General features: G+C 36.4%; 5 protein-coding genes, 1 long non-coding RNA gene and 1 other non-coding gene across 58 annotated transcripts in view; 3 read left to right on the top strand and 4 right to left on the bottom strand.

Annotated features, from left to right (window-relative positions):
- LOC146397620 (uncharacterized) overlaps window positions 1-53,011 on the bottom strand; it is a 205,551-nt gene extending 152,540 nt beyond the window's left edge. The window contains exons 1-3 of the long non-coding RNA XR_014824396.1: window positions 52,899-53,011; window positions 50,802-50,957; window positions 11,694-11,742 (exon numbers count right to left, since the gene is read on the bottom strand). This is a non-coding gene — a long non-coding RNA (uncharacterized LOC146397620). The remainder of the gene's footprint in view (window positions 1-11,693; window positions 11,743-50,801; window positions 50,958-52,898) is intronic.
- Window positions 53,012-53,019: 8 nt separating this feature from the next.
- DNAJC19 (DnaJ heat shock protein family (Hsp40) member C19) lies at window positions 53,020-73,230 on the top strand. Of its 6 annotated transcripts, none has more exons than XM_084986560.1 (7): window positions 53,042-53,176; window positions 54,005-54,056; window positions 54,136-54,209; window positions 55,601-55,680; window positions 56,771-56,841; window positions 58,393-58,470; window positions 72,912-73,230. In XM_084986560.1, exons 1-6 carry the CDS (start codon window positions 53,174-53,176, stop codon window positions 58,461-58,463), a joined length of 351 nt encoding a protein of 116 aa, XP_084842686.1. In that variant the 5' UTR covers window positions 53,042-53,173; the 3' UTR covers window positions 58,464-58,470; window positions 72,912-73,230.
- FXR1 (FMR1 autosomal homolog 1) lies at window positions 66,497-126,468 on the bottom strand. Of its 8 annotated transcripts, XM_005670017.4 has the most exons (18): window positions 126,400-126,468; window positions 108,913-108,965; window positions 106,954-107,047; window positions 95,860-95,931; window positions 95,298-95,446; window positions 94,980-95,073; window positions 94,224-94,340; window positions 92,773-92,943; window positions 91,299-91,377; window positions 87,479-87,588; window positions 81,875-81,961; window positions 80,324-80,381; window positions 80,174-80,236; window positions 75,258-75,461; window positions 72,891-73,091; window positions 72,066-72,146; window positions 68,317-68,408; window positions 66,497-67,565 (listed from the first exon to the last, which is right to left on the bottom strand). In XM_005670017.4, exons 1-18 carry the CDS (start codon window positions 126,448-126,450, stop codon window positions 67,395-67,397), a joined length of 1,947 nt encoding a protein of 648 aa, XP_005670074.1. In that variant the 5' UTR covers window positions 126,451-126,468; the 3' UTR covers window positions 66,497-67,394. The 8 variants fall into 8 exon arrangements, with proteins under 8 accessions (XP_005670074.1, XP_084846520.1, XP_020926902.1 ...); XM_084990394.1 differs by having other exon boundaries at window positions 80,174-80,381; XM_021071243.2 differs by lacking the exon at window positions 68,317-68,408.
- Window positions 126,469-192,867: 66,399 nt separating this feature from the next.
- CCDC39 (coiled-coil domain 39 molecular ruler complex subunit) lies at window positions 192,868-339,824 on the top strand. 7 transcript variants are annotated; one of them, XM_021071234.2, is made up of 26 exons: window positions 192,868-192,954; window positions 193,047-193,168; window positions 193,941-193,998; window positions 266,587-266,699; window positions 267,959-268,088; window positions 274,800-274,913; window positions 282,979-283,994; window positions 290,398-290,517; window positions 292,885-293,031; window positions 295,331-295,489; window positions 296,241-296,333; window positions 296,430-296,558; window positions 300,053-300,244; window positions 303,056-303,159; window positions 303,486-303,618; window positions 307,440-307,634; window positions 308,545-308,709; window positions 310,996-311,133; window positions 313,457-313,665; window positions 330,338-330,461; window positions 335,038-335,197; window positions 335,758-335,864; window positions 336,765-336,905; window positions 337,016-337,195; window positions 337,341-337,429; window positions 338,651-339,824. In XM_021071234.2, the coding sequence occupies exons 7-26, from the start codon at window positions 283,905-283,907 to the stop codon at window positions 338,802-338,804; spliced, it is 2,829 nt and encodes a 942-aa protein (XP_020926893.1). In that variant the 5' UTR covers window positions 192,868-192,954; window positions 193,047-193,168; window positions 193,941-193,998; window positions 266,587-266,699; window positions 267,959-268,088; window positions 274,800-274,913; window positions 282,979-283,904; the 3' UTR covers window positions 338,805-339,824. The 7 variants fall into 7 exon arrangements, with proteins under 7 accessions (XP_020926893.1, XP_020926895.1, XP_084846496.1 ...); XM_021071236.2 differs by having other exon boundaries at window positions 295,326-295,489; XM_084990370.1 differs by lacking the exon at window positions 193,941-193,998.
- Window positions 327,922-351,726, bottom strand: TTC14 (tetratricopeptide repeat domain 14). Of its 5 annotated transcripts, none has more exons than XR_014824389.1 (14): window positions 351,408-351,726; window positions 350,821-350,945; window positions 350,529-350,728; window positions 349,565-349,649; window positions 349,340-349,469; window positions 348,860-349,015; window positions 348,372-348,443; window positions 347,755-347,874; window positions 347,531-347,653; window positions 345,304-345,421; window positions 344,274-344,383; window positions 343,080-343,453; window positions 332,285-332,506; window positions 327,922-330,417 (listed from the first exon to the last, which is right to left on the bottom strand). XR_014824389.1 is itself a non-coding variant. In XM_013982230.3 (12 exons), exons 3-12 carry the CDS (start codon window positions 350,712-350,714, stop codon window positions 342,535-342,537), a joined length of 2,019 nt encoding a protein of 672 aa, XP_013837684.1. In that variant the 5' UTR covers window positions 350,715-350,754; window positions 350,821-350,945; window positions 351,408-351,726; the 3' UTR covers window positions 335,203-342,534. The 5 variants fall into 5 exon arrangements, 3 of the variants coding, with proteins under 3 accessions (XP_013837684.1, XP_001927220.2, XP_084846505.1); XR_014824388.1 differs by having other exon boundaries at window positions 327,992-328,943; XM_013982230.3 differs by lacking the exons at window positions 327,922-330,417; window positions 332,285-332,506 and having other exon boundaries at window positions 335,203-343,453; window positions 350,529-350,754.
- On the bottom strand, window positions 334,418-334,520 carry LOC146397619 (U6 spliceosomal RNA). Its single transcript, XR_014825451.1, has one exon. It is a non-coding gene; the product is annotated as a U6 spliceosomal RNA (small nuclear RNA).
- Window positions 351,727-351,772: 46 nt separating the features above from the next.
- On the top strand, window positions 351,773-1,134,211 carry PEX5L (peroxisomal biogenesis factor 5 like). Of its 30 annotated transcripts, XM_084990388.1 has the most exons (21): window positions 351,773-351,848; window positions 354,348-354,444; window positions 680,425-680,467; window positions 686,934-687,155; window positions 687,839-687,925; window positions 692,662-692,717; window positions 943,784-943,869; window positions 1,010,925-1,010,990; window positions 1,013,281-1,013,385; window positions 1,023,430-1,023,541; window positions 1,032,339-1,032,533; window positions 1,035,752-1,035,875; window positions 1,037,404-1,037,500; window positions 1,047,294-1,047,389; window positions 1,110,811-1,110,927; window positions 1,113,777-1,113,920; window positions 1,117,015-1,117,085; window positions 1,118,437-1,118,634; window positions 1,119,291-1,119,456; window positions 1,119,843-1,120,000; window positions 1,126,550-1,134,211. In XM_084990388.1, the coding sequence occupies exons 9-21, from the start codon at window positions 1,013,317-1,013,319 to the stop codon at window positions 1,126,752-1,126,754; spliced, it is 1,752 nt and encodes a 583-aa protein (XP_084846514.1). In that variant the 5' UTR covers window positions 351,773-351,848; window positions 354,348-354,444; window positions 680,425-680,467; window positions 686,934-687,155; window positions 687,839-687,925; window positions 692,662-692,717; window positions 943,784-943,869; window positions 1,010,925-1,010,990; window positions 1,013,281-1,013,316; the 3' UTR covers window positions 1,126,755-1,134,211. The 30 variants fall into 30 exon arrangements, with proteins under 30 accessions (XP_084846514.1, XP_020926878.1, XP_084846507.1 ...); XM_021071215.2 differs by lacking the exons at window positions 351,773-351,848; window positions 354,348-354,444; window positions 680,425-680,467; ... (2 more) ...; window positions 692,662-692,717; window positions 943,784-943,869 and adding exons at window positions 937,010-937,150; window positions 937,887-938,026; window positions 939,490-939,561; XM_021071213.2 differs by lacking the exons at window positions 351,773-351,848; window positions 354,348-354,444; window positions 680,425-680,467; ... (2 more) ...; window positions 692,662-692,717; window positions 943,784-943,869 and adding exons at window positions 937,010-937,150; window positions 937,887-938,026; window positions 939,490-939,561 and having other exon boundaries at window positions 1,035,749-1,035,875.
- The last annotated feature ends 4,914 nt before the right edge of the window (window positions 1,134,212-1,139,125 follow it).

The following is a 1,139,125-nucleotide window of genomic DNA, read 5'->3' as shown; positions in this document are numbered from 1 at the left end:
AAGAAGACTTTTCTCTAATTCATCTCACATATGCAGTGATTTACAATGGCCAGGCTCATTACGATGGATATAGTGACTCATTACCACTATATCCTGAAAGGTTTTTCTAACAAAAATATACATCATTGTATCCATGAAAAAAAATGCCCTACCTAGGACTTACATTTATTAAAATAGCATTTCAACAGTGCCTAGTACAACAAATGAAGATTTAAGTTACATGTTAAGTTACCTGAGGTTTGGCAACTTGTTTTGTGAGAATCTTTCTGTACTTTTTTAAAGAAACAGTGATTCCAAAGGTTTTATGTGAGAAGCTTTTTCTAATCTCTGTTTTGTATCAAAATCTTATGAAAACATTAGGGAAGAACAAAAAAGAGAGTGCTTCTAAATCTCTATGTTGGCAAGGCATGTAGCCAGATCCTATACTTGACCAAGTTCTAAAAACTGGAATAGATTCTATGTGTCAGGGTTAAGGCAGCACAGGATAAGGAGAATCAGAAGAGAATCCTGAAATCAGGCAGAACTAAAGCTAAACATCCAGAAGACCAAGTTCAAAAGATGTAAATAGGATCAGAATTTGGTTAGCCAAGTGTAAAGTTTTAAGACATACAAAGATTGATCAGAATAATAATATTTAGAAACCAAGAAAGAGATAGTGTGGTTATTGATAACAGTCCCCATATATCAGCAGTTTGGCATCTTGTAGATGATTCAGAGAAACATTTATTCTAGGACTAATTTAATTTCACTACAGAGGTATGACACTCCCGAGGTCTCTACTCAATGCCATGTGTACTAAGAATCCTTTCCACTCAAACTGGTGAGAACATGAACTTTTCTCAGCTTTTGTGAATTCCGTGAATTGTTTGGCCTATTACTTTCTAATTCTCCTTTCAGTGGCCTCAGTGAGTTTCTACTCAGGATGTACAGATTATTACTCAAAGACTTGAGAGGAATCTCTGCAGATCTCAGGAGTTCTCTCTCAGTGAAGCTTCCTTATCCCCAATACTCTCCCACAAAATTTTTATAGCTGTCTAGATTTTCTTAAACTGATGTATCACTTCAATTCAATAAATCACTAGGCTCAGCTTTGATTTTCCCTCCCTGTACTGTAACCTGGAACCTGCCTCCAGGAAGAAAAATGGTATAATCACAAACCTTACCCCATTTGTTTACTTCCTGTTAGGGTTTACGGTCCTGGACTATCTATTGTCCAGTATCTGAAAATAGTTGTTCCATAGATTTTGTTTTATTTTCTAGTTATTTATGATGGGAAAGAAAATTCTTATGGTAGTTCATTCTTGTGGGATAAAGTGGAGGTCTTAATACATTTTAATAACAAGCTGGCTCTCACAGTTTGTGGTCTGCATTCATTTGTAAGGAAATCTGGTTTTCAAAGCCAAAGGCAATGATATGAAGATACTTTCCTTGACCCCTTCTTCAGAGCCAAGTGTGTATATAATGCAAGCATCCAGAAGCTCTGAGCCAGTATGGTGTACTCAGTTTTTTCCACCCACCTGAGAAAACAACCCCTCAACTTGGGTAATTTCTCCCAGCTCTAACTCCATCCTGCACAATAATCTAAACTCTGACTCTGTCTAAATATCTCCAATTTCTGCCCCATGCCACATTCCTATTCTCCACTTCTCAGCTCAGCTCTTTCAATCTGATGTGCCATTTGACCTATCTTGCAGCTTAAGTTCTTTCTGTACCCATTGTATCAAATGGCATGCGTCACACGACAAGTGACATAAAATCCCACTTAAATTAGCTTTCATAAAACAGAGTTTACTGACTCTGTTTATTGACTAAAAGTCTGGTAGTAGGTCAGGATTCTCAGTTACTTCAATGAGATGGCTAAAAGATGCCATCACTCTTTTTTCCCCAGCTATTCTGACATATAAATGACAAATAAAAATTGTGTATGTTCAAGGTATACAATGCGATGGTCTGATATACATATACACTGTGAAATGACTACTGTGGTCAAGTTAATTAACATATCTATCACCTCACATAGTTAATTTTAGGGTTTGTTATATATTTTTTTGGTGTGATAAGAACACTTAGGATCTATTCTCTTTTTTTGCTTTCTCTTGTATTATAATAGCTTTATCTTAAGGTCAATTTCACTCACAGTAGAAATATGACATGTTGCAGCATTACTAGGCATTTATTCTGAATAAAACAGTTCATAAGATGAGAAACATAAAGAGAGATTCTTTCTTAGATGTTGTCAGAGAATAATTTTTTTCTATAATTTTTTTTTATTTTCCCACTGTACAGCAAGGGGGTCAGGTTATCCTTACATGTATACATTACAATTACAGTTTTTCCCCCACCCTTTCTTCTGTTGCAACATGAGTATCTAGACAAAGTTCTCAATGCTATTCAGCAGGATCTCCTTGTAAATCTATTCTAAGTTGTGTCTGATTAGCCCAAGCTCCCAATCCCTCCCACTCCCTCCCCCTCCCATCAGGCAGCCACAAGTCTTTTCTCCAAGTCCATGATTTTCTTTTCTAAGGAGATGTTCATTTGTGCTGGATATTAGATTCCAGTTATAAGTGATATCATATGGTATTTGTCTTTGTCTTTCTGGCTCATTTCACTCAGTAGGAGAGTCTCTAGTTCCATCCATGTTGCTGCAAATGGCATTATGTCATTCTTTTTTATGGCTGAGTAGTATTCCATTGTGTATATATACCACTTCTTCCGAATCCAATCATCTGTCGATGGACATTTGGGTTGTTTCCATGTCCTGGCTATTGTGAATAGTGCTGCAATGAACATGTGGGTGCACGTGTCTCTTTTCAGTAGAGTTTTGTCCGGATAGATGCCCAAGAGTGGGATTGCGGGGTCATATGGAAGTTCTATGTATAGATTTCTAAGGTATCTCCAAACTGTTCTCCATAGTGGCTGAACCAGTTTACATTCCCACCAACAGTGCAGGAGGGTTCCCTTTTCTCCACAGCCCCTCCAGCACTTGTTATTTGTGGATTTATTAATGATGGCCATTCTGACTGGTGTGAGGTGATATCTCATGGTAGTTTGGATTTGCATTTCTCTTATAATCAGCGATATTGAGCATTTTTTCATGTGTTTGTTTGCCATCTGTATATCTTCTTTGGAGAAATGTCTATTCAGGTCTTTTGCCCATTTTTCCATTGATTGATTGGTTTTTTTTGCTGTTGGGTTGTATAAGTTGTTTATATATTCTAGAGATTAAGCCCTTGTCAGCTGCATCATTTGAAACTGTTTTCTCCCATTCTGTAAGTTGTCTTTTTGTTTTCTTTTGGGTTTCCTTTGCTGTGCAAAAGCTTTTCAGTTTGATGAGGTCTCATAGGTTTATTTTTGCTCTAATTTCTATTGCTTTGGGCGACTGACCTGAGAAAATATTCATGATGTTGATGTCAGAGAGTGTTTTGCCTATGTTTTCTTCTAGGAGTTTGATGGTGTCCTGTCGTATATTTAAGTCTTTCAGCCATTTGGAGTTTATTTTTGTGCATGGTGTGAGGGTGTGTTCTAGTTTCATTGCTTTGCATGCAGCTGTCCAGGTTTCCCAGCAATGCTTGCTGAATAGACTTTCTTTTTCCCATTTTATGTTCTTGCCTCCCTTGTCAAAGATTAATTGACCATAGGTGTCAGGGTTTATTTCCGGATTCTCTATTCTGTTCCATTGGTCTGTCTGTCTGTTTTGATACCAGTACCACACTGTTTTGATGACTGTGGCTTTGTAGTATTTCTTGAAGTCTGGGAGAATTATGCCTCCTGCTTGGTTTTTGTTTCTCAGGATTGCTTTGGTGATTCTGGGTCTTTTGTTGTTCCATATAAATGTTTGGATTGTTTGTTCTAGTTCTGTGAAAAATGTCATGGGTAATTTGATAGGGATTGCATGGAATCTGTAGATTGCTTTGGGTAGGATGGCCATTTTTACAATATTGACTTTCCCAATCCAGGAACATGGAATATCTTTCCATTGCTTTACATCTTCTTTGATTTCTTTGATTAAAGTTTTATAGTTCTCAGCATATAGGTCCTTTAGCTCCTTGGTCAGGTGTATTCCGAGGTATTTGATTTTGTGAGGTGCAATTTTAAAAGGTATCGTATTTTTGTATTCCTTTTCTAATATTTCATTGCTGGTATACAGAAATGCGACTGACTTCTGAATGTTAATCTTATATCCTGCTACTTTGCTGAATTTATTAATCAGTTCAAGTAGTTTTGGGATTGAGTCCTTAGGGTTTTCTATGTATAGTATCATGTCATCTGCATACAGTGACAGTTTGATCTCTTCTCTTCCTATATGGATGCCTTTTATTTCCTTTGTTTGTCTAATTGCTGTGGCCAGGACTTCCAAAACTATGTTGAAGAGCAGTGGTGAGAGTGGGCATCCCTGTCTTGTTCCAGATTTGAGTGAGAAGGCTTTCAGTTTTTCCCCATTGAGGATTATGTTTGCTGTGGGTTTATCATAAATGGCTTTGATTATATTCAGGAATGTTCCCTCTATACCCACTTTGGCAAGGGTCTTGATCATGAATGGGTGTTGGACTTTGTCAAATGCTTTTTCTGCATCTATTGAGATGATCATATGATTTTTGACTTTTTTTTTGTTAATGTGGTGTATGATGCTGAATGATTTGCATATGTTGAACCATCCTTGCGAACCTGGGATGAACCCAACCTGGTCATGGTGTATAATTTTTTTGGTATGTTGTTGGATTCGGTTGGCTAAGATTTTGTTGAGAATTTTTGCATCTATATTCATCAATGATATTGGCCGATAGTTTTCTTTTTTGGTGGTATCTCTGTCTGGTTTTGGAATGAGGGTGATGGTGGCATCATAGAATGTCTTTGGGAGTATTCCTTCTTCCTCAACCTTTTGAAAGAGTTTAAGGAGGATGGGCACCAATTCCTCTTTATATGTTTGATAAAATTCACCTGTGAAGCCATCTGGTCCTGGGCTTTTATTTGTAGGGAGTGATTTTATGACCTCTTCAATTTCATTTCTAGTGATCGGTCTGTTCAGTTGGTCTGTTTCTACTTGATTCAGTTTTGGTAGGCTGTAAGATTCTAGAAAGTTGTGCATTTCTTCCAGATTGTCAAACTTGTTGCCATACAGTTGTTCATAGTATCCTCTTATGGTTTTTTGTATTTCTGCTGTATCCGTTGTGATTTCTCCTTTTTCATTTATAATTTTGGTTATTTGGGTTCTTTCTCTCCTCTTTTTAGTGAGTCTGGCCAGGGGTTTGTCAATTTTGTTCACCGTTTCAAAGAACCAGCTCTTGGTTTTATTAATTTTCTCTATTGTTTTTTGAGTCTCTATTTTATTGATTTCTTCTTTGATCTTTATAATTTCCTTCCTTCTGCTGACTTTAGGACTTTTTTGTTCTTCTTTTTCTAATTCATTTAGGTGGAGGGTTAAGTTGTCAATTTGGGATCGTTCTTCTTTTTTGAGAAAGGCCTGTATTGCTCTAAATTTCCCTCTGAGCACTGCTTTCGCAGCATCCCATAGATTTTGAGAGGTTGTGTCTTCATTATCATTTGTTTCAAGGTAGTTTTTAATTTCCTTCTTGATTTCCTCATTGCCCCATTGGTTTTTTAGTAGCATGTTGTTTAGTCTCCATGTAATAGGTTTTTTCTCTTTCCTTTTCCCATGGTTGATTTCTAATTTCATGGCATTGTGGTCAGAGAAGATACTTGAGATAATTTCTACGCTCCTAAATTTATTGAGATTCACTTTGTGTCCCAATATGTGGTCGATTCTTGAGAATGTTCCATGAGCATTTGAGAAGAATGTGTATTCTGCTGTTTTTGGATGTAGTGTCCTGAAGATATCAATTAAGTCTAACTTTTCTATTGTTTCCTTTAGGATCTCTGTTGCTTTATTGGTTTTCTGTCTAGAAGATCTGTCCATTGATGTGAGGGGGGTATTTAGGTCTCCTACTATGATTGTATTCTCATCAATATCTCCCTTTATGTCTGTTAATATTTGTTGTATGTATCTGGGTGCTCCTATATTTGGGGCATATATGTTGACGATAGTAACATCCTCTCCTTGGATGGATCCCTTAATCATTAAGTAGTGTCCTTCTTTGTCTTTCTTTATGTCTTTTATTTTAAAGTCTATTTTGTCTGATATGAGTGTTGCGACTCCTGCTTTTCTGTCTTGTCTACTGGGGTGAAATATTTTTCCCCACCCTTTCACTTTCAATCTATATGTATCTTTTGTTTCTTGTAGGCAGCATATTGAAGGTTTTTGCCTTTTTATCCACTCAGCCACTCTGTGTCTTTTCATTGGGGCATTCAGTCCATTGACATTTAAGGTGATAATTGATAGATGATTATTTATTGCCATTTGAACCTCGTGTTCCAGTTGATCCTATGGTTCTCCATTCTTCCTTTCTTTTTTTTTTTTTTTGGTTGGATGATCTCCTGTTATTATCTGCTTGAGTGTATTTTTTTTCATTTTTTGCAAATGCAATATTTGCTTTTGGCTTGTGGTTGCCCTGTTTTTTAAGTATGCTAACCCCTTCCCATAATTGTGTGTTTTAGCCTGATGGTCCTGTAAGTTCAAACACTTCATTACTATATTAAAATTAAGAAGAGAAACATACAAACAAACAAACAAAAAGGGTTATTTACTTCCTAACATCCCTTGCCCACATTTTATGGTTTTGATGACGCTTTTTCATTTTTTTCTTTTTAATTTTATTTTGTTTGAAGCATGTTCATGATTAAATCTGTATGCTGGCTTATTTGAGTGACTGCTCTCTGACTGTGGTTTCCTCAGTCCTAGTTCTTCCTCTTCTTCTTCTTCTTTTTTTTTCTTTTCTTTTTTCTTCCCTTTCCTTCCTTTCTTTTTGGTTTAGAGAAGCCCTTTCAATATTTCCTTTAACCTGGGTTTTGTGTTGCTGTATTCTTTAAGTTTTTGTTTGTTGGGAAAAAATTTTATTTCCCCTTCTATTTTAAATGATATTCTTGCTGGATAGAGTATTCTAGGTTGCATATTTTTTCCTTTTAGCACTTTAAGTACCTCTTGCCATTCCCTCCTGGCCTGTAGTGTTTCTGTAGAGAAATCAGCTGATATTCTTATGGGGGTTCCCTTGTAGGTAACATTCTGTTTTTCTCTTGCTGCCTTTAGGATCCTCTCTTTATCACTAACTTTTGCCATTTTTATTATGATGTGTCTTGGTGTGGGTCTGTTTGGGTTCAGTTTGTTTGGGGCCCTCTGTGCTTCTTGTATCTTGAACCCAGTATCCTTTAGATTTGGGAAGTTTCCAGCGATAATTTCTTCAAATATATTTTCCATCCCTTTATCTTTTTCTGCTCCTTCTGGAATTCCTATTATGTGTAGATTGGCCCACTTTATATTATCCCATAGGTCTCTTATATTGCTTTCCAGTTTTTTGATTCGGTTTTCTGTCTGTTGACTGGATTGAGTGATTTCCATTATTCTATCTTCCATATCACTGATTCGTTCTTCTGCATTATTCATTCTAGTTTTTACTGCCCCTACTTCGGTTTGCATCTCTGCAAATGAATGTTCTAGTTTTTCTTGGCTCCTCCTTATATTTTCTAGTTCCTTTATGAGGGTATCTGCATTACTGTTCATATCTTCTCTTAATTCCTTCAGTATTTTCACTATTTCTCTTTTGAACTCCAGGTCTGTCTGACTGCAGAGATCTGTTTCATTGTTGACTGTTTTAGGTGAGTTCTCCTGTTGGTTTGACTGGGGGTGGTTTCTCAGCTTCTTCATCTTGCTTGTTGTTTTCTTTCTCCTGAGGGAGTTGTACTCTCTGTTATCGGGCAGTGTTTGCCTTGTCACTGCCGTGGAATATTTCCTGAGGGCTGACGTTGTTGGTCAATCTTTTTTGAGGCAGTGTGGCTTTTCTGGAGTGTTGATGGGGCTAACAGTGTTTCTTTGAAGCAAAGGAGGACTTCCTGAGGGCAGACAGGACTGGGAGGTCCACACCACGATAGTAGCAGATTTCACTTGGTCATGCAGAGCTTGCTCTGGTGTTTTTAGGCTGTGGGGTTCTTGCAGGGGGTTGGCGGTGTTGGGCAGCTGTTCCTCAGGAGTGCAGCACACCCTGGGGGCTGGAGCAGCTATCTGGGTCACTGAGAACCTAAGAGGCTCTTCCCTAGGGCAGCCCGACTCAGAAGGACGGCCTGAGAATGTAGGCGGATCTTTTCACAGTCTGGCCGAGTTTGTTGCAGCTTTTCTGGACTGCAGGGGCTCCTCCAGGGGGCTGGTGGTGCTGAGCAGCTATTCCGCGGGAGTGGGGCACCCCCTGGGGGCTTGGGCGGGTAGCAGGGCCATTGGAGACCCAAGAGGCTCCTCCCCGGAGCAGCCTGACTCAGAAAAACTGTCTGAGATCTTTTCCTGACTTGGCCAGGCTTGTTGCAGCTTTTCTGGGCTGCAGGGGGTCCTGCCTGGAGCTGCCTGGAGCTGGCAGTCCTATGCAGCTGATCCACTAGGGCAGGGCCACTGGAAATCCAAGAGGCTCCTCCCCGGTGCAGCCCGACTCAGAAAAACCGTCCGAGAATTAGGCAGATCTATTCACGGCCTGGCTAGGCTTGTTCTAGCTTGTCTGGGCTGCAGGCCTTTTCTCGGGGGCTGGTGGTGTTTGGTGCTGCTCTGCGGAAGTGTAGCCCCTCCAAAGGGCAAGCAGGCCTGTGCAGGGACAGCCCCTACGGTGGTAGGCTTCAGGCAATTGTTGAGGCCAACCCTCCTGGATGGCAGGCAGCCCCAGGTCTGGTGAGAGCGTAGGGCGTGGCGGGGGTGGGGGGAGGGGATGCACTGGGAAGCACAGCTTTCAGCTAGCTAGCGGGCCTGTAAGCTTGCTGTGGCTTGGGGGGTATTCTATGGGGACCCACCCCTTCTTCTCTCCCCTCCCCAGCACAGGCGCAGACCAGGCTCTTCTCCCAGGTTCCCTCTGATGCGGCTTTCCACTTCCCCGCTCCTAGAGTATTGCTCCCTTCCTCTGCGACAGCTTTGTTTTCTAGTCTCCCAGGCAGTCTCTGCCCCATCAAATGGTTTCTAGACTTCCCAAGCAGTTTCCGCTCCGCCCCGCCCCCCCAGCCCAGGGACTAACCTCTGGAGCCCAGGTCTCGGGGCCCAGCCCCCACCCAGGCATCCCCCGGCCCTTTCTCGGGGACTAACCTCTGGAGCCGAGGTCTCGGTGCCCAGCCCCCACCCAGGCATCTCAATTTTTGGTGACTGTGCCCATAGTTCAGATGGTCCGTTCGGTTCTTGATTGGCTTTTCCATATTCCAACTTACTGCTACACTCTTCTCTGCATCTGGAGATTCCTCCAGTTCGTTTGATCTTTCCCCCATGTAGGTGACTTTCCAGGGTGCGGGATCCCTTTCTCCTCCACAGTTCCCTTTCGGGAGTGCCTGTCCCGCTCGGATTCACCTTCTCTCACTCTCCTCTTTTCTCCCGTTCTGCCCAGTAATGTCACGAACTTCTTGCCGTTATTGGAGTTTAGGTTCCTCTGCCAGCGACTGGTTGCTGTTCTGTGAGAGTCATTTATTCTGTAGATGTGCTTTTTTTGTTGTGTTTGTGGGAGAGGGCGAGCGTGTCCCCCTACTCCTCCACCATCTGGTCCTCTCTCGAGAATAAATTTTCCAGTATGTTTGGTCCAAATCAGCCCACATGTCACCTCTGAACCAAAGCCTTGACCAGGTGATAGGATTTTGTTGCTGCATATGCAACCCTTTCCCTAGACACAGGAGTGAAGTTAGGTTTCCACAAACATGTAGGCTGAGTCAAAAGAGTAGATACCCAAATGAAAGTCAGGTGACCAAGAGAAGGGGAAATGGACGTAGAAGAAAAAAAACACAATGTCTACTACACCCTGAACTCAACTTTTCAGAATTTCCTTGGTTCCATGTTCTGAAATTCATTGGCCATTTTTGAGCCTCTTCCACACAACTTGAGTCTGACCCAGGGCAAGAGAGGAGTTTTAGAATAAATAATACCTTAGAAATAAATTTATTTCATGACCTTTTTTCTCTGTAGGGAGCTACACATATCTGTAAGGTGCTATATATCATCACTGAGCTGAAATAATTTCAGATACTTACATCAGTACTTAAGAAATTTATTTATATTTTTTGGTATCATTTTCCACATCTACAAAATGGGGGTAATGATTGTACTAATTTATGTAATTTCAGAATAAAATAAGCTTAATGTGTTAATATGCATTAAACACTGTAACATGTCTGAGTATAGGAAATAGTAAAAATGTTCATTACATATTTTAATGTTTTGATTAAACTACAGCTGATTTATAATGTTCCACCTATTTCTGCTGTACATCAAAGTGACCCAAAAGTGAATGTGGGTCACATTCTTTTTCTCATATTTTCTTCCATCATGTTCTATCACAAGTGACTGGATATAGCTCCCTGTGCTATATGACAGGATCTCATTGCTTATCCATTCTAAATGTAATAGTTTGCATCTACTAACCACAAACACCCAGTCCATCCCATTCCCTCCACCTACCCCTTGGCAACCACAAGTCTGCTCTCCAAGTCTGTGAGTCTGGGAATTATAAGCCCTGTAAGGCTATCAGCTGACTTTGCTACAGAAACACTACAGGCCAGAAGAGAGTGGCAAGATATATTCCAAGTTCCAATATTCAAAGTTCCAAAAGGGAAAAATTTTCAGCCTAGAATACTCTACCCAGAAAGAATATCATTTAGAATTGAATAGAAATAAAAAATTTCTCCAACAAACATAAAATTAAAGAATACATCAATAATAAACATATTCTAAAAGAAATACTGAAATGTCTCCTCTAAATAGGAAACAAATAAGAAGATATAAGATAGAGGAAATCACAATTGGAAAGTAATCATTTAAATAATACAGTATACAGATCTAAAAGGAAAAAAAATGATAAACACAAGAAACTGCAAAGGGATAAACATGAAGATGTAAAAAATGGACATCAAAATCATAAAATGTAGGGAAGCAAACTAAGAAAATATAGAATCTTTTTTTTTTAGAATGTGTTTGAGTCTGTATGACTATCAGGCTAAAACAAGTAGATACTGGAAGGGGTTAACATATTTGAAGTACAGGGCAACTACAAATCAAAACCAAAATATACATTCACAAGAGCTAAAAAGAAGAGGACACAACCATAAAACAAAAGGAAACCATCCAACCAAAAACAGAAAGAAACAAAGGAGAAGCACAGTCAACTTGGAAACAAGTTTAAAATGGCAATAAATATGTATTTATTGATAATTGTCTTAAATGTCAATGGACTGAATGCTCCAATCAAAAGACACAGAGTGGCAGATTGGGGGGAAAAAAAAACCCTCCAATATGCTGCCTGCAAGAGACTCACCTTAGGGCAAAGGAAACAAATAAATTGAAAGTGAGGGGATGGAAAAATACATTTCATGTAAATGGAAATGACAAGAAAGTGGGAATTGCAATACTCACACCAGACCAAATAGACTTTAAAACAAAGGCCATATGGAAAGACAAAGAAGGACGCTATTTAATAAAAAAAAAAAAAAGGACCCATTCAAGAAGAGGATATTACATTCATCCATATATATGCCTCTAATATAGGAGCACCCAAATATATACAACAAACACTAATAGACATAAAAGGAGAAATTGATGGGAATACAATAAGAATAGGAGATTTTAACAGCCCACTCACCTCAATGGACAGATCCTCTAGAGAGAACATCAATAAGGCAATAGATATCCTAAATGACACAATAGAACAGTTAGACTTAATTGAAATTTTCAGAATATTATATCCAAAAAAAAAAAAAACAACCCAGAATATACATTCTTTTCAAGTACACATGGAACATTCTCAAGGATTGACCACATACTGGTGCACAAAACTAACCTTAACAAATTTTAAAGTGTAGAAATTATTTCAAGCATCTTCTCTGACCACAATGGCATGAAATGAGAATTCAACCACAGGAAAAGAAATAGGAAAAATCTGACTACATGGAGACTAAGCAACATGCCACAAAAAAATCAGTGGGTCAACAAGAAAATGAAAAGGGATGTTAAAAAATACCTCAAGATAGGAGTTCCTGTTGTGGCTCAGCAGAAACAAAACCGACTAGCATCCATGAGGACGCAGGTTCAATCCCTGGCCTTGCTCATTGGATTAAGGATCAGGCATTACCATGAGCTGTGGTGTAGGTCACAGACATGACTCGGATCTGGCATGGCTATCGCTGTGGCATAGACCAGCAGCTATAGCTTCGTTTCAACACCTAGCCTGGGAACCTCCATATGCCACAGGTGCAGCCCTCAAAAGACAAAAAAAAACGAAACAAAACAAAAAAGCCCTGAGACAAATGACAATGAAATCACAACCATTCAAAATCTATGGTATTCTACAAAAGCAGTTCTTAGAGGGAAGTTCATAGCAATACAGGTCTTCCTCAGAAAAGAAGAAAAATCTCAAAACAAAAACTTAACCTACCACCTAAAAGAATTAGAAAAAGAAAAATAAACAAAAACTAAAGTTAGCAGAAGACCAGAGAGGATAGCAACAAAATAGAGATTAAAAAACAAGAGAAAAAAAATCAGTAAAACCAAGAGCTGGTTCTTTGTAAGGGTAAACAAAATTGCCAGAATCACCAAGAAGAAGACAGAGAGAACCCAAATAAACCAAATAAGAGTTGCAGAAGGATAAATCTCAAAAGATACTGCATAAATACAAAAACCATAAGAGAATACTATGGACAATTGTACTCCAATAAATTTGACAACCTAGAAGAAATGGACAACTTTTAAGAGACATACAGCATGCCAAAACTGAATCAAGAAGAAACACATCATTTGAATAGACCCATCACTAGAAATGAAATTGAATATGTAATCAAAACACTCCCTACAAACAAAAGTTCAGGAGCAGATTGGTTCACATATGAATTCTACCAAGTATGCAAAGAAGTACTTAAAGCCATCCTTCTTAAACTTTTCCAAAAAGTTGAAGAAGATGGAACACTTCCAAAGATATTCTATGAAGCCACCATCACCCTAATACCAAAACCAGACAAAGGTACTACAAAAAAAGGATTAGAGAGCAATATCTTTGATGAATATAGATGCAAAAATTCTCAAGAAAATTTTCTCCAACTAAATCCAACAACGTATAAAAAAGGTCATACACCACAACTAAATGGGGTTCATCCCAAGTTCACAAAGATGGTTCAACATATGCAAATCAATCGATGTCATACACCACATTAACAAAAGAAAAGTCAAAAACTACATGATCACCTCAATAGACGCAGAAAAAGCACTTGACAAAATCCAACATTCATTCATGATAAAAACTCTTACCAAAGTGGGCATAGAGGGAACATAACATAATAGCCATTTATGACAAACCCACAGCCAGTATGATACTCAATGAAGAAAATCTGAAACCATTCCCACCAAAATCTGGAACAAGACAAAGATGCCCACTCTCAGCATTTTTTTTCAACATAGTATTAGAAGTCCTAGCCACAGAAGCCAGACAAACAAAAGAAATAAAAGGTATCCAAATTGGAAAAGAAGTGGTAAAATTGTCACCCTATGAGAAAGTATAGAAAACCCTAAGGACTCTTCACTAAAACGACTTGAACTAATCAATGAATTCAGCAAAGTTGGTTGCATTTCTATATACTAATAATGAGATATTAGAACATGAATATTTTTAAAAAGCCTTTAAAATTGCACTCCCCAAAATAAAATACCTAGGAATAAATCTCACCAAGAATATGAAAGACTTATATACCTATAAAACATTAATCAAGGAAATTAAAGAGGATTCAAAGAAATAGAAAGATATCCAACGCTCCTGGGCTGGAAGAATTAATATCATTAAAATGGCCACACTACCCAAAGCAATCTACAGATTTAATACAATCTCTATCAAATCACCCATGACATTTTTCACAGATCTATAACAAACAGTCCCAAAACTTATATGGAACCACAAAAGACCCAGAATTGTGAAAGCAATCCTGAAGTGGGGAGAAAAAAATCAATCTGGAGACCTAACTCTCCCAGACTTCAGCCAATATTACAAAGCTACAGTAATCACGGCAGTGTGGTACTGGTACAAAAACATAACATGGACCAATAGAACAGAATAGAGAGCGCAGAAAAACACCCAGACCCCTAAAGTCAATTAATCTTCAACAAAGAAGGCAAGAATATAAAATGGGGAAAGACAGTCTCTTCCTTCAGCAAATGGTGCTAGGAAAACTGGACAGCTGATTGAAAATCAATGAAACTAGAAAACACCCTCACACCATGCACAAAAATAAAATCAAAATGGCTTAAAAACTTAAACATAAGAAAAGACACCATAAAACTCCTAGAAGAGAACATAAGCAAAACATTCTCACACATCAACCACACAAATGTTTTCTTAGGTGAGTCTCCCAAGGCAATAAAAACAAAAACAAAAGCAAAGCACTGGGACCTAATCAAACTTGGAAGCTTTTGCACAGCAAAGGAAACCATAAAAAAGGCAAAAAGACAACGTATGGAATGGGAGAAAATAATTGCAAAAGATGCATCCGACATAGGTTTAATCTCCAGAATATACAAACAACTCACATGCTGAACAACAAAAAAACCAAACAACCCAAGTGAAAAATGGGCAGAATACCTAAATGGACATTTCTCTAAAGAAGATATAGGGATAGCCAGCAGGCACATGAAAAAATGCTCCCCATCACTAATTATCAGAGAAGTGCAAATCAAAACTACAATGAGGTACCACCTCACACAAGTCAGAATGGCTATCATTAATAAGACTACAAATAACAAATGCTGGAGGGGGTGTGGAGAAAAGAGAACCCTCCAGCAGAGACCAGCTCAGCAGGTGAGGGCTGAAGAATGGGTGCTGTGGAACTTAAGAAAAAGTTAACATAAAACAAGACACAGAGACATTTATCTTAATTAAAGGTGGGAACCAGGGGACTCAAGGTCTCAGGGACCAAGAGCCCCGCCTCAAAAAACCACACTGGTTTTATTGTGCTCTTTAGGATTATGTCAAGTGAGGAGGGGGCTATAGGTGCAGGATATAGTTTTTTTTTTACTATTACTACTTTAAAAGTCACATAGCCAGTAGCTGGTTAAGCTTTTATTCTGACCTTTAGGCATTTAACAATCATTAGCATTGAGGAAGCTAGGCATCAGCTATCTATGCATAGCATCTACAGAATCACCACTGTGCTTCTGCAGATGGTGTGCTTATCTGCAGCAACCCCGAGTGCCTAGGTCTGCACTTCGGTTCTCCTTGCTAATGCATATCCTGCTAATGACCCCTCATAAACCCCTTGGGGCCATGAGGCCCATCTTCCTCTTATTCTTAAGAGGACATATCATGCTGTGCAAACAGACATGCCTACGTGCACAGGCCCAGCATGCCTAGACCAACGCATTATGTCCTCCTCAGCTGACCACATGAATAACTTATGCCTTTAGGTCTTTGTTCCTAAGCTTAAGTCATTTGCCAGCACTGCGACTTTTTTTCAAGCAGGAATATAGAGTAAAGGTAAAGCAGGACAAGATGGAGTCTTTAGCATAGAAAACAGAAACAGAGAGGCTAAGAAAAGATTGTAGAAACATGTCTCCCGACACCCTCCTTCACTGAGAATGTAAATTGGTGCAACCACTATGGAAACCAGTATGGAGGTTCTTCATAAAACTAAACATAAAACTACCATATGATCCAGCAATCCCACTCTTGGGCATATGTCTGGACAAAACTTTCCTTGAAAAACTCACAGGCACCTGCATGTTCATTGCAGCAATATTCACAATAGCCAAGACATGGGAACAACCTAAATGTCCATTGACAGATGAATGGATTAAGAAGCTGTGGTACATATACACAATGGAATACTACTCAGCCATTAAAAATAACAAAATAATGCCATTTTCAGCAACATGGATGGAACTAGAGATTCTCATACTAAATGAAGTAAGTCAGAAAGATAAAGACAAATACCATATGATATCACTTATAGGTGGTATCTAAAATATGGCACAGATGAACCTATCTACAGAACAGAAATAGACTCACAGACTTGGAGAGCAGACTTGTGGTTGCCAAGGGGGAGGTGGAGGGAGTGCGATGGACTGGGTGTTTGGGGTTAGCAGATGCAAACTATTACATTTAGAATGGATAAGCAATGAGATCCTGTCGTATAGCACAGGGAGCTATATCCAATCACTTGTGATAGAACATGATGGAAGAAAATATGAGAAAAAGAATGTGTCTGGGTCACTGCTGTACAGTAGAAAGAGATGGAACATTGGGTCACTTTGCTGTACAGTAGAAATAGATGGAAAATTGTAAATCAACTACAGTAAAAAAATTTTATGAACTCTAAAATAAGAGAACTACAAATGGCTGAAACTGGATCAATTTGAGCAAAAAAATTAATAATGTAGTATTGGATTATAATCCAAAGTATAAAGTGTATATGCATGACTCAATATTATATGCATAAATAATTTAGTTAATAAATCAGTGGGAGTAAACTGAAAGGAAAAATTTTCCTTACAGAAATATTTTAAAAAATATATGTATATATTTCCCTTCTTCAAGAAGTGGAGCTTAAACCTGAAACTAATAGAACATTTAATAGAACATTTTAAATCTACTATACCCCAATAAAAATATTTTTAAAAAGAAGTGGAGCTTAATTTAATCCACTTTTTAATGTGGGCCTCTTCCCAAGGAAGAATATGTAGCTTCCAAAGAATAGAGAAAGGAAAGGGGAAAACAGAATTTTTCAGTAGAGAAATCTGGGAAATACTGCCTTAAGAAAATAATCAAAATTAATGCAATTTAGTGATAATTCAGGTTAATATCATGTACCACTTAAATATAACACAATGAGAAAACTACCTTACCTTTGTGATATTCTTCCCCCAGACCCATAACCCCAGTCTAATCATGAAAAAACATCAGACAAATCAAAAGTGAAGGACAATCTACAAAATACCTGACCACTGATCTTCAAAACCGTTAAGGTCATGAGAACAAGGAAAGACTGAGAAGCCATTACAGGTCAAAGGAAACTAAGGAAGTATATTAACTAAAAGAATTATGGTATCCTGATTGGATCCTAGAACAGAAAAAAAAAATAGTGGAAAACCTAGTTATAAGCAAATAAAGTCTCTAATTTAGTTAATAACGATGTTCCAAAGTAATTTCTAAACTTTGACAATTATACTCATGTAAGATGCTAACATTAGGGGAAATTGGATAAGAAGCATACAGAAATTATCTTTATACTATATTTGCAATTTTTCTGTATACTTAAATTATTCCAAAATTAAAAGATAATTTACTAAAAAAACTGATGACACAAAGAATTATAATTCATCTAAGAAAACAAGAATGCAAGAGTGCATACTGATAGTAGACACAAATGAATGAAAGAGTTGAATAAAGGAATGAGAAAGAAGGAAAAACTCATTCTAACTGCAGAATATCAACTAATAAATGTAAAAGGAACAGTATAGTTAGAAAATTCCATTGCAGAACCATGAAAGGAATAATCAATTTAAGCAACCATTAGAAAAAATGCTATAACTACTGGGTGATATTTTAAGGAGAAAAGGACACTTACACAGTGTCAGAGAATCTTCCCATTTTACTTACTAATTTCCAAGGGGAAAATAATAGAACTGATATCATGTACCCTCTAACATGATGCATTGAAAAGGACACAGCTTTCCTATCAAGAATTCCTAACCTGCATTTACTCATAAGAAAACAGGCAAACACTCTGTAAAACAAAACTGGCAAGTGTTTTCCAAAAAATATTGATGGTATGAAAGAAAAAGAAATATTAAGGAACTCTTACAAGTTAAAGGAGACTACAGAAGCATAACAACTAAATGCATAATTGTGGATTGAATCTTGGGTTGGAAAGAAAAAATATTGTATTATCACTGGTTCATGCTAGTATTCAATATATATCCATTTGTAATTCAGGAAGTTGTGCCATACATGATGCATAAAACAGAACCAGAAAATAATGCCCAAGAAATAACATGACTTTTACCTCCAGAAATTAACACTAAAGAAATAAAGATACTCCAAAGACTTAATAGTGTAAGCCTACTCATTGTAACATTATTTATATCAGCCAAAATTCTGAAAATAACCTAAACACCTGTATTTAGGGTTCTTTAGGTTGGAAGTAACCAAGAACTCAACAAGCATTTAAACAAAATGAAACTGTTTTGGCTCTTGTGACTGAAAAGCTTGTGACCGAGAATGTCATCAGAATCCATCCTTTGAGTCTGCTAATTCACAGGGTCAATTCATCTTCTAATGGTCTGATTAAGGGTCATAATTTGAACACCACCAAATCCAGACCATCTTCTCCCAGAAGATCTGACAAATGATTTCTTGCTAACTCTAATTTGTTACACATCCACCTTGACCCTCATCATATGGCTTTGCTAGAGCAATCTCACCCAAAACAAATGGTTAGTAAGTGTTTACAAAAGAAATGTGGGATACAATTACCACTAATAGAGACAATTGACATTATGCAAAAGGCAAGGGTTTACTATTCATCTTTGTTTAGCAATAAGTCATTGCTTAAATATATTACAATACATCCATTAAAAGTATGTTGAAGAATATTTTTCATGAAAAAATTGCCACAATATATTATTGAGATAGTGTACAAGTACTAACTAAAAGAGAAAATATTTATAACAAAATATTAATAGTTGCTATCTCTGAGTAGTGGGATTTCTTAAATCCTCTGAATTCATAAGTAAAATTCTGTGTGTATAAGCTATTTCATATGGATAGGTTTGTTTTATAGGATTCATCTAATTCTCAAAGAGTTAGAGCTTCCCCCCTGAAAAAAAAAGTTTAGAATAAGTGATTAGGGCACCCTTGCAATTTTGAAGGTGAGGAAACTGGGGTTCAGAGAGGTTAAATGTCTTACTCAAGGTCATGACAGTTTGCTAAATGACATCATATGGCAAAAGTCCCAGTCATTACATACCTGAACATTTGTTCTTTACATTTTGCCATGATGCCTTAACTTAGCTCACTGGGCAATATGGCCCAGGTTGCAACTCCTTTCAAATTAAAATTCTACTAAAAGTTGTGAACCAGATAAACTATTATATTTTCAAGTGTACTGCAAAAGTTACAAAGTTCATAATACAAAAGAAAGAAACAAAAGAGCAAGCTTTCTCAACTTTGGATCTAAAGATCTCTTAGAAATGTGCCACAGACTTTTTCCCAAGGGTAAATAAGTTCTTTATAGGAATATTTTTATTTCCATTTTTATTTTATAATAATCTATTAATATTCTAAATCATCCTGATGACTCTTAGTAGAATATAAGCTCTGTAAGGGCAGAACCTTTTTTCATTTTTATTCATTGCTGTATCCCCAATGCCTAGAACAGGGCCTGGCACATAGAAGTATCTGGGATATGAATTATTAAAGAACAAATAAATAACTAATTCACATAACTTCAGTGCTCAAATTTTTGTTAAATTTATACTGACACTAAGTTGCACTGCTTTAACTGTTAAAAGCTAAAGAGAAACAGGGAAGGTCGATTAAGTAAATGATATGTTTGCACTTAGTTCAGGCCAAATAACATCCCAGTTTGCTACACAAATAAATAAGAGAAATTGTTTAAACAGCTGAGTCATGATATGGCATTATTATTTAGGTATGTCAAATTCAAAGAAACCCATTCCAAAACAGACAGGATCAATCACAACACTCAATAAATGATTTGGCTTCAACAAAACATCTTCCAGCTTATTAAACTAAATTAGATTTTTAGATGTTTTATGTTTAATTTATTGATTTCTTTCAATTTTGTAGGAGCTACAAGCATAAAAAATGTATGCCTAATTTTATGTTCTTAACTGTTTACATAATTTACAAAAAAAAAAAATTTGTCACATCAGGAGCCTAAAATATTTGTCCTCAAAAAGTTGTCTTTGTATTATTCATGTTTTAAAACCAAGAGTTGTTAGTGATGAATCAAGAATTAGTAATTCAAATCAGTTTCATAATACTTACTGTATAACCTCGAGTTTTAATACCATTGTGGTTCCATTTTTATTCATAAAAGTCAGATTAACTTGAAAAGTATTCAGCAGAATAATTTTATTAATCATAAATTTAAGAATCTGAAGTAACCTGGAAAAAAATCCAGTCTAACACTTCGTTTTACAAATTTTTACAAATGAGGAAGCTCAGAGGCCTTAGGATGACTGGCCCAAGGTCACCTAATAAGTCACGGTAGGAGTGGGCTAAGACTCTAGATCTAATCATTGCATCCACTAAAAAATGCTAAGCATTGTAAAAATACCTCTTAATGATAATATGCTTTAACTCAACAGCCTATTGTTCTTAAATTGATTCCTGAGCACTGTTCTTGTTACATTCTTTAAGTACAAAGAAAAGCAGCATACTGTTCTGGATTTATACAATCAGATTTGAGGGCTGACATTATTGTAATTGCCTAGTCCTTGAGTCAACTGGCAGTGCATCAACCATTAAAATCAAAAGCATGTAAGGAAGCAGGAAGATCTTGGCACTGCATAAATGCACTTAGAAAGAAAAGTCAAATTTGAACCTATCAACCTTGGCAGTTTTCCTTTAAGAGAACACAGGAAAGCCACAGTGGCCCTGGAAATTAAAACTGTGTTCTAAATGAATGAGAGATGCTGCAAAAATGAGGAGCTGAGGAAAGAATAATAAGCAGCTGAAGCCTCTATGTACCAATCAGGGTTTTTAAGATACATTTGGGATTCTATGTAATAGATGAAGCATTGGAGTGAATAATAAGACCAAACTATAAGAATAATTCTCTTCTTCTTATCTTAGACTCAGACCAATCAGTGCGATAGTGCACAATTTATATTTAAATGTAAATTCTAAAACTAATTATGATTTCCAAATAGCAGATGGTTATTCAGTTAGAAACACAATCAAAAGAAAGATTCATTTAGTTTGCTTAAAATGTTTTAGCAAACAGCATGAAAAACAAAGTTCATACTGGTCATCAGTTTCAAAAGCTACACTGGAAGTGTGGACTTCCTATGAATATTCTAATTAATTCAATTTAATCAAGGTCCCAGTTGAACCAGAATCCTGTGGTTTCTCATTATTCTGAAGACTTACAAAATACCCAGTGTCAACCCACTGCCATAAGAGTTCCTCACCAGAAACAGTTCTACTAGCAGACAATACCCTGGCTTTCTTTGTCATATACCTTAGGGCTGTCCTTATAGCTACCATATATTACATCATATAACCTAGACTGCTGGAGTCTTCTCAATTTTTTATTTCATTATCAGAATCATGAGTCCCAATACTTTAGCTAGAAAAATATGATTTCCACAACACGGAAGAAAAAAGTGAACCAACAAGGCTTGCTGAGGAGGCTCCCGAATACTTGAAGCAGGCCTAGAATTTGCCATTAAAGATAAGTTCCTGGTTAGCATCACATGGAAGCTAGTTTCATGGAAAGAGGACCAATGGACAGTGAGGTAGCAAGCTATTATCAGTTTAGCAACCATGAACTGGTGAGTCAAGAATACGCTCCCATTCTAAAAACACTGTACTTGGCTAGCTTTACTCTAAAGCTACATATATCTGCTACAGCATGATACTTTTGACAACACTCTGAAATATCTGTGTTCAAAGAACATTCTCCAACTAAGGCATTACATGCATCCAGAAAAACCATCTAAAAGGAAATTATGATATTTATAGAACAATTTCATTTCTCTCTGTAAAATAACTCCTAAGCATTCTGAATTCCTCATTGCTAACAGCACCTGTATTTATTCTACTGAGGGAGAGAGAAAAACAAAATCTATAAACTTTAACTTTTGATATCACTTCTTTGCTTTTAAAGGGAACTAATAATTAGTTGGAAAGATTCAGCTGATTGCTTCCATACGACAAGTTTTGTTTTCACTAGCAGAAAAACAAAACTGAGGAACACTCTGGTATACAATTGTCACTCGGCCAACTAGAAGCTTCCAGTGACACTCACAATTCAGGTATTTTCTTTGGGAAGCTAATTTTTAATTTCACATGCCTGCCTCTCCTTGATCTCAGTTATGTCATGAGACTAAAAAGATGCTGTTCTGGACTGATTTGTGTCCCCAAAATTCACAAATTCATATGTTGTAACCTTAACCCCCAAAGTGACTGCATTTGAAAATGGGACCTTTCAAGAGGTAATTTAGTATAAATGAGGTCATAAGGGTGGGGTCCTAATCCAATGTGTCTAGTGTTCTTATAAGAATAGGGAGAAACTCTAGGGGTCTGCTGTGCATGAACAGAGAAAAGGCCACATGGGGATATAGCAAGAAAGTGTCCAACTACAATCCAAGGAGAGAGGCCTCAGGAGAAATTAAACATGCCAACATCCTGATCTTGGATTTCCGGCCTTCAGAATTGTGAAAAATAAATTTCTGTTGTTTAACCACCCATTCTGTGGTATTTTATTATTGCAAACATAGAAGACTAATACATATGCCAAATACTCAGTATAACTTCCCTGACTAGATGGTGCCTGAAGCCTCCCTTTAAGTACCCCTCTTAAATTATTTAGAAAGCAAAGAACTGAGCTCAAGTACATGACATTTGGGACATCAAAAACTAGACAGAAGAACACAGTCTTACTGGCTGGACATATTAAAGAAAGGTTCCAAGGTAACCACAACATCTAGAAAGAAAGGACATCCCAGAAAGAAGAAAGCCAGAGAGGAATGTCCCAAATTCTGTGTATAAATTCTGCCCAAATCTCTGGCTAACTCTTGAACAATGTTTGTACAGGGCAAATTCCAGTTAGCCCAGATAAGGCTAGAAGAAATGAACTGAAGTTTCAGCTATTGCTCTCTACAGGAAAGACAAAATTTTAATCTGAGCTGAGCCAAACTGATAAAACAAAATAAATATATTCAAAAAATAAATAATAGGAGTGATTTTATCAAAAATGGCAAATCAGAAAGCTCCAAAACTCCATCCTGCTATTAAAGCAATGATTAAGTTTTTCAGAAAGTCATAATCAACTTTTTCAAAACTCTGGAAACTAATTAAAACCGTACAATATCCAACAGAGCACTTAATGAGGAAAGAAACTAGTGAATTTGGGTAAGAGAGGGTTGTTGCATTTTATCTTCCCTAAAATCTCCCACCCCCTAGCTCAGGTGGCAACAATGAAGATGTCAGCCAAGACTCTTGGTGTACTTTTATGGTGCCAGAGGGAGCGATATGGACACTGTTCTCAAAGAATCGTGGTAGTGTGTTTGACCTATCCAGTGGCTCTCTCGGGGATCAGCCCAGGGACTTGTTTACTTCCTGCCTACCCCTGCACATCTTGGAGCTTTCTCAGTGCTAAAAAGTGGTGGGAATATACAACCGTATAGATCCTCTGGAAAATGTTTTGAGAGTTGCTCAAAAAAAAAATTAAATAAAGAATTAAGACACAACAAAACAATTCCACTCCTAGGCATATATCCCCTCAAAAATTGAAAACAGGCATTCACACCTATACTTCAATAAAACTTCAAAAAGAAAAAAGAAGACTGTAGTCAAACAAAAACCTGTACATGAATATTTCTAGCAGCATTATTCACAGTAGGCAAAATGTAGAAACACGCCAGGAGTTTCCTAGTGGCTCAGCAGGTTAAGTACCTGGCATTGTAACTGCTGCAGCATGAGTTCAAACCTTGTCCTGGAACTTCTGCATGCCAGAGGCATAGCAAAAAAAAAAAAAGTAGAAACAACCCAAACATCCACCAACCGATGAACAGATAAACAAAATATGGCATAACCATACAATGGAATATTATTCAGATATAAAGAGGAAAGACATATTCATAAAATCTATAACATGGATTAAAGTTAAAACCATAATACTAAGTGAAATAAGTTAGACACAAAAGGCCATATATTGTATTATTCATATATTTATATGAAATATTCAGAGTAGGCAAATCCATGGAGAAAGAACACATTAGTGATTTCTAGGAGATGGGGTAGGGAGGGATAGGAAATGAGTGATTAACTAGTGCTGGTTTCCTTTTGGGTAGTAAAAATGTTTTGAAACAAAATAGTGGTGATAGTTACACAATACTGTGAATGTACTAAATACTAATGAATTTTACACTTTAAAATGGTGAATTTTATGTTTTATGCATTTTATCATGATTTGTTTATGAGAACTAATAGTGTAGTTAAAAATCACATTTACAATTGTACTGAAAAGAATAAAATATCTAGAAACAGATTTAAGCAAGAATCTGAAAGACCTGCATACTGAAAAATATTAGACATTAAGGGAAAAGACTGAGGAAGACACAAATTTTAAAATATTCCATTTGTGTGGGTCAGAAGAACTAATATTGTTAAAATGTCCATACTCCCAAAGCAACCTACAGATTCAATACAATCCTATCAAAATTCCAATGGCATTTTTCACAGAAATAGAACAATCTCAAAAATTGTATGAAATCACACACACAAATAGCCCAAAGCAATCTTGAGAAAAACAAAGCTCGAAGGATCTCATTCTCTGACCTCAAGCTATATTATAAATCTATAATAATTAAAATAGGCATTAGAAATACACAAGATCAAGAGAACAGAATAGAGAGTCCAGAAAGAAACTCATACCTGTATGGTCAATTAATTTACAACAGAGGAGCCAAGAATGTCAATGAGGAAAGAACAGTCTATTCAATAAATAATGTTGGGAAATTTAGACAGCCACTTGCAAAGAATAAAATTGGACCACTCTATGCCCATAAATTAGCTCAAAATGAATTAAGAACTTAAGAGCTGAAGCCATAAAAATTCTAGAAGAAAACATAGGCAGTAAACTCCTTGATATAAGTCTTGGAGATGATTTTTTTTTTTAATTTGACACTGAAAATAAAAGCAACAAAAACAAAAATAAACAAACAAGACAATAACACTAAAAAGCTTCACAGTAAAAGGAAACCATCAGTGAATTGAAAAGACATCCTACCCAATAGAAAAAGATATTTATAAATGATATAGCCAATAAGGGATAATTATCTAAAATACATGAAGAACTCATTCAACTCAATAGCAAAAAATCTGATTTTAAAATGGGTAGAAGATCTGAATAGATATTTTTCCAAAGAAGACATACAGAGGGCTAACAGGCACATGAAAAGATGCTCAACATCATAAATCATCAGGGAAATGCAAATGAAAACCACAATGAGATATCACCTCACATTTGTCATATGGCTATTGTCAAAAAGATAAGAAATTACAAGTAATGGCTAGGATGCCGAGAAAAAGGAACCCTCATGCACAGCTGTGGCTGGGAATATAAATTGGTACAGCCATTATGGAAAGCAGAATGGAGGGTCCATAAAAAATTAAAAATACGGTTACCATATGATTCAGCAATTCCACTTCTGGATATTTATGCAAAGGAAAAAAAAACATTAATTCAAAAAGATATACACACCCCCTTGTCCACTGCAGCACTATTTACCATAGCCAAGATATGGAAATCACTTAAATGCCTAACAATGGATAAATGGATAAAGAAATTATGATATGGGAGTTCCAGCTGAGGCTCAGTGGTTAATGAACCTGACTAGGATCCATGAGGACATGTTTCAATCCCTGGCCTCACTCAATGGGTTAAGGATCAGCATCACCACAAACTGTGGTGTAGGTAGCAGACACGGCTGTGGTTAGGCTCGTGGCTACAGATCCAATTAGACCCCTAGCCTGGGAACTTCCATATGCCCTGGGATCAGCCTTAAAAAGACAAAAAAAAAAAAAAAAAAAAAAAAAGAAAGAAAGAAATTATGGTATGTATATACAATGGAATATTATTCAGCCATAAAACAGAATGAAATCCTGCAATTTGTAACAACATGGATGGACCTCAAGAGCATTATGCTAAGTTAAATAAGTCAGAAAGAGAAAGGTAAATACTATACATGGAATCTCTCTTATACATGGAATCTATGAATAAGTAAATAAGTAAATAAATAAATCCAAGCTCATAGATAGAGTTGGTTGTCAGAGGTAAGGGTTTGGGAGTGGGAGAAATGAGTGAAGGGAGTAAAATGTTAAAAAAATTAAAACATAATGGAATCCAGAATTTCAACAACACATTTTCACAACGGTCAGGGTAAAATCCAAAGTTGCCTAAAATATGAAGAAACAGAAATCTGTTTTCTAAAGAAAAAAGACAATAAATGAAGTGTGACCTCAGGATGATCCAGATGTTAGAATTAGTAGACAATGATTTCAAAGCAGTTATAAAACTATGCTTAAGGATATAAAGGAAAATATATAATGAATGCAAATATAAATTTCAGTACAAAAATAAAACTATACGAAAGAAAAAAATGGAAAATGTGGAGCTGAAAAAGAAAACATCCTGGGAGTTCCCGTCGTGGCGCAGTGGTTAACGAATCCGACTAGGAACCATGAGGTTGTGGGTTCGATCCCTGCCCTTGCTCAGTGGGTTAATGATCCAGCGTTGTGTGAGATGTGGTGTAGGTTGCAGACGCGGCTCGGATCCCGCATTGCTGTGGCTCTGGCGTAGGCCAGCGGCTACAACTCCGATTAGACCCCTAGCCTGGGAAATTCCATATGCCGTGGGAGCAGCCCAAGAAATGGCAAAAAGACAAAAAAAAAAAAAGAAAGAAAGAAAACATCCGGATAGATATTACAATTTTCAAGAATAGGAAAATTCAATATGACTAAGCTTTCAATTCTTCCAAATTTGATCTATAAATCTTATGCTATCGCAATCAAAATACCAGAAAATTATTTTGTGGATATTTACCAACTGAGTTGAAAGTTCATATGGAAACACAAAAGGCCAAGAATAGCTTTACACAATATAAAGTAGAAGAGTAAAGTCAAAGATCAGACACTATCTGATTTCAAGACTTACTAAGAAGTTACAGTATCTAAGACAGCATGATATTGATGAGAGAAAAGACAAGTAGATCAAAGAAGCTGATTAAAGAGCCAATAAACAGATCCACATTTATACAGTCAACTGATCTTTAACAAAGGAGCAAAGGCAATTCAATAGAGAAAGGCTAGTCGTTTCAACAAATGGTGTTAGAATAACTATACATCCATATACAAACAAAAAATTAATCTAGAAACAGACCTTACATCTTTCAAAAATAAATTCAAAATGGATCATAGACAAAAATGTAAAACACAAAGCTTATAAAGTTTACATATCTATATAAAGTTTACATATAAAATATAACATAGGAGAATATATTAATAGGAAAAGTGTAGGTGACCATGAGTTTGTGAGTATTTAAATACAAAACCAAAAGCACAACTTATGAATGAAAAAAAAAAATGATGCCATTAAAATTTAAAACTTCTGCTTTGTTTAGGACACTATTAAGAGTGTGAAAACAGGGAGTTCCCATTGTGGCTCAGTGGTTAATGAATCAAACTAGCATCCATGAGGACTCAGGTTCAATCCCTAGCCTCACTCAGTGGGTTAAGGATCCAGCTGTTGCCGTGATCTGTGGTGTAGGTTGCAGATGTGGCTCAGATCACTCATTGCTGTGGCTCTGGCTCTGGCATAGGCTGGTGACTTCAGCTATGATTGGGCCCTTAGCCTGGGAACCTCTATATGCCACAGATGTGCCCCCCCCAAAAAAAAAGAAAAAAAAAGAGTGTGAAAATATAAGCCCTAGGCTCAGAGAATATATTAACAAAACATATATCTGATATAAGACCTTTATCCAACATATATAAATAACTCTTACAACTCAACAATAAGAAAAAAACAACCCAATTAAAAATGGGAAAAATATCTGAACAGATACCTTACCAAGGAAAATATACAAATGTCAAATAAGCATATAAAAAGATGTTCCACATCATAAGACATCAGAGAAATGCAAATTAAAACAATGAGATACCACTACACACTTATTAGAATGGCCAAAATCCAGAATACCAACAAGACCAAATATAGGCCAGGATGTGAAGCAACAGGAACTCATCTATTGATGCTGGAAATGTAAGAGCCACTTTGGAAAACAGTTTGGAAGCTAGTTTGGCAGTTTCTAACAAAATTAAACATACCCTTATCATATGATCCAACAATCATGAGCCTTGGTATTTATCCAAATAAAAAAAAAAAAAACTTCTGTCTACACAAAAATCTGCACATACCTATACATAGCCACTATTTTTTATAACTGTCAAAACTTAGGAGCTCCCACTGTGGCTCAGCAGGTTAAGAATCCAACAGGGATTCCTGGCCTTGCTCAGTGGGTTAAAGATCTGGCACTGCTGCAAGCTGTGGTATAGGTTGCCAATGCAACTCAGATCTGGTGTTGCTATGGCTGTGGCATAGGCCTGAAGATGAAGCTCTGATTCAACCTCTAGCCTGGAAACTTCTATATGCCAAAGGTACAGCCATAAAGAAGAACAATAACAACAAACATACTTGGGAGCAACCAAGATGTCCTTCAGTGAGTGAATGGATTAGTAAACAGCCAAACAGAGGAATGTCATTCAGTCCTAAAAAGAAATGGGCTATCAATACATGAAAAGACAGAGTTCCCATCGTGGTTCAGTGGTTAACGAATCCGACTAGGAACCATGAGGTTGAGGGTTCGATCCCTGGACTCACTCAGTGGTTTAAGTGCTGTGAACTGTGGTGTAGGTCACAGACGTGGCTCAGATCTGGCGTTGCTGTGGCTGTGGCATAGGCCGGCAGCTACAGCTCTGAATGGACCCCTAGCCTTCGAACCTCCATATGCTGCAGGTACGGATCTGAAAAGACAAAAGACAAAAAAAAAAAGGACATGAAAAGACATGGAGGAACATTAAATGCATATTAGTTTGTAAAGGAATTTAATCTGAAAAGCTACACACTGTGAAATTCCAATTATTTGACATTCTGGAGAAGGAAAACTATAGAGAGAGTAAAAAGGTCAGTGGATGCCAGGAGTTGATGGGATTGAAAGGATGGGATAAAACATGAAGCACAGAGGATTTTCTTAGAGCAATAAAAATACTCTATAAGATTCCACAATGATGGACACATGTCACAAAATATTTGTCCAAACCCATAGAATGTATAACACCAAGAATGAGCTGTTATATAAACAATGGACTTTAGGTAATTATGACATCTCATCTGTAGGTTCAGCAATTGTAACAAATGTACCACTGTGGTGGGAGATGTTGATAATAGCAGAGGCTATGCATGCGTGGAGACAGGGAGTATATGGAAAATCTCTTGGCTATTATAAATAATGCCACAATAAACATGGGAATTCAGATATATCTATTTGAAACCTTTGCAGGGAAAGACTTAAGAAAATAGCTTAAGCGTAGTACTCGCTATAATTATGTAAGCCTTGGTGGAATGCTACCTATAGTTTGGAGTAGAATAAGAGGCTTGATGGAATGCTGTCAAACCTCTTGCAGAGAATGCTCTGCTTGATAGGATACAGATCCTTCCCTGCTTGTCTCAATGGCAAGATGCCCAAGTTGCCTCTCTTTAAGCTGTGACCAGCTCCACGCAGGACATGGAGAACAGCATTGACGTACCCTGACAGACCTTGATTTCATTTCCTCTAGATACATACTCAGAAGTGGGATTGATGGATCACATGACAGTTCAATTTTTATTTTTTGAGCAACTTCCATACTATTTTTCATAATGCTTGTACCAATTTACATTCCCACAAATATTGTACAGGAGGTCCCTTTTCTCCATATCCTCACCAACATTTATTACCTCTTTCTTTTTGATAATGGACCTCCTAAAAGGTGTGAGGTGATATTATTTTATTTTGATTTTGATTTGCATTTCCATGATGATTAATGATGTTATGCACTTCTTCATACACCTGTTGGCCACCTGTATGTCTTCTCTGGAAAAAAAATGTCTTTTCAGGTCCTTTACACATTTATTTTTATTTATTTATTTATTTATTTTGGTCTTTTTAGAGCCACACCTGCAGTATATGGAAGTTCCCAGGCTAGGAGACAAATCGGAGCTGTAGGTGCTGGCCTATGCCACAGCTACACAATGCAGGATCCATGCAACCTACACCACAGCTCACAGCAATGCTAGATCCCCAACCCACTGAGCAAGGCCAGGGATCAAACCCGCAACCTCATGGTTACTAGCTGGGTTTGTTAACCACTGAGCCACAATGGGAATTCCTCTTTACACATTTTAAATCAGACTATTTATTTCTTGTTTTTGTTTTTGCTACTGAGTTGTATGAGCTCTTTATATATTTTATATATTAACCCCTTATCAGATGCATAGATTGCAAATATTTCCTTCTATAGGTTGCCTTTTCAACAACCAGTGGAAGGTGAATCTCAAATAAGCATATGAAAAAGCAAGGGTTTTGACTTATCTTTCATTTTTCTTCATTTAAGTGTTCATCACTAAGAATTTCCCTCTTAGAACTGCTTTTGCTGCATCCCATAAGTTTTGGTATGTTATATTTCCATTTTAATTTGTCTCAAGATACTTTTTAATTTCCTTTTTGATACCTTCTTTGATTCATTAATTGTTTAGGAAAGTGCTATTTAATTTTCACGTATTTGAGAACTTGCCAGTTTTTTTCCTATTATTAATTTCTAGTTTCATATCCTTATGGTTGGAAAGGACACTTGACATGATTTCAGTCTTCTTAAATTGGTTGAGGCTTGCCTTGTGATCCAAAATATGCTCTACTCTAGAGAATGTTCAGTGTACATTTGAGTAAAATGTGTATTCTCACATTTTCTATTGTTGGGTGGAATGTTCTATATATTATGTCTGCTAGGTCTATTTGATCTAAAGCATAGTTCAAGTCCAATCTTACCTTATTGATTTTCTATCTGGATGATTGATCCACTGTTGAAAGTGGGTTATTGAAGTCCCTTACTATTATTGCATTGCTGCCTATTTCTCCTTTCAGATCTGGTAATATTTGCTAAATATTTAGGTGTCTTGATGTTGGGTGCATATAAATTCACAATTGTTGGAGTTCCCGTCGTGGTTCAGTGGTTAATGAATCCAACTAGGAACCATGAGGTTGCAGGTTCAATCCCTGGCCTTGCTCAGTGGGTTAAGGATCTGGTGTTGCCACGAGCTGTGGTGTAGGTTGCAGATGCAGCTCGGATCCTGCATTGCTGTGGCTCTGCCGTAGACTGGCAGCTACAGCTCCGATTAGACCCCTAGCCTGGGAACCTCCATATGCCACAGAAGTGGCCCTAGAAATGGCAAAAAGACAAAAATAAATAAATAAGTAAATTCACAATTGATAAACCTTCTTGGCAAACTGAATCCCTTACCATTATACCATAATAAAATTCATCTTGAGAAAATACAAAAAGGAAGAGCAAAGAAAACACAAGTAGAAGGGAATAGATACTATAAATAAAAGCAGAAATTAATAAAACAGAAAAATAACAGTAAAGTAAAATCAATGAAAGTAAAGATGGTTTTTTGAAAATATGATGAAATTGATTTTAAAAGAGAGAGAAAATATGTATATTAATGACATTGGATACGAAAGAGTAGAGATCCCAAGATTTATCTCAGCTATTGAAACAATATTAAGGAGATACTATGAACAACATAGGCCAACAAGTTGACACTTAGTTGAAATGGATAAAACCTGCAACCAAGAACATTCTACCTAGTAAGACTAATTCATATTTGATGGAGAGATCAAATGCTTTATAGACAAGCAAAAGCTAAGAGTTCAGCACCACCAAACCGCACTTATAAGAAATGTTAAAGGGACATGTGTAAGTGAAAAATAAAAAGCCACAACTAGAAACCTAAAAACTATGAAAAGAAAAAAAAGGCCACTGGTAAAGTCAAATATATAACAAAGTTTTAAATCAACTAAATATAAAGCTATTAATAAGGCTAAAAAATTAAAATAGTAAAATCATCAATAGCCACAATAAGTAATTAATGGATACACACAACAAAAAGATGTAATACATGCTGTCGAAAACAGCAACTAAAGAAAAGGGAAAGCAAAAATGCAGGGTTGTTAAAATGCATTTGAAATTAGGAGATTAGCAACTCAAAATAATCAGGTATATATAGATAGTTTGCTATGTATAAACCTCACGGTAACAACAAACTAGAAGAGAATGACATTTCGCTACCTGCAACTACATAGATGGACTTGGACAGCATTATGCTAAGTGAAATAAGTCACACAAAGAAAGACAAACATTTTATGGTATCACTTATATGTGGAATATAAAAAATAAAACAAACTAGTGAACCTAAGAAAACAGAAATTGATGCACAAATATACAGAACTAACTAGTCATTTCTAGTGGAGCAGAGGGAAGGAAGGCAGGGCAAGACAGGGGCAAGGGATAATGAAGTACAAACTACTATGTATAAAGTAAGTCAGCTGCAAGGATATCTTGTACAGCACAAGGAATACAGTCAATATTTTATAGTAATTTTAAATGGAGTATAATTATAAAAATTTTGAATTGCTATATTATATACCTTAAACTAATACATTATAAACCAACTATACCTCAAAAAAAATCAGATTAAAAAAAAGTTTACAGCAATTCAAGGAAATTTTAGTTAAGAAAAACTCCTGAATCTTGGTAAGAACAGTAGGTTTCATGGCATTTCATTTTACCCTAATCCCATCTCCTGCTTCCTAGCAGCCCAGAAAATACAACAATCCACATACTAGTACTGGAGGGGACAAAACAGAGTTGGAGCTCTTTCAGAAGCTCATTCCCAAATAAGAGTCATTATTTGATCTCTTTCATTGTTCCCTGCCCCCCAAGAGTCTACTCAAAATGTTTATTATAAACAATGAAAAAGAAAGTGACTCATCACATATAAGTGATTCTTAATAAGATTAACAGCTAATTCCCTATCAGAAATCATGGAGGCTGGAAGGCAGTGACATATGTGACATATTTGAAGTGTTTAAAAAATTAAACTATCAATCAAGAATTTTATATTCAGGGAGTTCCCGTCATGGCTCAGTGGAAATGAACCCAACAAGTAAGTATCCATGAGGACTTGGGTTCAATCCCTAGCTTCGCTCAATGGGTTAAGGATCCAGCATTGCTGTGGCTGTGATGTAGGCCTGCAGCTATAGCTCCGATTTGACCCCTAGCCCTCTAGCCTGGGAACTTCCATATGCCACAGGTTCAGCCCTAAAAGACAAAAAAAAAAAAAAAAAGGAATTTTATATTCAGAAAAACTAATCCTCAAAAATGAAGGAGAAATTAAAACATTGCCAGAAACTAAAAAACTGAAAAAGTTGTCCAGCTAGATCTGCCCTATAATAAATACTTAAGAGAGTTTTTCAGACTGAAATGAAAGGACATTAGATAGTAACATTTAAAAAGAAGAAATATCCCAAATCAATAACCTAAATTTCCACCTTAAGAAACTAGAAAAAAAGCCAATTAAACCCAAAGCAAACAGCAGAAGAAAATAATAAAAATTAGACTGTAGATAAATAAAATAGAGACAAGAAAAACAAAGAGAAAATCAATAAAACATAAAATAGGCTCTTTGAAAAGACCAAAAAAAAAATCGACAAACTTTTCTTTTTTTTTTTTGGATTTTTAGGGTTAAACCCAAGGCATATGGAGGTTCCTTGGCTAGGGGTCGAATCTGAGCTATAGCTGATAGCCTACACCAGTCATAGCAATACCAGATCCAAGCCACATCTGAAACCTACACCACAGCCTCAGCAATGCCAGACCCTTAACCTGCTGAGCAAGGCCAGGGATGGAACTTGCGTCCTCATGGATGCTAGTCAGATTCATTTCCACTCAGCTACGATGGGAACTCCAAAACTGACACACTTTTATCTAAACTGGCCAAAGAAAAAATAAGAGAGAATGCATAAAATTTTAAAAACATGATTGAAAAAGAGGACATTAATGCCAACTTTACAGAAATAAAAAAGGATAAGGCAATACTGTGAACAGTTATATGTAAAAATTTTAAATAACCTAGTAGAGAAGGACAAATTTCTAGAAAGAAAGAAACTACTGAAACTGTCTGAACAGTGACCTAAGGAGAGAAAGAAAGTGAAGTCTGCAGAAATCACTCAACTCTAAATTTATTCCTATTTCATCCAATGAATACTTTCTGGTATTGAGACTGAGCCCATATGTCTAACTATTGCAGTTAATTTACTATAAACCACATTCCAGTTTATGAAGAATGAATGGTTCAGTTCTTAATTCTTTTTTTATTGTTATTTCCCCAATACAACTTTTTTCCTACTGTACAGCATGATGACCCAGTTACACATACATGTATATATTCTTTTTTCTCCTAGTATCATGCTCCATTATAAGCAACTAGACATAGTTCTCGCACTACAGAGCAGGATCTCATTGCTAAACCTTTCCAAAGGCAGCAGTTTGCATCCATTAACCCCAAGCTCCCAATCCATCCCATTTTTCTCCCTCTCCCCCCAGGCAACCACAAGTCTATTCTCCAAGTCGATGACTTCCTTTTCTGTGGAAAGATTCATTTGTGCTGTATATTAGGTACCAGATATAAGTGATATTACATATTTGTCTTTCTCTTTCCAACTTACTTCACCCAGTATGAGAGTCTCTAGTTCCATCAATGTTGCTGCAAATGGCATTATTTTGTTCTTTTTTATGGCTGACTAGTATTGAATTGTGTATATATACCACATTTTCCTAATCCATTCATCTGTTGATGGACATTTAGGTTGTTTCCATGTCTTGGCTATTGTGAATAGAGCTGCAATGAACATACAGGTGCATGTGTCTTTTTCAAGGGAAGTTTTGTCCAGACATATGCCCAAGAGTGGGGTTTCTGGGTCATATGGTAGTTCTATGTATAGTTTCCTAAGGTACCTCCATACTGTTCTCTATAGTGGTTGTACCAGCTTACATTCCCATCAACAGTGTAGGAGGGTTCCCTTTTCTCCACACTCTTGCCAGCATTTGTTATTTGTGGACTTATTAATGATGGCCATTCTGACTGGTGTGAGGTGGTATCTCATGGTAGCTGTGATTTGCATTTCTCTAATAATCAGGGATGTTGAGCATTTTTTCATGTGCTTGTTGGCCATCTGTATATCTTCCTTGGAGAACAGTCTATTCAGGTCTTTTGTCCATTTTTCCATTGGGTTGTTGGTTTTTTTGCTGTTAGGTTGTATAAGTTGTTTGTATATTTTAGAGATTAAGCCCTTGTCAGTTGCATCATTTGTAACTATTTTCTCCCATTCTGTAAATTGTCTGGTTTTTTTTTTTTTATGGTTTCCTTCGCTGTGCAAAAGCTTGTCAGTTTGATTAGATCCCATTGGCTTATTTTTGTTTTTCTTTCTGTTGTTTTGGGAAACTGACCTGAGAAAACACTTGTAAGGCTGATGTCAGAGAACGTTTTGCCTATGTTCTCTTCCAGGAGTTTGATGGTGTCTTGTCTTATATTTAAGTCTTTCAGCCATTTTGAGTTTATTTTTGTGCATGGTGTGAGGGTGTGTTCTAGTTTCAATTCTTGCTGAATGAACATAATCAAAGCCATTTATGACAAACCCACAGTAAATATAATACTCAATGGAGAAAAGCTGAGAGCCTTCACACTAAAATCTGGAACAAGACAGGGATGCCCACTCTCACCACTGTTATTTAACATAGTACTGGAAGTCCTAGCTATAGCAATCAGAAAAACAAAAGAAATAAAAGGCATCCAAATAGGAAAAGAAGAGGTAAAACTGTCACTGTCTGCAGATGACACGATACGATATATAGAAAACCCTAAGGACTCAACTCAAAAACTACTTGAACTGATCAACAAATTCAGAAAAGTAGCAGGATATAACATTAATATTTAGAAATCAGTTACATTTCTGTATACTAACAATGAAATATTAGAAAAGGAAAAAAAATACAATACCCTTTAAAACTGCTCCCCCAAAAATCAAATACCTGGGTTGACACCTGACCAAAGAGGTGAAAGATCTATATGCTGAGGCCTATAAAACATTAATCAAGGAAATTAAAGAATATGTAAAGAAATGGAAAGATATTCCATGTTCCTGGGTTGGAAAAATTAATATTGTAAAAACGGCCATACTACCCAAAGCAATCTATAGATTCCTCTATCAAATTACCCATGACATTTTTCACAGAACTAGAACAAACAATCCAAAAATTTATATGGAACCACAAAAGACCCAGAGTTGCCAAAGCAATTCTAAGGAACAAAAACCAAGGAGGAGGCGTAACTCTCCCAGACTTCAAAAAATACTACAAAGCCACAGTCATCAAGACTGTGTGTGTGGTACTGATACCAAAACAGACATACAGACCAATGAAACAGAACAGAGAACCCAGAAATAAACCCAGACACCTACAATTAACCTTTGACAAAGGAGGCTAGTTCTTAATTCTTAATTCTGTTTTTCTTTTCATTTCCTAACCCTCAGCAAACTCATCACCTGCAAGCTAATCCTACTCTGCTACCTGATAGATTCCTTTCAGTTTTACTATTCTTTATATTCCATCTAAAAAACCTTTCAATTTTGAATGATCCAAGCTATCTCAAATGAGGGATATGGCCAAGAATTTTAAAAATGAAAGCATAGGAGTTCCCGTCGTGGCGCAGTGGTTAACGAATCCGACTAGGAACCATGAGGTTGAGGGTTCGATCCCTGCCCTTGCTCAGTGGGTCAAGGTTCCGGCGTTGCCGTGAGCTGTGGTGTAGGTTGCAGACGCGGCTTGGATCCTGCGTTGCTGTGGTTCTGGCGTAGGCTGGCAGCTGCAGCTCCGATTCAACCCCTAGCCCGGGAACCTCCATATGCCACAGGAGTGGCCCAAGAAATGGGAAAAAAAAAAAAAAGAAAGCATAAATTAATCATGTTTTTAAAATGATAGAACTTTCTATTTGTAGTTTATACAGAATCACTGTTTTTAACAGAATCTTTCTTTCTGAGGGCGTTCATCTCACCCCCAGAATGATGACCACAAAATCTGAATTTTCCATACTCAATTGTAACCATACCATAATTCTAGCTGCCTATTGTGCTCTCATTGTATGTCTCACTGTCACAGCACCAAATTAATGAAATAGCAGTTGATTCCCCCAGAGTTCCTAGTGGCAAACCCTTATGCCCTTTCTACGTCTCAGTAATTGCTGGGAATTAAAACAGTTTTGCCAGTCTCTAATTTCAAAAAGCCCATCATTAAAGAAACTCCTTCAACTTCTCTTTGAAGTTTTTCTCTACACAGGACTCAACCAAAAATCCAAAGTATCAAATTCTCCTCCTACCCACAGTAACATCCAGCCACAACTTCCAAGTAATTAATCCCCATGACAGTTCATCCCACAGGTCTATATACAAGTCTGTTTAGCCGTGCAGTCAGTAAAATCACAACAAATTAGTTTGTTATTGTTCCCATTTTCTCTCTCCCCTTCTCACTCTCCCCCACCCCCCACCTCTCTCTCTCCCTCTTTCTCCTTCCCCTTATCACTAAATTTTAAAAATGGAGTTCCCCGGTGGTCTACCAGGTTAAACATCAAGTCATATCATTGCTGTGGCTCAGGTCACTGTTGTCGGGTAGGTTAGATCCCTGGCCTAGAAAGTTATGCATGCCATGGGTGGAGTTAAAAAAAAAAAAAAAAAAAAAAAAGCAAAAAAGCCACATAAGCTTGTCCATCCATTTAAATTATATAAGGAATTTCCAAAGAAACTTATAACCACAAGGCCAGAGATCTCTACCATGCAACTAATATTCTTCTCAACTAGAAGTAAGAATGGCTATTATTTGTGTTTCAAGCAAAATATGTCCATTACCAGAATATGAGCAATATTTTTCTATGTCCATTACCAGAATATGAGCAATATTTTTGCTACAAAAGAAAAGAACAGGTATTTTCTGCGCATTCTTTATTAAAAACCCTTCTTTCTTTGTAATCATATCTTGCTAGTTTTTTTAGATTTATTTTTATCATGGTAACATTAGCTTATGACATTATATGTTGCATGTGTACAATATTATATTTCTACTTCTGTACACCCACTTACTCACTTCAAGTAAATAAAATATGTCAGAAGTAAGTGTATGATTTCCAAGACTATGTCACAGAAGACACTGCAGTCTCTTCTTTGCATTCTCTCTCTTTTCATTTAATCTGTGGAGAGCCAGATTAAATAAAAGTATCATGAAGATACTCAAGCAGCCTTTTTGAGTAATCCACATGAGAAAAGAAGCTTCCTTTCAACAGCTGTGCGAATGAACCATCTTGAAAGATTTCCCTTCAATCCTCTTCAAACCTTTAGATGTCTGACTGACATCTAGTCTGCAACCTTATGAGAGAGCTTAAGGAATAACGATGGCTGCTCCTTAATTCCTGATCTAGAGAAACTAAGATAACTAATGTTTGCTTTATGCCATAAATTTTGAGGTAATTTGTTACTCAGTCACAGATAACTAATTCACAGAGCAAAAGAAAGCAGTTACAGTAAGAAGTTTTCACACATATTTAATTTAGGTTTTAGAAAGAGAGGAAAAAAAAGATGTTGAAATAATACTTGAAGAAATATGACTGAGAATTTGTCAAAATGAAAAAACCATAGGTTTATGAAGAAAAATTGTCCCCAAGAAGTGAAAATTTTAAAAAATCCACATACAGGTATATTAAAATTGCTAAAAAAAAAGATTTTAAAAACTTAAAAGCACCCAAAGAAAAATGATAAAGTTGAAAAATTAGATAGACTGAGATCTTACTTTTCACCAGAATACAATGGGAACCAGAGATAATGAAAAGTTTTTATCTAAAGTGATGAAAAAAATAGGTATTAATCTACAATTGTATACATAGTGAATATGCCTTTAATAAAGAAAACAAAATACGATATTTCCAAGCAAACAGTAACTGTAGGTCACTGACAGATGTGTAATAAAATAAATACTAAAGTATTTCTTTGGGTAGAGGGGCTACGACCACACACAGAGTCATGGAAATGAAGAAAAGGAAAACAAAAAGAATAAGTGACAATAAAAAGACAAATATCCCAGTAAATCTTAATGAATATCGCCTGCATAAAATAAAAATAAAGTTTCTGGTATTTAAAATACATGTAAATGTACGCTTATGTTCATAGCAGCACTATTTACAATAGCCAAGACATGTAAACAACCTAAATGTCCATCAATAGATGAACTGATTAAAAAGATGTGGTACATATATGCAATGGAATATTACTCAGTCATTAAAAAGAATGAAATAAAAAGAATGAAATATTGGCATTTGCAGCAACAAGGATGCAATGAGAGATTCTCATACTAAGTAAAGTAGGTCAGAAAGAGAAAGACAAATAATATATGATATCACTTATATGTGGAATCTAAAATATGGCACAAATGAACCTATCTACAAAACAGAAACAGATCCACAGACATAGAGAACAGACTTGTGGTTGTCAAGTGAGAGTGGGAGGGAGAGGGATAGACAGGGAGTTTGGGGTTAGCAAATACAAACCATTACATTTAGAAAGGATGAATAACAAGGTCCTACTATATATATATATCGTATATATATAGCACAGGCAATTATATCTGGTCACCTGAGATAGACCATGATGGAAAAGAATATAAAAAAGGAGGTATACATATAACTGAGTCACTTTTCTGTGCAGCAGAAATTAGCACAACATTCTATATCACCTACATGTTAATAAAAATATATATCTATACATTAAAAAGAAAAATGCAAATAAATATGCCAAATAAATCAAAAGCTATAAATTTAAAAAATAAAATACATACATAATTAAAATACATGACAACAATAACACAAAAGGCGGAAAAGGTAAAGTCTTTTAGGAAACAGCAAACTATTAACTTAGTTTTTTTTTTTTTTTTTTTTTTTTTTTGTCTTTTTGTCTTTTTGCCATTCTAGGGCCGCTCCCAAAGCAGATGGAGGTTCCCAGGCTAGGGGTCCAAAGAGAGCAGTAGCCGCCAGCCTATGCCAGAGCCACAGCAACGCGAGATCCGAGCCGTGTCTGCAACCTACACCACAGCTCACGGCAATGCCAGATCCTTAACCCACTGAGCAAGGCCAGGGATCGAACCCACAACCTTATGGTTCCTAGTCGGATTCATTAACCACTGCACCACGACGGGAACTCCCAAATTAGATTTTAATAAATTAAAGATCCATGCTGTACTATCAGAGTAGCAACTAGAAGGAATTGTAAGAGTGCATAACCAATTAGTAATAGAGGACCAAAAATGGAATTTTAAAATGAAACAAAACATTTGACTAACCCCGAAGAATACAAGAAGGGAAAACAAAGAGAACACAAAGTAGGAGGGTTAAATAGAAAACAAATAATATACCATTAGTTATACTCAATATAAACAGATGAAATAGACAAATTAAAAGACTAAAATTATCAGATTGGAAATTTTTAAATCCTCAATCATATACTGCTTACAAAAATACACTAAATATAAAGAAATAGGGCTGAGGCTCCTCTCACCTTCTGAGAGGGTGGCATTCTGCCTATGGAGTATATATCTCTGCTACACCCTACTATGGCTTGCTCTAGAGTTCTTTCCTGCATGGAACTAAGGACCCTCATTTGGCAGTCTGTCCCAGGAACTCGCCTGAGACCTGGGACATGACCATCCTCTCATGCCCCATTTTCCTGCATCCTCTTTACAAAACATATTAATAAATCTACTTCTCACCTACAAAACAAACAAACAAAAAAGAAGTAAGGATGAGAGAAACAGGTAAGTGATATTAAGAGGTACAAACAACCAGAGCCGAATTAATTAGTCACAGGTATGAAGTGTACAGTGTGGGGAATTTAGTCAATAATAATGTAGTATCTTTGTATGGTAACAGATGGTAAGTAGATCAATTGTGGTAATCATCTTGTAAAGTATAAAAACACCAAATCACTATGTCATGTACCAAGAACTAACTTAATGTTAAAGATCAATTATATTTGAAAATCAAACAAATTCATAGCAAAAGAGATTAGATTTGAGGTTCTAGAAGTGGAGCTAGAGAATGGGGGACTGGACGAATGCAGTTAAAAAGTACAAACTTCCAGTTACAAAATAACTACTAGGGATATATTATACAATATAACACAATTAACACTGCTGTATGATATACATGAAAGTCATTAAGAGAGTAATCCTAAAAGTTCTCATCACAATGAAAAAAAATTTCCCTTTATTTTGCTTTTTATCCATATGAGAAGAATTGGATATTCACTAAACTTTTTGTGATAATCATTTCATGATGTATGTAAGTCAAATCACTACTCGGTATACCTTACATTTATGCAATGCTATATGTCAATTACATCTCAATAAAACTGGAAGAAAATAAAAAGAAAAAAGAAACAGTTGAAAATGAAATTCTGTGAAAAAATACAGCTTACAAAGGATAACCAAAAGAAAATTGGTATAGATATACCAATATTAAAAAAAAATAAAACTTTAAGGTAAGAAACATTACTGGATATAAAAACAACGTGAATATACAATAATTCTCAATTTCTGTGCATGTTAAATAGCCTCCAAACATGCAAAGCAAAAATCAAAAAAACTAAAAGTGGAAATGGAGAGATGCTTAATTATAGTAGAATATTTTAACATATCTCTTTCAGAATATGTTAGGACAAATAATCAATAAAATATAGAAGATTTAAACACTATTAGCAAACAAAATAAAAATATCTATTGAACGATGGCAGAATGCGTATCTCTTTCAAAGACACATGAAATATTTATTAGAAGTGCCCATATCCTGAGCCATAAAGCAAATCTCAGGAAATCTCAAACTAATCAAACAATGTAGAATATTTTCTGACCCACTGTAATTAAGCAAGAAGTTATTTTTAAGAGTAACTTAAAGATCCCACAAGTTTGAAAATAAGTAAACTCACTTCTATACAACTAGTGAATTAAAGACAAAATCTCAATACAAATCAGGAAAATCTGGATTTGAATGATTATGAAAATACTGCATATCAAAATTTGTGGGAAATAGCAAAAGCAGTGCTTAGTGGGGAGTTCATAGTCTTAAAATACATGTATGAGAAAAGAGGAAAGGCTGAAAATTAATAAGTTAAGCAAACATCAGAAGTTAGAATATGAAGAGGAAAATAAACTCAAAATAAATAACAGAAAGAAAATAGTAAAAATATGGCCAGAAATTAATCAAGCCAAAACCAAATATATAATATTGAAGATAAAGTTAAATTTGGGCTCTCCAGAAAACCAGTTAAATTGATAAATATTTAATGAGACTGATGAAGAAATAAAACAGCATAGCTATCCCAAGAAGACATCATTATGGATAATACAGACACTACAAAGATATTAAGAGGATATTTTAAATTATTTTATGTCATTAAATTTAGAAATTTAGATTAAAGAGTAAATTCCTAAAAATATATAACTTACTACAGAGAGAGAAAATATATAACTATAAAAGGAATTAAATCTATAATTAAAACCTACCCCGAAAAACCTCAGTTCAAAAGTGTTTACTCGTGACTTCTATCAAACATTTTATAAAGATATTATAATAACATTTTTTTCACTACATAGGGCCACACCTGTGGCATATGGAAGTTTCTAGGCTATGGGTCGAGTCAGGGCTGCAGCTGTTGGCCTATGCCACGGCTGTGGCAAGGCGGGATCCAAGCCGCATTTGCAACCTACACTGCAGCTCACAGCAACACTGGATCCCTAACCCACTGAACAAGGCCAGGGATTAAACTCACATCTGCCTGGATACTAGTCAGATTATTAACCCACTGAGCCACAATGGGAACTCCCAAAAAATTATAACAATTTTTCACTTTCTCCAAAGAATTTAAAAATAATAATAATAAATAAGGAACACTATACATACATTAGTTGACTGTGGCTACCGTCCATGGCTGCTGTAACAAATTACTACACACTGGCCTAAAACAAGAGAGATTTATGTTCTCACAGTTCTGGAGGACAGAAGTTTAATATCAGTTTCACCGGGCCAAAGTCAAGGTGTCAACAGGGTCATACTCCCTCTGGAGCTTCAAGGAGAGAATTTGTTCTTTGCCTTTTCCAGCTTCTGGGGGCTGCCGACATTCCTTGGCTTGTCCAGTCTCTGCCTCCATCTTTGTTGTCTTCTTTTCTTCTTTGTATAATCTCTGTCTGCCTTACTCTTATAAGGACACATACAATGGCATCTAGGGCCAACCTGGATAATCTTCCCACAAGAATCTTAACTTAATCTTATCTGCAAAGACTCTTTCCAAATAAGGTCACATTAATAGATTCTAGGGATTGGGTCATGCATGTCACTGGGGAGAGGGAGTATTTTTCTAGCCTACCACCCAACCCAATTCATTTTATGAGGTCAGCAGAACTTTGACATCAATACCTGAAATGACATTATGAGAAAGGAAAACTATAGGCCAATGTCTTAAGTAAACATAGGTACAGACCTTAAATGAAAGATTAGCAAATCAAATCCAGCAATACCTAAAAAGAATAAATATACCATGATCCAACTAAGGAATGCAAAACTGTCCTAACATTAAAAAATCAATGTAATTCTCTGCATGAACATTGACGGAAAAAAAAGATGAAAAAATAGGGGGAAACGAGAAAGAGGAGCTGTGTTAGATGTTACCAAAGTCTACTATTTCTTCCCTGAACAAATTTCATGCAAGGAACCATAATGCCTCTACCACTTCCACCAACACCTCTCTCCAACAAACCACTGGGTATGTGGATGCTTGCAGTTATCTTCTTTACCAAGTACCTATAATTACCAAGAGAGCCATAACAACTTTCCTGGAAGCCCATAACTGACTTGATGATTAAAGAATCCCATCTTTAGGTAGGAAGCAGAAGGACAGGTTATATCTAGACAATGTTTAGCACTGGGTTTATCATGAAGAGGGGGCATATGAAAACTCTCACTGGCCTCTGACTCTGAAATCAAATAAAGTCAATGTATGATTTAGGCCAGAGATGGGTAGCAGATCCAGTTTTAAAAATCTTTAAAATAATAATTTTTTCAGAGTTCCCATTGTGGTTCAGTGGGTTAAGAATACAACATAGTGTCCATGAGGATGCAGGTTCGATCCCTGGCCTCACTCAGTGTGTTAAGGATCTGGCATTGCTGCAAGCTGCAATGTAGGTCACAGATGCAGCTGGGATCTGGCATTGCTATGGCCTATGGCACAGGCCAGCAGCTGCAGCTCCAATGCAACTCATAGCCAGGGAAACTCCATATGCTGCAGGTGCAGCTATTTTTTAAAAAAAGGCATATATATATTGCAGTAGATCTCAGCCCAAAGCATATGCATATCCCACCTTCCAGGGGGCTTTGACAAACTACACAAACCTTAGACTCACCCGTGGAAATTTATAGGTAGAGGGAGCCACTATTGTGATAGAAAGATACCACATTCTTCCGGTGTGTTGTTTCACTATATCGTATTTATTTATTATATTGTGATCTATTGCATTATGCTGGGGAAAACAGATTAGAACTAGAATAATGGTGTAAGAACATAAAAATATAAATGTATGAACCAAAATATAAATACGCTTCTTTCCCTTTCCTCTGATATTTCTGGACCTTATCACAGATACCAAACTAATGTACATGTATCTATTTCATATTGCTGTCATAAATCACCACAAACATACTGACTTACAATAACATTTATTACCTCACTAGGTCAGAAGTCTGGGCACACTGCAGCTAAGTTCTCTGCTCAGGATCTCACAAGGCTGAAATCAATGTGCGAGCCAGGGTTGCAATCTCATCTGAGGCTTGGGGGTCTCATCTAAGCTCAATGAGGTTGTTGGCAGAATTCAGTTCCTGTAGTCTTTCTTACAGCTATCAGCTCCTAGAGGTTGATGAGCTCCTAGAAGCCACCTTTAGGTACTAGCCACAAAGCCTTTGAAAACACAATAGCTTACTTATTCAAAGCAAGCAAGAGAATCTCACTCCACTCTGCTACAATGGTGTCTTACATAAAGTAGTGTAACAACAGAAGTGACTATCTCATCACCTTTGCTGTAATCACACTTTGAAGTAATCAATCAAGAGGGCCATGTTCCCACCATGCTTACAGGTCCAGCTCATACCCAACAGCAGAGAATCATACAGGGGGTTTACACCAGTGACTAGGAATCTCAAGGGCTATCTTAGAATCTGACCAGGAAAAATATGCATTGCAGAAAGGGAGAAAATATTTTAAAATGGGGAGTAAGTGGAAGCAGAAAATAAAATTGTTTGAGGAGTAGTGGCAAGAGGAGAAAGAGTTGAGCAAACAGCATTGGGGGAGAATTGGGAGAGTTAAGTTTTGTCTGGCAATGGACTTTATGTGAAGCAGACATAGATAAAGTAAGAAAGATAAAATAAGGAAAAAGGACCTCAAAGAAATTCTTGTGACTACTAACAATTTATTCCCTTTTCTGATATTTTCTTTAGAGATTTTCTTTTAGAAAATATCTTACGTTCTTTCAACTAATTGCATTTGTAGTTATTTTTCTTTTTTTCTTTCTTTTTTTTTGCTTCACTGTCATTCATTTCAATGTAAATCCATGCTCAGAATGAAACTTAACATGACCCAATGATATTTTGATTACATTGTAAAAATGAGGCTTAGGATTCAAACAGACCTTAAATCAAACCTCCACACCTTTACTTACTAAGTAAGTTATTTTAAAACCACCACCAATTATTAAGCATGATATGCCTATTATAAATGAATATGTTATATTTAGCTTGTGATCAGGATGTTGTCTCCAGCTGACTGGCTTATCTCCTGTTATCTGGTTAAGTGACAGCAGTGATCACATTTATTCACATTGACAACAAAATAAATAAATGAAGTTAATTGCTTCATTAAACTCCTTATGTGGTTGTAGATACTAAAAATGATATCTGGATGGCTCAGTGGAAACGAACCCGACTAGTATCCGTGAGGACATGGGTTTGATCCCTATCCCTGCTCAGTAGTTAAGGATCTGGCATTGCAGTGAGCTCTGGTGTAGACTGCAGATGCATCTCAGATCTGGCATTGCTGTGGCTGTGGCATACGCCCACAGCTGCAGTTCCACTTAGACCCGTAGCCCAGGAACTTCTATATGCCGCAGGTGAGGACCTAAAAAGACAAAATAAATAGGAGTTCCCGTCGTGGCACAGCAGAAACAAATCTGACTAGGAACCATGAGGTTGTAGGTTTGATCCCTGGCCTTGCTCAGAGTTGCTGTGAGCTGTGGTGTAGGTCACAGATGCGGCTCGGACATGGCGTGGCTGTGGCTGTGGCGTAGGCCGGTGGCTACAGCTCCAATTTGACCCCTCGCCTGGGAACCTCCATATGCCATGGGTATGGCGCTAAAAAGATGGAAAAGACAAAATAAGTGAAGAAAATAAAAAGTATACCTATGACTATATAAGGTATACGATAAGTATCAACTTCTACTATTACAGTTTTATTATTATTTCTTGCACCCTGGCAAACCAAGTGGCAAATAATATTAAGTGAATGATCTGGAAAAATAGGAAAGTGAAGTTGATACATACCAGGAAGAGAGCTCATATTATGATCACTATTCCCAGCCTGGACTGCAAAACACCACAGGTGCTGAAGTTTCTGTCTATCTTGTCTATTGATGTTTTCTCAGAGATTTGCATATAATAAGTGCTCAATTAATTCAATATTTAATAAATGAAAATAATTTTCTATGTCTAATTACCAGCTGCATTTATGGTGCCCATGGCCTTATTAAGGGGTCCAGGGTCAGAGTAAAGATGAAAGATCTACCAATCAGAAAATTAAGGGCTTAGAGGAATTGGGAAATAAATTATGTTCTGACTGAAAGATAATTTATTCATTCATTTAAAAAATATCCTTTGAGGATTCTCTGTGTTCAGATACCATAATAGACATAGGGAGTAAATAAAGTATACAAGAAATGATTTCTACTCTCAAGGATCTTTGGTCCAATAGAAAAAAATGTTTGTATACCAATAATTTCTATACAAGGCTAGATGTGATAAGTGGCATGCATAACATGAAATTATACAGGAGTTCAGAGAAAGAAGAGATTACTTTAGACCCTGGATTGGCTAACTACAGTCTATGAGCCTAATTTACCCTGTGTTCTGTTTTTGAATGGACTGCAAGCTAAGGATAGTCTAAATTTCAATAAAACAAAGAAGAATATAGGTCTATGGCAAAGCCTAAAATTGTACTATCTTTTACTTTACATAAAAAGTTTGTAGACATTTGTTCCAGACAAATGAACAAAGAAAGCTTCACAAAAGGCACATTTGATCTGGGCCTTTAACTGATAAACAGAGCTGGGAGAGAATAAGGCACTTGGAATGGAGAGAATAACTTTTACTCAAGCCAAGGCACAGTGGACCAGGACACAACTGGAGAATAATGATGACAAATCCCTTTTGGCAGGACCATGAGGTTTATGAAAGCAGAAGCAGAGAGAACTGGAAGGGTTGTCTGTGGTGGGCTAAGGAAGTGGATGATAACATAACTGAGGCTTTACAGTTGCCAGAAAGAATTTCATGAAGTTTTTGCAATGTCCTCTCTTGAAGATTTCTAATGCTGAAAATGACCATGATTTTTCTTAGCAGAACACTATAGTAATGTAATTTTTATGATAATTATCTAGAGATGAATCCTATGCTTCACTCTGGCCACCAAAAGACTCATGAGAGCAGTGTATATTCTTTTAACTTCAGCCTAGGTCAGACTGAAACTCCCAAATGGATGCTTAAAGACACTTTGCTTTATTATTTCTCATATCTTCCACCAGCTAGCTCCCTGGAAATGCGATTTAAAATGGGATTTCAAACCCTCCAATGTAGCTTTGATTCACATGACACTATGTTATTAATGCATGACACTATATTATTAATAATATTCACCAACAAGTCTCAGACCCACTATTTCACCCTCATTTAGTGGCAATCTCCAGCAATCAAATAATTGCACTTGTCTGTCTGGCCCACGCACAAGATGCACTTACATAGACTGTTCTGTTGGTCAGTTTCATTTGCTGACAGCTCAGCAGGGAGGGCTTGATTTAGTCAATGCATAAAGCTGCTGTATACAGTGGAACTGTGGCTAGGCAAGGTGGAAAAGGATTGAGGAACTCAATGGAAAAAGACATGAAAAGATGGGATAAAATGGAGGGTTGGTTAGGAAATCGTTTGGAAAAAGATACCGAGGCTATTCCAATTTCCAAGTTTCCCCTGAAATACTGAGTGCCTCAATTTTCCTTCCTCATAGTCTGAGAAGACAGTGGAGCCTTTTTCCAGAAATACATGCCTCCTGAGTACACTCACTCTGGTCAAACACATTGCAATTCTCTGACTGGCCCTCCATTCAAATGCTATGGAGTAAATAAGGATGACAGTTCTTGTAATTAGAAAGGCAAGTAGGAAGTCAGACTAAAACAGATGCAGTAAGGGGAGAATAAAACAAGTTGAGGAAAGGGGAGATAAAATCATAAGAGAAATAATGATAAATTATTTAATAATAACCACAAGGTAGAGTGAGATCACCTTACTTGTATGCAGATGAGGCTAATAGGAAGAAAGCCTTCCCTTCTGGCTTTCCAGCATCCTCTCCACTTCCCCACTGCTCTAGGCCCTCATATTTCTACCCAAACTGTCTTCCATTCCTCTGGCTCTAAGTTTCTCCTTTCTTTCTTCCATTCTGCACCCCAATCAGAAGGTTTCTTCTACTAGTTAAAACATCAAAAGGATCCTTAAAACAGAAAGAGTCTGTTGATCATAGCTCAGTATGATCATTTATCAGGAATATTAATATCCAAACAGAAGATAACAGGATAGATTCTTAATGGTAGATTGTCAGGTCATGGTAGGATCAATGGAGATAAGAAAGAAAAGAAGAGAATAAAAGGGGTGAAATGAAGGAGAAGGGAAGTGAAATTAAATGTTTGTTTATTGAGTGCTATTTAGTCTTACATATTGCATTGTGTGAGGAGCTACCAACAAGAGATTCTCTGGGCTAAATGGCTGCTAGTCAGGAGCTTAAACTCCATTAATCAACATGTGAGCAAATTCCTAAAAAGTATGGTAAGGAAATACAGAGAAAAGTAATCTATGTCCCTCTCATGACTCTAACACAATATACAACTAGAAAGTGGACAGTAAGGGTAAACAATTACTGGACCCTGTCAGGACTTTAGAAAAGTCAGTATAACCACTTTAGGACCCAGTTTCCTCATATGAAAAAGCTGTTTGGGGGGCTGGGTGGAAACAATCTCTACATTTTCTTCTCATTCTTTTTTTCTTTTAACATTTATTTATTTATTTATTGTCTTTTTAGGGCCACACCTGTGGCGTATGGAAGTTCCCAGGTTAGGGGTCGAATAGCAGCTATAGCTGCTGGCCTATGCCACAGCCATAGCAATGCAGGACCTAAGCTGCATCTGTGACCTACACCAAAGCTTGCAGCAATGCCGGATCCTTAACACACTGAGCAAGGCCAGTATCCTCATGGATACTATTCAGGTTCATTTTGGCTGAGTCACAATGGGAACTCCTTTCCATTCTTAAGTTATATAATTCAATGAATTTTGTCAAATGTTCCCCTCTATAAGATCATTCCTATAGCAGATAAACATGCTTTTATTTCTTCCACCTCAAAAACAAACAAACAAAAAACTCTCCTTACACTGCTTCTCCCCCTGGTTACTACCTTATTTGTCTAATTCTGTTTTCAGGAAAATTCCTTGAAAGAGATATCTTATAAATCATATCTCCACCCTTTCTCTTCCCATCCACTCTTGAATGTACTTCAATCTGATTTTGTTCCATTATTTTGCATAAACTCTTCTCATAAATATCACCGATGATCTCTAGTAGTCAATTCTCAGCTTTTCTTTCATTTGACTATTAGCAGCATTTTAAAGAGTACCTTTAAATGAACACTTTCTTCATTTGGCTTCTGGGACACTCACCTAGTTTCTGGTCACCCCCTTTCAGTCTAATTTTCCTCATATCCCCAGATTCTAAATATGAAAGATATCAAAACACAATCCTTCTTCCTTTTCTTTACCTCTCCACTTATGCGTTGGATGATTTCATCTGCTCCATGGCCTTGAAAACCATCTATGGGCTGATGATTCTCAGACCTCTCTCTTGACACCAGAATTATATATCCAAATGCCTATGTGAAACTCCTTAATATCCAGTTGATATTTCGAATTTAACACACAAAAACTCCCACCCCCAGCTCACTCTTCCTGAAGTCCTTCCAGTTCCATGAAGTGGCAACTCCAGCCTTCCAGCTACTAAAACCTACTGCTTGGGAGTCATTCATTAATCCTTTGTTTCTTTCACATACTACATCTCATCCATTAGCAAATTCTATCAGCTCTTCCTTCAAAGTATAAGCAGGAATCCAGCCACTTCTACCTCTATTGCTGTAACCAACTCCTACTTGATTGCAGTAGCCTCTCACAATAATTACCATTCATGCTGGAAACAAAGGGCATATCTGAGTGGAGTAACTGAAGAAATTTTAACTGGGGACTGTTCACAAAGTTGTGGACAGGATTGAGGAAAATTAGCAAATGACAGTCAAGTATTCAGTGTCTAGCACAGCTTCAAGGGTCAATGAACGCCTTACCACCCTTAGACATGAAATAACAAGGAGTGAGAGTAATTACCTGAACACACACACAACAGGAACTGTATTCTTCACTGGAAAAACTCAGCTAGCCTTCAGCAACCACCAGAAATGAAAATGGAAAAATGAAGACCATGAACTCACTCTCCTCCTGTCTTCTGATCTTTTTTGATCACAGATGTAACTGAACCCCAAGCTGGAAGACAAGGAAGCCCATTGATTCAGTCCATTAAGGTCAGCCTCCTAGCCTCCTGTGTTCCTCTGGGACACAGAACAGAATGTAAAAGAGTAGAGAAGGGATCTGGAGGGGGAAAATAAATATATTTGGCAAAATATCATCATCTGCAAAACAGAAATAAGTATTACTGTCATGAAGTGACGTGAAATCATCAACATAAAGCATTTAGCACAATGTCTGACATACAGTTTTTAGGGGAAAAAACCTTTTATTTGCCTGGCATCTTATTTCCAAGGGTGGATTTTCCTGGAGTGATGCTTTCTAAACCCCAGATCATGACTAGTTAGTGAGCTGTGAACTTAATGGGTTTTGGGGTTTTGCTTTGTTTTTGTTTATTTTTTCAAGAAATAGAAAGACCAGCATGCATCTCTTGAAGCAAGTACAAGCACTGTCTCAAAAACATTAATTTCCATTAAATTCAATTTAAGTTCACATTAAATTCAATGTGAATTTGTGTGTGTTCAAGTATGTATTTCCTAAGGTCACAAGGTAAAATACATTTCTTACTAGGAATCATGGTTAAAAAAAAAAAAAAGTTTGAAAGCTACAAAGTAAGAATACTTCTAGCTGTTCCTTCTCACCTCTCATTTATTCCTCCCTAAGAAGTGATTTACCTGCTTACAAAAATTTGGCAAGGTAACCATCATTACCCTTGTTTTTACAAATGAGAAAACTCAAGAGTCAGAAATAACTTGTCCAAAGTCAAACAATTAACAAGTCACAGAGACAGGCTATACATCTAGCTTGATTTGCCTCCAAAAACAGAGCTATTTTTAACTTCAAGTGTTTGCTTGTGTTGTCCACCCCTAGTTTCCTAAGACTGGCCTCGTATACCATGAGCAAGCTGCATGTCATAGTTTGTACATGACAAAACTACACATAACAGAAAGTTTTGGAGGGAGCAGTCTAGCTTTTTGCTGTCAGTTTGCTCCCAAGGTCTTATGTCCCAGTTGACATAAGAAAAGTTACTTCTTTTGTAGTTGTTGGGTAAAAGCTAGATAAAAGAGAAGCAAAAGAGAAAGATGTAGACGTCAACACTAGGGTCTTAGTGCTGGATCATTTGTGGACAATAAATTACAGTATGAAAATCTTAGGGCTATTAAAGCTCTTGGAGCTCCAAACACAGAATATTTTTATAGATGAGAAAAGCAAAGCCAACAAATTCACATATTTGTCTAATCAACAAGCTCTTCAAAGCAGAATTTCATTGCAATGTGAATAGATTTCCCAAATACTTTGTAAATTCTAAGTGGGAAGTAATTCCAAATTTATTTTGATCAAACATCATGTTGGAAAATTTCCACTATTGTCTCCATTATTTTTCCCTTCTCAAGCATGTATGTAGGGATATATGAAACTGATGCCCTGTAAGGGCAAAACCAAATCTTACTTTTTATTTTAAGGAGAGGGGGAGAAATTTTAAAAGGTATTTTTCAGTTATGGTGATTTTGAGATCTCATGATCAGAATGTTAATTGTCTTTGAAGTAGTAATTCTTTTCCACAAAATCGACCCCCAAACATTCACATAAGTTCCTGTCAAGTCACGTATTTAAATAAAACTTTTTTAAACAATGCAAAAAATAAAGATACCAAACAACACCTCGAACACACTGTGGTTTGCTCATTTGGTTTTCTCCTTGCTATACTGGGTTGATACGTATTTACGTGGACTTGTTATGGCATATTTATGTATATTCATTACACCTAACAGTTTAAAAACAAAACAAAACAAAACAAATGACAAATGGAAGTGCTAAACGGTAAATAAAGAAAAATGTTCTGAGTGAAGAAGTTACACAGTGATTGCTCCTGCCCTCCTACAGCAGTATTCTTCCCCCGCAGGAATTTCCAAATACCCTAAGGCCAGGAGTAAAGGACAAAACACACAGGAGCCCCACCTTTTAACCCAGTAAGGAGGCGAGCCGCCCACCCATCAACCAATCCGAAGTCGCGTTCTCCACCTGCCCACTTCTTGAGCGACCTTTTCCTTCTGTCAGCCGTCCCCTTTTACGACAGTTTTCCGGCCTAGTTTACGGCCGCCACTGCCGTATTTCCTGGGACGCCCGTGTCTGAGCGTTTTGTACTTGCTGGTGGTGGCTCGCCACTTTGTGCTAGGGACTTGGGCTGTGATGAACCGCGATCCCGGTGGAGGTAGGGGAGCTGAACAGGAGCCATGGTGAGTGCGGCCATTTGGCCTCCTAAGCAATCTCCCGCCCAGGCCTCGACCTCAGCTCACGGTCTCGGAGAGGAACTTCAGTTGTCACCCTAATGCGACTTTGGGCTAGGGGTGTAGCTCCCTGGGGAGTCACCCTCTCTAGAACACAGAGCTGTTGGCTCACCCTTGTTTTCGGGCCTTTGTGCCCGCCGTACTTGGGGTTCGGAGATTGGTAGAAACGCAGTGGATTATGCCTGCCATTTCCCTAAAACATCCTCACAGTCCTTTGTGTAGTTTGCTCTGTCTTTCCCCTTGGCTCTCTTGCTGATACACCTCTTCTCCATTCCAGGACATGTTTGGCGTTCTTTTTTGTTCTGTAATCGTGAGGCAGGTTGGTCCCGAAAGGGCTATCTATGAAAAGCCAGCCTAGTTAAGCCCATGTTTAACTTTGAAAATGCGTTATCAGAATTTTTTAGGAATCCTCTGTAAACATTTCTTCCTTTTCTAGTAGAAACTTTATTTCCATTGCTCTTGATTGAATTTTAATGTGACTTCACTTACCCAAAAGGTGAAAGAGAGGTTTTTTCAAGGGGAGGGAAATAATCCGTTTCACTCTTGTAAAAGTAAATAAGCAAATCTATTTTCCTTTTTCTTCCGTAGTTAAAATCCCATTCCTTCACAGTGCATTGGATATAAAATTTTCAGGATCATTGGGCAGAATATTTTTCACCCTAAAAGTTGTTTCTCCCATTGAAATAAAACTTGTAATGAGTTGGAATGGAGAAATGGGTGTGATAGGGAAGGGTGAGAATCAGAGAAATAAATGCTTACTCTGTTTCCCCTTACCAGGCTAGTACAGTGGTAGCAGTTGGACTGACCATTGCTGCTGCAGGATTTGCAGGTTCGTTAATGGTTTGGGTGTGGAAGTGAAGTAGGGGAGGTTGGAGATTTCTTAATTATTTTATTGCTTTTGTTTTTAGGCCGTTACGCTTTACAAGCCATGAAGCATATGGAACCTCAAGTAAAACAAGTTTTTCAAAGTCTACCAAAATCTGTAAGACTAAACATTTTTGTTAATTCTTTGCTATCTGTGTATGAGGCCTAGAACCACACTTGAAGAGGGTGAAATCTCCAGACATCCATGAAGTTCTGAGTGATAGCTTTGGACCCCTTTTCTTGCCTTCCACAAGGAAGGTTTACAAGTTCTGAGCTTTGTAGTGGTGCTGCCCTAAAAAAATTAAATGTTATGTGTAATGGATTTGGGGAAGAGGTTTTAGCATCATGAAAGTTAATATCACTTTATTGTTTACATATGGTTATCTTTATCATTTGTCCACATTTTTGCCATCCTTAAACTGCTCTACATCACAAACACAGGGATCAAAGAACCTGAAGTGATCCATCTTTACTGTGTGGTCTGGCACTCCCTGACGTGATACTTGAGTAACACTGCAGTTACCTAGGCTCTAAAGTATGACTGGATGTAATGATGATACCTTCTGTGGTCAAAATTCAGAATGAATTTGAATGTGACACAGATGGTAGGCTTTACTAATACGAGTTTTGACATACTAAGGTCAGTGAACGTAATAGCCTGATTTTCTCAATACATATCTTAAAATCTTATTTGAGTAGTTGCCTTGAACCTCAAAATATCCTAGACTTACTTGTCTCAAAAGATATCTAAATTCTCTTCTTAAAGAACTTGTTCTAAAACAGTCATATTCTGACTCAGCAGGTTAAGGATCTGGCTGTCACCACAGCAGCTCAGGTGGCTGCTGTGACTTGGGTTTGATCCCTGGCCCGGGAACTTTAACATGCTGCAGGTGCAGCCAACAAAAAAGTCATATTCTGAGATCAAATTTTTATCTATAATGTGGCTAACTTGAAATAATCTTCCCGGAGTTCCCGTCGTGGCGCAGTGGTTAATGAATCTGACTAGGAACCATGAGGTTGCAGGTTTGATCCCTGGCCTTGCTCAGTGGGTTAAGGATCCGTCGTTGCCATGAGCTGTGGTGTAGGTCGCAGAGGCGTCTCAGATCCCGCATTGCTGTGTCTGTGGTGTAGGCCAGCGGCTACAGCTCTGATTCGACCCCTAGCCTGGGAACCTCCATATGCCGCAGGAGCAGCCCAAGAAATGGCAAAAAAAAAAAAAAAAAAAAGAAAAGAAAAGAAATAACCCTCCCTTCACTCCCAGAAGAACTGGCTTTGAGGCACTGTTGTTTTGTATCTTTAAGACAGCTTAGGTTTTCGCAGGGAGGTGGGAGGTGGATCTATAATGATCATTAAAATATTTGTTTCTACTAATAAAGCTAAAATACCATGGTAATTGCACTTAAAGTTCTCTGAAATGTCTTCAGTTTTCTGCTGGTTCTATAAATATTTACACTTTAAAAATAATTTTCATCTTATTTTAATAATCTTAAAATGCATTTACTCTTTCAGGCCTTCAGTGGTGGCTATTACAGAGGTGGGTTTGAACCCAAAATGACAAAACGGGAAGCAGCATTGATACTAGGTGTAAGGTAAAATAATTTCTTATATTTTTAATATTTTCCTTCAACTTTAGAGCTATAAGCAAATGTAAGAAAAACCTTTTTATTAGGAAGGAGTTATTGTATCATGTACATTTTTAAGATCTGAACGTTTCCGGAGTTCCTGTCCTGGCGCAGTAGAAAGAATCCGACTAGGAACCATGAGGTTGCAGGTTTGATCCCTGGCCTTGCTTAGTGGGTTAAGGATCCGGTGTCTCTGTGACCTGTGGTGTAGCTCGAAAACTTGGCTCGAATCTGGTGTTGCTGTGGCTCTGGCTGGTCCAGTGGCTACAGCTCCGATTTGACCCCTAGCCTGGGAACCTCCATATGCCTCAGGTGTGGCCCAAAAAAAAGGACAAGAGACAAAAAAAAAAAAAAAGAAAGAAAAGAAAATCTGAACATTTCCTACAATGTCCAACAAGAAGGTACATTGACACATAGTATTTTAACTCACTGAAGGTAGATTTTTCAACAGATAGTCACAGTGTTCAGTATTATTCTCTGAGTAACACATTTTTTGTGGTGAAATTCTGCCTTCATTTCCAAATACTTAAACATGCTTTCCTTTTCAATAAAAGGATTATGGTAGTGAATAGTTTCAGGTTCAACTGAGTATTTGAGATTTCCCTATTTATTTTTCTAAGGAGCTCTCTTTAGTTCTGTGATTCAGAATGTTCATCTTCCTTATGTTAGAAAAGAGTTTCCTAAATAGTTTTTTTTTCAGGGCCACACCCACAGCATATGAAAGTTCCCAGGTTAGGGGTCCAATTGGAGCTGTAGCCCCCAGCCTACACCACAGCCCCAGCAAGGCCAGATCCAAGCTGCATCTGCAACCTACAGCAGTCACAGCAATACCGGATCCTTAACCCACTGAGCTAGGCCAGGGATTGAACCTGAGTCCTCATGGACACTAGTCATTCATTTCCACTGAGCCATGATGGGAACTCTCTAAATGGCTTTTCATACTGTTATGTTCATTTACTCGTTTCACAGTATCTTCAGTTGACCTTTTAAAGTACCATTTTATAATGTGACCCAGAATTAGTCTGAAGTAAGCAATACTTTTTCTTTTTTAAATTAGCCCTACTGCCAATAAAGGAAAAATAAGAGATGCTCATCGACGAATTATGCTTTTAAATCACCCAGACAAGGGTAAGTAGTCATTAAACTATTGCTAATAGTGCCGATGGGAGTGACTAATTGTTATTGGTGGGATAATTTTATAGCCAATTCTCGATTATTATAAAAGAAATGCCTACATCTCTTTGTGAGCACTGTCTCCCAAGCTGTATCCATTTGTTTTGTTATCTCAAAAGAATTAATTTTGAGTGAAAAATTTATAGACTAATGAGCAGATTTAATAACTCCTTTAATTTGGAAACAGTGATAAGCATAAACCATGTTTTGAGATATGCAGTTGTGATGTGACTTCCAATAGCAAGTCTTAAATACTACTAATACTCCTGAGGGGTGGGCGGCCTATATTCGTAAAGAAAATGTTGAATTTCAGTTGCTCTAACTCAGAGTTTAAGTTTTTTTCTCTCCTTTGAGACCTTAACCAGAGGCTAACCTATTTGGAAACTTAAAGGAAATACTTGTTTCTAATAAACTAAGCAGCCTTGGCTGTGTTCAAAGACCAAATGGAATACCAAAATATAGACCACAGTATCCATGTTCCAGTGTTCAACTACTTTTACTTTCATAGGAGTAGGCCTGTCATTAAGAATTTTGAGTTCAAACAGGGTTTTAATTGCTTGGTATCTGACTACAGTAACCCCTTTTACAAAATTTAGCTTGTGTTAACTGGAGAGCTTCTGATTCAGGTCTAGAATGAAACCCATAAATTTGCATCTCTAGTAAGCTATCTTCTTACTGATTGCTGATACTTGCTGGTCTGGGGGCTACACTTTTTTGAGAATCACTGCTCCAGGAGTTTAGTAAAAAGTAGTTGTAGGTGACATTGTGAACGGACCATTAATAGCAGGAAAAGAGAGAAACTTTGAAGAACAGAAAAAGGATCTAAAGCAAACTGGGGTCTTTCCAAAAAAGCTCAGAACCCTCTGAAAGTTTCATGGTTTTAAAATAACTCAGCATAATACATTGGTGTTTATTTATGGCTTGTAATCTTCATGAAAAAGTTTATTTCAAAGCCACATAAGAACTTTTTTTGATCTATTAATTTAAGCTTTTTTCAAAAGGTGGCGGTTTTTTGTGGAACTCTCCTTTCATGTGAATTACCTCATTTCCCATTGGTCAAATTTTTTTTTTTTTTTTTTTAAAGGACTGTACCTGTGGCATCTGGAGGTTCCCTGGCTAGGGGTTGAATTAGAGCTACAGCTGCCAGCGTACACCACAGCCATAGCAGCACAGGATCCAAGTGGCATCTGCGACCTACAACACAGCTCTTGGCAACACCAGATCCTTAACCCACTGAGCAAGGCCAGGTATCGAACCTGAACCCTCATGGATCCTAATTGGTTCGTTAACCGCTGAGCTGTGAAGGCAACTTCCCTTGGTCAAATTTATTAACCATGTATTTTTTATCCAGTTCGTGTCATGGTTATTTTAAAAAATCAAAATGCCATTTCTGCTCATTTCACCTCTTAGATAAGCATAATGATCCTTGAAACAAGAGAATAGCTTTTCACCAAGCGGAAGTTGAGAATCCATATATAACTATTCCTTGTTTCTTTCTTCCTGTAGGAGGATCTCCTTATATAGCGGCCAAAATCAATGAAGCTAAAGATTTACTAGAAGGTCAAGCTAAAAAATGAAGTAAATGTATGATGAATTTTTAAGTTCTTGATTATGTATGTGAGTACTAGCTTTTTATAATAAAATGCCTCAAAGCTACAAATTCTTTAAGTGATTTAGGACAAGCTAAATCAAAGCTTTGGCTTAAATTTGAGGATATTAAATTAATTATAGAATATTTGCGGGTTAATACATGATACAGATAAAACATACTATTCAAATACAATTTTTTGTTACTCATTTGGCAAGTAATCCAGTACCTATTTCAAGGCAAAGTGAACAAAGAGTCCCTGCTCTCAAGGAGTCTCCAATCTGATGGGAGATTGATAAACTGATAAATAAAATACAGTGTGATAAATATTATGATGGAATTAGCAAAAGTTTTTAGAGTAGGAACTCATCTAACTAGGAAGGAAGGCTGTTCAAAGAACAGAGGATTCCCCTAGCCAATTCAAAGTGAAATTTAGCCACAACTTTAACCTAAGAAATTGATCTAGGTATGTATTTATCTCTGGTTTCATACATTAAAAACTGTAACAATATGATAAAGATTTGTGTGTACCAGTCTTGTTTTTAAATCGAGAAAATACTACATTTAGCTAACTCCTTAAAGACTGACCATTGATAAAATTTTTAGTTATTTTATGTAATCATTTTACATTTGTTAAAAACACAATTAGTGAAAGTAAAAACAGAGATGCCTTTAGTTATCAAAATAAAACTAAAGACTTGAGAATTCATACACTGATGTATTTAAGTGATATTTGAGGGTAAATGGCTTTTGACTCACATAAAATATCTGAGGTTAAGATAACTAATTTGTAGTTACCCAGAATACTTTCAGTTCTGAGGTAAATTATACTACCTGCCATTCCTAAACTGTCTTAAATCATTCCAAAGTTCTTAATGGAGAACACAAAGACTTTCAAGATCAAAATAAGAGGTCATTGGAATCTGTTTAAGGACATTTCCAGGGGGGGAGGGTGTATCTGCTCTTTTGGTTTTACTTTCCATCCTATTTCCTTGTCTAAAATCTGATCAAGTCCATTAGCTATGATTTAAGAGTATGAACTTCAGCAACTCACTATTTCCAGGGACAAGGGGGTGTGAAGGTATAGTTGGTTTTTGTTATATAAAATAGTGTTCTGTAGCCACTGAGAATACTAAATTAGTGAATACCAAACCCTGTTCTTAGAATAAGTACAGGTTTCCTGTGAGCCTCTGGTCACATTTTTGCTAACCAGTCAATATATAACCTTTTTTTTCCCCTGCGTTTCTGTGTAAGGCACCGTATTTTATACTGTTGATTGATTAACATTTCAGTGCACAGCCAACAATGCTGTAACTCATGCTAACATAGCACAGCCTTCCTGCATTTAGGAATTCTAGGCAGCAGTAGTTCACCAAGCTTGGGGGCCATCACAGACAAGGAAATCAATGGTAAAAAGGACAGAAATGTGAAAAGCATGGCACAAAATGGACCACAAAAAGGATGCTTATTTATAGAAGGAAAACTAAAATAAGCCCAGACATTACTTTGTGGCTATCAGGTGATTAAAATTTTTCACATTGCTTGTCCACCTATGACCAGGAAAGCACTTCCCTCAATTGTTGACTTTGGGAGTATGATTTTAGCGGATAGGTGAATTTGCAAGTAAGGAATCTGCTAATAATGAAGATCAACTGTTTTCTAACCTTTTATTTCAGTCCTTTAGACTAATCAAATGTTTCTATGAAGAGTTTTAAGAGAGAGCATAAACTAAAAAAGCAATTTTTTCAAATAGAAAATAATGCCCACAGGAAATCAAGCATTAGTTTTAAAAAGGAAAATTTCATGTAGTAGGACTTTTGAGTGTTTAATGCAAAAATAGCGTACTTGTTTTAAGACGAGTATTAAGACAATGGAAACCATTTTAAAAGAATACTAAGGAGCACAGCAGAGCACATTTTTCTTTCATGGTAGTCAGTTTTATTTTCTCTGCGCTTACCTTTCTCAAGTAGAAGAATCCGTATTTCGAAGGGTACTAGAAAAACCTACCATTTTTCTTGGGGGAGAAAAGTCATCTATTTGGGGGCTCCAGATCATAATTGATGCAAGTATGATCACCTATACAAGAGCTTTCATCTTTTAATGCTATTTTCTTACAAAATACTTGTGTATTGTTAACATTTATTGATGACTTACAATGTGCTTAGCAAAGTGCTAAGTATCTATCTCCCCTAAATCATTTCATAACACTTAAGTTCAGTGAGGTGAAGAAACTTGCCCAAAGCAACATTGCTGAATGAGAAGGCTGATCTTTCACAAACCCAAAGTGCTGTTAACCTCTACACCGTGGTCCCTTCTGCAAATCTAATAACCCAGGGATGTTTTCCTTGGTGGTACTGAGATGCGAGGTTGGTACTTTTCATTAAACTTCTGCCTTGAGGCCTGTTTTATCAGTTGGTCGGTTCAGATAAAGACTTTTTTGAAAAAAGAGCAAGATATAGTTGATTACAGCACCAGGGAACAGAAGGTGCATGTTTCACATCGAACTTCTGCAATAACAGCCAGGCAACCTTGAGCAAAGCACACATGTGCTTAGGCTCTGCTTCCTCATGTAAGAATGGGAAAAAAAATTATAGCCAACTTAGATTATTAAGATTCCTCCACCTTTTATGGATAGCAAGATGAAAAAACTAGAGCAAATGCTAACATTAGACAGCTAGTGAAATTGTAAGCCCTGAGTATCTTCAGTTTACTATGCTCACTTGTAATTTGTTTGTATTAGTCCTTAGTAGATATGTTTGGGGGTGGGTGGGACATGCCTAGCCACAGCCTTAACATTTAGAACTGGCATACTACACATTGTTTCCTTACTTACCCTTTTCCCTCTTGCCTTCACTGGGCCCTGGATTAACATTAAGGAGTCCTACACTACTTTATAAAGCTGCTTTGCTGGTGATGAAAAGGGGCTGTAATGAGTTAATCCTGAAGTTAAATCTTTTCCCACCCTTAGAATTTTAAGCAAATTACCTTGCCTTCAAATATTTTACAAATGACGTGAATATCTACAGAAGCATTTAAACAAGTCACGCCGATCAGTATCCCAGCAGACCCACCAAACTAATTGAGAACTAAAGTAGATGGAACACAAACCCATTATCTATATATAATGGTTCTAGAAACTTGGTTTTATAGTTTTCTCTGCTATCCTTAATTTCCTCTGCTCTAAATTAAAATAAGATGGGTAGAAGGCAGATGTAAAACCACTGAGAAGTGAAAAACTGGATAACCAGCATCTTAACACAAGGGTAAAAACCTAAACATGTTGGACAATACCATACTGAAAAGCTATATTGTATCCAGCATACTGAAAATCTACACCCTACCTAAAGAAAACCTTCCATTAGAAGTAATTTTTTAAATTAACAGAGACAGAGTGCTTCATTTAAGAGTTAACCTTAAGTTTAAACACTTTAGGCTAAAATACTGAATTGTTTGAGAATTTCTAAGACATATTTCTGTTGATAATGACCTTTAAAACATTGCTTTGCACTCACAAGTTTGTGATGGGGTCATATTTTATTCAGCAGAAATGATCCCCTACACACATTAATTCCAGTAAAAATTTAGAAATTGTCTTCAAATCTTCAAAGAACAGGAAAGAAAAATCTGTAAATCTGAGGTAAAGTTAAAAAAAAAAAAACCCACTTAATGCTACAGTAGGTTTTTAGAGAGTAAACTTGAGTACCAGGAAACTTAAAATGATCTAAGCTCTGCTTTTTGTTGCTGTCACTGTTCAGTGCTGTGTATGTATCTGCTTAGAGCCAATTGTTGCCTTAGCAACAGGATATAGGATGAGCTTCTATCCAGTGTTAACCTATTATTTTTGACAATAGTGTTAACATATAATCTGGAATATGTCAACACTTGCTGCGACCTTAGTGCCGCTTCAATTAATGGAGTTTCAAGTGAAATGTTTACAATTTTTTTTACAACCTGAAAACAGCCACTTGAAAAATCAAACTCAAAGAGGTTAAGGTATGAGTACTAGGCCAACAATTATGTATAAATTAGTTCATCTAGGAAAACTGAAAAATTTTTTGTAATGAAGTCTCTAGCCTAGAAAATGAGTAGCAATTGATCAAATAAAAAGGGTACAAAACATTAAGGAAATATGCCTATAATTCTGCCCTCCACCCCTTAAAAATACCACTCACTGAAACACAAATTTGAGAAATTACTAACTAGTATACTTAATCATGGGGCCTTGAGACTGAGACTGCTAGTGAAAAATAATTGTGCCTTTATCTTTAGATTGCATCCAACATAGTTGGAAATGTCTGGGATGAATACATGTATAAAACATCATTTTAATTCAGCATACTCTTTGAGTACATGTGATGGTGAATACAGCTAAGTATCACACAGGGTCTAACTGATTAGACACAAGTTATTGGAAGAGCCCTTATGGGATCACCTAGTCTAGCCCTCTCTAGTTGGATGAAATGGAATATGGAATGTAAAAAGCTAGTAGAACTTAGGATAGTAACTCCCAATTTTGTACTTTTACCTACAACATCTTTTTGAATTATGAAAGGAAGAAACAGGCAAGAAAATAATGGAAATCCTCTTACAAAACTGCATTATTTTTTATCCAGGGTCATTTCTATGCACCTTATTTTGTACTTGTAATAATAGCAATACAGAAGATACAGATGAATCAGTCTAAAGTGAACCACTGATAAACCACTTTAAAAAGCAAAATTAGGGAGTTCCTGTCCTGGCTCAGTGGTTAACGAATCTGACTAGGAACCATTGGGTTTCGGGTTCGATCCCTGGCCTTGCTCAGTGGGTTAAGGATCCGGCATTGCCATGAGCTGTGGTGTGGGTTGCAGACACGGCTCGGATCCCGCGTTGCTGTGGCTGTGGTGTAGGCCAGCGGCTACAGCTCGGATTGGACCCCTAGCCTGGGAATTTCTGCTGAGGGAGCAGCCCAAGAAATGGCAAACACACATACACACACACACACACACACACACAGCAAAATGAGGAGTTCCCATCGTGGCTCAGTGGTTAACGATCCCAACTAGTGGTGCAGGTCACAGAGGTGCCTCAGATCTGGCATTGCTGTGGTATAGGCTGGCAGCTGCAGCTCCAATTCAACTCCTAGCCTGGGTACCTCCATGTGCCACAGGTAAAGCCCTAAAAAGACCAAAAAAAAAAAACAAAAAAAAACCAAAATTAATGTTTTCCTTTCCTTATAGACTATGTACGTCCTTTATCCAGTAATAAGGAGTTTTCTGGATGATTAGACCCTTGCTTGGATTTCTAGAGTAAACGATTATACTTAAAAATGTATTATTAGGTTGAGCCATAAGAACTGTCACTTTGGTGAGTCAAAACTGATCAGGTTCCAGCCATTTCCTATGGTTCAGCATAACCAACATTTTCAACTGTAGTTGAGTGCAGTTTCAAATTACCACCACTTGCCAAGTTTTAACTACAGCAGATTGCAAATTATTGCTTTATGCAACAATTCCCTGAAATAAAACCCAAATGCTATCAAAGGTTAATCATAGGTTTTAAGTGATATATCTATTCAAACATCCTAATAGCTAACTAAAATTTTTTAAGAAAGGGATCAGCACATTCACTGTTACTGGATTCCTTCTAAAGGGTACAGGGAATCCAAACCATAAGAGCAAAGATAGGAAGATTGAATAAAATTTTGCAACTAAGATCCTACTTCCTGCCTTTTGGAATTTTGCTAATAAATCCATAGATCCAATTCAAATCTAAGTTTCTTGAAGCTTCTAGAAAAGTATAAAATTCTCCTTTACTAATTTCCAGTAACCACTAATCATCTAACACAGGACTTACTGCATGACAATGTTTCCATTCATCTGTCTTTACCAGACTAGCTCATTATAGCCACTACCTGTGAGACTACTAACTAGTTGGTTTCAACCTCAAAGAAGTCAATCTGCCTGCAGAAGACACAGATTTAAAGGCAACATTCAGTTAACCAACTTTGCAGACCCTTCTCACGCTGAATACTAGACTCAGCAAACAGCTACAAAAATACCTGACTTAGCATAAAGGTGAGGGATCCCAGCCCAAAAGAATGGCTAATATGAATGGAGATCCAGAAAAAAGGGTAAAACATTGGCTTGGTGTTTTCTTCTTTGGTTATTTTGCTTGCCCATATATATCTGTATTTTCTTTTTAAAGAATACTAAGCAACTTCCCTCAGCCTGGTCCTAAGCAGTGTCTCAGGTAACTTTTCTTGGAACTCACTGGTTTGATATGCTTTCTCTTAACTCCACATTAAAGTACAGTGACTATTTAAAATTAAGACTTTCAAATATCCCTACTATAATTTTACCAATAGTGATGATCAAGAGACCCATACCATTCTGCAGTTTTAGGCCCATGGAAGGCTTTAAAAAGGTGGCGACAAACCCAAGAATCCTAGGCCTCCCAAGGTTTCAGAAGATCATTTTTACCCCCATGTAACCTCAGCTCTTACTTCATTAGTTCAGATATCATATACAATATCACAAGTGTATGCTTAAATATTTTAAGCTGCACAAAACCTATTTTAGGTTTGTTGTTGTTGTTTTTGCTCAGGTTCTCCCAAAGTAACATCTTATGCACTAGTGGCCAAAAAAGATGCACCCCTCTCAAAATAAGCATAGGCTACTCATGTCAAGAATGGTTATTATCTTTGGGGAGTGGGCTTTTAACTTCTGAATCTGAGCATGTGCTATTAAGAAAGGAGTGGGGGTCTATGATAATTCTGCAGTATAATATTTTTTAAAGGGCACTGGGTTTAGTCATTTGTAAATGAAATCTTATTTCCTAGAATGTGGTTATTAGTTCTAAAGAACTCTTTGGGCTACACCCACTTTTTAAGATAGTTTTTAGTTTCTTCCTTTCCCATTGAAACAGTATTTAGCTTTTAGACCATCTATTCTACATGGAAGAAAATGAACAATCTTATTTTTTTATGCCACATTCACCAATTTAGGGATTAATGAAAATTCTTCTCACCTTATAATCTGTAACTCTACTATTGAGAAGAATAAAAAGGCCAACAATTTTAACTTTGAAAGATAAAAAGACATTCGTTATTTTTTAAATTAGGGTATAAAGTTACTTGATAATATTTGTCAAAGTTCAAGGATTGTACTATTCACAGTACGTTAAAATTTTTCAGTTATCAGGGTTTTAGGAAAAAGCATTTAGTATCACGTCTTAACCTCAATAATAATAAATTCGAGGGCTAGGGTCATAAATTATGTGTGTGTGTGTGTATATACCAGAGTGTATATGTATACACACACACACAGATGTGGCAAATATGTTTAACTATACCCTGAATTGTCCTTTAGTCATAAATTAAAATCACTTAGCATTTTTATGCACATAACAAATTAACACAAAGTATGCACATAAAAAACACTTTACAGATGCCAAGTAAAAGAAGGGCCACCTTCTTGCTCAGTAGTCTTTATATAATATTGTGGAGCAAAACCCTCCCATAAATCCACCATTATTTGTCATCATTTTGCAAAATACTTCATGTGAAAGTCTGTAGTCTTCCTAAAATTAAGCCACTGGCTAAAATATTTACAAAAAATCCAATTATTATAAGAACCTTTAACATTATTTCCTTGAGAACCAAAAATCAGATTACATTCCTTATTTAAAAACTGCTCAGTATACTTCTTTATAAAAATATCTTTAATAAAGAATCAAAGGCAAAAGTAAAATTCTAGATTTTACCCCATTGCCTTCCAAAAGTTGCCTATGATTAGAATTGTTACAAAGACTTTCCTAATATCAAATCTGTGATCAATGCCCTAAATCATTCTAACAAACTAAATTTTAAATACTAAGATTTCAGAGGATTTATTACAAAATGATTAACTCACCAACTATTATTTTAAAACTATGAGCAAGAATAAATGCATCTTAAAAAGCAATTACTATTCTAGGCCTTTAAGTAGATCCAACTACTTTTCAACAGTTGGTATAAAAAGTAGAAAGTTAAAAATCGGCAAATGGAAGATCAAAGTTTATTTACTACCTGCATACAAAAACATATTGCACATCAAACAACCAAAATCAAAAAAAAAAAAAATAACAAAAAGAAAAAGAAAAAAGGAGGAAAAATAAGAAAAGGAAAAGATAACTACTGAAGACTAACATGTAGTTTATACAGAATAAACCTTCTGGAAATTGATCTTTTCAGTCAGTAGTTCAGGTTATGTCTGAATGGACATGACTAATTCAGCTTAGTGTTTTAACTAAAGCTATGTTTGATTTTTTAAATACTGTACACTTTAATAAATAAACCAAACAAAGCCTCAATGCAGAACAGTCACTGCCAATATCACCCAGTGTCCCTGCAGATGAGAATTTAACAAATGTATTCCAGTGGTCTGCAGATTTGCCTCTACATAACACAGCATTTTAAAAACATTAAAACAGACCAGTTTCCAGACTAAACTAATGAAGAAATTACAATTCAGTGCAAAATATCTTAGACTGCATTTCATTCTAGTTTTCCTCAGGTGAAGAAGTGGTTGCATATTAAAAATGTAACAAAAGCAGCTAATGCTTTCATAAAGAATATTACGTTAGGGATCCCACCCCACCCACCTCCCCCATCTCTGCCATATTTTGAAAACAAAATAACATTTCCTATAGCCAGCAACTTTTTTTAATGTTACATATACTATTCTCAAGGCACATCTGATGATATATTTTTAACACAGTAGGTGTCAAAGTATGTTTAACATATGATTTCTTCAGGATCCCTCCCCTTTCTGAATTCCAAATGGAGGAACTGAAAGTGCGATGTAAAGACTGGCGATCCATATTCTATCTTTGGCAAGCTTGTACAAGCACTATTGTAAAATGTAATGTAAAAGAACTGTAAACTAGGAACTTCTTCAGTTTATGAAACACCATTCAGGACTGCTGCTTCTTGATTATTTTCTTCTTTTAAGGTATTAATCTTTTCTTCTCCTGGAGTACGCTGTAGCTTAGAAATTTCATCGCCAGAAGCACTAGTTGGGCCATTTATTGCCTTTTCTGAAGGACCATGCTCTTCAATCACATCTTTTGCCTGCCAAAGGGAGACAACTTTTTCAACTTCTTAATAAATAAAATCTATAGCTGAGGAGGAAAATAGCTACATAAACATTAATTAGCTAATAAATAATTTTAGTTTCATATACCACATTGGATCAAAGAATTAAGACGTTCATAAAACTCAAAACAAATACCAATGTACTGCACACTACCTCTCTGGATCTTTCAACTCATTTATTTCTAGAACCTAGCGGTGCATAAACCACAGGAAGAATTTGTACCTGTTTACTGAAAAGTTGCACCTAATTTCATTTTAACCTCTGAAATGCTTACCATGTAAAAGGTATAAACAGTTAATACCCTAAGTAAAGCAAAAAACCACCTACTTTTACTCACCTTTTTTTAACTCACACTTACATATCAAACCCCTTAAAATATCTAAAAGAAGTGAAACTTTAAAGATCTTTATCCATCACTGAGAAGAGGTATATACAGCCTATTGCTCCCCAAATTAAGGCAGCAGTCTCTATGCCCAATATTTTTGGGCAGACTGAATTTTACAAATGCTATTTAATAGAGTTCTAACTAAAAAATATTTCAGGCTCAAGCATGCATATCTTTAGTTACCTGAGGCCAAGAACAAAATCAAGAGTAGTCTTTCAAAATTTTACTTGGCTAGTTGGGGGAACAAGTGATCATACAGTAAGTTAAGTAAAAATAAAACTAAACCATACCAAAACCAAAAACAACAAAAAAACAAAACCTACAGGTTAAATTCTCCTTACCATTTCTTTCTTGTTTTTAGCCAAAGTTTCCCTTGGGAGGTTTCTTTGTCTGCTCTGAGACTCAGCTCTAGAAATATAATCTGCAACTGTGACTGTTGAAGATGAGAAAAAAATTACAGGTGTTGAAAAAATATTTCTAAAGTTTATTTATGGATAAAGAATAATCTTACTTTTAAAATAAACTAATGGTGGGTTACCCAATTTCAAAATTTTCTTAAGCTGGGTACCACCTCCAACCAAAAACAAAGCTTGAAAAATGTGCCTGTGATTTACTGCTGACTACAGAAAATTTTAAGCTGGAGATCGAGGAAGCCTAGATTAAAGTCCTCTTTCACAAGAATCCAGCCATTTGCTTCTGGTTAGTTTATAGTTGTGGAGTTAAGCTTGATACAGAAATCCACAACCAAGAAAAGGAAATGCAGCATTCTAAGCACAGATAGTGTTTGTACTTACTGATGGGGAAAAAAATGGGGCAAACTGAGTGCAAATCATGGTATAGCATGCTTCAATTTGCAATTTTCATCAAAGATGTAAAAGATTTACTAAACATACATAGTAAGAAAATTTCCAAGTGTGGTATTTTATAGTTCCTTTTTAATATTTCTCATTAAACCATTGAGTGATCTAAAAAAAGCTGCAAGCAAACTAAACATGACAGGACACCAACCTAAAAATATTGAAATATGGACACTGATCATGGTGGGGAAAGTGCCACCAAGTATTCAGTAACCACTCCTTTTCCCCATTTGGCCAGTCTTTCAATGGACAGGATGAAAAAGCCTAACCCAAACTAACACCCTGCTGTCAACCCAACTGCAACAAACAACCTCTAGTCTGCAGGTACTCTGTACTGGCCTCATGTTATACCTTAATCCCTTCTCTTCAAGGACTTGCAACTAGGATTCACTGATTTGATTAAGTATCAAAATAATCAACCTCCTCCTTTCAAAGAACTTATTTTCTCTAGAGATGAAAAATCCCCGATTATGTGAAATATAGTGTTGTTGGGTTTTGTTTTGATTTTGGCTGCAACCGCAGCATGTGGAAGTTCCCTGGCCAGGGACAGAACCCGTGTCACAACTGCAGCCTGCACAACAGCTGCAGCAACACTGCATCCTTAACCTGCTGTGCCACACTAGAACCTCCAGTGTATTTTAAATTACGGAAACAAGTTAATTATGTAAGAATAAAAACTCAAGTAAATTTAAAACTATTTAAAGTCACTATGTATGGGGAGAAGTAGTCCATCAGGTTCAAATTATATGAAAATAAATTATTTTGATATAATAAAAAGCTGGACTGTATTTACAATTCATTGTTTCTTAATCATGAACATGCTAACACCTTTATAAGATCCAAGAATTCTTCCAGAAATATGAAATGAATCTTAAGGAAACAACTTAGAACTAATACACATCTTTAGAAACACCTCTAAATAAGGATGTTTTGTGTCTTCAAACTGCCTCTTCTCCACATTATAAGAAACTCAATGTACTCACTTAGGAGCTTTATAAACTGTCAAATTCACTGTAAATGAATTTATAAATACATTTAACAGTAGTTTCCAAAATTGGAGCGAGAGGGATGCTATAAGATCCACTTCAATATTATATCTACACACCCAGAAGCAAAAGTATCATAGGAAGTATTCTAGTTTGGAGAGCACCTTAATGAATTCATTCTGTTTCCATGGTTCAGCCCTCAGTGACACCTGGAAGGACTCAGCTACTTGGAAACTCTGCTCCATAAACACACATACTGCCAAATTTGAACACCTGACAATTCTTAGAACTCTTCATCCACTATGTACAGACACCAAATAATATACTTTATGGTTTATCAATTAATTAATAGGCACAGATGGACAGGTAAAAACTTACCAATGCCCCTCCCCCACCAAAGGGAGGTAAAACTAAAAATAAACTCAGTTGATCAAAGAAAAACCTTTTTATAGCCAATCTTCATAATACAAGCCACTTCAAAGTTCAAAACAGATTAATAATAAATATTTACAGTATCTTCCAAACACATGGCAAACTGTGTAGCATAATTTGGACTATAGAATTTCCTCTAAGGGGTCCAAAGTTAATCAACTGCACACCAGTATACTGTCACATTCTAAGAAGAGTAAGCCAGTATTCACTGCTTAATTTATATTAAGGGCAACAAGAAATTTTGAGCAAATAAGAACAAAGTATGTAATTGTTTATTTCAGACAATGTTGATATTAACTTCAGATAGAAGCCTCCTTCCTAGAACTGCTGCCAGAGTCAAGGAGAAAATGTGTTTGTTCTACCTATTCTATCTTCGGTTTTGTGTGTACGTATGTACGTGTGTGGGGAGAGTGTGTGTGTGCGTGTGTGTGTGTTTTGGTTGGGGAGGAGCAGGCTGAGAGAGGCAAAGAATTCTGAAAGGGAAAAGCAGTACTTCCAAAGAACAGAGTAAAATAGGAATAAATTGCAAGAGAGAACACAAATGGTCAAGTTATTAAAAATTCCAAATTACTCAAGTTTTAATACCATGTAGAAATCTCTCAACCCTATTTCCTTTATGTTAGTCCTTTCATACCCTTTGACTTCATAATGAACCACCATCCACCTAGTTAATTATGCTGTAATTTATCCAGCATAAATAGCAAGCCCATACTGACAGCTTAAATTTGAAAATATGGCGAGAAACCATTCACTGCTATGCCAGAGCTTCAAAATAAAAAAAAAATACAATCTCTTTATCTAACAGATATTTCTAACACTAAAGAGAGAGAAAACAGTAAGAAACATTTCCTAGAAACCTATTTTGACAATATTTAATTCATTTTAAATTTACAACTACCTTTAAAACATGAGCTTTTTTTTTTCAAGAATGATAACTAATACCCTTAAAACCAGTTTTCTCAAATGTCTCTACAACCACTAAACTTAAAATACTGAAGATACTGGAATTTACATTCTTTATTTGGGGAAAACACAAGAATTTGCTTTGGAAAGAATGCAAAATTGATTAGTTTAAAAGGGGTTTATTTCTGGTGCACACAATTTCTTCATTGTGAATATACATGTAATTCTCTGTACACAAGAAATGGAATTATGTTCAAAATAGTATAGACACAGCAAACAAGTTTCTTTTAAGTTACTAAAAATTTTATCTACTTAAATTAACATTCTAAAACTAAGTAAGTACTATTAATTTGAATAGTTAGTAGGTGTAAGGGAAAAGGCATTACACTACAATAAACGAAAACGTAACATGCATTCCTCTTATTAGAAAAAAGACACTTTCAAGTATTTTTCTCATTTATACTTTTTTAAACTGTGGGTATTAGAACTCCCATAAAAATGAGGTGCTGAATCCAGATATAATAAGCAGGCACCATGCAAAAGCTTTCCAGATTTGCCAATCAACCTCAATCACAATCTACAAAGAGTCCCTGGGATGGCAGGCCCCAACTCAATTGTGCAGAATCTGCCAAGTGGCCAAAATAATGGTCTTCTCAACAGTATTTCCATGTAAAAAATTGAGACACAACATTAGTTTAATTAGACAGGTTACTAAACATTTATGGTGTGAAGGAAGAATGCATTTTCTTAAGAATAGTAGTCTTATTAGTTGAGTAAACAATTTATGCAATGCACATCTTGAATGTATATGCACACATGTGTACATGTAAGTATAATATATTTAGAAAGCAGACACATGACATTTTTTTCATGCTTGTGACCTGGTGTTGTCAACAGGTCCACTCAAGTTACCTGGCTGTCTATCTTCTGCCTGACCCCTGAAACGACGCCTGCGGCTACGATTGCGTCGCTGGGGTTTTTTTTCACTATCATCTGTAATTGCAAAGTTCACCATGAACTATACTGACAAGAACACAGCAAGAAACAAAGCAAAAACAAAACAAAACAAAAAAACCCCCAAATTTTCTCTTCCTTCAAAGATTTAAGAAAGGGCGAGACAAACTTTTAATTAAAGAGGAAAGATAATACATATTACCCACTTAGAAAAATGCTTTTGTTATTTTAAACATTCCTACTAGATTAAAAATCAAATTATCAATCTGGAAATTAAGAGGGTTTAATTCTTGATTAAATGATCTCTAAGACGTAATATAAATTATCACCATTCAGGAATGAAGTTTTCCTCTCTTAATAGTTTAGTTTTTACCAAAGTTAATAACATTTTAGCCTGAATTTTGCTGAATTAACACCTATTCAGTACACACACCTCTTATCAGTATCATTTATAATGATATTTAATGAGGCAAGCTGAAAGCCCAATTTTGGTTTAGGAACATTAAGAGTATTAAGTGCCTTGCAGTTGAAATATTTGTACTGTTTTAATGGCATCAAAAGGGCACTTTAATAAACCCTCCCAGTTTCAAATAATTTGGCTATACAAATCTGAGAACTAGACATGTAAAAAGAGACACAAAGCCATCTACCTCATTTGAAGTAAACACTAAGAAAAATTCAATTTGTGAATTGCATATGTCTGGGAATTTCTTTTTGAAAAAAGCATCATACATTTTCAATATTATACAATAATATATATCTTTTCCCTAAGTGCTTACATACCTAGCCCATTTTCATTAACAGAAGCTGTATCAGATTCAGTCATCCCATCCATCAGAACAGCATCTTCATCAGTCCTTCGTCTACGAGACCGCCTACGACGGTTAGTACTGTGATGAGATTCGCTGGCATCAGTGTCTGCAGTCTGATCTGATTCTGTATTATCAAGTAAGCTGTATGGATTGCTGTCTGGATCTTTGAGCACTATATGCATGTCAGAGGCAAGAAATATTTGTTTAAGAGAGCTGCAGTTATTCGGAATGTTTTGATCTACATTGAACTATGTTAATGATAAAGAAACTTCAATTTCCCCCCAATAAAAATATACTGTCTTCAGATAAAATGTTTTCTGTATTACTATTTTACCTGAAAAATAACAAATATGAAAAAACTTTAAATGGCTATGAAAAATTAAAGTAGAAGATGAGTGGACACCTTGGCTTTTCTACCACTTATCTTTGACTTGTTTTGAAAACATATTAGGAAACAATATATTATTACATGCTATTTTACATTCACATTCCTAGCTAACCTTGTCCAGAGGCTAGAGAAATAAAAAGGAAAACAAAATTCAACTAATATGAATTAATTCCAAGAAAGAGCTTTTAGTCTCCATAACTGAATTCAAAGTGGCTGCTACTTCTCTGTGCCAATGTTAATGAATTATTTCCAAATAAGACTCAACACCCCTACTCCATGACATAATAGAAGTCTATTACTACAAACGAAAGCAAGCAAAACAAGTCTACACAAAAAAGCACACTAAAAAGTTTAAAATTCTAACTGGTTATAGGCAAACATGGAAATGAATGTTGACTAGGACTCCCATCTCCAGAAACAAAGAGTGAAAGTGGGGTGAGGTGGGGTGAGGGAAGGAAAGGAAAGGTTTTAAGATATAATTCATAAGGAAAAAATACCCATCTTACCTATGTGCATTTATTGCCTCCACCAAATTATAGAAGAAATTCACCTAATCACGATTTTTTCTTTCTAAGTTTCCTTTGGTAACAGCTAGCAAGCTAGCATCTTTGCAAAAGACACTAAGTTTATCCATTAATCAGAAACACTAGGTAAAGTACATATATGTTGTAATTCAGCATACTATAATTTTATAAACCTTGATAATGGTGAGCAATGTACTTGGGAAAAAAAAAAAATTCCCTGAAACCCTGTAAACTGAGCTTAGGGCCAAAGCATACTACCAGATCTACTACAGAATATCTTTTTCAAAGTCCGTAAGCAGTATGATTTGATCCAGTTGCCTTTTTTTTTCTGTCTTTTTAGGACTTCACACACAGCACATGGAGATTCCCAGGCTAGGGGTCAAGCCAGAGCTACAGCCGCCGGCCTACACCACAGCCACAGCAATGCAGGATCTGAGCCACATGTGTGACCTACACCACAGCGCACGGCAATGCCAGATCCCTGACCCAATGAGCAAGGCCAGGGATCAAACCTGCATCCTCATGGATACTAGTCGGATTCATTTCTGCTGAACCACAACAGGAACTCTATTTTCTTTTTATTTGTAAGCATGTCTGGTATGTATGTAATTATATGTACATGTGTGTTCTGTAATATTTAAAATACTATATAAATTGTCACAGGGCATGTAACATTAAGAATGGTTTTCTTAAAAATTCCATACAGCAATATGTTAAGGTTATATCCCTGATATACTCTAGGTCCATATCTCCCTGACGATTTTTCCCCAGCCCATTATGCTAAAGCAACAACATTCTGGCAACTAACTCCTACAACTCCACTAAGTTACAGCATATGAAATTTTCAAAAAGACAGGAATAAAAAGTTGCTTATACACCTCAAATCTCAGTCTTCTAAACACTCCTCTTTACAGGTCAATTCCTCAAACAATAAAAATTTTTTAAAGGTGTTGATTTCACAATTTTTCCCTATTCCCAAAGTGTTACATAGTGTAGCCAAGAATGCATTTCAGTTAATTTTCAGTATTAAGTATATAAAGGCATTTAGATCTCTCTGCGCATTAGAATCCCTGGGTTTGTCTGGGTAACAGAAATACGTAACCTGAAAAATGCTAGGGGGATTAAAAAAAAAAATGTTCTAATTTACCTAAGCCCCGAAAAACTGAATGGATAAAACATCTGACCAATAAAACAGAGAAATGAGCCAACAAGTTGCTCTGACCTGAATACTCTAGCTAAACCTTCACTGAGAAACACTTAATAGGGCTTTTCCTTATTTTGCTATGTATATAATTGTTCTTCTATTTTCCTCAGTTTAAAAAGAGAAACTTGCAAAAATGGGTGGCCCTGAAAAATGAATAAATAACTTGCATAAAATTACACTGTTTACAAAGAAAGGATGCTGACATAGTATATAAAAGACTACCAGAACTGATGGAAGATTTGCCACCACGTGGTCCACCACGACCTCGACCCCCTGAAACGCTTCTGCCTCTTCCTCCTGGGCGTCTCCTGCTGTCACGCTGATGCCGGCTCTCTCGATCATCTTCTCCTGCCAACGACCAATCACTTAGCTCATCTTTACGCTCAGATTCAGTTTCAGATGGGTTAGACAGCTCAGAGTTTGTACCTTGGGAAAGAAGAAAACACAAGCCAATTAGATTTCTATTAAAAAAGGAGTGAAATTTTTCAAAATTATTTTCTGCAAATCACTGCTTAAATCACTCTGGCTGCTCCAAAGATAAGTAAAAATTAATCTGAAATTAACTAAGAAATAATCAAATGTTAATATGATATACTAATAATTTACTAGTCAGATTAAAAATTTAATTGTTTGGATATGCAGAAACATAGCCAATTAGAATATTACAGAAAACATTCAAAACGTCACACATACATTTAACAGCAAAATGCATTTAGGAAAATAAAAAAATTTTTGCCCTTTTTTATAAGTTTTTAATAAATTATTGGTTTAATAAAAATAACCACTATCCATGACATTTAACATCTCTGAAATCAGGGTATTTTATTGTCTCATAAACTGGGGGTGTATTTTTAATGGCTGTACATAAAATAAGAGTATGTTTTACATGCAATAATGTCTTAAAGTTAGAAGAATACAGTATTTGAAATCAATGAATGCATTTTGGATTACTCTAAGAAAAGACAACTTCAACATGACAATCAATAGATCTGAAGCCATTATCAGTTAGACAAAAATTCTGCACGATTTTAAACGTTTACAGAGACTAACATCCCAATGACCTAATAGTAACCTTTGAAAACTGTAAACATTGCAAAGATTCTATAAAAGCCTAAAGTATCATTATTATATCACAACTAAAGTGTCAGATTCATATGACCCAATCAGTACCATACTCATTCCCACTGCTATTCTTTTGTTAGTTCTAGGATAACCCTTCTTTCACCATTCTGTTTTATGGTGGAGGTAGCCTGCACTTTTCAAATGTTCATTTTACACCATTTTGTTTTTACAAAAGACCTATACTAGTACCGGTTTTCACTATCCAAAAGAAATCCAAAAAGGATTTTCAAGTTTAAGAAAAAAAAAATTACAAAGAGAAAATAAAATAGCCTTCAGCATGTTTTACAGCAAGCCATTACAGAGGCAGCAAGCGCCCAAGCAGTGAGAACAGCGTGCCTTAGCAACACCTTCCTTAGGAAGTAACTCAGCATCAGATCACCAAAACTTTGAACTGTGTCTGTAAGCATCTGTGCTTTATCTCAATTTACTTTGTGCACCTATTAGCAAGATGTGTCCTAAGGTAAATGCATCTTCACTTTATGCCATTTCAGCTTAGAAAAGGTTTCGTAGGAACACTCTACTTTCTGATAGCATGGGAAACTTACATATGCAAATATATCTATATATGCAAATACATCTCCTTCAGAACCCAATTCAATTTCTAAAGTTTCAGACCAATTTAAAACAGACCTCTCCCCTTATTTCCTTAAAAATAATGTTTATCATGAAGTACTGTCATGTGTTGTTTTCTATTTATTTGCCTTTGGATTTACTTCCCATTTGGTCTACAAGATATTTAAAAGGGTAGAGCTAAGTTATGCATATCAACTTTCTATTGATAAATTAATTTGAACAATTCTGAAGTTCCTATACTAAACTCCCAAATAAGAATGATTCTAAGATAATACCCTTTAATAACTCCACAGTCATTTGATGATGAAAACAAAACAGAAGAGCTCTCCAGATGCAAATTTTTAAACACTAAAGTATAGGGAATAAGACCTAAGTTTAACAAAGATGCCTAAGTCCTTTCTCCTTTAAAAATAACTCTCAATCCAGCTTTTTTCTCCATATGCCAAAAAATATGGATATAGCTAGCCAATTACATAAGAATGGATTAAGTAATAATTAGAAGTACATTTTAGGAAAAATATAGCAAGCTTCTAGTATTCACATTTGAGTCTTTGTTAAGAAATTTTGTCTCATAATAGAGAATGTATCTCCCAAACAGTTCTTTTTCTAAATGACAAAAAAGAACTCTATAGACTGACAACATGGTTTGGTGGAATAAGGGCAATGTATCACTCCATGAGTAGTTAAAATATGTGTGTGTATACGCACACACACACACACATATATATACATCTCCATCCTTGGAATGTGTGTAAGAATTTTTGGATTTATTTACAAACATATATACCTTGCCTAAAAAAGTAGCAAAATCTGAAAGCAGATGTTTTTAAAAGGACAAAAGTTCCTACTGAATTCTATTTAGAAATAGAGTAGTATTTATTTAACTCAGTATGATAAGGAAAGAAGTTTTCTTAAGTTTAACCAAATACAGTATTCAAGATACTTAAAGAGGGTGTCTAAACCAAAGACTTCACTAGATAAAGATGACTATAAAGATAAAGAAAAAAGAGGTAACAAACTGGCTAGTGCTCCACTTTCTTCATATTAAACAACCCTTAACCATTTCTGAGATGTCAAAAGGAACTTTGCAGATGTAATTAAGGTTAAAGATACTGAGGTGGGGAATTACCCTGGATTATCTAGGTGAAGCCAAACCAATTACACGGGTCTTTAAAAGTAGAGAACCATTCTCAGCCACAGAGAACCAGAGATGGCAGTATAAAAACTCACTGTTACTACTGGCTTTATAAGATGGAGGAAGGGGGGGGCCATAAACCAAAGGAGTTAATCTTTAGAAGCAGGAAATGTTAAGGGAACAGATTTTTCCCTAGAGCCTCCAAAAAGGAATACAGATAAGCGGACACTAAGATTTTAACTCAGTGAGTCTTATGTCAGATTTCTGACCTACAGAACTGTAAGATAATAAATTTGTATTGTTCAAGCCTCTGAATTTATAATTTGCTACACAGTCAACAGAAAACTAATACCCATTGGTTTTCTAGTCATTGCAATCATTCCACTCTCAATTTTGAAAAATATAAGTTCGTAAATCCAAAAATTGGGGAGTCCCCCCTGGAGGGTGAGGAAAAAGTGTTAAAAATGATTCATGAGACTGATTCAATTTGTAATGGCTCCAACAAATAGAAAGACATTTTAAACAGATTTTTGAAATCAGATTTCCCCCTAAACCTCTAAGATCAATTTATGAAGAGGGTTCACATCCTTTCAATGAACACGTATGCTAAACTTAATAAAGTCCCACACTTTATGAAATTCAATATGGTATCCATTTTAAGTCATAAAATTTTGTGTGCCACTATAGAAAATGCAGCCAACTGTTGTTGTAAGCCTATCCATTGTAAGACAGATAACTCAGGAGATGTTAAATTGAGCAAATATTTCTTATACAGCTTATATATATTTACCAACTAAAAATTTTTCTCCTATTAAGTTAACAAGAACATCTATAACCAAACTCAATGATTATTGAGTCTATGGAGCCTGCTTGCTCAACAGCTTTTTCAAGAAATACAACTGTTACTAGTCTCCAAAGATTCAGAGGTAAGAGTGCCACCTACTGAACAATTTGCATAGCTTTCTTCAATCCAAACGATATTCCTCTACCATTCTCATTTAAATTGTATATACTGTCAACAAAAGCATTTGCCAAAGGGTAACTTCTCATCAGTAAGTGGACTCCCCAAAGATGTATAAAATTCTTCATGAATTCATCAACCAAATATCCAAATCTGATTATTAATCAGAAACTAATAATTTGTATCTCTAAAATCATTCAGTATACTTAATTTCTATTTAATTACTGACTGCTATTTGTATTACATGAGTTTTCAAGATTCTAATATTAGTTTGCAATTCTTAATCCTTCACATACTAAATGTATTAACTGCAATTTCATTTTTAAGCTTCAATACAGGGTTAACTTCAAAACAATGAAAAAAGGGAAGGGGAAATTAATCATCCAACTCTACATGAAAGATAGTACAAATTTAATCTATTTGGCATCGTTAGATGATCCTTCAGGTAAACATGAAATGTGGATGTGGAATATGCACACTGTAAGCTTTCATGTATTTCTGTTTTCCTGTTCTGGAAAAGGCTTATGAAATAAGTATTTCCCAAAGCAGTTAGGATAGCATAGGGGAGTAGAGAAGAGAAAAGGGAAGAGAGAAAGGGAGGGGAAAAAAAAAATCAGGTCACTGTTAAGATCCAAGTCCAAATGTAGAGAAATGGAACAACTCCAAAGCTGAAGAAGAATAAGTGAGAAATTTAGGATTAGAGAATTGTTGACCATCACCATCCACTGGCCCCTTCCTACATGGGTAAAGCCCCATCCTCACAGTGAAATATATTTTAGAAAAATGTCCACTTATAAAATGTTTCTAAGGTTCTAGCTTTTTAAAACCCTGTTAGTGAAATGTTGTACTTCACAAAGTAATTCCAGATGTGAGATATTAATATTCAAAACTGTCAAATAAACCAATACAGTATATTTTAAAAACTAGTAAAGATTTTCTGTACACAATCTTTGCACAGTGATTAGCTTGTTTTTTCATTTGTACTTCTCTGAGAGGGAGGGCAAAAATAAATCCTAGTAGCATCACCACCATCACTCGGTTTTATTGGAACAATATATATAACTGTACAAGGAAAATATGTGGTAAATTACACATGTACTTAAATATTTACAACATGATCATGAGCTATAAACTTAAAAACATGTTTCATTTTATTACATAGCTGCTTACACTACACACCTTTTACTACCACTGATATAAAAGTATGCTGTCATTATTATTAAGACATATACCTCAGAACTATCTCCTGCCCTCAGTCAAGATAAAGTGATAAACTAAATAATAAGCAAAATGTATAGGAGCGCACCTAAACTATAACTACTACCAAAAAAAGTTTTTTTTTTTTACCATAACCGGAGGTGTAATTAGGGCCCCGACGACCTCTGCCTCTTCCACTATAAGACCTAGAACCTTGTACAGAAGAGACGGTACTTTCATCAGTGGTATATCCTTTCTCTTTTTCAGGCCCTCTGGTGGAAGAAGGTCTGAAACCCATACCAATCTGTCGTAGTTGTTCATCAATCTGTAGGCGTTCCATTCTTAGCTGTTCTACTTCCTATAATCAAAACAAAAAAGGGTACATCTTACATATATTTCTTTTGTCTTCTTAAAGCCTGGAGCTTGAGCTATACTCCCTATCAATGAAAGCTGTAATCCTGAGCAGTTATTTGGCAAAGTGTAACTGTATTCCTAGTGAAAACAATTTACAAAGTCATTTGCTGATTCAATTCACCAAGCCATTTACCAAATGCCTTGGCATGTGCCAACCATGCTAAATGTTACAGTTATACAATATAAAAAAAGACAAGGACTCTCCTCCTTCAAGGGAATGTTTACAAACAACCATTAGAATCATCTTGGGGATGTTTAACAGATAAGTATTGAAATAACTGTTTATTAAATACCTAATAACTACACAGAATTATCAGATCTAGTCCTCAGGGAATAGAAACTCTGTTAAAGTGAAGTACATACCAACTGTGACAGATAATATTAATAATCTACGTTCTTATCAAAATAGTGAAGCCTGAGTTGTGACCTAGATGAACTGATAGATTTGGTCATTCAGAGACTGAGGCCATTACAGGATGTGAAGGAAAAGTATCTAAAAAAGCTCTTGGCTAATAGCAGCAGAGTACTGGAAGATAAAACATGAATGCCAAAATGAATTGAGACTTGCATAAAGATGAGTTTTTTAAAAAAAGAATAACACTATCAGGGTGCTTTCAAAATATTACCATAGCAGCAATGATATGAGGGACCGGAATGAAAACATTTACTAAAGACAGAGAAGTTGAGGTACTATGCTCTAAACAAGAAAAAGAGAGCAGGAGTAAGTAGAAAATGACAATTTCAACTTATAATATTTTATAGGGCATTTTTCTAAAACCTTTGCTCTTTATCAACTTAGATAAGACTATATTAAAAACAACGGTTATGGAGTTCCCATCGTGGAGCAACAGAAATGAATCCAACTAGAAACCATGAGGTTGCGGGTTTGATCTCTGGCCTCGCTCAGTGGGTTAAGCATCCGGCACTGCCATGAGCTGCTGTGTAGGTCACAGATGCGGCTCATATCTGGTGTCGCTGTGGCTTTGGTGTAGGCTGGCAGCAACAGCTCCGATTAGACCCCTAGCCTGGTAATCTCCATATGCCACAGGTGCAGCCCTATAAAAAGACAAAATAAATAAATAAAAATTTAAAAAATGGTTAAGAATAATCAAATGATGTCTACATGGGTAATGGATGTGATTCAGAGTACTGGTTACCAAGAAAGCCCACCTTCATTCCCAGTTCTGCACCCTATCTGCATGAAATAAGAGTGACCGTGTCTTAAACAGGAAGGAAAGAAATGTAATAGTTCAGAGGGAAAGAGAAACAATGCGCATGAGTCCAATCATTTTATATAACAGCAAAGGACCTTTTATTTTAAATTCTCACATAGGAAAAAAAAAAAGCAAATATGAGGTTGAATTAACAAAAACATTTAAAATTTAGTACAAATAAAAGTTTAATGTGAAGCAACAATGATATGAACAGTATACAAACCTTTAGATAAGCAATGTGATACTCTAAAAGAACTTGCACATTTCCAATGCTTTCTTTAGTGCCAACAAATACAAATGGAACCATGCCCTGTAAGAAAACAAAGTATCCTCAGTTTTTATTTATTTTATTTTTTGTCTTTTTTGGGCCACACCTGCAGCATATGTAAGTTTACAGGCTGGGGGGTTGAATCAGAGCTGTAGCTGCTGGCCTACACCACAGCCAACACCAGATCCAAGCCGGTCTGCAACCTACACCACGGCTCAAGTCAACACAGGATCCTTAACCCGCTGAGCAAGGCCAAGGATCGAACCTACGTCATCATGGATACCAGTCAGGTTCGTTACCACTGAGCCACAACAGAACTCTGCATCCTCAGGATTTAGTATTTTTTAAAAGTTCTAGCATAAATTTAACATTTCAATATATTAATTCAGAAAGCTTTTCTAAAACACAGTAATTTACATCAAGATTCTGAAACAAACTGCTTTTTAAAAAATAAAAATCAATATAATTTAAAATACTATTGATATTTTCAATAAATTGTCATATTTGCATTATAATTCAACATTTACCCTAAAAAATTTAAGTATCAGTTTTCTGGTTTCTAATTCAATCTAATTTAATATATAAACTAACTTCTAAAGAAATTTTCCTTCAAACTGGCATGAATTTTTGGAATATATACACTTTACTAATGTTTCCCTTAAAAACATAATAAAACATATTAGCCAGGTTATCCTTATAATATGTATTCAGATGGCTTAACTTTCAAAATGTATATTGGAAGGAGTACTTCATGATGATGAACTGAATTATCCACAGAATCTAAATATTTACACAATGTGAAAATAAAGGAATTACTGATATGGGCAAATACTTAATCACCAGTTATTAAAAGCCAATGAAAGGTTTAACTCAGACCTGGTTTACTTCACTGAATTTCAAAAGAAGGTTTTTAAAAACTGGGAAAAAAGGAATTCTTGTTTTGGCTCAGCAGAAACAAACCCAACTAGTACCCATGAGGATGCAGGTTCAATCCCTGGGTCTGCTCAGTGGGTTAAGGATCCAGCACTGCTGTCAACTGTGGTGTAGGTTGAAGATGAGGCTTGGATCCCACATTGCTGTGGCTGTGGCATAGGCCTTCAGCTGTAGCTCCAAATTCAACCCCTTGCCTGAGAATTTCCATATGCCACAAGTCAGCCCAAAATAAAAAAATTTTTTAAGAACTGGAAAAGAAAAGAAATAAGATAGCTTTTTTTTCCTTTAAAGAAATACACTTCCAGCTTCCAAATGGCTAAAGAAATGAGTACACCTACAGTTTTAGTGTCTTTCCCTCATTTGATTTTTCAGAAAAGTTCCTAACAGTTATTTTAACAGATTGGCTGAAGAATTTTAGGTTCTAAATATGGAATTAAGTGTGGCTGAACAAAATTTTATCTTACATAAGAAACTACTATGTAACACTTCCTAAATAGCTTTTTAAAAATTTAATTGATAAATTTTAGCATGGGAAATTAAAAAGAAGAAATGCACAGAGCAGGTACTAAGGCTACTACAGTACAAAAGAAGGTTATCACAGAGCTTAAAGAAAGCTGTAGTGACTGTAAAGAAGTAATTACAACTAGAAATGCATGAAACAAGTGGCTCTAACTTAAGCTCCTCACAGGCAGGTAAAGAGGATACAAACTGAAAAAAGACAGGGGAGAAGAAAAAAAGAGATCTAAAAAGTTTTAAGCACATACCATATTTCTAGGACTATATATTATTTATGTTCATTAAAAAGTCACTTTAAGAATTATCCTAATTCTACAGCTAAGAAAACAATTTGCCTAAAGTTAACTGCCAGAATCTATGCTTAAGGAATATGTAAAACAAAGTCCCTCTTCTAAAACGTAATCACAATCTCAGAAAAAAATACTAAACATACTTATAAAATCTCAAGGTACAGCATTAGTGTAATAGGTAGAATGTGAATTATGCTATTCCAAATGTGGAAATTTAGGGGAATGTATAAGATTATTGTCATTTAAACATATAGACATATAGAATTATACCATGTAGATAAAGAAAGTCATTCCAAACACCTGATATGTTAAGGATTAAGAGAAACAGAAAAACTTGACGACCCCCCCCCACCCCAGCAACTGGAGATGTTATCAACAGCAGCTACCTCCAAAGAAAAGGAGCTGGTAAAAAGGCATCCTTAACTGTACATATTTTACAGAATATTTTAATGCCTATTAAAAACCATAAGAAAAAATTTAGGGAGTTCCTGTCATGGCTCAGTGGTTAACGAACCAGACTAGTATCCATAAGTACACGGGTTGGATCCATGGGTCAAAGATCCGGCATTGCTGTGAGCTGTGGTGTAGGTCGCAGACACAGCTCAGATCCCAAGGTGCTACGGCTGTGGTGTAGGCTTGCAGCTACAGCTCTGATTCGACCCCTAGTCTGGGAACCTCTACATGCCATAGATGCAGCTCTTAAAAAAAAAAAAAAAAAAAATTGGAGCAAAGAGTAAATGATTATTATTGAATATATGAGTTTACATCTAAAAATTATTTCAGTGACACTTCTAGGTTTAAAAAATATTTTAGGAGTTCCCACTGTGGCACAGTGGATTAAAAACCCAAAGGCAGCAGCCTGAGTCACTGCTGAGGCACGGGTTCAATCCCAGGTCTGCTACAGTAGATTAAAGGATTCAGCATTGCCACAGCTGTGGCTTGGAGTCAATCCCTGGCCCAGGAACTTCCAGATGTCTTGGGTACAGCATAAAAAAATTTTTTTTAATATTTTTAAACTTATTAACAGTTAATAGATGACAGTGAGACAACCAGCACTCAGAAAAAAACAAAGCTGACCCCTGCTCCTGATGCATTAGACCAAAAAAACTCCAACTGAAGTGAAAAATTTACACACAAGGAAAAAAAAAACTGGAGGGAAAAAAATATGAACACACTTCTGAACAATTTACAGATAGGGAAGACCTTGCCAAACATGACACAAAAATGCAGAATAAGGCAAAAGTCTAAAATCAAGTGAAATGAAACAAATATTTGCCACACACACACACACACACAAAAACCCATAAAAAATCAAGTTACTCAAAATGCAAAAAGCTTCTACATTCAGTAATGAAAAAAGACAAAAAAATGGGCAAATGACAGTATGTTTATAAAGAATGTCTTTCAAGGAAATGGGAAGATAACATGTAACACCTGGAATGGCACTAATTAAAATTTGATACAACTCATTATAGGCAGAGTTCCCCTTGTGGCTCAACAGTAATGAAACCCATTAGTATTCATGAGGATGCAGGTTCAATGCCTGGCCTCACTCAGTGGGTTAAGGACCCAGCATTGCCATGAGCTATGGTGTAGGTTGCAGACGCAGTTAATATCCCGCATGGCAATGGCTGTGGCGTAGGCCAGCAGCTACAGCTCCAATTCAACCCCTAGCCTGGGAACTTCTATATGCCATGGGTGCAGCCCTAAAAACAACAAAAAATATATATATATATATATAGAAGACACAGCAACACATAATACATGCATTCCTACATGGTAACCCAATTAAATCTGAGCAGCATCTATTTCTTTTACAGAAAGGCATGGTAGTACCCTCCCATTCCTCCCTTGTATATCCCAACCTGCTTGATCATTTACATAAACTGCTTGGTACCTTTCAGTGTTTAAATTTCTTAACTCTGGCACAGAAATGGGGATAACAATGACCAAAAAAACCCTACAAAAACAGAAAAGTACAGTAACTTCTTAATTTATGAAGAAAGACCTGAAGAATTAGCTTGCAGCAAGATGGTAAATACTAGAAAACAACTGGAATAAGTCAAGCTAAGGGGAAGATGAGATATTAGTATCAAGCTAAGAAATTTACAGTTGAGTCATTTAATGACCATGCCCAGTAAACCTCATCTTCAGATCAATTTGAGGCAGTGGTTTAATGTCAAATGGATCACTATTATTTTACATATTAAGTATAAATGTAGGAAGTTCCAATTTTAATAGTATGACACCATTGATTTTAATCCTCATCTTATGCAAAATGGGGACAGTTGTTTGCTTAAGAATAAGTTAAAATTACTTGAGATTTAGAGAAATTTTTGAAGCCCTATAGAATGAAATCAATCCACAAATACTCATTTCTATAACAGTAAGCCATTTGCTTTTCTCATTCGTTTCTAAGTGTATATTTATCTCCACATTTAACCTAATTAAAAGGAATAAAGGAAAATAGCTGGAATTCCTGTAGTGGCTCAGTGGAAACCAATTTGACTAGCATTCATGAGGACACAGGTTTGATCCCTGGCCTCGTTCAGTGCATTAAGGATCCGGCATTGCTGTGAGCCGTGGTTTAGGTCGCAGATGCGGCTGGGATATAGCACAGACGTGGCTGTGGCGTAGGTCGGCGGCACAGCTCCGACTGGACCCCTATCCTGGGAACCACCCAATGCCACGAGAGTGGCCCCAGAAAAGGCAAAAAGACCCCCCCCCCCAAAAAAAGAAATCTGGCATCAGAATTAATAGCAACATATAGGGAGTTCCCACTGTGGCGCAGCAGCAACAAATCTGACTAGTGACAATGAGGATACAGCTTAAATCCCTGGACCTGCTCAGTGGGTGGGAGATCCGGCATTGCCTTGAGCTGTGGATAGATCACAGACATGGCTGAGATTCCATGTTGCTGTGGCTGGGGCACAGGCTGGCAGCTGCAGAACCAATTTGACCCTAGCCTGGGAACTTCCATGTGCAGCAGGTGCGGCCCTAAAAAGACAGGGGAAAAAAAGAATGAAAAAGAAAGACCGACACAGACCAACATATAAAGCTTAAAGATTTCAATTAAGAAATGGTCAGGTCTGTTCAATAGGTAAAAGCAGGAGTTCCCGTCGTGGCGCAGTGGTTAACGAATCCGACTAGGAACCATGAGGTTGCGGGTTCGGTCCCTGCCCTTGCTCAGTGGGTTAACGATCCGGCGTTGCCGTGAGCTGTGGTGTAGGTTGCAGATGCGGCTCGGATCCCGCGTTGCTGTGGCTCTGGCGTAGGCCAGTGGCTACAGCTCCGATTCGACCCCTAGCCTGGGAACCTCCATATGCCGCAGGAGCGGCCCAAAGAAATAGCAAAAAGACAAAAAAATAAATAAATAAGAAATGGTCAGAACTTTCAAATTCTAAAAATAAAGGTCAAGAAATTGTTATTTATCAAGAATTCCTTCTTAGCAGGCTTTTGTTTATAGAGTATCAATTCCACAGCCTTACACTCTTAAGTACTAAAACAGAACTACTAAGATGATCAAACTGAAGCCTCTTTAGCAAAAGTTGGTTTTACTGAAATACTGAGAAACCAACCATGAGCCCAAGGCCCATGATAGAAAGATGACTTGTTTACTAAGTGAATAAAAGCAGTATTATAAAGAACAGAATTTTTTAAAAAAGAAAACTCTGCTGCAGAGTGTAAGCAGTTCACTGGGTATAACTTCCCTAATACAATTTTCAAAATATAAAATAACACTGTAAGTCAACCAAGAAAAGAACAGGGGATTAAAAAAAAAAAGGGGGGGTGGGGGGCAAATTATGTTTTAAATACTTACATCTTCTCTAGGTAGTTTATTTTCATTGTCTCCTTCAATTCTCACCCGAACCACACCAGATTTGTCCACTATTTCTTGAATTACTTTGCCATTTTTCCCAATTACCTTTCCTTTAATAAGAAAAAACAGATATAATAAGTTAAAAATAGTACTGCTATCATTTCTACCCCAGCCCAAATAATTTGTGACTTGCTATCAGATTATAAAAACCAAGTAAAGCTCCAACTTTTAACTCTCAATTAGCTCATCCTAAAGACTACAGAGGGACTAACCTATGACCTGAAACCTTCTTCTCATCAGTGGGCCTAAGGCTACTACTATTAACTCTGACAAGTGCCACTCACATAAAGGATATTTTCAAAGTCTAAATATTTGTTAACATGTTCTACATCATTTTTATATTTTTAAAATATCAAGTCCAACCCATTTCAAAAGCTTATATATATAAATGAAGGCAAAAACTTTTATTTAGGTATAAATCACATCAATATGTTTACATTTATATTACATTTATTATCATTCAAACTAACAAATTCATCGATCTTGCTTTTATTTTCAAGTTCCTTTTTGTTCAAAACACACTATCACTTGAAGACTCTTTTAAAATGAACATACTCTTCACTGAATATGATATTTACATTTAACGAGTATTACATTTTACACACCTATAAGTTTTAAAGGTACTTCAGAGCTATACAACTACATACATGTATATGGTTTGCTGTCTTCCTAAATATGAAATACTGTAAAATGATGTAAAATTCAATTATTTACCTTCTCCACACTTAAGTTCTAAGTCTGTCAAATAGTTAGTGAGTCCAACTAGAGAAACTAAAAGGAGGACATGAAAATGCCCTTCTTAGGAACTTACTTGTTATAAAGCCAACATACACTCAATAAAATAACAAAGCAATATCGAGCAGTGCTACCTGGTAACAGAAGTAGATATTCAGGTAACCATCACTTTACAGAATACATGTACCCTAACTTAGTATTAACAGCAAGATCTTATTTGTTACTAAGCCCAAATCCCCAATAAACTAAAATGTTTATACAAAAAAAGTGATGTATTTCCACAATAAATAACTTTAGTTCAAAGAGGCTGAAATGTACATTTTTCCTACTGCATGCTTAAGAGAACAGTTTTCAATAAAGTAAGGGAACAAAGGCAACAGTAAGTCACTCAATAGAACAGACACTATCACAGAATTTTCTATTCCTAGTCTCAAACCTCCTTTTACAATAACCCTAAATTTAAAATCAGCAGCAACAGAACAGTAAAAAGAAGAAATAAAATCAAGTAGGATAGGGAATTCACATGATGTATGTCTTCTCTGAGAAGCCCTAGCAGCAGCATATAAAAGCAACCTTCATGTTAACACAGTGAAGCTCAAGCAGCAACTCCATCCTTGACCCTGCTAAAAATAAGCAAATATCTTTTCGAAAAAACAAAAATCAGGTTGATGTATTATAATCCCCACCCCACCCCAAAATCTTTGCCCCTTCCTTCTTGTGAACTATACCAGTGGTGAGTGAATATCCATCACCCTTCTGGGGTCCATGGCAAGGACCTACCTGTAAGTTTTATTTAGTCCCACCAGAGACTGCAATATTTTAACTGATCATTTCCACAGTTAAATTCCAAAGCATATTGACAAACTGAAGCAGACCTGTAGTATAATTTGAGCACTGAGCATAAATGCTGAAGGGACAGAGTAGAGAAGTGATTAAGGAAGGCTTCCAGGAGGTGAAAAATTTCAATTCATTTTCAAATCAATGTTCACATAATACTTTTTCTTTTGATTTGGGAGGGGTGGGAATAGCCTAAGTCTAGAACTCTTGGAACCTGAATATGTGCGGGAATCCTCTCTGAAACTTACCAATTAAGTCCTCATTCCCTTTTATTCCTCAGTCCTCTTTTTATCTTTCACTTGGACTAAAAAGGTACTATTTTTCAAAAGACTGCTCCACCCATAAAACATTTTGGAGGAAGACGTAGTATTATTATTCACAACAACCAACTGAAGTCTTTACTCTACTTCTGAGTATTGCACCAATGTCTAATAGTTGCTCCTCATATTTATTTTCTAAATAGTAAACAAATAACCCAAACCACCAAAGTCAACCAAGCCAGGGTAGAGAAAAAGCATAGACATGACAGGTACTCATATCATTTTACAGATAAACAAATAGAATAAAGAACCTGAGAGCTATAAATATATCCAATACCCTTATTTCAGAAATATCAGCAATGTTTACTCAAAAGTAACACTACTACAAATTCTCTAAGACCGAGGCTGTCTTCTATAGAACTGTTGGATTAGAAGGAATCCTGACTCCTTTGGACACACCTCCAAATCATTTTTACATGTGAAAAAAACCAAAGTTAAATTATGTTCTATAAAAGCAGCAACCAAAATGTTAATACTGATAGCTGTCAATAATGGAGTATGATGAAAACAAAGAGAATCAGTTTCAAAGCCACTTTCTTTTCAAAGGTGATTTCATTTGACGACAATAAACAGCTGGTAACATTTTGTATCTTAACATTTATTAAAATTATACAAAATTCATGAGACATCATCAATTTTAATATCTCAACGCATCTCTCCGGCAATCTGATGATGTATAGTGCACAGTGGTTTCCAAGAACAGGTAAAAGTGGAGCTTACTTAACTGGCAGTACATCACACCTACCCAAATGTGGGCATAAGTAAAAAGCTTTTTATATAACCTAATTAATAGCTGAATATCAAGAAACTGTCCAAATTCTTGTGTTGTAGACTACATCCTAAATACACTAGTTATTTGCCAAAACAAGCATCTTTTTTATAGTGGAAGCTATGTCTTATTTAAATTTTCTGCTACTACTGTTTTACAGAATTTGACAGAACGTCTATAGAAACTTTTCCTAAAGGTAGAACAGGCATAATTTAGAGCCCAATAGGCTCTTAACTATTTCATTAAGGTCTATTGAGACTCAACAGATAACTCCCCCACCAAAAAAAAAAACTCATTCCCCTAGTTAACTTCACTACTTAATGTTGATGTGTTGATGGTTATTTTTATATTAAACTTAGGCTAATAACAGAGTATTTAACATGTGGCCAAAGCTTTCCCATTTATTTGAAACAACATTTATAAGGAGAGATGTAGAGGATATCAATAACAGAGCTATTAAACAACTAATCCCAAGCTATAATGCTCATTTAACTACAGCTTCAATTTATAATCCGTGGGTACAGAAGTATTCATTAATAGTATCAGAAACTTAATACTGAAACTTCCCTCATAGCATCATCACCATCCTTCTCTCCTGCACGTGATTTCTTACCTTATTCTATGACTTTGCAACAACTATTACTTACTCAAAGCCTACTGTGTAGAAGTTTATTACCCTACAGTTAGTCCACTCTTTTTCTTCTGCACTAGACAAAAGAAAAAAATTACCACAAATACCTTCTCAAAAAAGTATTATGACTATTTTGATGGATATATGAATGTTAAAAAGACATTAAGTAAATGAACATATTAAGTTATGAGAAGGCTTAAGAAAAGCTATAATGACAAACTTATAAATATCACAGGTCTTATTAGTGGGTTGCCCTACACAGAAGAAAACATTCTTTTTAACATGACAATAATGAGATACAAGTAACATATGCTATTGTTTAAAAAGAGAAAGAGAAGAAAAAGTACCACTATCCAAATACTGCACGTAATTTTAAGCAAAATAAGATATTAGAAAAGGCTAATCTTCAATTAAGTCACTGTATGTAATTAAATAACATTTAACTTAACATTTAGTTGAAGTACTTACCAACAAGATTCCTAGGAACCTGAATAAAATCCTCCACAAATTCCAAGAATCCTCTGGCCTTTTTTACTGCATCAGCACTCTGTAAAGGAGTGGAGAGGATGGGGTACAAATATGAAATAAAACCATAAAAAACCCCACAATCCACAATAAAACACAAGCAATGAGGATTAAAAACTGATTTATTAAGCTCTAGTACAAGATTCTGTTCAGACCACCAGAGTGACATTTCAAGGCAATTTCATGAAGTAATTTTCCAAAACAAGTCAGAGTAATCATTAAACAGCTAGGAAAAAAGTCTTTTAGAATCAAAATGTTAGACATGGCTAAGGTACCTTTTAAGCATCTAAGAAAACTGGCAAAAGAGTTTAACTTACTTATGTTAGCCAAATTTTACCCAAATCCTAAATACATTTGGCCCATATTACTGTGCTAGATTTCTCCAGATAAATGTTAAAAACAAATTGTTTATACTGTCTGCATTGTTTTTTCACCCTCAACATAAGAAATGATTTAAAAGATTGTTTTTGCAGAGATGCAATAAAAATAAGATCATTAAAATTCCTTATTTCTAATGGTCACAATTTTAAAAGACTAGAAGACAGCAGAGAAGGGGTTCTTTCTAAAAGGAATTTACAGTTCTCAGTAAAGTAACTTCCACTTTTAATGTTTGTCCTTCAACAACCGTATGTCAAGCATGTTGTATGACCACTTTATCATACACAACAAACTTTTAGCATCTTATTTAATCCTCAAACTGTAAGGTAAACACTATTATCCTCATTTTACAATGTGGAAAATTATGCAGGGAAGCTGAGTAACTTTCTTCAAGCCCTCTCAAAGTGACAGAATTCCTATTCAAGCAGTATGGCTTCTCCAAAGCCTTTCATCTTAATTACTTTATTATACTGTCCACTTCTAAAGGTTTCAGATGTAGAAATCAGGACTCTACTCGGATTTCCTATATGACTCAAACAGGAAGTCAAGACTTGAAATTATCACCCCTAAGAAACGCATCTATTTATTCTGATGTGAAAAATGGTCTCAAAGAAGAAAAGTCTGGGCTATTTTTCAGATTTATTATTTTCCTGCCCACACAAATGTTACAATTAACCAGTGACAAGATATCATTCAAATTCAAGTTCTACAAAAACTATTCTATTATATGCTATTAACAGCTACCAGTCCCTGACACAGAGTAGGCACGCAAAAATATCTGAATGAATTGTTTATAATGCACATAAAACAGTAAAATTCAGAAGCGGTTAATTAAGGAACTTCTGAAAATAGTACACATTAAATACTCAGGAATTCTTTCAATTCCCCACATAATACAGTATCATCTTTAATCTACCTACATATATGTAACGATTGCTAGGTTGATTAATTTTAAAGTGTTTCACAGGAAACTGGAATTCCAGACAGTAGTTAATATGTTATATAGTAAGTCACACAAGGTGAGAAATAAACAGCTTACCTCTCCGTAGATTCTAAATGTTCCAGTATCTTCGTCTAATTCAATAGCTGTAACTCCAGCAACCTTCCTAGCTTGCTGTATGTTACTACCATGTGTTCCTATTGCCAGGCCCATCAAATCTTCTCTCACAACAAATTCCTCATGAAAAGCTGCTGCAAGTTGTTTTGTGCACTAGTAAGAGGCAATTAGTAGTTATTATAAGAGAGCAAAAACAAAAATTTTGTACACCCATGTTTATAGCATTATTCACAATTATCAAGAGGTGGAAGCAACCCAAATAGACTGATAAATAAAATTTGATACATGTGTAAAATGCAGAATTACTCAGCCTTAAGAGACTCTGATACATGTTACAATATGGGTAAACACTAAAGACATTATGCTTAGTGAAATAAACCAGTCACAAAAAGACAAATGATTTCACTTACATAAGGTATCTAGAGCAGTTAAATTTATAGAAACAAAGTACAATGATGGTTGCCTGGGCTAGAGGAGAAGTGGAAATGGGAAGTTGTTTAACAAATATAGTTTAGGTTTTTGTAAGAAGAAAAGGTTCTAAAGACTGATCAACAATGTGAATATACTTAACAATATGAACTGGGCACTTAAAAATGGTTAGGATGGTAAACATTATGTTTATTTCACAAGTTTTTAAAAAAGAAAAGAATTAAAGTAAAAAGGAATGAAGGAAAATCATTTGGGGTGATATGAGGGGGAAGTTTGATCAGTCTACTTAATCATGGTCAGAATAAAATCAGTAATTCTAAAACAATTTACCAGAATTACTGATACAGGCAGCTTTCCAATTGAGATGATTCATATTTCAAAACTCACTCACATATCCCTATTTGGAACTTTCAAATTGGGCATTAGTGTACTTAACCTAAAGATAAACACACTGCCCAATTTATCTAAGTGTGTGTATGTGCACATACAAGTGTGTTTGAGAGAGGGTATTGGAAACAAGTCTAATAGTGTGGCACTGAGAAAAGGAGAAAACAGGAGTAACTTTAGGACAGAATAGAGAAGCAATGGTAGGCTCTTTTTTTTTTTTAAGCTACAAGCTATGTGTCCTCCTCTCTTCTTACCCAAGAGATAGCATAGCAAACTAGCTACTAATGAAGTACATGGTGACTGACAGGTGACATGGCAGTAAAAACAGAGCAAAAAGAAGAGCTAGCAATACAGTTCTACAGGAAATCCCTAATGAGTTTCTAAGCTCTTTGGCTCCTGTCATCCAGGTCCTAACAACTCAATAAGCATTTAGCAGATCTAAGGCTATGTTTGACGAAAGCAATAGAAAAAAGCAATAATGACTCCAAGTATTAGCCACAAAACAGGTCCCAAATTGCCTTACCTAACCATCTAGCAGTCTAAGCCATGAAACTTAAATGTATTCATGCAACTAGAAAGGACACACAAAAAAACCTTTTATGAGTAAACCCACTTACTTCTAAATGCTTAGTAGCCTCTTCATTTCTAGACATAAGCATCAACTTTGTACGAATACTTCGCAAATGCATGTCACTCAAAATATTTACTCTCTTCACAGTTGCTTCACTGGCAGACTATAAACAAACAAGTTAATCACTCAAGAATGTAAATCTTTTTTCAACACAACCACTGCCTTTCATATAAAGCCTTCCCTGATTTTTGCCTCCTACTATACTATACCTCTCTCCTAATCTAACATGCTCCCTCCCATAAGTTATCTTACTTTGCTTTCTTACTTCATATTATTTAGATCTGCTCTTCAAATTAAGATGGGAAGGTAGAATCCAGGATCCCACACATTCAAGAATTTTATGATGTTAAGAATATTGTATTTTCTCCTGGAGTTTCTGTTGTGGCTCAGAAGGTTAAGGTCTGTGAGGATACAGGTTTGACCCCTGGCCTTGCTCAGTGGGTTAAGGATCCAGCATTGCCACAAGCTGCTACATAGGCCAAAGATGTGGCTTGGATCTGGTGTTGCCATGGCTGCTGTGGCAAAGGCCTCAGCTGTAGCTCCTATTCAACCCCTAACCTGGGAACTTCCAAGTACTACAGGTGTGGCCTTCTTTAAAAAAAAAAAAAAAAAAAAAAAGTTTTCCCCACACTGGATTTTAATAAATTCACTATGCACCAAGTTAGCTTTTATCTTTTGAAGCATTTAATTAAAAAATATGTGCAATACCCATTAGCTACCTTAAAATATGGAGTCATCTTACCAGTATCATTAGCTGTGTGGTTTCTGGATGGTAAAAAATTCTGCAAGCTCCTACTGCTTTCTTAAAATCTTTATGTGCATTTTCATTAGCACACCTAGGGAGAAATTAATTCATGTGTAAGACCTAAATAACAGGTTAAATTTAGAAGGCAATTATAATGCAAACTTGATATCTCATTTTGACATCACCCATTAAAAGTTTTATTAAAAAGATTTTCTATCAAGTTATTGAGTGGGTGTCTGGGGAAAAAAGACATTTATAGCACTGAAAAATCCTCTTAATTCACAAAGCAATTCAATAGTAAACAAAATTACTCACGCCTCTCTCAAATCCTCAGGAACATCCACTGTGCATTTAAAGAAGGTATTTTTTTTGACAGTTTTATTTTGATTGACAGGCCGAAGTCGTTCAAATGTGACTATTTCATTGTAAGTGGCATCACAAGCAGCATATTCAATGACATAAAACTAAAAGACATCAAAATACTTTAAAAATTCCATCTGAACAAAAATAATGAGCTTTAAATGAAGTTCTAATTACCGTGCTCGGCTTAAATAGCAGGTCCTCCCCCTTGTGGCACAAATGCTAAGCACAGCTTAGTTATATCAATCTGATTTGCCTAAACTAGATTATAGATTCAATCATGAACCTTGGTGATCCTCACATGCTTGTGGTCTACCTCAAAGAGCAACTTTGGTGTTTTCAAATACAGAACACAAATAAAAATTAGTGGTCTTATGAATTTTCCAGATGTGTGATTAACTATTTTTGAAGCAGGCTTTTAGAAACAAAACTAAGATTTGGAGTGACTTTTACAGAAACCAAGCATCCATATATTTCCTTGGAAATTGGTCACAAACCAAGTGTTAAAATGACTTACTTCTCCTTTCATCATTCGAACTTTAGCCAACCACCATCCACATGGTTCTTGATCATTTGCTCTTGAATACACCTGATAAGAAAAAAAAAAAAATGCCCTTATTCATTCCAAAAAGAATCAAAAATGTTACTGTACTGCTGTACAGCAGAGGGAACTATATCCAGTCTCTTGGGTAAGAATCTGATGGAAAATGAAAAAAGGCGGGAGGGTACATGTGGCTGGGTCACTTTGCAGTATAGCAGAAATTGAAGGAACACTGTAAATCAATTATACTTTAATAATAATTTTAAAAGTTATTGTATGGAGGCGTTCCCGTCGTGGCTCAGTGGTTAATGAATCCGACTAGGAACCATGAGGCTGTGGGTTCAGTCCCTGGCCTTGATCAGTGGGTTAATGATCTGGCATTGCCGTGAGCTGTGGTGTAGGTCGCAGATGCAGCTCAGATCCCTCGTTCTGTGGCTCTGGCAAAGGCCGGCAGCTACAGCTCTGATTGGACCCCTAGCCTGGGAACCTCCATATGCCATGGGAGCAGCTCAAGAAAAGGCAAAAAGACCAAAAAAAAAAGTTATTGTATGGAAATTATCATACTAAGTGTAATTTAATAAGAGTTATGTATGCTTAAATTTTACTACTGAAAAATAAAACTGAACACTTTTGGGGCAATTTGGTTCCTTTAAAATCAAATTCCAAATTCTTGAAGGATTACAAAACATAAATATTATTTTTTTTTAAAAATACTTCCTGCAAGTTTTACATAGTGTAAAAGAGGTCTTTTCAGTTTCTGTCAAAGCTGTTCATCTTCAAGCACTGCATTCTGATGATTCAAGTATCAGAAGTAAGGATAAGCTAGAACTTTAATAAGATATAATTTTATTTATCAGTATTTCTGATGTTGAAATTAAGAATTATTTTTAGAAAGTGATTAAACCCTATTTTAAAATTCCTTCAAGGGTATGACATTTAAATCCCTTGCTCAAAAACTTAAAATGTACTAAATTTAGCTAATAACACAAAAAAATTATACACATTCAGTCCACTAGCAGATTATACATCTTACAAATCCTATCTAAATATTTATATAGTGTATGTCTATAATTATCATGGGAGGCCTAGGGAGAGATGACTAAGAAACACTCCACAAAAATCTTGATTAAACTAACACTGCCTCTACACAGGTGAGTAGAGAAATCTACCAATCAATACATGTTAACAGTCATCTGTGAAATAACGCAAACAACTACTAATAGGGCAAATATTTCTGAGAAGCATGAAGTTTCTATCAAGATGATCTGAAAGTAATGTTAGAGCTAAAAATAAACAAGCCAAAACTTCTTGGTCAACATTACCGTATACCAAGATCAGAGAAAAGCTATGAGGAAAAAAACTATACATACATACCAATCAGGTTCCAATGAACTAAATTTTAGCATTTCTTACATGAGGATTAATCCTTTCTTACAGATATTCCAAAAAATAAGAAACTTTACTTTTTAGAATAGAATAAAATTCACTCTATCTTGCAATTATTGTATGTATCCAGTGAACCCTTTCATAAATCTAAAGCAGAATCCCAACCTTATGTTTCCTATATCCTGAAATACTTTGCTATCTTCGTCATCATTCATTAATTATCCACAACTACGTTTTTAAAATTTTTTTAAAGAAAACCAAAGAGGAGTTCTCATTGTGGCTCAGTGGTAATAAATCTGACTAGTATCCATGAAGATGTGGGATTCAATCCTTGGCCTCACTCAGTTTAACCCTCACCAGGTTAAAGGATCTGGTGTTACTGTGAGCTGTGGTGTATAGGTCACAGATGCAGCTCAAATCTGGCTTTGCTGTGGCACAGACTGGCAGATGCAGCTCTGATTCGACCCCTAGCCTGGGAACATCCATATGCTGCATATACAGCCCTAGAAGGCAAAAAAAAAAAAAAAAGAAAGAAAAAAAAAAGAGAGGGAGAGAGAAGAAAAGAAAACAGAAGAAATGAGGGCATTTCCTGGAAGCATACAATGTCCTTTATTGGTGACTACTGGATCTTCCTCACTGCACAGTCTTTCAAAAAAGTATAAGACTGGCTACGCTACTCTTGTAGTCTACTTTTGGCTATCAGTGAACAATTAAGAATTCAGAACTTCTACTTTCCACCCACAATGCAAAGAGAAGAAAATGTACAGAGGAAAAACATTCATAATTACTAAAAGAATCAGACTGATACAAAGATAGACAACAGCACTCTAGATTCTAGTGATGAATTGGAAGTTATAAGCAGAATTTCAGACTATGAATTCTTCATGTGATATACTAGATGTATATTCCCAAACAATTTAATTCTAATGAGAGAAAGGAAACTTAGTATTCTCACCCACTTAATCATTCAGCTGTGACTTCTTCACACAAAATCCTGTGACAAGAATTTGAACCATTGGGTTTTCTCTAAAAGGATATCACAGCATTCATTCATCTTTTATGTCTGCATACCAAAATGCACAACTCTTAAGAGAACAAATGCCAAAAGCAGCTGTATATACAAAGGTGACTAGAAATAAACAGTTGAAGAAATGCACAAAATGCAATAGATCAGTCAATCCGATTGGTTAAATATGAAAATGGTGTAAATGCAAAGGTGAAAATGCTCTGTTCAATAAAATCAGAAGCCACCAAAAGCTCCAAACTACCATCGACCCTTGAACAACATGGAGTAAGGATGACAATTCTCCATGAAGTTGAAAAATCGAGTGTAATGTAATAGCTAGCCCTCTGCATATGTAGCTCCACATCTGCAAATTCAACCAATCACTGATCATGTATTACTGTAGTATCTGCTATTTGCTACTGAAAATAATCTAAGTGGACCCATGCTGTTCCAACCTATGTTGTTCAAGGGTTAACTATATTCTTAAATTGTGGCATTCTGATAATTCACAAGTGTAAGATGAAACAGAAGAAATGATCAACTAGAACTTATCAGAGATGGACTTTAAACTTGATACTAATATTATAAAATGGATTATGTTCTGGGTTTATACATGATAACTGATAAGCAATAAGCAATATTCAGATAACTACTCATTTAGGTATATGTACTGTCAAAACAATTAAAATATGAAATAAAAATTTGGTCTCTGTTTACTTATTAAAATATCTAATATAATGCTGATCTTCACCATACTTTTCCTTCTACTTGTTTAAGTTTATATATGTCAAATGACTTAAAAACACAAAAAACAATAATAAAAATGGTCCACTGGACCCAAATGGTAAATGATAACTATTTTCCCTGGTATACTGAGAATTAAAAAAATGAAAAGAAAATCCTGAGAACAGGAAGCACTATCTTAGACATTTCAGCTAAACAGACTGGCTTATCTCTAGGTGATTTATAATGGATGGGTGCCTCAAGCTTGAATGATGAAAAATAGGTCTTAAAACTATCTGTTCTAATTCTATTTTCACCAAAGAATAACCTTCTAGGAATATGGCTTCCTATGTAAGCTTACCTACAAAAAAAGACAATAAACCATTTTTGGACTGCCTTGAAGCTCTATTTCTCAATGAACATTAAAATGATGGATTCCATTTTATACTTATATTCATCTCTGTAAACTTCATTAATAACTGTACCCCTGAAAGATGAAGCCACTCTCACAAAGCCAAACTAATCTAAGTCCCTGGCCTGAATCAAAATGCTAAAATTTTGGCTCCACTTTTGTGCTGCGGATCAAATCACATTCTTTACAAAATGAAGTGTTATCTCAACACAATAAAAAATCGTTTTAGGGTGTTCCCTTTGATCGTATTCAGCGGTAACGAATCTGACTAGTATCCATGAGTATGCTGATTCAATCCCTGGCCTTGTTAAGAGGGTTAAGGATCTGGCATTGCTGTGAGCTGTGGTATAGGTCACAGATGCGGCTCAGATCTGGCATTGTTGTGGCTGTGCTGTAGGCCAGCAGCTGTGGCTTCAATTAGACCTCTAGCCTGGGAACTTCCATATGCCTCAGGTGCAGCCCTAAAAAACAAAAGAAAAAAAAAATCATTACCCAGCATTAAAACTGCGCCCTAGTGTACTATATCCAAGCTGTTGATTACTGAATTTATTTATGACTATTATCATTGGAGAGAGCACCTCACAGAAATTCCCTTACTTCAGATTTCACTTAAATCTCCAAACTATTCCAAGGGAGCAATTCACACTAAGGCAACGGCCCTCACTGCTCTAACATTCTAAGTTTCAAATCCAATAAAGAGCTTTAAAAAAGCAGAAGACTAAAGAGTGCCTATGAGGGATTTAAAAACACAACAATGCTCTGATTGAAAAAGGCTAGCTATAGTTTCATGGAGTAGAGAACAGAATTCAAAAAATCAAATTCCAAAAGCCTATTTCAAGAGTCTTTCTACCAAATGAATCCAAGTCAAATCTTATTACAAAATGGTCTCCAAATTCTAGCACATAACCATGACTTAAATGGAATTCTAGTCTGGATTCTAATGTTATCAACTTTCCATTCAAGTTAATAAAGTTCAGCTATGCCTTCCAAAGATATAACAAAATAGAGATAACGTGAACACCAGAAGTAGAGAATTTTTATCAAATTTTACCAAATTCTAAATATGTTAAGCATTAAACAAAACACTTAATCATAATGACCTATTTTTCAACTACATGAAATACATTTATTGCATATTGTTCCCCTTATCTACTTCATCTCATCAGTCTACGAAGAAGTAGAAAAAGTACATTAGGAAAGCAAGTTTAACATCTAGAACACACTAATGTAATTTATCTGCTAAACAACAGTATTATCTCATTAGTACTTGTGGCTGATACTTTAACAAATGAGTTTCATAAATCTTAGAAATCAGGCACTCCCCCAAAAAGATGTAATAGGTTTTCCTATTCTCTAATGTGAGGATTTCAAAGCACTAAGGCTAACAATGGACTTATGGTATTATGAGAAAGACTGACTACAGACAGCTAAAATTTTCAGACTAGTTGCAAGAATCAAACAAACATTTTTCAAGTTAAGATGTAAACTATACACCTATAGTGTATTTTTATGATATTAAAAATTGTAAGGTAAGGGAGTATCCTATCACAAACTATTCTTATTCCCTTTATCTAATTTCTCTCAAGGGACTCGTATCCCAAGGTTATAACTAAAATATGAAGATGTTTAACCATAACATCTGTCATAAAAGATGGAAGAAAAGGCGTATGTCGCAAAAACTTGGTAATCCATATTTCAACCAGAAAACCAGAGAAAAACTTTTCTACTGCCCTTCCAATATCTTAGAACATTATATTATACATTCAGCTTAGGAGTATCTAAATAATTCTTCAATTTTCCATTACCTCCAACTTTACAAGCTGAGCACTATTTTCTTTGGTTATTAGCAAAATCAACTGTTAAGCAAAGAGTTAATCAAAAAAAATTAATTACATTAAATTTAAGCTACAAAGATTTTAAAACATGTTACTTTTTAAGAAATCAAATCCAAAGCCACTAATTAGGTTTAAAAATAAACCTTTGAATTTTGGACTTTTCAAAACCAACTTTCTATTATAAACCATATAGTGTGTTCTTCAGGCCATTAGTAGCCAAACATGCTTGTTAAAGTAATAAAATTTTAGAGTAAACCAGATGAAACTGTCAGTACTCAAACATTCCTGACCAACAGGAATGGAAAGTTCATATAGTTGAATTTTTTAATTTTTATTTTTTTAATTGAAGTATAGGTGATTTACAATATTGGTTTCTGGTATAAAGTGATTCAGCTATACATATATGTATTCTTTTTCAGATTCTTTTCCATTATAGGTTACTACAAGATACTGAATATAGTTTCCCATGCTATACAGGTAAGTCTTTGTTGATTATCTATTTCACAATAATAGATACTGCGTATCTATTAATCCCAAACTCCTAATTTATCTCTCCCTGCATTTCCCCTTTGGTAATTATAAGTTTTTCTTCATCTGTATTTCTGTTTTGTAAATAAGTCCATCTGTACTTTTTTAAATTCCACTGTCATGTAATATTTGTCTTTGGCTTACTTCATGCAGTATGACAATCTCTAGGTCCATCCATATCGCTGCAAATGACAATATTCCATTATTTTTATGGCTGAGTAATACTCAATTGTGTGTGTGTGTGTGTGTGTGTGTGTGTGTGTGTATATATATATATATACCATAGCTTCTTTATCCATTCATCTGTTGATGGACACTTACACTGCTTCTGTCTTGGCTACTGTAAACAGCCCTGCTATAAATGAACACTGCAGTGCATGTATCTCTACGAATTAGTTTTTGTTTCCTGGATCATATATTAACTATTTTTAGCTTTTTAAGGAACCTCCATACTGTTCTCCAGTCACTATACCAATTCACATTGCCATCAACAATGTAAGAAAGTTCCCTTTTCCCCACACCCTCTCTAGCATTTATTATTTGTAGACTTTTCTATATTAATTTTATTGATACATAGCTGACTTACAAAGTTGTGTTAGCTTCAGGTGTAAAATTAATTAGTTACACATATACATACACCCATTCCTTTTCAGATTCTTTTCCCGTAAAGATTATTACACAGTATTGAGTAGGCTACCCTATGCTTTATAATAGGTCCTTGTTACCTATCCATTTTACATATAGTATTGTGCATATGTCAATCCAAACTCCCTAATTTATCCACATTTGCCCTTTGAATGGTAACCATAAATTTGCTTTCAAAATCTTTGAATCTGTTTGTTTTGTAAGTTCTTTTGTATCATTTTTCATTAGATTCCACATGTAAGTGATATCATATAGTATTTGCCTCTTTCTGACTTCACTTTATATGATAATCTCTAGGTTCATCTATGTTATTGCAAATGGTATTATTTCATTCTTTCTATGGCTGAGTAATATTCCACTGTATGTGTGTATACAAATACATACATATATATTTTATATATATATATATATATACATACACATATATATACATCTTTATCCATTCATCTGTCAATGGACATTTAGGTTGCTTCCATGCCTAGGCTATTGTAAATAGTGCTGCAACGAACATTGGGGTGTATGTATCTTTTCAAATCACAGTTTTCTCCAGATGTATGCCCAGGAAGTAGAACTGCTGGATCATATGGTAGATCTACATTTAGTTTTTTAAGGAACCTCCATACTGTTCTCCACAGGGGTTGCACCAGCTTACATTCCCACCAGCAGTATAGGAAGGTTCCTTTTTCTCTACACTCTCTCCAGCATTTACTGTTTGTAGACTTTTTAATGATGGCCATTCTAACCAGTGTGAGGTAATACCTCACCGTAGTTTTGATTTGCATTTCTCTAATAATTAGCCATGGTGAGCATCTTTTCATGTGCCTGTTAGTCATATGTGCATCTTCTTTGGAGAAATGTCTATTTAGGTTTTCTGTCATATGGCTGAACTTTAGATAACTGCTTGAATAGCTTAATGAAAAGCTCTCTCCTGGATTATTTCTGTTCTAAATCAATTACTAATAGCCATATCAAAGTCACCTTTTCCTTCTTCAAAGAGGAAGGATTCCTAGAGCTGCAAAAGAGCAAGAGCTGGAGTCTGGCACAAAATTAAAGATACTGCGAATACAGCATGACATATGTAAGAGAATAACATTCAGGACAAAAACTTAAAACTGGTTATCAGCTTTCTAACCTTCAGGCTATACAAACCTTGGAAAGGCTAATAAAGTATTCCTACAATTTAGAAGAAGCTCTCAAGAGACTGTTATGTCAAACTGAAATTATGTTTTAAAAAGCCAATTAGTTATATATTTATACAGAGTCAGCTATTAGTGCTATTATAGTATTTATGACTAGCAGAAAGAGAACAGTGACCAAAGCAATAAATTACCCTAAAAAAAGACTCAACTTAGATTAAAAATCTAAATACTGTTAGTAAAAAAGGGCCACAAATGTAGAAATACTACAATGTGTTATCTTGGAGGACACACTGAAACACTGGCAGATCTGAATAAGTAAAACTGTAACTTCTTAATGGCAAAGCCATAAGCACAATTTTTTGTTTTTAAAAAGACTGCCTGGGAGAAAACACAATATATATAAAAAACAGATAAAACTTATCCAATGAATGTAAACATTTCCTACACCAAAAACTACATGGATGAAAAGTAAAAACAGACAATAAACAGAACAAGGAGCTAAGAGCCAATAAACTGATTTAAAAGGCACTCCATAATACTAGTGACCAAGGTTCTGAAGTTCTAAAAGACAAAAGCTTCCTTCTATCATGATTATGAAATCCTACAGATTAGCCAAATTATAAAGTGCTAATTCAAAAAGTATTTCTGGAGGACAAAACGGTACATTTTGGTACTATCAGAATTTGAAATAAACACACTTTTTGATTCAGCAATTGAGCCACCCACTGAGATCTATACAACCAGAAGGTAATTTACTCTGGCCTTTTTTATTTCGGTAATAGCAAAAACAATGTCAATAATGTCAATGCCTTTTATTATGATATATCTGTACTAAGGAATATCACAAAGTGGTGAGAAAAAAATGAAGTTAAATCTATATATGCAAACACGAAACCATCTATAATATCCTAATTAACTGAATATAAAAATCACAAATGAAATGAATTCCCAATTTTTCTAAGATAAAAAAAGCATACATAGTCTTCATAAATGCAAAGAAAAAAATTTAAATAGACCCTCAACTTTGGTCGGTGAGATTTAAGATTTAAGCTGTGATGGGCAGACAAGCACATATTAATAATATTCCAGTAGTAAGAGAAAAGAAACCCTTTTTACTTTATGTAATTTGTATCATTTCACTTTTTATATTAAGCTTTATTACTCTAAATTTAAGGGGTGAGCTTATATAATTTGGCTCAAAATATAAAGCACTTTAAAAACCATAATTCCTAAGCATTCCATGTCATATGGATGAACTCCTAACTAATGGCGGCAAAAAAGCCCAATAAACCCACAAGTGGCAAAATTAACTTTAAACTTCTTCTCTATGTATATTTTCAAAAACTTCAAAAGTATTAAGAAATGACAATAACATCTTAATTCCCATAATTCTCACAATTTTAAAGAACAAACCAAGACTGAACCAATAAAACGAAGTAAAATAAATCCTCGGTAATCAATTTCCACACTATTCAATCAAGTTTTGTATGCAGCTGGGGAGGCAAGTCACAAAAATAGTCCAGGAACTGGAAAGGACCTTCCTAGACTGAGACTGAGGAAAACACTAACAACACTGTCAGCCCTCCACAGTGTTTTTCCTTTAATCTGAGCCTTTACACTACCAATAACTGTCTGAGTAACAATTTTTAAAATATGCAAAGCACTACTCTCAGAATTGACCACCACGAATTTCTAATTCCAGAACACTTTCAAAATTAAGTCATTCCTTGTCTGATCAGACTCATCATCAGAATTTCAAAAGAAAAAACTTCTAGAATAGGAATAAATTTTGAAAAATGAAAACAAATCAAACTCTTCTATTCATCTTCACAGTAAAGATGCTGATTAATATTGAGAAAATATTTTTCACTGGAGTCTAAAGCCCAAATGAATATGGCATAGTAATCAGCAGCATCACTGCTACAATTCATAGCACCCAAGTACCCTACTTTAAATTAAATCCCTTAATTTTCAGTAGTTACTTTGATACTTAATTCCCCCAGTCTTCCTATACCCCTCCCTGACATTTCCCTTAAGGACACAAATACACACGCACCTGGACTACAGTTCTAGGTCTGCTCACAAAAAAAGTTCTTAGTAACCACTTTTGGTGGAAGTCAACTATAAAAGAAAAAAGTAAACTGAAAGCTATAATAGTAGGGAGTGGGCTCATGGTGCCCTGACACAAATGAGTCATAATCTGCAAAAGCACAAGAATGCAGTAAACTTAGAGCAAAGTATTATTAAAATCTAGGCAGAGTTTCAGAATGTGAGTTCAGGTTGTTAGGGGTTAAAGTTCTACAATTTGGCTTCCCAGTGTAACATCTGCAAATAAAGGAAAACTTACCATTAAAAAAATTATGAAGAATAAAAGTGGCAGGTAACTGAGTTCATCTGCAAAGCACTTAGAACAGTGCCTTGCACAGTATATACCATTAAGTGTTTATAAAAGCATCTATTTAGGATAGCTGTTTCATCATTAAAGACTGTCCTATGGCCCCAGACCTCTTACCTCAACCTACATAATAAACTAGGTACATATGAGATGTGAAAATCTCTTTTAGTAGTATCAAGACAACTCTTCGTGAGAAAATACAGTTAAAATACTTGGAGGTAATAATTTTTTGAAAATTGAAAATCAAACTTTCTATCTCCAACAAACTCATTACACTTCTATATGACAATTATTTCCAAGTTTCTTTTTACATAACATCAAGCATATTAACCAAAAATATTAATACATTTAAGATAGGCATCCAAGATCTACTAAATGCAAAAAAAGCAAGATACAAAGAAGAAGCAGAATTTTTATTTTTAAATAGAGGGGGAAGGGATAGTCTGGGAATAATATATAAACCATGAAATGTGGCTTTTCTCTATGGGCAGTGATTTTTGTTTTCCTTTTTGTTTCTTCTTTGAAATTTTTCTCAGCATTTCTAGAATATTCAACAAAGCAAGGATGCTAATTATAATATTTCACACTGTTAAACTATATTAATGATCACTATAATAATGATAATAACTAATATTTTACAAAGCTACTGAGAGAAAACACAAGACAAAATAATTAGCAAAAAGAAGGAAAACAGTAACTGTCAGAAAGTTTTCTGCCAGATTCAATGCAAAACACCTCAAATGCACTATCATCTTTAACTCTCAAGTTATTTTCATTTTAGTGGTAAAGAAACTTGACAGGGCTTCAAAGGTAAAAACAGTAATAGCCCTGAGACAAAAATCCCAGTTCTGACTCTTAAAACAAGCATCACTATATTACAAAGTTACTCAACAGAAAGAGCAGAAAAAGAATTAGATTTATTCTCTATCAGCCAAACGTATTTTTCTACAAGAATATGAGACAACAAAAATAGGCATACAAGAAAATAAACTTATACATACCTCTACTTCATCCCCTTCACTGATTTCTTTTTTTATATCAGGTGGTGGTGGTAATCTAACTTCATTAAATGGAACCTGGCGTTCTGGTTGCCAACTGAAGGATTAAAAAATTAACAATTCAAAAATATAATATTCCAATAGCCCCTAGTATAGAAGCTGTATAGTCTATGCTTAATGCTGTATATTTTTCAAATCAGTAATTTAGCTTTCCCCAAAGAAAAAGAACTTCCATTTTAAAACTTTTTCCAAGTAATTTATTTGCTGAGGTACAGTAGATTTTGCAAGACTCCTGATGAAGTTTATAAACAATTAACATCACTGATAACAACTACATATTACCTTCCAAACTACTCATCTTAAGGTAACAGTACATACAATATTCTGCAAATGAAATAGGCCAAGTTCATAATAACAACTTAGATTCAAAACTGTTATTTCTATACTGCTGCAGTAGAATGAACTTATTGCAAACACTAAAGTGTCTAAGGAACACAATTTCAGAAACTATAGAACAATATAAACTGCGTAATTCCATTTTAGTGTACATGTTCGCAGAAATATAGAACAGTACAATTATTCTGAATTATTCCTTACACGGAATTTCTTTGCTATAATGAACACATAAATAAAACCTAGAAAAAGCTTACCTTTAATCTTTGTAGCAAATACGAATGTATTAAAGTTACTAATTTAGCTATTGCTTAATTTTTATATGTGTATCTTATAAGCTAAAATATAAAATTAAAATGTTTTCCTACTTTAAATACTAATAGGTCATTCATATGCTTGGGAGGTACACCAGCATATAAAATATTCCTATAGCTTCTATGTGCCAATGCTGGGCAAAACAGGAGACAAATAAAAAATGTTTGAGTGCTTTCTTTTCTATTTTTTAATTGAAGTACAATTGATTAACAATGTTGTGTTAATTTCTGCTGTACAGCAAAGTGATTTGATTGTACATACACATTTTTTTTTTTTTGCTTTTTAGGGCTGCCACACCCACAGCATATGGAGGTTCCCAGGCTAGGGGTTGAATCCAAGTACAGCTGCCTGCCCACACCACAGCCACAGCAACGTAGAATCCAAGACACATCTGCAACCTACACCACAGCTCACAGCAACACTGGATCCTTACGCCACTGAGCGAGACCAGGGATCAAACCCGCATCCACATGGATACTAGTCAGATTTGTTTCCACTGCACCACAAAGGGAATTCCACATTCTTTTTTTTTAATATTCCATTGTGGTTTATCATAGGACACTGAATACAGTTCTCTGTGCTATACAGTAGGACCTTGTTTATCTTAGTACTTCCTTTTCATCTTCACTGTCTAAATGGCAGCTGCTCAAAGACAGAACTCATCTCAACACTTGTTTCTACATGAAACAGCTGCTGGGAAAATATCTTTTCAGGCAGTTCCAGAAGCAGACTGAAAGTAAAAGTGGATTAGTCCTTTTCTGACCCATACAATGCTTTATAACCCTTCCTAACCAACTCAGCACACCTTCCTTAGCACTTTTTAGTACAACTTTACCTAATCTTTACAGTCTATAAAACTGGTACTATTCCTCATTAATAAACAAGCGATTGCAGCCTAATACTTATCCTATCAGTGACCATTTGGAAGGCCTTTCACATCATTCAAAATTCTGGATTTGTAAGAAGTAGACATATTATAATCACATTCGTGCCATCTATTTTTTACAAAAACTACTTACTGATTCTTAGCAACATGTGATTTGGCAAAGAAAAAGGTCACGAAAAAGACGAATGAATTGTGAGCACAAAAACAGGTGAAGTCATCAAAACTAAAATTATTTGACCTTAGAAGATGATTAAATCAAATAACCCTCCACCCAAAAGCAATCATTTCCCACTGGCAATAGCAAGAGCCAAAAGTTTGGCACTACAAACTTTAAAATTAAGATCTCTACCAATAAAAAAATAACTTACTTGTTCTCAAAAACAACTGTGAGGGAGTCTTCATGAACATCTTTGATAAATCCCTGTAAAAAAATTATTAAAACAATATAAATACTCAATTAAATGTTACATTAACTCTGAACAGCTATATTGCAGACACAAATACAATATGGAGTACTTATAATAACCCAGAGCTTGGAATTAGGCTGATTTGGGTCTGATTTCCATCTCTACCATTTATAAGATGTACGACATTAGAAGTTACTTCTCTTTCATGATTACAACTGTCATTAAATGACACCTCATATTACTGTCAATGAGAACTGCATACTTCTCAATCCTAGTCAAATGCTTACATACCCTGAACCCCTAGGTACTTAGTAAATACTTTTCTAAAACATCTTTATCACACTGGACTCCATAATGTATACTAAAAACCAGCTAAAGAAATACACAACATGGAGTTCCCGTCGTGGCTCAGTGGTTAACGAATCCGACTAGGAACCATGAGGTTGCAGGTTCGATTCCTGGCCTTGCTCAGTGGGTTAAGGATGTGGCGTCGCCGTGAGCTGTGGTGTAGGTAGCAGATGCGGCTCGGATCTGGCGTTGCTGTGGCTCTGGTGTAGGCCAGCTGCTACAGCTCAGATTAGACCTCTAGCCTGGTAACCTCCATATGCTGAGGGAGCGGCCCTAGAAATGGCAAAAAAACAAAACAAAACAAAAAAGATATGCATTTGCGGTACTTAGTTTAAAAACACAAAAATGAATACATCTGTTTATCTCATCTACCTTCCAAAAGTCTATTAAATACTACTAAAGGAATTTCAAGGTAAAACCCCACAAGAAGAAAAACAAAAAAGAGAGGAAAAAAAAGTTGCAACAAAATTTGGGAAATTTCACAAAGCAGAAAAGGAGTAACAGTAATTTAAACAGCAACAATTAGGAGTTCCCACTGTGGCTCAGCGGGATTCAACTACTGGAGATAGTGTCCGTGAGGATGCGGTTTGATTACTGGCCTCACTCAGTGGGTTAAGAGTCTGGCGTTGCGGAGTTCCCATCGTGGCGCAGTGGTTAACAAATCCGACTAGGAACCATGAGGTTGCGGGTTCGGTCCCTGCCCTTGCTCAGTGGGGTAACGATCCGGCGTTGCCGTGAGCTGTGGTGTAGGTTGCAGATGCGGCTCGGATCCCGCGTTGCTTTGACTCTGGCATAGGCTGGTGGCTACAGCTCCGATTCAACCCCTAGCCTGGGAACCTCCATATGCCGTGGGAGCGGCCCAAAGAAATAGCAAAAAGACAAAAAAAAAAAAAAAAAAAGTCTGGCGTTGCCACAAGCTGTAGCATAGGTCACAGATGCAGCTCGGATCCAGTGTTGGCATGGCTGTGGCGTGGGCCTCAGTTGCAGTTCTGATTTGACCCCTAGCCTGGGAACTTCATATACCACAGGTGAAGCCGTAAAAAGGAAGAGAAAGGGGGAAAAAGGCAAAAATTACTAATATTTAAATGTGTGAGACATTATTTTAAGCAAGTCAGCAAACCAAAGGCTAAGAAACAAAATGACAGTGGAAAACCCAAAAAGCAAGCATATCAATAATACCATTTCAGAAAACCATTGGAACTGAAGATAGAAAGTCTTAAGAAGGTAACAGATAAGGCTGAAAATAAAATCATTTTATTTTCTTTAATAATGTAGGATTGCCAATCACAGAATATATATAACCCATAAATCTAATCTTTCTGTGCCCTCCTCCCACATTTGCTCCTCAATTGCAAGATTCTGTAATTTGGCCTTGATCTCTCTCCAGCTCCAAATGCCTGTTATCAATTTAATTGTGTGCTACAGGGACATTTCAATGCAAATATCTTCATGTGAGGCCTAAAACTCAAGATCCTTTCAAGAGTGCTATAGTAGCTCCTGGCTTGCAATTATGAAAACATTTTTCATTCTTTCTCTTCCCAAAGCTAAAAATTAAGAGCTGCCACCCAATTAATGCTGTGATTATCTGATCATACTAGAACAATGACTTCTTGGCCAGTTTCTCTACTTCTACTAGTTCATCTGCACATCTACTTTTCAACAATCATTTTGGTCAACACTTTTATAGTTACATTACCAGCAAATCTATTTTACCCCTGCCATTTATAAACTGAGAATTACCGAGTTCATGAATATTAGAGTAAAACATCTTTCCATCAGAGGTTAGTCATATTTAAACTTACACTAACATTTTCTAGTCCTTCACAACCTTCAGAGTTTGGAATGTTTCCTTAATCTTTATCATTTCTGTATACCTTGCACAGTGGATAAGTTCAAATAAGAGCACCAAACCACTGGGAAATTCTGCTCATTACAGTAAGAACCTTTTTTTCTCCAACAAAAATATCAGTGCTTATATCTCTCCCCACCCCCACTTTACTTCCACCACAAACCTTAGGATCAGCTTTGCTGAAATAAACTGAAAACTTGACACCCAAATAAAATGTGCTTGGACGGTAGCAAACAATCAGAAAACATACTTTAATCTCCAAACCCTAGATTCTAGGAATAAGGGGCTTCTAATGGCCAGATCTCTATAAAACAGATGCTTCTGATACAGGACACAACACTTTTCAAGTCACCACAATGATGATTGGTCCTATATACTATTCAAAAGACGAAAAATGGCAAGGTTAGGCCTTTGCCAAAACATATGAGAATCAGGAGACATCAAATAATAACAGCAACATTTTCTTGCACGTGGCATGGGGGCAGGGGCCTTTATGACTTTAAGTTCCCATAACTTCTCAGTAGTCCAACCTTTGGCGATTTGGTCTCTCTTCCTATTCATATTTATCTGGCCTAGAACCCCTATTTTTCAGAATACGTGACATTGCTTTTTCTTCTCCCCATACATATGCAAACATAGAAGATTCCAAGCCACCATAAAATGGTCCCTTAATTTGTTCATTAACACAGCCTGGTATATATTTACATTTGAAACACTTAACTGTAATTTAAAATAATCATCGATAAGTAACACGACACTTTAACATATTCAAAGTGTAATCAAAATACTTTAGAATGCTATCCCTGATAAAATATCAAATACAGCATCTTACAGTAAAAATCTGGGCTTGCCAAAAATAACATGTAAATTAGGAGTAAAGGAGGGATGGAGGGAATATCAGGACTCTCTTGAGCACTGGAAGCACTAACTGAATTTTTTTTTTTTTTCAAAACCTATCTAGCCTAAAATAAAAATTTAAAGGACAACTCAGAGTCAGTAAGGTGGCAAGTTAACCAATATCAATTAGCCTTTCTAGCTAAATACAAGTAGCTGGAAAATAAAACACACAAAAAAGTAAAGTCCTAGAAATGCCCTTAACCAAAACAAACAAAAACACTGCACGACCTATGTGCAAACATCTTTGAAACCTGACTAATAAATATAAATAGAACATTGAGAAAAATGTAAACCACGTCATATTTTAGGTCTATGTAAAAATTTCCATATGCCCCTAAATAAGATTCCACTAAAATACCAAGTGTATAATTCTGCTGAGGGACTAAGGAATTAGTCTTAATAAAATTACACCAAAGTGTATCTCAAAAACAAAAAAGGCGGCACTCAAAAAAAAGAAACTTTTAAATGGAGATAGGGAATAATGAGAAAACATTATCCATACTGAATACTAAAAAAATGCTTTTCCTTTTTAGGGCTACACCTAAGGCATATGGAAGTTTCAGGGCTAGGGGTCAAATCAAAGCTGCAGCTGCCACCATGGCCACAGCAAGACTGGATCCAAGCTGCATCCACGACCTATATGGCAGTTTGCAGGCAATGCTGGATCCTTAAACCACTGATCTAGAGAAGGGGCTCAAACCTACATCCTCATGGACACTAGGTCAAGTTCTTAACTCTCTAAGACACAACAGGAACTTCTAAATTTTAAAGTTACAATAATCAGGACAAAAAAGACATTTTTAAAAAACACAGATCCTAAAAATAGGTTAAATCTTTTAAGAACTACAAATGGGGGAGAAATGAATTATTTTTAAATGGTACTGGGAAATTTAGATAATTATTTGGGAAAATGAAATTGGATGTCTTCATGAGCATTAAAACCCAACTGATGAAAGATCCAAACTTTCTTAAATCGATAAAGATTCCAGGAGAAACCATAAGCAAATTACTTATTGCCTTGAATTAAGGAAGGCTTCTCTAACCAAAAAAACAAAAAACTCAAAGCCACAAGCCAAAGTTTGATAAATTCATACTACCTAAAATCTGGAATATGACAAACACTGTCACATACCAAGAAGGAAGGGAGAAAGAGGGAACAACACACAACAGAGTTAATTTCTCAATTTATACTATTCTCATATTCTCAGGTGAGTTAGTAAAAACAAGCTGAACAAACTGATAAGAGAGGGAAACAATGGGTCTAAATTATGTAATGAGTAATTCACAAAAAAACAAATTGTAGGAGCTCCCTGGTGACCTAGTGGCTAGAATTCAGTATTTTCAAGTTGCAGTCCAGGTTCAATCCCTGGTCTGGGAATCAAGATCCCACATCAAGCCACTGCACGCTGTGGCAAAAAAAAATAAAAAGTAAAGTAAAATAAACAAACTGTAATAACATATAAATCCTCTTTAAAATGTTATATGTTTACTGCAATTTGGTCTGAACTCTGCTTTTCTCCTCACACTATATATTTCTTGTAGACTCTTCCGTATCGGACTACAAATATAAACTTCATTTTTATTTATTTATTTTTGGTCTTTTTGCCTTTTCTAGGGCCGCTCTCTCGGCATATGGAGGTTCCCAGGCTAGGGGTCTAATTGGAGCTGCAGCCGCTGGCCTATGCCAGAGCCACAGCAACTCGAGATCCAAGCCACGTCTGCAACCTACACCACAGCTCACGGCAACGCCAGATCCTTAACCCACTGAGCAAGGCCAGGGATCAAACATGCAACCTCATGGCTCCTAGTCAGATTCATTAACCACTACGCCATGATGGGAACTCCTCAACCTCATTTTTAAAAACATTTTTATAAGGTGTTTGACAATTTTGAGTTGGGAGCTTAAATGGCCTGTGGAAAGAACAGGTGTACTTCAAGATATCTGCCTAACTTAAACATACACTTCTGAAGTTACAGAACAATACAGTTGAAAAACAGAAACCTGATGAGGGTAGTCATGAAGGGAAAAAAATCCTATTGCTTAAGGAGAAAGAAACATGGTATGAATTAAATTCAGGAATTGAAAGATTGAGATTATATAGTCAAAAATCAGAAAAGATGAATTATGGACCCTGGCTGTAGTAAAGCCGCTCCGAGGATAAACATACTTTCTTCTACAGACCTTCCAGATCCATCCTTTTTGAGAAAGGGAAACTGAAAAAATATATATCCATAAAGCCCCAAAGTTTTACTCCCTAGGAGGTTATAAATGCTAAATTTAAAACCTCCTCTTCTGTCTGCAACTCTTTGCATTATATCATGGTTAGAAAATAAAATGCCTTTAGTAATTCAGTTCATAGTTTTAAACTCTTGAAAGGTTAAGTCTAGTAACAATACTATTTTGAAGAAATAAGGCGCCTTTCCTAAAACGCCTATTTAAAGCAAAGTCCCAGAACAAAACATCAAAATCTAACTCATTCTGTTTTGAGAACACTCCAACTTCTGAACTCATCAACAACACAGCATCTTAGTCTAAAAAAATTACTTGGTCTACAAAGTTCATTTCAAAATCACCTGCTACTTTAGATTTTTCAAAAAACCCCTAATGACTTTATTACTGCAATTCATTACAACGCTAAATATACATTCCTTATAAAGAAGGAAAAAGAAACTTCAAAAACCTTAATACTTAAGAAACTAGTACAAGAAGCTGGATCCAAGATTTACACCCTAAAGCTTTAACTTTTTTCTTATACTGTCCAGGCCCGTGTCATGCACAAGTTCTGGGGCCAGAAATCAGACCAGAGCCACAGCTGGCAACAGCTGTGACCGGAGCCCTAACAGTGGTAACACCAGATCCTTAACCCACTGTATCACCAGGGAGCTCCCTATAGCTCTTAACTCTTTTTTAAACATCAGAATTCTTGTTAGAAGAGTTTACTCGTTGCCATTGCCGAAAGACTGAGCAAAAAAGGCCGTCAAGAATCAGAATAATCTTCCTAATTGGAGGCTATGTTTTTAATGACTCTAATCTTAAGAGAAAAAAGCCAGGATTCATCAGCCATCAAACCTCTAGTTCACACTTATTCTTTTAAAAGCAAGCAAGAAGTTCCCACAAGTCTTTCCTAAGATCACTGGAGTGAAATTTAAAGACTTTATTTTTATATTTATTTGGCACAACAAACATCTACATTTTAGTTTTCTTTCTAAAGAGTTAAGACATTAGAGTTGATGACTTAATTACTGCAGCAACTCTGTGATAAAATTCTGTATTTCTAAAACTAAATAATTAAATTCATCATATATTAAGAGGCACTGGGATCAGTTGTGAGATCCTGTAGGGCCTTTAAACTGGGTTAACTCTCCATTTTCCCCAACCCAATCAGTTAAAGTTTACTGCTGTGGATAAATGTAATTACAAAAATAAAATCCACGAAAAAGGAAACAGCAGAATTTATGCAAAATTCACCTCAGGTTTTTGTTTTCCCAAGAACAAAATAGATGATTACTTGTTATTCTTTGGTCAGTTATCAGTTTCTCTAGTGATTCATTCTTTGGCCCCAGTCTACTGTTTCAATCTGTCAATTCTAACAATTTTACATCCCTGAATGAGGGTGCTCCTTACAATTGATGGCTTCTTAGAACAACCAATAGCCAAACAGCTGTCAAGTAGTGTCACTGTAAAGCATGCTCAAACTTGGTTTGCCTGCAATTCTCTGTGAAGTGACTGAAACCCCTTGATAGTTCACTCAGCAAACCAATTAAGTACCAATTTAGGAAGGATTTAGTTTCTTACCAGAAGGTTGTTCTGTGGACACCTTCTGATAAAATCAAGAAAGCACCAGCATCAAAACTTGCAGAGTAGGTGAAAATTCTTGGAAGAAAATCCTAGAGATAATAGAGGAGAGCTCTTTTAAAGTATGCTTGCAACATCAATGCTCTCCTGGCACTGAGGAAGATATTGTGAAAAGAGACACAATCATCTGAACATGAAAATGTTTTAATCACTTAATTCTGCTTATGTTTTCCATTTTATTTACCCAAGTGTTTAAAAATAAACTTTCGGGGTTTCCGTCGTGGCTCAGTGGTTAACGAATCTGACTAGGAACCATGAGGTTGCGGGTTTGATCCCTGCCTGGCCTTGCTCAGTGGGTTAAGGATCTGGCGTTGCCGTGAGCTGTGGTGTAGGTCGCAGACGCAGCTCAGATCCCACGTTGCTGTGGCTCTGGTGTAGGCCAGTGGCTACAGCTCCAATTAGACCCCTAACCTGAGAACCTCCATATGCCAAGAGAGCGGCCCTCAAAAGGCAAAAAGACAAAAAATAAAAATAATCTTTCAATAAGTAACAAGAATCCTGAAAGGTAAACTACCACTCATAGATCCACTAGCAATATTTCTTCTTTCCTAGTGCCTCTTACAAACTAATGCTATTTTAGATAAAATGAAATTGCATATATCTTCCACCAATTTCCCAAATCTACATATGGAAAAATGACCTGTTTCCTGAACTCAAACCCAACTTCCAACTATATATACACTTCTATCTGTGGCTTATTTTTATACCTCAAATCAACATGTCAACAGTCAGAATCATCTGCTGTCCTACTTTTGCACTCCACACATAGATGAAGCATTTTACAGGATTAAAAAAAGAAAAACATGAGTGAATACAGCAAGTTATTTCTTAATCAGGGTTCGAAGAGAGTACAGTCCAGTCACTAAGGCATTCATTGTGTGTAACGACCTAACTTCTCTGTGCATCTAAAAATGTACTAGCTATGCACAATCCTTGGAAGAATTGAGAATATGGTGTTTCTGAATTTTCTAATTCAGATGAGAAACTCTATGCGATTGAGAAAACTGACTTTTGGGACCTAGGTGGTCATCTTTACCTCTATAATTTTACATATTATGAGTCTCAATTTGCAAAATGAAGTTGAAGCTTCTTAAACTAAGGTACTCCTAGGCACTCAAAGGTGTGCCAAAGGTACTTAAAGGTACTCATTCCTTTCCCCCCAAAATACTATGGTTACTCTTCCTGGAGCTTTTATGATCCCTAACTTAAAAGAATTCACAAGAAAACAAACACTGCCCAAAGCAGTAAGGTAAGGGAAATAAGACTCTTTTAACCGGCTTTATTTCCCCCAAAACAAGTCACAATGTCAACCTTCCATAACTCCCTATGGTCTTTCCAGAGCACCTTAGAGACTTTGCAGCAATTCTCAGGTGGTTTTATCAACCCTGAATGGGACACGGCTTGCCTAGATGATGGATATCCTTCTCCCATCCCAATTCCAGAAATGAGGAAGATCTGGCTAAAGAGAACAAGTACCTTATTTCATGTGTCCCCCTCAAAAAAAAAACCAAAAAAACCAAAAAAAAACCACCCTAAAACAGAGGTTTTAGAGGGAGTTCCCATTGTGGCTCAGCAGTAAGGAACCTGACTAGTATCCATGAGGATAAAGGTTCAATCCCTGGCCTTGCTCAGTGGGTTAAGGATCGGGCATTGCCCTGAGCTGTGGTGTAAGTCACAGCCGTGGCTCCAATTCAGTCCCTAACCTGGGAACTTCCATATGCCTCAGGTAACAGCATTTTTTTTTTAATGTGCCGCACCCTCAGCATATGGAAGTTCCTTGGGCTAGGGGTTGAACAGAAGCTGCAGCTGCTGGCCTAAGCCACAGCAAGGCCAGATCTGAGCTGCATCTGCAACCTATGTCTCAACTTGCTTGTGGCAACAGCAGATCCTTAACCCACGGAGCAAGGCCAGGGATGAACCATCATCCACACATACACTAGGTCTGCTTCTTAACCCACTGAGCCACAACAAGGACTCTAGGATTATTTAACATGCGCTGCTAGTACAACTGCTATTAATATTCAAAATAAGTTTTGATGTAGAAAACATGAAGTAAATGAATAAATAAAACACTACAAGAAAATGAATAAAATGCTACAAGAAAATCTAAGAGATTATATGTATAATCTGGATAAAGGCTGCCTTAACCAGGACTGGAAACCCTGAAGCCATAACAAGTGGAGATTTACATCAAAGTCACAATGAGATAACCCTTTACATACAATAGAAAGCAAAAAATCAAAGACTTTAAAACCCATTTCTGACAAGAATGTAGAGAAAAGAGATACCATTCAAATGAAAAAAATACAATGTGTTAAACTTTTTGGAATGTAATTTGTTAAAAGATAAAAATTCCCTAACACCTAGCTATCTCACTCTTTGAAACCTGACCAATGGGAACATATTTGGAATGGAAAAAAACTAAAAACATGTCGACTAACTGGGGTATGGATGGATTTCACGGTAGTTCTTACTTCAAATTTACCTTCAAAAACGTAACTATTAAAAAACAAATTACATTCCAAGAGAAAAGAGCCAAGATGTACATTATCTTTATTTTTTCAGAGCAGTACTAAAACACATATTTGCATCTGAATGTATATCTATGTACATTATATGAGTATGAAGTAAAATCTGGTACCATGTATATCTGGCTATAAAACAGGCTACTTAAATGGAGTGTGGATGAGAAAAGATCAAGTGAAGGGAAGTAAGGAAAAAATTATAATAAAGTAATATGATTACACACATGTATAAAATTAAACACACATACATAAATATTTTTGAAGAGTTGAGACATATCTTCAATGCTTTGTCCAACAGCACTTTTTCCAAATAGCACATACATATATTCATTACCACGCCCCACATCATTTTAATTTTTCCATCTCTAATGATCTCAAATTCCACATTCTAAGTAACAGATGCGTTTGTTCGATGTTTACAACACCTAAAAGATCTTGTTTGTTCGATGTTTACAACACCTAAAAGATCTTAGTTGTAACTTGATTCCATAACAAGCACATTTTAAGACTGCTCCTGCAATCAAAAAATTTAACTTCAAAAAATACACACTTAAAAAAGGACCTAGGAGTTTCTTTGTGGTGCAGCGGGTTAAGGGTCCAGGATTGTCACTGCAGTGGCTTGGGTCCCTGCTGCGGTACAGGTTCAATCCCTGGCCTAGGAACTTCCACATGCTGTGGACATGGCCAAAAAAAAAAAAAAAAAAAAATAGTAATTTTAAATAAAAAGGACTTACATCTACAAATGGAAATTATTTCAAATCAATGGACACATGTTCTACAAGTAAGTCCACAAATTTACTAATTACATTATGCATTAAAGATATCATTCCAACCTTACAGAATCAGTTCTGTTAGGGAAAAAAGTTAGTCAAGGCAAGGCTTCGGCATCCGTTAGTAATGAACATTTAACTGTTCTGAATTAAGAATTAAAAATTAAACATTAGAATGTGAGAATTACATAAGAATATATAAATATCTACTAATGTTTGCATTAATGATGTTCTTTGCCTACAAATTTCACAAATTTATATAATATCCAACAGTTTTTGAAATGGAATGACTTAGAGGTTTCAAATGGTCACACAAAACTATCATGACTTTCCTGTTGCAAAGAACTGAATTTCCTATAATTTTTTTGTATGCACAGTTCTGGGACAAATTCTGAACTTGACTAGGATCAAGGCATAACCTCTTAAGAGTTTGAATCAAAATAAGAAATAATTAACTTAGTTTTGTATATATGTGTTTATACAAATTAACAAATCATAGTGTCCAGAACCAAGAATGACTGATTCATTTATTCATTTAACAAATATGTACTAAACTACACAATCTACTAACTACACAAATCGAGTCAATGGAAAAATTTAAGACTGGAAAAATTATTAAAAGCAAACAGCTATGAAATAAATTTTATTATGATTAATTAGCCAGAATAAAAAAGGCACCCAGTCAGGAGCCTGTAAGATGAGATTCCTGATTCTGAAGAAATTCTGACAGGGAAATGGTCGTGTTCCTTTGCCAACAATAATTATGAATTTCAGAGTTATTACTGAGGGAGACCTCTCTCTATTCATGCTCCCAAAAAAGTTAAGCAAGAAATGCTGAGGCTACAGTATGGGAGACAAGTTATAACAATCGATATTTAAATTTGCCATGGCTTGCAGCCTCTTTAACATAATGAAAAATAAACCAAAGAGATTATTATGTGTAAATATAAATGTTCAGATTAACAAAAGCAATGCTTTCCATTGCTTAATTTTGTTTTGCTCAAGTTATTCATTTTTTTTTGGGGGGGGGGGGGGACATGCCTATAGCATGCAGAAGCTCCTGGGCCAGGGACTGAACCTGCACCACAGCTGTGACCTGGAGCCACAGCAGTTGATAATGCCAGATCCTTAACCATCAAGCTATTCCCCCCAACCTTTATTTTTTTGGTTTTTAGGGCCACACATGGGGCATATGGAAGTTCCCAGGCTAGGGGTCAAATGAGAGACGTAGCTGCCAGCCTACACCATAGCCACAGCAATGCAAGAATCAAGCCACATCTGCAACCCACACCACAGGTCCAGGCAACGCCAGATCCTTAACCCACTGAGAAGGCCAGGGATCGAACCCGCGTCCTCATGGATACTAGTCAGGTTCATTACCACTGAGCCACAACAGGAACTCCAGTCCTAGAAAATTTAACATAAGCATCGCAACAGAATTACTACTACTAGCTAAATATCTGCCAAAGAATTTTCTCAAGCCTTTTGATAACTACTATGCTAAGATTACCAAGAGGTGTTACATCGTAAGAAAATCTGAACAGGAAGTTACATCTGTATGCACATATAAAAGCGTTTCAAACATTTCCCAAAATACCGTACATAGCCAACAATACACAGTTTGAAGATAGTATAAATCATAACTATTCAGCACAAATCATAATTTGAGCCATTTGTCCAGTTTAAAAATTTTTAGGTATATTAAGTAAAAAACAAACAGATGAAGCTAATTTTAATAATTTTAACCCTATATATCCAAAATATTATTTCAACATGTAATCAACATTTTAAAACTATGGAGTCTTACATTCCTTTTTTTCATACTAAGTCTTTGAAACCTAGTATGACTTTTACAGTTAAAGGACATCAATTCATACTAGCACACTTCAACCTCATGGTAGTGACTACCATACTGGAAAGGGCAGGTTTTCGCAAAGTAAAGACATAGCTTAAATTATTTCACCAAGAGTGCTCCCAATTCAGTCCTCTTAACCCCCACTGTATTCATGAGAATTTAAAATAATTTGGTAGCCATATATTTGTACATGAAAAAGTATTACATAATGGTTAGCGATCAGGCTCTTCAGAGTCTGAAATATCAGTCTGAATCTTGAATAAGCGCATTAATTTTATGGACCTAGCTTTTCTTGGCCTCAGTTTCCTCAACTGGTGATGACACTCTCTTTTTCACTGTGATTGAGAGGACTAAATAAGATAAATTCATGTAAAGAACCTGCACACTCTGATAGAGTGCTCAAATAATATGTTGTTGTTGTTAGAGTTAGATAGCACCTCAGTGAACTAACAACCAAGCAGATTTCACCACTTGATAAACCGTCAAAAGAGATCCAAGTGCCTCATACTGCAATGAAAAACCCAAGGTCTCACAACTAGCTACTACAAGAATTAGGGGTCAATCATAGAACACATATTGTTCTTTTCACGACACAAAAGCAAGTATGCTACATCCTTAACACTCTGATAAACAATTCAGTTCCTGAATTATTATCCAGTCCTGTATCTGCCCCATCTTCTTAGCTCAAACATGAGATTACGATCCTAAGATTTCCTTAGAACAACTTCTAATGCTATGCTATAATACGTAATTGAAGTGAGAAACCCTAGAATTAAATTTTATTTCAGCTACAGTATAACTGGGACAAGTTACTTTATCATTATTGTCAGATTCCTAATATGTAAAATAAGGATAAACACATACACCTCATGTAGTCCTAACAAAATGAGGAAATACAGGTATAAGCCTCAAAGAATATATAGTTAATAATATTCATAGTAAACTATTATCTTATAGAAGGCACACAAATACCTGATGATATAAAAAATATAAAGGTTCATAAAAATAAAAATATGGAAAGAAGTATGTTTTCTCTAAGATAAGGTCCTGACAATATTTTCTCTAGGCAGCTAACATTATGTTTTTCTTTTTTTGCTTTTGTGTTTTCAAATTTTTCATTAATTACACATTGCTCTTATAATACAAAAACAAAACTTTACAGCAACAGTATTTAAATTCAGCTTTTTAAAATTAAGTGGCCTTTTCACGCAATCAAACCTTAGGGTTTTTTTTTTTACGTATTTATAAAAACTGCATTTTAAAACATGTACAACTAAAAATAGCTTCAAAATATATGGAACTATATGTTTTTAACTAATAGAGTGTCCCTAATATAATTAAGACAGCCACCATCTTTTACACAGTTAAAAACCTCTATAAAGAAATCAACAACCGTCTACACTAACTTTGAAAAATCAATACATTCTCAAATCACAACTCCTTTACTATAACTCTATAGGTCATCATCATTATCAATAATAAACCTATTGCATAATTACCTCCACGTTCCCTTGTAACATCAAATTAAGCTAAAGCAAAAAGGAAATTTTGGAAATACAGTACTCTAAAATATGTTTTGTAGTTGATAAATTACATAGTCAAAAACAGAAGTTGCAGAGCTCTAAAAGTACCTTCTACTATGCAACCCTTGAAAATTCAGTCATCTTAGAGATCACACAGTTCCCTGGAACACCAAGGAAACTTTACAAGAGCCAGAAATTGAGTAACTTACTTTAAACTTTTATTTAAAATTATATTCTGCCTACAGCAATGCAAGCTGCAATGCTATTACAAAGCTTAATATTATATACATCAGTTAAAAGGCATTTTAATGACTCCAAATAGGCACAAGGCTTCTTTGGGGGTAACAAAAAAGTTCTAAAATAAGACTGTAGTAATAGTTACACATTCTATAAATACACTATCACAGAATGTAAATTCTATTTGAAAACTTTTTAAAAAAGAAAAAAAAAAAGGTACCTTAAATGACTAAGTAGTATAAACCCACTGATGCTCTGCTCCAGATAAATAAGGCTGTATAAGCAAAATTTTATATAAAATTACATCCCCATCAAGTGCTTAATAAACATTTCCCATTTTTCCCAATCCCCATTGAATTACAGGGCTTTAAGCAGGAGTATGTCATGTTTTTATTTACCTAACAACCACAGATCCACTGTTGTTAGGTAAAAAGAGCAGGATGCGGAACAAAGTATTTAGTGTATCATTTGTGTAAATATTTGGAGGGGGAAAAGACTATCTTAATTTTGGGTGTTTTTCACTGGTTCCAATTATTTTGTGAAATGAAGGTTTAGTTCCACTAAAAATCTTTAATCAATGTCTACAGAGCACTGCTTCAAGCAGATAATGGCTGCTAAACTCATGACTTTGAAATTCTTCAATGGCCATTCACATTCATAGCCAAGTCTGTGGGGGTAGGTTAGAGGGGAGGCAAAGGAGAGAAAAATGAGGAAAATCAGAATCACCTGTACACTGAAAACCACCACTAAAAGTACACCAAAATGTTAACAGCTGTTACCTTAAGGCAACTTGTTTTTTTCCGTTAGTTTCCAGAATTCCCTCACTGACCATGTATTATTTTTTAAATTAGAAAAAAATTACTTAAAATCACTTCTATGCTAACTGAAAAAAGCCAAATTCAAAACTCTACACAGTATTCTGTATAATGCTATGTTTAGGACATTATGGAAAAGGCAAAACTATGAGGACAGAAACCACCAAAGGTTCTGGGAGTGAGGACAGAGGCTGACTACAAAGGAGTATGAGAGAAATTTGGGTGGAATGCCTCTTCCTCTTACTTAGTACTGGTGTTACAAAACTGTTAACATGTATCAAAAGCTTATATAATTGCATATTAAATAACTTATTTTACTATATGCCAATTAATCTCAATAATTCATGTAGCTAAAAATAAAGTGCTTTTGCAATGGGCCAATTTTTTTCCAAGTGGACAGTTTCAAGGGATAAAAAATATTGCAGACTACTGAATTACTTCAAACCCCTCATTTCACAAAAAGAAAATAGGCCCGAGGAGACTGTTCAGCAGTACATTGCTAAATAAGATTAAACTGAAGTAGAAACCTAGAATTCCTATTTGTTTAAATTTAAATGCACAGCTCCTTCCACTTCACCATCTTCACTCTCCCAGAGCTCTGAAGACCACAGTTTTCACATAGTGCATGTATAGATGGATTATGGCAAAACAAAATTCCAAACATCCAAGTGCTCTCTCAATAGACACAACTGTGGTCTTTCCTAACCTCTGCCAACGAAACATCTTACTTTGTTAGGCAAAAACGGGTAATGGAATCAAAACCTAAGAATCAAACAGAATTGCACAGTATGGACAGGTATCAACAACAAATACTTTAGAGTTCCAAAATGGGGATATTTGATTTGTGAACTGACAAAAACAGAAAAAATAGAAAAAAAAAAAAAAAAACCTATGAGAAACCAAAGTAAGATGGTAATCTTCACTAAAACTTTCAAACTGACGATCTTATTGAAGCTTTTAAAATAAAAAAAAGCATATGCATAACAAGTGATCAACATAAATATAACCATCTTTGCTATAAAGAAATGGTGTTGCATCTATCTACACATGCTGAACATAATTTGTTACGGCAAATAACCCTTTTCTGTTTCAATATGCCAGGAAAAAATTCATACCTCCATTATACAAGAACTGTACACAAAAACTGAATAGACAATGATGCAAAACTAATGAACCTTATCTACCTGACAAAAAAAGTATGGTAATCCCATTCTATGTGCACTGTGTCACAACACAACTGTGTCTGCCTTGCTCAGAGAAGGCAACCATTAGGTTTAAAAACAGCAGTTAAAGTGTCCAATTTTTAGGTAGGCCTTTTGTCTGATACTAAGTTTTAAACAGATACTGATAAGGTATAACTAGTCACGCATTAAAGTACTCTTCCCCACCAAGCAGTCACCGTTTTTACTTTATGTTAACCACGTAAGGAGATTTAAACTCGTAAAAAGCCTAGGGAGATCCTTTTAGACGTCAACTCTGACTCCCCACTATGCTGTTACCACGTGACAGCTAAACCAATTCCACACAGCTAATCAGTAAACTAGGAGAGTAAAAACAAGGCTGAAAATAGCAAATTACGACCACCTAATAAAATCAAACTCCGCGGGAGATCAAAGGTACGCTAAAACGAATTCATTCTGCGTACTCACAATACTCCTGTATTAGGAGAAGGCCCTTCATAAAAATAGCCAGGACTCTCAAACATTTGAGATGCTGGCTTAGTGAGGTTGACTGACAGACAACAGCTGGGGAGATTTTGTATTGATCTTGTAACACCCTAACACACTTCAGAAGAAAGGGAGAATAGGGAGAAAGGACCGTTATAACAGCAAAACTAATCTGCAAAGATTTCATTTTCAGTTATGTGACCCCTACACTATAAGCCCCTACTAAATTCCTCTACTCTCGAATTCTTTTCCGTTTTCCAGCTCGGATCCCATAGTAATGCATCGCCTTCCTTCCAATGAAAACAAACAAAAACCTCGTGGGGCGGGGGGCGCAAAAATCAGTATCTCCTCCTAAATATACTGAGTAACTGATAGTCACCTCCCCACCTGTCTCCTTGATACAGTTCACGTTTTAAACCTTAAAGCCTAGAACCCTCTCCTTTTCTTTCGTTATAAGGAGCTAAGGCGCCGCCCAATTTCCCAGGCCGCAGAAAATATTCCTACCCGCCACATTTCAAGGTTTTCTAGCTTTATCTTCGATCCTAACTCTCAACCCGGTACCCGCTCCCCCTTCAGACACTCAAGTTTATTAGCCCAAAACCCTAGTACAAAGGTGAATTCCTGAGATTCCGCGAGGCGCCCCCCATGGGGGTGGGGAAGGGTCGGAGCAGCGGGCAGAGGCGCTTCCGCTCGGCCCAGTCCGAGGGGCGGGGGAGCCGCTGTGACCACACAATCCCACCACCTCTTTTCACGACCCCCCCACCTCCCGGCGCTCGGGCCTGCTCCCAGGGAACTCCCTGCCGCCCTGCAGCCACTCGGCTCCTCCTCACCGGCCAGCCAACGGCCGCACTATCATCCAAGAAGAAGGTTCAGAAGTGGGAATACGCAAGAGATGTCCGAAGTGTTGTTTCAAAACATAACGGAGCCCGGGCCCCCGAGACCGTTAAACCGCGGGTGGAGGGGGGAGAAGCGACGAACCCAGAGGCCTCGGGCTTTGGCCTAGCCGCACTTTTCGACCCCACACCTCACTCTCCCGAACCACCAACCCACTCCCAAACCTGCCCTAGGCCGCAGAAGACCAGACAAAGCGGCAGAAAGGTTGGTACCTTGTAGAAAGCCCCGTTGGAGCCGCGAACCTCCACCGTCAGCTCCGCCATGTTGGAACCGCAAAGGCCGCTGGGAAGAGATTCTAGAAACTTTCCAACCAGAGGGGAGGAGGAGGGCGGGGCGTGAAGGAGGCAGGGGGAGGGGCGGGGAAAACAGGGCGGGGACTGGGATCCCCCGCCCCACACCCCTGGGGTCTCACCGCGCCGCCCAGACTCTCCCAGTGGGATCCCTCAGTTTCTTACATCACTTGCCCGGGGCTCCGCCCGCCCGCCGCCAAGCCCCGTCCTTCTCCCGACACAATCGCTTGGCCTTTGCTGACCCGCCCCTACGTCCCCGCCCCGTGTCCGCAGTTTGCCCGCCCCAGACGTCGGTACTTCCAGCCGCAAGAAGTGAACTTCTGGAGCGCCGCCAGCCCCACGCTTTTGCATTCCGTTGGCTTCGGACACCCTGCCCTGCAACTTCCTTGAGTGCTAGTAGCCCTGGAGAGCAACTCTAGGGGCTTCCAGACGCCCACTACCACAAACTTTAAGAGGACGAGGGAGCCTAAAAATGTACATACTATGTCGTCTAAATTCGTCTCGCTCTTAAAAAAAAAAGAAATCGGTGGTCTCCTGACTCAAATTCCACAGTTCCACACCTCCTTACATTCATTGTTCGAGCCAGCCCTCTCCCCACCTGTTAGCACTTTAGTTGTTTAAAAAGTCAAACTAAGTAAAGTTCAGCTTAGATGGGCTCACAATCCGCAGCAGAGTTTAGGAGGTAATGCTCATTATTAGAAGTAATCAAAAAAATTCGACAAAGCCGGACACCACATTTTCCCCTACTGCAACGCGTGCGAACTTCCACAAACAGGATCAAACCCGAATTAACTGTTTTGTCAGAACCTACACCAACACAGTAAGTGATATTATGGAGATACTTTGAGTACCTATCTTATTAATCCTGAAACGTTTTCCCAAAGCAAGGCCTTTGGAAATAATACCAGAATTATTCTTTTCCATGTACTGTATTACCATTTTGACAGAAAAACTCTAGAAAAGAATGCTTTGCTTTAAAGGAAATGCCCACTTGCCTAGTCCTAGCCTTTTCTGGGGAAAGCTACTGGAACACTAAGAACCTAAGATTTTGATCAATTTTGTGACACCAAATTTAGTTGGAGTTGTCTTAATAAAATCTGATATGGAAGTATGCTATAATCATTTTAAATAATTTTAGGAATTTTCCCTCCTGGCGCAGCGGAAACGAATACAACTAGTACATAAGGACTGGGGTTTGATCCTTGGCCTCAGTGGGTTAAGGATCCAGGCATTGTGGTGAGCTCAGGTGTAGGTTGCAGACCAGCTCAGATCCTGTATTGCTGTGGCTGTGGTGTAGGCCTGCAGTTGTAGCTCCAATTCAGCCCCTAGCCTGGGAACCTCCATATGCCGCAGGTGTGACCCTGAAAAGACAAGAAAAAAGAAAATAATTTTAATTTGACTAAATTGAAACTATAGCTTTTCTTCCTCAAGAGACAGATTTAGAAAGTCTAAAATAACATTTAATATTTCAACCAACAGTTTTTAAAACAGATTGTGCCATATTTTAAATAGCTAATGAAAGACTCAGGAGTCATAAAATATTTCAGCTTTTGTTCCATAGGATCTTTGATTTATCACAATACATTATCAGACATTGAGTATAAGAATTAATATAAAAGAAAACTGCATTAAACCAAACTGTTGAGTTCAGTTATCTTATATTGTAGTGTACCTTAATTTATTTCTTAAGATATAGGCAACCCAGGATGACCGAAGAAGGAAACTATACTGGTATTACTCTGCAAATCACAGAGAGCCTCATTCCACCCTAGGCCATTACCTAATGTAAAGTTGAAGCACAAAGGACTAAATTACATCCCCACTTGAAGAATAATTAATAATAAGAGTTAAGAGCATGGGCTCTGAATATGGATTGCCCATTTGAAATCCAAAAGAAGTCTGTCATTTTCTAGTTTGGACTCTGTATGGGAGAGAAAAATTTTTATTAATGTTTTGCCACAAAGATTTTAGGTTGTTTAGAATAGCAGTTAGCATTAATTAATCTGATAAATGGGAGTTCCTGCTCTGTCTTGGGAGCGCTGGGACCCATGTTGGATGCCTATCCAAGCACAGTGGATTGGATGGCATGCTGCAGTTGAGGCTTAGGTCTCCATTGCCACTAGGATCTGATCCCTGGCCCAGGAACTCCATATGCCTTGGGGCAACCAAAATCAAAAAAAAAAAAAAACAAACAAACAAAAAAAACAGCAACAAATCTGACAAATGCATATCCCTACTTTAGTACTTATATCAAAATAAATTCTAGTTGGAACAAAGATTTAACAGCAAAAATAATCATTAAAATAGTACAGGTAAATATGGGTAAATTTTAAACTATTATTTAATTGTTTCTGCCATAATAAAATGCCCAGAAACCAATGGGGAAAGACTTGTAAATTTGAATCCAAAAACACCTAAAACTAATCAAAGAAAAAAAATTACCATAAACAATATCAAAAGTTAGCCATGAGTAAAAATTACTAAATTCCTTACTAAATAAAGATCTCTTACAAATCAAATCATAAGGAAGCACAAATAATCCCACAGAAAAATGGACAAAGAAGATGAACAGTTGACATAAAATTAAATATAAATTAAAACAGTAAAAATGCTCACAGCTAAAACTATCAACAAAAACATACATATTAAAACATCATTTAGATAACAATTTTTATCTCCTTGAATGATAAAGGTTTAAAAGTTTCATGAAACAAGTGTTAGAAAAAATTTGGAAAATGGCCATGTTGATACACGAATATGTAAATTGGTTAAACCTCTATGGAGACATTTTTTTTAAAGGTATCAACATTTAAATTAATCATACCACTTAAGGTAGCAATTCAATTTACACAAATTTATCCTACAGATACACTCAATAAATTTACAGGATTGTTTATAAGGAATTTTCATGGATGGAAGGAACTCACAGTCACAATAAAGGAAAAAACAAATGAAAGAGGAAAGGAAATAAAAGCCAGCAAGAGCCTAAGTTAATCCTTAATAGAGTAGTAATTAAGACAAGTTTACCCATAAAATGGATTAATATGCATTCATTAAAAGGAATGGGAGAGGGCCAGAGTTCCCAGATAGTGCAACAGGCACTAGGACATGGCAGTAAATTCACAGAAGTGCCTCAAGATATTTTACATTTTTTAGGTAAACACAGTGATGCTTGACACCTGTTGGACATTGTGCACGCTGCTATCTCAAGGTAGTTCAGTTTCAATATTATATCATGCTACATCAATTGGTGATTTCACATCTCTGCAAGCATGGGTTTTCAGCAATTAATGTAACAATAAAACAAGAATCAATTTGGAATAGGAAATGAGGCAATGTCCACTGTGATTCCAAGAAAGGTGTGTAGTGACCATGGGTAGCACATCCCATTAGCAAGAAATTGGATTAAGAATGAAATTAAAATATTTTTTCTATTAGTTTAGACATTTATTTTCACATGTGTATTAAATTGTTATGACATGGAGTTCCCTTTGTGGCACAGCAGAAATGAATCCAACTAGTATCCACAAGGATGTGGGTTGTATCCGTGGCCTCTCTCAGTGGGTCAGGGATCCAGCGTTGCCATTAGTTGTGGTGTAGGTCGCAGGCTGGGCTTGGATCTCAAGTTGCTGTGGCTGTGGCTTTCTCAGGCAGCTGTAGCTCCAATTTGACCCCTAGCCTGGGAGCTTCCATATGCCACGGTACGGCCCTAAAAATATAAATAAGTAAACTGTTATAACATAAATGCTTCATAAAGTTTAACATCTAACCACTTAATAAACAGAATCGTTGGGTATTTATTTGGGTAAGGTACTGAGTACTGAGATACTAAGAATACTATAAAGCAAGAAAGTTTGGGAACCTTGAAAGTAAGTACAGTCAGGATTTTCCACTGTGCTGTGACAGGGTGAGCAGCATCTCCGGAGCGCCAAGATGCAGGTTCGGAAGCAGGTTTGATCAGACCCCAGTAGAATGGGTTAAGTATCTGGGGTTGCTGTTGCAACAACAGCATAGGTCTCACTAGCCACTTGGGTATTATCCCTGGCCATGTAACTCCACATGCCAAGAGGCAGCCAAAAAAAGAAGTACATTCATATGTGCAAATATGGAAAACTCTTCCACATGTATTATTAAGAGAAATAAGCTGCAGCACAGTTTATTTATGCGAGGGGGGAGAATTGGTTTTTCATGCATTTTTTTGTTACTTTTTTCTTTCATGTACATGTATTAACTTTTATAATTTTTTTTAAAGTGAATTTTTTAAAATAAAATGCCATGTCCCTCAAAAAACAATAATCAAGAGTTCTCTTGTGACGCAGCAGGTTAAGGATCCAGCATTGTCACTTCAGTACCTTGGGTCCCCGCCCAGGGAACTAACTTCCACATGCCTAGGGTCCAGCCAAAAACAAACTAACAAAAATCCTAACAATCAAATATCAAATGTCAAGGTTCTTACTTGTATATGGTAAGGTATTTAAAATTTATGTGATTTTTTATCTTGCCTCATAAAAAACAAATTGCCTCTAAATTTAAGATTTAGAGGCTTAAAACACCATATGCTATCTTTTGAAAATGTATGTTATACCACATCTTTAATGTGGGTGGGTCTCCATGCAGTCAGTTGAAGCCTTAAAAGACTGAGGCTTCCCCAAAAGGAGAGAATTCTGTCTCTGGGCTGTCCTCACACTCAAGACTGCCACATCAACCACTGCCAGAATTTCCAGCCTGAGTGATGGGAGTGTCTTTTGTTATTCTTAAGGAAACACCAAAGTATAAGCTAAGGATGCTACTTAGGGTGGGGGGCCCCTAGATAGCCTCAGAATGGAGCTGGTCCAGAAAGACCAAGGGATCAGAACAGAGCATTGGAATTTTTGGCCCACCCCTAACCTCTGGGAAGGAGAAAGGAGGGTCTGGGAGGCTGGAAATTAACTCTGTAAAAACTCTTGAACAGGGGCATTTGATGATCATCCTAGTTGATGAACACATCCACATGAAAGGAGGGTGGTGCACCCTAGTTCCCTTAGGAAAGAAGCTCCTGCAATTCAGACCTCTCTAGACCCCACACTTGGTACCTCTTCATGTAGCTGTTCATCTGTATCCTAAATATCCTTTGTAATAAACTGATAAATGTATGTAAATGTTTCTAGGAGCTGCTCTAGCAAATTAGTCAAAATTGAGGGCATTGTGGTAATCTCCAATGTATGGGTTAGTCAGATGCACAACCAGCCTAAACTGTGGAGATTGGCATGTGAATTGAGGGCAGTGTTGTGGGACTCAGCCCTTAATCGGTGGGATCCAATGCTATCTATAGGTAGATAGTGTCAGAATTGAGTTAAATTGGTGGGACACCTGGTCACTGTCCACTGGATATAGGAGAATTGTTGGTGTTGGAAAAAACACATCAGGGAGAATAATCTGCTTTACTCAAAATCTACTAAATTAAATGTTAATCACATCTTTTTAATATCTTCACAGCAACAACTAGACTGGTTTTAACAAAATAACTGGGCACCATAGACTTGCCAAGGTGACAAAATTAACAGATGTGGAGGCTTGAATCAGGTGTCGCCAGCTGTGGTGTAAGCCGGCAGCTGCAACTCTGATTTGGCCCCTAGCCTGGGAACTTCCATATGCTGCAGGTGCAGCTGTTAAAAAAAAAAAAAAAAAAAAAAAAAAAAAAAAAAGTATAAAAAGTATATATATGGGAGAGGAGAGAGAGAGCACTTAGAGAAGCAAAGACTGTCTATCACAAGATAGCTGACTTGCCTGGCCATAGCTGACCTTTAGGAAAATTCTTAACTTCTCTAAGTATGAAACACTGAAAGTGGATGATCTCAAATCCTTATCCTCTGGGTGTTGTGATCAATCTCTAAAAATGTGCTCACTTCCACATTTCTCTGAATATTTTCCAGAATTTACACAGAAAATTATGGTACTCCTTATTCTAAAGTTCTTTGTCTTTGGTTATTTACTAATGTTATTGCTATTAAATTGTATTTATTTTTAAATAATTTTTTTAAATTTTGAAACAATTTAAAATTTGCAGAAAAGTTACAAGATTAGTATAGAGAGTTCCCATATACACTTTACCTAGTTTCCCCTAGCATCTTACATTATCATTATACATTTGTTAAAACTAAGAAACTGACATTGGTATATTGCTATTAAGTAAACTACATGCTTTATTCAAAGTCCGCCAAACTTTTCTACTAATATCCTTTCACTGCTCCAGAATTTGATCTAGTATACCAAATTACACATAGTCGCTATGTCACCCTTTGTCTCTTCTGTTCTGTGACAGTTTCTCAGTCTTTCATGGCATTGACAGTTTTAAGAATTATTGTTCAGATAATTTTTTTAGAAAGTTCCTCAATTCAGCTTTGTCTGATAGTTTTCTCATGATTAGATTGGAGTTATGAACTTGGGGGAAGAATACTATAGAGGTGAAATGCCTTGATCATGTCATATCCAGAAGTAAAATGTCATTAACATGACTTATTACTGATGAAATTAACCTTGATCATTTGGTTTAAGGTAGTGTTTTCCAGATTTCTCCACTGTGATTGTTCCCTATCCATGTTATACTCTTGCAAGTCAATAAATCCAGCTCACATTGATGGCGAGGGTTAGAGGGAAAGTAGAGTGGAGGGAGCGGGACTAAGCTCCACTTCCAGGAGGAGAGAGTATCTATGTATTATTTGAAACTCTTCTGTAAGGAAAATTTCTCTCTTCACTCCTATTTATTTATTTATTTTTTCAATCAATCACTTATTTGTAAGTATGGACTCATGGTTATTTCCTTTACACTTTGGGTAAATCTAATACTAGTTTATTAATTTTTTTTGTTCAAATTATTCCAGCTTTGACCACTGGAAGGTTTTTTCAGGTTGGCTCCTTTGTCTTTTTTTTTTTTTTTTTCTTTTGGTGCTGAAACCAGAGAATGAACCAGGGACAGTCTTTTGATAAACTTCAGTCATTTTAATTTTTGAGCATATACTTGCTTTCTATTAGTGTAATGTGCTCCAGGCTCATTTTATATTTTCCATACCTCAGACTAAAAATAATAATATTTTCCAAATATTCCTTTTGATTCTCAGTGTGTCCCAGATGTAGTTGGTGGCTGCCTCTTCAAACTGGTTTGTGAGGGGTTTTTTGTTTTTGTTTTTTTAATGGCCGCACCTGAGGCATATGGAAGTTCCTAGGCTAGAGGTCGAATCAGAGCTGCAGCTGCCAGCCTATGCCACAGCCACAGCCACACCAAGCCGCATCCGCCACCTATGCTACAGCTAATGGTAACACCAGATGCTTAACCCACTGAGCAAGTCCAGGGATAGAACCCACATCCTCAGGGAGACTATATCAGCTTCTCAACCCACTGAGCCACAATGGGAACTCTTGCTTGTGAGTTCTTTTAATGTGGCTCATCAATATTTGAGCAGTATGTACTTTCTTGAATGAGTTGTTCTAGGTTCATCCTATACTTTCCATCCCCTGTTATAGGCTCAGCCATTTCTCCAAGTAGCCCTGGTTCCTTTTACCAGGGAATTGTATTTAAAAACCGAGGTCTGGGTGATATATATCTGCTTCTTTTAAAATATAAAATTTTTGTCAAAGACTTTTTTTGTCAAAGACATTTTTTTGTTTTGTTTTTGGCCACATATGTGGCTTGCAGAAGTTCCTGAGCCAGAGATCAATCCTGCACGTCAGCAGTGACCCATGCCATTGCACTGACAATGCTGGATCCTTACTCCTGTGAGCCACACAGGAACTCCTTAAAGACATTTTTATAAACTGAACTTGGGAGTTCCCTTTGTGGCTCAGTGGCAATGAACCCAACTAGAATACATGAGGATGTGGGTTCAATCCCTGGCCCTGCTTATTGGGTTAAGGATCCAGCATTGCCCCAAGCTGTGGTGTAGGTCACAGATGCAGCTCAGATCCTGCTTTGATGTGGCTGTGGCTATGGCCAGCAGCAGCAGCTCCAATTCAAACCGTAGCCTGGGAACTTCCATATGCCACATGAGTGCCCTAAAAAGCAAATAAGTAAATAAAATAAACTTGTTTTTTTAATACTTCAGGATTTTATTCTTAGATATAAAAGATGAGCTAGGATGCAGTGGACTCGGAAAAGTTTCTTTTTGGACTTTTGTAGTCCTGAAAACTTGGAGTTCACTTATTATAAACATGGACTTGACCTTAGACCTTCATTATAATTTATTATTGCAGCCAAGAATTTGAGAGAAACACGTATAATTAATTTTATCATCTTTAATCTGTTTTTACATAACTGTTCTTTTACTTAAAAGGAAAGGACCACTACTACCTTCAAACAGTATGCTTCCCTCCTTCCAACACTTAGACCAATGTTTCTCAAGCATTCAAATAAATCCTAATTAGTACAAAGTACTCTGGTCTATTCCTTATTACTTTGTTTTATAGTTTGTAAAGTATTAGTAATAAATCACCAAATTGATTCCATGATCCAGTGATCAGAATTAGCAGTTTAAAAAGGAAAAAATTCCCCATATGTTTCAAAAAGATGCTTCTCAAAATTAATTAAAATATTGTTTCCAATAGTAATACTCTTCTATAATTTATTAATAATAACTGAGTAGTTATTACATGCCAGGCACTGTACCAAGCATCTTTATATATATTTCTTTGTTTAGTCCTCTCATTGGCCTTTAGAGGTGGCCATTATTAGCTTTCATTTCACAAAAGAGAGATCTCAGGGGTGTTAACTAACTCGCCAAAGACTATATAAAAAGTAAAAGAACAAGTTAAAATTCAAGCTCAGTTTTACTGATTCTAAAGTTTATTCCCTTAACTGTTGTGTTACATCTTAGTATCATTAGCAACCTAATGGAATGGGCATAAGACTGTATGATAAGAGTTGCCTAAATAGATTGGTGAAGGAAGTCAGCTTAAGAGTGGAAAAATGATCTGATAATGTGAGACTGAAATAGGAATCTAAACATGAGAACCAACTCTTGTCTATTAACCCTCTGAATATCCTTCGCTTCTCTCAGTCACCACTAGCACTGCTAGACCTCAGACTTTCAGTCTTAGATTCGCTGAAGAGCACACAGGATACACTTTCTTTCTTTCTGTTTTTTATTGTCTTTTTAGGGCTGCATCTGCAGCATGTGGAGGTTCTCAGGCTAGGAGTTGAATCAGAGCTGCATCTGCAACCTATGCCTCAGCTCATGGCAACACCAGATCCTCAACCCACTGAGTGAGGCCAGGGATCAAACTTGTATCTTCATGGATACTAGTTGGGTTCTTAACCTGCTGAGTCACAGTGGGAACTCCATCTTTTAAAAAAATTATGTATCTCCTCTTAAGCTTTAAAAATTATACCTAAGTTAAAGAATCATTTAATTGTCAAGGAATTTTAGAAACTATGGTGCCTTACTACTATCTACAAGCATTTCCCCTTTCTCAGAGACAATCACTTTTAAATTTCTAGCTTATTATTTTGCTATCTTTAATACTTCTAAACTGTACATGGGCATTATCTATTGACTTCTCACTATAGAAGAGGAGGACTTGGGTCTCTTCTTTTTCCTATCTCCCCTACAACATGCACACTTTCTATTACTTTCCTCCAATTTAGTAGTATTGAAATTTAGGTTCAATCAATCATATATATATATATATATATGCACACATATATGTGTGTGTGTATTCAGAGATGAGTTATAAGATAAATGAGCATTATTTTTCAGGGATGACACTATATTATTCTTAGAGTTTCAATTATTTTTAATTTTAATGTTCTAACTGCTTATCAATAATTCTATTCCAAAGTCTCTCCCAGAGATGCTTTTACTTCCTCTAAATTGGACTGGTTATACCCTTCACTAGATACACAGCTATCATCCTGAGCATCCTGGGAATTCATTTCACCTCTCTCCTGTATTAGTGTCCCCTGTTTACCTCAGTTGCTTCCTTAAAATGTGGAGAAGTAAATTTACCTATATCTTAGAGTATTTTTTATTCTACTTCATAGTTGATAGTTTGGCTGGCTGTAAAATTCTAAGTTGGAAATTTATTCAGACATTTGAAGTGCATTGCTCAAGTATCTTCTTGTTTCCAATGTTGCTATTGAAAAATCTAAAGCAATTCTAACCCTTTATTTTTTTGGTATGGGATCATTCTTTTGTTTGTGGAGGATTATAATATCTTATTTTGTCTCAAGTATTCTGGAATTTCATGATGATGTGCTTTGGTGTGGGTCTATTTATATCTGTGTGTTGGGCATAAGGTAGACTGTTTCAATCTGGAACCAAATGTCTTTCTTTTTGGGCCATGTTCCTGAATTATTTCATTGACTCTTTCTCCTCTTTTTCCTTTGTTCTTGCTTTTTAGAATGCCTCCTATTTGGATCTTTTCTCTCCTAGTGTTCTTTTCTCTCCTAGTGTTCATTTCTTAATATTTTACTTAATATTTTCTCAAAGATTTCCCCAACCCTTCCTCTCTATAGACTTTTTGGTGTGTGTGTGTGTGTGTGTGTGTGTGTGTGTGTGTGTGTGTATTGCTTTCTTAGGCCACACTTGTGGCATATGGAAGTTCCCTGGCTAGGGTCTATAATATTTTAATTTCCCGTGGCTCCTTCTAATTTTCTAAAATAAATAAATATATAATTATCTTATCCATTAGGGCTACTATAACAAAATACCACAGACTGGGTGGTTTATAAACAACAGAAATTTATTTATCACAGTTCTGGAGGCTAGGAAGTCCAAGATCATTGTGCAGGCAAATTTGGTGTCTGGTGAGGGCCCACTTCCTCACAGATAATTGTTTTTTCACTGTGACTTCATGTGGTGGAAGGGGCATGTGCCCTCTCTGGCACCTCTATTATAAGGGCATCAATCCCATTCGTGGGGACTTAACTCTCAGACCTAGTCACTTCCCATTGCAGGTATGCAATGTTTGCAAAATATAGTGTGTGTGTTTGTGTGTGTGTGTGTGTGTGTACTTCAGAGAAATATATATACACATATATATATATGAATATATATATATCTTCTCTTTATGTTTTTGCTATATTGATGATATTAAGTAATGATCTTTTATAAGTTTGTCCACCTCTCATTGTCTCTTTATCTCCCAAGTTGACCTACATTACAGTCCTAACAGATGTTTTCCCTCTTCACTTATGGCCTTGCTCACTAGTTTCTTAAAAAAGGGCTGATTTACACTCTCAGGGAAGCCGAAACAAGATTATAACATACAAACCCTGTTCAGTTTCTATTCTCCTTGAAAGGTGTATATAACAGTGGCAATATAGCCCCTTCTGTATACATTAAGGTTTGGAGTTGTTACTGAGGTTTACAAAACTAAACAAGAAACATAAGTGCTTAGGCATGGGTGATACAAACTATTAATGAAAGCAAGGAGACATTTAGCAGAGAGGTCAGAATAGCAGTTACCTCTTGGACTGGAGAAAGAAAAATTTTTAACCTGGGAGGGACATGAAAAAAGCTTCTGCGGTAATAGTAATGTTCTATATTCTAAGCTAATGAATTTATCAGTGTTCATTGTATTGTTATTTTTATTCTCTTGTATTGTTATTTTTATTCTCTTAACAATTAACAATTTTTATATGCTCTTGTGACTCTATAATACACTTAATATTTTAAGATGATTTGCAAACTTAAACAATGATACACATTTTCAGTTTTACCATAAAATTCCATGTATTTTGGACTTAACTAATTTTGCTAATTTTGAGTATACCATTTCTAAAGAGGCATTTTAAAAGACAACTGCAGAAGTGCTTCATAATAATTCAAAAATATTTTGGATAAGTAAAACTACTTTGAAACACATGTGAAATTTAATAATGTTTTCTCCAATTTGCAATATAAAGGAAATTTCAAAGCCAAAAAGATGGAAATACATACATTTCAAAAATTTTACTGTTCAATACTCTCAAGACTTAATATGATTAGAGAAGGAATTGGTTTTATAAAACATTTTTAAACAGGCCATATCATTTCATAATGATATGTGCATCAATGACAATTATTCTAAAACTGTATAAAACACGGTAGTACCACAGTTCTCGTCAATTATGATAAGCAGAATTGACTGGAGCCCATGTAATCTTCATGTGAATTTGATTAAAATTGTTTTGCTTTAAATCTATACTTGGTGATGTTAAAAGGAAGATACTTCTAACTAAAGAACATTAAATCACGTAGATACAATTGGGCAAAAATTGGGAGGAAGGCATCTGTTTAATTGAGTGTAGATAGAAATTTTGGGGGGTTTTCAGGTTTGATGAATCTTTTGACCTAGTTTAACTGTTCTGTTTTCTTGTTTTTCTTCTGTGAGTTTTTCATTCTGTTCCCTGTGTATAAGTTAATGATTTTTAAAAAGGAGTTTTAGTAATACTAATGACACACTGCTTTTAAGAAGTGTTAAGAGCAGGGGATATAGACAGTGTATTAGATTCAGTTCACTGAATAAAGCTACGTTTTTATCCATAAACAAGATTTTTTCCTCTGACAGACATTATTAGATGTATTGGTTAACATAGTTAATGTACCAAAAATACATTTGTATGGAGTATAATGATTTTTGAAAATTGTGTGTGATATTAAGAAAAACTGATTCTTATGAAGACAATATTTTGCAGTTCCCACTGTGGCGCAGTGGGTTAAGAGTCCAACTACAGCGGCTTGGGTTGCTGTGGAGTCATGGATTCAGTCCCAGGCCCGTCACAGTGGGTTAAAAACCTGGTATTGCCACAGTTGTGGCATAGATCATGGCTGTGACTTGGATTCAATCCCTGGCCTGGGAACTTCCATATGCCTTAGGTGTGGACAATAAAAATTTTTTTTTATTTGTTCATCAATTATATACAACATGTCAAGCATTTGCTAAGTGCTAAATTTGCAAAGAGCAAAAGACATGGTCCATTTCTTTCAATCTCCTGTTCTTTTGATGGGTATATGTTCAGTAAAATCTTTCAAATTATACGAATTCCCTGTCCCCTCCCCAGGGAGTAAAGAGAGAGAGAAAAGAGAAGAAAAAGAGGAGAAAATTCCTAGAGCCTCAATTTCTTTTGAATTATCTGATTTGCTAGTTATGTTGTACATAAACTTTAATATCAAGATAGTAACCATAATATTCTTAATCATAGGTCATATTGTTGCTAAGAGTGGCTTAGCATTCATCATGAAAAAGACTAAATAAGGTATTATTTTGTCTAGAAAATAGCTTTAGAATTTAACAAAATTGTTAATGCACCCAAGCAGTCTTTATATTTTATTACAATTTTGTTTTCTGAAAGTCACTTATAGATTTATTTTATTTCTTTTTCTGATCTTGCTTTGCAAATTATTTCTCTACCAAGGCAGAAAAATAGAAACTTTTTTTTTCTTTACGAAGAAATATCTTCCTAAAAAAAGGATGTCCTTGATAAGATGACATTTCTAGAGAATAATACATAATTAACTCACAGCAATTCAACAAGTATGATAACTCTGAATTTCATCTTTTTGATGATCTTTCATTCAAACACCCTGGTTTTCAAGGCAAATATACTGTGAAGGCATTTTAATGATACAGTTTTATTATTATTATTACTATTATATTTTCCATGCAAAAATATTCATATTAATGGTTTAGAAGGAGGACAGAGTGATCAGATCCTTAGGGGACTGCATTACTAATGAATTATTTTTGAAAGTAATGACTTTCAATACTGAAAATAAAATCTTATGAAATGGAGAAAAACTCCAACTATGACTTTTCATTTACTCTAGAAGTATTTATTCAAGTTTTACTATGTCATATACTATGCTAGCACACATCATTGTGAGAAAGATGAACAGAGTTCTTGCTCCTTAAGAGCTTTCAGTTTATCAGGCAAGAAAGATGACTGAACAAGCAATTATTATAATAAAACAAGGCAGGTTCCAGATGGGGAAACGGTTCTATTAGAGTCCAGAGCAGAGTATCATAACATAATCATGGAGAGGAGTCAATGCCTGGAGGTTTAAACTGAGATCTTCAGTCAATGCCTTGGATGTTTAAACTGAGATCTTCAGAAATTACACTATGAATATATAGTAGGAATATATGAAAATTATAATATAATACTTTGACACATTCATAAACTTTCATAAATTAGACATTTACCAAGTAATTTTCTAAAATAGTTTACAAATAGATGATCATTAAGTGGGCAACTTTATCCCCACCTTAAAGATGAGGAAACATGTTCAAGCTATTAAGGTATACTTGGGATTCTAATCCCTTGAATCCAGATATATGAAGTTTAGGCATATCGAAAAAGGTGTAAACATATAAAAGTTAACATGAAAAGTTTAAGTTTTCCCTACATGTCACTTAAAATCAATTTCAATCATGTCAATCAAAACAAAGAACGGGAGTTCCCAGAGTTCCTGTTGTGGCTCAGTAGGTTATGAACCAACTAGTATCCATGAGGATGTGTGTTTGATCCCTGGCCTCACTCAGTGGGTTAAGGATCCACGCCTTGAGCTGCTGTGTTGGCAACAGATGTGGCTGGGATCCCGCGTGCTATGCCTGTGGCATAGGCTGGGAACTTCTGGGATCCCTAGCTCGGGAACTTCCACATGTCGCAGGTGTGGCCCTAAAAAGAAAAAAAAAAAAAAAGAGGGAAAGAAAAGGGAGAGAGAAGAGAGTTCCCTAGTAGCCCAGTAGGTTAAGATTCCAGCATTGTCACTGCTGTGGCTTGGGCCACTGCTGTGACACAGGTTCAATCCCTGGCCCTAGAACTTCTGTATGCTGTGGGTGAGGCAAAAAAAAAAAAAAAAAATTGAGAACCAAGAATGTACAATGTTCAGTTACTCAGGAAATCTCAAAGCATAATAGGTAAGACAGTGAAAAAGTATTAACATATTTCACCATCACCAATCATATATATTATCATTATTATTTTTGGCTGCACCCCGTAATAAGTTTAATAAGTATATTATTAACTATTAATGTTATTAGTCAGTAATATTATTTGTTAATAATAATAATAATGTGGCATGTGGGAGTTCCCAGGCTAGGGATCAAATCCACACCACAGTTGTGACCTGTGCCACAGATGTGGCAACGCTGGATACTTAACCCACTGCACCACAAGGTAATTCCCAAATGTGTTATTATTTTGACATAAAAGGCAAGGGATTTTTTTGGTTTTGTCAAGGAATAGTGTATTTAAAAATCTTTTTATCTTTTTAGGGCAGTACCCACAGCATATGGAATGTCCTGGGCTAAGGGTGAAATCAGAGCTGCAGCTGTTGTCCTACACCATAGCCACAGCAACTTGGGATCAGAGACATATCCTTGATCTACTCCCCAGCTTGCGGCAACACTGGATCCTTAACCCACTGAGCGAGGCCAGGAATCAAATCTGCGTCCTCATGGATACTAGTCAAGTTCTTAACCCGCTAGCCACAATAGGAACTCCTAAATTATTTTGATTATAACATTATTTTAAGAATACTTATAAAACCACTTATAAACCAATTAAAAATAATAGGTTGGAGTTCCACAATCCACAATCTTGGCCAAGTTGTCTAAAATTTCTGTTGTAACCTACTATACAAGATTATTGAGGGAAAATGAAATATAACAATATGCTTTGTAAACTCCTAAAGGCTGTTTAACTTTCTTCCAACTTTCTCGTGCTTCCTGAGGGTTGACACCAGTGCCCAGTAAATAATAAAATAATCGAGGAATATCTGTTATATGAATTGTTTCTAATCATGTAACAGTTGGACACTTTTGGGTAGGGAAGGGGTTTGCTCTGCATCACCACTCTTCTGTCCATAATCAGCTCAATTTTTATTTGATCTACATTTTTATTTATTTATTTATTTTAGGGCCACACCCTTGGCATATGGAGGTTCCTGGCCTACGGGTCAAATTGGAGCAGCCACCGATGGCCTATGTCACAGCCACAGCAATGGCCAGATCCAAGCCATGTCTGTGACCTACACCACAGCTCACAGCAATGCCAGATCCTTTACCCACTGAACAAGGTCAGGGATTGAACCTGCGTCCTCGTGGATATTAGTCAAATTCGTTCCCGCTAAGCCACGAGAACTCATCTACGTTTTAAACTTCATTATAAACTTCCTGCCACAGAGGAAACCGTTAGTTTTATAAAAATATGAAAACTATTGCAGTAAAACATAATTACTTGGTGCTGATATTCACTCAATGGGTTTAGGCCGCCCATTTTGGCCCAGACTTACATGTTTAAAGTTGATGGGGGCTACAGTGGTGGGGGGGGCATATAAACAGTGTTTCTTAGGGCTATTCCAATTTTGTGTTATGATGTGGGAGCCAGAATTTCTTTCCTTTTTTGCTTACAGCCAAAGCAATGCAGGATCTGAGCAGTATCTGCGACTTACACCACAACTCATGGTAATAAATACTGGATACTTAACCTACTGAGCTAGGCCAGGGATTGAATCTATGTCCTCATGGTTACTAGTTGGGTTCATTACCACTGAACCACGATGGGAAGTCAAGTCAGGATTTCTTTGAAATCTTTTTTTAACCAAAACTAAGTTGAACTGATCTTCTATTTGACCTCTGTAGTGCCTTTATTTTTTTTTTTTTTTTCCTTTTTAGGGCTGTACCCATGGCATATAGATAAGGAAGTTCCCAGATTAGGGGTCGAATCAGAGCTACAGCTGCCAGTCAACTCCACAGCCACAGCAATGCCAGATCCCAAGCTGCATTTGCAACCTACACCACAGCTCACAGCAATACCAGATCCTTAATCTACTGAGCGAGGCCAAGGATCAAACCCGCATCCTCATGGATACTAGTGAGCTTCATTTCCACTGCGCCACAGTGGGAACTCCTGTAGTGGTTTTTATAAACTCATTTCTCTGGCAATCATTTTTTTCTAAACTTATAGACTTCCTTGAATTCAGTGGTTGATTTTTGTCCCAAATTTTTTGTATGTTTATCTTCTTTCTAAACATGAACATCAGTAGACACTCGAAAATAATTATTGATTAGTTGATAAATGTGAATGTTACCATCTTTTGCCTCTCCTTATTCTGGGATTTGGCAAAGTAAGCTACATGTAAATCTTGGTCCTAATATAGTAGAAGTATATAGAAGTAGAAGTAGAAATAGAAATAATATAGAATAAAACAGAAGAAAGATCACAGGCTTTGAATTCAGAGGGATTGAAATCCCAGTAAAATTTTTCATGTCTAAACAAGTTTCCTCTTCTTTTTTAAAAAATAAACTAAGGTGTATTTAAAAATTTAAGAGTTTATTTGAGGAATTCCCGTCGTGGTACAGTGGTTAGCGAATCTGACTAGGAATCATGAGGTTGCAGGTTCGATCCCTGGCCTTGCACAGTGGGTTAAGGATCCTGTGTTGCCGTGAGCTGTGGTGTAGGTCACAGATGCATCTCGGGTCCCGTGTTGCGGTGGCTCTGGCGTAGGCCGGTGGCTACAGCTCTTATTGGACCCTAGCCTGGGAACCTCCAGATGCTGTGGGAGCAGCCCTAGAAAAGACAAAAAAAAAAAAAAAAAAAAAAAAAAAAAGAGCAAAAATCAGTTCTAATTGGGCAGTGTCAACCCAGTTAGGAGTACTAATCCTCTTCTTTAAAGTAGGAATAATGATATCCACTTAAATAGAATATTGTGAGACAAAAGCAGTTGATACTCCATACTTATAATTCACCCCTTCCTCATCAAAACACATATCCTTTATAGATCATGAACTCTTTGGGAGCAGGGACTGTATATCAATCACATGTCTATCTTAAACACTTAGCAACATGCCTGGCCTGCCATATAGTATATAGCCAATTCTTTCATTTAATAGAATGATATTAACAAATGGATCTTTTATAAGAAACAGGATAAATTGGAGACCTATTATAATTGGATGTTTCATTGACACACTTATTTTCAGCTATCACTGCCTTCATTTATCTTTGATTGCATAGATGTCAAGGTGACCAGTATTTGCTGGATACTTAGTGTATTGTATGTTTCAGGCCTTCAATAATGTGGGTTCAATTGCATTGTGGAGCTGTTATACAAAAGGTAAGTAAGAATGAGTACCTTCCTGCAAGCAAGTTACAATCTAATTGAAAATGTATAAATGTCCTTATAAAAAGGACTAATAGAATTTTAAAACCAATAAACAAATAAATGTGAAATATTAGAGGGCTTTTAAAATTTTTGTATCTTGAGCCAGAATAAGAAATGCATTTTATATGATGACCAAACATATACATATAAATAACTAAAACAAATTCCATAAAATAGTAAATAACTTCCTAGTTCGATTCTGATTTTTTTATTTCATCATGGTTCATTGTATTTTGCTTAATTTTAAAAATTCTGTAATCTGCCAACTAAGTGTAGTTTATGACCTATAATAGCTCACAGCCTACAATTTGAAAAACATTGAGCTTGTTAGATTACCACTAATAATTTTTCATTTATCTATGATAACATGTCTTTTATGCTTTCGGTTTTTTGATCCACAAAATTGTGGATATTACATAAAATGAGTACACAAAGATAATCATTTTGTATGAGGCAGAAATTGACAGGAATAAAATTGATGAAGCTACAGGCTTCTGGAGAGAATAATCCAGGACCCTAAGTGTGAACTAGGCAAAATTAACTAGAGAATTGTGGAAACAAGAATAGTGAAAAAAAGCATTGTCTTTAGATGCAGGGGAAATAAAGTAGAATTAAATGAAACAAGGGCAGAGCTGGAGATGCAGAGAGGGAAAGTGGCTGAATCAAGATATTTGAGAAATGGGATCAGCTAAGTGAAGCCTGGGGGAAAACAATTTGACCTAAGCTTGTGGTCACTTAGAATGACCCTAAAATACTGGGTAAAGTATTTTAGAATGAGAGAAATATAATAGTCAACCTAAACATTTAGCAGATTAGATGCAAGACCCCATACTATAAAGTTGGTTTCTGAGATTCTGTTTTTGGCCTGGAAATTGGTCATTTAGATGTGTTTTGTACCCTAATGTTTCTTTATGTGGTCTCTAAGTCACTTTGAGTTTCTTTTCTTAATTGTAAGTTTATTAATCTATATTTACATAGTCTCCTTATAATCAACCAATTTGTGTTATACCAAAAAAATTAATTTTTGAGATAATAATAAAAGCTAACATTTGTTCGGTGTTTACTACGTCAGGCATAGCTGTATCACTTTGCACATGTTAATTCATCTAACCTTGGAACAACCTTTTGAAGTAAATAATATCATTCCCCCATGTTTTACAGATAGGTAAAATAGGCAGAAATAATTTATGCAATATCATACGGCTAGCTAGCTAGTAGCAGAGTCTGGCTTCAGAGCCTGTATTCTTTTTTTTTTTTTTTTTGTCTTTTGTCTTTTTGTTGTTGTTGCTATTTCTTGGGCCGCTCCTGCGGCATATGGAGGTTCCCAGGCTAGGGGTCTAATCGGAGTTGTAGCCACCGGCCTACGCCAGAGCCACAGCAACGGGATCCGAGCCGCGTCTGCAACCTACACCACAGCTCACGGCAACGCTGGATTGTTAACCCACTGAGAGCTCGTATTCTTAAGCTTTGAGTGATACAAGCTGCCTGAGGCTAATACCGTTTGGAAAACATGGCTACTTCCAGCATTGTGTTTTGTAGTACCAGGACCTAGCCATCTGACCTACGAAGCCCCAGTGGCCCAATTCTGATTCAGTAGTAGCATACATAACATATATACATTACAAAAACTTAGAAACGATGATATGTGAGAAAGAAATGATAAACTAATCAGGCACAGATTAAAATATTTAATGTCATTGCAATTTCTACAAAGAAATTACATGAATACTGATGGGATTCATTGTGGAAAGCTATTTCTGATATCAGCAAAAATGAAAGCTTTTGGAAGACAAGAAAATGCCCTCAGCTGGAGTAGTTGCACTGCTTTTTCACCACAACTGGGACCTCATGCTGAATATCTTCCGTTTGCTGCTCTAGGCCCTCTCTCCAATCTTCTTCAGCCTACTCTATGCCTTGGAAGGCTGACCTGCATAGACTTCATCACAGGCTTTTCTGCCTTTCAGCTTTAGGTGGATGCCACCAATGGAAAGCCCCAGCAGAAGATGGTAAGAGGGGGAAGAGCTATGGGAACCCATTCCAATATCTTGCACCTGTTTGCATCCATTGCCTAAAGATCAGAGTGCCTGTCAGATGGCTCTTTTCACAGAGCTTTCTGAGTCTCCAGGTTCAGGAAGCCACAAATCCTCCCCCGTCCCCTGTCCTCCTCCCCTACAGGCCTAGGAGGAGCAAGGGAGCCCAATTCCTACTGCACCATCTCATCTAGCTTCCCTACATCCTGATCATTCTTTTTAAATAGTCTCTTTTTTAAAAAACCTCAAATTATTAAGTTTGAGTATGCCATCTATTCTCTAAATGATAAAAACTTTTAGGATTGCTGTGTTTACCCTTCTCTGAAGACTTTGAAAAAAAATAAGGTAAAATATTTAGGATATCCTTGTATTTTGCCAAATACAATGAAGCAATATTTGTTGTTTACTTGTCTTTCTCCATTTGTCTTGAAAAAGGAAGGAAAGAAAGGGAAATGGGGGAAAATTAAAAGAAGCAGCATGAAAATAGGGAATTAACAGTAGAGGAGAATAAAGAAAATTAAGACCAATTAGATGGGCAACAGAGTATACTCACTAAGAACTGAATTGTGAAGTCACTGATTTTGGCTAAACCACACAGCCACTTACTAATCCAGGGACATGGGCAAAGTTACTTTCCTTCATCTCTAAATTGTTGAATAACATTTTCTACTTCATAATATTGTTGTAAGGATTAAGAAAAAACATTTGTATCAATTCCTGGCAAACTTAGTTCTTCAGTAATTGTTACATATTTCCCTTTTCCTTTCCCTTAGCCTTTATCGAATTCTGCTAAAATAATAAGTGACTCTTTCGTGTGTGTTTCTATTGACATGAAATTTAGAATTTGAAAGAGAATCAAAACCTACTCTTTCAAATTCCTAACACCCAAGCAAAATTGTTCATTCCACCCTGTCCAATTAAATTGCTTTTAGTAAATTCAGAGTTTTAGGCATGAGTTCAGGATTTTCAATATCAATTTAGTTCATATTCCATAAGATAGAACTTCTGCTTTGAGAAGATAAAAACAAAAATATAACTTAACAATAAAAGAGAATTAAAAGTATGTCTACCAATTCTTGGATGACTTTTCGATTTCACCTTGAAACTTTTAGAAAAATTGTTAAATAAATAAATAAATAAAAATTAAAAAAAAAAAAAGTGGAGTTCCTGTCGTGGCTCAGTGGTTAACGAATCCAATTAGGAACCATGAGGTTGTGGGTTGGATCCCTGGCCTCACTCAGTGGGTTAAGGATCCGGTGTTGCTGTGAGCTGTGGTGTAGGTTGCAGACATGGCTCAGATCCTGCATTGCTGTGGTTCTGCCACAGGCTGGTGGCTACAGCTCCAACAGACCCCTAGCCTAGGAACTTCCATATGCTGTGGCAGTCCTAGAAAAGACAAAAAAAAAGAAAGAAAAGAAAAGTTGTGTGTAAAAGAGTCAAGAGTATTTTGATTCACTTTAAATATATAATTCACCTCATTCCCAGGAAAATGCGACTTAAAAAATGTGGGATGCTTGGAATTCCCTTGTGGTACAGTGGATTAAGGATCTGGCATTGTCACTGCTATGGTCCAGGTTCGATCCCTGGCCCAGGAACTTGCCATGTGAGGATGTGGCCAAAAATTTGTGGGATGCTTAACTGGAAAGTATTAAAATGTGAAAAATAACAACATTAAATACATCAAGAATATTCATGCTTTCTTCTAATTATTAAGAAATCATTCTCCATTGGTATTATTTTGGTTGTTTTCTTATCCACTAGTTAAATAAATAAAGAAAAAAGCATACGTACAATATACAAAGAACATGTGCAGTATGTAATATATGTAATACCTTTCAATATATTATATATAAATATATACAAATATATATATATATTTCAAAATCTAAGATTAACAGAATGAAAATTGAATGAGTGTATGATACAGAATTTACCTTCATAAAAGTGAAATAGCTCTTTATATCATAATTTATTGTATTCTATAGAAAGATAGCTATGGGTAAGTACTTGGAAATAGCGTTTTTTTTTTTTTTTTTTCAGTATGACTGATAAAGTAAAACACATATATAGCATTTTGAAAACTTTGTTGTAGCATCCAAAATCAAATTAGAAAAGTATGTATCATGCAGCAAAGAAAATCTTCAAGTATAAATTTAAGAACATTTAAAAATTAAATGTGATTGAAACCACACCATGAATAATATAGTGTTCTTGTGTATGTCTGAAAGACATTTGAAAAGTATACATGTGTTCATAAGTAAAAATTAGTGCCTTCTAAGTATGGAACAATATAAGTCACTTTTTTTTTTTTTTTTTTTGTCTTTTTTTTGCTGTTGTTGTTGTTGTTGCTATTTCTTGGACCGCTCCCGCGGCATATGGAGGTTCCCAGGCTAGGGGTTGAATCAGAGCTGTAGCCACCCGCCTACACCAGAGCCACAGCAACGTGGGATCCAAGCCGCGTCTGCAATCTACACCACAGCTCACGGCAACGCCAGATCATTAACCCACTGAGCAAGGGGCAGGGACCGAACCCACAACCTGATGGTTCCTAGTCGGATTCGTTAACCACTGCTCCACGACGGGAACTCCAAGCCACTTTTTTTTAAAGGACCTCACCCACTGTGGCACATGGAAGTTCCCAGGTTGGGGGTCTAATTGGAGCTGCTGCTGCCCGCCTATGTCACAACCACAGCAACACCAGATCCAAGCCGCATCTGCGACCTACACCACAGCTCGTGGCAACGCCAGATCCTTAACCCACTGAGTGGAGCTGGAGATCAAACCTCATGGATGCTAGTCAGGTTCATTACTGCTGAGCCATCATGGTAACTCCTAAGCCACTTCTTTGGTAATAGAAAATATTAAGTCAGAAAAATGTATCAACCTTGTAAGAAGGACATCAAATTTTTAATTAAAGATTTTGAAGCAATCACTTGGCCCTTTGGTTTATTTAGCTTCAGTGTAGTAAACGTCCCTGCTCTGGAATACCTTGTTCAACATTAACTGAACAGTTTGGTCTAAGATTCAAAGCCCTGATTCGGACTGTATTTTGTTATACTTTCATTTTCTTCATTGATTTCTTCCTCCTTCTGTCATCTGACACCTGTTATAAAAAATAAAAGATCTCAAATGTGCTACAGAGACAATATTCTAGTACAAATATAAATACTAATCCATATTCTTGGATTAATTTAAGTTTTGAGATTTATGCTTTAGGTATTTTTTTTGGAAATCATACAATATGGCTGGTATTGGAGATAATTTACATATTGCAAAATTATCTATCTCCAAAGTCTGTTTTTAATTTTTTGATTTGTTACTTTTTCCATGTTCACATAGGTTTTTGTTTTTTTTTGTTCTCCTAGTCATTAAAAACAAATACCCGGAATTCCTGTCATGGCTCAGTGGTTAGGGAACCCGACTAGCATCCAAAAGGATGAGGGTTCCATCCCTGGCCTCACTCAGTGGGTTAAGGATCCAGTGTTGCTGTGAGCCGTGGTGTAGATCACAAAAGAGGCTTGGATCCCACGTTGCTGTGGGTGTGGTGTAGGCCTGCAGCTATGGCTCCGATTGGACCCCTAGCCTGGGAATCTCCATGTGCCGTGGGTTCGGCCCTAAAGAGACAAAAAAGACAAAAACCAAACAAACAAACATCCACCTCAGTGTAACTCATGTTGCTTGAGAAAGTGGTTCTCCCTGTTAAGTTTTTTTGCTGTAGTTGTGTGAATTACACTTAAATGTGCCTAAGCTCTCTTTTGAACTACAATAGGAATTTTTGTTCTGTTCATTGATATATTCCAAATAACAGTGCTATAGAAGTTCAATAAATATTTGTTGGCTAACATATATTTTGGTTGTAACAAATACCATAATGTTTAAATTTAAAAATAAAAGTCTTTCCTTCCACAATCCTGCTTCCCCAAAGTAACTGTTAAGTGGTGTGTGTTCTGGCAGAGTTTTTCCCATGTATATCTATTTTTGTTTTTGGCTCTTAGTGAGGATACATATTTTTATATGTTAATTAGCTATTTATATTTCTTATTCTGTTTATATACTTTGTTATTTTCTTTTCCTCTTAGGGAAAATGTTAAAAATAACAAGTTTCTTCAGTATTGCTTTATGGGATTAAGATTATTTGGTAGGTTAAGTCACATCTTGCAATTTCCAGGAGGCTAATTCTGATTTGTTATTAAAATGCTATGTGAGCTTGGGAAAGTTATTCAATATCTCTATGCCTTTTACTCTTTATCTATAAAATGAAAGCAAGCCATTGGGTTCGTGGTGAAATCTGGCAACTTTGGTAACGGAAAATGAATAATGAATGGAACTTCCCCCTCTCACAATCCAATTCCATGTCATCACTGAGGAGGAATCAAATAAATTGCACATGCTGCAACATTAAGAGCCAATAGTAGTCACTTTTTTCCTGTGCAATTAATAAAACCATGTTAAATTCACACTTCAAAAATCTGAATAATATTAGAATGCTATCATCATACAATCAAAATTTGAGAAAGCATGTATGATTTATGAATCACAAATTATATGAAAATACTTGTGACAGTTACCTAAGACTACATGGAATCAGAATTAGAATAAAAATCTCTTCTGGATTTATTAATCCATTTTTAAAATTCTTCCTAATGTTAAACGCTATGCAGATACAAATGCAAACCTGACTCTAACTCATTACATTTTAAAACAGAGTATGAAGAAATTGCTCTGGATGCAAAATGCTGAGAAAGTATAATTAAGATTTTTTAAAAGATTCAACTGAGAGACTTAAGCCAGCTTTATAGCCTTCTAAGAAATCTATTTGCAAAGTCTCTGAACATTTTCTTTCTTGAGCATGGTTAAATTAAATTCAACCTGACTGGAGGTTTTATTTAACAAAAGTTCCTTATATATACAAGGAATGTTATCTATTGCTGCACTTAACAGTATCTAACCTGGCCTTTGTGCTAATTGGAATAACTTAGTGTTCCTTTCTGGGCTCTGGTACTGCCAAATCACGGAAGCCTTTTACAACTAGCTGCCTGAAAAGACCTAGGGCACAGCAGTAAACAAGTTGAAGAACTACTGAAAACAATATTGGAATTAAAATTAAAATGTATCATTTGTTACTGTTTGGGCCCCTAAGTAATTTTTCATTATGCATTTTGTCTTAAGGGCTTTATGACGTTGGGAAAACTAGTTATTGAATTTTAATACATGAAATCCACACCTAAAAAGAGCAGACCATGACCCCATGGAAGTCTAAAAATACCCTCTGATGCCTTCAGACCTTGATTCTGTTACAATATTCTTCTTAGGTTGCTAACCTAAGAATTACTGCTAATGCAGACTGTAATATGTAAGGGACATTTGGTGTCATCGTTGGGTTTGTTGACCCATGAACCACAGGAATATTTGATCCCTTATGTCAAACTTATCAAATTTCTCCTTCCTTTCTGCTGAATGAGAAAATCTATTTATAGACTACATGATAACATGAAAAGCATGGCAGGGGTTTCTTTCAGGCAATAAAAATGTAATACAAGTTTTCGCTTATAATAAAAAAAAGCAAACAGCTGGGCACGCGTAATTCTGTAACTGCTTAAAAAAGGACCACTTTTCAGAAACTGATCTTTTAGTCTTCTGATTCTGAAAATTAGAAACACCTCTTAGTAGTTGTCCTTATGTAATAATTATTACACAAATATACTTCAGTGAGTAATGGAAGTACAAGAATGTGAAAGGTGTGTTCTAACATGTTTAATACATGATTACTGATATCTACAAGTATGAGAAGGAAGCAAGATAGGAAGGGAGGGAGGGAAGAAAGAAGGAAGAACTGAGGGAGGGAAGAAAGGAAGGAAAGAAATTTGGTCTAATAGACCATGGCCAAAGTCAGCTTGCATTCCCAATTAGATTAGTCAGCTCATAAACTTGTCTGTTGCAGTTCCATTTTGAGACATGAGACATTTTATTAAGTATACTATTTTAGGTAATGTCCATGCATGCAGTGATCTCTTTGTTCAAATGATAGATTATTACAACCTGTTTTAGACAATTCCCTACATGTAATTGAAGCCAAAACTTTAAGCAAGCATATGGGATTGATTTAAAGGGTATTTTATTGTTCCAGGTATATACTGTCTCAATTTTTACAAATGCTACAGAAAATATGAATAAAGAAAGGTTTATGGTTCATTGCAACAGTGTTTGTAATAACTGAAAACTGGAAGGAACCTAAATATCTGTTACTAGATATAGTTAAATAAATTATATGTACTCCATTATTGAATGAATATTATGCTGTTGTTAAAATGAGCTCTGTATACTGACTTGGAAAATCCTTCAAAACAAATTATTAAGTAAAAATGCAAGCCACAGAACAATATATTTATGATAACTACATTTATGTAAAATATTTAAAGTTATATGTGTGTATGTATGCAAATACTTATAAAAAGGAAAAGAACTTGGAGACTGTTTGAATCTTTCATAATAGAATATATTCATGTGTTACTTATGAAATTAAACAGACATCTGAAAATAGCAGTTATATTTGGGTTCAAATTGGTTCATTGTGTATTTAGCATGCAGCTGGGTGCAAAATTAGTGCTCTTGTTCTAGTTCTTTTGGTTTCTTGTCAGTTTTTAAGGCAAATATATTACAGTTACTGCTTAAAACACATGGGCATTTCATCTAATTTTCAAAACACTGTGAAAATAAAATCTGTAAATCTTAGAAAAAACTCACTTAAGGAGGTTTAAGAATAAAAATCTGAGAATCCTGCCCTTTGTTTTGGAATAAGATTCTCAAAACTTTAAAAAATAATTCATTATTATAATTTTATCCATAATCATAATCAATTCATTAGTAGTTTTCTGATAGTCTCTGAGGCCTGAAGGCACTAAGCTTAGAGATTCCAAAGCAGGACCATTGACATTTCTTAAAGAGAAATCAAACATACAATCAACAACACCTTTCATATAAAATAATACCAGGAAGAGAAAAATAAAAGTTAATGTCTATTACCAATCAGTAAAAGGAACTTTGGTTTCACTTAACCTAAAACTATGACTCCATTAACTTAAACAATAAGGAAAATTTATAATTTCACAAGGCAGGAAATTTTTCTAAGAAAATTGCCTGGGATGGTGATGGGTCTCCAACATAAAATCTGCTAAGTAGGCTGATATTTCTAGTAGCAGCTAAGGGTGGATCAGTAGCTATCAGTACAGAAAGAAAGGCCTGTGTCATGGGCATTGCAAGTGGAAGGGTCTATCAGGTGAGGCTCCAAAGAATCCATAAAGCCATCTTTAAATGATTCGCTATAAATATCTGCCAAACTAGAGTATGCAGACATCTTAAAATAGTACCAATCCTAAGAAATTTTCTGCCTCCTTTCCCTCTCCTTCTTCCTAGTGCTCCAACTTAGAGGAGTCAGCAACAGTAGCTGAGAATATGGGAGGAGGGGAGCAAACAAGAAGCCTACCATGTTCCTTTTTGCTGAGGCAGGTGGCCTGCCTGCAATTTCGTCCTTTCTGGAGAGGGTGAGTGGAGAGAATCCTATCATTAATGAACACTGAAGGGCTGATTAATGTAATGGCCTGGGTACTGGACTGCACAATGTGATTCAAAGTGGTTATTCCACTTTGTATGATTTAAGCATGAAGAAGAAGGTTAAGGAAGAGCCTGGGTCATCTTCCAAGGATCCAAGAAAATTTCTTTCTTTCTTTCTTTTTTTTTTTTTTTTTTTTGTCTTTTGTCTTTTTAGGGCCACCCCCATGGCATATGGAGGTCTCCAGGCTAGGGGTCAAATCAGAGCTGCAACCCCTGGCCTACACCACGCAATGCAAGATCTGAGCAGCGTCTGCAGCCTACACCACAGCTCTCAGCAATGCCAGATCCTTAACCCACTGAGCGAGGTCAGGGATCAAACCCTAGTCCTCATGGATACTAGTCAGGTTCGTTAACCACTGAGCTACAATGGGAACTCCAGAAATTTCTTTACTGAATGTATTTTCTAAGGGATAGCTGGAAATAATTATCTCTATAGGTTTATTGATTAGCTTCCATTTCTTTTGTATCTTTAAATGCTCACTAGGGGCCACTATGCACATGCACTTAAGCGTAGTCAAGTCACTTTTTTTTTTTTTTTTTCTGAGACAAATAGGAAATTTATTCTATACTTTATCCCATTTTGTATGGCTTTCATCTTTACTATTTTGTATTATCTACTACATTTCAATTTTTCTTTAAATATTAGCATTATATTAAAATTGTGTATATTATGCAACTAAAGTTTATAAAGAAAGCCTTATATACCATCAAATATTTTATACAGCATAATAAAAAGAATAACTTAACTGGTAAGAATAACAAAAATAATACACCCTCTGAAAATAAGTAAAATATAAAATGCATAAATTGGTTAAAAAAACAGTATAACTATATAAATATGTCCTCAATTTGTTACATCTTATTGATTCCTCAGTAAAGGCATTACACCATTCTAGGTGATGTGATAAACAAGACATTATAGACTTTACATTGTACCATGGAGAGAAATGGTTATTAATAATACAATTGTAGAACTACATTATTTAATTGTATAGTTGCATTATTTAATTATAATTATTATAAAGTCTTTGATGGAGAGGAAATCAGAATCAGTTCTAAGAAGACTTCAGCATTCCAAGAATGATGTCAAATGACCCCTTTCATGGTGGATTATGCACTTATTTACTATGAGATATATTTCTTCTTCAGAGATTCCTTGTTTGTGTATCAATTGTAGATTTTTGGTTTGCAGTTATTCTGAAGCTTTGACATGAGTCTATATGTTTTAAGTTGTTGTTCTCTTAATTGCAAGTTCATCTCCAGTGTCCTGCATTTGTACCCACTTCTCATGATTCCTGATTTTCGTGGTATAATTGTGCATGGATGATTTCGTATCTTTACTGTATATATACCTTTACTGGTGAGCCTTGTCATTTGTGGAATTTTTGTTTCCTGCTGCTGTCTTTTCTTTTCTGCCTAGAGAAGTTCCTTTAGTATTTGTTGTAAGGCTGGTTTAGTGTTGCTGAATTCTCTCAGCTTTTGCTTATCTGTGAAGGTGTTGATTTCTCCTTCAAATCTAAATGAGAGCCTTGCTGGGTAGAGTAATCTTGGTTGGAGGTTTTTTCCTTTCATCACGTTAAGTATATCATGCCACTCCCTTCTGGCCTGTAGAGTTTCCGCTGAAAAATTTGCTGATAACCTTATTGGGGTTCCCTTGTATGTTACTTGTTTCTTTTCCCTAGCTGCTTTCAAGATTTTCTCTTTGTCTTTAATTTCAGTCAGTTTGATTAATATGTGTCTTGGTGTATTCCTCTTTGGGTTTATTTTATATGGAACTCGTGCTTCCTGGATTTGAGTGAGTGGTTCCTTCCCCATGTTAGGAAAGTTTTCGGCTATTACCTCTTGTAATATTTTTTCTGTTCCCTTCTCTCTCTCTTCTCCTTCTGGTACCCCTATAATACAGATGCTGGTGCGTTTCACATTGTCCCAGAGTTCTCTGAGACTCTCTTCATTTGTTTTCAATCTTTTTTCTCTTTTCTGTTCTGTCTCCATAATTTCCACTAATCTGTCCTCCACCTCGCTTATTCATTCTTCTGCCTCCTGTATTCTGCTGTTAGCTGCTTCTAGTGAATTCTGTATTTCAGTTATTGTATTTTGCATCTCTTCTTGCTTAAATTTTATATCTTGTATCTCTTTGGTCAGTGTTTCCTGTAAGTTATCCATCTTTGCCTACAGTTTATTTCCAATGTCTTGCATCATCTTCAGCATCAACAATCTAAAGCTTGCTGTAGGCTTCCTGATGGGAGGAGCTGATGCCTATCCACTGGTAGGTGGAGCTGATTCTAATCCCTCTGGTGGGTGGGGCTTAGTCTCTGGATGGGATTAGAGGCAGCTGTGTGCCTGAGGGGTCTTTAGGTAGCCTGTTTACTGAGGGGCAGGGCTGTGATCCCACCTAGATTGTTGTTTGCCCTGGGGCTTCTCAGCACTGACTGAGGGTAGGGCCAGATTTTCCCAAAATGGCCTCCTCCAGAGAAAGGCAGCTGCTGAATATTCCCTAGAGCTTTGCCTTCAATGTCTCTCCCTCACAACAAGCCACATTCACCCCTGTTTTCCCAGGATGTCCTCCAAGAACTGCAGTCAGGTTTGACCTAGATTCCTATGGAGAACTTGCTCTGCCCTGGGACCCAGTGCAAGTGAAAGTCTGTGTGCGCCTTTTAAGAATGGGGTCTCTGTTTCTCCCAGTCCTGTGGAGCGCCTGCACACAAGCCCCACTGGCCTTCAATGCCAGATGCTCCAGGGGCTCTTTCTCCCAGTGCCGGACCCCTGCACGTGAGGGTTTGATGTGGGGCTCAGAACTCTCACTCCTGTAGGTGAGTCTCTCTCTGTGAACCAGTTAGTTTTCAGTCTGTGGAGCTTCCCACCCGGGAGGTATGGGGTTGTTTATATGGTGAAATTGCCCCTCCTACCTCTTGATGTGGCCTCCTCTTTTTCTTCTGGAGTAGGGAAGTCACTTCTGTTCTAAAAAATCTCACCTCCACATTTCACTTTAGCTCTATTAACCTCTCTATTCCTTTTCAAGGTCAGACCATCAGACAAAAATGTTTGATATAGTTGAAATCTGTTATTCTTATCTGCCTAGCATTTGGGGCTGTGTGCATGGGAATTGCTGCTCACCCACTCTGTGTGTGTAGGTGTCAGAATTGTCAGTCCCAGGACTCTGAATTCCTCACCTCAATAGTGGGTACCTGATTCTGGTCCCCTAAATCACAGTAATCCATCACTGTGGAAACTATGATTTATCTAATGTTTCGTTCATAGAATGATCTTGGCAACCTAGTAAAAAACAACTAACTATAAATATAAGGGCTTATTTCTGCACTCTCAATTATATTCCATTAATGTATATGTCTATCCTTGTTTGAGCATCACACTGGTTTTATTTCTATAGCCAGAAAAGTGAGCCCTTCAACTTCACTCTTTTTTTCCCAAGATTATTTTGGTTATTCTGGTCACTGGAATTTCCACATTAATTTTAAGATCAGCCTGTCAGTTTCTGCAAAAACTCCACTTGGGATTTTGATATGGATTGTGCTAAATCTGTAGATCAATTTGGGGAATATCGCCATCTTAATTATATTAAGCCTTCCAATCCACACTTTACTGTACAACAGAAATTAAAGAGACATTGTAAATCACCTATACTTTAATTTTAAGAAGTCTTCCAATCCACAAACATGGGATGTGTCTCCATTTATTTAGCTCTTGTTTAATCTCTTTCAGTAATGTTTTGCAGTTTTCAGTATACAAATCTTTGACTTTTTTGTTGCTGTTAAATTTATACTTTATTATTTTATTCTTTTTTGATGCCATTATAAATGGGATTGTTAATAGTTTTGCTTTAGATTGTTAATTGTTAATGTATACAATTGATTTTTGTATATTGATCTTGGATTTTGCAAACTTGCAGAACTTGTTTATTAGTTCTTATAATTTTTTTGTGGATTCCTTAGGATTTTCTACATACAAGAGTATATCATCTTCAAATAGAGTTTTACTCTTCCTTTCTAATCTTGACTTCTTTTATTCCTTTTTCTTGCCTAATTGCCATGACTAGGATCTCCAGTATGTTCAATGTTGAATATAATACCAGATATAGGGAAAAGCAGCTAGTCTTTCACCCTTAAGCTGTTGTTAGCTCTAGGGTTTTTTGGTAGACGCTCTTTTTATGGTTGAGGAAGTTTCTTCCTGCTTCTGCTCCTCCTCCCCCTCCCCCTTCTTCCTCTTCTTCCTCTCCTTCTTCTCTTTCTCCTTTTCCTTCTTCTCTTCTCTTTTCTCCATCTTTGTCATCGTCTACTTCTTCTTCTCCTTCTTCTTTCTCCTCCTTCTCCTCCTCTTTCTTCTTGCCATGCCCACAGCATATGGAAGTTCCCAGGCCAGGGATCAAACCCATGCCATAGAAGTAACCCAAGCTGCTTCAGTGACAATGCCAGATCCTTTACCTACTGTGTCACAAACACAGTTCCTCAGAACTCTGAGGAAGTTCTCTTCTGTTTTAGTTTGTTGAGTATTTTTGCAATGACAGTGTGCTTGATTTTGTCAAATGCTTTTTCTGCATCTATTTGGTGCATCCCTTCTTCATCATACATGCATTTTAAACTTTGATAGGTAATGCTAAATTGCTCTTCTCAAGCTATAGCAATTTATATTCCCAAAAGAAAGTATGAAGCTTTTTGTTTCTTCATTGTCAAGCAATGATTAAGTTCTTTTATTTTTGTCGGTCTGATGAGTGAAAAATGCTGTATCATTACTTTACTTTGCATGTTTTTGATAACTAGTGAAGTTGAAGATATTTTAATACTTTTAAATTTATGGACATTTGCCATTTTTCTTGTGTATTGTCATAATATCAATATCCTTTGATCATTTCTATACAGCTTCATTTATTTTTCTTGTTAATTTCCAGAAGCCTCTTATAGGTTATAGATACTTATTTAATGTCAATTGTGAATATTATATATATTTTATCCAAATTAATAAAAATACAATTCTGGAGAATATAAAAATCCTTAATTTTGCCTTAATCACTGCATTATCATACTTTTTACATAAGATTGTATATTAAAAGTATATGAAATAGTGACTCCTTTACCTTTAGGCCTTAAGAAAGACAAATGCTTTCCATCACATCTTTGACACATTTAAAATTGTATTTTTAGCTTCTCCTGATGCTTTTTTACTAAAGAAATGCTCATAAAGGAACTAAAATTTTCTGGGTGTTAAAAGCTGTCATTATAACTGCCCCATAATTTTCCATGCTTGCTTCTGTTCTCTCAGTTGTATACTAACCTGCTTTTGGCTAACTGAGCAGAATTGAAATTTCCAAAGTAAATTAGTAGTTTGTATCTTTCAAAAAATTTTTAATATTTCATCTAAATTGTTGAATTTAATGGCATAAAGTTGTTCATAATATTTCCTCATTATACTTTTAGTATCTGTATATCTGTAGAATCTGCTGTAGAATCTGAAGTTAATTCACCTCCCTTATTCTTTTTTTTTTTTTTTTGGGCCATTCCCATCCACAGCATATTGAAATTCTTGGGCTAGGGATTGAGCTTGTGCCACAGCAGTAATCAGAGCCACATCAGCCACATCCTTAACCTGCTGAGCCACCAGAAAACTCTCACTTCTTTCATTCTTGATCTTTCATCTGTGTCTTTCTCATTTTTCCTGATCAGTCTTATTACAGCTTTGCCAAGTTTATCCATCTTCTCACATAATCAGCTTTTGTTTTTATTGAAAGTTTTCTAATGTTTTCTATTTCTTATTATGTTGATTTCTGCTGCGGTCTTATTATTTCCTTTATTCTGCTTACTTTGTGTTTCATTTGCACTTGTTTTCCTAGTTTCTAATGATTGAAACTAAGATCATTTATTTGAAACCCCTATTCTTTTCTATGGCAGGTGTTTAATGCTATAAATACCTTTTTAAATATTGCTTCATGTATATTTCATAAATTTTGCAATATTATATTTATGTGATTTCATTTGCAAAGACTTTATAATTTCCCTATTGATTTCTTTGACCCATTTGTTATTTAGAAGTGTGTTTTTTAGTTTCCAAATTTTAGAGTGTTTTCCAGATGTCTTTCTGTTCTTGATACCTGAAATAATTGTATTCAGAGAAAATATTTTGAATGATATGTATATATTTTTGGTCTTTTTAGAGTTGCATCTGCGGCGTATAGGATTTCTCAGGCTATGGGTCGAATTGGAGCTATAGCTGCTGGCCTACACCACAGCCATAGCAACACAGGATCTGAGCAGCATCTGTGACCTACACCACAGCTCATGGCAATGCCAGATCTTTAACCCACTGAGTGAGGCCAGGGATCAAACCTGTGTCCCCCTGGGTGCTAATCAGATTTGTTTCTACTGAGCCATGCAGGAACTCCTGAATGATATTAATTCATTCAAAATTTTAAGTTGTGTTTTATGACCTAGAATAGATGACCTAGTTTTGTTAGTGTTCTAGTTTAGTTGAAGAGAATGTGTATTCTGCTGTTGTTGAGTGGTTTGTTCTATAAATGTCAATTAGGTCGAGTTAGTTGATAGTGTTTAATTTTCCCATACCCTCACTGATTTTTTTGTCTACTTGTCAATTATTGAGAGAGGTAAATTGAAATCTCTGATTCTAATGGTAAGTTTATTTCACCTTGAATTCATCAACTTTTGCTTCATGTATTTTAAAGCTCTGTTATTAGGTGCATAAATATTTAGGATTATTATGTCTTCTTGATGAATTAACCCTTAATCATTATAAAATGATCCCCTTTATCCCTGGAAACATTCTTTGCTCTGAAATTTATTTTGTCTGATATTAATATACTCTCTACAGCTTTATTTTTGTTAGTGTTAGCATGGTGTATTTTTCCTGTTCTTTAATATTAAACCTATTTATATCTTTATATTTGAAGTCAGTTTTGAATATTGTTGTGTCTTATTATTTTATCCAGTCTAACAATCTCTGCCTTTTAGTTGGGGTTTTAAAATCATTTGCATTAAATGTGAGTACTGAATATTTGTGTTTAAATCTACCATCTACACATACTTGTCGTCTGTTTGTACCAACTGTTCTTTGTTTGCTTTTTTCTCTTTTTCTGCCTTATTTTGGATGAATTGAATATGTTTATAATTTCACTCCTTTTGTTGGCTTATTTTCTATAACTCTTTAATGGAATATAGTGATTGCTTTAGAGTTTGCAACATACATCTTTCAGTCATTACAATCTGTCTTCAAGTGATATTACATCACTTCTCATATAGCATACTAAACTTATGACAGTACCTTGCATTTGTTTCCTCCCAGTCTTTGAACTATTGTTGTCATACATTTTACTTCTACATATTTTATATGCCCCCAAACATATTATTATTTTGCTTTAGTCAATTATTTTTCAAAAATTTAAATAATAAAGAAAATATCTGTATAACTACCTGCATAGTTACCATTTCTGATATGCTTCCTTCCTTTGTGTGGTTCTAGGTTTCCATCTGTTATCATTTTTATCCTGATTGAAGGATTTCATTTGACATTTGTTTATAGTGCAGTTCTTCTTGATGGTGATGAATTCTTTCAGCTTTTGTATATCTGAAAGAGTTTTTATTTTTACTTTCATTTTTGGCAGGTAATTTTGCTGAGTATAGAAGTCTAGGTAAACAGTTTATTAACTTTCAGTATTTTAAAGATGTTACTGCCTTCCAGCTTCCATTTTTTCCAATGAAAAGTCTGTAGTCTTTATTCCTCTATACCTAATGTATCTTTTTTCTTCTGGCTGCTTTAAAGATTTTCTTTTTATTAATGATTTTAAGCAATTTGTTTATGATGTGCTTTGCTAAATCTTTCTTGGTATTTCTTGTTCTTGTGGTTTATTGAGACTCTTAGATTCATGGGTTTATAACATTGATCAAAATTGGGAAAATTTTAGCCATTATTTCTCCTAATTTTTTCCTGTCCTCTCATCTATCTTTTTTTTTTGGGGGGGGGGACTCAATTGCACTTACATTAGACTGCTTGAAACTTCCACAGCTTACAAATGTTCTATTACTTTTTTTCAGTCTCCTCCCTTCTCTTTTGTATTTTTCTTTTGGATAATTTCCAGTTCAACAATAGTTCATTCACTAACTTTTTATCCTGCAATGTATTCCTCTAGTTAATTCCAGCCGGGGTATTTTTCATCTCAGATATTGTAGCTTCCATCTTTAGAAATTGAATTTGACTTTTAAAAAGTATCTGTCATGGAGTTCCTGTTATGGCTCAGTGGGTTAAGAACCTGACTAGTATCCATGAGAATGTGGGTTCGATCTCTGGCCCTGCTTGGAGCATTGCTGTGAGCTGTGGTGTAGGTCACAGATGTGGCTTGGATCTGGCACTGCAGACAGGCAGCTGCAGCTCTGATTCAACCTCTAGCCTAGGAATTCCATATGCTGCAGGTGCAGCCCTAAAAACAAAACAAAACAAAACAAAAACAAATAGTCTTTCATATCTCCACATGTTTGGTTCTGAGAATTACTGTTTTCTTCTTTCCCACCACATTAAACCTGCTAATTCTTTGATTGTGCTATATATTAGTTGACACACTAAAGGCCCAGTGCTAATGAACTAAGGACCAGAACTAATGTATCTTCTATTATAAGCAATTTAATTTTTCAAAAATTAAAAAACCTCCTTTTCTGCTTATAATAATAAAAATGTCCAAAAAATAAAAAGAGATCAGTCTAAGGAGAATATGTTAAGGAAAAATTTGAAAATCACCTGTAATTGCTCTATTCAGTTTATCTCAGGATTTTTTCAATGTATTTTTTAATGGAATCGTATAAATATGCAATTCTACATCCTGCTTTTTTTTCCACCCAATATTTTAGTAAGTTTTTGCTCTATTATTGAAACTTCTCTGAGAAGCAATTTAAATGATGGCAGAGTGTTCCATTTCACTATAATCAGATGTTTAGATAGTTTCCATTGTTCAATATTATATTGTTCTATATCTGATTATTTTGAGAGTAGGGTATAAAAATGGAATTACTGAACCCAAATATATGAGTCTTTTTAAGGATGTTATTGAATATTACCATTTTTCCTCCAGAAATATTATACCATTTACATCCCACCAGTAGTGTGTGAAATTATCTGTCTTGTCATCTTATTTTCATTTCATATCAAAAATAGCAGGCACTTCCTAGAGAGAGAGGAAAAAAAAACTTATTCACAAGGAATTACCTAAATGAGAGAAATTTCAGGTGTTGTAGTTGATAGTGGCTCCCAAGTCCTCCAAGTACAGTTGTGCAGTGTGTCCACTGTACAGAAGCACCTGGGGTGGACGGGTAGGCTAAAATCCATTTCGTGCTCTGCTTTCCAAACTGAATACCCACAGGGCTTTTTCTAATTCAAGAGACCTGTAAAGTCTGTTGGTGGTCCTGATAGCTACCATTTATCCCTGTAATTACTGTGTCTGACACTGTGCTAAGGGTTTTAAATTTATTATCACATTTAATCCTCATAACAACCCTGTATTGAAAGCATTATCATTTTCATTTTAAAAATGAAAAAAACTGAGGATTAAGAGAACTTACATAATCTGATCTAACTTGCAGAATTTATATGTATTATAGCCTGAATTCAAATTAGATTTGTCTGATTCCAAATCTAATATGTTATATTGTCAGTGACTGATTTTTAGTTAAGTGGACCATCAAACATCCCTCACACATCTCTGGTAGGTCTTTTAGGCAGGTAACATGATCACAGTTTACCAGGCACTAAGAAATATAATACAGTAATAAGATGATTATTTGAAAACTTTGTACTCTGGGGTTGAAAATTCTCTACTTTTTTTCCCTTCTATTTAGGGCTACACCTGCAGCATATGGAAATTCCCAGGCTAAGGTTCGAATTGGAGCTGCAGCTGCTGGCCTATACGACAGCCACAGAAGTGCCAGATCCAAGCCTCATTTGTAGCCTACGCAGAAGCTTGCTGCAACGCCTGATCCTTTACCCACTGAGCAAAGCCAGGGATCAAACCCGTGCCACAATGGGAATCCCCCCTTTTTTTTCCGCCGTGCCCATGACAAGCAGAAGTTCTCAGGCCAGGGACTAAACCTGTGCCACAGCTATAACCAAAGCCACACCAGTGACAGCACTGAATCCTCAACCCATTGAGCCAGAAGGGAACTCTGAAAATTGTCTACTTTGATTACCCACTGTACATACAGATACATTGTTTGGATAATACTAGATGATATACATTAACAAAAGTACATAATCCAAGAAAAGCATATTTCAATCACAGATTTCTATCTACTGTTGTGTTTTGTGGTGAGACCACTTATAAAGTAGTACTTGCTCACGTCTCTCACAATATTATAGCCACATCAATTTTGGTAGAGTAGTGTGGGAGAAAGTATTATGAACAATATAATGACTTGGAAAACCTGCTAACCTTTTTTCAATGATAGCCACATTGGATTATTACCATACTTATTAATGAAACCAGTGATAGTCAGAGTTATTCGTTATAAGGAGAGAATTTGGTAGGGTCTAATATGCCTCTCTTGTTAATTCCATTAAATCTTATTCTGGCTCTCATTCAGTGCAAGACATTACCCAGTGGGTAGCAAGGTCCAGAGTGGAATACCATACTCTTTCATTTGTCATTTATCTTTTATCAGTTCCATTCTATTCAGTGGAGTGTGACTCAAGAGGTCATGTTGCTTCTATCTAAATACTATATTCATTGATATTTGACACTTGGCAAAGAGATAAGGTAGGTTTTCCATAGATACTCTTCTCCAACAAGCTCTGTTTGTAAATATCTCCCTCTTCTCCTTGGCAATAATAATGCCCACCTATTGGGAGCTCCAATTGATTCTGAAGTTATCATTTTGTGAAAGGCAGAAATCATCAAAATTTTACCTGTTGGTAAAAAGGTAAATATAAAGAAGATATTCATTATGGAAGGGAAAAAAAAGTATAGTTCTTTCATTTGCTGTAATTATTGAAAAAAAAAAGATATTTGCAGAGTCCCCTGATGGCTCAGCAGGTTAAGGATCTGGTGTTGTCACTGCTGTGGTGTGGGGGTTTGATCCTTGGCCCTGGAATTTCTGCATGCCGCAGGCACACCCAGGAAAAAAAAATTGGTTGCAAATTGTATTGATTTCTGTGTTTGGACTTCTCATGAGTGTTATCTTTTAGGTAAATACATTAATCAAAAATCCAGTCAACATTATGTGTTGATCCCTGGGGAAAATAGAACTTGGATATAATATAAACTCAGCATCATTTTAATCTGTATTGTATAGCTTGATGAAAAGATTGCTTTACATAAGAATTTAGGGCTTCCAGTTTAGTAAATGAAAGTTGGCTTGAAGAGCAATATTTTTAAAGGACATTCATCCTCCCATCATCATCTAGCTAGAGCTTACGTTTTCACTGATTTGTATTCTAGACCATTTATTTATAAAATTGGGCAAAATTTGGGACACTGAGAAAGGGATTATTTTTATCAGGTGGTTATATCTTGATGATATTTCTGACATTTCAAGATTAAGCATCAATAATATAATACCTTGTAGAGTTTACTTTTAATATTTGGTTTAAAGAGTAAGATAAGGAACCTTTAATGAAGCTCATAAATGGCTTCTGCCTCAAAGACAAATACAGTGATTGCACTTTACACACAACCTGCAACCAGAAACAATATGAACATCTAAGGATACAAAAATTTAAATCGTAAATGCATAGGGTTGCATCCTGGTGTACCTGAAACATCTGCCATACTACATGGGCTTTAAATCTCTCTAATTTTTCTATTAGATTAGAAGTTATTCATTTTGGGAGCAATAAAGAAATTCTAACTTGAAACTGCCTTGTATCTTTTAATCGGAATTTTCCCAAAGCACAGAAGTAAAAATGTAAAAGTTGCTGTGTTTCATTAGTTTTATTCTTTTGGATGTTGCTATGCTGAAAGCTCTGTGTGAAATTATTAGAAGATAAGTTTTCAAATGGTTGTAAAAGAAGATGCATATACGGGAACACACTCAAAGGGCATTATTTAAAAAAGAAAATTTTCAGCCACCTAGATCTCAGGGTATCTATGCCCATTCAAGGATAGAGAATCCACCATCTGTATGATTATTTTTACATCTGAACTTTTTTATACACCAGAGAGACTCGAAACTTTCAGGGTCATTTTCCCAGCATGTAGTGGAATGTCCTGTGCAATGGATTCCAATTAATATGACCGTGTTCAATGGCCCTGTACCACCAATGATGTATAACTGCTTTCCACTTGGCTTTATATGGCACTTCTTTGTTGCAGCTGCAACCAGGTCTATCATCCCTTTGATAAGAATTTCAGTTACCCCAGGGAGAAGCTTTCAACTTTATTAAGCATTGAAGTCTGCACATTTATTCTTCTATGGAAGAGCAGATCAAAAGCACAACTTTCTAAGGAAGTAATCTGAAAAATTAGGGTAGCACTTGTGGACTTTGGCAATAATGTTTTCCTGTAATTGAAACCTAAGAACCTGTGTCAAATGACTAGACTATTATGAACTTCTTAGCATTTAAAAAACCTTGTCTTTTTTTGAAAGTAAATAGGGTTTCTTGATTCTATTTAACTAATTCTTTATCACGCTGTGTCTGTTTTGTTGTGGTTAGGAAAACCTCAATCTAGGTTTAGAGACAGGGAACGAACAATCAAGGAAAAAAGCAATTTTAAGGTTGTGTGATGATTAAGTTTGTACAGAAAAAAGCCTGTGGTTTTCAGTCACATTTATGGCATTAACTCATTGTAAAAACTTAAGCAAGACATTTCTAAGCCATAGTTTCCTCACCTCTGAAAAGTGAGAATTGGTTGGATGATGTGTAAGATTTCTGCTGAATCTGAAGTTCTCTGAGTACAAATGTAGGGCAGGATGTGACCACACACTGATAACACTTTGTATTTGCACACGGCCATTTTTATTTTGCATCTTCTATCTGTTTCAACTTCAGGTTTGCTTTGGCAATGAAATAATATGGTATGTTTATATCTTTCAAGTTGCAATGAGATATATCAGGAACACAGGTTAAAGCCCGATGAATACTGCCTTCACAAAGCAGATTACACTGATTCCCATTGCTCCCACTAATCCCAACCAGCTAGAACTTTGGAGAGACATTACACAGATTCTTCTTGAGAAAATTGTCCCTTCTACACACACATACACACACACAATTAAGATTTCTCCACAGCTGATGAGACAAATTATTGCCTTCCGTGATAGTCTGAATTTTAGGGCCACACCTGTTATTAGCTCTTTCAAAGGTTTAGATAAACACCTTTGAGTTCGAATTTGTGGGGTTTAAATCCTTGAAAAGGGTTTCCTTGAATCAAAATGTATACCACATATGGCCTGTAGACCGAATATAATTCCTTGTAGCATTTGTCAATGGATATTCAAAATACAGGCATTAAATATAGAAGTCCTCAAGATGTTTTTGCATTAAAAAGTTGGAAACTATTGTGGAGACCAATTCTTTCTAAATTTTTAAGTTCTGATGATTAGGAATCAAGTTGGAACCATGTCCTTCTTAAGGATCTTAATAGCTACCACTGAGGATCTAACTACCATCAAGACAGGGTAATATTAATAGAAACTTTTTCTTGGGATGTATGGATTTAAGAACCAAGTTTCTAATCTCAGACTTTCAGCAATTTATTTCTGATACTAGGCAATTTGCTTGTTCTGTCTGTCCCTGTTTTCTTATCTTTTATACTAGACCAGTTCCCTATAAGTGGTATCTTCTTAAAGGTTAATAGCAATGTGGAATCTGAGACCATACAAATAAACTGTGTACCCAGTTGTGTTAAAATCTACTGATCTGGAGTTCCCACTGTGGCTCAGTGGATGACAAACCTGACTAGTATCCATGAGGACTTGGATTTGATCCCTGGCCTCGCTCAGTGGGTTAAGAATCCCATGTTGCTGGGCTGTGGTGTAGGCTGGCATCTACAGTTTAGATTTGACCCCTAGGCTGGGAGCCTTCATAAGCCATGGGTACAGCCCTAAAAAGACAAAAAACAAAACCAAAAAATGAAAAACTACTGATCTATCTTGAACCTTGAATGGATCTTTTACTAATGTTTGATTTTGTAACATTATTCATTGGTCATTGGGAAAATATTGGTTCCCTGACTTATTCAGATCTCCTGAATATTGACCCATATCATTATACAAAACCAAAAAAATTTTCTGTAAATATCATCATGAATCTCATTAGAAAAGACTTTAAACATTGAAAAATTGTAAAGCTTACCATGATGTACTCAGATTTTCAAAAAATTTAATTTTCTCTTGAAGGCTTAAATTTTTCAGAGGCAAAAATACCATCTGTTGTTTTCCTTAAAGTGATAGGCTTGTTAATTAAAAAAAATGTCTACTAAATATCCAATCCGATTATCCATCATTTGTCTGCCAATCTTTTTTTTTCAAATAAAAATGATGTTTCCTGAAAACATAAGCTTGTTCTGCTTGTTACTCAGTTGCATGAATTTCTTTTCCTAGAGACAAGATCATATTTCAGAATGCAGCAGAAATGCTTATGCATCCTCCCCTTTTTGCCATACAGAATATTAATAAGATATGTAGGTTTAATAAAGTTAATCATTTTTATTGCTATATAAAGGAAATTCCTCAGTGAACCTGACATTTTATTTTTATTATGAGTGCATGATGATGAAAGATACAGCGACCAGTGTAGTTTGGTGTCATTGCTCTGATTTTTCCTAAAGAGCCTACAGTTTTGCCCACCATTGCTTTTGCAGTACTAGTAAATATTTACATACTGAAGAAGAAAAATAACACCTTAGTTTTATTATTAAAATATCTCTGGCCTTGTAGACTCCCTGTAAGGGTCTTCGAGGCCCTAAGAGTGTGCAAATAGCATTTAGAAAACCACTGGACTAGAGTTCAGTATTAATATGACCTTGAATTTTCCACTTCTCTTTTTGTCAGATTGGGCTAGTTTCTCACTGCTCCTTTTCTCACAAAGTTGCTTCATCAGAAGTAAGGAATCATTGACAACAAGACTTACTCATAACAAGAAGAGACTCACTCCTCAATGACCAGATTGCCCTATCTTTGCTGACTTAGGGTTTAGTAAAAGTAGGCACCTGAACTAACGAAGTCAATAGCTGGCAAGCAGTATTAAACTACTTTCTTCCTCACTATTCTTGCCTCTTTTTCCAAAGTGAGATAATAACGATGGAATTTTAAGAAATTCTTGATACAAGGGCAAGGTCAGGAATTGGATCTAGCCTGAGGCCAAAGCCCATGCATTTGGCTACTACCTTATACTGATCTCTGTGCTGCTACTCAGCTCTAAAGTCAGTTACTCTGGAAGACAAATGCACCCCAGGAGTGGTGATAAGGCTGCTGGCAGTAGAGATAGGTCTCACAGGGTGCCTTGAAAAACTTTATTACTAACTTGCATCCCAGGGGTTTGGGTGAACTGGAAGGATTTTAGCAAATGCAACATACAGAGTTTTTAACCATACTGAATGTGGGCAACATGGCCTGATGGTTGGAAGAGTAGGTTTTGAATACAAAATATTCAAAATCCAGAACAACTATTAACCAACTCTTTGATTTAGTGCAAGTAACTTAACTTCTCTGTACTTCATAATACTCATTTTTAAGAAGAAATGATGAGAAATGATGATGATAATAATGCTACCTATTGAGGCTTCAATTAATAATGGTCTGGTAAAGCAGTAATAAATCTTGGCTATTAAAATTAATCACAGTGTACATGAAAACCATGCAGTACAAATTGGCTATTATTATTTAAAACACTTCCCCCTGCTTTTCATTACTGGTGCAAACACAGGACTCATTTGTTATTTATTTATTCATTTGTTTGTTCTACACTGTTTACTGAACACCCACTATGTAGCTGTCACTGTGCTAAGTGATGCACCTGCTCTGGTCCTGTGGTTGGCAGCTCCAGTATATATATCTATTATGTCCTTTTCTCTCACCATAGACATGAGGGAAGAGAAGTAGTATATTCACTTTTCATAGACTTCCTCAGATAATGCAGTTCATGTGGAGTACCACATAAATTTCTTCTACTTTTTTTTCCAGATTAAAGCCAACTGGTTAATAATTGCACCTTTATCTTTAGGCTAACATTTAAAATCAAACAAACACAGGTGAGAAAGTAATCATCTCTATTTTCTAGCATTGTTATTAAAGTTTTAAAACTTTGAGCTAAAAATACTCTATGGTACATGCTTCTCTCATCAAAGTAAAAATATAAACTAATATTACACTGATGATTAAAAACAGAAGGAAGATCTCTAACTCATTTTCTGTGATGTGTCATGTGTCAGGTGCTTGAAAATTCCTTAAGAGCTGCATATAAGCAGACGAAAATGGAGTTTACTATTATCCTTATGACAAATAAATTTCCTGAGAATGTGAAGAGTCTCCCTAAGAAGCCTAGAACATAAATGCTAACAATTTATTCATTGAAACTGAAAGTAAGATTTCAAAATTTAAAGAAGATAATCTTTGAGTGGTAGGAAAAGCTAATCATTTTTATTTAGCATATTTTAAGCTTCATTCTTCCTGAAAGTTTACATCCTTCCAAATCTAGCAAATATTGGAGTTCCCCTTGTGGCGCAGCAGAAACGAATCCAACTAGGAACCATGGAGTTTCGGGTACAATCTGATCCCTGGCCTTGCTCAGTGGGTTAAGGATCTGGCGTTACCATGAGCTGTGGTGTAGGTCACAGTCGCGGCTTGGATCTGGCATTGTGTGGCTCTGCCGTAGGCCAGCAGCTGTAGCTCTGATTTGTCCCCTTGCCTGGGAACCTCCATATGCTGTGGTTATAGCACTAAAAAGACAAAAGACCAAAAAACAAACAAACAAACAAACAACAAAAAACCCTAAAACAAACAAACAAACAAAAACAAATCTAGCAAATACTAAAATATATAAAAATCAAAGTACACATCAAATGTGTCTTCAAAATTTCATGTCTGATAGGTTTGAAAAGTGAATCACATTTTAATCATATTAGGAAAACTCCCTATACAAAAGAACCATAAGATGAAGCATTTCAGTAAGGAATTCTACTGTTAAACACAGAAAAAAATCATCTTTATATTTTGAGTGTCTGTATTCATGTATTTCATGTTATTTTAGGGCAAGATATGTTATAGTAGAAGCTATTATACTTATCTATATATAATAGTAGAAATTATTATTTCTTTACTATTTATTAGTTAGAATCACATTGTAAGTCTTTCTATTGAAAAGTATCTTGATGAAAATATATGAACAAAGGAGTTCCCATTGTGGCTCAGTGATTAACAAACCTGATTAGTATCCATGAGGATACTAATCCCTGGCCTTGCTGAGTGTGTTAAGGATCCAGCGTTTCTGTGAGCTGTGGTGTAGGTCACAGACATAGCTCGTATCCTGTGTTGCTGTGGCATAGGTGGGCAGCTACAGCTCCAATTTGACCCCAAGTCTGGGAACCTCCATATGCTGCTGGTGTGGCCCTAAAAAAGACAAAAGACAAAAAGAAAAGAAGAGAAAAGAAACTAATGAGAGACATGGGCTGAGCTGGCTGTCAGTGATATAATGAATTTCAGCATACATTGTCCTTGATCTCTCAGCATCTTCACACCATTCAATACCACTGACCACTCCCTTTCTTGAATATGCTCATTTTGGGGTTTATACTGACACTTCCCTCAACTATTTCTTTTTTTTGTTTGTTTGTTTTTTGTCTTTTGTTGTTGTTGCTATTTCTTGGGCCGCTCCCGGCATATGGAGGTTCCCAGGCTAGGGGTTGAATCGGAGCTGTAGCCACCGGCCTACGCCAGAGCCACAGCAACGTGGGATCCGAGCCGCGTCTGCAACCTACACCACAGCTCACCGCAACGCTGGATCGTTAACCCACTGAGCAAGGGCAGGGACCGAACCCGCAACCTCATGGTTCCTAGTCGGATTCGTTAACCACTGCGCCACGACGGGAACTCCCCTCAACTATTTCTTGATTACCTCTTTGGCTGCTTTTCTCAGAGTTCTTTTTTCACTTAACCTCCACCTCTAGATGTAAGAGCTCTTTAGGTCATAGCCCTGAGATGTTCTTTTTTTTTTTTTTTTTCAAGGATCCAAATCCTGGTTACAGTGCTGAAACTCACTATAGACCAGACTTACACCTTATATGCCTCAGTTTCCTAATATATTTAAAGGAGTTGCTGGTAATATCTACTTCTTGTGGTTACTGTGAGGATTAACTGAATACATTTAAAGAATTTGGAATAGTGCTTGGGTACATTATAGGCACCCAGTATGTTTTGGTTTTTTTCTGCAATATATTATCTCCTTAAGTTGTATCAATTTCCACCCATCTGCTGATAAATCCTAAATACAGCTCTCTAGTCCAGATGACTGTCCTGAGGTTCAAACCTATCTGACTAATCAGTATCTTCCTTTGAATGTCTCTCAGACCACTTCATGTTCAAAATAGAAAATAAAATTATTAATCTCCCTCTTTCTAGATCTCTTCCCCATCCCCTATGTGGTCCTTCCTATAACATTACAATATCAGCAAATGGCATGTTCATCCTCCCTTTCAAATAAAAAATTTTAACATTTTAATATGCAATATTTTTTAATAACATGTACAAAAGTAGAGAGAATACTTGGCCTCAACAACTAGCATGGCCAATCATCTCATTTATACTCCTCCTCATTCTGTCACACGGAAAACTAGATCATTGTTGAAGGAATTCCAAATACCATACCATTTTAAGCACAGATTTTTTTTTTTTCTATTTTATAGCTGCACCTGCAGCATATGGAAATTCCCAGGCTAGGGGTTGCATCAGAACTGCAACTGCCAGCCTACCACAGCCACAGCAATGTGGGATCCCAGCTGTATCTGCAGCCTATGCCACAGCTTGCGGCAATGCCGAATACTTAACCCACTGAGGGAGGCCAGGGATTGAACCTGCATCCTCACAGATACCACATCGGATTCTTTACCACTGAGCCACAAGGGGAACTCCAAGCTCGGATATTTTTGTGTGTATCTCTAAAAAAGTTAGGACTCTTTAAAAACGTCATTGCTGTCATTAATTGTCTCATAATTATTTTTTTTTACTGTTGATTTGTGAGAATCCAAATCCAATTCAAATTATCTAAATTTCTTTTTTTTCTTTTTGTCTTTTTAGGGCCACATCTGTGGCATATGGAGGTTCCCAGGCTAGGGGTCAAATCGGAGCTGCAAGCTGCCAGCCTACACCACAGCCACAGCAACACCAGATCCAAGTGGCATCTGCGACCTACACTACAGCACTACAGCTCACGGCAACGCCGGAACCTTAACACACTCATCAAGGCCAGGGATCAAACCTGCAACCTCATCGTTACTAGTTGGATTCGTTAACTGCTGAGCCATGAAGGGAACTCCTGGAACACCTAAATTTCTTTAGATGAGAAAATTATTTTAATATATGTTTACAGTTTGTACATAAGTATATGCACAAGTATATTCTTAAGCCTAAGATTGTAATTTGTTTAATTTAAAAATATAACTTCTATTCAATATATACAAGCAAATCTCCTTTCTATCATAGGATTATAGATCCATGGACTGGTAACTTTAATTCCTAAATTCAGAAATTTTTTTTCTAGGTTTTTTTGCAACTAATTTGTAGTAAAATTTGATTTAAACTATTTACTGTTGATTTATTCCACTTAATGTGAATATTTATACATTTCACCGTAGAATAAATATTTGACTCGTTCTTCCATGAAGAGCTTAAGAAAGCCAGACCAACAAAGAGGGGGAAATTGAAGAGCAGTGTAAATGAGATATTTAGGCTGCATATATTCTAGACTGAAGCATGTGGTACAAATAATAAGTTCTATGTTTTATCAGAAAGGGTATAAAATAGGAGTTTCCACTGTGGTGCAGTGTTGCCGCAACAGTGGCATAGGTTGCAGCTGCTGCTCAGATTCTATTCCTGGCCCAGGGAACTTCCATATGCTGCAGGCATGGCTGAAGAAAGAAAGAAAAAGAAAGAAAGAAAGAAAGAAAGAAAGAAAGAAAGAAAGAAAGAAAGAAAGAAAGAAAGAAAGAAAGAAAGAAAGAAAGAAAGAAAGAAAGAAAGAATAGAAAGAAAGAAAAGAATAGAAAGAAAGAAAATAGAAAGGTGTAAAATAATTGTAGACTCTAGTTCTACTACCTTCCAGAAATGTGAAAACAATTTTATTGGACGATTCATAGTAGGTTCAAATTACATACAATCCCTTTAACAGAAAGTTTCTGAGATGAACACTAATTTTTTTCTGAACAAAAGAAAGTAGCCCTGATTCTTCAGAACTTTTTGGTTCTCAAAGGTGGAACATTAAATAATGAAAGTTCTGTGTCCTTGGTGCTTATGACACCTTATTAGTCCATGAATTGGCCTCAAGAGGTACAGGATCATTGCCAGTCTTATGTAATAGAGAAGTTGATTTCCAGATGTTGGATTGAATTTGAAATAATACTTACATAGGGTTCTTGACCTCAATATTTGCTCTGGCTTGTTTCATCCCATTTTTACAAGGTGCAGTTTTGCAATCCTTGTTTCCTTCCCTGTTCAGTGTTTCAGGGCAAGGTCAGAGTGCCCTGCATTAATGGTGGAAATGAAGTCCTTAGGCCCCTCAGTGAAATGCTGCCAATCTCTACAATGTTTTGCTATTTTTCCATTTGGAAAAAAAAAAAAAAAGTCATTTTTAGACCTCAGGCTAAAGATGTAAGCTCTTCGACCCTTCCTTATTTAAAAATCTGAAACACCTTGAATTTTCAATCTATCTGTCCTCTTTCACAAGGTCTTTCTACAATATGCAATTTATAAAAGAAAAAACTTCTTTTTTCTTTAGTAAATATTACACCACTATTAGAAATCTGATCAAAAACATTTCTACTGAGCAAATAGTCATTGTAGGATATTGAGTAGGAGCAGGAAGTTTAGTATATGAGAGACTGGATTCAAATCCCAGCCCTGCCATTGTTACTTGCTTTTTGACTTTGGGCAAGTAACTCAACCCCTTAGCCTCAGTTTTCCCTCCTTTAAAATGGAAGCAATTGTAATACCTATAGTAATGTACTATTCTGAGTAATAAATGTTAAAATACTAGGCAAAATTCCTGAAATGTTGGTAGAACAGAAGAATAATTGGTAGAACAAGAGCAAATTAGCAAAAATATGGAATTAAAAAACATCAACCAATTGGATTTAATTAACATTCATAGAGAACTCCACCCAACAACAGCAGAATATACATTTTCTTCAAGTGCAGCAAGAACATTGGCTAAGGTAGAGAATATCCTGGGTCATAAAACAAAGCTCAGGGGAATTCTCATCATGGCTCAGTGGAAACGAATCTGAGTGGTACCCATGAGGACGCAGGTTAAATCCCTGGCCTCCCTCAGTGAGTTTAGGATCCTCAGTCAGTGAGTTTAGGTGTTGCTGTGAGCTATGGTATAGGCTGGTGGCTACAACTCCGATTTGATCCTTAGCCTAGGAACCTCCATGTGCCTTGGGTATGGCCTAAAAAGCCAAAAAAAAAAAAAACCAAAAAAACAAAAAACAAAACAAACAAACAAACAAAAAAACCCTAAGAAAGTTAAAATTAATTGAAATCACAGAAGGCATAGTCTCTGAATATAATGCAATTAAACTAAAATAAGCCTCGTATTCTTAAATTTTATAGGATAAAAACTCTATCAGTAGTGATATAGTAGATAAGCGCTTGGATTCTGGTTTCAAATAAAAGCGAATTTGAATTCTGGCTCTATTACTTGTTTTGGAAACTTAGATTATTTTTACCTTATTGCTTTATTTTTTAATTTATAAAATGTACTGAGTAATTATCTCTACCTCATAATATTGTCAGGATTAGAGCAATAAAACAGTTTCATCCCCTGCATGCATTCAGTGAGACTTAGCTATCATTATGCAGAGGAAAGAGCAATTGCTAGAGGCAGCATTATTATTACCATTTTGGCCACGCCTATGGCATGTAGAAGTTCCCAGACCAGGGATCGAACCCAAGCCACAACAGTAACCAGAGCCACAGTAGTGACAACACCAGATCCTTAACCTGTTGAGCCAACAGAGAACTCCTAGAGGCAATGTTATTGTTAACAAAAGATGGCAAAAGCTGTTTGATTTCAAAATAACAAAAAATGTGACTGATGCCTTGCCATTGATTGATCCAGTATAACTATTTTTAACATTTTATTTGGCTATCACCCATTTGTCATTGTGGAAACATCTTTATTGTGGGCGATAGTGAGTATTGATTCCCATTCCAGAGATAAAACTGTGCTTAGTACTGGTGGACTATATTTCTTGGACTGACTCACATAACCCGCCTTTTAACAACCTTCCTCTTCACTAGTTAATTTTGTTGAAAATGGGAATCAGGATTGGGAGCAGTGATTCCTTCATTTCATAATTATTATTCTGGAGTTCCCACTGTGGTGCAGCAGGATTGGTGGTGTCTCCGCAATGCCAAGACACAGGATGGATCCCTAGCCTGGCACAGTGGGTTAAAGGAGCCCACATTCCCACAGTGGTGGCATAGGTCCCAATTGTTGTTAGAATCTGATACCTAACCTGGAAACTCTATATGCCTGCGGGGTGACCAAAAAAAAAAAAAAAAAAATTATTCAGCACCTACTTTCTAATAAGCACTATTTTAATTGTGGGTACACAACACCAGAACTTATGGTCTAAAGGGAAAGCAAATGCAATAAATTACAATTAAGTAAGAAATTATGATAAAAGGCATGGAATTCTATAACTATTAAAATATAGTTTGGGTTTTTTTTGATTCGGCCTTTACTCTTTTTTTAAAAAATTGAATTATAGTTGATGTACAATATATTGAAATATAATTTAACAGACAAAGCACACTTTGAGTTCAGCTTCCCTTTGTAGTTGCATTTCTGTTATCCACAGTGGTAAATGTTAAGGGTAAAAAATAGTATATCGAAACAGTTGTCTGGGCTGGTGGAGGACTGGCAGGCTAGGGAAGGGAATCACCCTTCAGATTTGTCCTAGTACGTTTACAATGGTGTCATAGACCCAAAGAAGATTAGAACACACTGTTACGAGTTCACCACTGAGATCATCTTTCAAATTCAGAGTTGCCAAAAGATTTCAAGATTCCAAAATTAGGATCTCCTTGGTTTCTCCAAGAGGCTATGCTTACCAGCATTGTCAATATGATTTCATGAGTATTTGTCAAAAGCTGACCTGAGGCAAGGACTCTGCTTGTGAAAAGTAAAAAAAAAAAAAAAAAGAATTTTATGTTAAAGAAAAAAACTTTTCTGTAACTAAAGATTCTAACGTTGCCTTTCATTGTGGTTTCCAATAATGCACAGGACAGGTGTCTAATGAAACCATAAGAGACAGATATAGACTCAACAGATGAAATAGGGGCTAAGTAAGATCTCATGGTCAGCATGTTTAAAATTGGTTTCTCAGATTAGGGAGGGCATAGGAGCTAGAAAGGAAAAGGAATTCCAATGACTGAAACAATTGACTTTTCCAATATATTAGAGAGAAGAGTAACCCTTTAGTTTGGGGACCAGGGAGTTAAAATTAGCATAGCATTATTACTGGCTATTTTGTCAAGCTTAGCATCCTGCTGTAGAAGGATAATTCAGTCAATGTATTAAGAAGTCTGAGTCTGGAGTTCCCATTGTGGCTCAGTGGGTTAAGAACTTGATACAGTATCCGTGAGGATGCAGGTTCATTCCCTAGTCTCTCTCAGTGGATTAAGGATCCAGTATTGCCACAAGCTCTGACATAGGTCACAGGTGTGACTCAGATCCGGTATTGCTGTGGCTGTGGAATAGACCACAGCTGCAGCTCTGATTTGACCCCTAGCCTGGGAACTTCCATTTGCCACAGGGAAAAAAAAAGAAAAAAAAAAGAAGCTTGAGTCAGTTTCATAGAAGGTTTCAACTAAGAAGATAAATTCCTTACTTATGGTAGAACTCCAAAGTTGTAAGAACAGTGGCCAGACCTATAAATGTGAACAACACAGTTTTCAGGGGTTGGCAATGTCTCATAGATTGCATATGATTGAATAACATAGAGCATACCTCACTTAGCTTTGTGATCTAAAAAGATGTTGGTCCTTAGGACATTCTTTTTTTTTTTTTTTTTTTTTTTTTTGTCTTTTGTCTTTTGTTGTTGTTGCTATTTCTTGGGCCGCTCCCGCGGCATATGGAGGTTCCCAGGCTAGGGGTTGAATCGGAGCTGTAGCCACCGGCCTACGCCAGAGCCACAGCAACGTGGGATCCGAGCCGCGTCTGCAACCTACACCACAGCTCACGGCAACGCCGGATCGTTAACCCACTGAGCAAGGGCAGGGACCGAACCCGCAACCTCATGGTTCCTAGTTGGATTCGTTAACCACTGCGCCACGACGGGAACTCCAGGACATTCTTAAAAATTCCGAAAGGAAAACTCAAGGACCTAATATCTGATCTTATTAACATTTTCCTGAATATTAGTATAAGGTTTTATAATTAAGTATGCATAGGTACATTCATTCAATCCTTACAAGAATTAGTAAGGGAGGTTATTATTTCCTTTTATAAATAATCAATCTGAAGTCAGAGAGGATAAATGACTTAGAAATTTTAAATTATTGGCAGACTGGAGATTTCCTTTTTTTGGATTGTTCAGCTTCTTTGAAATAAGAAATAATTTGGATATATAAATAATCTCCACGAAAATATTGTTCAAAAATGCAAAAATTTACCACTTTCAGAGATACCATTGCTATTTTAAATACTAAGTAAGTTTATGTTGTGTTTAAGTCACATCTTGAGATCTTATACTCAGCTTGGTAAATTTAAATGTGATTCAATTATTGTCATCAATAAGTGGCATTTTAAGCTCTCATCTTTGTTTTGCTTCCAAAAATAATATGAGCTTTTTATAGAACAATTCAAAAAGAGGGATAAAGCAAAATAAAAATTATCCAGTCCTCAAATTCTTGGTTAGAGAAATCACAGATAAATTTTAGTGTGTATCTTTCTAGTGTTTCATGTAATTGCGTGTTATAATATTTATATCACATATTTATCATATATGCTAAAATATATAAGCATACATCTATAGACAAATATGCACATTAAAAATACATGCATACATATATATATATATATATATATATATATATATATTTTTTTTTTTTTTTGTCTTTTTGTCCTTTTAGGGCCGCACCCACGGCATATGGAGCTGTAGCCGCCAGCCTATGCCAGAGCCACAGCATCTCAGGAACCCAGCCACTTCTGCAACCTACACCACAGCTCACGGCAATGCCAGATCCTTAACCCACTAAGCGAGGCCAGGGATCAAACCCGCAACCTCATGGTTCTTAGTCGGATCCATTAACCACTGAGCCACGATGGGAACTCCAACATGTATATTCTAAAAAAATTTTTTTCTTTTTAAGTCTACCCCCAACTGCATATGGAAGTTCCCAGGCTAGGGGTTTAATTGGAGCTGTAGCCACCAGCCTATGCCAGAGCCACAGCATCTCAGGATCCCAGCCACTTCTGCGACCTACACCACAGCTCACTGCAATGCCAGATCCTTTGATCTACTGAGTGAGGCCAAGGATCGAACCCATGTCCTCACGGATACTGTGTCCTCACAGATACCTGTGGGATTCTTTCTGCTGAGCCACAATGGGAACTCCTTCAACGTCATTTTTTTAATGACAACATTGTTCAACATTTTAGATTGTTATTGTGAACAATACTGTGATGAACATCTTTGTAGTTTTAACTTTGTCTAAATTCTCAATTATTTCCTTAAGGTAAATTTCGAGAGTAAGTTTGGGTGCATGTTGACAAACTGTCCTTCAGGAAGTTGCACTTCCACGAGTAGTGTATAAAAGTGCTTGTTTCCTCACACACATGCTAACATGGTTATTTTTAGATTATCAATTGGCATTTATGAAAGTTCCTACGTGCCCATAGTTCCACCCTCCTGGGGATCTTGTGTTCTAAGTGACTTACCCTGAGATACATTTGCATAGTGGAGTGACAGACAGACCAGCTGGGCAGCAAAGTTTAACAAAATAATCCACGTATGACATATGGTTGAATAGCTACATGCAGTAAATGCTAAGTATATGGTATCTATTTATTATTGTTATTTTAGCTCAGAATCTTCCCCTTCATCTCCATCAGAAGTCTTATTCTTTCAGCACCCAAATGGAGTATTATCCATTGATATCCCCAAGGATGATTTGGGTCCTTTCTTTCTGCAATTGGAGTACTTTGTATATACTTCTGTTGTAGGTCATATCACATTGTAACATAATTTTTCTTTTATCTCTTTGATTCTCTCAGTACATTGTGAATGCCTGTGAATAAGGACCATGTCTTATGGCTTCCCACAGTACTGAGCACAGACCCTGACTTATGGCAGCAATACAATAAATGTTTTTTTACATGAATGAATGGATGAAAAAGCAAAAGAATAAAGATTTTGCTCTTCAAATGGGTGATGCATGACTCCTCATGACTCTTCATCATAGGCTTTAAGATATGGAAGAAAGTGGGTAAGGACCATGTTCCTAGTTTCCTGGAAGCTGGCAATAGAATTAAGAAAATATGGGAGTTCCCGTCGTGGCGCAGTGGTTAACGAATCCGACTAGGAACCATGAGGTTGCGGGTTCGGTCCCTGCCCTTGCTCAGTGGGTTAAGGATCCGGCGTTGCCACGAGCTGTGGTGTAGGTTGCAGACGCGGCTCGGATCCTGCGTTGCTGTGGCTCTGGCGTAGGCCGGTGGCTATGGCTCCGATTCAACCCCTAGCCTGGGAACCTCCATATGCCATGGGAGTGGCCCAAAGAAATAGCAAAAAGACAAAAAAAAAAAAAAAAAAAAGAAAATATGAAATAGGTGTGAGGAAAACTATGGTTGAGGGTGTCATTGGAAGTTTCATCACAAAGTCTGTGGTGTGCAGTTTGAGTTACTGAGAATTCCTTTTCTGTTTAGTCAGAGTATATTATTGAAGAGGAGATTCTCTTGCCAAATTCTCTGAAGGAAGGAAAGCTAGCAGATTCTCAAGGACGCATCTACGCAGACTACATTCCTTGTCCCTAATCCATTTTCGGCCCTTCCTGGACATAATTAATTGAGCCAGAGTGGACACTTGACTCAGGAGAAATCTGCCCATTCATTTATATAAGTCAATCAGAGTCTGCCCCTTGGGAATTTGGAATTTGGACTCAGGGGCACTAGCAGTAATTAATTGCTGCTAGAGGACATATAGGGACACTCAGGGTGGCCATCTTTGGCTTTGTGTATGGAGTGTGGAGTGGCTGAATAAGGATGTGTGCAGAGTGAGAAGAGTCATATGCGTGTGCACAAAGAAGCAGAAATATGCAATCAAACAGAGTGAAAGAGGAGGTGAAGGAAAAAAGAAAGGAAAGAGAAAGAGTTAGTTCCCTGTGCTTTCCAGTTCTGGCTTTGCCCTGTGTGGGGCTTGGCTAGGCCTTGTGCTCTAAGTCCCAGGAGATCCCCTTAGGTTAATTTAGAAAATTTTCCATTTTTACCTCTTATTTGAGTGGTGTTTGTTACTTCTAATCCAAGGTATTTTCAACAAAGCTGTGTAGTTACTGGTTTTTCATTAGAGCAATGATTTGAAAAATACTGTCTATCCTAGTAACGCCAGTAGTTTGTCCCAAAAGACATATAAGAAGTGTTGTGATTGTAGGGTGTCATGTCACCGTCCCATGAAGAGTTCCTGGTAACTGCGATTAAGGGCACCTCAGCCAAGAGTCAATCGGGTCTCAAAAAGAAAAAGAAAAATCATTAAATTAAAAAAAAAAAAAGACTTTCTGTCTTGACTGTGATTCAGATGGGGTTTGGAATATAACCTGGTCTTACACCAATCCCAATGCAGCCTGAAGAATCTCAGAATTTCTGGGCCAACCTTGCATCTTAGGACATTGGTAGAGACAAGGAAGGATTGGGACCTTTGATTGGAAGCAGCGTGCTGATATAAGGGGAAAAGCTGTAAAGTAATCTTAAAACCTCCCGAGAAAAATTTAAAAATTTAGCCGTAGGCAACTTGCTTAAACTTTTGGGAGTGAAAGGGGCACTATTAATAGTTATACTTGGAGGAATTCCCTTCGTGGCTTAGCAGTTAACGAACCTGACTAGGATCCATGAGGATGTGGGTTCAGTCCCTGGCCTTGCTCAGTGGATTAAGGATACAGCATTGCCTCGATCTGTGGTATAGGTCCCAGATTCCCAGATGCGGCTCGGATCTGGCATTGCTGTGGCTGAAGCGTAGGTCAGCAGCTATAACCCTAGCCTGAGAACCTCCATGTGCCACGGGTGAGGCCCTGAAAGACATTCTGGCTTAGCAGGTTAAAAATCTGACTAGTATCCAAAATGATGTGGGTTCAATCTCTGGCCTCGTTCGGTGGGTTAAGGATCCAGCATCACTGCAAGCTGCAGTGCAGGTTGCAGATGCACCTTGGATTCTGAGTTGCTGCGGCTGTGGCGTACGTAGGCCAGTAGCTACAACTCTGATTTGACCCCTAGCCCAGGAACTTCATATGTTTCAGGTGCGGCCCTACTAAGAAAAAGAAAAAGAAAATAGTTATACTGAAGTGAGTCATAAAGTGGAACTGTCTTTAGCAAATGAAGCAGCATTACCACACTTCTGAGTAATTTGTGGTGATTTACATATATATTTAATTAACATAGGTCATAAGAACAAGTATTTATTTTTATTTGGGAGGACTCATTTATTTTTCTAAAAACAAATCTTTATTGTAGGTGAATCATAAAATGTAGACATGCAGAAAGAAGGCAAAGAAAAAACTGTCACTCACCTCTTAAGGATAATGACTACTAATATTTTAGCATATCTGTCTAGATTTTTCTATGTATGCATATAATATATTTAAATAAAAATTAGAGCATATTGTACATATTATTGTATAAACTGCTTTTTTAAAATTGCTTTTTAATGTCCTTCCATGTCAACATCATTTTAATGGTTACTTTCTAATTTGTTTATGATTAACATAATTTATTTAACAACCCTTATTCTTGGCCATTTAAGCTGTCTCCAGTTTTACTAATTGAGCTTTAAAGGGCTGCTTATTCTCCTGCAATATTTTTCTTTATGAAATAAATGTGATGAAGTAGAGTTGTTTGTACAGACGATCTCAGATCTCTCGGGTTAGAAAAGAGTTGTGGACTGTATGAATAAACCTACAAAAGCCATTTTAACCGGTCACCAAATCAAATGTCTATTTTTTTTTTTCTTCTCTTTCCTGGAAGACAAAGGGAAGCATTTGGAAACAGGGTCCATGCACCCCCTTGTGTTATCTGGGTGAAATGTGCTGCCAGCATTCCTTCTTCAGACTTTCCCAACACTGAGGAGAAAGGAGGCTTTGAAAAGCTCTGCAATAGAAATCAAAACACCATAAAAAGACAATGTTATTTGTTTTAATATACTCGGGGATTTTCCTTACCATGAAGGGACCTGGCTTTTGAGTACATTATTAGGTATGAATGTCTCCTTACGGTAGCCCACTTTTGGTAAAATGCCATTTTGTATAATTAAAAAAAATTTTTTTAAGTAACATACTTGTAGAAAATACAGAAAATTGTTGAAAAATTATTGGAGATGTCAATTATCAACATTTGGTGTATTTTCTCCTAATATTTTTCTCCACCTATTAGGTACATAAATCATATAGTGAATTAATATGAGTTTTATAGTATTGTAAAGTATTACATTATTGTAAGGGTTTTCTTTTTGCTTTTTTAAGAACTTGACATTAAATTCTTATTCTGGGAAAGTCAGTTTCCATATCTATCATGTTCAATGCTGAATCTCCTATCAGAATTCATGGCATGTTAATAAACCCTTGATAAATACTTATTTAATTACCGAATCTTAGTATATCCTATAATTTACTTGACCATTCCTCTGTTGGATATCATTTTCAATTTGTTCACTGTTGTAAATCATATAACGATGAAATTCTTTGTGCATAAGTTTTATCTACCTTCCTTATTTTTTTCCTCATGTAAATTAATTTTTTTCCTTTTTCATCTGCACCCACCAAGTTTCCTTGGCCAGGGACTACAATCCAAGGTGCAGTTGAGACCTATGCCCCAGCTGCAGCAATGCCAGATTCTTAACAGGGAGAACTCCCTTCATGTAGATTTTTTTAAATGCAATTATTTGATTAAAAAAATAAAAAAATAAAGTTTCTGATTACACAGTACTAGACTACTTTCCAATTCATCCAAACACCAGCAGGACCTATGAGTAAATGGGAGAGTTACAAATCCCACTAAAACCTCCACTCCAAAGCCCGGGTCCCTGACATGATCTATGCTGCCTCTCCATCAATCTAGTTAAAAGATGGTTGAACAATGGTAATCTAAAAATTCTGATTAATTACTTCTGATTTATTAAGATAATAATTCTAGCATGAAAGTAAAGTGTTAGTTTGGCAGATCTTTAATGAGGCCCTTCTGATTCACAATCAGGAGGACGCTGCTAGTCCAAATGACATTTTTGTGTATATTAGAAAAAAAAAATTACCCTTCTCCAAGGCACTCTAATACTCTGCAGGAAAATTAACCTAACCAATACATAAACCTGTGATTATAGAGATGTGAGTTGCATCCTCTACAGCTATGAGGCACAAAACCTAGACCATTTATTTTCCAACTCCTTGGGAATCCTCTGTTCAGTCCAGTCTGGAATTGTGTGAAAATATAATATAAACCAATATAATGTTTTCCTGAAACCCTTTTTTGAGAATTGTTACCACTTTCATCCTTTTAATTTCCTGATTTCTCTTTAGGATAGGACTTCTTTAAAAAAATGTTTCTGGTGTTTCTGCAATCTCCCCTACAAACCATGTTTTGGGATCATATATCCTTTTAGCTTAGAGAGTGGTGGTAGATAGTTTCATTTCATAATAAAATTATTGCTTTTAAAAATTATATAAATTATATAATGTTGATGTACATATAAGCCAGCTTCATGTGTGTATGTTTATTTGAAACAACTTTAAAAACATAAATTTATTAAAGAAATAGTAAAGTTTTATTTCTCTAATATATTCAGCCAAGAGGATTTCTCGCTCTTGTCTGATTGATTATCTGGTTCTTTGTTGGATGAAGTCCCCTTAATTTTAAAAGTATATTTGCTGTTCGACCTTGATATCTCAGCTTCCAATGTAAACTTGTGCATATAAGAAGTGAGTCTTCACAGAGGTATTGTATTCTAATAAAAAGTCTCTATAAATATCATATTATCTGTGGCCTGACAAATTGAACAATTATGAAGACATCTGTACCTTGATTTTTAATTATTGAAATTTTTTTAATGTTTTTCCATACTGGAAGAAAAAAATTGAAAGGGCATATTTCAAATAGCATTCTGAGACCTTTTTTACCTACTAGACACAGAATAAATATCATTGAAAATACATTTTTCTCCTCTATTTTGTTCTGCTACTGCCATCTAGAGTAAAAGCGAAGCAAAGGAAGTAGATCTCAGCCAAGCAGTGCAGAGAATCCAGTTTTGATTGGAAATGAAATAGCTAGGGACTTTTCGAGAGATCATTTCGGCACAAGTGATACTCTACTATGTATTTCTGAAAGTAGCAACACATCCATAACCTATTTCAGGCCCAGTTGTGAATAAGTTTATCTAGAGTATCTTCTGCCTTCCTCCCCTTTTTTCCCTTTTCTCTTCCTTGCTAGTATCTCGCCAGAATTCCTGGGCCTGAAGATGCTTTCTTTTCCTTCTCATCAAAATGTGCTTTTTGGGAGTTCCCATGTGGCACAGTAGGTTAAGAACTTGACTGGTATCCGTGAGGATGTGGGTTCGATCCCTGGCTTTGCTCAGGGATTAAAGGACCCCGCTTTGCCGAGAGCTGTGGTGTAGGTCACAGGCACAGCTCAGATCTGGTGTTGCTGTGTCATAGGCCTGCAGCTACACTCAGATTCAGTCCCTAGCCTGGGAACTTCCATATGCTGCAGGTGTGGCCCTAAAAAGACGTGGCTCGGATCCAGTGTTGCTGTGGCTGTGGCATAGGCCTCAGCTGCAGTTCGATTTGACCCAGTGTTAGATAGGCCATGTTGGCATAGTGAAGGGCCTGTGAATCAGAGGAGCAGGAACTACATATTGTGGGATCCCCAGGAATGCCCACAGGTTGGCAAAATGACGATGGCATTTATGTAGCAAGAATTTCTGTAATTAGTAGTCAGAAATATGCATGGTTCTAATAATACTCACCATTAACATAATCTTTGATTATGAGAGACCATCAGGAAAAAAAAGTCTAACTGATCTAAGTTCGGTAACAGCTAAAAGATCTTAACATTAATCAGCCCTCTTTGAAGGGCTATTCGTGGTTCAAATTTAAATGGTATACCATCAAAAATGCTCGAATCCTTCCCCCCCTTCTCTTCCTTCTCTCCTCCTTTTCTTTATTTTCCTTTTTTCCTTTCTTCCATGTAGCTATGAAGGTGTGCATATGTTATTATTTCTCTATAGGATTATCCCATTCCTACACTATTACTCATCTTTTTTATTTTTTTCTTTTTGGCTGTGCCTGTGGCATGGTGAAATTCCCAAACCAGGTATTACCCAGGCCACAACAGTGGGAATGCTGGATCCTTATCCTTAACCTGCCGGGTCGCCAGTGAACTCCTATCACTCATCTTTAAAAAAAAACCCAAAACTTTCCATCTACAACCTATACCCCTTGCCTCCACTTCCTCATCCCCTTTTCTCTCCCTAACCCATTCCAATAAAGATTTTTTATCTCATCATTCCATTTTGTCCTCACCCACTATTATTTTTAAAGATAATCAGTAATGTGCATCTATTATCTATTTTCTGTTCTCTTACTTGACCACTCATCAGTATTTGAAGCTGTTGATCACGCTTATGTTTTTATTTTTTTAATTTTATTATTTTAGGGCACACTTGCGGCATGCGGAGGTTCACAGGCTCGGGTCTAATAGGAACTACAGCCGCCGGCCTACACAACCACCACAGCAATGGCAGATCCAAGCCACGTCTGCGATCTACACCACAGCTCATGGCAACGCCAGATCCTTAGCCACTGATGGAGCTCAGGGATCGAACCACAACCTCATGGTTCCTGGTCGGCTTCATTTATGCTGCACCATGATGGGAACTCCCATGCTTATGTTTTTAAATAAAAGTTTCTTTTCTGGTCTTCTGCTATAGCACACTTGCCTAGTTCACCTGTTCACTCAGTGGACCATCCTCTACCAGAATTCCAAATGTGTGGGTTGTATTCAATAGTTTGCCATTACAAAAAATGGTGCAATAGACAGCCTTATGTAGATGTCATTTTACATAGACAGGAGCATACCTCTGGAATATATTCCTAGAATCAAAGAAGTGCATTAGTAATTTTGACAGTGATGTTAAATTGCCCTCCATAGTAGCTGTTATATTCCCCCGACCATTTCTGAGAGTAACTTTTCCCCATAGCATCTTCAACATGTAATTTTTTAGCTATTATCAAAGAAATAGGTGAAATATTGTATCTAAACATAGTTTTAATTTGCATTTCTTTTATAATGAGAGGATGAGCATCTTTATATATATTTAAGAGCCACTTATATTTATTTGCCATAAGCCATTGATATCTTTTGCCCATTTTTCCTATTGTATTTTTGTCCCTTTTCTTACTGATTTATAGAACCTAAATATGTATTTTAGAATTTATCCCTTTCAATTGCTGTAAGTTAAAAAACTTTTTTCCAGTTTGTCACTTCATGTTTAACTTTTCTTGTGCTTCCCCCCCCATGAATAATTTAAAACATTCTCACATAGTCAAACATTAATTTTTCTTGATGGTTTCTGGGTTTTATAAAATATAAAAGGCCTTCCTTACTCTGCAATTACAGAAAAATATTTCCCATGGTTTTTAAAATTCTTAATGGCTTCATTTTTTACATTCAAATCTTTGATTTATCTCAAATCTATTTTAGAATAAGAGGAGAAGAATAAATTAATATTTACTTTCCTCCTAAACACCATATTCTTGATTCCCCCAAATTGGTACTCAGGTAACACACTTGGTCACTTAAAATCACTTATAATTAAATGCCACTTTTATCACATATTGATTTTCTTTAAGCTTTTTGGTCTATTTCTGGACTTCCTTTTCTGTTCATTGAGCTGCTTGTCTATTCATATGCAAGTGCAATAGTTTCATCATTTTTATACTAAATATCTTATAGAATCAGTCTTCTTGCTTTCTTTTTTCCAGGAAATTCTCACCAATGCTTCTTTTTCTTTTTTTGCTTTTTTTATGGTTGCACCTGCAGCATATGGAAGTTCCCAGGCTAGGGGTTGAAACAGAGCTGCAGCTGCTACACCACAGCCACTGCAACTTGGGATCTGAGCCACATCTGCAACCTACACCACAACTCATGGCAATGCTGGATCCTTAACCCACTGGACGGGACCAGGGATGGAACCTGAATCCTCATAGATACTAGTTGGGTTTGTAACCCTCTGAGCCACAATGGGAACTCCCTTCCCACCAATTCTTGCTTCCTTATTTTCTCAGTGAATTATAGCTAATAATTTGAGTTGAGTTTAAAAAAAATCTGTTGATCCTTTGCTAGAATTACAATTTATTTAAATTTTAGCTTGGGCTTTAGTGATTATATATGGTAACATGGTATGCCAATGCATTTGTAAGTACTTCATGGTATTTTCTGCAATGCCATTTTAAAGATTTCCTCATATCATATATCTTGTTACATTTTCCCAGTACTGTATCCTATTTTGGTTGATATTTATAACCTGTCCTTTAACTCACTTTAGGTTGTTTTTCATCTGAATGAAGATTTCCATATTGATGTTATTATATTTTCATCATTTACAAACATTTTCCTTTATAGTTTTGCATTTCGTGTTCGTTTATTTATTTATTTATTTATTATTTTTGGCCACACCTGTGACATGTGGAATTTCCTGGGCTAGGGAATGCCCCTGTACCGCTATGGCAACCTAAGCCACAGTGACAATGTTGGATCCCCAACCCACTGAGCCACCAGGAAACCCCTCGTGTATTATTTAATTAGGAAGGCCTTCCTTATTTCATGCCTATATCTATATCTATATATATCTGTTTATATACTACATGCAATTTTTCTTACAATTCTGAGAAAATTATATTTTAGTCTGTAATTAAGTGGAATTTCAGTTCATACCCGCAGGCCATAAACTTTTATATTTTATTTAATAAGTTTTTTTAATATTGTTTTTCTTTTAAAATTTAAAATCACAAAATATTTTAATGAACGGTGCAACGAACATCTCTATATCATTCACCAACTGTTAAAATTAGAGAAAACAGTAAGAAAATATAAAGGGTAACAGTATAATGTTTAAAAGCAATAAATGGTGTTGATGCTAAGATAAATTTTCTACTTATTGAGATTATAGTCACTTGATGGTTATCGATTTAATGGACAAATTATTCAAAAGTTTGATGTAGTTATGTGAAGGCAGGATGTCTTTTAGGGACACCATTTGATATACGGTTCTGTTACTGTTCATATCAGAACAGTTTCTAATTGCTCCTTTGATTGCTTCTTTAATTCAAGAATTTAAAATGGGATTTTATAATTTTCAAATAGACATATATACATTTTTGCCTCTTATGATGATAATTTCTAATTTTATTGCATGTGATAAATGAATTTAGTCTGTATGCTGTCTGTCTGCCTGCTTTTCAGATGTATTGAGGTTTTCTTATCGGTCTATATGCAGCCCTAATTGTGTGCCCTCTTCTCTTCCCCAGAGCTAACAATTATGTTGGATTTTGTCTTTACCATTACCTTGCATTTCTTCAAGGTTATTACGTATGTCCGTATAATAAACAATAGCCATTTAGTTTTGCCTGTTTTTGAACCTTATATAAATGTAATATTACTTTTTTATGTAATATTACTTTTTGCATGCTTCTGATTTGCTTTCTCCTTGAATTTTTTCATATTCTTACATATCAGTGTGTATATCTATAATTAATTCATCTTCATTGCTCTAAAGAACTCTACATATTAATTTACCATGTTTCATTTTTCATTTTATTGTTTGTGGACATGCGGACATTTTTTTATTTATGTAATGATTTTTATTTTTTCCATTATAGTTGGTTTACATGTGGACATTTGAGCTGTTTCTGGATTTTTTTTTTCCCATTACCAAAAAACGCCCCCCAAAAAACCCTGTGAACATTGTTTTCCTTGTTTCATACCTGTCTTCTTTAAACAGCATATGGATAGAGTTTGTGTCATTGTAGCCCTGTCTGACAGTTTTTATCTTTTAACTGGAGAACTTTAGTCCTTTTAGATTGTTTGGGATTGTTGCTACATTTGAATTTTTTTAATGGACTTGAGTGTGAGTTGCTAAGTATTGTCAGTTTGCTCTCCAGGGTTTCTGTGCTAGTCTATTATTTACCAGCAGTGCACGCAGTTTACCATTTCCCCACATCCTTACTGACATTTGTTATTAGCTGATTGCCTAATATTTGTCATTTTATGGGTGTACAGTGATATTTTGTTTTAATTTGCATTTCTAGGATAGCCAGAGAGATTGAAAAACAATACTGTTTTTGTTTTTAAAAAATATAGTTGATTTCATGTGTGCATGTATATGTGTGTATAGTTTGTGAGCTATTTGAGAGTAGGTTGCATACATTATATTCCTTTTCTCCTGTAAAACTTTAGCGTACATTTATTGTGAACAATCATATCCCATTTATATGACAACAGTATAGCCATCAGATTCAGGGAATTTAACATTGATGAAGTACTTTAATCTACAGTCTAATCCCAGTTATCCCAATATTTTGTTTTGTACAAGATTTTTTTTCTTTTGAGGATAGAACTCAGTCCAGATCACATATTAATGTAGTTGTCACATCTCCTTGAATCTCAAACAGTTCCTGTCTTTGTTGGCATTAACCTTGTCAAAGAATATGGGCTAGTTATTTACAACACAATGCCTTGATTTGGAATTTTCTGAGGCATCCCTTCTTAACTGTGATTCTTTGAGAGAATTAAACCTTGGGGCATCCATTATATAAGATGAATTAATTTCTCTCCTATGTGTCTCGAATGGAAAATTGAGAAAATAGTCACTCAAGTCATTTTCTTTAAGGCTTAACTCTGTCATGGAACCCTGCAAGAAAAAAGTTGGGTGTTTCCTCATGATTCGAGTACCACTCAAATTTGTGTACCACTGTCCAGAATACTACATATGTGAAATTGTGTTCCTCTCAGTATATCACAGCTGAAGGCACACACTATATCTTCCCTTCATTCATGATGTTAACTTTGGTTGTGTGGTCAAAGTATAACCAAAGTATAATTTTGGTTATACTTTATCCACATACATGGTTTTCCTCCTCGCAACTAATAAGCAGTTTTAGGGGTGAGGTGAGACCCTTTGAGATCATGCAAATAACCTGCTCCTCATCAAATTCCCCCCCCTTAGATTTAGCATCCATTGATGATACTCATTCAAACAAATCATTACTGTGATGGTTGCAAAATAGTGAAATGTGAAGAAATGACATATAAACTATTTAGAGGCAAGTGTTATGTATCCAGTCAGAATCCCTGAAGGAGAGAATAGAGAAGAGGAGGGAAAGGCATCATGAAAAGAGATAATGGCTGAGAATAGTTCAGACCTGATGAAAGATACCTGCCTCAGATAGAGGAAGTCTAGGAATCTTAAGCAAAATAAATAAAAAGATATTCTACACCAAGATCCATCATAGTCTATCACAAACCTCAAACAAAAAGAGTGGATTTTAACAATAACCAGAAAGAAAAGATACTGTTGGCACCACTCCCGCTAAAATCTCATCCCTGACCTCTAGAGATCTAGAGGTAAATGCTATCCTTCCTTTTGAAATAATAAATTACTTGCTTCCCTCCCCTCCCACAATTTTATTATTCTTATTAGTTTCCTGAGGCTGTAACACAGTAACAAAAATTGGGTGGCTTAAAACAACAGAAACTTCTTCTCTCACATTTCTAGAGACTAGAAGTCTGAAATCAAGGTATCCGTGGAAATTCCCTGGCCAGAGATGGAACCCGCACCACAGTTGCAGCCTGCGCCACAGCTGCAGCAATGCCAGATCCTTAACCCACTGTGCCACAAGGGAACTTCCAGGTGTTCCTTATCTTGAGGCAGCATAGGTCTAATATCTGCTTCCATCTTCACATGGCCATTTTCCCATTTTCCTTCTTATAAGGACATCAGTTATATTGGATTAGAGTCTACCCTAATGACCTCATCTTAACTTAATTACATCTGCAAATGAGGTAGGAGATATATAAGCCCCAGGCTGAGAGCTGCAGCTGGGATACCAGTGGAACATTGGGCCCTGATTAGGTGCCTTCTCATGGATTTTCCAGCTTGACACATGCGCAGAAAAGGCCCTCAGTCTCGGGGAAGGACAAAAGAAGGGAGAAACGGCAAGCTGGAATCCATCTTGGCTGAGAGAAGCGCATACACACAGGACAAAATGTGGAGATGACTGGTTAGAGACAAACTGGAAAACTGCCCCCACGTAAGCAACCTAAGCCGGCCCCTAGTGCCCATAACTCATTCTGAGTGCGCCCGTGTGTTCTTCCATGCGTACTTTGCTTATCTTTTTTACAGTCTTGTTCTCCTTGTGGAATTTTTCCTTCAAAGATGAGGACTGAGGTCTCTCTTCCAGCTTTTCACTGCCAGAATAACAAAGACCCTATTTCCAGATATGGTCACATTCCCAGGTACTGAAGGTAAGGATTTCAACATATCTTTTTGGGAGACAGAATTCAACTCACAACACTGTCACAAACACTAAGGTCTAGTTTTGCCTGTTTTTGAACTTTAGATAAATGGAATCATAAGATAGGTATTGTTTTGGACGTGCTTTTCATCAGTATTAGTTGTGTGATCCATTCACGTAGTGGTGTGTGGTTATAGTTTTATTTGTTTTCATTGTTTTATTGTATCCAGTTGTATCAATATACCAGTTTATTTGTTTACCAATTTTCAATGACATTTTGGGGTGTTTCCAGTTTTTGCTATTATGAACAATGTTGCCATAAATATCCTGCACTACTATCTTGGTGCACACGTCTAAGAATGTCTTTAAGATATACAGAAAAACAGCTAGGACACAGAGGTTGTATATCTTTAACTGCTAATAATGCTTAATTGGTTTTCAACATTTTAGAAACAATCCACAACCATCAACAGTGTGTGGAATTTCATAATTTGTCATATTTTTTGGTCGTTTTTATTTCCCATTTTGTGAAGTTCAAGTGTTTTTTTTCTTTAAAAAAATGTGTTTTAATTTTCTCTTACTGCTTTTTAGGAGTTGATTATATTTTCTGAATATAAATCCTACGTATAATGTCGAATGGAAGTGACGATAGTAGTCATATTTGCCTTGTTCCTGATGACAAAAGTTTTCAAGAGTTTTTATTATGCATAATGTTTGCAGTAGCTTGTTTGTTTGTAAATACCTTTCATTAGTTAAAGAGATTTTCTATTTTTAATTTGCAGTGAGTTTTGTCATGCCTGGATGTTTAATTTTATCCAAAGTAAATTTTTCTGCATTTAGGTAGGTCAGATGCTATTTCTCTTAATCTGCTAATACAATGAATTGCATTTATTGATTTCTTAAAACAGTCTTGAATTTTGGAATAACCTCAATTTAGACATGATAAATTATCCTTTTCATATATTGATAAATTATCCTTTTCATATATTGATAGCTTAGGAGTTTTGCTTCTATGACATGTTAGAGGCTCTTAAGATGGCATTATTTATATATCACTGTAAAAAACAAAAAAGCTGCCAATTAAACGATGACAATACTTTTTTTCATTTAGATTTCAAAATATTTATTGAAATATATCTTTTTTTTTTGGAGTTCCTGTCATGGCTCAGTGGTTAAGGAACCCGAATAGTAACCATGAGGTTTCGGGTTCGATCCCTGGCATTGGTCAGTGGGTTAAGGATCTGGCGTTGCTGTGAGCTATGGTGTAGGTCACAGATGAGGCTCGGATTTGGCATTGTTGTGGCTGTGGTGTAGGCTGGTAGCTACAGCTCTGATTCGACCCCTAGCTTGGGAACCTCCATAAGCCGCTGGTGTGGCCCTAAAAAGACAAAAAGATGAAAAAAAATCTTTTTGGCTTATCTAAACATAAATTATATTATATGGCATTCTTGTACATACCTAGGAAAAAATGAAAAGGAGATAAATTAGTTAAGGTACTCCTAGAATATCTTCTTAGCAGCTATCATGACATATTACATTAAATCTAAAACTCCGTCTTGGTAGTAACTCCATCCATTATCTGGGATGAAGATATATCCCTTGAGAGCACATTTGCTTTTGTTTCTTTGTCTTTTGTCATCTATTTTAGGGCGTATGGAGGTTCCCAGGCTAGGGGTCAAATTGGAGCTGTAGCTGCCAGTCTATGCCATAGCAGCACAGAATCTGAGCCATGTCTGCGACCTGAATCACAGTTCACGGCAACACTAGATCCTTAACCCACTGAGTGAGGCCAGGGATCAAACTGATGTCCTCATAGATACTAGTCGGGTTAGTTAACCACTGAGCCATGACAGGAACTCCTGCTTTTGCCTCTGTTACTGTGGGCCTAGAATTAGTTTTTCTTGAGAATTTGACGTCCATTTCCTTAAAATCTTATTTTAGATTCTCTCTTGTTCCATCTGTGAATGCTGTGCATTTTTTTTCCCTAACGAGACTAGAGTCTCACCTGACTCTAGTGATTCTGGGGAGAGGTGGCATGGGTTGTAGATGGAGTGGCGTATTCTAGGTGTGGGAATGCATCATACTTTCAGAAAGTTGTCATTGGCACTGGGACCCTCTGCCTCTCTGGTTTAAGGGCTCCACATTGTTGCTCTTGTCCAGGATAGGAGCCCTCTGTTGCTCCAGGTTAGTTAAATAGGAACAACATAGTAATTAATGATAGACCCACTTGGCTGCCCTTTCTGTGGTTCCCAGATAATCATCTGGTTAATCACCTAGTTTTCACCAGACTTCTTCCAGCTCTCCAAGTACCCCTTGAGCTACTACCTCTGCCTCGAAGTACCCCTTGAGCTGATTCTGCACATCTTTATTTACTTGATTTCTCCCTCTCTCTCTCTCTTTTTTTTTTTTTTTTTTTTTTTTGCTTTTCAGGGTCGCGGCTGTGGCATATGGAGGTTCCCAGGCTAGGGGTGTAGCCAGAGATACAGCTGCTGGCCTAACACCATAGCCACAGCAATGCCAGATCTGAGCTGAGTCTGTAACGTACACCACAGCTTACGCCAACCCCAGGTCCTTAACCCAACTGTGCGAGGCCAGGGATTGAACCCGCCACCTCATGGTTCTTAGATTTGTTTCTGCTGTGCCATGACGGGAACTCCTGTGATTTTTTTCTTTTAATAACCTCTTCTGCTTCCCATTTTTCAGTAATTTCATATGTTTTTTAAACCAACGTAGCCATCCTTTATTGTTATCCTAGGGCATTGTGGATTTATTAATATTATTTTTCTATTTCTGTAAATCTGGGGTGGGATGTTAGGCTGGAAAATGCATCCATACTGCAGTATTTCTAATTTCATCTACCAGCCTTTTAACAGTGGTTATGTATGGGTAATTTAAAATGTATATTTTTTGTATTTTTAAACTTTCTATAACGTACATATATTACTTTGCTTATTTATATTTTAACTACAAAAACAATTGAAGTATGCTTGTACAAAATCAAAACTGAAACTGCTTCCTCATCCCTACCTCCAATCCCACTTACTCCTCAGAATTAACCACAATTTAGATCAGAATTTCTCAGTCTTGGGTCTGTGGCACCTGAGCCAGATCTTTGTGGTAAGCTGTCCTGTCCATTGTGGGATGTTTAGCATCATCTGTGGCCTTTACCAGGAATGCTAATAACAGCTCTAAATAATGACAGCCAAAATTGTCTTTAGTCATTGTCAAATGTCCCTGGGAAGTAAGATTACCTATGTTGAGAACTACTGATCTAGATTTATGTCTATGAATTTCCAAACACACAGAGAAAAATTACTCATTATATTAAAATAGTAAATAATAAAACCTTTTGCCCTATGAACTGCTAAATCAATATGCTAAAGTATGTTCTTCGAACACTAGCCAGGGGCTAAGAGTGTGATGTGAAAAAAAGATGTTCTGTTGTCAAATAAATTTGAACAATACTGAGTTAAAAAAATTCAATCGTTTTCCTTCCTATTTGACTACTCTGAACCTTTAAGTTATTACTGTGCATTGTGAATCTCCAGGAAGGAGCTATAATCACACCGTTCCCCAAGTTTATGTGGCTGCAGAATCTTTATCACCTTTAGTTCATGGCGCATTTCATGGGACCAATGTTCCCTGGAAACCCAATGGGAAATTCCGCATTGATCCTCTGAGTATAAGAAAGTCTGTGGCAAGAGTTCCCGTTGTGGTGCAGTGGAAACAATCCAACTAGGAACCATGAAGTTGTGGGTTCGATCCCTGGCCTCGCTCAGTGGGTTAAGGATCTGGCGTTGCCCTGAGCTGTGGTGTAGGTTGCAGAGGCGGCTCAGATCTGGCATTGCTGTGGCTGTGGCTGCAAGTAGACCCCTAGCCTGGGAAACTCCATATGGCACAGGTGCTGTCCTAAAAAGACAAAACACACACACACACACATACACACACACACACACACACACACACACAGAAAGTCTGTGGCAGATTTTAAACAAAAATAAAGCTGAAACAAACAACTATTTTATGTTCTCAGTGTTCTCCATGTCCCTACACTGTTTTAACCCTAAGGGAAGTCAAACCATGAGGTAAATTCAGCAGATGAATCAGATTGGCAGGCCCACTTGGCACAGAAGATATGTGACTCTCACTAGCAGGCCAGTTATTTATGGAATACTACTAGTTGTTGCCAGAGAGAGAAAAGGATACCACTACCATTTCAGAGGAGGCTTATTGCATGAGTGGCCATCACAGTTCTAAAATTTTTCCTCTGCTTAAGATTTCAGGCCACTATCTTATTTTTTGTCTCCCCCTGGAGAAGGTGGGTAAAATTATTGCTTTCAACAGAATTACAGTGGCACGGAATTTTTTTTTTTTTTAACTCTCATTGACTTAACCATTTGCTAGAGTCTTTAGATCTTAAAACAAAAATTTAGAGGAATATAAATAAGTGAGGGTCCTTTATCATGTTTCCCTCAGCCTGATTGATCACTGCTCATGTGTGGTGAATTGAAGGCACTTTCTTGTTTTAGCTGCTGTTAGACAAGATCCAGCTTGGACTCTTGGGTTCAGAGCAGGGGTGCACTGCAAAGAGACACTGCTGATTTAAATGAAGGCAGCCTTGGATCACTTGGGTGTTGTGTGGTATAAAAGACAGCAGGGTATAAATGAGCAAAATTTATGCCCTCCTGTTCTTTCCTCTCCTTATGAATGAAATGAGAAAGTGAAAGACTGAAAAAGAAACAAAAGCTGAAGGTAGAAGATGTAGAGGGCCATATTTATGGTATTTCTACTATTTCCAAGCTGATTATTCACTATTCAGAATTGTGAGGCATAGAAAAAATTGTTAAAAATTACATTGACTTATTCAGAGGGACCAGAACAGAAAAAAGTGAAGGCTGTTCCATGTTTATCTAAATAGTCTTAATGTCCATTTTCAAAAGAAAAGCAGCATTATAAGAGTGACCTGTGTCACACTGTTTTTTCTTATCCATGTTGTCACCAGAGGGCACTAGTAAATGTTTATAAAAAGTAAAAACTGTAAAATTTACAGAGTGCAAAATTTTGGTTAAGTCCATTATCCACTCTGTATTTTTAATTTTTTCATCTATAAACAGATATTTACCACTACCACTATATGAAGATCTCAAAAACAGAAATATTTATAACTGTTCCTAAATGAAGGTCCCAATTGTTAAACCTAAAATTCTGCTTTAAATTTAGATGGATTTTTAATACAATAAATTATGACAGGTTTTAACCGTTATAGAAATCTTAGTTTAAAACAGAAATCTGGGAATTCTCGTTGTGGCACAGTGGAAATGAATCTGACTAGTAACGATTGGGATGCAGGTTCAATCCCTGGCCTTGCTCAGTGGGTTAAGGATCCGGCGTTGCTGTGAGCTGTGGTGTAGGTCACAGACATGGCTCAGATCCGGTGTTGCTATGGCTGTGGTGTAGGCCAACAGCTGTGGCTCTGATTTGACCTCTAGCCTGGGAACCTCCATATGCTGCAGGTGTGGCCCTAAAAAGCAAAACAAACAAACAAGAAATCTGGACTTTAAGAGCAGTGGTGTTAACCTATTACTCCTAGGGTGCCATGTTCTTAGGGCTTTACCTTTTTTCCCTAATCTGTCAACCTGCTGTTATGTCCTGACTTTGTGGGTGTATTTCAAGAGGACGGTGTGACTATTTGGGGAGGAGAGTAGGGTAGAGTGAGGTTGAGAGAGATGAGAGAGATTGGAATATAAAGCACTATAGGATTTTGGGTTGAATCCTTAGAGAAGATTTTGTCTCTACCACAAGAAGGGGGAGGAGACAGATAGAAGTGAAATTATGCAATACATGCTTCAAAAGACAATGCACAGACATAATGCTGTTTTGTACAAAACTCGATTTAGTAAAAAATATTTATTTTGGAATATTAAAAGAATAGTTTGTTTAAACAGTAATTACAGGTTTACTAATTAAAGTTACACATTATAGGTTTTTATTTATTGTTACAAATGAAGCAAGGAAAAACTTGAGAACTGAAGAAACTATCATTATTTTGGTAAAGCAGAATAAAGTAATTATGTGTTCAGGACTTGGTGTCAAGCAGATATGGAAATGACTTGTTTTCTAAAAAGGAAATGAATGGGGAAAAAAAGAAAATTAATTCAACTGATACTTAAGATAAAATTTGTTGAATGTGAACTTGGTCTTAATAGTCTCGGTTGCTACAAAGCCACTCTTTGCAATTTCTCCGACTTATAAAATTAAAAAAAAAATTATTGGAGTATAGTTGACTTACAATGTTGTGGTAATTTCAGAGGTACAGCAAAGTGAATCAGTTATACATATATCCATTCTTTCTCACATTCTTTTACCATATAGGTTATTAAAGAATATTGAGTAGATTTCCCTGTGCTAGACAGTAGGTCCTTGTTATATATTTTATATATAGTGGCATGTATATATTAACCCCAGACTCCTAATTTATCCTCCCCTTCCTTTGATAACCATAAATTTGATTTTGAACTACTTCTTTTTGTAAATAAGTTATGTATCATTTTTATTAGATTCCACATATAAGTGATATCATATATTTGTCTTTCTCTGACTTAACTTCATTTAGTATGATCATCTCTAGGTCCATCCATGTTGTTGCAAATGGCATTGTTTTGTAGGGCTTTTAAATGGCTGAGTGATAATTCATTGTGTGTGTGTGTGTGTGTGTGTGTGTGTGTGTGTGTGTGTGTGTGTATGTCCTCTTGATGGACATTTAGCAGCTTCTATGTCTTGGCTATTGTAAATAGTGCAGCAGTGATATTGGGATGCATGCATCTTTTTGAATTATGGTTTTCTGTAGATATATGCCCAGGAGTGGGGTTGCTGGATCAAATGGTAGTTCTATATTTAGTTTTTTAAGGAACCTCCGTACTGTTCTTCATATTGGTTGCACCAGTTTACATTTCCACCAACAGTTTCGGAAGGTTCCCTTTTCTCTACACCCTCTCCAGCATTTATTATTTGTAGACCTTTTTTTTTTTTTTTTGCCTTTTTTGGGGGGTCGCACCTGAGGCATGTGGAATTTCCCAGGTTAGGGGTTGAATTAGAGCTGCAGCCACTGGCCTACACCACAGCCACAGTAAAGCCAGATCTGAGCTGTGTCTGCGACCTACACCACAGTCCAGGGCAACGCCGGATCCTTAACCCACTGAGCAAGGCCAGGGATCGAACCTGCCTCCTTGTAGATGCTAGTCAGATTAGTTTCCACTGAGCCACAACGAGAACTCCTGTAGCCATTTTTGATGATAGCCTTTCTGACCAGTGTGAGGTGATAACTCATAGTTTTGACTTGGATTTCTCTAAAAATTAGCCATGGTGAGCTTCTTTTTGTGTCTGTTGGTTATATGTGTGTCTTCTTTGGGGAAATGCCTGCTTAGGTGTTCTGCGCATTCTTTGATTGGGTTGTTTGGGTTTTTTGATATAAAGCTGCACGAGATGTTTGTATATTTTGAAGATTAATCCCTTGTTAGTTCCTTCATTTGCAAATATTTTCTTCCATTCTGTGTGCTGTCTTTGTTTTTAATGTTTCCTTTGCTGTTCAAAAGCTTTTAATTAGGTACTATTTGTTTATTTTTTTAAGGTTTCATTACTCTCAGAGGGGGATCAAAAAAGATGTTTCTGTGATTCATGTCAAGGAGTGTTCTTCCTATGTTTTCCTCTATGAGTTTTATAGCATCTGGCCTTACATTTAGGTCTTTAAACCATTTTGATTTATTTTTGTGTATGGTGTTAGAGAATGTTCTAATTTCATTCTTTTACATGTAGCTGTCCAGTTTTCCCAGGACCACTTATTGAAGAGATTGTCTTTTCTCTATTGTATGTTCTTGCCTCCTTTGTCAAAGATTAGTCAACTATAGGTGCATGGTTTGTCTCTGGGCTTTATATGCTATTCCACTGATGTATATTTTTGTTTTTGTGCCTGTACCGTACTGCTTTGATGACTACAGCTTTGTAGTATAGTCTGAAATCAGGGAGCCTGATTCCTCCAATTCTGTGGATTTTTTTTTTTTTTTTGATCAAGGTTGCTTTGGATATTCAGGGTCTTTTGTGTTTCCATACAAATTATAGCATTTTTTTTTGTTCTAGTACTATGAAAAATGCCATTGGTATTTTCATAGGGACTGCATTGACTCTGTAGATTGCCTTGGTTAATATAGACTTTTTGATGATATTGATTCTTCAAATCCAAGAACATGGTATATCTGTTTGTGTCATCTTTGATTTCTTTTATCAATGTCTTTTTTTTTTTTTTTTTTTTGGTCTTTTTGTCTTTTTGCCTTTTCTTGAGCCATTCCTACAGCATATGGAGGTGCCAGGCTAGGGGTCTAATTGGAGCTGTAGCTGCCAGCCTACACCACAGCCACAGCAATGCAGAATCTGAGCCATGTCTGTGACCTACACCACAGCTCATGGCAATGCCAGATCCTTAACCCACTGAGCAAGGCCAGGGATCCAACCCACAACCTCATGGTTCCTAGTTGGATTCGTTAACCACTGTGCCATGACAGGAACTCCTTTTATCAGTGTCTTTATAGTTTTCAGAGTACAGTTCTTTTGCCTCCTTAGGTAGGCTTATTCCTAGGTATTTTATTCTCTTTGTGATTGTAAATGGTATTGTTTCCTTAATTTCTCTTTCTAACCTTTTGTTGTTAGAGTATAGGAATACAAAAGAATTCCCTATATTAATCTTGTATCCTGCAACCTTACTGAATTCATTGGTGAGCTCTAGTAGTTTTCTAGTAGCATCTTTAGTTTTTCCAGTGTATAGTGTCATGTCATCTGCAAACAGTGATAGTTTTACTTATTTTTTTCCAATTTGGATTCCATTTGTTTCTTTTTCTTCTTTGATTGGCATGGCTAGGACTTCCAAAACTATGTTGAATGAAAGTGGTGAGAGTAGACATCCCTGTCTTGTTCCTGATCTTAGTGGAAATGCTTTCAGCTTTTCACCCTGGAGAATGATGTTAGCTGACGGTTTGTCATATATGTCTTTTATTATGTTGAGGTAAGTTTCTCTATGCTCACTTTCTGGTTCCTAGTCGGATTAATTTCTGCTGTACCATGACCAGAACTCCAGTGCCCACTTTCTGGAGAGGTTTTTTTTTTTTTTTTAATCATAAATGGGTGCTGAACTTCCTCAAAATCTTTTACTGAATCTATTGATGACCATGGGATTTTTATTCTTCAGTTTGTTAATGTGGTGTATCACACTGAATAATTTGCAGATATTGAAGAATGCTTGTATTCTTGCATCCCTGGGATAAATACCACATGGTGTGCGATATTTTTAATGTATTGTTGGATTCCATTTGCAAATATTTTGTTGAAGATTTTTGCATCTGTGTTCATCAGTGATATTGGCTTATAATTTTCTTTCTTTTTGGTATTCTTGTCTGGTTTTAGTATCAGGGTGATGATGGCCTCAGAAGAAGCTTGGGAGTATTCCTTCATTTGCAATTTTTTGGAAGAGTTTCAGTAGGGATAGATGTTAACTCTTCTCTGAATGTTTTATGGAATTCACCTGTGAAGCCATCCGGTCCTTGGCTTTTGTTGGAAGTTTTAAAATCACAGTTTCAATTTCAGTACTTATGGTTGGTCTATTCATCTTTTCTGTTTGTTTCTGGTTCGGTCTTGGAAAGTTGTACCTTTGCAAGAATTTGTCCATTTCTTCTAGGTTGTTCATTTTATTGGCATGTAGTTGGTTGCAGTAGTCTTTTATAATCCTTTGTATTTCTGTGGTGTCAGTTGTAATTTCTCCTTTTACATTTCTAATTTTATTGATTTGAACCCTCTTCCTTTTTTCCTTGGTGAGTCTGGTTAAAGGTCTATTAATTTTGCTTATCTTTCCAAAGAACCAGCTTTTAGTTTTATTCATCTTTTCTATTTTCTTCATCTCTATCTCATTGATTTCTGCTCTGATCTTTTGATTCCCTTCTACTAACTTTGGGTTTTGTTTGATCTTCTTTCTGTAGTTGCTTTGTGTTAGGTCAGGTTGTTTGAGATTTTTCTTGTTTCCTGAGGTAAGATTGTATTCCTGTAAACTTCCCTCTTGGAACTGCTTTTGATGCATCTCATAGGTTTTGGATAGTTGTGTTTTCATTTTCATGTCTCTTGTTCCTCTTTGATTTCTTCAGTGATCCATTGTTGTTTAGTAACATATTATTTAGCCTCCATGTGTTTTCTAACGTTTTTTGGTAGTTGATTTCTAATTTCAGAATGTTACCGTTGGAAAAGATGTTTGACATGATTTCAGTTTTCTGAAATTTACTAAGGGTTGGTTTGTCAACCCAGATGTGATCTATCCTGGAGAATGTTCTGTATGCATTTGAGAGGAATGTGTATTCTGTTGCTGTTAGATGGAATGTTCTATAAATAGCAGTTAAGTCCATCTAGTCTAATGTGTCATTTAAAGCCTGTGTTTCTTAATTGATTTTGTTTTTTTGGTCTGGATGAACTGTCGATGTGAGGTGTTAAAGCTCCCCACTGTTATTGTGTTGTTGCCAATTTATTCTTTTATGGCTGTTAGTATTTGCAGTATATTGTTGTGTTCCTATTGATGGGTGCATATATGTTTACACTTCTCCTACTCCTAATTCTTCATTTTTATCATCACAGTAAACATTAGAAAACTGTAAGGGGTTCCTTAGATTGAGAAAACATCTCTGCTTGTATTTCCCTCATAAAATAAGGCTGATATAAAAGAGGATAAAAGGCTGTAGATTTTCAAAATTATCATCATCTTTAGAGTTATACTTGGTAAAAAAAATACAGGCTAACTTTAACAGCTGTATACAGCAAGATCTTTTCTAAAACCTTGAAACCAAAGCCAGATGTTGACTGACCCTATTCATCCACAAAGACTGACTTTTCATGAAGGCCCGACTTTATGCATTCATAAGAAATCGAAATGAGATATACAAGTGAAATGTTTGTTTTTTTAATTGAAGATTTGTGAGTATAAAAAGGGGTCTTACACACAAAAAAATCAGCGTTTCTCCAGAAAAATCCCCACAAACTATCTGTTCTTCTAGGAATCTTATCCCAGCTTTTAGTCACCAGGTATGTCTTTTCTGTCCCATTTGTTGCCATGATTTGCTTCTAAGAAACTCTTTTTTTTTTTTTTGTCTTTTTGCCTTTTCTTGAGCTGCTCCCACGGCACATGGAGGTTCCCAGGCTACAGGTCTAATCGGAGCTGTAGCCGCCGGCCTGCACCAGAGCCACAGCAATGCCAGATCTGAGCCATGTCTGCGACCTACATACACCACAGCTCATGGCAACACCAGACCCTTAACACACTGAGCAAGGCCAGGGATCGAACCCGCAACCTCATGGTTCCTAGTCAGATTCACTAACCACTGCGCCATGACGGGAATTCCTCTAAGAAACTCTTAATTCTGATGCTTCCTTGCCGTTCTTTTCATGAACAATGCCATCTTCCCATGAAAACTGAGAGCCACATGAGGCTTAATTTAACCAGAAGTGGGCTATCAAAGCAGCATCTCAATAGCACTGGTCCTTTTTCTAATGAAACTGTTATTCCAGATATTGAGAGTTTATTGTTAAATAAGTAATATGTGCTCATACAAATAAACAAAATTCAGAAAGTCATTGTTATTTCCCTGTGGAGTAGTGAATAAGAAAATGTAATTACTGAGAATTACTTATTATGAAGAGCATGTAACCCTATTTCTCATGGAATATTTTCTTTTTTTTCTTTCTTTTTTTTTTTTTTTTTTTGTCTTTTTGCCATTTTCTTGGGCCGCTTTCGCGGCATATGGAGGTTCCCAGGCTAGGGGTCGAATTGGAGCTGTAGCCACCAGCCTACGCCAGAGCCACAGCATCGCTGGATCAAAGCCGCGTCTGCAACCTACATCACAGTTCACGGCAATGCCAGATCATTAACCCACTGAGCAAGGGCAGGGACCGAACCTGCAACCTCATGGTTCCTAGTTGGGTTCGTTAACCACTGCGCCACGACGGGAACTCCCCCTCATGGAATATTTTCAAAGACAAATCTCTTTTTTTTTTTTTTTTTCTGCTGCACCTAATACTTGTGGAAGTTCCCAGGCCAGGGATTGAACCCATGCCACAGAAGTGACCTGAGCCACAGCAGTGACAAGACTAGATTCTTAACCTACTGAGACACAAAGACTTAATCTTGACTTTAAAACATTGTAGAGGACTGAGGCTCCTTAAATGCTAAAGTGCAGAAGAAAGTGTTCCTTTAAAAATATGGGACACTGGTAGGTTCTTAAGGATATTGATATCACAGTTGAGCTCAGTTTCATGGTGTATTCATTTTCTAGTTCTGCATAAAAAATAACCACAAATTTAGTGGCTCAAAAAATTTTATGGCTTAGCTAGATCCTATGCTCAGAGACTTAGAGGTCTCCAATCAATGTGTCAGCTGGGCTGTGTTCTTCTCTGGAAGTCAGGATTCTCTTCAAAGTCAAATTGTTGACAGAATTTATGAGATTATAGGACTGAGGTCACCCTTTTCTTGATGGTTATAAGCTTGGGGCTATCTCAGTTCCTAAAGTCTACCTGAAGTTCTCTGAGCCTGTCTCATTTTTGTGCTGATAAAAAAGCATGAGACTCCTAGGTCAGAAATTAAAGACAGTTTACTATAGTAATAGCAACAGTCAGAGTGCCAACATTGCATAGATTCCCTGTTCCCCATCCCACAAGGCCATGTGAAAAGGACTGGATAGATAGATGCCCATGCATTATAAGAAAGGAACCCTGAGTTTATGGAAACTAGTTCTTTTGTAATGGACAGTAAGTATATCTACCATTTATTTTAAAGGGAGATACTATCTCTATCTTTCAAGGCTGTTTGTTATATAAACACACCTGAAAAGACCTTTCAAAATAAACACAGAAAGTGCATCTGTTCAAAAGACATGGAAAATTATCTCTAAACAACAACCACTATGCAGTTTTTAAAATCAAGACATTAAAATTGATATAGTACTATTACTTAATCTAAAGACTTAATAAAATTTCACCAATCATTCCATTAATGTCCTCTCTCTGAGTGGTCACCTGTTGCATTCACCTGTCTTGTCTCCTTCATCTCCTTTAATACAGAGCAGTTCATCATTCTTAGTCTTTTATGTCCTAGACACTTTTGAAGAAAATGGGATATTTTGTAGAAGGTACTTTATGTTTGTTTTGTCTGATATTTCCTCACTATTAAATTCATATTGTGCATTTTTTATAAGAATCCACAAAAGTGGTGTTCGTCCATTTTAGTGCATAATATTAAGAGTTGCTGATGTCATTTTATCCCACTGGCTAGTAATGCTAACACTGATTGCTTGGTCAAGGTGGTATCTGCCAGGTTTTCTCTGTTACAAAATGTAAAACGTAAGATTTTCCCTTTGTAGTTAATTAATCTCTTATAAGGAGATATTTTGAGACTATATAAATCCGCTTTCTTTAATCATAATTTTGCCCATGAATTTCAGCATCAATTGATGATTCTTGCCAGAAACAGTTATTACTGTGGTATTTGCCAAATGATAACTTTCTATTTCCATTTTCCTTTAGCATTTTATTAGGTAGAATTCTACTATAACAAACAGCCTTTCCTTCTCATTTATTTGTTAGCTGTTTATATCAGCATGGGCTTGATAATTATTTTATTTGGGGGGATTCTAATTCATTATTGTCACTATTTTGCTACTCAAATTGTGGCAGATTTGGCCATCAGGAATCTCTTCAAGTTGGCTCTTCTGTCCTTCTCACAGTCCCCATCATTTTTTTGAGTATTTCCTTACTTGCTAACAGTTACCATTAGTGCTAGGATATCATTGCCTCTGGATCGTCTCAGCAGACAAACCTAGAAACTATATGTATACACACGGACACATAAATACACAGACATACATATACACACAAATAATACACCCTCATAGCTGTCTATATATTAAAAACCATGAATTTATACTCCAATTCCATTCTACCTTCAAAATGTTTATTCTAGTCTTTTCCCTTTCCTTTTTTTTTTTTAGCAAATTTTTTCTTTAAAAATGTCTTCATTTTTTTTGCACATTTCCTTCTCCTTACCCCAAGCTTTCACAGATCTAAGTTCTCTCCCTAAATGATTGTCTTTTCCAGAATGTCTATAATTGGAATCATAGAGTACATAGTCTTTTGTGTCTAGTTTTTTTCAGTTAACATAATGCTTCTGAAATCCATACATGTTACATGTATTAATGACTTGTTCTTATTTATTGGTGAGTAGTATTCCATTGTATAATGTACTTCAATTTGTTTATCCATTTCCCAATTGATAGACCTTTCTTATTTTTACCTTTTTATTGAGGTATATTTGATTTATAATGTTGTATTAGTTTCAGGTATACAGCAAAGTGATTCAGTTATATATATTCTTTTCAGTTTCTTTTCCATTGTAGTTGATTACAAGATAGTGAATATAGTTCCCTGTGCCATATAAGTCCCCGTTTTTTATCTAGTTTATATACAGTAGTGTGTATCTGTTCATCTCAAACTCCTAATTTATACCTCTCACCTCCCAGTGTTTAATTGTATTAGTTATATTTTGTCACATTTGATATTTATACATTATTCCTCCTTTGTCTTCATTTTTTGGTTGTAATAATCTACTATCATGCTATATATACACATACTTATTTCAGCTGATGTTTTCTCAGTTATTTTTTGGTTGGATGAAGCTTATTCTCTAGAACTATGCTGTCCCAAATGGAGTCACCAGCTGCATGTGGACACTGAGGACTCGAGATATGGTTAGACTGAATATGGTATAAATATAAAATACAGACTGGATTTCAAAGACTTAGTAAAAGGAAAAATATAAAATATCTCAATAATTCTATATTGACCATGTTGAAATTTTAATATTTTGGATACATAGTATTAAATGATGTATATATTTTTTACATTTAAAAATTGGCTGACACAAGATATTAAATATTTTTTTAAAAACAAAATATCTGCTTGTCTTACTGTATGTAAAAAAAAAAAAAAAAAAAAAAAAAAAGGAGTTCCCGTCGTGGTGCAGTGGTTAATGAATCTGACTGGGAACCATGAGGTTGCGGGTTCGATCCCAGCCCTTGCTCAGAGGGTTAACGATCCGGTGTTGCCATGAGCTGTGGTGTAGGTCACAGCCGCAGCTCGGATCCTGTGTTGCTGTGGCTCTGGCGTAGGCTGGCAGCTACAGCTCCAATTGGACCCCTAGCCTGGGAACCTCTCCAAGAAATGGCAAAAAGACAAAAAAAAAAAAAAAAAGAACAAGAAGAAAGGATATAGGGATGATTAAGGGAAAAGGAGACAATCATTTGTTCTCGGAGTCCTCATACAAGGAGGTGAATATGATTTGGAGTTTGAATAGTTTACAAGTTGCTTGTTTGACATAATAATATGTTGTGCGTGTTTATTATTAAGCTGTTAACCTTCAAACCCACACTTCTTTTCTCTGTGAGATACTAGGGCTGGGACTCTGCAACCATATTTCTGTTTTGTTACATTTCAGCTTTTCTGGTATGCTCTGTCAATAGGGGGTGCTGGGGAAGATAAACAAGCTAAAGGAGGTCAGAGGACTAGATTGCTTCCTGTTCTGCTTTTACTTCCTGTTCCTGTCATTTGGTTCCAACAGCAGTTGGTTTCTGAAGGACTGCTTGGTCCTAGTTCATATGTTTTCTAGAACTAGCCCTATCACAGCTTCTCAGAGATTCCAGTGTCTGCTTCCCGGTGACCCCTCCTCTAAGGTTCAAGTTCCAGCCCTATAGGTCCCTTCTCCAAACTTTCCAGCTTTAGTAATTAGGTCAAGTTTTCCTTTTACATTTATCTGGGAGAAATTTCAAAAGGTGTTGGCTCTTTTACAGGGCAAATTACTATTTAATACACTGGAGAAGTTTACTTATCTGCCGAACACTTCTTGGTGAAATTTTTAAAAATTAAATTTGTATTATGATTACAAAAGTAACTTATATTCATGTCAAAATATATTTGAGAAGTTTTGTGCCAATTTATACTCCCACTTGCAATTATAGGACTGCTTATCTTAAACTGAAATTTAAAAAATAGTAATTTTCAGATTGTAATTATAAAGGAAATACACATTTATAAGAGAAAATTTAGAAAGTACATAAAATTGAAGAAGAAAATTTAAATTACCTCAAATCGTATTCTTTATATTCAAGCAGTATTAGCTTTTTATTTTTTCACATTCTTCAGGCTTTTAACCTTACTTAGAAAAGCTGTGAGTTCCCATTGTGGCACAGTGGAAACGAATCTGACTAGTATCCATGAGGATGTGGGTTCAATCCCTGGCCTCGCTCAGTGAGTGGGGGATCTGGCATTGCCATGAGCTGTGGTATAGGTCACACCTTCATCTCAGATCTGGTGTTGCTGTGGCTGTGGTGTAGGCTGGCAGCTGTAGCTGCTATTTGACCCCTAGCCTGGAAACTTGCATGTGCCTGGGTGTGGCCCTAAAAAGCAAAAGCAAAAAAAAAAAAAAAAAAAAAAGAGAGAAAAAAAAGCTGTCAAAATGATATACATTGTTTGAAATAAAACCAAAAATAAACAAATGGGACCTAATGACAATTAAAAACTTTTGCACAGCAAAGGAAACCATAAAATGACAACCTACCAACTGGGAGAAAATATTTGCAAACAGTGCTACCTATGAGGGATTAATTTCCAAAATGTATAAACAGCTCATATAACTTAATATAAAAAACCAAACAATCCAATTAAAAAACTGGGCAGAAAATGTAAATAGACATTTCTCCAAAGAAGATATACAGATGGCCAATATTCACATGAAAAAATGCTCAACATTGCTAATTATTAGCGAAATGCAAGTCAAAAGTACAATGAGGTATCACTTCATACAGGTCAGAATGGCCATCATTAAAAAGTCTACAAGTAATAAATGTTGGAGAGGGTATAGAAAAAAGGGAACCCTCCTACACTGTTGGTGGGAATGTTAGTTGGTGTAGCCACCTTTGAGAACTGTAATGGAGGTTTCTTAAAAAACTAAAAATAGAGTTATCATATGATCTTTCAATTCCACTCCTCAGCACATATCCAGAAAAGATGAAAATTCTAATTCAAAAAGATACATGCACCCCATTGTTCATAGCATACAATAACCAAGACATGGAAACAACCTAAGTGTCCATCGACAGAGGAATGGATAAAGAAGATTTGGTATGTATGATATATACTAAATTTTATATATACTATTACTCACCCACAAAAGAGAATGGAATAATGCCATTTGTAGCAAAATGGTTAGACCTAGAGATTATCATATTAAGTGAAGTAGGCCAGACAAAGACAAATATCATATGATATCACTTATATGTGGAATATAAAAAGATGATACAAATGAACTTATCTGCAAAATAGCAACAGACTCTCAGACATAGAAAACAAACTTACTTTTACCAAACGGAATAGTGGGGGTGAGAGGAAGAGATAAATTAAGAGTTTGGGATTAACATATACACAATACTATATATAAAATAAACAAGGGAGTTCCCATCGTGGCTCAGCGGTAACAACCTGACTAGCATCCAAGAAGACGCCAGTTCAATCCCTGGCCTTGCTTAGTGGGATTTGGCATTGCCGTGAGATGTGGTATAGGTTGCAGACATGGCTCAGATCCAGCATTGTGGCTGTGTCGTAGGCTGACAGCTACAGCTCCAAATTGACTCCTAGCTTGGGAACTTCCATATGTCACAGGTGTGGCTCTAAAAAGCAAAAATAAATAAAATAAAAAAGAAAACAAACAAGGACCAACTGTATAGCACAGGGAATTATATTCAGTATTTTGTAATAACATGTAGTGAAAAAGAATCTGGAGTTCCTATCATGGCTCAGCGGAAATGAACCTGACTAGTATCCATGAGGATGCAGGTTCAACCCCTGGCCTTGCTCAGTGGGTTAAGGGTCCGGCATTGCCATGAGCCATGGTGTAGGTCGCAGATGTGGCTTGGATCTGACGTTGCAGTGGCTGCGGCCAGCGGCTATAGTTCTGATTAGACCCCCAGTCTGGGAACCCCCATATACCGTGGGTGTGGCCCTAAAAAAGTCAAAATAAATGAATAATAAAAAAAATTTTTTAAAGAATCTGAAAATGAGAACTTGCTATATACCTAGAACTAACACAACATTGTAAATTAACTATACTGCAATTTAAAAATGGTTAAAAATAATGCATATTGTTTGTAAAAAAATTCTAACAATTTAAAAGTAAAAGGTGCTTTACCTCTTCTTTTTCTAATTCCAATTCCATTCTTGGACATTATGTTGCTTTTTATATTAGCATTACAATGTAATTTTCATGTTATTATAAACTTTGGTATAAATACATAATATATCATTATATAAATATACACAAATTTCTTTACACACTGTCAGAGGGTTTGTTTCCAATATTTCCCTATTATAAGTTTGTAGGGAACATTTTTGTACAAATTTGTTTTCCTAAATTTAAATTTTTTTCCCTGAAGTGGAATCACTGAGTTAAAGAGTATTCATATTTTTTAAGGTCTTGCTATCTAATGTAAAATTGCTTTTGAAAAACATTGTCGTGAATTTATACTTCCAAGGACAATAGAATTCCTAAACAGGAATTTCAAATACCATTACTGATAACAGATTCTCTTTTTTAAAATTATAGTTGATTTACATTGTTGTGCCTATTTCTGCTCTCCAGAAGTATTTTTTTTTTATTAAAGTACAGTGATAACAGATTCTCAATAAGAGGCTTTCTATTTTCTTGTAAAGCCACTTTACACAGGTGCCTTTTTAGTTACACTAATTTAACTGCATTGCCTGTCCAATCATATCCTCCATGATGAGACTGATTCCAAATAAAGATATTTCAATCTCTTAAAAAATGTTTCTATTCTATCCCAGAAGAACAATAGCTGCCAATTTTACATCCTTGGGATATTTCCTATTGGACACTGTCTCAGTGGCTATCAACCTTTAGAGAGCATAATCCCAGAGATGCGGTTGGGGGCAGGAGTGGAATGTCAGTTTGCAGAACATGGGCCTGGACTCTGCAGAGTATGAGTTGGTAGGTCTGATGTTGGGTCCCAGGAATCTATATATTTAACAAGGTATTCTGGCCATGATCTCTTCCTGTACAAAGAGAGACTGATCTGTGGATTAAATCACTGATTCCTAATGTTTGTTTCATGATGAACAGTGGTTAATTGTGAAAAGGGAGCCATTGAGTAAAAATTAATGTGGGAAATGCAGGGTTAAACATATTAAACAGATTTAAATATGTTTTTCAGAGTTTTAAAAAATATGCTAAAGATGCCCTGTGGCTTTCCAAGGAGGGCTTTTTTGGTAGAGTATTCCAAATTTGTATCACTCATTGAATTCATTTTATTGTTTATTTTATTTAGTTTTAGGTAGGCCAGCTATTAACATCTGGTGTTCCTAGGAGCAACACCAGAATCCTGAATTAAGTGATTTTTCTATCACAGTATTTCCCACTATCTCCTTAGTACCTTGAAAAATTTAATAGACTTCCCAGACACATAGTTTTTCCATAGTTGAGGCAAAATAAAATCCTTGAATTTGTATATCTAAATTATCAGGGCTGGACCAAGTGACTTCCTAGCAAAAACACATTAACTTTTTTCTTTATATTCAAATGCCTTTTCCCTTCATTCTCTTAATAAAAGGTATACCAAAGAAATCTGTTTTGAAGCTCTCCGTTTCTTATTAGTGCCTATTAACTAAGGTAAGATGTGATCTAGAAGAACTTCATATAATAGAAATAAAGTTCATGTGACCAAAAATTTAACACTCATCCAACAACAACTGCTTTAGAAAGTAACAGGGTCTTTATTGTTTAGAATTTCCGATGTTGGAGTTTTATTCAAAGGGTTATAAAAAATGTCTTTTGAAACACTCCTGGAGCAAATTATTTTGGCTGAATTATAAATCCTTAAAAGGGGCTTATTATAATGGAAACAGAGTTAGAATAAACTCAAAACAGCATTTGTAGGTAGCACTGTATAATGAGGATTGAGTGCATTGCTATATTATGACTGCAAGTGTATCTTTTCACTATCTCTGTAAAGCACTCCTAGCTTTTATACACAGTGTTATTGGTCAAGTACTCTGTGAGTTTCCCTGTTTCTTTTCATCTGATTATTTAATACATCTTCTGCATATGAAGTACCACAATCCCATATGACCCTGTCAGATTTAAATTATTAGCCCTGAATCATTCTTCTTTTAGAAATGTTCTACATATTTATCTGTGGAAGTAAATAACAGCTTCCACTGAGCATGTCAACAACTCTATAAAACGTTCTAGCCAACTTGGATGAGTCCTATCTTCTTAATAGCAGCATCTTAAGTTTGATTTGTTGGTAAGAATAGGAAGGTCATTGAAGGTTGACTAACTTTGTACTGGTGCTTTATAATTTGTAAAGCATTTAATACACTGATCAAATAAGAGAAAACTTGAAATTCTGTTTTTATCTTCATTTTGCAAAGTTGCAGAGACTGAGAGTCAACTAAATTAAACACCTCATTGAAAGCATCTTATTGAGGAAATGATGCAGCTAGGACTCTAGCTGTTTATTGGTATCTAAACAGCTACTTAGATTCCTGTTGGTATCTCTGTTTATTGGTATCTAAACAGCTACTTAGATTCCGTATTGGTATCTAAAGATACACTTGCAGTCATAATATAGCAATGTACTCAATCCTCATTATACAGGTAATTTGATGTAATCTGTATTCTTTCTACCATGTAAAGTTTCACCTCTCCAAGTTACTTTCTACTCAGACAGTATAAACTCCAAGAGAATGTTCTTGTTTAAATCTGTGCTCACCTTGAAGATCAGCAAGGAATCCACCAGCTTTCTGGTTAAACTGTCCATGTAATTTCATGAAGGCAGTGGGATGCTGGGAGCTGAATGAGTTACAAAGACCTGGTTTGAGTACTTGCTGCCTTCCCTCTCTCTCACTCCCTGCTGCTGAGTCTTATTAGGCCTGTACCCTGGAGGATGTTACTTTCTATGAGTTTGATTCCTATTTGTAAAAATGGGGACAGTAGTATTTACTTCAGGGAGGCTGTTGTGAATTAAATTAATGTTATGAAGTTTATGAAAATATTTTGGGGATATGCGGAGTGGAAGACTAAGGATACCAGTAACTTTTCAAAATGTGGAATGGTAGCTATTTTTAATGTCATTTGCAGAAATTGACAATATTGAATTTTACCTGAGTTCCCTGATCCTGGAAAACAGTGAAGCTTAAGAAATCCTTCCGCCCTTTGTATTCTGAAAAATGATTTAATAAGACTCACAAATGCCTCTCTTGTTTAAATGTAGCAAAGCCAGACACAGACTCCCCCCTCACCCCGCCCCCCACCGCCGGCAGTTCTTTTTTTTGCCTCAGAAATGATCAAACTGCTTGTTCCCACTGATCAGTTGGAACAAAATACTTGTTAACCAAACTTTGGTTAATTGTCCCCCTATCCTCCAAGATTTTGAACTTTGTCCTACCCTAACCTGAACTAGCACATGATGTCTCCTAAGGGAGAGAGAAGTAGGAGGGGAGGAGAGAGAGAGAGGGAATGAGGTCTTTGGTGTCTTATTATAAGATCACTGACCCTACTGGATTAGTGTCCAATATTGGATCAGGGCTTCACTTTACGACCTCATTTAATTTCAGTTACTTCCTTACTTCAAATACAGCCACACTTGGGATTAGGGCTTCAGTGTATTTTGGAAGGAACACCTACATTCAGTCCACAACACACATACTTACTATAAAAATTTAGATGATATAAGAGAGTGCATAAAATAAACAGTGAAAGTGGTTCCTTTCCCTTTCTACTTCTACTTCAGAGACAACCACTTTTCCAGTCTTTTTCTTATGCTTACACCAACATACATGAAGGGAGGATACATACACACTTATGCATGAATTCATGTAGTTGCATATGTGTAGCTTATTTTTTGGTTTTAATAGAATCATACATTCCATATTGCTCTACATTTTTCTTTTTCAAATTATGATACATCCTGGGCAGCTTTCCAACTCAGTTCTTATGGATCTATTTTATTATTTTAAACAGCTACTTAGATTCCTTATTGGTATCATTTGTAGAAAGAAAGGTTATTATTTTTGCCTATGCTACCTTTTTAAACATTTTAAAGCAAGGATAAACATCAGTTAGTATAAGTCTAGTTTTAAGTAAATAAAACATACATTTTATCTTAATTTTATTTTTTGATTTTTAGGGCTGCACCTGTGGCATGTGAAAGTTCCCAGGCTAGGGGTCAAATCAGAGCTGCACCTGCTGACCTATGCCACAGCCACAGCCACAGCAACATAGGATCTGAGCCACATTTGCTACCTATACCATAGCTCATGGTGATGCCGGATTCTTAACCCACTGAGCAAGGCCAGGGATTGAACCCACATCATCATGGATACTAGTCGGGTTCATAACCTGCTGAGCCACACAACAGAGACTCCAAAACATACACATTTTTAAAAGGCTAGAAAAAAATCAAAAGTTAAAGAGTGCTTATTTCTACAGGGAAGAAATAAGATAGTTTTATTACTTTAAAAATGATTTGCTGTATTTTCTGCTTCACACCTGGCAAAGTTGCTAAACATTTATTTTCAGTTTCCATGTATAGTCTTATATCTGTGTTGGAGAGTTCTGCTCTGTTTCTCTGCTGCAAAAACGACAAATACTGGGATTTCCCTGGTGGCCTAGTGGGTTAAGGATATGGCCTGGTCACTGCTGTGGCTCAAGTGAGTCATTGCTGTGGTGCAGTTTCAATCCCTGGCCTGGAGCTTCTTCATACTGCAGACACAGCCCAAGAAAAAAAAAAATCATCAAAATAACATTTAATTGCATAATAATCTTCATTATCACTTTATTTACCTTAAAGCGGTAGGTTCTTTTTGGAAAAGTTGCCTGTCAAAGAGAATGTATTGGGATTTTGCATTTGATAGACTTGGGTTTTAAACTTGTTGAATATTGTGACTTGAAAGGTTAACTTTGCTTCTGTTGACTCAGTTTCCTCAGCTACTGAAGTGAGGCTTGTGAAAATTAGAGATCAAGGGAGTGAAAAGCCCACTTGTTGCGTTAATGTGCACAAGGTAGACACATTTATTTCTTACTTTATGTGCCACTGATGAGTGGCATCTATACTCTGTGTAATGTCCTTTGGCCCTCCTTTGAATGTTTGTGAAATACGTAAGAAATAAAACTGGAGTTCTCTCTATGTAACCAGTTTATACAGTGGTTAAGCCAGGCCCTATGTCATTTCTCCTTTAAATTGTTTTTGTTATGCGCGCTTACCTTTTTCTGTTATGCAAGCATTTTAAAAGTTATTTTGAGGGGAGTAATCCTGCCAACTCCAGACTATTTTTCAAGAAAAGGTCAGGACAGATATTTTGTGGGTCAGGTTACTTCCTCTGTCCCGTTGGAAAGAATCTGTCTCTGCCATGCCCGTGGGCAATTCTGCATAGCAGAAGTAGTTATATCCTTGTCCCAAGCTTTAGCCAGGTCTGGGTCCATAATCTAATTTGGGCTAGGGTCTGCAGAAAGCCTACTTCTGTAGGGGAGCATTTACATGGGGAGAGAGTTAGCCTTCTTAGAGCTTTCTGCAGAGCATTAGAAAATGACCTGGCTGCAGACTGTTCACAATTTTATCTCTGCCAAAGCCTGGGAGCACAGAATAGTCTCTAGTTCTTCTAGAGACACATGCATAAACATTGTATACACACACACCCACACAACCCCTTAACCCTGTCTGGTTGTGTGTGTAAATGATTTTTTTTTTTTTTTGCTGAAAGTGTTATTATATTATCATATCATACATGTATAAGAGAGTGTAACTGATGCCAGGGTGGGAGAACATAAAATTATAGATGGATTCAGCTTCCATTACTTTAAAAAAGTAATTCCACCATTTAATCCTCCTTCCCTCATCCCAACCTCCCTTGGAAAGTCTCATTAAGATCTTTGTTCTCACATTCGCCAATAGTTTCATCCACAGCTAAGTTTTGTTTAGAGTGGAGTTTGTGCAGGAAAACTCTCATATTTGCCTAGGTATTACATTAGTCCTCCTTTATTCATGGTTTTGCTTTCTGCAGTTGTAGTTCCCCAAAGTCCCCAGGTTCCGAAAGTATTAAATGGAAAATAACAGCGATAAACCATTCATGAGTTTTTAAATTTTGAGCCATTCTGAGTAGCATGATGAAATCTTGCACCATCCCACCCAGTCTTGCCAGGGATCCCCAACCATCAGCATTGTCTTCTCTTGACATTTAGCCATTATCAAGCTGAATGGTCCAGGATAACCCAAAGCGATGACCCTTATTCTGACATAGTCAGAAGGTCAAATGTAGCCTAATGCTAAATCACAGTGCCTGTCATTCACCTTACTTCATCTCCTTATGTAGGCATTTTATCATCTCATACCATCACAATGAGAAGGGTCAGTAAGTTTAGCATAATGAGAGTTTGAGAGAGAGATCATATTTACATAACTTATATTATTTTAATCTTTATTAAGGTATTGTTTATGTACAATGTGCTAATTTCTGCTGTACAGCCAAGAGACCCAGTTATACATATATATGTATAATAATAATATAACAATTATATATATATATATATATATATTCCCTTTCTTATATTATCTTCCATTATGGTCTACCTTAAGGGACTGGATATAGTTCCCTGTGCTATGCAGTAGGACCTCATTGCATCTACCAACCCCCAAATCCCAGTCCATCCACTCCCTCCCTGCCTCCCTTTGGCAACAAGTCTGTTATGTATGTCTGTTGAGTCTGTCTCTGTTCTGTAGATAGGTTCATTTGTGCCATATTTTAGATTCCACATTTAAGCGATATTGTATGGTATTTGTCATCTTTCTGACTGACTTCACTTAATGTGAGAATCTCTAGTTGTATTCATGATGCTACAAATGGCATTTCATTCTTTTTTATTTCTGTCTTTTTTTTTTTTTTTTGTCTTTTCTAGGGCAGAACTTTCGGCATATGGAGGTTCCCAAGCTAGGGGTCTAGTTGGAGCTGTAGCTGCCAGCCTATGCCAGAGCCACAGCAACACGGGATCCGAGCCGTGTCTGCGACCTACACCACAGCTCATGGCAATGCCAGATCCTTAACCCACTGAGTGAGGCTAGGGATGGAACCTGCAACCTCATGGTTCCTAGTTGGATTCGTCAAGCACTGAGCCACAATGGGAACTCCACATTCTTTTTTATTTACTGTGCCTAATTTATAAATTGAACATTACCATAGGTATGTACATATATGAAAAAACAGTGTGTGTGTGTGTGTGTGTGTGTACATATATATGTATGGTTTGGTACTATCCAAGGTTTCAAGCATCCACTGGGAGTCTTGGAACTTATCTTCCTTGGATAAGGAGGGACTATTATACCTTTGCCTTTTTTTTTTTTTTTTACTTCCTCTACTCCTTTGAAGATTAATGGAAGTTTTTTTGTTTTTGTCTTTTTCAAAAAATTATTTGCTTTGAAAGTCTTTATCCTAGTGTGTTAGTTTTGTGTCTAGTCACATAACCCAAGGTTCAAGCTGAGAGACATGGTCTTTGTCACAGCATTCATTGAATTCTGCCTCCCACAGCCAGACATCATAATAACTGCATTAAAACTATTTCTAAAAAAGTTACTTATGCTGCAATTTAAGGCTTATATCCTCTTATTCCCTGAGGAACACAGAGCAGTTATTTGTGCTCACAGTTTTGATTAAGCCAATAATTGGAAAATAATCACATTCAAATGGGTTTTAAGATCTTGACTGGTACTTGGGAGCTAACAAATATTTCTCCTCTAGGAAGCAGCTTGTTGAGAAAAACACAACAGGAAGCTTCAGGGTGGGTTTGCCCAGCAGCCATCTTGTATCTTCCAGGATTAGTTGCCAAAGAGGACTGGTATGGAGTACTTTAGTTCTATAGAGTGGAACAAATAGGAATTCTGGAACTCTGCCACGTTGTCTGCCAGACCTTTAAAAAATATATTGTTAAGTTCTGATTTACTGCCTATTTTCAGGCTGTCCTTTTATAAAGACTTGTCATTCCCAACTAGCCTTCAGTCCCCAAGTAGAGTTACTGGCAGATAGTAGTAGTAGGGTGTTTTCGACAACCAATGGTTCCTCCCCTCAACTAGCTGCCACTTACCAAGAGGACAGTTGCTCTTTTTCTCTTCACAATTCATTCAGTCATTGTCCCTGTGTTCTAAACGAGCTGAGGTCAGCAGCACTGATGAAAACAAAATCACAACTTGATAATTATTTTTGCACTTGAATCAGATGTTGTAAAGAAGTCACAATGAACTGGATACTCACACTTGATAAGCATTGTAATGTTCCTTTAGTAAATTGTGTTTATAGGCCTCTCAATTTTTATTTAAGATAAATTTTAAGTTATCGTTATTCAATTCTATGTTTTATAGGCTCCATGGGAGCAGAAACACTTTTATGCACTATTATATGTCCAGAACCTGGCACACAGTAGACCCTCAGTAAATGCTTGTAGAATGACAACTGATATTGTTGCTTTATTAAGAGTCTCAATCCTAAGAAAGAGATTTTTAATGTTATGTGTAGTAATTGCTAGGTTTTTTTTTGTTTTTTTTGTTTTTTTTGTTTTTTTCTTAACTACCAACAAGAATCCTTATTTCAAATTCCCTGGAGGTAAGAAACATGTTCCCAAAGCATCAGGAAAAGAGCTCTCCATAAGTCCTCAGGGAAGGTTGCTGAGTACAGACCTCTTCCTAGGGACTCTTGGTTGCGGGCCATTCAAACTCTGAACCCTCTCCTGAGATGGCCGGCAAGAGCATAAATTAGTACCCACTCCTTCATATGGAACCATAGATCACCGACTTTGGTTTTACATATTTTCTTTAGTTGGTATCAAAAGAAATTATCTCTAACTATTCACTTGCACTGCAGTCAAATCACCACACACATGAACAACCAATATTTATAGAGATTGTGTCTGTGTGTTGCGTTGTACATATTCTGCTTTGTATCAGAAAACTCTTTTGAATGTCTGTCTCTGCCATTGTGACAGCTTTATAACAAGATGCAAACAATTAGGGCAAAATAAAAATGAAATAGAAACTGTTGTTGTCTTAGGAAACATCACCCATTAAGTGTTGAGTGTTGGTTATGTGAAAACTATAGTATGAAAAGTTAAAGAATGCAATTAGCCTAATAAAAAATTCAGCTAAAAATGAGACGAATGAATAAGTGAATAAATGAACAAATAAATGCTTAATATAAAAATCCACACTGTATAGCACAGAGAACTGTGTCCAGTTTCTTGGGATAGAACATGATGGGGGGGTGATACAAGAAAAAGAATGTATATATATACGTGACTGGGTTACTTTGCTGTTCAGCAGAAATTGGCACAACATTGTAAATCAGCTATAATTGTAAAAAAGAAAAAAATCCATGTGCCTGGTACAGTTACCAGATTTCAGGAATCCTGTTCCTTTTCTTATCTCTATGTTGGCAGAGCATGTAAACTGCATGTTCGCATGTTTTAAAATGCTATATGCTACACCAACATCAAATGCTTTCACTGACATGTGGAATCTGAAAAAAGGACAGACTGAACTTCTTTGCAGAACAGATGCTGACTCACAGACATTGAAAAATTTACGGTCTCTGGAGGAGACAGTTTGAGGGGTGGGGGGATGTGCTTGGGTTATGGGATGGAAATCCTGCGAAATTGGATTGTTATGATCATTATACAACTGCAGATGTGATAGATTCATTTGAGTAATAAAACAAACAAACAAACAAAAATAAAAGCAATCCAGAGTATGAAAAAAAAAATGCTATATGCTGTTTACCTACATTACCATAGGAAGAACAGCCTGCGTTTTGCAGACTTCATTAAAAAATACTGAGGAAAACTTGATTTGTAAAGATTATTTTCCCCCAATTTGTTTATTTATTTGTTCTCTCTTGTTTTGGTCAAATATTCACTTAACCCATTGTCATAAAAGGTGCTAGGCTTTGGAAATACACTGGTGAAGAAAGTGCAGTCTTTGACCTGAAGATGTAGTGGAGACTTTGCTACAAAGAGTTTTATTAAAATAGTACCTTGATCATGAGAGATTTGGAAATTCTGATGTCAAGGTTAAAGTTAGTTGCTAGAAAGGGAAAATTTTGTGTAGTCCTTTTTAATGGGCTCCTACTTCACTGAGGCTGCTGAAGTTTGATGTATTCAAAACTCAGTACAGAGAGTTGAATGGATTCTGGTCCTCCTAAGGTGTTTCTGATAAGACAGTATATCCAAGAACACCTGGGTCGAAACTTCTTCCCCCGCCCCTGCGCCCTGCAATATCTGCTTGACTCATCTAAATATGATCCGCAGTGATTTAAGAAATTACCATTTTTTCACCATTAAAAACTGAAACATATTTCTGAGAGCAAATTTAACCTACTTTTAAGCAATATAATTGCTTGAGGAGTCTTGACTTTACTAGTTTCTCTATCTTGATGCAATGCTTTTAATTTCCAATGTTTGTTTATAATAAAAATACAAACAACTCAGGAGAATCCCTTATAGCATGCTTTAATCATAGGAACAGGTGAAAACATATAGGGGATATGAGAAAAATTATATTTCAAGGCAGAGAAAAAACACTACCACCCAAATGCACAATGAATTTGGAGCCCTTTAATACTTTACTGCAAGCAAACCTTACTCCCTACTCTTCCTTGCTAAAGGTGCTTGTTTTAGTTGCCCAACTGAGGATTTGTTTTGCCCAAATTTCTGGAGATGGCTAATTTCAATAATGTTTAAAAATATACATTTTTGTTTATATACATTTTTGCATATTCATTAAAAATTACTCCTCCTGTGGGAATGACTTTTGTTGTAAACTATATTGCTGAGTAGCTGTGTTTCTATATAATGAAGTACCACTGGAGAGAACAGTCACTTGTGGCAGGTAGCAAAGAAATTTCAATAAAGTAAACTCTTAGTATTATCAAAATTATACATTTGGGGTTGTTAGCATGGCCTAGAAAAAGATGAGGACAGGCTCATCTCATTAAAAGAGAAGAAATAGTGGAATTAGCTTGAATCTAATTACAAGCCACACTATCTAATGTAAAAACATGACTGTTTTTTCACTCCCATTCATTTTGACTAGTAATTAGTTTTGGCCTCTAAAATGCCACCCTTTAATCATCCAAACACAGATGTGATTTGCCATGCAATTTAATCTTGCTTTAATGAAGAACTAATGGACGCATCGCAAATTACTTTCCCTGTTGGAGAAAAATTCTATTTCCTGCTTTTCAAAAGATCAAGAGTATCTTGTGATAATAGCCCAAGCGGCCCTGGCAGCCTCACCGCACAGAGCAAACAAGCTCTTTTACTCAACTCCCAATTCAATGGAGAAAAAGAGGCTACAATTAGCAACAAAGCAGGGGAAACGCAGCATTACAGCCGAATCACTTTCTGTAGCTCAACCCCCAGCAACCACTGGCTTGTTAGAGCCAGGTCTAAAGTGTCAGGCACGAACAATGCGCTGTGATAAATTACTCTCTTCAAACAGCTGCACTGCTAATTTTCAATTATACACACAAATGGCTCTCAGATTGGAAGAAAATGGAGTGCATGGGGAGAACAGTAGTAGATTTCTATGTTTGTTTGGTAGTGAGTGTGGAGGCGGGAGAATGACATCTTGAAAAGAAAGCCGGAGTAAGGAGTTGGTGTTTGAACTTCAGAAGATGAGCCATCCGGAATCTTAGGGAGACCTGTGGTTTCCACGTTTCACTCTGGGCTCTAAAAGGCCTGAAATTACGAGTTACTTTCCTTCTTGCGTTTGCTTTTTGTTTGTTTGTTTGTTTTGACCCGTTACACACTTTATACTGAACATGTACTACTGACCTGCTCCTCTGCCTTAGGAAGCCTGTTAGGAATCACAAAGACTCCTTCCCTGGGTACCCCTGCCAGCCTAGTACCCAGTCTCCACAGATGCTTCCATCTCAGTTCTTACTTCCTTGGCTTCCTACCGCTTCACCCCTTCCACTTTCATTCAGTCCCATCAACTGCTGTTCCTAGAGCCAGAGTTCAATGTTTTATGTGCATACTGTGAAGAGATACCTCCTCCACCCATATGAAAAAATTCATCCTAGGAATCTCAGGTGTGCTTTTTTCCTGAACAATATTTTGTCTTCAGGGACCCTACAATTTGATCATGGATACCAAAATTTCTCTCTCAAATAAAAACAGGTGTCATGAAATATTCCTTCTCATTTGTTTTTTAATGCAGAGATAAAGAGTGCAAATTAGCACACATTATTATTCTGTTTTCTTTACCTGTGTGTCTTCCCTGTGTCCTCAGTGTTAGCCTGTCTTATAGCTGATTTTGAAATTAGAGTTTCAGAAGGTACATGCTGCTGGACCAAATCTTACTCTTTCAGGAAGGATTCACAGTGAATTGCCCCACCTCAGCCCATTAACCACTTTGTGGAACACGCTCTCCCGCACCTTCTGTTTTTCGAATTGTGACTATTTCCAAATAACACAAGGCAAACATAGGCTTTTTCATAGACAGATTCTTGCTAAAGCTGAAGGGTGGCATGAATTTACTTTCTTATAGAAAACATGAAGCCAGTTCCTACTGAATCTGTTTCTGTCTTATTCCAAGCCAGAGGACAGAGCCACAAGTGCATTATACGGGGTCCTTCCTTTAGCTCACTTTCTTAGAAATCAGTTTGCAATCATGGGAGCTGCTCTTTTGTCTTGCAGCAGGGATGGTGTGGATGTTACCATATTTTTCATCTTGAAGATGCCACAAATCTCCTGCCGTTATTAGCATTTGCTCATTGTGTTCACTGACAAGGATGCACTCACCTTTGGAGGAGCAGTTTGGATAGGCAGGCCCCATTTTACCGTTGTGATTCAGACCCGGGCTTCCTTGACTGTAACAGCCCTACAGGAGACAACAAATGGGTCTCATCTGCTTAAGGGCCACACATTAATATGACACAATTATTTGGCCAGAAGAGGATAATGGCCATTAAAATATTCTGATTTCTAACGTTTTCTTGAAGATTGGATGTAATGTAAATTAATGTTCAAAAAGGGAGCTTCCAGAATGGAATTTGTTTTAAAAAGAGCAACCGTTTTAGAAAGATAGGGTAGAGTAACTTCTTTTAGAGTAGTCTTCCTCAGCAAGGAAAAACTGTGAGCATTATGTATTTGAATTAAGAATATTACCATTCAGAAAAGACTATGTGGAAAATTTAAAATGCCAGTCCATTAAAAGTTACTTTTCTTGATGCAGTTGGGGAAGGCTACTGGGAGGTGGGGGATGGTTGTGATAGTAAGTGGAAATGCAGTACTTTTTTTTTTTTTTTTTTTTTGCTGAAGTGGGATTTTACTCCTTCTACTTTATAATCGTTACAGAAATTTAAACCTCAAACCATTTCAGCCCAAGCTTATACTAAGCTTGTTAGTGGTTTCTGATGCTGTGGACGATAATGCTGCAGCATTACCATAAATCAGCAGAATTAACTATGATCTTCAGAAGCATGCTTGAAAGTGGGTGACAGAAGTCTGCAATTTGGAGCTCTGAATATTATGATAACATTCTATATTAAATGTTCATAATCTACTTAAAGCTGAGCTTCAAGTACATTTTGTATTTGTGCTCTGCCCAATATTAAAAACCAGTAACAATTATTATGATCCATGTGAGGCTTCATTATTTGCAAATGTAAAATATATATGATCATTTATGTACCCAGTGCCTTTATTGTCAATTTTTAAAAATGTTGATTTGTTTTTCATTTATATGTGGTTATTACTTTGTCTATTTAAGAACTGGCTTAAATTTGTATTTTTATCACATTACCATTCACCAGGAAAATGGTTAGATTCAAATGCAGTTCAGATACTATATTGCAAACTTATGAAACATTTTATTCACTCTACCTTTTGCATCAGATGTCAGTTTTCATATAATCTTACACCTTGAAAGGATACAGATTGGGCATTGAGTCCCAGGAAGTAACACACTACTTTGAAGTAAACAATAATTATTATAATTATTGTCTATAACATGTTTTTTGCACACCCCCACAAGACATACATCCTCTGACTTTGTCCCAGAATGACCTACATCTGAGCAAATTGAGGTTTATTTCTTTATTGCCCTTGTTACTCTATTCTAAATTGCACATATACCAAAGTATATTGATCAGAGATCTAGGGGTGAGAGGAAAATATTGAAGCAAGTCATTCTTAAGAAATGGATAGGAAGTAATTTTTTACAATGCTGAAAAAAAATGTGATTATTCATTGCTTGCACTGAAACCACCATCTACCCATTTAAGCTTACCTCTAAATAGTCCCTCCAATAAAGATTATATCATCATTGATAATTTAGCAGGTAAACAAGTTAAACACTGAGGATTTTTAATATGTAATTTATTGGCCTAAAATGAGGATCAAATAAATGATGCAAAATGTAAATATAACTTTATTTTCCCACTCACTTTTGTGCAAATGTAAGGAAGTTAGAATTTTGACAGTATTTTTCATTTACAATGGTTATATAGAAAAGCTCATCTAAACCAGGTCCTAAATGGGATTAAATATGATCTTTTTAAAATGGATCATCTTATAAAAACCTCATAAATTTCTAACACTCAAATGCTCTCAAAGGAGCTCTGCCTCTCAGGTTGTGACTGCGGGTGCAAGAGAAATCTGAGTCCTTGAGATTCCACAGTACAGTGCTTCCTCAAGCCCACCCTTGTTTCCCCCCACAGCAGTGAACAATTGCCAGCAGTCCGCCCTCTCAATGTCCCTGTGCCCACATTTCATCCATAAAAAGAACATGAAAAGACCCACAAAAGCACTCTGAAAAAGAGAAAACTGCTGTGTTCATGCAAGAGATACAATAGAATAACAATGATAACAATCACAATTTACTAGGTACCTACTAAGTGCTGCAATGTTTAAATACTTTACATACATTATTTCTAATCCTTACAAACAGCAGACAAGTTTTGCATTTTAACCTTTATTTTATAGATGAGGAAATTGAGTTTCCTGAAAAGTTAAATAACTTACCACAATTTATGATTTGAATTAAAATGTCTGACTCTAAAGCCCATAATTTAAATCACTGAACTGCTCTGGCTCTAATTATTTAAATATATCTATTATATAATCATTACGTTAAAATGTGATTTCAAATGAATACTCCAAATTACATGGTCGGTATGTTATATTATTACTTATGAAAACCAGGATTTTTGATCAGTTTCCTGCCTTTCCAAAGGAATAAGATTTGAGAGATACTTATCTCTTGGCCATATTAATTCAGAAGGGAGGAAAGATGCAGAAGGCTGGAATTCTCAAAATCATTCAATCAGAAACATAATGGCTTCAGTATGAAGATGTAGTGGTTGAAATTACTATTACAGGTAGCTTCAAAAAGACTTTTTTGAGTATGGTCTGTATTAATGATGTTTTCATCAAAAGTGTACTATTTTCTTCTTGAATTTAGCAGTTTCAAGAGTAAATGGACAGGTAGGGTATATCTGGATCCCTTGGTGCCATTGTTTATAATGGATAAGAGAATTTAGGAAGAGAACTATGTTTGAAGACTTGCCTTGCTAGCAGCAAGTGAACAATATATGTCAAAGATATAGTGATATGCAAGGGGTATTGATAAAGCATAGATTAAGCAATCAAGGGGACAGAATACAAAGTCTAGAATAAGATCAATGTATATGTGGAAATGTAGTTACGATAAAAGCACATTTCAAATCAGTGAAATAGATGAACTATTCAATTTATGTATTGAGACAATTGGTTGCCCATTTGAAAAAAGATCCTTACTGTTCACAAAAAATTCAGGGAAAGTAATAATTTACTGTAACAAACAAACACACAACACCACCAACAAAATAACAACACCATAAAAATCCTAGAAGAAAATATAGGAGAATGCTTTTTATGATCTTTAACCAGAGAAGTTTCTAAGCAATATACGAAACTGCCAAGTCATAAATGTAAAGAAGTGACAAGTTTACATAAAGATAAAAAATGTTTTTATCCATTTAAAAATGTTAAAAGACAAGAAATATACTGGAAGAAAATATCTATAATACATATATTCAAAGGAGTAATATCTATAACATGTGAAGTTCTCCCACAAATCCAACAGTAAAAAGAAAAATCTTCCAATGGAAAATTGAACAAAGAATATAGAGAGGCAAATAATTCTTGGAAGATGAAATACAACTAGGTGGTAAACATAATGCATAATCTTACTAGTATTCAGGGAAATGCAAATGAGAATAAGTTATTTTTTTCTCCATTAAATTAGCAAAAATATAAAAGCCTGGTTGTGTCTAGTTTTGATGAGGATGCCAAAAGTACACATATACTGTAGTGGAGTGTAAACTTATATAATACCCATCAAAGACAAACCTATGGAAGTATTTTGTGCACGTGCTCAAAGATACATGTATGAAGGTATTCATGATAACATTTCTAGTAATAACCGAAAATTGGAAACATACTGAGTTCATTAAAATTAGGGTAATAAACATGGTATATCAACATATGGAATATTATGCAGACTGAAAGAGGGCCTTTAAAAAAAAGGGATTCCCACTGTGACAGAGTGAGTTAATGATCTGGCTTGTCTCTGGTAGTACCAGTTCAAAACCTGGCACAGTACAGTGAGTTAAAGGATCTGGCATCAGGAACTCCCATATGCTGAAGGTGTCGCCATAAAAAAGAAAGAAAGAAAGATCCATTGATTAGTGAAAAAAAGGCAACTCTCAGAATAATATGTGTAGTGTAGTCCTATTAATGTAGAATCTTTCTCTATACATCAACGTGTAGTGCATGGAAAAGCACTGGAAAGATATATCTCAAAATTGTTAATAATGGGAGATAGAGCAATACTGAGATTGGCAGGTTGGGCACAGTGTGTGTGTGGTTTTTACTTGTTACAGTCTACATTGTTTGAAAAACTTTTGGTTTTTTGGAAATTGTGCAGTGAAAGTAATCGTAACAAGAAACCAACAGTCGAATTCATGTAGACAAGGTAGGGGAGACAAAATTCTTTAACATTTCCTTTCATGTGCTTACATAAGGACACTAGTTGCTGACCCTTTCCCACAGTTTAGCATCTAATTAAGAGAAAGGGTTTTGGAGTCAGATATGTATGGGTTAAAGTTCTGGTAGAAAATTGCTGGAATTCCTGTCATGGCTCCGCAGTAACAGAACCTGAGTAGTATTCATGAGCATGTGGGTTCAATCCCTGGCCTTGCTCAGTGGGTTAAGGATCTGGAGTTGCTGTGGCTGTGATGTAGGCCAACAGCTATAGCTCTGATTCAACCCCTAGCCAGGGAACTTCCATATGCCATGATTGTGGCCCTAAAAAGGAAAATAAAATAAAATAAAATTGCATAACCTTTGGAAGTCTCAGTTTCATCATCTGGAAAATGGGGATAATGGTTCTTATCTTACAGGACTATGGTGCAGATTTAGGAGGTAATGCACCTAAATTGCAGAGGTTGAAATCTGGCCCAGAATCGGTTTGATGAATGGTAGCTTTTATTTTTGCAGCTTCAGGGCAACTCTGTGATGTGGTAAGATGTATTTTAACTTTAATTTTTTACAGATGGGAGAAATTCAGGCTAAGAGGTTAAACAGAGTCTTCAAGATCAGACAGAATCTGGGACTAGAGTCTGGATTTAATTAATATTCTGATTTATTGTTATTTTTATTAGAAGCTGAGGAAATTGAAGCTTGCATAATTTTTACTTTAAAAATTTGCAATTTTGATCTACATTTTAGAAACTATTACTTTCACCTGTGAAATGAAAAAAAAAAAACTAATTTGCAGTGGAAATTGGTATTGAAGGAACAACAACAACAAAAATCCCCCCCAAACCCCCCAATAACAACAAAAACAAACCCAGTAAGTAGCCCTACATAATTTTCTATGAATTGCCTGGCCTCTTATGTAGAAATATCTGTCATTTCTGGGACCCTAGGGCCATGCAAGAGACAGATTCCTGCTCCATTCTGATTCAGAAGTTCTCTTCTCCCCATCTCCCATCTCACTCCAAATAGCCTGCCACATTCTTGAATCTCAGCTTTCCCTTGCAGTTGTCTGACTCCTTCGGCCTCCAGCTTGTTCCCTTTTCACCCTGACTCCAGGGCAACTGTCATGTGGTGCCTGCTACCATGTTTGTTGAATGAATGGATGATTGTGAGGTTACATATACTCCTTGTTGCGTCTTTCATTAATGAATAGAATGTTTAGTGCTACAGATTCCAGTTCAGTATAAAGAGGAAATATCTAACAATGGTGAGGTTGTTTGGAAATGTTTGAGGCTCAGCTAAGATGATATCTGCAGTGAGTCAGAAGCTACAAAATCACAAATACCATCTCTCCTTGATTTTGGGATTATGAGATTTTAAAATGAAGGTTGAATATCTGCTTTTGTTGTTGGTTGGTTGGTTTTTGTTTTGTTTTTGTGCCAGATTCTTGAATCCTGAAGTTAGGTAAGATAGCAGTTTTTAATTTTTCCTTCATAGAACTAAAAATCTAAAATCAACAAGCCAATGGACATGAGAAAAGCATAATCTTGGGAATCAAGAGTTAGGACTGGAGGTTGGTGAGTAGCTTAGAGTCTAGCAGGGCAGGGCAGAGAGGACCTGGGAAATCTTACATGCCTTTGGGGATGTGCAGGGTCTTGGAGAAAATCTAGTTTGGATGAATGACAATATTCAATGAGAGTGGAGATATCAATATGTGGTGTTCTGGTTAGAGAGCAGTGTTAGGTGATGGGGCAAGAGGTAGGTGTTCTCAAAGATCAACAGAGAATCCCAGGCAAGGAATTATGTGGAGATTCAGAAATAGGAGCCTGAGGCAAAAGTGGAAGTAGGTGGCTGGGTCCCTATCTCCAGACTGGCATTCAGAACAAGCCTCCAGAGCCACAGACAACTGGGAAGAACCAAGTGGGTGTCAAGGTAAGAAAACAGAGCAGGGTGGAAAATCAGGACCCAGTTCAAGGGTACGAGGTAGAGGCCTGGTTAAGATAGAAAGGCTAGCTATTAGAAATGGGGCCTAAGGTCAGAGCACAAAACACCAAAGGCAATGAGCTAGGATTGCTCCTACCTAGACCAGTCTTAGGATGAGTTTTAATACAGGCCGAGCCCAATCCTGACTTTGGCCTGGGAGCAAGCAAGAAACCTGGTTTCTATGGTTGATAGCCAGGTGAGTGATAAAATAAACTAATATGGAGGCTGTTTAAAAATAAGTCAAAAGACACACTTAAAAATTCTTTACTTATTTTACCCCCACACCTGCCCTCTGACCCCCAATTTATATTAGGACATTTATGCAGGTAAAATTTAATTTAGTTTTATGTTGAAAATTTTCAGGAAAGCAGCAGAGGATTTTTTCCAGATTTTTTGGTTTGTTTCATTTTTGCAGAAATTATTTTCCAGCTATTCTTTTACTATGAAACTACTTATTTTCATAGAGGGATGATTTGCTCAAAAGTTATGCAGATAGAGAAAAAAAATGACCCACTGGTTAAAAACAGTCACAAAATTACTGTTAGCATTATGCAATTTTTGTGCACTTTTATCATCTATTTTAAATTAATTTTTGTGATATGAACCTAACAATACTATCTGCACAGAAGTGCCACTGGGCAGTCTGATCAATGCAGAAAAGAAATATAAGTTCAGGGACTTCAGGCCTTGCTTTTGGTTATGGAACTAAAACTGAGTCTCTTAATAAAAACATTTTGAAAGACCCAGAAGTGGTATGAGTTTTCTTTTGGTTGGCCACCAGAAGACTTCAAGGACTTGCCTCCCCTATGGATACAGTTTTCTTCAAGACTGGTCCAGGCGGCCTCTCCAGGAAGCCAGAGGGTAGCATTCAAGTTTTATGAGGCCTTTGATTTGCATTAAGTCTCCTGCCAACTTCTGAGCAAAGGACAGGAGGGGGGATTTTCCATGAGGAGATCCGTTGAGTTTTTGTGCCAATTGAAGACTATGAATTAATGCTTTTCTGATATTCCTAAAATTAAAACCCCATGAACTAACCATTTTAGGGTATTAAGCTTTGCTTCAAAATGCATTCTCCACAGATGAATCAAAGGGCCTAATGCATCTGCTATTTGGGAATAATAAAGCATGAAATGGGGTGCAGGACTTATATATTTACATAAGAAGAAAGAGCTGGAAAAGTTTAGGAAAAACAACAACAGAGGAAGGTGCCACTGTGAGCCTTGCTCTGAAAAAGCAGACATGTAAACTGCTCCTCTTCAAGCTGCTACCCAGTTTATGACAATTTAGATGCATAAAGGACTCTCGAAGTCTCAGCCCTTCATTTCCCTTGGGTTCTCTAGAACTTCCTCTGGATATTGGCATTTTCCTTGCCTTTCTGTGTACTCCTGGGAGAAAAAAAGGGCAAGGGGAAATCAAGGAAAAGAGAAACATTGGTGTTTTCCAAATTTTTGGTGGTGATCCAGTATCCTAGTTAGGAAAATAGTGTTTTAAAAGGAAGAGAAAAGGCCCAAGATATAGGAACTTTAGGAATAGCAGTGATTTAGTTTTAACTTAAATTGAGTCAATCTAGAGATTGCACTTTATGAAAGAAAAAGTTGTTTAAATCACATATAAATGTAACCAATCTCTTTTGCAATTTCCTATACCACCTTAAGGCCCTCAAGGTAATGCCAACAAAGAATCATGGAATCACATACTTTTTGTAGCTATGAGTTGAATATCCCATTAAGATAACTAGGATTTTAAAACTATTAAACAAAACTATCATTATAGATAGAATCTCTTTTATTTTATTTACTCACATCAAAACAAATTCAGGACCAGATTCGTGGTGTGTGGAAGTTCCTGGAGAAATAGAGGCACTATCAGTTAGCATGGGTTTGGCTGCATGTGATGGCAAGCCCAAAGTTATAGAGCCTTAAACCAGGTTAAAATTTTATTTCTCTTTCAAGTGAAGTAATGTAGAGGTAATGAGTCCAGGGCTCCTGTGGTAGCTGCATGGCCCACAGAGACCCCAACTCCTTTATTCTTGCTGCTTTGCTGTTCTGAGTTTACCTCATGTCCAAAAGAGCAGTTTTAGTCCTGGTTATCATGTTTGTATTCTAGGGGATATAGATGGAGGGCAAAGGAAATTCCAAGAAACTACCACACAGTTCTTCCAGTTGTATTTCAAAAGCCATTGCTTAAACACCCAGCTATACCTACCTGTAAAGAAGGCCGAGAGTGCATTCTTTATTCTGGGCAGTAAAGTGCTGGAGTTTTATTAGTAAGGAAGATGGTGAGAATACACATTAGAGCAGGCAGCCATCAATCTGTCTCTGTATCCCTATTTTAATATCTATTCTTCAACTTGGTTACAACATTTTTCTTCACTTTTACCTTCACCAAATATCTCCCAGATGAAAGTACAGAGCGATGAAACATCAGTTACATTATGTGATGCCTATAACAATAGTCATGAACTGGGAAGACAGGAGGTGAAGGAGAGATGGTTTTCAACTAAGGAACAAAAAGTCAAGGTGGGAAACAGGACTTATTCTCTCCCTTCCTCTCTCTCTCATCCCTGCCCTTCTACAAACATTTGTAAACACTCTAGCTATTTGTTTTTTATTTCTTGGCCAGAGCACCTCACTGCATAGTTGAAAATACTTCACATGATCCAGTGAAAAGAAAAATGACAGTTACTTGACCTTTCTGCACTTAATGGCAGGTAATTTAACGGAAAGGATGGCTGTTTATCTCGGGAATTAGTAAAGAAGAAAATAGTAATATATAAAAGGCATGAACAATAAAAGAGAGAAAAACCTTATAAAAATCATTATTAGCAAAAGAGTCAAAAGCCTTGAATTTCTTTATTTCCAACACTGCTTTTCACCGGGTATCTTCATCTTTCAAATTTTTGCCAGTTGAGATATGTTACTTCACTGAGAGCCAGTAGAAGTAGTTGGTTTTACCTATAACATAAACAAATGCAATGCATTCAAAATTAGAAGATTCATTTGTTGTCTCTTTCATCTTTAGGGTATGAGTTGCTTTACTCAGGGGAAGCTGTATGGTAATATTCAAAGACGGTGTAGGATAGAGACCTGATTGGGCTGTCCTTGAGAGTGAAGCAGAAACCTCACGTGTTGATCGACTAATTAGTTGGATGATGGTAATACAACGTGGTAAAAATAACACATACCTAGAACTGTGGTTCTCAAACTTTAGTGTGTATAATAGGGAGTTCCCATTGTGGCTCAGTAGGTTAAGAACCTGACAGCACGTCTGTGAGGATGCGGGTTTGATCCCTGCCTTCGTTCAGTGGGTTAAGGATCTGGTGTTGCCGCAAGCTGTGGTGTTGGTAACAGATGCCCCTCAGATCCAGTATTGCTGTGCCTATGGTGTAGGCCAGCAGCTGCAGTTCCGATTTGACTCCTAGCCTGGGAACTTCCATATACCAAGGGTATGGCCCTAAAAAGAAAAAGAAAAAAAAAAAAAAAAAAAAAAGAGGAAACTGAGCTCAGAGGTTAAATACCTTGCCTAAGACCATACAGTTCGTAAATGGTGATGAGTTGAATCCAGTCCTTGTGATATTAAATCTCTCTCTCTCTTTTTTTTCTTTTTAGGACTGCATCCATAGTTTATGAAGTTCCCAGGCTAGGGGTTGAATCAGAGCTGTAGCCACAGCAACGCCAGATCTGAGCTACATCTGCAGCCTACACTGCAGCTTGTGGCAATGTCGGATCCTTAACCCACTGATCAAGGACAAGGGTCAAACCTGTATCCTCACAGATACTATGTCAGGTTCTTAACCCACTGAGCCATGATGGGAACTCCCAGTCTCTTCATTTTTAAATGGGTAAACATATAACTACTTCATAGGATTGTTTTTTGGATTAACTGGAAGAAGATACATGAAAACACATAGTATGTTGCTTGGTACCTAATAAGCATATATGAAAAGTTCCTCCATCATGACATAATTTGAGGTGCTCCATAGAGACTGTTTACCCAAAAGCTTTGTCATAAGTAAGCACCTGAAATTCCTACCAAAGAATCAGGCCTTTGGGTTACAACATAGTCTTTAGAAAATACCTGTTGTGATTCGGATAAGTCACTTGGAACTGCTAATCCTCACCTGGTGCTTCCTGGGGTGTGTTCTGTGGAACAGGAGACCAGTGAAACATTGAGATGCTATAAAAAATGTTTCTTGGTCAAATAATTTTGGGAAATGCAGAATTAAACAAAAGCAATAGATTCTTAGTATAAGACTTCTCTGAGCCTTTGGTATGTTAATGCCCATTTGGAATTTACAGGAGTATGTAAACATTTCTGAAATTTAACAGGAACATAACTCTGAATGAAATATCTCAGGGGAACACACTTGGGAAACACAATAATATATTTCCACATACTGAAGTTTTAGGTTTGCTGGCGGAGAGCAGTAAGCTAAGAGAGATACTAGAGTGGTAGATTTTGGGGAGAGGAAATAGGAAAAGGCACAGGACTTGGGATCCAGGCTGGGAAGGGCAAATCCAAGTAGAAGCTCATAGCAGCTGAGGATGTCATGGGAAGGGTCCTGGAGACTAAGTCCTAAGAAGCCTTTAAAGTCAAAATGCCTTAGTCATGATTTAGTTAGTACTGCTCTGCTCGGAGAGCAAGTTTCATGCTTCCTTTCCCCATTCTTATTTTTACCTTCATGGCTTTGTTTGCCTGATTGAAATCACCTAGGTACTCACAATGGCAGTTCATTCCTCCTCCTCTCCTCCAAAAACCAGACACTTTATTTAATTATTTATTTTTTTGAGCAATTGCAGTTATTTTTTCCCCCTTTTAAAAAATTAATGTATTTTATTACATTTATAGTTGTACAACAATCATCACAACCAAATTTTATTGCATTTCCATCCCAAACCCTCAGTGTATCCCCCCCCTCAACCTGTCTCATTTGGAAACCATAAGTTTTTCAAAGTCTGTGAGTCAGTATCTGTTCTGCAAAGTTCATTCTGTCCTTTTTTTTAGATTCCACTTGTAAGTGATAGCATTCAATGTGGGTGTCTCATTGTCTGACTGACTTCACTTAGCATGATAATTTCTAGGTCCATCCATGTTGCTGCAAATGCCATAATTTCTTTCCTTTTAATGGCTGAGTAATATTCCATTGTGTGTATGTACCACCTCTTCTTTAGCCACTCCTCTGTTGAAGGACATTTAGGTTGTTTCCATGTCTTGGCTATTGTATAGAGTGCTGCGATGAACATTGGAGTACATGTGTCTTTTCAAGTCATGGTTTTCTCTGGATAGATGCCCAGGAGTGGGATTGCTGAGTCAAATGGTAATTCTATTTTTAGTTTTCAGAGGAATCTCCATACTGTTTTCCACAGTGGTTGCACCAATTTACATTCCTACCAACAGTGTAATAGGGTTCCCTTTTCTCCACACCCTCTCCAGCACTTACTGTTTGTAGACTTTTTGATGCTGGCCATTCTGGCTGGTGTAAGGTTGTACCTCATAGTGGTTTTGATTTGCATTTCTCTAATAATGAGTGATGTTGAACATCTTTTCATGTGTTTTTTGGCTATCTGTATGTGTTCTTTGGAGAATTGTCTGTTTAGATCTTCTGCCCATTTTCTGAAGAGGTTGTTTGTTGTTTGTTTTTGGTATTGAGGTTCAGAAGGTTTTTATCAATTTTGGAGATTAATCCCTTGTCAGTTGCTTCATTTGCAAATATTTTGTACCGTTCTGTAGGTTGTCTTTTTGTTTTGTTTAGGGTTTCCTTTGCTGTGCAGAAACTTTTAAGTTTAATGAAATCCCATTCGTTTATTTTTAAACCAGAAACTTTAGTATTTAACATATGCCAGGCATTGGGCTTGGATCTAAGAATCAAAAGATGAACAAGATATTTTTATGTCCTTGAAGAACAACCATCTAGTAAGAGAGAAATATATAGGTAAGCAGATGATTACAGTTGCGTATTAATGTTAATTAGGTTACATATACCACTTATAGTGAATGAGGTGCAGTGTTTCAGGAATTGGAGGTATCAGAAAGATTTCAGGTATAAAGTTATGGTTGAGCTAATTCTTGATGGGTAAGGTTTCCCTGAAATGCAAAGGCTTAGAGGTAAGAAGGATAATAGAGTTGTAGAGGACAGATTTTCAGCTGGAATCATGGAGCACACATATTTGCCTTTTTATGGAATAAAGGACAAGAGGTAAATTTGTAAAACAGTGATGCTAAATCTACCCTATAATTAAGAGCTATTTTTCGGTCCATGACACAGTGATGTTTATGAAAGAAATCAGCACTTAGATAGGGAAATCTTTCTAAATTAGATAGGTTTGTGAATGTTCTGATAGATTCTCTCTCCAGTGGGGTTTCCTGGGAACCTAAATGGTCACTGCTGAATCTTGATTGTATCATCTATATTCTTTGCTTAGACTAGTTCTTTTTTTCTTTTTTGGCTTTTGCATTCATGGAATATGGAGATTCCCAGGCTAGGGGTTGAATTTGAGCTGTAGCCGCTGGCCTATATCATAGTGACAGCGACACCAGATCCAAGCCACATCTTCGACTTAACACCATAGCTCATGGCAACGTCATATCCTTAGCCCACTGAGTGAGGCCAGGGATCGAACCTGAGTCCTCATGGATACTAGTCAGATTCGTTTCCGCTGAGCCATGACAGGAACTCCCTAGATCAGTTCTTGAATCCAATAGCCAATCTGTTTCCATCTGAAACTAACCCATCCCTCAAGGAAAAATTCACATCTCCCGCATACCCAGTGTGAACCTTCCCCTACTTCCTCCTGCAGGCCGTAACACCATCTTTTTCTGAATTTACGAAGTATTTATGGTCTAAAAAGAACTTTAGACACACACCTCAACTCATTCACTAGAGTTTCCTCTTACATGGAAATGATCCCTGCAAATTTATTTCTTTGTGCCAGTTTCTATTGTACAGCAAAGTGACCCAGTCATATATATATATACATATATATATTCCTTTTCTTGTATTATCTTCCATCATGGTCTGTCTCAAGAGACTGGATATAGTTTCCTGTTCTATACAGTAGGACCTCATTGCTTATCCTTTCTAAATATAATAGTTTGTATTTGCCAACCCCAAATTCCCCCTGCAGATTTCTTAAATCACTGTTTAAATGGATGGGATCTGACCTATGCACTCTGAAATTCAAGAATTAGATAGTTTTTTCTATGATTTTTTTTTTGGCTGTGTCTTCTCTTTCCTGCAGCAGTGGGGTCCTAGTTTTCAATTTACACATTGACAGGCAGAGAAGATGGGAGAGATTGTATGAAATTTGAAGTCAAGGGACATGTCCAAAATCCCTTTTCCTCCTCCCTGGTTTTCAGCATTACTCCTTGTTGGTTTGTTGATGAGTCTGGAGAGAGAAACACTTATATAGAATTAGAACTATGAAGATACTTTCCTGGACAAAGATGGCTACTCATTGTGAAGGTGGTCAGACAAAGAAACCATCTCTCTGCCCCAAGGCAAGTGTTCCTAGTAAACACCATAACTTTTCCAGGAGATCTATGTGATTGATTGCAAGCCTCTATGTATGTATGTATGCATGCATGTATTTATTTATTTTGTCTTTTTGCCTTTTCTAGGGCTGCTCCCTCGGCATATGGAGGTTCCCAGGCTAGGGTCTATTCGGAGCTGTAGCCACCAGCCTATGCCACAGCCACAGCAACGCGGGATCCGAGGGATCCGAGCCGCGAGCCGCGTCTGTGACCTACACCACAGCTCACGGCAATGCCAGATCCTTAACCCACTGAGCAAGGCCAGGGATCGAACCCGCAACCTCATGGTTCCTAGTCAGATTCGTTAACCACTGCGCCACGACAGGAACTCCCAAGCCTCTATGTGTTTAAATATTTTTAAAAAGAAAGCCTGGAATTTGTGAAATAAAGCTGTTTTCCCGTAAAATTTGGGTACTAAAGAATTTTAAAATATGTATAGATGAAACAGAGATAAAACTTTATAGACCTATTAATTATTTTAAGTTCTGGAAGGAAAAAAAGAACTATGCTGTTAAAGAAATAAGAATGTTAAGAACCACTAATGTATATGCCACCAGTGCTTTTTGACAAAATGTAAAAAAGAAAAGCAGAATGCTGTTTCCTTTATAACTGCTATTACTTTAGGCAAAACTTTGGCCTCAAGGTCTGCTGCCTTGCCTTTCTGATTTTCTTATTTCAACAATTGCACTAAATTCGGGGTAAATTAATTTTCCCTCAAAGTGAAAGGTCCTTTTAATAATTTCTTGAATGTTCACATCATTGTCATTAATGGGCTTTGTTCTGTTCACTGTAGGATAACTTCTTTATATACTTGTCTTTTCAAATGCTTTCTTCCCATGAATAGACATCATAGTAAGTCACTTGAAAAAAATCTTCTGTAAATATGGATTTTTTTTCAATATTATCAACCATTGTCTCATAATTTTCTTTCATAACTCTGACTTGGAATTACAGAAACCCTGGTCATGAATACCAGGTTAAATTCTATACTTGTAGCTTGAAAGAGCAGTTTGATAATAAATTCAAAGCCTATTGCAGTTAAAAAAAAAAACAAACCAATAGTAAAGCATCAATATGGGTTAGGATTCTGAAAAACTCATTTTTTAAAGTATCTTTTGTTTTTATTCTATACTTTGAAGTTTAAATTGAGATAAAAATATGAATAGTTAAGAGTTCAAGGAAATGTCACTTGTGGAGACCATAATCTTGAGAATTATTTTTTTAGTTACCAAAAGAGGAATTCAGGAAAGTATGGTATTTAGACCTGTAAGCTCCAATGAGTGTCACACCTGGCTCTTCCACTTATTAGCTGTGTGACGTTGGTGTACTCATCTATAAATTGCGGAAAGCAGCAGCTACTTCAAAGGGCTTTTATGAAAATTAAATGAGGTAAACCATGTGAAGTGCTTAGCAGTGTCTGAAACTTATTGAGATAACTTATTTTAACTGATAAGTTAGTGCTTGTTCTAAGATGTATGTAATCTAAATGTTAACTTTGTGGTCTGAAGTGTTTGGCTATTAGGCAGATTCTTTTTTTTTTTTTTTTTTTTTTTTTTTTGGAGGGGACACCCAGAAGCAAACTCTTTTTTTTTTTTCCTTTTTAGGAACACACCCACAGCATATGGAAGTTCCCAGGCTATGGGTTGAATTGGGCCTGCAGCTGCCAGCCTACACCACAGCCACAGCAATGCCAGATCTGAGACACATCTGTGACCTGCACTGTAGCTTGTGGCAAAGCTGGATCCTTAACCCACTGAGTGAGGCCAGGGATCGAACTCGCATCCTCATGGATACTAGTTAGGTCCTTAACCCACTAAGCCACAACAGGAACTCCCAGAAGCAGATTCTTTAGTAGATTGACTCTTTCTTTTTTTTTCTTCTTTTTTTTGCTATTTCTTGGGCCGCTCCCGCGGCATATGGAGGTTCCCAGGCTAGGGGTCTAATCAGAGCTGTAGCCACCGGCCTATGCCAGAGCCACAGCAACGCGGGATCCGAGCCGCGTCTGCAACCTACACCACAGCTCACGGCAATGCCAGATCCTTAACCCACTGAGCAAGGGCAGGGACCAAACCCACAACCTCATGGTTCCTAGTTGGATTCGTTAACCACTGCGCCACGACGGGAACTCCCAGTAGATTGACTCTATTGTCACTGAAGTATTCTAAAATATACCTCAATGTTTAAAAGAAAAAAAAAGCTATTGTTATTATTGTATATATTTGCTTGTTATTTTGGCATTGTAAGAAATTTACGACTGGGAAACCAAATAACCTCAGGAGTGAGAATGTAGAAACTTTCTTTTTTATAAGCTCAAAGGAATCATTTTCAGGGGTGATGCCACTTTTATTTGGAGGGCTGAGGTGAGAACATAACTTTTCCAGGAGATCTATGTGATTGATTGAATATTATTTTTGTGTCCTCCAAAGGAGCAACTAGCTATATAGAGCAGGTCAAACTCATACTTCCAATTCTTAATCTAGAAAAACAAATCAAATTTATTGAGAATAAATTTACAGGTCATACACCTTAGGTGTGTCAAAAAGCACTTTATTCTTCTACAGGTAAAATTAAAATCTATCTCTAGCTCTCATTTCTCTGAGAGGCAGAAATTCAATTTCCTTTTAACTCAGGTTTGCATCTAAATCCTGGAGGGTTTACACGGTGTTCACTCACCAAGGACTGGGACTTGGCTCAAAGAGTTGGGTATAGGACCCATTCTCTCATCCATTTTAAACATGTAGCACAATTGCTATTGCTTTCTTGTCTCTTACCCCACTTTTCTGTCTCCCAGTCTGGATAACCTATACTTAGGTTTTGGAGTGAGATGTTGGGTCTTCTCACCTAGCCTCCTTCCAATTTTTTTTTAAGTGAATAAATTTCATGTCCTGAATTCTATACAGATTGGGTTTTTGAAACACCTGAAGCTCAGATTTTGCAACTAAAAAAATGTGCATGTTATTTAAGAGCCATCAGAGAAATGTGACTGAAAAGATATTTGATGATATTAAATAATTATTGTTTACCTTTTAAGTGTGATAATGGAATTTATTGTGTTATATTTTCCTTAAATATAAGTCTTTTCTTTCTTTTCTTTAAATATGAGTCTTTTTCAGCTAATACCTCTTGTACTACAAACAAACTGGTGTGGAAAAAGGGAATCACAAAAAAGCCTTTGTCTTTTGGAGATATATACTGAGTATTTGTGAGTGAAATTGTATAATGTCCAGAATTTGCCTCCAAAACTGCAGGGCAGAAGCAGAGTAGGTAAGGGTACAGATGAACCAGGATTGGTAATAATTGAACCTGGGTGGTCCATAGATATGAGTTTATTAGTCTTTCTGCTTTTGTATTTGTTTGAGAATTACCATAATAAAATTTTTTTTAAGCTGTAAGTTCTAAGAGTCTGTTATAGCAACCAGAAAACAAGAACTGAACGTCTATGTACTCTGCATCCTTTTCAGTCATCCCTCCTTCCCTGAATAATGCCTAGTTCTGACCACCTGAGAAGCGTCATGGAATGACATAATATTCTTGAAAGGAGGAGATCTTGTTAAGATATCAAAGTTTCATCCTATTACACAAACCAGTCAATCAGTTCAGGCTTTGGATACGGGTATATTTAATGATTAAAAACATGAATCATTGATACTTCCCTAATATCACTTAGTTATATGCTCACCATGTTAGATGTGCAAAGTGATGCAGAAAGTCTGGAACTGCTAAAATATTTTGTAGACTTGTAGATCAACCAGTTAGCCAGCAGGTTTGGGGATGGGAGTAGGGTAGAGGTTTACACCGTATAAGTTATTCTGCACAGTTCAACTGCTGGAAAATGTTTTCCAAACTATGGCCTCCATTGCTGAGAGTTTGTGTAAGTTGATCTAACCACAATCTTGAAAATGTGACAAGCTCCTATAGGAGAAAGGAGTTGGCAAGTGAAAAACGTAGTATTAAAATAAATTAGGGGTAATGTTCATATCATTATCAAAAAAATGACAAAGGCAGCTACTGGGTATGCTATAGAGTATTTAGCATTATAGTAGCTGATTTCGTCCTTGGTTTGTTCACTATGATAGAGAATTTATTCATAAAACATTTATTGAGCACCTTTGCTATGCAAGGAGTTGGACATGAGAAGACAAATAATACAGACTCCAAGGTAGAGCTCATGGTGTGGTAGGTGGCTGGGGGTACAGCTTAGACTTCTAATTACCCTTTCACTCTCTCACTCTCCCAGCTTAAATTATTAAGCATAAGATTAGTGTAAGTGTTAAGATCAGAGGTAAGAAAATTTTGCAAAGCTTTATTTATAATTAGTTTGAAATATTTAGATACACATAGATTTATTCTCCTTAATGGCAAAGAGTAGCTAAGATGAGCAACTACAAGATAATATAATTTAGTGCATCACTTTTCTTCAAACGTTTTGAAACTCAGAGCTAGGTGTAGGAGAAAGTGTTTTTCTTCTCAGCTCATTCTCCCACCCATTTCTTCTTCTCTTCACTCCCTATATTCTTGCTAGAGCCACAGTGAAAATTATTTTAATTTCTAAAAAGCACTTCTGTGGGAGAGAGGAAAAATATGTTACAGAGGAAATACATATTGGAACAGGCAGGGTGTCCCTTCCGAAGGACATTGACATAGCTAATAATTCCCCTGAGATATTACCAGTGGAGTGGACTTGCATGAAATAAAGGTGGCATGGAAGATCATTGCTTCAGTTACTATTAATGGATTGCTATTCCCACAAAGATCATCTGGGGAATGGTTCTGATTGGTCAGCTGGTACCATTAAAGGTAGTTTGTTTAGCTGTGTGATTAATGCCACTATTTTCAAGGTCTGCTCATGGTACTGCAGTTAGATGGAGGCTGTGGCAGTTAGATGAGCTTTCTTCAACTCTTTGCTGAGTTTCAGGAAAGAAAAACTTTTCCATTAACTGTGAAGTTAAAAAAAAAAATCCTATAATGTATTTCTTAACCAGATTAGAAACCAGAACCCTGGTAGGCTTTTGTTTAGCTATTTTGCTGAGGGTGTTCTGCTAAGGCCATGCAAAGAATGAATAATTCAGATTGAAAACCTTAGCATTTTACTTAAAAGCCTTATTTTCATTTTTGGAAAATGTGACAGCAAGAATTAGTACTGGCACTTCTGTTTCAATAATGGCGGTGATATTTAAATGACAACAAATACATAATTGGACTTACATGCACATCTATGGACAGAAAAATGTCATTACCTATTTTGGTGGAACATTTTACACTTAGTCTATAAACAACAAAAATCAGCTTAAGTTGTTTTTTATCTATAAGCAATGAATCAATGTGAGAAAACCCTTGTGGCATTCATACTTTGAGAAAAATATCCTTTTTTTCCATTCCCCGATTTTGAAAGGGTGAAATTGTTTATTTTAAATAAGATCCTTGATGAGTCCTTCTTAAATAAATGTTAACCCATTTTCATAACATTCCTAAAGATCCTTTGAAGATCAATAATTAGACTCCTCCTCAAATTAGAAGATAGATTAGAGACAAACTGTAGCAGAATAATTCTATGCTTCCTTCAGCTTGATTGAGCGGAAATTGTCTGACTATTATAGGGTATGAGATTTAGCATTTTATGGTGAGAACTGAGAAAAGAGATTAGGAAATAGAATGTTGTGGGAAGAATGGGAGAACTCATTGATACCACCTTGGATATCAATCATTTTACCCAAGGAAGACACAGAGTAAATAATGACATAAAACAACAAAGAAAAATAACTACTCTTCTCTCAACTACTGCATAGATATCCATTTTAAGGTTAACAGTAAAATAAATTTATGTATTAATAAGAAATATTGTTTTTGAGTTCAAAGACTTTGCTATGAATTCCTGGTCTACTTAATCCCAGCAGTGAAGTCTAAGTATTTCCATGCCTCCTTGAATTTTCTGAGACATATAAAGAGTCACAAATAGTCTTTTTTTAAAAAATAATTTTTAAATTGAAGTAAACTTGCTGCACAATATTATGTAAGTTACAGGTGTACACTATAGTGATTCACAATGTTTAAAGGTTATACTTCATTTATAGTTATTATAGCAAATACCGCTATTATTACTTTTTGTCTGCCCATCTCTTGGCATTATATTGTATGACCCATTTGTTAACTTCTCTTTTGCAATGGCTCAATAAGAACGTGGCTGCTGTTGTTCACTACTTTTGTTCCCTACTCGTTAGGCTCAGACAATTTTCCATTCGTGTTATTTGGCCAGGCTGCTCTGTGATTCATGAGCCCTCAGTGGTTCTTGCATCAAATACAACTCACACTTCACCAGCAAATGGTTCAACATAATTTGTGTTTGTCTCAGGTTCTTCCCAGGAATACAAGCTGGATTTGTTGTTGTTGTTGTTGTTTTTCTTTTTAGGGCCACACCCATGGCATACACAGTTTCCCAGGCTAGGGGTGTAATTGGAGCTGTAGCCACTGGCCTACACCACAGGCCACAGCAATGCCAGATCCGAGCTGCATCTGCAACCTACAGCACAGGTCATGGCAATGCCAGATTCTTAACCCACTGATCAAGACCAGGGATCGAACCTGCATCTTCTTGGATACTAGTCAGATTCTTTTCTGCTGAGCCAGGACAGGAACTCCTACAAGTTGTCTTGAATGAAGTTCACAGTAGAATCCTGATAGCTGGGTTACTACCCCTCGTCATATCCCTGTTTGGTCATTTAGTGCCCTTTTTTCTTATAAAATCTAACCACAGGAAAGATTTTAAACCCCCAGTATGGTCTAAATTATTGATATTGCTTAAAAGGTTAGATGTCTCAGGCACATTTACATTTACTAGCTGACATAAGTTTTAGATAATAAAATTATTCTTTATTGGTAGAATTTTAGGTCTCCCAAGACATATTGGAAAATTTTTTTTTGGAGGGGTGGGGGGTGCAGGTGAGTCAAGGGGCTTGTCTACCTCAGAAAACACTCTCAGTCTTTTACTTTGCTTACTCATACGATTAGTTCTGGTGGGGCATAACGCCCCTTCTTCAAACCATCTCTCTCTCTCTACCTTTATACTATAGATCAGTGAAACCTCCACTAAGAAGCTTTTCTTGATTAGTCTCACCATGCTTCAGCCAGCCTGTTTAAAATCTGGCCTACTCTTCCCCTGTTATCAGGCTGTTGAAGACCTCTGAGGTCCTGGACCCTCACACTTTTATAGACCCTATCCCATATCATATCACACTGAAATGCACTGACATCTTACTTTGATTATTTTTTTCCTGCAAAAGTAATATAAAAGGATTGTAATACTTTTACATCTAAAATTTTTAGCTATGTGTGATATAAAAGGATTGTACTACTTTTACATCCAAAAATTTTTAGTTAATTTTACTTTAAGATTGACTATAATTTCTTGGTATTCATTGTGCATTCTCAGAAATTTTGGTGATAAGAAAATTTACCTTACTCTTTTTAAAATGTAATGAAGTTTTATGAATATTAAATTTCACAGTTATTTTTCACATTATGGTGAAAATTTGTAGAAATTTATTTAATTTTTTTTTTTTTTAATTTTTGGCCATGCTCTCAGTATATGGAAATTCCCAGGCCAGGGTTTAAACCCTCACCACAGCAGTGACTCAAGCCACTGCAGTGACAATGCTGGATCCTTAACCCACTGTGCCACAAGAGAACTCCCATTTGTCAAAATTTTAGTACTTACTGATTTAATTTTAAAGTTTTTTTGTACTTTTTTTGGGGGGGTCTCAGACATTTTTACAAGTGCACAAAAGGCTCATAGACACTTATTTTGATAACTTCTATATATCTGGCAATGTGCTGACAGCTTGAGGTTAAGAAATTGAAAAGATGAAGTCCTGCCCTCAAAGAGTTCAAGATGTGAGGATGATATTTAAGGAAATAATATCCATGCAGTGTGTTAAGTGAGCTAATAAAAACAGCATTAGGAACACACCAATGGCTGTGACTAACTCAGTTCAACCCATTTCTCAGAAGAGGTGACTTTTGAACATTGCAATGACTGACTTCAGTCATTCCTAGATTGAAGTGTCTTTGGCTCAGGATTGGTCATGGGGGTTTGTCTCAATGATTATTTTCACATTCTGTTTTTAGCTAATACAGTCTTGAGTTCTTCCTGTAGAAATCTGGAACATCTAGCAGAATTGGTCTGACATAATTTTCAATCCATTGGGCCACCCTCTTTGCAGGAGCCTCTCTTCCACTGTAGAGGTGGAATATGAGCAACAGGGTAATCCAGTTGCATATGATCCTCAGAGAAAAACTTCAGGGTTAGTGCTGTCATGATCCCACCATATAGGTGAAGAAATAAAAACTCAGAGAAGGGAAGAAGTAATTTGCCTAAAGTAAGGTGTGTAGTAAAATGGCAAAGATGGGGTTCCATCTCCCCTCTGTGTGATTCCATAACTCAACCCCATCACTACATAGACTGGGACACCAAATGCACATTCCCAAACTCATCACTATGGCTGCTATTCTCTAGGTAGCTTGGTGCGTAGTACATTTTTCTCATTAATTTCCTTCTCTTACGATGAAGTGTGAAAGAACTTTTAGAAAGAAGGGGGAAGAAAACTCCTCTCTATACCCAGGAAGAGGTAAAAACTTATATCAGGAAAAGATAATTCATAACGGAAAAATTATTGAGCATAAAATCATTCCCCCAATACTCCTAGCTCTTCCAATGGCTTCTTTTATAAAGTGACAAGCATTTCCATCTTCACCCCATATTTCTGCCTACCTTAGCAAGAAATGTTTTGCTTGATACATAATTTTTGATAAGGGAAGATTCATCAGAATAAAAAAGCTATAATATTTCTTTACTTGAATGAATTTTAGGATGGCAGTAAACAGAACAATAGGAGTATTCATATTATAATAACCACTTTTAATGGTCCAATTTTAAGATCTTGTTAGAAGTTGAGAGTAGAACCCACACAAACATGGAGTTAGTGAAAGGTACTAATAGCAAAAATTCCTCAGAGCCATGAAGATTAGTCTTTGCTGTAAGTTAGGATAATATTCTGTTAGAGGAGTTCTGATTTTAGTATTGTGGTAAGTTGTTTTCTTAATACATATCTACCCTCTGCCTAGGTGATATTCATGAAATAAGGCATAGATAATGCATTTAGTAACACTGAGCTGAATCATGCAAAACATAATTTGTGTGCAATTTTGAGGGGTGTAAAATAAAAGTTGTTTTAAATGTCAGGGAAAAAAATCCATAAAAATAAAGCATTCTAATCAGAGAAAAAATTCAAAAGCTTGTGTTATAAAGGAAAACAATTTACTTGTGCTGGTACCCTTAATAAGTGCCCCAAAGCGTTCCAGTGCTGTTACATTCTCTAATGATATTACTGTATATGGCACATCTCATCTAATCTGTTAGTAAAATCCTAAAGTCACTTATGTCAGTCTCTAATGCAAGCCAAATGAGTCTTTCCAGTAATAAGAAGCTTCGCAGAATTAGTTTTCGTTTTGCAGAAAATTGCCATTGGGGCTGGCACTTTTATCTAAAAATTTCACTCGTGCATAAGCAAAAAACTCATATATTATTTGGTTACATTCCATCAGTATGAGAAATAACATTGTGAGAATTCTATGCATGCTAATGATATATAGAAATCCACCTGCTTTCAGATAAAATGAGTTTAATTTTCTGTTGCCCACTGCCTGGTTGGCCTTTCATAAATTACTTATGCACAGCTATTATTAAAATAGAGGGAAAGCAAATTAGAAAGTCCTCCTATCTCTCCACTGGATTTAGCCAAGGCAGGGCTGTGACAGCTAGAGTCAGCGTTTTTGAAAAAATTCTGCTCTCTTGAAAAATTTTGCATCTCTATACAATTCTATACCACTGTTGTAAACGTTCTGACCTGCCTTCTTACCAAATTAACCTAAATCCTTTCTATTTTTCAACATTAATGGAATCCTCTAGAGTCCTGCTGATATATATTAAAATATATTTATTGGTTAATTTGAATTCCAGTATTTTGTACCTCATTTCCAGCACTCCTGTTATATCTGAACAGCTTTGAGCTTTAGCATTAAAAACTTACAAATTAAGATACATACAGTACATCTTACAATTATCAGATCAAAACAACCTAACTTTTATTGGAGTGTAGAATAGCAAACTTAACTTTCTGATAAAATAGAAAATAAAGGCTGTCTGTGGGAAAGAGTTAATTGGATTTTAAAGTGTTTTCTAGCTGATGGGGGGGTCTTTATTGGTCAATGAATACTTGACCTCTTGGTTTTAAGGACAGGTAAAAAGTTTTTTATTACTACAGGGTTTTGAGTTCCAAAGTTTCCAGTAACTTAAGACTAATTTCTCTTAATTTTACTTTGATTATGATCACAAGTTTCCTAGAATATCAGGTGACCATGTCATTGAAGGCTGAAGAAGCATTGATAAGCCTCTACCCTTTTAATGGCATCGTGTTAAAAGAGTTATCTAAGGACTATTTTGAAAAGCAACTTCAACTCCAGTTCATATTGTAAAAGATGAAATAAAGAACACTCCCAAGCCATTTCATAAAATGTCAGTATAAACAGATTATTTTTTTTAAGAGATTTGCATGCGTTGTCAGGGAGGATAGTTATCATACTCAAATAGCATTTAACCTAGTTCTGGAAAATAAAATATGCCTGTTAGTTTCTGTTATTAAGATCTTCATTGTGTTTTGATATGCTTTGCCCATAACTAAATGGGGTTTAAAAAACAGCATCTTAATAGCTAAGTTATTAATACAAGTGAGTATTTGTGGTGTATGTGTGGGGTGAAAATGGAACAGCCCTAGGAAAGTATAGTAGAATGGGGAAAGGAGACATATTCTTCTTTTTTTCCTCATCCCTGCCCTAAATCCAAACTAGCCATTTTCTTTCTCTTTGGGAAAAATCTTTTAAAGACAACAAAATACTTATATTGATGTTCAAAATGTATGTTGAAAAAGGGTATCAAGCAAACAAAACCTAGCAACACAACTAAAAGACATATGAATGATTTTGGAAGTATGCCAGTGTAAGATACCAGAGGAAAATAACATTTTCAGGTCTGTCCACAGTGATTTTTTAATGGGGTAATCTCTCCTCCTGTCAAAGTTTAATGACAAGGTGTTTGTTCCTTGAGAGAATGGGATGAAAAACACTATTTATGTATCCAGCATTATTAATTATTCTAAAATTCAATGTGTAATTATATGTTCTTATGATACAGTTAAGATAAATCTATTCTGAAATTTTCAAGGTGTAATTTATTAATAATAGAGTTTTGTCAAATGTCTCCAAAAGAATACGATCAGTGAATTACTTGAATCATGATATGTTAATCCTCTGTTTATAAAATGCTTAACTAGCTGGTTTCTTAGGTGTTTTATTTTTACCTTAGCAATGGTGGTTTGAGCCAAGAAATCCCACAGAAGACAAACTGTCATTACTCCCTGGGCGTCTGCATAAAGTCTAACACCTGTGTGAAAAGAGAAGCATCTATTCCTTTAGGTAGTTTAAAGTAGCAGCATGGTTGATATTTTGTAGGCACAGCTTCCTATCAGTTCTAAGGGCTGTAGACTAAGAATAAACTTAAATCAAAATTGAAAACAAAAGATGAATTAAATTATCAGCATAACTCAACAAAAAATTAAAGGTTTTGCGAATAAATCACATGCTGTTTTTCATGTATGCTTTTCCTATAGACTGTTTTGAGTTGATTATTTAGTTGATCAGTTCTTTTTTTTTGTAAATTGCTTGAAAGGCAGCATGAATGGAGGTGTGAAAAGCTAGGAACTTTTGAGTCTTGGTTCTAGTATCACCTTGCTGGGTAGGTACATAGCTTCACTTAAGCCTTAGTTTCTTCATTTGGAAAAATGGAATGATACCTTGCAGTTTATTGGGAGGACTGAATAAGGTCATGGATGAAAATGATTGACTTATGAGTATGTAGTTGCTCGGTAACATTAGGCTGTCTTTAGTGCATTTAACCAGCTACAGGTATCTAAGACTTTTTAAGATGGACTTCAGATTTTACACAGTCTTGGTAGTATTATGGGTATGGTTTCCATACATAACTTACCTTTAGTCAATTGCAGGTATGTAAAAACTTTGTTGTTGTGCTCCAGATGTAATATATGTATTTTTTGTAGTATATTGTTATGACCTCCGTATATAAATTCCTCAGTATGTATATACATGAATGAAGCAGAGGAGAGCTTGTTTCTTTAAAAAGGACAAGGATTTTGAAAATACAAAGGATCTCAATACATTTTTTCTTTCCACATCCGTGGCATGTGGAAGTTCTCAGGCCAGGGATTAAAGCTATATCACAGCAGTGACCCAAGCCACTGAAGTGACAATGCTGGATCCTTAACCCACTGTGTCGCAAGAGAATTCGTCAATGCATTCTTGAGTAAGAAAATACTTGAGTTGTTCACTGTGGAGTATTTGAGAATTATACAATGATATAAATTTAAAAATGAAAATATTTTTTCCCATACTTCAGACATTTGAATATGTTGTCAGCTTATTTCTATATCTATATTCATATGATTTTCTCAAAACTGAAATCACATTTTCTAAGATTTGATAAACATTTCATTTCATTTCATATTCTTCCTCATGACAAATATTTTTATAAGCATAATTTTTAATGACTTTAAAATATTCAATTGAATAACCTTATAATGATTTATCAAACCATTTACTATTTTTGGATACTTAGGTTGTTTCTAATTTAGGGCTATTAGATAAATTTATTTAACAGATTTTTGTCTGCAATTTTTTGTTGTCTTTTTAGGTAATAATAGTTGTTAATGAATATATATATTTTTAAGGTACTTAGAATTTAATGCCAAACTCCACAAGATGTAGCACTTTATACTCTCACAAATAAAATGCAAGAATATCCTTTTAAAATCCCCTTTGTGTGAGTTATGTTACTTTTTAAAACTTTTGTGAATTTAATAAATTAAAATTTTACTTTCTATCAAAAGTTTTAAAGGAGGGATGGATTGGGAGTTTGGAATTGGCATATGCACACTATTATGTGTGGAATGGATGGTCCACAGGGACCTGCTCTATGGCTCAGGGATCTCTACTCAATATTCTGGGATAACCTATATGGGAAAAGAATCTGAAAAAGACTGGATATGTGTATATGATATAACTTAATCACTTTTCTGTACAGCAGGAATTAACACAACATTGTAAAACAACTGTACTTCAATGGAATTTTAAAAAATGAAAAAAAAAAGGTGTATGAGTTCATGAATTTCCTTATAAACCTAATCAGCACTGGACATTATCAATAGAACAAAGTATTTTATTTGTTTTGATAAAATTTGCTTTTTAAATGAAAAGCATATTTGTTTTTACTAGGGTTTTTTATATTACTAATGAGTTCAAACATTTTATTTCCATGTATATTGGTATTTGAGTTGTCTTTGGTGAATCATTTTTTCTCATCCTTTCATCATTTATATATTGGTGTGTTTATCTTTTTCTTATTGACTTATAAGAACTACTTATATATTAAAATAAAAACCATTCAGTATTTTGCATTTATTATTGGCCCTTTCATATTATGATGTTTCAAAATTAATAGTTTTACATTTTTATAATTAAAAAATAAATCCCTTCCTTTATAATGTTATACATGTCAATACTTTTATAACTATTACTTCTAAATATTTTGGAAAAATATAGATTAGAAAAATTAAAATTCTCCTTTTATAGTTTGTTTTTTATACAAACTGTCTGAAATTTATTTTTATATTTATGAAGAGGTAGAGTGTTAGTTTAATTTTTCCATGGAGTAGACCACTTTTTCTAGCCTCTTACATTGGTTGTCTCATGGATTTATGACAGTATCTGGCTTATTTTTCAATTACCTATTAGATCTGTAGGTAGTTTTTTCCTAATATTATGCTCTTTTATGCAATACAAATCTTCATCATTTTATCACTATTTTGGCAATAATAATAATAATTACAATAAATGATAATTATGATGAGGACAAGAAAGATCACTTCAGTCAAGTCAATGATTCATTTGCTAGGTAATCTTGGGTAAGCTACTTACCCTTTGGAATAATAAGGTGGGAAGCATCTGTAAAATTGGGAGAATAGTATCTGGTGAACATTATGGTTGACTCTTCAATAGGCATCACACTCCAACTCTTTAGTGGCTAATTATTGTTTTATCATATTTAACAGTGATTGGTTTAGATAAGGTCCTGTCTAAACCAATTTGGCCAGTAAAACTTGAGAAAAGACTTAGGGCTTCTGGGTAAGAAGCTTCCTACAGTTTAATAGATGGATAGAAGTGGTTTCTGTCTGTCTGTCTATCTCTTTCACTGACACACACTCACATTTCCCTTACACATGAACAAGGAATTCTGTTTCTCTACTGCTGGCAATAATCTTGAGATTATGAGGCAAGTCAGCCTGAGGACTAAACCTGACTCAAAGAGAAGGGTAAAGCTGAGAGAGTAACAAAATAACAAAAGGTGGAGCCTGGAACCCTTATTTCCCTTTGTCTGAAGCCCACACTACTACTATTTCTTCTACTTCTTCCTTTCCTTTTTTTTTTTTTTTTTTTTTTGGCTGTGCTTGGGGAATGTGGAAGTTCTAGGGCCAGGGATTGAACTCATGCCACAGCAGCAACCTGAGCTGCTGCAGTGACAATGCCAGATCCTTAAACTGCTGTACCACAGTGGAAATGCCAGCCACCCTACTTACTTTTACTTGCAACTGAAAGCAGTCTGATTGATACATATTGTCTCTTCCCAGTTTAGTGAGATAAGCAACTAAAAGCATGATTCCATAGTGCTTTAAAATACTGCCAGGAACTCAGCAATATGTGGTTGTCATCATTAAGATGTTGTTAAGTACTGTCATTATGCATGAGTTAGTCTGTCCCACATCTCTATTAGAAAAAAATATTTGAGCATGCAACTTCAAAATATTTACTTACTAGATGCATTACTGTAAATATCTATGTGATCTAGAGATACAGAGATAAAGGTGAAATATTTAAAAATTTATTTTGTTCACTTATTAATGTTATAGAATCCCTTCTTCTGCTAACAGCATCACCATTATTAAATTTATTTATTTTATAAAAATATCTACTGGATAACACCCATTGTCTGACACTTATCATCTCAGAAAAGGTCAATAAGTCATGAGCAGTTGTCCCTAAAAAGGTCTTTAAGTTTAACTACCCTTTTCAGTACTTTTTGAAAAAGTTACCAGCAAGGTCTATAATATCCCAGACTTCTCTCCCAATCTAATTTCAGGTATTGTAAAGACTCTATTCTTTAAAGTAATATCTGTGTGTATATATTTGGCTTCATGCATAAAATGCCATAATATGCTGCTTGTAGATGAATTAAGGCTGTCCTGTTGATCCACTACATTGCTAAAACCACATACTTCCCTCAGCCAAATTAACAAAACTTTTATGATAGGTTGACCACTTGAGAGTATCAGTATCAACTTATTTTAAATACTGTAGGGTTTCTTTTATTCCTTTTTAAAGATAAAAATAAACTCATTATTTCTCCTATTTCAATAGATCGTCTTATATCCTCTTGGCGTATAGTGCACTGCATTGGAACCTGTTGATTAGATATCAACTGTATACTGCTAAAAAAACCCTATTTTTTTTTTCCCAGAAAGAGCCATCATGAGATAACATATCAAAACAACTGAAAACTAGTCCTGAGCAATAGAATATTCTAGTTGATAAACTGCTATGAATGTAGGGGCTCTTGTTTTTATTCTCATCACAGTATTGATCACAAACCTTATAATCACAGTCAGAAGCACAAAACTGGAGTAGTTGGTGCTAACATAGATAGAAATTGAGGAATAGCAATGTTAAATCATTGAGATCACCAGTTAAGGGGTAGACTAGGAATTTATCATAGTGTAAAAAACCACATGAAGTATTATCTTAAATGCTTTCCACATCAATAGAGAGCCAGTAATATTACCAATTATTTGTAGAAAAATTCAGATGGCTTTAAAGTAAGATAAGGAGTTCTCATCATGGCTCAGCAGTAATGAGCCTAACTATTATCCATGAGGATGTGGGTTCAGTTCCTAGCCTTATGGGTTAAAGATGCCATGAGTTATGGTGTAGGTTGCAGATGCAGCTGGGATGCCATGTTGCTGTGGCTATGGTGTAGGCCTGCAGCTGCAGCCCCTATGAAACCCCTAACCTGGGAACTTCGAAATGCTGCAGGTGTGACCCTAAAAAAGACAATAGATCCATAAATCCATAAATAAATAAATAAGGAAATAAATAAAATAAAATAAAAATATAATTACATGTGAGTACACTGAACTCTTGCCAAGTGAGTTGAACTATATTGCCAGCTATACCACTTCTGAGGACTAAACCCTCAACAATTAAGCCTTTTATTATATTTTAATTTTTCTAGTATGATTTTCAATCATATATGTACTAAGCAAACATTTCCAAGATCTTCTGCAGATTGCTATGGAAGGTTTCTCTGACCTGAGTAAGACTGTTTGTAACATCCTTTAAAAGCTCTTCACAGCTGCCCTTTTTGAATCCTTGCTTTGCTTTTCATAATGTTTTTTCTATACTGTCATGTCTTATTAATATACTAAATTCTGCTTGTAGGAAGCCCCTCTTCCTTCCTAATTTGCTGCTTCAAATCAATTTTGGCCTTGAAACAAGTTAGAAATGTTCATTAACAACTTGATTGGTTTGGATTACTGACATAAGTATTCTCCTGAGCTGAGTGTGTCAGTTTTACTCCCTGTGTGAGCTGAGTGTGTCAGTTTTACTCCCTGTGTGCTATAATATAATATACGTTTTGATTGCTTAATATTTTTTTTGGCTTTGAGACTGGTGAGGAGGCCACAGACCCATGCTTCAGAATGGGTAAATTGTTACTCTGGCATTCAGTGTTTTCTGCTTTTGACTTGATGGCAGTGGATTCCTTGAAACATGACATGTCTCTGTGTTGACTGTTAAGCCTTCACTCATGAAGGATGATTACAATGCATTTCCTGTTATCCCAATTTCTTAAATGATTTTTTTCTCAGAATATGGGGTATTAAAACACATAAACATCCTAAGAAATGCCAAGAAGGAATCTTGTGCCAAACACTAGTGACACCCTACTGAATTTTTAAAATTCCTTTAAGACCAAATTTGAAGAATTAATAGAATTTGGATTATTTCTTTTTGACTTCTGGAAACTCAGTGTCATTATCTAAATTTTTAGCTGGAAAACATTAAGAAATAAATAAATGGAATATTAAAAACAATAAAATAAAATGTTTTTATTGTTTGTTATACAATAACTTTTAATTTATTTGACCATTGACCAAAGTTAGAGTTGACGTTGTTCCCTTGATATTTGAGGTGCATTTTATAATTCTTTATAATTTTAAAATTATTTAAGACCTTTTCTTTGAGAAGCTACAGAAATTTATTAATCACACAGTATGAAGTCCAATAATACTATTTTCTGTCTGTAGTTTTGCATTTTACAATTGTCAAAGCATTCTCTGCATACTTAATTTTTTAGTTCTCAGAACAATGCCAAGAGGTAAATGCGGCAGGTATTAAAACTACTTTACAGATGAGAAAGTCGAGCCATATTAAGAATGGAACTTAGGAGTTCCCATCGTGGCACAGCAGAAACAAATCTGACTAGAAACCATGAGTTGAGGGTTCGATCCCTGGCCTCACTCAGTGGGTTTAAGGATCTGGCATTGCCGTGAGCTGTGGTGTAGGTTGCAGACACAGCTCAAATCTGGCCTTGCTGTGGCTCTGGCGCAGGCCAGTAGCAACAGCTCCAATTAGACCCCTAGCCTGGGAACCTCCATATGCTGCGGGTGCGGCCCTAAAAAGACAAAAAAGACAAAAAAAAAAAACAAAAAAAAGAATGCAACTTAATATGCTAAGGAAGTCTCATAGCCAGCTTGTAGTTGGCAGAACTTGGATGTGAATGCGAATCTAGTCAATGCTTTTTACCTTTCAGCATGATGCCTGAGGTGTGGTTCATAGAACTCCTCATATGAAAATGAATGTGTAATAAAAACTTGTTGATTGATTGGTATGAATCCAAGTCATCTCTAATTGAAGGGACAAGACGCTGGCAAGGATTTCAGAATAGGACTAGAGGGACTTGTCATGTGGCTGTGCATTTTGTTCCTAGTCACTGCTAGGTGCTATTCCTACTATCAGGAAATGCTCAGGAATACTTCTTCCCTGGCAGTGTCTGTACCTGCTATATGTGGACCAACTCTTCATGTAACTAGGATTCCGGAAGACCATAGAAGAGTGATCTCCCTACTAAAGAGGCTGAAAAAAGGTTCAAGAATTAGGCTCTTGATGTCCAGCTGTTGGAAACAGCAGGTCTTTGGTTTTCTATACATGTGGGGAAAGAACACTGGAACAAAGTTCCAGTTCTTCAAAGGTCCAGAGCTTCAGCCCTAAAAAGACCAAAAAAAAAAAAAAAAAAAAAAAAGGAGTTCCTATTGTGGCTCAGTAGTTACCAAATCTGACTAATATCCATTAGGACACAAGTTTGATCCCTGGCCTCACTCAGTGGGTTAAGGATCCAGCATTGCCACGAGCTGTGCTGTAGGTTGCAGACGTGTCTCAGATACCATGTTGCTGTGGCTGTGGTGTAGGCTGGCGGCTTCAGCTCCCATTCGACCACTAGCCTGGGAACCTCCATATGCCATGAGTGCAGCCCTGAAAAAAACCAAAAAACAAAACCCACAGTTCCAGGACTTCAAATTTTTGTTTTTTAATTTTTTAATTTTTTTGAATCTTGGGAGAGGACTTTAGGATGATGTACCACATATCAATACATATAATATTTTACAATAATCAGCCTTTTGTCACCAGAAGCTCATTTCCTTTTTTTATTTAGCATAGGACATATCCTAGGGACTTACTAAAGGGCATGCTACAATATTAAGAATTCTATAATTAATGTTGGCCAGGATTTGAATTTAAATCCTTTACTTTTCAGGGTCTAATTAAACTGAGACATTATTGTGAGTGGAATGAGACATTTTCCTGACCAACCGTATATTAATGGTTTAATGTGTAAGGATTTTATGTTAAAAGTTTAAAACATATTTGGAATAATACGTTTTCCTTTGAAGTCAGGAAGAGTGAAAAGTTATCTTGCTTTAACATAAAAGGAAATCACCTTTGAAAAAAGTGGCCTTATTAGGACAAATACTATTTTATTTCTTTACAATTCTCAGTTGCTCTAAAACACACCACAAAATTGTAAATATAATTATAGACACCATGCCAACATAACTGCTGTAGTTTAGTACGTTTGGGTTCTAAATTACTAATTTATTTTTAGATCATATTTTTAACTGTGAAATTGAATGGTTTGGGGAATAATGTTAATGTTTGCAGGTGGTTTAACTGCAAAACTGTTGATAAAACACAATTGTGTACTCAAATGCTTAATTTCAGGTTTTACTTGGGCTGTAAAAGGTAGTTTAATACGCACCCTAGAAAGTAAGCTATAAGAAAATAGTAATCTATTTTTGTTTACAATATGATGTAGAAAAGGAAATACTGTTCAATTTATGGCAGTCATTCCTCCCCCAAGAATTATAAATTATATGCATTAATAGCATTAGCATCTTAGATGTCCATAGCAACCTTTTCTCTAATAATTCAAGTACTTTTTTACATCTGTTATTTCATTGTATCTTAACATCACTATATGTGCTTCATTATATTTAAAACTCACAAATCAATGTTAATTGAAAATAGTATTGTAAAATTTAAAGTTAAAAGAGAAATGCATAATTTGAAATCTATAAACTCTAAAAATTATAAAAACACAAACCTCCAAATATTCTCTGTTCCATAAAAGAATATTCTTCAAATTTCATGAAGATGAAAATATTAGTCGGATTATTTAAAATCCAACTAAAATTGAATAAAATCATCAGGCATAAATAAAACAGCCAGAAATGCTGTAAAATAAGCCTTGAGTTTTTTTTTTTTTAAATAAAAGTGTGTTTTCATGCTCATACAAGCTTATAATCTTCTTCTGCCCCACTTCTCTGATCTTAGGAAGAAAGGATCAAGTTCTTTTGCTTTTTTCTCTGTTGTCGAAATAGGAATCATAGATCTTAGGAGAAGGGGACAAGGAAGCAAAACAAAAGGCAAAGCTAAGGGTGAAGTGGACTGAAAAGAAGCCTGCATACATTTTCCTGAATTTGACTGTTCTCTGGAGTTGGCTTATTAACATCTTGTGTAGTAGTAGTAATAGTAATAGCATAATTGTCACCCATGCAGATATTTTCCTTGAAAATACAGAAATAGCCTATTAATTTTAGGAAAGGTATAACTTCCACAAAGCCCCCAGATTAAGGCCCGGGGCACTGAAAAGAATGTCTGAGCACTCAGAAATATATTTAGTTTAAGATTGAACTTGGACCATTTACCTTTGATTGCCACCACCAGCGAATCCTGAAGTTGGATCTTTTGAAACTTACTTTGGTTTCAGCAGCACAGGGGTTAAGTTTCCTTCCAAGTTGCCCTAGGCTCTTCTCAGGAGCTGGGAAAGCAGCTCTCCCAATTCCCAAGTAAGTTATTTAAGACAGCATAAGGCAGAGCTCAAATTCTGTGGAGAACTTATCACCACTCAAACCAAAAGGAAATCTAAAGAAGGCTGCCAAAATGCTTCTCTGCTGCCCTCCCCCACCAAGACAGATATAAAAATGGAAGAGTTACAAAGCAAACTACAGTGTATGGAATGTGTGTGTGTGCATATATATATACATTTTTTTTTTATTTTTAAACCCACCACTTTGTCTTATTTGCATGAGCACAAATCGCTTTCAACTTAATGCCAGGGAAAAAGGCAACATTCCCTGTGATGACTTGCTGAAAAGCTCACTGTATTTGTTTGATAATGGATTTTAGTTCATTGTCATGTACTTCACTCTTCATCAGCAGGAGCACTTCAGGGTAAAGAAACAGGCTTTTACCACGCTGGAACAAAAGCTATATAAGAAAAAAAAAATCCTGAGCAGATGGAATATTATTTGCATTTGCACAAATAGTGGTTTTTAGCACAATTCATATTACTCCATTGTGAGCTAAAGTAAGCCAGATGTGTCTACAGCATGCTGCAGATGCGGAATCGGCTTTTTGTTTGTCAGACTCAGAGGTCCCAACCTTATGATATCTTTGTACTTGTATATCCATTAGTTTTATTTCAGTTACTTATCAGGAGGGAAAAGAAGAAAATGTCACTAGTATTTAAGAGGACCGTGGCAGAGAGAGCCAAATTAACTATATTTTATTTTCATGAGTGAGGATCAAATAGCTTTCAGTTATCTGAATGTCCATCTAGAGGTCTAGCTGATGATGTAAAATTAAAAAGCAGAATATACATTGTGTGATAAAATTTAGTTCTCTATGATTACATTAAACAATCCTTGACATACATTTTTTCTTAAGTATCTCTCAAGCAACAAATTATTTGACATGATTACAATAGAATTTTAGGAGTTCTGGTTGTGGCTCAGTGGTAATGAACTCGACTAGTTTCCATGTGGTTTGATCCCTGGCCTTGCTCAGTGGGTTAAGTATCCAGCACTGCCTTGAGCTGTGGTGTAGACTGCAGATGCGACTGGAATCTGGTGTTGCTGTGGCTATGGCGTAGGCTGGCAGCTGTAGCTCCATTTCGACCCTTAGCCCTGGGAACTTCCATATGCTGCAGATACAATCTGGAAAAAAAAAAAAAAGAAAAGAATTTTAGGTCTGAAAGGGACCTTTGGCACTATCTAGACCAGCTTCCTCACTTACAAACCAGGAAACTGAGGCCCTGGAACTGAAATGAGTTATAGGGTCTGGTACAGATAGGATGGGAGCCTGGTCTTCTGACCTTGACTCTCACCACTGATCTACGTATCAGCATTTTCTAAAATGTTTTAGTTGGGCTACAAATTTAAACAGGTTTTCTAATCCAGACTTCAAAAAAGTTAAGCTAATAAACTTTTCTTAGCCTTTACTACGTGCCATCTGTATTGGACCTTTCTAAGAGCAGGAGATAAAAAGTAGCATTTCCCAAAGTTCCTTGGCCCAGACCCCCCTTTTTCCACAGTATATACCAAGGGTCATTTGTGTAGAATGTTCTTTGGGGGATTGCAGCAATGGAGTATTACATCTCCTCTACAATGAAAAGATATTGAACAAATTTAAAGAGATCAGAGGGAAAATTATAAATTACTTCAAATTGTGACGAAGATAAAATAAAGGTATTCAGTTTAATCAAAAACAATGAGTGATATTTTTAAAGATAGCTAGACTTTTTTTTTTATCAATTTACATTCATTTATTTGGTTTCTTAAGCCTCTGCTTTCTGTGTTATTCGCTATGGTTTATATAAAAATAATGTGTTCATCTGTCCATGCTAATAGTGGAATTGTGGCTGTTCTCCATCTGTGTTAACTCAGAGTCTAGTGAGTAACTGCGTCACCTTGCTGTACAGCAGAAGTTGGCAGATAATTATAAATAAATTATAATTAATCGAAATTACTAAAAATTAAAAAATACTTTAATATCTTGTTAAAACAAAAATATTTGTATCCTAATAAACTTAACTATAAATGAAGCATTTTAATTTAGCAAATGTACATAACCTGCAAAAGTCATCTCTCACTCAGAGGTAGTTACTACTTTAACATACATGTATTTCTAACTGTCTGAAACTTTATTATCTGAACTCAGTAATGGAATTTTTATAGAATGGAACATTGTATTTCTTCCCAATCTTTTTATGTGTACATTTCACAAAATTGGCTTCATACTGTATGTGACACTGTGTCCTGATTTTTTACCTAACATTTTGTTGCATACATTTGTCCCGTGTCATCATATAATCTTTGAAAATATGTACTGACACTGTACTATAATTTTTTGAACTATTTCCCTATTGAAGAACATTAGGTTATTTTTTTCACCATAATAAATGCTGTGGCATTCAACATTTTTAAATGCAGTATTAGCCTTTGATTGCTTTTCTTAGGATACATTCCTGGAAGTGGAATTGCTAAATCAAAAGTTACTCACAATTTGAAGTCCCCTAATAGATAATGCCAAATTGATCTTATACTTTATAAAAATATTTTGAGTGTTCCCTGTGTTCCTGGAACATTGTGTTTGAATGTTCTCAGAAAGCAGAGATGTTTCAGATGTCTTTAAATCAGGAGTACATAACAGATATTTGAATTATGGGAAAATACGTTTTGTTATTCTCTTGAAAAGTGGCTGTAGGTATATGTATCATAAAAAACTAAGTGCTTAGTGTCTCTTCACACCAGCTGAATGTACAGCATTTATTGTGGCCTAACAAAAGTGGGGACAGTGAAAGAGAAGCTCATCATTTTGTTCTATAGTCAGTGGTGAGTAAATTAGACAATGCTTGTTTGAATGTTTGACTTATATAATCTTCCATCAAGAAATAAGTTAGATAGAGAAAGACAAATACTGTATGATATCACTTATCTATGGAATCTAAAAAATATAAGAAACCCATGAATATAACAAAATAAAAGCAGACTCACAGATATAGAAAATAAACTAGTGGTTACCAGTGGGTGGGGGGCAGCATAGGAATGGAGGAGTGGAAGGTACAAACTATTGGAAGCTATTGGATGTAGATTAGCTCGAGGGTTGTATTGTACAATATGGGGAATATAGCCAATATTTTGTCAAACTGTAAGTGGAAAGTAACATTTAAAAATTGTTTTATACAATTTAAAATTATAAATATAAGAAATATTTAAAAATTAATCTAAAAATAAAATACTTTTTAAATATAAAAGAGATTAAAAAAAAGGTCTTTGCATGCTTTATCTAGACCCACTTTTTAACTGAATTCCTTTTCCAGGATCTTGTGCAGATGGCTTTCTCTTCTCTGCCCTTCAACAGAACTCTTCCAGGGCTAAATTATAATTTTCAGTGTTAAAAATATGAGTTTCATATACAAATGACTCTCATACAAATATAAAGCAAACATATGGCAAAAATTTTATGCAGCTCAATCATCGATAAAAGACTTATTGAAATAACTATGACTGTACTGAAGGAGAAATTGAAAAATAGAAGTGTGTACAAGTAGTTGGTAATGCTGAAATAAACTTACTAGTAGATAGAAAACTGGTTAATATCCTTTAGGGCAAGGAAATGGTATGTTTGTGGTTATTTTTTCTAAAGGGTAATAGTTGATCATGTCTCTACTGGACAAAATTCATTTGTATTGCTATTGTCCAGAATAATTTGCATTACTACCAGTTGGGTTTTTGTTGTTGTTTACAAATAAACTTCCACTTCCATTGAGTTGTAAAATTGCTTGGTCAATATAAAATAAATTAGAGGTACATATCCCTCAAAGTCATATAAACCCTGGAGGGTCCCAGTAGAACATTTAATAATTGTTTTTACTCATTTCCGAGTCTCAGATATTTTCCCTGACTTAACTATGTCTTCTCTTTTGGTTAAATATATTTTACATTTGTTCCTGTTATAGAAAAATTGTCCTTCTACCTGTTTATATTTCAAAATAAAATACCTCCATGTTTTTTTCTTTCCCTTAGTTAGTCAACTTATTGCAAAGGGTGTCTAGACTTTCTTCTTACCTCCTCATCTCATTTATCCTGTAATCACTGTAACATTTCACTAGACTCAACATTTCACTAGACTAACTATTACAAAAATGATCAAAGTCCTATCTGCTCAAACTAATGATATATTTTTCAGGCCTTGTTCTCCTAGATGCCTCTAGAGCATTTGGCACTGTTCACCACTCCCTATTTCTTAAATGCTCTTCTCCCTTCTATGTCTCTGTTCTTTTCTGATTGTCCTCTTACTTCTCTGGCTTTGTATCTACTCCTGGTTAAGTTCAGCACACATTTCCTGAGTGGCCGTCAGTTACCAGATACTTTGTCAGAGAAGACAGATATAAAGATGAGTAAAACATGGAAGAAATCTGATAAGGAGAAAGAGATTTATAAACAAATGAGGTCTACTCTTAGTCTAGTGTTTTCTATGTGCTAGTTGATATACAAAGAGCTTTACAGATACCTCCTTTATTCTCAAAACAACCTTGTGAGGAAGGTATTTTCCTCCCTTTTACATAGGAGAAAACCATGACTCAGAAGAGGTTAGATAATTTGCTAAAGGCCACACAACTAGTGGATCAAAGAGTGGAAATTCAACCCGGGTTTGTCTAAATCTTAAGTTTGTGTTCTTTTCCTCAATGCTATATAATAAAACTATTGTAAGAATATTGTGCAAAGTCCCAGGGCCTGGCAGAAAGGTTGAAGCATTCAGTTCTATTAGAGGATGAAGAATGGAAGATCCAACAAAACCTCAAAGAGGTATTATGGCTATGTAATACCATTTCTGATGACTATACACACATAAGGCAGACAAAGGAAAAGAGCACTCTAGAGGGAGGGAGCAGGAACAAAGGCCTACTCTTCACTTGCTGAAGTTTTTAAGTCTGGAGGGTTCATCTTCTGCCACCTCTTATTTCTCACTTTATGGGCTGTCAGTGAACAGCCTCATCTACTCTAGTGGCTGCAAACACTGGTATAGATATATTAGTCTCAAACCTATTTATCTGTTGGATAACCAGAGCTTCATTTCTTAACTCACTGGATGGCTCCACTTGGATATTAAATGTCTACTTTATTTTTTTCCACACATGCAGCATGCGGAAGTTCTCAGACCAGGGATCACACCCATGCCACAGCAACGACCTAGGTGGCTGCAGTGACAATGCTGGATCCTTAACCCTCTTTGCCTCAAGGGAACTCATTTTATTTTTTTAATTGAAGTATAGTTGATGTACAATATTATATAAGTTACAAATGTACAATGTAGTGATTCACAATATTTGAAGGTTATATTCCCATTTATAGCTATTATAAAATATTGGCTATCTTGTCTGTGTTGTACAATATATCACTATAACTTATTTTATACATGAGTTTGTACCTCTTAATCCTCTGCCCTAACTTTTCCCTCCTCCATCCCTCTTCCCACCAGTAACCACTAGTTTGTTTTCTATATCTGTGAGTCTCCTTCTTTTTTGTATTGTTCACTGTTTTGTTGTACTTTTTAGCTTCCACATATAAGTGATATCATACAATATTCATCTTTCTCTGTCTGACTTATTTCAGCATAATACCCTCCAAGTCCATCCATGTCATTGCAAATGGCAAAATTTCATTGTTTTTTTATGGTAGAGTAGTGTTCCATTGTATGTGTGTTTATATATATATATAACCACTTTGTCCATTCATCTTTTGATGGGTAGTTAGGTTGCTTCCATCTCTTGGCTTTTGGTAATGCTGCTATGAACATCAAGGTGCATATATTTCTTTCTTAAATATCTCTTGAGTCTATCTTTTCCTCCTATTCTTGCTGCTATTGCCTTAGTTCAGTCTTTTATTATTTCTCATTGAGAGTGTTGCTTTCTAATGGTATAGAGCAATGTAGCATAGATATAGTAGAGTAAAAAAGAAGTTAGGTGTTAGAGTTGGACAAACCTTTAGAATATCATTTCTAACTCTTAATAGTTAAATACACTTTTAAAAATCAATTTATTTTGAGTCATGATTTTTCATTCCATAAAATGGGGAGTCATAATATATACTTTGGGTTATTTGTCAAGACTTAATATGATAATGTGCGTAAAGTACTCCGTACTACGACTAGGATGTAATAGGTAGTCAATAAAAGGTAGATACCTTTTGTATGCAGTAGTTGTGTGAAATAAATGCAATTCAGAGACAAAAGATAAATGGTATTGACACACGTAACTGGGAATTTCAAGACTGTCAATGCAGGGCTGACACAATGTCCACAGAGCTCTTTTTCCTTTCACCTCAATTTTTTCTCATGTGTTGGCTTTTATTTTACACAAACTCTCTCTATGTAATGACAGGATGGCTGTTGGGAATTCTCAGCCTACGTCATTTTTGTTTGTTTGTTTGTTTTTAGGGCCACACCCGTGGCATATGGAAGTTCCCAGACTAGAGGTCAAATCAGAGCTGCAGCCACTGGCCTATGCCATAGCCACAGCAACACCAGATCCAAGCCACCTCTGTGAACTTCACCACAGCTTGTGGCAACACCAGATCCTTAACCCACTGAGTGAGGTCAGGGATTGAACTCACATCCTCATGGATGTTAGTTGGGTTCTTAACCTGCCGAGCCACAATGGAAACTCCTCAGCCTACCTCTTTAGAGTATGTTTTCTGAAAGGATTCATGGGTTAAACCTCAGGAAAGAACACAAATTAGCTCTGCTTGAGTCACATGCTTCTTCATGAGTTGATGGTTTGTCTGAGGAAATACAGTGATATAACTGACTCAACCTTGTGGTTTAGTGGGACACTGATTGACAGTTCTACCAAAATTCCTCAGAGTGGAGAGGAAATTCTCACCAGGAAAGTTGTCTAACTTTCAGACAAAAACAGTATGCCCACCATACCTTTTCTACCCATTCTCCTTGTCTCCGATATTTCTATCTAGAATATCCTCCATGATATAAGAGAAAATTATTTTTCTAAAATATAGAGTGTATTACATAACTCTCCAAACCTTAAAAGCCTGTACCCTGCTTAGAGAACTTAGTACCAATTTTTTATAGGGCTTCAAATATTCACACTCTTTGACCCCAATCACCTTTTCTTTCTTTCCCACTGTATACCACCAATACTATCTGGTCCTTCAACACATACTATTTTCCCTCTTCTTGCCTTTGCTCAAGCTCTTCTGCTTGGAATGACCTCTTTTTCTACCTTAGCGTGGGGGTAGTAGCCACTTTGTTTTTCTAGGTTGCAAGGGAATTCATTCTTTTGGTCTACCCAGAACTGCCCTTTCTAGGATAACTGCTTCTCTGCCTTTGCAATGATGTATTTATGAAAGCCTTGCCAGTCACTTAGGCCACATAAATAATCATGCTTGTGGCCACAATGATTGACCCAAGGATGAGCAAGAAACCCAAGCTGGGCCAATTGGAGTCCTTCCAAGACTGAAGGTAGGCAAGAAATACTCTTTTCTTCTGAATCATTGCTTTGGCATGGTGTTTAGCACAAAGCCGCCAGTGACCATGTTCTGTAATACAAAGAGAAAGCTCATATCCAATAGGAGACAACGAGGCCAACATGCAAGGAGAATCAGATAAGAGAGGTGGAGAGACTAAGAGAGTCAAGGTGTTCTAGTGCTTGTTCTAATAGTGCCAAACCATAATCTCTGTTTTTCCCTTAAAGTGCTTTAAATTGAGTCTCTGTCACTTGAAAGAAGTAGTCTTCTGGGACTACGTTAAATATTTCCCCTTCTATGCAGCCTTTCTAGACTGTACCCTTATAGGCCTGTTTTATTATACAATTACCATCTGCCTTTTAGAAGGTATAGTTAAATATTTACTTATTCCACTAGGTTCAGTGATTCAGTAACATTTGCCAAATGTTATCATGTTTCCCACTGGGCTAGACTGGGAGCTTGACTCATATCCCACTCGGCACAGAGCCTAGTACACAATAGAGTTTCAAAAAATGTTTATTACATTGAATTGCTAAAGGTCATTCAAATAAGTGTTTTCTTCCCATTGTGCCCAATGACATGTATTTCTTTCTCCATTCCAAGCTCTGTACTGGCAATAGAATCACAAATGATGTACCGTATTTCACTGAAAATGTAATTTTTGAAAATACCTGTAAACAACTGGAGACCGTAAGCTACATTTGAAGCAGAAAAAGGTTAGTTTTCAAATAATGAACTCAAGCCATTTCTATGTCTTACCTCTAAATAGCAGGTACAAATTGGTTTATTTGCATTTTCTTGGTTAATTACACATTTTGGAATGATCTTCCCATGTGGAAGTCATTGATAACAGCATCTAATTCCAGAGACCAAAGTGCCATTAGTTTCATTGAATTGAAGCTTTTTCAGAGGTTGGAGTCAAAGCCTGGGAATTAGAAATCGTGGGTCTTAATTACATCTTTGTCACAGATTGGTTGTTTTCTTGGAAGCATACAACCTCAAAAAATTCAAGTGCCTGTAAAATGAAGATGAGAATCTTTGCCCCCTTCAACATCAGACTTTTATGTGGTTTAATGAAATGTTACCTATACATGGCTTTATATTCCTCTAATGGTGTACATTACTTTCCTGAGCTCTTAGAGTGGCTATTTAGCAACATGGATGAATAGGTAAATTAAGGTCTCTGGTCTAGAGGAAAGCAAAGTCTAGTTGTTTGTAAGGAATGAACAGAAATAGGAAAGGGAAGGACAACAACCTGAACTGGGTGTTCCTATCTACCAACTGGGTGTTGGCAATGGTCTTTACTTATCTTTCATCCTTATTTATGAAATATATAGAGAATATATTTCACCCACAATGAGACCAGATCTCAGACACCTTAAATAATTTTCCTCAGGGTTACAGAGACAACAACAGGATGATGGTCTGTGTGCTGGTCTTTGTAGAATTAATTATGCTGTAAAAAGGCTATGCTTTTGGTTCTGGTCTACTAAGCCATTTACTTATAACATTTAATAAATACTAGGCACCCATTTTAGATATCTTTTCAAAAGTAATGCAGTACATTTTATTATTGTTTAGTATCAGCAATAAATAAGAGGAACTGTGAACTTCAGGGTGTTTTTGCTCTATCAGAATGGCTCATAAATTTTAAAAGTTAGCCCTTGAGTTTGTCTTTAGATGTAGGAATGCTGTGGGCAGTCATTCTCAAATTACAAATTAGGCATCAAATGCACTTGTGAAGCTTATTGAAAAAAACCAACCCTGGGTCCATGTCATATAGACTCTGACTCTGAAGAGAGTGTGTGTGTGTGTTTACATGCTTCTCTCTGAGGTAGGAAGATGGTGATCCAAGAATGACAGGTTTCCCTAGGAGAATAATAAAGCCAGTCCTGGGAGGTGCGTGAGTGTGGGAAACTCTCTGAAATCTGGGTTATATGTACAGTAACCTGAAGTCCCTCGACTCTCTCTCCAGTTGTAGACATTTGTAAATTGGCTTCAGAATCAACCTGTTCATGAAAATTCTGTGGCAGAAACATCACCTGGTGCTGACATGTTATGATCTTTCATCCTGGAGCACGTTGGAGTCAAAACAGCTAACAGAGGTGAGGAAACAGCACTCTGGCTGAATATATGAAGCAGGGAAAGTGAGAATCCTTTGGCAACAAGCCAAAAACTTTACCATTAAGGAGGCTGCACCCCTTTCAACCAAGAGATAAGACAGGATAATACCTTCATGTTTCACTTGGCCAGTTTATAATGTGGCACTCAAAAGGAAGCAGGCCTGTCAAGCTGGTGTCTGCATTATCGGATTTCCCCCACACTACTCCTGCTGTCCCTCATTGTGTCAGAAGTGCATTACTTGTTGGAGCAGTGAGGCTCAACCAACAAGGAGAGTAGGGCTGGGAGGATTATGGTGAAGAGCAGTGAGGCTCAACTAATGTGGGAGTGGAGAGAGGCAGAAAGACATACAACACAAACTCTGCTTTGACTCACATGACCAAATCCAGTTGAAAAGCTTGTTCAGATTTTGGTGTTAACAACTCTATTGGCAAAAGACAGCAAAGGTTTTACCAAAGCTGATTCTTCAGAATTCAGAGAAAACAGTGTTGGAAGTATGTAAATACTATTTTTAATTTGTTTTATTGAAAAGAGGTGTGTGTGTGTGGGGGCATTCTCATTTATTTCTCCCTATACTGGCGTGGAAACATGGAAGTCTCTCTTGTAAATGGCCATAGAGTAATATAGGATAAAGCTATTTCACTGATATTTTTCTTGTCCATAACACACTGAATTTAATCTGATAATTCTCTTCTTAGGGAAACTGGCAATAGTCAAACAATATAGCATGGGTGTCTGATGTAGGGTATATGAGGGTCCACAGCTTAATCTGAGACTGTATGTAAAAGTCTGTATGCAAAAGCACATAGTCTGTGACATAATTAAAACAAGTATACATTGATTATGGATTCTGAATAGTTCATAATATCATTATTAATCAGTATTGGTGTAGTCACTACACTGATTATGAAAATTGTCCTTAGACAACCATAGGGATAATTTATAATATTGAAGTGTAACAAGTTTAAGTGGATCAGATCATAGATGATGCTTTGCTTTTTCTCATCTCCTTCTTAAAGAAAAATTTAAATCCTTCAGGTGAGAACACCTGAAGAAAGTGCATGGTAGCATTTACTAGAGAATCTCAAATTTAAAATGAACACTTTTAAAATGAACACTAAACAGTAATAAACAGTAGCAATAAAACAGCTACCCTACTAAGTAACTACTATGTACCTGACATAGTGGTGTTTTACAAAAAAGTCATTGGGCTTAATGCTAAATGCAATTAGTATCCCCATTTTACTGATGAGGAAATTGAGACCTAAAGAGTTCAGATTCACACAGCTAAAATAGGTGGTAGATTTAGGAATGGAAGCTATAGAGCCTGATCCCTGGAACCTGGCTTTTAACCATGACTCTATCCTAGAACCATAAACACCTTCAGCATAACCCACAGATGTAGCAAGAGGAGTTAAATGGCTTGTCATATTGATGGGTCTAGGGTGAAGTTTTCTGAATTCATAAATTAGGGTTGTTCAGTAGATCATGTAACTTCATTAAAGCAAATCAAGTAATCCTCCTTTCTTGCTAGCCTGTTAATAAAAGATGGACCAGGGAGACTAGATTTCCATATAAACTTTGTTCTAAGCATGGTTGTTCATATAAATTCATATAATGTAAGCACCATCCCACTGTCAAAAAGACCACAGAGAAACCTTATTGCAATATCTTTAGGTTACTTTTAAATTAAGAATTGCTATTTAGAAAAAAAATATACTTTTCCTGTTTAAAAAAAAGAAAGAAAAATACAGATATACTCAAGGAAAAAATCACTCATCCATAACCTTATCACTGTTAATTTTGTTGTTCTTGTATTCTGTTAATGTTTTTGTGCCCCCCAAATAAATTTGTTTTTAAATAAAAGTTAGATAAACCATAATATTATTTACTGTCTTGTAAATGTATCAATATATGATTCAGCAGCCACAACCTAGCTCTGCATCTTATGAATTGTGAAACTTTAGGAAAACTGTTTATTTTCTAAGTGTCTCAATTTGCTTTTTTGTAAAACAGAGATAATGTTACCGTAAAGGTTTATTTTTAATATATGAAAGATGCTTAGGGCAGTGCCTGGCACATATTATATAGATGTTTGCTAAATAAAAAGATAAATACTGAAGAAAAGATCATACCTTTTTAAGGATTCTGATATTACCACATTACCTTCCAGAAAGATTCTGCCAATTTATATGTTGACAGCAGCATGTGAGTGGAGTACCCATTTTCCTGCTCCCATGGCAGCATGGTTAAGAGCATGGGAGGTTAGGCCAAAATCTGGCTCCATTTCCCAGTAGCCATCTTATTTTGGGAAAGTTACTTGACCAGGCTAAGCTTCACTTTCTTTTTCTGTAAAATGGGAGTGACAATAAATACCTACTTTTAAAGATTGTTGTGAAGATGAAGTGAGAAAATGTGATTAGCACAGTGCCTTACATAGTGAAAGGGATCAATAAATGCTATTAGTCTAGATGCTGTCCCTCCATTTTAGAGAGGAGAAAAATTAGGACCAGAAATTATGTCATCCGTGTCTGAAGAACTAAGGTAACAGGTCAAAATGATACAGGAAGTCCAGTGAGAAGGATGTTTCTGGTTCTAGGTGATACATTTTTTGTGCCTGGTTAATAATATGGATATCTTTAAAAAAATATTTCCAGGATGCCTTTCTGTGGCTAGTGCTCAGCATATGTTAATTAGTAACATGGATAATGGCACAGAAATTATGCTTATTAAGCCTGCCAGTGTGAGGGGCGGGGGGGGGGAGAGTGCAAGAACTTGGTCTTCAAAGAAAGAATCATAAGAAAATATGATTCTACCAGGAAAAGCGATAGTAGTCTCTTGAAAAGATAAATCAGTTGCCCAAGCATCGGGTGGGAAATGAGTGATTATTTTCAAACCAAGCAGCAAAATTCTATTGGCCAGTCTGTGCAAAACAACATATGATGAATGTAATTCTACAGATTTAGTTAACCTAAAAGACATGAGGATATAGACCAAGAACTGAGTGGGTATCCTGCTCTTTTTGGGCACCACTGATCAGCATCATAGATAGTAACAATATGGGACTGGGTTCGTTAATTAGAAATGGTCTTGCACAGCGCAGGAGGAGGAGGAGACCTACATTACACGTGGCTGAAAAGATAAAAGAAACTAGCATCATTCACTTTGAGGAATTTGTCAGACATTATTATTTATTTATTTATTTTTTAATACAGGCAAGACTCTCTTTTAGAGGAAAGTGTTCAGTTGTTTATTTCTACCGAGATTAGAACTATTGGAAGTGGGTCTTCAAATTGCAGCATGAAAGATTTAAGTTAGAATGACTGAAAAAATTATTAGTAGTGTGAACTATAAAACATTACAGATATTTACCACGTAGAGCTATGGTAATCTTTTCAGAATTATTTAAAATAAGATTTTTTTATATTAGTTTCCAATTATTTTAGTGAATCTTAACTAAGGGCAGGAAGATAGGTTGGGTAGACTCTCAAGGTTCTTTTCTATGATTTGATGATAAAAAAGACTTGATCCTATAAAGATTGCTCTGGCTTCTTTTCTATTGCAGACACCCAAGGAACAGCTGTTGCCTTGACAACAAGGGACAGTCTTAGGTTCCTCATATGCTAATAGGAAAACGGCCAATTTTCTTGTTCATAAAAGAAAACTGTTGGTTAATGTGTGCATCTCTTTCTCTCTCTCCCCTACCCCTCTCTCTTTCGCTCTCTTTCTCGTACCATTACTAGCCACCCTTACATGAACCTCAGAGAGAGGTAGAGTTAAAAGACGATGAGAAAGAGTGTGAAATAGTTTGTATTTTCTGAAATCCTCACTGAAACTAAAAAACTAATTGACAAAAGAGTTTGGAGTGAGATAATGCTATGGGAATAACAAGAAACCAGCATTCAGTGTACAGAAAAGAAAAGCAATGGATGGCATAAAATTCTTAGAATGTGGGCAGACACACTGAGCAGATTCCAATAGGTAAGACTCAATATACCTTCACTGATATCCCAACATGGGATGACAATCACCACTTACAACAACTCAGGTACATGTATATGGGCTTCATCCACTTTTAATTAAACTGAGTAAACTGTATATATAGATCTAGCTTTACATAGGATTTATGTGAATAATACTACAGAACATAGCAGAAGAATAGCAATTACTCCACACACAATTCACTAAAGTAATAAGCAGCAATTAGTTCCCCCAGGGCAAAAACCATAGAATAACCCCTGCTTTCTCCTTTGCTATCTGAAATGTAGCCAGATGCAGGCTAGGAAACAGACTGACAGCTGATAAAAAGTACTTTGAGTAAACCTACCCATATATTATGTGGAGAGCTATAGCTCATTGAATTAAAACAGGCCACCTCTCTGCAGTGTCTCTTAAAACCTCAGCTATAAAAAAGCCCAATGGAGTAGTGCTTTTTCCATATAGCAGCATAGAAGGTTCAAACTGCAGCCCTATACCAGACTTTTTTTATACTGCACTCACTCAGATGGTGTGTATAGTATCATGAAAAACACACGTTTCCCTACCTTTTTCTACATAGTGGTTATATAGTGAGTATGTTTTTTCATTTGCTCTTTCACCACTGCCCATTACCTTCCAAGGATTTTTTTTTTTTTTTTTTTTTTTTTTTGCCAGGGGTGGAGGCGTGGGTATTATAGTTGTTAAGCAAGTATTTTTCTTCTGATTATAAAAATAATTCATGCTCACTATAAAAAATATGAAAAAGTTCACAAAAGAACAAAGAAGGAAGTGAAAGAATCTTTGTATTATTTTGAAGAGCAGCACTGAAAGCAAAGAAGGCTGATATCAGTATTTTTGTTGGGATAGCATAAGACACAGGCTATTATTTCCTTCCTGTTTTCTTTCTTTATCTTTTGGTGCCTGCCTCGGACCCTGGAGAATAAGAACACTCTGATGGTGTGCACAAACTTGCAGTTACCTGTGGGTGATACTATCTATTATATTCTGATGATTTAGCAGATGGTTGTCAAGCACGTGGGAGAATACATAAGGTTTGAAAGGCTAAGCAAAACCATATTCACACTTTGAGAATATAATCTTAAGGAAGTTCTGAAAACTTTTCTACTGGTGACACAATATTGCCGTCAGATTTTGAAGCTAGCTTTCCTTACCCCAAGCCCACTGGTCCCTGATATTCCCCACAGAATGGGAAGACCATCCTGTGGCCTGTGGTTGGTCCAACTTTTAAACAGTCTCAAAGTTTTTTTTGTCTTTTTGCCATTTCTTGGGTTGCTCCCACAGCACATGGAGGTTCCCAGGCTAGGGGTCAAATCGGAGCTGTAGTCGCCGGCCCACAGCAACGTGGGATCCGAGCCGAGTCTGCAACCTACACCACAGCTCACAGCAATGCCAGATCCTTAACCCACTGAGCAAGGCCAGGGATCGAACCCGCAACCTCATGGTTCCCAGTTGGATTCGTTAACCACTGAGCCACCACGGGAATTCCAAATCAGTCTCAAAGTTTCTGCCTCTTTTCTCTCTCCCTATTTCAGATTCTCATTACTGACCTCTTTTCCATTCATCTCTGCCATTTAAAATCATCAATGTATCTCTATTGTCTATAAGAAAATATTCTTGTGACATGGTACCTTTTAGTTCTCTCTGCCTCATTTCATGTTACTCTTCCAGACAAATGCTGCTCTCAAAAGCGACCCCATTCCCCATTCAGCAATGTTGAACTACTTGTAATTTCTCACTTCCCTCCACCTCCCAGGCACAATATTTTCCACACTGTTGACTTTTTATTTTTATTCTTTTTACCTGGAATACACTTTCACCTCAGCTTTTCACCAGGAACCTTTGTATCCTCTTCTTTCAAGTTTCAGATAAGACCTTATTCTAATGGCATGACTGTTTTGTCCCTGATATCCTCCCACCTGGAGACAGGCATGCTTCTGTGATGGGTCCTGGTAGCTCTGCCATACTATGTGCACTTGGTATGCTTTAGCTTATTTAACAAAAGCTCTGGAAGGCAGCATCCTACTATAGTTTTGCTCACTGATACATGTCCCTATCACTTACTTCAGAGATAATGTCATACATTAAGTTCTCAATGAGTATATGATGAATGAATGAGTGAATGAATGAATGAATATCACAGTATGCCTAGTGCTGGGGAGCCATCAACTAGACACTTACTGACTTATACTGCTTACAGTGTAATAAGAGGACTCAGAAAAGTAAAAAGAGGAAATGCCAAGATCGATGCCAGGAGAAGTGTATGTAGATCAGAGAAGGTTGACATCAGCTGGGAAAATATGGGGAGCGTGCCCAGGCAGACGCATCAGAGGTGCTAAGACTTGACATGAGAGAGAACTTGAAGGAAACAAATTCATTCTTTGTGAAGTGAAGAAGAGAGGACAAGAGACTGGGAGGGAGCAGGGCCAGCTCACAAGGGCCTTATAAGCCAGGTTAGGGAGGCCATGGAGAGCTGTGGGGGAGTTTTGTGGAGGGGGATGACATGCTGAGATTTGAGGGTTAGAAAAATCATTTTGGCTGAGGTGCGGAGACGGTGTTAGATCAATTATGGAGATAGTTACCAGTTAGGAGGTGGCTTCTGTGGTTGGTTTCTCCATTTGATGGTAAACTGCTTGAGGAAAAGAATAATAACTTTTTCAATTCTGTAAATTAAGGGCTTAGGCCAGTGTTTTTCCTAGGAATGAAGAACTCTACATACATCAATTATAATACCTCAGAAAAACAAAAATAAAAAAGCCACTTCCTTTAAGAAGTTGCATCCCCTGTGGCTCATCTAGTCATTGGATCTCCAGGTAAGCTAGTTATACAAAGGATATTTACTGCCATCTCCACCTTGACCTTGCTCCCAGTAGATACATGGATTGGTTTATATAACCTTACCTTGCCTATAGTATAACTGACCATTTAAATTGTTTTTTCTTTTACTATTTTTTGGAGGGAGGGTTCATCAAGATGTCATTTCTGGATTAAGATCATGGCTTTTCCATGTTCTATAACCCACCTAAAAATAATCCATGCAATTCTGTCTCTTTGAGTTTATTCAAAAACTGGTGAGAGAATTAATGAAAATATGAGTGAAGGAAAGCAAAAGTGACAAAATAGTTATCTGAAAGGTTACTCTGACTTCCCTGTATTTGTATTAGAATCTAGTCATTAAAGTGATATAATTCACTGAATAAAACCATTTTGTTAAGCCTTTGGTCAGCAGATTATTAGTACCTATATTATGTATAGAACTCATCTAAAATTAGTGATTACAGCTCTCATTTTTCTTTTGATACAATGCAAAGAGTAAAAGAATTTTCAAAGTATATGAAAGGACTTTGTGAAATTGCCTCACAGTTAAGTCAATCAAAATTTAATACAATAAATAAAATGTTCTAATTTTTATATTAGTAGTTGATGTCTCTTTATCCTTATTTCATAATACAATGACACTTTAAGAGCATTATAAATTTATGAGCTAGTAGCATATTACAAATCTACAAAGATAAAAGAGGTGAGAAAATTGATAACTTTGGATTCAGATTATATGTCAAGTTTATTATATGTTTTTAATAAATAAGTAATGTAAATTACCTGTTTGAAGGTTGCTGGGTGATAGGTTTTATTTTTGCTGATACCTAGAGTCTCTGCTTTGCTAAAGCTTTCAGTCTTTCATGATTCACAGTGAAACATTAATTTGGATGCTTAATCACTGATACAAAAACAAACTTTGTTAATAAAATTTCATATACCTAAGTTTTTTTAGCATATGTGATCTTCTAAAATGGTTAATTTACATGTTGATATATCCATGACAATCTTGAAATTTCATTGTTAATTATTATCATTGTTATGGTTGTTTCACAATAATGGTAGCTAACTGTTTAGAAGAATAAGAGGGACTCTGATTTTGCATCTGGATGTTTTCAATGGAATGACACAGAGTTCTGTGTGACACTAAAGATTTTGTCATTTTAGAGTGAGAATGAGCTGAGGGGGAAGAAAAATGCTGTTAATAGATTGTTAGGTTGTTATTTGGGCCACAGTTATTTCTGGAGGGGTTTCTTTTTAAGTACGTCTTTAGTGCTGAACCCAGAGATTTGGCTCAGATGTCAGGAATAATGAGCTTCATTATAATAGTAGACCTTGATGAGAGTTCTGGCTAAAAAAGAAAGAAAATATTGAAAAAAAGAAAAAAAAGGCATTTGTGGTACTTTACATATACAGACATGTAGCACCATCTACTGGATTAGAATAAATGAATAAAATCTGTAAAATATATGTTTCCACTAGCAAAAGTATGAAACTATGACTATCAAAGCTTCCTATAGTATTGGTTTAGCCATTTCTTTTGATTTTGAGGATTGTTTTACTGGAAGATTAAAATGCTTTGCTATATAGGGCCTTCTTTCCCCCTTTGTCCTTGCCACTAGGAAATAGTCACAGAAAATTGTTAGCTATTATTTTAGGTTACCCACCTAAACAATTGATTTTATAGGTATACATACACATGTGGATCTGCACTCACATCCGACTGTACCAAACTAAATTATGTAGTTTTTTTTACAAGGCAGTGGTTGCCATGGGCAAAATAAATTTTGTGAATGTAATTTCCCAGAAAAGGATATTAGAAAGCCTGTAATTAAGGAAGACTTTTCTCTACTTTTTCTCTGCATAGAAAAGTTTTGCTATTGTTGTTTTTCCTAGGGCTGCACCTGCAGCATATGGAGGTTCCCAGGCTAGGGGTCAAATCAGAGCTATACCTGCTGGCCTGCACCACAGCCACAACAATGCAGGATCCGAGCTGAGTCTGGGACCTACACCACAGCTCACGGCAACGCCAGATCCTTAACCCACTGAGCTTAGTGAGGCCAAGGATCGAACTCACAACCTCATGGTACCTAGTCGGATTCGTTTCTGCTGCACCACGACGGGAACTCCAAAAATGTTTTGTTTAAATATAGCAATGGCCCTCATTAGCAGGAGAAATAAATCTTTAAAAATAATCCATCCATTGATTCATCAATATTAATCGAGGGATTGCTATGTTCCAGCAACAATGATAAAAACATTGAAAAAAAAAAGGAACAATGATTTCAGAAATATTGCATGATATTTGGCTGTGAGGTAAGTGTTCTTTTGTAAAGACATCCATCTCTTTCATTAACTGAGTAGCCAATTATCCAATATAGCCTTGCAAAATATTGGATATTAAGATATTAACCACTAAAAACCTGTTTCATATAGGGAAAGAAACTGTGGAACAGGACAATTATAAGACCTTTCTGACCTTCTTCCAGTGAGACTGTTATCTCGTTATTCAAGTCATTATCTATTTCATAATAAAATGCATTTCCTCATGAAGAACTGAGTACCTGAGCAATAGCAGTGTAAAAGCCTTGCATACTGCTGAAGTACATGTAGTAGCCAGGGGCAATCTTGGAAGTTCTAATTCTGCTCTGAATGTAGTCATATACAACTATATTAAGAGCGAATTACATAAAATAAAATGTGAAAAAAAGGAGAAATTTACTATATTTCTGGTAGGAAGACAACACAATAAAAGTTTCATTTCTTCTTAAATTGTTATACATATTCAAGGAAATTTCTGTGAAAACCCCTAGGGATTTTTGACCCTTTTTGAATTTTGTGACTTAATTGCAAGGAAGCTTTTGTACTTTCTCATAAGAATAGTTGTGATGAATGTGAAAGATGGTGTTAGAGCCTACCTTATTAAGAAGCTTTGTTACTCATAACAGTGTGGTGTTTTTGTAGGGATAGATGAAAAAATTGATGAAATACCAGACGTGCAGAAACATATCATTGTACATGTGGGAATTTAGTATTAAAAAAAGACATTTTATTTATTTTATTTTTTGTCTTTTTAGGGCCATACCTGAGGCATATGGAAATTCAAATTTCATAGGGGTCAAATCAGAGCTGTAGCTGCTGGTCTACATCACACCCACAGCAACATGAGATTCAAACCATGTGTGCAACCTACACTACAGCTCATGGCAACACTGGATCCTTAACCCACTGAGCAAGGCCAGGGATCAAACCTGCATCCTCATGGATGCTAGTCAGCTTCATTTCTGCTGAGCTATGATGAGAACTCCTAAAAAAGGACATATTTTAAACCAAAGGAGTGAGATAGACTGTTTAACAAATGGCCTTTGGAAAATTCCTATTTGTTCTGAAAAAGAACTATGAATCTATTTGCCCTCATGCGCAAATATAAATTTTATGTACATTAAAAATTTAATATAGGTATATAATTATAAAAGTACTAGAAAAAAAATCTATATATACATATTTTAATAAATATAAATGTTAATGAATATTAAATTTTAATATTAATTTAACATCAATGTAAAATTTAATATATTTTAATAAGATTGTATAGTTTATAAAATATATATAAATAAGTATAACATGTTTTATAAAACTAAACATACACCTATTGTATGGTCAGCAATTGTTCTCCTTGGTATTTATTCAGAAAAATAAAAACAGATGTCCTTGAAAAGACTTGTACTGAGAGTACATGTTAATAATTCTGAAACAATTTAAAGGTACTTTGGAGTTAAATAAGTAAATGGATGATGGATAGTGGGAGCAAGGTTTCTGTCAGAGGAAATTTTCTTTTTCTTTCTTTTCTTTCTTTCTTTCTTTTTTTCTTTTCTTTTCTTTTCTTTTCTTTTTTTTTCTTTCTTTCTTCCTTCCTTCCTTCCTTCCTTCCTTCCTTCCTTCCTTCCTTCCTTTCTTTCTTTCTTTCTTTCATCTTTTTGTCTTTTCTAGGGCTGCACCTGCGGCATATGGAGGTTCCCAGGCTAGGAGTCTGATCGGAGCAGTAGCCGCTGGCCTATGCCAGAGCCACAGCAACTCGGGACACAAGCTGTGTCTGTGACCTACACCACAGCTCACAGCAACACCGGATCCTTAACCCACTGAGCAAGGCAGGGATTGAACCCACAACCTCATGGTTCCTAGCTGGGTTTGTTAACCACTGAGCCATGATGGGAACTCCCAGAAAGAAATTTTAAAATAAATAAGAGAAGGCTAGAATGCACTCTGTGGTACTGGATTGGAGTAGAGATATCAGCATGTACTGATGTTTGGCCTATACAGATAGATATAAAGACAACTGTAGATATGTATGAATTCTTGGATGAATATACACATATATCATCTGATTTTGTCTGCTGAGAGGGCCCAGAAGCAATGGCAATCCAGTAAGAGCCAACATGCCCAGAGTCCAGATCTTGGTTTTTAAATGCTATTCTCTAATAAAAGGAACCAAAGCTCCTTGGAGAAATGGCTAATTCTCAGGCAGTGTTAGGGAAAATACAAGGTGAGTCTAGAGCATTTGCAGGCCAGAAAGTAAGGAGAAGCTCAAAAAACAAAAAAATGAGAGTTCCCATCGTGGCGCAGTGGTTTGATCCCTGACCTTGCTCAGTGGGTCAAGGATCCGGCGTTGCCGTGAGCTGTGGTGTAGGTCGCAAACGCGGCTCGGATCCCCCGTTGCTGTGGCTCTGGCGTAGGCCGGTGGCTACGGCTCCGATTCGACCCCTAGCCTGGGAACCTCCATATGCCACAGGAGTGGCCCAAGAAATGGCAAAAAGAAAACAAACAAACAAACAAACAAACAAAAAACAAACCCAAAAAGATGAAGGCATGTCAAAGAGATATAGGGACCAATGGTCAAAGCTAGAACAAATCGGGTACCAAAATAGCAGAGTTTGGATTATAATCCAAAGTATAAAATAGGGAGTTTACTTTGTGGTGCAGTGGAAACTGGAAACAAATCCAGCTAGCATCCATGAGGATGCAGGTTCGATCCCTGGCCTCACTCAGTAGTGTTGCCATGAACTGTACTGTAGGTTGCAGATGCGGCTTGGATCCTGCATGGCTGTGGCTATGGTGTAGGCTGGCAGCTGCAGCTCTGAGTCAGCCCCTAGCCTGGAACTTCCAAATGCTGCTTGTGTGGCCCTAAAAAGCCAAAACAAAAACAAAAAACCAAAGTATAAAATAAATGTGAGTCCATTGTAATATAAATAACTGAATAAATAAATAAATAAATGGAGAGAGATAATATTACTTACAGAAAATTTTCAAATAATATATATGTAGATATTCTCTCTTTGGGAAGTAGAGTGTAATCTCCCTCCTTGAGGGCATACTGAACTCAGTGAATCATTTAGAGTATGGAAGGGGAAATAGTAGCTTTACAATGGGGAAAACTGGCAAATGCTATCTTAACAGAATAGTCACAGTTAAAATCACCAGTAATGCTGCCATGATACCATTATGAACGCTTTGGTGTGATGTGATGAGAAGTGTATTTCACTTCTGTAGTTTTCTTCCCCCAAACCCAGAATTCCAGACTATGCCCAGGGAAGAGTCCCCTGGCAGCCTTCCATAGCTCCCACCTCTTGGGCAATTTGGCAACAGAGTGCCCCACTGAGACACTCAAAGGAGAAATATTTAAGGGGCCCATATCTGTTTTCACAGAACAGACAAAATAGGTGAATTTGGAGCTGAAAGGCAACAAATTGTAAATACAGCAAATGTAGCATAATATAGTTCCTTTCCACTTACTTGAAGTTTTAAAAGAGAAGCAAATAATTTATGATAGAGAAAATATCAGAACAGTAAATTGCCTCTAGGGGATTAGGGGAGATGGGAGTAGGACTCACTGGAAAGAAGCAAGCAGAAACTTTTTAGGGTAGTGCTACCTTTCCACATCTTGAGAGTAGTTTAGATTAACCAGGTGTTTGCATTTGTCAAAATTCAAGACTTGTATATTTTGTTTTGTTTTGTTTTGTCTTTTTAGGGCCACATCCATGGAATATGGAGGTTCCCAGGCTATGGGTCCAATTGGAGCTGTAGCCGCTGGCCTGCACCACAGTCACAGCAACTTGGGTCCCAGCCGTGTCTGTGACCTACACCACAGCTGACAGCAATGCCAGATCCTTAACCCACTGAGTGAGGCCGGGGATCAAACCCAAGTCCTCATGGGTACTAGTTGGGTTCGTTAATCATTGAGCCATGATGGGAACTCCAAGACTTGTATATTTGGGAATGATATAGTAAAAGAGTAACATCTACTTTAGCATTTGGGGATTAAATTGATTATTTCACAATCAGTGATAAAGCTTATAAAACTCTGGGTTTTGTTTTCAAATCTAGATCTGAATGAATGCAAAGAGAGTTATTATCTGGAAGTTGTAAAATTAAAAAAGTAGGAATTGGATGATATGGAATGCTGTGGTGATGATGGGGAGAAGAAGGGATATTGTTTAAAGGCACAATGTAGAATTTGGAGACTGCACGGACATTTTGTCCAAAATTAAACAATTGTATAATGGACATCCTGAAATCGAAGAAATAGAAGACTCGAGATATGGGAAACAGAATTCTTTGCATGGATTTGGCTGCTAAAGTTATGTCCTTGGGGCCTAAGTGTGTACCCAGCAAAGACAGCTGCAGTCATGCATTTGGCAGCCATAGCTGACACTGCGAGGGATGGATCAACAGATTGGCACAGGCCAAGGCAGCTGCCTCAGTATTCACATTTTAAAATAATCATTTAAAAAAGGGACATTGCCACATTTTAAAAGAATCATTTAAAAAAGGGACATTGCCATAACATATAACTTTCAAGTATAAGTAACTATATGCTATATTTTTCTTTTCTCTTTCTTTCTTTCTTTCTTTCTTTCTTTCTTTCTTTCTTTCTTTCTTTCTTTCTTTCTTTCTTTCTTTCTCTGTCTTTCTTTCTTTCTTTCTTTTTTTTTTTTTTTTAAGGACCGCACTTGTGGCACATGGAGGTTCCCAGGCTAGGAGTGGAATCAGAGCTGTACCCACCAGCCTACACTACAGCCACAGCAATGCCGGATCCGAGCTGCGTCTGTGACCTACACCACAGCTCACAGCAATGCCAGATCCTTAACCCACCAAGAGAGGCCAGGGATCGAACCTGCATCCTCATTAATACTAGTCAGATTCATTTCTGCTGAGCCACCATGGGAACTCCTATGTTATCTTAATATATGCTGGATATTAATATTTTCATTAGTAGGGATGACTAAGCTCTTATGAAAGATGATCTTCTATAGGGTTATTTAAGCTGTAAAAGTTCATTATTCCATATAGGTCAAAATTCCCTCTACAAGCAGAGTCTTTCTTTCGACCACCTCGGAAATTTAGGCATTACAGAAGTGGAGAATACAATGCCTTGCTAACTGTACTGTCTGAAAACACTATTTTTTAAGTCCATAAGATTAAACATGGAAAAACATGTAAGCACAGAGACAAAGCCACAAAAGAGGATTTCGAAAAGCAAGTTGATAAAAAGATATTTTCAAGACATTTGAGGAAATATGAATTTGAAAAATATTGATGAGATATTTTGATATTGTTAATTCTTTTAGATGTGATAATGATATTGTGTTTATGTTAGAAAACATTAAACGTTAAACAGTGGTGCATGCTCAAGTATTTACTGGTGAAATGTTATGATGTCTGTGATTTACTTTAAAAATGTTACAGCAAAAGATATAGATGAAGCTAATATGGCAAAAAATGCATGTTAAATCAGGGTGTGAGTATATGGGGGTTCATTATACTCTGCTCTCTATTCTTACATATATTTAAACTTTTTATAATAAAAAGTTTAACAACAAACAGGTAAAATAAAATTCAAAAAGGCAAAAAAACCTACAGAAAGTTGATTATTTAATAAGCACAGTTAAATTGATCCTCACGATGCAGTGGTAGAGAGTATTCCAGCCAAGAACACCCCTCATGCACCTCTGGGAGCCTCAGTTTAATTATCTAGAAAATGAAGGATTGTTTTGTCCTTTTCAGTTTGGAGAAGCTGTACTGCACAGGCCGTAAACTTAAACCCTACAGTTGCCAAGCTGGTAATTGGAATGAGTGAATTGGTGAAGTGCTTGCGAGTCTAAAGGGGGCGCCTCTTCAGCTGAATAATGCCTTTTGATAATGTGGGCTGTGTTTTCTAGCCTTTTTCGAGATTAGGAAGAAATACAAGTTTTTATGTTAAATTAAAGATTTGTAAATGTCAACAAATGAAAATGTGGAGAAAATAAAGGTGTAGCAACTCTGCGCTGCAAGTTTACCATTTCTGTGCGGTTCATGACTGAGGTCAGCTAGGACTTTGCAGTGGGTCTGAACATTGTGAGGAAGAGCAGAAGTTAAAAACAGACGAAGATTAAAATATCCAACAATGATTCGAGGGAGTGAATTCTGCTTCAAAATACCTGTCTACCTCAGCCTACGAGATTCCATCTACTAATGAAACTCAACCGACACTTGAAAACCCGGTTTATTTCATTAGCCCTCATCTTCCGCCTGCTGTCTCAGCTAAGTAGCTCAACGCGGTTCCCGGGAGATGGCGGGCGTCACCGATTTTTACACCACCCGGGACCATCAATGGGATTATCTGGAGTCGCACTTTGAAGGACTGTTATGCCGGCACCTAGCAACACCAACGAACCTCTGGAGTAATAAGTTGATTGGCTTCTACGGCTGCTCAAGAAGAAAAAACTGCCCTGGATTCAGGGAAGGAGTTCTCAACCGGAAGTTTTGCCTCGGGATTTGAGCACTTCCTGCTTGGTAACTAAGGGCGCGAAACGGTTGCTAGAACTCCGGTAGCAACTACCTCTGAGCTTTGCAGAGTTCTTGGGTTTGCCTCAGGTGCAGCTCACAAGCGGTACGCGAAAGTGGATCTTTCCTCGGCACCTTTTCTGAGATTCCCCTATCCGTTTGTCATCATGAGTAGTGAGTTCTTGGCGGAGCTGCATTGGGAGGATGGGTTCGCCATCCCGGTGGCGAACGAGGAGAACAAGATACTTGAAGATCAGGTGAGGATCGGGTGAAGAAGACGAGGGAGGAGGGGTTTGTGTTGGGGGACGTCTTCTGATTGGCAGGAATACCCCAACCCTTTTATTTCTTTCCGTACCTTCCCTAATCCCATCTCTTGCTGGTCTACCTCTCCCTGGCACCATCTCCTCCCTTACCTGCCAGCCCTTTTAGGTATTCGCTAAGCGTGTAAGTAAGTAAATAAATACTGAAACGATAATTGATATTCACGACTATAAGCCTGAATCTTTACCCTCTCCTCTTCCACTCCATGCACTTATTTCCAGCCTCCTTAGCAGGAGAGGAAAGGCTGATTTCTGTGCCGCTTCTTCCTTCTTCAGAATGAAACACGGTTTGCAAAGGGACTTCTGAGGTTTGAGCAGCAACATTTATTTGCGAATGTGTATAAACAAAACAAATTATGGTTGACGTTTCTTTTTAAATTTCTGCCTACGATGTTTAAAGTTACTTGAAACGTTTTCAAAGAGGGGTGTTCTAGTAAGCAGGTAAAATGTACAGTTTACAGATTTTCAAAGTGAGGATTAAGTTGTCACAGAACACAATGAAGTGTTTTACTTTGTAAGGAATATTTTACACCAGCTTGGAACCAATGCATGGTAGTTGTTAAAAATAAAATTGCAACCAGCTCAGGAAACTTGTAAAAACCTTTTAGCAGTCAGCCTAGGAATTCCCATTGTGGCTGAGCGGGTTAAGAACCGGCCATAGTTTCTGTTCCTGAGGATTCAGGTTCCATCCCTGGCCTCACTCAGTGAACTAAGGATCCCACAGATGTAGCTCTCAGATCCTGTGCCTCTTCTTGGAAGAGGGCCCAAGAAGAACGGATGATGTTTACACTACTTCAGAGACTGGAAGAGAAGGTCTTCTCTCCTCTGAGAAATGACAATGCTCTATTTTGGTTTTTGAAAATATTTTTTTTCAAAATATTCTGTCTTATTTACTTATATTTAATTTAGATGACTTCAGATTTTGTCTTCTGTTTTAAGTGAAGGGCAACATTAGAAAATAGAAGAGATTGCGCATTGAGCACCGAGAGTTGATGGTATTAACAAATATCCAGTCCTGGGTTCAGATCCTGGTTACCAGCACTGAGCCCATTTCTTCTTAGGTAAACGGGAAATAAATAAAATAATTACCTCACAGGGTTATAATATAGTTCTAAGGGCATTAATATAGGTTAAAGTTCCATTCAAATGTTAGCTTTTGGTATTATTGCCATAATAATTGTCTCAGGATTTTATATACATGTTACTTGTATTATCTATTTTAAAAAATATTAGAGCAATAAAAAGAATAATGAGGGTCATAATCACTTCACTTAAATAAACACTGATATTAAAAAGCAACTCTTGAAAGTTTAAGTTATTCAGAAGGATATAAAAAAAAAATGCAAGATATTCTCCCTCCAAAGTACTCACTGTTGTCTGTAGAAGTGTCTATCATGGCTTTAAACAAATGTCCCACCCATCATGGTCTACAGATATATAGATACAAAAGACAGGAGTATTATAAAAATGGGATCCTACTGTATGTGCTGTTTTAACATAGAAATTTAAATTTAATTTTATGTGTATTTAGGAGGAGAAATTGGAAGGAATTTGAATTTAAGTGAGTATTAATTACAAGAAAGAGCTGTTGCTAAAATTTTTCTTTAATATTAAGAAAAACTAAATAACAATTAATTTGTAGACAGTGTGAGTTGACTACCTAATTTTTCATCTTTGAAAAGAAATTATCTCTCAACACTTTCTGCCATCTTTTTACCCTATTAAAAAATAGTAGTTTTATTTTTTTATATTATCAAGGTTTATTTTATTTTCATTCTGTTCAATGCCCTTAGTTACCATGTTTTATCTTAGTTTTATATTTAAAATGATTTAATGGTCCCTAATGTAACCACTTTTACTTAGTTTATCTTTTTTTGAATTTTTCACTTTGATTCATATTTTTACTGATTGTGTATTCTCCATGCACACGTATGACTGTTTCAGGAAGGACTCATAGTACTGAGTTTTTCATTATTCACATCCTTCTTTGCCAGTCTGGCTCCTTGTACTGCCTGCTTTAAATTTATACTCCTTAAATCATAGTGTTAGATCTTCAAGAAACTTTTTCTCTCCTCCCACTCCTTCCTCCTGGAGTCCTGTGTTTTCCAACATGGACTATTTTCTTACAGGCCTATTTCCCAACTGTTACAACCCAAGAATTCTCTTTATTCCTTTTCTGGGTTGATGTGCTGTTTCCTACATCACATATCTTCTTTTTCTTGAATTATTCCCTTATTTTTATGAAATACTTTCTTGTGTCTCCCTAAGAAGAGACTATGAAATGTAAACACTGAATCTAAAAATGTTTTTACTTATCTTCATATTTGATGGTAATTTTACTGGGTAGAAAATTCTAGGTTAAAAATTTTTCCACAGAATTTGCAAAGTATTGCCCTATTACCTGTTATTGGTGAATAGAAGTGTTATTGGTGAATAGAACTTAAAGTGATTTCCATTTCTTTGTAGGTTACTTTTTTAATCTCTGGAAGCTTTTAGGGTTTTATTTCATCTTTACATAGCAATTTTAATTTTGGCAACTGTATCATAATTTTTAGGTCATTTGCTAGTTGCTTTTTTGCGGCACATGATATTGTTTTAGGAGTACAATATCATTTACAATCTCTCTGAATGTGTGTGTTTGTGTTTTTGTCTATAGTGTCCTAAATTATGTTTCCTTTGGGAGCTTTTTGTTTGTTTAATATGATGTCCCTCACATTATGTAAGTTTTCAATAAATACCTGGTGGTTCTTGCAAGTCCTTTTATACTTAACAAAGGGACAGTAAAATGTTTTTTGGGAACTCTATGGGAAAGGAATTATCGACTTGTGGAGAGTTAATCATTATGCTTTCATTTAAAAAGCAGATGCTTTTGTTCTGGGTTCATTATGCAGTGATAAAAGTGGTAAAGCACCAAAAAACACAACAGCTGAATACATAGGAGTAAAAGCTATTATAAATGCAAGTAGACCTTGACAAAAATATGTAGTTAGATGCTTCAATATTTGCGTCCCCAGAATTAGAAAATTCTAATAGACAAAAATAAAGATATAAAGGATAAAAATAAAAACATAGAGGAGTTCCCTGGTAGCGTAGGAGTTTTTCAGTAGCCTAGCAGTTAAGTCACTGCTGTGGCTCAGTTAGTATTGTGGCTTAGGTTCGATCCCTAACTGGGAACTTTCACCAAAAAAACCCCAAAACCAAAAAACTCCCAAGACAAAACTCATAGAGAGCATGTGTCTCTTAAATACTGTATATTCATAAAACATTCACAAAGGTAGATCATGTACTAGACCAGAATAAAACCTAAAAGTGAATGATAAACCTTAAAGACATGCTAAGTGAAATAAGCTAGACACAAAATGACAAATGCTATATGATTCCACTCATATGAGATAGCCTAGAGTAGTCAAATTCATAGAGACACAAAGTAGAATGATGATTTCCAGGGGCTGGGGGGAAGGGTAATGGGGAATTAGTGTTTTGTGGGTACAGAGTTTCAATCTGGGAAGATGAAAAATTTTTGGAAATGAATAGTGGTGATGGTTGTATACCATGTGAATATACCTAATGCCATAATACTTAATACAGACTGAAAAATGGTTAAAATGATAAATTCTATGTTATATGTATTTTATCACAATTAATAAAATGAGTGATAGAAATTTTGTAGGTCACATTTCTCTAATCATAAGCCAACAGAATTTATAATAAACAGTTTTTAAATTCTTTTCCATTGTTATGGACTGAATGTTTGCGTTCCTCCCCCAGCCAAATTCATATGTTGAATGACCTAACCCCTAATATGATGGTAGTTAGAGGTGGGACCTTTGGGATGTAATTAGGTTTGGATGAGGTCATGATAGTGGGACCCACATGGGATTAATGTGTTTATAAGGAGAGGAAGGTAGACCAGGGCTCTTTCTCTCTGTCATGTGAGGACAGAGTGAGAAGGCAGCCATTTGCATGTCAGGAAGAGAAATTTCACTGGAACTGAAACTGACTTGGGTGGCATCTCAATCTTCAAACTCCTAGCCTTTAGAACTTTGAGAAATAAATTTGTTTGTTTTAGCCACCCAGTATATGATACTCTGTTATGGCAGCCTAAGCCTAAACTTAGGCAAGTTTCTCAGAAATATATTCCTAGATAGCTCTTAAGTCAAAGAGAAATTATTATTATTATTATTATTATTATTATTATTTTGTCTTTTCGCCTTTTCTAGGGCTGCACTGGTGGCATGTGGAGGTTCCCAGGCTAGGGGTCAAATCAGAGCTGTAGCCACCAGCCTACACCACAGCCACAGCAATGCCAGATCTGAGCCGTGTCTGCAACCTACACCACAGCTCACGGCAACGCCAGATTCTTAACCCACTGAGCAAGGCTAGGGATCGAACCCGCAACCTCGTGGTTCCTAGACGGATTCATTAACCACTGAGCCATGACGGGAGCTCCAAGTCAAAGAGAAATTAAAAGGAAAAAGTCACCTCTTAGAAAACAATGGAAGGAGACTGCTTCATACCCATATCTATGGGAAAGAACAAAAATCTTAGACAAAACTTGTAGACTTAAATGCTTTCATTTTTAAATCAGTGTTTCAGTTGGCTTGGGTTGCTATAACAAAATAACAAAGACTGAGTGACTTCAAAACAGACATTGATTTCTCATAATTCTTTTTTTTTTTTTTTTTTTTTTTTTGCTATTTCTTGGGCCACTCCCACGGCATATGGAGGTTCCCAGGCTAGGGGTCCAATTGGAGCTGTAGCCACCGGCCTACACCAGAGCCACAGCAACGCGGGATCCGAGCCGCATCTGTGACCTACACCACAGCTCACGGCAACGCCGGATCATTAACCCACTGAGCAAGGGCAGGGACCGAACCCGCAACCTCATGGTTCCTAGTCGGATTTGTTAACCGCTGCGCCACGATGGGAACTCCCTGATTTCTCATAATTCTAAAGGCTAGAAGTCCAGATCAGGGTGCCATAGTGACTGAGTACTAATGAGGTGGCTGCCTTCTTGCTCTGTTCTCTCATGGCAGAGAGTGAGTGAGCTCTGGTCTCTTTCTCTTCTTATGAGATACTAATATCTCATCAAGAGGGCCTTATCCTCATGTCCTATTCTCAACCTTCTTACTTCCCAAAGGCCCCACCTCCATACAACAATACACTGGGGCTTAGGGCTTCAACATATGATTTTGGGGATAACATAGACCCTAAGTCCATAAAAATCAGGAAAACAATAAGGAAAGAAACTAAGAACTCCTCTTAATAAGTTTTTAAAAAGAACAAAGTAAAAAGGGAGCTAATAAAACTGAAATTAATGAAATGAAAAGCAAAACATACATATTTAATATTGCAGTTGACCTCGAACAGTGCAAGTGTTAGGGGTGCCACTCCCACCCCCACTACAGTAAAGCATTTGAATACTGCTATCTCTGCCACACAAACAAGGTATGGGTAAGTGATTCACCCAAGGGCAGGAAGCTGAAACAGTTGGGAAAGATTCAGGACTCAAGCTCTAGTTCTTTCGAGTCCATATGTTGTGATCTCTAATCAAACACAAACTATTCTCCAAGTCCATGATTTTCTTTTCTGTGGAAATGTTCATTTGTGCCATATATTAAATTCCAGATATAAGTGATATCATATGGTATTTGTCTTTCTCTTTCTGACTTATTTCACTCAGTATGAGAATCTCTAGTTCCATCCATGTTGCTGCAAGGCCTTATGTCTTTCTTTTTTATGGCTGAATAGTACTTCATTGTGTATATATACCACATCTTCCTAATCCAATCATCTGTCGATGGACATTTGGGTTGTTTCCATGTCTTGGCTATTGTGAATAGAGCTGCAATGAACATGCGGGTGCGTGTGTCTTTTTTAAGGAAAGTTTTGTCTGGATATATGTATAATGGCATTATTTAATTGTTTTTTATGGCTGAGAACTATTCCATTATATATATGTACCCATCTTCTTTATCCATTCCTCTCTTGATGGACATTTAGGTTGCTTCCATGTCTTGGCTATTGTAAATAATGCTGCAGTGAGCATTGGGGTGCATGTATCTTTTTGAATTACAGTTTTCTCTGGATGGATGCACAGGAGTGGGATTGCTGCATCCCAGTCCTATATTCTCTTTTAATATGGTGCTGATTTTCCCACAGTACTCTCTAAATAACACTATTTTTTAATTTTTGAAAAGATCAGTAGATTGTAGAAGTTATCTAATGGATATTGAAAGAAACAAAGTAAGTGAAAATTTAATTTTCTTTTGATTTTAGAACTTTAATATGATAAAAACTTAGTAGGACTTTGGTTAATCATATCATTTATTTTTTGCAGTTGTCAAAGCTGCAGAATGAAAGGTCAAGCTTGCAAGATCAGCTTCGTGACTATGAAGATCGAATTAATGCTATGACTTCTCACTTCAAAAATGTTAAGCAAGAGTTCTTATTTACACAGGTACAATAATGTTGAAAATCACATTGATTATATCATGTGTAGCATGGAACAGTTCACATTGCATTTATATCTGTGCTTTGATTTTAGAGATATAATAGGAAACTTTTGCATAACTAAATTATGAACATACCTTGAACCTGAAAGTAGGTAGAAAAAAAGGCTTTTAGGAACTCTACTGCCACCAAGTTTAAGGAATAATTAATTCATTTGAAAGGAGAAATCATCATCCAAACAGTCTGATATAATATTAGGCAGCAGGTATATGAGAAGTGTACTGTGATAGCAGTGGTAAATAATGGCTTTAAGTGGAAACAGACATAGTAAAACACATAATAACAGACCTAATTAAATACTTAATAGAGTTTCTGCTATTTTGAGTGGAGGCAAATAGTCCACACACTTCATTAGTCCTTAAGTCACCACCGTATTTTAGCATAAAGAACTGAATTCTGGAGTTCTTGTTGTGGCTCAGCAGGTTAAGAACCTGACGCAGTGTCTATGAGGATGTGGGTTTGATCCCTGACCTTGCTCAGTGGATTAAGGGTCTGGCATTAGTACAAGCTCTGGTGTAGGTTGCAGATGCAGCTCAGATCCTGTGTTGCTGTGGCTGTGGTGTAGGCCGGCAGCTGCAGTTCCGATTCAACTCCTAGCATGGGAATTTCCATATGCTACAAGTGCAGCTTAAAAAAAAAAATTCACTTTTATAATGACAATCCTTAGATGATAAAATAATTATATTTGGGAAACTGTTTAAAGTAACTGGATAGTACAATGCATTTTAGAAATATTAATACAAATGATAATAATTAAAAAAGTGATTAAGCATCTGTTTCATAGACAATTTATTCATGGGTAGAACTTCTTATGATGTCTAGGAAATTACATAGCAAATTAGATAGCAAATCAGCATTGGAGAGTTTACTAACTTCCATCTGAAACTATTTTTTTTAAAAATGCATCTACTTTTCTTTGAAAAAGTATGTAATTCTTAAATATGAAAAAAGTTATGTTTTTAATACCAGTTTATAACTAATACAGATAAGTAACTACTTCATGGGTTTTACAAGTGTTGTTAGAAAGTTATAAATTTAGTGGAAGGTCCCACTGTGGCTCAGTGAGTTAAGAGCCCAACTAGTGTCCACGAGGATGTGGGTTTGATCCCTGGCCTTGCTCAGTGAGTTAAGGATCTTTGGCTCAGATCCAGCATTGCTGTGGCTGTGGCTTAGGCTGGCACCTGTAGTTCCAATTCAACCCCTACCCTGGAAACTTCCATGTGCCATGGGTGCGGCCCTAAAAAAAAAAAAGTTACTAAGTTAACAAATTTTTAAAAACAATCTCAGAATTTTTGAATCCTGGTGTGATTTGGTAACTAATAAACAGTTTGTAACATCTTTTCTTCAAGTTATTAAACCACTGAGTTGGGGATTTGAGAGAGAGATTCTCTGTAGGTGTATTTCATTATTGTCAAACATCAATTAAATAGGATAATAGAGACAAAAGACAATAAACATCCTTCAACGCTAACAGCTTTAATCATGTGAAAATACTACTGGTGGTGATAACTTAGAAGCTGTACAAGATCAATAGTTAACAAATATTATTTTATTAAATAAAACTTAGCACAAAGGTATCACTGTATATTAATATAATCTAGAACATATTTACAACCATTGGTGTTTATATAATTTTTTTTCCAAGGGCTGCACCTGCAGCATACGGAGGTTCCCAGACTAGAGGTTGAAATTTGAACTACAACTGCCGACCTTCACCACAGCCACAGCAACACTGGATCCCAGCGATGTCTGCAACCTACACCACAGCTCATGGCAGTGCCAGATTCTTAACCCACTGAGAAGGGCCAGGAATGGAACCTGCATCCTCTTGGATACTAGTTGGGTTTATTAAAACTGCTGAGCCGCAACAGGAACTCCTAGTGTTTATATAATTATTTTAAGATTATCTCTGTTAATTAGAATATGTGATCAATTTTTAGAAACATACCATTTCCTAAGTATTTTTTAATTAATTTTGTTTCTTATTTTGAGTTAAATGAATTCTATCTTTTTAAGTCTCACTACATAAACTTTGGTTTTTGGCTATTTTCCTAGACCAACGTAGTATCTGAAAAATGCTGACAACATTTTTTTCCTAGCACATTCCATTCCTTGGCTTTCTTACAACTAATAAGCAACACTGACTATACTGAATCACAAAATCTAATGTGGTGTAAATTTCAGGGAAGTGGAATTAACAGCACTTAATCTAAGCATGTGCAGACTTTGAGATTTTTTTGTCTACTGGGTTATTATAAATATTGTATAATAGTAAAATTTAAAAAGTCTTTCTGCCTTCTGTATTATTGTGTAGTCTCTTTGCAAAGCCAGGGAGCATGAGATTGAAAGTGAAGAACACTTTAAGATGATTGCTGAAAGAGAACTGGGACGAGTGAAGGATGAAATTCAACGACTGGAAAATGAAACGGCTTCAATACAGGAAAAGAAAAGTGATAAGGAAGTATGTGTTGAAATGTTACTTAAAATGTTGTAGTATTGTTCCATCTTCCCTCACCAAACAAACATTGATTTTTTTTTTTCCTGTTTGGGAAAGGCATTCATTAGTTTCTTGACATTCACTTGTTTTTCGGACAATGAAAGTCACATGGAGCTGTGATTTGAGTCAACAATGGTAGAATGTTACATTTATTTTCTCAATATTCATTTACCAAATATTCATTGAGCCTTACTGTGTGCAAAGTACCATGCTGGCTGCCTATTACACCATACTAGGCATAATTTATTTATAAGTGCTACATTTTTATTTTATTTTGGGGGGTAGTCTTCATTTATTCCACAAATGAAAATTATTGACACACACAATACATGAGTGGATGAATGAATTATAATCCTGCCATCTGGAAGCTGACCAAAGTCAAGGCAGAGCTAAAGCTGAGACAGGGAAGATGATAAGTGCTAAATTTTTAAAAGCCACATTAAAAAGTCACTTATAATTTTGAATTTCATTTTTCAGTTAGAATTTTTGCCTTTCATATTATTAGCTTGTGACTTTAATATTAAACTCCTATAATCTATTTTTATTAGCTTGTGACTTTAATATTAAACTCCTATAATCTATTTTTTCTTTTTCCTTAGTTTTTAGTTACCTGATTAGAAATTTTTCCAAATTCATTTCTTCTCTTTACATATGCATATAATGCATGGAAATGCATATACATATATATGTATACATACGCATAATACATATTTTATCATATTAATTTGTATTTCTTTTCATATTGATCTGTTTTCTTTTATGAATCTAGATTTGTTAAATTAATATATGGACAGAAATATTTTTATTTCCTTAACTACTATATTTATTTCAATCAAATGTGCTTCCAAAATTTCTATATAAAAGGCCTTTTAGATGCAGAAATATGGTTGGAAACGGAGCTGAAAGGGAATTGTCTTGGGCTTGAGTTAGCATATCAAGCATATTATTTTTCTTAAGATTGCGCACCCACTTGGGGTGGCTTTGGTGCAATGACTAATGAGATTGCTCTAGGGGAGCTACCCTGAGGCCTTTTTAAGCAGCCTCTAACTCAACTACTGTTCTCAACTTTATACACTCATCACCCCTCTATTTCACAACGAAAGAATTAAAAGTATGATAGTTATACAATTAAATATGATGTTGCATACATTTCGAGGTCAGGGAGAGAAACAGGATTTCTTTCTTCCTTTTTTTTTTTTTAATATATATATTATTTTCCCCTGTATAGCATGGGGACCAAGTTACACATACATGTATATGTACTATTTCCTCCCATTGTTGTGTTGCAATGTGAGTATCTAGATGTAGTTCTCAATGCTACACAGCAGGATCTCATTGTAAATCCATTCCAAGAGCAATAGTTTGCATCTGTTAATGCCAAGCTCCTGATCCCTCCCACTCCCCCCTCCGCCACCGCAGCCACAAGTCTATTCTCCAAGTCCATGATTTTCTTTTCTGTGGAAATGTTCATTTGTGCTGTATATTAGATTCCAGATATAAATGATATCATATGGTATTTGTCTTTCTCTTTCTGACTTAATTCACTCAATGTGAGAGTCTCTAGTTCCATCCATGTTGCTGCAAATGGCATTATGTTGTTCTTTTTTTATGGCTGAATAGTATTCCATTGTGTATATATACCGCATCTTCCTAATCCAATCATCTGCTGATGGACATTTGGGTTGTTTCCATGTCTTGGCTATTGTGAATAGAGCTGCAATGAACATGCGGGTGCGTGTGTCTTTTTTAAGGAAAGTTTTGTCCAGATATATGCCCAAGAGTGGGACTGCTGGGTCATATGGTAGTTCTATGTATAGATTTCTGAGCTACCTCCATACTGTTCTCCATAGTAGCTGTACAAGCTTACATTCCCACCAACAGTGCAGGAGGGTTCCCTTTTCTCCACACCCCCTCCAGCACTTGTTATTTGTGGACTTATTAATGATGGCCATTCTGACTGACGTGAGGTGGTATCTCATGGTAGTTTTGATTTGCATTTCTCTAATAGTCAGGGATGTTGAGCATTTTTTTATGTGCTTGTTGGCCATCTGTATCTCTTCCTTGGAGAATGGTCTATTCAGGTCTTTTGCCCATTTTTCCATTGGGTGGTTGGCTTTTTTGCTGTTGAGTTGTGTAAGTTGCTTGTATATTCAGAGATTAAGCCTTTTAAATATATTCTGTAATATGTAATGGTATGTTTTATTTTAGTCTTTATGGTAAATAATGTTTTACAATCTCCCTGCCCCATCTCTTTGGAGATTAGAATTACATCTTTAAAACTATTCAAAAACTGGATGGTTTGAAATGTCAAATGAACTGGGACCAGCAAGCATTGGAGGCCTGGCTGGAAGAATCAGCTCGTAAAGATAGTGATGCCTTCACTCTTCAGAAGTATGCACAACAAGATGATAATAAAATTAGGGTGAGATATTATATATTGTAAGTGTCAGAATTTCTCTAAATCTGTAATATATCAACCTTTTATTCTAAAATTGGACTTGTAATTTTAAAGTAATTCTTGAACATTTTGGTGGCTAATAAAGCCAAATATCCTTTCCAGAAAAATGAACATACTCAAATACCCACAAAATTTTGCTGCAAGTTTTACAGATCCTCTGAAGTCTTTTAACCTTTTCAGGATCTATGGACTCCAGGTTAAGAATCCTGATTGAGGAGGTTTCTCAAAAGCATTTCAGAAAAGGTTTTGTAATAGAACTATATATAACTTCTTTTCTGTGATACTTTGAATGTTACAGGTAGTTATTACTGATTTGAGACTAGTGCTATTGATTATTTAATATATTATTGTAACCATTACTTAAAAATCTACTTGTAATTAAATCTGGTAATACTTTAGCATCATGAAATGTGCTATTTTCTAATAGATTTAATACTGCATGCATTATTTAAAATAATTTAAAATGGTAAATATTGTTGAATCTTTTTTCTAACTTACTTTAAGAAGTATTAAGTGTCTCTTTAGAAACAATTCAGTTTTCTTTGCAGCACTTTGTGGTTCAAAGATAAAGAATTTATACATTATTTTGTAATTGTTTTAGATATCGAATAAATGTGTATGTGTAATATAGTAATACTTAGTGTGAGATACACTAACAGCTTTTACACTAATAAAATGATAATTATGAATATTTTTGCATGGAACTACATCATAGGCACTGACCCTGCAATTAGAAAGACTGACTGTGGAATGTAATCAGAGGAGAAAGGTACTTGACAACGAACTTGCAGAGACTCTAAGTGCACAGGTTTGTTTAATAAAGATTTTTACTTCTTAATTGTCTAGGTGATATTTGCAAAAGCACTTAAATTCACAAAAATATTATTTGCTTTTCATTTGACAGTTAGAATTGGATAAAGCAGCCCAAGATTTTCGTAAAATTCATAGTGAAAGGCAAGAACTCATTAAACAGTGGGAGAACACAATAGAACAGATGCAGCAGAGAGATCGAGACATCGATAACTGTGCCTTGGTAAAGTAGTTTGATCCTAGCAACATTCAGCTGTATTTATCTCTTTTGTATTTTAGTCATTCATTTCAAATGTAAATCACACTCTTATTTGAAAGTCACTTTTGTAGCAGGATTCAAGTAGTTTTGGTAAATGTTTTTCAAAGCTGACTCTATATCCATTTAGAAGTGTGATTTTATGAAGATTATTTCTTTATGGTATATAATGCCGAAGATTGGATCCTGTCATCTCTGAAATGTGGGACTAGAGAATGTCAACAGATAGTGTTATTGCAGTAATACAATGTGCTGACTAACATATTGTCCAATTTGTCAAATCCAAGGCAAATCCAATTTGCCTTGGATTTGACATGTGCTCTTTGTGTGCTAATCAAAGGTGCAGGGAAATCAGCCTCATGGATAGCCAAGAAAGGAGGGAGAGTCAGGAGAGAAGCCTTGACTTCCAAAAAGATTCCCTTTTGAAACTGAGGTACCCATAATGGGATACTCAGAAGGGGTGGAATCCATACTGATTAAACACAGACCTAGTGTTATGTTATCTACTTTCAGAGGTAACCTAGGAGAACATTTTGGGGAAATCACTAAGGGATAAAATAGTGGTGAGTGAAAATGGAAGATTAGGGAAAGTTGGGAAGGAGAAGGAATTGAGGAGGAAAGAAGGCAGATGAGAAAATGTGCTAACTTCCATCCTGAATAAACTCCATGGAAGGCATTTGGCAAGCAGCTTGGGTTATTGGAAGTGTGGAGTTCTGATATCTGCATGTGGTTTATTCATTACATGTAACTTATATGTAAAATGTTATTTCTCTAAGTTTCTGAAAGTAATCAGCATTTTATCAACAAAATGGCCTGTAGCTCCCCAGGAGTGACATGGGAGAACTAGTCTTAACTATGAGCTCTTTTTTATTTCTTAATGCTAATATGGTTCCTTTTCTTGGCTTCTTAACAGCTTTCAAATCTCAAGACCTGACTACTTCCTCTGTGTAAATCAAATGTGTCAGATCTAAGATTGCAGATCCATGATTGAATTCTCATGCAACCCTGCAACTAAATTGACTCAGCCTGCTGAGTTGGCAGAATCCACAGCTTGTAGCTCCCTGGTCATATCCTCAGTGGTTCCTTATTTACAGGGTGACATCTCCTGGCTGTATGTGTTGGAAAGGACTAGGGAGGGTGCTAAGAAGTGATTCCATGGTCGTAGGATGCTTCTAAGTTTTTACCAACAGGCTCTCAGTTTAACAACAGGCTCTGACTTCTGTGGTGAAACGACTTTACACCAACTTGACTCCCCTGAACACAAAGTTGAGAAGAGGTATATATGTTAGCTTTGATGAGCCAGTGAGAGCCAGTTCAAACCACTAGAGGATTTGAGATTGGAAACCTTTTGTTCCTCTTCCTCTAAAACAGACCCTACCTTCTCAGTGCCTTCTTGGCAGGAGTCTGACCATATGATCCTGAAATTGGCTTCTTAAAAGAAACTTTTACATTATTGAGAAAAGGAAAAATATTTGTCTATTATGCTTTTATTCTGGTATAGAAGTTTTGGACTATTACTTATAAGCATCATCTATATGAAAACTTAATTGGAATAGATTGCCATATTAAAAAATATGAACTTTGGAGTTGCCTGGTGGCCTAGTGGTTAAGGATTCGGTGTTGTCGCTGCTGTGGCTCCGGTTCAGTCCCTGGACTGGGAACTTCCTCATGCCACAGTTGTGGCCAAAAAAAAAAGGTGAACTTCGAAGTAGGAATTAAAGCATCTAAACATCTGATTAAGTGGTAAAAAAAATAATTAATGTAAAGCATGAAATTCCGGAATAATCATCTGAATATAAAAATTTAGGAAGTTTTGACCTGTCCTTTGGTTGAATGAACACAATAGGTATTAGAATGTTAATTGTTTTATAGATGTGAATATTAGATTAAACAAATTTAGAATGTTTTAAGAAGTGCAGTGAACCTCAGATGAATATTGACTTAATATGCTAATAAGTATAGTTTTACATGCAGCATTTCTAAAACTTACTTCAGAACACATACCCTCCTCTGACCAAGCCTCCTGGGATTAGTTGTTTGGTGGAACCCTATTTCAGAAAACTTGGAAGAAATGTATTTTAGAGTAAATTTTCCTTCTCCTTCCAATTCATCTAACATATTGCCATCAGAATCACCTATAAAAACCGTCTATCTTTTTATTCCCCCCTCTAAAATTTTTGTTTCACATTGCTTAAAAGTTGAACCTCTTTAACATGGCAATTGAAAAACTGAGTTCTTCACAATTTGGGCCTAACTTCTGCCTTTCCAGCTTCATCTGTATCATTTGTACCACCCGTTCTTAACATATCGCCATTCCATCCCTTCCTCCTACCCTATACTCTAACAATATTATTTATGCATCCCCATTTATCTTTTTAGGCCCAACTCAAATGAAGCCTCTTAGGTAGTATCTTTTAAAAAGATTTCTCTTGGTAGACTTCATCATCATCATCATCCCATAGTGCTTTGTCCATACCTCAGTTACTACTGTGTATATTCTAGTTATTTTGTATCCCCAAGACCAGCCAAAAGCCTGAGTGAAGACATTCCTATTGAAACCAATAACAAAAATATTCACAAAAAAAGAAAAAAAAAACAAAAACAAAAAACCTGGTCTTGGAAATATTTGGAAAATTTCATTGAACTCCAACCTTCTATGTGAAAACTATTCAATACTCATATATATATTATATATATATATATATATATATATATATATGTTTTTTTTTTTTTTTTTTTGGCTACTATGCAACATATGGAGTTCCTGGGCCAGGGATCAAATGTGAGCCACAGTTTTGACCCCTGCCACAGCTGGCAGCACTGGATCCCTAACCCACTGTGCTGGGCCAGAGATTGAACTTGGGTCCCAGTACTCTAGAGATGCTGCAGATCACAGCAGGAATTCCAAATTTTTGTTATTTTTTTTTAGATGTCACTTTTCATTGATAAAAGATTGACATTTTATTCATCTCTTTAGCAAAGTACTAGATGGATGAAATAACACATAGAGACCTTTAAAAATATGAGCTTATAGGAGTTCCCGTCTTGGCTCAGTGGTTAATGAACCCGACTAGCATCTATGAGGATGCAGGTTTGATTCCTGGCCTCGCCCAGTGGGTTAAGGATATGATGTTGCCGTGAGCTGTGGTGTAGGTCGCAGACACGGCTCAGATCCCGCGTTGCTGTGGCTGTGGTGTAGGCCGGTGGCTACAGCTCTGATTAGACGCCTAGCCTGGGAACCTCCATATGCCCCGGATGTGGCCCTAGAATGACAAAAAGGCAAAAAGAAAAAAAAATGTGTGTTTATAGATATTAATGTGTAGCATATTAATATTTTATTCATGTAAATTATTTCTCTAAAAATGTTAAGTATTGTTAAAATAAATAATATAAAGAACTAAATTCCTTTTAGTTTTGTTCATCATATTAAACATATTTAACATATATATTTTAAATCCTAGGCATTAGCAAGGATAAAGCAGGAGATAAGAGAAAAAGAAAATTTGGTTAAGGAAAAGATCAAGTTTTTGGAAAGTGAGATTGGGAATAACACAGAGTATGAGAAAAAAATTTCTGTTGCTGATCGCAAAGTTTTAAAATGTAGAACAGAATATCAACGTCATGAAACCAATAGAAGCCAGCTGAAGGATGAGGTATGTCAACTAAAAAGACTGGCTTGTGTGTTTATAACAAATTACTGTACAAATAAGCCTAAAGTTTTTCCTTTGATTAAGGAACTGCTTTCTGGTTCTTTCTATCATGTACCTTCCTGTTGTGGAACTTTTAGGTTACTCTGATGAGGCCTTGATTGGATGAAGGCAACAGAGGCCATCATTCACCTCACAAGTGGTATGAAATGTTTCACCTGGAGTTGTGCAGGGCCCAACTTGCCTGTCACACATGGTGTTTTATAAGTGACCAAAGGCAAATGGCTCTTGAAGGGTCTAGGCTGTAAGTCATATATTATAAAATAACTGGAAAATAAGCAAATGTGAAGATGAATTACTGACATTGGTGATAATTTGAAAAGTCTTTCCAGTGCTACATGTGTATGATGGTTTTAACTCAAATTCTAGGTGGAGCTACCTGCTTACATTCAGTTTCTTACATTGTTAAGGGAAAATATTTCAGTGTGGTAATGGGACAGTGTAGTGGTGTAGCACCTTGGAATACACTGAGAAAATAAAACTCCTGCTTTTTTCTTTCCTTCTTTGGAGCATACGTGCCAGGTAACACTCTCACAGGGAGAGTTAGCAATCCCCTTAGTTAGCAATAAAGGGATCTTTATGAGCTGTGTGCCCTGAGGCCATGTTATCTGAAGTTACTGCTGTTTAGGTGATAAATTGGAATAGTGCAGAGCATTTTATTCTATAAGTTGTTGTACTTTATATTTCTGATAAAGGGGGGAAGATTTTTTTTCCTGACTGAAGAGAATTAAGATCTTGAAAAAGTAAAATAAGTGAATTTCTTGTATAAATGAAATGTCACTGCTACTAGCTCATTCAAAAAATTTTTAAAGTTTAAACCATTTGGGAGTTCCCGTCGTGGCGCAGTGGTTAACGAATCCGACCAGGAACCACGAGGTTGCGGGTTCAGTCCCTGCCCTTGCTCAGTGGGTTGATGATCCGGCGTTGCCCTGAGCTGTGGTGTAGGTCACAGGCATGGCTCGGATCTTGAGTTGCTGTGGCTCTGGCATAGGCCGGAGGCTGCAGCTCCGATTTGACCCCTAGCCTGGGAACCTCCATGTGCCGTGGGAGTGGCCCAAGAAATAGCAAAAAGACCAAAAAAAAACAAACCATTTGCAGAAAAGAATTTAGGTATTCATTCATTTATACTTGGTTTATTGAAATATAATTCACAAATCACAATACACCCTTTCAATGTGTACAACTCAGTGGTTTTTAGTATTTCATAGGATTGTGAAATTCTCACTATTTAATTTTAGAATATTTTTATCTTTAAAAAGAAACCCCATACCCATTAGCAATCTCTTTTCTTTCTCCTCTTCTACCAGGCCCAGGCAACTTTTAATCTACTTTCTGTCTCTATGGATTTGCCTATTTCGAACATCATAATATGGTGCATTTTGTGTCAGGATTCTTTTACTTATGTAATGTTTTCAAAGTTCACACAAGTTGTATCATGTAAGAGTACTTCATTTTTTTTCTCAATTTTTTTTTATTGTGGTGAAATACGTGTAACATACAATTTAACATCTTAACTCTTTTCAAGTGTACAGTTCTATGGTATTAAATACATTCTTAATTTTGTACAACCATCACTGTCACCTATCTTCATAACTCTTTTCTTGTAAAGCTGTAACTCTATGCCCATTAAACAATAATTTCCCATTTTACCCCTCCTCTCAGCCCCTGGAAACCACCATTCTACTTTCTGTCTCTATGATTTTAACTGTTCTAAGTGCCCCATATAAATGGACTCATGAAGTATTTGTCTTTTTGTGACTGCCCATTTCACTTATTTTACTTAGCATAATTTCCTCAAGAGTCATCCATGTTATAGTATATGTCAAAATTTTGTTCCTTTTCAATGCTGAATACTACTCCATTGTATGTATATACCACATTTTGCTTATCCATTCATCTGTCAGTGTCCTTGGATTGCTTCCATATTTTAGCTATTGTGAATAATGCTGCTGTGAACATGGGTGTACAATTATCTCAGAATTGCTGGATCCTATGGTACTTATATTTTTAAATTTTGAGAAACTGCTGTACCATTTTCCACAGTGCCTATACCATTTTACATTCCTATCAGCAGTGCACAAGGGTTTCTTTACATCCTCATCAACACTTGTTATTTTGGGATTTTTTTCAATGGTAGCTATACTAATGGGTGTGAGGTGGTATTTCATTGCAGTTTTGATTTGTGTTTCCCTAATGATTAATGATGTTGAGCATCTTTTCATGTGCTTATTTGCCTTTTGTATTTCTTACTTAGAGAAATATCTATTCCATTTCTTTGTCCATTTTTGAGTCAGGCTTTTTGTTGTTTTTTTGAGTTTTAAAGGTTTTCTGTATATTCTGAATATTAATCCCTTATCAGATATATAATTTGCAGATATTTTCTCCCATTCTATGGGTTGCCTTTATGCTCTGTTGATAGTGTTTTCATTGTACAAAACTTTTTAATTTAATGAAGTCCAATGTGTCTATTTCCTCTTTTGTTTCCTATGCCTTTGGTGTTATAGCCAAGAAATCATTGCCAAATACAGTGTTGTGAAGCTTTTGCTTTTTGTACTTCATATATGTAGGTCTCTATATGCTAGTATCTTAAAAGTCATTTAAAATTAAAAGTCAGATAAAAAATAAAAATTGTTAAATATGTATTACAGAAACATGGTTACTATGTTTGTGGGTGTAACATAAGTTAGAAATTAATGTGTTGAGAATAGAACTCTCAGAAATGAAATATATAATTTCTGTCTATTAACTAATAAATAGCTGGATTCTTTAAAAGCCACTGTGAATAGAAGTTCCAGTGATTTAGAAGCTCTGAGGAAAAATATTTCCAAAATAAAGAAGGATATTAATGAAGAAACAACAAGGTAAAAAAAAAGATATTTAAATATATTTATAGTTTTTAACTATTTCTAGAAATATTATTGAATATTTGGTTTTTTGTTTAAACAACTGTAAAATTATAGTTAGTGAATTATTAAACTTAAAAAAGTTTCCTGGGTTTTTTGGTACAAAGACTTAGGATAAATATTTTTATGATTTATTAAATATATATTGGCAATAAAAAAAATATATGGCAAAAGAAACTTTCAAGTTATGTGAAAAAAAATCTTAGGATAAACTGATCCTTGTTTGTTTGCATTAAATACATTTTATACATGTTTTATATTTTTTCCTTATAAATTCTCTAAAGGTTACACAAAATTAAAAATCATAATCAGATTGTAAGAAAAAAATTAAAGCAGATAACTGAGAAAACTATGTCTGTAGAAGAGAAAGCTACCAACTTGGAAGACATGCTAAAGGAGGAAGAAAGAGGTGTAAAGGTAAAGTTTAGTTTCAGTTTTTTAAAAATCACAGCAAATTTAGCAATAGTGAACTAATTAGACTCTTGGGATCAGAAGAGTATGAGGTCTTTTGAGGCTCTAATTTCTGGTGAGATCACTTTTGTAATCAGATTATTGAGTTGTTAGACCTCTTTTTACCTAATTCTCCATTTGCTTCACTTTCAGCATTTAACTTTGATGTCTTCTTTTAAAGGTAGCCCCTCTATCTTTGGCTGCTCAGTGCCTTCTGTGTCCCTGTCCCTGTGTGCCATCCATGTACAGATTCTCATATTGCAGATGTACCTTGAAAAGCGCCCTTAGTTTACAACTGATTCCACCTGATCATCTTTTTTGTTTGTGATCAAATTACTCCCAGTGGTCTTCATTCATTACTTGTGTTTCTTCAACATCTGCTATCTTTTTAACCTCTTACAGTCTGGCACCTTTTATTGATAAATGTGCTTTTAAATTTTAGCACTTTACTAACTTTACTGATGTCCCCCTTCTACCTTAATCTCTTTGGTATTCTGGTAACATTAAAACCAATTTTTGAGGCCCAAAGGCTGATTCACCATTTCCTCTTTGAAAACTTCAAAGTGACTTGTGTCACCTATCAGTATAGACACTACTTTTTTTTGATGAGGGAAGAAGAGGGGCAGCTGAAGGTGCTGGTAAAATCCCCCCTTGGCTGAGGCTTATTATCAAGGGTGGTTTCACTTATATTTGGATAGAATCCAGATTCCTCAGTGTGCTGCTCTATGTTTAAAATTCCTGAGTAATGGAGACATGCAACAATCTTGACATGAGTGGTATTTTAGTCCAAATTGTACAACATAATTAAAAAAAAAAGTTGTGTCTCTTTACCGCCCCCCCCCCCTCTTAAGAGCATGATTTTCTGTACCACATGAAATGGGGAAGTATTAGAACTTACTAAAAATCTATGAAGACTATGAAGTTTATATGGAATAGACCTTCTGAAGACAGAATTAAAAACTAGTGATATTTTTTAAGAAATCAGCTGAATTAGCAAATAGTAAGATTGGCAGCATGTGTACTGATTGTGCTCTAGCAGGTTTGTGTTTCTAATCTTGGTTTTTGTAGTTGTTGGAGTTTTTTTTTTTTTTTTTTTTTTTGGTTTGGAAAAATTACAAGCCTATGTGTTTTGGAGATGAGCTGTGTTATTCACCAGCAATCACTGACTTTATCTTTATTATTTAGTTATTTATTATTAAAGTATAGTTGATTTACAATGTTCTGTCAATTTCTGCTGTACAGCAAACTGACCCAGGCATATATATTATATATATGTATACACACACATACACATTCCCTTTCTTATCTTTCATCATGTTCTATCCTAAAAGACTGAATATAGTTCACTGTGCTATACAGTAGGATCTCATTGCTTATCCATTCTAAATGTAATAGTTTGCATCTGCTAACCCCAAACTCCCCATCTATCCTACTCCCTTCTCCCTTCCCCTCGGCAACCACAAGTCTGTTCTGTTCTCTATGTCTGTGAGTCTGTTTCTGTTATGTTGGTAGGTTCATTTGTGCCATATTTTAGATTCCACATATAAGTGATATCATATGGTATTTGTCATTTTCTTTCTGACTTATATCACTTAGTTTGATAATCTCTAGTTGCATCTATATTGCTGCAAATGGCATTGTTTTGTTCTTTTTTATGGCTATTCCATTGTGTGTATGTACCACATCTTCTTAATCCATTCATCTATCAATGGATATTTCTGTTGTTTCCATGTCTTGCTATTGTGAATGGTGCTGCTATGAACATAAGGATGCATGTATCTTTTTGAATTATAGTTTTGTCTGTCTGGATATATGCTCAGGAGTGGGTTTGCTGGATCATATGGTAGTTCTGTTTTTAGTTTTCTCCAGACTGTCTTCCAAAGTGCTTGAACAAATTTATATTCCTCCCAATGGTGTAGGAGGGTTCTCTTTTCTCTACATATTCGCCAACATTTGTTATTAGACTTATTAATGATGGCCATTCTGACTGGTATGAGGTAGTACCGCATTGTGGTTTAGACTTGCATTTCTCTAATAATTAGTGATGTTGACACCAAGCACTGATTTTATTTTTTTATTTTTATTTTAATTTTTTTATTTTTCTGTCTTTTTGCCTTTTCTAGGGCTGCTTCCCGTGGCATATGGAGATTCCCAGGCTAGGGGTCCAATCAGAGCTGTAGCCACTGGTCTACGTCAGAGCCACAGCAACGTGGGATCTGAGCCGTGTCTGCAACCTACACCACAGCTCACGGCAACATCGGATCTTTAACCCACTGAGCAAGGCCAGGGATCGAACCTGCAACCTCCCGGTTCCTAGTCAGATTCGTTAACCATTGCGCCATGACGGGAACTCCACCAAGCACTGATTTTAAAATTCTGACTGGCAGTCTTTGTCTATTATATGAAAAATAGTGTGTTTTATAAACTTATATCAGATTATATTTCTTCATTTGTGAAAATTTAAATGTGCCAAAGACTTCTTTTGTTTCATATTGAGGTTCATTGTTTTCCAAAGGGAAATATGCTTATCTGGGTATACTTATCTGCCTTCTTATCTGGTATATGAGAGCACAGAGAGAAATTATTTCAACGTTTTAAACTGAGAGCTTTCATTAGATCTTGGCATGGGGATCTATTTGAAGCTTGAATACATTGATGTGAGACCCTGAGATCAAGACAGACTTGCCTCCTGAGAAAGGAGCAGTGGGATACGGGTACTGGTTTGTTTCCTGGAGGGGTGCATGTGCAGGGAAGTCAGCTGCAGGCAAGGTGTGAATAAGGAATAGTGCCAGTAGTACGTTGGGGCTAGCCCTTACCAGCTCGTAAGAATTGATAAATTTTCTGGAATTTATAAGTCAGCTGCTAAACATAGCTACTATTAAGAATTCAGCTATATTTTATTATTCAATTATATTTTATTTATAATTAAATAAATTATATTAAAAACAAAAGTAATAATTATTCAGCACATATCCCTTCCAAATTATTTTACCTTTTGCTGTTATCTACCCTTTTAAGTTACTTAAGATTACTAATGTTTGTTATATGTGTATAGTAGATATACTGCATAATGGTTTGCTACTGCATATTTATCAGCTCTGCATTTAGAGGAATCATGTTAGTAGCTTGAAATTTGCCATAGTGGGAATATAAATAATCATAGGAATCAGCCTCTTCCCCTAACCTCATATCCACTAGAAGGCTGGTATTTAAACATTTTTCTGCTCACCACTGGATAGTGCCCAAAAGAAGATTGGAGATTGAGTGATATGATTTCTTCTTTTAACACCCTTAAGACTTTAGTAAACTTTGTGAACTCATAAGCTGTGTATTTTTAGTATATTTTATGTTCTTTCTTTAGCATTCTCAAGACTTTAGTAAACTTTGTGAACTCATAAGCTGTGTATTTTTCGTATATTTTATGTTCTTTCTTTAGCATTCTCAAGACTTTAGTAAACTTTGTGAACTTATAAGCTGTGTGTCTTTAGTATAGTTTATGTTCTAAGGAAAGCAGTGGAATAGCTGAGTTCTAAGGCTAAGGTGACATGGGATAGAATTAAGATGACAGATCAAGGCGTATGACACAGGAGTAGAAAATGACTATTCTAGTCTAATAGACTAGTGTAGACTACAAGTAATGTTGGGAATTCGTTGAAATTGTGGGAAGGGCTTTATATTCTAAAGGGCTAAAATGCAGGTTAATTTATGAGCCCCTAAATTATAATGTTCGTGCAATAAAATACTTCAAGGCATTATATTTCATTAATCACTGTAGTTCTTATTATCAGGAAGTAGAAGTTCAGCTGAACATATTGAAAGATGTGCTATTTAAGAAAGTTCGGGAATTACAGACTGAGACAATGAAAGAAAAAGCCATTGTATCTGAAATCGAAGGAACCCGTTCTTCTCTAAAGCACCTCAACCATCAGTTACATAAACTGGACTTTGAAACCTTGAAGCAGCAAGAAATTATGTACAGTCAGGTAGATGTTACTCTTATGACTATATTCCATATTGATTTGCTATAATTGTGGCGGTCAAGATAACTCTGCAGAGTCCTAAGAAAATAAAAATTTCTAAGAACTCTTGGTGGGGATGGACAGATGCTGAAGATGAGGTATCATGTTAGGTCAGTAGCAGGGTGAGGGAGCCTTGAAAACAATTTCTTTTTCTTGATCTGAAATAAGCAGGTAAGAAGATAAATAGCTCTAGTTCACAGTTTAAAGGGACCTGGAGCAGTTAGAGCTGGAGTAAAACAAAACAGGGAGTGGGATATCTGACACCTAGAAAAACTGTATGTTGATTCTTAATTGTACTAACATCAACTTCCCCTCTTCCAGCCCTGGACCAATAGATTAGAAGTATTTTTAAAGTTTTTCCTTATTTATTCTATATAATATTCTGTCTCATATTAGTTTCGTAATGTCCTCCCTCTCTACATCTTAATTTCCTCATCTAATATATTCTTAGTTTCTCAAAATTACAAATGATAAAGTACAATTTTAAAAATAATTCATTAGAAGTTCATCATATTTGAGCCTTTCATGGCCAACAATTTGTGACTCTTTTTTTTTTTTGCACCCTTTAGAAAAGTACCCTCAAAAAATCCATGTCCATGTAAACCCATCATAGTAGTATGATAAATACCTACTGCTTTGTTGTATTTTCAGAAAATTAGTTCTTTGTCACTGCCATGTGCCCTGGTTGTGAAAGAATAGTTTGCTATTTCACTCCTTAGAGTAAGATGGATTTTATTCTATAAATTAGGATTAAAGTGATTTTAATAAGTGATGACATCAGGCCAAACATAAGAAAATATTTACAGAGTTTTTGCACTTATAGAAATGGTTTTAATGATTTCTTTTTACTAACTTATTTTTAAAACTGTAATAGGATTTTTACATTCAACAAGTGGAACGCCGAATGTCACGGTTAAAAGGAGAAATTAATTCAGAAGAAAGACAAGCCCTGGAAGCAAAAACCGTTGAACTTAAAAAGACATTGGAAGAGAAAAAATCTACACTCAGCCTTTTGGAAGTACAGATCAAGAAGCTTCATGTAACTTAGCCAAAATACTTTTCATACTTCAGATATCCTAATCATTAGTCATTTTGTTTTAAATCAACATGTTCCCAAGACTTGACTTTGGATAGGACGATTGCTAGGCTATCCACATATATAACAAGTTTTTGGACTAATGTTCTTATTTCTAGACTGACTACGAGAATGTAACATTACCATTGATTATGCACTTACTATATGCTTTTAGTGTTTTATTTCATTTAATCCTTACAGATGTCTTGAGAGGAAGGTATTATTACTTGTTTTACAGATTAAGTAAGTTGTCCATGATTTCATAGGTACTATACAGAGAGGTAGGATTTGATCCCTGGTCCATGTGACTTAAAAATATTATTAAAAAACTGATAGGGAGTTCCCGTCGTGGCGCAGTGGTTAACGAATCCGACTAGGAACCATGAGGTTGCGGGTTCGGTCCCTGCCCTTGCTCAGTGGGTTAACGATCCGGCGTTGCCGTGAGCAGTGGTGTAGGTTGCAGATGCGGCTGGGATCCCGCGTTGCTGTGGCTCTGGCGTAGACCGGTGGCTACAGCTCCAATTCAACCCCTGGCCTGGGAACCTCCATATGCCGCGGGAGCGGCCCAAGAAATAGCAACAACAACAACAACAACAACAACAAAAAGACAAAAAAACAAAAAAACAAAAAAACAAAAAAACAAAAAAAACTGATAAATCCCGGTTTTCTATTATGTATCTACCATAACAACGTGATTGTTTTTTTTATCTCTGAAATGGCATTTAAGAGAAGCTGCTCCTTTATGGGTCATCTATTGTTATTCACATGTTTACTTATTTAAAATATTTCAGATGACTCAAATTTGTTAATGAAGTAAAAATGTTCTCCATCTTCAGGTATTTTAATATGTTTATGGTAATATAAAACCTCTGTTAGGGGAGCCTTGTAATATAAAAGCTATGTTAAAGTTTAACTGGAAAGTAGGAGGGAAGGAGTGAGAGCATGGACCTGAATGAGGAGAGAACTCTAAAGGGTTTAAATGTTAAACAGCTGGAAAGGCTAGTGATGAGTGTCCTCTAGTGGTAATAAGAAGAACTGCTTGAATTCCTTAAGGGCTACAAAGGTGAAAGGAAGTTGTCTTTAAATTAAAAAAAAAAAATTTTTTTTTCACATGACAAAATATTGATTTGGTATAGTCTGTAGCATGATTAAGTTTTTAAAAATCTGTTTCTTCGGTTTAATGGGAAAGAGTACATGTCTTTTCCCAAGTTTGGAATCAGAACTGGTTTTGAATGTCAATGTTGTATCACTACTGCTATTTTAACTTTTCTGACTCCTAGTTTACTCACTTTTAAGTGGAAAACAATATTTAATATTATTTAGGGCATTTGGGAGGATTAGAATCAATGTATATCTTAATAGTGCTTTTAGTAGGTATTCAATAAATTGTATTATTTTAATTATATACTCTTACATTCCATAGTGGGAATATTAACACTATGGAATGAGCTGAGGGTGACATTTGTATCTAAACATGTTTTTTGACCCTAGCCTGAATTGTACTTGTTTTACTGTGTGGGGATGGATCTAGTGTTCCCCTTTTAACTACCCTGGGGTTCTGTCCATTGTATATACTAGGCTAGTGCTAACGCCTATCCCAACTCTGGTTTTGACAGAGATAAATAAATTAATGGAAATACAAGTGAATTTTTAAAGATACTGAAGCTAATTAACTGTCTAATGAAGGTTTTTTTCTTTTTCAGTAGTAGCATTAGGTTATAAAGTCAATCTGCGTTCTCTTTCCCTTGCAACTTCATCTCTTATTTTGCATGATAGAAATGTATTTCTTCTGGTTGAAAATTACCTTAAATTAAAATTTTCATTCTAAAAGTTAATTTTATGAAATCTTATCTTTATGTAAAAAAATTCTTTTTGTCTTGCTGCAATTTTAGGTCCTTATACTTCAGAGAAATATAGGCAATGAGAAAGGCAGCAGAGGGAGGAAAAGGGGGAGAGAGGAAGAGAGAAAGAGAGAAATCAGTTCGAATTCTAACCATACATAATATTTCCTAGAATTATTGAACTCAAACTAAACCCAAACATCAATAGATAATAAAAATGAATATGTTTCTATGTGAATGTCCATGTATATTACTTTAGAGACATAGGAGCATAAAGGGTGAGATTAAAAAATTTGATCATTATAAATATTTAATGGAGCATATAATTTAATGTCATACATATTTAGTAGTATGCATTTAATATTTTTATTTAAAATATGTATTTATGTATCTTTTTTCCTTTTTACAGAATGATCTTTATTTTATCAAGAAGTCAAATAGTAAAAACTGTGATGAAAAGCAGTCTCTCATGACCAAAATAAATGAACTAAACCTTTTCAATGACAGATCAGAGAAAGAACTTAATAAAGTCAAAGCTTTGAAACAGGTACAATAGAATCCTATATATATGTAATATAAAAACCACATGTTTTCCTGCTAATTGTAGATAAACTTTAAAATACAAATTATAAAGAATAAATCACTATAACTGTACACAAGATAAGCAGTTACAGTATATTTTTTTCTTTCAGTCCTTTTAAGAAAATTGGCTTTAGGGAGTTCCTGTTGTGGCTCAGCAGCTTAAGAACCTGACTAGTATCCATGAGGATGCGGGTTAAATCCCTGGCCTTGCTCAGTCGGTTAAGGATCGTTCGTCATTGCAAGCTACAGTGTAGGTCACAGATATGGCTCAGATCTGGCATTGCTGTGGCTGTGGTGTAGGCCTGCAGATGCAGCTTTGATTGACTGCTAGCCTGGGAACTTCCATATGTCACGGGTGTAGCCCTAAAAAGACAAAGCAACACAACAAAAGAATATTGGCTTTATATACTGGATTCCAAAATTTAAATATATATTGTACATGATTCCTATTTTTAATGGCTTCCTACAGCACATTCCATGAAGTCACCATTATTTATTTAACCATCTCCTATTTTTTGGGATATGTTTGTTTCCATTGTTTGGCTATTTGAAATAGCACTAACGTGTACTATGCACATATTTTGTTACACATTTATTCTTGTAGTTCCTTAGGATAAATTTCTAGTTGTATAATTATGCTTCAAAAAGAATTATTTTTAGTGTCTTGAAACTATTTTCAGACCAAATTGCCGTCTAGAGGGTTCAATGAATACTCCCACCAATAGTGTGCACTTGGATTGCATCCCTGGCCTGGAAATTTCCATATGCCGCAAGTATGGCCATATAAAAAAATTGGTGACATTTTAAAACATTTTATGTTTAAACATAAAATTTTAAATATCTATGTTTCAATTAAAATGTTTAAAGCATTTTAACAATTATGTTTCATAATTTTTCTTTTGGATTTTTTGTTCATTTTCTTGGTCCATGTTTCCATTAGGAGGTTTATATTTTTAAATTGCTTTACAAAAGATCTTCATATGCAAAATTATTAACTCTCATAAATACTATGTCCATTGTCCTTATTTTTTATTTTATTATTTTTTAAAATTAAATTTAATTTTTTTAGGGCCATAACCTGTGGCATACGGAAGCTCCCAGACTAGGGGTCAAATTGTAGCTGCAGCTACCAGCCTACACCATAGTCACAATGCAGGATCTGAGCCATGTCTGCAACTTCACTGCAGCTCATGGCAATCCCGGATCCTTAACCCACTGAGCGAGGCCAGGGATCAAACCTGCATCCTCATGGATACTAGTTGGGTTGTAACTTGCTGAGCCACAACGGATTTCCCACGTCCATTGTCTTTAAATTTCTATTCAGTTTTTTGACATAAAAATGCTTTTTAAGCATCAAATAATTGTTTTTCCCGTGTTTTTTACGCTTAGATACTTCTTCATCACATTAAAAATCAAAACATTTACTATTTCTAGTGGCTGCATTGGTTTCATCTCTTACATTAGGTTTTTTCATTCCTCTGGAATTTATTTTTGGTGCCTATGAGATGTGGGGATCTAATCTTTTTTCCAACTGAAAAGCTTTGTTTTGAAATAGTAAAATCTCATATTCTGGATTTTTTTTTCTGGGCTTTCTGTTCTGAAAATTGATCTATGGGTGTGCTCCTATGTCAGTACTCTACTCATGATTGAATTGTTTTAAAATAAAAGTTTAGGGAGTTCCATTGTGGCTCAGTGAAAATGAATCTGACCAGGATCCATGAAGACACAGGTTTGATCCCTGACCTCGGTCAGTGGGTTAAGGATCCGGTGCTGCCATGAGCTGTGGTATAAGGTTGCAGACGCAGCTCGGATCTGGCATTGCTGTGGCTGTGGCATAGGCCACAGCTTCGATTTGACCCCTAGCCTGGGAACCTCCACATGCCTCAGGTGCAGCCCTAAAAAGACAAAAAAATTATTTACACATTATTTCATAAGATTTAGTTCAGAATATAAAAAAGCTCATCCATAGGCCTGTATATATTTTCTGGATTTTGTAACTTTCAATTTTAGGAATAACTTCTTCCTTTCGTTTTTTAGTAATACTTGCATTTAAAATGAATTATAATAAAAGACTTGGAATAGCCGTAAACCTCTTTCTTAAAAAGAAAAGAAAACCCGAGTGTGACTGGGAATAACATAAATTTAATCCTAATTAATATCTTGGTCAATGGTCAAATTAGAAAGAGTTATATTTTCAAGTTTGAATTTTGTAGCAATAAAAAAGAAACATTTTGATTTGGGTATACAAATTATTATTTCAATATTTGATGATTTTGTTATGTTGATAGGATTTGATGATAGAAGACAATCTTTTAAAACTTGAAGTTAAACGTGCTCGAGAAATGCTCCACAGTAAGGCAAAAGAGGTTCTTTCTTTGGAAAAAAGAAAACAGCAATTACACACAGCTATGGAAGAACGGACTGAAGAAATTAAGGTTCACAAAACAATGCTTGCATCACAAATAAGATACGTTGATCAAGAACGGCAAAACGTAAGGTAATAGCGTTTTAAAATACTGCTATCGAATTTTGAAAATGTAAGGGTAATGTCGGAAGAACTGACTGCTCCCTCTACCATGTTGGATGTCCATCTTTTTCTTTTTCACTTGAAAAGCCTTTTAATATAGTACACAAGTCATATTTTAGCCACAAAGCCATGCTTTTCTCTCTCTCTCCCCTTAGGCTAACTCCTCATTCTTTAGATTTACCCTTTTACTTTAAGATCATTAATCCTCTTGGAATTGATTTTTGTGTACGGTTTGTGGTAAGGGTCCAATAACATGCTTTCCATTATGGATACACGGCAGCTGCATTTACTGAAGCAATTTTCCCCTAGAGATTTTGCATATGTTTTGTAAGATTTTTCCTGGCTGCAGGCTATTTTCGTAAAGATTGCTGTCAATGTTATTTCCTTTTAAAACATTTCATTTTCAGTTCATTGCTGGTAAATAGAAATACAGTTGATTTCTGTATATTAAGTATCTAAAACCCTTGCTTAAACTTTTATTAATTCTAGCAATTGATCTGTAGATTTTACTTTCTAGGTATTTCATTGACATTATTTGCAAATAACAGTTTCGTCTCTTCTTTTTCAATCTTTTCAATTTCTATTGTTCTTGCTCTATCGCCCTTATTATCTAACTAACCTCCAGTTCAAAGTTGAATAGCAGTGGTGATTGCAGGTACCCTTGTCTTGCAGGTGCCTGATCTCAAAGGGAAAGTTTTCATTGTTTTATCATTAAGTATTAAGTTTACTGTGGTGTTTTTGATATTCTCTTTATAATATTAAGGGAGCTGCCATCTATTTTCATTCTTTGCTAAGAGGTTGTTTTAATTTGTTTAACCAGGAATGAGTGTTGACTTTTATTATATGCTCTTTTGCATTCATTGATATGATGTATCTTCTTTAATCTGTTAATATAATTGAACATATTGATTGCTTTTTTAATCTTTTTATGGCCATGCCTGTAACATATGGAAGTTCCTGGGCTAGGGGTCAAAGTGGAGCTGCAGCTGCAAGCCTACACCACAGCCATGGCAACACCAGATCTGAGCTGCATCTGCAATCTGAGGCCAGGGATTGAACCCATATCCTCATGGACAGTATGTCAGGTTCTTAACCCAGTGAGCCAAAACAGAACTCTTTTTTTTTTTAATTGTACAGTTGCATTATTTAATTATAAGTATCATAAAGTCTTTGATGGAGAGGAAATAAGAATCAGTTCTAAGAAGACTTCAGCATTCCAAGAATGATGTCAAATGACCCCTTTCATGGTGGATTATGCACTTATTTACCATGAGATATATTTCTTCTCCAGAGATTCCTTATTTGTGTATCAATTGCAGATTTTTGGTTTGCAGTTATTCTGAAGTTTTGATATAAGAGTCAATATGTACATGAGATTGTTTTAAGTTGTTGTTCTCTTAATTGCAAGTTCATCTCCAGTGTCCTGCGTTTGTACCCACCACTTCTCATGATTCCTGATTTTGGTGGCATAATTGTGTATGGATGATTTCGTATCTTTACTGTATATATACCTTTACTGGTGAGCCTTGTCATTTGTGGAATTTTTGTTTCCTGTTGCTGTCTTTTCTTTTCTGCCTAGAGAAGTTCCTTTAGTATTTGTTGTAAGGCTGGTTTAGTGTTGCTGAATTCTCTCAGCTTTTGCTTATCTGTGAAGGTGTTGATTTCTCCTTCAAATCTAAATGAGAGCCTTGCTGGGTAGAGTAATCTTGGTTGGAGGTTTTTTCCTTTCATCACGTTAAGTATATCATGCCACTCCCTTCTGGGCTGCAGAGATTCTGCTGAAAAATCTGCCGATAACCTTATTGGGGTTCCCTTGTATGTTACTTGTTTCTTTTCCCTAGCTGCTTTCAAGATTTTCTCTTTGTCTTTAATTTCAGTCAGTTTGATTAATATGTGTCTTGGTGTATTCCTCTTTGGGTTTATTTTATATGGAACTCGTTGTGCTTCCTGGATTTGAGTGAATGGTTCCTTTCCCATGTTAGGGAAGTTTTTGGCTATTATCTCTTGGAATATTTTTTCTGTCCCCTTCTCTCTCTCTTCTCCTTCTGGTACCCCTATAATATGGATGTTGTTGCATTTCATGTTGTCCCAGAGTTCTCTGAGACTCTCTTCATTTTTTTTTTTTTTGTCTTTTTTTAGCTATTTCTTGGGCTGCTCCTGCGGCATATGGAGGTTCCCAGGCTAGGGGTCTAATCAGAGCTGTAGCCACCGGCCTATGCCAAAGCCACAGCAACGCGGGATCTGAGCTGAGTTTGCAACCTACACCACAGCTCACAGCAACGCCGGATTGTTAACCCACTGAGCAAGGGCAGGGACCGAACCGTAACCTCATGGTTCCTAGTCGGATTTGTTAACCACTGCGCCACGATGGGAACTCCCTTCATTTGTTTTCAATCTTTTTTCTCTCTTCTGTTCTGTCTCTGTAATTTCCACTAATCTGTCCTCCACCTCGCTTATTCATTCTTCTGCCTCCTGTATTCTGCTGTTAGCTGCCTCTAGTGAATTTATTTCAGTTATTGTATTTTGCATCTCTTCTTGCTTAAGTTTTATATCTTGTATCTCTTTGCTCAGTGTTTCCTGTAAGTTATCCATCCTTGCCTCCAGTTTATTTCCAATGTCTTGCATCATCTTCAGCATCAACAATCTAAAGTCTTTTTCCTGGAGGCTGAGAATCTCCTCATCACTTATCTGATTTTCTGGGGTTTTTCCTTTCTCCCTCATCTGAGTTATAGTTCTCTGTCTTTTCATTTTTATAGGTTTTTGGTGTGGTGACCTTTTTACAGATAATAGGGTTGTACTATTACTTACTTACTTATAGGGTTGTACTCTCTTACTTCTGGTGTCTGACCCCCTTGTGGCTGCACTCAGTATGGGGGCTTGGTGTAGGCTTCCTGATGGGAGGGGCTGATGCCTGCCCACTTGTAGGTGGAACTGATTCTAATCCCTCTGGTGGGTGGGGCTTAGTCTCTGGGTGGGATTAGAGGCAGCTGTGTGCCTGAGGGGTCTTTAGGTAGCCTGTTTACTGAGGGGCAGGGCTGTGATCCCACCTGGATTGTTGTTTGCCCTGGGGCTTCTCAGCACTGTCTGACAGGTGGGGCCAGATTTTCCCAAAATGGCCACCTCCAGAGAAAGGCACGCTGCTGAATATTCCCGATAGCTTTGCTTCCAATATCCTTTCCTCACAACAAGCCACATTCACCCGTTTTCCCAGGATGTCCTCCAAGAACTGCAGTCAGGTTTGACCCAGATTCCCTTGGAGACTTTGCTTTGCCCTGGGACCCAGTGCAAATGAAAGTCCATGTGCGCCTTTTAAGAATGGGGTCTCCGTTTCCCCCAGTCCCGTGGAGCTCCTGCGCACAAGCCTCACTGGCCTTCAATGCCAGATGCTCCAGGGGCTCTTTCTCCCAGTGTCAGATCCCCGCATGTGAGGGTTTGATGTGGGGCTCAGAACTCTCACTCCTGTAGGTGAGTCTGTGAACCAGTTAGTTTTCAGTCTGTGGAGCTTCCCACCTGGGAGGTATGGGGTTGTTTATATCATGAAATCGCCCCTCCTACCTCTTGATGTGGCCTCCTCTTTTTCTTCTGGAGTAGGGTATCTTTTTTAAGGTTTCCAGTCCATTTGGGTGGAGATTGCTCAGTCTTTAGTTGTGAGTTTTGTTGTTTTTAGGAGAGAAGTTGAGCTCCAGTCCTTCTATTCCACCATCTTAATCCTGTCTCCCAAAACAGAACTCTTGATGGGCTTTTTCAAAGCTAAAACAAAATTACATTCCTGTAGCAAATACAATATTACATTTTGTATATACCTAGATTTTCTTTGCTAATATATATATATGTATATTTTTTTGGTGTCTTTTTTGTCTTTTCTATGGCTGCACCTGCAGCACATGAAAATTCCCAGGCTAGGGGTCTAATCAGAGCTGTGGCCACTGGCCTACACCAGAGCCACAGCAACGTGGGATCTGAGCCACATCTGTTACTCACACCACAGCTCACGGCAACGCCAGATCCTTAACCCACTGAGCTAAGCCAGAGATCAAATCACCGTCCTCATGGTTCCTAGTCAGATTCATTAACCACCGAGCCATGACGGGAACTCCCTCTTTGCTAATATTTTTAAACAAGTTTTGCATCTATGCTTATAATTCTTTCCAGCCCCTGACAAGTTACTGGGTTATTAAGGTTATATCCACTTTTATAAAATGATATATGTGTTTCTCATTTTTTTGTAATAAGTGTGTAAAAGACTAGAATTATATATTTTTAATACTCAATTATTTTATTACATTTATAGTTGTACAATGATCATCACAACCCAATTTTAAACCTTTTCCATCACATACCTCCAGCCAATCCCCCCCCCCAACCTGTTCCCTTTGGAAACCATAAGGTTTTCAAAGTCTGCGAGTCAGTATCTATTCTGCAAATAAGTTCATTGTGTCTTTTTTTTAGATTCCACATGTAAGTGATAGAATTTGATGTTGGTGTCTCATTGTCTAACTTCACTTAGTATGATAATTTCAAGGTCCATCCATGTTGCTGCAAATGCCCTTGCTTCTTTTCTTGTAATGGATGAGTAATAAGCCATTGTGTATACGTCCCACATCTTCTTTATTCACTCTTCTGTAGACGTGCATTTAGATTGTTTCCATGTCTTGGCTATTGTACATAGTGCTGCAATGAAACTTGGAGTAATGTCTTTTTGAGTCATGGTTTTCTCTGGATAGATGCCCAGGAGTGGGATTGCTGGATCAAATGGTAATTCTATTTTGAGTTTTCTGAGGCATCTCCATACTGTTTTCCACAGTGGTTGCACCAATTTACATTCCCATTAGCAGTGTACTAGGGTTTCTTTTTCTCCTCACCCTCTCCAGCACTTATTGTTTGTAGACTTTTGGATAATGGCCATTCTGGCTGGTGTAAGGTTGTGCCTCATGTGGTTTTGATTTGCATTTCTCTAATAATGAGTAATGTTGAACATCTTTTCATGTGCTTTTTGGCCTTCTGTATATCTTCTTTGGAGAATTGCCTGTTTAGATCTTATGCCCAATCCCTTGTCAGTTGCTTCATTTGCAAATATTTTCTCCCATTCTGTGGGTTGTCTTTTTCTTTTGTTTAGGGTTTCCTTTGCTGTGCAGACACTTTTAAATTTAATGAAGTCCCATTTGTTTATTTTTGTTTTTACTATCATTACTCTAAGAGATGGATCTGAGAAGATGTGGCTGTCGTTTATATTGGAGAGTGTTTGCCCTATGTTTTCCTCTAAGAGATTTATAGTATCTGGTCTTACATCTAATTCTTAAATTCATTTTGAGTTTATTTTTGTGTGTGGTGTTAGGAAGTGTTCTAATTTCATTCTTGTACATGTAGTTGTCCAGTTTTCCCAGCACCACTTATCGAACAGGCTGTCTTTTCTCCATTGTATATTCTTGCCTCCTTTGTCACAGATTAGTTGGCTGTAGGTGTGTGGGTTTAATTCTATCCTGTTCCACTTATCTGTATTTCTGTTGTTGTACCAGTACCATATGCTTTTGATGACTGTAGCTTTGTAGTATAGTCTGAAGTCAAAGAGCCTGATTCCTCCAGCTCATTTTTCTTTCTTAGGATTGCTTTGGCTGTTCTGGGTCTTTGTGCTTCCAAACAAACTTTAAGATATTTTGTTCCAGTTCTGTGAAAAATTTCCTTGGTAATTTGATAAGGATTGCAATCATTCTGAAGATACCCTTGGGTAGTATAGTAATTTTGTTAATATTGATTCTTCCAATCCAAGAGCATGGTATGTCTTTCCATCTGTTTGTGTCGTCTTTGATTTCTTTCATCAGTGTCTTATAGTTTTCAGAGTACAGGTCTTGTGTCTCTTTAGGTAGGTTTACTCCTAGGTATTTTATTCTTTTGGATGTGATGGTAAACGGGATTGCTTCCCTAATTTCTCTTTCTGCTCTTTCATTGTCAGTATATAGAAATGCCATCGATTTCTGTGTATTAATATTGTACCTGCGACTTTGCCAAATTCATCGATGAGCTCTGACAGTTTTCTGGCAGTATTTTTTTAGGATTTTCTAGGTATAGTATCATGTCATCTGCAAATAGTGATAGTTTTACTTCTTCCTTTCCAATTTGGATTCCTATTATCTCTTTTACTTCTCTGATTGCCATGGCTTGGACTTGCAAAACTATGTTGAATAGTAGTAGTGGAGCAGACATCCTTGTCTTGTTCCTGATCTCAGCGGGAATTTGTTCAGCTTTTCACCATTGAGAATATTGTTAGCTCTGGGTTTGTCATATATGGCCTTTATTATGTTGAGGTAGGTTTCCTCTATGCCCACTTTCTGAAGGGTTTTTGTTAGAAATGGCTGTTGGATTTTGTGAAAGGCTTTTTCTGCATCTATTGAGAGGATCGTGTATGGTTTTTATTCCTCAGTTTGTTAATGTGGTGTATCTCCCTCGTTGAATTGTGGATATTGAAGAATCCTTGCATCCTTGGGATAAATCCCACTTGATTGATCATGATGTACAATCCTTTTAATGTCTTGTTGGATTCAGGTTGCTAGTATTTTGCTGAGAATTTTTATTTCTATGTTCATCAGTGAAATTGTCCTGTAATTTTCTTTTTTTGTGTTATCATTGGTTTTGGTATCAGGGTGATGGTGGCCTCATAGAATGATTTTGGGAATGTTCTTTCCTCTTCAATTTTTTGGAATAGTTTCAGAAGGATAGATGTTAGCTCTTCTCTAAATGTTTGGTAGAATTTGCCTGTGAAGCCATCTGGTCCTGGACTTTTGTTTGTTGGAAGTTTTTTAATCACAGTTTCAATTTCAGTTCTTGTGATTGGTCTGTTCATTTTTTCTATTTCATCTTGGTTTAGTCTTGGAAGATTGTACTTTTCTAAGACTTTGTCCATTTCTTCTAGGTTTTCCATTTTATTGGCATATAGTTGCATGTAGTAGTCTCTTATGATCCTTTGTATTTCTGTGATGTCTACTGTATCTTCTCCTACATCTTTAATTTTATTGATTTGAGTCCTCTCTCTTTTTTTCTTGATAAGCCTGGCTAAGGGTTTATTAATTTTGTTGATCTTTTCAAAGAACCAGCTTTTCATTTCATTGATCTTTTCTTTGGTTTTCTGTTTCTATTTCATTGATTTCTGCTCTGATCTTTATGATGCTTTTCCTTCTGCTAACTTTAGGTCTTGTCTCTTCTTCTCTCTCTAGCTGCTTTAGATATAAAGTCATCTTGTTTATTTGAGCTGTTTCTTGTTTCCTGAGGTGGGCTTGTATTGCTATAGCCTTTCCTCTTAGAATGGCTTTTGCTGCATCCCATAGGTTTTGGAGTGTCATGTCTTTGTTGTTATTTGCTTCTAGGTATTTTAAAATTTCCTCTTTGATTTCTTCAGTGATCCACTGGTTTTTTAGTAGCATATTATTTAGTGTCCACATGTTTGTGTTTTTTTCAGTTTTTTCTTTTTGTTGATTTCCAGTCATATAGCATTGTGGTCAAAAAAGATGCTTTTATGATTTCAATTTTCTTAAAGTTACTGAGGTTTGATTTGTGGCCCAGGATGTGATCAATCTTAAAGAATGTTCCATGTGCACTTGAGAAGAATGTGCATTCTCCTGCTTTTGCATGGAATGTCCTGTAAATATCTATTAAGTCCATCTGGTCTAATGCTTCATTCAGGGCTTGTGTTTCCTTATTGATTTCCTATCTCGATAATCTGTCCATTGCTGTAAGTGGGGTGTTAAAGTCCCCCACTATTCTTGTGTTGTTATTAATTTCTCCTTTTAAGGTTGTTAGCAGTTGCCTTACATATTGTAGTGATCCTATGTTGGGTACATATATATTCAAAATTTTTTATCTTCTTCTTGGATTGATCCTTTGATCATTATTTAATGTTATTCCTTGTCTCTTAAAATATTCTTTATTTTAAGGTCTATTTTGTCTGATATGAGTATTGCTACTCCACCTTTCTTTTGATTCCCATTTGCCTGGAATATTTTCTTCCACCCTCTCACTTTCAATTTGTATGTGTCCCTAGAAGTGAAGTGGGTCTCTTGAAGACAGTGTATATGTATCCATTCAGCCAGTCTCTGTCTTTTGGTTGGGGCATTTAGTCCATTTACATTTAAGTTAAAGATTGATATGTATGTTCTTATTGCCACTTTATGAACTGTTTTGGATTTGTTTTTGCTGCTCTTTTTTCTTCCCTTCTTCTCTTGTTCTCTCCTGTTGTTTGATGACCATCTTTAGCATTGTATTTGAGTTGATTTTTCTCATCTGTGTGTGTATCAATTACAGATTTTTTATTTGCAGTTGCCCTGAGGTTTTGTTATAGGAGTATATATACATACATATACATATATATATACACACATATGCATATATACATACACACACACATAAAAGATTGTTTTAGGTTGACAGTCTCTTAATTACAAGTGCATCTCCAGTGTCCCGCATTTGTACCCTCCTCTTCTCACTATTTCTGATTTTGGTAGCATATTTGTATGTGGATGATTCCCTAACTTACTGTATATATGCTTTTACTGGTGATCCTTATAACTTGTAGTATTTTTTGTATCTAGTTGCAGACTTTTCTTTCTAAAGACTTTTCTTTAATATTGTTGTAAAGCTGGTTTAGTGTTGCTGAATTCCCTTTTTTTGCTTGTCCATAAAGAGTTTTTTTTGGGGGGGGGTCTTTTTTTTTTTTTGTCTTTTTAGGGCCACATCCACAGTATGTGGAGGTTCCCAGACTAGGGGTCTAATTGGAGCCGTAGCTGCTGGCCTACACCACAGCCACAGCAATGTGGGATCCTAGCCTCGTCTGCAACCTACACCACAGCTCATGTCAATGCTGGATCCTTAACCCACTGAGCAAGGCTGGGGATGGAACCCACAACCTCATGGTTCCTAGTTGGATTCATTTCCACTGATCCACGACAGGAACTCCTGATTGTCTATAAAGCTTTTGATATCGCCTTCAAATCTGAATGAAATCTTCGCTGGGTAAAGTCATCTTGGTGGTAGTTTTTCCCTTTCATCACTTTAAGTATATCATGCCACCGCCTTCTGGGCTACAGAGTTTCTGTTGTAAAATCTGCTGATAACCCTATTGGGGTTCCTTGTATAGTATTTGCTTCTTCTCCCTAGTTGCTTTCAATATTTTATTTTGGGGAGTTCCTGTCGTGGTGCAGCAGAATTGAATCTGGCTAGGAACCATGAGGTTGTGGGTTCGATCCCTGGCCTCGCTTAGTGCTTTAAGAATCTGGTGTTGCCAAGAGCTGTGGTGTAGGTCGCAGACACGGCTCAGATCTGACATTGTTGTGGCTGTGGCACAGGCCTGTTGCTGCAGGTCCAATTACACCCCTAGCTTGGGCACCTCCATGTGCTGCAGGTGTGGCCATAAAAAGACAATAAATAAATAAATAAATAAATATTTTCCTTTGTCTTTAATTTTTTGGTTGGTTGATTAATATGTGTCTTAGGATTGCTTTGGCTATTTGGTTTATTTTATATGGTACTCGTTGTGTTTCCTAGATTTGAGTGAGTGGTTGCTTTTCCATGTTAGGGAAGTTTTTGGCTATTATCTCTTCACATATTTTTTCTGTCCCTTTCTCTCCCTCTTCTCCTTCTGGCACCCCTATAATACGGATGTTGGTGCATTTAATGTTGTCCCAGAGTTCTCTGAGACTGTCTTCATTTCTTTTCAATCTTTTTTCTGTTCCACATCCGTGATTTCCACTAGTCTGTCCTCCACTTCGCTTATTTGTTCTTCTGTCTCCTGTATTCTGCTGTTGGTTGCTTCCAATGAATTTTTTAATTTAGATATTGTATTTTGCATCTCCACCTGCTTAAGTTTTAAATCTTGTATTTAAGTTTATTTATTTATTTCTATTTTTGAGGGTTTATTTTGGTATTCTTTTCCTAACTTGAGATAGATGCTAGCTAATTAATTTTCAACCTTGATTTTTAAAAATTTTTTTCTTGATTTTTACATTAAAAAATGTGAAAGCCATTCTTTGTTCATCAGCTGTACAAAAACAAGTTGCAGGTGTAGAATGGTTTGCTGACCTTGGATTTTTATCTCTAAATGTAATATTCTATTGTATGTATCTACTCAAACTATATGTACATTTACCTGTTGATAAATATTTGAATCATTTCCAGTTTAGGACTACTGCATGTAAAGCTGCCATGAACATATGTGTTCTTGGAATGGTCATCTGCTTTCTTTTCTCTTGGGTAGCTCTTGGTTAGATGCCTAGAAATGGAACACCTAGATCATATGGTAGGTATTCTTTTTGTCTTTCCACTCTTTCTTTGGTTTTATTGGATTTTCCTTTTTTCCTCAATTTATTTATATTATATATAAATTTTAATTATTTTGTTATTTATTCTTAAATTCAAAAGAAATTATAATCTTTCTATCAATACTGAAGATTTATTAGTTCCTATTATTTTTTCCTTCCTAAAATAGTTAAGGCTCTTTGCACCTTTTATTGCTGAATTTCCTCTCTTCATCTTTCATGTATTATTGAAATCACTGATTAGTTTCAGGTTGTTACCTATTGTTCTTAATATTATGTCTCTCCTTTTTAAAGAACTTAATCCTTACAGCTTGCATTAAACCGTACAGCCAATTGCCAACAATCTTTTCAGCCTAGCTAAATGTTTTATTTATTTCTTGGTTTAATATTCTCTCATGTATTTTTTGCCACTCTATATTTTTGTATTTTCATTTTATTTTTCTGAAGTATGTTTGGAAACTCTTTTTCAAGAATTTATATTTTCTGAAAATTTTGAGTCCTCATATATTTAAAGCATATTTATTCTACCCCATATTTGAATTACAGTTGAAGTTTGAAAGTATTGTTTCCTGTTCTTCTAGATTAAAGTGTTGTTCATGACAGGGTAATTCATTTTATTTTGTAGGGATCCTGTTTTTTTTTTTTTTTCTTTCTGGAAGCTTTGGGACAATGTTTTTATTTGGGGAATTTCGGGATTTCTGTATTTCTGGGTGTTTTGTCCTTTTTATTTTTCTTGTTTGACCCTGGTGAGCTCTTTCAGTTATTTCATTGAAGTCTTTCTTTCAGGTCAGGAAAATAATTTTCTATTAATTCTTTTTTTTCCCTTATATCAATCTTCCCATTTGTTGTTCACTTTTAGTGGATGCTGGTGATTCCCTGCTCCTGGCAGGTAACCATATTGATGCTGAACTTAGTGCAGGCACCCATTTGGCATAGTGCATTACAGCTCAGAGCTGCTGGGCTCCTCAGCTCCTTCCACATCCTCCTGCCTCAGCCTCCCAAGTGCACCCAGCACCACACCCAGCATTCTTCACTACTTTTATTTATTTATTTAAAAATTAAAAAAAAAATTTAGGGCTGCACCTGGGGCAGACGGAGGTTTCCAAGCTAAGGGATGAATCAGAGCTACAGCCTAAACTACAGCCACAGCAACACCAGATCTGAGCCATGTCTGCAACCTACACCACAGCTTACAGCAACACTGGATCTTTAACCCACTGAGTGAGGCCAGGGATTGAATCCATGTCCTCATGGATACTGATCAGTTTGTTACTGCTGAGCCACAACTGGAACTCCTTCACTACTTTTAAATTAAAAAGAGACTACCTGTGAGAACTCTTATTCTTTCATTGGTTCTTTCTTTTCATGGCAGCCCATTCTAGTATTATGGGCATTTTTGGAAGCAGTATGTTTTTCGCCTTTTTTTTTTTTTTTTTTTTTTTGGCCCACAGTGTGCAGTGGCTTGATATGGCATTTCAGTTCCCAGACAAAGAACTGGACCTAGGTTACAGTAGTGAAAGCACAGTAATAACTACTAGACCACCAGGAAACTCCCTTCTTTCATCTTTGAGAGGATACTACTTAGAATACTTCGAAAGTTCTTTTCTATCCCAGACATTATCTTTGTATCTCCTAGGGTCTGTTCTGTCTATGCTCATTTTATTCTTTTCATTCATACTGTTAGCTTTCCATAGCTACTGATAGTCTTTGGGTTTCTGTTGTATTTATTATTATTAACTAATACTTAATTAATAATCGTGGTGATTGGTATAGTTAGTTGGTATGGATTTCTTCTGTAATTAGGTTAGATTGCTTTTTATTTTTATTTAACTCAATAAATTTTAGTACATTTCTAGTTATACAATGATCATTACAACCCTATTTTATAGCATTTCCACTGCAAACCCCCAGCTGATCCCACCACCCCCAACCTGTCTCCTTTGGAAACCATAAGGTTTTCAAAGTCTGTGAGTCTGTTTCTGTTCTGCAAAGAAGTTCATTATATCCTTTTTTTTTTTTTTTTTTTTTTTTTAGATTTCACATATAAGTGATAGCATATGATGTTGGTGTCTCACTGTCTGACTAATTTCACTTAGCATGATAATTTCTAGGTCCATCCATGTTGCTGCAAGTGTCATTATTTCATTCCTTTTAATGACTAACATTCCATTGTGTATATGTCCCATATCTTCTTTATCCACTCCTCTGTCAATGGACATTTAGGACGCTTCCATGTCTTGGCTATTGTATATAGTGCTGCAATGAACCTTGGAGTGTATGTATTTTATGAGTCATGGTTTTCTCTGAATAGATGCCCAGGAGTGGGACTGCTGGATCAAATGGTAATTCTATTTTTAGTTTTCTGAGGAATCTCCATACTGTCCTACACAGTGGTTGCACCAATTTACAATCCCACTAGCAGTGTAATAGGGTTCCCTTTTCTCCACACCCTCTCCAGAACTTATTGTTTGTAGACTTTTGGATGATAGCCATTCTGGCTGATGTAAGTTGGTACCTCAAAGTGGTTTTGATTTGCATTTCTCCAATGATGAGTGATGTTGAACATCTTTTCATGTGTTTTTTGGCCTTCTGTATGTCTTTGGAGAATTGTTTGTTTAGATCTTCTGCCCATTTTTTGATGAGGTTGTTTTTTTTGGTATTGAGGTTCAGAAGGTGTTTATAAATTTTGGAGATTAATCCCTTGTCAGTTGCTTCATTTGAAAATATTTTCTCCTATTCTGTGAGTTGTCTTTTCATTTTGTTTAGTGTTTCCTTTGCTGTGCTAGATCACTTTTTCTAACAGGTCTCTCTAATGCATTCCACAAGGAACATAAGGAGTTTATTTTGGGCAATGAAGACTTTCATTACTGGCTGGAATTGCCATTTTATTTTAAATTAACCTCTACTGTTGTGCAGGCCTGTAATTACATCATGCTCTTTTTTGCTTTTGTTTCCAGATTCAACATACAGTGTTAGGAATTCTGGTAATTTGGGGGTTATAATTGGAACATAAATAATTCCTGCCAACATTTATGTGTATTTTGAGGGGTTGAGGAGAGTGGCCCAGATGTTCTGTAGGTAATCCTTTTATTAGTTACCTTGATAATAGCCTCAGAGATCACTCTTGCTCTTTTTCTTTCTGACTCCTGAGTTTGGATTTTCTCCAGAGTTCTTTGGTGAAAAATGTCTCATTTCTGCAATAATCTTCTGTGTGTATCTCCATTTTTTCCTCTTGTCAGCCATATCCCATTTGTTTTCCATTTTTTCATGAATTCATAAAAAATTCTTTCTGGTTCCCAGAACTGTGGTGGGGTGTTTTTTTTTCTTTTAATCTTTTCCATTTTAGGAAAGAGGAAAGATATGCTTATACTCAGTTCACCAAGTTAAGCTGGAAGGCCAACAAGCCCTGTCTTTTACAACCACATAATGAATGTGTATGGAGTTCCCATTGTGGTGCAGTGGAAACAAATCTGACTAGGAACCATGAGGTTGTGGGTTCAATCCCTGCCCTCGCTCAGTGGATTATGGATCCAGTATTGCTGTGAACTGTGGTGTAGGTCACAGACATGGCTCGGATCTGGTGTCGCTGTGGCTATAGCATAGGCCAGCGGCTGTAGCTCTGATTCTACCCCTAGCCTGGGAACCTCCATATGCTGCAGGTGCAGCCCTCAAAAGTAAAAAAAAAAAGTGTAAATACTTTCTAATGAAACAATAATAATACTTAAAAATTAGCAAAGCTATAACTTCTGATACTTTATATCTTTTACCATTAATCCTCTCTAGGGGAAGGAAACTGATAGGTTGAAGATTTCTTTTCACCATGGCTGAAATGCTTATTTTCATGAGGTTGTAGCAGGCGAACGAGATTCTCCATGTTGCTATACATATATCAGCATTATTGGTGTTATTACAAAATAAGTTAAAATAGTTTAAAAATATAAATTTATTGGGACAAGAAGGAAAAAGGAAAGAAGGGAAAAAAAATATCCAGCAGATTTAAGGATCTAAATCTTGGGAGACAATTCTCCAATGGTTTATTGTATTTCTGCATGCCTTGCAAGGAAGGCACTAGCTATCCTATTCTGGACAATATTTTATTTTATTTTTTAATTTTTTTAATTACTCAAATGAATTTATCACATCTGTAGTTGTATAATGATCATAACAATACAATTTCACAGGATTTCCATCCCACAGCCCAAGCACATCCCCCCACCCTCCAAACTGTCTTCTCCAGAGACCTTAAGTTTTTCAATGTCTGTGAGTCAGCATCTGTTCTGCAAAGAAGTTCAGTCTGTCCTTTTTCCAGATTCCACATGGCAGTGAAAGTATTTGATGTTGGTGTCTCATTGTATGGCTGAGTTCACTTAGCATGATAATTTCTAGGTCCATCCATGTTGCAAAAAAATGCTGGTATTTCATTCCTTTTAATGGCTGAGTAGTATTCCATCATGTGTATGTACCACATCTTCTTGATCCAATCCTCTGTCGATGGACATTTAGGTTGTTTCCATGTCTTGGCTATTGTATATAGTGCTGCAATGAACATTGGAGTACATGTGTCTTTTCAAGTCATGGTTTTCTCTGGATAAATGCCCAGAAGTGGGATTGCTGGATCAAATGGTAGTTCTATTTTTAGTTTTCTGAGGCATTTCCATACTGTTTTCCACAGTGGTTGCACCAATTTACAATCCCACCAACAGTGTAATAGGGTTCTTTTTTCTTCATACCCAATCCAGCACTTATTGTTTGTAGACTTTTTGATGCTGGCCATTCTGGCTGGTGTAAGGTGGTACCTCATCGTGGTTTTGATTTGCATTTCTCTAATAATGAGTGATGTTGAACATCTTTTAATGTGATTTTTGGCCATCCGTATGTCTTCTTTGGAGAATTGTCTGTTTAGATCTTCTGCCCATTTTTTGATGGGGTTGTTTTTTTGGTATGGAGCTGCAGAAGGTGTTTGTGGACAATATTAAAAAATTTTTTTTTGGTAAAAAACATATAATTTACCATCTTAACCATTTAAAAATGTACAGTTCATTGATATTAAGTATCTTCACATTGTTGAACAACAGATCTCCAGAGCTTTTTCATCCTGTAAAACTGAAACTCTCTTATCAATTATTTGTTTTTAAGTTTTATTGAAGTACAGCTAATTTACAAAATTGTGGTAATTCCCACACAACCAAGTGACCTAGTCATACCTATATACATATCCATTCTCTCTCAGATTCTATACCCATTAAATATTAACTCCTCATTTCCCCTTCTCTCAGCCCCTGGTAACCATTGTTCTGTCTGTACGAATTTAACTACTTTATATATCTCATGTAAGTGTAATCATGTCTTTTTGTGATTGGCTTATTTTATTTAGCATGATAGCTTCAAGTTTCACTCATGGAGCATGTGACAGAATTTCATTTTCAAGGCTGAATAATATTCCATTGCATGTATATACCACATTTTATCCATTCATTTTTCCACGAACATTGGCTTGCTTCCACCTCTTGTATAATGGGAATAATACATGAATACTGGTGTGAAGATACCTTTTTGAGAACTTTCTTTCAATTCTTTAGGATATATACCCAGAAGTTGGATTGCTGGATCATATGGCAGTTCTGTTTTTAATTTTTTTTGAGAAACTTCCATGTTTTCTATAGCAGCTACACCATTTTATTGTCCTACCAACAGTGCATAAGGGTTCCATTTGTTCACATCCTCACCAATAATTTTTTCTTTTTTGTCTTTTTGATAGTAGCCATCCTCATGGGTGTGGGGTGATATCTCATTATAGATTTGATTTGTAGTGGACTATCCTTTAAAAGATGTTTGGATAGTAAATAGCCTTGTGAGCTAGTTTCATTTCCCTCTGGGGCAAGGATTAGGTATGTTTGCTTATTTCCCATTATGAAATATTTGGATTACCTAAGGTTGAGCTTCTTGAGCTGTGACATAAACATATTGTATGTGCAGCATCCATCTGAGCCCCTCCTAATCTGCTTGGGACTTTGGGAGCAAGGGGAACCAATGCGAATAGGAAGCTCATGCTACTTGGTTATGTCATGAGTGATAAATTCCTTTTTTTCTGACCCAGAAATCTTGTGCTTTCTTCCAGCATCCATGAAACTGTGGCAGGCTAACTTGTTAGCTTTCAAATTGGGTGAAATCTGAGACCCTTTAGACTGAATTATAAAATTGAAAAGTGAGAACATGTTTGAACTGTTTGAGTTTAGAAGCAACACAAATACAAATGTCTTCTGTAAGAACAGTATAGTCTTTTTTAAAAAGTATATATAAATTTTTTGGGCATTTAATTTTTCTTTTCCTTTTCATATCAGTGCTGAGTTTCATGAGCGGCTAAGTAAAATTGATAAGCTGAAGAACAGATATGAAATTCTTACTGTTGTTATGCTGCCTCCTGAAGGAGAAGAGGAGAAAACACAGGCCTATTATGTAATAAAGGTACTCTTAATTGATTTACAGTTATGATAGAATGTGAAGTATGCTTTCTTAGCTCTTTGTTATAAGCCAAAATGGCAACTCTAGTGGCTATTGCACTTAATTAGGGCCATAAAACATGAGTTGCTAAATGGAGGTACTGAAGCACTATTAGTTTTATACACATGAGGTCAAGGAGAGGTCTAGATCACTCAGAGGTTTTTGTTTTGTTTTTGTTTTTTTTTTTTGCTATCATTGTGTCATGTCATTTTCCCTCTTTTTTTAAGATTCATAATCTCTTTTACCCGAAGGCCTACTATCACTTTGGGTGTCTTTAACATGCTTGTGACAACCTGTTCAACACCTCAGGTTTAAAGCTTTACTTCACTGTAGCCTCACACTCATATGACCACAGCCTAGACTTTATCATCACCTGGAGCTATACCACCACTCTTATACTCCATTTACCACTGCAGTCCTGGTGTGGCACATATCCAGAGAAAGAGAGCTTTTCCTTTGACTTTATATTATATAGGAGACAAGCAGATCAAGTGACTCTATCTTGTTCTTTCTGATGTTGTGAGAGTTGTCTGCCACCTTATGGTTATCTTAACCGCATAAACCTATTCAGAAATTTAGAAGTGATCAGGAATCAGATGCAGTTTCCTTTCTGATCACTTCTATATTCATCTTTCTCTTTAGAAAATACCCTGAGCAGAGGTCTGGGAAGTTCAAAGAAGGAATGGAACTGTAACTTCAGCTCACTTTTCCTTTTTCATACAGTTCAAAGAAGGAATGGAAACTGTAACTTCAGCTCACTTTTCCTTTTTCATACATGAATTGGAGTGGGAAGATCCCCAGTTCACACTTTTAGAGGATGCCCCTTGTGGATTCACCCTCCATTTTTACTTCTACCTCTTCCAAGTTTCCTTCTGTAGCCCCACCCCCACACCCCTTTTTTTTTGTCTTTTTAGGGCATATAGAAGTTCTCAGGATAGGGATCAAATCAGTTACAGCTGCCAGCCTGCCCCACAGCCACAGCAATGGGGGATCCAAGCCATGTCTATGACCTTCACCACAGCTCACGGCAATGCCGTATCCTTAACCCACTGAACAAGGCCAGGGATCAAACCCACATCCTCATGGATACTAGTCAGGTTCGTTACTGCTGAGCCATGACAGCAACTCCCTCCTGTCACCCTAGCACATACTACACTGTGCAATACATCTGCAACTTTGCCTCAGGAAAATTACACCTAACCTAGCTGAGATGAGTCCCAGCTCTTAAACCCTTCTTATAACTTCTCAGTGTATAGTACCTCAGGCTTCTGCCCAATATTAATATGACTTTCTTCCTCTTAGGTTTTGAAGGTTCCCAAGGGGTGAATGATAGGCTCTAGCATATTAAGTGTTGAGAAGTAGATATGTGTTGCATTTCCAGTTAAGTTTTTCTACCAACAAGGCTCTGATGAGCTACATAACAGCATTAGTTCATTAGAATGCCTTTACCCTTATCTTGGTTCTATCACTGATTAGGTAGGTGACCTTTTATTTAACCATTTGAGACCTTAAGTTTTCTTACTTGAAAAATTAGGATAATATTGTCACTCTGTTTTAAGAAGTAAATGAGAAAATATATGTAAAGCCCATAAAACAATGTCTGGAACAAAAAAAGCCCTCAATATAATTAGCTATCATTACTGTTATTGCTGTTATGAAGATAATGTTGAAGAATTCACTTCTCAGAAAACAGGTACATTCTTATGTTGATCCTTTGTATTAGTTTGCTAGGGCTGTTATAGCAAAGTATCATAGACTAGGTAGCTTAAACTGTAGAAATGACTCACAGTTGTAGAGGCTGGAAGTCCAAGATGAAGCTGTCAGCAGGATCGATTTTCTGAGGGCTGTGAGGGACGATCTGCTCCACGTCCCTTTCCTGGCTTATGGCGGTGTGCTGGCAATCTTTTGTGTTCCTTAACTTATGGAAGTTATCACCATGATCTCTGTCTTCATCTTCAGATGGCATTCTCCTTGTGTCTCTTCAGTATTCCCTCAATTTAAGTCCATGCCTGTGGCCAAATTTCCCATTTTTATAAGGACACTAATTATACTGGACCAGGACCCATCCTAACAACCTCACTGTAACTGGACTACATCTATAAAAACTCTATTTGCAAATAAACATTCTGAAGTACTAGGGGTTGGGACTTCACCTATTTTTGGGGGGAAGCAATTCAATCTATAGTCCTTGTTTATTGTCCTACATTAGCCTCCTGTCAACGTGGCACACATGGCTGTGTTTCCCTTTACCCACCTTAGTATCTTCTAGTATCTGACCCTTAAGAGTCAGAAAAACAGTCAGTAATCAATGAAGGTCTGACATCTTTCAGATCTCATTTCCAAGTTCCTCTTTGTCTTTATAAGGAAACAGTTCCATTCTGATAGAATTTAATGAAACTGTCCAATGAAATTACTAAAAAATGCTTTAAAATGTTGATGGAAAGTTATAAAAATTTCTTTTGAATATCAACCCTTCTAAATCCAGGATAAAAAATAGATATTATATAATTTCTGATTTAAGAGGCAAATGGGATCATAGAGGTTTAGAAGGTATATATATGGAATTATATCAGGAGTTTGTGTAAATGAGCAAGTTCAATCCCTCATTTGACAAATAAGTTGTACTTGGTGTAGTAAAGTGATTTAATGTTTTTCATTTACTAGTAGGAAATCCACAACTAAAATGTTTTCATTCTCGCTTTCGCCCACTGAATTTTGAATGAAATGTTTGCTAATTCTAGATTCAACTTAAAAGAATTAGATATAATTTATCTAAGAACATAATTTTTTTTTTTCTTTTTATGGCTGCACCTATGGCATATGGAAGTTCTCAGGCTAGGGGGTCAAATCAGAGCTGCAGCTGAAGCCTATGCCTCAGCCACAGCGATCCTTACCGCACTGAGGAGGGCCAGGAATCAAACCCATATCCTCGTGGAAACAACATCCGGTCCTAAACCCACTGAGCCACAATGGGAACTCCTAATACTATTATTACCTTATTTTGCTGAGCTTTATTTTTTTATTATGTCCTATTTGCTATAAAATGTGTAGCATATCTTAAAGCACAATAAAACAAGTAACAGTGAAAATGTTAAGAACTGAAACATTACCAATAAAACATCCAGTGACCACATTCTGGTTTAGTTACAGATACTTGAGGATACATCTTGACTAAAAATGGGTTTTGGTGCTTTATTTTTTTTTGCCTTTTCTAGGGCTGCTTCTGAGGCATATGGAGATTCCCAGGCTAGGGGTCTAATAGGAGCTGTAGCCACTGGTCTACGCCAGAGTCACAGCAACGTGGGATCCAAGCCACATCTGCAACCTACACCACAGCTCACAACGCCGGATCAACCCACTGAGCAAGGTCAGGGATCGAACCTGCAGAGGGTTTTGGTACTTTTAAATACATATGCATGCTATCCCTGTCAACCCTTAATTGGAGAAAGTTCTTTGGAACTCTTTGGGTACAACTCTAAAAAGCCTAGCCCAGTGACAAAGTTAAGCTGGAAGATGTCACTGAGTTATGTTCATTCACTGAGGAATTTCTGGACTTCAGCAACTTATAGACTTCATTTTTTTTCTAGCCACATTTATCACAATTATCTTTCTCCAATTAAAATTATTTCTTAAATGTTATCAAATACAAAATTTGCTGTTTTAATGATTTTTAAGTGTATAATTCAGTGGTATTAAGCATGCTGTTGTGCAGTCAACACCAACATCTATCTCCAGAACTTTTTTTCATCTTTCAAAAGTGAAACTATGCATTAAACAGTTTCTACCCCTGGCAACCATTGTTCTACTTTGTTTTTGTTAATTTGACCAAACCCCTGGCAACCATTGTTCTACTTTGTTTTTGCTAATTTAACCACTCTGCATACGTCATGTAAGTGCAATCATGAAGTGTTTTTCCTTTTAAAAATAGGGAACACTTCACAAATTTGCATGTCAGCCTTGTGCAGGGACCATGCAATCTTCTCTGTGTTGTTTCGGTTTTAGTATGTGCTACTGAACAGGTACTTTAATTTGAACACTACTTAACTGCTCAAAGATGTTGAAATCCTACTTCTGATAATATACATATAACTGCATTGGAAGGGATAAGCATTTACTTTCCTGGGTATACCTTGTTCACCTCTTTTACTTCTAAGATTTAAAATGAGAAAGTGTGCCAAGTCTCTTTCAGGCTGGAAACATACATTCTTTTAAATATCTAGTTTGAAACTTCTAGCTAACCCTATTTCTGTTCTCAGTAGTTTCTACCTGCTTAACATTTATGGCCATTTTTGTTGCAGAGTTTTCATGTACACTTTGGTTAGTTACTACGTTGCCGTCATGGTTTTGTATCCTATGTGCTATATATTTGGAAGGCCTTGAGGATTTGATCTTCTACTTTTAATCAAGTACAAGAAATACATGCTTGTTGCTGCAATGTAGGCCTCAAGGCAAATGTTGTGAGTTAACTATTTCCTGCCTTGAAAACAGACGTTCTCCCTCATGATACTTTTATCAATTAGTTCTATTTTGTTTTTCATAGGCTGCTCAAGAAAAAGAAGAACTTCAAAGGGAAGGTGACAGTTTAGATGCTAAGATCAACAAAGCTGAAAAAGAAATCTATGCTTTAGGAAACACCCTGCAAGTGCTGAACAGTTGCAACAACAATTACAAACAATCTTTTAAGAAAGTGACACCGTCTAGTATGTAGGAATTATTAAAACTTTTTAATGAATATACAGGCAATGAAAGCTGTACAGTTATTTAAAAAGAGGAACACTGAGATAAGAAAAACAAAAACATACCATGTTTGATTGAGTTTGGAAAAAATCAATCAGCCCCCTCCTTTAAAATAAGTGCTAAGTTGTTCCATTATTGGTTTTAGACATGACATACAACACTTCTATAGGGAATTAATTTCAAATCTGAAGAAAAGAGCAGCATATTGCCTGCTCTGTGTTGACAAATTAAGAATAGCTACTTCATGCCCTGTTTTTCAACAAGTAGACATAAGGAATTTAACCTTTAACAGCAAAAAACGTCCAAGGAGTTCCCTGGTGGCTCAGCGGCTTAAGGATCTGGTGTTGTCACTGCTGGGCCCAGGTTACAGCTGTGATGCAGATTCAGTCCCTGACCTGGGAACTTCCGTATGCCGTAGGCATGGCCAGAAAAAACATGTTAAAGGTTTAATTTAGGTAAGATTTGAAGGTTGCTTTTTATACAGCATGTTCAAAATTTTAAGTAAAAAGTCTTTAAATTCTAGGTGATGAGTATGAGCTAAAAATCCAACTAGAAGAACAAAAAAGAGCTGTTGATGAAAAATACAGATACAAACAAAGACAGATCAGAGAACTACAGGAAGATATCCAGGTATATTCTACAGACTTTAATAATAAGCCCTTTGTAAAAGTTAACTATCATTATTTTTATCCTACTCTCTTGTTATCTTGCACAAATACAATTTTTGAGAGAAGATAAAGTTTAAATGAGAAAAAATAAGTGATCAAAGTATTAACTAAATTAGTTAAAATCTCAGTGCTAAGCACAGGTTAGACCTCTGACGGTTACTTGTTAGTTGATGAAATCAGAGCTAGCTAATTATGATCTATCCACTAACCTTGCTCATTTCAGCTGCATCTGTGGCATATGGAGTTCCCAGACTAGAGGTCAAATTGGAGCTGCAGCTGCTGACTTATGCCACAGCCACAGCAATGCCAGATCCAGGTTGGGTCTGTGACCTACACCACAGATCACGGCAACATCGGATCCTTAACCCACTGAGCAAGGCCAGGGATTGAACCTACATCCTCATGGATACATTGCTGAGCCACAATGGGAACTCCTGGAACTTTTGTTTCTCTTAAATCCTTTCAGATTACCTTAAAGACTGTTCTTTAAAACAAAAACATTTGAAAGATGAGAAAAAACATGTTTGGTAATAAGCAGGCTCTATGTAAACATTAGATTTTTTTTTTAACTTATAAAGTTGAAGGAACAGATGACAAAAATTGGTAATCTTTGAAAATTAAATATTTTCAGTGGTCATTGTTTGAGTAATTTTTCTCCCAAATACCATAAAAATACTTTCCAATAGAATTATATATAGAACTTAAACCATAAAACCATTATACTTATTATAAATGATATTGATAGGATATACATTATATACAAAAATAAATTAAGTCAGATTTAAATAAAAACTCGACAAATGGCAAATTCTAAGAGTTATTTCTGATTCTAACCAGTATGTTAATACTGTATTTTTTGCAGAGCATGGAAAATACCTTAGCAGTTATAGAACATGTAACAAATAATGTCAAAGAAAAAATGTCAGAGAAGCAAGCTTATGCACTTCAACTAAGCAGAGAAACTGAGGAGCAGAAGCCAAAATTAGAGAGAGTAACTAAACAGGTATTGATAACTTTTAAAAACTTGACCTGTCATATTCATGTTTTTGAGAGTTCCAAATGGTAACCCCAAATCCTCATGCATCCATTAAAAATTATTCTATTGACTAACAGTGTGCAAAACTCACCAAGGAAATCCGTCTTTTGAAAGACACTAAAGATGTAACATTAGAAGAACATGATATCAAACTTCGTGAAGTGAAACGGCTTCATAAAATCATTGATGAAATGTTAGCGGATATTGCAGAAGAAAATGCTGAGATTGGTACTATCCTTCAGACATACTTCCAACAGGTAAACAAGATTACCTTCTATTAAATATAAATACTTCTTAAACACTTCATGAAAATAAATTTGTCATTCAAAATAAAGTGAAATCTTATTTAAAAATATTCTAAAATGTAGTGGCAGTGACGATTGCTATTGAATATTCTTCCAGAGTGGTTTAGAACTACCTACAGCTAGCACTAAAGGCAGTCATCACAGTTCCAGATCTCCTTCACAGACTTCACTGTTATCATCAGCAAGGTAAGTGGAAGGCTAACACATCATCTCTTTAACTAACTTACCTACAACTCTCACAGCTTTCATTCTGAGTGAGCCCAGCCACTTACACACTGCCACAGCTGCTGGATCTGCCAGTGCATTGCTAATGCTCTCCTCTGCCTTCCCATGCCAGTGTCACAGATGCAGGAAACAGCCAGCAGAGCAAGACTCTTTCCTTCTGACTTTTGTCTGGTGCTATCATTTCCACTTTGGCATATAGGGCTTTGTGACTAGCAGCTATTTCACTAGGATAAAACAGGGTGAAATTCTGGAGGGTACACCTAGCATGGTCAACTCTGAGTATGGGTAGAATTTAAACCATAAAAGGGCAACTTAGCTGTACAGACTTTTGGAGTAAGATTTTTATGATTAAAACCCATTATAAAATCTTAAATAGTCAGAATTTTATTTATGCTGCTTTATTTTGCTAAAAAAGGGAAATTATTCTTTACTTCTGCAGTTTAGTTTTATCCAGAATTCTATCAAGTAGATATTTAGTCAGCATTCTTATGCTTTGCTGACAAAATAAAAATTATTAATGATGATCCTAATTTAATTTCCCACATTCAGCAGCCACATTATTTTCCCTTAGCTTATGTAGACATGTCATAAAAGGATTTCCTAAAAGACTAAGTAAAAACAAAACCAAACCACCTTCTATGTAAACATAGCTAATAGCCACTTGAACAACACTGTACTTTTATAAAATATATAGGTATTTTAAAAACTTAGTATTTATAACTGTATGGCTTTCAAATGGCCCCACCACTTCATCCGTCAATAGGCCTCTCACTTTTTTTTGGCTTAAATTATATAACCTGTCATTTTAATCACTCTTGCCAGCACCCAAATTCCCATGTCCCTGGTTTTTGTTACCTTTTATATTTAATGATTTTTGAATTTTTAATATATAATGATTCTATTTCTAAATTGATTATAGTTGAAAATGTTTTTCATATAGATTTGCTGAACTATTTTTCTACTGGTTTGAAACTTTACCACCTTTCTTTTCCTTTTAAACTAATTTCTTGATATGATTAATGGTCATGCTTTTAAAATTTATTAGCATTATTAATAGCATTAATTATCTTTTTTGACTTCTTTAATTACTTGTGGAATTATGGCATCTTTTGCCATTAGAGGGGGTCTCTACTGAAATAAAAATTTTGAATTAAATTTACAGTAATTCTGATTTTATTCTAGGTCGTCTAAGAGTACAAGTACTTCTACTTCTCAGACTTCAATTAAAGTATTAGAGCTAAACTTCCCAGCCTCTCCACTAATTGGCAGCACTTCTAGACCAGCGAGTGTTAGCAGTGGCTCCAGTAATGGTAAAAGCAAAAAGAGCAACAAATAAACATTTTAATCTCTCTTTTGAACAAGTTATAAACACAAAAACAAAAATCTCATAATTTTAAAATAGTAATATCCCAGGCTATGCTTTTGAGTGCCACATGTTTATAATAGAGGTAAAGGCATACTCAGAGTGTTAGAAATACAAAACAACCAGATGAAAGTTTTACCTAGTGGAAAACACAAAAAGTGTTTTTTTAAGTCAAGTAGTTTGGGTCCAAATAGACCAAAGAAATGTTTAACTTTCTTAGTTTTTTTCCTACTATTTTCTTCACATAGAGGGAAAGCAGTAACAACAGATTCTTAATAAGGATATGTGTTATACAGACATAGGGAGATGATGTTTTTCACTGTTATTCTGATGTTTGTTATATTAGAAAAAGTTGCTTCATTATTTCATGCTTGCCATGAAACTACTCTTACTTCTAACGTAACTGCATCTTTCAGGAAGAAATTCAAGATTCACTGTACTATAGTTTATAACACTATTAAAATTCTTTTACATTAGCAGATCCTAAAATTAGTTTTCTTTATTAAAATAAACATACTTCCTGGACTTTGGGGGAAGAAATCTATTAGTTTCTCTTTGAGCAAAATTTAAACATTTTTAGTCAAAAACAAACAAAAAAACCCCCAAAAAACCCATTACCTTCCTTTCCACAAAGAAAACTGACAGAAAAGAGAACCACTGTGTAGCAATAAAAGTGTAGCTTAAATTTCTAGAAAGTAGTCCACTCTGATCCTGAAAGAAGTTAAACATATTAGAGATTTTGCTTTCAAGATACAACCAAGAATGTATTTTTCAAGACTTTCTTCATTTAATAAAAAATTTAAAGAAAGCTCAGTGTGATTAGAATTGCAATGGAAATTCCATAAATTTGCAGTAAAGGCAGACTACCGGATTTAGTTATTCCAGTCAATGCTTTATTGTAACATGCGCCTGACACTTTGAACTCTTGGAATTGAGGGTGAAGTATGACTGTGTTAAAAAACTGATTTTCAAATAAACATGAGATTCTATGTACTTAAATGAGTACTGTCTCTTTCAAACCTTGGGGAAAAAAAATTTGTTTTGACAACTGTCATTGTTTAGAACTGTCATTTGCAGTTCCTTCTGAAAGGCAATAGTGGTAATAAACTTATTTCTCCTGATCATTATTTATTTATTTATTTATTTATTTATTTTTCTGATCATTATTTTTTTACTATCATTATTATTATTTAGGAATAGCCAGCAAAAGTCATAGCCAAGTACAATAAATAATGTGGTTTAAAAAGCTGAGTTTTTTTTTAATTGTTTTGGTGAGATTTTTTAAGACCTAAAAACTGATGGTTTTATGGTCACTTTGCATGTTTACCAAAGTTCTCATTCTCCACCCTATTTTGTAAATTACTTGGAAGTTGAAATATTAACACTGTATTCTATGAAGGCAGGTGTTACATCTTAATAGTTTTGTGACTCTAGGGAAGTTAACTCTCTAAGCTTTATTTTCTCATTTGTAATATAGAGACAGCTTCCTATATTGAAAGTTTATTGAAATAATCAGATAATATACACAAAATGCACAGAGCCTGACACACTGGAATTGCACAATAACTTCTACCTATTACTGAGCCACCAACCAAAGCCTAACACAATATTTGTGCAACAGTGAGGTTCTCAGGCCAGTATACAAGTTTGTATTTTACTCTTAAGTAACAGTTTCATCTTCAGTGTAATACTGTTAAATGGTGAGACAAGGGATCAACCCCATCACCCCCAAATCTGGAAAGTTACTATAACGTTCACATATTGTTAAAGTCACCAAGATATAGCCTGAGTATGTACAAACTGCAGACATAATGATGTTAAGGAAAAAAAAAGTGCTGAAGTTATTTATCACTAGGGATTCTTCACAAGTAAATCTCTAATGATATTTTTTTGCTATGATGGGTTTCCTGAACATAGCCTTAGAAATTGTCTTAAATAATCTGCTTAAGTTTATATATGCCCCAGGAAAGAAGCTTTGAGGAAGATGGAATTTCTAAATTCAGGCAGGCTGAGTAAGGTACTATAATAATTTTTTTGTACCTGAATTAAGTAACATTAAGTCACAAAGGTGCTTTGGAAAATGACAACGCTGTTTGAGAGTGATGCTCAAAGAGCTTTTATTAAATGAAGTGTACGTAAAATTCTGAAGCTGTATTAGGAATTCCTAAAGGTCAAGGCGTATGTCAAGAGTTTCCACTCTTTAAAACACCACTATGTAAGACTATGTAGGGATGATATCAGAAATATTTAATACATGGGAAGAACTAGGGACTCTTCAGAAGATGGATTGCTTGGTGCAAAGATTAATGCCAAAGTGACTGATTTCTACTGCTATTACCTATTGATTTTGACCAGAGTTTCTCTTTCTGTTCCATTCAAAAACAAATTTTAGCTTTTTCATTAAGCTCCCATCTCTGAAGTCTGAAGATCGCAAACAATACACACCCAGCTATACTTAAAAGTTTTGGTAATTTACTGTTGGCAAGAGCTGTGAAACAGACAAGGACTAAATGTTTTTTTTCTCTATTGTTCTTTTCACACAGACCTTTGTAGATGGGTTCTCACTACCCTCCATCCTACCCATCCAGTATCATGAGTTGGAAGGATTCAAAAGCTGATTATAAACTCCTGTTACTCCTATTTACATCTATTCCATTCTATACAGTTTTCAATAATTTGGGAGGATCCTTATGATCCAAGTTCCTTCCTTCTTTAACTCTAATTGCTGAAATGTATTGTCAGGTTCTGTCAGAGAAAGGAGGTATTGGAGGAAAGGTGTGAAGGAAGAAAAGCAGAAATGTAGGCCAGCTCTAGGCTATTTACAAACATGCTTAGTGCCTTCCTAACTGGACATCTGCAATAGTAGGACAGTTTCCTAATTTTCTTTCCCTTAGTGGAAAACCAGATATATAGTGTGCTTCTCTTGCCACTGTTTTGTTTTGTTTTTTTTTTTTTTTTTTTTGAATAAGAGCAGTCTTTTCTACTCTGATCTATTCTTGAATAGCCTGGAATGTAGTCTCTTAGGGTCTTACCAATATTTAAAGAAATTTCTTAGGGCTATACTGCTAGCAAGAAGGGGAAAAAAAGAGAAATCAACTTTATGGCTTTATTCCTAAGATACTAGTCAAACAGCTGGTACATAAACCATTTTAGTTAAATCAGACTTTAGAGGTCAATTAGACAAGACAGATAATCTGTCTACCATTTTAAAATAAACATTATGCAAAAAATTTAATATTTAATGGTACTTAAGGAACATTCAGCAATATCTCTTTCAAAAGCCAAGGGCTTTTAACAGAAAAGGGAATTAAGTAATTTTTGATAAAAACAACCAACTGTTCAATACACAAATTTAATTTTCTCTCAAACAGTAGGATAAGGTGGACCCAAGGAATTCTCATACACCGTAATACAAAGAAGGAACAATACTTTGAGTTATCTTTAGATGAAGAAGTTTAAATCATCAGAGTAAGAAATACTGTACATAAACACACGTATGAAATACCTAAAAAATCAAGCAAAGGGGACCTACAACTGAAACAAATATACTTTGAGAATAGCTATAAAAAGCATTTGATTTCTATAATCTCTACAAACAAAATAACCACAAGAGCAGAGATTTCTGCACTGGGCTATTAGAACTAAAAGACCTAATTCTTTCAATAAAAGCCTTTAGTGTAATGGAACTGATCCCTTTGGCATATTAATTTTTTGGCTTACTTCCTTTTTCTTTCTCAAATGCAGCTATCTGATTAAATATATTGAGTAAATTTTGAGGTAAATTTTTTTTAACTCCACTTTCTGAATGCTCTTTGCTATTTAGTCCTTCTTCTTCTGGGACCTCAGTTTTAGCATCCTCCTCATAATTACCCTCTCTTTCATATTCTCCTTGATTTTTATTTAATTCATATCGTTGCTCATGTCTACTGAAATCACGTGATCCAGAATAAGTATATTTTTTATACTTTTCAACTGATTTTGAAGAGTATTCTGAGCTTGCTGGTGAAGTGGAATATTTCACGGAACCTGTCTCCCACCTTCTATACTGCTCTTTTCTTCCTTCTATATCTTTTTCAAATCTTCTATAACCATAAATTTTAATCTTTTCCTCTGAATTCCTATAGAAGGAATCTGAGGAATCTCTTCTACTGGATAAATGTCTTTCTGATTTATATGGCTTTTCTGTTTTGCTACTACCTGCCTGAGTTTTATAGCTATTACAAAAATCTCTTGGATATTCAGACCTACCTCCAAAATCATCCGGAATTTCAACTGAAGATGAAGAGAAAGGGCATCTATCTTTTTCTTTTACCTGTTTCTTTTGATATGGTAACCTATCCTGCTTTTCCAGTAGTTTTTCCACTTCTTGTTTTTGGTTAAGAAAAGATGCTGAAGTATTGGCTGGAACTGGGAAGCACTCATCTTTCTTACTCTGATCTATCTGATTTGAGGATGCCTTAGCTGAATGCCTTTTGGAACTTCGAGAAGACTCTGAGCGATTCCTCTTATGTTTCTTATGCCTTTTGTGCCCCGAAGAGGAAGAGGATGATGAAGAAACTGATTCATCAGCAGAAGAAACACTTGAAGAGGAAGAAGTTGATTTTCTTCTTTTTTTCTTTAGCCTAAAAAAATGTAGTTAACTCATTAGATATGTTGACTATAAAAACATTTAATTATCCATAAAGCCGTTAGTTCTAATTCATTCTCTATTTTATAAAGATTTTATCAAAGTTGTAGTTTAGATAAGGAATTGTTATAATACTCTGTTATTATGATGTCTAATTTTATCATTATTCATAACTTTTGGGAAAAAATACTTGTGTAGATAGTTGTCACTGTAAGCAAACCTATCATTTCTGAAAGACACAGTGACATTTCCAATATTACCTTAAAAGCACAAGATCATCTGAACACATAAAAGGAGAAAACTAAGGTTTTATATTTGGTTACCTCTGGTTCATAGTTTTTCCACCTTAGCACTATTAATATTTTTTGCTGAATAATTCTTTGTTGGGAGCATAGAGTGGCAGTGGGGGATCCTACATCTCTGTATTAAGTTTAGCAGCATCCCTAACCTCTACGCACTAAATGCCAATAACATTCTATCAGTTATGACAACCAAAAATATTCCACAGGGGGACCAATCTGCTCCCAGTTGAGAATTACTGCTCTAGTTCTAAAACATTTCTCCCTCAAACAAAGATAATTAAAACAGCTTACTAGATATTTTAATTCTAAGGTTACATTTTTTTTCCCACAAGTCTAGCCTTAGATTTCACTTTGCTTTATCTCTTTTATAGAAAATTTTATGGTATACACACTTGCCAAGAATTGTAGATTGAGTTGAAACACTTACTTTTTACTTACTTTACCTCCCGTATGGCACTCTGGTTCAACTCAGTACTTGCTTTAAGTTAAGAAATACTGAATATTATAGTTTACCTTTTCTCCTCTTTTAAGAGCTTACGCAACTTTTCTGCACTTGTTTCTATTTTCTTTGTTTTCTGCTTTTCTTCCTTTTCAGCTTGTTTTTCTCTTAATTCCAAAGATTTCTTTTAGAACCCAGATATCGGAAAAAACCACACGTTAAAAATAGCAGAATATATAAAGCCCAGTTTTCAAAAGACCACCCCCAACCAGAAACCAAATGTGGTATACCCAAATCACCATATATCCAGTATTAAACAAGTGATTTTAACATATAAAAATTAATCACACAGGTGTTTGGCATTAATCATTGGAACAGCCAGAAGAGCATTGAAGACCATATTGCAGTTGGTATTCCATGAAAAAAAGTGGAAGCCATTGCATTGGTACCCATGGCCCAGAGTGCAAGAAAGAGAAAAAAATAAAGTACATGAAAAATTATTTTTAAAAAAATTAAAAATTTAAACAAGACATAAATTTTATAAATAAAATGCAAATAAGGAAATTCCATTAAGGTGAATTGAGGGGAGAATCACCATGTTCAAATACAAACCATTTAAAAAATAGCACAGCCCAGTTGGATGCATGATTACATAAGAAATCATTTTCCAGTTTGAGGATGGGGATGAGCAGCACCAGATGTCACAGACACAGCAGCAATGGTCCAATTCAGAAGAAAATGCATGAGAAAACATCATCATCAGTATTACAGGAAAAGACAGTTTAAAATATTTCTCAAAAAGGTTTTTATAATTAGATCAATTATAGTAACAATACTGAATTCTGTAACCACCAGGAATGTTCACTACTAGAAGTTCTCAAAATCACATACCAAATTTAGGCAAAGGGAATTTTCTCACAGGACTATTTTTACTTTTGAGAATTAACAAAACTATGAAGTACTATCAAACCCAATTAAGAAAAGCTCTATCTAAAAAAACTTCATAATGTCTTAAGTGATTTATAATAATTTTCCTTAGAAGAAAGTCGAGTTTTTGCATTAATTTCAGTATTGCTAAATTTCTAAGAGGAAATAAAGAATCACCTGCATGTATTTATGAAGCTTCTGCAAAGCATCCTCTGCATCTTTAAAAGTTCCATCCAAAGCCAAAGCTTTCTTATAGTAACTTTCAGCATTTAAAAACTTTTCTTCTTCTTCTAACCTAAATTTGAAAGGAAAATTTAGGTTTTTTTTTTTTTATATAAATTAGAAGTCTTCAAATATGCATGTAGGGCAGAGGCTTATATGAATTTATTACAGAAAAAACATGTTTAGCAAATTATTTTCCAAGTGGAACAGTAATTAAATAAGGTGCTTTTTACTTTTTTTCTTTTTGGGGGGGGTAGGGGGAGAGTAAAATGATCACATAAAACAAGAGAAAACTGAACTCATTGGTGGTTACTCATTGGGGGTGTAGGGAGCAGGCAAAATGGTTAAGGTGGTCAAAACCTATAAACTTCTAGTTATAAAGTCCTAGGGATGTAATATACAGCTTTGTGACTATAGTTAACAACATTGTATATTTGAAAGTTGCTAAGAGAGTAATCTTAAAAGTTCTCATCATAAAAAAAATAAGTGTGATGGACGTCAATCACTTACTGTAGTCAACACTTTCTGTGTGTGTGTGTGTGTATCAAACCATTATGTTGTACTTAAACTGAACCTAATATGTTATGTGTTAATTATATCTCAGTTAAACAAACAAGCAAACCAAACAGGAATCTATTACTGGTAACTAAGGCCATACTGCAGGTCAGGCATTGATATTTTAATATAATACATAAAAACACCTAATATACTGATATCCTCAAATCTATGTTGTGAAAAATCAGAATTAGTAAGTTTGGACACAGAATGGTGAAAGGATTTTGTAAAATATTTTCAGTTTTTAGAAAGCAGAAAAATGTAATTACTGTAAAACAAATTTAAAAAATCAGTGGCTTCAATGGGATCACTTTTGTGTTGGATTGGACAAAGGGAGTAAGGGACCAATCAAAGATGACCAACATTTCTGGCCTGGATATTGAAACAGATGATGCTACCTTCACTCAGCTAAAAAACACCAGCATGTGAATGATAAGACAACCATAGCTAAGTAGGTACTAGCTAGGTACCTAGTGAGAAAGTAAAAAGCTGTTTCAATCACTTGGATCCAAGTAGAAGTTTCTCAGTTAAAAACAAATATTGTGAAATTTCATTTTGTGGAATTCTGGGATGATCATACAAAATGAAATGATCAGGAAAATTCATGAAAAAGAAAAGAGATAATTCCATTAAAAAAACTAATAGCAAAAAGGTGCTTTTAATTATAAACTGGCCTTTATTAAAGCAGGTTACTACCTAATTATTTATATTTGAAGTATTATGTTTCTTCAAAATATTTTATAGACTAGTCTGTTAGTCATATATTTATTTTTGTGTGTGTCTATCAGGTACTACACCAAGTATGCCAGAATCTAAGGATAGTAACACAGGGTTTGTTTGTTCCTAACATTTTACTCCTCCTTTTAATCTAAATTTGTGGATTTTACTAGACAAAGTAGAGCAATGAACTGAATACAACAATAAAATCTTATTCACAATTAACTATAGAGTTCTCAACTTATATTTCTGGCATTGTATTACTAGAATGATGAAATGATTAGAAATTAAATTTCTCTCTATTAATCTTATACCTTTACAATTATATTTCTTTTATTTATTTATTTATTTATTTATTTTTTTAATTTTATTTTCCCACTGTACAGCAAGGGGGTCAGGTTATCCTTAAGCAATTATATTTCTATGTAATGGGAATAAGTATTCAGAACAGTGAACTCAAGACAATAAAATATCTCAGATCATAAACAACCTAAGGAATAAGGAAGGAAAAAAAGGACTAGAAAATTTAAAGAGGACTATATTTAAAAAATATTTTCAGAGTTCCCATTGTGGCGCAGCGGAAACGAATCCAACTAGGAACCATGAGGTTGTGGGTTCAATCCCTGGCCTTGCTCAGTGAGTTAAGGATCCGGCGTTGCCGTGAGCTGTGGTATAGGTTGCAGATGCAGCTCAGATCTGGTGTTGTGGCTGTGGTGTAGGCAGGCAGCAACAGCCTGGGAACTTCCATATGCAGTGAGTGTGGCCCTAAAAGGTAAAAAAAAATTTTTTTTTCAACCAAAACTGAAGTTAAGAGCGTCTGAGTTAAGTTACAAATGCTATTTCCTTATGTTAAATTCAAGATTTATAGTGGTTGAATATCAGATCTCTACTATTAAAATCTGACACTTACTGCCCTCCTCTTTCTACAAGTGTCTGGCAAAGGTATTTTCTTGCATTCCTGTGAGTTGGACAGTTTTCCAAAGCAAGCTCAAAATCTTCTATTGCTTTGTTCAGACTTCCTTTTGTTGCATATCTATAGGTATGAAACGAATTAGAAGAATTTATCTTGTGAGCTAGTCATAAATTTTGTACATTTATCTTATAAATATTCCTTAAACCCCACAATCCACTTACAATGCTCCTCGAGCTACTAAAGCTTCCACATTTTGTTTGTCTATTTCCAGAGCTTTATTGTATTCATTCATAGCATCCACATGGCGTCCCACCTTAAAATAATCAACTCCAATCTTCACACTAAACGGACACACGTAAAAGCATAAATAACAAACATTTCTCAGAATATCCAAACAAAATGTTAGTATTAATACGTTTTTAAAGCAAATCAAATTTGGTTAATATTAACTCTTAAGAAGTATTCTGTTCTTTGGATAATTTCATAACAAATATTTATGAAGTCAATATACCAATTTCTCTTTAAAAAATTAAGAATGTTGGCTAAAACTTAAATCTTCAGTTTTCAACATAATACCATTTGCACCTATTAAAATCTAATGTCAAAAACATATCATTTTGGAGTTCCCTTGTGGCACAGTGGGTTAAGGATCTATTGTCACTGCAGTGGCTAGGGCCGCTGCTATGATGCAGGTTCTGTCCCTGGCCTGGGAACTTCCACGTGGTGGGTGTGGCAAAAAAAAGTACTGTTTAAATTCATTTATAAACAAATGAATGCTTGCCTTACCCTAACCTTTTGGACTAAATAATGCAATTGTTGAAAGAAAAAATCTCCATACCATTTTAAAGCCCAAGATGCAGACTGTTTCTTTCTTAAGGCAGAAGCGAAATCATCTTCAGAGAAATTTTTGCTATTAAAGAAAAGTCAAACTGTAAGTACTATTTTTGGTAACTATATTTCACTCTGCTTGACAGATAAAAACTGAATCCCAAGCAAGAAATTTGTATTCCATTTACAAAGCAAAATTCTTGAACTCCTAGGAGTGACTACTATTGTTACGCAGTACTTTTCTTTAGCATATGCACAAAATTCTTATACATTTTCCCTATCTTTTTCTGCATCTTATAAATTTTTTACACATCTACTTGGTCACATGCACACATCAATCAATGACATTTCCAGAAAGAAATGAGATCACGTGGTTTGTTCAAACTTTGGCATACTGCTGTCACCAGACTTTTATCCTTCCATTTATGTTCCTCAGTTATGCAAATTTTGACCTCAGCACCAACTAACTTCATCACTTAATAGAATAATTTACTATACCTTTGTAGGCCTCTCATTAAAGATGGTGGATTAGATTCATCTATTCCTAGTTTTCCTAGAAGGAATTCAACTACGCCTGGATTAACAAATCCCAAAGAACTTTGCATGATATTCTCATAAGATTCCAAAGAATTGCTATTTAGTTCAATACTTCTCCTTTAAAAAAAAAAAAAAACAACACATACACACACACACAACAAAAACATATTAATGATTAACACAATTAGCATGTCCCATTTCTACTAAGGAAATAACATTATCACAGGGGATTTAAATACAGACCATTTCTGTAAATGAAGGTGTGGCAATATTATGATTTAATTCTTTTTGTCAAACTTCAAGAAATTTAAGGGTTGTAAAAATAAAATGAGCATATTTTGAAATAAGAGAAAATAAAATTCTACTTTCTTGTTAGAAACTGGACAAAATTTGCTCTTTTTTAGCCAAGAAACTTTTGCAATTAACATGTGGATAAATTACCTGTAGTACAAAGGAAGTTCTTCGGAACTAATTACACCTAATTTAATACCAGATAGGTGTGATGGAAGAGATGAGCTATATAGAGATACTGCAAGCTTTTCATGATATCTGTCAATATCCTTGATTCCAGCTTAAAAAAATGAAAAAATTAAGTTGATTAACAAGGCAATGCAAACATAAATCTGACAACTGTTACTTTTTTATTAGTATTATGAAACTGATCACCTCGAATGATGTCACCAGTCTGGTAATATGATAAAGGATCCCCATGGTTACTGAGAGAAGGCACATCTCTTAATGGACATAGAGCCTGCAATGAAAAGTTTTTAAAATACCAGACATTCCATATTCAGTGAAAGTGTCTTCTTTTATTCTAATTATTCAGTATAAATAGCTGATAGTTGACAGAAAAATTAAGAAAACAATTATCACCCTAAAGTTTAAATTTAAATAAGGATTTTAATAATTTCTGTGCCCAAACACAATAAATTTTCTAGTTCAGTTAAAAAACTAAAATCTCATGAAATTTGCAATTAGTTTTAGGACCCAAATATAAGCACGGATTATGAAACCAAAAGGTATTTTGTGCTTGTTAAATATAAAATTAAAATTTGTCCAGCAGGTAGGAGAGTTCCAATGAAAATGAAATGTGAATTCTCCAAAGGTTAGGTCTGTTATCTAGTTGGCGATACCTTCTGCTTTTCTTCCATTTTCATCTGTCTTAATAGACAATAAATATCAAACCTTTTAAATTAAAGTGAAATGTTTTAAATTCAGGTCATTTACTTTGGGCAAAGTATCTCATAGATAGTGGATTTGTTTTTAAATTGTCCACGTGCAGATATCTAGTAGCAAATGCTAATAAAGGTAACGTTCATCTAGAATAACCACAGGTTACCAATCTCATCATGTCCACTGGTATCTTTTTGAGCATTTTAAAAAGGTCACCACCCCTCCCAACCCAAACCCCTAAAACTAGAAGTGGTGGAGGAGTAGATAACTATATTACTGCCAATAATTTTTTAAAAAGAAATAGTGCTTTATTTTTCTCCAAATAATACTTATTTCTCAAAACTATGTCTGCAGAATACACTTAATTACAACTGGATACAAAGACATAATTCTTGCATTGAGATGACACGTTATCAAAAACAGAGACAATCAAATAACTGAAGAGTGAGTAACTTACTGTGATTTCTAAGTGGGATATATCTCTCATAATGCCACTGCCTAAACAAATCAACACCATGAAAAACCCAAATTCCCGAATGGAACTAATTCTTCCAATCACTATATCACCACGCTCAATATCTCGGAAAAACAGCTCTCTTCGGTCCATACCAGGTATCTCCATGAACTGCTCTAAAGGTGGCATGACTGCATAATGATCTGAAAAAATAATTAACAAAACAGTACTAACAACAGCTTTGCATTCGATTTCACTTGAAGTGGTGTTAAACCAAACCGCAATCAAAACTCACCTTCATTATCTTCATTAATTTCAGAAGTTGTAGGTGTACCTGATTTCCAGGAAAGTGCAAAAAGCAGATCCGCTTTTTTGGAAATGAATTTTTGTATTTCAATGTTGTCAACTTTCTTCTCTTTTCTTAAAAAAAAACAAAAGTTATGAAAACTGGTTTATCTACAAAACCTTTTAGTACGTCCAAGCTTCTGCTCTCGGTTTTCAATGCCCAATCGGGTCCATCTTAAGCTCTTGGCCGTACGCCTTCTGAAAAAATGTTTTAACCTCATTTGCCAGCCCAGATAGAGGGCGGGGAAACATAAAAAATGTGACACCCGCGCAGTTCCAGATACAGAAGCCCCGGGGGATTTTACTAAAGAATCAGCGCCTCCGGTAGGCAGTACCAGATTTAAAAAGTTCAGTCCCCATCTTGCCCTCACACCAGGAGTGTGAACCCTCCTCCACACTGCCCTCGGAACCAGCGCCACAATCACCACGCGCTCACAACACCGCTCCGCTCCTAGAAGGCTCAGGCGCCCGACTGCGGCAGTGGAACCCCGAGCTGTCCCCTTTCCCCGTCTCGCAGCGGCGCCCCTATCCCATTACCTGCCCTGTAACTGCTGCTGGGGTGGCGGGCCCCGCGGAGGCTCTGCCACCGAGCCCAGGAGGCTCCGGAAGTGCGGATTGTCCTGCTGTTCGCTCCGGAGCAGGGAGAGCAATGAAGGCCCGTGGAAATTCAGTGACTGCCGCAGAAGGTCCCGGTCCATGGTGAGAGACGGCTGGGCCCAACAACCAATGGGCTGCCTGTCCACTGTTCTGGGCCCACTACTTCAGCCGGGTGGTCCCGGAATCTGAGGAGGGAGCCTGCAAGCCGCCGGAAGCATACATCCCAGACACCTACAGAGTGACCTCCCGGAAGTGTTCTGAATCCGCCCCTAGCGGCGGTGCCGCGCAGCCAGTCTCGGTCTCGCGAAATTGAGCGAGATTACGGAAGCCGGAAGGATTGGTCAAGGTTTTCCGGAGCTAAGGGCCAACTACGGCTCTGAGGTAGCGTTGCGTGTGACAAGTTTGTTTCTTAAAATTTCCGAGGTGTTAGTGCATTGAAACGGTCTGAGCTCTAATCTGTGGTAAATAATTCATTATCTTGTTAGCGAGGACCTTCCAAGTGCCAGTGTCAGGATGAGAACCCCAAACCTTAAAGTTTCTTCCCTCAGGTACTTGCTGGGTAAACCACTACCTACGCCTCAGGCACAACCACGTTAAAACGACCGCTCTGGGAAATTTCCTGGTAGGCTAAAGGGCGGAAGAAAGGAAGGACACTAACATTTGTTAAGCACCGGAGTTGTGTTCTCCATCCATATCTTGATCACTGTTAGTGATTTTAGATTTAATTTAAAACCAGAATGGCTTTAATGCCTAGACATTGCATATATACATTCTTTTTATTTCTCTAAGTGGTTTCTCAAAATTTAGTGTCCATAAAGTTTACTATATAGTTTGTTTCCGTTGAAATCAATATTAAAATACTTAAGTGTAATTCAGGTGATTTTCAAAGGTAATTGTGACTTAGGCTCTTTGCCCCCTTTTCCCTTTTTTAATTGCCATACCCGCGGCTTATGAAAGTTCCCAGGCACAGGAGACTGAACAGGAGCCCCAGCTGTAACCTATTGCATAGCTGCAAGTTACTCCACAGCTGTGGCAACGTGGGATCCTTAAACCTACTGGGGCCGGGATGCAACCCACAACTCCACAGTGACCCAAACCGCTGCATTCGGCACCACTGTGGAGGAACTACCCCCACCCTATCCCTTACTTATTGACTTGAGAACCTAACCACTGTACCTCCTTGTACTCTCATTTTAGAGACTGAGGAAAACGATCAAGAGATTCAATAAATTGCTCAGCGTCACCCAGCTGGCAAAAGGCTGGAGTTAGAATTCTAACGTAGGTCTGAATAAATTTCAGAGTTGCTAGACAAAATGTTTTTATTATATGGAAGGGCTAACTTATTCTAATACTGAGATAATGCGTTTTTGTTTTATTGCAGTATATTAAAATCTGTACTATTTAAATATGTGTAGTTTAGGCCTTTTGAGCAAAAATAAATAGCAGCAGTTATTTTTCCACCTCTCCAGCTATGTGTATTTGGTGAGATCTCTTTGACCTTCACTGTCTCACCACCTGGATAGAAGACCCAGACCTAGTGAATAACTTCACACTGTTTTGTAAAAAATCCAAGCAAAAAGGTAAACAGTCTACTAAGACTTGAGAAAATGGAATAAAGAATGTAAGTTTAAAAGATAATAAATTTCAGAGTTCCCACTGTGGTGTAGTGGGTTAAGAATCCAACTGCAGTGACTCAGGTGGCTGCAAAAGTGTGTGTTTGATCCCCAGCCTGCCACAGTGGATTAAGAGATCTAGCTTTACTCCACCTGGGGCATGGGTCACAGCTAGGGTTTGTATTCAGTCCCTGGCCCAGGGAACTTCCATGCCATTAAAAAAAAAAAAAAAAAAAAAAGGAAAAAAAAAGATAATAAATTTCAAGCCACTAGGGGTGTATCAGGGAAGTTTAAACAGTGCTGCAAACTGATTTGTGTTAAGCTATAGCTCTAGACAATGGCTGTTTTTAGGAAAGAGGGTGCTGTCTGTGAAAAGGAAAGCTAACACGAAAAAGGAACTATGTGCATTATATCTTATCTGATAAATAAGATAATGTGATTTTAGTTAGGGTTGATCTGTTATTAGGGATCTAATTATCTCTGAGGGACTGAGAAGCCAGTGTCTGGACAGTGAACCAGATGCTGGACAGTGGCACTTAGTTTGAGAATGCCACCTTGTGAGGCCATTCTTGAGTAGCACATGCCTTCATCTCTATGGGATCTGGCTTACTCTTTTTCCTGATTCCAACACCAGAGTAACCTCCAACCACCCCATACCTTGAACATCTAATATTGGTGTGGTATGGCCATGAAAATAGGAGAAAGTAACCAGACTAGGGTTTTCTATCTTTGGTTAGTGCTGTCCTTAAAAGGAGTAGCGGTAGTAGTTAAGTGCCAGAGGCACCCTGTTTACTTCCCAAATACCACCCCCATAGAAGGGGCTTGAGCCTTCTACAATTACAGGTGTATTTGAATTCGTTTCCTGCTGGGATGGATGCCTTAGACTTTGAAAGGGACATTGAAGGGGACAGAGTACTGGATCTTTGAGGAAGGACTGGTGGGAGTGAGTGAGGAGAGAAAGTGAGCAACTAGTTTTGCTTCTTGGAGAAACCAGTTCCATATATGGGGCTTCTCAAGATGGACATAAAAAAACACTTTTTTTTTCAGTTCTTGCTTTAACTTTTTGGGTTACTGGTTTGGCCTTTACAAATATTTTCCCACACTAATCATTATTAATGATTAGGTGAATATATGGGAGATAAGAAAGGGCAGCACATTCAAGACAATCCACTCTTTGGGGTCTGCATCTTGGGCCTATTTTTATTGTGATGTCAAATTCCATTTCTAAATAAACACATATGTGTATCTTTTAAAAAATACTCTCTAGGCCCTGGATATATAAAGATGAAAAAAACACCTGGTTCCTGTGTGGCACACAGTTCAATAGAGGAGTAGATGTAAGAAGCAGCAAATATGGCATAGTGGTAAGTGCTATTGTTATGGACACCTGCTGCATATCTGCTTATTCCCCTCCCCCCTTTTTTTTCTTCTGGGAGATGAAGTAGTGGTAATTAATGAACATAAGAGAGGAGGGGAGGAAGTATGTGCATTTCAAGATGAGGGAGCAATATAATTAAAGGATTAGAGATGTGAATAAGCAAAATACTCTGGATACTGCAAGATTGAAGTTAGGGGTATTTTAGTTATGGACATTTATGTAAGTGTGTCATTTTAGGCAGGTTAGAGATTGGTGGGAAGAGATTCCCTGTCTCTGCATGAGTGAACACACACACGCACGCACACAAAGATTAAATGCCTGATTTATTTAGCAAAGAACACAAAAACTTAGCTAAAGAAAGGTAACCATATAAAGTAGGGAAAGAAACAGTATCGCAAAGTAGCTTTTCTTAGATTCCCCAATTTTCTCAAAATAATGTGTGGCTGTTAGTAACACTGTTTGGAAAAGATAAAGTCTATTCCGAACTCAGAAACTTGTATATTACCTTTTGGAAATATTCACAAACAATCTATGACTATATAGGTATTTATAGACTGTTTTTTTCTGGTTCTTAACTCTGATGTAAACCATTTCAGCAAAGTCCATCCTCACCTGGAATTAAGGATAGAATGTGTATATCAAGAAAGGGTGAGTAGAACCGAATAAGATCCTAGGGGTATATTATTACTCCTCTCTCTAATTTTTCAGCATCTTTTTTTTTTTTTCTTAAAAAAAATCCCCCTTAAAAAAATTTTTTTTTTTTTTTTGTAATGGCTGCACCCATGGCATATGGAAGTTCCCAGGCCAGGGATTGAATCCAAGCCACAGCTGCAATGCATGCTGGCCACTGTGCCAGGCCAGGGATCGAACCCATACTTCTTCAGGGACCCAAGATACTGCAGTCGGATTCCTAACCCAGTGTGCCAGAGTAGGAACTCCCTCCAAAATTCCTTTTTGTTGCTTAAGCTAGCTTGAGTAAATTTATGGTTTGGAACCAAAAGAAACTTGACTAGTTCAGTAAGAAACCATCAACTAGTCTCTGCTCTAGTTTCTACTCTAATGTTTTAAAAATGAAGAAACAGATATGGAAAAGTTAATAATTTGTTCAAAAACTAATTTTAGAATCTACATTATCTTCCTGTATATCAAATATTCTTTCTACCATGCCATACATCTAAGATGATCATCAGAAACCATGCTCCCTAAGGGTATGGTTTATAAATATATATGTGTGGAACTTCCCTTAACATCTAAAGATATGTGTTGAACACTTTTTCTATGATGAGGCCACTTGGTTTCATTCATAAGCACATGGTGCAAGAGGTTTAGATTACAGCTTCGTTACCACTTAAGGTGGTTAGCTTTGTTGTACTCAAAGTTCTATTCAAAATCTCCTTAAATTGACCCAAGAAAATGTGAAGAATACTAAATGGAAAGTGTAGCTAGACCAACAAAAAGTCCGTCTTCATTATTAAAAACATTGTTCAAATTACAAGCCCTTGTGGTAGAGGTCCGTTTATTTTCATTCATTCAGTAATCTTTGTTTCCATTATCCTACTATTTATTTTTTTCTATTACAGACCAACACATCTCTTTAAGAAAAGCACTGCTGATCTAATATTTATCCACTTGAGGGTGCCATAAGATCATTGTGGGTATCAAATTTTCTACCAGAAAACCAACTGCAAATTAAAGATTCAGGGATAGGAAATGGCAACCTATTATATAGCATCATTTTAAGATAGTTATGTCTGTAACACCTTGTCCATTTTTCAAGAACTAGTAAATGTTTTGAGGATATTTTAATGCAAATCAGTTCATATCTCATTGTCTAGGATTGATTAGCTCAGTAACTTTGAATTACTTTTGCCAAGAGGAAAGGTCATTGATTTCAGTTCCAATATGGGCTGGTTAAATTGAACAGACTCAGAGGTGAATACTGCACAACTCCAGGGAAGGGTGTTGGAGGAGGTGTTGGTGCATTTACATCATAATCCATATATGATATAGGTGGCAGTCCCAGAGATGTGTAGTGCTTGACCATACACAGTGGCCACCTGCAGTGCGATTCTCAGCCATTTATCCATGTTTGTCTTTGTTTACTAAAGGGACTTGAAAACAGAAAGAGGATATTTAAGAATAAATACATCATGATTGTTGGAAAAAAAAAAACAGTTGAAAGATGTATGCAATAGTTGCATAAAATAGTTCAGTATGCTTATCTCCAGGTACTTTGTCATGACTGCTTATAAATGTACAAACACACACATACTTCTTAGATTCTTATTTTGTGACAGTTTCTCAGAATACTATGCAAGGGATCATGTCAGGATTATAACTAAGAAAAATTGATAGTTTAATTGATGCTAAATAATTAGTATTCCTGGTCAATACATTCTGGATTGGTTTGATACTCATTTTTAATGCAATGTGGACATTTCTTTCAAAAAGAGTAATTGAGCACCTTTTAAAAATTTTATTTATTAGGAGTTCCTGTTGTGGCACAGTGGTTAAAGAATCCAACTAGGAACCATGAGGTTTCAGGTTCGATCCCTGCCCTTGCTGAGTGGGTTAAGGATCTGGCGTTGCTGTGAGCTGTGGTGTAGGTCGCAGACGCAGCTCAGATCCCGTGTTGCTGTGGCTCTAGCGTAGGCTAGTGGATACAGCTCCGATTAGACCTCTAGCCTGGGAACCTCCGTATGCCGTGGGAGCAGCCCTAGAAAAGGCAAAAAGACAAAAATAAATAAATAAATAAATAAAAATTAAAAAAGCTTTATTTATTAAACTATAGTTGATTTTTAATATTGTGTTAGTTTCAGGTGTACAGCTTCAGATTTTTTCCCACTATAGATTGTTGCAAGATATTGAATATAGTTTCATGTGCTATACAGAAAAGTCCTTGTTGTTGTTTTGCAATTTTAAATTATAGTTGATTTATAGTTGTGCCAATTTCCGCTGTACAGCAAAGCAACTTAGTTATGTGTGTTATACACACATACATACACACACACGTTCCTTTTTATATTCTTTTCCATCATGATCTATCCCAAGAGATTGGAAATAGTAGTGATCATCTTTTAATTATTAAACAGTAACTCCTCTTATTTTGTTGATAGGAATACCAAAGAAGAATTTCATAAACTAGAAATCTATTAATGCTTTAGTATATTGCCCTTCTTAATGGAATCCATCAGAAGAGCCAGCATATCTGAGAAAAGATTAACTTTGATCCTGTCCACTTCTGATGTGACTTTTCATTATTGGTAGACATAAAATAGATTTCCAAATGCAGTTAATTGAGTGAATTAATTAATTCATCCAGCAAATATTTGAGGGTTAGGCACTGTTTCAGATGTTAGGGAAATAATGGTGGAAAAATACATGAAGATTCCTGCCTTCATATAGCTTACATTCTGGTGGACGGAGACAGACAATGAACAATAAATGTAATAAATAAGTAAATGATGTAGTATATTAGAGGATGTTAAATCCTGTACAAAAAGAAGTAAGTTAGGGTTGGGGAATTGGAATTTCAGAGAGATGGGTGTAATACTTTTTAAATAGAATGGTCAAGGTAGGTCTTACTGAGAAGATGACATTTAAGCATAGACTTGAAGGAAGTGAATTAGTTATTCATCTTATTTGAGAGAAAAAAATTCCAGGTAGAGACAACAGCCAGCACAAAGGTCATAAGGCAGGTAAGTACTTGGTGTATTAGGAATAGCAATGACAACATTATGGCAGGAACAGGATGAGCACAGTGGTACAGGGTTTGTAGGAGGTTAGAGGAGCTGGCTTTTATTCTTAGTGGAATAGGGGTTGCTTCAGGGTTTTAAGCAGAAAGACACATTATGACTTTCATTATCAAAGGATCATTTTGGCTGTATATAGGCTGGAGTTAACTAAATATGTGTTACTCATAAAGGAAAGGAAAAAACTTTAAGAAGGCTATCTTTTATGTCTTAGGAAACATAATTTCATTTTAAATTTATCCATCATTGCATAGAATGAGAATGTAAAATTTCAATGGCTGCCAGAAGATTAAGAGTGTGAGCAACTATTACCACCGTGGAGGAAGTTATAGTAGGACCAGTTTAGCCCGGGAGTCCTTGTTGTGTTTTGGGAACAGACCATCTAATCTTCCAAGACTCTCTTATCACCTATAAAAATAAAGGGTTGGATACAATGACCTTTCAGATTTAACCTTTAACATTTTCTGTTCTATGATAAAAGCAGTCCAGGTGCTAAAACTGCATGTCTCTCTTTAAGCCACTGTTTCTTTTTTTTATGAAATAAGTAATAAGTTCTTTTCCTGTCATTTGTATTGCATTGCTGGTAAGTGTGGATTCCTACTGTGGATAGTCTGTCTTTTTTTTTTTCCCCCTGCTTTTTAGGGCCATGCCTACGGCATATGGAGGTTCCCAGCCTAAGGGTCAAATCACAGCTGCAGCTGCTGGCCTGCACCACAGCCTCGTGGGATCTCAGCCATGTTTGCAACCTACAGCAACAGCTCATGGCAACGCTGGATCCTTATCCCACTGAGCAAGGCCAGGGATCAAACCTGCATCCTCATGGATACTAGTCAGGCTCATTACTGCTGAGCCACAATAGGAACTTCCTGGATAATCTCTTTAAATGGATGAAATTCTCTAGTTCCAATTGGGCATATAGAAAAGAGACCAGACATAGAAGTCACAGAAAAATATTGGTTGGTAATTCTCAGGAAGTCTGAATGTGACAGTTCCATGAAGTAGTCATTGCACTGGGAATCCTGTTTTTCAAGTGCAGAAATTCAAGTCAAGCTTGGGAGACAGATACACACTAACCAAATTAATGAGACACTGATTTAGAAATCATTTTGATGATGTTTAAAGGTGAAATATAAATGTCATGTACAACAGAAACTCATGTGGAATATCAATATAGTCTCCTATGAGAAGCTAGCTTTAGTCAGAAGAAGTTTGTGAAGCTGGTATTAGAGGAAAAGCAGTCTGTTGGGTGATGTTCATGACTAATTTCATCAAACTATGTAATCTTATGCATTCATTTCCTCTATGTGAGTATATCTGCTAAGGCTGTATGATCCTTTGCTCATCCAAGCACCCCTTCCACCTCTCCCTCTTTATCTCTGTCTTTCTTTCCCACACCCTCTTTCTCCCTTCTTCTCTCCCAATCTCCCTCTCTCTCCCCACCTCTTCTCTTTATATAAATATATATGTTGTAGTCTCTTTCTGTATATATATGTTATATTCTCCTTATATACCATTTTATGTATATATATATGTAATTATACTTGCCGTTTTTGAGGCAGTTTTCAAAGATTTTCTTTTAACCTTTTTTGAAATGAAAGCCCAATATACAAGACAGATAACAGAACTATCTTTGTTGGTGCATTGATAGAAGATATTAAGCAACCTGTTAACACCTTCTCCACTCTTCCTTGCCCTGCTGTGGCTGGAGAGGTACCTTTAAGGAATATCTCAGACTTGTTAACAGATTAATTCTTCAGGCAAAGTTCAATATCATTGATTATGTTTCAGCTTAAGTTATAGTCATATTCTAATCATTATTCTCTATGTCTATACTGTAGTCACTCTGTAATTATTTGTTTCTTAAGCTCTCCAGCCATGCACACAGTTCTCTTCTGCTTGTAGCCACTTCCACAAATGGTGATTCTTGTGCTTTATGCTTTACTTATTCCTGGTTTCACTTTATGAGAAAGTAATCTGATTTCCAAGTTTAGGAGAGCTCCATTCTTTGCTCCAATAAATTCACTGTTAAGCCCTTTATCATCTTGTCTCTGCCTATGTATCCTACTTCATTTTTAGCCTTCTCCGTCATCATCATTTGTCATTCAACCACATGGATTTTCTGATATTTTCTAAATACGCCAAGTTTTCCCCACTTCAGAGCTTTTGTACTTGCTATTTTCTGAAATGCTCTTCCCTTACTTTATTTTATTTTTATTTTCAGGTCTTAGCTTAAAGGTGACCTCTTCTCTCTCAAAACACTCCATTTATTTCCATAATAGCAGTTATCATAATTTATTTTCTTTTTGTCTTCTTGATTATCTGTATTCTTCACTAAAATATAAGATCCATGAAGGCAGGGCCATGTCTCTCTGGTTCATGACTCTGTACTTAATAACTAGCTCAGTGCCTGGCACACATCAGGTACTAAATAAATATGTTTGGATGAATGAATGACAATGTAAAAGTGTTTACAGGCAGATGTCACACTCAGAGTTAGGAATAGGACATGGTATATCATATATGTCACATATATGGCTGAGAAAGGCTTAATTAACCAGGTTGCATGAAGGGGACCTGGAAATCAATTCTAATTCTGGACCGTGGTAACATTTCTTGGCTTGGGAGGTAGTTAAGGCAAATAAAACATGTCATCTGGAAATTACAGCAACAAAAAGCAGTATTCCAAAAACGTAGTTCATATTACTGGTTCAGTGTGGAATAAAAATGCTTTCTGGACAAGTGAAAGGAGCATGGTAACTGGATCCTCCAGAAGCAGATGGGTTGATTTTTTTAAAATACTTTAAAGGAGTTTTTTCCCCTTTATCTTAATTATGAGTTAAATGGTATGATAGATTAAAAAAAATGCAGTTTTCTCTCATCCTCTCTTATTTTTCTTCTCCATGGTTTACATTTGTTGCCTTTTATCTTGTTTTTAATTATAATTTAATTATAAATTAAAATTTTATTAATTTTTGTTGATTTCATGATATCTGTGATTAGGATTGCCCTCTTTAAGGTGTGACTAGGAATAGTCTCTCTGTAGTATTCTGTGTATATAGGACAAATGCCTGCATGCTTGTTGTGTTAGTAAGGATTCTCCAGAGAAATATATCCAGCACAACAGTGTGTGGAGATATGTATATATGAATATGAAAGAAAAGAGGATTATTTCTATAACTTTTATCATTTCTACAGAATAAAATAACTAGTACTATTATTAAAATGTAAAGATTTAGAGAAGAGTAAAATTCACAGTAGTATAGTATAGTATAATTTCACAATATACATACCATTACATTGATTATTTCTGTATAATTATCAGATATTTCCAGTGCTTTGCTATTGGCTCTTATTTCTGATGAAATTAAGGATAACTCCTTTCCTGAACTATGTAACAAAAGAGTATCTGTGGGACCCTTGGAATTAGTGAAATAAGAACTGAATTGGTAACATTTTTATACCACTTATTAGGATATTTGTTTTATGGACTATTCTGTGTTGATATAATCCACTTTCCCAATGTTCATGGAGCAAGAGAGTGTTGAATTTTGAGCAAATGTTCTCATGATAGATTCTATTAAAAATAATTAAGCAAAAATATATTTTATATAAGAAATACTAAGTGGGTTATACTAAGTGGATTAATAGCATATCACTGCTGAAAGTTTCTCATTATTTACAAACCTATTTGCCTATTTGTCCTTTTCACACATTGATGCCTTACCTCTTCTCAGAGCTTCTATGTAAGACTGTTGGGCATGCAAGTCCATTTAGGTCTGTATTCCCTGCCAGTTTTCCTGAAACTCTTTTTTTTTTTTTTGATCTTTTGTCTTTTCAGGGCCATGCCCATGGCATGTGGAGGTTCCCAGGCTAGGGGTCTTATTGGAGCTGTTGTTGCCGGCCTATTCTATGGCTCCTAGCAACGCCGGATCCTTAACCCACTAAGCGAGGCCAGGGGTGGAACCCGCAAACTCATGGTTCCTAGTCGGATTCGTTTCTGCTGCGTTTCTCCCTGAAACGCTATCTTAAGTGTTCATTTCATGCAAGACCCACATTCATCTGGGGCATGTGACACATTTCTTCTCTAAGGCCAGCCTTAACTCATCACATCTCCTGTCTTGGAGGAAACCATGAAAATCCTTTTAGATCTTACTCACTTGAGCCTCTGTTTGCCCTCTTCTAATGGATTATGTTTTATTTTCCCAAGGCCATGCAGTGAGAAAACACCAGCCCCCTATCATGTCATTGACTTCAGCTTTCTGTATTATTAAATTCTGAAACTTTTCAATTTTATTAAAAAAGAGAAGTTAATCCCTCCTTTGTTCTCCAGGAAATTGCTTTTCCTTTGTATTCCAGGAAGTCATTTCTAGTTCCCATCTTTTGCTTCTCATTTAGTAACTTCTCTTTTGTCCAAATTTTGTGAATAAATCTTGTAGCTGATCTCTCTACATGAAATATCTGCATTATAGTCATTACAGTAGTAATAAAATTTGACTATACAATCTAGTTTATGTATCTATAGAAATTTATTATGAGTTATGATAGTATGATTTATGAATTATTAATTGATTTTTCCCCTGGTATAAATGATTAAATGGTGATCCTCTTCTCAATTGGCACCTATGTAGAGGGATACCTATTATTTTAGGGTTTGTCAATAATATTTTAAATGGAGAAAATCAAAAGCCTTAAATGTTACTTTCAGCTACAAACTGGTTAATTGGAACCAGACTAACTTTTCTACAGTAAATAACTACAAAAATAACACTGGAAAACATATGAAACAACTGTATTCAGACATTGTACAATAGGCAATGCAAAACTATTGTCTGAGAGAAGGGAATCAAGCTAGATAAACCCTGTAATTGCCCTGTTTTTGGGCTGGAAGCACTTCCTAGACAGTGGTAGAGAGAGGTGGAATCCAGACAGAACATGGCAGCTTTGCTAAGCTGGGGGGGGACAGATGTCAGTTAGAGAGGCTTAACAAACTGTAATTTATGGGGCAGAGTACCAGAGAGAAGGGAGCTAGGCAGGGAAAGAACTCCAGAAATTTACATGCATGTCCCCCTGAGTATTTGACTGAATACGAAGCTGTACATATATGGGGTGAGACTCCACAAGGCCAGACAAATAACTGCAGGAAGGAACCATAGGGAACAACTATAGGGAAGCTGTGAGCTGAAAAAACATCAGAGTTTCACAGGGTTGGGAGATATTTGAATTCTGACTCAACTAAGGTGGAAAGGCCTGTTTACACTCAGGAAATTCAATAGAGATCCCCAAAAGGCTATACCATTAGCTTTACTCCTAAGAAGAGGGGCCAAAACTAGCCCTAGAGTAAAATCTACTCTAGGCCCACTTTAACAAAGTCGAAATAGAAGCTTCAAAATGATCATGTTACTCTCCAGGTAAGGCATACCTCAGAAATACTGTTTCAGATCCAGGCCACTGCAATAAAGCAAATATAATAAAGTGACTCATGTGAATTTTGGGGTTTCCTGGTACATGTAAAAGTTATATTTATACAATACTGTCACTTAATAAGAGTTTAATCTAAAAAAAATCTTAAAAAAACTATGTACTGCCTTGATTAAAAAATACCTTATTTCTAAAAAAATGCCTACCATCATCTGACAATGCAGAGTTCTAACAAACCACAGTATTTGTGAAGAGCAATAAAGTGAAATGCAGTAAAATGAGGTATGCCTATAAATTAGTTGCTACCAGAACAATACTCAACTCTCTTTAATGAAACACAAAAATCACTAAATGGTAAAATTCACTACATTCAACCTTTATCAAAAATTACTAGACATTTGGAGGAACATGAAAATGTGACCCATAACCAGGTGAAAAAGTCATCAATAGAAACAGACCGAGAAATGACAGAGATGATGAAATTAACAGACAGGACTTTTAAAGCAGTTATAAATACATATGTAGGAGTTCCCATTGTAGCTCAATAGGTTAAGGGCCCAATGTTGTCTCTGTGAGGTTGTGGGTTTGATCCTTAGCTTTGCTCAGTGGGTTAAAGATCTGGCATTGCTGCAAGCTGCAGTGTATGTTGCAGATGTGGCTCAGATCTGGTGTTGCTGTGGCTGTGGCATAGGCCTCAGCTGCAGCTCTGATTTGACCCCTAGCCTGGGAACTTCCATATGCCTCTGGTGTGGCCCTAAAAAGAAATATATACATACAAACATATATATGTATATGTAAAGATTTAGAGTGGCAATGGAGATAGGCAAGGAAAGAGAGTTTTGTCACTTCTGTGTAAATGAAATAGATTCCCTTGGAATGAATCTTGGGGCAAGTATAAGGAGGAGAGAATGGTGGTTAAATCCTTATCCTCCCCTTCCTCTAATGGTTTACTCTCCAAGAATCACCCTTTCTTTCTGGGACTTCGGTAGGCTTGCAGAGATTCACCATGCCATAACAACTGGAGAGCAATGGAACAGAGAATGCTGGAGAGATGGTATGACACAGCTAAGGCCTAAGGACAATCCTAGGACTTTTGTGGTCCAAGAGCATGTGAAAAAACAATGAACATTTCTCTGTGTCCATAGGAAAGAAAGAGCCCAGGAAATAGTTGAGAAAGAAAGACTGAACAGACTTACAGTCTCTTAGTCTGGGTGAGATGAACCACCCACATGAGAGAAGATCAGAAGAGGATGAAGATCAGAAGAGGATGCTGCCAAACCTCAATGGATTATCAGCACAGCAGTGAAACATGATATTGCAAGGATACCAGTTTCCAAAAATGAGACTAATTAAAATATAAAGTGGACAGCCCTTTTACCTGGATGTCATAGTGGCATATTTAAGTCCCCCAGCTCAACAACAACCAGGGAGGGGGAAGAGGACAAAGGGAATGCAAATAAAAATGAATTTTCATTTTGGTACATCTCAATTTGTTTCTTGTTAAACAGGCTAAAAGAAAATGATTTTCTGCTCCCTAACTGCTTTTCTAATCATCTAGCTTTAGATTTGTTCCTGGATAATTTTAAGATGTGCTCATTTCTGTAGAGAAATAAACATGAAGCCAGCCTAAAAACCTGTGAGAAGCTAATGTGCTTTGTGTAGGTAAGCAATTTAAAAACTAAAGTGTAGGTACATTATTGAGAGGAAAGGTAAAAAAGCACAGTAGACAGCCAAAAATAGATGGTTTTCTGTATCATTTTAGAGATGTGATGATTGAGTATTTGCATTCTTTGTCTAATCAGCATATACACAGCTGCACTAAAAAAAAAAATCAGTCCATTTACCCTATAAATGTGATCTGAGAGAACTGAATTTGGTGTCTACCTGGTTAAAGCTTTTCTTCCTTTAACAGGATGATTTAAGGGGAATATAATAGTCCCTTGCCACTCACCTGTAAAATTTACTGTGAATTTAAAGTTCACATAGTGTCTCTGGATAAAATATAGAAGCTCTACTCACATTACCTCATCGTCCTATAACTTCTCTGGGACACAGTCTTTCATTTCTTCAAGATTTGATTTTAAAATGTTATCTAGGGAGTTCTCAGTGGGTTAAGGATCCAGGGTCATCACTGCAGTGGCTTTGGTTCAGTTCCTTGCCCAGGAACTTCCACATGCCATAGGTACAGCCAAAAAAAAAAAAAAAAAAAAAGTGCTATCTAGTTTTACAGCACTTGAACTTTGTGGGTTCTTAGTTCCTAAAATAGTCCTGTCCTTTCCAGCTTTAAATTTCTGTGACAGTGTGATGCATGTTTGAAAATAAAGATACTTCCTTTTCAGAGAAAAGTACCCCAAAGTATAATTTCATCATTATTAGCATTAAGTTATTTTTTTACTGGCATTTTAAAAATTAAAGTATAGTTGATTTACAATGCTCTGTCAATTTCTGCTGTATAGCAGTGACCCAGGCATATATAAAAATATATGTAAGGCATATGTTCCCTTTCTTATATTCTATCTCAAGAGACTGGATATAGTTCATTGTGCTATACAGCAGGACCTCATTGCTTATCCATTCTAAATGTAATCATTTTCATCTACTAACCCCAACTCTCTGTCCATCCCACTCTCTCCTGCTTGGCAACCAAGGTCTGCTCTCCATGTCTGTGAGTCTGTTTCTGTTGTGTAGATAGGATGATTTATGCCATATTTTAGATTTGGCATATAAGTGATATCATATGGTATTTGTCTTTCTTCTTCTGACTTTGGTATGAGAATCTATAGTTTGATTAGGTTGCATTGGTTTATTTTTGTTTTTATTTCTATTGCATTGGAAGACTGACCTAATCAGAGAATGTTTAGCCCATGTTCTCTTCGAGGAGTTTTATGGTGCTTTTCTTATGTTTAAGTCTCTAAGCCATTTTTTAGTTTATTTTTGTGCATGGTGTGAGGGTGCATTCTATTTTCATTGATTTATATGCAGCTGTCCAGTTTTCCTAGCACCACTTGCTGAAGAGACTGTCTTTTTCCCATTTTATATTTGTGCCTCCTTTGTCAAAGATTAATTGGTGGTAGATGTCCAGGTTTATTTCTGGGGTTTTTATTACATATTCAGTTTTATTTCTGTTGGTCCATATTATCTGTTTTTGTACCAGTACCATACTCTCTTGATTACTGTAGCTTTGTGATAGTGTCTGAAGTCTGAGAAATTTAAGTCTCCTGCTTGGTTTTTTCCCCTCCAAATTGCTTTGGCTATTCTGAGTCTTTCGTGGTTCCATATAAATTTTTGGATTATTTGTTCTAGTTCTGTGAAAAATGTCATGAATAATTTGATAGGGATTGCATTAAATCCGTAGATTGCTTTGGGTAGTATCACCATTTTAACAATATAGATTCTTCCAATCCAACAGCATGGGCTATCTTCCCATTTCTTTGAGTCCTCTTTAATTTCCTTGATTAATGTTTTATAGTTCTCAATGTATAAGTCTTTCACCTTCTTGATCAGGTTTGTTCCTAGGTTTTTAATTTTTTTAGGTGCAATTTAAAAAGGTATTGTTTTATTATATTCTTTTAAAAATATTTCATTGTTGATATACAGAAATGCAACCAATTTCTGAATGTTAGTCTTGTATCCTGCTACTTTGCTGAATTCATTGATCAGTTAGGTAGTTTTTGTGTAGAGTCCTTAGGGCTTTCTATATATAGTATCATGTCATTTGCATATAGTGACAATTTTACCTCTTCTTTTCCAATTTGGATACCTTTTATTTCTTTGTTTGTGTGATTGCTGTGGCTAGGTGAATGTTGAATAAAAGTGGTGAGAGTGGGCATCCTTGTCTCATTCTAGATTTTAGTGGGAAAGTTTTCAGCTTTTCTCTGTTGAGTGTTATATTGGCTGTGAGTTTGTCGTAAATCTTACTCTGTTAAGATATGTTCCATCTATATCCACTTTGGTTTAAGAGTTTTTATCACGAATGGATGTTGGATATTGTCAAACATTATTTTCCTGCATCTAGTGAAATGGTCTTGTGGTTTTTGACTTTTCTTTTGTTAATGTGGTGTATGATGTTGATTGATTTGCATATGTTGAACTATCCTTGTGAACTTGGGATAAATCCCACTTGGTCATGGCATATGATCTTTTTTTATACGTCGTTGGATTCGTTTGGTTAAAGTTTTGTTGAGAATATTTGTGTTTATATTCGTCAAAGATATTGGCCTCTAATCTCCTTTTTTGGTAGTATCTTTGGTTTTGGTATCAGGGTGATGGTGGCTTCATAGAATGTCTTTGGGAGTGTTCCTTCTTCTTCAACATTTTGGAAAAGTTAAAATGCATATAAGTTCCTCTTTATATGTTTGGTAGAATTTGCCTGTGCAGCCCTCTGGTCTTGGACTTTTGTTTGTAGGGAGTGTTTTTATTACACATTCAATTTTATTTCTAGTGATAGGTCTGCTCAAATTACCTATTTCTTCTTGATTTTGTTTTGGCATGCTGTATGTTTCTAGAATGTTATCCTAGAACCATTTCTTCAGGTTGTCAAATAATTGTTCAGAGTATTCTCTTAAGGTTTTTTTGTGTATCAGCAGGAGATTTATCCTTTTTCATTTCTTATTTTGTTTATTTGGGTTCTCTTGCTCTTCTTGGTGAGTCTGGCCAGAAGTTTTTCAATTTTGTTTACCCTTTCACAAACCAGATTTTTTTTTCTATTGTTTTTTTGATCTCTAGTTGATTGCTTTCCTTTCTGATCTTTATGATTTCCTTTTGCTGACTTAAGGTTTTGTTTGTTCTTTTTTTTTAAATTCTTTTAGGTGGCAAGTTAGGTTGTTGATTTGAAATTTTTCTTATTTGAGGAAAGCCTGTATCACTATGAACTTCCTTCTAAGAACTGCTTTTGCAGCATCCTATAGCTTTTGAATGATTGCGTTTTCATTTTTGTTTATCTCAAGATATTTTTTTAATTTCCTTTTTGACTTTTTTATTGACCCAAAGATTTTTCAGTAGCATGTTGTTTATGCTTAAAATAATTTCTGTACTTTTAGATTGGTTGAGGTTAGTTTTGTGCTCCAGTATGTGGTTAGCTCTAGAGAATCTTCCATGTGCACTTGAAAAGAATGTATATTATGATTTTTTTGGATGTAATATGCTGAAATAACAATTAAGTCTAAATGTTGTGTTGTGTCATTAAGGTCTCTGTTGCCTTCATGATATTCTTTATATCCATTGGTGTGAGTGGGGTGTTAAAGTCTCCTACTCTTATTGTATTTGCATCAATTTCTCCTTTTTTGTTTGTTAGTATTTGTTATATGTATTTGGGTGCTCTTATACCTAGGGGCATATATATTGTGAGTGTAATATCCTCTTCATGATACAGACTTCCACAAGTAAAGGTCCTCTGAATAGGCACCAATTTGCAGCACCAGTTACCTCAGGAGTTGCTGCCAAGAAGAGCAAAGCAGGACACTGGAGATGCACTTGCAATTAAGAGACCAACAACTTAAAACAATCTCATATTTATACAGATTCCTATATCAAAACTTCAGAATAACTACAAACCAAAAATCTACTTTTGATACACAAATACAAAAAATCAACTCAAATACAGCACTAAAGATAGTCATCAAACGACAAGAGGAAAGAAGAAGGGAAGAAGGGAAGAAAAAAGAGCAACAAAAATAAATCCAAAGCAATTCATAAAATGACAATAAGAACATACAGATCAATAATTACTGTAAATATAAATGGAAAAAATACCCCAACCAAAAGACATAGACTGGCTAAATGGATACAACAAGATGCATATATACGCTGTCTTCAAGAGACCCGCTTCACTTCTAGGGACGCATCCAATTTGAAGTGAGAGGATGGAAGAAAACATTCTATGCAAATGGGAATTGAAAGCTGGAGTAACAATAGTCATAGCAGACAAAATAGACCTTAAAGAGTATTTTAAGAGGCAAAGAAGGACATTTCATAATGATCAAAGGATCAATACAAGAAAAAAATATAACTGTAAATATATATGCACCCAACATAGGATCACTACAATATGTAAGGCAACTGCTAACAACCTTAAAAGGAGAAATTGACAATTACACAAGAATAAAGGGGACTTTAAACACCCCACTCTCAGCAATAGACAGATCATCCAGACAGAAAATCAATGAGGAAACACAGGCCCTGAATGAAGCATTAGACCACATGGACTTAATAGATATTTTTAGGACATTCCATCCAAAAGCAACAGAATACACATTCTTCTGAAGTGCACTTGGAACATTCTTTAAGATTAATCACATCCTGGGCTACAAATCAAACCTCAGTAACTTTAAGAAAATTGAAATCATATCAAGCATTTTTTGGACCACAACGCTATATGACTGGAAATCAAGAACAAGAAAAAAACTACAAAAAAACCACAAACACATGGAGAATAAACAACATGCTACTAAACAACCAATGGATCACTGAAAAAATCAAAGAGGAAATTTTAAAATACCCAGAAGCAAATGACAACAAAGACACGACACTCCAAAACCTATGGGATGCAGCAAAAGTCATTCTAAGAGGAAAGGCTATAGCAATACAAGCCCACCTCAGGAAACCAGAAACAGCTCAAACAAACAAGATGACTTTATATCTAAAGCAGCTAGAGAGAGAAGAATAGACAAGACCTAACATTAGTAGAAGGAAAGAAATCATAAAGATGAGAGCAGAAATCAATGAAATAGAAACAAAACCATAGAAAAGATCAATGAAACGAAAAGCTGGTTCTTTGAAAAGATCAACAAAATTGATAAACCCTTAGCCAGACTTCTCAAGAACAAAGAGAGGACTCAAATCAATAAAATTAGAAATGTAGGAGAAGTTACAACGGACATCACAGAAACACAAAGGATCATAAGAGACTACTATATGCAACTGTAGCCCAATAAAATGGATGACCTAGAAGAAATGGACAAAGTCTTAGAAAAGTACAATCTTCCAAGACTCAACCAAGATGAAACAGAAAAGATAAATAGACCAATCACAAGAACTGAAATTGAAGCTGTCATTAAAAATCTTCCAACAAATGAAAGCCCAGGACCAGACGGCTTCACAGGAGAATTCTATCAAACATTTAGAGAAGAGCTAACACCTATCCTTCTGAAGCTATTCAAAAAAACTACAGAGGAAGGGACACCTTCAAACTTATTCTACGAGGCCACCATCACCCTGATACCAAAACCAGACAAAGATACCACAAATAAAGAAAATTATAGGCCAATCCTACTACTGAACATAGGTGCAAAAATCCTCAGCAAAATACTAGCAACCTGAATCCAACAAGACATTAAAAGGATTGTACATCATGATCAATCAAGTGGGATTTATCCCAAGGATGCAAGGATTCTTCAATATCCACAATTCAACGAGGGAGATACACCACATTAACAAACTGAGGAATAAAAACCATACACGATCCTCTCAATAGATGCAGAAAAAGCCTTTCACAAAATCCAACACCCATTTCTAACAAAAACCCTTCAGAAAGTGGGCATAGAGGAAACCTACCTCAACATAATAAAGGCCATATATGACAAACCCAGAGCTAACAATATTCTCAATGGTGAAAAGCTGAACAAATTCCCGCTGAGATCAGGAACAAGACAAGGATGTCTGCTCCACTACTACTATTCAACATAGTTTTGCAAGTCCTAGCCATGGCAATCAGAGAAGTAAAAGAGATAATAGGAATCCAAATTGGAAAGGAAGAAGTAAAACTATCACTATTTGCAGATGACATGATACTATACCTAGAAAATCCTAAAAAAATACTGCCAGAAAACTGTCAGAGCTCATCGATGAATTTGGCAAAGTCGCAGGTACAATATTAATACACAGAAATCGATGGCATTTCTATATACTGACAATGAAAGAGCAGAAAGAGAAATTAGGGAAGCAATCCCGTTTACCATCACATCCAAAAGAATAAAATACCTAGGAGTAAACCTACCTAAAGAGACACAAGACCTGTACTCTGAAAACTATAAGACACTGATGAAAGAAATCAAAGACGACACAAATAGATGGAAAGACATACATACCATGCTCTTGGATTGGAAGAGTCAATATTATCAAAATGACTATGCTACCCAAGGCAATCTATAGATTCAATGCAATCCCTATGAAAGTACCAAGGACGTTTTTCACAGAATGAAACAAAATATTTTAAAGTTTGTTTGGAAGCACAAAAGACCCAGAATAGCCAAAGACATCCTGAAAAAGAAAAATGGAGCTGGAGGAATCAGGCTCCTGGACATGCTGAAAAAGAAAAATGGAGCTGGAGGAATCAGGCTCCCGGACTACAAATCTACAGTCATCAAAAGCATATGGTACTGGCACAAAGACAGACGTATAGATCAGTGGAACAGGACAGAAAGCCCAGAATTAAACCCATGCATCTACTGCCAACTAATCTGTGACAAAGGAGGCAATATTCGATAAGTGGTGCTGGGAAAACTGGACAGCCACATGTACAAGAATGAAATTAGAACACTTCCTAACACCACACACAAAAATAAACTCAAAATGGATTTAAGACCTAGATATAAGAGCAGATACTACAAAACTCTTAGAGGAAAACGTAGGGCAAACAGTCTCTGACATAAACGACCGCCACATCTTCTCAGATCCACCTCTTCGAGTAATGACAGTAAAAGCAAAAATAAACAAATGGGACTTCATTAAACTTAAAATTTTCTGCACAGCAAAGGAAACCCTAAACAAAACAAAATGACAACCCACAGAATGGGAGAAAATATTTGCAAATGAAGTGACTGTCAAGAGATTAATCTCCAAATTTATAAACGCCTCCATAGCCCAATACCCAACATACAAACAACCTCATCAAAAAATGGGCAGAAGATCTAAACAGGCAGTTCTCCAAAGAAGACATACAGATGGCCAAAAAACACATGAAAAGATGTTCAACATCACTCATTATTAGAGAAATGCAAATCAAAACCACTATGAGGTACCATCTTACTCCAGACAGAATGGCCATCATCAAATAGTCTACAAACAATAAGTGCTGGAGAGGGTGCGGAGAAAAGGGAACCCTATTACACTGTTGGTGGGATTTTAAATTGGTGCAACCACTGTGGAAAGCAGTATGGAGATTCCTCAGAAAACTCAAAATAGAACTCCCATTTGATCCAGCAATCCCACTCCTGGGCATCTATCCAGAGAAAACCATGACTCAAAAAGAAACATGTACTCCAATGTTCATTGCAGCACTTTTTGCAATAGCCAAGACATGGAAACAACCTAAATGTCCATTACGGAGGACTGGATCAAGAAGATGTGGGACATATAAACAATGGAATATTACTCAGCCATTAAAAGAAATGAAATAACAGTATTTTTAGCAACATTGATGGACCTAGAAATTATCATGCTAAGTGAAGTCAGTAAAATAATGAGACACCAACATCAAATGATTTCATTGACATGTGGAATCTGAAAAACAGACAGAATGAACTTCTTTGCAGAAGCAATACTGACTCATAGACTTTTAACAACTTATGGTTTCCAAAGGAGACAAGTTGGGGATGGGGAGATGCGCTGGGGTTGTGGCATAGAAATCCTATAAAATTGGATTGTGATGATCATTGTACAAGTATAAATGTAATAAATTCATTGAGTAATAAAAAATATAAAAACAGAAAAAAAAATAGGTATATTATTCACTACAGGCCAGTCATCGTGTTTCATTCCTCTGATTATTGATTTGTTTAGGAATATGCAGGTGACTTGATATAGGCCACTGAGAGTTAAGTCCAGAACTCTTTAAACTTTTAAAAGGATTTTGTGTTTTTTATTTTATTATTTTTATTTAATTTTTTTTTTTTTTTTTGTCTTTTTAGGGCTATACACACAGCATATGGAGGTTTCAAGGCTAGGATTCAAATCAGAGCTGTAGCCACTGGCCAACACCACAGCCACAGCAACACCAGATCCAAGTGGTGTCTGCGACCTACTCCACAGCTCAGGACAATGCCAGATCCTTGCCCACTGAGCAAGGCCAGGGCTTGAACTTGCATCCTCATGGATGCTAATCACATTTGTTTCTGCTGAGCCATGATGAGAACACCTATTTTTATTTAATTTTATTATTCTTTTACTTTTTTTTTCTTTTGGACTTCAACCTGAAAGTCCTATCAGATATCTTGCCACTTTGCATAAAGTCTACAGAGAAGAGATCAGGTCTAACAGATAGAAAGATACTGGATCCAAGATCCAAATGACATGCTTTGCAATACAGAGTGAAGCTGGGGCTGAAGATATACTCTATAGTTTTCAGATGCTTAAGTCAATAAATTCCCTTGTGGGCTTATATAAACTTGAGTTAGATTTTTTTTTTTGTCTTTTTTTTTTTTAGGACTGTACCCACGGCATATGGAAGTTTCCAGGCTAGGGTTCCGAATCGGAGCTACAGCTGATGGCCTACGCCACAGCCACAGCCATAGCAACACCAGATCCAAGCCGTGCCTTTGACCTACACCACAGATCACAGCAACGCTGGATCCTTAACCCACTGAGAGAGGCCAGGTATCTAACCTGCAACCTCATGTTTCCTAGTTGGATTCATTTCTGCTGCACCACGATGGGTACTCCTTGAGTTAGATTTTATGTTACCTGTGGAACAGTACTGTGTCGGATATTTTCTATATGTCCTCCAAATTCACTCTAGTCTCCACCTCTCTGTGCCCCAGGGGACTGACTTATCTGGACTGCATCAAAGAGTTCTTTTACTCTCTGGCTTCTGGTTTTGTTCAGCCAATGGAAATCTCCCTGAAGACTGAAGTCATGGCAGTTATCCCCCATTAATTCCAAGTGATTCTTATCAATAGATACTAATAGGTTGGCAGCTTCTTGCAGAGGCTATAGATCCAGTCAAGTGTCTTTCTCCAAATTTGAGTAGCCATTTTCTCCCTTCACACCAACAAATGTGGGGGAGTAATACACAATGGCTAGCCCTGGCATAAAGCATTATTCTTAATTGATTTCCTATAATCCATGCCATACCTTTGTGGTCTCTATTAAATTCTCCTCAGTTACCCAGTTTGAGGATAATCCAGAGCCATCTCTTTCTGCCATCTAAGTGATACATACTCCATTCATTTGGTCTTCAAAATAAATGGAAAATACAGTAGTTTTAAAAGACATAATTAGACTCTCCATTTGAATAATTTATTGCTTGGTGGTGAATGTTCAATTGAATATCAAGACAAGGCTTCAGATTTTTTGCCATGCATGGAATTTTAGGAAGTCTTTGGTGAGGGGAACTGATGAGGCCTGTTGGCATGTATATGAGCTGGGACTCATTTTATAATTTTGGATTCTTTCCAGTCTGTCAATCCCAGAAACTATCTTTTAATGCAATCATGCTACTGTCTTTTGTTACCCGTAGTAGCTCCAAGTAAACATTATAAAGCTCTCACAACTTAAGAGTTTTGCTTCTCCAGATCCTAAAAGGAGGGCTACTTGAATTTCTGTGAATAAATAAATAATCTAGAAATTTATACCAAATTAAATGGCAGCAATCTATATGCAAGTAAAGTGTTCATTTACATTCAGTGAATTTACATCCCATGATTACTTGCCTAAAATTTTTCTTGTAAAAAGGGTTTCCTAAGAACATTAACAATTTTAACAAAATTTGCAGGTTTATGTTAAAAACTATTCAAGTGAACAAACTTTCTTAAGACACAGCCTCTAAATATGCTAATTTCAAATGTATTTATTGAAGTGATTTTTCAACTAGGTGTCTTGTAATTTTAAGTAGTAATTTTCCTTTAATACAATTTATCATTTAAACTTTTTTTTTTTTTTTTACCATGTTAGCCTTTTCTTCACTTAGCCTGAATGGTGAGCACTTATGAGCTTTTTTTTACTGATATAATTAAAAAGATTAACCATACTGAACACATATAATAGGTTAACAATAGATAGATATTCAGTATTGGCCTGAGGGGATGAAGTATAATCAATAGTCAAGATGAAGCACATTATTATTTATACTTTAAGTTGAGAACACTTTACTAAGTCAGTCAAGGTAATTTCCACCTCATATAGTTTTCCTGACTCTTCACATATAGCACAGTATTTTTTTTTTTTTAACCTCTCTGTATAGCACAGTTTTTACATGGGACAATGGTTCAAACTATTAACAAGTACTTGGTTGCTATATTTTTTGGAACTATAACATTTATTGTTAGTGATAATGAAACAAAATGTTTGAAATTGCCCCTGACCTAAGGGAAAAAAAAGCGTAAGTTGTAAGGTTGCTCTATATATACAATGTTTTATTTATTTATTTATTTATTTTCTTTTTAGGGCCACCCAAGTGGCTAATGGAAGTTCACCGGCTACGGGTCAAATCAGAGCTGCAGCTACTGGCCTTTGCCACAGTCACAGCAAAGCGATCTGAGCTGCATCTGTGACCTACACCACAGCTCACGCCAATGCCAGATATCTAACCCACTGAGCAAGGCTAGAGATCAAACCGACACCTTCATGGATACTAGTCAGGTTTGTTACTGCTGAACCACAAAGGGAACTCCCTGTGAATTGTTTTATATTTAACACATTTACTCTCAATCTCTTTTGTGAAAGAAAATCTCTTTTGTGAAGAAAAATAAAAATAGAGTCAGTATTTCTAAGAGAGCTTTCTAAAATAAAGCTGGAATTGTTCCTTTTATGGCTCTGTGGGTTAAGAATCCAACATCGTGTCTCTGAGGATGCAGGTCCAATTCTTGGCCTCACTCAGTGGGTTGAAGATCCAGCATTGCCATGGCTGTGGTGTAGGTTGCAGATGTGGCTTCAATTTGACCCTCAGCCCCTCGGGAACTTCCATGTGCTTCAGAAAAAAAATTAAAAAAAAAAAAAGAGCTGGGAGGCCATTGAGGAAGTGTAACTCCTGCACCTCTCTGCCAAGATGGAATCTGACCTTTTGAACACTTACTGTCCTAGTCAAGATACTTACTGGCTATGTACCCTAAAATAATGTGACAGCCTATTTACTTATTGAATCCTTATCCTAAAACAACTCATGATTCCTTAAGGACAAATATCCCGCGACTTTCATCAGAACCAGTCACAATTCTCTCATAATTTAACAACCGTGTGTCTTTTGTCTTTTTAAGCTCCTGACTTTTTCTTCTCTGGGATAATCTTTTGGTATCACCCATATCTGTGTGTTTCAAATTGCAATTCTCAAGACCCTAAAAAAGCTTTTTGTTCTTTGCAGCCTCAATACTGATTATTGTTTGACACTTTCAACAGCAAAACAGCTTTAAAAGTATGTGCCAGGCTCCACAGAAATCTAATACATTCAAGGAAATATGTATTATAATAATAGTTACTATTACACAAGAGTCTGTAGCATGAATTAGGCACTGTGCTAGGCACCCTTATTGATTAAAGGGTATCATAAGATATGGTTGCTGCTTTTCAGGAGAGTAAACTTTAAGAGAAGTGAGATATCAACACTAGGCAGTATAAGAAGCCTTGACATTTCAAAAGACAAACTTGCTGAGGACTACTGGGTGAAGACAGGCAGTGTGTGCAGAATGCTAGACATGGTAGTAATCTGGGCTCTGGTTTTTGCTGCATCATATAATTATATGACCTTAGGTAAATATCCAGAGACAAGGTTCTCAAAATGAAGATGGTTACTTACCTGGCTAGCCCACAAAATCACTGGGAAGATCTGTTTTATGCCGTCAACTTTCTCCCACTAAATTATTATTTTTTTGTTTACTTTCCTTTGATATATTATCTAGAATTCCATCCTCAGCTGTCTTATCTTTTCAGTTCCATTATGTCTTCCAAAGAAACAACCTTGTTGTACTAAAGGCCCCTTAAGCCCCACATGTCCCAAAACTATACTGATAGCCAGATTTATTAGTCAGCATATTTAAGATGATAGCAGAATTTTTCCAGTACTGTTACATTTAAATTTGGAAAGTAAGTAAAATGTGATTGTATTTTAATTTTCAAAAAATAACACCCCAGGATTAGCTTTCAGGAAAAAATTAGAGGGAAAAGGAATGGAGTGTCCAAATAAAAGATTTTGAAGATCTGAGCTCAGGCAGTGGTTGTGGGTATGGGTCATAATTAAAGAGGTATTTAGGAGGAGGGTAGACAGATTTCCCCCTCTATGTTTTGGAACATAGAAGCACTGGAATAATCTGATCTTTGGAGGTTTGCTGGAGTTCTCTTGTGAAACCATTTTTTCCTTGTGCTTTTTGTGGGCTAGTATTTTGAAAAACTATCTCTATTTCTTTTATGAAAATTAGTTTGACAGTTTATATATGCTAAGGTCAGTATTCCAAATGTATATATTTCATGTATATTTTATAGTTTATTAGCACAGTTATGCCATGCAATGTCTTGTGATTTTAAAAAATTTGGAGAGAAGGATCAAGACGGTGGAGAAATAAGACATTGTGTTCACCTTCTCCAACAAACATATCAAAAAAACACATCTACATGTAGAATGATTCACACAGAACATCTACTGAATGTTGGCAGGAGAACTTAAACCACCAAAAAGGGCAAGAAACCCTCCACATAACTGGGTAGAACAAAAGAAAAAAAAGGGAGAGAGAGATAAGGAATCAGAATGGGACTAGCACCCCCTGGAGGGAGCTGTGAAAGAAGAAAGGAACCCACACCCTGGCAAGCCACCTTATCAGGAGATCAGCTGAGATGGAGGGACCTCAGAGTCACCCAGAAAAGTGCAGCAGCTGGACTGAAGAGGGCAAAGCAAAGTGAGAGCCACGTAGATCATCTGCGCCACCCACTGTGAACACCACAGACTGAGACACTCATATGGGGGCTGGGCACTGAGACTCAGGCTTCAGAGGATGGTTCCAGGGAGAGGACTAGGGTTGACCATGTGGAGACAACCTGAGGAGCTAGGGAGTGGTATGTCACAGACTGGGGAGTGGAACGACACAGCTGACAGAAATCAGGAGTGGGTCTGTGCTCACAGGAGAAGCAAGGCACCATTTTTAAGGAGGCTGAGAAGAGGAGGGGGATTCTGCCTTATGAATCTCTTTTCCTATGCACATGCAGGCTCTCAGAGGGTGAGGCACCTCTGGTTCAGGCTACAGGTTGTGAGAGGCCACTTGCTTGGGTTATGGGAGACCTGGTGTCTCTTGTGAGGCTATAGGTGGCCATGTACCTCTTAGGTGGGCTAAGGGCAGCAGGGGGCTAATCATGACATGGTGTCTCTTGCATGATCTACAGGCAGTGGAGACAAAGCATAGCAGTCATCTCAGAACTGGAGGGGGGAGTGGCATGCCAACACTAGGGGTCGGTGAGCAGGCTCCACCTATGTCCCAGTAACCTCAGAGGTTGACAGAAAAGAAGGCACTGCAACCAAGCACCAACCATTGTTGCTTTCACTCGCCTGAGAACACACCTGCCCTGCTGCTGTCACTGCCAAATGCTTTGGGCAGCACCCACATATGCCTGATGACTGTCACTTACCAGGACCCTGTAACTAGGAGCAGCCTGTACAGCACCTCTTGTATGGGCTAAGTGGGATGAGGTGCTTCTTGAGAGGTTTACTGGTGGCAGGGACACACCACTACAGTCATCTCTGTCTCCAGAGGTTGGCATGGCCTGCCACCACTAGAGGTCCATAAATAGGCACCACTTGTGGCCCAGATTACCTCAGAGGGCACCACAGAGGAGGGCATTGTGACCAAAACCCACCCATTGTTGCTCTCATGCTCCTAGGAACTGACACACCCTGCCACTGCCACTGCCAAATGTTCTAGGCACTGCCTAAATCTGCCTGAGGCCCATTACCACTTCCCAGGGCCCTGCAACTAGGAGTAGCCTGTGCCATCTTCCTGCAGGTCCTTATCAAAAGCCCAGCAACTAGGCACTGACTACTAGCACTGCCCATTGCTACCTTCTCCCTGGAAGCACAATCAGCACCCTGTCAGGGGGATAACAGCCTGCTCACATTGAAGAAAGAGATAGCAAATATCCAAATTCCCACACCCAAAATAAAAAGTATGCCCCCCCAAAATACAAAGGGGCATTCTTACATAGAAACAATCCGCCAAGACTACAGTAGTTGGTTTCTATAAACACAGAATCAGAAAAATATAAGTGAAATGAAGAAGCTCTGGAACCATTCCTGGTTAAAAGAATAGGAGAATTCACCTGAAGCAGAACAATGAAACAGACCTCTGCAGTCTAATAGACACCGAGTTCAAAAAGGAGATATTGAAAATACTGAAGGAATTAAGGGTGAATATGAAGGAATTAAGAACAGATATAAACAGTAATACAGACTACTTTAGAAAGGAATTAGAAAATATTAGGAGGAGACAAGAAAAATTAGAAAATTCATTTGCAGAGACACAAACTGAGGTAAAGGCATTAAAGAGCAGAATGAATCCAGAAAAATGAATTAGTGACTTGGAAGATAGAGTAATGGAAATCACCTAATCAGCACAGCAGACAGAAAACCGAATGAAAAAACATGAAAGCAATATCAGAGATCTATGGGATAATATAAAACAGGGCAATCTATGCATAATCAGGATTCCAGAAGGAAAGGAAAAAGAAAAGGGGATTTAAAATATATTTGAAGAAATTATGGCTGAGAACTTACCAAATCTAAAGGAAACAGATACGGGAAGCCCAGAGGGCTCCAAACAAGTTGAACCCAAACAGGCCCACACCAAGACATATTATGATAAAAATGGCAAAAGTTAAAGAAAGGATTCTGAAGTCAGCAAGAGAAAAAGAGTTAATTAAGGGAATTATAAGCCCCATAAGGTTATCAGGTGATTTTTCTACAGAAACACTACAGGCCAGAAGAGGGTGGCAAGATATACTCAAAGTTCTAAAAGGGAAAAAGTTGTAACTTAGAATACTCTACCCAGCAAAAATATCATTTAAAATAGAAGGAGAAATAAAGAATTACTCCAACAAACAAAAACTAAAAGAATACATCAATAATAAAATGTAATTTGTAAGAAATACGGAAAGGTCTCCTCTAAATAAAAAAGAAGTAAGAAGAAATGGGATAGAGGAAATCACAATAGGAAAGCAATCATTTAAATAAGCCAGTATACAGATCTAAAAGGGGGGGGGAACCTCTTATAAAAGTGATGATAAAAACTAAGAACAGCAAAAGGACAAAAAAGGAACAGCAAAAGGAACAATGAATAGTAAAAGGACAAAAAAGGCTTAAAAAGGACATAAAATATGTGAAAGAGAGTAAGAAAATCTAGACTCTTTTTTTTTTTAAATACTGTTTTTGAGCCTATATGACTATCAGGCTAAAGCAAGCAGATATAGAACAGGGTTAACATACAGGGCAACACAAATCAAAACCAAACATTACATTCACAAAAACTAAAATGAAAAGGACAGAAGCATAGAATAAAAGGAAATCATATAACAACAACAACAACAAAAAAGCAACAAAGAAGAGACAGTATCAACTGGAAAAGAAGGTTTAAAATGGCAATAAATACATATTTATCAATAATTACCTTAAAAGTCAATGGATTGAATGCTCCAATCAAAAGACACAGAGTGACAGATTGGATAAAAAAGAAACAGTCTAAAACATGCTATTTATGAGAGACTCACCTTAGGGCAAAGAACGCATATAAATTGAAAGGGGATGGGAAAACATATTTCATGCCAATGGAAGAGACGGGAAAGCAGGAATTGCAATACTCATGTCAGACAAAATAAACTTTAAAACAAAGTCCATAAGGAAATACAAAGAAGGACAGTATTTAATGATAAAATGAATATTCAAGACCATTTTACAATCATCAATATATAGGCCCCTAATATAGGAGCATCCAGATACATACAACAGATACTAACAGATATAAAAGAAGAAATTGATGGGAATATAATAATAGTAGGAGACTTTAACATCTCACTAACTTCAATGGACAGATCCTCTAGACAGAGAATCAATAAGGCAACAGAGATCCTAAATGACACAATAGAAAAGTTAGATTTAATTGATATTTTCAGGACATTACATCCAAAAAAATCAGAATATACATTCTTTTCAAGTGCACATGGAAGATTCTCTGGAACTGACCACATACTGGGGCACAGAACTAACCTCAACAAATTTAAGAGTATAGGAATTATTTCAAGTATCTTCTCTGACCACAATGACATGAAACTAGAAATCAACTACAGGAAAAGAAATGAGAAACAACTGACTGCATGAGGACTAAACATGTTGTAACTGAAAAACCAATGGGTCAATGAGGAAATAAAAAAATAAATTAAAAAATATCTTGAGACAAATGATAATGAAAGCACAACCATTCAAAATTTATGGGATGTTGAAAAAGCAGTGCTTAGAGGGGATTTCATTGCAATACCGGCCATCCTCAATGAAAGAAGAAAAATCTTAAATTGACAACTTAGCCCACCACCTAAAAAAACTTGAAAAAGAAGGACAATCAAAACCTAAAGTCAGCAGGAGGAAGATAATCATAAAGATCAGAGAGGAAATCAATAAAATAGAGATTCAAAGAACAATAGGAAAAAAATCAATAAAATCAAGAGCAGGTTCTTTGAAAGGGTAAACAAAAATGACAACCTTTGACCAGACTCAGCAAGGAGAGGAGAGGAGAGGAAGAGCCCAAATAAACAAAATAAGTGAAAAAGGAGAAATCTCAACGGATATTGCTGAAATACAAAAAAAAAAAAAAAAAAAAAAAAATAGAATACTATGAACAATTATATTCCAACAATATTGACAACCTGGAAAAAATGGACAACTTTCTAGAGACTTACAGCCTGCCAAAACTGAATCAAGAAGAAATAGATCAGCTGAACAGACCAATCACTAGAAAAGAAATTGAATATGTAATAAAAACTCTCCCTACAAATAAAGTCCAGGACCAGATGGCTGCACAAGTGAATTCTACCAAACACACAAAGAACTTATACCCATTCTTCTTAAACATTTCCAAAAGGTTGAAGAAGATGGAACACTCCCAAAGACATTCTATGAAGCCACCATCACCCTAATACCAAAATCAGACAAAGATACTCCCCAAAAAGAAAATTATAGACCAGTATCTTTAATTAATATAGATGCAACAATTCTCAACAGAATTTTAGATAACCAAATCCAAGAACATATAAAAAAGATCGTACTCCACGACCAAGTGGGATTCATCCCAGTTTCACAAGGATGGTTTGACATATGCAAATCTATCAAGTCATACACCACATTAACAAAAGAAAAGTCAAAGCTGACATGATCATCTCTATAGATGGAGAAAAAGCATTTGATAAAATCCAACATCCATTCTTGATAACTCTTACCAAAATGGGTATAGATAGAACATTCCTTAACATAATAAAAGCCATTATGACAAACCAACAGACAATATAAAACTCAATGGAGAAAAGCTGAAAGCCTTCTCACTAAAATCTGGAACAAGACAAGGATGCCTACTCTCACCACTAGTATTTAACATAGTATTGGAAGTCCTAGCCACAGCAATCAGAGAAACAAAAGAAATAAAAGGTATCCAAATTGGAAGGGAAGAGGTAAAATTTGACTCTATGCATATGAAATGATACTATATTTAGAAAACCCCCTGGAGTTCCCATTGTGGCACAGTGGTTAACGAATCTGACTAGGAACCATGAGGTTGCAGGTTCGATCCCTGGCGTTGCTCAGTGGGTTAAGGGTTCGGCGTTGCCGTGAGCTGTGGTGTAGGTCCCAGACATGGCTTGGATCCCGCGTTGCTGTGGCTCTGGTGTAGACTGGTGGCTACAGCTCCGATTAGACCCCTAGCCTGGGAACCTCCATATGCTGCGGGAGTGGCCCTAGCTAGAAAAGGCAAAAAGACAAAAAAAAAAAAAAAAAAAAAAAAGAAAGAAAAGAAAACCCCAAGGACTCCATACAAAAACTACTCCAGCTCTACACTGAAATCAGCAAAGTAGTAGGATACAAGATTAACATTTAGAAATTGGTTGCATTTCTGTATACTAACAATAAAATATTAGAAAAGGAATATAAACTTACAATACCTTTAAAAATCACACCCCCAAAATTAAAAACCCAGGAATAAACCTAAGGAGGTGAAAGACTTATATGCTGAGAACTATAAAACATTAATCAAGGAAATTAAAGTGGATTCAAAGAAGTGGAAAGATAGTCCATTCTCCTGGGTTGGAAGAATTAATGTCATATAAATAGCCATACTACCCAAAGCAATCTACAGATTCAATGCAATCCCTATCAAATTACCCATGACATTTTTCACAGAACTACAACAAACAATCCAAAAATTTATATGGAACCATAAAAAACCCAGAATTTCTAAAGCAATCCTGAAGAACAAAAAACAAGCAGGAGGTATAACTCTGCCAGACTTCAGACAATATTACAAAGCTATGGTGATCAAGATGGTGTGTTATTGGTACCAAAACAGACATACAGACCAATGAACAAAATAGAGAACCCGGAAATAAACCCAGACCCCTATGGTGAATTCATTTTCAACAAAGTAGGCAAGAATGTAAAATTGGAAGTATACAGTCTTCTCAGCAAATGATGCTGGGAAAACTGGACAGCCACATGTAAATCAATGAAATTGGGACACACCCTCATACTGTGCACAAAAATAAACTCAAAATGGCTTAAAGACTTAGAAAAGAACATAAGCAAAACATTCTCTGACATCAACTGTACCAAGTTTTTCTAGGTCAGTCTCCCAAGGCAACAGACATAACAGCAGAAATAAACCAATGGGACCTAATCACATTGACAGGATTTTGCACAGCAAAGGAAACCATAAAAAAAAAAAGAGAGAGAACCTACAGAATGGGAGAATATAGTTTCAAAGATGCAACTGACAAGGGCTTAATCTCTAAAATATTGAGACAACTTATACAACCCAACAGCAAAAAAAACCAACAACCCAATTGAAAAATGGGCAAAAGACCTGAATAGACGTTTCTCCAAAGAAGACATGCAGATGGCCAACAAGATCATGAAAAATGCTCAACATCACTAATTATTAGAGAAATGCAAATCAAAGCTACTATGAGGTACCACCTCACACAAGTCAGAATGACCATCATTTACAAGGCAACAAACAAGAAATGCTAGAGAGGGTGTGGAGTAAAGGGTACCCTCCTACACTGTTGGTGGGAATGTAAATTGGTACAGTCACTATGGATTACATTATGGGGGTACCTCAGAAAACTAAATATAGAACTACCATATGACCCAGAAATCCCACTCTTGGGCATATATCCAGACAAAACTTTCATTGAAAAAGATACATACATCCATATGTTCATGCAGTACTATTCACAATAGCCAAGACATGGGAACAAACTAAATGTCCAATGACAGATGAATGAATTAAGAAGATGTGGTTATATATATACAATGGAATACTACTCAGCCATAAAAAACAAAATAATGCCATTTGCAGCAACATGCATGGAGCTAGTGGTTCTCATACTAAGTGAGGTAAGGCAAAAGAGAAAGAAAAATACCGTATGATATCACTTTTATCTGGAATCTAATATACGGCACAAATGAGCCTTTCCACAGAAAATAAACTCATGGACTTAGAGAAGAGACTTGTGGTTGCCAAGGGGGAGGGGGAGAGGGAGGGAGTGGGATAGACTGGGAGTTGGGGTTAACAGATGCAAACTATTACATTTGGAGTGGATAAGCAATGAGATCCTGTTGTATAACACAGGAAACTAAATCTAGTCACTTGTGATGGAACATGATGGAAGATAATGTGAGAAAAAGAATATATATATGTGTGTGTGTATATATGTATATATATAACTGGGTCACTTTGTTGTACAGTAGAAATTGACAGAACACTATAAATGAACTCTAATGGAAAAAAATAAACATATTATAAAAGTAAATAAAAAATGTGTATCATATGACTCTCATGTTTTAAAAAAATCTGTTTTTATGGTTATTTACTTGTCATTTCGTATTTTGTATAATTGTGTTTCTTTTTTTTGCTTGATTAGTTAGCTGGTGGATCTATATTTTACTAATATTTTCCAAAAATTTTAATTAATTCTTTTTTCTGTTTATAACTCATTATTTTTGCCATTACCTTTAATATTTCCTTTTTTTGTGTGTTGTTTATTTTTAACTACTCCCAAGTTAAATTTTATACACTTGTGAAGAATTTACATCTTTGTGATACTAAATAAATCCTATTTAAGTATAAGGGTAAGTTCCTGTTGTGGCTCAGTGGTAACAAGCCCTGCTTGTATCCATGAGGATGCCCAGTTCCATCCATGGCCTTGCTCAGTGGGTTAAGGATCCGGTGTTGTCATGAGCTGTGGTTTAAGTTACAGATGCAGATCAGCTCCTCAGTTGCTGTGGCTGCAGCGTAGGCTGACAGCTGCTAGGAACTTCCATATGCTGCAAGTGTGGCTCTACAGAGCAAAAAACAAAACAAAACAAAAAAACTCGAGGAGTATCTTTTTATTAAGTCAAGCTGATAATTATTTATTGTCATTCTTTCATTTCCCTGTATAACCAGTTAAAGCTCTGATTTTTTTTTTTTTCTTGCTTTTTAGGGCCTCACAGCAGCGTATGGGAATTCCCAGGCTGGAGTCCAAACAGAGCTACAGCTGTCAGCCTCTCCGCTGTCACAGCAACACAGAATCTGAGCCATGTCTATGTCCTACACCACACAGCTCATGGCAATGCCGGACCCCTGACCTACTGAGAAAGGCCAGGAATTGGACCCCCATTTTCATGGATACTAGTCAGATTCATTTCCATTGTGCCACAATAGGAACTCCCTAGGCTATGATTTTTTTTTCTGATCTTTGCTGTAATTGTGTCTCATTGATACTGATATATAGTGTCATTTCCATTATTTTTATAAATAATTTTGAAATTTCAGTTCTCCTTTGCCTCAAGAATTGTTTAATAGAGAGTTTTTAAACTTTATCTAAAAAGGCCTATTTACGTTTTCATTTTGTTATTAATTTCTTTTTAATATGAGAGAATTATTTTTGTTTCATTTTTACTTTGTAAAACTCATTGAGATTTTCTTTGGACCATAATGTATTGTCTTTATGAATGTTTATGTGTTCTTGAAAAGAAGTTATATTTGGGATGTAGAATCTGATATGTATATTCATAAAATTTACTTTATTGGTTGTGTTTTTTAGGGCTTCTATGTCTTTATTTTTTGTTGGCTATGTGGAACTGAGTCATATATTACAATTGGGCATTGCTGTGTATTTCTGGTTATTTTTCCTTGCATCTCTTGTAGTTTCTGCTTCGTAAAGTGATTGCTATGAAATTTGTTGCATAAATATTCAAAACTGTTATATATTCATATTCTTATGTATAATGACAATGTTATTTATTGTCTTTTTTAATTCTTAAGGTACTGAATTCTAGCTTGTCAGAAGTTAAGATTACAACCCCTTTCTTGTTTTTGTTTGCTCTTTGTGTGTGTGTGTACGTTTGCCCACCTCTTTATATTTAAACCCTCTAAATAACTTTGTTTGAGGGATTTTCCTTACATATGGCATAGAGTTGGGTTTTACTCTGTAGCTAAAGTAATTTTTTCTTTTAAAATATATTTGAATTTGGTAATGTCATTGATAATTTTGGTCACTGTCATTCACATTGTATAATATTTCCTTTGTCGTTTTTTAATATTGCTTTTGGTATTTAGGGAGGTCTGTATTTTTGTTCCAGTGGTTATTACCTTTATACTAATTCTAATAATTTTCTTTACATAAAATGCCCTTAGTACCACTTTTTCTTACTTAGGCTTCTGTTTAGTTTATAAGTTTCAGATACCATTCTTTGATTTTCAGATACCACCCTTTGATTTTAGGCTTCTGTTTAGTTTATAAGTTTCCAATACCATTCTATGCCTGTTTTGGTGCATAGAAATTTTGTAATTTAGTCTTAATTGTTGACATAATTTTTCCCCAACATCTCCCATTGTTTGGTTAGCTATGATTTCACATCTCTTTTTGCTTCTTATTCATTTGTAGATGGAGTTTTAATATTTTCATATCTATAATTTTTTGTTTAATTATATTTAGTCAGTATTGAAACATTGTTAGTTTGTTCTGTGGTTGACATCTTCATTTTTTCTTTCTGTCTTCCTTGTCTGTTTTCTGGAACTGAAAACTTTTGATTGCTTTTCAGTTTTGGATGAGAAAATTTGAGGTTCAGAGATGTTTAATGATTAGTTTGGGATCTCACTACTAATTAGGGAAAAGTGGAGATTTTTAGTTAGGTATTTTGACTTTTAACATGTGACATTCCTGAGCTATGCTAGATTCAAGAGAATTTGAATAACAGATGCCAGGCTATTGAGAGACTAAATATACAAATGGATAATGGCCAGACCATATATATAAATATAACTCTGACCCACAATTTGCAGCAGCCTGCTCAGGAAACCAACTCATTATCTATGGTCAGCACCACAGGAAGCCAGCTTGCTGTATATCAGACTGATAGGAAGTCAGACTGCTATCTCTAGTAACAATTTAAAGAAATGCAACCAAACAATAACCCCTGTTATAATCTGCCTCAAATGCCCAGAACTTGATGAATAACTAACAGCTTCTCTAATTTTTGTCCCTGCTTCCAAGTTAGGACCAACCAGAAAAAGCCAAATATGTACCCCTGACTAATCACATAACATGCCTTACTTCTAGTGAGCTAGCCTGTCTAGCCCCATGTCAATAGCCTTTACTCAAGACATACCCAAATCCTTCCTTTTTTTCCACTTCAAAGCTTTGCTTTTTTACTTTTTTAATGTAGCTACTAGAAAATTTTTAATGTAGCTACTAGAAAATAAAAGTATATTATCTTTCAGTTACTCAGTGCTGTCATCCATCTTTCCCACTTCCTCATTATTCTAAAATCTGACTCATATTAGCAGCCCCTAAATTTCTAAACCTAATTTTTTTTCTTGGTCCCCATTCTCATTGGTCTTTTTTCCTGTGTTCAGTGGAACTGAGATCCCTACTTTCTTGATTATCTTCCTTCCTTGACCTCTATAACTCTGAGCCACTACAGTTCTTACCTAGTTTCTCTGATTACTATTCTCCTGTCCCTTTCATTGAGTTCTCTTCTTCTTTATACCTTAAAGGTCCAGCCATATGCTCTGCTTGTCTTTCTTCACTCCTTCTCTTTATATGTTTCATACATTATAATGCCATAACCATTGCATAAATGAAAATGATCAAATCACCCTCTCAGGGCCTGCCCCCTCCCTTTAGCTGCAATATTGTATCTGTAGTTATCTGCTAGACATTTCTGTTTGAATATGCAGTCATCAGTTTTAAAATCCCATATCTCAAGTGAAATGCATTATTTTGCTCTCAAAACAGTTCTCTTTTCTGTTTCCTCTTGGTGTCATGATTCTCTTTATTGCCCAGCTTGAAACCTCTGATTTAAGTTGGACTCTTTCCTTTCTCCCTAGCTTTTTTTATCCAGTCAGGAAGACCTGAAGGCTCTTTCTTCCTAGTGGATTCTCTTGTATCCATTCTTATTGTCTGGTGCCACAGGTGGATGTGCTCACATGCTCCTTAGGAAACTGCTCCTTTCTGACAGAGTGCCTGTGAGTATGGCATGGGTATAAAATACCAAGGGATGAGGGGGAAGTGATGATGGCCATATTCTAGATAATTGCTCCAAAGTTATTTGTTCACAGTACGTTAAAAAGAATGCCAATAGATATCATTCTAGTTCATGAATTAAACTAAGATTTTTCACAAAGGAACTTATTGCCAGTCACAGTCACAGATAGGCAGCATTCTTTATTTGGAGGTAAAGAGTTAAATATACATACAAGCAGAAAGGACAGAATGAAAGCACAGTATAGGCACTAGAAAAGTTGAAGGGAAGAGAAAAGAGCCTTATCACTCAAACCATATTGACTATGAAACACATGGCAGTTACAGTGTTCCGAAATCCTCTTTATAGGGTACATATTGGGACTGTGAAAAAGGCTTTGTGAATACTAAGGCTTTTGCATCACCGACAATATTGTATACTATGTAATATTTTATTGCTTTGGATTTTAAGCCCGCTTTCCTCTCTCTCTTCCCCCTTTTTGGGCAGAAATGTAGTTCTTAGACAAATAGTATTTCATACATTCTTTTTTTTTTTTTTTTTTTTTTTTGTCTTTTTGCCTTTTTCTAGGGTCACTCCCATGGCACGTGGAGGTTCCCAGGCTAGGAGTCCAATCGGAGCTATAGCCACTGGCCTACGCCACAGCGCACAGCAATGCTGGATCCTTAACCCATTGAGCAAGGCCAGGGATCGAACCCACAACCTCATGGTTCCTAGTCGGATTCGTTAACCACTGCGCCACGACAGGAACTCCCATACATTCTTTTAATTACTTTGACGCTAGCCACGGGAAGACACTCCACAATTCTCAAAGATGTGAGACAGAATTCAAGAAAGCAAAATGTAAAGATCTTTGAGTGCTCCTGGATAGAAGTTACTTGGGAATTCAGGTGAAATGTAAACACTGCATAATAATGCAAAGTTGTATCTGAGTTTGGGCTGTCTGGTCAAAGTTGGAATGTCCTTTTCCTGTTTCTGCCATTGACACATGTTGACCTAAAACAAATAGACTCCCAGCTATTTCTCCAGCAAAAATGGGTTTATTTGGGTTCAACAAAGAATTGCAATGTCGCAACAGAAGAAAGGGTGGGGGAAAAAACTGTAACTGCAATGTATACATCTAAGGATAACCTGACCCCCTTGCTGTACAGTGGGAAAATAAAAAAAAAAAAAAAAAAAAAAAGAATTGCAATTCAGAGTTTGCAAACTTGGGGACAGCACAGATCCCTACAGAGCAAGGAGAGAACTCTCTCAAAGATGGGAGAAGGAAGTTGGAAGGGCTCTAGTAAACAAAGAGTCTATGGGAGGAATTGAGAATTCAAAATATAGTAGCTTTTCATTGGCTGAGTTGTGACAATCACTCATTGTCTGACCTTTTGACAGGCAAGAAGTCTTTCTTTTTCCTGTTGGCTGTAGCATGTGAGAGCATCTGCTTCTGGCCTCTTGACTCTATTTTAGTTTTCTGTTTTATTATTATTATTGTTTTGGCTGTTCCTACGGCCTGCAGAAATTTCTGGGCCAGGGATCCAACCTGCACCATATCAGTGACAATGCCAGATCCTTAACCTTCTAGGCCACCAGCAAACTCCTCTGTTTTATTAATTTTTACACACATGACACAGTATGCTTTTCCTTCAAATTCTGTAAAACACTTCACAAAGACAGACTGTTTCCTTCAGTGGGTGTATCTCCCCATAAAAACTTTTGCTTCTTGTTGTTTTGTTATTTAAATCTGTGCCATCATTCCAATGTTATCTATCTTAGTTAAAGAAGCAGTAAGTACAGATAAAGATATTATAATTTTAATTTTGATGTGCATCTTATGTTTCTGCATTCTGATCAGATTCCCATCTGTCATCTTTTCCTGCTTTTCTAAGGAAATATACTCCTGATACTGGTATTATTTACTTTTGTTTTAGTTTACTGGTTATTAAACTTCATGTGCTTAAAATTAACTTAGAGGATCTAATTTAAAATGCACGTTACAAGTCATCAGTCCCAAAGTTGCTGATTCGGTATGTTAAGCATAGAAATTTTAATAGGTTTTCTAATTGTTGTAATGCAAGATGCTGTAAAATCATACCGCCATAAAAAGTGGCTTAGTTAATTTAGAAAAAATGTGTTCCCTTTCCTAAGTTGTGTGTGCATGTTAATTCCTGTTTTCTATTGTGGAATACAATTTCTGTGTCCCTGTGCGTATACTTTCAGATATTAAAAGGTATGGAGAAACATCTAGGGGCAGAATAAGTAAAAATCTACCTGGTATATGAAAGTTATACTGATTTAAAGAAAAGTTTTAAGATGGTATTAAAATATGTATTTCCTTTGGATAGTTTAAAGAAAAACACTTTAAAAAGAAAACAATCAAGTAAGTCTTATTAGTATTATCAATCTTTGGAACAGCTAGGCTGATGTTAACCAGATAAAGAGATGAACAGAATCCCATCTTTAGTTTCTCTTTCATCTTTTGTTACTTTCAAGAATGAGAGAAGTATTATTGAGAAAGTCCCCTTTTTATATAGTGAAATTTGCATAACATAAAATTTACCATTTTAATTATTTTTAAGTATACAGTTTTATGGCATTAAATATAGTCACATTGTTGTGTAGTTACCACCACCTTCCATATACAGAACTTTTTCATTTTCCACAATTGAAACTACATACCCATTAAATACTAACTCCCCATCCCCTGGCTTTTCTTGGCAACCACCATTCTACTTTGTGTCTCTATGAATTTGATCTCTCTAAGTACCTTATAAAGTAGAATCATACAATACTTTGTCCTTTAATGAATGGGTTATTTCATTTAGCATAAAATCTTCAAGATTCATTCATGTTATAGTATGTGCCAGAATTCCCTTCTTTGTTTTTTTTGACTGCTGCATGCAGTGGCTTTATGTGAGATCTCAGTTCCCAGACCAGGGATTGAACCTGGGCCATAGTGGTGCAAGGACCAAATCCCAACCACTAGACTACCAGGGAACCACCCCTTTCTTTTTTTAAAGCTGAATTATATTTCATTGTATGTATATGCCACATTTTGTTCATCTATTCATCTATTGATGGACACTTAGGTTGCATCTACTTTTTGACTCTTGTAAATAATGCTGCTATGAACATTGGTATACAAATATCTGTTTGAAGGTGAAAGCCTATTTTGTAATTTAGAAAAAAAAAACCCTGTAGGTTTATTGGTTTGCTTTTTAGATACATAAAGTGTCTCTAGCCTTAGTCACCTACTCATAGAGTGGATATAATACCACCACTTGCTTGCAGAACACAAAAATCCCTGGGTGGAAAGTCTGCTGCATTATTATTTATTTATCTGCTGTTCTGACACAAATAACATACTTTCTTAACGGACAGTGAAGTCTGCAAGTGAAATACCACTCTGGAACTGGAGTACGGGTTTGTCAACCAGTGACCTGGAACTAATGCATATGCAGTAACACCACAGCATACATAATACAGAGGTATAAGAGAAAAATAAAAATACATCAGAATACCCATTAAGCCTGAAGCAAACTTGTTTTTAAGCTCAGCCCTTTCTGCCCTTACAAGAAAAGAATCAAAAGACGTCTTACCACTAAAGCAGAACCAAAAGGATTGATTGAGTATAAGGTGGATGTGCTTTCAAAAAATAGAGGTAGGTATAATCAGAAGGAAGATAAAGACACCCAGAGCTTTGCTGAATCATTGGATTAAGCAGAGGCCTGGGAATGAGAGAATGCTACTTCAGGGTATATCCTCCGGGCAGTCTTTCCATCCCCCACCCCCAAGTTTGTGTTAGTGCTATCACAACACCCTACCAGTAGCTCCTCATATCATCCCTCTCCTAGTTTTAATGGAGAAAAAAACACTCTCCTAGCTCTCTTAGTTTGTACTATGATTATGGAGAAGAGGAAAAACAGTTCAATAAAAGTAGAGCAACCAAGAAATAAGAGATATAATGAGCAATGGATACAGTGATGCTTTAAAGAAAAAGGGAACCAATATGGGTTGATGCATTAGGAAGCTGACTCAGGCAGAAGTTGGAAGGGGCAGGGCTTCAGGTGGATTTGGATCTGTATAGATGGAGAGGGGCTTTCTAAGAGATGTTAACATGTATAAGTTAGGCCAAGTTAGGTAAAACCGATTTTTATTTGCCAGTACTAGAATGTTCTTTCTCCAAAAAAAAAAAAAAAAAAAGGAAAGAAGTGACAGTTTAAATCTAAGCAGCAGTAAGCTTTCTCCTTTACAAACACCTCCACACTTATAAAATGTGGGGAAAGAATCTGAAAGAGAATGGATGTATGTATGTTACAACTGAATCACTTTTATGCACAGCAGAAATTATGACAGCACTGTAAATCAACTATACTTCACGAAATTTTTAAAAATGGGGGAAGAAAGCTTCCTTTCCTTAAGTTTTTTTTTTTGTTTTTTTGTTTTGGTTTGGTTTGTTGTTGTTGTTATTTTGACTTACCTAAATATCACAGCTTGACAAGATAATCTCTTTTCAAGGACTTATTACAGTGTCAGGAACAATCCAGCCACCTTTTTCAACTTTGCAAATTGGGTATATCTGTGTAAAACTTGCAGGTTAAATTCTGAGTACATATTAGAGTATTGGATTGGGGTTTGGCAGAACTGGATCTTTAGATTCCTTGATAACTTTGTGCAGACATTGCCAAAAGAGTTAAGCACTTAAAAAGGATTTCAGGATTCTCTGGTGAACTTATTGGTAGTTTTGCACTTTCCCTCTTGTCTTTGAATCAGTAATTCTAATGAGCATCTTGCCAATGTGCACAATAAATACTCACTAAAGAGCAATTAGAACAAATAACCATTGAGTATTCAATGAAGAGGAAGTTTATACATTTCCCTAAAGTAATTAACATTCTTTTTCCTTGTTTTGTTTAAATTTCGCTTTTACCTAAATTACCTTAACGCTGCCTTTAGTATAATAGTTTAAAATAACAGTCATTGGAATTGAATCTTTCTGCTTAAATGCTAGAAATACTGAGGTTAAATAGACCAAAACTGTACCTGAAGCTGTTGAGTACAGATCAGTGGTCCTATTTTCCCAGGAAGTCTTTTTTATGTCTCATATAAGGTAGATCTGGATTTTAAGATCTGAAGGTTGGCACAATCATCCCTGAGGTTCCATTTTGTACATATATGCTTCTAAAAACAAAGCACACAGAGGGCTAACGACTTAGAAGCATTATCTTGAGCTGGAAGAACTCCTTCCTTCTTATATCTTGACTTGAAACAAGCTAGTAAAATTTGCATTACCCTAAATTAAGCTGAGGTGGGCTTACCAGAAATGTTCTGAAAGTCTAGCCTTAAGGTAGAGAAGAAGCAAGAATACTGAAATTAAATATCCCTGAACCAGAGGGTGCTGACTAAAAAAGACATTGCCCTATCATCTACAAATACATTTCTTGTAAATACAATGGCTTTCAAACATTTTGACCATTTTCAGTTGGAGTAAGAACTTGTAGGTAACAGTAAAGAGTCCTTGTGTCCTTGTTAACCTTCCTTCCTCTATCCTTCATCCTATCCCTTCAGGAGTGAATTTCATAAAACTGTTTTAACAATAAAAGTGTGGGAAGTGGTTTTTTGGGGTTACCTGAGATGCTTTCTCCCAGGCTAAGTCCTCATATTACCCCAAATAAAACTTAACTCTCAACTTAAAAAAACAAAACAAAACAAAACACACAATAAAAGTGTGAATGGCTCATATTGAGACCACATTTCATTCTTGTCTTAAGACCTGTCTGTGCAAAATTATAGTCCTAAAATACTGTTGGTGTAAATATAACATTACAAATAGCAGGGTAAACAACTATTAACAACCTGGATTGATAACATTGACGCTAAATGAAAAGGTATTTATAATTAAAAAGAATTGAAGTATTTAATGACCAAAAACAATTCATTTGTTCATTCAGCCCATAGATATGTACCAAACACCCACAATTTTCCAGATGTGCTATGGGCTGGGTACATTTTGATGAAAAAAAAAAAACATATGACCACTGATCTTACAGAGCTAATAGTCTAGTAAGAGTAAAAACTTTTATTAAGCAGCACTATTCACAATAGCCAAGACATGGAAACAATCTAAATGTCCATTGACAGATGAATGCATTAAGAAGATGTGGTTATATATACACAAAGGAATACTTCTCAGCCATAAAAAAGAACAAAATAATGCCATTTGCAGCAACACAGATGGAATCAGATACTCTCATATTAAGTGAAGTAAGTCAGAAAGAAACAGACAAATACCATATGATATATCACTTATATCTGGAATCTAACATACTGCATAAATGAACCTATCTGTGGAAAAGAGACAAACTCATGGACTTGGAGAACAGACTTGTGGTTGCCAAGGGGGAGGAGGAGAGAGTGGGATGGACTGAGAGTTGGGGTTAATAGATGCAAACTATTGCATTTGGAGTGGATAAGCAATGAGATCCTGCTGTATAGCACAGGGGACTATATCTAATCACTTGTGATGAAACATGATGTAGGATAATATGAGAAAAAGAATGTATATATATGTATGAGTGGGTCACTTTGCTGTAGAGCAGAAATTTATATTACATTGTAAATCAACTGTAATATAAAAAATAAAATATTATTTTAAAAAGTAATTATAATTATGGTAAGTGGTATGGAATAAAAGTACAGTGTGTTATGGTTCATGCTGTTGTATAATGTCTGTGAGATAATTTGGGGGATAGAACATGTAATCTTTGTAAAAACTAAAAAGGCTAAGAGGTAGGGAAAAATTCTAGTATTGGATCAGTTTTAGTTTTCTAATAACTAAATATAAGTAATGTTTAATAAATCACTTAGTAGGTTACTAGTAAACAGCTTCACATGTACATAGCAATAAATCTATAGCATTTAATGTCATTTATCCATCCTATAGCAGTCAAAGAAGGAACTCACAATTTTAAATCACATACCATCAGGAAGGTCTTTGAAGCTCACAAGGTACCAAAGACCACTGTTGAAGAATTATCAGCCCAGACCAAGGGTTAGCAAATTGCACCCTGTTTTTGTATGGCTCATGAACTAAAGATGGTTTTTACATTTTTAAATCACTGAAAAATAAAAGAAAAAGAAAAATAATCTTTTGTGATATGTGAAAATATATGAAATTCAAACTTAAGTGTCCATAAATAAATGTTAGTTGGGACACAGCCATGCTCTTTCATTTAAATATTATCTATATTATCTATGTTAAGTAGTTGTGACAGAGATCTTATGACCTCCAAAGTATAAAATATTACTATCTGGTCCTTTACAGAAAAAGTTTCCTGACCCCTGGCCTAGACTGTAACAATTTGAATGACCCCATATTAGCAGCATCACCAGTCTTCAAATTTACAACTTTGCTTAAAAGGTCTTAGAAATATGACCCAAATTTTTGGGGTGGCTAATTTTGTGTCTCAATGTGGCTGGATTATGGGGTGCTCAGGCATTTTATTAAATATTATTTCTAGGTGTGTCTATGTGGATGTTTCTAGATGAGGCTAGCATTTGCATCTGTAGAGTGAGTAAATCAGATTTCTCCCCAACCCTTCCCATGTGGATGAGTGTCATCCAGTCCACTGAGGGCTTGAACAGAATGAAAAGGCAGAAGAAAAGAGAATTTCCCTTTCTGCTGACTACTTGAGCTGGGAAATGAGTCTTTTCCTACCCATGGAATGAGATTTATGTCATTGACTCCCCTAGTTCTTAGATTTTTGGACTTGGACTGAACTATACCAGGTCTCCTAGATCTCCAGCTTGCAGACAGACAATAGATTGTGATACTTAGTTTCCATAATCACACTAGCCAATTCCTTATAGTCAATTAATCTCTCTTTCTCTCTCTATATATATGTATATTTACATATATACCTAGTATTAGTTCTGTTTCTCTGGAAAATCTTGACTGAAACATTCTTGTTTAAAACTGACTAATAATGGGCTGATAGAGTAAGGCCAATATTAATCAATTGGTGTTGGGTCAAAGTAATTAAGAGTGGTATTAAAAAATGTGATGAATGGAACAAACTTGATTGCATGGATGTACAACCAGTCATCTGTAGCAAAAAAATAGAGTTCCAAACCAAGCAAAGTTTTTGGCAGAGGTATTCTCTCAGTTATCTGAATTCCCTTAGATGTTTTCCCCAGGGAAGTCAGGAAACAGGATGAAAATGGACTTTACTTAAGATATTAGGAAGCCTACTCTCAAGGTTTTGTTCATCCAACAGAACTTGGGACCTGCTGCTTTTCTTGTAAACATCCTTAGACCTGTGATCATTAGTTGCATGAGCCTGCATGGTGGGATCTCTCTGAGCTCCTGACTTTGAGAGTTGACTTCTATGGGAGTCTCTAGTTTTTCCAAATTAGATTATCCCAGCCTTAGATTATCCCTTTGGTCTTACCACTCAGTGAACTACAGTCTCAGAGCACCTATTTTCTCTTAGGATCCTTCATTGAATACCACAAACTGTGATTTGGAAATCTTATACTACAAAAAGAACAATCACCAGATTTGTCCCATAGCCTGTCCCTGCAATTTACTTTTCATCTTCACTCTCAATAGCCCACTTCCCACACTTCTATTTACACTTCTTCTGAGTCCTTTTCCAAGTGATTTACCCCAACTGAGATTGCCTTTAGGCCTATATGTATTTCAGGCCCAAGTGTATTTCTTCTTCAGCTTTAAACTTACTCCACCTATAGGCCCAATCTTAGCCTCCAACTTCCCATATCTAAAATTTATTTTGTCTTGTTTCATCAGGCAATTACGGAACATTTAGTTAGGATTCTCCAGAGAAGCAGAACCAATAGGTTGTATGTAAGTGTGTGTGTGTGTGTAGACAGAGATAGAGATAGCGGTAGAGATAGAGATAGATATGTATGTATATAATGTATATATAATAGGATTTGTGTATACATGTGTATATATATTTATATATGTATTGTTAGGACGTATGTACTGGGAGAGAGAGAATTGGCCTATGTGCTTATGGAGACTTGTGAGTCCAAAATCTGCAGGGCTAGCAGGCTGGGGACCCAGGAGAGCTGCTGGTGCAGATGAAATCTCAATGCAGTCTGATAGATAATTCCCTTTTGCTTGAAAGGCCAGTCTTTTTGTTCTCTTCAGGCCTTCAGCTGATTGGATGAGGCTCACCTGTGTAAGAAATCTATTTACTCAAAATTGACTGATTAAAAAGTTAATCTCATTCAAAAACACCCTCCAAGTTGAGACAGTAAATTAACCCTCATATTAACTATGCCAACTTTTGTTTGGTTTGGGTATTTAGCTAGCATTTATAAATGCCTACTGTTTGTCAGATACTTTATTCCTATTTGAATCATATAGGAACCAATAGGTTAGGCAATATTGAATTAGGTTACTGACAAATTTAAACTCTGCAAAGTTACAAACATAGTTCAAGATTATACAACATATGAACGGAAGGCCCAGGATTATGAACTCAGGCTTGCTGGATTCCAAAGTGTATTTTCTTTCTATTGTGCCATAGTAGCTGAGAATTCAATTTCAGCATCTGAGTTCTTGGTTAGATGATGACTTATAGGACCATTAAATACAATTTACTGATATGCAAAGTCATAGTCTATTCAACTTCATCAGCTGTGTGTGTGTGTATGTGTGTGTGTGTGCACGCGCGTGTGTGCGTGCTTAAAAGGGAGTATAACAGATGTCAGGAAGCGTTGGGCATCTGCTATAGCCAGAAAATTGCACCCACATAAACATCAGTTGCCTAAATGTTTTCTTTCATATATCCTGATATTTCTCAGAAGTACACCATCTGCTCATCAACTAGATACCAGAACATGTCTGCAGCAGTTTTTCTTGTCAAGTTATCTCTCTTACAATGCATTACTTTGACTCTTAGGCATACTTAATCCAATCCAGTACAGAAGCACACAATATTTGCCAGCTTATTCACCCCAAAGGAAGGGAGGTATATGTAAAATGGATTAAATATGGGAAAAGTAAATGTACAGAGGTTAAAAGTTTGGTATCTGGTATTGGACAGGCCCTGCTTAAAACTCTGGACTACCACTTACTAGCTCTTGAATTTTAGCAATTCTATTACTCTAAGCCTTCTTTTCCTCATCTACAAAACGAGGACAGTGAAAATAATGCTTACCTCATAGGGTCTGGGGAAAATGAATAAGGTAACATGTTTTGGAACACCTAGCACAGTGATTATCTCATAGTGAGAATGCAATAAATATTACATATTTTTATATTATCTTTTTAACTTGCATGACTTTCTCCTTTATTGTGAGTAGGCTATGGTTAATTATTTGACCCCATATGGCATGTAACATTTAAAAATCAAATTAACAGAACAAAGGGTGGGGGAAAAAATGTAATTGTAATGTATACATGTAAGGATAACCTGATCCCCTTGCTGTACAGTGGGAAAATAAAAAAATTTAATTAAAAAAATTAAAATAAAAAAATAAAAATCAAATTATCCTATCAATTCATTTGTTTATTAAAAATATTTAATACTCAGTAAGTATTTTTCTGGTTGTAAGGAAAAAAATAGTGAGGCAAAAGATAAGGTCTGGTCAAGGTCTAAGACTCCCTAGGGAGTCTAATGTGAGAAAGAAACATTGAGCAAATATTCATATACACACGTATAGAGTTATAGTGAGGGGAGAATGAGAACAAGGAGGGTGGGGAATTGAGAGGGAAGCATTTGACTTTATAAGTGATGGATGAGTAGGATATCACGAAGGGAAGAGAAATGGGCAAGATAAAACAAATAGTTTAGAAAACAGTGTTCATTGTTTTCCTCTTCCCTTCCTCAATTAGCCAAAGCTCACAACAGTATTAAGAGTAATGTTCAATTGGCATGCATTGTATGGCTCTTTCAGGTATTAAAAATACTGAAATACTTTTTTTTACTGATTAGTAAAAACTCTATACATTGAGCTCCTTTGAGTGGCCCCCACCCTCACCCCTATTGGCTTGCCTCTAGATTCTCCTTTGGAATCTACCAGGTCTCCTCCAAATTAGCAATTAAATGGTTAATGTAAGCCATAAAAGGGGTCCTCAGGGACACTATTTACTCACTCTTGCAGGCTGAAGTCTATTCTACTAGGTCAGTGCTAGTACCGTATTGGTTGTAAAATATATACTTAATATCATCCCTGGTTGGGACAACAGAAGTTTAGTCTCCATTTTATCTTCTGGGAGAGAAATGAAGAAATAGTAAAATGACCTAAATCAGTCTTGGGAGTTATGTTCACCCCCTTAATTTCAATTTGCTTGTAGTTTTTAGTTTATTATCTACAACCTTTGAAACTAACAGTAGGGAAGTTAACTTGTCCTTTGAATTACTTACTATTTTATCCCAATTCCTTCGTTCATTGCGATTATATTTATTTTGGGGTATCTTATTTTAATAACAAAGTCACAGAAACTGTAATCTATGTCCCAAATAAAGTTTAAAATGCATAGATCTATTCTCAGTAAAAGGTTAGCAGAGGACACAACCTCAAATCTGTTTCTAGAGAAATAAATGCACAGCCCTAATTAACACATAAAAAAAGGCTGTTGCTTTTAATACTGTTTTGGAAATTGAGAACTAATTTTTCAACTATTATGATTGAGCTGAGAAATCAGCCAATTTAGAAATTTTTAGTTTTATTGTTGTCTGTACATATGGAAGTCAAATCATAGATGTTGCAGTGGGATATTTAATGAAAAGAAATTGGGTTATATCCATTTTATGGTCTTTTAAATCACTAGATAGTGGTTACTTCCACAGATATTTAAGGGAGAGATTCATGCTTTTAGAACATGTGAATGGAATCTTCTAGAGCTCTTGTCCGAACTATCACTAGAGACAAGGTCTGCTTTTTCAACTTTTGTGTGTTAGCTGTGTTTGCCCTATTTGATCTCTCATGATGAAGAAATCAGTTTCCGGGAAGCAGCACTTTTCCTTTCCGTACATTGTGTGTGCGTGCCCTTAACTTACTATAGATTTTAAAAATAAATTGTTTCTATCACTAATTATTCCAAAATTTCTTTCTGAACTGACAAACATCAATCTTAGCTAGCAACTTATCATTTGTAATGACAAATAGAAAATACCTAGAGAAAAAAAGGCTGATGAGCAGGTATTCTTGTCATTAAAAAAAAAAAAAAGAATTCTTAGAGCAGTCTTGACAGTTGCCATAGACTGTGAAGAGCAAAGGAAGCAGGGGGCAGCTTTTATTTCTGCATAACCACATGGCATGGGATTTTAATGTAGTATTGTATTAGTGTTAAATGCTAATGAATTAACTCTCCTCCAGTAAATACATAGCAGTTATATTTTGGTAGGAAAAAGTACAGAACATCACAGCAGAAGCTCAAAGACTTCAGGAAGTTTTATTCAGATAGCAAAATGCAGTTCATAAAAAAGAACTAGATAACAAGTCCATGAGAATCTGAAGAGTCAGACCTTAGTAAGGAGTTTATATTTTATTCTAAATATTATGTGAAGCCATAGGAGGGTTTTGAGTAGAGGGATGATGTAATCTTATGTTTTAAAAATGATCCCTTCGCATGCCATGTGGAGATTACTATAGAAGGATAAGTGTAAAAGCAGGGAGGTGAATTAGGAGATAATTGCAACATTACAAGTAAAGGTGGAGATGAAAGTGAACCAAGTGATAGCAGTATGATAGTGAGAAATGGTTGAATTCTAGATTTGTTTTGATCGTAGACCTGAGAAGACTTGCTGATGGATTTTGGAGTGAGAGAAACGCAAAAAGCAAGAATTACTCTTTGATTTTTAACCTGAACAACTGGGTGAATATTGGTACCTCACTACTGTAAATTATCTAAGAAAACAATCCCAGGAAGGATGTATAATTAAAAGTTATTATCTGTTTTACTTTAAAAGACTAGCCCAGATCTTTTAATCTCCGTCATCAGCTACCCAAACCTGCCAGCTCATCCATCATCAGGGGGCAGTATAACATAGTGTTTTGAGTGCATGGCTCAAGAGGCCAGAGTGGGTTTAAACCCTGATTCTACCTCTTATTATATATATGATGTTGGTGAATTACTTAATCTTTATGCCTCAGTTTCCTTATTTGAAACATTGGGATGAAAACAATGGTGCTTATCTCATTGAATTTCTGTGACAATTATTCCATGAATTTACATGTATTCATAGCTCTTAGAAAAATACTTGGCATATGGTTATTATTCCCTAACGTAGCTATTATTATCACACAGACCTGTATGTACATAAGCCATGCTTATATCCTAGACCCAGTTTTTACCAAAATTGGAGAATGTCTACATGGAACTCTGGAGGCTTTCTTTGAATCCAGGAATCTTTTCAGTTTAGTTTCAACTCCTCCTTCTCCTTCCTCTCTCACCTCCCTCCTTGTCCCCCACCCCCCTTTCCTTCTTCTTCTTCTTATGAGGAATCTGGGCCACAGAGTTTGAGTTCACTGAGGTTACAGAATTAATTAGTTGGCTGAACTGGGATGCCTTTTCAGGTAATTTTCACTGCCTTTTTTTTTTAATCTCTGCCTTTATTTTAATGTGAATTTCTTAGTTTCTACTAGCTTATCAAATTTAATATCCCTATCATTAAAGCCACTTAAAGATTTTTTTAATTTTGTCATTGATAACAGTGACTACCATACATAAATTGTATATGACAATTTATGAGCCATATACAATTAGAGATGTATAATTCATTGGGCATTGCAGTTTTTGTTTTGTTCTTAGCAGTGAAAGGCAAGACTCGGAAGTCCAACAAATAAGATATTCACTTCAGTAAGAGAGATTTAGTAAGAAAGCTATTTGGGAGTTCTTGTGGTGCAGTGGAAATGAATCCCATTAGTATCCCTGAGGATGTGGGTTTGATCCCTGGCCTATCTCAGTGGGTCAGGGATCCAGCGTTGCCGTGAGCTGTGATGTAGGTCACAGATGCAGCTTGGATCCTGTGTGGCTATGGCTGTGGCTGTGGCTCTGGCATAGGCCAGCAGCTATAGCTCTGATTCAACCCCTAACCTGGGAATTTCCATGTGCCATGCATGTGGTCCTAAAAAGAAAGAAAAAAAGAAAGCTATTTGGGAAATGTAGTCTAATAAGAATATTATTTCATGAAGTCTTGTACAAAATAGAACATTAAGTAAGGAAAGCTAAATGTATTCACATTATAGTAGAACCAACACAGTGTAGGGAAAAAAGCATAGAACTAGGTGTGTTCATAACATGAATTCTAGTCCTAATGCTACTTCTAACTAGTTCTGCTATGTCAAAGAAGTCACTCAATCCCCCTGTACCTTAGTCCTTTGCGTGTGCAAAGAAGAGAAGGGACCAGGTTATCTCATGATCTGTGGTGACCACTGGACCTCTAATATAAGATCTAAGTGACCTTGTAACCATTTTTGATTATGTTCACTGAATCTCATTCAAAGGAATCATCCATAGCACTGTTTGAAAAATATTTGCCACAGATAGTTTAGGAGTTGAGGAAAAAGATAAAAATAGAATCAAATAGATGGATTTTCTCTGAGCAAAAACCAGTCATCAGTTTCACAGAATCGAAGGAATGATATAAGTAATGAGCAGCAGGGTGATTTTAAGAGTTCTTGGGAAATTTTGTGGTTGTTAGTCTCAACATTAGTTCAGCCTTGCTGTGTCCTGCTTTTACCTTGTTGCCAATTGTAGTTACTGACTCTAGAGTCTGTCATTCTTCTCCGAGAACAGCCTACAAACTTTACTTGCCTGCAAACTTCCATGAAGTATCATGCTATCAGACTTCCTCTAAGCATGCTTCATTTGCTCCCATAAGGAGGGCCCTAACTGGGTACTTCTTCTGGAAGCTCCCATGTAGCTCACCTATCTTGCTTTCCCAGGTACCTGGTACATCTTGATGATTGTATTTCCTTTCACTGCCCAGAGTTAGTTTTGTCTCCTAGTGTGGACCCACTGTGTGGGACCAGTCAGTGCAGCCCTTCTGATAGCAGGGTCTCAGAGTTTTTTAAATCTTCTCCATAGTTCCTAGGTCTGCAGGGTTAGACCACTCACAAGTACTTCCCACTGTCACCTCCAAAAGTCTGATAGTTCATTATAAGCTCCCTGGTGGAAGCCTCTTTCTAAATAAATTATTTTCAGAAATGAGCTGAAAGCCACTCATATTATACTAAGGAACATCTGGTACCATCCCTTAACATCCTAGCCATCCATTCAGTTCCACTCTCTCTCATGGATGCAGTCAATTGCTGTGACTTTTAAAAAAAGTTAGATGGTGGGTTTGGTATATTGTTAGGACTAAGCCAGAGCCTCTGACCCACAGACTACTCTTATTTTTAAAGATAGTACCAAAGGACTTGAAAGGATATAGAGCTCATTTATTCAACAAACTTCTTATTTTAATACCAACAATATGCAAGCTATATATGCATGGGATTAGGAATAAAAATGGTGAAAAAGGCACACTTTCAGCCTGACAAGTTCTGAGATATTTGGAGGACTAGGAAGTAGGTATAGCTTTTCTCCATATGTTTTTCTTAGAGCATGTATGTAGACTGAATCATAGAAGGGTACTAAATGTGTCATATTTACTCAGGATAGATATGTAAACTATTATTGGTTGTATTTTCTTTGAACAAAAGTCCATGTAATATAGATTGCATTAATAGGTTCTCAATAAGAGATTATCGTATAAAGTAATAATCAAGTGTTTTTATGAAATGATCATGCTCTAGTCCACTACCATGGAAGTCAAAATAGAAGGAGAACTGAGTAGCTGCAACTTCTGGCTGTCATTTGGCAAACCGATAGGAAGGAAACCAATCTTGGATATTCCTCAGACTCCAGGCGTTTTAGATTTGAGGGGCAACTCCACCAACAGAGAGGAACCAGCAGGAAATTTCCACACTGGCCAACACAATGATAGATTTTCAGTTACTCCTTTAAAATTCATCATGTTGGCTGTTGGCAAGTGCTACAGATGAGATTGGGAAAACACTGCTGTCAACAGAAAAAGTACTTTCATATTTATGCTTTTGACTCCAAATGAAATTTTGGTGGCTAACCTAAAAATGAATCATATTTACTTTAACAATATTGATTTGCACATTGTTGGGCACCCTAAATTATTATATGCCTTCAATTTTCAAATGTTTTTAAGTGGTTTGTATAGTGTAGTAGAAAGAAAATAGACAGTTAAGCCACTTAAGAACTTTTAAAAACCTCTTTAGCTTCCTATTATTATTCTATAAATTGGAATAATATCTAGTTCATGATAATTATAAAATAATGTGAATAAAATAGCTGGCACATAATAAGTAGTCAATAAATGTTGATTATTTGTATTAATTCAATATCTTACATATAATAAATTCTTGTAAATATTTTTTGAATGAAATTAATAACAGCTGTTATCAAACATCAGGAATATTTTATCATTTATAATTATTTTACTCAGTTCTTTTTCATAGACTCAATATATCACATTTTTTCCTCTGTGAATATGTTATCTTTTTTCTTAACATCAGCCCTTTGGTGCCATGATGTGGAAGTCATGGAATATCATGTTTCTAAGACTAGGCTTCATTGGCCATTTGTCAAGGGATAATCCTTCCTTTATCTGAGAATGAAGTGGACATAAATCTTTTTTTTTTTTAAATTCAATGAATCATATTATATTTATGGTTGTATAGCTATTATTACAAGGACATAAATCTTCTGTACACAAAATTTGGGATGTTTCCTTCCCAAAAGATAAATTAAAAATATTAAACATGAGAGTAACAAAAACAGGAGATATTCCTCATATTTCTTCATATCTTGTCCTGTATCATGATGATTTTGTCATCCATACTATTTTGAAATATTTCTGATGGAGGAAAGAGAAATGCGCATTTCAGTGTTCCAAATGTGACCAGAAAAGTTGCACTTGGATATTGTCACTATCATGTTTGGTATGAAACAGGGAGGCAGAACACTTCAGCTCTAAGGAAGCAGTAACTGTGGACAAACCATTCTTTGTCCTCTTTTACAATTAGATGTGGGTGGGGTTTCTTCACTGTTGGGAAATTTGAAACAATAAAAGGAAAGGACCTTCACAAGAAAGGGTGAGATAACAGTATGGGTAATATTTGATTACTTCTTAGTATTTGAGTGAATAGAAAATAAAAAAGGACTTATCAAAAAGTTATTTTGTTATTTGTTTCTGGGAGTTCTGAATCTTTTCTGTCTTGCTCTATACAAAAACAAACAAACAAACAAACAAAAACCTGATTAATAACTTCTGGTCTATGAAGAAGAGGTTCTCCTTGATCAATGGCCAGGCCAAGTAGTTCCTTAAGACAATGTCAAACTTTTTTGGATCTAATTTTATATTCCTTCTAGCTTTCTTTCTTTTAGTCTTTTTTTTTTTTTTTTTTTTGTCTTTTTTTGCCATTTCTTGGGCCGCTCCTGCAGCATATGGGAGGTTCCCAGGCTAGGGGTCTAATCGGAGCTGTAGCTGCCAGCTATGCCAGAGCCACAACAATGTGGGATCTGAGCCGTGTCTGCGACCTACACCACAGCTCACGGCAATGCCGGATCATTAACCCACTGAGCAAGGGCAGGGATCGAACCTGCAACCTCATGGTTCCTAGTCGGATTCGTTAACCACTGAGCCACGAAGGGAACTCCCAGCTTTCTTTCTTTATATATGTTCAGTAGTTGCTTTTTTTGTTTGTTTGTTTTAAAAATACTGTTTTTGTATAAAGAAAAAGCCGTTACCTTTAAATTCTAATTTGCCTGAATGGCATTGGTCAAAATTAAGATAGCATCAAGGAGGTTAGCTACCTGTTAAGAGGTCTCTGTTGTGATGCATTTGTACTGGTTTAGATCAGGTTCTCCTTTTTGAAGGAGAAGAAACTTGAGCATGGATTAGGTTGTATGATAATAAAATGCTTATATGTGAGTATTTTTGACCTACAAGACTGGCAGTTTCACATAGTTCTACCCAATTCACCCAAGGTGGATTTCTGCCTCAGGGCAAAAATCTGCCTGGTTCATAGAGACTGACCAGGTAATTCTCACAAGTAGTAATGGCTACCATAACTGTTATGGCACACTGTGGCCAGAGGGATAGGTCCAAATCCTAGGTGGATTTACACAAGAAATCAAATAGTAAGCCAGTCCTTATTAAATGTACATTCTATATTCCATCAAAAAATGTATGCATCTCTTTTGAAGGAAAAAAAGATTATTAAAAAAACCTCTTAAAATATATACAATCTTAAAACTAAGTGTAAACCCTTTAGATGTCTAAGACTTACATAGCAATGAAACAAAAATACTGTAAATTAAATACGACAAAAATACAAAACCAATGCAATTTAAATGAACCCCATTGATTTCATAGGACAGTTTTTTTTTTCTAACTAAATCACAGATTACATTATTAATATGGTACTGATTTCAGTTGTGGAGAATCTTGTGAGCCTGCATGGGTAACTCTCCATAGGCATGTGTTCTCAAAAGTCATTTCTACTGTGAAATCTCCATTCCTCCAGTGTACCGTAATTCCATTTAGTCTTCTCTTGGCATGGCTATATCTTTAAACCATTTAGACCCCCTCTGCTCTTTTGAATAGAGACTGAGCATCTCACAATTAAAAACACCTTTTACTAGAGTTCCCTGGTAGTTTGGCAGGTTAAGGATCTGATGTTGCCACTGCTGTACCTTGGGTCTCTGCTGTGGTGTGAGTTCGATTCCTGACCTGGAATTTCCACATGCCCTGGGTGCAGCCAAAAAAAAAAAAAAAAAAAAGCGAAAAGGTACTCTTTGGTGATAGAATGACTCCAAACATTAACAGAAATGCCTCTCTATTTTTATTTATCCTTATAGGAGTCCAAAGTGTAATTTTGGGGGAGAGGGAATCCAGCTTTATGTAGGGATCTTCTGTAGATTCCATATCTTGTGGAGAGTCCTATGCTTTATCTGCAATATTTTGCTTGTCTCAATATAAAGGACTATTTAGAGTATCTAGTAAGTAAAATGACAGAAAAAGTTTTTAGTTGCTATTATTTTAATAATAAATAAATCTCTTTGAAACTAAGTTCCTGTCTATGATTTAAATCTTGCCTTAATTTAGATTGAGTCCTTCTGCTTTTGCTTTCAGTAATCATTTTTCCCATCAAATACCCTTATATTAGAAAAAAATTACTAAATTTCCATCTACACCTTCCGTCTCATAATTGCTGACAAAAGATGATGGACTTCAGTCTTTATAAATGTTAAAAGAATAAATAATGATTCAGGGATTAAGTTTTTTTAATATCAATTTTGAAATCAGTTTTGCAAACGTCACTTTATTATTTTAAGAAGAATAAAAAATAGCAAATCGTTTTTAAAAAGTGAAAAAAATAATGTATTGGAGAAATAAAAAAAGTGGAAGACCCGACTAAATTTTAATAATAACAAAAAAAAGAAGTCTAAATTGTGTCAAAGATCCCCTTGTAGTAGGTATTTTTTTTTAAAGAAAATGTTCCAAAAGCAATTATAGTCATTCTTATGATTTATAGTTGGTGAATAGACAAAGGGCTCTTTGTCTAAATATCAGCTGTTTCTTAGCATAAAAAGCAAGAAAAGGATTTAATATTTTTTAGAGGGGGTAATTGACTCTTCGAGAGGTCTTCCAGAATTACCTTACTTTATATTAATTTTTTAATAAATTATGATAAATTACTGATGAAATTAAAGAATTCCAAGATGATTTTAGGAAGTAACATCCTAAGATGTAATTGATATTAAATTAGTCACTTTATAAACCTGTAATATATCATTCTGTTGTAATAGTAGACATAATGACTGAAATATAGAGACAAAGAACAGTCAGAATAAATTTTTTAATAACTCATTAATTACTGTATTCAACAGATGTTAATTGATATTTAGCCCGTGAACTATATACCGATACAAACGACTCACTAGCTTTTCATACATTATTTCCTGCTCTAAGAATGCCTATTTTTTTTTTTTTATTAGTTCTCCATCTGGAAAACTACTCATTTTCCCAGATTCAGTTCAAAAGATATTCTCTGTAATTAGTTGATCATGCTTTGATATATTACTTGCATATTGCTGAATAGATATAAGTAACATGTTTACCAACTCAGTATATCTACCAATTCAAGTACAAACTTTTCAAGGATAGATACCACTGTTAAATTTTGGTATCTTTCTTTCTTGCATTTTTTTTCTTTTCTATTATAGTTTATTATAAGATATTGACTATAGTTACCTGTGCTATACAGTAGGTCCTTCTTATTTATCTACTTTATATATAGTAGTCTGTTTCTGCTAATTTCTAACTCCTAATTTATCCCTCCCCTACTTCCTTTCCCCTTGGGTAACTATAAGTTTGTTTTTAATGTCTGTTCCTCTGTTTCTGTTTTTTTTTAATTAAATTTATTTTATTTTGCTTTTTAGGGCCACACCTGTGGCATATGGAAATTCCCAGGCTGGGGGTTGAATTGGAGCTGCAGCTGCCAGCCTATACTACAGCCATAGCAATGTGAGATCTGAGCAGCATCTGTGACTTACACCACAGCACAGCAACAGTGGATCCTTAACCCACTGAGTGAGGCCAGGGATCAAATCTACATCCTCATGGATGCTATTCAGGTTCGTTACTGCTGAGCCACAGTGGGAACCCCTGTTTCTGTTTTGTAAAATAAGTTTATTTGTATTAATTTTTAGATTCCACATATAGGTGATATCATATATTTGTTTTTGTATGACTTATTGCACTTAGTATGATAATCTCTGTGTCCATCTATGTTGCTACAAATGGCATTATTTCATTTTTATAATGGCTGAGTATTATCCCATTATATACATACCATATCTTCTTTATCCATTACTCTGTTGATGGATAATTAGGTTGCTTCCATGTCTTGGATGTTGTAAATGGTGCTGCAATGAATATTGGGGTACATACATCTTTTTGAATTAGAGTTCTCCAGATATATGCCTAGGAATGGGATTGCAGGATCATATGGTAAGTAATTTTTTTAGTTTTTTTTAAGGCAACTCCATGCTTTTTTCCATAGTGGTGCACAAATTTACACACCCACTCAAACCCTTTCCAGCATTTGTTATTTGTAGACTTTTTGACGATGGTCATTCTGACTGGTGTGAGGTGATACCTCATTGAAGTTTTTTTTTTTTTTTTTCCTTTTAATGGCTGTACCTGTGGCATATAAAAGTTCCTGGGTTAGGGGTCAAATTGGAGCTGCAGCTGCAGGTCTACAACACAGCCATGGCAACATCAGATCCAAGCCGTATCTATGACCTATGCCCCAGCTGGTGGCAACGCCAGATCCTTAATCCAATCAGGAAGGCCAGGGATTGAATCTGCATCCTCATGGACTCTATGTCGTGTTCTTAACCTGCTAAGCCATAATGACTCACTCATTGTCATTTTGATTTGTGTTTCTCTAATTATTAGTGATGTTGAAATCTTTTCATGTGCTTGTTGGCCATCTCTATGTCTTTGGAGAAAGGTCTAGCTGATCTAAGAGATGGTTTTATTAATTTATTGGACAATTAACTTATTTCCATTTTTTTATTTTTGTCTTGTTTTTGTTGAGGACTTGTATGAGCCTACTTGAATTTTAATGTAAATTGTTTTCTTTTATAAAATTGTGATCATCTTTTTAAGTGCTAAACATTATATAAGTAGCACTTATTTATGTGGTTAAATATTCTTCAAATAATAATAATGTATAAATTTTTTTTGCTTTTATTTATTTATTTTTTTTGGGCTGCACCCTTGGCACCTGGAAGTTCCCAGGCTAGGGGTCAAAACAGAGCTACAGATGCCTACCTATACCACAGCCACAGCAACACCAGATCCAAACCACATCTGTGACCTACACCACAGCTCATGGCAACTCCAGATCCTTAACCCACTGAGTGAGGCCAGGGATCTAACCCTCATCCTCATGGATAATAAACAGATTCATTTCCACTGAGCTACGTGGGAACTCCCAATAATATATAATTTTTATTGGCAGCATAATATTACATGTATGAATCATAATTAATTTAATTATCCTCCACTTTTGGACAATTAATTTATTTCCAATTTACGAGCATTATAAATAATGCTGAAATCCTTGAAGATAAATACTTATCCATATCTGATTGTTTGGAGTTTTAAAATTTCTAGAAGTGATATTAATATATCAAGTGAAACTGAGGACTCTTGTGGGTGCTTGTGATCCTGAAAAAGAGATGGTTTTATGGTAAAGTTGAAAGCACTTTATCACTATCAGCCCAAGCTTTTCTGCTGCAGGATGCCTTCTGCCTTCAAATGTGAAGAGGTGAAAAAGTGGAAATCATTTCTCTCCAAGTGAGGACTGGAGGTTAAGATTGGGTTAACATCAATGTATTGGTGACCAGAATAGAGCTGCAGGTGGTGTTTATGCTAGGAACCTGTAGGCAGGATGGTGTCTTTGGCACCAGATGTTGAGAAAACAGATCTTGAAAGGATGTCAGAGGTCATTACACCATGTGTGTTCCTAAGCAGAATTAGCCAAGAGGAATGTTAAGAGCCAGAGCATAAGGGCAATAGAGATAGGAAGCTGTGCAAATTCTTTGTGAAATATTCCCCATTCACTTTGGAATATTCAGGGACACCAGAAAGCATGGAAGGCCTGCCATTTAGCAAGTGGAGACTATTAATCTAGTGACGTTGTGAAAAATCAATAAAGTGGTTATATGTAAGATCCACATACAAATGGTAACTAGGGAATCATTTGAGTGAAAATAGATTTTATAAAATAAAATTTAAAAATCCTACTAATTTAGTTAAAATTATGGTTTATATATGAAAACTTATTGTTAACCAAAATTGAAGAGTAATTTTTTTCATATTAGGTATATGATAGGAACATCATGACAATAACATCATATTACAAATATGATGTTTTAAAGTTTGTAGGTTTGGTCCATAGTTTAAAAGTTGGGGTGCCAGGCAAATCAAAGGGTGTCACAATCATTGCTTCCTGGGGCTGTCGATCATCCATATCCTACATTTTCGACATGTAGCACAGTTACGCTTTATGGTGTTTTTGTTAACATTTATTCCTGTTGTCGGTTTTGATTTTCTTCATTTAATTTAGCAAACTTCTGCTCTCTGGTTATCTTGCCACTATCTCTTTATGAACAAGTCATGGCTTTTACCCAAACATTGCATCTGTGCTGTGGATAAATTGGATTTGTGTTGTTATCTTGTCATTTAACCATTTAACTGTGTTGTCCCTTAGTGCTGGATTGGGCATTTGGAATTCCTAAAAAAATCACTGCAGTGCTCATTTAGTTTTCTCTTTAGGGTGCACTTGTTCATTGTGTTTGAAGGAAGGATGAATTGGAGAAAGAAGAGAGAGGTAAAAGGAAAGAAACCAGTTCTCTTTTAATTCCCATTTGAGTTTTTAAGAAGAAACACCAAAGAAAATAGTTATACATCTTAATCAAAGTGAACAGATTCAGTTCATGTTAAAAAAAAAATACTGATTTGTAAAAATACATTTGAATTTTAACCTCAAAGTGGAGTCAGAATTTTTAGTGTCTAACTTTTTTTTTCTTGTGGTAGTTCGATTTGGCAAATGTTTATTGAGGACTTACTCTATCCCAGAGTCTTCAAATGTAAAAAGTAAATAAAATCAAGGAACATTCTTTGAGGTAATTAACATTTACTCTCACTTTATAGATAATGAAACTGAAGTTAAATTAAGTGTGGTCAATAACTGGCAGAATCAGGATTAGTATCAGGCCTACGCACTATTCCTCAGTTGTGCTCAGACCAATATTTCTGATACCATAATCTGTGCATAATGCTAAACTATGGGTTCTAATACAGCAGGTCTGGGGTGGAGCCTGTGATTCTGCTTTTCTAATAGGCTCCCAGGGAATGTTGATGCTGCTGGTTCACACGCTATACTTTGAATGGCAAGGCTTAACTCTTTTCACTTCTCTAATGACAAATGAAGATAAAATAATTAACACATTTGTCATTTTGCATATTTAGTATTTTGTTTCCTGAAAAATCTTATATTGTTTTATTGGTGATCCCAAGTAGTGGTTATATATACACTTCTTCTAGTTTGACCCAGCAAATACACAGCATACTTTTGAGAATATGATCTAACATGGCATTTACTAGCAAGAAAATTACTCAGTGCTTTTTAAGTGACTTAATTTTTTGAAAGAATAGACTGAAAACACATTCAAATTAGATACTGTGGAGTAATTATGGCAAAGTTGGGGAAATCCTAGGTAAAATCACTTCCCAAATCAGTTGTGTGGAAGAGAATTTAATTTAAGAAAATGAATACACTCTCACCTTTCTCTTTTTTTGTTAGACTTTAGACAGTGGACAATACCAGCTGTAATCTAATTGAATCAGTATTCCACAGATGTTTAGAGAGGGTGCTCAGTTAAATTTTTCCAAATCAAGTCTGACATAGATAAACCCTTCCAAGGACATTAAAATTGAAATACATGCATATTTCTTTCCAGTACTTCTAAATTGGTGAAGTCTTTTCTTGTGATTAAAAGCACTAATAAACTATTTCGAATTTAATGATAGCAAAGATTTTGCTGATAAAAAAATTATACCAGACAGCCCATTTCTAATGAGGGAGTGAGAGTATTCTAAACTTTAGAAAAAATATTAGCATTAGAAGGACTCTTAGAGATGAGGATGTCATGGGCCCTAAGTTCCCTTTCCCAATGTTAGGTGAAGGCTTTGAATCCCAAAGAAATTTAATGACTTATTTAAGGTCGGACAGTTTGTTGGTAGCAAAACCTTTATTAAAAGTTTGGTCAGTGGTCACAAAGTCATTTGCTACAAGGGCCAGATAGAAAGCATAATTTAGCATTATAGATTATAACGTAAAAGGAGGTGATAGAGAAATATGGCAAGCAGCATCAGTGAAAGAGTAACTGCCACTCAGATCTAGCTGATTACCTACATGTGAAAACAATGGGTCATTATAGCCAGATCATCTTATAGACATTGGTCAAGTTTCCCCAGTAATATAAAAAATTAATCAGCTAATTTTGGCACTGCTTATTGTTAAATATTACTTATGAAAAGTAGCTGTACACACATATATATGTACATGCACATATGTATGCAAGAGAGAGGACACTCAGAGCTAGAATTACCACTTTTTTGGTTTTTTTTCCCTCAATGTTTCAGGTTTTAATTTTTGATTAATCTTTTTTTTTTTTTTTTGGCATGGATCCAATACAGGTTTTATTTATTTATTTTTTATTTTCCCAATACATTATTTTTTTCCTTTCTCTTCCTCATGGCATTCATTGAAAGAGGACTAAGGCAGACATAATGAAACAATGAGATCTTTGAATACTTAGTGTTACTTGAGATGAAAGAGAGAATGTGGGATGAGGGAGGTTATTGGTATTATTGACTTTAGCATTCACTAATAGTCTCAGCTCTTTGTGAGCATTCTGAAATATTAATGTCATGTAATGTATCATCATTTTTTCCAAGGCAAATGCTTTTTTTTTGGGCCACACCCATGTTCCTGGTCTAGGGATCTAAACTGTGCCACAGTAGTGACCTGAGCCACAGCAGTGACAATGCAAGACCCTTAACCCAGTATGCCACCAGCTTACTCCTAAGGCAGAAATTTTAGTTGCACAGTTGCTATGGAAGAGAGGTGTGCAGACATTTTTCTGATTGTACAAGTTGACTACCATTAGGCATTTGTAAGGATTAAATAAGTTAATACAGATAAAATGTATCTAGCATAGAGAAAAAGTTTAATTAATGGTATCTGGTTTTATTATTTATTTCTTTATGTTTTGCCTTTGTGTTTTTTTTCCTCTTCTATTTAAAAGAATTTTTTATTATAGTTGATTTACAATGTTCTGTCAATTTCTGCTGTACAATAAAGTGACCCAAATATACATTTATATACATACTTTTTTTATTCATTGTCTTCTATCATGTTCCATCACAAGTGATTAGATATAGTTCCCTGTGCTATATAGTAGGATCTCATTGCTTATCCATTCCAAATGCAATAGTTTGAACTACTAACCACAAACTTCCAGTCCCTCCAATTCCCTTCACCTCCCTCTTGGCAACTACAAGTATGTTCTCCATGTCCATGAGTTTGTTTCTTTTCTGTAGTTAGGATCATTTGTGCTGTATATTAGATTCCAGATATAAGCGATATCTTATAATAATTGCCTTTCTCTTTCTTATTTCACTTAGTATGAGGGTCTCTGATTCCATCCATCCGTCCATGTTGTTGCAAATGGCATCATTTGATTTTTTTTTATGGCTGCATAGTATTTCATTGTGTACATGTACCATGTCTTCTTAATCCATTCATCTGTCATTGGACATTTAGGTTGTTTGTATGTCTTGGATATTGTGAATAATGCTTCAGTGAATGTAGGGGTGAATGTGTCTTTTCGAATGGAATTTTTGTCTGGATATATGCCCAGGAGTGGGATTTCTGGATCATATGGTATTTCTATATTTAGTTTTCTGAGGTACCTCCAAACTGTTTTCCATAGTGGTTGTATCACTTTACATTCCCACCAACAGTGAAGGAGGGTTCCCTTTTCTCCACGCCTTCTCCAGCATTTGTTATTTGTAGACTTTCTAATTATGGCCATTTTGACTGGTGTGAGGTGGTACCTCACTGTAGTTTTGACTTGCACTTCTCTAATAATTAGTGATGTTGAGCATTTTTTCACATGTCTGTTGGCCAGCTGCATGTCTCCTTTGGAGGAATATCTACTTAGGTCTTTGGCCCATTTTTCAATTGGGTTGTTTTTTTGCTGTTGAGTTATGTAAGTTGTTTGTGTTATTTTGGAGATTAAGCCTGTGTTGCTTGCATTGTTTGCAACTATTTTCTCCCATTCCAAAGGCTGTCACTTTGTTTTTTCTTATGGGTTCCTTTGCTGTGCAAAAGCTCTTAATTTGATTAGGTCCCATTGGTTTATTTTTGCTTTTATTTCTATTGCTTCTGGAGACTGACCTATGGAAACACTTGTACAGTTTGTGTCAGAGAGCATTTTGCCTAGGTTGTCTTTTAGAAGTTTTGTGGTATCTTGTCTTATGTTTAAGTCTTTAAGCCATTTTGAGTTTATTTTGGGAATGGTGTGAGCGTGTGTTCTAGCTTCATTGATTTACATGCTGCTGTCCAGTTTTCCCAGCATCACTTGCTAAAGATACTGTCTTTTTCCCATTTTAGATTCTTGCCTCCTTTGTCAAAGATTAATTGACCGTAGGTGTCTGGGATTATTTCTGGATTCTTTGTTGTGTTCCTTTGGTCTGTATGTCTGTTTTTGTACGAGTCCACACTGTCTTGATTATTGTAGCTTTGTAATACTGTCTGAAGTCTGGGAGAGTTATGCCTCCTGATTCCTCCCCCTGCACCCCCAGGATTGCTTTGGCAATTCTGGGTCTTTAATGGTTCTATATAAATTTTTGTATTGTTTTCTAGTTCTGTAAAAAAAAATGTCATGGATAATTTGATAGGATTACATTGAATGTGTAGATTGCTTTGGGTAGTATGACCATTTTAACAATATTAATTCTCCCAGTTGAGGAGCATGGAATATCTTTTCATTAATTCTTCCAGTCCAGGATCATGGAATATCATTTCTTTGAATCCTCTTTAATTTATTTGATTAATGTTTTATAGTTCTTAGCTTATAAGTCTTTCACCTCCTTGGTCAGATTTATTCCTAGGTATTTTATTTTTTTGCATGCAATTTTAAAAGGTATTGTGTTTTTATATTCCTTTTCTAATATTTCATTGTTAGTATACAGAAATCCAGCTAATTTCTGAATGTTAGTCTTGTATCTTGCTACTTTTCTAAATTTGTTGAATAGTTCAAGTAGTTTTTGTGTGGAGTCCTTAGGGTTTTATATATATAGTATCATGTCATCTGCATACAGTGACAGTTTTACCTCTTCTCTTCCAATTTGTATACCTTTTATTTCCTTAATTTGTCTGATCCCTGTGGCTAAGACTTCCAATACTATGTTGAATAAAATAGGTGAGAGTGGGCATCCTTGTCTTGTTCTAGATTTTAGTGGGATAGCTTTCAGCTTCTCTTCTTTGAGTATTATAATATTGGCTGTGGGTTTGTCATAAATTGCTTTTATTATGTTAAGGTATGTTCTGTCTATACCCACTTTGGTAAGAGTTTTTTTCATTATGAATGTATGTTGGATATTGTCAAACAATATTTTCCTGTATCTATTGAGATGACCATGTGGGTTTTGACTTTTCTTCAGTTAATGTGGTATATGACATTGATTAATTTGTATATGTTGAACCATCCCTATGAACTTGAGATGAATCCCACTTGTTTGTGGTGTATGATCTTTTGATATGTTGTTGGATTTTGTTGGCTAAATTTTTTTTAATTTTATTAATGATTTTTATTTTTTGCCTTATAACTAGCATGCAGTGTTCTGTCAATTTGCCTACAATACAGCAAAGACACCCAGTCAAACATATATATATGCATTCCTTCTCTCACATTATACTCCATTATGCTCCATCATAAGTGACTAGATATAATTCCCAGTGCTATACAGTAGGATCTTGTTGCTTATCCATTCCAAAGGCAATAGTTTTCATCTATTAACCCTAGATTCCCAGTTCATTGGCAACTCTCCAATCTTGACAACCTCAGGTCTGTTCTCCAAGTCCCTGAGTTTCTTTTCTTTTTTTTATATTACTCAATGAATTTATTACACTTATAGTTGTACAATTATCATCACAACCATTTTATACATTTCCATCCCAAACCCCCAGTGCATCCCCCCACCCCACAAACCATCTCCTTTGGAAACCATAAGTTGTTAAAAGTTTGTGAGTCAGTGCCTCTTCTGCGAAGAAGTTCATTGTGTCCTTTTTTCAGGTTCCACATGTAACTGATAGCATTTGATGTTGGTGTCTTGTAGTCTGACTGACTTCACTTAGCATGATAATTTCTAGGACCATTCATGTTGCTAAAAATGCTGGTATTTTTTTCATTTTAATGGCTGAGTAATATTCCATTATGTATATGTCCCACATCTTCTTGGTCCACTACTCTGTCGATGGACATTTAAGTTGTTTCCATGTCTTGGCTATTGCAAAAAATGCTGCAATGAACATTGGAGTACATGTGTTTTTTGAGTCATGGTTTTCTCTGGATAGATGCCCAGGAGTGAGATTGCTGGATCAAATGGTAGTTCTATGTTTAGTTTTCTGAGGCATCTCCATACTGTTTTCCACAGTGGTTGCACCAATTTACATTCCCATTAGCAGTGTCATAGGGTTCCCTTTTCTCCGCACCCTCTCCAGCACTTATTGTTTGTAGACTTTTGGATAATGGCCATTCTGGCTGGTGTAAGGTTGTGCCTCATGTGGTTTTGATTTGCATTTCTCTAATAATGAGTGATGTTGAACATCTTTTCATGTGTTTTTTGGCCTTCTGTATATCTTCTTTGGAGAACTGTCTGTTTAGATCTTCTGCCCATTTTTGATGGTTGTTTGTTTTTTTGGTATTGAGGTTCAGAAGGTGTTTATAAATTTGGAGATTAATCTCTTGACAGTCACTTCATTTGCAAATATTTTCTCCCATTCTGTGGGTTGTCATTTTGTTTTGTTTAGGGTTTCCTTTGCTGTGCAGAAAATTTTAAGTTTAATGAAGTCCCATTTGTTTATTTTTGCTTTTACTGTCATTACTCGAAGAGGTGGATCTGAGAAGATGTGGCGGTCGTTTATGTCAGAGACTGTTTGCCCTACGTTTTCCTCTAAGAGTTTTGTAGTATCTGCTCTTATATCTAGGTCTTAAATCCATTTTGAGTTTATTTTTGTGTGTGGTGTTAGGAAGTGTTCTAATTTCATTCTTGTACATGTGGCTGTCCAGTTTTCCCAGCACCACTTATCGAATATTGCCTCCTTTGTCACAGATTAGTTGGCAGTAGATGCATGGGTTTAATTCTGGGCTTTCTGTCCTGTTCCACTGATCTATACGTCTGTCTTTGTGCCAGTACCATATGCTTTTGATGACTGTAGATTTGTAGTCCGGGAGCCTGATTCCTCCAGCTCCATTTTTCTTTTTCAGCATGTCCAGGAGCCTGATTCCTCCAGCTCCATTTTTCTTTTTCAGGATGTCTTTGGCTATTCTGGGTCTTTTGTGCTTCCAAACAAACTTTAAAATATTTTGTTTCATTCTGTGAAAAACGTCCTTGGTACTTTCATAGGGATTGCATTGAATCTATAGATTGCCTTGGGTAGCATAGTCATTTTGATAATATTGACTCTTCCAATCCAAGAGCATGGTATGTATGTCTTTCCATCTATTTGTGTCGTCTTTGATTTCTTTCATCAGTGTCTTATAGTTTTCAGAGTACAGGTCTTGTGTCTCTTTAGGTAGGTTTACTCCTAGGTATTTTATTCTTTTGGATGTGATGGTAAACGGGATTGCTTCCCTAATTTCTCTTTCTGCTCTTTCATTGTCAGTATATAGAAATGCCATCGATTTCTGTGTATTAATATTGTACCTGCGACTTTGCCAAATTCATCGATGAGCTCTGACAGTTTTCTGGCAGTATTTTTTTAGGATTTTCTAGGTATAGTATCATGTCATCTGCAAATAGTGATAGTTTTACTTCTTCCTTTCCAATTTGGATTCCTATTATCTCTTTTACTTCTCTGATTGCCATGGCTAGGACTTGCAAAACTATGTTGAATAGTAGTAGTGGAGCAGACATCCTTGTCTTGTTCCTGATCTCAGCGGGAATTTGTTCATCTTTTCACCATTGAGAATATTGTTAGCTCTGGGTTTGTCATATATGGCCTTTATTATGTTGAGGTAGGTTTCCTCTATGCCCACTTTCTGAAGGGTTTTTGTTAGAAATGGGTGTTGGATTTTGTGAAAGGCTTTTTCTGCATCTATTGAGAGGATCGTGTATGGTTTTTATTCCTCAGTTTGTTAATGTGGTGTATCTCCCTCGTTGAATTGTGGATATTGAAGAATCCTTGCATCCTTGGGATAAATCCCACTTGATTGATCATGATGTACAATCCTTTTAATGTCTTGTTGGATTCAGGTTGCTAGTATTTTGCTGAGGATTTTTGCACCTATGTTCAGTAGTAGGATTGGCCTATAATTTTCTTTATTTGTGGTATCTTTGTCTGGTTTTGGTATCAGGGTGATGGTGGCCTCGTAGAATAAGTTTGAAGGTGTCCCTTCCTCTGTAGTTTTTTTGAATAGCTTCAGAAGGATAGGTGTTAGCTCTTCTCTAAATGTTTGATAGAATTCTCCTGTGAAGCCGTCTGGTCCTGGGCTTTCATTTGTTGGAAGATTTTTAATGACAGCTTCAATTTCAGTTCTTGTGATTGGTCTATTTATCTTTTCTGTTTCATCTTGGTTGAGTCTTGGAAGATTGTACTTTTCTAAGACTTTGTCCATTTCTTCTAGGTCATCCATTTTATTGGGCTACAGTTGCATATAGTAGTCTCTTATGATCCTTTGTGTTTCTGTGATGTCCGTTGTAACTTCTCCTACATTTCTAATTTTATTGATTTGAGTCCTCTCTTTGTTCTTGAGAAGTCTGGCTAAGGGTTTATCAATTTTGTTGATCTTTTCAAAGAACCAGCTTTTCGTTTCATTGATCTTTTCTATGGTTTTGTTTCTATTTCATTGATTTCTGCTCTCATCTTTATGATTTCTTTCCTTCTACTAATGTTAGGTCTTGTCTATTCTTCTCTCTCTAGCTGCTTTAGATATAAAGTCATCTTGTTTGTTTGAGCTGTTTCTGGTTTCCTGAGGTGGGCTTGTATTGCTATAGCCTTTCCTCTTAGAATGACTTTTGCTGCATCCCATAGGTTTTGGAGTGTCGTGTCTTTGTTGTCATTTGCTTCTGGGTATTTTAAAATTTCCTCTTTGATTTTTTCAGTGATCCATTGGTTGTTTAGTAGCATGTTGTTTATTCTCCATGTGTTTGTGGTTTTTTTGTAGTTTTTTTCTTGTTCTTGATTTCCAGTCATATAGCGTTGTGGTCCAAAAAATGCTTGATATGATTTCAATTTTCTTAAAGTTACTGAGGTTTGATTTGTAGCCCAGGATGTGATTAATCTTAAAGAATGTTCCAAGTGCACTTCAGAAGAATGTGTATTCTGTTGCTTTTGGATGGAATGTCCTAAAAATATCTATTAAGTCCATGTGGTCTAATGCTTCATTCAGGGCCTGTGTTTCCTCATTGATTTTCTGTCTGGATGATCTGTCTATTGCTGAGAGTGGGGTGTTTAAAGTCCCCTTTATTCTTGTGTAATTGTCAATTTCTCCTTTTAAGGTTGTTAGCAGTTGCCTTACATATTGTAGTGATCCTATGTTGGGTGCATATATATTTACAGTTATATTTTTTTCTTGTATTGATCCTTTGATCATTATGAAATGTCCTTCTTTGCCTCTTAAAATACTCTTTAAGGTCTATTTTGTCTGCTATGACTATTGTTACTCCAGCTTTCAATTCCCATTTGCATAGAATGTTTTCTTCCATCCTCTCACTTCAAATTGGATGCGTCCCTAGAAGTGAAGCGGGTCTCTTGAAGACAGCGTATATATGCATCTTGTTGTATCCATTTAGCCAGTCTATGTCTTTTGGTTGGGGTATTTTTTCCATTTATATTTACAGTAATTATTGATCTGTATGTTCTTATTGTCATTTTATGAATTGCTTTGGATTTATTTTTGTTGCTCTTTTTTCTTCCCTTCTTCCCTTCTTCTTTCCTCTTGTCGTTTGATGACTATCTTTAGTGCTGTATTTGAGTTGATTTTTTGTATTTGTGTATCAAAAGTAGATTTTTGGTTTGTAGTTATTCTGAAGTTTTGATATAGGAATCTGTATAAATATGAGATTGTTTTAAGTTGTTGGTCTCTTAATTGCAAGTGCTTGTCCATTGTCCAGCATTTGTACCCTCTTCTCACAATTTATGATTTTGGTGGCATAATTGTGTGTGGATGATTTCGTATTATTACTATATATATATACCTTTACTGGTAAGCTTTGTCATTTGTGGTATTTTTGTTTCTGTTTGCAGCCTTTTTTTTTTTTTCTTCTTTTTTTTTGCCTTGAGAAGTTCCTTTAATATTTATTGTTAAGCTGGTTTAGTGATGCTGAATTCTCTTAGCTTTTGCTTATCTGTGAAGCTTTGGATTTTTCGTTCAAATCTGAATGAGAGCCTTGCTGGGTAAAGTAATCTTGATTGGAGGTTTTTTCCCTTTCATCACGTTAAGTATATCATGCCACTCCCTTCTGGCCTGCAGCATTTCAGCTGAAAATCTGCCGATAACCTTATCGGGGTTCCCTTGTATGTTGCTTGTTTCTTTTCCCTAGCTGCTTTCAAGATTTTCTCTTTGTCTTTAATTTTGGTCAGTTTGATTAGTATGTGTCTCAGTGTATTCCTCCTTGGGTTTATTTTATATGGAACTTGTTGTGCTTCCTGGATTTGAGTGAGTGGTTCCTTTCCCATGTTAGGGGAGTTTTTGGCTGTTATCTCTTGGAATATTTTTTCTGTCCCCTTCTCTCTCTCCTCTCCTTCTGGCACCCCTATAATACAGATGTTGTTGTGTTTCACATTGTCCCAGAGTTCTCTGAGACTCTCTTCATTTGTTTTCAATCTTTTTTCTCTTTTCTATTCCTCATCAGTGATTTCCACTTATCTGTCCTCCACCTTGCTTATTCATTCTTCTGCCTTCTGTATTCTGCTGTTAGCTGCTTCTAGTGAATTTTTATTTCAGTTATTGTATTTTGCATCTCTTCTTGTTTAAGTTTTATATCTTGTATCTCTTTGCTCAGTGTTTCCTGTAAGTTATCCATCCTTGCCTCCAGTTTATTTCCAATGTCTTGCATCATCTTCAGCATCAACAATCTAAAGTCTTTTTCCTGGAGGCTAAGAATCTCCTCATGGCTTAGATGATTTTCTGGGGTTTTTCCTTTCTCCCTCATCTGAGTTATAGTCCTCTGTCTTTTCATTTTTATAGGTTTTTGGTGTGGTGTCCTTTTTACAGATAATGGAGTTGTAACCTCTCTTACTTCTGGTGTCTGCCCCCCTTGTGGCTGCACTCAGTATGGGGGCTTGGTGTAGGCTTCCTAATGGGAGGTTCTGATGCCTGCCCCTTGGTAGGTGGAGCTGATTCTAATCCCTTTGGTGGGTGGGGCTTTGTCTCTGGGTGAGATTAGTGGTGACTGTGCCTGAGGGGTCTTTAGGCAGCCAGTTTACTGAGGGGCAGGGCTGTGATCCCACCTGGATTGTTGTTTACCCTGGGGCTTCTCAGTGCTGATGGGTGGGGCCAGATTTTCCTTAAATGGCCACCTCCAGAGAAAGGAATGCTGCTGAGTATTCCTGAGAGATTTGCTTCCAATGCCCTTCTCCTGCAGGAAGCCACATTCACCCCCTGTTTTCCCAGGAGAATCTCCAAGAGATGTAGCCAGATATGATCCAGATTCCAGTGGAGACTTTGCATTGCCCTGGGACCCAGTGCACGTCAAAGTCTATGAGCATCTTTTAAGAATGTGGTCTCCATTTCCCAAAGTCCCATGGAGCTCCTGAACATAAGCCCCACTGATCTTCAATATCAGGTGCTCCAGGGTCTATTTCCCCAATGTCAGTTGCTCAGGCATAGGGCCTTGACATGGGGCTCAGAACTCTCACTCCTGTAGATTAGTCTCTGTGAACCAGTTGCTTTCTCGTCTGTGGGGCTTCCCACCTGGAAGGTATTGGGTTGCTTATATCATGTAATCGCCCCTCCTACCTCTTGATGTGCCCTCCTCTTTGTCTTCTGGAGTAGGATATCTTTTTGAAAGTTTTTGGTCCATTTGGTTGAAGATTGCTAAGCATTTCATTGTAATTTTGTTGTTTTTAGAAGAGAAGTTGAGTTCCAGTCCTTCTATTCTGCCATCTTAATCCCATATATTACGTTCCAGATATAAGTGATATCTTATGATATTTGTCTTTCTCTTTCTGATTTACTTCACTTAGTATGAGAGTCTCTAGTGCCATACATGTTGCTGCAGATGGCATTATTTTCTTCTTTTTTATGGCTGAGTAGTATGTGATTGTGTATATAAACTACATCTTCTTAATCCATTAATCTGTTGATTGACATTTAGGTTTTTTCCATGTCTTGAATATTGTGAATAGTGTTGCAATGAACATGTGTGTCCACGTGTCTTTTTCAAGGATAGTTTTGACTAGATATATGCCCAAGAGTGGCATTGCTGGGTCATATGGTAGTTCTGTTTTTATTTTCTGAGGTACCTCCATACTGTTTTCCACAATGGTTGCTCCAATTTACATTCCCACCAACAGTGTAGAGGGTTCTCTTTTCTCCACACCCTCTCCAGCATTTGTTATTTCTGGACTTATTAATGATGGCCATTCTGACTTGTGTGAGCTGGTACCTCATAGTAATTTTGATTTAATCAGTGATATTGAGCATTTTTTCATTTGCCTTTGGGCCATCTGTATATCTTCTTTGGAAAAATTTCTATTCAGGTCTTTTGTCCATTTTTCAAATGGGTTATTGGCTTTTTTGCTTTTTTGTATAACTTGTTCATATATTTTAGAAATTAAGCCCTTGTCGGTTGTATCATTTGATACTATTTTCTACATGAATCAAGACAGTGCAGTACTGGCACTGAAGTAGACATACAGACTAATGGAACAGAATAGAGAACCCAGACACCTTCAGTCAATTAATCTTGGCTTTTTTTTTTTTTTTGTCTTTTTAGGCTGCACCTGTGGCATATGGAGGTTCCCAGGCATGGGGTTGAATTGGAGCTGTAGTCTCTAGTATACACCACAGCCACAGCAACACCAGGACCCAAACCACATTTGCGACCTACACCATAGCTCACAGCAATGCTATATCTTTAACCCACTGAGTGAGGCCAGGGATTGGACCCATGTCCTCATGGATACTAGTCGTGTTCATTAACTGCTGAGCTATGTTGGGAATTCTTTGTCAATTAACCTTTGACAAAGGAGGCAAAAATATAAAATGGGGAAAAGACAGTCTTTTCAATAATTGGTGCTGGGAATACTGGACAGTGGCATGTACATCAGTGAAACTGGAACACACCCTGACACCATGCACAAAAATAAACTCAAAATGACATAAAGACTTAAACATAAGACAACACAGCATCAAACTCCTAGAAGAAAACATGGGCAAAACATTCTCTGACATCAACCTTACAAATGTTGTCTCAGGTCAGTCTCCCAAGGCAACAGAAATAAAAGCAGAAATAAACCAATGGGACCTCATCAAACTGACAGCTTTTGCACAACAAAGGAAACCATAAAAAAATCCAAAAAGACCACTTACAGAAGGGTTAGCTAAAACTTCTTTGAGAATTTTTTTGTCTATACTTATCAAAGATATCAGCCTATAATTTTCTTTTTTGGTAGTACCTTTGTCTGATTTTGATATTAGCATGATGGTGGCATCATAGAATGTCTTTGGAAGTGTTCCTTCTTCTTCACATTTTTAGAAAAATTTAAGAAGTACCGGTATAAGTTCTTCTTGTATGTTTGGTAGAATTTGCCTATGAAGCCATCTGGTCTTGGCCTTTTGTTTGTAGGGAGTGTTTTTTATTACATATTCAATTTCATACCTAGTAATTGGTGTGTTCAGTTGATCTGTTTCTTCTTGATTCAGTTTTGGTGGTCTGTGTGTCTCTAGAAAGTTCATTTCTTCTAGGTTGTCAAATTTGTTGGCATACAATTGTTCATAGTATTATCTTATCTTTTTTTTTTTTTTGTATTTCTACAGTATCTGTTGAGATTTCTTCTCTTCAGATTCTTATTTTGAGTTCTTTCTTTCCTCTTCTTGGTGAGTCTGGTCAGAGGTTTGCCAATTTTGTTTACCCTTTCAAAGAACCAGCTCTTAGTTTTATTGATTTTTTTCTATTGTTTTTTGAATCTCTATTTTATTGATTTACTTTCTGAGCTTTATGATTTCCTTCCTTCTGCTGAATTTAGGTTTTGTTTGTTCTTTTTTTTTTTTTTGTATTTTTAGGGCTGCACCTGCAGCATATGGAGGTTCCCAGACAAGTGGCCTAATTGGAGCTGTAGCCACTGGCCTATACCACAGCCACAGCAATGGCAGATCCAAGAAACATCTGCAACCTACACCACATCTCACAGCAATGCTGGATCCTTAACCCACTGAGTGAGACCAGGGATTGAACCTGTATCCTCCTGGATACTATTCAATGTCGTTTCCACTGAGCTATGATGGGAACTCCTTGTTTGTTCTTATTCTTCAAATTCTTTTAGGTGATGGGTTAAGTTGTCAATTTGAGATTTTTCTTCTATTTTGAGGAAGGCCTGTATCACTATGAACTTCCCTCTAAAAACTGCTTTTGCAGCATCCCATAGATTTTGAATAGTTGTATTTTCATTATCATTTGTCTCAAGGTATTTTTTAATTTCCCTTTTGATATCCTCCTTCGCCCATTGGTTTTTTAGTCTTTCTTTTGATTTCCTCCTTGACCCATTGGTTTTTTTAGTCTTTCTCATTTCTTTTCCTGTCATTGATTTCTAGCTTCATGCCATTGTGGTCAGAGAAGACACTTGAAATAATGTCTATACTCTTAAATTTGTTTAGTTTTGTGCCCCAGTATGTGGTCAGTCCTTGGGACTGTTTCAGGTATACTTGAAAAGGTGTATTCTGATTTTTTAGATGTCATGTCAATTAAGTCTAACCTTTTTATTGTGCCATTTAGGATCTCTGTTGCCTTGTTGATTTTCTGTTTAAAAGATCTCTCCTTTGATGTCAGAGGGGTGTTAAAGTTTCCTACTGTTCATATTCCCATCAATTTTTCCTTTTATGTCCATTAGTATTTGTTGTATGTACTTGGATACTCCTATATTGGGGCATATATATTGATTATTGTAATATCCTCTTCTTGAATGGGTCCTTTTATAATTAATGTCCTTCTTTGTCTTTCTTAATGACCTTGTTTTAAAGTCTCTTGTGTCTGATACGAGTATTGCAACTCTTGATTTCCTGTCTTTTCCATTTGTGTGAAATATCTTTTCCCATCCCCTCACTTTCAATTTATGTGTGTCCTTTGTCCTAAGCTGAGTCTCTTGTAGACAGCATGTGGTAGGCTCTTGTTATTTTTATTCAGTCTGCCATTCTTTGTCTTTTGATTGGATCATTCAGTCCATTGACTTTTAAGTTAATTATTGATAAATATGTATTTATTGCCATATTAAACCTTGTTTTCCAGATGATTATATGTTTCACATTTGTTCCTTTATTTGGCTGGATGATTTCCTTTTATTTTATGCTTGTGTCTTCTTTTTAATCTTTGTGAATGTATTGTTTGGTTTTGATTCGTGATAGCCCTGTTTTTCAAGTATATTGTCCACTTCGTATATCTGCTTGCTTTAGCCTGATAGTCAAATAGGCTCAAATACATTATTTAAAAAAAAAAGTCTAGATTTTCCTACTTTCCTTCCCATTTTATGATTTAGATGTCCTTTTTTTTAACATCTTGTTTTTCCTTTTGTTATTCTTTGTGTTTCTTGTTGCTTTTAGTTCTGTATGCTGGCTTATTTAAATGATTACTTTCCAATTGTGATTTCCTCCATCCTATTTCATCTTCCTTCTATTTTATGTAGAAGAACCCTTTCAGTATTTCTTTTATGGTAGGTTTAGTATTGCTGTACCATTAGGTTTTTTTGTTGAAGAAATTCTTTATTTTTCCTTCCATTTCAAATGATATTCTTGCTGGATAGAGTGTTTGAGGCTGCAAAATTTTCCCTTTTAGAATTTTTACTCTTTCTTGCCACTCTCTTCTGGCCTATAGTGTTTCTGTAGAGAAATCACCTGATAGCCTTATGGGGGGTTCCCTGATAATTAACTCTTTGTTTTTCTCTTGCTGCCTTTAAAATCCTCTGTTTAACATTTGCCATTTTTATTGCAATATGTCTTGGTGTGGGACTGTATGGGTTCAAGTTATTTGGGGACCTATGTGCTTCCTGAATCTTGATACCTGTTTCCTTTAGATTTGGAAAGTTTTCAGCCATAATTTCTTTAAATATATTTTCAATCCCTTTTCTTTTTCTTCTCCTTCTGGAATCCTGATTATGCATAGATTGGCCCACTTTTTATTATCCCATAGATCTCTAATATTGCTTTCATGTTTTTTCATTTGGCTTTCTGTCTGCTGTCCTGACTAGGTGATTTCCATTATTCTATCTTCCAAGTCACTAGTTTGTTCCTCTGTATTATTTATTCTGGTCTTCAGTGCTTTTAACTCAGTTTGCATCTCTGCAAATGAATTTTCTAGCTTTTCTTGGCTCCTCCTTGTATTTTCTAGTTCCTTTCTAAAGTAGTCTGCATTACTGTTTATATCCATTCTTAATTCCTTCATATTCACCCTTAATTCCTTCAGTATTTTCACTATCTCCTTTTTGAATTTGATTTCTGTTAGACTGCAGAGCTCTGTTTCATTGTTTGCTGCTTCAGGTGAATTCTCCTGTTCTTTTAAGTGGGAATGGTTCCAGAGCTTCTTCATTTTGCTTATATTTTTCTTTTTTTTAATAATTTTTTTAATTTTCCCACTGTACAGCAAGGGGGTCAGGTTATCCTTACATGTATACATTACAATTACATTTTTTCCCCCACCCTTTCTTCTGTTGCAACATGAGTATCTAGACATAGTTCTCAATGCTATTCAGCAGGATCTCCTTGTAAATCTATTCTAAGTTGTGTCTGATAAGCCCAAACTCCCGATCCCTCCCACTCCCTCCCCCTCCCATCAGGCAGCCACAAGTCTCTTCTCCAAGTCCATGATTTTCTTTTCTGAGGAGATGTTCATTTGTGCTGGATATTAGATTCCAGTTATAAGTGATATCATATGGTATTTGTCTTTGTCTTTCTGGCTCATTTCACTCAGGATGAGATTCTCTAGTTCCATCCATGTTGCTGCAAACGGCATTATGTCATTCTTTTTATGGCTGAGTAGTATTCCATTGTGTATATATACCACATCTTCCGAATCCAATCATCTGTGGATGGACATTTGGGTTGTTTCCATGTCTTGGCTATTGTGAATAGTGCTGCAATGAACATGTGGGTGCACATGTCTCTTTTAAGTACAGTTTTGTCCGGATAGATGCCCAAGAGTGGGATTGCAGGGTCATATGGAAGTTCTATGTATAGATTTCTAAGGTGCTTATATTTTTCTTATTCTGTGAGTTTGATGAAACCAAATACTGTAGTCTTTGTGGGCTATTTATATTCAAGAGCACCCCTGCATATTTTGTGAGGGCTTACTACTTATTTTTGGTGTGGGAGTTTGGATTCTTGCTGTCTCTTTCCTCGATATGAGCTTTTATCCCCCTGACAGGGTGCTGCATGTGCTTCTAGGGAGATAAAGGCAATGGTCAGGACTGATAGCCAGTGCCTGGTTGCTGAGCCCTTGACAGTAACAAGCGCCCATGGGAAGATCCACCCACTGCTCCTTTTTGCAGGGTCCTGGGAAGTGGCAATGATCCCCAGGCAGATTCAGGTGGTGCTCAGACTATGTAGCAGTGCCAGCACCATGGTGTTTGCATTCCCACAGGAGTGAGAGCAACAATGGGTGGTGCTTGCTTGCAATACCCTCTTCTCTGCTGACCTCTAAGGTGACTGGGGTTGCATGTGGTACCTACTCAGTGACCCATAGTGGTGGCAAGCCTGCCTACCTCTGAAATCAGGGATAACTGTGGTGGTTTGCCCCCACCACCTGTAGACCATGAAAGAAGCACCCCATCTCACTTAGCCTACACAGGAGGTGCCACAACCCATAGCCCATGCAAGAGGCACCTTGCTGCCCATAGCCCTGCCCTCTGAGATTCCTCATATGTGCAGAGAAAGATATTCCTATGGTGAGCCATCCCTCTTTCTCTTGCCCTCCCTAACAATAGTGCCTTGCTTTTACTGTGGTCCTAGACCTCCTCCTGGGTTCCTTCAGCTATGGTTCTCCACTCTCCAGCCTTTGGTGCACTAGTTTCCTCAGGCCATCTCCACACCACCAACACTAGTCCTCTTCCTGGAACTGACCTCCAGAGTCTGAGTCTCAATGTCCAAATCCTTTCTGAGCATCTCGGGCTTTGTTGTCTGGTGGCGGTGTTACCAATGGCATTTGCAGCTCTCTCTCTTCTTTACCCTTCTTGGTGGGGCTGCTGAGCTTTTCTCTGTGGCTTTGAGTCCCCTCTGTCTCAGCTGATCTCCCTATCAGTTAGGTGGCTTCCTGGGGTGTGGGTTCTTTTCCTCTTTCTCAGCTACATCTTAGGAGTCCTGGTCCCATCCTGATTTTGTTCTCTCTCTCGCTCACTCTTTTTTCCTTTTTTCTACCCAGTTTTGTGGAGGGTTTTTGTTCTACCCAGTTATGTGGGGGGTTTCTTACTGTTTTTAGATGTTTAAGCTCTTCTGCCAGTGTTCAGGAGGGGTTCTGTGAGAATCGTTTTACACATAGATTTTTTTTTTATGTGTTTGTGGGAGAAGGTGGTTGCCATGTCTTACTCCTCCACCATCTTAATCTCATTCTTCGCTTTGCTGTTTAGTATACACTATCTTTCATTTTTTCTTGATGATCTGTTATGATACCATTCAAATGCTATGTCCCTTAACACCTTAACTGAGGAAAATTACAAAAGCACATTATTACTGGTAGATACTCTTCCTTCCGCACCTGCCTTGAATGAGGTTGGGTAGTGCATGGTGTAAAACGTGAGGACGACCTCATTATTTAGTACAATTTTTTTTTTATAATGTCAGGATTGTGTAGGATATATGATAAAGACTTCCTCTTACTTAAGTTTTACATAATATTGATTTGAAATGATGATATGTGACTTCAAATAATCAAATTTATGTAGTCATTAATTTAAGTTGTCAAACTCTAGTAGGAAAGGGAAAACAAGTAATTGCTATTGGCTAAAATTTTTCATAAAAATTGTGAGAAATTAAAAAATATAATCATTGGGAAAAATAATCATTTGTCTTTTTTTACTGTATTTACTACTCTCACATGTGGACTTTATGAGACATTTTGGTTTTGATATAAAAGCAGTACATAACTCAATTCCACATACATAATTTATTTTGTTTGAGCTGCACATTCATAAGCATATTTTAATGTATAATTGTGCTAAATTTCATTTAGTTTATTTTATCCCACTTTTGGAGATCATATATTGGGTCTCTACTTTCATTTATGAATGCTTTACTCAATAATGCTTTCACTCAATGAATCGTTGGAGTAGTTTTCTTAAATTAAAAAAAAAAGGAATTTCCAATGTGGGAGCAGGCTGCACTGTTCTTGACTTTAAGAAGTGTTTGCATTTCTAAATGAGAGGTATTTTAAGGGTCACAATTTTGATCTCTTAGCTACTCTGCAACATGGTACACTGAGATTTTTTCAGCCATCTTGATATATTTCTCATAGAAATAGTTTGTGTGGAAACTAGATATTAGTAGTCACTCCATGAATTAGGATTAAAAAAGAATTAGGTCACTACCATTTCCTCTATCTTGGCAAATGAAATAGATAAAAATCTTCTCTACTTCTATTTTATAATTTTTAAAGAGGCCATAATTTGAGAAGAATGTATTCATTTCAGTTGGCTGTTTATAGACTTTAATGGACTTGAAGGTCAGACTTGATTGCTTTATTAGATGGAGTCCCAAGTTAGTATTATGGGTTTGGTGTTTAAGTTAATTTTTTATATGACCAAAAACAACTCATTGTGTACAGAGCTTCAAGTTCAGGAGCAGCTTAGAGATGGGGTGTATCCCTTAGACATTATGTAATGATGCATAGTAGTAGTTAGAACTCAAAGTTGCAAGTTCTAAAAAATGAAACTCAGACTGACATAAAGAAGATAGGAAATTGAATACTTCATGTAACTGGAAAGTCTAGGAAGGATGGCTGGCTTTCTGGTAAAGTTTGACCTAAGGGCTCAAATGATGTCATCAGAATTCTGTACCTTTCCATTCATTGGCTCTGTTTTCCACTGTTTTCTACTGTTACTAGGGCCTGAGTTTTTAAGAACATGGGAGGTACTGTGTTACATTTCTAGAGTCAGAGAAGGAGCAGTTTCCTGAAGGAGAAGGGTTTGGGCAATGTGCAATTCTGTTCAGAAGAAGAGATGGGTATAGGACAGACTAAAAATAGTTATCTACTTCAGAAGCCAAATTTTACACATGTGACCTAGTAAAGTGCTTATAATCAAAGGAAAAGGAGCTTTAATTTGAATTTTTAATTGCATCAGATTTTGATGGCTTTATTCATACATCCCACTAGTAGAAATATATGTGCCAGGAGGACCAGATGTTCATCTTCACTGGGTGTTCTTCTTGAGAAATGCTTAGATGGCTCCTACCTATGTTTAGTTTTACAACACTTATTTCTGCTCCAGTTCTAAATAAACACATTATTTAGATTTGTTAATACAGTTATCAATCTGTTTCTTCAAGATTCTGCATATTTCTGACATGTTTCACTGTAATATTGTTTTTTTTTTTTTTTTTCCTCAGGGCTGCACTTGCAGCATGTGGAAGTTTCCAGGCTGGGAATCCAATCTGAGCTACAGCTGCCGGCCTACACCACAGCCACAGCAATGCCAGATCTGAGCCATGTCTGTGACCTATACCACAGCTCATGGCAGCACTGGATCCACAACCCACTGAGCAAAACCAGGGATTGAACCTGCCACCTCATGGTTCCTAGTCGGATTTGTTTCTGCTGCACCATGACGGGTACTCCATGTTTCACTGTGTATTGTTTTTACTGTTTAATTATCACAGACAAATTCTGTTTTCAAGTTCTGGGCAAGAAGCTAACTGTTGCCCTATTTCTCACCTAATCCATTCAGAATTTTGGAGTGTTTTGTACATTTTTCTGAAGAGGAAAAAGCAATTTAGCAGAGTAATTTCTTTTACAAGTAAATTTTTAAGTACCAAAAGTACCCTAAAGTTTTACTTTTGTTATTAAGCAACCTCTTTTGTTCTGCACAAAGCATAGTTTAGCCATGTATAAGGAAATTTAGAGGATTAGTGAGAAATTTATGAAATTGTTTTCACCATCTGCTCTTAGTGTAGAAAGATATAATAGTAGCTGTTGGAGTATTCTTTGCTTTATTTCCTCCTTTCACCTTATTCTTCCTTTCTCATTATGCTTTACCTTTTTAACCAAGATTTTTTTTTAATATGGCACAAGCATGCTCATATTCATCCAAATCCAAAACCAGAAGTTATCACATATGCCTCCATCTTTCTCATCCCACATTAGTTAGTCATCAAATCCTATTTATTTTACTTCCTAAAATCTCTCTACTCCTCTTCATTTCACTGCTGCAGGCTTTCCCAATTTCTCAGCTATCTGTTGCCACTTTCCAAATTGGTCTCTCTGCTTTAATTTCCTCCTCAGCCCCACTCTCCCAACTCTGGGCTTAGCTGCATCTTATCCCTGCAGTACAAGAAATTTTTATGATATTCTTATTTGATTGTATAACTCCTTTTGGATGAATTATCATAGCCATCAGGGTATGGTGCATATGCCATGGCTTGGCACATAAATAAATCCCTTTGAGTTCTGGCATCTGCCCACTTTTTTAGCTCACTTTTCTGCCTTGGTGGCATATGTATTCTTTGCTCTAGGCAAATCAAATACACCTGCATCTTTTTTTTTTTTCCCACAGAAATCACTTTTGCATATGACTTTGTCCCCTTTCTTTATCCTACCAAGCTAGTAATTATTAATCTTCCTTCAAAATTTGGATCAATCATTACCTTTCTTCTAATGGTTCTCAAAATCACTATAATTGAATTTAATGCCCTTAACCTAGCCTTCTTAGCACCTTAGCATAGCACTTTGAACACTATTATGTAATTGTTGATTTACTTGTTTGTCTTCCATATTGATAATGTGATGGCTTGAGGGTAAAGTCTATGCCTGGAGTAGTACTACACCCTTAGGTGGTACTCAGTAAATATATACTGACTGAATGTGTTAATTAATTAATTAATTAATTAATTTATTTTTTTTGTCTTTTGTCTTTTTGTCTTTTGTTGTTGTTGTTGCTATTTCTTGGGCCGCTCCCGCGGCATATGGAGGTTCCCAGGCTAGGGGTTGAATCGGAGCTGTAGCCACAGGCCTACGCCAGAGCCACAGCAACGCGGGATCTGAGCCACGTCTGCAACCTACACCACAGCTCACGGAAAAGCCGGAAAAGCCGGATTGTTAACCCACTGAGCAAGGGCAGGGACCGAACCCGCAACCTCATGGTTCCTAGTCGGATTCGTTAACCACTGCACCACGACGGGAACTCCTGAATGTGTTAATTTAATGTGTCAACTTGGCTAGGCTATGGTCCCTAGTGATTTGGTCAAATAATAGTCTAGGTGGTACTGTAAGGGTATTTAGTAATGTGATTAACATTTATAATCAGTTGACTTCAAGTAAAGCAAGTTACCCTCCATAATATGAGTAGACCGCATCCAATAAGCTGAAGGTCTTAAGAGCAAAATGAGGTTTTTATTTTTTTTAATTTTTATTTTTTTAGGGCTGCACCCATGGCATATGGAAGTTCCTAGGCTAGGGGTCAAATTAGAGCTGTAGCTGCTGGCCTATACCACAGCCACAGCAACATGGGATCTGAGCTGTGTCTGCAACATACACCACAGCTCACAGGCAACGCCAGATCCTTAACCCACTGAGTGAGGCCACGGATAAAACCTGCGTATTCACTGATACAAGTCAGATTTGTTGCCACTGAGCCACGATAGGAACCACAAAATCAAAGGTTTTCAGAGAAGAACTTTTACCTAAAAACGGTAACAGAAATTATATCTGAATTTTTAGCCTGTTGGCCTGCCCTACAAATTTCAGACTCAACATTGCAACCTCCAACTCTTGTCTGAATATCCAGCAGGCCAGCCTACCCTACAGATTTCAGACTCCCTGGCCTTGACAATCATGTGAACCGATTCCTTGAAATAATTCACACTTTCTTTAGGGGTGTGTGTGAGTATGTGTGTGTGTGTGTGTGTGTGTATTCATTCTTGATTCTGTTTCTTTAGAGCACCCTGATACAGAATGTATTAAGTGAGTTGAGGACATTCGGGATGTGTTTTATCCCAATCATTTGGAGGAATACTATAAATATTTATAGTTTCTTAGTTAAGGAAATAAAAGAATTCAGTTTAGCTGCATCTAAATTGAATTAAGCCCTTACAGGAAACTTCTTATTAAAATTTTATTTGTTAAAAACTGTATGTGCAAATTTTTTAGTGGACTAAGTTTATGACAGTTAAATATTATTTATTTGTAGCAGTTCATAAAGTGAAAACAGGGCCTTTTGACTGGAGGTTTAGGAAGGCCAATTTAAAAAGTTGGATTATGGGATTATTACTGGCATTTTTGGTTCTTGTTTTTTTTTTTTTTTTTTCCCACAAGTATTTTTGGTGATAGACTTCTGGTCAGTTTTTCAAAAATAACATGAAATTCAAAGTATGGTTTTCTCTTCTATTTGTTTTTATAAACTGCCAAAGTGTGACAAAGTGTTGGAGCCTTTTGAGCTAATTTCCATTCATTTCCCTGAAATGTTCGGTAAGGAAATGGAGTGCAACATTTTGCAGTGATGGAATTTTACAGCTATCTAGGCATTGATTTGTCCTTTATCTAAGGCATTATTCACCTCAGTGGACAGACTAATTTTCTTTCATCAAGATATCAGAAAAATAGATCTCACATATGAAGTAAAAATGAACCAATTAAGATAAATAGTCCATATGAACTAGCATCTTTCCAAACTAAGTAATAAGTAAGATCTTGAAATTTAAACAATTTCAAATGCCTCTTAGATCAATACATTTAAAAACTAAAAATTCTTTATGGAAAGATAAGAGTTACAGTGGCTGCAAAGTAAGCTGTATATTTCTAGGTCTTACTTTTGATATTATCAGATACTTGTGACTTGATGTAACTTTGTGTCATTTGAGCTAAAATTTAATTCAGTATTCATTGTGGCTCTACTATGAATAAAGTCCTATACTAGGTGTTTTGGGTGACTCAAAGATGGTATATAACCTGAAATAGATTGAGATGAGAACAAGAAGAGAGGTACAGAAATGTTTTAGAGAGAAAATAGCCAAGGGATGGTACTAATTCCAAATGGTGAAAGTTAGATATGGTTCACAGAGTTGGACTTTGAGTTAGACCATGAGAGATGATCTGTTACTTTGAGTAACAGATAGGGAGTGGGGAAAAAGTTTCTAAGCATCAGAATAATTTGAACTTCATAAGTAAGACATGAAAGACAGGAGAGCACAAAGGCATTTGGAACAGGGTTCCCAAACCAGATAATAGCTCAGAAAGGGAAATCTTGGCACTCAGAACACCAGATTTTTAAAAATTTTTTGTTGATTTATAATGTTTTATCAATTCCTTCTGCATAGCAAAGTAACCCAGTTATACATATATACATAATCTTCTCACATTATCTTCCATCATGTTCTATAACAAGTGATTAGATACAGAGCTATACAGCAGGCCCTCATTGTTTATCCATTCTAAATGTAATGGTTTGCATCTATTAATCCCAGACTTTCAGTATATCCCACTTCTTCCTCCTCCCTCTTGGCAACCACAAGTCTGGTTTCCATGTCTGTGAGACTGTTTCTATTCTACAGATAGGTACATATTATTTTAAATTCAACAAATAAACTGAAATCATATGGTATTTGTCTTTCTGACTTACTTTACTTAGTATGAGTAGCTCTAGTTGCATCCATTTTGTTGCGAATGGCATCATTTGATTCTTTTTTATGGCTGCATAGTATTTCATTGTGTACATGTACCATGTCTTCTTAATCCATTCATCTGTCATTGGACATTTAGGTTGTTTGTATGTCTTGGATATTGTGAATAATGCTTCAGTGAATGTAGGGGTGAATGTGTCTTTTCGAATGGAATTTTTGTCTGGATATATGCCCAGGAGTGGGATTTCTGGATCATATGGTATTTCTATATTTAGTTTTCTGAGGTACCTCCAAACTGTTTTCCATAGTGGTTGTATCACTTTACATTCCCACCAACAGTGAAGGAGGGTTCCCTTTTCTCCACGCCTTCTCCAGCATTTGTTATTTGTAGACTTTCTAATTATGGCCATTTTGACTGGTGTGAGGTGGTACCTCACTGTAGTTTTGACTTGCACTTCTCTAATAATTAGTGATGTTGAGCATTTTTTCACATGTCTGTTGGCCAGCTGCATGTCTCCTTTGGAGGAATATCTACTTAGGTCTTTGGCCCATTTTTCAATTGGGTTGTTTTTTTGCTGTTGAGTTATGTAAGTTGTTTGTGTTATTTTGGAGATTAAGCCTGTGTTGCTTGCATTGTTTGCAACTATTTTCTCCCATTCCAAAGGCTGTCACTTTGTTTTTTCTTATGGGTTCCTTTGCTGTGCAAAAGCTCTTAATTTGATTAGGTCCCATTGGTTTATTTTTGCTTTTATTTCTATTGCTTCTGGAGACTGACCTATGGAAACACTTGTACAGTTTGTGTCAGAGAGCATTTTGCCTAGGTTGTCTTTTAGAAGTTTTGTGGTATCTTGTCTTATGTTTAAGTCTTTAAGCCATTTTGAGTTTATTTTGGGAATGGTGTGAGCGTGTGTTCTAGCTTCATTGATTTACATGCTGCTGTCCAGTTTTCCCAGCATCACTTGCTAAAGATACTGTCTTTTTCCCATTTTAGATTCTTGCCTCCTTTGTCAAAGATTAATTGGCCAGATGTCTGGATTCTCAGAGTTCCTGTTGTGGCTCAGCAGAAACGAATCTGACTGGGAACCATGAGGTTGTGGGTTTGATCCCTGGCCTTGCTCAGCAGGTTAAGGATCTGGAACTGTTGTGAGATATGGGTAGTTAGCAGACGTGGCTCAGATCTGGTGTTGCTGTGGCTGTGGCATAGGCCTGCAGCTGTATCTCCTATTAGACCCCTAGTCTGGGAACCTCCATAAGCTGTGGGTGCAGCCCTAAAAAGCAAAAAAAAAAAAAAAAAAATTTCTGAGTTCTCTATTCTGTTCTTTTGGTGTGTATGTCTGTTTTTGTACCAGTACCACAATGTTTTGATAACTGTAGCTTTGTAATACTGTTTGAAGTCTGGGAGAGTTATGCTTCCAGGAGACCGATTTTAGTTTATTTCAGTGATCCAGAGGAGCATTGTTGAGAGTCTGAGTTCAGATAGTGGTGATGGGAGGAGTTATAAGCTAGTGCATGTGAAATAGAGTATAGAAATGTATATTTTAAGGCCTTAGATAAGACAGAACTTTTTTCCCCATTTTTTAAAGCTTTATTGAATTATAGTTGATTTACAAGCTAAGACAACTTTTTTTAAAAAAATTTCTCCTCTTCATAAACAGTATTTTGCTAATAATCTAAAATTAATTTGAAAGAAAGTATTCAAATCTCACAGAAATTTATATAATCATGGTGAAAATACATGAACATTTACATATTTTTCCTAATAAAAAGGTGAATCTTTAGAGTAGAAAATATAGTGTAAATACCATACTACCATAAAAAGGTAAATAAGAGCATGCATCATTGTTTTAAGTTTAATTGTTTAGCCTTAATTAAACTGAATTCTGGAGTATGGAAGAACTTATAGTTACAGGCCAGTTATTGTTGATTTTAAAGGGCCCCATAGAGTGGGTATGAACAGGATGCAGAAATGGATAACAACTCTTTCAATTGTGAAATGGGTGTGTGTGTGTGTGTGTGTTTTAGATGTGAGTGAAGGAATACATCTTGTAGGAATAGAATAATGAATTTAACAACTCCTAGAAGAATCTGAAAGATAATTAAAGAGTAGATTATTGTATACGTAGAAATAATATATTAAATATTAAGAAACATCAGGTTTTCAATGAACAAATTGTGCTCAATTTGGTTCCTTTTATTTAAGTTTTTTATTATTTCAATAATATATATTCATGAAAGAAAATCTGAATAACCCAGAAAAGTATACAAAACAAATGATCTAAACTGTATTTATATTTGTGTATATTTCTTGCCTTTAGTTTAAGACTATTATAAAAATGGATTTTGAGGTCATTTTTACATGTAATTTTAAAATTTTTTTTAATTTTTAATTTTTTTGTCTTTTTGTCTTTTCAGGGCCGCACTTGTGGCTATGGAGGTTCCCAGGCAAGGGGTCTAATTGGAGCTGTAGCTGCTGGCCTATGCCACAGCTATAGCAATGCCAAATCCGAGCCACATCTGTGACCTATACCACACCTCATGGCAATGCCTTAATCCACTGAGCAAGGGCAGGGATTGAACCCACAACCTCATGGTTCCTAGTTGGATTTGTTTCCACTATGCCACGACAGGAACTCTGACATTTAATTTTTTTAAATAAAAACGTGCAAATGCCATTTATTGTAAAAAGATTTTACTATATTGTTCTTCAAGACCTACAATGAAAATGACTAGTCCTTTGTCTTATTTTTTCCAACCCCAGAAGAAACTACTTTTGACTGTATTAGCTGTTTCTTTTGGAATTTACTTTTGTATTTACAATAGCATATTCTTCTACGATGACATAATTTTCTAGATCTGTTGACTTCCTATCATGGAAGATGAGAATTAGCTCTCACTTCAGCTTTTACCCCTCACACTTCCCCCCGCTTAGATATCTATCCACATCTACTTTGTTTTCTCTCATATTGTTATGTAACAAACTTTTGGTTAAATAAATATTTAACATCTACATTATATGATGATTATACAAATGCTTTTTGTAACCCTGTTCTTCCATATCATTATCATTATTTCCTTTCTGGTGAAATTTTTTATTTGCAGTTAAGATCTTTTTTGTTTGCTTAACTTTGAATGTGCCTGTCATTAAGTAAATTGCTTATCAATTTATTTAGACACATAAACCATTTCCTCAGTTTCATTGTTTTCTTGGTGAAATATTTGAGTGACATATCTTGGTGACTTACCTGAAGCCATCTGACCTCTGTGCCAGATGCTTAGCTGATGTTGGGACTTTTCTTTCCTTTATAGTTGTTCTGAAGCTTACCTTCACCTTTTCCTGAATGAGATCTTTTTTTTTTTTCTGAATTTCACATTTTCCTATTTGTGGTTTTATTCCCTTGTTTTGGTGGAATATATTCTGTAGGTTTCTGAGAAATAATTCATGGAAATTATGCTTTTTGAGACATACATTTTATATGTCTTAAAATATCCTTATTTTGCTTTCGCTCTTGACTAATTATTTCTGGGCATGGAAGTCTAGATAGGGAATATTTTTTTTCTTCAGAATTTTGAAGGTATTTCTTTCCTTTTTTTCTGGCTTTTCTTTCCTTTTTTTAAAAAAGGAAATAAAAGTAAATATGTGTGTATACATATATGTAGATTCTAACTAATCCTTCTGTTTTTGGTCCCACCTTTACCCCTACCTTTAGTACTCTTTTGAGTTTCTGAGTCTTTCTGGGATTATACAATGTAAATCAGCCATGTTGTGGCTCCTTCAGCCATATCTTTTTGTTCCTTTATATTGGTTACTTTGCAAATTCAAAATTTTATTTTTGTTGTTTCCTGTCTCCTGTCTTCTTCTTTCCCATATTCTTTGTACTTTTGGCATTAGTTTAAACATTTCCAAGATTTACTTTAAAGGTATTAAAATTACTTTACTGGCATGTAGTGGGATTTTTGTGAGGGGGTAGAGATAGATTCATGTGTTCAATATGCAGGTATTTGGTATCTCTAGAATTTTTCTCTCACTTAATGTTCTACTTTATGAAAGTCCCTATATTATATACTCTTATGCAGACGGTTAAATAAGAGTCAAATGTTTGCATAATATTGCATGAAATGGAACGTGCCATCTTCCTTAACCTTTCTTTTTTACTATTTTATATTTCAGTATTTTTTTTCTTTATCACTGTCAACTGAAAAAAAAAAAAAAGCACAATGTGAGAGTTGTGAGTTAGGTTTTATTTGGGGAAAAATTAAGACTATAGCCCAGGAGATAGGATCTCAGATAGCTCTGAGGAACTGCTTTGAAATATGGGGGAAGGTCAGTGTTATATGTGATTTTAGGAGTATGTGCATTCAAGCATACATTTTGGCAGAAGCTTGCTGCTAGTCATGAGGAGCAGATGTCACCATTAATGATTTTAGTACTTTTCTGAATATGAGAAATGCAAGAATTTGGGCTCATAAAATCTCCTGAAAATATCTAACTAAAGTCCTATCCTGCCAGTTTTTCCCAGAGCACAGAGTGCCTTATTCCTGATCTCCTTCTGAGAAGTGAAGATCAGCAGCTTCAGTGGCTAGTGACTTAATCCTTGTAGAGGCAGATGGCATTGCCAATGAACATGCTTCTGTAAATGTTTTTTTTTTGGTATGTGAAAAATGATTTTAACTAAGAATTTACAAATGGTAGGCTGCAGAATTCTATATTTGGCTCTGTCCTATTGATATTTTTTTTAAGAAGTGACTTTGATGAATTAATCTTTCAAAGGTCTCTTCTGCCTGTAGGATAAAATTTTAGAAATATTTTATTTATTTTTCATGATTCCAGAAGGTATAACTTGGAAAAGAGTTTTAAGGAGGCAGATTTTAGTTAAATATAGAATTTTTTTTTTTTATAATTTTTAGAGTCATTCAGAAAAGAAACAGGGTTGCTTAGTCTGAAAGTAGACCCTTCTTTACTAAACAATGAGCTCTAGGAAGGTGGGCGCTATCTGGTTTCCTAAAATCCAACCAACTCCTAGTAAGTGCTGTTACAAGGTGGGCATTTAATAAACATTTACTTAGTGTTGAAAATGCATTTATGCTATTTTACCACCAGATAGATTTGTAGAAACAGGGGTGCCTCTTCTTAGGGAGAAATTTACCTCTTAAAATCCCTTCTATCTCTAAAATCTTCTGCATTGAAAAGTAGACCCTAAAAGCCAATAACTGATAACGTGGGGAAAAAAGTGAATCTAATATCTAAAAGTCTCCTTTTTGACATCTGTATAGAACTGTTATCAGTTAGATAACTCACTTGGCTATATTATTTCAATAGTCAGAAGATTAATGACCTGATTTCCTTTATAGTGAGTGCTTCCCATGTCTCCATCTTTTTTGCCTTATAATCACAGGTCATTGTTCTCTACTTAAACTTGATTATAGAGAGTTGTTTTCCCCTCTTGTTATCCTCTTAATTTAGCAGAATCATATCATTTTGATCATTCTTTTACCAAAACAATGAAAAAAATCAAATTACCTAATCAAATATGAAACAATTATACATTTCCATTTTTAATAATTTTTATGATTTTATAAGTTAACAACTTCCTTGAATGTATATGTATCTTTTTTCTTAACATATATATATATATGTATGTATATATTTCATTAGTTACATACTTAAAGTGGCCTAGGAATGACGTGGAATTTATAGACAGCAAAACTTCAGTTCTTTATAAACCATCTGATATTACTCCAAGTGTAAAGTTCAAAGTTTTAAGTTAGTGAAATTGCTGAAAGAAACACATCCTTTAAGTACTCTCCCTTGTATTGTGAAAGAGTCTGTCCAGTTTCACTGACTTAAAACCAGCCATTTCAAAATTGAATACAGAATTAGTAACTCTTAAAAACTTTTCCCAGGGCCTATTCAGATGGGGTTAATCTACATCTAAATGCTCAAAGCACTTCATCTTGATGTCTCTTATATCATTTATCCCTTGTGACTGAAAAGAGCTAAATCTCTCCAGGGTAGGATTCACTCCTCTGGATTTCTTAAAAACCACTACTCAGAGCTCAATAAATATTTGTGAAATAGATTGAATTAAGTATATATTTGATCCATATTTTTGTGGTGATAAAAATATATTATAAAATATAACAGAAAATAATATTTTATTAACTGATATCAGGATTCCTATTGTGAAGGGAAGTACCTTGTTTAGAAAAATACCTTCATAAACTGCTTTGTCAGGTAAAAGGTGATGCCCTCAGGTAAAGCATGAATAAGAAATGAATAGGGGATATCTGGGTGTATTTGAGTGAAAAAAGAGGAAGGAGAGGAGGCTGATAAAGGTGTCTGTGTTGGGCTGCCAAATCAGGTGGCAAGAGGCTACAGGCTCTGAAGGACGTGGGACATTCCAGCCTTCGGGTAGCTAATAATGTCCAAGACTATATGAGACTAATATTCCACTTGAAATTGTTTATGTTGTTCCATGTAAATCCCCTTAGTATACAACTTCAGGGGACATGGTTCACTGAGCACAGTAATGATAGAATTTGTTCCAGAATGATAGAATTGCAGTTTCCTCTGTCCCTGCCCTGCCATAGCAAAGCATTGAAATGATGGGCATTTTACAAATTTGTTAAAGCAAAAATAGATTTTCAGAGAGAGAGAGAGAAAGAGAGAGAACATGGGTGCGCGCCTGCGGGGGTTAAAAAAAAAAAGACGGCCTGCCTTGCTTTACAACTGTATTTATAGCCCCACTATGTGGACCTGAGTGGATACCCAATTTCTCCTGCCCCAGCCCCTTCCTGTAAGAACTGAGTGTTATTTGATCTCTATATGAGGCATATTTGAAGATAACCAGGCAGGTTATCTTATTTGCATGAGGAGCAGGTTTATAGAGGCAGGGTGAGGAATGGGTAGCATTCCTTCCCTAGGAGGGAAAAAGCAGCCCTGGTTGGGGCAAGGGGCATTACAATGAGACATGGCCAGAGGCTTTTGGGTTTAATCTTCTAGGGGACTTGAAGCCTGTAACAGTAGTATGTACAACACACCAATGTAAGCCCAAACCTTCATTCAAGACTACTATAGAAATGTATCTTGACTGAGGATTTTGGAGAAGGAGTACTCCAGTGATCAAGGAAATCAGGCAGATTCCTACATTGGGTTTGGTATAGAGCAAGAAAAAAAAAAAAAAAAAAAAGGAAAAAGGATAGCTACAGGAACTGAGATCAGGGATCTGAAGAATCAGAGATTTGGAGATGTCGGTGAGAATTAGCAGAAGTTATTGAACTTCACATAGTATTTAGGGTAAAGGATAGTCTTTCTGATTTTATATAAAACTCAAAGGCTTGTGAACTTAGATGATGCCGGAGTTACATAGGCATGGCTGAAATTAGCAAAGGCCTAAATCCTCTTCACCTCCCCAATAATAGGAAATTCAGTTTTTTAACAACTGGCTAGAAATAAGGGCCAGAAGTTACCAAATCAGATAGCCTCTATCATTAATATTTAAATGAATTGCCTAATGTAAAGCTAGGTCTATTAGAAAAAAAGGTGTCCTATGTGTCAGGCAATGTTTAAGGACTTCATATACATCACATATGGATCTTATACATATTAACTCTTCACAACAAACTTACAAAAAAATATGTTGTTATTCTAATTTGACAGAGGGGTAATTGAGGCATGGAAACATAAGACAGTTGCCTAAGCTCCCAGGGCCAATAAGTAGCAGGCTACGATTTAAACCTAGGTAATCTAGCTTCAGAGCCCATTCTCTTAATAAATATATATTCTGCACTACTATGCTTTTTAGCATAGTCAAAAGTCAGAGCCACAGAAGAAGGTGAAACTATCTTAAGGTTTTAAATAAAAACAAATGTTAAGTTAGCACATGAGTACAGCCCTGCCTAGCTGTTCAGCGCTATTGTTACTTACCTATGTTAGTAATTGTTGTGTTATTTAATGCTTTGTTTTGTCATTTCTTCAACTTTAAAATGGAACTATGCCTACTCTAATGCCTTTCATGGGAACATTTTGACACAAAATGAATACATAGCTGAAATATTTTATCAATGTAGAGAGAGGTCCCATAGAAATGACAAGGTTGTGTATGAATACTATAGATAATTTGAAACTTCAGCTAACCATTGGAACTAAATAAGGTCTCAACAACTCTGAACTGGGTTCAAGCTCTGAAGGACATTTCCTAAACCTTGAATATTTTCTTAGTGATGTAATTATCCATGAGGGAGAACAGATGCTGGATTAGGTAACCCTTGGCCTTAGCCAGACTTAATTTTTTTTTTTTTGTATTTCTAATTTTGATTTTATTATTTTAACATCGTGTCACCTATGCACACTAAATTCATCATGTAAAGAGGGCTTAGATACTCCTCTTTGTTATTAGTCCTCATTTTGGTCAAAGGCATGAGTAAGAGAGAAACTGGCAAGCAAATTAAAGGCCTTGGGTCAGAGTCTCTAGGAAACTCAATGGTGGCAGTCCACATCATCTAGCAATTTCAATGTAATTACACTAGACTCAAGACACTAAACATAATGTGTTATGCAAACAGATTTAAAATGGGTGAGAAGGAAGCCTATAGCACTTTACCAGGATTAGTACAATAGCCACTGTGAAGAGACAAGAGTCCCAGTGTACGTTCAATTCCTGAGAAACAGCAATTTCAGCAGAAGCTCCATAATGCAATATAATAACATTATTTTTCCATTTATAGTTCAAAATATAATAGCTGTTCCCCATGAGGGTAGAGATCTTTATAAAAGGGAAGGGTTATTTTGATAAAGGCAGGGAAAGACAAGCTAAAAAAGGAAAAACAAGATCATCTAAAAAGGAAACTTCAGTATGTGAAAAAGAAAATATTTTGCCAATATTGTACTACTTATTCTAAAAAACTCTAATGGGGGCCTAGGGTAGGGGAAAGGATGATGAGGTGGGAAGGAAGAATAGCATGATAAACCACATTCCTGATCCTCCTTGAGAAATGTTAATTCAGCCTGAGACAGATCTGAGCAACGTTAATTGACACTGAGGCCCAGTTTTCATCCAGTTTTACATAACAAAGTTGATAAGTTTTAAAGAATCTTTCAGCTATTTCTTAATTTTTTAGGGACTAATGGAGTGCTCTTTGTGAAGCGGAAGCTTAGACATTTCTTTATCAGCAACTCTTCTGTGTTTTTGTGGCATGAGCTCAGCCTACCATAAGGTTGTGAAAATGATACTTTGACTCTGCCCTTGGGGAACTTACTATATTATGGGGGAGATAACCTATGCTTAAAATAATATTAAGAAGTTTGAAAATGGCAGACATAAAACATAGGTCAGATAAAGTGCTGTCTGGGCTTAGAGTTGGGAAAGAGTACTTTGCAGTGAAAATGTGAGAAGGATTTTGTGGGGAATTCAGGATGGTGTCCTGAAGAGTGAATAATTATATTTGATTAGCACCTAGGGTATGAAATAACATTATTTGTGGTGGTTGAAGCTCAGAGCTGCAAAAACAGATCTTTCTATGTGGTGGACTGGAAGTTTTGGGATGGACTGGAACATGATTTAGTAGCATATGGGCCTGTTTTAATCCTTCCATAGACTCTAGGCAATAGCAGACCACTCTCGGCCTTTATGTGTGACCCAGGGGAACTTAGCCTGGAGCCATTCCATGGTGTTTTATCAGAACTCTGAAAAGAATTCTTTTCCATATCGAAATCCATTATGTATCATTCCATGCACAATTTTTATTTATGTCTTTGCTTTTACTGACAGATTTAGTTCTAAAAGATAAAGATTTGCTTAAAAAAAAAACCCTTGGATGACACATACTATAAGAAATTCAATTTATTTTAGATATATTATTAATTATGTTGGATAGAAATTGGTTAGAGGAAAATCTATTAATATTTGATAAAGCTGCTTTTTATGATACTGTATGCTCATATATAATCACAGTGAAGAATCAGAGGGTACCTTATGTTACATAATATGAAATCTTTTAAAGTCAATTTTGAATTCTGCTTTAGGTTTCTACCTTTTAGGTTTTACTTAAATAATAAATCAATTCTGAAGAGACCGTAAAATCATTTGGATGTATGTAAAAAATATAAAAATTCTCTAGAAATTTATGAAATTAGGGGAAAGAAATTTAATCAACCCTAGGGCTTCTATTTTAGTTAGCAATTTTGTTAATGTCCCTAGTAACCTTGATCAGGACTTAGTTTGCAGTTATTAACAAGAGATACAGACTTTTCCCCTCTTGATGGGGAAATTATAGTGAATATGTCAATATCTCTCCTCTTCATTGCTTTCTTCCTCTAACAAGTACCAGATCTACTTTAGACCCTCATTATCTCTTCTCTGGGCTATAATAAGAACACCTAATTGGTCCCACTGCCTTTTGTTTCTCTCTCCTATAATCCAACCCAACTCCTAAGAAAATAATCTTGCTAAAACAAAGCATAGATCATGTTATCTTCTTGCAGGATATCCTTCAATATTTCCCTATTATAAGATGTTCTAAGCTCAGATAGCTTGCCTTGATTTACCCAGCCATCATAATCCAGTCAAAGTTATATGCTCTTGTCAAAGTTAATAACTTCCCTATAAATATTCGCACCTCCACACTTTAAGCCCATGCTTCTGGAAAGCCCTCCCTATTATTTCTAGTTACAGAAATCTCATCATCCTGCAAAGTCTGACTTTAGCATGTTCTTTCACCCTAACTCTATCTTGCTCCAGCCCATCGAAGTCCAACCAAGAGGTGAGATCCTCTTCCCCAAAATTACCAACTCACTCTTTGAGCTACCCTTATAGCAGTTACATTCTGCCCTGCATTTTAATGATTGGTATGCTTATTTAAATGCCTCCTATACTGTGAAATCCTTGAAGACCAAGATCACATCTCATCATCCTTAAACCTCCCATAGTACCCAGTGACCTGCATATTATTTCACCTAATACATTCTGTTGCTCCAAAGGTATATTTAATGAAATATTGAATTACCCAAAATTGTGACTGCCATTCTTCTTATTGGGAACAATCACAGGATTGTTCTGAGTTACTTACCCTGAAACTCTTGACTCATTTTAGTCCATATTTCAATATAAAATATTTTAATTAGAGTGTAATAAAACTGGACACAATATAAGAAGAGTGGCAGAAAAGGAAATGCTGCAGATTGTACTTGTGAATTTGTTGAGCTCAGGGTAAGGAAGCAGCATCTGTTCCAGAAATATCTACTAGTTAAGACCTAAGAAGTCAAACATACCTCACCATCCTGCATGTCACATTATTTCAGCAGGAGGTGCCAAGAAGAAAAGGAGCAATCTACCATCTGCTAAGCCATCTGTTTTATAAGACCTATTCCTTATTTAGTGCCATTAGAGTTTTCATTTCTTTAAAAAAAATCATTGGCATCATCAAAGACCCCAATAAGAACATATGATGACATTATCTAATAGTCATCTCAGTTAACAGCAGCTTATATTTTCCTCAATTGTTTCCCAGTTGAATTATGTCCTTTATGATGTGTATTGTGTGGAAAGAACACATTCTGTGAATCAGAAGCCCTGAGCCTGAATCCTAACTTTGCTTACTACTAACTTATCTAGGCAGTTCTTTACATCTATTTTAAAACTCTCTTCCTATGTAAAACATAAATAACATTTATTTCACAAGATATGAGTTGAAATGTAAGTCCCTTGAAAGTAAGAGTCTTCATCTGGTTTGTGACCGCTCATCCCTGTCTGTCCTGCTGGGGTCGCTGACCCACAGTCACACAATCTGACAGTGTGTGCACATGGGGACCCTGAGGTTCACACATGGCGGTGGGGGGGCGCTCCCAGGCTCCTCCGCATGGCTCTGGTTTGTTCATTGATGCATCTGGTTTGTTCATTGATGCATCTGGTTTGTTCATTGATGCATCTGGTTTGTTCATTGATGCATCCCAAGCATCCAGAGCATTATTTGGCACATAGAAGATGCTCATTACAAACTTGTTGAATGTGGTAATACTGAAATAAAATTGATACCTATAGAAATGCTTTGAATACTACTATGCAAATAATAGATTTTAGGTTTAGAAGCATAAGGATCACCTACTTTAGTTTCCTTGGATTATAGGTGAGGTAAACTGAGGATCAGAAAGACTTGCACAAGATGTTACAACCCTACAGTTGTGGAGCTAGCACAGCCATTCATGCTTCCTAAATTCTAGTTTAGGTTTATTCTATAGAACCATGCCTTCTTCTTCCTTTAATTCTGGAAGTATAGTTGATCTACAATATTTTGTTAGTTTGAGGTATACAGCATAATGAGTCAGTATTTTTGCAGATTATATTCCATTATAGATTATTACAAAATCATAGCTGTAATTCTCTGTTCTATATAGTACATCCTTGTTGCTTATATATTTATATACAGTAGTTGGTATCTGTTAATCCTAATTTATCCCTCCCCCCTTCCTTATCTCCTTTGGTAACCACAAGTTTGTTTTTTACGTTGTATGTTTCTGTTTTGTGTATAGATTCATTTGTATTATTTTTAGATTTCACATATAAGTGATATCATAATATATTTGTTTTTCCTATGTGACTTACCTCACTAAGTATAAAAATGTCTAGGTCCATCCATTTTGCTGCAGATAGCAATATTTCATTCTTTTTTATGGCTGAATAATATTCCAGTGTATGAGTGTCTTTTCTTAGACCAATTGTCTATTGATGGGCACTTGGGTTGTTTCCATGTCTTGGCTATTTAAATAGTGCTCCTATGAACAGTGGGAGTTATTTTTTTTCTTTTCTTCTTCTTTTTTTGCTTTTTAGGGCCACACCCACCACATATGGAGGTTCCCAGGCTAGCGGTCTAATTGGAGCTACAGCTGCAGGCCACAGCTACAGCCACAGCAATGTCAGATCCAAGCCATGTCTGCGACCCACGCCATAGCTCACTGCAATGCCAGATCCTTAACCCTCTGAGTGAGGCTGGGGATTGAACCCGCAACCTCATGGTTCCTAGTCAGATTTGTTTCCCCTGTGCCATGAACTCCAGGAATTATTTTACTAAGTTTTAAAAATGCTTCCTCAGATCTATCAAGTCTAATAAGTTTTTCAAATGCTCAAACACAATTCCAAACACTCCATCAGTTCCTTTGTCTTTTCACTCTGTGGAACTCTCTCCTGAAGTTCTCTGTCCCCTGCAGCAACCTGAGTGCCCATTCTTTGGCCTAATGCAAGCTGTCATCCCCTGAGATTTTCCTTTGTGCTTCCCTGCTTCAGGTCCCCCCTTTTTTTTTTTTTTTGCATTGTCATTTCTTCCCCTTTCTTTATATAAATTCTCATTTTACTGAAACATGTGGTCTAATTACTTCCTGTTGCCTCTATACTTGAATTCTGTGAGGAATAGCTTATTTCTTCTTATCCCACCCTGCAAGCACGGAGATGTCAGCTTCTTCTAGTCATTTTGTCAATACTATTCCTTTGTTGGCTTTCCCTTTTCCAAGGTTTCCTGGCATCCCTTGTCTACATTGGTCTCCTCTAATGTCATTTAAACAAGATTTGTAACTGGAAGTTCCTACATGTCATTTAAAATTTCTTCTCTCTCACCACTCCCTTCTTACACTAACCCCCAAAAAGTGCTCAGCAGAATAACTGTCACATATTGTTCCTCGGTATTTGTTAAGTGAAAGAAGCATAGAAGAGGTTATTGATTTTCCTACATTCTATAGCAGAAACTTCTCAAGTTAATCCAAAAAAAAAAAAAGTATCACATTATTTAGGTGTAAGAGAAAAGTGTTTTTTTTTTTTTCTCTTTGTTATCAAGAGAATATTATTTGTAAGATTTTTTTTTTAAATGCATTAAAAGTTTGAGATCTTGGAGTTCCCATTGTGGCACAGTGGAAATGAGTCCAACTAGGAACATGAGGTTGTGGGTTCAATCCCTGGGCTCACTCAGTGGGTTAAGGATCTGGCATTGCTGTGGCTGTGGAGTAGGTTGGTAGCTGTAGCTCCTATTTGACCCCCAGCCTGGGAATCTCCATATGCTGCGGGTGCATCCCTAAAAAGCAAAAATAAATAAATAAATAATTTAAAAAATAAATAAAAATTTGAGATCTTTATCAATAGGAATGAAATGTAAGTAGTGTTAATAGATGATTCCTGTTAAGTAACTAAAAACTGATATAGGTTCATGAGAAAACCATAAGTAGTTCTTATTTAAGTTTCCTAATCAGGTCAAAAAGTTTGACAGTGGCAAACATTACAAAGGCTATACTTCTGGCTCTCATGTTCTTTTTACATTGAGTGACCATATAAATTATTTTATAAACTGGACTATTTCTTTTTTTTTTTTTTTTTTTTGCTTTTTGCTTTTTAGGGCTGCACTTGCAGGATTTGGAAGTTCCCAGGCTAGGGTAATTGGAGATACAGCTGCCAGCCTACACTACAACCAGAGCAATGTGGGATCTGAGCCACATCTGCCACCTACACCACAGCTCTCAGCGATGCTGGATCCTTAAGCCATGGAGCAAGGCCAGGGATTGAACCCACCTCCTCATGGATACTAGTCAGGTTTGTTTCTACTCTGCCACAATGGGAACTCCATGAACTGGGACTATTTTGAAGTGAAAGGGAGGCAGGGGCTATCAAATATGCAACATTAGGTGTAAATGAGACTTGTCCTAAGAAAGCTGGGACACAAGGTCTCCTTACTGATACTGTAGATTAGATTGAGAAAGACGCAGACCTCTAACATACAGAGGACAAAGTTGGAGTGAGGTTCTGGGAGTGATCCAGAATAATGATGGATGTATAATATAAGTAAAATTTAGGACTGCTGTTTAAATAAATAAAATAGACTATATACATTGAGTTCATCTGAGGGGAAATATATTCCAAGAGTAAATTAGAGTAATAGGTTTTTTTTTTTTTTTTTAAGGGCTGCACCCACAGCATATGGAAGTTCCTAGGCTAGAGGCTGAATCTGAGCTGTAGCTGCTGACCTACGCCTTAGCTACAGCAGCATCGGATCAGAGCCATGTCTGCAACCTACACCACAGCTTAGGGCAGCTGGATCCTTAGTCCACAGAGAAAGGCCATGGATTGAACCTGTAGCCTCATGGATACTAGTCAGATTTGTTTCCACTGAGCCATGATGGGAACTCCCCAGGTAACAGTTTTTTGAATTTTGAGATTCATTATCAGCTAGAAAAGGGTTTAAACTTATTTGAAGTAAAATATTTCCTCTTACTTAAGGTAGTTAATCAGTTGCCCATAATGAGAAGCATTATCATATTCTATCTTGGGAGCTTTCTGTCTTCATTAAGAAGTAAGACCAACAAAAAAACCCAAAAATCCCCAAACCAAATGTAATATGTCTTTCCCCCACCCCCATGTTATTAAAATTCACCCTGCATTCATAGGTAGTATCTTTATTTGTAACCAAATAGCCTCATTTTGATAAAACTGTTTCTCTGTATGTAAACTTTGAAACTTAATTATGACAATATAGTTAGATAATATCCTGTCAATGTAACTTAAAATAATATCAAACAAACTTAGAACCATTTTCTCATGATTAGACATTAGCAAAATTACTGATTTTTTTGCAGTTTCTATTTTATTTTAACCATTTGTCTTTTTTTTTTTGCTATTTCTTGGGCCGCTCCTTCGGCATATGGAGGTTCCCAGGATAGGGCGCCGGATCGTTAACCCACTGAGCAAGGGCAGGGATTGAACCCGCAACCTCATGGTTCCTAGTCGAATTCGTTAACTACTGCACCACGACAGGAACTCCCTATTTTAACCATTTGAATGAAACTGAATTGTGCCTCCTCATTTTTGTTTTATCCTATTACTGAAATAAATTTTTATTAGTTTTATTTGTTTATTTTTGTTTTATTATTATTTTTCAAGATCAATATTGTAATTGAAGTATAGTTGATTTGTAATATTGTTTTAGTTTCAGGTACACAGCACAGTGATTCTTTGTTTTGTTTTGTTTTTTTTGTCTTTTTGCTTTTTCTAGGGCCGCTTCTGCAGCATATGGAGATTCCCAGGCTAGGGGCTAATCAGAGCCGTAGTCACCAGCCTATGCCAGAGCCACAGTGACGCGGGATCCGAGCCACGTCTGCAACCTACACCATAGCTCACAGCAATGCTGGATCCTTAACCCACTGAGCAAGACCAGGGATCGAACCTGCAACCTCATGGTTCCTAGTCGGATTCTTTAACCACTGTGCCATGACGGTAACTCCTTTTTTTGTTTTTTTTTTAAGATTATATTCCAATATGTGTTATTACAAGATAAAGGCTATAATTCCCTGTGCTATATAGTAAATTTTTGTTCCTTATCTACATTATGTATAATAGTTTTTTTTTTTTTCTTTTTTTCCTTTTTTTTCTTTTAGGGCCTCACCTGCAGCATATGGAAGCTCCCAGGCTAGGGGTCGAATCGGAGGTACAGCTGCTGGCCTACACCACAGCCACAGCAATGTAGGATCCAAGCTGCATCTGCAATCTACACCACAGCTCATGGCAACACCAGATCCTTAACCCACTGAACAAGGCCAGGGATTGAACCCATGTCCTCTTGGATCCTAGTCAGGTTCATTAACCACTGAGCCATAATGGGAACTTCAATATAATAGTTTGTATCTGTTAATCTCAGTGCATCTAATCTGTCCCCCTAAATCCTGCCTTGGTAACCATTAGTTTGTTCTCTATATCTGTGAGTCTTTCTGTTTTGTATGTAGATTCATTTGTATTATTTTTTAGATTCCACATGTAAGTGATATCATATAATATTTGTTTTTCTCTGTGTGAGTTACCTCACTAAGTGTAATATTCCCTAGGTCTGTCCAAGTTGCTGCAAATAGCAATATTTCAATCATTTTTATGGCTGAGTAAATACATACATATATATATATATATATAATATATACACATACCACATGTTAAGCCAGTTGTCTGTTGATGGGCACTGGGTTCCTTCTGTGTCTTAGCTATTGTAAGTAGTGCTGTTATGAAACTGGGGTACATATATCTTTTAAAATTAGTTTTCATTTTTTCCAGATATATACCAGATTTTATATTGGAGTTTAGTTGATTTGCAATGTTGTATTAGTTTCAGGTGGACAGCAAAGTGATTCAGTTATACATATACATATATCCATTCTTTTCCCATATAGGTTATTATGGAATATTCAGTAGAGTTCCCTGTCCTAATACAGTAGGTCCTTATTGATTAAATATTTTATAGATAGTTGAATGTATGTTAATCCTAGACTCCTAACTTATCCTCTCGCCACTCTCCCCTTTGGTAACTGTGTTTTTCAAGTCTGTTTCTGTTCTGTAAATTAGTTCATCTGTATCATGTCTTTAGATTTCATGTATAATCTCATACGATATTTGTCTTTATCTGATTTAACTCACTTCATATGATAATCTCTCGGTCCATCCATGTTGTTGTGTATTCAATATTTCATTCTTTTTTTTATTACTGAGTAATATTCTACATCTTCTTTATCCATTCATGTGTTGGTGGAAATTTTTTTAGATTTTTTTATTACTCCAAGAATTTTATTACATTTATAGTGATACAACGATCATCACAACCAAATTTTATCACATTTCCATACCAAATCCTCAGTGCATCCCCCCAGCTCCCAACCTATCTCATTTGGAAACTATAAGTTTTTCAAAATCTGTGAGTCAGTATCTGTTCTGAAAAGAAGTTCATTGTGTCCTTTTTTTATTTTTTAATTTAAAAATTTTTTTTATTCTTCGGTCTTTTCGCCATTTCTAGGGCCACTCCCGTGGCATATGGAGGTTCCCAGGCTAAGGGTCAAATCGGAGCTGTAGTTGCCGGCCTATGCCAGAGCCACAGCAATGTGGGATCCGAGCCACGTCTGCAACCTACACCACAGCTCACAGCAACGCCAGATCCCTAATCCACTGAGCGAGTCCAGGGATCGAACCCTCAACCTCGTGGTTCCTAGTTGGATTCATTAACCACTGAGCCATGATGGGAACACCCAATTGTGTCCTTTTTTTAGATTCCACATGTAAGTGAAAGCATTTGATGTTGGTGTCTCATTGTCTGGCCAACTTCACTTAGCATGATAATTTTTAGGTCCATACATGTTGCTGCAAATGCCATTATTTCTTAACTTTTAATGGTTGAGTAATATTCCCTTATGTATATGTACCACATCTTCTTGATCCACTCTTTTGTTGATGGACATTTGGTTGTTTCCATGTCTTGTCTATTGTATATAGTGCTGCAAGGAACACTGGAGTACATGTGTCTTTTTGAGTCATGGTTTTCTCTGGATAGATGCCCAGGAGTGGGATTGCTGGATCAAATGATAGTTCTATTTTTAGTGTTCTGAGGCATCTCCATACTGTTTTCCACAGTGGTTGCACCAATTTACATTCCCACTAGCAGTGTACCAGGGTTCTTTTTTCTTCATACCCTCTCCAGCACTTATTGTTTGTAGACTTTTGGATAATGGCCATTCTGGCTGATGTAAGGTGGTACCTCATAGTGGTTTTGATTTGCATTTTTCTAGTAATGAGTGACGTTGAACATCTTTTCATGTGTTTTTTGGCCACCTGTATATCTTCTTTGGACAACTGTCTGTTTAGATCTTCTGCCCATTTTTTGATGGGGTGGGTTGTTTGTTTTTTTGGTATTGAGGTTCAGAAGGTGTTTATAAATTTTGGAGATTAATCTCTTGACAGTCACTTCATTTGCAAGTATTTTGTCCCATCCTGTGGGTTGTCTTTTTGTTTTGTTTAGGGCTTCCTTTGCTGTGCAGAAAATTTTAAGTATAATGAAATCCCATTTGTTTATTTTTGTTTTTATTGTCATTACTCTAGGAGTTTGATCTGAGAAGATGTGGCTGTCATTTATGTTGGAGAGTGTTTGCCCTATGATTTCCTCTAAGAGATGTATAGTATCTGGTCTTATATTTAGGTCTTTAACCCATTTTGAGTTTATTTTTGTGTGTGGTGTTAGGAAGTGTTCTAATTTCATTCTTGTACATGTGGCTGTCCAGTTTTCCCCGCACCACTTATTGAAGGGACTGTCTATTCTCCATTGTAAATTCTTGCTACCTTTTCATAGATTGGCTGACTGTAGGTGCATGGGTTTAATTTTGGGCTTTCTATCCTGTTCCACTGATCTATATTTCTGTCTTTGTGCCAGTACCATATGCTTTTGATGCCTGTAGATTTGTAGTATAGTCTGAAGTCCAGGATCCTGATTCCTCCAGCTCCATTTTTCTTTTTCAGGATGTCTTTGGCTATTCTGGGTCTTTTGTGCTTCCAAACAAACTTTAAAATATTTTATTTGAGTTCTGTGAAAAATGTCCTTGGTACTTTCATAGGGATTGCCATTGAATCTATAGATTGCCTTGGGTAGCATAGTCATTATGATAATATTGACTCTTCCAATCCAAGAGCATGGTATGTCTTTCCATCTATTTGTGTCATCTTTGATTTCTTTCATCAGTGTCTTATAGTTTTCAGAGTACAGATCTTTTGTCTCTTTAGGTAGGTTTATTACTAAGTGTTTTATTCTTTTTGATGTGATGGTAAATGGTATTGTTTCTCTTTCTAATATTTTGTTGTTAGTATATAGAAATGCCATTGATTTTTGTGTATTAATTTTGTACCTACAACTTTGCCAAATTCATTGATGAGCTCTATCAGTTTTCTGGTACAGTCTTTAGGATTCTGTAGGTATAGTATCTTTTCATCTGCAGATAGTGATATTTTTATTTTTTCCTATCCAATTTGGATTACTTTTATTTTTTTACTTCTCTGTTGCTGTGGCTAGGACTTCCAAAATTATGTTGAAGAGTAGTGGTGAGAGCAGACATCCTTGTCTTGTTCCTGATCTCAGCGTGAATTCTTTCAGCTTTTCACCATTAACAATGATATTTGGGTTTGTCATCTATGGACTTTATCATGTTGAGGTAGGTTCCTTCTGTGGCCACTTTCTGAAGGGTTTTTATTAGAAAAGGGTGTTGGGTTTTGTCAAAGACTTTTTCTGCTTTTATTCCTCAGTTTGTTAAGGCAGTGTATAACCCTGATTGATTTGTGGATATTGAAGAATCCTTGCATCCTTGGGATAAATCCACTTGATTGATCATGATGTACAATTTTTTAAATGTATTGTTGGATTTGGTTTGCTAGTATTTTGTTGAGGATTTTTACATCTATGTTCATCAGTGAAATTGGCCTGTAGTTTTCTTTTTGGGGTATCTTTGTCTGGTTTTGGTGTCAGGTTGGTGATGGCCTCATAGAATGATTTTGGGAATGTTCTTTCCTCTGCAATTTTTTGGAATAGTTTCGGAAAGATAGATGTTAGCTCTTCTCTAAATGTTTGATAGAATTTGCCTGTGAAGCCATCTGGTCCTGGACTTTTGTTTGTTGGAAGATTTTTAATGACAGTTTCAATTTCAGTACTTGTGATTGGTCTATTCATCTTTTCTATTTCATCTTGGTTTAGTCTTGGAAGATTGTACTTTTCTAAGACTTGGTCCATTTCTTCTAGGTTTTCCGTTTTATTGGCGTATAGTTGCATATAGTAGTCTCTTATGATCCTTTGTATTTCTGTGATGTCTGTTGTTACTTCTCCTTTTTCATTTCTAATTTTATTGTTTTGAGTCCTCTCTCTTTTTTTCTTGAGAAGTCTGGCTAAGGGTTTATCCATTTTGTTGATCTTTTCAAAGAACCAGCTTTTCATTTCATTGATCTTTTCTATGGTTTTCTTTGTTTCTATTTCATTGATTTTTGCTGTAATCTTTATGATGTCTTTCCTTCTGCTAACTTTATTTAGGTCTTGTCTGTTCTCTCTCAAGCTGCTTTAGATGTAAAGTTAGGTTGTTTATTTGAGCTGTTTCTTGTTTCCTGAGGTAGGCTTGTATTGCTATAAACTTTCCTCTTAGAATGGCTTTTGCTGCATCCCATAGAGTGTGTATCTTTTTTGTCATTTGCTTCTAAGTATTTTTTAATTTCTTCTTTGATTTTTTTCAGTGGTCCTTTGGTTGTTTCATAGCATGTTATTTAGTCTCCACTTGTTCGTGTTTTTTTGCAGTTTTCTTGTCCTTGATTTCCAGTCATATAGCATTGTGGCTGTAAAAGATGCTTGATATGATTTCAATTTTCTTAAAGTTACCAGGGCTTGATTTGTAGCCCAGAATGTGATCAATCTTAGAGAATGATCCGTGTGCACTTGAGAAGAATGTGTATTCTGCTGCTTTTGGATGGAATGTCCTATGAATATCTACTAAGTCCATCTGGTCTAATGCTTAATTCAGGGCCTGTGTTTCCTTATCGATTTTGTGTCTGGATGATCTGTCCGTTGCTGTAAGTGCAGTGTTAAAGTGTTATTACAGTGTTATTGTTGATTTATCCTTTTAAGGTTGTTAGCAGTTGCCTTGTATATTGTGGTGAACGTATGTTGGCTGCATAGATATTTAAAATTGTTATATCTTCTTCTTGGATTGATCCTTTGATCATTAGGTAGTGACCTTCCTTGTCCCTTAAAACATTCTTCATTTTAAAGTCTATTTTTTCTGATATGAGTATTGCTACTCCAGCTTTCTTTTGATTCCTGTTTTCCTGGAATATTTTCTTCCATCCTCTCCCTTTCAATTTGTATGTCTCCCTAGAAGTGAAGTGGGTCTCTTGAAGACAACATATATATGGATCTTGTTTTTGTATCCATTTAGCCAGTGTGTGTCTTTTGCTTGGGGCATTTAGTCCATTAACATTTGAGGTAATTATTGATATGTATGTTCTTATTGCCATTTTATTAATTGCTTTGGATGTTTTTGTTGCTCTTCTTTCTTCCCTTCTTCTCTTGTTCTCTCCTTTTGTGGTTTGATGACTACCTTTAGTGTTGTATTGAGTTGATTTTTCTTATTTGTGTTTGTATCAATTGTAGATTTTTGGTTTGCAGTTATCCTGAAGTTTTGACATAAGAGTCTATATATATATATATATATATATATATATATACAAGATTGTTTTAAGTTGTTTATCTCTTAATTGCAAGTGCATCTCCAGTGTCCTGCATTTGTACCCTCTTCTCACAATTTCTGATTTTGGTAGCATAATTATATGTGGATGATTTCCTATCTTTACTGTATATATACCTTTACTGGTGAGCCTTGTCATTTGTGTTATTTTTGTTTCTAGCTGTGGCCTTTTCTTTTCTTTCTAGAAATGTTCCTTTAGTATTTGTTTTAAAGCTGGTTTAGTGATGCTGAATTCTCTTAGCTTTTGCTTTTCTGTAAATCTTTTGATTTCTCCTTCAAATCTGAATGAGAGCCTTGCTGGGTAAAGTAATCTTGTTTGGAGTTTTTTTCCTTTCATGTTGTTAAGTATGTTGTGTCACTGCCTTCTGGCCTGCAGAGTTTCTTCTGAAAAATCTATTGATAACCTTATTGGAGTTCCTTGTATATTATTTGTTTCTTTTACCTAGCTGCTTTCAATATTTTCTCTTGGTGTTTAATTTTGGTCAGTTTGATATGTGTTCGGGTGTTCCTCTTTGGGTTTATTTTATATGATACTCATTGTGCTTTCTGGATTTGAGTGAGTGCTTTCTTTCCCATGCTAGGGTAGTTTTCGTCTATTATCTCTTCAAATTTTTTTTATGTCCTTTTTTCTCTCTCTTCTCCTTCTGGTACCCCTATGATATGGATGTTGGTGCATTTAACGTTGCCCTGGGGTTCTCTGAGACTCTCTTCATTTGTTTTCAATCTTTTTTCTCTTTTCTGTTCTGCATCTGTGATTTCCACTAGTATGTCCTCCACCTTGCTTATTCATTCTTCTGCCTCCTGTATTCTGCTATTGGTTGCTTCTAATGAATTATTTATTTCAGTTATTGTATTTTGCATATCTGCTTGCTTAAGTTTTATATCTTGTATTTCTTTGCTCAGTATTTGCTGTAAATTATCAATCCTTACCTCCAGTTTATTTCCAATGTCTTGCATCATCTTCAGCATCATCAGTCTAAAGTCTTTTTTTTGGAGACTGATAATCTCCAGATCACTTAGCTGTTTTTCTGTTTTTTTTTTTTTAATTATTTCTCTCGTATCTGAGTTATACTTCTCTGCCTTTTCATTTTAATACATTTTTAGTGTGGTGTCCTTTTTGCAGACAGTGGAGTTGTAGCCTCTCTCTCTCTTTTTTTTTATTTTTTTATTTTTTTATTTTGTCTTTTTGCCATTTCTTGGGTTGCTCCTGCGGCATATGGAGGTTAGGGGTTGAATCGGAGCTGTAGCTGCCAGCCTACACCACAGCCACAGCAATGCGGGATCTGAGCCGCGCCTGCAACCTTCACCACAGCTCACGGCAATGCCGGATCCTTCACCTATTGAGCAAGGCCAGGGATCGAACCCGCAACCTCATGGTTCCTAGTTGGATTCCTTACCCACCGAGCCATGATGGGAACTCCAGCCTCTCTTATTTCTGATGTCTGCTCCCCTTGTTGCTGAAGGTCGTATGAGGGCTTGCTGTAGATCTCCTGATAGGAGGGACTGGTACCTGCCCCCTGGTAGGTGGAGCTGATTGCTATCCCTCTGATGAGTGGGGCTTTGTCTTTGGGTTAGATTAGAGTTGGCTGTGTGCTTGGGGGTCTTTAGGCAGCCTGTTTCCTGATGGGTGGGGCTGTGATCCCAACTGGATTATTGTTTGGCATGGGGCTTCTCAGTGCTAATGTGTGGGGCCAGATATTCCCAAAATGGCCACCTCCAGGGAAACACACCCTGATGACTATTCCCAAGAATTTTCCCTCCAATGTACTTCCCCCACAACAGGCCACAGTCACCCCTTTTTTTCCCGGGAGATCCTCTAAGAGCTGTAGTCAGGTCCAACACAGATTCTTTTGCAGCCTCTGCTTTGGCCTGGGCCCAGTGCAGATGAAAGTCTGCGTGTGTCTTTCAAGAATGCGGTCTCTATTTCCACCAGTCCCATGTAGCTCCTGCACATAAGCCCCACTGGCCTTCAATGCCAGATGCTCCGGGGGCTCTTTCTCCCAATGCCAGATCCCCAGGTGTGAAGACTTGACGTGGGTCTCAGAAGTCTCACTCCTTAGTTGAGTCTCTGTGATACAGTTACTTCCTACCTGGGAGGTATGGGGTTGCTTATATCATGTAATTGCCCCTCCTACCTCTTGATGTGGCCTCCTTTTTGTCTTCTGAGTAGGATATCTTTTCGAAAGTTTGCAGTCCATTTGGTTGAAGGTTGTTCAGCATTTGGTTGTAATTTTGCTGTTTTTATGAGAGAAGTTGAGCTCCAGTCCTTCTATTTTGCCATCTTAATCCCGTCCCTCATTGGACACTTACATTGCTTCCATGTATTGGCTATTGCAAATAGTGCTGAAATGAATACTGTGGTGCGTGTACCTTTTTGGATTATCATTTTCTCTGTGTATTTGCCTAGGAGTAGGATTGCTGGATCATATGGAAATTCTATTTTTAGTTTTTTAAGGAACCTCTGTACTCTTTTCCATAATGGTTATATTCTCACTAACAGTGCAGGAGGGTTCCCTTTTCTTCACATCTTCTCTAGCATTTATTACTTATAGACTGTTTGATTATAGCTATTCTGACTGGTGTGAGATGATACTTCATTGTAGTTTTCATTTTCATTTCTCTGATAAAAAATTAGAAATGTTGTGGGGAGTTCCTATCTTGGCTCAGTGGTTAACAAACTAGACTTATATCCATGAGGATGTAGGTTCAATCCCTGGCTTTGCTCCGTGGGTTAAGGATCTGGTGTTGAGTGTGCTGCAGTGTAGGTCACAGATGTGGCTTGGAACCTGTGTTGCTGTGACTGTGATGTAGGCTGGCAGCTACAGCTCTGGTTCAACCCTTAGCCTGGGAACCTCTGTATGCCATGGATATATAGCCCTCAAAAGACAAAAGACAAAAGACAAAAAAAAAAAATTGTGCATCTATTAGTTTTAATATAGGAAGAACATTCTGTCATATATCTCTGTGTGTATGTGTGCATACACATACATGCACACATACCTATATACAGTAATAGGAAATGTCAAAAAGTAAAGAACATATTTCAGAAAAAAATTGCATCTAAGCAATTGCCTCAAATTTGAAGAGAGTTTGAAATTCATTTCAATTTTGCTTTCTTTTGACTTCACTCAAAGTAGTGATATACCAGTAATGATTCTAATAGTTCTTTTGAAAATTTCCTTTGTGCTTTATATACCTTTTTTCACAGTAACATTTTCCTTTTTTTTTTTTTGGTTTTTAGGGCTGCATTAGTGGCATGTGGCGGTTCCCAGGCTAGGGGTCGAATCAGAGGTACAGCTGCTGGCCCATGCCACAGCCACAGCCACAGCCATGCAGCGGACCAAGCCATATCTGCAACCTACACCACAGCTCATGGCAATGATGGATCCTTAACCCACTGAGCAATGCCAGAGATCAAACCCACAACCTCATGGTTCCTAGTTGGATTCAGTTCCTCTGCACCACAGTGGGCACTCCCACAGTAGCATTTTCACTTTAAATATTTGGGTTGGATTAATAAATGCCAATAAATTCTTTTTCATCCATGAAATCTCATGTCTAGCAGGATAGTTATTATATAAATTAATTGCATGATAAAAGTATTGAATTATAATTTATTCACATTAAAAACAACCAAAGAGTGAGAGCTGTTACACTGATGCTTAGACTTTTGACAGGCCTAAACAGTCAAAGAAAAATATTTGAAATATTATTTTATCTTGGTGAAATTTTTGGTCAATTGTTTTTAAGATGCAGAAGGTATAATTAAACAATTATTATTAACTGTAATGACAATAACATTGCCAATTATATATCAAATCAAGATGCTAATGAAGATTTGTGTCATTTTGTTTAAAAGGCTACCAAATTTTAATTGCTGAAACAATTATTTTTGTTGCTGTTGGCACTGAATTCTGAATCCTTTCGTTTAAAAAAACAGTCATGAGTTTTCATGGAGATTTAAATATGCCTATCATACTGGCAAAATCATTTTTGTACCTTAAAATAACTAAGACATGCTGAACTCTATTCCAATGATGTCAGTAATACATTTGGAGAATAAATTTAATAAGTGTACTGATCTAATGTGATATTGTTTTCATGGTCAACTTACATTATAATTTGGTCATGCCTTACCATTAGGGTTTAGACTCTAACATAGTTAACAAAATGGTTTAACAATGAATAAGTGATAGTACAGAGATAGACTTAATGTCTGTGAAATTTCTCCCACTCTAGTTTCACTGAGACTTGGTACCAAGACAAATCATATGTGCTCTTAGGTTGTAATAGCCAAAATATATGTTATAAATGTTCATTAATATGATTATTGGTGAGGTAAATTTTGGGGCACTCACTTGGGAAAAAAACTCTCAAAACATATTGCTAAATGATAAAGAACAAGTTGTAGAATTCATACTTGTTAGTAAAGTTGCTTAAAATATATTATACACACATTTAAGCTTGTAAATCCTTACTAAGTTTAGAGAAAGTTATGTGGAGTGGAGGAGAAGTTAAGGGAAGAAGAGGAGGTATGACATTTAAAAAATGTTATATCCTTATGACTTAATTTTTTAATAAAGTCATGGACAGCATTACAAGTATTGTTTTAAAACTGATTAAAAGTAAGAGACTCTTAAGTTATAAATATACATTTTACAAAATAAATATAAATTGCCAGTAACCCTACAGAAAAATGTATGCCAGTATCTTAACACCATATCTGCATTTTTAGAAAGTCTTTCCCAAAATGAATTTTGTTTCAAGAACATTTTGTTGTATTGATAATGATGTCATACTGATTTCTAATTGTAGCCTAGCCATAGTTATAGTCACAGTCATTACTATTAAAACATTTGAATCTCATGAGCACCAATACAAAACTAATTGGCTAGGTCATCTAGATTTCACTACTGATTCTGGGGCTAAAAATCATAGAATGAATATCATAGAGTTATAGAATCAAGAGAAGCCACCTTGTTATCTGTGGAAATATGTCTTACCTCTATTTAATTCATTAAAATCCTGTAATACTGAATCTAATCTACATTTATTGTACAGAGTCTACCAAAACTTATAGTAGTCCACTTTTTAAAAAAGAAATAAGTTCTTTACAATTAGACCAAAACATGAAGCATTTATGTGTAGCTTCCTCTGAATACTGCATGTGATATAGTCCTGTTGGCTTTTTTTGGCTTCCCAACAATCTTTATCAAATCCAATTACATGGTACAAGATCTGTGCTTTCATTGGGCTAGCAAGCACATTTCAGGCCATATAATTTACAAATAATGCTTCCCCCAAACAGTGAAAGAAATAAATTTTATCCTCCCTTTTAGCATCTTCAGTGCTCAACCCAGCTGTGTGAACAGTTAAACTTGGGGAACAGAACACATGGACAGAATAAATTTTAACTGTGAGATCTGTATCAAAATAGCTATTGATAATGAAAAAAGTTCTAATTACTAAATGATCAATAATACTAGATTCTTGGTTAGAAATATGACTGACCGTGTTTCTTCTGCCAAATTCATCCTGTGGGTGTATGCATTTTACTAGATAGTGCTTTTAAAAGCTTAAAACCTGAATGCTTTTTTAGGTCAGTTATGTACACTATAGTTCATCATTGACAGCACCAGTTCCTAAGTTTTTATACCTATCCCTTGGCGTTTACATTTATATTCCTGTCTTCTGGGGGGATTTACCAATGCCATATGCTTTAAACTTTCTTAATTTTTTTTGTCATTTAATAGTATTAAATTATAGCTAAAAAGTAATGAAGAGGGGAGGTACAGAGATCATAGGGAAATAATCTTCTAGTCCTGATCTGGTATGAATAGAGATTTGCAGAATCTTTCCAGATCTGGCCTTTGCTCATTGAGATTTTTGAGCTTCCAAAGAATACATTAGTTGTCTATCAAGTAACTACAGAATTAAGACCTTGAAAATGAGAATACATATGTTAAGAAATGTTAGGTGTGTCCAATTGCACAGCTGCCTCAAGTCAAAAATAATATATTCTTGAAGGTTACAAGGTAGTCAGAAATAATTCTGGCATTAACTAAAATGCCTTTGGCCTACCCACCCTTAATTCTACGAAGCTAAATTGTTAACTTTCTGATAAAAGAGGTTTTTAAGCTTTGAAGGTAATGGAAGTCATTATCCAAAATTCATTTTTGTTCTAAGGAATCATGATAAATCTCTGAGGAAAGGTACGAATCAGGAGCTCTGCATTTAATTTTCTCGCTTGCCATATTTCAGTTGAGATTTTCTAATAATTGTACCACATGGTCTATAATGTTTTGAAAGTCAGAGTAAATTCAGACTTTCATCTTTTAAAACTTAGTATTATATAGCTATTAATTTACTAATGTTGACAAAGGTTGATCTAATATTTCCAGGATGAGGTGCAGCTAAGCTGATCCAATTTTGGGATGGGAAGATTAGTAAGTTTTCTAAACCAAAATTTCTGCAGAAAGAAAATACTTTGGAGGAATTAGCATGTATCCTAGTTATACATTTGTAATTAATGATTAAATCTTTGTTTCTGGTTTCATGAATAAAATGAAACAGAGAAATGGATGGATTATTCTACTGATTACTTAAATATTTGATTATCTACAGACACAATGCAGGAAACTGGTAGGTAGTGGCTAAGTGGGTAGTTAGAGAACCAAGGATTGAAGGCTTCACATATGGACTGACTTGGGCTTGGTCTTGCCCATTTCTCTCAAACCTCATCAGCTGATTCTAGGGAGGCAGTGAGAGAAGAGACCAAGCATGTGGATTTGGCATTAGACTGTCTGTTTGAATTCTGCCCCTGTACTTCAAAGCTGTGTGATCTCAAAGTACCACACCCTTCAAAGCTTTAGTTTTGTCATCTATAAATGGAGTTAATTACAGCAAGTTTTGATTTGTTTCAGTGAAAATTAAATGAGACAATGCCCGGAACATGATAAATGTTCAGTAAGTATTCTTCCTCCTCTCTCTCCTCTCTCTCCTCTTCCTTCTCTTCCTTTTTAGTAGCAGCAGTGACAGTAGTAGTAATAAAAGTTAATGATGTAATTTCTCTAGTGAGAATAAAATTAGATGTAGGGGAAAATTATTCTTGCAGACTCACATATTACCAGAAAGGAAATTTGAATTTGGGGAATATACTTGAAGAGGGGAAAAGAAAGAAATAAAAATATGTAGCTGTTGGATGATGGGAGTTTTATTATTTGGCCACCTCAGCCAGTAGGCTAGGCACTGATACAATGTTTGAAAAAGAAGAAGAGATCAGTTATGAACTTCAGCTGATAAAAATATTAGAATTTGAGACTAGTCTCATATTTTTATTTTCTCTGCAAGTTACTTAGCTTGTTGGGAATGGAATCTTAAACTCTGTGAAAGACTACGCCCTTGTTTTGAAAGGTTCCTTTATGAAAAATTGGACTGAATACTAAGTGTTATTTATCCATGTACCTATGTCACCAACATAGAACAATAAAAGGGGCCCTTTTCCTATGAACTTGTGTTCTATCCATGCCCCCATCTGTCCTATCAGCATTGACCAAGTTTCCATGAGTCCCATGAGGGCCTTGGTACCTGAAAGATTCCCTGTAAATGTCTTTTGAATTGAATCACTTCCAATATTGGTATGTTCCATCTTTCAAGGAGTTTATTTTTAATTTTTCCATCTAGTCTAAAACAAAGACAGAAATGTTTTTCTTTGAACTCACACAATCATAAAAAGTTTTGATCTCTCTTTGGTTCTATTTTGTATTTGAAGATGGTTTTAGGGCAGGATTTATTTAGTCTATCAGCAGAATTTGACTCATACTTGCTTACTCTGGTAGATTCCACAATGATAGACTTTTTTTTTGGCCTTGAGTACACTTACAAATGAAAGTGTATAAAAATACTTGTATCTAGTTGATATTATATATCTAAGAATTAATTTAATAAAGGAAACAGAGAAAATGATTCATTGGTAGGAATTAGGATTAGTATTTCTTTAAAATAACTGGGGAGTTCCCGTCGTGGCGCAGTGGTTAATGAATCCGACTAGGAACCATGAGGTTGCGGGTTCGATCCCTGCCCTTGCTCAGTGGGTTAAGGATCCAGCATTGCCCTGAGCTGTGGTGTAGGTTGCAGACACGGCTTGAATCCCGCGTTGCTGTGGCTCTGGCATAGGCTGGCAGCTACAGCTCCGATTAGACCCCTAGCCTGGGAACCTCCATATGCCGCGGGAGTGGCCCAAGAAATGGCAGAAAAGACAAAAAAATAAAAAAAATAAAATAACTGGAAGTTTCTGAATATGGCTAGTTCTTTTCACTTAAGACAATTCATTTTGACCAAAAACATGAAGCTGTCTTAAAACTATAATTCTGATATGTTTATTTCTTTAGTAATTTCACTCCCTTTTAGCAAAATCATTGGCCTATAATTGGCATTTCTTATCTGTGTTTTCCATCACAAACATGACAACCTATTTGTCTATTCCTTCAAACCTATCTTTTTGAGATACACTGAACACATTTTCTTTGTGACAATTCTGAAAATAACTACTTCCTCCCTATCATCTTTGTTTTAAGCAGAACAGTAATTTGTTGACATCTAAATTTGTACCATAACTTCTTACTCTTTTCAATATTTTGTAGTATTTCAGTATACACTTTTGCCTATCATTAAAGGTTTTAATCATTTAAAACTTTCCAACTATATGCCTGTTCCTTGTTTTTCCTTTTTTGCTATCCATATTTGAAGGCAGTGTGGAAGAACCTGCCCATAGCAGACTATTCAGAAAAGTCAGTGATTAATGTATAATGTGGTAACTATACTTAATAATACTGTATTGTATATTTGAAAGTTGTAAGAGAGTAGATTTTAAAGTTCTTATCACAAGCAAAAATTCTAATTATGTATGGTGATAGATGTTAACTAAATTTATTGTGATTATCATTTTGCAGTAGGTACTATATCAAATCAGTTTTCACACCTAAATCAATTACAGTGTTGTATGTCAATTATATTTCAATTTAAAAGAATAAAAAAGAAAGCTTTGATTTTAGCTCTAATTTAGAAAAATTCCAGTAGAGTGAATTTAGTAAGCATCTAGTAGCTTTGTTTCTAAATGATTCTTTCAAGAGTTACATAGTATGAAGGAAATATCTAGCATTAAGAACAAAGAAAGAAAAGAAAAATTAGCGGTTTTCTGCTAAAGGATAGCAGCAGAGGAAAGGAGCTCTCTTATGTTATAGGCTCTAGGAAGTAATGTTATCACATATTAAGTATTTACTTTTTGCTATGTACTATTCCAGGTTATTTACAATCTTTATCTCATGTAATCCTAGCAATATCTTGAGGTAACAATTATTTTCTCACTTTATAAATGGAGAAACTCAGGCTCCAAAGGTAAGTTGCCAAAGGATACACAACTAAAAAATTAAGGAGATGAATTTAAATCCTATCTATCCTGATTACAAAGATTGTGTGTGTGTGTGTGTATACATATGCCTTGCCCGTGGCATGCAGAAGTTTTCAGGCCAAGGACTGAACCTGAGCCACAACTGTAACCAAAGCCACTGCAGTGACATGCCACATCTTCAACCCACTGAGGCATGAGGGACTCCAGAGACTGGATTTTAATGGCTACATTACATTGGCTTTCTCCAGGGACACCAAATCTCCATGATTTCCATTTGTGAATCCTTTATTACCTTGCAGATCTAAGTATTGTCCACACCAACTTTACTGTCATAGATTGGGAGCTTGTTAGAGATGCAGAATCTTAGACCCTGCCTTTCATCTACTAAATCAAAATCTTTTTAGCAAGTTTCCATAAGCTTTGCATGTTAAACTTTGATAATCTAAGGCCATCTACACCTTATTTTAATCTTTAATTATACCATTACAGGCACAGCTTCTGACAGGTTTAGTTGTACTTCTGTGTTTCACCCATTCTACATTCATACCTCTATGTCTTTGTGCCTTCCTGCAGCATGGAATGTCCACTTCCCTTCACTTTCTCTGTCTAACCAAAACCAGCATATTCCCCAAGAACTGATTTATTCAAATGCAGAATTTTTTCTTTTGTATTCTGATTAATTGGAATTAATATTTCTTTCTTCCGGATTCCCACAATCCTCAGCACATATTTTCACTGGAGTCTGTGATGGCCTCACCTTGAATGACTGTTACATTTTTTTTTCACATTCCTACATGCTTGGCAAAGTGCTTTTCTTCACAATTGCAGGTACGTAGTAAATGTTCATTGGCTGAATAAATGATGTGAAGCATTCATCTTTCCATGCTTTTAGAAACTTTCAGTTTTAATTTCTTCTTTGATTTAAAGGTTATTTAGAAACATGAATCTTAATTCTCAAGTAGTTAACTTTTTTTTGGTTGCCTTTTAATTTTCCATTTTTATTGGGTGATAAATATAAATTCTACTTTTAGGAACTTATACATGATAGATTTTTTGAATATAAAGAAAAAATATTTTGGAAGTGAAAAATTTTGTATACATGTATGAAATTTATTTTTATAAAACTAAATTTATTTAATAAATTACATTTATTAAAAATATTTTAAACTTTGAAAGAGCTATTAATATTATTGTACATATATTATAATTATATATGAATTATTTAATAAAGAGTATATAGATTTCCAAGCATTCGGATGTATCCCTTGAATATACTGAGTTGTATTTTAAAAAAAGCATTACATTTTTTTTTCACTCTGCTTTTAGACTGACATGCATTTTATAATATGTGTTTGAGTTGTACTATAGTTTTACCAGACATTTCCCTTAGCTGCATTTGCATAATAATTACAGCAGATTTCATTTGCTAAATCTGATCTTCTTTACCCCCTACCCTCAACCCCCCCCCCCCTTTTCCTGGGAAAGACATAGTATTATTGGCAGGGACTGTTTCTTTTGTTATGAAAAAAGTAGCAGTTCTCCCTTTTCAAAGGTGGAATGGTCTCAGCAGTTATATCAAAAGTTTATAAACTACAAAGGAGTATCAGCTCTGGCTACAGAATTAGCATTAAAAAATGCATAACTGTCTCCTGGTGTGTCTCTGTCTTCAGCTGCCATCTTTGCTCTCTTTCAGCTCCCTGTTATGAATTGACTATGTGGTATAATAGCATCCATTTGTGCATAGGACAAGAGAGACTGGGAAGTTTGGGCTGGCTTAGACCATTTGATGGTCTAGAGGTCTCTCTGTTCTTGAGTACTCTGAAGAGGGCTGTGGATGGGGAAGACAAATTGAATAAAGGGGAAGGTGTCCAGCACACAACTCTGAGATGTGATCTCATATAATAATTGAAGGGAAATGTTAGCTCCTGCTGTCTAATTGGGTTTGGTTCATTTTAAAATTCTGTTTACTTTAATTAGGTTCACTGCAGAATGGGAGGCTTGCTGAACTTGAAAATCTCCTGTCTCTCAAAATAATAAAAGAATGTTGGCTCTTTTGGTGGTTCCTTGTCACTCTTCCACTCCACTCTCATCCCCCAGTTATTTTAGACATTAGTAGAACTCTTTCCTGAGATGATGTGAGTTAAATGAAACCTGCTGTCAAGTCCTTGCTTGTTTCCTTGGTGTCAGCTCAAACAGGCATAAACACTATTTAATCAGCACCTGAAAAGAAACTGCATGGGGATAAGGATTTCCACTGGAAACCTCTTCTTTCCACACTCAACAGAGACAAACTAGCTTTATAAGCATGTAATTCAATAATTTTCTCTTTTTTAATAATTACTCTTGTTTAATAAGGTGACAATTTATAAAGTGTAGGAGCATGATGTAGGGAGAATACAGGGGGTAGTACAAAAATCTGGGTGTAATAACAATGGCCTGTTGCTAGGAAGAGCTGTGGCCTTTGGTTGAGGCTGACAGTCCAATCCATGGAAACCTTGCAGAAGCATAAATACCCAACCTCTCTCTCTTTTTCTTAAATCTTAGCTGGTACACATCCTATTAACTGTACATAACTGAAAGCAAGAGGAAAAGAGTCCGTAGGTATTATCCACACAATTTCATACATATACCTCTTCCTCCACAGAGAAGTGGAGGGTAGATCTGGAAAGGGCATAGGGAAGATCATTAAGCATTCTTTCTGACCTTTGCTGCTCTGAATTCTTCATGGGTTCTGTTTCCTTTTCCCCTCTACTATGTGCTGGTACTGTCTTTAATCACTGGATCATCTCACACAAAGTGCTATTCCTTGGGGGTCTCATCCTTTTTCACTTTCTTATAACTACCTAGACTCTGTCAGTCCTTTCTGAAACTTCGGCTCTAACTCTAGCTGCATTGATTTTTAGATTTACTTGAGAGACCAAAACCAAAAAAAATAGATCATCTTCCTTCAGGGCCACCATAGTTCTCTATTTGTGTGACTGTTTTGCAGAGTAAGGACTGTGGTAATCTGCATACTATTCACTGAAAAAACTATAGTCAATTTAGGAAATAATGGTTTTCCTCTCAGCATAACCAAGGAGACCAGATATCCATTTTATGAATGATTCAGTGCTGCTGTGTTTATTTGAATTAAAGAGACTATACCTGAAAATGCTCTGTGATCGGTTAGGATTCCTACGCATTCCACGGCATATAGGAGTTGAAATTAAAAATCTCCTGAGTTATAATGTATCATCTAGAGCATAGCAATGGCAACTATATACCAGGTAAATGTTCTGTAATGCTGTTCCAATCCATGGGCCTACATATTCTGATTCCAGAGCATGTACTCATAATGCTTCACTATGCTGACATGGGAGATGAACAGAAATGGAGGCATCAAAGATGATGGTAAGCTTTTGATTCCAGGTGATGGGGATAAGGATTAAAAGTCACAAAGGCAGCAAGTTTGGAGGGGAAGATGAAGAATTCCATTTGAATTTGTACTCTCTGAAAGGAAGCATTTATTAAGCAACTGGATATGGGGGGGGGGGGGACTGGGAGTACTCGGATTTTATGAAAGAAATTGTATCCAGGAGATAGATTTGGGAGTTATCAATGTAGAAGTGGTAGTTGAAGTTATCATGAACTTGTCCCTCACAATCAAGCATGTAGAATTAGAAGAAAAAGAGGCTTAGTTTTCTTCACCTTCACTACCACCATCTAATCTATCAACATCTTTGATCTCTTGTAATAACCTCCTCACATTTCTCTATTTTGGCTCCTATTCATTCCATTCTCTCACACAGCCTTCAGCCAGGGAGATCTTTCTAAATGTGGGTTTTCAAAGTTTAAACTCATTAAAGTTTTCTCATTACACTTGGAATAAAATTCAAACAACTGCTTTGGAAAGTCTAAGAAGTCTCTGACTGTCCATAAGGTACATGCTTGAAACTTCCATCTAACTTTATCTTATGCTATTATTTACTATTCTACTTCCTCTTTAAATTTCTGGCTAACTCCAGGCTCTTTTCCACATCAGGGTTTTTGCTTCACATTTTCATCTGGTGCTTCCTTTCATCCTTCAATTATCAGCTTAAATATCACTTGCACAGAGAAGTTTCCCCTGTTCCCAAAATGTAAAGGCTTTTCCATCACTACATCTTGTTCTTTTGCTTTATAGCATGGATCTGAGTTCAGAGAAATATATAATTTGTGTTTACTTTTTAAAATATCAGCCTTTCTCTTTGGATTGTAAGGAACCAACTGAATTCTCAGTGCCTAACACACAGTAAATAGTAAGAACTTGCTGAATGAATGAATCTATGTACATTAAAGTCATCTATATTGATCTATATTTAATCATCAGTACCCTCTATTATTTATGTATTCTCTATATATCATTTATTTATTTATCATTTATTTATGTGATCTCTGTGTATGAGTACTGAGTAACTGTCACCTGGCAGGTATAAAAAGATCATTGTTCTATTTTATATAAGTAGCTGCGGATTAATTTCCATTAAGAGCAAATAATGACAACAACATTTAAATGGAAGACAAGAGTGACCTTCTTTCTCTATGTTTTATTTATAAAAATAACTTCATTTTCATAATTGGCTATCATGTTGTCTATAAATATTATGCAAACTACCTTGAGTCCTTATAATACAAATTAGATTATAATAAGAAATGAGTAGTAATGGCCCTGAAGACAAGCAATCTCTGGGTGTGGTTTTTTTCTAACATGCTTATGGAGCTGTACAGAAGAGGTTAGATTTCATGACAAGAAGGGGCAGAACCCATTCTTTCACTAGATCTTAGTTTTTACTCTTTTCTTACTTTTTCTGTTTCCTCTAGGGTAGACGGTGAGAATAGGAAAAAGGTTAAAAACCTTATATGTAATCTAGTTGTAAGTGCCCCCTAGTAAAGAAGGCACTGTGCAACCATTGTATTTAAGCTGAGCTTTTATGACCCAATCTCAGCCCCTGTCTATAACTTCTCCCTCTTTCTCCTGGGTTTCTCTATTCTTGGCAGAAAGTTAGTTTATGTGGGATAGGTTGAACCTGGTTACCTTCTGTGTTCTCCCACTGGCCTAGAGGAACTTACATCCTTGCCTTAACAGTGGGAAAGTGTATGCTATATCCCCTCTGCTTCCTTCTCTCTTTGTTGCTTCATAGGAAGCTCCTGCCACCTTATATAATCTTCAGATGAGAGGCAAGCAAAAATATTCCTGTTCTCAAATACTCCCAGATGTCAGGGATCACTTATCAGGTTCACTCTTTCAGAGTTCCAACCTTGGTGGTCACACCAAGATGAGTCTCTGGATTTTGTGGTTCAGCAAAACTCAACTCCTGGAAGTGAGATGTTTGCCTTCTCTCTGTAAAGTTCTCCCAGTCCTTAAGAGTGGTTCTTTAGGGGCTTTTCCACTGAGAGAAGAGAATAAGGCCAGTGTGCTCTCTACTTATATGAATCCCTTTATGAAATGTTCTCCCTGCCTCCATCCTTTCCACAGTCCCTTCTCAAAACAGCAGCCAGAGCAATCTTTTGAAAAACTCAAGTTAGATTAGGTCACTCCTTTGCTGAGAATTCTCTAATGGTTTCTCATCTCATTTAGAATTAAATTCAGAGTTCTTATCATGGTCTGTATGTTCCCCTTGATCTGTCCCTCACTATTTCTTTGATCTCATTTTCTGCTATTCCTTTTCCTTAGCTCATTCTGCTCCTGCTTTTCCTTAAACGCACCGGGCTTGCTTCTTTCTGAATGCCTAGAATGTTCCTCCTCCAAATATCCATTTAGCTAGCTTCTTTATCTACTTCTGCTTGGATGTCATCTTCTCGGAGAGATCTTTGCTGACCATGTTGACTGAAATATAAGCCCCCAAACCCCTCATCCTGCTTCTGGCATCTGAGAAGTGTTGACAATGGATATCCTGAGTTTTTAAAGTCCACAGCTATTATTTCTTTACTTGAATCTAAAATGAATATGCAGTTTTTGTACTTTATTGATTTGTTTAATGTATTTATTCATTTAGCTCATATGTTCCTGGTAAAGCAGAATCATGACCTTTTTTATTAGTTTTGCGGCAAATAGTGCTTAATAAATGTTCTCTGAAGGTTGGAGGGAAATCCAGATAGACTGACTAGTGTTTGAAGCTTTCTAAAAGCTCACTGCAGGCCATCAAATTTACTGATTTATACAACTTGTTTATTGAAAGTTATGATGTGCTTTAGTAGACTTCCTACACTCTGGTTTCTACTCTAACCCTTCCTTAATACTGTCAGAGGAGTTCTCTTGTGGTGTAGTGGGTTAAGGATCCGGCATTGTCACTGCAGTGGCTTGGGTCACTGCTGTGGCAACAGGTTCGATTTTTGGTCCAGGAACTTCTACATGCCACAGACGAGGCAAAACAACAACAACAAAAACAAAACCCCCTAACCCCCCCCCAAAACAAACAAAAAACCTATCAGATTGCAGTTTCTAAAGACCTGCTTTCATCCTCTTCCTCCTTTGCTTAAAACTTTCAACATCATGTGGTTGCATGTGAGTACACATGTATGCATGTATGTATCATGTTAAGCCAAAGCTTGCTTTCTTCTCTCTCCCTCCCTTCCTCCTTTCCTTCTTTTTATTTTTATCACTATTGTTTAATGAGCACAGTTGTTATATAACAGGTCTATTGATCTATTGTTATCTTCATTTTACAAATGGAGGAAATGGACTTTGGACTGGTTAAGAAGATAGTTTTAGTTACCCAGCCAGTAAGTAGTAAAATTGCAACTAGGAGATAAATCTGTCTGTTTTAAAGCTTTTGTACTAGTGTTTCCTCAAACTCAAAAAAAAAAATACAGACTACTTTTATTTATTTATTTGTTCAGGTTTTATTTTTTCATCAAAGTATTATATAGATACAATAAAGTACACATACTTTTTTCAGTTCAGTAGATTTTAAAATATCTGTTCATCCAAGTTACTACCATTAGATCAAGATATACAACATTTCTAGTCATTTATGTAGATCACTTTTTCTTTTATATATTTGATCATATTTATTTCTCTTTCTACTCCCTTCTCTCTATCTTCATGCACTCTCCATGTTCCATTTCAGATGGTGAGAGATCTGGAAAGACAGTTGGCCACTTGGTCTCTAGCCTTCTTCCTGAGCACATGTTTTCTCATTCCCCATTTATTTTCCCCTTCAGCTAAGTTAATTAAGAGATTTTGACATATATTAGATTAGTTTCTTCTTATATATCTTTAGAAAACTACATATGGTTTAAAAGTATTTCAAATATTACTTGTTTATGTAAGCAGAATTGACTTAAATTTTCTTAACAAGCAGAACAGACTACAAAGAGCTCAACTAATAAATGATGAACTTGGAGGAGGAAAGCAGAAAAAAGAAAATGAAATCAAAATGCTTTATCTAATTTAAAAATAATTAGGAGTTTTCTTTATCATTTATTTTTATAGACAGAAGTCAGATCATGTCACTCCTATTTAAAATCTCCTATGGCTTCTTATCTTAGAGTAAAATCCAATATCCTTACTATGGCTTAAAAGTCCCAGTTGATCTGGTCTTCACTTCTGTCCTCGAACACATTCATATAGGTTTCTAATGATAGGGCTCTAATGAAGTTGCAGCTCCTGAAGGCTCTGCCCTTAAGTCCCTATCTAATAGGGTTACTTATTCACTTTTATTAGGACTCTGTTCAAATATCACTTAATCAGAGGAGCTTCCTCAGACCACTCTATTTAAAACAGGGTGTTTGTCCACTCTTTGCTAGATATACCACTTTTTAAAGACAAGAAATTTTTTCATAGATGATCAATGCTAACTTAAATTATTTGTTAGATTAAAATAAATGTAAAATTATATATAATCTGCTTATGCTTGTAGTTCTTGTTCAAGCATAAAAATACATTTATATACTTAATATAAACCAAAGCTGAAAATTTGGTAAAATTTCAATTACCAAAATTTAAAAGGCAGATGATGTTTTGCTGAAACAACTCTGTCACCATGTGAATATAGTGTTGCTTTTATAGCTACATTTTTTTTGCATTTGATAGGCCTGTGTCACTGTGTGATGTCATTTTTTTCTATTTGAGTTGTCTCAGAATATTTATTCATACACTCTTCTGTGATATCATGTAGACTTTGTTTTGTGTGACAACATCATTAATGTATTGAATCAGCTTCTGTTTTGTTCTCAGGAACCCTCAATAATTAGTTAGCACCAATGTAATCACATACATGCACAGATGTGGATACCAGACTCTTGTCAGTAGTTGGTATTGAAGTGGTCATATGGATACATCTATCAATTATAAATATTTACTTAGATAATAAAATAAATGAAAACACAAAATTCTAATATTCTTGTGGAAAACCTTGTGGACTACTTGGACTATGCTTGTGGAGTTTCAGTTAGGAAAATACTGTGCTGTGTTTTGCTTACTCCAATGTCTGAACCTCAGGGTCCACCATACTTGAGTCATTCCTGCTTAGAAAACAACATTGGTAATAAAACATGCCTCCTGCACTGTTAGGCTGGTGTGCTCACTCTCTGAAGAATGTGTCATGGATAGTCCTACTATCTGCCTTAACTTTACTGGAAATCCTTCCCCTAAGCTATTGCCTATCTAATGCTGACCATTCTTAAAGTCACAGTTAAAATTCCACCTTCTTCATGAATTCATTCCTAATCTCTTCAAACTGTGAAAATCCTTCTTTCCTACAGTATTGTGTCCATATTTTAGTACTGATCTTATTTAGTTCATAATGTTTTTATAACTTAGCCTAATATAATTTATAGCCTTAAAGTTTATTGTATTATACCCGGTGTATTACTTTTGGTCTCTAACTAGATTTTAAGAATTTGGGGTCAGGAGTTATTTGTTTAGTGATAGTATAGTGTAGCAGAAAGAACACTGTTTTTAAATTATGGTTACATTACTTCTTATCTCTTATCTCTGTGACTGGAAGGCTCATTGAAGTTGTTTTCATATTTAATAATCGGCGTTAAGAATTCAGAGGAGTTAATATGCTTTTTTTTTTGTCTTTTTAGGGCCATATTTGCGGCACATGGTATCTTCCAGGTTAGGGGTCGAATCAGAGCTACAGCTGCCAGCCTACACCACAACTACCTGCCTACACCACAGCCACAGCAACGTGGGATCTGAGCCATATCTGCAACACACACCGCAGCTCAAGGCAGTGCCAGATCCTCAACCCACTGAGCAAGGCCAGGGATCCTAGAAAGGTTTGTTAACTGCTGAACCATGCAGGGAACTTGGACTTAACATGCTTTAAAAAAAGCCTACAATAATGACCTAGGAAGAAAGTCTTTTTTTTTTTTTAGGGCTGCACCCACAGCATATGGAAGTTCCCAGGCTAGGGGTCAAATCAGAGCTACAGCTGCCGGCCTACACCACAGCCAAAGCACCGTGGGATCTGAGCTGCATTTATGACCTACACCATAGCTCACAGCAATGCTGGATCCCCGACCCATTGAGTAAGGCTAGGGATCGAACCTGCATCATCATGGATACTAGTCAGGTTCTTAGCCTGCTGTGCACAGTGGAAACTCCCATGATCTAGGAAGAAAGTCTTAATGGTGAGTGTTTATTTACTCTTTATAGAAGATGGGTATAGCTGTAGATACATGGAGATTTACTAGAAAGAGAAAACCTGAAAGACATTGAAACTGAAGATCGCTCACTTTTGGTGATAAGCAAAATGATCAAAATAAACATAGAATGATTGATAAGTGATTTTGGAATCCTAGAGAACTCAAATGGTTAAAAAAAATGAGCTATTACAAGTGAAGAGCCAACTGAATATATACTATCATGGGATAGAAATGGATTTTCCAGATTATTTGGGAACTTGGGAAATGTTGGACTATATTTTACAAAATCTAGAATAAAACCTGCAGGTTTTTTTGGGGGGGTTTTTAAAATTTTTTTCCTTTTTAAAATTAATTAATTAATTGTTTTTTGTCTTTTTAGCTGCACACACAGCATATGTGTATGTTCCCAGGCTAGGGGTCCAATTGGAGCTGTAGCCTGCTGACCTATGCCACAGCCACAGCAACACAGGATATGAGCCGCATCTGCCATCTACACCACAGCTCATGGCAATGCCAGATCCTTAACCCACTGAGCAAGGACAGGGATCTAACCTGCATCCTCATTGATGCTAGTCGGGTTCATTAACTGCTGAGCCATGATGGGAACTCCAAATTTTTAAACTAGAGCTGATTTATAATGTTCTGCCAGCTTCTGCTGTACAGAAAAATGACCCAGTTATATACATATATACATTCTTTTTCTCACATTATTCTCCATCATGTTCCATCACAGTTTATTGGATGTAGTTCCCTGTGCTATACAGTAGGATCCCATTGCCCATCCACTCCAAATGCAACAATTTGCATCTACTAACCCAAGACTCCCAATTCATCCCACTCCCTCCTCCTTCCCCAAGAGGACAAGTATGTCCTCCAAATCCATGATCTGTTTCTATTTTGTAGGTAGATCATTTGTGCCATATTTTAGACTCCACATATAAGTGATATCATATGGTGCTTGTCTTTCTCTTTCTGACTTCACTCAGTATGAGAGTCTATAGTTTCATTAATGTTGCTGCGAATAGCATTATTTTGTCCTTTTTTATAGCTGAGTAGTATTCCATTATATATATGTACCACATCTTCTTAATCCATTCATCTGTTGATAGGCATTTATGCTGTTTCCATGTCTTGGCTATTGTGAATAGTGCTGTGATGAACATATGGGTTGCATGTATACTTTTCAATGAAAGTTTTGTCCAGGTATATTCCCAAGAGTGGGATTGCTGGGTCATCTGGTAGTTCTGTATTTAGTTTTCTGAGGTATTTCCATACTGTTTTCCATAGTGGTTGTACCAATTTACATTCACACCAACAGTGAAGGAGTGTTCCTTTTTCTCCACATCCTCTCCAGCATTTGTTGTTTGCTGACTTGTTAATGATGGCCATTATGACTGATGTGAGGTGGTACCTCACTGTAGTTTTAATTTGCATTCCTCTAATAACTAGTGATGTTGAGCATTTTTTCATGTGCCTGTTGGCTATCTGTATGTTGTCTTTGGAAGAATGTCTCTTTAGGTCTTCTGCCTACTTTTCAATTGGGTTTTTTGTTTTTTGTTGTTGAATTGTATGAGTTGTTTGTATATTTTGGAGATTAAACCTTTGTTGGTTGAGTCATTTTCAAAAATTTTCTCCCATTCTGTGAGTTGTCTTTTCATTTTTTAATGGTTTCCTTTGTCGTGCAGAAGTTTTTGAATTTAATTAGGTCCCATGGCTTTATTTGTGTCTTTACTGTTTTTATTTTGGAGGTGGGTCAAACAAGATTTTGCTGTGATTTATGTCAAAGAGCATTCTGCCTATGTTTAGCTCTAGGAGTTTTATAGTATCTTGCCTTACATTTAGGTCTTTCATCCATTTTGAGTTTATTTTAATTTATGGTATTAGAAAATGTTCTAATTTCATTCTCTTACATGTGGTTGTCCAGTTTTCCCAGCACCATTTATTGAAGAAACTGTCTTCCCTCTACTGTATGTCCTTGCCTCTTTTGTCATAGATTAGTTGACCATAGTGCTTGGGTCTATTTCTGGGTTTTCTATCTTGTTCCACTGATCTATAGTTCTGTTTTTGTGCTAATACCATACTGTTTTGATGACTATCAAGAGCATGGTGTATTTTTCCATCTATTTGTGTCTTCTTTGATTTCTTTCATCAGTGTCCAATAGTTTTCAGAATACAAGTCTTTTGTCTCTCTCAGTAGGTTTGGTCCTAGGAATTTTATTCTTTTTGATGCAGTGGTAAAGGAATAGTTTCCCTAATTTCTCTTTCTGATCTTTAATTGTTAGTATATAGAAATGCAATCAATTTCTGTGTGTTGAATTTTACCAAATTCATTGATGAGCTCTAGTAGTTTTCTGTATCTTTAGGATTTTCTGGGTACAGTATCATGTCATCTGCAAACAGTGATAGTTTTACTTTTCCAATTTGGATTCCTTTTATTTCTTTTTCTTCTCTGATTGCCATGGCTAGGACTTCTAGGACTATATTGTAAAACACTGGTGAAAGAGGACATCCTGTCTTGTTCCTGATCTTAGTGGAAATGCTTTCAGTTTTTCACCATTGAGAATGATGTTAGCTGTCAGTTTCTCATAAATGGCTTTTATTATGTTGAGGTAGTTCCCCTCTATGCCCACTCTCTGGAGAGTTTTTTATCAGTAATGGGTGTTGAATTTTGTCAAAAGCTTTTTATGCATTTAGTGAGATGATCATATGGTTTTTATTTTTCATTTTGTTGTTGTGGTGTATCACATTGATAGATTTGTGGATATTGAAGAATCCTTACATCCCTGGGATAGATCCTACTTGATTATAGTGTATGATCTTTTTAATGTATATTTGTATGTGGTTTGCTAATATTTTGTTGAGGATTTTTGCATCTATGTTCATGAGTGATATTGGCCTGTAATCTTTTTTTTGTGGTACCTTTGTCTGGTTTTGGTATCAAGGTAATGGTGGCTTCATAGAATGAGCTTGGGAGTGTTCCTCCCTCTGCAATTTTCTGGAAAAGTTTCAGAAGAAGAGATGTTAACTTTTCTCTGGATGTTTGGTAGAACTCACCTGAGAAGCCATCAGGTCCTAGACTTTTGCTTTTTGGATTTTTTTTTTTTTTTGGTCTTTTATCTTTTTAGGGCCACACCTGTGGCATATGGAGGTTCCCAGGGTAGGGGTCAAATCGGAGCTGCAGCTGCCAGCCTAAATCATAGCCATAGCAAAGTGGGATCCAAGCCATGTCTGACCCACACCACAGCTCAGCGCAATGCCAGATCCTTAACCCATTGAGCAAGGCCAGGGATCGAACCCGCATCTGCATGGATACTAGTCAGGTTCATTAACCACTGAGCCATGATGGCAACTCCTGGAAGTTTTTTAATCACATTTTCAATTTCAGCGCTTGTGATTGGTCTATTCATATTTTCTGTTTTTTCCTTGTTCAGTCTTAGTAGGTTGTATCTTTGTAACAATCTGTCCATTTCTTCTAGGTTGTCCATTTTATTGGCATACAGTTGTTCATAGCAGTCTCTCATGATCCTTTGTATTTCTGCAGTGTCAATTGTAACTTATCCTTTTTCATCTCTAATTCTATTGATTTGAACCATCACTCTTTTTTTCTTGATAAGTTTGCCTAATAAAGGTTTATCAATTTTGTCGATCTCTTCAAAGAACCATCTTTTGGTTTCATTTATCTTCTCAATTGTTTTCATCGTCTCTATGTTATTAATTTATGCTCTGATCTTTATGATTCCTTTCCTTCTACTAATTTTGGGCTTTGTCTGTTTTTCCTTCTCTAGATGTTTAGGTGTAAGTTTAGGTTGTTTGAGTGTTTTCTTCTTTCCTCAGATAAAATTGTATTGCTATAAACTTCCCTCTCAGAACTGCTTTTGCCATGTCCCTTAGTCCACATACTACATGGGAGAAGATATTTGCAAATGATATATCTGATAAAAGGTCAATATTAAAAACAAAGAACTTATACAACTCTATATCAAAAAAAGAAAAACCAAAATATAACCTGATTAAAAAGTGAGCAGTAGATCTGAATATACATTTTTCTAGAGAAGACATACAGATGGCCAAAAAGCACATGAAAATAAGCTCAATATCACTAATCATCAAAGAATGCAGACCAGAATTACAGTAAGATATTATCTCATACCTATAAGAATGGCTGTTATCAAAAAAACAACAAATAGGAGTTCCCTGGTGGCTCCATGGGTTAAGAATGTGGTAATGTCACTGCAGTTGCTCTGGTTACTGCTGTGGTTCAGGTTTGATGCCTGGCCTAGAACTTCTGCATGCCTTGGATGAGGCCAAAAAAAAAAAAAAAAAAAAAAAGAAAAGAAAAAACAACAAATAGCAAGTATTAGTGAGGTTGTAGAGACAGGGGAACCATAGTTAGCGGGAATTTAATATGGGATAGCCACTATGGGAAACAGTATGGAGACTCCTCAAAAAATTAAATTAGAGCTACCACATAATCTAGCAATTCCTTTCCTGGGTATTTATTTGAAGAAAACAAAAACACTAACTCTAAAAGATATGTGCACACCTGTGTTCCTTGCAGCATTATTTGCAATCGCTAAGAGATTGAAAGTAACATAAGTGCCATCAGTAGATGAATGGATAAAGATGTCCTGTATGTTTATTATACATGATATTTATTTGTCTATCTATCTATCTATCCATCTATCTATCAGTGGAATATTAGTCACAAAAAAAAGATATCTTGACACTTGAAATAACAGGGATGGATCTAAGGAGGTATTATGCTAAGTGAAATATGACAGAAAAAGACAAATACTGTATGATTTCACTTATATGTGGAATCTAAAAAACAAAACAAATAAATGTAACAGAGCTGAAAGAGTTATAATTGCAGAGAATAATCAGGTGGTAGCCAGAGGGAAGCAGAGTGGGAAGAAGAAAGAAATAGATGAAGGAGATTAAGTGGTATAAATTTCCAGCTGCAAAATAAATGAGTCATGTGTGTGAAATGTACAGTAAGTAGTAATTATCTTTGTATGCTGATGTATCATAACTAGACTTACTGTGGTGACCATTTTGAAATATTGAATCACTATTTGTGTGATAGTAACTAACATAGTGTTGTAGGTCAATTGTGCTTCAAAAACAAACAAACTTATAGCAAAAGAGAATATATTTGGATTTCCAGAGGCAGGGGGAGAAGTTAAGTAAGGTTGGATGGAGGCAGTCAAAAGGTGGAAACTTGCAGTTATAACTAAGTACTAGAGGTATAATGTACATGATAAATATCATTAATAGTACTGTATATTATCTATGAAAGTTAAGAGAGTGAATCCTAAGAGTTCTCATCACAAGGAAAAAAATTTTTTTCTATTTAACTTTGTATCTATATGAGGTGATGGATGTTCACTAAACTTATTGTGATATTCATTTCATGATGTCCATAAGTCAAACCATTATGCTGTACACCTCAAACATATACAGTGCTGTATGACAATTATATCTCAATAAAGTTCAATGAAAAAAATTTAAAACTGATGGCTCAGTAATTATGTCAGGCCTTTAAATGACACATTTCCTTTATAATTGATATGAGATTATTCCAATCAAGGAGAAAAAGAAAGGCACCAAAATAAGCTTATGTGGTACACAAGATGATATGGATGGAGAAGGGTGACAGTGATGTTTTTACTTTATCTTCTTCTTGTGCTTCAGGATCTTTAAAAAGAAGATGGAAGAAATTAAAATTTGAAAGGAAAGATACCTGTCACTTAGGGATTTAGGTATGGCTGCTAGAATTTAAAGTTCTAGTAGCTTAAACAGGATAGAAATTAATTTCTCTTTCCTGTTAAAATCTATAGATGGAAAATACAGGAGGGCACAGTGTCTGTGTTCTATAAGATTCTCAGACATAGCCTTTTTAAAAATAGTTGATTATAATGTTCTGCTAGTTTCTGCTGTACAGCAAAGTGACCCAGTCATACATATGTATATACATTCCTTTTCTTTTCTTCCATTGTGGTCTGTCCCAAGAGATTGGATATAGTTCCCTGTGCTATACAGTAGGATCTCATTGCTTATCCATTCTAAATGCAATAGTTTGCCTAGCTTTGTGTGTGTGTGTGTGTGTGTGTGGCTTTGTTGCATATAGACATTATTTTCAGGGTCACTTTGTAGTCTAACATAGCTGCTCCAGTTCCAGGCATTACTTCTATATTCCAGCCATCAAGAAGGAAGAAAGGAAGAAGGGCATGTCTCCACACTATTCTGGTACTCTTAAGCTGCAAATACTAGTTCCATTTGTCAACATTAGTCAGATAGTCACACCTAGCTGTAATGAAGACTGGGAAATGCAAATTTAGTCTGGATATCTGTCTTCCTGCCTAGAATCTGGGAGTTCTATTAGTAAAGTAAATGGAGGCAGACACATATGGGAGGAGGGAGTTTGACAAATTTGCCACATATATGTAATCAAATTCACAGAGAAGGGTAGCAGAAACCTGTAGTAATAGTTTCAGGAATGCTAAAAGCCTAGACTAATCCAGAGAATATAGATCAAAATATTGGCTTTTAAGTGTTTAAAATTTTTTCTTATTTTTGGAATAAATATAAATGTAATTGTATTTAGAATAAATATAACAAAAGGAGTTAATAGATAATTCTCACTTGGGGAAAATTCTAACTTTAATAGGTGATGGAAAAATGGGAGAATTAGTTCCCTATACTGTTTCACCTCTTATATCAGAGTTATTAAATTGGAAGAACATGTTGATGAGAGATTGAAGGCCCAAATAGGACAAGACAGTACCTTGATTCCGGCCTCATTGATTGTTGGCATTATTTCAGCAGCCTTCTTAAAAATTCTTGGTGCTGTGTGGCATACATTTTTTCCTCTCACCCTCCAATCAAGTAAAGAAGATAACTTCTCTACTCCCACAAATGATTTCTCTGAAATTAAATCTTTTTATTCCCCTACTTAAAAACATTTTTTGGTTCTCTAAAATTTATAGAACCCAGTTCAGACTTCTTACCATAGCACATAAGGCCCTTCATGGTATGTTGTGAGCTTTTCTTTCATCTGTCTATTCCTTTCATGCTTTTTCAGCTCCAGCTTTGCCAGATTTCTTGGTGTTTCCTAAAGATTAAACTTAATAATCTTTTAGTATGAATGCCACTTTTTAGGGATTCATAGACAGTCTTTAAGACTTAACTCACATTATCTCCACCTTTTTAAAGACATGCACAGGTTCTTCTGTATCCACATAACATTTTGTTCATATTTCTGTTGTAGCGCTTGTCATGTTGAAATAAATATGTATTTATTTACATAAATTTCTTTCCTGTTAAACTGAATTCCCTGGGGGAAACAATTTTAAACATATTGTTCAGCACTTAGTGAATGTTCAAAATGCTTATTGACTAATGAATGACAGCATGCAGATGGCTTAAATTAATTCAAGTCCTTAGGGTCAAATGAAATACATACATACTAGACTAGCAAAAAAAAAAAAAAAAAAAAAAAAAATCCGTATGTGATTTAGGAGTTATTGCCAGGTATCTTGGAGGAACTGGGGATAGTAGATGTCAAAAGACTGGAGATATGTAATGTCTCAGTTTTCATACTGGATATAAAATGAATCTAGAAATTGAAGACTCACAAGCTTTAGGCCATACACAATTGTAGAACAGATTATTAGACAGATGGCTTGTGAACACCTTAGGAAAAATACTGAAAAGTACATTTCTATTGTTGTATTTTAACACCACCTACTTTCATAAAGAGTTAGAAGCAGATGTTGATTCCCAGGAACCTGTAAAGGTTTGCTTAGAACAAATTAAAATTGTGTGAAACTCTTTTCCTATTTTTTCTTGAAACTTAGTGACTGAGAATAGCGGCCGTATAGTCTAAGGCATTTGTTGATATCTCTCGTGTACTTTTTATTGTGGTTTTATGCAGATCAGATGATGTATTATGATGTATTTGTGAACTGAAAACTCTATTGTATTGTATTATGTATTGTGTACATAAAACCCTGTGCTAGGTTTTCTCTGTTTTCAGTCATTTGCTTAATAACTTCATATTTTTTGATGTGTTCATGTAACATGTCTACTTTTATATGCCTAAAAGCTTTCTTTAAATCAATTCATTTTTTTTACTTAAACTTAACTTCATCCTAAATGAAAATATTTATAAGGTCACAGGTTTGTCATGTGCCAGTGATACTTTTTTTCTAATATACCCTGTAAGAAATGCATAACTGTGAACAAAAAATGATGACCCATCTGCCATCTTGAATAAAACCAGTGCATAATTTTATAACATTTTATGCTACAATCATTATGTAAAATATGGAGAAATTTAAGCTAACTCAAAATACCAATACCATGAGTGATTTTTATCTATTGCACTATTGCATGGAACCCAAAAGCAGTTGATTAATGGATTAATATCAAATTGGAAGGATGTTTTGAGTGACAAATTAAGGGCTGTGACTTTTGCCCTGATCTGCTTGACATTTTTTGGGGGGGCTTAACTCAATAAATTTGATTATATTTATAGCTGTACAACAATCATCACAACCCAATTTTATAGCATTTTCAACCTAACCCCCCAGTCTATCCCTCCCCACCCGCAACCTGCCTCCTTTGGAAATCATAATTTTTACAAATTCTGTGAGTCTGTTTCTGTTATGCAAATGAATTCATTTGTATCCTTTTTATAGATTCTCATATAAGTGATAGCATATCACTTTTGTGTATCACTGTCTAACTTCACTTAGCATGATAATTTCTAGGTCCATCCATGTTACTAAAAATGCCATTATTTCATTTCTTTTTATTGCTGAGGAATATTCCATTGTGTGTATGTAGCACATCTTCTTTATCCACTCCTCTGTCAGTGGGCATTTAGGTTGTTTCCATGTCTTGGCTATTGTAAATAGTGCTGTAATGAACATTGGAGTACATGTGTCTTTTTGAGCCATGGTTTTCTCTGGATAGATGCCTAGGAGTGGGATTGCTGGATCAAATGGTAATTCTATTTTTAGTTTTCTAAGAAATCTCCATACTGTTTTCCATAGTGGTTGCACAAATATACATTGTCACCAACAGTGCTACAGGGTTCCCTTTTCTCCACACCCTCTCCAGCATTTATTGTTTGTAGACTTTTTGATGATGGCCATTCTGTTTGGTGTAAGGTGGTACCTCATAGTAGTTTTGATTTGAATTTATTTAATAATGAGTGATGTTGAACATCTTTTCATGTGTTTTTTGGCCATCTGCTTGACATTTTTTTCAGTGACCTCAAGACATAGGAGGTGAATGGGTTCAGGAAATGACATAACCTGGAAGGGATAACTAATATACTGAATCATAGAGCTGATTCAAAGTTTTTTGACAGGTTTGGATTATAGGCAAATGATAGGAACATATTTGCAATGTAGAGGATACACAATTAGATTAAGACAAATTAGTGTTTAAATATAGAAAGGAAGAGACTTGGCAAATTGCTTAGGGGTTTCAATTGGCTATAAACTCATTGAAAGTGAAAATTTTGACATAGGTGATTAGAAAGTAAATGAACATTTAGACTTTAGCCTTAAAGTTTATATGCTCAAGAAAGTCAAGTGTCCCAATTAAGAGGGTTAAATATTCTGCAGCTGATCAATCTATATCTTGAATAATATGTTTAATTCCAGGATATCGTCTAGGAAAATTATAGCGCTGGGAATTCTTTTTTGTTGTTGTAGTCTTTTAGGGCTGCACCAGTGCCATATGGAGGTTCTCAGGCTAGGAGTCTAATCAGAGCTGTAGCCGCCAGCCTACATCAGAACAATAGCAACACGGGATATCAGCTGCATCTGCGACTTACACCACACCTCATGGCAGAGCCAGATCCTTAACCCACTGAGCGAGCAAGGTCAGGGATTGAACCCGCATCATCATGGATACTAGTTGGGTTTGTTAACCACTGAACCACGATGGGAAATCCAGAGCTGGGAGTTCTTTTATATGAGAGAGGTAGTTGAAGGAACTGGGCATGGTAAATCTAAAGAAAAAAAATACTAATGTGGAGCATGAGAATTATTTTCAAAACACAGTATTGGAAAAGCTTTCAACATAGAAGGGACATTTAATTTATTGTGCATAGTCTTAGTAAGCAGCTTTGGCGTCAGATCAATAAAAATTAAAATAATTTAGTAGTCAGTGATAGGAGAAAGCTGCTAGGATTGCTGTATGGTTGTTTTGGGGTGTATATATATTTTTGGGGTATGCATATATGCATGTATAAATTGGCAGAGAAGAGATCTTTTAACTTCATATGCTTTTACTTTTTACAATGATCATGCCATAAGAAAAAATGTTTCAATTTTAAAATGTAAATTTATAACTACTAGAGAAGGAGAGTGACTGGGCGAGATGCTTGATTCTGTCACTTAATACCTGAGTATTTTTGACTGATGCCTTAATTTCTCTAAGCCTGAAATTTCTCTTCTAGATAGTGGGGATAAAAACACTTTCCATATTGGATAGTTGTAAAGATTAAATTTATGCTATAAATGGAAATTCCTGACAGAGTATGACTTCAGTATATGTATATAGTTTTTTCCTCCTTGTATTTGGTCCTGAGTTTACTATTGGAAGGGGCAACCAAAAATTAGCAGCAGCCAAAATTTCAGCACTAATTTTCAACCTTAAACTGTTCAGTTCTAACTTGTGATTTAGAAATTATGAAGTATGGTAAAAGTAATCCAGAGGAAAGAAAAAAATTCTAAGACCTATATGTATGCTCTTGGTCACTAATGGAAGCCCTTGTAATGTCATATTACAGTCTTCACAGATGAGTTCAGTATTCATTATTTTCAAATCTTTTTTTAAATGATTCAGTAATTTTATATATTATACTCCATTAATTATTACAAACAGTGGCTGTATTTCCCTATGCTCTGCAATATGTCCTTGTTGTTTACTTATTTTATACATACTGACTAAAATGTTTAAAATAAATCCCATACCCCTAACTCACTCATCTCCCCTTCCTTCTCCTGACTGGTAACCACTAGTTTGTTCTATCTGTGCTTCTGTTTCTGTTCTATTATATACATTTGCTTGTTTTGTTTTTAGACTCTACACAAAAGTGATAAGAGTGTTTATCCTTCTGTCTGACTTATTTCATTAAGCATAATATTCTCTAGGTCCATCCACTGTTGTTGCAAATAGCAGAATTTCATTCTTTTTATGGCTGAGTAATAGTCCATTGTGCGTATATTTATGCCACATCTTTATTCATTCATCTATTCATGGGTACTTAGATTGCTTCCATATCTTGACTATTGTAAATAATACTGCAATGTACTTTTTCAAATTACTGTTTTCGTTTTCTTCAGATAAATATTCAGTGGTGGAATTGCTGGGTCGTATGGCTGTATCAGTTTACAATTCTACCAGCAGGGTACTAGGATACCCTTTTATCAATATTCTTGCCAAAACTTGTTATTTGCAGACTTTTTTATGATAGCCATTGGTGATATCTCATTGTGTTTTGATTTGCATTTCTCTGATGATTAGCAAAGTTGAACACTTTTTTTCATTTGCCTATTAGCACATGGACAAATGTCTGTTTAGGTCTTCTGCCCATTTTTTAAATGGGATTATTTGTTTTATTTTATTTTATTTTATTTTATATTATTATTTTTTGCTTTTTAGGGCTGCACTAGTGGCATATGGAAATTCCCAGGCTAGGGGTTTAATCAGAGCTAGAGCTGCCAGCCTACACCACAGCCACAGCTACGCGGGATCCGAGCCACATCTGTGACCTACACTGAAGCTCATGGCAATGCGGATATCTGGCCCACTGAGTGAGGCCAGGGATGGAGCCCTCATCCTCATGAATACTAGTCAGATTCATTTCTGTTGTGTCACAGTGGGAACTCCATTTTTTTTATTGACTATTTTTTTAATATGAGCTGTTGATATATTTTTGATATTAACCCCTTATCAGTCATATCATTGGCAAATATATTCTCCCACTCAGTAGGTGTCTTTTCATTTTGACAGTGGTTTCCTTTGCTGTGTAAAAGTTTTTAAATTTAGTTAGATCACACTTGTTTATTTCTGCTTTTGTTTCCTTTGCCTTAGGAGATAGATCCAAAAAAAAAAATTGCTATAATTTATGTTAAAGAGTATTCTGCCTATGTTTTCTTTTTAGTTTTTATGATTTCCAGTCTTATATTTAGACCTTTAATCCATTTCATTTTTTTTTTAATTTTCCCACTGTACAGCAAGGGGGTCAGGTTATCCTTATATGTATACATTGCAATTACAGTTTTTCATTTATTTTTATACATGGTTTGAAAAAATGTTTTAATTTCATTCTTTGACATGTAGCACTCCTTGCTGAAGACGCCTTCTTTTCCCCATTGTATATTCTTGTTTCCTTTGTCACAGATTAATTGACTGTAGGGTAGGGATTTATTTCTAGGTTTTCTGTTCTGTTTAATTATTCTATGTGTCTATTTTTGTGCCATTACCATGCTCTTTTGATTTTTTTTTGTTTTGTAATATAGTCTGAAACCAGGAAGCATGATGCCACCAGATTCGTTCTTTCTTCTCAGGATTGCTTTGGCAATTTAAGGTCTTTTGCAGTTTCATATGAATTTTAGGATGACTTGTTATAGTTCTGTGAAAAATGTCATGAGTATTTTGATGGGTGTTGCATTAAATCTGTTGATTGCTTTGAGAAATAAGGACATTTGAACAATATTAATTCTTCCAATCCCAAAACATTGGGTATCATTCCATTTCATTGTATCATTTTCACATTCCTTCATCACTGTTTTCTGATTTTCAGAGTACAGGTCTTTCACCTCCTTGGTTAAGTTTGTTCCTAGGTATTTTTTTTTTGGGGGGGTGCAATTTTAAATGGGATTTTTTCCTTTCTCTTTTTGATATTTCATTATTAGTATATGTAGAAAATCAACAAATTTCTGTATATTAATGTTATATCCTTCAACTTTTCTGAATTCATTTATTAGCTCTAATAGGTTTTTGGTGGAGACTTTATGGTTTTCTATATGTGGTATCATGTCGTCTGAAAACAGTGACAGTTTTACTTCCTTATAATTTGGATGCCTTTTATTACTTTTACATCTCTTATTACTATGTCTAGGACTTCCTATTCTAGTTGAAAAGAAATGGTGAGTGTGGTTATCCTTATCTTTTTCCTGATTTTAGAGGAAGAGCTTTTAGCTTTTCATTATTGAGTATGGTTTTAGATATGGGTTTGTCATAAATGGCCTTTATTATGTTGGGATATGTTCTCTTTGTACCAACTTTGATGAGAGTTTTTGACATGAACGGATGTTGAATTTTGTCAAATACTTTTTCTGTGTCTTTTGAGATGATCATGTGGTTTTTATCCTTCCAGTTGTTAATATTGTTTATTACATTGATTAATTTGTGAATATTGAACCATTCTTGCATCTCTGGAACAAAACCCACTTGATCATGCTTATATGATCCATTTTATATGTTGTTAAATTCAATTTGCTAATATTTTTATATTGTTGAATTCAATTTGTTAGTATTTTGTTGAGGATTTTTACTTCTGTATTTATCAAAGATATTGCCTTGTAATTTTCTTGTTTTGTAGTGTCTTTATCTAGTTTTGGTATCAGGGTAATGGTGGCCTTGTTTAATGAAGTTGGAAGAGTTCACTTATTGTCACATTTCTGGGAATAGTTGAGAACTATATGTATTAGCTCCTCTTTATATGTTTTATAAAATTCCCCTTCGAAGCCATCCAGTCCTGGACTTTTGTTTCCTTGGAGCTTTCTTTTTCATTTTTTAAAGTTTTGTTGAAGTATAGTTGATTTACCATGCTGTGATAATTTCTCAACAAAATGATTCAGATATATATATATATACACACACACACACACGTACACACCCCCATTAGATTCTTCCCCCATATAGATTATTACAGAATATTGGGTAGAGTCCCTGTGCTATAAGCAGGTCCCCAATGGCCAGTCATTCCATATACCACACTGTGCATATGCTAGTCCCAAACACATTGTCTATCTCTCCCCCCTGCCACCTGCCCCCTTTGGTAACCATAAGTTTGTTTTCAAAGTCTGTGTGTCTATTTATGTTCTGTAAATATGTTCATTTCTCTCCTTTTCTTAGATTCCACATACAAGTGACATCATATGATGTTTGTTTTTCACTGTCTACCTTCATTTAATACGATAATCTCTAGGTCTATCTATGTTGCTGCAAATCATGTTATTTCCTTCTTTTTTTGGCTAAGTAATATTCCATTGAATATATATATGTACAACATCTCCTTTATCTATTCCACTGTCAGTTGACATTTAGGTTGTTTCCATGCCTCAGCTATGGTAAACAGTGCTTCACTGAACATTGGGTTGCATGTATCTTCTAAAATTATGGTTTTCTTAGTTTTCTGAGGAAAGTCCATACTATTTTCCATAGTGGCTGTTCCAGTTTACATTCTTACCAATAGTTAAGAGAGTTCCATTTTTTCTACACTGTCTCCAGCATTTATTGTTTTGATGATGGCCATTCTCCTGGTTTAAGGTGGTACCTTATAGTAGATTTGATTTGTATTTCTCTAATAATTAACAATGTTGAACACTTTTCATGTGATTTTGCTCATCTGCATGTCTTCTTTAGAAAAATGTCTATATCTTCTGCCCATTTTTTGATTGGGTTCTTTGTTTTTTTGATATTGGGCTGTGTGAGTTGTTTGTACATTTTTGAAATTAATCCCTTATAAGTTGCTTCATTTGCAAATATTTTCATCCATTCTGTGGATTGTCTTTTCATTTTGTTTATGGTTTCCTTTGCTGTGCAAAAACTTTAAACTTTTATTAGGTTCCATTTGTTTATTTTTGTTTTTATTTTTGTTACTCTAGGAGCTGGATCTGAAGATATATTGCTGCAGTTTATGTCAGAGAGTGTTCTGCCTATGTTTTCCTCTAAGAGTGTTATAGTATCCAGTCTTATATTTAGCTCTTTAATCCATTTTGAGTTTATTTTTGTGTATGGTGTAAGAGAATGTTCTGATTTCATTTTTTAAATGTAGCCATCCAGTTTTCCCAGCACCACTTTTTTTTTTAAATTTCAATTTAAGATTTTATTTTATTTTTTGCCATTTATTACTATTATTATTAAAGTATAGTTGATTTACAATGTTTCATCAAGTTCTGTTGCCAGCACCACTTGTTGAAGAGACTTTCTTTTCTCCATTGTATATTCTTGCCTCCTTTTTCATAGATTAGTTGACCATAGGTACTTGGGTTTATTTCTGGGCTTTCTATCCTATTCCACTGATCTATATTTCTGTTTTTGTGCCAATTCCACACTGTTTTGATGACTGAGCTTTGTCAAATAGTCTGAGGTCACAGAGTCTGATTCCTCCAGCTCCGTTTTTCTCTCTCAGGATTCCTTTGGCTATTTGGAGATTCTATGTTTCCATACAAATTAAAAAAAATTTGTTCTAATTCTATGAAAAATGCCATTGGTAATTTGATTGGGATTGCATTAAATTGGTAGATTGCCTTGGGTAGTATAGTCAGTTTGACAATATTGATTTGTTCAATCCCAGAGGAATTTTTCAATCCCATGTTTGTCCATCTGTATCATCTTTGATTTCTCTAATCAGTGTCTTATAATTTTCAGAGTACAGATCTTTTGTCTCTTTAGGTAGGTTTATTCCTAGGTATTTTATTCTTTTTGATATGATGGTATATGAGATTGTTTTCCTCATTTCTCCTACTGATATTTCAATATTAATGTATAGAAATGCAATCAATTTCTTTGTATTAATTTTTATCCTGCAACTTTACCAAATTCATTGATGAGCTCTAACAATTTTCTGGTAGTGTCTTTAGGATTTTCCATGTACAGTGTCATGTCATTTGCAAATAGTGATAGTTTTACTTCTTCCTTCTCAATTTGGATTCCTTTTATTTCTTTTTCTTCTCTGATTGCAATGGCTAGGACTTCCAAAACTATGTTGAATAGAAGTGGTGAGTGCAGACATTCTTGTCTTGCTCCTGATCTTAGTGGAAATTTTTTCAGCTTTTCACCATTAAGGATGATGTTAGCTGTGGGTTTGTCATATATGGTCTTTATCATGTTGAGGTAGGATGCTGCTATGCCCATTGTCTGGAGGATTTTTATCATAAATAGGTGTTGGATTTTGTTAAAATCTTTTTCAGCATCTATTGAAATGACATATGGTTTTTATTCTTCAACTTGTTGATGTGGTGTATAACATTGATTAATTTTGAAAAATCCTGCATCCCCAGGATGAATCCCACTTAATCATGGTGTTATTATCTTGTTAATGTATTGTTGTATTTGGTTTGCTAATATTTTGTTGAGGATTTTTGCATGTATTTTCATCGATGATGTTGGCCTGTGGTTTTCTTTTTGTGTGTGGTATTTTTGTCTGGCTTTGATATCAGGGTGATGGTGGCCTTATAGAATATGTTTGGGAGTTTTCCTTCATCTGCATTTTTTTGGAGTAGTTTCAGAAGGATAGATGTTATCTCTTCTTTAAATATTTCTTAGAATTCACCTGTGAAGCAATCTGGTTCTGGACTTATTTGTTAGAAATTTTTAAATCAGTTTCAATTTAAGCACTTGTGATTGGTCCGCTCATCTTTTCTACTTCCTCGGGGTTCAGATTTATAAGATTGTACCTTTCTAAGAATTTATCCATTTCATCTAGGTTGTCCATTTTACTAGCATATAGTTGCTTGTAGTAGTCTCTTATGATTCTTTGTATTTCTTTGATGTCTGTTTAAACTTCTCTTTTCATTTTTAATTTTATTTGAGCCCTGTTCCTTTTCTCCTTGATGAGTTTGGCTAAGGGTTTATCAATTTTTTTGATCTTTTCAAGGAACCAGCTTTTTGTTTCATTGATCTTGTCTATTGTTTTCTTTTTTTCTATTTAATTTATCACTGCTCTTATCTTTATGATTTCTTTCCTTCCACTAACTTAGGCATTTATTTGTTCTTCTTTTTCTAGTTGCTTAAGGTGTACGGTTAGATTGTTTATTTGAGATTTTTCTTGTTTGCCAAGGTAGGCTTGTATTTCTATAAACTTCCCTCTTAGAACTGCTTGTGCTGCATCCTGTAGGATTTGGATTGTTGTGTTTTTGTTTTCAGTTTTCTCTCAATATTGCTCAATTTCCATTTTGATTTTTTCAGTGATCCATTAGTTGTTTAGTAACATATTGTTTAGTCTCATGGATTTGTGTTTTTTGCAGTTTTTCCCTTGTAGTTGGTTTCTAATCCTTTCACATTGTGGTCAGAAAATATGCTTGACTTGATTTCAGTTTTCTTAAATTTACTTAGGCTTGATTTGTCACCCAGAATTTGATCTATCCTAGAGAATGTTCTGTGTGTGCTTGAGAAGAATGTGTATTCTGTTACTTTTGGATGGAATGTTCTATAAATATCTTTTAAGATCATCTGGTCTAAAGCATCATTTAAGGCATGTGCTTCCTTATTGATTTTCCATCTGAATAAACTGTCCATTACTGTAGTTTGGGAGTTAAAGTTCCCCACTATTACTGTGTTGTTGTTGATTTCTCCTTTTATGGCTGTTAGTGATTGCCTTATATATTGAGGTGCTCCTATGTTGGGTGCATATATATTTACAATTGTTTTGTCTTCTTCTTGGATTGATCCTTTAATCATTATGCAATGTCTTTCTTTTTCTCTTATAACATTCTTTACTTTAAAGTCTATGTTGTCTGGAGTTCCCGTCGTGGCGCAGTGGTTAACGAATCCGACTAGGAACCATGAGGTTGCGGGTTCGGTCCCTGCCCTTGCTCAGTGGGTTAACGATCTGGCGTTGCCGTGAGCTGTGGTGTAGGTTGCAGACGTGGCTCGGATCCCGTGTTGCTGTGGCTCTGGCGTAGGCCGGTGGCTACAGCTCCGATTCAACCCCTAGCCTGGGAACCTCCATATGCCGCGGGAGCGGCCCAAGAAATAGCAACAACAACAACAACAACAACAACAAAAAAAAAAGACAAAAAAAAAAATAAAGTCTATGTTGTCTGACATGAGTATTGCTAGTCCAGCTTTCTTTTGATTACCATTTGTATGGAATATCTTCTTCCATCCTCCCATTTTCAGTTTTAGAACTGAATGCAGCATAGCTCTCTTGTAGGCAGCATTATATATATATATATGGGTCCTATTTTTGTATCCATTCCACCAGTTTATGTCTTTTGGTTGGAGCATTTAGTCCATTTACATTAAGGTCATTATTGATATGTGTGTTCTTATGGCCATTTTGTTAATTGTTTTGCATTTGTTTTTGTTGGTCTTTTTTCATTCCTTCTTTTTATTTTCCTTTTCTCCTGTGGTCTGATAACTATCTTTATTGTTGTGCTTGGATTGCTTTTTCTTATTTGTGTGTGTATCTGTTATAGATTTTTGGTTTGCTGTTACCATGAGGTTTTGCTATAGAGTGTGTATACACACACACACACACACACACATACACACTATATATATATACACACACGTATATATATGATTTTTTAAATTTGGTGGTATCTTAATTACAGATGAATCTCCAGTGTCTTGCATTTTTACCCTCCTTTTCTCACAATTGCTTGTTTTGATATCATATTTATTTGTAGATTATTTCCTACCTTTACTATATGTTTGCATTTACCAGTGAACCTTGTCATGTGTAATTTTCTTTTTTTTCTTTTCTGGATGCACTCATGGCATATGGAACTTCCCAGGCCAGGAATGGAATCTGAGATACATCTGCATGCTGGGGATTGAACTGGTAATGCCACAGAGGTGATTTGGATCATTAACCAACTATGCCATAGTGAGAAGTCCTCATTTGTAATTTTTTGTTTCTAGTTGTGGCCTTTTCTTTTCTGCCTCTAGAAGTTCCTTAGTATGTATTGTAAAGCTGGTTTAGTGGTGCTGAATTCTCTTAGCTTTTGCTTGTCTGTAAAGTTTTTGATTTCTCCTTCAAATCTGAATGACAGCCTTGCTGGTTAGAGTATTCTTGGTCAGAACTTTCTTCCTTTCATCACTTTAAGTATATCATCTCTCTCCCCTTCTGGCCTACAGAGTTTCTGCTTACAAATCAGCTGCTAACTTTATCAGGGTTCCCTTGTATGTTATTTGCTGCTTTTCTCTAGCTGCTTTCACGGATCCCCAGGCTTGGGAACCTGATGTGGGATTTGGAACACTCACTCCTATGGGAGAGCCACTGTAATATAGTAATTTTCCTGTTTGTGGGTCACCTTTCTGGTGGGTATGGGATTGCTTATATCACAAAAACACCCTTTCTACCATCTCAATGTGGCTTCTTTTTTGTCTTTGGGTGTAGAAGATCTTTTTTTGTAGCTTCCAGTCTATTTTGTTGATGGTTGTTCAGAAGTTAGTTTTAATTTTGGTGCTTTCTTGAGAGGAGGTTAGCTAGAGTCTTCCTACTCTGCCATCTTGTCCCAAATGTTCCCTCCTGGTATTTTTTTAAAATTACATATTTAATATCACTACTAGTGATTTATCTGTTTGGATTATCTGTTTCTTTCTGACTCAGTCTTTGGAGTTCATATGTTCCTATAAATTTGCCTGTTTCTTCTCAGTTGTCCAGTTTGTTTTCCAATAACTGATGATTTTTTGCCTCTGTTGTACTGGTTATTATTTCTCCTATTTCATTTCTTTTCTTGTTTATTTGTGCCCTCTCTTTTGTTTTTGATGAGCTTAGCTAAAGATTTATCAATTTTCTTTCTTTCCAAAAACCAGTGCTTGATTTCACTGATTTTTTTATTATTTTTGTCTCTATTTTATTTATTTCCTCTTTGATCTTTATTTTTTTTTCTTCTGCTGACTTTATGCTTTATTATGCTTATTATTATTTTTCTAATTCATTTTGTTGGAAGCTTTGGTTGGTTATTTGTGATATTTGTTGTTTTTTGAGAAAGGCCTCAATCACTATAAACTTCCCCCTTACTGCATCCCATAGATTTTGGAAATTTGTGTACAAGTTTTTTTGGTCCATGTGTTTGTGCTTTTCCCATCTTCCTCTAATTGATTTCTAGTGTCATATTGTTGTGGTTGGAAAAAGAAAATGCTTGATATTATTTCTACACTCTTAAATTTGTTTAGAGTTGTTTTGTGGCCTAGCATGTTATTTCTCCCGGAGAATTTGCCATATACACTTGAAAAGAATATGTGTTAAGGGAGTTCCTGTTGTGGCTCAGTGGTTAACAAATTCATCTAGGAACCATGAGGTTGCAGGTTTGATCCCTGGCCTTGCTCAGTGGGTTAAGGATCTGGCATCCACGAGCTGTGGTGTAGGTCACAGATGCAGCTCGGATCCTGTGTTGCTGTGGCTCTGGCGAAAGCTGGCAGCTACAATTCCGATTAGACCCCTAGCTTGGGAACCTCCCTGTGCCATGGGAGTGGCCCTAGAAAAGGCAAAACAAACAAACAAAAAGAATATGTGTTAAAATATTTTTGGATGGAATGTCCTGTAGATATCTATTAAGTCCAGTGGGTCTCTGTGTCATTTAAGACAACCATTGCCTTATTGATTATCTCTCTAAATTATTTGTCCTTTGATGTAACTCAGGTGTTAAAATCCTCTACTATTATTGTATTATCATTAGTTTCTCCCTTTATGTCTCTTAATATTTGCTTTATATATTTAGTTGCTCCTCTAGTGTGTATATATTGAGTGTAATATCATCTTCTTGTACTGATCACTTCATCTTTTTATAATGGCAATATTTGTCTTTTGTTATATACTTTGTTTTAAAGTCTGTTTTGTTATATGAGTATTACTATGCCCACTTTCTTGTTATTTCCATTTGCATATAATATCTGTTTCCATTTCCTTACTTTCAGTCTGTGTGTGTTTTAATTCTGAAATGAGTCTTTATAAGCAGTATGTAGTTGGGTCTTGTGTATATTCTACTTGCTTAGTAGAATATATATATATATATATTCAGCCACTCTATGCATTTTGGCTAGAGCATTTAGTCTGTTGATATTTAAAATAATTGGTGATAAGTATGTACTCATCACCATTTTATTACTTGTTTTCCCTAGTTGTTTTTGTAGATCTTTCATGTTCTTTTCTTCTTTTAGCTTCTTTGCTTATGATTTGATGATTTTCTTTAGTGGTATACTTGTGTTCCTTTCTTTCTTGTTTTTGTGTATCCTATTATATATTTTTGACTTGTGGTTACCATGGGGTTCATATGTATTTAGCCATATCTATATGTATTAGTTTTAAATAGGTAGTCCTTCAAGTTCAAACACATTATAAAAGACCTACATTTTTCTTCCCTCCCCCAATTTTTTGTTTTTGATGTCATATTTTACATCTTCAGGTTTATGCCTTTACTGATTATTGTAGTTATAGTTGATTTTATAATTTTTTGTCTTTTAATCTTCATACTAGTTTATTAAATAGTTGCTCCTTAGCCTTTACTATGTATTTTCTTTTAAAATGGGATTTTTCCTTTCCAATTGATACATACTTCCTCTTATAGCCTTTTTCTTTACACTTTGAAGACCCTTTAGTATTACCTTTTGGTTCGATTTAATATTGATAAACTCTTAGTTTCTGCTTGCCTAAGAAGTTCTTTATACCTCCTTCAATTAAAAATAATAATCTCACTTAGTAGAATATCCTAGGTTGTATGTTTTCCTCTTTCAGCACTTTAAATATATCATGCCACTTCCTTCAGGCCATCAAAGTTTCTGCTGAAAAATACCTGATAGACTTATGGATGTTCCCTTGGATATGAGTCTTTGTTTTTCTCGTGCTGTGTTTAGAATTCTCTCTTTAACTTTTGTCATTTTAATTATTATGTGTTTTGGTATGGGTTTGTTTGGCTTCATCTTGTTTTGGATGCTCTCTGCTTCCTATACTTGGATATCTGTTCCTTCTTCAGGTTTTGGGAATTTTTCAGCCATAATTTCATTAAATACATTTTTGACCCCCTTCTTTTTCTCTGGTCCTCTGGAACCCCTGTAATGCAAATGTCAGAATGCTTGATGTTATACCAAATATCTATTAAACTGTTCTAATTTTAAAATTTTTATTTATTTATTTTTGCTTTTCTGACTGGGTGATTTCCATTATCTTATCTTCTAGATCACTTATGCATTCTTCTGTATCACCTAGTCTGCTGTTCATTTCTTCTTGTGTGTTTTCCATTTCAGTTACTGTATTCTTCAGTTCTTTTTTGTTGGTTTTTTTAAGAGCTACACCCACAGCATATGGAATTTCCCAGACTAGGGCTCGAATTGGAGCTATAGCTGCTGGCCTTACCATAGCCATAGCAATGCCAGACCCGAGCCATGTCTGCGACCTACACTGCAGCTCATGGCAGCACTGGAGGAGGGGTAGGGGTCAAACCCATATCCTCATGGATACTAGTCAGGTTCATTACTGCTGAACCACAGTGGGAACTCCTACTCTTCAGTTCTGACAGGTTCTTTTTGTAATTTCTAGTTCATTATCAAAATTCCCGCTGTGTTCATCTATTCTCTTCCCTCATTTAGTTAGCATTCTTATTACTAATATCTTGAATTTTTTATGTGTACATTGTTTACTTGTTTTATTAGTTGATTTTCTAGGTGTTTTCTCTTTTTCAATTGAAACAAGTTCCTCTGTCTTCTCATTTTATTTAACTTCCTATGTCTTTGTGGAATTAGGTGAAACTTACCTATTTCAGTCTTAAAAGGGTGTCCTTATGTGAGAGTGTCCATATAGAGTCTGCATGTGCCCAGTGGCTTTGGTAGGAGAGCTGGATTTGGCAGGAACAAAAGTTGTGTCTTTCCTCAGGGAATACTGGCAGATATCACCTTGGTTGGAGGTGAAGCTGGAGACAGAGAGAGTAGAACTAGAGTCTAGTGTGATCTGGGGCTTCCCCCCTGCTCAGTGGCAATCACCACACTATTGAGGGTAGGGTCATATTCCAAATTGCTGGAGTAGAAGACCTGAGGATCAGAGACAGTTCAATTCCCTTGTGTGGGCTTTTCCCACTTGCAGCAGCACTGGAGCAAGAGAGGCTGTTTGGGGCACTCATTGAGGTCTGGGGCACTGGGCTGTGGCAGTTCTGTGGCCCTGCGATGTCCTAGGTATCTCTGATGCATCACCCATTAATGCTAACAATGCCTGACTATCCCCTGCTCATGCACCACTTTGGGTTTGAGCTGCCTCAGTGTCTATGGTAGAAGTCTTTCCAAAGCATGGTAGCTCTTACTCCAGTGTACAGATGCCACATGAAGCAAGCAGGATTGTTATCTTTGCTCAGCTCAGGCTAGGACAGTGTTGATGCATTAGAAGGAAGCTAGTCAGCCACCTACATGTTCTCAATCCACACTTTCCACCTTGCATTGGGAGCAAGGAAGCACAAGTGCACACCTTCTGAATGGAGTGTGGGCTTCCCACAGCCCTACTATTAGTCCCACTGGCCCCCCAACCAGCCAAGGGGGCTCATCTTCCTTTTGGATTTCAGGGCTGGGGTGCCAAATATGTGGCTCAAATCACTCACTTCTCAGGGAGAATTTCCACCCATGTAATCTTCCTTTTCATTTGCATCTCCTCAGGGGCATAGGTCCTGATCCAATTGCTTTTCTTCCTTTGCTACCCAATTCTGTGTGGATCTTTCTTATAGCCTCAGTTGTATAGGAGTCTTTCTGCCAGTCTCCAATTAGTTTTCATTGATAATTCTTCCACATGTAGATGTATTTTTGATGTATTTATGGGGCGAGGTGAGTTCTGCTTCTTCCTACTCTCCTATCTTTATCTAACTCCCTGGCTTTTTTTTCTGGATGCACCCACAACATGTGGAAGTTCCTAGGCCAGGGATCAAACCTGTGCCACAGCAGCAACCTGAGCTGCTTCCGTGACAATGCTGGATCCTTAACCCTCTGAGCCACAAGGGAACTCCCTCCCTTGCTTATCTTCATGGCCATCCATTGAGCCATAAATATGTGAAATCCTCTATTTTACATCCCTATTGAGTTTTTATATAATTAAGTTATTATTTGTATAATGATCCAATTAACTGCTCTACAAATTGACATTCCAGTTATTTGTAGAGTTTTCACCTAAGTCAAGTAAACATATTTGAAACTTTAGGGTAAGTTATTATAATAATGCTTTCAGATTTTATGAATTTGGATATGTGAGGGGAAGAGTAAATGAAAGGAGACCTTGGACAAGAATATCATTATTCAACCCAGGCAAAAAAGATATATCATGGCAATCCATGAGACCTCATGTCTTTACTTTTAGATTCTGTGTTCAAGAAGTTAATATCATTTTTCAAAGAGATTATTATGCTATCTAGAAATACTGCTACCAGGTAATGATAGCTCCTATTGCTGTTAGTTCCAAAAGGAAAAAGGCTTACATTATAGAACCATTCCCTAGGATTTCTAAGTCATAGTGTTCTTCTTGTGCCTCCATGATATAATTTTTATTTTCTATGTATTATATTTTATATAAAAATAACCTTTATTTTTGAGTGGTTGAGCTAAGATAATGTTATACCATCGCTGGTTTAAATATAAAAATTTAGAAAAGAAGTATAGAGCTAAGTGTTTAAGGTACAATCCATTACCTTCCTCACTAATCATTTACTATTCTTTTTATCTGATAAGTATTTTAGCTTAAAATCAAAGCACTTCTTGGCAACCATGTTTCCTCTTTGGAATGTCTTGGCTTCAGTGCCTGGCTTGTTTCTCTCTGTAGTCAGCAAATACTGCCTTCAAATTCATTGGTCCTTTTTTTTCCTCCCTTCCCCAGGCTATTCACATTAAAAACAGAAAAGGTTTAGTTTGCCTTTATAGTTTTGCTACTTTGGAATATCCTTCTTATTTCTCTCTGATACATGCTAATATCAAATTATAAACCATATTCATTTCTTAAAAAATAAGCAATTGAATAAAAAAATAACTCTCCGAGGTTGTACTAGCTTTCCTCTCTAGATTTTTAGTTCAAATCTTAATCTACAGTTTCTTTGCAATTTCCAGAAAATGTATGGGCATTACCAAAGACAGATTATAGTAATCACACTACTAATTTCAGTAATTAAAATGGATAAAATTTTATTGGAAATGCTGACTTTAATTCCTTTAATTCACTTGCCAGCATCAGTGATGTTTACACTGGTGAGGCTAGAGTTGAGGGAGAGAAAGAGGATGAAGTAATGAAGATTTTGGTAGTTCCAGCTTGTGTTTTCTTCTGCAGTTACTAAGGCTTATTGTGTGACACTCGCCAAGGATTTTAGAATATGAACTATGCAAGTGTATTTTTAAGATGTTCATTAAAACCAGTATGTAAGTCTCCTGGTGCTTGCTTCACTGCTCAAGCACCTAAATGACGTCAATCCACTCAGGGCTTTCCATCATGTGTGCTATTTTTGAGCAAGGAGAAATTGCTTGAGGCTTGACTTGACAAAAATGGAGAAGAGATTGTATATAGTGGGAGAGTCTGTATGTGTTTAACTGACCACTTGCCTGTTACAAGAAAGATTTCTTTGCACTCAATAGCTTTAGCTGTCAAAGGGGAATAAGAAATGCAGAATAATCCTTATAAAAGGTTAAACATAAGAAAACTACTTCTTATACATAAAATACATTTATGTATAAAATGGAATGGTGTTTGTATTGTTTGTACATGATTTTAAGACATATTTAGAGGAGGCAAAAGATCAGAAAAGACTAGCAAGTCTTTCTCAGGTAAATACTTGCATGCAGTTTTTGTCTTCTGACAGTAAACTCTCTTCTAATAGCCAGTGGGAATAAAATGATTTCTAAATAATTTCTTTAGTACATGGTGAAAATATCTTTTGATTCCATATTAAAGAATTCCTAGTTTTCTTATAATCAAGACATGTCAAATTGACAAAAGGGGTATGGAATCAATGTGACATGGTGGAAAGAACAATGAACAGGGAATGAGAAAACCTAGATTCTGGTTCAGATTCTTTATCACTTCAATAGCTGTGTGTCCTTGGGACTTTAACTCATCAGCTACTCTTTCTTCACTGGCAAAGAAAAGACAGTAATAATGGCTGCTCTATCTTCACAAGATTCTGATGAGGATACTTGAGAATATTAAGAAATGACTTGCCATAACAGCCACTATCAACCCCATTTGTTCTAGGAAATGCCCAGTCACTGATGATTATCTCAGTAGAACATCAAACACTCCTTCCTCTTTTTGAAACATCTCTCAATTTTTGCTTGCCTTTTTACATTCAACCAAGGACTATTAGTTTATCCGAAGACCTACTGAAAAGTCTCCTCAACTTTCAAAAAGTCCACCTTAATAGAACATTTGTAGAGACTATCTTGACTGTCTCAGTATTTCCTCTTTTAAATTTAGTCTTCTTCCCCAAATTTTTGAACCTCTGCCAAAATAAAAGATGTTTCCTTCTGCCCATTTTTTGATCAGGTTGTTAATTTTTGTTTTTTGTTTTTGACGTTTAGTTGTATGAACTATTCATATACTTTGGATATTTTTGTCACTTGTATTGTTTACAAATATTTTCTCCCATTCCATAGTTTTTTTTCATTTTGTGGTTTCATTTGTGGTTTCCTCCGTTGTGCAAAAGTTTTAAGTTTGATTAGGTGCCATTTATTAATTTTTTGCTTTTATTTCTTTTCCCTTGGGAGACTGATCTAGGAAAATATTGCTATGATTTATGTCCAAGAATGTTTTGCCTATGTTTTCCTATAGGAATTTTATGGTGTCATGTTTTATATTTAGGTCTCAAACTATTTTGAGTTTATTTTTATTTATGGTGTTAGAGAATGTTCTAATTTCATTCTTTTACATTTAGCTGTCCAGTTTTCCAAGCACCACTTATTGAAGAGGTACTTTTCTCCATTGCATAACCTAGCTTCCTTTATCATAGATTGACTGTAGGTATGTGGGTTTATTTCTAGGCTTTCTTTTCTGTTCCATTGATCTATATGTCTGTTTTTGTGCAATACCATGCCATTTGGAATACTGTAATTTTATAATATTGTCTGAAGTCTGGAAGGGTTATGCTTCCAGCTTTGTTCTTTGTTCTCAAGATTGCCTTGGCAAACCTGGGTCTTTTGTGTTTCCATATAAATTTTAGTATTACTTATACTAGTTCTGTGAAAAATGTTAGGGCAGAAAACCTAAACAGATATTTCTCCAAAGAAAACATGCAGATGGTCAACAGGCACATGAGAAGATGTTCAGCATCACTAATTATTAGAGAAATACAAGTCAAAATCACAGTGAGACATCACATCACACTGGTCAGATGGCCATCATCAAAAGGTCTACAAATAATAAATGCTAGGGAGGGTATGGAGAAAAGGAAACCTTCCTACACTATTGATGGTAGTGTAAATTGGCTAAGCCATTATTAAAACAGTCTAGAAGCTCCTTAAAAAATAAAAACAAAGTTACTATATGATCATATAATCCCACTACTGAACGTATATTCATAGAAAATGATAATTCAAAAGATATATGTACACCCAAGTATTCATAGCAGCACTGTTTACAAAAGCTAAGACATGGGAAAAAATCTAAATGTCCATAGACAGATGAATGGATAAAGAAGATATGGTATATATACCTACAGTAGACTATAACTCAGCCATAAAAAGAATGAAATAATGTCATTTGCGCAACTTAGATGGACCTAGAGATTATTGTACTAAGTGAAGGCAGACAGAGAAAGACAAATATTATATGATATCACTTATACATGAGATATAAAAAATAATACAAACAAATTTATATCAAAACAGAAGTAGACTCACAAACATAAAAAACAAACTTATGATTACCAAAGGAGAAGGGCCGAGGGACAAATTAAGAATGTGGGATTAGCAGATAAAAATTACTACATATAAAACAGATAACAAGGATTTGCTGTATATCACAGGGAACTATATACAATATTGAATAATGTCCTATAATGGAAAATAATCTGAAAATATATATATAACTAAATCACTTTTCTATACTCCAGAAATAACACAACATTGTAAATCAACTGTATTTCAATTTAAAAAAACATGGGTTTCCTTTCTACAAGTGTAGGCCTTTGTTAATTTTGTCTTGGACTTTAGTTTTTCTTTGACAATATCAGAGTGTCAATATTTACGATATACGTTAAATAAATGTAAGACAGCTGCTGCAGAATTTTAAATTTGTTAAAGGAGATAGCAAAATTAAAAATAAAATTTTAAGAGATCAAATTTAAAACTGTTTTTGGAAAAGCAAACTATGAGAAAGTTGTATTCATGTTTCAGGATCTAGGCTAATAATTTTTGATAATAACCACCTTTATAAGTGCTTTATGCATATCATTTTAGAGATGATAGAATGTATCTTTGGAGGCTGGCTGTCTGGCTTGGATCCCTGGATCCATCATATACTAGCTGTATGACTTAGGATCAAGTTAGTCAATAAACGCTGTCATTTACCAAACACTTACTATAAGTCAGGCACCATGATAAACATTTATTTGGATATTTCATTGTATCATCAAAGAGATTGCTATTATCATCCCATTTTATAGAAATTCAGGTGGTAAGTAATTTTCCAAGATCACACATCCAGAAGTTTCCACATCAACAAATGAAAAGATATTTATAGCATATAGTTGAAAGTATTGTTGAAATGATTATATGAGACAAAGCATGTAAAGTATTTGTTTAGTAAACTGATACATAGGAAGCATTCAGTAAATGTTTTGTTATTTTAATTGTTTTTGTCACTATTACTAGGAGAGTATAATTGTCTATATTAAGATCAAGAAACTTCAGCTATTGTTAAAAAACCAAGCCAAACCAAATATAATATCAAGAAAGATGATTGGTACTCTGAAACAGAGACCAATTAGATTAGCTGATTAGCCAGAGAATAAGTTCATAAAGATTTTTTTTTAATTTTATGAAAAACTAAAATGCTCCTAACTTGAATCATTGTAATTGACATAGACTGTCTAGGAGAAAAAGTTACTGATAGGTTCTGAAGGGAGACAGCTAGGATCATTTGATATATACTGTTGAGGGGTTGAGTTTGGGGAAGGGACATCCTTACCTAGGAATCATTGCTGTTCTATAATTACTTCAAAGTGTTGAAGAATCAATATTTAATGCCATGAGATATAGGGAAGCTTATTTTATGCCTTAATATTTGAAATGCTAGCAGGTTATAGGTTAATGAGTTATTTGAAACACTGGGGAAAATGGTAGTGGCCTCTGAATTATAGTTTACCATAACAGGGCCTAGTTATATAGATTAATAGAATGCAAGTCACATAAGTTTGGCCAGTCAGTGAAGTAAAGTAGAAAGATCTGGGTCACTTCTGGGAATTAAAAACCCCAGTAGGAGTGGTGCTGGGAACAGACTTCAGAAGTTAGAGTCCTCTGAGGCTGTAAAAGAAAACGGCAAGAGAGTAAGAAAGAGATGGAAAGGGATATGAAAAACAAATTGTGCTTAGTTCCTTCCAGCCCCAATTTTAGTAATGTCCATAAAGGGACAATGATTCCACTTACCTAATTCTTACTGATTAATTGATAAGTACTTTAAGTGTCAGACATTGTGGTTTTGTTGTTGTTGTTGTTGTTGTTGTTGTTTTTGCTTTTTTAAGGCTGCACCCATGGCATATGGAGGTTCCCAGGCTAGGGGTCAAATTGGAGCTGTAGCTTCTGGCCTACGCCACAGCCACAGCAATGCAGGATCTGAGCCACGTCTTCGACCTACACCACAGCTCATGGCAATGCTGGATCCTTAACCCACTGAGCAAGGCCAGGAATTGAACCTGTATCCTCATGGATGCTCGTCAGATTCATTAACCACTGAGCCACGATGGGAACTCCAGGCATTGTGAAGCTGATGGGGATTTTAGACCATGTTGGAGAGGACTAGGGCCATTGTCTCTCAATGAGTGATCTGTTTTGAGGCTTGCAGGGCCATCTAAATTGCACTCAATAACAGTTGCCTAGTCATTTGACCTCTGGGTCTCAGTTACTTTATCTATAAAATGAAGACATTGAACTATAAGATCTCTGGGGAATTTTGCACATTAAAATGTTATGATTCTCTTTGGCTTACTTTGAAGCAAAAGGTATGGTCCTCTTTGGTTAATAAAGAATTAAAAAGGACCAACTGTATAGCACAGGAAAATCTACTAAATCGTAGTGACTTATATTGGAAAAGAATCTGAAAAGGAGAGGATATATGTATATGTATAACTGATTTACATTGCTGTACACTTGAAACTAACACAACATTGTAAATCGACTATACTTCAGTAAAATTTAATTTAAAAAAGAAATAGGATGCTCATATCTCACAAGGATGCATACAAATAGACATGTCCATACCAAAACACATGCTCTGATATGTAGCATTATGAGGATTATCGTGAAAAAATACTGATAAAACTGGAATGATATGAGTGAAGAGACATTTAACTTGCAAAGTATTTTTGTCTTTACAGCATGAAATAACATAATAACACAGATGCTTTTACAAGGAGAATCTTCTGACCAAAGGTTAGAGGATGTAGCAATTCATGTAAGTTCAAATTTCATTTATTCAAAAAGTAATACCATGCTTTGCTCTGCATTTTAAGGCTATAACAAATCATTCCCTAGTTTCTTACCCATAGTTTGAATGGCTTTATCCCAGTAATTTTTCATTTTGATAAGTACTTATCTCAGAAAGATTAAGCCAAGATTTCCTAAACTGACCCTTAGGAAGTGCTTTATTATTATTATTATTATTTTTAATAGTTATTTCCCCAATACAGTTTTTTTCCTGCTGTACAGCATGGTGACTCAGTTACACATACATGTACACATTCTATTTTCACATATTATCATGCTCCATCATAAGTGACTAGACATAGTTACCAGTGCTACACAGCAGGATATCATTGCTAATCCATTCCAAGGGCAATAGTTTGTATCTATTAGCCCCAAGCTCCCCAACCACCTGACTCCTTCCCCTTCCCCCTTGGCAACCAGAAGTCTATTCTCCAAGTCCATAATTTTCTTTTCTGTGGAAAGGTTCCTTTGTGCCTTATATTAGATTCCAGGTATAAGTGATATCATATGGTATTTGCCTTTCTATTTCTGACTAACTTCACTCAAGATGATAGTCTCTAGTTCCATCCATGTTGCTGAAAATGGCATTATTTTGTTCTTTTTTATGGCTGAGTTGTATTCCATTGTGTGTATATACCATATACCACATCTTCCTAATCTAATCATCTGTCAGTGGACATATGGGTTGTTTCCATGTCTTGGCTATTGTGAATAGAGCTGCAATGAACATGTGGGTGCATGTGTCTTTTTCAAGGAAAGTTTTGTCCAGATATATGCTCAAGAGTGGGGTTGCTGGGTCATATGGTAGTTCTATGTGTAGATTTCTAAGGTATCTCCATACTTATCTCCATAGTGGTTGTACCAGCTTACATTCCCACCAACAGTGCAGGAGGGTTCCCTTTTCTCCACACCCTCTCCAGCATTTGTTATTTGTGGACTTATTAATGATGGCCATTCTGACTGGTATAAGGTGGTACCTTATAGTAGCTTTGATTTGCATTTCTCTACTAATCAGGGATGTTGAGCATTTTTTCATGTGCTTGTTGGCCATCTGTACATCTTCCTTGGAGAACAGTCTATTCAGGTCTTTTGTCCATTTTTCCATTGGGTTGTTGGCTTTTTTGCTGTTGAATTGTGTAAGTTGTTTATATATTCTAGAGATTAAGCCCTTGTCAGTCACATCACTTGAAACTGTTTTCTCCCATTCTTAAAGTTGTCTTTTTGTTTTCTTTTGGGTTTCCTTTGCTATGCAAAAGCTTGTAAGTTTGATTAGGTTTATTTTTGCTTTTATTTCTGTTGCCTTGGGAGACTGAGCTGAGAAAACATTTGTAAGGTTGATGTCAGAGGATGTTTTGCCTCTGTTCTCTTCCAGGAGTTTGATGGTGTCTTGTCTTATATTTAAGTCTTTCAGCCATTTGGAGTTTATTTTTGTGCATGGTGTGAGGGTGTGTTCTAGTTTCATTGATTTGCATGCAGTCATCCAGGTTGCCCAGCAATACTTGCTGAAAAGACTGTCTTTTTCCCATTTTATGTTCTTGTCTCATTTGTCAAAGATTAATTGACCATAGGTTCTGGACTTATTTCTGCATTCTCTATTCTGTTCCATTGGTCTATATGTCTGTTTTGGTGACAGTACCACACTGTATTGATGGCTATGGCTTTGTAATATTGCCTGAAGTCTAGGAGAATTATGCCTCCTGCTTGGTTTTTGTTCCTCAGAATTGCTTTGGCAATTCTGGGTCTTTTGTGGTTCCATATAAATGTTTGGATTGTTTGTTCAAGTTCTGTGAAAAATAGAATGGGTAATTTGATAGGGATTGCATTGAATTTGCAGATTGCTTTGGGTAGTTACAATATTATTTTTTTTACAATATTAATTTTTCCAACCCAGGATCATGGGATATCTTTCCATTTCTTTATATCTTCTTTAATTTCCTTGATTAATGTTTTATAGTTGTTGTGATATAAGTCCTTTACCTCCTTGGCCAGGTGTATTCCCAGGCGTTTGATTTTTTTGGGGTGCAATTTTAAAAGATATTGTATTTTTATATTCCTTTTCAAGTATTTCATTTTTAGTAAACAGAAATGCAACTGATTTCTGAATGTTAATCTTATATCCTGCCACTTTGCTGAATTTGTTAATCAGTTCAAGTAGTTTTTGGGTTGATCCTTAGGATTTTCTATATATAGTATCATGTCATCTGCATACAGTGACAGTTTTACCTCTTCTCTTCCTATTTGGATGCCTTTAATTTTTTTTGTTTGTCTGATTGCTGTGGCTAGGACTCCCAGTACTATGTTGAATAAAAGTGGTGAGAGTGGACATCCATGTCTTGTTCCAGATTTTAGAGGGAAGGCTTTCAGCTTTTCTCCATTGAGTATTATATTTGCTGTGGGTTTGTCATAAACGGCTTTTGTTATGTTAAGATATGTTCCCTCTATACCCACTTTGATAAGAGTTTTGATCATGAATGGATGTTGGACTTTTGTCAAATGCTTTTTCTGCATCTATTGAGATGATTATGTGGTTTTTGACTTTCCTTTTGTTAGTGTGGTGTATGCAGTTGATTGATTTGCATGTGTTGAGCCATCCTTGTGAACCTGGGATGAACCCCACCTGGTCGTGCTGTGTGATCTTTTTGATGTGTTGTTGGATTCAGATGGCTAAAATTTTGTTGAGAATTTTTGCGTCTATATTCATCAAAGATACTGGCCTATAGTTTTCTTTTTTGATGGTATCTTTGTCTGGTTTTGGAGTTAGGGTGATGGTGGCCTCATAGAATGACTTTGGGAGTGTTCCTTCTTCAACCATTTGGAAGAGTTTAAGGAGGATGGGTATAAGTTCCTCTTGGTATGTTTGGTGGAATTCACCTGTGAAGCCATCTGGTCCTGGACTTTTATTTGTAGGGAGTGTTTTTAATGACATATTCAATTCCATTTCTAGTGATGAGGTCTGTTCGGTTGATCCATTTCTTCTCTATTCAGTTTTGGCAGGCTTGAAGTACTTTATAGTTTAGTTTTTCAAAGTACTCAAACACTGACAATGTCATTTTGATAGCTTCTTTTTCAAAAAGCTTTATGAATTTAAAGCTTTATGTTTTAGCCTCATGAGGTATAGTATCTAAGGCAGTGTTGACTCCATTCTTTTTTATTAGTAGAAGTGATAAGACTTACTGGAAACTGAAACAATGAGGTCAAGCAATGAATAAAGAAAAAGGCACAAAGCTGGAAAATTCTCAAACCAAACTAACTAAAAGGTTCATGACATCCTGTAAAGAGATGGCTACAGTTGAGGTGTCTGGGTAACAACAGAATGCTATTTAAGAGAAATTGCTGATGATCATAAAAAGTTACTAGCAAATACAGGAGAGCCAAGGAAGAGAAGACAAGATTAAGAAATAAAGGCTCCCTCTTGTCTTGTGCAAATGGAAGGCCTCAGTGCCTTTCCATATAATTTACATAAGCTGCTTATGGTTTTTGGTAGTATATATGAGAGAGGTAGGTCAGTTTCTAGAAAATATTTTAAAAGTTTTAGTTGTTTCTGTAGACCCAGTAATATAGACACTGAAGACTAACCAAAAGTTTTGGATATTTTCTATTCTTATAAAATGTTTTCATTTATTCATTAATTATTTTTATGTTAATAAGCACATAATTTGGGTATCCTTGATATTCAATCATTGGATGAAATTAAAAAAAGAAGAAAAATGGTCCTTCCACTTAAGGAGTTTAAGATCTGTCTGGAAATGAAATATACTCCTTTTGTTTTAACTCCCCATATTGCTATAATAAAGTAACTTATAAGAAACCTGAAACCTCAAGTAAAAATTTTTCCTCTGAATTACTTAAGGGATTAGTTTAATAATAGTGTTTCCTTTACGTAAAAACTGGCTAAAAGATAATGTAGTCTGTCTATTAGAGCCAAATTTATTCATCTTTAATTTGCAATAATTTTATTCAGAACTTATTTTTATTCTGCTAGATATTTCAATCCTAAAATTCACATGGCCCAAGGGAGAAACATCCTGGAATGTATCATCTGTTCCACTCAGTAGTTAGACTGCTTGAGTTCCAACAGCAGGGATTTATGCCTGCTAATGATCTCCCTTTATCCCCATGGAGCCCTTTACACTTGTTCTTACTGCTCTGCTGTCCTTGGGGGAAAACTAGCAGCTGGTTGCTGGGGCTATACATAAGTTTAGACATAGATGCTCTTCTCCATTTGTGGTTTAGGTCCAGTTTTTAAATTCAGTCTGAGTATGTAAAGCATGATAGTGGAGGGGTATATGTTTTTCAGGAAAATGGGAGTGTGGTAAAAGTGAATAAGGCGGTATGAGACTAGAAACTATATCCTTTGATAAAGGTGCTAAAGTTGTTCCTATTCGAGAGGAGAAAATTCTAGGGAAACATAAATAGCTGTCTTCAAATACCTGAAATCTTGACATATGGGAACCAAAAGATTATGATGGCTCATGGAGTTGCAATAACTTCTAAGGTGTGAAAAGTAGTGGGAGCAGCTTTTGACTCAACCTCAAAAGAAGATGGATGTTTTCTACCCCTGTTGAAGCAGAAGCTAAATGACTGCCTATGGTTTTGTATAGGTGAAGTAAATGGGATTATATAAGGAAATGGGGACTTATTTGGTACTTGGGATAAGTATGGTGAGTGGGTTCAATTCCCATGCTAAGTGTGATCAGCTGGTAATGGCTGTCAGGGGCACTGTGGACCTCTTCCACTATCCCATCTCATTAGGAAGAAGTGCTATGATTGATGAGAATGAATGCATGCCATGAATTTTCTTTCTCTGGGACATTCCTTCAATATTCTATCCACTCTTTAGATTCTGTGAGGCTAGGCATACCAGTTGGTTTACTACTAGCTCAGTAAACCTACCCAGCTCCCTAGATTTAAAAGGCAATTTGGATCCATATTACTTTCTATTCTCTACCACTTCTTATATTTTGTTATCCTTGAGTAGGTAAGTGTGTAGTTGGGTTGACCTGATCTGATTAACATTATAGGAATTTTACTTCCTGCTGTAATAAAATTAAATGGAGGTGTAGTGGTAGACTGAAATTTAATTTAGCTTCTACTCATCATTCTACTGAGCCAGCATCTACCAGTGATGCCATGAATGATGTCTGTGTTACCAGAGCCAATGGACACATGACAACTTCTTGAAACAATTTTTGTCCCTTGGCTCTTACCATTGCTATTTCCTCTTGCTTTTCTCCCACCTCACTCACTGCTTCTCAGTATCCTTCATAGAGAGTCTCTTCAAAAGATGATTAAAATATATCTGTTCACTTTCATCTGCCCATTTCAATAGATTTAAACTCTTGATAAATCCAAAATTTCAAAACCTAGTCAAGAACTTTAGTTTTGACTTTCCTGTCTAATTTTGCTTGAAATTACCTCTTGGATGGTTCACAGGCATCTCAAATGTACCCCTCAATACAGATACTTGATCCACCTCCCTAATCAGTTCTTCTCCCCCCTTAACCATTTCATACCATAATTAATCAATCACCCAATTGATTACCTAGGAAATCTAGGAGTTATTATTGATTATTTCCCTTTACCCACCTATACCCCTTCATCCAATCTATCATTGTAATATTTCTAAACTACATTTTGAGTGTGTCATTTCTTTCCATCACCACTACTGCCATCCTAGAGTAGGCCACTAGTGTCTGCCACCTGGACCATTGCAGTAAGCTCCTAAATACTTGTCCTGCTGAAATCTAGTATTCACATAATGGTAGGAATAATCTTACAAAAAGTTAAGGACTTTTACATTTTCTTTTTTGTAATTCATTATTTTCATGCTCTTTTCTTACTTTTTGATTGACATCTATATGAATTTATTACATGTTTCTCTGAGATATTAAATACTAACTACACAAGCCCTTTATGTGCCATACTTAATACCAAACATTGTCCTCATTGTATTGTTTGCATTTAATCTTGGTGATGTTTTCTTTTGAAATACAAGAGCCTTCTATTTAATATAGTCAAACCTATATAATCTTTTTTATAAAGTCCCTTTATAGTCAAAGAATATCTACCTGTATTGTTTTGCTGTATTGTATTTTTTGTTGCTTAATTGTATTTACACTTACTTATAGATTGATGAGGAATTTATTCCTTTAGATGAAGTGTAGACCTAAATTTATTTTCTTCCAAAATGTTCTCTTGGTACTATTTACGAAGTATCCCTACTTTTATGTATATCTGCAGCACTTTTTACCACAGTAAAAATTCTGTTGTTGGGTTATCTATTCTCTTCCACTTACTCGTATATCTATTCCTATGCTATTTACGTATTATATTGTATTTGAGATCTTGTAGTGTTAGAACTCCTTTTTAACTTTTTATATGAATTAAAGATTTTTAATATGCACAATTAATATATGCTCATCACACAAGAAGTAAATAATGAATGTTAGTGCCAAGAACACAAAGCATCTATGACCCAACCAAAATTTAAATCTCAGTTTAAATAGTCTTTCAGATCTGTTTTATGTATATACTTAAACTTTTTATAACTTAGGGCCATACTACATTATTTTACCACTTACTTATATCTTAATACCAAAACCATACTGTAATGTTTTTAATGGTTTTATCGCATGAATATATGATGATTTAAGCAATCTCCTCTCCCCTCTTAGTAAACTTTTTAGTAAGAAAGACATACATAAAAAAGTTTATAAACCATATATATGTATACATATAGTGCTTATGTTTTTACAAAGTGATCATACTCATGTAACTAATCCCCAGATAAAGAAGCAAAACACTCTCAGCACTCCAAAAGTCTTTGTATAAATCCATGCTGTGCACAAATAACTAACCTTCACTCCAGGGCAATAACTATTCTAACACCATAGGCTAGTTTTGCCTGTTTTTGAATGGAGTTATTCAATATGTACTCTGGCTTCTCTTCATTAACATTATGTTAGTGAAATTTATCCATTTTGTTGCATGCAGTTCTAGTTCATTCATTCTCAGTGTGTTTGAGATTTTATGTTCATTGTAAGTGTATGTTTAACTGTGTAAGGAACGATTTTTCAAAATTACTATAACATATTCCAACTTTCTGTGAATGAGAGATTCCTATTGTTCTGAATCCTTATTAGCAGTTGTTATTTTTGTTTGGTTTTGTAATTGAAATCATACCTATAAGTGTTGTTGGTATTTCATTATGATTTTAGTTTGCATTTCCCTAATTAATAATAATATTAACTATCCTTTTATATGTTGACTTGCTATCTATATTTCTTCTTTGATAAAGTGACAGTTCAGCTTTTTTCCTGTTATTTTTTCTTGTGTTGTTTGTTTTCTTCCTGTTTAATTGAGTTCTTTATCTGTTGTGGAAATATATTTATCAGATATTTAATCTGTAAATATTTTCTCCTGGCCCATGACTTGAATTTTCATTCTTTTAATGGTATCTTTCACAGAGAAAAAGATTTTAATTTTGATGAAGTACAACTTACCAATTTTTTTCTTTATGGAGTATGCTTTTAGTGTCATATCTAAACATTCATTGCCTAACCCAAGGGCACACAGGTTTCTCCTTATGTTTTCTTCTAAAAGTTTTATAACTTTATTTTAAAATTTGGAACTATAAGTCAAAGAACATGGATATATATGTTTTTAGGATTCTGCAATGTGTTTTCCATTTGCGAAACATTTGACATTGATCCAAATCCATACATGAATTCTCTTTCATTCATTTTCCTTTTTATTTTATTTTTAAAATTTTATCAAAGTATAGTTGATTTACAATGTCATATTAATTTCTGATGTATGGAAAAGTGATTCAGCTATACATAAACTTATATGTCCATTCCCATATGGTTTATCAAAGAACATTAAGTAGATTTCCCTCTGCTATACAGTAAGTCTTCGTTGACCACTATCCCACATACAAAAGTGTGCTTTGGCCAATCCCAAACTCCCAATCCATCCCCTCCCCAACACCCTTCCCCTGTAAGTTTGTTTTCCAAGTCTGTGTGTCTGTTTATGTTCTGCAAATAAGTTAATTTTTGTCTTTTCTTTAGAGTCCACTTATAAGTGATAGCATATGATATTTGTCTTTCTCTGTATTACTAACTTCACTTAGTATGATAATCTCTAGGCCCATCCATGTTGCTGCAAATGGCATTATTTCTTTCCTTTTTATGGCTGAGTAATATCCCATTGTATATATGTGCCACATCTTTATCCATTCCTATGTCGATGGATATTTCAGTTGCTTCCATGTCTTAGCTATTGTAAATAGTGCTGAAATAAACATTGGGGTGCATGTATCCTTCCAATTATGGTTTTCTCTGGGTATATGCCTAGGAGTGGGATTACTGGATCATATGGTAGTTCTATTTTCAGTTTTTTGGGGGGAGAACCTCCATACTGTTTTCCATAGCAGTTGTACCAATTTATATTCCTATACAATAGAAAGGTTCCTTCTCCAGCATTTATTGTTTGTAGACTTTTTGATGATGAGCATTCAGACTGGTATGAAGTGATATCTCATTATCATTTTGACTTGCATTTCTCTAATAATTAGTGATGTTGAACATCCTTTCATGTGCCTATTGGACATCTGGATGTCTTTGGAGAAATGTCTATTTAGATCTTCTGCCTGCCTGCCTGTCTGTCTGTCTGTCTATCTATCTATCTATATTTTTTTTCCCAGCACCTGGGCCAGGGATCGAATCTGAGCTGCAGCTGTGACCTTTGCTACTGCTATAGCAAGACTGGATCCTTAACCCCACAGAGCTAGGGATGGATCTTGTACCTCATCGGTTACCTGGGCCACTGCAAAGACAATGCTGGATACTTAACTTGCTGGGCCACAGCAGGAACTCCCTTCTGCCCATTTTTTGATTAAGTGTTTTGTTACTGAGTTGTATGAGTTGATTGTATATTTTTCTTCCACGTCCTTAATGTGCTTTTCAGAACTTCCATCTATTCTAGACTTTAATGAGATTGACTTTAATATTTCAACACAAAGTATGATTTTGGCTGTTTTGTGGAGATATGTAATCTTTATAATATTAGAACAGAAAAATTCTAGTGCTAATTTTTGCATATAAATTTTGTTTTTGTTTTTAAAAATTTTTATTATACTTGATTTACAGTATTCTATCCATTTCTGCTGTACAGCAAAGCAACCCAGTTATACATTTAGATACATTCTTTTTTTCACAGCATCCTCTATCATGTTCCATCACAAGTGATTGGATACAGTTCCCTGTGCTATACAGCAGGATCTCATTGCTTATCCATTCCACAGGCAATAGTTTGCATCTATTAATCCCAGTCCCTCCCACTCCCTTCCCCTCCCTCTTGGCGACCACAGTCTGTTTTCCATGTCCATGAGTTTGTTTCTTTTCTGTAGATAGGTTCATTTGTGCCATATATTAGATTCCAGATATGTGATATCATATGGTATTTGTCTTTCTCTTTCTGACTTTGTTCACTTAGTATGAAAGTCTCTAGTTCTATCCATGTTGCTGCAAATGACATTATTTTGTTCTTTTTAATGAAAGAGTAGTATTTCATTGTGTATATGTGCAGGGAGCTGAGGAGATGCAGGGACTCGAGAAAGGGACCTTGCCTGATGGCAGAAAAACCTGAAGGCAGGTTCCTAACCAAGGAAGGGAGCTCACCTGAATGGTACAAGCCGAAGGTGGGCTTCTGGTCAGGATAAAAGCATGCCTGTGCGGTGCAAAACTGAGGGCAGGCTGAAGCCTGCCTGTACGGTACAAGCCAAGGGCAGGCCTCAGGTTACACAGCTGTCATTTTGCTGTTGATGGGGAGGAATTGGGGCTTTCCTGGAAAAACAATTTTCATGTTTGTGTCAGAGAACATGGATTGTTTCTCGGGTGACCTAGTCTTTCCTGTTGTTTTATTTGCTATTCAGTGTTCCTCAGTCTTTCCTGATTGTTTACTTATTATTCTTATTTTCCTGTGGTGATTTGTGATTTAACAAAGTTACAACAATAATATAATAAGAATTTCATCCTGAAGGACTTTCCCCTATTTAAATCCATCTTAATTAAAAACATAGTGTTTATCTACTAACTAGTTATACAGTAAACTTTAGAGTTAGGATTTTAATGAGGTTCATAGAAGTTAGACATATACTATTCATGAAACCTAGCTGTGAGTTTTGTCCTTGATTTTAAAAGCTTTTAAGTGATAGCTAGTTAAGTTGGTTTATATTTTCTTACACTGTCTCCCTGCCATAATGCTTTAAAGATAAGCCCCAGTCTAAAAACAAGATTTGTGAATGCCAAATTCTTGTGTCTGTGACCTCTTCAACTTGTAAAGACTGGCTGGCCATGGGATGATTTGTACTGAGTCTCCTCCTTTCCACATAATGTATTGTACCTAATTGCCCTTAAATTGTACCCACTAAATTTAGTTAAGATAAAGATCTTAGAACATGATGTATAGCTGCTTTAACATGTAATAGTTAACCAATGTACTTTTAACACTGTGATGTAATCTGCAGTGAAAAGCTGTCTATATAAACAACCACTTATGCCAATAAAATTTGAGCAGTCCAGCACCCTGAACGAAGAGACAGAGAGGCTGTTTCCATGTGCATCCTCCAAGCACGTCCATCTCCTTCGGGGCATATACACCCTGGCAGCCCGAGCTGGCCTCCGGCATATATGTAACACATCTTCTTAATCCATTTATCTGTCATTGGACATTTAGGTTGTTCCCATGTCTTGGCTATTGTGAATAGTGCTGCAATGAACGTAAGGGTACATGTACCTTTTTCAATGAAAGTCATATCCAGATACATGCCCAGGATTGGGATTGCTTGGTCACATGGTAGTTGTATATTTAGTTTTCTGAAGTACCTCCATACTGTTTTCCATAGTGGTTGTACCAATTTGCATTCCCACCAGCAGTGTAGGAGGGGTCTCTTATCTCCATACCCTCTCCAGCATTTGTTATTTATGGACTTAATGATGGCCATTCTGACTGGTGTAAGGTGGTACCTCACTGTAGTTTTGATTTGCATTTCTCTGATAATTACTAATGTTGAGCATTTTTTCATGTGGCTATTGGCAATCTGTATGTCTTCTTTGGAGAAATGTCTGTTTAGGTCTTTTGACCGTTTTTCAATTAGGTTGCTTGTTTTTTTTTTTTGCTGTTGAGTTTTATGAGTTGTTTCTATATTTTGGAGATTAAGCCCTTGTCAGTTCTATAGTTTGGAACTATTTTATCCCATTCCATAGTTCTCTGTCTTTTTTTTTTTTTTTATGGTTTCCTTTGCTGTGCAAAAGCTTGTAAGTTTGATTAGGTCCCATTGGTTTGTTTTTGTTTTTTGTAGATTTTGTTTTTATTCATTATACAGCATGCTATCAATTGACTACAGAAAAATTTTTTCTTGTAGGGCCCAGGATTTAATCCAATTTTGCCCTCGAGTCTTTCCTGGGGCTTTAAGTTGATTTTAAAGTTTTTTAGGGACCTAGAGATTGTCATACTAAGTGAAATAAGCCAGACAGAAAAAGACAAATATTATGTGATATCACTTATATGTGGAATCTAGAGAAAGATACAAATGAATTTATTAATAAAGCAGAAACAGATTCACAGACATAGAAAATAATTTTATGGTTACTGAAGTGGAAAATGAAGAGGGAAGGATAAACTGGGAGTTTGGGATATTGAAATATACATACCGCTATATATATAGAAGAGGTAACTAACAAGGACCTACTCTATAGTGTAGGGAACTCTGCTCAATAGTCTTTATCAACCTAGATGGGAAAGACTCTGAGAAAGAGTGGATAAGTATATATGTATGGCTGATTCACTTTGCCCATACACCTGAATCTAACATAACATTGTACATTTTAAAATTTTTAAAAAATAAAATTTTTAGCTCAGGTTATATATGTCCAAACTGGCAAAGAAATAATTGAAAACCAAGTGTTGGTTCTGCTAGCCATTCACCTAGAAGCACCTCCTGATTTCAAGGCAACTTGGGATCATAAGTGAAAGCTGCTTTTACCACAAAGTAAAGTCTTTCTAATTAAAACCGACTTGTTTTAATTTTAAAACCTAGTTATAAATATATATTTTATGTTGCTTCATTCACTAAAAATGTCTCACTCAGTGACAGATGATAAATACTATTATATAGGAATAAATAATTACCCTTAAACTATGTTTACTCATGAGAAGTTCAGAATTTTCTGGATCAGAACGCCCAGGGATAGGAAAGCTTTTAGTAAAAGATGAATAAAAGTGCACGTCACAGACATAGGTTTTTACTATGTGTATCAATATAATGGATATGGAATAACCTGTACCTTCCTTACCTATTGTTTTGATCAATTCATTTAGATGTTTTCTCTTCCAGAACAGTTTCTTCTGTGTCCTAGTCACAGTGCTTATTATGTTAATTATTTCAAGGAAATTTCAAAACAGAAACTTTTTATGGTATCTGAAAAAAAAATGCCAGAACATTTCTGCATTCAGTAGAGGAAATAGTTTTTCATTCTTTATCACATAAATTACAAAAGTTGTACTAATACTATATCTGCCTTTTTTTTTTTTTTTTTTTTTTTTTTTTTTTGTCTTCTAGGGCCACACCCGTGGCACATAGAGGTTCCCAGGTTAGGGGTCTAATTGGAGCTACAGCTGCTGGCCTACGCCAGAGCCACAGCAACATGGGATCAGAGCTGAATCTGCAACCTACACCACAGCTCACAGCAATGCTGGATCCTTAACCCACTGAGCAAGGCCAGGGATCAAACCCACAACTTCATGGTTCCTAGTCGGATTCGTTAACCATTGAGCCACGATGGGAACTTCTACTGTATCTGCTTTTAATATTGTCTCTTTCATTCATTCATCAGAAATTGATTTATTTAGCATGTGTTAGTACCACATACTATCTTTGGGAATAGGAATATAAAGATGGATAAGTCATATTCTATGCCCCTAAGGTTTTGATTGCCTGGAAAGGGAAATGTTTAAAGAAAATAATTCAGATAAAAGTGGTGAATACTAGGACCAGTACTTTGAGAGTACAGAGAATGGTCATCTAAATCAGACTGAAATACAAGGAATTTCACTGACAGGGGCAGTGAATATTTATCCTCCTCTTCTTCCATTATAATAAAATTTTTAGTTATATACATGAATATTCAGCTATAGTCTACATATCAGCTCATTGTAGCTATATGAGTAAGCTCTAGCCAAAAGAATGTGAAGGGAAGTAATGTGTGCCATTTCTGGTTCACATCTCCTTGTCTTTCTCCATATGGCCTCCACAAATGAGAATACTGTGAGAAGCCGTCAGGAACCATATAGAAGGGAACAACATTCTAGAAGCAGTAAAGAGATTGGGTTCCTAACAACCCTGTAAAGCAGGATTACCCTCCCCTAGGATACTAATAAAAGAGAAATATATCTGCTTTGTATAAACTACATAGCTGTATCTAGATCCAAGCTAATATAGAGCTTTCCCCTATCTTTACCTACTTTGGCCTTTCGGTATATTTTTACCATATTTACTAATTCTCATGTTTATAAGCTCCTTTATTGATGTCTTTGTCTTGATTTTCTTATTGTCTCTTAAGTGTTTCATCAGCCCCCTATAAGACTCTTCTTCCTATTTCTGCTGCTAATGTGGAACTTCCCCAAGGTTTTTTCCTTGAACCTTTTCTATTTTTACTCTTTCTTTCTCTTAGAATTCCATGGCTTTAATATCCTTCTTTGAACTGATTTCCAAAGCTCTCTTACTATCCTAAAGTCCTACCTGTTCTATGGGCTTCAGGTCCAGGTTTTCAATAGACTTCAATAAATTTCCACTTGGGTGTCCAGCTGCTGTTTCACATTCAGCTGGTTTAAACTTAAACTTATGTTCTTCTCCAAATCAAACTTCCTTCTGGAGTTTGCTATTTATGTTAATGACATTATTACTCTCCAAGTCATTTATGTTTAAATTTTAGAATTGTCTATAATGTCTCCTCTTTTACCTGTCCACTGATATTTAAAATGGCAGACTGCCTGGATCACTTCCCTTTGTTTTTTAATTTATTTTTTTTAATGATTTTTATCTTTTTTTTTCCATTATAGCTGGTTTACAGTGTTCTGTCAATTTTCTAATGTACAGCAAGGTGACCCAGTCACACATACACATATACATTCTTTTTTCTTACAATATCATGCTCCATTATAAGTGACTAGATATAGTTCCCAGTGCTATACAGCAGGATCTCATTGCTTATCCATTCCAAAAGCAATGGTTTATATCTATTAACCCCAAATTCCCAGTCCATCCCACTCCCTTCCCTTCACCCTTGGCAACCACAAGTCTGTTCTATAATCTATGATTTTCTTTTCTATGGAAAGGTTCATTTGTGCCATATATTAGATTCCAGATATAAGTGATATCATATGGTATTTGTTTTTCTCTTTCTGACTTACTTGACTTAGTATGAGAGTCTCTAGTTCTACCCATGTTGCTGCAAATGGCATTATTTTGTGCTTTTTATGGTTGAGTAGTATTCCATTGTGTATATATACCACATCTTCTTAATCCATTCATCTATCATTGCACATTTATGTTGTTCCCATGTCTTGGCTATTGTGAATAGTGCTGCATTGAATATGAGGGTTCATGTGTCTTTTTCAAGGGAAGTTTTGTCCAGATATATGCCCAAGAGTGGGATTACTGGGTTGTATGGTAGTTCTATTTTTAGTTTTCTGAGGTACCTCCATAGGTACCTCCAGTTTTCCAAAGTGGTTGTACCAATTTACATTTCCACCAACAGTGTAGGAGGATTCCATTTTCTCCAGACCCTCTCCAGCATTTGTTGCTTATGGACTTATTAATGATGGCCATTCTGACTGGTGCGAGGTGATACCTCATAGTAGTTTTGATTTGCATTTCAATAACAATCAGTGATGTTGAACATTTTTTCATGTGCTTATTGGCCATCTCTATTTCTTTGGGGAAATGTCTACTCAAATCTTTTGCCCATTTTTCAGTTGGAGTTGTTGGCTTTTTTCTGTTGAGTTGTCTAAGTTGATTGTGTATTTTAGAGATTAAGCCCTTGTCAGTTGCATCATTTGAAACTATTTTCTCCATTCTGTAAGTTGTCTTTTTTTTTTTTTTAATGCTTTCCTTTGCCATGAAAGAGCTTATCAGTCTGATTAGGTCCTATTGGCTAATTTTTGTTTTTATTTCTGTTTCTTTGGGACTCTGACCTGAGAAAATATTTGTAAGGTTGATGTCAGAGAATTTTTTGCCTATGTTCCCTTCTAGGATTTTGATGGTGTCTTGTCTTATGTTTAAGTCTTTAAATCATTTTGAGTATATGTTTGTGCATGGTGTTGAGTGTGCGTTTCAGTTCCATTGATTTACATGTGGCTCTCCGGTTTTCCCATTATCACTTAATGAAAAGGCTGTCTTTTTCCCATTTTATGTTCTTGCTGCCTTTGTCGAATTGACCATAGGTTCTGGATTTATTTCTGCATTCTCTATTCTGTTCCATTGATCAGTATGTCTGTTTTGGTATCAGTACCACACTGTATTGATGAGTGTGGCTTCGTAATATTGCTTGAAGTCTGAGAGAGTTATGCCTCCTGCTTGGTTTTTGTTCCTCAGAATTGCTTTGGCAATTCTGGGTCTTTTGTGGTTCCATATAAATTTTTGGATTGTTTGTTATAGCTCTATAAAAAATGTCATGGGTGATTCGATAGGGATTGCATTGAAATTGCAGATTGCTTTGGGTAGTATGGCCATTTTTAAATATTAATTTTTCCAATCCAGAAACATGGAATGTCTTTCCATTTCTTTATATCTTCTTTAATTTCCTTGATTAATGTTTTATAGTTGTTGTGATATAAGTCCTTTACCTCCTTGGTCAGGTGTATTCCCAGGCGTTTGATTTTTTTGGGATGCAATTTTAAAAGATATTGTATTTTTATATTCCTTTTCAAGTATTTCATTTTTAGTAAACAGAAATGCAACTGATTTCTGAATGTTAATCTTATATCCTGCCACTTTGCTGAATTTGTTAATCAGTTCAAGTAGTTTTTGGGTTGATCCTTAGGATTTTCTATATATAGTATCATGTCATCTGCATACAGTGACAGTTTTACCTCTTCTCTTCCTATTTGGATGCCTTTAATTTTTTTTGTTTGTCTGATTGCTGTGGCTAGGACTCCCAGTACTATGTTGAATAAAAGTGGTGAGAGTGGACATCCATGTCTTGTTCCAGATTTTAGAGGGAAGGCTTTCAGCTTTTCTCCATTGAGTATTATATTTGCTGTGGGTTTGTCATAAACGGCTTTTGTTATGTTAAGATATGTTCCCTCTATACCCACTTTGATAAGAGTTTTGATCATGAATGGATGTTGGACTTTTGTCAAATGCTTTTTCTGCATCTATTGAGATGATTATGTGGTTTTTGACTTTCCTTTTGTTAGTGTGGTGTATGCAGTTGATTGATTTGCATGTGTTGAGCCATCCTTGTGAACCTGGGATGAACCCCACCTGGTCGTGCTGTGTGATCTTTTTGATGTGTTGTTGGATTCAGATGGCTAAAATTTTGTTGAGAATTTTTGCGTCTATATTCATCAAAGATACTGGCCTATAGTTTTCTTTTTTGATGGTATCTTTGTCTGGTTTTGGAGTTAGGGTGATGGTGGCCTCATAGAATGACTTTGGGAGTGTTCCTTCTTCTTCAACCATTTGGAAGAGTTTAAGGAGGATGGGTATAAGTTCCTCTTGGTATGTTTGGTGGAATTCACCTGTGAAGCCATCTGGTCCTGGACTTTTATTTGTAGGGAGTGTTTTTAATGACATATTCAATTCCATTTCTAGTGATAGGTCTGTTCGGTTGATCTATTTCTTCTCTATTCAGTTTTGGCCTGCTTTTAAGTCTCTAGAAAGTTGTCCATTTCTTCAAAATTTGTTTGTTTACAATTGTTCATAGTGTCATCTTATGTTTTTCTATATTTCCGCAGTATCCATTGTGATTTCTTCTTTTTCATTTCTTCTTTTGTTTATTTGGGTTTTTTCCTCTCATTTTCTTGGTGAGTCTGGCCAGAGGTTTGTCAATTTTGTTTACCCTTTCAAGGAACCAGCTCTTGGTTTTATGGAATTTTTTTCTATTTTTTTTTTTTTGTATCTCTATTTTATTGATTTCCTCTCTGATCTTTATAATTCCCTTCCTTCTTCAGACTTTAGGTTTTGTTTATTCTACTTTTTCAGATTCATTTAGGTGGTGGGTTTAGTTGTCAATTTGAGATTTTTCTTCTTTTTTGAGGAAGGCCTATAATGTTGTGAATCCCTCCAAGCATTGCTTTTGTGGCATCCCATAGATTTTGAATGGTTCTGTCTTCATTATCATTTGTCTAAAGGTCTTTTTTAACTTCCTTCTTGATTTCCTCATTGTCCCATTGGTTTTTGAGTAGTATGTTCTTTAGTCTCCAAGTAGGTTTTTTTTTTTTTTTTCTTTTCATTTCTCTTCCTGTGATTGATTTCTAGTTTCATGCCATTATGGTCAGATAATTTACTTTATATAATTTCTATACTCTTAAATTTGTTGAGGTTAGTTTTGTGCCCCAGTATGTGACAGATCCTTGAGAATGTTCCATTTGCCCTTGAGAAGAATTTATATTCTGATTTTTTTGGATGTAATGTCCTGAAAATATCAGTTAAGTCTAACTTTTCTATTGTGTCATTTAGGATTTCTGTTGCCTTATTGATTTTCTGTCTAGAGGATCTGTCCATTGATGTGAGTGGCATGTTAAAGTCTCCTGCTATAATTTCATTCCTATCAGGTTCTCCTTTTATGTCTGTTAGTATTTGTTGTATATATCTGGGTGCTCCTATAGTAGGGTCATAGATTTTTGACCATTGTAATATCCCCCTCTTGAATGGATCCTGTTGCCATTAAATAGTGTCCTTCTTTGTCTTTCTTTATGGCCTCATTTTAAAGTCTATTTTGTCTGATATGAGTATTGCAATTCCTGCTTTCCTGTCTTGCCCATTGGCATGAAATATCTTTTCCCATTCCCTCACTTTCAATCTATATGTGTCCTTTGCCCTAAGGCGAGTCTCTTGTAGACAGCAGATTGTAGGTTTTTGCTTTTTTCTCCAATATACAACTCTGTGTCTTTTGATTGGAGCATTCAGTCCATTGACATTTAAGGTAATTATTGACAAATATGTATTTATTGCAATTTTAACCCTTGTTTTTCAGTTGATTCCGTTTCTCTTTTGTTCCTTTCTTTTTTTTTTTTTTTTTTTTTGGTTGCATGATTTCCATTTATTTTATGCTTGTGTCCTTTTCTTTTTAGTTTTTGTGAATGTAATGTTTGGTTTTGATTTGTGGTTGCCCTGTTTTTTACGTATGTTAACCTCTTCCTGTATCTGCTTGCTTTAGCCTGATAGTCGTATAGGCTCAAACACATTATTTAAAAGAGTCTAGATTTTCTTACTTTCCTTCCATACAGTGTATGATTTTGAAGTCCTTTTTCAATGTCTTCATGTTTGTTCTTTTCTATTCCTTGTGTTTATCATTGCTTTTACAGTAGTTTTTTTTTTCTTTTCCATTCTCAGATCTGTATGCTGGCTTATTTACATTATGTCTTTCCAGTTGCGGTTTCCTCCATCCTATTTATTCTTACTTCATTTTTTATTTAGAGAAGTCCTTTAAGTGTTTCTTTTAGAATGGGCTTAGTATTGCTGTACTCTTTGAACTTTTGTTTGTTGTAGAAATTCATTATTTCCCCTTCTGTTTTAAATGTGATTCTTTTTGGATAGAGCATTCTAGACTGTAAATTTTTTTTCTTTCAGAATTTTGAATATATCTTGCTACTCTCTTCTGGCCTGTAGTGCTTCTGTAGAGAAATCAGTTGATAGCCTTATGGGTGTTCCCTTATAATGAATGCTTTGTTTTTCTCTTGTTGCCTTTAGAATACTCTCTTTAACTTTTGCTATTTTATTTGTATGTCTTGGTGTGGGCTTGTTTGGATTCAACTTGTTTGGGGGTCCCTTGCTTCCTGTATCTTGATATCTGTTTCCTTTAGATTTGGAAATTTTTCAGACTTTTTTTTCCAAATATATTTTCAATCCCCTTTCTTTTTCTTCTTCTTTTTGAATTTCTATCATGAATAGGTTGGCCGGCTTTATATTATCCCTTAGGTCTCTTATATTGCTTTTGTGTTTTCTCATTTGGTTTTCTGTTTGTTGTCCTGATTGGGTGATTTCCATTATTCTTTCTTCCAAGTCACTCATTTGTTCCTCTGAATTATTCATTCTTCTCTGTAGTGCCTTTAGCTCAATTTGGGTCTCTGGAAATGAATTTTCTACCTTTTATGTGTTCTTCCATATATTTTCTAGTTCCTTTCTAAAGTAATCTGTATTACTGTTCATATCTTTTCTCAATTCCTTGACAATCAGCCTTGATTCCTTCAGTGTTTTCACTATCTCCCTTTTAAACTCAATGTCTATCAAACTGCAGAAGTTTGCTTCATTGTTTGCTGCTTTAGGTGAATTCTCCTGTTCTTTTAGGTGGGAATGGTTGCTGAGCTTCTTCATTTTGCTTATGTTCTTCTTTTTCTGTGAGTTTAGGGAAGCCAAACTGTAGTTTTGAGGGGCTACTTCTATGCAAGAGCACCCCTTTGTATTTTTGGGGGGTTACTATTTTTTTTTTGGCTTGAGAGTTTGGATATTTGCTGTCTCTTTCTTCAGAGTGAGAAGGCTGTTTTCCCCAGGGTGCCAAGTGTATTTCCAGGGAGGAGGAAGAAATGGGTAGTGCTAGTAGTCAGTGTCTTGTTGCTGGGCTCTTAGCAGCAAGGACCTGCAGGAAGGTGCAAAGGCTACTCCTAGTTGCAGAGCCCTGGGAAGTGGTAATGAGTCTTAGGCAGATTTCGAGGTGCCCAGAGCATTTGGCAGTGACAGCAGCAGGGTGTGTGAGTTCCCAGGGGAGTGAGAGCAACAACAGGTAGTGTTCTATCACAAAACCCTGCTCTGAGGTGACTGGTGCTGCAAATGGTGGCTGTTCACAGACCCCTAGTGATAGTGGGCCACCCCCACCTCTGGAGTCAGTGATAACTGCTGTGGTTTGCCCCCACCACATGTAGACCATGCAAGAAGCACCCTATCCAACTTAGCCCCCACAAGCAGTGCTGCAAAGGCTGCTCCTTGTTCTAGGTTCCTGGGAAGGGACAGTGAGTTTATTTTTGTGTATAAGAATGTTCTAATTCTGATTAGCTCACTTATTCTTAAGGCACATTTTTTCCCCCTCAGAAACCTATAGATATTATTTCACTGTTATTCTACTGTTTAGTGTTTTGGAATAGTCTGGATCAGGCTAACTTTTGTTCCTTGTGGACAATCTGATATTTCCTTTCTTTCAAAGTTTATTTTTTTATTTTTTATTTTTTTTTAGAGCAAGAAAGTTCCTTGTGTACAGTCTAGATGGGAAGTCTGCATTCTTGCCTCACTCTAACTTTGAGGCAGAATGTGAAATGCAATGCATTGTCTCCCAGTACCAGGTACACTACAAAGTACTAGTGAACAATATACATTTTACCAGATCTTTAGTGTTAAAAGGGAGGAAAATGATTGTATTGTGGAAGGTAGTTCATTTTACTTCCAAATACCCATTTGAGATCTTTTTCCTTCTCTCACTTCTCAGCTACTTTGTTTTCCCTGTTTCTCTGGCTCTAGCCTTTGCTTCATCTAGCATGTTTTCTAATCCTCATATCTTCTTTATACCCCTCTCCTTGGGTAAAGGGCTTTCCTTTCTGTGGAATTATTCATTAGCCAACAGTAGAAACCTTCTTAAAAGTCATCAGAGGATTAAAAATAATACTTTTTCCAAAAATATAATTTTTTCAGTTAATCAAAACTTTCCCCCATTATTTGAATATTGCTTCTGTTTCTTATGCTATTTTCTTTCCAAAAAATTGTTGATATTTATAAGTTGATTTCCCAGTTTTTTCATTTTTCTTTTTGTCTTTTTTTTCCTTTTCTCTGAGATGGAAATGTTTCTTAAATTTAATCTTAAATTTCACTTTGAGTTTTGTAGGTCCAAAATAGCATTCATGATCTTTGCTCAGGTCATTAATTTATTCATTGAGTATCTGGGCTAGTCATTGATATGCACAGGCAATTTCAGGGCTTCCTAATATCACTTCATTGTCTCAGTGTTGTGAGTCAAGGATTCTTGAACTGAAGCCTTGAGTTGTGAGTTGTGGAATGTCTGGGGCAAGGAGATATTTTCAGAATTCCTTTGTTTTTGTCTTGAACATGCTGCCTCCTTTAAATGGATAGTCAAGTGTGTCATCTCTCAATGCCTTTTGTAGACTGTTGGCATGTATCTAGTAGGAATTCTTCCAACTTTCAGGCAAGTGAATAGCTTTCACCTTTGTTTTTTCAAAGTTGATTCACAATTTATATATCCCACTATTCGTTTCAGTGGAATTCTGAATAAGAAAAGGTAATTCTTAAATAACAATGCCTTTAATCTTTGAATATTGAAATTTTTTGGATCATTTATTATGAGGTACAAAAGATGTGCATCACCAGTTATGGCAAAATAAAGGTAAACAACATTTTCCAAATTAATAATATGGATTTTTAAAACTAACTTAAGAAGTAACTGAATATGTTGACTAATTATTTTCAGAACAGAGCAGGAAAACTTTAACAATATTAAAATTAAAGTAGTTGATTTTTGTCCCATATTTTTTCATATGTAAATGGGCAATCCAAAACAGCCACACCCAGATGGTCTTTCATTGAGCTACTTGAGAATGCTTTTCTTCCTAACTTATCTTTGTAGGCCCATCAGCCTAGAGTTAAATTTAAGAGTAGGCCATGAAGAAGGTTTTTAATTATCTTTTTATAGGTAATAGAGATTCTTTGATAACAAGTGTAATAAAAACTAGCAAATGCTTCTATTTACAAATAATGGAAAATATAATTTAAATAGCTTATTAAGTAGGGAAATTTACTGGTTCATGAAATTGAAAAGTCTAGTTTGATTTGATGGAATGTTTTTATCCAGGGGCCCATGATGTTATCAGGTCTACAGATCCATTTCTCTGTGATTCTTTTGACTCTCTTCTCCTGCTTATGTCAATTTCACCCTCAGGGGTTTCTATATGATAGTAAACATGGACATCATGGTTTCCAGTCTCACATACACCACAGCTTTGAAAAGGATTTGAAAAGACCACATTAGTTCCAGTAATGCAAGCAAAGTCCTGAGATTCACTCCATTTGGACTGCTTGGGTCATATGCCCACTCCTGAACAATTATTATGGCCAGGGAAATGGATAGTACTAATTGGCCAGCCTGAGTCATATGGGTTGGAAGTGGCAAAATAAGCATTCTTTTAACTACATTCTTATAACTACATCCCTAAGTTGGATATCCAGAACTGTTGGGAAAGGCATATTGGACATCCATTACCCATTTCAACAAACTTGAAGGTTTTAATCAGGTGCTTAAGATAGCTGCCTAGGGAGTTTCAAAATTTTTTTCTAGGGAAAATTGTTAGTGCTTATTGTAATCATTTCTAAAGTTAGTGTATACTCAAGGTGAAGTATTCCTAACCATCGGTTTTGCCCATTAATTTCCATAGTGAGAACCCTGTCCCTCATACTTATTCCCTAAGATATTTAAAGCTCCATTTAGTTCACAAAAAAGAATATTGACACTTAAATCACTAATGAGGGAATTCAGCCATGAATTTCCAAAACTAATTTATGAATCTTATACTTGAAAAACTGCTTAGTGAACAAATTAATATTTTCTCTAGTTTGTCAACCTTCTCCATCTAAATTAAAGTTAGACTATCAGAAAGCAATACAGCTGAATGGTATTATCCCAACACTCTGGAGAAATAATTTCATGGAGTGAAGATTTAGTATCATATATGTTCTCAATTTTATAGATGGCTACTTGGTTGACAGAAGTTTATATTAATTTATTCAGTGTATTTTATTTATATATATCTGCCATAAATTCTTTCTTAACATTATTGCTAATGAAAAATTTTATCCCTGAAAAAGTAGCTGATATGATTCCTTCTATCAAACAATAGGAAAATTTGAAAGCAATTAATATTTCTAATACGGCCATTATACATTTCAGATCGTTTTTTTCCTTTTATTTTGGCTGCCAGGAAATCCAGAGTAAATATAGTGTTCCCTGGAGTTCCCATTGTGGCTCAGCAGAAATGAATCTGACTAGGAACCATGAAGTTGCAAGTTCGATCCTTGGCCTCTCTCAGTGGGTTAAGGATTTGGCATTGCCGTGAGCTGTGGTGTAGGCCAGCAGCTACAGCTCTGATGCCGCCCCTAGCCTGGGAACCTCCATATGCCGTGGGTGTGGCCCTAAAAAGCAAAAACCAAACAAACAAACATGTTCCCAATTTCTCTACTTCCTCTCAGGTTGGTAAAGTAACATCTATCACCCTCCTTTTAGCAACTTGTCTAGTTTCTAGTCGCATATTTATGACTTTTCTCAAGTAATTTTTGAAAATAAGCAGAAGTCTTGCATGCATATATAAATGACATACACTGTGTTGCTTTTTTAGTTGAAGTTGTTTAGTACTTTAAACTACTTCAGGAGCTTATTGATAGATTCTGAAGTTCTCAGTAGGTTTTCCTTCCATGCTGTTCTTTCGAATTCTGTAGTCAGCACAGTCTAGATTTGGTAATTGTAGTTATCAAATGAATTAGGTTGCAGCCTCACAAAGCACAGCAGCTACTCGAGTTATAGCTTCAGAGTGGGGACAGATCATGCTGATGCTAAAAATCACCACCACTTGTTCACTAAGGCATTGAGATCTGGATTTGTCTTTGTTCCTTGCTTAATGTCCAGTGTTGAGAAAAGGTGAATGAGCCAAGATGTTTCCATGTTCTTAAACTGCATGTGACTTTAAAATTTTTTTCCTGGTAACTTGTCTTTTGCTGGCAAAGAAACTAACACGTAAAACACTAGTTAATTTCTCCACATGATTTAATTTAATAGATGTTGAGATGTGAGGCTTAAAAAAAGTGGACTCTGGTGTCTGGAGACCAGCTGCAGAATGCATGAGTCTTCAGAATGAACCTGAAAACTTCTCCACTGCATAGTCTGATGTCCTCATTCATGACAGTCAGTGACAATTTATATCATGTTGCATTAGTGTAAATGAACAAAACAAATAAGCATGTAATAATAATAATAGCACAATGAATACCAGCCAGCGACGTCTAGCTACTACCTTTTCCTTTATTTAAAAAATGGAAATTACACATAAATTATTTTATACATAATTTGGAATTGTACATAAATTTGTCTTCTGAATTTAAAAGGTGACATATTATAGGCAAAGCAAAAATCTTTGTTTTGAATCACTTGTATTAGTTTCCTCTCTTTTATAACAAATTACCACATACATGATTCAGTTTTAGGACACTTTGTTGTGTTCCATTGATCTATTTTTTCCTATACCAAGTCAATATATATTTATATTTTTATATGTATGGAATAATAGCCACTATTTGAAGAAGTAAGGACTCAAATATGGGCATATATGACCCAAGGTAAAGTCAACTTGTTACATATTGATTGATTGATCGATTGATTTTTTGATTGATTTTTTTATATTGGAATATAGTTGATTTACAATGTTGTGTTAGTTTCAGGTATATAGCAAAGTGATTCAGTTATATATATATATCCATTCTTTTTTCAGACTCTCTTCTCATATAGGTTATTACAGAATATTGAGTAGAGTTGCCTGTACTATACAGTAGGTCCTTGTTGATTTTATATGTAGCAGTGTGAATATTTTCATCTCAACCTCCTAATTTATCCCTCTCCCTCACCTTTCCGCTTTGGTAACCTTAAGTTTGTTTTTGAGGTCTGTTTTTGAAGTCTGTTTTATGTTGTATATTAGTTCATTTGTGTCTTTTTTTTTTAGATTCCACGTGTAAGTGATCTCACATGATATTTGTCTTTGTCTAACTTACTTCACTTAGTATGATAACTCTAGGTCCATCCATGTTGCTGTAAATGGCATTATTTCATTCTTTTATATGGCCAAGTAACATTCCACTGTATACATATACTGTATCTTCTTTACCTATGTATCTGTTGATGGACATTTAGGTTGCTTTCATGTCTTGGCTATTGTAAATAGTGCTCTAGTGAACACTGTGCTGCATGTATCTTTTCAAATTATGGTTTTCTCTGGATGTATACCAGGAGTGGGATTCCTGGATCATATGGCAGTTCTATCTTTAGGTGGTTTTTTTTTGCATTTTAGGGCTGTACTTACAGCATATGCGTATGGAAATTCCTAGGCTAGGGGTCGAATCAGAGCTACAGCTGCCAGCTTACGCCACAGCCACAGTAATGCCAGATCCTTCACCCACTGAACAGGGCCAGGGTTCGAACCCATATCGTCATGGATACTAGTCAGGTTTGGTTCTGCTGTGCCACAATGGGAACTCCTATTTTTAGTTTTTTAAGGAACCTCCCTACTGTTTTCCATTGTGGATACATTCTTACCAACAGTGTAGGAGGGTTCCTTTTTCTCCACATCCTCTATAGTTTATTATTTGTAGACTTTTTGATCATGGTCATTCTGACTGATGTGAGGCAATACCTCGTTATAGTTTTGATTTGCATTTATCTAATAATTAGCAATGTTGTGCATTTTGGCCATCTGTGTAGGACCGTATTGTATTAATTATTTTAATTTTAGAACTTGTCTTGATTTCCAGCTGGTATAGATAGATATCTTTTATTTATATTAAAAATGATGATAGCTTTTTTTTTTTGTTCACTGTGCATTTAAGAAAAGTTTGTCAAAAACTTGATGAAAATGCTTGTGTTACTTTGATTAGATAGTATTGGATTAATAAATTAATCCTGGGAGTACTGATAACCTTCTAATAAGCAACCTTCTTGCCTATAAATATATGTCTATTTAGCAAACTCTTTTGTATATTTCAGAAAAGTTCCTTTGTTTTTAACATAAATGTCTTGTATTTCCTGTTAGATTTATTCTTAAGCACTTTGTGGTTTCTATTGCTATTGTGAGTAAACTTGTCCTTTGGTTCTCTAGTACTTCCTAGATTGACTATTACATTGTCTGCAAAAATTGACAGTTTTGTCTTTACTTTCCAACCTTTATAGCTCTTATACCTCTTCATTTATTATTTATTCATTCTTACTCCAGATCTTATTGCATTAGCTGGAGCTTACATTACAAAGTTAAAAAGTAGAATGGCTGCCATTCTGGTCTTAGTCCCAGCCTTAAATGGGATGCCTTTAAAATTTCAGTATTTCTCCTTCTGCCCAATTCCATTTGTCTCTTTTCAGCTCACAACAGACAAAAATAACAGAACAAAAATTTGAGTCTTTACAAAATAAAAATTAAAACCAAAAAAATAAATAGATAAAATTTAAGTAAACCTGATCAAAAAAATTTATAAAGGACACAAGTAAACAACATCAGAATTAAAAGGGGGCAAAACTACAGAGACATAGAGTCAACTTCATGCTAATACATTTTACAAACTAGATGAAATGTAGTTTTCTCTATGTGCTCTCCTTCCTTGCAAAAAAAAAAAAAAAAAAAAAAAAAAAGAAGAAGAAGAAGAAGACTGAAATTGGCAGGACAAGACGGAATCAGTTTAGGAAGGAAAAATGAGCTAATAAATATAACAGTAGCTGATTACTCCCCAAATAAGGTGTCAGGCCTAGATGGATTGAGTTCTGCCAAACCTTAAAAAAAAAAGAGACAAGCTATTTGAAGCATAGATAAAGATGAGATACTCCCCAATTCATTTCTGAGACAAGCATAATTCTACTACCAAAGCCTTGGCCAGTGTGTCAAGAGCTCTGATGTGGGAATTCCCATGAGAGTTGGTTCTCATTGGGTCAAATGGGTCTTTTTATCCCCAGGTGAAAGGTGCAGGCTACTCTGGAAAAGTGTAGCCTCAGACAAGGGGGCTCTTTGCAGCTGAGGTATACCCTGAAGAAGTTGGCAGCTCGAGACTGCCTGCTGACCACACTTCCTCTCTATTTCTGAGCAGAAACTCCTTACAGGGGGATCTGGTAGTGAGTCTCCATGTCTAATGTTTGATTTATTTAGTCCTTTTTTCATGTTTATTAAATTGAAAGCTTATTTCATTTATTTTCAGATATTCTTGGTTAATGATAAATGTTATTGGCCTATATATGTCCCTCTGAATATTGCTTTGGTTGTGTTCCACAGATCTCAATATGTGATGATATAATTGTTCATTCCACATAGTTTATAATTTTCATTTATATTTTCTCTTGAACTAAAAAATTATTTAGTATTATGTTTTGAATTTCTAAATTATAGTTATAAGAATTCATGATTATAGAAATTTTCAAATTTTGATCTCTTAATGCAGTATAAGTTTTAATATAATCTAGGAACTAATGGATACATATTGCTTCTGGGTTTACTATGTTAATAGACATTTTCAGTAGAAAGAGCATACATACACACACATACATTCATACATATAGTTATGTGTATATATATGTGTGTATATATATGCATTATTTTATATATCTCCTATTCATTCTCCTCCTTCTCTGCCTTGTCCTCAACCTCCTGAAAATAAAATAATTATGTGGAGTATATATGAATATTATACAGTCATAAAAAGAATGAAATAATGCCATTTTCAGCAATGTGAATGGACCTAGAGATTGTCATATTACATGAAGTGAGTCAGATAGAATATGACAAATATGATATCACATATATGTGGAATCTAACAAAATGGCTTATTTACAAAACAGAAATAGACTAACAGACATAGAAAACAATCTTATGGTTACCAAAGGGGAAAGGAGGTGGAGTTAAATTAGGAGTTTGAGATTAACAGAGCAAAATAGATAAACAAGGATCTACTATTTAGCACAGGGTACTACATTCAATATCTTGTAATAACCTATAATAGAAAAGAATATGAGGAGTTCCTGCTGTGGCACAGTAGGTTAGGAATCCAGCTTGTCTCTGTAGAGGTGCCTGTTCCATCCCTAGCCCAGTGCCTTGAGTTAAGGATCCAATGTTGCTGCTGCTGTGGTATAGGTCACAACTGTGACTGGGATTTGATCCCTGGCCTGAGAATTTCCATATGCTGTGAGGGCGGCAGAAAAAGAAAAGAATTTGAAAAAGAATATATACATATAGTGATATAAAGAATCACTATACCTAAAGAAACACAACATTGTAAATCAACTATGCTTCAATTAAAAAAATTACATAAGTTTATACTATACTTTTGAATTCAAATTCAGAAGTTCAGAGTTTTTATTTAGTCTATTCTGGCTTGCATTTATATTCTTTTTCTCTTCCACAGAGAGAGTTCCATCTCTAGAGGACATAAAGGATGCCAGAATCAGTGACTGGATTTTCTTAAGCAAGACATTGCCATTGAGATTCACTTTTCACTAGGGCAGAAACATCTGTACATTCTCAGGAAATTAGTTACTGTTAGTGATTGCCTGCTTTGTAGGAATAGGCACAGCTCACTCTGAATGTCAAAAGGTTGAGAAATACCCACAAGCCAAGAGGGAGAGAAAAAGAGGTCAGAGTTGATGGAATACTCTTATTCCATAAGACCGCGCTTAGCAGCTCTCCTGTTTCTGATGATCCTCAAACATTGACCATTTCAGAATTCTCCAATTAAATGAAAAACATTTCCTCAGTGCATTGACCCTAATAAAATCTAATCTCCTTACTTGTAGTAGTTATCTTCTATAAAGTTTCCACAAACACTGAATTAACAAATACTGAACTATTGCTCCTCTGGGAAATACAGGGTTAGATTTCCCTGAGCCTTTGGTCACAGCATTTTCATCAACCAAAATGTCATTTGCATTATATAGGTTCACTTGCCAATGTCTTTGTAAAACAATTCAGTCCCACTGGTATTGAAAATCTGCTTTTTCATATAACCCTTGTCCTGTGTAATGCTTAACAAGTATTTTAAAAATTCTTCCATGGCTTCCACATCTACAGAACCTGTTTACCTGCAGATTTAACCTTTTTCACTCTGTACTGTCTTTTGCAACATGTGAGCAGAGCAGCCAGCACTAGCTAAGAAAGCTTTAACATTTTCTTGACCCTAGGTAACATGACAATATATTTCTTTGGCTTCCAGCCTTACAACAGTAGCTCTCTGCTAGGCTTTTTAAATCATTTGTTATCTAATAAATCCACAAATTTCCATCTTTTCCATAGCTCCATCACATACTGTAGATGTTACTTTGGCACTTTCAGGGTGGACTCATGTATAGATCAGCAAGTTGCCTCTTATTTTCTAGATGTACCATATTGTTGATTCATTAACATTGAACTCTGAGCTAACAGCACTATAAGTCACAACTGAAGGAAGGTTATTTAAGACCTGTATTTTCTTCATAAGGCACATCGCAGATTTTTGCATTTAAGAGCACTAGGTAGTACTTCAACGTTATGTTTGGGGGCCATTTTAAACAGCAAAATCACCAAGAAAAAGCACAAAAAATGCAAAAAACATGGCGCTAAATAGACCACAAGGGTAGTTGTTTGTAGTATGAGAGGGAACAAGGAATAGGAAGGCAAAGGTTTCCTTGTATGTCTCAGCTGGGAACATGTCTGTCAACTCAAATTATCATCCATTCCATGCATGTTCATGAATGATCACGATGGAGTTCTGAACATTGATTTTGAGATTACAAATGAACTTTAGTGAGTAGGTGAATTTGCAGATAGGGAATCTGTGAATAATGAGGATCAACCATAGTTATACAAATGATGACAAGGAAATGAACCATATTCTTTCCATGCTAATACGTTTATTGTATAGACCCTTTGCCACAGACCACAATTGTTCTTTGTATACTAAATGTCCTTAGAAAACTGTTATACAAGGTAGCAAATTTTCAACATCACTTGGTATAAGTTACGAAAAAGATTTATTGTTTAATTTAGGACCCAAGAGCCAGTGTGATGGGGCACCCAGAACCCCCATCCAGAAGAGCAAGCTGAGGCCAGGGCAAGGTGTAGGAGAGTAACAGTCTTGGCGAGGAACCTTTCTTCCTTTTAGGAAAGGCATGAAAACAATCTTGTCAGTTGGGAGTGGGGTCAGGGAGGTACAGATTATTCAGGTGCCAGGTAGTCTGAGTTTACATTGGTTATTTTGAGGACGTTTCCATGAAATCTAACTGCCCTAGACTAGGAGAACTTAGAGCCCGTGGGAAGTTTCAGACCCTTCTGCTTGGGGGAAGGGGGTCACAAGTTTGGGAGGTTGAGTTCAGGTGCAGCCCTTCTCATGGGAGAATGCAGGAATCTGGGGTCCTCACTAAACGTTTTGGACAATGCAGAATGAGCTTCCAAGTCACTCTTAAGTCAAATCTCATAGCACCATGGTGATAGTTGAATTATTTTTTGTGTTCATCTGATTTCCAGATTGGAAAATATCCAGTGATTACGCTTGAATGTAATTTTCTATTATATTGCACCCCCTGTTTTTTTTTTTCTAGAGACCAGGCTTAATTGATTTCAAGCAACCTGACCAAGGAATATTACTTCTCATCAAGTATTCTGTATTCTAAACTGTTGGAAAGTACAGTAAAGCATGATTTAGTCTGTGCTATTTAAGTTAGCTATATAAGGTATATAACTTCCTTTTAAAAATTAAATCCTAGGGAGTTCCCGTCCTGGCTCAGTGGTTAATGAACCCGATGGGCATCCATGAGGATGCACGATCGATCCCTGGCCTTACTCAATGTGTTAAGGATCCCGTGTTGCCGTGAGCTATGTTGTAGGTTGCAGATGCGGCTCGGATCCCTTGTTGCTGTGGCTGTGGCATAGGCCAGCGGCTACAGCTCCAAATTGACCCCTAGCCTGGGAACCTCTGTGGGTGTGGCCCTAAAAAGACAAAAAAAAAAAAAAAAAAAATTAAATCCCAGAGTTCCTGCTGTGGTACAGTGTGTTAAGAATCCATCTGCAGCAACGCAGGTTGCTGGGGTTTGATCCCTGGCCCAGTGCAGTAGTTTAGAGGGGTTAGGCATTGCATACCTGGAGCATAGTTTTCAATCCCTGGCCCTGGAACTTCATATGCTTGTGGATATGGCCACAAAAATTTAAAGAAATCAAAGTCTCATACAAATTAATCTATTTCATTCCCTCTAAAAAAAGTCATTTATCTATTCAGTTGGACAATTAGCTAAAGAAACACTCAAATTAAAATAGAATCTAACATCTATTTTATGGCATTATGTATTCTACCATCTTTACATTCTTTAGCTTTAAATTTCAAGGTTTTAATTTTTTAATAGTTTAAATTTCCCAAGTAAAGGGCCTTTCCAATTTGTAATTGTAAATCTTTTAATTATCATACTGCATTAAAAATGCTGGGGAGGGCCAGCCAGGACTCGTTTACATTTAGAAGTCACAGATTACATAATCTCAAACCAGGGAAAATACCCTTCAAAGACTTTCCCCCCAAAACTTCAGCCTTGAAGAATAATTTTTAGATAACTATTATTAAACACATAATGACATAGTGTTTCTGTGTTACAGGAAAATTTTCCACCTTTACCCATTTTTGTATTGCTATTTAATGTCACCTTTCTAAGAACAAACTTAAGCCAAACACAAAAGTAGTGATTTTAAAACACAAGTCAATTTATAACAGGAAATCAACAGGTCAGTTCTTTCAAGATAATTTCAGTTCAGTATAATTGGGAACAGAGGTCTATCCTGAAAAAAAAAAATACATAGCTTTAAAAATTCTTAAAGTATAGCCCAAATTCTAATCAAATACTTCATTGTAGTTTTACTAATGGAAATGTATCTATTACAAAGCAATGAAACCCTGAAGATTAAATTGAATTCAATTGGTTCTCTTTTTGAACATTCACACAGTCTCAAGGCCTAGAGATTTAAGTCACAGACATTTAAAAGAAAAAAAAAAGAGTTTATTACAGCCTAAGGTTTTGTCTTGAAGCTAGCATTGCACTTCAAGTTTTAAACTTTTTACTTTAAAACACTTTACTTGCAACTAACCTTTTTTTAGGTTGTTCTTTCTGAGAGGATCGATAAAAGCACAGCATTGCCCCACTCTCACCTCTTAAAACCTTTGGTATTCATTCAGTTTCTCTTGTTTCTTCACCTTTTATTGCTGACAATTCTGAGATTTCTTTATATTCTTGTGTAGGCAGGTCCCTTGTCAAAGAGGCAGACCATCTTACAATGTGTTTCAGTCTCACCTTCTTTAGCCACCCTCTCATCTTTGATGACCTTGATTAGAGCAGTACAGCTGTCCAGATACAAAGGCTATCAGCTGCTAGAGATTCTGATTACCGTCTTTGATTCATCATCCTTGGGTCATGACAGTACCCAAGGAGACAGCCTTGACATAGAGACAGGGGTAGATAGTTTCCAGTGGTCTCACAGCCACTCTCCTTCTTGGGGACTAGGAAAAGAGGGAAAAAGATCTTTCCTTGTTTTGTCCTTGAAAGTCTCCTTGTGACATGGCATGACTACCACTTCCCCTAGGTTAGCTGCTACTTCCAATACCCAAATGGCCCCAGGCAGAGTTTGCAGTAATGATTTGCTGGGTTTCTGCAAGCTTTCTTCTCTCCCTGGTCCTTTTTGATTCACTCAGAACCTTCTGGTTGTTTGGGCAAGTTCCCTCTTTCCTCCACTTCCAGAGATGGCTCTGGTTCTATTTATTTGTGCATCTCTCCCCAGATTCTTTCAGGGCCGTGAAAGTTTCTCTCCATTTCTGAACCTCCTAATATGTCAAATGTTTACTGGTTTAAATGTTGAATTCCTACTGACACCCCATTATAGAGACTGAATTAGTCTATTCCTGTATTTTTCATGCCAAGCACTATTATAGTCTCCCTACAATTACCTCAGTGAAGGTCAAGTCGTGTTACCAGTGTCTCAGCAGAGACCAGCTCACACCTTGCCAATGTGCCAATTTATTGATTCCTTGAAAATCTAAGTAGTGAACTGACATCATCTTTCCAATCTGCAACATAGCTTAGGTCCCTGGGAAATGAACTTCTGTCATTGCCCAGTTGCAGTGAGGAAGGAAATAATGTGTATAACATGCTATGGTCAAAATCTGGTTTCAAGTTTATTCTAGGCAGTGGGGTTGATGAGTAGAATAGATGAGACATCGTGTTTTGGGAGAAATACTTGACTTGTTAGCCACATCAACAAAGCACATGGAAAGACAGTAGGTATGCACAGTTCCCAGAAAATATCTTGAGTTTGCAAATGGAAATGAGCTATATTATAATATGTGATCCAGTTTTCATCCTTTAGGATCTAATTGTTTGTTTGTTTGTCACAAACCCCTCTAAACCTCTCTCCAGACCTTTCCCAAAAGGTGAGGATAACTAGACTATGTCTATGTACAGCCCCACCTCTCATGAATTTATTTGCATGCGGTTTTTCCATCATAATGCCAGTGGCATGGTGCAGATGTCTATTACAAGGAAAATGGATGTGGACCTTAAGATTTCAACCCCAGATATTCCATGGGGTACAACAGTATTCTAGGGGCACCTTGAATCTCTGGTCATATGTTTATAAATATTCAACTTCTTTTTTATTTTTAATCTATTCCTTGCTGACCTATGCCTGTTCCTCTGACTTCACTGACTCTACACACTCCATTTCTTTTAACTAACTCTGATACTTGATACTTTCACTTCCTCCAATTTTATGGATTTTTTTCCCCCCTCCGAATTCTCCCTTTGATTAGTATTGCCCATTTAACATAACCAATGAGGTAAGTGCTTTTGTAGAAATGTGAAGGAATTGCTGTGTGGAACCAGAAGGAGGAATTATTGATTTCACAAGCAGCGAGGACTCCTGAAAGATTTCCTAGAGGAGTTAGAATTGGGGGACATTTGAGGAATGCATGAAATAGAAGGTTGGGGAGGGCATTTAGACAGTGGGGTATAGCTTGCACAAAGAATTAGAGTAGTACAGTATAGTTGAGAAATAGGACAGATTGGAGGAGGGAAGGTCAGGAAAGAGTAAAGGGCCTTGAACTCATGCTAAAGACTGTGAACTTCATTGTATGGGATCTGGCAAGCAAGTGGTATATTTAAGCGGTGTACTTTAACAGTTAAAATATGTGTATTAGAAACAATATTTCCTGGCCGAGAGAGGGAAGAGTAGATAGGAGAAGGGGAGACACTGGAGGCAGGGGACTGGTTAGGAGACAAGTTGTCAACTTTCCTTATTCCTCAGAGTAGTGCGTGTGCTCCCTGTCATCCCTGCCTGCTTGTTCCAGGAGTTGCAAAGCAGTTCTGGTTTCAAGAGCAAAGCAGTGAGGGAAAGGATGGATATAGTTCTCAGTATGTACCCTAAGTAGGGGTCTGGCACTAGACTGTCTTCCATAGTGGGAACTTATATTTGTAACCTGTTTGATATATAGTACCTTGCATATCATAGCTGCTTGAAAGTATTTGTTTACTGAATGAGTAAAAACAAACCAAACCAAACCAACCAACCAAACAAACAAACAAAACTTCTGGCATCATCCTACCCATAAAGCCAGAGGCTGCCCCTCTGATTCTTCTCAAATCTGGTTCTAGTATTATTTCCCTTCAGTTATATTTCCTTGAATACTGAACCTGCATCCTTGGAGGCAAGCTAGGGGTTAGAAATAGTGTGATCTTCAGGTAGGCTTGGGTCCAAATCTTCACTTAGTAATTGTGTGAACTTGAATGATGATGTAACTTTCTAAACCTCTGTTTCTTCATCTCTACTCTATCAATGAGAGAAAGGTTGCAGTGAGGAAAGAGACAATGGCTGAAAAATGCCTAAGTTACAATTTGGCTGCAGCCCAGCCTGAGGCACACAAAAGTTCCTGTGTAGGAACTCTGAAACTGAGGCAAAGGGAGACCTGCAGAATTACATCAGGGTCACTGTTGCTCCTCTCCTCTTCTGCTCTGTTCCATTTAGGCTCTTGTCTGAGGCCAATGCATGACCTAAGTTGGAATCAAACAGGGTACATCCCATTTGGCAGGTACATATCTCAGTCTGAAAAAACAGACTTGTACAAAATATTAACTTTATTTTTTTATAAGAAAATAATTTCTAATTTGAGACTCAATTTAATGGAAAGAAACATAATTTCACTCATCATGGCTTTCCTTCTCAGTAACTACCTTTATCTGGGATTGATTATAAGTTGCAGGAGACTTTCATGAGGCAAATCATGGGCAGACCACATCTGGCCGTTTGTAATATTGGGGGCCCACATCAGCATTTGATGGAATGACCTCATTCTCTTTTGATCCTACTGGTCACTTCTGGGTCTATCCTTATCCTTTACCAAGCAGCTGTTTCTCTGTGCCATTTTTCCATTGTTTTGGGGAACACAGGAAACATTCTGTGCTCCTGAGCCCCATGGTGTCACAGGGATAACTAGGACACCATCAAAAGACTGGCTACCTACTTCATAGAGACATCTCTTCTTCATGTGCACCACAGGAGATGTGGGGAACCTTGGAGTTTTGCTCCTTCCTCAGTCCTTATTCAGGAATTGAGCACAGACTCACCCAAGCACACATGGACCTAAGTGTTTTGGCAAGATCTTTTCCCTCTGATCTCTCCAGTCCTAGAAACCCTTATTCTTTTGCTAATTTTTAAATCTTTTAGCTTTACTACGATTCTTGTGGATTGTTTCATCATAATAATCCTTTTCTTTTGTCCTATGATTCCAAATTTTTGAAATTCAGTAGTCAGAAGTAAACTTTCCTCTTCTTCTGGAGACAATGGATGCTGTGGCTGTTGAATTGGGGGTGAGGACAGGAGCCAAGGGATATGAGTGCTGCAGGGGAGAAATGTTAGTTAATTTAAAGCCTTAGTCATTTCAGTTTTCTCTGATTAAAAATCCTACTTTACTTTTCCATATTTCACCTTCTTTTGTCCTTGATATTATACATTGTCTAAAGTGATTTTCTCTTTATTGCCTTCTGAAGTTGACCATCTTAAAGAAAGAAACAGAAATCTCACTACTGGACATTTCCGCATATTATGAAAATAGTTTGAGATTAAATCCAATCAGTCATTTAAAACTAACGTACATTATATACCTTTATAGATAGTATTTCGAAAGGCTGTAAAAGGGCATAATGAAACTCACTCTATAATCATTACATTTGGGCATTATTAGGATGAGAACTTAGGTGTCCTCTTTTAGTCCAGTTGCTAAATTTTATAACAGCACATTTCTTTATTTAAAATCTAAGCCAAATTGGGAAAACTAGATAAATTCCAGTACTTTTTTCTTTTTCCTTGAAAGTTTCACATTTTTTTTGTCTCATCATTAAACGTAGAATTTATTAGCAACTTTTTTTTTCTAGTTTGTTAGTTTTGTTTATAAACATTTCCATAAAAATATCTCACAGAAATATTTGACAATTTAGTTTGTTGGGAAAAGGACAGAGAGTAGTAATATATTTTAAAATATGGTTTCCCAAAGGAATACTTTAAGTAAAATAAGAAATAAGAAAAGAACTTGGGAAAGGAACTAAGTAAGTAAGTCTGTTTATTAGACCACCATGATCAGATGGTTCCTTTATCAGAGTAGAATGTCTATGATTAAAATAAATCTGATCCTTAATCAGAATATAAATGGAATACATAATCACTTTGAATGTAAATCTTAAACACTGATTTGTAGGGATAGTCAAAAATTCTGATTTAATGACCAAATTAATTCATAAAATTATTCATGATTTGTGATCAGTCATGCCAGAAAGTAGTAATGTTGTTGAATTTGAATTTGATATTTTGGCTTGTGATCACAGAACAAATTAATTTTTTTCTAATATATAATTTATATTAAAGACTTTCTACATACACAGATTCCTATATTACTCAGCAGCTCTAACTCTTCATAAAGAAACTTAAAGCACATTATAGAACCCTTTTATTAGATGAAAAAACTTATTAAATAGCCCATTTGTTCATAGAGATGTACATAACTTCATCTTTTATGCACAAGTTAAAAAACTATTATTTTGATGTGGTGACAGAAGTAGTAGGACATATAAGCCTTCCTGTAGCTAATCCCTCCTCAGCAATAACACAAGTTATTAGGAGCTAAGAGTAGGAAATATTGGAAGTGGGAAACACCTTAGAAATCAGTCTAACTCTTCTGTTTTACCAGGACAGAAGTAAAGGTTTTAAATAGCTATGCCTCCAGATGCACAGTGATTAAACCTTGGCCAAGCCAGTCTGGGGTCCTGGGCTTCCTGACTCTTATTCTCTGACATTGCAAAATTCTCTTTTCCTGTTTTTGAGAAATTGGGACAGATCTGTAGCTTAACCATCTCATTCATGGAAAGTACAGAATGAGAGACTGTGCAGTAGTTTTACCTTTCAATTTTAAAGTTTTCTTTATGGTTAGGATTATTAAAAAAAAAAGTCCTTGTACCATTCCAAACACTTCTAATTATAGAACAAAGTTCTAGTTCACCATGCATTATCCACTATCTCAATATTTAATTTATACATTTGTTCTGTATTAATAAAATTGTATTCTAACCATTCACTTAAATATTTTCCACATTAGCAATAAAGTATTTGAGGTCAGCTATCATGTTTTACTCAGCTACTGTATCCCTAAATCCCTGGCACAATTCATGGCACAATACATTTTTGATATACTAATGTTAGACTATCACTTTTCTGTAGCAAATAGCCTTGTTTCATATTTGCATCTTTTGTATACATTAGGCTCTCAGTATATGTTTTATTAAGTAAGGGAATGAATGAATGAACAAATTTTCTAGAGGGTCTTTTTGTAGATTTTCCTAACTAGAAAAAAATGGTTATTTTTTAAAGTAGTAAGGTGTGCAGTTCTTAGTACTCATGTTATATCTTACGAATGTATAAAAAATTAGTGGTCCTGGAAATGACACTTGGAAAATACCTTGGAAATAACCAACGTAAAGTATTACCTAGTGTTCACAATCAGGCCTGAATATCTCAGAGAAAAATATGACAAATTTATTTCACTGCACCAGTCACTAGCCCATATTTTTATTTCATTTGATCAGTAGTGTAGTTGGTTAGAATGTTTGATTTTAGCACAAAAACTTTTTTCCTAGTGAATTAAAATCAACACCTAATAGAAAAGACTAAATTTGGGGGTTACAATGAAGTTTTGAGAGATGGGAATACAATTTTATGCAGAAATAAGAGAGTCTTTTTAAGATTTAGCAATCTCCCATTGCTCACACATCTCTTTATCCTTCTTCTGTCAAGTTTACATACATAAGGAGAAAAGAAAAAAAGGGAAAAAAAGTGAATGAAAAAAAATAGAATTTCTAGTTTGGCACTTAGAGAGCCTTCCTTTGAGAATATATAATAAGAAAAAGGCCCCAAGATTGTTAAGTACAGCTTTTGTCAGTTAATAGGAAGCAACGTGTTTGAATACATAACGACTTAACGTTAAAAGCTTAAAATTTGAGACCTAAAGTTAGAGATACCAAAATGTATTATTTTCACTACTCTGCTAGGGATAGTATAAGGAAATCAAAAGATTGCTGGATTGGTCCTCATCTTCAGGGGGTAATGAAAGGAAGAGGGGGATGTCTATGCTATGTCTGTTCCTCTGTTTCCTTCACTATGTTATGTTATTTAATATTCACACATTTCTATCAAGTAGATGTTACTGTCGTTATTTCACAGTTCAAAACATTGAGGCTCAGTGAAGTGAAATAATTTGTTGAAGGCATCAGCCACTTAACTACTTCTCCACCCTCCCTTTCTGCCATTCTCTACCTCCCCTCCTCCATTCAGCTACAGTGATGTCTTTGCTCTTCCTTGAACATGCTATTTTCTCTGTGCAGAGCTTTTAATATGGTTAGAGCTTTATCTTCATTCAGGCCTCTGGTGACATGTCAGTGCAGAAAGGTCTTCCCTGATGATTCTACATTAAAAAATCTTATTTCATATGCAGTTTTTAGTAAGATGCATCATTATTTCGGGTATCATTGAGAAAGAAAAATGCTACCAGTTAGTCAATGGTATGACAACTTTGTAAGATGAATCCTGATTTCAGCGATGTTAGAATGTGAAAAAAAAATGTTCATAGGCTTAATGAAACACAATAGTATTTCCTGGTTCTCTCCAATGTTCCCTTACCCTGGATTATTTCTCTTTGTAGCGCTCATCACTATCCAACACGATGTTGTATATTTTGTTTATTATCTTCTCTCTCCACACTAGAGTTTAAGCTACCTATCAGAGCATTGATTTGTTCATTACTGGTTGCAGAGACTGGCTAGATGGCACCACATGTATCTCTTCTTTTTTGGGCACTCTGATCTACATTTCCTAGCCTCCTTTGGTTAGGTGAAGCTATGTGACTTCTAGACAACAAGATATAGGTAGAAGTGAATTCTAGACAACAATATATAGGTAGAAAGGCCTATCCCCAGGCCTTTCCTATGAAACAGTCCTTATAATTCTCCTAGTGATCAGAGCCACTTGAGGGAAGAAGGCTAGATTTCTAAGTGGTGGCGTAAAGCCCACTCCCATCCCACCACACTGATCTTCATTGGATTGTGCTGTGAATGACAAATAAATCCTCATTGACTAAAGCTATTGAAATTTGGGCTTTTTTATTATATCAAATAGCTTACTTTGACTGATACATTGCTCTCCATATGGTGTCTGGCACATAGTGAGCTTCTAATAATTTATAATGATAGGGGAAATTAAAGGAAAAGCAGGTTTGTGTTGAAAGATGATTAGTTTTGGTTTGTGCATAAAGCATCTGCATGGAAGGGTAGTGGCCACATCTAATTCCTCCTCTTCACTTCAGATAGAATTTAGAGGGGCTAAGAATATATAGGTTTCAGTGTTCAATTAGCATAAAAACAGATTCAGTAGAATGAGTCAGTAGGGATTGTAGAAGAAGATTTGGTAAGAGAGAGGAATTCTGATGTAGAGATCATTAATTTGCAGAAACTCTGAGTGAAATGGATTCAAAGTAGTGAGTAGGGAAGCTGGAAGCTGGAATTGAAAAGGCTGGGGTGCTTAAAGAACAACTGAGGGTTTTTTTTAAAAAAAATTTACTATAATTGAAGAACCAATGAGTTTTTAAAATCAGAGAAATGGACTTATTATGGACAAGGAGTAAGAATAAGATGATGTATCATTTGTTGAAATAATCCAGGATGATAATAGATATTTATATAGTTAAGAGAATGATATATTTCTTTAAACACCATTTTCTTCAGTAACATCTTTATTTGTACTTTTGCCTTGTTAGTTTATTAGCAGAGCTTTCTTTAGGTAAACTCAAAGAAATCTTTCATGAGGGTATTGGCAGAGGTGATATGTGCAAAATTTTCACCTGAATTTAAAGATCTGAACTTATTACTAAAATATTCATTATTACAAATGGTTGTATGACTAGCTACAATTATCAGCATATGTGCAATTGTTTTCCTGAATATGAGCTTATATAATTTAGGAGATTATGTATATATAGCAGAAGGAAGACATCAACAGTTTAAGAACTTTAGAGAAAGAGGATCAGACTAATTCTAAATAATAAAATATTTCCTTTTCTAAGGTCTACAGTCATGAGACCAACCATTCGTTCATATAATTCTCTACAGAGCCCAGCATTCAATTTGAATTTTCGGTTTTTCCTCTTTAGGTTGGCTTTGGAAGTTTCTGGGTATTTGACTGTTAATGTATGTGTGGTTTCTAGGAACAGAGAACTCCTCTGTAATTAAGTATAATCTACTCTAGAAAGCTGTTCAAGAAACTTTCAATTTTCTCCCCCAGTTTGTCTCTGCTTCTCTCTTGTTTCCATTTTTGGAAGAAGGAAAAGGAAGTGCGGAGTTCCTGTTGTGGCTTGGTGGGTTAAAAACCTGACTAGTATCCATGAGGATGCAGGTTCAATCCCTGGCTTCGCTCAGTGGTTTAATGATCCAATGTTGCTGCAAGCTGCACCATACGTCATAGATGTGGCTGGGATCTGGTGTTGCTGTGGCTGTGGTATAGGCCAGCAGCTGCAGCTCCAATTGGACCCTTAGCCCGCAAACTTCCATATGTTTCAGGTGCAGCTCTAAAAAGATCAAATAAATAAATAAATAAATAAATAAAGTATTAATGCTGATTAGGGTGATGATATTGGATGGAGAAGAACAATTTTATTTATTTCTTTCATCTCCATATTTAAACATCTGGGAAACAGTATCAAGGTTTGGAATCTCAAAGATCTAAGTGGGATTAATTTATTTCTTTCTCATCTTTCAAGGTTTAACTTAGATGTTATCTCCTTTGAGCAACAGTAGGTAAATTCCCAAGGCAGGGTGAAGAGCCATCTCCAGGGATGCTCCCAGCATTCCATGCGTCTCTTTTCCCATACCATACCAAATGATGAGCTCATTCCAGAAGCAGAGCCTGTATCTGCTTCATCATTGAATTTCTATTGTGGAAGCCAGGAATTGATAAAATATTCAATAAATATCTTTTAACAAAACAGTAAATATTATTATCTTGGGCAATAGAATCATCATTGGAGACAGTGATTATTTCTTGTCTCCAAGGTTGTTTCAAGGGCTGCTAATCTAGGGTTAAACACATTTTAAAGAGAAGGAAAAAAAAAAGACTCCTTTGAGTTAAACACTAATTTCAAGTCAAATTTTTTTCCTTATTTTTCTTCATTATTCTCCGACTATTCAGTATGAGTTTATTGGAATTGGCTCCCTTCTAATTTGTAACACACATTGAATAGACATTTGGCACAGCTTCATTGTAATCCATTTTATCTTCTAAATTTGCAGATTGTATCTTCCTTGGCTCTTCTTAGATTTCAATTTAGTGCCATGGGCTTTAGGCCACTATAAAAGTTTCAGTTTTAAGGGAGAGGTTTGAATTGATTGCCGTCCTAAGATAAAGCTGAATTGATTTGGTATTTTAAAGCTGTTAAATGTAACCCATATAGAGTAATCATGAGAGAATTACACTCATCCTTAAATAAGAGTTTAGTTAAGCTGCAGCCCTAAGGCTCTTTGACTTTCCCTGTTAAAATGTTGTGAGAGGCAGGGTGACAGGGCCCTGCCTAGAGCAATCAGACCCATCTGGTAGAACTCTGTCTTTGGCAGGGGACTTGGAGGGATAAAGTAAGGGGTAAAGGGGAAAGGGAAAAAGCGACAGGATTAAAATAATGGGTATTAGGACCAGTAATAATATTAATAGAAGGAATGACAAAAAATTAACAGCTGCTACAGTGCTCTTACAGATAAGACAGACATACAAAGAAATGAAGGACCTCCCCACATTTATATTTATCACCCAAATCTAAAATATTTTCAGAGAGACAGAAAGTTGTATATAACTGTTACTTTAATAATGACCCAGAAAGAATAAATCAATCTGGTACAAACAATATGATAGATCAAGAAAACTCAGGAAATTAAAATATAGTTTGATTTCTTGGGGCACAGCACAGTGCCTGACAAATGTCAGCTGTTCAGTTGAGAGTTCTCAAATTTTGAATAAGACTCACTTAAAGTTACGAATAAGAGGAGATGGAGTTCCCTTGTAGCTCAGTGGTTAAAAAACCTGACTAGAATTCATGAGGATGTGGGGCTGATCCCTGGCCTTGCTCAGTGGGTTACAGATCTGTGGTTGCAGTGAGCTGTGGTGTAGGTTGCAGTTGTGGCCTGGATCTGGCATTGAAGTGGCTGTGGTGATGGTGGTCTAATAGAATGAGTTTGGGAGTGTTCCTCCTGTTGGTGTTGTGGTGAGCTGTGGTATAGCCAGCAGCTTCAACTCAGATTCATCCCCTAGTTTGGGAACTTCTATATCCCGAACAAACTCTGAAATTTCTGATTACTATTTTTTCCAATATATAACCTCTTAGGATTTGACTATATATATTATTTAAACGTATACCTTACAAATAACACGCAGAATGTTATAAAAGCAAGGCAAATCAAAGAACAAGTGAACACATTCACAACTCTAGTAAAGTATATGTAAATCAAATGACACTTATTCTCCCTCATAGTTCCATTTCTAGTTTTTCTCTTAAACTGAGTTCCACAAAGAATTCTAATTTAAGTGAAATTCTTTGCACTCACTGCCAGTTTGTGGGCTCTTCAGGAAATCTAATTAGCTTTAAATCAGTTTATCTGCAAATCACTTTTCCATTTTCGGTTTCTTCTAGCAATTAATAGATTACTATGTATTAGTGGCTCTAGGCCATTTATGAAAAAATTTTGCTTTTGTCTGAAAGCCTGAATTGATGAATCTTTAATAATGAACATCTTTTTTTTTTTTTCCTAATGAACTGCAATGAAATTGGAAAAAGTAAATTGCAAGAAAATTTTGCGGAATCTTTGTATTATAAAGCATAGAACCACTGACTAAAAGTACCCAAAATGAAATGGAGAAGTGAATAAGAGCAAATGGATTTAGTGAAAACAATATATATTTTAAAAACCATTAATATATTCATATAAAGAGTGTTTCTCTATAAATTTCTACCTCCTTGCTCCTTTCTAATTCGTCAGTATGTGCATCCACACACTCTGAACAATTAACTTTTGTGCCTTCCTCTTGAGGCAGATAGGCAAATATTACTGTTCTACTACTAGCTGTACAATACTTGACATGCCCCATAGTTTTATAGCTGGGAAAGCTAATAATTAGGCTGTAAACTCTCAGTGGTGGAGAAATTAAGGAATCGGTCCAGAATCATAATGAATGTCAGAGTAATTTTTATCTTTGTACTCACAAGTTTTGGCTCCTATACACAAAGCTTATCTCCCATTTTTTTCCCCTTGGTATTGAATTCCCTTTCCCCTAATTCTTTTCCTGCCATTCTCCATGTTGTCTAATTTTCCTCAAATAATTTCCTATTAGAATTTGTTGACACAAATACCTCTTAAGATTCGGTATATAGCCCCCTGAGAAAAACTGTTATGATTAATTAAAATTAAAGACACTTTAGGCATAAATTTCTTTATTAATTGGAAGATGATCCCTTATTTTTCTCTCCTTCACTGGCAAACCTATCCATCACCAGTGTCAGCTATATTTCCATTTTTCCTTCATGAGAGCTGGTCACACACAAAGGCTAAATCTCTCCACTTCTGCTCCTGCTTAATTCTAAAGCATCTTCTTCACTAATTTCCTTACTCTTGCTTACAAATGTGTTCAAGTTTTTTTTTTTTCATTCTAAAAACAGCAACAAAAATGCCCTTAGTTGTGTATTTCCCTTAAGCCACATTTGTCTCTCCTTCTTCCCCATTGTTTTCCTCTCTAATTCATTGAAATTTGGTCTATATTTCTGTCACTTGATTGAAATTAACTCTCATAGAAATCATCAAATATGTAGTAGTTGTTAGTCTAGTGGTGTCATTAAATTTCTCGTCCTCTTTTACTTTTCTGCAACATATGGCATTGTCAGACACATCCTTCTTGATCACAGATTTCCTCCTCTGGCCTCATGTGTGACTCTATTTTGTTTGATTCTCTCCTTAAAGAATGATTTTTTTCTCCTTTTATTATTTATCCTCTGTCATTTAAAATAACTAACATTTCATCTTACATCAGCTTAAAATACAGTTTCTTCTAAGTACATCATTCTTGACCCAACCCAACTTCTCTCCTGAGTTTCATCCATGTTTCCAACTGTTTATTACTCATTTCCTCTTCAATATTTTTCAGCAGACTCCATCTTATCAAGTATAAGACAGAGCTTATTATCTATTTCCTGAAATCTGCTTTTCTTCTTAGATTACTATCTCAGCTAGTTTTCACCAAGCTCAAATCCAGAATTATTAGACTTGGAGTCAGAAGTCCTGGGGTCAAACCCTGGATCAAGATCAGATTAGTTTTATGATTTGTGTTTCTTCACCAGCACCTTCATTTCCTCACATGCAAAGTAGTAGTGAAAATACTTCACAGAGTTTTAATATAAATAAAGATTAAAAGTGAAAGCGTCTTACGAAATGCCCAACATATAGCTGTCACTTGATAAATGTCAGTTTCCTTTTCTTAGTACATTGCCTTCTTCCTATAGAAGGAAAAGACTACCATATAATAGCTAAAACAAGCAAGTGAATTTATTAGATATTTATTAAACAGAGATCCAACTTGTTCTTTTTAAGAACTAGGTAAAAGGTCATAGTATGGATTATACTACCATTTATTCAACCATCCCTCTGTTGTTAGACAGTCATGCTGTCTCTGAGTAAGGAAGGTGATGCAAGTTAGGCAGTCTTCCTCAGCAAAGAAAACATTTGGGCAAGGCATGAGGAGAAATTGACAGACTTTGGGGAGGCATGGATTTCAGAGTTTGGAAGACTTTCAGGAATAGGAGCAGTTTGAAGTAAGCTGAAAAAGCATGGTTTCTTGGGTCAGACTGATTGGCTAACTTTCAGAAATTTATTCACAGAGGAAAGTTGTCATATTATGATTAATGGTTTTAACTCTTAATTGGGTAGTTACTCACTACCATGGCCTCAGAACAAGCAATCTTGTCCTAGGAGAGTGGGACAAGAGAGTGTTTTTGTTTTTTTCTTTTTTTTTTTTTTTTCTTTCCTTCCTGTCCTTTATCAACTTTCAGTTGATCACCAGTCTTGCTCATTCAATTTCTGATGTCTTTGAAAACTTTCTCCCCAGTTTCTCTCTTCCCTAACTTGTGCTTTTATTATCTTTCAACTATACTTTGGTAATGGCCTCTAAATGCCCTAAGCCAATCTCCCAGCCCTAATCTAATTTCTGCATTGATGCCAGAGAGCCATCTAAAGCACAGGTCTGATAATGCCATTATTCTAATTAAAAATCTTTCATGATTTCATTGAGTTTACAGCATTGTTTCTGAATATTAGCATCACCTGAGTGTTATAATGCAGTGTTCTGGGTTAGGTGGGGCTAGAGTCCAGAAATCTCAATTGTAAAAAGCACTCCTAGGATATTATCATGTATACTGAAGTTTGAGAACTACTTCCCTATAGGCTGCAATTCATATTTCTTAGCACAAGAAACCTTAATGAACTGGCTTGACAACATTCTCTATTGTCATTCTCCATGCATCCTGTTTTGCAGTCACAATAGGCTGCTCCACTACTCCTCAAACATACACTAAAATCCTCTTCTCTTGTCTATGTAGTTCTAGTCTTTCAAACTGAAATATTGGCTAACCTCATAAACTCCTGTTAATCCTTGAAGGTCAACTTTTTTCCAAGATCATTAATTGTTTCCTAGATTAATTGTATCATAGATGTTCCTATGCCTTTTGTATACTTTGTAATTGTAATGGATAGAATTAACTGCCTCCTTTTCCTTTGATGGGACTCTGATCTTTCCTACTCTTTTAAGTCTCCTATATTTGTCCTCCAAGTCTTTTACTTTTCCTTCATAATTTTCATCTCTTTATGTTTTTCTCTGCTTATGAGACATATTCTACCTGATCAATTAACATCTTTTAAAAAAATTTCTATTGATATTTTAAATTGTTAATGGGGCATAATAATTAATAAATTATAGGATTATAATGAAGATTATGATAATATATAATAATAATCTAGCATATAGTAGCTATTGGTGATATATGATAGTTTTTAGTTTTATAGTTTGCATAGAGCAGCTGTTCTTTGTATTACAAATGAATGTTATTTATTATTTTCTTTTCATGTACAAACATAGGACAATGCCCAGCTCATGGCTATGCTAAATTATGTGTATCATCTAAATTAATGAATGAATAAAAGAATGTTTCTGATTGAGAAACATTCTGATTGTCATAGACAAAGCTGCATATACAATTGAAAAAGTTTTAAACTGAAACTCCCTTCCTATTCCATTTTCTTTCTCTTGAATCTCAAATTGTTTCCTTTTAATCCCAGCTTGCTCAACAACATGAATGACTAATTGAAAGAAGGCTAAATTTTAGAGGCATGCTATAGTCAACTAGATACAAGACAGAAAAATGTGCCATAGACAATACTAATAATCAGAAAGCTATGGTATTGGATAGTGGTACCCTCTTCCTTAGTATTTCATCATATACTAAGACAAATACATGTTATTGGCATGGTTTACTATTGTTGTAAAGTGAAAACATTGCCTTAACCCAGAAATTTGTTTATTTATGAAATACATGGAAAAACTATTTTAAAATAATAGAATGTTACATTCTTCCTAGTTATGGGCATTTGCTCAATGACAAGGGCAACATAAATCTTTCTGAATCAGCCAGAAAACATGGTAAATCCAACATTTTAATTCTTCCCATGGAATAGGAAGCTACATTTCTATGGGGGTTGCCATATGGATCATGGATTGTGGGTAGATCAGAACATTTATCTCTGATTCAATCATCTGTGTAATTGATCAAACAGAAATTTTTCCATTTTCTATTTTAATTGTCTTTTGACTCTGAGAATTCTTCTATCTTTGTGGCCTTTAAAATGAAACATGCAAGTATGTCATTTTTCTAGCAGTGGTGTCTCAACATATTTTTATTATTTTATCTTTTCAACGTGAGATGTTATTTGTACATTTCTACAAACTAAAAGAATGTCTTATGCCAGTAGTAGGTCTTATATGTTTATTGTTTTGGGAAACTATGCTCGATCTTTTTACATTACTTGCCATGTCACTTATACTACATCTTAAACATGTACCATTTAAATTTTTCAGCAAAAAAATACCATCCTCAACTAGAATCTTGACTAATGAAGTTTAGTTCAAACTCTGTCATTGAAATCCAAAACTTCACTTTAAAAACTTGCTTAAAGATCTCATTTTTATGTTTAAAACTGATCTATAAAACAGAATTAGGACATTGATTAATATAAAATCCATACATAAATTAATTTTGCTGTCTACATAAATCAGTGTATTTATTCATTTGTTAAACATAAATTTAACATTTATTATAACACAGGGTCCATTCTAGCCTCTGTACAGCCATCTATTGGATCTGGTTCACTTCTTTCATGGAGCTCATATTTTGGTTGAAGAGACGGTCAAATTCAATAGGGATAAGTATAATAATGGAGCCACGATAGGTTTAGTGCTAGCAGAGAGGAAGGAATGGTAATCAGTTTTGCCTTGGACAGTATGGGGTATCTGGGAGGTTTTATTGATAAGATAATAGTTAAGTTAAGGCTTGAAAGATAGATAAGCATTCCTGGGTGGACAAAAGATAGAAAGTCATTAAAAATAGAAGGAAGAACATGTCCCAAGGCAAGAAGGCATAAAAAATGTATGTTATGTTTTAGGGAATGCAAATGGTTTAGTGTTTTTTGAGTATAAGATTTTAATAAGGGAATTATTGGGAATGACCATGAATTGATGTAATGAAGCTAATTATGTATGTAGATGATACATAATAAAGGGATTTAATTCTAAGGGACTTTCAATGTAAGATTTACTGTTCATGTAATCTAGCTCTAGTGTAGATAAACCCAAATACTTAAACAATCTACCTTGGTTCACCAAGATAGGAACTGTAAAAAAAGCTAGATAAAACAATGCAGATGCAATTGTTTGTTACTTATTTCTCATGGGTATTTTGGGAAATCATAAACTATTCCTGGACACATAAATGAGTTCAAAGCAACTCATATATAGATAATGAAATTTCATTTAAGTTATAACTAAAATTATTAAGTATGAGAATTAGTAATTATAATACCAGTACAATGATGAGATATAAATTTTGATTTAAAAGTCTCAGTTTCATAATTCCAATTCAAACTAATCAAAATAAGAAAACAGTCTAATGTTTCATCTGTTTATCATTTAAGAAACAATATTAAGTGTATAATTAAAGCTTCGCTGTCATAATAATTTCATCCAAATAAGACAAATATATAAATACTTGAAAAATTGAAAATATTTTTATCTTTTCCTAGAGGTAAGTTTCTTTAAGTGTTCAGGGAAATGAAGAATTATTTCTAGTTGGATCAGGCAGTATTTTAGATTTGGGTTATGAATGGTGGACATGGGAGTTCCCGTCATGGCGCAGTGGTTAACGATTCTGACTAGGAACCATGAGGTTGCGGGTTCGATCTCTGGCCTCACTCAGTGGGTTAAGGATCCGGTGTTGCCATGAGCTGTGGTGTAGGTTGCAGACATGGCTGGGATCCCGTGTTGGTGTAGGCTGGAGGCTACAGCTCTGATTAGACCCCTAGCCTGGGAACCTCCACATGCCACGGGAAGCAGCCCTAGAAAAGGCAAAAAGACACACACACAAAAAATAAAAAATGAATGGTGGACATGTATTAGTGAGTTTCCAGGTTTATAATAAGTGAAATATATTCAGGAAAAATACATGTAATACTTAGCAGCTGACCAGAAATTTGGGCTAATAGGATTTAATATTATTCAATTTATTTCATAAAGTATAACAAAGCCATAACTTTGTTAACCATTCTTCAGTTTTCAGTTATAGAAACATAAATCGCTCAAATGAAAAGGAAAATTTGTTGACTTCCATTACTGAAAAGTAAGGTATAGTTATATCCAAGGGTTTAAGTAATGTCATTACCACTTTCTGTCTTCCTCACTGTTGGCTCCATTTTAAGGTAATCCCCACCCTCTTGCAGTAATAGCCAGCAATTTCAGACATGTATGCTATCCTCTTATCAACCTCTGTAAGAAAAGAGCCTCTCTTTCACAATTATTCTAACACATTCCCATGATTGGCTGTGTTCACATTAACTGAGAATCCAAACTCTTCTCTGAACTAATCACCAGGGCTACTGGTTGATTCCCGGGCCTGGTTCATATAGTCCCATAAAGTCCCTTGAAGTTTAGAGGTAGGGCCAATGTGAGAGAATTATATGATCTCAAGAGTTGGGAAGCAATTCCTCAAATGGAAATCAAGTGGGTCCTGGGCTGGTAAATATAATAGCTGTTGTCATCATCTTACTTTTTTTTTCTTTTTATGGCCACACATGTGGCGTATGGAAGTTCCCAGGCTAGAGGTCAAACTGGAGCTGCAGCTGCCATCCTATGACCTGTGCCACAGCTTGTTGCAATGCAGGAATAAGGTATTTCTTTTGAAGTCCAAATATACTCAGAAAATCCCTGGTTTTATTCATGAAGCATTGGAAAAAACTGCTGCATGCAACCATCTTTATCAGAGGACAATGAGTCTCAATGGAAAAGGGGAGGGAAATATCAACTTGCAGGTGCCTACTCCTTTCCAGATATCTGATTTCATGCTCCCTCAACTCTAAGACAGGACAATTTAGTTCTTGTCTTAGCTTAACCAGTGAATCAGTCTATGGGTAGTCTTGCACATTTCTTTTTTCTTTTGTTTCCTCATCTGAAAAATGGTAATAATGTTTACGGGTCTTTCTTTAGTAAGCAGGAATAACTGCTTTCTTTCTCTTTCTTTCCCTTCTTCCTTCCCTCCACTCCTTCTTTCTACTTCGTTTTTTCTAAAGACATTTCATTAGAGCCCACTAAACAGGGTTCTGTGATTAGTGCTGGGGATACAAAGATGAAAATGGCATAGTTTTTTTTTCCTCGAGAGATCACAGGCAGTAGGGGAAGCTGAATAGTGGAGACACAATGTAGGTATAATATGATCTGTGTTCTGAGAAGAAGAGAGTTTACTTTTATCTGAGGTGGCTGGTAGTCTCTTAATAGCTGAGAAAAGAAAAATGTATGTCTGTAGCATATGCACAGACTTTTTATAAAAATCAAACTCCAAGGGGAGTAAGCATAGGTTACATTAATATGTTAGATTACTCAATGAGTCATGTCAGCCATGCTCATAATACCCACCCACTGGACCTTTAGAGCTGGAATACAAGGATTTTTATTACCTTGATATGTTAATAGTTCCACAGCAGAGACCATGAGTTTCTGACATCCCAGAGCTCTGATAAGGATTAAAATATATATGAAAGTTCTAGTCTTATGCAAGTGATATTTCTAAAATTTTATTTACTATATATCAACAAATACTCATGGTGGACTTACTCTATGCAGTGTACGGGCTCAGCATTGAAAAGACAATACAAGTAACATACTTTTCTTGTCCTAAGGAATTCTAGTTCTAGAAAAAGGAAACAATCACGTGAAAAGATATTGCAATAAAATGTGTTAAGAACAGCAGTAGAAGGATGTTATGTGCAAAGTAGCAAGGTGGATCAGAGGAGCAAGTTTTCTCCTCTAGCACATAGGGGAAGGCTTCCTAATAGATATAAATTTGGGTTGGGTCTGGAAGGATGAGTAAAAATTTGGTAAGTGGATGTTGATATGGGTGGATGTAGGAGATGGGAAAACTAAGCACAAAGATAGGAGAGCATGGAATAGTATGCTGTTTGAGGAACTTTAACAGTCTACCCTGGCTGAAACACAAACTATGTACAGGATATTAGAGTTGGGAAAGCTGCTAAGAAGAAGACCAGACACTGGGTCTCACCAAGGAGACTAGATTTCTTGTTATAGGTGTTGTGGAATCACTGGGGGCTTCAAAACAGTGTTGTTATATATTATCAGATGAGTGTTGGAAAGACAAGCCGTGGATCAGTATGGATAATGTTATCAGGATGAGGAAAAATGAAGGTCCCTTAAAAGGTGATTGCATTATTAACAGCCAAGATATGGAAACAAATATCTATTGACAGATTGATAAAGGAAAAGATATGTATACTAGACTATTATTCAGCCTTTAAAAAAGAAAGAAATCCTGCCATCTTCAAAGACATGGATGAACCTGGAGGACCTTATGCTAAGTGAAATAAACCAAATGCAGAAAGACAAATACTACATGATTTCACTTACATGTAGACTCTAAAATAGACTCATAGAAGAAGCAGCTAGAATGGTGGTTACCAGGCGCAGGGTGGAGAGAGAAATGGAGAGGTCCTGGCCCAAAGGTATGATGTTTGTTACGTAAGTAGAATAAATTTTGGGGATATAATGTATAGCAAGGTGACTATGGTTAATAATTCTGGGTTGTATACTTGAAATTTGCTAAGAGTGTACATGTATTGTGTTCTCAATAAAAAAGAAAGAAAAAGAAAAGAAGGAAGAAAGATGCAAAGTAAGGAAGGAAGAGGAAAGGGTGATGAAGTGTGGTGATGGATATGTCAATTAGCCTGATTGTGGTGATCATTTCACGATATGTACATATATAAAAACATCTAATTGTTGTATATTTATATACTTAAATATATACAATTCTTATTTGTCAGTTATACCTCAATAAAGCAAATAAAAGACAACAGCTCCATTAAGAAATTAATCAAACAATAATAGTTTTATTGTTAGATAAAGATATGAAATAATATAGAAGAGAGCAGCTTTGGATGGGAGGAAGTGATAATGAATTTGATATTGTATATGCTGAATTTGAAAGAGTACCAGGGGTCTGGCAGTCAGAAGTGTGATTTGGCTTAGAGCTATCAGTTTTGAAGCCCATCAGGGTGTAAGTAGATGCCCTCAACATAATTTCTTGTTCTTTTTAAAAAATGTCTGTGTTCTGATGTGATGTGAATTATAAAGGGCATCTCTTAAATCTAATAAATAACTTATAGCAATTCATACTTAGAAAAATATGGTTTATGTTTGTGTTGGCAAACACTTGCCCAGAAAATGCTTCTGTCAGAAAGTAAACTAATCCATCTCTTCTCTTCTAATATCACATAGTGTTGCTCATTGCAGGTAAAGAGGCTATTGGAATAGTAGAAGTAAACAATACGGACCAAGAAGCAATCCATTTATATATTGAAAGAGAACTAAAAGCCCTTGGAATCATTGTCATCTGCTTGGTTCAACAGAGCCATTGTAATTTACTAGTTTTTGTGGGTACCAGAAAACATATCTCTATTCTAGTAAAAGGTCAAGTGGTTTGTCCATTATACACACTTTTCCTCACACACAGACTTTAAATAGTAGTTGCTTCAAATTCATATTATATATGGAAAAAAATAAGTAAAATATATCCCATGGTAGTCTTTTTTTCCTGCTTTTTTCTCCTTTAAAACAAACTGGATCGTTTATATGTTGTATAATAGGAATTCTCTCACTGTCTAAGAAGATCAATACCAAGATTTTGTTTGAGGAAAATAAATGCTACAGAGGAAAATAATAAGAGTAATAGTTTTCCATTTACATATATATTTTTACTAAGATATTTCATAGTTTAAGTCTCATAACTTATGAGTTAGGCAGGGAAGATGCTATTATTCATATTTTATAGATACTTAACTTCCTTCAGATTTAGCAATTTTTAAAAACCAGTGAGTTAGAAACTGGAGACTAGGGTCAGCAATAAAGTACTGTGGAACTCTAGGAAATAACAAAATTTATGAAGTTTTGGGATCCAGGGCATTAAAAATACACATAATTGTATATTTCCCTAGCAATAAAATGGAGGCATTTAACCAAAGATGTCTTAAAGTCTGTTAATGTCTATAGGTTGTTCCATGAACAAATGCTGCATTCACTGTGTGCACTGTTCCTGTTGCCTAGAAACTTAATGGAACATTTCAGTATGTTGGTCCAGTATTTATTCTAGAGACAAGGATTGAGAATCTCTCATTAATTTCATAATTTACTGTAATACTATACCTTTAAATAAATGTTTGCTTTGTACTATATTTTATGTGATAGCTGTTCCCAAGCATTGTTCAAGATGACTAAATAAGCATAGCCTGCAATTATCAGAGATCCCACTCTCTGTGTATTTTATAATTTAATGCTTCAACAATGAAGGTAGGTAAGAGAAGTATTCTTATAACCTTCATTTTACAGGTTAGTAAATTTAGGCACAGAAGAATCAAGTCACAGTGAAGAAGGCTAAGGGGTAAATTCTTTTTTTTTTGGCTTTTTTGGCCATTTCTTGGGCCGCCCTCGGGGCATATGGAGGTTCCCAGACTAGGGGTCTATTTGGAGCTGTAGCCACCAGCCTATGCCAGAGCCACAGCAATGCAGGATCTGAGCCGCGTCTGCGACCTACACCCACAGCTCACGGCAACGCCGGATCCTTAACTCACTAAGCAGGGGCAGGGATTGAACCTGCAACCTCATGGTTCCTAGTCGGATTCGTTAACCACTGCACCACGATGGGAACTCCTAAGGGGTAAATTCTTGTACAAAGTCCACCTCAACATAAAACACACATGTAATGTGAGAGGTGTGTGGTGGGGGATAGGAGGGTATGGATAACAGTAACTTAGTTGCTGTAAGTATCTGCTACATCTATATCCAGCTTTGAGTTTCCTGATACAACAAAAGACATGAAAGTGTTTGGGTTGGAGAGAATCACTCTGACCAATAGAAATATATATTTTTTTCTCGACAGTAAATTTTTAGAAATATTTTTGTTATACCTCTCTATGATAGAGGTATTGAATAAGAGAGTGATCCACATCTTTCATAAAACATCTTGCAAAAGACACAGACATCTTCAAATGGATGGATCTTGCTTGAGATTTGCCAGACTTCTTGGGTTGGTGGTTTGCTGTTTTTGATCAAATATGAGATTGGTTTTAGTCATTATTTCTTCAAATATTTATCTGTCCTCTTTTCACTCTCCTTACTTTCTGGGACTCCAGTGTCATAATTTAGATGGCTTGATAATGCCACACATGCCACTGAGGCTTGTAATCATTTTTTCTCCTTCTCTTTGTGATTGTATTTGGATTACTTCTACTGACCCATCCTCAAGGTCACTGATCTTTTCTTCCGATGTGTCCAATATACCTTTAATCTTTTCAAGCATATTTGATTTTATATATTGTAATTTTCAGTTCTAGAATTTTCCCCGGTTTCTTCTGGAATTCCGCAGTTCTTTTCCCACTACAATAGTAATCATAGTAATTTTAAAATCCTTTTCTGCTAATTACAACTTCTGGGTTTTCTGTGGATCTCTTTTTGCTGACTGATATTTCTTTGATCTGTGTCACATTTTTCTATTTATTAAGATGTCTAGATATTTTTGATGGCATACTGTATTTTATAGATGTTATGTTATAAAAGACACTGAATTTTGATATCTTCCTCTGAAGTGTTGAGTTTTGTTCTAGTAGCAGCTAACTTGAATGCATAAAGAATTAACTTTATGCTTTCTTCATGAAGGTCTGTTAACATTTTGCCCTTAATTTTAGGGAAAATATTTTAGTTTTGGAACTTAATTTATATTCTTTTTTTCCATTTTTTTATTACTCAAATGAATTTATTACATCTGTAGTTGTATAATGATCATAACAATCTGATTTCACAGGATTTCCATCCCACAGCCCAGGCACATGCCCCCACCCCCCAAACTGTCTCCTCCAGAGACCATAAGTTTTTCAATGTCTATGAGTCAGCATCTGTTCTGCAAAGAAGTTCAGTCTGTCCTTTTTTCAGATTCCACATGTCAGTGCAAGCATTTGATGTTGGTGTCTCATTGTATGGCTGACTTCACTTGGCATGATAGTTTTTAGGTCCATCCATGTTGCTAAAAATGCTGGTATTTCATTCGTTTTAATGGCTGAGTAATATTCCATTGTGTATATGTACCACCTCTTCTTGATCCACTCTTCTGTCGATGGACATTTAGGTTGTTTCCATGTCTTGGCTATTGTATATAGTGCTGCAATGAACATTGGAGTACATGTGTCTTTTCAAGTCATGGTTTTCTCTGGATAGATGCCCAGAAGTGGGATTGCTGGATCAAATGGTAGTTCTATGTTTAGTTTTCTGAGGAATCTCCATACTGTTTTCCACAGTGGTTGCACTGATTTACTATCCCACCAACAGTGTACTAGTGTTCCTTTTTCTCCACACCCTCTCCAGCACTTATTGTTTGTAGACTTTTGGATGGTGGCCATTCTGGCTGGTGTAAGGTGGTACCTCATAGTGGTTTTGATTTGCATCTCTCTAATAATGTGTGACGTTGAACATCTTTTCATGTATTTCTTGGCCATCTGTATGTCTTCTTTGGAGATTGTCTGTTTAGATCTTCTGCCCATTTTTTTGATGGGGTTGTTTGTTTTTTTGATATGGAGCTGCAGAAGTTGTTTATAAATTTTGGAGATGAATCCCTTATCAGTCGATTCATTTGTAAAGATTTTCTCCCAGTTTGTGGGTTGTCTTTTTGTGTTGTTTAGGGTTTCCTTTGCTGTGCAGAAACTTTGAAGTTTGATTAGATCCCATTTGTTTATTTTTCTTTTTATTGTCAATACGCTGATAGGTGGATCTGAGATGTTGCTGTCGTTTATGTCAGAGAGTGTTTAGCCTATGTTTTCCTCTAGGAGTTTGATAGTGTCTGGTCTTATATCTAGGTCTTTAATCCATTTTGAGTTTATTTTTGTGTGTGGTGTTAGGGAGTGTTCTAATTTCATTCTTTTCCATGTGGCTGTCCAGTTTTCCCAGCACCACTTATTGAACAAGCTGTTCTTTCTCCATTGTATATTCTTGCCTCCTTTGTCATAGATGAGTTGGCTGTAGGTGCATGGGTTGAATTCTGGGCTTTCTATCCTGTTCCACTGATCTATATTTCTGTCTTTGTGCCAGTACCATGCAGTTTTGATGACTGTTGCTTTGTAGTATAGTCTGAAGTCCAGGAGCCTGACTCCTCCAGCTCCATTTCTCCTTTTCAGGATCTCTGGCTATTCTGGGTCTTCTGTGCTTCTAAACAAACTTTAAAATATTTTGTTTGAGTTCTGTGAAAAATGTCCTTGGTAGTTTCACAGATTTCATTGAATCTATAGATTGCTTTAGATAGTATAGTCATTTTGATAATATTAACTCTTCCAATCCGTGGGCATGGTATATCTTTCCATCTATTTGTGTCCTCTTTGATTTCTTTCATCAGTGGCTTATAGTTTTCAGAGTACAGGTCTTTTGTTTCTTTAGGTAGGTTTACTCCTAGGTATTTTATTCTTTTGGATGTGATGGGAAATGGTATTGCTTCCCTAATTTCCTTTTCTGCTTTTTCATTGTCAGTATATAGAAATGCCATCGATTTCTGTGTATTGATTTTGTATCCTGTGACTTTGCCAAATTCGTGGATGAGCTCTAACAGTTTTCTGGTAGAGCCTTTAGGATTCTCTAGGTATAGTATCATGTCATCTGCAAATAGTGATAGTTTTACTTCTTCCTTTCCAATTTGGATTCCTTTTATTTCTTTAACTTCTCTGATTGCAGTGGCTAGGACTTCCAGAACTATGTTGAAGAGTAGTGGCAAGAGCAGACATCCTTGTCTTGTTCCTGATCTCAGCAGGAATTCTTTCAGCTTTTCACCATTGAGAATGATGTTTGCTGTGGGTTTGTCATATATGGCCTTTATTATGTTGAGGTAGGTTCCCTCTATGCCCATTTTCTGAAGGGTTTTTATCAGAAATGGGTGTTGGGTTTTGTGAAAGGCTTTTTCTGCGTCTATTGAGAGGATCATATGGTTTTTATTCTTCAGTTTGTTAAAGTGGGGTATCGCACTGATGGATTTGCTGATATTGAAAAACCCTTGCATCCCTGGGATAAATCCCACTTGATCATGATATAGAATCCTTTCAATGTATTGTTGGATTCAGGTTGCTAGTATTTTGTTGAAGATTTTTGCATCGATGTTCATCAGTGAAATTGGCCTATAGTTTTCTTTTTTTGTGGAGTCTTTGTCTGGTTTTGGTATCAGGGTGATGGTGGCCTCATAGAATGAGTTTGTGAGTATCCCTTCCTCTGCAGTTTTTTGAAATAGTTTCAGAAGGACAGGTATTAGCTCTTCTCTAAATGTTTGAAAGAATTCACCTATGAAGCCATCTGGTTTGGACTTTTGTTTGTTGGAAGTTTTTTAATCACAGTTTCAATTTCAGTTCTTGTGATGGGTCCATTCATCTTTTCTATTTCATCTTGGTTTAGTCTTGGAAGATTGTACTTTTCTAAGAATTTGTCCATTTCTTCTAGGTTTTCCATTTTATTGCCTTGTAGTTAAATATAGTAGTCTCTTATGATCCTTTGTATTTCTGTGATGTCCGTTGTTACTTCTCCTTTTTCATTTCTAATTTTATTGATTTGAGTCCTCTCTCTTTTTTGCTTGGTAAGTCTGGCTAGGGGTGTATCAATTTTGTTGATCTTTTCAAAGAACCAGCTTTTCATTTCATTGCTCTTTTCAGTGGTTTTCTTTGTTTCTATTTCATTGATTTCTGCTCTGATCTTTATGATTTCTTTCCTTCTACTAACTTTGGGTCTTATCTGTTCTTCTCTCTCGAGCTGCTTTAGATGTAAAGTTAACTTGTTTATTTGAGCTTTTTCTTGTTTCCTGAGGTGGCCTTGTATTGCTATAAACTTTCCTCTTACAACAGCTTTTGCTGCATCCCATAGGTTTTGGAGTGTCATGTCTTCGTTGTCATTTGCTTCTAGGTATTTTTTAATTTCCTCTTTGATTTTTTCAGTGATCCATTGGTTGTTTAGTAGCATGTTGTTGAGTCTCCACGTGTTTGTGTTTTTTGCAGTTTTTTTCTTGTTGTTGATTTCCAGTCATATAGCATTGTGGTCAGAAAAGATGATTGATATGATTTCAATTTTCTTAAAGTTACTGAGGTTGGATTTGTAGCCCAGGATGTGATCAATCTTCGAGAATGTTCCAAGTGCACTTGAGAAGAATGTGTATTCTGTTGCTTTTAGATGGAATGTCCTATAAATATCTCTTAAGTCCATCTGGTTTAATGCTTCATTCAGGGCCTGTGTTTCCTTATTGATTTTCTGTCTGGTTGATCTGTCCATTGCTGTAAGTGGGGTGTTAAAGTCCCCCACTATGATTGTGTTATTGTCATTTTCTCCTTTTAAGGTTGTTAGCAGTTGCCTTATATATTGTGGTGAACCTGTGTTGGGTGCATAGATATTTAAAATTGTTATATCATCTTCTTGGATTGATCCTTTGATCATTATGTAATGTCCTTCTTTGTCCCTTAAAATATTGTTCATTTTAAAGTCTATTTTGCCTGATACGAGTATTGCTACTCCAGCTTTCTTTTGATCCCCGTTTGCATGAAATATTTTCTTCCACCCTCTCGCTTTCAATTTGTATGTGTCCCTAGAAGTGAAGTGGGTCTCTTGAAGACAGCATATGTATGGGTCTTGTTTTTGTATCCATTCAGCCAGTCTATGTCTTTTGGCTGGGGTGTTTAGTCCATTCACATTTAATGTAATTATTGATATGTATGTTCTTATTGCCATTTTATTAATTACTTTGGATTTGTTTTTGCTGTTCTTTTTCCTTTCCTTCTTCTCTTGTTCTTTTCTGCCTATAGTATTTGTTGTAAGGCTGGTTTAGTGTTGCTGAATTCTCTCAGCTCTTGTGTATCTGTGAAGGTTTTGATTTCTCCTTCAAATCTGAACGAGAGCCTTGCTGGTTAATCTTGTTTGAGGTTTTTTCCTTTCATCACATTGAGTATGAGTATATCATGCCACTCCCTTCTGGCCTACAGAGTTTCTGCTGAAAAATCTGCCAATAACCTTATTGGGGTTCCCTTGTATGTTACTTGTTTCTTTTCCCTAGCTGCTTTCAAGATTTTCTCTTTGTCTTTAATTTTGGTCCATCTGATTAATATGTGTCTTGGGGTGTTCCTCCTTGGGTTTATTTTATATGGTACTCGTTGTGCTTCCTGGATTTGAGTGAGTGGTTCCTTCCCCATATTAGGGAAGTTTTCAGCTATTATCTCTTGGAATATTTTTTCTGTCTCCTTCTCTCTCTCTTCTCCTTCTGCAACCCTATAATACAGATGTTGGTGCATTTCACGTTGTCCCAGAGTTCTCTGAGACTCTCTTCATTTGTTTGCAATCTTTTTCCTTTTTCTGTTCTGCATCTGTAATTTCCACTAATTTGTCCTCCACCTCGCTTATTCGTTCTTCTGCCTCCTTTATTCTGCTGTTAGCTGCTTCTAGTGATTTTTTTATTTCAGTTATTGTATTTTGCATCTCTTCTTATTTAAGTTTTATATCTTGTATCTCTTTGCTCAGTGTTTCCTGTAAGTTATTCATCTTTGCCTCCACTTTCTTTCCAATGTCTTGCATCATCTTCAGCATCAACAATCTAAAGTCTTTTTCCTGGAGGCTGAGAATCTCCTCATCACTTATCTGATTTTCTGGGGTTTTTCCTTTCTCCCTCATCTGAGTTATAGTCCTCTGTCTTTTCATTTTTATAGGTGTTTGGTGTGGTAACCTTCTTACAGATAATAGGGTTGTAGCCTCTCTTACTTCTGGTGTCTGCTCCCCTGTGGCCGATGTCAGTATGGGGGCTTGGTGTAGGCTTCCTGATGGGAGGTTCTGATGCCTGCCCCTTGGTAAGAGGAGCTGATTCTAATCCCTCTGGTGGGTGGGGCTTAGTCTCTGGGTGGGATTAGAGGCAGCTGTGTGCCTGAGGGGTCTTTAGGTAGCCTTTTTACTGATGGGTGGGGCTGGATCCCACCTGGGTTGTTGTTTGCCCTGGGGCTTCTCAGCACTGTCTGACAGGTAGGGTTAGATTTTCCCAAAATACCCACCTCCAGACAAAGGCACAGCTGCTGAATATTCCCAAATATTCCCAAGAGTTTTGCCTTCAATGTCCTTCCCTCACAACAAGCCACATTCACCCCTGTTTTCCCAGGATGTCCCCCAAGATCTGCAGTCAGTTTTGACCCAGATTCCCTTGGAGACTTTGCGTTGCCCTGGGACTCAGTGCACATGAAAGTCTGTGTGCATCTTTTAAGAATGTGTCTCTGTTTCCCCCAGTCCCATGGAGCTCTTGTGCACAAGCCCCACTGGCCTTCAATGCCAGATGCTCCAAGGGCTCTTTCTCCCTGTGCTAGATCCCCACACGTGAGAGTTTGATGCTTGGCTCAGAACTCTCACTCCTATAGGTGAGTCTCTGTGAACCAGTTAGTTTCCAGTCTGTGGGGCTTCCCACCCGGGAGGTATGGGGTTGTTTATATCACGAAATCGCCCCTCTACCTCTTGATGTGGCCTCCTCTTTTTCTTCTGGAGTAGGGTATCTTTTTTAAGGTTTCTGGTCCATTTTGGTGAAGAGTGCTCAGCCTTTAGTTGTGAATTTTGTTGTTTTTAGGAGAGAAGTTGAGCTCCAGTCCTTCTATTCCGCCATCTTAATTCCATCCTAATCCAGGAGCTTAATTTACATTCCTAAGAAGTGGCCAGTTTAGGCTATCAGTGGAAAACCCTAAGGGCTTTACTAAGCATTTCTAACTTGGCAGGACTTAAATTCTAAACCCTATCCCCCCTGTGCTGGGCAAAAACTGAAAAGTCTGCTCTGATAACCACTATACCTACTTTTAAACCTAGGACAGACTGTCCAAGTGAGCATTCTGTGCTTATCTTGTCTAGACCATGTTGCTGGTGAAATTTCTACTTTCCTTTTCAAACTGCTGCCTGGGTCAGGTGTGATCACCTGAGTTGCTCCAAAGAAATGATTTTCTTAGATATGCTCCTAGGAACTGAGGTTGGCCAATGGTGATCTTGAAGTAGAAAATACAGAGTTAATTTTCCCTTTTTTTTTCTGTCCCTAGTTTACTTTGAGTCTGTCAGGGATCTGACTGTGATGAATTCTGTCTTTTCGACATTCATCTATCCCCTTCTGCTTATTTCCCAAGAGGTCCCTGTAAACTTTGGGGGAAGGTGAATTAAGATTATGCCCCAGAAACTGTTCAGTTTATCTTTTCCTAGGAACTTTGTTCTAATTGTGGCAATATTGACTTTTCCTGTGAATTGGATTTATTCTTATTAATTTGTTCAAAGTGCAATAAAATATGTTAAAGGATACATACATGGGCACCAAAATAATTAAGAAATATAAGGGAAAATTAACATAGACAAGAATGGTAACATTTGTAGGGGAGAGAGAAATTATGATTAAGGGAGGACCCACAAAGGACTCCTGATGTGTTGATAAATTTTTTTTGTGTGTGTGTTTTGTCATTTGTCTTTTTAGGGCCATGGCATATGGAGGTTCCCAGGCTAGGGGTCTAATCAGAGCTACAAGCTGCCAGCCTACACCATAGCCACAGCAATGCCAGATCCAAGCCGAATCTGTGAACTACACCACAGCTCACGGCAATGCTGGATCCCCAACCCACTGGGTGAGGCCAGGAATCGAACTCACAGCCTCATGGTTACTAGTCGGATTTGTTTCTGCTGCACCATAATGGGAACTCCAAGTTCTTTTTTCTTAATCTGGATATATGGTTATTCATTGTTTTATGATCCTTTATACATATTCATTTTATATATACTTCTGTATACATTTCACAGTTTTAAAAAAGGAAAACAAAAAGTTCATGATGTGGCTCAGCAGGTTAAGAACCTGACTAGAATCCATGAGTATCTGGGTTCAATCCCTGGCCTCTCTCAGTGGGTTAAGGACCCAGCATTGCCCTAAGCTGTGGCATAGGTTGCAGCTGTGGCCTTGGATCTGGCATTGCTGTGGCTGTGGTGTGATTTGACTCCTAGCCTGGGAACGTCCATATGCTGCAGCCCTGGAGAAAAAAAAAAAAGGAAATACAACTAGTACAGTTAAAAAAAGAACCAAAGAAAAGAAGAGAGAGAAATACTAGAAAATGACTTGTAGTTATACATTTCTTTTTTGTTTTTGTCTTTTGTCCTTTTAGGGCCGCACGTGCGGCATATGGAGGTTCCCAGGCTAGGGGTCTAATTGGAGCTGTAGACGTCAACCTATGCCAGAGCCACAGCAACGCCAGAGCCAAGCCTCATCTGCAACCTACACCAGAACTCATGGCAACTCCAGATCCTTAACCCACTGAGTGAGGCCAGGGATCAAACTCACAACCTCATGGTTCCTAGTTGGATTTGTTTCCACTGCGCCATGTGGGGAACTCCTATACATTTCTTTTGTACATAGGAAGGCTAAGGTGCTATTTTCAGAAGATACCTTGCTCAACATATAGTTATTGATGATGACATTCAAAGATTCAATTAATTAAATAATGTCCTTCCCAATGGAAACAAAAAGCAAAAGGAGTTCCCGTCATGGCTCGGTGGTAACGAACCCAACTAGGATCCAAAAAGATGTGGTTTAGATCCCTGGCCTTGCTCAGTGGGTTAAGTATCCGGTGTTGCTGTGAGCTGTGGCATAGGTTGCAGATGCGACTCGGATCCAGCATTGCTGTGGTTGTGGCAGGCCAGCCGCTGTAGCTCCAATCTGACCCCTAGCCTGGGAACATCCATATGCCCCAGGTGTGGCTGTAAAAATCAAAGCAAAACAAAACAAAAAAGCAAAAGTTTAGAGCCTGACTCATCGAGGTTAATATTATACCTCTAACAAATTCTATAGTGTTATTTGAGGTAGATTATTTAATTTATCTAAGGCTCAGTTTCCTCAATTATAAAATGAGGGTAAAAGTAATCGCTTCACAGAGCTCTTGTAAGGAATGTTGAGCATATGTAAAGTACTTCCTAGGGTAGCATCTGGTACATAGTAGGTCCACAGTAAATATGTCAACCAAATCTACCCTCAAATTTATTTTTGTGAGATTGGGAAAACTAGAGACAAAGTCAAATCCAGAGCCAAATTGAATTCTTCATATAATTCTTTGTGGTAATTACAAGAGACTTTTTTCAACTCAGCTTTCTTGAAACTTTATTTTTATTCTAGAGCCAACAATTACTCATGATATTCCATTGTCATTACATACTCAATTGCTTTTTCTTTTAACATACTTAAAATTAAATGTCCCAGATACCTTTTCTGTTATTAAAAGCACATGACAATAGAGGATAGGAAAAAAGAGAAATAGAGTGTAGGAGCCATGTGTAGGGAAGAAACAGATTGAATGAGAACAAATGAACAGTGAAAAGAGGACCCACAGGGAAATTATACAAAGTCTTCCCTTTTTTGATGATTCAGATGGTGGAATTTTGTATTAATAAGCAGCATCTCAAGAATATAGCCATATGAAGTACTTAGCCCCTAGAATGAGTCTTTGATGAACGCAGAAAATATTTTCCATGGGCTAGCAAAGGCATTTAAAGATACATGGGAAAAAATCTTTATTTTTTTTCCTAAGGCTGAATTTATGCAAAAACATTTTAGAAACCATATAAGAAAGGTACTGTTTGTTTTTAATGAAGTTATCACTCCTAATTAAACTTGACATTGAAAGCAAACTCTACTTCTCTAGACAGTCTATTTTTGGTTTTATTTTCTAATCTTTCATCACAAGCAGTACTTTTCCTGGTGTCATGCCCATATCCCTTACACAAACACAAAATAATAATTGAGACGGCACATTTCTATGTAGAAGCAATTATCTTGCTATTATATCAGTGCAGTAAAGGGTCAAAATGTTCAGAGTGTAAGATTGGGATTTAGGCAGATTGAAGACATTGAGTCCTAGAGTAACAAAATTGAACCCTGAAATTAAACAGATCCAAGTTTGAATCCAAGCTTAATCATTCTCTACCTCTACTATCTAAAGAAGCTATTTACCCTCTCTCAGCATCAGTGCCATGTCATTTATCTTCACAGTGTTATTGTGGGATTAAATGAGAAGGCAAATGTGAATAGCCTAACATCATGCCTATTTTACTTCCCACTAGAAGCTTCATGAAGGCTGGAAATAGATCTGAGACTGCCTGAGTCCTTCGTGGACTATAGTTAAACTGCTTCCCTGCTCTCCTCCCCAGGTTTTTTTTTTTTTTTTTTTTTTTCTGAGCTGTACTATTGATCACACTATGTAATGTAGCTCTAAGGACTCATCCACTTGCTCCTCTCACTTTGCCTCCAAACGCAAAGCTGCCTTAAATCAAAACCACATTCTTCTAGGCTGGCAATTAAAGAACAATTCCCACAGATGGTGGAATGGTTTTATATTACAGCCATGATTATTTCCCCCCAGACTGAATTACTCCTTAAAGTTTTCTCACCAGTACTACTGCCCCCACTCTCTGGTTTCAAGAAAGTTATTTCTTAAAATACGGATCAAAGTATGACTATAGAAATTATCCCTAATTTCCCAGTAATGTGATGAACCCAATCATTTTATTAAATATTTGTTAATTATCCTGTGTACTCCTGGCACTATTTGAAGCATAGGGCAATGGAGCAATTAATAAAGCAGACAAACACCCCTGCCCTAATGGAACTTGAATTTTTGTGTAGACCAGAGGGTAACATTTAAAAATAGGTTTACCAAACACCTGGGAAAACATAAGGGAAAGAAATAGAGCTGATAATGTATGATTTTATAACCTGGCTCATAAATCTGGCTTCTTTCTTCAGTCTGTGACTGAAGGCTAAATTAGAGAAGCATAAATTAGGGGGTTGGGAATGACATATACACACTACTGTATATAAAATAGATCAGTAACTAGGGTCTACTGTACAGAAAAGGGTAATTCCAGAGCATTTTTGACTAGTCTTTGTCTCAAAGTATCACTAGAGAGTTCTTCTCCAACATCTAGGAGTGTCCTTAATCTTGACTTCTTCAAGTTGAAATGAGAAGTGTGGAACCAAGAAACAATGTCTTCTGCAAATCAGCTTGTCTCAGAACTAGTTTCACTGCTTTTCAGGGGCAGGAGAGACTCACCATTGCTCACGGGGATGTAGGTTTTCCCCATCATCTCAGAGAAACATTATTAAGTAAGCAATAATATCCAGTAAACACAAAATGAGCCCTGGGGCTATACACATTTCACTGTTGGGGTAGTGGAGAGAATGGCTTTTTTTAAAATAAATTTTGTTAGAGTATATTTGAAATTTATTTTAAATTTTTATAATATATAATATTGTATATTATATAATATATAGTATTTGAAATATATATTATTATATTATTAAATATTTGAAATATATTTTGTTGGAGTGTATTTGAAAGTTGTGTTAGTTTTAGGTTATAGCAACGTAAATCATATATGTATGTATGTATACATATACCCATTCTTTTTCAGATTCTTTTCCAATATATGTTATTATACAGTATTGAGTAGATTACTCTGTGCTGTATAAAAGGTCCTTGTTACCTATCTATTTTATATATAGTTGTGTGTACATGACAATCCAAACCCCCTAATTTAACCTTTCCACCCCGTGTTTCCCCTTTGATAATCATGAATTTGGTTTCAAAGTTTTTGAGTCTATTTCTGTTTTGTAAATTCATTTGTATCATGTTTTGCTAAATTCCACATATTAGTTATCACATATGATATTTATTTTTGTCTGACATGTCATTTTGTATGATAATTTCTATGTCCATCCATGTTGCTGCAAATGGCATCACTTCATTCTTTTTTATGGCTGAGTAATATTCCATTGTGTGTGTGTATGTGTGTGTGTGTGTGTACGCATATATATATATATACACCACATTTTCTTTATCCAATTCTCTGTTGAGGGACATTTAGGTTGCTCCATGTCTTAGCTCTTGTAAATAGTGCTGCAATGAACACTGAGGTGCATGTATCTTTTCAAATTATGGTTTTCTTCAGGTATATGCCCAGAAGTGGGATTATTGGATCATATACTAGTTCTATATTTAGTTTTTTAAGGAACCTCCATATTGTTGTCTATAGTGGTTGTACCAATTTGCATTCCCACCAACAATGTAGGAAGTTTCCTTTTTCTCCAAACCTTCTCCAGCACTTATTGTTTGAGATTTTTTTTGCTAATGGTCATTCTGGCTGGTGTGAGATGATACCTCATTGTAGTTTTTTGTTTGTTTTGTTGTTTTTTTCTCCCCCTTTTTATGTCTGCATCTGTGGCATATGGAAGTTCTTAGGCTAGGGGTTGAATTGGAACTACAGCTGCAGCAATGTGGGATCTGAGCCACATTTACGACCAATGCTGCAGCTTGTGGCAACACCAGATCCTTAACCCACTGAGCAAGGCCAGGGATTGAACCTGTATTCTCCCAGACACTATGTTGGGTTCTCACCCTAATGAGCCACGATGGGAACTCCCTTCACTGTAGTTTTGATTTGCATGAGAATGGCCATTTTTAATCACATACTAACATGCACATAGATACATACTGAGGTATGACATTTTAACTGAGTTGCTGGGTTTATCCTCTATTTTACTATTGACTACACAGTTGTGTGAAAAGGTTCTTCTTCCTCTCTTAGAACAAGACCTGAAAATTCATGTATTTGGGGATATATTGGCATTTGTTATTTAAGATGACGTGCATACTTACCACACACACTTATACTTCTAACAAGGCATTTTGACTGGGTTAGCTGGATTTAGACCCTGCTAGTATCAATAACATCTCCTTCCACTTTCTTTGAGTTAGCTATAGTTTTTAACCAGGCAAAGATTTTTACCATGAGTATATGTGCCATGAGTATGAGTACTCTTTTGCAGTCAAGACCTCCAAAGTATAAAATGTTAGATATTTATGACTTTTTATCCTACGTTTAGCTGGAACATAATTTGACAGATGCCTTATATCTACTTTAGAGAATTATTTAAGAGAGATTGTTCCTTTATTTGATATAGTAAAGAATTTCTTAAAAGTTCATTTTCTAGAAAACGCTTATCCAGTTTTAAATGCTGTTCCAAATTGTCAGGTTCTGCTACATTCATTTTCTAAGTGACAGTTCTATTAGGATACTACCACTCTGTGTACTTTTCGGGGGTATACTGCACTGGGGGATGATTGAAAGCTCTAGGTATTAATGATTCTATCAAGTCTGGTTGCCTTTCTACCTTCTCAAAACTCACTGAGAAAAAGCTTTGATTCTGGAAAAATACTCTGAAGACTTTTGTAACTCTTCATCAGTCTCTGTTTTATGGACTTTTTTTCCTGATGTAATTTAAAATACTTATGGTTAAGTCTTTTCTCCATGCTTGCAAAAAGATTTTCTTAAAGGCTTTCTAATAAAGATGAAAATCTTTAGCACACAGGCTCATTATAATCCCTTTTACCTACGATCAATAGCAACTTCCTTGGCCCTATCCTTTGTCTCTAAACTTCTTCCCATTCCTTCTCCTGAATGGAACTAGCTCCATCTATGATTCCTATAAACTGCAAGTGCATATGGCTCTTCTCATTTATAATATCTATAATATGAGGAGGAATTGTTTTGGCAAAAAAACAGAAGTAGAGTTTATGCATTTTATGTTAGTTATATGCTTTGTGCATTTGGGTAAATTTCAGCTATATTCATGGCTCATATAACTTTTGTAGTCCCAAGAATGAAAGTTATCCTCAATTTCTTGATCTTTTATCCTTCTCCACAATATATTATGTGCCTATGCATATTTTCTTGAATTCGCTGATTTAACATATTCTCTTTCCACTAATCTTATACAGTTCCCTCCTTGGATATAATATATCCTCTTGTAATCAATACCATCTAACTCCAATAAAGTAAAGACTCCTCAGGCACAGGTGAGGACAGTGTTCTATAAATGAAACAAGTGTTCAGTTTTTCCTCTAATGTCATTTTTTTTACTTTGACCTCTTTATAGTAAAAATAGCTCAATTAAAACCAGCTTTCATTTATACATATAAGAAATAAGGTTAATAAATGTATTCTACCTTAAGAATAGTGAAACAATTGAGAAGAAAATACATTTTCCATATAGCATTTCCAATAAATTCTATGATTAGTATTTTAAATACTTTCATATTCTTTTTTATCTCAAAAGAGAGAAAAGTAAATACTACTTTTAAAGGCAAAATTACATTATCAGGAAAGTGAAAAGACAAGCTATAAAATGGGAGAAAACATTTATAAATGACATATATGATAAAAGTTTATTATCCCCCAATACATAGAGATCTCCTAAAACTCAGTAACAAAAAGAGAACTCCAATTAAAAAAATGGATGAAAGACTTTAATAGACATTTCTCCAAAGAAAATATGTAAATGGCCAAAAAACACAGGAAAAGATCCTCAGCATAATCTTACTCATTAGGGAAATGCAAATCAAAACCACAATGAGGTACCTGTAAGTTCAAACACTTCATTACTATATTAAAATTAAGAAGAGAAACATACAAACAAACAAACAAAAAGGGTTATTTACTTCCTAACATCCCTTGCCCACATTTTATGGTTTTGATGACTCTTTTTCATTTTTTTCTTTTTATTTTTTTTTTGAAGCATGTTCATGATTAAATCTGTATGCTGGCTTATTTGAGTGACTGCTCTCTGATTGCGGTTTCCTCAGTCCTAGTTCTTCCTCTTCTTCTTCTTTTTTTTTTTTCTTTTCGTTTTTCTTCTCTTTCCTTCCTTTCTTTTTGATTTAGAGAAGCCCTTTCAATATTTCCTTTAACCTGGGTTTTGTGTTGCTGTATTCTTTAAGTTTTTGCTTGTTGGAAAAAATTTTTATTTCCCCTTCTATTTTAAATGATATTCTTGCTGGATAGAGTATTCTAGGTTGCATATTTTTTCCTTTTAGCACTTTAAATATCTCTTGCCATTCCCTCCTGGCCTGCAATGTTTCTGTAGAGAAATCAGCTGATATTCTTATGGGGGTTCCCTTGTAGGTAACATTCTGCTTTTCTCTTGCTGCCTTTAAGATCCTCTCTTTATCACTAACTTTTGCCATTTTTATTATGATGTGTCTTGGTGTGGGTCTGTTTGGGTTCAGTTTGTTTGGGGCCCTCTGTGCTTCTTGTATCTTGTACCATTTCATACTTACTAGAATGGCTATGATAATAATTTTTAAAATGCAGAAAATAACAAGTATTGGCAAGAATGTGGAGAAATTGAAAGACTTTGCATAATGCTGATGGAAATGTAACATGTTGCAGCCACTGAAAAATAAAAAAATGAAAAATGAAAAAAAAATTGAAAGAATGGGAGTTCCCGTCGTGGCGCAGTGGTTAACGAATCCGACCAGGAACCATAGGTTGCTGGTTCGGTCCCTACCCTTGCTCAGTGGGTTGACGATCCGGCATTGCCTGTGAGCTGTGGTGTAGGTTGCAGACGTGGCTCGGATCCAGGGTTGCTGTGGCTCTGGCATAGGCCAGCAGCTACAGCTCCGATTCGACCCTTAGCCTGGGAACATCCATATGCCGCGGGAGCAGCCCAAGAAATAGCAAAAAGACAAAAAAAAAAAAAAAAAAAATTGAAAGAATGGACTCAAACTGATACATGTATGTCAGTGTTCATTTCAGCCTTATTAACAATAACCAAAGGGTACGAATACTTCAAATGTCTATCAACAAATGAATGGATAACCACATATGGTTAATGTTTTTTATATATATATTATAGGCAAATTCAGAACCATACATGATGAAATTATATATACTTAGCCATAAAAAGGGATGAAGTTTTTATACAAGGTATGACATGGATGACCTTGAAAACATTATGCTGTGTGAAATAAGTCAGACAAACTGACAAATATTGTATGATTTCATTTATATTAAATTTTCTAGAATAGGCAAATTCATAGAGACAGAAAGTGGACTAGAGGTTAAGAGGATTGGGGAAAAGAGGAACAATGGAGTTATTACTTAATGGTTACAGTTTCTATTTTGGGCTATGAAAAAGTTTTGGAAATAGTGGTAATGGTTTTCCAACATTGTGAATGTAATTAATGCTACTGAATTGTATACTTTAAAATGACTTAAATGGCTAGTTTTGTGTTATATATATTTTACCATAATCTGAAAATTTAATTAAAATTTCCCAAAAGGGCAAATTTATTTTAAGGATATGTTTCATTTATGGTATCCCGGTAAACATCAGTGTTTGTGGTTTTTATTAATTCCAAAGTTATCTCCTATACCCCACTTTTCCATGTTGTGAGGATATGAAAACTACCTCTGATAATTTTTTAAAAATTATTTTCTCAGTATGCCTATGCATACAACCAAAAAAATCTAGAATTAGCACTCTGATTTCCATTATAGGCAAATTCCAAACCGTACATGATGAAATTATTTTAGCTGGTCAGTTTCTACAAGAATGGCTCATATTTTTTCTTCAGCTAAATATTACTTAGCAAACCTATATGGCTCCAGAGTATCATAATTTATGTTAACAGGCTTAACCGAAGTAATTCAAGTAGAAGGTAGATGTTATTTTTAAGCTCTAATAGAAAATATCAAGTTTGAAGTGGTACGTGGGAATTTTTATCTTAGAGGAGGCACAAACATTTTCAGACTTGTTTTAAAGGGAATTTGAAACAGCAGCAATAATAAAAAGACAATTTAGGAATTGCCTCAATTTCTTTTTCGGATTAGAGAACTGTAATTCTGGAAGCAAATATGCTATATAGCTTTTGAAGATTCTTTGGGTTAGCACAACGAAGATCCTCAGGGCTTTATAAAATTTTAAAACCCTTTATCCTTCCTAGTTTATTGTACACAATGCCTTTAAAAGTTTCTCATCCTTATTTTGCAAAGGAAAATGTTGAAACATTAGATTTAGATGCCTATTTTTCTGCATTTCTTCTGGTCCTGTGACTTCTTATTCACTTGGTCCTACAAGATCACAAGAAACCTAGAAATGAGGTATTCCTTTCATTCCAATCCAGTCTGCCCAATCACTGTCAGCACCTGTTTGATAAATCTTAGCCCATCACTGAGGAGCAGAGTTCCCTTTAAGAACACTTGTTAACTAATTCAAATGCTTCTCCATAATGTAAAATCTGAGGAGTTTGAGAAAGATAGAGAAATGTTTGACCTAAGTACTAATAATTTTTTCCAGCATCATTTGCCAATAATAGGACAGATTGAAGTCTGCTGCTGCAATATCCTGAAGGTGTTCTTTAGCACAGTGGGCTGCTTTACAGGGTTCATAAAGCCAGATTTGCTCCCTACCTCTATCAACCGTAAGGGACTTTTTTTTTTGTACGACATTTCTCACTTCACGTGCTGACTTTTCTTAGGTTTCTTATCTTTAGTTTGCACATCATTTTGATTAATCTAATTTTATTTTAGCCTTTTGAAGTGTTTTGTTTAAGCTACCTTAAAACATTTTTGTAAAGAGGGAAGAAAGATTTTTATTTGTAAAAGAAAAATGGTTACACTTGCCAAATGCTTACTTTGTGTTAAAACTCATTGAACATTTTATATGCATCACTACATTTAATCCTTACTACCCTGTATAGCAGGTTATTAGTATTAGCCCCGTTTTTCAGAAGAGGAAACTGAAGCACAGAAAAGGTTGAGACACATAGCCTTTATATGATGGAGCTAGGAATCCTGGATCCACAGCTCATGTTCTACCATTATATTGTTTTGTTTGGTATACTGAAAATCTCTTCCTATATCATATTACCACATGGCTAATGAATTCTCATTAATTGTGTTAATCATAGTACAACTTATTTTATTTATTTTCCAAATATTTATCCAGAGCCTGTTTGTATCAGTTACTGCCAAAACTGTTGGAAGTAGTGAGGTGCGAGAGATATTTTTCTAGTGGGTAAATTAATTAAATCTTCAGAGACAGATTTTCTGTGAAGCTAATGAAGCTTAAACTTCATCTGCATGGAAACATTCCAAAGTCCCAGGAGGGGGCCCAAGCCCATGTTCTCATTGTCAAAAATTTTGGTAAATTTTTAAATAATTGAATATTTTAACAGCAATTGGTCAATATTGCTGTCTCTTATCACAATGTAGGAATAATTTCCAGGATAAATTTTGAGTAGAAACAATGAGTTAGGCTTTTGGATTGTTTAATAACCCAATTAATTAAGAGGAATACATTATATGAAAACATTATGAAAATATTTTATTATTTTAATTTGGTGTGAGTATCACAACTGATGAAGATAACATAATTCTAGGATAAATTGATTAATGGATATCACTAAGTCAATGAATATGTTAGGTTAAACTCTATGCAGGAAAACAAGAAGTGCTCTGAGATCATAGAGCACGTACAGGAAAGACACTAATAGAGTTTTTTCCACATATGACAATAACACTAAAAATGTATACGACACTGTCCAAAACAAATTATGAAGCTAATAGAAACTATTAAGTTACTTAAAAAAATTCTAATCAATCATATTAGAGGAAGGTATGAATATTTTTTGTATTTACCATAGAAAAATTATAAAACCCTTATCATATCAAAAGGTGTTTAAAGAGTATGCATCCAAAAATATAGGAAAAGCCTATTTTAACTGCATGTCAAGTAGTTAATTAATAAAGAAATATTATACTATATTACTAGATTTCACCATGTTTGTGGTATTTTTAAATACCTTAATATTTATAATTTGTCATACCTTATTTTCTCGTTATAAATAACTCTTTACATCTGTATATAATTTTGTATTCATCATGCTGCATTTTTTTTTCTTACAGAGAGCCGTCAATATACGTAAGCCTCATAAAACCTGGATATGTTCTTGAATCTCTGCATGATATTTTCAGTTTACAAAGTATTTTCACATTTGTTTTTCACAATCATTATTCTTGTTTTTCTGGATGTGGAAAAATCAAAGGCTTCAGTGACTTGCTTATATCCACTGGGGTCTAAAGTTCAATATCCAATATTCAGGCTTAGTCTCCCGTGTTCTTCTATTCTTCCCCCCACATTCCATGTCTAAGATTTGTTATTAAAGCAGACTCTCCTGGAATTGTATGACTAAATGAAAGCAACACTAGATTTTAATGGTTTGGCATGGACTTCTGAGGAAATCCTACTCAACTCCCATAAAGCTATAAAAGTCTTATGAGCATTTAATAAAACAGTCTAAGCTAGGACTTCACAAATTTGGATTTGGTAAACATTGAAGGATATGGCAAAGGGGCTTGCTTGTTAAGCAAATAAATGTCCACAAAGGTAAAAGGGAATGTGTAAGGAACAAGACAAGCTATTTTCAAGCCGTTTGTTTTATTTTTATACAACGAACTTCCCTTTGACCTTTTACTTTCTGTGGGCTTAACAGAGTGCATTAGGTTTAACAAGATGGTGACATAACAGACTGAATATTGTCTATATTCTTCAAGGTAGAGAAGTTTTTGTGTATACGTAATTCTTCTCATTGGTTCTAATGTCTCCAAATCCATCAGTTTATCACAATAACCCAGGAGGTCTTATTATTCACAAAGTTCTTATTGCATACCAGGCACTACGTTTTTACATACATTACCCCATGTTACAGTCACATTACAAAATTGGCATTATTACAATCATTCTCAGATAGAAATTTAGGCATGGAAACATTAAATAACTTGTTCAGGACCATGTAGCTAGTTAAATGTGATTCAAACCCAGACTTCGGTGCCTGAGCTCTTAAGCAGAGACTATGTTGCTCCCTTTATCTTATCTGTGAGTGGGATAATGCTGTTTACAGCATTTTACTTGGGAGCATTTATTCAGCATGAAGGCTACACTCATAGGTCATATTCTATAAGCAGTTGGTTCCTTTTCTTTGTCTTTATTTCTGCTAAATTAGAAATTCTTTCATCATAATTATAGGTTCTTAGAAATGGCAGCAAGTATTTGTTGGCACTGTCAGATAGTTACAGATTTTAAGACTGCATGTGGATCCAGAAATATGAAGATATTTTCCACTGAAACTTATTTTGAGCATTCTGAAAGATGCTGCATAGGCGGGGTTAGCATACACCAACCCTAAAAGCTTCAACACGGGAGATGTAGCCAATGGTTTTCCAATTTACATTTTAGGTAGTACTCAGATTTGAAAGGATAACCCATTTTCTGTTGCAGGATTTGGATTTGGTTTTTTAAAAAGTCAATTTATTTCTCTGGCAAGCATTGAATTCTTGGCCATCAAGTTGCTTGTCCCACCAATTGGTCCTCTTAAGTAATCCTGATATCCCTTGTGCCATTTTAGCAACAAGATGATAAATTCAGTCTATTCAAGATATAGGGTATATCTTTGAAACTTGAAGTAAGCCACTTCAAATAATAGAAACCGTCTTTTTCTTATATTATGAATTCATGGAGAAATACTTTTATCTTGCCAATTTTTTCAAAACCTCATGTGAACACATGTTCTTTCAACAGCTAGCATTCCTCTTTTTTCCATTTCATTTTATTTTTTATAGGTAACTATGTATTTATTTTTTTAATTGAAATATAGTTGATGTACAACATTATATAAGTTACAAATGTATAACATAGTGGTTCATAAATTTAAGGTTATACTCCATTTATGGTTGTTATAAAATATTTGCCATATTTTCTGTGTTGTATAATATATCCTTGTAACTTATTTTGTACCTAATGGTTTATAACTCTTAACCCTCTGCATCAAAGTTCCCCTTCCCCTTTCCCTCTCTTCTCTGTAACTATTAGTTCGTTCTCTATATCCATGAGTCTGTATCACTCGTTATATTTACTACTTTGTTGTATTTTTTAGCTTTCATATATGTGATATCATATGGTATTTGTCTTTCTCTGTCTGACTTATTTCACTTAGCATAATGCCTTTCAAGTCCATCCATAGTGCTGCAAATTACACAATTTCATTGTTTTATATGGCTGAGTAGTATTCCACTGTATATATTTACCACATGGCCTTTATCTGTTCATCTATTGATGGACATTACATTGTTTCCATATCTTGGCTGTTGTAAATAATGCTGCTATGAAAATGTATCTTCTTTAATTAGTGTTTTCATTTTTGCAGGATATATACCCGGGAGTGGAATTACTGGGTCATGTGGCAGTTTCAGTTTTAGCGTGTTTTTTTTTTTTTTTTTTTTTTTTTGGGAAACCCCCTTACTGTTTTCCATAGTGGCTGCAGCAATTTACATTCCCACCAACAGTGCACAAGGGTTCCCTTTTCTCCATATCCCCATCAACATTTGTGTTTTTTTTTGATGATAGCCATTCTAACAGGTGTGAGGTAATATCTCATTGTGCTTTTGATTTGCATTTCCTTGATAATTAGTGAAGTTGAGCCTCTTTGCATATGTTTCTTGGCCATCTGCATTTCCTTTTTGGAGCAAGTTCAGTTCTTCTGCCCATTTTTAAATCAGATTGTTTGTTTTTTAGATGTTGAGTTGTATGAGCTATTTGTATATTTTGGATATTAATCCCTTCTGGGTCATATCATTTGCAAATACCTTCTCTCATTCATTAGGCTGTTTTTTCATTTTGTTAATGTGCAAAAACTTTTAAGTTTAATTAGATCCCATTGGTTTATTTTTACTTTCTTTTCTTTTGCTTTAGGAGACAGATCCAAAAAAATATTGCTACAGTTTATGTTAAAGAGTATTCTGCCTATGTTTTCTTCCTAGGAGTTTTTTATGGTTTCTAGTCTTACATTTAGGTCTTCAATCCAATTTGGTTTATTTTTGTGTATGACATTAGAAAATGTTCTAATTTCATTCTTTTACATGTAGCTGTCCAGCTTTCCCCACACCACTTATTGAAAAGACTGTCTTTCTGCATTGTATATTCATGCCTCCTTTGTCATAGATTAATTGACTATTAGTGTGTGAGTTTATTTCTGGGCTCTCTATTCTGTTTCATTGAAATATATGTATGTTTTTGTGCCAGTACCATATTGTGTTTGGTCTGTGGTACAGTCTAAAGTCAGGGAGCATGATTCTTCCAACTCTGTTCTTTTTTTCTTAAGATTGCTTTAGCTAGTTAGGGTGTTTTAGTGTTTTCATCCAAATTTAAAGTTCTTGGTTCTAGTTTTCAACAGCTAGCATTCTTTAGTAACAAAAGTAGTCCTGTTCACTCTGCCAGTTTCTCTGTATAGTTCACTGAGATGGTTGTACCAGTGAAGACTTTCCTTGCCTCCAACTGCCCTTTCCTTTATGACTCCTGCCCCCAAACTCCCTCTTCCTATGTTTTGCTTTATTTATATCCATGGTATTTATCATCTTCTAAAATGTTAAGCTGAACTATATGAAATTATCATTTCTTTAGGGCAAAAACTGCCAAGTATAAACTATGTAATTCACTTATTTATTTGGTTTATTGTCTGCTTCCCTTTAAAAATCCACATGCATACCAAAATGAGAAAGGATATTTTGTCTTCTTTCATCACTAATGTATTCCTGCCCCCCCAATCAATGCCTTTTAGACAAAATTAAAGTTTGAATTAATTAGACCATATTTGCAATTTGAATCATTTCCTTCAATTATGAGTCAAGATGAGAAGACATGTTGGTGACTGCCAACATTTCTCTATAAATAAGGCAGTATGTGGCCTGGCATTTGGGTGCAACTTCTTTATTTGTCCAGCAATACCTCTTCTTCCTGTATACGCACACACACACATACACACACACACACATGTGCACACACACACGATACTATTTGTTCTGATTCAAGTGTACATTTTCATATAATAAGCATGTAACAGTACTTATTCCTCTATATTTTATGTAATTGATATTATATGATATACAATAGTTTTGTTTAAGTAACTTTACCTAGAGTTCATTCCATTTTCCCTGTGAATGTGATACTTGTGATACTTGTTAACTTTGTAGCTAATTTAACAAGCATCTCACTAATAACAGAATGGTTACTTCTTTTTCCTAGAGGAGTACAGTTGTGAATGATACCTATGGTTTTGGTCACATCTTTCTAAATTGATTAACAAAGTTAATTAACAAAGTTAACAAAACTTGATAACAAAGTTAATTTCATGCTAGAAACATTATTATGCATTCATTCTGGTAAAATGTAATTGGTTTACTAGGAAGGTCACTCTGCTATATTTGAAAATGAAAGAGCTTCTTTATTATTTTACATAATCTTGTAGCACTCAATACATGGTGGAAGAAGTGACTGGCTTTCTTGGCCAACAAAGCTCACTTTTTAGATATTTATAGTTATTATTTTTATTTTCAAGATATCATTATACTCACAGAATCTTTATCAGAACACACACACATTCAATTTCTACATTCATATTGGAGTACTGGTCATATATATGATAATATTCTGAACTGAAACTTTCCTGTTACTTTTATGCTTTTCTGAATTACTTTAAGTCACTGATCTATTGCTGCAGATATAACACAACACTATGATAACAATTTAAAATGCCAACTTTATGCAAATGATGTGAAAATTCATTAGCTGAGACTAATTCACCTTGTTGACTTTGTAGCTATCTTTGCTTCTCTTGAACATCACTTAAGGAAATGATGATTGAGAAGTAACAATACTTGGGAGATGGTAATAATTAATCTTGTGTTTCACATTTATGAAATATAGGTGAGCAAAACTAAATAATTACTTTTTCTTCTGAAACTACTAGACCACCTGTGGATCACTGGTTAATGTACAGCATGGTGTGTTGGTAATTATTTAATAGCTGGCTCTCTGGGGAGAAGGGACACTGACTTGCAGCATTTATCAAATTTTATGTTGTAAATACTTAAAACCATGGCCAATTTCAAGCTACTACTAGCTTTTAAAATTCATGAATACTTAACAGTTGGTTCTTACAAAGTCAAAATTGCATTAACCTGTTTCAGCCTCCATTGCAGGGGCCATAAAACCATCTTGAAGATCCTTGGTCAAAGAGAGAAAAGTGGTAGCCACTCTGATTTAAAAGCTATGGCTTAAATTTTAAGACTTCCTTTATTCAGTTTTGTCTTATGGCTCAGAACTGGCTTATTAGATGCAACTAATTATAATTCAGCAGAGATCCTAGTTTTGAAAACTTCATACTTATAACTTGATGTTATTAAATATGTGAATTTAAATTGGAAAATAACTAGAGCTTAAAGACTTAAACCCAAATGGACCACAAATTTATTTAAATTTGTGAAAAAGTCAATATGTAGTGAGTTGAGTTTTATCCCTCAAAAAAGATATGTTCAAGTCCTAACCCCTTCCCTCCCTCTCCCTATACCTATAAATGTGACTGTGTTTAGAAATAGGATTTTTGCAGATGTAATCAAGTTGAGTCTCAAGGTGACATGATAGGGTTTTAGAATTGGTTCTAAATCCAATGAGTATTGTCTTTATGAGAGAAAGGACACAGAAACACAGACAGGGGAAGAGGAGAAGACAAAGACAAAGATTGTAAAGGCAAAGACAGAGATTGCAGTTCTGCTGTCACAAACCAGGGAATACCATGAACCACTAAAACCTGGAAGTGGCAAGAAAGGATTCCCCAAAGAGCATGGCCCTGCCTACTCTTTGATTTTAGGCTTCTGTCACCATAACTGTGAGAGAATAAATTTATGTTCTTTTAAGATACCAAGTAATTTGTTCCAGCATCCCTAGGAGACTGATACATAGTTTATCAAATTAGTAGTAAAAGAAAAAAGAATACTGTTTGGCTAGTTTCTTTTCAATTGAGTTACACAGAAGGAGACTGATTGATTGATACTCAGATAAGAGTTCTGTTTCTGCCACTATTAATTTAAATATAAAATTAGGGGCATTCCTATTGTGGCTCAGAAGGTTATGAGCCAGACTAGTATCCATGAGGATGAGGGTTCAATCCCTGGCCTTGCTCAGTGGGTTAAGGATCAGGTATTGCCATGAGCTGTGGTGTAGGTTGCAGACACAGCTCGGATCTGGCATTGCTGTGGCTGTGGCATAGACTGGCAACTGTATCTCTGATTTGACTCCTAGCCTGGGAACTTCCATATGCTGTGGGTACAGTGCTAAAAAAGCTATATAAATAAATAAATAAATAGTATTTATTGATGACAAGGAAATTAAGTAGAAATTCTTATAACTGTTAAGACATCATCTGACTATTAAGATCATCATTATTGGTGTCATAACTAACTCGAACGAATGAGCATCATAATAACTATTTTATTTAGGAAACTGACATTCACAATATCAAATAAATGCCTAAAGACATTAAGCAGGTAATTTAAATGGGTGAATTTGGTTGGATCTCGTGTGCAATAGTATATGAAGGACCCTCTGGGAACTAGGGAATTCATGTTGCATGTAAAAGAGAGCTCAGCTAATGAATTCTAGCTGCTTGTTGCCAGTGGAAATGTGAACTGCCAGATCCTTAGAATTTTCTGATGAGAGGCCAGGAGTCCAGATTTTTATGTGATATTCCTGAAATTTAAAATTTTGTCTCAAAAAAAGATTTTTTTTTTATAAAAGTGGAAAGGAAAAAGATAGAAGAAGAGAAAAATACTAGTTATTGCTTTTGGGCAAATCTGTGACCTCTTCTTTATACAATAACTTATGTATTTAAAAATTTGGGTAAATTTAATTTTAGCAGCTGGAGTTTTGTTTTGTTTTTAATGTAGTCAATTATCAACAGCTTACAATAGAATAAAGTTCTCTGTCCTTTGTCTTCTTATCAAAGTAGTTAGAGTGGTCAGAGATCTATGGAGATGAAAATCTTAAATGTCCAGGGAACTATTTTCTTAAAACACTTTTGAAGTAAAGATTTTCAAATAATTAAAGTCTTTTGTATTGCAAAATAATACCTAATTTATTTTATAAATTTGGCTTTTCATGTGTTGTATTGCATTTTAAGAGACCAGACTCATGTTTCTGTAATAAAAATCATTTCATGAATGATTTTGATCTTTTTTTTTTTTTTTCCGTCTTTGTAGGGCCACACCTGCAGCATATGGAAGTTCTCAGGCTAGGGGTCAAATCAGAGCTTTATCTGCTGGCCTACACCACAGCCACAGCAATGTGGTATCTGAGCTGTGTCTGTGACCTACACCACAGCTGACCACAATGCCGGATCCTTAACTCACTAAGTGAGGCCAGGGATCAACCTGAGTCCTCATGGATGCTATTCAGATTCGTTTCTGCTGAGCTACGATGGGAACTCCTGATTTTGACCTCTTCTCTCCATTTGAGGCCTTATAACTTTCAGAACTTGTTAACTGTGTCTTAAAAATTTTTAACCATCCCAATTGAAAGAACGTTCATTTGTTCAATTTTAAGCCTACATTTGGGACATGTATTTTTAGCTGTGAGGATAAAGGTGAATGGTTTGATCTGCTGGTGTCATGCTGTCTTTAAATTTTATAAAAAGAAGGGATTAGGAACAACTTCTGGACAATGTTTGCAGCACATAGCAACTGAGGTTAATTTATTTTGATTCGTTATTGCTACCTACTATGAGGTTACAATGGACGGGTGACAGTTTATGTTATTCAGAGGCACAGCCGTCAGCAGAGGATTTGAAGACACTGTCACAGGAACTTTAGATCAGTGCTTTAGGTTCAGAGACTTCGAGATAGTGCACAGAAGTGGGCCAGACAAGACCTGGCTTGGAAGGGAGCAAACCAATGAGGCATAACATCATATAGGTAAATGAGAGAATGTATAGCCATTTCTACGAAGCACCTTACTGATCAAAAATGATGAAGGAAAACAGCTGTGCCTCATGGAACAAGAAAGTAGGATTTACAGCAAGGATTAGTTTAAAAGCATTTATAGCCAATTGGGAGAAATATGAGTGTATATATTAGTTATATATAATGTAACTAATCTAAATAAATACAATCATAGGAAAAATTATGGCTAATTATTTGGAGTTCCCTGAGGAGGCAAATAGATTTATGCAAAATGAATTACAGGATTTAGAGGTGAGTGACAAAACATAAACATTTATTATAAAGAGAGAGGTGGCTTGGGACAAAAATCCAAAAAAAGATTAAGTAAATATTTTTATGCATAGAAAAATATATCGTATGGTTTCTTCTTGAGAAAACTTGCCTTATTCAGAATTTTTTCAAATTAAGAGATTAAAAAGTAACTGAAAGGAGGAGGATAATGTAAATATCGATTTCACCTTTGACCCTGTATTACTTACGATTTGAATCACCTGATCAGTTGATACATACCCTGATCTATATCTGTGTGGGCAGAAGAATAGCAGACGAGTTTCCTCCTCTACTTTTACGATGCCAGCTTTTTAAAAAATTTTTTAGCAAAATAATATGTGTGTATGGTCTGAAAAGTACAATAGTGTTAAAGTACAATAGTGTTACAACAATTGCAGTTCCTGATTTTCAGGCTTTCCTTTCTCACTGATTAAGAGTCAGCCCTCTTCTCGGAGTTCCCTTTGTGGCACAGTGGTTAATGAATCCGACTAGGAACCATGAGGTTGTGGGTTCGATCCCTGTCCTTGCTCAGTGGGTTAAGGACCCAGCGTTGCCGTGAGCTGTGGTGTATGTCGCAGATCTGGCTCGGATCCCCTAGCCTGGGGACCTCCATATGCCCCGGGAGTGGCCCTAGAAAAGGCAAAAAGACCAAAAAAAAAAAAAAAAAAACCCCAAAAAAGTCAGCTGTCTTCTGTGCCTCTGTTTGTTCCTCTAGTGTTACTTTAATACTTTAAATAATATAATTACTCTGCTGTTCTTGGTTGATCAGTTTTAGGCATTATCCCTGTTACACACAGTAATGTAGATGCAGGCTTCTATGTCACTTACCACATACTCCACTTTTCTTTTTCTTTTTCTTTTTTTCTTTTTTTTAATGACAGAAGTTGTCCTAACTCTTGCTTGCATAAAGCAATTATCCGTTTGTATCTGGGATATTGTATACTAAGTGATCTCTAGTACCTAGAGACTTGAACTTGGCTTAAGATGTTATCTATGGTCTTTACATGGATTTGATAGGAAAAGCGCCTTATTCATTGTATGTACACTTTCTAAACAGTTGATTTATTGCTCTTACCAATTTGGAGTTGGAGTTATTTTCACTTGTCATCGTGAGGACAGAGAAGAAACAGAATATTTTTATGCAACAACTGTAGCAATCTCCATAATTTTAGAACTCTGGGGAAAAAGATGCACTACTTTTATACTTACATAGTCCAGCTTATTCTGGTTGTGGTATACCCTGAGAATTAGAAGAAGCATGTTATTCCATGAACTCTTTATATTGTACTTCAAGGATGGTAAATAATTTCATTCCACAAACCAACCTTGACCTAGGGATAATACTGCTGGGAACATTGTGCAGAAACCTTGTTTAAATTCAGTAGGTGAAAGTAATGAGTTTGATTAGCAGTGTCTCTCACGAGTTCAGGATAGAGAAGTAACAGTCTGTTTGCTATATATTTACTACCCCTGACACTGTAGATTCATGGTTATATTCAACAGATTTGTGTCTGGCATTCATCTATTTACCCCAATTAGTACTATAATTATATCTCAGTCTAAGTTTCTATTTAATATGATATTAGACATAATTTTGGACAATAAGAACTTCAAAAAACTTTTCAGATCTGAAATTTTATTTTACTTTATTTTATTTTATATTTTTATTTTTTCCATTATAGTTGATATACAGTATTCTGTAAATTTCTTCTTTACAGCAAAGTGACCCACTCATACATATATATATATTCTTTTTCTTACATTACCCTCTATCATGTTCCATCACAAGTGACTATTGTTTCTGGTGCCATACAGCAGCATTTCATTGCTTATCCATTCCAAATGCCATAGTTTGCATCTATTAAGGCCAAACTCCCAGTCCATCTCATTTGCATCCCCTCCCTCTTGGCAACCACAATTCTGTTCTCCAAGTCCACAGTTTCTTTTCCGTGGAATGGTGCATATGTGCTATTTTAGATTCCAAATGTAAGTGATATACAGTATTTGTCTTTCTCTTTCTGACTTCACTCAGTGTTTGAGTCTCTTGTTCCATTCATGTTGCTGCAAATCGCATTATTTTGTTCTTTTTATGTCTGAGTACTATTCCATTATGTATATATACCACATCTTCTTAATTCATTCATCTGTCAATGGGCATTTAGGTTGTTTCCATGTCTTGGCTGTTGTGAATAGTGATGCAGTGAACATACGGGTGCATGTAAGCATGTATCTTTTTCAATGAAAGTTTTGTCCAGATATATGCCCAAGATTGTGATTCCTGGTGTTACCAAAATCTGGGTTCTTGTTCACAGAGCTGAAGAATGAACATTGCAAACACACACAAGCACCAGACAGCAAGCAAGCAAAAAGGCTTTATGACAGGATAGCAAATAGCTCCCAGCACAGACACTGGGAGGGGGAGGAAGAGTCCCCCACTCTATTGTTCTACAGGGGTTTTATTTCTTACAGATGGGGGTACCAAGGTGGGGTCCATATATCAGTTTTTTTTCCCATTGATCTTGCCCAGTTTACCTATATCAGTCCTTGTCGAATAGGGGTCTTAACGGTGGTATGCCCTGTGAGTTTTATGGTTCCTTTTTTCTCCTTTACCCTAGACTGGGAGTTGCCATTCCTCTCATTCCTTTTCTATTAGTCAAGGAGTGGGTTAGAGATTTACATCCATACGGATGTAAAACACATGTACTCCCTATAGTAAAAAAGGCCTGTGGGAATATCACCCCGTGGAACCCTTAAATCGCAGATGTTAATCAATGACCACATCAAAGAATATATTGAAGCTCATGTTCCTTAACTTACTACCTGAATTATCATTCATTACTCTGCCTCACTGGGTCATATGGCAGTTCCATATTTAGTTTTCTGAGGTACCTCTATATTATTTTCCATTGTGGTTATACCAATTTATATTCCCACCAACTGTGCAGGAAGGTACCTTTTCTCCACACCCTCTCCAGCGTTTGTTTTTGGTTGACTTGTTAATGATGGTCATTCTGAGCCAGGTGAGGTGGTAACTCATGGTAGTTTTGAGTTGCATTTCTCTAATAATTAGTGATATTGAGCATTTTTTCATATGCTTGTTGGCCATCTGTATATCTTCTTTGGTGAAATGTTTATTCATGTCTTTTGTCCATTTTTCAATTGTGTTGTTGGTTTTTTTGCTGTTGAGTTGTATAAGTTGTTTGCCCTTATACAACTTAGAGATTAAACCCTTGTCAGTTGCATCGTTTGAAACTATTTTCTCCTATTCTATAAGTTATCTTTTTTTTTACGGTTTCCTTTGCTGTGCAAAGCTTGTCAGTTTGATTAGTGCCATTGGTTTATTTTTGCTTTAATTTCTGTCACCTTGGGAGACTAACCTAAGAAAGCATTTGTAAGGTTGATGTCAGAGAATGTTTTGCCTATGTTCTCTTCTAGGAGTTTTAGGGTGTCTTGTCTTATTAAGTCTTTAAGCCATTTTGAGTTTATTTTTGTGATTTTTGTGCATGGTATGAGGGTGTGTTCCAGTTTCCCTGATTTGCATGCAGCTGTCCAATTTTCCCATCATCGCTTGCTGAAAAGAAGGCCTTTTCCCCATTTTATTTTCTTGCTTTCTTTGTTGAAGATTAATTGACCATAGGTGTCTGGGTTTATTTCTGCATTCTCTGTTCTGTTCCATTGGTCTGTATGTCTGTTCTGGTACCAATAACACACTGTCTTGATAACTGTGGCTTTGTAGTATTGCCTGAAGTCTGGGAGAGTTACGCCTCCTGCTTGGTTTTTGTTCCTCAGGATTGCTTTGGCAATTCTCAGTCTTTTGTGGTTCTATATAAATTTTTGGATTGTTTGTTGTAGCTCTATGAAAAATGTCATGGGTAATTTGATAGGGATTGTATTGAATCTAGATTGCTTTGGGTAGTATGGCCCTTTTTGCAATATTAATTTTTCCAACCCAGAAACATGGAATATCTTTTGATTTCTTTGAATCCTCTTTAATTTCCTGATTAATGTTTTATACTTCTCAGCATATAAGTCTTTCACCTCCTTGGTCAGGTTTATTCCTAGGTATTTAATTTTTGGGGATGTGATTTTAAAAGGTATTGTATTTTTATATTCCCTAATATTTCATTGTTAGTATACAGAAATGCAACTGATTTCTGAATGTTAATCTTACATCCTGCTACTTTGCTGAATTTTTTTTGATCAGTTCAAGTAGTTTTTGTGCGGAGTCCTTAGGGTTTTCTATGTATAGTAGCATGTCATCTGCATGCAGTGATATTTTTACCTCTTCTCTTCCAATTTGGATACCTTTTATTTCTTTTGTTTCTCTGAGTGCTGTGGCTAGGACTTCCAATACTATGTTGGATAACAGTGGTGAGAGTGGGCATCCTTGTCTTGTTCCAACTTTTAGTGGGAAGGCTTTCAGCTTTTCTCCATTGAGTATTATATTTTCTGTGGGGTTGTCATAAATGGCTTTTGTTATGTTAAGGTTTGTTCCTTCTATACCCACTTTGGTAAGAGTTTTGATCATGAATGGATGTTGGACTTTGGCAAATGCTTTTTCTGCATCTATTGGGATCATCATGTGTTTTTTGACTTTTGTTTTCTGTTTTTTTAAATATATAATGATTTTTTTTTTCATTATAGCTAGTTTACAGTGTTCTGGCAATTTTCTACTATACAGCATGGTGACCCAGTTACATATACATGTATAGATTCTTTTTTCTCACATTATCATGCTCTATAATAAGTGACTAGATATAGTTCCCAGTGCTACACAGCAGGATCTCATTGCTTGTCCATTCCAAGGGTAATAGTCTGCATCTATTAACCCCAAGTTCCCAATCCATCCTGCTCCCTCCCTCTCCCCTTTGGACTAGAAAGTGAAAAACAAATACCATATGACATCACTTATATCTGGAATCTAATATATGGCATAAATTAAGCATTCCACAGAAAAGAAAATCATGGGCTTGGAGAATAGACTTTTCTTTTGTTAATGTGGTGTATGATGTTGATTGATTTGCATATGTTGAACTCTCCTTGTGAACCTGGGATGAATCCCACTTGGTCATAAATGTATGATCTTTTTTATATGTTGTTGGATTTGGTTGGCTAAAATTTTGTTGAGAATTTTTGCATCTATATTCATCAAAGATAATGGTGTATAATTTTCTTTTTTGGTAGTATCTTTGTCTGTTTTTGGTATTAAGGTGTTTGTGGCTTCATAGAATATTTTTGGGCAGAATATTATTTCTTCTTCAACCTTTCAGAAAAGTTTAGGAAGGATGGGTAGAAGTTCTTCTTCACATGTTTGACAGAATTAACCTGTGAAGCCATCTGGTCCTGGACTTTTGTTTGTAAGGAGTGTTTTCATTACATATTCAATTTCATTTCTAGTGATTGGTCTGTTCAGTTGATCTATTTCTTCTTGATTCAATTTCGGTGGGCTGTATGTCTCTAGAAATTTGTCCTTTTCTTCTAGGTTGTCAAATTTGTTGGCATATAATTGTTCATAGTATTCTCTGTTTTTTTTAATTTCTGCAGTATCCGTTGTGATTTCTCCTTTTTCTTTTCTTATTTTGTTTATTTGGTTTTTTCTCTCCTTTTCTTGGTGAATCTGGCCAGACGTTTGTCAATTTTGTTTGTGCTTTCAAAGAACCAGCTCTTGATTTTATTGATTTTGTCTATTGTTTTTTCATCCTCCATTTTATTGATTTCCTCTCAGATCTTTATGATTTCCTTCCTTCTGCTGACTTTGGGTTTTGTTTGTTCCTCTTTTTCTAATTCTCCAGGTGGTGTGTTATTGATTTGAGATTTTTCTTTCTTTTCTTTTTTTTTTTTTTTGAGGAAGGCCTGTAATTCTATGAATTTCCCTCTAAGCACTGCTTTTGTGGCATCCCACAGATTTTGAATGGTTGTGTTTTTATTATCATTTCTCTTGAGATATTTGTTAATTTCCCTTTTGATTTCCTCATTGACCCATTGGTTTTTTAGTAGCATGTTGTTTAGTCTCCATGTAGTCAGTATTTTCTCATTTCTTTTCTTGTGGTTGATTTCTAGTTTCAGGCCATTGTGGTCAGAGAAGATACTTGAAACAATTCCTATACTCTTTAATTTGTTGAGTTTAGTTTTGTGTCCCAGTATGTGGTCAATCCTTGAGAATGTTCCATGTGCACTTGAAAAAAATGTATATTCTGATTTTTTTGGATGTAATATCATGAAAATGTCAAATCTAATTTTCTGTTGTGTTGTTTAGGATCTTTGTCACCTTGTTGATTTTCTCTCTAGAGGATGTGTCAATTGATGTGAATGGGGTGTTAAAATCTCCCACTGTAATTGTTTTCCCATCAATTTCTCCTTTTATGTCTGTTAGCATTTGTTATATGTATTTGGGTGCTTCTATGTTAAGGGAATATATATTGATGACTCTAATATCCTCTTTGTGAATGGATCATTTTGTCATTAAATAGTGTCCTTCTTTGTCTTTCTTTATGGCCTTCGTTTTAAAGTCTATTTTGTCTGATATATGTATTGCAACTCCTGTCTTCCTGCCTCATCCATTGGCATGAAATACCTGTTCCTCTTCCCTCACTTTCAATTTATATGTGTCCTTTGCCCTAAGGTGAGGCTCTTGCTTTTTAATCCAATCTTTCAGGTTATGTCTTTTGATTGGAATATTCAGTTCATTGACATTTTAGGTAATTATTGGTAAATGAATATTTATTGCTATTTTAAACCTACTTTTCCAGTTGATTGTTTCTCCTTTGTTCCTTTCTTTTTTTGGTTGGATGATTTGCTTTTATTATGCTTATGTCCTTTTCTTTTTAGCTTTTGTGAATGTAAGTTTGCTTTCAATTTGTTGCCCTGTTTTTCAAGTAAGTTAATCCCTTCCTATATTTGCTTACTTTAGCCTGATAGTCATATAGGCTCAAACACATTATTTAAAAAAAGAAAGAGTCTAGATTTTCTTACTTTCATTCTCCACATTTTGTGATTTTGATGTCCTTTTTTTTAACATCTTCATGTTTGTCCTTTTGCTGTTTCTTGTGTTTATCATAACTTTTACAATATTATTTTTTTTCCTTGTAGATCTGTACTGTCTTATTTAAGTGATTGGTTTCCAATTTTGATTTCCTCCATCCTATTTATTCTTCTTTCTTTTTTATTTAGAAGAGCCCTTTCAGTATTTCTTTTAGAATGTGTTTAGTATTGCTCTGCTCTTTTAATTTTTGTTTGTTGGAGAAATTCTTTATTTCTCCTTCTATTTTAAATGATATTCTTGCTGGGTAGAGTATTCTAGGCTGCAGATTTTTTCCCTTTTAAAACTTTGAATCTATATTGCCACTCTCTTCCAGCCTGTAATGGTTCTGTAGAGAAATCAACTGATAGTTTAATAGGATTCCCTACAATTAATGCTTTGTTTTACTCTTGCTGCCTTTAGAATTCTCTAACTTTTGCCACTTTTATTATAATATGTCTTGGTGTGGGCCTGTTTGGATTCGATTTGTTTTGGGCCCTCTTGCTTCCTGCATCTTGATATCTGTTTCCTTTAGATTTGGAAAGTTTTCAGACTTAGTTTCTTCAAATATGTTTTCAATCCCCTTTTATTTTTCTTCTCCTTCTGGAATCCCTATTATGCATAGAAGGCCTGCTTTATATTATCCCATAGATCTCTGATATTGCTTTCATGCTTTTTCATTTGGTTTTCTGTCTGCTGTCCTGATTGGGTGATTTCCATTATTCTATCTTCCAAGTCACTATTTACTTTTTATGCATTATTCATTCTTCTTACTAATGCCTTACCTCAGTTTGTCTCTCTGCAAATGAATTTTCTAATTTTTCTATGTTCCTCATTTTATTTTCTAGTTCCTTTCTAAAGTAATCTGGATTACTGTTTATATGCACTCTTAATTCCTTCAGTATTTTCACTAGCTCCTTTTTGAACTTGGCATCAGGCTGCAGAGGTCTATTTTATTGTTTTCTGCTTCAGGTGAATTCTCCTGTTCTTTTAGGTGGGAAATGGTTCCTGAGCTTCTTCATTTCATTTATATTTTTCTAATTCTGTGAGTTTACTGAAACCAACCACTGTAATCTTGGAGGGATAGTTGTATGCAAGAGTGCCCCTTTGTATTTGGGGTGGGGGCTTGCTCTTTATTTTTGGTGTGTGAGTTTGGATATCTGCTGTCTCTTTTTTCATTGTGAGCAGACCGTTATCCCCTTGATAGGGTGCTGATTGTGTTTCCAGGGAGAAGGAGGCAATGGACAGGGTTAGTACTCAGTGCCTGGTTGCTGGGCCCTTGACAGTAGCAAGGACCTGCAGTAAGGTGCCACAGGCTACTCCTAGTTGCAGGGCCCCAGGAAGTGTTAATGAGCCTCAGGCAGATTTAGGCAGTGCCTGGAACATTTGGCAGTGGCAGTGGCAGGGTGTGTCAGTTCCTAGGAGAGTAAGAGCAACAATGGGTCATTTTTGGTCACAATGCCCTCCTTTGTGCTGCTCTCTGAGGTTATTCGGGCCACAAGTGGTGCCTATTTATGGACCTCTAGTGGTGGCAGGCTATGCCACCTCTGGAGTCAGAGATATCTGTGGTGGTTTGCCCCCGCCACTTGTAGACCAAACAAGAAGCACCCCATCTCACTTAGCCCACACAGGAGGTGCTGTACAGGCTGCTCCTAGTTACAGGGTCCTGGGAAGTAACAGTGATCAGGCTTGTGTGGGCTCAGCCCAGAGTGTTTGGCAGTGGCGGCAGCAGCAGGGTGGGTGTGTTCTGAGGGGAATGAGAGCAACAATGGGGCGATGCTTGGTTGCACTGCTCTCTTTTTTGATGACCTCTGAGGTGACTGGGGCCATAGGTGGAGCCTGTTCACAGACCTCTAGTGGTGGCAGGTAATGTCCCCTTCTGGTTTCTGAGGTGACATCTGTGGTCTGTCCCTTACACCTGTAGATCATGCAAGAGGCTCCATGTCATGCTTAGCCCCCCTGCTTCCTTAGCTCACACAAGAGTAGCCTGGCCACCTGTAGCCCACCCAAGAGGCACCCAGTCTCCCATAGCCCAAGCAAATGGTGCCTCTCCACCCATAGCTTGTGCCAGAAGTGGCCTTCCCTCTGAGAGCCCATGCATGCACAGGGAAAGAGATTTCTATGTTAGTCCACCCCTCCTCCTCTCAGCCTCCCCAACAATGGTGCCTTGCTTCTTCTGCAGGCCCAGCTTCCTCCCAAGTTCCCTCGGCTGTGGCGTTCCACTTCACATCACATGGCACGCCACTCCCCAGCCCCTCAGGCTGTCTTCACACAGCCAGCCCTAGGCCTCTTCTTGGAACTGACTTCTGGAGCCTGAGTCTCATCACCCAGCTCTCCTCTGAGCATCTTAGTCTGTGGTGGCCTGGGAAGTGTTGCAGATCATCTGTGTGGTTCTCACTTTGCTTTTCCCTCCTCAGTCCAGCTGCTGTGCTTTTCTCGGAAACTTTGATCATCATGGCTGATCTCCCCATTGGTTAGATGGCTTCCCATGGTATGGGTTCCTTTTCTCTTTAACAGCTCCCTCTCAGGAATGCTAGACCCATCCTGATTCCTTTTCTCTCACTCTCTCTTTTTCTTTTGTTCTTCCCAGTTATGTGGAGGGTTTCTTGCCCTTTTTGGAGTTTTAAGTTCTTCTGCCAGGGTTCGGTAGATGTTCTGTGCAAATTGTTCTACATATAGATGTGGTTTTTTGGATGTGTTTGTGGGAGAAGGTGTGCGCAACATCTCACTTCTCCATCATCTTGATCCTTTGGCCTGAAATGAAATTTTATAATTTAATTCTCTTATATCAAGAGCCTAAATACTTCCAATTTTTTCTCACCAAATTGATCTTTAGAAAGTAAAAGTGATATAAGTAATGAGAAATTACTAGCTAATGCAATAATACAAGAAAAAGAAATAAGAAGTGTACAGCTTGGAAAGGAAGAAATAAAATTATTTTTGTTTGAAGATGATGTCATCATCTATGTAGAAAATCTGAAAGACTTGACCAAAAAAAAAAAATGGAACTAATAAGCAATTATAGCAAGGTTATGGAATACAAAGTTAACATAAAAAGTCAATTTGTTTCCTATGTACCAGCAATGAACAAGTAGTATTTGAAATTAATAACACAATACCTCATACATTAGCACCCTCAAAAGTGAAATACTTAGGTGTAAGTCTAATAAAATATGTACAGGATCTAATGAGAAAAACTACAAACTGATAAAAGAAATCAAAGAACTAAATAAATGGAGATATTTAATGTTCATGGACAGGAATGCTCAGTATTGTGAAGTTGTCAGTTCTTCCCAGCTTGATCTGTAGACTTAACACAAACTCAACCAAAATCCCAGCAAATTATTTTCTAGCTACAACAAACTGATTCTGAAATTTATTTGGAGAGGCAAAAGACCCAGTGTAGCTAATGCAATTTTGAAAGATAAGTAAGTTGTAGAACTGACACTTCCTGACTTCAAGCTTACTATAAAGTTGCAGCCATGAAGATAGTGTGGTATTGGTAAAAAAAAAAAAAAAAAAAAAAAAAAAAAAGTAGATCATTCAAACAGACTAGAGAGCTCAGAAATAGGCCACATAAACATAGTTAACTGATCATTGACAAAGGAGCAAAGGACATAAAATGGAGCTGAGGTAGTCTTTTTAACAAATGGTTTGAGGATAAGTGAACATCCACATGCAAAAAGTGCATCTAGACACTGACTTTACACTATTCATAAAGTTAATTTAAAATGGATCACTGACATAAATGTGAAACACAAAACTATAAAACTCCTAGGATATAAAGGGAAAAATCTAGATGAGTTTGGGTTTGGTGATGACTTTAGCTGTAACACTAAAGGCATAATCTATGAAAGAAACAATTGACAAACTGGTTCTCATTAAACTAAATAATTTTTGCTCTACAGAAGACACTGTCAAGGGAAGGAAAAGTCAAGCCAGAGACTGGGATAAAATATTTTCAAAATATATATCTGATAAATGACTGTTATCCAAAATGTACAAATAACTTTTAAAACTCAACAATAGGAAAACAAACAACCTAATTATAAAATGGGCCAAAGACTTTAACAGATATCAAACCAAAGATGTATAGGTGGCAAATAAGAATATGAAAATATGCTTCACATCATACATCATCAGGGAAATGTAAATTAAAACAACAATGAGTTACCACTATATACCTATTAGAATATGGCCAAAATCTGAAACAATGATGACATCAAATGCTTGCAGGGATGTGCAGCAGCAAGAACTCTCATTCATTGCTGATGGAAATGCAGAATGGTATAGACACTTTGGAAGACAGTAGGGTAGTTTCTTACAAAGCTAACATGATCTTACTATATAATTCAGCAATCGTGCATCTTGGCTTTTACCCAAAGGGTTGAAAATTTACATCCCCACAAAAACCTGTACTCAGATATTTATGGGAGTTTTCTTCAAAATTGCCAAAACTTGGAATCAACCAAGATTTCCCTCAGTAGTCAAATGGATAAACTGTGCTACATCAAGAAAATGGAATACTATTTAACACTATGAAGAAATGAGCCATCAAGCAATAAAAAAGACATGAAAACTTTAAATTAACATGAAAGAAGACAGTCTGAAAAAGCTGCCTCCTTTATGATTCCAACTGTATGACATTCTGGAAAAGGCATTATAAATTTGTCCGAACCCGTAGTATGTAAAACACCAAGAGTGAACCATAATGTAAACTATGGACTTTGATTATGATGTGTCAGTATAGGCTCATCAGTTGTAAAAAATGTACTATGCTGGTGAGGGATGTTGATAATGGGGGAAGCTGTGTATGGGTAGGAGAAGAGATTATTTGAAAAATGACTGTACCTTCTACTCAGTTTTGTTGTAAACCTAAAACTTTTCTAAAAAATAAATTATAAGAGTTTCTGTTGTGACTCAGTGGGTTAAGAACCTGACATAGTCCCCGTGAGGGTGCAGGTTTAATTCCTGGCTTAGCTCAGTGGGTTAAGTATCTGGTGTTGCCACAAGCTGCAGCATACGTCACAGATGTTGTTTGGATCCAGTGTTGCCAAGGCTGTGGCATATGCCAGCAGCTGTAGCTCCAGTACAACCCCTAGCCCAGGAACTTCCATATGCCACAGGTATGGCTGTAAAAAGATAAAAATTTATAAAATAATAATAAATTATATTTAATAAAAAGAAAGTAATGCCAGGAGAAAAAAAAATGATATAAAAATTAAGCCACAGGTACTCATATCTTGATAAATAGTATACTGTTTCCCCTACTCCTCCCCTATCTTTGCATTTCTGTATTGAGTGTATAATATCACACTTAAAAGTATTTACTAGGACACTAGGTATAGGCTCATGAATGTCACTTTGAAAAATCAGAACAGGAGAAAACAAGATCTTACCACTTTTTAATGTTGAGTAGAGCATAAAAACATAAGGATACACCATATTTTCTAGTAGAATCAGTCCATGCCTTGGCATGTGAATTTGTTGCTACTGCCAAATGTATCAGTCAAATGTTAATTCATTTAAACTGACATATTTAAGCATCATTTTCGGGGAGGGGGATAAAATGTGTTTCTAAATTGTTATTTCATATTGTTTCTCAAAATACTGACATGATAAAGGAAATGAGAAGAGTATGTCTTGAGAACAGAATATAGGCAGGAATTAAAATTTTTCAATAATAAGTGATACATCTCTGAAAAATAAATACCACAGAAGATTCCAATAATCAGAAAAATTAATTATAAATTTGAAAAGAATTTTAAGACTAGAATTGGGAAACTAGGGCCTTCTCCTATATACGCATTTCATTCTGAATATGTTGCTTAGTGAATTATATATAGTTATGGATTTCTATAATGATTGGAAGTAACTAGAAGAAATGGGTGCTTTCCACCTTGTAGTTAAATAATCAGCACAAATATATTTTAGAAATACTCCAGTGTTGAATTTACATTTACCCTGCATACCCTGCAGTTCAGTCTAGTCCTCACCTAAAACTTGCTTCTCAGCATTCTTTAAAATATACAAACCTCAAGTAGAGAAGAAATTTTGACAGTATTTATTTTTTGAAATACTGATGGAAACCTCATACTGCCATTTACTATGAATTCAATTACCATCTTGTGTAAAAAATATTTTTTCTAAGGTTAATGGGGATTTTTTTTTTTTTTTTTTTTTTTTGTATTTTTAGGGCTGCACCATGGCATATGGAGGTTCCCAGGCTAGGGGTCCAATTGGAGCTGTAGCCACCAGGCTACGCCAGAGTTAGAGCAATGTGGGATCCAAGCTGCGTCTGTGACCTACACCACAGCTCACAGCAATGCCAGATCCTTAACTCACTGAGTGAGGCCAGGGATTGAACCCGCCTCCTCATGGATGCTAGTCGGATTCATTAACTGCTGAGCCACAATGGGAACTCCCAATTTTTAAAAGATTTGAGAGGGTAATAAAGTTCCTTACCACAAGTATCCATAAATATGTAAAAAATAATGCCATTGTCTTTCTCCCAAATAGTCATTTTTTTATACAAAAGAACCATTCTTATGTGAAACTATGACCTTTATAGGATCATAAATGTCCAAACATGGGCTTTTTAATTCTCCAACTTCTGTCAGACAACTAGCTAATTTATTTACTAATGTCAGGTTTTTAACTTTTGTATTCCTAGCTCTTAGCCTAGTGTTTGACACATAAGTCACTCATAAATACTAGTTTACTTTAAACAAATTCTTTGAAAAGATTCAGTTATTGAGATCATAGATATTATCTATCATTATCACATTGCCATCATCAGACATTTATTTAATAACACTTTGATAAAGTAGAGGAAATTTTTATTAGTGAAACCACATACTGTAAGAAAGGTAGAGTCTTGCACCATAAAAGTTTAAACTGGAAAATAAAATTAGGGTTAATCAGTGAAAAAGGACATATATTTTCCAGCTCTGTCACTACAGCTGCATTATACTATATTACATTACATTAGTACTATGTAATCTAGGTTACTCCAGAAGCAGACACTGAGGCAAGATTCCAGTGTAAAGAGAGGAATCAAAAAACATGAGATAGGTTGTGTCTGATAAGCCCAAGCACAACCTAGAATAGATTTATAAGGAGATCCTGCTGAATAGCATTGAGAACTATGTCTAGATACTCATGTCGCAACAGAAGAAAGGGTGGGGGAAAAAACTGTAACTGCAATGTATACATCTAAGGACGACCTGACCCCCTTGCTGTACAGTGGGAAAATAATAAAAAAATAAAATAAAATAAAATAAAACTCATCTGTCAATGGAAAAAAAAAAAAAACATGAGATAGGGGTGGGAATGAAGCTAACAGAGGATACATATCTTCCAAGTCATTATAGCTGGTTAGCTTGGGACTCTGGGAGCCAGTGTGAAATTCAAGCCACAGATTTATTATACCTGTGTATGAGGGAGCTGAAGTATTTATATCCAGCCTTCCTGAATCATTGGTTGAGCACTGCTCCCAGGTGATGCTAATTCCCTGGCATTTCCAACCTACCAATCAGGAAGGAGAACCTAGCCACCAGAAAAAGCCTTCAGGCACAGAGAAGAAGAATGCTGGCATTTTGGAAATGATGTCAGTGATACTGAAATGGTAAAGCCAAGAGGAAGGGATGGGATGGATATTGTATCTGATACAAATGTTATTCTCCTCTAAAAGGAACCATTACTCTGTGAGATAGCTTATTCCAGGTCTTAGGGCAAGAACAGTTTAGATAGACCTGGGAAAAATGTTGTTGCCAGCAAACAAGGACATTTTAAAGGATTGTGGCTGTGCTAAAAGGATAAAATTGTAGTGGTAGAAGCATCAAAATAATAGTGATGGTAATTGTGGCTAATTGAAATAAGTTGAATCTGTACATGCCATAAGTTCATCATAATATTAAGTGTACAAAAGATAGATGTAACAAAAAAAAGCCTAATTTCTTAGAAGAATGTCTTATTTTCTTAAACTTATTTAAAAAAAAGAGAATGCTAATATACTTCTGTGTGTTACTTCTACTTAATATACATCTGTTTATGAAGTATAGGTAGGTACTTATTTCCACCCAAATACTGGGAACCATGAGTACAATCCTGGTAAAAGTAGCAACTACACCAAGGACTGGTCGGTATTGGTGATCACACATTATAGCCAGTCAGAAAGAGAACTGAGCTGTGAATCGACATCAAAGATCACACTCAATAACCAAGGAGGAACAAGGCTTAATGATATGTTCAAGATGATAAATTAACCCCATCAGAAAAAAAGGAGAACTAATGGCTAAGGTTGACACAATTGCCATCTTCTGGGAGCCACAACCTCTAAATGATCCAACCAATGGAAATAATAATGAGTAAGCACATTAAAAATTAAGAATATTAACAATGCAAGTCAATATCTTAGGACAGAACAATGGATTATAGTATATCTTGCCAAGTGAGAATGTAATTTACATCTAGGATTATAATCATCTAGAGAAAATAATTACTGCACTAACTTTAGTGTTTTGGCTATAGATTCAGAAATGCAAAGAAATTTTAACCTACAGTCAAAAATTGTATTGCTAGTGATAATATCAATGATGTTTTGAGTATTATACACACACACACATATATATATGCATGTGTGTGTGTGTGTGTGTGTACAAAATAGGAAAAACCAAATAATAAGTTAATGCCATTAGGAATCAAGATTTTCAGAGAGAGAGAAATTGGGAGAAAAATCAATGATGTTAAAACTCTTTTGACTAAATTTCTATTGAAAATATTAGACAGAACTCATGACACTTTTTTCTTCTCATAAAAAATAAATATTTCCCAACTGTGACCACTGAAAAAGCATGGAGTCTTACAGCTCAGGAGCAATGAGTGTGCAGAATCCCTAAATTTAGTGTTGAAATTTGACTACTAAGAGGAATCAGAGCTCCTTGGGGGAAATGGCAGATTCTATGTTTGGGCAGAAAACGTTCAAGAGAAACCTGTGATATATCATTTGCCAGAAAGCAAAGACTAGTAAAGGCTAATGGGGTCATGACAAAAGAAAACAGGAGCCAACATGAAGAGACTCCTTTTGGCCAATTTTAAGACTGCAATTGATTAAATTGTATTGAATGTAAAAAGAAAAAAAAGCCTTGTCTGTAACAATATTAATCCTCCCAATTGAAAAACATGGAATATATTTCCATCTGTGCCATCTTCAATTTCTTTTGTCAGTGCCTTATAGTTTTCTGAGTAAAAGTCTTTTATCTCCTTAGGTAGGCTTATTCCTAGGTATTTTATTCTTTTGATGAAGTGGCCAATGGGATTGTTTCTTTTATTTCTCTTTCTGATAGTTCTTTGTTAGTGTATAGAAGTGCAACAGATTTATGGATATTAATTTTTGTGTCCTACAACTTTACCAATAAATCGATGATCTCTAGCAGTTTTCTGGTCGCATCTTCAGGACTGTCTATGTTTAGCATCATGTCATCTGCAAACAGTGACAGTTTTGCTTCTTCCTTTCCAATTTGGATTCCCTTATTTTTCTTTCCTGATTGCTGTGGCTAGCACTTCCAAAACTATCTTGAATAAAAGTGATGAGAGTGAGTAAGACAATATACAGATTCTGTGCAATCTCTCTCTATAAACATACTAATGGAATTTTTCACAGAGCTAGAACAGATAATTTTAAAATTTATATGGAAACACGAAAGTTTCCAAATAACCAAAACAATCATGATAAAGAAGAACAGAGCCAATAGAATTATACTCCCTGAATTCAGACTATACTATAAACCTTTGGTAATCAAAACCACATGGTATTGCACAAAAATAGAGATGTAGATCAATGGAACAGTGTAAGGAGCCCAGAAATAAACTCACATAGGTATAGTCAATTAATCTATGACAAAGAAGGCAAGGATATATAATGGAGAAAAGACTGTTTTCAAGAAGTGCTGGGAAACCTGGAGAGCTACATGTAAAAAAAAAAGAAATTAGAACCCTCTCTAACACTGTATACAAAAATAAACTCAGAATGGATCAAAGACATAAATGTAAGACTGGATACTATAAAATGTCTAGAGGAAAACACAGGCAGAACACTCAGACGTAAAATGCAGCAATGTTTTTTGGATCTATCTCCTAAAGCAAAGAAAATGAAAACAAAAATAAACAATAGGACCTAATTAATAGAAAAATGAAAAGAGGCTCAGAGAATGCAAGTCATCAGAGAATGCAAGTCAAAAACACGAGATATCACCTCACACCTGTCAGAATGGCTGTCATCAAAAAGAATACCAATAATGTTGATAAGGATATGGATAAAAGAGAACCCTCCTGCACTGTTATTAATGATATAAATTGGTTCAGCCACTGTGGAAAACAGTATTGAGATTTTTCAAAAAAACTAAAAATAGAACTACCCTACGACCCCCAAATTCCACTCCTGGGCATGTATCTGAAAAAAAACAATAATGCTAACTCAGAAAGATTCATGCACCCCAATGTTAATAGTAGAGTTATTTACAGTAATCAAGATATGGAAGCAACAGATGCATGGATAAAGAAGATGTGGAATACTACTCAGCCATAAAAAAGAGTGAAATTTTGCCATTTGCAGCAACATAGATGGACTTGGAGGGAATTATGCTAAATGAATTAAGCCAAATAGAGAAAGACAAATAAGGTATGATATCTCTTACATGTATAATCTAAAAAAAAAGTATAATAAACTAGTGAATATAACAACAACAAAAAAAGAAGACTCACAAATATAGAGAACAAACTAATGGTTACCAGTGGGGAAAGGTAAGGGGGCAGGGGCAATATAGGGGCAGGGATTTAGGAAGTACAAACTATTAGGTACAAAATAATCTACAAGGATATACAACATAAGGAATATAGCCAATGTTTTACAATAACTGAAATGGAGTATAACCTATAAAAACTGTGAATCACTATATTGTACACCTGTAACTTATATAATATTGTAAGAACTACACTTCAATAAAAATCTTTTTTTATTTTTATTTTTATTTTTTTTTGTTCTTTTAGGGCTGCACTCATGGCATATGGAGGTCTCAGGCAAGGGCTCCAATCAGAGCTACAGCTGCCAGCCTAGGCCATAGCCACAGCAACACCAGATCCGAGTCACGTCTGCAACCTACACCACAGCTTATGATGATGCTGGATCCTTAACCCACTGAGCAAGGCCAAGGATTGAACCTGAGTCCTCATGGATGCTAGTCAGTTTCGTTTCTGCTGAGCCAGGATGGGAACTCCTTCAATAAAAAATTTAAAGCTGTGTTTCTAATGTTCAGAAGAGGAAGAGAAGGAATGGTGAAGAGAAAGATACAATCTTATTGCAAACTATTGGACATTGCTAGGATGTCAACTCATTACGTTAAATATTGGTAATTAAAAATTTTCTGGTGAATATAGCAAACCAGGGAAGATGTCCAATTTATGTCAAAACTTTGGGAACTTAACCATAGTAATTATAGCAGGAAGGTTTAAAAACATAAAGTGAAGAAATGAATTAAACTCATGTTTTTGTTATTGCAGAGTAATTTTAAAGTATATACTTAGTAACACTTTTTTTTTGTCTTTTTAGGGCCATACCCATGGTACTTGGAGATTCTCAGGCCAGGAGTCGAATCAGAGCTGTAGCTGCTGGCCTACGCCATAGCCATAGCAATGCCAGATCTAAGCCACGTCTGCAACCTACACTATAGCTCACAGCAATGCCAGATCCTCAACCCACTGATTGAGGCCAGGGAGTGAACCCTGCATCCTCATGGATGCTAGTCAGATTTGTTTCTGCTGAGCCATAATGGGAACTCCACATTTTGTAATTAATGCATTTGTGTGTGTTTTGTCTCATGTGCAGGGGTTTGGTGTATTCAAAAGAATCAGTTATGCTGAACTGTAATTGCAGTTTTGTATGGAAACAATCAAATTGTAATCAATGTTTGAATGCTTAAGAAGAATTGGTTTTCAAAGTTTTTGTTTATCAGATACATTATTTAGTAAATGTAACATTAAAGTACAGATAGTTTCAAGTTTTTGACTAGATATGCAATGGGCCTCAGAGATTTATTGAATTAATCAGTATATACCTACTATTGCAAAAACACTGAGAGAATTAGTATTATAAAGAGTTTCAGTTTTTTACTAAAAGAGAAATATTCTCTACCATGAAAATTGAGACATGCTGCATTTCATTTTACAGATAAGTTCTTTTCCACAGATTTACATTTATTTGTTAGAAATTTAGTATCTTAACTACACGGTTTGAGAATGGCAGGAATCATGACATTACATTTTTACAGCTCTTGGCATAAATTGATTTGGTTATTCAATACTTGTTTAAAATACATAAGATAGTGTGTGTTTGTATGTTGTTCATAGGCTGACATCTTCTTTAGGGAACAGTTGTATTTGCAATATTCACCACTGGATTGATAAGTATGATGGCAATGATGAAGAAAGATGTCACTGAGCTATGCTGATGGGCAGTATATCTCATGGGATAAGCAGTATTTCTAAACTGTAGGATTTAATGGATATATTTTTATTATATTAGAAAGAAAAATATAGTTACTACTTGTCCAGTCACATGTCTTTTCTGAAAGAGCTATGTTACATAACAGTCTTAAAGACAAGCCAAAAGAATATATACTTTCTATCATTGATACACTTTATATTTCAGGAATCCTAAAGATTGAACATAAAGCTTTCCCCTACCTTGACCCCCAGAGATTTCAAGCTATAGCTGTCTCTTCAAGAAGAGACTGATGTATTCTTAAGTCTCACAACTATAGCATATTTTTATTCCTCTGAAACACCAGTCTCAGGCAAATATGTCACACCTCAGATTGCTGTGACAGGCTTCTCTTAGATGCAAACAGCCATGTTTACGACTTCAAAAGTAAGTTACCCTTTGAGCCTGGGGCATATTAGTATGCTTAAATCCAGAAAGGCCTTGTGCAAAAACAGAAAAATAATTCATGTCTTTCTTTTTCCTTTTGGTGTCTTTTACCCTCAAACGATGCCTGTGCTCATGTGGTCTCCCATCTTCTCTCTCACAAAACCTTTCTCTGTAAATTAGTGATTACTGACACATTTTTTTTTTTTTTGCTGGAAATGTGGCTGTATTTTTTGCTTTCATGCACAGGATGCTAATTCCTGAAGTTTCTGTTTGTCCTAGATGTCTGGCATCAGAATGACAAGGCTGTGTCTATTAAACCCTAAAAAGGTATCATTCTGTATATTAGCAGAAAATCAAGGGGGCTGCATGTCCTTCATGTATTTTTGGAAAATTGCTTTATACAGCACTGTTTCAAATATGCCAATATTCACCATTTATTGAGCACTAATGAGTTTCTACCAAATTCTTTCTTGTTCGAAGAGCGTTTCCTTCCGTGATTCCAGTTACCTTTCATGTTGCCATCAATGAACCTCAAACAATTTCAATTTCTGAGTTAATGCATCCCAAAATAGACAATACAAAGAGTAAAAGTTATAGGGCCCAAGATGTGTGGAAGGTATTTGAAGGACTACATTTCGAACAAAAGCCCCTGCATTTTCATTTTAAACTGGCACCTACCAATTAGGTTGCCAGACTGAGCAAGGGTAACCACTTATACTACACTCTAAGAACTGATTAATTTTGGTTATTTTGTGAATGTATAAAATGGATACACACACACAGTAGTTACCTTTCTTGTGTCTGGCTTCTTTCACTCAGCAATTGTGAATTTTTCCATATGATTGTGTATAGTTTTGGATTATTTATTCTCATTGTTATAAAGCAAGAGATTCTTGGGTTTCACCTCCAGAGCTTCTCTTTCAGTAGGTCAGGGGAGGGGCCCAAGAAATAGTCTTTCTAACAAGTCTGGGAGAGTCATAATGATGCTGCTGGTCTGGGAAAATGAAGTGTATGGCCCCTGCTTCCCAGAATAAGTGGTCTAGTTAGGGACACAGAAAAGATAACAGGAAGTCCCAGTGCGATGGATGATTCATGCTTTGATAGGAGTATACACCTGGTGCTTTGGGGACACAAAGAAGGGAGAAAAATCGTAATGATGGAGATGGTAGTAGAGCATCCTAGCTGAAGTAACTACTGAGCTGAATTTGGAGATGGAGTGTTAGCTGTAGGGCAAAAGGTGATTCTAGGCCATAGGAAAAACGTTTATGGAAGTTTGGGTGTGTGTTTCTTCTTGAGTCAGTCTTGGCAGACTGTTTTTAGAAATTTGTCCATTTCTTGTAGGTTGCCTAATTTGTTGACATATCTCTGTGGTATCAGTTATTTCTCCTGTTTCATTTATTATTTTGTTGTTTGGGTCCTTTCTCTTTTCTTCTTGTTGAATCTGGCCAAAGTTTTATGCATTTATTTAACTTTTCAAAAAACCAGGTCTAAGTTTCATTGATCTTTTCCATCTTTTTTAAATTTCTATTTTATTTATGTTCTCTCTGACCTTCATTGTTTCTTTTCTTCTGCTGACCTTGGGCTTTGTTTTTTCTTTTTCTATTTCTTTTTAGTGGTTGTTTAGGTAGTTTATTTGAAATTATTCTTGTTTCTTGAAACCTATATCATTATAAGCTTCCCTCTTAACAACTGCTTTTGCTGAATCCCACAGATTTTGGAAAGTTGTGTTTCCATTTTCATTTGTCCAAGTTATTTTCTGATTTATTCTTTAATTTTATTGATGACCCATGCAACAGGTTTTTTAGTCTCCACATGTTTATTGTTTGACTGTTTTTCTTTCTGTAGTTGATTTTTAGTTTCATATGTTGTGTTTGGAAAAAATGCTTGATTTAATTTCTAGCATTTTAAATTTGTAAAGGATTGTTTTGTGACCAAACATGTGATATCTCCTCGAGAACATTCCATGTATACTTGAAAAAGAATGTGTATTCTGCTGTTTTTGGATGGATGCAATGTCCTGTAGGTATCAATTATGCCCAACTAGTCTATTGTATCATTTAAGAGCACTGTTGCCTTATTTATTTTCTGTCTTGATAATCTGTTCATTCATATCAGTGGATTGTTAAAGTCTCTTACTATTATTATATTATCATTAACTTCTCCCTTTATGTCTATTAGCATTTATTTTATATGTATAGGTGCTCCTTTATTGGGTGTGTGTATGTTAACAAATATAATAGTCTCTTCTTGTGTTGATCCCTTTATCATTATATGATATAATTATATCATAATATAACATATATCATTATATAATGTCTTTTGTTAACACTTTAGTTTTAAAGTCTGTTTTGTCTGATATGACTATTGCTAACCCCACTTTCTTATAATTTCCATTTGTATGAAATAGCTTTTTTTATTCCCTTACTGTGTGTTTCTTTTGCCCTGAAGTGAGTCTCTTGTAGGCAGCATATTGAAGACTCTTTTATTATTATTATGGTATTATTCAACTAACTACCTTCTCTTTTGATCAGAAAATTTAGCTCAATGACATTTAATTATTGGTAGTTGTGTACTTACTGTAATTTTATTGCTTATTTTCCATGTATTTTTGTAGTTTTTTTCTGTTCATTTCTTGTCCTTATTGTTTCTCCTGTTGTTTGATGATTTTCTTTTGTAGCATACTTGGATTTCTTTCTTTTTGATTTTTGTGTATGTACTATAGGTTTTTGATTTGTGATTACCATGGGGTTCATCTCTGTTGACCCATAACTGCATCTATTTGATTTAAACTGATTGTCATTTTAGTTCAAATTCATTCTAAAATGTCTACAGTTTTTACTCCTTTCCTCCACATTTTGTGTTTTTGATGTCATATTTTACATCTTCATGCTTAACCTTTTACTGTTTATTGTAGTTATATTTATTTTTATATATTTTGTCTTTTAATATATACTGGCTTATTTAAGTGATCTTTAATCCTTATCATATATTTTCTTTTCCTATTGTGATTTTCCTCTTTTTGTAGATGCTTACTTCTTTTCCATTTAGAGAAGGCCCTTCAACATTTCTTTTAGGGTAGGTTTAGTATTGCTGAATTATTTTAGTTATTGCTTATCTGAAAGTTTCTTTATCTCTCCTCCTATTCTACATGATACCTAAGTTGCAGATTTTTCCTTTCATCATCTTGAATATATCATGCCACTCCTTACAGGTCTGCAAAGTTTCTGCTGAAATGTTTCAGTTGATAGCCTTTTGGGTATTTCCTTGTGTATGATTCTTTGTTTTTCTCATGCTTCCTTTAGGATTCTCTCTTTAACTTTTGCCATTTAATTGTGATATGTCTTGGTATAGGTATGTTTGGGTTCATCTTGTTTGGGACCCTCTGTTTTCTGTACCTGTATATTTGTGTCCTTCTTTTATTTGGAAAGTTTTCAGCATAATTTCTTCAAATACCTTTTTTTTTTGCTTTTTTTAGGGCTGCCCCCACAGCATATGGAGATTCTCAGGCTAGGGGTCGAATTGGAGCTACACCTGCTGGCCTATGCCACAGCCGCAGCAATTCCAGATCTGAGTCACGTCTGCAACCTACACTACAGCTCACAGCAACACCAGAACTTTAACCCACTGAGTGAGGCCAAGGATTGAACCTGCAACCTCGTGGTTCCTAGTCAGATTCATTTCCACTGCACCATGATGGGAAGTCCTCTTCAAATGCATTTTTGATACCTTTCTCTCTTCTTTTGGAACCCTGAAAATGTGAATATTGGCACCCTTAATATTATACCATGGATCTTTAGTTTATTGCTTTCATTTTTTAATTTGTCTTTCTGTCTGCTGTTATGATTGGATGGTTTCTGTTAGTCTACCTTTTAGATCACTTATGCCTTTTTCTGTGTCTTCATCTTGTTTGCTATTCATTACTTTTAGAGTACTTTTTATCTAAGATATTTAATTGTCTATGTTTGATTGGTCTTTTTTATATTTTCCTTCTTAAAACAATTTGTGTTTAACTCAGTTTTCTTTCCTAATTCAGTTAGCATTTGTTTTGAATTCTTTGGTAAACTTTATTTTATTTATTTTTTCAGGGGTTTTCTCTTGCTCTTTCAATTGAGAATTACCCCCCTACTTTTTCATTTTACTTAACTTTCTTTGTCTCTATGAATTTAGGTAAAACAAGTTACCTATTGTGGTCTTAAGGGCTGTCCTTAAGTGGGAGTGTCCCTATGTAGATTGCATTTGGCCAATGCCTTTCTTTGGTAGAAGGACTGGATTTGATGTGGACATTAGTCACATCTTTCACAGAGTGTGCTGGCCACAATCACCTTGATTAGAGGTGTGGCTTGTGATGGAGAAGCTAGGGCCTGCTCAGGGTATGAGGTGGAACTTCCTCTCTGCTTAGTAGTTCCCACTGCCCTTTCAAGGGCAGGGACTGCTCCCAAGTTGCTGGAACAGAAACCTTGAGAGTTGGGCTCAAGCTGGCTCTGTTCCCAGTAAGTATGTGTTTTTCATTTTTCCTACATTGGGGCCTTTAATCAGAGGAAGAGAGAGCTGAAGTAAGCAGGGGTCATGCACTTACAGAGGTCAGATGTGCTGACTATAGGTGTCTGTGGCTCTGCTCAGATGCAGCCTATGGTTATATCTTTTCCCCTGTTTCATTGATTATGATCAATTACAGGACAGTTACTAGATACTGACCCTCTTGTGGGTCTTAAAAAAATTCAGATATACCGATATTAATTGTAACCATGATAATAATGATGATAATGGTAACTCCTCTTCATTAAGTTCCCACTATAAATTTGGTGTTTCATATATATTAGTTCAATTAAACCATATATCAATTTTATGAAGCAGGCAAATGCCAGTATTGCTGCTTTAGAGATAAGAAACTTATGGCTTAAGTCATTTATACAAGGGCACATAGTAAGTGGTAGAGTAGAAATTTAAACTCAAAATGAATGTGACCTATAAGCTCATATCTTTAACTATTAAACTAATTCCCATAATATAGCTCTCTCCCTTAGACTGGTACAGTAGAGGGTTAATGTTCAGTAAATATGTATCTTTTACATACATAAAATAACTCACATAATACAGGTGAACAAAACTTTATATGCCCAGAGGACTTACTTTAATGATTGAGAATAAATGGAAATGGAAATGAAATATAAGGAACAGAATAGTATCTATGCATACAAGGTAATTGTGAATTTAAAAATCTAAACCTAAAAAGGTAGATAACATGGGTAATATAAGGGGCTGATTTTTAAACATTTGAAAAACTAAGGCTAAGAATAAAGAAAAATGAAATGGAAAGGTATACATTCAAGTAATTGATAAGAGGAGAAATAAGAGGAGGAAGATTTATATATGGTGGGGACTGTAGCAATCAATTAGCAGTTGCCTCAGATACCATTACTCATTGTTAGAATGACCATCCCTCATTTCACACTTAACAAACTGAAATTATTTCTAGTACTTTGAACATCTCTATTGTTAACACACCAGTTTTTAAAAACTGAAGTTATTTGAGATTAAATTTAGTCTCCCTATATTATTCAAGATACTCTAACTGCTTTAACAAACTGCCTATAATTTCAGTGGTGTAAACAACCAAAATTTAATTTTTTTTTTGTCTTTTTGCCATTTCTTGGATCACCCCTGCGGCATATGGAGGTTCCCAGGCTAGGGGTCGAATTGGAGCCATAGCTGCCGGCCTATGCCAGAGCCACAGCAACTTGGGATCTGAGCCATGTCTGCAACCTATACCACAGCTCATGGCAACGCCAGATCCTTAACCCACTGAGCAACGCTAGGGATCAAACCTGTAACCTCATGGTTCCTAGTCGGATTCGTTAACCACTGAGCCATGACAGGAACTCCCCAAAATTTAATTCTTGATCATCTTACAGTATATAGGCTTGGGGGGAGGGACTCTGATACATGCAATAATTCCGGGATGTAGACTTATTCATTTAGTGTAACCACTATCCTCTAGGCTTTCAGAAGTCTCCACTGGATCCTCCACATCCACTCAACAGTTTAAGAAAAAAAGAGACAGTGCAGTCTTATTTACATGAAGATTTAGTGGCCAAGTATGGAAGTGGTATGCATCACTTCTGCCCACATTCCCCTAGACAAATTCAGTCCCATAGTCCATCTAACTGTAGGAGAGCTCTGATAGTAGCTTAATGATATGCTAAAGAATGAGAACAAATTTCAGTGACAATTACTCAGTCACTTTCACACTCCCCAACTATATTGTTAGCTCCTAAGAGATATAAGTAGTACTCTTTAGTTATTTGTCTGCCCCATAACACCTAATAGAATTTCCGGAATATAATAGACTCTCAACTAATTGTTGAATAATTGTATGAACTCTCTAGCTCACTACTTGGCTTTAGGGCCTAGACCCACTTATTTTAGAAGCCCGAACCTTTATTGTATCAAAATATCAGCATACCTCACAGACCATATTAAATATATTTTTACCAATAAGATTTGAGAAACATTGCAAGTTATGATTTTGGAATAATTTGACTACTGTCAATTAGCAAAACTGATCAGAAAGAGAATTTGTTACATCAAAGAAGAAAAGGGTATAAAGGCTTGATAAGTAAAATTAAATGCTTGATTAGTAAATTTAAGAAAAAGTGTATAGCTTGAAAATATATGTTAACAACACACAAAGTAGAAAGAAACAAAGTCATAATGTTCTTGCCATCACAATAAGAATAAATCAAGAACCCAGTTGAATTTTGACCAGAGGAGAGAGTCTAAGAGTGAGTAACACAGTCCCCCCTTCTAGCTACCTTAGTAACTAAACTCTATATTATGATAATGTTATTATAATGAAAAATACATCCATGAAAATAAATAACAAAATTTATAATTAGAGGTGGAACCACACATGACACCACCCCTCCCCTCAATGATACCAACATTACATGGAAAGAAACCCTGTGGAAGGTGGTTGAAGACAGTTTTAAGTAATTTATTTAAGTAAAATCAGTTTTGATTCCTTCATAATAATTATATGTACTAGGGAATTTTTAATGAAGTGAGAAAGTCTAACCTAAAAGTTGCTTAGTAAAGACAATGTGAATTCTAAGAATGAAGTTGATATGTTTTAATTTATTTAATTACTTGTAGATTTAGACTTTGCTCTTTTTCATGTTTTGAAACTGAAACATATGTATTTTTCATGTCTCCAGTGTTTGTGTAACCCCTTGAAAATCCCAGAGACTCTGGGCTCTGTTCCTGCATTGTATAACAGAACAAATGTTCATGCTTGACACTTGCCAGTTGGGTTTGCACTGGAGCGTGACATGTGGAGGGAGGCACATTTCTTCTCCTGTGTCAATTCATAGATAGAAACTAGGGTGTTCTTTCAGAGTATTTTCTTTTAACAGATAAGTTTAAGTTATATAAATAATAGATATAGATATGTGTTTATATATATATATATAAATTAAAGATAGATAAATAGATAGGAATTTCTAACAGATGCCAGACCCTGTGCTGATTCTTACTCGTTTTAGTAGCTCTTACCTTCAAAGGCTTTATATTTAGCAGCCAGTTTTTGATTCTGCCTGAATCAAGTTTTTATATATAGTATGAATGTAAAAATTCTATTTTTCTAAGTCCATTGTTCCCTCTGGTAGTCTATTGTAAGGAACAACTTTTTCTTCTCTTCTGTCTATCTCTCTGACCACTATTTATCTAATTATCTATGTAGTAATCTATCTGATATCATCATCAATACGGAGTTGTGTATTCTTATTTTATTCAGTGGGTTATTGTCTTTAGTTTGTTGCTAGATTGCTGCAGACACAGCCAGTGAGCCTATTTTAAAGTAGTTCCCGGCCTCTTTATCTTCCCCATGTTTTTTAACACTTCCTTGTTTTCCAAAGAGCCTTGGATGTTTTTAGTGTGGAAAGCTATTTTGAAATAGAGATTTGTATGCTAGTTGTAAGCCTTGCTAATGAGTTTTATTGCTTCCTTTTAGCAAAGAAATCTAGAAAATACACTCTCTCCATAACACACACACACACACACACACACACACATTTACACTGAGATTTTCCCATTTCAATACACACTCCATAAGTTTCTTTCTTTACTACCCTTTTTCCATTTGTATCTTCCTTCTTCAGTGAGAACCCCACTTCCTAATATCAATATGTTTACTTGATTTTTCTATTCTACAATACCAGAAAAAAGTTTCATAATTGCTATAGTGCTATAAAAAAACAAATCTACTAAAAAGAATTCAATATTTGTTTAAATTCCCACTTTCTTTTGAATTAAGGATATGTAGTTAAACTGTTTACAAAGATTCAAAAGTTCCTTAGACCTTTTAAAAATCCTCCTTCAGCCTCCCTACCAAATTTTGAAGCCTAGCTAATTCCACTCTTCTTTTAGCTTAAGTGTCACTTTCTAATGGATGCCCTCCTAAATTTTCCATGTTAGTTTAGCTCTGTTTGTTAGATGGTCTCATAGCATCCCTTGCTCTTCCTATATACAAATTTTCCTTTTTATAGTCTTTGTGATTGTTTAATGTTTCCCCAATATGCTGTAAATTTCAAAAGGACAGAGATGAAGTATCTCTTATCACCTTTCCCCCCTCTGCATATGTGGTAGGAATTGAATAAATGTTCACTGGATAAATAATTATATCTCATAGTTACTCCAGGAGCTTAAAAAGGAGAAATCGTAAAAGACTGTTACATTCGTTCTTTCTCTCACTATTACACCCTATCCTTTCCTCTTCCAGAGGCAGAAAAATTTTGTTTAGATGACAAACAAGTGTTAAGAAACATGTTTAAGCCTCTAATGCATATTTTTGGCACACGTGTGTGTGTGTGTGTGTGTGTGTGTGTGTGTGTATCATTCAGCATATTAAGACTTAGTGCCAAAAGGTATTTTCTAGTAACCAAAGAAATCAGTTTTACCAAAGACCCCGGAAGAATCAGGCAGAGGGGTTTCTACATTTATTTGCCTTAAAAGATAGATATTGCTTTTTGACTAATGACCAGTACATTCCCATGTTTATTTTTAAAAGATATTCTGCGAAGTATGCTTCTCTTTGGTGGTTAAATATAAAAATAGAACTTCTCACTTGAGGAGCCTCTGAATTAGTTTCTGTGTATGAGTGTGAAAATCCATTACTGACAGAACTGCAGTGTAAATAATTGTAAATAATTTTTATAAGGGGGTCTAGAGCTACATCATTTCTTCTAATTTGGACCCTCCAAATGAAAACCTTGTGGCCCATGACTAAATTGAATTTTGTCATTGAGTGCTAGAAAACAATAAATAGGAAGCAAAGCAGTTTAAACAATGGTGATAACTTCTTCACAAGGAATATAAAGGAAGTGGGAAAGTAATTAATATGAAATGATTTCCATCATACACTTTTCCTTTCTGTTGCGGCTAGATCCCAGGAATCCTATGTCATCTTTTTTCTTACCCTAAATCGGATCATTGCTAGTTATGGTTGAATTCCTGACACTAAGTTGAAAAAGTTCCTTTACTTCATTTTTCCTTCTAAAGAAAATTCAAGGATAATCAAATAAAGAAAAATAAAAAGGATGTCATAAGCAAGTATGGGCCTTGAACCCAGAAAGGCCTGACTCTACATCTCAGCTCTGCTAGTTGTAAAGCCTTGGATGAAGAGGATGTTTCTAAGGCTAATTTTCTTCATCACCAAAATGATGGTCCACTTGCAGGATATTTTTTGAGGATTTAAAATTATATACAGTAATGATCCTCACACTATGCCTGGTGCATAGAAAGTATAAATAATTTAGGAGTTCCCATCATGGCACAATGGAACCAAATCCGACTAGGAACCATTAGGTTGCAGGTTCAATCCCTGGCCTCCCTCAGTGAGTTAAGGATCTAGCATTGCCATGAGCTGTGGTATTGGTTGCAGACATGGCTAGGATCTGATATTGCTGTGCCTGTGGCATAGGCTGGAAGCTGCAGCTCCAATAGGACCCCTAGCCTGGGAACCTCCATATGCTGAGGGTGGGGCCCTAAAAAAAAAAAGCAAAAAAAAAAAAAAAAGAAAGTATAAATGGGGGGAGAGGACAAGATGGCGGAGGAGTAGGGGGACACGCTCACCCTCTCCCACAAACACAACAAAAAAAGCACATCTACAGAATAAATGACTCGCACAGAACAGCAACCAATTGCTGGCAGAGGAACCTAAACTCCAATAACGGCAAGAAGTTCGTGACATTACTGGGCAGAACAGGAGAAAAGAGGAGAGTGAGAGAAGGTGAATCCGAGCCGGACGGGCGCTCCCGAAAGGGAACTGCGGAGGAGAAAGGGATCCCGCACCCTGGAAAGTCACCTACTGGGGGAAAGATCAAATGAACTGGAGGAATCTCCAGATGCAGAGAAGAATGTAGCAGCAAGTTGGAGTACGGAAAAGCCGATCAAGAACCCAACGGACCATCTGAACTACGAGCACAGTCACCAAAAATTGAGACGCCTGGGTGGGGGCGGGGCACTGAGTCCTCGGCTCCAGAGGTTAGTCCCCGGGAAAGGGCCGGGGGACGCCTGGGTGGGGGCTGGGCACCGAGACCTCGCCTCCAAAGGTTAGTCCCCGAGAAAGGGCTGGGGGACGCCTGGGTGGGGGCTGGGCACTGAGACCTCGGCTCCAGAGGTTAGTCCCCGAGAATGGGCTGGAGGGGGCGGGGTGGAGCGGAAACTGCTTGGGAGGTCTAGAAACCATTTGATGGGGCAGAGACTGCCTGGGAGACTAGAAAACAAAGCTGTCACAGAGAAAGGGAGCAATACTCTAGGGGCGGGGAAGTGGAAAGCTGCATCAGAGGGAACCTGGGAGAAGAGCCTGGTTTGCGCCCATGCTGGGGAGGGGAGAGAAGAAGGGGTGGGTCCCCATAGAATACCCCCCACGCCACAGCAAGCTTACAGGCCTGCTAGCTAGCTGAAAGCTGTGCTTCCCAGTGCATCCCCTCCCCCCACCACCGCCACCCCCTATGCTCTCGCTGAACCTGGGGCTGCCTGCCATCCGGGAGGGCTGGCCTCAACAATTGCCTGAAGCCTACCACCACAAGGGCTGACCCTGCACAGGCCTGCTTGCCCTTTGGAGGGGCTATACTTCCGCAGAGTAGCACCAAACACCACCACCCCCCGAGAAAAGGCCTACAGCCCAGAAAAGCTAGAACAAGCCTAGCCAGGCAGTGAATAGATCTGCCTAATTCTCGGACGGTTTTTCTGAGTCCGAGCGGCCCTGCTACCCGCCCAAACCCCCAGGGGGGTGCCCCACTCCTGCGGAATAGCTGCTCAGCACCACCAGCCCCCTGGAGAACCCCCTGCAGCCCAGAAAAGCTGCAACAAGCTTGGCCAGACTGAAAAGATCCGCCTACATTCGCAGGCCGTCCTTCTGAGTTGGGCTGCCCTAGGGAAGAGCCTCTTAGGTTCTCAGAGACCCAGATAGCTGCTCCAGCCCCCAGGGGGTGCTGCACACCTGAGGAACAGCTGCCCAACACCACCAACCCCCTGCAAGAACCCCACAGCCTAAAAACACCAGAGCAAGCTCTGCATGACCAAGTGAAATCTGCTACCATCGTGGTGTGGACCTCCCAGTCCTGTCTGCCCTCAGGAAGTCTTCCTTTGCTTCAAAGAAACACTATTAGCCCCATCAACACTCCAGAGAAGCCACACTGCCTCAAAAAAGGTTGACCAACAATGCCAGCCCTCAGAAAATATTCCAAGGCAGTGACAAGGCAAACACTGCCCGATAACGGAGAGTACAACATCCTCAGGAGAAAGAAAACAACAAGCAAGATGAAGAAGCTGAGAAACCACCCCCAGTCAAACCAACAGGAGAACTCACCTAAAACAGTCAACAATGAAACAGATCTCTGCAGTCAGACAGACCTGGAGTTCAAAAGAGAAATAGTGAAAATACTGAAGGAATTAAGAGAAGATATGAACAGTAATGCAGATACCCTCAGAAAGGAACTAGAAAATATAAGGAGGAGCCAAGAAAAACTAGAACATTCATTTGCAGAGATGCAAACTGAACTAAGGGCAGTAAAAACCAGAATGAATAATGCAGAAGAACGAATCAGTGATATGGAAGATAGAATAATGGAAATCACTCAATCCAGTCAACAGACAGAAAACCGAATCAAAAAACTGGAAAGCAATATAAGAGACCTATGGGATAATATAAAGCGGGCCAATCTACGCATAATAGGAATTCCAGAAGGAGTAGAAAAAGATAAGGGGATGGAAAATATATTTGAAGAAATTATCGCTGGAAACTTCCCAAATCTAAAGGATACTGGGTTCAAGATACAAGAAGCACAGAGGGCCCCAAACAAACTGAACCCAAACAGACCCACACCAAGACACATCATAATAAAAATGGCAAAAGTTAGTGATAAAGAGAGGATCCTAAAGGCAGCAAGAGAAAAGCAGAATGTTACCTACAAGGGAACCCCCATAAGAATATCAGCTGATTTCTCTACAGAAACACTACAGGCCAGGAGGGAATGGCAAGAGATATTTAAAGTGCTAAAAGGAAAAAATATGCAACCTAGAATACTCTATCCAGCAAGAATATCATTTAAAATAGAAGGGGAAATAAAAATTTTTTCCAACAAGCAAAAACTTAAAGAATACAGCAACACAAAACCCAGGTTAAAGGAAATATTGAAAGGGCTTCTCTAAACCAAAAAGAAAGGAAGGAAAGAGAAGAAAAAAGAAAAGAAAAAAAAAAAGAAGAAGAAGAGGAAGAACTAGGACTGAGGAAACCGCAATCAGAGAGCAGTCACTCAAATAAGCCAGCATACAGATTTAATCATGAACATGCTTCAAAAAAAAATTAAAAAGAAAAAAATGAAAAAGAGTCATCAAAACCATAAAATGTGGGCAAGGGATGTTAGGAAGTAAATAACCCTTTTTGTTTGTTTGTTTGTATGTTTCTCTTCTTAATTTTAATATAGTAATGAAGTGTTTGAACTTACAGGACCATCAGGCTAAAACACACAATTATGGGAAGGGGTTAGCATACTTAAAAAACAGGGCAACCACAAGCCAAAACCAAATATTGCATTTGCAAAAAATGAAAAAAAAATACACTCAAGCAGATAATAACAGGTGACCAACCAGCCAAAAAAAAAAAAAAAAAAACAAAAAAAAAAAAGGAAGAATGGAGAACCATAGAATCAACTGGAACACGAGGTTCAAATGGCAATAAATAATCATCTATCAATTATCACCTTAAATGTCAATGGACTGAATGCCCCAATCAAAAGACACAGACTGGCTGAGTGGATAAAAAGGCAAAAATCTTCAATATGCTGCCTACAAGAAACTCACCTTAGTACAAAAGATACATATAGATTGAAAGTGAAAGGGTGGGGGAAAATATTTCACGCCAATAGACATGACAGAGAAGCAGGAGTTGCAACACTCATATCAGACAAAATAGACTTTAAAACAAAAGACATAAAGAAAGACAAAGAAGGACACTACTTAATGATTAAGGGATCCATCCAAGGAGAGGATGTTACTATCGTCAACATATATGCCCCAAATATAGGAGCACCCAGATACATACAACAAATATTAACAGACATAAAGGGAGATATTGATGAGAATACAATCATAGTGGGAGACCTTAATACCCCCCTCACATCAATGGACAGATCCTCTAGACAGAAAACCAATAAAGCAACAGAGATCCTAAAGGAAACAATAGAAAAGTTAGACTTCATTGATATCTTCAGGACACTACATCCAAAAAAATCAGAATACACATTCTTCTCAAATGCTCATGGAACATTTTCAAGAATCGACCACATATTGGGACACAAAGCTAACTTCAATAAATTTAGGAGCATAGAAATTATCTCAAGTATCTTCTCTGACCACAATGCCATGAAATTAGAAACCAACCATGGGAAAAGGAAAGAGAAAAAAACCTACTACATGGAGACTAAACAAATGCTACTAAAAAACCAATGGGTCAATGAGGAAATCAAGAAGGAAATTAAAAACTACCTTGAAACAAGTGATAATGAAGACACAACCTCTCAAAATCTATGGGATACTGCGAAAGCAGTGCTCAGAGGGAAATTTATAGCAATACAGGCCTTTCTCAAAACAGAAGAAAGATCCCAAATTGACAACTTAACCCTCCACCTAAACGAATTAGAAAAAGAAGAACAAAAAAGTCCTAAAGTCAGCAGAAGGAAGGAAATTATAAAGATCAAAGAAGAAATCAATAAAATAGAGACTCAAAAAACAATAGAGAAAATTAATAAAACCAAGAGCTGGTTCTTTGAAAAGGTGAACAAAATTGACAAACCCCTGGCCAGACTCACTCAAAAGAGGAGAGAAAGAACCCAAATCACCAAAATTATAAATGAAAAAGGAGAAATCACAACAGATACAGCAGAAATACAAAAAACCATAAGAGAATACTATGAACAACTATACGGCAACAAGTTTGACAATCTGGAAGAAATGGACAATTTTCTAGAATCTTACAGCCTACCAAAACTGAATCAAGTAGAAACAGACCAACTGAACAGACCGATCATAGAAATGAAATTGAAGAGGTCATTAAAAACACTCCCTACAAATAAAAGTCCAGGACCAGATGGCTTCACAGGTGAATTCTATCAAACATATAAAGAGGAATTGGTGCCCATCCCCCTTAAACTCTTTCAAAAGGTTGAAGAAGAAGGAATACTCCCAAAGACATTCTATGAGGCCACCATCACCCTCATTCCAAAACCAGACAGAGATACCACCAAAAAAGAAAACTATCGCCCAATATCATTGATGAATATAGATGCAAAAATTTTCAACAAAATCTTAGCCAACCGAATCCAAAAACATATCAAAAAAATTATACACCATGACCAGGTTGGGTTCATCCCGGTTCACAAGGATGGTTTAACATACGCAAATCAATCAGCATCATACACCACATTAACAAAAAAAAAAGTAAAAAATCATATGATCATCTCAATAGACGCATAAAAAGCATTTGACAAAGTCCAACATCCATTCATGATCAAGACCCTCGCCAAAGTGGGTATAGAGGGAACATTCCTGAATATAATCAAAGCCATTTATGATAAACCCACAGCAAATATAATCCTCAATGGGGAAAAACTGAAAGCCTTCTCACTCAAATCTGGAACAAGACAGGGATGCCCACTCTCACCACTGCTCTTCAACATAGTTTTGGAAGTCCTAGCCACAGCAATTAGACAAACCAAAGAAATAAAAGGCATCCATATAGGAAGAGAAGAGATCAAACTGTCACTGTATGCAGATGACATGATACTATACCTAGAAAACCCTAAGGACTCAACCCCAAAACTCCTTGAACTGATTAATAAATTCAGCAAAGTAGCAGGATATAAGATTAACATTCAGAAGTCAGTTGCATTTCTGTATACCAGCAATGAAATATTAGAAAAGGAATACAAAAATACGATACCTTTTAAAATTGCACCTCACAAAATCAAATACCTCGGAATACACCTGACCAAGGAGGTAAAGGACCTATATGCCGAGAACTATAAAACTTTAATCAAAGAAATCAAAGAAGATGTAAAGAAATGGAAAGATATTCCATGTTCCTGGATTGGGAAAATCAATATTGTAAAAATGGCCATACTACCCAAAGCAATCTACAGAGTCAATGCAATCCCTATCAAATTACCCAGGACATTTTTCACAGAACTAGAACAAACAATCCAAACATTTATATGGAACCACAAAAGACCCAGAATCGCCAAAGCAATCCTGAGAAACAAAAACCAAGCAGGAGGCATCACTCTCCCAGACTTCAAGAAATACTACAAAGCCACAGTCATCAAAACAGTGTGGTACTGGTATCAAAACAGACAGACAGACCAATGGAACAGAATAGAGAATCCGGAAATAAACCCTGACACCTATGGTCAATTAATCTTTGACAAGGGAGGCAAGAACATCAAATGGGAAAAGGAAAGTCTATTCAGCAAGCATTGCTGGGAAACCTGGACAGCATGCAAAGCAATGAAACTAGAACACACCCTCATACCATGCACAAAAATAAACTCAAAATGGCTGAAAGACTTAAATATACGACAGGACACCATCAAACTCCTAGAAGAGAACATAGGCAAAACACTCTCTGACATCAACATCATGAATATTTTCTCAGGTCAGTCTCCCAAAGCAATAGAAATTAGAGCAAAAATAAACCAATGGGACCTAATGAAACTGACAAGCTTTTGCACAGCAAAGGAAACCCAAAAGAAAACAAAAAGACAACTTACAGAATGGGAGAAAATAGTTTCAAATGATGCAATGGACAAGGGCTTAATCTCTAGAATATATAAACAACTTATACAACCCAACAGCAAGAAAACCAATCAATCAATGGAAAAATGGGCAAAAGACGTGAATAGGCATTTCTCCAAAGAAGATATACAGATGGCCAACAAACACATGAAAAAATGCTCAGCATCATTGATTATAAGAGAAATGCAAATCAAAACTACCATGAGATACCACCTCACACCAGTCAGAATGGCCATCATTAATAAATCCACAAATAACAAGTGCTGGAGGGGCTGTGGAGAAAAGGGAACCCTCCTGCACTGCTGGTGGGAATGTCAACTGGTACAGCCACTATGGAGAACAGTTTGGAGATACCTTAGAAATCTATACATAGAACTTCCATATGACCCCGCAATCCCACTCTTGGGCATCTATCCAGACAAAACTCTACTTAAAAGAGACACATGCACCCGCATGTTCATTGCAGCACTATTCACAATAGCCAGGACATGTAAACAACTCAAATGTCCATCAACAGATGATTGGATTCGGAAGAAGTGGTATATATACACGAAGGAATACTACTCAGCCATAAAAAAGAATGACATAATGCCATTTGCAGCAACATGGATGGAACTAGAGACTCTCCTACTGAGTGAAATGAGCCAGAAAGACAAAGGCAAATACCATATGATATCACTTATAACTGGAATCTAATATCCAGCACAAATGAACATCTCCTCAGAAAAGAAAATCATGGACTTGGAGAAGAGACTTGTGGCTGCCTGATGGGAGGGGGAAGGAGTGGGAGGGATGGGGAGCTTGGGCTTATCAGACACAACTTAGAATAGATTTACAAGGAGATCCTGCTGAATAGCATTGAGAACTTTGTCTAGATACTCATGTTGCAACAGAAGAAAGGGTGGGGGAAAAACTGTAACTGCAATGTATACATCTAAGGATAACCTGATCCCCTTGCTGTACAGTGGGAAAATAAAAAAAAAATTATAAAAAAAAGAAAGTGTAAATAATTTATAGTTATTAGGTGCTCTTTATCTTATCTCTATCTACAGGCAATTATTACATATCTGTGGGCTAGATGGGATATAAGTTCATTGTAAGATCCAGTACTTATCACATATAAGGGCATGACAGGGAAAATTGAGGAGGGCTGAACATGGAATTACTCTTACCATCTAGGTAGGAAGAAGGCCAGCCATGACTGTTCAAGAGACAGCAGAACAGAGTATCTAAAGTTTGTCAAAGTCTTCTAGAAGATTCAGTATACAAGGGATCCAGTATGGGTGCAACATGGGACATGAAAGATGGGAAGAGCCAACAAACTCTGGAAGTGGATGTTATTTTTAGAGCCAGGCATATATCTCAAGCCAGTCGTATTTTTCCACAGGTGCAAAGTGGAAAGTCATTGTGCTAGGCTGTGAAAAAAACCTTAAGTCTCTGGCAGAGACTGGCATGAGAAATACGGGACATTAGCCCTGTAAAGTCTGAGGTCCTCAACAAGTTTATCAAGAGAGGGTTTCAGGAGATAGAAATTAGGCCAGAGATAGCAGAGTGGGGATATAGAGCAGAGACTGAACACTAAGAATTAAGTAGAATACTTTTTTCAAGGCTAGGGTGAAGGCTAGAATCAGATTATCAAATAAATCAGAGACTGTGGCCAAGAACAAGTTTTACTAATGATTTCAGGTATGCAGGTAATCATGAGACATAGATGAAGCAGGGAGACATCTGAAAGAGTCAGTGCAGTGCATCTTTGTAGGTCCTTTTTTTTTTTTTTTTTTTTTCTTCTCCTCACTGCATCAGAATGTTTCCTGGTCCCTGATTAGTATTAGAGGTTTCTAGTGAGGTGTGCAGGTAAGTCACTTAGGGAGAAAGAACTATTTGGTCCATGAAACATCTCCATTTTATACTCAGATAGTTATATAGTTTCTATGACATTTTCCAGGAAACCATGTCTATAAATCTATTCCAGGTATGTTATCATAAGCAATCTGATAGCAAGTATATCCTTCTACAGATGAGGACTGTCCTGTTAGCAAATGCTATTACTTTGTTTGCTAGAAATCATTTTCTTTAGTACTATTACAAGGATATTTGACCAGTTCATCCTTTTTTTTTTTTTTTTTGTTCTTTTCTGGAGGTTTCCCCTGCTAATGGGAAAGGAATGGGGAAAAGGAATTGCAAATATTCTATTTAACTATTTACTTCCCAGTTGATAAGACCTAGAAAATCAGAGTCAAACCAAATTCCCTTCTTCTTGAAATCTGGATTACTTTTGGAGTTTGATTTAATGATAGGACTAGCAGGTGGGAGGAATATAGAACTTGGAAAAAACTTAAGGAACTTTTGAGCTTCTCTCCATACTTAGTGGATAAATATATTCCATATCATTATGGATTAAAGAGGAAAATTAATATATTATTATATATTAATAATATATAATTAATATGTATTATAAAACATGCCTTGAGTATAAGGTCAGAGAACGAGCAAATGTGTTGGAGAAACAGGGCAGGTTTTGTGACCTTCTTTGTTTCCCTTCTCTTTTAATTTAACTCTTTCTCTCAGCCTGTGGTGTAGTGAGGGCGATTCCTGCAGTCCACTAATGTGGGACGTTCTGTCCATAAAGTCAAGGCTCTCTCAATGCAAAGTATAAAATAGAAATACTGAAAGTAAAAGAGCAATTAACTATGAGAGAGGATATTAATAGGTAGGTGATTTCTGTGTCTTGAACAGGCAATTTATTATTGACATCTGGTCTGATGTCAAGCTTGAAGGCCTTTCTAGTAATATTTCATACCAGTTGGAAATACCATAGGGTAATCATGGTTCCTTACCCATGGTTTCCTATGTAATATTTAACACTCAAACTAATGTGAAGAGATTAATTTCTTTATATCAAGGCAGAGGAAGTGTGCATGGAAGAACCCTTCAGCTTCTCTGAGTAGCCAGGTTAGTAATTTGAGCAATGAGTCATACATTAACTTTTAACATTTCATCTTCTGTTATCTTGAGGTATTATTTAAATATGTTTTATTGTTTTCTTCATTTCCATGTTTGTATTTTTCCTACCGACTGAATTTTATGTTTCTAGAGAGCATAGCTGGTATAGGTGCCCAATACATGTTTCTTGAGTTAATTTGCTGATCTACAAGACCCTGGGAAAATAATTTAAAAATTAGTCTCTTTGGTATCCTATCTTTGCTAAGGAACCTTTAAGAATCTAAATGAAAGGCAAAATATAATTTATAATAGATAATTTAAAATTTATATTGGTGGTTATTCATTATTTCTAGCTTCATTTTAAGAGATTATACAGTAGGTCAAAAATAATAGCAGGCTTAGAGAGAAAGATAAAGAACATTAAAGACCATCAAAAGGGAATTAAACTATAATCAAGTAAAAATTTCTTGGGTATACTTTGAAATGGATTTTAAGAGAAAGAGTTGAAAATTTTCTAATCTTTTAATAGGTTTTAATTTTTTATTCCTAATGTATTGTTGTAAATATTTCGAAAGAAATCTTAAGGTTCTTCACTATCTATATCAGTCAGATTTTAATCAGAAAAACAGATGTTATTTTGAATACTCCAACTGGGGTCTTGAAGTAGATGATTCTCTGGAGTTTGTCTAGAGGCTTCTGCTAAACTCCTGCATCTGCTCACACTGCCAGCAGAAACTACTGACTTCTCTTCCACCTTCCAAATCTAGTCTAAGTGCTTCTCATCGGAATCTGACTTAGGAATTCTGGGAAATGAAATCTTATTGTGATGCAGAGGAAATGTAGAAATAGGTGGGCAGTGATGTCCAGGAAACCCCAGATGATCTACACATTCCATAGAAAGGACTAACCTTTAACCTACCTTTTGGGAGACAACCTCTGAGCTCATGGAATGTTTTGCCTGAAAAGAGTATCTTTGCATACCTGAGACCTTGGACTACACAAGATAGTTTATGCTAACAATGAATTTTACAGTGAATACCTGTTTTTGTTCTCTTGCAACCCTGGGTCATGCTGTGTCAATTTGATCTCTGGGGGCTGGGGGAGCAGTTGGAGACTGAATAGTTAGTTCTGTTATATTACCATTGGAGTGCCTATGTGGCTGACCCCTGATAAAAACCTAGATACCAAGGTTCTAGTGAGCTTCTTCGGTTGACAATACATCATACATGTTGTCAGACATTGTTCATCAGAGAATTAAATCCTATTTGTACAACTTTAGTGGAAGAGGATAACTTGCACCTGGTTTTTCCTGGACTCCATCCTATGCATCTTTGGCTTTTGCTGATTTTAATCTGTATCCTTTCACTGTAATAAATTGTAGTCACGAATATAACAGATTTTCTGAGTTCTGTGAATTCTTTCAGTAAATCAATAAACCTGAGGGTAGTCTTGAGGTCCCCTGAAACATGAATAAAAGTTCATAAACAGAAAAAAAACTCCCACTAGAATTGCGAGATGCTGAGTCAAAATAATATATAAAACATTTGTTAAGTGTGTTACCATTTACCAAAATTTCCCACAATAGACTGTTATAGGAATTCAAAGGTGTGAGAAGCATTTCAAACTATAGAGATTGAGCAAGGTTTTATGGGAGGAGAGTTGGGACATTGAGCTGGATCTCAGAGGGCTCAGGGAAGAAGGAAAATGCCATCCAGGGTCAGAGGGCCATAAGCAGAACACTGATGTGTGAATTTGAGGATGGTAGGTGAAGAGTTAAGGCTGGAATTGTAGGCTGGGCAAAATTATAGGGTTTTAATGCTGGTGTTTTTTACCATAAAACTAAAAGCTTAACTTTCAGTAAATTAAGTTAATAAAATTTTAGAAAGTTTCTGTGAGGAGAAGGTTGGTTCCCTATAGGGAGTCTCCATATGCTGCAAAATTCTAATGATAAAGTGAATCTTACTGCCAGAAAAAGTCACTGTAATAATAACTTAGTGGGGTTCCACATGTATCCTCTTACAGTGATGTCCATATCAAATTTGCACAATTTATAGCTGCAAAATTGAGTTGTCTTCAGCCAGAAATTGTAAGCTCCACCTGTCATCTGAGAATCCAGCTGTCTTCTCTTTGGATTGTGGTAACACAGTAATAAGGATTCTGCAATCAGAATTTAGCTCACAATTTTTAGTAATGATTCATGATCCAAAACTGTCTTCATCTTAGCCTCCCTGTGGCTTCACCAGCCCAAAAGCCCCCAGAACTGCTGTTGTCAGGAAAACACGCAGGTATTACTTTTGTTGTTATTCACTGAGTGACCTAAATACATACCATTTTCTGTAGTTGTGGGGGATGGGATTGGAATGGTTAGAATTTATAAGGAAAAGATATCAGGTTTATGCAAGAGTTTAGATTACAGAAAGGCATAAACCGCAATGTAGATCTTAAAATGTTGTGACTATAGGCAGGCTACCGTACATCTTTATTTCTATAACAAAATGATATGCCAACCAGCCCATTTCCTTTTCCTCTAACTATATAATGATGAGATTGGTATGCATTTTTATTTCAAGTGTGTTTCTTCCATCAGGATTGGGAAACAGAGGCACTCTATATTTGATGGTCCTTAGTTTGGTTCAATGCAGAGTTCTGGCCCTCCAGTCATATTACTGTGCAGATGTACTCTTCCATATTTTTTTTTAGGGCCACACTTGCAGCATATGGAGGTTCCCAGGCGAGGGGTCTAAGTGGAGCTACAGCTACCAGCCTATGCCACAGCTCATGGCAATCCTGGATCCTTCACCCATTGAGCGAGGCCAGGGATCAAACCCGAAACCTCATGGTTCTTAGTCAGATTTGTTTCCACTACACCATGACAGGAACTCCAGCTTCCATATTTTTTTAAAAAATTATCATCTGTACTTAAATTACATGAAGACTTTTTCCAGTTTCTTATTAATGTCTTTTAGACATGAGTTTGAAATATGACTTAAATCAAACCATTTATTCCTCTTTCTCCAAAAGTGTGTGCTTTCCTTATATTCTCAGTTTCATTGTCACTAGTAACCACTCCAAAGTTAGGATCTAAAAGCATTGACTTTTCCCACTCTTTCACTCTTTACTTCCAATCAATTAACTCCTGGCTAACTTACTGGCTGAAAACTTCACCTTTCTGTTGATTTTTTTCCCTTGCTATGACTACTCCTTAATTTAGGCCACCATTATTTCTCACATGAATTGCGGAAATAACAACTTCTTAGCTGATTCCTCTCTTTCTCATCTTCTATCCCATAATTCATGTTCTTTTTGAAAATGTATCGTGAAATATTGTACTAAATTTTCAGAGTACATAGCAAGAGCTACATGATGGTCAGGGAAGGTCTTTCCTGTCACTTTCCTTCTTCTCTATCCCTTGTTCAATTCTAGAGTGGAACTGGGGAGTGGGGAGGAGGCAGAATGAACCAAGAAAATAAGCCAACTCTGTCTTCTCCTTCTGTCAAGGAGGCCTATGCTAAAGTGAGAGGAAAACTTTAATTGGTACATTTTGGGATGGAAGAGTGAACTCTGATATAGATATGCTAACTTTGAGTTATCTATTGAGCATTTGGGTGGAGATGCTGAATAGGCAGTTGGACTTATGAATCTAAAATTTAAGGTTGAAGGGTGCCCACTCTTACCATGTTTATTCAGCAGAGTACTGGAAGTCGTAGTCAGAGCATTTAGGCAAGAAAAATAAATAAAATGCATTGAAATTGGAAACAAAAAAGTTAAATAGTCTCTGCAGATACATGATCTTTCATATAGAAACTCTGAAGACTCTACCAAAAACCACTAGAACTAATAAACAAGTTTAATAGAGCTACAGGACACAAAATCAACATGCAGAAATCAGTTGTGTTTCTATATTCTAACAACAAAATATCTGAAAAAGGAATTCTTTAAAATCCCATTTACAATAGCATCAAAAACAATAAAAATATTTAAGAGTAAATTTAACCAAGGAGGTAAAACATCTCTACATTAAAAACTGTAAGACATTGATGACAGAAATGGAAGAAGAAATAAAAACAGAAAGATATTCCATGCTCACAGATCAGAGGAATTAATGTTAGTAAAATGTCCATGCTGCCCAAATCCATCTACAAATTCAATGCAATGCCTAATAAAAATTCCCATGACAGAACTAGAAGAAACAACCCTGGATTTGTATGGAATCAAAAAAGATCCTGAATAACCAAAGCAACCTTGAGAATGAAAAACAGATCTTGGTAGTGTCACACTTCCTAATTCCAAACTATATTCCAAAGTCATAGAACGTAAATCTTTAATGATATCACCAAACAAACAAACAAACAAAAGACATCTATGTAAGGTGATGGATGTGTTAACTAATTTAATATGGTGGTCATTTTCCAATACATACATATATCAAATCCTTATGTTGTATATCCTAAGTTTACGCAATTTTATTTGTCAATTATATTTCACTATATCTGGGGGAAAAGATGAGTAAAAGTGAAAAAAAATTATGTCTTCAAGAATAAATAAAATAAAAATTAAACTAGAGATACAGATTTGATAATCTTCAGGATAATAGTGGTATCAAAAGCCATGAGGCTAGGTAAGACCATGAGGGTGTGAGTATAAATAGAAAAAATGGGAGGTTCAGAGACTGAGGCATAGGGCCTTCTAATGTTTAGATGATGGGTTGATGAGGAGAAAACCCGAAGGATACTGAGAAGACACTTCCAGAGATAGGGAAGGAAACCCAGGCTGGGGTATCCTAGAAACAAAGTGAAAAATGTGTTTCAATGAGATGGATTGATGGCCTCTGTGAAACAGTGGTGAAGAGGAAATAAGATGAGGATTGAGAAATTACCACTGTATTTAGCAACATGGAAGTTGTTGGTGACCTTTCAATTTCAGTGAAGAGATAAGGGGAAAGCCTGATTTAAATAGACTCTAAAGAGAACAGGGCGAGAGTCACTGAGGGTAGACAATATAGAGGAGTTTTGCTCCAAAAGAAAATGAAGTGGATTCTAAGAGGATTTTTAAGATGAGAGATGTTTACATGTCACTGAGCAAGAGAAAATTGATGACACAGGAAAGAGAGATGAGAGCAACCAAAGCAATGGTCTTGAGTAAGCAAGAAGGGATTGGATCTGGTGCATAAGTGGAAGAGCTGGATTTATCTGAGAGTGTCAATAGTTCTTCCAAATTAACAAGAGAGAAGGCAGAGTAAGTGGGCATAGATGTTGATAGATGGGTTGATGCAATGATGGGAGCTTGTGAAAGTTCTTACCTGATTACTTCACTTTTCTCAGGCAAATAGAAAGTAAGGTCATCAGCTGGGAGTGAAGTCCTATGAACTTTGAAAAGTCCCCTTTTCATCAACCTATCTAAAATTTGGCCCTCTTAGCATTTATTATTAGTGTATTATGTATTTTGCTTACTTATATGTATTGCCTACCTCCCCACCAAAACATGAACTGCATAAAAGGAAGGTTTTCTGTCTTATTTACTGCTGTAACCACAGAACCTAGACTACTACCAGGTAAATAGGTGTTCAATAAACAGTTGCTAAATTAATTAATGGAAGGACTTTATGATTATTAGACTTGGAGTGTATTAGACCTTTTAATATAAAAACAAAGGAAGTATCTGTGTATCATATAAGGGTGACTAAAGGAGCTGTGGGACTTGGGGACATATTCTCCAATAATGGGAGGAAACCAGGCTGCTGAGTGGCTTGAAGTAAAAGGGAAGAGAAGTAAGTTTGGTTTCTACTGGCATACTCCTGAGTACAGCTAATTCAAGAAATTGGTTATAATATTTCACACATTTTAGTAAGAGGGACATCTTCACTTGCCTTAAAGCATTCTAAAGCTTGGATAAAAATTGTTTAGAATGTTTCTGGATTAGACAATTATAAATTATCTGACAGTATGACAAATTGGTGGCCAAAAGGAAATGAGTCTTAATAAAACATTAAAATCCATGGTTATACGGCATACTTTTTGGGCTCCATATGCTTCTCTGCCAAAATCCAGCCCACACTGCAGTAACTAACTTACACACAAACAGCTGTGTCAATAATAGTGTCCAGTTACATAAAACTATTTTAAAAATGCATGAAGTGACAAGACATTGGATAGTCAGGGGATATATGAAATAGAGTCAGAGACAGAAATGCTTCATATGTTAATCTTTGACCACATATTCATCTTAAATAAAATTACCTTTTTGTTAGCAGTGTATGGTCATGGATCAATAGAAAGAGAGCTAGGCAAGGGGATCAAACAGACTGAAATTTACATCTTTATCAATTAGGGTAAATTAGGAACAGAAACCAATCCAGCATTTCCTTCTTTCTTTCCTTCCTTCCTTCTTTTTTTTTTTTAATGTTTGAGTTTTAATGAAAAATATTTTTTACACAATTGATGAAAGGACTGAGAACCTGATGGGAAAATGGACAAGTTATGCAATTCAGAGATTAGCAAGAATAAGAAACAATAGCCCCTTAGGCTAAAGTGGCAGGGAGGAGGTGGATCATCAGAGTCCCAAACTGAGGCAGTCTCATGGGAGCTAGAGCTATAGCTAGACCCATTAGACCTAGAGCCACCAAGGAGCTGGAACTGCTTCTTAAAAGATTATCCCAGACAAAGCAAGAGAGGGGTGACTGTCCCATTTACTTTTCTGTGGCCTCCTAGTCTCTGTTACAGAACTGAACTCAGGCCTGCTCACGTAATGTGTAGCAAGTGCAATCTACTGACACTGGGATGTGGTGAAGAAAAGTACAGCATTTATTTTCAGGGCACCAAGCAAGAAGAATAGGCAGCCAATGCTCAAAAGACCCTGAAGTCTCTTAGGGAAGGGTTTTTAAAGACAACTTAGGAGTGAGGGTTTCAGGGAGTGTGATCAGCTGTGGACATTCTTCTGATTGGTTGGTGGTAAGGTAACAGAGTGTGTTTGGGGAATCTTAATCACCAACTTTCTGGTTGTTCCAACCAGTCTGGGGTCTGTGTGCTTGTGCTCAGTATGTAGTCAACATCCTTCACAGAGTGGACGTGGAAGGGTCTTAGTTTATGCAGAAAAACTCAAAGATACTCTTCAGATTGTTATCACTGTCACTTCAGGAGGAACTAGGAGTCTGGCAACTCTGTTGCCCTAATTCTTAACTGCTTGATTCTGCTCTTTGGAACTCAGGAAAGCCAAATAAGAAGAGGGGGCACAGAGGGGGTTTGTATCTGGGAAGGCCCTACAGTGTCCTGCTTGGTTTCAGTCCCCCCGTTTCTTTGATACTACTCAATTCTGAAGGGAACAGTGTCAGGATAAGAAAGGAAATAAAGTTTTAGATAGAGAGGTTAATGATAAACTTGGTAGGGGGAATTAGTGTCATCTCCACTAGGTCCCAACCCTCCTACCCCTTGGCCAAATATATCTAGAACCACAATAAAGGAACCTAGGAATTTTAGTTTCTTCTAATAGATAGCAGGACAGAGAGAAGGCAGAGAATATATCCGAGAGTAAAGAAACAGCTCAGAAACCCTGTTTGATCTTTTATTATCTGAGTCCTTGAGTGTTTGCTGAACTTTTAGTCTTGGTTTCTTCATCTGTAACATGAAGGATACCTACTTCATAGAAAATTTTTATTTTATTTTATTTTATTTTATTTTCATTTATAATGCAATAATGTACATGCAATACCTGGTTCATAGTAGGAGTTCAAGCAGTCTTTTTCTCATTTGCCCTTTCATAAATATTCCTCAAAGCACTATTTTCCTAGAAAGATAAAATGATTGTGAAGAGAATTTGGCCACCAAGCCTTATCTTTGGCTATGTTTTAATCTCAGTAATCTTCATCAAAAGCAGCATGGAACCCACTCAAAGCTGCCTCAGAGAGGCAGTTCTCAAAGTTCATATTTATCAAGAATGTTTCTTGGAAATCTTAGTCACTTCGAGGTCCCCTGACAAGACGATGATTGTAGCAATGACTCCCAAAATTAATGAACAAGTGTTTCTAGAAGAAACTAAAGTCAATAGCCCTTAATCCTTGCACCTAAAATAGGATGTTATAATTTTCCATAGATCTTAAAAGAGTTCTTAATGGCTGCACTAAAATCTTAAGGGAGACCTATTTCTTAACAGTAAAACCTGCTGTCAAGGTTAAGAATCATGCTTACAAAACTGTGCATGAGGAAACAATAAAACTTTGTTTAGTTTGTCCTAATTTGAAATTTGGGATAACTTTGTCTTGTAAAGATTAAAGTTCCTGCTGAGGTATCTGATTAATTCATCAGGTTCTTACTGAATCCCTGTAGTTGCTTCTGACCCTAGGCTGGGAACAACAAACTCGCAATGCTTATAACATGGTCCATGTTTTCAAAGCATTCCATGTCTTGATAAAAACGTTTGTGTAAATTATGATTCAGGAGCAAATTTAATCTATTTAGTAAAGCTTTAAGTAAGTAAATTGTATGACTCACTACAAATAATTTTTATCTCTTCATTAAAGCAGTCTGTGAATTCTAATTTTGCTTAGAGTGTTAATTAATTGGAATAGAATGAATAACATTTTTTTGCAGATAATCCTGAAATCACAATATGACTTTGTCAAATACCAGAGTGATTTTGGGGAAACCATCAACTTGTGAATAATGATGTCTTCTCTGTAGTATTTCCATAGCATATTACTAAGGAAATGTATGAGAGAGTTTGTCCCACAACCTGATTCCACCTTCAGAAATATTTGGTGATTCACATTCTTCCCTTCTCTGAGAAATACTCTACCTTTTAGAAATCAAATATAGTTATCTAGTCATTGGATATTAATAAAAATGATTTTAAAATATTTTCTCAGTTTCAGAATTAATAATAATCAGGTATGTCCTATCCATGGTTTCATTTTTTTTTGTCATTTTTGCCATTTCTAGGGCCACTCCCACAGCATATGGAGGTTCCCAGGCTAGGGGTCTAGTCGGAGTTGTGGCCGCCAACCTACACCAGAGCCACAGCAACGTGGGATCCAAGCCACATCTGCAACCTACACCACAGCTCACTGCAATGCTGGATCCTTAACCCACTGAGCAATGCTGGATCCTTAACCCACTGAGCAAGCCCACTTAGATTACCTCTGTAGAACCAGCAACCTCATGGTTCCTGGTCGGATTCACTAACCACTGAGCCACAACGGGAACTCCTATCCAATGTTTACTTGAATTAAAAAACAGTTTTATTGGAGTTCCCATTGTGGCTCAGTGCTAACAAACCTGACCAGTATCCATGAGGATGTGGATTTGATCCCTGGCCCCACTCTGTGGGTTAAGGATCCTGCATTGATCCATAGCCTGGAAACTTCCATATGCTGCAGGTATGGCCCTAAAAAGAAATAATAGTAATAATAATAATAAACAAAATTGAAAAATAAAAAAGTTTTATATTGTGTACTTATATATAAGAACGCAAAATTCAGATTTTTTTTCTCCTGATAACTGGACTATTAAAAAAATTTAGGAATTAGGGGAAAGTTCTATGAAATCAAAAAAATTTTCTTGAAAGGATTGGGAGTTTGGGATTAGCAGATGCAAACTAGTGTATATAAGATGGATAAACAACAAGGTCCTGCTGGCTGTAAAGCACAGGAACTATATTCAATATCCTGTAATAAACCATAATGGAAAAGAATATGGAAAAAGAATATATCTATATATAACTTTAGTTATGAGTCACTTTGCTGTACAGCAGAAATTAACATTGTAAATCAACTATACTTCAAAAAATAAAAGAAATATTTTTTTCTCTTAAGTTCATACCTTAGAGGAGCTAGTGCTATCTTTTGGGGGTATTTTTCCTTTAATCTTTTTTTTTTTTTTGTCTTTTTGCCTTTTCTAGGGCCGCTCCCTTGGTGTGTGGAGGTTCCCAGGCTAGGGGTTAAATCGGAGCTGTAGCCACTGACCTACACCAGAGCCACAGCAACGTGGGATCTGAGCCATGTCTGCAACCTACACCACAGCTCATGGCAACTCTGGATCCTTAACCCACTGAGCAAGGCCAGGGACTGAACCCACAACCTCATGGTTCCTAGTCAGATTCGTTAACCACTGTGCCATGATGGGAACTCCTCCTTTAATCTTTTAATCAACAATTTTCTTTATGTAATTGAAATGATACTATATCTACATTTGCATTTTTGGTATCTCATTTTGCAGGTTAACTATATCATAAACATTTTCCATGCCATTAAACACACCATAAAGCATCATATTCCATTGTAGTGTTAAAAAACAAAATCTAACCAAATAAATTCGAAGATCTAATTGACTTTATTCAGTGAATCAAACTTCATTCCATCTAGTAAGCAGAAAGGAGCTCTGAGACCTATACAAACTGGAAGATTTTTAAAGGCACAACAGAGATGGGATGAGGAAGTCATAAATAAAACATTATTTCAGGCAAGGTGAGCTTCATTTAGAGGAAGGACAAGGGTCTCTCATTTAGATTACCTCTGTAGTACTAATTAGATAATTCCAGAATGACTGGTTAAAGGTCATATTCCTGGGAGTGGCTGAAATTACAATTAAGTCTTGGTTTGCTGTCATGGACCTTAGCACAACTGATTCCATTTTTAGACTGTAGTTTCTTTTTTAACAGTTAAGATGTATTAGTGATTTAAGGGGATTAAATTATTCCCTTAATTTTTGGCCCTTTGCTTATGTTCCAATTTCTTTATTATAAATAATACTGTAAATATATGTTAGTGCATAAATATATACACATTGTTAGATTTTTTCATGAGAATAGACATCCAGTTATATATTTTCTTTATATAATTGAAATGATACTATATCTACATTTGCATTTTTGTATTTACAGGTCAAAGTTTATAAACGTTTTAAAAGCGTTGGATAAGAAGTACTGAACCGAGTGTATAAGCAACACAGGCATTATAATTTTTTTAAGTATTTAAGAAGAAAATAGTGTATATTGTTTCAACTTTCAGTGTTTAAATAAGGAGATTGGAGATTTCTAGTATGCTTATTGGCTATTTAAATTTCTTCTCTGGCAAATTGCTTATGAAAGAGCAAAATTTCTTTTCAGTTTCACTTGGTAAATATTCCTTTATCATTTTCCATGCTCCAGATATTGGAACAACAGGAAGGATTTGGTGTATAGATGCATAAAATGTAATCTCTATCTCCAACGAATCCTAAATATTAAAGAAGGAAAAAAAAGTATCATAAGGTCAACAATGGAAACAGAAATGGTTTGCAGTTAGAATATAGGAAAGAGTGATTAATCTTTGAGACTGAGGAAGTTGTTGAAGGACGAACAGAAAATTTCCAGGAAGATAATTAAGGAAGGGATTTTGAGTATGGAGTTAAGAGCATTGCACAAAGCCTGGAAATTTGGAAGGGCAAATATTCAGTAACTATAAGTAATTGCAACCATTGGAATATACAGTGGGTCAAGAGAGGATGGAGTAGGCAGGGGTGAAGGTGGGAAGATGGAGAAGTTTATGCTGAGTAGTGTGACTTGACCCTGCGGATGATATTTAGCCTCTGAATTTAGCATTTTTATTTAATAATTTATTATTTCAAAACTAAATAAGTAGAGGGCAATTTAAGCTTTTTAAATGTCTCATCTGTAAGTTAGAACAATCTGTTTATATTTTTGCTATGCTAAACATGCTATGAAAAAAAACCAACACTGATTATGTGATGTTACCTTGGAGATATAAAAATTATTTTAGGAAGCAGACTGATTGCCTTGTCCATAATCAGTCCCACCAGGGCCCAATTATTTTCCCTGATAACACACAGATCCTTTATCTACTTAGTTCTGGAAAACTGTGATACTTTCCATGCCACAGCAAAATTATATATATGTATTTTAACACTGTCAAGCAGTTTTCATTTTATACAGATTCAACATCCATGTCTTTACCAAGACATTGCATGGCATTTCATGTAAGTATATAATTAAGCCACATGTCCCTCTTCATGTGTTAAAGTTTAAAAATATAGATCTTTGACAGATAACCATTACCTTCTCCCTGAAGGTTGAGGAGTCCCAACTAGCCTGAGGACAAACTATGTAGTGATCCTCTCTCCTGCTCTAGTTCTGTCAGCACCTTAGACACAACCATATTTGGCAAGTGAGTATTGGACGGCAGAAGTCCAAGGAACTATTTAAATAACAACTAAGCATCAAGCCACTTCCATGCACTTCTTGTAAACTTTTTTAACTGAAATGCTAAAAAAAAAGAAAGTGTATAGCTAGATGAGTTATCACAACATAAGCACTCCATGTAAGCTCCACCAAGTCACAAAATAAAATATTACCAGCATCCCAGAAGCCTCATTCATATCCTCCCTTATCTACTAACATAGCAATCATTATCCTAATTTCTAATACCATAGATAAATTTTCCCCCTTATTTATTATTATTGTTTTGCATCTGTATCAACATAATATTTGTCCAATTAACCATGTTGTAAATATATCACAATTTCTAAATTTACATTATTTTTTATAAACTTTGGGGATGTTTTCAGTTTAAGGCTATTATAAATAATGCTGCTATAGACCTACTCATATATGGTTTTTGGTATGCATATGTGTACATTTCTGTTGGACATATGTCTAGAAGTATAATTGCTAGACCATAGAGTGTGCTTATATTCATAATATACTAATAGATACTATCAAATAGCATTCTAAAGTGATTGTACAATTTTTGTTCTTATCAGCACTGTATGTATCTTTACTTCATCCTCACCAACACATATTATCATCAGTTCTTTTAATTTTAGCCCTTCCAGAAATGGGTCATTTGGTGTCTCACTCGGTTTTAGTTTACATTTCTCCGATGCCTAATTAAGTGAGTATCTTTTCATACATTTATTGGCTCTTCATACATCCTTTTTAGTGAAATGTTTGTTCAAGTGTCTTGCCCATTTTTTTATTTCATCATTTACCCTTTATTTAATGAATCATGAGGGTATTTTATACATTCTGGCTACTAGCTCTTTTCCAGTTACATGCTTTGAAAATATCTTCTCCCAACATGTGATTTCTCTTTCTCTCTCTCTTTATGGTGTCATCTGATGAGCAAAAATTCTTAATTTTAATATAGCCCAATTCATCAAGTTTTTCCTTTTGTGGTTAGTTTATTTTGTACTAGGCAAGAACTCTTTTCATACGCTATTTGTGTACCTGAAAGAAAGTACAGAATGCTTTCCCCCAGGCCCCCACACCACTCGACCTCTGGAAACTTTACTCACTTTCTTTGTTGTCTGTAACCAATGGGAGATTAACACGGGCCATGCAGTTTTGAGGATACAGGACCACTTGGGTCTGCACAAACGCACATCAGTTTTTGTTTCTTTAATTTTGTTTGTTTATTTGAGCTCAATCTTTTGAAAATCAGGGAGTCTCTGAAGTCATTTGATCTGTCAGTCCCACCTTCTCAAACTTTTAGTCATATCTGAAACTTTTAGTCATATTTGATTATCTAATCTGTCTCTTGACAAGGGAGGGGAGGAGGAGAGAGCTTTGCTTATTCAAAATAAATTTGGATTGAGGTCATTTTTCACATTCTCATCAGTGGTGGGGCATTCAAGACAGGCAGCAAGTAGCAAAATCATATCCAAGAAAGAGGATCAAGGATGTCAATCCAGGGGACCATATCCATTTGTGTTTTCAGAGAGAGGTGGCCTGGGTTATTAGTTCAGCAGTAACTTTGCTGAAGAACTAGATGGTGGTTTGGGCCAGTCCAAGAGGGAGTGTCTGTAATTTCCTATGATTGACATAAATATGTTTCCATAACCATAATCTTAATGATGTATAATTCTCTTTCACAATCTCTCATAAACAAGAAAGTTATTTTTATTTCTGAGATTCATATCAAGAGGGCATTAGTGTTGTGTTTCCCTAAGTACAGCAGGGAAATGTGTGATTCTGTCTTTTTCTTTTTTTTCCTTCTTCATTAGAGATTGCTATTTATAGCATTCCAGGGATATTAATACAATTTCTTGTCAGAGAGGAGAAAGCCAAGGAGTCTAAAATAGCTCTGCTTTCCCTGCCCTTGGATTTGTCCAGAGCATTGTTCCTCTTTGGGAAAGTGAGGTCCTATAATCCTTCCTGGTTGTAGTTGGCAGCTATTCTCCACATTGGCAGTCAAGTATGTGCATCTTCTATATGTTTAGACAGAGCCTCTGTCGGCCTCCAAAGGAACAGTAGGTCAAAGTACTATTTGGTACTCTTGGTTAGAATGCTCAGCTCCTTATGCTTCTCATCCTCATTCTCATAACTTTCTTCTTCCAGTTTTCATTCATTTTATTTCCCAAACTGTATCTTTGGGCAACTCCTGATGTCCTCTTGTTATGGACTTTGGTTGCTCTTAGAACCTTGCTTCTTTGAATTGCATGTTGTTCTGCCTACTGTTTCTTTAGATGGTGGAATCTCTCTATAGGCAAGTAAGGTTCAAAAATGCTATCTATTAATATTGGTGGGGTAGAACTCAATGTTTCTTTCCCATAAATCCCCACTTGTTTCCCTATCACATTTCATCCTAAATTATACTCAACAATTTTTGGGTTTCTAAATACTCCCTCACCCCACGCCTTCCTCCATCTGCCTCTTTTCTTGGGTATGGTGACCCTAGTACATGCTGCCTATTCTGCTTGGAACCTTTTCTTTCTCTGTCCTGTCTTATATTTATCCTTTACAACTCACTTCAGGCATCAAGCTTCCTAGGAAGCTTTTGTAATTACTTTTCCAACTCAATCCTGATCACCTAGGTTGTCTTGGGTGCTTTTTCTGTAGATCCCCATAGCTCATTTTGTGTACCCCATGCTGGCACTCTTCAGACTCTGTTTAGTTTTGTATCTTCTCATCTGTCTCCAAGATTAGGCTCTAGGTTCCTTGAAGTTGGGAATTCAACATTTTTCTTTGTCAGTTTCCCAACTCCTGTGCCAATACCTGACACAAAACTAGCAAAATATATCTGTTGATTGTTGAATGATGACCTGAAAGAAGAAACTCTGAAAAACAGGAGAATGTCTTACAGATTAATGTTGAACTATTTCTAATTGATTTGAAATTTTGTTTTGGATCTTTTAAAATACTTTCCCTAAAGACTTCACTAATACTTCACTGTACACATTCTAATAGAGGAATAAATTGGCTTATTTTTCAGTCTTATTAATGGAGAAAAACATTAATATACTTTCCACTAATTTTGAATTTGTGAAAATATAAACAAGGACTGAGCTCAAGCTTAACAAATATGTTTCAAAGATGGTACAATTTAATCTTGTAGGCAAGAATGGTTAGATTACTCAAGGAAACTAATACTTCAGTATTAATTTAGAGAAAATAAATTCATATGGTGGTTACCAGTTATTCTCATACATTTATTAAATTTATAAATTGTAAATACATAGTAGCATTCATAGAATAAAGAGGGATACCAAAGACTTTGCCAAGTAACAATTTTTTTTTTTTTTTAGCTGTTAGCTTGTATTCTTGAAAACAAAACAATTTGAGGGTGTTTCAGAACATCTCAGACAACATGAACAGATATCAGCTAGTTCACAATAATGAATCTTAAAGAGTAGGCTTTTAAAGCCAGAAGATCTCTGCCACTAGCTCCTTGCATGACCTTAAGCAACTTACTCAACCTCCATAAGTCTCAATTTTCTTGGCTGAAAAATTAATTGCCTCAAAGTTTACAGGAAAAAAAATAGTGTGACAAATGTAATTCTTGGTGCTTGTAGATATTTGGGGCTTGTAGATATTATACTAAACTGATCTAAATTAATGAGAGTCATTTATGTCTTTAAACTTTTTCTAAACCCCCAAAAATAAATAATTTTTTTCTAGAACTTCCTGATAATGGCTGCAATTATATTCTCTTCAAGGTAGAACAAAATATAAACAATACCTTTTTATTTTTAAGCATTAGATTCCATTAAGTACTGATTTGTCCATGAGCAGTCATCTGTTACTGTCATTGTTTTGCTTTGTTTTTAATCTAACCCTAACCCTTTATTTTGGGAGACTCCTACTTTTTATATGGGTGAGATAGATTGAACCCCCCCCCCCCTTTCCTTACCCACAGGTCTGAACTCAATGTCCAGATACATTCGGCAAGGACACTATCCTTTATTCCTCTCAGATCAAGAGCTATGAGAATACTATAAACTAGATGTACTTTCTCCCATCTTCTTTGGCTACATGGAAGGGGCCATCTGAAGAAGAAGAAAAGGAAGTCAAAACATAATATGAAACAGAGATGAATAGAGATAAACCCTGGATCAAGCCATAGACCTTCCATTTATGTAAAGAAACAAATTATTATTATTTTTTCCTTACACTTGAGCTATGAATAGTACTAATATAATTTGCAATAGAAGAGGTCCCTGCTAATATACCTCAAAGCAACAGGAAACTGAGGCAGTATGAGATTAAAGTAAAACTAAAATCTTGCCAGTCAGTACAATTATTCATGATCAAAACATTCATATTCCAGAAAAACTTTCAATTTTACTAACTTGCATCCTCAAATATCAATGAAAGTGCATACCTATTCTAGAAAATTAGAAGCTCACAAATATCCATTCTTTTTGTCACTAATTTCAAACTATGAAAAATATTTTTATAGATAGTGAATCTGATATTAGGAGGAAAAAACTGGGCTGGTTCTTTATCCTTTTTTTACATTTTTTTTAAATCTTAAAAAAATTTTATTTTTATTTTTTACAGAATAAAATACATATATTTAAATGCAATTACATTCACACAGATTATTATATCATGGATCTTAAGAAAGAGATTAAGTGACTCCCTCTGGAGAAGTGGAATGGAAAATATGCTGAGACAAATAGGAAATTTATTCTATACTTTATCCCATTTTGTATGGCTTTCATCTTTACTATTTTGTATTATCTATTACATTTCAATTTTTCTTTAAATATTAGCATTATATTAAAATTGTGTATATTATGCAACTAAAATTTATAAAGAAAGCCTTATATACCATTAAATATTTTATATAGCATAATAAAAAGAATAACTTAACTGGTAAGAATAACAAAAATAATACTCCCTATGAAAATAAGTAAAAGAAAAAATGCATAAATTGATTAAAAAACAGTGTAACTATAAATATGTCCTCACAATTTGTTACATATTATTGATTCTTCAATATAGGCATTATACCATTCTAGGTGATATGATAAACAAGACATTATAGACCTTACATTGTACCATGGAGAGAAATGGTTATTAATAATACAGTTGTAGAACTGTATTATTTAATTGTACAGTTGCATTATTTAATTATAATTATCATAAATTCTTTGATGGAGAGGAAATCAGAATTAGATCTAAGGAGACTTCAGCATTCCAAGAATGATGTCAAATGACCCCCTTCATGGTGGATTATGCACTTATTTACTATGAGATATATTTATTCTCCAGAGATTCCTTGCTTGTGTGTCAATTGTATATTTTGGGTTTGCAGTTATTCTGAAGTTTTGATATGAGTCTATATGTATATGAGATTGTTTTAAGTTGTTATTCTCTGTGGGGAGCTGAGAAAATACAGGGACTCAAAAAAAGGACCTTGCCTGATGGCAAAAAAAAACCTGAAGGCAGGTTCCTAACCAAGGAAGGGAGCTCACCTGAACGGTGAATGCCGAAGGTGGACCTCTGGTCAGAATAAAAGCCTGCCTGCAGGGTACAAGCTGAGGGCAGGCCTCAGGTTACACAGCTCTCACTTTGATGTTGATGGGAAAGAATTGGGGCTTTCCTGGGAAAACAATTTCCATGTTTTTGCTGGAGAACATGGATTGTTTCTTTCCTGTTGTTTTATTTGCTATTCAGTTTTCCTCAGTCTTTCCTGATTACTTACTTATTATTCTTATTTTCCTGTGGTGATTTGTGATTTAACAAAGTTACAACAAGAATATAATAAGAATTTCATCCTGAAGGACTTTCCCCTATTTAAATCCAACTTAGTTAAAACATAGTGTTTATCTATTAACTAGTTATATAGTAAACTTTAGAGTTAGGATTTTAATGAGGTCCATAGAAGTTAGCCATATCTTATCCAAAAAACCTAGCTGTGAGTTTTGTCTTTGATTTTAAAAGCTTTTTAGTGATAGCTGGTTTAATTAAGTTGGTTTATATTTACTTACACTGTCTCCCTGTCATAACACTTTGAAGATAAGCACCAGTCTACAAACAAAGTTTGTAAATGCTAAATTCTTGTGTTTTATGGCCTCTTCAAAGTACTCACTAAGTTTAGTTAAGATAGAGATCTTAAAACAGGATGCATAGCTGCTATACCATGTAATAGTTAACCAATATACTTTTAACACTGTGGTGTAATCTATAATGAAATACTGTCTATATAATCAACTACTATTACCAATAAAGTTTGAGCAGTCCAGTGCCCTTAAAGAAGGGACAAAGAGGCTGTCTCCGTGTTGTACATTCACTGACGCCATGTCCCTCTCCGATAGGGATGTATACTCCCTGGCTGCCGGAGCTGGCCTCTGGCGACAGTTCTCTTAATTGCAAGTTCATCTCCAGTGTCCTGCATTTGTACCCATCTTTTCTCACGATTTCGGATTTTGGTGGTATAATTGTGCATGGATGATTTTGTATCTTTACTGTATATATATATACCCTTACTGGTGAGCCTTGTCATGTGTGCCATTTTTGTTTCCTGTTGCTGTCTTTTCTTTTCTGCCTAGAGAAGTTCCTTTAGTATTTGTTGTAAGGCTGGTTTAGTGTTGCTGAATTCTCTCAGCTTTTGCGTATCTGTGAAGGTTTTGATTTCTCCTTCAAACCTGAATGAGAGCCTTGCTGGGTAGAGTAATCTTGTTTGGAGTTTTTTTCCTTTCATCACATTAAGTATATCATGCCACTCCCTTTCGGCCTGCAGAGTTTCTGCTGAAAAATCTGCCAATAACCTTATTGGGGTTCCCTTGTATGTTGCTTGTTTCTTTTCCCTAGCTGCTTTCAAGATTTTCTCTTTGTCTTTAATTTTGGTCAGTTTGATTAGTGTGTGTCTCGGTGTATTCCTCTTTGGGCTTATTTTATATGGAACTCGTTATGCTTCCTGGATTTGAGTGAGTAGTTCCTTTCCCATGTTAGGGAAGTTTTCGGCTATTATCTCTTGGAATATTTTTTCTGTCCCCTTATAAAATGGATGTTGTTGTGTTTCATGTTGTCCCAGAGTTCTCTGAGACTCTCTTCATTTGTTTTCAATCTTTTTTCTCTTTTCTGTTCTGCATCCGTAATTTCCACTAATCTGTCCTCCACCTCGCTTATTCGTTCTTCTGCCTCCTGTATTCTGCTGTTAGCTACTTCTAGTGAATTTTTTATTTCAGTTATTATATTTTGCATCTCTTCTTGTTTAAGTTTTATATCTTGTATCTCTTTGGTCAGTGTTTCCTGTAAGTTATCCACCTTTGCCTCCAGTTTATTTCCAATGTCTTGCATCATCTTCAGCATCAACAGTCTAAAGTCTTTTTCCTAGAGGCTGAGAATCTCATCGCTTAGCTGATTTTCTGGGGTTTTTCCTTTCTCCCTCATCTGAGTTATAGTTCTCTGTCTTTTCATTTTTATAGGTTTTTGGTGTGGTGACCTTTTTACAGATAATAGAGTTGTAGCCTCCCTTACTTCTGGTGTCTGCTCCCCTTGTGGCTAAAGTCAGTATGGGGGCTTGCTGTAGGCTTCCTGATGATTTTCCCAAAATGGCCACCTCCAGAGAAAGGCACTGCTGCTGAATATTCCCGAGAGCTTCGCTTTCAATGTCCTTCCCTCACAACAAGCCACATTCACCCCTGTTTTCCCAGGATGTCCTCCAAGAACTGAAGTCAGGTTTGACCCAGATTCCCTTGGAGACTTTGGTTTGCCCTGGGACTCAGTGCACGTGAAAGTCTGTATGCACCTTTTAAGAATGGGGTCTCAATTTTCCCCAGTCCCGTGGAGCTCTTGTGCACAAGCCCCACTGGCCTTCAATGCCAGATGCTCCAGGGCTCTTTCTCCCAGTGCCAGTGCTGCACGTGAGGGTTTGATGTGGGACTCAGAATTCTCATTCTTGTAGGTGAGTCTCTGTGAACCAGTTAGTTTCCAGTCTGTGGGGCTTCCCACCCGGGAGATATGGGGTTGTTTATATCACGAAATCACCCCTCCTACCTCTTGATGTGGCCTCCTCTTTTTCTTCTGGAGTAGGGTATCTTTTTTAAGGTTTCTGGTCCATTTTGGTGAAGAGTGCTCAGTCTTTAGTTGTGAATTTTGTTGTTTTTAGGAGAGAAGTTGAGCTCCAGTCCTTCTATTCCACCTTCTTAATCCTCTCCTAAAGTGATATTCTGGTTATCGTTTTATTTTTTTATTTTTTTCTTTTTTTTGCTATTTCTTTGGGCCGCTCCCGTGGCATATGGAGGTTCCCAGGCTAGGGGTCCAATCGGCGCTGTAGCTGCCAGCCTACGCCAGAGCCACAGCAACGCGGGATCTGAGCCGTGTCTGCAACCCACACCACAGCTCACGGCCTTTATCTTTTTAATTTGGTATTTCCTATCACAGATCTACAAAAGTAATGGATTTTTCCTCTTTCTATTGATCCCCAAAAGCCCAACCCCTCAAAATGAGTGAACACTCAACTGAATATCCTAACATTATCAGCAGCCTTTGGGTCCAAAGTTCAAACCAAAGTGAAATTTAAAATTCTCAGGAGGAAACAGTGTTTTGGTGAGAAGGAGGAAATATGACTATTATCCCTGTCATGGATAAAATTAAATCCTCTTCTCTCAAATTCTTGTAAAATGGTTTTTGTTTGTATCTTTTTTGTTGCAGCCTGAGTTTAATATGTGATCCAGGACTGGTAAAAATTAATGTATTCAGGAGTCTTGCCCAAACTATATTAAAGGATCACTCATGGTCTAAAAGTATTTCCTCTCGTCCACATTTTTTCCCTAGGGTATTTCCAGGGGATATCCTCTGTGTGTGCTCAGAGATAAGGTCTTGAGCTGTGAGATGATGACCACTGTGTTTTTTTTGCCCTTTTGCTTCCCCCTTACCTCTCACCCCATGACACCTGGCAGTGGCAGACTCTTAAATACTTAACTCCAATATTTACCTTCTCCCTTGCTAAAAGAATCCTGACTTTGTGCAAGATGACAATGCACTCAGTCTCAGGATGGATAGTTGATTAGTCTAAGCCAATTATGGCTGGCCTGGTCCCAGCTATCCCAGCTGTGCCAGAGGTGGTCCTTGTGACACTGCTATGGTCAATGATACCCAAGAATAAATTTGTTCTGAGTGGTTCTAGGAAAACTTTTTTCCCAAAGGAAAAGGGGCACACTCTTTCATGGTCTCTTTCACTTTTTCCTTCTTCCTGGCTTGGACATGAATTTGATTTCTAAACAGCAAGAGCTATATTGCAATCATGAGCTATGGACATGAGAATGAAAGCTGAATTGCTAAAGATGGCAGAACATGAAGCTAGAAAAGCCTGGGTCCTTGATGTCATTATTGAAAGGCTAAACCAATGCAGCAGCTAGTTTTCATGCATATTTCTTGACATGTAAGAAATACACTACTAAGTGCTTAAACTTAAAACTTATTCAGGTTTTCTCTAATTTGCAGCCAAACCCAACAATAATTTTCACATATACTGTTTCAGTTTCCTTTGCCTAAAAAACTGGAGAAAGATGTCTGTTCACCTCCTATTGGACATCAGAATCCTCCCTCCCTCCCTTCCTCCCTTCCTTTCTTCCTTTCTTCCTCCCTCCCTCCCTTTCTTTCTTTCCCACACCCATGGCACATGGAAATTCCTCAGGCCAGGGATTGAATCCAAGCTGTAGCTGCTACCTACGCCATGCGGCAACACTGTATCCTTAACCTGCTGGGCCACAGCATCAACTCCTCTTTGTCAATTTTCTGAACCTGCAAACTTTTTGTGAACTATATTAAAGGGTTTAACATTTGGATAATAAAATATATCATGTGTTCACTCTATATAATCTCGTACCATTCCTTTATTCCAGGAATTTCAGCTGTGGTTGCTGATTTCAGATTCCTCAGAATATTCAACATAGATTGGCACATCAAGTAGGGTTGTTTGTATGTTCTCTTGACAGAAGTAATACCAGTTAGCATTTTATCAATAAACTATGGGTGGAAAACTGAGTTAACTGGCACCCGTTTCTAATTTATCCTGTTGATGCCTTAGCACTCCTTAAAGACTGACATCTTAGGCAGTTGTCTGGTTGGCATGCCCCTAAATCTAGTTTTAAATGAGTTGAAGTCATTGGAGAAATGCAGAAGGTGGAGAAAGAAGTGCATCTACCATGTCCAGAGGGAAATCCTCTTTACTGCTGCTGGGTGCTGAGCTCTCTTGGTGTCAGCGTTTCTGCCTGCAGGCCTGCAAGCAAAGAGCACAGCTCTTTACAGAATGTATCATATCACCACAGAATGAATCCTGATTGGAGCTCATTACAAAAATTCAGAATGTTCAACTAAATCAACTGGAACATAATAGTATATCTGCTTCATTTAAAAAATTCAGAATCTAAACATTTCTATTGAGAATCTATTGTATATTAAGCACTGTTCTAAAAAGCATAGGGGATATTACAAGAGTTACTGAACAAATCACAATGGGATTGAAATTAGAAGTGAATGTGGTACTAATTGGATGATAGGCAAAATCAAAATCAAAATCATCATAACTGAGTGAATATGTGGATTGTTTGTTGTGTTCAACAACATTGATTTCACTCTGTGTGCTGTTATTTTAAACCTCATAATATAACCCTGTATCAGCCTCCAGCTAACAGTAAAATGAATAAAGAGAATATAGGTCCACTTAGTATTACAGAATAAGTGAGAAATAATGTATAATATTTTAAGAAATGAATTACCAGCAACGTTCTACAATTCGCTGACATTCAGCACACAAGTCCACATTTATTTGACCTCAGGAAATTATTGTAACTGGAGGGAAAGCAAAATCAAAGATACACATTTTTAAACTTGAGCAACAATCTGAGAAGTGTCAATTTTTACTAAAATTTGGGGCCATAATTGTCAAAATATACTTTCACCAAACTAGTTCTGACTGTATGAGGTCAGTCTGAGAGAAATGATGGTTTTATCATAAGTAAAGTTGTGGAGAAGAAAAATTTCTTCAGCACCATAAACAAGGATTGCTGTTCCATGGAAGTGACTGGGCCTTGAAGTTGCATCATGGAAAACTTTTTTTTAACGTATCACAACTTCAAAAGAGAGGCCTTAATTTCTAGAGAAAGAAAAATTAATATCAATAATATCCTTTGAAAAGCATATTTGAAATGAATTTCTTCAGAACATTCAGGACACAGAAATAACTAATACAGATATGTAAATACCTTAAGTCATATTTGTAGAATATCAATAAACATATATTATTAGATAATCTTTATATAATAGCTGAGTTTAAATAAGGTCAGGTTTAAAAATTTGAACAGGGAATCTTATTTTTGCTGTTTTTTTTTAATTAGAATATATTTCCTTTTGGAAGAAAAAAAAAAAAGTCACGAAAGACTTGAATTAAATATCTTTGATAAAAAACAAAGCCTAATGGTCAAGTCCATACTTGGCTTACTATCTTGTTTTACCAGCAGTTAAGATCTGTGGAAAGACAAAGTTCTTACTTAGCAATTCACTCATATTTTTTGGAATCAAATTCTCTTTCTTCTGTTCTTTGACAACTTAAAGAGATTCATTTAGGTACTTTGCTATTCTCTTCTATTCCTGTTCTCCTGGCCTGTTTATTTATTCTCCCTGCTATATCTCAGATTCCCTTCGTACTGCATTCAGGGATCCCTGAAATTGCTGCATGGCTACTTAAAAATTTTTGGTTATATTATTTCCACATATATACATGGTTAGGTAACTCAAGCTCTTCAACAAATACAAAAATCTCAATAGTTCAGCACATTATAAGGCTATACTAAACTCATCTAATAGTGTAATGGTTCCTGGTTGGAAGCAGTTTTCTACAAGGAGATTCAAGAACTCAGACTATTCCATTATGAAGGTTCACTGTCCTCTCAGGTATTTTCTTCTTAACAGCTTTGCCTGGAAGTGACTCACAACACTTCTGTTTCCCTGACTTTGAGAAAAACTTCCCTTGCCTAACCCAAATGCAATGTGTGAGTAGATTAATCACTATCTGGGCAGATGCTTCCCAACTACGACTCTTCACTAAGAAAGAAGGAGTATTAATTTTTATTAAACAGCTAGGTGTTTCTATAGCTATTCAATCTGCAATAAAACTAGGCTGCAACCATACACTTTGTCAGAAGGTAGCATTATTATTAATCATGGGCTCTAACCTCAAAAGTTCTTTATATCTGAGGGTTTAGGTTATGCAAAATTAATCTGAGGTGAGGAGATACATTGAAATATCTTTATCGTACTTAAGCTTTCCGTATTTCAGCAAACCAGTAACTTAGAGAAAATGAAGATGTTTATGGTTATAAAAAGTTAATTTACATAAGAAATATATATTGAACACATATTATGTATTGAGAATTAGGTGGCCTAAAGCTAGAAAAAATAAGAAATATAAAACCCCAGCTGTACTCTTGACTTACTCTTAGAAAGGTGGGCACAGTTTTTTGGGAAGGGAAGAGAGTATTTCTTTGCCATATTTATCCCTGTAAACATCTGAAAGAGAAATATTTGACTCTCATATTGGCTCCAAACTCCTACTTGCTCTATGTAAACTTTAATCCTCAATTCTGGGCCCAAGTTCCAAAGCAAATCTATGAATCTTATACAAATTTGGAACATGATATATTTTGTCCATATATATTGTCCTCTGTGTCAGATCCTTAATGTATTATTATTTGAAGGGTGTTCTGTTTAAGCCAAAGCTAAAAATTAGATATGGTTGGTGGGTTGAGCTAGATGAGCTGCACTCCTCTGTGTGTATATTCCCATCAGCTAAAGTCTGACATGGAAAAATTAAGCATTTAAACAGTCTCTTCCAGAAAAGATGACCAGACAAATGTCAAATTGCTAGGAAGGGGTGGATACCCCATCAAAAACAAAGAGGATTTGGGCATGGTTTGCTCTTGTCAAGAATGAGACTTGATGTCAATTATACCTCAATAAATAAATGAATGAGAAAAAGAAGGCAGAGAGGTTGAAAGAAAAGAAGGAAAGACCTAGCAGCCAAAGAGGAGTAGTGCTTCTGAGCCAGGAATGATGGTCAGGACTTGACCATGACATTATTCAAATTCCTGGTCAGCACGCGAACCCTGGAGAGAAGATGGGCTTTTCATGTACCATCTCACTATATCTGGTAACATGCACCCCTGCTGTTGGACCCTTATAAATTTGTGTCCCTCACCCAGCCCCAAGTTCTACCACCCTGCTCCTACTGTTCTCTGCTGATGGATAAATGCTTTGTCCTGCCAATGTGCAGATCTCACTATCTGTGCTAAGAACCAGGGCTGCCTGCACAATGCTGCAGTATACAAGTCAGAAATCACTAGGTATGTAAGAAATATATTTCTTTTTCTTTTTTTTTAATTTTTTAAATTTTTTTTATTTTCCCACTGTACCGCAAGGGTCTTTTTCTGTGTAATATTCAGTTGTCAGAGAACTCCTGTAGCCTATTTACCAGCCTCCTCTTATTTCTTGGTATTGGCACAAACATTGTCTTGGGACATAGTGTCAGGCTCACTAGATATGAACTCAGACCAAACTGCAAATCCTAGCTCCACCACCTACTCCTTAAGTGACCTTTCTGAACTTCAGTTTTCTTATCTTGAAATAGGCAAAACAGTGATACCTGCCTTGTTTCCATTAGAGTTTCTTTTAAGAGATGTGAGATGTTTCTTTTTAGTGAGATGATGTTTGTAAAAGTGTATTGTGAAGCATAAAGTATTATACTAATTTGAATAAATTCTTTTTTAAAGGAAAGTAGGAAAAATTATTTATGAGAAAAGGCTCTTCTGAAATTCTCTTTCTCCAGAGATATTAGTCAAAGGTCTTCCAGATGGCAAAGTCATTTTCTTGTCACTAAAAGCTTAGCATTTTGTTACCTCTGGTGGGGAACAGGGAATGTAGAATTAAGAGCAGCATGACTGAACGAGAAAGCATAGAGAAGTTCCTTGTGTGGGTATTTCTCGGAGAACGACACTATAGAGATGGTCTAACTAATGCGAACTTTGTAGAAAACGTTAAATGATCCTTGAAGTGACAGACAATACATTTTGATACAGTGTGGTTGGAAATATCCACTTTTGAAACGAAATGATTTATGAATCTATTTTCAATTTGAGATAAACCCATAATTCCAAGGGGTTCATAAATTATTAGAGCTTAAAATCTTGTTTGCAGCTGATATCAAAAATTGGAGATATTCTTCATGAATACCTCATATTAAGATCTAACTTCTTTTCTGAATGAAAAGAATATGAGTGGCTGCATTACCAGCATGGACTTGGATATCACCTTCAAATCTGTACCTGATAATTTTAAGATAGAATATATATTTTTAAAAGTCCAATATTTAACTTAAACTCTTGAATTTTTTTAAATTTCAGCATTATTAAATTCATTAAATTTAATATTAAGTTTTAAATTGAACTTCAGCATAGGCATCCTAATGAATCAAATTTGTTAGTATAGCTCACATTTTTGTCATTCTTGAGCCTAAACTTATTCCAACTCAGGCCGTAGTTTGTGTGTATGTATGTGTGTGTGTGTGTGTGTGTGTGTGTGTGTGTGTGTGTGTGTGTGTGTTTTACTTTTTAGGGCTGTACCCAAGGCACATGGAGGTTCCTGGGCTAGAGGTCAACTCAGAGCTATAGCTGCCAGCCTACTCCACAGCCACTGCAATGCAGGATCCAAGCCGTGTCTGTGACCTAGACCACAGCTCACAGCAACGCCGGATCCCTGAACAAGGCCAAGGATCGAATCTGTATCCTCATGGATACTAGTGGTATTTGTTTCTATCGCACCACAATGGGAACTCCATGCCCATCGTTCTTATTGATCTGAAGATATTATCAAAAATATTAAAGCTAGAGTTGATCCTAATGCAGTTACATCCTAATCAAATAACCAATTGAAAGAATATTGGTGAACACTAGCCAACACCAAAATCAGAAAAACAATTCAAAATAGATTTTCTACTGGTGGTGATCATTGTTATCACCTTGCCATGCACAGATTTGCTCTAAGCCAGATTGTCTTTTCTCAACTTTTACTTTTTAAAATTTACAGTGAGTGAATCCATTTTGACAGCTCGTTCCACAATGTCATTTACATGATACTGCACAAGGTTTAAAGGTGATTAAAAAAACAACACTTGCATACAAAATAGAGGATAAGTAACTTGTAAAGAGCAACTCTTCTTTTCTTGAAAGTTACTGAACTTTTCTAGTGAGTTAAAGATAATTTAAAGCATAATGCACTAAACAGGAAATAAGGGGGAAAGGGAGAAAGATGCAGAGTAATTTCAAATACAACAATGCATTCCTCTACACATACCACCAATTTATCCTAAGAATTAGAAATTTACTAGAGTTCATCAAGACAAACAAGAAACTCTCATATCTTATTAAATTGAAAAATCACCTTAATATTTTTGTGGTTGGTCTCAAATTTGTCTCCTACTTTCTGTTACCCCTTTCCTACTTCAATCCCTCATTATGTCTACATTAACATAGCCTCCTAATAAGTCTGCTGTCTCCTTTCTCTCTGACCGTCCTTCCAACACTGCCACCTAGTCATATCCCCACTTCAAATCCAAACATGAGATGGCTTCTGCTTCCTGTAGTTTGAAATGTCAACTACTCACCTGGGTTTTCAAGATCCTCTTTAGCAAGATATCTCCCAACCTTTCTGGATTCTAGCATTAATAATATAGATTAGACTTAATAGAAAGTATGACTTAATCAGATTTGATTAAATTAGATTTGATTAGAGATAATCTCTCTAAAGCAATCTTCATTATTCCTGGAAAATAGTAAGCATAAATGAATTATAACTTTTTTTTTTTTTGCTTTTAGTTTTATTACTGTCATTTGCTACGTCTGCCTGGAATGCCTCCTCAAGTCTTATCCTTTAAAATGTCCCAATCCAGGGAGTTCCTATTGTGGCTGAACAGGTTAAGAACCCAACATAGTCTCTCAGAGGATTCGTGTTCAGTCCCTGTCATGTGCCAGCATTGCTGCAAGCTGCAGTGTAGGTCACAGATGCAGCTCAGATCCAATGTGGCCATGGCTGTGGCGTGGGCCAACAGCGGCAGCTCTGATTCGACCCCTAGGAACTTCCATATGTTATAAGTACAGCAGTAAAATTTTAAAAAACAAAACCAAAAATGTCCCAATTTCAAGGATTCTTTATTCCTCACAATCCCACAGCACAATATTAAAACCTTGTTTATAACTCATATCATTCTGTTCTACAGCGGTATTGATTTTTTTTTTCTTTCATTGTCTATTTTTTCATCATGATAATGCATTTTGGGGCAATAGAAACCATGTTTCCACCTTAGCATTACAACTTCTGAGGTAAGATTTTGTATGCAGCAAATGCTCAATAAATGTTTTTTTGGATTGAAGGTATGGCATAGGAAAACCAGTGTAAGTTATACAAAATGTTCAAATAAATTGCAAATTCATTTTGCAAAATATGACTATGGTGACCAAATAACATGCAGTTCCAAAGAAGGACACTTTGAGAGTAAGAGAGGATTTTGTTTTTTTTTTTTTTTGTTTGTTTGTTTGTTTGTTTGTTTTTTAAGGCCGCACCCATGGCATATGGAAGTTCCCAGGCTAGGGGTCAAATCTGAGCTGCACCTGCCAGCCTATACTACAGCCACAGCAACACCAGGTTCGAACTTCATCTGCGACCTATACCACAGCTCATGGCAATGCCAGATCCTTAACCCACTAAGTGAGGCCAGGGATTGAACTCACATCCTCTTAGATACTAGTTGGATTTGTTACCACTGAGCCACAATGGGAACTCCCAGGAGAGGATATGCTTGATCATTAGGTGGGGACAATAGGCATACAGTAGAGTGTCAGTCATCACCAGTAGGAGAAAACCATGAAAACAGCTAAATGCTGCAAAGATTATGATCCTAATTATATTACCCCCTCCCCCTTTGCCATCATGGAACAAACAGACCCTGTTACAGAGAGAAGGTTAGGTATGACCAAGTTTTTAAAATATGGAGGAGCACTAACAGATACAACTGGAGTATGTGCCACAGTTTGAAGATCCTTGGAATTAGCCTGAGTTGACAAGACTATGCACCTGGAATGAAGAGTATGAGCAAAGTGTTTTAAATTTGCCTGCTGTGTTGAACAGGAGTGTAATGGAGAAGTGTCCCTGGGCAGAGAAGTGTGCTGCCTCCTAAGTATAAAAAACCCTTACCTGGGTGATTTCCTCTCATTTCAGAACTTCTTGGGGTCTATCCACTTAAGCTGTAGGCTTCACAGCTCTGTGCATCTTTCTGTTTTCCTCAGTCCTCTTTCCTTATCTTTTAATGCTTCGTGACTATCTTAAAAAAGTTTTATTCTATCCTCTCTACATCTTTAGTAAGCATGTTCTTGGGCTACCAGTGGTGCTACCCACAGCGTGTTGTTAAGAAACAAACTTCAACTGAGTAAAATTTGAAGATTTAATTGGCTTTATTCAGTGATTCATGAATTGGGCAGCTTCCCATCTAGCAACTAGAAGCATGTTCCAAGGAGTTATATAAAATGGAAGATTTTTATAGAGAAGAGGGTGGGGCAAGGAAATCATTAGCAAAAGATAAGAAACGGTTCCTTTGGGCCAGGACATCATCTTTTGGGGTCAAAGGGACTGCACTGTGTTTTATCATACAAATTGCCTCTTCTTTCCTAGGTGAGGCAGGAATGGGATAAAGAGGGCCTATGTGACAGATTACTTCTATTGATGCTAAGGAGAAAATTCCAGAATGGTTAAGATTATATTTCTGGGGAAGGTCAAAACTGTAATTAGGTTAGGTGTTAAAACTAGATTTGGTATTCTGGGCTTTAGCACAGGTGACACCATTTTGAGCCCATGCTTTTTCTCTTTAACAGTATGAAGTATGGCATTTTCCAAAATGCCCTAGTATGAAGAAGGGCATTTTCCAAAGATGGGTGTGGTTGACTCTGGTGGCAGTGAACCAGCAGTGAGAGAATTTATAGGGTCCACACTGGAGTTAAGAGAACTCTGATAAAATAGGGAGCAGTGGTTTCCATCCCAGTTCTGCCAGAGACTAGACCTCGGTTGAGGAATTTAGCAATGCCCTTTACACTCATTATGTGAACATCTGGTCAGTTGGCCAGTGTCCAGAACCCAGAGTGACCATAATATCGCATGTATTTCAATGAAGGGCCATTACTATAGTGATGGGAAAACTCTGCCCTGAGAACCGGGAGATCCAGAGACTAGGATCTAAGTTAGGCAGGGCCACGAACCAGCTGTGGGACTTTGAACAAATCATATTGCAACCCTGTATCTTAAATTATAAAAGGTAGTAAGATCATTGGATAATTTATAATAATGCAGGTAGCTGTGAGATCTCTTGTAAAACTGTAAATTGCTTCAAATGTCCTTTGTTATTAAGGTAGGCCATTTTATTCGTTGTGCATTACATTTCAAAGTCTTTCAGATATAATTGTTTCTTTTAAGTACTGTTCTGAGTTCAATTAAGCTGTTTTTCTTCATGATTGCAATTTTTGGGCCACATTACTGCAAGACAAGTATTATTACTTAATGAAAAACAAGTAAGTAGATTTTCCTTTTCATATTAAGAAAATTAGCTTGAGATGATATGGCTTTTGACAGCAATAATGCTTGTGAGCCAAGTTGTCTAATTTGGAATGCAGATGCACTCAACTATGTAGGATTTAATTGATTCTGAAAAAATGGTACAATGTTTTGAAGTACTATGGTATCTTAATGTATCTAATTTCATTAATAGTTTGAGTAGGAAATACCAGACTTTTGATCCAGTTCTGTCAGTTGCTCTGTGACCTCTGATGAGTCACTTAACATCTCTGCATCTTAATTTTATTTGCAAAACACTTGAAATAGACAATATCTTATCTCCTTTCTAGTTCAAAAACCCAGGCTATTTCACAACCATTACAATTTTAAAAGCAATTTTAAGTTTAAATTCTTTTTCCATTGTTATTAAAAGTAATAAATGCTTGGTTGGGATTAATTTGCCTAGCACCAAGAAAATGACAGCCCAGTATTTACAAAATGAAGTTGTCAAAATGAAAGAGTGACTTTTCAGAAAAGAGTATTAAAGTGCAATTGACTTTGAAATAACCTGCCTGGGCATGGCTCACAAATTCTACCCAAAACAACATTCTTGAGACTGCTTGCTTAATATGCAAATTAAAATCATCATTAAAAGAGCAGTAGCCATGTGGTGGCTCTATGATTAATGATTTCCAAGGCCAAGGGGAGACATCTGAGTTAATTAGCCTGCCTGATCTCTTGCCCCCTTTGCCTCCCGGGACAGAGCTGAATGTGGAGGTGCTTCCCTGGGAGAGAAGGAACTCTCTGTCATGGATACTTGGCTCTAAACTGACCTCAGCAATCTCATGACCACATCATCTCATCCTTTTTAGCAGAAGGGAGATCATTCCTTGAAAGACAAAGTGATAATAGTCCCTGTGAGAGAACCAGGGCTGTGAGAATACTGTATTTGTCTCTGATAGAAATCAAATCAATACATTGTGGAAATAAAAATGCTTAGCAAGAGTTAAAAATGTAATACAAATTCCATTTTTTTTTTTTGAAATCCACTCTTTTTTTTGCATATTCCCCTCTCTGCTCTTGACTCTTTGTTCCTACCTTTAAGGGAGCTATCTCAGTAGAGTAGAAAAAGCAGAGTCTCTTGGCTTATCTACTAACTTGTTCTTTAATCTTGGCAAGTGAATACCTCTCTGAGACTTTGTATTCAAAATATTTCTAGCTTCAACAACTCTAAGTGACTTCATAGCTCCTTTAATTTTACTGAAAAAAAAAGACAATAAGAATATTCATGAAGTCTGAATGCCAGGGAAGTTGTATATCAGAAATTGGTGAGGCCAAGAGGATTTAAGAAGACAAAGCAGAGAGGGTTTTGCTGCAACCAGCTCAGCAGGTTGGGGCTGAAGAACAGGTGCTGTGAAACTTAAGGAAAAAGTTAACATAAAACAAGACACAGAGACATTTATCTTAAAGGTGGGAACCAGGGGACTCAAGGTCTCAGGGACCAAGAGCACTGGTTCAAGAAACCACACTGCTTTTATTGTGCTCTTGAGGATTACGTCAAGTGAGGAGGGGGTTGTAGGTGCAGGATATAGGGGTTTTTTTAAATTATTTTAAAAGTCACATAGCCGGTTGCTGATTAAGCTTTTATTCTGACCTTTAGGCATTTAACAATCATTAGCATTGAAGAAGCTTGGCATCAGCTAGCTATGCATAGCATTCTAGAGAATCACCATTGTGCTTCTGCAGATGGCGTGCCTAGGTTTGCACCTCAGTTCTCCTTGCTAATGCATATCCTGCTAAAGACCCCTCAAAACCCCTTGGGGCCACAAGGCTTATCTTCCTCTTATTCTTTAGAGGACACATCAGGCTGTGCAAAAGGCTGCCTAGACCAATGCATTATGTCCTCATTCAGCTGACCCTATGAATAACTTAGGCCTTTAGGTCTTTGTTCTTAAGTCATTTACCAGCACTGCGACTGTTTTTCAAGCAGGAAGATGGGGTAAAGTAAAGCAGGACAAGATGGAGTTTTCAGCATAGAAAACAGAAGCAAAGAGGCTACGAAAAGATTGTAGAAACATGTCTCGTGACAGGTTGGGGGTTTGAAGTCTCAGTCAAGTGGTCTCTGCCCAGGTCAGCAAGAACTAGAGTTGCTGGAAATGCCTGGGTTGTTTGCATTTTCACTTGGACACTGTTGTTCCTAACGTGGACACTTGCATTACTCAGAGAAGTCAGTTCTGGAAGTTTTGACCCAGTTTCATATTATTTCAGGCATCTCCACTTCTGCTCTCTGATTGTTGAGCTCTAATGGCAAAAATCATGGTAGCCCTCAAATTGTTATCACCAAAAATCTGTGGTTTTCAACATCTCATGTACCACTGAAAACCCCACTTTACTTTCTCTCTGTCACCCCTACCTCTGAGCAGAAAATTTTTCTCGATCTCACAGAAAATAATAGATTTTTGTTTTTTTACCGGGACCTCTTCAATGTTCCCCTTACTTTTTCCTCCTAGCATATAAACTGTCTTCCTTTCTTTAAAAGTAGTCCTGCATTCTCTTGCGGTTACTTCCCTATTGATTTCCCTCCTTTCATAGCCAAGTTTTTAAGAAAGGGCTTGTTGCTATTTCTTTTTCACCTTCGGTTTGCTTTTCAGTCAGTTTCTGTCTGGGTTAGGATTCCTTCAGAAGCAGACTTCGTGTTAAGGATTCAAGTGCAAGTAGATTATTTGGAAGGTGATCCCAGAAAACATATTAGGGGTGGAAGAAAGCAATACAGGGAAGAGAAGGGAACCAGCACAGGGTATGGAATCAAACAATCATTTTTATACTGACAATTCTCAAATCTGTATCTACGTTTATGGTCTATGTTTATAAGGTCTATGTCTAGGTCTATGTTTATAAATCTACTAAATGCCCCTAACTGGATATCCATACAACTCAAATGCAACTTCCACAAACACTTGTGTCACGGATTCAAGACCTCATTCTCCTACTTACTACATATGTGGCACTGAGCAAGTTAGTTAGCTTCCATAATTCCCAGATTTCTCTGTAAAAGCAGGGACGATACAGAGTATCAATAGCGAGGATTAAATGAGGTCTATTTGTGTTAAGCACTAAGCCCAGTGCTGGGTACATAAGAAGTGATCAGTAAACATTAGCTTCCATTATTAATGTAATAAGGACTTGCTCCCTAAACTAATTTCTTATGATGTATTCATTCTATGTTAATGGCATTACCATCTACCCACTTAAATCAGAAATTTTCAAATCATCCTAGAATTTTTTCTCACTCTCAACATCAGGCACCATATTCTGCCAATTCCACCTCCCACATATTTCTTAAATTTGTCATTTCCTCTTCATCCTTCTCCCTCTGCCTTAATGCCAGCCCTCAGCTCTCTTGCTTAGATTAGATTTCCTCAGGGGATTCTTCCTGTTCACAAAGCCTATCACAGTGTCTGACACAGAGTAATCATTTAATAACTATTTGAATGAATGTCATCAAGATATGTCTATCATAACAAATTATATCACATTCCTGAATGGTACCTGAATGCTTGGGAATCTTCCTTGATTCTACTTAATTTCTTATAGCACACATTTAATTCACGGTAACTCTGTTGCCTCTACTTCCAAAATGTATCCATAGTTCAAGCATTTCTCAGTATCTCCCCTGATACACTCCCCGTTTAAGACCAGACTTATCTGTCCACGCAGGCTTTCCTCTTCTCGCCTTTCTGTATATCGGCTACGGGGAAACTGGAGTCATCAAACATAAATTAGATCTTACCATGCCTCCACTTAATACTTTCCTATGGCTTTTCGATAAATTCTTAATATCTGCAAGAACTCCGAAGTCGTATTAACTTCAACCACCTTCTCTCTTTCCCTTTCTCTCTTTACTCACTTTGTTTTGGTCACAATGGCCTTTGTGCTGTACCTGAAATGCACCAAACCTGTACATTGTGCAACTGCCTTTTTCTGCTTAGGCTGTTTACACATCCCTGGATCTTCACACAGCTACATCCTTCTCATCATTCAGGTCTCAGTGCCCCATATATATCTCATTAACTCATTTGAATCTTTACATTTTACTATCTATCTCCCCAACCTCACTCCTAGAACATAAGCTACTTGAGACAAAATTTATATCTCATTTTTCACTCTCTCCCAGGACCCAGAACAGTATCCAGCACATGGTATAAGATCAGTAGATATTTGTCAACAAACGTTTATTAAATACATACTCTGTTCAAAACCAGGCCTTGTAGGACCCTCAAAGAGGTAAAAAGAGATTAAAGGATATCAACAAGAACATCATAAACAACAGTAAGACCCTAAATATACATACATAAAGATGACTAACAAATTAGAAAAATTGGAAAAAGCTAATTTGTTAAGATGATAAGATTGTGTGTTTTCTTTTAAAAACTTTCTTAATTATCATTACTGTAGAACAGCAAATGAAAATTGTTAATTGAGTGTTGTGATAAAATTTCCTATGAAATTCTAAGAAGGAAGAAATATTTTATGGTCAGGGTGGTCTGAAGATTAACTTCCTATTACTCAAATCACTTAGTAAACAAAGGACCATTTGACATCACATATAATGAACATTTTTCTTCTTTAATTTATTTCTCAATAATAATCTATGAAATGTTTGGTGACAATAATGTTAACATCCTAATGAAATGGAATACTCAAAGTTCTGATGCTGATGGGCTGTACTGAAATAAGGTTTGTGTGTGTTTGTGGAGAGGCAATTAGCAGATACATAGAGAAGATGCTTCTGGTTTGGGAGCCTCTGGCTGCTCATCAGATCGCAGGTTGCATAGCCACTTGTCATGGCTTCCCCGTTCCACTTAACCTGGAAATTCTGAACAAGTTTCTGAGGTTCTCTTGATTTCCCTTGAGAGTCCCTGTACCAAAAACAGCTCTTAGGGTAAACTTAAACTGAGAAACAAATTGGTCTGAGAACATTCCCATGATTCCCATTACCAGAGAATGCTGTTTCTTTTAATTATAGCACAGATTTCCAGAGTTTTATTTAGAGACATAAAAGGGAAAAAAAAAAGCCATCAGGATATTTTTTGAAAAGGAAAAGGCAGGAGAATGAGTTTATCATGTTTTGCTGCCAACGTGATTGAGAAGAGGGTTCCAGTGATCTACATGGTAAAATAATTTGGTATCATAAACCACATGGAGTTCCACTTAGGTAAATAATGATAACGTGGGATATATAAAAATCACTTTACATAAATCAACTATAATGGAAAAAAATTTAAAAATCACATAAACTTAAAAAAAATTAAAAAATCACTTTACAAATAAGAGATCATTATTAGATGGCTTAGCCAAACAAAAATAAAGACATAAATCTAGATAATTATGTCAATACCAATAGGCAAAATTTATAGTATGCCAGTACAGTAAATCAGAGAAACAGTCTTATTCTCACTCTTTAAAACCAGAAAATGACAAATAAGAGCACTTAGAAAAATTTGTGCTGGTGGTTTTGTATTACCTCAAATATTGGTAAATATAAATTTTCTGCTCACTTAGACTCCAGCAGTGACATTAAAAAGGATAAAGCAGTTGGGTGTTATTGTAGACATTGCTAGCTGATATGGCCAAATCTTTCTTCTTCTTGCTGGACACAAAGGTAGACTATATTTCCCAGCCTCCTTTGCTGTGGATATGGTGATGTGAGGGAACTCTGGCCAATAGAATAAATTCAGAGGTGATATATATTCTTTTGCAACTGGTCCGTAAAGGCGCTCATGCATAATTTTCATTATCTTCTGCCTTGATGTAAATTATTAACACAGTGATCTTGGAAGCCACATGTTGAAGTTAGAGAGCCACAAGACAGAAGAATCTGGCTCCTTGAACCATTTGGTAGAAGTCACTTGTCAATCAGGATTTACCTCAGTGAGAAATAAATGTCTCATGTTAAGCATCTGAGATGTGGGAATTTGTCTCATGTTAGCTAGTGTAAACTTTACAAAAGCAGCTGGTGAGACATGCTGCTTTCAAATTAAAGGTCTCATTGGTCATTTCACAAGCTTTTCACAAAAAGTGCTGAAAAATTTAAATAGCATCTTCAATCTCACAATCTTATATTTTCTATTTTTTATTTTCTCATTCTGTATGTAACTTTTTAGCAACAATTCCCAACTGGGAAAATTCTTTCCACTGATATTATGTATTATATAACTGCCCAGAAAACTAAGAACTTCACAACTGAACATTTTCTAAGTCATAAATGTATGCATTGATGACTCTGTAGGCCATTTAGTTAATGGTAAAAGTTAAAATAGTTAAATAGTTCAGAACTGGAATATGTTATAAAAGAAGTAAAGATAAAGTCATTATGTTAAATAATTCTAAGTTTTACAATCATTATCCCCAAATAACCTATCAAAATAAAGGCCTTTCAAAGAAATGATTCTGAAATCAGGTAACAGATCATAATTTTCAAGCAGTTGGTAAAAAGGTAACTTTTAAAAAAGGGACACATGGCCAGTTCTCCAAATGGTAAAAATATATATAAGTGTCCTTTCATGACCACATGAATTGCTGCCTTCAGATACTCACTAATTAAAGGAAAATAATGTATCAAAGAGAAGTTCTGTCCAGAGATATAGTTACAAGTTATGGTATAATTCTCAATATAAGAAACATTCTTTCTTTAGTCTTATGCTTTGCTTTTTTTTTTTTTTTTTTTAAACTGGAAATGTTTTCATTACTGGTTCCAAACGAAGATTCTCTTCTTTAGGCTTTAATCAATCATACTTCTAAAACCTTACTGTAAAGATGAGAAAATAAACTGTCCTCTGGTTTACAAATTGAAGATTATGGAAATAAATTCCCAAGTGTTGACTCAGGCAAGCAATTATATCACTCTATCAGTACTCTATCTGTACATGTGAATATTTATGAACCCCCTGGAGGTTTACAAATAATGTGAATGAAAATTCTTGGTAAGGAGAGACCGAAAAGGTCTTCTTAGTGAAATTTTAAAGAGGGATCAAACTCTTAAATTTGATAAACAACTTTCTTAGGGATGGAGATTGTAAATTCAAAATAGTTTTATAACTACTATCCTAGTTTAGGCATCAACTGATTCACTGTTATCTATGGTTTCTCTCTGGCTTAATCCAGTTACACAATGGCAAGAGAACACTTCTTTTTTTTATTACTTTTAAAAATTGAAGGAAATCACATACCACCATTTCTGCCACATTCTATTGGTCACATAGGGACAGCCCTGATTTCATGTGGGAGGAATTTACATAAGAGTGTGAATACCAGAAGATATGGGTCATTGCAGGCTAACTTGGAGGTTGGCAACTATAGTTAGCTATAGATTTCCTTAGAGAAGATGCTGACCACATGGACTGCTGTCACACTAACTCAAGTGCTTTCCAGTTTCACCTTTCTTTTTAGGCTAGCTAAGCCTACCCTTCCTCTCTTCACCTACTTTGTTCTCTCTCCCTCTCTCTCTTTCTCTCTCTATTTCTCTTTCACACATACAAATACACAATTTTTGAATTAATTCATACTTAATAATTTTATTCTGCTTTGAAAATGTTGAAGAGCAATGACGTGAGAATGGGAAAAATCCTATAGCAGATCCCAAAAGCCTCCTGAAAGATTTTTCTTCCCCCAGACCCACAATCTTCTAATCTATCATTCTTGGTGACTTCAGGTTATCCACCCCACCAACACCCCCCCACAACACATCTGGAAAATTCAACTCACTCTGACTTAACCTCTAAATGCAGGTGCAAACATGTCATCTTCATCCCGGCATAAAAACCTTTGCCTTTAGTATGAAGTCAACCTTAGCTTGACATACCTACCTTTTATATAACAGGTCCTAAAGGTCCATTGTAACTTCATTTCTCACCATTTTTCACCATAAATACTATAGGCATGCTAAACTATCATATTTTGGATTAAAGGGGCTCGCGTTCAGAGATACACAAAAATTTTCACATGGTGGTTTCACCTGTCCATAATAATCTTATGATATATGTCCATAACTATGCTCTATTTACTGAAAGCCCACTTATAACAAGCATTGTAATGGGTACGTCGCATGTTATATTTCAAGCAGACCTCATTAAAACTTTCTTCAGAGTAATTATCTCCAATTTCAGTGGAGAAAATAGATTTAGAAGTTAATTTTCACTCAAGGACTCACAGCTAATACAAAAGAACATCCAAGCTCAGATATGTCTGCATGGAAAGCTTTTCTTTCTCCTTTGTGGTATAGTCTTATGAAGAACTATGATTCTGGAGCCATATGGTACTGCCTCTAAATCTTAGCCCTGTGGAATAACCTTATGTAAATTGATTAATTGCTCCAAGTCCCAGTTTCTTCATTTGTAAAAATTAGGATTTTAGTAAGCACCTAACCCATAAAATTCTTCTGAGAATCAAAGGAGAAAACAGATGCAAAGTATACAGTTGCAAGTATTATTGAATCTTATCACCTCCACTTGGCAAATTCATACTTATTTTTTAAGACCTAGTTCAGATGTCACTCCCTAAATTGCTATCTTATCCAATTCTTCCAGACAGAATTGTTTTCTTGTAGTCCCATATGACTTTGGTCTTATAACTACCTATTCTCAATTAGACAAGGGTCATGAGTTCCTTTATTTTGATCTGGATTCCTCCCAAAGTAGACTCAGAGACAGGATTTGAGTCAAGCGTCTTTTCAGAGGTGCAGAGAACATGTACAGATAAAGAAGGAAGCAATCAGGGAAGGGAAGGCAGCCTTTAAGAGATATGTTGTTATGTCAAGTAACTGTCATGGGTGACTGATAATTACTATCTCATAGGGAAACTCTGTAAGACTGTTTAAAACTTAATCCTCAGAATTATCCCAGATAAGAAAGTGGGATCTGGGATGGGTATTTTTACTTCTACACTGACTACCATTGGTTAACTTGTACCAGTATAGGCACTCCTGTACGCATAGCTTGTGGTACACATAGGCATAGTGGTTCTGGAAGTGTGAGGGAAGCCCACCAACAAAGATGCCAGTGTTGCCTTTGAAAGTCAAGTTAATGTATGGTATGGGGATCTAAGAGAACACTGAGAGTATCTACTGTTTACACCTTATACTTCTGTATAATCATTTATTCATTCATTCATCAGACCTTATACTTTATCAGTCTCCTTTCACCTCAAATTTTGCCATACAATTACTAGTATGCAGTGAGCAACCAATAAATGATTAAAGAAGTATGCGAAGAGAAAAGAAGAAAATGGAAGGAAAGGAGGGAGAGGAAGAGAAAGGGAAAGACAAAAAAATGCATGGGAGAGAAAGGAAGAGAAGGGAAGGAAGGGAAGGAGAACGGAAGGATGCACGGAATGAAGTCTCCCTTATTTTTACTTTTTATAGCAGCAACAGAAAAAAATGTATATAGATGCTAAGGAAATAAGGTAGTCCCAGAATGGCATACTTAAAGCTATGTAAACATCAATTCAATTATTTAAGATGAGAATTATTTGTAGAATCAGAGTTATGGTGTCTTACAGTTTCCTTGCCTGAACAAAAGCCAAAAAGTTGCTATAAAGCTGGTAAGGAGCCCTGACCTTCAGCCTATGCAGTTTGAGAAAAGATTCTAAGAAAGATAAGTGAGGGTTTTTTTTTTTTTTTTTGCTTTAATAGGTAATGAGTTTTATAATGGAAACAGAATTGCAAGTTACATAATCAAGTAGGTCAGAGCTATTGATCTGCCCAGTGACAAGACTTCCAGAGTGAACTGCATTATTCCAAAAGGATGGTTTGAAAGCTGATAATGGGAAAAAGTGTTACTTGAATTTTTTACCTCTGTTAGGATTAGACTCGTTGCTTCTGTACATCAAAAAAAGTTGGCCAAGCAGCTTTGTGGAGCAATATGTTATATGGATGCACAACTAGGAATCAGGTGCAATACTGTCTCTGACCAGCTTTTGTGATCTTGGAGTCACCAGGAGAACACCTTGGGTTCCAATTTCATCATTTGTAATATCAGGACATTGGAATAAGCCATAAATTGGAAATTCCAATGCTGATGCCTCCTGAATGAATGAGAGAGTGATGAGGGTAAACTAAAGAGTGCATACCCCATCTAAAGAGCTGGCCATTACTCAGAGCCAACCAAAGTTTACCATGCTGAAATTTCAAGCTTGGGCTGTCAAATCTCCCAATATCTCCTAAGAACCAAAACATGACATTTATGTTATTTCTTTATATTTTAATGTGTTGGTACAATTTTTATGAAAACCACAGTGTGGACCAAGAAAACCTTATCAGCAATGGGCAGAATATAGCCCACAAGTTATTACTCACATCTGGACTAGGTGAATCTCAAATGTCCTTCCAATTATTCACCTTTCGAAAGTGATACATAGAGGCATAAATATGTTCTTCTAAGACATGGATGCCTGTGCATAGTGCTACTCTTGTTCCTACACCTGCTTTGTTTCCTAAGGGGTTTATGTACCTTGACCAAAGTCCAGGACAATGGCCAATAATCTTCCTCAGCTTGAAATTTCTGCAGCACTTTAACACCCTCCATCTTGATGACCCAGATCTATGTCACAAAACCTAAAAATTGGTAGAGATAATCATCCCAACTTTGGATAAATTTCTATTACTTACCATAATGTAGTTTGCCTTAAAGATTGTGTAGGTCCCTGTATTCCTCTGCAGTCTGAAATCTTGTTGAAATCTCCCTTAACATCTTTATATCCTCCTTGATCTTTAATTAGGATTGGAAAAATTGACAGGCTTGAGGTCTCAGATACACATGGAGGATCCTAGAGGGTGCCACCAAAGGTTAGTTATTTCAAGTGAATGACAGAAGGCACATTCTAGATGTAGAGGAATAATCCAGGGAGGAGGAACAATAGGAAATATAAAAATAATAGATGGAACAAAGCATCAGAAAATGTGATATGATAAGGGAAGGGAGGGGGGCCACCCTTAAAAAAGAATTTCTTGAGAGTTCCCACTATGGGTTCAGTGGGTTAAGGGTCCAACATTATCTCTTCAGTGGCTCGGGTCACTCCTGAGGTGTGGGTTTGATTCCTGGCCCAGCAGAGTGGGTTAAGGATCTGGCATTGCCACAGCTGTGTTGTAGGTCACAGCTACAGCTTGGATTCAATGCCTGGCCTGGGAATATCCATATGCCACAGAAAAAGAATTTCTTTCTCTGCGACAGATGGGACAAATAAGAGCTTGTGATAAATAAGAACTGTTGAGGAGGAAAGAGAGGATCAAAGGGCTAGGCGCCCTCCCAATCTTTCCTGTAAGGTATGAGCTAAGGTTTTGTTCAGGAAGTGAATACCTATAGACTAATATTTGATAGGGGGAAAAAGATTAAGAAAAGGTTCCCTGTAGAATATCATAAGTAGACAAATGTAGATGATTTTTTAAATTACCAAATGAATTTAGGAGTTAATTTAAGATCTGAGTTAGCAAGAATGCACATGACAACTTATTGCTCTTCTCTAGGAAGGTAACTAGTAGCTTTAGCATAATCAAAGAATGAAAAAGGGCATAGGGGTGGGAGAAGTGAAATTTTAGTTTCATAGATCTGAGATATAAAGCTGTTCTGAGGGAAGCTGAGTTGCAGGATGTGATCATGACTGTGAGTGGTTCAAATGGAGTAGAGACGAAAACCATGTGTATTGAGAAGGTCAAGGAACTGTGGCGCCAGCAGGAGAAGATGCAAAAGTTAGCAAAGAATGTAGCTGTAGAGACTACCATGAAACAAGGTAGAAGATTGTTCTGCAGGTTAGCAATTTCTGGGGATGGTAGTAGGGATAAGAAGCTCAACCTTGTTTTGAGAATTTTGACAATAGCGTAAGGGGAGAGAATCATCAGAGAAATGGAACTGTTAGCAGGAAATCACCATCTCTTTTTTGGGAGAAGGTAAAAAGAGTGACTCAGTGATGTTTTCTGGCAATAGGAAGGGATTTCAATGGAAGGAAAGATCTGAGGATAATGGGAGAGATGGTCAGGGAGAAATAAATTAAGCTATAAACAATGAGAAGGGAGAAAAAAGTATATCAAGGAATAGCTTTGAAATCAGACAGACTTGAGTTTGAATCTGGCTCTGCCACTTACCAGCTGCAGGAGCTGGTTCAATTTTTGAATACCATCTTAAGAAAAATAATACCAGAGTGACATTAGCAAGATGGCAAACTAATAGGTGTCATACCCCCACAAAAACAATAGTTTAATAACCACTGACAGTTAAAAAATAGCTCTGGAGAGCTCTGGACTACAATTAAGAAACCATAGCAAAATAGGGAACCACAAAAACCAAAGATGACTGTATTGAATAGTATAGGAAGCATTTTACCTACATTGCTTAATCCCCTAGCCTAACACAACTTGAGGCCAAGAGAGATACCCTGGGCTGCAAACTTCTCCCATGGCAGGGAAAAGAAACCAGAAGGATCACAGCAGTTTTCATCACTAAGAACTCCATTGACCCAAGCTGTCAGAGCTACCTGGAGTCCATGCCACTGTTTGGCCCCTAAGCAGAAGCTGTCACTGCTTCCCTCCAGGACCAGAAGTGCCATACCCTTCCCTTCCTCACATATTCCCTCCAAGTCCTGGTGCCACAGCATGGGCATCGACGTCCCAGGTGTCCCACATTGCCATCACTGTGCATACACCTTTGATCCTGACCCTGGCAGAGAGTAGGAGGACCCCAGCAGCCTTCACTATCACTGTAAGCACCTGTAGTGCAATTGAACTTAAATCGTTATCAACTTAAAATAGAAAATTATAACTACAAGATATTTTATGCAAGCCTGCAGCCAACTACAAAATAAAACCTATAATAGGTACACAGAGATACAGAGAAAAGAATCAAACCAAATCACTTCCAAAAAGAAATCATCAAATAACAAAGAAAGGCAGCAACAGAGGAAGAGAGGGACAAAATAACTGCAAAACAGACAGAAAGCAATTAACAAAATGACAATCATAACGCTCAAAAGCTATAAAGATTTTTTTGTTTTTGCAGTTTGTTTTCCTTTAAATACAGTTAGAGGGGGCTACTAAAGTACTTTTTTTTTTAGATTCCCTTAGAACTGCGAGGACCTTAAAGTTATTATAATGGAGAACTTGGAATCACCAAGGATGGAGGTGGGGGTTGCAGTTTAGAGCAGAGCAGTAAAAGCAAAATGGCTTAAGTCTATAAGGGAATCCTGTCTCCTAAAGGGCTCCCTTTCCTTTACTCTGCCAGCTGCACAGGTACACGGGCTCAGATATGAACATGTGTCGTATCTTCAGACATTCCTGATAGAAGGCCAGGAATAAATAAACACATATATGAACAAAAAAATATATACCCTCTTAGAAAATTTCAAGTATATAATACAAAATTGTTAAATCCATTCACATATATGAAAAAACATCCACTTTTTGAGCAACTTTGGTGTGCCAGGCATTGTGCTGGATCTTCTCACATTTGCCATCTCAGTTAAGCTTTACAGCACACCTGTGTCTATGAGGGTCCTAGATGTACACGTGAAGAAAAAAACAAGGAGAGGAGACCAGACTCTTCAGTCTTGACTTGGAATGTCTTATGTAGAAGAGGAAAAGCCCAGGGAGAAAGGAGCTTTCTCCATAGATGGAGAAATCACTCCATCTACGTGGTTCTCAGCTATACCATAGAAGTGCCTGAGCCAACTGGCCTGGCCCTCCCTTTCCTTGTCATCGTCCTGGTGCAAAGCCAGCACTCTACACCACTCTCCAGAATGCTATGTGTCAGGCCAAGGGGACAGGGCTAAGTTCCATTAAAAAGAGAGTAAATGCCAGGAACATGGATGGGAACAGGGGCTGGTAAAGGGGTTGGGGAAGTGAGAGGAATGCTATCTTCAACCTAAAGAGAATATTGAGTGGATGTCCAAATGTTTTTTAGAAATACATTTTTGAATAACAGTAAAAGTAGTTTTCTTACCTCCCCATCCTATACTTTGAGGTGGCATCAATTAGAATAGCTGCTTTATTTTAGTTTTTAGGATTTAATTTGAGTAATTCTGACGTATGAAAATCTGTGTTTGTAAAACAGATTAAAATAGAATTATTTACTAAAGGAGTCATCATAAAATACCTTTAACTAACTAGTACCCTCAGAACATTTAAAAAATAGATCCGTTTCTTTTTTTAATATAATGATTTTTATTTTTTTCCATTATAGCTGGTTTACAGTGTTCTGTCAATTTTCTACTGTATAGTAAGGTGACCCAGTTACGCATATATGTATACATTCTTTTTTCTCACATTATCATGCTCCATCATAAGTGATTAGGTTCTTAAAGATTTTTCTATTACCCTAAAAAGCAACGTGTAGTCGTACATCAAACCATAGATGTTTCTCATGCCATTAATGATGGACTCTGTATCTCAGGCCTGAGAAGAAAAGTGAAAAAGCACTGAAATAATTCTGTTCCAACTCTTTCCCACAACCCCAGACTCTGACCATCAGAGCTCTGTGCTGCTGGCCACCACTTCCATTCCTTGTCCCACTCTTATGAGGCGAGGAGGCAAAGCAAGAGGCCTTCTTACATGTAAGTGGGAGAAGGGGTGAGTGCCACCAGTTGTATTTCCTGGAGGCAGGTCCATAGACAAGCAAAGAAATCTATGAAAGAAATGTAAGTGGGAGGGAGCAAGACTTGGCAAGGGGAGATTTCAGATCATGATACAGGTGTGGCAAGGCCTCCACCAACCCTGTGGAGTCCAGAGCAGTATTGACCATCAGAGGAATTCTGAATTGGGCTGAGATGTCACCCTGTCTTATCTCAGTCATTGACTGTCAGTTATCCCAGGAAGAATGAGGCCCTGGCTCTCTGCAGTTGAGGCAAACTCTGAAGAAGCCAGTGATTTGAGGCTGTCTGCTATTAGCTACTTCCTGCAGCTGGACAGAAATTCATTCCTGGAAAAAGATCTGCACACACATTTTCTATGTCTACTACAGTGCATCCTTGTCCCTTCTAGATTTTCTTGATGTTCTAGGAGCAGATCCTCTGGGGTTCTGATGGACCTTTTTTTTTCTTAGAGAAACTTAGAAAAGGTATACTAGTAGGACAAGCTGTAGCTGCCAAGCTAAAGTTCGTACCAACAACTGGTACTCATTGTCTCCCTCCTCCACTCGACTTTCAAGGGTCTTCCTCACCTTTGGTACCAAATCTACTCTTTTCTACAGAATACCTAGTAGCACTATCCAAATCCTTATTCTTGAGGGATCTAAGCCCATCGGAATGTCCTGCTTTAGGCCAAAATTGTCCTCCACTTACACCCCCACCTTGTAGAGTCATTGGATGGAGATAGTCCAGAGAAGAGCACCAACCTGGCTCTCTGCAAATCCTAAAGGGGCAATGGATGGAGGCTGCCTGCTGACCACATTCCCTCCATCTAACAGCAAATCCTTTCTTGAAGGCAGAGCTGAGCAGTGAATTTCCATGTGGCCATTGGGGGATGCTATTTTGAGTGTCTCTCACAAAATAATAAGAGAAACATTATTCATGCTAGAATAATAATTAATTTATTATTCAGTATTTGTATATTTTTTATTTTTAAGTGAAAAAATAATGACTTTTTGTTTAAAAGCTTGGGTTTCTCTTGAAAATTACATGTTTCCAGGTTTCTAGGTGGAATAGAACAGGAGGAAATGACCATCTGGCTCTTAAATAAATAAGTGTGAGTTTTTTATTTAGTAGGTGGTAATTGCATTAAAGCACACAGGTCCTTTGGGGTGTCTTTCTGCAATTCTTAAAAAAGGAGACATAAATTCCAAAATAGTCTTGTTTGGTTGTTTAAGAGTCAGTTATTTTTCTGATAACTAAAGCTCCAGAGTGAAACATAAAATTGACTTAATGAATGCTAGAAATACGTGGTAAATCAGAAGAACAAGATGAATTTCCAGAAGCTACTGTTAAAAAAACCCTCAAGTGGTGGGGACCATTCTCAAGAGGAGGAGGGAACGAAAAATGAATTCATTCTTTAGTAAATGGGCATTAGTGTCAGCAATGAACAGACTTTTAAGAGGGGCTAATATACAACCTGACTTCCTGGGAGGAGGCTCTGCCCAGTGTGAGCCACTCAGCAAGCTACCTCAATGAGGGCAAAGTGATTCTTGAAGTTGCTTGCACAAGCAGTACTATTCCTTCATCCATGCCCAAGTGTGGAACCTAAGAGCAGCTAGAGTCCTGTGAATCAGTTGGTGAGACTGAGATATACATACTATGTTTATCACTACATAGTATGGAAGACTTCAGTAATCTGTAAAAGCTTTGTATAGGTATTTATACAAACTTTGCAGATAAAATCCCAATGTCTGTATTCACAAGAGAACACAGATGCAAATCCATATATAGAGAAATCTGCATGTTGGCAGATTAACCAGCTTCTCTCTATTGACACTGTAGTTTTTAAAGGTTAATTTGTTTTCAGGACCTAGGTCCTAAAACAAATTAACCTTTAAAAACTACAGTGTGAAACCCTTTGGTAGACCTCTTTAAGGACAGGGACCTTGTTGACTATCCTAGGGTGGCTCTTGGCTTACCTTAGTTACCCAGTAAATGTTTGTTTAATGAAGGATAGATGGATGATGGATGAATGATATTTGATTAAGTAAAGGCAGAATAATGAAGTAAGTCAATCCTGAGGATCTTTGTCACAGTTATGATTTACTTCATTTAGCTGAGATCAGTGCCAATGGTTATCATGATACGGGTTGTAAGATTTGGAATGGACTTTAGGAATTATCTGGTTAAATTATCTTATTTTACCCATGAGAAAAGTAAAGCTCAAGGAGTGAAATGAATCACATACAATCACTCAGCCAATCTGTGATCTGACCTGTTCTAGACTCTAGAAATTCTGGCTTTGAATTCATAGTCCTGACAGATGGTTATCAACAGATCTTAAATTGGTTCCACAAATATATGTTCATCTACGTAATGCCATATCAAAGAGAGAGAGAATTTATGTACTATTTCTTCTTTTTAAAATAATCAACACACCATTGTATGAGTTTTAGGTGTATATCATTAAAGTTTGACTTACATATATTGTGAAATGATTACCATGAGATGGATATATAGCAACATCCATCATCTTATATAGTTACAATAAAAATAGAGAAAGAAAGAAAGAAAGAAAGAAAGAAAGAAAGAAAGAAAGAAAGAAAGAAAGAAAGAAAGAAAGAAAGAAAGAAAGAGAAAGAAAGAAAGAGAGAGGGAGAAAGAAAGAGAGAAAGAAAGGTTTGATTTGATTCTATTTCAAACTTTGTGTTTTCCCCTCAGAACATTATTTGCGTAAGAATGGTCAACTGACTGTTTGCATAGGAACCCCTATCTTTCTATTCTAGTTCTATCTCTCTTGGAGTATTTTCTTTTTGTGTATATTTTAGAGTTACCTTCATTTAGATTCTAGTAAACCTGATTTTTGAAAATAGTCATTGCCCTATCTCACGTGCCTCTTCAGTTCACAGTTTCTACACAGCAAACATTTTAGTCTTCTACAGGTGCAGTTACTAGATTTAAGCCATATCGTGTCATGCACTTTGCTGTTCGCTCTCCACCTCAGGTGCCCTCTGCAGCTAACCTTTTAACAGAGTGCCTGCTGTCATCATTAAATGGTCCACAAAGCTCTGTTACAGAATAATATCACTGGTATCCCAGGGCCAGGTGCCAAACCCTTCTCCACAGGCTGTTATAAAATTTGGTCCTCTCTGGCACTCAGTCACTGGTAACTGGAAGCTGGCCTTCAGTAACCTTTCTATTTTTAATTGCAGTCTCATTTTCCTTCTCCTGTTATTGTTCTTCTCCTTAGCCTCTGTAATGACTTGTTTCAGGTCAGGCTCAGCTCAACTTCCACTTTCTTCATTTAACCTTTCAATTCTACTGACAGTTCATTCTTTTCCTTTGTCAAAGCTGTACTTTGCAGAGTGTTCTCAGTCTATAATTGGAGTTTTGGCTCATACATAAGAAAAGTATGTATTTTATTTCTAATTAAGAAAAGTATGTATTTTATTTCTAATTATAAAGTACTACTTTATAACTTGAAAGAAAATATTTATGGAGCATGAACTGCTGTGAACTTGGTGATGGTGCCCTGAACAATGTGCCCTGTCCTCAGTAGAGCTAATACCTTAGAGGGGAAGGAAGATTATAAATGAGAGTACCTTCAATAGGAGTAAGGTAGTGATAGTACAATGAAGGACTATAAAGCAAGTGGAGGAAACAGATAAGAGCAGAGAGATGAAGGAGAAATACCTTGAGTAGAGTCAGGAAAACCTCTCTTAGGAGATGACATCGAGCAGTGACAGGGATGAATTCAGGAAGTAGACGCTGCAGAGACCTGGGGAAGTGTGTGCCAGACAGGGGGACTAACGAATGCAAAGACCTTGAGGTGGAAACAAACATGGTCATTTCAAAGATGAACAAGAAGGCCACTATGGCCTGAAGAAGGATGTAAGAGGGGACTGGAAAAAGCTGGAGAGGTGGGTTGGGACAAGATCTCATACAGCCCAGGGAAAGATTTGAGAAAGCCACTGGAGAAGGTCTGACTTAGTAATGAAACTAATAAAACTGTTCTAGCTGCAATGTATAGAATTGGCTTGGGGGAGGGCAGTGGGCAGGAGTAGAAACAGGTAAGTTAATTAGGTGGCTATTGAAGTAAATCTCAGTAAAATTTTGGAGGATGGATGTAGATCTTATCAGAAGTGATCAAATTCATGATGTATTTTGCTCTAAAGTGTGCTCTTTTGAAGAGAGGAGGTAAAAATGACTCCTTTGTTTTTGGACTGAGCAAAAGGAAAATGGAGAGATCACTAATAATTTGTGGAAGCCTGGCAGGGTGCACATATCTGGTTTGTGTGGTAGATAGGGAAGAAATCCAAGAGTTCTGATTGGATGTAAATTTGAGATGCTGGACTTGGAAGATTCAAAAGAATAAAAAAGACATTTTAAAAATATAGTGCTCTAATTCACAGAGAAATACCTATTAACATTGTAGTTTTTTCTTTCTGAATGTATTCACTTCCTATTTTTTATTTAGCTTTAAACATATCTTCTTTGAAAAGAATTATGTTCTTTGAACTCATATACAAAACTGCATTGTATTAGATAATGTTTTGATGTGTAAAGGGAATTTCCTGAAAAGTTTCTTTCTGTGTAAACTGAAAGTATCTGTGCAAGTTTAAATATACAAGAGAGTCTGAGAAACTCCAAGAAAGCCCAGGCCTTAATGTTTGAAAAGGTGACTGATCTTCTGCCAGTGTGAATACAGTATGGCAACATTGATAGTAATGTGTTAATATGTAAGCCTCTCTCCATTCTTTCAGCTACTGATGTTTATATTAATAAGAACAGGATGAGGTCAGTGTCATAAGAAGCTGTGTGAGTCTGAGGATAAGCTGGTATTGAGTTTTAGAAATTTGGAAACTAGAGTAGTTTGCATTAGAAATACCTTGGAGTGAGAGTGAGGACATCCACCCTCTAGTCCTGGCATTGTCATTTTACTACTCTGACCTTCAATCACACGATCTCCCTGGAGTTCTGTTTCCATACATTTGAAGTAGAGTCAACATTGAAGCTCTTAGGACTACTTTGAGGTTTCACTAAAATAGTGTATATGGAAATACCTCAAGGGTAATAAAATAATATAAAATAAAATAAAACAATATATAATATTTAATATCTATTTAATAGCACAAATTATGTATATATGTATACACACAAAAAATATATGTCATATAAATGTTTATTAGCAAATATCCCATGATTTATATGGGAGTCATATTCCTTACCGTATACCATATGAACATGCTAATGGTGTAATTACATATATTAAACATATATCAATTTTTTTAACATTTAAGAGCTGTAAAATTACATATTACCTGGAATTAAAGTGATTTCTTTCTTGTATATTAATATCTCTGTTAATTTTTCAGTGAAGTACCTGCATAAATACAAATGATATAATTCCCATTCTAGGTAAGTTGAGACCATTTTGAGGATGTTTATGTATCCATGAGTGTATGTCTAATGTTTCTTTCTTTATTTTATTTACATAATTTCCTATATATTCTACTTTAATTCTATATATCTGTCAAAAACTACAGGAAGAAATAATGCCTTATGCATAAAATTGAATCAAATGGAGGTTCAAGGGCAATGCTGATTTATACAGCTAAAGAACTTTCTAAGTTTTAAAATTACTAATTTTATTTCATAACCTCACAGTAGGTAAAGTGGAACCTTTCTACAGCAAACACTGAATAAGGCATAACAATGAACTTGTTACTCAATAAAATGGAACAAATTTTTAAAAAATTCTATGTACCTATACCAGCAGGTACATTGGAAAAAGCATACAAAAGTTGTTTCACTTGTTTGTTTATATAATGCCTTATTAAAAAAATACTTGAAATTATTTGTGAAACAATGTCAGTAAAAATGACATGGTTAAGAAAATGGATTTAAAGTGAATTGAGGTAGTAAAAGAACTTGAAGCTGGGAGGCAAGAAGAAAAATTGCTGGGAGATCTTTGTTAGAGATTTGATTGTGCATTATTTAGTTCTGAGTTTCCTAGAAGGACCAGCACAAAAGAAAACATGAGTTATGAGTCACAGTGTCAATTTTATAAAAGCAAGCAATGTGGGGATTTCTTTTGTTGTGTTTTGTTTTCCCCAAAAGAAAAACATCTGTGTACATAAATATAAATTGAATGGTATAGGCCATTTCTTTTTCTCACTTAAAATGCTGTGATTATCAGCTTAGTGAGGAGTCTTAAATTGAGAATCACCTATATAATCCATTGGTGCCACAGAGATCACCTTTGACTTAATAGGCACTTTCAAAAAGCAGGGACAGTCTAATTTGGCTAAGCAGGTGATGACCCCAAAATTTATAATGAACAAAACACAGGGAAATAGGAGAGGTGTGCAGGAATATCTGTAAGTGTGATTTTATATTTGACACCATTGATTTTTACTAGTTCTATTATCAACAAAAAAAGGAAAACTTTATTAGCCTATACTTTTTCATCTGAAAAATTCTGATTTTGGAATAGATAACATTTAATCCACCTTTTTAGCTGTGAGAATCTGAGTTTGGAGTTATACTTTGGACTTGAATAAACAAAGTGAGTTGTCATGAAAAAGGAAAACATTCAGGATGACAGTGAGTACCAGAGTACCAGAAAGAAAGATACTAATGGCTCATTAAATCATTAATGTATTAACTTTATAGTGTTTTAAAATATTTAATTTTGGTATAAAGATTTGAGACATAGTTTTTCCTATATAGCAACTCTTCATTTCTGAATTCTTGCTCTGGTATCATCAACTGGGAAGCTATACTGGAACATACATCTGAAAAATCAAGATTTTCAAATTCTCCCATTCACCACAAGGCCCACACACTCTTGGGTTCCTCACCTTACCAGAAAAATTCATAAAACTGGGAAAAATAAGAAGATAAAAAGGAAAGAGTTATTTTATAAACATTTTTGAAGCTGTCAAATAAGTAAAGAATCCAATTGTTGGAAAATAAAGACAACTGTTATGTTTTCATATATCCACTTCTTTTTTATATCAATAGGTTTACCAAATTATTTTTGCACCAAAAAACTACAAGAGACCTTATCAATAAGTTCAGCAAAATTTCTGGATAAAAATTAATGTACAGGAGTTCCCGTTGTGGTGCAGCAGAAATGAACCCAACTAGTATCCATAAGGACATGGGTTTGATCCCTGGCCTCTCTCAGTGGGTCAAGGAGAGTCCAGAAATAAACCCCCACATTTATGTTCAATTAATCTATGACAAAGGAAGCAAGAATATACAATAGAGAAATGACAGTCTCTTCAGTAAGTATACTGGGAAAACTGGACAGCTAAACATAAAAGAATAGAATTAGTGTATTCTCTAACACCAAATACAAAAATAAACTCAAAATGGATTAAAGAGCTAAATGTAAAACTGGATATGATAAAATTCCTAAAGGAAAACATAGGCAGAACACTCTTTGACATAAATTGCAGCAGTATTTTTTGATTCCATCTCCTAGAATAATGGAAATAAAAACAAAAATAAGCACATGGAACCTAATTAAACTTAAAGCTTTTGCACAGCAAAGGAAACCATCGAAAAAAATGAAAAGACAACCTACAGAATGGGAGAAAATGTTTGCAAACCATTCTACCAACAAGTGATTAATTTCCAAAATGTACAAACAGTTCATACACCTGAAACAATGCAATCAAAAAATTGATTGGCCAGGAGAACTAAATAAACATTTCTCTAAAAAAATATATTCACGTGGCCAACAGGCACATGAAAATGTGCTCAACATTACTAATTATTAGTGAAATGCAAATCAAAACCACAATGAGGTATCACCTCACACTAATCAGACTGGCCATCATTAAAAACATCTATAGATAATACATATTGGAAAGGGCGTGAACATATGAGGAAATTGAAACACTTGAGCAGAAGGTACTCTTTAGAAAGTGAGGTTTATTGCACCCATTACTACCACCACCCATCTCCCCCCCACACAATTTTTGCCTCTGTCAACTCCTCAAACACTGCTAACATGACCAAAAGGGGAGTTTTTTAAAAGGCTTATACACACCAGGACTGTAGGTGCATGGGTTTAATTCTGGGCTTTCTATCCTGTTCCACTGGTCTATATTTCTGTCTTTGTGCCAGTATCATATGGTTTTGTTGATTGTTGCTTTGTGGTATAGTCTGAAGTCAGGGAGCCTGATACCTCCAGCTCCATTTTTCTTTTTCAAGATGTCTTTGGCTATTCTGGGTCTTTTGTTCTTCCAAACAAACTTTAAAATATTTTGTTTGAGTCCTGTGAAAAATGTTCTTGGTAATTTGATAGAGCTAATCTATGACAAAGGAGGCACGAATATACAATGGAGAATTAGCCTGTTCAATAAGTGGTGCTAGGAAAACTGGACAGCAACATGTAAAAGAATGAAATTAGAACACTCCCTAACACCATACACAAAAATAAACTCCATATGGATTAAAGACCTAGATATAAGACCAGATACTATAAAACTCTTAGAGGAAAACATAGGCCAAACACTCTCCAACATAAACAATAGCAACATCTTCTCAGATCCACCTCTTAGAGTAGTGGCAGTAAAAACAAAAATAAACAAATGGGACCTAATTAAATTTAAAAGCTTCTGCACAGCAAAGGAAACCCTAAACAAAACAAAAAGACAACCTACAGAATGGGAGAACATATTCGCAAATGAATCGACTGACAAGGGATTAATCTCCAGAATTTATAAATACCTTCTGAACCTCAATACCAGAAAATCAAACAACCCCATCAAAAAATGGGCAGAAGATCTAAACAGACAATTCTCCAAAGAAGACATACGGATGGCCAAAAAACACATGAAAAGATGTTCAACATCACTCATCATTAGAGAAATGTAAATCAAAACCACTATGAGGTACCACCTTACACCAGCCAGAATGGCCATCATCAAAAAGGCTACAAACAATAATGATGGAGAGGGTGTGGAGAAAAAGAAGGAACCCTATTACACTCTTGGTGGGAGTGTAAATTGGTGCAACCACTGTGGAAAACAGTATGGAGATGCCTCAGAAAACTAAAAATAGAACTACAATTTGATCCAGCAATCCTACTCCTGGGCATCTATCCAGAGAAAACCATGACTCAAAAAGACACATGTACTCCAATGTTCATTGCAACAATATTTGCAATAGCCAAGACATGGAAACAACCTAAATGTCCATCAAAAAGACTCATGTAGGAGTTCCCGTCGTGGCGCAGTGGTTAACGAATCCGACTAGGAACCATGAGGTTGCGGGTTCGATCCCTGCCCTTGCTCAGTGGGTTAACGATCCGGCGTTGCCGTGAGCTGTGGTGTAGGTTGCAGACGCGGCTTGGATCCCGTGTTGCTGTGGCTCTGGCGTAGGCTGGTGGCTACAGCTCCGATTCAACCCCTAGCCTGGGAACCTCCATATGCCGTGGGAGCGGCCCAAGAAATAGCAACAGTAACAACAACAAAAAAGACAAAAAGACAAAAAAAAAAAAAAAAGACTCATGTAATCCAATATTCATTGCAACACTATTTGCAATAGCCAAGACGTGGAAACAACCTACATGTCCATTGACAGAGGAGTGGATCAAGAAGATGTGGTACATATACACAATGGAATATTACTCAGCCATTAAAAGGAATGAAATACCAGAATTTTTAGCAACATGGATGGACCTAGAAATTATCATGCTAAGTGAAGTCGGCCAGACAATGAGACACCAACATCAAATGATGTCACTGACACATGGACTCTAAAAGGACACAATGAACTTCTTTGCAGAACAGATACTGACTCACAGATTTTAAAAAACTTATGGTTTCCTAAGGAGACAGGTTGTGGGGTGGGGGGATGCACTGGGGGTGTAGGATGGAGATCCTATAAAATTGGATTGTGATGATCATTGTACAACTATAAATGTAATAAATTCATTGAGTAATTTAAAAAAAAAAAAGGCTTATACACACCAGGACTAAGAGTATAAGAACATTACAAAGGAAATGGATAAATGTAATTGATGGAATAAATTCGAGAAAGCTGAATCCTAAACTGGCAGTGAAAATTTAAGTGCAACTCATTTTGCCTTTTGTAACTGACCCCGAAACTCGAGAGAGACACCAAGAAGTACAGGAGAAGATGGGGCTGAAAACTGCAAAAATGGTTGATAGTGTTGAAGCCCCAAATTTGGAATCCTGCTCCATACAGGAAGGTACCTACTCCTTTCCTCCCTTTCTACACCCCTCCCCAAAAGGATACTGGAAGTTTAGTCCAGGGAAAGAATAAGACAGAGGCTTCCTCAGGAGATACCAGTGCATTTAAGGATGTGCATGCTGTGTCAAAAGCAGAGGATTTTAATACCATGTGTACATTTAAGGCTCTCTTCCAAATGCTGGCAGCCAGATTCTTCCCTTCCAGGCAAGAGATTAGAACACTTATCTCTTGGGAATCAAACTAGCCCCAAATTGAGAGATACTGACATCAAGAATTCCCTAATGAAACAGCCTCAGCCATTTCACTACACAGATGCCCAGTTCATAAGCTCCATCCACCTGTACAAAGGTTCCAATAAAATTTCTAATACAAACAGCTGACAGCCATCGGAAAATACACAGATAATATACAAGTGAAAATAAAAATGCAACCTGGATAAAACTTTTTTAAAAACTCAAAGTATTCTGATTGACATGAATATAGATAGGTATTCATGAGATGATAAACCTATGGAGGAGAAATCCAGAATGTTTTAAGAACACAAAGAACTCTTGGTTGTTAAAAAATAACAGTGGAAATGAATTCAATAAAAAATTTTGGAAGATAAAGTTGAGGAAATATTATAGAAAGTGGAGCAAAAAAGGTAAAGCTATGGAAAATAGAACAGGCAGAGAATAGGAAAATTAGTGGGACCAGTCCATGAAATCTAGAAACAGAACAGAGAAAATGGGAGGAAATTAATAATAGAAATAATTCACAAACCTTCTCCAGAACTGAAGCACAGCGTTTTCAGACTGAAAGGGCTCACTGTGTGTTCATGATAATGAATGGGAAGAGCCCACTACAAGACACAGCATTGTAAAATTTCAGGATACTGAAATCAAAATAAAAAAAAAATAGGAATTCCCATTGGGGCTCAGTGGTAATGAACCTGACTAGTATCCACGAGGATGCTGGTTCAATCCCTGGCCTTGCTCAGTGGCTTAAGGATTCGGCATTGCCATGAACTGTGGTATAGGTCACAGACACGGCTCGGATCTGGTGCTGCTGTGGCTGTGTAGGCTGGCAGGTACAGCTCTGATTCAACTCCTAGCCCAGGAACTTCCATATGCCATGGGTGCAGTCCTAAAAAGACAATCAATCAATCAATAATAAAAATAACAAAATTATTTGATTGAAAGTTCATCATTAAGAAGATCACTAATCAGTTTGTCGGTAAAGCATGGGTTACAGCATGAGCTCCCCATCCAGTTCAGCTGGATTCAAATCCCAGACTCTATGATTACTAGCCCTTTAACTCTGGGAAAGTCTCTGCAACTCTGTGTCTAAGTTTCCACATCTGTAAAAAGGAAATTAAAATGTAGCACCTACCTCACAGGTTTATTGTGAAGACTACATGAGATGATAAACATAAATACAAACAGAAGTGTGACTGGCACATAGTCAGTGCTGAGAAAATGTTATACTTTGTTATTGAGCCTCTTATTAGCAACTCTAGAAGCTAGAAGGCAGTAGATCAAAGCCTTCACAATTCTGAGGATACAGTTTCTAGTGATGTATTCTGTTCCTAACCAATGTTAGTTAAACATGAGAGTAAAATTTTTTAGTTTTCAGGCTGCACAGTCTCAAAAATTTTACTTCCTGTCTGCAGCTCCTCAGGAATTTGTGTTCTGCCAAAACAAAGAAAATTAAAAGGTGATGACACGGAATCCAGAAGAAAAGAAGTTCCATACAAAAGATGGAAAGAGAACTCCCTGATGACGGTGAAAGGATACCCCAAAAAGACAGCTAAGCTTCAGCTATCCAGATGTGGAAAGTCAAAGGCTCATGTGAAACTTTCTTCAGGAGGATGACATTGATGCTTAATGTGCACGTATGTACTGAAAAAAAGATTTTCACAACTGGGGAACTGAATAAAAAACTACAAATATACAGGGAGCTAAGAAAAACAACAATAGCATCACCTAAAAAGAAAAAAAAATAAAAGTCCAAAAGCAAAAATTGTTCAGAAAAGGGAAAGTAATAATAATACCAGTATGACTCAGCAAGGTTTCATGTTTATATAGTCATAATAGTATATACAATGTAGTGATATGTTTAAGATTATGATAAAACTTGGAGTTCCCGTCATTGCTCAGTGGTTAACGAATCTGACTAGGAACTATGAGGTTGCGGGTTCAATCCCTGGCCTTGCTCAGTGGGTTAAGGATCCTGCGTTGCCATGAGCTGTGGTGCAGGTTGCAGACGCGGCTTGGATCCCACGTTGCTGTGGCTGTGGCGTAGGCCGATGGCTACAGCTCCAATTCCACCTGGGAATCTTCATATGCTGCGGGAGCGGCCCAAAAAATGGCAAAAAGACAAAAAAAAAAAAAAAGATTATGATAAAACTCTATTGGGAAGAAAGGGGAAATAGTAAAGCTGTATGTGGAAGCTAAGGATAGAGGCAGTGAGAAAAAGCTAGATTATAATTTTCCGTAGTAGGAAGTCAATAGGTAATGTCTAAAACTGAAAAATTAAGCTTGTTAACTAATTTCTTTTTTGTTTGCTTGTTTTTAGAGTGGTAGAAATGTGGAAGCAAATATCCTAAGGATAAATTAAAAGAGTTGAAAGTGGCTACTTCTAGGGAACAGAAATCAGAAATAGGTAATCAGAGCTCTGCTTTTTCTCTGTATTAAGTCTTATACAACATTTGATTCTCTAAATTATGATCATGTATAACTGTAATAAAAATTAAACTGAATTTAAAATAATCATTGCCTTGGAAAATTAGAGCACAAGGAGTTCTTTTGTGTTTCAGTGGATTAAGAACCTGACAGTGTATGTGAGGATGTGGATTTGATCCTGGCCTTACTCAGTCGGTTAAGGATCCAGCATTGCCACATGCTGTGGACAGATTGCAGATGCAGCTTGGATCCTTTGTTGCTATGGCTGTAGTGTAGGCTGGCAGCTGCAGCTCTGATTTGACCCCATAGTGGGGGAACTTTCATATGCCACAGGTGCAGCCCTAAAAAGAAAAAAAAAAATTAGAGCACAATTAAATTAAATAAGACACTTGCTTGGAGTTCCCACTGTGGTGCATTAGGTTAAGGATCCAGCATTGTCTTTGTGATGGCATGGGTTTGATCCCTAGCCCAGTGTAGTGTATGCAGCTCAGATTTGACCCCTCACCCGAGAACTTCCGTATGCTGTGGGTCCATCTAAAAAAAAGTCACTTGCTCATGATTATTATTATTACATAACAAACATCTCTATATTCTCAAACACTAATCTCTGGCAAAATCTCTGATGATTTATTTTAGATAAACATCTAGAAATAGAACTCCTTTGTTAAAAAAAAAGCTATGAACTCTTAATGCTTTTTCATTATATTCTCAAATTATTTTCTGGAAAAATTGTATCAGAATACTCTTACACCACAGTAGAGGAGAGTAACTCTCTCAACATTGTCTCATTAGCATTAAGTATTAATTTTCAATCAATTTGGTCATTTAGTATAAAGAAAATATAATTTTATTGACTCATCAAAAGAAAAATTACATTCTGTTCATATGAATAACAGCCTAATGCTTAAAAATTTTAGTGACTTCCTGGAGGTCTAGCATAGAAGTCAGTTATCAATATCTATCTTTGGGGCTCTTGCCTTTGATCAGGATATTTGGAAGAAAATGTGCTATTATGTAAATTATGTGATATAGACTATTATACTTGGTCTCATAAAAATATGCTTTATTCTGAGCTGAAGGAAATTAATAATCTTAGACTTTAGATGTGGCCTTTCATTTTAGAAGTAATTGTATATTTTATGAAATTGTATATTTGATGACTATCTTGAATTTACACAGTGCTTCTCTCTTGAAAACATTTACTCAGTATTCACTGAACAAACATTTATTAGGTGTATGCAGTGTTCTAGAAGTTACTAAGTGCTGGGACACAATGGTAAACAAAACAGTTTTTGCCATAAAAGCTCAATCCTTGTGTAGGATTTACATAACAACCTCACACAGCCTAGACAATTTTAGCAATTGAAGGAGAAAATTAGTTCTGAAAATACAAATGTCTCCATAATATGAAAAGTAGAGGTGAATAACCCCACTTCCTGATTGCCAGCAAAGATGTCAGACTACCAAGAAACCACACACATGAGGATATTTAAACTAATAACATTCAGGGTTATCATATGATTACAATTAAATGTATGGTATGCACATGTGACTCAGACATCATGTAGTCTCTACTCATTTTATAAAAATGGATAGAGAATAGACTTTTCTTCATGTGAAATATATAGAATGTCCACAAACTCTCTTTTATCTTTATACATTCTCTGTAACTTAATTTTTTTGTCAGAAGAGAGATTTGATCCTGGTTCAGAAAACACAATTCAACACTGTTACATGGCTGTTTCTGTCTTTGAATTGTCAATGACATTTTAAAATAAAACTAGATATGGGACCTGACACACTTCTTTAAAATGTCAACATTGAATTACATCATCATGGTAAGAGGGAAAAACCTCATGCAATTTTCACCCACCAGACATAGACTGTCCTGTTTTCTCTGCTTCTCAGCCTTAGTGACAGCTTCCCATTGTACAAAAGCTATTTCTGTGACAGGAACATGCCTTTTCTTTATTAGACAGATCTGGAGTTGTAACTCTCTTCAAACAAAAGCAAAAACAAAAAACAAACAAACAAAAAAAAAAACCCACTGCTTAGAAGCCATAATAAGGGCAGATAAAAATCATTTTCATCCTCTACTCTCCCTATCAGTGCTCTGAGAACTTGGTTTCCCTTTTGAAAAATGCCTTTGTGATCAGAATGGAGTTAGGGTGCATTTGCAGAGAGACAGATTAATAGTTAGGCCGCATTACAACAGTAGCTGGGTAATATTATAACTTCAAGGAGCATAACTCTCCATTCCCAGGGCTAGTGTGTAGCACGGTAAGGAATCATTATGTGAATGTCTCTATTATCAAGGGGCAATGCCTCTCAACATGCTCCTTTAAAACAAACTAGATATAGCCTTCTATTTTTCTAACCATTTCCCTATTCTGCTTCTTTTTGTGTAGTTTTATACATCACGGGGGTTTCAATCTTGATGCCACTTAATTAACTCTTAACTTGGGCTTAAAGCCTACACCTCAGATTCCTTACCTATAAAAAGAGTGAAATGCCCTCAAGAGGTAGAACATAACTCCCCACTTCTGTGGGAGTATAGCCTACACTGTACATAATGACTTCCTTCTAGAAAGTACAGCACCAAAAAGAAGAAAAGCAAATAACTTTACAATGGAGAAATCTGATAAGCCCTCCTTCAAGGTTAGCACCAACTGTGATGAGTCATGTTGGTAGTACTTATTCTTGATATCCTGTAATGAGAATAGCACATTTCCTCTGTGGTCTTTCTCCCTCAAACCCCATAATCCCAATCTAATTATGAGAAAAACATCAGAAAAACTCAGACTGAAGGACATTCTACAAAATACCCTGACCAATACACCAGAGAAGGAAGAAGTGGCATTTATCTTATTTTGGTAAGATTTTTAGTTATTACTTATTATTTGATAATTGTATATTTTCAAAATATACATTCCCACCCCATTGATTGTCAGGCTTAGGCATGTGACTTGCTTTGACAAATGAAATGAGAACAAAGGTGAATGTGTCCCTCTGAGCTTCCGTCTTGTGATTTTGTCAGGCTGTTTTCCCTCTGATATCTCTATTAAGCCCTCTCAGTCCATCAGCCCAAATCCTAAGTGAAGACAATGAACTGCCCAGCAGGAGTGATATTGTTGCAGGAGAAGGAAATATCACATCCTGGGACACACAGAAGTCCTTAGTATGGACCAGCAATTGAGAATCCTTAACTTAGAGCCAGAAAGAATTCAAGAATGAGTCAAAGAAAAGCAAAATCAAATTTATTTAGAGGTACACACTCCATAGGCAGAATGTAAGGTGAGAGAGGCTCTGGAGCACAGGGTTGTTAGTTATTATGGGCTGGGTATTTTCATAGGCTAACTTGCTATTTTGGGGAAGGGTGAAGATTAGCCACTGCCCACTTTTTGGCCTTTTGTGGTCCGCCTCCGAACTGTCATGGCTTAAGGGGGAGTAATTTTTAGTATTACAATGAAGGTATAATGAGCTTAAGGGGGAGTAATTTTTAATATTGCAGTGAAGGTTTAATGAGCTAAAGTCAATGACCTGACTATTCTCAAACCACCTTGGTTTCAGGCAGTTCCAGCTGGTTTTTATCTCCTGTCAGCTGTGCCTCTTCTTCATTATCTAGTAGTTGTGTCCCACCGGTTTCCCTCTTATCTCATTACTAAGCAAAGAGCTTGCTGCCTGACATGCATAGAAGCCAGTACTATGCTTGCAGCTTTTGATAAAAGAAAAAGCTTTATTGTGAGCTTGACCAGCAGGAAGACAGGAGGCACAGTTCAATTCTGTCAAACTAGGGTACTTCAAATTTTCACGAGTTAGAGAGGAAGGCTAGTATGCAGAAGCACTGGCAGGACGTTGAAACCTGGCCATTTGAGGTAAGAAATGGTAAAGGGGCTTCAGCCTAGACCCTCCGCTTCTGATTCCAGAGTTCAGATTCCAGGCATGTCCAAGCATTTGGTTCCAGGAGGGCATGGGGGAGAAACTTTGGTTCTGGGTATTGTTTGAGGTCAAGATCTCCTCTGTGCATGCTTTGGCTGCAAGCCTTGTGGTTTTGTTCTGCTGTCTTTGAACAAAATAATTCAGTATCTTGTTAGAAACAAGATAGGGCCAGTTTGAGGCTAGTTCTGCAGTTACAGCAGTTGACCTGTAATAGACATGGAGGAAGAGAAAGAAAGAAATGTTATTGTTATGAGTTACTGAGGTGATGTTGGAGTTATGATAGCAAAACAGCTAAAGCTGAGGACCTAGCTCTAATCAAGTGATAAAGCTCATACCTTTTCCCCTGTTCTCCCCTTCTTCCTCCACGTTCCTTCCTCCTCCTCCCCCTCTTCTACCAACTTCTCCTTCTCAGGTTACACATTAAGTTCTGAGTTTCTCCTTCCTCTAATAGGAATATATAATAGATTTGAGCATTCCAGCTTCTTAAATTTGCTTTTAGCTATTTCCATCCCTTTCATGTTTCTGGTGTTTTTCAGCCAGAGGCACCAGTGAATGATTGGAGCTCAGATAAAAAATCTGGAGGCTACTCACCTGCCTTGACCTTTGTTCTCACCACATTGGTGTCCTGGTGAAATCAGATTAAAGTTAACATCCAGAAACCATTTGGATGGAAAAAAGAAACCACCACAAGGAAAATCAGGGGTATTTTTTAAAGAGGTTAGGTGCTGATTATAAGCATGTGAGTCTCATACTTTTTTTTTTTTTTTTTCCTTTTAGCATCAGCTTCCTCCTGAACCATTGCCCAGTTGCCAGCTGCAAATCCTGGCTCCAAAGTAAGTCTGGCCAATTCTAAAATTCTGGTTGACTCATCCAGCCTTCAAGTTCACCTAGGACTTACTTAAGCTTCCAAAATGACTTAAAACATAGATTCCATCTTCCTAAGATATCTACACCTGGTAAATAATGCACAGGTCACATGGGCAGAAAAGTCTTTTCTGAATCATATCCAATTTCAATTTCAAGTGCATGTAACTTGTATGAGAAAAAAAAATTTACCTAACCTTCACAAAGTCAGACTATCCAATCAACCATCTTTATAGGAAGCAAATGTCCATAGCACAAAGCCAGAAGAATCTCTGAAGTGGTGGCTATCAGATAATAGCAGAGGGAGCTGCTACACTGAAGTTAGGCACAGTTTACATCAGCTTCAAGATTAATTTCATTGGCACGAGAGCAAGTTCACTGTCACCAGTTAAGCACATACAGTTTCTTCTAGTCCTATAAAAAAGGGTAAGGGGTTTGATTTTGCTTCTAAATTTCAATTGTAGATTTCATATTGCTCTCTGTGGAATTGATTTATCTTTCTCATCTAAAGATACAGAATGTATCGGCTCAGGTGGGTGTTCTGGGCATTTAGGAGTTAAATTTGAGGAGAAAGTCTGCAAAATAGTTGGTTGTTCGGGAGTAGCCTATTTACTGCCTCCATGAAAAATGCTGTTGGTGCAGTTGTGCTGGGACTAAAAGAAACTGGAGCAAAGGGGTGGTGTTACACATGGAGGGGGAGGAATATCATAGGGTTGCAGGAAAATGCAAAAGGTTCTAGAAAATAATCTGGTATAGGATATATTTTTCTGGTACAAAAAAGCTTAAATGTGTTCAGAAATACAGGAAATCATCCTGTTTATTTTTACTACAAATGGCATGTTGACAAGGTTTGGATGAATCAGATTCCAAATACTATTAAGATATGATAGTAATTGGGATTCTGTATCTTCTAGAAAGCTGATTAGGAAATTTTCACAATGTATAAGAATCTCTGCAGAAGTTCCACCACTGTTCTTTTCCAGGCTAAGAAAGAGGGTGGAAAGAAGAGAGTGATATTTGGGGAAATCCATGTGGAAAACATTTAAGCCTTACAAGTTTTATTTAATTCAGCAAACTCATCCTTAATTTTTCTGAGCACACTATGGAAATTTTTGTTGGTCTCCAAACTTCTATTTCGTTCTATTTCTTGCTCAGCTTTTGTCATTATTGTTGTTTGTGTATGTTTTTAAAGATTATTTTCTACTTTAGATCTTATTTTTAAAGTTTCATTATGGGAACAAGAGCAGATTTGCTAAATCCTTTATGCCTTTTTCATGTTAAAAGTTCATAATGCTGTCTTATGAGGATTTTTTTTTTGTTTTTGTCTTTTTGCCATTTCTAGGGCCTCTCCCACGGCATATGGAGGTTCCCAGGCTAGGGGTCCACTCAGAGCTGCAGCCACCAGCCTACACCAGAGCCATAGCAACGCGGGATCTGAGCCGCGTCTGCGACTTACACCACAGCTCACGGCAACGCCGGATCCTTAACCCACCGAGCAAGGGCAGGGATGGAACCACACCTCATGGCTCCCAGTCGGATTCATTAACCATTGCACCACGATGGGAACTCCAGGATTTTTTAAAATTATAATTTTGATTACAATTTACACTATCTCCTTGAAGGCGAAACAGGAAAGTCGCACAATTAAATATTTGATCACCATATGTAGTTGCTAGGAAGAATAAATCAATAGAAACAATAGAAAGTATATCGAATATAGTAAAATAAATTACCAAACACAGTGTTATCATTTTGACAATTTGAGATAGAGGTTAAGCCCGGAAAGTACAGCATTTGAATTTGTGAAAGGAATGCACTCTTAGAATATAAAAAGGTAGAACCCAATACTCTTCAGAATATATTCTTATTTTTTTTATTCAGGTCTTTTTAGGACTTGAAGTAAGGCACTGATGAGGTTTAAATTGAATTTAATGAGTTGCTAATATGGTGTGTACTTGTGGCTAGGTCATAGAAAACTTTGTTTAGAAAACTTCAGTATTCAAACATTAGCATATTACGTTAAAGTATGGATCATGGAGAGAGCCCTAGTGGCCTAGGTGAGTTCCTAAAAATAAAATTCCCTGGCTTCAAAGTCTGTGTTAGACAAGATCTCTGAATTGAAGGAGAATGGAACAATAGCCTGACATTTGGGAGACGTAGTGAACACATTCTTTCTTGGAATGGGCACTGGACTGCTGAAGTATATTATTCATTTTCCTATATACAAAGTCTAGATGTTCCTGGTAATTGGGGTTAGTTGATAGGTAATGTAACATTCATATAATGAGGAAATAATAAATACTAATATAAATACATAGAGAAAAATGTGTTCCAGACACTTATATTAAACAAAGGTATTAGTCACATCATAAGACTGACCTGTAATTTTTTTTAGTTAAATGTACATATTTTTGTTAATAACTTACCTCTGTTGCTTCCTTCTCCAAAATCCAAGCCCCTTTAACCCTCCTCAAAAATGAAAAAAAAAGAAAAAAAAAAATTCAGGACTTTTAATCTATTGTACCAGTACTCCAAAGAAATACTTATTTTAGCTTAATCATACTATCGCTCTTTCATTGGAGTAGTGACCTCTCAATTTTTCATTCCAGGAGCTACATTTTACTCATTTACAGTGATCTTAGTGTCCTCCTGGTGGAATAAAAAGTAATTGGCACATTTGTGCCTTGGCTTTTGTGCCTCCTCTACCTAGAGTGCCCATGGATCTAAATTTTGTAAATGTTATTCATCCTTTAAAGCCTAGGTCCTTGGTGTCTCCTTCTTGAAGTTTTTGCTGTACAAAGTAGGAAGTCAGTAATTAATCCTTTTATTTACATTTATTAAAATATTGTAGTAGAATATGTAAATATTTCAACTAGGTACTTTTACAAAATTTATTTCATATTCTAGCTGGTGGTGTTGGACTTAAAAGTAACAGTGAGTTTCAAATATTTAAATTAAAACTTCATACTTCTCTACTGGTTACCAGTTAAAAAGAGGATTCAAAGCTTTTATATTCCAATGGTGGTTATTTTTTGTTTTTGTTTTTTTCCTTCAGTAATGTCTAAGTGTCTGTCTTTTCTTTCCTATTTGTGAAGCAGAGTTGGCTTTTCTTTAAGTGTACCATATCTTATTTTATCATGATTGCTATTTTCTAATCATTCATTCATCTAATGATAAATTAATCCATTAATCCATTTTAATCATACCTGAGAGCATGTCAGATCCAGGAACTGTTCTTAATATTCCTTATTTACACTCATTTTTTAAACAATGAAAGTAAGCATTTTTTACTAAAAGAACTTCAACTTTTGAGGGTTCTTTTGTATTAAGGACAAGATCTTATTTTATTTTATTTTTATTAAAGTATAGTTGATTTACAATGTTGCACCAATTTCTGTTGCACAGCAAAGTGACTCAGTCATACATATATATACAAATTCCTTTTCTTATGTTATCTTCCATCATGGTCTATCCCAAGAGATTGGACACAGTTCCCTGTGATATACAGTAGGACCTCATTGCTTATCCACTGTAAATGTAATAGTTTGACAAGCTCTTTTTTAAAAATTGAACTATAATTGATTTAAAATATTGTGTTAGTTTCAGGTGTGCAGTAAAGTGATTCAGTTTTATTTTTTCCAGGTTATTTTCCATTACAGGTTATTATAAGATAGTTCCCTGTGCAATACAGTAAGTCCTTGTTGCTTATCTGTTTTATATATAGTAGTTTGTATTTGTTAATCCCATATTCCTAATTTATTCCTCCCCCACTTCCGTTTTCCTTTTGGTAACCATATATTGTTTTCTATGTCTATGACTCTATTTCTGTTTTGTATATAGATGTATTACTTTTTAGATTTCATATATAGTTGATTATCATAAAATGTTTGTCTTTTTCTGACTTACCCCACTTAATATGATATTCTCTAAGTCTATCCATATCACTGCAAATATTTCATTATTTTTTTATGACTGAGTATCCCATTGTATATATTTGCTGCATCTTAAACCAGTTGTCTATTGATAAGCAGTTGGGTTGTTTCCATGTCTTAGCTGTTGTAAACAACATTTCTTTGAACATAGGGCTGTATGTATCTTTTCAAATTAGAGTTTTCATCTTTTCTGTGTATATGCCAGGAATGAGATTGCTGGATCATATGGTAACTCTATTTTTAGTTTTTTAAGGGACCTCTATAATGTTTTCCATAGTGGCTGCACTAATTTAATTTCCATCAACAGTTAGGAGGGCTCTTTTTTCTCCACACTCTCTCCAGTAGTTATTATTTATAGACTTTTTAATGATGGCCATTCTGACTGGTGTGAGGTGATACCTCATTGTGGTTTTGATTTGCATTTCTCTAATAATTAGTGATGCCGAGCATCTTTTCATGTGCCTGTTGGCCTTCTGAAAGTCTTCTTTTGAGAAATGTCTATTTAGGTCTGCTGCTCAATTTTTTTGATAGGGTTCTCTTTTTTTTTGATATTTAGGTGTATGAGCTGTTTGTATATTTTAGAAATTAATCCCTTGTCAGTAGCATCATTTGCAAATATTTTCTCTCATTCTGCAGGTTGACTTTTCATTTTGTTGATGGCTTCCTTTGCTGTGCAAAATCTTTTAAGTTTGATTAGGTCCTATTTGTTTATTTTTGCTTTTATTTCTTTTGCCATGTGAGACTGATCTCAGAAAATATTGCTATGATTTATGTCCTAGAATGTTTTGCCTGTGTTCTCTTCTAGGATTTTTATGGTGTCATGTCTTATATTTAAATCTTTAATCCATTTTGAGTTTGTGTTGTGAGGGAGTGTTCTAATTTAATTGATTTATATGTAGCTCTAAGAGAAACTCTTTGAATGTTTTCCTTATTTTTATCACTACTGTTACTATACAATTTTCTTTTTATAAACAAATTGCCTGTGATGGTGACTTTGGCTTCCTGGGAACCATTTATGCCTACTTTCTGGTTTGTATTAAGGTCAGTAGACAAGTAACTGCAAATTAGCAAAGTTACATTAGATATGAAATGAGGTTTTTAAAAGCTTATATCAGTGAACGGCATGTGAATTCCTCTTAGGGAGACAAATGTTTTGAAAATGAAACTTGCCTATTAGTATAGAAGATGAGGATAGAGGTTTAGTTTAGAAGGAAATATATGAAAGTACTGGCTAAACTGTTCACTATGGAACATTATATCAAATTTGGGGATTTCGGTGAGGAAGAGAAAAATGACAGAGATGTTGATTACACAGAAGAAGTGCTCAAATTATATGGTGGAAGACTAGAGCCTGAAGAAAGCAAGTTGGTGAATAATTGCTGCTAATAGGGCTACTGAAGGAATTTTAATGTTTTAAAATGCTTTGTGTGTAATTTTGTGTTAAAACTCCCCTATTCCATTGTCGTAAAACTTCAGAGAAGTCATCTATAGAAATTGACATTATTTTGGAGAAATCAAGGAAAAGTCTTTGCCCCTCCCTATTTTGTATAAGAAGAGCAAAAAGAATAATCATTGAGGATGAGATAAAACAATAAGACTCAGAGTTCAGCTAGAATAGGAAATGGGAACTACTGGTGTCCATGAAAATGCCAGTTAATAAACAGCTCTCTGAAGGGCACATGGTGAGGAAAGGTGGTGGGTTTTCTACTTCCTAAAAGGATAGAGGGCTTGAGTTGATTTTATGTTAACCTTAAAAAAAAAAAAAAAAAAAGGCAAGGTTAATTTGGTTGACATTGGGATATATCTATAAATGACAACTACCAAACCTATAAAAATTATTTTTGAATTTTTTATGGAGGATGGTACTATCAATACAAGTAGATTTTCTTTGCCATCTGATTGTCATGTTTCTTATGTACTCGGAGTGTGGGTTTTAAGAAAATCATTATCTTCATTTTCAAAGCACAGATCCCAGAATGTGAAGAGGATTAGTGGCTTTGTGAAGGCCAGTCTATAAGTCAGAAGTGGAATGAAACAGATTTGAAAACCCACTTGGCTCAGGTTAAATTCATGATCTGTAAATAGTGTGGTGAAAATAGTTAGTACCTGGCACTTCACTAGCTCTATGACACTGGGTGTTTTTCTCAGTAGTGGCGTCCTTCATTTTTGTGTGTGTGTGTGAAAAAGTGAATATGATATTGAAAGTTTTGAGTATTAAATGATATATTCAAAGAATTAAGCATGGTACCAGGAACCAAATAGCATTAAATGAATGCTAACATTATTTATTAGTTTGTTTTTTTAATTATTGTTTGGAAAATAAAGATTAATACTAATAAAATTACTCACATTCCTTTCAATTCCTATAATTCTAGAAAGCATTGTCTATACACATTTAAGAATTTTTAGAATAAAACTTTAAAGCATTTTGTCTTTTTATCCCACATCAATTTCAATCTCATGGACATTCCAAATGTATATTAATTGTATAAGTTCTAAAAAGAAACCTCAAGTGACCCAGGGCACTCAGATATTTCAGATCCTCCTGTCAGTTGATTATCATCCTGGGACCAACTCAGCCTGGGCTCAGGCAGAATCTTCCACAGACACCTCACAAGCTGAAAAATCAATAAAAGAATCCATAGCAGCTGATAGTACAAGTGTCAGAGTCATAGTCTAGATGTCAAATGTCCCCTATCCCAGAAAAAAAATTTTTTGGTTTTAACATTAGAATTTAAGTATCAGAGTATAGGATTTCCTCCATCTTCTTGAATGTGGCTTATATATCATAGGCTAGAGATGATGAAAGGGACCTTTCATCGTTGTAGAAGTCAACTGTTTCTCAGAATTGAGAAAACTGAATCCCAGTGATGTTAGAAACTTGCTCAACTTCCACAGCAAGTGATGAATTTCTTTCTAATGAAGTAAAACTAGATGGCTAATACAGTCACCAAAAATGACAGGTAATTAAATTTTTTAATTTTTAACTTTAATGAAGTCTAGTTGACAGTCAATTCCATATATTTAAAAATTATAGTTTGGTGAGTTTTTAACCTATATATAGATTCATGAAAGCATCACCACAATCAAAATAATGAACATATTCATCACCCCAAAAAGTTTTTTCATGTCTCTTTGTAATCTTTTCATCATGTTCTTCCCTGGTCTCTGCCATCCCACCTCTCTTGTCCCAAAGCAACCAATGATCTGTTCTCTGTTATTATAGTTTAATTTATATTTTTAGAATTTTTATGAATAAAATTACGTAGTATTTTAGTTTTATCTGGCTTCTTTTGCTTTAAAAGTTATTTTGAGATCTATCCCTGTTTTTTGTATATATCAGTAGTTGTATCCTCTTATTGCTGAGAAGTATTCCATTCAATGCCTGTACCACAGTATGTTTATTCATTTACCTAGCAGACAGGTGGCAGTGTGGACACTCAGGTTATTTCCATTGGGGGCTATTTACAATATAGTGGCTATGAGTATAATGTAAAAGTCTTTGAGTCAACATTTGCTTTTGTTTTTCTTGGGTAAATACCTAGGAGGGAGTAAAAACTTCGAGTAGTATGGTAGGTATGTATTTAACTTTTTAAGAAACTGCCAAATTACCTTCCAAAGTAGTTATATCATTTTACATTTCCACCAGCAGTGTATGAGAGTTCCAGTTGATCCTGGTCTTCACCAACATTTTGCATAGACAGTCTTTTTTATTTTAGCCATTTTAGCTGATATGTAGGGATATATCGTTGCTGTTTTTATTTGCATTTCACCAATGACTAATGATATTGTGCATATCTTTGTGTGCATATTTGACATCTACATATCCTCCTTGATGATATGTCTGTTAAAATCTTTTTACCCATTTTTAAATTGGGTTGTTGATCTTCTTTTTACTGGATTATAAGAATTCTTTATATATTTGGGATAAAAGTCTTTTGCTAGAAAGTTTTTATTGTTTTATCACACTGGTGCGAACATCCAGTACTCTTAAATAGAAGTGATGAAATAAGACATCCTTACTCTGTTCCTGACCATGGGAGTAAATTTTTCATCACTAAGATGATGCCCTTTTTTCAGATCGAGGAAGTTCCCTTACATTTATTGAATACAAATTTTTTAATAGGAAAGAACTCCCTGCCACAAGAGAGAGCTCAGCTATAAAATTTAGGCATAGTTCCCCACAGGCATAAACCCCCTGTATGCAAAAGCAAAAGTTGGAGGCATGTTTGGTAACCAAGCTGTTTTTTGCTTCTAAGAGGAGTGAAAAATATTAATACATGTGCTTCTTTCTGTGCTTAATTTAGAAATTAATAGTTTATCACAGCTTTCTTTTGTGGGGGTCACCCAAATGCAGACATAGAAACCAGGTCATCACAGGGTCTGGGCAGCCACTAGGGCTGGCATGTGTGATGAGTATTTTCATACCTGTCCTGCAATATTTATATGTAAAACATAAAGAATAAAATAATTGATAGAGTATGGATATGGGTATAACATCACTTGGTTTCTGGATATTGCCAATAAGGAACTTTAGAGAATTATCTTACAACTTTGGGAGGCTTTTCATAGCTATTCCTCCACACAACCTTGTGGAGAGGGCAGGAATTTGGAGATGCTGGAACATTTACAATACTGTAGAACCATAGGATATTCCAGAAGGAAAGACAATCATCTAACTCAAAAGTTTTCAGACTTTTCTATTCCTAGCTTTAAAACATTTTCTTTTAAAGAACCCTACAGAAAAATCTAATACATAAGTCAGCTGAAAGTATGACTATTGTAGTCTCTCCATGCACCTGGGTATCTCAATGAAAAATGCTAAGACTCTAATGAGCAGAGTTTTGAAACCACTGGTCTCATCCAATTTTCACTCTATGGATATTGAAGTATAGGAGTGATATCAAGTACCCAAAATAGCCCAGGTAGATAATAACAATACTGAGATTTGAAGATGAATTACCTGATCCTGGTCTGATATTTTCTTCTGTACCATGTGCACACTAAGAAAATATTTCCATTATATATACACCAGTCATTAATGATAATAATAAAACTGCACAGTCACATAATACTTTCCAAAGCACTCTTTCACTTATATCTCATCTGGCTCCTATAGCGGCTTCATTTCCAAATTAGGAAACTAAAGCTCAAAGGGAAGTAATTTTCCCAAGTTTATGGAGCTGGTGTGTCCTTAGATCAAGATTCAAGCACAATTTTACACAGAGTTAGGATAATGCACTATGCAATCTCTGAACCCACAGTAATTTAGGGCTAACAGCTTTCTACAAATTCCAGACTCAAGTAACCCACCATTCATACATTATTTCCATCTCCATCTCCCTTGCCTCACAGTTATCCCCAACTTGTCCCATCTAAAGTTGAACTAACATTTCTGCTACCCCTTCAAACACATGTAGGTGGGCCCAAGGCATCTGTATTTTTGAAAATCGTCCCAAGCAGTTCTAATGTGTGGCTGGGATAGTGAGCCACTGGCCTAGAGAATATAATTCCTGGCTCCTTAGCATAGCACACAAGGCCTCTGGAATAATTACACTGTGATAAATCTGATTTGATCCTCTGCCACTCTGTGCCTAATAGTTTGTGTTCAAGGATCATAATATTTACCATTTATTGAACTTGATACAATTTTTCACCCTTTTGTACAGTGGCCCTTACTCTTTTTCCATATACCTAAACAGACACTTATCATCCTTTAACATCCTGTTCAAGCAGTTTCCCTTTTAATTTTCTGTTGTTTTCAGTTGTTGGTCTCTTATCGCCAGTGTCCTACATTTGTACCCTCCTCTTCTCACAATTCTGATTTTGGTAGCATATTTGTGTGTGGATGATTTCCTACCTTTACTATAGCATGCCTTTACTGATGAGCCTTGTCATTTGTGGTATTTTTGTTTCTAGTGGTGGCCTTTTCTTTTTCACCTAAAGAAGTTTCTTTAGTACTAGTTATAAAGCTGGTTTAGCTTTTGCTTGTCTTGTAAAGCTTTTGATTTCTCCTTCAAATCTGAATGAGAGCCTTGCTGGGCAGAGTAATCTTGACTGGAGGTTTATTCCTTTCATCACTTTAAGTATATTGTGCCACTCCCTTCTGGCCTGCATAGCTTCTGCTGAAAAATCTGCCAATAACCTCTTTTGTATTATTTTTTTCTTTTCCCTAGCTGCTTTCAATATTTTCTCTTTGTGTTTAATTTTGGTCAGTTTTATTAATATGTGTCTCAGGGGGTTCCTCCTTGGGTTTAACTTATATGGTACTTGTTATTCTTCCTGGATTTGAGTGAGTGATTCCTTTCCCATGTTAGGGAAGTTTTCAGCTATTATATCTTCAAATATTATTTTCTGGCCCTTTCTCTCTGTCTTCTCCTTCTGGCACCCTTATAATACATATGTTTGTGCATCTGACATTGTCCTAGAGTTCTCTTAGACTGCCTTCATTTCTTTCCAATCTTTTTTCTCTTTTCCGTTCCACATCAGTGATTTCCACGAGTCTGTCCTCTGCCTCACTTATTTGTTCTTCTGCCTCCTGTATTCTGCTGCTGGTTACTTCTAATGAATTTTTTATTTCAGTTATTATATTTTGCATCTTTGCTTGCTTAATCCTTAAATCTTGTATTTATTGCAGTTTTTTTTTTTTGTAATTTATCATTTGTTGCCTCCAGTTTATTTCCAAGATCTTGGATCATCTTTACAATCATCAGTCTAAAGTCTTTTTCTTGGAGGTTGATAATCTCCAGATCACTTAGCTGTTTTTCTGGGTTTTTTTCTTGTTTCCTTTTCTGAGTCATAATTCTCTGCCTTTTCATTTTATATAGATTCTTGGTGTGGTCTTCTTTTTGCAGACAATAGAGTTGTAGCCTCTCTTGCTTCTTATGTCTGCCCCCCCTTGTGGCTGAAGTTGGTACAGGGACTTGCTGTAGACTTCCCCATGGGAGGGACTCATGCCTGCCCATGGGTAGTTGGAGCTGAAAAATCTGCTAGTAACCTCATCAGATGTGTGGGACTTTGTCTCTGGGTGAGATTAGAGGTGGCTATGTGCATGGGGTGGAGGGTGTCTTTAGCTAGCCTGTTTGCTGATGGGTTGGCTGTGTTCCCACCTGGTGGTTTGTTATTTTGCCTGGGATTCTCAGGCCTGATGGGTGGGGCCAGATTTTTCCAAAATGGCCACCTCTAGAGGAGTTCAAGACCTTTGCCTTCAATGTCCTTCCCCCTCAATGAGCCATAGTCACCCCCTGTTTTCTCAGGAGGTCCTCCAAGAACTGCAAGCAGGTCTGACCCAGATTCCTATGGAGTCTCTGCTTTTCCCTAGGACCCAGTGCACATGAAAGCTGTGTGTTCCTTTCAAGAATGGCATCTCCATTTTCCCCAGTCCCATGGAGCTCCTTCACACAGACCCCGCTGGCCTTCAATGCCAAATGCTCTGGGGACTCCTTCTCTCAATGCTAGATCCTCAGGGGCTCTGAACTCTCACTCCTATAGGTGAGTCTCTGCAAGACAGTTATTTTTCAGTCTGTGGGCTGCCCACCCAGTAGGTGTAGGGTTGCTTACATCACAAAATTGCCCCTCCTGTGGTCTTGATTTAGCCTCCTCTTTGTCTTCTGGAGTAGGATATCTTTTTTGATAGTTTTCAGTCTATTTGGTTGAAGGTTGTTCAGTAGTTTGTTATAATTATGTTGCTTTTATGAGAGATGGTGAGCTCCAGTCCTTCTACTCCACCAGGTTAATCTCATCACAAACTCCTGATTCAGTGAAGTAGCTGGTGCCCTCCTCTGTGAAGCCTTCCTCCCAGCCACGGGACAGATATCTCAAGCAGTCTCTTGAGTAAATATTTCACTGACTGCTCCAGGGAAAGTTCATGGCTCATTCTTTTTGTACCATTTTATCATGCCTATTAATATATTATTGCATTTAAAATAGTCACTTATTTAAACAGTTATCTCCCTTATTGGACTGTTGGAAGAGCCATGTTTTGTTCATATTTTTTCATAATGAGGATGGAGTTTGTCCTCTACACCACTGTTTCTCATTACTCTCCCCCTTTGACTGAATATAAATATTTCTGATTTTGTAGGACCATTCTTTCTTCTACATATAAAAGAACCATGAACATAGTTTACAACATCTCTTACTTATCATCTATAAGAGAATTGCAGGAATTGGCAGCAAAAGCAAATAAAGGCAGATATCTAGAGATCAGTGACCACAGCCTGAATCAGTTAGTTGACCAATTAAACAACATACAGTTGTTGTGTATCTGTTATGTGATTGGCACAATGCTAGGCATCCCAGCATTACAGCAACAGGTAATCTCTGCCTGAAGTTGCTAACTCTCTAGTTTGTCACTTTGACTCATATGAAGGACTTGAGATATAACAAGCATATTTGCAGCTTAACCCATGGGTAAACAGAGCAAGTAACATTTATTCCCCCAAAGCCTTAAAATAAGAAGAATAAGCAACACATTAAAGGATTTGTTCATAGGGATCCTTTACAACATTCTGTAGATGCCTACAATTCCTCCTTTAGAACCTCATCTTGTTAATGTAAGGCTTTTAGCCCTGTTAAGTGCAAATAACTTCATAAAGGAAAACATTAAGTTGTTTTAAATTAATTATGCCTCCATGTTAATAAAATATATAGGAGTAGGTTTTTAGGAAGACAGAGCATGAATACAAGAGGGAGTATAGGAAAGAGGCACTGGCAAGTGAGTAAAAAGCTGAGGAACTGAATGCTGAGAAAATGAGCAATTCCACTGGGCCTTGTCAAATAAGTTCTGAATTATTGTTTTGCATGAGAAAAATTAAGGTAGGTTGCTATAAAAGAATAGAAGAATATTAAAATTTGGCTATTCCTAATAATGTTCAGAAATTTCTCTACTGATATAAAAAGTAAATATGTAATAGAATGAACAAATCAGAAGGTTGTTGATAATAAAGCCACAGTGTCAGAGACAAGCAAAATGTCCATGATGTGGGTAGTTCAGTAAATTATGTATTTGCTTCACAAATGATGTTCTAGAACAGTATATAATTTATTAAGAAATTATAGCATGGGAAATATATTTAGGATAATGAAGTAAAAATTTCATATTCATATTATAAAATAACATATATGATCCTATATTTGCAAAAAATGGATATGTGTATACAATATATACATAAAGGATCTAACCATGATGTTCACAGTCCCTCTCTCTGTTGGGGGGTAGGGAGGAGACTATGAATATTTCTTTTAAGGAAATAAAAATTTTTTTCTTATTTATGTTCTTTAATTTGTTTTTGAGTTACAATTTTAAATGAATAAACTTTTCAAAGGAAGTCCAGTAGAAGTTTTAAATTCTCATGTATTCTGTTAGATCACACTGAATTGTTTACTATAAGAGAATGTAAGGGAGAAAAATGTTCAGATGAGCACATGACTGAGAGCTCCAGTAAGGATTCTGTAAAGCAGAGAAGTGCCAAATTTGGCCAGAGGATCACTAAATGCAAGATCCTGCTTATATTACAGAAATGAGCAAACAAAACCAGAGCATCCACATAGTTTAAAAATATTTAAAGTCAGATAAGATTTTCAATATGAGTTTCACTCATGAAAATAAACACCTTTAATAATAATAATGAAAATTCAAAAACACCTGACCATTGAAGATACTATTAAGAAACAATACCAGGAACCAAAATGGATGACTTACATACAGGAGGAAGATTCCTCATATAAAGTGAAACTTATCCTAATCACAGATTGATAGAAACCCTAAAAACTAATGGTACAGTTCAAAAAATATTACATGGGAACATGCATTCATTATGACATTTAAGCCACTTGTAATATAATTGACTATGTCCATCTGTACTTGTTTTATTTGTTCCCCCTCCTTGAACTCTGAGGATCAGATTTTGGAAGCCTGTTTTATTTTCTCCAGTAATTAATTCAAGGAAACAGTAGATCAGAGATTAAATTGCCTCACATAGTTCTTGGATTGTCATTTCTTTATTAAGCTTACTGAATGTCAGTAGCATAAAACACAAAATTCTAACTCTTCCAATAACTCCTAAAATGCCTTCTGCAAGTGGAATAAAAATTAACAAAGGAAACAACTCAGAAACAATACAAAGATCTCTGTGGTGTATTACCACTAGGAGGAATTTAAATGCCACATGCAAATATCAAATGACATTTACAAAGCACATACCCTATCTATTTCTTCTGTGAGCTAATGCAGTAATTACAGATTTTATACTTTCCAACAGAATAACCATCACAAATACTGCAGCCAGTAAAATTTCAATCATAGGGTAGAAGCCACAAAGAATTACTGAAACTATCACCCACTCCAGATGTAAAGTTCAGAGGGTTGATTGTACTAATTACTGATTGATCCTTTTCCTCCTTAAGAAAGAATGTCAGGAACTGGGTACTTGTATAGAATAAATATTCATATCTACGTCTATTTCTATATCTGTATATGCATCCATACATCTGCATATCTGTATATCTACCTCATTTTGGATTTAGTCTGACATATTGAGGAATTTGCTGTTATGAAAAATTAGGAGTACAAACTCTGGGGACATATTCAGTTTATAACTAAAGACTGTACCTTTAAAAAGCAGAGTCATACGTTGAAAGAGTTCCATTTAATAGAACATTCTGAAATGATGGAATTATCTATAGCTGCACTGTCCAACACACTGGCCACTAGCCACATGTGGCTAGTGATCATTAGAAATGTGGTTAGTGTGGCTGAGGAATTGATTTATTTTTTATTTTGATTAATTTAAATAGCCAAATTTGTCTATTCACCACTATATTGGGCCACTCTTAAGAAGCTCATGAAACAACAGTGATGAAATGTGATCCAAGTAAAATAGCTTCCATTTACCTACCAATGGTTTGCATGAACAAGCTGCTTAACTCCCTTCATAGAATTAAGCCATCCATGAAGACTAATGACAAGGAAAATAAGTTAAAGACACACAAGCTACTTGAGATGTTTAGGATGTATCTTGAAGGTGGAAACTGTACTATTCATCTCTTTATATGCAGTAAATAGCACAGTGCCTAGAACAAAATAGGTGGTGATTGTTTTTTAATATGTTTGATAAGGTGCTTCTATTTATCAAAATGGAAGATAAATTGAGGCATCTGAATTTTATAAATGTAGAACATATAAAACAAACAGTTGACTGTATTATCTTGTTCATGATTTGCATTAGACTAAACTTTGGCTGTAGGTATATACCCTGTAAATATGACCATATTGAAGATTAGACATTTAAAACTTTATTACTGTTTAAATATATAGAACGTCTTCATAAAAATATTTTCACAGAGTTTTGATTTATTTTTTCTTGATTTTTTTTCCACATCTATGTAAGATATGGCTATATGAAAAGAAATTTCCCTATATTGTACAAAACTCAGAATACATTACTTATTATGTTTAATTTATGTTCTAAGTAAGATCCCAAAAGCCTGTTTCCCCTTATAACTCAGGGCTAGGGAAAAAAAGTTTATCTCAACTTTGATGCTCCATTTTTAAGCAAAGCTATATATTTATTAGCAAGAATATGTACCTCTTAGTCTTGTTAGCCAGAAAGCTCTGAGGAGTAAAATAAAAGGTGCTACTCATTAATGTCAGAAAATTTCATGGCTTTCTGCTTGACTTGAAAGTGAGGCACTAATTCTGTTTGTCCTGGATTATCTTATAAGGATTTTAAAATAGCAAGTAGCCTTGACAGACAGATAATGTTTCCCTCCAGAGAAAAGTGCAGGCATGTTGGTTGCCCATTATAAAAGATTTGGTTGCTCTGAGCTCAGATTTCTTGTGCACTATAACCCACTCTCTGTGGAAGTATCACTTGGCTCTCTGCACTACCCAAGGGCAGTTGGAATTCAGAGAATCAGTGCAGGTACATAGATACTCTGTAGAGACTCTTGGCTACTACTATTGCTGTGAATGATAGTACTTTGTGTTTACATCATGCTCCTCAACCCTTAGATCCTGTGAAAGAGATGAGCCCTCAAAACACAAGACTTTGAAAACTAACAGGGAACATGTCCAGGAAAACTATAGAACTTTGGTGAATAGAAAAATCACTCTTAAAGTGCTTCTACACAGACTTTCTCAACTCAAAACCAATGAAAAATGCACTGATTTTAGGTAAAGGGGACCCATTTATTAACCCACAGAGAAACAGGAACCAATTGGGGCACTCCCTGGGGGACTGAGACACTGAAGGGAGCAATTTTTATGATCTCAGGCAATCTTACTAATGCTGGTGCTGGCAGGTGCCATTTCAGAATTCTTCCTTTAACCTGCTAGTGCCAGTGGGCATGCCCCACCCCTGCACCTCTGCCCAGCCTTGTAGCCATCAGGGGCCAGTCCCACCCACCAATGCATCATAGCAGTCACAGCTCTGCCACAACAGAGAGGTGCACATAGTTCATATAGGGATATCCCTTGAGCTCCTGGCTCTGCTGGCCAGTTTGGACTGTGCTTCTGAGCCCCACAGGACATCTCTGCATAAGGCATTCCTTCAAGACTGGAAGAGGTTGCTGATTTATCTCATATGTGGGAACAATTATAGACAGTCAAAACGAAGAGACAGAGGAATATATTCCTATCAAAAGAATAAAACAAATCCTTAGAAAAAGAACTAAACTAAATGGAGATAAGCGATCTACCTGATAGACTCCAAAGTAATTGTCATAAAGATACTGAACTTGAGAGGAATGTAAGTTCTTCCATGAGAACTTCAAGGAAGAGTTAGAAAAATATAGGAAAATACCAAACAGAACTTATAACTGAACTGAAAAATTCATTAGAAGGAGTTTAAGAACAACTTGGATGAGGTAGAAGGACAAATCAGCATGATGGAAAGACAAAGAATAGAACTATCCCAGACAGAGCAACAAAATAAAAATTTTTAAAGTGAAGATCCCTTAAGGGATCTTTGGAACAGATCAGTGTGGGTAACATTCACCTTATAAGGGTACCAGAAAGAAAAGAGAGAGAGAAAGGGCCATAAAAATTACTTGAAGAAATAGTGGCTAAAAACTTCCCTATCTAGGGAAGAAAATAGATATCTAAGTCCTGGAAGACCAGAGAGTTTCAAATAAAATAAACCCAAAGAGATACACATCAAGACACATTATAATTAAAATGGTAAAATTCAAGGGTAAAGAGACAATTGTAAAAACAACAAGAGAAAAACAGCTTATACACAAACATCATAAGTTTCTCAGCAGATTTTTTTGGCAGAAACTTTTCAGGCCAGAAGGTAATGGCATGACACATTTAAAAGGAAACTTCCAACCAAGAATTCCCTACCAGCAAGTTTATCATTCAGAATTCAAGAGTTTAAGAACATCCATGTAAGCAAAAACTGAAAGAGTTCATCACCACTAATCTGGCCCTGCAAGAAATGTTAAAGGGACCTCTTTAAGTTTAAACTAAGTGACATTAATTAAGAATAAGAAAACAGGGAGTTCCCATCATGGCTCAGCATAAACAAATCTGACTATCCATGAGACCCAGGTTTCATCCCTGGCCTTGCTCAGTGGGTTAAGGATCCAGCGTTGCTCTGAGCTGTGGTGTAGGTTGCAGATGTGGCTTGGATCTGGTGTTGCTATGTCTGTGGTGTTGGCCAGTGGCTACAACTCTGATTTGACCCCTAGCCTGGGAACCTCCACATGCTGTGGGTGCCCTAAAAAAACAAAATTTAAAAAAAAAGAAAACATATAAAAGCAAAAATTTCATTGATAAAGATAATATCTAATAAAGGTAGTAGATCAATCATTTATAAAGCAAGCATGAGGGTTAAAAGACAAAAGTAATGAAGTTAATTAAAAGTATAATGATTCATTAAGGGATTCATAAAAAGATGCAAAATGTGTCATCAAAAGTATAAAGCATGGCAAGGGGGGAGTAAAAATATAAAACTTTGGAATATGTTTAAGTTGCTACCAACTTAGACAGCTATTTACAAATGAAATTACATGTGAAACTCACAGGTAGCAATAAGGAAAAAACTTACAGTAAATACACAAAAGAAAATGAGAAAGGAATCTAAACATAACCATAAAGAACTTTAAAGAAAACTACAAAGCACAAGGTAAGAGAGAAAGAGATGAAGAAAGAAACAAAGAGGAACTACAAAAACAACCAGAAAGCAAATTTTTAAAAAGTAATAAGTACATACCTATCAATAATTTATTTAAGTATAAATGGACTAAATTTGCCAATCAGAAGACATGGAGTGTCTGAATGGATTAAAAAATAAAATATGCTGCCCACAAGAGGCTCACTTTGGAAGTAAGGACATACACAGACTGAAAGTGAAGGGATGGGAAAAGATACTTGATACAAATGGAAATGAAAAGAAAGCTGATATAGCTACAATCATGTCAGACAAAATAGACTTTAAAACAAAGACTGTAAGAAAAGACAAAGAGGTCTATTACATAATGATAAAGGGACCATTCTAGCAAGAAGATATGACATTTATAAATGTATATGCACCCAAAGGAAGAACATCAAAATATATAAAGCAAATGTTATCAGACTTAAAAGGGGGAAGTTGAAAGCAATATAATAGTAGGGGATTTTAATACTCCACTTACATCAGGGTTTAGGTCATCCCAAAAGACAATCACTAAGAAAACAATAGTTTTAAATGACACATTGGATCAGGTAGACTTAATAGATATATACAGAACATTCCATTGAAAAGGAGCAGAATACATTCTTCTCAAGTGCACATGGAACATTCTCCAAGATAGATCATATGTTAGATCCCAAAACAAGTATAAATAAATTCAAGAAGATTGAAATCATATCAAGCACCTTCGCTGACCACAGTGTGGTATGAAACTAGAAATCCATGACAAGAAAAAAAAAAAGCAAAACAACACAGAAACATGGAGATTAAACAACATACTATATAACAACCAATATTCATCAAGGAAATTCTTAAAAATATCTAGACACAAATGAAAAATTAAACACAACATACCAAAATCTATGGCCTACAGAAAAAAATAGTTATAAGAGGGAAGATTATAGCAGTACAGGGTCACCTCAAGAAACAGGAAAAATACCAATGAACAATAGAACTTTATACCTAAGGGAACTAGAAAAAGAAGAACAAAAGAAGCCCAAAATTAGTCAAAGGAAGAAAATAATAAAGATCAGAGTGAAAACAAGAGAAATAGAGACTGAGAAAAACAACAGATCAATGAAACTACAAACTGGGTTATTTGAAAAGATAAACAAAATCAATGAACTTTTAGCTGGACAAAGAAAAAAGAGAGCTCAAATAAATTAAAAATGAAAGAGAAGTTACACATATCACAGAAATACAAAAAAATTTATTCAGGCCAATAAAATGGACAACATAGAAGAAATGAATAAACTTCTAGAAGTGTACGATCTTCCAAAATTGAATCATGAAAAATAGAAAATCTGAGTATACTGATTATTAGTAAGAAGACTGAATCAAAAATCTCCCAGGAAATAAAAATCCAGGACCAGGTGGTGTTACTGGAGCATTCTATAAAATATTTAAGAAGATTCAATTCCTGTCTTTCTCAAACTGTTCCAAGAGGTTAAAGAGAAGGAAAACTTTCCAAACACTTTATGAAACCATCATTATTCTGATATCAAGACCATGCAAGAACACCACAAGAAAAGAAAATTACAGCTAATATCCTTATGATCATAGATGCAAAACTCAACAAAATATTAGCAAACTAAATCCAGCAATACATTGAAAGGATCATACACCCTTATCAAGTGAGATTTATCACAGAGATGCAAAGATAGTTCATCAGCTACAAATCAATCAACATGATGCATCATATTAACAAAGTGAATAAAAATTATACAGTCATTTCAAAAGATGCAAAAACAGAATTTGACAAAATTCAACATCCATTCATGATAAAAACTCTCAACAAAGTGGCACTGATGGAGTATAACTCAACATAATAAAGCTCATAGATGACATACCCACAGCTAACATCATGCTCAAGTATGAAAATCTAAAAGCTTTTCCTCTAAGATCAGGAATAAGACAAGGTTGCCCACTCTCACTACTTTTATTCAACATAATGTTTGAAGACCTCGACATAGCACTTAAGTCAAGAAAAAGAAGTAAAAGATATCCAAATTGGAAAGGAAAAAGTCAAACTGTCATATTTGCAGGTGACATGATACTATATACAGAATACCCTAAAGACTACACCAAAAATACTGTTAGAACTAATAAATGAATCTAATTAAGATGCAGGATACAAAAATCAACATATAGAAATCGATGGCATTTCTTTACATGGATAATGAGCTATCATAGAAATTAAGAAAAATAATCTCATTTACAGTTGCATCAAAAACAATAAAATACCTGAGAATAAAATACCAAGGAAGTGAAAAAATTGTACTCTAAAAACTGTAGGACACTGATAAGAAATTGAAGGAGACACAAATAAATGGTTATATTCTATGCTCATGGCTTGGAAATATTGTTAAAATGTCCATACTATACAAAGCAATCTACAAATTCAAAGAAATCCCTATCAAAATTCCAATGGCATATTTCACAGAGCCAGAAAAAAAAATCACTCTAAAATTTTATAGAACCACATAAGATCTCAAATATTAATGACTTTGAGAAAGAAGTATAGAGCTGGAGGTATCATGCTCCCTGCTTTCAAACTATTCTCCAAAACTACAGTTATCAAAACAGTATGGCACTGCCATGAATATAAACAGTGAAACAGAGAGTCCAAAAATATACCCACTTATATATACAATTAATATATGACTGAGGAGCATAGTATACACAATGGAGAAAGGATAGTCTTTCAATAAATGGTGTTGGAAAAACTGGAGAGCTGCACATGAAAGAATAAAACTAAACCACTATCTCACACCATACACAAAAATTAACTCAACATGAACTAAAAATTTGAAAGTAAAAATGAAATAATAAAATCCTTAGAATAAAACATAGGCAGGTAGTTCACTGACATGTCTTAGCAGTGTTTCTTGGATCGGACTCCAAAGTGAAACAAAAGCAAAAATAAATAAATGGAACTACATCAAACTAAAAAGCATCTGCACAGTGAAGGAAAACATCATCCAAATGAAAAGGAAACCTATTGAATGGTGAAGATATTTGTAAATCATATATCTGATAAGGGGTTAATATCTAAAATATACAAAGAACTCATACAGTTCAACAACAGCAACAAAACAGCCTGAATTAAAAAATGGGCAGAGGTGCTGAATAGACATTTTTTAAAAGAAAACATACAGATTATATATATATATATATACAGGCATATTAAAATATGTTCAACTTTACTAGTTATTAGGGAAATGCAAATCAAAACCACAATGAAATATCACCTCACACCTGTTATAATGAAATATCACCTTATACCTATCATTCAATAGACAAAAAAAAAAAAAAAAAATGAATGTTCATAAGAATGTGGAGAAAGGTAACCCTCACACATTGGTGGGACTGTAAATTGGTTCAGACACTATGGAAAACAGTGTGAAGATTCCTCAAACAAAAGAAATAAAAGGCATCCAAACAGGAAGAGAAGAGATAAAGCTGTCACTGTATGCAGACAACATGACACTATACATAGAAAACCTTAAGGATTCAACCCAAAAACTACTTGAACTGATCAACAAATTCAGCAAAGTAGCAGGATATAAGATTAACATTCAGAAATCAGTCACATTTCTATATACTAACAATGAAATATTGGAAAAGGAATACAGAAATACAATACCTTTTAAAATTGCACCCCAAAAAATCAAATACCTGGGAATACACCTGACTAAGGAGGTAAAGGACTTATATCATGAGAACTATAAAACATTAATCAAGGAAATTAAAGAAGATATTATTAAATTAAAGAAGATATTATTAAAGAAATGGAAAGATATTCCATGTTCCTGGATTGGAAAAATTAATATTGTAAAAATGGCCATACTCTCCAAAGCAATCTACAGATTCAGTGCAATACCTATCAATTTACCACGACATTTTTCACAGAACTAGAACAAACAATCCAAAAATTTATATGGAACCACGAAAGACCCAGAATTGCCAAAGCAATCCTGAGAAACAAAAACCAAGCAGGAGACATAACTCTTCCAGACTTCAAGCAATATTACAAAGCCACAGTAATCAAGACAGTGTGGTACTGGCACCAAAACAGACATACAGACCAATGGAACTGAACAGAGAACCCAGAAATAAACCCTGACACCTATGGTCAAGTAATCTTTGACAAAGGAGGCAACAGCATAAAATGGGAAAAAGAAAGTCTATTCAGCAAGAATTGCTGGGAAAACTGGACAGCTGCATGCAAATCAGTGAAACTAGAACACACCCTCACACCATGCACAACCCAAAATGGCTGAAAGACTTAAACATAAGACAAGACACCATCAAACTCCTAGAAGAGAACGTAGGCAAAACATTCTCTGACATCAACCTCGTGAATATTTTCTCAGGTCATTCTCCCAAGGCAATAGAAATAAGAGCAAAAATAAACCAATGGGACCTAATGAAACTGACAAGCTTTTGCACAGCAAAGGAAACCAAAAAGAAAGCAAAACAACAACTTATAGAATAGGAGAAAATAGTTTCAAACGATGCAACAGACAAGGGCTTAATCTCTAGGATATACAAGCAATTTATATAGCTCATCGGCAAACAAGTCAACAACCCAATGGAAAAATGGGCAAAAGACCTGAATAGACATTTCTCCAAGGAAGATACACTGATGGCCAACAAGCACATGAAACAATGTTCAACATCCCTGATTATTAGAGAAATGCAAATCAAAAATACCACAAGAAACCACCTCACACCAGTCAGAATGGCCATCATTAATAAGTCCACAAATAACAAGTGCTGGAGGAAGTGCAGAGAAAAGGGAACCCTCCTGCACTGTTGGTGGGAACGTAAACTGGTACAGCCACTATGGAGAACAGTATGGAGGTACCTTAGAAATCTATACCTAGAACTACCATATGACCCAGCAGTCCTACTTTTGGGCATATACCCAGACAAAACTTTCCTTAAAAAAGACACATGCACCCGCATGTTCATTGCAGCACTATTCACAATAGCCAAGACATGGAAACAACCCAAATGTCCATTGACAGACAATTGGATTCGGAAGAAGTGGTATATATACACAATGGAATACTACTCGGCCATAAAAAAGAACGACATGATGCCATTTGTAGCAACATGGATGGAACTAGAGACTCTCATACTGAGTGAAATAAGTCAGAAAGAGAAAGAAAAATACCATATGATATTACTTATAACTGGAATCTTATATATAGCACAAATGAATGTTTTCACAGAAAAGAAAGTCATGGACTTAGAGAATAAACTGTGGCTGCCTGGGGGGAGAGGGAGGGAGTGGGAGGGATTAGGAGCTTGGGGTTAACAGATGCAAACCATTGCTCTTGGAATGGATTTACAATGAGATCCTGCTGTGTAGCATTGAGAAGAACTATGTCTAGATACTTACATTGTAACACAACAACGGGAGGAAAAACTATGTATACATGTATGTGTAACTTGGTCCCCATGCTGTACAGTGGAAAAAATAAATAAATAAAAAAAATTAGGAATAGAACTCCCAGATGGCCAGCCATTTGACTTTTGGGCATTTATCTTATAAACACAAAAACATCAATTCAAAAAGATATATACACCCCTCTGTTCATTGCAACATTATCTACAATATCCAAGATATGGAAACAACCTTAGTGTCCATCAATGGATGGAAGAAGAATCAATGGGTAAAGAAGATGTAGTATATATACACAATGGAGTACCATTCAGCCATAAAAAAGAATGAAGTCCTGCCACTTGTGACAACATGGAAAATCAATAAAATAAAATAAAACAACAAACAAAATTAAAAAAAAACTCATGGATACAAAAATCATGTTAGTGATTACACAAAGAGAAGGAAGTAGAGAGGTGGGTGAAACGAATTGAGTCAACTGTATGGCAGTGGATGGTAACTGGACTTATGGTAGTGATCACTGTGTAATATATACAGATTTCAAATTATAGTGCTGCACCATGAAACTTATATAATTTTTAAAGTGGACAAAGGACTTGAGTAAGCATTTCTGCAAAGTAGATATACAAATGATTAGCAATGATCAACAAGCCCATGCAAAGGTGCCTGGCATCACTAATGATTAGGGAAATGCAAACCAAAACTATTTATTGATGAAAGATAGTTGACAAATATGTTGTGCCCCCCCCTTTTTTTCATTCCTCCATTCTACTCTGTAGAACTCAGTTTTGATGGCTAGCTTTCTAACAGTCATACTGAACTGTGAGGATGAAGGCCACACCCTAAGGATGACAAAGAGTGCTGGAAGGAATCTATCTCCTTATCTTCATGGAATCTTCACACTTGTACTGTGTATCTCTGAACTGCCCTTATGTGAGAGAATAAGACACTATTACTTTGATTTTTGATCAATATTAATTTAACTTTTTGGTCACTATTAATTTGATTTTTTTTTTAATTTTTGGTTTGATTTTAAACTACCCTGATAGACTATCATCACTATTTGGATCCCCTCTTTGACTTTTCCCACTCTCATCTCAAAGTAATGCAATCACCAGTTTGTTCTGTAACTTTCCATATTGTCCTATACATGGATGTGCACCCACAGAAAATTTACAGTACTCATTTTGAGGATTTTATGACTTGGTTTTCTTTTCTCACCAAAATGTTGTCACAGTTTATAGTAATGTACATATTCTGAAGTATATGCTTTCAGATGTAAAAACATGGCATGCAGCCTGAATTCAGCTCAGAATGTTCCTTCAAGGATGACTGCCTTCTACACTACATAAGATATATGACTGCTAAAATGATAATGATAATAATAACATCACCAGTGAATGTCTGGAAAACATGAAATGGCTTCTACTGGTAAAGTGACTTTAGAAGAGTGGCCCTGTTATTGCTCTATCCTAGGTTTACTAAAAATCATTTAAGATGCTAGCTTAAAGAGGAAAGTCTGAATTGCCCCATATAAATGGAAATCAGGTTGGAAATAAAGGAAGTCTCCCATAGGGATGGGTCTTCTATTCTAGAAGTTTAAGTCAGAGGAGTTTGCTGCTTCAAAGCAGCTATTTAAATCTCAGAATCCTGTGTCATTGTGATAGCAAACTATAGCAGCAAATATGCTGTGACGTACACACATTTCTTCTGAATGCTGGATAGAGGTGTGTCCTCCTAGAGTTATTACAGTGGAAGCATTTTGCACAACAAACTAATGCATCACATTTGATATGTAATTTTCAGATCATTACTTGAAAATATCTAATGAAGCCCGTTTTGTGACAGATTAAAGCTAACTCTCCTGATATTTTTGTTTCCCACAATGTTTCTCATTGGAATTTCTGCAGAATTGCAGACTAATAGAAACTCAGCATTAGGCTACTACAGGACTTAGCATATTTAAGATACTTAGTCAATGCTTTTTGAATGAACAAATGATTAGTTAATGAAGCGAACTAGTCTCTTAAAAGTAATTTTTTCAGTTCTGTAGAATAAATACATGTTTTCTTCCTCTTATTTTGAAATGGAAATTAAATTTTTCTAAAACTGATTATGCTTTCTTCACAAGACATAGACCAACTCATTGACATTTGCTTTTTTCACATGGAGACTTCCTGTCATATCAAGAACATCAATGATTCAAATTCTGAGAATTGCTCAACCAAATCATTAATAGAAAAAGAATTCTCTTGGTGTTAATAGACTGAAGAATATGGGGAGGTGCTTGATGCCTCAGGAATTTTGGTAGTTTAATGGATATGTAGTTTCTAAATCTAAACTCAAGCTCAATCTAAGCTACACCTCCTCCCTCCCAGTGTCCCTCTGGCCTCCTCCTATCCTAGTGACTTGTTAACCTGGAACAGCTCTGCCTCCTCAGGAATGAGGCACCAGGAAAAACTACCCCTCTAGTCATCCAACCAGCAGGGACCTGCAAGAATCATTCAAAACCTTGAAAAAAGTGCAACTTATTCTCAGTTGCTGTGTTCTAAACATTTATAGGTGCTCAGGTCCACATCTGCATTGTTCCAAAGTGGGCACTCTTCATCTACTCCACTCTACTGTTTCTGAGAGGATGTTGGGACAGGAGCATAGGCAGGTTCCTGATCATGAAGCAGCCACATAGCAGTTGGATTCATGATCACCACCTGAAGACTGGGGGTCCAAGATATCATGAGAATGGGTTTCCAGCATCTTATAACGCAGAAGCTCAATCCAAAACCACAGTGGGTCTATGCTTTTGTGGGAATTGGTCCTATGCACTAAGTTGAAAAATTCCTTGTTTAATTATAAATATTATGAATGTTATTTTTAGTTGAATAGATAGGTGCATTTAATATAAGGAATTGCTCACGTGATCATGAAGGCTAAGGTCAGAGATCAGCAGGTGAGCCAGCTGCTAGAGAGACAGGAGAGCCAATTGCATAGTTCCATCTAGAGGCCTGCAGGCTTGAGACCCAGTAAGAACCAGTGTTGCAGTTTGAGTTCAAAGAAAGAAAAAAAAGTGAATGTCCCAGATAAAAGACAATCAGGCAGGAAGAATTCTCAGTCTTTTTATTCTATTCATGCTTTTAATTGATTGTTTTACTTAGTCTGTCTATTTAAATGTTAATATAATCCAAAAACAGCTTCACAGAAATAGCCAGAATAATGTTTGACCAAATATATGGTTACCCCATGGCCTACTCAAGATAACACATAAAATTAACTACTACATTTGGGGGAAAAAACAGGTTGTTCTTATTTGGAATTTTTTGCCTCTTCTGTCTCTTTCCTCATGAATGACCTCAAGCCAAGGTAGGTTCCTTTGAGGTGAATTTAGGTTGTTAAAACTTCTCTATGGACCAAGGTAGCTTCTTTTTAGCCTTTACAAGAAATAGACACTTGGAATTTAAGTAACTTACCAAGATTATAAAAGGTAGAGCCAGCACTTGAAACCAGTTCCGCCCAACTTCAGACGTCACTTTTTCCATTCTTCTGATGAGACCTGCTTACACTTCTCACAAGTTTCTACTTCTTGTTTAATCACTTGGAAGCAAACTCCCTTTAGATTGTGAACCTATCTATAACTGAACTGGGGTTGCCTTTCTTTTATTGGGACTTGATTTACGATTATCAGCCTCTCCCTAGTCATGACTAGCTTCCTGCTAGCTCACCTTCTCTAACATCTCTACTTCCTGCAACCCAGAATGCTGTACAACTGAAGTTGTGCTGCATCATCCCATGCCTTTCTGAGAACTAATACTAAGTAAAAATTGGTAAAACTGGAAGTCACAACTAAGTTTTCATATCTTAAGCCCAGTGTACACTCCTCAGGGCCAGGGATCTGCAAAGTGGGTGTGTGGTCAAAATGATCCATTGAGGAGTTCCCACTGTGACACAGTAGGTTAAGAATCTGGCTGCAGTGACTCAGATTGCTATAGAGGCACATTTTGATCCCTTGCCCCATACAGTGGGTTAAAGGATACAGGGTTGGCACAGCTGGGGCTTAGATTCAATCCCTGGCCCGGGAACGTCCATATGCCACGAGTGTGGCTATACAAAAAAAATCCATTGAGGCAACAGTAAGAAATTACTAGAATGTCTAGTAATGTATTAATAAATGTTAAGTGTATTTTAACTTGTCATATTAATATTTTATGCATTCTTTATAAAATATGTATCATGTTACAGTAATATGTTACAGACATAATTTGTAAATATATCCATACATATTAGAGAGTGTTACTTTTTTAACAGATAGGGATGTATGATTTAAAAAAAAAGTTTGGAGACTTCTACATTGGTACTTCACAAATGTTGATGTGCACATAAATCACCTGGGAAATTTGTTAAATGCAAGTTCAGGTTCAGTGTGTCTAATGCAGCTAAGACTCAGCATTTCTAATAAGTCCCTTGCTCATGTCCATATTTTGGTCTGGGCCACACATTGAATAGCAAGAGTCTCTACATCACACTGCTTTTCTTGACATGGTACTATGAGGCTGCCCTAAGTGTTCAATACATGGCATTGAATAAGTGAAAACAAACAAAGCAAGGTATACATGCATAGAGATTTTTTTTTTAATTTTCAAAATGTTCCTTTTTAAGAAAATCAGTACCTTCATTTTTAAAATAACTTTTAAGATTGATGTGAAATCAAGTCATGTATTATATTATTGTTATTATTATTATTTTTTTTTGCTATTTCTTTGGGCCGCTCCCGCGGCATATGGAGGTTCCCAGGCTAGGGGTCGAATCGGGTAGCCACTGGCCTACTCCAGAGCCACAGCAACGTGGGATCCGAACCGTGTCTGCAATCTACACCACAGCTCACGGCAACGCCAGATCCTTTAACCCACTGAGCAAGGCCAGGGACCGAACCCACAACCTCATGGTTCCTAGTCGGGTTCGTTAACCACTGTGCCACGACGGGAACTCCGTATTATATTATTTAACTCCATTCCTGTGATAAATAATGTTTGGTTGTAACTCTCATTGGGATACTATTCTAAAGAAAATAAAAACAGCAAAGTGACCAAGTAGTAAATTTTAATTTTGAGCTCTGAAATAAACATATCAGAGATTCTTTTCTTCTTTCTCCTTTCATCCCCATTAGCTCTCTGGGGAATATGTCAGCCAAGTAAGGTACTTCCTTCCCATGGTATTGCTCAATGTCTACCCTGTCACTTATTCTTTCTTTTCTCCCTTCTCTCCCTCCCTCCCTCCTTTCCTTCCTTGCTTCCTTCTTCCTTTCCACACCTGTGGCATATGGAAGTTCCTGGGCCAAGGATCAAATCCAAGCCTCAGTTGCAACTACCCGACAGCTGGGGCAGCACCTAATCCTTAACCCATTGTACCTGGTGGGGGATAGGATCCACAACTCTGCAGTGACCCAAGCTGCTGCATTTACATTCCTAATGCTCTGTGCCACAGTAGGAACTCCCTACCCTCTCATTTCTAAATTCAGACTTTCTCTCCTTGGTCCTGAACACTAAAGGAGGTAATGAATATACCCGTTGATTGGTAACAGCTTCTGCCCAGCTAGTTCTAGAGAGTGGATGGGGTAGAGGCATTAAACTTGATGCTGTGGTTAGAAAGGTTAGAAGGCGGCCAGAAGGCATGTCAGTCATCTTCCAGCTGCTCTAGTAACAGACAGAGGGATGGCTGGCTGGAGACAGGAACACTGCATCAGGGGCCACTTGGCCTTATTTATGCTCAGGCTGTAGGGGCCCCAGGGTCACTGCAGAATGTATGAGAGGAAGTGCAAGTGTCCTTTTGCAGCAGCAGATAGCCTCTTACAAAAAAACTTTCTCATTTGGCTCTTTTTTTTTTAATTTTTAAATTTTCTTGATACTTTATTTTTAAGGAAATAATGTACTGTTTTTAAATTGAGTCCTTTTTTATTGGAAAAGAAAGGAATTCTTTTCAATAAATCAAAAGTGAAATATTTGTGAATGGTCCTATTCAGAGAATAACAATGAAAATAATTTTTAAGGATGTTTTTACTCTGAAAGCCCAGGTAATGTACATTTTCTACTGATTACATGGGAAAATTAAAAATATGAAAATCTCTTTAAGATTGATAAATTTATGACATACAGAAATAAATATTTTCACCAAGTTTCAAGCTTTCCTTCCCAATCCTCTATTATATTTTTGTGTTGATTTTTCAGTCACAGACTAATAAGAGTTCAACTAGTAAACATTTCTTCAACTTTTATAAATATCTGCTCTAATGCATTTATAATATATTTTAGAAGATGGAGTTATATTTTATTCTGAATTTGACTTACCATATTAAGTACTTTTCATTCCAACTAACTACTTTCTCAAAGCTTCATTATTCCAGGTTTTTGGCAAATAATTGTGAATTCTTTTATATAATATTTATTAAGCAATGTTCAGAAACTATCTCCTAGATTCTGAGAATGCAAAGATGAATAGACTGTCCCTCTCCCAAGAACCCATGATTTGAGGGCCAAGTTTTCAAATATTTTTAGACAAGAATTTCTTTCTCTTAATCATGGCTTCTTTTGTTCATATACTTTGTTTTATCTATTTTAGCAGTTATTCCACTCTGTTAATCTGTAAGCTGATGAAAACTATAAGAATATGTACAGACTCATCTTTACAGTATGCATCTAAGAATTGAATCACTAGCTCCATATTATAGAAGCAGTTATGGCCCTGAGTCCATAACATGGACCTCTCCTCTGAGTTAATGACTTTATTTTAGACCAGAGTCTCAGAATGTACCTCTAATGAAATTAAGGTTCTGAGTTTAGTCCCCTTATGGGCTAGTTATCTTCACATGACTTGTGAAGAACTCATACCCTGATCTTTTGTGAATCATATTTGTGTCTTCTATTGGTTCCCTGAGAAGCAAGTGAAAGAGTTGAGAGTATTAGCCCAAATCCATCTTCAATGGTAGAAAAACCAACTAAAGCTCAGATCCTATAGTCAGAGTCATCACTATTTAACCATGAGTCACTCTGCACAGCTTTTATGGCATGGTATCAATGTTTATGGATGAATAAGTGAGCCTGAGCCATGGTAGACCCAAAGAAGCAAAGGAGGCCTGTCCATATTAGGAGAGAGGCCACCAGGGGTAGAAATCATTCAAGTGATTTCTTCCACTGTGGGGCTAAGGAAGCAAGGTGGGTTGCTAGCATGAGGGCACATGAGCATGAGCACTCCCCCACCCCCAGGACATGGCACAGAAAATTATAATGACAGCTCTGCAAGCCCTTTTCATTGTCAGTGTTGGGATCTGTGGTCACTTTCTCCTGTATCCAAAGCCTTAGACACAGGACTCTTTCTGGTGGCAATGCTAGGATACCAGAAGGGCATGTCTGCAGATGAGCCCAGGTATCTCCTCTTCTCCTTTCTTTCTTAATACATGTCACCCAGTATTGTTATAGTTGGTTTTTCTATTTTTGCTTCTAAATTCTAAGCTCCTCGAGGATGACAACTGAGTAACTCCAGTGTCTGATGGGTACTTAGTAGACCTTCAGTAAATGTTTGTGGACTCCATGGATGCTGAACATGGAATCTGGAAAGTGAGGTATTAGCCAGCCAAAGGTAGACAAGGATGGAAGGTCTCTCTAGAGGTGGTGATGATGCCTAGAGTGGGCCTCAAGAAAGCCCCTAGAAAAAATGAAATCTTCATTGAGATGCATGGAAGAAATCAATAGGAGCAGCAAAGCTGAGGAGAGATCTAGCCAGACTACAGGGAAGTTCAAGACCCCTGTAGTAGCTTCTGGGTTTGAAGTCAACACTGAGTGGCCTGAAGACCTCAAGAAGCCACATAGTGAGAGCCTAGGGACCAGCAGCCAGAGTGGCAGTGCATGTTGGAGGTGACCAAGACAGGAATAGTTAGAACTCACATTGCCCAAATGCTGAGAGGATCAATGGGCCAGAGATTTGCACAAATAGAATCTCAATTAACCCTTTAATCAGTGTTGTGTGGCAGTATTTTTACATTCATTATGCAAATGAAGAAACTGAGTATGAGGCATTTGCCCCAGCATACAGCTAGGGAGTATCAGGACTGGGTTTTAAACCCAGATTATGTGACTCCAAGATCAGTGCTGCTTTCACTGCAACCCACATGCCTGGGCCATAGCACCTGAGCTCCATCACTTGGAGCAGAGGGTAGATGTCTCTGTCTCTGGGAACAGGGCTTTGCATCTCAGGTTTGAAGAATCTGAAGTGGTATCTTCTGGGTGATAAGAGCCATGTACTCCCAGTGACCAGTGAGTAGTACCTCTGGGCTTCACATGGGGGCTCATGTTTGAAAGAATATATGTCTCTTGGCTAAATGGAGTTTAAGAGAAGTTACATTCATGTAGAAAAGACAGTAATTTTATTACATTTTACATTTATTAAATTTCTGTTAGTTTACATTGCATTATTTCTGTTAGCTTAAATTTGTCATTTAGTTGACATTCTTTCCTTCTGAATGTTATCAATTCAGGCTTAAACTACTCAGTCCTCTATGCTAATATCATCAGCTATAGATCTTTTCATTCATGTTATATTTGCTCCTTTAACATACAACAAAAAGGAAAACATTGTTGCTTAAAAATGGAAATAGATAATCCTCTTTTTCATTTCAAAATTTCCAGAGCACCCACTACTGTACAAAGATTGTTTGCTTAGAGATAATAAGACATTAGTCTCTATCTTCAAAGAGCTTACATGTAAATACCTAAATCAGAACTAAATGCTTGCTAAGGAAGACTACAAATAATATGGCCATGGTAGCTCAGGGAAACAAATTATTGCAACAGCACCCTGAGAGTCAGGGTATGATAATGACCCTCATTTGAATGGAAACTTGAATCCTGAAGAATGAGAAAGACTTCAAGGGTTAGAAAGACAAGAAAAAATAACTCTACCATTGCCTTGCTGTTAGGTAGCTTTTGCTATTCTTTAGGCTATAGTTCAGTGGTTAAAAAGTCAGACTTGAGCCAGACTACCTGCATCTCCATCCTGGCCTCTATCACTTACTTTGAACAACTCAGTGCTTCAGTTTTCTCACTTGCATAAAGGATGTTATAATGGTTCCTAACTTTTAAAAATTGTTATGAGGAGGATTTACCACCCACATAAGCAAAAAGTATTTAAAACATTGCTTGACAGATAGGGTTCTATAAGCTTTAACTACTGTTATTCTCAGTGCCTGTTAGTTTCCTTATATCTAAAATAGAGATAACAAGGCTGACCTTACCAATTTGTCATCAGGATAAAATGAGAGCTTATGTTAAGTATCTGGCACACAGTAAACATTAAACATCAATTCCCTTCCTACTTTCTTTAGAGAAAATTCATTTCCTCAGTTCAAAACAGACAATAATATGCACATAAAAAAATGCTAGCTTAAGGGTTGCCTTTTTGGAAATTGCCATGGTGAAGCTTTAGAAATTTGTGAACATGCCAATAAAAGAATTGGCTCAAGTTTTGCTGGGAAATGTATTATTTATGCCCAAGTTTCAAAGCTTATCAAGTTCCCAAAATTTACATGGCAGTTTCCATGATAGACTCAGTGAAGCCTTTAAAGAGGCTTGTTTATGTCATCATTTCAGAATAAAGCAATCCTATCGATATCTATAAAGCTTTGCAGCACTCATTTCTTCCACCCACTCTAATGGCTTTAAAGTCTGCAAGCTTGTCAAGAAACTGTTGTTTTTCATTTCACTTTGGAACTCTAAGCTAATGAATGAGAAGCCCTGCATTAAAGGGCATTTATAATAACAGTAATAAAACACTCATACATTTGGAGATAAACCAACTTTAAAAATGAGTTTTGGCTGTAAACTTATTCTTTCATATTAACATATATTTTGAACAGAGGCCCCCACAAAGGCATGCAAATGTTTGAGTGTAGGCAGTAGTATTTTTTAATTATTTTCTTTGTAGACTTTATTTTTTAAAGCGGTTCTAGTTTCACAGCAAAATTAAGCAGAAGATATAGAGATTTCCCACATGTGCAGAGCCTCCCTATTATTAACACATCCCGCCAGATGGTACATGTAATAAAAGTGATGAACCTACATTGAAGCATCATGATCGCCAAAGTCCATAGTTTACTTTAGTGTTCACTTTGGTGTTACATATTCCTTGGAATGGAACAAACCTATAATGACATATATCCATCATGGTAGTACCTACAGTACAAGTATTTCACTGCTAGAAACATATTATCTACTCTGATTATTCGTTCCTGCTCCTGGTTCAACCTCTGGCAACCGTGGATCTTTTTACTCTCTCCATACTTTTGCCTTGTCTAAAATGACATATCGGAATCATACAACATATAGTATTTTTAGACTGGCTTCTTTCACTTAATAATGTGCATTTAAAGCTCAACTATGTCTTTTTATGGCTTGATAGTTCATTTCTTTTTAGCACTGAGTGATATTCCATTGTCTTATATATCACAGTTTATTTGTCTATTCACTATCTAAAGGACTTCTTGGTTGCTTCCAAATTTTGGCAATTATGAAGAAAGCTGCTGTAAATATCCATGTATAGGTTTTTGTGTGGCATGTTTTCACTTTCTTTGGGTAAATACCAAGGAACACAATTGCTGAATCATATGGTAAGAATATATTTAGTTATGTAAAAAACTAGAAAACTGTCTTCCCAGTGACAGCAGTGAATGAGTGTTCCTGTTGATTCACATCGCTGCCAGCATTTGGTGTCTATCAATGTTCCAGATTTTGCCCACTTAATAGGTATAGAGTGGTATCTATATTTTAATTTGCATTTCTCTGAGGACATATCATATGGAGTATCTTTTCATATTCTTATTTTCTATCTATATGTCTTCTTTGATGAGGTGTCTGTTAAGGTCTTTGACTCATTTTTAAAATCAGGTTGTTTTCTTATATTTTATCAAATCTTAAGAGATCTTTATAGATTTTATATAATAGTCCTTTATCAGATATGTCTTTTTCACATATTTTCTCTCAGTCTATGGCTTGTCTTTTCATTCTCTTGACAATGTCTTTTGCAGAGCAGAACTTTTTAAATTTTAATGAAGTTCATTTTATGAATTCTTTCATGAATTATGCCTTTGGTGTTATATCTCAAAAAGTCATCACCAAACCCCAGGTCATCTTGATTTTCTCATATGTTATCTTCTAGGAGTTTTATCATTTTGAGTTTTTAGTTTATTTCTATGATCTTCTTTGAGTTAACTTTTGAGGGAGTGTAAGATTTGTGTCTAGATTTAATTTTTTACATGTGGATTCTAGTAGATTCAGCATCATTTGTTGAAAAGACTAGTCTCCAGCTAGAGATAGATGAATGGTGGTTCATCTGTTTGTTTTTGCAGTTCTATCAGCTTTTGCCTCATATATTTTGATGATCTTTTGTTAGGCATATACACTTTAAGGATTATTGTGTCTTCTTGAAGAATTGACCTCTTTATCATTAATATAATGCCCCCGGTGCCCCTGTTTATCACTGAGAACTCTCCGTGGTTTGAAGTCTGCTTTGTATGAAATTAATACAGCTATTCCTGCTTTCTTCCAATTAGTGTTAGCATGATATATCTATCTCCATTTATTTTCTTTTAATTTATAGGCATCTTTATATTTAAAGCAAACTTCTTGTAAACAGTATTTACTTGAGCTTGTTTTCTGCTTCTACTCTAACAATTGAGTTTGTTTTCTGCTTCTACTCTAACAATCTCTTTTGTTTAGTGTATTTAGACCATTGATGTTCAAAGTCATTATTGATATAGATTGATATCTACTATATTACTTACAATTTTCTATATTTGCTCTGATTCTTTGTTCCTGTCTTTATCTTCCTCTCTTTCTCTCTCATTTATGGTTTTGAGAATTTTATTATTTCATTTTCTCTCTTTTCTTATAGTTATACTTATTTTTAATAGTTGTCCTAGAATTTGCAATACAGAACTAATCCAAGTCCACTTTCAAATAACATTATGCCATTTCACTACCTTGTAATAACAATACAATCCTAATTCTTCCTTCCTGTCCCTTATAATTGCAGTCCCTTATAATTTCCTGGTCACTCAAGGCTAGTGGAGAATGTTGCAGTCTTTTTAAGTACAAAAGTACATTCTCAATTATGTAATTAAATATTCAATATGTTGGTCAATACTTCAGTCCTCATTCGTTTTACACACAGGTAATCAATTTAACACCACCTTCTTGCTTTTTCGCTTGCTTCTCATTCTCTCCATCAAACTTTACTTAGGAAAGGCTCTATTATCAGTGGTTGAGAAACATATAAGAAATAGAAATCATCAGAGTTAGCATGACTTTAAAGATCACTTAGTATACTTGAGATGCCTAAAACTCTTCTGCATGCTGACAAGCTATCATTGTTTGTTATATATTATTGGTGTTGAACTCACCAGCACCTATAACCTGTGTATTGAATAAGCACAGCTCATGCAATGTAATCAAAACATAACTTTTTACTTCCCATTGTCACTTTAATATGTACTTGGTGGGAGAAGCTTTCTCCAGCCTCTAAATAGAAACTCTGGCAGAACTCATGTTTCCTGGTCACTCAAGGCTAGTGCAGAATGTTGCAGTCTTTTTAAGTACAAAAGTACATTCTCAATTATGTAATTAAATATTCAATATGTTGGTCAATACTTCAATCCTCATACAAAGGCATAAATCTCTTCCTACATTTTAGTGGGGTGATCTGCCCCTTTCTTCCTGGTCAGCCTAGCTAATCTTCATCTCAGACCCTTCTGGAGTTGAAGTACAAGAAGAGAGAAGGGGAGAAGACATCAGAAAATTTTTACTTCATTAAGATACCAAAATCAAACTTTAGAACTTTTCATTTGTATATACCTCTTCCATGGCCTTTTAGCTAATTTTGTGAAACTTTATTCTTTTTCTTAAAGAGAGCCTCTCAAAATTATAAGTTTAAAACCTCACAAAACTTGGAGTTGCAAGTGCTGCCTTAAGCTGGTTCAACAGTCCATGACTAAAAATGATAGTTTCTGAGTATATGCAGTTGGCAGATTCTTCAGCAGCTCTCTTGCTGAACCACTCTGAGGTGACTTCCAGGATACCAGAAGTCCCACTCTTTAGCTTGTTGCTATGCCTTCCTTCTCAGCTTCTGATTTTCCTGTGGTCCTCCCTATCTAGACCCTCTGCTAGGTTCCCTTCACCTTCCAGTAGAAATCCTCTCAAGCAGGACTTAAGTTTCTACATATGTTCTTGGGCCTTGAGCATCTTTGACTCACCATCAGAGACAGGGCAATTTCTTCTAATATAGAGCATCTGTTTCTTTTTGCACTTCCCACAGAGATTGATGGCCAGAGCCTCTTTCTGGTCACACCTCAGTCCAAGACTCCTCTTTTTTAGAGTGGTCTCTCTGAAGCCCATCCCTTCTAGGCTGGACATAAAGGAGAGAGCACCCTTGCCATATTCCCTGTGAACAAGGGAGAAGAAAGAAGCTCCCTCTAAAGAAACCTGTTCAAAAATCCTTCCCCATCTCCAATCTCTTGAGCTCCTGATTGTCATCTTGTAGAGTTATTATCTTTGAAAATCTGCATTTCTGCCTAGCATTTCTCTTTGGAATGTCCTAGGTGTTATATCATGGTGCCATAGTTTAATATCATGTCATACACCCAAGGGAGTCCTCTTTACTTTTGGAAAATGCTAATAATCCAAAATAGTTCCTTTCATATTTCAAAAATGTGTCTTGTCATGGGTGGTTATATTCATGGTCACACTAAGCAAGGTCAATTCCTCTTCTACTTGATAACCCTCTAAGGTAAACTGAATAATGCTCTTCCACTTCACCCCCCAGCCGAAAGTTATCCATATCCCAATCCTCAAAAGTTGTTGTGAATGTTACCTTATATGGAAAAAGGGACTTTGCAGATCTGATTAAGTTAAGAACTTGAGATGGGGAGACTATCTCAGATTCTTCAAGTGGATCTAAGTATAATCACAAATGTTCTCATAAGAGAAAGACAAGGGGGTATTTGGCTACAGAAGAGGAGGCAAAGTGATGATGCACAGAGAGACTGGAGTGATATGCTCTGAGGATGAGGAAAGGGATAAAGGAGATCACTAGAAGCTGGAAAAGGCAAAATAATGGATTCTCTCTCCAGAGCTTCTGAAAGGACCCTACTCTGCCAACATTTTGATTTTAACCCAGTGAATCAGATCTCAGACTTCTGATGTCCAGAATTCTAATAGTATAAATTTATGCTTTTTTAAATGCTTAAGATTTTAAAGGTTTAATATCACTAAGATTTTGGTATTCTTTTACGGTAGTGCTAGGAAACAAAAAAATCTTTCAAATAGTTGAAGAACATTATAACTTCTTGAGTCCCTTGGTGAAGAAGTCATGTCACCCAGAAGGATTGGGACCCTTGTTGAAAAATACTTAAGCCAAAAACACTGGCCTTTTCTGATGTCCCAGCATCACCCAACTTAAATAAACAACACTGTTAAATGGTTCCTTATGTTTTATTTGTTTTTGAGGTGGATTTTCCCAACTAAAGCCTACTAATTAGTTTTTAACATATCAAATTTCTACCTTGCTGGATCTTTAGAGCTTTCTACAACTCTGAGAAAATAAAATAAAGGAAAACGAAAATACTGATGGTGCCAGCATACATGGTTCCACTGCTCTAGACAGTTTCAAAGTTCTCTTTAGCTTAAACTTACTTCTTTTGTTCTAAGAAGTTCAGCAGGCTACATAACTGCCTTCTGCTGAAGAGCTTTAAATAATCCCTGCCCCACACTATTTTTGGTATCCAGGACAATAGATTATTATAGGCAAAAGGAAAAATTCAGGACAGTACTCCAAAAATAGGCCATTTCATTTTGAAATGACTTATCTCTTACTTGGTCCCAGGGTATCTTGCAGAGACAAAGAAATTTCCCCAGGGGAGCAAAGCAAGGACCTTGATGGCATTTAGGGGCAGTAAGTTTGGGTTTATTCTATTTTGTTTGGTCTTTAAGTCTGATCAATTTCCTGTGTTCATTTGCATAACTTTACATCTTACCATGTTCCCCCAATAACTAAATACTCTGGCAGATTCAACTTAGCACTCTTAATATAGCTCTTATTTTATTTTTTAGCAAAGCCCCAAATGCTAATAAAATCCTAAGCAAAACATCAATGGTCTCTGCCTTGCTATAGAAATTATATTATGTGTGTTTTAATAGATGTATACATTTATATACATATTGTTATACCATTTGAAAACAAAGATACAAGGACATCACAGCTCCACAGCAACCAGTCTTATGCTAAACACATTTGTTGATATTTCTAATTATTCTCTCTATATAGGCAAGTTACATTTCTTTCACTGTTTACTTTCTCAGAAGAACAAATTCAGTTGAATTTATGTCAACTTGCATTTGTGGAGCAAGTACTGCCAGACAACATGCTAGACACTGGTTTCAAAGTGGCATGTTCGTGTCCCCTTCTTAAAGGGCTCATAGGTAGGAGAGTGATACAAATATGGCAAAAAAAAAAAAAACCCATTCCAAAATGTGAGGATAATGTAAGTATGGTGGCAAAGAGGACACTAATGAGGAAGAAATCTTTTCTCTTAGGGAAGTGTGAGGAGAAGCTATGGCAAAGAAGTGATCTTTGATCTGGGCCCAGGGCTTTTGTTTCTTAGGATGCTTTGTTTTGTCTTAATTTGGTTTTTGTTTTGTTCCCAGGGCCAGGAATGCAATGGGGAAGTATATTTCTGAAGAAGCTAACAAAATTAACAAAGGCAATACACAGTGCATGTGTCTGGTGTATTTGGGGGAAAGCCCATGCATTAATTGGAATTGCCCACACTTTAAGCCCTTCAAGAAGAAGTGCCAAAATAAGCTAGGCAAAGAGTGCAAGAGGCCTTTTAGACCATATTTACCCACTTCAAGGCACACAGATATACAAGTATATAAGTATACACAAGCAAACAGGCAGAAATATCAGACTTTTCATCTTCCAACACCTTCATATTATAGCTAGTTCTCTGCTTCCATGTGCAGGGAGAAAGAAAGGAGGTGCAATAGGTAGAAGAAAGTTGGTCTGGAAATCAAAATGCTTAAGTTCAAATCTAAGTCACTACCTACTTCTGGTTGGGTTTTTTGTCTTGTTCTTTCCTGAGCTTCCACAGAAATATCTGAAAAATAGAAATGATAGACTGTCCCACCTACTTTATCAGGTGATTGTTATGTGTTAGTAATAAGGATGATTTGTCAATTCTAAAATCCCATTAGATGTTGGTTTCTTTCTTTCTTTTTTGCTTTTTAGGGCTGCACCTGCAGTATATGGCAGTTCCCAAGTTGGGGGTCTAATTGGAGTTGCAGCTGCTGGCCTAAATCACAGCCAGCAGCAACACAGGATCCAAGCCACATCTGCAACCTACACCACAACTCATGGCAACACCGGATCTTTAACCCCCTGAGTGAGGCCGTGGATTGAATCCACATCCTCATGGTTACTAGTCGGGTTTGTTACTGCTGGGCCACAATGGGAACTATGAATATTAGTTTCTTTACATGCATTACCTCTAATTCTTACAGCAATCCTGTGAAGTGAGACTTATTAATCTCATTTTTCAAGTGATTAAAAAAATAAATGAGTTTTTCAGCTTTATTGAGATATAATTGACATGTAACATGTACGTTTAAGATATGAAATACATTGATTAGATACACTTATATATTGCAAATTGAGTATCACCTTAGTCTTTGCTAACACCTCCATCACATAATTACCTCTTTTGAATTTATGTGCTGAGTACATTTAAAATCTACTCCCTTAGCAACTTTTAAGAACGTAATACAATATTGTTAACTATAATCACCATATTGTACATTAGATTCCCAGAACTTGTTCATCTTATAACTGAAAGTTTGTACTCTTTGACCAATATCCCCCCCCCCATTTCTCCCACCCACTGACAACAACCATTCTATTTTCTGTTTCTATGAGTTGGGCTTTTTTAGATTGCACATACAAGTAATACATGGCAATATTTGCCCTTCTTTGTATGACCTACTTCACTCAGAATGATGAACTTAAGGTTTATCCATGTTGTGAATGGAAGAATTTCCTTCCTCCTCATGGCTGAAAAACATTCCATTCCATAGATAGACAGACAGACAGACAGACAGATTCATTCATTGATGGGCACTTAGGTTGTTTCCATGTGTTGGCTATTCTGAATAGTGCTGCAGTGAACATGGAGTGCAGGTATCTCCTCAATATTCTATGTCCATTTCCTTCAGATGTATATCCAGATATATTATTGTTGGATCACACAATAGTTAAATTTTTAATTTTTGAGGAATCTTCACACTGTTTCCACAGTGGCTGCATCAGTTTATGTTCCCACCAACAGTGCAAAGGATTACCTTTTTTTCCCCCTTATCTTTGCAAATAACTGTTTATTACTTGTCTTTTGATAATAGCCATTCTAACAGGTACGAAGTGAAAGCTTATTGTGGTTTCAGTTTGCATTTCACAAATGACTGGTTGAACATCTTTTCATGTACCTGTTGTCCATTTTATGTCTTTTTTTGAAAATATGTCTATTATTTCCTCTGTATATTTTTTGTCTTTTTTTCTACCGAGTTATGAGTCTTTAAATACTAACCCCTTATCAGATATATAATTTGCTTTCAGCTTTGTTCTTCTTTTTTAACTTTATTGAAGAATAATTGAAGAATGTAATTATATATATACATTTTTTTCCTTTTTATGGCCATACCAGTGGCATACAGAAGTTCCCAGGCCAGAGGTCTAATTGGAGCTGCAGCTAGGGCCTATGACACAGCCACAGCAGCACTGGATATAAGCCATATCTGCATCTATGCCATAGTTTGCTGTAATGCCAAATGCTTAACCCACTGAGCAAGGCCAGGGATTGAACCCATATCCTCACAGAGACAACATTGGGTCCTTAACCCAGTGAGCTACAATGGGAACTCCATAATTGTATATATTTAAAATGTACAACCTAATAACTTCATATGCATAAATGTTGCAGTAGAATGATTACCAAGATCAAGATAATTAACACATTCATCACCTTACATAGTTAACTCTTTTTTTGTGGTAAGAACACTTAAGATCTACTCTCAGCAACTGTCATGTGTACAGAACTCTATTACTAATTACAGTCATCATGTTGCACACTAGGTCCATAGAACTTAACTCTTCTTATAACTGAAAATTTGTACCTTTTGATCTATATTATATCATTTCTCCCTGCACCCACCCCCTAGAAACCAACATTATACTCTCTGTTTCTATGAAAATGGCTTTTAAAAAATATTCAACATATCTCTATCAACATTTTGGTGCCATTTTTCATAGACAAAAAAAAACTCATAAAATTCATATGAAGCTACAAAAAACCCTTAATAGCCAGAGGAATACTGAGAAAGAAGAGCAAAACTGGAGGCATCATGTTTCCTGATTTCAGCTATATTACAAAGCAATAATAATCAAAACAGTATGGTATTAATATAAAGACAGATACATAGACTAGTGGAACAGAATAGAGAGCCAAGACATAAACCCATATTTACAATAACCTATTTTGTTACAAGAGTGCCAAGAATAGACAGTGAGGAAAGATTGTTTCTTCAGTAAATGGTGCTGGGAAACTGGATATCCAAATGCAAAAGAAAGAAACTGGACCCCTATCTTTACAATTCAAAAAAAATTAATTCAAAATGGATCAAAGATTTTAAGTGTAAGACCTGAAACTGAAACTCTTTAGAGGAAACATGAAAAAAAAAAAACCCTAACATTGGTCTAGGCAATGATTTCTTAGATAAGACACCAAAAATGCAGGCAATAAAAGCAAAAAATAAACAAGTGGGACTATGTCAAATTAAAGAGCTTCTGTACATAAATGGAAAAAATAATTTGAAAAGGTGACCTATGGGATGGGAAGAGATATTTGTAGGCCATATGTCTGATAAGGGAGTAATATCCAAAGTATGTAAAGAACTCATACACTCAACAGCAAAAATAAAAAAATCCATTTTTTTTTTTTTTTGCCACACCTGTATCATGCAAAATTTCTCAGGCCAGGAATCAAATAAGTGTCATAGCAGTGACCAGGGCCATAGTAGTGCCAGTGCCAGGTCCTTAACTCACTGAGCCACCAGGGAACACCAAAAAAATCCAATTTTAGAAAGAGCAAAGGACCTAAATAGACAGTTCTCCAAAAAAAAGACATACATATGGCCATTATGTACATGAAAAGTGCTCACCATCACTAATCATCAGGGGAATGCACATCAAAACAACGAGATATCACCTCACATCTTAGGATGACTATTATCTCAAAAAAAAGAAAAAGGAATAACAAATGTTGATAAGGATGTGGAGAAAAGGGAAAAATTTTAAGGGAATGTAAATTGGTATAGCCATCATGAAACACAGTATGGAGATTTCTCAAAAAATTAAAAGTTGAGGAGGTCCTGTCCTGGTGCAGTGGAAATGAATCTGACTAGGAACCATGAGGTTGCGGGTTTGGTCCCTGGCCTCGCTCACTGAGTTAAGGATTCCGCATTGCCAGTGACCTGTGGTGTAGATTGCAGATGCGGCTCAGATCTGGTATTGCTGTGGCTGTGGTGTAGGCCAGCAGCTGTAGCTCTGATTTGACCCCTAGCCTGGGAATCTCCGTATGTCTTGGGTGCAGCCCTAAAAAGCAAAAAAAAAAAAAAAAAAAAAAAAAAAAAATTAAACACTGAAACTTCCATATGATCCATCTTTGTTCTTTCTCAAGATTACTTTGGCTGATCACAGAAATTTGTGGTTCCATACAAATTTAAATTTTTTTCCCATTTCTGTTAAAAAAAAAAAAGCTCTCTGGATTTTGATAGGGATTGCATTGAATCTGTCAATCGTTTTAAGCTATGTAGACATTTTAACAATATTAAGTATTTTTAATTCTACGATTTTACTTTTTCCTTTCCAATTTGGACGTCTTTTATTTCTTTTTATTGCTTAATTGCTTTGACTAGGACTTTCGGTACTATGTTGAATAGGAGCAGTGAGAATCAGCACCCTTGTTTATTCCTGATCTTTGAAGTCAAATTATCATTAAGTATGATATTAGTTTATTATGTTGAAGTATGTTTCTTTTATACTGAGTTTGTTGAGAGATTTTATCATTAAAGGATGTTGAATTTTCTCAAATGCTCTTCTGGAATCTATTGAGATCATCATATGATTTTTATCCTTCATTTTGTTAATGTGAAGTACCACATTGATTGATTTGTAGATATGAACATCCCTAGAATGGATCCCACTTGATTATGTTGTATGGTCCTTTTAATGTACTGTGGAATTCAGTTTGATAATATCTTGTTGAGGATTTTGCGTTTATATTCATCAAAGACATTGACCTGTAATTTTCTCCTTTTTTTATAATGATTTTTTTTTCCATTACAGCTGGTTTACAGTGTTTTGTCAATTTTCTACTGTACGGCAAGATGACCCAGTCACACATACATATTATTCTTTTTCTCACATTATCATGCTCTGTCATAAGTGACTAGATATAGTTCCCAGTGCTATACAGCAGGATCTCATTGCGACCCATTCCAAAGGCAATAGTTTGCATCTATTAAGCCCAGATTCCCAGTTCATCCCACTCCCTCCCCTCCCCTTGACCTGTAATTTTCTTTTCTTTAATATTTTCGTCTCATTTTGGTAACAGGTTAATACTGGCCTTGCAAAATGAGTTTGAAAATGTTCTTTTCTCGTCTCTTTTTTGGAAGTTTGAGAAGGATTGGTATCATTAAAAAAAAAAAAAAAGTTTGATAGAATTCACCAGTGAAGCTTTCTGGTCCTGGATTTCTGATTACTGATTCAATCTCCTTCCTAGTAATTGATACATTCAGATTTTTTAAATTTTATTTTTATTAGAGTATAGTTGATTTACAGTGTTCTCTCAATTTCTGCTGTATAGCAAAGTGACCCAATCATATATGTATATGCATATATATGTGTGTGTGTATACATATATACACTCTTCTCATACTATCTCTTTATTTTTCATGTTTCAATCATGATAGGTTGTATGTTACTAGGAACTTATCTATTTCTTCTAGATTGTCCAATATATAGATGGTATATGTGTTCATAGTAGTCTCTTATGATTCTTTGTATTTATGGAGTATCAGTTGGAATGTCTCCTCTTTCATTTATAATTTTACGTATTGGAGTCCCCTCTATTTTTTCTTGGTGAATCTAGATAATGGCTTGGCTATTTTGTTTATCTTTTCAAAAACTAGCTTCTAGTTTCCTTGGTCTTTTCTATTTTTTTTTTTTACATCTTTATTTCATTTATTTACACACTGATCTTTATTTCCTTCCTTCTACTTACTTTGGGCTTTGTTTGGTCCTTTTTCCTAGTTCCTTGAGGTGTAAGTTTAGATTGTTTGAACTCTTTCTCATTTCATAATGTCAGCATTTATCTCTATAAACCTCCCTCTTAACACTGCTTTTGCTACATCCCATAGGCTTTGGTATGCTGTACTTTCATTTTCATTTGTTGGAATATGTATTTTTATTACTGATTTTTTTCCATGACCCATTTGTTGTTCTGAAAGCATGTTGTTTAAACTTAACACATTTGTGAATTTTCTAATTTTTTCTTGTAATTGAATCCTAGTTTCACACCATTGTGGTCAGAAAAAGATAATTGATATGATTTCAGTCTTCTTAAATTTATTAGGACTTAGAGTTCCCCTTGTGGCTCAGCAGAAACAAATCTGACTAGTATCCATGAGGATGCATGTTCAATCCCTGGCCTTTCTCAGTGGGTTAATGAGCCGGCATTGCCATGAACTGTAGGTCGCAGATGTCGCTCAGATCTGGCATTGCTGTGGCTGTGGAATAGGCCGGCAGCTATAGCTTTGACTCAGCTGCTAGCCTGGGAGCTTCCATATGCTGTAGGTGCAGCCCTGAACAGAAAAAAAAAAAAAATTATTAAGACTTGTTTTATGGCCTAACATATTATCTGTCCTGGAAAGTATTCCATCAGCACTTGAGAACAATGTGTATTCTGCTGGTATTAGATGGAATGTTCAGTAAATATTTTTGTGTTTGTCCAACCTGCTTTCTTCTTAGTGGCTCTCAGTAGCTGAAGGTGTGCCAAGGCCCATCAGTGTCCCAAAGTGGAAGATTACATTTAACACCTAGATATAGGTGGATTGGAAGCCAGACCCTCAGACAGCATCTGAGAAAAGTATGTGGTTAGGTCTCTTTGAGGTAAAACTGGGAGGTGGGCCTTTTTGTATGCTCTCTTTGCACTAGGCTGAGATGTATAGCCATACCAGGGGCAGGTGGAGAAGGCGGTAGTTCTTGAGCCCACTAAGAATGTCTTATTTGTTTGATGTAGTTCTATGGGACTCCTAAATGCAAAACCAAATGGCTATAAGAGTCAGACAATCAGAGGGCTCATTTCTCAGCACCCACAAAAGTTGGCATAGCAGTCAAGTTCCTTCCAAGTGATACTGGTGACTTGAACCAGGCTATAAAAGAAGTCAGGGGAGTTGTCAGGGGAAGTGTCTGCCAGCTTCCCTGGTCTCTGGGGTTGACTTCTGCCAGCTCTAGATGTACTAAATTAAGAGCCTGACCCTCTGACAGAACCTTTTAAAGTATGCGAACAGATCCCTTTCAGGGAAAGACTGGGAAATGAGCACTTCTGCCTGCTTTCTCTGTGCTGAGTCCTTGAAGGAGAGCCAGTTAAGGAATGCATCTTTGTTTATAGCAGTCCTGTGGGACTCCTGAGTTGAAGCCCCATTGATTATTAGAACAGAATATCCAGGGGTCTTTCCTTTTGGTGGCAACCATAAAAGCTAGGGTCTAGACGTGTGTACAAATCCTTCCGGGGAGATCATGGTGACTCAAAGTGGCCTACTTTGTTGTGCGTGTTTTCTCATTTACCCAGTACATAGGAGTCACTCAGTTTCTGGATTTCTTTCAAAGGGAATTGCCTCACATGTAGCTGTAGTTATGGTGTGTTTTTGAGAGAAGTTCAGGGGCTTCCTATGTTGCTCTTTAAAGACCACCTTTAGAAGTAAATGAGATTAAGTAATTTTTCTCAAGACCAGAGACCTGGAGAGTGATTATTTGGGACCTGAACTTATTCAGATTGTTTTCTAAATTGATACTTATTTCTTCTTACCCACAGAAGATCAAGTGAGATAAAGCATTTTATTGTTTTGTATGGGGTGAAGCAGGCTCCAAAAGTAGGTATTATTGCTTAGTTGATTACTGAGATTCTCCAGAGATCCTGCAAACACACTGAGAGTTTAAAACTGTCAGGTGAAACTGTTGGTGGAATATGAAGCTGCAATGTAGCCATAACCATTTCCTCATACTATACCTGGGCTATACATTTGGTACAAACTTTTCACTTCTGCTTTGTTTGCCACATGTTTAGTGTGACTGTAAGGAATCTGACCAAGATTATCTTGTAAGGCTTCATTTCTATTGTTGAGAGTCCAAGAGTCTGGTAGTGTAGGTGCATGTCAACCACTAATAGTGAGTCACCAAGTTAAGTAGTCATTTCCTTTTTGGTTTTCTTTCACTATATTTGAATTACATGAAAGAGCGAATCTTATTTTTGTGCCACTTTTCTTTAACATCCCCTTGATAATCTCCCTTTTTATCAAAGAAAAGTCAAATTCAGGCTCAACTTTTTCAGTTGGAAACTTTATCTCATTAATTATTTTTATAAGATAGCTCTGTTTTTGTTTATTTTCACAGTTATATTCTATTTATGGCAACTGATTCTGGTTTTCTAGGCAGTGATATGTCATTTCCTTTTATAGTAAATTTATTTGAGTAAAATAAAGGTCAGTCAATTTAAAGAAATATCAAGTAAATAATAGCTCACATGGTATTCAGTTATGGCCAAAAATCATCAAGATGGTTCACAAATGACTGACGTGTGTGAAATTATACTCTGTTCCAACCCCCTCAATTTACAAATACAAGTCTAAGTCAAAGGGTTAATTTGGGACAAAAAATAGAACTGGTACTTATACCTTCTGTCTTTGTTTTCTACATTACACCACCCTCCTTCCCTAAGTTCTAAAGATCTTGTTCTCCTTTTCCATTCTTTTATTTCTAATGCTTTCTTTCCTACTGGCTACCTATTTCTTTTACTGAAAATTAGCATGGCACTTGTTTCTTTTGTATCCAATTCACAATGTTGTCAGGAGGCCACATAAAGGTTTACACTTAAATGTAATCCACATGTTCATAACTGAAGATATTTTTATTTTATTAATAAATGATATAAAAGATTTGGAGTTCCCGTTGTGGTTCAGTGGTTGACGAATCTGACTAGGAACCATGAGGTTGCAGGTTTGATCTCTGGCCTTGCTCAGTGGGTTAAGGAACCAGTGTTGCCGTGAACTGTGGTGTAGGTCACAGACTTGGCTTGGATCCCACATTGCTGTGGCTCTGGCATAGGCCGACAGCTCCAGCTCCAGTTGGACCCCTAGCCTGGGAACGGCCAAAGAAAAGGTAAAAAGACCAAAAAAAAAAAAGATAGATATAAAAGTTTATAATACTATTTTTATATTGACAAGTTCAAAACAGTGTTTATGCTCAATTTTTTAAGGGATTCAACTAGATTGGGAACATTATTATTGAACATCAAGAGTGGTGGTAGTTAAGATAAATGCTATGAACATAAATGCAGTTTAATTCAATTAATGTTTATTAAAGGCCAACTATTTGCCAGTCACTGTGCTCAGCATTGAAGGTACAAGACAATTTAATATCCTAATAGCTATAACGTATTGAGCATGTTTAATTTATTATTGTTGCTTGCTTCTTCAACAGTCTTCTAAAAATAGAAGACTGTTATCCTTATTTTGTAGGTGAAGGAACTAGGGCTCACAGAGTTTAGAAGACTTATCCACTGGCACACAGCTAATGAGTGCCAGATCAGAGTTTTAATCTGTTTGAGGCTAATCTTCATATTCTTTACATTCATTATTTTACCTCTCAGAGTCCTAAACTCCAATAAGCCTATAATTTAGCAAGACATATATGTAGTCTCTTCCCTTAAAAAACTAATAGACTGTTTGGAAAGGGAAAAACTTGAAATATAAAAAAGGAAAGGTAATAATTTGGAATATTCTAAATGCCGGATAAATATAATATCCATATACATGGCCATTATTCGAAACTGCACTGAGGGGGAACACATTTGTAAGAGTTGTGCTTCAACTGGAAAGGAAGTGTAGGCTTCAAAGAAGCAAAGATGATTTGAAAAGGTGTTTAGGGCAGATAATGGGAATGTGCAGAGGAATAGAAGATTAGAAGAGAGAAGCCAGGGAATGTTAGACAGTCCATTATAGTTAGAATGGAGGGTATACATTAATAAGCAGAAGGACAGGAATAGAAAGGTTGATTAGGGCCGGGTCATGAAGAGCTCGAATGCCAAACCTGGGGTTATATTTTAGAGGCAAGGGATTCACTGAAGGTTCTTGAGCAGGAGAAATGTATAATGATTGAGATTTAAGAAGAAACCTGCAGGAGTATGCAGATTAAGTCAGGAGGGGAGAGGAATGATTAGACCCACAGCCATGGACCTGTAATAGCTTGATGATAAAGAAGGTTTGGACTGAGGGTTAGCTATTGAACTAAGAAGACAGGACTCTTCTAACCACTCAGTAATCACCTATAGATTATATATACATGTCTGTATCTCTAGGTCTCCTCTTTAGAGAGAGGCCATGATAAGGAGATTGGGGAGGAGATGAGTGCAATGGAAACTCACCAAGTTAGGAATACAAGAGGAAGAAATAAAAATATCTTGAGATGATGTAATTCAGAGATAAAATACCAGTGCAGATGCCCCTAAAGGCAGTTTTACAAAGAACTAGCAGGAGGGTCTGGAAAATCCTTGTAATCAGATAAACTCCTTATAGGTATTCATAATATATATATGCCACATATTGTATATGGCAAATAGTGATTGTTCATTAACTTTCTGAATGTCTTGCTAAAATCAAGACAAAGGAAAAATCTCATTTCAGATCTTTGGAATTTTGAATCAACAAGGTATTATCTGGAGTGTGTTTGCTGCATATTGCCAGGAAAGTATTATGTGGTTTGAAGTGGCTGCCTGTTATGACATGCAACAGCTATGTAGTAATTTGCAGTCATGTATATTTTTTGTTTGCTTTATTATATGACTGTCCATTTATGAAGCATAATTAGGACCTAGTAAACTATAAATAAGGTAGAGTTTACTTCCTGGCAAATTCTTTAATGTGACTGATTACTCTTGGCACAAAAACTACAGTTGCATGAGCTTCTTAAATAAAAACTGCATAATGATATTTCCATCTGTCAAAGTCACATAATTAAAGGCATCAGCAGTGCATAGAATTAGCACTTCAGGTTTTGTTCACAGGTTTGGACAGCCTCCATCATCAGTTTGACAGATGGAATTGTTTTTTCTTTATTTTGCTTTCATGTCTGTGGCTACGTAAGTCTCTACTGAGGCCCCCATGAAAGACTAAGAAACAGCGACTGGTGATAAATTCTATAGGCAAGAATCAGTTAGCATGCTTCATTATTTATCACCAGACGTAAGCTGAGACTCTTTGAGCCATTAGAGAGAGGATCAATCTGCCCTGTTATCCCCTTGACACAAAAGAAAGCTATTATAAGGGCATATGAGGACACTTGGCAGTCTCTAAAATGGAAAGAAGGAAAAAAAGGTTAATTCTTTGTGTCTTGTGGCATTTTCTGAGCCTCTGCAGTATAGGGTTAGGGGCTGTTAGAATTACTACAAGAATTACAGTTGAGTCATCACTTCCACCTGTACATGCTTGCTCTAGTTGTCATATTAAATAATAATAATAGCCAACATTATGAGTGTCATGTCATAGGCACAATCCTCAAGTATTTTATTGTTTTTTAGATGAAGAAACAGACACAGAGAGCTAAAATCTTACTCAAAGTCACAAACTTAGAACCAAAATTTGGCTCTCTACTCAAAATAGTCTATATAGATTAAAAAAATATATGGCTAAGTAGTTGGTTGGCAGAGAGATTTCTTTCTTTCTCTTACACAGAAAAATGTCCATAGGAAAAGAGAATAGAAAATTAATAAATCTGTTATTCAGCCCAAGGTGGAAATACAGGCAATTTTCAAATCAGTAGAGAATTATATTCTAAAAATGTATTTGTAAATTAGCTGTTTGGCATTTATTCATAAAATGATATGATGTCTGGGATCTGTTTCAAAATAGTGGGAGTGGGTGAGAATGAATTAAGATTGGTCATGAGCTAATGATTGTTGAAGCTGGGTGATGGGTACATGAAGGTTTATAATACTATTCTCTACATTTGTCTATGTTTTAAATTTTTCATAATAAATTTCTTTAAAATAAACTGATGCAAAACCTAGCAGCTCCTCTATGGGAAAATGTACAGATACATATATGGAAATGCATGTATTGAACATTCCACATAAAATTCCCAAGAATTTTTATTGCATTGGCAAACAATGCCTTTCTACAATTTGTCTCAAATTTTAAGAGCTCACTCAGATGGCTCTCATATTGAAATAACTTATTTGAGAAATGAAATAATTTCTAAGTTCCCTGTCACTTTTAAGAGTCCCTGAATATCTGCTAGGTGCCTGTATTAGTCTGGATTCTCCAGAAAAAAACAGAACCAATATTTTATTTGTACAATATTTATGTAATATAAAATAATTAGATAGATAAGAAGAAACAGAGATATAAAAAGAGATTTATTGTAAGGAATTGACTTATGTGGCTACAGAGGTTGAGAAGGCCAAGGATCTGTGTTCAGCAAGCTGGAGAGCAAGTAAAGACAATTTCCACCTGACAATTGCCAGGTCTGAAGGCAGGAGAAGACTGATGTCCCAACTGAATTAACAAAGAGTAAATTTTCTCTTAATTCACCTTTTGTTTTCTAGTCAGACCCTCAATGAATTGGATGATGCCCACCAGCATTGAGGGAGATAATCTGCTTTACTCTGTCTACCAATTCAAATGTTAATTTCACTCAGGAACAGTCTCACAGACACATCCATGATAATCTTTTAACTGACTATTTTGGCACTCCATGGCCCAGTCAAGTTGATACATAAAATTAACCATCACAGTTTTAATAAATCATGATACATCTGGAAGTGAAAATAACAGGACAATCCAGGCAAATCAGTTACCTAATGAAACTCCAGATTCCTCAGTAAATCCAGGATCACAAGAATCCATAGATCCTTAATAGATACACTGGTACTTAACATCCACAGACACCAAATTTAAAATCCCTGAATGGAAAGCTGTCAATTTACCTCACATCAACTGTATCTGAGACATCTTGGTGGTGGGTAATTAGTTTTCCTATGGCCACAACCACTACTTCTTCCTTCCTCCCTCCCTTTCTTTCTCCCTCCCTGTCTCCCCCTATTCTTTCTTTCCTTCCAGAAGAATTTATTGATCAAAGCTACCAGATATAGTGCTAGGTACTAGGACTATAACAGTGAATCAACAGACATTGTCCTAGTGAGAATCAGTTTTATAATTTCTATGCAAAATAAGCTCAGAAGTAAAAAGTGATTGAAAGGAGGTCAGGACATTTGTGTTGAATCTTGTTTTGCATAACACTTGACACACTACTAATAAAATGCCAATTGTGCATATCAAGTAAATGCAGGGGGATATTAAAAGGAAGATAACAACCTTTCCATCCTTTGATATTGCCACTGGCCCTGCCCTGTACCCCAGATCTTAAAATCTAGTGAGGGAGGTAGACAGTAAATAAATAAATCATTGCCAATCATGGTAAATATTATGAAGAAAAAACATAGGACATTCAAAATATAATAATGAAGCTTAATTTAGATTGGGAGATCTTTAAGGCTCTGTGTCCAAACAGAGCCACATTTTAGGTAGGAGGGGTTAGGACTTAAATGTATGCGTTTCAGGGGGACACAATTCAGCCCATAAGAGGGGCCATCGCGGAAAAAGGGGGTGGAAGTGGAATAGGAAGGCACATTGTAAATTTGGTGACAAACTATAAGGAAACTTCTACCTGATAACTTCTATTTTTTCTAACATGTCTTACGCAATGTTATTAGCAAAAAAAATAATAATGGAAGTAGAGGATGGAAAGTCAGGGAAGACTAGATAAGCTGTGAACTGGTAGTTACTATGGATGGAAGATCAAGTTTATTGGAAGAAGAGATTTCTGGGCAGTGTCAGGGACCCAGTGGAGACAAATGAACAATATAAATCCACCTGGGGTGCAGTTTTTCTCTGCCATCTACTTAGCTGCTCTGGTGAAGGCTCAGCAAAGACAGGTGATGGGTTGATTCAGGATGGTGTTCTGTAAGGAGATGTGTTCCAGAGGAGAGGGGTAAGGGACTAATTGTGAAACTGGCCTGTGGAATCCAAGCTAGATAACCATGTAGGTAAAGGAAGGTATAGAATAATGGATATAAAGGAAGTGGAGAAATCAGTGAATTAGATGGAAGAAATTTGTTTAGTGAGATTGTATTTTTCTCGGCTATTGGACACCCAGAAACAACTGCTTTATGCATAGATAATAAACTCTAAAATGGATTCTGGTGCCGACTTAACGGTAGAGTTGAATATATCTTTCCAGGAAGTGTTATTCTGCTCCAAACCCCTTAATCCAGAGGCCGAGAAGCATTCCCATTATCTCCCCAAATAGTATCTCAATAAGAAAATGCACATCACTTCGTTGTGTTGGTGAGCATGCTAATGACTCCTAGACCCAAGTTGCTACCCCCACCCTGCTCTTCATGCCCCACTACTTATCAGTTAAAATGGTGTCCAAAATAGTTCTAAAGAACTAACTTTAGTTATCATAGATTTGCGAAAGAGGAAGTTGGTTCTGAGAAACCTTGTTCATGCTAAGTAGCACAAGACCTAAATGTCAAATGCTAATAAAAATTTACCAAAGGATCTGCTTAAAAAGTGGTGGGATTCATTATTTTCAGAATTTTAATTACTCATTATTTAAAGTTTCTGGCTTCTCTCTGCATCAAAAACACATGCAAAATTTATTTTGCACAAGTATGTCAAGTAATGCTTTCTGACGAAACTAAGCACACTTGACTTAATGACTATAGAGATGGGCCTGGTCCCAATTGCATTAATTGGTAAAATATTTATGACCCACAGTATCATAATGTATGTGCAAGCATAAATGGGATGTTGAATGACCCAGATACCACTGAGAGTGCGTTGTCTAGGATTGGATTAATTCCTCTAGACTTCATTCTTGGTTACTATTTGGTGCTGAGGCCAACCAAACAGAAACTCCAGAGAGGGGATAAGAAAGAAAAAGCTGGGAAACCCCACTTAAGCCTGTGTGCCTAAAAGCAGCACATAGCAGCTCACCTTCATGCAGAAATATCAAAAGGACATTAATTTGTGGCCTGCCTTAGTATGTGACAAGTCCTTTTACATCCATCATCTTGTTTATTTTGACATCACTGCAAGATAGATGGTCATCAATTAGAAAACTAAGCTTAGCAAGGATAAACAAATTTCCCAAAGTCATATTCTCAGTAAGTGGCAAGCCATGCTTCCAGCTTAGGTTTATCTGGTTCTTGAAGCTCTGCCCCCATCCTGTGCTTCTTTAAGAACAGCCCTTTCCCTACGGTCATACCTGCTCTTCTCTCTGCCCTGTGGTGATCTGTATCTCCTTCAAGGCTGTTTGTCATATTCCTTCTATCTGTTTTCACCTGGATAAAAATGTTAGAAGGGGCAGGAGACAGCACATGTTCAAAATTATCCACATAATCTCCATCGTCTGTCTTGAAAAAATGGTTTGTTGGAGTAGATCATATTCAGTTCATTTGTTTTCTTAATGATGGCTTCACCAATTCCACCTCAAAAGAAAAAAAAAAAGGTACAAAGAACTGATAAACTAGTTAATAATCCTGACTATTAATTTATTTGAATTTCACTTATTTTATTATAACAATAAACTCAAAATTGACTCATTGTGATTTGTAAAAAAAAAAAAAATAGTGAACAAAATCCAGTAGTAGCTTTATTAACAGCACCTGACTTCTGCTAGGTTTTACAGGGCTTTCATACTGAAAGTGTGGCAGCCTCAGCATCCCTTGGTGCTTTGTGAGAAATACAGAAAAATAGGCTCTACCCCAGATCCCCTGAATCAGAATCTGCAGCTTAAAATTATCCCTAGTTTATTTGTATGTACATTACAGTTTGAGAAGCACTGTTCTAACATATTTACTTTTGATGGCCAACACACAAGTGTACATGGAATCTTGCTGGAGTAGTTTTTGAAATTGTAGAAATAACAAGAGTTTAAGCGTCAGACTCGTGTCAACATTTAATAGTTCCAGACTTTGGGCAAAACTTTTTAAGTCTGAGAGTCTTTATAAAGATGAGAAAAGGTCAAAATAGGGCAGAGTGGAAGCCAAGAGTAACAAAAGGGAAAAAGGTGACAGGAGAAATGGATTTTGACAAAGGGTCTACTAGAATGAAGAGGTAGAGAACAGATTTTGAAGAACATTCCTTCATCTGTTACTGGAAATGTATTCCTGTACAATTAGGGAACTAGCAGAGATAAATTTTGACTTTGGGTTTTTCCATGCCTTTTTGCCTTTAAGCAATTTAAGTTTTGGGTAAATGGGCATATACTATAAGAAAGCAACATAAATGGTGAAACAGAGGCAACTTAAGGATAGACAATTTAATGGGAAATTTCTTATAAAAAAACAAAAAGTTATCTTACAAAAATACATGTGCATAATTTATCTCTTATAATTACACTTTTTTTTTGTCTTTTTAGGGCCACACCCACAGCATATGGACATTCCCAGGCTAGGGGTCCAATAGGAGCTGTAGCCAACGATCTATGCCACAGCCACAGCAACTCGAGAACCGAGCTGTGTTTACGACCTACACCACAGCTGGATCCTTAACTCACTGAGCAAGGCCAGGTATCGAACTCACGTCCTCATGGATACTGGTCAGGTTCATTTACCGCTGAGCCACGACGGGAACTCCTCATAATTACACTTGTAATCAACTGAATTTTTTTTTCTATACCAAAGTCCATACTTTTAAAAAATCCTGTTAGCTAAATTCTCATGATTTCTTAACTTTACCATGGATATTATCTTTTTCAGGCAGAATGATGGTTTAAACCAAACATCTCTAATTTCTTTGATCTATTGATGTGATTCCAAAATGGAAAAAAAAAAATGAAACAGAGGTTCATCTGTTTCAGCATTGATTAGATAGAACAAAAATTTTTAAGTTATTATATTAGAGATACTGTTCAAATGATTTCCCATCCTCTTTCCAAAATATGGATGCCACAAGTGTTTCTTTGAATGATAGCATTGCAGCAAATATTATTATGACAGTATTTTTTAAATGAGTAGCTGAAAATCATATTAATAATAAATTATAAAAGAATCTTTCAATTCTACCTGACATTGTCCTTGCCCCCCCCCTTTTTATTGGAATTTCTTGCACGAATGCATTACCTAGATTTCCAGGTACAGGTAAACAGATGTCTCCAAAATAACATGAAAAAGAAAAAAGAAAGCCTTATCATTATTTGATGGTTGTTGGGACAAAAATACAATAATATGCTATATTTTTAATGGAGTTTACTTGAGTCAGCTTGGATATTGGCATGGAGACTATTGTTTTTCTGACCAAAGGAGTCCAATAAAATGAAACCAATGTATTTGAGAAAATCCTTGACAATCTATGCACAAAAACTTAAAAGTAAAATGCCATTACCTAATACTGGCACCTATGCATATGAAGAAAAACAACAAAAACAGCTTTGTGTGACTTAAGGCATTTTGAGATTTTTTAAAAAGCTTCCTTCTAATTTTAGCAAATCATCATGCTTTGTTTACTCCCTGGGAAAAAAAGCTAGAACAGAAAAATGACTCAAATAAAAATGTTAACATCAGAAACTAAAGGAATCAGAACAAGAGTTATAGCACGTATTTCAAAGAAAGTAAAGAGATTATAAAAATCTAAAATAATGCATAATTCATGACAAATTTTGGCATATTTGAGATGTCCTTGAATATTAATTGGGTACCCAGATAGAAGTTTCTATAAATTCTGTCCTATGATGAACTTACAGAGAACTTTTTATGTTTGTACAATAATTCAGAAGTGTCTTCACAAAGAAAAATCTGTCCAGTAGGGATTTTCTAATGTAAAGTAATGATGCTATTGAAAGACTAAATTAAAAAATTGGGAGTACCTCAAAGGATGACTTTTGAATCAAAAGTATGTTTTTTATATTTGGAAAAATGGGAAAAGGTTGTATCATAACAAACTATTGATATGAGACTTAAAATTGCCTTAACAACAAATGTCATCATCTAGTGATATCCACAATATAGATGCACCAGTCATATTTCCCCACAAAAATATGTGGACCAAAAGTAATCTCTCCTAGAAGGCTATTCCAGCCTTCAAATCTGTATGTGCTCACTAAATGTTTTGAGATGGAGCTGCACTGTAGCCCACTGGCACAGGTTTAAACTCTACATGGAGGCAGTAGTTAACTACGCAAGTTATGCAAAAGACAGCCTGTAGCAATAAATTTGTATATGACAAATAAGAATTTCTTTCTGAAAATATGACTTGTGCAATGATCAACTCTATATCTTCTGGGAATTGTATAATATTATATAACTATTAAGATCTAAGAAGCATATGTTGAGAAATGATTAGATGAAATGATTGGCAGAAAACAAGATTTAAACAGTTGGGCTTAAGATTATATTATCCAAGACAGAATAATTACTAATAACACTTAATAGATATTGCTGTTTTCCTTTACGATGATAAAGAAACCTCTGCTGTGACAGCTAATTGTTTTAGACAGTCATATAAGTCAAGATAAATCAAATTCTCCCCAAATAAAATTTCTAAATATGAAAACTGAGATCAAACAGTGATCCCTTCATCACCCCAGATATGTGCCACATTGTTCAGGATCCTGGCTATATCAGTTTCCTAGGGATGCTGTAAGAAAACACTGAACTGGGTGGCTTAAAACAGCAGAAATTCATTTTCTCACAGGCTGGAAGTCTGAAATCAAGGTGCTGGCAAGGTTGTGATCTTTCTGGAGTCCCCAGGGGAGGATCCTTCTTTCACTCTTCTAGCTGCTGGTGGTTGCTGGCAGTTGTTGGTTGTTAATGCATTATGCCAGTCTCTCCATTTGTCTTTACATGATCTTCTCTCTGTTTATGAATCCAAATTTCCTTCTGATAAGGACACGAGTCATTAGATTAAGACTCAACCTATTCTAGTAAAATGTTATCTCAACTTGAGTGTATCCCTAAAGATCTTATTTCCAAATAAGGTTACATTTTGAGTTCTGAGTGTTATCTTTTGGGATGATATAATTCAACCTGTAACACTGGTTTAGTGTTTAGTAGTCCAGAATTGTCATTCTCTTATTATTTTACAAACATTTATTTGTATTATTTGCATGTCTATTATGTCAGGTACTGTTATGAACAAAATAGCCCACATCTTTCCCTTTAAAGAGCTCATGGTATGCACTCAAACCAAATCCTTTAGCTGAATATACTTTATATCTTATTTTTAAAAATTTTATTATTATTATTTTTTATTTCCCCAATACATTATTTTCTTTTCTACTGTATGGCATGGTGACCCAGTTACACATACATGTACACAGTCTTTTTTCTCATATTATCATGCTTCATCATAAGTGACTAGACATAGTTCCCAATACTACACAGCAGGATCTCATTGCTTATCCATTCCAAAGGTGATAGTCTCCATCTATTAACCCCAAATTCCCAATCCATCCCCCCCCTCCCCCCCCCTTGGCAACCACAAGTCTATTCTCCAAGTCCATGATTTTCTTTTCTGTGGAAAGGTTCATTTGTGCCATATATTAGATTCCAGAGGGGTGTGGAGAAAAGGGAACCCTCTGGTACTCTTGGTGGGAATGTAAGCTGGTACAACCATTACAGAGAAAAGTATGGAGCTACCTTAGAAAACTATACATGGAACTACCATATGACCCAGCAACCCCACTCTTGGGCCATATCTGTACAAAACTTTCCTTGAAAAATACACATGTACCTGCATGTTCATTGCAGCACTATTCACAATAGCCAAGACATGAAAACGACCCAAATGTCCATCAACAGATGACTGGATTAGGAAGATGTGGTGTATGTATACACAATGAAATACTACTCAGCCATAAAAAATGACATAATGCCATTTGCAGGAACATGGATGGAACTAGAAACTCTCATACTGAGTGACCAGAATCTTAAAGCTCATGTCATTCAGTCTCACAACCCCTCTGCAACAGGAATCTAGAAAGAAAATTGTGGCAATGAGGAATGAAAAGTATGTGAACACAGTGTGGTTGTTCCGCTATAATTAAGCTAGGTAATGGATGATATTTTATATATTCTAAACTGTAATGAGTAACAAAAATATGCTAACTCTTAATGAACCGTCATCATATTTGATGAGGGCAAGTAGTGGCAGGGGGTGGGGAGATGGTGAGGCAGTGGATGAGCCAGATTCTATACAATTGTGTGTGTGTTTTCAATCTTTCAGACTTGTTTCTGGCACGCTCACTTAGGAGAAATGCTTTAGCAGACACACAGTTCTTAGCCCCCTACAACAAAGCTGCCAGTGCTGAAATCAACAGTAAGAAACAGAGAGGAAAGCATTCAGGACTAAAACTAAGGTCATTAGAGACATAGGCTCAAAATCAGCCAAATAAGGCAGATAACAAATGAAAGCATGTACTACTCACTTAACAAGCCCCTGTGTTATATAGTAAAAATAATGTCATTTTAGTTCATCAATAGGAGGGTTGAGGGAAAGAATGAATAAGTGGGAGAACTAGGAAAAAAAATTCTGATAAGAGAAGCCAGAGCACATTTGATTAATTTAAAGAAAAAAAGAGTTACATGTTTAAGTGACAGTGAGTCTTTGGGTCATCTGCATGCACAAGTGGGGATACTTCTTCTTTTTCTCCCAGTACTGACAAATCTCCTGATGAGAGAATTCTCTACTTTGGGACTCTACATCCATAACTTGCAACATGGATTTTTTTTTCATTCTCCTAAAAACAACCAGAGTGTATTCAAGTGTTTTCTTATGAATAACTCATCATCTACTTTGGTCTCTAAGGTCATTTTCATCATGTATGCAGGGAGTCTGTCATTCCCCACACTGTAGTTGTGTGTCATTAGCTGGATGCTCTCATTTCTCACTCATTTATCACTAATGCTAAGGGCTTTAAAAAAGATTTCAGGCCCATTTTTCTCAAATCCACAAATTTCCTAGCATGAATTTTCTGTTGTGTTTTCCTGCCCATGATCTATTTCTCGTTCTGATAACTGCCTTAAGTATGTCCCTTAAACTTTCTGCTCATTTCTCATTTTCAGGAGAAGACACTTTAGAGATGGGAAAATGAGGCAAATGTAGCTGCGTGCAGCTCTTATGTCCCCTGGAACCAGCAAGTCTACACAGGAGAACATGGCTGGAGTCAGGCCAGAGGGAGCTGGCTCTGAGTCTTTTGCTAGAATTTGGGGAAATGAAAAGTTTTCTTTCTACCTGGGTTCCTAACCAATAGGATATTAGCCTGGGGCTGCTAGTGCCATTTCTATGTCTGAAAATAAGTGCAGTTAGAAAAAAGTAGAGGTAAGACAAGAGGAGATAAATATTTCTGAAGTGATTGTTTAAGCACCTAGATTTGGCTATGCCTGAAAAAGACATCTCCCCTGGACTTTTCAGTTACTTTGGATAATTATTTCCCTTCATGCTTAAGCCAGATTAAATCTGGTTTTCTGTTGCTTTCAGCTGGAAGATTTCTGAGTATTTAAGCACTTAGGACTCCAAACAATTAGCCTCAAGTTCCACAACCCTTTGTTTCAGTACTGTGTACTATCTGCCATTTCCTCTGCACTCAGCCCTACCATATTCTCCCTGTCAGAATCATACTGACCTAGGGAGTTATTGTTTATGAAAGGTAATTTATTATAAAGATATTTCATGCTTGTCCCAAAAATGTCAATCAGAATAATAGTGTATGAACCAAAAAGTGTAAGACATCTGTTCATCTCCCACCCCACTTCACCCCACCTCAAAACTTACCCTGTGGGTACATCCAGGCATTTTAAGTTCAAATGTGTGTATGTGTGTGTGGTTTGGGGCAAGGTATATAAATTTACAAGCACAAAAACAGCTATTAAACAGAGGAGATACATTCACATTTACTAGTGTCCTCAAAATATAAAATTTTAAATATATGCTTAAGTTTCATATAAATAGTATGATCCTGCCTTAATTAAAAATCACCACAGGAGTCACCATTGTGACTTAGCAGTAACGAATCTGACTAGTATCCATGAGGATGCAGGTTCCATCCCTGGCCTTGCTCAGGGGGTTAACGATATGGTGTTGCTGTGAGCTGTGGTGTAGGTCGCAGATGCGGCTTGGATATAGGGTTGCTGTGGCTTTGGGGTAGGCCGGCAAATGTACCTCTGATTCAGCCTCTAGCCTGGGAACTTCCATATGCTGCACATGTAGCCCTAAAAAAAAAAAAAAAAAAAAAAAATTACCACAAAGCAACCTCTTCCATAAACCCCTCTCACCCTTCAGTGAGAATTTGGTCTATTATTTTTTTCTCCTCCTCCTGCAGTTCTTTACTTGTTTATTTATTTAATTCTGATTTACATTACAGATGGTTCCCAACATATATTTTATTCCTCTCTAGATGGTAAGTACTTTGAAAGCAAGGAATTTGTTTGATTCATCTTTGTATTCCTAGGATTTAACTCAGTGGTTAATTTGTTTTTAAGTGAATTAATGTGTGTGCGAATGATCAATAAGTTATGAGATCTCATTGATAAATATTCTCTAAAGTTGAATTAAAAAGTGGCTATGTAGATATTCTCCTGTATTTTAATTTAAATTCATTCTTTCTGAGTTCCATGTATATTAGCAGAGACAAGGCAATTGATGAGCAGGCCTTCAGTTTCAATTCTTTTGGGAGAGCAAGCACTCATCTGAGTTCATCCTGTCCTTAATCACTGTAGAATGATGACAGGAAGGAAAAAAATAACCAACTAAGATGCAATTATGATATCCCCTGGAATTCCCAAATGGACTTCAGTTAGTTAACTAGAGCTTTTAGCCTGGAACCTGTGGCTTTCTAACCTTGATTCTGTGCCCCAGCTGATAAAGAGCTCTTGGCTTATTCTGTAACTGAATCCCTATCTAGTAATTTATATGTCATTTTTCCTCCTTCATTCTCTCTTAAGTCCTCCAAGGTTTGGAATTTGAATCTAATTTTCAGACTGATATATGGGGATGTTTTAGGGGCCACAGATTTTTACCTGCTTGCTCCAATTTCCAAATATTGCTGGTGCCTAGATTCCCATCACTCTGGTTCTGTCAGGTTTCATTTAATCTTCTCAATACTTACTGCCACATTCCACTACCAACTACTCCTCTTTGTCTCCCACTTTATAAGGGAGGCAATGTAGCATAATGGGTAAATTGTCAATGTTAGAATGAAGCATACATCCAGATCTCAGTTCTGCCTCCTAACAGCTATGTGATATTGGGTGACATACTTAACTTCTCTGCACTCGCATTTCTTGTAAAATGGAATTTATAGTTAATGTGTCATCTTTGTACCTTAGAGATAGTATCGAGGATATTTTTAGTGTCCTCTCCCATCTACATGTATTTGTTCTTTGGTAGTTATTTACCTTTTAGCTTGCAGTTTCATATCTTCCTTTTGATGTCCTTCCAAATATCATAGTTAGCAAGAAGTCTGTAAACTTTCTGGACTCTTGTCAACCTTCATTTGGTTACCTTGTGCAAAAAGAGGCTCTGATGGCTCTGTGAAGGCCTGGGAAGTTGGGAGGAAGAGAGAGCTATTGTTTTTCTGCTTCTTGTGGAATATCCAGCTACAGAAGCTATCAACTTTGGGATACAGAAGAATCTATGGCAATTTTGAAAATATTAAGCAGGACTGTAAGCTCAGCAAGTGTTGCTTGATGCCAACAATATAAGCAATGTCTGTGCCTCCAGAATACTTATTTTCACTTACCAAAAGTTAAGAATATAACTCTAATGGAAGTATAGACTGAACATTGTCAAATATTTTATACATTTTACTAACTAATAAGCAAACCAGCAACATGGTTAGGCTGGTACAAAGGAGAGAATTTGAAAATGGAGAATTACGTAGTTAATCACACAAAAGGATGATTAAAGTGAATTTGCTAATAGATAAAAAATGCATCCAAGGCAATAAACTGTAACTTTTGGTATTAATTTTGCAACTAAGCAGAAATTATTTGCATTCCTACCAGACACAAATCTACAAATTAACATATAACATGTATCTTCACTAAGTCTGGACTGAGTACATTCTCCTAAATATTTAGGGTGAATCTGTTAGAAAGTATCTTCATGAGATAGTGGGGAAAAAATCTGCTGCCCTTTTTTTTTTTTTTTGCATCATTTATAATTGTTGAATAAAGCTCTCGCAAATGAAGCTTCAGGACAAATTCCACCCACCCCCACCCTGGAATCTACCTGTAACCAGATTGGTTTTTTGTTTGTTTGTTTGTCTGTCTTTTTGTCTTTTCTAAGGCTCTTCTCATGGCACATGGAGGTTCCCAGGCTAGGGTTCTCATGGGAGCTATAGCTGCCAGCCTATGCCAGAGCCACAGCAACGTAGAATGAAGCCGCATCTGCAACCTACACCACAGCTCACGGCCACACCAGATTCTTAACCGACTGAGCAAGGCCAGGGCTCGAACCTGAAACCTCATGGTTCCTAGTCAAATTCGTTAACCACTGAGCTACAACGGGAACTCCAACCTGTTCCAAACCCAGAAATTTCTTCAAATAAGTAGTGAAGCCATTACCTGTGTTTAAATGAGATATGGAGTAGTAGTGCATATTTAGCGTGTGGTCAGTAATAGGTGCGAGTAATAATAGTTCCCACTATTTTTAAAAATTATACATGAATAATCAATTAAATAGGTATAATTTAGAGCTATTTCTTTTGTCCCTGCCCCAGTTTTAGGACCTGATTCTTCTTGGACTATCCAGTGCATTCAAATTAGTTATGCCATGTCCTGGAATAACACATGAATAAGTACGAAGTAACTGGTGACTTTTCCCAGTAATTAGATTGACAAGGAAAGAATCACTGTCTCATTTGTCATTTTGCTGAATCTTCAGGAAATGCAACTGTAAACTCAGTACCAGATGGTAGAGCTACAGCTAAATTATATGTGCATTTGCTCAGAAACAATTGCCTTCTTAATTGGCGAAAAAGGTGTGGCCATGCTGTTCCACCTTCTCACCACATTTGTGGGGTCCTGAATCCAACTCCATAATTACTAGGAAAGCATGAGTACAGACAGGAGAGCATCTAGAACACATTCTTTTTTTTTTTTTTCCTAATAAGGAGGGATAATTAACTATGGATTGGAAAGATTTAAAAAAAAAAAAAAAAAAAAAAAAAAACTCTTGCAAACTTTTGACCCATGGTTCTGTATTTACTTCAGGAGGACTGACTCAATATGGACATGAAGAAATGTCTTAAGTGATAAGAAAACACTCAACTCTCCAAGTCAAATTAAACACTGTTGGCCATTCTTCTCTAACGATTTATTTCAGGGCATTTAAGGTCATCAGCACTTTCCTTTGACTGACTCTAATAGTTTTTTCCTTTGCCTCTTATCAGTCCAACTCCCAGTTTTGAGTAAACTTAATCACCATATAAGGCTCAGTGTGTTTGTGTATGTAACTTTCTCTCCTGGATTTGATCAGCCCCATTCCTAATCAGGCATATAATTCAAGATTTCCGTTTGGAGAGCTCAGCACCAGATTGCCTTCATGTTGGTTTTATACTAGTACATAACAGGGTTTCCAGCACACAAAGCAATACCAGCAACTGTACCTCAACTTTTGGTTGCCTGTTCAATTCCCAGCTTCCACAAGGATGAAAGAATCCTGCTTTGTTTCTCAGATTTAGGGATTTCTCCTTCAACCCAGTCCTGTTGCTAATTCCCTTTTTATAAAAGATAGACTTCATGGAATTCAGCTATTTTCCTGGATTTGGAATAATGTCTGCTGCTAGACAACTCTGGTCATTCCTCACCTGCCTATCCCTCCATGCTTGTTGTTGTGACCAACCCTGAAGCATCTCTGTGGTGAGTCCTTGGTTCTGATCCTTTTTTTGTTCTCTTGCATGAGCTCCATTTAGACATTGATGATTTCCATAGGGAAAAGAAGAGTAATACTGATTGTTTATACATGGTTTATGGTGTGTAGAATCCTGAAATATGGATTGCCTAGGTAACACAAACGAATGATTCAAGTTAGGTAAGGAGTTGAGGACCAAAACGCTATGCAACACTAGGGATCATCATTTACTTAGAATACATATAGATGGCATCTCTTTTGAGTCATGCAGAGTAGTAGTCCTGATGGGGTCATAATGCCATACAAGATTATTACCAATTTTCTTTAAGAAACTTGGCAATTTTTTAATTGCATAATTTTTTAATGTTGGCAGTTTATTAAAAATGTTTACAATACTGTGCTGCCTAAAGTTAATATATAATCATCAGGATTTGGCCCATAGGCCACTAGTGTAAGTCAAATTCTGAATCATCTCTAGAGCTGAAGATTGTGGGAGAGGAAGCAAGTTGTGTTCTTCAAACCTCCCCTTTTGTCATGTTGAAAAATTGGAAACATTCTAATGTTCTCTGATAATCTCACCTAATATTTTTCTTTCTTATTGCATTCCCATAGTCATCAATATTTTTGTTGAGTAAACTCTTTTTAGTTTTTAATAATTAAGCATTTAAACTTTTTATAGTTGTTCTATTATCAAGCTATGTGGTATCTTATGCAATATCATATCAACCATCACTATGATTTAGCTACCGTATTTTGACAAAAACTCATCATATACAGATGTATTGTTACAGGACCATTACTGAATCTGCCTAGTTGAACTTGTTTGACTTCTTTCTAGAGTTTTATAGTCTTGCACATTTATAAAAGTACAGGTTACACTAACCACTTTTATGAGGCTAATGGTATATACTTTCATTAATGCATATTTTATAAGATAAATATTCAAAACTTTGAGCCTAAGAGTATTCCTTAAGGTCTAATATGAAGCCTGTTGTGTAACAATATTTTTTACACTTGAAGTCCTAGAGTACTTCTCAAATTCCCCTTGAAAATATTCCTAAATTCCATGAGTTTGGGGATTCAGCCCATAAATGCTTCCCTTAAGCTTAAAATACCTTTGCCATTTTATGTTTTATCTATTAAAAAAAAAGATATGAGGTTTTCTTTACAATCCATAAGACAGCTATACATTATTAGGTAACGATGGATAAAATACCAACTCAGAATTTGGGAATAACAGAGTTTAGGTGTGGGCTTTTATTTTATGGGGGGCAAGGGGGTGTTCTCACTATTTATCATATTAAAAAGGTACTCAAGTATGCAGTAGGGAGCCAGATATTAAACAAGTAAAACTTTGTTCCCTATCTGAAGCAGGGATCAGCTGTACTCATAACTTAAAGCTATCCTTAGATTGGGAGATTGATACCTAATGTGACTTAGCACATTTCTCCTGAGAATCAGTGGTGACTTAGTACAGTGTCCTTGTCATTATAATATCTCTCAGTATGCAAAACACTTTTAGGGGAACCAAACCAAATAAGGAGTTAAAAGATTTTCTAGAAAGCTAGTGAGCCCTTTCTGATTTTGAAGTTCAAAATTATTTTTAGAAATAAAAACAAATTTTCATTGGGTTAGGGAAGCCTGGTTGGGAAACCTACCATTCACCCTGTTATCCAAAGATAACTTACCATGGGGAAAAAGGAAGGTAGATATGGTTCAAATATTTGTGTCTTCAGCACTGCATTGGGCTGAGGATTGAAAGTTTGTCCACATTCATCTACCAGGCATGAAGTCATATTTAGGGGAGCAGTGGCTGATCTTAGAAGCACAAACTAAGACAATAGTCACCTTGGGGGCCCAGCATGGGACTCCATTTCACCCTGTGCCAGAAAGAGTGTCACTGTACCCGGACAAGTACCTACGAGATTAGAGTCACACAGCAACTTGTTGTGGCAGTGTCCAAACTAGTGGTGCTAATAGATTAATTGAGTTTTTACATTTCTTTGATTGGCATTTGGAGAAGGGACTAATCCCTATGGACAGAGTAGGCCCTAGAGTTGTTGAATTAATTAGAGGAGGAACATAGAACGTGAACAATTGATTTGAAAAACAAAAGTGGGAGTTCCTGTCATGGCGCAGTGGTTAACGAATCCAACTAGGAACCATGAGGTTGCAGGTTCGGTCCCTGCCCTTGCTCAGTGGGTTAACAATCTGGCATTGCCGTAAGCTGTGGTGTAGGTCGCAGACGTGATTCAGATCTGGAGTTGCTGTGGCTCTGGCGTAGGCCTTTGGCTACAGCTCCGATTCGACCCCTAGCCTAGGAACCTCCATATGCCGTGGGAGCGGCCCAAAGAAATAGCAAAAAGACACAAAAAAAAAAAAAAGAAAGAAAAAGAAAAGAAAAACAAAAGTGCACGTATTTATAAAGTATATCTATATTTGTACCGTATGTTGGAAAAGCAGATCATGCCAGCTACTTGTGGAGGACTGAATAAACTCCAGTCAGGGGACGTAAGCTGCCCCTGGCCATATGCCAGTCTGGAAGTGATATTGGACATGCTTGGGGAGAGATTAAAGGTTTCTTTTATGCAAGGCGAAAGCCCCTGAACTTAGAGAAGAACCTGGGAATGCTTGGAAGAATCAGTACAGAAGTAAAGAGGAGCACCCCTCTCCTAAATCCAGAGCAAGGGAGAGCATCCAGAGCAGATAAGACATCCACAGAGTGCTGGGCTGCTGAAGTTGGCTTAGATAGTCAGAAAGCAGCTGAACTAAGCATCTATGCTAATGCTGGGCAGCAGCAGCCACACAGAAGTGACCAGGTTCTTAGATATTCAGCTTCCAGGGCCATGTTTGTGTTGATCTCTACCCTCAAGAGAGAACCTCTGAGATCTGCATCAGCTAATAAAAAATTAGAGCAGACCAAACTTACCCTCTAACTCAAGTAAGCCCCCTTGTGACCCTTGAACAAATCAGGAGCCAGTGCAAATCCTGCACATCCTGACAGAGTGGGCAGGTGGTGATTCAGAGTTGTCATTCTCTGGGGTTCTGATGTTGGATGACATTTTTTCTACTCCATGCTGATGAATCCAGACATTGCCACATAAATGCTTACTTTGTATAAAATGTCTTCATCTAGAGAGTCTAGTAAAATTGACATTCCAGAAAGATGCTTCAAGGAACCACTGTCACTTTGCTATGAAAAGCTCAGGACCCAGCTTGAGAAGCATGCTCTAGGTAAAAAGTTAATAGCCTGGCTTTTAATTCCATCTGTGTTCTCAAGTGGCTGCAGGTAACCTCATCTCTCTAAACTTTAGTTTTCATCTATAAAATGGGACAAAGTCATTATCCTCATAAAATTGCTATGAATTAAGGCATGTAAAATGCTTAGCATGGTGCCTATCAATATCACACTATAATTTTATTTTTTTTAATCTGTAAAGATATATTTTATCTTTAAGCTTTATTCAACTAGAAGTATGTTATCAGAGAATGGACTTATTGAACAGTCAAATTTTGACTGTACTCCTTTTCTTTTATATCATAGCATAATTTTAAAATGTCAGTTGCTACGGGTTATTTTTATCAATACACATAACACATGACTTATTGTATCAAAATTTTTTAAAATTGAGGTATAATTGATTTACAATATTGTATTGATTTCAGTATGCAACATAGCAATTCAAAATTTATGTAGATTCTACTTCATTTAAATTTATTATGAAATGTTGAGTACATACCGTGTGCTATACAATAAATTCTTATAGCTTATTTATTTTATATATGATATTTACATTGGTAATCCCCTTCCCCTAAATTGCCCCTTTCCCTTCCCTCTCCTCACTGGTTCTCTATATCTATGAGTCTGTTTCTGTTTTTTTATATTCACTGGTTTGTTGCATTTTTTAGATTCCACATGTAAGTGAAAGCATACAGTATTTGTCTTTGACTTATTTCATGTAGCATAATACCATACAGGTCCTTCCATTTTGTTGCAAAGGCAAAATTTTATTCCTTTTTATGGCTGAGTAGTTTTCCATGGTGTGTGTGTGTATGTGTGTGTGTGTCACAGCACATCTTCTTTATCCATTCATCTGTTAATTAGCATTTAAGTTGCTTCCATATCTTGGCTATTGTAAACAATTCTGCAGTGTACATTGGGGTGGGTATATCTTTTCAAATTAGTGGGTTTTTTTCTTCAAATATATACCCAGGAGTGGAATTGCTGGATCATGTGTTAGTTCTGTTTTTAGTTTTCTAAAGAAATTCTGCACTGTTCTCTGTAGCGGCTGTACCAATTTATATTCCCACCAGCAGTGTAGGAGGGTTCCATTTTGCCCACATTCTTACCAACATTTGTTATTTGTGGTCTTTTTGATGATAGCCATTCTGACAGGCATAAGATGATATCTCATTATGGTTTTTAATTGCATTTCTCTGATGATTAGTGATGTTGAGCATCTTTTAGTGTGCCTGTTGGCCATCTGTGTCTTCTTTGGAAAAATATCTATTCAGGTCTTCTGACCATTTTTTAATTGGGTTGTTTGGGTTTTTGTTATTGAGTTGTATGAGCTGTTTATATATTTTGGATATTAATACCTTATTAGTCATCCATATCAGAAATTTTAATCATTTGGAGAAGTCTTGTATAATCCAAAAGTTACTTCCAGGGAACATTGCTACAAAATCAGTCTGTGATTAAAAAAATACAAATTCTTTCTGAAATCAGTTTGTGTCAGAGACAATTTGTAAAAATCATTAGTTATTGCTAATAGTAATCTTAGATGCTATGGAAATCATTTATGTAAATTATAAATAAGGAATGAGAAGAAACAGAAAGGTTTTTCCACAAGAAAAAAAAAGTAGAAATGATTAAAAAGAAAACAGAAGTATTAAAAGTTATATTATGGGAAGCTAGATGCACTAGATGAAGACTTGCTTTGACTGCTAGTCCAATTCCATGAGCTGCAGGATGTATGAAGAATGCTATGGTGAGAATCCTAGTCTCTACTACTTTAGCTCTTTCAGGTCAGAACATCTTCGGCCCTCTTCTCTCCTTCACTGATGCATCTGCGCTGTTAGTAACTTTTTTTCTTTCCTTCAAACTGCTTCTCGAGCATCTGTTGTCACTACTTTCCAGCCTGGCTCCCTGTTCTCCCCTCCGGAGACCCCCTCATGGGTCTGTTTTATCCTGAATAATGTTTTGAAGCCAGTCATGCCATTAGACTAGGGGGGATTTAAACAAGCAGAAGCCAAAAAGTTTAATGTTTCCTCAGGTGAACTTACACAGATTCTAAATCTTTGAGAAACTAGAGGAACAAGCAAGAATCAAGAAATAAGCATGGAACAAACATTGGAAATATATATAGGACAGGACTTCCCTGAAGCCCTCCAGGGCATGGATTCTGAACTCTAATGTTAGTCTCCATAATAGGGTTCCTGCCACATTATTCTGGCTTTATTAAACTAAAAATAAAATTTAAAAAAAGATCAGTGTGTTGGGAGTTCGTGTTGTGGCACAGCGGAAATGAATCCAACTAGGAACCACGAGGTTGCGAGTTCAATCCCTGGCCTTGCTCAGTGGATTAAGGATCTGGCATTACTGTGAGCTGTGGTATAGGTCGAAGATGTGGCTCAGATCTGGCATTGCTGTAGCTGTGGCATAGGCCAGCAGCTGTAGCTCTGATTAGACCCCTAGCCTGGAAACCTCCATATGCCACAAGTGTGGCCATAAAAGGCAAAAAAAAAAAAGTCAGTGTGACACTACTATTTATTGAGCACTATCTTTATACTACATGCTATGTAAAGAACTTTACACACATTTATCTCATTTTATTCTCATAATTACTTTCATGGCCAACTGTATTCTTATCCCCATTGTAAATTGGAAAAAAATAACACTAAAATAGATATTACTTACCCCAAACCTCACAACTAGAAAGAGATCAAGTGAGGATTTGAACCCCAACTTTATACAACTCCACAGCCCAACCAACTCCATGTGTTAAATCTTCCGCACCTAATTACACTTTGAGTTTGTTCTCACCTCATGTCCAGATCACTGCAAACAGCCTAGTAGCCAAGATCCTCTCTCCCACTCCAAGCTATGCCATCTGTCCCCCAGAATGCTTGAGCCTCCTCCTGGACTCCTGTCTGAGCAAAGATCAATATGGAGAGATTCAAAAACCAGTACAGGAACTGGAGGTTAGCATGTGCTTCATCCCATTACATTCTTCAATGGCAGACTTTGTTCAGGATTATCAGAGTTTCTGTAGTTCTCAGATATGTTTTATCTACGGTGGACAAGGGATAAATGACAACTTTATGAAATAATAAGTCATTTTCTCTTATAAAATATATTCTTTTTTTTTTTTTTTTTTGTCTTTTTAGGGCCGCACCCGCGGCATATGGAGTTTCCCAGGCTAGGGGTCTAATCGGAGCTGTAGCTGCCGGCCTATGCCACAGTCACAGCAACACAGGATCTGAGCCACGTCTGCGACCTACACCACAGCTCAAGGCAATGCCAGGTCCTTAACCCACTGAGTGAGGCTAGGGATCAAACCCACAACCTCATGGTTCCTCGTCAGATTTGTTTCCACTGCAGGAACTCCATAAAATATATTCTTTATGAGAAGATCATTCATTGTTATCACTTTGATCCTTTCAGCAATTTCTTGTGAGAGTAATTTATGTAGTTTTATTGGCTAAAAACATGCTGATGCCAAATTTTCAGTAGAGATGACACAACAGAATCTAGAATCCACCTTGGCAGAATGTTTGGAACCAATAATCAATATTGTTTTTTAAGCTCATAAAAAGCATGTACCCTCAAACAGTGAATAAACTTCTCTGGCTTTTTTTTCCATTGCTAATTAGGGAATAGGTTTATTTTTAGTAAGCAGTCCAAAAGGGACTTTTGAAGGAGTAGAAATAACTAAAGAATAGCCACAGAAGTATTTATGATTTTTTTCACTAAAAAAACAACAAAAAAACCCACTTTTACTGTAACAACAGTAGAAATTTTAAAATTACAGAAGAGAAAAAAATCACTACAATTCTACTCCCTAATACAAGTGCTTTATGTACTTCTATATATTTTTCATCATTTCATTATTTTTCCCCTCACTAAATAATAATGTTCAGAAGAATGCAAATGGGCAATTCATAACAGAAGAAATATAAATGAGCAATAAGCATGTTTTACCGGTAATCAGGAAAATTGAAATTAAAACAATGAGGCATCATTTATCGGCAAAAATTCAAAAGACTGAAAATATTCACTTTTGGATATAGGCACTGCCATATTCCATTTGTTGGAATTTATAATGGGAAAAGGGTGTTGGGATCAATTTGCAGTATCCATTAAAATTCTATTTTGAGGTATCATCTTTCAGAAATACTCATACAAGTGCAAAAGATGTATGTACAGCAACGCTCATTGAATCATTGTTTGCAGAGTTTTAAGAAAATGATACCATCTAAATTTGCATCAGTAGAAGGGAGAATGGTTTACTACATACATTACAACATGTTCATCCTGCAGAATTCAATAGATGTTTTAAAATGTGATGCAGTGTTAATAATAACAATGTCAGTTATGGAAAAGATTTCCAATACATATCATTAAAAATAAAAGCAGTTGTAGAACAATAGATTTAATATAATCTCATTATTTAAAAAATGAGTCATGGAAATGTGTAGAAGGCAAGAGGGGGAAATGTACCATGGTATTAACAATGGTTACTTCTAGAAACAAGAGTAAAATTAGAGTCACAAAGAGTTTTTTTTTTCCTTTTTAGGGGTGCACCTGCAGCATATGGAAGGTCCCAGAGTAGGTGTTGAATTGGAACTGCAGGTGACAGCCTATGCCACAACCACAGCCACAGCAACAAAAGATCTGAGCCGCATCTGCAACCTACACCACAGCTCACCACAATGTGGGATCCTTAACCTACTGAGCTAGTGCAGGGATTGAACCCACATCCTCATGGATAGATGTCGGGCTCTTAACCCACTGAGCCACAACAAGAACTCCCTAGAGAGGTATTATTACTTCCTAGAGTTCAGGAAAGAATTACTTGTTGGAAGGTTAAGAATCCTACTGAGTTGAAGAATCCTAATGAAACCAAAAGCAAGACCTTACTGCTCTCATCCCCTGCTGTCAAGGAGTCTCCTCTACAAATAGCAAAGCCTCCATTTTATTTGGCCGTTTTTTCCCTTTGTACCATTAGGTGACTTTGATCTTAAAATATAAGCAATTACTATTTCTACCACCTCAAATTCTGCGGCTGGGCCCAGCTTCAGTACAGTAAAGTGGAGCAAGGAGACAGAAAGGTGGCTTGTTTTTATCATAACGTGCCAGCACAAAGATTCAGACATTAATAACTACTTGCTATTCCAGAGAGCATTCTCTGGTTGGGGAGGACTATGCTATAGAACATCTTTTCCCAGAAGGCAATGAATTTGCTCAGCAAGAGCAGCCTTTTGTGGAAGAAAAACTTGATAAAGATTGAGTAGCCTCAGGAAAGCTGTGCTTTGTTTCTGGAACAAGGTGTGTCTTCAATTATATGAACTCAATCTTGGTGAAAACCAACTGCATTCATGCAGTCCAAGACAAACATTTTCACTTTTGTCGCTGTTATTATTATTGCTACTTTTCCCTAATGTCTGATCCTTAAAATAATGCAGAAATTCTTAAAATCTTTCAATTACCCCATAATAGGAAATAATTGAGGTTAGGCACCACATTGGGAGTCTTAGGAAGATGATCATGATACGATAATATAAATTATCAAAGACATTTATATTGGAATGTTCCATAACAGAAATGATTGGTAAAGTGTTTAAAAAAAAAAAAAAAGGACAGTTCCCTTGCTACACTTCTAGTCTGAATAAAGGTAGGTGCTGAACACCAGCCTGATATTTTTGGATCCTGAAACCTGTGGCATCAAGCGCTATTTTTGTAGCACCATTTGAGTTGGTTCTCCTCTCTGTGCTGTCCCTCCTCTCCAACTAGACAGTTTTCTACACGCAGGGTCCACTTAGGAATTCCTCTCCTGCTATCTAGCCAAAATCCATTCTTTTGTTCTGGGCCTAAGCCACTCTTCAGAAACAATATCTTAGCTCTTTCTTGAACCCTCTGAAGAAAACCCCAGGAAAGTTTAGAGTAAGTGCTTTAAGTCACTAGCAAACTAATATTAACAGATTTAGAAAGGGTACAGAAATGCGACTACGTAACAATCAACGATTACATGTAAGTCATTCACAGAGTCCCCATCAATAGGTAGAATATATTTCTCCTCCGTTTGAAATTGAGAATGGCCTTTGTTGATGCTTAATTGAACAAATGCAACAGAAGTAAATCTGCATGACATCAGAGCTATGTCATAAAAAGCAATATGGCTTTCCCTTCCTCACCTTGACACTTCCTCTTGGAACTCAGCCACCACATCATTTTGGAGAGATCATGTGCCGGTATTCCACATTCATCTCCCCTAAGGTCTCAGTCTATAGCCAGCATCAGCTACCGCATGAGCAAGCCTTCACAATTGTTCTCAACCATGGACAATATTGCCTTCCCACCTCCCCAGGAGGGAACATTTGATAATTTTTGAAGATATGTTTGGTTGTTACAACTTGAAAGGGAGTGCTACTAGCATCTAGTAGATAGAGGACTAGATATTCTACAACTCATAGTCTCCCATAGTATAGAATGTTCAGCCCAAATAACAACAGTACTTATGGTTGAGAAATCCTGATTCAGATGACTCTACCTCCAGTCTTTTAGCCATGCCAGCTGATATTAAAAGAAGCAGAGACAAGCTGTCCCTGCCAAACCCTGCCCAAATTGTACTTTCATTAGGTAGTTTGTTTTTCAGCAATAAATAATTGGAACATCATCAAATAGAAGACTAAATAATATCCTCAGGGTTTCGTAACTTGAACTCATGCATCTTTCCATGTGCTTGGAAGAAGGAATAACAAAGTAAGAGAAACAAAGCAGCTTTAGCCAAAGTGTGATGAGACTTGGACACAGGTGAATAATAAGATAACTATTACCAAGAAGAGGGCAGTAGAGTATTTCTCACTGGGTAATTGTCCTCTGCATTCCTATTCTCAAACTCAAAACCACTCCTCTCTTCCCTGTCAAAGCTGGGGAAAGAACCCTTGGTTTCCTCTTCAAGAATTCCTTGTGAATATGCTTTTGAGAGTTTGTTTTTGTCTGATGGCCCCAAATACTCCTTTAGTAACTTCTCACATCTGAGAGACCTGAAAGAGGCCCACCCTTCTCCTAGTAAGCTATGAAAATACTGACTTCACAACTATATTATCCCTAGAAATAACTGATCAGTTGGGATCATTTCTCAAACCATTTCATCAAAATTCTTTAAATTTTTAAAAAATTCTTTAAGTATTCAGCTGGTTTCCTAACCACCTCACCACTTCAAAGTGGGACAGCATCTAGTAATTCCATTTCTTTTATCTGTCCTAAGAAAATAAGCTGAAACTTAGGCAATGATTTATGGGCAAAACTGTTTACTGCAACATTATTTGTAAGAGTTAAAAACTGGGGAAAAACTGTAAGGTCTGACAATAGTACTATAATTTAGTAACATAAATTTGTAGTCTGAATCTATGGTAGATTATCATGCAACCATAAATGAACTGCTTTATTCTATGTTCTGCCTCTAATCTTACTTGGTAAACCTTCCTTACACAATTGACCTAATTATGCCTACAATGATCACTCCTGTTTCTCAAGGCTAAATCTTTAGTACATCACATCTCTGTCTGTGTGTGTGTGTGTTCTATTTTTTGTAATGCTTCCTTAACTTTATTTTCAACCCCTTTATTGATTTATTGTTGTGGTCTGGTTCTCATATTTTAATTTCTTATAGTTCATTTCTGGTCTGTTTGTTTCTTTTATGCATTATTCTTTTATTTTTTCATGGATGCAATATTTTCTCTTATCCTTCCGAGGATACAGATTATAGGGGTTTCATTTGTTTTATCTCTGTTCCATCTGAGGATTTTATTTGTTTTCTGTTTGCTTTGTCTTCTTTATTTCAAGTTGAAGGTTTTTTTTAAATTTTCTAGTATGCCATGCATATTTAAGAGAAAGATTCCAAAAATATAGCTGAAGTTTTTCTAGGGGAAGGGAGAAAAGATAGCTTTTAAATTTGTAGGCTTTATTTTAGAGCAATAAAGAAGAAGATAAGAAGATAACGTTTTAGATAATGGAGCCTAAATGCACCTGACATTGGAGCCCCTTCTCAATCTCCCAAGAAAGTAATCCTCATTTATTCAGCCTAGGATAGGGAAATGAATGGATGTTGTTATGGGAAGGGTGTTGGAGGAAACCCACAATTCAGGACATAGACATCTCCCTATCCTTCTGTTTTCAACCTTATTAGCATCCACTGTGTCTAGACTTCCCTCCAGTGTCCCTCTCTGATGGCACATAGGTATTAGCTTCCTTCCCTTGCTGAGTTGGTTACTATTTCCTCCATTTCTCTGTTTTCCAAAAATTGTGTCACCTCTTATCTACTTTTATCTTCTGCCCTGATCCATTTGTGCTTGTAGTTCTTTGCTGTTTAAAAATCTTTTAACTGATATTTTAGAAAGGTTTCCAGAGGGAGAGGAGATAAATGCATCTATTCAATCACACTCTCATTTTTTCTCCCTAGTTTAAATGCTATTTTCATCATACACTAAAATTGGCATATAATTGGCAATATTTTGAGGCATTCTAATCCATCCTACTGTGCTATCTAATTATGTAACAGTACCAGACTTCTAATTATCCTGACTTTAAAATGTATTTTCATATTTGGCAGCATAATTCCTAATCAGAATTCTTCTTTTTTAAGATTTCAAAATTTTTCTTGGCTGTTCTCACACTTTTTAAATTGACTCAAAGATCAAGTTTTATCACATTTATATGTCAATTTGAAAAAATTGACTTTTTTCAAAGTGTTTCCACATTCAAGAATTTTGTTTGAATCCCTGTTTATTCAGTAGTTTTATATTTTCTTTTTATTAATGACTTTTATTTTTTCCATTATAGTTGGTTTATAGTGTTCTGTCAATTTTCTGCTATACAGCAAAATGACCCAGTCACACATACATTTTTACATTCTTTTTCTCACATCATCCTCCATCATGATCCATTACAAGTGACTAGATATAGTTCCCAGTGCTATACAGCAGGATCTCGTTGCTTATCCATTCCAAATGCAATAGTTTACATCTCTTAAAAGTTTCATATTTTCTTTCATATCAATACTGATTGATCCTTAAACCTCTTTTTAGGTATTTCATGTTTAATTTTCATTTTGAAAAGAAAGTTTTTTGCTGTATCTACTAATGTGTTTTTGCTGATACAATCAGAAACTATTGATTTTTTTAAAAAATCAATTTATAATTTGAAATTTTACCACTTGCTAATATTTTCTAACTTGTTTCCTTGAGTCACTTAGGTTTTCTAGGTAAATAGACGTGTCATCTGTATATCACAATAATAAAAGTTTGGCTTCCAAGAATTATTTTTATTTTTCTGCATTATTACACTATCTACCATTTGAAATATAGCATTAAATAAGGGAAATAATAATGGGCATTACTATCTTGTTATAGATTTTCATAGGACTGTCTCTGGTGTTTTATTATTAAGAATAAATCTGTTACGTTCAAACAAATAACTTTTATGATTTATTGATTTATTTATTTATTTATTTATTTATTTTATTTATTTTTGTTGTTGTTGTTGTTGCTGTTTCTTGGGCCGCTCCCACGGCATATGGAGGTTCCCAGGCTAGGGGTCGAATGGGAGCTGTAGCCACCGGCCTACGCCAGAGCCACAGCAACGCGGGATCCGAGCTGCTTCTGCAACCTACACCACAGCTTACGGCAACGCCGGATCGTTAACCCACTGAGCAAGGGCAGGGACCGAACCTGAAACCTCATGGTTCCTAGTCGGATTCGTAACCACTGCGCCACCACGGGAACTCCGACTTTTATGATTTTGAGAAAGCAATAACACAGTCAATGAGAGCTTTTAGCAAATCCTTCCACCACTACCCAGCCTGCTCTTGACTCTTCCCTCTACCTTCCCCTCTCCCATATTTAGTCATCACCAAGACTTCACAACTCTGCCTCCTAAATACCTCTTAAATCTGCCCTGGCTTTCCTTTTCTACTGCCTTAGTTCATGCTGTTATCCTTTCTCTTCTATGGGCATATGAACTTTTAACTATCTGCCAGTGCTGAGCCTCTCCAATTCATTCCCAAACTTCTGCTCAAATGAAATTTTCTGAAATGCAAAATTGATTATGTTGCCCCCCTACTTAAAGCCTTTCAGTGGCTCTCTGTTGCTTTTAGAATAAAATCTAAAGTCCTTAATATGACTTACAAGCAACTGAATCATATGGCCCTGCTTTTGTCACCAGCCATCTACCTCTACACTTCAGCCATATTCTATTTTCTCTCATTTTGCTGTCATTGTCCATATCATTTCTTCTGCCTCAAACACTTGTTTTTTTGTTTTTTGTTTTTTTTTTTCACTTTTTTGCCAGCTAACTCTTATTCTTACATCAGCAATCCTTCCCAGACACTCCAGGCTGGGAGAGATTCTTTGATATTTGGGCCCCCTAGTACCTGTGCCTCCTTAACAAAGCCATTATCACTCTGTAGTCCAATTACTTGATTACCACTCTGTCTTCCCCACTATTATGTAAACTATCTGAAACCAGGGACAGCGCCCATCTTTCTCACTATTTTATGTCCAGTGCCTGATAGAAGATGTGGAATTAGTATTTAATCAGTATTTGTTAAATAAACTAATGTTCAGTGAAGAAATAGATATTGAATAGATTAGTATATATTTTTTCACTGAGCTATCCACTGATGGTATTACTGATATTTTTTAAATGATGCATCATCTTTTTATGTCTGAAATAAAACCTAATTGGCTTTGGTATAATTGTCTCCTAATATACTATTAATTCAATTACTTAATATTTAATAGGTTATTTTGCATCTATTTTGCAACTATCCATCCTTAGGATTATTCTCAAGTTTTTTGTTATTTGGTTTGCTATCTTTGTCAGATTTTGATTTTATAAATATATGTGGTAATTTGATTTTATTATTGTTTTTCTGGATTTAAACTCCATGAGAACTCTCATGTTTGTAGGGAGTGTTTTCATTATATATTCACTTTCATTTCTAGTGATTGGTCTGTTCAGTAGATCTGTTTCTTCTTGATTCAGTTTTGGTGTGCTGTATGTCTCTAGAAAGTTGTTCATTCTAGGTTATAAATTTGTTGGTGTATAGTTATTTGTAGTGTTCTCTCATGGTTTTTTGTATTTGTGCAGTGTCTGTTGAGATTTCTCCTTTTTCATTTCTTATTTTGTTTATTTGAGTTATTTATCTCCTCTTTTTGGTGAGTGTAGCCAGGGGTTTATTGATTTTGTTTACCCTTTCAAAGAACCAGCTCTTGGTTTTATTGATTTTTTTCTATTGTTTTTTGAATCTCTATTTTATTGATTTCTTCCCTGATCTTTATGATTTCCTTCCTTATGCTCACTTTAGGTTTTGTTAGTTCTTTTTTTCAAATTCTTTTAGGTGGTAGGCTGGGTTGTTGATTTGAGATTTTTCTTCTTTTCTTAAGAAGGCCTGTATCACTATGAACTTCCTCTAAGCACTGCTTTTGCAGCATCCCATAGATTTTGAATGGTTGTGTTTTCGTTATCATTTGTCTCAAGGTATTTTTTAACTTCCCTTTTGATTTTCTCATTAACCCATTGGTTTTTTAGTAGCATGTTGTTTAGTCTCCCTGTAGAGTTTTTTCATTTATTTTCTTGTGGTTGATTTCTAATTTCCTGCCACTGTAGTCAGAGAAGATGCTTGAAATAATTTCTATACTCTTAAATTTGTTGAGTTTATTTTTGTGCCCCAGTATGTAGTCAATCCTTGAGAATGTTCCACGTGCACTTGTAAAGAATGTATATTCTAATTTTTTTGGATGCAATGTCCTGAAAATGTCAATAAAGTCTAACATTTATTGGGTCATGTAGGATCTCTGTTGCCTTATTAGTTTTATGTCTAGAGGATCTGTCCATTTATGTGAGTGGGGTGTTCATTCTCACCACTTTTATTCAATGTAGTATTGGAAGTCCTAGCCACAGCAATCAGACAAACAAAAGAAATTAAAGGCATCCAAATTGGAAGAGAAGAGGTAAAATTGTTGCTCTATGCAGATGATAAGATATATAGAGAAAACCCTAAGGATTCCACACAAAAACTACTCGAACTGATCAATGAATTCAGCAAAGTAACAGGATATAAGAGTAACATTCAGAAATTGGTTGTATTTCTGTATACTAACAATGAAATATTAGAAAGGGAATGTAAAAATACAATACCTTTTAAAATCACACCCCTAAAAATTAAATACCTAGGAATAAACCTGACTAAGGAGGTGAAAGACTTTTACACTGAGAACTATAAAACATTAATCAAGGAAATTAAAGAGGATTCAGAGAAATGGAAAGATATTCCATGCTTAGGTTCGAAAAATTAATATTGGAAAAGTGGTTGTACTGCCCAAAGCAATCTACAGATTTAGTGCAATTCGTATCAAATTACCCATGATATTTTTCACAGAACTAGAACAAACCATCCAAAAATTTATATGGAACATAAAAGCCCCAGAATTGCCAAAGAAATCATGAGGAAAACAAATAAGCAGGAGGCATAACTCTCCCAGGCTTCAGGCATTATATTATAAAGATACAGTAACTGACCATACAGAATAGAGAACCCAGAAATAAACCCAGACACCAACAGTCAATTAATCTTCAACAAAACAGGCAAGAATATAAAATGAGAAAAAGACAATCTCTTCAGCAAGTGGTGATGGGAAAACTGAACAGCTGCATGTAAATAAATGAAACTAGAACACACCCTCATACCATGTACAAAAATAAACTCAAAATGGCTTAAAGATTTAAACATAGGACAAGGAAGAGAACATAGGCAAAACATTCTCTGATATCAGCCATACAAATGTTTCCTTAGGTCAGTCTCCCATGGCAACAGAAATAAAAATGAAAATAAATCAATGGGACCTAATCAAACTTAAAGCTTTTGCATAGCAAAAAAAAAAAAAAAAAAAAAAAAAAAAGAAAAACCATAAATAGACCAAAAAGACAGCCTGCAGAATGGGAGAAAATAGTTTCAAATTATGCAACCAATAAGCACTTAATTTCTAAAATATACAAACAACTTACACAATTCAACAGCAAAAAAAAAAAAAAAAAACAACAAAAAAAAAAACGCAATTGAAAAATGGGCAGAAGACCTGAATAGACATTTCTCCAAAGAAAATATACAGATGGTCAAAAGGTACATGAAAAAATGCTCTGCATCACTAATTGTTAGAAAAATACAAATCAAAACTACGACGAAGTACCACCTCATACCAGTCAGAATAGCCATCATTAACAAATCAACAAATAACAAATGCTGGAGAGGATATGGAGAAAAGGGTACCCTCCTTCACTGTTGGTGGGAATGTTAATTGGAATGACCACTATGGAAAACAGTATGGAGGTACCTCAGAAAACTAAATATAGAACTACCATGTGACCCAGCAGTGGCACCCCTGGGCATGTATCTGGACATTTCTTTGAAAAAGATACATGCACACTTAATGTTCATTGCAGCACTCTTCACAATAGCCAAGACATGGAAACAACCAAAATGTCCATCAGTAGATGAATGGATTAAGAAGATGTGGTATTGGAGTTCCTGTTTTGGCTCAGCAGTTAGCGAACCCAGCTAGTATCCATGAAGATGTGGTTCCATCCTTGGCCTTGCTCAGTAGATTAAGGATCTGGCATTGCTGTGAGCTGTAGTGTAGGTCGCAGATGCAGCTTAGATGCTGTGTTGCTGTGGCTCTGGTGTAGGCTGGCAGCTACAGCTCCGACTGAACTCCTAGCCTTGGAACCTCCATATGCTACAAAAGTGGCCTTATAAAGACAAAAAAAAAAGAGAAGATGTGGTATATATACACAATGGAATACTACTCAACCATAAAAAAGAACAAAACAATGCCGTTTGCATCGACATGGATGGAACTAGAGACTCTCATATTAAGTGAATTAAGTCAGAAAGAAAGACAACTACCATATGATATCACTGATACCTGGAATCTAACATACAGCACAAATGAACCTACCTATGAAAAACAAAAAGCTAACTCATGGACATTGGGAACAGACTTGTGGTTGCCAAGGGTAGGTAGAGGGAGTTTGGGGTTGGTAGATGAAAATTATTTGCATTTGGAGTGGAGAAGCAATGAGATCTTGCTGTATAGTACAGGAAACTCTTATCTAGTCACTTGTGATGGAACATGGTGGAGGAAAATGTGAGAAAAAGAGTATATATATATTCTTCATAAAAATATATATATTAGAATATGTATATTCTTATACGTGTGTGTATGTGACTGGGTCACTTTGCTGTACAGCAGAAACTTACAGAACATTGTAAATCATATACAATAAAAATTAAAAATAAATCATCTAAAATTTATTTTGTATAATTTTTTAATTCAATATCATATTTTAGAGATTTAGTTCTTCCATACATTTTGACTGTTTTCAATGAGGTTTTTTGTAGAATTGTCTTGCCAGTTCCTGGGTCTCTCAACTTCTAGGTAAATTTCTGAATCAGAATTTTATTGTTGGAATTTCATAAAGTTCATGGAAAAATATGAAGAAAATTAACATAATTGTAGGATTTAAAATCCCATGTAGAACATGGTATATTTCATTATTGATTTAGGTTATTATAATTTGTATGCCACATTAGATACCTATATTTTGTTTTGTTTTTCTCAAATCTGAATCTGCCTTTTAGTCTATGAGTTTAGTCCATGTGCATTTATTTTGATTATACATATATTTGTGCTTATTTCTACGACACTATTTGGTTTTCAACTCATCATTTTTTTCTTTCCTATATTTATCATAAGTTTTATTATTCCATTTATTACCAAATATTTGGCTGCCTTAAAATTATATCTGTAAATGATTCCTTCAGTAAATATCTATGAGAGGCCAACTTTCTAAAATTTTGAAAACTATCCATCTTTCCTCATCTTTAATACTTTATTTGATAGGTATTTTCTGAACTTTGAAAGTATCATTCCATTGTCTTTAGATATCTATTGTTGCCCCCAAGAAGTTGGCTGTTTGTATATTCATTGATTCTTGGAAGAAAATTTGTCTTTTCTCTGGTTGCTTTTGAGATTTTTCTCTATATCTTTGACATTGTGAAATTTCACCACAATGAGCTTAGGTAAAGATTTGGATTTGTTTTGTTTTGTTTTCTGGGTTTTTTTTAATGAATTTTTTTTTTGTGTTTTCTTGGGCTGCACCAGTGGCATATGGAGGTTCCCAGGCTAGGGGTCTAATCAGAGCTACAGCTGCCAGCCTATGCCAGAGCCACAGCAATGTGGGATCCAAGCTGCGTCTGCAACCTACACCACAGCTCACAGCAATGCCAGATCCTAAACCCCCTCAACCACAATCTCATGGTTCCTAGTCATATTCATTAACCACCGTGCTACAACAGGAACTCCTTTAATGATTTTTTTAAATTGACATGTAACAATGTATTAGTTTTAGGTGTATAACCCAATGATGTACTATATGTACATATGGTAAAATCATCACAGTAAATTTAGTTAACATCCACCATCACACATAGCTACAATTTTTTTTCCTTATGGTGAGAACTTAAAATCTATTCTGTTAGCATCTTCTAGATATGCAGTTCAATACTGGTAACTATCATCACCGTGCTGCACATTTTAACCCCAGGGGTTATTTACCTGACAGCTGGAAGTTTGTACCTTGACCACCTTCACTCATGTTTTTATTTATTCCAACCAAGTACTGACTGTGTCTCTCCAGTATTAGGCCTCATACCTTTCTTTGCCATTATGGCTGTGAATATTACTTCTCCCCCATTTTCTCCTTCTACAACTCATTGTTACATATGAAACCATTTATTCTTATCCACTGTAACTTTTACCTGTATTTTATTATTCTTTGTTTCTTATCCTTTCTTCTCAATAAGCCACCTCTAATATTGTACATCATGTCTACAAACAGAAATCCTTAATTAAAATTGATTATAACCTAATGATCACTCTTAACTAATGGCTTAAAAAAAATAGGTTGCTCTTTTGAATTTTAGTTAAAAACTACTTCCCTGCCTCTGTTGAAATAATCTCTCTCCTATTAATATTATAGCTTCACATTTCAGTATTTAATTGATCTGGTCTTACCCTTTGTGTACGGTATTAAGGAAATATATTTACTAATTCTTTTATTTACAGCTATTCAGTTTTTCTGGATTTTAGACTTGCTTTAATAATTCAGTTTTCTAGAACTTACTCATCTTGCATTACTGAAACTTTATACCCATGTAACATTTGCCCTTCTCCCCAGTCCCTCCCCAGCCATCATTCTATTCTCTGCTTCTGTAAGTTTGACTACTTTAAATACCTTAGTAAGTGGAATTGTACAGTATTTATCCTTCTCAAATTGGCTTATCTCACCTAGAATATTGTCCTCCAGTTTCATCTATGTCATCATAAATGGAAGGATTTTCTTCCTTTTGAAGGATGAATAATATTCCATTGACCATATGTGCCACATTTTTTAATGCACTTATCATTAACAAACATGTGAGTTGTTTCCATGTCTAGGAAATTGTAAAGAAAGCTACAATGAACCTAGATGTTCAGATATCTCTTTAAGACCTTGATTTAAATTCTTTTTGATATATAGTCAGAAGTGAAATTCCTAGATCATATGTCAATTCTACTTTTAATTTTTAAGGACTTTTTACTGTTTTCCTATTATCTATACCATTTTATGTTACAACCAACAGTGTACAAGGGTATAATTTTTCCACATTATCACCAACACTTGTTATTGTTTAGTTTCTTCGACAGTAGATATCCTAAAAGGTATGAGGTGATCTCTCATTGTCATATGATTTGTATTTCCCTGTTGATTAGTGATGTTGAATACCTTTTCATTAAAGTAAAAAGTATAAATTTATAGCTTTTTGATTCCTCTAAACCATCCATATGAGATTTTTCAACTCGCTTAATATAAAATTATATGTAATTATTTCTATAATTTAAACTACCTCTTTATTTTATAAAACCTTTATACTTATAATTTTTTTATTCTTTTAAATTAGATATTTTAGAGAAATTATCTATTTTTTTATTATTTTCTTTTGCTTTTGCTTTTGCTTTCCAAACATCTGACTCATACACTGATTTATCAGTTTGACTATATTTCAAAATTCTTATTTATAACTATGATTATAATTCTGTTTTTTTAGATGAAGTATAGTTGTTTTACTATTTTCTTGTGTACAATATAGTGATTTGGTATTTTATAGATTATACTCATTTTAAAGTTATTATAAAACATTGGCTATATATTCCCTATACTGTACAATATACAATATATCATTGTGTTTTATTTTGTACCAAGTAGTTTGTACTTCTTAGTCCCTTTCCTCTATTTCCCTCCTTACTGGTAACCTCTAGTTTGTTCTCCATATCTATGTATCTATTTTTGTTTCACTATATTCATTCTTTTTTTTTATATTTCACATATAAGTGAAGACATGATATTTGTTTTTCTCTCTGCCTTGTTTCACTGAGCATAATACTCTCAGGTCCATCCATGTAATTATAAATGGCAAAATTTCATTTTTTTTTATTGCTGAGGTATATTTCATTGTGATATATGCCACATCTTCTTCATCTATTCATCTTTTGATGGAAAATTAGGTTGCTTTCATATCTTAGCTATTGTTATGGACACTGGGAAGCCTATATCTTCTCAAAAAAGTATTTTCATTATCTTCAGATATATACCCAGGAGTAGAATTGCTGGATCATATGATAGTTCTATTTTTAATTTTTTGAGGAGTCTCCATACTGTTTTCCATAGTGGCTGCACCAATTTATATTCCTACCAACAGTGTACAAAGGTTCACTTTTCTCTACATCGTTGCCAACACTTGTCATCTTTCTCTTTTTAATAACAGCCATTCTGTCAAGTGTGAGGTGATTATCTCATTGTACTTTTGATTTACATTTCCTTGATGATTAGTGATGTTGATCATCTTTTCATGTGCCTCTATATCTTCCTTGGAAAAATGCCTATTCATGTCCTTCACCCATTTTTCAATGAGGTTGTTTGGTTTTTTTGATGTTGAGTTGCAGAGCTCTTATTATATTTTGGATATTAATCCCTTATCATACATACCATCTTCAAATATCTTATCCCATTCGGTAGGTTGTTTTTTCATTTTTGTTGATAGTTTCCTTCCTTGTGGCAAAGCTTTTCAACTTAATTAGGCACAATTTGTTTATTTTTACTTTTGTTTCCCTTGTCTGAGAAGAGAAGACAGATCCAAAAAAATATTGCTTATTATCTGACTTATGTCAAAGACTGTACTGTCTGTTTTTATTCAGGAGTTTTACGGATTCCAGTTTTATAGTTAGATCTTTAACCCATTTTGAGTTTTTTTTATTTTTTATTTATTTTATTTTATTTTTTAGTCTTTTTAGGGCCACACTCGTGGCATATGGAGCTTCCCAGGCTAGGGGTCTAATCAGAGCTGTAGCCGCTGGCCTATGCCAGAGCCACAGCAATGCCAGATCCGAGCTGCTCTGCAAACTACACCACAGCTCATGGCAATGCCGGATCCGTAACCCACTGAGCGAGACCAGGGGTTGAACCTGCAACCTCATCGTTCCCAGTCAGATTCATTTCTGCTGCACCGCAACGGGAACTCCTGAGTTTGTTTGTTTGTTTGTTTGTTTATTTATTTATTGTATTTTTCTCATGATATGAGAAAATATCCTAATTTTTCTTTTTTACATGTTGCTGTCCAGTTTTTCCATCACCACTTATTAAGAGACTGTCTTCTCTCCATTGCATAGTCTTACCTCCTTTGTTGTGGATTAATTGACTATAGGTTCTATTTTGATCCATGGATCTTTTTGTTTTTGTGCCATTATAATAGTGTTTTGCTTACAGTAGCTTTGTAGTAGAGTCTGAAGCCAGGGAGCATGATATTACCAGATTTGTTCTTTTTTCTCAAGACTGTTTTGGCTATTCAGGGTCTTTTGTGGGCCCATAAAAATTTTGGAATTATTTGGTCTAGTTATGTGAAAAATATCATGAGTATTTTGATAGGGATTGGATTAAATCTATATATTGCTTTGGGTAGTATGACCATTTTTATGGTATTAATTATTTCAGTCTATGAATACAGATTGGCTTTCCATTTGTATCATTGTTAGTTTCCTTCATCAATGTTTTATAGTTTCCAGAATATATATCTTTTACTTCCTTGGTTAAGTTTATTCCTAGGTATTTTATTCCTTTTGATGCATTTATAAATGGGGTTGTTTTCTTGCTTTCTCTTTCTTTAGCTCATTATTAGTGTGTAGAAAGCAACAGATCTCTATATATTAATCTTGTATCCTGCAACTTTACTTAATTCATTTATTCTACAAGTTGTTCAGTGGAGAGTTAGGGTTTTCTATATATAATATCGTCATCTGCAAACAGTGACAGTTTTACTTCTTCCCTTCCAAATTGGATGCCTTTATTCTTGTCTAATTACTATGGCTAGAACTTCCATAAGTATATATGAAAAGTAAAAATGGCAAGAGCGGGAGTCTTTATTCCTGATTTTAGTGGAAAAGCTTTTGGCTTTTCACCATTGAATATGATACTGGCTATGGATTTGTCGTAAATGGCCTGTATTATGATATTTCCCTCAACAACAACTTTTTTGAGAGTTTTTATCATGAATGGTGTTGAATTTTATCAAATGCTTTGCATCTATGAACATTATCATTTGATTTTTATCCTTTATTTTATTAATGTGGTATATCATGTTGATTGATTTGTAGATATTGAGACATCCTTATATCCATGGAATGAATCCCACTTGATCAAGTTGTATGCTCTTTTTAATGAATTGTTGAATTTGATTTGCTAATATTTTGTTGAGGATTTTTGCATCTGTATTCATCAGAGATACTGGTATGTAATTTCCTTTTTTTCTTTCTTTTTTTAGTGTCTTTGGGTTTGGTATCATAGTAATGATGGCCTCATAAGAAGAATTTGGGAGTGTTCCCTCATCTTCAATTTTTCTGAAATAATTTGCTGAGGGTAGCTATTAGCTCTTTTTTGTGCGTTTGGTAGAATTCCCCCCTTTGGAGCTGTCCAATTCTGGACTCTGGGGAGTTTTTATAAGTACAAGTTCAATTTCACTGCTAGTGATTAGTTTGTTTAGATTGTCTGTTTCTTCCTGATTAGTTTTTCTGTTTTTTTTAATACTCAATGAATTTATTACATTTATAGTTGTACAATGATCATCACAATCCAATTTTATAGGATTTCCAACACACAACCCCAGCGCATCCCCCCCCAAACTGTCTCCTTTGGAGACCATAAGTTTTTCAAAGTCTGTGAGTCAGTATCTGTTCTGCAAAAAAGTTCATTCTGTCCTTTTTTCGATTCCACATGTCAGTGAGAGCATTTGATGTTGTTGTGTCATTGTCTGACTGACTTCACTTAGCATGATCATTTCTAGGTCCATCCATGTTGCTAAGAATGCCAGTATTTCATTCCTCTTAATGGCTGAGTAATATTTCATTGTGCATATGTACCACATCTTCTTGATCCACTCCTCTTTCGATGGACATTTAGGTTGTTTCCATGTCTTGGCTATTGAAAATAGTGCTGCAGTGAACATCGGAGTACATGTGTCTTTGTGAGTCACGGTCTTCCTGATTAGTTTTGAAAGGTTGTATGCTTCCACAAATTTGTCCCACTTCTTCTAATTTGTCAAGTTTGTTTGCATGTACTGTTTGTATTTTCTTATGTTGTTGGGCTTTTTTTTTTTTTTTGGATTTTGATGGTATGGGTTTTTTCTTTTCTTTCATTTCTTATTTTGTTTTATTTGTTTCCTCTCTTTTTCCTTTTTTAAAATGATTTTTATTTTTCCATTATAGTTAGTTTACAGTGTTCTGTCAATTTTCTACTGTACAGCAAAGTGACCCAACTACACATACATATATACATTCTTTTTCTCATATTATCCTCCATCATGTTCCATCACAAGTAACTAGATATAGTTCCCTGTGCTGTACAAGCAGGATTCTTTTTCCTTAATGAGCCCAGTTAAAGGCTTATCAGTTTTATTTATCTTTTCAAAAAATCATCTTTTGGTGTCATTTATCTTTTCTATTTTTTTTTTTTTTGGTCTCTAGCTTATTTAATTCCTCTCTAATCTTTATTATTTCCTTCCTTCAGCTGACTTTGAGGTTTGTTCTTATTTTTCTAATTCATTTAGATGGTAAGTTAGGTTGTTTAATTTGTTCTTTTGACCTATATCACTATAAACTTCCCTCTTAGAATTGTTTTTGCTCTGCCCCATAGAATTTGGAAATCATGTCTTTATTTTCATTTGTTTCAAGGTATTTTCTGATTTCCTCTTTGACCTCACTGACTTATTGATTTTTTAGTAGCATGCTATTTAGTCTCTATGTTTTTTTCCACATCTTTCTTCCTGTAATTGATTTTTTGTTTCATATCTCTGTAGTCAGAAAACATGCTTGATAAAATTTTTATGTTCTTAAATTAGTTGAGACTTGTTTTGTGGCTTAGCCTATGATGTATCTTGAGGAACATTCCACATGCACTTGAAAAGGATATTTTCTGGTGTTTGGGGATACAATGTTCTATAGATATCTATTAAGTGCCACTAGTCTAACGGTCACTTAAGACCACTGTTTCTTTATTGATTTTCTGTCCAGATCATCTGTCCATTGATATAAGTAGTATGTTAAAGTCCCCTACAATGATTGTATTACTGTCAATTTCTCCCTTTATGTCTGTTAATATTTGCTTTATGTATTTAGGTGCTCCTATATTTGGTACATATATATTTGCAAATATATTCTCTTCAAGTATTGATCCCTTTATCATTACATAATGCCCTTTTTGTCTTATAGACATTGTTTTAAAGTCTACTCTGAGGCAAATATTGCTACTCCAGCTTTATTTTCATTTCCATTTGAATTGAATTTTTTCCCCATCCTCTCACTTTAATCTTTGTGTATCTTTACCTGTGCAGTGACTCTCCTATAGGCAGCATATAGATGAGTCTTGGGTTTTTTTTTTAACCCAGTTAGCCACCCTATGTCTTTTGATTGGAGCATTAAGTCCATTGACATTTAAAGCAGTTATTGTTAGGTATGTATTTATTGCCATTGTCTTATTTGTTTGGGGGTTGTTTTTGAGGTCCTTTTCTGTTTTCTTCTTCTTTTTGTTTCTTTCCTTGTGGTTTTGTAGTTTACATTGGTGTTATGTTTCTGTTCCTTTCTCTCTAGATTTCAGGTATCTATTGTACATTTTTGATTTGTGTTTACCATGGAGTTCATATATATTGACCTATAACTCTATGTACTTATTTTAAACTGATAGTCATTTAAGTTCAAACATTCTAAAAGTTCTACATTTTCTTCTCTACCTTAGGTTTTACATTTTTTGATGACACATTTCATATCTTCCTGTCTATTCCTTAACTTTTTAGTGCATACTAGCAGTTTTACCTTAATACTAGCTTATTTAAATGACTAATCCACAGTTGGTTATCTAGTTTGGAACCAACACTTTCATAGACCTTTAGGTTATGATGGGCCCTTTTGGAAAGGGGATGTTGAGAAAATGAAAAGCTGACTTCTCTGCTTATATGCATACTAATGGAAAATGTTATCTTAATTGGATTCAGAGTGGCTCCTGTGTGGGGGTGGTTCGAATATATAGTATTCATTTTTTCTTCTTCCTGAGTCTGAGGCAGATCTGGAGGCCTAGATCTAAAGTAGTAGGGTAAGTGGGAAAGTGGGAATTAACCACTGTGGCACAGTGAGTCAATGATCCAGCTTGTCTCTGTGGCTTTGCCAGTTCAGTTACAGTGCAGTGTGCTAAGGATCCAGCATTGCCACAGCTGTGGCATAGATTGTAGACATGGCTCGATCCCTGGCCAGGGAACTACCAAATGCTGTGAGTGCAACCAAAAAAGTAAAAAAGCAAAATAAATAAGTAAATAAATAAATAAAGCAGTAGGAAAAGTGGTAGACGTTTCACAATGTATACATATGTCATATTATCATGTTGTACACTTTATACATATACAATTTTATTTCTCTATCGTACTTCAGTAAGACTGGGAAAAAATAAAAAGTAAAAAAATAAAATAAAAAAGATAAAAACAAAGTAGTAGGGACATTTTTAAGAGCATTTCGGAGTTCCTGTCTTGGCGCAGCGGAAACGAATTCAACTAGGAACCATGAGGTTGCGGGTTCAATCCCTGGCCTTCCTCAGTGGGTTAAGGATCCAGCGTTGCCATGAGCTGTGGTGTAGGTCACAGATGCAGCTCGGATCTGGCCTTTGCCGTGGCTCTGGTGTAGGCCAGCAGCAATAGTTCCAATTCGACCCCTAGCCTGGGAACCTCCATATGCTGTAGGTGCAGCCCTAAGAAGACAAAAGACAAAAAGGGGGGGGGGGCATTTCAACACTCAGGGGCTAAGCAGATAACCCATGCTATGTGGGAGACTGAAAAAAAGATCTAAAATGTAAACAGTAATAACAACTACTAATTTTTTTAATGTGCTAATGGTTAACTCCTGAGTACTCTTAACCAGTGAAGATAGCAATACTAAATTGTTTGTTAATGATTTTGAGCATATCTTTGTCACACTCTTTATTGTTTGTTTTACTTATTTGACAATGTTCATATAGCATTTACTAAATACCAGGGACTGGGATAAGCACTTTATAAACATTCATGCAATCTTCATCATGGCACTATTATTTTTCCCACTTTAAAACTGAGAAAACAGATAGAATGAGATTAAGTAATTTGCCCAAGATCACACACACTTAGTAAATGGTAGAGACAAAATTCTAACCCAGGCAGTCTGGCTACAGGGGCCACACTTGTAATCACTGCATGATGCTACACATTAACTTTTTTTTTTTCACACAGTAACCCTTTTGGAAATACTTTAAACATGTATTATTTATGCCTTAAGGATTTTTTTTAAAATGGCATGGGCATACCCCTTTGAGAAAAATATCAGGAGAAAGCTGCTCTAGCATGGACAAAGCAGGAAAGATTCTTAAGACAAAATGACAAGAGAAATGAATGAGGAAAGCCAGAGTAGTGATCTGTGGTAACACAAGGTGGTCTGTGATAATTGGTATCAAGCCATGAAAAATTCAAATACTCATAAATACTAAAAGAAGATAATACAATGAGGTCTAGGCCTCCCTAGAGTTATACAAGATAGACTTTAAGTATTTTAACTAATTATTAAAGAACTAAGAGACATCTTTGTTATATTTAGGCTCACCTAAAATATTTTTTAAAGAAAAAAAAAGTTAAGGAAAAAAATTCTAAGAATACTAAGGGGTAAATGATGTGAATTAAAATTTATTTATTCTACCAGGCCATCACTGACAAGTGAAGGAAGAGAAAGATAGTCTCAAATACTCAGGAACTCATAGAACTTGTCTAAAAAATTTGTTTGAAGATACACTTCAGCCATCTTAAAGATGAATCAATAAATTAAGATAGGTACAGAAAAAGAAAACTGTCGGGAAGTTTTGAAGCCACTTAAACACAGCCGTAACTATGGCTAAGAAACAAAGTAATCATAATTTTTGAAATTAAATTCCATAATGTAAAAATCATAATGTTTTCAATGTCATAGTATAGAATGGAACAAATGTTTATAGAAGAAAAATTTCAAGAAAATGTCAATAAAAATGGATTGGGAGAGAACTTGAAAAGGGAAAATAGTGAAAGAAAGAGGTAATATAGAAGGGAGTCAAAATAAAAGAAAAAAATTCATTTCTGAAGTTAATATGTTGGAAAATATATTTTAACCACATTCATGAAAGATCCAAAAGCCATTTTAAATGGTTTCAGAAACATAGATTATATTTTCATTAAAGCAAATTCGTACTAAGTTTTTTGTTTTTGTTTTTGTTTTGCTTTTTAGGGCCGCGCCCATGGAACGTGGACATTCCCAGGCTAGAGGTTCAATCAGAGCTACAGCTGCAGGCCTAAGTCACAGACACAGCAACGCTAGATCCAAGCCAAGCCCACGACCCACACTCCAGCTCACAGCAATACCAGATCCCCAACCCACCAAACAAGGCCAGCCATCAAACTTGCATCCCCATGAATACTAGTCAGATTTATTTCCACTGAGCCACAATGGGAACCCCCTAAGTATTTTTCTGTTAATTGAACATTGAAAAATTGATGTCAGAAGTCTTTTTAAAAATGCATGTATTTAAAACCATTTACATTTTTACGGGGAACAAGCTATTTAAAGTGGTAAAAGGAGTTTTGTGGATTTCTTTTTTTTTTTGCATTATAAACTAAACTGTAAAAGGTGTTTGTAAGATCATTGTGTGTAGTTTCTAAGAGGAAAGGATTGAAGGAGATGATAGCTAGGTTTAGGATGTATAATTAGTAGCTAAAATTGGAGGATGGAATGAGCTGGTGTTTGGATCTAATACTTGGGGTTAGATATTAGAGATTAAATTCAGTGTACAGTGGGTAAATTATCCAAGTGTCTGAAGGCTTTTGATTTGTAAAGTTGATTGATTAAAAATATGTTTTGATACCTATGCATTTCTTTACTACTAGAAAGATATTTTACTGGATATAGAATTCTGGGTTGAAACTTTTTATTCTTTTGGCACTTTAAAGATGTCATCCCATTGTGTCTAGCTCACAATAAGAAGTGGACTGTAATTCTTATCTTTGTTCAGCATGTAATGTGTGGTTCTTTTTCTTCTTTTGGCTACCTTCAAGTTTTTGTTTTGTTTTGTTTGTTTGTTTTTATGGCCACACCATGGCATATGGAAGTTCCTAGGATACTGGTGGAATCAGAGCTATAGCTGCCTACATCACAGCCACAGCAATACCAGATCTGACCTGTGTCTGCAACCTACACTGCAGCTCATGGCAATGAGGGATCCTTAACCCACTGAGCAAGGCCATGGATCAAACCCATATCCTCATGGATACAAGTCAGATTCTTGACCCACTGAGAGTGGGAAGAAAATGGGAACTCCTACCTTCAAGATTTCATCTTTAGTTTTAACAGCTTGAGTATTACATGTATAGGTATATGTATATGTGTGGGTTTTGTTTCTTTTGAATTAATCCAGTTTGGATTTCTCTGAGTTATTAGATCCATAGATCGTTCATTATTTGTGAAGAAATTCTTGACATTTATCTTTCTGAAAATTTATTTTTCTCTATTCTATTCTTTCTTCTCCTTCTAGAATTAGAATTACATGTATATTAGAGCTTTTGATGCTGTGTTTCTTTAAGAATTTTTACTTCAGAATTTTCATTACCCTATCTTCAAGTACGCTTGTTCTTTTTTTTTTTGGCTTATTTGAGTCTGCCTGTCAAAGGGATTCCTCATCTCTGTGACTACATTTTTATTTCTAGAATGCCCATTTGATTTTTAGAGTTTCTGTTTCTCTTCTGAAATTCCCCTTGTGTTCACGAATGTTGTCTACTTTTTATAGTAGAGCCTTTAACATATTAACATATTTAATAATCCTTATCTAATAATTCCAACATCTGAGTCATCTCTAGCTCTGTTTTGGTTGATTGCCTTATATCTTGACATCAGTTGTTCTTTTTTTTCCTCTTGCATTTTTGTGTGACATACTTTTTTATTGTTTGTATGGGAGTAAAAGCTAAGATAAATAATATTTATGCCTAGAAAAGCAAATAATATTTATGTTCCTTTGCTGCTAGACAATTACTATAAGTGGTTATAAAGAGATATCTGGTAAAGAGATGGTCTGGATTTGGGTTATGTTGTTGCTACTGTTAACTTCCATGCCTCACCAACTAAAAGTTTCCTTAGGGGAGTTCCCGTCGTGGCGCAGTGGTTAACGAATCCGACTAGGAACCATGAGGTTGCGGGTTCGGTCCCTGCCCTTGCTCAGTGGGTTGACGATCTGGCGTTGCCGTGACCTGTGGTGTAGGTCGCAGATGCGGCTCAGATCCAGCGTTGCTGTGGGCTCTGGCGTAGGCCGGCAGCTACAGCTCTGATTCGACCCCTAGCCTGGGAACCTCCACATGCCGTGGGAGCGGCCCAAGAAATAGCAAAAAGACAAAAAAAAAAAAAAAAAAAAAAAAAAAAAAAAAAAAAAAAGTTTCCTTAGCATTACCTAGTGCTTAGTTTAAGGACAAACACACATATGAGTTTTTCTTAATAATTCTGTTCTATTCTTATATTTTGACATTTGCTGTGTACCTGTGCCTTAGAAGGGGTCCCTCTGCACATTCTTGCTTTATCTCCAGTGGTAAACAACCATTTCTTGATACTTGATTCTTGTCTACCTGGTGGTAAGTGGAAGGAATGTTTTCTTTTATCTTGGTCTGGCCTGTCTTAAGCATGTTTTGCATCCCTGGTGTTGCTAACTGTGGCTTCTTCAGTGGTCTTTTGCCTCCTCCCAATGGCAGCCAATTTCTGCTTTTTATCTTCAAGGGGTCTTATGTTGGAGTGAGAGTCCTGCTCCATCCCCAACAGTAGAATAACTCTAATGGTTGGGGCTCAGGAAGATTTTCTACCACCAATACCCAAGATACAGGGCTTTCTTTTTTTATGTTTTACCCTTTCCCAGTCTGCAATAAATTCTCTTAAGACTTTTCTTCTCTAGGCATGAAGGGCCCAAACAGATTGTACTTTTCCCACAGACAAGGCCACTCCCTCTCTCCAGGCCTGTAAAAAGATCCTGTGAATTGGTACAAAATCCACTTATCTGCTTATACCTGTGGTCTTCAGGGGTTTTATTGTGTCACACAAGCCCACATTTGGCCTTTAGCAATATGTTGAAATTTTTTAGCTGAATTCTTAGTCTACTTGATTGGTACCTTATATCTCTTCATCCTGAACGCTGCCATAGGAAAACCAGTATTCATGTCACATCTCCTTGGAGGAACCTGTCTTTCCTTAGGTGTTATGCTGTTGGATTGACCTGAAATATCAGTTGTCTGACAAGTTCAAGGAAGGTTATGATTTTATGGTTTATTTGGCTTTTTTCATTGTTGTTAGAATGAAAGGAACACTCCAGTTTCCTACCTCTTAGGCAGAAGAAGACCAGCATTTTCTTACTATTCTTTACGGACCTCCTATTTTAATATTTTCTCGCTTTTTCTTTTATCATATCTTCCTTTATATTTATATTATTTCCTTTACTTTTTGGTTTTATGGGTTTTTTAACCCATAAAGGCAAAAATCTATTATTTCTTGCTTGATTTTGTGCTTAATTGTAACTGTCTCAAATATTTGTGATGGTTTATTTATTTTTTAAGTATAGTTTAATTTCCCAGGATACGCCATGATGGAAAAAAAATATAAAAAATGAAAATATATGTATGACTGAGTCACTTTACTGTACAGCATAAATTGGCACAACATTGGTTTTATGTTTTAATTGACCAATATCTTGTTCTATTCTTTCCCTGCATTGGTTCTCAATAGAAGAGAACCCTTAGGGAAGGCATTATGAAAATTTGTTGGGGCAATTTTGTTTGTCCCAATGATTCAAAGGGACTATTGTTCTTTAGTTGGTAGATAATAAATATTAGATGCTACCAGTTTGTTTCCAGACCACTGCAATTAAGCAAATACCATAATAAAGCAAGTCAAACAAATAAGCAAAAAATACTAGGTTGCTAGACATCCTGCAATGTAAAGAAAAGTTCCATATAATGAAGTATTTTCTCATATCCACATAGTTTTAAATATCCCATGGGGTGGTCATATAAGTAAAAACTACAGCAGTTTTGTAACATCTATTTATTTGATATAGAAGCAATTTAAAAAATAATTTTAGTAAATACTGAATTTTACACAACTATTTTCTTTTGTTCTGAATTTGATAAAATTCTGGTCACTATTTGGAAATAACATTTCCTATGGTAATGTTCTTATAAAGATCAAGTTACCAAATGCAACACACCTCTATCAGTCTCCTTTCTATCTTTGCCATTCAATTATTCTAGGTAAAGTTATGGACATCTCTCTATTTCATTTATATCTTCTAGTGTTATCATGCATGAACATTTATACGTTGAATTTTTTTTTTTTAATTTTGTAAGCCACTGAGATTCTAGGACTATTTGTTACACAACATAACCTAGTGGAGCTAACATACACAGCTTAATTCCCTAGCACAATTCATATTTCTTGGAGAAAAGTTATGAGTTAACACTCTGTGTCTAATCAGTTCTGTACCACCTGCATTCTCGTTATAGAACATTGCTGATGCTCCTAGAATGTGAATAATACCATTCCTCATTTCCAGAACCACTGTAAGTGTGTCTCTGGTCTTTACTCTTGACTGGGTTATTTACATGGGAGTCTTTGAAGGACAAGTCTTATGCTGTGTTACCCAACTTAACTTCAGTAGAGAGGGCCTCCACAGTCAGTGGTATAAGTTACCTCAGTTCATTGTGATACAATCCCAGACCCCTCTGGGTAAAAACTCAAGACAAAGAGAATGCAAGTCATAGAGACTAAAATAATTTCTATTTCCTATGGACATAGGAAGAATAAAGAGATGGAAATGAGAGATAAAGAAAGGCTCCCTGAAAAGACAAAATTGGCAATTTACAAGGCCTCACTAGTTTATTCATCACAAACCCATTTTTTAAATGTAGCTTGTTTCTGAAAATAAAGCTCCATTCAAAGAGGCTAAAAAAATTCATACACTCTGGGGAGCCAGATGGTCTTTTATTCATAAAATTCTCACTTCAGGATATTATAAAACTTTTCAACAAATAGAGGCCATAAAGTATACTGATTACAACCTGAAATTATTTTTAAAATGTCAATACATAAACTATCACATGCAATAGTCAGTGAATATGTTTAGGTTGTTTTGATTTTAAACTGTTATAAACAAGACATTGGTTGTTTTTATAGTTTTCAGTATTTCTTTTTCTCTTTAGTAGCAAAGCAAAGAACAGATGACTGAAATGGGTTGACTTCAATTAAGAAATAAAAAGGAAAGACAGTTATATTTACAACATTCAGGAATTTAACATTTTCTAGACATTTGTCTATGACATTGGACATGGGAATACAAGTTCTCAGAGCTATAGAAAGGTTTTGTTGTAATTGCTTTTTTGTTTTGGGGTGAAGTTTTTTTGGTTTTTTGTTTTTGTGTTTGCTTTTTTTTGGCTATGAAAGAACTATGTCTCAAAAGTAAAGTGAAAACTATGCTAAGAAAATAGAGAATGAAGAGGAGGGAGGAAGGAAGGAAGGAAGGAAGCAAGGGAAGGAGGGAAGGAGGGAAGGAGAAGAAAGGAAGGAAGATGAATAGACAAGTAAATAAGGAAGCAGGGCAGATATTTTCCAAACAAGCTTAAATAGCTCAAAGCCTTATGACAAATATATATTCCCATTACAAAGAAGTTGTTCCAAAAGTTAACATTTGCAAAATATTATTTTATTAAATGTTGCTGTTGCTTTTATAAATAGAGCTGGTCTACAGAAGTCAGAATTCTTATGCAGTGATTGAAATTGCTTAAATGGAACAGCATAAATTGAAATATATGATAGTATGCTTGACAGTCATAACTTGCAGTCTTCATGTGATGAAAATCTCACTTCCAGTACCTTGAATTTTAAATTTTCATATAGAGGAGTTCCCATTGTGGCGCAGTGGAAATGAATCCAACTAGGAATCATAAGGTTGCAGGTTCGATCCCTGGCCTTGCTCAATGGATTAAGGATCCAGTGTTGCCGTGAGCTGTGGTGTATGTAGGTCACAGACACGGCTCAGATCAGCTGTGGCTCTGGTGTAGGCCAACAGCTATAACTCCAATTAGACCCCTAGCCTGGGAACTTCCATATGCTGCAGATGCAGCCCTAAAAAGACAATCAATCAATCAATCAATTTTAATATAGGAATTTATAGTAATACACAAATTTTCATTTCTAATTTGATCTTAGTGAATTGTGTCCTTTGTGGTTTCTGAGGAAAGACTCAGTTCTTATTTCAAGGAACACTGGAGTGTTTTCTTATTAGATCCAAAATATAAAAGTAGGATATGGAAGCCTCTTGATAAAGATTCTTTGGAAGAAATGACAAAGGAGAGGGGCAAATAAGTTCCTTCTCAGGCTGTTTGCTCTGCTTAACTTCTGGCACTCCAGCGTCAGTTTCTCCATGCTTTCTAGAGTTTCCACATCTTGGAGTTCTAATATTGGTCAATAAAATATGAGGGACAGATAACTTGTCTCTTCAGCTAATACCTCTTCAGCTTGAGAGGAATTGTACTCAGGCTCCTGGAATCAAAGAAACACCTTATACCCAGAAAAGTCAAGTACAAATTTTTTGTGGCAGAACTGAGGCTTCTGACTCCAAATCTTAATTGTTAGCTTCTTGGAAAAAACAAACAAACAAACAAAAAAAACTACCTTACTGACTTTAGAGCCTTATCTCTACCTGCATCTGATATAGATTATGAGAGCCTAGATATTGAGCCTGAGCCTACTGCCATAATGGAATGAGATTTTTTTTTTTTGAGTCTTGCAAGGGATAAGTATATTTTTGCATTTAGAGAAAATATAAATAATTTGTGACAAGTGTGCAGACTGTGATAAAGATGAAGTTAAATTCTTTGACACTGCTCCCATTGAGAGATGGAGGAAGAGGGGTGACTATAGCTACTCTCCTTGAATCTGGACTAGCCTGTGACTGCTTCCACCAATAGAAGGTGGTACCAGTGATGCTATGTCACCTGTAGGCCTAGCCATTATAAGATCCAGGACTTTCCTTTTTTTTTTTTTTTTTTTGTTTGCCTAAACCAGCATGCAAGAAACCTTATTACCTTGAGGAGATCATGGTATAAGGAAGCCCAGAGTAGCCATATGGAGAGGCTCTGTCAGGAGTGAAACATGCCTGGACAACCACCAGTAATTTCAGTTCTCTGCCACACAGAATCATGGCATATCATATTTTAAATTTGTCAGTTAAAGCCATTAAATTTGGGGTTAGTTTGTAATGCAGTAATAGATAATTAAAGCACTAGGTGGAAGCTTTTTGTTTGTTTTTTGTTTCTATGGTCTGCCTTCTGCCTGCCTGGACATAAGACTTAAAGAACTAAGAAAACCTTTGAAATTGCGAAACCAAGAACAGAACATGAATAAACAAACAAATGGCTACATATTAAAGATGTCAGAATGGATACACAGAAGGAGCTTGGGTCCTTGCTGGCACTGATGAGCCATCCATATCAGCCAGCTCAAGACTGGCTCTTCTGGAGACCAATAAAGCCCTATCTGCCTAGGCCAGTGTCATTGTGGCTTTCTGTTACTTGTCACTGAATACATTCAGAGCTGATACAACTATCAATAAATATTTATTGATTGGCTGAATCCCTTGTTTCCCAGTCTTTTCTTTTCTAGAAGTTTATCTTCAACATTGCAGTCCCTGTGGGATTTGTGGATATTACCCAAGGAGCACACTTCCGTGGTTAATTCTTTTCTCAGAGATGCTCAACTGTGATCAGTCTCCATCCATTTAGTTCTTCCAGCCTTTATTAGAAAAGTGGTTTGTTTTTTTGTTTTTGTCTAAGCATTGCTTTGAATTTTTAGTCCTAAGTATGTGACTTTAAGATGTCAGGTCTTAAGTTTTACATTTAAATGCCTCCTATATTTCCCTCGGGTTTTTGTTTTGTTTTGTTTTTTCATTAAGTTTGAAGGAGATCTTCTGAATGAGGGGGACTTCAAGCACAATCAGAAATTCCCTGTTGCCCTTACTCTCTCTTTAGTTTGGTTTTAAGCTCTATTTAGTTTCATTTTTCTCAGAAGAGCATGAAAAAAAGAAATAATAAAGAACAAAATAATGGTTCCATATGTAATTGCTTCTTCTAGTTTTAAGACACCGATATCTATGAGACAATAACAACAACAACAACAAAAAAAGTGGCAGTCACACTAGAGGATGTCTCAGTACTGACATACTAAAATATGTCCTCTTTGGAGTTTCCGTCGTGGCGCAGTGGTTAACGAATCAACTAGGAACCATGAGGTTGCGGGTTCGGTCCCTGCCCTTGCTCAGTGGGTTTAACGATCCGGTGTTGCCGTGAGCTGTGGTGTAGGTTGTAGACGCGGCTCGGATCCCGCGTTGCTGTGGCTCTGGCGTAGGCCGGTGGCTACAGCTCCCATTCGACCCCTAGCCTGGGAACCTCCATATGCCGCGGGAGCGGCCCAAGAAATAGCAACAACAACAACAACAAAAGACAAAAAGACAAAAAAATAAATAAATAAAATAAAATATGTCCTCTTTCCCCCATTCAAGTCCTAGGTGACAAATGTTAACAGAGTTAGTTATAAAAAATATTCTAGTTTCTTTTACCTAAAATTTTAATCTTTTACTGCATGAAGGGAGAGGGTAAGTTGAAATGTAGGGGCAAAACGCAAGAATTAGAATCAATCAGGCCTGGCTTCCAAGTTCTGGCTTTCTCTTAGTAGGCTGTATAATCCTGAGAATGTCCCCTGTCAATGCCCATGATCAAGATTTTTACAGAGAAGGGTTGTTATGAAGATTGAATATGGAAATATGTATAAAGCACATACCCTGGAACCCAGCACATGGAGAAGAGATGACAACTGCTGACTCTGCTATAAAAGGTAGTGAAATACTTAAAACCTAGCCCCATGATTGTACCTATAATATTCTCTTTTTAAAATGGGTTTTTGGAATTATCATAAGTAAATTCTCAAGTCCTTTAAAAGTCTACATTCTGCATTTTAAAATATGAGTAAAATAATTATAAACCAGTAAGAAATAAGCCTGAAACACCGAAGTGCCTACTTTTGGTGCAATTTATATCTTAAGTCTTCTAAATGGAAATATTGGAAGAAGTAAGATTACTGTTTTGGAAATACTGGATTAAGCAAAAGCTAAGATTTGCCAAATATGGAATTGAAGTTAAATTAACTAAGTGATAAAATGAAAAAAGAAACAAATCAAAAATTATTTATGGTACCTCAACAAATATAACATTACAGATACCTAATGAATCCTGATGGCTAAAGTGATGGAGTAACCACTCTGACTTCCTCAGTTTCTCCAGTATGGTCTCTGAATATTTGTACTCTTAGAAAATATTTTATGAAAAGTATCACATGTACTTTTCCATGGAGTAAAACCAACTGTAGAATGTACATTTAATAATAGATTGCAAGAGACCCTCTAAGAAGACTTTTTGTTTTATAATTTAATATTTATTTGGACTTGTTCTCCCATATGATAAACTAAAGATGTTCTATTTAGTTCAGAGAAAATCCTACTTGCAGGTTTACAGACACATTCCTGTTAAGTGATAGTGTAATTCCTAATGATTTAATTTGGAACCCAAGTCTGCATCACAGTGTCATAGTTGGAATATTTGCCTCTCATTTTGACAAGTTCTGCTAATGTTTATTTTATGCCTATTGGAAAAGGGGACTTGCATGGGGGGGTGACGCTCATTCTTTCAGTGTTTTCCAGGACTAAAAAAATGAGCAGTGAATAGGACAGTTTCAAGATAATTATCTTTTTTCATTAGTTTAAAGTGACTTTTTGAGAGATTAGAAGTAACAGTTGGCAAAAGGCATAATAATTTGCACATATTAGACATGCATTGTATAAAAATTTTTTCCTTTTGGAAAAAAGTCTTTTATATCTGAAAAACCAGGAAAAATGTACTTAAAATATAAGAGTTTGTTGATTGATTCCTCCTTATTTTACTGGGTTGAAAGACTTTCCTTAGCCACATTATTCATCAAGTAAGTGATTTTCTTTAATTTTATATCAATTTCAGTAAATAGGTTTCAAGAATAGTCTTTTAGTGGAGCAAGAACAAATTTATGCCAGCCCCATTTGAATTTAATTGTGTCATTATAGTACACAATTACAGGAACCCAAAAGTCATAAAACATCCTATAGAAACTCCAAAGAAAAAAACACCAAAATTAAACTACAACTTTTGGGCACCTCATTTACATACTAGTCAAGGGAAAGATAGCTAGCTTCTACTCCTTTATATATGTCTTCAAGCCTTCAAACACCACTTTCACAGTAAAAAATTTTAAAAACAGAAAAAAAAAGAAAATTATCACAACATTGTAAATCAACTATACCTCAATAAAACTTTAAAAAATTAAAAAAAAGAAAAGAAAATCACATACTGATCACTGTGTACATTGTCTGCTATCAGTGGTGAATTTGGAAGAATAAGGGAAGCCATTCTTCATCTAGAGAGATACCAGTTTCATACCACTTCAGATTGTTCTTGCTTTCTCTCGATAAGATCTTACTGCAAACTGTTATTTACAATTTTCTACTTAATGGTCCTATCAAATCTCTAATCAAGAACAAAGAAAACAATGAAGGTTTCCTGGAATAAAAATGTTCAAACCCTCAAACTATAGCTCAATGTCAGCTTCTCTCCATCTTCAAAGGATGTTCAAGGACAGCTTTCTCTAGGGCACTGGGGGAGAGAGGAGACTGGGAGCCTATTGTTGGCCTCCTGAGCCAACCTTCAGCGGTTGTCTCTCCAGACCAGTGCTCCTCCCCATCTCAGCCTCAGCAACTCTTGAACAATGTAGAACTGGCTATTCTCACAGGACGAACTGATATTATTGTCATTCTAACTTAAGTAGAAAAGTGTTTCAAATAGGACTATGCCTAAAACTAACTCCCAGACAATTAACTCAGGATCCCTGGAGTGGGCTTCCAGCATGGATATGCTTTAAAAAACACCCAAGTGTTTGCAACCCACACCTGGGTTGTGAAGCACTGCCCACCAGAACTCCTTGGAGGGTAGGTCAGAGTGTGCATGGGGGTGGGGGGACAGTCCAGATGAAATTTGGAATTCTGGGCCTGATGCAAGAATCCTGATGTGGTTTGGCACCGAAGATTTGGTTCTCTGAAATCTGCTCACCAGTATTTGGTGCATTATGGTCCCTCTGTCCCTTTAGTCCACCTGTAGTACTGTTCTTATAATTTTTGCCCAGAATAATCACTCAAAAGTATACACACATGATCCTCAAAAATTAATAATTTTCAGCAATAGTACAACTTAAATTTACGTTTAAGAAGAGAAACAGTTTTCCTAAATTCAACAAAGTCTGCAGATATTGTTCTGCCCCAAAGGGAGAGATCAATATACATTATTATGCAGAGTTGCACGGATAACTAAATGGAAGTTAAGAATGAGACACATTACAGAATCCTGCCAAACAACAGAATCATCCTGACGACCACGCTGTCACACACAAACAGAAGCTTAAAGTAAAATGTTTCGTTTCACTGGAGTCAACCCTACCCCCTCCAATCTCTATAGTAAAAGGAGATTAATGGTGTTTATTATTTTCTCTGACTATGCCCTCTCAGTGTTGGAGATGAGGTAGGTGCTGCTACGTGAGTCATATGATTACATTTGCACTTTCAGCTACAGGTTATAGGGCAGATCAATCTCAAATATCCATAAAATAGTGTGAAACAAAGGGTGAAAATGTGTATCTTCCCATTGTGCTGGGATCAGAATCTTGTTAGAGGTTCTTTTGATTTCCATGGCCTACAGGGAGGATGTTTAGAGCCTTTAACAAAAGAACCCATAGCAATATAGTGTAGTGGGCTAATTGACATAGACTTTTGAAGAGTTCATATACAGACATTGATAAAGATTAGCATAAGTCTGGAGAGTTCACCTGTAGCAAACTACATAGAAAAATCATGGGATACCTTGCAATTCAGATGAGGTCCAGGGACCAACAGTATGGACATCACCTCCTAGATTAGAAAGTCTGAGTCTCAGTCACTGCCAGACCTACTGAATCAGATCTGCAAGATTCCCAAGGTAATACTTTGCATATTAAATTTGAGAATCTTGGATTAGAAGGTAATTCTGAGTCTTAGGTAACAAACATTTCTGTTTAGACAAGTTTATTACACAGTCGTCTTTCTGCAGGGTAAGTGAAGGGAATCAATATGCTGCCTTCAAATATGCCACTTTGGCATAAGGATTATTGAGCTGAAGGCAATTAAGAATCAACAGATACAGAAAGAATTCTCTGCCCTCTCCTTATCTGGTGTACATTTGCCATTGAGAAAGGTGCCCACCTCCCACATCAGGAAGAGAAGGGATACTCCTACAGTCCAAGATAGGGAGTTAATACCATGATGAATTTGCATAAACAGAACTTTCTAAAATAGTCCTTATCTTCCATTAGTTCTTTCATATATTTCTTAGTCACTTGCCCACAGTTTATCCTCTTAAAACCCAAACCCTCTTTCCTTTGTTAAAAAGATGTATAAGCCCCAAGTCTAACTGCTTCTTTGAGTTTTACATCTTTTTCAGGAACTCTTGTGCATATAAATATTAAAAATTGTGTGCTTTTACTCCTATTAATCTGTCTTTTGTTAGTATAATTTGTAGGCCCCCATTCACTGAACCTAAGAGAGTAGGGGAAAAATTTTTCCTCCCTGACATAAGCTTTATGAAGTCAGGAATTTTTTTGCTCACAAATATATCCCAATTACTCAAAACAGTATCTATGAAACACCATACGTATTCAATACATACTTGTGGAAGTAATGACTTATTTTCCCAGCCAATGCTTTAATTGTCTATTATATGTTCTCCATAGCATTTAATCTTAATGGAACATTATCAACATTTGATGCCTCAAGGGGCTGATCATGAGTGTAGGAAGAAGAAATGGTAGTCTTCTCAAGAGACATCACGATAAAGTAAATTTCAGACTCCCAGATAGACTAAATTCAATGCCTACATTATGAAGGATATTTTTTAAAACTGGCTATAAGAAATAAATAATAAATATAGGTCATGGAAATAGTTCCTGCAAGTGTTTTATCATTAGAATATTTAAATTGACTGTATTTTAGCAACTTCCTTCAATTTCTCCAATATAAATTTTATTTTACTCTGTGAGGTTGTCTTTCTGAATGGTTTCTTTGGTATGTGATCTTCACTCTGGGCCTCTTTCTTCCTCTCATCTTTAATTCTTAGTCACATTCTTATAGATTATAAATCTTAAGTTGCCCCATTTTCTAACACTAATGTGATTTGCAATTAAACTCCTGATGATCTTTATAAATTGAGAAAATGGATTTAACTCCTATTAAGAGTAATTATGGAATAGCTTTGATGTGGAATTATAAAATATGGACACATTACCTGGATTGAGTAATGTGGAGCATTCATGTTGAAAAATACTATAAAAGTGTAATTCAAAATAAATGTATAGTTGATAGAATCAAGGGCATCTTTAAGTGATGACAAACGCAGTATTGCTTATATAGGGTCTGAAGACATACTGAAGAAACTCCTTCCCTCTACCATCACCACAAAATTGTTCTCTTGTAAAATTAATACAGACTCAAATTGCCCGTTAGTAACTCCTTAAGAAACCCAGACCTTCACCTCTGGCCTTAATTCCTTCCAGTATCTGCCTTTTGCATCTCAAAACAAAAGAATGTATCCAAAAATAATTCTACTTTGATTAAATTTTAAACACAACAAATCAACTATAAAATATTAGCAGAAAATGAAGTATGTTTTGGAAATGCTTGCTATACAAAATAGCAAATCTGGAAGTTAAAAAGAAAACATCAATAAATTTGACTACTGGGGGAGTTCCCATTGTGGCTCATCAGGTTAAGAATCACATGTAGTCTCCATGAGGATGAGGGTTCAATCCCTGGCCTCATTTAGTAGGTTAAGGATCAGGCATTGCTGCAGCTGTGGTATAGGTCACAGATGCAGCTCGGATCTGGTGTTTCTGTGGCTGTGGTGTAGGCTGGCAGCTGCAGCTCTTATTCAACCCCTACCCTGGGAACTTCCATATGCTGCATGTGTGGCCCTAAAAAGACAGACAGAGAAAGAGAGAAGGAGAGGGAGAGGGAGGGAGGAAGGAAAGAAGGGAAGAAGAAAAGGACAAATTTGACTATCCAAAAAATTTAAACCCATACTACAAAGTCACCATTTTAAAAAGTGAAATGACTATCAAAAAAGGTCTATGATACTATTTTTTTAACACAATGAGTTATATATAGGAGGTGTTTCATAGATAGTAATTAATGAGTTATAAATAAAATTTTCCGGAAAGGCACTTCCAGAAACCCTTAGGAACATTTTTAACCCAAAGACATCAATAATGGGCCATTCACTATCATTTTATATTTTACACTTAAACTTATAAAACTTGCTATATTTGACTAGAAAGATGTTAAAACTGAGAAAACAAAAACAATAAGAAATGTCTCTATTTTTATGTCAACAATCATTTTAATATTGGCAAAATATCTTACTTTAGGCCATCCACTAATAAAATGATCTAAATGAAAAAAAAGTAAGAAGGTGACAGAAAATAAATACATAAATTATATAAAGAACACCTGCCAATTAAAAAAATTAAGAAAAAGACATGCAAAAATTTGAATAATTCACAAAAGAAATAGTTAATTAACATGAAGAGAGTTAATTTTATAAATAATCAGGGAAATGCGTTTTAAAATATTAATAGAATAATTTTTACCTAACATATTAGCAAAAATTTGGAAGATAAGTAATGTCCAAAATTGGCAAATTCCTCATCACTGCACAGGAAATACAAATTGGTACAGAATTTTTGAAGGGCAATGATATGTTTAATCAATATTTAAAATTTGAGTATCCTATGATGGAACAATTATTGCTTGGTATTTTTTCAAATATGTAGAAAGATGCTTACTACGATATTATTGTAATAATAAACTTTTGAAAACCAGACATTATCAATAGAGAAATTCTTAAATTGTCAATTGTTCATACTGTAGAATACTATGTAACAGTTAAAAATAATACACTAGATGTATATTTTTAAATTTTTAAAAATGTATTGAATGATTTTTTTCACTTTTCAAATTTATTTGAAATTTCATAATCTATAAACATAGTCTAATACATAGAATTTTATTTTTCAAAGTATTTTGAGTCAGAAAGAAAAATACAACTTATCATATTTGTAGATGCTACTTCATTTATAGTATCATGCTGAAAACCAGGGCTATTATATATTTAAATATAGAAAAACCCATAATGGTAATAGAAAATACATAGGAGTTTTTAAAAGATAACAGTAATCTTAAAACCTTCATAACTGTTCTAAACATTACACAGGATTCAAAAACTAAATAGAATTCACAAATATATTTGAGTCTAACAAATTAATTTTCACAATATTAGAATCCAGGAATCACAAAGCACTTGATTCATATAATTTGGGGTTTTTTTGTTTTTGTTTCTGTTTTTGTTTTGTATTCACATCCTATTTAATCCTTATAGACGCCTTATGAAATAAACACTATTATCTCCATTTCAGAAATTTTTATTACTCAATGAATTTTATTACTTTTATAGATGTACAACGATCATCACAACCAAGTTATAGTATTTCCATCCCGACCCCCCAGCACATCCCCCCACTTCTCAACATGTCTCATTTGGAAACCATAAGTTTTTCAATGTCTTTGAGTCAGTGTCTGTTCTGCAAAGACGTTCATTGTGTCCTTTTTTTTAGAGTCCACGTGTAAGTGATAGCTTGTGATGCTGGTATCTCTCTGTCTGACTGACTTTACTTAGCATGATAATTTCTGTGGTCCATCCATGTTGCTAAAAATGCCATTACTTCATTCCTTTTAATGGCTGAGTAATATACCATTGGATATATGTACATCTTCTTGATCCACTCCTCTGTAGATGGACATTTAGGTGGTTTCCATGTCTTGGCTATTGTATATAGTACTGCAATGAACATTGGAGTACATGTATCTTTTTGAGTCATGGTTTTCTCTGGATAGATGTCCAGGAGTGGGATTGCTGTGTCTCATGGTAATTCTATTTTTAGTTTTCTGAGGAATCTCCATACTGTTTTCCACAGTGGTTGCACCAATTTACATTCCCACTAACAGTGTAATAGGGTTCCCTTTTCTCCACACACTCTCCTGCACTGCCCTCTACTCTCCCCATCTGCACTAGCTTGTTCTCTGTATCTGTAGTCTCCTCCTTTTGTGTTATATCCACTAGTTTGTTTTATTTTTTAGATTGTACATATAAATGGTATCATGCAGTGTTTGTTTTTGTCTAACTTAGTTAACTTAGCATAATTCCCTCCACCTCTTCTATATTGCTGCAAATAGCAAAATGTCATTCCTTTTTTATAGCTGAGTAGTATTTCATTGTGTGTGTGTGTGTGTGTGTGTGTGTGTGTGTTTATTTACCATATATTCTTTATCCATTTATCTGTCGATGGGCACTTAAGTTGCTGCCAGAGTCCAGCTCAAGCAGCCAGGGTATTCCCTCTGGGGACGCAGAGACAGCCTCTTTGCCCCTTCTTTCAGGGTGCTGGACTGCTCAAATTTTATTAGCATAGGTAACAGTTTATATAGACAGCTTAATTGTAACTTACATCACAGTGCTTAGATCACATTCTCAAAGGTTAAATTTTAGACTACATGGTATGGTAGATATACAATGTGTTCTAAAAATTTTAATCAAAACTAACGGATACAATGCATCATGCAAAATTATAATGGGTACAAAACATTATGTGGAAAAATCATTATATGAAAATAAGGCAATTCGATATAAAATGTCTTGTGGTTACTTTTAGCAAGCACCACCGTTATTGTTTTAAGCTAGTCTTTAACAACTAGAAAGGTCACAAGCACAAGAATTTAACATTTACAAAAACTCATTTTTTAGATTAAAGCTTAGGGTACTAACTTCAAAGCGTTATGGTCAGGGGACAGTATGAGAAAATATTTTATATATCAAAGCAACTTAATTTTCTAAAACTTAAAAGTTCCCTACAAAACTTATTAAAAGCAAGATTATATTTTTCCATCAAGAATGATGTATGTCTAACCTATTCTAACCTGTTGTACACTCCACAATTACCTAACTCTAAAACCTATTTTTACTTGTAATAAACCAATGAACACTTTGTTTTTGCTTGTATTAGATCTGAATAGGGGGAATTTCACCAAGGTGAAACTCATTATTTTATTACTGTTCCAATTTTTGTTGTTCCAATTTTATTGAATCACAAAACAATATAGAAAATAACAATATAGAAAAATAACAAAGAATAACAAATAACAGAAAAGGCTGAGTAATAAGTAAATAACAGGAAAGACTGAATTTTCCAAGAAGCAATTTTTTATTCTTGCACTATTCTGCAAAGCCTTCATTTTGTTATTGCTGCTGTTGTTGTTGGGTTAGCAGGTGAGCCTCATTATTTTTAGAACTTGCCCTCGGAACTGTGCCACCGGGTAAGCCCCTTACCCTATTTCTAAACCTGCCCTCGGAACTGTGCTGGCGGGTAGGCTTTTTTTCCCTCGGTTAGAAACCATGCCTTTGGGAACTGCTAGTTCCATTCCTTGGCCTCCTGTATCTCCTTGGCTCCCCGCAGGTTGCTTCCATGTCTTGGCTATTGAAAACAGTGCTGCTATGAACTTTGGGTTGCCTGTATCTTTTCAAAGTAGTACTTTTGGTTTTTTTCAGATATATATATAGGAGTAGAATTGCTGGATCATATGGTTGTATTATTTTTAGTTTTTAAAGAAACCTCTATGTTGTTTTCCACATTGGCTACACCAGTTTATATTCCCACCAACAGTGTAGGAGGGTTCCCTTTTCTCCACATTCTCGCCAATATTTGTTACTTGTGTTCATTTTGATGATAGTCATTCTGACAGGTGTGAAGTGACATCTCATTTTGGTTTTGATTTGCATTTCCCAGATGATTAGCAGTGTTGAGCCTCTTTTCATGTGTCTGTTGGCCATCTGCATTTCCTCTTTGGGAAAAGGTCTGTTCAGATCTTCTGCCCATTTTTTATAATTGGATTGATGTTGAATTGTATGAGCTTTTTTTTCCCTTCTTTTTACAGCCACACTTGTGGCATATGAAAGTTTTCAGGCTAGGGGTTGAATAAGAGCTACAGCTGTTGGCTTACATCACAGCCACAGCAACACCAGATCTGAGGCACATCCATGACCTATACACGGCTTGCAGCAACACTGGATCCTTAACCCACAGAGTGAGGCCAGAGATTGAACCTACATCCTCATGGATACTAGTTGGGTTCTTAACCCTCTGAGCCACAGAAAATTCCATATGAGCTATTTATATATGTTGGATATTAACCCCTTATTGTTCATATCATATGCAAATAGCTTTTCCTATTCTATGGGTTGTCTTTTCATTTTGTCAATGATTCCCATTTATTTTTGCTTTTATTTTCTTTGCTTTAGAAGTTGGACCCAAAAATGTATTGCTGTTATTTATGTCAGAATGTTCTGTCTATGTTTTCCTCTAGGAGTTTTATAGTATCCATCTTACATTTAGGTCTTTAATCCACTTTAGTTTATTTCTGTATATGATATTAGATAATGTTCTAGTTTCATTCTTTTTCATGCAGCTGTCTGATTTTCTCAGCACCACTTGTTGAAAAGGCTGTTTTATTTCTTTTGTATATTCTTGCCTCCTTCATCCTAGATTAATTAACTATAATGTGTATATGTATATGTGCTATCATAGAAATCTCATAAAAACATTAGTAAGTAAAAAAAAGTTGCATAAGAATATTTATAGAATGACCTCATTCCTATGACAAATTATAAACAAGCCATATTCAATTTGTTTCTGGTTGGTAGTAAAGTGAAACTTTCTCTACACATGTGATTTTTTTCCTTGGGAATGTATCCATATATTGTACATACATTTTATTTTTAGAATAGATGGCATGCAGACACGTATGTTTTTAGAAGTAAGAATTTCAAATAGGGAAACAGAAGAGTCAGAGACTCTGAAATTCAGAGGTTCTGAAAGCTGATAATATGCATTTTAGAACCAAGAAAGGCCTGAATGAAGGTTCCAATAAAACTTTGCAGTGCTGGGGAACAGGAATCTATCCACAGCACATCATTTCCTTACCTCTAAATAGAAGAGGTCCTCCAGGGCTTTTCTGGACTTCTCTTTCCTGTTCTTTTCTCCCTGTCTCCCTGATTGCCCTGATTGTCCTCAGAGTCCTGGGTCAAGAATGAGACATGCCTGGGAGGGATTACTCCAAAGCAATAAAAACCTCCCGCAGTAGTTCCTGATCCAAATTCCCACCCATCTTCCACCAAGCTCTACTTACTTAGTATTGGAACCTGGTAGCTCTGGACATGATGGCCCCACCATCACCAGCCACACTGCTCTGTGGGGGAGAGCCCTACAGCCTGACACAGACACCTCTGTTTCTCTCCATGGTATTAAAAAGTAGCTGGTCAATGAGTACCCCAAGAAAACTCAGTTGTCTCTGGTTTCTTAAGGCTCTTCCTATATTCTGGTAAGCTTTCTTATAAATGATTCTTTATCATTTTAAAAAATTTTATTAGAGTATAGTTGATTTACAATGTTTGCATCATGTTTATAGCAAAGTGGATCAGTTATACATATATCCATTCTTTCCCCCCATAGGTTATCGGGGGAACATTAAGTAAACCTCCCTACACTATACAGTAGGTCCTTGAGATTCTTTATCATTTTAACTGTGAGGGTTAGGTTGATATTATTGAGTCAAGATGAGTAGTTGTGCCTATCAAGAGCCAGGAAGTATAGTCCAAAAACTGTGAAAGGAGTTTACAACATTGCTCAATTTATTTTCCTCAATTACAGTTATGAGGTAAGAACTATTAATGTTCCCATTTTATAGATGAGAAAACAAACAGTAGCTTAAAGGTATTGAGTAAGTGTCCAAGTTCACTTGGTTAGTAAGTAGCAGAGTTAAGATTTAAATCCAAATTCAAACCTGGTTAGTCTAATTTCTAACCCTGTACACATAACTTTCACAAAAGGGTTAGTATGGGCTCATCAGGGGAAAATTGTTACTTAACAAAATTCAACCTAAGGCTTACAGCTTTTTAAAGCATAGTATTTGCTTAATTCTGAGGATGTTTTCATGGCAAGAGTTACATGGAATAGCAGGATCATGCTCATAAACAGTTTGAGTGGACTTTATCGATTTCATTCTCTAAAAATATGACAGCAGGACAATGTTATCCTTCCCATTTTGCAGATAACACCAGCCAGTAGTTTTTAAATCAGCATATCCATTTTGAGCATATCCTTTCAGGATTCATCACACTGCAAACATCCCTCTTATATGCATTGATGAAGATAAATTCTCTAAGGAACCCTCCAAATAGCCCATGCCAACAAATGAGCTTCAAAGTACATTCAGATTTTAAACACCTGAAAACTTAGAGTAGATAACCTTTCCCTATCTGAGAAAAGCAAAGAAACTCTTTAACTATGGCCTGGTACAAGGAGGCGTTCATATTTGCTGCCCAGACATTGTCTCCCTGTACCTCCAGCCACAGAAAACAGGGATTTGATGAGAAGAGGAAGCTGAAATAAATGAGAGAAGCCTCCAGATTTTAATGACTTAGTACTTTACTTCAGAACCCATAAACAACTCCTTACCATCTGGCCTCACTTTATTTTTTATCACACCGGAGGGAATCTCAGCCTACTACATGATTTTTTTTAAAAAGTCAGGATCAAATTTCTCCTTTTTCCCAACCCCTACTTCCAGCTCTGAGCACAGAGTTTTTCAAAGTAAATCTTTGCTATTATTCTTACAGAGAAAGAAATCTGGTGTGAATGAAAAAGAACTCTAAGACAAGCACAAAAGGTGTTTTGTTTCTTTCAAAATGATGTAATTTATACAGCTGTGTATATGAGCAAAGCTGTTTCAGAGAAGCAAATTTGAGCATGACTTTCAAGCCTTGGCACCATGTCCCTAAGAGCTGTTCTCAAGTCATTTCACTTCACTCTACCTTTGGTGTCTCCATCAGACACTCAGAAAAAAAAAATAATAATAATAAAGTGAATAAAGAGGATAAGGAGAACCCTGAATAAAAAGAACTGAATTAATTAGACAATAAGGATGGTCATTCCGTGTTCCTTTCAAGAATCTGCATAATTTTAAAAACACCTTTCTAATAAATGAGCAGTATACAAATTTTAAGTTTAATAAAAGCATGTTGTCTCAAGTTTTCTAAAGTTCATGGCTTGTTGATACAAATTGGAATTTTCAGGCAGAGTCAACTCTTACCCAGGGGTGAACACTAAACATACGTTCTTACTCTGGAGGAGAAAAAAAAGCAAATGAAGCATTGAATCTGTTGAATGAGTGAATGAGTAGGTCAAAAGTGTCTTCCCATCATTATTGCTTGTGTTCAGATTTGGCAATACAATTTTAATGTATGGGCCACAGACTTCTGTTACTCTGGCTGTTTTCTCTTTAAGCAATCAATGTACCTTTTTACTGCTTCAAAACCAATTCAATCATTTATAAAGGAGTTAGTCTTATTGATTCCCCAACTTTCCATCTGTTCCTTAACCTCCATAAAGAGCGTCTACCTAATATGGTAACATGAGAAGTAGCTACCACTCATTGAGTGTTGTGTATGGGCCAAGAAGAGAGTAAAAACACTTTTCCTGTATTAACTCATTTAATCCCCACAATAGCCTGACTAAATGATGATGGTGATGATGATGATGACATTAATGATAATTTTATACATGAGGGACCTGAACTTGATTTTATACAGGTAGCAGTGTCTGAATTTGAAAGCGGGAATTCTGCTTTAGGAAACTGTGCTCTTAATTATATTGTATTAGAGCACAGGTTTTGGAGACACCCAGACCCTAAGGCCAAATCACAGTTCAGTCACTTACTAGCTGTGTGACATCAAGAAATTTGCTTCATCATTCTGAGGCTCAAATTCCTCAGCTGTAAATAGATATAACAATAAGACTGCCTTGTAAGAATACAGGGAACTTTGGAAACAGACCCGATTCATAAGGGGTTCTAAATACATTGAGGTATTATTTTAGTTATTATTAATAATATTCAAAAGTCTAATAATAGTAAAGGCTCCACTCCATTTCAGTGCCTGCTGACAATTTGGAATATATGATTCTATGACTTTCCTCTCAGGTCTGCTTTTTGAAAGCCTGTGAATTTCTAATTTTTGGATAATAAATAGGTCACATTACCTTTCTACCTTTTCAAAATAAAAAAAAAAATCCACCAAGTATAGTCCCACTTTCAACCCTAAAGGCTAAAATAAAAGCTGCCATATCGGCAGAGATTGTACTATTCTAGAATGTTTTCTCCTAGAACTTTGTGGACTGCGCTATTCTCTTAGAATCCATTTCCCTTTCCTTTTGAGAGCACAAAGGCGGTAGCATAGAGTCAGCTACCACAGGCCTGCAGAAATATTTTTCATTTCCATCTTGTACATGAAAATTAAATTTAATTATTCCCCGACATGTCAAAGGCACTCATCAAGTGAGACTGGTTTATGCTGAGTGAATAAGATTTAATTTGAAAATACCTGTTTCCACAAATCTTTCTGAACTCTGAGGAAGAATTACTATTTGTGGCAATACATATGGGAAACCTAATCTGCTGACTAAGAAATGCCATTTGAGGTGGAAAAGCTGTGAAATGTACTGCACATATTAATTCCACCACATAGTAAATCTTTCACTGAAAAGTTATGGAGTATAAAGCTTTGTCCCTAGGAACCAGCCCCCGGGAAGTTATGATTACATTAAAGGAGGCAGTAGGGATTTATAGAACACGTCAACCTTATCAAATTTGATAGAATCCTTTCAGAATGGAAGAAAAAAATTTGCTGACAGGCAAAAAACATGGTTATCGTGCATGTCTGGGCTGTTTTGAAAATGTTGCATAAGATACCAGAGGAAACTATATGCCCTGGTTTAATAAATTGCTTTGAGTCTGAGTTACTTAGATGGTCAAAATATATGCAATTGAGGGAAGAGAAGAAGGGGATATGGGAACAAGAGATATGCCTAGTGCTTGGGCTCACATAGATTGACCAGGTTTGTGGGGTTTGTGTTCCTGACTGCTGAAATGTAACAGGGAGATTAATAACACATACACAGTGATTACAGTTAGTCTTGGTAGCTGCCATGTCTCCTCTATAAAGAAAGAATAACAGTTGATTATAAATATAGAGATAAGTAGCAATGTGGTTATTATCTTTCAGAAGAGTTCCTATTGGTAAAATTACTTTAAATTCAGAGTTGGGCCTTTGTATCTTATATTTAGAATACTTAAGTATTTCATATATGCTTAATACTTAGCATTTTAATTCATTTTCTGTCTTCCACAGCTTTTAAATTGGGCCATTTTATGAATGTCAGTGAATATAAAACACCAAAGCACTATTTAAAATTTCTCTTTCTCTTTCTTGCTATATCATCTCACACAATTGTAGGTGCCAAAAACCTCAATATTGTTGCTCATTGACTTCTCTGCATATCTATGTGCCTTTTTAAATGCTTATATAATTTCCACACTTACATAATAGAGCCTAAACTCCATGACAAAGCTGAAAAGGGCTTTAAAGATCACCTGATTGAGGCTTGTCCAAGCCCCCTTATTTTATAGGTAGGAAAATTAAGTCTCAGAGAGTCAAGTGAACTGTCCAAGATCACACAGTTGGTCAATCAGAATTGGCATTAGAACTTAGCTTTCAATCCAAGGATTTTTCCACTTCATTTATATAAAACAGTATAAATGTGGATGTCATTATTTCCTATTAATTAAAATTAACAACAAATACAAAAGGCCGTGATTCTCCTCTCAGTATAACTTGGAAAGGTTCCTCTTAGGAAATAATGTTTCCTCCCTATCACCCAGTAATTGACCACTCCTGTGATAGGCAAAGGCTGAATTTTACCCAGATTTATAACATTTAAGCCATTTAGCATTTCATTTTGAGTTGATTTGACAGAGGCTGCAATAATTAAGCTGGCTCTCTGTGGCTAGACCATAATTTGACCTTTTGGATTGAAAATGAGATAGAAAGAATTACATTCTCTTTCCTCTGTATCACATATCATGCAAGCAATATCTAGATTTTCAGAATTTTTTTTGGCAATGATTACAGCCCTACAAAGCCCTGTTTGATAGTGTGAACAGTCCTGGACCCTGGAAATGATGTAACTTGTGTGAGGAAAGAGGTGAACATAGGAGTTTGCCAGCATTGCCCAAAGAAGTCCTTATAAGAAAAGCTATAGGACATGTCCATGGAAAGGGGGACAAATTTTTATCTCTTTTATACCTTTACTGGGGCAGAAATTATGTGGCCATATGCCATTCAATAATAATCCTTTTTATCGAACTTGTTATATACAGGAGATGAGTGTCCATTTGATTTATTTTATTTTATTTTTTTTTTTTGTCTTTTTGTCTTTGTTGTTATTTCTTGGGCCACTCCCGCGGCATATGGAGGTTCCCAGGCTAGGGGTTGAATCGGAGCTGTAGCCACTGGCCTACGCCAGAGCCACAGCAACGCGGGATCCGAGCCGCGTCTGCAACCTACACCACAGCTCACGGCAACACTGGATCGTTAACCCACTGAGCAAGGGCAGGGACCGAACCCGCAACCTCATGGTTCCTAGTCGGATTCGTTAACCACTGCGCCACGACGGGAACTCCTGATTAATTTTAAAATATACACATGTATGTACATGTTTCACAACAGTAAGGAAGCAGGAATTCTCTCAACAAAAAGCTTTAAGTAGAAATCTGCAGGTATGACACATTTTTCCTCTCTCAGAGCAGAAGTTGCAGTCTTTCTGGAAGGGATACATGGCCTGATAATACTTGCTTCAGAACAGTAAACTGTGGGCACAATCAATCTATCCATCTTCTTCCTATGAAAAGAAAAAAATCATTACGTAAGGGCTCTTGAACCCTACAGAGTGCTTTTTTCCACTGGTCTTCTACAACAGAAGAATAACACATGTCTATTTAGTGCTTGTATGAATTCAAGCTTTTATTTTTCTTTTGATCAAGCATATTTCTGGTCCTATTTGTCATCCTGTCCTCAAGCTTTTTGCTTGCTCATCATTTACTCAATTATTGCCTAAAGTGTTCCAGGCACTTTTCTAGGCCCATTAAGATGAAGGCATATGGCGCCTGTCTTCAAGCAGCTCATTGTCTTATAAAAGTAACAGACTGGTAAACAAATATTGGTTTTCGTATCCCTATCATAAACAACCCAAACTCCAAAAGGTCTATAGCTTCAGTCCCTCTCACATTACTCTTTGTGTTATGATCCACTTCTGGTCCACTAAGGTGTTTATCTTGTTTTAATGCCACTATGACTTTTAAGTGCTCTCTTTATGAATTATCTATCATGGTATATATTTGGAGCAGTGCAGAGTTTCTCAGCTAGAACTTGAAACTCAAACTGAGATATGAAGTCCAATATTTGCAGTGTTTTTAAATATTTTATTAAGATATAGAATTTAGCTATTAATTGACAATTTAAAATAATCATGAGCCTCTGGGTTTTAAAAGTGTTTCATAGAGAAAATTAGTTTAAACTGTTTATTAGGAAAATTTCATACAAAAATATATAATGAGCCTCCATGTGCTTATCTCCCAGGTACAGCATTATAACCAGCCTATCTTATTTCATTTATATCCGCCCCAATACTTTTTTTTTCTTTAATGAAAAGAAAGTGGTGGAGCTTTTAAAGCAAATCCCCAGCATTATATCATTTCTCCCATAAGCACTCTGCACTTTTAACAGAAATGAATTTTTTTTTTTTTTTGGTCTCTTTAGGGCCATACCAGCAGCATATGGGGGTTCCCAGGCTAGAGGTCCAGTCAGAGCTGTAGCCACCAGCCTACACCATAGCCATAGCAAGGCAAGATTTGAGCTGTGCCTACAACCTAAACCACAGCTCACCGCAATGCTGGATTCTTAACCCACTGAGCAAGGCCAGGGATCGAACCCACATCTTCATGGATACTAGTTGGGTTCGCTAACCACTGAACCATGACAGGAACTCCAAAAAGGGATTTAAAAAAAAAAATGTACACACAAAAAATAACATATTACACCCAACACAATTAATAATTTCTTAATATTATGTAATACCTTATCTATGCCTAATTTCCCCCAACTGTCTCAAAAGATGTCTTTTCACATTAATAAGGACTATATATTACTACTGTTCAATTGTTAAGTTTCTTTTAATGGATATCAGTGTACTCCCCCGTCCTTTTTTTAATGTCTACTGTGGGTGGGATTCTATAGAGTTGCCCACATTCTGTATTTGGCTAATTGTATCTTGCAGTGTAAATTAGCATTGTCTTCTTTCTCCCTTTTTTTCTTAAAATTAGTACTTATAACTTCAGGATTAATTAGATAAGTCCTTTTTTCAAGGATATTTTATAGGTGGTGCTGTGTAATTTCTACTTCCTTGCATCATATGCCAATTAATATTTGTTTGGTCTACTTTAGTGACATTGAGATTAATTATAGTGTTCAGGTGTTGTCATTTCAGACCCATCCATTATAATTTTCCGTTAACCATTCACCTAATGTTTATAGCAGTCACTGTTGATTGTTTCTTTCATTTTCTTTTATTCCATTAGGCATTGCAAAATAGTGGGGGGGGGGTTTAATTCTATCATTTATTCTGCATTTATTAGCTGTGGTTCTTTTACTAAAGAAGAATTTTCCTTCAATAACTATTTGAGTGTCCTGACATACAAATCATATAGGAAAGGAAAAATAAATGATCAGTTCTCTACCTTTATCAGTTTTCAGAATAATGAGTCGGTGCCTTAGCTTGCTTTTCTACTGGGTCTCCTTGATGGTTTAAAGTATCACAATATTGTTTTTCATATCCGTGTAGCACTTCTTTGTCTTGGTTCCTTTTCTATGATATCTTGATCTGATTTCAAAAAGAAACATTCTCTTCAGTCTTCTTGAGTTCATAAATCATGAATCTCTTAAAACATTCTTCTGTTTTGTATAAGTCAGTTAAGAAAAGTGCCATGCTAGTTTTTTTCAATCTGTAGAAATATAATATAGGACATTGGTTACAAATTGGAGGTCTAAAGATGTAAAGGGGAAGGAAGACATCGATAATTACAAGAAGCTACTACCCATCCAGGCTGAAGGAAACAGAAAATGGTGGTATGCAGTGTCCAAGGAACTTCATCACTAAGGCTACTGAGCACCTGCCACTGGCTTTGGAGCCACCACTGCAGGAAGCATGGAACTCACATTTCCACTGATGCTTCAGTAGCTCAGAAGGCTTCTGTCACTGTTGCTGCTGGAATCAGACTGCCTCAGCACTATGCTGATGGGATGACAGAGCATTCCTTCTTGCCACGGCTGCTGGACCACATTGTCTGAGAGGAACCAAGAAGCCTGCACTCACACTATGCACCTATTACTGCTAGAGGAGCCACCAAAACCTAAAGTGGGAAGAAAAATTGCTTCTTCTTTTTGTCCTCCCTCTTAGTCTAATCTCCTATAGTGCCTCCCATTGATAGAATCTAGCCAGAAGAACTATGCTGGCAAGAGAGTCTGGGCGATGAAGTTTTTAGGCTTCTCTCCTCTGCAATACTGAGCAAGGGCAAGATGAAGCTGATGGCAGACAGGGAAATGATCACATGTGCTTCATTCAATAAATCCATCATTGAAGAAGGAGCCAACTCCTCCAAGTCTTCAATAATACATGGAGCTGCAGAGTGTTTCCCAAAAGTGTTATGACTTTCCTTATTTACTAGTCCTCAATCAGAAGTTTTATGTATGTCTATTGCGGTTTTACATCAAACAGGAGTTAAATTTAATTCATAAATTATGGAGAGGTCTTCAGTTTCAGATCAATGGCATAAAATTTAAAAATGTCACTATTGACATCAGACCCATTTAGATCAAACTATCTGGGCAACAAAAGAAACCAAAGTCATGGCCTTTACTGGTTAAAAAAAAAAAAAAAAAAAAAAAAAAAAAAAAAAAAGATAAATAGTGAAAAGCATTTTCCCATCTGTTTCCTCTAGCCATTCAGTTTTTTTCCCCAGATTCTGGTCCAAATATATTTTATGCACTGAAGTATACCCATATATCCTATTTTGCACCCTGCCATTTTCACTCAGCAATGTATATTGTCAGTCACTCCATACCCGTACATAAATAGATGTCAATTACCCAGGTATAGGATAAATTTCTAGAAGTGGATTGCTGGATCAAACATTATATCTTTTGTAATTTTGATGGGTATTGCCAAATCATCCTCCATAAGACAATTTATAATTCCACCATTAATATATGATAGTACCTGTTTTCCCAAATTTTCACCATCACTGTGTGTTATCAAACTTTTGATTTTTGGCACACACACACAAAAAATGCGGTATCAGTGTAATAAAAGAAATTATTTTATTATAAATGATGATAAGCATTTTTGTATGATTAAGAACTGTTTTTCTTTTCTGTTCACCCATCAATTCATATTCTTTATCCACTTTTTTTTCAATTGGTTTAAGAGTCTTTTTCTTATCAATTTTTAGAAATGCTTTATATTTCAGCAAAACTAGCCCTCTATTTTTTAGCTAATTTGCAAATATCTTCCTATTACATTATTTGTTTGTTGTCTTTGTATATGGTTATCTTTGTAAAAAAATATCTGGACGTGAATTTATTAACCTTTCCTCTGTAGCTTTTGAAATTTATGTCATAGCTAGAGCTTCCTTAATCTTGACTTTTTTAATTCTGCCATTTTTTAAACATTTAAACCTTTATATTTAAATTTTTTCTAGTGACCTAATGAGGTTTAAGAAATTATTCAAATTTTATTGTCTTATACATCTACCCATTTCCCCTGAAACTGTTTATTGAATAATTCATCTTTACCCTATGGATCTGAGCACCTTTATAATCTACCAAATTATTTAATTAAATTTCTTTGTTTATTTTTTGACCTTGTGTTGTATTCTATCAATCTGTCTATTTGTATGTCTAATGATGTTTGTTGAAGTATTGCTATGTTTACTCTCTGGTAAGACTATAACTTCCCTTGTCAATCTTCTCTTTAATGTTTTAAAGGCTTCATGACCTCATGATGTTTTGAAATTATGGATTTAAGCCATCTTTTGTATGTACATGCAACAGGAAAGACATTGGTTGGGTCATAGTATATACAAGTATGGAGTCAATATCCAATGCCCAGGCACTTTTGCTGGATGCAGAGAAAATCCCAGGAAACTGATGATTCAAGATGGTGCCTTTCTTTTGTAAACAAGTTTAAGAAACTTGAAGAATTTTAAAGAAATGATGCTGTGTAAATTCATTCTCTATTATGCTTCAAATTGAAGAAGCAGGAGTTGAAAGAACTACCATTTCAAGGAATCAAGCAGAAAAGCCTGATATGGGAAGAAAAATGGATCTGGCGTTGGATCTAGAGCAGGGTACCACATCTTGAATAAACACTGTATTTATCAAAATGGAGACAGGGACAAGTCACCTGTATACTACATTTTATTTCCATTTGGGTAATCTTCAATCATCTTCCTTAGTTTGAGCATTTGCATGATTCAGTTTCAACTCTGATTTATTAAGTTGCTACTGTCTGCACTGGGAGAAAAGCAATATAGTGCAAGTGTTTTGTCGCTTACTAGCCAAGGGACTTGGGCAAGGTACGTAACTTCTCTGTGCAACCTACTTCTCCTCCTATTTGTAAAATGAGAATAACAGTGGCCATTTTTCATCAGGTTGTCTTGAGAACTAAATGAGATCATATGCCTGCACTTAGCACAGTGCTTGACACATATTATGTACTAAGTAAAGTTACTATTAACTATGATAATCATTGTATCATTTATTTTAACAACTAAGCTACTACATGATGAAAAAATTATTTTTATTTTCACTTTACAGAAACCATGGTTTTATGTTTTTCCAGTTTCCATAGCTAGCATGTTACTGGAAGAAGGATGAAATTCCAGTCCTGTTTTGAGTACATTTCAATGAAGCCAACTGTCTTTGTGGTGCTGAATCTTAAAATTGTGTGTTTTCTAAATCTAATACTGACCAAGGAGGATATCTTCCAATTTTTTCTTATGACTCTTCCATTGATTACTTCTCCAGGCAAGATTGACTAACTTCACTCAGCCAAAAATCCTTTGTTACGTTTAAAACCTATCTGCAGTCCCTTCTCTCAGTACTTTATTAGATCTCCTTAGTCACTCCCTTTGAACAGTGAGGCATAATGCTGCTAGTTATAATTGTAACCTAGTGTATCCAGTTAATTTTGAGGCAAAGCCTTGAGGCTTTTCACTAAAGTCTTCAGAATTTTGTTCTTTGATTATACCCCTTAGTAAAATAATAGAAATGAAATCACCGCTGGAGTTTTAATACCAAAAACAGTCTTATTCAGCCTTAACTTCCTTGCTATACATATACCAAATAAGCCTTCTCCTTTATAGATGAAGAAATTCAGCATCAAAAATGACAAGTTTGTTAAAGCTGTGGTCAAGGTGCAGTTGATATAAACTCTGGGAAGTGTCAGCCTTTCATTCTCCAGTCAGTAGAGTATGTACTTGGCTTGCTGACCTCGAAAATGCTGGTCCACATATGATGTAACCCTCTGAAGTAGTTAAAGAGACTGACATTATTTCAGTGCCATGTTGTGCATACAAAGATGACATAGTCTCTGAGAACTCCTTGTAGAATGATAGATGCAAGAGCATATAGTTAAATCATCAATTTTTAGAGTCCATGATTCAGGACTTTTTGCAAATTATCTAACTATCTATCTAGCAATCTATCTTTCAATGCATTTGACAAACACCAAACATATAGAGAAAGTGCGGCTAAGCCTAATTATTCCCCACCGACTATTCCAGCATCACAGGACCATACTAGCATCTAATCTGAGGGCTTTACAAACCCTTGGAGAAAACAAAGCAGAAGGCATCAAAGACACAAATCCAATTCAAATTGGTCAAATAATTGGGAACTTATTGACTTATATAAATGAGAAGTTCATGGCAGAGCTGGAATAGCTGCCTACTTTTCAGACTAGATTAGACTTTTTCAGTGGGACTCACTGGAAAAAAGCAAAACTTCCAAGATGCACTGTAATTGAACCAACTTTGTTTTTATGCCTGTGCATAAACCACTGAACCAAAAGAAAGGAATATACAATTTTCCCAACTCTTTCCACCCCACCACATGCCCAAAACTATGTGAATTGAGAGTAGAGAAAGGGTGGTTTCCTGTAGAATAATGAAAATGACATTGCCAGAAGAGAGAAGGGATAACAGACAGACAAAAGTAAATGTTTACCATACATGATTAAAAATGTGATGATACATACTCCATTATTTCATTCATTCATTCAAACATTAAGAAAACATAAATTATAAAAGCGCAGTCTCTGCCCTCAAGAAAATCATATCAATGATTGTGAAATAATCACATCAGTGTATTGTGATGATGTATTAGATTCCATTCAAGGTATACACACAAAATAAGCTATGAAAACACATACTAGAGTTATCAGTTATATTCACAGAGGCCTTGGCTATGATTTTATTATAAAATTACACTTTAATATGTACCAGTAACATGCTAATACACATAAATGTATAGAAAACCAAAACAAAGACCTCACTCATAATTCTTACAAAAGCGTGTGACAATTAATAAACAGAAACCCCAATTAAAATAGAATCAGGGAGTCAGAAGGGAGAGCTCTCATGCCCTACACCATAGCAGAACCCAACAGGAAAAAAAAAAGACTTCCTCTTTTTGCCTGGCAAAAGCTCAGCCAGTGAGAGACTGTCACAACTCAGCCAATGAAAAGCTACTATACTTCGACCTCTCAATTTCTCCAATAGAGGAATTGTTTCCTATAGCCCCCTCAACTTTCCTTCCCCCTCTTTAAATGAGTTATCTTGCTTTTGGGGTGATGAAAATTTCTATAGCTTGGATTGTGGTGATGGTTGTACATTCATTTACATTGACTAAAACTCATCCAATGGTACACTTTAAAATGGGTGCATTTAATGGAATATAAATAATACTTCAATACTGCTGTTTAAAAATTAAAAAAAAAAAAAAAGTGTTCGCCTAGCCTTGCCATGCAGTGACTTGAATGTGGCTAGCAGTGGTTGCAAATCCCTGAATTGCATTTTTTTGCTGGAGGAACAACTGGCTGTCTATTTGTTTTAGGTCAACAAGTGACCAGCCTTATTTTAGAAGTGTCTGCAATCTAGTATAGAATCAACAGCTGAGGTAGTGTTTTTTCATGGTCGCTACTGCTTGGTGCTTCTAGGAAAGAGAAAGTTGGCAGCATCTACACTGAGACTTTGTTAACTTTGTACACTGTAATTTACTTTTTGATGTACAATGCCACAACTACTGTTAAATTTCATGCCATGGCAGGTAGTTATTTATTAGATAGGAAACTGCTCTCTTTAAAAAATGTCTTTCACTCTTCTATCACTTGGAAAATACTGCAGTTAATTGAAAATTGGTGTAGTCAATCTGTTGTGGGCTTCTGAGAAATAATTTGTGTGAATAACTACCACCAAGAGCTTCCCCAAGGAAAAACTTTCATTAGGGCTGAGAACACTTTCTGATGATTCTAATAATTAGCTTTCTTTGAGTTACTTGCTCACCAGTATGGTTGTCATAAAATGCTTTGCTGGTTTTCTTTCATGCCTCTTGACTTTATAGCTCAAAAATCCCACAGCATAAATAGAAAACTGGCCAGGACATGAGTGTTTATTAAGTACTGCTTTGCTTTGAAGAAAAGTATCTATCTATTCAATAGATACTTTTCAATGAAGTATCTATTGAAATGTTTATAAAACGAACATTGAAAAGTATTCTTCTAGAATATAATAGGGCATGGCCCAATTCAACCTTCTAAGTCCCTAAAGAATTTTCTCTGATGTGGTTGTTATTATTACTGAAATAAGGCTGTAGGAGTGTGGAGGGAGAATTCTCAGATTGGAGACAGAATATCTGGGTTTGAGTCCTGGATCTACCCAAACCATAAAGTAAGTGGGGATAATGAAACCGAAGCCTTTCCACAGATTATTATGAAGATTTAATAAGCTAGCATAGAAAGCAATACCAAGCATTATGTATGACCCACAGATACTCAAATGCTCATACTCATTTGCTGAATATGAACTAATGGTAAAGAACCAACTTTCTTACATTTGCTATTTATACGGCAAGAGTTCACTAACACAATAGTAATCCATTCAGTTACTGAATTCAACAATAGTGTGACTCTATTTACTTTATACTTGAAAAGAAAGAAGAAGAAAGAACATACACATCAGTCCCTATACAAATAAGTGGAAAGATAAGGGCATGAATATTTACATCATGTTGGTTATAGTAAGAGAGATGTGCACAAGGATCCCTGAAAGCTTGAAGAAAGAGTCCTTAAAACTTCCTGAAGAAATGAGAAAAAATGTCCACAGAGAGAACAGCACTTGAGCTGAAGCATAAATAATAAGCAAGAGTTTTCCAGATGGAGACAGTTAAAGCAAGATGAGTGCAGACCTACAGACAGAGAACATAGCATATGTTGGGCATGAGGAAAAATGGGATGGTGATAGAACAGAAAACAGATTATTATGACTAGAAAGAGGCTGCATGAGCAAGGAAACCAGGAGAGGGAATAAAGATCAGCTCACAAAGGTGCTGGGGTGCCTTGCTAGGAATATTTGAACTTTATCTTCTAAGGCAAGAAAATCAGAATCACTTGCAGATTAGCTTGTGGTTTAGCTCAGAGTTGCTTATGAAGTTGAGAGTTAAGACATTGATCAGGAGTTCCCATCATGGAGCAGTGGTTAATGAATCCGACTAGGAACCATGAGGTTGCGGGTTCGGTCCCTGCCCTTGCTCAGTGGGTTAACGATCCGGCATTGTCGTGAGCTGTGGTGTAGGTTGCAGACGTGGCTCGGATTCCACGTTGCTGTGGCTCTGGCGTAGGCCAGTGGCTACAGCTCCGATTAGACCCCTAGCCTGGGAACCTCCATATGCCGCAGGGGCGGCCCAAAGAAATAGCAAAAAGACAAAAAAAAAAAAAAAAAAAAAAAGACATTGATCAGAGCTGCTGTCATCCAAGGGTTTGATTGAGGCTGGAGAGTCTATTTCCAAGATGGCTCGCTCCCATGTTAATTAGCAGGGAGACTCAGTTCATTGTCACATGGGCCTCTCTCTACCGATGCTTGAGTACCTTCATGACATGGTAGCTAGCTTCCTTCGGAGCAAGAATCTTGTGTTTAGATTCAAGAGAAAGAGAGCAAAGTGTAGGCTACAATGCTATTTATGGCCTGGTCTCAGATGTCACACAATGATATATCTATCATATCCTATTAGTTAGAAGTGAGTCACCGAGTCCAGTCCATATTCAAAAGAAGAAAATTAGCCTCTCCTTTTGGAGGGAGGAGTTTTGAAAAATTTCTGGAGAATATTTTTAAACCACCATAGAGATTCTATTATCCATTTTCATACCTACTAGATGCAGTTTGGCTGCCTGCAAAATTGCTTACTCATATTTCACTTCTCTGTACATTTCTAAATCATGGTCATGCCTATGAAGATGCCCCACAACATTGTTTTCAGTGCCACTACTCAGACTGAAGCTGTTCTTGCCGTATCCATCTCACACTTCACTCTTTAACTCCCTAGATACCATGATCTATCATTAATGCCTGGTCAAATCTCAAGATATGAAAAATATCCTCCAAATATGTTTAGTGAATCCTTGGGGAAAGAAAAGGCTGTGCAGGATGTTGTGTATGTTCATATACAGCCCATGGGTAATAATTATTAAGATATTGATAGTCCTGTGAGAAGGAAGGGAAGACTTTTCCAGTGTTGACAGTTATAAGTAATTGTCTCTTTTCATGTGTTTGTAGTACTCTATTCCTACACACCAGTTAAAACATGACTTAACAGTGTTCTCAGGAGGTCTTTTCTCTAACCAGTTTGCAGATTTGTTTTGCTACATCTTTAAAACATGTGGCCAACAGCAGAAATGGACATAAAATTATAAATCAGCTTTAATAAAAAAGTTTAAAAAACATGTGGCCATAGTTGTTCTGTTTCCTGGATTCATTATCTATATAATAAGTAGTTTAACAACCCACAGAATGGGAGAAAATATTTGCAAGTGAAGCAACTGACAAGGTATTAATCTCTGAAATTTATAAATACCTCCTGCAGCTCCATACCAAAAAAACCCAAATGACACCATAAAAAAAAAATGGGCAGAAGATCTAAACAGACAGTTCTCCAAGGAAGACATACAGATGGCCAAAAAAACAAACAAAAAAAAAAACTATGAAGAGATGTTAAATGTCACTAATTATTAGACAAATGCAAATCAAGACTACTATGAGATACCACTTTATACCAGCCAGAATGGCCATCATCAAAAAGTCTACAAACAATAAATGCTGGAGAGGGTTTGGAGAAAAAAGGAACCCTCGTACACTGTTGGTGGGAATGTAAATTGGTGCAACCACTATGGAAAACAATATGGAGCTTCCTCAAAAAAACTAAAAATGGAATTACCATTTGATCCAGCATTTCCATTCCTGGGCATCTATCCAGAAAAAAACATGGCTCAAAAAGATACATTACTCCAATGTTCACTGCAGCACTATATTCAATAGCCAAGATATGGAAGCATCCTAAACGTCCCTTGACAGAGGAGTGGATAAAGAAGATGTGGTACATATACACAGTGGAATATTACTTAGCCATGAAAAGAAATGGCATTTCAGCAACATGGATGGACCTAGAAACTATCATGCTAAGTGAAGTTAGTGAGACATCAATATCATATGCTATCATTTATATGTGGAATCTTAAAAAAAAAGGATACAATGAACTTCTTTGAAGAACAGATACTGACTCACAGACTTTGAAAAATTTATGGTTTCCAAAGGAGACAGGTTGGGAGTGTAGGGATGGGCTGGGTTTGGGATGGAAATGCTATAAAATTGGATTGTGATGATCATTGTACAACTATAAATGTAATAAAATTCATTGAGTTAAAAAATATATGTTTTAGTTTCATTGCTCCTGCAAAGAGAGTCAGAGACAAGGACCAGAGTCCAAGTAGTTTATTTAGGCAGTGATCTCAAGATTCAGGAAGGGGTGGGGTATGGTGAGGGTGAAGGAGGGAAGAGAAAAAGTCAATATAAGACTGTTTTTCAAGGTTACCATTAGGAACATTGGGATCACAACTTTATTGGGATTGTGAAACGTGGGTAGAATACTTCCAAGAGTTTTTCAGTTAAAGGACTGGAAACTAGGGTATTTATCCATTGGTTGAAAGCAGCCTAAGTTGTTCAATACTTTGTATTTCTGGATTGTCCTCCTGAGTAGCTGAGTGGACTCCTGCAGGTTTGGAAAAGGCATGAAAACTTCAAGTGAGATGTTCTCCATGTGTCTCTAAGTTCACATGCAGCTGTCCACTGAAGCTGCTGCTCTAACCAGAGATGGGCTGAGGGCATGTGAGCCAGGACAATAAAAGCCTATGGCACAACTGGTAAATGAGCTCTGAAGGCAACACTTCAAGGGATTTGCCTACAGATGTTACAATCTCTGGAACAAGGACATTACCTTGAGGTAATTGCTCCAAAAGAAAAGATTCATTTGGATCTTTAAGTTGCAATGTTTGTTTTAAAGGGGTTTAATATTACAGCTCCTGTGGGGGCAGCATAAATCAGAATTGTAGAGTAGAACAAATATATATTTTAACAAATAGATTTTATTTTTAGAACACTTTCAAATTTACATAAAAATTGAATAGGTAGTACAGAGAATCACAGTATACTCCCAACTTCCCCACATAGATTGTGCTATTGTCAACATCTTACTTTAGTGTAGTACATTTGTTACAACTAGGTAGTCATTATTGATACATTATTATTAGCTAAAGTCCATAGTTTACATCCAGGTTAATTCTGGGTAGTACAGTTCAATGGGATTTGAAAAATACATAGTATTGTAATCTGCCTTGACTGTATCATACAGAACAGTTTCACTGCCTTAAAAATCCCTCCTGCTTCAACTAATCATCCCTCTTCCCTTCCCCAAATTCCTGGAAACCACAGACATTTTTACTATCTCTATAAAGTTTTGCCTTTTTCAGAATGTGATATAGTTTTGTCATTTTCAGACTAGCTTCTTTCATTTAGTAGTATTCATTTAAGTTTCCTCCATTTTTTTGTGTGTGGCTTGATAGCTCATTTATTTTTAACCACGAAATAATACTCCATTGTATGGATGTACCACTGTGTACACTTATCCATTCACCCACTGAAGGATATCTTGGTTGTGATGGGTTAGGGGTAATTATGAATTAAGTTGCTAGAAATATTGATTCACGGGGTTTTGTGTGGACCTAAGTTTTCAACTCCTTTGGGTAAACAACTATGGATGTAATTGTTGGACTATATAGTAAGCCTATGTTTAGCTTTGTAAGAAACCACCAAAATTCCCAAGTGCTGTACCACTTTGCATTTCCTGCATCAATGAGTGAGAGCTCCTATTGCTCCAAGTACTTACCAGCATTTAGTGTTGTCCTTGTTTTTCAGTCAGAGGTGGTACCACATTATTGTTTCAATTTGAAATTCCCTGATGGCATGTGATGTTGAGTATCTTTTTAAGTGCTTATTTGTGTCTGCCCTTTTTTGTTGTTGTTGGTTAAATTGACTAAAGTTTAATATTATCCAATAAGCAGATTTGGTTTCTTTGATTTCTGATTTTCACCTTCATTAATTTTTTCTGACTTTCATTATTTCTTTTCTTCTGCTAGCTTTTGCTTAAACTACTTTCTTACTCTAGTTTCCTAAAATGGAATTTAGAATTTCACTTTAAATCTTTCTTCTTTTTAGTATATCCATTTGGTGCCATAAAAATAAATTTCCCTGTAAGCATTGCTTTTTCTGTATTCCATATTTTTGATATTTAGTTTAAAATATTTTTAAAATTTCCCTTTTGACTTTTTCTTTCATCCACTTGGTTGTTTTTGTTGTTGTTGTTTTATTTTGTTTTTGTCTTTTGTAGTTTTTAGGGCCCTACCCACGGCATATGGAGGTTCCCAGGCTAGGGGTAGAATCGGAGCTGCAGCTGCCAACCTACACCACAGCCACAGCAACATAGGATACAAGCCATGCATGCGACCTACACCACAGCTCATGGCACTGCCAGACCCTTAACCCATTGGGCAAGGCCAGGGATTGAACCTACATCCTGATAGATACTATTCGGGTTTGTTAACCACTGAGCTATGACGGGAACTCCTCATCTACTTGTTATTTCTAAGTATATTGTTTAATCTCCAATTATTTTGGAATTTTTAAGCTATCTTTCTGTTATTGATTTCTAGTTGAATTCCATTGTGGCCTGAGAGCATACTTTGTAAGATTTCTATTTTTATGAATTTGTTAAGATGTGTTTTATGGTGCAGAATATAGTTTATCCTGATGAATGTTCCCTGTGAATTTGGGAAGAATGTGTAGTCTGCTATTGTATGAAGTCCTCTATAAATGTCAGTCTGATCCAGTTGATTGATAATGCTGTTCAGTTCAATTCTGTTCTTACTGCTTTTCTGCCTACAGGATCTGTCAACTACTGGGCAAGAGGTGTTGAAGTCTATACAATGGTGAATTTATCTGTTTCTCCTTGCAATTCTATTGGGTTTTTCTTCATGTATTTTGATTCTGTGTTGTTAAATGCATATACATTAAGGATTGGGGCACCTTCTTAGAGATTTGAGCCCTTCCTCATTATGTATTACCCTCTTAGTTGTTGTTCCAAAGTCCATGTTGTATAAATTAACTGTCCTAGCTTTCATTTGATTGATGTTAACATGGTATATTTTTCTCCATTCCTCACTTTTAATCTATCTGTGTATTCATATATAAAGTGGACTTCTTAGAGACAACATATATTTGGGATTGTTTTTTAATTTATTTTAATAATCCCTGTCTTTTAATTGATGTATTTATGCCTTTCACATTTTAATTGATTATTTATATCAGTGGATTAATATCTATCATGTTTGTAGCTTTTGTCTGTCCTCTCCAGTCTTCTTTATTTCTTGTCTTCCCCTTGTTTACTGCCCTCTATGGTTTTAATTGAATATATTACTCTATTTTCTCTCTTCCTTTTACATATCAGTTATACTTCTTTAATTTCTTTGAGACTGCCCTAGAGTTTGCAATATACATTTATAAATAATATGATTCTACTTTCAAGTAGCACACTACCACTTACAGTTTACACTAGTGCAGGTACCTTATAGCAGGATATTCTTCCCATCCATCCCTTATAATATTGCTGTCATTCCCTTCCCCATCTATGTATAAGCACCTAAAACATTGTTGCTATCATTGCTCTGAATAAATAGTAACCTATTAGATCAATTAAGAATTAGAAAGTTGTGGAGTTCCCTTGTGGCATAGTTAGGTTAAGGATCTGGTGTTGTCACGGCAGTGCTTTGGGTTGCTGCTAAGGTGCAGGTCCCATCCCTGACCCAGGAATTTCCGCATGCCACAGGTGCCACAAAAACAAACAAACAAAAAAAGAACTGGAAATTTGTATGTCAAGTATACCTCAGAAAAAAAAGAATTAGAAATATTTTACTTTTACTTTATTTATTTCAACTTTAATGTTCTTCCTTTCTCTATGTATATGTGAGTTTCTCCCTATATTATTTTGCTTCTCTCTGAAGAACTTTTAATAATTCTTGCAGGTAACTGTCATGGTGAATTCCCTTGGTTTTTGTTTGTCTGAAAATCTATATTTCTCCTTTACTTTTGAATGATATATTCACAGGAAGCAGATTTCTTTTATACTTGTAGTTTTTCTTTAAATACTTTAAATACTCACTCCCCTCCCGTCTTCTTTTTAAGGTCCTTGACTAGAAGTTTCATGTCATTCTTAATTTTGTTCCTTATAGGTAAAATGTTAATTTGTTTTGGCTTCTTTCGAGATTTTCTCTGTTTTTGACTTTCTGAAATATTAACATGATATATCTAGATGAAGTTATTTTTTGGTACTTATTTTGTTTGGTACTCTATGAGCTTCCTGGATCTGTGGTTTGGGATTGGCATATGTATGCTGAGGTATGGTGGAATGATTGGCCAATGGGGACCTGCCATATAGCACAGAGAACTCTACCCAGTAGTCTCTGATAATCTATGCGGGAAAAGAATCTGAAAGAAAATGTATATGTGTATATATATGACCGAGTCACCCTTTATACAGATGAATTATCACAGCCTTGCGAATCAACTATACTTCAATAAAACTTTTTTTAAATGTGCCTTTCTTTGTCTTTTAGCATGCCTGATAATTTTTTTGGTAAATGTCAGACATGATACATTAACAAATAGGAACAGAGGTAATTAAGCTTTTGGTGTGAAGTTTTGTGACAGTCTGCATAGGAGGTAGGCTGTATTTAATGTTTGCTGTAGCTGTAGGTACTAAAGGTTTCAGTTTCCTCAAGTTCACATTTCATGTCTATTTTTTTTAACTACCCTTTGTCTTTGTGTTTAACTAAGACCTCCTTCTTATATTGAGTCTGTGTCTTATAATTCTCTCAGTTGTAATCCACTGATATTACACTGGAGTCCTGTTGAAGTGATGGTAAGGTATTATAGAGGAGATCCTTTCTATAGTCCTATGGTAAAAACTCATTTTTTTTTTTTTTTAAGCAGCCTAAGTCCCTGGGCTTCAGTAGTGCCTCTTGGTTGTTGTGTTGTTGTCTTCCTCGTCCCCTTACTTGTGATAGGAAAGCTAGAAGTTTGGATATGGCCAGTTGTCCCTCCTTTGCATCAAATAAGACTCTGGTAATGTAGTTTCCCTTGAAGGGCAGGCTTTTGTTTTGGAGGCACTCTGGGCATATTTCAGAATGGTTACCTTTCCCCTCCTCCTTCTCAAAACATACTCTCTTCGGGCAAGAACCTGGTGAGATTGTTAGAGATAAAACCAAGGAAAATGTGGAGGTCTCTCTAAGCTAGTCCATACCCAGTCTCTAGAAAGTTATCAAAATTACCAAGTTTGTGTTCTTACCCATTTATGACTCCAGTGACTTCTGCTTCAGGTAAACTAATCTTAGCTGTGCTTCTCTGTATTTACCAGTCTCTCCGAATTTTAGGGTGACAATTTTCTCTGTGGCTCAAATTATTTAATAGATCTAAGAAAAGTCATTTGCTTTTCAGCTTGTTCAGTGTTTTTCTTGTTGTCAGGATGGAAGTGACAATTTCCCAAGCTCTTTACATGTCAGAATTCAAAAAATATATTTTAACAGCTTAATTGAGTTATAGTTTATGTAGTATAAAATTTGTGTATTTCAAGTGTTCAAGTTAATGATTTCTAGTAACTTTACCAAGTAGGGCAACCATTACCATATATCCATTTTAGAGCATTTTTACTCCCATGTTGGGGAGTATGCTCTTGATATTTCCAGCCTCCTCATAGAAACTTTTGTATCTAAATGTCTCTGCTTATATTCCCCCAACATTTTATTAAATCTGATAAAATATCTGCTGGAACTCTTCTGATTCCCTGCCTTGTTTTCCTTAGAGATTGGATTTGGAGTTTGAAGACCCCATATTGCTACTTATTATTTTTATCACCCTAGGCAATTCACTTAAACTTTGGAGCATTTCCTGAAAAAAGAAAGCAGAAATTATTTGTCCTGAAAATTCTTTGCAACTAGCAAAATAACATAGAGGTGGTGATCAATAAATATTTGTGAATGAACAAATCTGGACTTGGTTTCAAGATTCATGAATTGGTGGCACTGAGCAAGATAAGGAGGTGTGTTCATGGATCTATGCATACAGTTTTGAGAGATACAGGAATGTTCTGATACTGTCTGAAAATTTTTGTTGGTATAGCCTCACAAAGTTTTCAAAGGTTTCAATGCCCAAAGGGGTGAATAACAATGGTCTAGATGATAATCAAGGACTTTTCCAACTCAAACATTCTGTTAATCAATGTATATACTCTATTTTCTGTTCTTAACTCAGGATTTTTATAAACCAGATGTTATGTAACTGAGAGCCTTTGGCATTTGGCTCTAGTTGTTAATAATATTTCCTATCATACCGCACACCGGAATTTATACAAGCACTTATAAAAGGTGGATTCCACACCCCTTAGGCTCAAAGACTGCAAGGTGCTCATTCCCCCAAATCTAAACCTTGGAATCTCACTACCTGTAAGTTCACCATAAAAAAGACGGAGGTTGAGGGGATGAAGGGAAAAGAAATGATTAGGTCTGCAAATCAGACCCCAGCTTAATTTATCCAAATAGCTGGATATTTGTGGAAGAGGTAGAAGTCAAAGTTTAGTTTGCCTAGCTAGCCTCAAAGAGTGTAAACCTGCTTATCACTTTAAAACAGGAAACAGAAAGTAGAACACCATTCATTCCTTAAAAGACCGTCGTGAATTAGGTTGCAACTCTTCATTTTTTTTAGCGTGCAAGCAGGTAGGTGAACTAAGAAGAGAGTGGACAGAAGAGGCAGGTCTGATGTGGAGAGAAGGGGCTAAAAGTTTCCCTCCCTCCTACCTAGACATTAGACTTATTTTGATTGATAGACTGTCATTCATCACTCAAGCATGATTTTGCCTTGAGCCTGATTTCAACTGGATAAATGCTTTGTTGTTCTAATAAATGCTTTGTTGTTCTTGCTGTATATAACTTTTCCTCACAAAGCCATGCACTCATTAACACCTAGACTGTTGATACAATGGATTTATACTTAATCATTTTCTTTACTGAACTCTACTAAATACACACACACACAAAAAAAAATTAATTAAATATATTTTTACTATTAGGTAGTTTATAAATATTTATTAAATGGACGGACAAATGCATAAATGAATCATTGCTGTCTTAAAGCATTTAGCTGAATAGAGTTACTAACAATTCATTCATTGATATGTCTACTTAAATTATTAATTTTCTTCCTTATTCCCAACCCATACATGGTAAGATATAGAGTAATAGGAGCATAGGACAAAGCAAATATATTTGGAGATTTAAGAAATCAGGATGAAATAAGAAGCAATTTCTGTTGCCTGGGCCCTAAGATACCAGGAGCCCTGATGAGGTTTTTTTGTTTGTTTATTTGTTTGTTGATTTCATGGATCACCGCAAATAGTCTGATAAAACAGGTAGGGCATAATTATATTTATTTTTCAGAAGAGCTAAACCAAGGAAAAGTAATGGACTTACCCAAGGTCATAGAGCCAGTAAGTGATATAGCCATACCAGGAATCCAGTGTCAACTCCAATTTAGCACAGAGCCAGCCTGCATTTTACCCAGAGTCTGCTCAGACTAAATCTGACCCCATACACAGGGTATGCCCAGGTTGGCCCAGAAGGGAAGCAAAATCTGTCACCCCCAAATCAGCCTCTTTGCATATTGATTATTTTAATCTGGTTATTTTTAAGAAACTGCAGACGCAAAAGAAGCTCTGAAAACTGAGTAAAATCTACCCTTTTGTAAGGATATTTATATTTATAAGGGAAATCTCCATTCCTAAGTGTGTCTGCCGCTCCCCCACCCAATACTTCTAAATCTCTAGAAACACTTATCAGTGAAGAAGGCTAGGACTTAAATCTGCATAAGAACCCTACCTTATTTACCGTGCTTTTCCTGGGACCCTCCTATAACTGATTCCTCACCTCACACACCCTCTTTTGTCTTTGGCTGAATTGAAGGTGCTATTTAAAGTGATGGCTGTGGCCATTTGCAAGATTTAGTTAGTTTTCCTGGAACTGTCTTGTGTATATAGGAGGTATACATGTTATTAAACTTCTAGTTTTTTTGTTCTTTTAATCTGTCTTATATCAGTTTAATTATTAAACTAGCCAAAAAACCCAGAAGGGTAAAAGGAAGTTTTTTCTGCCCCTACAGTCCGTAGAAATAAAGCAGAGGAGAGGTGTCTTTAGTTCATGGCTGCATTGTAGCCCAACTCTAAGGGCTCAGCTGAGCCATGGTGACAAACAAAGACTTCTGACTGATGTGTTTTATGCTAAAGAGTCCTACAAAACAGCTGGGATTTATCTCACTAGTGTTCCATCTGCATTGTCTATGAATGTTACAGCTACATTGTTTTCTCAGTTCTTATCCCCCGTGCAGCAAAAAATTGAAATGGCAGAAGCTTTAGAAAGTGTAAGCCAGCTCTTTAAAGCGAAGGTGTTGCAGCTCAAAAATGTTACAGCAAGTTTATTAAAGTGAAAGTACACTCTTGAGAGGGAGACCAGGCCACCCTGCCTGTAGGGACTTGGCCCCCTTTACAGTTGGGTTTCTCTTTATATCCCTTTCTGCAGGACTGAGAATGAAGACCTGATTTTTCCCAACCAGGCCCTCTGCACGTGTGAGAGAGCTGAGTGTTGATTGGTCTCAAGTGTATGCCTCATCTGCATGGGGCATACTTGATCTTCTGGTTGGTCTCAGGAAGGATAAGTCATCTGCATGGGGGATGGGTCGTGGAGAATTCCTCTTAAAAGTCCCTTGTCATTGCGCCTGTATGATGTATATTGCTCCAGTAGAGGTAGGGTGAGGAGTGGCCCAAATACTTGTCCTAGGAGGGAGTAGGAAGGAATAGGACAGGTTGCTCAAGGTGGGGAAAGGGGCATTACAATGAGATAGGTGGGGTGACGATAAGGGTCTGGTAATTCTTGTCTTGGCCAGAGGCATTGAGTTCAGTCTTCTAGAAGGGGACTTGAAGCCCAACAGTAAGAAAAGCACTTAGTTGCTGAACCCACAACTGCACCTCATATTCATTTGACATTCTTAAGATTGACTTGCTAGTAGTCTCTGAAGATGATGGTACAGTAGGGGGCAGTTTCTGAAATGATCTTACTCATAAATGAATGAATAATTAGTATTCTATGAGAATCTTCTACCCATCAGTATGACTAAGGTGGGAGGACTGGGACACAGAAAAGAGTAGGTAAGAATCTTTTCCCTAGCAAAAGAAAACATGGGTTATTTTCCTTGATAAATCAGAACCAAATGCCTAGGCCAATATTTATCAAATCATAGAAGCACCTGGGGCACTTGTTTAAAATGTAAATTCTGAATAGCCCTCCCTAGCAATTCCTGAGGAGTGGATAAGAAAAAAACCAGCATTATTTACAAGGATTGCAGTTGATACTGATGTTGGGGACAGAGCAAATCTATAAGTGATCATCTAAATAACAACAGATTTGTAAATAATGTGGAATTATATTCAACAGAGAAGATATAGATGCAATCATATTAGTATCTCTAAGCCCTTTATTTCACAGGACAGTGGTGAAACAAAGGCAGAGCCAACTTTTTGCCTGGAAAATTTAGGAGGAACCATAAACTTTCTTTTTTGACAGTATTTCTACAACTTGACTTCCACAGTTCTAGGCGATTCAATTAATTAAATACATTTCCAGCACCTATCACATTCTGGTACCTAAACCTTTGTCCTCTCATCCATCAAGCCCAATAAAAGAGACAGATACAGAATTATACAAATAACCTCAATTCAAGGGAGAACATGATCAATGAAAACAAATGTAATAAAGAAGATGCCTGAATTTTTAAGTTGTTAGATTAAGTCCTTATAGCACACATTAGAGATGGGCTTCCTGAAAGAACTAATACAAATCAGCATTGTCCCTGATATACATGTGTTGGGTCAATATTACATGGATAAGCAGAATTGGCTGTGTAATTAAGTAGATAATTCATCACAATTGATTGTCAATATTTTGTTTACAATACACTCGTTTTACAGACCATATGTATTACACGACCACTTACCTCCATGTATATACAACCCCCATTCACACTGCAGAAAGTGGGCTCTAAGGACTTCCAGGGCTTCCTAGAAAACACTATAAAAACTATTACAAAAGGAGAGAAAAACAACAGAAAAAGGAAGGAGGGGTATAGAAAGTGCGGAATAAGTTGGTGGAAATAAATCCAAACTTACTAGTAGTTAAATAAAAATGGACTTATGTCTGCTTGCAGCCAAAATGGAGTAAGAGAAAGACCAGGTTTTAACCACTTTGAACAACTAGGAAACCAGAAAAAAAAAAAAAAAAAGTGCATAAAATCATGGTTATCAGACTTTGGACAAAGAGCTGCACAGGTCTGTGATCCCAAGAAGAGGAAAACAAGCACTCTTGCACCAGATTATTGCCTGGAGGCAGACTAGATTCTGCATGTCCCACAAAGAGCAGGAATCCAGACAGAGCCCTTTGGTTCTGCTGAGTTGGGGAGGCAGAGTTTGAAGTTTGGAGAGGACTCTGTGTCTAGAATTTGATAGGAAGAATGTAGTTGAGGAGAGAGCTGGACAGAAGAGCTCCAGAGAGCGCCTTCGTGTCTGGCTGAGTGCAGATATGCACATATATGAAACAGAAAGAGTTTATTTAGTTAGAGGACCCCCAAAAGTGAAGCCATTTGGCAGTATGTAAAAAGAGCTGTGAAATCATCAAGTACTTTGACCAGGGAATCCTATTTCTGACAACTATCATATACATCCATATGCCTATATATGCATTATTTATAATAAGGAAACATTGAAAAATCTGTCTAAAAATTAGGTAATAATTATGTAAACTATACTATAACCTAAAGTCCTTGAACCCAAAGAATCCATGAATCTTATTGCTGTACAGTAAATTTTGAGGATGTATATATTTGGGGAGAGCACATTTCAATCGTGCTCAGTCTTGAACACATTAGAAAAATCTATTTGTTTTTTAATGTTGTTGCCTGGGCCTAACTCCTGAATTTCTCAGGATGAGGCTCACACACACAGTGATCTTTTTCAACTCCCCACATTAATCTGAAGCATGTTAATATGAGAATCACTGGATCTGAAGCTCTTCCAGTTCTCAAAGGGAATTTCATCTAAAATTTAAGAATTACTTTCATAGATAAAAATAGTATGTAGTCATTAAAAATGCTTATTACAAATACTATTTTAAAATGGGAAAATACTTACAATGTTGAAAAAAGTATAGGCTAAAACTATATGTATACTGTGATTACAAGAACACATATTGATGGAAATACCAGAAGGAAATGTGACAAAATGTTGCCAAGAGTGGTTTCAGTAACTCACAAGTATCTTTTTTTATTTTCTAAATTTTCTGATTCATATTTGGAGAGGTGAGGGGTACCTTTGGAGGACTGTACACAGCAAGTGGTGGGGTAGGAGACCCTAAAGGATTGCCCTCCTGTGGAGCCCTTTGGTCTCCTTAGCCTCCTGACAGCTCCACTTCAGACTTGCTGTGCCACTGAGTCATTGCTCAGCCTCATTAACCAGAGCACTATCTCATTAAAATAAAAAAATAAGATAGCCTAATTTAAGGGATGTCTGCCTCTAACCTCTGCCCTTTGACGTAGCTTATAATCTTTCAGACCTCCCAAATCAGAGGGTTTAGATCCAACATTTTTTTTTTGGAATCACTGTTACAGGAGAGTGGTTTTTTTGTTTGTTTGTTTGTTTGTTTGTTTGTTTGTTTGTTTGTTTTTCCTCCTATGAGGAGACCTAAATTAAAAGATGAATATTTGGGATCCTAAACTCTTTTCCCAGATAACGTGGAAAATCTCCCTATGCAGAAGCCAGAAAATAGCTGATGCTAATCTTAGCAAAGCACAAAGCACACAACTTTTAACTACTGCAAGACCAATAGACTGATTATGACCTCTTTCCTGCTGGGCCCTAAGAACCTGCAGGCATTCTTCTATTTCAAAAGTTAGGTAATAGCTCCTGTTGTTACTTCTTTTAATTTCATAAAATGGCAAATCCCTGTAGTCCTGAGTGATTTAGCAAAGTAAGCAATTATAGGAGATTGCTGGATCCATCTGCTTTTCCCCAGTATATTTGAAGCTGAGAATGAGCATGTTCAGTTTTCCATTCTTCCAAAAAGTCAATCAAACTCCTACTGCTTTGTAAGGTCACAGAATACCTGCAGGCTCCTTTGAGAACTCTAGGGGGGATTCTTCTTAAAATAGCAGTCCCATTGTATTAGGTCTTCTTTGGTTGCAAATGACAGAATCCCCTCAAACTAGCTTACGCAAAAAAAAAAAAAAATTAATGAGAGTAGGAACCATTTAATAATAGCTCACATAGCAAAAAGTCTAGGAGCACACTGTATGCAAGATATCATCAAACATCTCATATTATCTGAGCTCTAATTTCCTCTGTGTTAACTTTATTCACCACAGGCTACCTTCACATGGAGGTAAAAATGGCTGCCCCCACATAGCTCCAGGCCTGTGCCATCCTTGCATGTAACCTTAGAAAGAGGTCCTCTCCCTCTCAACATCTGTAGCATACTACAAAAACTTTGGCCCTGCTTAAAACACACACAGCCTGTGTGTGGTACACGCTGAACAGATACTCTAAAAATTGGTCAACCTAGATTAGATGCTTCTTAACCGGAATCAGGAACTCATTGTGAATGGTCTCAGCAGGTGGAAGGAACACTGTATCTCCACCATAATGTACATCCAAAACAAGAGTTATCCATTTAAACTTCATCAAAAGTAAAGGAAAGGGAGAGAGAATTTTAGTTGAAAAATACGATTTTAATAACTTGTCACTGAAGAATAGAGGTAATAAAGAAAAAGAATCAGAGAAATGTAAAGGACAACAAATGTGAGATATACAGCATTCCCATGACCCTAGAAAGTTCCTTGTGCCCATTTTCAGTCATTACTCATCCCCATATTGGCAATTACTGTCTTATTTCTAAGCCCATAGATTAGTTTTAACTTTCTCAAACTTTATATAATCAGAATTACTCTAGTGTGTACTTTTCTATGTTCTTTCACTCAATATGAGATGTATCCATATTTTTGTGTTCATTATTTATTGATGAGCTCTATTCCATTGTAGCAATATCTATTAAGTTTCTGTTGATGGATGTTTAGGTACTCTTTATTTTTTAGCAATTATGAATAAAGCTTCTATAAGCATTCTTGTACATGTATTTTTGACCAAATGTTTACATTTCTCTTGAGTAAATGCCTAAGAGTGAAACAATCTCCCAAAGTGGTTGTGCCACTTTATACTCCTATCAGTAATGTTAAAGTATTCCATTTGTCATGGAATATGAAATCTTTGTCATGATACTACTAGTCTTTCTAATTTTAGCTATTTTGGTGGTTGTGTAGTGTTATCCTGTTGTGGTTTTAATTTTCATCCATGATGACAATTGTGTTGAGCACCTTTTATGTGTGTGTTGTCCATTCAATATATTCTTTTGTCAAGTGTCTTTTTGAGTACTTGGACACTTTTATTGAGATATCATCATTATTGATTTTTGTACTATTTATACTTATCATTTGTTGTACATGCATATTGCAAATATTTTCTATTTGTGCCTTCATTACTAATATCTTTGAATAAGAAAAACTTTTTAATTTTGATGAGAACTAATTCATCAAAATTTTTTAATGATTGTTGTTTTTTTTTGTCCTGCCTAGAGAAATCTGCTTGTCCTAATGTCATGGAGATAGTCTCCTATGTTTTATTCCATATGCTTTATAGTTTAGCATATGGCTGATGAGTCTTTTTAGATTATTTTTATAAATGATTTGAAGTAGGAATAGAGGCTCATTTTTCTTTACATACTTTAGTTCCAGTATTTCTCTGACATTTTGGGTCAGAAAATATTTTCTGTGGGAGGCTGTTCTATTCATTGTAGAATGTTTAGCAGCATTCCTTGTCTCTACCCACTAGAATGCTGGTAGTGCCCCTACTCAATTGAGACAATCAAAAATGTCCCCAGACATTGCCAAATGTTGGAGGTGGGGGGCAGAGTTGCCTGTGGTTGAGAATGGTTACTTTATGCAATTGTTCCAGTATCATCCTTTCACCATTGAATTGTTTTGGCTCCTTTTATTCAAAAATTAATTGTTATATACATGTGGATTTTTTCCTAGACTATCTCCATTATGCATATGATCTACTGAATTACACCAGTATTGTAATACATCAATATTGCAGTTTTTATTGTTTTAAAATAAGATAGTAGAATATGCTTCAACTCTGTTTTTCTTTTTCAAGATTTTTTATATTGAGCAAGATTAAATTCTGAAATCTTCCCTCAAATTATTTAGTTCTAGTAGGGTTTGTTTGTTTTGTTTTGTTTTTAGATTTCTTAGTATTTCTACAAATCTAATGATGTCATTTGTAACTAAAGATAAATTTACTTCCTTCTCTCCAATTGCATGCCTTTTATTCTTGCCTCATTGCACTGAGTAGAACACCTGGTACAATGCTAAAAAAAAAGTGAGAACTGATATGCTTGCCTAGTTCCTAATCTTAGGGGGAAAGCATTCAATATATTACCACTAGATATAGTGTTTGCCATAGGTTTTTAGTAAATACCCTTTGTAAGATTAAATTCTCATCCATTCCTAGATTTTTAATTATGAGTAGTTTAGTATTTGTATGGCACATTTTTTCACCTTTTAGTTCTGAGTCTGTATTTGGATCACATTTTTTTAAAGACACACATAGTTGAGTCTTGTGTTTTTATATGCAATCTGACAACCCTGATTTTAAGGTGAAGTGTTCAGTCCATTTTCATGTGGTGTAATTACTGATATACTTGGTTTCTAATTATTGCCCACTCTGAATTTTGTTGCTTGTTTCTTCTTGTTTCTCTTCTTTTGATTAACAGAATGTTATTTTGCCTATTAACTTTTAGTTATCTCATTAATATTTTGATAGCTGTCCTAGTTATTACAATATTTATCCTTCATTTATTGTTGCCTACTTTAAAATAATGTAGCACTTCAGGTAAAATATAAGGACATGAAGCAGCATATTCTACAATTCCATTTACTTATCCCTTATGTTACATCTTTTTACTTCTGGCTTCAGGATTTTTCTATCTTTGATTTTCAGCAGTTTTACCAATATGTGCCTAGCATGACTTTCTTTCTATTTACCCTTCTTGGGATCTACTGAACTTCCTGGATCCCTAGGCTGATATTTGGACAAATTTAGGAAATTTTCGGATGTTATTTCTTTTTTCTTTTTTTTATAATCACACCACAGCATGAGTTGATTTGAGTTTCACCCCTAGTTCTAGTTCTCCAGGGTGTGAGGTTTTTTTGTTGTTGTTGTTGTTTTTTTCTGTTTAAGTATCCCCTGATGGATTTCCACTGGATTGTTGAGGTAGACCGTTCCCTCTACTCTGGATGTGGTGACCTCCATCTTCCAGCATTCTGTGACCTCTTTTATATCAGTTTATTTCTTAACCCTTTACAGTATGTGCTGGCCTTTGAGAGGTTTTACCCAGTACAAATCAGCCCTTAATCAAAGACATGAGCAAAACCTACCTGCAGACATCTTGGCACTTCTCAAATACCCAAGTCTCTTGTTTCCAATCTCTGCTACACAAATTCTAAGCATTTCTGCCGCTCTAAACTCTGATCTCTGACTGGTCAGAGGCAGACCTCTGGTTTCTGCTTGGGTTCAACCTACCCACACCACAGTCAGGAAAATGCTTCAGGACAGAAAGCTGGGGTTAACAGGGAGCTCATTACATACATTTGTTTCTCTTTTCATAAGAATCACAGTTCTGCACTGCCTGTTTACTAAAAACTAGTCCTAAATACATTTATACCTTTTTTTCCCCCCAATTTTATAGGTATTTATGTCAGGAGAGAAGTTCAAAACAAATATCTTAGTCATGGCTGAATGCAAAAAACCTTTTGGGATTTTGGCTAAGATCAAGTGCAGTATCTGTTTTCATAAGTTCTATAAATTTTGAAGCAAAATGAATAAATTAATGAATATTGGCAGAATCAGGAAGAATTATTTTAAAGGTATGCCTTGCTAATCATCTCTATCATCCTGGCAACCTCTTACACAAACTCATCCACCTATCATTTATCCCATTCATTATAAAAATGTTTTTTGGTTTTTTGTTTGTTTGTTTGTTGTCTTTTTAGGGCCACACTGCAGCATATGAAAGTTCCCAGGCTAAGGGTCCAATCAGAGCTGTAGCTGCTGGCCTACACCACAGCCACAGCAACATGGGATCCAAGCCGTGTCTGTGACCTACACCACAGTTCATGGCAATGCCGAATCCTTAACCCACTGAGCAAGGCCAGGGATCAAACCCATTTCCTTATGGATGCTAGTCAGATTTGTTAACTTCTGAGCCATGATGGAAACTCCAGAAAAATATTTTTAATTGTACATCAACTGTACTTCATTTTAAAAAAAGGAAAAAATGTTTTCTGCATTTACAAAACATACTTTAAAGTAGAAAAGTCTTAAATAAATCAAAATAATAAATATTCAAATTTTTATGCATCTCTACTAGCTGTTAAAATTAGTGGACAAGAAATGTTCCTTTTAATTCTCAAATTTCCCCCTCTCTATTTTGCCATCTGCTTTGCCTACAAGGTCATTCCTGATATCAAATATATACTTGCCACCTTGGTACTACACTTATAGCACAAAAGAACAAGTGTACACAGCTAGCATTCTCCCTCTTTTTTTTTTTTTTTTTTTTTTTTGTCTTTTCAGGCCACACCCACAGCATATGGAGGTTTCCAGGCTAGGGGTCTAATTGGAGCTGTAGCCACCGGCCTAAACCACAGCCACAGCAATGTGGGATCCGAGCCACATCTGCGAACTACACCACAGCTCACGGTAACACCAGATCCTTAACCCACTGAGCGAGGCCAGGGATTGAACCCACAAGCTCATGGTTCCTAGTTGGATTTGTTTCCGTTGCGCCACAGCAGGAACTCTGTACACAGCTAGCATTCTTTCTAACCTTATCACTTTTTCCTTCAGATCATGGCATTTTTTTTTTTTTTTTTTTTTTTGCTTACATAATTCTCCATGTCCTTTTCTCCTTATTACTTCTCATAAGTAACAGAGAAGATGGCCAGAATAACTAGAAATTAAACAATACTTCTAATTCATAAGAACATTGACCGTGGAATACCATAAGTTATGATACCCCTCAGTTTGTATTCATGTACTGGATTCATACAATCAGGTAAAGGGAACCAGGTATTGGAGACAGAATGAGGAATCAGAAGATCTTAGTCTTCTGCTTTTTACTAACTAGCTGTGAGCCCTTAGGTGATTTCATCTTTGGTGACTGGTTTCATCATCAGTAAAATGATAGGGTTGGACTAAATAATTTTAATATCTAACATTTACTGTGACGACTTTCTAGGTACCAGGTACTATGCTAAGAATTTAGAACATTCAATGTTTTTTAATCCTTACCATAATAAATCTATGAGACTATTTATCAGGGTTCTCCAGAGAAACAGAACCAATAGGATACATATAGATATATAAAAGGAGATTTATTATGAGAATTTGCTCACATGGTTATGGAAGTCAAGAAGTCCCACAGTATGCCATTGTAAAGCTGGAGAACCAGAAAAGCTGGTGGTAAAATTCAGTCTGAGGCCAGAAGCCTGAGAACAAGAGAGGCTGCTGATGTAAGTCCTAGAGTTCAAAGGCCCAAGACCCAGGCACTTCAGTGTCCGTAGGAAGGATAATATGGGCATCCCATATACAAAACAGAGAGTAAATTAGCCCTGCCTCCTCCTCTTTGTTCTGTTCAGGCCCTCAGTGGAGAGGGTAATGCTTTGGGGAAGGCAATCTGCTTCACTCAGTCTACTGATTCAAAAGCTAATCTCATCCAGAGACACTCTCACAGACATAGCCAGAGATAATGATCAACTATTGAGCACCCTTTAGTCAGTCAAGTTGGCGTATAAAATTAAACATCACAGAGATGGATGTTATTATTGTTATCTATAGAACACTTAATACTGATGTTCAGCACCATTAAGGATCTTTTGTAAGTGATAAATAGAAGAGCCAGTATTGGACTTAAACCTGTCTGACTCATGGGCCTGGGCTGGTAATCCTCAAATTCCAAGTGAAACAGATTTTCTAAACGTTCTTCCCTAAAATATTATATTCCATATCCTATTGGGAAAAAAGTTTACACACAAACTGGCAAGTCTTATCACTCCCCCTTCTGTTGAGCATAACCCAGGCTTGTACTATGTTTGCACATTGTCTGTCAAGTTTGTTCCCAAGCTGAAACTTCGTCTAACACAACATTCTGCCTAGAGGTTCACACATTGCTGGCACTTAGTAAGTGTTCATAATAATATGAATGACATCTGTTTATAAAAGGAACTTTGCCGTTAATGCTCATTTGATATTAGTCCAAATATATATTTAGCAATGCTAAATGCTGAAAATATTCTAATCTTTTTAATATACATAAAAGATTGTTTATATTAATATTAGCCCACAATAGCCTCAGTTTGTAAAAGATTGTTTATATTAATATTAGCCCACATTAGCCTCGATTTGCATAGTCTGGTTCTGGATAGGTTGCACTCCCAGTAAATATCCCTAGCCAAAAACTATTCTAGATCATTCATTTATTCACTCATCAGTGAATGTTTAGCATTTAGTGAATATTATTTACCTACCACTGTGCTAAGTGCTAGACAAATGAAACAAATATGATTTCAGCCTTCAAGAATTTAGTAAGTATTGGTAAGTAAACAGACAATTACAATTTGGTATAAGTTCTATTGAGTTAGTACAGTAGACAGGCATCTCAACCAGGATTAGGGATCAGAGAAGTGATACTACACAAAGTGATATCCCAATAAGACTTAAAATATTCTCATAAATTAGCCAGGTGAAGAGCAAGTGGCAGAGGATTCCAGAAAGAAGAATTGTTTTAAAGAACCAATGGTTAGGGAAAGAAAAATGCATTATTAGAAAAACTAAAATATAGTTCAGAATGGTCCAAAGGGGAGTGGTAAGAAATGAAATTGAAAGATAGGTGTGCATCATCCTTATGGACCTTATAAGCCTAATAAGCTCCATGTTAAGCCATGGAACCTTTACCTCAAGACAACAGAAAAGATTTAACTGATAAAGTGAGATAATCAGATTTGCATCTTGGAAAGTTCACTTTGCCTGAAGTGTGGGAAGCAAAATACAGGGGATAAAGAAGGGCCAAAGGAGAACAATTGGTGGCCTTTTAAATTGATGGTATCCTTGGAGTTCCCATTGTGGTTCAGTGGTTAAGGAATCTGACTAGGAACCACGAGGTTGCAGGCTCGATCCCTGGCCTTGCTCAGTAGGTTAAGGATCCAACGTTGCCGTGAGCTGTGGTGTAGGTCACAGATGCAGCTCGGATCCCACATTGCTGTGGAGGTGGTGTAGGCCAGTGGGTACAGGTCCAATTAGACCCCTAGCCTGAGAACCTCCATATGCCACATGAATGGCCCTAGAAATGGCAAAAAGACAAAAAAAAATAAAAATAAAAACTGACAGTATCCTTAACTATGATAAAGGTAATTGATGAGCTAGAGTTGATTGAGATTAAATTAACAGGACGGAGAGTTGTTTGGAAAGAGGTAGTTGAGAATAAATAGGAATCAAGGATGTGCCTGTGTTTGGGGCTCAAAAACCTGGATAGATGTTGGTTTTACTCATTGGGAGGGAACATGGAGAGGGATAAGCAGCTTTGAGGTGAGAAAAACTGATTAATTCAGTTGAAGTCAAGTCTAAATAATTAGCATTGTTGTTGTTTGGAATATCTTCCTGGACTATTTCGATTCTAATATAGTCCTTATCTGTACAACGAATTTGCACCTGTGAATTAGAGTACATTCAGTTTTCTCTTTCTCCATCAACTTTCAAAAAATGCTCTTCAATTACTGGAAAGGTGATAGGAAATGGAGATTTCTCATCCTGAATAATATTGATTCTTAAAGAAGGTGATAGTGGAACATACCTCATAGGCTGGACCCAATCCTGTGGGGAAAGTACCATTCTGGGCTAGTCAGTAAATTTTACATGATCTTATATGGTGAGTAGGCACATATACTGCAATACTAGTTCCATGGGAAACAACTGAGAGAGGTCCTAAAGGACTGCAAGACAGTATTAGCTGACACAGCATTTCTGAAAAAGCTGATACAGCATTTCTGAATATGTAGCTGCTTTCATAGAAATGGATAAGAGTCCTGGTGATGTAGAAAATTAAATCCAATGTCCCAATCCAGTAGCTTTCACTGTATGCTGCTATAGGATCCCCTCAAAGACTAGAGTTACTCATTGAGTAAAACCATTGGAAACATCCACCAAATTGCCTAACTGCTAAAAACTGAGATTATCCTCAAAGAATTCTGTGCCCCCCCCAGCGATTACACTTCTCACCCAGACTATTCTCCTCAATGACTTTACCTCTCCAACACCTGCAGACATTTGCATTTGTGACTTCATCACAGAACAGAGCTCAGTGACTTATCCTAGACATTTTTCAGGAAGATGTTAAAGCCATAAAATTCAACTATCTAATGAAATCCTTCAAAATAAATTAACTACAGGTATCTTAATGAGTCGATGTAATGAAGGATGTCTGCCAAGAAGGATGGTTTTGGCTAGGAGCAACTGATCTTAAGTCCATCCTTCTGATGATAATTAGATAATATGTCTGGTTACCTGTTGTTTATTGAGCCCACTCCTAATTTATGACAATAAAACAATGCTCTCAATTTAAAAAGAAAACTTTATGTTTCTGTATTCTACGGTGTAGTAGCAAAAGAGGTTTTAAAATATCTCAGGTAAAAGTTAAAGAGAACAATGAAGGATGACACAGAGCATCCTTATTTTATGCTGCTCTGCCTTGTCAATTTTAAAATGATTATCCTATTGAATTCTCAAGGTGGTATTATAAACAATGTGAGGAACAGCTTTGTGATTATATCCTTAGATTAAATTTCTAAAAGTGGGATTATACCCTGGATCAAATAATTTGCTCAATTTACAGTTTATACATCAAATTACATACAAAAAGAACTATCCATTTAACTAAATCCCATCAATAAAACATGAGAATGACTATTTCCTTATATTTTCACTAATAATGGCATTTATCTATATATTAATCTGTACTAATCCAAACGCCAAAACATATTTCAATGTTTATTATTCACTTATCTGAGTATTAATGCAGTTAGATATATTTTCTTGTTTCTTGGCCATTTCTTTCTATTTATCACCTTTGTATTATCATTGTTCATTTTTAAACTAAGCTATTGATTTGTTTTCCTCATTGTGGACCTCATTTTTTTTCTTCTGATTTTTAAATTTGTAATGTTTGTAACATTAATTTTTTTATTTTTACAGCCTAGAAATCAGCTTTATTTGATATTAATACCATTGCCTCTTATTTTCTTTTTGTCTGTGCTTGATATATTTGTCATATTTATTTATCTATAAATTCTTCTAGAAAACTCTAAAGTTATTCAGTTTTTCTATCTTCTCAAATAAGTCTTAGTAAAATTTTATCCTCATTCTCCCAAAGTGCCCACCTAAAAATATGCTTTTTTTATGTTTAGCAGTTAATTTCTATCTAATAGATGTTATCAATTTCTGAACTCACTGTAGGTCCTTGCATCCTACTCCTCTTTAGGTTTAATTTTAGAAGCTTTTTATGCAAGAATCTGTGGTAAACTTTCTAGAAAATCTTGTGTTTAAAAACAAAGATGAATTATCCCTTACTCTGGAATGATTAATTTGGCATGGAATTCTAGCTTAATTTCCCTCAGCTCTTTGAAGACATTCTTCCTTTGTCTTCTGACAATTCTGCTGCTGATGAGAATTCTACTGTCAATCTGCCTTTTCTTTCTGGTTATCTCGCTCTGTGATTTTCTGAAGTTTCACTTTATTTTTCTTGTTCAGTATTTGGAGAGTTTTATGGACTGAATTGCGTCCCCTAAAAAAGGTATGTTGAAGTTCTAATCCCAGTGTCTCAAAATTTGACTTACTTGGAAACAGGCTTCTTACAGGGGTAATCAAGTTAAAATGAGGTCATTGGAGTGGACTTTAATTCAATATGATTGGTATCCTTTTAAAAGGGAGAAATTTGGAAATAGAGACAGACATATGAAGAAGCTTCAGAGAAAGAGAGAGAATGCCATGTGAAGCTCAAAGCTGAGATTGGGGTGAGGGATCTGCAAGCCAAGTAAACAACCAGAAGATGGGAGAGAAACAGGGAACAAATTCTTCCTTCTAGTCCTCCGAAGGATTCAGTGCTGCTAACACTGGATCCAAGCTGCATCTGCAACCTACGCCACAGCTCATGGCAATGCTGGATCTTTATCCCACTGAGCAAGGCTAGAGATCAAACCCGCTTTCTCATGGATGCTAGTCAGATTAGTTTCCACTGAGCCACGATGGGAACTCCCCCTAGATTACTTTCTAACTTCAAACCTTGTGAGTCATTCTTAGTTAACTACTGTTAATACCTTTTCCACAGCCCAAAGCAGAGAACTCTGTTGGCCTGGGATGTGAACTATTTCTAGGCTATAAACAAATTAGGCTTAATAGCTTTTGACAAAATCAGGCTTAGGGAGGCCCTATTTCTTTTCTCCAGATTGAAAAAATACACACATACCAGCACCTGGTGCAGTGTAAACACAGAAAGATAATGATTTTTCCTTAATTCTGAATGCTGAGCTAAGATTATTTGCCTTCCATAATGCTGAGTTAAGGTTCTTGGTCCTTAACACCTCAGCATTGTAAAAGGGAAATACAGAAGAGAGAGAATATCCACTTCCAGTTTTTTAATTTTTGTTACATAAAGACTCTCCTCATAAGCAAATCTAAGCTGTGTGTTGCTGTAAAATCTGACTGAGATCAATTATCCTCTTTCCTGGAGTGGAAGAAGTAATGAAGAAAAGATTTGAACGCCTTCCTTGAAGATTAACATTCCTTTTCCTCAAAACTTTTTCTTGTTGTTCCACAATCTTTTACTTCTAATAAAGCAAATAGGTTTGAGAGCATACTGATATTTTCCCCCTGGATGGATATGCTACTTCTCCTGTCAATATAGCTAAGAACTCTTTATCATTGAACTTCACTAAGATTCTATTTCTAGTTTACATGGGTATGGCTTATATATTACCTTAGACTTTGAGCTGAAAATCTAGTGTATAAACCCATAGCTCATAATTAGTCATTAAGTTACTAGGGCCTGTATGAAGAGTAACCTGGAGGAACTGGTAGCCAAAGTTTAGGTGGGTTGTATCTGCCTACTTCTGTGACAATTTGACTAACTTGCTCTGGGAATTATCCATTATTTTTAGGGAAAGAATTCCTAGTGTTTAACTCTTCCCCAGCTTTGGTCTCCTTAACTAGTTTTTTGCAGATTTCAGTAAGTAGCCGCAAATCTCCCACCACTACCATCACCATCAAGTATTATTTACCAGTTCTCTTTAGATTTAATCTTTCCTCCAGCCATGCACTATATTCCTGTTAAAAAACAAACAAACAAACAAAACCAAACAAACTCCACCTAGTTGTTAAAAGAGTAATGTGATTTTTCCATTAGACCTGCTCCTCTCTTGTTCTGTGGATGAGTCTTAAATGAGCCATTTCCTTCTTTTTCTCTCATGGCTCTTTTTCATCACTGGAACTTCTTCACCCACTTTCTGATCCTAACCTTAATATCCTCATTTGTTTTCATCCAATGTATTATATCTGGCAAATTTGCAATATGACTTTCTGGTCATGTCCCTAGTATTTCTAAAGATGGACTTTTATCTCTATTTTTATTCTTGATATTTTTGTTATTCACTTATGTAAATATTACATAAAGGCATAAATTATGCAAATATGTCTTGACTCTACACTCTGTCCCATAAATATAACACTAAAGTGGACTTTAATTTAGCAATTTATAATAAAAAGTGAGAACTATTAGGTAACCAGATAAAGAACAAAGAAAGTGTAAAACTTGGTCAAAGACGCTGAGGAAGGCTTCTAGGAGATTGGTTTGGCTAAAACAGACCTTAAGTCTTAGATACTTATCAGAAGATTCTATGGATAAAAATTATAAATATTAATATTATAATAAATGTATTGCTCCTTGTAGTATCATAGGACAATGTATTTGACAAAGTAGAATCAAATCTGTGGAATAAAGAAAGCAAAGGAATAGGATTCATAAGACCTTCTTTATTTTTCCTTATTTTTTTTTTTTAACTATAAACAACTGCCGCTAATTAGCTATATGTACTTAGATGTGGCATCTGTCATCTCTGGGATTCACTTACTGCAACTATCAAATAAGTTAAATTTTCTGTTCTCTAGGTTACTTCATGCTATACTTATTTATGCATAAATGGTAAAAAGATGACTTCTCTGTAGGTAAAATTGCCCGCATACAGAAGATACATTTTATCTTTGCCTAGCTACTTTCTTCAGAGTGTTGGTATCCATGACATCACAACCAACAATTATAAAAATAATTGGGAAACTTTAATTGAACGTATTAAAGATTCTTCAAGCATAACTTAGAAGAAAAGATTTCAAAATTGCATTCAAATGAAATGTTTATCTTTTAAAAAAATTTCTGTTTGAGTGGATTTTAAAGCGAACTGTATTTTATTCAAAAATAGAGTCAAGAAAGTCATGATTATTATCATTTTGGGAATAGTGTGTTATAGCATAGTTTAAGTTCAAAAAGTACCTTCTGAAGACTCTTAAAGATCCTTTCAAATTGTTCTCTCCCACCTCTGAAGTGAAGGGCATTTGAGGCAAGTACAAAGCGGAAAAAAATTATAAACAATGATGGTTAGTAATAGGAAGGCAGATGGCATTGATTAAAAGAAAATAGTAAAAGATTCTGATTTGGAAGTAATTTCACAATTATGTATTATGCTTTAATCTATTCTGGAGACTGTGATATGAGAGTAATGCAAATTTTGCTAAGCTTTATAATTATGAACTATTGAAGGTGAAAAACTATCAGCCTAATCACATTATCCTATACACAGGAGCCCATGGTTAGATATTCTTGCATCTGAATTTCTCTGCCATCACAGATTGCTCTATACTATCTTCCAAGCAGTGGCGTTCCAGAGAGGGAAATAGCCATGTTATTTGACATTTGCTCTGTTTCTCAACACTCAATACATACTCAGTAAATACTGATCAATATTGTCTTTAATGAGAATTCAGATTAAAATAAATATCTTATGAATAATCCTTAAGCACAATGCAGTAACTAGGAGCATCTTGACATAATTTCTTATAAATTAAAACTAGGCAAGGTTGGGCTCACCACTTAACATTTTCAATATTATTATGAAGTCTCCTTAGATAAGAATAGAGCAGACCTTTGGTACAGTATAATTTTCTTTGACATCTCGTAATTCATTTATGCAATGCAGATGTAAAAATATTTTTGAGTTTTTAGATCATGACTTCTTTGGCCATGGAAATGACTTTAAAGAGCAAAGAGAACAAATTTCTCACCATATTGCTTTTCTTTTGTAAGATATATCTTCTTTGCAACAGTATGCACTGCCTAGTTCTCAAAATCAATTGTGAATAAGAATAACCTAGGAATGTTGAAAAAAATACTCAGTTCCTAAATCTGACACAAAGAGATTCTAATTAAGGAGGAAATAATGCAGGTTGCCTTGAGTACCTCATAGGACTATAGGATAGCAGATATGAAAGATTTATTTTTAATTTGAATATTTTTTCATGGAGTTTAAATTATTATTACAATAATTAATACCTCTCAAGAAACTGTACAGGAAAAGATTCTTTTGAATACATTTTTCTAATAAGAAATTATATATTCATTACATAGAAAATTTGGAAAATAATGGAAGGTTTAAATAAGAATTTAAAATTTGCCCATATCCTACTATGGAAAATTTCAACCATTAATTTTTGGAGATTTTTCTTTTTTGGAGATTTTTTTATTGTTGCATAAAAACCCAGAGAAAATTGTAACAATTACATGTATTTCAACAAGGAAATTTACACAGACACACCTGTTTAGCCAGCTTTCAGCTCCCTGATCAAGAAATAGTATAAGCACCTCAGAATCCTCTCATTTTGTGCTTCTTTTTGTCACAACCCTCCACCAAAGATAAATATCATTATCCAGACTTCTAATGCCACAAGTAGATTTTGTCTACTTTTTATTTATAAAACATCTTTCTCTCAATATTAAGAAAACATAGAGATTTATGTAGTTTATATTGTTCTGAATAGTTACAGTTCATTCATTTTCATAGCTATGAATAGTTTGGGGCAATTGCAGATTATTCCAGTATGAACATTCCTGTACATGTTTTGTGGTGAACATATATTTGCACTTATATTAGATATTTACCCAGGAGTGGAAATACTGAGTCATAAGATATGTGTGGAGTATCCATACCTTCAGTTTAGTATATTCTGCCAAATGAGTTTTTAATGTAGCTATACCAATTTGCATTCCTACTAGCAAAGTATGAAAGTTCTAGCTGTTCCATTTCTTTACCAAAACTTAGTACTTTATTTCCTTTTCACTTGAGTAATTTTGGTAGATAAAATGTTGTCATATTGTGGTTTTAATTTTTATTTTCCTAGTGACTAAGGATGTTGAGCTCCTATCATTGACATTTTGGTGAATTTCTTTCCAGTCTTTTTTTATATGTCTCTAGCTATGTATATTGATATTTTAAAACTAAGGTGATATTGAATATGCAATTATGTGACCATGTTAAATTACATCATGAGAATTTTCCATGTTCATAAATATTCTTCATAAATATAATTTTTAGGATATCATTCTGACTCATCTCATTAAAAATAATTAAATAATTCTCTAATATGTGGATAAAAATAGACTAGAGAAAACTGTATCTGAACAACTGACTTCCCTACTTTGACTTTTAGATGTCTCTGTTTCTCCATTATAAGTCATGGACATTAAATTGATTTGTGATTATTATATCATTATGATGAGTAGCAGTAGATTGGACCTAAAGTAGTCAAGTCACATGAGGATGATAGGACATTCCCTGGCTATGTTGGCTGGGTTTTGGCAGATCAGTGAGGGTCCTTTGAATCTGAAAATAATTTGTACTGTGTAAGGCAAAGCATTGTGATAAATTAGGAATTATTATTATAATTTTAGTACATCTCATAAACAGGAGGATTTCAATCAATATTTGCTCAAAGTCAAAAGTACAGATGGCCACCCACAAGTAAAGTCTATTCTGTGGTATTCTGTATTGCAGTGATCAGAAGTCCAGACTCTCTACAAATGTCATGAAGATTAATTCCACTTCTAATCATTGTAAAGAAAAGAAATTTAGAGTTGATCATATATTTGCCCTAGTAGAATAGACATAAAAGTTTGAAAATTTTTAAAAATAAGAATATTACCGTTAGCTAGAGGTTAGTTTTAACTTGTAAATATCCCCTCAAAAAAGGGTACTCTATTACTTATAAACTCCCTTATAGAACTGATTTAGTGAACTCATTTTTTCAGAGCAATTCTTGGCGTCAAATTCTTAGTAATATTCTGAGTGTGTTGGAATATAGTTTATTAATCCTAGTTAACCACAGCTGACTCAGTAAACAGGTACAGTAGCTACTTATATATCAGAACAACATAGCAAATACCCTTTCCTAGTAAGAGGAGGGACAGTCTTTCAAAAGAAGATTTGAAAGGAAAAGTGAGATTACTAAGCATAAACCATATTCTATGAACTTCACAAAGTAGGTTAACTGATAAATACTTCACCTAATTGGAAAAGGAATCACTGGCTTAGTTTCTGTCACTGTATGATCAGTTAGATTTTAAAATGTGAGCATTAAAAAAATCAACTTGAGCTCTGCTGACAACCTGCTTAAAGACGACAAGTCTGAATTCAGCACATATTTCAAACTCTCATGGCCTGTATTTCTTTTCCCTTTGTTTATGTGGCTTCTACGATTACACCTAACAATTGCACTTCCTTATGTTCAGTAATACTTACATTTCACAGATAGTGAGCATTGCTAGCTTTCCCTTTTCTTTATTTGCAGACTTTTGTATAGTTTTGGTTCAATTCATTTACTGATACATTGTATACATCTAAGCCATTTGGTGCTAATATGTTAGGAGCACCCAGGTCCACACAGTGACATTTCCAGAGGCAATGACCTGTGCTATATGTCACAAGTCACCCAGAGCTTACAACAAAAAAGATAAGATTACTAGACAAAAATCCCAAATACATATATTTCTGACCTCATGGCAAAGAATACATTTACAGTCTTGCTTATTCCAACCCTCCCAAAAACTAATGCAGTAAGACATGGATTTTCATGGTGATAGAGAACTGAAAAGAGTACAGCCAGTGTTTCTCAAAATATCATTTGAGAATTTTCTGCATCGGGAATTCCCATTGTGGCTTAGTGGAAACAAACCCAGTTAGTATTCATGAGGACATGGGTTCAATCCCTGGCCTTACTCAGTGAGTTAAGGATCCGGCATTGCCATGAGCTGCGGTGTAGGTTCCAGACACGGCTTGGGTCCCACGTTGCTGTGGCTATGGTGTAGGCCAGCAGCTACAGCTCTCATTTGATCCCTAGCCTGGGAACCTCCATTCCTGCATCAGAACACCTAAACTTCTTACTACGAAATGCCACACCCAGAGTTCCGTGGTGGCTCAGGGTAAAGGATGTGGTATTGTCACTGCTGTGCCTCAGGTCATTGTTATGGCACAGGTTCAGTCCCTGGCCTGGGAATATCTGCGTGCCATGGACTTGGCGGAAAAAAAAAAAAAAGAAGAAGGAAAGAAAATGCCACACTTGTACCCTTAGAACCAAAATCTCTGGGGATTAAGCTGGTAAATTTAGATTTCTATTAAGTTTCCTGAGTGATCCCTACTCATGATAAAGTTTGAGTGTCCCTGCTGTAACATTGTAACAATATTTATCAGAGTTAACTCTGTAAAGCTGGGCTTCAGGAAGCACCTGGCCTGCTAGCAGGGGACATCATGAACACAGGTCAGGAAATTCTCCTTGCATTCTTCAAGTCAAGCTGTTCTCTGTCATCACACATCTACCCAGATGCTGCAAGGAGACTATGACTGCTAACAGCCAGTCCTGATGGTCGGAGCAGTAGATTACAGTTGGCAAGTTACAGACTCCTTTATGGCACAGATTTCCCTTTGAAAGTGCACATGTGAGCATATGCCTATATGAGCATATGAGGCACCATTAAGCACTGAAAACTAATGTGAAGTTAGAAGACCTGACTTTAAATCCTGCTCCAATAGTTACTATTAGTTAGATGATACACTACTCTGTCCAGTCCTGTGGCTTTTCTATGTGACTTTAGGGAAATTGTTTAAATTTAAACCTCAGTTTCCTCACCAGATAAACGGGATTCATAATAATTACTTTATAAATATGAGGACTAAATGAGACCCAAACATAATTTCTGAGATATGGTAGGTACTCGTCAAGATTTATTCAGTAATTCTTTACATAGACACGTGTGTGAACAGTATGTAAATTATAAAGAGCTATCCAAAAGGATGAGGTACTATGTAGTCAGAATGAGCACAGATGGGAGACAATTTGTGTTAGAATTCCAGCTCCATCACATGCTATCAACGTGATGTTGGACAGATTACTTAATATCTCTAAGCTTCCCTTCTGTCATCTGTAAAATGGGGATAACAATTGTATCTTTCTCATAGACCATTATAAAAATCAATGAGAGAATGCACTTAAATCCCTTAGCATAGAGTCTGAAACATTGTAAGCACTCAAAGCATGTTTGCTTTTATTATATTACCATTGTAAGATATTAATAGCAATGGTTGAACATTATATACTAATTATTATAATTGATCTCATGGTAATTTTGTCAGGCAAGCTGGTAGGTCTTGTTTTCCTCACTTTACAGATGAGGACACAGGATATAAGATGAAGAGCCCTAGACATCATCACTCAACTAATAAATGCCAGTCAAGGTATGAACCTAGGGCAGCAGGAAGTTTGCTCAAGTTATGTAGATATTTATTCCCACCCTCCATCTCATTTCTATTGTCTTAGCCTAATTTAGGACTAATAAAACAAATTTATTTGGAATTTACTTTGACAAAAGTGTTTTTCATAAGGGTTGCAATCAGAAAATTTTTAAAACTGAACAGGGTAAAGAATCATCTCCATGATTTGTCTTGAGGACATTTAAGCAGTATCTCCATTGTCATAGATCCTGGAATTTTCTACTAAAAATGTATTTATTTCTATATTGGTAACTTCTAATAACCAAAGACCGTCTAGAAGACAAACTGCTTTTAACAAATTGTCCTGGCACTAGTAACATGAATTGTCATAGAATTCTCTTTTGAATTCTCTCCCTCCTCTGCAGTTTGAACCCTCAATCTGATTTAGTACCTCATTGTCACCCCCTATAATTAGCATAGCAGCCCCTTATTTAGTCTTCCTACTCTGGTCAATTCTCCACACTGCTCCCAGAAATATTCTTAAAATTATATCCTACCGTGTAACTCCTTGGCTTAAAATTCTTCATTGCTTGCAATGGCTGTTTAAAAAAAAAAAATCTTGCGCCATTAGCTGGCCATTAAGACTCTCACAACCCACCTTCCTTTCTAGCCTTGTATTACCCCCTCCCCACTGTAGCCACACTGGACCTTACCTCTGACTGAAATGTCCTTCATCAACCAGACCCTTTCAACTGGAAAACTCTGACTTCTCTGTCAACTCTCAGCTCAGATAAAACCTTCTTTATAAGGTCTTCCCATAGGACTTTATTACACATGGTGAAATATAAAATGCAGCATGTTACTTCTGAGTATGTGGTAATTCTTTACTCCAATGCCCTCAGGTCTTTCTTTTATGAATTCAGTCCTCAATAGCTGCTGAAAACTGTGCCTGGCACATAGTAAGAGTCTCAATACATATTTTAACATACAAATGATTAAATAAGAGGTAGTTTGAGCAGGACTTTGTGGGAATAGATCCCAGGATTGGAGAGATAGGTAGGGAGGCTGGAAAGTGGAGGCAGGAAATAAATCAACTTTTTTTTTTTTTTGGCCAGAGTTCTGCCTGGGGCTGATGTTCGGTGAAGATACTCCCTCAGGCTTCATATAAATCTTCTTGAACTCTGCTTACCTGTTTACCACATAGGTTTGAGCTACAAAACTGTTGAGATCTCCCTGAACCAGATGAGTAGCAAAGTTAATAGATTCTTTGAAGTTAGCACAGAGGATATTGTTACCAGATCCAGCAAACAAGAATGTAGGATGCCAAATTAAGTTAAGTTTCAATGATAATCAATGAATAGATTTTAGATATTTATACCCTGTAATTTTTTTTTTTTTTTTTTTTTTTTGGCAATGCTAAAATAGGGCCATCAATTGAGTTTGGCAGTGATGATATTTTATTGCATTTATAAATGTTTTGCTTTTCTCCAAAAAAGATTTATACCAGCTTAAAGCAAAAGATATAAGATAGTTAGTAAATTAGATATAGAAAACTAGGAATGAGTAAAATCTATAATTAGTATAATTGAGCTTTAAATTTTGCCCTAAACTTTCTGAAACAGTACAACAAGTCATGATAAAATGCATATGTCTTGGGATTAAAAAGACCATTATTTATGGTGGAAAAGTATTATTATCATAAAGAAGAAATGTGGTATGATAGACTATTTTTAGTAAGGGCGTTTATGTTCAAGTCCTTAAGCAAGTCACAACAGCATTCCGGACCTCATTTCAGAGTTTATCTATAATAAAATGGGATTATAATTGTCTCTTCCAGTTACCTACCTATAGGTATATAACAAATTACCCTATAACTTAGTGGCTTAAAATAACAACCATTTTATTTTAGCTTGTAATTACTGGATCAGGAAATTGAGCAGGCCTTCGCTAGGTAATGTGTCTCCTTCATGCAGCATTAGCTAAGGTCACTCCATGGTATTCAGCTTCGGCATCGGCTGTTCTGAAGGTCCAAGATGCTTCACTATCAAATCTGTGCCTTCATGGGATCATGTGGAAGGTCAGGTCCATCTAGGATAACAAGGTACCTACAAGAGGTCTCTCTAGTACAATAGATTCAAATTAGTTAGACTGCTAACAAGGCAGTTCAGGGATTGTAGAGAGTTATTCTAAGAGACAAGAAGTAGAAATTTCTGATCTCTTAAGACTTGGGCCCAGAAATAGACTTAGTCAGCCCTCCTCCATGTTCTACTGGTTGCACAGTCACAGGGCCAACCCAGATTCATGAACAGAGGACACAGACCCAACCTCCCAATAGGAGGGTCAAAAATATACTGGCCAACCTCCACTCTGACTCTTCATCAGGTTCATGGAAAGATGGAATGAGATGATGTATGTATGTATGGGTACAGATAATGTAAATAGCCTATTATGTGCCAGTCTTATCAAAATATCCCTTAGCACAAAAGACCCTGAATAGGCAAAGCAATCCTGAGAAAGAAAACTGGAGCTGGAGGAATCAGGTACCCTGACTTCTGACTATATTACAAAGCTATGATCATCAAAACAGTAAGGTACTGGCACAAAAACAGAAATATAGATCAGTGGAACAGGATAGAAAGCCCAGAAACAAACCCAAGTACTTATGGTCAATTAATCTATGACAAAGGAGACAATAATATACAATGAAGTAAAGACACTCTCTTCAATAAGTAGTGTTGGGAAAACTGGACAGCTACATACAAAAGAATGAAATTAGAACACTAACACTACACACAAAAATAAAATGGATTAAAAACTTAAATGTAAGACCAAATACTATAAAACTCTTGGAGGAAAATTCTCTGACGTAAAGCACAGCAATATCTTCTCAGATCAACCTCCTAGAGTAATGAAAATAACAAAAACAAATGGAACCTAATTAAACTTAAAAGTTTTTGCACAGCAAAGGAACCATCAACAAAATGAAAAGATAATCCACAGAATGGAAAAAAATATTTGCAAATGAGGCAACTGACAAAAGTTTAATCTCCAGAATATACAAATACCTCCTATAGCTCAATATCAAAAAAATAAACAACCCAATCAAAAAATGGGCAGAAGGGAGTTCCCATCATGGCTCAGTGGAAGCAAATCTGACTAGTATCCATAAGGAGGCAGGTTCAATCCCTGGTCTTGCTCAGTGGGTTAAGGATCCAGCATTGCCCTGAGCTGTGGCATGGGTCACAGAAGTGGCTTGGATCTGGCATTGCTGTGGCTGTAGTGTAGGCCATTGGCTACAGGTCTAATTCAACTCCTAGCCTAGGAAACTCAATATGCCATGGGTGCTGCCCTAAAAAGATAAAAAAAAAAAATAATGGGCAGAAGATCTAAATAGACATTTCTCCAAAGGAGACCTACAGATGGCCAAAAAAAAAAAAAAAAAAAAAAAAAACCATGAAAAGATGTACAACATCACTAATTATTAGAGAAATGCAAATCAAAACTACTATGAGGTACCACCATACACCAACTAGAATGGCTACCATTAAAAACTCTACAAACAATAAATGCTGGAGAAGGTGTAGAGAAAAGGGAACCCTCCTACACTGTTGGTGGGAAAGCAAATTGGAGCAACCACTATGGAGAATAGTATGGGGAGATTCCTTAAACTAAATATAGAACTACCATATGCTCCAGCAATCCCACCCCTGGGTATCTATCTATGCAAAATACAATTCAAAAAGATACATGCACCCCAATGTTCACTGCAGTACTATTTACAATAGCCAAGACGTGGAAGTTACCTAAATGTCCATCAAAAGAGGAAAGGATAAAGAAGATGTGGTACATATATACAATAGAATATTACTCAGCCTTAAAAAAGATAAAATAATACCATTTTCAGCAACATGGATATACCTAGAAACTATTATATTAAGTGAAGTTAGACAGACAGTGAAAGACAAACATCATATGATATCACTTGTGTGTGGAATCTAAAAAAAAAAAAAAAAAAGGTACAAATGAACTTATTTACAGAACATAAACAGATTCACAGACTTTGAAAAACTTATGGTTACCAAAGGGGACAGGTGGGGGGTGAAAGGGATAGACTACGAGTTTGGGATTGGCATATCCACACTGAGGTATATGGAATGAGGTCAATGGGAACATGCTGTACAGCACAGAGAACACTACCCAATATTCTGTGATAATCTATGTGGGAAAAGAATCTGAAAGAGAAGGGATGCACATATACATATGACTGAATCACTTTGTTGTACAGCAAAAATTATCACAAGTTTGTAAATCAACTATATTTCAATAAAACTTTAAAAAAACAATCTGAAAATACAATTTATAAATTTAAAAAATATATCCCTTAACTATGGCCTCTACCTAATCCCTGCTGCAGATAATCCTTTAAGCCAGGGAAAAGGTATACATGTAAATAAGATGACTGAGATTTTCACAAGTACTCCTTGGGAATACAAAACCCTGAATATTAAAAGAAGCTGATAGATAGGACACTGATTTCCAGCTGTTTCTAGGGCACTGAACTCTGCCTTAGGCCACTGGACCAGTATCACCATCCTGGTTTTCTCAGCAAGTGACCCATGTGCCTAAGAGTATTTATATTAATGATAGTTCCCAAGACTGGAAAGACTGTCAGTATTTTAGGGAGAATACTATTATAAATAAATTTTGTATTGTGTATATATACCACATCTTCTTAATCCAATCATCTGCTGATGGACATTTAGGTTGTTTCCGTGTCTTGGCTGTTGTGAATGGTGCTGCTGTAAACCAGCTACAATGGAAAAAATTAAAATCATTGTAAATGAAAAATAAATAACACATCCAAAATAAATAAATAAATAAATAAATAAATTTTGTGAATTAGCTAGTTCACAAAAGAAAAAAAATCATTTTCTTGAAAAAATATTCTAATGATGTTATACCTGTTCAATAACAAAAAAACTCTTTTTTGTTTTTTTATGATTTTTATTTTTTCCATTATAGTTGATTTACCATGTTCTGTCAATTTCTACTGCACAGCAAAGTGACCCAGTCTATATATATATATATATATATATATATACACATACACACACACACACACACATATATAGACATATATACACATACACAAATATATACATATACATATGTGTGTATATATATATATTCTTTTTCTCACATTATCCCCCATCATGTTCCATCACAAGTGACCAGATATAGTTCCCTGTGCTACACAGAGAAAATCTCCTTTAAAACTTCATTTATTGAGTTGTTAGCCTAAGGAACATGTACCTAGGATTGATTCCCTACCATAGCATTTTTCCAAGAATGCTGGGTATGCCATTACCAGTTCCATTCAATTGCAGAACCAAGGTTTGGGAACCACAAAGGTATTCTTATTGCTCTTCTTCCCTAAAACAATTCTTTTGTTATCACCTTGAGATTATTAATCACTTCCTTGAGCTGAAGAGATGCTTTAGGGAAAAAAAAAAAAAAAAAAAACCTGCTAAAATGACATTTAGTACTCACTGACCTTAATAACCCACAGGAATTTAATGCTGGAGAGGATTTTACTGTCTTCATCCATACCTACAGCTAAAGAAACAAAGCCCGGGGACCTGCATAAGCTCACAGAGCTTGGAGTAATAGGGACGGGACATGATCATAACAAAGCTTTACATTCATATATTTGACAAGCCGTAAGCTCTTATGCTTATTTTATGCCATTTGATCCCCATAACCTCGTATAAGGAAACTCTAAAACCCAGTGCATCTGAAGACTAGCCGGGGTTCTTTCTACTACACACTTATCTAACATCTACTCCCCAAGAGGATGGAGCATGGGTCAGGTAAACTTTGCTTTGCAGCATGAAGGTGGGAGAGGGATGAGAGTAGACCAGGCAGGCTGGTCTAGGCAGATAGGCTGGATGGGTCATCTGGATGAAGAAGAGCAGGGGAGTGCAAACTGGGGAAGGAACCCCCAAAAGAAAACAGCTGTTTGTCAGATTTTCTTAGGGGTTAATTTTGAATAGCTTCTTCATTTTCCATTGAGTCCTTTTAATGGCCTTAAAGGACACCTGACCTCATGTGATTATATCTGCAGAAGAAGGACTTGCCCAAATACAGACTGCTTAGCCTTTTCTCCTTTTCTTTAGCTATTTTTGCTGAACCATCAGTAAAAACCCAAGTGTTTGAGCTAAGCAACAATGGGAATAATTTCCAGTTTTGCTTCCCTTAGCATAAAAGGAGGCAATCTCTTTCCAATCCAAGAAACTTGGTTAGCAAAAATTAAGAAACATCAGGAACCATCAGTTTCTCTAGCCTTTTTTACTTTTTTTAAAAGAAAAAAAAAAAGCACCAATTATGATTTTTGTCTATTTCTTTTGTAACAAGAAGTATTTGCTCCCAGTCTTCTGAGATGTTATTTCTAGGTTTATTCTGTCAGTATCTGAAGAATATTTCATAGCAATGAGATAACTTTTGGATGCGTGGAGAGAAAATAAGCTGTATTCAGACCTTCAGAAAACCCTGCTGTAGTCATGGGGCCTGAGAATATGTCTCATATCCTTTATCACGGTCAAGAGACTCCAAGGGTGGATGTTTCATCAACAAATCTAGTTTTAATTTAATTCCTAAATTAAAAATCCTGGGACTATTTTACAGTATCTAAATTTAGATAGCTAGATAAGAGAGAGAGGGAATTTAAAATAGCTAAACACTATTAAATGTTTTAGGGAAATTCAGTTATGCAAAGGCATAACTAAGGGTAAATACTGGTCCCACTGTGATGAGAAGATAAGGAAATAATGGGCCCATTGACCCCAAAAGTGTCTTAGTGTTGGAGACATTAAGTAACACAAGAATAGCATGGATAGTATCAGTAATCCCAAGAGGTGTTACTAGAAATTTCAGATGCTCTTAGAAAGATTTTTTTCAAAATTAAAATAGTTAATTGTTTTTATTATAAAAATATTTTACAATCTTTGTCTTCAAATATAAAATTGTTAAGAAAGTAGACTAAGAGAGTTCTCTTCATCTCCACACTCTCTCCTTCCTACCCCTGGAACATGCACAAACCTTCTATAATCCCCTTCCCTAGCAGTATCCACTGTTAACAGTTTTAATATAGCCTTCTGGACTTATGTGCACAATGAATACTTTAATGTGTTCATGTTTATATAATGTTCTGTAATATGCTTTTTAAGCCACTAGTATGCTATAACCATCTTTCCACTTCAACACGTCATAAAATCATCTCATCTTTTATAATAGTTACATAAAAATTCATTTCCCAAAATCCATTCTTACCAAGGCCCTGCTGAGTTTAGGTGGTTTCCAAATGTTTTTTTATTTCAAAGAGTACTGCAATGGACGTCTTTAAATTTATATCATGATACACTTTATTGAGTATATCCCTATGGTAAATTTCTTGCAATGAAATTTTGGGCCAAAACATCTGCACATTTTATAATGCCATAAATTTTTCTAGGTTGCCTTCTAGAAGATTATAACATTGCTCATTCCCACTAAGAACATATAAACATTCCTAGGAAGATTTTTTTGCTTCTAACAGCTGCTTCATGGAAAGAGAAGTTTGTTTCTGCCATTTAATGGCAATTGAGAATGTGATGACTTCTCCGGAAGCCAAAGAATCATTGGATAAGAAACCATGGAACTTTAAAACCCCAGTAGTGACTAGATAGCTCTCTTCAAATCTGGTGCCATATAAGACATCTGACTTTTTGAAAACTTTATATACCAATGTCTTCATTGAAAACTAAACAAGTGCCCTCACGGCTGTCTAATGGGAAGTATTTGAGTTTTTTTTTTTTCCCTTCCACACAGAATGCACTTAGAATACAGTATAATAGGGGAAGCACTGGGCAGGAAGTTATGGTACATGGAGCCGATACCAGTAGGCTGTGCCACAAAGTGGCACCAAGTGCACAGTAGGGAAATTGATCTGTCAGGGCAAATGACAGATCGGGATAGACATGGCTATTTAAAGTGAGTCAAGCATAACAGTTGCAGCCATTGGTTGTGGTTAGATAGGATATGAGGCAGCAATACTGGTTTGTATCAATTGAAGTCAAAATTGGGTGAGAAGGTGAGAAAAATGCATTCAAAGCAAGCAGAGTCAAGGGAAGAAAGTGATTCTCAGAGAAGTAGACCAGGCTCTGAATACTGCCCTAGATAAATATAACTTAGATCTAGTTGAAGGTGCTCTCAATGGTAATCTATTCAACAAAGATATAAACACACGCATGAAATACAAATACACATCTATGGTCTGTGTGTACATATGTGTATATATGTATGTATATATTTGTATTTTGTGTGTGTGTTTCTAAGGATATAGCAATAATCAAAGTCTTTCCTTTATGAAACTAGTATTTCAGTTAAAGGGACAAAGGATTTTGATCACCAATTTCAGTGTGTGTAGAGGGCAGTGTAGGGTTTCCCCACACTTCTAGCAATTCTCTTATAGCAGCTAAGTAGCCTAGCATTCAGCTCAATTCTGATACTGATTAAAGACAATATCAAGTTGAAAAGATTAAGGACTCATTCTTATAAAACTGCTTTCCATTTCAAATGCCAGTTGCAAGTCCAGGTTGTCACCTGTGCTTCTGACCAACCAGCTATAAACTGGAGGTTCCAGTGATACCTTCCTTGGGTTCAATTAATTTGCTTGATAAACTCATAGAGCTCAGAGAAACATAACTTACTAGGTCACTGGTTTATTACAAAAGGGTATAACTTGGGAGTTCCCTGGTGGCCTAGCAGGTTAAGGATCCAGCATTCATTACTGCTATGGCTCAGGTCACTGCTTTGGCATGGGTTCAGTCCCTGGCCCTGGAACTTCCACATGCCATGGGCACAGTCAAAATAAACAAAAAGGTATAACTTGTGAATAGCCAGATGGAAAAGATACATAGGGCAAGGTATGGGGAAGGGGCACTAAATTTCCCTGCCCTCTCCAAGACCACTCTCCCTAAATTTCCATGTGTTCACCAACCTAGAAGCTCTCTGAACTCTGTTCTTTGGAGGTTTTATGAAGGTTTCATTATGTAGACATGATTGATTAAATCATTGGCAATCCTTGATTGAACCCAATCATCTATCCCTCTCCCCTCCCTGAGGTAAAAGATAAGGAGGAGACTGAAAATTCTAATCCCCTAATCACCTGGTAGGCTCAACCAGGTACAACCAAAAGTCGCCTCATTAACATAATAAAAGACACTTGTATCACTCTCCTCCTTGGAAATTCCAGTGGTTTTAGGGGCTCTAAATTGGAAACTGGGACAAAAACCAAATAAACTATTTCAGATACAATAATCAGAGAAGTATATTTGATAATGCATTTTGAGCAAAGGCTTGAAGGAAATGAGCAGATGAGCAATATACATAACTAGAGGAAGAAACTTCTATGTATGAATTTTAAAGGATGGAGTATGCTTGGATGGTAGAGGAGCAGCAAGGAGGCTAGTGTGCCTGGAGCCAACTGATAAACCAGAGGAAGTGTAAGACAAGATCAGATATATACAAATATACATCTATGTGTGCACATATATGCATGTACATGTATGTTTACAAATTACTATGGCAGACCATGTAGTGTTGCAGCCCTAAGGACTCATATTAAGCAGAATAGTGTTTAAAAGTGTTATTCTGGATGCTGTGGAGAGGAATCTGCAGAGGGGTGGTGATAGAAGCAAAGACCAATTGGGTGCATGTCCAGGCAAAAGACCAGAGTGGTAAGTGGAGAGGTAGAAAGAAGTAGTTTGCCTACTTCAAAAGTAGAGTGGGCAGAATTTGCTGATACGTTGGATTTGGAGTGGAAAGAGTCAAGTCAAGGATGATTCAAGATTTTTGGCCTGAACAACTAGAAAAATTGGAAAGCTGTGGAAAGAACAGATTTAGAGGGAAGTGGGAAAAAAGGGGTTTGACTTGGGGGACTGTTAGGTTTGAAACGTTTATTAAACATTTAAGTGGAAATATCAATTAAACAGTTGGAAATATGAGTCTGGAGTTCAGGGGCAAGAGCAGGGCTGGAGACAAAAGTATTGAGTCATCAACATAAAGAAGCCATGGGACCAAAAAAGGTTATCCATAGAATGAATGGAGATAAAGACAGGGCCCAAGGACTGAGCCCTAGCACATACCCAGGTTCAGCTGAGGAGGAACCAACCATGGAGAGGAAGAAGAGCAGATAGTGAGGTAGAAGGAAGCCAGAAGAGAGTGGTCTCCCAAGGGTAAAGTGAAGAAAGTGTTTTAAGAAGTGGGGGTGACAATCTGTATCAGACATTGCCAACAGATTGAATAAGATGGTGACTGAGAATTGACGATTAGATTTGATAGTGTAAAGGTCATCATTGACCTTGAGAAAGCAGTTTTGGTGATATAGGATTGTGAAAAGCCCAAATAAATTAGATTCCTGATAAATTAGAAAGGGAGCATTAAAAACATCTAAAATGGGTAAATCTCTCAAAGAGTTTAACTATACAGAGAAAAGATTGATAACTGAAGGAGAATCAAGAGTCGGGAGTGTGTTAAAGATGGGAGATATCCATGTATTTGGGCTAATGGAAATGAGCAGTAAAGAGGAGACAGTTTATGTTAGAGAGAGATGGGGAAATTGCAAGCATGAAGTTTTTTTTTTTTTTTTTTTTTTCTTTTCTTTCTGTTTTTTTTCTTAGGGTTGCAGATGCAGTATATAGAAGTTCCCAGGCTAGGGGTTAAATCAGAGCTACAGCTGCTGGCCTATGCCACAGCCACAGCAATGCCAGATCTAAGCCCTATCTGCAACCTACACCAAAGCTCCTGGTAACACAGGATCCTTAGCCCACTGATCAAGGCCAGGGATGGAACCACGTCCTCAGGTTCATTTCCGCTGAGCCACAACAGGAATTCTGCAGGCATGAAGTTCTTGAAGAAGAGAAAATGAGATCCATTTCACAAGGGGAAGGGTTGGTCTCAGGAGCAGAACTTTTGTCTTTTGAAACAAAAGTAATGCATTCAGGCACAGGTGGAAGTAGATTAATAGATGAAGTGGTAGGAGAATATAGAAATTATCTTCTTGGTTTTTCCCGTTTACCAGTTAAATAAAAAATTGAAGTAGCCAGCTGAAAGTCAGTTGAGAGAAAGAGGCATTGAGTATCAGAAGCAGAAGAGAGTAGACTGACTAAGGAAGTGAAGGATTGCTGGGCAGCACAGAAGACCTACTTGCAATTTGTGGTCCTGAATTTAAAATGAGGCCAGCAAGATGTAGCAGGTATCAAAAGAGTAAATTCAATCAGAATTGGGTTTTTTTCAGGTGATTTTGACAGAGGGAAAGAAGAATAAGGGAGCTGAAGACATAATCTTTATCATTTAATCACAATAGCCAATATTTATTAATCATCTATGGTATGCAAGATACCATGCTCAATGCTCTACACAATTTATCCACAATCTTTGTAACATCTCTTAATGGTAGATATTGTTATCCTCATTTACAAGTGAAGAAACTAAGGCCCAGTGATATTCAGTGATTTACAAGAGCTACACATGTCTAGTGTTTATCTGGACTGGGATTCAATGATATTTTGTATATCTTAAATTGATAGTAATGACTTCAGTATTTTTAATTTTAATTTCCCATTCATGGCTCATGGGAAAGGGAACAGGGAAAAAGGAAAACATGACTGCTGAAGTCTGCTTTGGAAAACACCCTACACACATACTTTCAGACAACCAATATTAGGGCTGCCTTAACATACTAGTTCAAATACTTGGAAAACTTTTCTGTTTGCAAAGACTTTTCAGAGAATGGGGGACTGCGGGGAGAGAGATCAGGTTCTTTAAACTGAGCTAAGCCCAAGGAATTGATTCTGAGTTTTGAAACTTTTTGAAACATTCTTTAATTTCAAAGTTCTGCACTTCTTTCTGTTGTTTATGGCACGGACTTGGTTTCTCGTTTTGCACTCAGGACTCTTGAGAATCACTGGGCCTTTGGAAAGGCATCTAAAAGTAAGATCTTGATCTTGAGTGGACACTAAGGAATGACATTATCCTGTATGGTAAATAAAAGGCCCTGGTCATTGAGTGTCATTTCCGGAATCCAAAAATGTGTCCAGGTTTAGGATACTTGTTCAAAACCACTCCTAAATGTTGGATAAGAGCTGGCCCCCCCAAGTATGGCATTAGCCAAGGGAAATGGGAGAATAGCCAATTGGAAATAGCAGTATCTATCCCCCAGTTGTGTTCTATCTTCTACATTATAAACCCCATTCTGTTAACCTCAAGCCTTCTTAAAGTTTTAAAAACAATGTGCTGGTCTTACAAGTTTGGGGGATTTCAGATGGAACCTTTGATCACACATAGGACAAAGTGTTTTGTGACCTGCTACAGAAACCTGAAGAATGGTTATGAGGAAACAAAAAAAACCCAAAGAAGTCCTCCAGGTGAATGGGGGGCCTTTAGGTACTCCCTGGGAAGTCTCAGAAAAAGTAAGGACAAATGGGACTTCCTGCTAATGAGGACCTGCTCTTATTTAAAGAAGAGAATCCTTTAGGCTGAAGAACTTGAGGACATCTGAGTTACTGAAACTGTTTGATTGTCTCTACCATGCAGTTTTAAGTTTTAACTACAGTTGCAAATATTCATGTTCCTTCTTTGCAAATATATAAATACAAAGTATCTGTATTAATGTTACATACCTGAAATTTGTGATTCTAGTTGCTGGCTTACAATGCCACTCAAAAGATGCAAAGTGACATTAATTCTTAAGGTGCAAAAGAGAAAAAAAAGTAAGTAATTATTCATAAACTCTTAGAATTCATGTCATAAACATAGCTTTTAACCATGATAAATTTATGCAAAAACACATTCTTCCCATACCCCTTATACAGATGTGGTTCAACTTCTTACCCACCTCCCACTGAAGTCACTGAAGTAAAGTCCTGAGACCCTCCTTTATCAATCTTTGTTCTTTTACTTTATAGAAAAACTTCATAGCAAAATCTTATTTTACAAAATTCAGAAAATATGAAATATAAAACAATATAAATTCACACTATCATAAAGAAGACACTGCTAATATCTCAGAGGCATTTAATTTCAGTACAAAAATCAAAAATACAAGAATCTCTATCTTCATTATCTGAATATAATACTTCTCAAAAAATGTTGGATATGAAATTAACAGGAGCCATATTTCATTACTCTAAATACAAAAGAAAGTTCTCAGACCATCAAAACTTTTCAAGTAATTTCCTCAAATGTCATTAAAATACTCTTAAATACAAATGTAACAATCACCAAGAAAGAATTTCTTCATAATATAAAGCATATAAAACACCAATCACCTAATTATTAAACTTTTAACTCACTAGTAGGTATCTTTATATGCAATATACATGGAGTTTGTACATTAGCAAAGATAAGTTACAGTTTCCCTCTATACTACAGGAAATGTGTACTGTAATATAAATGATAAAATAATAAGTTAGGTAATAAAAATAAGATCTGAGTTGGACCTGGACTGGTAGAACTGTTAGATGGCTCACAGAAGTGGCTTCTGGTAGTGTTGAAAATCTAGACCATCGGGGAGAAGGTGGGGAAAATGGTAATAATAACGCATGTCATGTTTACACTCCTGTAGAGAGCAGGTACAATGAGCCTACGTTTTGTCACACAATGCACACCGTTTTGTCAGGACTCAGGGGCAACTGTAGAGTCTTCCCTAAACAGTATTTGCAAATCCCTTATGATTTTGCTTTTAATTTAAATAATGAATTTGGATAGTGAATTGGTTAGTCGATTTGGGGCAATTTTTTTTTTTACAAATTATTACAGTGGCCGTTCATATAGTAAGAGCCAGATAGCGAGGAATTATATACACACACATACATAAGTGTACACACACATCATATATGTGTGTTTGTGTATACCCATTCTGCTATTATTCATATTATGGCAGAAACAATTTTTCATTAATATTTACACATTTTCCATGTTTTAGTTTCTAAATCACTATTTTTAAAGATGAATAGTGTTTTATCATATCCAAATTAATAAATTATCATTTTCCTTTTGCTAGCATTTAGGTTGTTTCAGTTTTCCATTACTACGAACAATACTTCATATATAAATCAGTGTAAATTTGTGATTGGTTTTAAATTCTTGAAGGTGGAAATATTAAGTCACCAGATATAAACATTTTTGAAGATTTTAATCCATGTTACCAAACTATCTTCCAGAAAAGTTGTACTAATGACAGTACCCCTGCAGTGTAAGAAAGTAATTTAAAGTGTCTCTTGATACTGAGCTTTTTCTTTTTAAAAAACTGCAACCTGATAAGTGACAAAGGTGCTATGTTCAAGTAACCATTTCTTTCATTGCTGTTTTTGCTAACCTTTTATTTATCATTTATATTTATTGACCACTCATACATCATAATTTTATGAATTTTCTATTCATGTTTTGTTTATGTTCCTATCGGATTATTTTTTTTAATTTTATTTGTAAAAGTATTTGCATATTAACTATAACTGCCCACTATCTTTTATGTTGTGAATATTTTTTTCTGCTTAAAGTATGAAAGATTCCAAACTTGAGCTATGTACCATTTACTGAACTGAATCAATCCCCTTAGGAATACTTCCTGGTATAAATGAGCCTTATCAATTACTACAGGGAAATCATCACATTTTCCACCCATCCCACCTCACCTCAAAAACTTTTCTTCTTCACATTGGGTGGAAGAATCACATTTTCTACACTGATCTAGGCCTCCCCTGACCTGTCCTGGTTTTTACGAAGTTCCAATTGTCAGGTAGTTCTTACACTTCTTTTCTTGAAGCACTCAAGTCCTGAAATTTCAGTGCTTTTGAGCTGGGCATAGAGTTTGTCCAGAACTGAGGCCTTGATCAAGTTAGTCCCTTAACTTGTCTAGATCTCAGGTTCTTCATCTGTAGAATCAAATGCATGATCCAGGTGACTTCCAGCATCCCTTTCAGTTCTACCCTTCTGTGGATCTTAGTTAAGTTAATACTGCATGTGCCTGAAAGTAACTTTTCATTAGTGGGCTTAAAAGACTCCATTTGTTTTGAATGTCCAATTCCTTATTTTAATAAGTGGATAAAACCCATAATTTCTTTCCTTCAATAGCACTGACTTTTTTTTTTTTTGGTATATTTACTCACAAAAAAATTGATGTATCACTTCAGAAAACTCAAGACGCATTATTAGTAGAAAGATGGGAAATTATTCATTCGACAAACATTGAATAATAGTGTGCCATGCACTGTAGTCAGCCCTGAGGATGCAGTGATATGTAAACACAACTTCTGCTTTAGGGACCTCACAGCCTAGTGAGCAGGCAGATATGTAAATCAATAAGTATACTCTTGTGAGGTAACACCAGTGTCATGTGTATAAAACCTGTATGCAGTCACAACCAAGGCATGAAATAGTGAGGGAAAACTTCACAGTGGAGCTGACACTTAAGTAATAGCCTGAAACAAACCTCTGGATTCTTCAGCATGTTAAAGGAGAAGAAAAGGAGAGGGCTGCAAATGGAAAGAAGGAACAGCATGTGTGTGAAAAGAGGCTTGGAGGGAAAAAATAGTGAAGAGCTTTGCTTGTCTTGAAAATAATGTGGATTTTATCCTCTTTTTAATGGAGAATGGAGGATTTTTAAAAGTAATTTACATTTGTTTTTGAATGTTGATTCTCATTGCATTATAGAGAATTGATTAGAATGAAGAGAAAGGGGAGGCTGAAAAATTTAGGAGATTCTTATAAATTAGTCCAGAAAGGAAATAATGAGAGTCTAAACCCATACATTATGGATCTTTATTATAATACTATACAATATTCTAGTGATTCCCTTTGTGGGATGAAAAATCATCTCTACTAGGGAGTTCCCGTTGTGGTGCAGCAGAAACGAAATCAACTAGTATCCATGAGGATGCGAGTTTGATCCCTGGGCCCTCTTAGTGGGTTAAGGATCTGACATTGCTGTGAGCTGTGGTGTAGTTCGCAGACATGGCTTGGATCCCACATTGCTATGACTGCTGCATAGGCCAGCAACTGTGGTTCCAATTCAACTCCTAGATTGGGAAATTCCATATGCCATGGGTGCAGCCCTAAAAAAAAAAAAAAAAAAGGCAATAATAATAATAATAATAATCTACCATCAATCTACAAAATCACTAAGAGTTAATAAATACCAAGATTATTTCACTTCTAAAAAGCTATAATTTTTTGAGTTCCTTTTGTGGCTCAGCAGGTTAAGAACCCAACTAGTATCCATGAGGACGTGGGTTGACCCTAACCTTGCCTGTAATTTAAGGATCCGGAGTTCTGCAAGCTGCAGTGGCTGAAGTGTAGGCTGGCAGCTACAGCTCTGATTCAGCCCCTACCCTGAGAACTTCCATATGCCAGAGGTGTGACCCTTGAAAAAAAAAAAAAAGCTATAATTTTTTTTTTTTTTCTGGCCACAACACAGCATGTGGAAGTTCCCAGGGCCAGGGATCAAACCAGAGTCACAGCAGTGATCCAAGCTGCTGCAGTGAACACCAGATCCTTAACAGGCTACGCCACAAGAGAACTGTTTAAAATTACAATTTTACAAGCATTTACCCACAGGCATTATATATCACATTGAAATCTTATTTCCTCTTTCAAAAATAAACTCGAGGTTTTATTTCCCCCTCTCCCCCCATACATCTGTTTCAACAGTAGGTAAATGGAAATAGAATAATCTAAGAAAAGAGAATTATCTCAACAAGGATTAAAAACCAGGGATTTACCTTGATAAATAATTCTCCATTTTTGTGGATTATTCATGTCTCTAATTGATATAATATTGCTTATCTGTCTGTCTAACAAGAACTCTTTAAAAAATCAAATCCCCTCTCTTTGTGAGTAGCAAAACCAGGCCATTTTCATTTATATGAAGTAAACCTTTAATCCTATCACATTCCTAAAATGCCTTTGCAAATCCTCATAAAGATTTGCAACTTTTCCTAAGTCTAACAGTTTGTCCATTGCATTTCCTCCCTTGGGATATTAATTCATCAAAAAAAAAAAAAATTCAGATATCAGTATTTTTGAAGCCTGAACAGAATTTTATCATCGCTAGTGTACTTTGAGTTATACTCCCAAATTCCTTTATTTAATCATAAATATTTGTTTCACCTCTGTCAAAGCATGTCAAGAATAATCATTTGATTTCATTAGTCCTCAAATTCTTCATATGAAAAAGGAGGAAGTCAGGCTAAAAAAGCTAAAAGTTTTTTTCCAGCCTTAGCTTTGGGTTAATTCTCCAGGTCCTTTTGTTTTAGTTCAAGGAGAGAGAAGTGTTTGTGTACTACAGGAGGCCCGACTTTCCCTCCTGTCTCCACCAATGGGCAGATTTTTACATTGAATATTGTCTATTTTTCTCCATTTTTTACTTGTGAGCATGTTTCTCTTTTCCTAACTTTAAGTTTGGTCCTGAGTAAGGAGGGAATTCCGATAGATATGGGGGAGCTTTGGTGTCACCTCATGAGGGGCTTCAGGTTTTAAGTTGCACTGAAGTGGAGTGGCCCCTTACTTTACCTGGTCTCTATTGTGCTCATGCCTCTGATCAATATCCAATCCACACTTATGACATAGCTCCCTGTTATCCCTCAGCTAGAAGAATGCCTGCACATAGGATATTTCCCCCCATTTTCCCTGCTATTTGCAAAATAGGATTAGTTGTAGGATATGTTATAATTTATGCTCCCATTCTCTGGCCAGTGTTCCCTATCCTCAAGTGGGTATTGGGGCCAGGCAGTTTTACAGAAAAAGTTCATTCTTTTCCTCAGATTTTGGGGGTCAAATAGATCTCAATTATCAAGGATACATTTTAGAGGCATCTTCTATGGGGCTGACTGCTTGTTTCCCATCTTAAGTGGGTCTTCCTAGGAGGCTGACAATGATCTGAGTCATAGCACCAAAAATGTCGGGTTCCTCTGCTCTGTGCTATCTCTCCTGGTCCTTGCCTACACCTCTGCTCTGTGCTATCTCTCCTGGTCCTTGCCTATACACAAGGATTTGGAGGTGCAAGCCGAGAAGCGCTGTAGCTGTGCCAGAATAGAGCCAGCAGGCTTCTTCCCCAGAAAGGATGGAGGCAGGAGGTCTGGTGGGAGGTTTTTCCAGCTGGGAGGTACTGCAGCAGGGCCAGGATAGAGCCAGTGGTCTTGCTGCACAGGGATGGAGGTAGGCTGTCTCTCCAGGTAGGAGAGATCAGCTCAGGACAGGAATCTTTCTAGGTCAAAGGGAATTTCTGCTTGAACTGACACTGCAGTGTAACAACTATGACCTGGGCCCTTTTAATGAGCCATTCTTGTCCATCGCCCTGAGTGAAAAATGCTCTTGCTGGTTGCCTCGGAGGTCAAAATCAAGATTCATGTAGCAGTCAGGTAGCAGTGTACAGCAAGTTTCATTTATGCCCTCAGAGAGAGCAGGCTGCCCTGGGGTAGGGACTGGCTCTGGCTGCAACCAAGTCTCTCCTTATACTCCTATATCATGGACCTGTTTGGGGAGCCCTATTCTCTTGCCCCAGGCCCACTAATTTCCTATCCCAAACCCCTCTGCACCATGTGTTGTTTTGATCTCTGTATGGGGGCTGCGTTTTGATCCTCTGATTGGTTCTGGGTGAGGACGCCTTATTTGCATGGGAAAAAGGTTATGGGGAAGTGCCCCAAAGAGCATTCCTGATACTGGTTTGTGTCTTCATTGTTTTATCACAGGCTTCCTGTTTTTGGTAATTGATAAATGGTCTGTTTTAAATCACCTGGGTCTGAGTCCCTATCCTATCCTACCTAACAATTCTACATAAAATCAACACATTTTCATTAATATTTTATTTCAGAGAACTATATCTGAAGTGTGCCTTCAGAGTGCACTAATTTTAAATTATTTTATTTTCAAAACTTTTCTACTGTTCCAAAAACATCCAAAATAATTTATGTTCTTCAATTACTATTGAGAATTTTCCATTCAAGATGCTGTAAGTTATCTAAGCAAAACAAAGAATAAAACAAAATTCTTCATCTGCCTACATCTAATAAGGAGTGAAGAAAAAAAAGCAAAGAAATAATTAAACAAGGGAAAAACTGTATGAATTAAGAGAATTTCCTATCATAAAGGACTTCTCAGCAAGGGGATGTATTACACCGGAGTATAAATAAAGGCTTCATGAAGGTTTTGCTAAAATTCAACCTCTGTCTGCCACTGCCTAACTGAAACTCAGAAACAGAGTTTTGGGTAAAGGAGAAAAAGATCTCTTTATTGCTTTGCCAGGCAAAGGGCGCCGCAGCAGGCTAACACCTTAAAGACTGTGCTCCCTATTGGAAAGAATTGCGAGGAGTTTTATAGTAAAAAGGAGAAAAACAGGCTTTCAGATTGGAATCAGGATTGGGACAAACATGCATTCTTCTTTCTTTGGGGGGATCTTAGTCATCAAAGCTGGTGTCTAGAGGTCTTGGCATGATCATGATGGTGGTCTTTTGGGTTATTGCCTAGACTAATAGTACTTGCAAAAGGGGCATATAGATCAGAAATTAGAACAAACTAGGAAAATTCCTGAAAAATATCTTTAACCCACAGGCAATTGTGCTCAGAGTGCCTAATCTTTAGCTTACAGGTGATTGTGTTTAGGGTGCAATTAAGCCACGAAGAAGGACAAGGACAGACTCTAAGTTATTCAGTTTTAAAGTATTCATTTCTAAAAGAAGCATAAGGAATATAACTTTTCTCTTAGGTGTATAAAGATGCCTATATTATTATGTGTATCCCTTGAGAGGGAACCAGGACCCTGCCCCAAGGCTTTGCTGTTGTTTCTTGGCTGTTCCTCCCTGGTCTTTGCATCTCCTCCCTTCCTTGATTAGCAACTGTCTGAACCTGTCCCTAGGAACTCAGGGAAGGTCATGGAGGCTGAACGAGGCCCATTTCTTAAAAACAAGAAATGGGGGACACAGAAAGGATTTTGGCCCCAGGAGCCCCACAGGGTCCTGCTCCGTTACAAAGGTAATAGGATTTGAGACCAAACTTGAATAATTAATAAGCTTTCATCCCTTAGGAGTAGGGAGGGAGTATACATTCCAAAGAGAGTGAAGAGTAGAAGTGTAACTTGGACTATCTTTGGGGAATAATATAAAAGTAAAGTTACTGTAGAAGTTAGGGAATACACAGAATTGAAAAAAAGATAGGCCAGTTTGTGGAAGACCATTGTATTAATAAGCAGGATTTGGGGTGCAAGTGACATAAAATCCAACTCAAAAAGGAACGTATGGGAGTTCCTGTTGTGGCGCAGTGGAAATGAAACCCCCTGGGAACCATGGGGTTGTGGGTTCGATCCCTGGCCTCGCTCAATGGATTGGGGATCCAGAGTTGCCGTGAGCTGTGGTGTAGGTTGCACACGAGGCTCGGATCCTGCATTGCTGTGGCTGTGGTGTAAGGCCAGCAGCTGTGGCTTTGATTCAGCTGCTAGCCAGGGAACCTCCATATGCCTTGGGTGCAACCTAAAAAGAAAAAAAAAAAAAAAAAAGGAATGCACTAGCTGAAATAACTAAAAATGCATAGGTAGGCTGGCTTTAAGTGTGGTTTATTTGCTCAAATATTGTCCCCAGGAGCTTGCATAGACTCTTCCTCCAGGTTGGTTTCCTTTCACATTTGGATTGCTAGATGCTAGCATTTGCCCTGGTTGAATAACTTGGTCATATATGTGACCAATGGGGATGGAATGTATGGTTGGCTCAGCCTGGATCATGTTTCACCTCATAAACCTAGTTGTAAAATGTTTCCCACCGTATAAATGGACCAGTATAGAGAAGAAATGGCTCCTCGAAGAGAAAAGACAGTTCTTCCTGCCACTAGAAGAAGGTATGGCTCTGTGTAGCAAACGATATTCCATGACTGAATAAAAAGCCAAAGGCTTTGGATACTAGTGGCAACAGGAATCCAGTATGGTATTTGAACTGGGCAGTAATATAATAATGCAGGCCTTTGTGAAATTAATCTGGCTTCAATGCAAATGATAGTTTGGAGTGAGAGATGAATAAAGGTGACAACACTAGCTTTGAGATTGGTAAGAGGCTTTGAGAGTCTGTGCTAGGATGGTAAGGAAAGAAAGAGTCAAAAGCAAGAGACATTTTTGTTGGCAAATATTTCCTCACCAGGACTAAGAAAGTCTAGAAAGTATTTTTAAAATTAAAAGCATTATTAGATTGCTAAACGAAACGTCATAAAAAATGTAAATTATTTTAGTGTGATTTCTTAATAAACTGGTTTAATAGGAGGCCCAACTCTGAAGCATACACCTTGTCTGTTCATTTGGAAAAACATTTCTGCCATCTCCTAGTCACCAGAGTCCATATACGTTTCTTCAATCATAATTCCCCCAACAACTTGGGGTCTGCTGTATGGGCTTTTGAAATTCTTTCCAGATCGAATGACCTAAACACCAGCTAATCTCATTCAATGTGTCAAGGAGACAAAAAGCGCAACTGGGCAAACTTTAACAAACTGTTCCTCCCTCTGACTGAACAATAAAAAACAATTAGACATTTTAATTTGAGTCTACAATTATTTTGACTTTTGTTCTCTCCTACACCATCTTTGAGCATCAGGGTTTGAATAGTACAGATTATAAAAGAATGGTTGAATCACCAAATGAGTATTATTCGTATTTTTTAAGTCCACAAGCATACTGACATCATCATCATTATTACTCAGCTTTTTAAAGATTTAATAAATCCAGAATTTTTAATAGCATTTAGTATGCAGGAGGATACACTTAAACAAAACTTAACTCGGTCAATACAAAATATATTCTGCTACCACTCAACTCTAATTTTATTAAAGTGATCAAAATTACAAATAGTATTAGCACATTTCTTGCTGTAAAGAAGCTGGGCATGCTGTGATTTTATGTCAAGTCCTTTGGCCACTCAGAATACAGTGAGGTTATCTTATAAATTGAGCAGAATATGTTTTGGACTTTTATCTTGGCACTGATGTCGCTCATTGCAAAAGGCAAGGATTAGCTTTGCCACATACTTACACGAATAAATGAACCTTCTGGGCCACAGTGCTGCTCAAATTTGATGGTGCATACAAGGCATTTGGGGATTTTGTTAAAATGCAGATTCTGATTCAGTAGGTCAGGAATGGGGCCCAAGAGTCTCCGTTTCTAATAAATGCAAGGAAGATCTGATACTGCTGGTCAACAGACCACACTGAGTTACAAGGGTCTTTGAATTTAAAATGAGAAATATTTTCTGGACCTTGAATCTGGTATTAAATCATGCTGATTTTCTATTGCAAAACAATGCAAAAGGAGTAAAATATGGATTATCTTTATTTTCCTCAGAAGCAATGTGTCTTCATAACATGAATTATACTGGATTAGGCTTGGCAGTCATGATCCTAACCGCTTGTAGGTTAGACCATAGCTGATGGCAGCATTCCTGCCAATGAGATGTATACTTGTATGTTGGTTGGTTAGATTCATTAGTAACTGTTCCTTCTACACTGTTTATAGAAACGTTCTTCTTTTGCTTCATATATTAAATGTAATTCTTTGAGTTTGACACATACTACGAATTCATCTTCAAAGTTGTTTTTCCATGATTCCAATTATTAATATGAAAACTGGAAGATCCTGTGAAAAATTAAAAAGATATTTGGCAGAGATTTTCATTTTTATTGAAATATTTCTGGTCTCAGAGAAGCATACATGCATCTATTGCCACTTGCCTTTGTTCCAAAAGAACCACACCTTTTTCAAACTGCTACATCTCTATTTGTTTGCCTTCTACCAGTTTAACTTAATGATTCCATGGGGGGACCAGAGATTACACCAAGAGATGCATTTCTCACCATTACTGAAGTCATAGGATAGAGAAAGTTAGGCACATTTTCTCTTTTCAACATCTCTTAAAAACAACTTGATCTGCAAAAAAAGATTTTCACAAATATAATTACATTATGATTTAATTTATTATTATATGTATCATGAAATTCACATCTGCTTTATCTTCTCAATTTTCTACTGGTGTCTAATTGCGCATGAAAAATTTCTTTTTGCGCCAAAACACTCTACTACTTAAGCTAAGAGGCTAGGTCTAGATGAAAATTTTTGTCCTAGCCAAATAAAATGTATAAATTGCTATATTCTGTGAATCAAGAATATCTCAGGATACTGCCTCTTGTATTGGTAAGCAGCCAAATATTTCCAATTTGAAGGAAATATTAGTGCTATGGAGATAATTAAAATTCAAAACTGAGGGGGGAAAGTTTGAGAGGAGAGGTTAGATGTGAACTCTTAGATAGGAGAAATGGAAAAAATATGGACTCTGCAGAGGTTTTTTGGTTGTTGTTTTAAGAAAAGTCTAGGAATTCCTGTTGTGGTGTAGCAGAAATGAATCCAACTAGGAAACATGAGGTTGTGGATTCAATCCCTGGCCTTGCTCAGTGGGTTAAGGATTGGGCATTGCAGTGAGCTATGGTGTAGGTTGCAGACATGGCTCGGATCTGGCATTGCTGTGGCTGTGGTGTAGACCAGCAGCTGTAACTCTGATTGGATCCCTAGCCTGAGAACCTCCATATGCCGCGGGTACAGCCCTAAAAAGCAAAAAAAAAAGAAAGAAAGAAAGAAAGAAAGAAAGAAAGAAAGAAAGAAAGAAAGAAAGAAAGAAAGAAAGAAAGAAAGAAAGAAAGAAAGAAAGAAGGAAAGAAAAGTCTAGACAGCTTATCATTCTGGGATGGTAAAATGTACTCATGTCAAGAACCTGGACCTTGGGTTTCATGGAGATAGAGACCTTGTCTGTCTCACTCATCAGTGTATTTCAGCACGTGGCACAGCATTCCCACCTAATAAGTTCTTAATAAATATGAATGAATGAATGAAGAGATACATATGTACTTACTTACATTCCTGAGATTTTGTGAATGTAGGGAGAAACTAAATGAGTTACTTAGGTTTTAAAAAAACTTCTACCTTCTACTCTAGGTAATTGCCATACAGATTCAAGTGCTTTTTTTGGCTTATCACCCCCTGAATCTGCCATTAGGTAAAAATAAGCATATAATGGATTGGAAAACTTTGGCCCCTACTTTACAGATTTCTAGCACTTTTAAATCAAATTTCCCTAAGGTTTCTATGCTAACATGCAAAAATTTTATAATAAATAATTTCCACCTTTTAAATTTGTAGAACTTGAGGTCTGAGGAATAATCACTCATATTTCCTGAATTGGAAAAGAGCCTGTTTACATACTTATATATGGTAGTTTAAAATTTACAACTCCCAGAGTTCCCATCATGGCTCAGTGGTTAACAAATCCGACTAGGAACTGCAAGGTTGCAGGTTCAATCCCTGGCCTTGCTCAGTGGGATAAGGATCCGGTGTTGCCGTGAGCTGTGGTGTAGGTCGCAGATGCGGCTCAGATCCCATGTTGCTGTGGCTGAGGTGTAGGCCAGCAGCTACAGCTCCGAGTTGACCCCTAGCCTGGGAACCTCCATATGCCGAAGGAGCAGCCCTAGAAATGGCAAAAAGACAAAAAAAAAAAAAAAAAAAAAAAAAATTTGCAACTCCCTTTGCATACATTGAATCCTCAGCAACCCTGTGTAGGTCAAGCAGATTCTTGCCTTACTTCAAATGCCAGTAAATAGAGAATTAGTGCACTTGCCCAAGAGAGTAGTGAGATAAAATCAGCATTTCTACATGCTGGCTCCTATTCTAGTGCTCTGTCCTATAAAGAACAATAAAATGAGAACTGGGTGGTACTTTACAGTTTATGGTTCTTGTCAACATATCTCAATTTTCAGGATAAAACAATACATTTATCCTGTAGGGTTTAGATATTAAAAGGCTAAAGTCTAAAGAGGGTAAAGGAAACTGTTCAGGGCTAACTTCTGGTGAAATCTAGGAATCTACATCTCCTGCCTGCAACTCTTAGTGACTTTGCATTTGGTTGTTCATTGGTTGGCTTGTTGGTTGGTTGGTTGGCTGTTTTAGGGCATCAGTTGCATTGAATTGGATTAATTTTTTTTTTTTTGGTTCATTTCACTCTTTCACTAGTCCATGCATGGCTTTGTTTTATTTAGTTACACAGTGATTTTTATAGGGTAATGCATGCCTGTGAATCACTACCCAACATAACAGCTGACATTGACAGTTAACCTTCATATAAAATACTTCCCTATCCCTTTCCCTACCTCCCCTTACCCAATATCACCAACATTTTAAATACTCTATTAATTGCTCTAGTACTTTTCTTTTCATATGGGTATATATAAATATATATTTATATTCCTAGGGAGTTTGGTTTTATTTTTTAACTTTATTAAAAGTGTATCATGATATATGCAAGGTTTGGGGGATTATATCATGTTGTATGTAATTTGAGGGATATGTAGTTGTGTAATGAGAAAGCTTTTTACCAATTAAAGTAGGTAATCACATTATAGACACATACAGCAGCCCACCAGCCCAGGTGTGTTGTGTGTGTACTCATTTATAATGTAAAGATTACATCAAACTCCCCAGTCTCTTTGACTTGAGATATATTTAAATGCACTCTACCTATATATTATATAGGAAAAACCCATTCATTCAATTAATATTTATAGGGTGACTACAATGTGCCAGGAGGTATTGTAATGTGGTGTGACACATCTCTGCAAAAACAGATACACTCCTCCCGCAAAATATCCCTGATCTCATGGAAATAACATTGCATATATAGAGACAGACAATAAATACATAAAATATACAGGATGTTAGGTGTTGTTAAGTGCTAGGGAAAAAAACAAATTGTGGAAGGCCCTCAGGGACTGGGATTTGCGATTTTATAGTGGTCAACGATGAATTGGGGTGGGGGAATGAGTGGGGAACCTTTATTCGCTCAGTGACATGGAGGTAATTTGTGAGAGCTGAATTAGAACAGAAGTAAACTCTTCGGAAACCCCCACGCTCAGCTTATTCCGTCTGTAGGATGACAGGCTTAGTTGGTATTGATGGCTCCTCGAGAGACAATGCATATTCCTCCTACTTTTCTTGCAAATAGCCGCCAGCTCCGCTGGCATCTCCCTAGAAGCCCATGCCACACCTGAACGCCTAACAAGACCACCATCCGCCGGCACTTGGCAGTCAGGTGCGTGCATTCCCAGCACGCGAGGTGCGGGGAAGTGGGTGCCGCCTTCCTCGGGCAGCTCCAGAACCCGGCCGGGGACGCGCGCGCGTGCCCGGCCTCGCGGCCTCTCGGCAGGGACGCGGCCAGGAGGGCGGCGTGCGCCCGGCTCGGCAGCTGCAGCGGCGGCTGGTGTGGGCGCTCACGTCAGGGCTGGGAGGAGGAAAGGGTTCGGGGCGAAAAGAGTGAGAGAGACATGAGGCAGCCAGGCAGGAAGCGAGAAAGAGTTCGGCGGAGGAGTGAGTTTTAGAGACGCCCAGCTAGCAGGACCTGCGCCTGCGGGAGAGCGTAGCCGCCTGGGCTCCGCGCGCCTCCTCCGCGCTCTCTCCTGTGTCCGCTTTCAGCACCCCGAGCAGAGAACAGTTCCCTGCAGCCCGCAGCGCTGTCAAGGGGCAGCAGCCGGCGGGGCTACCTGGAGCCTTAGACCCAGCTCAGGGGCACCCTTTGCGAACCCACTGTGCACACCACCGTCTCCCCTCTGTTGGTGTGCAAGTAAACACTGGGGGAAATCATCCGGCGGCCTCAGGGAGCTCTAAAGAAGCCGAAGCAGAATGTACCAGGGACACATGCAGGTAAGACATTTCCATCGAACCGGTTAGGAATCTTGGGGACTTAATATAAGAGCAAGGCGGTTCACCAAGTTACTGAGGTCAAGTGCTACCTTCATACAATTCAACAAGTGAAGTGGTGCAACATGACCATGACATTTCAGTCCAGTGCTATCGGTAAAACTAGACGGGTTTCTGAGGGTGGGAGAAGGGGAGGAAAGACCTCAAACTTTGATCTGGGAAGTTTGTTTTCTGTGCATTCCCTGAGCCTGTTTCTTTAAACAAGATCAAGGAATCGAAACAGAGGAAACCTGGAGATGACTGTGTTTCCGTTGTAACCCTATTGATGCAACTCCGCATGTATGTCAACTGAAGGGCAAATAATAATAGGAAAGACAAAGCTTTTCCTTTACCATCTGCAAAGGTTTCTAGACAGTTGGAACACTTTGCCACTTTCGTTTTATTTTTTTTTAACGTGATAATTTTTAAATGGTTTGTGCTGTATATTTACCCCTTCAGATGATGGGACATTTTCAGCTATTCCTAAATTCACAGGATGACTTAGGAGGATGAATTCCAAACATATGTCTAAGAGGCTTTCATGTTTTTCAGGAGAGGTGCTGTCTCTGCTATTAAAGCTCATCTGAGCTGAGAGCCACTGCTTCTCTCTGATAGTCTCTACTCTCTTGGGCAAGATTACTTTAACCTTGACTCCAGTTCTCATTCACATGGTTGGTTCTTCCTTATAAAGGCAGGTGTATGCTTTAGGGAAAAAAACTGAAATACTAACTCAGCCTAAGGTTGTTTTGTTTTGTTTTGTTTAATCATTCCTAAATGCTTTCGTCATCAGGTTTGATGTTTGGGCTTCCTTTCCATTCCAAAGATAGTCAAATACTGTTATCATATGTGGTGCTTTCACCCTAGTGTGTAACATGTGTGAATCCTGAGAATGCTACTTCTGTGTCTTCAGAGCAATTGAAAATAGAAAAATTAATATGTTATTACATACATGACTTAGTACTACCCAATATTTAATTTCCAAGTCTGTAGGGAAATTCTTTTGGATTATAATTAACTTTTATATAAAGTAGTATTATAGCATATTCCTAAGTTTTGTAAGAATTCTGAATCAGCACTATCGGAATTCTAAAAGCATTTCCCATGTTACTGACATCATTGTGTTTTGAAAATTAATAGAATTATATCACAGTTGATGGAAAATAATTAGTGTATGAAGTATGTTTCTAAATATGTATAATAAATATGATTTGCACATTTCTTATTAAAGCTACACCAATTGGAAAGTTAGTAACAAAGAAGCATTCAAACAATGACAGCTAAAACAATTAACAGAGGATTATTACCATAGTTTCATGCTTCATCTTCACCTAAGAGTGATACTTATAATTTTATGTATTATCTATTTATTATCCCTAAGCAGTTTCTCCGCAGGAGTAAAAATAGGAAGATTTTGATAATTGGAGTCAATCTTTACAAAATTGCTCACTCACACAAAATTCATAATTGACTACTTGGGCAATTTATAAAAACTTTCCACTTTATTTTTTGTTTGAAAGTATGTTTTGTGAATCAAGAATTGAAGCCACAATCTGGTAAACTCAGCCCCCCTACCCAACAATTTAAACTCAATTTTCTGGATATTTCAAGGAAGGATGCTACTTAAACTTGAATTGTCTAGAACAATGTCTGAAGGTTTCATTTCATTTTGAGAGAATAGACAAAAATCTAAGACTCTGCATATGCTCCTGACTTAATGTTTTTTTGCTTGTGCACTGCTGTAACAGCAAATATGATGGCTTGCAGTAAAACTCGCAAATCTTTGCTGCCAAGTTTAACTTGGAAACATTACTAAATAAGGACTGTAATCAATATACTTGCCAAAATTTCAGAGCACAATACTTTTTTTTGCTATTGACCATTGATGTTAACTTCTAAGACCGCTAAATGATATGATCATCTGAGTGGGAACACCCCAAAAAACACTTATTACAACCTGATTTATAATATAGTTGTTTGCCTACATTTTAAAACCCCATTCTCTTTACCAGAGAATAGTATTTAGCCTATAGACAAAACCTCCATTGTGTTGGTACCTTTAGATTAAATAAAGAATTTTTCTTTATCAGAGATAGCATAATCTTCCTGTGTGTACCTGACTGAAACTAATCACAACGGAGGAGAATAATAGCCCAAACACTTGAAAAATATTTTTTATTGAAAATCTGAATACATATTTGGTAAAGTGGACCAGGGATAAGCAGATTTGCTAACATTTCTGCCAACTTTGGAGTTCTTGAAACACTGGTGTTACTTGGCTAATACCTTAAAACAGGAATGAAACAGAAAATATTTGCCATCATTAGCTGCGCCTTCTAATTCTCTTTTCTGTATCCAAGAGATGCTAAAATGCTTTGTAAATAGGCAGTCTGACGTGGGGAAAGTGTTCACATGAAGTCTTTAAAAAAGTCTAATTTAAAACTCCTGTAGTGCCTTTGTTTTTGCAATTTAATGATTTTGTAAAGCCTATTAATTCTTATACATATGGCTAATTCATCCAGTTCACCATAGAAACTGAATTCATTTTAGAAGCCACAAATTTTAAAAACATGCATTTGTTTTACTTTGCTAGTTTATTAGAAGATACAAGTTGACATCCATTAAAGACAGACAGACAAGTAAAACAATAGTATATATTTCTTGGATTCAAAGTAAATGCCACAGGTATATTTCTTGGGAGCAGGGCCCCAGAGTTGTGCTGTTTTCCAAGTGCCTCACCAGTTATTTCCAGTGGGAATTCATCACCGCAGCAACTTCAGCAAAAGCTGTTTCTTTAGCAACTATTATAGATCTGCTTCTTCTTCCCTTTGACCAAGAGGACCAATGGTGTTTAAATACACTTTAGCATCAGTCTGACCACCTCTCTATTCCTAATAAATGGCCTGTGATTTTAATCCCTCCAATAGCTCTGTGTGCACTGCACTGTGATGTTTTGTGTATGTGCAGATGAATTAACACTGCCAATTAGAGCAAAATAATTACGTCTCTGAATGTCTCTTAACCAAACTTTTTTCTGAAATGGTATAAAAACTGAGCAATATAATTTCAATTTTGAATTAAGATTTGTTGTTTTTATTTTTAATAATGCATCCCCAGTAATGTTTTTGTACAAAGAAAGTTTTTTCAGAAGACAAACAAAAAAAATCTATTTGTAATTATAGCTGGTCTTTATTTAGACATTCACAATAGACTTTTTGACTTATTCGGGCCTGCTGAGGAAACATTCCACACTCTCTGGCTTTATAAGACATTAACTAAAGAAAATTTAAGTAACGAAAATGGTACGATTACTAACAATTTTAAAAGTAGCCATTTTAATTGTTTTCCCCTAAAGGGGTTTTGTGTTTATCCTTATTTATGACTTTGCTTAAGCTTTTTAAAAAAATTTATAAAAGGGAACAGCTTGTATAACATAAATTATGTTAATACATTAGATCTGGCCACTGGGGATTCATCTGGCTCATAAGAAACAGCAAACATAAGAAGCCAGTTCAACGTGAAATCGTAGAATGTTCTCAACATCTATAACAGAAGTTTGTCATAACTGATACCTTAAACAAAACTGTAAAGTAGATAGTGTTTGCCATGGGTACTTCCACTTCTCTAAAAGATTCACTTTTTCCTTCCTGATACCATTTTCTGTCCTATGTTATTTCTTTATCAACCTTTTGCTAACAAAAATATAATTAATACCAATATACCACAAACATGCACATGTGCACTAATACACACACGCACACGCACACACACACACACACAAACACTACAGTAGTATTTGTATTTTTAGAGGAGACTCTTAGGGGTTTTTTTAGGGAGAAGTATATTTTAAAGAGAAAAAGGTACTGCTGGCCTAGGTCTGGGTTTGGTAGTTTTGTTTTGGTCATAGGTCACTGCTGCCCTCTCCTCCCCTCTCCCCCCAGCTCAAATAGTACCTGTCCTTCCTCCTCAAAGTCTTCCTATGAATGATAATCAGTATTACTACTCCTCGAATGAATTTGCTTCGTACATGATTTATTGTCTGAATTAATATCAAATAGGACACTATTGAAGGAAATTCACATATAGTAAAGTTGCAGGCTCCAGCAAGATTCTGAAGTGCCTTCTGATATATTTACAAGCAAATCATGCTTGGTATGAGAGTGATATTGAGCTTCTAACACTTAAAAATTATAATACTTAGGGTATAATATTGCTGAATATTTGATTAACCTGAAAATCTCATTCCCCAACTATACCGGCCAACAGTTTACTTTATAGACTTACTGTAAAGAACACAATATGTTCTTCCTAGATTTTGTTTATGGTTTATAAACATTCTTTCTAAAAACATGTGTTTGAAAGAAAAAATTCCAGCATACAAATGTTTTGACTATAAAACATTTTCGAAGTAAAGAAGAAGAAAAGGTTAAAACAGAACTTGTTAATTTTAAAATCCTGAATCTCTAGTATTTCCACTGCCAACCTAAGAAACATTCAGATGTGATGTACCATGTAGTCAAAACATCTGGCAGCCTACTTTTTTACACTTTTCGTTGAGATCACATGTTGCCAACACAGGCACAAGCTAGCGCTGTTGAAAGGCTTTATATTCTAGAATTAAATTCTCAACACAGTTATAGAATAACTGGTGTACATTTCCTGCACTAAAAGTGAAGGCAAACTCCAACCTAATGTTTCCTTATGGGACCTAAGTCCAGTCTGAGTGGTTGGGGACATCTAAACATGATGTCATTTCAAATACACTTATAAAGAAACTGGGGTTGCCAAGTTTCTGAAATATTAAATCTTTTCATAATTCAGAATTTGTAGAAGGGAAAAAAAATCTTGAAACACAGCATGGAACCCATGGATCAGAGACCAGATGCTGTAAATTTCAAGGTACATTTTTTTTTCAACAACCTCTTCCTTCATCTCCACCTCACCTGCGTCTAACCCTCTTCAGCTATGCCATCCCCCTTACTAGGGGTGCCAGATGGAAGACCTTTTCCCTGTTTAGAAATATTCATACATCTTATATATTATTATATTATGCAACATATAAACAGAAAGATTAGCTGATACCCTATTAGTTAAATATCAAGACTGATATTGCTGATTGTTCAGAGCCCAGAATCTAATGGAGCACATTGCCAGTGTTTTCTTATAACTTCGTTTTTTCATTTATAAATTATTTGTGACAGAAGTGACACCTGTACTGCCAGAGGGAAATTTTCTTTGTCACTTAATGATTCTTGGTTAATTGGCTATCTATATATTTTTAAAAAGTGAATATTGACTTCTATTTTGCATGTACATGAAAGTTCATCCAAGGTGGGTTAAAATAAGAGAATATATCTATGACTTTGCAGGTAGTCAGTGAACATGTGAGAGTATATTTACCAGTAGCTGTTTTAATGTCCTTATTGACAAATCCTATTATCTGTGCCATTTTGTGGACTATTTCTATTGACTTGTATCCTCATTATGGGTTGTATTTCCCTGCTTTTTTATCTGCCTGGTGCTTTTTGATTGGATGTCAGACATTGTGAATTTTGCTGAGTGCTAGGGTTTTTTAATTCCTTATTTATTTTTATCTTTTTTTTTTTTTAAAGGCTGTACCCATGGCATATGAAAGTTCCCAGGGTAGTGGTTGAATCTGAACTGCAGCTGCTGGCCTACACCACAGCCACAGCAACACGGGATCCAAGCCATATCTACGACCTACACCACAGCTCACAGTAATGCCGAATCCTTAACTCACTGAGCGAGGCCAGGGATCGAGCCCATGTCCTCATGGATACTAGTCGGGCTCATTACTGCTGCACCATGATGGGAACTCCTCCTTTTTTATTTTTTAAGTTTTGTGATTGTACGCAATTCAGATATTTGGAAACAAGAGTTCCTGTCATGGCACAGCAGAAATGAATCCAACTGGGAACCATGAGGTTGCAGGTTCGATCCCTGGCCTTGCTCAGTGGGTTAAGGATCCAGCATTGCCATGAGCTATGATGTAAGTCACAGATGCGGCTCAGATCCCACATTGCTGTGGCTGTGGCATAGGCCAGCAGCTGTAGCTCTAATTCCACCCCTAGCCTGGGAACCTCCATATGCCATGGGTGAGGCCCTAAAAAGCAACAACAAAAAAAATTGGAAACAGTTCGACCATTTCAAAGTTTGCTTTAAAGAGGTTTTACATGATACCAAAAGCTACCAAAATATTTCAGTCTGGTGCTGATTTGTTCTCCCTGCTGAGGTAATATTCTTCTGAGTCCTTTATCTGATGTTCCATTCATTAAGAGATTTCTTGACTTGGCTTTGAAAATGTCAACTCTTTATAGCCCTGTTTCAGCTCCAAGAACCGCTCTGCCTTCTCCTTTCTGATGGTCTGAGGGTAGTTTCCCCACATACCTCATCAGAACTCAGTGGAAGAATAGATGGGGAAGGCTCTACATGTCTCCAGAGCTCTCACTCTGTGCAGACTTCCCTCAAGCACTCTGCCCTGGGTATTCTAACACCTTGGGCTCTTCAAATCCTCTGCTCTGTCTCCTCAACTAGGTGGGAATACCAGACTCTTTTAGGGTTCTTGCTTCCTGTACTGTATTCTGGAAACTCTTCCCTGGCAGTAAGCTAGGACAATTGTAGGCCTTGCCTTATTTGTTTCCCTTCTCTTGGGAATCCTTTAAGGGTATTTTCCCCCAAGGTTTAAAAATCACTATTTTGTATATTTTGTCTATTGTTCCAATTTTATATGGAAATAAATGACATGTAGCACTGCATAAGCTTAAAGCATATAACGTAATGGTTTGATTTATGTATGCTATGAAATGATTACCACAGTAGGTTCAGATACTACCCATCTTATGTAGATACAAGGAAAAGAAAGAAAAAGGAAAAAAAAAGTCTTCCCTTTGATGAGAGCTCTTAAGACTCATTCTAACAACTTTCCTATCTATTATATGTCAGTGTTAGCTACAGTCATCATGTTGTGCATTACATCCCTAGTGTTTATTTATCTTATAACTGAAAGTTTGTGCCTTTTGACCACCTTCTTCCAATTCTCCCTCCCCCCAGTTCACTACCTCTGGTAACTACAAGTCTGATCTCTTTTTCTATGAGTTTGTTTGTTTGTTCCCAGAATCCACATCTAAGTGAGATCGCACAGTATTTGTCTTCCTCCATCTGACTTATTTCATTTAGCATAATGTCTTCAAATCCCATCCATGTTGTTGCAAATAGTACCATTTCCTCATTTTTTATGGCTGAGTAATAGTCCACGGAATATATATACCATAGCTTCTTTAGTCATTCATCTATCAATGGACACTTCAGTTGTTTCAATGTCTTGACTATTGTAACTAATGCTGCTATGAATTTTTTAAGCTAGTGCTCTGTTTTCCTTTGTATGAATTATCAGAAGTGGAATTTCTGGATCATATTGTAGTTCTATTTTTAAATTTTCAAGGGTCCTCCATACTGTGTTCCATAGTGGCCATACCAATTTACAAACCCACCAACTGTGCACAAGGTTTCCCTTTTCTCCACATCCACACCAGCATTTGTTTTTTCTTGGTTTTGTTTTGTTTTGTTTTTGGATGGTGGGTATTCTAACAGGTGTGAGATCATATATCATTGTGGTTTTACTTTGCTTTTCCCTGATGACTAGTGATAGTCATATACCTGTGGACTTTTTTATATCTTACAGAGAAATGTCTACCTAAGTCTTTTGCCTATTTTTAAATTGGGGTATTTGGTATTTGCTATTGAGTTGCATAAGTTCTTTATATATTTTGTATATTAACCCCTTATCAGATACATGTTTTGTAAATATTTTTTTCCAATTCCTCAGGCTCTCTTTTCACTTTCTTGATGGCTTGTTTTACTGTGCAGAAGCTTTTTTAGTTTGATGGGTCTCACTTATTTGTTTTTTTATTCTGTTGCTGGTGCTTTAGGTGTTGTATCGTCTTTTTTTGGCTGATCCTTATTAATACTGATATACTTCTCCTATTAAAACTCCATTAGATAAATTACCATCATTATTCTCCATGTGAAATTTCACTAAATTGATCATCTTTATGTGTATTATTTTTAGACAATGACTGTTAAAAATTGCACAGATGAAAAATAATAGCTCACTGAGATAGGAAGAGGCTGCTTATCCACCATTTCATTCAAGAGAAACACACAGAACTCTGCCAGCAGCTCTGAAATGGGGTGAACCTGAGCCAAGTGGGAGAGTTTGCATTGCAGGTGCATACATGATTCCCCAAAGCCTCTGCTCAGGCATAGATACCCCTGGAAAAACAGATACACCCTGTGAATGGGACATGATGTAGCAAAAACTTTTTTTTCCCCTAAGAGAATGCCATATGGTGATCTATAAATCATGGAGCTTCCAAGAGCAATCAGTGCTGTTGTAATGCCAGATGCCAGAAATCTACCTAGGGAGCAACCAAATTCCCACTCCCACATACCTCTCAAAAACCATGCTGTTTTTAAAGCAAGTGGTATGGTAAAGGGATTTAGAACCTTTTCAAATGAGTCATGATAAAAGGAACTGGGGATGTTTATGTTGGAAAGTGAAGAGGAGACTGTTATGACTTTAGAAATATTTGAAGGGTTATTATATAGGAAGGAGAATTATTCTATACATCCTTGAGTGTTAAAACTAGTATCACATCAGAGTGAAGTAAAGTTTCCTCGGGCAGTGACAATAAGATGACCCTGGATATGGTACCTAGTTCTCACTGTGGTGAGATGCCTAATTGAGGACAGAAGAGGCCTAGAGTGAGGGGGAGCTGCAAGTGAGCACTGCACACAAAGGCCTGTGATCTGAGACCATTATCCCTATGGACAAAATCCAGTGAAAAGCACGATGAGCTGGTATGCGTGTTTGTGTGTGCATGTCTATGTGTCCTACCAAAAATGGAAGTAGTCGACTGAAATAATGACCTAAAATGAGAAAATGATCAGCATATCCTGACGGGGGGGGGAATATTCCTTGGTTACCTGAAAATACATAGGTAAACATCAGACAGAGCTATGCCAGTACTATGATGCAAAGTGATCAACGACAGTGAAAAGTCGGAAAATATGGAACCTTTTCAAGGAGATGAGAAAGAGGAAGACATGTATACATCATGAAAAGATGAAGCTGCTGGAGCTACAAAACGTATTTTTAATTCTTTTCACATGGGTATTAACTGTGGGTACACAGTTATACTGAATGGTATCCCCTGGTCATGTGGGGATATAACATCTGATTGGACAGATGATTATATGCACATGAAACATCTGGGCGCTTGCTGGAAATGCAGAATCCTAGGTCCCACTCTACTTCTACTAAATCAGAAACTAAATTTTCCAAGATACCCAGAGACTTATATGCACAGTAAAATTTGAGATCCACTGATCTGAAAAGTTGACATAGAGAACAGAACCTGATCTATTGCCTTGAGACCTTAGCAAAAAGATTGGGTAGTTTTCTAACATCACAGAGGCATGATGTGGTCCCTGACAGAGGAGATGGCAAAAGCAACTATCACAACTATGTCTGAATAAAATTTCTTCCTTATATTCACATTGTAATCTCTCTAAATTGGTTGTAGTTTTTCCATCTGGAGAAAACTCTGCAAGTCTATTATACTCCATCTGAATAAAACAAACCTTCAAATATTTAGAGAACTTTTATGTCTTCATCCCATTAAATCTTTTCTTCTCCAAGATAAGCAGCCTAGTTCATGCAATCATTTCTCGTAATGACATTTCTGATGCTTTAGTGACTCCATGAACATATGACTCTCTGAGCAAGACACACTGTTCAAGATGCGATCTGACCAATGCTAAGCACTGTGAGATTATTTATCTCTTGGGAAAGACATCTACCTAGCTTAAGACTGCTATACCGCCTTAGACTAAATTGCCCTCTAAATTGTTCTCACATTTCTGTTCTCTGAATAACTTGGGAGTTATCTCACAGGTGTTAGGTCTTTATACCAGAATAATCTTGGATTCACCGGCATTGCCGTGAGCAGGGTGTAGGTTGCAGACTCAGCTTGGATCCCACATTGCTGTGGCTGTGGTGTAGGCCAGCGGCTATAGTTCTGATTGAACCCCTAGCCTGGGAACCTCCATATGCCATGGATGTGGCCCTAAAAGATGAAAGAAAAAAAAAAAAAAAACAGCATAATCTTGGATCCAAATGTACTCATTAGAATATTCTAGGTTAACAGTTCCTTATGTTTCCAACAATTGCAGTAGTGTTCAGTTTTGAGGCCACAGAATCTTGAGTTTGAAGGACTCTTAAAAATATTTTGTCCAACCTTCTCATTTCACAGATGAGGAAACTAAGGTCCAAGAAAGCCAGATAGCTTAGTTAGCAGAGCTAGTACTGGAATGAAAGCTCCCTTACCCTGGTGTGCTATTCTCATTCCACCGTCATTCTTTATTTTGATGTTTGTTAAAAGCCAAAATCTAAATGAAAATTAAATGTTATAATTAACTGCTAGATGTTTTCAAATATCCAAGAGTTTGGCATTTCAACATAAAAACTGATTTTTTTCCTGCTTTTCAATGTCGGTGTAGCTATTTGGTATTTTATTTATTTGATTTTAGTAGGCATTTACTTGGCTGACAATGGAAGAAAGTCTGATCTGTAAATCTATTTTAAAAGTGGAATGAAGTGCCATGAAAAGTTCTATCAGTTTTTTTCCCTAAAGGTATTTCTTACTGTTTCTCCTTGAACTGACTAGATTGACCATTTGAGTGAACTTGTTTGATAGGTTCTTGGAATTAGTCGCCTAAATGCAAGTAAATCAATTTGGAGTTCTTAGCTGTAAGCAACAGAAAACAACACTGGCTCATTTAAGCATAAAGTACATTTGGACACTTAATAAGCACAGAGGAATGATGAAGATAGAAAAATCACCATTTTGCAATCATCATAGTAAGAACTAATTTAAGCCAGAATAATCAGTGGTTGCTAAATCTAAGGATGGTTTGAGGAGAAACAGCATGTTTACATCAAAATATCACCCATACAAAAAAAATAGTGCCTTTTACATGGAGGAATTTGTCAACATCCTAAGTAATCAAAATCAACATCACCAATAATGTTACCGACTAATGTCCATCTCCGGAGGTAAGGCCCTGAGAAGGATACATCAGTCCTGTAATGTTACTGCTGAGAATACCCAACCTGAATCTAATCATGAAAAAATCAAAGATAAACCCAAAATAAGGGATATGCCATAAAATAAACAGATTATATGTTTTTCAAAAATGTCAGTATCATGAAAAACAAGGAAAGACATTTTTTCCCATTAAAAGACTAGAGAGATATGACAGCTTAAATGCAATACATGATCCTGGATTGGATCTTGGGCTGGGAAAGAAATTTGTCATAAAGCACAGTGTTGGCACTCTTTGAATATAGACTAGAGTTAGTGTGATTTTGATAAACTTAACTACGGCTAGGGCAAGAGGATATCTTTGTTCATAGAAAATACAGTCTGAAGTATGAAAGGGTAAAGGAGCATAGTGAGTGTAACCTACTCCAAAGTGATTTGGAATAATAAAAATAATATGTACAATATAATTACATATATGCATTAGAGAGAGAACACAAATATAGTAAAATGTTAAAAATTGATAGATCTGGGAAAAGGTTATTATGGGAGTCCCATTGTACTCTTTTTGTAATTTTTCTGTAGGCCTTCTTTTCTTTTTATGGCTACACCTATGGCATTTGGATGTTCCCAGGCTAGGGGTTGAATCAGAGCTGCAGCCACTGGCCTACACCACAGCCACGGCAACACAGGATCCAAGCTGCATCTGCAGCCTATGCTGCAGCTTGTAACAATGCCTCATCCTTAACCCACTGAGTTAAGGGATCAAACCCTCATCCTCACAGAGACAACACTGGGTCCTTAACCCACTGAGCCACTTAAGATTATTTCAAAATAAAAAGATTTTTTTATGATTTAAAAAATAGTGCATTAGGATACTCACAGACTCTTAAAACCAGGATGGAAGGACCATGAAAACCCCATGTTGGAGCTTCCGCCACTGCCCCCCACAGCCAGGATCAATTCTGTAACATGACTGCTTCTATGTTCCCCAAATATCAATTCAAAATGCAGGCAGGGTAAGTTCCCATCATGGCTCAGCAGAAATGAATCTGACTAGTATCCATGAGGATGCAGGTTCAGTCCCTGGGTTAAGGATCCAGCGTTGCTATAAGCTGTGGTGTAGGTTGCAGACGTGGATCAGTTCTGACGTGGCTGTGATGTAGGCCAGCGGCTACAGCTCCGATTCAACTCCTAGCCTTGGAACCTCCATATGCCACAGGTACAGCCCTAAAAAGATAAAACAAAACAAAAAAACCCCAAAGTAGAGGCAGGTGTTACTGGTAGGTGATGCTGAGTCATCACATCCATTCCCTATTTGCAAGTAGTTTGGGAAAATGTGTCTGCTCATCACCAAGAGTCCAAAGGTAGACAGTTTTCCAAATATAGAGTTTAGATTTGGGAAAGTTAAAAAAAAATATTTAAAAATTCAATATCCACTATAACATGTCGTATATATTACTTGAAAGTAAAATAGACTCCTATCTTGACTTCACTAGAGTCCAGTCGGCCTTAGTAGATAAGAGTTAAAAGAAAATAATTCTCTTTAAGCCCTGAATTAATTTGGTACTACCTGCCATTACATGCAGGCCTGTAAGAGACTATAGTAGAGCCAGAATATATTGGTTTATTAAATCACGCAGCAAAGAAGAGAAGAATGATCCCTCCATCATTCATCAGTGTCTATCTACCGCTCACTTCTGTTCTTTTTGAGAAATTAGAAAGAGTTCTATAAAGAATTTAGTAATTAACCAGGGAATTAAAATACTTATCAGGTACCTTAGTGATAAGAACACTTTTTTTCCCTCCATATGTAGGAATTTAATGTGGAAAACTGGGCACATTAGCATTTCATATTCACCAAAGAATGATTATAATCAAGATGCCCTGTGCATGTGAGTCATTAATATTGATATGCGGCCTATTATATAAGTCTTTAGGAAGATTTATGTAAGACAAGAGAAAGTTCTTAAGCTTGGGGCAAGATTAAATTAAGATAGAATCTTGGAGATGTAAAGGTCTTTTAGAGTTGACATAGCACAATGTTGTCATTTCACATATGAGGAAACTGAGGGTTCAGTCTTAATTCTCAGACTTCTGGAATTAATTGCCTTCCCCAAAATGGAAAAAAAAAAAAAAGCATGTTAAAAGGCTTTTGATGGCATGCATGAAATGTTGTTTAATGATCCCTCACATTTGAAGAAGCTATAAAAACATACTGGCTAAGAGCTAGCACTCAGAATCAGACAACCCCAAGTTCAAATCCTGGCTTCACCGTGTATTATCTGTGTGATCTTCCTCTAATAACTTGCCCTCTGAAAACTTCACTTTCCACATCTGGGGCAAGAAGATGATAGAAGTACCTATATGTTGTGATGAGTTTGTGAAGATTAGCTCTTATGTTTTTACAAAGCTAGCAAAGTATTTCATATCCATTGTGTATGGAAGAAGGGCTTTAGCCACAGCAGTGCTTATTATACTTGATTTTTTACAATAGTGACAGATGCTTGATTTTCTTCTTTCCTCACAGCTTTGGATTTTTTTTTCACTTCCCCATCCCCAATCTCTTGCCTTCTGAACATTTATTCATCCTTTAATATCCCACCCAAATGTTATCTCCTCAGTGAGAGCTGCTCTGTACCCTACCAGTAGTACCTTCCCACCTCCCCTACACAGGGTGCAGGATTAGGGATGTCTTTCTTAATACGTACTTAGAATGATGATCTTATGTCCATCATTAAAGCCATAATTAACATATAGCTTAAATTATATATTTTTGTCGGTCTCCTCAACTACTTGTATGCCCATCTGTGGTAGTGACTATATATTCAATATATCTTTATATCCTTGGAGACTAGGAGTGCTAGGCACCTACTGTTAATGTAGTATTTATTGAATGAATGAAAGAATGAGTTAATGAATAGATGAAAGAATGAATGAATGATTGAAATACACAGAAGAGTCCCTACCTATCCTGAATACCAAAGTGCAGTTGGTATGGTCTTCCTGATTTTAAGACACATGGCCCCAGAATCTGGTCTATTCCCATGAGTTTTAGGAGTGAATACATATCAAGTGAAGTTTCTACACACTTGAAAGGGAATCAATTACAGGGAAACCTTATAAACCTTATAATTAGATTGCCACTGTAATTAAGCAACTCTCTGCTGTCAAAGCAGACTACGCAGTTTAATGGGTTCGACCTCTTCAAAGCCTGAGGACAGTCTAGGGCTGCACATTTAGAAATAGAATAGATTCTCCTAATGGTTTCTAACTATATATCTAACTGGCCAAGGTCACTTGGAATTAGAATTCATACCTCTAAGGTTCTATATACCTCCTCACCACCTCAGCTAGTTGTCAACAGTGATTTTGATATAGTGCTAACACGCACACTCTTGAGACTGCTGAGACGACAGAACATCATAGTTAGAACTGTCCTAGGAGGATGTCATTTGCTTACACCCAGTTGTAAGGGTTGCTTATAACTCTAGCCCTGACCTTTTCATACATAGGCGTGCACACACGCGTGCACACACACACACACACACACACACACACACACACACACACACACTCTTTCCCAAGGAGCCAAAGAAGGAGCTTCACTCACAATGGTCATCCAGGGGATGTATCTATTTCATGAGCCTGTCTGAATAAGGTCTCCATAGATCTTATTATGTCTCACACAGTTATTCTAATATGGGAGCCTGAGATCTGGAGGAATAATTCTTCCTGTTCAGATACACAGTAAAAAGATTCGAAAATCACATGTCAAAGATCTCTCTAACAGGAGAGAGGAAAAAACTATGCCAGTAATATGTGCCATCTCTGGGAAGATTATAAAAAGGGACCCTACCCTCTCTGAGTGGGTTGAATACACAAAAACTCTCCTTTTCCCTGGAGGACACAGTCCCACACTCAGGCATGTGATTTGGCAAGTGGAGTTAGAGGGTTGGGTTTCAGACTTGGCTTGTGCCTCCCTGATCCAGACATTCTTGCAGCACCAGTATGTTTGATCATATGTATGTATGTGTGCGTATATAATGAATGGTTAATAAATGAGCCCTGTTTTACCAAAGATAGTCTAACACAGATTGAATATGAGTTTGCTAGTCTTTATGGAAGGTGGTTGGCTTACAAGATTACTGGCTTTTGGAAGTTCACTTGTGATACAGCAGGTTAAGGATCTGGTGTTGCTGTCGCAGCTGTGGTGCAGGCCATAACTGCAGCACCGTTTTGATCCCTGGCCAGGAAACATCTACATGCCACAGGTGAGGCCAAAAAAAAAAGTTACTGGCTTTTGTTCCAGCTCTAGGATTCTATTATTATCGAGTACTTATTTAGTGATACAGTGCATCTCTGAGGATTAGGTCAGGGAAGATTTTTTTCCACTTTACTAATAACCATATCATGGAAAATAAATTTTAAAGCTTCGCTAACATCAAGATACTTGTGTTTCCTTAAGACACCAAAGAACAATGTCTCCTAATTCTTCAAAGGATGTACTACTTAGGAGGATCCCTCTGTACTTCTCCTCTCCATTCTGCAAATAACAAGAGATACTTTTCCACAAAGCTATCCTCAATATGGCAGAACTCTCAGCTGTTCTAGAATACTGATTAACTCTACAACAATAGTCACTTTTTGTGAGAGCCTTGTAAAAGTTAATCTTTACAATGTTTCAGTGAGGTTGGCAAAGGATAGCTATTTTATCTTTGTCATGCTGATAAGGAGACTACAGCTCACAGGGTTTGAATGCTTCACCCAGACCTCCACATCAAATCAGTTGGGAACTGAGGATCAGAATCTGGGTCTTCAGTTTTTACTCTATTGCTTAAGTGCACATGGCAAATTCAGGCCACATCTCTACGTCAGTAACTCAGCTATAGCAAAATGACTCAACTAACAGGGGACAAAAGGATTTTGTAAGTTTTCTGGAACATTGCATGGCCTTGGAGGGTAGAAATCTCTGATGCATTCTTCCTACCATTTATGTAAGACAGATGCTAAATCCATGCAGCTCTATCAATTCTCTGAACTCAAAGTCTGCATATATTAACTTAGTACCTTGAGACTACCTTTGTCTGTGATGAGGTGTGCTTGCCTAGTGGAGTACATACAGCTGTGAGGCATCTGTTTGTGCAGAAAGCCTCCCTAGAATCACAAATGCCAAGGAATCCAGGAAAATAATAAGGCTGTGGGATTAACTCAAGCTCAGAATCCCAGTGTAGAATCACTCTGTGTTCAATGTGTAGAAGTAGAATCTTGGGTTGTATGTATAAACTACATTGAAATAGCCTCCCAAACCTGTCATTTACCTAAATATTTTACTGTTATGTTTTATTTTGTACTTTGTTCTTATAAGAAATTTTAAAATAATATGGTGATGAACCAAATTATTTATCTTTTACTTTAAGGCTTTAACCTCTATTAAACCCATCTTTGACTTTAGTATTGAAAAATTAATCACTACATGTTTGGGGGAGCTCTCTTAATTTCTTCTGCTCTTAGAGATTAATTTTTTGCAGGGAAAAAGAAAATAAAAGCTTTGTTGAAAGAGAACTTCTAATTGGCAGGATCAAAATTAATGGGAATATGTATGTATATTTTTAATAATCTCAGTTGATCTTGAAACATACTTAGAATGGAACCATAGTTCCCTTATTTCATCAAATTAATTTTAAACTTTTCATTACTTTAGAAGTGGAAGGCCAAGAAATAACATTATAAATATCAGAAGGTAGTTTACTACCTCAATACCAACTCAAAATAAAACTAAAAATAAAAATCATGCTTTGTTTTATAGCTGAATCAGCCTCCATGAAAGTAAGGCCCGGACATCTTCACTTTAACACTCTGCAGGGAAATTTAGTGCACACTGACGTGCGGAAACACTAGCCTCCAAAGTAAGATCTGACTTATACGGCCTACCCATCTGGCCTTCTCATCTACAACTTCCCCATAATTTTGGTGCTTTCCCAAACTATATCCACTGCTTCCATGCCTCTGGCCTTCTCTAATGAGTTCTCTCTGACCAGAACATTCACCATTTCATCTACTCGATTAATCCTTGCCCATCCGTCAAAACTCAGTTAAAGGGTTCTTGCCAACAAGGAGTCCTCCCTGAATCTCCAGGGCTGGGGTAGCCACCCTCCTCTCTGCTCTCCTAGCAGTCTATACCTGTGCAGACCTTTTGTCTCATCTCCCCTCACCCCACTTTCTGGTGAGTCCCCTTGGCTGTGTCTTGTTCATCTTTTTAACACTGGCATTTAACACAAGTCTGCTCATGGTAGATGAAAAATACATGTTGTATAAAGTCATGAATCACTGAATTAATTCATCTTTTAAAAAAAATAGTTGATTTACTATGTTGTCATCTTTTATTTAGCCTGAATTAATTTTTTTAACTTGATGTAAACTTCTGGAAATCCCCATAGATCAGTATAGATTGAGCATCTTACCTGGGGTCTTTGAAGGTGGAATTAAATTAAATATTCCATGAAAATAGAATATTCCCTTTAAAAAACAACTAATGCTGAGTATTATATTCAAAATCCTGTCTGATTGATTAATAACAAAAGAGAGTGGGGCAGGTGTGGGAAACCAAAAAAATAGTAAGCACTAGCAGGCAAAAGAATTGGATCCCAGACCAATTTCTGCCCTAACTAGTGAATGATTTAGGGAACATATCTGGCTAGGGGTCAAACTGGAACTGTAGTTGCTGGTCTACACCACAGCCACAGCAATGCCAGATCCAATCCGTGTCTGCAACCTACACTACAGCTCACGGCAACACCGGATCTCTAACCCACTGAGCAAGGCCAGGGATCGAACCTGCATCCTTATGGATGCTAGTCAGATTCATTTCCAGTGAGCCATGTCAGGAACTCCCAGGAACAACTCTTAATTTCTGTGAGTCTCAGTTTTCTCATCCGCAAAACGACTAAATAGAATCTTAATCTTTCCCCGGTACTATTATTTTATAACTCTAAACCAAAATTTAGTAAATTAACATTTTGAAATATTATTTAACACAATAAAATCAATTTCAGTAAATGATATATAGAATTTATATTTGTGAAATCGGATTTTGGGAAGAAAAACTATTGATCCAACTTTACCGTAATATTAGACCAGTATTATATATTTACTCTGGCTTTTTTCTACTTAGTTACAGAATGTTTGGTCATGTGGATTTGGATTTTTTCCCTCTATTTATTGGTTTTTTTACTGGTTAATTACATGACTTGATTTTCCTATGAAATGGTAATCATTTGTATTCATGCTTGTGAATTACATTATTATGAGTGATATGAAAGCCATGACATTATTTAACTAAGTAGATGATCTTCACATTTTCCTTATGGTTTCAAAGACATGGGAAAAAATTTTGAGTGAGTTATTAATTCAAGTTATATCACTCCATACCTGTGTGGCCTTTGGACAAATTATTGAACCTTTCTGAGCATCTCAGGATAGAAAACTGAAGTGTGTAATAAGTTATACAAAAGATTGATTTTTTGATTTCTAACTCTTGACAATAATAACACGGATTTCTTTTTTTTTTGCCAAATTTTAACAGTGGATTCTCTACTTAAGAAATACCTTATATTACTGAGGATGATAAAAGATTGTTCACAGTATCCAGTTAATATAGTGCAGTGTCTCATTAAAACAGAGACTAGCACTTCCACTTTTTTAAAAGGCTACAGTAAGATTATCTTAATGGAAATTATACCCTCAAACCAATAATGGACTAACTTAGTTGCAGTAAAAAGTATTTCTATTTTCTTTCATCTGTCTCATTTCCTCAGTGAACCCCAAAGAAATGTAGATACTGGTTGTGCTACTCATCTGATACAACTACAGATCCTTTGGAAACTGCCTTCAGTATGCCCATTTAGAAGGAATTGGAGGAACAGATATGAGGATAAGTAAAAATGGGAAACTAGATAATAAATCTATGCTTACCTTTGTGAATATTTAAAATAACGTGACATTGTAAGTCAAAAGTAGAGACCAGAAACTAACACTCTGACAGAGCTGTAAGTTCTCTTTTGTAGGAGGCAAGCAAGTTTAGTATCTGGGGGCAAAGTTTTAAAGAATATTGATTTATTAGAGAACAAAAAAAGCTGATCAAATGAGAGGAATGTTTATGCATTTATTCATGCATTCTTTAAGTAAGCGTGATTGTGCAAGTAAACCATAATCTACATAAGGACCTAAAACCCAGAGACTTAGAGTTCAAATTTTTGACTTTATTCCCATTGCTGGGTCCATGTGGCCTTAAATAGCCTATTTGATCCATTCAGAGGTCCTCGCCACAGATTGTAGGATGCTACCCAACTTAGTAATGGCAAAGATTATTTTGCCGGTTCTTGCTTCTTCTTTCTCACTTCCTACACCCTCCTTATGCACCCAATTAAAATAGACACCAAGACACAGACACTGAAGAAGTGCTTTCCTTTTATTGACCATTCATACCTGACTGTAAAAAAATGTTGGTTGCACTTATCTCTGAGACTCTAACATGCCCATAAGAGAGCAACCCTGAACCTCCAGCCCTGCTGTCCTGGATCACAATGAAAATTCTAGACAAAGCGAATCTGCATAAATCTCCAAGAGGCATTCCAGAGGCAGGGGGAGCCCTTTGAGAAGCATAGCGACTGAATGTCACCAGCCAGGACAGGCAGGCATAGATGACAGCCTTATTGGGAATGGTCTAAATGCCGTACCTCAAGCCTTCTGTGAATTTGTTGGTACCATTCAGAGCAGCAGCCAGCCTCCTATCACAGTGAACAAGGCCTCCAGGCTAACAAAGCTTTTCTCCTCCTCCCTAAAAACAGACCAAACAAAAAGCAGGTTTGGAAAGAGCTGCACCGTCACAAATGTTTGCATCGTCTTTAACCAGAACTTTTCACTTAAAAAAAAAAATCATGTTCTGATTTATATCATAGTTTATGTTCATGATACTTAAATTGTCAAGTACAGGTCATACCACTAACAGAGGCACAGAGTGTTAGTTACCGGCATTTCCAGTAATTATCAGATACAGATGGTTCACCATGAAGCCAGAACTAGCCTCCCAATGCTGTAGTTAGTGTGATTTCCTTTAGAATATGCTTGCATGAACTACACACTGGCCAGAAGAACTCCAGCCCATTCAACAAGAAGGTTAACACAAAACCTACAAAATGGTGGGAAAATCCAGGCATAAAACTAATTATAACAGCAATTAGTACATATATTTTGTTTTTACTCATGCAAGGTATATGGTATAGGTGTGAAATCACAACACAACCTTTGGAGGAAAAGGACATTCTCATGTAATGTATATGTTCCATACAGTGCCTGACACACTGTACAACCATAACACATGTAAGTCACTGAAATCCAATTTATTTTCTGGCCACGCTCCCAGGAAAGCTTATCTGATTTCCAAACTGTGGGTGCTAAAATAAAATCTGAGAAACACAGCAGAATAAGAAATAGATCTCTTCAGCATATCTGATATCCACCCACCCTGAGTCTTCATTCTTCATCTTACTTTTCTTTATTTTGGAACCTGATTCCTTTCTCTGAAACTAAACCTTTTCAAAAAGGTATGTATCCAGTAATGTTGATAGAAATAAATGTTCATTCATTTTTATTGTTATTATTATTAGTAGTAGTATATTATTGTAACTGTTATTCATTATGAAATATTTTTGAGCACCTCTTTTTATAGAAACAAAGATTTATGATAATCCCTTTCTTTAGGGAGTTTTTATCTGAAGTGATAAGAAAACTTACATAACAAGATCAGATTTAAATAAAATAAGGAAACTCACCAATTTTTGTTTTGCTTCTCAATCCTGAAGATCTGTGTTTTTAAGAATTCCTGAAACTGTGGAATAATAAAAATGGAAATTTTAAAAACTTTAAAACACAGAAAGTGATATATGACTGACTGGGTCACTTTGATGTACAAAAGAAATTGACAGAACACTGTAAATCAATAATAAAAATTATAAAAATAAAACTGTTGAAATATTCAAAAAATTAAAAATAAAAATAAAACAATACCAATGTTAAAAAATCAAGGAAACTCAAGAATTTTCATAAGGCAATGTAGTTAAATATAAAGTATGTAGAAAATAAGCATTTAAAAATATGGTTCATGTGCACATGACTTATAGATGTGGTACACTCAGTTTGAGAGTAAATTAATTGACTATATATACAGTGCTTTAAATTAAGTATCAAAAAATAGTCCCAAATCAAATACAACATATTTTAAATTTTTTCTCTGCTGAAAAGGTTAACTTTTTACTGGCCCCAGCTTAAAAGCACTTTTTATAAATTTATAAAGGGAGGGAATTCTTTGAAGCCTTCCTGGAGTTTGAATTAGTAACCCATATATTCCTTTTATTGGTGTTATTTCATACCCTAGATGTTATATGAGGAAAATGTCCCTCTTCCAAAACAACAGAGAGAAAATTATTAAAGATATTTCTGCCTGGGGATAGGTAAACATTAAAGTTTGGCAAACTGCCATTTCAAGCTATTCATAAGTCAAAAATATAGTGGCATAGTAGTTCTTCTGATTTCCTTCATGTAAAAAATGTCTCAAATCTGTAAAAAAAAATCTTTTTTCCTTTTATCATGACACAGCAATTTACCCACTAGAGAAAATCTTTTGTAGAAGTTAACCCAGTATAAAATTTCATTGTGGAAAAATAATTTCATATACAAATGTAACATGTTAATGAACACTACTCTTTTTACCCTAAAACCTTTAGTAATAAAATCTGGAGTTAAATAATTTTTTTCATGAATCAGTCATGCTCTATTCCTCAGGATTTCCACTGAGTTAGGTATTGATTGACCAAACAAACAACCCAGATGATAAGTGCAAAATCATTTATAGTTATAAAAAATGTTCAGATATTGGCATGAATAAATTAACTAAAATAATAGCAACAGTTAAGAATATTGCTTTACAACTAAATATAGTATTCACATCCTAAAAGTGACTTAAAAAATCCATCAGCCGTCCTCTGTCTGAGTCCTTGGCAGCTCAACATCCTTCACCTCAGAGGGAAAGGGCAAGGCCAGGCATTTACTGACAGCACAGCACTTCCAGAACTAACCCTGACTCTGGCCGCTCTAGTGGTATACATCTGCTGCTTTTGAGAGAAATCAGCAATCATCTTTTCTTTTGCATCCCTGGACAGATAGCCTAACTAGATATATTCAAGGACAATCAAACTAAAAGTCACTTGGGGATAGGAGTTCCATGTTCGCACTTTGTGAGTCTCGTCTGTTTTAATTTAGAAATTCCTTAAAGACAGGATCATGAACATTCACATATAGAGAGAAATGAACATAGATAGCAAAAAAAAAAAAAAAAAAAATTCACAGCACTGAGCTGACATCCAGTTAATAGGAAGTTAGTTTCAACATTAGAGGTAGCAGTAAGGATTTATAAAATACTTTGAATGCTATGATCTAATAATTGATGAAAGTCATTCCTTTCCAGGGTCTGACCTGCCATGTTTGCCTGAGGAGTGAGATTGAGATGCTAGAATAAAATGAAGGATAGAATTAAGAACAAAAAGATGGGATATTTCGTGTCGGTGGTAGTGGTGATACTATAGCATTTACTTATTGCTTTTTATGGAAAGGAATATTATTTTCCTCAATTTAGTCGTTGTCTAAATCACTAATAGCCATTATTTTCCTATCTCCATAAACTTAGCCCAAATACCTCCTTATACTTTTCTATAATTTCTCGTGTTGATTATTCATTCTGTGGTTACTCTTTAATTTATTATACACCGATGCCAACTATGCTCAAGACGAAAATCCAGACAATTTGCTTCAAATCTCTCTTATCATTGCCTTCCATTCTCCTAACCTGAGTCCTCTCTACAGTTTGGTTTCTTCACCTCAATGGTGAGGAAATTAACATACAGAATGGTCTGAGGGCCCCTTCAACTCTGAAATTCTAGTTCAATACAATAAGATATCAGGGTTGTTGCTTTGTTTTAATTTTTAATGATACAGAATGATTATCACTTTAAAGAACATCTCACTGTATGAGACAGTTATGGATGCCTGTACCATGAATGGGGCTTATTCTTCTTCTGTTATACAGAAAACAGTATATAACATTACAGGAGAATTTAAAAACAAAAACAAAAATCTTTATTTTGGAGAAAACACATTTTCTGTAAATTGTAATTAAATTCCAGTAGCTTTTTTCTCTAACGTAGCAAAGATGGGACTTGAGCCCAGAAAATCGCTCCAGAGCCCACCCACTTGTGTACAATATTATTAAACAAGCATTGTAAAGCATTTATTGGAGTGTTAGCAGCAAAGGATGCAAAGCTGAATGAGGTATGGGCCTGTCCTCAAGGGGGTTACAGAGCCAACTTGTCTTTGAGCAAAGCATTTCTCCAAGGCTCTGCCAAGGAAGAAGACAAAGCCCTTTGTGTCCAGAATCCCCAGAGCACTTCGACCCTTCCTTTCTCACAACACTTTAACAAGGGGGTTATTGTTATTTGGGTTCACCTGTCAGGTCCCTTACTTGAAAGGAATAAACATTACTCATGTTCACACTCTATGTTTATGCTGTAAAATGCTTTAATGCTTTTTAAATAATGGAAAGAATACCCTGATGTTTACATGTGGACAGCGTCTTATGGTAAGTACTGTGCAAGGATGAAATAAGAGCCGTGGTGAAGTAGCTGCAATTGCAAGAACAAAATCACCATAATAATCCCAATTCAGATTTCAGGGTGGTTCCCCCCACCCCTTTCCTGGAAGAAAAAAAGAATGCAATGGAAAGATTTGCTTTATTTTTTCAGTAAGTGCAGGTAAGATAGAGCACATTTTTTATTATGCATATTTAAGTCTTTCCTTACATGACTTAAGAGTTTAGCTTCTGTTAAACCAGACTACTTTCTGTGGTTTCTTTTGTTTTTTTGCATTTTTTTTTTTCAAACAAATTTCCAGATTTAAATTTCCGACAGGCTTTCTGGAAACTATAACCTCTTTGTTTTTAAAGTTTTCATTAAAGTAATAGCTCTACACGTGTGTGATTTGGGAATTCTGAGTCTCCTTTCTTCGCCTATTCTTAGTACTAAGGTCACATACATTGTACATTGTCGCTTAATTGAAGAACAGAATCAGAATGATGGTTCCTTCCTCAATAGTTTCCTAAGAGAGACCTGCTGACTTGTCACAGAAAACATAAAAAACACATTTCATTAATTTTCATTCTGCTCTCGAACTCTTCAAGGCCATAAGCTTGGATGTGTTATCACATTGCCCATCTGACGATGCTCTCTCTCATTCCCATCAGTCTATACTGGCAGGTCTGGCAATTCACGGTGGAATATGATAGACAGACACGCAAGAGAAGTTCGACAAAACTTTAAAGGGAATCACAAAATTAAAATTTGATTTTTTTTCTGATCATAGAAGTCATGTATGTTCAGTGTAGAAAATTTGGACAGTAAAGTTAGGAAGAAATACAAAATCATCCACTATATGATAATTATTAATTTTCAGTGATTTGTCATGAACTATTCTTTCTATAAGAGGATGTGAATATCCTAAGGATACCATGAAATAGTAATAATATTTTATTCCTATTGTATGAATAATAATCAAAATAACCAACATTTATAGGATTATTACTCTATATTAGGCATTCTACTAAGCATGTTACATACATTTTTTAACTTAATTCTCTCTGGAAATGAATTTATGAAGGAATATTTGTAGTTCTAAGCCATGGTTGAAGTCACCATGTAGAGTCAAGACTAATGGTCTTGGCAAGTGATCCAAAAATTATGGAAAACAAGTATTAAAATCATAAATTAAAGATTAAGACATAAGTTTAAGGAATTTTATAATAGAAGTAAATTTTTTATTTTTCGCTTTTTAGGGCCGCACCTGCAGCATATAGAGGTTCCCAGGTCAGGGGTCTAATTGGAGCTACAGCAGCCAGCCTGCGCCACAGCAACACAGAATCTGAGCCGTGTCTGTGACTTACTCCACAGCTCACAACAACATGGAATCCTTAACCCACTAAGCGAGTCCAGGGATCAAACCCTCAACTTCATGGTTCCTAATTGGATTTGTTTCTGCTGCGCCACAATGGGAATGCCCAGAAGTAAAATTTTTAAATGTGGTAAAATTTAAACTCACATATTGTCAAGTAATAAGTTATTTTATCCAAAAAAGTCCTTTGCCATCATTTTGAGTTACTAAGACCTGATCTAAAAGTGAAAAAAAATTAAAGTATTAAGGATTTTAAACACATATATTCATGCACAAACACACAGACTTAGATTCATGCTTCAATACCACTAAATGTATCATGGGCAGTACACTGTTGTGCATTTTCTTTCTTAAAAAACCAAGCATTTATAGGAGTTCCCATTGTGGCTCAGTGGTTAACGAATCTGACTAGGAATGATGAGGTTGTGAGTTCGATCGCTGGCCTTGCTCAGTGGGTTAAGGATCTGGTGTTGCCGTGAGCTGTGGTATAGGTTGCAGACACGGCTCTGATCCCGTGTTGCTGTGGCTCTGGTGTAGGCTGGCAGCTACAGCTCTGATTAGACCCATAGCCTGGGAACATCCATATGCTGTGAGAGCAGCCCTAGAAAGGGCAAAAAGACCAAAAAAAAAAAAAAAAAAAAGCCCTACGTAACATAATTGTGAATACAATCCTTTTTTTTTTTTTTTTTTTTTTTTTTTTGCCATTTCTTGGGCTGCTCCCATGGCATATGGAGGTTTCCAGGCTAGGGGTCCAATCAGAACTGTAGCCGCCGGCCTACGCCAGAGCCACAGCAATGAGGGATCCGAGAGGCACCTGCAACCTACATCACAGCTCACGGCAACGCCAGATCCTTAACCCACTGAGCAAGGCCAGGGACCAAACCCGCAACCTCATGGTTCCTAGTCAGATTCGTTAACCACTGGGCCATGATGGGAACTCCAAATAGAATCCTAATCTTTTTAGCTCCATGAAATGAGTACTTGATTTTTTATTGTGATTCAGAGAGATACATTTTAAAAATAACTCTGCATACCAAAGAATGTTTTGATCATATAAAGTCAGGAAGTTTTTACTAAAATAAAAACATTTAAAAGAGATTGCCATAGGTAATTTAATATATTCTTCCCATGTGGGCTATATAGTCCATATTCTGGAATTTATCATTCTCTTGCATAAAGTATATTGCATAAAATGAGGATCATTAACCTTTTTTATTTCTTCTTTGTTGTTGAATTCTTCTGCCTATTGCTTTTGGTCTTCGCCTTATTAAATAAAGTATGTTAAACATAAATTTAAACATAATTCAATCCTTTTTTTTTGTAATACCTTAACCAGGGTCAACATTTTATACATCAGTTCTCCTTGCTGAGTACTGTAATCATATAATCCTTTTAGAGAAGATATTGAGTTTAAATAGCACTAAGTCCAAAACAAGACCAGTCTAGGGTGGTTGCTTTCCATTTATTTAATTTATTTATTTATTTATTTATAATGAAATCTCTGTTATCAATTTGTTGTGATAGAGATAGTGGGAGAGGGGGATTATTTGCTCCTTTCTCATAAAAAGGTTGTACAGAAATACTCTACTTAATTGCATACTATTTTTATGTTAGTGTTTCAGTAACCTTAAAGGCATCATGGTTGATGTTAGTTTTAAAATATCAATAAGACAAAATGTCTGTCTATTATCATAAGTTATAAATAAATTAAATTGAGAACCCTTTTCTTCCTTGCCCATCTCACAGTAGCTGTTAAAATTCTAATTAAAGATTGTTTGTCTACTCTGTGAGGAGCTTTTTACCAAAGCTGGAGCAAATGGGATTACTGTGAAGGTGATGGATATAAAGCCATTTAAGGATTAAGTCATTTTAGGTTCCATGAGTCCCTTCAACTAGGCAAATTGCCATGAGATGATAAGAGGAGAAAATAAAATTGAGGGGGCAAGATTGTTTTCTTGCTAGCTGCCAAGTTAGAAATTGAATTTTATGGCTTCTTCTCAGACAGGCAGTGCTCAGAAGCTATGCTCATCATCATTCTCTGTTATCAATTTGTTGTGATAGAGATAGTGGGAGAGGGGGATTATTTGCAACTTCCAAAGTTCAGCGCCTGTTGCATTCTGCCTTTGGAAAACTCTTACTCTTTTCAGTCTTCTGGAGTTTAAAAAATAGCCCTTTAAATGTGATCTGTTGTTGTTTCCTCGAAAAGGATAAAAAGGGAAGGGAGACAATGGAAGGGATGAAAGAGTGAGGGGGCGATCACTCAAGAATTGAAACTTCTGGAGTTCCCATCGTGGAAATGAATCCAACTAGGAACGATGAGGTTGAGGTTCGATCCCTGGCCTCGCTCAGTGTTGCCGTGAGCTGTGGTGTAGGTTGCAGACGTGGTGCAGATCTGGCGTTGCTGTGACTCTGGCTACAGCTCAGATTAGACCCCTAGCCTGGGAACCCACACATGCCGCGGGTGCGGCCCTAAAAGGGACAAAAAGACAAAAAAAGAAAAAGAATTTAAATTTCCAGCAATCCTGAGAAGTAAAAGACTGCATTAGCAAAAGACATCTTATTTTCATTCAAAATCAAGTATTCTGCTTTCTTTATAGTCACTTAATTATCATCAAAAAACCTGCTAAACAATGCTCTTTATAATTTTTCTATAATGGTAAAAGTTGGAAGGAGAAAAAGATCACATTATCAAAATGCTTGGCAAATTCTGAATTATTAAGTATCTTAGTAAGTCACATGCATTTCCCCAATCATTTTTTCAGGAGAGGATGCTACCATTTTCTTACAATATAGCTTACACTGCCCTTTTTGGTGGTTAGTGTAATTTAATGCGTTTTAAGGTAACAAAGCCACCTGCTCTAATAGCTAAATCAGCATTAATACATAAAAGCTTTTCTCTCAGCAGCAGAAAGATATGAACTCTTATTCGTACTTTGCTTTTGAAGTTTCATTTCCCAGAGAGGTCTTATAATCATTATGATTTGGATTTCAATATTATACTGTATTTGACAACTAACCTTGTTTTTGGTGAAGATCACCAAGGAAGTTTTTCAAGATATGTTAGTTTCTTGTATTTCACAGGGTATTGGCAGGGAGGATGTGCATGTATGCAGTCTTTTACTGTGTCCAGCCCTCTATGAGGTTCTGTCACTTTTACGTCTTATTTAAATGGCATGTCTTAATCAAGGCCACGTAAACTAATCTAATGTGGACACAGTACTGAACAGAAGTGTCCTATTGACCAGCAACCTGTCTGGTACTCCTTTCCAATTCTCTGTTATTATTTAACCCATTTCATAATAAGGAAGATTAAAAAGGAGTAATGTTAAATAAGAAGTTTTTAATATTTCAGTGAATCTAACAAAATTAATAATAGTTAATGCCACAAAATATACTCAGGAAAAGACATTTGAGATGATAAGATATGGCAAAGATGAAAAGAGAAGACATTATTGAAGTTTTTTAATGAAATGACATTTTTATACAGGTAAAAGTATGATTGATACCAGATGAGAAAGAAGTGAGTTGAAAGAATATCAATTTTAGACATATTTTAATTTCATTTGCTTTAAATGTAAGTGAACAAGGAGAAAACCTTAGTTGCCAAATCATTTGGTAAAACACACCTGTAATTCAGTTTTGCCCTTCTAGAGTAATTGTTATATTTTCTCAGTGGATAATTAATAAGGAGGGTCAACACAAGTTTCCCAGCACTGACGGTATTAATGTTTTAGACCCAATAATTCTGTATTGTGGGGGGCTTCCTTGTTTTGTAGGGTGTTTAGCAGCATCCCTCCCATCTACCCACTAGATGCCAGTAGCACCCTCCCGGTTCTGACAATCAAAACTATCTCTAGTCAGCGCCAAATATCCCCTGGGGGCAAGATCACCCTCTGTGGAGAACCACTGCAGTTAACAAGCACTTGCCCTATGCCAAGTGAACTAAACAAAGACCCTGATCTCATAGAAATTATATTGTAGTGAGAGAGACAGAAAAAAAGAAAAACTAAACTATGTAATGTAATGAAAAGAGCTGAAAAGGAAAACAGGGCAGAATAAGAGCATAAAGAATAATGTCAACGACATTTAAATCAGCACTGTCCGAGGAGGTGTCTTGAGCAGAGACCTAAAGTGAGATGTGAATATCTGGAGGAACAGTGTCTTAACTGGATGGAATAGCAAGTGGGAGGGCCCTGAGGCAGGACCAGTTTGGAATGTCTGAGGATAGCTAGTGACTAGTTGTTGCTAGGGCAGAGTGAGCAGGTGAAAATAAGCAAAGGATAAAGTCACAGAGGCAGAGAAAAGCCAGATCATGCAGAGACTTCCAGATTAGCTCTGCCCAACAGAACTTGCTGCCATGATGAAAATGTTCCATTAATTGTACTGCCCCAAACAGTAGCCACTGACCACATGTGGCTATTGAGCACTTGAAATATGGCTACAGTAACTGAGAAACTTAATTTTTAATTTACTTTACTTTGATTAAAGTATACCTAAATATATGATGAGCTACTGTACTAAACAGTGCAGTCTAAATCACAGTGACTTTAGATTTTATTCTAAATATGATTTTAAAAAAAAAAACTACCAGAAGGATTTGACCAAAGGAAAGACGTGATCTCCTTAGCTTTAATAGGACAGTAAAAAAAAAAAAAAAAAAAAAGGAATATACAATACAGAAAAGACAGTCTCCTTCATAAGTGGCACTGGGAAAACTGATCAGCTACATGTAAAAGAATGAAATTAGAACATTCTCTAACACCATATACAAAAACAAACTCAAAATGGATTAAGGACTTAAATGGAAGACTGGATAATATAGAACTTCTAGAGGAAAACATAGGTAGAATACTCTTTGACGTAAATCACAGTGGTATCTTTTTTGATCTGTCTCCTAGAGTAATGCAAATAAAAGCAAAAATAAGTGAACAAGACCTAATTATGCTTAAAAACTTTGGTACAGTAAAGGAAACCATAAACAAAATGAAAAGACCACCTTAGTACTGGGAGAAAATATTAGCAAATGATGTAACTGACAAGGGATTAATTTCCAAAACATGCAAACAGCTCATACAGCTCACTATCAAATAAGCAAACAACCCAATCAAAAAATGGGCAGAAGGTCTAAACAGACATTTCTCCAAAGAAGACATACAGGTAGCCAGTAGGCACATTAATAAATGCTCAATATTGCTAATTATTAGAGAAATGTAAATCAAAATTACGTACCATCTCACTCCAGTCAGAGTGGCCATTGTCAAAAAGCCTATAAGTAATAAATGCTAGAGAAGATATGGAGAAAAAGGAACCCTCCTACATTGTTGATGGGAATGAAAATTGGTTCACCTATTGTGGAGAATGGTATGGAGGTTTCTTAAAAAACTAAAACTAGTAACAATCTACTATTATAGATATGATCCTACAATCCCACTCCTGAGCATATACCCAGAGAAAACCATAATTTGAAAAGATACGTATATCCCAGTGTTCATTGCAGTATTATTCACAATAGCCAAGACATGGAAGCAACCTAAAGGTGCATCAAGAGAGGAATGAATAAAGAAGATATACACAATGGAATGTTACTCAACCACTAAAAAGAATAAAATAATGCCATTTGCAGCAACATGGATGGACCTAGATATTACCATACTAAGTGAAGTAAGCCAAAGACAAATACTCTATGATACCATTTATGTGTGGAATCTAAAAAAAATGATACCAATGAACTTATTTACAAAATAGAAATAGACCTACAGACATAGAAAACAAACTTTTGGTTACCAAAGAGGAAAGAGAGGGAGAGGGAAAATTTAGGACTTTGGGATTAACATATATACACTACTATATATAAAATAAATAGCCAACAAGGGCCTACTGTGTAGCACAGGTAACCATACTCAATATTTTGTGATAAACTTTAAGGGAAAGAAATCTGAAAAAGAATATATATAACTGAATCACTGTGCTGTACACCTGAAACTAACATGCCATTGGAAATGAACTATACTTCAATAAAAAAGGACAGTAAAGGTCATAAAATCCAATGTATTTTCCCCATTTTAGGAGATCAGATCTAAATCTAATGAGAACTTCAACTAAATAACTCATGCTGAATTCCAATGATTTTCTAATTCCCTTGTCCTTTTAATTGGCTTTCCTCTGTTTTCATTTTTTAAATTATTGTTTGCTTATTTTATTGCTTAATTTTGTGAAACTGTTTCAAATTCTTTTTGGAGTAAGGATGAATACATAATCTAAATAAGGAAATGGGTTAATAAATGGTAAAAGGTAGGTATAATCTCCATTACTTAATAACTGAGAAAAAAGAATTAAGCTATTTTGCTTTATGAGGGGATATAACAAGATAGAACCAAAAATTCAAAGATACAAGAAAAGTTAAGAAATGTGATCTGGACACAACCCCCTGTATCTACATTGTAGTTGCTCATTAGATGTTTAGTAAATGAACCCATAAAGAAATGCTATCTGCAGACTTTTTCAATATGTACGACCAAAATATGGAGACGAGAGTATATATAATGTATAAAGGTTAAATTCTGATGAATGGGAAAAATAAATTATTTAAAAAATGGGATATTTCCTTAACCAGTTGGAGTTAAATTATCACTTACCCAACAATACTATGTTTATACACAATGAAAATGAAGTTAAACTCTGGCAATTATATGATTAATCTGAAGTAGGCAAACAGATTAATCAAAATGTTTCATTCTGTTGAGCTGAATGAAAAAGCTAGAGAATGACATCAAAAGAATTTAGTCATTGGTAAATGTGATTTGATGGTTAATTTCCACTTTCTGTATTCTTCTCAGTGGCCCTCACTCTGTCTTCCTCTAACTTTGATACTTTAAGGGAAAAACAAACAAACAGATATGCTTATCTCTATAGGTTTAGGACATGCTTTTGACCTTTCATGTTTCTTCACTACTGAAGCGGTTGGGTTTAGGTGTACTTGTAAAAAAGTAAATTAATAAATAAGGAAGGAAATGATGAAGAGAATGAAAGACCTTGATATGAATGGAAATGAGGTTTCTGAAGTAATTAATTAAAAATGTCATAGACTGCCATTAAAGAAAAGATTAGCAATTAAAGCAGAGAGATTTTGTTAATTACTCAAGGTTGAAGCACAGAACAACCTGAGAGCAGTGAATCCATTAATGAGTGTCATTTCAAGGGAAAACTGGGTAATATTTTTTTGTCATTTGATTGAAGCTGTATTGAAAAGGTTTGATTTAATAACAATATCAGACTTTTTAAAGATATACATGGTAAGATGGATGCCCTTATGCCTAGGTATTTCATGTCTAATAGTGACATATCACATTTGTAAATATTTCTATTTTGAACAGATAAAAAAAGAAAGACAAAGTCATCTGTCTTAAGACTCATCAATTTGTTTGATTTAAGACTCAAAATGACAATAATTTTTCAATTTTATCTTTCTGTCCTAAGAAGTAGTCAATTAATAGAGTAATCCATTATAATTTCACTGTTTTCAATGCCTGTTTTTAAAACATTTTTTCTCTTCCAATCAGAAAGATTACATCCTCCTATATATATATATATATATAACGAAAAAAAGCTTACTGTTTGATGCTTAAAATTAACCCAGTAAAAATGTTCATAAACTAAAATTTTATTTTAAAAAAGCTTTTAAAAGCCTTTGGCAGATTTCATAAAATTACTTTAAGATATTCTTGATCCTGCATTTATAAAAATATTGAGCAAAATTTTAAGTAGTCCAATTTATCTGAAATAACTAAGTTTTAAGTAATTCTAGCCTGTATTTGGCATTTCTTTTATTCAAATTCTTTTAGAGAAATTCAGTTCAAACAGTTGATGAAGCCAATTAGATATTCTGCTTTGTCAAAGTGGATGATATTCATGCTTCAGCGCATAAGAAATCCACCTGGAGTGCTTTTGAAAGTGCAGCTCCTGGAGCCCCATCCCAAAGATTTGATTTATGTACCTAGGTGGAGCCCAGAGATGTCCTTCTTAATAAAAATCCAGGTAGTTTTGATGCAGCAAGACTTTGAACCTCTGCACAAAAAAACAACAGGTTAAGATAGCTCAGTACCAAGTTCCCGTTTCATTTTGCTTGTTATATATTTGGGTTCCAATGTAGAGCTGTTACCATATTCATTTAAATTGATATATTTGATTGTTATACACATTATTTTAATATTTTGTGAGCCATATATCATTCCCTTTAGCTTGACCAAAAAGCTTTACCTGAAATTTGAATGTGAATTTTATCTTATTTCCTAATTTTACCACATAGTAGATATTTTTAATCAATTATTAAAAAATGAATCTGGCTTGCTACCATGAATATAAAACTATGAAATGATCATCTGAAGTGCTTTTACTAAATCTAACCTTTTATACCTAGCAACAGATATCTTTAAACAGAGGTCTCTGTGGTCTAAGTTTGAAGACCATAGAAATTTACCAAGTATTCAGGATTTAATTTTTCAGCCAAGGGTTTTTTAGGCAGTTAAAGAGCAAAAACCAAATTTATAGGGACTTTCCTATCTATTACTATTCAAATAATAACTGCTTCCAAGTTGGAAAGGCCCCTACAAATAGCACTTTCTCTTTATAACTGAAATTGTGAGATCTCTTGTGGAGGAGAAAAATATAAGATTCTCAGAGTTCCCTGGTGGCTCAGCTAGTTAAGGATCCAGCAGTGTCACTGCTGTGGCTCAGGTTGTTGCTGTGGTATGGGTTCTGGCCCAGGAGCTTCCGCATGCCACGAGCAAGGCAAAAAATATTTATATATATACACACATATAATATATATATAAGATTCTCTGTATAAATAATCAAGAAAGAGATGATTGGGATGAAAGCAGTGGCCAGTAGCACTTGCTAGAGGATTGCCTCACATGCCTCATTTTAAAATTCAAATCATTATTGTATAAACCCTCTTCACTTATTTGCAGAACAGATTTCTATTAGATTTTATGAAATTTAATTGCTCTTTTAATACTATCATTTTTATAACCAAAAGGAACCAAAGTAGCCTGTTAAGGACTATTAGGTAAGACGTAATTATTATTTATTTGCCTTTTGTACTTTTTGGAAAATGTTTAGGTTAAATTTGTGACATTTTCATATAAGATATGTAAAAATATCTTCAAAGTTGAGAAAAAATTGTACCATAATTGAACTTGAATAACAAATCTGAGGCCTCCGGAGCATTTAGATATACAAAGTTTTATTTTTACTAAAGTCTTTATTTTTATTAAATCTTTGAAATAATAAAGGTCTATATATGTGGTTCTTCAGTTTATATAGGTTTAGGACTTTATTAGAAAGATTGAAATGTCAATAATATAAATTTGATGAAATAATTATAGTATTTTGGCTCTCTGCAATTTGTTATTAAAATGTATGTTCAGGGTGATTTTTTAAATTTGTTTTTGTTTTGTTTCATTTTTAGTGCACACAGTCTGAGCCCACAAAAATTAGACAGTCATTCTTAAAACCTAATATACTCCTCATCCAGTAACACATAAGCATGGGGTATAGTACAGATCGTTCTAATAATGGATTAAGACACAGATGTTTTCTGTGTTTCACATGATAGAATAGAGTGAGCTAAGCTCCCTTTGGAGACTGAGTTTTCTGAATCAACTTGTTTACAGAGCTGCTAAGACTTCAGGCTTTATTTAGGAACGTCTCAATAGGGTATTTGAGGCTAGGCTCCAAATCCTCACCTGAATTGTGTCAGTTTACATCTCCGCTAATATCTCAGAATGGATTAGATTTATATCTCTCTTTTCTCTGTTTGAAAATAGAAATTCTTTGGTCTCATCTATCATACTTTCCTAGCCTATGAAATGAATGAAGATTTAGCTAAAGATATTACTTAAGATCCCCTCCAGATTTAACTGGCTATGAAAATATAAGATAATTTAGATTTTTACAGGACATTCCACATTGAAATTGCAATTGTTTCCTGATTTAGCAAGATTAATAATGATACTTGTCAGATTGTTCTGAAAGGAAGAGTTTTATTATGTTTGCCATTATCTCAGCCTTTTCTTGTAAAATACTATATGTTAGATGGTCTCTCTACAATTCCAGTGGAGTTAATGTTGTAGCTGCACTTGAAACTGAAGTAAATATATTTCTTGATATAAAAATTAATAATATAAACCCAGAAAGGGTTCTATTGAGAGAAAAATATGTTATATGAAAAATATTTGCAACACAGTTGACAAAGGGTTAATAGCCATACTATACAAAAGGTTCTCACAAATTGCCAATAAATAGACTGGCAACCCAATATAAAACCAGGGAAAGGATACAAGTGGGACTTCCAGTCAACAAACATGAAAAGATGTTCAAATTATAGGAAATTGAAAGAAAAGATATCATTTTACATTCATCAGACCAAGAAAAAAATTTTAAAGAAATTAATACCTATTGCTGCCAAGGATGGAGTCAAGACATAATTATATAATTATGGTCTGGCAAATTTTTTAAACAGTTTTAAAATTGAAAGTCTGTATACTTTTTTATTCAGCAGTCCCACTCCTAGGAATCTATCTCATAGAAATAAAACAACCAGAAGCTAAGGAAATATGCACAAGGATGCTAGTTGCAAGACTGTTCAGAACGGAGGGAAAAGGAAACCAAGAGACTGTCCGTTTTTTAAAATGGTAGAAAATTTATGGTATATCCATACCTAGAGTGATGCAAACATTGAAAATAACAAATTAGAGCTATGAAGGTGAAGCTAATTCAGGTGATTGCTTATGAGGCATAACTGTGAGAGGGAAAAAAAAAAAAGACACAAAGAAGTAAATGTCACATTATCTGTAAAATATAAAACAATGACAATCCCAGCTAATGTATATGTGTAAATGATTGATTGTATTTACCCACAAATATGTGTGTTTGACTAGGTCTGTGGCTAAAATGAACACATATTGCACTATTATGCATGAGATGGATCATGTCTATATTTGGTGATATGGTATGTTATATACAGGCAGGAGAAGCAGGCAAGCCAAAAAAAAAAAAAAAGGAACAGACAAAATAAAGACTAGAATGTAAAAATAATACATATCATCCCATTAAAGCATTTATATTAATTACGTATATGCTTAAAATATTTAACCTAAAATGAGTAAAACAATGTTTTCAAATTGAATTCACAGAGCATTGCTTGAGAGCACAATGAAAAATATAGCTAACATTATTTATCAACCCCCCCTTCAAAGAATGTAGGTTTAGCTACAAGATATGGCTCGAAGCCTTATTTTACACACAATGACAACAAAATTCAGTAAATGAGCTTAAAATGTCCACCACTTGTGATAAGCTATGTTAACACTGCATATCCATTGAAAATGATGTTATAGAAGTACACATATTTACAGAAGGGAAGCTCATAATATATTAAATCAAGAAAGCAAGTTTGGAGTTCTCTGGTAGCCTAGCAGTTAAGAACTCAGGGTTGTCACTGCTGCAACTTGGGTCACTGCTCTGGCATGGGTTGGATCCCTGGCTGAGGAAATTGCATGTGGGAGTGGCAGAAAAAAGCAAGTTATAAAAATTATATATACATACTGTGATCCTTTTTTATCATTTTAAAAATTATAGTTGATTTACAATGTGCCAATTCTGTATGGCAAAGTGACTCAGTCATTCATACATATGCATTCTTTTTTAATATTATTTTCCATCATGATCTATCCCAGGAGATTGGATATAGTTCCCTGTGCTATCATTTTTATCAAAAAACTCAATGGAAAAATGGGTAAAATCAAGAATAACTGATAAGCAGGACTTCATTAAAATTAAAAACTGCTCTGCAAGAAAAGTCAAGAGAATTAGAAAAAGCCACAGACTGCAAGAAGATATTTACAAAAGATACATCTGATAAAAGACTGTTATCCAAAATATACAAAGAACTCATAGAATTCAGCAATAGGAAAACAATTTGATTTTTAAAATGGGCAGAAGACCTTAAGAGACACTTCACCAAAGAAGAAATGCAGATGGCAAATAAGCATATGAAAAGATTCTCCTCATCATATGACACCAGGGAAATGCAACTAAAACAAGATACCTCCACACACGGACAGAATGGCCAAAATTTGTAACCCTAATAACACCAAATGCTGGTGAGGATGTGGAATAAGTTACTCTCATACGGTGCTGATGAGAACGCAAAATGGTATAGCCACTTTGGAAAATGGTTTGGTGATTTTCTTACAAAACTAAATGCACTCTTACCTTACAATCCAACAACCGCATTCCTTGGTATCCACCGAAGGGAGCTGAAAACTTTACATTAACCTGGAAAACTTCCCACAGATATTTACAGAAGCTTTCTTCATAATTGCTAAAACCTGGAAGCAACTAAGATGTCCTTTAATGAGTGAATGGATAAACTGTGGTACATCCACACAGTGAAATATTATTCAGTGCTAAAAAGAAATGAATTATCAAGCCACAAAAAGACATGGAAGACTCTAAATGCATATTGCTAAGTGAAAAAAAAGCCAGTCTTGGAGTTCCCTTGTAGTGCAGCAGGTTAAGGATCCAGTGAAGTCACTGCAGCAGCTCAATTTACTGCCATGACGAAGGTTCAGTCCCTGGCCCAGGAACTTCTGCATGCTACAGTTGTGGCAAAAAGAAAAAAATATGGAGACTACATAACCATTTGTTGTATCTCCTGGTTTACCTTCTCCAGCTTTGGCATAAAAATCACTATTTGATAAACACACAGTGGTTGATTTTTAGTCACTCAACATTTCTTGAGCCTCATTTTTCTCCCATCTATAATGGTGAGGGAACAAAGGTTGAACTAAATGTTCTTTAGAATCCTTTCAGCTCTGAAAATTAAATAAGTTTGTTTCTACATTTTCCTATTTGTACATGGCTTGAATAAGTCTTTAACAATCTAACAATCAGAACATGAGGCTGGGCAGAATAGATTATAGCAAGTATCAGTTCTGAGCATTTCTGCTTTGTATATGTCTACTCTGTCTTCATTTTAATCACTGGACTGCTTGCTTTCCAAGGGCAGTCATATTCCCCATAAACCCTCACACATAAATAGGACTCAGGAGGTGACATCATTAATATCTCCTTCTATTTTTAAGAACAAAAATAAATGTCTAAAATGCTAATTCCATAAGTAAACACATTAAATATTTAGGAGACAGGATAGTCTAGATTTGATTGGTTGTCCCAAAAAAATGACTAAAGAAAATATGCTTAATTATGTATTTTGTATGATTTATTTTCTTGAATATTTGAAAAAACAAATACTGTGCATTTCAGAGAAGGGCAAGAGAGAGAAAGAGGGAGGATAGTATGATCTTAGAAATTATTTAAGTACCAGAAAAGCTGTGTCCGTTTATACACAGAGGGGAAGAACTGAGGGAGATTGAGAGATGGAAGTTGTAGGTGAGAAAATAATTGGTGAAGCAAAGTGGAAAAATCTGTGTGGGGGAAATGAGATCTGAACCACAGGCAAAGAGCTTCATCCTATCAAGCAATGTTTCTCCTAAAAAAAAATAGGCAAGAAGGGGAGTTCCTGTTGTGGCTCAGCGGAAAGAAATCCAACTAGTATCCATGAGGAGGATGCAGGTTCAATCATTGGCCTTGATCAGTGGGTCAGGGATCTGGCATTGCTGTGATCTGCATTGTAGGTTGGAGATGCCACTTGGATCCTGCATTGCTGTGACTGTGGCTGTGGCTAGGCCAGCAGCTGTAGCTCCAATTTGCCCCCTTCCATATGCCACAAGTGTGGCCCTAAAAAAAACGCAAAAAAAAAAAAAAAAAAGAACCACAAAATCAAGACCCAAAGATAAGTAGAGGAAAACAAAGGCTGCTGAGGCCTTGAACATCTCAGAAAGCAGCTCTGGTTGGACCCAGGCAAAAGTATCGGTCTTCATGGCAGTGATAATAAGATAAGCTGCTGTAAGGACCTAGCTATTCAACAATATCATGTGTCTGCAATAGATACAGTAACCTTGGCTTCATGACATTACTTGTAAAACTTGATGATCTAGAAGAGTTACTGCATCCATGATGCAGCAAGCACCTCAATGAAATGTCTTATGGGCAACCCCAGGGCTGTGCTGTCAAGGGATAGCAGAGAGAGTGATGGTCAAATGGGGAAGCATCCAGTGCCTCCATGCAGGTTTGGTGTTGTTTCTGTGGAAGTGAGGAAGAAGGCTGCTGACATACTAACCTGTTGTGGTAAAAGGGAATCCTGACAGAAATGCCCAGCATTTGCAACATGCACCCAGGAATACATGTAGGATACAAAGAGGCAGGCAGTCCCTAAGTCTTTTCCTAGATTTATGAGGGATCCTGGGCTTCATATTCTCCATCCATTGGGAGTATTATAGAGTTGTTATATGTGGAGATAGGAATTATATAAATAGGCTTGAATGCCAGCTTCCAAAACTGACTAGTCAAGTGAGCTAATGGAAATGTACCCAGTACTTTTATGTCCATCCCCTCATCTACAGCTTAGGTATAGTGAAAGTACTTACTCAGGAGGTTATGAAAATTAAAACAAACAATACAAGAAAGTTATGAGTAAAGTTCCTGGGACTTTGGTATGTACTTAGTAAATTGTTGATACTAATAATCAGCAGCTTAATATCAGAATAAGGGGACATGACAAGAAATAGGAACTAATGGAATAAAAAGAGTCTAATGTTGTTTTTAAATATAGGAGAAATATGTAAGCTATGAGCCAAGATCTTGTTTCTGTTGAAAGTGATTGATAATAGTATCTGTATGAGATTTCTGAGTGCAACAACCAAAAAATTCTCCTATAAGCATAAATGCATAGAATGGTGGAGATGGAAGACACTAAAAATAGTCTCAATTGATCCAGTCACTTTACATATAAGGAAACCAAGATTTAAACATACTAAATTTACTGGCACAAATGATATTGACTGGCAATGGCAACACTGGAACAAAGCTATCCTTTAATAACGTGCTTGACATACTTACACCTAGTATTAGTACTTTGCATTTCCTGTCAACCCCTGTCTGTCAAACAAGACACAGGCAAGAATCACCTTAGTTTCAAGAAGCCTTGTTCCTACCTATATTTGAACACAGAGTCCATAACCTTACCTGTTCACTTGTCTCATTAGTTTTTCTTTGATGATACTTACCTTTGTATGGGCTCTCTGGAATTTTTTCCTGCCATGCAATCCAGCTCCATCATTCTGCTCTTCCACATGACTGGCTTTACCTCACCCAAGCCCACAATGATGGTTACACTTGACCATATTCCATGATGCAACAGGCGGCAGAACCCTTCGACTGCTCAGCCCCAGATTTATCGACTCATGTCAAAAAGGATGTCAGTGCATCAGTGTATACATTGTTGGATTGCTGTAGCACAGGAAGCAGCTGAGTCTAAGGACTCATGTTAACAGGGGCCATGCGTTCTTTTTTCCCAGTGCTTCACCTTTCTGCTGCAGACATTAATCAATCTGCCCTCTGTAATCCAGCCAATTCCTTAATACAGCAGACTCTTGAATTTCATGAGGTCTATAGACTGATCTAGATTGCCCTAAATTTAATCATTTCCTACATTAGTTAGAAATGCAGTTGTTCTGATTATAAACCACTACTAAACGTGGGGATACTGACTTCACTCACATCGTTTTCAAACTTTGGCTGCACAGGGAAATCACCTGAGGAGTAGTCTTAAGTGGTTACTTTTTTAGGTAATACTGATGCCCAAGCCCATCCCAGATCAATTGTATCAGAATCTTAAGAGTGGGGCCTGGACAATTATATAGGTACAAACTCTGGCTCTTCCTTAGGAAAACTACTTAAGCTTTAAGCTCTCTTTTCCTCAATTTTCTCATCTGTATATGAAAGTGACAAAGTTCTCATATGGTCATAGTGAGAACTAGAAAAATAAATATATGGTACAATGCTCAGAATATGCCTGGCCCATCATAAATACTCAATAAGCATTGTTATTATTATTACCTCATAGGGTTATCATGAGAAAAAATAACTATAAGTGTTCAATAAGTACTTAAACAGGTGAATAAAAGAAGTTTGTAAGTACTAATGTGCTATTCAAATGTAAAGTGTTTGTAGTATTTTATGTTACATGTAGTATATAGGTCCGAATGTTATAGAAATGTAAAGTTTATTAAAATTTACATTGCTATAATGCAAAGCACAAATATGTGCTTAATTACAATTTTAAAATTGATTTGGTTTCTTTTTCAAAGATTATGACCACCAGAAACAGTTCTGTAATGATGATTGAAAATCTCCTTGATAATACAGTGGAATGGGAAATCTTTGGAAATAATTTATATCTGCTGAGATTCTAGAGGATAGGGTACTGGCCTAATTCATTTCTGTGTCTCCTGAGTGTTGTTCAGGGACTGGGACATATTAAGAACGCAGTAAATAGTAGGACAGAATTAGGAAGTGAGGGTAGGAAGGAATGTATGTCTCCGTCAAATTTAGAACCCAGAGGAAAATGTTATGGAATATGTTTTTAAGGACATACATCACCTACTTTTTATTAATTTTGATTTTGAACAAGTAACTTAACCTTCTGTGTTATTCAGTTGTTTCATCTTTTTTTTTTTTTTCCTGTCTTTTTGCCTTTTCTAGGGCCGCTCCTGCGGCACATGGAGGTTCCCAGGCTAGGGGTTGAATCAGAGCTGTAGCTGCCAGCCTGCACCACAGCCACAGCAACTCGGGATCCAAGCCGCGTCTGAGACCTACACCACAGCTCACAGCAATGCCAGATCCTTAACCCACTGAGCAAGTCCAGGGTTGAACCCACAACCTCATGGTTCCTAGTCGGTTTCCTTAACCACTGAGCCACGACGGGCACTCCCTCAGTTGTTTCATCTTTAATGTTAATATTAGCATATGAATTTGTGCAACTGTTCTACTTGATTAAGCAGATTTGAATGCATTTTTAAAAATTTAAATAACTAGTAAAATTGTGAGAATGATAATGGAGAACTGAAAGAGTGGGTTGTTTTGGCTTAATTCGGCTGGTTTCATGGATACAACAGTGTTATTTAAATTGGAATGGGGGATGCCAATCCTTAACGATCAATTAACCTTTAGTATTTACCAAGTGCTTTCTCTATATGAGAAGCTATAGTTACTGCTGCTTGGACAAACAAGGCAAATACAGGCCATGGTCCCAGGCTGCCTGCAGTGGATAGAGCTGGGCCACTAGTTCTGTTCCATGTCCTCAGACTTAATCCTGCCAACTGAGTTCTGCCTGTTTCCTTGGAGGCCTATGCAAAAAACGCCGGTGAATTCAGTCACTTCCAAGATCAGTGCCAGAAAAGGCATTTCAGGTCCTTCCTCTATTATCTGGGATATAATACATAAACTTGTCTTTTAAATTTTATCTTGAAATAGCATTTTACTGATTTTTCAGTAAAGAATGTTCCAAAATAACACAAAGAATGTACATCAAGTTTATTTCTATATAAACACCAACTTGCCAAATCCTAGTAATTCTACTCTTTTTCCTGATATCTTCTTTCAAGTTTATATCCTGTGATTTGACTCCTAACTATATTTGTGTCTCCACTTTTTACTCCCTCCAATGAAATCTATACCTTGTTGCCTTGTTAGTTTTCCTTAAAGATGACTGAGCACCAACATATTCCTTCTTGAGAAATGTATTTTTACATCCAATTTCAACTACATTTATTTGTTGCATCAGAATGGAGACCTAAGTTGCAGCCTTTTTTCTTACATTAAGAAATATTGAGTTTGACAGATGTGAAGGTTACACAGCAGCTTGTGGAAGACCCCAAATCCTCTTCAGTATTTGAAATAATGTTATATTTTATTAGGCTTAGCTTCTTTCTTTAATTAATAATGGTTTTCTTTCTTAATAACCACAAAATTACTAATTAACTGCTTCCCAATAGTTTCAAAAGAAATCACAGAATCAACAACGTTAAAGATCGTGTAGTATGAACCGTTACTTTGAAAATGGAAAAGCTGAGCATGAAAGAGTTAACCAGGCTGTTAAGAAAAAAAGTGATAAAAACAAGGATAGGACCCAGATGTTGGCACAAACCAAAGTCCTTCTCTACCTACTTTCCAAATCCACCATCTGTAGTCATTCTTTTTCTGTATCCTTAATATTTTGCATCATATCTGAAACATTCTGTAAAAAATCCAGTTTATGTTAAAAGTAGATTTAACAAAGAGGTGAACTTCAAAAGGGTCAGCAGCGAAGGCTCACTGCTGGGGTTCTGCTCCAGTTACTTGGTAGCAGCACCTGAGTTCAGTTTAGTTGGCTTTTTCAAGGGGGATGTTTGGTCAGGCCAGAATTCTTCCTGTTGCTTGGTTTTAGGTTCACAGAAAAGCAAACCGTCAAGGGGATGTTCTGATGTATCCATGAACTGCAGCTAAGCCATTCAGGGTCTTCTTAAAATAAAGCTTTGCTGGGTTTTCTCAGTACAGCCTTCTAAAAGTTGACACAGCAAGAATTGCTTCTCACAGGTTCTATTTTTAAATCCCAGTCAAATTTTTTTTAACTTCAAGATTGAGTTTCTGAGCCATCTTTGGTGAGTCTTGCCGTCTTGCTAGAAAGATTGCTTAGTGGTTACACACTATCAACTCAACAAGGAAGGAAGGAGGGAAGAAGGGAGGGAGGGAAGGAAGGAAGGAAAGAGGGAGGGAGGGAAGGAGAGGGAGAAAGGAGGAAGACAAAGGAAGAGAGGGAAAGAAAGATCAACTAATAATAGCTTTTATTTACTGAGTATTAAATGTGTCTCTTCTAAGCACTTTACATGTATTAGTTAAATTTTCTTGGAACAACTCAAGGAGGTAGGTTCTATTATTATTCTCAGATGAGAAAACTTAGGCATAGAGGAGTTAAATGGCTTGCTTAAAACCACGCAGTTAGATAGGATGTAGCAGAGCTGGCTCTAAACCAAGCAATCTGACCTCAGAGACTGACCTCTCCACTACATAGCTTTGAGCTGAAAAAGCATTAAAAGGCTGTTAACTTTTCTCGATTTTTTTTCTTTTTGTACTTAACCAAACATGCATCTTTACATTATGTCATCCTAACTTTCGGTCAAATGGAAATATACTGGAGGAAAGGGGCTGAGCTAAAAAGAATCCAGTCTTTTGGATTAGTCAGAAAATCTTAGGTTCTAATTATGCTCTGCTACTTATAGGTTGTGTGACCTTGGACTTGACTCTGGGAAAAAAAGCTTAAAACTTTAGGACTTTCCATTTCCTCATTTGAAAACTGAGAAAAATATAAACAAACACATGATATTATTCAGACAATTAAAGCAGACAATATAGGTAAATTCTTCATTTTAGTGTATAGCAAACTGTCCTCCCCAAAGTAAGTTTACTATAACAAATTCAAAGTTTTAGTGGCTCGTTCTTATTTTGTTATTGTTGCATAAAGTTGTATATATCTACATAGAAAAATATGTATGAGATTGTTCCTATGAATTCTAGCTGTTAACATAATTATCATATTAGGTATAAACACATGCATGAACTATGTTGGGATCAATGCGCAAAGACAGCTAAATTAATACCACTAGTTTTCCTATACTAAGGAACTACCTCCTCTAGAAACTCTTACCTCCCTTAACTGCCAGAATTTGGCTCATCTGCTTCCACACCCAGCCAAATCTTACTAGCATTGCCCCTGAACATCATGTAGCTGAAGGGCTCTGTAGGAGCCACCAGAAAGCCTGACTCATCCTGAAGGCACTGCGGGAAGAGAGGCTGCAAGTGTGAAGTGAAGAGAATCAAAATGAGAAAAATGTAGAGAAAATAGGGTTTAAGGCTAAGGTTAGACGGCCTTACTTGGATTCTCAAAGCTTTTTTTGTGGCTCCAACAGCCAGAGGTAGGGACAGGGAGGAAGCCATTCAAGGTGGTGATGTCTCATAGCCATTCAAAGCTGCTTTGGACCAGGCCTGGCAAGCAGAGGAGTGATGTATTGACCTATCCAGTCACCTCTAAATTTAAATGCAAAGTCGAGGTCTAGGTCAACATCATATAGAGAATGACCTCTGGCTTCCAGCCTAGAAAAGGCTGCATTTCACTTGCTCTTCAGGCCTGCAATTGTTCTGAAGCTTTTTCATATGCCATTCATCTACTTTTGTCTTATTGACTGAACCCCTTCATATTTGATCTAAGATTTGGGTGAAACCCAAGCTACACTGGTCTTGTGCAGGGTTTACCTATTATGCTAAGTAAGAAACTAATAACAGGACCTAATATATACCAAGCACAATTTATCATATCTTGACCTATATTTATTTCCCACAATCCTTGTATATAGGCAGAAGAGATGTGCTGGAATAAGTCAGGATCCTTGCTCAACTCTAGAAGATATGTCAATACCCAGCCAGCTCTTAGGTCTATTGTATAAAAGCTGAAGTACATAATTTATGATTATAATAATCAAAAAGACTTTTTCCCATCCAAAAATTGAAAAAAGAGCACAGAACATAAGTTCGGGAGACCTGAATTTGATTCTGCATTCTAGCACTTTCTAGATGGACAGAGCACTTTTTTTCTCTTAGAATACCTTCATCAGCTATTATTATAAATAAGGAAAAGAACATCTACTTTCATGGAATCACCTAGAAAAAGTAAAGGATATAGAAGAATATAGAAGTACATGTAGAAGTATTTGTAAAGTCTAAAGCTATAACCATTTTATGATTCAGATGTATACTGAGTAACACACAAAGCAATTTATCATAATTGGATAATTTTTGACATGGTCTAGTATGGAATTTTCCACCAGACTCTAAAAGAGACAAATTGACTTTGTTTATCATTATTAAAAAGAAGGAAAATAAAAACTAATTTTCCAAGGGAAAATTTTTCTACCACCTCAGAACAAGTTTACATTCTTTATAATATAGCAACGGTTTTCAAACTTCTGCGTCAGTGCCGTTCTGTACTCTTAAAAAATATTACAGAAACCAAAGAGCTTTTGTTTATATGGATTATATCTCCTGGATTTACCATATTAAAAAGAAGACTATGAAAAAATTTAGCTGTGTACTTACTAAATTCATTGACAAATAGCAATAAAACACTCATTGCTGAAACCAATAACATTTTTTAAAACTCTATTTTCAAAAAAAAATTACAAATTTTGGTGAGAGGTATGTTTCACACTTTTACAAATTTCATTAATATCAATCTTAATAGAAGAAAATTGAATTATAATATCTGCCTCTGCATTTAATCTGTTGCAATTTTTTGGTTTAAACATGAAAGGAAAAATTTATCTTCATGCAAATATATAATTGGGAAAGGAAGGAGTGTTTTAATAGCCATTTCAAATAATTATTGCTAGTCTTTGCTACTACATCAAAATTTGACATGTTATTTCTTAATGTTTAGCAGCAATGTGGCACTGGACGTAGTATCAGTAAACTTTGTGTACTTTTTATATTAAAATCCATGGTTTTTCCTTACACTTTGAATGGATCTTTAACTCATGCACAGTTTTGATAACATGCCATTTGGAAAACGTTAACCCACTGAGTTATTCATATCTTATAAAAATTTCCATGCTTCATTTTGCAATATCAAAAAATACTTCATTAATATTGCTGATCTCATCAGGAACATCTTTAACTAAAGGGAAGTTATCAAGCTCATAGTGGCAGATGCAAGTTTCCAAAATTCTAACTTTTATTGAATGCTTGAATTTTGGCGATGAAGATTGGTTATTGTCCTTGAAAGGCTCTCTTCATTTATTTAGGGGGGTAAATGCATGATTCCCAAATTTAAATAACCATAGTTTTTCTGTCAATCATTTTTTAAGTAAAAATTCTATTACTTAAAGTAGCTAGTTTTAAAGTAGCTAGTTCAGTTCTAACAAGCACTCTTACTTTGGTGCCTCCATCTTGATTCTTTCTAGGGTGTTAACAATTTTACCCACTGTTGCTTTTGCACCACAAATGCAAATGTCAACACAGCAAAAAGGGTAAATAACATTTTGGTACTATTATGAAAATTGTTTTAACTTCACAGCCCACCTGAAAGAATCTCAGAAACCACCAGTGTTCTGTGGACAACATTCATGAGCTAGCATTATCTCTTAAGTGTTATGTATTCTTCATTCTGATGGTTTTAAGGATTTCTTAAACTTTCTTAACAAAAACTGTTAGTGTAAGATGGATTTGGATATGTAAGGTAGATATGAGTGTGTGTTAACATGAAAAGATATTCACAATATGTTGTTGAGTAAAAAGTGTAGTTTAGTATTTATACTACAACCACGTTTAAAAAATAAAAAATATTTGTATGTATACATGAACATATGTATTTATCCATACATATATGTGTATCTCTGTATATAACCATTTGGTAGGATGACATCAACAAGAGAGAATAAGAGGAGTTAGGAGTAATGGGAATGATTAATCTTTTCCTTTTGACTGTAAAGCAGATGGATTTCATTAAATGTTTAATAAGCATCAACAAACAATTTAATAGGCACATTTCTGTACTTAAAAATTTTGTAAGTGTTTTTTATAAGGAAAAGCTTCTACATTTATAATTTTAAAAAACCTTTTTCCATTTGGGGCACAGTACTCTCCATTGGCAATTCAGCTGTTCCTTACTGGATCCTCGCTTTATCTCTCTTTAAAACCCCCAGACTCACCTACCCAGGATGATTTTACAGGAGTGCAGAGTTTTTAAATGACTCTTTAGGGAATTCCCATTGTGGCTCAGTAAAAACCCGATTAGTATCCATGAGGATGCAGGTTTGATCCCTACACTCCAGTGGGTTAAGTGCATTAAGGATCTGGCATTCCCACAAGCTGTGGTATAGGTCACAGACAGAGTTTGGATCTGGTGTTGCTGTGGCTGTGGTGTAGGCCAGCAGCTGCGGCTCTGATTTAACCCCAGCCTGGGAACTTCCATATGCCACTGGTGCAGCCCTAAAGAAAAAAAAAAAAGACTTTTTATTAAAGTCATATCTATTTCCAAAGATGTATTTAAAGTAATCAAGCTGCAGTCATCCTTCCATTTCTCAGTACTATGTTATCAATATAGTTTTCACTTTGGGTATTAATCAGAGTTTCAAGAGTCTTCAAAGGGACCCTTCCAGTACTCTCAAGTTGATATGAGCTTTGTACTCTTCATCACTGAAATTTCTCTGCTCTGTATTGCTCAAGTCTTTCTCAATGTCTCTTTAAAACTTTGTGACAACCTCTGTAATAGAAGCATCTAAAATTTGGGATTTGATTCCTAAAGAGGAAAAAAAGAAAAATGCAAATATTAGAATTGATGGAAGAAGACTACCAGTAGTGATCTGTACCCACCAGGATGCTGTGGTTTGGTAGAAAGAAGTCTGTTCTGCAGCTCTGACATTTGCTTACATATAGCTGAATATCCTTGAATAGTTTGCATGTAAGATAATTATTTTTAAAATTAATAACAAAGGAGTATCTCATTAAGTAGCAAGAATCCCTAAAGAAACTTTGAATAAGAAGATAAATATTGTGATTGAATCTACCTTACTCTACCTCACCTTACTCCAGCTTTCTCCCATTGTAAAGTTTTATTCTGTGACAAGTTAAAAACAAGTGAAATGCAATGGAAGCGATGAGTAAATACATTCCTTTTCAATATTTTATACTCCCTGAACAATCCAGCTCTTAGGTTTGCATAAAGGATTCCTGTTTTTGATGCCCAAAAATCACAATAAATCCTTTTAGATGTTCTGCAGTGCTGAACAATTTCACATTGTATTTTTTTAAACAGACTCCCTTTGTTTTCGTCAACAAGCAAGAAACAAGAAAAGTTTAGATGTTGCTTTGGAACTTTACAGGGTATAAAAATATCCTTCACTAAATGCAAAATGTTTATCTATATTAGTCAAAATACATTCTCTCACTTTCTCTCTGGCTATCTATATCTATCTATCAAGAGTTTTTGTTTCATTATATTTTTCTTAAAATAATTTTACATATTACTAAATTGAGTGCCTAGAATGTGGGGGAGGTTTGGTAGGTCCATTCACTGCTAATTTAATTCCCGACTACAGCAAATACAGATACTTTTATCACTTATAATAGCCAGTGGTGAAAAGGTAGTCTTATAGCACAGAAATTGATTAATTAAACATGTCATCATAAAACTGATATGTGGTCAGCCCTCAACCCGTCCACATGCCAGTTTTAATAGGCTCCATGGCTAATACAGACTGACCACTTCAGTGGCTTCCATTTACTTTCCTTGCCTCCATTCTTCTTTCCTACAATCTGTTTCCCACACTTAAGCCAGAGTGGGCTTCTTAAAGCACAGACATGATAGTGTCACTCACCTGCTTAAAACCCTGCATAGGGTGTTCCCTTGTAGCACAGTGGGTTAAGGATCCAGTATTGTTCACACCATGGCTCAGGTTTCAGTATGGCATGCGTTTGATCCCTGGCTGAGAATTTCTGTACGCCATGTTCTCAAAACAAAAACAAAAACCTCTATGGCTCCACATTGCACTTACTATAAAGATGCAATTTTCAAGATTCCACCTTCCTCTGTAGAGTCATCTGAGATCACCCTCCCGAACCCAACTTTGCTCTAGCTACACCACCCTCCTTTCCAATGTTAGAAGGCCCTGCCGTCTCCTACCTTTGGTCTTCCCTCTGTATCACACTTGTGTATGCCAACTCCCCAAGCCCTCACACAGACCAGTCCCTCTCCTCTACCTGCAAGGCTTCGCCTCATCATTCAGATCCCAGTGTCTCCTCAGGGCATCCTCTGACCTTGACACAAAGTGAAGTCCCATGGCCCCTTCATATCTCCAGACTCCTCTGTCATAGATTCCTTGCATGTTTATAATTACTTGCATAATTACCTCTCTTCCCCAGTAGGCATCGAGCTTTCTGAGAGCAGCGGACCATACCTCCCTTGTAGCTCTAGAGTCCCAGATTTCAGCACCTCCATAGTAGATGATCAAAAATACATAGAAGATGAGTGAATAACACAGCCCCTGATGTTCAGAAGCTTGTAATATAGTAGTAAAGTAGACCAAAAATATGGCAAAATCTGTCCCATTATCACCTTATACATGGCACTCGAATCTCTTTTATGGAAAAAAAATAGATGTTTTGGATCTATAGAATGTATTAAAAATAAAATTTTAGTAATATACTTTTATTGAAAAGCATATGTTTAAAGTAGTATAAGAATAAAATTAAATAGTCCATACTTATGCCAAGGAAAAATCAATTTACCGTATTTGACAAGCTCTCTCTATCCCTTATCTTATTAACAAATAAGGGAGGTTTTATAGTTTATTTATTTATTTTTTTAGTTTATTTTTTGAAGTCCATTTCTTTCTTAGCTGATTAAGTCATATGAATTTCCTATAAAAATCAACAAAGTGCCAAAAATCCCATGTGTATTCATATGCATTTGTGCTTAGTTTTTCCAGTAATGTATGTCATATTTCCTAAAAGTTTCAGGTGCTATCCACTACCTGTTACTATTTTTGTGACAGTAACACATAACTGTATTGACTGAATCTAGTGTCCCTGGTGCTAAAGGGGTGATCACCATGAACATGAAGCAACCATTGTTCTAAATTAATACAATTTTGTCTAAACAAACTCATCCAGTACTTGAACATCTGACATGGTCATACACTCTACCTTTCATCTTCTCAAATTAAAACAAAAATTACATCATAACTCAAATACACAATTTCTAGACAACAAACCTGTTAGCTTGTGCCATGGATTCAGAATATTTTATCTCAGATGGTCAGTGATAGTACTTTATATAAATAAAGCTTTTAAAGGTTGCCTTTCATTTTAAGCCACTTTACTCTTCCCCTCATTAGCAGTAATACTTTCTATATCAAGCAAGGTGTTAGTTGATGCTTGTCCAAAAGTAGTATATGTGCTTGTCTACATTGTCTTCTGCTGTTTTAATCTTTTAACTGATTGTCACGTGTCCAGTGTATCAATGAGCTGTCTGTAAACTAGATTTTTCTTGGCCCCTTGTACATCCTATGGCTTAGATGAGCTCTCTCAACAAGGAGTTGGCCAGAAGCCCTTATCCATGAAAAAGATGAATAGGAATCCCAGACCTGCGCACCTTCCAAGGATTCCATGTCTTATCCATAGTGTTGTCATCAGTGAACCTATAAGCCATTGCAAAAGGGATGAACAAAAGAAGCCATCAGGAGACTGATGGAGAAATGATAAGAATTGAGGTGTTGGGTTAGGATTCCTGAGGCTATCAAGGCCACAGGGGAGAACCCAGAAGTGAGAGTAATGGGTTATACCTCTCTGCATAGGTTTTATGACTGAAGCATAAACTTGGGGTTAATTCTTGTCAGAAACAAAATTTCATAGACAGATTTTACTCAAGAACCGTCTAACCATCAAAGCAATGTATAAAAATAGAGGCATAATTCATATGAAACAATGCTTATAGAAGAAGCTAGCTTTTTCTTTCTTTTGTGTTAAAGTGAAAAGATTGCTCTTTTCTTCCACAAGGACATAAAATCATCACATCCAGAGCAGTTGTTATAAAGGAAGTCAGTGGCAGGTGTGCTATGCCAGGTGCACCAACTGCCAGTAAAAAAGGAAAGGAGCCACTGGAGAGGTCATTGCTAAGCACAGCTGTGTTTGAGATTGGAGTGACAAGGCTCTAGTCCCCATCTAGTAAGGCCAATGTATATAAAAACAAGAACACATGTCAATAAGGATCAGAAGCAGAATGTCAAGTAATGGTTTTAGTTTTAAATAGATTACTTTTTTTTCTCAAATATGAAAATATAAAATACATAGATTACCCTTTTATTATTTTTTGGGGGGGAGACTTTTATGTGATAACAGTGTTCATTTGCCATTCGAGGATCCAACATAATGTCAGTACTCTCAGGCCCCTTACCTGAATTATACCAGCAACCTCTCCGGCCCTGCTGTTCCAGTGATGACAGGTAAAATTGCCAAATGGGAGTGCTTTTAGTTTCACCTTGCCTTGAAAATAGCACCAATACCACATAATGCCAAGAAATCTTGTAGATTAAAATACATATCATTTTTCAATCATTATTGTCTTCAGCAGGCAGGAAACAATTTGTGTATATTGGTCATTGCAGGCTATACCACTGCATTTACAGCTTCAAGAGCCAAATCCAGAGGAAATGAGAAAATGATTTTTGTAGAGATGAGAACCTTTCAGATGAAAGAGTTGGGCTCAGAATTTTCCAGTTAAGAAGGGCATCATTTTTTGTTTGTTTGTTTGTTTGTTTTCTTTGTGGTTTGGTTTGGTTTGGGGAGTGAGGGAGGGTTAAGAAGAGTTTGCTTATTGTACTCAAAGTAATGTGGAACATTGCTAAATCTGACGTAACTGAAATATCAAGTTTAATTTTTGTTTTCTGCCTGCTTAATCTCAATAAGCCACCCAACTACTATACTGTTCCTTGGAACATATGTAACCCCTCTGAGACGCCATTAGCTAACTCTACCTGAGTCTTCTACTTTTGTTGAATGTGTCAGAGGTAAATACTTACTATCTAGCCTCCATTAAAGAGAAGTTATTTGCAGTAAACACTGACGATCAAAGGATATGAAATTGAGGACATGATGATTAATATCAACTGGAACTGCCTATCACACCCTGGATTTGTCTCAAAAAATTGAGTTGTTTGATCACTTGCTTTTGCCTGAGAACTATAAAAATCCCAGCCCTTTGATCAGAAATCCTCTTTCCTAATCCTAGTGATAGGACCTATCACTAGCACATAACACTAGAAATGTAGTTCACTGATTTGCTTTTCAAATGAATATAACAATTTGCTATAGGGTAACAGATCCTAAACTTTTAGTACTCTTATTTTGGAAGCTGAATAAAGCAATGACTTTGCTTGTCTGAGTTTTAAATTAAGTAAACCTTGGAAGAAAGAATGTATAAAAATGTGATAGTATGAACTATATGTACTATGCTTTAAAAATATATTACAGAAGATAGATGGACAGATATGCAAAAAGCAAGTATAGTAAAATGTTAGTGGTAGAGGAATTCCCTCTGTGGTACAGTGAGTTAAGAATCTAATTGCAGGAGTTCCCTTCATGGCACAGTGATTAACGAATCCAACTAGGAACCATGAGGTTGCAGGTTCAATCCCTGTCCTTGCTCAGTGGGTTAAAGATCCAGTGTTGCCATGAGCTGTGGTGTAGGTTGCAGACGCGGGTCAGATCTGGTATTGCTGTGGCAGTGGCATAGGCCAGTGACTACAGCTCCGATTGGACCCCTAGCCTGGAAACCTCCAAATGCCCTGGGAACGGCTCAAGAAAAGACAGAAAGACAAAAAAGAAGAAAAGAATCTGATTGCAGCGGCTCCAGTTGCTTCAGAGAAGTAAGTTTGATCCCTAGCCCGGCACAGTGGGTTAAAGGATCCAGTGTTGCCACAGCTTCTGTGTAAGTCACAGCTGCTGTTCAGATTCAGTCCCTGGCCTAGGAACTTCTATATGCTGCGGGTTCAGCCACATGAGAAAAAAAATGTTAGTGGTAGAATCTAGGTAGTAAGTATACAGGTGCTCACTAAAATTCTTTCAACTACACCATATACTTAATTTTTTTATGATAAAATATTGGACAAGGTATATAAGAAGCTGCATATCTAATAATTTGTGTACTTGAGAAAAAGTCATTCACAAGGATGTAAGATTGAGTAATCTTAATGGATATTTATGTTGGAGAATTCTCATCTTTGGAAAATATAAAATTCTTATAAGAAGTTTTCAAGCTCTTCAGGTTACTCTCTTATAGACCAAGAGCCACTCTAAAGGTAGGAAAGCAGCATTAAGGAGGGACCATAAGGCTATAGTAAAAATTTTATTGTGCATCACTGCTACTTTAGTATTCAATTAGTAAGTAACTGGAATATCTATGTTCCCAATTAGACTTAGCCTTAAAATTAAAAAATTACTAAAAATCTGGACATATGCAAATGACTTAAAACGTGGTTTAAAATGCATATTTGTTATGCTTTCATCTCTTTTTTCACCCAGCAATATACCTTTAGAACTGAGTTTGATTACCATATGTTATGTTTGCCCAAGCCTAGCCACACAAAACTAAAAAAAATTGCATCCTGTGGCTATTTTGTTTTGTCATAACATCACAGTTGGTGGGAGGAGAACACAACTGTGAATGTCTTTAAGAAAGGAAAAAATAGTTTCTGAAAAATGCCAAACCTAAGCCCTTCTGCAAACGATTTTCTGTAATGATGACATTTTCCCTTCAGAAAGTTGATTTCCTCTGTATATAAGAGAAATTAAAAATCTGCAAATTGTCCTTTTACTTGGTAAGGTGATTACTTTCTAATTAAACGTTCTGTCCAGGATTATGTCCTAAATGGGGAAACTCTCAAGCTTTTATTCCAAGTCTTTGGGGAGAAGCTCCTCCTCTCTTATTTTGTATTTTCTTTTTTCACTGTTTCTTTGGCTCCCACAGGAATGATCTTGGTAGATGTGCTGACATTGTGGATCTTAAAAAAAAAACAAGGGACATGGGACCAAAATGATGTCAAAGAACTGAAGGCTTAATATTATAAGGGAAAGTCAAGAGGAAAGGAGCATATTAAATGCAATAAAGAAAACATCCACTTCACCATCCTATGACACTTGCCACAAGGGACAAAAGTAATAACCATAGCATGAATCTCTACATTTTTTAGAAAAACAAGCTTTTATTCCTCCAGAAACATAATAAAGGAAGGGTAAAGCCCTGACCCAGTCACTTTTCCGCAAAGTAGACTTTAATGAGTCTTTTCTATGGCAATTTTATGGATCTCTGAAGCAATCACATTTTCCTTTTTTTAATAATTTTATAAAAGAAATTCATTCTTACTTCAAAAAGAACTCCCAAGTATACAGAGAACACACAGATCATGTATAATTCCATCATCCAGTGAAAAGAACTTTTAATATTTGAAATATATCCTTCCAGATTTTTCTTCTATAAATATATATATCACATATATTTTAAAAGAGAAACATTCAATTTTTCTCCAAAAGCACTTTGTTCTTACTTTCTTGCTTCATGAATTATTCCCCTTCACCCTCCGGTATCTCCATTTTCACTTTCTTTACTGCTCCTTCTTGAACAATAAACACACTTAATACCTTTACACAAGGGAAGAGGGGGAACTATTACTTTCCCAGTATTCTTGCCCTGTATTTTTTGTCTTTTCACTAGCACACTCTCTCTTTCTCTTCTCTTTCTCCTGTGCTAAGAACACTTAACATGAAATCTACGATCTTAATAAATTTTTTTGTCTTTCCCTTTTCATTCAAGCTTTCCTAAGGGAGAATAAGCCCTCTCTTAACCTTACTACCAATGTATTCATTAATTTACTCTAATCTTATTTCCACCTTCACTAATTTTTGAAGTCCAGAAGTCCTTGATGACTTCTAAAATGTCAAATACAGTGAAAGTGTGCATTTCACTTCCTTACTTAACCTTTCATTGGTATTTGACACCATCTACAACTTGTTTTCCCTTGACTGCATTCTGGCTCTCCTCCTACGCCTGTGAGCACTCCTGTTCCACCTCCTTCATTGGGTTCTTTTCTATGGCCCTTTCTTTAAATGTAGCAATTCTATAGGACTCATCTCTTCTGTCTCTACATTTTCTTTTTTGTGATTTCAACCACTGCTACAAATCTAATTCAATCCATATGTCCTGCCTTTATCTCTCTTCTAAGATATAGACCCATCTATCCAAGTGGCCAACCGGGTTCTTCCAACTGGAAATTTCCACAGACACTATGAACTCAGCAAATATCTTCTTAGCACAATATTTCCCTTCACAATCCTCGTCAATGACTAAGACTCTATTCAACTGGTGGCAACACCATTCAACAGCTATAATAGTGAAAATAACAGTAAAGATGTTTCTGAAAATATTTGATACAGATTTGCCCACTGAAAGAAGTAATATTTGCATCTGTTTTGGCATCCTGTCAATCATAAATTACATTTGAGACTGATTCATCCAATTAGCTCTAAAAGGGGCTGCTAGATAATTTGATAACTAGGAGTCCATTGGTGACTATCAAGAATGCAATTACAGAAAATTGCAACCTGATTGTGGTTGGTTTAAAAGTGAAGAGAAGTATTCCATTGTGTATATATACACCACATCTTCCTAATCCAATCATCTGTTGGACATTTAGGTTGTTTCCATGTCTTGGCTATTGTGAATAGAGCTGCAATGAACATGTAGGTGCATGTGTCTTTTTCAAGGAAAGTTTTGTTCAGATATATGCCCAAGAGTGGGATTTCTGGGTCATATAGTAGTTCTATGTATAGTTTTCTAAGGTACCTCCATACTGTTCTCTGTAGTGGTTGTACCAGCTTACACTCCAACCAACAGTGCAGGAGGGTTCCCTTTTCTCCACACCCCCTCCAGCATTTGTTATTTGTGAACTTATTAATGATGGGATTGAACTAGAGACTCTCATACTGAGTGAAGTAAGTCAGAAAGAGAAAGACAAAAACCATATGATATCACTTACATCTGGAATCTAATATACAGCACAACTGAAGCTTTCCACAGAAAAGAACATCATGGACTTGGAGAATAGACTCCTGGTTGCTAAGGGGGAGGGGGAGGGAGCGGGATGCATTGGGAACTTAGGGTTAATAGATGCAGACTCTTGCCTTTGGAATGGATAAGCAATGAGATCCTGCTGTGTAGCACTGGGAATTTTATCTAATCACTTATGATGGAGCATGATAATGTGAGAAAAAAGAATGTATACATGTATGTGTAACTGGGCCACCATGCTGTACAGTAGAAAACTGACAGAACACTGTAAACCAGCTATAATGAAAAAAAATCATTATATAAAATAAAGAAGTGAAGAGAAAGGGACTATGTGTGGTGAGTATGGACCACTCTTTCAAGTTTGAAAGTAAAGAGATGAAAGAAAAAATGAGTGTCTTTAGGGGAAAGTAGATGTGAGGAAGTCATCTTTTAGGACAAGGAATACTGAGCAATTTTACAGGCTTAGAGAAGGAAGGTGGTGGAGAAGAAGGAATTAAAGCTAGGAAGAATAAGAAGATAGGAGTTGAACACTGACCACTATGAAGAAGAGAGTAAGAAGGTCTTTGTCCCTTTTCGTATATTATATATTCTTCATTAACATTTGCTTTAATAAATTCAGATCTACAATTTATCACTTATTGAAGCATTGAATAAATAATAGGAAAAAATTTTTGGAAATATTCACATGCAATCTTTAACCTTTATTTTGATGTCTCTAATTAGGAAAAAAAAACTGTAGTTGAGGCTAATTTGTACAATTAACTAAATCATGTGTTCCTTTTCCCTTTCAAAACTTCCTTTTATATATTCCATTCCTAATGAGTATAAAGAATCCTTTTAATTCAACCCATACGCAACTAGCATCTTTCAATTAAAACTCTTTCATAAACTCTTATTTTAAAATGAATATTGGGTGCTTCCTTTTTTAGGTCTCTGTCCCATCAGATTTTGTTGTTTTGTTGTTATATAAAATTTTCTTATATAATATATTCTATATCTGTGGCTATATGTTGTTCCTCTATCCAGTTTCCAAGTTTTATTGTTTATTTAATTCAAGTGAATAAATCTACCTTTCTGTTCTACTTTTGCAGAAACAGATAGGGTTAGGGAGAGATGGTGGAACTTTTACAGAGAAGAAAATTTACCAATTAGGCTTAATGTTCCTAAGACAACAACACCTCTGATTCAGTGGTATTAAAAAAATTTGTCAGCACTAAGAAATAACTGGATAGTTCTCTTTCCAGTTACTTAGAAAGTGTTCATAATGGTTTGGGGATGATGGCAGACACTGTGTTTGGAGTTTCAGAGATTGGACATGTATCCTGAGCTGAAAGCACCTCACAGGGAGCGAGGCATTCTCAGCAAATGATGACTACTTCCTTTCTCTCTTTCCTCATTTCTCCCACCTTGAGGTCCTCACCATCTTAGCTCCACTGCACTGATGCTGTCACTCAGCTGCACATAGGTAATCAGTGGACAAAATCGGCTCTCAGCAGGCAGTGGGCAAAGGATGAGGTGGAGAGGGGCCTAACCTTACTGTACTGCCTCAGTGGAAATCCTCAGCTCCAGCATCTGTCAGGGGAGGTGGGAGGAGCACAGGAAGTGATTACCCTCTGGCTTCTCCTCCCACAGAAGCCCTGCCTCCTCTGCTTGGACAGTGGGGAGGTTAGTTTTCTTTCTCCTTCTAATTCAGTACTTTGGCTAATGTGAAAGACCACACAGACGCTATGGAGTTGCTTTTTGTGCTTGACAAAAGTGCATAGATAGAAGACAGGGATTCCCGGCTGGGAGGAGGGAGGAGAGCTGAAGATCCCTGCCTGGGCGCCCGATCTAAGCAGTCAAAGTGGGAAGCTGAGTGCTTGAAAGAAGATTATACTCGCACTAGAAACAATCAGTAAGTGAGCGAATAACCATTATGGCTTAGAAAAGGCTTAATCCCCCTGGGGTTATGGGGTGAGCTAGAAAATATTGCTTAACTCTAGAGTAAAACTTGAAGGCTTCCGACTCTGTGTACAGTTGTCTGCTGTTTGGAGACTAGGAGTTTAAGTGCAAACCCAGAGCTCTAAATACCTCCTCCCACTCTTGGAAAATGCCAACTACTACTTACAGTAGTTGGGGATATAATTTCCTTCCCTGACCTATTCTGTTCCTGGGAATATTACTGCTAAACCAGATAAGGAGTTAGGATTCAGTTGGAAAGGTGGAATCTGGTATTGGCAGAAGAGGCGATCTTGAAGCAGGTTCTGTGAATGCTGACATTGTTGTATCTATTAGCAGTGATTTGTTAATCACAAGAAAGTCTGGCGTGGGGCTTTAAAAAAGGAAAATTGAAAGCTTTTATGACAGAGAAGCTGAGTAGTCCATCTGTGTGAAGTGAAATATAAAAAATCTGTATATTAATAATGGATGGAGGGTGTATTTGAGCATTAAACTAGAAAAACAGTCATGGAACATAGCAGTGCATGGATAAAAATTAGCTAGAAAAGGAGAAATTATAGTTTCAATGACTTTTTGTGCTATCCAAAAATTTCACAATGTTTACAAAGTCAAGGCAATGATTCAGGGATACTTTGATTACTGTATTACATTATAAAAATGTTGCTGGGCAATATCTGTGGTTCTGTGGTCAGCAAGTTTTGGCAATGAAGCCACTGCCGCTGGTGCAAAGAATTCTGGGATGTCTGACAGTGAAATGGATGGAAAGACCCACATTCCATCTCTCCTTAATGCCCTTTTGTCCAGAAATCGGGTCATGCAAATGAGCTACTTGGTACGTATACAGATCAATATTTGGAAAGACATTTCTAAGTATTTTGCATTATAGGGTCTCTGGACAATATCTTATGGCAACCAGTGGACTAAAAGGATACAGAGGCAAAGTGATAGGAAGGAAGTCAGCTTGATTGAAACCAACCTTGTTCTTTTTTGTTTTCCATCAGTCCTGAAATGGAACCTCAAATGAGGACAAGAATAATAACAGAGAGAAATACTGTGGCCATCTGTTCTGTTCTAAGTGGCTAAACTCATTAATATATGAATGAGAATTCAGATTTTATTTATGCATCATAATACTTGAAGATTCAGAAAATCTCTTTATTACAGAAAAAAAAATGGGAGGTATGTTTATTGAGGAGGAAATGTGGAAATTTGGTTTTGAAATGTTTTAGGAGAAAGAACAGACAAGAATCATGTCCCACAGCATGTAGATTTATGTCATGTTTGCTGAAGGATGTAATTATTCCTCCAATGAGATGAGACTTTTAGAGTGACACAGTAGATGCAAACATAAGAAATATTTTTAATTCCTCTAATTCTAGTTGATATAGTTAATACCTAGAGAAAGGATTATTTTTTTAAAAAAATAATAACCTTGAATTACAACTATGTAGTGAATTTTATTCTTACTAGTCCACTATGGACATACTATGGTTTCTGAAATTATGAGGAAACAACTCATTTGTGATATTTCCTTAACCGTTACACTGGGAGAAAGAAAGAAAGAAAACAAAAAAACAAAAAAACTCAGACATATATCTTTCTCCTGTAACATAGCAATACAATGGTTATCATGATCTGTATCCTTTTCTAACTTTATAACTTTTACTATGGAGAAGATAGATGGGGGAAAATGCCAATAAAGTACATTTTTTAAGTGGTCTCTACTCTTCCAACTTTTCAAAATGCTTAATTTTGAAAATTACCTTGTTTATCTTTTAAAAATTATTTCTAAGTTATTTTTTCCAATGTTAGTTTTCATCAAATTTATATTCAAATATAGAAAATCTGAAGATTTGTTATCTGAGTGGTGTTATTCTTACTTATTCTTAAAAAATATGTAAAGGATTAAAACAAAACATTTAACAGTTGAAGTCTTAAGCATAGTACAGTTACTAAATGCAGTTTCAGTCTATAAGAAAAATGTGCTGGGACTCTTTAAGGAATTGCTTGTTTATCTCAAATTATTAAAGAATATTTTCTAAAAATGTAGAATTGAAAAAAGCTGACAGTATTCAGAAAAGGATTAAAGGTATAATTTGGATGGAAGAGGCTAAGCAGAAGCCAGCAGTTTAATAAAGATATTTGCTTTCATGAGAGATTGACATAAAGAATGATGTATTTTGACTAGTGAACAAGGCTAAGTAAAGACTTTTATCTTTAAAAAGTATTAAGTGGAAATTAACATTTTTAATGGAAAGAAAACTAAATGATCATTTAAAATTATTCTTTCACAAGAAAAGTAAAGAAAAAGGATATGGAAAACTAAGCAGTGATGAAGACCTGGAAATAATTGTTGATCAAAAGCAGGTAAGTGAATGCTTACATACATTTTCTACTGTTGCATTGTAGATTTTTGACAATTGAAGCCCTTTGAGCATTCAGCCCTGCCCTGGCAACTATATTAACTTGTCCAGCTGAGGCCTGCATAAAAAGATAGATTTTGAGAGCAGCTAAGCCTCCCCCATACAACACCTCTGATCCACTGACTTCTGTATGATGTAATATCTGTGCCCTGTGTGTAGGAATAATGGAAAATAAAGCAGAGCAAGATAAGACAACTTTTGGAAATTAAAAGCCCCACTAGAAAAATGAACAATGATAATTTTGTTGGGGGGAAAAAAAAGACTTAAACAAGAACCAGAAAGTATATTATTTTGAAAATGAGCAATGCAACCATTAACATAAAACAGTATAATTCAGGGGGAGGGGATGAAAGATTTTTAAAAACTGATAAGTTTAAAATATATCCCCAGTTTTCTTTCTCAGATTGCAATAAATTTAGAAATCATTTTTTAAACAAACAAAAAAAGAAGTTATTTAATATTTTTTTAAACTGCCTGTAATTTGAGAAACATCTAGCTTGGATTTCATATGGGTCCATAAGGTGAAATGAAAACTGCTTAATAGACCATAAACAATGATACACCAGGTAATGGAAGGTATCCAGCTCATGCCACTGAATTGGCATTAGCCCTTAACATCTTTGTTAGTTATCAGGTAGACAAGATAACTGCACATCTATTTCATGTGTAAGTGGCACTGATTCTGAGGGTATGTAAGCTCAGGTGGAGTTAGAGAAATAATTCAAAGGGATCTGAACAGATGAAGAAGTTAGAAAGAAAGCAGTCAGCAAGTTACAGAGAGCCAAGTTGAATTTGGACAATTTCCTAATCATGCAGTTTGTTTTGCATCATGGTGATTGCTTTAAAGGGGCCATTGTGTCGATTTCTGAAAAAAGGGGAAAATGACATCAGAAGATAGCAACTGGGAACAGTTGACTTACAGACTGACTTCTTAGGTCTGAAATAATTGAAGTAACTGAAGTCGTCTTTTGGGGAAAACTGGCCAAGCAAAGCATCTCCCCAGGGGGTGCAGAATATATCCATACTACAGGGTTCACACAACCTACCTTCAAGTTTTTCTTTCCTTATCTTCACTTTCCAGAGTAAATTGTGGTGAAGTGTTGGGTTTGGCCCTGTGTTTCTACTTAGTGCCAAATTGTCAGTTCAATTAATAAGATAAGTGGGACTGGAGCCTGAGTGCTCTGCTGGGCTATTAACTAGCATTTTAACTATGCCAGATTAATTACTTGGGGTATGTGATCTCCATCTCCCACAGATCCTGCCCTGTAGACTGGCATTCTGATGAAACGACTGGACCTCCTTGGCAAAAGAATTCATAAAATGCAGGGAGTTCCCGTCATGGCTCAGTGGTTAACAAACCCTGCTGGTAACCATGAGGTTGCATGTTCAATCCCTGGCCTTGCTCCGTGAGTTAAGGATCTGGCGTTGCCGTGAGCTGTTGTGTGGGTTGCAGACGCAGCTCGGATCCCATGTTGCTGTGGCTGTGGTATAGGCTGGCGGCTACAGCTCTGATTCAACTCCTAGCCTGGGAACCTCCATATACCGCGGGTGTGGCCCTCAAAAAAACAAACAAAAAAAAAGAATTCATAAAATTCAATTGAGTGTATTATGAGAATACACATACCTATACATTTCTCTATGAAAATGAAAAGTTTTTTTTTTCTTCTTTAATCACGTAGAAGTTAAATTCCTACTCTTTTTGTACTTCTTTCATGTCATTTTACCCCCAAAGGTGCTTTGCTTTTCTTCCTTTCTTTTCTTTATTTTCCCCTAAAGCTTCTTTTTGTTTTAAGTGAATTTGGGGATTCAGAAAAAGGTGTCATTGTTCTTTTATTCTCATGGCGCTTTTCTTAAAATGTATATTGTTGTGCCTGAACACATTTTACCAACTGTTAAGGAATCTTTTGAAAAAGAGAACCCACTTTCCTTCTTCTTCAGAAAATAATGCTTTTTTTACTTTGATCAAATGAGGAAGGATTCAGTTTCTCAGTCACTGTTGCCTCTGTTGTTATCATGTTACCTCTGATGCCGTTGGACCAGTTGGCACCAGTTGGCAGTGACCCAGCTTTGCTGAGTCATTCATGTCAAAACATGTTTCAAAAGATGAGTAATTATAAATATGAGTTGGCTTTGATGTTTGCTGTTGGCAGTAAGAGTAGTCCTTCCTTTGGGGGAAGGTTTATTTGGTGTTGATGTAATGAGCAAATACTAGGTTTGAAACAATGACAACGTTGACACCTCAAAGTAAAATATTTGGGAAAACATTCTAATTCGTCTTTATAACACTATGAAAAATTCTTCCTAGGTTTAAGAGATCAACGTTAAAAGTGTATGTGTGTTTATGTGTGGATGTGTATAAATTACAGTTATGTAGTATTGCCTCATCTCATAGATATTATATGTATTTTTGGAGGGGAGAGGAATCCTTATGTTCAATGTAGTCTTCCTATGCCTTTTCAGAAACATAGTAGAAATGTGTTAGTCTAATCTTCATATAATTGCAAAAAGCTTTTTCAGTAAATTGTGCCAAAAGAAAATCTAAAGGAAATAAAATAGTTGGAATGCTGTAATAGGCAGAAGTCTACTAATCTCATTGTCTGTCATTCAGAAGCTGTCATTTTACAAATGCTTTGCTGTTTTATCAGTCATGTGATTTGCAAGTTTTGTACTTCCACAGAAAGCCCACAGTTTTACTTATATAAGAAAATTAATAACAGAAGTAGCACAGAGTATGAGGATTTTGTTCACTCTGGCTGCCCATGTTCAGGGAGGTAAAATGTGATTTCTGTGTTATCTCTACGTGAGAAAAAGTAATTTTGGAAATGTATAAGGTTTTACTCCTAAAAGGCCATATTGTGCTTTTCTCTTTGTAAATTTTAATGGTGAGATTTATTTGAGATACACATTAAAACTTTCCAGAGAATTCTTAAATTAGTGTTGACATCCGAAAACAATAGGAGGTGCCATATAATATGTAATCACACATCCACACACTTCTATGGTCATTTAAATATAAATGTATCATATGGGCAGTGAAGTCTATATTCTCTTCCAGAAATCCCTAGAGTTTTCAAACTGCATGCATAGGAAAGTAATCAAAGGAAACACTGGATAAAAATTTTTATGTCGAAGAAAAAGGGAATTCTTTAGTGGCCTAAAGGATTAAGGATCCAGCATTGTCACTGCTGTTGCTTGGGTCACTGCTGTGGTATGGATTCAGTCCCTGTCCTGGGAACTTGCACATGCCCCAGGCATAGCCAGAAAAAATATTTATGCATCTAAAATCCAGAGATTTGATATAAGTATATACATATATTTCATTAGATGTATACTTATATACCATATATAATATACATATATATAATTATATATATAATTATAATAAAATACATAGAATTAGTTCTATATTTGGCTTTCTAGAATAAATATTGAAAGAAATTTGTATATGTATTTTGGATTATTTTTATAATTTATTAAAATATTCTTTCCCGATTAGAAGAGGATACATCTTGTTTAGGAAAATATTTCATGGACAAATGAATTTCCTTTGAAGTTACTGAGATACCAAGGGTGGGAGTGGGGAAGTAGATAGTCAAGTGATTAAAAACATTAGCACTTTGAATAAATAAATTTATTCTAAGTTACTATTTTTAACTAGAATAGAGTCAACTTAATTAAGGTTTATGATATATGTGCTGGATCAAGATCACTTTTTTCCTAAAATGTTTTCAAATTCCAAGCAGACTTAGAGAAGGTAACCAAGGCTGACACAAAATCATAGAATATTACAATTGTAAAGAGGATATACTTGTAGGTTCAAGCTCTTCAAAATGATTTTTTGTTGTTTTTCTTTTTTAAAAAAATAAATTGTATTTGTAGTGCATTTTTTATTATAGTTGATTTACATGTTCCTTCAATTTCTGCTAAACAGCGAAGTGATCCAGCCACCCATACACACCCCTTTTTTTTTATTTCATTTTCCATCAGGTTCTTACCCAAGAGACTGATACAGTTCCCTGTGCTATACAGCAGGACCCCATCACCCATCCATTCTAAATGAAACGGTCTGCATCTACCAACCCCAAACTACCCATCAGCCCCCCTCTTTTTCTCCTCCCCGCTGGCAAACCTGCCCTACAAGTCCATGATCTGTTTCTTTTCTGTAGGGAAGTCATTTGTGCCATATTTCAGACTGCACATATAAGTGATACCATATGGTGTTTGTCCTTCTCCTTCTGACTTACTTCACTTAGTGAGTGTCTCTAGTTCCAACCATGTTGCTACAAATGGCATTATTTTGTCCTTTCTTTTGGCTGAATAGTATTCCATTGTATATATGTACCACATCATCTTAATTCGTCCATCCGTCAGTGGACATTTAGATTGTTTCTATGTCTTAGCTATGATGAAATGTGCTACGATGAGCATGCAGGTGCATGTATCTTTTTCAATGAAATTTTTTTCTGGACATAAGCCCAGGAGTGGGATTACTGGATCATATGGTAGTTCTACATTCAGTTTTCTGAGGCACCTCCATACTGTTTTCTGTAGTGGTTGTATCAATTTACATTCCCACCGACAGTGAAGGAGGGTTCCCTTTTCTCCACATCGTCTGCAGCATTTGTTGTTTGTTGACTTGTTAATGATGGCCACTCTAACTGGTGTGAGGTGGTACCTCATTATAGTTTTGATTTACTTTTCTGTAATAATTAGTGATGTTGAGCATTTCTTCATGTGCCTGCTGGCCATCTGTATGTCCTCTTTGGAAAAATGTCTCTTTAGGTCTTCCGCCCATTTTTCAGTTGGGTTGCTTGTTTTTTTGTTGTTAAGTGATATGAGTTATTTGTATATTTTAGAGATTAAACCTTTGTCGATTGAATCATTTACAAAGATTTTTCTCCCACTCTGTGGCTTGTCTTTTCGTTTTTTTAAGGGTTTCCTTTGCTGTGCAGAAGCTTTTGAGTTTAATTTGGTCCCATCGGTTTGTTTTTGCCTTTATTGTCATTATTCTAGGAGGTGGATCAAACAAAATGTTTCTGTGATTTATGTCAAAGAGCATTCTGCCTGTCTTTTCCTCTAGGAGTTTAATAGCATCTTGCCTTAAATTTAGGTCTTTAATCCAGTTTGAGTTTATTTTTGTGTGTGGTGTTAGAAAATGTTCTAATTTCATTATCTTACATGTGGCTGTCCCAAGCCATTTATTGAAGATACTATTTTTCTTCCATTGTATGTTCTTGCCTCCTTTGTCCAGAGGTGCTTGGATTTATTTCTGGGCTTTCTATTCTGTTCCATTGATCTATTCTTCTGTTTTTGTGCCAGTACTATAATAGTATGTTGTAGATTGAGTTCATTGTAGGACTCAGAGTTGCAGCTGCATATCATTCAGTGCAATAAGATATGGAAATGTCAAATATCAGCCCATTACAAGGAGAACAAGTGTACATGGATAAGAACCATGATTCTCAAATTTTAGCATCTCAGAATCCCCTTCTCAGAACACAGATTGCTGGGCCCCACCACCAGAGTTTCTGATTTTGCAGGTTGAGTTATGGCCCAAGAGCTTGTATTTCTAAGTCCTCAGTTTATCTCAGATCCCAGACCATACTTTGAGAATGGCTGGGTCAAAGGAAACAACTCTTGCAATGCTAAAGAGAAAAAAATATATGTATGACTTATGATAAATTTGGCATTCTTCAACTAAGTATTACTTGGAAATCTAAAAGCAAGATTATTGACATCCAATGTAATGATGCTGAAAACAAGAAAATCATGGCTATTTACAACTAAAAGTGCCTTCGAAGACCCACAGGTACAGTCTACCTGAATTGCTATCTTGTGGCAGCCTTGTGATCAGAGATATTTCCTTATCTGTAAAATAATACTGTGCATTCTTATTTTTAAAATAATACTCTGCTCTTCCCATCTCTTAGAGTTTCTCTAGGAAGATAAAATTTGCTAAAAGTTCTTTATAAACTGTAAACCATTGTGTCGTTTTAATTAGCTAGTCATCACCTCCTATTAGTCTGCTTGGCCTGCCATACAAAATATCGTAGACGGGGTGGCTTAAACAACATACATTTATTTCTCACAGCTCTGAGGGCTAGAAAGTCAAAGATAAACCCACTGGCATGGGTGGTTTCTGGTGAAGGCTCTCTTTCTGGCTTGTAAATGACCACCTTCTCACTGTATACTCATATCCTCATATGGCAGAGAGAGAGAGCTGTGATCTCTCTTCCTCTTCTTATAAGGGCCCAATCTTCAAGGCATCATTTAACCATTACCACCTCCTTGCAGGCCTATCTCCAAATACAGTCATATTAAGGATTAGGGCTTCAACACATGGGTTTGGAGGGGACATAAATATTCACTCCATAAAACCACCCTACAACCTCAATTTAGCCAAGAGGAACGTTGATACCTAGCATGATGAATCAAGCTGCTCAGAGTTCCTGGTTAGTACAGAGAGAGTACTGGAAGGCAGCCTTCCTTCCTGATGTCCAGCTTTATACACTATCATCCTACACAGCTCTGTGGTCGCCCATTCCTGGTCATCCCAGATGAGAATTAAGAAGCTGTTTTGCTTAACTGCTCTAATTATATAAAATAACTAGTTGATGGAAGTATCATAATTGGCCAATATTTCTTCATTGAACCCTCCAGGGAAACTTTTTCCACCAACACTCCTTAACTGTTTACTTCCCTCTCTGCCTTATGGCTTTGTTAGGAGAGAAATGCCCTTCAAAGCAAATATATACAGAATTAGAGTTGAAAGGTGATTGTTGCCATCTGCTCACCCTCCCCTTCCCTACACAGCCTCCTCCAGGAGATCCTTGACCAGGCATGAGAAGCACCATGGAGAGAGACAACACATACTATTCTTAGCCTAAAACCTTTATGAGAATCTCCTTTTAAATTTATAGAAGCCTTAGCAGAAAGCAATGGAAACTACAATTTCTGTGAAAAAGAAGAGATGAAGTATAGCCACCCCTTTGTGTTTCCAGTAGCGCATAAGCTTTTGAGTAGGATTGTAATTTTATCCTGGTGATTGTTGTGGCAATGAATCCTAAAGAGGAAAATACAGGCCCACATGGAAGAAAGAGAAAAATGGGTTTATAGGAAAAGATATTGATCTTACTTCTGGTACTAACAGTGAGTGTAGTCATGCCACCATCTAAGCAGCTGACCCGATTCTTGGACCCTTAAATAGCGAGAGGAATGGGGGTGATATGTGTCACTGCCTTGTACTCAGCACCATCTGGCCAGTGCTTTTTTTGCCATATCAATGTGGTGAGTTAATTTAAATATAATTCCAATTCCATTTACCTCTGAGGAGACTTATAAAGCATGAGATCCCATCTCTCGGTGTCATGTATAGCATTCTCCCCAGGTACCTTCTTGGAACTCTGTGTTGGTCACCAAGAACAGAAACCCCTCTAGAGCTGCAGAAAAGAGACAAGCTGGGTGGCCTGGAGATTCTGAAGCGGGATACTGTGAGACTCTGGAGGGACCAAGCACATTATGCAGCTGTGCTTGCCTGCATTATGCTCATAGCAGACATAGCCTCATTAGAATTTTCCTCAGGAAAGATTGATAGATGAGAAGTGGATCAATGAAAATAGACCCTATCTGTGTGTGAGGAGAGAGACTAAAGCTTTTCAAATGTGCTGTCTGAAATCAGCATCAGAGTAAACAAAGATTCACTGCTGTAGTCCAATCAATGCCATCTTGTCAGCAAAGCTATTTATCATCAATAAATGTTGTACAAGGCATAGGGAAAGTTTTGCACCCAGTAAAATAGAAAAATTACTGGGATAAAGGCATTTTCACCTGCATTTTATTCCTAAATATTACCTGCTTGTATCAAGTAATATGAAAATAGTTCTGAGTTATTGGTTATTGGAAAGGGAACAGAGGTAGAAATCACAGTAATGCAGAGTATCTTTATTTTTTCCTTGTAAACTCACAGTGGTGAGGGGTTTTTTAGTTTTGTCTTTTGCTTTTTGGGGTTTTTTATTTGTTTGTTTGTTTGTTTGTCTTTTTAGGGCCACACCCACAGCATATGGAAGTTCCCAGGCTAGGGATCGAATTGGAGCTGCAGCTCCTGGCCTATGCCACAGTCACAGTCACGCAGGATTCAAGTCATGTCTATGACCTACACTGCAGCTCGCAGCAACACCAGCTCCTTAACCCACTAAGTGGGGGCTGGGATCAAACCCATGTCCTCATGGATACTAGTTGGGTTTGTTACTGCTGAGCCACAATGGGAATTCTGTGGGCTTTTTCGGTTTTTTTACTTCATGCATTTGAATTGAGTGTATGGATTCCCCTAGGCATCACCTCTGTCTCTAGGAAAAATAAAAGGGCAGACCTAATGTCTTAATTTCAGAGTCTTCTGACATGTTACTGAAATCTAAAGGTAGGAGGCCAGAAAATGTAGAGGGTCACTCTTTATGGAGTGACATAGAGGTAGGAAAGAGAGACCTGAAAATGAAGTAGGAGGCCATTGTCCTAATTTCTGATTTTGACTTTGCCACTAACTAAGCAGAAGATCTTGGAGTGAGCAATTTAAGTCCTCCGCGTTTCTGTTTCTTCATCTGTTAAATGGAATAATACCATCTGTCTCAGACGTCTGTTAGGTTCATATGGGGATGCCCCTCCAGAGAGCTTGTGTCCAGCTCAACCTCTCTTGGTCAGAGCCAAGTCTAGAATCCAGGGCCTCTGGTTTGTCTAATGCTCTTTCTCCAGCATCTCACGATTCCTGAGTGTCACATTGGTTGTAAATTACATTTACAACATTTCCTCTGTAAATTACTTATTCCCACTGCTTTGCCAGTAAGCAGTCTGCATGCCCTCTGTAAGACTCTAGTCTGGTGCCCTTTCATGGCTGCCAACTCCTCTGCTGCTGCATGTGTTGGCCATGGTTATGTCTAACAAAATTGTTACACAGTGGTTAAGAGCAGCACTTTCTGTCAGGAATCTGATTAAAATCTGAATGAAAATAGGCTACAGTCACATAGTAGCTATATTGTCCTGGAAAAATTAACCAGCCTTTCTGAGCCTTAGGCTGCTCTACTATAAAATGAAGAAAATACTGTCTACTTCATGAAGAGGCTGTTAAGATAAATAAGTTGCTGTATATAAATTCTTAGCAAAGCGTGTGGCATGAAATAAGTATTTTATACAATATCAGGCACTGGAGTGGATGAGTGGCAGGAGTTGATGGTAAAACCCTTAGATTTATTAGGTGTAGAATCCCCTTGTATTTCTTCAGGACTGAGTTATAATATTTCTAAACAATAAAGTCTCTTCTGAGGTACTAAGTACAAATGCCTCCTTGGATCAACAAAGTACAGAAATGAGGGGAATAGACTGTGTATAAGAAAAATACGGAGTGAAGAGGACAGTGGCTAATGTCACAAGCTAGAAGGGGCACACACCTACCAGCTCCAGCTAATTGCTGTCTTGCTGAAAATGGGCTCAATATCACCACATACATGAAATTTTTCAAGAGAAACAATTAATATGCTCCTTTTTACATGTTTAAAATCAATTTTAAAATTGTATAATAATATGTAGTCAAATAAGTCAGTCTGGGTCTGTATACAGCCCTGAGATTCCAGTTTGTGACCTGTTATTCCCAGACTCTAAGATCAAAGAAGAGTAGGAGGCTGGCCCGGGGCCAGGAAGGCCTCTGCTCTCCCCCTATTTCTCTCCTGTTTTACAGCTTCTCCTTTAGACTTAACCTAGTTGTCAACCTGGTTTAAATAATGGAGATAAAGAGAGTTCCCATTGTGGCTCAGCAGTAATGAACCTGACTAGTATCCATGAGGGCACGGGGTTTAATCCATGGCCTTGCTCAGTGGGTTAAGGATAGAGTGTTGCCATGAGCTGTGGTATAGATTATAGACATGGCTCAGATCCTGCGTTGCTGAGGCTGTGCCATAGGCTGGCAGCTGCAGCTCTGATTCAGCCACTAGCCTGGAAACTTCCATGTGCTGTGGGTGTGCCCCTAAAAATAAATAAATAAATAAATAAATAAAAAGTTAAAATATAATCATCTAGTGGACTTCAGTCCCCTGGAGGTTCAAGTACCTCACAAGGGAACCAGTTAAACTAAAATGCAAAAAATCCCCATTTGATAAAATGAGGTCAGGTAAAGATAAGCTGATATTTCCTCCTATTCAAGACTTTTACCACCTCCTAGTCTTACCACTCTAGCATCTCAGAGAGTAATCAAGGGACCAGCCCTGTAGAATAATAGGCACTTAGCTTTCTTCTACCAGTCCATCTTCACCAGTTTTCCAAATAGTAGTACAAACCACAGGGCTTGGTTAAAAACTGTAATCACTGAAAGACCATGAGTTAGCACTTCAAGTTCACCAAATATCTTAAATGCCATTATATGTCTTTATTTTAAGATATTAATGTACAGTCTATGTTTATTACATGCAGCATAAAAAACTGGACTTTCAAGTTGGAAAAATATATAGATGTCAAGTAATTTTCAAATAGCCCATTTTTTAAAACCTAATGGGAAAAAGTTCTGGCAGCATGTTTTGTCACTGAGAAAAATAAAATACAAAATCGAAATGACATGAGCTGACATGCTGTGTGTAAGAATGATGTGATATATGAAAATAACATCCAAGGACAACAGTGCTTGAAACACAGCCATCTGGAACACAACTTGAAAAGAAACCATTCAGCCTTTCACTATGGAAAGTTTGTTGTGCTCTTACTGGTTTTGATGTTTGGGGATTTGTTTTTTTAGTGGTGGTGTTGTTTTAACTAGATTCATATGGTCAATTGGAAAACTATAAACATTAGAGCTGGAAGGAATTTCAGAAGATAATCTAACCCAGTGGTTTTAAGATCACACTCCATGGAACCCAGCCACTTTGAACAGAGGAGCGTATCTATGTATGCGATAATTCCCCTTAGAGAGCAAGTTAGCCCTTAGAGGTGCAGACAAACTTTGTCTGATGAAAGGGTGCTGCTGCTAAGAAGTTTAATTATATTGGTTCTAGTTCAACCAGAATAAGTTGAGTCGGTATAAGGAAGCAGCTTGATTGTGTCACTAGGCTATTTTATGTTGCAGGAAATATTAGAATTCAGATCTGCAGCCACTAGTCTTGGCTTCATTCATCTACCCCATAACTGCCTTCCTAAATTAAACTGCTTCTTAGCCTTTCTTCTAAGCCCCCTCATGCTGGAAAGCCAAGCATACCAGTCAAGCCAAAAACATCACTTGAGAGGAGTGTGTATTTCAAGTGCACAGCTAACTCTATTAAATTTATCTGATCTTTATGAAAGGCTGTCTATATGAAGTGCTTTCTACTTCATAAAGAGGTCTCCCAAACTTTGTGACAATTTCCCAGTATATATCAGGCACAGATGTTAAAGAGTTTTAAAGTGGAATTTGAATCTCCTACAATCCTCCTAACGAGATTAGCAATGTGTTTCCTCCATGTTGAAGCAGATGGTTTTCCACAGCTTATCTCTCAAGTCTTCTCTACCTGGATCAGCTTATCATCTCCCTTTCATCTCCACAATCCCTTTCCCTGGGGACTGTGAACTAGGCCCACAGTTCAACATCTAGCTTCCTGGTCCATCCATTCTGAAGTGAGCTGCCAGCACTTTGTCTAATGAACCTGCATGTGACCTCACTGATTACTGATTCTATCCATGTCTATTGTCATAAGGGCTTTGAAATAAGTGGTGGGTAGAAACATTTATACTGAAATGATTTATGTTACAAATTCAAAATATGTTCAATGAAAATGACTAAGTAACAGACATATCATACAATTGTTTTTTTTCCTTTTTTGATACTTAAAGTGGAGAGAGAGTTTGGAGAGTAACTTCCCTTTCTTCTCTCTGACTTTGGCCCTAGATGTTTGTATATGCCATTGCTCTGACCTTTTCATTTCTGTGGTTGTGCTTTTATTTCTCTCTCATCCAGATTTTGCATTATGTATCTTTTCCTTTCTGCTCAACCCCACTCTCTGGAATGTGTTTCTTATTCTGACACTGCATATATAAGGTTTGACAGAAACACAGTTCCTGCAAACCTGCTTTGAATAAAAAAAAAGTCCCATTGCTTCCTTTTCTTTCTTCAAAACAAGTCTGTAATTCTGTCATTTCCATTTTTAGTCATTAATTTTTCACATGGTCTACCCCTAATCAGAGTGAATACCACTTCCTTCCTATCCTATCTTGTGATCTAGGAAAAACATGTGCATACACAAATGATCATTCAGTACAATTGTTATTTATTCCTCATTGTAGTATTTTTTGGCCAAATGATCTCATTCTTGAAATATATGAGTAAGCGACTTATTAAAGAAATGGTGGTGAGAGAACGTACCATCTCGGCTTTGTGCTGGATGTTCTGAATAGAAAAAAACATTCATTCATCACTTTTTTCTAACAAAATTATCTCATTTGTATAATTTGTGAATAATTAATGAATTCTTGTTGTAGAAAAACACTAAGCATAGAAGGAGTTTTCTTCCATTCAAAGGTTGTCCAATTATCACTTCCCTACACTCTCAGCTTCTATCTTTAAACTTTAAATGTGTCCCCAAAGTTGACACATTAATTTTTGTGAACTATGGGAGTAGTTTCTGAAAAAGAAATGAGTGATGGTGCATCAGATGATGGATTTTTTTAAATCAAATTGTTTAGTACAGAATAAAACAAATTGAAGCTCACAGATAGGCTTAGTTATTCTTAAACTTTTAAGCCATAAACATAAAACCTTGGAAACAGTGCATTTAAAAAAAAAAAAAAAAAAAAAAGAAGAAGCGTAGTTTCCGCTGTGGTACAGCAGGTTATGGAGGATCCAGCATTGTCTCTATGGCAGTGTGGGTTTAATCCCTGGCCCAGCACAGTAGGTTAAGAATCCAGCATTGCTGCAGCTGTGGCATAGGTCGGATTCAATTCCTGGCCTGGGAATGCACTTTTTGGATGCAGCAAAAAGAATAAAATAAAATAATATAGAAGCAATTTGCTTTTCACTAAATGAATGAGCAGTCTTACCCTTTCACCTAAATTCTAAGGAACTTGATTTAAAATAATTCACTTGTGGTTTTTTGAACCACAGTAGCCATGCAAGACATGCATAGGCACCAACACTGCTTGACTTACATGTGATACACCCTCAAAACATGAAGAGAACATGCTGCCGCTCCCTGTCTACCAAATACAATGCAAAACTCCTCACTTGGGCTTGTAGGCCATGTGTGGTCCAGCCCTCAATGACCCTGTTATCCTCACCCAGTGCCACCTCAACTCCACACCCCATTCATACTGAACAACTTGAAGTACTCCAAGTGGGTAACACTCTTTCTCCCCTTTTGTCCTGTGCATGTGTGTGCATTTATGATACACATCACAAATCTTCTAATATATCTCCTAGGAGTGGAAGGATATAGATGGAGGAACGGGGCCTCCTCATGTTTCTGCTACAGACTTTCACCTTTAAGAATTCAAATGGTAAGAGAGGAGAGAGAGAATGAACAAGGCCCTCTTGGCTCTACAGACAGATAGACTTCCTAAGTCCTATAAGGGTGGGGGCAAGTGAGGAGGTGTGGAAAAAGGCAAAATCCAGATAAAGCCTTTTCCTCAAAAAAAGAGGGAGCAAATTGGAAAACAGAAAAAAATCTAAGAATTTATTGTTTATAGAAATGTGATATGCAAACAGTTTTGCTGTGTATCATCTGGGGCTTGGTTGTGGGGAGAAATTTTAGTTACATTTAGCGTGTTTATACCTTTTATTGCTCTAATGAAAACTGGGGCTTGATTCTGTCCTGTGCCAAGGTCCTTCCTCTCACACGATACATGAGGGAGGGCAGTAGAGAGCCTACAGAACCAGCTCAAGGGATTTCAGCAACATTCAACTTAAAATATTCAGGGGAGACAACTCAGCAGGGAATCATCCATTTAAAAACTGGTTCTAAGATAAACCAAGCAAAATTAAATTGCCTTTTTTTAATTAGTAGTAACTTAAAATAACTTCTAAAGATACATGAGATGCTGCTTTTGAAAAAAATAACATTACTTTGATGGAAATGATCTAACCTCTACTTCATTCAATTATTTTACAAAAACTTCTTAATAGCCTATTTCTTGCCAGGTGTTTGCCAGATACTGTGACACAGCAATGGCGTAAACACAGGCACAGTCTTTAGGAAGCCAACAGCACGGTGTGGCGCGTCAGTCAAAAAGCAGTTATGGTGCAGGTGCTATAAGCAGAGCTGGAACCAAGGACTTGAGGAGGCACTTGGGATCCCCAGGCCTCTAAGATGTGCATTATTTCCCGGTCATGGTCCTGAAAGAGTTACAGTCTTCCTAGGATTCATCATATTCCCAGGATAAGACGTGGGTTTGGGGAACAAGAACCAAAGATGTTTTTAGAGCCTGACTACTCAAAGAGAAGTTCATGGACCAGTAGCAGCAGCATCAACCTGGAATTTGCTAGAAATTCATTCTCTGAGTCCCAGACTGAATCAGAGTCTCTAGGAGCAGGGTCCAGGAATTGGCTCTGATGCTCCTTCCAGGGAATTCCTCTCCACACTGTGGTTTGAGAAGTACTGTTTTAGATTATTCAAATGTTTGGTGTGAAGAAGGAATTAGTTATTATTTTGGTAAAGACATTAAACTTTTATTTCCTAGGACTGCAAAAGAAAAGGAGTTAAGACAAGCTAAGAATTTAAACCCTTTATTTGAAAGTCCCTAACCTTGCAAATATTCCCTCCCAGCTTCGTTCATTAAAGTGAACCTACACAGTAATCAGTCCTGTGACCCAGGTTTACATAAAATATAGATGATAGTAACCAAGAGCTAAAACTTATTAACCTAATCTTTTCTAAGCTTAAACCACTTTTGTTTTTAATGGTCTGTAGCATATGGAAGTTCCTCAGCCAGGAATAAAATTCAAGCCACACCTGCAGCAACACCAGATACTTTAACCCACTGCGTTGGGCCAGGGATTAAACCTGCACCTCCCAGAAACCCAGGCTCCTGCAGCTGGAGGTTTAATGCACTGTGCCACAGTGGGAACTCCTTAAACCAATTTTATTTAGAGATTAATAACTACAGACTTATATAACATTTACTGTGTGCTATATTCTGTTCTAAACATTTTGTATATTAGGTCATTTAATCTTCCCAATAAATCCATGAAGTAGATACCATCATCCCCATTTCCAACCACACACTAAGGCATGAGGAATTTTATTCCAGGCTGCTGCATTGCACACTCCCAAGGAGATATGCTGTGCACACAGTCTGTGCAGCTGTACATGACTACCCTAGATCCAGTGAGTTCACAGTTAGGAATTTATCCTTTCCTCATGCTTCCCTGACTTATCAAGGAGTTCTGTTCCTATCTTGATTGTGGTAGGAATGTAAAAAGGTAAAATCTGAGAAAGGCTTTCTGTTTGTAAGAGAAAGATGTATAGAATAAAGAAAAGCATGAATCAATTAAGATGAGTAAGTTGAGAAAGAAATATTCTCCCTCAAAAGACACTGTTCTTTGTGTATGTGTATGTAGGTGAAAGAGAGGGGAGAGAGAAATAGAGACTGTGGATAGATAGCCATAAACACACATACACAAAAACAGACCTATGAAAACGGGTGCTTGCTCAGTCCTTGGATACACACACACTTCTGAGGCCGTTGGGACCTTTCAGTGTGCTGAATAGTAGCACCGGGTGACAAGGCAGCCTTGCGAGGTAACCAGTAAAAGGCATACTGCATTGGGATTGCCTCATGTGTTCAGGTTCTTCCACCTGAGGTATGTCTCATGATATGTTAAATCCTTACTTCATGCCTAGAATTACCATTGGGCTCACCACATTTGAAAAATTCCATGCCTGAGACAAGACAAGAAAGCCCATGGCTTCAGCATTTGTTGAGTAGCTTCCCATTACTGGAGTAGATTGCTGTGCTCCAAAAATGTCACTCCGCCGCCAGCTGCCTCACAGGGGCTGACCTTTCTTCTTAGGCTGAAGTCCCTGCTGAACAGTTCACTAGAACTGGTTTATCTCGGGTCATTGGCAGATCTCCAGTTTCCCTGCCTGTCCATCTAGAAGAGTGGTCTGAGAATTGATATTCTGTCACCCGTTCAGATTTTGACTGGCACAACTCTGCCCCTCTAAGCTCCTGGTAATTCCTGCATCCTCCCCAAAGCAGCACCCAGCCTTCCTCCAAGAGCCTTACCTGTGGGTGCTAAAGAGCTAACAGTCACCCTTGGGGTCCATTCTCACTGGTTACTCTGCTTATGGTATACAAAACCCTCCTCAGAAACTTGGAACAAGATCAAAAATATCACCCACACTCCCAAGGATTTTTCGTTTTCCATACTTATTTTTGCATAGTCATAAGCATAATTTAAATTTTTTGCATAGTTGCAGTTAGTATGCATTCAGTTTTGTTTCTGCCTTTTTATGTAACGCTATACCAGACTCATTTTCCCACATCATTATTTAGCGATTATAAATATCATTTTAATGGTTGCCTTATATTGAATCAAGGTGATCTTTCCACATGGTTTTTTCCTCACAACTTCCCCTGGCTTATACAGTGACCATCCAAATTTTTCCCTCCTTTTTTAAGGATGCAAGTTATCAAATTAAAAAGGGAAAGAAGGATTGCCAGAAAATCATGTACATTGCCAGGATTAGACATATACTGACTTACCATGAATTATGCATGTGTATGGGAATATATATATTGTAATATTTCCATATCCCTACTGCACCTTTAAATATCACTGGAGATGCCACCACAAACATTGCACGGCTCTTATAAAACCTCAAGTTTAAATCACATCCTACATGGCAGTTATATGGGGTTCTGCTTCCTCAGGCTGACCACAGCCGAATCACAAACATGGATTTGCATAAATTTGGTTTGCATGAATTTTTAAGATTGCTGAGAAGGGAAATTGACTAAATATTGTTAGAGCCACAGATAACTTGGGATATAATTTACTCTGGTACCATATGTATTGAGGACACAGATGTATGGACCCACTAGGATATTCCTATGCCAAACAAATACATAGGCTTAAAGATCTATATTGAATATAGTTCTTATATAAATGAGGTAATAGACTTAAGTCCTATGACTTCTTCATGTTGCAAGGCAATGATAAAAAGAAGTAATTGTTAATGTATTTTAGAATATATAGTCTTTCGGAGTTCCTTTCATGGCACAGTGGAAACGAATCCGACTAGGAACCATGAGGTTGCGGGCTCAATACCTGGCCTCCAGCGGGTTGAGGATCCGGTGTTGCCGTGAGCTGTGCTGTGGGTTGCAGACACGGCCTGGATCTGGCATTGCTGTGGCTGTTGCATAGGCCAATGGCTACAGCTCCAATTAGACCCCTAGCCTGGGAACCTCCATATGCTGCGAGTTTGGCCCTACAAAGACAAAAAGACACACACACACACAAAAAAATATATATATATATGTATATATATATATATATAGTCTTTCTAGACTTTATATATACATTCTAGATTTTAAATTTTTTGCTCTGGTTCCAAAATGTAAAATTCTTACATCAATGCAGATTCAAGGAGTACACAAAGTGCCCATTTTAGCTCCAGTGGGGATGCTATGATTCAGGTTTCTGGCTTTGCCAATGACGTTCTCCTTGACCTTGAGCAAATCTCTAAGCCTTGATGTCCCTATCAGCACAGTGATATTTTCGTTACTTATATCTCACAAGAATTCTGGAAGAATTTCTTAAAGAAAACTAAAAAAGAAAAAAAAATCATCTGAGCCACTCAAGAAGCTTACTTCCAGTGAATAAATCCAAAATAGTATCATCTTTAAGGAAGCCATTCACTAAGGCTATAAATCAATCTCTGTGTCGAAGAGCAATTTATTTTTTTTTCTTTCTTTCTTTCTTTTTTTTTTTTTTTTTTTGTCTTTTGTCCTTTTAGGGCCGCACCTGGGGCATATGGAGGTTCCCAGGCTAGGGGTCTAATGGGAGCTGTTGCTGCCAGCCTACACCGGAGCCACAGCAATGCCAGATCTGAGCCGCATCTGCAACCTACACCACAGCTCACGGCAACGCCGGATCCTTAACTCACTGAGTGAGACCAGGGATCAAACCTGCAACCTCATGGTTCCCAGTCAGATTCATTTCCTCTGCGCCATAACAGGAACTCCAAAGAGCAATTTAAAAATAAAATCCCCTGTAGAAAAATGAATACATCCAGAACTATTACTTTTAGATCAGTGATACTTAGGGAGGCAGGCAAATTGTGGCTTCATTTTATGAATTTATAAGTGGTAGAATTACATGGCCTTTCCTTTAGAATGATTCTTCTGATAACTTTTCTCTCTAGTCATAATGAGAGAAAAGATGAATAATTTTTCATGTTTATGTTTTCTAGCTGTCTTGAAAATATGATATAAATATAAAGTTCTAGAGAAATAACATTTATCTAGTGATTCTATTTTTTTAAATGAGCAAAATTTTTTTCTACAAAAGTAAAACCTATGCTGAAGCTTCTAAACTCTAGGAGTCAAGAAATAGCATATTCCAAGTCAAAGCAATGTATTTCTTCCCCAAGACTAGAAAAAGTCCTCCTCAATGAATTTTGTTAACACCTGAGATTTCTTTAAAATAAAAATGGAAAGTATGCAGAGTTCATAATGACTCTTTAGCAGAAAAGTCACATAATATCTCTCAAAATACAGTGAAACCAAATTAGTTTCAGCCAAGTGCCAAAGAAAAAGAAAACTTCCTTTCCTGTAGTAAGTTGACATTTAGAACCACTCTGTATAGTTTTGAAAGGAATCACACCCTCTGTCAATAAGATGTATTTGGAACAATTATTTTGGGGTACCATGGTGGGAAAATGTAGTAACCACCAATGAGTTTTTATTATTCTTTCTTATTTAGAAATCTGCTTCTGACATCACAGGAAGGCTTGTGATCAGTTTCCTTAGCCTATCAGAAAGGAAAAAAATAATCCAAAAAAAATATATAAGGTTTAAAGTTTATGGTGAGGCCAGAGTTGGGGGACTGGGTGCAGAGAATTTAGTTGTCGGCTTGTGAACAGGTCATTTTAAACACATGCACAAGCATGGCAGATGAGATTAGTGAAGTTGGGTGGATCAAACTTTGTACCCCAACTTGTCCAATATAGTCTCCTTATGACAGGAAGAGGGGTGAGAATAAAGGGAATTAACTGTGTGCCAGACTACAATCTGAGAGGTATTATTATTATGCCAGTTTTTCAGAATGGGAAAAAAAAAAGCTGAGAAGGATTGAGAAACTTGAAAATAGTCACATAACTAGTAAAGCAGCAAAAATGGAGTTGAAATAAAGTCTCCCTCCAAAGCCCATGCTCTTCCTGCCAAATACGTTCCCACAAATCATTAAGAAAACTAAACAGCAATGCATTTTGTTTAAAAAGATAGAGTCATTATGGGGTTCCCATTGTGGCTCAGCAGGTTAATAACCTGACATAGTTTCTAGGATATGGTTTCAATCCCTGGCCTTGCTCAGTGGGTCAAGGATCCCAAATTGCCACAAGCTGCAATGCAGGTCACAGATGTGACTTGGATCCAGTATTGCCATGGCTGTGGCATAGGCCCCAGCTATGGCTCCAATTCAACCCCTGGCCTGGAAACTTCCATATGCTGAAGGTGCAGCTATTAAAAAAAAAAAAAAAAATACAGTCATTAGTTAGTGTATCTTGCCTACCATCCATGGGAGTTTAGATAAAAAGAGACTTCTTGAAGAAAAAAAAAGAAAAATATTTTGTCGTCCCCATTGTGACTCAGTGGGTTAAGGACCCGGTGTTGTCTCTGTGAGGATGTGGGTTCCATCCCTGGCCTCGCTCAGTGGGTTAAGGATACGGCCTTGCCTTAAGCTGTGGCATAGGCCTCAGCTACAACTCCTATTTAAGCCCTAGGCTTGGAACTTCCATGTGGCACAGGTGCCACAGATGGCAAAGAGAAAGGTGGGGCTGGGTCAGGGTCAAAACAAAGGCCCTACTGGTCTGCTTCATAATTGCCAGTCCTTTTTTGGAGATTCTTTGGAAGAAGCCAAGTGCTAAAAAATGAAAGTGAGTAGGCAGGGTTCTCATGAAACACAAGAAACAAATAAAAATGAAGAATGTAGTGTCCTATTTCCTATAGTTGTTTGCACACAACTATGCTTATATTTACTCATAATTGGCCTAAAGGTAAATTGTACAGGAAAAATGGCTCATTTCACCAGATTTTTCTCCCATTCTGAGCACCAAAGCTCCTACATTCATAGCAGATTTTTTTCACTATTAGCTAATTCCTGAGTTTGTTCTTATAGAATTATTCTTTAAGTAAATCTCTCCAAGGCAGATGCAAAAGAACAAAAAAGAAATCTCTTTGTAACTTAAGAAGCAGCAAAGTTCCGTAGTAACTAGAAGAGATCACCCCTCACATCCCTTCTGGGATTTATGGAATTAATAATGTCGGGAAACACAAAAGTTAAAATTTTTTATAATTTTTCTAGAAGACTAGAGTGGAAAAAGTGGGTTATTTTGCAACATGTTGCACTTTGGGGAATATTTTGAGTCTCTTGCCCACTTTTAGTTTCATTAGTTACTCAACATTTGCTTTCTCACTGTATTCATATTGGTTGACCATGGTCTTCTTTTCCAGCTCTTCCACATGCTTCATGATTTGCTGCACGTTGGTCTTTGAGTCTCTTCCTCAGAGAGACTGTTTGTTCTTTCACTTTTAGTGGAATGAGTTTCCCAACATCATTCCACTATTTCCATCCTGAGTCGTGGCGAGGTCCCCAGCGCTCACATGGAGAGAGAGAGATGGGCCATGTAGAAACATTCCTCACAAGACTGGGGAAGCCAACTTAAACTTATAAAAGATGCAGCCTTCTACTTTCTCAAAACAAAACAAAATGACATGTTTTAATGTTAAGTAGATCAAGAATTTTTATTAAATAATGCAGACCTCCTTGATTATACCTGCATACAAATAGATTAAATCGTATCAGAGGCAGACTCTTTAAATAAAAATGACTATGCCACTTTGTGTCACACTTAGGTTATTCAAACCACTTTGTTTCACTGGTTTCACTTTTATCATCATCATCACAAATTCTTGAGCACCCACCACAGACTAAGTACCATTGAACATGTTCCTGTTCTTGAGAAGCACGTGTTCTCTATATATTTATGACATTAATGCCTAAACACAATGGCTTAAACAGAAGAAGCTTATTTATCTCTCGCTTCAAAAGAAGTCTAGAGTTTCACTGTCCAGGGCTGGTATAGGAGCTCCCCAAAGTCATCAAGGATTCATGCTTCTTCCAGATCTTGGCTCCTCTAGACCTTGAAAGAAGTTCTACTCCATATATTCCAAAATGGCTACTGAATCCCCATCCATTGTCTTGCCCAAGAAGCAGAAAAGAAGAAGGTAGGGAGAGAAGGGCAGGGACTTCTAGTCCTCCTTTTTTATCCCCTTTCCCTTTTCTTTTATTCACTCCTTTTCAGAAGACTCCCCAGAAGTTCCATAGAGTCCTTTAACTTATATTTATTGCCCAGGACTTAGTCATATGGTCGCAGCTGGCTACTGGAGAGGGAAATAGAGAGTCATTTATTCTGCATGGTAATATGTCCACCTAAAAAGCATGTTACTAAGAAAAGAAAGATCTTGGGGTAGAAAACTAGCAATCTCAGCCATGAATGTCCTTCTAAAATTGTCAAAAATAAATTTCACCTCTGAATTCAATGACAAAGGAAAATAGCACATATCACACATTTTTCAAATTTTTCTTAACAATTTTATCTTACAAAGTCACAGAGCCCAATATTGTTTAACTAAGGTGTGGGTAGGGAAACAAGAAAAACTGTTTTTAGGGAATATGCACAGTATCTGCAGTGATGTCTTTAGCATTTAGCAATACAAAAGGAAATAGACTCACTTGTGCATATTCTAAAATAAGAAAAGGCCAACAGTCCTTGGATCTTGTGGGATTAATCATTTCAGTGCAATCTGATACCCTTTGCCATTAGGTAACACACATTTTGGTCCAGGCCCTTTCTCATGTTTTCATATTTTCGAATGCTCACCAGTTTTATCTCAGCCTTTCCTATTTGTCACTCACCTCATCAGTTCCTTAAGCTCCCCTACACAGATGTTTCATTTGCTTGTCTCCTAGGGACATATGGTATCAGTGAGGGGAATGTTATCATGATCTTACTTTTGTCTCCTCCATGTTTTAGTATACATTTTCAGCTAGATTCTAAGTGCCTCAATAGCTGTCTAGTCTTGGCTCCTGCATTAGCCCCCATAGTGTTTACTGGGGTTGTTGTGTATGTAACAGGCCCTTTGTAGATGCTCTCAGAATAAGTAAAAGATGTGAAAAGATAGGAAAAAAGGATTTTTTTATACAAGGCTGCCCTAATGGTCCAGCAAGTTTGACTCTGAGCCATTCTGAGACCCGCACCACGGGGCAGAAGGAAAGGAGCGAAAGTGACCTACACGTAAGGAAGCTGTCAGCACAACTCAAGTGCCACTAACTGAGAAAGTTTAGATGGCAGTGGGATTTCAGGCAGTGCTCTGCATTTCAGCCACTATTACACACTACTGAGGAACACAATACTGAGGAACTCATCCACTTACAGCAAACCCTTAGCAAAGGCTGATGGTTCAGGGAAAGGGACTGACAAATGGTTAGGAGAGGTGTCAGGGTCTCAGTCAAGATGAAGACAGGGTCCCAGGAGCAAATGATGGTGAAACCCAGTAGCACAGACTGGGCCTACATTGCCAGCCCTCACAAGGAAGAAACAATATCTTATGCATCTTGATGTCCCCAGCACCTTAGCATTTCTCCTGCTCCCAGTAGATTTTTAATAAATGTTTGTGTCTCTAGATCCTTTGTCCATAACCATAAGACTACTCCTGACTCCACCTTGCTGACAGAATGAAACTGCTAATTCCTCCTACCTTTGAGGACTCCATTGGTTTCACCTTGTTTGAGGAAAGTAACGTGGAGCAGTGGGGTGAGAAGGCAGCCTGCCCCCAACTTTGGTTCTTTACTTGTACTTGAGAACAAAACACCATACACCCTGCTGTGGATGACAGTCCAGCATTAACACAGGCAACTTTGTGTGCAGTTCTACCAGATACGCTATGTGAAAATAAAGACTTCATGGCCTCTAAATTTAAAAGATAGCAATTGGCTGGCCTTTAAATTTTTTTTTTAAGGGAAATAATTTCTGGTACATTCATAATATAGAATACTACCTGCAACTTAAAGTCACACTGACAGAGTTTATACTGACACACACAAAAAAATGCTTGCAACATATTAAGCAAAACACAAATGCAAGGCAAAAACTGGAAAAGTCCAACTGTTAAAACATGCTTAGCAAAAAAGATTCTAAGGAAACATCCTAAATTATTAAAAGTTATTATCTCTGGATGCTGAATTTTTAAACTACTTTTCTGTTCTTCTCAGTTCTGTATTTTGCAATTCATTAATCCCCCCAAAACAATTTTTTAAAATAAAATACTACAATACTGATTAAAAGTAAAATATAAAGAGAAAGAGCTATACAACTAATCAGACTAGAAATAATGCTGTTCCAAACACCAGTTACAAATAAAGCCATGTGTTTCCTTTAAATAGTAGAGACACAATGGAATTAGAACCAGGAAACTAGGTGTAGGATCTGCTTACTCTTTGTGTGGCCCTTAATTAAATATTATTAAAATCTCTTCCCATGAATATAGATACAATGATTTCTTGTGTTTAAAATCAACATCAGCAACAATGTTTCTTAAAAACGTCTTAGTTGCCAGTTTATATATTTGTGTTAAAATGCATTTTAACAATGAGCTTTAATACTTTCAGCAGCTTCAGATTAATGAGTCCTGTGCTTTCATGGAGAGAACATCTGTGGTAGACATTCCTTTTGTTTATCTAGTACTTTGTATTTTCAGTGATTGGTGGGGATGGGGAATCAGGGAAAGGTAATGTAGCCTGAGCCTACCCAGTTTTACAAATGAAAATATCATTTATAATTTTCCAGGATTAAATTAGTAACTCCTGCAGGGAGGAAATTTCCTTGAGCTCTAATTCTCTCCTTGGCGCCACACACCTAATTGTATTTCTTCCGTGCTGCGTTCCTATTTGTCTCCTCATTCATCTTCTCTGGTGAGATGACAACTCTGTCAGCACCCATTTCCAAATTCTAATCTTCCTCCTTGTAATTTCTCACCTTGCTGACCACAGTCAAACAGAAGGGGAAGCCGAGCTGGTTTTGGCAGGTGCTTTAGATAAAGACTAAACAGAAGCTAAATTCTTACAGGAAGGAAGACAACTTGCTAAATAAGGATTGCATCAGGGTTCTACCTGCTGCTGCTTTTGTGAAGTTTGATCATTTAATAACTTTAGCAAATGTCTGTGTCTCAAATGCAAGGACAGTTTTGAAAACTGAACTTCCAGATCCCTTGCTCTGAAATATAAATCCATGAAATTTATTTGTAACTATGGAAGGTTGAATACATCTTTATTCCTGGATGTTCATGATTTTAATTAAGAATAAGCACCTGATTAATAACAATGTTCTAAATAATAGATCTGATCCCTGTACTTACCATTCATTTTTGTCCTTCTTTCAAAAAACTTTTGATTATAACATGTAAAATATCGCTATTATAAAAAAAATTAGAAACTATAAAGGAAAGGATGCTATTGACTTTGTATCAGTACTTTATATTGTTTTTGCTTCATTTTGGAGAATCAAGTTGCTGAATAGAATAAGCCTTTCAAACAAACCTGGGTTTTAATCCTAACTTGGCCACTTTCTAGCTGTGATTATGGACAGATTTCTTAACCTCCCTAAAACTTTTCTCTGGATGAAATGAGGACAGTCATACCTGCTTCATGCAGTTGGCATGAGGATTAGAAATAATATATCCTTGGCACATAGTAGATAATCAATTAATGGCAACTATAATAATAGCTATTATTATAACCTTTTAAGAGTTTAAGTTTAAACTTTTTTTACAGTATTTTTTAATGCTTAGGAATTTCAATCCCATTTCTAATATACCTAGTGTGTGGAACTGAGAGGATACCATCACTTTGTCAGATGAGTGCACTTTCTCAGTGCCTCAGGAAGGGATTTGCCACACCTGCCCTGTACATTCGTCTGTGAGAGCCTCCATCCAACTGAAAATTACCATAGGAAGGGGGTCCATGTCTCATATACTGTGAAGCCCTACACAGCTAGCAACTGCTAAATTCACACCCACTGCTCCTGACCTTAACCCACAGAGATAATAATTCATGGCAGATATTTCTCATTGATCCTTCTCTTCCTGTCAATTCAAAAAAACCATGTATATCCAGCTCTATTTTACACCATTTAGAGGTGTGCCCTTGGTGTCCAGGAGAGCCTGAATTGGCAAAAGCTGCCTCCACTAATTGAAGGCCTTCTGGGTGCTGTGTGCTGTGTGGGTGGGAGACCCTTAGCCCCTGGGTTCTCAGTCAAGGCTTGCACCCTGGAACCCCCTGAGGACTTACAGGAAAAAAAAAAAAAAAAAAAAACTGATGTTTGGATCACACTGACAGGGATTCTGACTTAATTGGTCCAGAGTTGGGCTCAGCTCTAGCTAACCTCTGCCCTTTCAGTAACCATTGAAACCTGTTACTGACTCTACTCAGAGTAATTAAGAATCCATGTGTGCTTCAGAAATTGGTGATTTTATCGACTTGTTTGCTTTTTATTCTCATCATCACTTTAATTCTACTGTAGTTTCTCACCTGACTTTTTTATCTCTGATATTTTTCTTTCTTCAGTCTCTATGTTGGACCTGTAAACAAGGAATTTCATAGGGAGGTAAGGGCTGTCATGCAGTGAATTTATATTTCCTAAGCACCAACCTATGCCCAGCACTGTCCTTGGAACTATTTCAGTTAAGCTTCACAGCAGTTTTAGAAGGCAGGTGGGAGCAGCACATCTACTAATGAGGAAACTGTGACATGTGGAGTCTAGCCCACTTACCCTGTGTCATACAGCCAGCAAGAGCCAGGATTCGAATTAGATCATTTCTGATTTCAAAAATACTTCCTCTTAATATGCCCCATGGATCACAAAATCAATGTTTTGAGAGAGAGGGGAGACCACATAAAAGAGTGAAGCTGATTAGAGAGGCTATAGGAAGAGGTAAGGACTGTGGCAAACTGGAAAATGAATGCCCCAATGAGGATAGTCAGATGCAAAATTTAACAAGACATATCTAGGTATACACTGAATTTGGCTCGCAGGCCACCAGCTTTTAAGCGTTGAAAAATACCACAGTCCTGCAGTTTGACTCTACAACCACATAGAAGAGGCAGAGAATATACTGTAACCTTGAGTGGAATGGAATGCATAGAACTTGAAGGAAGCAGATTCTGATCTGGTATGTTTAGTAGATCTTTCCATGCAAGCTGCCCAGCAGAGGAACTAGCTGCCATGAAATAGCAGCTAGTTCTGCACCAGGATAACAGGGTACTGAGCTAAGGAAATGCCTCAGCCACTCCTAAGGAAAGCTTCCTTCCCATGGATGTAAGGTACAATTCTGTTAAACATTTACTGAGCCCCTAGTATGTGCCATGCCCTGTGCTAGGGACTATGGAACTATCAAGGTGCAGGACCCTGGTAGAGCCTGCAGTTTTAGCTAGCCTGGCATCATATTAAGGGGTTTATATACATTAGTTTGTTTTTTCGTTTGTTTTAGGACTGCACCCACAGCATATGGAGGTTCCCAGGCTAGGGGTCAAATCAGAGCTGTTGCTGCCAGCCTATGGGATCTGAGCTATGTCTGCAACCTACACCACAGCTCACGGCAATGCCAGATCCTTAACCCACCGAGTGAGGCCAGGGATCAAACCCACATCCTCGTGGATGCTAGTTGGATTTGTTAACCGCTGAGCCACAATGGGAACTACCTAGTTCTTTAATGTTTATCGGTAACCTTAAGAGATAGTTTCCATTAACTCCAATTAAAGAATGATATTAAGACTTAGATCAAGAAAGTTGTTCAAGGGCACAAGGTAGTAAATGACAGAGAGGGCTTTAATTGGAATTAAAAGCCTGTGCTCCTAACAACTGTGCCAAATATCCTCCCTCAGTAGGGACACAGCTTGGAGTCCTGAGTCATCATTCAGGAAATCTGTCCCAGGCCTGATGTCCTAGTGCTCAAGCTTTGGCCTATTGCACACTGTCCAAACCATATCAAAAAAGAGCAACCCAAGAACTCCCTTCTACTAGCACCTCCCTGGTTCCTGGTGATGTGATATGGGGACTTCAGTTAACTTGGTTCTGTCCAGTCGAACCACAAGGGAACCAGTTCACTTAAATTTTTCACTCTGTTGTTTCTGAAGCAGGCGGTGAGATAAGAGGTGTTCTGAGTGCAAGCACTGCACAGCTTTTCTCATTTCAAATATGACTTTGAGGTCAGCAGTACAACAAAATATCAAGAAATAAGCATATTGAGAGGCAATCTTGCATTGTGAAGAGGATGTAGAAGGAGAGCTTAAGAGATCAGAGTTTAAGTCCTCTTTCTCCACTTACTAGTTGTTTTTGTGCTCCTTCCTCAAATAATAATAGAAGAATTGCTAAATGTGCCTTAAATGTGCATACATTGAAAAAAAGCTTACAAGATTTGTAAAAGTTGGTTTATAAATCAATACACCAGTAACACATATATTATCATTTTCAGAAGCATAATTTTAAAAATTTTGGCCACACCCATGGCATGTGGAAGTTCCTAGGCCAGGGATTGAACCCAGGCCAAAGCAGTAACCCAAGCCACAGCAGTGATGAGTCCTTAACTGCTGGCCACCAGGGAACTCCAGTTTTATAAAGATAATAATAATAATAATAATTAAACTGGAGGAGGAGGAAGGGAGGAGAAAGGGAAACTGATATTTATTAAGCTCCTGGTACATACCAGATCATGCTAGATCTTTCTGGATATTTCATTTAATCCGCACTAAGCACTCTGAGCTAAGCAATTTCACAAATGATGACCCACTATGACTGAGAGGTTAAGAAAACTGCATGGTATTCAGGCAACTCAAGTTCCTGGACTACTCAACTTCTTCTAGCAGGGACCATAGTCTTTTCATTCTTGTTGAATAAAAGTTTCTTCTTAGGGAGTTCCCACCGTGGCGCAGTGGTTAACGAATCCGACTAGGAACCATGAGGTTGCGGGTTCGGTCCCTGCCCTTGCTCAATGGGTTAACGATCCGGCGTTGCCGTGAGCTGTGGTGTAGGTTGCAGACGCAGCTCGGATCCCACGTTACTGTGGCTCTGGCGTAGGCCAGGGGCAGGCCAGGGGCTACAGCTCCGATTAGACCCCTAGCCTGGGAACCTCCATATGCCGTGGGAGCGGCCCAAAAGAAATAGCAAAAAGACCAAAAAAAAAAAAGTTTCTTCTTAGGAAGCTAGGTTGAATACAACATCTCACTTACCTTTCATGCATCTCTGAAAGCAGCAATCTGCTATGGTCTGAGTTAACAGTTGCTCTTCAGCAGGAACTCACATGGACTCATGTTTCTAAAATTTCTGCTGTATTCTAACTCTCTAAAATTTGGAATAACTCATGATTAAAGATATGGATATTATGATCTGCTTTTATATGGAAAAGTTGTCTGTGCATTCATAAGTAGTGCTAACTATAATTTGAGCGGCTATAAGTTTACAAATTTTTTTGATCATTATCGTTTCTTGGGGAAGACATATTCTTCTAGAAAGTTTGTTGAGAGTTTCCTTGGAATTAAGCATCTCTTGCTCTAAGTACTTGAGTTACCATTTTACCAGGAAGCTTTATCTGGCCCAGTTTCCTTCCACTTTGCCCAGGGAATTTGCACAACTGGTGTAGAAAGGGAAAAGGAGATGAAGCAGAATTGGTAGAATCAAGCATTGTGTTGAGAATTGTGACCAAGCCCTTCAAGAGACCTTTGTCTGACTTAAGCCGCTAAGAATTCAAGGCTTGTTTTTCTTTCTCTTATATAATGACAGCAGTGGGCCACAGATGTCACATGCTTTGCATGCACCACCTCATCTGTGTTTTTGTGATTCTTCACGTGGTAGAAGAAACACTGCTCACAGAATTCAGATTGCATTCAGCTTCCCAGAGAATTAGCTTTCAGTGGGCAGAAACTGAGTTTCCATATCTAAACGCTACAGCAAAGCATTTGATTATTTGAACATGAGTTTCTGTTCTCCTCACAATAATTTACTGCAGGCTAATTGTTACACATTTAAATACTTTGAATAAATGAATTAAAAGTCAGTTTTCATCTTCGTTCATCCAATTCATTAGATGATTTCGTTTTAGGAAATGAGGAAGTAGATGTGATTCATTGTGCAACAAATGAACAATTCATTCATTTATGCAAGGAATAAGTATTGGCTTGGCTATCTCTGCTGAAAGATGAGATGGTGTTTTTCCCCACTGCCAAGGCGACCACTGGGCATATGGTGGGTGGCGATGCAGTGTAAATGCTAGAGGTGAAGCTAACTAACTTAGTGTAAAGATTTTGCTTGGAACCTAGGGCAACCTTCATGTACCATAAATAGAAAAATAAATATGGCTCTAAAAGTAAATACAGTAAAAACAAACAAACAAAAAAATCAACTTTTAGGTAGTGTTTTATTTTTGCAAGTGCTTTGGTATGTGTTATACCATTTGATTGTTACACAACAACCTGGATATCAGTATTATTATTATCCCCATTTGACCAGAAAAAAACTGAGAGTCAGAGAAGATTGGTGGATTGCCAAAGGATGTTAACAGAATCAGAATTGGAACCCAGGCCTCATGATGCCAAAATGTTATACTCTTTCTACTATATCTGCTGTAATTAACGTAAAAGGACATAATGGGGAGAGAAAGAAATGGTCATCCTGAAGCTGTGTCCTTTGGTTGTTCTCGCTCCTGTCACAAGAGGCAGCCTGTCCCAAGGGGCTAAATCAAGGTATAGAATCTGGGAGGCTGAGTTGAGAGGCGAGTCTTGTCCCTACCTACCATCCTCAGTATGTGCATCTACCTGCCCCAGGAAGGTGGGCGCAGGGGAGAAACCATCCATCTCATGGGCCTGGGAGGGAGGGAGAATCTGGGTGCAATGTGTGGCAATTGAGGACCAGGAGATTCAAAGAGGATTTCATCACTGGAGAGCTGGGAGCCTTGGGCTCTGGCAACAATGCAGCCAATGATCACCATGATCCCAGAGTGCTAGTGTTGCTCTGGCCACCACAGACACATCCCTCTCCCAAACAGCCCCTGGAAAGTGCACTGCTTTGGGAGTGTCCCTCCTCAGGCGTAAAGGGCTCTAAAACAGTCAAAACAGCTGAAGTATTGACCTCAAAAGGGAGCCCTCAGAGGAAAAATGTGGTCATTGCTTGTTTAGAGAGACACAGGAAAGGCTGCCACAATTACTTTCAGGTCAGCCGCCACTTTCTGGGAGGATTCCATTTACCAGCACAGTTTTTTCTCACACTTGTGAAAAGCAGAGTGAACTTTAGATCCAGATCCTCTCCCTCCTGTCAGCCTCTTTTTAAAATAACTGATTAAACATCTTGTTACTTATGGAATTCCCTGGAGGCTCAGCAGATTAAGGATCACTGCAGTGGCTCAGGTCAGTATTGTGGCACAAGTTTGATCCCGGCCCAGGAACTTCCACATGCCATGGGCACAGATTTAAAAGAAAAAAAAGAAATCTTGTTACTTTCAAAGGGAGAGATATCCTAATCCTATAATTAGTGTGAGCTGTATCAGAAAGATGAGGGCTGGTTGGTTGGTTTAATTTTTTTTAACTATCCTAACTCCCACTCTTCCCTACCACATGAATCAGTGTTTTGGCAAAGGCTTTAGCACCACCCAGACCAGGGTTCAAATCCCAGATGTGCTCTTTATTATCTGTGATTTTCGAGCCATTAACTCTCTGATCATCAGTTACTTCATCTGTAAAATGGGGAAAATGCTACCGAGCTGACAGTTATAAGAATTATATGAATACTGCATGTTAAATGCTTACCATGACATTATACATAGTTAAGTAAGTCAGGCACAAAAGGACAGATGTTCCATATATATGAAGAATCTAGAGTAATCATATTCACAGACAGAAAGAATGGTGATCGCCAGGCAGAACAGTGGTGAATGTGAAGTTAGTGCTTAATGGGTACAGACTTTCAGTTTGGGAAGATGAAAAAGTTCTGGAGATGGACAGTGGTAATGGTTGCACAATAGTGTGAATGTACCCAATGCTGCCGAACTGTACACTTAAAAATGGCTAAGGTGAGCTTCCTTCATGGCCTAGCGATTGAGGATCTGGCCTTGTCAGCTGCTGTAGCTCTGGTTACAGCTGTGGTACAGGTTTGATCACTGATCCAGGAACTTCTCTATATCATCAACCCAGCAAAAAAAAAAAAAAAAAAAAAAAAAAGGCTGTGATGACAAGTTTTATGTTATATATATTTTACTATAGTAAAATAATTAAATACATCCTTAATGTTTACAATAGCACTTGGCCTGCAATAAATAATAAGTGGTCCTTCTAATCCTATGTCCCACTCTTGGCATATTGCTATCAATGCCATTTTTCACACTGTTTCACCCACTGTGTCTGTCTCTACTATGGTACTTCACTCTCCCTGTTTATAAAGGGCTGTTTATTATATCTTATTCACCTTTCCAGTCTTCATAGAATCTGGCATACAGTAAATACTCATTAAATGATTTGGGGAAAGAGAGAAGGTTGCTGATATTCTTTCCTTTTTCTTTCTCTCTCTCTCTCTCTTTTTTTTTTTTTTTTTTTTTTTTTAGTCTCTTTAGGGCTGCACCCACAGCATATGGAAGTTCCCAGGCTAGAGGCTGAATCTGCCAGCCTACACCACAGCCACACCAATGCAGGATACAAGCTGCATCTGCTACCTACACCACAGCTCATGACAACACCAGATTCTTAGCCCACTGAGAGCAAAGCCAGGGATCAAACCTGCATCTTCATGGATACTAGGCAGGTTTGTTACCACTGAGCCATGATGGGAACTCCTCCCTTCTGTCTTTTACATCTTAAAACCACTAAACAGAGCAGTAATCAGTCACTTATTTCTCTTGGGTGCTAGAAGATCATTATTTGGACTAAAATAATGAGCTCACACTATTGTACAAATGTACTAGTTTCTTTAATCCTCAGTAAATGAGGGGGAAATTTCTCTAAATTAAGTCTCTGGGGATTGAATTCATGTTGTTCTTAAGGAGTTATATCTTGATCTAAAAATATAGGCAGAACAAAAATGGAGCATAAGGTTGCTGTTCCTTTAGAGAGAAATGAATCCTATATAGTGTTTATCTTACCTAAATATAGCTGGAGCGACACACAGTCCTATCTCTGTGCAGTGTCATTTCAAAGAAACAGTGGCCAGATGCCATAGCTTTGAAGAATAATGCAAATCATTAATGAACTTTCCTGACAGTGGTGACTGAGGGGCTCTCACAACACCTTGCACAGAAAACCTCTCAATGATATAGCTCTCGAGGATTAAGATGGAAAGACTGTAGCTCAACTGCTCTCCTAAAAACAACAAAATTTACAACCAAATACTGAGCAATCTTCAACCAAATGGACGAGAAACTTTCAAAAACATATCCTACTCCAGAAGACAAAGAGGAGGCTACATCAAGAGGTAGGAGGATCAATTACATGATATAAGCAACCCCATACCTCCCGGGTGGGAAGCCCCACAGGCTGGAAAGGATCACAGAGACTCACCTACAGGAGTGAGAGTTCTGAGCCTCATATCAAACTCCCACATGTGGGGAACTGGCACTGGGAGAAAGAGCCCCCAGAGCATCTGGCATTGAAGGCCAGTGGGGCTTGTGTGCAGGAGCTCCACAGGACTGGGGGAAACAGAGACCCTATTCTTTTTTTTCTTTTTATTTTTCTTTAAACTTTTTTTTATTACTCAAATGAATTTATCATTTTAATGATCATAACAATCCAATTTCACAAGATTTCCATCCCACAGCCCAAACACATCCTCCCAACCCCCAAACTGTCTCCCCCAGAGACCATAAGTTTTTCAATATCTGTGAGTCAGCATCTATTCTGCAAAGAAGTTCAGTTTGTCCTTTTTTCAGATTCCACATGTCAGTGAAATCATTTGATGTTGGTGTCTCATTGTATGGCTGACTTCACATACCATGATTATTTCTAGGTCCATCCATGTTGCTAAAAATGCTGGTATTTCATTCCTTTTAATGGCTGAGTAGGAGACCCCATTCTTAAAAGGTGCACACAGACTTTCATGTGCACTGGGTCCCAGGGCAAAACAAAGTCTCCATAGGAATCTGGGTCAAACCTGACTGCAGTTCTTGGAGGACCTCCTAGGAAAACAGGGGTGAATATGGCTTGTTGTGGGGGAAGGACATTGGAAGCAAACTCTTGGGAAGATTCATCAGCATGCCTTTCTCTGGATGTGGCCATTTTGGGAAAATCTGGCCCCACCCATCAGCGCTGAGAAGCCCCAGGTCAAACAACAATCCAGGTGGGATCACAGCCCCACCCATCAGTAAACAGGCTGCCTAAAGACCCCCCAGGCACACACCCAGCGACAAAGCCCCACCCACCAGAGGGATAGGAATCAAGCTCCACCTACCAGTGGACAGACATCAGTCCCTCCCATCAGGAAGCCTACAGCAAGCCCCTGTGCCAACTTTAGCCACAAGGGGGGCAGACACCAGAAGTAAGAGAGGCTACAATTCTTGTTATCTGTAAAAAGGTCACTGCACCAAAAACCTGTAAAAATGAAGAGACAGAGAGCTATAACTAAAATGAGGGAGAAATTAAAAAACCCCAGAAAAACAGCTAAGTGATCAGGAGATTCTCAACTTCCAGAAAAAAGACTTTAGACTGTTGACGCTGAAGATAATACAAGACATTGGAAATCAACTGGAGGCAAAGATGGATAACTTACAGGAAGCACTGAGCAAAGAGATCCAAGATATAAAACTTAAACAAGAAGAGGTGCAAAATACAACAACTGAAATAAAAAAATTCATTAGAAGCAGCCAACAGCAGAATACAGGAGGCAGAAGAACGAATAATTAAGGTGGAGGACAGATTAGTGGAAATTACGGATGCAGAACAGAAAAGAGAAAAAAGGTGGAAAACAAATGAGGAGAGTCTCAGAGAACTCTGGGACAATGTTAAACACACCAACATCCGTATTATAGGGATGTCAGAAGGAAAAGAGAGAGAGAAGGGGACAGAAAAAATATTCCAAGAGATAATAGCTGAAAACTTCCCTGACATGGGAAAGGAACCACTAACTCAAATCCAGGAAGCACAATGAGTACCATATAAAATAAACCCAAGGAGGAATATCCCAAGACACATATTAATCAAATGGACCAAAATTAAAGACAAAGAGAAAATCTTGAAAGCAGCTAGGGAAAAGAAACTAATAACATACAAGGGAACCCCGATAAGGTTATCAGCATATTTTTCAGCAGAAACTCTGCAGGCCAGAAGGGAGTGACATGATATACTTAATGTGATGAAAGGACAAAAACCTCCAACCAAGATTACTCTACCCAGCAAGGCTCTCATTCAGATTTGAAGGAGAAATCAAAATCACAGATAAGCAAAAGCTAGGAGAATTCAGCAACACTAAACCAGCTTTACAACAAATACTAAAGGAACTTCTCTAGGGAGAAAAGAAAAGCCCGCAACCAGAAACAAAAATACCACAAATACAAGGCTCACCATTAAAGGCATATATATAGTAAAGATATAAATCATCCACACACAATTATGCCACCAAAATCAGAAATCATGAGAAGAGGAGGGTACAAATGCAGGACACTGGAGATGAACTTGCAATTAAGAGACCAACAACTTAAAACAATCTCATATATATATAGACTCTTATATCAAAACTTCAGAATAACTGCAAACTAAAAATCTACAACTGATACACAAACAAAGAAAAATCAACTCAAATACAACACCAAAGATAGTCATCAAACCAGAAGAGGAGAGAACAAGAGAAGAAGGGAAGAAAGAAGAGCAACAAAAACAAGTCCAAAGCAATTAATAAAATGGCAAAAAGAACATGCATATCAATAAGTACCTTAAATGTTAATGGACTAAACACCACAACCAAAAGACATAGACTGGATGAATGGATACAAAAACAAGATCCATATATATGCTGTCTTCAAGAGACCCATTTCACTTCTAGGGACACGTACAAATTGAAAGTGAGAGGATGGAAGAAAATATTCCATGCAAACAGGAATCAAGAGAAAGCTGGAGTAGCAATACTCATATCAGACAAAATAGACTTTAAAATGAAGAATATTTTAAGAGACAAGGAAGGTCACTACCTAATGATCAAAGAATCAATCCAAGAAGAAGATATAACAATTTTAAGTATCTACACACCCAACATAGGTTTCCCACAATATATAAAGCAACTGCTAACAACATTAAAGGGACAAATAGATGATAACACAATCATAGTGGGAATATTAACACCCCACTTACAGCAATGGACAAATCATCCATACAGAAAATCAATAAAGAAACACAGGCCCTGAATGAAACATTAGACCAGATGGACTTAATAGACGTTTATAGGACATTCCATCCCAAAGCAACAGAATACACATTCTTTTCAAGTGAACATGGAACATTCTCGAAGATTGATCACATTCTAGGCTAAAAATCAAACCTCAGTAACTTTAAGAAAATTGAAATCATATCAAGCATCTTTTCTTACCACAAGGCTATACAACTGGAAATCAACAAGAAAAAAACTGCAAAAAATACAAACACGTGTAGACTCAACAACATGCTACTAAACAACCAATGGATCACTGAAAAAATCAAAGAAGAAATTATAAAATACCTAGAAGCAAATGACAGCAAAGATACGACACTCCAAAACCTGTGGGATGCAGCAAAAGCCATTCTAAGAGGAAAGTTTATAGCAATACAAGCCCACCTCAGGAAACAAGAAAAAGCTCAAATAAACAAGCTAACTTTACATCTAAAGCAGCTCGATAGAGAACAGACAAGACCTGAAATTAGTAAAAGGAAAGAAATCATAAAGATCAGAGCAGAAATCAATGAAATAGAAACCAAGAAAACCATAGAAAAGATCAATGAAGGGAAAAGCTGGTTCTTTGAAAAGATCAACAAAATTGATAAACCCCTAGCCAGACTTATCAAGAAAAAAAGAGAGAGGACTCAAATCAATAAAATTAGAAATGAAAAAGGAGAAGTAACAGCAGACATCACAGAAATACAAAGGATCATAAGAGACTACTATATGCAACTACATGCCAATAAAACAGAAAACCTAGAAGAAATGGACAAATTCTTAGAAAAGTACAATCTTCCAAGACTAAATCCAGAAGAAATAGAAAAGATGAATGGACCCATCACAAGAACTGAAATTGAAACTGTGATTAAAAAACTTCCAACAAACAAAAGTCCAGGACCAGATGGCTTCACAAGCGAATTCTATCAAACATTTAGAGAAGAGCTAACACCTATCCTTCTGAAACTATTCCAAAAAATTGCATAGGAACGGACACTCCCAAAATCATTCTATGAGGCCACCATCACCCTGATACCAAAACCAGACAAAGATACCACAATAAAAAAAAAAAAAAAGAAAACCATAGGCCAATTTCACTGATGAACATAAATGCAAAAATCCTCAACAAAATACTAGCAACCTGAATCCAACAATACATTAAAAGGATTGTACTTCATGATCAAGTGGGATTTATCCCAAGGATGCAAGGGTTCTTCAATATCCGCAAATCAATCAGTGCGATACACCACATTAACAAACTGAAGAATAAAAACCATATGATCCTCTCAATAGATGCAGAGAAAGCCTTTGACAAAACCCAACACCCATTTCTGATAAAAACCCTTCAGAAAGTGGGCATAGAGGGAACCTACCTCAACATAATAAAGGCTATATATGACAAACCCACAGCAAACATCATTCTCAATGGTGAAAAGCTGAACAAATTCCTTCTGAGATCAGGAACAAGAAAAGGATGCCCACTCTCACCACTACTATTCAACATAGTTTTGGAAGTCCTAGCCATTGCAATCAGAGAAGTTAAAGAAATGAAAGGAATCCAAATTGGAAAGGAAGAAGTGAAACTGTTACTATTTGCAGATGACATGATACTATACCTAGAGAATCCTAAAGGCTCTACCAGAAAACTGTTAGAGCACATCCATGAATTTGGCGAAGTCGCAGGATACAAAATTAATACACAGAAATCAATGGCATATCTATATACTAACAATGAAAGATCAGAAAGAGAAATTAGGGAAGCAATTCCATTTACCACTGCATCCAAAAGGATAAAATACCTAGGAGTAAACTTACCTAAAGAGACAAAAGACCTGTACTCTGAAAATTATAAGACACTGATGAAAGAAATCAACGATGACACAAACAGATGGAAAGACTCTTGGATTGGAAGTCAATATTATCAAAATGACTATACTACCCAAGGCAATCTACACATTCAATGCAATCCCTATCAAATTACCAAGGACATTTTTCACAGAACTCAAACAAAATATTTTAAAGTTTGTTTGGAAGCACAAAAGACCCAGAATAGCCAAAGACATCCTGAAAAAGAAAAATGGAGCTTGAGGAATGAGGCTCCCGGACTTCAGACTATACTACAAAGCAACAATCATCAAAAGCATTTGGTACTGGCACAAAACCAGACATATAGATTAGTGGAACAGGATAGAAAGCCCAGATTTAAACCCACACACCTATAGCCAACTAATTTATGACAAAGGAGGTAAGAATATACAATGGAGAAAAGACAGCCTATTCAATAAGTGGTGCTAGAAAATTGGACAGCCACATGGAAAAAAATGAAATTAGAACACTCCCTAACACCATACACAAAAATAAACTCAAAGTGGATTAAAGACCTAGATATAAGACCAGACACTATAAAACTCTTAGAGGAAAGCATAGCCAAACACTCTCCAGCATAAACAACAGCAACATCTTCTCAGATCCACCTCTTAGAGTAATGACAGTAAAAACAAAAATAAACAAATTGGACTTAATTAAACTTAAAAGTTTCTGCACAGCAAAGGAGACCCTAAACAAAATGAAAAGACAACCCACAGAATGGGAGAAAATCTTTGCAAATGAACTGACTGACAAGGGATTAATCTCCAAAATTTATAAACACCTCCTACAGCTCCATACTAAAAAAACAAACAACCCCATCAAAAAAATGGGCAGAAGATCTAAACAAACAATTCTCCAAAGAAGACATACAGATGGCCAAAAAACATATGAAAAGATGTTCAACATCACTCATTATTAGAGAAATGCAAATCAAAACCACTATGAGGTACGACCTTATACCAGCCAGAATGGCCATCATCACAAAGTCTACAAACAATAAGTGCTGGAGATGGTGTGGAGAAAAAGGAACACTAGTACACTCTTGGTGGGATTGTAAACTGGTGCAACCACTGTGGAAAACAGTATGGAGATTCCCCAGAAAGCTAAAAATAGAACTACCATTTGACCCAGCAATCCCACTCCTGGGCATCTATCCAGAGAAAACCATGACTCAAAAAGACACATGTACTCCAATGTTCATTGCAACACTATTCACAATAGCCAAGACATGGAAACAACCTAAATGTCCACCAACAGAGGAGTAGATAAAGATGTGGTACATATACACAGTGGAATATTACTCAGCCATTAAAAGGAACGAAGTAATGGCATTTTTAGCAACATGGATGGATCTAGAAATTATCATGTTAAATGAAGTCAGCCAGACAATGAGACATCAACATCACATGCTATCCCTGACATGTGGAATCTGAAAAATGGACATAATGAACTTTTTTCAGAGCAGATACTAACTCAGACTTTGAAAAACTTATGGTTTCCAAAGGAGACATGTTGGGGGTGGGGGATGGAAATGCTGTAAAATTGGGTTCTGATGATCATTGTACAACTATAAATGTAATAAATTCATTGAGTAATAAAAAAATTATATAGCTCTCTCCCTCTCATCAGTCTTTCCTATTCATAGGAACTTCAAAAACCAATCTCCACCTCCTCCTCCTCCTCTTCTTAGTCTTCATCTTCTTCTCTGTGTCTTTCTTCAGAACCCTCTAGAATACCTGGCTTTAGTTTAATACTTCAAAAATGACCTTCAGGAGTTCCCATCATGATGCAGTGGAAATGAATCCAACTAGGAACCGTGAGGTTGCAGGTTCAATCTCTAGCCTCGCTCAGTGGATTGGGGATCCAGCATTGCCATGAGCTCTGGTGTAGGTTGCAGCCACAGCTCCAATCTGGCATGGCTGTGGCATAGGCCAGCGGCTACAGCTCTGATTAGACCCCTAGCCGCTAGTTCAGCCCTAAAAAAGCAAAAAAAAAAAAAAAAAAAAAAAAAGACCCTCAATGGAAGTCCCACCCCCAGAGTTTCTGATTCATTGGGGGATTTGCATTTCTCACAAGTGCTTAGGTAATGCAGGTACTTCTGGTCTAGGGAACACACTTTGAAAACCACCAGACGAAGAATTTCATGAAGCCTCTCTAGTTAGAGGTATTAATCCCCTTTACCCAGGGCTGACCACTCTTGGGGTTTGTTTTCTTTTATAGTGTCTTTATTTCAAAGCATGCCTACTCAATCAAAAAGTATTGTCCTAGAACTTCCATCCTCACAAAAAGAAGGCCATCTAGGAAACCTAACTTTAAGAATGAGGAAACTGAAGTGTAATTCTTAGGTGCAACAGATTTCCCAGAGGAATTCAGATATCACCAGGTCCTGCAACAGAATCCCTAGAGCACGAAGCAGTCTTTTCCCCAATTCACAAGCCATTCACTAGGCCAGGTCATCTGTTCGGAGCTCATGTTTTATGATCCCTGTGGATAAAACACTTCTAACCATTACTTCATCAGGACTTAACTTCTAATGCAATGACTGTATGCTGCACTGCAGAGGAGATTTAAGACTGGGGTCTAATGGCTTAAAACAGGCCAGCACTGTTCTCATAAACTGCTAAAAGTAGAAACTACAGGTCACAGGGCAGTTAGAAATTGCAGCACCCCCACAAATAAGCTTCTGAAGTGGAACAGTGATTCCCAGGAATTTGAAACACTCTAAGAAAGGAGTTTGAGCTTCCCCTCCCTACACCTGCATCCCTTCCTTGAGGCATGTCTACTTTGAAAGCTCTTTTCTCCCAAAGTGTTCACCTTTTCACTGTGTTGTTCTGTGGCATTTCCCCCATCAGCTCATATTTTGTGTGATTATGTTAATGAACCTTATAATGCCAGTCCCAGTGGATGTAGACAGTTTTATTAAACACACTATTTCCCTTACCCACCAGTGTTAAATCATGGTTTAGAGGTTTGAATTCATCATGCTGATCTAGTTATACCAGACAGCTCTTATTGAATCTCCAGATTAACTGGACTTGAAAGTCTTTTGTGCAGATGCACAATTTTGAAGGGATTAGCAGATTAAATATCTTCTAAGGTCTCCTCCATCCAAGTTAGGAATAAACAGCCTACATCTAGTACTTATACTCCATTGACCCTAACAGAAAAAGGGATGGTCAGCTAGCCCACACTTAAATAGGTGAAAAGCGGGACTTCTAGTCTGGATGTCATAAGCAGCTGCATCTCTCTGGAGCTCTTCTTGAAAGGACTTAGCCCCATTTTGTATATTCACCTCTGCAGAGTTCATCTTAAAGATATTTACCTCTTTGGAGTCAATCGTCATGATGTTTAGTTAGCCTTTGATGCCGTAATTACAAGGTGGCAGTGGTAGCAGTGAGAATGGTGGTGGTGAAAGTGGTGTTGGAGTTGGTAGAGGTGTAGAAAGTAGTGGTGGTAACAGTGGTAGAGGTGGTGACAGAGGTGATGGGGGTGAGAGAAGTAGTTGAAGCAGTGGAGGTGGTGAAAGGGAAGGTGACTGAAATGGGGAGAAGAGAAGTGGTAGAAGTGCTGGCGCTGCTGCTCTGCTTGGATAGAGCCAAGAGGAGCCAAGCAATGTTAGACCTGGTAGCTCTCGCACCCTACCCTTCATATGAAGAAACTTAAGCCCCCAGAAGGGGCGGCATTATCATTCTACCCAAGAGAAGCCCCTCACCTTCCTGACTCCTTCCTGTTGCAAATGCACCAAGCTTGGTGAATGTTGAATGCCCCTGAGAAATGACACCAACACCTTTGAGCCAAGATTCCAGAATTTCCAAATCCTTAGAACTAGGTATTCAGAAACATTGAGGACACCTTGCTTCTCCCAAGCCAAAGAGCTGACCTCTATATGATAGATATAACCTCTATCTGGTTATACAAGATGTATATAACCAGATGTGATTTCACCACATCTGGTTATATATCCACTGCATGGGCAACCCTGAAGCCTATTATTCTATGCAGTTGGGACTTGCATCTGGAACTGGTGAATGAATTGGGTCTTCCTGGAGAGAAGTAAATTAAGGTGATTGGTTGTTATATGATGGTGACATGAAAGGAAGCCAGGGTTGAAAGATTGAAAGTATGTTTGCAGGCAAATCTGTTTGCAGTGCTTAATGCTGTTTGATTTTTCTTAATGAACTTTTTTCTTTTAGAATAATTTTAGATATGCAAAAAACTGCAACGATTAAATAGAGTCCCCACATGCCCTGCATTCAGTTTCCCCTTTTGTTAGCATCTTACATTAGTATGGTACATTTGCCACAATTAATGTACCAGTATTGGTTCTTTGGTACATTAATATTAACTAGATTCCACACTTTAATTGAATTTTATTATTGGTATCTCTCTAAATATAAAACAATGTGAACTTTTTACTATTGCAACATGGTAGATTCCGTCACACAAGATTGCCTGAAGCTCCTGAGGATAGGATCTGCTTTTATACATTTGTTTATATTTCTTTTAGCACTTTGTATATACCAGAGACATAGTAAATGTGTGTTGACTGATAGATGACTGCAGTATCCCACTGATGCTGTTTTAGTACACAATAATGCACCAGCCTTACTCAGTACGGGTATGGTTTTATACACCTGGAACATAATTGAGTAACTAGGGAAATATGCTGTCATGCAAGCTGTCAAGTATATTTCCCCTACTTTCACTTTCACAAAGCCTGGCCCAGCACGTGTCTGTGCTAAAGACAGTGCTTATAGCTATGGAGCAAGGTAATCTCAGAGAAATTGCAAGAAAGAAAGGTTGGAAGGTCAAGGACCATATATAAATCCCTACTCATCCTGATGATTCTCATTGGTGACTAGACTCTCGGGGAGTCACATGATACACTGTCCCTTTTCCTGACAAGGGCACCTACGCACAGCTGTGTCTGGCCCTCTTAGCAAAGTCCTAATTCTTTGGTAGTCAAGCTTCCTATGCAAATTGAGGGTTTTCCTAAAAGTTAATGGAGTAAAATTAGGTTACCTAGAAAGGACAAAAAGAAGGAAATCATTAGATCCAAAACTTAAATTAGAAACTAAACATAGCTCCTTTTGATTCAGTAATAATAGCCCACATTTCCTCAATACTTAGTGTTCTAAGAGGTTGATTAACTCATCCTTCAGGAACCCAAGAGGTAGATTTTCTCTTACACACAGGCAAAAACCTCCTTCTTCTCCTTTCTTTCCACTTGATCAAATGAGTAGAGGTCCCATCTGAAATATATTGGCATCTTTCATCCTGAAAGGTGGTGAAGTTGTTTGCCAGTGTGTGAATCTGATTCCATAACCCTGCAATAATGACAAGAGAAACATATCAGCAATCAAAAACTGTTCAGTACATCTCTTCCACCCTCCCTACCCTGTTCCCATCTCTTCATGATTTTTTTCTTTCTTTTTCTCTTTCACTCACACACACACACACACACACACACACACACACAGAAGATGGGATACTGTCATAACTTTCAAAATAATTTGTCCTGCTTACTTTGAACTTTAATAGGGAAAAAATCAGCAAGTTAACTTTAAAAAATTAAAAATGCCTTTCTTCTTATTAGAGTAATATATGTTCATGGTAAGAAATAAATAACAAATAATTACATCAGCTTTAAAGAAGCCAAAAATAATCCATAAGCATATCTCAAAGATAGCCATCACCACTATTTCATTCTGTTCTTCCAAAACTTTTTCTTTCTGTGCATGTATGGTTTTCCTTAATTGAAATCACCTACATTTACTCTTTGATTCTCTATTTGTTCATGTAACATTGTGCATTATCATTTTCCCATGTTATTAAAAATTCTTCCAAAATATTTTTTGTGGCTGTGGAAGTGTATTTCATATTGTAAGTTAGGACTAATGTTAAGTCTTCTCACCTCAATAGTTCCCTCAGTTCCCCTACCTCCATATGCACAACACTTTTTAAAAAAAACTAATTCTCACATAACAACAGAATCATACAGGACTTTTCATAAGCTTGGCTTTTGTTCTGGGTTTGATTCCTGGCCAAATTACCTCTGCCAATATCTGGTCCTTTGCTATCCAAAGTACTTTAAACTTGACATCTGACCATTTGCGATAGGAAACACACAAACACAGTGACTCTTTAATGCAGGAGATTGCACCAGCAAAAAAAAAAAGTTTTTTAAAAGTACATTAATTCTATAAAATGCTACTGCATGAGAAAATCAATATTTTAGAGGTAGTAGTTTCCAAACAATTTAGATTATTAATATTGAGCCCTTTTGTGTACTAAGCAAAAACCCACACAACCACGGTAAGAAATGGTCTGTGGAGGACAAATTGATATTAGATTCATAACAATATTATCTGCTCAAATAATTTTTATTTGCTTCATGTTGTGTCAATGAAAGTAAATAAAATATAGACACTGAAGTCAAATGTAACCAGGTACAAATTCCACCTTTGCCATTTGGTAACTCATTATTACCAGGCAAGTGGTTTCACCTCTGAGACCCAGAGACCTCATGCACCAAATAAGAACCATGGAGCCCAATCTCACTGTGTCATTTGTGCTAAGCAGTCATTGAGACACTGTGTGAAGATTCTTAACAGTGCACGGTAGATAATGGAGACTTCATAAGTGTTCATTCTCACTGCCCTTCCTTCTCCCTAAATAGCCCAGTTTACCCAACAGACACTTAGCTTAATTCCTGGTTCAGTATACACATCCTTTCCAATCTTCCTCCTATGTATATACATAAAGCCTGCCATATCTGCTTGCACAGAAATATGCTATATATAACTGCAAATTTTACTCTATGCAAATATGTATAGGACAACTTCCAGAGTAGCAGCTATTCATATGCACAAATTGTATGCCAACCTACTCAGTCTGGAGAGGGTTGGTACAGACTGGATGAGAAAGCAAGCTGGCCAGGGCATCTGCTATGCTCATCAGTTGCCAGGCTGGATTTGGCAGATCTACCTAGCTGGTCTGGGAGGATATTCCCTTCTTTTGTGTCCCATTGGGTCCTTCTGAGTACTGTGACAACCTTCCCAGATAGAAAGGTACTCTTCTCCCATCAGGCATGTCAAAATGGGCCACAATTTAAACTCTCAGGTGTCAGGAAATATAGGGAACAGACTGCAAACTAAAGCAATGCTACTGAAGGCTGTCCCTCAGCACCACCTGGAAACTTATTAGAAATGCAAATTCAGGGGCTCCCCACAAACCTACTGCATCAAAATCTCTGGAGAAGGGGCTATTCAGGGACTCTGATGCTCAAAGAAATTTAGTGTAAAGTGGAACTGCATTCATTCCACCAATGTGTTTTAAGTATCTGTCACTCTCACATGACACTAGACACACAGGTCCCCTTGCTATACCATGAAATCAGAAGATGAAAAGTAAAGACTCAGCATAATTAACTAGAACTTTTAAAATTCTATCTGCATTTTATTAACATTTCTGGTTCTAAAGTTACAGACTATTTTCCAATTTCAGTTAAAAATTCATTTGAAATGCTTGCTCTTTAGTAATAGATATTTCACTGGTGTTTAAATTAGTTTTCTCAAAAGAAGGAATTGTCCATTGCTCCACTGCCTCTGGTCACTTAATCTAGCATGAGCTCCCTAAGTGCCAACATTAGCAGCACTGGCTGGTGGGTGGGTGACAGCTCCTGCATGGAAGGCACATGTGCACATAGTGGTTCTGCAGCAGGTGGCCGTTGTCACTTCCATGATTGGTCCTAGATTTCCTGGTAATGAGAGCCACTGGGTACATGCTCAGGAAGAACACACATGGTCCAGAATAGCTGTCACTGCTGGAAACAACCTGAGATGTATGTGAATAAAAGTCTGGGGTCATGAATTATTCCATCAAAAGTGCCTTTATAAAAAAGTTAATGACCATAAATGGAGCTTAAGTTAACCTTTATTTTTTCAAATTGGAATGAGAATCAAATCAAATTATATTTGAAACCCAATCCCTTGTGGCTTTTGAAATGTCTTAAATGTATTTGCCTAGTGTTCATTCTTCAGACTATCATAAAGCATAATCTGGCAATATCAAAACATATTCAGCTTTGTCCTGTTTAAAATATGGAGAAAGATCTTTTTTTAATTATAAAGCTTATACCTGCTCATATATAAAATTCATGGAAACAAGAGTTCCCATTGTGGCTCAGTGGAAATGAATCTGACTAGTACCCATGAGGACGCAGGTTTGTTTCCTGGCCTTGCTTAGTGGATTAAGGATCTGGCGTTGCCATGAGCCGTGGTGTACATCGCAGATGCAGCTCAAATCCTGTGTTGCTGTGGCTGTGGCATTGGCTGGTGGCTAAGCTCTGATTCGCCCCCTAGCCTGGGAACCTCCATATGTCAGCCCAAAAAGACACAAAAATAAAAAATAAAAAATAAAAAAATAAAAGATAAAATTCATGCAAACATAAAAAGGGAAAAACATCTCAAATTCACCACCTTAAGGTGATCACTGTTTAACATTTTGGGAGTTATTCTTACGCATGCCTCCCTATAATCACATACACACATATATACACACATACACATAATTTTACAGAAATATGATCATACTATACCTGAGGTATTGAACTGTTTTTCCCTCTCTTCCCTATGTCCTAAAGATCTTTAGATCTTGGTAAATATAATTTATGTTTTTTAATAACTGTGTAAAATTTTGTTTTACAGATTATCATAATGTATATAATTAACCCCCAATTCACAGACTTTAGAGTACTTCCAGGTTTTCAGACTTCTAAATAATAGTGGGATAAACATCCTTGTACATGGACATCTTTGCACTTTTCTGATATCATTAGCATAAATAACTAGAAGCAAAACTGTTGATAGAATAAAATGTGCATTTAAAAAGTCGTCTCCATCAGTAAGCTGCCCTCCAAAAAGATTATGTCAATTTCCCTCTCATATATAGCATATGAATCATATTTATCTATATTCCAGCCAAAAGACTGTCACTCTTTTTAATATTTGCCAATCTGATAGGCAAAAATCGACATCTCATTTTTATTTCTTTTCTTTCATTACTAGTGAAGCTAAGGAAAACTGAGTTTGGGATACATGTAAAATTAACTGAATATCTCAGGACCCCTCTGGTTAGCATTTGAGTTAATTGGACTGTGCTGTATCCAAGGAATTTTTAATTTATTAGCTTGGAAATGACGCTTTTTGAACCTCTTTAGGAGAAAAACACATAGTGATTTTTTTTCTTAAGAGACAGATAAGAATAATTTAAACAAATCAGAGCATACGGCTTCAGGCATCTTGTCATTTTTTAAGATATTTATAATCTTGAAAAAAAGTATTTGAGGAAAAGTCATCCTTTCCAATGTGGTTCTATCATTATAAATAAATGCCAAACATGATTTCTAAAGCAGACTGAGAGAAGAATTTATAGTCAGGAAATTTGGGTTATGTTCTAGGTTTTGCCACCAACCAACTTGGTGACCTTATAAAACTGACTTCACCCCCATAGGCCTCAGTTCTCTCCTCCAAAAAAATGAAAAAGGTTCCTTGAGATCTTAACAGTCTAAGATGTGTTAATGATCTACATTGAAGAACAGTAGTTTTGCTACTTTAGTTGGCAGAGATACTGAACCCTAGCAGTAACACAACTCTAGCTCCCCATCTTGACATGATAATAGATGTTGAACTTAGATCTTGGTCAAAAACAAACAGTTCATTTTTCTTTTCATAATGTTTAATAATCCAGACAATCTGGGTAAATAGATCTTTCATTTTTGCATGTGACGGAGAGAGAGAATGTGTGTGAGTGTGTTTCCATTTATTCATTTCTCACTCATTGAGTATCCACCATCTTGCAGGCAAGTACTAGAAATATAAAAATGGACTAGACAAAAAATGGTCTTCTTCAAGGAGCTAAACATTTCATGGAGAAGCGGACAGATAAGCAAACAGGTATTATATGAAAGAAAGTTGAAGTTGTGCTTAAATAATATGATTTCTTTATCAAAATTCACATTTGTATGAAATGGTATTTCCCTCCTCCTCCATTTTGCTATACAGGTGAAAATGATGAAATGTTTGAGCAAGCATAAAATGTTTTTAGGGAAAAAAGTGGAAGTCGGGGCCTCTTAGTATTAAGGTATCCACTTTGAACAACAGATCCTAACATTTCTTCTTATTTTAATAGCTCAAATGTGAACAACCTAGAAAGTATTTACCATATTTCAAATCCAAAGATGGTTATTTGGTCCTAATACAGTAGAGAAGGACCAGGTGTAGTATAGGGCTTGCCCATCAAAGCAGAACAGGTCTAGGGAGTAGTGCCCATTCATAGGAGACTCATATAGGCAGGCAAAGCACCAAGTTCATGGGCATCACAAAGCTAGCTGCAGTTTACCCTAATGGCCAGCTTCCTGGGTTCCAATAGATAGGCAGAGGCTAACATTTCAGAACCCAGAGTAGATGATATCAGCATCCCAAGAGGGTGGCATTTAGTAACTGATAAGTCATTCCATGTATAAGAGGAATCCAGCTATAAGCCTGGGATTCAGTTGAACTTTAAGCTGCTGGGAATGAAATTAGAAACTGCCTAGAAAAAGAAGGTTGTAAAAGACTGTCGGTAACAGAAAATAAAGGTCAGAGGAGAAACTCCATTTTATGATGTAGTTCGGTGGTTCTCAACTTCAGCATGTATTCACATCACCTGGAGGGCTTGTTAAAACTCAGATTGCTGGGCCCTACCCCCTGAATGTCTGATTCATTTGATTCCAGCCAAGAATTTTCTTTGCAAACAAGTTCCCAGGTGGTGCTGATGCTTCTGGTCCAGGCCATGGGCCATGCTTTGAGAACCACTGACAGGACAAACAAAGGAGAATTCACTCAAGATTTAGCACCTCAGAGGTGGGAAAGGAAAGGGAGTGCTGTGGAGCCTGTGATTTAAACAAGATTTGAGTACTGATCTGGTGAGCAGCAAGAGTAACTGGGACGGCAAGATGAGGATTCATAGGGTGGGAGGGGACAGGATGCCTGAAGCTGAAGAAGTGCTTGGTTGGAGAACAGACATCATGGATGGAGTATGGGGGATACCCATGACCTCTGTTGTAGGGTGAGGCAGAAGCGGGTGATTAGACAGGACCTAGCCTCACTGTCCACAGGACTCATCACCGTCTCTCTGTTGCTCCCTGTGAACACATGTCCTTCTTCATGTCTACTTGAAGAGAATTTCTGTAAATTCTGCTCAAACTATTTCCTTTAACCCTTTGAAATTGCCAATATTCAATGGCTTTTGCTTACATATGAAAAATGGCAATTTCCTGAGGTTCAACCCCGCACAAGCTAGAATATGAACTGAAAGTAAATGCAAAATTCTTTATGCTTGACTTGGCTCTTTTTTTAAAAAATGATGAAGAAAACTCTTAGGTTTCCCATATTTAGATTTAAGCACTTTGAGGATTTTTCTGCTGCAAATTTTCCATCTTGGACACTGCTTTTTTTGCTGCCCCCTGATGTTAACCAGGGAAGCAACCTGATTTTAACTGTATTTGGGAGGTTAGAGCTGTTCAAACAAAAAAAAAAAAAAAAAAAAAAAAAAAATCAGGCTTTCTAAACATTTCACTTAAGATTATCCCTTGTTTCAAATAATCCTTGCCACTGCTTTTCTCCACTATAAGACTATTAAGACTTGATGGGATGTCATTATCATATGAGCCCTGCTAGCATGATGTATTTCCCTTTGGGATATAACTTAAAGAGTCAGAAAAGAAGGATAGAATTACAGTTGGATTCTCAATAACTTGCACTAATGACAGAGACAACTGCTCCCAGATTTCGGTCATCAGGCTAAAGAGGATGTAGAGAAGGGTAATAGAATAAAGGGGCTTCGAGCCTGGATCTTGGTGATTTTGCTGAAGTGTGTTTGCATTTAATTATCTTCAACAAAAGCTAGGGTTTATGCTCTGGTAGTTTTGTTCTCCATGTGATAGAACCACATGAGTGTAAGCCAACTCCAGTCCTTCGCCCTCAATTCTTCTCTGTAACATCAAAAGAGACTGCTGGGTTTTTATAAGAATCACTGAGCTTTAGATCTGACACAGAATGAACTGTGTGCTGCCAGTGGTAACTGATGGTTACTTGCGGGAAATGAAGGAAGTGCTTAACATTCAAGCCAGAATCAGTAGGAAGGTCGAGACTGCAACTTAGATACACAACTGTTTAAATGCCACCCCTTCCCCACTCCTCGCTTGTTCTTAATTGCTTTTAAAGGCCACTCTCCACCCTGTTTCTGAAGCTGGGGATGGGAAGTATGTCCCTGTGAGGCCGTAATCCGGCCTCGTTCCCCAGCTGCAGACAGTCCTTCTCTCTCCTGGAACAGCGAGCCTTGGACAAACTGGGGGTCCAAAAGGGAGTGCTCCCATTCGGGTCACAGGCTGAAAACCTTGAGAGTAGCTCTCCTGAATTATAGTTGCAATTTAATTCAGCAAGATTATTGAACCTCTCCCTGTAATTGAGTAGGCTCTGGAGATCCAGGAAAGTATAAATCCCATCCAAAGACACACAATCTACTGGTAGATTTCTATAAGTGCATGTAGTTTGGTTTTTCTCAGCTATTATTGAGGTAAAGGAAATTGTTGGCTGAAACTTTTTAACTATCATTAGAACTGTTATTTGGTATGCCAGCTACATGAGCATTTGCTGCACTTTATGCCCATTTCTGAAAAGATTAAAACCGAACTTGGCTCATAAGATCCAGACCACAGCTGCACTATCTTTACTAAAGGGCCGCTTTTGCTTTTTAATGTCCAATCTGTTGTGGATTTGTGCTTTTATAAATAAAGATTAATTGCACACATCAATGAAATGAAAACCAAAAGTCATGCAAAATGTTAAGTCCAACTTTTTTTGTTATTAAGTTAAACAAGCCTGAAATTACTTTGTAAAATTGCTACAAAATTTCTAAACACATACTTTCAATTTCTATACCCACCTCATTGCAGTATGGTAACAGACAGTTCAGAGGGCTGAGTAACATGGTGTAGCCCCTGCCTACCTCTCCTGGTCACTCTGTAGACAGTCACATTGGCCTGCTTCCCCTTCTGAGAACACCACCTTGCCTGGCAAAGATGTCCCCTTTGCCTTGAAGACACTTCAACCCCTCTGTGCTTAATTAACTAGAACCACCCATCAGATCTGAAGTCAAAGTCTCTGTCTACCCTGGCATCCTAGACTTGGTCAGGGCCCCTGCTCTGGCTCTCATTGTATCACACATCTCTCCTCATCACATTTACCACCATTTAGAAAAATGTGCCTCCCTCACTAAACTGAACTCCATGAATGAAGTGCTGTCATCCGTCTTATTCACCAAGGATCCCAAATGCCTAGTCACCAGGTGCCTGGAACATAGTAGATCTTCAATAAATACTCGTCCAAATAATAAATAACATGTAACTTGAGTTTCTATCACTCAAATCCCCATTTTAAAAATGAGAAAAATGAGCTACAGAGAGTTTAAGCAATGTGCCTGAAATTTCCAAAGACATATATATAGTTAAAACTATTTAAGATCTGTCAATTTCCATACCACTCCTTTTTTATGACACATTCTAAAATGGGACATTTCACAGACATTATGAATGCTGTTTTGGATGATAGCATTTCTATGAGATGAAGAAAGTCTAATATTCAGTACTATGGTATTTCTAGAACTAGCCAGAAATTTTGCACAAACAGAATTTTATTTTATAATCCATTTATTCATTACATGGATATTTATTGAACACCTACCATGTGCCAGGCACTCCTCTTAGTACTATAGATGTAGCAGGTGGGGATATTTTCCATAGTCCTAAAAGACTGAATCACTGACCTAAAATCACGAGTACTTAATAAGAACAGGATATGCATTTACTGCTTGGGTCTAAGAGGCAAAATCCACTTGCTCCCCATTTTTTTTCTAGGTGATAATAGGGATTAAATTTACTTTGGGAGAAAGTAAAACAGCTTGTCTCTTTTCTTACACTGAGTGCTTGTTTACTGTGGTAAGAGTATAAAATAGCCTATTTCAGCTTTTCACTTTGGTTTGAAAACATTAATTCACTCATTTATTCATTCACTTTTTTAATTCCAAAAACGTTGATCCCATCATGGCGGCTAGGTGTGATGGTAGATGCTAAAGGCAGTATGAAAGAAAGAAAGAAATATGGGCCTTGTCTTAAGAAGGTAACATCTAGTTAGGGAGTAACAGCATGCTCATAATTAACTACAATACACAGCACAAACGACCAATGCTTTAGGAGAGCTTCAGAGAAAGTGTTCTAAAGAGACAGGCATCAGCTGAGCTGCCAAGGCACCAAGGAAGACTTCATCACAGAGCCCCAGGCAGAGGTCGCTCTGATGTGGTCCAGGTCAGACCTCCCCCAGATAAAATTGAAGCCTGTGCAAATCTCCTAATCAGAAAGAGGCTTCTGTACCTCATGCTTCCAGTGTGGTAGCTGAAGGATATCTCTTGATTATATATCTTAGTTCAGGAGTTTTCCTATGTCTTTAAAAATACATCGATAGCTCTGATAATAGTTTTGATATTTACAGTCTACTTGAATAGGATGTCACTTGATTAGAAATAAATATAGCCCCACTTTGTCCTGCAAGTAAACAAGGTCAGTAACCCCATTAGTCCAGTCACATAGGTGAAAAACAGATAAAATATTGAAATGAACAGCCAACATTTTTTTTAAAACTTTTAGTGCTTACCTACTTTACAAGTATTCTTTTTCTTTTCTTTTCTTTTCTTTTTTTTTTTTTTTTTGCCACACCCATGACACATGGAGGTTCCCAGGCTAGTGGTCGAATTGGAGCTACAGCTGCCAGCCACAGCCACAGCAACAGCAGATCTGAACCATGTCTGAGACATATACCATAGCTCATGGCAATGCCAGATCCTTAACCCACTGGGAAAGGCCAGGGATGGAACCTGCACCTCATAGTTCCTAGTCAGATTCATTTCCATTGCACTGTGATGGGAACTCTTCATTGCTTCTTTTAATCCTTAGATCAAACTTACAAGTTAGACACTGTTTATTATTACCATGCCGATTGTACCAGTAGCAAAATGGAGGTTTAAAGAGGTTGTTATCTATAGTCCCACAGCTACTAAGTGGTAGAACTAGGAGTTGACTCCAGGTTTGATTCCAAACCCATGAACTTAACCACCATGCCATGGTTTTCAAACTTTAGTGCACACCAGAATCACCTGGAGGGCTTGTTAAAACACAGCTTAGTGGCTTCACCCCTAGAGTTTCTGATTAAGTAGATTGAGAATATGGTCCAAGAATTTGTTTCTAACAAGTTCCCAGGAGATGCTGCCACTGATGATGATGCAGGTGCTGCATTTGAGAACCACTGCAATCTGCTACTATCCTACCAATGATAGTTTTCCCGGTGCTCTATGGAAGAACCTTAAAGCAGTCTTGTTGAATAAATATATATGCCAATTTTCCCTTTATTGCAATAATCAAGAATTCACTTGAAGTCTCTGAACAAACTGATACACAGAAAATTTAAAGCAAATAACCAACATATTAAAATTCCTAATTAAATTTTCCTATGAAATGAATAGGGAATTCTTTATCATAAAGGGCAAAGTTGATCTTCTTATATGAAGAATGAGATTTTTAAATTAGTTGACTAGCATTCTGATCACCAACTTATAATTGTTTCAATGAATATGTTGTCCTTCAAATAGCAATATGATATGAGAAGTTTAAGAAAGCTCTCAAAGTCTAAAGGCAGCACTGGACAAGCAAGAGAAGGAGATATTTTCTTGGCACATCTAAATAAAGGGAAAAAAAAACATCGACATCCTGCTGTTTTCTCTTCCCATAGGACATTGTGCTTCTCCTTGGCAGCGTTTATCACACTGGAAGATATTTGTGTATTATCTCTCATTGCTTCTAAATTGTAAGGATCGCAATTGTTTGTCTTGTTTACCACTATCCCCCAGCCTGGTACAGTGCCTGGCAATATCTGATGACTGGCTGACTTATGGCTTTCTAATCCATAATCTCACAGGCAACAGATCATAGTCACAGCAGTTACACACCTGCCTAGCCAGCTCCAGAAGAACGTTGTACAGAATATACAGCAAATCCTTATATATTGCAAGAAGTAAAGGAGAGAACTGTGAACGCTCCATGAATCAGAAGCAAAATGTTTTTGTTGCCCATTCCTAAGCCTTTTCTTGAAGCACTTCTCTGAGATGCTTTCTTCCTGCTCAGTGATTTCTGAGCTAGAACATAAAGAAAACACACATTGCTTGAGGAAAGCTATAGTTTAATGAGGCAAACAATAAAAACATCCTATGAATCCAAATCCAGCTGTGTGGGTATTTCCTGCCAAAAGATGTAGGAGTTGGAGGAGTAGGGGATGTGTCTGAATGTGAATGGGTGTTAGAGGCCCAGATGGTTGCAAGCTAAATCAGGAAGAACCAGTGACTGTGCTCATTGTCATGCTCCAGATGACACAGTAGCTGTCCCTACAAGGGTAGGGACACCAAAGGAGAGGATGCTGACTGAGTCACTGCTCTCAGATTCTTGGATCACATGGATCTCTTCACTCCCATTGTACCTATGGTGATATGTCATGGATTTTGAAGTGCTGGAAGAATAATCATAAAGTTTGAGTACAGAGATATTAAAAACTTTATATGGACTCCAAGCAAATAACTGAGCAGAATACATTTGTAATTTAGCTCAAATATGAATTGCCATAATCAGAGAAATGAGTATTACCTGTGCAGACTTAGAACATAAGGAACAGTCTTAGTTTTGCTAGTTCCTTAATAAGTTCGTATCTGATTGAGATGATGATGTTTGTTGGAGTGTGCCCTAGTGTGATGCTACTGGCCAATGTGGAAAGACAGAAACAGCCTGATAAAATGCACTCATTATCATGCCGCTCTTAAAGTTATTTTTAGGACATTACTCACTGTAATATCTAGTCCCCTCTCCAAAGGTAAAATTCCCTGGGAAGGAAGAGATTTATTTTTAGAAGAGCTGTGCATGTCCAAAGCAATTGGCTTGTTTCCAACCTTTTTAAAAAAATTATTGAAGTATAGTTGATTTACAGTGTTATGATAATTTCCGCTGTACAACAAAGTGATTTTATATATATATATATATATATATATATACATATACATTCTTTTTTTCAGATTGTTTTCACATATAGATAATCACAGAATATTGGGTAGAGTTCCCTGTGCAATATACCAGGTCTCCATTGGCCAACCATTCCATATATCACAGTGTGCATATGCCAATCCCACGTCCTAACCCATTCCACCCCCTAACCTGTCTCCTTTGATAACCATAAGTTTTCAAAGTCTGTGAGTCTGTTTCTGCAAATAAGTTCATTTACATCCTTTTTTTTTCAGATTCCACATGTAAGTGATGTCACACAATGTCTGTCTGACTTATTTCACTTAGTATAATAATCTCTGGGTCCCATCCATGTTGCTGCAAATGGCATTATTTCATCCTTTTTATGGCTAATGTTCCATTGCATATATGTATCACATCTTCTTGTTTTGAATCTTAAAGAAGCTAGAAATTGTGAAACCAGTTAAGAGTCAGTGTTCCTAGTTAGTAATAAGTAACTTAGGAAAATGAAACACCTGGTATTCATCTTTGTACTAGACTTATTTTGACTCTATATTTATGTTACCTCGAGTCTTACCCATATGTAATGTGTTTTTCTTTCTCTATTTTATTAATTTTGAAAGCTAACATATACCCATTTGTGTAGCAAGGTGCAAATAAGTTCATTACAAAATACTTTCTGAGTATCTATTAAGTGCAAAGAACTCTGAGGTGACAGGAATTTTGTGGTGAAAAAAAAAAAACGCTGTGGTTCCTATCTATACTTGTGGAACTTAACTTTGTAAAGACATGAAAAGTTTATTAAGGCATGTCTAGAAAATAGATTCATATTCTCCCAATGATCTTGGGCAAATTATTTAACCCTTTTAAGTCTTTCTCATTTTTATTCAATTTAGCAGAATAATAACTTCATTTTGAAAGATTTTTGTAAGGATTAAATTAGATCAAACATGTAATGTATGCCTGTCACATAACAGGTTCTCCACTAATACCTTTCTCTTTTCCCACTTAAAACCATGATATGTTTTGCTTAAACGCTTCTGACTTAAATTTTGCTTCAGAACAATAGATGTTTCAGGTACTCTGTTGAAGCTAAAAGAAAGGATTTTTAAACACAAATTTCATTTTACTAAGGACCCAACCTAAATCAAAATGGGGTTGAGAAGGGTGCCTTTGAAGTGTCCCCATAATCATTCACAGAAATAGACCTATCCCCTAACAAGGAGTAGTTCTGGCTGGGAAAGATTTTCATGAGTCTAAAAATTATTTCTGTTTATTTATCTCATTCTTATCAGGTACCTAGAGGAGGCCACTTGCTGTAGTTGTGGGAAGATCTTCAGCTTCAGAGTTAAACAAACCCAAATTAAATCCCACCTCGCCACCTTAACCTTCGGCATTATCGAAGAAAGTATTAGGACCTACTTTTCTGGGATCTTTTAAGAATTCTTTCTGATCTCCAACATAAAGTGTAGTTACTTCCCTGACAATGCCTTTGCCTTTGTGCTGGTAACTGTGCTGTACACAAAAGATAATCCAGCATAGATAGTTGTGAAATCACAAAAGCAGAGTATGAGATGGTACTTGATCAAGTCCTGGTATCTGTGGAATGTACTTCCAAACCTACAGCTGGTCTTGAGCTGACCTGCAATATAGAGAAGTCAGTAGGACTTGAAGACTGAAAAAATTCTCAAATATTTTCATTTCATAGGACCCTTTTCTTCAGAACAGTCTATGGATGCCTCGTGAAGTACACACAAATATACACCCATTGTGCATAATGTTTATATCACTTAAAAATGGTATTCTCTTTTGTCTTGCCCAAGAGAATAAAGAGACGAGAGACAAAGGGGCAAGAAAGAAAAAAAGGAAACTAATGTCTAACATCTATCAAATACCCACACTTTTCACACACAGCTCTGTGAAGTGGATGTCATTATCCCCATTTTAAGAGATGAGAAGGGAGAAACTCAGCCAGATTAACCCAAAGTGACACCCTCATAAGTAGGAGTCCTGGGATTTAAACTTGGGCTTTAAACTTGGACTTTCTGCCTCATAATTCAGAGAGAGGTAGAAAGAGACTTTTATTAATGAATCACTTCAATGACACTAGAAGAGCTGCTGTACCAGGGTGTCTTTGGGGCTTTTCACATTAAGGTATCCAGCCTAGGATAGAAGAAAGGGCATGGGCTTGGGGGTCAAATGTGCTTGTGCCCAAATCCTGACCCTCACCTTCCCTATCAGCTGGGTGGCCTGTTTAACAATAGGAAGTTTTCCACATATGGCTACTGGAATCCATATACTTTTTTCCAAGGAGGAAATAAACCGCAGTGGAAATTCCAAAGTATCACTCAGTAGAACCAAGTGGTAGTAGAAGGGCATGGCTAAAAGTGAGGGCCCCAGAATCAGACAGACTTGACTTCTAATCACAGAGCTAATGGGAGACAGTGAAACAGTAGTTAAAAACATAGACCCCCTAAGTCAGACTCTGGGCTCCTGTCCCAGCTCAGACACTTACTAGCTCTTTTACTAGTAGACACTCTTCATCTCAGTTTCTTCACCTGTAAAATGGTTATAATAAAAGTATACACCTCTGGGAGTTTCCTGGTGGCCTAGTGGGTTAAGAATCTGGCTTTGTCACTGCTGTGGCTCTGGTTCAATCCTGGGCCCTGGAACTTCCACGTGCCACAATACCTGGTACATTTTAGATGCTTATAAGTGATTACTATTATTACTAGTATTACTTGGGACCTGTCTTTGGGCAAGTTATTCTTTCTGAGCTTTAAGTATCTCTTTTTCAAAATGAGGATATAATCATATTGACTTCAAAGCAGCATTTGTGAGAATTCACCTGGAAACTATAATGCACTTAATACCATTTTGGTAGTTATTTTAATTAGCTGGATGCTCTGATGTTCATCTCTTCTTTGAACCATGACACTCTTCAGATAAGTTTACAGTTCTGAGTAATTTCCCAAGAGTTGAAATTGTTGTGTTAATTGTTAAACATCAAGTCAAGAACTGTTTTATTCCTGGAGGCTTCAAAGTGAAGAGAACATCTAATGCACAGAGGCATCTTCTCCAGGAGTGACTCTGTAACAGTCTCCCTGTGCCTCCTTCATTCTCATATTGTGCAGGAAATTGTATTACTCAAAAAGCCAGAAAATGCTTTCTACCTTCCTCCAGGCAGAACATATCACAGAATAATCACTATATTTCCACATAAAATGTCACTGCACTTTTCAGATTTTTCCAATAATCTTTCAAGATTGGGTGACTTTTCTGCATATTTCTCAGCACTAAGTTAATTTGTGTTGGTTTCAATATTACTGTACTAGTCCTTTCTTAGAGCATCTTTAATTAAAGTTTTACTTCCTTTTCTTTTATTTTATATAACCTCCATGCCAGTTGGGTTTCCCTGAATCTTAGGATCAAGATAAGATTGACTTCAAGCATTCCTACGCCATGAAATTCAATACCTCTCCAACCCAGCACCACTTCACAAGAGTTCTGCAAATTTAGAGGCTCCTTAGTGATCTGGCTCTGAACTCATGCTTCTACTTTATCAGAGTTGTTTGTAGATTTTTTTAAATTCATTCAGTCTACTCTGTGTCAGGCACTGTTCTGGGCTCTTCTTATGTGGTACAGCACAAAACATCCAAGTCACTTCTCTGCTTCTCTCCATCTTCCCCACTTAGTCAATAGCAATGTGGAACATGGCTCTATTCCTCAGTTACAAGTAAAAAAGTTTCATTTTACAGAGATATTTGTGTTTCCAGCTGATATCACTGGAGGTTTGGGAATATAACTTGAAGGGGAGGGGGGCAGAGGAGAGGACTAAATTGCCACCAAATTTGTTTTAATTATGCAGAGTTTTTTTAGCCAGTATTATTTCTCTCCTTTCTCCCTATTTTATATTTCTACTATGTTTTAATACAAGTAAATGCAATTTCTACCACCTCCACAAAAGGCTTTTTAGGAAATAAGAACTCATGGATGAACCGTAAATTCATAGAGCCTTTCCCTTGGCTACTGAAATGAGATCACGGGGGTTTTAAAATATCACTGGTAAGATCTCCCTTAAATTCTTAGCCAGGTGCTGAAATTTCTAGTTTCTGCCTAGTGGTAGAGGGGTATGGGAAGGAGGTGTCATATTTCTGTAACCCAGGTTTAGGAGGAATCTCAAGAAGTCTTAGGTAGTAGGACTATATATCATCTATCCATCCATACATGCCTTCATTCATTCATTCATTCACTCACTCAGTGAGCCTTCATTTAGTACCCCTGTACTCACAAGATACTGTGCCTGTGGTAACACAAAACAGATGAGATTCAGTGTCCAGTGTCATGGACATCATAGTTTATACTTCAACAAAGAAAAGAAAATCATGACTGAGCAGGATCTGGAAGGATACAAGGAAATACCATATGATATCTCTTATATCTGAAATCTAATAGGCAGCACAAATGAACCTTTCCACAGAAAAGAAAATCATGGACTTGGAGAATAGACTTGTGGTTGCCAAGGGGGAGGGGGAGGGAGTGGGATGGATTTGAAATTTGGGGTTAATAGGTGCAAACTTTTGCCTTTGGAATGGATAAGCAATGAGATCCTGCTGTGTAGCACTGGGAACTATATCTAGTCACTTACGACGGAGCATGATAATGTGAGAAAAAAGAATGTATACATGTATGTGTAACTGGGTCACCTTGCTGTACAGTAGAAATTTGACAGAACACTGTAAACCAGCTATAATGGAAAAAATTAAAAAACATTATAAAAAAAAAGGAATACAAGGAATTCAACAGGTAGAGATGCGGGAATTCCAAGTGAAGAAAACAGTCTCTAGAGATGCAGAAACTTGCATGCATGCAGCCTTCACTGGCATGGTGAGTGGTGCAGAAGAGCTAGTGAAAGGGGAACTGCAGAAAGGAAGTGTGGAAGAGGATCCTGCAGACTTGAGCAGGAATACAGGCACAAAGAGCCCCTTCTCTCAAGAATGTTCCATGATTCCAGGCAACTCTTAGAGTTTGTTCTGTCCTCTCTCAAAATTTGGTGCCCTGTATAGGAAGACTGACATTCTAAGAGTCATGTTAGCACCTAAGGAGACATCAGTTTTCTGAAACCCAGGTCAATCAAAGGGAAGATCCACTCCATGTATTTTTGCCAGCTTTTGCACTTGCCTCTGCAGTCACAAATATCACATAGAGAGCAACTATATTTATGAAAGATCCCAGCATATAAAGTACTTAATTTCATTATTCATTTTGTAGAAGGGGGGAAAAGATTAAAATATTGCATGGTATGATATGATTTTTTAAAAAAACTATAAACCTTCACAGAATTTAGACTGAAAATAAATGAGTAAAATTCTACAGTACTAATTAAAAGAGACCTAAATAAACAATGAGTTCCATAATAGAGAAATTCAAGGTTAAATTATTTCAAAAACTATCACTTCCTTTGTTTACTGTGACATAGTTTGTTTTATTATTGTAACTTCAACCACTATGATATTAAAATATCCAAAGTCAAGAAACACATTTCTATTTCCAATTAAATCTTTTCTAAGAAAATAAGCATTTTTTAATGAGGGTAAAAATGCAAACAACTTCATTTTCACTTTTCAGAGAAAAGGTCAGCAGAACTCTAAGCCTACTAAAAGAATTTTTTTTAAGTTGCTGGAAAGGTCAGGCCGAAAAAATATATCTGGAATTTCTAAATTTTGATGACTTTAATATAGAAAGTTCCACAACAGAGGGTTCTATTTTTACTGAAATTTAAAATCTCTTAAAAGACATTTGTGATAAGTAACATTTATTATAGATGGAAATAAGACTAGAAAATAAATCTAACATTTTTATTTGGTTGAATAAATTAGCCAGGATACAGATATAGATACCAGATATAAACAAGTTTTATATATATATTTTGGTATGACAACATATATATGTGACATACATATACATGTCACATTTAAAAGGATCTGTGATCTGTGTTGGACTAAGGGAGAAATGGGAAGTAAGCCTTTAAAATAACTGATCTTCTATTGCTTTGATAGTGACATTTGAGGAAAGGCAATGTTTAAGTATAAGAAAATGAATCCTTTCTGTTTTTAGTCTAGTGAAATGTTACAAAGTTTCAATTAATCAGAACACTCAGAGCTGTTTGAGTGTTGTGCGTTGAAATTCTTCATTACATCAATGTTGACTAAAAGGGGAAAAAAACTATTTTAGTGACAGATCTTTCTAAAATATATTAATGCTTTTTTCTATATTACTGAGTGCATTAATACTATACCTAATTCTTTCTTCAAAGAATGTGAATATTATAGTCTTCAGGGCTATTGCTCAGTGCAGCTCTCCTTACTGAGTGGTACTCAGATGTTATTGTCAGAGATGCTGAATATACACTGACTGTGAGGCATAACTTGGAATCTTTATATCCTTCAAATGAGCTTTTTTGTTTGTAATTAATTTTTTCTTCTAAACATCAAATTTTCTAGAAAAAGTTAATTAAGGATACTGGTTAATTAGGTTTTTATTTTTGTTTTACTATTACTGAACAGATTATAAATGGCTAAAAGGAAATAGTGTGATACTGTTAATCTGTGGAGGAAGGAAGAGTAATGATGAATTTTCAGCAAATTTTGATAGACTGAAATCAATTTGAGCTTTCTTCAATTTAGTGTTTAGAGGAATAGCTTAAGTAGAGAATCTAAGACCTTTTATATTTTGTGGAACCTTTTAAAAGCTTAATAAACATATGCCAGCATATATTGATATGGGAACAACTAGCATCTTAAAGAAATGAATATTTCTATATATATAATATATATCTAGAATTAGAATCAATTTCAATCTGTCTAATGAAATATCAGGATCATGAGTTGCTTTTATCTTTGAACCTAATAGACCATAATGCATTATTTAGTAGGTTGAAATTAGTTCAAGTCAAATCTCTTCTAAATGTTAATTTAATCTTGTTATATATATAACCATGATATATATATATATATATATGATTCAGGAGGAAGAAAATGTGGAGGATAGCAGAGAATCCATCTTTAGGAGATGGAAAAAAACTTCATAGGCAATTTAAGATTAGCATTATCAAATTACTCTTCTACATATTTTTAGTAGCCTGGTACACAGATTATAGACATATTTCAAGTATAGGAGATACAGGCAATATGCCTACAGCAGGCTGTAGAAATGACCCAATGCATCTGTGAACTTGATGTTCCACCAAACTATTCCAGTCCTTCAGAAGCAGGAACAAGATATGAAGGTGATGCCTATTTATAATTCGTCAGACAAACCAGTGAACTCATTAGTAGAAATATATACTTTTGGAAATGCCAGAAATGTTTTAACAGTCTTAAGGTCCCCTTTGTTGAAAGTTGAAGGTTATCTTTTCTATTGTGATTATATAACTTTGGTTGAATAGATTTCCTAATATGGCTCTATATTTGTCAACCCTAGAGCACATAACACAGGCTGTGAATTCATCAGCAGTCTAATGGCACCTTGGGAGTTTTGCAACTGCTACCTTAATGTGCCAGATCCAGACTTGCCTTCTTTTTCTATTGTTAGGGGAAGTCCATTAACTTTTTCATTTCATTATAGCATACCCCTGTCAAGTTACTCTCAAAATAATAAATAGTTCTTTCAGATACTATAGACTCTCAAAAACATATGGAAAATAATTTACTCAGCTAATGGGATTTTGCTAATTTATAAAATTATTAGTGCATATTGAGGACTCACTTCTACATTTTATCTATTTGATCATCACAAAATGCCTGCAGTCAGGGAGGCATTTATTAATACCAGTCTCATGCTCCAACTTAGAGAAAACTAAGCCCTCTTTTCAAGAAGTTCCAAACTATAATTTGTGATCATGTGACTAAATGCTCAATTCAGTTCAAGAACACACAGCTCCTGTTGGCACTGGCTGACCACTCCAAGCATAATCTTCATTTGAATCTCTTTTAAGCAACGTTCCCTGACAAGTAGGTCATAGCCCCTGATGGGATATCACCGTAGAGGCCAATTTTGGCCACCAAGGTTCAGAATTTCTAGTTTTCAATATCTATGAAGTCCTTTAGATCAGATTAGAAATCACAAAAGGAGTGAATTGAGAAGGCTTAAAATAGACCTGTAACTCAATAGTCTTTGGATGTTCCTAAAAAGTTTACTAAGGTACAAACGTAAGGTTACTTTGTAATCATGGGTAGTTGTTTCATTACTGTATTAGTTTACCAGGGCTTCCATAACAATGTCCCACAGACTGGGTGGTTTAAACAGTATAAATTTATTTGCTCTTAGATCTGAAGACTAGAATTCTGAGACTGAGGTGTCAGAAGGAATGGCTTCTTCTGAAGCCTCCCTTCTTGGCTTATAGAGGACTGCCTTCTCCCCCTGTCTTCATATAGTCTTTCTTCTGTGTCCTAATTTCTGTGTCCCAATACCAGTCAGATTAGGGCCTACTGTAATACTTTGTTTTAACTTAATCCCAACTTTAATAAAGACCCTATATCCAAACACAGGTACATTCTAAGCTACTGGGAGATAAACCTTCAACATATGAATGGGAGGTGGTGTCTCAAGCCAGTCCATAATAGTTACTAATCTCAGCTCATTAGAAACTGATTTCTCATTAGCCCGAATGGCTAGAATTAGCATCCCAGTCTTGCTTCTGATGCCTGATTTCCATGCCTTATTAGTCCCTTTTGATTTAGGTCATCGCAATCCTGGCCTTTGCTTGTTGGCTACAGAGACAGACTTCCTCCTAATTTGCATATGGATAAGACCTCTTATCCATATTGTGAATGTTCTCTGCCTCTGTTGCTGTCATGGTAGTCTCTTTACACCTATTTTTCAGTTGTTTGCTCCTCTTACGTTTCCCATGGCTTCTAAATCCAAGCTTATTACAGTGTTCTACAGTAGCCCAAAACTGGAAACAACTCAAATGTCCATCTACAGTTCAGTGGATAAATTGTGGTATAGTCAGATGATGAAATACTATGCAGTGAAGCAAATATAGTAACTATTGCTACTTACTCCATGGATAAATCTAACAAACATAATATTGCATCTTTTGCTACCTACTTCATAAGGACACTTAGGCCACAGAGTCCATGAGCTCAGCAGCAACAATTCAGAGTCAATATTTATTGAGTACCTACAAGGCTCTAGGCATTACGGAAGTGCTTCATAGCTACTCTTATTTAATTCTCTCAAATTTATGAAGTAGATAGCGTTTCTATCCTATTTGTAGAAGGTGAAATGAAGCCTCAGAGAGAAAAATTTATAAAAGGCAGAGCTGGGATTGAAACTCCTATCTTCCGACTCCAGTCCTGGTATTTGGTGCCACCAAGCCACATGGCCATCTCTCCCTTCCACTAAGCATGGAAGCTGCACTGACTCCATTAGCTATTACTCACTGGCCGCACAGTAACTGGTGCTTACCACTTTAGGGTCTCTCCATACTTTCCCTAACTCCTCTCCATAGAGTAAGAAAGACTTGATCCTTTTAAGGAACCAGAAGGCATTAGGGAGGATCTGACTCACACATTGCCAATGACCTCACAGGATGATCAAGAGAAGCAGAGATGTCAGAGCCTGATCCAGAATTTTAGAATAGAAATGCCCAAAGCCTCGGCTTCTTTCTTAGAGCTGTTTCAGGGAAGTCGGGCAGATGGAGTACCTTAACTGAGAACTTCTTGGCTAGTAGCTTGTGAATTTAGCCTGATTTCTGTAATTTAGTTTTCCTAAGTTATATCAACAAAACCAGGGCATTTGGTGACTGGAGAACAAGCTGGTAAAAACACTTACACCTGCCAGAAAATGAGAAAAGCCACAAAGAAGGCTACCAAATAGACTCCAAGTCCACAACTCATTCATAAATTAGAATTTGCCTAAAAATGTTCATAATGGGTAATTCAGTTTCACTACTTACTAGTCTTCCTCTAGAAAGAAAATGAACAGAGTGTAACTCTACCTTCTGATATCTGTATAAATTTGCTATCTCATGTTCAAACATTTGGTAACAATATATTTACCATATACTCTTTACATCTTTTTTGGCCATCCCATGGCATATGGAGTTCCCCAGACAGTGACCAGATCTGAGCTATGGCTGTGGCAATGCCATAATCTTAACCCACTGTTCTGGGCAAGGAGTCAAACCGGTGTCTCAGCACTCCAGAGATGCCACAGATCCCATTGCACCACAGCGGGAACTCCTCCATTTAAGGATCAATTTCTTTGCTGTAAGATAATGATAGTAAACATTTAAAGGCCTCCAATTTGGTAGGGAGATGGCATTCTTTCTTGAAACTTATTTTTTTTTTTTTTACTTGATACACAGATTTTACTTACCAGGGGCAAGGATTTGGGGGATGCATCTAATCACTGATTAAGAAAATTTTCCCAGGAGCTCCCGCCATGGCACAACAGGATCAGCAGCATCTTGGGAGCTCTGGGAGTTGGGTTTGATCCCTGGCCCAACACAGTGGGTTAAGGATCTGGCATTGACCAGCTGAGGCTTAGTTAACAGCTTGGCTTGGATCTGATCCCTGGCTTGGGAGCTCCCACATGCCAAGGGGCGGCCAAAAAAAAAAGGAAAAGTTTTCCAGATGATCAAATCAATTTAAGGAAACTGTTTCATGGTCTTGACCACATATTTACCTACAGGGATTCATATTTATTATGTTTTCTTTGGAAAACTTTTCAGTGAAGAATATGTGGGGAAGGGAGTTCCCACTGTGGCACAGAGGAAACGAATCCAGACTAGTATCCATAAGGATGTGGGTTCCAAACTCTGGCCTCACTCAGTGGGTCAGGGATTCTGCATTGTCGTGAGCCATAGGTTGTGGACACAGCTCAGATCCCTCATTGCTGTGGCTATGGTGTAGGCAGGCAGCTGCAGCTCTGATTCAACCCCTAGCCTAGGAAATTCCATATGCCATGGGTGCAACCCTAAAAAGCAAAAAAAAAAAAAAAATGTAGGGAAGACAGGAATGATAAAGAAACCAAATTTTTGTACATGGTTCTTCTCCAGTTTTCTTATCCCCAGTCTTTCTCATTCTGCTATCTTGTATGCTCCACCAGCTTGGCTACCTGCCAACACTTAGAAACCCCAGACCTCAATACTTTTCCTAACTCCTCCCAGAAAGAGGCCATGTCTCACCTTCCTCTGTGCTCAAAACACCACTGATTCAGCAGTGCTTAAGCATCTATCCATACTGGTGATGAATGATTCTCTTAACATCTTAGAGTGTTGGACAGCCATCCATTTATGCAAGTAAAATACAAGCAGTCTGGAGTACTTGTATTTGGGAGGGTATTTTTTTGAAAAGAAAAAGAAATAACAAAATAATCTTTAGGACTTTGGGTTGTCAGTCATTTTCCTTTTACGTAAAATTAACTCCCCCAAAATGACCATTTTACAAATCATCTGAGATATTTAACAAGGAATTGAAAATAACAAGAGTAACCCTTTAATTACAATAACAGTTTTTTGGTTACATAAAACATAATCATCAAGTTCATATAATCATCAAAATCTCTCAAACATAAGTATATCTATATAAGTGTAAATAATAAATTTTGGGATTTATCAAACCAAAAAGGAAAACTTACCACCACATTCTGCAGTTACTTATTAATTACCAGATATGCATTATGTATATCATTCTCAACATAAAGCTGAACAAGGTCAAAAGAAAGCAATATTTTTTAAACCAGACCACCCTGCATAGCAAAAGTTGCTTGCAGATGCATAATAGTCAATATTAACGTGAAATAGCTTCCAAGTAATTTACAGTCACATAATCAGAGTAAGCATGCTAATAAAATTTCACTAATTCAGAATGGTTATAGATGAATGAGAACTGAATGTTGTGACTTTGAGCATTTGTCAGAAAAGCTTGCTAAGTAAACATAGTAAATAACCTGGGGACAAGGTGGGAGTGAGATGGAGAATGTTTAACCTTCTCTGGAGAACAAATGGTAAACTATGGACAAATGGATCTTGTTAATTAAAAAGAAGTCTTATCTGTTCTTCAGAGATAATTCTAAGTATCTTTACTTGATGATGCTTTATTAACTTTAATGAATTTTTATTTAGATACTTGAAATTATTTAATTTCTTTAAATGTCTAATTAAGACTTTTTATGGAATACCAAATCACCTTTTGTCAAAGTTGGGCATGTTATATGATTTCAGTATCTTAAATAATTTGAAAATGGTATTTCATACTTACTTGTACTTACTGAGTAAACTTGAGTGTCTATCACTATATCAAATAACGCAAAATGTTTCAAAAGAAACAAGCACAATCTTTGCTCACACAAGGCAGTTTCATTGACGAGACACAGTCATGGAACATCTTACAAAATAAAGGATTATAATAAGGTTCCTGGGAGGAGCTTAATCTGCATGCACAGCTCGGGAATTTTGGATACCTGTACCAGGCAGTTCTGTTCCTCAGGTGACCCACTGTGTAATTAGAAAAAATGACAAGGAGTGCTTGGAACTAACTGGTGACTCTGGTCATTGAGGGCTGATTTTTTTTTTTTTTTTTTTTTGATAAAAGTAGAGATAGAGGTTGATTCAACTTCCTCAGAAGTGCTCCTGGATGGTCAGGAACACACCTTGAGGCAGGAGAGACTAAAGTGCTCAGGCCTACTTTCTGGAGGAGAAACCACAGAGTTACATCGGTTTTGCACACCAGTTTTCTGCTTCAGGACTGTATGTTCCAGGCTTTCAGAGTGTGTTTTAAGTGCTGTAAGATGAAAGCTACTGATTGGGCACCCATTAAGATTTGTGAGTGCTGTTAAGAGAGACTCCTTGAATGCTAACAAAAATAGTGAGAGCACAGCAGTGACAAGGAGGGCCTGTTAGAGCAGGAACAGCCATGATGCAAGTACTGAAGGGGTGGTGGAGGCAGCCCAAATGGACCATGTGGAGGTGACCGAGAGAGCAGCTCCAGGGACAGCACAGCAGCCCCAGGGACACCACACTGCCTGTTGAGAAGACACTAACCCGGGGTCAACTTATGTACCAGTCACCACACATACACATACCACATACAAAAAGTGCCGAATAGCATATAACAAAAACCGAGGGCATGGATGTTCTATAGTAAAATTTTATTAGAATCACTCCTCATTCATCTCAGAAGACTTCACAGGAAAGAGGATGGTTTAGAGAATCATCTGGAAACAAAACAACACTGAAGGGAAAAAAAGGACAATAAGAGAGAAAGATATGGAGAATCAACTAGATTCTCTCCTTTTAAATACCATGTGTCATTATTTTAAATAGAGAGGCATCAATTTCTTTACTCCAACTTGACTACCCTTATTAAGGAATCAGAAATCACATTATTTCCAGTAATAAACAGACCACTGAACCAATGGTGAATTTGTTATGATTTATGAATTTGACATATGAATCTAATTAGGACAGAATTCTGTCCATGCTTCCCAACTGTTTACATCTAGATCTGTGCCTCCTTTGGAATGTTTAGAAACAAGGGATGATTGGAGTTCCCATTGTGGCTCAGCGGAAACGAATCTGACTAGCATCCATGAGGATGCAGGTTCAATCCCTGGCCTTGCTCAGTGAGTTAAGGATCTGGCATTGCCATGAGCTGTGGTGTAGGTCACAGATGCCTCTTGGATCCTGCGTTGCTGTGGCTGTGGTGTAGGCCAGCCACTACAGCTCCAATTCGACCCCTAGCCTAGGAACCTCCATATGCTGTGGGTACAGTCCTAAAAAGACAAAAAAAGAAACAAGGAATGATCAGTATGCTCAGATTTAGTTCTATTTGTACCACCTTTAAAATATACAAAACATTCTGTTGGGGGAAAATGAGTTAAATGTTACTGTGATAGAACCAGCATGGTTTGAACACTGCTATGTGTTGGGACAAATCTATAGCACACTTAACTAGGATATGCAGAGATGGCCAGCATTCAGGGAACATTGCTCTGACATTTTCCAGTATTTGAAGAAAAGCTTGAAGAGAGCATGACACTTACCATGACATTTACCTTCCCTAGTGCAGGATTATCTTGGCTCTGCACATGAGAGACAAGAATAGCCATCAGAAATTAGCCCTTTTGTGGCCAGTTTTCAGCAGATACGTATAAGACCAGGGTCCAGAATTTATGAGATATGTAATTTTTTAGCATATACAATACTGAATACCATTTCATTTCAAACAATGTTGCTAAAATGGTCTAAATGGCAGATATTTGCTTACATGTATTTATACATAAAGAAATATATGTAGTACATTCATAGTTGTAAACTTGATTGTAGTTTGTCTATCCTTAAAATATTCATCCTAAAAAAACTGTTTAATATCTAATATCGGAAATATAAATTTTGGGTGGAAAAAGAGTGAAAATGTTAAGGCTGCTGTTTTTATTTTCTTGTTTCTGCTTTTTCTCAGTTTTTGGCAACAGCATATATTAAATTTATAATCAGAACAAAAGGAAGACTATTTTTTAAATTCATATAGCAGCTAATTTAGGATTAGCAGAGATACCTAGTATTGTATCTTTTACTTTTCCCCTAATTTAATGTATATACATTTCTTTTGTTTAATATCTCTGATAAAGAAACTGTGTTATTGTTGATAGATTAAAAATAATAAAAATTTTTAAGTTACAAACTCCATAGTAGCAGTAATAGAATCTGTCACTAGATAATTGCTTATGAACAGACTGTATAACCATGAAATTAATTAATTTCATGTACCCAAAATGGATCTCAGGAAAATCCTAGTAAAGATGGGATTTAATAGCATGGAATTAGCATTTAGTAAGAATTAGAGAGATGCTAAAGCTTATAGGCCTGTAATATCTACAGAATAGGAAAAAAAAAGTTTGTACATGAAATGCTTTGGCTCATTTTCCATGGAGATAAAAGAAACAAAACATTTTGTTAGAAATGTGCTCATGGGTGAAGTTTTGGGTGTCAGACTCTTATTGACTACTGCAGACTGAAGAAAACGTTTCTCCAAAATGTCTGCTGAGATCCACATTTTGCAGTTATACGGAGAAGTGGTTGCTGCCCCAAATTGAATGGGACCACTGAAACACCCTGCATTTAGGGCAGTATGTGAGGATGTCTGGGAGAGCCCCTGGCCTCACAGAGACCAATGGAGAAAGAACAGTGTGGTGGAGAAGGATGCACACAGACCGAGAGGTGGGTCTGGGTTCCTGTCCTGGCTTAACTTTGAAGCCTTGACCAAATCATCTCTGAGTTTCAAAGCCCAGAAGTGTCTAGCAAAGATGATAATACAGGCAGAGCTCTCATGAGATCAAATTAGTAAAAAACTGTAAAACACCTCGCAGAATTCTCATCCCACAGTAGCTTCTCCAAATAGTTTAGATCCTTTCCCTGTGGGACAGACTTGCAATCAATACCTTCACAACTGAAGATTATCTGATAGCTTCATAGCCTGATAACCAGCCGGAAAGGTTCTGTGACTTCCAATACTTTCTACTCTATTCCTTATATTCTGTTAAAAAAAAAAAATTGTGTTTTCTTAATAAATATTAATGTCCCTTGCTATACTCCCTGTGTTTCATTCATTTATGCCTGGACGTATGATAGAAATTAATTAAAAAGACCATTCCCAAGAATAAGAGTTTGTTAGAAAAGCTATTGTTTTATATATTGCATTTGTGGAGAAAAAACAACAAAAGAAACTTTAAAAAATCAAAGAATTCTCTACAGCAAATCACCAAAAAGGAGACATTTCCCCTTATGCTAATATTGTTTTCCCAGCAGTCAAAAATATCTCAAGAGATTCAATAAGGAGATGGAAAAAGGTGATTTTGAAGTATTATTTGAAAAGAAATAGGCTGAAATAATTGCTGGAGGGTGTCATGATGTGATAATCAACTCATAAAGTTTCACTGTGCTTTTCTCTTAAGGATAGAATAATGTAGAAGCATACTGGCTCAATGTAATCTAAATCCATTCATATGCTTGAGTGCTTGAGTCAGGATGTATTTCCTTTTTGCTATCTTCATGTTGTTCCAAATAACAGATTAATATTGACCTTTTGGTATACTTGTATTTAGAAAATTGAGCTTGAAGTTTGGGTAATTACGTGTATGTATTTCTCACAATGTTTTAAGCCACTGAATTCAAAAAAGGGGAAAAAAAAACAAAAACAAAAACCTGCATAGTTGTATTACTGTCAGCCCTGCAGAACTGCTGATAAGCCATGATAAGCCAAGTTGTATAGTTTTATGAATTGCCAAATCAATAATCAGCCAGGTTCTGAATTCTAGAAGCATTATCCCACAAGATAAATGGACAAGTCAGAATTAACATGGCTTGATTTTAAGGTACCAAGTGGAAGTGGTAATTCAACCCAGGGAAAATCTTGCTTTAATAAATGAGCGCATTCATGTGATCTGGCAGTGGTTTTAGATGCTTTATATGGAACCATGGAGATGTCATGTGGCGGACCTTCCTGCTCTGTTCTTGGACTGTATCACACTTGTAAAACAGCGAAGCTCATGGGGTACTAACTCAAAAACAGGCTGTAAAGAAATAAAGTTGCTAGCAGGCACTAACCTGGGTGTCATGACTCTTTTCAGGTAGTAGGTGTAACCTTGAAGAAAAAGTGGCACTGTCTTCAAAAAAGTGACCTGACCCTGGCTTTGGTGGGTTTTTCTGCAAGAAATAAAAAGCACCGCATGTGTTTATTATACATCCTTTCTAGCTGACCACTGCTTTGTTCTAGAGTTCAGCATGAAAGGACTAATTTTTGTTTTGTTTTATTTTTGTTTTAGTGAAATGGCATGTCCGTTGCTAATTCTAGCTATTATAGTTGCACATGTGAAAAATAACCTATATGTAGTTCATAGATTGGTAGCATTTCAAATAAATGGTATAATGAAAAATTGACCTGAAATTTTTTGAGATGCTTATCAATTGACACTTTTTTTCTTAGCCCAAGGAGTCTGAATTATTATTTTTTTAATTATTTTTGTAACATTAGATATGTTTTTTTAAATATATTAGGAATTTAAATATAAGCATGCCACTTTGTTACTGCTGTATTATTAAATTTCTTGGAGCATGGAAAGAATTCTTCACAAATGATTTTGCTCTTTTGAAAAAAGTAAGCTGCAAAAATAATTGTGAAATTATATTTAGTCTCTAAATGAGTGTAGCTTATAAGGGTATCTGAGCGTATAGTATGTATTTGTTTCATCCAAATAATTTTTATATTTCGGAAAAAAATGTCAAATAGTTCAACAGTGCCATAATAAATCTTTTCTCAGAATTCAGAATTGTATGTATCTCTATTTTAGTAAGTTGACATTGCTTCTGTACAGGAAAAAACTGAAATCGTTATGCACCCCAATTCATTATGCAATGAACCATTATTTCCCTTTGTTCTTCCAGAAGTTAGTTAATCTAAGCATTATGCCCATATAAACTTGTCAGAACACATATGAAAACTATTACTGTCATATCTGCTAAATAAAATCTCTAATAGTTGCTATTTCATCATAGATATATCATCATTTAATAATGCTAGTTCTTAAGTTAAAACCAAAGAAACAAACTTTCAGCATTCTAAAGAGATTCACACATCTTTAAATGTAGTTGTTATACAGAAAGTTCTTCTTTGTTACAGTAAATAAAAGCTGCCACTTGTTAATTTTAGAAAGGCAAGGCCTGAGAACATGGACAATATTTTGTTTCCTAGAGTGCACCTACCTTCTAAACACTTAAAGCCCTGTGCAAACCAAAGATAATAATGTGGTTCTATACTTTTTTGTTGCATAGAAACTATCAGGATTTATTAACCTCCAGAGTTAATATTGACCCTAGCTCTTAAATCCTTTTTGGACAACAGACCCCATATGTCCATTTTTGTTTCTTTGCCTCTGATATCTCTGTATGCCACATTTGTATTTTAAGTAGATTTATGACCATCATATGTGCACTTAGTATAAAATGGTTTTCTCCAGGGAGGCTCTCCCCAGAGACCAAAGAAAATAGAAGTTTTTCTTTTTAAAGTGTTTAAAAATTATTTAATTTTTACATAGTATGACATATTGCTATTTGGGCTGGGAAGATGATATTTTGGTTTTTGTTTTTCCCATATGACATATCCGCTCTCAAAAACTTAATAATCTGGTAAACTAAAACCACAGAAAGCCAGTATGCCCTTTTATAGTCATAATTATGCTTGCATGAGACCAAAAAATATAGTTATCTGTTTATCAGTGCCTCAGTTACTAATCATCCTTTACTTACATCTAGATGGATGAAGTTCTCCAATTAAAACACATTTCTAAACTCTATTAAAATGCTTTGATCTCAAGAAGAACATGGAAAGTTGCAAATCTTTTTTCATACTACCTCCACAAAATAAACAAGCTGGGTGAATTCCTGTGAAATAAGGCCACTGGAAAATTTTTAGAGGTTTCATGATGCATTTATTCTTTGTGCCTAATCCACTCAAAAATGACAGACTCCAGAGACCACCCAGCAAAAGCCCTCTGTGGGAGTGAAAGACCCTGATCTTAATCCCTATCCCAAACACCTGTCATTCAAAACATTTAGGGCCTATGTAGGAATAATTTATAAATGAACGTTAACAGGCAATCCATTGTGTTTTTAAATTGATACGGTAAAAATTTTGTCATGTCATGTAAATTGCCTTAAAATATATTATACATATAAAATACTATGTTAAAATTAAATAATATAATATGTCAGCTGTAAAGGTGAAAAAGTAGCTAACTAAAAAGTTCACAAATAATCTTTTTTCAGATTTTGTGTGTTTTCTCCTCAGCCAAAAGCCTCAAGATTCACTCGCAGCAGCCTACCTCTTCTTTTATGTTGGATTGCTCTTTAAACATTAGAATATCTTGTGATAAATAATAAGTTAAAGATTTCTCCTGACACAAGTCATTGTTGATTTCACTGTTATAGGGAAAAGGCTCTAGGGCGGCAGATAAGGCTGTTGCCATGGTGATGAAGGAGATACCGAGGGAGGAGTCTGCTGAAGAAAAGCCCCTCCTTACTATGACATCACAGGTGGGCAGACCCTTAGAAGGTTCCTGTAGGAAGCTGACATATGTTAATATATCAGACATTGTGATTTTTTAACTAGAAAAAAAAACATTAACTCGATCCAATTTTTAAAAAACACAGTTTCAATGAAACAATTATTCAATATAAAATGAAAACCAAAATTGCTTTTAAAAAAAGGAAAATTCCATCATTTAGTTACTTATTCGTTGATAGTAATTTTCATTACTCAACTTTAGTTTAAAAAAGAAAAAGAAAATGTACGTGCAAGTAAACATGTTGCTTCTTTATAAAGGAGTCTTGTTAACAACTTTGGGAAAGAAATAACAATTCAGCTAATGGTACATTTGAAAAATAACAACCAAAAAAAAAAGAAGAAGAAAGAAAGAAAATCAAATTCCTATGAATAAATACAACTTATATTGTATACATATGTCAGTTTACCAGTAGAATATCTAAATTTTATTAAATGTTAAATATATTTATGTTGTGACTATGCATACTACATATATGTCTATACATATTTATGTGAATAACTAATTTACAGGAATGAGCCAGAAGTCCCTGAGTCCCCATGCAGAAAATGGCATTTGTGACCCCTCTTCTACTTAGTGACCTTGACAACAAAAAAAATCATCTCTATTAAAAGCACATGAGAGCCATTTTCAGCATTTATTTTAACAAGTGTAGAAAAAAGTTTGCATTTGTATGCAAAGACACGCTGAGACTGAATCCTGTATGTCCTCAGGGACTTTTGAAACACCCTGTAAAATTCACATACATATGTATAATATACTCTCATCACCACTCTGTGGAACTATCAGTTTTAAATTCTTAAATGCAAAATATTTTTACTTGCATTTATCTTATAATTTAGATTAGATTATTATCTTAAACATTTTTTCCCGTAATGCAATAGTAAATGCAGTGATTCAGTTCTAATTATATGAACATGTCTAGAATTAGAAAAATGTCCATTTAAATTTCTTATGAAAGGCATTCATAGCAAAAGCTAAATTATGGCAACTTATTTTGAGAATATCATCAGATCACATCCCCAGCTGCTGCCAACATGTGGGGGTTTATTTCATTTTAAACATTGTGTTGTAAGTAATGAAAATTATAACAACATATAACATCAAAATTGAATAATAAAAAAGTTATTAAAGATTCCCAGGACTTTGGGATAAATCTTATGTTGTGAGGTTTTTTTGGAGGTTTTTTGTTTGTTTTTTTAATGCAAAACAAGAGATGCTCCTCCCAATGACACATAGCAATAGTTGTAAAGGAATTTGCTTGATATTTATCAAGGACTGCATTCTTTATTCAGTTTACAAAGCAAAATATACACAATTTTACATTGGCCTCCTGTCCTTTGCAGAATCCATTTCCAAAATATACAGTCCACAGTTCCTCAGGTGAATGCTATGAGAGGTGAGAACTGCTTGGAGTTCTCAGCTAATGGCAGAGCCATGTACATCAGTAGATAAGACCTACCCAAATTTGCAATTGACATAGTTGTAACATATCATTTCAGGACGTCACAATTCAGGACAGGCTCTAGTGCCCAAAATGCTTTTTCTTCAAAACCATGCACTGCTGTGTGCTTTCCAGAAATCCTTTTCAAATGTCCAAAATTACCACTTTAACCTAAACTTGAATTTAAATTTAATGCAAAATAATATTTTTTATTTTTTTAGTTAGAAAAGAAATTGTGATATTACCGTTTTCTCATACTCAGAACATCTGTGTGTACCAAGTTCCTTCTTTAATCCCTTTCTAATGTTGCATTAACTGTTTTTAAAAACTAGTTACAATTTACTGCATGAAGATGATGTAATGCTTTCTCTGATGCATCATATTCTTTTTGCATCCTGACTAGTTTATGAATCAGCAAATGGAGAGTTCTGATTCATAAAATGCAATGCACCTATAGTGTTGATAATTTTATGGAATTAATCCAGTGACAACCTTGATACAATTATTTCTCAGTCAAATGTGGTTTTATTAGTTAATATACTTTTTCCACTATACACAAGTGGCTTCTTCCCTGCTATGCACCAGTGGCGTGCACAAGCCAAAAAGCAGCAGAATGATCTGAAAAAGTGAGTACTTCTCATGGCAACCACAGCATCCAACCTGTGTACCTATCATACCACATTCTTAATCGTTATCTTGCGTGAATGTATTAGTGTCTTGAAACCTGTCTGTCCCTTGTCTCCTGTAAAGCCCCTATGACATAGTGCTACATTCTGCAGGATACATTGACTCATCTGCATCACTGGTATGTCCATGCCAGCAGCTCATTCATAATTCCAGAAACATCAGAAGCTAATTGCTGCTCTCTCAATAATGTCTTCAGGATAATCATAATTGATAAATACAGAATAAGTCCTTGAAACACTTAGTCCCTACCTTGTTTAGTAACGTTCATTCCACAGATTAAGTGTAGAATAATTTATATTGAAGCATTTTTACATTATGTGATTATTAGGATCACTTAGAGGAGTTTAGCCAAGCATACACCAGTCAAGTCATTTATCGTGCATTGAACAAATTGAACAAAACAGATGAGCTGGCTAAGTGACCTGAACTCAGAAATTGCTGGACCCCTGAGAACTGCTCTTTTTGTTTCAATTAATTATTAATTCTGTGATAAACAATATGGCAAGCCCTTCATAGAAGCTCAAGTTCATGCTGTGCTACACTGTAAGTCAAACAGTATGTAAACAAATGTGCATTGATGAAAGGTTTGAAGGGAAAAAATATGTGAACCATTAAATTTTGGAGGAAACAAAGAGTTCCCAGACCTGAGCTCTTTAATACAGCAGCCACTAGCCATACATGGATACCTCCCAATGATATAGGCTGTAAGTATAAAATATAAACCAGGGAGTTTCTGTCCTGGCTCAGCAGTAATGAATCTGGCTAGTATCCATGAAGATGTAGGTTTGATCCCTGGCCTCATTCAGTGAGTTAAGGATACGGCATGGCCATGAGCTGTGGTGTAGGTTGCAGATGTGGCTCAGATCCCATGTTACTGTGGCTGTGGCGTAGGCCAGCAGCTACAGTTCTGATTCAACCCCAGCCTAGGAACTTCCATATGCTGCTGGTACAGCCCTAAAAATAAATAAATAATAAAATACACATCCAATTTTGAAGATTTAGTCCAAAGAAAAATAATGTGAATTATCATATTAATAGTTTTTTTGTTGATCACATGTTGAAATGATAATACTTGGATATATTAGACTAAATAAAATATGTTATGAAAATTATTTTCGTTAGGAGTCCTTCTGTGGCTCAGCAGGTTAAGGACCCAATGGTGTCACTGCTGCTGCTTAGGTCACTGCTGTGGCATGAATTCAGTCCATGGCCTGGGAACTTTCACGTGCTGCTGGCACAACCAAAAAGAAAAAAATTATTTTCATCTATTTCTTTTCACTGTTTTTAATGTGGCTACTAGAAAATTTTAAATTACCAAGCTTTCATTATATGTCTATTGAACAGTACTATGTTAGGCTGTAAAAGTATTTTTTTTAATCCTGTTTGAAGATAGAATGGAAAACTATCTGCCAGAAGATTGAATATATCATAGAAAAAAGTCCATTCTTTATGAGAATGAAATTACTTTAGTGAATATTTTTCTTTAGTAAGGAAACTTCGGAAATTTTCATTTTAACTACATCCTGTGGTACTCTTTTAGCAAGGTATTAGCCCATTCATTTTTTTTTTGCTACAAAGCACAAAACTCTGTGTTTTGTGCCTTGAAACTTAAAACAATTGTTCCAGACCTCTTCTCGTCAAGGGAATTTTGTTTTGAAAACTCAACCTTAATATCTCAATATTGATTTAATTTTGTGTCTGAGAAAGATAAAAAGAGTAATGTCCTTGATTGGAAAAACATTTGCAAGGCTGCTAAATATAGTCTTGTTTGGGTTTTCTATTACTAACTTGAAACAACTGCTTTGACTATATTCTTCTTCCTACCTTGATGTTAGTACTACCCAAGCTGTAAATGGTAATATTTGTTCATTTCCCCATGAATAGATTCACATTTTATATGCCTAACTATACTGTCAGAAAAATATTTGTAGTCAGTTGATTGACATTTAGATCAAGTCAGAGTTGAAAATTATCATATAGTTATCTTTTACAAGATCCACTAGACCTCATGTATAGAACTGGGAGTTGGGGCAATACCATTAGCATTCTCATAAGAAATTAATTTTGTTGGGAGTTATAGTCACCAAGACTAATATTCAAAGGCTGGATATTTAAGGGATGCGTGATAATGATTTAGCTATCTTGTCTTTTCAATGGATTGAGTCAGTCCACTTAGTTTTAATGTGATCACTATTTGATAGGCTTTGCACACACTTCTAAACTTGGACAGGACTAAGAAAGCCATAAACATGGTTTAAGTATAAAATTATAAACAAAAACCTATTTAACAAATGACACTTTGAATCAACAGAATACAAATAATAAAGGAATTTTCAAAACTCATAAAGATATCTATTAAAAGCATATCTATTTTTATTTATATAGAAACAAAACCTTAATTTTTCTGTTATTTATGAGATAAAAAGGAGTTATATATTTTATAAAATTTTTAAATCAACATCACAAATATGAGATATATGTCAACTGTTTTTTTAACTTATTAGCTTCAATGTATTAACTTTTAAAATTATTCTTGAAGTACTAAAATATTTACAAATAAAAACAGAATATTTTACTTTAAACAGCAGATGGAGATCTTCAATCTGAAGTATAAAATTATAGAATGAGTTATTATCCTTTACAGACTTTGTTTTATTTTCTAAAATGTATTTTGGTTTGAAGTTAGTTCTTATTGATATGTTATCACAAACTTCAGCTCTATATTTTTTTAATGAAGGACCTTAGCAATATATTGTGTAAAGAAAAATAGACTTCAAAACAAGTTATGTTTAATGCGCTGGAGCTTAAGTAGCAGGGAGTATTTAAAAGCAAAATATTTTCATTCATCTTGATTAAAAGTTCTCTTACAGCTTGGGTCATATAATCATTTAATTTTTAACATTCAAATTAAGGATATTCCAAGTTGAACTAAAGCAAATGAATTTTTAGATAGTTTTAAAACAGACAATAATTCATTAAAGCTGGATCATATTGTCGGCATTTTGTTCAACACTAAGCACCGTATTGATATAAAATACTGTGGCTCAGTGGTGAACGAACCCGACTAGTATCCATGAGGACATGGGTTCAATCCCTGGCCTTGCTTATTGGGTTAAGGATCCAGAGATGCCATGAGCTGTGGTGTAGGTCAGAGAGGCAGCTCAGATCCCAAGTTGCTGTGGCTGTGGTATAGGTTGGCAGCTACAGCTTTGATTCAACCACTAGCCTGGGAACCTCCATATGCCATGGGTGAGGCCCTAAAAAGACCAAAAAAAGACAGAAAAAAAAAAAAACCAAATTGGCCACATCAAATGATCAGTCTAAGTCATAGGTAAATTGAAGGCATTTGACTGAATATTTCATTTACAATCTGTGATTATAAGGAAGATGTAAAGATTCAATAGTCTTTTGAATTCTAAGTGACAAGAAGCCCCTACATGCAAATTCTCGCCTGTCTTTTTACTTCTGCTGTTTTCTTTTTGTTTCCATATCCATTGACCATTAAGGGTTTTCCCTCAAAATCTCTGAATTTGAATCTCTGATATAAAATTCCTGAGTGAGGTAGGGGTGTTATGTCCTGAAGTGTTACTGGCCTCCCATTTGCATTGGCCCATGTCCTTCTTCCAAAGATGGAATGAGGCAAGTCCATGCCTTGATTTCAATTTTTCTCACTAGACATTCACTCTTTGCATTTTTGACTTGTTGATAGAAGCTTTGCATATGGAAACGTTCCTTTAGGTACCTATAGGTTTCCAAGCATTTCAATGACGTGACAGTGGGGAAAGTGGAATTAGGTATGTGGTTTAACATCTTCCAGGAAATTAGTAAACATTTATGAGGACCACTAGCCTCTCTATGAGTTGATGAAACCAGTATGAAATTGAGGATGTCCCTACAATCATTCTTTTACACAATTCACTGTTTAGTTGCATAAAATCGGTCGATATTAATTAAACTGCTACTGTGAGATACAAAAATAATTTAATAAGGTCTCTACTTCAAAGAAGTCATGTCTAGTGGGAGGAAAACAGATAAAACTAAGGTTATAAAACTAGGTAAACATGGGAGTGTAGAGCTGCTGTAGGATGGCACTCTGCTGCCTAGCCCTTTAGACAGTTCCCAATGCGTCGATAGAACAGGGTCCTACAAGAGAAATAAGAATCTGTCACTATTAGAAAGGCCTTTAAACTAATCTAAATATTGAGAAGAGGACAAAGAAAGATAATAAAGAAAAATTTTAAATGTAAACAAGCTGAGACAAAGGCCTTAGCAATTAATGAAGTAGGTCATTTAACTCATTTATGATCATCTGATTGGACCAAAATTGCAATCACTCCAACTCAGTTATTAAAAAAAAAAAAAAATGGAAAACTTTTGACTCACATTTTATTATTTTTAGAACATAAATGAACTCTGTACCAAAAAGATGAAATGAGGCAAGTTCATAAAGTATTTTTAAGCTAGAGGAAGTAATTCTAAGAAATAATCAATAAGCTATATCCTACCAATGAATAAAGAGAAAATAAATAGCATTCTATCTGGAAGTAAAGCTTAGGGGAATTATTTGGGAGATTCAGTTCAGTTCGCAATATTCCTTTATGAACCCAAAAGGTTTACTTATTCTCAGGTCACCATAGAAAAACCATAACTTTGTTTGAAAATCAGAAGAGGGCATGTGAAAAGCTAGCTTATCTATACAAATATAAATAAAATGGGACTTGGTATGGATAAAATAATAATTCCTGCATTCATATGACCAAAGATACGGTTCAAAATTGAACTGTTTGAGATAGGTATTTCTATATCTTTCAGTTTCTGCAAAGTCACAGTCCAGTTTGGTAGCCAATTACTGAGCCCCTCTTACATGAAAACATTCTATTTGAAGTTATGGAGGATATAAATACGAGTAAGACAGAGATTCTGACCTCAGAGCTTATAAGAAAATTTTTTGTCATGATATCTCCTGTTTCATCTTCCATGTATCAAACAAAACCAAAACACCTTCAGTTCCCAAATTACCTTTCCATGCTATCTGAAATCTGGCCCTTCATCTTCTTCACCCCGAGCCCCACCACTATCCCCTACTCCAATCTCAGCATTTCCTGACAGCTAAGCTGTGTTCTTGCTTGAAAAGCCCAGACTCACAAAATAATGTGTGTTTCCTCTTTGATTTGTGTCTGTGGAAGAAAGTCTCAGGAACAGCTCAGTTATAGGAACAGGACAGACGGAACAACTCCGTCAGTCCAGGAGTGATATGTGGTCACAAACAAGATATTCAGTGTGGAAGAAACACTGACTTTATGAGGCAGAGGATTAGGAAAACACTGGAGAAGCCATGTCTTAGTCCTGGGCTCCTTAGGGTCTCTCTGCACAGTCTCCTCTTTGGTGTTCTTTTCTTTCAATGCTGAGGAAATCTGAGTGGTAGAAGTTTTTTCTCCAGAAAATAAGTCTGAGTTTAATTGAGGGGAGACACTCAAAAAAAAAAAAAAAAAAATCCTGTGACTTCTGAGAAAGCAAACTTGCCTTCACAGAATAGGCCTTTCAATTAATTGTGCCTTTTCCTTTGCATTTCCATTGAGATGTTATGTGGAAAGGTCTTACTTTCTCAAATTCTTTTATCGAATTTAGACTATAATTTGTAGTGTTTACAACTAAAAGTATCAACATAAATCTAATATCCTGGTCTTCTAAAACTATAGGTAATTTAAGTCTATTCCACATATCTACTCACAGAGCTGTGATTTGGAAATAAATTATTAGTCCTTTTATTTACAGAGGAGTTTGTGTCCAAGTTAAAGAAAAATTGTAAGGGGGCTTTCATGGAATATAAATCATACATATCTTTACGTAATAATTTATATTTCTCAAAACCATGAATAACAATAAATTTTCTTATAAAATCAGACTTCTTCAGAAAAATAATGATTAACAGAGAGTTCTGACATCACACATACGTATATATATATATTTTAAAGTTGAAGTTATATTGAGTTTTTGTAACCTTTTCACTTTCTGCTAGGTCAATAAGACCTAGAACCAGAGACCAAGTAATCAGAATGCACATCGTAATAAATGGAAGCCTATTACAATAAATTTTATGAGTATAGTGTGGTGCCATATTTGATGGTAACCTTTATCTTCCACAATGTCTATAGCACAGCAGAATCCAGCTCTCATTTAACAGCCATGAGAATGACAGTCTGGAGGTGGGCATTGTTGCTAAGTCAGGACCACATCATTCCAGTGATATCATACTAGATGGGTTCATGACACTAAGCACATATGGCTAAAAGGGCAAGTTCTCCCAGGAAGTGTACACTAATGTATGGGCCTTTTGGATACTGTTGGGTAAATACAGTTTTTATAGGAACTAACTCTAAATGAAAAACAGATCCTGGAAAACTAATCATGTTTTCAGAAGAGCTGGCATAAACCATGGCATTTACAAAACTCAAATATATTTTATCCTAGAAGCATGAAAGGCTCAAAGTCCCTCAACATTAATAAATATTTCAATATAAATAAGATTCCAAAAATGTTCAAATTCAGAAAAAAAAATGCAGAAACTCAGAGTTTCATTCATAGATTAAAAGGGTATCCTCAAAAAGTTATGACCAAAACAGACCTCAATACCAAAGGTGCCTCTTTGTTTTCAGCCTCCAAATGATTACTGAATGTTTCCATATTCCTCCTTCAGCAATAATAGAATTATATTTTTTATTCTGATATTTACCATTATTTAGGTCTGTTGCCATCTTCCATAAACTCTAAGCTGTAATATCACTAACACTGTGCTAAAAAATAATCAAGTGAAAGTGAGTCATATAAAATATTTTGATTTGGCAATACTCCAAAACACTTCATTTGTTATTTCATGTCTCTTAAAGTACAGCCTTGCAAATAAGTATTTTAAAATCTAGAGGGGTATTTTTTGGCACATCTTTTTTCTTATAACAAGTAGAAAACTATGTGGCTATGCCCATTTTAAGAAAGCCAATATAAAAAACTCCTGAAAAACCAAGACATTTAATTTAGGGACTAACCACTTGTGTATCCTAAGTATAATTTTTCCCTTAACCATAGAAACAGAACTTAAGTATGTTTGGGTTCAAAAGTGTTCAGAATAGCTGAAGGTAAATAGTTGGCTGCCACTGATAAAGAGACACAATGAAAAACAAACTGAAAGATTCTGAAATTAGAAAACAAGCCGATGGGGAAATAGAATGGAATTTACAGAAATCTATTTTACATATAGCTTTTCACAAACATCCCTATTGGATACCTGTGCAATTAATATAACAGTATTTCCTACTCTCTCAATATAATATTTGTTATGTACTACAGAATCTCTCAAGGAAATGTAAGGAAGGGTGTGTGCCCTTGGGTGACTAGAGCTTTTTAAGAGAGGGAGAAAGAGAGCATTTCTTGGCACACACAGATCTTGTCTTGTGCTCTTAGCAGATAACACCAACTGACCAGTTCCAACCAGAATGTGTCACCTCAAGGTCTGAAACCACTGTTCTAGGTCTCAGTAGGAGCTTTTTGTAAAGCAAAGAGTGGGATTGGCCATTAGGAACTGTGATTGAGTAGATGTCATCTTCTACGTAGTGAAATGAGAGAATAATTCTAAAACTGTTCTAGGAGGAGGGAAAAAAAAAAAAGCTTGAGCTTTAAAAACTGAAGTTGGCTGCATCAAAAATCTGATAGTGCTCAAAGGCTCATTCCCCATCCCTTGGTTTTTATTCTTTCTTGCCCCTCCCCCTTTATTTATTTATTTATTTTTGGTAGGCTTGCTATTCTCATTTTGTTGCAAGGCTGCATTTTAATTCACCTGATTCTGCAGTTTGACAAAGCCCTTTGACACCTGTGTTCGTTTGTTCTCAGCTGGTGAATGAACAGCAAGAAAGCAGACCCCTCCTGAGTCCCTCCATCGATGACTTTCTCTGTGAAACCAAATCGGAGGCAATAGCAAGGCCAGTAACATCCAACACAGCCGGTAATTCTTTCACTTTTAACTGATCCTCAAGTAGAGTTAATTTTTGCTGTAGAAAAATGCACATTTTCTTTCCACAGTGCATTTTAAGTGGACAATAATGTTTGCAACCATTATTAGAGCATATACTTTAGAACATATACTGTTCAACATAAACCAACAAATCACTTTTCTTTATATAAGAAACTCCAGTGTATATTACCCAACCAATTTTGCTGAACATTAGAGTACCACTATGAGCAATGAATCATTTTTCAATGCCAATTTTCATATTAATATCTTCACATCTCAAGTCACAAAAGCATCTATCTTAAAGTTTTTCAAGGTCTATCTAGAAATATTTTGAATGACAAAAGTTCACTAAAGTAAAAATATAGGCAGCCCCTTCAAATGGATTGAAATAACTATTAAAATGTCCTAGAGACTTGGGATATCATCAAGACAGTTTCATTTTTTCTTGTCATATAAATGGGTTGCTTGCTCCTTCTTACAACAATTTGTTTGAACATCATTCTGAAATTAAACATATTCAAACAGTAAGCTATCTGTATAGGCACTAATAAGTAGTCATCCAGTGAGGGAATGTAGGAAGCAGGTGGTATCAATCACAGTTTCTCCAGCATCCTCTGCACTTCCCAGTTCTCACTGATAGGAAAACTAAAACACTTAGGAATGGTCCATCCTGAGGCCACAACAGGAGTTTTGACTCAAAAGCTACTTTTCATCTTCTAGGTCTGCGGCAGCCTCTCTGTACTCATTTCATTCAGTCAGCATTCACATTTAAAGGCATGCTGTTCAAATAAGAATAAAAGAATATGTCCAGAATCAAAGAACAGAAGTTATGTTGAATTGAAAGAGAGAATTTAATGGGGAAAGGAGAGGATAATTACATACTGTCTTGTTAAGTTTATTTAATTTCCCCATCATATTGCTGTTTCCTGACATTGTTTTATTATACTTTCAAGTAAATGAAGAAAACCATAGGTGAAGGAAATTGTGATTTTTAAGAAATGCTAAAAATTACAATAAGTGTATCTAACACAAGATAGAAGCATTTTATGTGGGAGTGTAGTCTACAGTCTCTGGAGTCAAAACTTCGTGATTTCCAACCCCAGCTCTGCCACTTAGCAGCTCTGTGTCCTTGGGCAAGTTGCTTAACTAAGTCTATTTCCTCATCTAACAATAGAAAGATTTCTACTTCATAGGTTGCTTGGGAAGATTAAATGAAGCAATCTATGTAAGTGCTTAACACCGTGTAAGCTCTAACAGATGGTAAGATTATTGTGAGATATTGGGTGAAAACAGTATACCCAACACTTTCCTTTTCAAAGGCATTAACTTTCTTTATATCACACCAAAGCAATCATTTTCTAAATTCAACTATCACTTTGCATAATCAAGCAAATAAAATTATACTTGTTATATTTTAGGCTGGAAATTAAACAAGTTCAGATATTATCAGATCGGCTTCTTCCTTCTTACTATGAAACTGGAGCTCACCTCTCCAAAACTGAGCTATCCCCAGACAAATACAGAGGAGCCTGGTGTCTCTAAGTGCAGGAAAATCCATGAGAATGGGATACTCTGAGAAGCTCCTGCTTGGGAGCTGCAGAGGATAATTCTCAGACCTTGATTCTAGTATCCTCTGCAATTCTTAATGATGGTAAAACTAAATCATTTAGGAAGGGCCCTCCAGAGAGAGCAATAACAGTCAACTCAAAAGCTGCCTTTCACCTTGATTTTTCTAATACATAAAAGAGAGACCTGTGAAATATTGGAGAAAAAAAATCAAAAGAATGTGTAATTTCTTGTGATCCCAATACCTGCAGTATTGCCTTCTGTATTAGTTTCCTAGGACTGCCATGACAAAATACCACAAAATGAGTGTGGTACACAACAGATTTATTAACTCACAATTCTAGAAGTTCAGAATCAAGGTATCAGCAAGACCATGCTCCCTCTGAAGTCTCTTGGGAAGGATCTGTTCCAGGATCCTCTCCTGGTTTCTGGTAGCTCCTTGGCTTTTGGCAGCATAACTCTGATCTTCACATGGCACTCTCCCTGCAAGCATGTCTCCCAGGATGCGTGTTGGTCTCTGGGTCCAAATTTCCTCTCCCTATAAGGACACCAGTTGTATTGGATTAGGGGCCCACTACTCCTATCTGACTCATTTTTTAACTGATTTCCTCTCCAATGACCCTATTTCCAACTGAAGTTGCATTCTGAGATACTAGGGGTTAAAACTCCAACCTGTGAGGTTTTTGGGGTTTTGGGGGCGAGGGAGGGAGTCGCAATTCAATATATAACATCCTGCAAAGTAAGAAGTCAGGAAAACTGGTATGTTGAGACTGAGTTTTTCATTTCTTGACCTCAGCATTCAGTGCATCTGAGTCACATAGATTTTTATGATTAAGGAAGACTCCTGTTGATAGTATGATTTTTTAAATCTTAAAAATATATCTCGGAGTTCCCGTCATGGCACAGTGGTTAACGAATCCGACTAGGAACCATGAGGTTGCGGGTTCGGTCCCTGCCCTTGCTCAGTGGGTTAACGATCTGGCGTTGCCGTGAGCTGTGGTGTAGGTTGCAGACGCGGCTCAGATCCTGCGTTGCTGTGGCTCTGGCATAGGCTGTTGGCTACAGCTCCAATTGGACCCCTAGCCTGGGAACCTCCATATGCCGCGGGAGCAGCCCAAGAAATGCCAAAAATACCAAAAAAAAAAAAAAAAATATATATATATATATATATATATATATATCTCAAGGCAAAAACACTATATCTTTGTTAATCCCCAAGGATTATGGCCCTTTTTTAAATTATTATAAGCCCACAATTTATATCTCGATATGCAACACAATTCATATTATTACACATTTTTATTTTTTATTTATTTATTTTTTTTGTCTTTTTGCCATTTCTTGGGCCGTTCCTGAGGCATATGGAGGTTCCCAGGCTAGAGGTCGAATTGGAGCTGTAGCCACCGGCCTACACCAGAGCCACAGCAACGCAGCATCCGAGCCACCTCTCACCAGAGCTCATGGCAATGCCAGATCCTTAACCCACTGAGCAAGGGCAGGGACCGAACCCGCAACCTCATGGTTCCTAGTCGGATTCGTTAACCACTGAGCCATGACGGGAACTCCTTATTACACATTTTTAAAAAGGAAAAGCTTTAGCATACAAACACCAAAATCCTGATATGGTCCAATGATTTTATAGCTAAGGTTTCTGGGCAAAAGCTGTCATTATTTTCTGTCCAAATCTGTAATAAACAGTAATTTTACATGGAATGTCATTTTATAGATAGTATGAAATTCTATCGTGAAATTAACATTGTCATTGAACATTGTCTATTACATCCCATTATGTACATTTTTAACTTAAGGAATGGATAGTAAACAATCTTGGAGTAAAATACAGGAGAAAACTTGTTTCAAATTGTACCAAGTCAATCAAGTAGAAATTTGAAGGACCTTGTATTAAGATGAGAAGCTGTCGTTCTTGGCATTTTCTTCCAATGAAAAAATAAAACCATCTTGACAACTCCTTAAATATATAAGGAATATACTTATATAATGTAATACAAAGTAAACAATATAGGAATTATTTATTCCAAAGGTTAGTCAAATGACAGGTTTTTTTCTTCCACTGACCCTAAAAAAATATATCAATCTACTACCTAACAGAAGTTCTAGATTATTATTTTGTTCTTAAGTATTTCAATTTTTTTTTAAATTTCTGTTTTACATTAAGATTAACTTTTAGAGTTCCCATTGTGGCTCAGCAGTAACAAACCCTAGTATCCATGAGGACGTGGTTTCGATCCCTGGCCTAGCTCATTGGTTTAAGGATCTGGCATTGCCATGAGCTATGGTGTAGGTTGCAGATGTGGCTCAGATTTGGCATTGCTTTTGATTCAACCCTAACCTGGGATCTTCCATGTGCCGTGGGTGTGGCCCTAAAAAGATGAAAAAAGAAAAAAAGATTAAGTTTTATCATCCAATGATGTTAACTTCAAGCTAACTTCAAGCTGATCAAATAAGGATGAATTCCAATTTTTTTTTTGCCATTGACATCTTAAATTATCTTTAATTCATCTGCAATCTAGAGAGATTACAAGCTATTTTGTAGACAATTCCTTGACCCTTTCAAACTGTATCCCTGCATGGTAGGTAGGCCAAGATCATTGCTAATATCCTTGATTTTTAAATGGCAAATAAATATGTATTATACATAGATGCAATATCAAATGTTCTGAACGTAACTAGAAAATAGATTTTTTTAAAGATATTAAGCATATTATAAGACAGGTAGTTACTGTAAAACTTGCAGTAATAACTTCGTGGTCTATAATCTCCAAAAAAATCTAATATATATCAAAGTAGAGGAAAGACTCTTCTAAAGAACAAAAAGAACAGGGTGCCCTTGGTTTGCATTTATCAGTCTACATGATAATCTAAAAAAATTTTATCCACAATCTTGAGCTATTAGGTGGACCATTACTATAGCAGAAACATTTTTTATGCTCTAAAAAAATAATATCATTCCTTGGTATGGGTCATGTATATGTCATCAGAGACCCTTGTATATATAAGAGAAAAGCTTTACTCTCCCATCATAGCCCCTAATTAAGTATCTTAACTGCAAAATTAGTGTAATGTTTTTCCAAATATATTTTTATGAAGCCCAAATATCCATGAACCCAATGGCATGCCTCTTGAAAAACTTAGAAATTTGCGAAGTCACTTTAATTACGTATTCCAATAAAAAAAAGGCAAAAGTTGGTTAAATTAAGTCCAGGTTATCTATTTGATATCACTGGCAAAGGATTTTGCTTTGTAAGCATTATATTAAAGAATTCCATGTGTTCTGGAATGGGAGAACAAATTGCGAGTTTACAAATCAGAAGATCCCACAAGCTCCTTGTAGCACCTTCTGTGACGGCCCTAGTCAGTGCTGTCCCATCATCTGTCCTCTCTGACCTGTCCTTGTAGCTTTTTTCCTTTAGAGAAAGTCACTAAAAGTCTGCAGCTCATTATTCTGTAGTGGTATTAATAGCATTGTACTTACCATTAAAGTATCAAATCAGAGCTTCATAATAGGTGCTATTTAATCCTAACTGTTCTAAGCTGCCTCACCTCCCAGGGCCCAAGTAATCTAGTATTCATAAACATCTTCAGTGCCCTGTGGGAGCCTTCCAGTTCAATAGGTGGCGATCTTCAATCAAGTGTCCTTGAGATAGATGGAAACAAATACTTATATAACATATTGCATCTTCTATCTTCAGGAAATTCCACCTAGTGGAATTAGGTTATCAAAAAAAAAAGTTTCTGAGATTTTCAACTATTTAAATTATGCCCCAGGGAGTTCCTTTCATGGCTTAGCAGTAACAAACCTGACTAGTGTCCATGAGGGCACAGGTTAGATCCCTGGCCTCACTCAATGGGTTAAGGATCCAGCATTGCTTTGAGCTTTGGAGTAGGCCACAGACATGACTCAGATCTGGTGTTGCTGTGGCTGTAGTATAGTTCCCTAGCCTAGGAACTTCTATATGCTATGGGTACGGCCCTAAAAAGACAATCAATCGATCAATCAGTAATGCCTCAGACTACCCAAACTGGAAAATAATTGATAGCTAAACAAAAAATAATCAAAGCCACATCAACAGAGCCAGCACATTGCCTCTAAGTTCAGATAAAGTCTAGAGAGGAGTAGTGAAAAGCACAGGCTTGTGGGTGTTTGAATCCTCGATGGACACTGACCTGCCAACTGTATTAGTTTTCTGTTGTTGCTGTAACAAATTGCCACAAATTAAGTGGCTTAAAACAATACAAATTTATTATCTTACAGTTCTAGAAGTCAGCTGTCCTAAAATCAAGGTGTCAGGAGGGCTGCATTTCCTTATTTTTTCCAGCTTCTGGATGGAACCTAAATTGGTTAGTGGCCCCATATTCCATCTCCAAAGCCAATGGCGTTTTCAAGCCTCTCTTTCTCTCTCTCACACACACACAGAGACACTTGCACACACGCAATTTCACATCCACCATAACAGGTGATTATTTTATTATTTTAATTTAAAGACATTAATTCTGGAACACAATACTTCATGTGCCTATTAACATCTTTAAAATCAGGTTAAGAAAACCAGAAGGCCAGACACCCTCTTCCATGCCAAGGTATGCTATCTCCAAAGCTCATGTGGTACAGTGAGACCCTTTATTTTTGTCTTAACTAAAGTGCATACACACACACACACACACACACACACTAAAATAAGATTTGTCTTTCCTCAGAAAGTGAAATGCTGCACTCATCCTTCTATGTTTTTGAAATTGTGTTCCCCAGGGACTCTCTCTGCTTCCAGCTTGCCGTTCAACCTCCAAGCCACCCCCTTCATCAACTGGGTAACAAATAAGGCCTTTTGTGTATGCCAAGCAGTTGTTTCACATTTCCTGGGAAAAACAGAGAGCTCAAAACAAACATGGGAAGTGCTGAGGACAGTTTGGAGGGGGAAAGAACGTTACTGAGCCAAGTTTGAATCCGTAATTCAGTCTTTTAGTAATGCATTTATTCTGAATGGTGAGAAACAGATATAGAATTAAATTAATACTCATCACTTATTATTCTGTAACAAATATACTTCCTATATAAAAGTAGACAAGTCCTATATAATTTGTTTCTAAAAGAAGTGTAGGAGCAAGTGACTAATTCTTAATTGTACAATTAGTAAAAAGACATGTATGGCATTCCAGAGTCCACTATCCCCTTTCTTCTGTTATAAGAAAATCATGGTAGGCCTAGAATCCTTGTCAGTGGCCTGAAAATTTCTATTTAAATATTCAAAGGATATGAAATATGTGGCATCCTAGCCTACCTTGGCTGCTTGCCATGCTTAAATTCTAGATATCAAACCAGGAAGCTGAGCTCTGAAAGCCACTTCTTCCCTCCCACATTCACGTACTTGCTAGCCACAAAACACTCCTCATAGCTCAGAGCATCTTGTATCAGAAAGTGGCTCCCAGCTTCTCAGGAAGTCTCAGACAAGATGAGCTCTTATGAGATGACACTTTCAGGCCACTTTATGATAAATTTACTTCATAGCATCTTCTATGGAACCAATATCCTTGCCTTATCCTCCATTTTATTCCCAATGGTGTTTTCTCCTTCCTTTATTCCCGTCATTGTGTAGATCTGATTCGTGCCTGAAATAGAGAGGAGTAGGGAAAATAGGAGATCAACAAAAAGGAAAAGGAAAGAAAAGCATCACAAATTAGCCACCGAAGAATGGAAATAACATTTATTGAGTACCTACAGTATGCCTGGCACTTTACACATTCGATATTCAAATTAGATAATTTAATCTTCATTTCATACCTAAAGGACAGACTTAATTCTGCATTTTTCAGATGAAGACACTGAAACTCAGGTCAGGAAACTTACTCCAAGTTACACAGCTAAGCAGTGGTAGAGTTAGGTCTTTCCACTTCACCATTAACATCCAACTATTGTGATGTATAATTGAAATCAGAAAGCAAGATTATTGAGAATAAAACTTGACATCCTATCCTAAGGATCCCAGAGGGATGGTTAGCTCATGAGGACAGTTCAGTACTAAAGAAATCCTGATTGCAAACTCAATTAAGCCTTGACCCTGCCTTGAATGCAAAGGGGAAATAGATGGAAGAGTGTTGAGATGTCAACAAAAATCCATTTCCTACAAAGAGGAAAAGCCAGAAGATCAAAGACAAGGAGAAGGAACCATGTAATGGTTGCTGTAAATGGTGCGAAAAAGGTTAGAACAAGGAGTGTCCCTGTTTCTTTGGTGGCTTTCCTAAGCTAGCCAGATGATGAGATGCTAGACCAGGAAGCCATCAAGCCAATTCAGAAACCAGCCTCTCAGGTGCTGGGGCTGATAGAGAGGTAGGGGTGGAGGGGCCTTTTCTAACTGGAATTTTCCATTTTCCACAATGAACTAATCAGACACTGTTATTTGAACTCAAGAGGGAGTAATGAAGAGTTACAGAACTTGCCTTTTTAATTCTCATTTGCCTAGTTTGCATTTGAACAAATTATTATTTCTACCTTCATTAGAGTATTTAACACAATGTAATCAACCTGCTGGGAAGTAAAAGTGTATCCATTTTATGGTTTGTTACATTGAAATTTAAATTTGCATATTAAACAACAAAAGCATTAACATGTGTACCTATTCATCAACTATGGATGATAAAATACCTCTCTAGTGTGAGCCCAAACAGCAAACCGTTTTCTGATTGAACTGCTTAATTAAATAAAAGATGATTAACAGCATCCCTTTATACCCTGGATTCTTTAGTAGTTTGAAATTAAAACACAAAGATATTCAGAAATTTTACTAAATCTTCCTCATCACTGTTTTGCCAGCATCTCTCTGAATATGATAGAATTACTCTGCTCTAGAAAAAAACTGCACTCTAAAATAAACCTCTTTACAAAGAAAGCGAGAAACAATAAAGTAAATAGTACCTGAGCTCAGATTCAGTTTTATCATTTTAATTTCATTCAAACCTTCATCACTGGTGAGGCTGGTCCAAGTCCTGTTTCGCAGATTTGTACTGTACCCAGTAAAGGAGAACTTACAGCAAGCTTCCCACTCTGAGTACAAACTGTCTTTATAAATCGATGGCGAGCTAACTTAATGTGGTGCTTCTAACCTAAGCTACAAACACAAAATTATTCTGCACCCAATTGAAACCTATTTTTTAAAAATAATTTCAGAGAAGCGAGTGGGCTTAACTTAACCTCTTCTGTATCTGATAGTATTGACCACAGGCTTAGATCTCCTTGACCTGAGTGAACCAGTATCTCAAACCCAAACCAAAGCCAAAAAGTTGGAGGCCTCGTCGAAAACTTCATCCCTCAAGAAAAAGGCTGATGGATCTGACCTCATCAGCGCAGACGCTGAGCAGAGAAGCCAGGCTCTCCGAGGCTCAGAGACGGCATCCTTAGACTTAGGTAAGGTGATAGCTTGTGTTGGCTGCTGTTCATCCTTGCCTCAATACAACAAGGAAATTCTACAAATGACCACAAAACCATGGGCAAAGCAGTAGAAAGATGAATTCTATGTAGGAAATTGGGCAGAACATATTTCTTTATGCTTAGATTAACAGTTGAGTAGTTCAAGTTTGCAAAACTGGTATAGATTTATACATTTATTTACTCAATTCAGGTATATTGAGTTTTTGATAGATGTCTTGCACGGCAATAGGCACTAGAGTTACAATAAAAATAAGGCATGAATATTGCTGTCTAGGAGCATTTGGTCTAGAGAGGAAGAGAGTCTAAAAAGAGAGAGAAAACACTAACCCAAAGTCCAGGAAGAGCCAGATGGAATATGTAACATGCATGGGGATATGTCCACTACAATAGTAATAGATGCCATTTATGGATGGCTTACAATGTCCAGGACCATGCTACATGATTTAGATATACATATTAGCCCATTAATTCATTGCAACTCTTTGAAGTGAGTGAGGAACCAAATTTTGAAGTTTAAATAACTTGCCTAAGATCTCAATTAGTATGAGAAAGTCCTAGAATTTGAGCCAAGTTCTAACTTCAAAGACCATTGTTCTCTCCACTGTACATCTTCTTGAGAAAGAAGACCTCAATCTCAGCTCATGGAACCAGTCAAATTAAGCTCTCCTTTCTTGAAAGAAAGGTGACAGGTATTTCAGAAAGCCAAGGGAAATGTGGATCTCTCCAGCTGTGACTGACTTGTTTGTATGTATATACCTATGTATATGGGTAAATAGTCATAAAATGAGCATATTTACTAATGTTCATTTATCCATAAAGTCGGGAAGGTTAAGGGGGATATATATGTAAAATCAGCACTGTGATATGTACGTGTTAGATGGTCTTGTATTAATTTATTCATTTGTTCAGTAAACATTTCTCCAAATAACTACTATGTTCCATACTATGTGCTAGGAATACAAAGATAAATAGCGTAAGCTGGAGTTCCCATTGTGGCTCAGCAATAATGAACCCAACTAGTATCCATGAGGATGTGGGTTTGATTCCTGGCCTTGCTCAGTGGGTTAAGGATCTGGCATTGCCATGAGCTGCAGTGTAGGTTGCAGAATGTGGCCCGGATCCTGTGTTGCTGTGGCTGTGGTGTAGGCTAACAGCTGCAGCTCTAATTTGACCCCGGGCAAGGGAATCCCACATGCCATAGGTGTGACCCTAAAAAAAATTTTTTTTAATTTAAAAAGCAATAGTATAAGCTCTCTGCTGCTTGGTAAGTTTACAGTCTAGTGAAATTAAATAAAACTGATTAAGTGACTATAATAAAATTTGTACTATGTGCTGCAATAAAGAAAAGCCCATGTTAATTACTACATGAGCACCTTCATAGAGCCCCTGACCCAGGCAGGAAGTTATAAAAGGTGTTTTACAGGAGGTACTAGGTGGCCAGAATCTTGAAGGATGAGTAAGAATTTGCCAGATGAAAAATATGGATCAGAGAGATGTGGGAAGGAAGGGCTAGGGCATTCCTGATGCAGAAGAGAAAGGGATCCACACACAAACAAACACAGAAAGACTTTTTTCAAGAAAATACCAGTATTGGCACAGTACTCAAGAGTGTAGAGTAGTGAGAAATAAGTCTGAGAGTCACCAGGGGTCAGATAATGGGAGTTATTGAATGCCAGACACCTACATTTGGGGGGAAGTCAGGGTTGAAGAGTTTTTACTCAGGAAAGTGACATCAATAGATTCTATTTTAGAAAATTTTTTCTCTGGTGGATGTGTGGAGAAAGGAATAGAGGCAAGGAGACCAACACACACATCTAAGATAGTGACAGAGGGAAGAGTAAGAGGGAGACAGGTTCAAAACAATAAAATGAAACAGGACTTATGGGCTGGGTAGATGTACATATGCCAGCAAGGAAAACATATTGAATGTGCCCAGCTCTGTGATGAGACTATGGTAGGGGAATGAAAGGACAAGGGAGTCAGAGGGGAAATTGGTAAGTTCAGGGTGGGACCTGTTATATACGAGGAAACAGTGGGGCTTCTCTGTGGAGATGTCCAGTGGACTGTTAAATTATAGATTAGAACTCAGGAAAGAAAACTGAGCAAGAAATGGAGATTTGAAAGTTAGAGCCCATGAATGGGTATCACAGTCACAGGTAAAAATGAGTTCAGCTAAGGACAGATCTTAAGGAAAGGGGAGAGGACCAGCACGTTGCTCAAACCAGTTGCACAGACAGGATCCACTCTTCTCTGCCACAAACCTCGTTGAGGCCTCTCTTTGGAGGAAAATTTTAACTCTCTCCAGAACTTACACACCATCCATGCACCCTAGGTTCATTCCATTTCCATAAATGACATTTATATATATGCTTAAGGATAGATTATTAAATACATTGCAGCATCATATAATAAACAAGCAAATGAAACTTCCATTTCTTTGCTTTTGAGAAAACATTCTGTGAAGAAGTCACAAAAATTCTTAAAGAACTTAGGAAGACATGGCTGCAAACCTATCTTTTTAGAGATTGAAAAAAACTAGCCCCCAAGGTCATTTAAGTGGATGGTTCACAGTCACACACCTGTTAATGAGAGAGAACCCAGCCGGGTTCTTTGTCTGTAAGAATTCGGCCACAGAGAGGCAATGATTCTAGCAAACTCTTAACTTTCTCCATTGCCTCCTTTCTCTCTATCCCATTATAAATTCCCTTCTTTGGTGAAAAATTAAGTAGTCTATAACAAAAACTGTGAAAAGTGTTCCAGTTTCTTCCCAACTCCCTGTAACAATGAGGCTTATCTCTTTAAACAGAATTCTTTCTAGAAACATGCCAGCAGTGCCTTAGAGCCACCTCCTTAACTGGAGGCCCATAGGATAGCACTTCATATGCTCATTCTGTACTCAATCCCATGCGCTCATATACTGAATTCAGAATGCACGTAGCTCTTGAAAAAAATTCAGTAGAAAATAAATAAACTTGATTGTTTAACTGTAAAAGCAATCCAATTTCTCTGAATAGGTCTCATATTTATTTAGCCGCATGTTTTAATTAATTTTCATGCAACCTTTGGTCCTGGGGTTTGAGAGCATCAGTTAAGTACAGTTCATGTGTATGACTTCTCACTCTTAATCTCTCTTCTTCTCTCTGCATATCATACTCTCCCTCATCCCCTTCACCACCTTCCTGTCTTCTTAGCAGACATTCAAACACAATTGGAAAAATGGGATGATGTTAAGTTTCATGGAGATCGAAATAGCAAGGGGCACCCCATGGCAGAGAGAAAATCATGCTCATCTAGAACGGGATCAAAAGAACTTTTATGGTAAGATGTTTTAATATCAGAAAATAGTCTTTTATCACAGCCATGAAATTTTGCCATTTGCAGCAACATGGATGGACATGGAGGGCATTATACTAAGTGAACGGCAGAAAAAGACAAATACCGTATGATATCACTTATATGCAGTATCTAAAAAATACAACAAACTAGTAAATATAGCAAAAAAAGAAGAAGAAGCAGACTCATAGATATAGAGAACAAATTAGTGGAGGAGGAGCAATAGGGGAGTGGAGGAATGGGAGGTACAAACTATTAGGTATAAGATAGGCTACAAGGGAGTATTATACAACATGGGAAATATAGCCAATATTTTATTGTAACTGCAAATGGAGTGTAAAAAATGTGTAAAATATTTTTAAATTTTAAACAAAAATTAAAAAAAAAAACAAAAAAAACAAGAAAAGAAAATAGCCGTTTATGTCATGTACTCATATACTGAAATAGCCATGAGTTAATTCAAACAAAATACTTGGTGCCATTTATAACACCCTATTAATAATTGTGGCTTCCAAAATTACTTTTTCTGAATCGTCAAAGATTCAGCCAATAAGGATTTTGGTAGATTAAATATTCAATATTTGTTCAATATTTGTGGATAATTTTCTGAATGTGTAACTGAGCTGATTAATCACAACGGTGCACGAGTATGTTTATATATATGTGTGTACTCAATATATTACATGAATGATCATTAAATTAAATATTTCTGGTTACACAGTTAAACTTTTCTGACTTTCTTAATCATCACTGTCAGATAATGCACTACTTAAGAATAATCCGTGGATGCCCATGAGAAAAACTGGCCACTTGAATTGTACCATATTTTTAAAGCTTGCTAAAGGAAAGCATGTTTCAGTCTCTTGCCCTTTATACACCTCAATTTATTATGACTTTTTTTTTTTTTTTTTGTCTTTTTGCCATTTCTTGGGCCGCTCCTGCGGCACATGGAGGTTCCCAGGCTAGGGGTCTAATTGGAGCTGTATCTGCCCGCCTACACCAGAGGCACAGCAACGCGGGATCCGAGCCGCGTCTGCAACCTACACCACAGCTCGAGGCAACGCTAGATCGTTAACCCATTGAGCAAGGGCAGGGATCGAACCCGCAACCTCATGTTTCCTAGTCAGATTCGTTAACCACTGTGCTACGACGGGAACTCCTATTATGACCTTTTAAATTCCACATAAATATCAGATCTCATTGAGACACTTTGTGAGACACTCCCCTCCCTCAAAAAAACAATATTTAATGACACCGAACTTTCTGTAACAAAAATGGTATTGCATATATTTGCTTGTTGCACTAACTGAAGTCTAAATTAATCAGAGACAACACCTAGCATATTGTGGCCACTTATAGTCCAAATGTGGTCATTCTAAAGCTCTCATCAAAAGTCTGATGAGAACTTTGTTACCATGGTTCTTAATGATCCAAATTAACCAGGTTTTTTGGCTGGGTTTCTAGCTGAATTTGCTTCTTCATGTACATTAGTTTCCTCATGCGTTCCTTATAGGTCCTCAGAGCACAGATCTCAGCCAGAACTGAGTGGTGGGAAAAGCGCCCTGAACTCTGAGTCAGCTTCGGAGCTAGAATTAGTGCCTCCAACACAGGTAACACAACGAATTCCTCAATGCACCCATCTTTTCTAATACCTAAATTATGTCATGAATATTTTATTTAAAGTTTCACAAAAAAAGCTTGAAGTTTTTTTTCTGTATTTTGTATTTCATGTATTTTCTCAATATCTGTCTCAATGCTTTTAACTGATGACTGATCCATAGATAGATAGATAGATAGATAGATAGATAGATAGATAGATAGATAGATAGATAGATTTATTTGGCTGGAAAATGTGTCCATGCACTCACTATGTACTTGGTTTTTCCTTGGTCTACCACTTACTATTTCATTATTTTCCGAAACAAAATCTATTCTACTCCAGTATTAGCACTATTTATGTAACAGACACAAAGAAGAAATTACATCTTGAACATTCATTCACACCTATGCCTTGCAGACCAAGGTACTTACACATCAGGATCCTGACTATCATGTTAAAATATATTTGATGCTAAGGAATAAATAATTTTAGTTGTAGCAGTCATGATTATACCAAGAGCTACCATTTGTGAGTACCACTAAGAATTAGGAACTTTACTGTGTGCTTTTCATATACATTGTATCTAATCCTCAAGTAATCCTGTGAATTATTATTAGGCTCACTTTAAAGATCTTTGAAAAGTCTTGGTCGAATCAAAATCCTTTTTCTGGGGCACCCAACTAATTGCTGGCAGAAGTGGAGTGTGAACCAGACCTGTGTGTCCACTCCTTGACCCTTGACTCCAGTGTAATTGGCTTGTCTATAACTAGTTATCTCCTATTGTCAAAGCTGTGCCAAGGAGGCTCAAGTCAGTCTCAATATTTTCATTTGCTCAAACACTTTACAAGGGTACACCCTTGATTGAGAACCATGGGGTTCTCTTAAGAAATGTGTCCGCATTCATACATCTGCAATCTAGTTGAAAATAAGCTGAAGTGAGCAAGAGAGATTTTCTAGCGCTTACTAGATAAGATATTGAAACTAAGAGAGGAGATATGTTGTCTAAAGGATTAAGTAAAGGGGATAACTATGATGATAGAAAATATTATGGAGAGCTCTGAGAAGGCCTTCCAATATATATTAATTAGCTTGTCTGATCCTGATAAATGACTCTATGAGGTATTTTTATTACCCCCATTTTATAGAAGAGGAAACTAAGGCACAGAGAGACTAAGAAAATTATCGATGCACCCACAGCTAGTAAGTGGCATAGATAAGGAGGACACATCTAGAGAGGAAATGGAAGGCATCTGGAAACCTTTCTAAGCCATCAGCAGCACCTCCCACGTACACTTCACCCTCCACAAGAGAGGGGTGGGCATTACTGCTCCCAGAACTCTGCTGGAAAACAAGGCAACTAACTTCCAGAACAAATAACCCTAGGAAGCTTAAAGAATTGTAAATGTAGCATGAAAATGTGTTTTCTTCTTTGTTCATTCTAAATGTGTCTTTTTTAAAAGCAAATTGATAACATTTATTAGAGAAACATTTTTTGATAAGTGCATTAGAGATTTAGACACAGCTAAAGTAATTGGACCTGTTTCAAAAGCTGGAATCCTTGGAATGTAGCATTAGAACACTTGTTTCTGCAGCAGGGGGAGACTTGGCACACCTGGGCTCTTCCACACTGAGACGGGGAGATGGCGGGTGGAGGATCAGCTGGGGTCCTCTGTTGCCATGGAGACCCACGATGAATTTGTCTTACTATTCTCGTGACTGCTACTCTCCTGCTGGTTGTCTGATTTCATCCCACCACATTGTCCTTCCACTTACCCACCAGTATGCCTTTAAGCAAACACAGTGTGCTTTGGAAAATTTGGGAGAAATTCCCAACTTTGTCATCCAAAATGTAATGTGAAAGGCCCTGTGATAGTTCTCAGTCTAGATAAATCATTGCAAACCCTTTTAGAGGGTTACCAATTATTTGTAAAGAATTTATCCCTTAAATTGTTTTGTTTTGTTTTTCTTTTTCAGCCACACCTGTGGCATATGGAAATTCCTGGATCAGGGATGGAATCTGAGTGCAGCTGCAATCCACGCCACAGCTGTGGCAACACTGGATCCTTAACCCACTATGCTGGGCTGGGGAGGGAACAAGATCCAACTGCAGTGACCCAAACTGCTGCAGCTGGATCCTTAACCCACTGCACCACAGCAGGAGTCCCTAAATTGTTAAAAACAAACAAACACTCCATGTTTACTTATCAAGATTTGCCTAAACTAAGGAAATTTATAATCTCCTAGTTTTAATGCCAGCCTATGGTTAGGAAAATTCCATGAATTTGGGATTTAATCATCTAAAATATTGTCATCAAATGGAGCAGCAAGAGAATAGACATTCATCTACTTTGAATAAAACACAGATGTCTTTAATGCTCTTAAATATATGCTCTCTTTAAGTAAATAAGATGATGAAGTGATATCTACTTAAAACTGACCTGCAGACTTCAAATGAACAATTTCAGCACACCAAAATTTGTTACTATTCCATTATCACTCAAATGGCTCACAGGAAAATCTTAACCTCTCTCAAGCCGACATAAACTATCTTGGTACAACAGGTGAGGAACTATTTCCAAGCCTTGCTTTAAAATCGTATTTAGAATCACAAAGGGAATGAAAGCTCACAGTGAAAAGAATTCTCATGTTAGTTCATTTTCTTTTTAAGATGGGGAAAAAGAAAAACATAGACTAGTCTCTTTCAAATAGTGTTTTGAACACACTAATCAGAGTGGCAGGAGATTATAATAAATTATAAAATCCCTGTATATTTAAAGTTTCTTGACATTATGCAAACTGGGTAAAATTTGTATTCCCCGGAGTTACCTGTTTAAAGTAATCATGAAATCTGAAAAATTAGAAAGCATTTGAAGCATCAAAGAAAAACACACAGAAGGTAATGGTATAAAATTAGCTTTCTCCATAAATAAATTGAGATAGTGGTGAAGCAAAGAAAAAGAATCCAACTCTTGCCAGAGAGTGATGGTTCAAGCATATCTTTTTCAAGCCTGGACCCTGGAAGGATTGCTCCAAGACAGGCTCTTGCCCACCTAAGCTGGACTTCACCAGAGGTATGGCAGCTGGGGTCTCCAAATATGGAGTCACAATCGTGTAACTCTCTGATGTTGCTGGCTTTGGCAGAGCAAATGCTTCCTTTCACATAGTAATAATTCCATCAAGTCGGCAGTATCCAAAATAAGAACAATTTAAACTTTAAAGGTACAGGTATATATTCTAAATTTTTTAAAGAGTCATGTAAAGGGAAATGCATCTTAATAGTAATGTAATATATTTCTAATATAATATTTGAAATGTTTACAATAATCTTGGGAATGAATATTCTCTCCATTTCTCAGATGAGAAATGCATCTTAGAAAACAGAAGTAGGAGTTCCCGTCGTGGCGCAGTGGTTAACGAATCCGACTAGGAACCATGAGGTCGCGGGTTCGGTCCCTGCCCTTGCTCAGTGGGTTAACGATCCGGCGTTGCCGTGAGCTGTGGTGTAGGTTGCAGACGCGGCTCGGATCCCGCGTTGCTGTGGCTCTGGCGTAGGCCGGTGGCTACAGCTCCGATTCAACCCCTAGCCTGGGAACCTCCATATGCCGCGGAAGCGGCCCAAGAGATAGCAACAACAACAACGACAAAAGACAAAAAGACAAAAAAAAAAAAAAAAAAGAAAACAGAAGTAATTTTCCCCAGGTGACACAGCTGACCTGAAGAGGCGCCACTACTCAAATCACACCCATCAGCTTCTAAAGCCCTTGTCTTCATCACACATCACCTCATCAGCCACATCAAGCCTATCCACCTGAGAGAACTCACAGACCATCGATTTCTCTTCTCATTGCAAGCCCCAACTATTACTTATGTTTCTAGTCTTAATATGTGTTGGGTGATTTTAAGGAATATCACTTTCTTCCAGAAACTGTAAGATGATTTAGGGTTGTCATCTGATCTGAGGCCATACACAATTTTGTGCCTCTTCCACCAAATTCATTCTCATCCTCTTACTCTTAGAAATGCTGATGACTTCCATTTCATTCCATTTCAATAAATGAGACTGAATGTCTACTATCCGTAAAGCCATAAGTGAGGCAGTGGAAAAATTAGAAATATGAGGAGGTAGATTTTAAGTATGAAGACCATTATATCAGTAGAAACAATTAGATTGTACATTATAAATACAGATGTGCTTTTTGGAAGATAGCACAGGAGCCACAGTAACATCCCTTGTCCCCTCCTGGCCACACATGGTACGCTACCAATGAGGAAGAAAGCAAGGAAGAGGGAAGGAAGGAACAAAGCAAAGAAGGCAGAAAGGCAAGGACAGCAGGAAGGCAAAAAGGAAGGAAGGAAATCTGAAGATCATTCTCAGCATACTAGAAAATCTGCACATACCAAGTACTCAAAATATACTTTTTAAAGTGAAGAAATAAGGGATGCTACCAAAAAAGGAGAAACAAAATGTTTGCCCAATTAAAAAAAGTTGAAAGTAGAGACTAATGGTTCAAGGACAAAAATTAAAAAATAAAAGGACAAAATTTTATTCTTTTATCATTTTGACGGTTGTTTCAAAAGTGAATTTCAATTATATATGCTATTAGACTGTCCATCTCCTTTAAAAATCAGTCCTGATTTGCCTTGATGTTCCATAAAATAGAATTCCATAGTTGGATGGAGATGGAAATCATGTTCTGCCCACCTTTGCACAAAGCTCTGTGAATTTGCTCTTGTTATATAAGGTACAACTTTTTGTATACTTTCAATGATAAATGTCTGTTGACTGATTAAGAAAAAATATCCTTACCATTTTAACAAGGTAAGTGTTTAGATGATCTGTTCTAGCATGAGTTCAACTTGTCTTCATTAACCAGTAAACAACAGTGCTCCAAATACAGATTTTTAAATGAATTTCTGAAGGCACACTTGTAAGCACTAACCAGAAAAATAATAACAAAAGCCAAGTTTTATTGAGCACTTAACTATGTACTGAGAATTGTGTATGTATTACTTACATGAATCATTGCACTCAATTCTTATATGGACTTCATAATTGAATAAACACTTTGCAGATGAGAATACTGAGGATTATAGAGATTAAGTAATTTGTCCAAGGTCACCACTTATAGGAAATGGTAAAGCGGGATTTGACTCCAGACAGTCTCACTTCAGAGATTATACTTTTAATGACTTTTATATAAAGTCTGCTAGTTGTTATAGTTTTCTTCATTTAAGCAGATCCCTTTTCTCCAATTTCTTTTGGAAAGATGCTGAACTTTTTTAAAATGTGTTTTGGTGGAAGATCTCTAGCAATAAAGTAAAGGTAATTTTATAAGAAGCTACTGCTTATAAATGACTGCTTTAGAGGTTAGCCAACAAAATTATGCTAGAACAACCACAGCCACAAATACAGTCATTTGAAAATCACAATTTTGATCAGTCATAATTTTGAATAAAGAGAATGAAACATAATATTATTTTTAGAGTTATTTAGTTCTTTCTTCTTTCCCTTCACCTAGTGCCGATCATTCAGTGCAACCAACAGCTGGGAGAATTAAATGCTTTCTTCTTTGGAGAATGTAATACCCTAAAATCCAATTAGCTTAAACCAATTAAAATACTGTTTCTAAAGCCAAGGCACTTCCAGGAGGTTGCTGTTAACTGTGGAGTGTTTTGCAAAATCATGCAAAGAAGAAAAGAAATGCCTACATCAGAGCATTTTTCTGAACTCCAGAGTTCCACCTACATGCACATAATGTCCATATCTAGATCAGAAGTTCTCACAGTGTGGTCCCTAGGCCTGCAGTGCCAGCAGCACCTGGGGACTTCTTAGAAATAACGATTCTACAGCCCCACACAACACCTACTGGCTCCAGGGGTTGGAGCCCGGCAAACCATGTTGGAACAAGACCTCCAGGTGACTCCAATGCACAATGTACACTACAGCTCAAGACCTGTTATTACAGCCTTTATGCTACCAAAATAGCTGCAACCCAAACTTACAGGTGTAATTCTGTTGCTTGTCATTCCTCTAGTCAAATACTAAGAAATATTTGCAATTTACAAGCATTACTTATGTTTTCCCATATTACAGTGTTGTCTATAATGAAATTAGATGTAAAAAAAAGTGTTATTTGAAAAGAAGGCTGATCTTATACTATGTGTATAATCTCTATTTCTTTCTCAGTCCTGAATCAGCATTTCTGGACACACTGCTGTGTTGCTAAAAAGTTTCAGAACCTTTACCTATAATGGTTTTTACATATACTGCTCTCAGCTTGAAAAGGGCCTCTGTTTACATTTGGTATCTACTTATATTTTATAACATTTATTTTATGCTTCCTTGGGCAAAATAAATGGCTTTAAAATGTGAAGTAGCTAACATTTGAATTAGTAATAACACAAGGCTTTTATAACAATGTAGAAAATAGCACTTACCTAAATAGTAATTGTACTATCAAAATAAAATTTCATTTGCACAGTAAGATTCTATTTACACTTGCTATTTTAGGTGGTTAAAGAAAATATGAATTGTAAGTCTAGAATCCTGAGAGATTTTTCACTTCTTCCTGATATATGGTGCCCTTTGAATCCTGTGATTCATAATCCACTTGGGTCGTGAAACATTGATGAACAGAAGCCAGTGACAGTAATGGAGTCCTGTTAGGTCAGGCTTCACAGGAAAGACAGATCATATTTCACCAGTGAAAAGTGCCTCTGAAAAAATGAGGTGCCTTGGGACAAAAATATTAGTGCTTTCTCTTTCTTCTCCTAATGTCATTTATGACATTATTAAATAAATGCACAAAGTTTATATCTTACCATGTGCCCAAATTTTTAAAATCCGTTGATTTCATTAATGCAGGATCCAGCAAGAAGATGAAAGGGTTTGTTGCAAAAGAAAAGGATTAAGGAACAAAGGTTTAAATAGCCAGTTGGAAAAGAAATGCTTAAATTGGTTTACCAAGTTAGATACAAGATTGATTAATTTTCCACACCGACAATAAAGTCGTATCATCTTTGGGGTTAACTCCTCTACCAGGCTCTAACACCCTAACAAGCAATCCATTCTAAAAGGTTGTAAATCATCTGTACCTTTATATTTGTTAATCAAATATATTGTGACTCAAGAGTGTCAGATGAGGGTTGTGGTGGCTGAATGATGGCCCCCCAAAAGATGTATTTACATCCTAATATCTGGAATTTGTAATAATCAATCTCGCTTATGTTTTTGGAGATTCCTTCCCCCTCCCTGCCTCAGTTGTCTGGATTAGAAAAAGTTAGTAGCTTCCACAGGGCCCAGATAATAAGAGGACATGCTTGTTCCTGGTGGCCACTGGGGCTGGCCCACCAGAGAGCAAGGCACTGGTCCCAGAGGACAGACCCCAACCTGCCCTCATCCACCTCCCTCTTCTGACTATATGCACTGCTCTAGAGGCCTCAACCCTGAGCTTCTGACAGAACTCACTCCTTATTAGGAACCCTTTTAGAGCATACCACAGCTGTTCCCCAACCCCAAAACCAGGGCTTGCTAGCACAGACCTCTGCTACTCCAGGCACAAGAAAAAAAAAAGTCTCCTATGAATTCTCCTTAACCTCTAATTGGCCGGGAGACCTTGACCGAGAACACATACTACCTTCTGGGAGTAGGGGAGATAAATATCTTTCATTCATTCACTCATATATCCCCTGACAGCATATTTTCAACAAATATTTACTGATTATCTATGGAGCACCTACTATTTGCAGGAGATGCCAGAGATACAGCAGGGAGTACATCCAGGAGGAGAAAACATAAATTAATGTTCCAATAAATTAAACTTTCACGTTCATAAAGCAAAACTCAGTCTAAGACAGTTGTTTGTGGTCAGTTCTCTTAATAATTATTTCATTATTATTTTCAGCCTACAGTATTCTAGAGGATTTCTTGGCTGACTCGCTCAACCATGCATGAACCTCCAAGGGACAGCTTTTCCACATTTTGCGTCTTCTTAAAATAGCCAGTTGAGCATAGCTTTCTGTGAGAGGCACTGCATGCAGTGGCTATGAGCATAGCCCAGAAGCACCAGCCCTTCTACTTACTAGCTGTGAGACCAGGGGCGAGTTGCTTAGGTTCTCTGTGCCTCAGTGTTGTGGAGTTAACAGTTACCTACCTAAGGTTGTTGAAAAGGCAAATATGAGTTATAGTAGCTAAAGAACTTGGAGAACATCTGGCATGTAGTGAGCCATGGTATTACTACTGGGTAATGATAAAATGGGGGACAAGGTTCCTCTTGAGGACCAGTGATGATGGAAAAAGAATAAAAAGCAGCTGAGTGAAATGGTAAGTGCTGGGTAAAGAGCAAAGTTTTGCTATAGTTTTTGTTTTTGAACATGACTGCTTTTCAAAAGCATTACAGGAGCTTTTCAAACATTTAATTCTCAGGCCCCACCTTCAGAGATAATTTCATTGGTCTGGCATGGAACCCAGGCCTGTTTAAGTAATTTTCATAGAAGCAGGGGTTGAGACTACAGAACAGCTGTCTACCACATGGGCCAAGGAACCACCCCTGCCCTGGAAGCGGTGGGGGCACTTTACTCCAAGCCTCTCTCCTCCTAGCTCCCCAAGGCCTAGCTGCCTCATCAGTGCAGTCTGTCCACAGGTATCCTTGGGGCCTACATCATGCCAGGCCCTGAGCTACGGATGAGGCAGTAAAAAAGTTATCAGACAAAACCCTACCCATGTGGATCCTGCAGCAGAGCCAGAAGATAGAGAAGAAAACAAGCAATTACATGGAGAAAAATCAGAAATACCCTGAATGCTCATGGAGAGAGTTCTGATTAAAGTACAGTATATACTCACTAGGAAATCCCTGGAGAAAGATTGAGGTAGATCTATAAGAAGGAAATGTGGAGGCTCTCCAAGAGACACTGTTGGATAGAATAAAGTAAGCAACAGAATTGCATACTGTTTATGTTTCAAAAAAATTTTTAGAACACATTGCAACATTCTATCTATGGGTGCATCTCTGGGTTTATGGGTGCATAAACATACCTGTAACTTGAAGAAAAAAAAAGATCTAAAGTTACACCTCTTATTTGCCATGATTAAATTGTTCAGAATGAATATATCCATTGTGAAATTAAAAATTAATAACTTTTTAAAATTCCAGCATATTTTTTGTGGGGGATCCTCTGGAAATATTTGCATTTAGTTAAGATGTGTATCACATTGCCTGTTAATTGCAGCAAAGCAGTTGGTATTACCAGACATGATTTTATCTAAGTGACTATTATTTAGGAGAGAGCAGTGAGGAAATGGGACGTGAGACAGATGTGTGCCAACAGAAGGGAGGCAAAGGAAAGAGAATTCAGCATGAATCTCTGCTGTGTGTATGGGAGAAAGACCTAGCAGCTGCCTCCCATCTCAGCATCTAAACGGTTTCACCTGAGGCTGGTCCTCCTGAAAGGTCAAATATTCTAGGTCTCATCATCCTAGCTGAATGTTAGAATCACATGGGAATACTTAGGAACCTATCAATGCCTGAAACCAAGACCAATGAAAAGATCTTTGGGAGGCTGGGCCTGGTCATTGGTTTTAATAAGACTAGGGCTGAGGCCAAGCACTTGAAGGTCCACGCACGTATGTGCATGCTTTTAGGCGCCACATCAGGCTGGGCAACATCATGCTTGCATCACTCCAAAAATAATATCAGATGCAGGTGCTTCTTAAACTTTAGTGGACTCTGGGAAAAGGAAAAAATTGGTATTTTTTTATTACATGACTCCAAAATTATAACACCACATGTTTGTTTTTTTTTCAGGCTCGACTGACCAAAGAACAGCGCTGGGGAAGTGCGTTGCTTTCCAGAAACCACTCCTTGGAAGAGGAATTTGAAAGGGCAAAAGCAGCAGTGGAGGTAGCTTTTTTGGTTTGTTCTTCTGTTTCATGTTTCTGAGAGTGGAATTGAAAAAAAATCAAATTTCAGGAGGATATGTATGAAGTGGGTCTTTGTAGACATGAAATAACCATGACTATGATTGTTAGAATGAGACTTGTTACTCTAGAATTTGTGGCTTCCCAGCTGGGGTGACTGACGTGTCACCACTTATGCCAATTCTGTGGTGGGTTAGCAGTGACTGGATCCTTGAGCCATAAAGAACTCTGAGCCTTGGCTGGGTTCTGTGATGAACCTATGCTGTACATTTGCTATGCTTCTATGAGTCCATGGTTCATGCCTAATGTTTTTATCTCTTTGGCCTCAAGCACAATGTCTGACACATAGACATTCTTGCTACCCCTGAAATGTTATACATTTTCCTAACTGGGTGGGGAAAAAAAACAGGACTGGGATATTCTCACCAATGATAGCCCATCTTGACTTAAGCCATTACTTTTTACTGTTAAGAGGGTCCCAACAGTGACAATGTTGGTAAATCAAATGAATTTGATTTGAATTTGAATATTAATTTCCTTCTTTAGCCTTTTAATGAGAGGAGAGGAGGAGGAAAGAAGAAAGGAAAGCTAAAAAAAAAACCTTTGCTGTCTTTTTATTCATTTCCTTCCTCCTTAGAAATTGCAAAGAGTGCATCACAGATGCTATTATTCTCACCAAAGCTCTGCTAGATTACTAGCTTTTCACTGAACCCAAGTATGAACTTGCCAGGACCTCCATTTCTATTACTGATAAGAAATCCTGAAAATTGAAAGTATTCCTGTAATACAGTTCATTTATGTGTCTTACCACTAGAATTTGGGTGAAATTATTACACTGTGGGCAGTCTTTCAGTAACTCCATACTTGAAGTGCAATTAAATCATATTTGCAATTTAATATTAGGATTCTTTATATTCTAGGAAATAATTCCAGCCAAATTTCATATCATTCAGAAACCCAATAAGAGAACACTTTTATCTCATCGCAATACAATCCACTCACATTTCTTCTTTTAATTTTAACCTCTTTCATTTAAAAAAAGTTAATGCATATTTACTGCCCTTGAATGTGATCAACTGATAGATTTGATTGAGACCAGGTGAGTTCAGCTGCGTTCAATCATTTGTTCAACTGCATGGAGCCTGTAGGTCAATTTATCTTAAATGTAGATTTTTTTTTCTATGCTTAAGAGCTAATTTAAATTTACTATTTGAACTCCTACTGTGTATAGCACACTGAATTAGCACTAAAAAGACGATTTAGAACCGTATAATCTTGGGGCAGTGGGGACCTTAGAATTTATCTGGTCTATCCCACTTATAACAGGAAACAATACGTTGATATGCAAAAGATTTAATTACTAGGTAACATGTCCACAAAGAAAAAATTATCCATCTATCTATGCATAAAATCATTTAATCTCAGTTTTGGTGGAGAACTTAGAAGTCACCCATCCCAACCAGGTACACAAAACATTTTTTTTCTTTTCAAACATACTTGATAATTTATTCAAAATACCCTATTTATACTTAAACACTTCCTTTCAAGAAAACTTATTTCACTTTGGGACAATCCTAACTATCCAAAATGCTCTTCCCTGAATTAGGCTGAAATTGCCCTACCAAAAACTACCAGTTTTACATACCCCTAGCTTTGCCCCTTGAACAAGGCAGGGTTAGTTGAATCCCTTCTCTACATGACACCATTATTTTCCCAAGAAGCCTTGTTTTCTCCTGGCTTTTTTTCTCTCCTGGGAGTTGAGACCTGAGTTGTTCCAACCGTGTAACTAACATATCACATTAACCAATATAAGCCTCATTCCCTACAACTCTATAGCCCTTTCCAGCTACAAAAATCTGAAAGGCTATAAGTTAATACTTCCAAGTAGTCATTCAGCAAACATGATTGGCTGTCTAGCTGTGCTGCTGCTGAACTACATAGCAGAGATAAAAAAATGAGCAGGCTTTGAGTAGTTGTCTAACAGTGGCATGGACCAGATGAGCAACTTGGACAAATTGCTTGGCTCCCTCTACTTGAATTTCTTTATTATAAAATGAGAGGCTTGGGTTTCTAATATACTGAAAATGCTCTATGTTTAGAGCTTCAAGCAAAGTGAATAATAACTACAGAATTGCCAGCAAATCAGAAAATTGTAAGCACACTTGTTCAACTGGAAACCTGGAACTGTGAGAAGTTTCCTTTAGGAATGAGAGAGGATGATGCTGACCAAAAGATATAAACAAGTGTGGAGAAAAAAAAGGCAGGGATTGTATTTCACTAAGCTGATGGTAAATCAGACCTACAAAATGGCACACATATGCAAACTACTTATTTCTCAACATTATTTACCCATGGTATAATCAAAATCCATTGTAGAAGACAGTCAAACGTAGCAAAGAGTCTTGGAAATATACATGCCCATGACTCAGTCACTTTTGGAATTTATCCTAGTGAAATAATCATGAAAATTTGTAATATTTTATCTGTAGAATTTTTTTAATTGTGAAAAATTGAAACTAATCTAACTGTGCCATCACAGAGAATTAACTAAGTTATTATCTCTACAGAAAAATGAGATGTGAACATTAAAGATGACAACATACAAAAATATTTAAGATCATGTAAAAATGCTAGTGATAATTGGAATAATAACTTATATACTGACAGTTCTACAGTATGATCCCAACTTTGTAAAATGGTAATAGCAAAATGCCTAACATGTTAGAGTGTGTAATGTATGCCAGGCACTGCCTCGGGATCATTGCATGGATTCTCATTTCATCCTCACAGCAGACTTAGGAGAAAGGTAATATTACTATTATCATTCTGCAGATGAGGAAGCTGAGGCTAAAAGATAATTGCAGACAGTTACACTGCATTTTAATAAGCAATTAAAACAGACTGAAAAATGAACAACTTTCATTTAGCAAGTTACAAAGCCATGATTTTCACCCAGACTCAAGAATCACTGCACTAGTGATTTCAAATCACTGCACTAAATAAGCATTAAGAGAGTCTGTGCTCAGATGTTAACAGTAGTTATCCTTGGGTGGCTGGATTTGGAGTGATTTTATTTCTTCCATTAGCTTATCTGTATTCTCTAAATGTTCCATCAGAAATGTGTATTATGTTGGTAACCAAGGGAAAAATATGTTACAGACAAGATAGTGGAATCTAAGATTAAGAGACCAATAAAGAATGGCACTGCAGGTTGGCTTCATCAGAGACTGTTCTAGGCACTAATAAGACCCAGATGAAAACCATGCCTGGAGCAAGTTGAGCTTTTCCAAAAGTCTACATTTTAGTATCATCTGATTCCAACTGTTCCTTCTATTTTGCCTTCTGTTCCATTCTTAAGCCCAAATATTTTTTGGTCATCATCCTGCCTGGTGACCTGGCACCTGGTCCCCCTCCCTAGCTCCTTCTGCGCTTCATCCCCTCATGAACTCCAGGGACATTGCCCTGTGCTCTGTTCCCCTCGTGCAGTGGCCTCATTGCCTGCTGTCCCCACTCGTTCCTCTGCAGGGAACATTCTTGCCCCAGATCTTCGTGTGACAGGTTCCTTCTTGTCATCCCGATTTTAGCTTGACACCTTAAAAAAGCTGAATCTGGCCAGCAATTGCTATCATATCACCTAAGAGTTTTGTTTTTCTTACAGGTATCACTGCATCTTTGCTTGTTTTTATTTACATGTCTTTCACTTTAAAATATATCCTCCATGAAAAGAGGGATCTTGTCTCTTATTTAATACTGTACCCCAAGAGGTAAAATAATGTCTGGTACCTAGCAAGTACCTAATAAGTATTTATGTAATTAGTGGATGGATGGCTAATTGTTAATCACCTAATGTGAACAACACTTCTGTTGTTGCTTATAAAGTGCCGTATCAGCTTCTAATGTAATTTGGTATTTGCATTTCTGTAGCTGACATAAACAATTCTGGCTATGGCATATGAATTTCTGCCAGGGACTGTGCTGAAGTGTCCTCTGTGACTCTCTTGGTCTTAGCGTCAGTCAATGAGACATTTCTAACAATGTAGGTGCTGTAAAGGAACATTGAGCATGTTTGATATTTTACATGGTATGGACTAGCGCATACTTACATTGGGTAATATCTGAAAATATACAGTTCACTATTGTTGAGCTATAATGCCCTAAAATTCCATCTCTCATACTAGAGAAAAGAAACACCACGTGCACAGTTATTGTATGTCTTAAATGACCTGGGAACCTGTTTGTGCCAAGACTCACATTGTTCAGGTTGAATGGTTAGATCTAGTGAGGCCTTGGTGGGTGAAGCTTTTTTGTCTCCATATCTTACATTTTATTTAAAAAATCACTGCAAATCTCTCTTGGCTCAAAGTGTTGTAATTTTAGGAGAAAGAGACAAGTGTTCCTACTTAGGGCTTTCTAAAAAATGCCTCTTCTTTGAAGGAGCTTCCTCCATGCTTCCTCCTGGATTTTCTTCTTAGCCAGCAGCCTAAACTACAATGCGTTCCTGGGAAGCATGCACAGGGGGATGCAGAAGTGAAAAGCAGGGAAGTAGCCCCAGGGGCCTGATGAGGCCTGAAGTTGCCTTCCGGAAACAGAGATCCCTGGAGAGAAATGTGATGCATCTGCAGAGGAGAGAGGCAATCATGTGGGCAGTCAGCACACCTGCAACCACTTATCAAAAAATTACCTCTTCTGGCGTTCCCACTGTGGTGCAGCAGAAACGAATTCGACTCATATCCATGAAGATGCGGGTTATATCCCTGGCCTCACTCAGTGGGTTAAGGATCTAGCATTGCGGTGAGCTGAGGTATAGGCTACAGATGCAACTTGGATCCCATGTTGCTGTGGCTATGGCATAGGACAGCGGCTATAGTTCCAATTTGAGCCCTAGCCTGGCAACTTCCATATGCCACAGATGCAGCCCCCCCCCCAAAAAAAAAAAAAAAAGAGGTTGTTGTTAATGGGGGAAAGACCCTGCCAGGATCTGCTACTGTGTTGAGCTAGTCAGCCTCTCTAAGTGCTCAGCCTTCAAAATAAACTGGATGGCACAACAAATTCCACAGACATGTGTAAGCTCCTTCTGTGAGCCAGATACTGGGCTAGGTGCTAGGGATAGAAGATTGAATAAGACAGCTCTGCCCTTAAAGATCTAGAAGAATTGCAGGTTATTTGCAGCTTAGATCACCAAGCAAGCTTACCCCATGGTATAGTCACTATGGATTTACATACCTTTCTCCACACTAGATATATTTTTGACCTCTTAACATGTGGGACCATGTCTTGGCTTTTTGTTCTCAGCACCTTGCAAGGAGGCTGGTGCAGAATGAGGCCCCACAAACTTTTGCTGGCTTAACAAAATTAGCAATGTATTTCTCTAATGTGTCTATTTCAACTAAGCATTATTCTCTTCTCTAATAGCTGCTTAAAAAATATCACCACCTTACTAACAGAAGATGAACTTTGTACCTTGACAAGCCTCAACAAAAACTACCTAACTTACCATTTCTATATCCTATCTCAAAGGACAGAGATCTCAAGATAACTCCTCTTCAGACTTCAGGCTAACCTTCCCTCAGCAGCACTATATGAAAAAGCACAGGCAAATTCATAATTGCTGTTTAAGAACATGAATAGTGAGAATTTAATGCTAATTAGTAATTCCTTGGTCTGGAAGTATGAGTGACCTTCTTCATCTCAAGTTTAACTAGGAAATGTCATGTACAAAATAATGCAACATATGATAGGCACTCCAGAAATATTAAATGATTGAAGGAAATTAGAGACCACTCTTAAACTGCTTTTATTAATAGAGAATTATGTGAGAAACTGCTGACTCAGGTGCCCTCCTACCAAGCAAATTATCTGTCTCTACCACCCCCTCATATTTTCTCTTGCTTTCTGTGACAGTGTCACCTCTTTGAAGTAGGTAGAAGGGATTAATGGATTAGACATATAACTTAAATCATTCTGACATAGGTTCAATATCCAAAAAAAGAGAAATTCTTCTGAAAATATAGAAATACTCCTTGGGTAATATTGAAGGAATCTTGAGGCTAACTGTTTAAGATACAGATTTCCTAAAGCTTAGCACACCATGTTAGCCAACATGGTTCACATGTCAAATTGTAGATATTTCACATGAAAATGAGATGTATTGTGAATTCATTGGGAAACTGGCAACTTTGCTCATAATGATTTAATATCCTTAGACTTTAAACGGGAGTTAATTTCCAAAAACAACGTGAAACATAGAATTATTGTGGAGTGACTTCATGATAAACCCTCATAAGTGATATGGGTGAAAGTAAAAAGAAGTGTAAGATGCTCTTAGATAAATTTGTGGATAAGTAATCCATTGAAAGGAAGAACTATTTAGAGTCCACCCATAATTTGTCAGCATTTTGAACAGCTATGGTATCTTTCACTATCCCTTGATAGAATCTGTATAAATACAAAGTAATTAAATCTTTGACTTGACCCATTCTAACAAAACTTTAGTTACCCATAGATTGGTCTTCTGGATCATCGTATTTGTAGACAAGCTCCAGACCAAAATGTAGCTTGGATAAATTCTCTGAACTCCAGACTAGCAGGCAGCTCTGCTCCACGCCACCATTCAGGGTCCCAGGTTCCTTGTACCTTGTTTCCCCTCAGTCCCGTAGGGTGTTTCCTCCCCTGAATGGTCAAAGCCAAGTTGCAAGTGTGTTGTTTCTTCAGCCTCCACCAGGGGAAGGAGAGCTTGGAGGAGGGAGGCCTATCTTCCTAGAAGCTCTGGCCCAGATCTCTTTGGCTCACCCTCATAGACTGGAGCTTGGTCAAACACATTATACAGGAACTCCTGCCCAAACTGCAAGGGGGCCTGGGAAATGGCCACAATTCTATCACCACAGAATAAAAGGAAGTGTATTTTGGTGGTTTTTTGTTTTTATCTTTTTGTATTTCTAGGGCTGCACCAGCGGCATGTGGAGGTGCCCTAGCTAGGGGTCCAATCAGAGCTGATGCCACAGCAACACCAGATCCAAGCCGCATCTGTGACCTACACCACAGCTCATGGCAATGCCAGATCCTTAACCCACTGAGCAAGCCCAGGGATCGAACCCACAACCTCATGGTTCCTAGTTGGATTCGTTTTCACTGCACCACGACAGGAACTCCAGGAAGTGTAGTTTGACTAACAGCTAGCACTCTGCTAGCACTTCTGCATCAGGTACCCTCCAGCACTGATATTTGTAGGAATATTAGAAAGCCTCTCTTGCTGTCTCTTCCTCTCTCTCTTGAATTTTTTTACTTTGGGACCAATTATTAAATAGTTTTCTAGGAATTTTATTTCTGTGGGAGGAATAATGTAATTCTATTTATCTATAACATTCAAAACCCCATCTGTTTTTCTTTTTTATTAAAGTATATTTACAGTGAAGTTGATTTATAGTGTTAGTTTCTGCTGTACTGCAAAATGATTCAGTTATACACACATATTTAATATATATTTATCATACTCTATTCCATTATGGTTTGTTACAGGATATTGACTAGAGTTCCCTGTGCTATACACTTTAACCTTGTTGTTTATCTATTTTATATATAGTAGTTTGTATCTGCTAATCTCAAACTCCCAATTTATCCCTCACCCACCCCCTTCCCCCTTTGGTAACCATGAGTTTTTTTCAGTATCTTCAAAACCCCATCTCTTGATTAGCAATGCTGTGCCATATAAACCAATCATCACTATTCTGTAAAACTTTCTGTAATATTGAATGTTATTGTTCATGGTTTATTGAAAAGGAACAACGATGGAATCTGCAGGTTAAATACCTTTAGTCAAATAGTGAAGTCAGGGATTAAAATAATTGCAGTCTTGTGCTGTATTCAGGTCAGTAGTGCTATCTGCCCATTTCGGTTTCAAAATTTTAAAAAATCAAAATACTGAATGATGAGAGCTATCTCTTTTTGATGACAAACATTTAAACTGCCCATTTGTTTAATAAGTAGAACATCAAATACATAACCCAACAGAGTTCCGTAAAGAAACAGTAAACTCCCTGTGGGCAGACTGGCATCTTGAATTTCCTTTATTCACTTGACTAGGGTATATAATATACAATGATGGTACATAGTTGATGTTCAATACATAAATACTTCCTATTAATTAGGAAAGTGGTTCTTTTCTCTGAGGATAACCAGTCTTTCCTCTTCCTGATCAATCATCCAGCCTCTTAGATCTAGTATTAGGTTCTCTAGAGAAACAGAACCAGTAGGATATATAGATAGAGATAATAAAGACTGTGATGGAGAGACTGAGATTGTGTAAGGAATTGGCTCACTTTACGGAAATTGAGAAGTCCCACAATCTGCTGTTTGAAAGTTGAGACCTAGAAAAGCTGGTGATGTAGTTCCAGTCCACATCCAAAGGCCTGAGGACCAGGAGAGACGATGGTCCAAGTTTCAGTCTGAGGATAAGAGAAGATCAGTGTCCCAAGCAGTCAAGCAGAGAGCATTCTCTCTTTCTCTGCCTTTTTGTTCTATGTGGACTCTCAGTGTATTAGATGATGGTGGACACATGCAAAAATAATGCTTAACCAAATATCTAGTTATTCTATGGCTCAATCAGGTTGACACATAATGTTAATCATCACAGATCTTAATGGCATTCCCAGAGATCCCCAATCTTTTCTGGAACCTCTGATACTGAACCACGAGAGATGTCCCAGGCCATTTTATTTTTTTATTTATTTAGCTTTATAGGGCCACATCCACAGCATATGGAAGTTCCCAGGCTAGGGATCGAATCAGAGTTGCAGATACTACCCTACCCCATAGCCACAGCAACACAGGATCCAAGCCGTCTGTGACCTACACCATGGCTCACAGCAACGCCAGATCCCCGACCCATGGAGTGAACCCACAACCTCATGGGTACTAGTCGGATTTGTTTCCACTGTGCCACAATGGGAACTCCCGTCCTGGGCCACTTTAGAGTTCATGCTTCATGCCAGGGATTGATAGGGCACACCCCACCCCCATAGAGAAGGGCCTGAAGCCCACCAATGTTAAGGAACTTGCCCAAGCACACACAGCTGATTACTGGCAGCAGAACTAAGGCCCACATTTGTATGTTCCCTGAGGAGCCTCCATATAATTCTTGGCAGTATGCATGTATTAGTTAATGCCATATTCCCAATTTATCCCTCCTCTCTTCCCCTTTGGTAACCACAAGTTTTTATTCTATGTCTGAGTCTGTTTCTTTTTTGTAAATAAGTTCATTTATAACATCTTTTTAGATTCCACATATGTGATATCATGATATTTGTCCTTCTGTCTTACTTTGCTAAGTATGATTATCTCTGAGTCCACTGATGTTGCTACAAATGACAATAGCCCATTCTTTTTATGGCCGAATAATACTTCATTGTGTATGTGTTGTGTAGGTCACATCGTCTTTACCTATTCATTTGTTGATGGACATTTAGGTTGCTTCCATGTCTTGGCTATTGTAAATAGTGCCACTGCGAACATTGAGGTACATGTATCTTTTCAAATTAGAGCTTTCATCTTTCCCAGTTTTATGCCCAGGAGTGAGATAGTTGGGTTATATAGCAACACTGTTTTCAATTTTTGAAGAAACCTCCATACCGTTGTCCATAGTGGCTGCACTAATATACACATTCCCACCAACGGTGTAGAAAGATTCCCTTTTCTCCACACCCTCTCCAGCATTTATTACTTGTAGACTTTTTGATGATGGCCATTCTGACTGGTGTGAAGTGATACCTCATTATAGTTTTGATTTGCATTTCTCTAATAATTATCAATGTTGAGCATCTTTTCATTTGACTGTATGGCTTTTTTGGAGAGATGGTCTTATGTAGATCTTCTACCCATTTTTTGATTGAGTTGTTTGGTTTTTAATCAAGTTGTATGAACTGTTTGTATATTTTGTTTTATTTATTTTTTAATGATTTTTATTTTTTCCATCATAGCTGGTTTACAATGTTCTGTCAATTTTCTACTGTACAGCAAGGTGACCCAGTCACACATATATATATATACATTCTTTTTCTCATATTATTATGCTCCATCATAAGTGACTAGATATAGTTCCCAGTGCTATACAGCAGGATCTCTTTGGTTATCCATTCCAAAGGCAATAGTTTGCATCTATTAATCCAAAGTTCCCAGTCCATCTCATTACCTTCCCCTCCCCCTTGGAAACACAAGTCTGTTCTACTAGTCTCTGATTTTCTTTTCTGTGGAAAGTTTCATTTGTGCTATATATTAGATTCCAAATATAAGGGATATGGTAGTTGTCTTTCTCTTTCTGACTTACTTCACTCAGTATGAGTCTCTAATGCCATCCATGTTGCTGCAAATGGCATTATTTTGTTCATTTTTATGGCTGAGTAGTATTCCATTGTGTATATATACCACATCTTCTTAATCCATTCATCTGTCATTGGACATTTGGGTTGTTTCCATGTCTTGGCTATTGTGACTATTGCTTCAATAAACATACAGGCTCATGTGTCTTTTTCAAGGAAAGTTTTGTCCAGACATATGCCCAAGAGTAGGATTGCTGGTCATATGGCTGTTCTATATTTAGTTTTCTGAGGTACCTCCATACTGTTTTCCATAGTGGTTGTACTAATTTACATTCCCACCAACAGCACAGGAGGGTTCCCTTTTCTCCACACCCTCTCCAGCCTTTGTTATTTGTGGACTTGCTAATGATGGCCATTCTGACTGGTGTGAGGTAGAACTTCATAGTAGTTTGATTTGCATTTATCTAATAATCAGTGATGTCGAGCATTTTTTTTTTCATGTGCTTGTTGGGTATCTGTTTATCTTCTTTGGAGAAATGTCTATTCAGGTCTTTTGCCCATTTTTCCATTGGGTTGTTGGCTTTTCTGCTGTTGAGTTGTATAAGTTGTGTGTATATTTTAGAGACTCAGCCATTGCCAGTTGCATCTTTTGAAAATATTTTCTCCAATTCTGCAAGTTGTCTTTTTGTTTACTTTATGGTTTCCTTTGCTGTGCAAAAGCTTGTCAGTTTGATTAGGTCCCATTGGTTTATTTTGGCTTTTATTTCTATTGGCTTGGGAGACTGACCTGAGAAAATATTTGTAAGGTTGATGTCAGAGAATGTTTTGCCTATGTTCTCTTCTAGGAGTTTGATGGTGTCTTGTCTTATATTTAAGTCTTTAAGGCATTTTGAGTTTATTTTTGTGTATGGTGTGAGGGTGTGTTCCAGTTTGATTGATTTACATGTGGCTGTCCAGTTTTCCCAGCATCACTTGCTAAAAAGGCTGTCTTTTTCCCATTTTATATTCTTGCCTCCTTTGTTGAAGATTAATTGACCATGGGTGTCTGGGTTTATTTCTGGGTTCTCTGTTCTGTTCCAGTGGTCTGTATGTCTGTTTTGGTACCAGTACCACACTATCTTGATTACTGTAGCTTTGTAATATTGCCTGAAGTCTGGGAGAGTTATGCCTCCAGCTTGGTTTTTGTTCCTTAGGATTGCTTTGGCAATTCTGGGTCTTTTGTGATTCCATATAAATTTTTGGGTTGTTTGTTCTAGTTCTGTGAAAAATGTCATGGTAATTTGATAGGGATTACACTGAATCTGTAGATTGCTTTGGGTAGTATGACCATTTTTTATGACCATTTTAATGTTATTAATTCTTCTATTCAAGGAGCATGGAATACCTTGTCATTTCTTTGAATCCTCTTTAATTTCTTTGATGAATATTTTATAATTCTTAGCATATAAGTCTTTCACCTCCTTGGTCAGGTTTATTCCTAGGTACTTCACTTTTGGAATGATTTTAAAGGTTATTGTGATTTTATATTCCTTTGCTAATATTTCATCATTAGTATACAGAAATCCAACTGATTTCTGAATGATAATCTTGTATCCTGCTACTTTTCTGAAGTCGTTGAATAGTTTGAATAGTTTTTGGGTGGAGTCCTTAGGGTTTTCTATCTGTAGTGTCAGATCATCTGCATACAGTGACAATTTTACCTCTTCTCTTCCAAATACCTTTTATTTCCTTTGTTTGTCTGATTCCTGTGGCTAGGACTTGCAATACTATGTTGAATAAAAGTTGTTCCAGATTTTGGTGGGAAGGCTTTCAGCTTTTCTCCATTGAGTATTTGCTGTGGGTTTGTAATAAATGGCTTTTATTATGTTAAAGTATGTTCCCCTCTATACCCACTTTGGTAAGAATTTTTATCATGAATGGATGTTGGACTTTGTCAAATGCTTTTTCTGCATCTATTGAGATGATAATGCGGTTTTTGACTTTTCTTTTGTTAATGTGGTATATGAGGTTGACTGATTTGCATATGTTGTACCATCCTTGTGAACCTGGGATGAATCCCACTTGGTCATGGTGTATGATCTTTTTTATATGTTGTTGGATTCGGTTGGCTAAAATTATGCTGAGAATTTTTGCATCTATATTCACCAAATTTATTGGCTTATAATTTTCTTTTTTGGTAGGATCTTTGTCTGGTTTTGATATTAGGGTGATGGTGGCATAATAGAACATTTTTGGGTGTGGTCCTTCTTTAAACTTTTGGAAAGGTTTAAGGAGAATGGATATAAATTCCCCTTTGTATATTTGGTCAAATTCGCCTGTGAAGTCATCTGGTCCTGGACTTTTATTTGTAGGGAGTATTTTTATGACATATTCAATTTCATTCTAGTGATTGGTCTGTTCAGTTGATTTATTTCTTCTTGATTCAGTTTTGGCAGACTATAAGTCTCTAGAAAGTTGTCCATTTCTTCTAGGTTGTCAAATTTGTTGACGTATAATTGTTCATAGTATTCTCTTAGGGTTTTTTGTATTTCTGCATTACCTACTGTGATTTTTTCTTTTTCAACTTCTTATTTTGTTTATTTGGGTTTTTTCTCTCCATTTGGTGAGTCTGGCAAGAGGTTTGTCAATTTTGCTTACCTTTTCAAAGAACCAGCTCTTGGTTTTATTGATTTTTTTTCTATTGTTTCTTGAATCTCTATTTTATTGATTTCCTCTCTGATCTTTATGATTTCTTTCCTTCTGCTGACTTTAGGGTTTTGTTTTTTTTTTTTGTCTTTTTATAATTCATTTAGGTGGTGGGGTAGGTTGTCTATTTGAGATTTTTTCCTCTTTTTTGAGGAAGGCTTATATCACTATGAATTTCTCTCTAAGCATTGCTTTTGCACCATCCCATAGATTTTAAATGGTTGTATCTTCTCATCATATCATTTGTCTTGAGGTATTTTTTAAATTCCTTATTGATTTCCTCATTGATCCACTGGTTTTTTTAGTAGCATGTTGTTTAGTCTTCATGTAGTTTTTTCTCATTTCTTTTCCTGTGGTTGATTTCTAGTTTCATGCCTTTGTGTTCAGAGAAGATAATTGAAGTTCTATACTCTTTAATTTGTTGAGGTTAGTTTTGTGTCCCAGAATGTGATTGATCCTTGAGAATGTTCCATGTGCACTTGAGAAGAATGTATATTCCGATTTTTTGGATGTAATGTCCTGAAAATGTCAATTAAGTCTAACTTTTCTATTGTGTCATTTAGGATCTCCATTGCCTTAATTGATTTTCTGTATAGAGGATCTGTCCATTGATGAGAGCAGGGTGTTAAAGTCTCCCACTATGATTGTATACCCATCAATTTCTCCTTTTATATCTGTTAGTATTTATTGTAAGTATCTGGGTTCTCCTGTATTAGAGCCATATATTTTGACAAGTGTAATATCCTCTTCTTGAATGGATCCTTTTACCATTAAATAGTGTCCTTCTTTGTCTTTCTTTGTGGCCTTCATTTTAAAGTCTATTTTGTCTGATATGAGTATTGCAACTCCTGCTTTCATGTCTTGTCCATTGGCATGAAATATCTTTTCCCGTCCCCTCACTTTCAATCTATGCCCTAAGGTGAATCTCTTGTAGACAGCAGATTGTAGGTTTTTGCTTTTTTATCCAACCTGCCACTTTGTGCCTTTTGATTGGAGGCTTCAGTCCATTGACGTTTAAGGTAATTATTGATAAATATGTATTTATTGCCATTTTAAACCTTGTTTTCCAGTTGATTCTATGTTTCTCCTTTTTTCCTTTCTTTTTTGGTTGGATGATTTCCACTTTATTTTATGCTTGTGTACTTTTCTGTTTGGTTTTGATTTGTGGTTGCCTTTTTTTTAAAAGTATGTTAACCCCTTCCTATATTTTCTTGCTTTAGCTTAATAGTCATACAGGCTCAAACACATTATTAAAAAAAAATAAAGGTTTAGATTTTCTTACTTTCCTTCCCCACATTCAATGTTTTTGAAGTCCTTTTTTATATATATAATGATTTTTATTTTTTTCCATTATAGCTGGTTTACAATGTTCTGTCAATTTTCTACTGTACAGCATGGTGACCTGGTCACACATAACATGTATACATTCTTTTTTCTCACATTATCATGCTCCATCATAAGTGACTATATGTAGTTCCCAGTGCTACACAGCAGGATCTCATTGCTAATCCATTCCAAAGGCAATAGTCTGCATCTATTAACCCCAAGCTCCCAATCCATCCCCCTCCCTCCCCCTCCCCCATGAAGTCCTTTTTTTAACATCTTCTTGTTTGTCCTTCTGCTATTCCTTGTGTTTATCGTCACTTTTACAGTAGTTCCCCCCCCCTTCTGTTCTTTATGCTGGCTTATTTAGTGATTGCTTTCCAGTTGTGATTTCCTCCATCCTATTTATTTTTTATTGGTAGGAGACCTTTCAGTATTTTTTTTAGATTACCTTTTATTATTGATGTAGTCTTTTAGGTTTTGTTTGTTGGAGAAATCCTTTATTTCCCCTTTCTATTTTAAATGATATTCTTGCTGGGTAGAGTATTCTAGGCTGCAAATTTTTTCCTTTTAGAACTTTGACTATATCTCACCACTCTCTTCTGGCCTGTAGTGTTTCTGTAGAGAAATCAGCTGATAGCCTTATGAGAGTTCCCTTATAATCAATGCTATTTTTTTTCTCTTGCTGCCTTTAAAATCCTCTCTTTATCTTTAAATTTGCCATTTTTGTTATAATATTTCTTGTTGTGGGCCTATTTGGGTTCAACTTGTTTGGGGCCCTCTGTGCTTCCTGTATCTTGATATCAGTTTGCTTTAGATCTGGATAGTTTTCAGACATAATTTTTTCAAATATATTTTCAATCCCCTTTTCTATTTCCTCTCCTTCTGGAATTCCTATTACATATAGATTGGCCTGCACTTAGTCCCCCACTTCTCTTAGCCCACACAAGAAGTACCTGGCCACCCATAGCCTGAGCAAGTGGCTTCTAGCCACCCATAGCCTGTGCCAGAGTTGCCCCACCCTCTGACAGCCTCCGTGTACACAGGGAGATTCTTATGATGATCCACCCCTCCTCCTTTCACCCTCCCCAACAGTGGTGCCTTGCCTCTCCTGTAGGCCCAGACCTCCACCCAGGTTCCCTTTGCCATGAGTTCCATTCCCCAGCCCATAGCTCACCACTCTCCAGCCCATGGCACACCACTCCTTAGTCCCTCAAACTGTCTCCATGCAGCTAACTCTAGTCCTCTGCTCCAGAGCCTAAGTCTCAGCCTCCAGCCCCTGCCTGAGCATCTCAGGCTGTGGTGTCCAGGGAAGTGGTGCAGATGATCTGTGTGGTTCTCAGTCTATTGTGCTCTCCACAGTCCAGCTGCTGTTCTTTTCTCGGTGACTTTGAGGTCCCTCCATCTTGGACAATCTCCCTGTAGGTTAAGTGGCTTCCCAGCATATGGGTTCCTTTTCTCCTTTGCAGTTCCCTCTCAGGAATGCTAGTCTCATTATGATTCCTTTTCTCTCTCTCTTTTCTTTTTTTCTTTTGTTTTACCCAGTTATGCCAAGAGTTTCTTGCCCTTTTTGGAGGTTCTTCTTCCAGTGTTCAGTAGATGTTCTGTGTCTATCGTTTTACATATAGAAGTAGTTTTTTCTAATGTCTGTCTTACTCCTCCATCATCTTGATCCTTCCTTCTGTTTGTATATTTTGGAAATTAAGTCCTTGTCTGTCACAACATTTGCAAATATTTTCTCCCATTCTATAGGTTGTTTTTTGTTTTGTTTTGTTTATGGGTACCTTTGCTATACAAAAGCTTGTATTTTGCTTAGGTCCTGTTTGTTTATTTCTGCTTTAATTTCTATTGCCTTGGGAGATGAACCTAAGAAAATATTGGTACAATTTATATCAGAATGTTTTGCCTATGTTCTTTTCTAGAAGTTTCATGATGTCATGTCTTATATTGAAGTCTTTAAGCCATTTTGAGTTTACTTTTGTGTATGGTGTGAGGCAGGGAGTGTTCTAACTCCATTGATTTACATGCAACTGTCTAGCTTTCCCAACACCACTTACTGTCTTTTCTCCATTATATATTCTTGCTTTCTTCATTAAAGATTAATTTACCATAGGATCTGGGTTTACTTCTTGGCTCAGTATTCTCTTCCATTGATTGTTATGTCCATTTTTGTGCCAATACCACACTGTTTTGATTAGGGTAACTTTGTGCTATTGTCTGTGATCTGGAAGGGTTATGCCTCCAGCTTTGTTCTTGTTCCTCAGGATTGCTCTGGCAATTCTGGGTCCTTTGTATTTTCATATAAATTTTAAGAATATTTGCTCTAGATCTTTGAAAAATACCATGGGTAATTGGATATGGAATATAAATCTGAAGATTGCTTTGGGTGGTATGGCTATTTTAACTTATTAATTTTTCCAATTCGGAGTTCCAGTCATGGCTCAGTAGTCAACGAACCTGACTAGTGTCCATGAGAATGCAGGTTGGATCCCTGGTCTCACTCCTCACGTAGTGAGTTAAAGATCCAGCATTTCTGTGAGCTGTGGTATAGATTGCAGATGTGGCTCAGATCCAGCATTGCTGTGGCTGTGGCGTAGGTCAGCAGCTACAGCTCCAACTCAACCCCTAGCCTGGGAACCTCCATATGCTGGTGGTATGGCCCTAAATAGACCAAAAAAAAAAAAAAAAATTCCAATCCAAGTGTGTGCAACAGCTTTTCACTTCCTTGAGTCTTCATTTTATTTTATCAGTGTTTTATAGTTCTCAGAATTATCATATTTCTTTAATATATTGATTTTAATTTACATTAAAATGACTTTGTATTCTTTGAAGTGCACATCAATCTCTGACAATAGCAGCTGTATTTAATCGACCAAGAAGGCTGGAGGCATGGAGTGAGAGTAAGTAAAAGGCAGAGAAGGGGAGTTCCCATCGTGGCGCAGTGGTTAATGAATCCGACTGGGAACCATGAGGTTGCGGGTTCGTTCCCTGCCCTTGCTCAGTGGGTTAACGATCTGGCGTTGCCGTTAGCTGTGGTGTAGGTTGCAGACGCGGCTCGGATCCTGCGTTGCTGTGGCTCTGGTGTAGGCCGGTGGCTACAGCTCCGATTGGACCCCTAGCCTGGGAACCTCCATATGCCGCGGGAGCGGCCCAAGAAATAGCAAAAAAAAAAAAAAAAAAAAAAAAGGCAGAGAAGTATTAAAACATAAGCCATATGTTAACAACATCATACCTGAGCCACATGTAAATAATCGGAGAATTTAATTCCTTGTGAAAAACTGAATTACATCATCAAATCTGAAAGTAAAAGGTTTAAAGGGATATCCTATCCTAGATACCTCATACTCAGAGGGTAAAAATGAATAAATAACCTCAAGTCAAGCTCAAAAATCAGAATGTTATGGTTATTAAACGCCATTTGCTTCCTATATTAAAAAGCCTGAGTGATTATAGAAAAGAAAGGAGCAGTCAAATATTCTATTTCCGTGTCCTGCTTGGCTCTGGAGTGAAAATGGAGACATGTATGAGATTCATCACCTGATGTGACTACAGAAGGGAAGTATCCTGAAACCTAAATGTGAAAAAATAATTCATTTTCTCAGAATAAGTAAAACCAATCTGGATGTGTTTCCCGTAATTAAACTCAGACATGTTCCTGTGATGGTAACTGTGTTTATTGAAGCCACTGATGTAAAGAACACACTTGAGAAAGCTTCATTTGAAGTTAGTCACTTGCTCATCTAAACAAACATATGTGGCATTCTAAAGAGAGTCTTCCTTTCCATAGTAAGCTGGTTCTTGATATTAAAGCATTCATTCTCTACCTGTAGTGAACAGACATTGAACTAGGAGCATCAGATTTAAGAGTGAATTAGGTTTTAGTTTTAACTGGCCAGGTGGCAATAATTCAGTATGGTCTTTGAAACTGTAATTATTTATTTCATTAGTAAAGTTTGATTTTATGTATCACAGTGATTATTTGGATTGATGATTAAGATTTAACCCATTCAAAATAATAACTTTGCATCATTTAGGTTGCCTGAGATGGGTGAGAACACACACACACACACACACACACACATTATACACAGACTGCTGTAAATTTAGGTGAGTCCCTGACTTATTCAGGCAAGGATCCCAAGCATGATGGAACTGAAGTGGCCACATGAGTGGAAGCAAAAGCAGCTTCTCAGTCTGGCTTCCTCTAGAGTTCCTAACAGGATATACAGTTGTTGGTGACACTAAGTCCACAAGGCAGGCCTTTTACACTTGAGCTTTTTGTCTTGGGAGGAACTTAGAATCCATCCTGAACCCATTTGGCTCTCAGGCAAAATGCAGGTGTCAGAAAAGATGGGGCCTCATACTGTGTGTCCATCAAGGGATGGCAAGAAGATGATAGAGATACACCCCAGCATTACCCAATGCCATCAGTACCTCTAGCTCCCTGGGTTTCCAGAAAGCCTACTGCCGTGCTCATAGGGATGATGCTAACTTTTACAAAAATTTACAAGTACGCATAGGCTTTGAGAAGAGTTAAAGGAAATGCAAAAGTATCAATAGTGATTAATAACACTGGATAGTGAGATTGAATAATTTTCACTGGCAATTTCAATGGGTTTTTAAATTATCTACAATGATGTATTGATTTTATAAACATGAAATGAGTTTGGTTTTTCTCTTTTGGTTGTTCTCTTTTCTTAAAACATACTGTCTATCAGATCAGGGTCGGGGAACTTGAGCTCTAATTCTACTGGGATACTGGCTGCCCTGACAGGCTTGGAAAAGTCCCTTTCCCTCACTGTGCCTCAAATTCTTCATATGTAACCTGAGGCCATTCATTAGGTCCACAGTACCCTCATTAGGCTGCCCACTGGAAAAACCTGGGGGGCTTCCAAAAGGCCTGATGCTGTTCCTGCCCCAAGAGGTTGGGATTGCATTGGCCCTGCTGTGCCCTACGTTTTGGAATTTTGAAAAGGTCCCCAGGGGATTTGGTGTAAAGGCAAATTTGAGAACCTCTGGATTTGATGATTTCTAAGGCTGTCTTCTGCTAGGACATTCTGTGAGTCTATGATTGTTCACATTTGCCTAAGGCTATCCCTGAGTATCAGTTCTATTTTTAGCAATTGCTAAGAAATAATATTCCAAAACTTTCCTAGGTAACCCATTTCAATGTCTTGCAATCATTTCAATCAGAATATATTTTTCTATGTCTAATCTAAATTCCTGATGCAGCAATTTAAGTCATGATGGGGAAGAAGAACATTGAGTTATGATTGGATTTGTTGCTGAATTCCTTGTGTGAACTTACATCTACTCCTAAATTTTCTAATTACCAAACTTTAACCTAGCAAGTTCCTTGTGAAGGTTCTAATAGGGAGAAATGCAAGATTCCTTACTGCTGTACCATCCAGGATATACTTTCCAGTTTCTGCCAAAATTATTTCTAGATGTGTGTTCCTGTAAAGTTCTTAAGGAGAGTATCTTTTCAGTGTTTAATTTTTTTAAAACCTGGGAAGAATAATTTCAAAGAGAAGGTATCATTAGGACTGAAGCATAGTTTTATTAGATGAACAATATCTTCCTTTTCACTCTCAGTGTTTTTCCTTCCTTTATTAATATACTTAATGAAGTTAACAGATTTCAACAAAACAAATTACAAAGGACATGTCACACGACATGTTCTGGACAAATACTCAAGATTCAACTAAAACAAGGAAAAATATAGTGCCATTTACAAAACTCTTTCTCATGCTAAAAAAAATATGATTTGATGCTCCTTAAAATTGTATCAGGATTCAAGAATGGTGAATGACATGAATATGAGCCCTCTTTTTAAATTTTTCTTACATAGGTTCCTATTTTAGCTTTGAACATTAGTTCCAAGGCAAATACTTTGTTCCTTGTGTATTTTACCATTTGATGGGAACCTTTCTTAGGTCTTGCTATGACCAATCCATTTGCAGATGAAAATAGAAATAGTTGCCTGTCCTGGTTACAGAATTCTGGGAACAGAGTCCTGATAAAATCTGAACTGCATAGAAGGGCTTGGTTCCCCATCACAGCTGTGTCACATCTGTGTTTTAGCAGCAGGCAAGAATGTGGCCGCTTTGAGAAGTTGATGGTGCATGTGTAATACCACCTCATTATTAAACATGAGGTTGATTGAGCAGCATCGTGATTCAGTAAAATTATTCCAATTCATTGCACTTCTTCACGATTTTTAGAGGGTCTTTGAAATATTTTCAAAGGAGCAGGAGCATTTTGCATGAATCCACTGAATGATGCTGACTGCTTAAGGAACCTTTAGGATATGACTTAAACCATGCTTTTTATCTCTTCTACACCGTTGATATCTAAATTGTTTCCTTGGTGAAATGGTAGTTTCTAAAGTCTTGTCAAAGGCGGTTTCTCTTGCGTAAAATACGGATAAGATGTGTACAGAACAGAAAGCCTCTTCTGTCTCAGTAAAATAAGCACAAGTAGAGAGCTCAGAACATGCTGTGCCACCTTGTTCTGTGGGTTTGGTAAACAAACTAGAAATCTGTCCATATAATTTGGGGGTAATACATAATCTAGGAAGGACCTAAAGTCACCTAGGAAGTTGAATTGATGCTCACAGATTGAATGGTGTCATCATTCATTTGTTTAAAAAGAGCATTAAGAGGTCCCGGGTGGCCTAGTGGTTAAGGATTCAGCATTGTCGTTGCTGTGGCATGGGTTTCATCCCTGGCCCAGGAACTTCTGAATGCCATAAAAAAAGGCATTACATTTTTTTAAGTGACTGTTATTTTCAGACTCTACGTTAGGCACTTAGAGATACTGAAATGAGAGAGAACTCTTTGCCTTCAGCTTGCTCAGAATTGAGTGGGAGATAATTAAGAATCCTAATGCAGGGACAGAGAGGGTTTCCCAAGAACAGGCATCACACCTCACAGTTAAGAAAGGGAGTGAGACCCGAAGGGAGAAGGCACTGAAAGCAGAGGGAAGAAAATGTGGAAATACTCAGAGACCTAGCTGAGTATTAAGGCATCATTGGGTATGGTGAGATACAGGGTGGGCATGGAGGAGCAGTGAGAGATGAAATGAAGAGGCAGAAGATGAAGAGGCAGATGAGGAAGCAGAAGCCAGATCATTCGTGCTTTCCTTGAGCAGATTTGTGCAGCATGTGTATTATATGCCAAGCAATGCATTGTGCCAGGTTCTGTTTTTCTCCTTCCTAGCAGACCATTCCTCCCTTGTCTCCTTTGCTGGCTCCTCCCCTGTGTCTATATTACAGGCCCAGGGCAAAGCCCTCACTCCTCTCTTCTCCACCTACATTTTTCTCCTTACCCATCTCTTTTGATCCCATGGATTTAATTACCACCTATACTTTGATGGCTCTCAATCTGGCTTTTTGACCTTTACCTCTCCCCAGAGATCCCAAATTGAATTTCCAATTGCCTAATAATACTACCACATGGGTTCTAGCATCCGTTGTATACATAACATGACAAAAAAACGAACTCTTATTAATCTCCCATTCCAAACCAGTCCTTACCCTACCTCAGTAATAGCACCACAATCTGCTCAAACCAAAATCCTAAAAGATGTCCTTCCTTTCCCTATAGCTTCACAGCCAATCTAGTAGGAGGACCTGTTGGATTAAGGATCAAACTAAAGGAATCCAACTACATTTATTATCTCCCCTGCTCACAACTTCCTCGACACCTGAAGCATCCCTGGCCCAAACCACTGCCACAGCCTCCTACCTTGCCTCCCATCTTCCAGTCTTGCTCCCCCAGAGAACTGTAAGTTCTCTTCTCAAAGGGGACATCAGATCCTATTACTTCCTTACCAGTAATGGCAGTTAAAATCTGCCAGTAGTTTCCCATCCCAAATAAATTAGATACAAAGTCCTTATTTATGGCCCATAGAGCATGATCTGACCTCTGTTTTCATTCCTTCTTGGCCTTCCTCTCCATCCCATACAGCTACAATGGCTTTTCTGTCCCTTCCTCCCTCCAAGCTCATGCCCATCTCCAGATTGTCTGTCCAGAATGCTCTTACCTAGGCCGTTGGGGTCTGAGTTCACAGGTCATCCCCTTTAAGAGGTCTTCATGATCACTAAAATAATTCATCTGTAATTGGCCTGTATAATTATTTCTCAAGGTGCTAATAACTACCTGAATTTACATTATTCACTTATCTATTTGTTATTACCATATCCTTCCACTAAACTGAAAACTCCATGAGAGTGGGGACTTTGCCATGTTTACTGTTGTGTCTCAGCTTCCCAGAATGGCACACAGAAATATAATCACAAACTGTGCTGTGTACAGATAAGGGAAAAGTATAGAATTTACATGAGTTTACATGGCACTGACAAGTAGAATTCAACCTTCTGTTGAAGGTACCCAAGGAATTCTATTTATTCTCTTCAATGTGAGACAGTAGCTCAATAGTACAATTAGCATAAAAGCATAATTTGATAGTCTAGCACTCATTTGGATACTTCTGCCTTATTTTCTTTAGGAAATAATTGACCAAGAAACAATGTTTATGACTTCATAAAAACTAGAGAGAGAGTTGTGCCCCACTTAGATTTTTAATATTAAAAAACATGTTGAATTACAGTAAATTCAAGAATAGTGGAAAAGTATAGGAACAATTAAGTCTTTACTCAAAAATCATTAATTTATGTCAGTTGCCTTTTAATTTATACCTGATTTTGTAAACAAATTTGAGTAATCCTCTTGAAACTGGAATTTTTCCTGAATCTTATTTGTGGAAACATAAACAAGTCCTTATGTTTCCTTACCTCAGGGCCAAAGGGAAAGAAAAACTAGTGTCATTGCAGCATAATACATCACCTGCCAGAATGAATCCCCACCTCTTCTACCAGAAAGAGTAGATTTTCTCTCTTCAAAGGAGAAAGTCCCTTCCTTCAACAAGATTCTAGGCTTACTGATTAGTTTAGAGACTCTGGTCTCCATAACAACCAATACGTTTAACAGCCTCTGTTGAAAACTTTTTTCTCCTTAAAAGCCTATCATTATAGAGCAAGCTACATCAGAACACTGGGGGGGGAGGGGGAATAAATGTTTTCTTCTTAGTGAAACAAATCAATACATTGGTTAAATTATTTATTTTTTGAAATCTCTTTGCTGTTACCCTACTGTGCTATATAACATTATGAAGCATCTGTAATTTTCAGGTTTATACTAAGTTTTGCACATATAATATCACATTTCATTATCAAGATTTTCAGCTAAATAGTTGTAATCCATTTATAAATGTAGAAATTACCCAAAGGTGCATAGTAATACATTAGTAAGTAGCAGTAGTCAGAATTCAACCCCAAGCCTTGGAGATACAAGGGCAGTGACATTCTGTTCATAATGTTGCCTTTCTCCAGAGATTTTATTTAAATTCCCCAAGTCTAATAAAATTAGTGCATCTAAAATTTAAATCTTGATTCCCAGTGAAACTTACACAACTCATCAGAAGTAAATGAATTTATATTTTCATGTGTTTTAAGGATGCATAGGTATGTGAGGCAGCTCTGGTACATCCATGTTAAATGCAATTTAAGGGAAACCTAATTTTCTGAATTTGGAATTTTAATTGTCTATTTTTCACCAGTTCTTAATTCCTCTATCTTATTATTGAAATAGTCAAACAAAACACAGGTGGAAAAAAATCTTTTATCAATACCAAATAATAGGAATGAATGCCATTAAAATGCCTGAAACTATAGAATTTCTAAAAAATATTCTAAGATTGTTCCTGAAAGAAAATATATGCAATGTCTTCATTATCAATCAAGGTATAAAAAATAGAAGTGGAAAGGAATAAAAAGGATAAGTAATCTCTCACTTTAAATGAAGGAGTTCACTATTATATTGGTTATTGAATCAGTAGAGAAATGAAAAGCCAAAATTGTTTTTAATTGAATGGTAACTACATAATACAAATTAATGTAACATTTTTAATAAAGGACAAAAAGCAGGAGGAAAAAAAAGTTTATCAATATGGCAAATATGAGGGAAAAGAGCCAAAGTTAGTCCTCTTCATCTCAGTTTTAACAATAAATATGAGTTAAATTATTCTATTTGAAAGCAAAGATAATTCTGTTTAAAATATAAATGACAGAGTTCCCCTTGTGGCGCAGTGGTTAATGAATCCGACTAGGAACCATGAGGTTGCAGGTTCGATCCCTGGCCTTGCTCAGTGGGTTAAGGATCCAGCATTGCCGTGAGCTGTGGTGTAGGTTGCAGGTGCCTCTCGGATCTCTCGTTGCTGTGGCTGTGGTGTAGGCCAGTGGCTACAGCTCCGATTAGACCCCTAGCCTGGGAACCTCCATATGCCATGGGTGTGGCCCTAGAAAAGACAAAAAGACAAGTTTATTATATATAAACCAGTTTATTATATATATATATATTATTATTATATATTATTACATATTATATATATTATTACATATTATATATATATTATTACATATTATATATATTATTATTATATATTATTACATATTATTGTATAGTTTATATATATAGTTTATTATATATATTATATATATATAAGTTTATTTTATATATATATATATATATATATAAATGACAGTTAAATGTGTTTGTTTTGTCTTTTCTAGGGCCACACCCATGGCATATGGAGGTTCCCAGGCTAGGAGTCTAATCGGAGCTGTAGCCACTGGCCTATACCACAGCCACAGCAAGGTAGGATCCAAGCCGCATCTCCGCAGCTCATGAAAACACGAGATCCTTAACCCACTGAGCAAGGCCAGGGATCGAACCTGCAACCTCATGTTTCCTAGTCAGATTCATTAACCACTGAGCCACGACAGGAACTCCTACAATTAAATGTTTTTGAAAGAAATACAAGCTAACAAAATTATACAGAAAAAATAATTATGCAGAAAAATTAGTAGTAATGAGATGGGCAAAGCTAAACTAGACACAATGCTAGATAAAGCAGAATTCAAACAAAAAAGGATTAAATGGAATAACAGACAGTTTATACTGACCTCAAGTAAATTTTACATTGAATATATAATAACTAAAACTTTGTGCATTGAATATATAATCAAAGTTTACCAAAAAAAGTCTGCAATATGGAAGACCAGGTACCCTTCAACTCTTCTACTATGAATACTAATATTTAATTACAAACATTAAATATTAAAACTTATCTTTTTAAGTGTTATTAGCATTAAACAGAGTAAAAGTCCCCAGAGGCCAGAATTGTGAGGTAGGAACATAAATTCAGAGTATAAACAGGCACTAACACTAGCAGCTACTTTAAATTACCTGTTAATCCATTTACCTGCAGCTAAGGACTTTAACAGCCACATAGTTGATAACAAAATTTGGGGCCTAAACAAAGTGGGGAGTTAAGTTTTTAAAAAGCTAGTGAACTTGAAGGGCCACATGTCAATGAAGGATAAACTAGGAGGGGAAATGTTTATCAGTTATTTTTAATAGACAGGGATATAGTAATAGACCAGAAACTTTGAGAAATTCTAAAAAATATGTAAGTGGTTCGGGGGGTCTCCTAAGAGAATATGGAACAAAGAGCAGTCTTCATGCAAGTTACACTGTAATTCATATGGACATGGTCCTAGAAATATTAAACCAAGAATTTAAAGTGGCCCCTCATGGTGGTACCTCCAGCATCTGCCAAACACACATACACATAAACACATACATAAATATGCATACATATATAATTGAGCACATAAACACACATGCATGTGTACATTAAACCATATATATGACATAAGGTATGCACATATGTGATACACACACATAAATATACATAAAAACACATGCATAGACACTCATACATAAACACACACAAATTCTCTCTAAAGACATTCTTCTCAAACCAAACCCCAGGAAATTTTCACAGATAAATTTCCCTGTTTAAGATGAGAGAACTCGGAGTTCCCATTGTGGCTCAGTGATTAACGAATCTGACTAAGAACCATGAGGTTGCAGGTTTGATTAGTGGCCTTTCTCAGTGGGTTAAGTATCCAGCGTTGCCATGAGCTGTGGTGTAGGTCGCAGACGCAGCCGGATCTGGTGTTGCTGTGGCTCTGGTGTAGGCCGGTGGCTACAGCTCCGATTCGACCCCTAGCCTGGGAACCTCCATATGCCACTAGAGCGGCTCAAGAAAAGGCAAAAAAAAAAAAAAAAAAAAAGAGAGAACCCAAAACAGGTAAAAAATGAAACCATGAGTAAGAACAGAAACAAAAAACAGATAATACCTCAAAGACTTGAGTATTATCAGATATAGAACATGGAAGAATGTTTCATATATTTAAATAAGAGGGAATTGAAGCACAGTAAAAGACAAATGACTATCAACAGTAATTTGGCAAATTTGGAAACAACAGAAATTTTAGGAAAAAATATACTATTAATTGAAATTAAGAACATAAATTTTTTGTGTTCAGGAGGAGGATAAATATGTTAATTTTAGGCTTGTTAAATTTTTAAGGGTAATAATAAAAATGATAGAATGTATAACTTCCAGTCTATGAAAAGAAAACAAATATAATTAAGACATTATTTCTAAAAATGCCTTAGTCATGCCAAAAGATGACAAAAAAGGAGAAAAATACTTTTTAAAAAGGTAGAACAAATAAATAGAACAAAATAAGATAAATTCAGATATATCAGTTAATGCATAAATCATCCTTTCCAATTAAATGACAAAGATTATCCAACTAGATATAAAATAAATATAATTCTAGACTGTTTATAAAAGACACACCTAGTCTGAAAGAAAAATCATGGAAAATATATACCAAGAAAACTATAACCAAAAGAAAGCTGGCATAGCTATTAGCATCAGGTAAAAGGAAAACAAAAACAAAAAACCTTGAAGGCAAAAGTCTAATATAAAAGGCTCAGTTCACAAGAAGATAAAACCATTCCAGACTCACATAAAACTAAAAAGATATAATCAAAATATATAAAGCAAAAATGGATAAAACTATAAGGAAAAATCTATTATAATGGATATTTTAATATGCCTCTAGGAAAACTGGTATTATGCAGAAAGAGTTCAGTAAAACTACAAAGGATTTAACCTAGTGGCCATATATAGAAGGCTGAACACAACTGCAGAATATATATTCTAAGCTCACTTGGAACAGTGTCTTTCTCTTTCTGACTGACTTCATTTAGTATGTTCATCTTTAGATCCATGAGAAATAGAATAATTCTTGGTAGAGTATAATTTAGCAGTACAGACATAAGAAGAAATATGCAACCCAAGCTATCCTATGACTATTAAATAAGTTAAATCATTAAAAGTCTTCCCACCAGCCAGAGACACATTTACAAATTTTCTGGTAACAAGGAATAGGTATATAAAAAAAAAAAGTTCATCATTAATTGGCCACTATGGCAAAGAATTATTTTAAATGATAATACTCAGCACAAGTGGGAGAATGGATTTGTGACATATTTCAGAAAGGCAATTTCAAAATATACCAAAAGCTTCCAAATGTTTGTGCCTTTTGACCCAGCAATTCCTTGATCCTAGAGATATAATCACTCACGCTTGGAGTTCCCATTGTGGCACAGTGAAAACGAATCCAGCCAGGAACCATGAGGTTGTGGGTTTGATCCCTGGCCTCACTCAGTAGGTTAAGGATCTGGCATTGTCATGAGCTGTGATATAGGTTGCAGATTCAGCTTGGATCTGGCATTGCTGTGGCTCCTGCATAGGCTGGCAGCTGTAGCTCCAATTCGACCCCTAGCCTGAGAACCTCCATATGCCATGGATGAGGCTGTTAAAAAAAAAACTAATAATCACTCATGCTTAAAATGCATGCCCAAGAATATTCGATATAAATTTTTGCAATAGCAGTAATAGGAGAAAGTGAAATGTATTAAGATAAATCTATATAATGGGATATTCTGGAGTCATTAAAATGATATAATGGTTATATATTTATTGACATAAATATGTTCATAATAAAAGGTTAACCACATGTACAGTAAGGTTCCTTTTTCACAAGTAAATAATGAAATAATTATTTTAGCTAAAATTGAGTATTATGTTCCAGCTACTTTGCTAAATATTTTATAAGTATTATGAAATTTACTCTTCACAACTACCCTATGAATTATGTATTTAACTCCTTTTTAAGAGAAAAAAAAAAACTAGAGCTCAGAGAAGGAGGTAACTGGCCCTACAACTGAGAATTCATGAACAGTGTTTTTTTTTTTTTCACATAAACATAGGGGGAATAATCCCAAATGAGATAAATCAGAGTAATCCCGGTTATTATATCTAGGTAGTAAAAAATTAATAGGGTTATTTTTCTTTTTGTTCATCATTTTTTTCCCCAACTTGTCTGCCAGGAAAGTGTTACATAATCTTAAAGTTTTCTGTTTAAAAAAAATCAACCCCAAAACAAAGACCAAAATGAAATAAAAGTCCACGTCCTCTCATACATTTTTTTTTACATATACACACACCCATTCTTTTTCAGATACTTTTCCCATATCACAGAATATTGGTAGAGTTGCCTGTACTATACAACAGGTCCCTGTCGGACACTCATTCCACATACCACAGGGTGCATATGCCAGTCCCAAAATCCCAGTCCATCCCTCAGCCTCACCTGTTCCTTTCAGTAACCATAAGTTAGTTTTCAAAGTCTGTGAGTCTGTTTCTGTCCTGAAAATAATTTCATTTGTATCCCTTTTTTAGATTCCACATGTAAGTGATGTCATATGATTGTCCTTCACTGTCTAACTTCATTTCTGTGATAATCCTTTAGGTCTATCCATGTTGCTGCATTATTTCATTCTTTTTATGGCCAAGTAATATTCCATTGTAAATACGTACCACATTTTTTTATCCATTCCTCTCTCAATGGACATTTAGGTTGCTTCCATGTCTTGTCTATTATAAATAGCACTGCAGTGAACATTGAGGGGCATGTATCTTTTTGAATAATGGTTTTCTTAGGATAGATACACAGAAGTGGAATTCTGGATCACATGGTAATTCTGTTTTAAGATTTTTGAGGAACCTCCTACTGTTTGCCATAGTAGTTGTACCAATTTACATTCCCACCAAGAGTGGAAAAGGGTTCTCTTTTCTCTGCAACCTCTCCAGCATTTATAGTTTGTAGACTTTTTGATGATGGCCATTCTGACTGGTGTAAGGTGGCAACTCATAGAGCTTTGGTTGCATTTCTCTAAAAATTATCAATGTTGAGCATTTTTTCCTGTCTTTTTGTCCATTTGTATGTCTTTGGAGAAGTGTCTGCTTAGATCTTCCGCCCATTTTTGGGGGGGTTCGTTTGTTTTGTTTTGTTTTTACTTTTTGGGGCTGCACTTGAAGCATGTGGAAGTTCCCAGGCTAGGGGTCAAATCGGAGCTACACCTACCAACCTATACCACAGCCAGAGAAAAGCAAGATCTGAGCCATGTTTGTGACCTACACCACAACTCACGGCATATTGAGCTGCATGAGTTTTCTGTATATTTTAGAGATTAATTCCCTGTCAGCCACTTTATTTGCAAATATTTTCTCCCATTCTATATATGGTCTTTTCATCCTGCTGATGGTTTACTTTGTGGTGCAAAAACTTTTAAGTTTAACTAAGTCCCATTGGTTTATTTTTGGTTTAATTTTCATTACTCTAGGAGGTGGATCTGAAAAGATATTGCTGTGTTTATGTCTCAGAGTGTTCTGCATGTTTTCCTCTGTTTTATAGTGTCCAGTCTTATATTTAGGTGTTTAATCCATCTTAAGTTTATTTTCCTCTATTGTGTTAGAATATTCTAATATCATTCTTTTACATGTAGCTGTCCAGTTTTCCAAGCACCACTTGCTGAAGAGACCGTCTTTTCTCCATTGTATCTTCTTGCCTCCTTTGTTGTAAATTAGTTGACCATAGGGGTGTGGGCTTATTTCTGGGCTTTCTATCTGGTTCCATTGATCTGTATTTCTGTTTTTGTGCCAGTACCTTACTGTATTGATGACTGTAACTTTGTAGTGTAGGCTGAAGTTAGCCAGATTCCTCTAACTCCTTTTTTCTTTCTCAAGATTGCTTTGGCTACCCAGGACCTTTTGTATTTCCATACAAATTTTAATTTTTTTAATCCTAGTTCTGTGAAAAATTCCGTTGGTAATTTGATAGAGATTGTGTTGAATCTGTAGATTGCTTTGGGTAGTATAGTCATTTTGACAATGTCAATTCTTCCAATCCAAGAATATTATATATCTTGCCATCTGTTTGTGTCATCTTTGATTTCTTTCATCAGCATTTTATAGTTTTCAGAGTAGAGGTCTTTTGTCTCTCTCTCTCCCTTTTAGAGCTACACATGCAGCATATGGAAGTTCCCAGGCAAATTGGAGCTGCAGCTGCCAGCCTACACAACAGCAATGCCAGAACCAAGCTGTATCTGTGACCTACACCACGGCTTACAGCAGCACTGGATCCTTAATCCACTGAGTCAGGGAGGGATCAAATCCATGTCCTCATAGGTACTAGTTGGGTTTGTTACCACTGAACCACAGCAGGAACTCCTGTCTCTTCGGGTAGTTTTATTCCTAGATATTTTATTCTTTTTGATGTGGTAAATGAGATTGTTTCCCTAATTTCTCTTTTTTATCTTTCATTGTTGGTATACAGAAATGCAGTTAATTTCTGTGTGTTCATTTGTATCTTGCAACTATACCAAATTTATTGATGAGTTCCAACAGGTTTTGTGGTAGCATCTTTAGTATTTTATATATATAGTATCATGCCATCTCTAAACAGGGATAGTTTTACTTCTTCTTTTCCAATTTGGATTCCTTTTATTTTTTTCTTCTCTGATTGCCTTAGCTAGGACTTCCAAAACTAGGTTGAGTAAAAGTGGCAAGAGTAGACATCTTGTCTTGTTCTTTTTTTTTTTTTTTTTTTTTTTTTTGTCTTTTTGCCATTTCTAGGGCTGCTTCCATGGCATATGGAGGTTCCCAGGCTAGGGTTCTAATCAGAGCTGTAGCCACTGGCCCACACCAGAGCCACAGCAACATGGGAGCCGAGCCACATCTGCAACCTACACCACAGCTCATGGCAACGCTGGATCCTTAACCCACTGAGCAAGGCCAGGGATCAAACCCACAACCTCATGGTTCCTAGTCAGAGTCGTTAACCACTGAGCCACGACGGGAACTCCATCTTGTCTTGTTCTTGATCACAGCAGAAATTCTTTTAGCTTGTCACTGTTGAGAATGATGTAAGCTATGTGTTTATCATTTATGGCCTTTAGTCTGTTGAGGTAGGTTCATGTTGGATTTTTTTCAGATGCTTTTTCTACATCTATTGAGATGATCATATGATTTTTATTCTTCAAATGTATCACACTGATTGATTTACAGATATTGAAAAATCCTTGCATCCCTGGTATAAATCCCTCTTGATCATGGTGTATGATCCTTTTAATGTATTTTTGGATGCAGTTTGCTAATATTTTGTTGAGGATTTTTGCATGTGTGTTCCTCAATGATATTGGCCTATGGTTATCTTTTTTTGTGGTGTCTTTGGTTTCACTATCATGGTGATGACCTCATAGAATGTTCTTGGGAGAGGTCCTTCCTCTAAAACTTTTTGGAATAGTTTCAGAAGGATAGGTGTTAACTCTTCTCTAAATGTTTGGTAGAATTCACCTGTGAAGCCATCTGGTCCTGGATTTTTGTTTGTTGGAGTTTTTAATCACAGTTTCAATTTCAGTTCTTGAAACTGGTCCGTTCATCTTTTCTATTTCTCCCCAGTTCAGTTTTAGAAGATTGTACTTTCAAAGAATTTGTCCATTTCTTCTAGGTTGGCCATTTTATTGACATATATTTGGTCGTAGTATTCTCTATGATCCTTTGTATTTCAGTGATGCCAGTTGGAACTTCTTTTTCATTTCTGATTTTATTGATTTGAGCCCTCTCCCTTTTTTTTTTTTCCTTTGAGTGTGGCTAAGGGTTTATCAGTTTTGTTGATCTTTTCAAAGAACCAGCTTTTTGTTTCATCTTTTCTATTTTCTTCATTTGTATTTCATTTATTTCTGCTCTGATCACTATGATTTCTTCTACTCACTTTGGGATTCTTTCTCTAGTTGCTTTAGGTGTAAGGTTAGGTTGTTTATTTGAGATTTTTCATATTTCTTGAGGTGAATTTGTATTCCTATGAACTTCCCTCTTAGAACTGCTTTTGCTGCATCCTGTAGATTTTGGATAGTTTTCATTTTCATTTTTCTCTAGATACTGCTTGATTTCCACTTTGATTTCATTAATTCATTGTTTGGTTAGTAGCATATTGTTTATTCTCCACATGTTTGTGGTTTTTTTAGCTTTTTCCTATTGCTGATCACTAGTCCTACTGTGTTGTGGTCAGAAAAGATGCTTTATGTGATTTCAGTTTTCTTAAATTTACCAAGGCTTGATTTGTGGCCCAGAATTTGATCTATTCTAGAGAATGTTCCATGTGCACTTGAGAAGAATGTGTATTCTGCTTTCTGACAGAATGTTCTATAAATAAGTATTAAGTCCACAGGATCTAATACATCATTCAAGGCCTGTGTTTTCCTATTTTCTGTCTGGATGATATGTCCATTGCTGTAAGTGGAGTGTTAATGCCCCCACTATTATCATGTTATTGTCAGTTTCTCCTTTTAATGGCTGTTAACAGTTGCTTTCCATATTGAAGTACTCCTATGTTAAGTGAATATATATTTACAATCATTATGTCTTTTTCTTAGATTAATTTTTTAACCATTATGTTGTTTTCTTCTTTGTCTCTTGTAACTGTATTTAAGGTCTATTTTGTATATGAATATTTCTACTCCAGCTTTTTTTTTAATTTCCATTTGCATGGATTATCTTCTTCCATCCTCTCACTTTCAGTTTGTATGTATTCCTAGAACTTAAGTGGGTCTCTTGTAGACAGCAAATATATGGGTCTTGTTTTTGTATCCATTCAGCCAGTCTATGTCTTTTGGTTGGAGCATTTACATTTAAGGCAATTACATTTACATTTTAGGTAATTAATGATATCTATATTATTTTGCCATTTTGTTAATTGTTTTGGATTTGGTTTTGTTGGTCTTCTTTCTGCTCTTCTTTTGTTCTCTTCTCTTGTGGTCTGATGACTGCATTTGGTATTGTGTTTGGATTGCTTTTTTTACTTGTGTGTGTAACTATTGAAGATTTTTGTTTTGTAGTTACCATGAGGTTTTGATATAGGCGTCTCTATATATACACACACACACAAGGTTGTTTTAAGTTGCTGTTCTCTTAATTACAAATGCATCCTGCTGTATAGCACTGGGAACTATATCTAGTCACTTGTGATGGAGCATGATGAAGGATAATGTGAGAAAAAGAATATGTGTGTGTGTGTGAGAGAGAGAGAGACTGGGTCACTTTGCTGTACAGTATAAAGTTGACAAAACACTGTAAACCAACTGTAATGGAAAAAATAAAAATCATTTAAAAAATAAAATAAAATTTCATGTCAATTGGTTAAAAAAAAAATGCATCTCCAGTGTCCTGCATTTGTACCCTCCTCTTCTCACCATTTCTGGTGTTGATATCATATCTGTGGGTGGATGACTTCCTACCCTTACTATATGGTTGCTTTTACTGGTGAGCCTTGTCATTTGTAATTCTTTTGTTTCTAATTGTGGCCTTTTCTTCTCTGACTAGAGAAGTTCCTATAGCATTTGTTGTAAAGTTGGTTTAGTGGTGCTGAATTCTCTTAGCTTTTGCTTGTCTGTAAAGCTTTTGATTTCTCCTTCAAATCTGAATGATAGCCTTGCTGGGTAGAGTATTCTCTAGTTGTAGGCTTTTTCCCTTTCATCTCTCTTATCATGCCACTCCCTTCTGGTCTGCAATTTCTGCTAAAAATTCAGCTGATCATCTTATCAGTGTTCCCTTGTATGTTATTTGATGCTTTTCCCTCACTGCTTTCAGTATTTTCTCTGTTAATTTTGATCAGTTTGATTAATGTGTCTTTGAGTGTTTCTCCTTAGGTTTATTCTATATAGTACTGGTTCTTCTTGGACTTGTAATTCCTTTCCCATGTTAGGGAAGTTTAGTTTTCTGCTATTATCTCCACATATTTTCTCCAGAACTTTCTCTCTCTTTTCTCCTTCTGACACACCTATATGTAAGTGTTGTTGTGTTTAATGCTGTCCCGGAGTTCTCTTAGACTGTCCTCATTTCTTTTCATTCTTTCTTTATTTTGTTCCATGTCAATGATTCCCACCAGTCTGTCTTCCACCTCTTTTATGTGTTCTTATGCCTCCTGTATTCTGTTTTTGGTTTCTTCTAGTGAGGTTTTCATTTCAGTTATTGTGTTGTTCATCTGCTTTTTTATTCTTAAATTCCTCTATTTATTAAATGCTTCTTGTAATTTACTGATCTTTGTCTCCAGTTTTTTTCCCAAGATCTTGGATCATTCTTACTATCATTACTCTAAAGTCTTTTTCATGTAGGTTGCTTATCTCCACTTCACTTAGCTGTTATCCCGGGGTTTTGTCTTATTCCTTCATCTGGCTCATATTTCTCTGCCATTTCATTTTGTCTAGGTTTTTCTGTGGTTTCCTTTTTGCAGGCTACAAGGTTATAGCCTCTCTTGCCTCTAGAATCTGCCCCCTTGTGGGTGAGGTTGATACAGAGACTTCAGGCTGACTTCCTGATGGGAGGGACTGATGCCTGCCCACTGGTGGGTGGAGCTGAGTCTTGTCCCTCTAGTGGGTGGGGCTGTGTCTCTTGAGCATGATTAGAGGCAGCTGTATGCCTAAGATGACTTTAGGCAGCCTGTTTGCCCATGGATGGAGCTGTGTTCCCACCCTCTTTGTTATTTGACCTAGGACAGACTAGCCCTGATGGGTGAGACCAGATTTCTTCCAAAAAGGCAACTTCTAGTGGTCACTCACACCAATGATTATTCTCTGGGACCTCTGCCTCCAGTCTCCTGCCCCCACAGTGAACCACAACCAACTTCTGCTTTTGCAGGAGACCCTCCAAGACTCATAAGTAGGTCTGACCCAGATTCTTATGGAATCCCTGCTTTACCATGGGACCCAGTGCACATAAAACCCTGTGTGTTCCCTTCAAGAGTGGAGTCAGCTTCCCCTAATCCTGTGGTGCTCCTGTGCTGAAGCCCCACTGGCCTTCAATGCCACATGTTCCAGGGGCTCCTCCTCCCAATGCCAGGCCCCCAGGCATGGGAACCTGACGTGGGGTTTGGAACTCTCACTCCTGTGGAAGAGCCTCTGGGATATAGTTATTTTCCATTCTGTGGGTTGCCCACCCTGTGAGTATGGGATTGCCTATATCACAGAAGTACCCATCCTACTCTCTTGTGGCTTCTTTTTTGTCCTTGGATGTAGGAGATCTTTTTTGGTAGCATCCAATTTTTGTTGATGATTGTTCAAAAGTTATAATTGTAGTGTTTTCATTAGAGCAGGTGAGCTTGAATCCTTCTATACCACTATCTTGTCTCTCTCTCCTGTCCTCTCAAACTGTGAGTTTTATGAAGTCTCTAAAATACACCCTTAACACCCCTTTAAGTTTAATTTGAAAGATTTGGGTTATCCCTAATTTAAACAAATTTTAATTCTTCTCTTCCCTGCCATCTGGACAGTTAATAGGCTCTGAGGAGTTCCCCATGTGAAAACAGAGCATGTTTATAGTTTATTGTCATTAAATACTTAGTTAAAATGTGGGACTACAATTATCTTTGAGAACAACCTTTTAATTATTCAAATGTCATGATAGCACAGCTTAGATGCAACAATTGACCTTTACATTTCTCTTGAGTCAGCAATGTGCTTCAGATCCTAAATATCTTTTTAAAAAAATAAATCACAAGCTAACTCCAAGAAAAAAAAAATCCCTAGTGTGGTTCTGTCCTTACAGAATTTAACTAGGATTGTTTGTGCTCTACTAGTTAGCAGCATCCATTATTAACTGATATATTGTGTCACATCTCTTTGGACGTTTAAATCATACAAGATACATAAAACCATAACCATAAAAAATAATAAGGTCCACTAACTCTGGTGTAACTCTTAAGTTTACAGAAAAATTTCCCCAAAACTTGGGAATGATAAAAGGTTATTTGATATGGCTGAATCACACCCATAAGGAGTGGTGGCACAAGGACAAGTGTCCATATCTTCTGATGACTTGTTCAGATTACTTTGCAATACCCCCAAAAAACTCCTTCCAAGTGACTGTGAGTTCCTTAAGGCCAGGAATTATCTTTTTCAGCTTCATAATCTAAGAATAAAACACAGATCTAGAATCTAGAGTTTGATACATGTTCAATTTATTTGAGGTACCCAACCTATTCTCTGCCTGTTTTCCTATAGATGGACTTTTCAATCAAGAACCAAAATTGCCAGGAGTTCCCATCATGATGTAGAAGAAACTAATCCAACTAGGAACCATGAGGTTGTGGGTTTGATCCCTGGCCTCACTCAGTAGGTTAAGGATCTGGTGTTGCCGTGAGCTGTGGTGTAGGTCACAGACAAGACTCAGATCCTTTGTTGCTGTGGCTGTGGTATAGGCTGGCGGCTACAGCTCCAATTAGAACCCTAGCCTGGAAACCTTCATATGCCATGGGTGTGGCCCTAAAAACACAAAAAAAGAAAAGAAAAGAAAGAACCAAAATTGCCAGGAAAATATATTCTTGTGTCCACATTCTAAGAAATCATCTCAAAATAAGGCACAGTGATTTGCCGCAGCTATGAGCAGCTATAAAATCAGTTTTCCCTTGGCCAACATGGCGCCCTTGTGGCCACAGGGACTTTGCTCTGGGGGTTCCTTATCAGTTGTGGGCACAATAGTCCCCCACAGTGTTGCATTCCCAGCAAGTAGTGGATTACAAGGGCACATCCTGTCCCTGTGGCAGAAGAACTGGCCTCTCTCTGGTGGCCTGTCCTTGAATGGGATGGCAGGAAGGGGGTCAGCTTTTAGGGTGGTTGGAACTAAAATTTGGAGAAATCTCTTTTCCTACTTATATAGTTAAATACAGAAGTAAAAATGTAACGTTATATAAGTTAATCACATGGATGCAATGATGTTTTGTCTATGTGATTTATGTAAGGTTTAAAGATAGTTTTCATTGGAGTTCCCGTCGTGGCACAGTGGTTAACGAATCCGACTAAGAGCCATGAGGTTGCGGGTTCGATCCCTGGCCTTACTCAGCGGGTTAATGATCCAGCATTGCCGTGAGCTGTGGTGTAGGTTGCAGATGTGCCTTGGATCCCATGTTGCTGTGGCTCTGGCGTAGGCCAGCAGCTACAGCTCCAATTAGACCCCTAGCCTGGGAACCTCCATATGCCACAGGAGCGGCCCAAGAAAATGGCAAAAAAAAAAAAAAAAGTAGTTTTCATGAAAATTGTTGAAACTTGCAATGGTTATATGACAGGTCATCATACTTTTTAATTATCCTTTGTCCATGTTTTAAGTTTCCTTAATAAATCATGTTTTTTAAATCATTTTTAAAAATGAGGCAGAGTTTTCTGAACATGACACAGGCTGTTGGACATCTCACCAATAGTTTCTGGATTAATCTGATGATAGTAGTGTGGAAAAATACAGACTGGAGGCAGGAAGGAAGACCTCTGTTCAAATCTCAGTTCTGGGGGAGTTTTCATTGTGGCTCTCAGAACCAAATCTGACTAATATCCATGGAGAATGCAGCTTTGATCCCTGGCCTTGCTCAGTGGGTTAAGGATCTGGCATCGCAGTGAGCTGTGGTATAGGTCACAAACTCAGCTCAGATCCTAGTTGCTTTGTCTGTGGAGTAGGCCAGCAGCTACAGCTCCCATTCAACCCCTAGCCTGGGAACCTCCACATGCCATGCATGCAGCCCTAAGAAAAAAAAAATCTCAGTTCTGCTCAGAGCCATTTTCCTTGGACAAGTTATTTAATCTTTGTGACTTCAGCTTTAGCATTTACAAAAATGGAAATAATGCACATAATCCCATTTGAGGAATTAATGAAATAGGATGTAAGAAATTATATCTCAGTAAGCAAGGGAAACCATTCATTCACAACTGGTATTGACTTGTTGAGCACATATCAGGTACTAGAGCTCTTGGCTAGCATTTCAGTTAATGGGCAGAACTCAGTAGGGTGAGAATAAAAAATAAACTTGATTGTATCTTCTACTGGCCATTGAAACCTCATTTGTGAGCTAGCCTGTGACTGAAATCACTGGTTGTTCCCTTGTGTTGGTTTCTTGCAGCTTTTGTAACAAAACACCACAACCAGGGTCACTTAAAAGAAATGTATTATCTCACAGCTATGGAAGCTAGAATTCTGGAATCAAGGTATTAGCAGAGCTGTGCTCCCCGCCCCCCTCCCCCCCAGGCTTCTTGCCTCTTCCAGTTTCTGGTAGCCCCAAGTGTTCCTTGGCATGTGGCTACATATATCCAATCTCTCTTCCAACTTCCCATGGCTGTCTTCCCTCTGTGTCTGTGTCCACATCCCCTTCTTCTTATAGGGACACCAAAGATATTGGATTAAAGGTTCTCCGTAAGAACATCACCTGAACTTGATTTTATCTGCAAAGACCTATTTTGAAATAAGATCACGTTTGTATATACCAGAGGTTAGGACTTTACCAAATCTTTTAAGGAACGCAATTCAACCTATAAGAGTCCCATTGATTTTTCCAGTCATGCTAAGATGATAAAAAGTCCTCCAGTTACTTTTGTTCTCAAGAACAGTATTGCATCAATAACTGAGACACCCAGTCCCCTATAATAATTATATGCCTCCTTCCATAGTCACAACCTAGAGCTCCTATCTCCCAAAGCTAGGAATGCCTTTAGGCCTAAGATCACTTCTGGGAATAGCCAACTGCAGTTGCAGCAAGAAGGTCACCAATCCCAGAATGTCAACCTTCCAGGAAGGCCTCTTGGATACAATTCAAGATAGCTGTAAGGTGGCTTGTCCCTTGATGGCCCAGATCTGGTCATGAGAAACACTCATTCTTGACCATTCACTTCACTGAAATGCTCTCCCCGTCCCCTTCAACATTAGCCCTTTTACAAGAAATATAGGCCAAATATTGGGAAATGCATATATGTGTATTATATATAACCATTCCTTTTGCAAGCCAGGCACCTATTTCTTTTTGTTTGTTTTTTTTTTTTTCTTTGCTTTTTTTTTTTTTTTTTTTTTTTTGGAAACACAGCCAAAACTTAGACTAAAAGAGTCCCATTTTAGCATTCCATTGCAGTTTCCCTCATTCCTGATAGAAAAGCAGCTGAATACAGTATCAGTGACCTTGTATTTCTAAACAGAATGAACTTGCTTTGTCTCAGAAAATTAAGAGACAAGAGACAAGCAGAAGGGCTCTGTTCTGCTCTTTTCTCTAACCAAGATAATATTTACCAAGCAACAACCTTGACTGATCCTTAATGCTAAGGACAGGTAAGAGCTGCAGAGTAAGCTGAGGGAAACAAGGTTGTATTAATGAAAAGGGTATAAGAGTAGGAATTAGGAGATGTGGCTCTAGGTCCATTACTGACTAGCTGGTGACCTTGAAGTCACTTATGAAGGTCAAATAAGTTAATGTACTTGAAATCTTTTTAAAAATTATACATATTCAAGGCAACAATATTTCTTTTAGTAAGAAGCAATGCAGTTTTGTCACTAAATTCTCTTATTCTTCACTTAAAAACCCTCTGATTCAGTCTTTTTTCTTTGTTCCCATTGCAGCCAGCCTGATCTCAACCCTGATTATTGCAATAGCCTCCCAGTTAGTCTCTCTTCTCCCCCTGACCTTTGTTTATCTCCATAGGGCCAAACTAGGTGCTGCTAGGGCTTTTTCTTTCCTGTTTTGATGCTCAGATCTTATGAGACAATGAATAATAAAACATGGCTGTTCCTATCCGTATCCTACTCCATCCTTAGCCTTGGCTATGATTCAAATAAGTCATTAGGCTTAACAGTTACAGATGAGATAGATAAATAAGTAATGAGGTAGGTGGGTGGGTAGGTATAAATGCATAAAATTGAGGAGGAACAAAACCAGTTAAGTGAAGATTGGGATTTTTCAGCTATTTCATAGTTTCAGTAATTCCACAAGCACTTCAAAGATGATTGTATTTACTGTTACTGTGTGTGTGTGTGTGTATTTATTCTCACTTGCTCTCAACCCATGGTGATTTAGCTTCTACCCCTATTCCAGGGACATTGCTCTGGACAAAATCATCACATCTCCATTACTGTCCATGCTCATAGATGTGCTTCAGTCTAATTTAATGCCTTTGTAGCATATGACACTGCTAAAAAACTTCCTCCACTTAAAGGTTCTCTTCTTTTGGATTTTTCTGAACCCAAACTTTTTCTCCCTCTTCCCTCCTCTGCCTGTTCCTTGTTGCTGATGTTCCCAGAGTGCAGCCCCAGGCATCCTGCTCTCCTCTCCTGACATTTCTCATTGCCTCGTTTGATTTCAGTCACCACTCACCACTTAAATGCCAATGATTCCAAAATCCACATCTCTGGCTCTGATTGTCCTTCTGAGACCAAACTCATGTACTCTTGAGCCTACTCAACATCTGTGCTCAGTCATACCGAAGACACCTGAAACTGCACATTTCCTGATCTGAGCTCTTCCCCATAACTCTACCTTTTCTGTTCTCTAACTCAGGGGATAGAATCCCCCAAGCAAAAAGCTTCATGTCTCTCTATTGCTCTCTCACAAATACCAATATCTTCTCTCCTCCAATAGCTAATCAAACACAAAATCCTGTTGATTCTACTAAATACCTCACAAAACCATCCATTTCTTTCTGTCTCCACTACCAAAACACTACTCTGGTCACCATCGTCGGTATACAGACAACTCTAACAGCCTTGCCTCCCCGCCTCCAGAATGGAAAATGGAATGCCCCACTTATTCATTCTCTGTATTTCATCCACGTAATCTTCCTAAAACACAGATCTGAATAATGGCTTCTCACTCACAGAATAAAGCCCTAACTCATGGACATAACTTTATAAAGCCCTTTGTGATTTGTACCACTCTTGCCCCTACTTCCTCAACTCTGTCTACTACCCCAATGTCTGCCCTGGCATCATAATAAATTATCAGTTCCCAGAATAGGACATGTAATCTTCCTTCTGGCTTTTGCACATACTATTTCCTATTAGAAATGCTCTTTCCCGTCGTGGCGCAGTGGTTAACGAATCCGACTAGGAACCATGAGGTTGCGGGTTCGGTCCCTGCCCCTGCTCAGTGGGTTAACGATCCGGCGTTGCCGTGAGCTGTGGTGTAGGTTGCAGACGCGGCTTGGATCCAGCGTTGCTGTGGCTCTGGTGTAGGCCGGTGGCTACGGCTCCGATTCGACCCCTAGCCTGGGAACCTCCATATGCCGCGGGAGCGGCCCAAAGAAATAGCAAAAAGACAAAAAAAAAAAAAAAAAAAAAAAAAAAAAAAAAGAAATGCTCTTTCCTCTCCCCGTTACCTAACTCCTCTTCACTCTTAGGGTCTCAGTTGGCTCTCACTGCTTCTAGGAAGATCCCTGAACTCTCAAAACTCTCAAGTCTAAGTTGGGTTCCCCTCCTCTTTGTTCCTAGAGCCCTCTCCCCCTTATCTTACAGTACTGTGCTGCATTTATCTATGCCCCACAAGACTGCATGCAGGGGCAAGATCAGCATCTGTCTTATCCACTGCCTGGTGTACCCCAGTGACTAGAACATTGCCTGTTGCAGAATAGGCTTGTCCATAATTTTGCTGAATGAGTGAATTAAGTGGGTAAGTATATATAATAAAATTACTTTGAGAAGATGTTACCCCTGAAATTTTATATATTACCTCAATGAAAGGAGTTCTATATATGAAAAATTGTCCATTTTAGAAACATTAGAAAAGCAGTACTTACCTTGTACATCTAAGTATTTCCTTTTAAAAATGTTGTGCCTAACTTTTCAAAATGTGCTCTTAATTACATAATCACTCCTGAGGGCAATGCAGGTATTATCATTTGTTAGGGTCCAGCAGATATTGCCAGTACAGTCTAATAATTGAAACGAGAGAAACATCAATCCATTTATAAGCTCCTGTACATTTTTTGTTAGGTTTTGTACAAAAGAGCACTCCAACAGCAGATTTTCTCCTGGGCTCGTGGAGTCTGTCCTGGCATTTTATTGGGCTTCTCTGTGCTTTGATACTGGGATGAGAGAGCTGTTGCCAAGAAGCTAGATCTGATGCCTAGTATCTTGGCAGAGAAAATATTTCTCTAGTTCTATCCAAATTAATCTTCACAGGCCAATAAATCAATACACAAGGAGAATGTGTGATAATTTTGACCATCTGGAATTTTTTTTAAGGCACTGGTGGGTATGACAGAAATTGCCTAGCTCCATAGTAGCTATGAACAGCTGGATATTAGCTCAAGGTGGCTTGAGCATGGTCTCCCTCCCCACATGACAACACTACCCTAATCAATGGGGTGGGGCAGGGGAGGCAGCTTTTCAGAATCTTTAGTTTGCCACTGAGTCAGCAAGTTTGATGTCAGTGTCAAAGGAAGCAGCTTCTACTGTTTTCCTTCCTAATACTCTCATAAGATAACAAACTGGGTCCAGACTCTGTCTTCATACCTGATCAACTGTTGTGACAATCAGGTAGTCCAAAGAAAAGGGAGAAAATCAATATCAACACAATATGATCAATACAATATAAGTGAATTTTTTTAAATTTTTATTGAAGATAGTCGATTTACGATGTATTAGTTTCAGATTTGCAGCAAAGTGATTATACATATACATATATATACACATATATATACATATAATGAATATATACTTTTCAGATTCTTCTCAATTATAGGTTATTACAAAATATTGACTACAGTAACCTATACTATACAGTAGGACCTTGTTGTTTATGCTATATTTGGCAGTGTGCATCTGTTAATGCCATACTCCCATTTATCCCTCCCCTGCCTTCCTCTTTGGTAACAATAAGATTGTTTTCTATGTGTGTGAGTCTGTTTCTATATTGTAAATAAGTTCATTTGAATCATTTTTTAGATGCCACATATAAGTGATATCATATATTTGTCTTTCTCTAATATACTTCCTTTAGTATAATAATCTCTAGGTATGCCCATATTGCTGCAAATGGCATTATTTCATTCTTTTTTATGGCTGAGTGGTGAGTGTATATACACACACTACATCTTCTTTATCTGTTGGACATTTAGTTTGCTTCAATGTCTTTATTATAAATAGTGCCACCATGAACACTGGAGCGCAGCTATCTTTTCAAATTAGACTTTTTGTCTTTTCTAGATACATGCCCAGGAGTGAGGTTGCTGGATCATATAGTAACTATATTTTTAGTTTTCTACAGAACCTCAGTACTGTTCTCCATAGTGGCTGCACCAATTTACATTCACATCGACAATATAGGAGGGTTCCTTTTTCTCCCATCTTCTCTAGCATTTATTATTTGTAGACTTTTTGTTGATGGCCTTTCTGACCAGTCTGAGGTGATAATTTGATATAGTTTTGACTTGCATTTCTCTCATAATTAGCAATACTTGGCATCTTTCCATGTGTCTGTTGGCCAGCTATATGACCATCTCTTCTTTGGAGAAATGTCTGTTTAGGTATTCTCATTTTTTGATTGGGTTGTCTGATTTTTTGCTATTGAGTTGTATGAGCTGTTTGTATATTTTGGAAATTAAGCCCTTGTTAGTCACAATGTTTGCAAATATTTTCTCCCATTCTGTAGGATGTCTTTCATTTTGTTGATGATCTTCATGGCTGGGCTAAAACTTGTAAGTTTGAATAGGTCCCATTTGTTTATTTTTGCTTTTATTTCTATTGCCTTGGGAGATTGACCTAGAAAACATTCCTACGATTTATATCAGAGAATGTCTTGTGTGTGTTCTCTTCTAGGAGTTTTATGGTGTCATGTCTTACATTTAAGCTATTTTGAATTTATTTTTGTGTACAGCATGAGGGAAGGTTCTAATTTCATTGATTTTCAGGTGACGCTCTAACTTTCCCAACACCACTTGCTAAAGAGACTGTTTTTTCTCCATTGTATATTCTTGCCTCCTTTGTTGAAGATTAATTTATTATAGGCGTGTGGGTTTATTTATGGGCTCCCTATTCTCTTCCATTGATCTGTATGTCTGTTTTTGAAGACAAAAACATGCTATTTTGAAGACCATAGCTTTGTAGTATTATTTGCAATCTAGAAGGGTTATGCCTCCAGCTTTGTTCTTTTTCTTCAGGATTGCTTTGGCAATTCTGGGTCTTTTGTCTTTCCATACAAATTTTAGGATTATTTGTTCTAATTCTGTGAGAAATGTCATGGGTAATGTGATAGGGATCACATTAAATCCTATAGCTGAGGATTTGAGTAGTATGGCCATTTTAACAATATTCATTCTTCTAATCCAAGAGCAAGGGATATCTTTCCATTCCTTGAATCATCTTCAATCTCCTTTATCAATGTTTTCTAGTTCTCAGCATATAAATCTATTACCTCCTTGATCAGGTTTATTCCTAGGTATTTTTTTGGGGGGGTGAAATTTTAAAAGAATTTTTTTTTACTTTCTTTTTTTTTTTTTTTTTTATTTTCCCACTGTACAGCAAGGGGGTCAGGTTATCCTTAGATGTATACATTGCAGTTACAGTTTTTTCCCCCACCCTTTCTTCTGTTGCGACATGAGTATCTAGACATAGTTCTCAATGCTATTCAGCAGGATCTCCTTGTAAATCTATTCTAGGTTGTGTCTGATAAGCCCAAGCTCCCGATCCCTCCCACTCCCTCCCCCTCCCATCAGGCAACCACAAGTCTCATCTCCAAGTCCATGATTTTCTTTTCTGAGGAGATGTTCATTTGTGCTGGATATTAGATTAACCTCGTGTTCCAGTTGATTCTATGGTTCTCCATTCTTCCTTTCTTTTTTTTTTTTTTTTTTTTTTTTTTTTTTGGTTGGATGGTCTCCTGTTGTTATCTGCTTGAGTGTATTTTTTTTTTCATTTTTTGCAAATGCAATATTTGGTTTTGGCTTGTGGTTGCCCTGTTTTTTAAGTATGCTAACCCCTTCCCATAATTGTGTGTTTTAGCCTGATAGTCCTGTAAGTTCAAACACTTCATTACTATATTAAAATTAAGAAGAGAGACATACATATAAACAAAAAGGGTTATTTACCTCCTGACATCCCTTGCCCACATTTTATGGTTTTGATGACTCTTTTTTATTTTTTTCTTTTTAATTTTATTTTGTTTGAAGCATGTTCAAGATTAAATCTGTATGCTGGCTTATTTGAGTGACTGCTCTCTGATTGCAGTTTCCTCAGTCCTAATTCTTCCTCTTCTTCTTCTTTTTTTTTTTTTCTTTTCTTTTTTCTTCCCTTTCTGATATTTATGATACTTTCTGTTAGTGTAAAGAAATGCAACAGATATTGCATGCTAATCTTACATCCTGCTACCTTGCTCAATTTATTAGTTCTAACAGTTTTTGTGTGGAGTCTTTAGGGTTTTCTACAGAGAGTATTGTGTCACCTGCATATGACAGTTTTACCTCTTGCCTTCCAATTTGGATACATTTTATTTATTATCTGGTTGCTGTGGCTAGGATTTCTAATACTGTATTGAAAGAAGTTATGACAGTGGGCATCCTTGTCTTGTTCCAGCAGGAAGTCTTTCAGCATTTCACCATTGAGTATTATATTGGCTGTGGGTTTGTTTTAAATGGCCTTTACTATATTGATAGGTTTTCTCTATACCCACTTCAGTGAGTTTCATGGTTACCCTGGTTCTCAAGTATGTTAACCCATTACTATATCTGTTGCTTTCAACTGGTAGTCATGTAAGTTCAAACACATTCTAAAAAATTGGTTTTCTTACTCCCTTCCACTACAGTTTATGATTTTGATGTTCTCTTTTACATCTTCATGTTTATCCTTTTGCTCTTAATTGAGATTATAATTGCTTTCACAATTGCTTTTATTTTTAATCTATGTACTGGCTTATTTAAGTGATCTATATAATCCTTTTATGTATTTTCCTATCCTGTTGTGATTGTCACTTCCCCATAGCTTCTACTATATAAAGAAGAACTTTCAGTATTTCTTTTAGGATATGTTTGATACTGCTGTGTTCTTTTGGTTTTTGTTTGAGAAATTCTTTATTTCCCCTTCTTCTATAAATGATGATCTTGCTGGTTAGAGTATCCTAAGTTGAAGGTTTTTTCCTTTCAGGACTTTGAATGTATCTTGCCACTCCCTTCTGGCTTGCAATGCTTCTGGAGCGAAATCAGCTGCTAGCCTTATTGGGGTTCCTTTGTAATTAATTCTTTGTTTTTCTCTTGCTGCCTTTAGAATTCTTTTTAACTTTTGCCATTTTAATTATGATGCATCTCAGTGTGGGTCTCTTTAGGTTCATCTTGTTTGAGACCCTCTGTGCTTCCTTTACTTGGATATCTATTTTCCTCCTTAGGTCTGGGAAGTTTTCAACAATAATATCTTCAAATACATTTTTGATCTTCTTTTCTGTTTCTTCTTCTGGGATCCCTATTATGCATAGATTGACATAGTTATATATGCCATGGGTCTCATGTCTTGCTTTCTTTTCTTTTCTTTTCTTTTTTTTTTTTTTAATGTCTTTTTAGAGCCACCCATGGCATTTGGAGGTTCCCAGGCTAGGGGTTGAATCAGAGCTGTAGCTTCTGGCCTATGCCACAGCCACAGCAACACCAGATCTGAGCCTCATCTTAGACCTACACCACAGCTCACAGCAATGCCAGATCCTTAACCCACTGAGTGAGGCCAGGGATCAAACCTGCATCCTCATGGATACTAGTCAGATTATTTTCCACTGAGCCACAATGGGAACTCCTCATTTTTTGTTTTTCATTTATCTTTCTATCTGATGTGCTGATTGGGTGATTTCCATTATATTCTCTTCCAGAACACTTACTTGTCCTTCTGCATTATTTAGTCTGCTGTTTTTTGCCTTTAGCTTGAGCAGTTGCACTCTCTAATTTTGACTGGCTCTTCTTTATAGCTTCTAATTCCTTGTTACAGTGTTTTGCATTTCTATTGATAGTCTGTCTTGATTCCTTCAGCACTTTTATTACCTCCTTTATGAAACTCAGGGCCTAGTAGACTGAAGATGTCTATTTCATTGCTTTTTCAGGGGATTTCTCTTGTTCTTTTAATTGGAAGTAGTTCTGCTTTTTCATTTGACTTATATTTTTCTGACTGTATGAACTTAGGGGAAATAGTTATCTACTGTGGTCTTGAAGGGCTGTTTTTATGTGAAAATGTCCTGTAGCTTGAGTGAGTCCAGTATTTTTGGTACAAGGACTCTTTTGGGTTTGGATGCCTGACATACTTTCCTCAGTGTGTGCTGGTCATGATCACTTTATGGGGGGGGGGGGGAGATTGGTGTTGTGGCAACCAGAGCCTACCCTGGATTTTGGACAGGGCCTCCTCTTTGCTCTGTGGGTGTAGGGGTCAGGATCTGCTCCCCAGTTGTTGGAGTAGAAGCCCCCAGTTCCAGTTCTAAGCTGTGGTGTGAGGTAGGGGGATGGGAGCACTCCTGCTAAGAAAGGAGCCACCACACTTTCCTCCCCAGGCCATGTGCTCTGTGATGTAGCCTTTCACCTGGTGCATGCACTAAGAAAGTACACTGTTGTTGGCATTGGCCTTAGCCCCATTACACAGTGGGCATACAGGTAATTGGCCCCACTTCTGCATGTGCAAGCCCATAAATCCTGCAAAGGCACACCGGTAATCAGCCTGAATGTCCCCTAAGTGCTGCCACAGGCATTAATTTGTTGACATTGTGTGCCTGCCATAAATCAGCTCAGATTTCAGCTCTGCCTCTAAGAGTGAGCAACTTGCCAGCATTTCCACACCCCAAGTTCATGGCATCACCATCCCACTGAAAGCAAGCTGAGAATGAGACTGCTGTGGCAGGTCCCTCCCTCTCCCTTTGCATGTTCATTAACTATGGGGCTTCTCGTGTGGACTTGGGCACACCCCCGCAGCCCAGACCTCACTCCAGAGCCTTTGGGCTTTCTCTGCATAGCCAAACGGAATCTTTTCCTTGGGTCTGTTTGCTGAACCCTGACTTTCAGCACTCAGCCACTGCACTCACCGGAAGACTTGCATCTCTGGCTGGGAAGTGCAGCGAGGTGGCCCAAACCATCTGTGCTCTTCTCTCTCAGACCTGCCTGCCACAAGCCAGTTGCTACACCCTCTTTGAGTCTCTGAGGATCCTTGTAAGTCCCAGCTGACCTCCGTGTTGGTGAAGAGGGTTCCCAAGCTGAGAGAATCTCTCCCCTTTCATAGATCCCTCCCAGGGGTGCAGGCCCCATCCCTACTCCTTTTTTTTTTTTCTTTTTATCCTACCCAGTTACATGGTGCTATTTCTTGCAGCTTGGGTGTATGAGATCTTCTGCCAGCACTCAATGAGTGTTCTGTGAGAGTTTCTCCAAATGTAGATGTATTTTTGATGTATTTGTGGGAGGAGGTGAGCTATACATCTTCTGTTCCGCCATCTTGATCACCACTCAGTGAGTGAATTTTTAATCTGACTTTTCTTGTCAAAATGACTGGCCTCCATATTTTGCCCTTAAATATCCTGACAAGACAGGGGAGGGAGTGATTACTGCCACAAAAGCAGTGTCTACATGGGTATTAGATAGAGCAAGATAAGTTCTTTATCACTGGGAAAAACTATTATAAAAGAAATTGCTTCTAAACTGATCTCTCTTGTGGCCTTGCCCTGCAGCCAAGGAAAGTGGAAAAAAGAACCAGTGTACATGTCTAGCCATCCTAATATTGCTTTAGTTGTAGTTCTAATGCTGCCCTGGGTGGGCTCCATGTTCTGAGCCTAGTGTTTGATACTCATCATGTTACTCAGAGCTCACGGCAGCCCTATCATGTGAGTGTTACTCCCATTTTACTGTGGGACATTTTACTGAGACAAAGAGGGATTCAGTGATGTACTCAAGGTCACACCATAAGAAGGTGGTGAATCAAGGACTCTAACCAAGTGTAAAATGCCGCAACTCTTGCTCTTAATTTCTGTTCTCAATATAAAGAATGTCTACATGTTTTATAGGACCTGAAACAATGATGGAACTTAGGTTGTTGGTCACAAGAAAATAATTCCTTTATCAAAGATTTTCCTTTCTTTAAGTTATTTTTAAAAATAATAATAAAGGAAATCAGAAAGTTGGGAGAGGGAAGATTAGGAACTACTTCGAAATCCCACTACGCTAATAAATTAACTGTTTCCTTTTTTTTTTTTTTCGTGTTTCTTCCAATCTTTGTCCAATCTGTATACAAAATTATATGTAGTTTCAAAGGCCATTTTAAATCACTAGTTAGTATTGAAATGATAAATGCTTCAAATGAGTTGTCTTCCCAAAAACATACAAAAATTACTTTAATTCTTCCCTCCACATTCTGGGTTTCATTTTACTTTCTGGAACAACAACAGCAACAAAATCTTGAATTCTGATTCACACAGCAGATGTAAGACTCAGAGAACCTACTGGCTAATTGGAGATGAGTCTCCCTGGAAAGTATCACGGAAAAGCAATATGTTGTGAATTCCTATCCCTGATAGCTTCTCAGGATACAGCAAATTTATCCAACCAAAGAGCTCTGTTTCAGATGCTGATGCTCTGGGTCTCTATATTGGCATTTTACAAGGTATGTTCTAGAGAACCCTAACACCCCCCACACATACCCACACACACGGAGTTTCAAGGTAGTTACATTTAGGAGTGACTGCTTATATACACCTCTTAGAGATTTAAAATATGCATTAGCATTACAGAAGATCGCAGAAGTCATGCAGAAAGGAACTGCTCACTTTTATCTAGAAGTCGCCAATTGAGTTACCTCCAGAAGCAAGGCAGGTAAAGGGTGTGATCTTATGTGACTGAGATAAAGTGGAGACCACATACATTGCCTGAGAGTTGCTGCTTTTAGACACGTGGGCCTGATATTAAATTTCTGAAATCTGAGTTTTGATGTAAAATTTTCATATCTAGGACGGAGAGATGCGGGAACATGACTCTTGGCTAGACCTACCCTGTAGGCCACCAATTTGCAGCCTCTGTTTTTTAACCCAAAGTTTCTCAAGCTCATTTAACCAAAGAACTCTTTGTTCCTAGAACGCTTTTTGAGAAAATGCCACCACATGTCATTAGCCTGTCAATCCTTTGAGGAAGGCCCATCATAAGGTCCCTTCTCCATGCCTCATCCTCCTTCCTTGCTCCAGTCCTCTGACCTAAAATACGTTCCAATTACTCTAGCTGTGAAATAAATTACTCCAGCACTTAGGGCCGAAGGCAACAATATTTTACTCAAAATCTGTAATTTGGTTAACGTTCAGAAAGAATGGCTCTTTTTTCCACGAGGTGGCTTGAAGGCTGGTGGCAGCAGAGGGGGTGGGTGGAGGGAATCATCTGAAGGTGCGTGGCAGCAGAGGGGGTGGGTGGAAGGAATCATCTGAAGATGCTCTCACTCACATGTCAGAAGGCTTATGTTGGTAGCCACCTGAGACCTTAGTACTGACAGCTAATATACCTACAGGTGGCCTTTCTTTGAGGCCTGGGCTTCTTTCTAACATGACAGCTAGTTTCTAAGGTTGAGTGGCCAGAAAGAGAAAGAGGCAGCAGAAGCTGTATCACCTTTTAGGATCTAGCCTCAGAAGTACACCGGTTCACTTCCATTCCATTCTGTTTGTCAAGGCAAGTGTTCAGAGCAGTAGATTCCACCTCTAGTGTGGCAAAACTCTGAAGAGAATGGGGGACCAGAAATGCTATTGTAGCCATTTTGGAAGATGCAATCTGCCCTGAAAGGAAAGAATGAAATATCTTTGAATCAGGATCTTCTGTTTACCAATAAAAATGTGATTTGAGCAAGTAACTTTTTCTCTTTTTACAACATTTTTTCAACCTGTCCTGAATTACAGTTACCTCTATTTTTAATTTATATCTTATATTTGGACAGTGAGCTGCTACTGTTTGTTTTTTTGTTTTGTTTGTTTGTTTTTATTTTTTTAGGGCCATATTCACAGCATATTCACAGTTCCCAGGTTAGGGGTCAAATCAGAGCTACAGCTGCCAGCCTACACCACAGCCACAGCAACTAGGGATCTGAGCCATGTCTGCAATGTACACCACAGCTCATGGCAACACCAGATCCCTGACCCACTAACAAGGCGAGGGATCAAACCTGCATCCTAATGAATATTAGATTCATTTCCACTGTGCCAAAATGGGAACTCCTGAGCTTCTTGAAAGTAGCATCCACAGCTAGATGTTTTGTTTAATATTGCCATGATGTAAGCATAAACATATAGTTTGGGTTTAGCACATATTTCTAATGCCTTAGTTTTTAAAAATAGTAGGGAGTTTCCTAGTAACTTTCCCTACTTGTAGACATGGCTAAAGCAGAAGAAAACCCCTCTAGAATCGAGTCACAATGCTTGCAGTTCAGTGTTGTTCTGTGCCCATCTCAGTGTTGTGGCTGAACTAGCCCTTGTGGTTCTTATAATGGTTGCAAGATGCCCTCAGCAGTAACCACCAGGAAACTGAAAGAAAAATAAAAGATTTATAACTTACAGATCCTGGAAACTACATGACACACCTGAGGCCACACAGTGAAGTCACAGAGAAAGAGCACAACTTGGACCTGGAGTTCTCGTATTATTGGGGTCAAGAATGAAGACCTAAGATTTCAAGGCCTCAGTCTTTATTGGTGAATTTAAAACATGAGCAGGAATTTAAAGCTCAGAAAGAGGAAAAACAAAACAAAAACAAAAACAACCTCCCAAATGGTCAATTGTTGAGAGCAACAAAGAAATCTAAAATAAGGGAACCTGGGAAGTAAGGCGAGGAGGGAGGTGGCTGGGCACAGACTGGCTCCTTAGCTAGTCTTGTGGCCGGTGATGTGTTTGTCAAGATAGCCAACTTGAAGAGGATGAACTGCTTTGAACTAAGCAAACATAGTCAGGTACTTGCATTGCAGGAAGCAAAGCCAACCCTCACGACTTACACTCCAGCTATCCACCTTCATCATGTGACTTGTCGCTCGGAACCTAAGATAAGCCTCAAACCCATGGGTCCTCCACATCTCCCCAAGCCTGTGCTAAAGCAGCCCTATAGTCTCTGGCTGTTCAGGGCCCAAAGAGCAGCCAGGAAGCCTGCAAGAAGTAAGCAGCCTCTGAGAAATCAGCCTCAAGTGTTCCCAAGACCAAGCCAACCCCAGGCTTAGTTGCCAAACCTCATTCCAAGGCACCCTAAGAACAGTTCTTTATTGTGAATGCAAATATGACTGGAGCCACAAACAGATAATCATATGAAATTCTGGTTCTGGGGAGGCGTTCATTTGCTAATGAATACGCTAAAAGCCTTTTCAAAAGTGACCCCTACCCATTTGGACAATAGGCTTTGCTTATTGTGCTTTAATATTCCATTCCTCTTTGCCACTTGTCGGGTGAAGCAAAGAACAGGAGATCTGTGTAGATTCTCTGTTAGAAATGGCTCTTGGTTGCCTCTGACATCCTGCTCAAGCCTTGTATTGAATTATTTCAAGCCTCCTATGCTCTCTCCTTTTCTCCCATCATTTCCAGTTTTTCCTCCCCACATTTCCGCAGGTATAAGGCTGGCATGTTGTTGGGTGAGAGTCTCAGGCTGTTTGTCCTGCCTGCTGACATTGGCAGTGATGGTTACTCCATTAAACAAAGAAGTGCAACTAACCCAGAGGCAACCAGAAAATCTTTGAGTGCTAGTACCAATATATTTTTTTAAACACTTCTGAACCACAGTTTACAGTCTGTGGGATTATATCCTCCATCCTGGAAATATTCTTTCTCATTTTCAAATCTAAAACAACATCAATTGCCGATTCCTTAGTTCTTACATGTTACAGATTCTAAGCACTTTACATACATTGCTTCACTTAATCCACACAACCACATTAAGAGACTACATTTTACAAACCAGGAAACTGAGTTAAAGAGGTGGACTAAATTGCCAAAAATCAGGTGACAAGTGTTGGCAAAACTCAGCCTCTGTCCACTGGTTCCAAATAAAAACTTGGAGACAGAGTTTTGGCTGAAGGAGGAAAAAAATTAGCTTTTATTGCTTTGCCAGTCAAAGGACGCCATGGCAGGCTAATGCCTTAAAGACTCTGCCCTCCCTTGGAGAAGAATTTCCAGGAGTTTTATAGTCTAAAAGGAGGAAAACAGAGTTTCATATAAGACTCTGGGTTGGGGGCAAACATGCATTCTTCTTTCTTTCAGGGACTCTTAGTCATCAAAGCTGATATCAGATCTCAATGTGATCCTGGTGATGGTCTTCTGGGTTATGGCATCCTGACTTTTCCTAGAATAACAATACTTGTGAAAAGGGCATAGTGATCAGAGACAAGAACAAACTAGGAAAATTCCTGAAAAACATCAGGTGCTTAGCATAATCTCTGATTCAAAGCAGTTGTGCCTCGAGTGCATAATCTCTAGCTCACAGATGATTATGGTCAGGGTGCAATCAAATAAGGGAGAAACACAAGGAAAGGGCTCCAAGCTGTTAAATTTTAAGCTATCCATTTCTTAAAAAAAAAAAGGAATATAATCTTTTCTTTTAGGTGTATAAGATGCCTACATGTTATGTATATCCCTTGAGGGGGATCCAGAACCTTGCCCCAAGGCTATACTATTGATGGTTTGTTGTTGCTGTTGTTGTTGTTTGTTTTACTGCTCCTCCTCCCTTGTCTTTGAATCCCCTCTCTTCCCCAGTCAGCAACTCTCTGAACCTACCCCTTGGAACTCAGAGAAGGCCACAGAGGAGGAATGAGACCCATTTCCTAAAAACAAGAAATGGAGAAACAGAAAGGCCTTTGTGCCCAGGAGCTCCACAGGACCCCACTTGGTTTCCCAGGAAGCATAGCCGGGGTTTTGGCCTGTTCCACCTGATGCCAAAGCTCATCTGTTTTCTTCACTATACAGTTGAGCTTGAGAAAGGGGTGTGCATGATAGGTCCATTTCTTAGCTCATAGAGATTTTATTAATCTCAAATCTTCCTGTTTGACTCAGTAAATCAATTCAGGGAGTTGCTGTGGGGCTCAGTGGGTAAAAACCTGATGTAGTGTCCATGAGGATGTGCATTTGATCCCTGGCATTGCTCAGTGGGTTAAAGGTCCAGCATTGCCGCAAATAGCAGTTGTAGGTCACAGATGCGACTTGGATCAATGTTGCTGTGGCTGTGGCGTAGGCCTACAGCTGCAGTTCCAATTTAACAGAACTTCCCATATGTCACAGGTGCAGCCATAAAAAGGAAAAAGTTCATTAATAACACTGTAAGCAAAGACACTCAGGCTTGTAAGAGATCATTGAATTCATTAGGTCAAACTGACCTATGAGTTGTCTGTACAGCACTCCTCACATTGGTCATTGTGTTTCTGAAGACTTCTAATTCTGGGGAACCCATCCCTCTGAGGAAGAAGCAGCCCATTCCATTTTCAGGTAGCTTCATGTTGCAGTGGATAAAAATCTTTCCCCCTGGTACTGCCCTTCTCTCATCCTAATTCTGCTGTCTGCAAAAACAAAGCTAAACTGCTTGCTCTGCGCTCAGCACCCCTCTCAGCCTTGCTTTACCAGGCTAATTGCTTCAAAAACAGGCTTACTCCTACCCATCCACTCTTGCCTGAGGAGACTCCAGTTTACCAATGACCCTAACTGTGTGGGATACCCAGGGCTATACCCAGAGCTCAAACTAATTCTGAACAATCAAAATTCTCTCCTATCCTTCATCAGGGTGCTGGACAGTCTTTCACTGCAGCCTTGGGTTGAATATGTTCTTTGGGCAGCCATGTGGACTCCTCCACTAATATTGAGCTGTAAGTCAGCAAGTGATGAGAGAAGACATTTCTGCCACTCTTCACCAGGCTGGGCTACTAGATCCAAGACAATGAGGTCCCTAACTCATCTGCATATAGTTTCATTTCAACAAAATTTTTTTATCATGGCAAATACTTTATCCAAACTTGCTTAGTGATTTTCATTCCTCACCATGTTTGGTGGTGGGTCTTTTTTTTTTTTTTAGTTTTGATCCAGTGACTGTTAATCAATGGATGTCTAAACAGAGAAAGAGGGAAGTCAGACTTCTCACAGACAGAATTGACATGTAAACTCACATCAACCAGTTCCTTCACAACACAACCCCAGGATCTTTCTAATAGACAATTATGTTTGACCACAAAATTGGAAGGAACTCTAACTCAAGAATGACCAAAATATACTGATGAATGGGAGCTGATAATATACTGCTATCCCTTAAAATTTCCCTGGTTCTAAGTAAAATTTCTTATTTTCTTTATATATTAGTTAATATTTGTCATGGTTCTCATAGAAATTTTTATTTACTAGTTTTACAATCAAAAAGTGAAAGGAAAAATGTCAAATATACTATTAGAGAAATGCTTTAGAGTATAATTTTGGAGATCAGTGAACTGGATAGAAGCCCTCTTCCAGAAAAAAATGTGATCCTGGATTAAGATCTCCTTTCCCCCTTATTCTGATGTTCTAAGTCAATCTACACAAAGCCAGTCTTTTCACTTTACAGATGACAAAAAATGATGTATAGGTGTTCTCCTGTGGCACAGCGGGTTAAGGATCTGGCATTGTCACTGCAGTGACAAGGGTCACTGCTGTGGTGTGGCCTCGCTTAGTGGGTTAACGATTCCCTGGCCTGGGAAGTTCTGAATGCTATGGGCATAGCCAAAAAAAAAAAGAAGAAAAAAAAAAGGTACAGATGGGTATAAATGACTTGTTCAAGTTCAAAGGGATGATGGCAGTTTCTAGCCCTTAATCTCTTTTCTTCCAAACCACTGATCAGGAATATCGGTATTGGAATTCAGAGAGGTAAGAGATTGCTCTAGTGTCAGGTCTTTGGAGAAAACATCATGGAGGAATTGAAACTAAAAAGACGTAAGCTTTTTTAACCAAATCTTTCTTTTTCATTAAAATAACACAAGCTAGCAATAGAAAACTTGGAAAGTGTTGCAAAGCACAAGGAACAGTGATAGGGCAAATTACTCATAATCGCAACCCATGAACTCAGTACTGTGGGTGTATTTCCTCTATAGTCATTTTCTCCTAACATATTGTTTGTTGTTTCTATTATTGTGATCATACTACACATTAAGGAACATAACTCAAGGCCTATTCCGTATCATAATAAATTCTTCATAAATATCATTTTAATTGCCATGTAATAGTCCATTTTTGCAATAATCTTTTTAACCTTGCTCTTATTTTTGACTAATTAGGTAGAAAGGAAAGATTTAAATGCAGAAGGGGAGTTCCCATTGTGGCTCAGTGGGTTAAGAACCCAACTAGTATTCATGAGGTCGCTGGTTCAATCCCTGGCCTCACTTAGTGGGTTAAGGATCCAGCATTGTCGTGAACTGTGGTGTAGGCCTCAGACTAGGCATGGATCCTGCATTGCTGTGGCTGTGATATAGGCCAGCAGCTACAGTTCCAACCTGGGAACCTCCATATACTGTAGGTGCAGCCCTAAAAAGTCAAAAAAAAAAAAAAAGAGAGAGAGGAAAGGTTATCTAGAAGTAGATAATGTATATACAGAAAATTAAATCACCAGAATACTCACAGATGTGTATTTGAGCTTTGAGGTTGTGAGTGATTGTTTCATTCTTTTTTTTTTAATTTAATTTTATTTTTTGGTCCTTTTAGGGCCTCACCCGCAGCATATGCAGGTTCCCAGGCTAGGGGTCGAATTGGAGTTATAGCCGCTGGCCTGCACCACAGCCAAAGCCAGATCCAAGCCACATCTGTGACCTACACAATACTCACGGCAACACCAGATCCTTAACCCACTGAGCGAGTCCAGGGATCAAACCCACAACTTCATGGTTCCTAGTTGGATTGGTTTCTGCTGCACCATGATGGGAACTCCTTAATTTTCATTATAGTTCATTTAAAATGTTCTGTCAGTTTCTGCTGTACAGCAAAGTGACCCAGTTATACACGTATATACATTCTTTTTCTTGCATTATCCACCATCATATTCCATCACAAGTGATTAGATATAGTTCCTTGTGCTATATAGCAGGATCTCACTGCTTATCCACTCCAAATGTTAGTAGTTGTAAACTTGACAACCACAAGCCTAGTCTCCAAGTCCATGAGTTTGTTTCTTTTCTGTAGATAGGTTTGTTTGTGACGTATATTAGATTCCAGATATGAGTGGTATCATAGATTGTATTTGTCTTTCTGACTTACTTCACTTAGTATGAGAGGCTCTAGTTCCATCCTTGTTGCTGCAAATGGCATTATCTTGTTCTTTTTTATGGCTGAGTAGTATTCCATTGTGTATATGTACCACATCTTCTTAATCCATTCATCTGTCTTTGGACATTTAGGTTGTTTCCATATCTTGGCTATTGTGAATAGTATTGCAATGAACACAGGGGTGCATGTACCTTTTTCAATGAATGTTTTGTCTGGACATATGCCCAAGAGTAGGATTGCTGGTCATATGGCAGTTCTGTATTTAGTTTTCTGAGGTACCTCCATACTGTTTTCCATAGTGGTTGTACCAATTTACATTCCCACCAGCAGTGCAGGAGGATTCCCTTTTCTCCACACCCTCTCCAGCCTTTGTTATTTGTGGACTTGCTAATGATGGCCATTCTGACTGGTGTGAAATGGTACCTCACTCTAATTTTGATTTGCATTTCTCTAGTACTTAATGATGTTGAACATTTTTACATATGCCTGTTGGCCATCTGTGTGTCTTCTTTGGAGAAATGTCTCTTCAGAGACATTTTCTGCCCACTTTTCAATTGGGTTGTTTTTTTGCTGTTGAGTTATATGAATTGTTTGTGTATTTTGGAAATTAAGCCCTTGTCAGTTATGTCATTTGAAACTATTTTCTCCCATTCTGTAGGTTGTCTTTTTTTTTTTTTTTCAATGGCTTCCTTCACTGTGAAAAGCTTTTAAGTTTGATTAGGTCCCATTGGTTTATTCTTGTTTTTATTTCTATTGTTTATGAAAGGGGGGGGTCCCTTATAATTAACTCCTTGTTTTTCTCTTGCCACCTTTAGAATCCTCTCTTTAACTTTTGCCATTTTTATTACAATATGTCTTGGTGTGGGCCTGTTTGGGTTCAACTTGTTTGGGGCCGTCTCTGCTTCCTATATCTGTTTCCTTCCGATTTGGAAAGTTTTCAGCCATAACTTCTTCAAATATGTTTTTGATCCTCTTTTCTCTTTTTCCTCCTTCTGAAATCTCTGTTATGTGTAGATTAGCCTGCTTTATATTATCCCATAGATCTCTTATATTGCTTTCATGTGTTTTTTTTTTATGGTTTTGTGTCTGCTGTCCTGATTGGGTGATTTCCATTATTCTATCTTCCAAGTCACTGATTTCATTCCTCTGCATTATTCATCCTGCTCTTCAGTGCCTTTAACTCAGTTTGCATCTCTGCAAATGAATTTTATAATTTTTCTTGGCTTTTCCTTATATTTTCTAGTTCCTTTATAAAGTGATCGGTATTACTGTTCATATCTATTCTTATTTCTTTCATATTTGCTCTTAATTCCTTCAGTATTTTCACTATTTTATTTTTGAACGTGCTGGCTTAACAGACTGCAGAGGTCTGTTTCATTGTTTGCTCCTTCAAGGGGAATTCTCCTGTTCTTTTAACTGGGCATGGTTCCTGAGCTGCTTCATTTTGCTTATATTTTTCTTATTCTGTGAGTTGAGGGAAAGCAACTGCTGTAGTCATGAAGGGCTATTTATATATAAGAGCACCCTGGATATTTTGTAAAGGGTTACTATTTTTGGCATGAGGGCTGCTTTTGTTTGGATGCTTGCTGTCTCTTTCCTTAGTGTGTGCAGGCTGTTACCCACTTGATAAGGTCCTGCGTGTGCTTCCAGGGAGATGGAGGCAATGGGGAGGGCTAGTGAGCAGTGCCTGGTTGCTGGGACCTTGACAGTGGCAAGGACTTGTGGGAAGTTGGCACAGGCTGCTCTTAGTTGCAAGGCCCTGGGAAGTGGCAGTGATCCTCAGGCAGGTGTAAGTGGCACCTGGAGCATTTGGCAGTGGGGTGTGAGAGGAACAATGGATGGTACTCAGTTGCAGTGTCCTCCTCTGTGACAATCTCTGAGGTGACTGGAATCACAGGTGGTGCCTGTTCACAGACCCCTAGTGGTAGCAGGCCACACCTACTTCTGGAGTCTGAGATGACTGCTGTGGTTTTTCCCCACTGCCTGTAGCCCATAGAAGAGGTGCTTCGCCACCCATACCCTGCCCTCCAAGAGTCTGCGTTTGCACAGAGAAAGATATTCCTATGGTGGCCCACCCCTCCTCCTCTTGCCTTCCCCAACAATGGTGCCTTGCTTCTCCTGGGGGCCTAGGCCTTCTCCTGGTTCCCTCAGCTGTGGTGCTTTGCTCCCCAGCCCTTCAGACTGCCTCCACAGCAACCCTTGTCCTCTTCCTGGAACTGACCTCTGGAGCCTGAATCTCAGCACACAGCCCCCTTCCAAGCATCTCAGGCTGTGGTGTCCTGGGAGGTGGTAGCAATGGTCTGTACAGCTCTCTGCTTTGCCCTCCTCAGTCCAGCTACTGTGCTTTTTCCTGAAACTTTGAGGTCCCTCTATCTCAGTTGATCTCCCTGTCAGTTAGGTGGCTTCCCATGGTGTGGGTTCCTTTCCTCTTTCACAGTGCCCTCTCAGGAGTCCTGATTCATTTTCTCTCTCTCTCTTTTATTTTTTCCTTTTCTTCTACCTGGTTATATGGAGGGTTTCTTGCCCTTTTTGGAGGTTTAGGGTCTCCTGCCAGCATTCAATAGATGTTCTCTGAGAATCGTTTTACAAGTAAATGGTCTTTTTGATATGTTTGTGGGAGAAGTTGAGTGCCATGTGTTACTTCTCTGCCATCTTGATCCTGCCTCCTGTTTCATTTATATTTTTTCCAGTGGTACAAAAACACTACTAAGCACACCTACATTTATTGAGCGTTTACCACATGCTTTATGCATAGATACACTCATTTAGCCCTAGTAATGACTAACCAAGATCATTAGTCTGTCTTCATTTTAAGGGTAAGAAAATGAGGCCTGGAGATGGTTAGGGACTTAAAGAAGGTCAGTGATGGAACCAAAATTTGTCCACAGATCCATGTGAAGAGAAAGGTTCTGTTCTTAACCACCATATTGCAGATCCCATGGTTTTAATGAAGATCTACAGTTGTTGTAATCAAAAAGCTATTTTTAAAATGAAAATGGCTTGCAAACAATAGTTCATTTCTGGTGTAAGCAGATATGTTGTTACCCACTACCAATCTACCAAAATCCCACGATAGCTAAGAAAATCATCAATACATAAAATCCCCTTAGTCATGTCTAAAATATTTAAAATTCAAGTATGTTTCAGATTTCTCTGAAATTGATTAGAATAGAAAAAAAGAAGCACTGTTAATTGCTGTTACGTGAATGAAGTCTGGATTCTGAGACTGGGTGAATATTGATTGTGCTAAAAGTAGTCTTCTGTAATTAAATGAAACTGTGCTATGTACTTTAATTAGTTAGCAGATCTTATTCTAAGTGGTAACAGTCAGTCCTGGTGTATCTCATTAAATTAGAGCCTGGCAGTCCCACCTCAAATGAGGTTCTTTTTCCACAGCTCTTATTTATGCATTTACTGCTCTAATTTGAAAGTGCAGGAAAGGTGACTTTTGCAATCTAGGTGTACACATTATAAAAGCTTCCTCATTCTTTCATTCAAAAGACTCGTAATAGCTTTAGATTGTAAGGAATCTCAATAGGGGAACGTAACTGCCTCAGAAAGTACTGAAGCCGTTGGCATCTCACATCACCCATCAGGGGGCTTGGGAAAGTCAGTAAACATTATAAAATTCACTTGATAGATTTCTCTTTGTTTCTGTGCAGAGAAGCTGAACCTACATCTGTGAAAGGCTATTCAAGAAAATGAATTTCCTTATATCTAAATGTACAGGTTTCATGGTATTTAATGAAGGAAAGATAACCTTTCATCTCATTGTTTTTTGGCCTTTTTAAAATTATAAAAGAAGTGCATACTTAGAGAAAATTTAGGAAGTGCAGAAAAACTAAAAAGGCAAGAGAAAATTTAGGAAGTGCAGAAAAACTAAAAAGTCAAGAAAAACATTATTCATCATTGCTTTTTTCAAAGATGGATTATTCTTAAGGAGGATAGGGTATTTCCTTTTCATCTCTCACCTAGCTGTTGTATATCTGAAATCATTCTGTTTGCATAATTGGTGTTTTACTAGAAAGACTCACTGAAAAAGAAATTTTGAATTGTATTCCAAACCCTAACCTGGATAAGTGGGGGCCATTTCATGGGTTTCTAGTATCCAGACTTATATTGTCAAATGCCCTCTGACCTAAGCCTTTGTTGGAGAGAGACCTCTACTGAAAGGACAGACCCATTTCTGGGGTAGGAATGAGTATTCTGGATATAATAAAGAAAGAGGAAAAAGAGATACTATTTACTTAGTAGCCTGGATTAATCACATTGGGCTGGCCCTTTCCCCTGCATGTTTGTATTCAAAAGAAGTAAGTTTATAATTATCATTCAGAGAAACTTTGAAAAAGAGGTCCCACCACATAACTACCACCACCCAGGCATGAGGGTGGGATAGATGGTGAGCCTGGGAAGATTAAAAGGTGAATAACAACCTTAGTGAGATGTCAACAAGTCGTAAGATTTAGAATCATAGAAATTGAGATTTGCAGATAAATTGGATTTCAGTCCCAGACTGAGATGTTCACGGAATGCCCAAGCATATCTCTTACCAAATTGGCAGGTAACTTAGTTTCAGGCACTGAATATGGAAGACTTTTGTGGTGCCAGAAAACAGGGACAAGTCTCCACCCTCTTGTCTGTCATACTGACTGCCATTGGCTACCAAGTTCTACCTGGTTCCTTGAAATCCAGTTTCTATTTCTCTGCCATGTGGGTATCAGAGTAGCACACCCTCTGTCATCCTCTTGGAGGTCAGGCCAATTTGCCAGAGAAATACCTAAAAGCTAAGCATCATCTCCCACTCACCTCAGAACCCACTACCCTCCTTCTCTTTTCCCACCCCAGAAAGTTCCCTTCCTAAGATACTTGCTCGTTTCCCTCCCCCCAAGACACCTAACATACTCTCTTCAGGCTTAGTAAAATGGAAGCCAACCAGAGTTAGATTTTGCTGGAAAATTCTGCTTTAGTAGAGGAACACACACCTCCCCTGAAGTAAAGAAGAGCAAATGGACTGGTTTCCCTTTTGGAAGACATAAAGGAAAGTTATAAAGAGAAAAATGCAAAGTAATATTAAAAAAAAAAAAAAAAAAAAAAAAAAAAAAACCATCCTGCCATAGAAAAGAGCTTGAAGAGGACTCGGTTGAGTTCACATCCAAAGCTAGGGTCCTTCATTCCTTAACATGGAGGCCATGTTCACTGTAAGGTGATGAGTGTGGGCTTGGTAAGCCACTGTGGTTTAGATCCTGTGCCATCCTAGCTTTATGACCATACCCTCTAGGCTCAGTTTTCTCCTATCACAGTGTTCGGCACAGAGTACTATCTACCAATGTTGCTCTCCCTTGTCCCTGGCTGGCTGCCTCCCTAAGGCGCTGCCCAGCCAGTCCCAAAGCAATTTATCTAATACTTCATAGCCTAGGAGCAACTCTAGGAAAGAGTGCCCTTCCTAAAAATGTGTGCGTGGTACCCATGCTTGGAGCTGTTCAATGAGTTTTTAGCTGAATTTGGTTTATATGATCCTGGTTCCTCAGATGGTGAATATTTTCCTGCTGGAGAAAGTCACAGCTAATCCAATTTGACTCTTTAACCACAGAATGCCTTCCAAAAGCTCTTCAACCATGAATATTATTGGAGATGGCCAGTTCCTTCTTAGAACTCATTCTGATCTTTGAGGAAAACAGTTGTTCTGGAAATAAACCTAATGATATAGCATGTTCTTAAATCCATCTCTCTTCATTTTCTCTGTCTCCTAGTCAGATACAGAGTTTTGGGACAAGATGCAAGCAGAATGGGAAGAAATGGCCCGGAGGAACTGGATATCAGAGAACCAAGAAGCCCAGAACCAGGTTACAATCTCAGCTAGCGAGAAGGTAACCGTTTCTCTTCATACATATGCTGACCAGTTTTCTCAAATCTTTGGATCATATTCCTATAAATTAGTAGATAAGTAAAAAAAAAAATTGTGAAAAAAATTTGAAAAAAAGAAAGTTTAAAAAAAAAAAATCCAAGAATTAAGCAGACAATTTAATGTCAGTCTGACCTAGAAGAAATTCTGGTAGATGAAAACAATATAATCATCCAATGTGTGAAAGCAGCAAAGCTGGAATGGATACCCTTATTTTTATCAATATTAAGACAGACCATTTGGCAGCCAACCAGAACTTGGATCCTGATGGCTGGCCAGTTACTAAACTAATACTGAGCGTAGGTTAGAATAAGAACTGGGCTAATCCCACAATATGCTTTGTCAGTTTGTCATGTGAGCTGTGTGGATGAGCTAACAGAAGTGATAGCAATGGACAGGAGAGTGAGAGGGGACTTAGGGCTGTAGTTCACAGGTGGGCTTTCTGCAGCTGGCAAAGAACTTAGTGGGAGTGATGCCCTTCACACAACCAGGTCAAGTCCCAAGGAGATTCCTCAGAAACATTCCCCCTGATAAGAGCTCCTGCAATTGTGTGAGTACAGTGAATAATCAGCCAGATTATCCATTTAGTCTCAGTCGCTCTAGGACTTATGCTTTTAAAAACACTTGAAAAAAGAAAACGCTTGAGAAATAAATTTAAATGACTTGAAAGAAAAAGATGTGGAATTTTCTTACACAGGGAATAGGTGTATACGTATATGTTATAGTTTTTTCGTGGTGGAGGAATTCTCAGTCATACTCAGTTTTGGATAACTTCCATGATACTTAGTTCAACTCAACAAATATTTACGGAGTGTTTCTTCTGCTCTCAACAGCAGGGACTTTGATGAACAGTCTCTGATCTTCAGGGATTAGCAATCTATGTCATCATTAAAATGTCTTCCTCCATCCAGTATTTTCTGTCCCACAGTAGGCCAGGCAATCTCATAAAATCAGAACAACCATCTCATTAAAAATCATTATATTTTCCACAAAGAAACTGAGAGTAAGTGAGAAGAGAGAACATTGATGGGGAACAGCACTTTCTGGGCTATAATCCGTGCATCTGAGGGAGGGATGGCCGAGGGCCCTGAGCTCCCCACTCCCAGGGCCTCATCATCATTACATAAGCTTGGTCATATCCCTTGGATTTTGACAAAGGGTTTTGTCTTTCTAAGCACCTGTGGAGAATGAAGGTCTCTGTGGAGAATGAAGGTCTCCATGTGATGTGTTTAAAAACCTTAGACTAGACATCAACAGATAGCTTAATTATATCTATAAACTGGAAGGATATTATGATAACCCACTACCAAGGTTGCAACAGATGATAGCTCTGCTATTTATTTTTCTTTTTTTTTTTTTTTTTTTTTTTTGTCTTTTTGCCTTTTCTAGGGCCGCTTCCGGAGGCATATGGAGGTTCCCCGGCTAGGGGTCTAATCAGAGCTGTAGCCGCCAGCCTACGCCAGAGCCACAGCAACTCGAGATCTGAGTCACGACTGCAACCTACACCACAGCTCACAGCAACGCCGGATCTTTAACCCACTGAGTGAGGCCAGGGATCGAACCCACAACCTCATGGTTCCTAGTCAGATTCATTAACCACTGAGCCACGAGGGGAAGCTCTGCTATTTCTGATGTGAGTTTAAGTCGGGACAGACTCTCTCAAAAACAGTTCAACTACATGTATATCAAGGGCCTCAAATAGTTCATAGTCTTTAGCCTAAGAAATCCTTCTAGAAGTCTATCTTGAGGTAATAGTCATATGCAAAGTTTTGAGCATGAGGCTTTCACTGTAGCTTCATTTATGTTAACAAAAAAAATTGAAAATAAATTCCATCAAAAGAGGGCTAATTTTTAGCATAATATAGTTTTAATAAGTAAAACTGGATTTTAAGCTACAAACCTACGTATGTAGTATGAGCATATTGATTTAATTTATATTCTCATAAAAAATACTAGAAGATTATTTGTACATTCTGATAAATTTTTGCAATAAAAGATCTATAACTTTAAAACATGCATTCTTTGTGGGGAGATATAGCCCTTCCAGTGGGGCAAAAACTGATCTGAGAAGTAAAAGGCGAAAAAAGCCTTAGATATTACAGTAATTTGTAGCCTTCCAAAGGGCCACTGTACATAAACAGAAGTACAGTATGTGGTGTTAACATTTCAAGGGAATGAGTGGCAGCATTTAGCAAAAAGATATCCCGGAAGTCAGTATTTTTTAAATCTTGGGAAGAAATGGCTAAAACAAAAAGAAAAAAAATCAGAACAACAAAGAGTTCTATAGTGGAGTTCCTGTAGTGGCCCAGCAGAAATGAATCTGACTAGGAACCATGAGGTTGCAGGTTCAATCCCTGTCCTCGCTCGGTGGGTTAAGGATCTGGCATTACTGTGAGCTGTGGTATAGGTCACAGACACAGCTCAGATCTGGTGTTGCTGTGGCATAGGCTGGCAGGTGTATCTCCGATTAGACCCCTACCCTGGGATCCTCCATATGCCATGGGTGCAGCCCTAAAAAGAAAAAAAAAGAGAGAAGAAGAACAAACCAGAATACTAGCAATGATCATATTTAGGTTGGGACATTATGGGTAACTTTTAGTTTCTTTTTATATTATTTGATGATAAAATAATATGATCTAACATTTCCAGAATGAAAATGTTCTACAGTCATAATAAGAAAAAAACCATTGAAATTTAATTGAAATTAATGTAAATAAATAAAATGAATTAAATTCAAATTCAAAATGAACTGATTGAATATAACCATGAAGAGAAAAATCCATAGATCTGTGTTGGCCCCTCTCTGTGTTATAGGGATATTACTTTCACACTGAAAATCCCTTCAAGGACTGGCCTGGAGCATTTGAAGAAGGCTTGAAAAGGCTGAAAGAAGGGGACCTGCCAGTCACCATCCTCTTCATGGAGGCAGCAATTCTTCAGGACCCCGCAGATGCAGAGGTGTTGTTTCCCTTCATCCTGCCAGGCTCAGAAAGGGGCCTCCTGTGCCAACAAGGGGCAGTGGGTGGCACAGGACTCTGCTGGGTGGCGTTTTCCACCAAGTAAAGGTCCCCAAAGGAATTAACCTGGCTTGGTCTGATATGTATTTGAAAGTTATCAAATAAGTATTTACTTTCTAACCAAATCTTCAGTGCCTGTGATGCTCAAAAAAGAAAGGGTGGGAACAAGAAATGAAAAACAACCACCACCAACCTGGAGGCTCAAAGAGTTGAAAGGACAGATGCATGATGAGTCTGAAAGACAAGTAAATACCTCAGTGCAATGTAATAAAAGCAATGTCAGAGTTTGCACAGGATGCTAGGAGAGCAGAGAGCAAGGCATCTGACCCAGCCACCCGCCACAAGTGAATCCAAAGCTGAGTTTTGAAGGAAAGGATTAAAAACTGCAGGAGAGTCCAGCTGTCATTAAGAGGGAATGGCTTGTGGGGCCGAAGGACATGAAACTTTGGGTCTGTGGGGAGAGAGGAAGAGACAATGGCAGAAGAGGAGGCAAGAAGAGATAGGCAAGAGTTTGAACTTCATTCTAAAAGCCTTGGGGAACCACCTAGGGGAGAGACAGACACAATCAGATTTGCATGTTAGAAAAGCCCCTTTCTCTGAGACAGGAAGGTGATTGGAGATGGAGGCTGGGAGACCACCAAAGAGGCTGCAACAGTTTTATCTTGGTTCACTAAGTTTCCCAGCCTACAAATACCTATAATAAGATACTGGCCAGGTATAAAGGCTTCTTTTTTAGTTTGTGGATAATTTTCAGGAAACATCATATAAGGGATATTCCCAGAGGAATTTGAAGAAATTTATATGCACTGCTGAGCAGGCAGTACAGAATAGTGGTTAAGCTTTTAGGCTCTGCTATCCTAACCATGTGGGTTCAAATCCCTGCGCTACCACTCGTTAGCCAGGAGCCATGTTATCTGAGACAAGCCATTTAAACCCTCTAAGCTTCAGTTTCCTTGCATATAAAATAGAAATCACAATTGTAACTATCTCATTGGGTGCTATGAGGATTAAATTAGTACATGCAAATGAAATAGTTCAGTGCCTGGCGCATCAATATTTAACCTTCATTATTATTATCAGTTATACTTAGTTTGTATAGAAAGAACAAGTAAACTGATTACTAGTGAAAGCCCCTACTATCTTGTTAGTCAAAATGACTAAGAAATAATTGACTTGAGAGTTGGAATTCTGAAACAAAATGTTGGAATTTTTAAAAGATCTATCATTGTAGAAGAGAAAGTCATCTCATCAATAGGAAACGACAATCCCCCCCACCAACAAAATAATGTCATATTACATTTCTAAATGCTCTGTGTTTTCATATACATCATTTGACACAACCACCCTGAGAAGTGGAAAAAAAAAGAGTATACATTATTATCCCAGATTCATAACTGAGAAAATGAGAACACTTGGTAATTAATGGATCTTGGTCAAGGACCCAGGGCTTTTAAATCAATGGAGACCCCGAGGCTAAGATAATGGATGGTCTGTGAACAGTGAAAATGACACCACACCCAAAGGAGAGGAAGATGCCCCCAGAGGAAGATAGTTTCATCAATCGTTTCTTAAAAAGCATTCTAAGATGTATGGAAGATGAAATCAAAATAGATGCTGCTCCGTATATGTTTGAAAGATTAAAAAGAATCACTGATATCCATGGGGGAGCAGGGAGGGATAATCAGTATTTTGAGTTTATATGGTATGTGTAATAACCTATGAGGGGAAAAGCCAACACAATTTTTACAGCACTTTAAGATGACGCTATATTTTTTATATAGGTTTTTGGGGTTTTTTTTTTGTCTTTTTGTCTTTTCTATACCTGCACCTGCAACATATGGAGGTTCCCAGGTTAGGGGTCAAATCAGAGCTATAGCCGCTGGCCTACACCACAGCCACAGCAATGCAGGATCCAAGCCGAGTCTGGGACCTACACCACCACTCAGGACAACGCCAGATCCTTAACCCACGGAGCAAGGCCAGGGGTCAAACCCACAGCCTCATGGTTCCTAGTCAGATTCACTAACCACTGAGCCACAATGGGAACTCCTATTTTTATACAGTTTCACTTTAAAATGTTCATAGCATCAATTATCAAAGGTGGGACAGTTATGCAAACCTTTTGAAATCCCTAAGAGTCCAATACATCCCAGCAAATTTTAGGACAATGGTGTGTAGCAAGAGGTTTTATTGATGCATATTGCTCTTGTAATGATATGAGAATTACTGTTATTGTAAGTATATAAGTAGAAATTTGTTACATTAAAATTTTTCATTCCAGATATGAAAAACATTCTCTGCTTGAAAATATTCTTCACATTGATGACAATAGCAAAGGACTGGATACAACATACAGCCATAAGCCAATTGGTTGAGGGAATAATGGGATATTCATTAAACAAAATTTAAATTAAAAATTATAAGTAGGGGATTTTATAAAAACATGAAAGTTCTGATAAAGTAATATAAGGTGTAAATGTACACTATAAAATTATGTATGTGTCACATTGCACTGTATGTCTTTTATGCTTTTTAAAACGGATTATATTAAGTGGTGGACATGTTGTAGAGGGGTCCATTTTGTTTTGTTTCCCCTAGTTCCTAAATTTCCTGTTATCACTTCTAAGAACTGCTTGACTCTTTCATTTATACCAACTAATTTCATTTTCTATGTCTCAAGAGTCTTTATTGTAAACTTTAGACTATTTAGCTACATTTCTGAGTTATTTTTCTACCTCGTTTCCTGACAAATGCACAGTTTTTATACATTTATCTTTTGGTTTTAAGATATTAGTATCATGAAATCTCAAACTCAGAGGTTTCCATGGGCCACAGAGAGAATAAATACTGAGAGTTTGTAAATAATGACTCTTGGCCCGGATGTCACAGTTTGATTGAAGAAACGCATGTGATATTTTTCCCTCTTACAAGACTCTCACATCCAAGACAGGTTGCTCTGCACAGAGGAATCTGTCCCATGTAAACACCAACTAAATCTTCCTCCTGCGATGTTGACATTGGTTGTTTTTTTGTAGGCATGGCAGTTCCTTGGGATAACCCAGGCAGAGAATGAGAATGAACAAGCAGCTATTGTCGCCCTCCAGAGGTAGATGAAGCTAAGTGCAAAATCATGGGCTTACTGGAAATTTATTAAGGGACTCTTGTTTCAGATTTGTCTTTTGACCCTTAAGTACATTGTGAAGCATTTGACCAGGATAAGTGCCGAGATGCCACATATAACTTAGCTCTAGAAAACAAGAACTTATGAAGAAATCATGTTCCTAAATTTTGCAGTATTTTACCATTTACAAATTGACCTTCATTGGCACAAAAGAATCTAGGTCAAAAGCAGTCAAAAAATAGACTCACTGAACCAATAGTTCCTTTTTAACTTTCTAGCCTTCTACAGACTCTGAAAGCTTTTTTTTTCCAGGAAAAATATACTCAAAATAATCTCAATGTAATGTTATCTTCATGCGTTTATGGAGAATCTCCTAAGATAGTTTCAGCATCCTGAGCCCCTGACTAAAGGTCTAGACTACTTTGGGTGGATGTAGCATCACATCTTACTTGATTAGAGCACCTGTTTAAACCCTGGAACCTTTGCCATAAAACAGAAATTGACAGAACATTATAAAGCAACTATTTTAAAAAATCCTGGAAAAATAGCCCTTACCAGATAGATTTTCACTTTTTTCTTCATTTTCTTTCCTACAAATAAATATTTATATATATTATAAAATCTCTTCCTAAAGAACTAGAGCTTGCTAATTAAAATCTATCCAGGAACTCCCGGCGTCCACATTACCTGAGAGCTTGTCACACCTGCATAGCCTCAGCCCACCCTCCAAAGCCCACTGTATTAGAATCTTCATCTTACAGATCCCACAGTGATTCTTATGTACATCAGAGTTTGATAAGCCCTTGCAAGAGGCCAGTGGAATAGCAGGAAGGACAGAAACTATAGCCTGTGCCTTCCAAACCAACATCAGTAGTCTGGAAAAATGGAGAATGCCCCCTCCTTTTAGAAACACTCTGTGTTATTTCATCTCTGAATGTCTAAATTCAGTTCAAGTCAGTTTTCTTTGTGGATAAGACACATTTAATAAATTGATAGTAGAGCAGCATTAAAATAATGCTATTCCCTACTTCTCATTAGATAAACTAACTACTAATAAATTACCTGCAGGGATTAGCATGTGTTCTATACTTTTTAACCATTTCCTTAAAATTACCAAACCTAGCTCTTATCAGGCTGAGTTTTAACTTTCTTAAAAATGTGCATAGGTCTCAATTTCATTTAGATAAATATGGTATTTTCCAGAGCCTTAGCATTAACTTAAGCAATGCTTTTGCACCATTTAATTAATAAAAACTTCAAGTTTTCTAAAGAACTGTTTAGAACTGATTCTGGCTCCAAAAAATTTGACATTGGCTTTTATTTTACCTTCTTTCAGGTGCTTAGAATTGCAGCCCAACAACTTAAAAGCTTTGATGGCCTTGGCTGTGAGTTACACTAACACTGGCCATCAGCAGGATGCCTGTGAAGCCTTAAAGAACTGGATTAAGCAAAATCCCAAGTATAAATACCTTGTGAAGAGCAAGAAGAGTTCTCCAGGCCTCACCCGGCGAATGTCTAAGTCTCCAGTTGATAGGTATCCTTCTCATTATATTATATCCCTGTACACAGTTAATCATCTTCAGGGCAATTAGCAAGCCTCAGGGCTCCACCACCACTCATTTCAGGATGGTTTGTAGGACAGCACTCTGCTGGAAGGGCAGCACTGATTACAAAGATTGATGCTGAGAACAGAGCTAAACTTTGAACACATGACCTATATTGTGGACGCTCATAGATGTTTATCTGAGTGCCATGTATCCAAGCCAAATGCTTTGGACATATAATTAACCTAAAATAAGTTATAGTAAATACCAATGTGCCAAGTTTTGTAAGCCTAAGAATTAAGTATGGAGGAAAAGAAAAGTCCTTTATTCTGGGACTAAATTGTGCTGTTACATTCTTTCTCACTGAAGCCCTGGAAGCTTAGCCCTGGGCTTTTCCACATCAGCATCATAGGGTCAGTGGAACTCTCCTTGTGAAAACCTTACTTAGCAGTCTTAGCTGCATACAACAAAATATTTCATGAAAATCAGCAGGTATTTTTAACATACAGTATTCCTACTCCTCTCATTAAGCTGTTTTAAGCAAGATTTTTCCAGTATAGAATGTTCTTCTGGAACAGAGAACATGACAGTAAATCACTTATGTTTAGACTATTTGGATTACAAAGCTAAGTTGTTTACCTTGTAGCTCTGTTCTGGAAGGAGTGAAGGAATTATATCTGGAAGCCGCCCACCAAAATGGAGATATGATCGACCCAGATCTCCAGACAGGCCTGGGGGTGCTGTTCCACCTGAGCGGAGAATTTAATAGAGCAATAGATGCATTTAATGCTGCCTTAACTGTTCGGCCAGAGGTAAGTGTATAGGAAGAAACCATAAGGTTTTCTGTTAAAAATAAATTTTCACAGACTATATGTTATGCGTTTCAGCTATACTTTATTTTCCTGCATCCAGTGGTTTAAAGTAATGAGTACTAATGATATGCCACAGCAGCTATTAATACTCAAGTACCTAAAATAGAAATATGAATTGCCTGACAACATCAAGTGGTAGTGCTCTTTGCCAAATGAAAGCCATTTCAGAGGGTTGTCCTAAAGATCTTTGAGTAATTCACCAGTCCTGGTCCTTGTCCATGAGCACTGGATACTTTTGAGCTCTCACCTGTCTTCTGCAGGAAATAGGGGAATACTCTGTCACTCTGTCTGCATGTACGAGTTATTAGCTCTGATTTTGTCGTCAGGACTATTCATTATGGAACCGTCTCGGGGCAACCCTGGCAAACGGAGACCGCAGTGAGGAAGCTGTGGAAGCCTACACACGAGCACTGGAGATTCAGCCTGGCTTCATCCGGTCCAGATACAACCTAGGGATAAGCTGCATCAACCTGGGCGCCTACAGGTGAAGTATGGCAGCAGGCTGACAACTCCAGGCTCGGGGCTGGAGTTCAAGGGTCTGAAAGGTTGTTTTCCAGTAAAAATACCTCCTTTTGTAATCTCTTCCTCTTGTTTAAAGGTAAATTTCAGACCTTTGAATCCTGAGGTCTGTAGAAACAAAAACAGTTTGCTTCCATGCTTCCCAGTCTTTGGCATCCATTTGGGCCTCTAGTGAAAGGTAGATTCCTAGACCACTCTCCCAGAGATTTTGATTTGATTTGGAGTTAGGACAAGTTGTCTGGCTTTTTAACACCTAAGGGACAAATCTCTGAGAAACATAAGCAGTCCAAGCCTTCATTTCCCAAGTAAGGAAAAAAAAAAAAAAAAAAAAACATGGTGGGTAGGACAAGGGGACACAGCAAAATGACTCAAGTCTCCAGATCACTTTTCTGGCAAAGTGCAATCAAGAATTGAGGTTTCCTAAACCTAATTTACTGGTAAAGTTAGTTTATTTTAAAAAGGAAAAAATTTAAACACTGGGTTGAGAGTCTGAAATGTCTTTCTCCTCTCGTGACTCCTCATTATCATTCAGGTCTATATCCTCTGTTAGTTGCCCATCAACACAGACCATAAATGACCTTTATTTCTTTTACATAAAATAAGTTTGGGTGATTTTTTCTTCTTTCTTTTCCTATATTTTTCTATTTTCTAAATGAGCAGGAGTTACTTTTATAACTAGAAATAACACATTAATGTCAAACTCCACAAAAAATGTTAAGTCCTTTCTCATTCTCAGAAAGAGCCAGGCTTTTAGAATTCAGACAGGCTTGGGTTTAAATCACAGCTATGCCATTTATATGATTCTGGACACATAATTTTGAGCCTCAATTTCTTCACTTGCATTAAAAAAGAGAGATAATAATATCTGTCCTGCAGGATTTTTATGCAGGTTAAATGTAATTGGCTAGCACAGAGCAGATGTTTGATACTTAGTAGGCATTATTATGAGTATTATCATTACCATCATCATTATCACTATTACTAAATAAGGCGTGAGAGAGCTATGTAACTGGCTTGCACTCTTTGACATCTGAAGAATTGCTGGTTCTGAACTGCATTAGAGCATTATGCCACTGGCAAATATTGAAGCTTTAGAAAATAGTTGCTGCATTTATACTAAAAGGATCTTAGAAAGAACATTAGTCACTTGGATTACACTCTATCCCCTAAGAGGATGTTACTCAGCTCAAACCAAGAATAGCTGAGTGACTCCTGAGCAACCGGTTTGTTTTATTTTGTGGACATTGTGAGATGACTCCCTGTAGAGGCCCTCTTAACATCAGCTGCACAAAGGGCCACTGTCAAATCTGTGCAGCCTCTCTGCATCAGCCTGATGATGTCTGTTTCATATACTAACTTCATTCTTGGTTCTGTCTGATTTCCTTTGATTTCCCTACTCTGATTTAATCTTTACTCCCTTTATTCACTTAACTAGGTTTGTTGTGTATATGTATTTTATGACACTTTAGGTCCTTTTTTGGAACAAATAGAGATGTAAATAAATGCATATGGTTTTTTTTGGTTTTTTTTTTTTTTTCTTTTTTTTGCTATTTCTTGGGCCGCTCCCGCGGCATATGGAGGTTCCCAGGCTAGGGGTCGAATCGGAGCTGTAGCCACTGGCCTACGCCAGAGCCACAGCAACGCGGGATCCGAGCCGCGTCTGCAACCTACACCACAGCTCACAGCAACGCCGGATCGTTAACCCACTGAGCAAGGGCAGGGATCGAACCCGCAACCTCATGGTTCCTAGTCGGATTCGTTAACCACTGCGCCACGACGGGAACTCCAATAAATGCATATGTATGCATGTACACCTAGACATATTGAATTCAACTAAAGGAGGCCTTTTTAAAAAAAATTGAGGTATAACTCATTTACAATGTTGTGTTAGTTTCTGGTATACAGCAAAGAAATTGACATGTATTTCAGATTCTTGTCCATGCTAGATTACAAGATATGGAGTATAGTTGCCTGTGCTATACAGTAGGACCTTGTTGTTTATCTATTTTAGGTATAGTAGTGTATATCTGTTAATCCCAAACTCCTAATTTACTCCTCCCCCCGACCTTTCCCCTTTGTTATCCATAAATTTGCCTTCTGTTTCTGTGAGTCTGTTTGTTGTGTAAATAAGTTCATTTGTTTCATTTTTTTAGATTGCACCGGTAAGTGATATCATATTTGTCTTTGTCTGACCAACTTCATTTAGTATGATAATCTCTAGGTCCATCCATGTTGTTGCAAATGGCATTGTTTCATGTTTTTTTTATGGCTGAGTGGTATTCCAGTGTGTGTGTGTGTGTGTGTGTGTGTACCACATCTTTAACGATTCATCTGTTGATGGACATTTAGGTTGCTTCCATGCCTTGGCAATCGTAAATAGTGCCACAGTGAAACTTAGGGTGCGTGTCTCTTTTCAAATTAGAGTTTTAGCTGGGTATATGCCCAGGAATAGGATTGCTGGATCGTATGGTAACTCCGTTTTTAGTTTTTAAGAAACCTCCAGATTATTTTCCATGGTGGCTGCACTGATCTACATTCCCACCAACAGTTCCCTTTTTTCCATACCCTCTCCAGCATTTATTATTTGTAGACTTTTTGATGGCCATTCTGATCTGTGTGATCTGATACCTCATGTAGTTTTAATTTGCATTTTTCTAACAATTAGCAATGTTGAGCACCTTTTCATGTGCCTGTTGGCCATCGGTGTGCCTTCTTTGGAGAAATGTCTGTTTCAGTCTTCTGCCCTTTTTCAATTGGGTTGTTTGGGGTTTTTTATATTGAAGTGTATAAGCTATTTGTCTGTCACATCATTTGCAAATATTTCTCCCATTCTATAATTGTCTTTTCATTTTATTGATGGTTTCCTTTGTTGTGCAAAAGTTTGTAAGTTTGATTAGGCTCCATTTGATGTCTTTTACTTTTTTTCTTTTTTTTTGGGGGGGGGGTTCTTTTTGCCTTTTCTAGGGCCACTCCTACAGCATATGGAGGTTCCCAGGCTAGGGGTCTAATCGGATCTGTAGCTACTGGCCTACGCCACAGCCACTCGGGATCCAAGCCTCGTCTGAGACCTACACCACAGCTCACAGCAACACCGGATCCTTAACCCACTGAGCAAGGCCAGGGATCGAACCCGCAACCTCATGGTTCCTAGACGGATTTGTTAAGCACTGTGCCATGACAGGAACTCCTGATTTCTTTTACTTTTATTTCTTTTGCTTTGGGAGACTGAACTAAGAAAAACTGGTATAATTTATGTCAGAGAAAGTCTGGCCTGTATTCTCTTATAGTAACTCTATATTTCTTATAGTAATCTTATATTTCAGTCTTTAAGGCATTTTGAGTTTAATTTTTGTGTATGGTGTGAGGGAGTGTTATAACTTCATTGATTTATATGCTAGCAGCTGCCTTTCCAAAGCTTCCAGATGAGTTTTAATTGTAACATCTTACTGTAGAAAAAATACTTGAGGAGCCAATAAAATACTTTCTTGACATTCACAGATGTAAGACTCAGTATGGGTCACAATTTGTAGGAATAAAAGTCCATAAGAGGTAGAAACGGACAAACTTTGTTGCGATGTGAATTTGCAATCTCAAGCAGAAAGTCTCCTGTACAAGAGCAAGTCAATTTTAAGGTTGTCAGATAAAATGCAGACTGCTCAGAAAACATGTTTTTAGATAAGTATTTCCCAAATAATGCATGAGACATACTTTTACTGAAAATTACTCATTGATTACGTGAAATTCAAATTTAACTATGCATCCCGTATTCTCATTTGCTAAATTTGTCCATTTTGATCAATTAGACACTGGAGTAGCAAAGTGTTTTGGCAAGACTTTGTAGGTCTCTTATTGTCACGTTGGATATGGGAAATCTTGTGAAGTGATAAACAGTTTCTCCTGAGAAAAAAAGACCACAAAGTGAAACATAAATCTGAAATGCATTCTGAAAGTAAGTTTCATTTGAGATATAAGTGGATACCTAGGAAAAACAACCCCTAATAGAGATGTGGCCCAGAAGAAAGCCAGGAGCTGGTCCAGTGCTTCCGTTTCCACCAGTCTTGGAACTTGTCCCTCAAGAAGTGCAAGTGTCTGTGAATGTAGCTATAACATGCTCTGTTTGTCATCTCACCTGTTCTATAAAGAGTCAAAGACAAGCCTCCCCCCATACTGCACACAGCTGAAATAAGGAGAGGAAATTGTTGGCATGAAACTTGGATGGAGCTTAAAATGCTGCCCTTTTGTCAGTAGGAGTTTCACAGCAGAACTTAGAGCAAAGAGTCTTAACCTTTTTAAAAGTGAGAACCCTTTTTAATGAAAACATAAATCCCCATCCCTGTTGATAATATACTATTAATATAAAGAGGGAAAGCTACTAAAAATGAAGACTGCTTTTAAATGTATGTGCTTTTTATTAATCATGACATTGAAAACAATTTAAACTTATTCATTCATATATGTTAGACATTTGAAAACTATTCACATGTGTACATGTACAGTCTTCTGAGTCCCCCGAAAGGACTCTGAGTTCCAAAGTTGGGGAACAGGTTTAGACTATCTTCCTGGGGAAAACCTTGAGTTGCTTGACAGGCTAACAAATAGACTAGTCTGTTATTCTCCACAGTGCCCAGAGACCACTGCCACCCACGAGGGTGGGAGCAGCCTTGCAGGAGGGAATCCCAGCATCTTCCTTCCCCCCAAGAGTCCTTACAGGCCTAGGATGATGAGAGGAAATTGAGTCATTGTCATTCAAGCTGCCACCCTATGCCTAGGAAGCCAGAAAGGGCCTCCAAAACTAGTCACTGTAAGCATCTGTTTTAAGTCCCCCTCACCAGAAGAGGGGTAATGAGAACCCCCACTCCCTCCCAGGACCCAGGTTGCTGCATACAGCACAACCGTTTCCCAACTGCCCTTTGCTTCTGGGCAGATCTAACAATATAGGTGATCAAATACCTGGATCATATGCATTGGAATCAGAAATCCAGCCTTGCTTTCCATAAGGTTTCCCACCAGATGCGTAACAGTGACTATCTTATAGGATTAAATGAGGTCAAATGTGAAAAGCTTTCAAGAAGAGTTAAGAAGATACAAATTGAAAGAGGCATCATTCTTGGCCAAGACTAGTTTGTCAGATACACAACACAGGCTCCAGGTGACAGGATTGCTGAAGAGGGCAATCCTAGCAAGTACCCTGGGCACACCAGCAGCCCAGCACAGTCATGGGCCAGAGAAGCCAGCCCTTGAGACAGCATGTGACTCAGAAGGTCACAGACTTTATGTTCTCAGGACCCTTTTACACTTTTAACAATTATAGAGAACCTCAAGGGGCTTTTGTTTATGCAGGTGATACCTATCAATATTTACCATATTAGAAGTTAAACTGAGAACAGTTTAAAAGATTCATTTAAAAATAATAACAAAAATGCAGTTCAGCGTGTTAAGACCCCGACACAGCATCCATGAGGATGCGGGTTTGATCCCTGGCCTCACTCAGTGGGTTAAGGATCCAGCATTTCTGTGGCTGTGGCATAGGCCGGCAGTTACCACTCATTTTCAGTCTATAGCCTGGGAACTTCCATATGCCTCAGGTGCAGCTGTAAAAAGAAAATAATAATTACATGTTGACATAAATTATATATTTTACAGAAAATAATTATTCTCCAAAACAAACTGTTTAGTCAGAAGGGTGGCAATTTTTTTTCATTTTTGCAAATTTCTTTACTATCTTGCTTCTGCATTCAATCTATTTGGAGTATCACACATTATATAGTCGCTGGAAAATTCCATTGTATGTTCATGAGAAAATGAGAATGAAAAGGTAAAATAACATCTCAGTATTACTATAAAAATAATTTTGACCTCACTGATCCCCAGAGTTCCCCAGACCACACGTGGAAAATATCAATCAAATGTAATAGGAGCTTTCACATAAATTGATTCATCTGCACCTCACAGCAAGGTTTTAAAATGACTTAATGTTTTCCCAACAATATAGCTGGAGAAACTGAGGCTTTGGTGAAGATAAGAGATTCGCCTAAGGCTAAATACTGGGATTCAAGCCCCCAGGTGCTTGGATAACAAACCCAACTCAACCCTGGCTGCCTCCTGTATTCTATCACTAAGGAGAAAAGTTAAACTATTTTGTTGCTGAGTAAGACCAGATGATGCACCCTCTGGTTATATTACATCTGCAAATGTATCAAGTCTTTCAATCACTCCTGGAGTAGGGGAAGATCAAACACATTAATGAGTTAGTGATGGTTTTGCTATTACTCTTCCTGTCCAATGTGACATAAACAAAAATAAAATTGGCTTTCCTATCTTCTTTCCAATTTCACTGTACTTAACAATGACTTTTCACAAATGGATAATGAGAGAATCAAAAAGTTGTTCATTCGATGTTCCAAAACACCAGAGGAGTGCTTTATGATTTTAGACTAAGATAATTTTTTATTTTTAAGTTGGCTAACTCTGAAATCTGTTGCATTTTTAAGTGTCTGTTTTTCTACCCCCTTAGAGAGGCGGTCAGCAATTTTCTCACAGCCCTCAGTTTGCAAAGAAAGAGCAGGAATCAACAACAAGTTCCTCATCCTGCAATCTCTGGGAATATCTGGGCTGCCCTCAGAATCGCCCTTTCTCTGATGGACCAACCGGAACTCTTCCAGGCAGCTAATCTTGGTGACCTGGATGTCCTCCTAAGAGCTTTCAACTTGGATCCTTGAAGGAAAAGAAAAGATTAAAAAATAATAATCCCTCATCTGTGTAATTGTACTGAGAAATGCAAAACTATTTCATTATGAATTCCAAAAAGGATAAAACGGATGTTCAAAAGGCCATGGTGATATAACCCAAGGGAATTCCTACAGACAATGCCCAGTCTCTGTTCAGATCCAAAAGCACAAAATGTTGTATTTAGAGTCAAGGTCGGGCTCGAAAGAATTGAGAGACACAAGACAAACCAAGATAAAGTACCTGTGTGTGAACGCTCTTCCCAGGCTGCAAGCATATTGCAAGTCTGTTCTTTGGGGGTTTTGTCCCCACTAATGACATATCTAAGGAATTTGCTTATGGGACACCTGGAGAAAGCACTGCCTCAGATCAGGGAATTCTGACCATTTCTGAACTGTCCCCTGAAATTCCTTCTTTTACCAGATTGAACATAATGTGGGCCAAGGTGCATGCACATATATTAACTCCTGACTGAAGAGAAGCATTGCTTAAACCTGTTCCAATTTTAACTTTTACTGTAGCCTTTGATTCCAGAGAGGGAGCTTTGCTGGCAAAAGCAGTTTTTGCACTAGGAATTTTTGCTGTTCCCAATCAAAACTTTTCTGGGACTGTATATATATATGCACTTTAATATCTTATTTATGCCTTGCTGGAGTTTTGTTTTGTTGCTCCAATTTTTAACTTGGGGGTGAAAGATTTGAGAACTCTGCTTTGTTAGATCAACGGACCAAATAAAAACTCCTGAAAATAGTTTTTCATAGTGTAGGGTTTTGAAGGAGTGTTTTTCTTAAAGCAGATATGGTATAGGGTGCAAATATGTCAAACACAGATCTTCTTATTCACATGCTTTTCTGGGACTGTATGAACGTAAACAAGAGATAAGGTCGCATCTCTTCACAAATTCTCTGCAGGGAGAAAGTTTGATGATATTGTGACTTGTATTGAGTTAATATTAGCTTGTTTAAATATCATATTTTCCCTTGCTTTCTTAACTGCCCTGCATATCAACATTCCTTTTAAACTCTTAATATTTTAAATAGTATTTCTTAAGAATGATAAATAACATCTTCTAAAGATTATGTGTTTTCTTAGTTCCATCATCATCTGCACTGCTCACCCTTTTGCATTCTAAGTGATAGAATATCAATATTTTCTGGCTAATGTCAGCGGTTTAATATGAAAGATGCATGCCTGCCTCTCACTTTGAACATTTTCAAGTATCAGGAATTTTCTGCTGGCAGTGGTATCTTATTGAATCAGTTACATTCCACTCAGTTCTTCAGTGTTTTGTGCCTGTTGGGAGTTTGGTGATTATTTGGAAAGACATCATTTTTTAAAGAATTAGACAAATTGTTTGCAAGATGCTAACCCAAATATAATTTCCCTGATGTCCAGTTCCAGTAATTTGTCCTGCTAAGTTGTCTTGTTCTTCATTGTGTCTCCTTCCTCCCTCCAGAATCTTCCCCAAAGCACTTTTTTGATCCCAACTTTTTCTTCATGTCATTTAGTCAGTAAGGGCTGGTTACACTCATGATTATAGGTACCATGCAAAACAGCATTTGGGTCAAGAGTTTAATTGACTGAGGAGTTGGCTTCTACTGGGGAGGGGAGAGGAAATGTACACACATGCTGAGACAGGTGGAAATCCTCTAGATACAGGTAGAAATCCACTCTTCTGTTATGTTGGAAGTCTCCAGGGTAGGAAGGGGCACCAAGAACATATGAAATCACAAGTCCTTGAGGCTTCCATACATCATAACCTATTGTAGTTCAAAAAGACAAAGAGCTGAGGGCACTGTGGTGGTACCAGGCTTTTCTCTTCATGTCAGAGCGCACTTTGGGCCAGGTGATGCCTCCAGCTGGCCAGCAGAAGCAGGAGCATTAAGGCATTCACTGTTGGGCAGGAGTCACAACCCAGTCATGGCCTGCCTGCTGCTTCCCTGCAGTCTGAGAAGCAAAGTAAGGCTCAACAGTACTTTCTAAAGAATAGGTGGTATTCGTTAGCAGTTTAGAATCCTGAAGCCTCCAAACCATGGGGCAGCCTCCAAACCATGACAGCTGCCTGCTTGAGTATCCCTGACATAATAGCATCCATTCTCTGTGTTTTCCTCCTCCCAGTCCCTGTGCAGTTCCTGGCTGGCCAGCTGACAGCATAACCCATCACAAGCCAACATTACAGGTGTTCTGTTTATGATGTCATTCTGGACTTTGAACAGCCACTGAATTTGCAATAGCCTTCTTTCTTAGCCTTGCTGCCCTGCCTACATGAGATCAGTAACAAATTTAAAGCCTGACAGTAGGGTAAATGCAGGATATTTTGATTTAATTTGGTGATTGCTAAGTGGTGGCAGATTTTGCAGCCCAATTTTTATTTTGCTTTTGGAATACAAAGTAACTTCAAACTTCAAAGTGTTGTGTTAGAGAGTAGACAATGTTCCATTCCCATCATAATTTGGAAACTTGCTGGTCATTCAGTACGATTTTCTCTAATACAACTGTCCATCAGAACCACGATTTTCATAGGCTGTTACATGTCAAGAAGTTCAGAATTATTGCCCAAGAAAATTTTCAATAATACTTAACAAAATTAAGTAAAAACGGTTACTAAAAATTGAGCGAAAGTTTATAAAAGTCAGAGCACCACTGAAAATTAAGTAGCAAGATTTTAGAATGTATACATCTTTAAGCATGGCTCAATTTTTAAATTTTTATTGAAGTATAGTTGATTTATAATATTGCATTAATTTCTTCTGTAAGCAAAGTGACTCAATTATACATATATATATTATTTTTCATATTCTCTTCCATTACAGTTTATCATAGGATAGTAAATATAGTTCCCTGTGCTTTACAGTAGGTTCTTATTGTTTGTCCATCCTATATATAATAGTTTGCATCTGCTAATCCCAAACTCAATCCTTCTCTCTCTGGCATACCCCATGCTGGCAACTGCAAGTCTGTTCTCTATATCCACGAGTCTGTTTTTGTTTTGTAGATATGCTGATTTGTGTCTTATCTTAAATTGCACATGTATTTGTCTTTCTCTGTCAGACTTTATTTAGTATGATAATCTCTACGTCCACCCATGTTGCTGCAAATGGCATTGTTCATGCTTTTTATGGCTGTGTAGTATTCCATTATATATATGTATCTTCTTTATCCATTCATCTGTTGCTAGACATTTATTTATATGCCATGGCTAATTGTAAGTAGTGTTGCTGTGAAAATAGGGGTGCCTGTATCTTTTCAACTTAAGTTTTTTCTCGGTATATGCCCAGGAATGGATTGCTGGATCAAATGGTAGTTCTATTTTTAGTTTTTTTGAGGAACTTCTATACAGTTTTCCAAGGTGGCTGTACCAATTTACATTCCTGCCAACAGTGTAAGAGGGTTGCCTTTTCTCCAGACCCTCTCCAGCATTTATTACGTGCAGATTTTGATGATGGACATTCTGACCAGTGTGAAGTGATACCTCATTATAGTTTTGATTTGTATTTCTCTAATAATTAGCAATGATAAGCGTCTTTTCATGTGCTTACTGGCTTATCTGCATATCTCTGTTGGAGAAATGTCTGTTTCAGTCTTCTACCCATTTTTCGATGGAGTTTTTAGTTTGTTTTTGTCATTGAGTTGTATGAGCTCTTTGTATATTTTAGAAATTAAACCCTTGTCAGTCACATCATTTGCAAATATTTTCTCCCAGTCTGCAGGGGGCCTTTTCATTTTGTTGATGGTTTCCTTTGCTGCTGTGCAAAAGCTTGTAAGTCTGATTAGGTCTCATTTGTTTATTTTTGCTTTTATTTCTATTGCCTTGAGATACTTACCTTAAGAAAACATTGGAGTGATTTATGTCAGAGAATGTTAATGGCTATGTTTTCTTCCAGGAATTTTATAGTGTCATGTCTTATATTTAAGTCTTTAAGCCATTTTGAGTTTATTTTTGCATATGGTGTGAGGGAGTGTTGTAACTTCATGGATTTACACACAGCTTTAAGTATAACACATTTTTTCAGGCGGAACTGTTTTTGGCATCTTAGCCTCCTGGTGTGAAATGTCTTTTAAATTACCCTTTCCATTTGAAAGGGTAGGGTGTCTTTGGTTACTTTCTGGGGCATTCTGGGAAGGCTTTGAGTATCTTTTTTTTCCCTGTATTCCTGAGTAAAAGCCTAAGATATCTGACAGGATGGTACTATTTTCTTAGAGTGACCAATTTCATAAATGTTGACTTTCGAGGACCAATTTCACTAGTATATGGGATGAAAATGCAGAGGCAGTCAGTGATTGATGCTGAATTTCACAGTATGTTTTAACTATGTCTAGTGGGCTACTTCTATGTGCTTCTGTACCTTCATGGCGAGGTGGAGGTGGAGAGATGGGGCAAAGGAGAAGTAAGGCATCCACGTACTGGGTCAATCATGTTGGGTTATCATTCCCTCTGCTTTCTCCCAAGCTCACTCTTCATAATTCCTTGAAAAAAGGGCAGATCTTGTCCACCAGGAGACTTTAATAGAAAACTATGAGCTGTGCTTTCTGTGTCAATCTGCGTTTCAACTAGAATGGCATGTTCATCACATTTAACTGGGTTGGAATGGCCAGGACCCACTCATTTTCAGAGTTTAATGCCATTTTCTTCATTCTCTTCTTTAAAGAGAACTATATGTTATTCTTGGGTCTATGTCTGGATATTAATATTAGATAAATCTTTCTCGTATATTTGTGCTATACATGCAAGACTCGAACACAACTATAGCTAGTCCCACTTACAACAGGAGCTCCAAACCCCATACCATAAACTTTATGAGCTCCTTGGGAGTAGAGAGAAAGCAAGATGGTCACTTTGTGTCCCTTCCTCATTTGTTCCTGAATCAGTTCCACCAAGCTGCACTATACTTTTAGTTGTTGTTGTTATTGTTGTTGTTTCATTGCTTGAAATGCTTCTAAAAGCATTGTAGAAACAGGGTATTCCGAAGGCTTAATTCGTGTGCCATCTTTTTGAGGTCTCCTGTTTTAGAAATTATTAATCACGCATATGCATGATTTCTACTTTGTATAATAATTTCAAAATTATTCCCTCTCCAGGTTTTACTACACAGTTTCCTTATTTCAGTATTTATAGAACTGGTTGAAATTAATCTGTTTTGAACTATGAAGTAGACAGGTCTATATATTTTTAAAGAGTGTTTGTAGATAAACTCTGGCATACGGTTTGTAAAAAGGCAGTTTTTAAAAAGTAAAACCTATAACCTCAGGTACCAAAATCATGCATGCATTAGTACTTGCAAATCTGCCTACTCAAATATTAACCAAAGCATGCAAGATAACTTTACTGAATGTAAATTTACCCAGTGCATGATTAAGTCTCATAGGTTAGCTGATTTTTCCTTGCTTCTGAACAAGGAAGCATTTTCATGAACTTTGTGTTCCAGTTTTTCTATTTGCTTTTAATATCCCATCCCTGAGATCGTTTTCATGCTCTCACACTGAACTTTACAGAGACTCACATATCTGGTTTATGCAGTGTTGCAGCCAATGCCAAACTAATCCCCTGAGGGATCCAGATATTTATACATCCAAACAATTTTTAAAGCCCAGATGAGGCACAACAGATGCAAAACAGAAACAAAATCCCTGTATCTGAATGCTACTAAACAAAAACCATGTTGATCGCCTCAGCATAGTTTTGGGTTCTAAATTCTGAATAGCATATTTCAAGTCTTTTTCTGAATTAGAAATACCTTCTAAGTAAGGTGGGGAGGTCAGGGTAACATCAGGTACATGATAACCATCATAAAACAAAGTGGACATGGGGCCTTAATTTCCACAAATGTCATATAGTGTGTGGGGTGTCTGTCCCACCATTGTCCTCAACATGGCCCTATTTGTATGGTAAGTGGGCTACTTGGGCCCACATCCCTTGAGAAACTGGACTTAGTATTTCTAAAAACACTAAAATTCAGAGTTGAGGTAATCTGATGATCACTCAGCTCCAGCTCTAAAGTCCTGTCACTGCCTTTTTCTGTGGCCCCTGCTTTATGAAAAAATAAGACAAGGAGACCAGAAATGGAGCAAAGCTAAGACAGTGGGAGCATCTTATGTTAGTGACAGCTTCATCACCAAATCATACCCCCCTTGTAACCTCCCAACACATGAGCTCCAAGATAGAATTCCCCAAACACACAGTCAAGACTGTTGTGTGCAAGCACTGAACAGTTGAGGAGAAAAAAAAAAAAAAAAACACCACCACAGAAAACTAAAGTGTGAGATTTAACAAACTCTCATGTGGTATTTTGCCTTGAATAAAGTTTCTACTACCTACACCCTCTGCAGAAATGCCAAAATAATACACTCTGGAAACAAGTGCCCCACTCTCAAAACTGTTTTTCTCAGGACTTCTCTCCAAGAGAGAACTCTCTTGTCATGCTATAGAGTGTCACCGCAAAATCCTGACAGGCCACTGGGTCACTTTTAGAAACCTGCACTCAAAATAAGATGTAAAAAGGAATTGAGGTAGTTCTTTGCTCACAGATAAGATGTGTGGGGTTTTATGCTTTGAATTTTTGGAAAGGGAAGCTCTATGACACACAAAGGACTCAATGAGGATAGACACACTCAATGAGGTAGTTTGTCATTTCCACTGAGATAAAAAAATACCATAAAAGATTGTGCCACATGAGACACATGTTTGTGACTGAATGTTACCAGTGGATAAAAGAAATATAGTGAAACTAATTTTTACCATTTCCAATATGCCCTACATCATCTAACCCAAACCCTCTTCAATTTTCATTGCCCAAATTTGTTTACATCTGTTGAAGAAAAAATCCTGATTAATTTAGTAAACTTTTTACTAACTATAACAAGCATTTATTAACTATTTAGAAAAGATATTTCTATATATTTTGTATATCTATGGATATTGCATATCTAATCTAAAATATCCTTTAAGACAAATTCTTCTGTGATGCTTCCTTATTATGCTTAATAATGTTTAAAATCCTGGGATTTCATTTATAAGCTTGAATAGATAACAGAAAAAATTTAACCTTAAATATTTACATTGAGTTTTTAAATTAAAACCAACCCAAATTAAATGACCTATATAGTAAATTAATGGCAGTGGGGGCGGGGGCTTAAAAGTTATTGGCATACTACATGATATCTGTGTATGTAGTGAAATATTATGTCATAGCACAACTGTTGGGTATTAAGGCTTCATCTTAGTATTTCCCTTCAGTGTTCTTTGAAATAAAATTACTACCATAAAAATAATCTATCATATTGATGTGTTTAATTTACTCCTTTGGCTTATAATTTGCAAAGTACCGAGATTAAGGTAGTATTTTTGTACAATTGTTGGAAGCATGCCTTCCCTTTTTCACACTATTCAATTGTATTTATATTTGTGCAATTTTAAACTATGTTTTCAAATAAACTTTGTCTGTGGCTTCAAGGTATTTCCAAAAATCTTTCAAAGTGGGATTATGGGGGGCCAGAATTGCTTCAAATCAAACTGGGTTCTATTGTACTACTGGTTAAAAAGTCATTTTATTGAATATCACTACACATGATTTTGCATGAGTTATCTGGAAGTCAGGAATGCATTTTTCCATACAAAACAAAGCTTTAAAATCTTCCTCCTTTGTTTAAAGACTAAAATATTATTTATCCTGAAATTGGATTTTGGTGATTTTCTTTTTAGAATAAAAGGATTAAAATATATTTCAGTTTTAGGGTCTTTTTTTTTTTTTTTTTTTTGACCCAAATATTTAAGCACTACAAAGTACAGGTACTGTTCTAGTGCAGGACAGTGGTAAGTAAATCAAATCCAGCCCTTGAACAACTCAGAGTTCTGTGAGAGAGCAACAAATACTTTAACAAATAAGAATGTCATGTGCTGCCAAGTGCTAGAAGAACAAGGCAAATAAGGTATTATGACAGTAACAGGGGCTTCTTTACTCACAGGTCCTCAAGAAGGGCTTCTCTTACCTCACATCTGGGCTGACATCTGAATGACAAGCCAGTCAAGCGGAGTTGGGGATAAGCTCTCCCTCTTCAAACTCCCTTTTTCCCAGCAGAGTTGGGGATAAGCCCTCTCTTTCAGAATCTGAGGCAGCACTTAATCTTGCTGGGATTTTATTTTCTCCTTTGTAAATTAAGTAGCACATCTTTCTTTCCTGCTTTTGCTTATTCAATATGCAGTAAAGTTCCATCCACCTGGTGGTGAATTATGACTCCTCTCCTCACCTGCTTTGTAATCAAACCTTTTTTAAGTCCCCTACCCACCCACCCCCAATTTTTAAACATGAATGTTAATTACCTCAGTAGTTGCTTCGCTCCATGTGTGCATACCAAAGCAGCTTTAGGTTTGAAGGGCTCTTTACAGGGCTCCTTAAGGTAACACCATACCCATCTGGCACTTTTAGGGCTCACAAAGAACTGACATAGTTTTTCCTGGGTAATAAATAATGCTGCCTGGTAATCATCTATATGAATCAGAACTTTAGGAGCCTATAGTTAATTTTAGTATTTTGCCCTGTGGAACTAAATTACTGATTCTCAGTAAGCACCCTACTTGAGGCTGCACTGAATTGAGAAGGGTAGAGACCAGACAGTACAGCCTTCCCAGCTCAAGTTCTTTGAAAGGGAAAGAGGAAGCTAATACGTACTGAAACCTCCCAAGTGCCAGATTCCTCACCAGATGTTTCTCCTCTACCACTTTAACCTCAGTGGGCACCCAGGTCCTAAGCCTACCGATCCTCCTCCTACCAGGTCCTAAGCTCTACTGATAATTGTATCCAGCCTGTAATTAATATTTCTGCAAGTAATTAACATAACAGCAAAAATGGACAGGTGAAAAAATGTCTTAGAGATTAAAAACAGAGTAAAGATCACATCCAATACTAAAAACCGCAAAAACCGACCTGGTGAAAAAAAAAAAAAGACTTGAGAGAAATTACCAAGACACGGCTGACACTGCTCATACTAAAATTTGCTATTGATTAAAAATTTATATAAGAATGAAATCCTCTAGACAAAATCTAGATATGTAAAACTTGACCTGGAAAAGCTGGACCCAGTGGAAATAATGCCTATAAAGGGCTATTTGCAGTAGAAATTACAGTAGGGAAAAATTGATGAGGACCGAAGAAAGTGATGACTCAGGCTGTTCTTATAAAATTCACAGAACTATTAACAATTAAAGTTCATTAAAACAAAGGAAAATGTACAAGTTTTCGAAGTGTTCAACTGGGTAACTCTCGCCTTCTCCTCACATCCCCTGTCTTACACTTGCCATCTTGCTTCCCTGAGAAAATGAAGCAGGCAGCAGAGGACGCCTGGACTCACGGCACTCGGTCTCCTGGTCCCTTCACTGTGGCATCTGCACTCAGGTCTCTGCTTCCTCCTGTCCCCACACAGGTCTTCCCAGGACCTGCCTAAAGTCCGCTCTGACTTTGGCACCAGATTCCATCACCTTTGCCTGTTCAAGAAGCAGATCAGTGCTTCCTTCTCCCTCCCACATCCTCCATGTTGTACTTTATGTCTGACCTCTTATTTTTCATAGTTAAAAATAAAAACCTTTAGCGTTCCCACTGTGGCACAGCAGGTTAAGAATTTGAATGCAGTGGCTCGGGTTGCTACATAGTCATGGGTTTGATCCCCAGCCCTACAGAGTGGGTTAAAGGATCTGGTGTAGGTCACAGCTGCAGCTTGCATTCAACTCCTAGCTCAGGAACTTCCATATGCCATGGGTGCAGCCATTTAAAAAAAAAAAAAAAAAAAAAAAAGACAACTCCATCTGAGCCCACTTTCCTTGTTGGCCATGACCCTACTTCTTTGCTTCCCTTTGTAGCAAAACTCCCCAAAGAGTTGTCTGCATTCATCTTCTGCAATTCCTCCCTTCCCAAACTATTCCCATGGAAACCACCCATGACTCCAAGTAGATCCATCTCACAATGAACTCATCTTAATCTATCACAGTTATTTGACAGCTGATCACTCTCACCACTTCAAGATGCTTTCTTCTTTAGGCTTTCACTCCCAGGCACCATTCTTTTGGTTTCTGTGCACACTGGCGGTCACTCCTCTCATGTCTCCTTTGCTGGCTTGTCTTCTCCCTGACTTATGTTGAAGGGCTCAGTCCCTGGACCTCTTCTATTTCCTGTCTCCTTTCATTGATGATTCCATCCAGTTCCATGGCTTTAAATACCATCTAGATACCAACCACTTCTGATTCTATATCTACAGTCAAGATTTCTCAAAGTCCAGAGTTGTATATCCAGCTTCCTACTAGTATCAACCACAAGGTCTAATAGGCATTTCAAACTCAACATGTTCCAAACCAGACTTCTGACTATTTTTTCCCATGACCACCTCCAACCCCATCCACACTCACTACCTTAGCTGACTGCAACTGCATTCTTCAGTTGCTCAGAACAAAAACTTTGAGGGCAGCCTTGGCTACTCTTATTTCTTTATACCCCACATCCTATCCACCAGGAATCCTCATGGCTTGACCACCAAATGTATCCAGAATCTGCCCATCCATACTACCTCCATCTGAGCCATCATTCTTTCTCCTTGCTTACCACAGTAGCCCCTACTTCTTTCTTTGCCTTCCTATCATCTAGTCTAAACAAAGAACAATCTTCCTGGAACTTTGGTCAGATCAGGCATTGCTCTGCTCAAGACCCTGTAATAGCTGCCAACTACAGTCTAGAGTCATGCCCTTCCAATTCCTCCCAGGCTCAGGCGATCTGGCCCCCTCCCCTCTTTCACCCCCTTATTTCCTTCTCTCCAAACACACTAGTCCCCCTGCTGTTTCTCCGATACATCAGATCAGTTCTTACCCCGGAGCTAGTGCTTCAGCTAGTCCCCATGATAGGACTCCTTCAAGCCTCTGTTCCAATATCACCTATAAGACAATGCCTTCCCTGAGTAAGTGATTTAGCACCTCAGTCTGCACCTCCACCCCTTCTCCATGCTCTTTTTCCCATAGGACCCAATATATTTTAACATATCATTTTCTTATTTCTTATGTTTAGTATTCATCACTCCCTGGTACAAAATTAACTCAGCAAGAGCAGAAACCATTGTCTACTTTGTTTACTGATAAATATAAGAAAAACAATGCCAAGCACATAGTAGATATTTCGTATTTATTGAATGATGAACCATGCCATACAGATTAACAAAATAAATTGGCTTGGAGTTCCCTGATAGCCTAGTGGGTTAAGGACCTGGCATTGTCATTGCTTTGGCTCAGGTTCAATCCCTGGCCCAGGAACTTCCACACACGAGTATGGCCAAATAAATAAACAGGCTTAATGAAATTATCTCCAGAAAAAAAAATACTTTTGGAAAAAAAGCTATCAATGTTAATATAATTCTGATTGTTTTTAAAAAATTCTTTAGACTGAAATAAATCAAAACCTCCACTGAATCAAAATGCTACATGAGCTAAAATGATGAAGACATAAAATAGCATAGTATAAAATAGCACAGTATAAAATAGCACATAAAAATATCCTGTGTCCAGCAGACTGTCAGATGCTTTACATTACTAATCTCAGGTATTATTATGCCCACTGAACTGATGAAAAGACTGAGTCTCAGGATGCCAAGTGCTTACCAAGGTCACAAAGTCAGTCTTTGTGGGGAATAGGATTTGAACTTGTCTGTATGCTTCTACTCTTGCCATTATCCCACCTGGCCTCCCTGCCTCACTGAACAACTTCCTTACATTTTCAAATAATTGGTTGCATGAGGATGAGAATTACTCACCACTTTCCTGTTAAATTTCCTCACTGTGACTGAAGTTTGTCACTGACAGTATCTGAAAAGCATGACATGAATTCAACAGCACATACGCACACGGGTAAACTCTCCCACTGGAACACCTCAAGGGAACATAAAGAGCAGCTGGCCTACAAACATCATCCTAAAACTGTACAATCCTCTGAATTGAAAAAAAAAAAACCCTCCCTATCCCCACCGTTTCCATCTCCTCCTATCTCCTCACCAAGACATATGGCACAATACTGATGTCTGTCATTTTACTTGGATTTTTAGAAATAGATAGCTTCATTCTTTTTCAAATTTTAAGCACTGAGTAAACATATTTAAACAGTAATTAGCATATCCTAGATGGTAGGCAAAATAATGCTGCCCAAAGACATCCATATACTACTCCCCCCAAATCTGTCACTGTAAGACCTTACATGGCAAAAGAAACACTGTGGGTATGATTAAGTTAAGGGGTCCTGAGCAGGAAGGATATTGTGGACTGAGGGAACCCAATGACATCATAGGGTCTTTGGAAAAGAAGCAGGAGAGCTCGGAGAGGAGAGAGGACCACAGACGCAGA

This window comes from Sus scrofa, chromosome 13 (assembly GCF_054392235.1).
Source record: "Sus scrofa isolate SSC_HxYL_T2T_F1_AM1 chromosome 13, Sscrofa_HxYL_maternal_Yorkshire_Landrace_v2.0, whole genome shotgun sequence".
Classification (NCBI taxonomy): Eukaryota; Metazoa; Chordata; class Mammalia; order Artiodactyla; family Suidae; genus Sus; species Sus scrofa.
The sequence above is the reverse complement of the archived record's forward strand: the minus strand, read 5'-3'. Positions and strand labels throughout refer to the sequence as shown.

Bases quoted from the DNA above. Each gene is read 5' to 3' on its own strand.
- FXR1 (XM_084990394.1), bottom strand. From the start codon at position 126,450: ATGGCGGAGCTGACGGTGGAGGTTCGCGGCTCCAACGGGGCTTTCTAC. The intron at 95,447-95,859 runs GTAAGTCATTTT...GATGTCTTTTAG, and splicing joins TTCGAATGATGAAAGGAGAA to TTTTATGTCATTGAATATGC. The intron at 81,962-87,478 runs GTAAGTATTTAA...GTTTTCTTACAG, and splicing joins ATAAACTACCTAGAGAAGAT to GGCATGGTTCCATTTGTATT.
- DNAJC19 (XM_084986558.1), top strand. The intron at 54,210-55,600 runs GTAAGACTAAAC...TTACTCTTTCAG, and splicing joins TTCAAAGTCTACCAAAATCT to GCCTTCAGTGGTGGCTATTA. The intron at 56,842-57,970 runs GTAAGTAGTCAT...TTTTTTTTAAAG, and splicing joins TTTAAATCACCCAGACAAGG to GACTGTACCTGTGGCATCTG.
- CCDC39 (XM_084990371.1), top strand. From the start codon at position 283,905: ATGAGTAGTGAGTTCTTGGCGGAGCTGCATTGGGAGGATGGGTTCGCC. The intron at 308,710-310,995 runs GTAACTTAGCCA...TCCTTTTTACAG, and splicing joins TACAGATCAAGAAGCTTCAT to AATGATCTTTATTTTATCAA. The intron at 336,906-337,015 runs GTATTGATAACT...ATTGACTAACAG, and splicing joins TAGAGAGAGTAACTAAACAG to TGTGCAAAACTCACCAAGGA.
- PEX5L (XM_021071213.2), top strand. From the start codon at position 937,934: ATGTCTGACAGTGAAATGGATGGAAAGACCCACATTCCATCTCTCCTT. The intron at 1,023,542-1,032,338 runs GTAATTCTTTCA...TGTATCTGATAG, and splicing joins AGTAACATCCAACACAGCCG to TATTGACCACAGGCTTAGAT. The intron at 1,047,390-1,110,810 runs GTAGCTTTTTTG...TCTGTCTCCTAG, and splicing joins GGGCAAAAGCAGCAGTGGAG to TCAGATACAGAGTTTTGGGA.
- TTC14 (XM_001927185.6), bottom strand. From the start codon at position 351,568: ATGGACCGGGACCTTCTGCGGCAGTCACTGAATTTCCACGGGCCTTCA. The intron at 349,650-350,528 runs GTAAGTTACTCA...TTTTCATTGCAG, and splicing joins TATCCCACTTAGAAATCACA to GCTCTATGTCCATTAAGAGA. The intron at 344,384-345,303 runs GTGATTCTTTAT...GGGTTCTAAAAG, and splicing joins AGCTTCATAAATACATGCAG to AAATCTTTGGAATTAAGAGA.